This window comes from Scyliorhinus torazame, chromosome 14 (genome assembly GCF_047496885.1).
Source record: "Scyliorhinus torazame isolate Kashiwa2021f chromosome 14, sScyTor2.1, whole genome shotgun sequence".
In the NCBI taxonomy this organism is placed as follows: Eukaryota; Metazoa; Chordata; class Chondrichthyes; order Carcharhiniformes; family Scyliorhinidae; genus Scyliorhinus; species Scyliorhinus torazame.
Window position 1 is genome coordinate 177,835,490 of NC_092720.1, and position 1,123,762 is coordinate 178,959,251.

A 1,123,762-nucleotide genomic window follows, 5' to 3' on the forward strand; every position below is an offset into this window, starting at 1 on the left:
GTGTACTGAACAATGTTCTCCACAAGTCTCTTAAACTCTCTCTATATATATATATGTGTGTGTGTGTTGGTGTACTAAACAATGTTCTCCACAAATCTCTTAAACTCTCTCTATATATATGCGTGGGTTGGTGTACTGAACAATGTTCTCCACAAGTCTCTTAAACTCTCTCTCTCTATATATGCGTGTGTTGGTATACTGAACAATGTTCTCCACAAGTCTCTTAAACTCTCTCTCTCTATATATATGTGTGTGTGTGTTGGTGTACTAAACAAAGTTCTCCACAAATCCCAAACTCTCTCTATATATGTGTGTGTGTGTGTTGGTGTACTAAACAATGTTCTCCACAAATCTCTTAAACTCTCTCTATATATATATATATGTGTGTATGTGTGTTGATGTACTAAACAATGTTCTCCACAAATCTCTTAAACTCTCGCTATATATATGCGTGTGTTAGTGTACTAAACAATGTTCTCCACAAGTCTCTTAAACTCTCTCTCTATATATATATATATATTTGTGTGTATGTGTTGGTGTATTGAACAATGTTCTCCACAAATCTATATATGTGTGTGTGTGTGTGTGTGTTAGTGTACTAAACAATGTTCGCCACAAATCTCTTAAACTCTCTCCCTCTAAATGTATATGTGCGTGTGTATTGGTGTACTAAACAACATTCTCCACAAATCTCTTAAACTCTCTATGTATATATGTGTGTGTGTGTGTGTGTGTGTGTTGGTGTACTAAACAATGTTCTCCACAAATCTCTTAAACTCTCTCTATATATATGCGTATGTTGGTGTACTGAACAATGTTCTCCACAAGTCTCTTAAACTCTCTCTCTCTATATATGCGTGTGTTGGTGTACTGAACAATGTTCTCCACAAGTCTCTTAAACTCTCTCTCTATATACATGTGTGTGTGTGTTGGTGTACTAAACAAAGTTCTCCACAAATGTCAAACTCTCTCTATATATGTGTGTGTGTGTGTTGGTGTACTAAACAATGTTCTCCACAAATCTCTTAAACTCTCTCTATATATATATGCATGTGTTAGTGTACTAAACAATGTTCTCCACAAGTCTCTTAAACTCTCTATATATATATGTGTGTGTGTGGTGGTGTACTAAACAATGTTCTCCACAGATCTCTTAAACTCTCTATATATATATGTGTGTGTGTGTTGGTGTACTAAACAATGTTCTCCACAAATCTCAAAATCTCTCTATATATGTGTGTGTGTGCTGGCGTACTAAACAATGTTCTCCACAAGTCTCTTAAACTCTCTCTCCATATATATATGTCTGTGTGTTAATGTACTAAACAATGTTCTCCGCAAGTCTCTTAAACTCTCTCTCTATATACATGTGTGTGTGTGTTGGTGTACTTAACAACGTTCTCCACAAATCTCTTAAACTCTCTATGTATATATGTGTGTGTGTGTGTTGGTGTACTAAACAATGTTCTCCACAAATCTCTTAATCTCTCTCTATATAGATATGTGTGTGTGTGTTGGTGTACTAAACAATGTTCTCCACAAATCTCTTAAACTCTCTCTATATATATGCGTGTGTTAGTGTACTGAACAATGTTCTCCACAAGTCTCTTAAACTCTCTCTATATATATGTGTGTGTGTGTTGGTGTACTAAACAATGTTCTCCACAGATCTCTTAAACTCTCCATATATATATGTGTGTGTGTGTTGGTGTACTAAACAATGTTCTCCACAAATCTCAAAATCTCTCTATATATGTGTGTGTGTGCTGGCGTACTAAACAATGTTCTCCACAAGTCTCTTAAACTCTCTCTCTATATATATATGTCTGTGTGTTAATGTACTAAACAATGTTCTCCACAAATCTCTTAAACTCTCTCTATATATATATGTGTGTGTGTGTGTTGGTGTACTAAACAATGTTCTCCACAAATCTCTTAAACTCTCTATATATATGCATGTGTTGGTGTACTGAACAATGTTCTCCACAAATCTCTTAAACTCTCTATGTATATATGTGTGTGTGTGTGTGTGTTGGTGTACTAAACAATGTTCTCCACAAATCTCTTAAACTCTCCATATATATGCGTGTGTTGGTGTACTGAACAATGTTCTCCACAAGTCTCTTAAACTCTCTCGATATATATATGTGTGTGTGTTGGTGTACTAAACAATGTTCTCCACAAATCTCAAACTCTCTCTCTGTATATGTGTGTGTGTATTGGTGTACTAACAATGTTCTCCACAAATCTCTTAAACTCTCCAGATATATATGTGTGTGTGTGTTGGTGTACTAAACAATGTTCTCCACAGATCTCTTAAACTTTCTCTATATATATATATGTGTGTGTGTTGGTGTACTAAACAATATTCTCCTCAAATCTCAAAATCTCTCTATATATATGTGTGTGCTGGTGTACTAAACAATGTTCTCCACAAGTCTCTTAAACTCTCTCTATATATATATGTGTGTGTTAGTGACTAAACAATGTTCTCCGCAAGTCTCTTAAACTCTCTCTCTATATACATGTGTGTGTGTGTTGGTGTACTAAACAATGTTCTCCACAAGTCTCTTAAACTCTCTCTATATATATGTGTGTGTGTGTGTTGGTGTACTAAACAATGTTCTCCACAGATCTCTTAAACTCTCTCTATATATGAGTGTGTGTGTGTGTGTTGGTGTACTAAACAATGTTCTCCAAAAATCTCTTAAACTCTATATATATGTGTGTGTGTTGGTGTACTAAACAACGTTCTCCACAAATCTCAAACTCTCTCTATATATGTGTGTGTGTGATTTGGTGTACTAAACAATGTTCTCCACAAATCTGTTAAAGTCTCTCTCTATATATGCGTGTGTGTGTGTTGGTGTACTAAACAATGTTCTCCACAAATCTCAAACTCTCCCTATGTATATATGTGTGTGTGTGTTGGTGTACTAAACAATGTTCTCCACAAATCTCTTAAACTCTCTCTGTATATATGCCTGTGTTGGTGTACTAAACAATGTTCTCCACAAATCTCTTAAACTCTCTCTATATATATATGCGTGTGTTGGTGTACTAAACAATGTTCTCCACAAATCTCAAACTCTCTATATATATATTTGTGTGTTGGTGTACTAAACAATGTTCTCCACAAATCTCAAACTCTCTATATATATGTGTGTGCGTGTGTTGGTGTTCTGAACAAAGTTCTCCACAAATCTCTTAAACTCTCTCTCTCTATATATGTGTGTGTGTGTGTTGGTGTACTAAACAATGTTCTCCACAAATCTCTTAAACTCTCTCTGTATATATGCCTGTGTTGGTGAACTAAACAATGTTCTCCACAAATCTCTTAAACTCTCTATATATTATATGTGTGTGTGCTATGCAACCTTTTCCAAAAATCTCTTAACTCTCTCTCTTGATATATGTGCGGGTGCACTAAACAATGTTCTCCACAAATCTCTTCGTCTCTCAGTGTCTCTCCCTATATAGGGAATAATGTTGAAACAGAAACTTTTGCCTGCATCATTTTTCTTTGCGAGAGGAGGAAGTTCAGTTTGTGAGATGATTAAATTCCGAGCTCTGTTCGCTTATAGAAAGGGCTAAATCTCACGGGTAACCAACCCCCTCCCTCCCCACACACCACTCTCTTCAAAACGGTGACGGTGAAGCCAAGGGGACAATGGAAGGCTTTGCGCCTTCAGTCCCAGTGTGAGAAGCGTTCAAGAGGACTCCTTTCAGTGGCAAGCTGTGTGTGGTGTGAGGCTGCGCGCTACAGCTTGCGAGCGCATTGTCCACTCACCCCCCTCCCCCGGCCCCAACACTCGGCCCCAGGATTGAGCCAGAGAAGAAAGAGCGGAGCACCCCGCGATTAAAGAGAATGTAACAAAGAGGGCGGCGTCTGGGGCAGGATCAAAGGGAGGGGGGGTTAACAGCATTGGGAAAAATATATTAAACTCACACATACTGCACTATAAAAAATATAACCCTTGGGCACCTGGCACTCCAATTTATATATCAACCTATACATATATACAAGACATCTGACAATATAGAAAATTAACATTGAAAACCTGGATCTCTGTTCGCTAGAAAAGAGAAGCTGATAGGGTGACACAGGTCATTGAGATTATGATGGGGTAGGCAGAGACATGTTTCCACTTGTGCAGGGAATCGAGTGGGGGGGGGGGTGACCCTAGAATTAGGATCCGGGGGGGGGGGGGTGACCCTAGAATTAGGATCCATTTCGATATGAGACGGTCACTAATGTAACCAGTGGAGAGAGAGGTTTGCGTTTTTATACAGCGCTTTTCACAATCGCCAGTGCTTCACTGCCAATGAAATGTCCCTGTTGCGGTGTAAATGTAAGTGCAAATGTCACCACAGTTCCCCAAGGATCGTAGGTTGCTTTCCCCTTTGAGATAGAGGGAGAGCTGACTGGTGGTGATTTAATCTGAGGGCCACCACACTTCAGGCAGCGACAAAGTCGAGTAAGTGGGGCCTTCATGGACAACCTCAGCCGGAAGGGGAATTGAAGCAGCACTGTTGGCATCACCACCAAGCCGTGCAGCCAGTGGAGGAAATGCAGCAACCGACCTACACACAGCAATATCCCACCAACAGCCATGTGATAATGACCAATCAAACATAAGAATTAAGAGCGGGAGTAGGCCACTCTGCCCCTCGAGCCCGCTGCGCCATTCAATAAGATCATGGCTGATGGGATTGTAACCTGAACCCCACATCCATGCCCACCCCCCACAACCTTGTTAATCAAGAATCTATCCAGGACTTCCAGTTGCGGTTATGCGGAGCTAAGTCGCACGTTCGGCAGCTCCCACTAGAAACTGACTTTTGGGCTCGTTTTAGGGCCCGTAACAGCGCTTGTTCGACGTTTCCCGGTGTGGGAAGGGGACAGCAACATTCTCCCGATAGTGTATGGATTGGACCAGGAGTGGGGCATTGAAGCAAAGAAAGGTGTGAGGGAGGAGGACCAAGATGGCGGCGGACGGAGACCAGGCAGGGTGGAGGCAGTGGGCGCAAGAGCAGCAGGAGCTTCTCAGGCGCTGTTTTAAGGCACTGAAAGCAGAGCTGCTGGAGCCAATGAAAGCTTCAATCGATAAGCTGCTGGAGACCCAGACGGCCCAAGGGGCAGCGATCCTGGAGGTCCGGCAGAAGGTCTCGGAGAACGAGGACGCGATCCTGGGCCTGGCGGTGAAGGTGGAGGCGCACAAGGCGCTCCACAAGAAAAGGCAGGCGAGGTTCGAGGAGATGGAGAACTGGTCGAGGCGGAAGAACCTGCGGATCTTGGGTCTCCCGGAGGGGCTGGAGGGATCGGATGTGGAGGTCTAGGTGGTCACCATACTGAATTCGCCAAGCCCAGCAAGCCACCGCGGGCGGTGCTGATGCGGTTCCACCGGTTTGCTGATCGAGAGTGTGTGTTAAGGTGGGCCAAGAAGGAGCGGAGCAACAGGTGGGAGAACGCGGAGGTCCGGATCTACCAGGATTGGAGCGCGGAGGTGGCGAAGAAGAGGGCCTGTTACAACCGGGCGAAGGCAGTGCTGCACAGGAAGGGGTTGAAGTTCGGTATGCTGCAGCCGGCGCGTCTGTGGGTCACCTATAAGGACCAACACCATTATTTTGAGTCCCTAGAGGAGGCGTGGGTCTTTGTTCAGGCCAAAAAACTGGACTCGGACTAAGGGTCAGGGACGAGGGATTACAGTGGAGGGATGGTTGGGATTGTTGTGTTGTGTTTCGAGGGGGGGGTTCTTTGTTTTTCGGGGGTTGATTGGGCATTGTTTTAATTAGGTCCGCCGGGTGGGCTCGTTGGGCGGGGGGGGGGGTAGGTAAACTGCTGGGATTGATGGTCGGTAGGAGAGATGGGGCCCCGCGGGGGGTGGGTGGGGGGGAGGCCAGAGTTGGGGGTAGTGGGACCGGGCCTGGAAAGGGAGCTGCGCCAGAAGAGGTGGGGCCGGGCGAGTGGAAAGCGCAGGCTTTTTCCCGCACTTAGGGTTGAAGGGGCGCAGCAGGAGCTGGGAAGCACGGGCTTTTTCTTCCGCGCTGGGAGTGGAATGGATGAGAGCCTGCTGGTGGACAAGGGGGGGGGAACTTCAACACTGGGGGGGGGGGGTGTCGATGGAGCGGCGGGAGTGGCCGGGGTCAGCAGGAGTCAGCTGACTTACGAGAATGCAATGGGGGAGCAATGCAGCTAGGGGGGGACCTAGCTGGGGGCCGGAGGGGGCATGGGGGGGGGGGGGGACCGGGTTGCTGCTGGAATGGCCAAAGGGGAGCTGGAGTTGGTAGAAGAGGTTGGAGCGGGGGTCTGCCGCTGTGGGGAACGGGTCGTGCGGGGGGCGCGGGCACGTGGCTGGCCTAGGAAGGGCTATGGCTAGTCGACGGGGAAGGGGGGTGAGTAGCCCCCTGATCGGGCTGATAACCTGGAACGTAAGGGGACTGAATGGGCTGGTCAAGCGGGCCTGGATGTTCATGCACCTGAAGGGGCTGAAGGTAGATGTGGCCATGCTTCAGGAGGCGCACCTGAGGGTGGCGGATCAGGTAAGGTTGAGAAAGGGGTGGGTAGGGCAGGTGTTTCATTCGGGTTTGGATGCAAAAAAATCGGGGGGGTGGCGATCTTGGTGGGGAAGAGAGTGTCGTTCGAGGCATCGAGCATTGTGGCAGACAATGGCGGTAGGTATGTGATGGTAAGTGGCGAGCTGCAGGGGGAGCGGGTGGTGTTGGTCAATGTATATGCCCCGAATTGGGACGATGCGGCGTTCATGCGGCGTATGCTGGGCCGGATTCCGGACCTGGAGACAGGGGGCCTGATAATGGGGGGGGATTTCAACACGGTGCTGGCCCCGGCACTGGATCACTCTAGGTCTAGGACGGGCAATAGGCCGGTGGCGGCCAAGGTGCTGAGGGGGTTCATGAACCAGATGGGAGGGGTGGACCCATGGAGGTCTGCGAGGCCGGGGTCCAGGGAATTTCCATTCTTCTCCCATGTCCACAAGGCCTACTCCCGGATTGGCTTTTTTGTCATGAGCAGGGCTCTGATTCCGAGGGTGGAGGATACGGAGTACTCCGCGATAGCCATTTCTGATCATGCTCCGCACTGGGTGGACCTTGAGTTGGGGGAGGAGAGGGACCAGCGCCCGCTGTGGTGCCTAGAGGTGGTGTTGCTGGCGGACGAGGAAGTGAGTGTGCGGGTCCGGGGGTGTATAGAGAGGTAACTGGAGGCTAATGACAATGGGGAAGTGCAAGTAGGGGTGGTCTGGGAGGTGCTGAAGGCGGTGGTCAGAGGAGAGCTGATCTCCATTAGGGCACACAAGGAGAGGGGGGAGTGGAGAGAGAGGGAGAGGTTGGTGGGGTAGATGGTCAGGGTGGACAGGAGGCACGCGGAGCTCCCGGAGGAGGTATTGCTTAGGGAGCGGCGTAGCCTCCAGGCTGAGTTCGATTTGTTGACCACCAGGAAGGCGGAGGCGCAGTGGAGGAAGGCGCAGGGGGCGGTATATGAATACGGAGAAAAGGCGAGCCGGATGCTGGCGCACCAGCTTCGGAAGCGAGAAGCAGCGAGGGAGATTGGGGGAGTTAGGGATGGAGGAGGGAGCACAGTGCGGAGTGCGGTGGGTATCAATGGGGTCTTCACGGACTTCTACGAGGAACTTATCATATTTAAGTGTCAAAAGACACACTACAACAAATGATTTATTCAGTATAAAGCATGCAGTACAATGATTGGCTCAGCACCAAATATAGACATCAAAATGACAAACTCTGGGCACTATCGAGATTCACAGAAAATACCAAATTCTACGGGAATGTTTTCTGTACGAGAAGGGACAATAACCAAACAACACAGATTTAAGAGACTCAGAGGTGACCGGTGGGGGAAGTTTTTTTACACAGTGAATCATTGTGATCAGGAATGCACTGCTTGAAAGGACGGTGTCAGAAGATTCAACAGTTACATTCCAAAGGGAATCAGAGAAAGATAAAAACATAAGGACTAGGAGCAGGAGCAGGTAATTCAGCCCCTCGAGCTCACTCCACAATGATGGCTGATCTCTGCTCAGCCTCAACTCTACTTTCTTGCCATTCTCCGTAGCCCTTCAACCCATTACTTATTAATACTTGGCGGTATAATGCTATCCAAATCTAAAGCCTCAGTACTTTGAATGACACAGTCTAATATAGAAACCCAGAGCGAGCAAAATAATACATCCAATACATTAAATATCCCAGTGTGATATGTACAGTGTTTATCTATTGGGGAAAAGTGTATACAATGTTGTCAACAGCCTTGTAAATGTGCATATATAATGTCAGTGAGGCTGCATATGGACAAACAGATAGAAGGAGACAGTGGTCCTGGGGGCAGCAGACGTATGACCAGAAGTAGGCCATTCAGCCCATTGAGTCTGTTCTGCCACTCAGTGAGATCATGACCGATCTGATCTAATAATCCTCAATGCCACTTTCCTACCTTATCCCCTGAATATTCGATTCCCTTACTGATTAAAAATCTGTCTATATCAACCTTAAACATACTTAATCACTCAGCCTCTACAGCTCTCTGCGGTAAAGGATTGCACAGACTCACCACCCTCTGAGAGAAGAAATTCATCCTAATCTCTGTCTTAAATGGACGACCCCTTACTCTGTGATCTCCCAGCATGTACTCTGTCAAGCCCCCTGAGAATCTGATATGTCTCAATAAGGACGCCTCTTATTCTTCTGAACTTCAATGAGTACAAGCCCAACCTACTCAATCTCCGCTCGTAAGAAAATTCCTCATTACCTAGGACTAATTCAAGCAACTAATCAAATGTCTGTCTCAAAGAGCCAACACAGGCATGATGGCCTGAGTACCATTCTGTGTTATATGTTTGTGTGCATCCATAAATTTTATGAGTCAGTTGCTAAATTTGCTGATGACTCAAAAATAGGTAGGAAAGTAAACTGTGAAGAGGACATAAGGAGGCTATAAAGAGACATGGATAGGTTAAGTGAGTGGACCAAAATTTGGCAAATGGAGTATACGTGAAAATGTGAAATTGTCCATTATGGCCGCAAGAATAAAAAAGCTTACAGTGCGACACGTGGTGCAGTGGTTAGCACTGGGACTACGGCACTGAGGGCCTGGATTCGAATCCCGGGCCTGGGTCACTGTCCGTGTGGAGTTTGCACATTCTCCCCGTGTCTGCATGGGTTTCACCCCCACAACCCAAAGATGTGCAGGGTAGGTGGATTGGCCACGCTAAATTTCTCCTTAATTGGAAAAAAAAATAATTGGTTTTAAAAAAGAATAAAAAAGCTTATTATCTAAATGGTGAGAGATTGGAAAGCTCTGAGATGCAGAGGGATCTGGGTGTCCTAGTGCATGAATTACAAAAGTCTAGTCTACAAGTGAGGTAAGTAATTCGGAAAGCTAAGAGAATGTTATCATTCAATGTGAGCGGAATTAAACACTAAAGTAGGGAGACCACATCTGGAATACTGTGTACAGTATTGTTCCCCTTATTTAAGGAAAGATGTCAATGCATTAGAAGCAATTCAGAGACATTTATCAATGCATAGGATTATGGGGGTGGGGAGAGGGACTGGGCCTCGGTTGAGGTACTCTTTTGGTTGGTTGGTGCAGACTCGATAAGCCGAATGGCCTCCTTCAGCACTGTAGGGATTCCATGGATGTTGGAATTCTGTGGACCAATACCAGGAATGGGAGAGTTGTTTTGTGAGGAAACTCCACTGGAGTTTAAAAGAGTGAGAGGTGACTTGATCAAAACCTTTAAGATCATGAGGGGTCTTGACAGGGTGGAAACGTAGAGGATGTTTCCTCTTATCGGAGAATATAAAACTAGGGTCATTGTTTAAAAATAAGGGTTCATCTATTTAAGACAGAGATGAGGAGAATATTTTTCACTCAGAGGATCATGGGTCTCTGGAATTTTCTTCCTCAAAAGGCAGTGGAAGCAGAATCTTTGAATATTTTTAAAGCGGATAGGGCACCTGGATAGATTCTTGATTAACAAGGAGGTGAAAGGTTATCGGGGGGTCGGCAGGAATGTGGGGTTAAGGTTACAATCAGATCAGCCACGATCTTATTGAATGGCAGAACAGGCTCGAGGGGCCGAGTGGCCTATTCCTGCTCCTAGTTCATGGGCGGGATTCTCTGTCGTCCGACACCAGAATCGGGAAAAGCGATTGGGCGGAGAATCGGTTTTGATGCAGAAATCGAGGCAGGCACCAGTTTCATGCCAAATCTCAATTCTCCGGTGCCTAAACAGCAGCGTCAATGCGTTCCAGAGTGTACATACAGGAAACGCCGTTCACATATCATTAGCTGGCCTGACCCGGTATTCTCTAGGGCTGCTGCGATCCTCCGCCACCACTGGACAAATTTCCGATGGTGAGGTTCATAGAATCATAGAATTTACAGTGCAGAAGGAGGCTATTTGGCCCATCGAGTCTGTACCGGCTCTTGGAAAGAGCACCCTACCCAAGGTCAACACCTCCACCCTATCCCCATAACCCAGTAACCCCACCCAACACTAAGGGCAGTTTTGGACACTAAGGGCAATTTATCATGGCCAATCCACCTAACCTGCACATCTTTGGACTGTGGGAGGAAACTGGAGCACCCGGAGGAAACCCACGCACACACGGGGAGGATGTGCAGACTCTGCACAGACAGTGACCCAAGCCGGAATCGAACCTGGGACCCTGGAGCTGTGAAGCAATTGTGCTATCCACAATGCTACCGTGCTGCCGTTCATTTGTGCTTTTAAAAATCATGAAACAGTCACCGTGGCTGCTGAGGGAGAGAGAGGGCACATGGAAAGTATCCAACATCGCCATAGTTTGCTGACAGCCGTGCCGCTCGCCGGGGCTTCTTCCAGGGCCGTGGGGAGTAGATCATAGATCATAGAATTTACAGTGCAGAAGGAGGCCATTTGGCCCATCGAATCAGCACCAGCCCTTGGAAAGAGCACCCTACTTAATCTCATGCCTCCACCCTATCCCCATAAGCCAGTAACCCATCACCCCATCTTTTGGACACTATGGGGCAATTTACATGGTCAATCCACCTCATCTGCACTTCTTTGGACTGAGGGAGGAAACCGGAACACCCAGAGGAAACCCACGCAGATGCAGGGAAAACTCCACACAGCAGTAACCCGAGGCTGAAATTGAACCCGGGTCCCTGGACCTGTGAGGCATCAGTGCTAACCACTGTGCCGCCTAGGACTAGTAGCGGGGGGTGGACAAGTGGTTGTCTGTGGGGTTGGGGTGGATGGGCATAGAGCACGATTGCCGTCGCCTGCAAGGCAGCCATGCAGTTATACACGCCTCTGACCGCCCACTGTGAACTTCGGGCCACAGGTCCCCCCAGGTCAGTCACCTAGATGCCCTCTGGCCCCAGCCAACCCATCTGCTGTATGGGCACTCCGGCACAACTAGTGCTATCTTGTTGGCTGGGATAAGTGTGTGTGGGGATTGTATGTGTATATGCAGCTGCAGCTTGTCAGCCTCCCGAGTGTGAATCAGAATCTAGCCATTCCAAGGTTGCTGAATCCGTCCAGATGCAGCACCAGTTTTGGAGTCATGGAAGTCCGCCAATCCTGCCCCAATGTCAGCACATAGTCTTAGGAATGGAGAATCCCCCCCCAACCCCTCAAATGTTTGGATGTAGTTCTCCTTGGAAATGCTTGTGCCCAAACCAATCCTGCATCAAGTTCATGTCTGTCACATTGACAGTGTCGATGTGTCTCTTAAAGGGACAGGCCAGGTTGCATATGGATCTCTGTCTTATCAACAGGATCATACACTCTCCGAAACACTATAAAACAGCTCTCCATTGAATTGTGGATTACAGAAAGAGACCATTTGCCTCACAGTTTACTAGTCCCGTTCACCCATCAACCTCTGCACTCGCACACCTACTCTGGCTCCTGGCCAAGCGATACCTCTTTTTTTAAAGGCTCAACCTTGTTTTCAAATTCCACCATGGCATCGCACCTGCCCCTCTCCCCATCTCTCTCCTCTCCTCGGACCCTATAACCCGCCAAGATATCGGCGGCCCTCTAATTTAGGTCTCTTGAACATCACTAATTTTAATTGCTTCTGGCTGTGTCTTCAGCTGACTAGGCCCTAGGTTCTGGAATCCTCTCCCTAAACCTCTCCATCTCTCTCTCCCTTTCCCTCCTCCTTAAAGATTCCGTATAAAACGCCGCCCTCCTCTCTCTAACCAACCTTTCCGGCCACCTGCCCTATGTGCCTCAGTGTCTTGTTATGTTTGATACTTGTTTCTTGGGATTTAAAAAAAATTGATTTGAAAGGAACTACGTGAATGCAGATTAGCATTGTTGAAGAAAGTGACACTGACTTAATTTGGTGTCAGATCCCCACACTGACAATTGAGAAAGAGGTTAGTTTGCAGTGGATAATCTAAAAACAGCAGACAAAGAGTGACGCAGCATCTGGTATCACCCATCCTAGTGCTATGTTTCTCACAGGATTCACTGACCTGAAATTGCCTATCTCGGGTTAATATTTTGTGCAACTGTGTCAAAAAGTGGTTGGAATCAATTCAGGGTTCTCCCCTAGGAAATGTGCTGTGTGTTTTCTGAAGTGCAGGTAATGATGAGCTGTCACAAACTTTTTTTGAGGGTGGGGGAGGGGGAAACCCCTTGTGCTGTTGTGGGGGGGAGGGGGGGGGGAGAGGGGGAGGGGCGGAGGGAGCAGTGACAGTGACCTCTGGTGGCAGCATGCCAATATTGCACTGACTTCGACTCAAGTCCATGGGCACGATTCTTTGGAAAGATTTCTAAGTGTTGTAGCGAGCAGGAATTGCTGCGGGCTTCCCGGCGCTTGGCCCAGCGAGGCTGGCAATGTTATTGTGCATTCATTGGTCCACTTAACGAGGCGTCACAGGCTTCTCGCCGCAATTGAAGTCACATCACAGCTGTCATCCCCACCCTCCACCAGCGCAGATACACACACCTCGGGCACATTCTGGTGAGCACCACACTGCTGCTGGTGTACATAATAATATAATAAGAATCTTTATTGCCACAAGTAGGCTTATCTTAACACTGCAATGAAATTACTGTGAAAATCCCCTGGTCGCCACATTCCAGCGCCTGTTCAGGTACACAGAGGGAGAATTCAGAATGTCCAAATTACCTAATTGCATGTCTTTCAGGACTTGTGAGAGGAAACCAGAGCACCCGGAGGAAACCCACGCAGACACAGGGAGAACGTGCAGACTCCGCACAGACAGTGACCCAAGCCGGATATCGGACGTGGGACCCTGGCGCTGTGAAGCCACAGTGGTGGCCACTATGCTACCGTGCTGCCCACAATCAGGTGGAGGAAGGAACCCCCAGGTGAGACAGCAGTCGGTGGTCTGCTGGATCCCAGCACCCAACTGGGTCTTGTAGCCACCTGAGTTGGCCACTTCCCGACTTAATATGGAGAACCTCAAAGGCTGAAGGGAAATTCAGCCAACACAGGCAAAAACTAGCAGGTGCAAGTTCACTGTGTATTAGACTCTGCAGAAACCCAGTCAGCATCGATACAAGCAGCCACCTGCACAGTAATGTAGCAGCCATCTACATAGTAATGAGCGATCCCCGGGTACAATCGAAACATTTAAGGTAAACAAAGCCAAGCCAGACTCCTCGGCGCCAGCAGGAGCCAACACAAAAGAGGTTAACGGACACTTAAAGACCGCCCAACGATCAGGGAACAGCTCCAGTATTGGAGAAATCGAACCAAGCGATTGGAACAAAGTCCAATCACTTGGAACTAGGTACAGGGTCCATCCCAAAAGGCGGGAAGCCCCTGGGGACTATAAAGTAAAGCCCCCAAGTTCAAATCGTCCTTCTTGACAGGGTCACTCAGCAACGCGTAGCAACCCTTGACAGTGACCTGTCCAGCTGCCTCCAAAGAAGTAAGTCTCAAGTCAACGCTCGCTACGAGATAGGTGCTCCGAGCTACCAGTCCATACCAGCTTTTGAATCCCGTAGACTCAGGACCTGAACGAAAGGCCATTTGTTCCCCTGACCTGGTGGGCCAGTCCGAAACTAAGTATAGGCCTGTTAGTTATAGAAATAGCCTAGAAAGTAGAGTTTATGCATGAGTAGCGATTTACTGTGTATAATAAATGTGTATTGATTTGAATCTTACTAATTGAGTTATTGATCATTACTTGAACTTGAACCTCGTGGCAGTATCATAAAGATACCTGGTGACTCTAGAGCAAAGGTTATAAAACAGAGCCAATTGAACCAACCAAAAGTTAGCAACAGTCTCAGCCTGATGCTGAGCCTGTGGAAGAGGTCACCCCTGTGCTGGTGGAGGTGATAGGCTGTAGCAGGCACATTCAGAGGGAGATGTCAGCGACACTCCAGCAGATCCATAGTCACTTGGAGGAGTCCCAGAGGCTATGGGCGCAGAATATGTCACCAGTATTGCTCGGGTGGCGACTGCAGTGGAGCATCTGGTGCACGACGTCAGCACCATTAGTGAAGGTGTCCAGGGCATTGCGCAGTAGGTGATGGCCATGGCTGAGGGTCTCAATAGAACATCCGCCTCACTGGGGGATGTTACCCAGTACCAGGCCAACCGTGATGTGGTCCTGCTCTCAAATGACAATTGCCGAGGCGCTGCAGAGCCTGCCCCATTCACTGAGGAACATCGCCAAGGGCATCGACATGATGGTGCGGACCATGGGGAACCGCCAGGGCTGGCATAGCCAGATGATACAGTGGCAGCCGGGGCTCGAACCAGCTGCCCCTCTGTCCCAAGGCAAACCCCAGAGCCTTATGGGCACCGACTGAGAAGAGGGGAGAGGGGGTGGAATGCTCCCCCAAGCTCCACCATCTGATGAGGCCACATCTCACAGCCAGCACACAGGACAGGGAAGCATGGCTGTGCATGTGCTACCGACAAGTGAGCCGGACCCTCCTGTCCCAGAGGACACCTGCCGGGGGCATCGAAGGTCATAGGATGTGGTAAGCAGCTGGCTGACTCTTGGGGACACACCTGGACGTAGCGGTAGAGCAAGGAAGGCAAAATACATTGAGGGTCACTGAGGGCACCAGGGGAGAGGTAGGGAGTTGGTAGAGGGTGAGGGGGCTGGAGGTGATTATGGGGGGGAGGGAGCACCATCCAGAGGGTGGGAAATTGTCAAACACAAAAAATACCTTTGTGCACAACCAGTATGATGCCTCTGTCACCTTCTTCTGCAATGCGTACCGACATCCGAACCCTTGGCCCATCTCTCCAGGCATCTCCTCCATCCCGTTAACTCACCCACTCTCCGGCTATGTACATGTCCCCGGAGCTGCGTTCTGTCGTGTTAGGTACGCTGGTCTAACACTGGCCGCAACTGGATGCAGTTTAGATCAGAAAGATACTCCAGACTCTGAAGTTAGTTCAATCAGGTTTATTGAACTAATACAGTTAGCACAGTTCTCTGTGAGTTCGACTCGCTGCTAACTTAAGTGTGGTTACTCTGTCTGACTGAACCAGACTAGCTCTTAGCCATGTGGTGGAGGTGTGAGATTGTAACAACCCTCTTGACTGACTAGATGTTCATCAGTGGAAAGAGGCAGAGTGTGAGTGCCTTGTGTATTTTATAGTCAGATCCCACCCCTGAGTGTCCTGCCTGCTTATTGGTCATGTCCTGTTCTCTGTGTCCATTAGCTGCTTGTCTGTATATCATTATGAGTGTGTGTGTGTGTGCCTGCATATCATAACAGCTCCCCTTTTTTTTGATGTTTGGATGACATATGTGAGCGTATTTACAAGAATAGGCCAATATTAACATATATGCATGCAGTGGGTATGAACATATGTACATGTGAAAACATCTGTCTAATGCGAGAACACAGAACATAGCAAACAGAACAAATGTTCATAAGTCCAGTCTCTGTGGCTTGCGTCTGATCCTGGTCGACCGCCGGAGAGGTTGTGGTGAGGACAACAGCGCCTTGATGGGCGGGATTGGAGCCTGACTGGTGGCCTCGTGAGTCGAGGTTTCAGGAGGTGGCAAAACAACAGAAGGAAACAGAGAAGAATGTGGTTGCGGGCAGGCAACTTTGCGCAGTGCCCATCTGTTTTGTCGCACAACAGAACCATCAGGCAGACGCACAACATACGAGCGGGGGGCAGCCTGTCGAACAACGACAGTTGGAGCTGACCAGCCTCCATCATGGATCTTGACCTGAACAGTGTCTGACAGGGATAACACAGGCAAATCGGTGGCATGAGCAACATAGCCCTGTTTCTGCACCTTCTGCAGCACCGGGAGGTGATCCAGGTCGGGCACATGTATGGCTGGAAGTGTCGTTCGCAGGTCCCTGTTCCTCAGGAGTTGAGCCTGCGACATGCCAGTGAACAGTGGGGTCGCCCTGTACGCAGGCAGCGCAAGGTGAATGTCAGACGCAGAATCTGCGGCCTTGCAGATGAGCTGCTTCACTACGTGCACCCCTTTCTCAACTTTTCCGTTTGACTGCGGATAGTGTGGGCAGGAAGTAACATGTTTGAACTGATATGATTGGGAAAACAGAGACCATTCATGGCTGCTGAAGCATGGGCCATTGTCACTTATGACAGTGAGTGGTGTTGCTAACTTTTGGTTGGTTCACTTGGCTCTGTTTTATAACCTTTGTTCTCGAGTCGCCAGGTATCTTTATGGTACCGCCACGAGGTTCAAGTTCGACCAATAACTCAATACACCGATTAGTAAGATTTAAATCAAAGCACCTTTATTATACACAGTAATCGCTACTCATGCACAAATTCTACGTCTAAGCTACTTCTACGACTAACAGGCCTGTACTTAGCTTCGGACTGGCCCACCAGGTCAGGGGAACAAATGGTCTTTCGTTCGGGTTCTGAGTCTGCGGGATTCAAAGTTGGTACGGATCGATAGCTGGGAGCGCCTATCTCAAAGTGAGCATTGACTTAAGACTTACGATCTCTCGGCGGCCATTGGACCGGTCACGGTCAATGTTGGTTCGCGTTGCTGGGTGACCCGGTCAAGAAGAAGAGGGGCGATTTGAACTTGGGGGCTTAACTTTATAGTCCTCAGGGGCTTCCCGCCTTTCGGGGCGGACCCTGTACCTGGTTCTAGGTGATTGGACTTTGTTCCAATCGCTTGGTTCGATTTCTCCAATACTGGAGCGGTTCCCTGATCGATGGGTGGTCTTGAGGTGTCCGTTAACCTCTTTTGTGTTGGCTCCTGCTGGCGCCGAGGAGTCTGGCTTAGTTTTGTTTGTCCCAAATGTTGCTATTGTTCCCGGGGATTGCTCATTAGTATGTAGATTGCTGCTACATTATTCTGCTGATGGTCACTGGTATCGATGCTGTCTGGGCTTTTGCAGAGTTAAATACACAGCAAACCTGCACCTGCTGGTTTCTGCCATGTTGGCTGAATTTCCCTTCAGCCTTTGCCGTTCGCCATTTTCAATCGGGACTTGGCCAACTGAGGTGGCTACAGTGGGATGCCATGCCTGGAGAACGTGTACTTACAGGCCTTGATGACGGTCCAAGATGTGAGGTCTGAGAGCTTCACGACTTCAGGGTAATTGGAAAAGTGATCAATGATTAACACGTAATCACTGCCATTTGCATGAAAGAGGTCGATGCCAACCTTGGACCACGGAGAGGTTTTGATTTCATGCTGCTGAAGTGCCTCTTTACTCTGCGCTGGCTGGAAGCGTTGACAGGTCGCACAGTTAAGGACTATGTTCGCGATGTCCTGGATTATCCCGGGCCAGTAGACAGCCTGCCTGGCTCTGCGTCTGCACTTTTCCACACCCAGGTGGCCCTCATGGATTTGACGGAGCACCAAGCTCTGGAGACTGTGTGGAATGACAATCCGGTCCAGTTTGAGGAGGATACCATCAACCACCACCAGGTCGTCCTTTACATTGAAAAATTGAGGGCACTGCCCTTTTTGCCAGCCATTGGCTAGGTGTTGCATAACACACTGCAAGAGGGGGTCTTTGGCTGACCCTTCACGGATACGAATCACCTTCTCGACAGATGCCGGAAGGGTGCTAGCACACAGCTGCAACTGTGCCTCAACCTGTGACTCAATTTGCCGGTAGCAAACATGACACCACTGTTTAAAAAAGGAGGTCGGCAGAAAGCGGGTAATTATAGGCTGGTAAGCTTAACTTCGGTTGTAGGGAAAATGCTGGAATCTATCATTCAGGAGGAAATAGCGGGGCACCTGGAGGGAAATTGTCCCATTGGGCAGACGCAGCATGGGTTCACAAAGGGTAGGTCGTGTCTGACTAATTTGGTAGAATTTTTTGAGGCCATTACCAGTGCAGTAGATAACGGGGAGCCAATGGATATGGTATATCTGGATTCCCAGAAAGCTTTTGACAAGGTGCCACACAAAAGGTTGCTGCATAAACTAAAGATGCATGGCATTGAGGGTAAAGTGGTAGCATGGGTAAAGGATTGGTTAACTAACAGAAAGCAGAGAGTGGGGATAAATGGGTGTTTCTCTGGTTGGCAACCTGTAACTAGTGGGGTCCCTCAAGGATCAGTGTTGGGCCCATAGTTGTTCACAATTTACATAGACGATTTGGAGTTGGGGACCAAGTGTCAAAGTTTGCAGACGATACTAAGATGAGCAGTAAAGCAAAAAGTGCAGAGGATACCGGAAGTCTGCAGAAGGATTTGGATAGGTTAGGTGAATGGGCTAGGGTCTGGCAGATGGAATTCAATGTTGCCAAGTGTGAGGCTATCCATTTTGGGAGGAATAACAGCAGAATGGATTATTATTTAAACGGGAAGATGTTAAAACATGCTGCGGTGCAGAGGGACCTGGGTGTGCTGGTGCACGAGTCGCAAAAAGTTGGTGTGCAGGTGCAACAGGTGATTAAGAAGGCTAATCGAGTTTTGTCTTTCATTGCTAGAGGGATGGAGTTCAAGACTCGGGAGGTTATGCTGCAATTGTATAGTGTGTTGGTGAGGCCGCATCTGGAGTATTGTGTTCAGTTTTGGTCTCCTTACCTGAGAAAGGACATATTGGCACTGGAGGGAGTGCAGAGGAGATTCACTAGGTTGATCCCAGAGCTGAGGGGATTAGATTCTGACGAGAGGTTGAGTAGACTGGGACTGTACTCATTGGAATAGGGGGATCTTATTGAGCCATATAAAATTATGAAGGGAATAGATAGGATAGATGCGGGCAGGTTGTTTCCACTGGTCGGGGAAAGCAGAACTAGGGGGCATAGCCTCAAAATAAGGGGAGGTAGATTTAGGACGGAGTGTAGGAGGAACTTCTTCACCCAAAGGGTTGTGAATCTCTGGAATTCCTTGCCCAGTGAAGCAGTTGAGGCTCCTTCTTTAAACGTTTCTAAGAAAAAGATAGATGCCTTTCTAAAGAATAAAGGGATTCGGGGATATGGTGTACGGGTCGGAGAGTGGAGCTGAGTCCACAAAGATCAGCCATGATCTCATTAAATGGCGGAGCAGGCTCGAGGGGCCAGATGGCCTACACCTGTTCCTAATTCTTATGTTCTTATGATGTTCGGTGGTTCACTAGGCACAGTGATGCAGCGGGACAGTGTATCGGCAATGATGAGCTCCTTGCCAGGCGTGTAGACCAGGTCAAAGTTGTACTGTCTGAGTTTGAGGAGGATGCGCTGCAACCGAGGCGTCATGTCATTAAGGTCCTTGTGGGTAATGTGGACCAGGGGCCTGTGATCCGTCTCGACTGTGAATGTGGGCAGGCCGTAGATATAATCGTGAAACTTGAAAATGCCAGTGAGAAGGCCCAGGCATTCCTTCTCGATTTATGCATACCGTTGTTCGGTGGGATTCATTGCCCTTGATGCGTAGGCAACCGGTGACCAGGATGAGGTGTCATCGCATTGCAGCAGGACCGCACCGATGCCATCCTGGCTCGCATCTGTCAAGATTTGGGCAGCACGGTAGCATTGTGGATAGCACAATTGCTTCACAGCTACAGGGTCCCAGGTTCGATTCCGGCTTGGGTCACTGTCTGTGCGGAGTGTGCACATCCTCCCCGTGTGCGTGGGTTTCCTCCGGGTGATCCGGTTTCCTCCCACAGTCCAAAGATGTGCAGATTAGGTGGATTGGCCATGATAAATTGCCCTTAGTGTCCAAAATTGCCCTTAGTGTTGGCTGGGGTTACTGGGTTATGGAGATAGGGTGGTGGTGTTGACCTTGGGTAGGGTGCTCTTTCCAAGAGCCGGTGCAGACTCGATGGGCCGAATGACCTCCTTCTGCACTGTAAATTCTGTGATAATCTGTGATTTTCGTTTCCCTGTCTGGGTCGAAAAATGCCAATATGGGTGCAGTGGTGCGCTGGGCTTTCAGCTCCAACTCCACTCTGCCTGATGGGCCGCCTTCCACTCGAAGGCAGTGGACTTCTTCACTAAGTTTCGTAGGGCCGTGGTGTGTGAGGCCATGTTTGGGATGAACTTGCCCAGAAAATTGACCATGCCCAGGAAGTGCAATACCGCCTACTTGTCTTCCGGGCCCTTCATGGCTGAGATGGCCTTGACCTTGCCTGTGTAGGGGCACATGCCCTGCTGAGAGATCTGGTCTCCTAGGAACCTGAGCGTCGACATGCCAAAGCAACATTTGAACCTGTTCAGCTTCAGCTTATTGGGTGGACACGGCGGAATACCTGGTGGAGTCGGGAAACATGCTCCTCAGGGGTCGTGGACCATATGATGACGTCGTCCATGTACACACGAACCCCTTTGATGCCCTCCATCATCTGCTCCGTGAAGCGATGAAATATCTCCGATGCCGAGATGATGCCGAACGGCATATGGTTATAGCAGTACCTGCCAAACGGTGTGTTAAAGGTGCAGAGCCTTCTGCTGGACTCATCCAGCTGGATTTGCCAGAATCCATGTGACGCATCTAACTTGGTGAAAAACCTTGCATGTGCCATCTCACTGGTGAGTTCCTCCCGCTTCGGGATGGGGTAGTGTTCACGCATTATATTCTGGTTGAGATCCTTGGGATCAATGCAGGTGCGCAGGTCTCCAGAGGGTGTTTTAACCACCACCATCGAGCTGACCCAGTCAGTCGGTTCGGTTACCCTGGAAATGATCCCCTGCTGCTGCAGCTCCTTGAGCTGTTCCTTCAGGCACTCCTTCAACGGAGCCGTGACCCGGCGTGGTGCATGGACCACTGGCTTGGCATTAGGTAGCAGTAGGATCTTGTACCGATATGGCAAAGTGCCCATCCCGTCAAACACATCTGGATACTGAGCGAGGATGTCGTCCATGCCAGCTTGAAGATCCACGTTGGAGGATGTCGTTGAATAAATCCACTGCACCAGGTTTAACTTTTTTGCAGGCATGCGCGCCCAGTAGGGATGCCCTGTCCGGCTTGACAATTTCAAACCTTGTATGGGTGCTCCGGTTAGAGACGAGTAGATGGCAGGACCCCAGTGCCGTGATGGCATTACCATTATAGTCCAGGAGCTGGCAGGCTGCTGGAAGGACCTTGGGGGGCTTCATAATGCTCTTGAAGTCTGCCTGTGAGAGGAGGTTGGCAGCAGCACCTGTGTCCAGCTTGAACTGGATGGAGCAGTGGTTGACCTGCATTACCGCACGCCATTCATCCGCAGAATCCACAGCGAGGATGGACTGAATGCGAGATGAGTTAGGTGTGGCATGTTCACATGTGGTGATGATGCCCGCTCGGTAGGCGGAGTCCAGGCACTCATCCTCTGGGTCCGTTGTACTGCCAGGATCAGAATCCTGTAATCGTCGTTGAACATTCTGGACGCGCGTCATCGGAATTGGGAGCGCTGGCCTCTGACTGGTGGTGCAGACCTGCACAAGGCTTCATAGTGTCCAGGCTTCCCGCAGTTTAAACTTCGCCTGCCTCCTGCACGGCAGTGTCCCTTTAAGTGGGGGTTGCCACAATTCGGGCACGTCATGACGTCGTGACGCGGTGTATGTCGTTGCACATGCGCAGTGCGGTCGGCAGACGTCTGCACCTGCACAGTGTGGGTATCGGCCGCTTCGTTATCCCGTTCGCATCGCGCATGCGTGGACCCCCGGGTAAAGCACGCAAAATGGCCGCTGTCTTCAATGCTGAGGCGCTGCATCCGGGAGATGGCCTGCACACACTCTGCCTCGTGGGAGGCAAGTTTCTCATTTTCAGCCGATTTGTATTGGGCATACCGATTTTTTGTGTGCTCATGCACTGTACATGTTTCAATCGTGACTGGCAGGGTCATATGCTTGATTTTTAAGAGCTGCTCTATTAGAGGATCAGAGTGAACTCCAAACACGATTTGGTCTCTAATCATGGAATCAGCAATATCACCAAAGTTGCAGGACAGCGCCAGCAGGCGGAGGCTAGTTTGGAAAGCATTGAAAGATTCATCTTTACCTTGAAGACGTTATTTGAATATGTAGCGCTCAAAGATTTAATTGGTGTCCACTTCACAGAGACTATCGAACTTGTCCAGAATAGTCGGAAACTTTGTCTTGTCCTGGCCTTCGGTGAAGTTAAACGAATTGAAGAGTTTGATGGCTTGATCACCCGCTGTTGAGAGGAGAAGCGCGATCTTCCTTACATCAGACGCACCCACGAGGTCTGAGGCTTTGATGTACAGCAGAAACTTTTGCTTGGATATCCGCCAGTTGGCACTGAGATTGCCGGAGGTCCTGAGCTGGTGAGGAGCCTGAATCTTCTCCATGGTGCCGGGATACATTTGCTGGTCGTCAAGGAATGGGCTGAGGTAAGCCACCTTAAATTAGCAGTCTCCTGGTATCATGTCATGTTAGGTATGCTGGTCTAACACTGACTGCAACTGGATGCAGTTTAGATCAGAAAGATACATCAGATCTTGAAGTTAGTTCAATCAGGTTTATTGAACTAATAGCACAGTTCTCTGTGAGTTCGACTGTCTGCTAACTTAAGTATGTCAGTCTGTCTGACTGAACCAGACTAGCTCTTAGCCACGTGGTGGAGGTGTGAGATTGTAACAACACGCTTGACTGACTCTCTAGATGTTCATCAGTGGAAAGAGGCAGCGTGTGAGTGCCTCGTGTCTTTTATAGTCAGATCCCACCCCTGAGTGTCCTGCCTGCTTATTGGTCATGTCCTGTTCTCTGTGTCCATCAGCTGCTTGTCTGTATATCATTATGAGGGTGTGTATGTGTGCCTGCATATCATGACATGTCCCATCCCCTGGATGTTTGGGTGTTGGCTGCTGTGTGTGTGGTGTTGCCTCCCGCAGTGTCCATGCATCAAGGTGTGATTGGGATGCTAGGCAATGACTCCCACATGCTGCATGGCCAGCCCACCACAAGAATCCACGGGTTGTGTGAAGTGCTCACTTAACCACGATCCGCCAATTCCCTATTAGCGATAGCTTTTAGCCGCACGGCCAGAGGCCTCGGGAGTCTGTGAGGGTTATGGGTGGCCGGTGGGGAAGACAAGCAGGGACAAGGGTTGCCGCAGGAATGGGTACACACGAACCAGGGGTTGAAATGGTGGTGCCGTGAGCGGTTGCTCCCCGGTTGCCCCTCCAGCACCACCCTCATCCTCCCATGGTGTCCCAACCCCCAGCCGAGGATCCCCCCTCCCTCCCTTGAGCACTGGGGCAGCTAGCCCAGCACCCCCGGACTCTTTGCCCGTGAGCAAAGATGGATACACACCTCCTCGGCTCTGCACTGAAGCACCTTCAGGTTCACGTTTTTCAAAAGGAGTACTGATCGGCGCCAGCGTGGCCACTTGCTGGGATGTGGGGTTTCTCGCTCATTAATTGTATGGAAATAGGGCTTAAGTGGTGATAATTGGTTTCGCGCCACGCTATGCGAGATCCCGATTTTGCCTACAGAAGAGGGCTGGCTGCATGGCAAACTGTTTGGTGCCTGGTGCAGTTCTCATTTTTGGCCTTCCCACTATTCACCAGCCCCATTTCGCTTGAGCGAGAGCGCAACAAAGCTGGAGAACCGCGCCCCATAGAATCCAGACAGTGCTGAAGGAGGCCATTCCGCCCAGAACTGACCCTCCAAAAGAGGACTCTTCCGAGGCCCGCTCCCCCACCCGCAGAAGGGGGAGACACAGGCAGGAAAGTGGAGTTGAGACCACAATCAGATTGAATGAAGGAACAGGACGGAGGGGCCGAATGGCCTACTGCTGCTCATATTGCTCATGCTCTCATGGCGTCGAGGTCCCGGGTTCAATTAAGGTCCCGGGTCACTGTCCATGTTGAGTTTACATATTCCCCCCGTGTCTGCGTGGGTGTCACCCCCCACAACCCAAAAAGACATGCAGGTAGGTGGATTAGCCACACTAAAGTGTCTTTTAAATGGAAAAAAAGAATTGGGTACTCTAAATGTATTTTAAAACATATTGCTTCTGCTCTTTCATGAACTCAGGATTTGGCAAAGTGCTTCACAGCCCATGCTATAAAGTCATTATTGTTTGTGCTGGAAAGACGGCAGCACCCACCCAGCGCACAGTAAGATCTCACCAAAAGTAGTTTTACTATGACCAGGTGATCTTTTATTTATTTTTCCAATTTCGGTTGTCGGATAAATATTGACTAGGACACGGAAAGCTATGGGCAACCTACAGAGGCCCCTCATCCCCATGCCCTCCAACAATGCAGCGCTCCTCCAGTCGTGCACTGGAATGTGTTCAAGTCTCTGAATCCCACAATCCTTCTGGTTGTACCCGCTGAGTGCGTCTGTGGAGGCGCGCAACTAAACCAGTACCCGCAAAGCGTCTCCTCAACTCCTAATCACTCATCCCCTTATTTTTTTGTTCCTGGGATGTGGGTGTCGCTGGCAAGGGCAGCATTCCCAGATTTCCATTGAACTGTCAGACGGGCAGTTAAGAGTCAATCACATTTGCTGAGTCACATGTAGGCCAGGCCCGGGTAAGGACAGCAGATTTCCTTCTTGAAAGGCATTCTGAACCAGATGGGGTTTTTTTTTAACGACAATCGCTGATAGTTTGGTTGTCATTGCGATGAACTTTATATTCTAGATTTTATTAATTGAGCTGCCTTGGTGGGATTTGAATAGATGCGTTCCCCAGCACATTTAGTCTGGGCCTCTGGATTATTAGCCAAGCGACATTGCCACAACCCCCCATCTCATGTTATTTATGTCACTTAGGTCAAAACATTAATATATATGGAGCATAAATACTCAGTAATGAATCACGGAGAACCCTCTGTAATCCAGGAGGTGGTTAGAATGTGGAATCCATTAACTTAGAGGGTTGTTGGGCCTAATGGTGTCGACACACTTAAGGGGAGTTTGATTAGCGCATGAGGTACGTGAGATGAATTAGGGCAGGGTGGGGCCTCTTGTGGAGCATAAACACAAGTACAGATCTTTTGGGCCGAATGGCCTGTTAGTGATGATGTAAAAGTCAGTGTAATTCCACGGCTCTGTGTGAACATACAACCAGGAGCAGGAGAAGGCAATTCAGCCCCTTGAGCCCTCTCCGCCATTCAATACCATCATGGCTGATCTCATCTCAGCCTCAACTCCACTTTCCTGCCCGTTCTCCATAACCCTTCAACCCATTACAAATTAAAAATCTGTCTATCTGCTCCTTAAATTTACTCAATGAAGCAACAGATGACAGGGTTAGTCTGTCCTACCATGAGCGGGCTGATGCCTCTTTGATAGGTAAGGAGCAGATTTTCCACCAAATTTTAGGTGTAGAGATGTTTCTTAATTTCACACTTGAAAAGTTTGGCTCTAATATGTTTATAGTTCTAAACTCCGAAACTAGTGGAAATTGTTCCCTCCAATCAATATTATCTATTTCCTTCAATACCTTGAAAACTTATATTTAAAAAACTATCACCCCTTAACCTTCTACATTCTGGAGAATACAATCAGGGTATGGGAAATCTCTCTCTGTAATTGACCCCTTGGAGTCCAGGTACAATTCCAGTAAATTTATATTGTACTGTCCCAAAGGCCAACATATCCTTCAGGTGCATTGTCCAGAACTGCTCATAGTGCACAAGAACAAAAGAACTAGAAGCAGGATTAGGCCACCAGGCCCTTCAAGACTGCCTGCCATTCAATATGATCACGTCTGATCCATGTCGGCTTCATCTCCTTTTCTGTGCCATTTCCCCATAGATCCAGACTCCACCACCTTCTGGGGAACAGAATTCCAGAGGTTCACCACCCTCGGTGAGGAGAAGTCTCGACGCACCTCATTTTTAAATAACCGGCCCTTTATCCTGTAGCTTGTTCGAGACTCTCCCACTAATGAACACATCTCACCATTTGCCCTGTCAACCCCCCTCAGGATCTTATATGTTTGAATAAGGTCGCCCCTCACTCTTCTAAACTCCAAGGAACGTAGACCCAGACTATTCAGTCTCTCTTGACAGGACAACCCTCCCATCCCAGGATTAGCTTGGTGAATCTCCTTTGAACTGCCTCCAATGTTACTTTCTCCTTTTATCGGCAAGGGGACAAAAACTAAAGTCAGCATTCTAGGTGAGGCCTCACCAACACCCTGTACAATTAAAAAAAAACCTCCCTATTGCCTTTCCCTTTGCAGTAAAGGCCAAAATGCCATTTGCCTTTGTAACTACTTGTTGGATCTGCCTGCTGCTTTTTGTGATTCATCAGTCATGTCAGGTGTGGTCTCCTAACCGACGTGCAAATTCAGTAACTAGGAGCAGGAGTAGGCCACTCGGTCCCTCGAACCTCCTCTGCCAATCAGTAAGATCATGTCTGATCTGACTGTAACCAGAACCTTGTACGCCTGAAGCATGACTTCTAAGGCCTAGTATTCTAATCCTCGAGATATAAAAGCCAGCATTTCATTGAGCTCTTTGCTTATTTTGAGTACACAATGATGGTATTTGAATAATCTATTTAATTGCACCCCCACATCTCTTTACACTTCCATTGTGTTCAACTTCTTACCATTTAAAATACACCTTGTTGCATTCTTATAGGTTTAATGTGGATGGCCTTACATTAGCCTGCATTGAAATCCATTTGTTATAGTTTTGTCCATTCACTTAATCTATTATTTTTTTGTTTCCATTTACGCTGCATTGCAGTACTGCCTACCTTTGTGTGACTGGCAAGCTTTGAATTGTGGATTTCTATCCCATTGTATAAATTGGGAGAGATGATGGTGGCAACAGTGGTAATGTCACAGGACTAGTTATCTAGCAAGCCCTGGCTCCATTGACATGGGTTCAAATCTCAGCTGGTGGAATTTGAATTCAATTAATTGACCTGAAATTGAAAGCTGGTCTCAGCAATGATGAAACTATCATTGATTGTCGTAAAAACACCACCCGGGTCACGGATTTTCCGATTGACAGGCACTGACTAGTGGGGTACCGCAGGGACCCCAACTGTTCACATTATATCTTAATGATTTGGACGAGGGAACTAAATGTATTATCTCCAAATTGGCAAATGATACAAAGTTGGGTGGGAGGGTGAGCTGTGAGGAGGATGCAGAGATGCTTCAGCAGGATTTGGACAGGTTGAGTGAGTGGGCATATGCATGGCAGATGCAGTATAATGTGGTAGCAAAAATAGGAAGGTCGATTATTATTTGAATAGGTGTAAATTGAGAGAAACGGATACACAGCAAGACCTTGGTGTCGTCGTACATCAGCCACTTAAAGTAAGCGCGCAGGTACAGCAGGCAGTAAAGAAGGTAAATGGTATGTTGGCCTTCATAGCGAGAGGATTTGAGTATAGGAATAGAGATGTTTTACTGCAATTGTATTGGGCAATGGTGAGGCCACGTCTGGAGTACTGTGTGCAGTTTTGGTGTCCTTATCTGAGGAAGGATGTTCTTGCTTTGAAGGGAGTGCAGAGAAGGTTTCCCAGGCTGATTCCTGGAATGGAGGGACTGCCATATGAGGAGAGATTAAATCGGTTAGGATTATATTCATTAGAGGTTAGAAGGGTGAGAGGGGATCTCATTGAAACTTACAAAATTCTAGCAGGTTAAGACAGGGTCGATTCAGAAAGAATGTTCCCAATGGTGTTAAGTAATGGGTTAAGAGTTAAGTAATGCATTAAGAGACATTGCAATTAGTTGTCTCATTTATGTTAAGTATCCAATGATTGACTCTGATATGTAAAGGGTCTTCAGGTGGCCCTTGTGTCAGGTGATGTGTTGTTAGAGTTTTATGCAGAGGCTGAAGAAGTGAAATAAATGGTGTTTGGTGAAAAGGAGCAGGACTTTTGACTCTTCATACAACGGTAACTAAAATGTATAATAAATGGCAGGGGAGCCTACAACGAAGATAAGGGGTAAACCTTTTAGGACAGAGGTGAGGGGAAATTTCACCCAGAGAGTGGTGATTCTGCGCAATTCATTACCATAGAAAGTAGCTGAGGCCAAAACGTTGTGTAATTTCAAGAAGAAATTAGATATAGCTCTTACGGCTAAAGGGATCAAGGGATATGGGGGGAAGGAGGGATCAGGGTATTGAACTTGATGATTAGCCATGATCATAATGAGTGGCGGAGCAGGCTTGAAAGGCCGAATGGCCTCCTCTTGCTATTTTCTATGTTTCTATGAATTTCCCTTTAGGGAAGGAAATCTGCTGGTCTGGTCCTTACCTGGTCTGGCCTACATGTGTCTCTTAACTGCCCACTGCAATGGCCAAGCGAGACAGGTCGAACCCCATAGCTGATTCTATTGGCTAAATGTTCCTGGCACAGTGGGTTGAGCTAACCATATGGATGGAGGGATGGGAGACAGCTTCCTGTCACCCTGGCATATTGCCAGAGATGCTCTGTTCAAGGCCAATTCAGGATGCCCAACAAATGCTGGCCCAGCCATGATATAAATATTGAATCATCCAGACTCGAAACATTAGCTCCCTTCTCTCTCTACAGATGCTGTCAGACCTGCTGAGATTGTCCAATATTTTCAGTTTTACTTTCAGATTCCAGCATCCGCAGTAATTTGCTTTTATCTATGATATAAGTGCATATCATTTACGTATAAAAACAGGAAAGTATGGAAGGGAAAAAAAGTCTTTGATAAATACGATGAATAACTGAGGCCCGACATGGATCCTTGAGGGACACCACTAGACTGATCCTTCCAATTCGAGTCACGGCCCATTCACCCTTCCATTGTTTCCTTTGACTCAGCCAATCTCTCACTCAGTTGACCCACTCAATAAATTGCCTTTAATTCCATGAGCTTCAACTATAGCTGACAGTCTACTTTGAGGGTCATCTGGAGATCCATAAAGTCACATCCATATAATCGATGCTGAAGTGTCTATGCAGGTCGATGTATTTCTTTGGTAAAGTTGGGGCCAGCCTGGCAGGAATACCCCGGTGATCAGGGCTGGCAGGGGGTAAGTGGTTCATTCAAGCCTTGAGTGAAGGGGCGGACATTGACGCCAGTGCCCTTCGCCCTACCTCTGTGGGCAATGGAGAATCCATTGAAGAGTTGAGGAGCACGCACTCCCTGCTGGCCACGAGGGTAGACCTGGTATCTTCCTTCCTCACCTCCCTGTACACACACCCCCGCTCCCCTGCCCACCGTCCAACGCACCTCCCACCATCACATGATAGCGGGTACTTCTGATGCGCCCGCATGGCGAAGAAGAGGCCCTGATTGCTTTCCCATCTCTGGCAATATGCCATGGTGACAGGAAGCTATCGCCCACCCCTCCATCCACATGGTTAGCTCAACCCACTGTGCCAGGAACATTTAGCCAATAGAATAGCCAATAGAACATTTAGCCAATAGCCAACACCCTTAGTGTTGGGTGGGGTTACTGGGGTATGGGGATAGGGTGGCAGTGTAGACCTTGGGTAGGGTGCTCTTTCCAAGAGCCGGTGCAGACTCGATGGGCCGAATGGCCTCCTTCTGCACTGTAAATTCTATGATCAGCTATGGACCCTCTTTCCTCTCCAAGCCAGTGAGACTCCGGATATGCACTTTCACCCTTATCCACCTTAGACTCTTTTTCTGGCGGGGTGGGGGGCAGCTGTTGTTGGGTGATGTAGCGGGGTGTTCCTTCATGAGAAGCATGGGGTTCGACCTGTCTCACGAGGATGGGCAGCAATGTCTAATGGGTGGTATGAAGCAGTGGATGGAAGAGTTAATCTCCGCTCTGTGGTCACACATGGTGAAGAGAGGGGAGGAAGGGTTAATGCTCCAGGCGACAGAAGAGGACCCAACCCCATTGTTGCTAACTTTTGGTGGCTCTTAATTTGGTTCTGTTTATCACGTCCCACCAGTAAATGTTGCTCATTGTGTCTTTACTTAATTTGCTCTGTTTTATAACCTTTGTTCTAGAGTCGCCAGGTATCTTTATGATACCACCACGAGGTTCAAGTTCAAGTGCTGATCAATAACTCAATACACCAGTTCGTACATTTCAAATCAAAACACATTCATTATACACAGTCAATCACTACTCATGCATTAAACTCTATTACTAGACTATCTCTAACACTAAAAGGCTATACTTAGCTTTGGAACTGGCCCACCAGGTCAGGGGAACAAATGGCCTTTCGTTCGATTCTGAGTCTGCAGGCTTCAAAGCTGGTATAGACTCTAGCTAGGAGCGCCTATCTCATAGCGTGCGTTGACTGGAGACTTACTTGGTTGGTGCAGCTACTAGGCAGGTCACGGTCAAGGTTTGTTTCGAGCTGCTGAGAGGTCCTGCCAAGTAGGACGAATTGAACTTGGGGACTCTATTTTATAGTCCCCAGGGGCTTCGCGCCCTTTTGGGCGGACCCCGTACCTGGTTCCAAGTGATTGGACTAAGTTCTGAGCACTTGGATCGATTTCTCCAATACTGGAGCGGCTCCCTGATCGCTGGGCGGTCCCTAAGTGTCTGTTGGCCTTCCTTTGTCTTGGCCCCTGCTGGCGCCGAGGAGTCTGGCTTGGCCTTGTTTACCTTAACTGTTTCCAATTGTTCCCGGGATCGCTCATCAATATGTAGATGGTTGTTAGTTTCAGTGCTGTCTGGGTTCCTGCAAGTTCTGATTACAGGAAACTTTGCACCTGCTTGTTTTTCCTGCATTTGACTGAATTTCCCTGCATTCTTAGTGGATCTCCATTTTAAAGTCGGGAAGTGGCCACCCCATGTGGCTACACCATACATGGCCGCCCCCCATAAGTAAGGCAGGACGCGAATGCGGTTGACTGAGTGGTGGGGGAAAAGTCAAAGTTTAACAACTGACAGGGTGGTGCTTTCTTCCACCTATCAATTGCCCTCTCTCCTCCTCAGCCACCAGTCCCCCCCACCCTTACCATCTCACAGAAGTATAGATAGGGCACTGATTTCGTAATGCCTTCCCCCTCCGCTGCCTGCTCCACCCAACCCCCACCCTTTCTCTCTCTCCTCCTTCAAGCTGAATGGATTGGCCTCTCCGGGAAAGTGTAGCGAAGTGTGTTGCACAGAGACAAAAGAGCAGGCCGTTGTTAGGTCCTGTCCTGGAGCCGTGCCTCCCAGTGGCATTCGGAACTGTCTCTACCAGCTCCTTTCATCCCCTCGTACACAGGGGCAGTGTGGTGCCCTTTGTGGAGATTTATAGATTTACTCAGCAGCTGTGAGAGAACAGATGGGCAGAGAGAGAGGGCGAGAAAGAGAGAGAGAGAGATTTATCCTCAGCTAACCCCACCCCTGCAAGGATGATGGAATATTTAACTCTGGGAGTGCCATGTCGACAAATCCAGGCGCAATTTTAACCCCACCACTGCCTTTGATTTTAACTTTCCCTTCGAACCTTTTAGCCCGGTAGACCTCGCTGAAAAGTCAACAGCCTCTAAATGGTGACTTGTGGCAGGGGTGTGATGTCCCGTGAATTGTGAATGATTGACAGACCCTCCATTTGCCGTTGGGGGGGGTCAGGATCAGGCCCTTATCCCGCACCCTGTTCACCACCCTTCCATCGGGGCAGTACGGTGGCACATTGGTTAGCACTGCTGCCACACACCGCCAGGGACCCGGGATAAATTCCAGCTTTGGGTGACTGAGTGGAGTTTGCACGTTCTCCCCGTGTCTGTGTGTGTTTCCTCCGGTGCTCCGGTTTCCTCCCACAGTCTAAAGATGTGCAGGTTAATGTATTGGCCATGAGAAATAGCCATCAGTGTCCAAAAGTTAATTGGGTTATGGGAACAGGTCGGGAGAATCTATGGGCCTGGTGCAGTGCATCTTTCCAAGTTGGTGCTGACTCTTTTTTTCTTCTTTTTTAAAACAAGCTTAGAGTAACCATTTATTTTTTTTCAATTAAGGGGCAATTTAGCGTGGCCAATCCACCTAATCTGCACATCTTTGGGTTGTGGGAGTGAAACCCACGCACGGGGAGAATGTGCAACTCCACAAGGACAGTGACCCGGGACCGGGATCGAACCCGTATCTACAGCGCAGTAGGCAACAGTGCTAACATCTGCTCCATCAAGCTGCCCTTGCGTTGATGCTGACTGGATGGGCCGGATGACCACCTTCGGCACTGTAGGGATTCTATGATCCATTTCACGCACGTTGATGCACTGTTTTGCCCAAACCTGCGCAGGATGATGGTCGCCATTACTGAGACTTGGTTTATATATTCCAGATTTTATCAATGAGCTGCCGTGGTGGGAATTGAACCATCGTCCACACAAAGACACATGCAGGATTGATCATGGACACAAAGCCACGTGCAGGTTAGGCCATGGACACAGACACACATGCATCAATGATCTGGGAAAAAGAGACACATGCAGGACTGATCATGGACACAGAGACACATGCAGGTTTGATCAGAGACACATGCAGGAAAGATCATGGACACAGAGACACATGCAGGATAGATCATGGACACAGACACGCATGCTGGATTGATCATGGACACAGAGACACATGCAGGATTGATCATGGACACAGACACATGCAGAATTGATCATGGACACACAGAAACGTGCAGGATTGATTTTGGACACAGAGACACATGCAGGTTTGATCATGGAAGCAGAGACACATGCAGGATTGATCATGGACACAGAGACACATGCAGGAAAGATCATGGACGCAGAGACATGCAGGTTTGATCATGGACACAGAGACACATGCAGGAAAGATCATGGACACAGAGACACATGCAGGAAAGATCATAGACATAGAGACACATGCAGATTTGATCATGGTCACAGAGACACATGCAGGATTGATCATGGACACATAGACACATGCAGGAAAGATCATAGACACAGAGACACATGCAGATTTGATCATGGACACAGAGACACATGCAGGATTGATCATGGACACATAGACACATGCAAGATTGCTCATGGACACAGAGACACATGCAGGAAAGATCATGGACACAGAGACACATGCAGGGAAGATCATGGACGCAGAGACATGCAGGGTTGATCATGGACACAGAGACACATGCAGGAAAGATCATGGACACAGAGACACATGCAGGAAAGATCATAGACACAGAGACACATGCAGATTTGATCATGGACACAGAGACACATGCAGGATTGATCATGGACACATAGACACATGCAGGATTGATCATGGACACAGAGACACATGCAGAATTGATCATGGACACAGACACATGCAGGATTGATCATGGACACAGACACATGCAGGATTGATCATGGACACAGACACATGCAGGATCGATCATGGACACAGACACATGCAGGATCGATCATGGACACAGAGACACATGCAGGATTGATCATGGACATAGACACATGCAGTAATGATCATGGACACATAGACACATGCAGGATTGATCATGGACACAGACACATGCAGGATTGATCATGGACACAGAGACACATGCAGGATTGATCATGGACACAGACACATGCAGGACTGATCATGGACACAGACACATGCAGGATCGATCATGGACACAGACACATGCAGGATTGATCATGGACACAGACACATGCAGGATTGATCATGGACACAGACACATGCAGGATCGATCATGGACACAGACACATGCATGATTGATCATGGACACAGAGAACATGCCGTAATGATCATGGACACAGACACATGCAGGATTGATCATGGACACAGAGACACATGCAGGATCAATCATGGACACAGAGACACATGCAGGATTGATCATGGACACAGAGACACATGCAGGATTGATCATGGACACAGACACATGCAGAATTGATCATGGACACAGAGACACATGCAGGATTGATCATGGACACAGAGACACATGCAGGATTGATCATGGACACAGAGACACATGCAGGATTGATCATGGTCACAGAGACACGTGCAGGATTGATCATGGACACAGAGACACATGCAGGATTGATCATGGACAGAGACACATGCAGGAAAGATCATGGACACAGAGACACATGCAGGAAAGATCATAGACACAGAGACACATGCAGGATTGATCATGGACACAGAGACACATGCAGGACTGGTCATGGGCACAGACACATGCAGGATTGATCATGGACACAGAGACACATGCAGGATTGATCATGGACACAGAGACACATGCAGGATTGATCATGGGCACAGAGGCACATGCAGGATTGATCATGGACACAGAGACACATGTAGGATTGATCATGTACACAGAGACATGCAGGAATGATCATGGACACAGAGACACATGCAGGATTGATCATGGACACAGAGACACATGCAGGATTGATCATGGACACAGAGACACATGCAGGATTGATCATGGACACAGAGACACATGCAGGATTGATCATGGACACAGAGACACATGCAAAATTGATCATGGACAAAGCCACATGCAGTAATGATCATGTACACAGAGACACATGCAGGATTGATCATGGAGAGAGACACATGCAGGATTGATCATGTACACAGAGACACATGCAGGATTGATCATGGACACAGAGACACATGCAGGATTGATCATGGACACAGAGACACATGCAGGATTGATCATGGACGCAGAGACACATGCAGGATTGATCATGGACACAGACACATGCAGAATTGATCATGGACACAGAGACACATGCAGGATCGATCATGGACACAGAGACACATGCAGAATCGATCATGGACACAGAGACACATGCAGGATTGATCATGGACACAGAGACACATGCTGGATTGATCATGGACACAGAGACACATGCAGGATTGATCATGGACACAGAGACACATGCAGGATTGATCATGTACACAGAGACACATGCAGGATTGATCATGGACACAGAGACACATGCAGGATTGATCATGGACACAGAGACACATGCAGGATTGATCATGGACACAGAGACACATGCAGGATTGATCATGGACACAGAGACACATGCAGGATTGATCATGGACACAGAGACACATGCAGGATTGATCATGGACACAGAGACACATGCAGGATTGATCATGGACACAGAGACAAAAATAAGACAACGTGGAACTCGGAAGCCTTGAGAGCTCTATCTGTGAGGGAAATGGCAAAGGCTCCTTCAGCATCGGTGGCCACTGAACTAACAGGTGAGAGGCTTACAGGCATCCTAGCGGGGGGTACTTCAGAAACCATGGCGTGAGGTCTCTGAGGATCATGAACGAGCGAATGAGGGGGTGATGTCCTTGATTTGAGTGGCCTTGGCAAAAGTAAATGAAGTGGTAAAGGTGGAGGGAGGCGGAGCTAAAAGAGGTGGAGGTGGCTCTTTCAAGGCAAAGTGAACAGATCACCTCCCTGGAAGTGGAAGTGGCGCAGGGTGGCCGATGGCAACACGACATTAAGGGCCAAGATGGACGATTTGGAAAATCACTTCAGAAGGCAGAACTTGAGGGTGGTAGGGTTGCAAGAGAGCTTGGAGGGTCCGGGTCTGACAAAGTTAATGTCGCAGTTGTTTTGGAAGATGGTGACGGAGGGGGAAATGGCGACCCTTCATGAGTTGGACCAGGCCCACAGGTAATTGAGGCAGAAATCCTGTGCTGGTGAGCCACCGTGTGTGATCATCGTGTGTTCGTACAGTTTACAAGACAAAGAAAGAGTTCTGCGGGCACAGGGCTAAATCGCTGGCTTTGAAAGCAGGCCAGCAGCATGGTTCAATTCCCGTACCAGCCTCCCCGAACAGGCGCCGGAATGTGGCGACGAGGGGCTTTTCACAGTAACTTCATTTGAAGCCTACTTGTGACAATAAGCAATTTTCAATTTTCATTTCAAGATCATTGGGACTCCCGATGGGAAGGCCACGTTTGCGGATCTATTAAGATGTTGGAGCGGAGCTGGCTAAGAGGTGTGCAGCATTCAACAAGACCAAGGCTGCGTTGTATCGGAGCAATGATCGATTTGATGTGGTTAACCCGGCGCGTCCGAGTGACTTATCAATCGAAAGATTACTACTTTGAAACTCCAGAGCTGTGGCATTTGTGCAGACACATGGACTGGGATTCAGGTAACTGAATTGTATTAGGTGGGAGATGTATGTCGGGGGCGCGGGAGTGTGAATTTGCGGATTTTGATAGGGTGTTTATTGGGCATATTGGAATTTTGTAACTGGATTTTTGCTGTGGGTTTTGTGGGATGGGTGGTGTTGTTCATGGATCTTATTTTATCCTGGAACGATTAAAGTTTTATTTGGGAAGGGGGCTGGTTGGCGTTATGGGTATTTGTTGTTATTTTTTTTTATTTGTGCGGGGGCCACCTTGCTAGCTAAATCGATAAATAGTTAGTTAACAGAAGCAGAGGGATGGGGGTAACTGCAGCTGATGCAGTTTTTTTTTAAGCATGAGCTTAGGTGTTTGTTTTGGTTGGGGTTTGGGAGGGAAAGAGGAGGCTGGGAGTATTTGTTTAACTTGTTGTTTGATGGGTTATTTGGGTGTGGCATTGATGGGAGGTAGGGTGTAGGGTCACTTGGAATTTTTAACCAGGATTAAATGACCTAATATAAAGATTTAGGATGTTTGCACACTCTAGGAGTTTGAAGGCTGACGTGGTGCTGTTGCAGGAGACCCATTTATGGATTAAAGATCGAACAAGGTTATGGAAGGTCAGGGTGGGGCAAGTATTTCATTTGGGATTTGATAGTGGAGCCCAGGGGGAAGCGGGGTTGTTGACTAATGTGATGAACGGTTACTGCCTTATCATCATGTAAGGTGATGTCCCCTTTAAGACCAGGCTTGGAACCCTGGGGACTCCGCCTCTGGCTCCGCCCATCTGGGAGCCATACATAAAGGCCTGCCTCATGGTCTGTATAGCAGTCAGCTCTCGTCCATATGTGTAGCATAGTTATTAGCCTAATAAAGCCTTCTTTACAGTTTAATCTCTAAGCATCATTATTGAGGGTACCTCAATTTATTAGGCTAAACTAGATTCAGGATGGACGCAGGCCTAAAACCAGAGAAGCTCAATCTGGAAGCACGAACGCCGGAGGCAAAGGAAATTTTTTAATACTGGCTGCGGTGTTTCGAGGCCTACCTGGACTCCACAGAGACTCCCATCCTGGGGCCACGCAAGCTGCGTCTACTCCACGCCCGGGTGAGTCACAGAATCTCCGCCACGCTCGAAAAGGCGACGACTTATGAGGAAGCGATTGAGTTGCTCCGCAAGCGGTTTGTCAAACCCGTCAATGAGGTGCACGCCCGGCATCTGCTCTCTACCTGCTGGCAGCGCTCGGGGGAATCGCTCGACGAGTTTGTTGAGAAACTCACCGCGCTGGCCAGGGACTGTGACCAGCAGGATGTGACAGGGGAAGTCCATATGAACCTGCACATCAGAGATTCTTTTGTGTCCGGCATCCGCTCAACCTACATCCGGCAGCGACTGCTCGAAAATGGGGCAAAAGACCTCCAGGAGACGCTAACGCTCGCCTCCTCGCTGGAGGTGGCCCGACATAACTTGGGTACGTACCCCGCGGACTCTGCCAGCCCCCCCCGGACTTCCTCAGACTCGCCCGTATTACAGGCCTGCGCCACGTGGCGACCCGCTTACCATGGGGGCACACCTTGCTACTTCTGCGGGCAGGGCCAGCACCCACGCCCATGCTGCCCAGCCCGCTCCGCGATCTGCAGCGACTGCGGGAAGAAAGGGCACTTTGCGAGGGTCTGCCTGGCCAGATCCAGGGACCAGGAAAACAAAGAACAGCCGGCCCGAAAATCAGGCTCTCAGGCCCGTTGGCCTCGCAATGCTGCTGCGCACCAACCCGACACGTCCTCTTCTGACGCGTCATCAGCCTCGTACGACTCATGGGAGCGGCCATCTGGTCGGCGGCCATCTTCTCGACCCGACACGTGCGACCAACGGCAGCGGCCATTTTACGACTCCGACTACCCGCGACTGGGTGCGATCACCCTCGATCAAACTCGGCCAAAACACCTGCAGAACTCCATGATGCAGGTCCAGGTCAACGGGCACGACACTGCATGCCTCTTCGACTCCGGGAGCACGGAGAGCTTTATCCACCCTGAAACGGTAAGGCGCTGCTCCCTACGCATCCATCCCACATCCCAAACCATAGCCCTCACATCTGGGTCCCACTCGGTACAAATCACGGGGTACTGTATTGCGGATCTCTCGATCCAGGGTGCCAAATACACCCGTTTCAAATTTTATATCCTCCCTCACCTCTGTGCCCCCCTGCTGCTCGGACTGGATTTCCAGTGCAGCCACCAAAGCCTGACACTGAAGTTCGGCGGACCCTTGCCCCCCCTCACGGTGTGCTGCCTTGTGACACTGAAAGTCGCACCCCCCTCGCTATTCGCTAACCTCACTCCCGACTGTAAGCCCGTCGCCACCAGGAGCCGGCGCTACAGTGCCCAAGATATGGCTTTTATCAAGTCAGAGGTCCAGCGTTTACTGGGAGAGGGGGTCATCGAGGCTAGCAACAGCCCTTGGAGAGCGCAAGTGGTGGTAGTCCGGTCCGGGGAGAAGAAACGGATGGTCGTGGATTATAGCCAGACCATAAACCGATTCACGCAGCTTGATGCGTACCCCCTTCCTCGCATCGCGGAAATGGTAAATCGGATCGCCCAATACCGAGTCTTTTCCACGGTCGACCTCAAATCTGCCTACCACCAGCTCCCCATCCGACCAAAAGACCACCCCTTTACTGCCTTTGAAGCAGCCGGCCGGCTCTTCCACTTCCTCAGGGTCCCCTTTGGTGTCACAAATGGGGTCTCCGTCTTTCAAAGGGCGATGGACCAAATGGTGGACCAGTACGGTTTGCGGGCTACATACCCGTACTTGGACAATGTCACTATCTGCGGCCATGATCAGCAGGACCATGACGCTAACCTCAAAAAGTTCCTCCAGACCACCCGAGCCCTTACCCTGACCTATAACGAGGGCAAATGCGTTTTCCACACCACCCGGCTGGCCATCCTCGGCTATGTCGTGGAAGACGGGGTCTAGGTCCCGACCCCGACCGCATGCGCCCCCTTAAGGAACTCCCTCTCCCCTGCAGCCTCAAGGCCCTCAAACGGTGCTTGGGGCTTTTCTCCTATTACGCCCAGTGGGTCCCCAAGTATTCGGACAAAGCCCGCCCACTCCTAAAGACCACCACTTTTCCCCTCTCGGCTGAGGCTCAATTGGCCTTCAACCGCATCAAGGCCAACATCATCAAGGCCGCCATGCATGCGGTGGACGAAACCATCCCTTTCCAGGTAGAGAGCGATGCATCAGACATCGCCCTGGCTGCTACCCTCAATCAAGGAGGCAGACCAGTAGCGTTCTTCTCCCGAACCTTCACCGCCTCCGAGATTCGACACTCTGCAGTCGAAAAGGAGGCACAAGCCATTGTGGAGGCTGTGCGGTGCTGGAGACACTACCTCGCCGGTAGGAGGTTTACCCTCGTCACCGACCAACGGTCGGTCGCCTATATGTTCGATAACACGCAACGGGGCAAAATAAAAAACGATAAAATTTTGAGGTGGAGGATCGAACTCTCCACCTACTCATACGATATCAAGTATCGTCCAGGGGAGCTCAACGAGCCCCCAGATGCCCTGTCCCGCGGCACATGCGCCAACGCGCAGGAGGACCGCCTGCAAGCCATCCACAATGACCTCTGCCACCCGGGGGTTACCCGGCTCGTTCATTTCATCAAGTCCCGCAACCTACCTTACTCAACCAAGGAGGTCAAGGCCATGGTCAGGGCCTGCCAGGTCTGTGCGGAGTGCAAACCGCACTTCTATCGGCCAGACAAGGTTCGGCTCGTGAAGGCCTCGGGCCCCTTCGAGCGACTGAGCGTGGACTTCAAGGGGCCCCTCCCGTCCACCAACCATTATGCCTATTTCCTCACCGTGAGTTCTCCCGTTCGCCATTCCCTGCACCGACATGACCTCAGCCACGGTGATTAAGGCACTGCACAGCATCTTCACCCTGTTCGGTTTCCCTGCTTATATCCACAGCGACCGGGGTACATCGTTCATGAGCGATGAACTGCGTCAGTATCTGCTCATCAAAGGCATCGCCTCGAGCAGAACGACCAGCTATAACCCACGGGGAAACGGGCAGGTGGAGAGGGAGAACGCGACCGTGTGGAAGGCTGTCCTTCTGGCCCTGCGGTCAAGAAATCTCCCAGCCACCCGCTGGCAGGAGGTCCTACCCGATGCCCTACACTCCATTAGGTCACTCCTCTGCGCGGCCACAAATGAGACCCCTCACAACCGATTGTTTCTTTTCCCCAGGAAGTCTACCTCCGGGGTCTCGCTTCCACCTTGGCTGATGGCTCCGGGACCTGTTCTTCTCCGGAGGCACGCGAGGAGCCATAAAACGGACCCCCTAGTTGAAAAGGTCCAACTGCTCCACGCCAACCCCAATTACGCCTACGTGGAGTACTCCGACGGCAGGCAAGATACGGTTTCCCTCCGGGATCTGGCGCCCGCTGGATCCTCCACCACAGACGCCCCTTCCCGCGCCGCTCCCCTGCAGGACCCGTCGCCCCCTACAACACACCCCCTTCCGGCCCTACCACCCGTTGGTGAGCTCCTACCATGCGCCCCCCCTTTACACACCCCGCCGGCGCCGGCTCCGCTACCCCCGGCCCTGCCTAGTTCCTCTGCCCCGACCCGGACCGAAGCTCCGACCGCTGTGCTCCCGGATGTGCCCTCAACCGGGAAGTCCGTGCCCGCCGCACCACCGCCCGAATTGAGGAGATCGAGGAGGACGATCCGGCCGCCGAGACGGATGGACCTATGATGGCACTTCACCCCCGCCGGACTCCTTTTTAAACAGGGGGTGAATGTGATGAACGGTTACTGCCTTATCATCATGTAAGGTGATGTCCCCTTTAAGACCAGGCTTGGAACCCTGGGGACTCCGCCTCTGGCTCCGCCCATCTGGGAGCCATACATAAAGGCCTGCCTCATGGTCTGTATAGCAGTCAGCTCTCGTCCATACCTGTAGCATAGTTATTAGCCTAATAAAGCCTTCTTTACAGTTTAATCTCTAAGCATCATTATTGAGGGTACCTCAACGAATAAGAAAGTATCCGCACAACATCATGGGCTGAAGGGCCTGTTCTGTGCTGTACTGTTCTACGTTCTATCTTTTTGGTGGCCAAGATTCTGATAGATCCAGTGTGGCAAGGTGGACCAGTGGGTAGCACTGCTGCCTCACGGCCCCAGGTCACTGTCTTTGTGGAGTTTGCACTTTCTACCTGTGTCTGCGTGGGTCTCACCCCAACAACCCAAAGATGTGCAGGGTAGGTGAATTGGCCATGCTAAAATTGCCAATTAATTGGAAAAAAAGAATTGGGTACTGTAGATTAAGAAGAAAAGATTCTGATAGATCCAAATGGGAGGTATGCAATGTGAGTGGGTTGTTGGCGGATACCCCAGTGGTCTTAGTCAATGCATACGCACCAAACTGAGATGATGCAGCTTTTCTCAACAGGTTGCTGCCATTTGTTCCCTCCCTGGACTCTCACCAGTTAATCCTGGGAGGCGATTTTAACAGTGTACTGGACCCTCGGCTGGACAGATCGAGGCCTAAGTCTGAGTCCTTCTGGGGGGGGGGGCAACGGCACTTTTTGCCTTTACGGAGCAGGTGAGGGGCAGACCCGTGAAGATTTTTAGACCCAAATGAGAAGAATATTTATTTTTTCTCTCAGAAACATCAGGTCTACTCTCGAATCGACGTCTTTGTGGTTAGTAGGTCTCTGCTTCTGAGGGCGGTAAGGGCGGGATATTCGGCAAAGTGATTTTGGATTATGCTCTCCATCTTGTTGATTTTGAGGTGGGGTCGGGCATGGCTCAGCAGCATCCCCCCCACCGCACCACTACTCCCCCCCCCCCCCCCCCCGCCCCCGCAGGTTGGATACAACACTGTTGGTGTTCAAGGGATTCTGCAAGAGCGCTCCCTTCGCCATTCGGGAGTACTTTGATGCCAGTAGAAGTTTGGGGATTTTGCCTTCCACATTATGGGAGGCTTTGAACTCGGTCATAATTTGTTATAGAGCACATAAAGAAAAGAGTGAAAGGGTGGAGAGGCAGCGGTTGGAGGATGCCATCTTGGAGATGGGTCGCCAGTACTTGCTTTCCCCAACGCTGGAGTTGTTGCCAAGCAGAAAAAAATTACAGTTGGAATTTGGGCTGCTTTTGACGGGCAGGGGTTTGTGCCAGCTGCGATTCTCGAGGGGGGCGTTTTATAAGCATGGGGAGAAGGCCAGTTGACTGTTAGCGCACCAGCTGAGACGGCAGGCGGCCTCTTGGGAAATAGTGCAGGAGGAGTACTTGAGTGGCAAGTTGATCTCTGCCCCAGGTAAGGTTAATGAAGTTTTCTATCATAGTGTTTATAAATCTGAGCCCCCGAGGATGGGTTGCCTATGATGGAGTTTTTGGATGGTTTATCTATCTTTGGTGCAAAATGAGAGAGACGGGGGGAATTGGAGTCCCCACTGACCCCGGAGGAGGTTATGAAATGCTTGATTCAGGCGCTGGATTCCTGATCGAAAGTTATCAGCAATTTGGGGGTCAGATGGTCCCATCGTTGTTAGAGATGTTTAACAACTCCATAGCTAGGGGGATGTTGCATTGGCGCAGGCGTCGATTTCTCTGATTTTAAACAAGGATAAGGATCTGATAGTGTGTGGGTCGTATCGCCCTATTTCATTACTGAATGGGGATGTAAAGTTGTTGGCAAAGGTTTTGGCAATGCACCTGGAGCCCTGCCTTCCAGGGGTTATACCAGAAGAACAGACTGGGTTTGTTAAGTGCAGGCAGCTGTCGGCCAATATTCCCTTCTTTAGCCCCTGAGCCAGAGGTAATTATTTCATTGGCTGCTGAAAAGGCATTTGACAGGTTGGAGTGGGAGTATCTATTTGACATCCTTGGTAGGTTTGGTTTAGGACTTAGATTTATATCTTGGATCCAGCTCCTTTATAGGGCCCCCACCGAGCGTTCATACGAATGCCTTGAGCTCAAAATATTTCCAGCTGAAGAGAGGCACGAGGCAGGGGTGTCCATTGTCCCCGCTATTGTTTGACTTGGCAATTAAGCCTTTGGCCATAGCATTGAGGTAATCTAAGGTGGAGGGGGGAAGAGAGGGAGGGAGGGAGCATGGTGTGTCTCTGTACACAGATGATCTGTTGTTATATGTGATGGATCCCCTCTCTAGTGTAGAGGAGATGATGAAACTGCTTAGGAGTTTTGACTCCTTCTCGGGATATAAATTGAATGTGGGCAAATGCAAATGCTTTCCGATGTATCTCCCAGGGAGGGGAGCCGATCTGGGAAGGTTGCCTGGGGAGGGTAGTCGGTAAAGTTGAATATTCTCGCAAGGTTTTTTTTGTTTCAGTGTCTCCCAGTTTTCCTTCCCATATCTTTCTCCTTGAGAGTCAATAAAATTATATCTTCTTTTATTTGGGTCGGCAAGACCCCACGGATTTGCAAGGAGTTTTTGCAGAAGAAAGGCAACCGGGGTGGGGGGGGGGAGCTTAGCATTGCCCAATCTGTTTTTTAATTGAATATTGAGAAGATGCAGGGGTGGTATATGAATATGGAGCTATATGGGGGCGGATGGGGAGTGGGTGCTGTAGAGGCACTAGTTTGGGAGCCTTGGTTACGGCTCCTCTTCCGTTTTCCTCTGCGAAGCCCACTTTGCAGGGGAAGATGGAAGAGGGGGTGGTTGTGGCCAGTCTGACAATATGCAACAGCACAGGCAGCATCTCAAGCTGGGTGCCGTTCTGCAGTAACCATCGTTTTGTTCCAGCATCCTTGGAACTGTCGTTTATGGCCAGGAGGAGTTGGTGCGGTTCAGGGACATGTTTATGGAAGGAAGTTTGCTGGTTTTGAGATGTGATTGTGCAAGTTGTTCCAACTTCCAAGAACTAATCTGTTTAGGTATTATCAGGTGTATAACTTTTTGTGTAAGGAGATTCCTTCCATCCCCTTGGCATTCTCGCTCTCATTGATGGATGGGGTTCTTTCGACAGTCGAGCTGGGGGAAGGGGAGATATTGGATATTTATAGTTGGCTTGTGGCGGTGGAGCAAGCTCCATTGGATGAGGTTGAAAGGAAGTGGGAGAGGGAGCTTGGTCAGCCTTTTGAGGGGAGGGTGTGGAGTGAAGCTCTACACGGAGTCAGCTCGACATCCTCATGCACTAGGCTCAGCTTGATACGGTTCAAGGTGGTGAATAGGGGCAGTACTGACCACGGCACGGATGAGTGATTTTTCCCGGAGGTAGAGGATAGGTGCAAGCGTTCACGGGGTCCAGCGAATCACCCACGTATGGTCTGGTCTTGCCCTAAACATGTGACTGTTTGCTTCTCCCTCTTCAGCACCATGTCAGGATTTCTGGGGATTGAGTTGGAGCCTTCATACAATTTACAGAGCAGAAGGAGGCCATTTGGCCCATCAAGTCTGCACTGGCCCTTGGAAAGAGCACCCCACTTAAACCCACACTTCCAACCTATCCCCGTAACCCAGTAACTCCACCTGACCTTTTTTTTGGACATTAAGGGCAATTTAGCATACCCAATCCACCTAACCTGTACATAGAACATACAGTGCAGAAGGATGCCATTCGGCCCATCGAGTCTGCACCGACCCATTTAAGCCCTCACTTCCACCCTCTCCCCGTAACCCAATAACCCCTCCTAACCGTTTTGGACACTAAAGGCAATTTATCATGGCCAATCCACCTAACCTGCACGTCTTTGGACTGTGGGAGGAAACCGGAGCACCCGGCGGAAACCCACGCAGACACGGGGAGAACGTGCAGACTCCTCACGGACAGTGACCCAGCACGGAATCGAACCTGGGACCCTGGCACTGTGAAACCACAGTGCTATCCACTTGTGCTGCCGTGCTGCTCTTAGACATCTTTGGACTGTGGGAGTAAACCAAAGCACCCGGAGGAAACCCATGCAGACACGGGGAGAACGTGCAGACCCCGCACAGACAGTGACTCAAGCCGGGAATCAAACCTGGGACCCTGGTGCCGTGAAGCCATAGTGCTAACCATTGTGCTAACGTCCTTGCCCTTTGCTGGCTTTCTTTGGGCTCTCAGGCTCGCCGGTGCTGCAGACAGGGCCTCCGCCTCGCTGATAGCCCAAAGGTGACTTATGCTTGGGTGGAGGACTCCAGTTCTGCCCAGTGTTTCCTTGTGGTCATGGGGTTCTTGCACTTAGAAAAGGTCAAGTACATCATGAGGGCTTTGGTGGAAAGGTTCTATTCGAGGTGGCAGCCCTTCATTTTCTATTTTAGGAAGCTGGACACCCGTCAAATGTTGGGATGGGGAGGTTGTGGGTTTTTGGGGAATTTGTCTTGCTTGTTTTTCTTTGTAGGTGGCTGAGTCTAGAATTGCAATTGTTGTGTAATATAGTTTTTACAGTGTTATATTGAAAAATAATTCATAAAAGTATATATTTTTAAATATCCAGGAGGCAGAGATTCATGGTAGATTTAGAGGGAATGTGAGGAAACACTGTTTCACCCAGAGGATAATTGGAATCTGGAGCTCACTGCCTGAAAGGATGATAGAGATGGGAACCCTCACAACATTTAAGAAGCATGGAGATGCGCACTGGAACTGCCGTAGCATACAAGGCTACGGATCAATTGTTGGAAAATGGGATTAGGATAGGTGCTTGATTGCCAGCGCAGACACGATTGACCTATGGGCCTCTTTCTATGCTGCAAAACTCTGTGACTTGGTTCCGTGGCACCGTCACAGTGGGCTCGATGCTCTCTCCTGGGGATTATAATTCCCACAAACCATATAGATGGAAGAGGGATATTACTCTGTGATGCGTGGGCAGCATGGTAGCATAGTGGTTAGCACGATGGCTTCACTGCGCCAGGGTCCCAGGTTCGAGTCCCGCTTGGGTCACTGTCTGTGTGGAATCTGCATGTTCTCCCCGTGTCCGCGTGGGTTTCCTCCGGGTGCTCCGGTTTCCTGCCACAGTCCAAAGATGTGCAGGTTGGGTGGATTGGATATGCTAAATTGCCCTCAGGTTAGATGGGGTTGCTGGGCTACGGGGATAGGGTGGGGCTTGAGTAGGGTGCTCTTTCCAAGAGCCGCTGCAGACTCGATGGGCCCAATGGCCTCCTTCTGCACTGTAAATTCTATGACACAACTAAAGCAGATGCAGAATACCAGCAGTTTTGATGTGGTTGAATCACTCTGCTTGGCGACAAACTTGTCAGCATTAGAGATGGCAGACACCAATCTCCACTTACTCGCCAGCATAAAAAATGGTGGACACACTTCGCCACTGACCCGCCGTAAACATCAAAGGTGGTGGACACACTGCACCACATTTATGCCAACATCAAAGATGGTGGGCGCAACTCGCCCCTTATCCGCCAGCATAAAAGATGGCACACAATTTTCCTCCACGTATTTCCCAGCATCAAAGATGGTGGGCACAATTATTCCCTCGCCATCTGATTTTGCGCAAAAAAAAATGTTTCGTTTTACTTTTAAAAAGTAACGCGTGTGTGGATGCACTTAGTGAAACTTTTCATTTAATCTCGCCCATTAAATAAAAGTTAATGCACTTCCGTTCTGCACTCTGGTGGTTTCCATAGTGACGGCCCTCACTTCTGCCCGTCTGGTGTTACGCTGGGTTCCTTCCCCCCGGGGGACAGCTTCCGGCGGTCGGGAGTTCCGGCCCCACTCGGCCTCTCCCGCTGGCTGGATGAGAGCGGCTGTGGAGCCGCAGGCAGCCCCAGGCCTCGGGGCCTCGGAGAGCCGGTACAGGCATCCCCGCTGGAAGAAGGTCCTGTACGAGCGACAGCCTTTCCCGGATAACTTCGTGGATGGGAGTTTCCTGGAGGAACTGCGGAAAAACAGTGAGAAAGAGGGAAAGAAATATTGACAGGAAAAGAGGGAAACTGAAAGAGGAGAGGGGGAGGGAGAGAGAAAGATTAGAGAGGTGTGAAAGAAAGAAAAAAAGAGGAGAGGCGAGAAAGTAGGAGAGAAAAAAGGAAAGAGGGAGAGGAGAGAAAGAAGGAAAGAGGGAGAGGAAAGAAAGAGGGATAAGAGAGGAAGAAGGAAAGGGAGGGACAGGAGAGAAAGAAGGGGAGAGGAGAGAAAGAAGGAAAGAGGGAAAGGAGAGAAAGAAGGATGGAGAAGAGAGAAAGAAAGAGAAGGAGAAGGAAGGAAAGCGAGGGAGAGGAGACAAAGAAGGAAAGGGAGGGAGACATGTCAAGGATGACAGGAACAGGAAGAGGACATTCAACCCCTTAAACCTGTTTGTCCAGTTGGCATGCCTAATCTGTATTTTAGCTCCATTTACCCACTTTGGTTCTGTATTCTTTAATACACTTACTCAACAAAAAAATATCCAACCCTGTTATGAAATATTCAACTTAACCCCCACAGTCTCTTTGCTTCATGTTCCTTTGTCACAACTCATTCTCCCTCCGCCCCTTTGTGAACACATTTCAGGAGTATGTCTCTGCATTTGACAGGAAAACTGGTGGGTCACTTGTACTTGATGTTGCTAGCAGAACTTTTTGCTATGTTGCTGCCTTAATTCAATTTCCATATAAACCCTGAGCACTGTATATAGGAAATATATGTCAAATTCATCAGCTTAATGATGCAGCTACAGGTCAGTCTTGTATGTTCAATCTCTTCAAACCCAGGCTGTGGGATGACTTGGCAAATTCGTTCACCCGTTTAGCCACTGCGGCAAGTTGGTCTGGGCTGCTCCCCACCTTTTACCTTGTAGTTTGGTTCAATGCAATAAGTGATCTTGTATCATTGAGATGAATAATGTGTGTTTTACATTCTCCTGGGAATAATATCTAGCTGGAACTCACTTGGCACCTTGTACCATGGAGAAGTGTGAGTAGATTTACCAGAATGGTAGCAGGGACTTTGTTAAGGTGGAGAGACTAGAGAAGCTGGAGTTAGGATCCATAGAATCCCTACAGTGCAGGAGGCCAGTAGGCCCATCGGGTTTGCACTGACCATAGGAAAGCGTACCCTACGTAGGCCCACTCTCCAGCAACCCTATAACCCCACCTAACCTTTGGACACTTAAGGGGCAATTTTAGCCACGCCACTCCACCTAACCTGCACATCTTTAATCTGTGGAAGGAAACCGGCGCATCCGGGGGAAACCCATGCAGACACGGGGAGAAGGTGCAAATTCCACACAGACAGTGACCCAAGGTCGGAATTGAACCCGGGTCCCTGGTGCTGTGACTCATAGAATTTACAGTGCAGAAGGAGGCCATTCAGCCCATCGAGTCTGCACCAGCCCTTGGAAAGAGCACCCTACCCAAGCCCACACCTTCACCCTACCCCCATAACCCAGTAACCCCACCCAACACTAAGGGCAATTTTGGACACTAAGGGCAATTTAGCATGGCCAATCCACCTAACCTGCACATCTTTGGACTGAAAGAAGGTTAAGGGAAGATTTAATGAAGGTAGTACGGCTGCCTCACGGCGCGAAGGTACCAAGTTAAATCCCGGCTCTGGGTTACTGTCGATGTGGAGTTTGCACATTCTCCCCGTTTTTGCGTGGATTTCGCAACCACAACCCAAAGATGTGCAGGTTAGGTGGATTGGCCCTTAATCGGAAAAAAATTAATTGGGTACTCTAAATGTATTTTTTAAAAAAGGGATATTTAATGGGGGTATTTGAAATCATAAAGGGAGTTTGGATGACGTAAATAAGGAGTAACTGCAATGGTAGAACCGTCAGTAGCCAAAGGACACCAATTTTAAGATGTTCCGAAGAAGAGGCATCTTCGACGCGAACCATTAACTCTCTTTCTCTCGCCACTGACATACTTTTCTGCTTTGTTTTTAAATTGCAGATTTAAGGTGATTAAGAAGGCAAATGGAGTTTTGTCCTTCATTGCTTGAGGGATGGAGTTTAAGACTAGGATGGTTATGCTGCAATTGCATAACTTGTAAGTGAGGCCACACCTGGAGTATTGTGTTCAGTTTTGGTCTCCTTACCTGAGAAAGGACGTACTGGCACTGGAGGGCGTGCAGAGGAGATTCACTAGGTTAATCCCAGAGTTGAGGGGGTTGGATTACGAGGAGAGGTTGAGTAGACTGGGATGGTACTCCGTTGGAATTTAGAAGGATGCGGGGGGATCTTACAGAAACATATAAAATTATGAAGGGAATAGATAGGATAGATGCGGGCAGGTTGTTTTCCACTGGTGGGTGAAAGCAGAACTAGGGGGCATAGCCTCAAAATAAGGGGAAGTAGATTTAGGACTGAGCTTAGGACGAACTTCTTCACCCAAAGGGTTGTGAATCTATGGAATTCCTTGCACAGTGAAGCAGTTGAGGCTCCTTCATTATATGTTTTTAAGATAATGATAGTTTTTTGAAGAATAAAGGGATTAAGGGTTATGGTGTTCGTGTGGGAAAGTGGAGCTGAGTCCACAAAAGATCAGCCATGATCTCATTGAATGGTGGAGCAGGCTCGAGGGGCCAGATGGCCTACTCCTGCTCCTAGTTCTTATGTTCTTGTGTTAAGCAAATTGGCAAAGAACTGGAGAGGAGAGGCAGCTTCAACAATAAATAAAAGCAGAATAGTGTTGGAAATATCTCAGCTGACAGCATCTGTGGAGAGAGAAACAAGAGTTAACGTTCCGAGTAGAATCTGATTCTTCTACAGAGCTGGAGGGAGGTAGAAATGTGCTGAGTTGGGACGGAATCACGAGAGGCAAGATCTGGGGTAGGGTTGAGGGCAGGAGAGATTAAATGGCAACGGTGCCATGGAGCTAAAGGCAAAGAGCGAGTGATAGTGGTTGTTCGTGAAGGAACATTGGTGTGTAGGTATTAATGGCAGAATAATGAACAGCTTTCTCCTAAACTTTTAACTGGATTAGAAGGGGATACAGGAAGGATGTTTCCGATGGTGGAGGTATCCAGAACCAGGGGTCACCGTCTGAGGATAAGGGGTGGACCGTTTATGACTTGAGATGAGGAGACCTTTCTTTACCCAGAGGGTGGTCAGCCTGTGGAATTCGCTACCACAGAAAGAGACCAAAACACCATGTTTTCAAGAAGCAGTTAGGTACAGCACTTGGTGTGAAGGGGATCAAAGGATATGGGGGAGGTTATTCATGGAATCCACAGAACCCCTACTGTGCAGAAGGAGCCTTTATGTCCATCGAGTCTGCACCGACCCTCTGAAAGAGCACCGTGCCTCGGCCCACTCTGCCGCCCTATCCCCCATAACCCCACCTAATCTGCAAATCTTTGGACTAAAATTTATCATGACTAATCCACCTAACTATCATATCTTTGGACTATGGGAGCAAACCGGAGCACCCAGAGGAAACCCACGCAGAAACTGGGAGTAAGTGCAAACTCCACACGGACAGTGACCCAAGGCCGGAATTGAACCTGAGTCACTGCTCTGTGAGGCAGCAGTGCTAACCATTGTGCCACCGTGCTGCCCTATTAAGTTGGATGATCAGCTATGATAGTAATGAATGGCGTAGCAGGCTCAAAGGGCCTCCTCCTGCTTCTGTTAACTTGTGGTTCAATGAAAGCAAAAACGTAAAAAATAGGATTTGTGCTGGCATGCAGAGAGAGGGGAGAACAAAAGTGCAGAATCAAAATGGTGGACAGAGTTCATGGTCTGTAGCCATTGGCGTACTCGGATGTTAATCCTGGAAAACTGTAGGGCGCAGAGTCGAAAAGGTGAGGTGCTGTTTCCTCGAGCTTGTGTTGAACTTCAGTGGGACACTGCAGATGGCCGAGTACAGGAGTGTGAGCGTGAGGTGGGGAATTAAAAATGATCAGCCACTAGAAGCTCAGGTTCATCCTTGCGGACTGCAGCAACTTGCGTGTCATCTTTCAGAAAGGGGTTCGATAAATACCTGGAGCGGAAGGGGCGGAAGTAATTGCAGTGCTGTGGGGAAAGAGCAGAGGGTTGCGGGAATTGGAGTTCGTTCGAAGGGCCGGCATTTGGCATGATGGGCCAAACAGCCTTTTTCTACACTTGAGTCTGCGATCCCTCACCGCACATTTTGTTTCTCTCTCTCTGTCCCAGTTTACGTGCGGCAGTACCAGTTTTGGACGGTGGTGCGTGAATCTACTGTCGTCGCCCAGCAGCTATCCAGGTAAAAGAGACTAGCCCTCGCTGCTTCCCGCTTTGGTCATATTTCCCGACATGCTGGATGCCGCAAACCTGAAATAAACCTGGGAAATGCCGGACACGCTGCCTGCTTCTGCGGAGAGAGAAATACAGGGTCAGCGTTTTGGGTTGATGACCTTTCGTCCGAATTGGGGAAACGTTTAGAGAGATTGCAGCAGGTTTTGCACAACTACATGCAAAGGAGGAAGTGTAGGGAAAAGCAAAATGGAAGGTGGGAGAGATTAAATGACAAAAGCGACGATGGTGCCAAAGCCAAAAAACGTGGTGATCAAAAGTCGATTGGTAGTGTGGAGTCACTGATTGTGGTTGAAAAAAGACAAATACCCTCAAAACCTTTCCTCTTGCCCTCATTGGGACAGATTCACAAGAATACCAAACTCAAGAGAAGAGAGTGTAGATTGGTTGTCAGGTGGACTCTGATTTGTGGAAGTGTTGCCATGGGAGATGCAGCAGTTAACTGATTTGCAGATGACACTAAAGTCGGTGGACTTGTGGACAGTGCGGAAGGCTGTTACAAGTTACAGAGGGACATAGATAAGCTGCAGCGCTGGGCTGAGAGGTGGCAAATGGAGTTTAATGCAGAAAAGTGTGAGGTGATTCATTTTGGAAGGAATAACAGGAAGACTGAGTACTGGGCTAATGGTCAGATTCTTGGCAGTGTGGATGAGCTGAGAGATCTCGGTGTCCATGTACATAGATCCCTGAAAGTTGCCATCCAGGTTGAGAGGGTTGTTAAGAAGGCGTACGGTGTGTTAGGTTTTATTGGTAGAGGGATTGGGTTTAGGAGCCATGAGGTCATGTTGCAGCTGTACAAAACTCTGGTGCGGCCGCATTTGGAGTATTGCGTGCAATTCTGGTCACCACATTATAGGAAGGATGTGGAAGCATTGGAAAGGGTGCAGAGGAGATTTACCAGAATGTTGCCTGGTATGGAGGGAAGATCTTATGAGGAAAGGCTGAGGGACTTGAGGCTGTTTCTGTTAGAGAGAAGAAGGTTAAGAGGTGACTTAATTAAGGCATACAAGATGATCAGAGGATTGGATAGGGTGGACAGTGAGAGCCTTTTTCCTCGGATGGTGATGTCTAGCACGGGGGACATAGCTTTAAATTGAGGGGAGATAGATATAGGACAGATGTCAGAGGTAGGTTCTTTACTCCGAGAGTAGTAAGGGTGTGGAATGCCCTGCCTGCAACAGTAGTGGACTCGGCAACACTAAGGACATTCAAATGGTCATTGGATAGACATATGGACAAGAAGGGAATAGTGTAGATGGGCTTTAGAGTGGTTTCACAGGTCAGCATAACATCGAGGCCCGAAGAGCCTGTACTGTGCTGTAATGTTCTATGATCTATGTTCTATGATTGGCTGACGATTGACGCCCAAGCTTTTTTCCCAGTGGCACTGGCAGCAAGCAAAGAAACAAAATATGGGCCTAGAAGAGATGTAAATGGCAACGGGAGAAACATCGCTGACAGATGGAGTTCAAAAAAAGAGAGCCCCGAATGTCTGATGTGAAATTGTTGAATTCAGTGCGAGCCCTGGTGTCTCTGGAGCGAAAGCTGAGGTGCTCTTCCTGGAACCTATAGTGAGCCTCAATGGAGCGATGTGGGAGCCCGAAGACAGTGGGAGCAGGGGGGTGTGTGGGCGGAGGTGTTCCGCAAAGGGGTCACCCAGTGGCCAGGAGACCATACTGGGCAGGGGATGCTGTGCTCATATTGAAAGAAGTTTGAGTAGACCGCAGCTTCACCTGGAAGGACTGTTTGGGGGCCCTTGGGCTGTGAGGGGCGGTTGTTACACCTCCTGCGATTGCATGGGAAGGGGGCGGGCTGTCGAGGGGGTTGATTGAAGAGTGGACCGAGGGCCGGAGCAGAATACTGGAAGTGGACGGCAAGATGTGTTTGAGGGTGATGGACAGACTAGGCTTGTATCTGCTGGTGTTTGGAAGAGTAGGAGGCGATTTGATGGAAAGGTTTAAGATTCTTCGGGGTATTGACAGGGTGGATGTAGACAGGATGTTTCCTCTTGTTCGAGAATCTCGAACTTGGGGGTCACTGTTTAAAGATAAGGGGTCGCTTGTTTAAGACCGAGATGAGGAGAATATGTTTCTCAGAGTTGTGAGTCGCTACAACTCTCCATCAAAAGGCAGTGGAAGCAGAATCTTTGAATATCTTTAAGGCCGAGCTGGATAGATTCCTGATTAACATGGGGGGTAAAAGGTAATCGGGGGGTCGGCAGGAATGTGGGTTTGAGGTTACAATAGATCAGCCATGATCTTATTGAATGGCGCAGCAGGCTCGAGGGGCAGAGTGGCCTACTTCTGTTCCTAATTCATACGTCACACTGGAAATGGTGGGAATGGCGTTAAATATCGAGCATGGTGCAGTGAAATGTGTGGACAGTGTTAACAGCTTAGTCAAAGAGGTAGGGTTAAAGCAGTGGTTCCCAACCGGTGGTCCGCAGGAGTACTGCAGGTGGCCCATGGGGAGAAAATAATACATTTACGTGCACCTCTTGGTATCGTAATCGATGTTACATTATTAATTGCAATGTAATTTGCTTCACAAGCATCTTTGTATAATGTAATCCACAATGTTTTTGTGAGTGTGCAACACAAACTATTAGAAAATGTTGATTTGTGTACGATATTGGGAGCAAAAGCTTTTGATGACGATCTATAGTCTGCTTAAAGGGGAAGGTTGGTTTAAACGGGTGCCTCACTGGAGGAGAGAGGGTGGAGAGGCCAAGAGGTTTAGGACGGGATGTTTTGGGCGTAGGCTCGGGAAGTTTGTTTAAAATTCTTTCACGGTACGATGGTGTTGCTGGCGAGGTCAGCATTTATTGCCTATCCCTAATGGCCGCCTGAGAAGATGGTGGTGAGCCGCCTTCTTGAGCCGCTGAAATCCGGGGTGTAGGTACACTCACTGTGCTGTTAGGGAGAGAGTTCCAGGATTCTGACCCAGTGACAGTGAAGGAACGGCCAATATATTTCCAAGTCGAATGGTGAGTGGTTTGGAGGGGAACCCCCAGGTGGTGGTGTTCCCCTGTGTCTGCTACCTGTGTCCTTCTAGCTGGTATTGGTCATGAGTTTTGAATGTGCTGCGTAAGGAGCCTTGGTTCATCCCTGCAGTGCATCTTGTAGATGGTACACACGGCTGCTACGGTGGAGCAAGTGAATGTTTGTGGAAGGGGTCCCACTTAAGTTGGCTGCATTGTCCCGGATGCGTGGAGCTTCCCAGCACCCCATCCACAAGCATTCACTCCCTCCTCCACTGCGCACAGTAGCAGCCGTGTGTACCGTGTACAAGATGCACTGCAGGAACTCACCAAGGCTCCTTACGCAGCACCTTTCAAACCCATGACCACTACCACCTAGAAGGACAAGGGCAGCAGATACCTGGGAACTCCACCACCTGAAGGTTCCCCTCCAAGTCACGCACCATCCTGAGTCGACACACTGTCGCTGGATCAAAATCCTGGAACTCACTCTGTAAGAGTACTGTGAGTTTACGTACACCACACGGACTGCAGTGGTTCAAGAAGAGGGCTCATCACCACCTTCCCAAAGGGCAATTAAGGGTGGGCAATAAATGCTGGCCCAGCCAATGACATCTGTATCCCATGATGAAATAATGCTCTGATTATCCCTGTTTGTGTGACCAGTGGGTGTGTCACTGTGTTCTCTCACTGTTCCACTGTTTTACTCTCCGCCATCCCCTGCCCAGTGTGTGCGTATTTGTCGTCCTGTGGTGGTACATGGACCAGGACCGTCTCTCTCCTCACCTGCTCTTCACGTATGGCCTCATCACCTCTCTCTTTGGCTACCTCATGTTCGACGCCATTGATTCGGGGGAAGGGCGGAATCATAGCGGCCGAACACGTGAGTGTGGACCCCCATTGCAACTGCTCAGTGTCTCAGTGAGAGGTTTGTGCACACAGTCCCGATTAGCAGTACTGAGGGAGTGCGGTGGGGGGGGGGGGGGGGGGGGGGGGGGGCGAGACCTTTTAAGGCACAGCTAGATAGATTCTTGATCAACAAGGGGGTGAAAGGTTATCGGGGCGTCGGCAGGAATGTGGGGTTGGGGTTACAATCTGATTAGCCAAGATCTTATTGAATGGCGCAGCAGGCCTGAGGGGCCGAGTGGCCTAATTCCTGCTCCTAATTCATATGTTCGTGTGTATGTAAGAGCCAGGGAGCTCTCCCTGCTGGCCAATGTTTATCCCTCAATAGCTTAAAAACAGATGATGGGGTCGTTAACGGTGGCAGGCTTGTCAGGGGAGAGGTGGGGGCTATTAAGAACCAAAATTGAAAATCGTTGATGGAGGCACAAGGTGCTCAGTAAGAAGTAGAAAGAGAAAATGTTGGGAACACCTACCGGGTCTGGCAGCATCTGCAGAGAGTAACCGAGTTGACGTGAGGGAAGTGAAGGGTGAACCTGGTAAATACGGGTCAATTCCTTTACATTGGGGTGGAGTGGAGGAACCTTTTGAATTATTATTTTTTGGGATGTGGGCACGCTGGCAAAGAGAGCATTTGTTGCCTGTCCGTATTGGCTCTTGAACATAGTCGGTTATTAGTCCATTTCAGAAGGGCATCTAGGAGACATCCACATTGCTGTGGGTCTGGAGTGGCATGTTCGTCAGACTGGGTAAGAGGGGCAGGTATCCCTCCCTAAAGGGATATTGTAAGAAGTCTTACAACACCAGGTTAAAGTCCAACAGGTTTGTTTCAAATCACTAGCTTTCGGAGCACTGCTCCTTCCTCAGGGATATTGGTGAAGCAGATGAGGTTTTGACAACGATCAATGATAGTTTGATGGTCACCTTTGCTGAGATTGGCTTTTAAATTCCAGGTTTTCAACAACTGAATTTAAATTCCACCAAGTGCTGTGGTGGGATTTGAACCCCTGTTTCCCAGAGCATTAAGTCTGGGCCTCTGGTTTAGCACAGGGCTAAATAGCTGGCTTTTAAAGCAGACCCAGGCAGGCCAGCAGCACAGTTTAATTCCCACACCAGCCTCCCCGAACAGGCGCCGGAATGTGGCGACTAGGGGCTTTTCACAGTAACTTCATTTGAAGCCTACTTGTGACAATAAGCGATTTTCATTTCATTTCATGACTAACAATACAGAAAATGTTGGATAAACTCAGCAGGTCTGGCGGCATCTGTGGAGAGAGACACAGAGTTAATGTTTCAGGTCCGCCTGATTCTTCAGAGCTAAAGAGTTGGGAGAAATGTAATGGATTTTATACTGTTTAAGAGGGGGGTTATAGGTCACACGACAGAGGAAGCGTTAATGGCAGGTGAAAGTGCTAACAGTGGCAGAGAAGTAAGATATCAGAATGTGTAAACGGGAGAACAAAGGTCATTGCTCGCTGAAAGCGAAACTAAAGCACAAGTGACAGACAGCCCAGTGGGAGAGGGTTTTTTTTTTTTTTGTTGCTTCGGGACAAAAACGTTTTGGATTTTTTTAAAATGGGGGTCAAGCTGGAGGTGCAAGGTCGCAGCCGAAAGTTGTTGAACTCGACGTTGTGTCCCGAACTTGATCTTGTGTCCCGAGGGCTGTAAAGTGCCTAATCGGAAGATATCCAGCATCCAGAATGTTTTGCTTTTTATCCTTGGAATCACTAGGTCACTGACATTACCATTACACCCCCATCTCCTCCAGTGATCGACAAGCAATAATACAGGATAAAACAGACAACCGCTTGGATGGACAAGCATAGACTGATTAAAGAAAGCGAGCACGGATTTGGCAGGGGAGAATCGTTTTCTGTTTCGAGGAGCTTGATTGGTGAGGTAGCAGAGAGGATGAGTGGTGACAGGGCAGTCAATGTTGTCTGGATGGATTTTTAAAAGGTGTGCGATAACATGCCACATACTACGCTTTTACCCAAATTGAGCCCCGTGGGATTGACGTAGCAGCAAGAGTACACAATTGACTAAGAGATAAGAAATGGGAGAGGGAGGTTTTCACTGGAGTTCTACAAGGTTCAACACCAGGAACACTGCAGCTTTTCACATGTATTAACAACATGGCATCGGCGAGTTGCTATGGCAGCGTGCACTTTTACATGTACCTTGTCATCTGGAGCTGTGGTAGAGGTGTTGTTTCCCATCACATTGGCTGACCAGGAATCTCTCCCGCTCTTAGCGTCCACAATTGGCATGCGGTTTGTAAGGGTTTTGTAGGTCGACGCTCGACCTGTTTTGACCGCGTTATGAACGAGCCTTTCTGGCCATCAAGCCCCGGGGTGGGAATCGAACCTGGAGCTTTGGGCTCGGAGATGAGGCCACCAGACCTCCCCTAACAACTCTGATGTGGAGTTGTGGGGGGATAAATGTCAAAATTTGCAAGTGCCATAAACAACGAGAAAGACAATAATAAAGGACAAGGTGGAAAGGGCAGATGGAATTCAAGCCAGAAAAGTGTGAAGTGACCCTTTTGATTGAGCGATTGAAGAGAGACAAATGAAATGGTGGAGCAAGAGCAGAGAGATCCGGCTGTGCTTGTGCGAAGAGGTCTGAAAGTGGCAGGGCCTCTAAACAAAGTAAACATAAAGTCCGTGGCTTTATAACACCTTGTGTTTTAAAAAAAATAATAATTATAATACATTCTTCTGGCACTGTGAAAATGGTGATGGAGGTTCTCAGATATCATTATGTGTATAAATTGTTCCAAGTCTGGTACCGTCTTGGACAGGGCTCAGCTAGACTCTTTAAGCCTGTTACTGAAAGGGAAATACTGTGGATCCTGGAAATCAGAAAAAACAGCAGAAAATGCCGGGAGCACTCAGCAGATTCGGCAGCATCTGCGAAGAGAGCCATGGGGTTAGTATTCCAAGTCCGAAAGAGTCTTCTTCAGAGCACTGACGAAGAGTCACACGGACTGGAAACGTTAACTCTTGTTTCTCTGCGGATTCTGCTGGACCTGCTGACTGCTCCCTGCATTTTCTGCTTTCACTTTATGTTGAATCCTCAACCCATTGTTTAAAGCACCATGCGTTTGTGTTTATTTGTACGTGATTAGCTGTGGCATTGACCTCTAACCGTCCCAACCTCATCTCTTTCAGGGTGGGCTGATCTAAAGAGCACTGTCGTCTTTGTGGCTTTCACGTACGGATTTTCCCCAGTTCTGAAAACACTGACCGAATCCATCAGCACCGATACAATCTATGCCATGTCTGTAAGTGGCCACTCTGCAGTTTATCCCAACAGTCAAACACAGTCGAGGGCTGAGGGTGCTTATCTTGACCTCTCTCTTCTTAATAAACATCTACTTTTCCCTCTTCTGGCTCTTAACTTTAAAATGCTCATAAACTCTCCCAGTTCCACAACCTTCCCAAAGCAAGGCCAGCTGTTATTTCCTATAGATCCCGGACCAGACCCCAACAGTAGCTAGGACACTGGAATTTTATTTTATATTTCATTTATTTTTGTAAGACTGTGAGGAAAGGATGCTTTGCTCCAGGAGTGATTTCACGCACAAATAGGGATATGGTAAATTAAAACAAACTTTATCATTAACACAGTTTTAATAATTTTAACAGCTTAAATACAGATAGCTTTCAATTACCAGTTAAGCAATGCTCATCAGTACAGTGACACAATAACCCTTAACTGCTATCTTTATCTCCACTGAAACAACACCCAAATCAGATCAAAATCCATTTTTAAATAGTGTACAGACACCATAAGACATCTGAGCAAAATGAAGCCATTCAGCCCATCGAGTCGGCTCTGCCATTCAGTCATGACTAGTATGTTTCTCATCCCCATTCTCCTGCCTTCTCCCCATAACCCCTGATCTCCTTAAATATTAATGGGTGATATAATGGAGCAACTGAAGAGCTTTGGCTCTTTTTCGGGATGCAAGTTGAATATGGGAAAGAGCCCACGGGGAGGGCAGCCGACCCGGAGGTGCTTCCCTTTCACCTTACCAGATCAATCTGCAGGTATCTGGGTGTCTGAGTGGCCTGGCACTGAGCCCAGCCCCATAAATCAAATTATGCCAGTCTGGTGAGTAAGGTAAAGTCTGATCTGCAAAAGTGGGACAACCTTGATCTGTCCTTGGCGGGCAGGGTCCAGTCAATCACAATGAATATTCTTCCATGGTTTTTGTTTCTGTTTCAATGTCTTTGTGTCTTCATTTGTAGATCTTCTTTTTGGGAGGGTTAATAAGTTGATGGCAGCTTTTATATGGGTGGGTAAGAATTCATAGGACAGTTTTACAGAGAGACAAACAATCAGGGGAATGGCATTGCCTATTTTACTATTTTGTTACTGGGTGGCCAACGTGGAAAAGAGGCTGGGTTGGTCTAGTGTCCCAGAGGCTGCTTGTGTGCAGGTTGAGGCGGGATCATGTAAGAGGATCTGGTTTGGGATACACTGGTGACGGCTTCGCTCCCGTTTTTACTGACAAAATATTCTACCGGAATACTTGCTGTAAAGGGATGTCTTGGACACTGCACTTATTAGAGAGAGAGATCCTTCAGGAAACAGCGTGCAGATTCTTGCCTTGAAACTTCTGTTTAATCTGTAAGCCTTTTAAGAAACCTCTGTTCTGTTCTCAGGCAAAAATCTTCTTTAACAAATCTGCTTGGAGTGATCCAAACTGAACTGTTTCTCCAGATAATGATTCAGTCCCTGGCTCCTCCCATTAATGACATCATCTTACTAAACTGAACACAGTATCTACTCCCCAGGGAACCCTGTTAATATAAACAAAGTTCATTCGCCCACACTTTTACAATACTTTAATTACACCTGTCTCCAAAGTTCTAGCTGCCTTTCAAACCAGAACTTTTAAAAACACTAATGTAGCAGTCTCACACGCACACTAACCCAGACTTTCAACCCTTGCTGCACCAAATACTGAGACTAGCTTTAGATTCCAGATATATTTAATTGAATTTAGGGGGCAGCATGGTGGCACAGTGGTTAGCACTGCTGCCTCATAGTGCAGAGGTCCCAGGTTCGCTCCCGGCTCTGGGTTAATATCCGTGTGGAGTTTGTACATTCTCCCCGTGTTTGCGTGGGTTTCGCCCCCACAACCCAAAAAGATGTGCAGGCTAGGTGGATTGGCCACGCTAAATTGCTTCTTAATTGGAAAAAATGAATGGGGTACTTTAAATTTAAAAATAATATTTAATTGATTTTGAATTCCACCAGCTGCCGTGGTGGGATTCACACTAGGTCCCCAAAGCATTTATGTGTAATTGCATAATCTGATTGATCCAAATCTTGAGTAACGCCCAGGCTCTCTTGTTCTGCAGGTCTTCATGCTGTTGGGTCACCTGATATTCTTTGACTATGGAGCCACTGCAGCGATGTAAGTTCTGGATGGGCAGGTTTTGCACTGTATGACTGGAAATTGGTCCTCCGTGTCCACAAGTGCAAAGGTCACGTGCAATACGGATCAGGTGGTTGGCAATCTGAACGTAAAAAAAAGAGAGCAGGAGTCGGCTTTGAGCCCGCTCCACCATTCATCGAGACACTGGCTGATCTTCCACTTCAGCACCATTTCCCTGCACTATCCCCATATCCCCTTTATGCTTGTAATGTGTTCTAATCGTTCGATCTTAGTCTTGCACGTGCTCAATGACTGAGCCTCCGCAGTGCTCTGTGGCAGAGAAATCCAAAGATTCACCACCCTCTGGGTGAAGAAATTCCTCGTCGTCGCAGTCCTAAATGGCCGACATCTTATTCTGAAACTGCGTCTCCTGGTTCTGGATGGTCTCCCGCTCCAGCCAGGGGAAACATCCTTCCTGCATCTCCCCTATCGAGCTCTGTAAGAACTTTGTCTGTTTGAATGAGATCACCTCTCGTTCTTCTTTCCTTGGGTAAGGGGACCAAAATTGCAGACACTACTTGCAGTCTCACCAAGGCCCAGTATAACTGCAGTGCCTTTCCTGAAGAAAAATACCTAAAATAAAAGCTATTGGGAGCTGCAGGATGAAAATTCTGCAAATTACCAAGTGTCTCTGGTAGAATGCATAATTTACATATATAAGAAATAAAACACAATGTAGAGTTTATGTATCATTAGAGGCGACATGGTAGCCTAGCAGTTAGTACTGTTGCTTCACAGTGCCAGGGTCCCAGGTTCAATTCCTGGCTTGGGTCACTGTCTGCGGAATCTGCACGTTCTCCCTGTGTCTGCGTGGGTTTCCTCCGGGTGCTCCGGTTTCCTCCCACAAACCCCAAAAGATGTGCTGTTGGGTGAATTGGACATTCTGAATTCTCTCTCTGTACCAGAACAGGCGCCAGAGTGTGGCAACTAGGGGATTTTCACAATAACTTCATTGCAGTGTTAATGTAAGCCTACTTGTGACAATAATAAAGATTATTATGATTGTTAATCGATTTAAAATGTAGTGGCAAAAACTCTAAATTAACACATTTTCTTTTTACATTTAAAACTATAACATTGAGTCGGAAGCCTTTTTTCTTCCCTCATTAGAAAAATCTGAAAAAAACAATGTTATAGAACACCTGCAGTGCAGAAGGAGGCCATTCAGCCCATCAAGTCTACACCGACCCTGTGAAAGAGCACCCTACCTCAATCTACTTTCCCACCCTATCCTGTAACTTCACCTGACCTGCACATCTTTGGATGGGGACATTTACCATGGTCAATCCACTTAACCTGCATAATCAGAGTCGACTTGCCAAGCAATCAGTACTCTCTACAATATAAAGTGTTTGTCTCCCCGACAAGGCGGCTCGGTGGCACAGTGGTTAGCACTGCTGCCTCACAGCACCAGGGATCAGGATCCAATTCCGACCTCGGGTGACTGTGTGGAGTTTGTACTTTCTGCCCATGTCTGCGTGGATTTTCCCTGGGTGCTCAGGTTTCCTCCCACAGTCCAAAGACGTACGGGTGTAGCGTGTGCAGTTTTGGTCCCCTCGTGGAGAATAGTATTACAGTTGGTGCTGACCTTTCAATTAACTGCCAAGCAATGTTTGAAAATTTAAACCAGGCAGGTTAACTGATTGTTCAAGCCACCGCCCTGAGGAATGTACCAGCAAATGGCAGTCACTTACTTTGTTTGGCTGAAACTGGTGCAATGTGTCTACGTGTATTGCTCCCTGTTATTTGTCTGCAAAGAACAGGGCCGTGTGTATTAATATATGCAGCTTCTTGCACATGCAAATGTACCACACGACAAACCCAACTGACCATCTTGTTAGTGGTAGCCTTTTTTTTCCCGGCAATACTCCAGTCTGTGCACAGAATGACTGTTCATAGAAAATACAGCACAGAACAGGCCCTTCGGCCCACGATGTTGTGCCGAACCTTTGTCCTAGATTAATCATAGATTATCATTGAATTTACAGTGCAGAAGGAGGCCATTCGGCCCTTTGAGTCTGCACCGGCTCTTGGAAAGAGCACCCTACCCAAACTCAACACCTCCACCCAACACCAAGGGCAATTTGGACATTAAGGGCAATTTATCATTGGCCAATTCACCTAACCCGCACATCTTTGGACTGTGGGAGGAAACCGGACATATCTTGTATCCCTCCAATGCCCTGTCTGAACCTTGTTTCCTCAGCCTTACATAAGTCACCTTTTTCCTCCTTAACAAGACATTCAACCTCTCTTGTTAACCATGGTTCCCTCACTCGACCATCTCTTCCCTGCCTGACAGGGACATACATATCAAGGACACGTAGCACCTGTTCCTTGAACAAGTTCCACATTTCACTTGTGTCCTTCCCTGCCAGCCTATGTTCCCAACTTATGCACTTCAATTCTTGTCTGACAACATCGTATTTACCCTTCCCCCAATTGTAAACCTTGCCCTGTTGCACGTACCTATCCCTCTCCATTACTAAAGTGAAAGTCACAGAATGGTGGTCACTATCTCCAAAATGCTCCCCCACTAACAAATCTATCACTTGCCCTGGCTCATTACCCAGTACTAAATCCAATATTGCCCCTCCTCTGGTCGGACAATCTACATACTGTGTTAGAAAAGCTTCCTGGACACACTGCACAAACACCACCCCATCCAAACTATTTGATCTAAAGAGTTTCCACTCAATATTTGGGAAGTTAAAGTCGCCCATGACTACTACCCTATGACTTCTGCACCTTTCCAAAATCTGTTTCCCAATCTGTTCCTCCACATCTCTGCTACTATTGGGGGGCCTATAGAAAACTCCTAACAAGGTGACTGCTCCTTTCCTATTTCTGACTTCAACCCATACTAACTCAATAGGGTGATACTCCTTGAACTGCCTTTCTGCAGCTGTTATACTATCTCTAATTAATAATGCCACCCCCCCCCCCACCTCTTTTACCACCCTCCCTAATCTTATTGAAACATCTATAACCAGGGACCTCCAACAACCATTTCTGCCCCTTTTCTATCCAAGTTTCCGTGATGGCCACCACATCGTATTTCCAAGTACCGATCCATGCCTTAAGTTCACCCACCTTATTCCTGATGCTTCTTGCATTGAAGTATACACACTTCAACCCATCTCCGTGCCTGCAAGTACTCTCCTTTGTCAGTGTTCCCTTCCCCACTGCCTCATTACACGCTTTGGCGTCCTGAATATCGGCTACCTTAGTTGCTGGACTACAAATCCGGTTCCCATTCCCCAGCCAAATTAGTTTAAACCCTCCCGAAGAGTACTAGAAAACCTCCCTCCCAGGATATTGGTGCCCCTCTGGTTCAGATGCAACCCGTCCTGCTTGTACAGGTCCCACCTTCCCCAGAATGCGCTCCAATTATCCAAATACCTGAAGCCCTCCCTCCTACACCATTCCTGCAGCCACGTGTTCAACTGCACTCTCTCCCTATTCCTAGCCTCGCTATCACGTGGCACCGGCAACAAACCAGAGATGACAACTCTTTCTGTCCTGGCTTTTAACTTCCAGCCTAACTTCCTCAACTTGTTTATTACCTCCACACCCCTTTTCCTACCTATGTCGTTGGTACCAATGTGCACCACGACTTCTGGCTGCTCCCCCTCCCCCTTAAGGATCCTGAAGACACGATCCGAGACATCCCTGGCCCAGGCACCCGGGAGGCAACATACCTTCCGGGAGTCTCGCTCGCGACCACAGAATCTCCTATCTATTCCCCTAACCATTGAATCTCCTACAACTATTGCTTTTCTATTCTCCCCCCTTCCCTTCTGAGCCCCAGAGCCAGACTCAGTGCCAGAGACCTGGCCGCTAGGGCCTACCCCCGGTAGGTCATCCCCCCCAACAGCATCCAAAACGGTATACTTGTTTTGAAGGGGAACGGCCACGAGGGATCCCTGCACTTTCTGCCTGTTTGTTTTTTTCCCCCTGACTGTAACCCAGCTATTCTTGTCCTGTACCTTGGGTGTGGTTACCTCCTTGTAACTCTTCTCAATCACCCCCTCTGCCTCCCGGATGATCCGAAGTTCATCGAGCTTCAGCTCCAGTTCCCTAACACTGTCTTTGAGGAGCTGAAGTTGGGTGCACTTCCCGCAGGTATAGTCAGTGGGGACACCGGTGGTATCCCTCACCACCCACATCCTACAGGAGGAGCATGTAACTGGCCTAACCTCCATCCCCTCTTACCTGACAGAATATAGCTGCCCTGTGGACTAACTAGATCTCCGCCCTCCGACCCTGCTCCCAGTCAGCTACACTTTCTGTAAACTCCTGGCTCTCTTCGCACTCTGCGGAAATGTCGGAAACCAAATGAAAGGAGCACCTTACTCCCTCCTCACCTAACTCCCTCGGTCACCAAACTCTCACTATCGCACTCAAATGCACCAAATTCAGCACTCCCTCAGTCACCAAACTCTCACTATCGCACTCAAATGCACCAAATTCAGCACTCCCTCAGTCACCAAACTCTCACTATCGCACTCAAATGCACCAAATTCAGCACTCCCTCAGTCACCAAACTCTCACTATCGCACTCAAATGCACCAAATTCAGCACTCCCTCAGTCACCAAACTCTCACTATCGCACTCAAATGCACCAAATTCAGCACTCAGTGCAAACAAAGTCTGCACTGTAGGGGATCACTTTTATACTGTGAATCTAGCCTCTGCAAACTGGCCTAATCCAATTAACTAATTAACAAGCTCCAGCTGCAAGTGCCTACAAGTAGAACCCTGTTTAAAGCTTATTGAAAATTCACCTTCTTCTAAACCAAACAGCAACTTTTAAGTTAATTAACTAAATAAAAGAAAGACTAAACTTTAGATAAAAATGAAGCCTTATACTCCCTCGGTCACCAAACTCTCACTATCGCACTCAAATGCACCAAATTCAGCACTCAGTGCAAACCACATTTTGTTGGTAAAGTAATCTTGAAAACAAAGCTTAACTGAAGATGCCTTGAATTAAGACAATTTTATTGGCTATATCTATTTTAGTGACTTCGAAAATAGTTTCCAATAGCTCATTCAAAATAATTTATCCTCCCAGATACATTCTAAACAATGGCCACAACCATAAAACCTATTTTTCAAACCAAAGGCGTCTTCTATAATCATGGTGTGTCTATGCCACTCAAACAGGCTTAGTTAGAGCATGATGTTCATGAAAATATTCATTGAAATCATGAAGTGCAGCAGAATGATTCCCTTTTCTCCCTCACAAGAAAACTCAGTTCTTCCTTTTCTTGACTAGATCGGTTTTCTTTAAGCTTCTTGCACGTTAATGTGATCCAACTGGGAAAGTTAGAAGCAGCAATTGAGATGTTACAGAGGTGCACATAGCCTCAGAGCGTCAGATTGCTGACCCCTGGTCGAGGTACTGATTGTTGAACAACTGTATTTCAGATGAGAAATCATCCGACTTTCGTGACGATCCCTAATAAAGGGAGATTTATCCCGGATCCTGTCATAGAATATAAGAACATGAGAACTCGGAGCAAGAGTCGGCAATGTAGCCCTTCGAGTCTCTGCCATTCAATACCATCATGGCTGATCTCACATCTGCCTCATCTCCACCTTCCTGTCTGCTCCCATAACCCTTCATCCTGCTGCTAATTAAAAATGTATCTTATCTCCTCCTGAAATTTGTTTAGTGATCCGGAATCCACTGTACTCTGGGGTAGAAAATTCCACAGATTCACAACCCTTTGAGTGAAGTAATTCCGTAAACTATGGCTTCTCCTTCTAGAATACCCAACAAGGAGAAACATCTGCTCTACGTCTACCCAGTCAATTCCCTTTAGCATCTTAAATACATCAATTAAATCTTCTCTCATTCTTTTAAACTCCAGCGAGTACAGGCCTAAACTACTGAATCTCTCTTCATAAGAGAAATCCCTCATCTCTGGAATCAATCCAGTGAATCTCCTCTGAACCGCCTCTAATGCAGTTACGTCCTTCTTCAAGGAAGGCGACCAAAATTGCGCAGTCCTCCATATGCGGTCTGGCCAATGCTCTATACAGTTGTAAAAGCACTTGCTACTTTTATACTCTATTCCATTAGTAATGAATGGCAAAATTGCATTTGCCTTCCATAGTATCCGCTGTACCCGCACGCTAACTTTCCATGCCTGCAGGTCCGCCCAGGAGAGCGTCTTGATAATCTTCTTGACTGCCCGGTATGGATTCAATTCCCCCCCTGGTGGTGACATTCATCATTTTGGACAGTAGAGCAGAGAGAAGAATTGGGGGGAGGCCGTGAATGACTAAAAGTGAGTTGGTGCTCCTTCAGTCACCTGTTCTTGGGATGTGGGTGTCGCTGGCAAGGGCAGCAGTTATTGTGCTTTCCAGGTTGTCCCTGGAGGATGTGGCGGTTGAGCACGATGGCGTAAGCAGCCTTAAGAGAACTCCATGTTTCTCATTCAAGAGCAGTTAACCTGGTCATTATTGCAGTGCTGCTGCTGGGATCTTGCTATGTGCCAATTGGTAGCCACCTCTCCTGCTTTGCAACAGTGACCTTGTTTTAAAAAATATATATATATCAACTTTATTGGGCGGTAAAGTGAGTCGAGTCATCCTGATGGGGCTCCGGATATGAGCCTTTCCGACTGACGTGGAGTGGGGGTGGAGTGTCACAGCCAGCTGGAACTTTTGAAACTGGAGGCAATTTCTTTGAGGAAGAGACTGGGGCAATGTTTAAGTTAGCTTTTGTTTCCATCTAATGGTTTGGTCATTGTTTTGGCTGGACCGGCTTCCTCCTAGCTCTTCTCCACCCTCTGTTCCCTGATAATTTTATCACATTCTCTCTCTTTCTCCTTGCAGCGTCTCAAGCACACTGTCGTTGAACATGGCCATTTTCGCCTCGGTGTGTCTGGCCTCGCGACTCCCCAGCTCACTCCACGCCTTTGCAACCCTCTCTCTGGCCATCGAGGTATTTGCCCTCTGGCCCATGTTCCAGAAGAAGCTAAAGGTGCTGTTGTAACGGCGCGTGAGCAGGGTGTGTGGTTGTGGTGGGTGGGTGGAGAGATAGGGTTGGTGGGCAGCATGCGAAGGATAGGTCGGTAAGGTGATAATTTGTGGTGAGTGAGGAGGAGAGATGGTTGCAGGGGAGGCCAGAGGGGTGGATGGACTTTGGGGTGGTGGTGGTAGATGGGGAGGAGCAGGAGATGGGGAGGACTACAGAGGATGAGACAGTTCCCCACTCACCACCATCTTGTCCGTCAACTACCCTGTCTGCGGTCAATGAACAGTGCCCAAAAGCTGGTTCAGCCGGGCAGGAGTGAAGCTCTGCTGGTGAGTCCTCCTCGTCAGTAAGACGAGGGACAATCGAGACCAGGTTAAGGAGAGTGCAGATATCTTCTCTGAAGGTTATGGGTTCGGAGATTACATTGGTAGGGAAGGACAAGATGGAGGGATTTAAAGATGGGGATGAGAATTGTATAACCAAGGCATTGGCTGACAGGGAGCCCAGCATAGGTCTGGGAGCATGGACTTGGTGCGAGTGAGGAAAGGAACAGCGGAGTTTTGGATGGAGCCAGTGGGCATTGTGAGATTGCATCATGTAAATTTTGATGGAAATTTGCTGCTGTGATTTTCTGTGTCCTTGCCCCTCCCCACCCAATCCTGCCAACACGGTCAGGCACTGAGTCATATGGCGATGTCTGGTATGGGTGGGCAGGGACATTGTGTTGATGTGTCAGTTCTTGGCGGCTTTAAGGATCTCTTCTCTCTCTTGTCTTTCAGGCGATCACTCCTCGCTGCTACTTCGCTGTTAGTGTCGTCTTCACACTCGCCACTGTGCTAGGTGTACTGACGGTTTCTGTCACGGGGGCTGTGCTCTTTGCCCTGCTGCTGTTGGCAGTGGCCTTCCTATGTCCTCACTACCTCATCAAGTTACAGTCCTCGAAAGAGTAAGTCTCTCTGACAAGTGTGAGTGCGCTTCCCTCTGACCAACTACTCCCCCATACATTCACCAAAAGGCCACATGCCAGCAGTGTCCACTTCCGGGAAGGGAGAGCGGTCTCCAGATGACACCGATGGTGTCGAGAGTAGCACTGTTGCCTACAGGTTACGAGGTCGTGGGTTTGGACCCCAAAAGAGAAAGGCAGATATTCTGAAAATCCACTAAATAGGGATTGTTGCATTGTCATAGGGCCAGTACTGAGGGAGAGCTGCACTGTCAGAGGGTCAGTACTGAGGGAGTGCTGTACTGTCATAGGGTCAGTACTGAGGGAGTGCTGTACTGTCATAGAGTAGGTACTGAGGGAGTGCCGCACTGTCAGAGGGTCAGTACTAAGGGAGTGTTGCATTGTCAGGGGATCAGTACTGAGGGAGTGCTACACTGTCAGAGGGTCAGTACTGAGGGTGTGCTGCACAGTCAGAGGGTCAGTACTGAGGGTGTGCTGCACAGTCAGAGGGTCAGTACTGAGGGAGTGCTGCACTGTCAGAGGGTCAGTACTGAGGGAGTGCTACACTGTCAGAGGGTCAGTACTGAGGGAGTGCTGCATTGTCAGAGAATCAGTACTGAGGGTGTGCTGCACAGTCAGAGGGTCAGTACTGAGGGAATGCTGCACTGTCAGGGGGCCAGTACTGAGGGAGTGCTGCACTGTCATAGGGTCAGTACTGAGGGAGTGCTGCACTGTCATAGGGTCAGTACTGAGGGAGTGCTGCACTGTCAGAGGGTCAGTACTGAGGGAGTGCTGCACTGTCAGAGGGTCAGTACTGAGGGAGTGCTACACTGTCAGAGGGTCAGTACTGAGGGAGTGCTGCATTGTCAGAGAATCAGTACTGAGGGTGTGCTGCACAGTCAGAGGGTCAGTACTGAGGGAATGCTGCACTGTCAGGGGGCCAGTACTGAGGGAGTGCTGCACTGTCATAGGGTCAGTACTGAGGGAGTGCTGCACTGTCATAGGGTCAGTACTGAGGGAGTGCTGCACTCTCAGAGAGTCAGTATCGAGGGAGCGGCGCATTGTGTTGGAGGTAGGTGGGGGGCAGTGTCGTCATTGTCCTATATGTTGAGGCCCTCTCTCCTCGGTCTCTGGTCTTCACTATTGTGGCTCGCACAAAGGGTAGGGACCACTTTGTCAGGCTGATTCACTACATGGGGCCTAAACCATCTTCCTCTTTCTGCCTCCAGCAACATCCACGGCCCCTGGGACGAGGCGGAGATCAAGGAAGATCTGTCCAGGTTTCTGGGCTAACAGTGTGCCAGCAGCAAGGTGAGAGGCAGTGCCAGAAGGTGGCATACGATAGGGCAGGAGCCCTCTGGTATCAATGCCTGACAGTGCCTTCAACATTCACATCTCTGTCAGATTGTGAGAATCTTCTGGGACGCTGTGTTATGCAGATGGTGCGAGCCCCGCCAACCCCCTATTGACAGCACGATGCGGAGGTGCAATGAGGATGGCGATGGAGCGATTGATGTGACTGGCGATAAGGGCAGCAATGGAGCTACTCATGTCAAGCTGCCACCCTGAAGGACCTGACTCCAGAATGCCCTCCACTCCAGACTAATGAGCAGCCAATGCCAGCATCAAATCCTCCGAATAGTTTTCCCCTCTTGGCTCAGCCGCGAGTCCCTTAGATCTGCCTCCCAACCCTTCCCTCCCCAGGATTGACATCCACTAATGCCAAGTTCCGATTCGGCGACTCTGGGGATCACCTATCTGACCCTGACCAGAACTAGATTGGGTGCAAAGTCCCTCTTTGCCCCACTTCCCTCATTGCCCCACTTCCCTCACCGAATATATTTCCACCCTTTCTGAACCCCCCTCCCCTGTTGGTGGAGGACAAGGGGAGTGCAAATCAGGTGCATTACCCCATCTGCCCTGCATGGCATCAGGTGCCCACTGGCATCGGACGCTTGGTTGCTCTGGCTTGGTGCTGGACCTAGCCCCTCCTGGCTCTGCCCGCTGCCGCTCCAGAGCAGCGGGGGTGCAACCAGGGGATCTATCAAACTTGCTCGAGACTGCTGGGAGTGCTTAAAAACCAGAGCTGCCCAGATTGAGTCAACAGCACAGCAACAGGGCCCTCGGACCGACGGCTGTGCACGCTCTACACAAGATGCCTCTGACCCCTCTTTCCCCCCTCATTCGGTTGTGCCCTCAAATGCATTGACCTCATTTACTCAATCGCTTCCCCCTGCGGTAGCGAGTTCCACTCTCTGGGTAAAGACATTCCTCCTGAATTCCCAATTGCATTTTTCTTTTTCAACGCCTTGTTGGATTTATTAGTGACATTTAAAAAAATATTTATGACCTAGTTTTTAGTTTCCCCCCGCACCCCCACAAATAAAAACATCTCTCCATCCTACCCAATGCCTTGATGATTATAATTCTGGTTCCCTGTGCTCCCTCGGCCATTTAGAGAGTAAATTTTCCCAGCCTGTTTGGCCTTCCCCGTTGGATACAATTTGGGTTAACAGGCCTTGCAAGCTATTATCAACATTACAGAAAGGTTGAAACGCCAAACTCTCTCGCACAAAACCCTGGGAAGACAGCAGCTGGGTCTGGGTACCTACATTTCTGCTGTGTTGTAGACATTGAGGAACCGGTGGCAGTCCCGGCGTCCGCCTGTGCGTGGTGGCCCACTGGCACTCGCCACCTGACCCAGGGTAAAATGAGGATACAGTGCAATCAATCCATATAAACCAGACGGGCTGCAGTCAGCGGAGGCTCCTTTGTACTTACAGACACTCCTAGCTGATAATTAAAGAGTTTCATAGAAGCTTTGTTGGCAGGCTGTCATCTTTTTGGGCGTTCTTCGTTCACAAGACTCAGCGTGAAGTAGATGGACCAATTAGTCTCACTTATGCTCACTGTTCCAGGCCACTGCGCCTTATAATCTGCGTCCAAGTTACTGCTATTTATCCCTGAGTACGTGGATTCTGTTGCACAATTTGCTCGATTACTGTGACGAGTGGAGCAGGATTTATTTTTATTTATTCCCAAGACATGGGCATCACTGACAACGACAGCATTCATTGCCCATCCCTAATTGTCCCTTGAGAAGGTGGTGGTGAGCTGCCTTCGGATAATGGAGACACTGCTGCAGGGTGACCAGGAATGGGAACCGAAGATCCCTGGGTATGCAAGGATTTAGGAAGGACAGAGAAAAAGGAAAACGTGGAGTTTCATTGCTGGTTGAAGACAATAGTGAGGACGAATATTAGCTCAGACAATGGAATCTGCATGGTCGAGCTGAGAAACCCCACAGGGCAAAAAGCGTTAGTGGGCGTTGTATATAGACCCCCAAACTGCAGTGGTGATGTTGGGAATGGCATTCAACAGGAAAGTAGAGTAGCATGTAATGCAGGAATGTCTAATTATGGGTGATTTTAATCTGCATATAGATTGGGCAAATCAAATTAGTCACAATACTCTTGAGGAGGAATTCCTGGATGAATACATTGAGGAACCAACAGGCCATACTAGACTGGGTACTGTATAACGAGAATGGAATCATTGGTAATCTAGTTGTGCAAGACCCCTTGGGAATAAGTGACAAGGTGGAGAGTGAAGTAGATGATTCTGAAACTAGGGTCCTGAACCTGAATAAAGGAAACTACAATGAAATGAGACACAAGTTGGCGATGATCGATTGGAAAATGTTACTTAAAGGGATGAATGTGGATAGGCAGTGGCAAATATTCAAGGGGGAACTGCAAGAATTGTTTATTCCTGTCTGGCGCCGAAGTGAAACAGGAAAGGTGGCCAATCCATGGCTTACAAGAGAAATTAGAGCTGGTATTCGAGGAAGAAGCATACAAATTGCCAAGAAAAACAACAGGTCTAAGGACTGGGAGTAGTTTAGAATTCAGCAAAGAAGGACCACGGGATTGATTAAGGAGAAAACAGCACGAGAATAAACTTTCAGGCAACATAAAAACGGTCTGTAGAAGTTTCTATCGATACGCAAAGAGAAAAAGAAATGGCTGAGCAACTAAACACATTCATTGGTTCTGTCTTCACAAATGAGGACACAAATAAGACACTAGAAATGTTGGGGAATTGAAGATCAATATTAGTAGAGAAATGGTGTGGGGGAAATTGATGGGATTGGAGGCTGAAAAATCCCCAGGGCCTGATAATCTACATCCTAGAGTGCAAAAGGAAGTGACTGTATAAATAATGGATACATTGGTGGTCATCTTCCAGGATTCTATAGACTCGAACAGTTCCTGCAGATTGAAGGGTAGCTAATATAACTCCGCTATTTAAAAACAGAGGTAGAGAGAAAATGGTATAGATCAGTAAGCCTGATGTCGGTTGTGGGGAAAAATTTTAGAATCAATTATCAAAGATTTTATTACACAGCACTTAGAAAACTGGCAGAATTGGACAGAGTCAGCATGGATTTATGAAGGGGAAATCATACTTGACAAATTACTGGAATTTCTTCACGGATGGTTCTAGTAGAGTTGATGAGGGTGGGGAGCAGGTGTTTTTTTGTGAATTTTCAGAAGGCTTCTGACAGAAGTCGCACATAAGAGATTTCTGTGTAAAATTGAAGTGCATGAGTCGGTGCAATGAATTGAGAGGGATAGAAAACTGGTTAGCAGACAGGAAGCAAAGTAGAAATAACGTGACTTTTTCAAAATTGCAGGCAGTGACTAGTGGGATACCACAGGGATCAGTGCGAGGACCCCAGCTGGTCTCAATATATATTAATAATTTAGGTGAGGGAACAAAACATAATATCTCCAAATTTGTAGTGACACTAAGTTGGATAGGAGGGTAAGCTGTGAGGATGCAGCGATCCTTCAGTGTGATTTGGACAGGCTGAGTGAGTGGGCACATGAATGGCATATATTCCCATACCAGCCTCCCCGAACAGGTGCCAGAATGTGGCGATGAGGGGCTTTTCACAGTAACTTCATTTGAAGCCTACTTGTGACAATAAGCGATTTTCATTTCATACGAGTGTAATTTGGATAAATGTGAGATTATCCACTTTGGTAGCAAAATGAGAATGCAGATTATCATCTAAATGGCCATAAATTAGGAGAGAGAAATGTGCAACGAGAGCTGGGTGTTCTCGTACACCAGTCGCTGAAGGCAAGCATGGAGGTGCAGGTTGTAAAGAAGTCAAATAGTATGCTGGCCTGCATAGTAAGAGGATTCACATACAGGAGCAGGGATGTCTTGTTGCAATTATACAGGGCGTTGAGGTCACACCTGGAATATCGTGTGCAGTTTTGGACTCCTTATCTGAGCAAGGAAGTTCTTGCAATAGAGGGAGTGCAGCAAAAGTTAAGGGGAGGCAGTGACGTAGTGGTATTGTCACTGGACTAGTAAACCAGAGACCCAGGTTCAAATCCTGCCACTGCAGATGGTGAAATTTGAATTAAATAGAAATCTGCAATTTAAAGTCTAATGATGACCATTAAACCATTGTCTATGTTGTTAAAAACCCATCTGGTTCTCATGTCTTTTAGTGAAGGAAATCTGCCGTCCTTACCTGGTCTGGCCTCCATGTGACTCTAGACCCATAGCAATGTGGTTGACTCTTAATTGCCCCCTCAAGGGAAATTAGGGATAGTAAATTAGGGATGCAGTGGCAGGATTTGAACCTGGGTCTCTGGTTTACTAGTCCAGTGACAATACCACTACGTGAGGAGAAATTCCTTCAGCCAGAGTGGTCGGCCTGTGGAACCTGTTACAATGTGTTTGTTTCCTTTTTTTTAAATTTAGAGTACCCAATTAATTTTTTTCCAATTAAGGGGCAATTTAGCGTGGCCAATCCACCTAACCTGCACATCTTTGGGTTGTGGGGATGAAACCCACACAGGCACAAACTCCACACGGACAGTGACCCAGGGCCAGGATCGAACCTGGGACTCAGCACTGTGAGGGAGCAGTGCTAACTACTGCACCACTGTGCCGCCCTCAACATTGTATGTTTTCAAGAAGCAGTTAGATATAGCATTTAGGGTGAAGGGGATTAAAGGATATGGGGGGAAAGCGGGATTCGACTATGGAGTTGGATGATCAGTCATAATGAATTACGGAGCAGGTTCAAAGGGGCGAAAGGCCTCCTTCTGCCCCAATTTCTATGTTTCTGCCCATCAGGCAGTGTTGCCCTGCTGATACAGCAGCCGCCACCAAACCTTTCCAAATCCCTCGGTCGAACAGCAAGCTCCCAAGGACTGCAGCAACAGATCAGAGAGAGGAGAGAAAACCGGACCGAGAGAAGAGTTTGAAGGGAAATGGAGGGATCCAAGTCACGACGTACAAACTCGCGCTTCTTTTGAATAACCAATGAGAACACAGGGCAAGACAAATAGTTTAAAAGTCAATGAATTGGCAAATTAAAGGATGCAACACATCGAGCAAGGTGAAAGCCCCTTAAAGGGGTAGTGTCACAAACCACAAAAATCTTAAAGGAAACTTGTCAAACTTTAAATTAAAATGTGGTTCTATGGAGTGCGGGGAGGGTGTGCCTACTTTACACCCCACCCACGTTGCCCACTGATCACGGTGTCTGCCTTCTGTGTGCTGTCTTCCCAGCAACAACTGGCAGCAGACATCCTCACAGACAATCGGGGCAGACGATCTCCGACTGCTCGCTGCCTCACCGACTGCGCTGCTTTTAGGGTAACCAAATAATCTAAATCACAAATTGACGGAGAGATTAAAGGGATATTACGTCAAAGGAAACTTAAAACGACAAAACAAAATGTGATTGGAAGGGGAAACGATAAAACGCCCCACATTGCCCACCGGGCATAGGCAGCCTCGATTGTGCGTCATCGGACACAGTGTGCTTCCTTTCCAGGAACATCCAGTCTGGATGGATGCGCGCCCCCAGCCCTATGCTGTGTGCATGTGTTTTGTTTTACAAGTTTATTGAATGCAAAGGATTGCATTTTATTTTGATTATTTCGGAGCAGTTGATACAGGATTTATGCATCAAAAAGAAAGGGACAGAGCAACCCAACTAATTGCAGCCATGATTATCTTCCAATGTGTCTCCTACACGGAGTCAGGTTACAGTACTTTAAACAAAGAAAAACTACCCATAAACGTCAGGTTACTATAAAAGAAAAACAATTACATTTATATATATTTACACACACAAAATGGGGGCAATTTGAACCCAACTCTCCACCTGCCAGCGTTCAGCGCTCAGGTGCAGTCGGGTTAAATCTCCACCGGTTTGTCAGTTCTCTTCTCCCTTTCCCTCATCTATGCCTCACCCTCAGAAGAAATGAAACACAATTTGCAGAAAGGAATAATCCACATTCGCCAATAAGAAATGAGAGAGGATGCAGAAAGGTTTTCTGTTTCTTGGAGCTGGTCAAGGGGGGTACATGTGCCACTTTCCATGACCGGTTTTTGGGGGGGGGGGGAAGGAAATACACAAGCAGTGTCTCCCCCTGTTCGTTACAGGAGAAGGCTTGCTTTCCTGCCTGCCACCTCCCCACCTTCTATCCCAATCTACTTCCACCACTATGATGGGCTCTTGGCTCACCCTTCAGAACGGAGTGGACGGGCTGAAGCGAGAGCTTTTGATTCCCTCGTTCTGGGGACTGGGTCCAACACCGTGGCTGGTTGCCCCCTAAAGGAAAGCAAGATCGCTAATGCGCAGGACGCAGACCTAGACAACAGACGTCTGGTACAAATCACCCCGAAAGTCAGGAATGGCGGCTGATGATGAGGGCCGGTCGCCAACATGCAGGTCATCTCGATATCTTCGGATGACTCTCTCGTGTGCGCACATGTGGCAACATGGGTTCAGATGGGTCTGGATTGTCACCCAGACCAGCATAATGACATTCTCATAAAAAATATATATTTTTTTATATAAAACTGATTATCAGCTGATACACATGCACTCCTGGACGTTCGTTACAACACTCCAGGAGATGAGACCCGATCGCGGCAGGTTGAGGACTGACTGACTTGTTGCAGACCTCAGACCCAGTGGTTCCTATTAAGTTAAGTGTCTCCAACTCTCCACCCCCTACCCGCCTTCATCCTCTCATGACGTGGCCCACCGCCTCATATTGGTGTCCCTCAATAATCCTCTCCCTCCTTTCCACACACCCCACGCTACTTTCTTTCCTCCCACCACCACCTCCCCCCCCCCCCCCCCACCCCCAGCCCCATTTCCATGTCCAATCGCTCGCACCCTTATATCCTATTCGTACTCGGCGATCAGGACCATCATCAGGACCCCCACCAGCAGAGCTGCGATCTCCAGCAGCGACTGCAGGGGCTTGGAGTCGTCCAGCAGCTCCGGGATGACCGACACGGTGGCGATGTAGATGAAGCCGCCCGCGGTAAAGGGGAGGATCCAGGCGGTGGCAGCCTCGCCGATTCCCTCCGCCATCAGGGAGCAGGCTGTGCCGGCCAGTGCGCCCAGGGCCGTGATCAGCTGTAGCATCATGGCCTACAGGAGGGGGGGGGAAAGAGAGACAGAGAAAATCAGTCACAGGGGAAGCAAAGTGAGCTAAACCTTTATAAATCGCTGCTTTGACCGCTTGCGGAGAGAGCGAGAGAGAGATGGAGAGGTTTAGTGAGGGAAATCCATAGCTTCGGGCCCAGGAAGCATTCGGAAGAATGTCACAACTACGCGAGAGGAGGTCTACCAGAATGCTTCCAGGGAAGATGGACCTCAGTTAATGTGCAGAGACAGGAGAAGTTTGGATTGTTCTCAGAGCAGAGAAACTAGGAGCAGGAGTAGGCCATTCGCCCCTTCTAGCCTGCTCCGCCAATCCATTTGATCATAGCTGATCTTCGATCTCACTGCCATATTCCTTCAGTCTCCCCATACCCCTTGGTGCCATTAAAATCTAAATAAATTGTCTCACTCTCTTGAATGTTTTCACTGACTTGGTCTCCACAGCCTTCTGTGGTATGAATTCCACAGGGTCACCACCCTTCGAGTGAATAAATTGTGTCGCATCTCAGTCCTAAATGGTCTACTCCGTAACCTGAGATTGTGTCCCCTAGTTCTCGATTCCCCAACCAGGGAAAACATCCTCCTTGCATCTTCTAACAGCCTGTTTGAATTTTATACGTTTCAATCAGATCTCCTCTCCCTCAACTCTGGTGAATACAGGCCAGATCGAACCAATCTCTCCTCAGAACTATCCCGCCAGCCCTGGTATCAGTCAAGTGAACCTCCGCTGCACTCCCTCTGTGGCAAATTTCTTGGATTAAGGCGACCAAAACAGCAGTACACCAGATGTGGTATAACTACAGAAGGTTAAGGGAAACTTCAATAACAATTATGAGAGGATGTGATCAAGTAAGCACGGAGAAGCTGTTCTTCAGTGGCAGAAGAAATGAGAACCAGAGGATACAGATTTAAAGCAATTGGCAAAAGAGGCGAGAAAGGATTAAAATTTTTTTTTTTTTTTTTTTTTTAAAGTGTTGCCAGATTCAACGGCAACTTTCAAAGGAAAATGGATAAATACTTGAAGGGGATAAAAAAAATAGTGGGGGGTAATTGGTAGCTCAAAAAAAAAACCCAGCACTGGCCTCTTTCTCCACAGCACCACTAAATGATTCAGTTGCAGTGAGGTTATGAGGAAAGGTGGCCAAACGTTTGGTCAGTGAAATAGGTTTTAAGGACCTTTTTTTTTTTAAGAAGTGGTGAGAAAGAGCGAGAGGTGGAGAGATTTAGGGAGGGAAATCCATAGCTTCGGGCCCAGATCGCTGGATCTTCGGGCGACAATAGTGGAGCGATTACGTTCAAGCAGCCGGAATCAGGGGAGCGCAGATATCTCAGGAAAGTTGTAGGACTGGAGGAGATTAAGCAGGATACGGAAGGGGGCCAGGCCACAGAGGGATCGGATTACATGGATGAGAATTTTGTAAATGGGGGGATTGCTCAACCGGCAGGCAGCGTTGGTCACCGAGCGCGAGGGAGGTCGAGGCGATAGGGGAGCGGCACTGAGTGAGACTCTGTTCTCAGGGGCGAAGGCACTGGTGCTGGAGCACACGCGAGGGGCACCAGGCAGCGAGCTCCGATCTCACAAAGTAGCGGCAGTACCCATGGCCACATCTGCCCTCCCCCACCCCTCTCCACCCTCCCCCTCCTCACCACTTACTTTGTGCTTGCTGCATCCAGACTGTACCAGGATGGCAAAGTCTCCAACCTCGTGAGGGATCTCGTGAAGCAGAATGGTGATGGTGGTGACAACCCCCACATTGGTGCTGACCAGAAAGGAAGCGCCGATCGCCAGGCCATCCGTGAAGTTGTGGGTGAAGTCCGCCGCCAGGTTCAAGTATCCCGACACTTTAATATCTGAGAGCAGCGAGAAAGTGTGAGTTAACGGTTTCTGAGAAGGATGCTAGCTCTCAAAGCCACGTGCGTCCCCTTGTGTCTCGGGCGAATCTTGCTTGTTTCAACCTATGACGCAGTTTAGTGCGTTGCTGGACCTGGTGAATCAGTGTGTGTTTTCTTTCAATTCATTTATGGGGTGTGGGGGTGTCGTTGGCTGGCCAACATTTTTCATCCATCCTTAATTGCCCTTGAACTGGGTGGCTTGCTGGGTCATTAACAATCAACCACATTACTGTAGGTCTGGAGTCATGTGTAGTCCTGACTAGGTGAGGGCGGCAGATTCTCGTCCCCAAAGGACATGACTGAACCAATGGGTTTTTAATCACAAACCTTTAATTCCTGACTTTTAATTGAAATCAAATTTCATCATCTGCCGTAGTGGGAGAAAAACTAGAAAATAGTAACAAGGAGGCTTTTCTAACCCGCTCCGCCATTCATTAAGATTGTGGCTGATCATGCAACTCAATAGCCTAATCCTGCTCTCCCCCATATCCTTTGATCCCCTTTGCCCCAAGTGCTATATTTAACTGATTCTTGAAAACATACAATGTTTTGGTCTCAACTACTTCCTGTGGTAACGAATTGCACAGGCTCACCACTCTCCGGGTGAAGAAAATGCTTCTCATCTCTGTCCTCGATGGTCTACCCCGTATCCTCAGACTGTGACCCCTGGTTTAGCCCCCACCATGGGGAACATCCTTCCTGCACGGTCTAGTCCTGTTAGAATTTTATAGGTTTCTACAAGATCCCCCCTCATTCTTCTGAACTCCAGCGACTACAATCCTAACCAATTCAATCTCTCCACATACGTCAGTCCCACCAACCCATGATTCAGTCCAGTAAACCTTCGCTGCACTCCCTCTACAGCAAGAACATCCTTCCTCAGACAAGGAGACCAAAACTGCAAACAATATTGCAGGTGTGGCCTCACCATGGTCCTGTATAATTCCACCAAGACATCCCTGCTCCTGTACTCGGATCCTCTCGCAATGAAGGCCAACATACCATTTTCTTCTTTACTGCCTGCTTACCGCGACCGCTGTACGAGGACATCTTGGTCTCTTGCACATTTCCCTCTCCTAATTTATGGCCATTCATATAATAGTCTGCCTGCTCTTTTTTGTGACCAAAGTGGATAACTTCGTACTTATCCAAATTAACTGCCTCTGCCATTCATTTGCCCACCTCACTCAACTTGTCCAAATCACACTGAAGGATCTCTGCATCCTCCTCACAGCTCACCCTCCCACCCAACTTTGGTTGGAGATTTTACATTTTGTTCCCTCATCTAAATCATTCATATATATGAATAGCTGGGGCCCCAGCACTGATCCCCGCAGTACCCTACTAGTCACTGCCTGCCAATTTGAAAAGACCTGTTAATTCCTACTCTTTGTTTCCTGTCTGCCAACCAGTCAGTTTTCTACCCATCTCAATACCACGAGTGCAATGCGCTTTGATTTTATACGCTAATTTCTTAGGTGGGACTTTGTCAAAAGCCTTTTGGAAGTCAAAGTAAGCCACGTCAACTGGCTTCCCCATATCCACTCTACTAATTACATCCTCAAAGAATTCCAGTGGATTTGTCGAGCATTATTTTCCCTTCATAAATCCATGCTGACTTTGTTCGATCCTGCCACTGTTTCCAAAGTGCTCCGCTATAAAATCTTCGAAAATGGATTTGAAAATTTTTCTATGGTTGGTGTCAGGCTTACTAGCTATAATTCCTGTTTTCTCTACCTCCTTTTTTTAAATAGTGAGTGACATTAGCCACCCTCCAATCTGTAGGAACTGTTAGAGAGTCAATAGAATTCTAGAAGATGACCACCAATGCATCGACTATTTCTAGAGCCACTTCCTTAAGTACTCGGGATGTAGATTATCAAGCCCTGGGGATTTATCAGCCTTCAACCCACCAATTTCCCCACTAATATTGATCTCCTTCAGTTTCTCCCTCTTATTAAACCCTGCGTTCCCCACCATTTCTGGCATCTTATTTGGTCCTCGTTTATAAGACAGAACCAAAGCATGTATGTAGTTGCTCAGCCATTTCTTTCTCCCCCATTATAAATTTCCCTGTTTCTGATTGAAAGGGGCCTACATTCACCAATCCTCTTCTCTTCATGTACCTATGGAAACTTTTACAGTCAGTTGTTACACACCCTGCAAGCTTATTTGGGTACTCTATTTTCCCCTTGTTAATCAATCCATAGGTTCTTCTTCCCTGAATTCTAAACTGCTCCCAATCCACAGACCTGTTGTTTTTCTTGGCCAATTTGTATGCTTCTTCCTTGGATTGAATACTATCTCTAATTTCCCTTGCAAGCCATGGATTAGCCATCCCTCCCGTTTTACTTTTGTGCCAGACAGGAATAAACAATTCTTGCACCCCTTGAATGTTTGCCTTTGCCTATCCACTGTCATCCATATAAATTTATGTTCCCCAATCGATCAAAGCTAACTCATGCCTCATCGTAGTTTCTTTTATTAACCTTCAGGATCCCAGTCTGAGAATCAACTACTTCACTCTCTATCTTGATGAAATATTCTATGATATTATGGTCGCTCATCCCCAAGGGGTCTCACACAACTAGATTGCCAATGATTCTATGCTCATTACACAGAACCCAGTCTGTGGCCTGTACGTATCCTCAACGTATTGGTCCAGAAAACCATCCCGTATACACTCCAGGAATTCCTCCTCCATGGTATTGTGGCTAATTAGATTTTTTTTAAAAATTTGTTCACGGGATGTGGGCGTCGTTGTAAGGCCATCATTTATTGCCCATCCCTAGTTGCCCTTCAGAAGGTGGTAGTGAATTGCCTTCTTGAACCGCTGCAGTCCTTGAGGTGTAGATACACCCACTGTGCTGTTAAGGAAGCAGCTGAAGCTGGTTGGGCCTAGGACACGACCCTGAGGAACTCCTGCAGTGATGTCCTGGAGCGGAGATGATCGACCTCCAACCACCACAACCATCTTCCTTTGTGCCGGGTATGACTCCAACCAGGGGAGTTTTCCCCTTGATGCACATTTACTCCAGTTTAGCCCGAGTTCCTTGATACCACACTCGGTCAAATGCTGCCTTGATGCCAAGGGCAGTCACTCTCGCCTCACCTTTGGCCAATCTATATGCAGATTAAATTCATCCATAATTACAGATGTTCCTTTATCGTTGCATCTCCAATGCCATTCCCAACATTACCACTGCAGTTTGGGGATCTATATATGCCCCCACTATTGTTTTTGCCCCTTGGTGTTTCTGAGCTCTACCCATACAGATTCCACATAGTCGGAGCTAATATCCTTCCTCACTATTGCGTCAACTTCCTCTTTAACCAGTACTGCAACTCCACCACCTTTTCCAGAAGTGGGCCTCTCGGTCCAATGAGTCTGCTCTACCATTCAATGAGATCATGACCGATCTGATGTGATAATCCTCAACACTTTTCCACCTTATCCCCATAACCTTTGATTCCTTCACTGATTAACAATCTTGTCTGTCTCAGCCTTGAACGTACTTATTGACCCAGACTCCACAGATTCACTACCCTCTTGAGAGAATAATTTCCTCCTCATCTCGGAGTTAAACGGGCGACCCACCACTCTGAGATTATCCCGATCTGGTCCTAGACTCTCCCACAAGAGGAAATATCCTTTCAGCATCTCCCCTGCTAAGCCTCCTCAGAATCCTATATGTCTCAATAAAGGTCGCCTCTCATTCGCCTAAACTCCAACTTACTCAACCTCTCCTCATAAGAAAATTCCTCCATACCTGGGGTCAACTTAGTGAATCTTCTCTGGACTGCCTCCAGTGCCAGTCTATCTTAATTTTGATAAGGGAACCAACTTCGATAAGGAAACCAAACTTTTCACAGCATTCTCCCACCAGGGGGCCCAGAGCACTCACCATGTTCCTGCACTCTGGTTTTGGTCTTGGTGGTGGGGACCACCGGCTTTCTGTGCCTGAGGTCAGCCCTCGGTTCATCGTACTTGTTGTCCTCCTCCTCCTCCGAGCTCTCCTTGGCATTTGGAGCAGCAGCTGAAAGAAACATTACAAAGAGTCAAACGACAAGTCTGACAACTCCCACCTTCTCAGCTCCGACTGGCTGGAGCATTCATCCCGTCACCGAGAGGTTGACAAGAGAATATGAAAATCCTCCCTCTCTCAAAATAAGGAAAGAAAGAAACCACCATCGGGCTTCGTATGAACTCTGTCACCTAGTGTGTGTCACACATCGCAGAGCTGGCACAGCGCAGTGAGATACAGAGTAAAGCTCCCTCTACATTGTCCTCATCAAACACCCCCAGGACAGGTAGAACACAGGGTTAGATACAGAGTAATGCTCCCTCTACACTGTCCCCATCAAACACTCTCAGGACAGGTACAGCACGGGGTTAGATACAGAGTAAAGCTCCCTCTACTCCCTATTTGGAGTATTGCCTGCAATTCTGGTCGCGGCATTATAGGAAGGATGTGGAAGCATTGGAAAGGGTGCAGAGGAGATTTACCAGAATGTTGCCTGGTATGGAGGGAAGATCTTATGAGGGAAGGCTGAGGGACTTGAGGCTGTTTTCGTTAGAGAGAAGGTTAAGAGGTGACTTAATTGAGGCATACAAGATGATCAGAGGATTAGATAGGGTGGACAGCGAGAGCCTTTTTCCTCGGATGGTGATGTCTAGCATGAGGGGACATAGCTTTAAATTGAGGGGAGATAGATATAGGACAGATGTCAGAGGTAGGTTCTTTACTCAGAGAGTAGTAAGGGTGTGGAATGCCCTGCCTGCAACAGTAGTGGACTCGCCAATACTAAGGGCATTGAAATGGTCATTGGATAGACATATGGACGATAAGGGAACAGTGTAGATGGGCTTTAGAGTGGTTTTACAGGTCGGCACAACATCGAGGGTCGAAGGACCTGTACTGCGCTGTAATGTTCTATGTTCTACACTGTCCCAATCAAACACTCTCAGTACAGGTACAGCACATGGTGAAATACAGAGTAAAGTGTGGGACAAAGAGTCATCCAGACACGAAACGTTAGCTCCCTTTTCTCTCCACAGACGCTGTCAGACCTGCTGAGATTGTCCAGTATTTTCTGTTTTTGTTTCAAACCTCCCTCTACACTGTCCTCATCAAACACTCCCAGTCCAGTACAACACAGGGTTAGATGCAGAGTAAAGCTCCCTCTACATTGTCGCCATCAAACACTCCCAGGACATGTACAGCATGGGGTTAGATACAGAGTAAAGGTCCCTCTACACTGTCCCCATCAAACACTCCCAGGACAGGTACCGCACAGGGTTAGATACAGAGCAAAGCTTCCTTTACACCGTCCTCATCAAACACTCCCAGGACAGGTACCGCACAGGGTTAGATACAGAGCAAAGCTTCCTTTACACTGTCCTCATCAAACACACCCAGGACAGGTACAACGCAGGATTAAATGCAGAGTAAAGTCCCTTTGACACTGTCCCCATCAAACACTCCCAGGACAGGTACAGCAGGGAGTTAGATGCAGAGTAAAGCTCCCTCTACACTGTCCCCATTAAACACTCCCAGGACAGATACAGCACGGGGTTAGATACAGAGTAAAGCCCCCTCTACACTGTCCCCATAAAACACTAATATCCCTGTGTCAGGTGGCCCACACACATTTGTCCATCTAGGCCAGAGCGGGACAGTGTAGTCCCACATGGCTCGTCCCTGAAACACTTCAGTTCCACTTTCGGCCATGTTCCACGCAGCTCCCGGCCAAGTCCTCAACACTGACACGATGCAGGTCACCTTTTTGAAGCAGGGAGACAGATGAGATGGAGCCAAGCTATGCTTCAATCAAACTCAATCCCTCCAAGCATAGGTCCTCCCCCACAATAGTCGGTGACCAACTGCATTCTTCCACGCACCATGGCTGTGGGCGTGGCTGTGACCCCCCTTGACGTGACGCACAAACTTCTCCACAGCGAGGAAGGCAATGATTCCAGCGAGGACCCAGAGGCCGACAGACGTCACGTGGGAATGGTCATGATCGTGAGCTGCAGGAAAAAGGAGAGAAATGAGACACAATGGTTAACAACTCTGTTAAACTCACAAGACCAATCGAACAATCAGACCAACACCACATAGTGCATTGCAGAGAATAAGAGGCGACACTCGCCTCTCCAAGTCAGGAGCTTATGGGTTGCAGTCTCATCCCATAGGCCTCAGCACCAAACCCAGACAAACACTCCCAACACAGTACGGGTGGGGAGGTGGGTAGTGCTGCCCGGTCAGAGGGATAGTACACGGAGAGTGCTGCACTGACAGGGGGGGGGTCAGTACTGAGAGAATGCAGCACTCTCTCAGTCCTGTTGCTCTCTTACCTTCGTGTGAGTGCTTGATGTCTGGATTTTCCAAGTGACTGTGAGTGTGTTCAGCGGCCTCAATGTGAGGGTGCGGCTCTGCAAAAGAAAAAACACACATTAATTTCCAAGATAAAGTGGCTTCATCGAGCACCCTGAAGTGCCAACCCTTCAAACCCTCCTTACACAGCGTTGCATCCTACACTAGAGCTCCCAGCTCCTACCGCTCTCTTCAAACACTTTTAAATTCTGCCTCATCCTTCACCACTTTACTGCCCCACCACAATACCCCGTTTAGTTCCAAATTACATCGTCCCTTCATTGCTCTGATATCCACTTTACTGCCCCTCCCCGATATCCCCTATCCTTCCAACTCCCAATTAGCCTTTCAATGCCCCTCCCCCATTAGCTTCATCCTGGCACTCTCCTGATATTCCCCTCAGTATGCCTCCTCGATCCTCACTTCCTGTCCCCATGATGCCCCCCTCACTGTTTCTCCCCCGATTGCCCCGATAGCTGCCGATGGGCAGCACGGTGGCATTGTGGATAGCACAATTGCTTCACAGCTCCAGGGTCCCAGGTTTGATTCCGGCTTGGGTCACTGTCTGTGCGGAGTCTGCACATCCTCCCAGTGTGTGCGTGGGTTTCCTCCGGGTGCTCCGGTTTCCTCCCACAGTCCAAAGATGTGCAGGTTAGGTGGATTGGGCATGATAAATTGCCCTTAGTGTTGGGTGGGGTTACTGGGTTATGGGGATAAGGTGGAGGTGTCGACCGTGGGTGGGGTGCTCTTTCCAAGAGACGGTGCAGACTCGATGGGCCGAATGGCCTCCTTCTGCACTGTAAATTCTATGAAAACTAAGCCCCCTTCGTTACCCTCACCCGACAGCCCCTCATCCGAAAACCCGCTCACGGCCCCTCCCTAGATATTGCCCCTCACCTGTCCCTCGCCACGATAGCCCCCTCAGTGCACGTCCAAGATACCCCTCTGCTGCTGGAGCCATCCAGTTGATCCCATTCTCTTGTTTATTTGAATTTAAAGTAGCCAAAATTGTTTTCCAATTAAGGAGCATCTTAGCGTAGCCAATCCACCTGCCCTGCACACCTTTGAGTTGTGGGGGTGAGACCCACGCAGACACGGGGAGAATGTGCAAACTCCTCACGGGCAATGACTGAGGGGTCGATCCCATTCTCTTGCCCCTGCAGATTCCTTTTTTTTTTTTTGAGCGCCATGGCCAAGTCAACTCTCCCACCGCCCTTTGAAAAGCAGGAACTGGGACACCTCTGGGTAACTGGTGGTGAAAATCACACGGTCTCTGTGGGGTTTCGGTTTCTCTACCCCAGATCAGACTGCTGTGCAGTGGCTGCTATCCTGGCAGGCCACTCCTCTTCAGCGGTCTAAGCATCTATACGCCCAGGAGTGGGCCCAATGTCTAACTGCACAGCAGTCTGATCTGGGGTAGAGAAACAGAAACAGAAACCCCACAGAGACCGTGTGATTTTCACCACCAGTTACTCGCCGGTGTCCCAGTTCCTACTTTTCAAAGGGCGGTGGGAGAGTTAACTTGGCCATGGCGCTCAAAAACAACGGAATTTGCGGGGCCAAGAGAACGGGGTCGACCCCTCAGTCACTGCCCGTGAGGAGTTTGCACATTCTCCCCGTGTCTGCGTGGGTCTCACCCCCACAACTCAAAGGAGTGCAGGGCAGGCGGATTGGCTACGCCAAGATGCCCCTTAATTGGAAAACAATTTTGGCTACTTTAAATTCAAATAAACAAGAGAATGGGATCAACTGGACGGCTCCAGCAGCAACGCAGCCCTGGCACCCAGGGGGGTAGGGTCCGTGACGTTATAAACCCCAAGACAAATCTGTCTGGTCTCACAGGCGGCAGGCGAACCCAGAGTGCAAATCCCCCTCCTCACGGCACCATTCTCAATCCTGTCACAAGAGGGTAGCAAAGCACTTAGCTGTGTGCCTGCATGAGATTGTTTACTGACAACCCAGTCTCTCACTGGTCCTCTGGACTTTACAGCTGCAGTTGTTATCGCTGAACCGCCCCCACCCCTCCCCCTCCCACTATGTCGGCAGGGTAGATGGGGAGGCGGGGGGAGAAGAGGATGCCAACAACACCCTTCCATCCCGATCTGGGATTGGCCAGTTAGGCTGTCAATAAACTTGGCCACACACCACCCCATCCCTCTCGTTCCATTGCGAGAGGCTCACAGGCATGCGTGTTGTTCTCAACATGAAGGAGGTTTCATCGGTGGGCCGGACGAGCAGGCCAGCCCCGTGGGCCGGGCGAGCAGGCCAGCCCCGTGGGCCGGGCGAGCAGGCCAGCCCCGTGGGCCGGGCGAGCAGGCCAGCCCCGTGGGCCGGGCGAGCAGGCCAGCCCCGTGGGCCGGGCGAGCAGGCCAGCCCCGTGGGTATGGATCTGCAGTCACATGTCATTTGGACCAGGTAACGATGGCAAATTTCCATCCCAAACGAGGATGTTAACCATTCCCGTCACTATCCATTCCACGATAGCCCCTCCACTCTTCCTCTTTCCCCATAACACCTCCCCCTCCACTCTTCCTCTTTCCCCATAACACCTCCCATCACTTCATTCCCATAATGTCCCCCAATCATCCTCACTCCTATACGCCCCACACCCTACTTCACATAGCTCCTCCACCCATAGCCTCTCACATCGCCTCGCTCCCATAAACCCCCCCTCAAAGCTCCTCCACATAATCGCCCCATCGTCCTCATTGCCACAGCCCCCTCCCCCAGAACTCCTGACCATAACCCTTCCCATCGCCATCACTCCCCGGGCCTCCCCCCATAACACCTCCCAACGCCCTCACTCCAATAGCCCCCTCCCTCACTCAGAACATCTCCGTCCTCAGCCCCTCACTCCCACAGCCCCACCCCAGCCTTCCCAGAACTCCACCCCAATAGCCCAACCATCTTCCTCCCTCAGCTCCCTCTTCGTTAGTCTCTCACTGAGACTGGGTGCGCCATGCTGACTTACCAAGAGCGTGCGGGATGAGATGGAGAAACGCGTCACCCAGCAGCCCACCCGAGGCGAAGCTCAGCAGCACTTTGAGAAGACATTTGTGTTTGGAGGTGTTGGACTCGACAGGGATGAAGAAGAGAATGAAGAACGGGGCGGCACTGATCAGCACTGTTGCTCCAATAGCCTGTGGGACACAGAGTCTTGTCAGCTTACAACGAGAAGACCGTCACATTCTGGTTACAGATTTCCCCCAACTCTGTCGAGAGTTAACTGAAGTCGGACTGGTATAGGCAGTTAAGTATCAGCTATGGCTCAAGGGGGAGAACTTATCTTTCGGGGCCAGGAGAATAAGCGTTCAAATCTCAATCCTGACAAGGAGCACAAAAGTCAAAGCTCACATAAAATTGTGGTGCTGAGGGAGTGCTGCACTGTCAGAGGGTCAGCACTGAGGGAGTGTTGCACTGTCAGAGGGTCAGCACTGAGGGAGTGCTGCACTGTCAGAGGGTCAGTACTGAGGGAGTGCTGCACTGTCAGAGGGTCAGCACTGAGGGAGTGCTGCACAGTCAGGGGGTCAGTACTGAGGGAGTGCTGCACTGTCAGAGGGTCAGTACTGAGGGAGCGCTGCACTGTCACAGAGACAGTACTGATGGAGCGCTGCACTGCAACGGGGGCCAGCACGGAGGGAGTGCTGCACTGCCAGAGGATCAGTACTGAGGGAGTGCTGCACTGCCACGGGGCCAGCAAGGAGGGAGTGCTGCACTGAGGTGGACCAGCGCTGAGGGAGTACTGCACTGCCAGAGGAGCAGCGCTGAGGGAGTGCTGCACAGCCAGAGGAGCAGCGCTGAGGGAGTGCTGTACTGCCAGAGGACCAGCGCTGAGGGAGTGCTGTGCAGCCAGAGGATCAGCGCTGAGGGAGTGCTGTACTGCCAAAGGACCAGCGCTGAGGGAATGCTGTACTGCCAGAGGACCAGTGCTGAGGGAGTGCTGCACTGTCAGAGGGTCAGTACCGAGGGAGTGATGCACTGTCAGAGGGTCAGTACTGAGGGAGTGCTGCACAGTCAGGGGGTCAGTACTGAGGGAGTGCTGCACTGCCAGAGGGTCAGTACTGAGGGAGTGCTGCACTGTCAGAGGGTCAGTACTGAGGGAGTGCTGCACTGTCAGAGGGTCAGTACTGAGGGAGTGCTGCACTGTCAGAGGGTCAGTACTGAGGGAGTGCTGCACAGCCAGAGGAGCAGCGCTGAGGGAGTGTTGTACTGCCAGAGGACCAGCGCTGAGGGAGTGCTGTACTGCCAGAGGACCAGCGCTGAGGGAGTGCTGCACAGCCAGAGGAGCAGCGCTGAGGGAGTGTTGTACTGCCAGAGGACCAGCGCTGAGGGAGTGCTGTACTGCCAAAGTACCAGCGCTGAGGGAATGCTGTACTGCCAGAGGACCAATGCTGAGGGAGTGCTGCACTGTCAGAGGGTCAGTACCGAGGGAGTGATGCACTGTCAGAGGGTCAGTACTGAGGGAATGCTGCATTGTCAGAGGGTCAGTACTGAGGGAGTGCTGCACTGCCAGAGGGTCAGTACTGAGGGAGCGGAGCGTTGCACTGCCAGAGGGTCAGTACTGAGGGAGCGGTGCACTGGCAGAGGGTCAGTACTGAGGGAGTGCTGCACTGCCAGAGGGTCAGTACTGAGGGAGTGCTGCACTGTCAGAGGGTCAGTACTGAGGGAGTGCTGCACTGTCAGGGGGTCAATATTGAGGGAGTGCTTCACTGTCAGAGGGTCAGTACTGATGGAGCACTGCACTGCCAGAGGGTCAGTACTGAGGGAGCGCTGCACTACCAGAAGACCAGCACTGAGGGAGTGCTGCACTGTCAGAGGGTCAGTACTGAGGGAGCGCTGCACTGCCAGAGGGTCAGTACTGAAGGAGAGCTGCACTACCAGAAGACCAGCACTAAGGGAGTGTTGCACTACCAGAAGACCAGCACTGAGGGAGTGCTGCATTGCCAGAGGGTGAATACTGAGGGAGTGCATTACGTTCAGCGAGGAGTTGTACTGCAAGAGATAAGCCACATCTCAGAGGTGCCATTTGTCCTTGCAGGAAGACAACAGAAGATATGGCACTTGGACAAAGGTCTCACCAAGCAGCTAGGATTGACCTCAAACATTGTGTAGACAGACCGGGCGGGGGTGGGTGATCCTAGTCCAAATAGGAGGCGATCCCGAATGAGTGGTAGCCAGGCTTTGTGAGGTCGCCAGGCTTTGTGAGGTCGCCAGGCTTTGTGAGGTCGCCAGGCTTTGTGAGGTCGCCAGGCTTTGTGAGGTCATAGGTCTCCTGCTGTGTGATCACCACCGGCTTTGTGATGTCACAGACGCCTTCTGTGATGTCATCAGCCTTCTGCTGTCAGGTCATAGGGCTTGGTGAGGGCACAGCCGTTCTTCTGTGAATTATGGGAGACCAAGGGAAATACCAAAATGTCATCTTGTGGAGGGTACGCTATGGTTTGGGGAGGAGGGTATGGACAGAGGGAAGAAGGGAACTTTCCAGCTCATGTGTGACCGTAAGGTGACCTGACAAGGTCCCTTGTCGACCACTGATAAACGTTCCCAACTTAGCTCAACCTCTACTTCCATTTACTCAGTCTTGACAATCAAACCGCAAAGAATAATTCTCCTCAAAGCAGCTGCACCGGCGACACCACCGGCAAACAGGCCACCGGGATTGCTCCGGGGCATGGTCTGATCGGCATAGTCCCAAGTCCGTGGCAGAGTCGGATCGTCTGGGGAAGCCTGCTGCTTCCCGAGCGCTGTCCTTGCATCTCAGCACGTGCCGTGACACTGCGATGCTGAAGGATATTCTGCACCGAGGCTTGTCGAGCTGGGTGATTAAATGTGCCAGAGATCTGGGGACTTGCTCTGAGCATCATATCAAAGCCCCACTTCTATGGACTGGATTGGGAACTTTCGAAAATGATGGATAGCAAGAAACAGTGGGAGGACCAAGGAGGCTCGAAGTTTCAGGTATACGCATCATTAAGATGTCAAGGACAGGCACAGGAAATATTCCAGAAGACTCATTAGCTAGCTTTTCTGTGCAGAGTAGTGAAATACAAGGTGTGAGGAGTGAAATACAAGGAGTTAGGAGTGAATTAAAAGGGGTGAGAAGTGCAATACAAGTTAAGAGTGAAATCCAAGGAGCTAGAAGCGAAAAACAATACTCAAATCCTCTTGTGACAAGGGTAACATTCCATTTGCCTTTCGCTTAACTTTCTGCACCTGCAACCCGGGATCTATAGAACGTTGTTATCCAAAGGGTTTAAGGGACACGGGGCAAAGGTATTTGGAGTTAGGTTAGTGGTCATGTTCACTGCGTGGTTGGTACAGGATTGTGAGGCCAAGTGCCTCCCCCTTCCACCACCCTCACCATCCCCCTCGACACTTCTGTGCCAACGGACTGGACCGATGGGATGGGACTGGAAGACGACACCTTGGACTGACGCCTAGTTGGAGTGGAGCTAAACTGGAATGGAATTCGACTGGGATTGGAACAAGACACCAACCTGTGACCACAGCTCGACCGGGTTGGAGACCGCCGTCCCACCTTCTGGTGCCGCAGACTGCTTCCAGCGACTCTTCCCCTCCTGTTCCTTCAGCTGCTGCTGGGAGTGTCCATGATGATCATCGGGATAGGAGTGGCCAGTAAGGTCGTCGACGTGGTCGTGCGAGTGCCCGTGGTGGTCGTGCGAGTGCCCGTGGTGGTCGTGCGAGTGCCCGTGGTGGTCGTGCGAGTGCCCGTGGTGGTCGTGCGAGTGCCCGTGGTGGTCGTCACCGTGAGAATGTCCATGGCCGGCCACCATCTGAAGGGCCAGCCCGCAGCAGAAGAGATGGATGAGCAAGACGGGGAGGCCCCTGTTCCGCAGCAGTTCCCACATGGCTACCATTTTCTTCATTGGCATAGGTCGGACAATGCACTGCAAAAGCAGGAACAGGATGAGAAGACAAAAGCGTCAGCCATGGCAAACCCAGCTTGTGTTGCAAAATCTGACAGGCACGCAACTACTTTAACACAGGGGTTGGGGCTCCCCCACACCATCACCACTCAAAAGACCAGGGAGATACGAACAGGAAGACAAGCATAAGAACGTAATAAACAGGAGGTGGGCGAAGCCATTTGGCCCGTTCAGCCTCCTCTTCCATTCAAACGATCATGGCGATCGTGTCTCGATTCCACCTCCCCATACCCCCTTGTGCCCAAAAATCCATCAACCCCTTATCTTCTGCACTCACCGACTGAGCATGCACACTTCTCTGGAGTAGCTCCTTTCAAACCCTTTGAGTAAAGAAATTTCTCCTCAGCTCAGTCCAAAACAGCAGATCCCTTATCCAGAGACTGTGCTGCTTGTTCTAGATTCCCCTACCAGCAGAAACAGTCTCTCAGTATATGTATGCCAGCCCCTTCACAATCGCCTAACGTTTCAATGAGAATATTGGCCTCGTCTACTTAATGTTTCCACAAATGTCAATCGCCTCACCCCAGGAATCAGTCTAGTGAGGAGTCATTGTGCACCCTCGAGGGACAATATGTCCTCCCTCAGGTGTGGGGACCTGCAGTGCTCCAGGTGAGGCCTTCCCAACGCCCTGTCCAAGGATAGTAAGACTTCTTTACTCTTACATGCCAATCCCTTTGTAACACTAGCTGACCTACTGTTTGCCTTCCCAATCGCTTGCTGCACCAGCATCTTGGCTTTTGCATGATTCACGTTGAAAAGGACGCATGGGTCCTCTGAATGCAAACATTTCTCAATCCCTCCCATTAGAGACTATCCCGCTTCAAAAAGAAAATCCCACCCAAACGATTTGCTTTGTACTCCACCACATTGTCTTCCATCTGCCACTTTGGTGCCCACTCACTTCACCCCCCCACCACCTCTGCCTCTCTCGAAAGCCCTACCAAGCTTTGTACTGTCAGCCAACCTGGATCACAGCCGCCCAACCAGCACCGATAAGGAGTTTGAAAAGAAGTTCGAAGTACCTTCCCTTGAGGCAAAAACATCAGCTCCCCCATTCATATCAATGCGACATCAAGAAAGTTCCGTCACTATGGTAACACTTATTATCAGAATGCAAAGCTCAGAACGCTTGAAGCCTTGGGGAGGGGGGGGGGGGTGGGGGGAGAGATTGAGAATTGTGGGGCCTGCTCACCAATAACATTCAAATCCCCTTCTCAGTAAACCATCCTCTTCCTCGAAACACCCATGGTTACAGAGTCACTACTGCACAGGAGGAGGCCATTCGACTCAAGAGTCCATGCCGGCTCCAGACCAAGTCCCATTCCCCACCACCCACCCCCCAGCTTTATCCCCGTAGCTCTGCAGGTTTGTTTCCCCCAGGTTTCCTTCCAACTTCTTTTCGAAAACCTTTGCCGTTACCACTTGCTGCATTTTAATTTTAAAAACTCCTTCTTAGATATTTTACTATTCGTTCCTGGGATGTGGGCGTCGCTGGCTGGGACCAGCATTTATTGCCCATCCCCAATTGCACTTTGAACCGAGTAGCTTGCAAGGCCATTTGAGAGTCAACCACATTGCTGTGGGTCACATCTAGGGCAGGCAGGGGACGGATGGCAGATTTCCATCCCTGAAGGGACATTAGTGATTCAGATGGGCAGCACGGTGGCACAGCGGCCAGCACTGCTGCCTCACAGCGCCTGAGATCCAGGTACGATTCTGATTTTGGGTGACTGCGTGGAGTCTGCACCTTCTCTCCGTGTCCGCGTGGGTTTCCTCCGGGTGCTCTGGTTTCCTCCCACAGTCCAAAGATGTGCAGGTTAGGTGGATTGACCAAAATTGCCAGAGTGTCCAAAAATGTGCATGGGGGTTACGAGGATGGGGCCTAGGTACAGTGCTCTTTCAGAGGGTTGGTGCAGACTCATCAGCCCAAATGGCCCCCTTCTGCACTGTTGAGATTTTGTTGATTCTATGGTATTTGCAACAATCGACAATAGTTTCATGGTCATCATTAAAAACTTAATTCCAGATTTTTTATGAATTCAAATTCACCATCTGCCATGGTGGGATTTGAACCCGGCTCCCCAGAGCATTACTTTGGATCACTTGCTCGTCCACTCAAAACCTTAAATCCGCGTCCCCAACAGCCTTGTTGCACCAGCTAATGGAGTCAGCTCTCCTTGGTCTATCTTGTATGAACTCATCATAATGTTGTGCACTTTGATCAAAACTCCCCTCAGTCTCCTTTCCTCCAGGAAGAACAGATCCCAGTTTCTCGGACTAAGCCTTAAACCCTCATTCCCCAGAAGCATGAAAATGAAATGAAAATCGCTTGTCACAAGTAGGCTTCAAATGAAGTTACTGTGAAAAGCCCCTAGTCGCCACATTCTGGCACCTGTTCGGAGAGGCTGGTACAGGAATTGAACCGTGCTGCTGACCTGCCTTGGTCTGCTTTAAAAGCCAGCGATTTAGCCCTGTGCTAAACCAGCCCATCCTGGTAAATCCGCTGCAGACCCCTCAAGGATCCTCAGGTCCTTCCTGAAATGTGGTGACCAGAACTGGAGGCGATATCCCAGTTGGGGTCTAACCGGAGCTGTATAAAGTTTCAGTACAACTTCCCCATTTTTCTGTTCAACATCTGTATTTATGAAGCCCAAGACTGCTAATCCTGGGGGTTACCACTGACCAGAAACTGAATTGGGCTAGCCATATAAATGCCATGGCTGCAAAGGCAGGTCGGAGGCTAGGAATCATATGATTCACTTCCTGACATCCCAAAGTCTATCCACCATCCACAAGTCAGGAGTGCGATGGAATACTCTCCAATGCCTGGATGAGTGCAGCTCCAACAACACAAGAAGCTCAACACCATCCAGGACGAAGCAGCCCCGCTTGACTGGCACCCCATCCACAAACATTAACTCCCTGCACCACCAAAGCACCTACAACATGCAATGCAGGAACTCATCAGTGCCCCTTGGACAGCACCTTCAAAACCCATGACCACTACCGTCTAGAAGGACAAGGGCAGCAGATACCTTGGAACGTCACAACCTGAAGTCTGCACTCCAAGTCTCTCACCATTCAGACTTGAAATATATTGGTTGTCCCTGCACCGTTGCTGGGTCGAAAACATAGAATAGAATCATGTAATCCCTACAGTGCAGGAGGCCGCCATTCGGCCCATCAAGTCTGCACCTACACTTTGAACGACCACACTACCTGCGCCCAATCCCGTCCTATTCCTGCAACCCACCCTAAGGGACAATTTACATGGCCAATCCACCTAACCTGCAAATCTTTGGACTGTGGGAGGAAACCGAAACAGCCGGAGGAAGCCCACGCAGACACGGGGAGAAAGTGCAAACTCCACACTGAGGTTGGAATCAAACCCGCGACCCTGGTGCTGTGAGACGGCAGTGCAAATCATCGTTCCGCCCCCTGAAACTCCGAAAATCCTGGAACTCGCTCCCTAACAGCATGGTAAGTGTACGTACACCCCAGGGACTGCAATGGTTCAAGAAGGTAGCTCACCGCCACCTTCTCAAGGGGCAATCAGGGATTCGCAATAACGGCCACATCCCTCAAGTGAATACAAATAATCACTCTCTCAATGTGTGCTGCCAAGATTGATCCTCATGAGCGCCCCCAGGACCCAATGGCCTACATGCTCTTTCAAACTGTGCCATCAAGTGTATATCACCTCTCCCTATCCCTTCAGCCAACATGCATCACCTCACACTTCTCTGAATTCCGTCTGCCCAGTCCGCTAGTCTATTTATGTCTCCCTCCAGTCGATTCCCATCATCTTCCTGGTCTGCCATATCTCTAGGTTTAGTACCATTAGCCAAGTTTGACCCGGTCTTAAAGCGAGTGACAAAATAATTCAGCACGTTGTAGACACTCGGCATCAAGATTAAAGCAAATTGTTTCGCAACATACAACACTGAAACAAGAAGCAAATCTGCTGATATGTGCAGCCCTTCCGCATTGCAATGGGCTCTTGCAGGGGAGGGAGATGACGACAAGCTATATGCCCTGGCCCCCTGGATGCTGGATCACCCCCACTCCCCCTGTCTGCAACCCCCCCCCCCCCCCCAAATCTCATCGGCTAAACATTTCAGCTTTACAATATTAAAACAGGGATCCAGATTACGAGAGATCAAAGCCGAAGGGGGCAGGAGAAACCGGATGGGAGAGAAACACACAGCGCCTGGTCTTTAATTCCACCGACAGCGACGGGCATCCGGGTGTGCAGAACGGGTAGCCGCCTGTTGCCAGCAATTTCTGCTGCATTCAGTTTAGAATTCCAAAGAGACGAGAGCTGACATTACGCACACGAAACTGAATCATGTCGTCAGGAAAGAAACGCTGTGGCACAACCACAAACCCACTGTCGAATGGGCAGCAAATCCATATATAGACACACACACACACACACACACACACACACAAGCTGAAACCAAGTCACAAAAAAGCACAGGCGCGGGAGTGAAATAAAAAGTAGCGATTTGATTCCCAGACTGTCCCTTCAACAATCCACGCACACCCACCTCACTCATGGAGAACCCTCCCTGCAAACCAAACATTCAGTGCTTTTCATTCCCCAAACCCCACACCCACTCACTGCCCCCCTCCCACCCCTCAGGAATTCTTAGTCTGCCTTCCTGCACAGCTTGTGACTCTCGGGAGTCGCCAACTGATCTAGAACTCTCCGTTGGTCTCCTGTTGCGACTTTCCCACTGCATTGCTGAAAACAATAAAAGAGAGACGTGCTGATGAAGATTTTCGGACTGCACTCGTCAGCACAGGTGCCAAATCTGAAAAGGCACAACAACTTACACTGCACGTGAAAAAACAGGATTGTTTAGCACGATTGGTCAACATTTCTGCCATGGAGAATGCACCAGGCAAGTTCCTGTCCCCTCCCCCCCCTCCCCCTGCCGACCACCCCCAGGTTTTTTTTGTTGCTAAGAAGCACAAACCATTGACATGTTCTTTCGTGTTTGCAAAGGACAGAGCTCCACGTATGAATATACGCAGCTCCCAGCACATTTAAGTGAGCCACATTGGGACTCCCGTCAGATAATCTTCAATTGGTTGTCGGTGTAATTTGCAGCACACTCGGTATTGTTCAGTGCTGCCCAACTGCAGAATCACATCTAATGTTGGACCCTACGTTCTGAGTTTTCCAAGCACGGGCTGGTTGGATACGGTCAGTACTTTGCCTGTTGCGAATAGCCAATGGAAGTTGCTGTTTGATACGATCCACCCGTCGTTGGGACATGAGGCCTACATACCTGGCATCACATTAGATGAAACTTGGCACTTTTGTGAATCTGTCCTGATGAGTGCAAGGTAAAAAGCTTTGGCGGTATGTATTCTTTTCAGCAATATTCAAGTTCTGTATCGCAAAGTGACTATATCCACTATATACTGGGTGGGGGCGGTGGGCAAACAATTAATACCAGCCCTCCACAGATAAAACCTCTGCTATTTCTCTTTTAAGAAAACTTAGCCTGGCACCCTCTCGACACATCAAAAGGAAATTCAGAGATAAGTAAACATGGACATTAAAAAAATAACCAGAGGGGCAGTACGGTGGCAGTGGTTCGCACTGCTGCCTCATGGCGCTGAGATCCCAGGTTCGATCCCGGCTCTGGGTCACTATCCATGTGCAATTTGCACATTTTCCCTGTGTTCGTGTGGGTTTCGCCCCCACAACCCAAAGATGTGCAGGGTAGGTGGATTGGCCATGCTAAATTGCCCATTAAATTGGAAAAAATAAATTGTGTACTGCAAACACAAATAATCAGAGAAGTAGACTGTTTTGCCCTTAGGTCTGCTCTGCCATGCGATATGCTTACCACCTGCCTCAAATCCACTTTTCTGACCATTTCTGAGCCACCAGAAATCTGCTCATTAGTAACTTGGATATTTATCAGTTTTTTTAATTTGTTCTTGCTGGGCTGGCATTTGTTGTCCATCCCGAATTGCCCATGAATGGAGCGTCTCCCTCGACCATTTCAAGAGGGGCAGTTCAGAGTGAACCACATTGCTGTGGGTCTGGAGTCACATGTAGGCCAGACTGCGTAAAGACGACACATTTCTTTCCCTAAAGGGGCATTGCTGAACCAGATGGGGGATTTTACAACAATCGATGATAGTTGCCATGGTGACCATCACTGAGACTAGCTGTCAATTCCAGATCCACCTCATCTCAGTCCTAAATGATCGGCCCCTTATCCTGAGACTGGGTCCTCATTGCGAACCCCACCACTGTCACCGCACTGCAATCCCACTGCCCCCCCCCACATCAAGCCCCTTCAGTGTTTTGTGCATTGCGATGAGTTTGCCTTGCATTCTTCCAAATTTCAGAGCGCGTGGGTCCAATTCACTGGTACTCAAACATCAAGGCCGACACTCTGCAATGGTACACTGAGGGGTGACTACACTGATGGGAGGTGCCGTCTTTCCAATGAGACAATAAATTGATGCCCCATTTGTCTCGGGGGGGGGGGGGGGCTGCGGCGGGGGAGAGAGAGAGATGTAAAGAGGCCCCACAGCACATGCCCTGGCCAATATTTATCCCTCAATCAACACCACACTCAAAAAAGGCAAGACAAGCTGGCGATCTCGCATTGCTGTTTGCGGATTGGGGAAGCAGGGTTTGCTGTCTGCAACATGGCTGCTGTTTCTCCAAACTTACATCAGCATCTGTAAAATTGCTTCAATAGCTGCGAGCCACATTGGGTCAGTCACTGGATGAGAAGTGCGTTACATAAATGCTCGACTTTTTTTTCTCCATCTTCACTCCAATCCCTTTGCAACAAAAGGTCAGAGTGCCATTTGCCTCCCGAATTGCTTGTTGGCGGTACCTGATGCAGCTACACCCCTGCATTCATTGTTAGACGAAGCAGATTGGGGTGCCTTTATAAAACATGGCAATAAGTGTGCTAACTGAGAAGCCCTTGGACACGCACGCAAGCAGTCATTACAACCCAGGATCTTTCGACTGGCACAAGACCAATCACCAACCAGATGGTCCCGCCCTGCTCAGGTCTCACACCAGCTGCAATATAACTCCAATCGCCTGACCACTTTCCCGATATTTCAGTAGCAGTAGCTGGGTGTTTGCTTTGGACATTTAATTTGCCGGTGAACCCCTGGCCTCTTTGAGATCGGCAGTACCCCCGGAGCAGGAATTTAAAAATGAAACCGGCATTTATATTTTAAAGCTTGCTGCTGTAATGTCAGAGATGCGGCAGACAATTTTCACACAGCAAGATCACACCAACAGCCACGTGAGACAACAGACAGTCTGCTTTTTTGTGAGGTTGATTAGAGTGAAACATTGGCCGGGACACGAGGAATAACTCCCCCACTCGTCTTGAAAATAGCAACCCAGGGAGCTTTCACTGCCACTCAAGAGTAGAGACGTCTCATCTAAAAGATGGCATCTTGGGCAGTGTTGTCACCGAGTACAAGTCAGCCTTGATTTTATACTCAGCTCTGGAGTGTGGTCTTTAACTCGCAATCTTCGGACGAGACTGCTGAGCACGCCTGGTGCTAATTAAAAAGAGAAAAGAAAAAAAAGGGCAACAAAATATCAAATGCAGTCTCTCAGATGCAGCCGGTCGGTCTGAATACAGGGTTGCAGACGCATTTGCCAGCACACTGCTGATAAATCCACCCACTCTGTCCTGATCCTGTTAACTCTTTAACTACTTGAACCCACAACTGTCTGAAGAAATTAACTTGAGACACTCCCTCCACACCACACATGTACCCCACCCACCCAATGGAACCTTTAATGCAGTCCCACAATTTTAAAGCCCCTTTAACCACTCCAATGCAGCCCCACTGCAATATTAAATCCAATTTAACCTCCCCAATGCAATCTTCAATGCAGCCCCACTGCAATATTAAATCCCCTTTCACCTCCCCAATGCAATCTTCAATGCAGCCCCACTGCAATATTAAATCCAATTTAACCTCCCAATGCAATCTTCAATGCAGCCCCACTGCAATATTAAATCCCCTTTCACCTCCCCAATGCAATCTTCAATGCAGCCCCACTACAATATTAAATCCAATTTAACCTCCCAATGCAATCTTCAATGAAGCCCCACTACAATTTTAAATCCCCTTTCACCTCCCCAATGCAATCTTCAATGCAGCCCCACTGCAATATTAAATCCCATTTCACCTCCCCAATGCAATCTTCAATGCAGCCCCACTGCAATATTAAATCCAATTTAACCTCCCAATGCAATCTTCAATGCAGCCCCACTACAATATTAAATCCAATTTAACCTCCCAATGCAATCTTCAATGAAGCCCCACTACAATTTTAAATCCCCTTTCACCTCCCCAATGCAATCTTCAATGCAGCCCCACTGCAATATTAAATCCCATTTCACCTCCCCAATGCAATCTTCAATGCAGCCCCACTGCAATATTAAATCCAATTTAACCTCCCAATGCAATCTTCAATGCAGCCCCACTACAATTTTAAATCCCCTTTCACCTCCCCAATGCAATCTTCAATTCAGCCCCACTGCAATATTAAATCCCATTTCACCTCTCCAATGCAATTTTAAAGCCCCTTTAGCACCCCTCCCCCCAAAACAAGGCGGCAGAGTAAGGGGGGGTTGGGGTGGGTGATAGTGGGACAGCTGAAGCCGGTGCCCACTCTGACTGCCCCTTCCCCAGCCTCCAGGTTCCCTTACCTGAGACAGACGTGGCACTGCTCAGACCAACAGGCCGCCCCAGTACCGCGAGAAGCCGGCAATCGCCCCGGAAATGTCGCGGCGGAGACGGGTTGGGGAGGGCAAACAAAAGCCGACAAAAATGCCCCGCATCAAAATGGCAGATCCACGTGAAACGCCATTGGATACAGTGCCCCGCAATTATATGGTGGACAATGAAAAGAGCGCGAATCATGAGAACCAGATGCCCCGCAGTAGCATTGCTACCACCGGAAACGATCTGACCCAGTATGGAGCAGCTCGGGGGAAGCAAGATTCCGCCCGCCATCTTTGATGCTCCACACACCCACCACGCGCGTGCGCGCGCGGTGGCTGCGCCGCCGCCAGTCACAAAAATGGCGTCGCGTGGGCCGCAGGACGGAGGTGCCGCCGGGCCAGGCCGTGCAGAGGGGGAGAGCCGGCAGCGACAGCGCGGTAGAGGGAGAGGCCGTCGGAGTAGGAGCAGCCGCGGCCTGGTCCAACTGGGCGAGCAGATTCATCGCTGGAGCCGACTCAGGAGGCAGCTCAACCTGCAGAGCGACGAGGAGCTGGCCCGGAGACTGTTGGACGCGTGAGTACCGGGAGTGGGAGTCGGGGGGTGGGAAGGTCCTCCACACTGCATCGGGCCCGAGGGTAAGTCAGAACAAGAATCGCAACACAAGCCAGACTCACATAACTTGCATTGACACAGTATCTCCAACAACAACAACTTGCATTGACACAGTACCCAACAACAGCATGCAGTGACACAGAACCTCCAACAACTTGCATTGACACTACCTCCAACAACAGCAACTTGCATTGACACAGTACCCAACAACAACAACTTGCAGTGACACAGAACCTCCAACAACTTGCATTGACACTACCTCCAACAACAGCAACTTGCATTGACACAGTACCCAACAACAACAACTTGCAGTGACACAGAACCTCCAACAACTTGCATTGACACTACCTCCAACAACAGCAACTTGCATTGACACAGTACCCAACAACAACAACTTGCAATGACACAGTACCGCCAACAACAACAACTTGCAATGACACAGTACCTCCAACAACAACAACTTGCAATGACTCAGTACCTCCAACAACAACAACTTGCAGTGACACAGTACCCCAACAACAACTTGCAGTGACACTACCTCCAACAACAACTTGCAGTGACACAGTACCTCCGACACAGTACCTCCAACAACAGCAATTTTCATTGACACAGTACCCAACAACAGCAACTTGCATTGACAGTACCCAACAACAACTTGCAATGACATAGTACCCCAACAACAACTTGCAGTGACACAATACCTCTAACAAAAACAACTTGCACTGACACAGTACCTCCAACAACAACAACTTGCAGTGACACTACCTCCAACAACTTGCACTGACACTACCTCCAACAACTTGCATTGACACAGTACCTCCAACAATAGCAACTTGCATTGACACAGTACCCAACAACAACTTGCAGTGACACAGTACCTCCAACAACAACAACTTGCAGTGACACTACCTCCAACAACTTGCATTGACACAGTACCTCCAACAACAACAACTTGCAGTGACACTACCTCCAACAACTTGCAATGACACTACCTCCAACAACAACTTGCAGTGACACAGTACCTCCAACAACTTGCATTGACACAGTACCTCCAACAACTTGCAGTGACACAGTACCTCCAACAACAACAACTTGCAGTGACACTACCTCCAACAACTTGCATTGACACAGTACCTCCAACAACAACAACTTGCAGTGACACTACCTCCAACAACTTGCAATGACACTACCTCCAACAACAACTTGCAGTGACACAGTACCTCCAACAACTTGCATTGACACAGTACCTCCAACAACTTGCAATGACACCGTACCCCAACAACAACTTGCAGTGACACAGTACCTCCAACAACAACAACTTGCAGTGACACTACCTCCAACAACTTGCATTGACACAGTACCTCCAACAACAACAACTTGCAGTGACACTACCTCCAACAACAACTTGCATTGACACAGTACCTCCTACAACTTGCATTGACACAGTACCTCCAACAACAGCAATTTTCATTGACACAGTACCCAACAACAGCAACTTGCATTGACAGTACCCAACAACAACTTGCAATGACATAGTACCCCAACAACAACTTGCAGTGACACAATACCTCTAACAAAAACAACTTGCACTGACACAGTACCCCAACAACAACTTGCAGTGACACAGTATCTCTAACAAAAACAACTTGCACTGACACGGTACCTCCAACAATAGCAACTTGCATTGACACAGTACCCAACAACAACTTGCAATGACACCGTACCCCAACAACAACTTGCAGTGACACAGTACCTCCAACAACAACAACTTGCAATGGCACAGTACCCCAACAACAACTTGCAGTGACACAGTATCTCTAACAAAAACAACTTGCACTGACACGGTACCTCCAACAACAACAACTTGCAGTGACACTACCTCCAACAACAACTTGCAATGACACAGTACCCCAACAACAACTTGCAATGACACAGTACCCCAACAACAACTTGCACTGACACGGTACCTCCAACAACAACAACTTGCAGTGACACTACCTCCAACAACAACTTGCAGTGACACAGTACCTCCAACAACAACAACTTGCATCGATACAGTCTCCAACAACAGCAATTTGCATCGACAGAATGTCTCTATCATTGACAATTTTTATTAATATAACACATTTAGCAATCTAAAGTTGCCATGGAAGTTTAGATGAATGATTATCAAACATTTGTTCCTTTGGTACACATGGCGAAATTATGGGACAAGGTGCACGTTCAAGAAGCAGGCAGCTTGAGAGGTGGAGGGGATGCGGCTGGGAGTTCCTCTATTTCGGATCCAGGCAGCTGAATGTATGACCATCTGCAATGAGGCGATTAAAATCAGGGTGCTCAAGAGCTGAGGATTGGAGGTGTGTGGAGACCTGGGAGGGTTGTGGAGGAGGAGATGACAGAGATCGGGAGGGGAAGGTCATGGAGGGAGTTACAAATAAGCTGAGAATCTTAAAATCAGTAGTTTGCCTCACCGGGAGTTAATGCTGGTCAGCATGCACGGGGATGATCATTGAGTCTAATAAAATTCAGGAGATCCCCCAGTAAGGTAGTCTTGATTATGGAAGCTCATCTGGAGGTCAGAAACTAACTACACCCTCCCCCCCCCCCGACTGCAAATTTGATGTATTTCTAGTCCTGTCTGTCTTTTTTCACCCTGCACAACGAACCTCTGGTACCCCATCCGAGTATCTAATCTTCAGTGATGTTGCTCGGGCTGTGAGTGGGCGTAGGCTATTTGACAAGGGGTGGCGTCGCACCCGAGCCTGATCTTTCCTTGAGCCCATCCACCCCATCCCAATTTGTACTTACCCCAATTGAGGAAAATTCTGAGTAATGTGTTTTCTGCGTGGGCTGAGATCAGCATGCTACACACTCCCAGGAAGCCATTATTGAATCAGTGACAGATTCTCAACACAATTTTCTTTATTATTTCTCAGGATGTGGGTGTCACTGGCTGGGCCACCATTTATTGACCGTCCCCAATTGCCCATGAGAAGGTGGTGGACAGCCGCTGTCTTGAACCACTCCGGTCCATGTGATATGGGTGCAACCTAGGGTGCTGTTCGGGAGGGAATTCCAGGATTTTGACTCGGGGACAGTGAAATACATTTAAAAAAATTTAGAGTACCCAATTCATTTTTTCCAATTAAGGGACAATTTAGCATGGCCAATCCACCTATCCTGCACATCTTTGTGTTGTGGGGGTGAAACCCAGGGAGAATGTGCAACTCCACAAGGACAGTGACCCAGAGCCGGGATTGCACCTAGGACCTCGGCGCTGTGAGGCAGCAGGGAACAGTGAAATACTGATATATTTCCAAATGACTTGGAGAGGTACTGACAGGTTTCCATGCATCTGCTGCCCTTGTGCTTCTAGGTGTTAGAGAAGATAGGTTTGGAAGATGGAGAGTTCCTGCAGGGCATCTTGTTGATAGTGCACACGGCTGCCACTGTATATCGGTGGTGGAGGGAGTAGATGTTGAAGGTGCCAATAAAACGGGCTTGATGCTGTTGAGCTTCTTGAGTGTTGTTGGAGCTGCACTCATCCAGGCAGGTGGGGTATTCTGCATCGGCCCTCTGAAAGAGGACCCTACCTAGGCCCAATACTCTGCCCTCATGATCATGGCCAATCCACCTAACATGCAGATTCTTTGGACTCTGAGAACACCTGTGGGAAACCACGCTGACCGGGGAGAATGTGCAAACGACAAACACAGGCAGCTACCCAAAGCTGGAATTGAAGCTGGGTCCTTAGCCCAGTGCGACAGTAGTGCTAACCACTGTGTCGCCATGCCTTACAGAACTCCAGTTCTGTGCTGCCAAACAACTACAAGCGTATATTTTGCACAACCTCTGCTCTGTGGAAAATCCCCTCTTGCAGGAACCAGTCTAGTGACCCTTTGCTGCAGTCTCTTTGGGACAATTGTGTTATTCCTTCGGTAAGGAGACCAAAACTGCACACACTGCTCCCAGGTGTGGTCTCGCCAAACCCCAGTAACCTCTGTTGCAGCCACATCGGAATGAAGGCCAGTGTATCATTGGCCTTCCTGAATTGCATGCTGTGCCTGCCTGCTAATGTTCTGAGGAGAAGCACTATCAGCCGACCAGTTGCGATGATCTGGAACGCATTGCCTGAAGGAGCACCGATACAGATTTGAAAGGGAATTGGAGGCCGAATTCTCCGCCTGCGGAATGCTCCATTTTGCTAGTGGCCCGGGGGTTTCCCCGACGGTGTGGGGCTGTCCCACAATGGGAAACCCCATTGACCAGCCGGCGAAACGGAGAATCCCGACGGCGTGCTGAACCAGAAATCTGGTGCAGCGGAACGGAGAAACCCCACCCTGGGTATATCTTTGGAAGAGCAAAGATTTGTCGAGCTATGGGATGCGAACAACGGGCGGGAGCTGGGAGTCGGGACTAAAAGGACAACTCTTTCTGAGAGGCAGTGCAGGCAGGATGGGCCAGGGGCTGCTCTGGCTGTCAAATTCTATGTGTAGGCCAGCCTGCCGACAGACAGCAGGCATTGCATGATGGGTCACTGCCTGCAAAACCCCTCATGACCCACGCCAGTTCGGACATTAAGTGCTAGAAAGTGAGGTCCGTCCATCAAATGATGTGCAGGTTAGGTGGGGTTAAGGGGATAGGGTGGGGGAGTGGGGCCTAGGTAGGGTGCTCTTTCGGAGGGGTCAGTGCAGACCCGATGGGCAAAATGGCCTACTTATGCACTGTAGGGATGCCAAACACGAGTACAAAATTATATCTATTTTCTCAGGTTTGGAAAGATCCACGTGAGCCCATCCAGCCCGCACCAGGCCGTACTTCAAGTCTGCATCCGTGAAGAAGGCGCGATGACACACGGTGCCATCAGGAAAGGTAAACTTTATTGAAGGCGTCTCAATGTGGTCTCCCTCGGCGGCCCCCACTCCCGTTTCCCTGCCTTCCTCGGGAAGGTGTGTGCCTGCTGGTGCAGAATTATAACAACATGTAAAAAAATATATAAATTCTTTAACAGCACATGAAAGAGTGCTGCTTTGCTGCCCATCGAATTGTCCTCGAACTTTGGCTCACTCGGCTATTTCAGAGAGGGGCAGTTAAGAGTCAGCCGCCTTGCTGTGGAGCCTGGAGTCACTTGTAGGCCAGACTGGGTAACAATGGCAGATTTCCTTCCCGAAAGAGGACATCAGTGAACCAGATAGGGTTTTTTAAAACAATGAGTAACAATCACCACTGAGACTAGATTTTTAATTCTCAATATAAAGATTAAATTAAACTTAAATTCCCCTGAATTGCTGGAAGGAATTGAACGCATGGGGAGGATTTTTATCAGACGGTGTGGCCTTGCCCACCCCACCGTCGAAGCGCACCCCTCACCTGAGCGGAAGTCCAGCTAAGAGTCCACCACATTGCTGTGGGTCTGGAGTCACATGTAGGGCAGGCCGGGGTAAGGAAGGCATATTTCCTTCCAAAAAAGGTCATCAGTGAACCAATGAGCTTTTATGATACTGTTGGCATGGTCACTGTTACCGAGACTGGCTCTATAATCCCAGATAATTCCATCCACTGGTGGGATTTCATAGAATCCCTGAAGTGCAGAAAGACTCCATTCAGCCCATCGAGACTGTACCGATCCTGAAAGAGGAGCCTAACTAGGCCCACTTGCGCACCCTCTCCCTGTAACCCTACCTAACCTGAACATCCCTGGACACCATGGGGCAATTTTTTAACATCATGCCAATCCACCTCACCTGCACATCTTTGGACTGTGGGAGGAAACCTACGCAGACATGGTGAAAATGTACAACAAATTCCTCGCAGACAGTCACCCGAAGCCGCAATTAAATCCGAGTCCCTGGAGCTGTGAGGCAACAGTGCGAACCACGGTGCCACCAGGCCGGATTTGAACTGGCATCCCACCAGAACACTAGCCTGAGCTCCTGGGTTACCAGTGACGATACCAGTACACCACCCACTGGAAACGGTGGATGCCATTCAGCCGCTTGATCCTGCTGTCCCATTCTATGAGCTCCCATTTATTTGTTAGTCATTACCTAATGCAAGACTGTCGCTCGCTGCCTTTAGCTGACTCCAGCACCTTTTTGGGCTGCCTTGAAACCGCTGGCAGTCTTTTCAGCTGTCACATAGTCAAACGTGCCACACAAATTGTCATTTGTGGGGTCTCACTGTGGGCACTGAGGTAACAAACAGTTGAGTCATTTTTGGTGTCGGTTGAGGGGTTAATTTTGCCCCTCCACAAGTCCATACCTCCCTCTGACAGTGCAGCACTCCCTCAGTAGTGTCCCTCTAACAGTGCAGCACTCCCTCAGTACTGACCCTCTGACAGTGCAGCGCTCACTCAGTACTGACCCTCTGACAGTGCAGCACTCCCTCAATACTGACCCTCTGACAGTGCAGCACTCCCTCAGTACTGACCCTCTGACAGTGCAGCACTCCCTCAATACTGACCCTCTGACAGTGCAGCACTCCCTCAGTACTGACCCTCTGACAGTGCAGCACTCCCTCAGTACTGACCCTCTGACAGTGCAGCACTCCCTCAGTACTGACCCTCTGACAGTGCAGCCCTCCCTCAGTACTGACCCTCTGACAGTGCAGCACTCCCTCAGTACTGACCCTCTGACAGTGCAGCACTCCCTCAGTACTGACCCTCTGACAGTGCAACTTCCCTCAGCACTGACCTTGCAGCACTCCCTCAGTACTGACCTTCTGACAATGCAGCACTCCCTCAGTACTGACCTTCTGACAATGCAGCACTCCCTCAGTACTGACCTTCTGACAATGCAGCACTCCCTCAGTACTGACCTTCTGACAATGCAGCACTCCCTCAGTACTGACCCTCTGACAATGCAGCACTCCCTCAGTGCTGACCTTCTGACAGTGCAGCACTCCCTCAGTACTGACCCTCTGACAGTGCAGCACTCCCTCAGTACTGACCCTCTTGACAGTGCAGCACTCCCTCAGTACTGACCCTCTGACAGTGCAGCCCTCCCTCAGTACTGACCCTCTTGACAGTGCAGCACTCCCTCAGTACTGACCATCTGACAGTGCAGCCCTCCCTCAGTACTGACCCTCTGGCAGTGCAGCACTCCCTCAGTGCTGACCATCTGACAGTGCAGCACTCCCTCAGTACTGACCCTCTGACAGTGCAGCACCCCCTCAGTACTGACCCTCTGACAGTGCTGCATTCCCTCAGTACTGACCCTCTTGACAGTGCAGCACTCCCTCAGTACTGACCCTCTGACAGTGCAGCCCTCCCTCAGTACTGACCCTCTGACAGTGCAGCACTCCCTCAGTACTGACCCTCTGACAGTGCAGCACTCCCTCAGTGCTGACCGTCCGACAGTGCAGCACTCCCTCACTGCTGACCCTCCAACAGTGCAGAGCTCACTCAATACAGTCGCTGCCTCATTTCACATTAATCTGCAGCCTTCCATCTCTGATGTCAGAATGCTAGCACACCGATATCTTTTTCTAGAACGTTATTTATTCATGCCGAGCGCTTCGCCGTTTCTGACCGTGAAATGTGCCGTGAGTCAGATGACATGTGATTGCCTTCTCCTTTACTCGTCCTTTTCTAGAACAGGGGGATGCCCACAATACCATTCCCTTCTGGCCAGCAGGTACCGTCGGCAATGAACGGACACTCACTCCACCGTCTGCATCCTGCAAGATGGAAGTTCCAAGCGAATCGAAGCCCAGAGGGAGACGGTTGCGTTCAGACAGGTACAGCCGAACACTTGTGAGGGGTAATATTCTGATTCACAGCCTCGCCATCGTGTCTGATGAAGACTGATAGTGACCGCATAATCTCTTTGGTGAACATGATCCCATGGCAGTAATTTAAAGAGGAACTGGGGTGTCATCCACGCTGTCATAGTCAATATTTATCCCTCCACCAACGTTGCAAAATAAACTTCCCAGAATTATCTGGCCATTGGTGTCACATTGTTGTGTTTGTGGGAGACAAGTCAGGAATGATGGAATACTCTCCACTTGCTTGGATGAGTGCAGCTCCAACAACACTCAAGAAACTCAACACCATCCAGGACAAAGCAGTTCCGCCTGATTAGCACCCTTTCCACAAGCATTCACTCCCTCCACTCCCCCCCCGATGCACAGTGGCAACCGTGTGCACCATCTACAAGATGCACTGCAGGAACGCATCGAGGCTCCTTCGGCAGCACCTTGCAAGCCCTCGACCACTACCATCCAGATGGACAAGAGCAGCAGACACACTGGAACACCACCACCTGGAAGTTCCCCTATAAGTTGCTCACCATCCTGATATGCAGATATATAGGGCGTTCCTTCACAGTCGCTGGGTCAAAATCCTGGAATACCCTCCCTAACAGCATGGTGGGTATTTTCTACACTTCGGGGACTGCAGCGGTTTAAGATGGCAGCTCACCATCACCTTCCCAAGGGGCAATTAGAAATGGGCAACAAATACTGGGCCTTGCCAGCGACCCCACATCCCATAAATGAATGTTTTTAAAAAGGTGACGGCTGCGCCACAACACTGACTGCCCTTTATAAGCATCAGCTGTGAAAAGCTTTGGGGCCTGTAGTGGTCATGGAAGGGGCTATATAATCGCAGGTCTTAGCCTCCAGTGGAGCGTGTAACAATGGAATCGAACCTGGGACCCTGGAGCTGTGAAGCAATTGTGCTATCCACAGTGCTACCGTGCTGCCCTCAAAATGTTCTGCGTTTCTTGGCAGATGGGCAAGAACGCGACCACCAATTTAACACTTAAGAAATTAAATCTCCCCGTCGGGGAATTGAACCCCGGTCTCACGCGTGACAGGCGGGAATACTGACCCCTATACTAACGAGGACCCATACCCATACGAGTGGGGTCGGTGACGAGTGAGGTGAGGTTGTTCATGGGTAGCTTCTCGTTTGCTCTTGCAGGTTGGTGAGGCCCAGAAGCAGCAGTTCACCCGACCTTCCAAAGAGGGTGCCTGAGAGCGAGCCCGCCCTGCAGGCCTGCAGGCGAGTGCCACTGGGGAGGCTCCCTCTCCCTCTGGAAGAGGCCAGACCAGGGAGACCGAGACGGGAAGGCCTACGGCTCAGGAGCAGGGTCTTCATCGGCGACCAGGCGGCTCGGTGGAGCTCGGTGAAGGCCGACCTTGGCATGCCGAGCGACGAGGAGACGGCCAGGATTCTGCTGGATGTGTAAGTCCTTCCCACCCTCCCCTCCCTGGTCCCTCACCATGCGAGCTCCGAATACCCTCAGGGCTGCCCCTATACCAGGAGTCTCCAGCCAACAGCTCTGGGGACCAAATGGCAACCCTTCAACACTTCATGGTGGGTAAAGCAGCCCCGCTTGATCAGCACCCCATTCCCCACCTTCAGCATCCACTCTCACCACCACCGATGAACAGTGGCAACCGTGTGTACCATCTACAAGATGCACTGCAGGAACTCACCAAGGCTCCTTAGGCAGCACCTTCCAAACCCACGACCTCTACTGTCTAGAAGGACCCTCCAAGTTGCTCACCATCCTGACTTGGAAATATATTGCCATTCCTTCACAGTCAAAAGCCCTGGAACCCCCTCCCTAATAGCACAGTTGCCATGGTCACCATCACTGAGACTAAGCTTTATATTCCAGATTTATCAATTCAGTTCATATGCCACCAGCTGCCAGTGTACTAGCCTGGGCCTCAGGATTGCTCGTCCAGTAACATTAGCACACACCCCCTCCCATAGCCCCTTAAGTTAGGGTGGTGTGTAGCTTGGAGGGGAATGTTCAGCTCGCGTTCTCTTTGGCTGCTGCCCTTGCCCTTCTCCCTGGTAGGGGTCACAGGTTTGGAAGGTGCTGCTTCAGGAGCCTTGGTGAGTTCCTGCAGTGCTACTTGTAAACGGTACACTCTGTTGGTACTGTGCATCGGTGCTGGATAGAGTGAATGCTGAAGGTGCTGGATGGAGCGCGGGCCATGTGGTCAGCCTCTTTTCTCGTGCGAATTGAAAGTCGCAGACTGCCATGAGAGCATTTGAGCATGTTTCTCTGACGTACTCGTCCAGGAGTGTAACTGCTGCACCATCATAACCTGAGACCAGCCACCCGTGGCTCCACGGGTAGCAGGACGCACTCTGCACAGAAACCAGTCTGCCACTGAGGGAGCGCTCAATTGCCACTTGCAGCATTCAGCCGAGGCACCACCTGCCCCCTTGGAGGGATGGTGATGGGGGGAGGAGAGGATGTCCCAGCTTGACCCTGCCAGTCAAGCATCTGTCTAACTCCACCTTGAACATATTCAATGACCCATTGATCAATGGGCGGAAAGAATGCTGCACACTAATGACCCTCTGAGAGATGAATATTTCTCCACATTCCCATCTTAAATGGGATATCCCTTATTTTGACACTGTGATTCCTGGTTCTAAATACCCCTGGCTCCCCCAGTAGGCAAAACATCCTCTCAGCATTTACTCTGTCAAGAGTATGCTCAAAATCTAATATGTTTCACAAGATAGAGTCATAGAAGCACGATAGCATGGTGGTTAGCACAATTGCTTCACAGCTCCAGAGTCCCAGGTTCGATTCCCGGCTTGGGTCACTGTCTGTGCGGAGTCTGCACGTTCTCCCCGTGTCTGCATGGGTTTCCTCCGGGTGCTCTGGTTTCCTCCCACAGTCCAAAGATGTGCAGGTGAGGTGGATTGGCCATGCTAAATTGCCCTTCGTGTCCAAAATTGCCATTAGTGTTGGGTGGGGTTACTGGGTTATGGGGATAGAGTGGAGGCGTGGGCTTGGGTAGGGTGCTCTTTCAAAGAGCCGGGTATGCTACCTCGGCACACCCTATCCCGTAACCCCACCTAACCTGCACATCTTTGGACACTAAGGGGCAACTTAGAATGGCCAAACCACATAACCATCTTTGGACTGTGGGAGGAAACCGAAGCACCCAGAGGAAACCTACACAGACACGGGGAGAACGTGCAGACTCCACACAGACAGTCACCAAGACTGAATTGAACCCAGGTCTCTGGCACAGTGAGGCAGCAGTGGTGACCACTGTGCCACTCTCGCCTCTCGTTCTTCTAAACTCCGAAGAGTGTAGGTCCAACTAGCCCAACTTTTAAAATAAATTGATGGGGTCGAGTTTGAAAGGGGGGGGGTTGGTGGGAGCAACAGTTGTCTTCAAAATGTTAGATTGGGGGTAAATGAGTGGCTCCGATTGAGGGCGGAGTGGGTGGGGGTGGGGGTGGGTGGGTGGAGGCAGTCTCGAAGGCATCAGTACTGGTTTGGGAGAGAGCCTGCTGCACTATATGGGACTCCGGTCTGGTGATAGCGTAGACAGGCTCGGGAAGGTGACTTGATTTCGGGCCACAATACAGAGATGGAATCCTCCCTGTTTTGATATGGTCCAAATACTCAGCTGGGTTTCCTCAAAGACGTGCTCTTTGCTTCGAAAGGCTCAATCTGACACCTAGTGTTTCTTCTCTTCCCTCTTATCCCCGCCCCATCACCACCTCCGCATTCCCTTAATTTAACCTTGATTTCACAATAATGATCGAGAAAACTCCCTTTCCCCGCTTCCTTGGCAGGCTAAGACTTAATCGGAGTTTCTTGAATTTTCAAGGTTTATAGAGAAGCGAATGAATCAGCCGGAACTGAGTTGCCCTATCCTGGAGGCTGTCCTTGTTGAAGGAGCAGACGTTACTCACGATTCAGTCAAGGAGGATAATGGTTTGTATTTCCTTACGGTTCTTTACTGTACTCTGGATCTGGCAGGGGTAAGGTGGAGGGGCAGAGACAGAATGGGGACGGCAGGAGTGACAACGTAGTTCAACCCCCTAAAACATTGTTATTCTGTATCTAAGATTGAGTCCACTCTATTTCGATACGCTGGACGAAACCAGGGAACAATGGAGAACGGTCAGTTCCAGGAGTCCCGCGCGCGGGCCATATGCGACCTGGAAAAGTCATAGGGAGTTTCCAGAAAAAAAGGGTCCAAAGTCATTTAAAATCTATTGGATTTTATAAAGATGGGGATGAGACTTTTCCGACTTTGGGCAGAATTCCAACCACTTCCAGTAATTTTCTGACGTCTGCTTCTCTCTCCCTATAATTGTTCCCTTTGCTTTGCGTATCCTGAATTGGGACTGTTCGATGGACGGGTAACCCCTTAAGTACTTTGCTGGGAACACAAAAAAAAACAAGTCTACAAAGCAATTCAGTCTTGTGAGAAGTCAAGAGTTACTGGATAACTGACAATGTAAGGATCCCTTAACTATATAAAGCTACAAAGAAATACCAGTTTGTGCTGTATTGGAAAGAGAAATAGGTGTTGAAATACCTCAATTTGGTTTTGAGAAAAGTTGTGAAAAAGTCATGGAGTTTTATTCTTCCAAAAGGTCGTGGATAACTGGGGCCCCTTTCTCTCACGCAGGAAGCGCTGTTTATTATTGTTCATGGGATGAGGGCATCACTGGCTAGGCCAGCATTTATTGCCCCTTGAGAGGGTGGTGGCGAGCTGCCTTCATGAAGCCCTGCAGCCCATGTGGTGTAAGTACACCGAGGTCAGTCATCTCAGTCCAGGCACATCACTGCAGGAGTTCCTCAGGGTAGTGCCCTCGGCCCAACCATCTTCAGCTGCTTCATCAATGACCTGCCTTCCAACATGAGGTCAGAAGTGAGTGGGGATGTTTGAGGATGATTGCACAGCGTTCCTCAGACACTGAAGCAGCCCATGTCCAAATGCAGCAAGACCTGGACAATATCCAGGCTTGGGCTGACAAGTGGCAAGAAACATTCACACCACAGAAGTGTCAGGCAATGACCATCTCCAATAAGAGAATCAAACCACCGTCCCTTGACATTCACTGGTATTACCATCACTAAATCCCACACTGTCAACCATTGACCAGAAACTGAACTGGTCAGTCATATATACATAGTGAGGCCACGATAGCAGGTCAGAGGCTAGGAATCCTGTGGCGATAACTCGCCTCCTGACGCCCCAAAGCCTGTCCACCACCTATAAGGCACAAGTCAGGGTGTAATGTAATATATTCTTAGCTTGTCTGGATGAGTGCAGCTCCAACAACATTGAAGAATCTCAACACTATCCAGGACAAAGCAACCCACTTGATTGCTCCCCCTTCCACAAGCATTCACTCCCTCCACCACCGACAAACAGTCGCGGCCGTGCGTACCATCTATAAGACGCACGCTAGGCGCTCACCAAGGCTACTTAGGCATGCACCTTCGAAACCCACTACCATCTAGAAGGACAAGGGCAGCAGATACATGGGAGCACCACCGTCTGGACTTTCTTCTCCAAGTCACCATTCTGATTTGGAAATATATCGGCGTTCCTTCATGGTTGCCGTGTCAAAATTCTGGAATTCCCTCCCTAATAGCACGTTGGGTGCACCTATACCACAGGGCTGTAGCGGTTCAAGAAGGCAGCTCACCACCACCTCAAGGGGACTTCGGGATGGGCAGCAGATACTGGTCCAGCCAGCGATGCTCACGTCCTGTAAAAATTAATTTTCAAAAATAATCCTCATGGGGCCGTGAAAGGGCTACAGAAATGCAATGCATAATGGAGTTGAGGAGAAACTACTTCTCCGAAAGAGTTGTGAATCTGTGGAATTCGCTACCCCAGAGTGCGGTGGATGCTGGGACAGTGAGTAAATTTAAGGAGGAGTTGCATAGAATTTTAATTGGTAATGGGTTGAAGGGTTATGGAGAACGGGCAGGATGATGAAGTTAAGGCCAGGGTGCGATCAGCCATGATCGAATGGCGGAGCAGACTCGATGGGCCAAATGTCCTAATTCTGCTCCGGTATCTTATGAACCTTTCCGATTCGCTCCAGTGTTTTCTAGATGTCTCCAGGTGTTTATATTTTGTTTCTTTTGCCGATTTTCCCCTAGACCAAGAAGACTTGGACAGCGTCCCGACACTGTCAGCAGGTTCGGAGTCGACTGTGACTCTATCGCACCCCAGCAGGTACTGTTCCCCCGAAACGTCAGTGATCTGTGATCTCCTCCACCACCACACACACACACACACACACACACACACACACACACACACACACACACACACCCTCCAACAGCTCCTTACACACATGTTGGGAGTATTCCCACAGGTAGTTTCTGTGGCGTACACACGTGAATTGCACTGAGTGCCATGTGTTACCCCGGTTTTGCCCCCCTGTGTTCATGATTCCCCATTGTAGTTCACCACCTTTCCGACGTTCCCCCGATTTCCCCCTCTCCTCCAACATACCAATTAGGAGCTGGAGTCGGCCTCTCAGTCCCTCAGGCCTGGTCCACCATTGAATAAGATCATGGCTGGTCTGACTGTAACCTCCCACCTACCCCCGATAACCTTTCACCCCTTTGTTAATCAAGAAGCCAACTAGCTCGGCCTTAAAAATATTCAAAGACTCTGCTTCCACTACCCTTTGAGGAAGAGAGTTCCAGAGACTCACGACCCTCCGAAAGAAAAACATTCCCCGCCTTAAATGGGCGACCCCTTATTTTTCAACAGTGACCCCTAGTTCTAGATTCCCCCACCAGAGGAAACATCCTCTCCACATCCAATACCCCTCAGGATCTTAAATGTTTCAATTAAGTCGCCTGTAACTTTTCCAAGCTCCAGTGTACACCAGCCTAACCCCTCCTCCTCAGGCAACCCACTGTTCCTGACAGTAGTCTAATGTCTAATATACTTTCTCTCTTATATGTTCTCTGACATTCTCTCTCCTCTCAGTATCGGCAGCCTGGAGGAAGACACCGACGTCTCCCTGTTCAGCGGCGTGGACTCCCTGTCGGAGAGCACTTTGAAGTCGCCACGAGTGGCGAGCAGGAAGCCCGAGCAGCTGCCACTCCCCAGTCCTGTAGCAAAGGTGGAACCCGAGGACTGGGAATCGGGCAGCGAGGGCCATAGGTTTGATCACTACAGTTCCAAAAACAAAGATCCTTGTCCAAGAAACACCGAGATGGATCTGACTGTCCCATCAGTGTAAGTAATCATAGAATCCCTATAGTGCAGAAGGAGGCCGTTTGGCCCATTGAGTCTATACCGACCCTCTGAAAAGAGCACCCCGCCTAGGCCCACTCTCCAGCCTTATCCCCGTAACCCCATAACCCACCCATCCATTGGACACTTAAGGGGAAATTTAGCATTGCCAGTCCACCTAACCTGCACATCTTTGGATTGTGGAAGGAAACCGGAGTACCCGGAGGAAACCATCAAAGTGACTGTGAGAATGTGCAAATTCCATAGAGACAGTCACCCAAGTTTGAAATTGAACCCAGGTCCATCACACTGTGAGGTAGCAGTGCTAACCACTGTGCCACCGTGCTGCCCATTGATGCTTTTTTTGACTGATTCCATTCCTTTCACGAGTGAAGGAACACATGGGCACAGCAATCAGCATCCTGGGGGTTACCATTAATCAGAAGCTGAACTGGACTAGTCATATAAATACCACGGCTAAAAGACCAAGTGAAAGCCTGGGAATCCTATGGCAAGTAACTTGCCTCCAGACACTCTTTCACCCCCCCCTCCGCCCCCGCCCCAGAGTCTGTTCAAGGGGAAATTAGGGATAATTCGTGTTGTTTAGATTGGACGAGATCCCCCCACCCCCCGAGGGAATGTCAGACGTGGCTCAGTGAGTAGCGTTCTGGCCTCTGAGCCAGAATGTTGTGGGTTCAAGTCCCATGCCCCTGGCGCTCTGCGTTGACCGGATTGTGCGTCACCCAGTTCCACTCTGTGCTCTGTGAGCGGAGAGGGGAGGATTGTGGCGGGATCTGCATCATCGAGCAACGTGTCTTTTTCAAATAGTCACCGGACTCTCTGTTTCGGTTCTCCAGAACTCCTGAAGGCCTCGAGAGGCGACCGTCTTCCGATGGGGAAATCATCCAAGTCTGCATCGGTGACGGAATCGGGTCAACCTGTCCTTCAATCAAAATAGGTAGGGGTTCCCGGGAGTTCAGCGTGCCTCGGGATGGGTGCGCACTCGTAGATACAAGGTGGACGATAAGTTTAAAAAATAAGAAATTTGTTTCATGGGATGTCCGCTTCGCTGGCTAGGTCTAACATTTGTTGCTCAGCCCTAATTGTCCTCAACCCAGCGGCTCGCTCAGCCTTTTCGGAAGGCAGTTACGAGTCAATCACGTTACAATGGGGCACAATGCTGAGTCAGACAGACCGCACAAAGGGAGGCCACTCAGCCCATCAAGGCCCGCTGTCCCAATTAGTCGCACTCCATGGCTGTGCCGGCGCACTTTATTCCCCCGGATCTAACCGGGACCTTAGTGTCTGTAAACTGGCAGCTACAATTCACGTGTGTAACCCTGCCACGCTGGGGGTTTCCCGTCCACTCTACAAACAGCGCAAAACTGTCGGCAGCTCTGGGTGACAATGTGGCTATTTCTCCCCATTCTTTCACAGGATGTGGGCATCGCTGGCTGGGCCCAGCATTTTAATGCCCATCCCAAATTGTCCCTTGAGAAGGTGGTGGTGAGCCGCTGCCTTGAACCGCTGTAGTCCATGAGGTGTAGGTACACCCACTGTGCTATTAGGGAGGGAGTTCCAGGATTTTAACCCTGAAGGAACGGCAGAGATATTTCCAAATAGGGATGCTGAGTGACTTGGAGGGGAGCCTCTTGTTGGTGGTGTTCCCAGCATCTGCTATCCTTGTTCTTCTAGATAGTAGTGGTCGTAGGTTTGAAAGGCTCTGTCTAAGGAACCTTGATGAGTACACGCAGTGCTTCTTGATGAGCTTGAGCTGCACCTTGTGGTCCGGGGTGGGGCATAACGCTTTGCAGTTGTCTCTAAAAGCTGGCATAACGCGATCGACTAATTTGGCAGTCTTTTAATGGATGTACTCATGCTTACTTCATCTCTCTGTAGAGCAAGAGGACCTGTGCAGCCCTCCTTCACCAGTGACCTCAGGGGGTTCCGAGTCCACGGTCACGCTATCACACCCGAGCAGGTAAAGGAGCAGACCCTAGGCGTCGATTTAGATCAGGAGATGTCAGGGTGGGAGGGAGGGAGCGACTGGCAGAGGGGAGGGGGGCCACATGATTGACAAATGAATTTCGACAGGGGGAGATGCGAGATGACAACACCTTTTTGGTGGTTGGGGGAGGGTTCACATAACCCTGGTAAAATAGGAGTCTAAAGGTGATGGTTGCCGGGGATTGGGGGGTGGGTGGAAAAATCTTCCAATTTTGTAGGGCTGGTGTGGGGACAGTCAACGGCCGCGGAGGGATCAGGAGAGAGGAGGGAGTGTTGACCACTCTGACCGTTAATCAGATTGTGACTCATCCGCTGTTGTGTGTGTGGACGCAGCTGCCAATCGTCACATCACGATGATATATTCACACGTGGCTCCGTGGAATCTTGTGGAACAGACCAGAGTTCATTCGGCCCGTGCCACTTGGGCCCAGCCCTTCGACCAATTCATCCAATTCCATCCGTGCGTTCCCCTCCTCCCCCTCCCTTTGCAAACTCGTTCATTTTTCAGACAGCTTTTTATTTCCACCCAATCTTTCTTCTCATGGGGATGTGGGGCATTGTCTGGGCCAGCAATGATAACCCATCCCTAATTGGCCTTGGAACTGAGTGGCTCAATCGGCCATTTCAGAGAGGGTCAGTTAAGAACCAACCACATTGCCATGGGTCTGGAGTCACACTTGGATGGCTATTTACTTACCAGGAAGGGATAACTTCAAAAAAATCGATGATAGCTTTGTGGTCACCAGTGTTAGAGACTAGCTTTCAATTCCAGATTTATTAATTAATTGATCTTGAATTTCACCAGCTGCTGCCACACTGTTGGTGGTGGGATTTGAACCCCTGTTCTCCAGAGAATTAGCCTGGGCCCCTGGATCGCCGGTCTAGTGACATAACCTCCATGCCACCATCTCTCTTCTTTTGCCAGTTATGTTAAATTGTGCTGTCCTCTGGTTACTGACCCTCCTGCCACTGGATAGTGTCTCTCACTCTTATCTATCCAAACCCCTTCATGCTCTCTCTCTCTCTTTTCCTCCGTCTGCCAGTGATCTCAGCTTTGAGGAGGATTGCCAGCTCGACACGGCCGAGGAATCTGAGAGCGAGACAGAGGGGCTGGAGGAGGAGGCAGCGGCGGCGACCAGGAGGAGAAAGTGGCCGCCCCACGCGGACCGGCATTGCGGCTGTGAGCTGCCCGGGACACTGGACATCGGAGGACAGATCGAGCGCTGGAACCTGGTGAAGGAATGCTTGAAGCTGAAGAGCGATGAAGAGCTGGCCAGGGCACTGCTAGACTTGTAAGCACTCACTACTAACCTTTTCCAAAACAACGTCCCACCGGACTAACATTAGCCTTCATGAGGGACTGTCACTACATAGCTGTTCACTAGGGGAAGGGTTTGTGCGGGTTAGGTGCTGCGAGATGTTTAGACACACATTCCTATCAGTCTCTCAGCATGTGCACAGTGGAAGGCGGCCTGGAAGAATCTGTAAAGTGTGGAATACTCTGCGTAGCCACCCTCTCCCTGTCTGAACCTCCTTGATCAAGCTTTAATTCGCCCGACCTAATATTCCCTTCTATGCCAATTAATATTTCACTGGTCTTCTGGGAAGCACTGTCTGTGGGCCATATTTCAGCCTGTAAGTGCAAATTAAATGAAATTATAATGGCACTGTATGTTTCTGTATAGTGGAGCTATGAGCGCAGAATGGGACTGCATTTGTGTATTGAAAATGGGATGGTGTGTTTGTATAATGGGATGGTGTGTGTGTATAATGGAATGGTGTGTGTGGACAATGAGACTGGGTATGGTGTGTTTTTAATGGGACAGGGTATGTATAATGGGACTGTGTGTGTATGTATAATGGGACAGTATATGCATAATTGCACTGCACATTGGGGGGGGGTGTATGTGTGCGTGTGTGTGTGCGTGTGTGTGTGTAAAATGGGACTGTGTGTGTGTGTGTGTAATGGGACTGTGTGTGTATATTGGGACTGTGTATAGTGTGATTTGTTTTTCAGGTACACCAAGACACACTCCACCTCCCCCAGCCCACTGACCACACTCGCTGCTCTTGTGAAGAAGGTGTGAGGGCTCTGATGCTGCCGTAATGTCGATACTGCAATTCGGTCAGGTCTCAGTGCAGGTAACTGCGTCCCTTATACTCCCCCCCCCCCCCCCCCCTCACGCCACCAACCCATTCTCACCACTGCAGCCCCTGCCCTTAACCCCCCCCCCCCCCCCCACCCACTCTCTCACACCGTCACACTTGACCCCACACCACTCACATTTCCTCCCGCCTCTCACTCGCCCCCCCCCCCCCTGTATCCGGGCCACCCCCCCCCCACACATAAGCCCCTCCCACTCAGCCCCCCTCCCACTCACCACCCCCTCCCACTCACCACCCCCACCCACTCACCACCCCCTCCCACTCACCACCCCCTCCCACTCACCACCCCTTCCCACTCACCACCCCCTCCCACTCACCACCCCCTCCCACTCACCACCCCCTCCCACTCACCACCCCCTCCCACTCACCACCCCCTCCCACTCACCACCCCCTCCCACTCACCACCCCCTCCCACTCACCACCCCCTCCCACTCGACCCCCACCTCCCACTCGACCCCCACCTCCCACTCGACCCCCACCTCCCACTCGACCCCCACCTCCCACTCGACCCCCACCTCCCACTCGACCCCCACCTCCCACTCGACCCCCATCTCCCACTCGACCCCCATCTCCCACTCGACCCCCATCTCCCACTCGACCCCCATCTCCCACTCGACCCCCATCTCCCACTCGACCCCCATCTCCCACTCGACCCCCATCTCCCACTCGACCCCCATCTCCCACTCGACCCCCATCTCCCACTCGTCGACCCCCATCTCCCACTCGTCGACCCCCATCTCCCACTCGTCGACCCCCATCTCCCACTCGTCGACCCCCATCTCCCACTCGTCGACCCCCATCTCCCACTCGTCGACCCCCATCTCCCACTCGTCGACCCCCATCTCCCACTCGTCGACCCCCATCTCCCACTCGTCGACCCCCATCTCCCACTCGTCGACCCCCATCTCCCACTCGTCGACCCCCATCTCCCACTCGTCGACCCCCATCTCCCACTCGTCGACCCCCATCTCCCACTCGTCGACCCCCATCTCCCACTCGTCGACCCCCATCTCCCACTCGTCGACCCCCATCTCCCACTCGTCGACCCCCATCTCCCACTCGTCGACCCCCATCTCCCACTCGTCGACCCCCATCTCCCACTCGTCGACCCCCATCTCCCACTCGTCGACCCCCATCTCCCACTCGTCGACCCCCATCTCCCACTCGTCGACCCCCATCTCCCACTCGTCGACCCCCATCTCCCACTCGTCGACCCCCATCTCCCACTCGTCGACCCCCATCTCCCACTCGTCGACCCCCATCTCCCACTCGTCGACCCCCATCTCCCACTCGTCGACCCCCATCTCCCACTCGTCGACCCCCATCTCCCACTCGTCGACCCCCATCTCCCACTCGTCGACCCCCATCTCCCACTCGTCGACCCCCATCTCCCACTCGTCGACCCCCATCTCCCACTCGTCGACCCCCATCTCCCACTCGTCGACCCCCATCTCCCACTCGTCGACCCCCATCTCCCACTCGTCGACCCCCATCTCCCACTCGTCGACCCCCATCTCCCACTCGTCGACCCCCATCTCCCACTCGTCGACCCCCATCTCCCACTCGTCGACCCCCATCTCCCACTCGTCGCCCCCCCGCCCACTCGTCGCCCCCCCGCCCACTCGTCGCCCCCCCGCCCACTCGTCGCCCCCCCGCCCACTCGTCGCCCCCCCGCCCACTCGTCGCCCCCCCGCCCACTCGTCGCCCCCCCGCCCACTCGTCGCCCCCCCGCCCACTCGTCGCCCCCCCGCCCACTCGTCGCCCCCCCGCCCACTCGTCGCCCCCCCGCCCACTCGTCGCCCCCCCGCCCACTCGTCGCCCCCCCGCCCACTCGTCGCCCCCCCGCCCACTCGTCGCCCCCCCGCCCACTCGTCGCCCCCCCGCCCACTCGTCGCCCCCCCGCCCACTCGTCGCCCACTCGTCGCCCACTCGTCGCCCACTCGTCGCCCCCCCGCCCACTCGTCGCCCCCCGCCCACTCGTCGCCCACTCGTCGCCCCCCCGCCCACTCGTCGCCCACTCGTCGCCCCCCCGCCCACTCGTCGCCCCCCCGCCCACTCGTCGCCCACTCGTCGCCCCCCCCGCCCACTCGTCGCCCCCCCGCCCACTCGTCGCCCCCCCGCCCACTCGTCGCCCACTCGTCGCCCCCCCCGCCCACTCGTCGCCCACTCGTCGCCCCCCCGCCCACTCGTCGCCCACTCGTCGCCCACTCGTCGCCCCCCCCGCCCACTCGTCGCCCACTCGTCGCCCCCCCGCCCACTCGTCGCCCACTCGTCGCCCCCCCCGCCCACTCGTCGCCCCCCCCGCCCACTCGTCGCCCCCCCGCCCACTCGTCGCCCCCCCGCCCACTCGTCGCCCCCCCGCCCACTCGTCGCCCCCCCGCCCACTCGTCGCCCCCCCGCCCACTCGTCGCCCCCCCCGCCCACTCGTCGCCCCCCCCGCCCACTCGTCGCCCACTCGTCGCCCCCCCGCCCACTCGTCGCCCACTCGTCGCCCCCCCCGCCCACTCGTCGCCCACTCGTCGCCCCCCCGCCCACTCGTCGCCCACTCGTCGCCCCCCCGCCCACTCGTCGCCCACTCGTCGCCCCCCCGCCCACTCGTCGCCCACTCGTCGCCCCCCCCGCCCACTCGTCGCCCACTCGTCGCCCCCCCCGCCCACTCGTCGCCCCCCCGCCCACTCGTCGCCCCCCCCGCCCACTCGTCGCCCCCCCCGCCCACTCGTCGCCCCCCCCGCCCACTCGTCGCCCCCCCCGCCCACTCGTCGCCCCCCCCGCCCACTCGTCGCCCCCCCCGCCCACTCGTCGCCCCCCCGCCCACTCGTCGCCCCCCCCGCCCACTCGTCGCCCCCCCCGCCCACTCGTCGCCCCCCCGCCCACTCGTCGCCCACTCGTCGCCCCCCCGCCCACTCGTCGCCCACTCGTCGCCCCCCCGCCCACTCGTCGCCCACTCGTCGCCCCCCCGCCCACTCGTCGCCCACTCGTCGCCCCCCCGCCCACTCGTCGCCCACTCGTCGCCCCCCCGCCCACTCGTCGCCCACTCGTCGCCCCCCCGCCCACTCGTCGCCCACTCGTCGCCCCCCCGCCCACTCGTCGCCCACTCGTCGCCCCCCCCGCCCACTCGTCGCCCCCCCGCCCACTCGTCGCCCACTCGTCGCCCCCCCGCCCACTCGTCGCCCACTCGTCGCCCCCCCCGCCCACTCGTCGCCCACTCGTCGCCCCCCCCCGCCCACTCGTCGCCCACTCGTCGCCCCCCCGCCCACTCGTCGCCCTCCTCAAATCCTGTTTAAATCTCCTGCCCCTAACCTTAGTACTTCCATTCCAGGTATCAATCTGGTTATGAAGAGCAGACTGTTCCACAGAGGTGTATTTTAAAATCTGTTCTAACCTTGCTGGGTTGGTCACTAATCTGCCTCTTTCTCTCACTCTCTCTCTCGTTCAGCGGTTTGGAACAGCGAGGTGTTTCTGGCCGGGAATCCGTGGCACCAGAGGACCGAGCACTGTCTACGTCGTACTCGGGATCAGAGTCCGGGAGCTCACAGCTCACACTTGGGCAGGTACTGCTTATTGCAGCCGGTCTTTGAGGGAAGCCGGTCTGTGTTCGTGCACTCCCTTCATGAATTCTTTCCTCCTCGCCCTCCCTCCCCCCATTTGTCAGGAAGGGGGGTGGAGAGAATGGCCAGGAATAGCAGTTTGTGGAGGGGACTGAAGCCAATAGCTAGCTAATGTCTTTGGTCTTCCCATTATTGAACTGATGGAACTTCCTCCACGACCAATTTTTAAACAATATTTTATTCGATTTTTCATTTATAACATTAAAATATTCAAACCATTCCAACAAAATTTACATTTTTGCAAATAATGTAATTACAAGACCACCCCAACTCATCCTCCCGCTTTCTCTTTACTTCTTCCAATGAAACCTGCAGATATTGAAATACATTCCCTCTCGGAAGCTGGGCCTTCTCTGAAATCTCTTCGAACCTTGCAAACCTACCCTCTAAACCTCTCTCACCCCTCCCGCTCCCATCCCCTGAAAGTTGAATCTGGACTAGATGGCACAAACCTATGGTTCCTGCAGGTCACCACCAACAGTGACATAGAGCCTAATTTAAAATGCTGCCTGAATTGGTTCCAAATTCTCACAGAAGCTATTCCCACTGGGCTCGACGGCAATCTCGAGAGCCCCAACACCGCACCGCGTGGTGCGGTGGTCAAGTGGGAAGGCGTTGGGCTCGTAAACCAAAGATCGCAGGTTTGATTCCTGTCCGTGCCGAGAAACGTTTGTTCTGCTTCGGTGTTTAATTTCCGCGGTTCGTTGGTACTGATCCGTTCAAAATTGTTTGTTGTAATTTCGCAGAGCGTGATTTGGGCAGCACGGTAGCGCAGTGGTTAGCACAGTTGCTTCACAGCTCCAGGGCGCCAGGTTCGATTCCCGGCTTGGGTCACTGTCTGTGCGGAGTCTGCACGTTCTCCCCATGTGTGCGTGGGTTTCCTCCGGGTGCTCCGGTTTCCTCCCACAGTCCAAGGATGTGCAGGTTAGGTGGATTGGCCACGATAAATTGCCATTAGTGTCCCAAAAAAAATGGTTAGGTGGGGTTACTGGGTTATGGGGATAAAGGGGATAGGATGGAGGCGTGGGGCTTAAGTAGGGTGCTCTTTCGAAGGGCCGGTGCAGACTTGATGGGCTGAATGGCCTCCTGCACTGTAAATTCTATGAATCTCACCAGAGAGAACAGGAATGTGGCGGTAACAAGAGCCCTCGTGCTCGATCCTTTGCAAGAAGCCATCTCCATCCTCCCCTAAAGAGAGTCTGGATCCTGAAACCACCCCTGTACCTTATCAATGTTTGCTGCCCAGTAATAACACAGCAGATTAGGTAGTGCCAACCCACATCTGCCTGTCTGTAAAAAATAAAATAAAAAGCCCTACACACACAAGGAGTCTTGCCTGCAGAAGTAATAATAATCATCTTTATTGTCACAAGTCGGCTTACATGAACACTGCAATGAAGTTACTGTGAAAAGCCCCTAGGCGCCACACTCCGGCACCTGTTTGGGTACACAGAGGGAGAATTCAGAATGTCCAATTCACCTAACAGCACGTTGTTCGGGACTGGTAGGAGGAAACCGGAGCACCCGGAGGAAACCCACGCAGACATGGGGAGAACGTGCAGACTCCGCTCAGACAGTGACCCAAGCCGGGAATCGAACCCGGGACCCTGGCATGTAAAGCGACAGTGCTAACCACTGTGCTACCGTGCAGCCTATAAGTAGATAGATATTAACTTATTGACCCTACCGAAGAAAGCCTTAGAAAGAAAGACTGTGAGACACTAAAACAAAAACCTTGGAAGAATATTCATTTTCACCATTTGCACTCTTCCCATCAAAGTCAAAGGAAGTGCATCCCACCTCTTCAAATCAGCCTTCACCCCATTAACCAGACTGGCAAAGTTAAGTTTATGGAGTGAAGCCCAATCATGAGCCACCTGAATTCCCAGATACCGGAAACTAGTCCTTGCTGGATGAAACGGTACCTCCCTAGATAGCTTCCCTCCCAGGAGCCGTTCACCAGAAGAAGAAAAAATCACTTTTTCCAAGGTTTAACTTGTATCCGTGAAGGAACCAAACTTCCTGAGCACCTCCATTATCTCCCCCACATTGGAGAGAGGCTCTTTAATGTACAACAATAAATTGTCCGCTTACAGGAACACCTTATGCTCCCTCCCTCCCCGGTCTATCCCCCTCCACTTAGAAGACGATCTAAGCACAATGGCCAGCAGCACAATTGCTAACACAAACGGCAGCAGAAATCATGGGTACCTCTGCATCGTATCCCTGTTCAATCAAAAATACCCCGAGCTCAGCATTGGTATGGACACTCGTACTGGGAGCCCTGTATGAAAGCCAAACCCAGGATACAGATTTCGGCCCCAAAGCAAATCGCTCCATAACCTCAAAAAGGTACCTCCACTCAACGTCTTCTCGCACCCATCGAGATAATCATCTCTGGCTCGGCGACTGAAGAGAAGAGGGGGGCAGCATCACATTCAAGAGTCTCCTCATGTTGGCTGACTGTTTCCGGCCCTTAACAAACCCTGTCTGCTCCTCCGAAATCACCCCCCGCAGACTAAGCTCCAAACGATTTGCCAGTGCCTCAGCCAACAGCTTTGTATCTACGTTTAGCAAAGAAATAGGTTGGTATGAAACACTCTGTTGGATCCTTGTCCTTTTTCAAGATCGATGCCTGCGCCAGAGTGGCCGCAAGTACTCTCGAGTCAAAGAGACGTTGAACAGCTCCAACATAAGTGGGACCAGCAGCCAGCAAACTGTTTCTGAAACTCAACAGGGAATCCCATCAGGACCCGATGCCTCCCCCGTCTGCATTAGACGAATCCAGCTCAAGATCTCTTCCTGCCCAATCGGCCCCTCCTGCCTTCTATCCCGCTCTGCCTCCTGAAAGGTCAATTAAACTAAAATTTACCGTTGTAGATTCCTCCTCCGGAGGCTCAGACTTGTATAACCCACAGACCCGAGCCGGCTCCAGGCCAACCCAAGATGGCTGCCATCACCCCCATCAAACCAGTTCAAAAACAAAGGATCCTGCACCGTCAGCAAATTACCCTTCCTCCAATTCCTCTCATTCTCTCCCTCCCACTCAGCCCTGACCACCCCCCCGAACACCAGACACATAGCCCACCAAAACCCAACCATGCCACCCACAAAACAAATACCCAAAACCTAAGCTTATTACCATAAGAAACAAGAACCACCTCGCCATAGGTAACCAGCTGCAGCCATCTCCCCCACTCCGCTCCCGTTAACTAGCCAGGTGACCCCCACCTAAGGTGGAAAAAAAAGACAACACAAAGACCAAGCCTATCACAACATGTATCCATAACAACCTCCCAACCCAAATCAAACATAGGAAGAAAACAGGAACCCACGCTTCAATCCCATCTCCATTGGTTCCAACAGTGTCATAAACACCCCCAAACTATTAAGCTCCAGTACCACAACATGCCACCCCCCACTTCAGAAATCATCCTACATACAACAAAACAAAAATTTTTTTTTTTTTAAATACAGGAGAACTCCAGAATGTCAGAACAAAAGAGATCATAGTCCTCAAAGCCTTCAGTTCTCTTCCCCACCCCACTCCCCAGTCCATGTTTGTTCACCAAGTTATTTGCCTCCTCCGGTGCGACAAAATTATAATTTCTAAGTGACACAAAGGTGAGCGGGGTACACCGTCCCAAAACGCACATTGCTTCTATAGAGGGCCCCTTTGGCCTTATTGAACCTGCACGTCTTCTTGCCAACTCTGCCCTGACATCTTGGTATATTAGGATGGGATGGCCATCCCATCTACACTCAAGTGCCCTTCGCCCATCTCGGGTCCTGCTGCTTATCCAGGTACCTGTGGAACCGGACATTAATCAGCCGTGGTGGCTCCCCAATTTGGGCTTCTGTCTCAGCGATCGATAGGCCCAGTCAACTCTAGAGGGGTCGAAAAAATCCCCTCACCCATCAATTTCCCAAACATTTTAGATACATAGTCAGTGGCCCTTGTACCTTCCAGGCGTCCCTGCGACCAGCGATCCTTAAATTCTGATATTTGGAGTGGTTCTTCAGGTCATCGACTTTGGCCTTTAGCATCTTTCGCTCCCCCGCCAACAACGCCATCTCTGCCTCTATCAAGACAATTCAATCGCTGTGATCATTGAGCCCCTCCTCTGCCGCCTTAACCGTCATCCCCTGCACCTCCACCCGCTGATCCAAGCTGTCCAAGGTCACATGAATAGGTGCCAGGGCCCCTCAATCGCCATCACCAGATCCTCAGCAGCCGCTTGTCGCTGTTTCCTAAATTCACCCGACACGAAGTCCACTGAGGGGGGCAATGACGCCACAGAGACCTCCGCCATTTTCTTCCCTCTGAGGTTCGAGAGACTTCCGAATCGGGCAAAGATCCTTTGCCCAATTTATTCATCGTATTATACCCCTTAGACATCACATGACAGAGGGTTCAAATTCTGTCACCCGGTACCACTTTCTCCCTTGAAAAAAACACCTATTAAACAGGTCAAAAAACAATTCCCCAAACAGGAGCCACCTTGTGTGCTCACTTCATAGCTGTCACCGGGAGAACCCCAATTTATTTTTGAATATTGTTCAAGCAGCGAAACAAATTGAAGAGGGAGTAGAGATCGAGAGAGAGAGTTGGAGGTAGGACCTGCAGCATCTGACATTCCTCATCGTTGTTGGGAACAACTGGAATTTCAACACTGGCCAAAGATATGCTGGTTAGGTGGATTGGCCATGCTAGAAAATTGCCCCTTAATGTCCTAGGATGTACAGGTTAGGTGCGGATACGGGGGGGGGAGATAGGGCAGGTAAGTGGGCCTATGGGTCCATAAAGGTGATTATGGTGACTGGTGATGGCTAATGCCCCTTTTGTCCATTTGATTGCAGCGTACCAGATGTAATGAGCCCGAGCCCACCCTGAGCAGAGCATGCTCCGTCACCTTTAACCCCCTGTGTTGGGTCGTTTGGGGGAATGCCAAGAACAGAACACCGTGCTTGAGCAGCTTTGATCAAGACATGACCCAAGACAGTCAAATAATTTGTTTATTTATACATTTATATATGTGTATATATATATATATATATATCAGTTTGTGTGTGCGTGTGTGTATTCTACAGTATTTTTGTAAAGACTTTCTATCACAGAGAAACAATTAAAAAAGCTTTCCCATTTTACAAGGTGGTGGCCGCTGCTTGGATGGTGTTTGTGTCTGTTGGAGTGAGGGGTGCACAGCCGCTGGGTGACTGCTGTCCAAACTCACTTGGTGGGGACTCATTTAACACAGAGGAGCTTCTGTCAGATTTACTCTGTCACTCTGTGCCCATCTCTCTCTCTCTCTCTCTCTCTTTCCCCCCCCCCCCAAAAAAAAACCTTCTCATTGTGCATTGTCCTGGAGACAGGAACACAACTGGTCCCTTCTTTCCCTGCCCCTGTCAGAACATACTTGCCTACATTCACACCTCTCTCTCACTCTCCATCTCAATCTCCTTGCTCTCTACCTCCATCTGCTGGTATTCCTGTCTCACTGCCCTCATTTCGCCACCCTTCTCTATCTCCACCTGCTGGTGTCCCTGTTAGAAGCATGGTTCCCTCCGGCCTGTTCCGCCAATGAATAAAATCATGGATCTGTTCCGAGCACAACTCCAGTTTTCCACCCTATCCCCGTATCCCTTGATTCCCCATTGATGCATTGTCCAAAAACCTATCAATCTTTTAAATATAGTTAACAACATTGAGTGTCCGTGGCCCTCCAGGCACCAGAGTTTCTTGCGTGAAGAGATCTGTCCTCATTTCTACCTCAATGACCGACCTCTTACTATGAGACTGTGAAGTCCAGTTCGCTCAATTCCATTAATATTTTATTTTTCCCGTTTTTAATAAATTTAGAGTACCCAATTAATCTTTTCCAATTAAGGGGCAATTTAGCATGGTCAATCCACCTACCATGCACATCTTTGGGTTGTGGGGGCGAAACCCACGTACAGACGGGGAGAATGTGCAAACTCCATACGGAGAATGACCCAGAGCCGGGATTGAACCTGGGCCCTCGGCGCCGTGAGGCAGCAATGCTAACCGCTGTGCCACCGTGCTGCCCTTCGATTCCGTTAATGAAGCATGCAGGGCGACACAGTGGTTAGCATTGCTGCCTCACAGCACCGAGGGCCTGTGTCTGCGTGGGTCTCACCCCCACAACTCAAAGATGTGCAGGGTAGGTGAATTGGCCACGCTAAATTGGCCCTTCATTGGAAAAAAAAAATTGGATACTTTAAATTTAAAAACAAATGAAGCATGCATAGTATCCTGGGCTTTATTTGTAGGAGCATGGAGTAGAGAGGCAGGGAGGGATGTGCTGAACATATACAAGACCCTAGTTAGAGCTCAGCTGCAGTATTGTGTGCAGTTCTGGGCAGCACACTGTCGGAAGGATGTGAACGCCTTGGAGCGAATTCAGAAGAGGTTCACAAGAATGGCTGCAGGCGTGAGAAACCTCAGTTGTGAGGATAGATTGAAGAGGTTGGGACTGATCTCGGAAGGAAGAAGGCTGAAAGGAGAGTAGAGTCATTCATCCAGGGCCCTGTACTTCATAAAAATGCAATACTCGCCGGCAGTAGGCTTTCTGGAGAGACATTTTATTTCTCATCAAACGTCTTCGCATTGAGGCCTCTTATCTTTCTGTAGTGAGAGTTGGTCGGATCTGCCTTTTGTCTTTCAGGAGAGAGAGTTAGCTGGTCCTTACTGGAGAGAGCTACAGCCCTCACTGTAGGCTTCCCAGAGGGAGTTTAGCTGGATCTTTTTGGAGAGGACTCCGTTAGATTCCTTCACCGGGCTGCCAGAATCAACACTGAAACAAAGCTCAAGCCTTGGGACTAAAAAAAACAGCAATGGGATCAGATCCGATCGCTACCTGTTATTGTGCAGAGTACAGTCTTTTGGGCCAATTCACCAGCCAATCTATCAAACTGAAACCCCACCCACTTCTCTGTCCCTGGTCAATCTCCTCTTTGAACCAGCACAATATTTTAGATCCTTCTGTTTGAATCAAAGGTGCAGGCTGCTTACCTAAAAGTGACATGTCTGTTAATCACCCATAATCAAAATGTAGCGACAAAAATAAAGAGAAAATAAGGGAATAAAGAGAACAAATAAGAAGGACCCTTGCAAAAGTACTATTTGCCTTCCCAATTGCTTAATGTACCTGCATATTAACCAAGTGTAACCCCCCCCCCCCATCTCCACCCCATCCTCGGACACTGGCTGCCCCAGTCTCCATTGCGGAGCTTTTCCCCAAATTGTTCCCGGATCTATCCAGTGGCCTGGCGACGCCGGAGGAACTGGAGTCTGAGCCACCGCCTCCCTCTGGCCCGATACCCCGAAAGGAGCCCGCGAGGAACATATCTGTCGACGTTCCGGGGGGGGTGCGATCGAGGCAGACCCAGGGCTGGTTGGGCGAGTTGGTGCTGACCACACACAATGTGGTGGGGGACTCGGCCACAGACGGCGACTGCCCCGAGGACGTCTGCTTGGTGGGGGCACAGGATGATTTTGAGCCCATCTGTAGCGAGGCGGTGGACTTCTTCGTGCCCGCCTGGAGGAGCTGACCAGCACCCTTGACAACCTTGCCAGGAGCAAAATCCCAGGCTGGACGGGCTGACCGTGGAGTTCTTCTGGGTGTTCTGGGACGTCCTGGGCAGCGGCTACGTGGGGGTTCTGGGGGAAAGTATCATGACCGGGGAGATGCCCCTCTCTCATGGCGCAGAGCCACCATTACCTTGCTGCCAAAGAGGGGGGATCTCTGCCTCCTTAGAAATTGTCGAACAGTCTCCCCCCCTCAGCATGAACTACAAGATCTTCGCCAAGGCGATGTGTTAACACCTTGGCACCGTTGGGACCACATCATCCAGCCTGGCCGCTCCTACACCGTCCCAGGCTGCACAATCTATGGCAACATCCATCTGGTCCGGGACCTGGTCCATCATTCCCAGAACACTGGTCTGTCAAGCACCTTTCTGACCCTAGATCAGAAGGCGTTGGACAGGGTGGACCACAAATATTTATTCAGGACTCTGCAAACATTCAGGTTCGGGATGCATTTTGTCACCCGGATCCGACTTCTGTAGACTGCCGCAGAGTGTCTCGTTAAGGTTAACGGGTCTCTGACAGCGCCTCTTCGCTTTAGGGAGGCGGGGGGGAGTGCATCAGAGCCTCCCCTTGTCTGGCCAATTCTATTCTATTTGCGTGGAGCCTTTCCTGCGCATCCTGCAGAGGAGGCTGTCGGGACTGCTTCTGCACGGCCAGGCATTGGGGTGGTCCTCTCAGCTTACACTGATGATGTGCTCCTCATGTTCACTGACACTGCTGACCTACGGAGGATGCGAGAGTGCCAGGCTGTGTACTCCATTGCATCCTCTGCCAGGATCAGCTGGGCCAAGTGTTCCGGACTCCTGGTCGGTCCGTGGCAGATGGATCCAGCTGCTGGTGGAGCTCCGGCCTTTCATCTGGAGTAGGACCAGCATCATCTCCCTGGGAGCCCCATCTTTGCCCGGCTGATGAATCCTGGCCGGCTAACTGGCAGGAGCTGGAGACCAAGGTCACCGCTCTCTTAAGATGCTGGACAGGACAGTCCTGAGTGCTGTCTTACAGGGGTCGAGTTCTTGTCATAAACCAGTTGATAGCCTCCATGTTGTGGTACCGGCTGGTCACTTTGACCCCTTCGCCACTTCGTAGATCAGCAGGGCCTTTGTTACCTTCTGCAGGCGCTGCCCATCTTTTACCAGGACCTGCTCAAAGTCTGGAACAGGTCGCCTCGCGCCGCAGCTCGCCCCCCCCGTCAGGAGTGGTGGCTGTCGTCAGGGAGCCGCTGCGCAGGAATCCGCACCTCCTCCAAAATCATTTTGATGTGGAAATGCCGGAGTTGGACTGGGGTGAGCACAGTAAGAACTCTTACAACACCAGGTTAAAGTCCATCAGGTTTATTTGGAATCACTAGCTTTCGGAGTGCAGCTCCTTCCTCTCATCCTGTACGACTTCTTACTATGCCATGTTGAGTCACATTCAGGCATTGCCCCTATCAGAAGTGGCCCTTTTTTGCTTTATCCCTAAGTTGTTTCCTTTCTTATATTTGGTTGATCTCAAAAGAGTGGCGAGTCCAATTAACTTGCACATATTACACTCAATCCCCTCACCTGAGCTGTTGAAATAGATTGTGAGTAGCTGAGACCCAAGTACTAACTCCAACTCATAAATTTATTCCTGTTCTTTATCCTCAATCTGTGAGAACAAAAATGTCAGTAGGTTAGACTGGACTTGTTTCCATTGGAGTTTAGAAGAGTGAGATAGTGACTCGATTGATGTATCTTGAATGGCCTTGACAAGTTGGGCCTGGAAAGGATGTTTCCTCTTAGAAACATTGAAAATGTGAGCAGGAGATGGTCATTCCGCTTTTCGAACCTGCTTCGCCATTCAATCTGATTATGGTTAATCCTCTGACCGCCACACTCCAGCGCTCTCCTCATACTCCTTGACACCTTTGCCAGGGTGGCATGGTGCCACAGTGGTCTCACAGCGCCAGAGACCCGAATTGATTGCGGCCTTGCATGACTGTGTGGAGTTTGCATGTTCTCCCCATGTCTGCGGGGGTTTCCTCCGGATTCTCTGGTTTCCTCCCACAGTCCAAAGATGCACAGGTTAGGTGGACTGGCCATTATCAATGTGAAAGGTTACAAGGTGATGGAGTGAGCCTACGTAGGGTGCTCTTTCGGAACGTCAGTGCAGACTCGATGGGCCGAATGACCTCCTTCTGTATTGTAGGGATTTGTAGATTTTATCTGTTTCCTTCATAAATATATTCAGTGACTTGTCCTCCACAGCCTTCTGTGGTGAGGAATTCCACAGGTTCACCACCCTCAGTGTGAAGAAGTTTCCACTCATCGCAGTCCTAAATGGTTGGTGAGTCTAGACTAGGGTCACATGTTTGAAATTTGGAGATCGCCCTTTTAGGACAGGGTTAGAATTTTTTTCTCTGAGGATTGAGCAACTTCAGAACTCTCTGCCTCAGAAGGTAGTGGAGGTGGGGAAGGTAGTGGAGAATACTTTTATGGCGGAGGTAGATAGATTCTTGTTAGGCGAGGGAATCAAAGGTTATTGGGGAGTCAATGGGGAATGTGGAGCATTAAGAACAATCCGATAAGCCACTATCTTATTGAATGGCAGAGCAAACTCAAGGGGCCGACTGGCCTACTTCCATTTTGTCTGCTTGTTATCGCGTGTGCTCTAATCTTGTGTAACAGTGTGGCACCTTTTCAAACCGTCTTCTAAAAATCCAAATATGCTACAGACACTAGTTCTCCCTTATCTACCTTTTTCAGCTTAAAATAATTCTCACAGATTTGTCAGAAATGATACCCTTTTCATAAAGCTGATCCGATTCTGTCCTTTTATTTTATAATTTTCGAAGTGCCCTGTTTCCTGACCCTGAGTAACAGATTTGAAGGGCAGCACGGTGGGGTAGTGGTTAGCACTGGGACTACGACACTGAGGACCCGGATTCGAAATCCCGGCTTTAGGCCACTGTCCGTGTGGAGTTTGCACATTCTCCCCGTGTCTGCGTGGGTTTCACCCCCACAACCCAAAATGTGCAGGTTAGGTGGATTGGCCATGCTAAATTGCCCCTTAATTGGAAAAAATATATAATTGGGTACTCTAAATTTATTTTAAAAAATAATAGATTTGAGCATCTTCCCTGTAACTATTTCCTTCAGTACCTTTTCTTTACTAATGTCAATTATCTTAAGTTTCTGACCCTCAGCAGGCCTCATCATTTCTGTATGTTCACAGAATCTCTACAGTGCAGAAGGAGGCCATTCAGCCCATCAAGTCTGCACCGAACCTCCAAAAGATGCACCCTGTGCAGACCCACTCCCCCCCCCCCCCACTCCCCCCGGATGCACCCCATGCAGGCCCCTCCCCCCCACCCCCGGATGCACCCCATGCAGGCCCATGCAGGCCCACCGCGCCCCCCCCCCCGCCGCCGCCCTATGCCTGTAACCCCACCTCACCTTTGGGCAGCGAGAATTATGATCAGACGGAGAATATCTCGCAATGGAAGTATCGCGATTTGTCTCTGGTGTCGATTTCAATGCCACGCTCCAAGTCCCCCGCTGGTGGTGTTATCGAAGTTTGCAACCGGTGCTGGTGGGCCCATGCAAAACTATCATTTGCTTGGATTAAAATCTCATTAGCAGGTTCGCCACTTCGTGCTCCTCCCCTCCACCCTCTGAGGCAGAAATCGCACAAGCATGAATTGGTGCAAGAATCTGCAAGCGGGGCCTGGGTGTCACGGCTGGTGAGGGGGAGCAAGAGGCTAAAAAAAACGTGAGCTTGCTGGAGGATGGCTTCTGGGGCCAGGGGGAGTAGTGGGGGATGACTTGTTGACAGGTCCGTGCACTCGAATTGCCTAATTGGGATCGGGTGGTCTGGTAAAGAGGGCCAATGCTGCAGTATGTGATTGAAAGACGCTCCTTTGGTGCTACTTACAGACTCCATGTTTTTCACACTGTTGACTGCTCATTGTGACCTGTGAATGTTCAGAGAGCGTTGGGTGGTGTGGGATGGCCTCTGGACATCCTCAGCTGGATCATTGAGGGAACGGCGTGGCTCAATCAGCGGCCCACCAGCTGTTGGCACTCCTCAATGGTGCAGCCCCACCACAGAGGAAGCAGGGGATTAGCAGAGCTCACACCAACCATAGGACACCCACCATGGTCTTTGGAACTCTCCCTGGCATACTGTCCCTCTCAGGGCAGAAGCCTCAGCAGTGACTCCCCACCCCTCAGGATCACAAGCTGGCGCCTCCTGGTGAGGCTGGCAACACTGACAGCCTCTGCCATCACCTCCCACGCTGTTTTCAGGAGCCCACCCTGGGGAAGAGGGTATCCGTCCTCTCCTCACTGGCATGGAGCTGTGGGTCCACTTCAGACTCCCAGCTCCCGACCTCCAGGGGGCAGGTCTTCTCCGAGTCATCTTCATGGCTGCAGCGAGTGTGTGGTAAGTGGAGCGCTTAAAAATAGCTCTAGCTGTCAGGCTATTTGGCGCTAATTCGCCCCTGCAGTTACATTGCCTGCTGGGCCGGGAATTGCTTCCAATTCTCGCTGGCAGAGTACGGGCACATTTGCATGTCCTGCATCGTAGAATGAATAGTGATCCTGATGGAATCGTGAATAGTACACTATTCAGTCCCGGCAGGAACACTTAGTCTCCCAAACAGAGAATCTAGCCTAAGGTACTTGTTTAAATTCTGTGCCATTTCGTTATTCTTAATTATCATTTTTCCTGTCTCTGCCTCCAAGAGACCCATGTTTACTTCCGCTACATTTTTCCTTTTTATGTACTTGCAAAAGCTGTTGCAACATTTGATTGTAAATGCGTTGGAAGCAGTTTCGAGAAGGTTTACTAGATTAACACCTGGAATGGGCGGGTTGTCTTATGAGGGACGGTTGGAGAGGTTGGGTTTGCTTCAACTGGAGATTAGAAGAGTGAGACATAACTTGCTCGAAATCTGTAAGATTTGAGCGTTATTGACAGTGTGGATGTTGCTACGACACCCTGGGCAAGTGCGCGGTTAATTCCAGCCCCACATGTCCCGGAGTAACAACATAAGTGAATTATCCAATAATTCTTATCTAAATCCCTGAAATATATGGGCCGTGGCTGCCCAATAATCATAGTCACCAGGTTTGTAAGTTGAAATACAATTACTGCTTATTTATAACCAGACCACTATGGACTGTACAGTAAATACAGCTGCTTAATATTGAGCTAATACCAGACACCCCTTTAACTGCACCACCCTCCACCCACACACACAAGACAGACAAACAGAGATGGGGGGGGGATGTGGAAAATAATAAGGATTAAGGTGAAAAGAGAAGAGTCCTTGCTTCCGATGATGAGTCCTTTAGTGCACTTCCTGCACAGTATTAGTGTGGTTTTAATGTCTGGAAACAGCATTTAATGATCTCCTTTGCAGTTCAGCAGTTTTCTAACTCACAACTTTTCTAGGCGAAGCCTCTGGCTTCACATCAGCCTGTTCTTAGAGAGTGTTATCAGATTCTGGTGTCTGCTGGCACAGGCTTTCCTGGAGAGAGAAGTGGTACTCCCAGGGGCCTTTTGGTGAGAATGAACTGGATATTCCTGGAGTGAGTTGGTTAGATTCCTCCGTGCAGCTTGCAGAATCGAAAGTGAAGTGACCTCCAGCATGTGACACTGAGAAACATGTCGGTGGGACCAGAACCAATCACCACCGGTCACCGGGCAGGGCACTGATGTTTGAGCCAATTTGTTGTCCACCTGTCAAGTGCATTAAAGCGAGTCATCGCTGACGTCGGTCGGAAGCAGCACAGCATTCTGGAATCTGCCTGTTTGAATTAAAACCTATGTACACGTTGCGTCTTTTCCTTAAAGATACAGGCTACATTCACAGCTCATTACTCATCCATGGATCAAAATAGTAATAGCAAAATATAAGAAATGGGAAATAAGGAAATAAACAGGAACAAACTAGAAGTAGCTTTACAATGTGACAGGATGTTTCCTCTTATTAATAATCATAATAATCACTTATTGTCACACGTAGGCTTCAATGACGCTACTGTGAAAAGCCCTTAGTGCCACATTCCGGCGCCTGTTCGGGGAGGCCAGTACGGGAATTGAACCCGCACTGCAGGCATTGCTCTGCATTGCAAGCCAGCTATTTAGCCCACTGTGCTAAACTAGCCCCTTGTGGAAGAATCAAGAATGAGGGTTCACGGTTTAAAAACAAGGGGTCACTCATTTAAGACAGAGGTGAGGAATTTCTTTCCTCGAGGGTTGTGAGTCTCTGAAACTCTCCTTAAAAGGCAGTGTAAGCATAGTTAAGGTAGAGTTGGATAGATTCTTGATTACCGAGGCGGGTGCCATGTTATCGGGGATAGGAGGAACGTGGGGTTAAGATTACAATCAGACCAATGATGATCTTATTGAATGATGGAGACGGCTCAAGAGACTGAGTGGCTTACTCCCGCTCCTAATTTGGATTGTTACGAACCCCTGAGCTAGTGCACAGTCAATTCTAGTCCCACTTGACAGGGAGTCGCAACACAATCAAGATTAATAAATAATTATTAGAAAATGTCTGAAGTCCTTGGCCCTTGGCTGCCCAATAACTACAGTCACCAGGTTTGTAAAAGTAAAGACAATTCATTTTATTAATAAGGGACGCCACGGTGTCACAGTGGTTAGCACTGCTGCCTCACGGCACCAAGGTCCCAGGTTCTATCCCGGCTCTGGGTCACTGTCTGTGTGGAGTTTGCACATTCTCCCGGTGTTTGCGTGGGTTTCGCCCCCACATCCCAAAGATATGCGGGTTAGGTGGATTGGCCATGTTAAATTGCCCCTCAATTGGAAAAAATGAATTGGGTACTCTAAATTTAAATATATATATTAATAACAATAACTATAATTAAATATGCAGCAGTTAAAACACGTTCACTATTATCTAATTGTTAACTCCCTCACTTAAACTTACCCCTTCCTCTATACACACACAAGACAGACAAACACAGAGGGGAAAAGAGGGGTGAAAAATAATGATCAATGTAAAAAGGATAGGAGTCTTTGTTTCAGCGGGTGGTCTTTTAACACACCTCTCTTCAGTGCAGGCTTTCATTTCGAGGTTTCGGTTTACAGTCTGTAATGGTTTTCACTGTAGATTCATTCAGATCTCTGCAGTTTCAGAAGTACAGCAGCTATAAAGAATTTCTCCAGAAAACAATAGCGAGAGGGAGAGAGAGAAAGGGAGAGCAGCTTCTTCCTCTTGCCCAGGAACTAACTGTCCTTCCTTTGCTCTCTGAAAATCATCCCACTGGGACTTCTGGTTGCGGCTATGCAGAGCTAAGTTGCACATTCGGCGGCTCCCGCAAAAACGGACTTTTGGGCTCTTTTCAGGGCCCCCAATGGCACTTTTTCGACGTTTCCCGATGTGGGAAGGAGTCTACAACAGCTCCCCGTCAGTATATGGCTTCAACTAGGAGCGGGGCGACAGAAAAGGTGGTGGTGGACCCGAAGAAGGTGCGAGGGAAGAAGGACAAAATGGCGGCGGGCAGAGACCAGGCAGCGTGGATGCAGTGGGCAGAAGAGCAGCAGGAGGGTATCCAGCGCTGCTTTAGAGAGATTAAAACGGACCTGCTAGAGCCAATGAAGGCGTCTATTGATAAGCTGCTGGAGACACAGACGGCCCAGGGAGTGGCGATCCGAGAGGCTCGACAAAAGATCTCTGACAATGAGGACGAGATCTTAGGCCTGGCGGTAAAGGTGGAGGCGCACGAGGCGCTCCACAAGAAATGGCAGGAGCGGTTGGAGGAGATGGAGAATCGGTCGAGGCGGACGAATCTGCGGATTCTGGGCCTCCCGGAGGGGCTGGATGGGCCGGACGTGGGGGCCTATGTGGTCACCATGTTGAACTCGCTGATGGGAGTGGGGTCCTTCCAAAGGCCCCTGGAGCTGGAAGGGGCCCATAGAGTGCTGGCGAGGAGGCCCAAGGCTAACGAGCCTCTGCGGGCGGTACTGGTGAGGTTCCATCGGTTCGTCGATCGGGAGTGTGTGCTCGGGTGGGCCAAGAAGGTGGGAGAACGCGGAGGTTCGAATATACCAGGACTGGAGTGCGGAGGTGGCGAAGAGGAGGGCCGGGTACAATCGAGCAAAGGCGGTGTTGCACAGGAAGGGGGTGAAGTTTGGCATGTTGCAGCCGATGCGACTGTGGGTTACCTACAAGGACCGGCACCATTATTTTGAGTCTCCGGAGGAGGCGTGGGCCTTTGTTCAGGCCGAGACATTGGACACAGATTGAGGGTCGGAACAGGCGATTGGGGACTACGGTTGATATGCTATGTTTATTTTTGTTTTGAGGGGGGGGCCTTTGTATTGCTCCGGGTTTCTTTTTCTTTGTGTTTTTTCTCTTTTGGGCCGGTGAGGGTGGCTGGGCGGGTTGGGCACTGTTTTGGTTGGGTTGGTCGGGGGGGCTCTTGGAGGTGAGATGGGGCCCTGCGGGGGAGGGGGAGGCCCGAGTCAGGGGTGAGGGGACCGGGCCTGTAAAAGGATCTGCGTCAGAGGTGGCGAGGCCTGGTAGGTGGAAAGTGCGGGCTTTGTCCCACGCTGAAGACTGGAGGGGGCGGGGCCGGGGCGGGGAAGCGAGGGCTGTTTCCCGCGCTTAGAACAGAAGGGGGAGGGGGAGAGCCTATGGATGGGGAAGGGAGAGGAGGGTGTGCCACACAATGGGAGGAGTCGAAGGAGAGGCAGGAGTGGCCGGGGTCAGCAGGAGTCAGCTGACTTGCGGAAGTGCAATAGGGGGAGTAAATCAGCTAGGATGGGTCCTAGCCGGTGGGGACGGGAGGGGGACGGGTGGCGGGGGGGAAATTGAGTTGCTGCTGCTATGGTCAAGAAGGAGCTGGGGTGGGGGAGGGGGGTTGCGGGGGGGGGGGGGTGGGGGAATCGAGTTGCTGCTGCTATGGTCAAGGAGGAGCTGGAGCGAGTGGGGGGTGTCGAGACGGGGGTATGCCGCTGTGGGGAATGGGCTGGGTGTGGGGTGCAGGCGTGTGGCTGGCCGAGGAAAGGTCATGGCTCGTCGACGTGGGAGGGGGGTGGGTAGCCCCCTGATCCGGCTGATAACCTGGAATGTAAGGGGACTGAATGGCCCGCGTGTTCGCGCACCTGAAGGGACTCAAGGCGGATGTGGTTATGCTTCAGGAGACACACCTGAAGGTGGTAGACCAGGTAAGATTGAGGAAAGGGTGGGTAGGTCAGGTGTTTTACTCGGGACTGGATGCCAAAAATCGAGGGGTGGCGATCTTGGTGGGAAAGAAGGTGTCGTTTGAGGCGTTGAGCATTGTGGCAGATAATGGCGGCAGGTACATAATGGTAAGTGGTAAGTTGCAGGGAGAGAGGGTGGTACTGGTCAATGTGTATGCTCCGAACTGGGACGATGCGGGTTTTAGGCGGCGTATGTTGGGTCGGATCCCAGACTTGGAAGTAGGGGGCCTGATAATGGGGGGAAGCTTTAACATGGTGCTGGACCCGGCACTGGATCGATCCAGGTCTAGGACGGGTAGGAAGCCAGCGGCGGCTAGAGTGCTGAGGGGGTTTATGGACCAGATGGGAGGGGTGGACCCTTGGAGATTTGCAAGGCCGGGGGCTAGGGAATTTTCATTCTTCTCACATGTCCATAAGGCTTATTCCCGAATCGACTTTTTCATCTTGAGTAGGGCGTTGATAGCGAGAGTAGAGGATACTGAGTATTCGGCAATAGACATTTCGGACCACACCCCACATTGGGTGGACTTGGAGGTGGGGGAGGAGAGGGACCAGCACCCGCTGTGGCGCTTCGAGGTGGGTCTGTTGGCGGACGAGGAGGTGAGCGAGCGAGTCCAAGGAAGTATAGAGAGGCACCTGGAGACCAACGACAAGGGGGAGGTCCGAGTGTGGATGGTATGGGAGGCACTGAAGGCGGTGGTAAGGGGAGAGCTGATCTCCATCAGGGCCCACAAGGAGCGGAGGGAGCAGGGGGAGAGGGAGAGGCTGGTGGGGTGATGGTGAGGGTAGACAGGAGGTATGTGGAAGAGCCCGAGGAAGGATTGTTGAGGAAGAGCCGTAGCCTCCAGGCCGAATTCGACCTGGTGACCACCAGGAAGGCGGAGGTGCAGTGGAGGAAGGCCCAGGGGGCGATTTACGAGTATGGGGAAAAGGCAAAACGGATGCTGGCGCATCAGCTTCGGAAGCAGGACGCAGCTCGGGAGATCAGGGGAGTTAAGGACAGGGGGGGGGGGGGGGGGGGGAGTGTGGTGCGGAGTGGGGTTGGCATCAATGGGGTCTTCATGGACTTTTACGAGGAATTGTACCGATCCGAGCCCCCACGGGAGGAGGGAGGGATGGGCCGCTTCCTGGACCAATTGAGGTTTCCAAAGGTGGAAGAGGGACTGGTGGCGGGATTGGGGGCCCCGATTGGGCTGGAGGAGCTGATCAAAGGAATAGCATACAGGCGGGGAAGGCACCGGGGCCGGACGGTTTCCCGGTCGAATTCTATAAAAAATATATGGACCTGTTGGGCCCGCTGTTAGTTAGGACCTTCAATGAGGCAAGGGAGGGGTGTCTTTGCCCCCGACGATGTCCCGGGCACTGATCTCCTTGATCCTGAAGCGGGACAAGGATCCCCTGCAGTATGGGTCTTACAGACCGATTTCCTTGCTAAATGTAGATGCCAAGGTGCTGGCGAAGATCTTAGCCACGAGGATTGAGGATTGTGTGCCGCAGATCATCCATGAAGACCAGACGGGGTTTGTGAAGGGGAGGTAGTTGAACGCGAATGTGCGGAGGCTTTTGAACATTATCATGATGCCGGTGAGGGAGGGGGAGGCGGAGATAGTGGTGGCGATGAACGCTGAGAAAGCCTTCGATAGGGTAGAGTGGGGGTATCTGTGGGAGGTGCTGAAGAGGTTCGGGTTTGGGGAGGGGTTTGTCAGGTGGGTTAGGCTGTGGTATGAGGTCCCGATGGCGAGTGTGGTCACAAACAGGAGCGCCGAGGGACGAGACAGGGGTGTCCCCTACCCCCCCTGCTCTTCGCACAGGCGATTGAACCCCTGGCTATGGCACTGAGGGAGTCAAGGAACTGGAGGGGGTTGGTGTGTGGTGGGGAGGAGCATAGGGTGTCACTTTATGCGGACGACCTGCTGCTGTATGTGGTGGACCCGGTGGGAGGAATGCCAGAGGTAATGAGGGTTCTTAGGGAATTCGGGGACTTTTCGGGGTACATGCTCAACATGAGGAAAGAGCGAGCTGTTCGTCGTTCATCCAGGGGACCAGGAGAGGGGGATTGGCGAGCTCCCACTAAAAAAGGCGGAGAGGAGCTTCAGGTATCTGGGAGTCCAGGTGGCCAGGAGCTGGGGGGCCCTGCATAGGGTTAATTTTACAAGGCTGGTGGAGCAAATGGAGGAGGAGTTCAAGAGGTGGGATGTGTTGCCGCTGTCCTTGGCGGGTAGGGTGCAGTCAATCAAAATGACGGTGCTCCCAAGGTTTTTGTTCCTGTTCCAGTGTCTCCCCATGTTTATCCTGAAGGCTTTTTTCAGGCGGGTTAACAGGAGTATAATGGGGTTTGTGTGGGCGCGAGGGACTCCGAGGGTGAGAAGGGTGTTCCTGGAGCGGAGTAAAGATAGGGGGGGACTGGCGCTGCCCAACCTCTGTGGATACTACTGGGCCGCCAATGCGACGATGGTGCGCATGTGGGTGATGGAGGGGGAGGGGGCCGCATGGAAGAGGCTGGAGACGGCATCTTGTGTGGGTACGAGTCTGGGGGCGCTGGCAACGGCGCCGCTGCCGCTCCCTCCAAGGAGGTATACCACGAGCCCGGTGGTGGTGGCTGCCCTCACAATTTGGGGGCAGTGGAGGCGGCACAGGGGGTAAGTGGGGGCCTCGGCGGGGACCCCATTACGGGGGAACCACCGGTTCACCCCAGGAAGAACAGGTGGAGGTTTGCGGGGTGGCACAGGGCAGGGATAAGAAGATTGGGGGACCTGTTTGTGGATGGGAAGTTCGCGAGCTTGGGTGAGCTGGAGGAGAAGTACGGGCTCCCCCCCCCGGGGAACACCTTCAGGTACATACAGGTAAGGGCGTTTGCCAGATGGCAGGCGGCGGAATTCCCGTGGCTACGGCCACACACAGTACAAGACAGGGTGCTCTCGGGGGGGTGGGTGGGAGTGGGGAAGATCTCGGAAACTTACCAGGTGATGCAGGAGGAGGAGGAGGCCTCGGTGGTGGAGTTGAAAGGTAAGTGGGAGGAGGAGTTGGAAGAGGAAATTGAGGAAGGGACGTGGGCAGACGCCCTGGGGAGGGTGAACTCTTCCTCATCGTGCGCGAGGCTCAGACTCATACAGTTTAAGGTGCTGCACAGGGCACACGTGATCGGGACAAGGATGAGTCAGTTTTTGGGGGATGAGGACAGGTGTGTTAGGTGCTCAGGGAGCCCAGCAAACCACACCCATATGTTGTGGGCATGCACAGCGCTGGAGGAATTTCGGAAGGGCGTAGCGAGAACGGTGTCAAGGGTGGTAGGATCCAGGGTCAAGCTGGGCTGGGGGCTCGCAATATTTGGGGTGGCAGAGGAGCCGGGAGTGCAGGAGGTGAAAGAGGCCGGAATTCTGGCCTTTGCGTCCCTGGTAGCCCGGCGAAGGATTCTTCTTCAGTGGAAGGATGCGAGGCCCCCAAGCGTGGAATCCTGGATCAACGATATGGCGGGGTTTATTAAGTTGGAGAGGGTGAAATTCGCCTTGAGAGGGTCGGTACAAGGGTTCTTTCGGCGGTGGCAACCGTTCTTAGACTTCCTGGCAGAACGGTAGACATTGGTCAATGGCAGCAGCAACTCGGAGGGGGGGGGTCACTTTCTTTTTTTGTTTTTGTTATTTACACTGGAGTGTCTGAGGGGTTGTATATACTTGTTGTATTAAGTCGGGGTGTTCATGTTAATTTATTATTTATGTACAGGGGTGGAGGGGGGTATGGAGGGTTGTTTTTCTGGACTGTGTTTTGTACTTAACCTTGTTGGGTTTCTTTTTCATTTTGTTATTGATATTTTATGAAAACCTTTAATAAAAATTATTTTAAAAAAAAGAAAATCATCCCACTGGAGTAGTATCCAATAACTGTCTGTTACCGGGCAGAATACAGCCTTTTGGCCAATTCATTGGCCACTAGCCAACCAATCGAACCGAGTCCCACTGATCGCTCGGGTGCCAAAAAGCCTGAGTTCTGCTGTCCGAAGGCTAGCACAGCATTCTCCCTTGTAACTTTTGAATTCCTCACTTCCCCTGCTCGACTTAAAGATTACACGTCCATTAAACATCCATGGATCAAAAATGATAACAGCAAAACAAAATAAATGGGAAATAAGGGGAACAGCAGGAAGCGCCCTTACAGGGTGTTTAATTTCGAACCACATTTCTTCCTGATTTATTTGAATGTGAGAGGGAAACAGCAAATCTCCATGAATGAAAGGCAATCCAAAAACAAGATACAGGGGGAAGAGACAGAAAGGGAGGGAGGAAAGATAGATAGAAACTCACACAGCGAAGGAGGAGACCATTCAGCCCATCGTGTTTGTGCTGGCTGTTGGGAAAACATTGTCCAATTAGCCCCACTCCCTTGCTCCTTTTTCCCCCCTTAGATCTTCCCATTTCACGTGAATAGTGAACTGCCCATTGAAAGCCAGTGTTGGATGTGCTCCCATCTCCTCTTCAGCCAGCACATTCCAAATCACAATAACCAGCTTGTGTATAGAAACAAAATCTCCCCATCTCTGATTATTTAGCCAATTATCATAAATCTGCCCTTTGGTCATTTGCTCTCTGTCGGTGGAAGCATATCTTTATTTACTCAATTAAAATTCTTAGTGAGTTTAAACACTTCAGGTAAACAGAGAACACGTAGGTTGTGTAGATAGGAGCAAGAATTTGCCAAGGTGATGGATTGAGTTGCTGAGCCAAGTCGTGTGGCAGGCGGAGGGAGCTCAGTGTTGGGAAGTTTGAGGATCCGGAGCTGAGCAAGGCATTTTCTAAATGGTGAGATGCAAGGAGCTGTGTGGAAGCAGAGAGGATTTAGGCACCCACTTAGGAAATAAGAATCACTTGCAAAAAAAACAATGGTTCAAACAAGCCCCAAACAAATTCTGCTACCTGACGATCCAAATTGCCCATGACTGGACACGATCCACAAATGGAACCTGACCAGCCTGGTGGAAGAAGTAAAAAAAGACCTGTAGAGGTGGGACACACTCCAACTCTCACTGGCAGGGAGAGTGCAAACGGCCAAGATGAACATGCTTCCCAAGTTCCTCTTCCTGTTCAGATCCCTCCCGATCGTCATCCCCAAGGCCTTTTTCAACATGATTCATAGAGACATTCATAGAATTTACAGTGCAGAAAGAGGCCATTCGGCCCATCGAGTCTGCACTGGCTCACTCCTCCACCCTCTCCCAAGAATGCAGTAACCCCACCCAACACTAAGGGCAGTTTTGGACACTAAGGGCAATTTAGCATGGCCAATCCACCTAACCTGCACATCTTTGGACTGTGGGAGGAAACCGGAGCACCCGAAGGAAACCCACGCAGACACGGGCAGAACGTGCAGACTCCGCACAGACAGTGACCCAGCAGGGAATTGAACCTAGGACCCTGGAGCTGTGAAGCAATTACGCTAACCACTATGCTACCGTGCTGCCCATGATGGACAAACTAATCATGGCATTTGTGTGTGTGGGAATCCCGGCCCTCCCAAAGCTACAATACCACCACAGCGGAAAGAGTGAGCGGATGGGTGAAGGAGCCAGAAGCAGAATGGGTGAGGATAGAGCAGAGTTCCTGCATAGAGACATCTCACCGAGCCCTAGTCACTAGAGCACTTCCATCCCCATCAGTTAAACACTGGAAAAGCCAGTGGTGGTGGCTGCGCTCCGGACATGGAACTAACTAAGGCAACACTTCGGCCTGACTGAAATGTCCACCATGGCCTCCATCTGCAACAACTGCAGGTTCACGCCAGCCACACTGGACACCACCTTCAGAAGGTGGAGACAGAAGGGGGAACAACGCCATTGACAGTTAGTGACTTGTACACGGACAATAGACTAGCGACGCTAGAAGAACTGACGGAGAGGTTTTAACTGCCCAAAGGAAATGAGCTGCAACACATACAGATCAAAAACTTCCTCCGTAGGGAAACGACATTGTACGCACAGATGCTGGGACGCTCACTGGTAGAGGAGCTGTTGGACGCGGGTGACTGAGGGAAGGGGAACTGCGGGTACCTGTTTGGGGGACTATTGGAAGAGGCATGCTCCCCGCTGGACAAGACAAGGGAAAAATGGGAGGAAGAACTAAGGATAGAAATAGGGTCGAGACTCTGGAGCAAAGCACCAAACAGGGCAAGCTCCGCCTCCACATGCACAAGGCTAAGCCTAATGCAGCAAAAGGTGGTGCACAGAGCGCACCTAACCAGAACCTGAATGAACAGATTCTTCCCAGAGGTGGAGGTCAAATGTGAACGGTGCCAGGGAAGCCCAGCCAACCACACCCATATGCTCTGGGCTTGCCCCAAACTTGTTGGATTCTGGGTGACCTTCTTTGAGGCAATGTCCAAAGTTGTGGGGGTGAGGGTGGAGCCATGCCCAAAAGTGGCAATCTTCAGGGTCTCTGACCAGCCAGAACTCTTCATGGATTGAGGGTCAACGCCCTAGCCTTTGCTCCCCTAGTCACCCGTTGGAGAACCCTGCTCGGCTGGCGATCGGCAATACCACCCAAAGCTGCAGACTGGCTGTCAGACCTGTCGGAATTACCCCAACCAGAGAATTAGAATTCACTATCCGTGGGTCAGAAGATGGCTTCCACAAGACGTGGAAGCCCTTCACCAACTTGTTCCAAGACCTGTTTGTAGCCAGCAGCCAATAGAGTGGGGGGAGGGGTAGGGGGCATCAGCGCATCACAAAAACATAAAGGAAGCAGTGGGAGAGGGGGATGGGGGAGGGGAGGGGAGTAGGGGGAGGCGGGAGGGAGGAGGGGGAGGGGGGGCAGAAACTGGCAAGGCAGAAGGTAGCGGCAGAACCACAGAGGAGGGGCCTGAAAACAGGGGCAGAGGGTACCAGATCACAACACAGCTGCACATACACTTGTCGCATTCTGTACAGAGGGGGGTACCAAGCCCCACCCCCCCTGGGGATGGTTTGGGTTCCTCTTCAGGACGATGTTAGCCTTCAGAGGGCCAGGATGCAGAAGGGTGGAAGATTAGTTACGTAAATCTCTGTGTTGACCCCAGTCCAGAACAGTGTTCATTTCTGGGCATTGCATTCGCGGGAAAGGACATAATGGGCAGAATTCTACGCCGGCGGGATTTTCCAGCCCCGCCGATGCCGCCGGAGGTTTTGTCTCCGCATTTTGTGCCGTTGCTCCCACCACCAGAGCGGCGTTGCAGAATTCCACAGGGTTATCCAGTGGAGGAACTGGGAGCAAATGAAGGATTTGGTCAGGTAGATAGAGAGAATCTAGTTCCTCGGGAGTCGGACCTGAACAAGGTGGGCATAACCCTAAAATAAATTAGAGCCAGATTCTTGAGGGGTGAGGTCAGGAAGCTTCAGCTAAAGGCTGGTGGAAATATGGAACTACCTTTCCCCTCAAAACACTGAAGTTGGGGGCCAACTGAACATTTCAAAAGTTGAGATTGATAGATTTTGTTTTGTTTTAAGTGCTGGTACCAAGGGTTACAGAACCAAGGAATGTCAATGGAATTCAGGTGAAGGTGAGCCACGAGCTGAGGGATTTGGCGAAACAGCGCCAGGGACCAAAATGGGCCTCTGCTCCATCCCGAAGTTCCTCTCCTCCTGATATTCTGCCTTCTCTGCTCCCTCTCGACATGACTGAAGTCTCCCCTCAACACTGGTCTATTCTGGTATGACCCCGCCGCACCCACCCCCGTACGCCCTCTTGCTTCTGTTCGGTATGAGTGCCGGGGAAGGCACCAATCTGTGCACAGCAGTTAAGTTCCCACAAACAGCAGCCATGGCAAGACTACACAGGGCTATATGGGGCTTCACTCCAAAATGTACATCAATGGCCCTGGAGCTCTTCGTGACGCCCTCCCCCAACACCCTCATCGGGAGGCTGTGAACGGCGCTACACAAATTCAACACCATAGAATCCCTACAGTGCAGAAGGAGGCCATTCAGCCCATCGGGTCTACACCGACCCTCAGAAAGAGCACCTCACTGGACCCACACCCCCTGCCCTGTCTCCGTAACCCCACCTAATCTGCACATCTTTGAAAACTAAGGGACAACTTACCATGGCCAAACCACCTGACCTGTACATTTTTGAACCGTGGGAGGAAACCGGAGCACCAGGAGGAAACCCACGCAGACACGGGGAGAAGGTGCAAACTCCACACAGTCACCCAAGGCCGGAATCGAACCCGGGTCCCTGGTGGTGTGAGGCGGCAGCGCTAAACAGGCTTTTTGTTGCTTAGAAGTGGGAAAAATCTGTCTCGTTCACATCAGAAAAGGGAAAGTCAAAGAGATAAATGGGACATATTAAATTGAAGTCACATTTTGGACTGAATAGCAATTGTCCGTCTTGTATAAATGTGAGGGGATTTTAAAAAAAATACTGGTAGGGGATTATTATTCCTTGTTATTGTTACCGGAATAGAAAACGCTTCACTGTGTACACAAAGCTGTGCTTGAGGGGAGGAGATGGGCGGGGGAGGAAAAGTGAGGGGTGGTACTGACCCTGGCAAGGTTCGGTACGTTCCCCCAGCCAGGAACATTACCTGCATTAAGGAGAACAAGGTGTGACTCGGGGCAGGTGAATGTTTGACGGAAAGAAAGCAACAAAAAAAAATCGGCTGCTCTCTCCATCCACCCAGAGCGATTGCTTCTTTCAACCCCTTCCAACTCCTCCATCACTGTGGGAGCTTTCACCTGGCAAGGAAGGAGGGAAGGAAGGAGGGAGGGGAGGAGAGGGGGGAGGAGGAGGAGAGTGGGGGCGGGGGGAGGGGGGGGGCGGGGGGGGGGGGGGGGGAGGGGGAAGGGTCGCAGAATCATTGCGACCAAAAAAAAGGAAATGACCAGTCCTCGATAATGGCCAACTTTTAAACAGTGACAAACAAACATTGTTCGAGTTTTGTGCTTTTTGTTGTAGTCGGTGTTACAAATCCGAGACCTGCAAACAACGAGCATTCTGTGCAAAGCAGAGCAAATGTAAAGTTAGGGCTTAAAATATCTGGAGGCTGAGCTTTGACAGCGAAGTTTTGGTAAGTGTAAGCATAGTTCAACCACAGGCTCTTCCCCCCCAACAACCACCCTCCATCCTATTAACGGTAAGGTGGTGGGGGGAGTGGGGCTGCGTGTGGGGTCGGGGTGGGGGGGGGGGTGGGGTGGGGGGGGGCTGGTAGAAAGGAAGGTTGTGAAACCTTTATCCAGTCTGCATTTGGGACTGGGCACGATTTTAACATGCAAACTGGTGAGGGGCACGGGAACCGCCCCATTTTAATCTACATTGGCATTCGGGGGGTGCAAATCTGAATCCAGTTGGGGGGGGGGGGGGTTGGGTTCTCATTCAGGGCGATGTTCAATTAAAATGGACATGTCACTAAATAATGTTATTGCTGCCTAAATAATCATATTTCTCATCCCAAGCCGGCCACCACCGCCTCCTCATTCCAGCCTATTAAGGAAATCGCACACCGTCTGCAAAGGCCCTGCCAAGCTTGAGCGAGAAAAAGCCGTAAGAGGTGGGATTGCGGATGCGGGGGTTGCTGGAGATGGGCACCCAGGGGCATAGGAATTCTTGGCACCTTCTGCTGTATTACACCCTGCTCAGCTGCAACGGTGAGTACAACTTGCAACCGGTCTGTTTTTTGAGCTGCGTGACTTTCTTCCATCTTTCCTTCAGCTCCCACCCTCCCCCACCCTCCACATCTTACTGTGCTGACATACCTGCTCTCTCCTTCTCTCTCTGTCTTGTCTTTCAGAATTCGGTACCAGATGGAGCACTTACCCCACCCGAAGTGGATCTGTTGCTGGTAAGATTTTATTCAGAATAATATCTCTCCCTCCCCGCACTCCCCTCCATTTATACTGAAATAATCATTGCGTGTCCACCTTTCCCTACCTTTCTAAGCATAAATTTTTGAATTAGATGCCCACTGGGGATGTGCGATTTCCACCTCCCATCAGCACCCTTACGTCTGTGAGTGTAACGGTCATCCTTGCGTTGGATTTTCCTGACTATTTCTCTCTTCCTTAACCCGGAGGTTGTTGTGAAATCGAGGCTAATTTCAATTTAACGGGATTGGTTGGAACTGGCACTTTGCAATACCGACCCACCCCAGCTCACCTCACCGCCCTCCTTACCCCCACCACCACCCCTCAACCCCCAGTGCCCCCCCTCACCCCCCACCACGCCCCCCCCCCCCCCCCCCATCGCCATTCCACTCGATAATGGTCAGCGAGTAAAATAGGTCGGGAATGGGAACTGAGGGTTGAAAATTGAACAGCCCCCCCCCCCCCCATGTCTCCACTTCACAGCCGCCTTCTTCTTCACCTAGTTGGGAAGAGGGAGGGAGGAGGAGAAGGGAGGAAGGGGACGGGGTGCAATTTTAACTCGTGGCTAAATGGGAGCAAAATGGGCGATGTGCACTCTTATTATCCATTACGCACTCTGCACCACATTTCCATCTCCCGAGCTCATTTGGAAATTAATGTTGTTGAAGGGGGGTAGGGTCGGAGGGGGAAGAGGTGATGGATCAAGAGCTACTCTAGTCCAGAAAACAGTCGTGTTCCCAATTTTTCAGTGTGTTTGACTGAAAGTGCTGGGAGAGCCGTTCTGCCCCTGAATCAAGTGTAAATCCCTTTGTAGCGAAGAACGGCATCAAACTCACCACCAACACTGCAAGCAATTTGTCAATCTTCATTGTAACCCGGAGAGACTGGCACCCCTTAGATCGGGAAAGCTGAGACTCAACATAATGACTAAATGAACTTCCTCTTGTCAGGCCGTGGCAACCTGTGCAATGCCTTTCATGGTGCAGTTCTCATTAAGGAAGAAACAGAGTGTGAAGCCTCAGCAGGCGATTAGTGCCGCTCAATAGATTTTCATAAAACACAGCTAAATTACCTGAAGCGGCTCATTCTGTCTCAATGCGGAGCAGTAGGAAGCAGTGTTCCTTTTTGGCCTGGGTGCTAGAGGTTTTACGCACGACCACACAAACACCTCTTCAAAATATTGGAACCGACCCACAGGACACGGTTCTTATCCAAATAAGTACGAGGGTCCCGGAGTGGGAATGGTCAAAACCTTTAAAATCCTGAGGAGTATTGATAGGGTGGATTTGGAGAGGATGGTTCCTCTTGTGGGAGAGTCTAGAATATGGGGGGGGGGGGGGAGCTCACTGTTTAAAAATAAGGGTTCGCCCATTTCAAATGGAGTGGAGGAGAGTTTTTTTCTCTCTCAGAGAGTCGCTGCAACTCTCTACCTCAAAAGGCAGTGGAATCCGACCCTGTGAATATTTTTAAGGCCGAACTGGATAGATTCTTGATCACCAAGGAGGTGAAAGGTTATCAGGGGTCAGCAGGAATGTGGGGTTGAGGTTACACTCAGATCAGCCATGATCTTATTGAATTGAGGAGTGGGCCCGAGGTTTTGAGTGGCCTACTCCTGCTCCTAATTTGTACGTTCGGTAGATGGGGAAGCTGGACCCCTTAATCGATTTTGAGATAAGTGACAGAGAAGGAAGATTTAACGATCCGAGGTAACCCATCATTTTGTAAGTGGAGGCTGCGATCTGGCTGACTTGGGGATTAGGTTTGAGAGAGAGAGAGGGAGACATCAGATGCTCGAAGACCTTCCGTCCCCGAGACGCGAGCCCTACCCACTGACCCTTGACAGAGAAGGTTTTACTGGGAGGAGCGACTGAATAAAGTAGCCACATATTCCCTTGACTTTACAAGGTTGATGGAGAATCTAGTCGATTTGGTAAACAGAATAAGGGAATCGAATCGGAGGGGGAACCAGACCAAAGAGTCATAACCTTTCAGTTAAAATTGGGAGTTACATGAGGAATCAAAGCAAATTACTGCAGATGCTGGAATCTGAAACCAAAAGAGAAAATGCTGGAAAATCTCAGCAGGTCTAACCTCTTTTAGTTACATGAGGAAGCACTTTTTCATAAAAGGGGGCTCATGGAAATCCAGAACTCTTTTCCCCACACGGCCGTCGAAGCTATAGGTCATTAAAGACTGTGGGCGAAATTCTCCCGAAACGGCGCGATGTCCGCCGACTGGCGCCCAAAACGGCGCCAATCAGACGGGCATCGCGCCGCCCCAAAGGTAGCCCCAACATTGAGGGGCTAGGCCGGCGCCGGAGGAATTTCCGCCCCGCCAGCTGGCGGAAACGGCCTTTGTTGCCCAGCCAGCTGGTGCGGAAATGACATCCCCGTACGGCGCATGCGCGGGAGCGTCACCTGACAGTTTCCCACGCATGCGCAGTGGAGGGAGTCTCTTCCGCCTCCGCCATGGTGGAGACCGTGGCGGAGGCGGAAGGGAAAGAGTGCCCCCACGGCACAGGCCCGTCTGCGGATCGGTGGGCCCCGATCGTGGGCCAGGCCACCGTGGGGGCACCCTCTGGGGCCAGATCGCCCTGCGCCCCCCTCAGGACCCCGGAGCCCGCCCACGCCGCCTTTTCCCGCCGTTCAAAAGGTGGTTTAATCCACGCCGGCGGGACAGGCAATTTATCGGCGGGACTTCGGCCCATCCGGGCCGGAGAATCGAGCGGGGGGGCCCGCCAACTGGCGCGGCGCGATTCCCGCCCCCGCCGAATCTCCGGTGCCGGAGACTTCGGCAACCGGCGGGGGCGGGATTCACGCCAGGCCCCAGCGATTCCCCGACCCGGCGGGGGGTCGGAGAATGACGCCCCGTATTTCCTTTGATTTTTGCAGTGTAATGCATGTTATGGGTGATGGATCAGAGGCTGATCATCGGGGCTGACATACATGTCTGCTATGATCCAATCAGTGGTGGGAGAGCCTCCACAGTTGAATGGTCGACATGCTTCCTACGTACCCTTGAAACCGAATTACGAGGGCCATCCATTGTTGACTTTATGCCTGAAGGCAAAATATGAGCATTGAGAGGCCAGGGAACCATGGTTCACCCTTGGAGATCAACGCCATCCAGGAGAGTCAGTAACGAGGAAGGTTGATGAATGGGAGCCAGCTGATGCTTCGGTTGGATTTCCAAAAAAGTGCCACACCGAGGGTTAATGAGCAAGATGGAGCTGGGGGTGATATTTCAGCATGGAGAGAGGATCGTTTAACAAATACAAAACAGAGAGTGGCCATAAAGGGGGCTTCTTCAAGTCGGTAGGCAGTGGAATAGTGGAATGCAGCAAAGATCAGAGCTTGGGCCGCAGCGATTTACAATCTGTATTAATGCCTTGGATGAAGAAACAGAGAAATGCGTTGAAGTTTGCTGATGATACATGATGAGGTGGAAAGGGAAGCTGCGGGGCTGCAGAGGGGCACAGGCAGCTTCGGTGAATGGGCAACAAGATGGTAGGTGGAGTACAATGAAGGGAGTTGTGACATTATTCACTTTTGCCGTAAGGATAAAAATAATTTCCAGAAAGTAAGGAACTTGTAAATGTTGATGCTCAAAGAGACTTGGATGGGCTGATACAAGGTGCACAAAAAGTTAACATTGCACCAGAGAGCGTGTAGAGGAGATGCACCAGAATGTTGCCTGGCCTGGAGCGTTTTCCTCAGGCTGGGGTTGTTTTCCTCAGAGCAGAGAAGGCTGAGGGGGGAACCTGATTGTGGTGTAGAAAATTGTGAGGGACATAGATGGGGTAGATAGGAAGAAACAGGGTGCAGAGATTTTGAGTTAGGAGCAGGAGGTTTAGAGGCGATTTGGGAGGAAACCTTACACCCAGAAGGCGGTGGGAGTCTGGAACCCACTGCCTGAAAGGGTGGTAGAGGTGGGAACCCTCACAATATTTAAGAAGCATCTAGATGAGCACTTGAAACACCACAGCTTACAAGGCTCCGGACCAAGTGCTGTAAAATGGGATAAGAATAGATACGTGCTTGATGGCCAGTGCAGATACACTGGGCCTAAGGGTCTCTTTCTGTGCTGTAAAAGCTCTATGACTCCAGGTGCAGTGAGCAGTGAGGAAGGCAAATGCCACATTGGTCTTTTTGGCAAGGAGATTGGTGTACAAAATAAAGAAATCTTGCTACAGTTGTACAGGGAATTGGTGAGACCACATCTGGAATCCTCTGTGCAGTTTTAATCTCCATACGTAAGGAAGGATACACTTGCATCGGAGGCAGTACAGTGAAGGTTCACTAAATTTGGATGAGGGGGAGGTTGTCTGTGACCAGAGGCTGAGTAAGTTGGGTTTATATTCCCTGGAATGTATAAAAGAATTTGAAGCGATTTCACTGAAACATACAGCATCCCGACGGGGCTTTGATAGGGTGGGCGGTGGAAGATTGTTTACGCTTCTCAGAGACTGTAAAACACGGAGGCATAATCTCAAGATAAGGGACCGATCACATAGGACTGAGATGAGGAGAAATCTCTTCACTCAAAGGATTGTGAATCTTTGGAATTCTCCATCCCAGAGAGTAGTGGTTCCTTTACTGTTCAAAAATCTATCTTTGCCTTAAAAACATTCAATGAGGTAGCCTCAACTGTTTAACTGGGCAGGGAATTCCACACATCACAACCCTTTGGGTGAAGAACTTTCTCCTCAACTCAGTCCTAAATCTGCTTCCCCTTATTTTGAGGCTATGCCCCCAAGTTCTCGTTTCACCCGCTAGTGGAAACAACCTCACTGCTTCTATTGTATCTATTCCCTTCATAATTTTATGTTTCTATCAGACCCCCCTCATTCTTCTAAATTCCAATGAGTATAGTCCCAGTCTACTCAGTCTCTCCTCAGAAGCCAATCCGCTCTACTCCGGAATCAACCTAGTGAATCTCCTCTGCACCCCTCCAGTGCCAGTACATCCTTTCTCAAGGAAGGAGACCAAAAACTGTACACAGTACTCCAGGTGCAGCCTCATCAGCACCCTATACAGCTGTAACATAACCTCCCTGTTTTTAAACTCCATCCCTCAATGGAGGACAAAATTCAATTTGCCTTCCTAATTACCTGCTGCACCTGCAAACCACCTTTTTGTGATTCATGCACAAGGGACACCTAGGTCCCTCTGCACAGCAGCATGCTGTAATTGTTTACCATTTAAATAATAGTCCATTTTGCGGCTATTCCTACCAAGAAGGATGACCTTACATTTACCAACATTGTACTCCATCTGCCAAACCCTTGCCCACTCCCATATCCCTCTGCAGACTTTCAGTGTCCTCTGCACACTTTGCTCTACCACTCATCTTAGTGTAATCTGCAACTCCAAATCATCTATGTAAATTATAAACAATTGAGGTTCCAACACTCATCCCTGGGGCACACCACTAGCCACTGATCGCCAACCAGAAAAACACCTACTTATCCCCACTCTTTCCTTTCTGTTAGTTATCCAATCCTCTATCCATGCTAATACATTACCCGTAACTCCGCGAACTCTTATCTTATGCAACACTTTGTCGAATGCCTTCGGGAAATCCAGATACACCACATCCACTGGTTCCCCATTGTCCACCGGATTCTTAATGTCTTCAAAGAATTCCAATAAATTAGTTATACATGACCTGCTTTCATGAACCCATGCTGCGTCTGCCCGATGTGACACTTTCTATCCAGATGTCTTGCTATTTCTTTCTTGATGATCGATTCAAGCATTTTCCCCACTAGAAGTTAAGCTAACCGGCCTATAGTTACCAGCCTTTTGTCTTCCTTCTTTTTTAACCAGTGGCGTCACATTTGCTGTTTTTCAATATGCCAAAACTGCCCGAGGGTCCAGCAAATTTTGATGAATTACCATGAGAGCATTTGCTATTTCCCCCACCAACTGTTTTAGTACCCTGGGATGCATTCCCATCAGGGCCAGGACACTTGTCTACCATTATCCCCATTAGCTGGCCCAGCTTAGAGATAATGATTGTTTTTAGATCCTCATTTGCCATAGCGTCCTTGCCATCATTATTGGCATGCTATTTGTGTCTTCCACTGTGAAGACCAACACCTGTTCAATGCCTTGGCCGTTTCCTCATTTCCCATTATGAAATCCCCCTTCTCATCCTCTAAAGGACCAATGTTTACCTTAGCCACTCTTTTTTGTTTTATATATTTGTAGAAACTTTTGCTGTCTGTTTTTATATTCTGAGCAAGTTTACTCTCATAATCTATCTTACTTTTCTTTACAGCCTTTTTCGTGGCTTTTGGTTGACCTTTAAAGATTTTCCAATCCTCTAGTTTCCCACTAACCTTTGCCACTTTGTATGCCTTTTCTTTCAATTTGATACCCTCCTTTATTTCCATAGATACCCATGGCTGATTAGCCCTGTTCCTACAGTCCTTCCTTTTCACTGGTATATACTTTTGCTGAGCACTGTGAAAAATCACTTTAAAAGTCCTCCACAGTTCCTCAAATGTCCCACCATAAAGTTTTTACTGCCAGTCTACCCTAGCCAACTTCACTCTCATCCCAATATAGTCTCCTTTGTTTAAGCACAAGACACTGGTATTGGATATTACCTTCTCACCGTCCTTCTGTATTTTAAATTCAACCATATTGTGATCATTCCTTCCGAGAGGATTCCCTAACTACAAAATCATTAATTATTCTTGTCTTATTACAAAGGACCAGATCTAGGATAGCTTGCTCCCATTACATACTGTTCAAGGAAAGTGCCGCGGATACATTCTATGACCTCCTCCTCAAGGCTGCCTTGACTGACCTGGTTTGACCAATCGACACGTAGATTAAAATCCCCCATGACAACTGCCGTACAGGTTTTACATGCATCAGTTATTTCTTTGTTTATTTCCCACCTGACCATGATATTATTTGGTGGCCTGTAGACTACTATATGGGGAGCGGGTGGGAAAATAGAGTCAAGGCTCAAGATCAGCCATGATTGTATTGAATGGCGGAGCAGGCTTGACGGACCGAATGATCTACTCCTGCTCCTATTTCTTGTGACAAAGCAGCCCAGCTTGATTGGTACCCTATCCACCACCTTCAACATTCACTCCCTCCACCAATGACGCACAGTGGCAGCAATGTGTACAATCTACAAGATGCACTGCAGGAACTCACCAAGGCTCCTTAGGCAGCACCTTCCAAACCCATGACCTCTACCATCTAGAAGGACAGGGGCAGCAGATACTTGGGAACACCACCACCTGGAAGTTCCCCTCCAAGCCACTCACCATCCTGACGTGGAACTATGTCACCATTCCTTCTCTGTTGCTAAATCTGAAGCTTCCCCGCTAACAGCAAGATTTTGTCCCAGCAGTGAAGTAACAGCGATACACTTCCAAATCAGGATGGTATGTTGCTTGAAAAGAGAATTTGAAGGTGTTCGTGTCCCCATGCATCTGTTGCCCTTACCGTCCAAAGTAGGAGAGATTGCAGTTGTGGAGGATGCTGTCAAAGGAGCCTTGGTGAGTTCATAGAATAGAATCATAGAATCTCTCCAGTGCAGAAGGAGGCCACTTGGCCCATTGAGTCCACACCGACCCGCCAAAAGAGCCGTATCCCCATAACTGCACCTAACCTGTACATCCCTGGTCAATTTTATCATGGCCAATCTACCTAACCTGCACATCTTTCGACTGTGGGAGGAAACCAGAGCACGAGGAGGAAACCAACGCAGACATGGAGAGAATGTGCAAATTCCACACAGACAGTCACCCAAGGCCGGAATCAAACCCGGGTGCCTGGCACTGTGAGACAGCATTGCTAACCGCCGTGCCACCGTGCTGCCCCTGATGCATTACTCCAATGTATCCTGTAGATGGTACACACTGCTGCCACCATGCGTCAGTGGGGGAGAGATTGAATATTGAAGGTGGTGGATGGAATTTTAATCGAACAAGCTCCTTTGCCTGGATGGTGTTGAGCTTCTTGAGTGTTGTTGGAGCCGCACCCATCCAGGCAAGTGGGGAGTATTCCATCACAGTCCTGACTTGCTTCGTGTCGGTGGTGGACAGGCTTTGGGGAGTCAGGAGGCGGGCTACTCGTCACAGGATTCCGAGCCTCTGATTTTCTCTTTTAGCCACAATATTTATATGGCTAGTCCAGTTCAGTTTCTGGTCAATGGTAACCCCTAGGATATTGCAAGTTGGGGATTCAGCGATGGTAATGTTTTTCCGTCCGTGCTTAAAATTATGCCCAACTGTCCTTTGCCATTTTTATCCCTGAGGATCTGAGAAATGACTTTATGAGACTAACGTTTGCGATAACCAAGTCTCACTTGCGATTCATAACCCAGGGCAACCACTCACACAACAAGACATTTTGCTCAAGACCTTGCTCACATGTTCACCCCTCACAGTCATTTAAAAAAAAATTCTCTACCTTGCTTGTGATATTATTAACAGGTTCCCCTGGATTAACAATTTCTGGACGAAAGTTTGTCACCGTCTTCTTGGAGAACCATTCCAACTCGGCCGTTCTCTCCTTGACAGTCATCACTTATGAGAAAGCAGCTAATGTGAATGTCTCGATCCGCAACCCACCTTTCCATCGCTCACAAACCGTTAGTGCCAGCAGCAGCGCCGTTATTAATCTGGACCCCTCCTTGATGATGAAAGGCAACGAGATCTCGGAGAAAGCGATCACCATCACCTCGGACCAGGACATTTCCATCGTGGTGCTCAACGTCCGCTACAACACCCAGGATGCTTTTCTCAGTTTGCCCCTCGTTAACCTGGGCACCACCTATTACATTGTCACCCATAATGGGGTCAAGTCCAACTACCGGCAGTTTGCCGTCGCCAACCCCAGCGCCAGCCAGATGGTGCACGTGACCGTCACCGTTGCGGGTGCGGTGGAGTACAATGGCACAGAGTACGCGGATGGCCAGGTCTTCACGTTCACCATGAAGCCTGGCCAGGTCATCCAGTTCCAGAGCGAGGTAGACATGACGGGCACCAAGTTGCTGTCCTCACAGCCCGTGGCCGTGTTCAGTGGCAGCCGCTGCATCATCATCTCCTCCAGTGACTGCGACCACATCGCCGAGCAGTTGCACCCTGTGGACAAGTGGTCCTACTCGTTCGCCATCTTCCCCCTGCTGGACAAGGAGAGCCTGGACATCATCACCATCGTGTCCGCCGACAACGACACGGCCGTGAACATCTACAGCAACGAGGGCAACATCAACTTTATCCTGCAGGAGGGTAGTCACGTCAACCTCACCGTGATGGGTGGGATGATTGTGAACTCGGCCAAGGCAGTCATGGTGGTCTACCTGTCAACGGGGGGGAGCACATCCCTGGTGCCAACCTTCGACCCCTTCCTTGTGAACATCATCCCACCAGCCTACTTCAGCGCCCACTACGTGTTTGTCACCATGGCCAATTTTTACAATTACATCCTCATTGTCTCCTCCACTCCAACCTCCAACCAGATCATCTTGGATGGAAAGCCCTTGTCCACCTTTCCGACAGAGAACACCACCTTCTGGGACTTCACAGCCACCCGTGTGTACCTCGGCAAAACCGCAGGCCGCTACGTTATATTTCACGCCGACTCGCTGTTCGGGATCTACGTCTATGGGATCGCCCGCGGTGAATCCTACGCGTATTCAATGGGTGGGAAGAGGAACAGCAGTGGGGGTAAGTGCTCCACTTTCTTTGCACCTAATTGTTTCAGGTGGCTTAATGGTATTGTCGTAGGAACCAGGGTTCAAATCCCACCCCCGCAGATGGTGAAAGCTGCATCTCCAAAGCCCAACTACAAATGTTTTTAAAAATTCATCCATGGGATATGAGTGTCACTGGCAGGGCCAGATTTATTGTCCATCCCTGAGGGTATTTAAGAGTCAACCCCATTGCTGTATGGGTCTGGAGTTACATTTAGAGCCAGGTCAGATAAGGATGACAGTCCCTAAAGGGCATTAGTGAACCAGGTGGGCTTTTCTGGCAATCAACAATGGTTTCATGATCATAGAATCATAGGATTTACAGTGCAGAAGCAGGCCATTTGGCCCATCGGGCTGCACCGGCCCTTAGAAAGATCATCCTACTTAGGCCCATGCCTCCACCCTATCCCCGTAACCCAATAACCCCACCTAACCTTTTAGGACATTAAGGGGCAGTTTATCATGGCCAATCCACCTAACCTCACATCTTTGGACTGTGGGAGGAAACTGGAGCACCCGGAGGAAACCCACGCACACACAGGGAGAAAGTTCAAACTCCGCACAGTCAGTCACTCGAGGCTGGAATTGAACCCGGGACCCTGGAGATATGAGGCAGCAGCGCTAACCACTTTGCCACCGTGCCGCCTATCATTAGACTTTGAATTACAGATTTTTTATTTTATTGAATTCACATTTCCCCATCTGTCATTGTGGGATTTGAACCCATGTCCCCATTGCCCTGGTTTCTGGATTACTAGTCCAGTGATAATACCACTATGTTGAAAAACCCCATTGGGAGTCAATTGTGCCCCTTTCGAGAAGGAAATCTGTCGTCCTTACCTAGTCTGGCCTTCATGAGACTTCAGGTCCACACAGTAATGTGGATGATTCTTCCATTAGGGATGGGCAATAAATGCTCGTTCAGCCAGCAACGCCCCATAACCATGAATTAAGATTTTAAAAATCACCCACAATTAGCAATGATAAAGGAGGAGAGAACTGGTAGCTCTTGACCTGTCAGTTATGGAGCACCTGGCTTCCTCTAATATGTAATGGGGAACATATGAGGTAGCGAGAAAGAAAGAAATGAAATGAAAATCACTTATTGTCACAAGTAGGCTTCAAATGAAGTTACTGTGAAAAGCCCCTAGTCGCCACATTCTGGCACCTGTTCGGGGAGGCTGTTACAGGAATTGAACTATGCTGCTGGCCTGTCTGCCTTGAAAGCCAGCGATTTAGCCCTGTGTGCTAAACAGACGGCACTAGTTTGGGAGTCTACAACTTGGAGACTTGGTCCAAGATTTAGAGCCAAACTGTTCACGTGCAGAAGATGTGTCCTCCTGTGGGGGATTTAGAATTAGGGGGGTCACTGTTAAAAATAAGGGGTCACTCATTTAAGACGGAGATGGAGTGAATATTTTCTCTCAGAGGCTGGAACTCTCTTCCTCGAAAAGCTGGTGGAAGCAGAGTCTTTGAATATTTTTAAGGCTGAGCTGGATAGATTCTTGACGAATAAGGCAGTGGAGAGGCAGGAATTTGCAATCGGATCAGTCTTGTGGAATGGGGGCGGAGGCTGGGGGGGGGCCGAATTGCATGGTGGGCATGAGGGTTGTTGTGTTATGCTGCTTTGTGTAGCATAAGCTGTTTCCTTGATGTATGCTTTGACAAAGGAAGCTCCAGACTATGAAATTAGTTCAACTTGTTTATTGAACTATTAACACAGTTCTTAAATGAGTTTGACTCACTGCTAATCTAGCTGTAGTAACTCAGTCTATCTTTACCAGCCTGCTCTAAGCCACGTGCTGGGTGTGATGCTGTTGATCAACCCTGATGTACTCTCCAGATGTCTGTCTGTGGAAAGAGGCAGAGCATGTGTCCCCTGTCCTTTTAAATGGGTTGTGAAGTGCCCCCTTGTGGTAATGCCACCTCTGGGTGTCCTGATTACCCATTGGTTGTGTCCTGTTGTAATGACCCATTGGCTGTATGTCTGCATGTCATGACATCTCTGGTGCTCCCTCTAGTGGTTATTTAGTTGTAGTGTATTTACATTAACCCCTTGTGAATATACAGTGATGCATATCACCACAAGGGTGAGAATGAAGTAGGTTGGCATGGCCACCCATCCTCAATTTCTGCACCAGGGAATCACATTTTACACCCATCTTTCACAGGCTTTTGTCCATCTGAGATGCCAATCTGCAGTCTGAGTGCAGAAGGCGAAAGTAAGCCTAGCCCTACCTTGCCAAGTGGCCAGGGACAAGGTGGACCGAATGGCCAGCATCCACCCCTTCCCTCAGCATCCCCCACTCACCCCCACCCCCATGGTCACCGAAGTAAACTCTTCAAGTGTTGGAATAATATTTTGATCGATGCCGCTGTTTAATGGGTTCAATTATCCTGGGAGAACCTTCCTCAACCCACCCCAGAGGGAAAAAAACCCAATTTGGACTAGTTTTCTTACTGAGGGACGGGTAGTATTGAAGAAGCAGGGGCCGCAGAAGGACTTGGACCGGCTAGGAGAGTGGGCAAAGAAGTGGCAGATGGAATACAATGTGGAAAAGTGTGAGGTTTTACACTTTGGAAGGAGAAATGGAGGAATAGACTATTTTCTAAATGGGAAGTTGCTTAGGAAATCAGAAGCACAAAGGGACTTGGAAGTCCTTGTTCAAGATTCTCTAAAGGTTAACGTGCAGGTTCAGTCGGCAGTTAGGAAGGCAAATGCAATGTTAGCATTCATGTCGAGAGGGCTAGAATACAAGACCAGGGATGTACTTCTGAGGCTGTATAAGGCTCTGGTCACACCCCATTTGGAGTATTGTGAACAGTTTTGGGCCCAGTATCTAAGGAAGGATGTGCTGTCCTTGCAAAGGGCCCAGAGGAGGTTCACAAGAATAATCCCTGGAATGAAGAGCTTGTCGTATGAGGAACGGTTGAGGACTCTGGGTCTGTACTCGCTGGAGTTTAGAAGAATGAGGGGTGATCTTATTGAAACTTACAGGATACTGCGAGGCCTGGGCAGAGTGGACGTGGAGAGGATGTTTCCACTTGTAGGGAAAACTAGAACCAGAGGGCACAATCTCAGGCTAAAGGGATGATCCTTTAAAACAGAAATGAGAAGGAATTTCTTCAGCCAGAGGGTGGTGAATCTGTGGAACTCTTTGCCGCAGAAGGCTCTGGAGGCCAAGTCACTGAGTGTCTTTGAAACAGAGATAGATGGATTCTTGATTAATAAGGGGACCAGGGGTTATGGGGAGAAGGCAGGAGAATGGGGATGAGAAGAATATCAGCCATGATTGAATGGCGGAGCAGACTCGATGGACCGAGTGGCCTAATTCTGCTTCTATGTCTTATGGTCTTCCCTGTTTTTTCCACCTAGCGGGTGCAGAAGAGCCACGGAAGGCATTGAGAAGTTTGGGGTTTGGAGGACGGGGCAATCAAAATTAAATGAGGCAAGTGGGGGGAAATGCAGGGGGAACGGGGGGTGGGGTGGGCAAGGGAGGACCCTCCAGATTTTTAGAATGCGGCTGGGCAAATAGGAATGGGCAATGGATGCTGGCCTACCTTGCGATGCCCAAATCCCATGAGTGAAAACCAAAATTATGGTTAAAAAAAACCTTGAACGTTTGTAACATTGTTGTGGAAACTCTCATTGCCTTGCACGACTGCGATTGAATGAAACCCCATTCCCTCCTACAGTGGAAAACAGAAAGTCAGCGACGTTCATTTGCCTGGCCCAGGCAGCGGAATACACCTTCCCGACCAGTATGCTTGCCAGCGCGGGGGTGGCCGTCAACGACGTCCACCTCATTGACCCCACGTGCCGGGCCCAGCAACAGGACGAGAACTGGATTGTCATCACAGCGCCGTTCGACTCCTGTGGCACCACCATCAGTGTAAGTACTCGCTCGGCAGCCCCCTGATCCCCTCTCTCCGCCCCCCCCCCCTCTAGCCAGGCATACGAGTAAACGCTGGACAGGAAGTGTAGGACGCATCCCATCGTGACCATTTCCCCGAGGGACGATCACACCCGGGCGAGGTGGCACTCAAAACACGGGGCTGAATTTTTAATGAGTTTGCAACGGGAGTTGGTCTTCCAAGCTGGTGTGGGAGCAGGAGGGACAAGATGGAAAGGGAGAAGCACGTGGGTTGGTTAGAGTCATAGTCACTGAGTTTTACAGCACAGAAAGAGGCCCTTCAGCCCAACACATCTCGCCGTTCACCAAACACCGATCTACTCTAATCCCATTTGCCCATTTCTAACCCCGTAGACTTGCCTGCTCTGGCGTTTCAAGTGCTGATCTGAATGCTTCTTAAATGTTGTGAGGGTTCCCACCTCCACCACCCTCTCAGGCAGTGCGCTCCAGTCTCCCAGCACCCTCTGGGTGAAAACGTTCCTCAACCCCTTGAAATCCTCTGCCCATTATCTTAATTCAACGCCCCCCTCTCCTAAGGGGAAAAGCTTCTTCCTATCGACTCTACGTAAGTCCCTTATTATTTTTTTACAGGTCAATCAGGTCACCCCTCAGCCTTCTCTGCTCTGAGGAAAACAACCCCAACCTATCCAGCCTCTCTTCATAGCTGAAACGCTCCAGCCCAGGCAACATTCTGGTAAATCTCCTCTGCACCCTCTCTCATGACATCCTTCCTATAGCGTGGTGACTAGAACTGCACACAGTACTCTAGCTGTGACCTAACCAGTGTTTTGTACAGCTCCATCATAACCTCTCCGCTCTTATATTCTCTGCCTCGGCTAATACAGGCAAATATTCCATATGCCTTCTTAACCACCTTATCCACCTGTCCTGTTGACTTCATGAATCTATGGATATGTACCCCAAGGTCCCTTTGGCCCTCTACACTTCCGAGCATCCTACTGTTCATTGTATATTCACTTGCCTTGTTAGTCCTGCCAAAATGCATCACCTCACACTTTTCGACCACTGTTCTGCCCATCTGACCAGCCCGTCTCTCGCCATGTTATCCAAGGCTTTCCTCCTCACTATTTAACACACCACCAATGTCATTTGTATCATCTGCGAACTTACTTATACCTCCCACATTCACATCCAGATCATTATTACACACAACAAAGAGCGAGGAACCCAGCACCGATCTCTGTGGGCAGACATCCAGTCACAAAAACTTCGACCTCCTGCCACTCAACCAATTTTGGATCCAATTTGCCCTGGATCCCATGGGCTCTTACTCTCTTGACCAGTCTCCCATGCGGGACCTGGTCAAAAGCCTTTACTGAAGACCATGTCAACTACATTAACTGTCCAAGTCTTTGAGCAGGCTTGATCTCTCCTCCATTTTGACATAGAACAAAGAACATAGAACATACAGTGCAGAAGGAGGCCACTCGGCCCATCGAGTCTGCACTGACCCACTTAAGCCTCACTTCCACCCTATCCCAGTAACGCAACAACCCCTCCTAAACGTTTTGGTCACTAAGGGCAATTTATCATGGCCAATCCACCTAACCTGTGGGAGGTTTTTTTGGCTTTTTCGCTGCTTTATCTAATTTCTCATTTCTTTCTTCATCCCGTTATTCCGTGGAGGTAGCGAGGTCCGCCACGCTGGCTCCAGACATTTTCCCTGTCGCACAGCCACCACACGAGGCAGTCGGGGAGGCTCGGTTTAACGTCACAACATCAAAGGGGGTACCTCCAGCAGTGCTCCCTCAGTCTGCACGTGGACGGTCGGCTTGGGACAATGTGACTGATAAGTAGAGGAGGCGGAAAGACTAAGATATGAACATGTGTGTGGACAGAAGAGGGTGTCAACAGGTCCAAAGCAAGAATCAATGTTAACTACATTGGGGAACCACTATAACACAGTCCCCGATGACAGGCGTGCTGAACCAGAAATCTATCGCGGCGGGACAGAGAATCCAGCCCCATGTCTGAAGTCCGTGCTCTCGGTCAGACCACATTATTTTTGGTTTGTACATCAATAAGTATTTCCTCCCAGCCTCGGAAGACATGGATGTAACTGTTGGCGCCTAGTGCCCAGGCTAGACTCCTTGTGCCCAGTCTGGACTGGGTCAATATTAATGCCCATCTCTACAGTTTCTAGTCCTCCTAAATGGAGGCAATGTTGGCATGGTGGTAATGTTACTGGATGAGTGAGGGAATGACAGCGGAGGGGGTTGGTTGGTTAGCTCAGTTGGCTGCACGGCTGGTTGGTGATTGCGGAGCGATGCCAATAAAGCGGGTTCAATTCCCGTACCGACTGAGGTCATTCATGAATGTCCCATCTTCTCAATCTTGCCCCCCGCCCGAGACATGCCGCCCTTCAGGTTAAATCACCACCAGTCAGTTCTCCAGGCAAGACCATCCTGTGATCCTCTGGGGCAGTGGTGACATTTTTGAAAAGCGGATGGGTAACCTGGAAACCTCGAGGAATCCCTGGGAGCTGTTAGTTCAAATCTCGCCACAGTAGCTGGTAAGGGGGAGGGGGCGGCTTCAATGAAAATGGGCTCGTTGTGGGAGCAGAGAATCCCGCGGCCAGCGAACAGCAGGCCATCTCCCGCCGCAGAGAAACACCGGTCGGAGGAGTCGGAGCTCCCCACCACGTGGTGTAAAATCAAGTCAATAAATTAAATGGCTGATTTTAATTGTTGTATTTTAAAGTGGATGGCTGTGTTTGCAGCTGATGGAGAGGAAGAAAGCAAGTGGGAAGCACAGCACCACCATCATCAAAAATATTCTCTCATCGGGCATCGCCGGCTGGGCCCCAGAGCATTTGTTGTCCTCTTCTAATTGGCCCTTGAACCAGCTTGGCCATTTCGGGGAAGAGCAGTTAAGAGTCAAACGCATTGCTGTGGAGACTGGAGTCACATGGTGGCCAGACTGGTTAAGGACGGCAGTTTTGTCTCCCTAAATGGGACATTCGTGAACCCGATGGGTTGTTGTGACAATCGATGATAGCGGTCATGGTCACCGTTACTGAGACGTGCTTTAGATTTCTGATTTTTATTAATTGGATTTAAATTCCACCAGCAGCCAGGGTAGGATTTGAACACTGGTCCCCAGAACATTCAGCCTGGGCCCTCCTGCAGCACGGTAGCATTGTGGATAGCACAATTGCTTCACAGCTCCAGGGTCCCAGGTTCGATTCCCGGCTTGGGTCACTGTCTGTGTGGAGTCTGCACATCCTCCCCGTGTGTGCGTGGGTTTCCTCCGGGTGCTCCGGTTTCCTCCCACAGTCCAAAGATGTGCAGGTTAGGTGGATTGGCCATGATAAATTGCCCTTTGTGTCCAAAATTGCCCTTAGTGTTGGGTGGGGTTATGGGGATAGGGTGGAGGTGTTGACCTTGGGTAGGGTGCTCTTTCCAACAGCCGGTGCACTCAATGGGCCGAATGGCCTCCTTCTGCACTGTAAATTCTGTGATAATCTGTGATATTGGACTCCTGGTCCTGTAGAATTACCACTGCACCATCCATAGCAGGGAAGTGAAGAGGCGGATGAGGGGGAGGGGTTGCAGTGTGTGGCTATTATATGAGAGTGACTGTTCGGATTAGTCACAAATAGTGGGCATGGGCCCAAACAATTAGCATGTGACCTCTTCAAGCATATGGGACCAGCCTTCGATCCTTACATTGTACGTTATCCAATTTCTGGATAGGCAGTAGCTCTTTTCTAACACAAGGGGTGGTTGAGGCCTACTGAAATGACCTTTATTCAAATAATATTTTAAAAATTAACATATTAGATGTGGGCGTCGCTGGCTGGGCCCAGCATTTATTGCCCATCCCTAGTTGCCCTTTAGAAGATGGTGGCGAGCCACCTTCTTGAACCGCTGCAGTCCCTGTGACGTAGGTACACCCACAGTGCTGTTAGGGAGGATGTTCCAGGATTTTGACCCAGCGACAATGAAGGAACGGCTGATATTTTTCCAAGTCAGGATGGTGAGTTACTTGGAGGGGAAGTTCCAGCAGGTGGTGTTCCCAGGTGTTTGCTGCCCTTGTGATTCTAGATGGTAACGGCCGTGGACTTGGACGATGCTGCCTCAGGAGCCTTGGTAAGTTTGTGCCTCACTGAGTCTTGGAGTCACAGAGTTTCACAGCACAAAATGAGGCCCTTTGGCCCATCGTGCTAGCGCTGGCCATCAATCACCCATCTATTCTAATCCCATTTTCCAGCACTGATGGAGCTCAGTCACTGAGTGACAAGCCTTTCTGCCTTCACTGGTTTATTACCATACTGGACAAATCCTATTAAAATGAAAATCCAAGATGTTCCCTGCAACGTGTGGAATTCCATGCCCCAACAGACTGCGTGACAACAAGGTCCTAATGTAGCTGCCAGGCCCGTGATTTGGAATTGTCTCATTTGCAGTCTGCTGTTAATAACCCCCAGATTATTTTCCTTTGGCCACGGCCTGTTACAGTCGCTGTAAATATTTCCATTGATTAAACTCCGTCTTGCCGCAGAACGAGACAGGAAAGATCATCTACGTGAACACCATTTACGGCAGCATCCCTCGGACCCCAATCCACCGGCTGGAGATCGAGATCAAGTGCGAGATGTCGCTGAACGAGAGTGTCACCATGGGATTCATGCTGCAGACCAACCACCTGATCCGTTTCGGCCACTATAACGTATCCTTTCGGTTTTTCCGCTCGGTCAATTTCGATGACCCGATCATGCACTTCCCTTACCAGGCCGAGCTGAACAGCACGCTGTTCATCCAGATGGAGGCGGAGACCGCCGACACCGGCGTCCAGATCTTCACCGACACCTGCGTGTCCGCCCCGCATCTCAATTCGAACCGGGCGGCCTACACCATCCTGCAGAACGGGTAATGGCCGCAGTACTGCTTTCGGGCCCTTGGGCAATGAATAGCCAGTCCCCTGGAAACACATGCTTTCACATAACTGGGAACGACACGGGGGAATGGAGGGAGTTGGTTGGGTGTCCCACACACACACACAGCTACAGATACACACGCAGCACAAACACACACAGACAGACACACATGTGACACACACACCCACATACACACATGCATGCACACACACAGGTAGACACACATTCAGAAACCATCACAGATACACACGTTCTCTCTCACACACATATACATGCACATACACACTCACATTCTCTCACACTCTCACTTATACTCTCTCAAACATATAGGCACTCACACACACACTCACACCTTACACACACTGGGACACTGTTCTCATTTCTGGACATCATGCCGTAATTACTCACTCACACATACACACTCAATCAGTCCCACAGATACACATAGATTCAATCATCCACATAGAGACACACGCATACACACACACTCAATCACTCCCACAGACAAACACATCCTCAGACATAAATACACACATATACACATACACTCAATCACTCCACAGTCACACATATACACACATACACTCTCAATCACTCCCACATACACATATACATACACACTCAAACACTCCCACAGACACACATACATATACATTCCAGTCCCACAGACACACATACATATACACTCAAACACGCCCACAGACACACATACATTCATATACACTCAATCACTTCCACAGACACACATACATATGCACTCAATCATTCCCACAGACACACATATACAGACACACTCCACTCCCACAGACACACATACATATACACTCCACTCCCACAGACACACATACATGTACACTCAATCACTCCCACAGACACACATACATATACACTCAATCACTTCCACAGACACACAAACATATGCACTCAATCGCTCCCAGACACACACACACACACTCAATCATTTCCACAGACACACATACATACGCAATCAATCGCTCCCAGACACACATGCACACACACTCAATCACTCCCACAGACACACATACATATGCACTTAATCACTCCCACAGACACACATACATATACACTCAAACACTCACACAGACACACATACAGAAACACAATCACTCCCACAGACACATACATATACAATCACTCCCACAGATACACATACATATACACTCAATCACTCCCACAGACACATATGCATATACACTCAATCGCTCCCACAGACACATATGCATATACACTCAATCGCTCCCACAGGCAAACATACAGAAACACAATCACTCCCACAGACACATACATATACAATCACTCCCACAGATACACATACATATACACTCAATCACTCCCACAGACACACATACATATACACTCAAACACTCCCACAGACACACATCTATATACATTCCAGACCCATAGACACACATACATATACACTCAAACACTCCCACAGACACACATATATATACATTCCAGACCCATAGACACACATACATATACACTCAATCACTCCCACAGACACACATGCATATACACCCAATCACTCCCACAGACACAAATACATATACAATCACTCCCACAGACACACATGCATATACACCCAATCACTCCCACAGACACAAATACATATACAATCACTCCCACAGACACACATACACACACACAACCCACTCCCACAGCCACACGTACATGTACACTCAATCACTCCCACAGACACACATACATATACACTCAATCGCTCCCAGACTCACATACACACACACACTCAATCACTTCCACAGAAACACATACATACGCACTCAATCGCTCCCAGACACACATGCACACACACTTAATCACTCCCACAGACACAAATACATATACAATCACTCCCACAGATACACATACATATACACTCAATCACTCCCACAGACACACATACACACACACTCAATCACTCCCACAGGCACACATACATATACACTCAATCACTCCCACAGACACACATACATATACACTCAATCACTCCCACAGACACACATACATATACACTCTATCACTCCCACAGACACACATACATGCACACTCAATCACTCCCACAGACACACATACATATACACTCAATCACTCCCACAGACACACATACACACACACAACCCACTCCCACAGCCACACGTACATGTACACTCAATCACTCCCACAGACACACATACATATACACTCAATCGCTCCCAGACTCACATACACACACACACTCAATCACTTCCACAGAAACACATACATACGCACTCAATCGCTCCCAGACACACATGCACACACACTTAATCACTCCCACAGACACAAATCCATATACAATCACTCCCACAGATACACATACATATACACTCAATCACTCCCACAGACACACATACACACACACTCAATCACTCCCACAGGCACACATACACACACACTCAATCACTCCATCAGACACACACACAGATACACTCAATCACTCCCACAGACACACATACATATACACTCAATCACTCCCACAGACACACATACATATACACTCTATCACTCCCACAGACACACATACATACACACTCAATCACTCCCACAGACACACATACATATACACTCAATCACTCCCACAGACACACATACACACACACTCAATCATTCCCACAGACATACATAGATACACACTCAATCACTCCCACAGACACACATACATACACACTCAATCACTCCCACAGACACACTTACATATACATTCAATCACTCCCACAGACACACATACACACACACTCAATCACTCCCACAGACGCACATACACACACACTCAATCACTCCCATAGACATACATATATACACACTCAATCACTCCCACAGACACACATACATACATACTCAATCACTCCCACAGACACACATACATATACACTCAATCACTCCCACAGACACACATACATACACACACAATCACTCCCACAGACACACATACATATACACTCAATCACTCCCACAGACACACATACATATACACTCAATCACTCCCACAGACACACATACATATACACTCAGTCACTCCCACAGACACACATACACACACACTCAATCACGCCCACAGACACACATACATATACACTCAATCACTCCCACAGACACACATACATATACACTCAATCACTCCCACACACACACATACATACATACTCAATCACTCCCACAGACATACATACATATACACACAATCACTCCCACAGACACACATACATATACACTCCACTCCCACAGACACACATACAGACACCACTCACACAGCAACACACAGAGATACTCAATCACTCCCACAGACACACACACACACACACACTCAATCCCTCCCACAGAGACACATACATATACACTCAATCACCCCCACAGAAACATACATATACACTCAATCACTCCCACAGGCACACCTACAGATACACTTAATCACTCCCACAGACACACATACATGTACACTCAATCACTCCTGCAGACACACATACAGATGCACTCAATCGCTCCCAGACACACATACATACACACTCAATCACTTTCACAGAAACACATACATATACACTCAAACACTCCGACAGACACACCTATATATACATTCCAGACCCATCGACACATACATATACACTCAATCACTCCCACAGACACACATATATACAAACTCAATCACTCCCAGAGACACACATGCATATACACTCAATCGCTCCCACCGGCACACATACATATACACACAATCACTCCCATAGACACAAATACATATACAATCACTCCCACAGATACACATACACACACTCAATCACTCCCACAGACACACATTCATATACCCTCAGTAACCCCATCAGAGACACATACATATCCACTCAATCACTCCCACACGCACACATACATATACATTCAATCACTCCCACAGACTCACATACGTATAAACTCAATCACTGCCACAGGCACACATACATACACACTCAATCACTCCCACAGACACAAATACATATACAATCACTCCCACAGATACACATACATATACACTCAATCACTCCCACAGACACACATACACACACACTCAATCACTCCCACAGACACACATACACACACACTCAATCACTCCATCAGACACACACACAGATACACTCAATCACTCCCACAGACACATATACACACACACTCAATCACTCCCACAGACACACATACACAGACACTCAATCACTCCCACAGACACACATACACACACCCTCAATCACTCCCACAGACACACATCCATACACACTCCACTCCCACAGACACACATACTTATACACTCAATCACTCCCACAGACACACATACATATACACTCCACTGCCACAGACACACATACATACACACTCAATCACTCCCACAGACGCACATACATATACACACAATCACTGCCACAGACACACATACATGTGCACTCCAATCCCACAGACACACATACATACACACTCAGTCACTCCCAGAGACACACATACATATACACTCAATCACTCCCACAGACACACATACATACACACTCAATCACACCCACACACACATACATACACACTCAATCGCTCCCACAGACACACATCCATATACACTCAATCACTCCCACAGACACATATACACACACACACTCAATCACTCCCACAGACGCACATACACAGACACTCAATCACTCCATCAGACACACACACAGATACACTCAATCACTCCCACAGACACATATACACACACACTCAATCACTCCCACAGACACACATACACAGACACTCAATCACTCCCACAGACACACATACACACACCCTCAATCACTCCCACAGACACACATACATATACACTCAATCACTCCCACAGACACACATACATATACACTCCACTGCCACTGACACACATACATACACACTCAATCACTCCCACAGACGCACATACATATACACACAATCACTGCCACAGACACACATACATGTGCACTCCAATCCCACAGACACACATACATACACACTCAGTCACTCCCAGAGACACACATACATATACACTCAATCACTCCCACAGACACACATACATACACACTCAATCACACCCACACACACATACATACACACTCAATCGCTCCCACAGACACACATCCATATACACTCAATCACTCCCACAGACACATATACACACACACACTCAATCACTCCCACAGACGCACATACACAGACACTCAATCACTCCCACAGACACACATACACACACCCTCAATCACTCCCACAGACACACATACATACACACTCAATCACTCCCACAGACACACATACATATCCACTCCCACAGACACACATACATATACACTCCACTCCCACAGACACACATACATATACACCACTCCCACCGAAACACACAGAGATACTCAATCACTCCCACAGACACACACACACTCAATCCCTCCCACAGACACACATACATATACACTCAATCACCCCCACAGACACACATACATATACACTCAATCACCCCCACAGACAAACATACATATACACTCAATCGCTCACACAGACACACACACACACACACACTCAATCCCTCCCACAGACACACATACATCTACACTCAGTCACTCCCAGAGACCCACATACATATACACTCCACTCCCACAGACACACATACATACACACTCAATCACTCCCACAGACCCACATACATATACACTCCACTCCCACAGACACACATACATACACACTCAATCACTCCCACAGACGCACATACATATCCACTCCATTCCCACAGACACACATACATATACACTCAATCACTCCCACAGACACACACACACACACTCAATCCCTCCCACAGACACACATACATCTACACTCAGTCACTCCCACAGACACACATACATATACATTCAATCACTCCCACAGACACACATACATATACACTCCACTCCCACAGACATAAATACATACACACTCAATCACTCCCACAGGCACACATACATATACACTCAATCACTCCCACAGACACACATACATATACACTCCATTCCCACAGACACACATACATATACACTCCACTCCCACAGACACATATACATATACACACAATCACTCCCACAGACACACATACATGTGCACTCCACTCCCACAGACACATATACATATACACTCAATCACTCCCACAGACACACATACATATACACTCCACTCCCACAGACACACATACATATACACCACTCCCACCGAAACACACCGAGATACTCAATCACTCCCACAGACACACACACACTCAATCCCTCCCACAGACACACATACATCTACACTCAGTCACTCCCAGAGACCCACATACATATAAACACAATCACTCCCACAGACACACATACATATACACTCAATCACTCCCACAGATACATATACACTCAATCACTCCCACAGACACACATACATATACACTCCACTCCCACAGACACACATACATACACACTCAATCACTCCCACAGACGCACATACATATACACTGCATTCCCACAGACACACATACATATACACTCCACTCCCACAGACACATATACATATAAACACAATCACTCCCACAGACACATACATGTGCACTCCACTCCCACAGACACACATACATATACACTCAATCACTCCCACTGACACACATACATAGACACTCCACTCCCACAGACACACATACATACACACCCAATCACTCCCACAGACACCCATACATATACACTCCATTCCCACAGACACACATACATATACACCCCACTCCCACAGACACTCATACAGACACCACTCCCACAGAAACACACAGAGATACTCAATCACTCCCACAGACACACACACACACACTCAATCCCTCCCACAGCGACACATACATATACACTTAATCACTCCCACAGACACACATACATATACACTCAATCACTCCCACAGGCACACATACATATGCACTCAATCGCTCCCAGACACACATACAAACACACTCAATCACTCCCACAGAAACACATACATATACACTCAAACACTCCGACAGACACACATATATATACATTCCAGACCCATAGACACATATACATATACACTCAAGCACTCCCACAGACACACATACATACAAACTCAATCACTCCCACAGACACACATGCATATACACTCAATCGCTCCCACAGGCACACATACATTCACACAATCACTCCCATAGACACAAATACATAAACAATCACTCCCACAGATACACATACACACACACTCAATCACTCCCACAGACACACATTCATATACCCTCAATAACCCCATCAGACACACATACATATCCACTCAATCACTCCCACAGGCACACATACATATACACACAATCACTCCCACAGACACAAATACATATATAGTCACTCCCACAGATACACATACATATGCACTCAATCACTCCCACAGACACACATACACACACACACGATCACTCCCACAGACACACATACACACACACTCAATCACTCCCACAGAAACACATACATGTACACTCCACCCCCACAGATACTCATACATATGCACTCAATCACTCCCACAGACACACACACACACACTCAATCCCTCCCACAGACACACATACATCTACACTCAGTCACTCCCAGAGACCCACATACATATAAACACAATCACTCCCACAGACACACATACATATACACTCAATCACTCCCACAGATACATATACACTCAATCACTCCCACAGACACACATACATATACACTCCACTCCCACAGACACACATACATCTACACTCAGTCACTCCCAGAGACCCACATACATATAAACACAATCACTCCCACAGACACACATACATATACACTCAATCACTCCCACAGATACATATACACTCAATCACTCCCACAGACACACATACATATACACTCCACTCCCACAGACACACATACATACACACTCAATCACTCCCACAGACGCACATACATATACACTGCATTCCCACAGACACACATACATATACACTCCACTCCCACAGACACATATACATATAAACACAATCACTCCCACAGACACACATACATGTGCACTCCACTCCCACAGACACACATACATATACACTCAATCACTCCCACTGACACACATACATAGACACTCCACTCCCACAGACACACATACATACACACCCAATCACTCCCACAGACACCCATACATATACACTCCATTCCCACAGACACACATACATATACACCCCACTCCCACAGACACTCATACAGACACCACTCCCACAGAAACACACAGAGATACTCAATCACTCCCACAGACACACACACACACACTCAATCCCTCCCACAGCGACACATACATATACACTTAATCACTCCCACAGACACACATACATATACACTCAATCACTCCCACAGGCACACATACATATGCACTCAATCGCTCCCAGACACACATACAAACACACTCAATCACTCCCACAGAAACACATACATATACACTCAAACACTCCGACAGACACACATATATATACATTCCAGACCCATAGACACATATACATATACACTCAAGCACTCCCACAGACACACATACATACAAACTCAATCACTCCCACAGACACACATGCATATACACTCAATCGCTCCCACAGGCACACATACATTCACACAATCACTCCCATAGACACAAATACATATGCAATCACTCCCACAGATACACATACACACACACTCAATCACTCCCACAGACACACATTCATATACCCTCAATAACCCCATCAGACACACATACATATCCACTCAATCACTCCCACAGGCACACATACATATACACACAATCACTCCCACAGACACAAATACATATACAGTCACTCCCACAGATACACATACATATGCACTCAATCACTCCCACAGACACACATACACACACACACGATCACTCCCACAGACACACATACACACACACTCAATCACTCCCACAGACACACATACATATACACTCCACCCCCACAGATACTCATACATATGCACTCAATCTCTCCCACAGACACACACACACACACTCAATCCCTCCCACAGACACACATACATCTACACTCAGTCACTCCCAGAGACCCACATACATATAAACACAATCACTCCCACAGACACACATACATATACACTCAATCACTCCCACAGATACATATACACTCAATCACTCCCACAGACACACATACATATACACTCCACTCCCACAGACACACATACATACACACTCAATCACTCCCACAGACACACATACATCTACACTCAGTCACTCCCAGAGACCCACATACATATAAACACAATCACTCCCACAGACACACATACATATACACTCAATCACTCCCACAGATACATATACACTCAATCACTCCCACAGACACACATACATATACACTCCACTCCCACAGACACACATACATCTACACTCAGTCACTCCCAGAGACCCACATACATATAAACACAATCACTCCCACAGACACACATACATATACACTCAATCACTCCCACAGATACATATACACTCAATCACTCCCACAGACACACATACATATACACTCCACTCCCACAGACACACATACATACACACTCATTCACTCCCACAGACGCACATACATATACACTGCATTCCCACAGACACACATACATATACACTCCACTCCCACAGACACATATACATATAAACACAATCACTCCCACAGACACACATACATGTGCACTCCACTCCCACAGACACACATACATATACACTCAATCACTCCCACTGACACACATACATAGACACTCCACTCCCACAGACACACATACATACACACCCAATCACTCCCACAGACACCCATACATATACACTCCATTCCCACAGACACACATACATATACACCCCACTCCCACAGACACTCATACAGACACCACTCCCACAGAAACACACAGAGATACTCAATCACTCCCACAGACACACACACACACACTCAATCCCTCCCACAGCGACACATACATATACACTTAATCACTCCCACAGACACACATACATATACACTCAATCACTCCCACAGGCACACATACATATGCACTCAATCGCTCCCAGACACACATACAAACACACTCAATCACTCCCACAGAAACACATACATATACACTCAAACACTCCGACAGACACACATATATATACATTCCAGACCCATAGACACATATACATATACACTCAAGCACTCCCACAGACACACATACATACAAACTCAATCACTCCCACAGACACACATGCATATACACTCAATCGCTCCCACAGGCACACATACATTCACACAATCACTCCCATAGACACAAATACATATGCAATCACTCCCACAGATACACATACACACACACTCAATCACTCCCACAGACACACATTCATATACCCTCAATAACCCCATCAGACACACATACATATCCACTCAATCACTCCCACAGGCACACATACATATACACACAATCACTCCCACAGACACAAATACATATATAGTCACTCCCACAGATACACATACATATGCACTCAATCACTCCCACAGACACACATACACACACACACGATCACTCCCACAGACACACATACACACACACTCAATCACTCCCACAGACACACATACATATACACTCCACCCCCACAGATACTCATACATATGCACTCAATCACTCCCACAGACACACACACACACACTCAATCCCTCCCACAGACACACATACATCTACACTCAGTCACTCCCAGAGACCCACATACATATAAACACAATCACTCCCACAGACACACATACATATACACTCAATCACTCCCACAGATACATATACACTCAATCACTCCCACAGACACACATACATATACACTCCACTCCCACAGACACACATACATACACACTCAATCACTCCCACAGGCACACATACATATACACTCAATCACTCCCACAGACGCACATACATATACACTGCATTCCCACAGACACACATACATATACACTCCACTCCCACAGACACATATACATATAAACACAATCACTCCCACAGACACACATACATGTGCACTCCACTCCCACAGACACACATACATATACACTCAATCACTCCCACTGACACACATACATAGACACTCCACTCCCACAGACACACATACATACACACTCAATCACTCCCACAGACACCCATACATATACACCCCACTCCCACAGACACACATACAGACACCACTCCCACAGAAACACACAGAGATACTCAATCACTCCCACAGACACACACACACACACTCAATCCCTCCCACAGCGACACATACATATACACTTAATCACTCCCACAGACACACATACATATACACTCAATCACTCCCACAGGCACACATACATATGCACTCAATCGCTCCCAGACACACATACACACACACTCAATCACTCCCACAGAAACACATACATATACACTCAAACACTCCGACAGACACACATATATATACATTCCAGACCCATAGACACATATACATATACACTCAATCACTCCCACAGACACACATACATACAAACTCAATCACTCCCACAGACACACATGCGTATACATTCAATCGCTCCCACAGGCACACATACATTCACACAATCACTCCCATAGACACAAATACATATACAATCACTCCCACAGATACATATACACACACACTCAATCACTCCCACAGACACACATTCATATACCCTCAATAACCCCATCAGACACACATACATATCCACTCAATCACTCCCACAGGCACACATACATATACACACAATCACTCCCACAGACACAACTACATATATAGTCACTCCCACAGATACACATACATAAACACTCTATCACTCCCACAGACACACATACACACACACTCAATCACTCCCACAGACACACATACACAGACACTCAATCACTCCCACAGACACACATACACACAGCCTCAATCACTCCCACAGACACACATACATATACACTCAAACACTCCCACAGACACATGTGCATATTCACTCCACTCCCACAGACACACATCCATACACACTCAATCACTCCCACAGACACACATACATATACACTCCATTCCCACAGGCACAGATACATAAACACTCCACTCCCACAGACACATATACACACACACTCAATCACTCCCACAGACACACATACACAGACACTCAATCACTCCCACAGACACACATACACACAGCCTCAATCACTCCCACAGACACACATACATATACACTCCACTCCCACAGACACACATACATACACACTCAATCACTCCCACAGACACACATACATATACACTCCACTCCCACAGACACACATACATACACACTCAATCAGTCCCACAGACACCCATACATATACACTCCATTCCCACAGACACACATACTTATACACCCCACTCCCACAGACACACATACAGACACCACTCCCACAGAAACACACAGAGATACTCAATCACTCCCACAGACACACACACACACACTCAATCCCTCCCACAGCGACACATACATATACACTTAATCACTCCCACAGACACACATACATATACACTCAATCACTCCCACAGGCACACATACATATGCACTCAATCGCTCCCAGACACACATACACACACACTCAATCACTCCCACAGAAACACATACATATACACTCAAACACTCCGACAGACACACATATATATACATTCCAGACCCATAGACACATATACATATACACTCAATCACTCCCACAGACACACATACATACAAACTCAATCACTCCCACAGACACACATGCATATACATTCAATCGCTCCCACAGGCACACATACATTCACACAATCACTCCCATAGACACAAATACATATACAATCACTCCCACAGATACACATACACACACACTCAATCACTCCCACAGACACACATTCATATACCCTCAATAACCCCATCAGACACACATACATATCCACTCAATCACTCCCACAGGCACACATACATATACACACAATCACTCCCACAGACACAAATACATATATAGTCACTCCCACAGATACACATACATATACACTCAATCACTCCCACAGACACACATACACACACACTCAATCACTCCCACAGACACACATACACAGACACTCAATCACTCCCACAGACACACATACACACAGCCTCAATCACTCCCACAGACACACATACATATACACTCAAACACTCCCACAGACACATGTGCATATTCACTCCACTCCCACAGACACACATCCATACACACTCAATCACTCCCACAGACACACATACATATACACTCCATTCCCACAGGCACAGATACATAAACACTCCACTCCCACAGACACATATACACACACACTCAATCACTCCCACAGACACACATACACAGACACTCAATCACTCCCACAGACACACATACACACAGCCTCAATCACTCCCACAGACACACATACATATACACTCCACTCCCACAGACACACATACATACACACTCAATCACTCCCACAGACACACATACATATACACTCCACTCCCACAGACACACATACATACACACTCAATCAGTCCCACAGACACACATACATATACACTCCATTCCCACAGACACGCATACATATACACTCCACTCCCACAGACACACATGCAGACACCACTCCCACAGAAACACACAGATACTCAATCACTCCCACAGACACACACACACACTCAATCCCTCCCACAGAGACACAGACATATGCACTCAATCGCTACCAGACACACATACATGCACACAATCACTCCCATAGACACAAATACATATACAATCACTCCCACAGATACACATACACACACACTCAATCACTCCCACAGACACACATTCATATACCCTCATTAACCCCATCAGACACACATACATATCCACTCAATCACTCCCACAGGCACACATACACACACACTCAATCACTCCCACAGACACACATTCATATACCCTCATTAACCCCATCAGACACACATACATATCCACTCAATCACTCTCACAGGCACACATACATATTCACTCAATCACTCCCACAGACACAAATACATATACAGTCACTCCCACAGATACACATACATATACACTCAATCACTCCCACAGACACACATACACAGACACACGCGATCACTCCCACAGACACACATACATATACACTCAATCACTCCCACAGACACACATACACACATGCGATCAATCCCACAGACACACATACATATACACTCAATCACTCCCACAGACACACATACACACACACACGCGATCACTCCCACAGATACACATACACACATACTCAATCACTCCCACAGACACAAATACACACACACACGCGATCACTCCCACAGACACACATACATACGCACTCAACCACTCCCACAGACACACATCCATATACACTCAAACACTCCCACAGACACAGGTGCATATTCACTCCACTCCCACAGACACACATCCATACACACTCCACTCCCACAGATACACATATACACACACTCAGTCACTCCCAGAGACACACATACATACACACTCAATCACTCCCACAGACACACATACATATACACTCGATTCCCACAGACACACATACATATACACTCCACTCCCACAGACACACATACATATACACTCAATCACTCCCACACACACTTATACATACACACACAATCACTCCCACAGACACACATACATATACCACTCCATTCCCATAGACACACATACATATACACTCCACTCCCACAGACACACATACATATACCACTCCATTCCCATAGACACACATACATATACACTCCACTCCCACAGACACACATACATATACACTCAATCACCCCCACACACACTTATACATACACACACAATCACTCCCACAGACACACATACATATACCACTCCATTCCCATAGACACACATACAGACACCACGCCCACAGAACCACACAGAGATACTCAATCACTCCCACAGACACACACACACACTCAATCCCTCCCACAGAGACACATACATATACACTCAAACTCCCCCACAGAAACACATACATATACACTCAATCACTTCCACAGGCATACATACAGATACACTTCATCACTCCCACAGACACACATACACACATGCGATCAATCCCACAGACACACATACATATACACTCAATCACTCCCACAGACACACATACACACACACACGCGATCACTCCCACAGATACACATACACACATACTCAATCACTCCCACAGACACAAATACACACACACACGCGATCACTCCCACAGACACACATACATACGCACTCAACCACTCCCACAGACACACATCCATATACACTCAAACACTCCCACAGACACAGGTGCATATTCACTCCACTCCCACGACACACATCCATACACACTCCACTCCCACAGATACACATATACACACACTCAGTCACTCCCAGAGACACACATACATACACACTCAATCACTCCCACAGACACACATACATATACACTCGATTCCCACAGACACACATACATATACACTCCACTCCCACAGACACACATACATATACCACTCCATTCCCATAGACACACATACATATACACTCCACTCCCACAGACACACATACATATACCACTCCATTCCCATAGACACACATACATATACACTCCACTCCCACAGACACACATACATATACACTCAATCACTCCCACACACACTTATACATACACACACAATCACTCCCACAGACACACATACATATACCACTCCATTCCCATAGACTCACATACAGACACCACGCCCACAGAAACACACAGAGATACTCAATCACTCCCACAGACACACACACACACTCAATCCCTCCCACAGAGACACATACATATACACTCAATCACCCCCACAGAAACACATACATATACACTCAATCACTTCCACAGGCATACATACAGATACACTTAATCACTCCCACAGACACACATAAATATGCACTCAATCGCTCCCAGACACACATACATATACACTCAATCACTCCCACACACACACATACACACACACTCAATCACTCCCACAGACACACATTCATATACCCTCAATAACCCCATCAGACACACATACATATCCACTCAATCACTCCCACAGGCACACATACATATCCACTTAATCACTCCCACAGACTCACATACGTATAAACACAATCACTCCCACAGGCACACATACATATACACACAATCACTCCCACAGACACAAATACATAGACAATCACTCCCACAGATACACATATATATACTCTCAATCACTCCCACAGACACACATACACACACACGCGATCACTCCCACAGACACACATACATACACACTCAATCACTCCCACAGACACAAATCCATATACACTCAATCACTCCCACAGACACACATACACACACACGCGATCACTCCCACAGACACACACACATATACACTCAAACACTCCCACAGACACATGTGCATATTTACTCCACTCCCACAGACACATATCCATACACACTCCACTCCCACAGACACACATACATATACACTCAATCACTCCCACAGACACACATACATATACACACAATCACTCCCACAGACACACATACATATACACTCAATCACCCCCACAGACACACATACATATACACTCAATCACTCCCACAGACACACATACATATACACTCCACTCCCACAGACACACATACACACACACTCAATCACTGCCACAGACACACATACACACAGCCTCAATCACTCCCACAGACACACATACATATACACTCAAACACTCCCACAGACACATGTGCATATTCACTCCACTCCCACAGACACACATCCATACACACTCAATCACTCCCACAGACACACATACATATACACTCCATTCCCACAGGCACAGATACATAAACACTCCACTCCCACAGACACATATACACACACACTCAATCACTCCCACAGACACACATACACAGACACTCAATCACTCCCACAGACACACATACACACAACCTCAATCACTCCCACAGACACACATACATATACACTCCACTCCCACAGACACACATACATACACACTCAATCACTCCCACAGACACACATACATATACACTCCACTCCCACAGACACACATACATACACACTCAATCAGTCCCACAGACACACATACATATACACTCCATTCCCACAGACACGCATACATATACACTCCACTCCCACAGACACACATGCAGACACCACTCCCACAGAAACACACAGATACTCAATCACTCCCACAGACACACACACACACACTCAATCCCTCCCACAGAGACACAGACATATGCACTCAATCGCTACCAGACACACATACATGCACACAATCACTCCCATAGACACAAATACATATACAATCACTCCCACAGATACACATACACACACACTCAATCACTCCCACAGACACACATTCATATACCCTCATTAACCCCATCAGACACACATACATATCCACTCAATCACTCCCACAGGCACACATACACACACACTCAATCACTCCCACAGACACACATTCATATACCCTCATTAACCCCATCAGACACACATACATATCCACTCAATCACTCTCACAGGCACACATACATATTCACTCAATCACTCCCACAGACACAAATACATATACAGTCACTCCCACAGATACACATACATATACACTCAATCACTCCCACAGACACACATACACAGACACACGCGATCACTCCCACAGACACACATACATATACACTCAATCACTCCCACAGACACACATACACACATGCGATCAATCCCACAGACACACATACATATACACTCAATCACTCCCACAGACACACATACACACACACACGCGATCACTCCCACAGATACACATACACACATACTCAATCACTCCCACAGACACAAATACACACACACACGCGATCACTCCCACAGACACACATACATACGCACTCAACCACTCCCACAGACACACATCCATATACACTCAAACACTCCCACAGACACAGGTGCATATTCACTCCACTCCCACAGACACACATCCATACACACTCCACTCCCACAGATACACATATACACACACTCAGTCACTCCCAGAGACACACATACATACACACTCAATCACTCCCACAGACACACATACATATACACTCGATTCCCACAGACACACATACATATACACTCCACTCCCACAGACACACATACATATACACTCAATCACTCCCACACACACTTATACATACACACACAATCACTCCCACAGACACACATACATATACCACTCCATTCCCATAGACACACATACATATACACTCCACTCCCACAGACACACATACATATACCACTCCATTCCCATAGACACACATACATATACACTCCACTCCCACAGACACACATACATATACACTCAATCACCCCCACACACAATTATACATACACACACAATCACTCCCACAGACACACATACATATACCACTCCATTCCCATAGACACACATACAGACACCACGCCCACAGAACCACACAGAGATACTCAATCACTCCCACAGACACACACACACACTCAATCCCTCCCACAGAGACACATACATATACACTCAATCACCCCCACAGAAACACATACATATACACTCAATCACTTCCACAGGCATACATACAGATACACTTCATCACTCCCACAGACACACATACACACATGCAATCAATCCCACAGACACACATACATATACACTCAATCACTCCCACAGACACACATACACACACACACGCGATCACTCCCACAGATACACATACACACATACTCAATCACTCCCACAGACACAAATACACACACACACGCGATCACTCCCACAGACACACATACATACGCACTCAACCACTCCCACAGACACACATCCATATACACTCAAACACTCCCACAGACACAGGTGCATATTCACTCCACTCCCACAGACACACATCCATACACACTCCACTCCCACAGATACACATATACACACACTCAGTCACTCCCAGAGACACACATACATACACACTCAATCACTCCCACAGACACACATACATATACACTCGATTCCCACAGACACACATACATATACACTCCACTCCCACAGACACACATACATATACCACTCCATTCCCATAGACACACATACATATACACTCCACTCCCACAGACACACATACATATACCACTCCATTCCCATAGACACACATACATATACACTCCACTCCCACAGACACACATACATATACACTCAATCACTCCCACACACACTTATACATACACACACAATCACTCCCACAGACACACATACATATACCACTCCATTCCCATAGACACACATACAGACACCACGCCCACAGAAACACACAGAGATACTCAATCACTCCCACAGACACACACACACACTCAATTCCTCCCACAGAGACACATACATATACACTCAATCACCCCCACAGAAACACATACATATACACTCAATCACTTCCACAGGCATACATACAGATACACTTCATCACTCCCACAGACACACATAAATATGCACTCAATCGCTCCCAGACACACATACATATACACTCAATCACTCCCACACACACACATACACACACACTCAATCACTCCCACAGACACACATTCATATACCCTCAATAACCCCATCAGACACACATACATATCCATTCAATCACTCCCACAGGCACACATACATATCCACTTAATCACTCCCACAGACTCACATACGTATAAACACAATCACTCCCACAGGCACACATACATATACACACAATCACTCCCACAGACACAAATACATAGACAATCACTCCCACAGATACACATACATATACTCTCAATCACTCCCACAGACACACATACACACACACGCGATCACTCCCACAGACACACATACATACACACTCAATCACTCCCACAGACACAAATCCATATACACTCAATCACTCCCACAGACACACATACACACACACGCGATCACTCCCACAGACACACACACATATACACTCAAACACTCCCACAGACACATGTGCATATTTACTCCACTCCCACAGACACATATCCATACACACTCCACTCCCACAGACACACATACATATACACTCAATCACTCCCACAGACACACATACATATACACACAATCACTCCCACAGACACACATACATATACACTCAATCACCCCCACAGACACACATACATATACACTCAATCACTCCCACAGACACACATACATATACACTCCACTCCCACAGACACACATACACACACACTCAATCACTCCCACAGACGCACATACATATACACTCCACTCCCACAGACACACATTCATCTACACTCAGTCACTCCCCGAGCCCCACATACATATACACTCAATCACTCCCACAGACACACATACATATACACTCAATCACTCTCACAGACACACATACATATACACTCCACTCCCACAGACACACATACATACCCACTCAATCACTCCCACAGACACACATACATATACACTCCACTCCCACAGACACACATACATATACAATCCACTCCCACAGACACACGTACATATACACCACCCACCGAAACACACACACACTCAATCTCTCCCACAGACACACATACATATACACTCAATCACCCCCACAGACACACATACATATACACTCCACTCCCACAGACACACATACATCTACACTCAGTCACTCCCCGAGACCCACATACATATACTCTCAATCACTCCCACAGACACACATACATATACACTCAATCACTCCCACAGACACACATACATATACACTCCACTCCCACAGACACACATACACACACACTCAATCACTCCCACAGACGCACATACATATACACACCATTCCCACAGACACACATACATATACACTCCACTCCCACAGACACACATGCATCTACACTCAGTAACTCCCCGAGACCCACATACATATACACTCAATCACTCCCACAGACACACATACATATCCACTCAATCACTCCCACAGACACACATACATATACACACAATCACTCCCACAGACACACATACATGTGCACTCCACTCCCACAGACACACATACATACACACTCAGTCACTCCCAGAGACACACATACATGTACACTCAATCACTCCCACAGACACACATACATATACACTCAATCACTCCCACAGACACACATACATATACACACAATCACTCCCACAGACAAACATACATATGCACTCCACTCCCACAGACACACATACATACACACTCAGTCACTCCCAGAGACACACATACATATACACTCAATCACTCCCACAGACACACATACACACACACTCAATCACTCCCACAAACACACATACATATACACTCAATCACTCCCACAGACACACATCCATATAAACTCAATCACTCCCACAGACACACATACAGATACACTCAATCACTCCCACAGACACACATACACACACACGCGATCACTCCCACAGACACACATACATACACACTCAATCACTCCCACAGACACACATCCATATACACTCAATCACTCCCACAGACACATATACACACACACTCAATCACTCCCACAGACACACAGACACTCAATCACTCCCACAGACACACACACACACACCGTCAATCACTCCCACAGACACACACACATATACACTCAAACACTCCCACAGACACATGTGCATATTTACTCCACTCCCACAGACACACATCCATAAACACTCCACTCCCACAGACACACATACATATACACTCAATCACTCCCACAGACACACACACATATACACTCCACTCCCACAGACACACATACATACACACTCAATCACTCCCACAGACGCACATACATATACACTCCACTCCCAGTGACACACATACATATACACTCAATCACTCCCACAGACACACATACATATACACTCCACTGCCACAGGCACACATACATATACACTCAATCTCTGCCACAGACACACACACATATACACTCCACTCCCACAGACACGCATACATATACACTCCACTCCCACAGACACACGTACATATACACCACTCCCACCGAAACACACAGAGCTACTCAGTCACTCCCACAGACACACACACACTCACTCCCTCCCACAGACACACATACATATACACTCAATCACCCCCACAGACACACCTACATATACACTCAATCACTCCCACAGCCACACACACATACACTCAATCCCTCCCACAGACACACATACATCTACACTCAGTCACTCCCCGAGACCCACATACATATACACACAATCACTCCCACAGACACACATACATATACACTCAATCACCCCCACAGACACACATACATATACACTCAATCACTCCCACAGACACACATACATATACACTCCACTCCCACAGACACACATACACACACACTCAATCACTCCCACAGACGCACATACATATACACTCCACTCCCACAGACACACATACATCTACACTCAGTCACTCCCCGAGACCCACATACATATACACTCAATCACTCCCACAGACACACATACATATACACTCAATCACTCCCACAGACACACATACATATACACTCCACTCCCACAGACACACATACACACACACTCAAACACTCCCACAGACACACATACATACACACTCAATCACTCCCACAGACACACATTCATACACACCATTCCGACAGACACACATACATATACACTCCACTTCCACAGACACACATACAGACACCACTCCCACAGAAACACACAGAGATACTCAATCACTCCCACAGACACACACACACACACTCAATCCCTACCACAGAGAGACATACATATACACTCAATCACCCCCACAGAAACACATACATATACACTCAATCCCTCCCACAGGCTCACATACAGATATACTTAATCACTCCCACAAACACACATACATATACATCAATCACTCCCACAGACACACATATACACACACTCAATCACTCCCACAGAAACACATACATATACACTCAAACACTCCGACAGACACACATATATATACATTCCAGACCCATAGACACACATACATATACACTCAATCACTCCCACAGACACACATGCATATACACAATCACTCCCATAGACATAAATACCTACACAATCACTCCCACAGATACACATACACATACACACACACTCAATCACTCCCACAGACACACATTCATATACCCTCAATAACCCCATCAGACACACATACATATCCACTCAATCACTCCCACAGGCACACATAACAACACACTCAATCACTCCCACAGGCACACATACATATACATTCAATCATTCCCACAGACACACATACACACACCCTCAATCACTCCCACAGACACACATACATATACACTCAAACACTCACAAAGACACATGTGCATATTCACTCCACTCCCACAGACACACATCCATACACACTCTACTCCCACTAACACACAAACATATACACTCAATCACTCCCACAGACACACACACATATACACTCCACTCCCACAGACACACATACATACACACTCAATCACTCCCACAGACACACGCACACTCAATCCCTCCCACAGACACACATACATATACACTCAATCACCCCCACAGACACACATACATATACACTCAATCACTCCCACAGACACAAATACATATACAATCACTCCCACAGATACACAATCATATACACTCAATCACTCCCACAGACACACATACATATACACTCAATCCCTCCCACAGACACACACATATATACTCAATCACCCCCACAGACACACATACATATCCACTCAATCACTCCCACAGGCACGCATACATATACACTCAATCACTCCCACAGACACACATACGTCTACACTCAATCACTCCCACAGACACACATACACACACACTCAATCACTCCCACAGACACACATACACACACACTCAATCACTCCCACAGACACACATACATATACACTCAATCACTCCCACAGACACATATACACACACACTCAATCACTCCCACAGACTCACATACGTATAAACACAATCACTCCCACAGGCACACATACATATACACACAATCACTCCCACAGACACAAATACATATACAATCACTCCCACAGATACACATACATATACACTCAATCACTCCCACAGACACACATACACACACGCACGATCACTCCCACAGACACACATACATATCCAATCAATCACTCCCACAGGCACACATACATATACACTCAATCACTCCCACAGACACACATACATATACACTCAATCACTCCCACAGACACACATACACACACACTCAATCAGTCCCACAGTCTCACATACATATAAACACAATCACTCCCACAGGCACACATACATATTCACACAATCACTCCCACAGACACAAATACATATACAATCACTCCCACAGATACACATACATATACACTCAATCACTCCCACAGACACACATACACACACACTCAATCACTCCCACAGACACACATACATATACACTCAATCACTCCCACAGACACACATGCGCACACACGCGATCACTCCCACAGACACACATACATACACACTCAATCACTCCCATATACACAAATACATATACAATCACTCCCACAGATACACATACACACACACTCAATCACTCCCACAGACACACATTCATATACCCTCAATAACCCCATCAGACACACATACATATCCACTCAATCTCTCCCACAGGCACACATACATATCCACTTAATCGCTCCCACAGACTCACATACGTATAAACACAATCACTCCCACACGCACACATACATATCCACACAATCACTCCCACAGACACAAAGACATATACAATCACTCCCACAGATACACATACATATACACTCAATCACTCCCACAGACACACATAAACACACACTCAATCACTCCCACAGACACACATACATATACACTCAATCACTCCCACAGACACACATCCATATACACTCAATCACTCCCACAGACACACATACACACACACGCGATCACTCCCACAGACACACATACAAACACACTCAATCACTCCCACAGACACACATCCATATACACTCAATCACTCCCACAGACACATATACACAACACTCAATCACTCCCACAGACACACATACACAGACACTCAATCACTCCCACAGACACACATCCATATACACTCAATCACTCCCACAGACACACATATACACACACCCTCAATCACTCCCACAGACACACATACATATACACTCAAACACTCCCACAGACACAGGTGCATATTCACTCCACTCCCACAGACACACATCCATACACACTCCACTCCCACAGATACACATATACACACACTCAGTCACTCCCAGAGACACACATACATATACCACTCCACTCCCACAGACACACATACATATACCACTCCATTCCCATAGACACACATACAGACACCACGCCCACAGAAACACACAGAGATACTCAATCACTCCCACAGACACACACACACACACTCAATCCCTCCCACAGAGACACATACATACACACTCAATCCCTCCCACAGAGACACATACATATACACTCAATCACTCCCACAGACACAAATACATATACAATCACTCCCACAGATACACATACATATACACTCAATCACTCCCACAGACACACATAAACACACACTCAATCACTCCCACAGACACACATACATATACACTCAATCACTCCCACAGACACACATCCATATACACTCAATCACTCCCACAGACACACATACACACACACGCGATCACTCCCACAGACACACATACAAACACACTCAATCACTCCCACAGACACACATCCATATACACTCAATCACTCCCACAGACACATATACACAACACTCAATCACTCCCACAGACACACATACACAGACACTCAATCACTCCCACAGACACACATCCATATACACTCAATCACTCCCACAGACACATATACACAACACTCAATCACTCCCACAGACACACACACATATACACTCAAACACTCCCACTAACACATGTGCATATTCACTCCACTCCCACAGACACACATCCATACAGACTCCACTCCCACAGACACACATACATATACACTCAATCACTCCCACAGACACACATACATATACACTCAATCACTCCCACAGACACACATACATATACACTCCACTCCCACAGACACACACATATATACACCACTCCCACCGAAACACACAGAGCTACTCAATCACTCCCACAGACACACACACACTTAATCCCTCCCACAGACACACATACATATACACTTAATCACTCCCACAGACACACATACATATACACTCCACTCCCACAGACACACATACATATACACACAATCACTCCCACAGACAAACATACATATGCACTCCACTCCCACAGACACACATACATATACACTCCACTCCCACAGACACACATACATATACACACAATCACTCCCACAGACAAACATACATATGCACTCCACTCCCACAGACACACATACATACACACTCAGTCACTCCCAGAGGCACACATACATATACACTCAATCACTCCCACAGTCACACATACATATACACTCCACTCCCACAGACACACAACATATACACTCAATCACTCCCACAGACACACATACATATACACTCAAACACTCCCACAGACACATATACATACACACGCAATCACTCACACAGACACACATACATATGCACTCCATTCCCACAGACACACATACATATACACTCCACTTCCACAGACACACATACAGACACCACTCCCACGGAAATACACAGAGATACTCAATCACTCCCACAGACACACACACACACACACTCAATCCCTCCCACAGAGACACATACAATAACACTCAATCACCCCCACAGAAACACATACATATACACTCAATCACTCCCACAGGCACACATACAGATACACTTAATCACTCCCACAGACACACATACATATACACTCAATCACTCCCACAGACACACATACCATATGCACTCAATCGCTCCCAGACACATACACACACACTCAATCACTCCCACAGAAACACATACATATACACTCAAACACTCCGACAGACACACATATATATACATTCCAGACCCATAGACACACATACATGTTCACTTAATCACTCCCACAGACACACATACGTACAAACTCAATCACTCCCACAGACACACATACACAGACACTCAATCACTCCCACAGACACACATCCATATACACTCAATCACTCCCACAGACACACATATACACACACCCTCAATCACTCCCACAGACACACATACATATACACTCAAACACTCCCACAGACACAGGTGCATATTCACTCCACTCCCACAGACACACATCCATACACACTCCACTCCCACAGATACACATATACACACACTCAGTCACTCCCAGAGACACACATACATATACCACTCCACTCCCACAGACACACATACATATACCACTCCATTCCCATAGACACACATACAGACACCACGCCCACAGAAACACACAGAGATACTCAATCACTCCCACAGACACACACACACACACTCAATCCCTCCCACAGAGACACATACATACACACTCAATCCCTCCCACAGAGACACATACATATACACTCAATCACTCCCACAGACACAAATACATATACAATCACTCCCACAGATACACATACATATACACTCAATCACTCCCACAGACACACATAAACACACACTCAATCACTCCCACAGACACACATACATATACACTCAATCACTCCCACAGACACACATCCATATACACTCAATCACTCCCACAGACACACATACACACACACGCGATCACTCCCACAGACACACATACAAACACACTCAATCACTCCCACAGACACACATCCATATACACTCAATCACTCCCACAGACACATATACACAACACTCAATCACTCCCACAGACACACATACACAGACACTCAATCACTCCCACAGACACACATCCATATACACTCAATCACTCCCACAGACACATATACACAACACTCAATCACTCCCACAGACACACACACATATACACTCAAACACTCCCACTAACACATGTGCATATTCACTCCACTCCCACAGACACACATCCATACAGACTCCACTCCCACAGACACACATACATATACACTCAATCACTCCCACAGACACACATACATATACACTCAATCACTCCCACAGACACACATACATATACACTCCACTCCCACAGACACACACATATATACACCACTCCCACCGAAACACACAGAGCTACTCAATCACTCCCACAGACACACACACACTTAATCCCTCCCACAGACACACATACATATACACTTAATCACTCCCACAGACACACATACATATACACTCCACTCCCACAGACACACATACATATACACACAATCACTCCCACAGACAAACATACATATGCACTCCACTCCCACAGACACACATACATATACACTCCACTCCCACAGACACACATACATATACACACAATCACTCCCACAGACAAACATACATATGCACTCCACTCCCACAGACACACATACATACACACTCAGTCACTCCCAGAGGCACACATACATATACACTCAATCACTCCCACAGTCACACATACATATACACTCCACTCCCACAGACACACAACATATACACTCAATCACTCCCACAGACACACATACATATACACTCAAACACTCCCACAGACACATATACATACACACGCAATCACTCCCACAGACACACATACATATGCACTCCATTCCCACAGACACACATACATATACACTCCACTTCCACAGACACACATACAGACACCACTCCCACGGAAATACACAGAGATACTCAATCACTCCCACAGACACACACACACACACACTCAATCCCTCCCACAGAGACACATACAATAACACTCAATCACCCCCACAGAAACACATACATATACACTCAATCACTCCCACAGGCACACATACAGATACACTTAATCACTCCCACAGACACACATACATATACACTCAATCACTCCCACAGACACACATACCATATGCACTCAATCGCTCCCAGACACATACACACACACTCAATCACTCCCACAGAAACACATACATATACACTCAAACACTCCGACAGACACACATATATATACATTCCAGACCCATAGACACACATACATATACACTTAATCACTCCCACAGACACACATACGTACAAACTCAATCACTCCCACAGACACACATGCATATACACTCAATCGCTCCCACAGGCACACATTCATACACACAATCACTCCCATAGACACAAATACCGATACAATCACTCCCACAGATACACATACACACACACTCAATCACTCCCACAGACTCACATACGTACACACTCAATCACTCCCACAGACACACATACATATACACTCAATCACTCCCACAGACACACATACATATACACTCAATCACTCCCACAGACACACATACACACACACTCAATCACTCCCACAGACTCACATACGTATAAACACAATCACTCCCACAGGCACACATACATATACACACAATCACTCCCACAAACACAAATACATATACAATCACTCCCACAGATACACATACATATACACTCAATCACTCCCACAGACACACATACACACACACTCAATCACTCCCACAGACACACATACATATACACTCAATCACTCCCACAGACACACATGCGCACACACGCGATCACTCCCACAGACACACATACATACACACTCAATCACTCCCATATACACAAATACATATACAATCACTCCCACAGATACACATACACACACACTCAATCACTCCCACAGACACACATTCATATACCCTCAATAACCCCATCAGACACACATACATATCCACTCAATCACTCCCACAGGCACACATACATATCCACTTAATCGCTCCCACAGACTCACATACGTATAAACACAATCACTCCCACACGCACACATACATATCCACACAATCACTCCCACAGACACAAATACATATACAATCACTCCCACAGATACACATACATATACACTCAATCACTCCCACAGACACACATAAACACACACTCAATCACTCCCACAGACACACATACATATACACTCAATCACTCCCACAGACACACATACATATACACTCCACTCCCACAGACACACACATATATACACCACTCCCACCGAAACACACAGAGCTACTCAATCACTCCCACAGACACACACACACTTAATCCCTCCCACAGACACACATACATATACACTTAATCACTCCCACAGACACACATACATATACACTCCACTCCCACAGACACACATACATATACACACAATCACTCCCACAGACAAACATACATATGCACTCCACTCCCACAGACACACATACATATACACTCCACTCCCACAGACACACATACATATACACACAATCACTCCCACAGACAAACATACATATGCACTCCACTCCCACAGACACACATACATACACACTCAGTCACTCCCAGAGGCACACATACATATACACTCAATCACTCCCACAGTCACACATACATATACACTCCACTCCCACAGACACACAACATATACACTCAATCACTCCCACAGACACACATACATATACGCTCAAACACTCCCACAGACACATATACATACACACGCAATCACTCCCACAGACACACATACATATGCACTCCATTCCCACAGACACACATACATATACACTCCACTTCCACAGACACACATACAGACACCACTCCCACGGAAATACACAGAGATACTCAATCACTCCCACAGACACACACACACACACACTCAATCCCTCCCACAGAGACACATACAATAACACTCAATCACCCCCACAGAAACACATACATATACACTCAATCACTCCCACAGGCACACATACAGATACACTTAATCACTCCCACAGACACACATACATATACACTCAATCACTCCCACAGACACACATACCATATGCACTCAATCGCTCCCAGACACATACACACACACTCAATCACTCCCACAGAAACACATACATATACACTCAAACACTCCGACAGACACACATATATATACATTCCAGACCCATAGACACACATACATATACACTTAATCACTCCCACAGACACACATACGTACAAACTCAATCACTCCCACAGACACACATGCATATACACTCAATCGCTCCCACAGGCACACATTCATACACACAATCACTCCCATAGACACAAATACCGATACAATCACTCCCACAGATACACATACACACACACTCAATCACTCCCACAGACTCACATACGTACACACTCAATCACTCCCACAGACACACATACATATACACTCAATCACTCCCACAGACACACATACATATACACTCAATCACTCCCACAGACACACATACACACACACTCAATCACTCCCACAGACTCACATACGTATAAACACAATCACTCCCACAGGCACACATACATATACACACAATCACTCCCACAAACACAAATACATATACAATCACTCCCACAGATACACATACATATACACTCAATCACTCCCACAGACACACATACACACACACTCAATCACTCCCACAGACACACATACATATACACTCAATCACTCCCACAGACACACATGCGCACACACGCGATCACTCCCACAGACACACATACATACACACTCAATCACTCCCATATACACAAATACATATACAATCACTCCCACAGATACACATACACACACACTCAATCACTCCCACAGACACACATTCATATACCCTCAATAACCCCATCAGACACACATACATATCCACTCAATCACTCCCACAGGCACACATACATATCCACTTAATCGCTCCCACAGACTCACATACGTATAAACACAATCACTCCCACACGCACACATACATATCCACACAATCACTCCCACAGACACAAATACATATACAATCACTCCCACAGATACACATACATATACACTCAATCACTCCCACAGACACACATAAACACACACTCAATCACTCCCACAGACACACATACATATACACTCAATCACTCCCACAGACACACATCCATATACACTCAATCACTCCCACAGACACACATACACACACACGCGATCACTCCCACAGACACACATACAAACACACTCAATCACTCCCACAGACACACATCCATATACACTCAATCACTCCCACAGACACATATACACAACACTCAATCACTCCCACAGACACACATACACAGACACTCAATCACTCCCACAAACACACATACACACACCCTCAATCACTCCCACAGACACACACACATATACACTCAAACACTCCCACAGACACATGTGCATATTCACTCCACTCCCACAGACACACATCCATACACACTCCACTCCCACAGACACACATACATATACACTCAATCACTCCCACAGACACACATACATATACACTCCACTCCCACAGACACACACATATATACACCACTCCCACCGAAACACACAGAGCTACTCAATCACTCCCACAGACACACACACACTTAATCCCTCCCACAGACACACATACATATACACTTAATCACTCCCACAGACACACATACATATACACTCCACTCCCACAGACACACATACATATACACACAATCACTCCCACAGACAAACATACATATGCACTCCACTCCCACAGACACACATACATACACACTCAGTCACTCCCAGAGGCACACATACATATACACTCAATCACTCCCACAGTCACACATACATATACACTCCACTCCCACAGACACACAACATATACACTCAATCACTCCCACAGACACACATACATATACACTCAAACACTCCCACAGACACATATACATACACACGCAATCACTCCCACAGACACACATACATATGCACTCCATTCCCACAGACACACATACATATACACTCCACTTCCACAGACACACATACAGACACCACTCCCACGGAAATACACAGAGATACTCAATCACTCCCACAGACACACATACAATAACACTCAATCACCCCCACAGAAACACATACATATACACTCAATCACTCCCACAGGCACACATACAGATACACTTAATCACTCCCACAGACACACATACATATACACTCAATCTCTCCCACAGACACACATACCATATGCACTCAATCGCTCCCAGACACGTACACACCCACTCAATCACTCCCACAGAAACACATACATATACACTCAAACACTCCGACAGACACACATATATATACATTCCAGACCCATAGACACACATACATATACACTTAATCACTCCCACAGACACACATACGTACAAACTCAATCACTCCCACAGACACACATGCATATACACTCAATCGCTCCCACAGGCACACATTCATACACACAATCACTCCCATAGACACAAATACCGATACAATCACTCCCACAGATACACATAGACACACACTCAATCACTCCCACAGACTCACATACGTACACACTCAATCACTCCCACAGACACACATACATATACACTCAATCACTCCCACAGACACACATACATATACACTCAATCACTCCCACAGACACACATACACACACACTCAATCACTCCCACAGACTCACATACGTATAAACACAATCACTCCCACAGGCACACATACATATACACACAATCACTCCCACAAACACAAATACATATACAATCACTCCCACAGATACACATACATATACACTCAATCACTCCCACAGACACACATACACACACACTCAATCACTCCCACAGACACACATACATATACAATCAATCACTCCCACAGACACACATGCGCACACACGCGATCACTCCCACAGATACACATACACACACACTCAATCACTCCCACAGACACACATTCATATACCCTCAATAACCCCACCAGACACACATACATATCCAATCAATCACTCCCACAGGCACACATACATATCCACTTAATCGCTCCCACAGACTCACATACGTATAAACACAATCACTCCCACACGCACACATACATATCCACACAATCACTCCCACAGACACAAATACATATACAATCACTCCCACAGATACACATACATATACACTCAATCACTCCCACAGACACACATAAACACACACTCAATCACTCCCACAGACACACATACATATACACTCAATCACTCCCACAGATACACATACATATACACTCAATCACTCCCACAGACACACATACACACACACGCGATCACTCCCACAGACACACATACAAACACACTCAATCACTCCCACAGACACACATCCATATACACTCAATCACTCCCACAGACACATATACACAACACTCAATCACTCCCACAGACACACATACACAGACACTCAATCACTCCCACAAACACACATACACACACCCTCAATCACTCCCACAGACACACACACATATACACTCAAACACTCCCACAGACACATGTGCATATTCACTCCACTCCCACAGACACACATCCATACACACTCCACTCCCACAGACACACATACATATACACTCAATCACTCCCACAGACACACATACATATACACTCCACTCCCACAGACACACACATATATACACCACTCCCACCGAAACACACAGAGCTACTCAATCACTCCCACAGACACACACACACTTAATCCCTCCCACAGACACACATACATATGCACTTAATCACTCCCACAGACACACATACATATACACTCCACTCCCACAGACACACATACATATACACACAATCACTCCCACAGACAAACATACATATGCACTCCACTCCCACAGACACACATACATACACACTCAGTCACTCCCAGAGGCACACATACATATACACTCAATCACTCCCACAGTCACACATACATATACACTCCACTCCCACAGACACACAACATATACACTCAATCACTCCCACAGACACACATACATATACACTCAAACACTCCCACAGACACATATACATACACACGCAATCACTCCCACAGACACACATACATATGCACTCCATTCCCACAGACACACATACATATACACTCCACTTCCACAGACACACATACAGACACCACTCCCACGGAAATACACAGAGATACTCAATCACTCCCACAGACACACATACAATAACACTCAATCACCCCCACAGAAACACATACATGTACACTCAATCACTCCCACAGGCACACATACAGATACACTTAATCACTCCCACAGACACACATACATATACACTCAATCACTCCCACAGACACACATACCATATGCACTCAATCGCTCCCAGACACGTACACACCCACTCAATCACTCCCACAGAAACACATACATATACACTCAAACACTCCGACAGACACACATATATATACATTCCAGACCCATAGACACACATACATATACACTTAATCACTCCCACAGACACACATACGTACAAACTCAATCACTCCCACAGACACACATGCATATACACTCAATCGCTCCCACAGGCACACATTCATACACACAATCACTCCCATAGACACAAATACCGATACAATCACTCCCACAGATACACATACACACACACTCAATCACTCCCACAGACTCACATACGTACACACTCAATCACTCCCACAGACACACATACATATACACTCAATCACTCCCACAGACACACATACATATACACTCAATCACTCCCACAGACACACATACATATACACTTAATCACTCCCACAGACTCACATACGTATAAACACAATCACTCCCACAGGCACACACATATACAATCACTCCCACAGATACACATACATATACACTCAATCACTCCCACAGACACACATACATACACACTCAATCACTCCCACAGACACACATACACTCAATCACTCCCACAGACACGCATGCACACACACGCGATCACTCCCACAGACACACATACATACACACTCAATCACGCCCATATACACAAATACATACACAATCACTCCCACAGATACACATACACACACACTCAATCACTCCCACAGACACACATTCATATACCCTCAATAACCCCATCAGTCACACATACATATCCACTCAATCACTCCCACAGGCACACATACATATCCACTTAATCACTCCCACAGACTCACATACGTATAAACACAATCACTCCCACAGGCACACATACATATACACACAATCACTCCCACAGGCACAAATACATATACAATCACTCCCACAGATACACATACATATACACTCAATCACTCCCACAGACACACATACACACACTCAATCACTCCCACAGACACACATACATATACACTCAATCACTCCCAAAGACACACATCCATATACACTCAATCACTCCCACAGACACACATACACACACACGCGATCACTCCCACAGACACACATACATACACACTCAATCACTCCCACAGACACATATACACAGACACTCAAACACTCCCACAGTGACATGTGCATATTCACTCCACTCCCACAGACACACATCCATACACACTCCACTCCCACAGACACATATACATATACACTCAATCACTCCCACAGACACACATACATATACACCCCACTGCCACAGACATACATACATATACACTCAATCACTCCCACAGACACACACACATATACACTCCACTCCCACAGACACACATACATATACACCCCACTGCCACAGACATACATACATACACACTCAATCACTCCCACAGACACACACACACACACACTCAATCCCTCCCACAGACACACATACATCTACACTCAATCACTCCCAGAGACCCATATACATATACACTCAATCACTCCCACAGACACATATACACTCCACTCCCACAGACACACATACACACACACTCAATCACTCCCACAGACGCACATACATATACACTCCATTCCCACAGACACACATACATATACACTCAGTCACTCCCCGAGACCCACATGCATGTACACTCAATCACTCCCACAGACACACGTACATATACACTCAATCACTCCCACAGACACACATACATATGCAGTCCACTCCCACAGAGACACATACATACACACTCAATCACCCCCACAGACTCACATACATATACACTCCATTCCCACAGACACACATACATATACACTCCACTTCCACAGACACACATACAGACACCACTCCCACAGAAACACACACAGATACTCAATCACTCCCACAGACACACACACACACACTCAATCCCTCCCACAGAGACACATACATATACACTCAATCACCGCCACAGACACACATACATATGCACTCAATCACTCCCACAGACACAAATACATGTACACTCAATCACTCCCACAGACACACATACATATACACTCAATCAATCCCACAGACACACATACACACACACTCAATCACTCCCAGAGACACACACACACACACTCAAACACTCCGACAGACACACATATATATACATTCCAGACCCATAGACACACATACATATACACTTAATCACTCCCACAGACACACATACGTACAAACTCAATCACTCCCACAGACACACATGCATATACACTCAATCGCTCCCACAGGCACACATTCATACACACAATCACTCCCATAGACACAAATACCGATACAATCACTCCCATAGACACAAATACCGATACAATCACTCCCACAGACACACATACATATACACTCCACTCCCACAGACACACACATATATACACCACTCCCACCGAAACACACAGAGCTACTCAATCACTCCCACAGACACACACACACTTAATCCCTCCCACAGACACACATACATATACACTTAATCACTCCCACAGACACACATACATATACACTACACTCCCACAGACACACATACATATACACACAATCACTCCCACAGACAAACATACATATGCACTCCACTCCCACAGACACACATACATACACACTCAGTCAATCCCAGAGGCACACATACATATACACTCAATCACTCCCACAATCACACATACATATACACTCCACTCCCACAGACACACAACATATACACTCAATCACTCCCACAGACACACATACATATACACTCAAACACTCCCACAGACACATATACATACACACGCAATCACTCCCACAGACACACATACATATGCACTCCATTCCCACAGACACACATACATATACACTCCACTTCCACAGACACACATACAGACACCACTCCCACGGAAATACACAGAGATACTCAATCACTCCCACAGACACACATACAATAACACTCAATCACCCCCACAGAAACACATACATATACACTCAATCACTCCCACAGGCACACATACAGATACACTTAATCACTCCCACAGACACACATACATATACACTCAATCACTCCCACAGACACAAATACCATATGCACTCAATCGCTCCCAGACACGTACACACCCACTCAATCACTCCCACAGAAACACATACATATACACTCAAACACTCCGACAGACACACATATATATACATTCCAGACCCATAGACACACATACATATACACTTAATCACTCCCACAGACACACATACGTACAAACTCAATCACTCCCACAGACACACATGCATATACACTCAATCGCTCCCACAGGCACACATTCATACACACAATCACTCCCATAGACACAAATACCGATACAATCACTCCCACAGATACACATACACACACACTCAATCACTCCCACAGACTCACATACGTACACACTCAATCACTCCCACAGACACACATACATATACACTCAATCACTCCCACAGACACACATACATATACACTCAATCACTCCCACAGACACACATACATATACACTTAATCACTCCCACAGACTCACATACGTATAAACACAATCACTCCCACAGGCACACACATATACAATCACTCCCACAGATACACGTACATATACACTCAATCACTCCCACAGACACACATACATACACACTCAATCACTCCCACAGACACACATACACTCAATCACTCCCACAGACACGCATGCACACACACGCGATCACTCCCACAGACACACATACATACACACTCAATCACTCCCATATACACAAATACATACACAATCACTCCCACAGATACACATACACACACACTCAATCACTCCCACAGACACACATTCATATACCCTCAATAACCCCATCAGTCACACATACATATCCACTCAATCACTCCCACAGGCACACATACATATCCACTTAATCACTCCCACAGACTCACATACGTATAAACACAATCACTCCCACAGGCACACATACATATACACACAATCACTCCCACAGGCACAAATACATATACAATCACTCCCACAGATACACATACATATACACTCAATCACTCCCACAGACACACATACACACACTCAATCACTCCCACAGACACACATACATATACACTCAATCACTCCCAAAGACACACATCCATATACACTCAATCACTCCCACAGACACACATACACACACACGCGATCACTCCCACAGACACACATACATACACACACAATCACTCCCACAGACACATATACACAGACACTCAAACACTCCCACAGTGACATGTGCATATTCACTCCACTCCCACAGACACACATCCATACACACTCCACTCCCACAGACACATATACATATACACTCAATCACTCCCACAGACACACATACATATACACCCCACTGCCACAGACATACATACATATACACTCAATCACTCCCACAGACACACACACATATACACTCCACTCCCACAGACACACATACATATACACCCCACTGCCACAGACATACATACATACACACTCAATCACTCCCACAGACACACACACACACACACACTCAATCCCTCCCACAGACACACATACATCTACACTCAATCACTCCCAGAGACCCATATACATATACACTCAATCACTCCCACAGACACATATACACTCCACTCCCACAGACACACATACACACACACACTCAATCACTCCCACAGACGCACATACATATACACTCCATTCCCACAGACACACATACATATACACTCAGTCACTCCCCGAGACCCACATGCATGTACACTCAATCACTCCCACAGACACACGTACATATACACTCAATCACTCCCACAGACACACATACATATGCAGTCCACTCCCACAGAGACACATACATACACACTCAATCACTCCCACAGACTCACATACATATACACTCCATTCCCACAGACACACATACATATACACTCCACTTCCACAGACACACATACAGACACCACTCCCACAGAAACACACACAGATACTCAATCACTCCCACAGACACACACACACACACTCAATCCCTCCCACAGAGACACATACATATACACTCAATCACCGCCACAGACACACATACATATGCACTCAATCACTCCCACAGACACAAATACATGTACACTCAATCACTCCCACAGACACACATACATATACACTCAATCAATCCCACAGACACACATACACACACACTCAATCACTCCCAGAGACACACACACACACACTCAAACACTCCGACAGACACACATATATATACATTCCAGACCCATAGACACACATACATATACACTTAATCACTCCCACAGACACACATACGTACAAACTCAATCACTCCCACAGACACACATGCATATACACTCAATCGCTCCCACAGGCACACATTCATACACACAATCACTCCCATAGACACAAATACCGATACAATCACTCCCATAGACACAAATACCGATACAATCACTCCCACAGACACACATACATATACACTCCACTCCCACAGACACACACATATATACACCACTCCCACCGAAACACACAGAGCTACTCAATCACTCCCACAGACACACACACACTTAATCCCTCCCACAGACACACATACATATACACTTAATCACTCCCACAGACACACATACATATACACTCCACTCCCACAGACACACATACATATACACACAATCACTCCCACAGACAAACATACATATGCACTCCACTCCCACAGACACACATACATACACACTCAGTCACTCCCAGAGGCACACATACATATACACTCAATCACTCCCACAGTCACACATACATATACACTCCACTCCCACAGACACACAACATATACACTCAATCACTCCCACAGACACACATACATATACACTCAAACACTCCCACAGACACATATGCATACACACGCAATCACTCCCACAGACACACATACATATGCACTCCATTCCCACAGACACACATACATATACACTCCACTTCCACAGACACACATACAGACACCACTCCCACGGAAATACACAGAGATACTCAATCACTCCCACAGACACACATACAATAACACTCAATCACCCCCACAGAAACACATACATATACACTCAATCACTCCCACAGGCACACATACAGATACACTTAATCACTCCCACAGACACACATACATATACACTCAATCACTCCCACAGACACACATACCATATGCACTCAATCGCTCCCAGACACGTACACACACACTCAATCACTCCCACAGAAACACATACATATACACTCAAACACTCCGACAGACACACATATATATACATTCCAGACCCATAGACACACATACATATACACTTAATCACTCCCACAGACACACATACGTACAAACTCAATCACTCCCACAGACACACATGCATATACACTCAATCGCTCCCACAGGCACACATTCATACACACAATCACTCCCATAGACACAAATACCGATACAATCACTCCCACAGATACACATACACACACACTCAATCACTCCCACAGACTCACATACGTACACACTCAATCACTCCCACAGACACACATACATATACACTCAATCACTCCCACAGACACACATACATATACACTCAATCACTCCCACAGACACACATACATATACACTTAATCACTCCCACAGACTCACATACGTATAAACACAATCACTCCCACAGGCACACACATATACAATCACTCCCACAGATACACATACATATACACTCAATCACTCCCACAGACACACATACATACACACTCAATCACTCCCACAGACACACATACACTCAATCACTCCCACAGACACGCATGCACACACACGCGATCACTCCCACAGACACACATACATACACACTCAATCACTCCCATATACACAAATACATACACAATCACTCCCACAGATACACATACACACACACTCAATCACTCCCACAGACACACATTCATATACCCTCAATAACCCCATCAGTCACACATACATATCCACTCAATCACTCCCACAGGCACACATACATATCCACTTAATCACTCCCACAGACTCACATACGTATAAACACAATCACTCCCACAGGCACACATACATATACACACAATCACTCCCACAGGCACAAATACATATACAATCACTCCCACAGATACACATACATATACATTCAATCACTCCCACAGACACACATACACACACTCAATCACTCCCACAGACACACATACATATACACTCAATCACTCCCAAAGACACACATCCATATACACTCAATCACTCCCACAGACACACATACACACACACGCGATCACTCCCACAGACACACATACATACACACTCAATCACTCCCACAGACACATATACACAGACACTCAAACACTCCCACAGTGACATGTGCATATTCACTCCACTCCCACAGACACACATCCATACACACTCCACTCCCACAGACACATATACATATACACTCAATCACTCCCACAGACACACATACATATACACTTAATCACTCCCACAGACACACATCCATACACACTCCACTCCCACAGACACATATACATATACACTCAATCACTCCCACAGACACACATACATATACACCCCACTGCCACAGACATACATACTTATACACTCAATCACTCCCACAGACACACACACATATACACTCCACTCCCACAGACACACATACATACACACTCAATCACTCCCACAGACACACACACACACACACACTCAATCCCTCCCACAGACACACATACATCTACACTCAATCACTCCCAGAGACCCATATACATATACACTCAATCACTCCCACAGACACATATACACTCCACTCCCACAGACACACATACACACTCAATCACTCCCACAGACGCACATACATATACACTCCATTCCCACAGACACACATACATATACACTCAGTCACTCCCCGAGACCCACATGCATGTACACTCAATCACTCCCACAGACACACGTACATATACACTCAATCACTCCCACAGACACACATACATATGCAGTCCACTCCCACAGAGACACATACATACACACTCAATCACTCCCACAGACTCACATACATATACACTCCATTCCCACAGACACACATACATATACACTCCACTTCCACAGACACACATACAGACACCACTCCCACAGAAACACACACAGATACTCTATCACTCCCACAGACACACACACACACACTCAATCCCTCCCACAGAGACACATACATATACACTCAATCACCGCCACAGACACACATACATATGCACTCAATCACTCCCACAGACACAAATACATGTACACTCAATCACTCCCACAGACACACATACATATACACTCAATCAATCCCACAGACACACATACACACACACTCAATCACTCCCAGAGACACACACACACACACTCAAACACTCCGACAGACACACATATATATACATTCCAGACCCATAGACACACATACATATACACTTAATCACTCCCACAGACACACATACGTACAAACTCAATCACTCCCACAGACACACATGCATATACACTCAATCGCTCCCACAGGCACACATTCATACACACAATCACTCCCATAGACACAAATACCGATACAATCACTCCCACAGATACACATACACACACACTCAATCACTCCGACAGACTCACATACGTACACACTCAATCACTCCCACAGACACACATACATATACACTCAATCACTCCCACAGACACACATACATATACACTCAATCACTCCCACAGACACACATACATATACACTTAATCACTCCCACAGGCTCACATACGTATAAACACAATCACTCCCACAGGCACACACATATACAATCACTCCCACAGATACACATACATATACACTCAATCACTCCCACAGACACACATACATACACACTCAATCACTCCCACAGACACACATACACTCAATCACTCCCACAGACACGCATGCACACACACGCGATCACTCCCACAGACACACATACATACACACTCAATCACTCCCATATACACAAATACATACACAATCACTCCCACAGACACACATACACACACACTCAATCACTCCCACAGACACACATTTATATACCCTCAATAGCCCCATCAGTCACACATACATATCCACTTAATCACTCCCACAGACTCACATACGTATAAACACAATCACTCCCACAGGCACACATACATATACACACAATCACTCCCACAGGCACAAATACATATACAATCACTCCCACAGATACACATACATATACACTCAATCACTCCCACAGACACACATACACACACTCAATCACTCCCACAGACACACATACATATACACTCAATCACTCCCAAAGACACACATCCATATACACTCAATCACTCCCACAGACACACATACACACACACGCGATCACTCCCACAGACACACATACATACACACTCAATCACTCCCACAGACACATATACACAGACACTCAAACACTCCCACAGTGACATGTGCATATTCACTCCACTCCCACAGACACACATCCATACACACTCCACTCCCACAGACACATATACATATACACTCAATCACTCCCACAGACACACATACATATACACCCCACTGCCACAGACATACATATACACTCAATCACTCCCACAGACACACACACATATACACTCCACTCCCACAGACACACATACATACACACTCAATCACTCCCACAGACACACACACACACACACACTCAATCCCTCCAACAGACACACATACATCTACACTCAATCACTCCCAGAGACCCATATACATATACACTCAATCACTCCCACAGACACATATACACTCCACTCCCACAGACACACATACACACACACACTCAATCACTCCCACAGACGCACATACATATACACTCCATTCCCACAGACACACATACATATACACTCAGTCACTCCCCGAGACCCACATGCATGTACACTCAATCACTCCCACAGACACACGTACATATACACTCAATCACTCCCACAGACACACATACATATGCAGTCCACTCCCACAGAGACACATACATACACACTCAATCACTTCCACAGACTCACATACATATACACTCCATTCCCACAGACACACATACATATACACTCCACTTCCACAGACACACATACAGACACCACTCCCACAGAAACACACACAGATACTCAATCACTCCCACAGACACACACACACACACTCAATCCCTCCCACAGAGACACATACATATACACTCAATCACCGCCACAGACACACATACATATGCACTCAATCACTCCCACAGACACAAATACATGTACACTCAATCACTCCCACAGACACACATACATATACACTCAATCAATCCCACAGACACACACACACACACTCAAACACTCCGACAGACACACATATATATACATTCCAGACCCATAGACACACATACATATACACTTAATCACTCCCACAGACACACATACGTACAAACTCAATCACTCCCACAGACACACATGCATATACACTCAATCGCTCCCACAGGCACACATTCATACACACAATCACTCCCATAGTCACAAATACCGATACAATCACTCCCACAGATACACATACACACACACTCAATCACTCCCACAGACTCACATGCGTACACACTCAATCATTCCCACAGACACACATACATATACACTCAATCACTCCCACAGACACACATACATATACACTCAATCACTCCCACAGACACACATACATATACACTTAATCACTCCCACAGACTCACATACGTATAAACACAATCACTCCCACAGGCACACACATATACAATCACTCCCACAGATACACATACATATACACTCAATCACTCCCACAGACACACATACATACACACTCAATCACTCCCACAGACACACATACACTCAATCACTCCCACAGACACGCATGCACACACACGCGATCACTCCCACAGACACACATACATACACACTCAATCACTCCCATATACACAAATACATACACAATCACTCCCACAGATACACATACACACACACTCAATCACTCCCACAGACACACATTCATATACCCCCAATAACCCCATCAGTCACACATACATATCCACTCAATCACTCCCACAGGCACACATACATATCCACTTAATCACTCCCACAGACTCACATACGTATAAACACAATCACTCCCACAGGCACACATACATATACACACAATCACTCCCACAGGCACAAATACATATACAATCACTCCCACAGATACACATACATATACACTCAATCACTCCCACAGACACACATACACACACACAATCACTCCCACAGACACACATACATATGCACTCAATCACTCCCAAAGACACACATCCATATACACTCAATCACTCCCACAGACACACATACACACACACGCGATCACTCCCACAGACACACATACATACACACTCAATCACTCCCACAGACACATATACACAGACACTCAAACACTCCCACAGTGACATGTGCATATTCACTCCACTCCCACAGACACACATCCATACACACTCCACTCCCACAGACACATATACATATACACTCAATCACTCCCACAGACACACATACATATACACCCCACTGCCACAGACATACATACATATACTCTCAATCACTCCCACAGACACACACACATATACACTCCACTCCCACAGACACACATACATTCACACTCAATCACTCCCACAGACACACACACACACACACACACTCAATCCCTCCCACAGACACACATACATCTACACTCAATCACTCCCAGAGACCCATATACACTCAATCACTCCCACAGACACATATACACTCCACTCCCACAGACACACATACACACACACACTCAATCACTCCCACAGACGCACATACATATACACTCCATTCCCACAGACACACATACATATACACTCAGTCACTCCCCGAGACCCACATGCATGTACACTCAATCACTCCCACAGACACACGTACATATACACTCAATCACTCCCACAGACACACATACATATGCAGTCCACTCCCACAGAGACACATACATACACACTCAATCACTCCCACAGACTCACATACATATACACTCCATTCCCACAGACACACATACATATACACTCCACTTCCACAGACACACATACAGACACCACTCCCACAGAAACACACACAGATACTCAATCACTCCCACAGACACACACACATACACACTCAATCACTCCCATATACACAAATACATATACAATCACTCCCACAGAAACACATACACACACACTCAATCACTCCCACAGACACACATTCATATACCCTCAATAACCCCATCAGACACACATACATATCCACTCAATCACTCCCACAGGCACACATACATATCCACTTAATCAGTCCCACAGACTCACATACGTATAAACACAATCACTCCCACACGCACACATACATATCCACACAATCACTCCCACAGACACACATACACACACTCAATCACTCCCACAGACACACATACATATACACTCAATCACTCCCAAAGACACACATCCATATACACTCAATCACTCCCACAGACACACATACACACACACGCGATCACTCCCACAGACACACATACATACACACTCAATCACTCCCACAGACACATATACACAGACACTCAAACACTCCCACAGTGACATGTGCATATTCACTCCACTCCCACAGACACACATCCATACACACACCACTCCCACAGACACATATACATATACACTCAATCACTCCCACAGACACACATACATATACACCCCACTGCCACAGACATACATACATATACTCTCAATCACTCCCACAGACACACACACATATACACTCCACTCCCACAGACACACATACATACACACTCAATCACTCCCACAGACACACACACACACACACACTCAATCCCTCCCACAGACACACATACATCTACACTCAATCACTCCCAGAGACCCATATACATATACACTCAATCACTCCCACAGACACATATACACTCCACTCCCACAGACACACATACACACACACACTCAATCACTCCCACAGATGCACATACATATACACTCCATTCCCACAGACACACATACATATACACTCAGTCACTCCCCGAGACCCACATGCATGTACACTCAATCACTCCCACAGACACACGTACATATACACTCAAGCACTCCCACAGACACACATACATATGCAGTCCACTCCCACAGAGACACATACATACACACTCAATCACTCCCACAGACTCACATACATATACACTCCATTCCCACAGACACACATACATATACACTCCACTTCCACAGACACACATACAGACACCACTCCCACAGAAACACACACAGATACTCAATCACTCCCACAGACACACATACACACACACTCAATCACTCCCAGAGACACACACACACACACTCAAACACTCCGACAGACACACATATATATACATTCCAGACCCATAGACACACATACATATACACTTAATCACTCCCACAGACACACATACGTACAAACTCAATCACTCCCACAGACACACATGCATATACACTCAATCGCTCCCACAGGCACACATTCATACACACAATCACTCCCATAGACACAAATACCGATACAATCACTCCCACAGATACACATACACACACACTCAATCACTCCGACAGACTCACATACGTACACACTCAATCACTCCCACAGACACACATACATATACACTCAATCACTCCCACAGACACACATACATATACACTCAATCACTCCCACAGACACACATACATATACACTTAATCACTCCCACAGGCTCACATACGTATAAACACAATCACTCCCACAGGCACACACATATACAATCACTCCCACAGATACACATACATATACACTCAATCACTCCCACAGACACACATACATACACACTCAATCACTCCCACAGACACACATACACTCAATCACTCCCACAGACACGCATGCACACACACGCGATCACTCCCACAGACACACATACATACACACTCAATCACTCCCATATACACAAATACATACACAATCACTCCCACAGACACACATACACACACACTCAATCACTCCCACAGACACACATTCATATACCCTCAATAGCCCCATCAGTCACACATACATATCCACTCAATCACTCCCACAGGCACACATACATATCCACTTAATCACTCCCACAGACTCACATACGTATAAACACAATCACTCCCACAGGCACACATACATATACACACAATCACTCCCACAGGCACAAATACATATACAATCACTCCCACAGATACACATACATATACACTCAATCACTCCCACAGACACACATACACACACTCAATCACTCCCACAGACACACATACATATACACTCAATCACTCCCAAAGACACACATCCATATACACTCAATCACTCCCACAGACACACATACACACACACGCGATCACTCCCACAGACACACATACATACACACTCAATCACTCCCACAGACACATATACACAGACACTCAAACACTCCCACAGTGACATGTGCATATTCACTCCACTCCCACAGACACACATCCATACACACTCCACTCCCACAGACACATATACATATACACTCAATCACTCCCACAGACACACATACATATACACCCCACTGCCACAGACATACATATACACTCAATCACTCCCACAGACACACACACATATACACTCCACTCCCACAGACACACATACATACACACTCAATCACTCCCACAGACACACACACACACACACACTCAATCCCTCCCACAGACACACATACATCTACACTCAATCACTCCCAGAGACCCATATACATATACACTCAATCACTCCCACAGACACATATACACTCCACTCCCACAGACACACATACACACACACACTCAATCACTCCCACAGACGCACATACATATACACTCCATTCCCACAGACACACATACATATACACTCAGTCACTCCCCGAGACCCACATGCATGTACACTCAATCACTCCCACAGACACACGTACATATACACTCAATCACTCCCACAGACACACATACATATGCAGTCCACTCCCACAGAGACACATACATACACTCAATCACTCCCACAGACTCACATACATATACACTCCATTCCCACAGACACACATACATATACACTCCACTTCCACAGACACACATACAGACACCACTCCCACAGAAACACACACAGATACTCAATCACTCCCACAGACACACACACACACACTCAATCCCTCCCACAGAGACACATACATATACACTCAATCACCGCCACAGACACACATACATATGCACTCAATCACTCCCACAGACACAAGTACATGTACACTCAATCACTCCCACAGACACACATACATATACACTCAATCAATCCCACAGACACACACACACACACTCAAACACTCCGACAGACACACATATATATACATTCCAGACCCATAGACACACATACATATACACTTAATCACTCCCACAGACACACATACGTACAAACTCAATCACTCCCACAGACACACATGCATATACACTCAATCGCTCCCACAGGCACACATTCATACACACAATCACTCCCATAGTCACAAATACCGATACAATCACTCCCACAGATACACATACACACACACTCAATCACTCCCACAGACTCACATGCGTACACACTCAATCATTCCCACAGACACACATACATATACACTCAATCACTCCCACAGACACACATACATATACACTCAATCACTCCCACAGACACACATACATATACACTTAATCACTCCCACAGACACACATACATACACACTCAATCACTCCCATATACACAAATACATACACAATCACTCCCACAGACACACATACACACACACTCAATCACTCCCACAGACACACATTCATATACCCTCAATAGACCCATCAGTCACACATACATATCCACTCAATCACTCCCACAGGCACACATACATATCCACTTAATCACTCCCACAGACTCACATACGTATAAACACAATCACTCCCACAGGCACACATACATATACACACAATCACTCCCACAGGCACAAATACATATACAATCACTCCCACAGATACACATACATATACACTCAATCACTCCCACAGACACACATACACACACTCAATCACTCCCACAGACACACATACATATACACTCAATCACTCCCAAAGACACACATCCATATACACTCAATCACTCCCACAGACACACATACACACACACGCGATCACTCCCACAGACACACATACATACACACTCAATCACTCCCACAGACACATATACACAGACACTCAAACACTCCCACAGTGACATGTGCATGTTCACTCCACTCCCACAGACACACATCCATACACACTCCACTCCCACAGACACATATACATATACACTCAATCACTCCCACAGACACGCATACATATACACCCCACTGCCACAGACATACATATACACTCAATCACTCCCACAGACACACACACATATACACTCCACTCCCACAGACACACATACATACACACTCAATCACTCCCACAGACACACACACACACACACACTCAATCCCTCCCACAGACACACATACATCTACACTCAATCACTCCCAGAGACCCATATACATATACACTCAATCACTCCCACAGACACATATACACTCCACTCCCACAGACACACATACACATACACACACACACTCAATCACTCCCACAGACGCACATACATATACACTCCATTCCCACAGACACACATACATATACACTCAGTCACTCCCCGAGACCCACATGCATGTACACTCAATCACTCCCACAGACACACGTACATATACACTCAATCACTCCCACAGACACACATACATATGCAGTCCACTCCCACAGAGACACATACATACACACTCAATCACTCCCACAGACTCACATACATATACACTCCATTCCCACAGACACACATACATATACACTCCACTTCCACAGACACACATACAGACACCACTCCCACAGAAACACACACAGATACTCAATCACTCCCACAGACACACACACACACACTCAATCCCTCCCACAGAGACACATACATATACACTCAATCACCGCCACAGACACACATACATATGCACTCAATCACTCCCACAGACACAAATACATGTACACTCAATCACTCCCACAGACACACATACATATACACTCAATCAATCCCACAGACACACACACACACACTCAAACACTCCGACAGACACACATATATATACATTCCAGACCCATAGACACACATACATATACACTTAATCACTCCCACAGACACACATACGTACAAACTCAATCACTCCCACAGACACACATGCATATACACTCAATCGCTCCCACAGGCACACATTCATACACACAATCACTCCCATAGTCACAAATACCGATACAATCACTCCCACAGATACACATACACACACACTCAATCACTCCCACAGACTCACATGCGTACACACTCAATCATTCCCACAGACACACATACATATACACTCAATCACTCCCACAGACACACATACATATACACTCAATCACTCCCACAGACACACATACATATACACTTAAGCACTCCCACAGACTCACATACGTATAAACACAATCACTCCCACAGGCACACACATATACAATCACTCCCACAGATACACATACATATACACTCAATCACTCCCACAGACACACATACATACACACTCAATCACTCCCACAGACACACATACACTCAATCACTCCCACAGACACGCATGCACACACACGCGATCACTCCCACAGACACACATACATACACACTCAATCACTCCCATATACACAAATACATACACAATCACTCCCACAGATACACATACACACACACTCAATCACTCCCACAGACACACATTCATATACCCCCAATAACCCCATCAGTCACACATACATATCCACTCAATCACTCCCACAGGCACACATACATATCCACTTAATCACTCCCACAGACTCACATACGTATAAACACAATCACTCCCACAGGCACACATACATATACACACAATCACTCCCACAGGCACAAATACATATACAATCACTCCCACAGATACACATACATATACACTCAATCACTCCCACAGACACACATACACACACACAATCACTCCCACAGACACACATACATATACACTCAATCACTCCCAAAGACACACATCCATATACACTCAATCACTCCCACAGACACACATACACACACACGCGATCACTCCCACAGACACACATACATACACACTCAATCACTCCCACAGACACATATACACAGACACTCAAACACTCCCACAGTGACATGTGCATATTCACTCCACTCCCACAGACACACATCCATACACACTCCACTCCCACAGACACATATACATATACACTCAATCACTCCCACAGACACACATACATATACACCCCACTGCCACAGACATACATACATATACTCTCAATCACTCCCACAGACACACACACATATACACTCCACTCCCACAGACACACATACATACACACTCAATCACTCCCACAGACACACACACACACACACACTCAATCCCTCCCACAGACACACATACATCTACACTCAATCACTCCCAGAGACCCATATACACTCAATCACTCCCACAGACACATATACACTCCACTCCCACAGACACACATACACACACACACTCAATCACTCCCACAGACGCACATACATATACACTCCATTCCCACAGACACACATACATATACACTCAGTCACTCCCCGAGACCCACATGCATGTACACTCAATCACTCCCACAGACACACGTACATATACACTCAATCACTCCCACAGACACACATACATATGCAGTCCACTCCCACAGAGACACATACATACACACTCAATCACTCCCACAGACTCACATACATATACACTCCATTCCCACAGACACACATACATATACACTCCACTTCCACAGACACACATACAGACACCACTCCCACAGAAACACACACAGATACTCAATCACTCCCACAGACACACACACATACACACTCAATCACTCCCATATACACAAATACATATACAATCACTCCCACAGAAACACATACACACACACTCAATCACTCCCACAGACACACATTCATATACCCTCAATAACCCCATCAGACACACATACATATCCACTCAATCACTCCCACAGGCACACATACATATCCACTTAATCACTCCCACAGACTCACATACGTATAAACACAATCACTCCCACACGCACACATACATATCCACACAATCACTCCCACAGACACACATACACACACTCAATCACTCCCACAGACACACATACATATACACTCAATCACTCCCAAAGACACACATCCATATACACTCAATCACTCCCACAGACACACATACACACACAAGCGATCACTCCCACAGACACACATACATACACACTCAATCACTCCCACAGACACATATACACAGACACTCAAACACTCCCACAGTGACATGTGCATATTCACTCCACTCCCACAGACACACATCCATACACACACCACTCCCACAGACACATATACATATACACTCAATCACTCCCACAGACACACATACATATACACCCCACTGCCACAGACATACATACATATACTCTCAATCACTCCCACAGACACACACACATATACACTCCACTCCCACAGACACACATACATACACACTCAATCACTCCCACAGACACACACGCACACACACACTCAATCCCTCCCACAGACACACATACATCTACACTCAATCACTCCCAGAGACCCATATACATATACACTCAATCACTCCCACAGACACATATACACTCCACTCCCACAGACACACATACACACACACACTCAATCACTCCCACAGATGCACATACATATACACTCCATTCCCACAGACACACATACATATACACTCAGTCACTCCCCGAGACCCACATGCATGTACACTCAATCACTCCCACAGACACACGTACATATACACTCAATCACTCCCACAGACACACATACATATGCAGTCCACTCCCACAGAGACACATACATACACACTCAATCACTCCCACAGACTCACATACATATACACTCCATTCCCACAGACACACATACATATACACTCCACTTCCACAGACACACATACAGACACCACTCCCACAGAAACACACACAGATACTCAATCACTCCCACAGACACACACACATACACACTCAATCACTCCCATATACACAAATACATATACAATCACTCCCACAGAAACACATACACACACACTCAATCACTCCCACAGACACACATTCATATACCCTCAATAACCCCATCAGACACACATACATATCCACTCAATCACTCCCACAGGCACACATACATATCCACTTAATCACTCCCACAGACTCACATACGTATAAACACAATCACTCCCACACGCAAACATACATATCCACACAATCACTCCCACAGACACAAATACATATACAATCATTCCCACAGATACACATACGTATAAACACAATCACTCCCACAGGCACACATACATATACACACAATCACTCCCACAGACACAAATACATATACAATCACTCCCACAGATACACATACATATACACTCAATCACTCCCACAGACACACATACACACACACTCAATCACTCCCACAGACACACATACATATACACTCAATCACTCCCACAGACACACATCCATATACACTCAATCACTCCCACAGACACACATACACACACACGCGATCACTCCCACAGACACACATACATACACACTCAATCACTCCCATAGACACACATCCATATACAGTCAATCACTCCCACCGACACATATACACACACACTCAATCACTCCCACAGACACATATACACAGACACTCAAACACTCCCACAGTGACATGTGCATATTCACTCCACTCCCACAGACACACATCCATACACACTCCACTCCCACAGACACATATACATATACACTCAATCACTCCCACAGACACACATACATATACACCCCACTGCCACAGACATACATACATATACACTCAATCACTCCCACAGACACACACACATATACACTCCACTCCCACAGACACACATACATACACACTCAATCACTCCCACAGACACACATATACATACACTCAATCACTCCCACAGACTCACATACGTATAAACACAATCACTCCCACAGGCACACATACACACACACTCAATCACTCCCACAGACTCACATACGTATAAACACAATCACTCCCACAGGCACACATACACACACACTCCCATACACTCAATCACTCCCACAGACACACATACACACACACACGATCACTCCCACAGACACACATACATATCCACTCAATCACTCCCACAGGCACACATACATATACACTCAATCACTCCCACAGGCACACATACATATCCACTTAATCACTCCCACAGTCTCACATACGTATAAACACAATCAGTCCCACACGCACACATACATATCCACACAATCACTCCCACAGACACAAATACATATACAATCACTCCCACAGATACACATACGTATAAACACAATCACTCCCACAGGCACACATACATATACACACAATCACTCCCACAGACACAAATACATATACAATCACTCCCACAGATACACATACATATACACTCAATCACTCCCACAGACACACATACACACACACTCAATCACTCCCACAGACACACATACATATACACTCAATCACTCCCACAGACACACATCCATATACACTCAATCACTCCCACAGACACACATCCACACACACGCGATCACTCCCACAGACACACATACATACACACTCAATCACTCCCACAGACACACATCCATATACAGTCAATCACTCCCACAGACACATATACACACACACTCAATCACTCCCACAGACATATATACACAGACACTCAAACACCCCCACAGTGACATGTGCATATTCACTCCACTCCCACAGACACACATCCATACACACTCCACTCCCACAGACACATATACTTATACACTCAATCACTCCCACAGACACACATACATATACACCCCACTGCCACAGACATACATACATATACACTCAATCACTCCCACAGACACACACACATATACACTCCACTCCCACAGACACACATACATACACACTCAATCACTCCCACAGACACACATACACATACACTCAATCACTCCCACAGACTCACATACGTATAAACACAATCACTCCCACAGGCACACATACACACACACTCAAACTCTCCCACAGACTCACATACGTATAAACACAATCACTCCCACAGGCACACATACACACACACTCCCATACACTCAATCACTCCCACAGACACACATACATCTACACTCAATCACTCCCAGAGACCCATATACATATACACTCAATCACTCCCACAGACACATATACACTCCACTCCCACAGACACACATACACACACACACTCAATCACTCCCACAGACGCACATACATATACACTCCATTCCCACAGACACACATACATATACACTCAGTCACTCCCCGAGACCCACATGCATGTACACTCAATCACTCCCACAGACACACGTACATATACACTCAATCACTCCCACAGACACACATACATATGCAGTCCACTCCCACAGAGACACATACATACACACTCAATCACTCCCACAGACTCACATACATATACACTCCATTCCCACAGACACACATACATATACACTCCACTTCCACAGACACACATACAGACACCACTCCCACAGAAACACACACAGATACTCAATCACTCCCACAGACACACACAGACACACTCAATCCCTCCCACAGAGACACATAAATATACACTCAATCACCGCCACAGACACACATACATATGCACTCAATCACTCCCACAGACACAAATACATGTACTCTCAATCACTCCCACAGACACACATACATATACACTCAATCAATCCCACAGACACACACACACACACTCAAACACTCCGACAGACACACATATATATACATTCCAGACCCATAGACACACATACATATACACTTAATCACTCCCACAGACACACATACGTACAAACTCAATCACTCCCACAGACACACATGCATATACACTCAATCGCTCCCACAGGCACACATTCATACACACAATCACTCCCATAGTCACAAATACCGATACAATCACTCCCACAGATACACATACACACACACTCAATCACTCCCACAGACTCACATGCGTACACACTCAATCATTCCCACAGACACACATACATATACACTCAATCACTCCCACAGGCACACACATATACAATCACTCCCACAGATACACATACATATACACTCAATCACTCCCACAGACACACATACATACACACTCAATCACTCCCACAGACACACATACACTCAATCACTCCCACAGACACGCATGCACACACACGCGATCACTCCCACAGACACACATACATACACACTCAATCACTCCCATATACACAAATACATACACAATCACTCCCACAGATACACATACACACACACTCAATCACTCCCACAGACACACATTCATATACCCCCAATAACCCCATCAGTCACACATACATATCCACTCAATCACTCCCACAGGCACACATACATATCCACTTAATCACTCCCACAGACTCACATACGTATAAACACAATCACTCCCACAGGCACACATACATATACACACAATCACTCCCACAGGCACAAATACATATACAATCACTCCCACAGATACACATACATATACACTCAATCACTCCCACAGACACACATACACACACACAATCACTCCCACAGACACACATACATATACACTCAATCACTCCCAAAGACACACATCCATATACACTCAATCACTCCCACAGACACACATACACACACACGCGATCACTCCCACAGACACACATACATACACACTCAATCACTCCCACAGACACATATACACAGACACTCAAACACTCCCACAGTGACATGTGCATATTCACTCCACTCCCACAGACACACATCCATACACACTCCACTCCCACAGACACATATACATATACACTCAATCACTCCCACAGACACACATACATATACACCCCACTGCCACAGACATACATACATATACTCTCAATCACTCCCACAGACACACACACATATACACTCCACTCCCACAGACACACATACATACACACTCAATCACTCCCACAGACACACACACACACACACACTCAATCCCTCCCACAGACACACATACATCTACACTCAATCACTCCCAGAAACCCATATACACTCAATCACTCCCACAGACACATATACACTCCACTCCCACAGACACACATACACACACACACTCAATCACTCCCACAGACGCACATAAATATACACTCCATTCCCACAGACACACATACATATACACTCAGTCACTCCCCGAGACCCACATGCATGTACACTCAATCACTCCCACAGACACACGTACATATACACTCAATCACTCCCACAGACACACATACATATGCAGTCCACTCCCACAGAGACACATACATACACACTCAATCACTCCCACAGACTCACATACATATACACTCCATTCCCACAGACACACATACATATACACTCCACTTCCACAGACACACATACAGACACCACTCCCACAGAAACACACACAGATACTCAATCACTCCCACAGACACACACACATACACACTCAATCACTCCCATATACACAAATACATATACAATCACTCCCACAGAAACACATACACACACACTCAATCACTCCCACAGACACACATTCATATACCCTCAATAACCCCATCAGACACACATACATATCCACTCAATCACTCCCACAGGCACACATACATATCCACTTAATCACTCCCACAGACTCACATACGTATAAACACAATCACTCCCACACGCACACATACATATCCACACAATCACACCCACAGACACACATACACACACTCAATCACTCCCACAGACACACATACATATACACTCAATCACTCCCAAAGACACACATCCATATACACTCAATCACTCCCACAGACACACATACACACACACGCGATCACTCCCACAGACACACATACATACACACTCAATCACTCCCACAGACACATATACACAGACACTCAAACACTCCCACAGTGACATGTGCATATTCACTCCACTCCCACAGACACACATCCATACACACACCACTCCCACAGACACATATACATATACACTCAATCACTCCCACAGACACACATACATATACACCCCACTGCCACAGACATACATACATATACTCTCAATCACTCCCACAGACACACACACATATACACTCCACTCCCACAGACACACATACATACACACTCAATCACTCCCACAGACACACACACACACACACACTCAATCCCTCCCACAGACACACATACATCTACACTCAATCACTCCCAGAGACCCATATACATATACACTCAATCACTCCCACAGACACATATACACTCCACTCCCACAGACACACATACACACACACACTCAATCACTCCCACAGATGCACATACATATACACTCCATTCCCACAGACACACATACATATACACTCAGTCACTCCCCGAGACCCACATGCATGTACACTCAATCACTCCCACAGACACACGTACATATACACTCAATCACTCCCACAGACACACATACATATGCAGTCCACTCCCACAGAGACACATACATACACACTCAATCACTCCCACAGACTCACATACATATACACTCCATTCCCACAGACACACATACATATACACTCCACTTCCACAGACACACATACAGACACCACTCCCACAGAAACACACACAGATACTCAATCACTCCCACAGACACACACACATACACACTCAATCACTCCCATATACACAAATACATATACAATCACTCCCACAGAAACACATACACACACACTCAATCACTCCCACAGACACACATTCATATACCCTCAATAACCCCATCAGACACACATACATATCCACTCAATCACTCCCACAGGCACACATACATATCCACTTAATCACTCCCACAGACTCACATACGTATAAACACAATCACTCCCACACGCAAACATACATATCCACACAATCACTCCCACAGACACAAATACATATACAATCATTCCCACAGATACACATACGTATAAACACAATCACTCCCACAGGCACACATACATATACACACAATCACTCCCACAGACACAAATACATATACAATCACTCCCACAGATACACATACATATACACTCAATCACTCCCACAGACACACATACACACACACTCAATCACTCCCACAGACACACATACATATACACTCAATCACTCCCACAGACACACATCCATATACACTCAATCACTCCCACAGACACACATACACACACACGCGATCACTCCCACAGACACACATACATACACACTCAATCACTCCCACAGACACACATCCATATACAGTCAATCACTCCCACCGACACATATACACACACACTCAATCACTCCCACAGACACATATACACAGACACTCAAACACTCCCACAGTGACATGTGCATATTCACTCCACTCCCACAGACACACATCCATACACACTCCACTCCCACAGACACATATACATATACACTCAATCACTCCCACAGACACACATACATATACACCCCACTGCCACAGACATACATACATATACACTCAATCACTCCCACAGACACACACACATATACACTCCACTCCCACAGACACACATACATACACACTCAATCCCTCCCACAGACACACATACACATACACTCAATCACTCCCACAGACTCACATACGTATAAACACAATCACTCCCACAGGCACACATACACACACACTCAATCACTCCCACAGACTCACATACGTATAAACACAATCACTCCCACAGGCACACATACACACACACTCCCATACACTCAATCACTCCCACAGACACACATACACACACACACGATCACTCCCACAGACACACATACATATCCACTCAATCACTCCCACAGGCACACATACATATACACTCAATCACTCCCACAGGCACACATACATATCCACTTAATCACTCCCACAGTCTCACATACGTATAAACACAATCAGTCCCACACGCACACATACATATCCACACAATCACTCCCACAGACACAAATACATATACAATCACTCCCACAGATACACATACGTATAAACACAATCACTCCCACAGGCACACATACATATACACACAATCACTCCCACAGACACAAATACATATACAATCACTCCCACAGATACACATACATATACACTCAATCACTCCCACAGACACACATACACACACACTCAATCACTCCCACAGACACACATACATATACACTCAATCACTCCCACAGACACACATCCATATACACTCAATCACTCCCACAGACACACATCCACACACACGCGATCACTCCCACAGACACACATACATACACACTCAATCACTCCCACAGACACACATCCATATACAGTCAATCACTCCCACAGACACATATACACACACACTCAATCACTCCCACAGACATATATACACAGACACTCAAACACCCCCACAGTGACATGTGCATATTCACTCCACTCCCACAGACACACATCCATACACACTCCACTCCCACAGACACATATACTTATACACTCAATCACTCCCACAGACACACATACATATACACCCCACTGCCACAGACATACATACATATACACTCAATCACTCCCACAGACACACACACATATACACTCCACTCCCACAGACACACATACATACACACTCAATCACTCCCACAGACACACATACACATACACTCAATCACTCCCACAGACTCACATACGTATAAACACAATCACTCCCACAGGCACACATACACACACACTCAAACTCTCCCACAGACTCACATACGTATAAACACAATCACTCCCACAGGCACACATACACACACACTCCCATACACTCAATCACTCCCACAGACACACATACATATCCACTCAATCACTCCCACAGGCACACATACATATACACTCAGTCACTCCCAGAGACACACATACATATACACTCAATCACTCCCACAGACACACATACATATACACTCAAACACTCCCACCGACACACATACACACACACTCAATCACTCCCACAGACACACATACACACACACTCAATCACTCCCACAGACACACATACACACACACACTCAATCACTCCCACAGACACACATCCATACACACTCCACTCCCACAGACACACATACATATACACTCCACTCCCACAGACACACATACATATACACACAATTACTCCCACAGACAAACATACATATGCACTCCACTCCCACAGAAACACATACATACACACTCAGTCACTCCCAGAGGCACACATACATATACACTCAATCACTCCCGCAGTCACACATACATATACACTCCACTTCCACAGACACACATACAGACACCACTCCCACGGAAATACACAGAGATACTCAATCACTCCCACAGACACACACACACACACACTCAATCCCTCCCACAGAGACACATACAATAATACTCAATCACCCCCACAGAAACACATACATATACACTCAATCTCTCCCACAGGCACACATACAGATACACTTAATCACTCCCACAGACACACATACATATACACTCAATCACTCCCACAGACACACATACCATATGCACTCAATCGCTCCCAGACACATACACACACACTCAATCACTCCCACAGAAACACATACATTTACACTCAAACACTCCGACAGACACACATATATATATACATTCCAGACCCATAGACACACATACATATACACTTAATCACTCCCACAGACACACATACGTACAAACTCAATCACTCCCACAGACACACATGCATATACACTCAATCGCTCCCACAGGCACACATACATACACACAATCACTCCCATAGACACAAATACCGATACAATCACTCCCACAGATACACATACACACACACTCAATCACTCCCACAGACTCACATACGTACACACTCAATCACTCCCACAGACACACATACATATACACTCAATCACTCCCACAGACACACATACATATGCACTCAATCACTCCCACAGACACACATACATATACACTTAATCACTCCCACAGACTCACATACGTATAAACACAATCACTCCCACAGGCACACACATATACAATCACTCCCACAGATACACATACATATACACTCAATCACTCCCACAGACACACATACACACACACTCAATCACTCCCACAGACACACATACACTCAATCACTCCCACAGACACGCATGCACACACACGCGATTACTCCCACAGACACACATACATACACACTCAATCACTCCCACAGACACACATACATATACACTCAATCACTCCCACAGACACACATACATATACACTCAATCACTCCCACAGACACATATACCCTCCACTCCCACAGACACACATACACACACACACTCAATCACTCCCACAGACGCACATACATATACATTCCATTCCCACAGACACACATACATATACACTCCACTCCCACAGACACGCATACATCTACACTCAGTCACTCCCCGAGACCCACATGCATGTACACTCAATCACTCCCACAGACACACGTACATATACATTCAATCACTCCCACAGACACACATACATATACACACAATCACACCCACAGACAAACATACATATGCAGTCCACTCCCACAGAGACACATACATACACACTCAATCACTCCCACAGACTCACATACATATACACTCCATTCCCACAGACACACATACATATACACTCCACTTCCACAGACACACATACAGACACCACTCCGACAGAAACACACACAGATACTCAATCACTCCCACAGACACACACACACACACTCAATCCCTCCCACAGAGACACATACATATACACTCAATCACCGCCACAGACACACATACATATGCACTCAATCACTCCCACAGACACAAATACATATACAATCACTCCCACAGATACACATACATATACACTCAATCACTCCCACAGACACACATACATATACACTCAATCCCTCCCACAGACACACACATATACACTCAATCACCCCCACAGACACACATACATATCCACTCAATCACTCCCACAGGCACACATACATATACACTCAATCACTCCCACAGACACACATACATATACACTCAATCAATCCCACAGACACACATACACACACACTCAATCACTCCCAGAGACACACATACACACACACACTCAATCACTCCCACAGACACACATACATATACACTCAATCACTCCCACAGACACAGATACATATACACTCAATCACTCCCACAGACACACATACACACACACTCAATCACTCCCACAGACTCACATACGTATAAACACAATCACTCCCACAGGCACACATACATATACACACAATCACTCCCACAGACACAAATGCATATACAATCACTCCCACGGACACACATGCGTACACACGCGATCACTCCCACAGACACACATACATACACACTCAATCACTCCCATATACACAAATACATATACAATCACTCCCACAGAAACACATACACACACACTCAATCACTCCCACAGACACACATTCATATACCCTCAATAACCCCATCAGACACACATACATATCCACTCAATCACTCCCACAGGCACACATACATATCCACTTAATCACTCCCACAGACTCACATACGTATAAACACAATCACTCCCACACGCACACATACATATCCACACAATCACTCCGACAGACACAAATACATATACAATCACTCCCACAGATACACATACGTATAAACACAATCACTCCCACAGGCACACATACATATACACACAATCACTCCCACAGACACAAATACATATACAATCACTCCCACAGATACACATACATATACACTCAATCACTCCCACAGACACACATACACACACACTCAATCACTCGCACAGACACACATACATATACACTCAATCACTCCCACAGACACACATCCATATACACTCAATCACTCCCACAGACACACATACACACACACGCGATCACTCCCACAGACACACATACATACACACTCAATCACTCCCACAGACACACATCCATATACAGTCAATCACTCCCACAGACACATATACACACACACTCAATCACTCCCACAGACACACATACACACACCCTCAATCACTCCCACAGACACACACACATATCCACTCAATCACTCCCACAGGCACACATACATATACATTCAATCACTCCCACAGACACACATACATATACACTCAATCACTCCCACAGACACACATACATATACACTCAATCACTCCCACAGACACAAATACATATACAATCACTCCCACAGATACACATACATATACACTCAATCACTCCCACAGACACACATACACACACACTCAATCACTCCCACAGACACACATACATATACACTCAATCACTCCCACAGACACACATGCGCACACACGCGAACACTCCCACAGACACACATACATACACACTCAATCACTCCCATATACACAAATACATATACAATCACTCCCACAGATACACATACACACACGCTCAATCACTCCCACAGAGACACATTCATATACCCTCAATAACCCCATCAGACACACATACATATCCACTCAATCACTCCCACAGGCACACATACATATCCACTTAATCACTCCCACAGACTCACATACATATACACCCCACTGCCACAGACATACATACATATACACTCAATCACTCCCACAGACACACACACATATACACTCCACTCCCACAGACACACATACATACACACTCAATCACTCCCACAGACACACATACACATACACTCAATCACTCCCACAGACTCACATACGTATAAACACAATCACTCCCACAGGCACACATACACACACACTCAAACTCTCCCACAGACTCACATACGTATAAACACAATCACTCCCACAGGCACACATACACACACACTCCCATACACTCAATCACTCCCACAGACACACATACATATCCACTCAATCACTCCCACAGGCACACATACATATACACTCAGTCACTCCCAGAGACACACATACATATACACTCAATCACTCCCACAGACACACATACATATACACTCAAACACTCCCACAGACACACATACACACACACTCAATCACTCCCACAGACACACATACACACACACTCAATCACTCCCACAGACACACATACACACACACACTCAATCACTCCCACAGACACACATCCATACACACTCCACTCCCACAGACACACATACATATACACTCCACTCCCACAGACACACATACATATACACACAATCACTCCCACAGACAAACATACATATGCACTCCACTCCCACAGAAACACATACATACACACTCAGTCACTCCCAGAGGCACACATACATATACACTCAATCACTCCCGCAGTCACACATACATATACACTCCACTTCCACAGACACACATACAGACACCACTCCCACGGACATACACAGAGATACTCAATCACTCCCACAGACACACACACACACACACTCAATCCCTCCCACAGAGACACATACAATAATACTCAATCACCCCCACAGAAACACATACATATACACTCAATCACTCCCACAGGCACACATACAGATACACTTAATCACTCCCACAGACACACATACATATACACTCAATCACTCCCACAGACACACATACCATATGCACTCAATCGCTCCCAGACACATACACACACACTCAATCACTCCCACAGAAACACATACATTTACACTCAAACACTCCGACAGACACACATATATATATACATTCCAGACCCATAGACACACATACATATACACTTAATCACTCCCACAGACACACATACGTACAAACTCAATCACTCCCACAGACACACATGCATATACACTCAATCGCTCCCACAGGCACACATACATACACACAATCACTCCCATAGACACAAATACCGATACAATCACTCCCACAGATACACATACACACACACTCAATCACTCCCACAGACTCACATACGTACACACTCAATCACTCCCACAGACACACATACATATACACTCAATCACTCCCACAGACACACATACATATGCACTCAATCACTCCCACAGACACACATACATATACACTTAATCACTCCCACAGACTCACATACGTATAAACACAATCACTCCCACAGGCACACACATATACAATCACTCCCACAGATACACATACATATACACTCAATCACTCCCACAGACACACATACACACACACTCAATCACTCCCACAGACACACATACACTCAATCACTCCCACAGACACGCATGCACACACACGCGATCACTCCCACAGACACACATACATACACACTCAATCACTCCCACAGACACACATACATATACACTCAATCACTCCCACAGACACACATACATATACACTCAATCACTCCCACAGACACATATACCCTCCACTCCCACAGACACACATACACACACACACTCAATCACTCCCACAGACGCACATACATATACATTCCATTCCCACAGACACACATACATATACACTCCACTCCCACAGACACGCATACATCTACACTCAGTCACTCCCCGAGACCCACATGCATGTACACTCAATCACTCCCACAGACACACATACATATACATTCAATCACTCCCACAGACACACATACATATACACACAATCACACCCACAGACAAACATACATATGCAGTCCACTCCCACAGAGACACATACATACACACTCAATCACTCCCACAGACTCACATACATATACACTCCATTCCCACAGACACACATACATATACACTCCACTTCCACAGACACACATACAGACACCACTCCGACAGAAACACACACAGATACTCAATCACTCCCACAGACACACACACACACACTCAATCCCTCCCACAGAGACACATACATATACACTCAATCACCGCCACAGACACACATACATATGCACTCAATCACTCCCACAGACACAAATACATATACAATCACTCCCACAGATACACATACATATACACTCAATCACTCCCACAGACACACATACATATACACTCAATCACTCCCACAGACACACACATATACACTCAATCACCCCCACAGACACACATACATATGCACTCAATCACTCCCACAGGCACACATACATATACACTCAATCACTCCCACAGACACACATACATATACACTCAATCAATCCCACAGACACACATACACACACACTCAATCACTCCCAGAGACACACATACACACACACACTCAATCACTCCCACAGACACACATACATATACACTCAATCACTCCCACAGACACAGATACATATACACTCAATCACTCCCACAGACACACATACACACACACTCAATCACTCCCACAGACTCACATACGTATAAACACAATCACTCCCACAGGCACACATACATATACACACAATCACTCCCACAGACACAAATGCATATACAATCACTCCCACGGACACACATGCGTACACACGCGATCACTCCCACAGACACACATACATACACACTCAATCACTCCCATATACACAAATACATATACAATCACTCCCACAGAAACACATACACACACACTCAATCACTCCCACAGACACACATTCATATACCCTCAATAACCCCATCAGACACACATACATATCCACTCAATCACTCCCACAGGCACACATACATATCCACTTAATCACTCCCACAGACTCACATACGTATAAACACAATCACTCCCACACGCACACATACATATCCACACAATCACTCCGACAGACACAAATACATATACAATCACTCCCACAGATACACATACGTATAAACACAATCACTCCCACAGGCACACATACATATACACACAATCACTCCCACAGACACAAATACATATACAATCACTCCCACAGATACACATACATATACACTCAATCACTCCCACAGACACACATACACACACACTCAATCACTCGCACAGACACACATACATATACACTCAATCACTCCCACAGACACACATCCATATACACTCAATCACTCCCACAGACACACATACACACACACGCGATCACTCCCACAGACACACATACATACACACTCAATCACTCCCACAGACACACATCCATATACAGTCAATCACTCCCACAGACACATATACACACACACTCAATCACTCCCACAGACACACATACACACACCCTCAATCACTCCCACAGACACACACACATATCCACTCAATCACTCCCACAGGCACACATACATATACACTCAATCACTCCCACAGACACACATACATATACACTCAATCACTCCCACAGACACACATACATATACACTCAATCACTCCCACAGACACAAATACATATACAATCACTCCCACAGATACACATACATATACACTCAATCACTCCCACAGACACACATACACACACACTCAATCACTCCCACAGACACACATACATATACACTCAATCACTCCCACAGACACACATGCGCACACACGCGAACACTCCCACCGACACACATACATACACACTCAATCACTCCCATATACACAAATACATATACAATCACTCCCACAGATACACATACACACACACTCAATCACTCCCACAGAGACACATTCATATACCCTCAATAACCCCATCAGACACACATACATATCCACTCAATCACTCCCACAGGCACACATACATATCCACTTAATCACTCCCACAGACTCACATACGTATAAACACAATCACTCCCACACGCACACATACATATCCACACAATCACTCCCACAGACACAAATACATATACAATCACTCCCACAGATACACATACATATACACTCAATCACTCCCACAGACACACATAAACACACACTCAATCACTTCCACCGACACACATACATATACACTCAATCACTCCCACAGACACACAGACACACACACGCGATCACTCCCACAGACACACATACATACACATTCAATCACTCCCACAGACACACGTCCATATACACTCAATCACTCCCACAGACACATATACACACACACTCAATCACTCTCACAGACACACATACACAGACACTCAATCACTCCCACAGACACACATACACACACCCTCAATCACTCCCACAGACACACACACATATACACTCAAACACTCCCACAGACACATGTGCATATTCACTCCACTCCCACAGACACACATCCATACACGCTCCACTCCCACAGATACACATACATATACACTCAATCACTCCCACAGACACACATACATATACACTCCACTCCCACAGACACACATATATATACACCACTCCCACCGAAACACACAGAGCTACTCAATCCCTCCCACAGACACACATACATATGCACTCAATCACCCCCACAGACACACATACATATACACTAAATCACTCCCACAGACACACACACACACTCAATCACTCCCACAGACACACATACATATACACTCAATCACTCCCACAGACGCACATACATATACACTCCATTCCCACAGACACACATACATATACACTCCACTCCCACAGACACGCATACATCTATACTCAGTCACTCCCCGAGACCCACATGCATGTACACTCAATCACTCCCACAGACACACGTACATATACACTCAATCACTCCCACAGACACACATACATATACACACAATCACTCCCACAGACACACATACATGTGCACTCCAGTCCCACAGACACACATACATACACACTCAGTCACTCCCAGAGACACACATACATGTACACTCAATCACTCCCACAGACACACATACATATACACACAATCACTCCCACAGACAAACATACATATGCAGTCCACTCCCACAGAGACACATACACACACACTCAATCACTCCCACAGACTCACATACATATACACTCTATTCCCACAGACACACATACATATACACTCCACTTCCACAGACACACATACAGACACCACTCCCACAGAAACACACACAGATACTCAATCACTCCCACAGACACACACACACACACTCAATCCCTCCCACAGAGACACATACATATACACTCAATCACCGCCACAGACACACATACATATACACTCAATCACTCCCACAGACACAAATACATATACAATCACTCCCACAGATACACATACATATACACTCAATCACTCCCACAGACACACATACATATACACTCAATCCCTCCCACAGACACACACATATACACTCAATCACCCCCACAGACACACATACATATCCACTCAATCCCTCCCACAGGCACACATACATATACACTCAATCACTCCCACAGACACACATACATATACACTCAATCAATCCCACAGACACACATACACACAGACTCAATCACTCCCACAGACACACATACACACACACTCAATCACTCCCACAGACACACATACACACACACACTCAATCACTCCCACAGACACACATACATATACGCTCAATCACTCCCACAGACACACATACATATACACTCAATCACTCCCACAGACACACATACACACACACTCAATCACTCCCACAGACTCACATACGTATAAACACAATCACTCCCACAGGCACACATACATATACACACAATCACTCCCACAGACACAAATACATATACAATCACTCCCACAGACACACATACACACACACTCAATCACTCCCACAGACACACATACACACACACACACTCAATCACTCCCACAGACACACATACATATACACTCAATCACTCCCACAGACACACATACATATACACTCAATCACTCCCACAGACACACATGCGCACACACGCGATCACTCCCACAGACACACATACATACACACTCAATCACTCCCATATACACAAATACATATACAATCACTCCCACAGAAACACATACACACGCACTCAATCACTCCCACAGACACACATTCATATACCCTCAATAACCCCATCAGACACACATACATATCCACTCAATCACTCCCACAGGCACACATACATATCCACACAATCACTCCCACAGACACAAATACATATACAATCACTCCCACAGATACACATACGTAGAAACACAATCACTCCCACAGGCACACATACATATACACACAATCACTCCCACAGACACAAATACATATACAATCACTCCCACAGACACACATACATATACACTCAATCACTCCCACAGACACACATCCATATTCACTCAATCACTCCCACAGACACACATACACACACACGCGATCACTCCCACAGACACACATACATACACACTCAATCACTCCCACAGACACACATCCATATACAGTCAATCACTCCCACAGACACATATACACACACACTCAATCACTCCCACAGACACATATACACACACACTCAAACACTCCCACAGTGACATGTGCATATTCACTCCACTCCCACAGACACACATCCAAACACACTCCACTCCCACAGACACATATACATATACACTCAATCACTCCCACAGACACACATACATATACACCCCACTGCCACAGACATACATATACACTCAATCACTCCCACAGACACACACACATATACACTCCACTCCCACAGACACACATACACACACACTCAATCACTCCCACAGACACACATACGTATAAACACAATCACTCCCACAGGCACACATACACACACACTCAATCACTCCCACAGATTCACATACGTATAAACACAATCACTCCCACAGGCACACATACACACACACTCCCATACACTCAATCACTCCCACAGACACACATACACACACACATGATCACTCCCACAGACACACATACATATCCACTCAATCACTCCCACAGGCACACATACATATACACTCAATCACTCCCACAGACACACATACATATACACTCAAACACTCCCACAGACACACATACACACACTCAATCACTCCCACAGCCACACATACATATACTCTCAATCGCTCCCAGACACACATACAGATACACTCCACTCCTACAGACACACATACATATACACTCAATCATTCTCACAGACACACATACATATACACTCCACTCCTACAGACACACATACATATACACTCAATCACTCCCACAGACACACATACATATACACTCCACTCCCACAGACACATACACACACACTCAATCACTCCCACAGCCACACATACATATACACTCAATCACTCCCAGACACACATACACACACACTCAATCACTCCCAGAGACACACATACACACACACACTCAATCACTCCCACAGACACACATACATATACACTCAATCACTCCCACAGACACAGATACATATACACTCAATCACTCCCACAGACACACATACACACACACTCAATCACTCCCACAGACTCACATACGTATAAACACAATCACTCCCACAGGCACACATACATATACACACAATCACTCCCACAGACACAAATGCATATACAATCACTCCCACAGACACACATGCGTACACACGCGATCACTCCCACAGACACACATACATACACACTCAATCACTCCCATATACACAAATACATATACAATCACTCCCACAGAAACACATACACACACACTCAATCACTCCCACAGACACACATTCATATACCCTCAATAACCCCATCAGACACACATACATATCCACTCAATCACTCCCACAGGCACACATACATATCCACTTAATCACTCCCACAGACTCACATACGTATAAACACAATCACTCCCACACGCACACATACATATCCACACAATCACTCCGACAGACACAAATACATATACAATCACTCCCACAGATACACATACGTATAAACACAATCACTCCCACAGGCACACATACATATACACACAATCACTCCCACAGACACAAATACATATACAATCACTCCCACAGATACACATACATATACACTCAATCACTCCCACAGACACACATACACACACACTCAATCACTCGCACAGACACACATACATATACACTCAATCACTCCCACAGACACACATCCATATACACTCAATCACTCCCACAGACACACATACACACACACGCGATCACTCCCACAGACACACATACATACACACTCAATCACTCCCACAGACACACATCCATATACAGTCAATCACTCCCACAGACACATATACACACACACTCAATCACTCCCACAGACACACATACACACACCCTCAATCACTCCCACAGACACACACACATATCCACTCAATCACTCCCACAGGCACACATACATATACACTCAATCACTCCCACAGACACACATACATATACACTCAATCACTCCCACAGACACACATACATATACACTCAATCACTCCCACAGACACAAATACATATACAATCACTCCCACAGATACACATACATATACACTCAATCACTCCCACAGACACACATACACACACACTCAATCACTCCCACAGACACACATACATATACACTCAATCACTCCCACAGACACACATGCGCACACACGCGAACACTCCCACAGACACACATACATACACACTCAATCACTCCCATATACACAAATACATATACAATCACTCCCACAGATACACATACACACACACTCAATCACTCCCACAGAGACACATTCATATACCCTCAATAACCCCATCAGACACACATACATATCCACTCAATCACTCCCACAGGCACACATACATATCCACTTAATCACTCCCACAGGCACACATACATATACACTCAATCACTCCCACAGACACACATACATATACACTCAATCAATCCCACAGACACACATACACACAGACTCAATCACTCCCACAGACACACATACACACACACTCAATCACTCCCACAGACACACATACACACACACACTCAATCACTCCCACAGACACACATACATATACGCTCAATCACTCCCACAGACACACATACATATACACTCAATCACTCCCACAGACACACATACACACACACTCAATCACTCCCACAGACTCACATACGTATAAACACAATCACTCCCACAGGCACACATACATATACACACAATCACTCCCACAGACACAAATACATATACAATCACTCCCACAGACACACATACACACACACTCAATCACTCCCACAGACACACATACACACACACACTCAATCACTCCCACAGACACACATACATATACACTCAATCACTCCCACAGACACACATACATATACACTCAATCACTCCCACAGACACACATGCGCACACACGCGATCACTCCCACAGACACACATACATACACACTCAATCACTCCCATATACACAAATACATATACAATCACTCCCACAGAAACACATACACACGCACTCAATCACTCCCACAGACACACATTCATATACCCTCAATAACCCCATCAGACACACATACATATCCACTCAATCACTCCCACAGGCACACATACATATCCACACAATCACTCCCACAGACACAAATACATATACAATCACTCCTACAGATACACATACGTAGAAACACAATCACTCCCACAGGCACACATACATATACACACAATCACTCCCACAGACACAAATACATATACAATCACTCCCACAGACACACATACATATACACTCAATCACTCCCACAGACACACATCCATATTCACTCAATCACTCCCACAGACACACATACACACACACGCGATCACTCCCACAGACACACATACATACACACTCAATCACTCCCACAGACACACATCCATATACAGTCAATCACTCCCACAGACACATATACACACACACTCAATCACTCCCACAGACACATATACACACACACTCAAACACTCCCACAGTGACATGTGCATATTCACTCCACTCCCACAGACACACATCCAAACACACTCCACTCCCACAGACACATATACATATACACTCAATCACTCCCACAGACACACATACATATACACCCCACTGCCACAGACATACATATACACTCAATCACTCCCACAGACACACACACATATACACTCCACTCCCACAGACACACATACACACACACTCAATCACTCCCACAGACACACATACGTATAAACACAATCACTCCCACAGGCACACATACACACACACTCAATCACTCCCACAGATTCACATACGTATAAACACAATCACTCCCACAGGCACACATACACACACACTCCCATACACTCAATCACTCCCACAGACAGACATACACACACACACGATCACTCCCACAGACACACATACATATCCACTCAATCACTCCCACAGGCACACATACATATACACTCAATCACTCCCACAGACACACATACATATACACTCAAACACTCCCACAGACACACATACACACACTCAATCACTCCCACAGCCACACATACATATACTCTCAATCGCTCCCAGACACACATACAGATACACTCCACTCCTACAGACACACATACATATACACTCAATCATTCTCACAGACACACATACATATACACTCCACTCCTACAGACACACATACATATACACTCAATCACTCCCACAGACACACATACATATACACTCCACTCCCACAGACACATACACACACACTCAATCACTCCCACAGCCACACATACATATACACTCAATCACTCCCAGACACACATACACACACACTCAATCACTCCCAGAGACACACATACACACACACACTCAATCACTCCCACAGACACACATACATATACACTCAATCACTCCCACAGACACAGATACATATACACTCAATCACTCCCACAGACACACATACACACACACTCAATCACTCCCACAGACACACATACATATACACTCAATCACTCCGACAGACACAAATACATATACAATCACTCCCACAGATACACATACGTATAAACACAATCACTCCCACAGGCACACATACATATACACACAATCACTCCCACAGACACAAATACATATACAATCACTCCCACAGATACACATACATATACACTCAATCACTCCCACAGACACACATACACACACACTCAATCACTCGCACAGACACACATACATATACACTCAATCACTCCCACAGACACACATCCATATACACTCAATCACTCCCACAGACACACATACACACACACGCGATCACTCCCACAGACACACATACATACACACTCAATCACTCCCACAGACACACATCCATATACAGTCAATCACTCCCACAGACACATATACACACACACTCAATCACTCCCACAGACACACATACACACACCCTCAATCACTCCCACAGACACACACACATATCCACTCAATCACTCCCACAGGCACACATACATATACACTCAATCACTCCCACAGACACACATACATATACACTCAATCACTCCCACAGACACACATACATATACACTCAATCACTCCCACAGACACAAATACATATACAATCACTCCCACAGATACACATACATATACACTCAATCACTCCCACAGACACACATACACACACACTCAATCACTCCCACAGACACACATACATATACACTCAATCACTCCCACAGACACACATGCGCACACACGCGAACACTCCCACAGACACACATACATACACACTCAATCACTCCCATATACACAAATACATATACAATCACTCCCACAGATACACATACACACACACTCAATCACTCCCACAGAGACACATTCATATACCCTCAATAACCCCATCAGACACACATACATATCCACTCAATCACTCCCACAGGCACACATACATATCCACTTAATCACTCCCACAGGCACACATACATATACACTCAATCACTCCCACAGACACACATACATATACACTCAATCAATCCCACAGACACACATACACACAGACTCAATCACTCCCACAGACACACATACACACACACTCAATCACTCCCACAGACACACATACACACACACACTCAATCACTCCCACAGACACACATACATATACGCTCAATCACTCCCACAGACACACATACATATACACTCAATCACTCCCACAGACACACATACACACACACTCAATCACTCCCACAGACTCACATACGTATAAACACAATCACTCCCACAGGCACACATACATATACACACAATCACTCCCACAGACACAAATACATATACAATCACTCCCACAGACACACATACACACACACTCAATCACTCCCACAGACACACATACACACACACACTCAATCACTCCCACAGACACACATACATATACACTCAATCACTCCCACAGACACACATACATATACACTCAATCACTCCCACAGACACACATGCGCACACACGCGATCACTCCCACAGACACACATACATACACACTCAATCACTCCCATATACACAAATACATATACAATCACTCCCACAGAAACACATACACACGCACTCAATCACTCCCACAGACACACATTCATATACCCTCAATAACCCCATCAGACACACATACATATCCACTCAATCACTCCCACAGGCACACATACATATCCACACAATCACTCCCACAGACACAAATACATATACAATCACTCCCACAGATACACATACGTAGAAACACAATCACTCCCACAGGCACACATACATATACACACAATCACTCCCACAGACACAAATACATATACAATCACTCCCACAGACACACATACATATACACTCAATCACTCCCACAGACACACATCCATATTCACTCAATCACTCCCACAGACACACATACACACACACGCGATCACTCCCACAGACACACATACATACACACTCAATCACTCCCACAGACACACATCCATATACAGTCAATCACTCCCACAGACACATATACACACACACTCAATCACTCCCACAGACACATATACACACACACTCAAACACTCCCACAGTGACATGTGCATATTCACTCCACTCCCACAGACACACATCCAAACACACTCCACTCCCACAGACACATATACATATACACTCAATCACTCCCACAGACACACATACATATACACCCCACTGCCACAGACATACATATACACTCAATCACTCCCACAGACACACACACATATACACTCCACTCCCACAGACACACATACACACACACTCAATCACTCCCACAGACACACATACGTATAAACACAATCACTCCCACAGGCACACATACACACACACTCAATCACTCCCACAGATTCACATACGTATAAACACAATCACTCCCACAGGCACACATACACACACACTCCCATACACTCAATCACTCCCACAGACACACATACACACACACACGATCACTCCCACAGACACACATACATATCCACTCAATCACTCCCACAGGCACACATACATATACACTCAATCACTCCCACAGACACACATACATATACACTCAAACACTCCCACAGACACACATACACACACTCAATCACTCCCACAGCCACACATACATATACTCTCAATCGCTCCCAGACACACATACAGATACACTCCACTCCTACAGACACACATACATATACACTCAATCATTCTCACAGACACACATACATATACACTCCACTCCTACAGACACACATACATATACACTCAATCACTCCCACAGACACACATACATATACACTCCACTCCCACAGACACATACACACACACTCAATCACTCCCACAGCCACACATACATATACACTCAATCACTCCCAGACACACATACACACACACTCAATCACTCCCAGAGACACACATACACACACACACTCAATCACTCCCACAGACACACATACATATACACTCAATCACTCCCACAGACACAGATACATATACACTCAATCACTCCCACAGACACACATACACACACACTCAATCACTCCCACAGACACACATACATATACACTCAATCACTCCCACAGACACACATACACACACACTCAATCACTCCCACAGACTCACATACGTATAAACACAATCACTCCCACAGGCACACATACATATACACACAATCACTCCCACAGACACAAATACATATACAATCACTCCCACAGACACACATACACACACACTCAATCACTCCCACAGACACACATACACACACACACTCAATCACTCCCACAGACACACATACATATACACTCAATCACTCCCACAGACACACATACATATACACTCAATCACTCCCACAGACACACATGCGCACACACGCGATCACTCCCACAGACACACATACATACACACTCAATCACTCCCATATACACAAATACATATACAATCACTCCCACAGAAACACATACACACGCACTCAATCACTCCCACAGACACACATTCATATACCCTCAATAACCCCATCAGACACACATACATATCCACTCAATCACTCCCACAGGCACACATACATATCCACACAATCACTCCCACAGACACAAATACATATACAATCACTCCCACAGATACACATACGTAGAAACACAATCACTCCCACAGGCACACATACATATACACACAATCATTCCCACAGACACAAATACATATACAATCACTCCCACAGACACACATACATATACACTCAATCACTCCCACAGACACACATCCATATTCACTCAATCACTCCCACAGACACACATACACACACACGCGATCACTCCCACAGACACACATACAAACACACTCAATCACTCCCACAGACACACATCCATATACAGTCAATCACTCCCACAGACACATATACACACACACTCAATCACTCCCACAGACACATATACACACACACTCAAACACTCCCACAGTGACATGTGCATATTCACTCCACTCCCACAGACACACATCCAAACACACTCCACTCCCACAGACACATATACATATACACTCAATCACTCCCACAGACACACATACATATACACCCCACTGCCACAGACATACATATACACTCAATCACTCCCACAGACACACACACATATACACTCCACTCCCACAGACACACATACACACACACTCAATCACTCCCACAGACACACATATGTATAAACACAATCACTCCCACAGGCACACATACACACACACTCAATCACTCCCACAGATTCACATACGTATAAACACAATCACTCCCACAGGCACACATACACACACACTCCCATACACTCAATCACTCCCACAGACACACATACACACACACACGATCACTCCCACAGACACACATACATATCCACTCAATCACTCCCACAGGCACACATACATATACACTCAATCACTCCCACAGACACACATACATATACACTCAAACACTCCCACAGACACACATACACACACTCAATCACTCCCACAGCCACACATACATATACTCTCAATCGCTCCCAGACACACATACAGATACACTCCACTCCTACAGACACACATACATATACACTCAATCATTCTCACAGACACACATACATATACACTCCACTCCTACAGACACACATACATATACACTCAATCACTCCCACAGACACACATACATATACACTCCACTCCCACAGACACATACACACACACTCAATCACTCCCACAGCCACACATACATATACACTCAATCACTCCCAGACACACATACACACACACTCAATCACTCCCAGAGACACACATACACACACACACTCAATCACTCCCACAGACACACATACATATACACTCAATCACTCCCACAGACACAGATACATATACACTCAATCACTCCCACAGACACACATACACACACACTCAATCACTCCCACAGACTCACATACGTATAAACACAATCACTCCCACAGGCACACATACATATACACACAATCACTCCCACAGACACAAATGCATATACAATCACTCCCACAGACACACATGCGTACACACGCGATCACTCCCACAGACACACATACATACACACTCAATCACTCCCATATACACAAATACATATACAATCACTCCCACAGAAACACATACACACACACTCAATCACTCCCACAGACACACATTCATATACCCTCAATAACCCCATCAGACACACATACATATCCACTCAATCACTCCCACAGGCACACATACATATCCACTTAATCACTCCCACAGACTCACATACGTATAAACACAATCACTCCCACACGCACACATACATATCCACACAATCACTCCGACAGACACAAATACATATACAATCACTCCCACAGATACACATACGTATAAACACAATCACTCCCACAGGCACACATACATATACACACAATCACTCCCACAGACACAAATACATATACAATCACTCCCACAGATACACATACATATACACTCAATCACTCCCACAGACACACATACACACACACTCAATCACTCGCACAGACACACATACATATACACTCAATCACTCCCACAGACACACATCCATATACACTCAATCACTCCCACAGACACACATACACACACACGCGATCACTCCCACAGACACACATACATACACACTCAATCACTCCCACAGACACACATCCATATACAGTCAATCACTCCCACAGACACATATACACACACACTCAATCACTCCCACAGACACACATACACACACCCTCAATCACTCCCACAGACACACACACATATCCACTCAATCACTCCCACAGGCACACATACATATACACTCAATCACTCCCACAGACACACATACATATACACTCAATCACTCCCACAGACACACATACATATACACTCAATCACTCCCACAGACACAAATACATATACAATCACTCCCACAGATACACATACATATACACTCAATCACTCCCACAGACACACATACACACACACTCAATCACTCCCACAGACACACATACATATACACTCAATCACTCCCACAGACACACATGCGCACACACGCGAACACTCCCACAGACACACATACATACACACTCAATCACTCCCATATACACAAATACATATACAATCACTCCCACAGATACACATACACACACACTCAATCACTCCCACAGAGACACATTCATATACCCTCAATAACCCCATCAGACACACATACATATCCACTCAATCACTCCCACAGGCACACATACATATCCACTTAATCACTCCCACAGGCACACATACATATACACTCAATCACTCCCACAGACACACATACATATACACTCAATCAATCCCACAGACACACATACACACAGACTCAATCACTCCCACAGACACACATACACACACACTCAATCACTCCCACAGACACACATACACACACACACTCAATCACTCCCACAGACACACATACATATACGCTCAATCACTCCCACAGACACACATACATATACACTCAATCACTCCCACAGACACACATACACACACACTCAATCACTCCCACAGACTCACATACGTATAAACACAATCACTCCCACAGGCACACATACATATACACACAATCACTCCCACAGACACAAATACATATACAATCACTCCCACAGACACACATACACACACACTCAATCACTCCCACAGACACACATACACACACACACTCAATCACTCCCACAGACACACATACATATACACTCAATCACTCCCACAGACACACATACATATACACTCAATCACTCCCACAGACACACATGCGCACACACGCGATCACTCCCACAGACACACATACATACACACTCAATCACTCCCATATACACAAATACATATACAATCACTCCCACAGAAACACATACACACGCACTCAATCACTCCCACAGACACACATTCATATACCCTCAATAACCCCATCAGACACACATACATATCCACTCAATCACTCCCACAGGCACACATACATATCCACACAATCACTCCCACAGACACAAATACATATACAATCACTCCTACAGATACACATACGTAGAAACACAATCACTCCCACAGGCACACATACATATACACACAATCACTCCCACAGACACAAATACATATACAATCACTCCCACAGACACACATACATATACACTCAATCACTCCCACAGACACACATCCATATTCACTCAATCACTCCCACAGACACACATACACACACACGCGATCACTCCCACAGACACACATACATACACACTCAATCACTCCCACAGACACACATCCATATACAGTCAATCACTCCCACAGACACATATACACACACACTCAATCACTCCCACAGACACATATACACACACACTCAAACACTCCCACAGTGACATGTGCATATTCACTCCACTCCCACAGACACACATCCAAACACACTCCACTCCCACAGACACATATACATATACACTCAATCACTCCCACAGACACACATACATATACACCCCACTGCCACAGACATACATATACACTCAATCACTCCCACAGACACACACACATATACACTCCACTCCCACAGACACACATACACACACACTCAATCACTCCCACAGACACACATACGTATAAACACAATCACTCCCACAGGCACACATACACACACACTCAATCACTCCCACAGATTCACATACGTATAAACACAATCACTCCCACAGGCACACATACACACACACTCCCATACACTCAATCACTCCCACAGACACACATACACACACACACGATCACTCCCACAGACACACATACATATCCACTCAATCACTCCCACAGGCACACATACATATACACTCAATCACTCCCACAGACACACATACATATACACTCAAACACTCCCACAGACACACATACACACACTCAATCACTCCCACAGCCACACATACATATACTCTCAATCGCTCCCAGACACACATACAGATACACTCCACTCCTACAGACACACATACATATACACTCAATCATTCTCACAGACACACATACATATACACTCCACTCCTACAGACACACATACATATACACTCAATCACTCCCACAGACACACATACATATACACTCCACTCCCACAGACACATACACACACACTCAATCACTCCCACAGCCACACATACATATACACTCAATCACTCCCAGACACACATACACACACACTCAATCACTCCCAGAGACACACATACACACACACACTCAATCACTCCCACAGACACACATACATATACACTCAATCACTCCCACAGACACAGATACATATACACTCAATCACTCCCACAGACACACATACACACACACTCAATCACTCCCACAGACTCACATACGTATAAACACAATCACTCCCACAGGCACACATACATATACACACAATCACTCCCACAGACACAAATGCATATACAATCACTCCCACAGACACACATGCGTACACACGCGATCACTCCCACAGACACACATACATACACACTCAATCACTCCCATATACACAAATACATATACAATCACTCCCACAGAAACACATACACACACACTCAATCACTCCCACAGACACACATTCATATACCCTCAATAACCCCATCAGACACACATACATATCCACTCAATCACTCCCACAGGCACACATACATATCCACTTAATCACTCCCACAGACTCACATACGTATAAACACAATCACTCCCACACGCACACATACATATCCACACAATCACTCCGACAGACACAAATACATATACAATCACTCCCACAGATACACATACGTATAAACACAATCACTCCCACAGGCACACATACATATACACACAATCACTCCCACAGACACAAATACATATACAATCACTCCCACAGATACACATACATATACACTCAATCACTCCCACAGACACACATACACACACACTCAATCACTCGCACAGACACACATACATATACACTCAATCACTCCCACAGACACACATCCATATACACTCAATCACTCCCACAGACACACATACACACACACGCGATCACTCCCACAGACACACATACATACACACTCAATCACTCCCACAGACACACATCCATATACAGTCAATCACTCCCACAGACACATATACACACACACTCAATCACTCCCACAGACACACATACACACACCCTCAATCACTCCCACAGACACACACACATATCCACTCAATCACTCCCACAGGCACACATACATATACACTCAATCACTCCCACAGACACACATACATATACACTCAATCACTCCCACAGACACACATACATATACACTCAATCACTCCCACAGACACAAATACATATACAATCACTCCCACAGATACACATACATATACACTCAATCACTCCCACAGACACACATACACACACACTCAATCACTCCCACAGGCACACATACATATACACTCAATCACTCCCACAGACACACATGCGCACACACGCGAACACTCCCACAGACACACATACATACACACTCAATCACTCCCATATACACAAATACATATACAATCACTCCCACAGATACTCATACACACACACTCAATCACTCCCACAGAGACACATTCATATACCCTCAATAACCCCATCAGACACACATACATATCCACTCAATCACTCCCACAGGCACACATACATATCCACTTAATCACTCCCACAGACTCACATACGTATAAACACAATCACTCCCACACGCACACATACATATCCACACAATCACTCCCACAGACACAAATACATATACAATCACTCCCACAGATACACATACATATACACTCAATCACTCCCACAGACACACATAAACACACACTCAATCACTTCCACCGACACACATACATATACACTCAATCACTCCCACAGACACACAGACACACGCACGCGATCACTCCCACAGACACACATACATACACATTCAATCACTCCCACAGACACACGTCCATATACACTCAATCACTCCCACAGACACATATACACACACACTCAATCACTCTCACAGACACACATACACAGACACTCAATCACTCCCACAGACACACATACACACACCCTCAATCACTCCCACAGACACACACACATATACACTCAAACACTCCCACAGACACATGTGCATATTCACTCCACTCCCACAGACACACATCCATACACGCTCCACTCCCACAGATACACATACATATACACTCAATCACTCCCACAGACACACATACATATACACTCCACTCCCACAGACACACATATATATACACCACTCCCACCGAAACACACAGAGCTACTCAATCCCTCCCACAGACACACATACATATGCACTCAATCACCCCCACAGACACACATACATATACACTAAATCACTCCCACAGACACACACACACACTCAATCCCTCCCACAGACACACATACATATACACTCAATCACTCCCACAGACGCACATACATATACACTCCATTCCCACAGACACACATACATATACACTCCACTCCCACAGACACGCATACATCTATACTCAGTCACTCCCCGAGACCCACATGCATGTACACTCAATCACTCCCACAGACACACGTACATATACACTCAATCACTCCCACAGACACACATACATATACACACAATCACTCCCACAGACACACATACATGTGCACTCCAGTCCCACAGACACACATACATACACACTCAGTCACTCCCAGAGACACACATACATGTACACTCAATCACTCCCACAGACACACATACATATACACACAATCACTCCCACAGACAAACATACATATGCAGTCCAGTCCCACAGAGACACATACACACACACTCAATCACTCCCACAGACTCACATACATATACACTCTATTCCCACAGACACACATACATATACACTCCACTTCCACAGACACACATACAGACACCTCTCCCACAGAAACACACACAGATACTCAATCACTCCCACAGACACACACACACACACTCAATCCCTCCCACAGAGACACATACATATACACTCAATCACCGCCACAGACACACATACATATACACTCAATCACTCCCACAGACACAAATACATATACAATCACTCCCACAGATACACATACATATACACTCAATCACTCCCACAGACACACATACATATACACTCAATCCCTCCCACAGACACACACATATACACTCAATCACCCCCACAGACACACATACATATCCACTCAATCACTCCCACAGGCACACATACATATACACTCAATCACTCCCACAGACACACATACATATACACTCAATCAATCCCACAGACACACATACACACAGACTCAATCACTCCCACAGACACACATACACACACACTCAATCACTCCCACAGACACACATACACACACACACTCAATCACTCCCACAGACACACATACATATACGCTCAATCACTCCCACAGACACACATACATATACACTCAATCACTCCCACAGACACACATACACACACACTCAATCACTCCCACAGACTCACATACGTATAAACACAATCACTCCCACAGGCACACATACATATACACACAATCACTCCCACAGACACAAATACATATACAATCACTCCCACAGACACACATACACACACACTCAATCACTCCCACAGACACACATACACACACACACTCAATCACTCCCACAGACACACATACATATACACTCAATCACTCCCACAGACACACATACATATACACTCAATCACTCCCACAGACACACATGCGCACACACGCGATCACTCCCACAGACACACATACATACACACTCAATCACTCCCATATACACAAATACATATACAATCACTCCCACAGAAACACATACACACGCACTCAATCACTCCCACAGACACACATTCATATACCCTCAATAACCCCATCAGACACACATACATATCCACTCAATCACTCCCACAGGCACACATACATATCCACACAATCACTCCCACAGACACAAATACATATACAATCACTCCCACAGATACACATACGTAGAAACACAATCACTCCCACAGGCACACATACATATACACACAATCACTCCCACAGACACAAATACATATACAATCACTCCCACAGACACACATACATATACACTCAATCACTCCCACAGACACACATCCATATTCACTCAATCACTCCCACAGACACACATACACACACACGCGATCACTCCCACAGACACACATACATACACACTCAATCACTCCCACAGACACACATCCATATACAGTCAATCACTCCCACAGACACATATACACACACACTCAATCACTCCCACAGACACATATACACACACACTCAAACACTCCCACAGTGACATGTGCATATTCACTCCACTCCCACAGACACACATCCAAACACACTCCACTCCCACAGACACATATACATATACACTCAATCACTCCCACAGACACACATACATATACACCCCACTGCCACAGACATACATATACACTCAATCACTCCCACAGACACACACACATATACACTCCACTCCCACAGACACACATACACACACACTCAATCACTCCCACAGACACACATACGTATAAACACAATCACTCCCACAGGCACACATACACACACACTCAATCACTCCCACAGATTCACATACGTATAAACACAATCACTCCCACAGGCACACATACACACACACTCCCATACACTCAATCACTCCCACAGACACACATACACACACACACGATCACTCCCACAGACACACATACATATCCACTCAATCACTCCCACAGGCACACATACATATACACTCAATCACTCCCACAGACACACATACATATACACTCAAACACTCCCACAGACACACATACACACACTCAATCACTCCCACAGCCACACATACATATACTCTCAATCGCTCCCAGACACACATACAGATACACTCCACTCCTACAGACACACATACATATACACTCAATCATTCTCACAGACACACATACATATACACTCCACTCCTACAGACACACATACATATACACTGAATCACTCCCACAGACACACATACATATACACTCCACTCCTACAGACACATATACATATGCGCTCAATCACTCCCAGACACACATACATACACACTCAATCACTCCCACAGACACACATGCGCACACACGCGATCACTCCCACAGACACACATACATATACACTCAATCACTCCCACAGACACACATACATATACACTCAGTCACTCCCAGAGACACACATACATATACACTCAATTACTCCCACAAACACACATACATATACACTCAATCATTCTCACAGACACACATACACACACACTCAATCACTCCCACAGACACACATACATATACACTCAGTCACTCCCAGAGACACACATACATATACACTCCACTCCCACAGACACACATATATATATACACTCCATCACTCCCACAGACACACATACATATGCGCTCAATCGCTCCCAGACACATACATATACACTCCACTCCTACAGACACGCATACATATACACTTAATCACTCCCACAGACACACATACACACACACTCAATCACTCCCACAGACACACATACATATACACTCAATCACTCCCACAGACACACATGCGCACACACGCGAACACTCCCACAGACACACATACATACACACTCAATCACTCCCATATACACAAATACATATACAATCACTCCCACAGATACACATACACACACACTCAATCACTCCCACAGATACACATTCATATACCCTCAATAACCCCATCAGACACACATACATATCCACTCAATCACTCCCACAGGCACACATACATATCCACTTAATCACTCCCACAGACTCACATACGTATAAACACAATCACTCCCACACGCACACATACATATCCACACAATCACTCCCACAGACACAAATACATATACAATCACACCCACAGATACACATACATATACACTCAATCACTCCCACAGACACACATAAACACACACTCAATCACTTCCACCGACACACATACATATACACTCAATCACTCCCACAGACACACAGACACACACACGCGATCACTCCCATAGACACACATACATACACATTCAATCACTCCCACAGACACACGTCCATATACACTCAATCACTCCCACAGACACATATACACACACACTCAATCACTCTCACAGACACACATACACAGACACTCAATCACTCCCACAGACACACATACACACACCCTCAATCACTCCCACAGACACACACACATATACACTCAAACACTCCCACAGACACATGTGCATATTCACTCCACTCCCACAGACACACATCCATACACGCTCCACTCCCACAGATACACATACATATACACTCAATCACTCCCACAGACACACATACATATACACTCCACTCCCACAGACACACATATATATACACCACTCCCACCGAAACACACAGAGCTACTCAATCCCTCCCACAGACACACATACATATGCACTCAATCACCCCCACAGACACACATACATATACACTAAATCACTCCCACAGACACACACACACACTCAATCCCTCCCACAGACACACATACATATACACTCAATCACTCCCACAGACGCACATACATATACACTCCATTCCCACAGACACACATACATATACAATCCACTCCCACAGACACGCATACATCTATACTCAGTCACTCCCCGAGACCCACATGCATGTACACTCAATCACTCCCACAGACACACGTACATATACACTCAATCACTCCCACAGACACACATACATATAAACACAATCACTCCCACAGACACACATACATGTGCACTCCAGTCCCACAGACACACATACATACACACTCAGTCACTCCCAGAGACACACATACATGTACACTCAATCACTCCCACAGACACACATACATATACACACAATCACTCCCACAGACAAACATACATATGCAGTCCACTCCCACAGAGACACATACACACACACTCAATCACTCCCACTGACTCACATACATATACACTCTATTCCCACAGACACACATACATATACACTCCACTTCCACAGACACACAGACAGACACCACTCCCACAGAAACACACAGATACTCAATCACTCCCACAGACACACACACACACACTCAATCCCTCCCACAGAGACACATACATATACACTCAATCACCGCCACAGACACACATACATATACACTCAATCACTCCCACAGACACAAATACATATACAATCACTCCCACAGATACACATACATATACACTCAATCACTCCCACAGACACACATACATATACACTCAATCCCTCCCACAGACACACACATATACACTCAATCACCCCCACAGACACACATACATATCCACTCAATCACTCCCACAGGCACACATACATATACACTCAATCACTCCCACAGACACACATACATATACACTCAATCAATCCCACAGACACACATACACACAGACTCAATCACTCCCACAGACACACATACACACACACTCAATCACTCCCACAGACACACATACACACACACACTCAATCACTCCCACAGACACACATACATATACGCTCAATCACTCCCACAGACACACATACATATACACTCAATCACTCCCACAGACACACATACACACACACTCAATCACTCCCACAGACTCACATACGTATAAACACAATCACTCCCACAGGCACACATACATATACACACAATCACTCCCACAGACACAAATACATATACAATCACTCCCACAGACACACATACACACACACTCAATCACTCCCACAGACACACATACACACACACACTCAATCACTCCCACAGACACACATACATATACACTCAATCACTCCCACAGACACACATGCGCACACACGCGATCACTCCCACAGACACACATACATACACACTCAATCACTCCCATATACACAAATACATATACAATCACTCCCACAGAAACACATACACACGCACTCAATCACTCCCACAGACACACATTCATATACCCTCAATAACCCCATCAGACACACATACATATCCACTCAATCACTCCCACAGGCACACATACATATCCACACAATCACTCCCACAGACACAAATACATATACAATCACTCCCACAGATACACATACGTAGAAACACAATCACTCCCACAGGCACACATACATATACACACAATCACTCCCACAGACACAAATACATATACAATCACTCCCACAGACACACATACATATACACTCAATCACTCCCACAGACACACATCCATATTCACTCAATCACTCCCACAGACACACATACACACACACGCGATCACTCCCACAGACACACATACATACACACTCAATCACTCCCACAGACACACATCCATATACAGTCAATCACTCCCACAGACACATATACACACACACTCAATCACTCCCACAGACACATATACACACACACTCAAACACTCCCACAGTGACATGTGCATATTCACTCCACTCCCACAGACACACATCCAAACACACTCCACTCCCACAGACACAAAAACATATACACTCAATCACTCCCACAGACACACATACATATACACCCCACTGCCACAGACATACATATACACTCAATCACTCCCACAGACACACACACATATACACTCCACTCCCACAGACACACATACACACACACTCAATCACTCCCACAGACACACATACGTATAAACACAATCACTCCCACAGGCACACATACACACACACTCAATCACTCCCACAGATTCACATACGTATAAACACAATCACTCCCACAGGCACACATACACACACACTCCCATACACTCAATCACTCCCACAGACACACATACACACACACACGATCACTCCCACAGACACACATACATATCCACTCAATCACTCCCACAGGCACACATACATATACACTCAATCACTCCCACAGACACACATACATATACACTCAAACACTCCCACAGACACACATACACACACTCAATCACTCCCACAGCCACACATACATATACTCTCAATCGCTCCCAGACACACATACAGATACACTCCACTCCTACAGACACACATACATATACACTCAATCATTCTCACAGACACACATACATATACACTCCACTCCTACAGACACACATACATATACACTCAATCACTCCCACAGACACACATACATATACACTCCACTCCCACAGACACATACACACACGCTCAATCACTCCCACAGCCACACATACATATACACTCAATCACTCCCAGACACACATACATATACACTCCACTCCTACAGACACATATACATATGCGCTCAATCACTCCCAGACACACATACATACACACTCAATCACTCCCACAGACACACATGCGCACACACGCGATCACTCCCACAGACACACATACATATACACTCAATCACTCCCACAGACACACATACATATACACTCAGTCACTCCCAGAGACACACATACATATACACTCAATTACTCCCACAAACACACATACATATACACTCAATCATTCTCACAGACACACATACACACACACTCAATCACTCCCACAGACACACATACATATACACTCAGTCACTCCCAGAGACACACATACATATACACTCCACTCCCACAGACACACATATATATATACACTCCATCACTCCCACAGACACACATACATATGCGCTCAATCGCTCCCAGACACACATACATATACACTCCACTCCTACAGACACGCATACATATACACTTAATCACTCCCACAGACACACATACACACACACTCAATCACTCCCACAGCCACTCATACATATACACTCAATCACTCCCAGATACACATACATGTACACTCCACTCCCACAGACACATACACACACTCAATCCCTCCCACAGACACACATACATATACACTCAATCACTCCCACAGACGCACATACATATACACTCCATTCCCACAGACACACATGCATATACACTAAATCACTCCCACAGACACACACACACACTCAATCCCTCCCACAGACACACATACATATACACTCAATCACTCCCACAGACGCACATACATATACACTCCATTCCCACAGACACACATACATATACACTCCACTCCCACAGACACGCATACATCTACACTCAGTCACTCCCCGAGACCCACATGCATGTACACTCAATCACTCCCACAGACAAACATACATATGCAGTCCACTCCCACAGAGACACATACACACACACTCAATCACTCCCACAGACTCACATACATATACACTCCATTCCCACAGACACACATACATATACACTCCACTTCCACAGACACACATACAGACACCACTCCCACAGAAACACACACAGATACTCAATCACTCCCACAGACACACACACACACACTCAATCCCTCCCACAGAGACACATTCATATACACTCAATCACCGCCACAGACACACATACATATACACTCAATCACTCCCACAGACACAAATACATATACAATCACTCCCACAGATACACATACATATACACTCAATCACTCCCACAGACACACATACATATACACTCAATCCCTCCCACAGACACACACATATACACTCAATCACCCCCACAGACACACATACATATCCACTCAATCACTCCCACAGGCACACATACATATACACTCAATCACTCCCACAGACACACATACATATACACTCAATCAATCCCACAGACACACATACACACACACTCAATCACTCCCACAGACACACATACACACACACTCAATCACTCCCACAGACACACATACACACACACACTCAATCACTCCCACAGACACACATACATATACGCTCAATCACTCCCACAGACACACATACATATACACTCAATCACTCCCACAGACACACATACACACACACTCAATCACTCCCACAGACTCACATACGTATAAACACAATCACTCCCACAGGCACACATACATATACACACAATCACTCCCACAGACACAAATACATATACAATCACTCCCACAGACACACATACACACAGACTCAATCACTCCCACAGACACACATACACACACACACTCAATCACTCCCACAGACACACATACATATACACTCAATCACTCCCACAGACACACATACATATACACTCAATCACTCCCACAGACACACATGCGCACACACGCGATCACTCCCACAGACACACATACATACACACTCAATCACTCCCATATACACAAATACATATACAATCACTCCCACAGAAACACATACACACGCACTCAATCACTCCCACAGACACACATTCATATACCCTCAATAACCCCATCAGACACACATACATATCCACTCAATCACTCCCACAGGCACACATACATATCCACTTAATCACTCCCACAGTCTCACATACGTATAAACACAATCACTCCCACACGCACACATACATATCCACACAATCACTCCCACAGACACAAATACATATACAATCACTCCCACAGATACACATACGTATAAACACAATCACTCCCACAGGCACACATACATATACACACAATCACTCCCACAGACACAAATACATATACAATCACTCCCACAGACACATATACATATACACTCAATCACTCCCACAGACACACATCCATATTCACTCAATCACTCCCACAGACACACATACACACACACGCGATCACTCCCACAGACACACATACATACACACTCAATCACTCCCACAGACACACATCCATATACAGTCAATCACTCCCACAGACACATATACACACACACTCAATCACTCCCACAGACACATATACAGACACTCAAACACTCCCACAGTGACATGTGCATATTCACTCCACTCCCACAGACACACATCCAAACACACTCCACTCCCACAGACATATATACATATACACTCAATCACTCCCACAGACACACATACATATACACCCCACTGCCACAGACATTCATATACACTCAATCACTCCCACAGACACACATATACACTCCACTCCCACAGACACACATACACACACACTCAATCACTCCCACAGACTCACATACGTATAAACACAATCACTCCCACAGGCACACATACACACACACTCAATCACTCCCACAGACTCACATACGTATAAACACAATCACTCCCACAGGCACACATACACACACACTCCCATACACTCAATCACTCCCACAGACACACATACACACACTCAATCACTCCCACAGACACACATACATATACACTCAAACACTCCCACAGACACACATACACACACTCAATCACTCCCACAGCCACACATACATATACTCTCAATCGCTCCCAGACACACATACAGATACACTCCACTCCTACAGACACACATACATATACACTCAATCATTCTCACAGACACACATACATATACACTCCACTCCTACAGACACACATACATATACACTCAATCACTCCCACAGACACACATACATATACACTCCACTCCCACAGACACATACACACACACTCAATCACTCCCACAGCCACACATACATATACACTCAATCACTCCCAGACACACATATATATACACTCCACTCCTACAGACACATATACATATGCGCTCAATCACTCCCAGACACACATACATACACACTCAATCACTTCCACAGACACATACATATACACTCAATCACTCCCACAGACACACATACATATACACTCAATCACTCCCACAGACACACATACATATACACTCAATTACTCCCACAAACACACATACATATACACTCAATCATTCTCACAGACACACATACACACACACTCAATCACTCCCACAGACACACATACATATACACTCAGTCACTCCCAGAGACTCACATACATATACACTCCACTCCTACAGACACGCATACATATACACTTAATCACTCCCACAGACACACATACACACACACTCAATCACTCCCACAGCCACACATACATATACACTCAATCACTCCCACAGACACACATACATATACACTCCACTCCCACAGACACATACACACACTCAATCACTCCCACAGCCACACATACATATACACTCAATCGCTCCCAGACACACATACATATACACTCCACTCCTACAGACACACATACATATACACTCAATCACTCTCACAGACACACATACACACACACTCAATCACTTCCACAGCCACACATACATATACACTCAATCGCTCCCAGACACACATACAGATACACTCCACTCCTACAGACACACATACATATACACTCAATCATTCTCACAGACACACATACATATACACTCCACTCCTACAGACACGCATACATATACACTTAATCACTCCAACAGACACACATACACACACACTCAATCACTCCCACAGACACACATACATATACACTCAATCACTCCCACAGTCACACACACTCAATCACTCCCACAGACACACACATCGGCGGGAATTCTCCGGCCGTTGCGCTTCATAGTTCCTCCTGGCAACGCAGACCCAGCAGCGAGTTGACCAATGGTGTGGTGGTGGTAACAATGGGAAATTGACAATTAGCGAGAAGATATAATTCTGCCACCAGTGAATGGCGCGGCCGGAAAACACACAGTTGCCTCACAGAGAATCCCACACTTATTCATAGACACATACTCTGTCACACTCACACTACGTGTCTCACTCACTCACACATACACATGTACACACACGCTCCTCCACACATTCACTCATTCACACACAGTACACACACACAAATACTAACTCCCACACACTCACTCACTAACTGACTCACACACAAACTCACACACACATTAACACGCACACAAACTAACTCTCTCACTTCCGCTACACACTTTCTCACTCCTGCACACAATCACTCTCTCTTCTATACTCATTCTCTCACTCCTCTTACACATAAAAACACACATACTCACTCTCTTACCCCTACACACACACATCGCACATACATGCAGACATACACACACTCACACAGACACACATATAGACACACACATACTCATACACAGACGCACACACATGCACGCACACACAGACTCACACACAGATACATATATAGACATGCACATACTCACACAGAGATGCACACACTCATGCACATACACTCACGCACAGGCACATATAGACACACACATACACAGAATTACACGCACACACATGCGCACACACACTCATTGAAATACACATTTATAGACACACACATGCCCACATACAGACACACACACATGCACACACACTGATTCACATGCACATAGACACACAGATACATACACAGAGGTACACGCACATACATGCGCACACACAGGCACACACACTCATGCACATACACACTTATAGACACATACTCACACACAGATACACACATACAGACACACCGACACTCACGCAAAGATACAGGTATAGACACACCACACACTCTCACACAAATGCACAGACACACACACACATACCGGCAGACAGACCAGAGACAGGCAGGTCCTGGACATCTCTCTCAGCTAGCTAGCATTTCACCCCATTTTACATTCCAAGAGGAGACCAGAATACACAAATCAGTCTCAGCAGTTATGCCACGCCCATTCCAACAAGGGTAAGGTTACTAAGGGAAGAAAACTTGGTCATTCCCGCATTTAACCTGACCTTTCGTTTGAAACAAATTAAATTAGAAATTAAATTACCCCTGTCATGGGCAGAAGAGGGGAAGGGAATAATAATTCAATTAATCACTCCCTCATGTTCGTAACATTTAATTAATTGAAAAATTCAGCAATTATTTAATGAATGTACATTTTGTCTACTAGTCCTTTGTGTTGGCTGATTGGAATGTTCATACAATGCAAAGGGCTGTCGCATTCCAGGAGGATGATGAGTTTAGTCTTTGTCGGAACGGGTCAGAATCTTCCGGAGCTCCCATCGTGTGTGATCAGCTGCGGCCCTATTGTTGCTCCAGCAACATTGTCCATTTTTAAAAACAGAGTTTAAAGAATAAAATACGGAAGGCAAACTACAATTTTAAAGCTTCTTTTCTTCAAGCATTCTCGGCTCAACGTGAAAAGAATTCCAGAATAAAAAAAACGATCGCTTCAGGAATTAAAGACTGGAAAGACCCATCTGGTTTACTGATGCTCAGCTCTTTCATTTATTCGTTCATGGAATGAGGGTGTCACTGGCTATGGCCCTTCCTAATTGCCCTTGAGATGGTGGTGCCGGTGACCTTTTCGGAAGGAAATCCGCTGTCCTTACCTGGTCCGGTGTACATTTGGCTCCAATGTGGTTGACGCTTAACTGCTCCCTCAAACATGGCCGTGCAAGCTGCTCCGACTTCAAGAAGGCAGTTCAAGACCAACCTCTCAAGTAATTGGGGATAGTCAAAATGCTGGCTTTGCCATGGACACCCACATCCCCGTGAATAATTTTTTTTTAAGAAGCACTGGTTGTTTCGGAGTCTAGAACTTGACTGTTGCTGAAAAAAGACACCGAGTCGAAGCTTTTCATCTTGCGTCCATCAGGGAAAAACAAAAACTTTCCATGAGATGAGGGTGCTGCCCGATTGGCAAGTGAACCATGATTGGTGGGGGCATTGCCATGGAGGATGCACCAGTTGATGGTGACTGACAAGCATTGTTTGAAAATTTAAACCAGGCAGCTTGATTCTGATCGGTCAAGAAATTGTCCTGAGGAACAACCCAGCGGATTGCTGTCACTTATTTAGGTTCACCGAAACAGGCGCAATGTGTGTACATGTCCTTTCTGTCTGCAAAGAATGAGGCTCAGTGTATTAATATATGTAGCAACCAGTACACGCAAATGCATTCTTTTCTCATATGGTATCAAGTTGTTGTTTATCCCTGACGTTGGTATTCTTACGATTGGCCTGATGCATTCAAGACGAAAAGCTTCGACAAAATGACTTAACAAAAAATATGGACGGCTATCCACTATAGGCCTGGCCTTATTTCTGCCTCTTGCTGATGTTACCAGGCCATTTTGCACATTTGCCATGGGTTTTCACTGCAGCCGCGTAATTAAACCTAACTGTACATTTCTTGTTGTGTTTCAGCTGTGCCAATGACTTGACGTTTAAAGGCTACAAAAGCAGCGATTCGAGGAAACAGCGTTTCAGTTTCCACGTGTTCAAATTCCAGTCCTTTCCGCAAGTCTATATATTCTGTGACCTTATCCTGTGTCACGAGAACCACTCTCCCAACCGATGCGAGCAGGGCTGCATCCCGCCGAGAAGGAAACGGGACCTCCGAGCTATGGAGAGTAAAGTCAAGTCTGCTCGCCTCTCCCAGGGACCCATAGTGTTCCCTTCAGGCCTGTTGGGTGTGTTGCCTTTCCCGCCTTTTGCTCGTCTGTAACGGTTTCCTGCAGCGGGTCGCGTGTGCTCGTAGGTTAATACACGACTTTATATATCCGCTACTTTCCCTGACTGTGGCCTAGAAATTGGGGCGTCCCCGTTACTGGGTGCACAAGGGCTCCAGGGTGCAATCCCCGCCCCTGAAAGCCAAGGTCCAAGGCGCCTCGATGTTGGGCCTCGGACCTCACCCCCTTGGAGCGGGCAGGTTGCACAGAGCTGCCGGCACAGCTGAACAGAAGATCAGCCCAGTAGCACCTTAGGTAAGTGAGCAAGGCTAGCCGATTGGGCTCGGTAATGGGTGGGGTATGCGCTCGGGAAACGTGGGGCATTAGGCCTGAGAGGGTGGGAGATTGAATCAGGAAGAGTCAGATAGTGGATTGTGAACCTCGAGGATTGGGGCGGGGAGAGTAGGATGATTGGATCTGCAATCGTGGGCAATTGGATCGGGAAAGGTGGGAACACGAGTTCGAGAGGGTGGGTGATTCAAAATGTGGGAAGGAGCATTCGCGCCATGCAAGTGCCAGGCAATGACCATCTCCCAATGAGAGAGAATCAAACCATCTCCCTTGATAATTGGTTGAAGTATCAGTGGGGGAGAATTTTGCAGCATAACTCTCTTAGATTCAAGAATGTTCTGGAAAGGACAAGGATGGGCCTGAGATCAAAGTTCTAAACTGGGGAAAGGTCCATCTGAATAAGATCAGGTGTAATTTGGCCAGGGTGGACTGGAAGCAGACACTTTTAGGTGGATATGTGACAAAACAGTCGGATGCATTCAAGAAGGAAATAGGGAGAGTACAGGGCCAACATTTTCCAATCACAAAAATGGGTGGGACCAACAAATCCAGCTGGGTATCAGGGGAGATACAGCACTGGACAAGGAGAAAAAGGGAGGATTATGGCAGACAAAGCTCAAAACAGGAGAAGCCCTCGTGGCATATAGAATGTGCAAATGGGAACTTAAAAAGGGCTTAAAAATTAGGAGAACAAGAAGGGACATGAAAGGATACTCGCAGTTAAAATAAAGGAAAATCCTAAGTTGTTTTACAAGTACATTCAGGGTAAAAGGATAACTATGGAAAGAGTAGGGATCATTAAGGACCACAGTGTGTGGAGCTGGAGGATGTAGGCCGGGATCTAAATGAATACTTTGTGTCGGTGTGGACGGGACGGTGTGGGCCTAGAAATCAGGGAGAAGGACTGCAACAAAATGAAAAAGATTAACACCGAGAGGAAGTTCTGAGTGGTCTGGCAGGTTTAAAAGTAGACAAGTCTCCAGGGACAGATGAAATGTATCCCAGGCTGTTGAGTGAGACAAGGGAGGAAATAGCAGGGGGGCTGGCAACAATTTTCAATTCCTCTTTGGCCACAGGAGAGGTGACGGAGGACTGGCGTTGTGGTACCATTATTCAAGAAGGTAGCAAGGGATAAACCAAGAAGGGAGGAAGGGATAAACCAGGAAACCACAGGCCACTCAGTCTAACCTCAATGTTGGGGAAACTATTGGATGCTATTCTGAGAGACAGAATTAATCTGCATTTGGAGAGGCAGAGATTAATCAAGAACAGTCAGCATGGTTTTGTTACGGGGAGGCCATGTCTGACCAACTTGATTAAATTTTTCGAAGAGTTGACCAGGTGTGTCAATGAGGGAAATGCGTTTGACGTAGTCTACTTGGACTTCAGCAAGGCTTTTGATAAAGTCGCACATGAGAGACTGATAGTGAAGGTAAGAGCCAATGGGATCCAAGGAAATTTGGCAAATTGGATCCAAAATTGGCTGAATGACTGGAAGCAGAGGGTGGTAATCGAGGGGGTGTTTTTCTTACTGGAATCCTGTGTCCAGGGGGTCCCGCAGTGATCAGTGTTGGAGCCCTTGCTGTTTGTGATTTATATAAATGATTTAGACATGAACACAGGAGGATTAATCAGTAAGTTTGCGGATGATATGTAAATTGGTGCAGCTGTTACGTAAATAGTGAAGAGTGAAGAGGATAGCCTCTTCTCATTTAAACTTACAGGATACTGAGCGGCCTAGTTAGAGTGGATGTGGAGAAGATGTTTCCACTAGTAGGAGAGATGAGAACCTGAGGGCACAGCTTCAGAGTGAAGGGACGCTCCTTCAAAACAGGTGAGGAGGAATTTCTTCAGCCAGAGGGTGGTGAATCTGTGGAACTCTTTGCTGCAGAAGGCTGTGGAGGCCAGGTCATTGAGTGTCTTTAAGAAAGAGATAGATAAGTTATTGATTAATAAGGGGATCGGAGGTTACGGGGATAAGGCAGGAGAATGGGGATGAGAAACATATCAGCTATGATCAAATAGGGGAACAGACTTGATGGGCCAAATGGCCTAATTCTGCTCCTATATCCTATGGTCTTAGATTACAGGAGGATATACATGGGCTGGTCAGATGGGCTGATCAACGGCAAATAGAATTCAATCCAGATAAATGTGAGGTGATGCATTGGGCAGGACAAGGCAAGGGATTGCATGATAAACGGCAGGACCCTGGGAAGCACCGAGGGTCCGAGGGACCTTGGTGTGCATGTACATTGGTCCCTTAAGGTAGCAGAGTAGGTGGATACAATGATTAAGGAGGCATACTTGCATTTATTAGCAGAGGCATAAGAGCAAGGAGGTTATGCTGGAACTGTTTGAAACATTGGTTAGGCCACAGCGAGAGTATTGTGTACAGTTCTGGAATCCACATTATAGGAGGGATGTGATGGCACTTGAAAGGATGCAGAGGAGATTTACCAGAATATTGTCTGGGCTGGAGAGTTTTAGCTATGAAGGGTGATTGGATAAACTGGGGTTGCTTTCTTTGGAGCAGAGGAGACTGGGGGTGGGGGGAGGGGGCATGTTGAGATGTCTAACATTATGAGGGGCATAGATAGAGTAGACAGGAATAAACCTTTCCCCTTGGTGGAGGGATCAATGACCAGGGGGCTTAGATTTAAGGTAAGGGGCAGGAAGTTCAGAAGGAATGTGAGAAAAAAACTTTCACCAGAGGGTTGTGGGAGACTGGAACACGCTGACTGAAAGGGTGGTGGAGACAGAGATCATATTTAAGAAATATTTTGATGTGCACCTTGCAATGCCATGACATACAAAGCTATGGGCCAAATGCTGGGAAATGGGATTAGAATAGTTAGGTGGTTGTTTGTAACCGACGCGGATGGGCCGAAGGGCGTTTTCTGTGCTGTAGATCTCTGGCATTCAATGGCATATCCATATCTGAATTACCCATTATCATCCTGGAGATTACCATTGACCAGAAACTGAACTGTACTAGCCATATTAATGACTACAAAAGTAGGTCAAAGGCTAGGAATCCTGTAGTGAGTAACTCACCTCTGACTCCACAAATCCTGTCCTCCATCTACAAGGCACAAGTAGGAGTTTGATGGAATACCCCCCACGTGCCTGGATGAGTGCAGCTCCAACAACAATCAAGAAGCTCAACACCCTCCAGGACAAAGCAGCCTGCTTGGTCAGGACCCCATTCACCATCTCCACAATTCACCCCCTCCACCACTGATGCACAGTTGCAGCAGAGTGTCTCACCTACAAGCAACTCACCAAGGCTATGTCTATGTGGAGTTTGCACATTCTCCCCGTGTCTGCGTGGGTTTCACCCCCACAACCCAAAGATGTGTAGGTTTGGTGGATTGGCCACAATAAATTGCCCCTTTATTGGAAAGAAAAATAATTGGGTACTCTAAATTTATTTTTAAAAAACAAGTCACCTCTGGGACTGCAGCAGTTCAAGACGGCAGCTCATCACCACATTCCCAAGGGGCAAGTAACGATGAAAAATAAATGCTGGTCTAGCCAGTGATGCCCACATTCCGCGAAATAATTAAAAAAAAGATTTGGGATTTGGAAGAGCGGGCGATTGGGTTGGGAAGGTGGGATATGGAATTAGGAAGGATGGACACTGATTTGGAATGGGGATGATATTGGATAAGGAAGAATAGGCAACTGGATTGTGGGACACTATTGGGTTGGAAAGGGTCAGCAATTGATTCTGGAAAGATGTGGGAAACGGAAATGGGATCGGGTGAGCGTTTGGTTTAAAGATTGTTGGGTGGTTGGGTCAGGATTGATTTGTGAATGGATGGGATATTGGATCAGGAATCGGTGCGAGATTGGATCAGGGTAGGTAACTGGGTCAGGAATGGCTCGGATATTGTACTGGCAAGCTTGGAATATTGGATTGGGAAGAGTGGACATAGGTTCAATGGGAGGATATTGCATAGGGAACGGGTTTGTTATTGGATGACTAGCGGGTGGGACTTATTGATCGAAATGGGTGGGTTACTGGGTCAGGAAAGGGCAGGATATTGGATCAGGAATAGATGAGTGATTCGGTTGGGAGAAGGTAGGATATAGGATCAGATGGGTGGGATAATGAGTGGGGAATGTTGGATGAATGGGTCAGGGAGGGTGGGTAGTTCCTGAGAGATGGCTGGGTTGGAGGCAACAGTGACAAGTGGGGTTAATGGTCATCAGCAACATGAGAGAAATATCTGCCACCCCTGCTCCTTCAGGTAAGTATATGCTACAAACTGCTCTGGTTAGTCAGACCTATATGGGACTGCCTGTGGTACCACATATAGACCTGACTTTCCTGAGTGCAGTCAGCACCTACAGCCTCAAAGCTAACCAACCATTCAATGGGACTTCAGACAGGACATTCTGCAAATCCTAAACAAGTTTCAGGCACTGGGATTGCATGCTAACATTTTTGACCTTCATCAATATGGCGGGCGGGGCACTTATGGGTTGTAATGAGCCATGTGGAAAGGATAAGAGGCCACTTTAGTGCCTGAAAAACCAGACTGGCATAGTTGAATTAATGACCTTTTTGGTTTTAATTTTGAAACTTTAAAAAAAATTCTCCTTTAAAATTCTAATTCATAGTCTTTAGAATCCCTACATTGCAGAAGCAGGCCCTTTGGCCCATCAAGACTGCACCGACCCTCTTAAAGAGCATGCTACCTTGGCCCACTGCCCTGCCCCTCATCCCTGTAACCTAACTTGCACATCCCTGGACACTAAGGGACAATTTAGCATGGCCAATCCTCCTCTTTGGACACTAAGGGGCAGGTTATCATGGCCAATCTACCTAATATGCACATCTTTGGACTGTGGGAGGATGCCAGAGCACCTGGAGGAAACTCACGCAGACACGGGGAGAAAGTGCAAACTCCACACAGACAGTCACCCAAGGCCGGAATTGAACCTGGTGTTATGAGGCAACAGTGCTATCCACTATGTCACCAAATCAAAAGATCTCGCTGACCAGATAAATGAAATTTTGGCAGGGTGGGATTTGTACCCTTGCCTCCACAGAGACTGGAGCCTAAATCCAGTGCCTTAGACCACCCGGCCACACCACTACCACAAGAAGAGAGTGCTAACTGGTTGGCCACTTGGTGTCCATTTGCCGAACAATCAGCACTATATTCCCATGCAGTTTAAATTGTTGTTCTGTTTACATCTGGTATTCTCGCGATTCTAGTCCTGAAGTGTGCAAGACAAAAAGCTTCTACAGCATGCCTCTTTTTTTAAGCATTGCTTTCCCTTATAGCCAAGTTGCCAATCCATCACCACGCAAGACTTAAGACTAAAGTCGGCCCTTACACCCAATCCTGTCAGTGTTGTGATGGGCCCGATGGGTTAAAATTGCTACCCGACTCTTGACCTAAATATCGTCCGGTCGTACTTACGCCTAACGGTCAGCCTCACGTTTAACCTGACCTTGCGCGTGAAAGGTTTCTCACGTTGTAAAAGAGATTATTAAGAAAACGAGCCCCTGATAAAGCAGCCCAGGGCAGCGGGACAACCTATGTAGACTAGTGTGTTTGACTGAGATGGCAGCTTAATCCCTGTGTTTCCCCCTTGTGCAGGAGGCCAGCGTAACTCAGAGCGGAGAGAAGGCGATTTTTACAAGTACATCTTCGGCATGTTGTCGGCTGCTTGTCTGACTCTGGTCGCTGCTCTGCTCCTCCAGCGGAAATACTACTTGCGGCAAAACTGAATGATTCTTCTGGCTGGATGCTCGGCTGGAAGGGAAATCTGTGCGAATGAAAACTAAGTGCAAAATGCTCCGTATAGTTTAGCTCCAACAGCTGTAGTCACTAATATTCCCCGTAAGGCTGAAAATGCCCACTTGAAATTCCCCTAGTCTTTGACGTAGGGCTGGACTTTACAGATTGTAAACCGCTTTGAATTGTGAAGAATCGATCAAGGCCTCTTGTGTTAGGCTGTGAGCATGACCTGTAACCTTTTGACTCCTGCATACCTTGCTATTTACGTTTCCCCCAGTAAAGAAAAGGCACTAATCTTCTAAAAACCAAAACAGCATACCAATTAATTCAAATTGTTTATTTTTTTGATTAACATAAATTTGCTGAGGCCTGAATTTTGCGGATTGGGCCCGCGCCCGCCAGAGCAATGTGAAATTCTGGCCTAAGCGTTTCAGTGATTGATAAAACTGGCTGATTGCTACCATTGCGAAGGAAGCTGAAAATCGCTCTTCTGATTGTTCTGCTCTTGAAGTTAATTGCCTGTGCATTCTACCAAACTGAATTAAACTGAATTAAAGCCTTCATTGCACCCAGCCTTTTTGTCTAACGTGTCCAGTTGTCCGTTACCAATGTGCAGCGGCTGGCCTCGGAAGCAGGCGGTGGCCAGAGATGAGTTGAAGCTGGAAGTGGGGCCCTTAAGATACAAAAGGCAAAAAATGCTCCACGGTGCTGTAAACCCTGGAGACGTTCAACAGGACAGGCATCAGCTGGAGGAAGGGGGAAAAAGATCAGCTGACGTAGCAACATATTAGGAGCAGGATTTGGCGAATCCGCACCTCAAACCTCCTTCACCATTCCATAAGGCCATGGTTGATCTGACTGAGGCCTCAGACCCACTCTCTGCCCTGTCCTCTGTAACCCTTGACTCTCCTGTCAATCAAAAATCTGTCTAATCAGCCTTTACAAAAAAACATTTTATTAAGGCATTTCTAATTTTATAATAATAACAGTAAACGGTACAAATACAAATATAAACATAGTGCAAAGACTGCCTCCCTCCCTCACAAGTTCCACCTCCTCTAAACAATAATCTAACTTCCCCCCCCACCCCCACCTCTGCTGACAGTTAGTTTTCTCGAAAGAAGTCGACAAAAGGCGCCACCTCCGGGCGAACCCTAGCATTGACCCTCTTAGGGCGAACTTTATTTTCTCAAATCTGAGAAACGAAGCCAGATCTCTGAATTCGGGGGCTTCGAGTCCCTCCATGAAAACAATATCCGTCTCCGGACTACCAAGGAGGCAAAGGCCAAGACATCAGCCTCTCTGACCCCTGGACTCCCGGATCTTCCGACACTCCGAAAATCACCACCTCTGGACTTGGCACCACCCTTGTTTTTCCCCTAAGCTTCGGACATGCCCAAAACCTATGGACATGGTTTGCTGGCTCTCCCGCACATCATGTACACCTGTCCTCTGTCCCAAAAAACTTGCTCACCCCGGACACCATCATGTGTGCCCGGTGAACGACCTTAAACTGAATCAGGCTGAGCCTGGCACATGATGAGGACATGTTGACTCTGCTTAACGCATCCGCCCAAAGACCTGCCTCTATCCCCCCACCCCAGCTCATCTTTCCATTTGCGCTTTAGCTCCTCGGTCTGCATTTCCTCCGACTCCATGAATTCTTTATAAATATCCAAAACCTTTCCCTCTCCCACCCCTGTTCTGGAAACTATCCTGTCCTGTATCCCCTGTGGCAGTAGGAGTGGAAAGGTCGAAACACCCCGTACCTGCAGATACATGAATCCATTTCCTGCTGGCAGTTCAAATTTCTCCTCGAAATCCTTCAAACAGGGGATGCTCCCATTTATAAATAGATCCCCCATCCTCTCAGTCCCTGCTCTCTGCCATCTCCAAAACCCACCATCCTGCCTTCCCGGTACAAACCGATGGTTATTGCAAATCGGGGCCCAGACCGATGCTCCCTCCACTCTCATATGTTTCCTCCACTGCCCCCAGACTCTGAGAGCCGTTACTACCACCAGGCTTCTGGAGTACCAGGTCGGCGAGAACGGCGGAGGTGCTGTTATCAATGCCCCCAGACTTGTGTCCTTGCATGATGCCACCTCTACTCGCTCCCACACCGACTCCCCCCACTACCCACTTCCTAATCATGGCTATATTTGCCGCCCAGTAATAGTTGCTAAGGTCCGGCAGCGCCAACCCACCCTCCCCTCGGCCCCGCTCCAGCAACACCTTCTTCACTCGCGAGGTTTTACCGGCCCACACAAAATCACCTTGTTTACCCGTTTTAAAAAGGCCCTTGGGATAAAGATGGGGAGGCACTGAAAAACAAACATAAACCTCGGGAGGACCGTCATTTTCACGGTCTGTATTCTTCCTGCCAGTGACAGCGGGAGCATGTCCCACCTTCAAAAGTCCTCCTTCATCTGTTCTAGCCGGGTCTAATTTAGTTTATGTAACAGCCCCCAGTCCTGTGCCACCTGGATTCCCGAATAACGAAAGCTTCCTCCCACCACTCTGAACGACAGCTCTCCCAATCTCCTCTCCTGCCCCCCTTGCCTGGATTGCAAACATCTCGCTTTTCCCCATATTCAATTTGTACCCTGAAAACCGGCCAAATTCCCCTAAAATTCTCATAATCTCTCCCATCTCCCCTAACTGGTCGGAAATATACAGGAACAGGTCCTCGGCATATAGCGAGACCCTGTGTTCTACCCCCCCTCCTACCAACCTGTTCCAGTCCCTTGAAGCTCTTAACGCCATCGCCAGTGGCTCTATGGCCAAAGCAAACAGCAGTGGGGAGAGGGGGCATCCCTGCCTAGTCCCCCAGTGCAATTTAAAATAGTCCGACGTCAACTGATTCGTTCGTACACTCGCCACGGGTGCCTGGTACAACAACCGGACCCAATCAATAAAGCCCCGCCCAAACCCGAAACGCTCCAACACCTCCCACAAATTCCACCCGGTCGAATGCCTTTTCTGCGTCCATCGCGACCACTACTTCCACCTCCCTCCCCTCTGGGGGCATCATGATCACGTTTAAGAGCCTTCTAACGTTGGCCGTTAGCTGCCTGCCCTTAACAAACCCCGTCTGGTCCTCCCCTATCACCTCTAGGACACAATCTTCTATCCTTGCGGCCAATATTTTAGCCAACAGTTTGGCATCAACATTCAATAGGGAAATTGGCCTGTATGACCCGCGTAGCTCAGGGTCCTTCTCCCGCTTCAGGATCAGTGAGATTGAGGCCTGTGACATTGTCGGGGGAAGAACCCACTGCTCCCTTGCCTCATTAAATGTTCTCACCAGCATTGGACCCAGCATCTCAGAGAACGTTTTGTAAAATTCCACTGGGTAGCCGTCCGGTCTTACCCGACTGCATGGCCCCTCTGCTATTTCCTCAATCCCGATCGAGGCTTCCAGCCCATCCACCAACCCTTCCTCCACTCTCGGAAACTCCAGCCCTCCCAGAAACTGCCTCATCCCTTCCACCCCAGCTGGGGGTACCGACTCATGCTACTCCTATGCTGTACTTTTCTTTGTTCCTTAATAGGATGGGAATAGAGGGATACGGACCCCGGAAGTGCAGAAGATTTTAGTTTAGACGGGCAGCATGGTCAGTACAGGCTTGGAGGGCCGAAGGGCCTGTTTCTGTGCTGTATTTTTCTTTGTTCTTTGTTCATATAGCCAGCTGTAAAACTCCATAACCCCCCCTTCCCCCCCATGCTGAGTCCAAGGCCGTGTTCCCAGCTCTGTCCTTCAGTCTACCTATCTCCCTGGCCACCTCCCTTTTCCTTAGCTGGTGTGCAAGCATTCTGCTGGCCCTCTCTCCATACTCATATATCACCCCCCCTCGCCTTCCTCAATTGTCTTCCCAGTAGACAACAGACCAAACTCCATCTGTAGCCTCCGCCTCCGCCGCTCCTTCAATAACCCTGCCTCCGGGGCCTCCGCGTATCTCCTGTCTACCTGGAGTATTTCCCCAACCAACCTATCTATCTCTCCTCTCTCCACCTTCCTCCTGTGTGCCTGTATCGATATTAGCTTCCCCCTAACCACTGCCTTCAGGGCTTCCCAAACCATCGCAGCCGGGACTTCCCCCGTGTTGTTTATTTCCAGGTAGTTCTGGATGGACTCCCTCACACTCCCTCGTCCGCTAACAGTCCAATCTCCATTGCCGTCGCTGGCCCCCGTCCTTGCACACCTGTAAATCCACTCAATGTGGGGCATGGTGCGACACAGCAATCGCCGAATACTCGGTATCAACCACCCCCGCCAGTAAAGCCCTGTTCAGGATTAAAACATCGATCCGGGAGTATACTTTATGTCCATGCGAAAAGAAAGAAAACTCCTTCGCTCTTAGCCGACCAAGCCTCTACCCCACTCATCTGCTCCATGAACCCCTTTAGTTCCTTCCCCATTGCTGGCACCCTCCTTGTCTTTGAGATCGTCTGGTCCAACCTTGGATCAATGACCGTATTAAAGACCCCCCCCCCCCCACCCCCCCCCCCCCCCCCCCCCCCCCCCCCCATGATAATGTGTGAATCCAGGCCCGGGATCCTCACTAACACCTGTCTTATAAACTCCGTAACATCCCAGTTTGGTGCGCAGACATTCACGAGCACCACCGGTGTCCCCTCCAGATTCCCGCTGACCATGATATGCCTGCCCCCCATATCCGCAATTATTTTCTTCGCCTCAAATGACGCCCATTTATTAATCAGGATCGCGAGCCCTCCTAGTCTTAGAGTCCAACCCCAAGTGAAATACCTGCCCGACCCACCCCTTCCACAACCTGGTCTGATCTGTTACCCTCAGGTGTGTCTCCTGTAGCATTGCCACGTACACCTTCAATCCCCTCAAATACGCGAACACACGAGCACTCTTAACCGGCCCATTCAGCCCTCTAACATTCCACGTGTTCAGCCTGACCGGGAGGCATCTATCACCCCCCCCCCCCCCCGCCGATCAACCATCACCCTTCTTAGGCCAGCCTCCAGCTTGTGCCCCACGCCCCCGCATGCCCGCTCTTCGGCACCCTCCGTCCTCAACCTCCCATTTGTCTCCCAGCAACAATCCCTCCCCTGTCAGCAGATCAATTCCCCCCCCTCCATTACCAGCACAACAATTCCAACCCCCTTTAACAAACCTTTCATCTGCTCACCCCCCACTGTGCATCTGTGAGCTAGCCCGCCCAGCTAGCCTGGTAGCTCCCCACCATGGCGCCAAACATCCTACCCACTATTGTGTCCCCCACTCCCTCGCTTGGAGATACATATTCACTAAACACAGTTCCAACCAAACACAAAGAAAAGACAAAGAAGATCCATCCACCCTTCCCCCACCAGCACCAGGTTAACTTACAAAACTGAGCAACAGCCCAAGAATCAATATAAAAAACATTTCACATGCAGTTCAAAAGCGAGAATAATTTTAACAAAATCGATACAGCATTACCGGTCGAAGAGCTCAGTGTCCTGCCAGACTTTTACTTTTAATAAAGTCCATCGCCTCATCCGGCGACTCAAAATAGAGTTCCTGATCTTCAAAAGTGACCCATAAACGAACTGGATATAGCAGCCCAAACTTCACATTCTTCCTGAAAAGGGCTGATTTTTCTCTTCTTTTGGCCAGATCCTCACCTAGGTCCTGGTAGATTTGCAGGATGCTGTTCTCCCACTTGCAGTTCCGTGTCGGCTTGGCCCATCGCAAAATCTGTCCCTTGTCCAGGAACCGGTGCATTCGCACCACCATCGCCCTCGGCGGCCCGTTTGCACACGGCCTCCTCGCAAGCGTTCTGTGCGCTCTATCCACTTCCAAGGGTCGAGCAAACACCCCATCACCCCTTAACTTCTCGAGCATATTCGGCATATAAGCCCTTGCGTCCGTTCACTCGCAGCCCTCAGGGAGGCTGCCGATCCTCAATGTCTGTCGACGGGACCTGTTCTCCAGGTTTTCCACCTTCTCATGCAGACTTTTCTGCTGATCCCTCATCAGTCCTGTCGTGTTGGGTGTTCTGATGCACAAATGATCCAACACGGCTGTACATGGTACAGCTCTGTTTTATTATCTTAACACCGGTTACAACTAACTGCTGGCTTGGGTACGTGTTTCACCAGCTAACCTGTGGAACCAACCCTATCACTATCTTAGTGAGGCCCTCAGCACATGGTGTATGTCTGAGTGGCGCGCTGTGAGCTCTGTGCTCTGAGCTATCTCCTGGTAGAATGAGCGGGAACTGTGGTGTTCCCTGTTTTATAGTGCGTGTGCTCTCACTTGTGATTGGCTGCGATGTTATGTGTGTGCTGGTTGGTCCAACTGCCTGTCCATCAGTGTGTGTGTGGTTGCACCATGATATGTTAATGTGGATATCATGACAAGTCCCACCTGTATCTCCAGTGCAGTTAGGTGTTCCTCGTGCTCAACCATCTTCTCCAGAACCTTCTGAATCACCCGACCTTGGGCTTCCAGCCCCTGCTCCACCCGGTCGATCGATGCCTTGATCTTGTCTAGACCTTCCTCCTTTTGCTTGGCAAAACACTTCTAAATAAAGTTCACCAACTGCTCCGTTGCCCACTGGGCCTCTGAGCCAGTCCCCTGCACCTGCGCCATGTTTTTCTGTGCTGTGGGTTTTACACGTGCCTTCTCTGCTCGATTTTTCCTTCTGATACGAATGTCTAATCAGCCTTGAACACATTCAGTAACTCTGCTGTTCTCTGGGATAGAGAATTCCAAAGACTAAAAACCCTCGGAGAGAAGAAATTCCTCCTTATTTCCACCCTAAATGTTTAAGCTGTGCTACGCCTCCCTCCCCCCCCCCTTAGATTTCTGCCAGTAGGGGAAACATCCACTCAGCATCCACCCTGTCGAGCCTCCCTCAGGGCTGGCTTAGCTCATTTGGCTGGACAGCTAGTCCGTGATGCAGAGCAAGACTAGTAGCGTGGGTTCAGTTACTGTGCTGGCTGAGGTTATTCATGAAGGCCCTGCCTTCTCAACCTCACCCCTTGCCTGAGGTGTGGTGATCCTCAGGTTACTTCACTGCCAATCAGCTTTCCTCCTGAAAGGGGAAAGTAGCCTGTGGTCACCTGGGACTATGGTGATTTTACCTTTAGTATGTCTCAATCAGATAACCTCTCACCAATCAGAACTCCAATGATAATGGGCCCAACCTGCTCAAACTTTCCCCAGAAGACAACCCTTCACGTTGTTTCCTGTCTGCAGCCTTTAACCAGAACTGGGAAATGTTAGATATCTGTGTGGTTTGTCTCATAGAATCGTAGAATTTACAGGGCAGACGGAGGCCATTTGGCCCATCGAGTCTGCACCGGCCCTTGTAAAGAGCACCCTACTTAAGCCCATGCCTCCACCCTATCCCCATAACCCAGTAATCCCAGCTAACCTTTTTGGACACTAAAGGCAATTTATCGTGGCCAATCCACCTAATCTGCACATCTGTAGACTGTGGGAGGAAACCGGAGCACCCAGAGGAAACCCACACAGACACGGGGAGAACCCTAATGTGACTGGATTGGCAAACGATTGCTATACACCCCTGCTGGCTTGCCAGCGGAAATACCGTTGGGTGAAGTAGTTCAGTTCTTGGTCAGATGGTCACGAGTCAGTTGACAATGTAACCCTGCTCACTCAGCCACTCAAAAATATGTCCCTGACCCTGTCTTCTGCATATCAATTGGTTGATCACCGGTGGGTGGGGCGGATGAATGTAATTTAATTTGAACTTTCAGGCGGGAGTGCAAATCGGAGACAATGATTTCAATGGCAAGAAAAATTGGGTATTGTGCAAAATTTGTTTAAAAATAAAATTTGTTCATGGAATGAGGCAAGGGGTGATGGTAGAGGACTGCTTTTGCGATTGGAAGTGTGCGACCAGCGGTGTACCACAGGGGTCGGTGCTGGCACCCTTTGTTATATACATTAATGACTTGGTGGTGAATGTGAAAGGTACACTTAGTAAGTTTGCAAATGACATGAAAATTGGTGGTGATATTGATCCACTGGTAAATTGGGCAGAGCAATGGCAGATGGAATTTAATCCTCAGACGTGTGAGGTGATGCACTTTGGGAGGTTTAATAAGGGTAGGATTTGCACAATGAACGGTAGGTCTTTAGGGAGTATTGAGGAATAGGGCGACCTTGGTGTACAGGTCCATGGATTCCTGAAGGTGGCAGCACAGGTAGATGGGGTGGTGAAGAAGGCATACGGAATGTTTGCCTTCATTGGCCAGGGCACAGAATACAGGAGCAGGAAGATCTTGGTGCAACTTTATAAAACATTGGTTAGGCCACAAATGGAATAGTGTCTGCAGTTCTGATCACCACACCATCGGAAGGACATGATTGCTGAAGATGGGATGCAGAGAAGATTGTTGCCTGGGATGGAAAGTCTCAGCTATGAGGAGGGACTGGGTAGACTGAGCTTGTTTTCACCTTAAACAGAGGAGGCTGAGGGAGAATCTGATAGAGGTGTACCAAATTATCAGAGGCATAGATAGGGTAGATGGTAAGAACCTTTTCCCCATTGCAGAGGTGTCTAAGACCAGAGGGCAGAGGTTTAAGGTGAGGAGTAAGTGGTTTATAGGGGACCTGAGGAAACATTTGTTCACCAAGAGGGTGGTGGAAATATGGAATGTGCTGCCTGAGAGGGTGGTGGAGGCAGGTACTCTCGCAAGACGTAAGAAGCATCTCAACCAGCACTTGAATCACCAAGGCATACCAGGCTACGGACCAAGGGCTGGTAAATGGGATTAGTAGAGATTGGTATTTGATGGTCCGCCTTGACATGGTGGGCCGAAGGGCCTGTTTCTGTGATGTATGACTATGCCTCCACATCTCCAGTGTCTGTTACCTTTGCTGAGGACAAAGCAAATTAGATATTTTCAGAATACAGTTCACAAAACAAGGTGAACAATTTCAATCTCACTCACCCAGTGTGGCACTGACAGTATGGGGTGAATGCTGGGTTGGTGGCCTGCCCAATGCTTCTCTCCATTGATGTCAAATATTCAGCCTGTTGTACAGGACCGTTTATCCAACTTTGCCTCTCCATGGAGTCACAATCCCTTTGACTGGAAGAGCAGAGTCAATGGACCAACTGGCCTACGTCTGCTCATCCATCTCATGGATGGCTCACTTTGCTCTCGGCTGAGAATTGATGTTGCGAATATTTAGGTAAGGGTCAGTGCTGTGACAAACTGATTTTTATAAAAATATATACATAAATACAAACAGACCACCCTGGTGGGGAATGGTCTGAGGGCTCTCTGCTTCTTTCCATGGTAAAGAAGAGGAGGTTCGCGCCGGGGAACTGCAAGTTGTTTATATGATGTAGGGCATCAGGGGAATCACCAATGTAGGTGCTGTCAGACCTGCTGAGATTGCCCAGTATTTTCTATTTTTCTTTGATGCTTTAAATACAACTGGTTAATTATTATCTAATTCCTATTTCCCCACCCTCCACATACAAAAGGCAGACAAACACAGAGGAGAAGAAAAGGGTAAAGAAAAACTTAAGTAAAAGGAAAATAAGAGTCTTTGTTTCAGATGGTGATTTTAGCAGCATACTCATCTTCAAACTTTGCTTTAAGTTTGAGGTTTTACTGTAGATTCATTCAAGTCTCTGTAGTTTCAGAAATACAGCACTCACACACTTTCTGGAGAGGGAGAGCATTTTCTTGTCTTTATCTGCAACATGTAATGGTTTCCTTGTAAATTAATTAATTCAGCTTCTCTGCATCTTCAGGAATACAGCACTCACAGCCTTTCTGGAGAAAACACAGCAAAGAGGGTAGATTCTGGGTGTCTAGGACTCAAACTGAGCTCTTTGGGACTCTGAAAATCATTGCACTGGGATAGGATCCAAGCACCACTTGCTACTGGTCAGAGAACAGCCTTTTGGGCCAATTCATTGGCCACCAGCCAATCAATCAAACTGAGTCCCACCACTTCTCGCTCACAGGTGCCGAAAGGTCTGAAGCTCCTGTTCAAACTAACAGATCCCAGCAAAATGTTCTCTCCTGTAACTTCTGAATTCCTAATTTTTTCTGCTGATTGACGTAAAGATACATCAAAAATGATAACGGCAAAATAGAACCGAGGGGAAATAAGGGAATAAGCAGAATCCGTACACTGGATCAGGCCCCTACCGTTTATCAGGATACTGGACGGGAATCAAAAACGGGAATCTTTTGTCTGTACCAACCCTCTGAATGGGCATCCTACTAAGGCCCACTCTCCCGCCCTATCCCCGTAACCCCACCTAACCTGCAAATCCCTAGGCACTCCGGGGCAATTTAGCATGGCCAATTTACCTAATCTGCGCATACTTGGGCTGAGGGAGGAAACCGGAGCACCCGGAGAAAACCGACACAGACACAGGGAGAAAGTCCACACAGTCTGGAATGGAACCCGCCCTGGCACTGTGAGGCAGCAGGGACGCCCATGTTGGGAAGGTGAACCACTCCAGTCACCCATTAAATTACTGATGTTTTTTTCTTCTTTCATTCTTACCCTTATTTTCAAATCCCTCCCTGTCTCTATAATCTCCTAAAGCCCCACCACTCTTGCATGCAGCATGGGCATCACTGTCAAGGCCAGCATTTGTTACCCAACTTTAATTGCCCTTGCACTAAAACCATATCGGAGGGGCAGTTAAGAGTAAGCCGCATTGCTGTGCATTTGTAGGCCAGGCAAGGCCAACGACTGAAAAGTCCCTTCCTTAAAGGATATCAGTGAACCAGGTAGGTTTATATGACAACCAAGTACAGTTGTCATGGTTGGCTACCATTACAGGAATGACTTTCAATTCCAGATTTTTAATAAAAGTTATTACTTGAACAACTGTTTTTTTTTTAAAATTTAGAGTACCCAATTAATTTTTCCAATTAAGGGGCAATTTTTAGCGTTGCCAATCCACCTACCCTGCACATCTTTGGGTTGTGGGGGCGAAACCCACGCAAACACGGGGAGCATGTGCAAACTCCACACGGACAGTGACCCAAAGCCAGGATCGAACCAGGGACCTCGGCGCCGTGAGGCAACAGGGCTAACTCACTGCGCCATCGTGCGGCCACACTTGAACCACTGTTAGGGTGTGCTTTAAACCCATGCTCCCAGAGAATTAGATTGGGTCTCCGGTCCTATAACATTACCTCGGCATCACTGTCTCCCATTGGAGTGATGCTTCTCGACCAACTTGGTCATTTACCCCAATACCTCCTTATGTTGCTCAGTGTCTGGTCCTGTTCCATAATGATGTGCCCTGAAAGGCTTTCCTGCATTAAAGATGCCACCTAAAGGCAAGTTGATTGTTGTCGGCCACACCTAATTTTGGCCCAGATCAAACCCACTGTGTAACAACTTTGTAAAGTTTGTCAATTCTCGCTATTTGGTGACCAAATGTGCACATTATGAATCTTTAATCATGAAACAAACATCTAGGGAGCATATATTGTTTATTCAATGTCAGGGCTTTGTGGAAATGTTATTGGAGATTTTTCCCTGATCCTGCGGTGAGTAGCTCACCTCCTAACTCCCTAAAGCCTTGGCATCTGTGAGGACACAAGTGAGGAGTTTGATGGAATATTCCCCACTTGCCTGGATGAGTGCAGCCTCAACAACACTCACGAAACTCGACACCATCCAGGACAAAGCAGCCCACTTGATTGGCACCCCTTCCACAAACATTCATTCCCTCCACCATCGGTGAATAGTGGCAGCCGTGTGTACCATCTACAAGACGCACAAGGTTTCTTCGACAGCATCTTCCAAACTCATGAACTCTACCTTTCCAAGCCGCCCTGACTTGGAAATGCATCGCCGCTCCTCCACTGTCGCTGGATCGAACTCCTGTAATTCCCTCCCTAACAGCACTGTGGGTGTACCTATGCCACACAGACTGCAGCGGTTCAAGAAGGCAGCTCACCACCACCCTCTCAAGGGGCAGTTAGGGATGGGCAATAAATGCTGGCCTAACCAGTGATGCCCACATCCCATAAATAAAAATAAAAATTATTTTGCTCTTTTCATCACTGTCCATGGACACACTGGCTGGCAGAGTTTCATCACTCTTTCAGCTGATTTGATATCATCTTAGATTCATTCATTTTCCATTCATTCCTGGGATGTGAGGGATACTGTCAAGGCAGCTTTTGTTGACCATTCTTTGCAAAGGTGGCGCTGAGCTGATTTCTTGAACTGCTGCGGGCCATGTAGTGTAGATATCCCCCATGGTGCTGTTATTATTATTATTGTCTCTGGTGTTACTGCTTCCCTAGCTTCCTAAATCAAGGGCAACATGCCTCACCTTCCATCACTGCTACTGATAATAGGTGAGGAGGTTGTAGATTTTCAAACAATGAATATCGAGGATTGTCTCACTGGCGGGTCTGACCTGACAGACAACTCTTGGATTCTAAGTAATAAATTGCAGTTGTCATTGTTGTAATGCAGGAAAGACAAAAGCAAATTTCCGTACAGCAAGATCCCGCAAACCGCATTGTGATGTTGACCAGATAATCTGTTTCAGTGACATTGGTGGAGGAATTAATATTGGCCAGCATGCCGAGGGGAACTTCCAAATCCTTTTTCTGGTCATGAGAGCTTTTATGTCTGCCCGAGATGACTTTGGTTTAGTGCCTCATGCGACAGTCAGCACCTCCAACAGCGAATCACTCTCACAGTGCTACACTGGATATGTGACACTCGCTCCTGGAGTGATTGGATGTGAGCATTGCTTGCAAAGCCAGTGTTTATTGCCCATCCTTAATTGCCCTTGAGAAGGTGGTGGTGAGCTGCCTTCTTGAGCCTCTGCAGTCCCTGAGGTGTAGGTACACCCACAATGTTGTTGGGGAGGGAGTTCCAGGATTTGGACCCAGCGACAGTGAAGGAACGGCGATATATTTCCAATGGATGGTGAGTGACTTGGAGGAAAACCTCCAGGTGTTGATGTTCCCATGCATCGGCTGCTCGTCCTTCGAGATGGGAGTGGTCGTGGGTTTGGAAGGTGCCGCTGAAGGAAATTTAGTGGCAATGCATACTGTAAATGGTATAAGTGGCTGCCACTGTGCGTTGGTGGTGGAGGGAGTGGATGTTTGTGAAAGGGGGAGCTATAAGTGGGCTGCTTTGTCCTGGATGGTGTTGAGCTTCTTGAGTGTTGTTGGAGGCAAGGCAAGTGTCATCCAGGCAAGTGGGGAGTATGCCGTTACACTCTCGACTTGTGCCTTGCATAGACAGGCTTTGAGGAGTCTGGAGGTGAGGTACATGCTGCAGGTGTCCTAGCCTCTGACCTACTCTTGTAGCCACTATCATCCACTATCAATTCCTTATTTAAAATAAATTTAGAGTACCCAATTCATTTTTTCCAGTTAAGGGGTAATTTAATGTGGCCAATCTACCTAGCCTGCACATTTGTGGTTGTGGGGGCGAAACCCACGCAAACACGGAAAGAATGTGCAAACTCCACACGGACAGTGACCCAGAGCCCGGATCGAACCTGGGACCTTGGTGCTGTGGGCAGCAGTGCTACCCACTGCACCACCGTGCTGCCCATCCACTATCAATTCCTACATGTTGGGGTAAAATTAGATGCAAAGAAAATGGTATTGATTGGGTTGTCTGTGATATGTGTCACCTGCAATTCAGTCCCATCGACTTCAAACAACCTCTACATTAGGTTTGTCATGTAAAGGTGAACAATGTAGACCTGCCATTTTTGGGGCTGTGCCTCTGACCACCTTCACCCCCTGTATCTCCACTCAAACAGCAGATCTCCAGCCTCTTGTAGCCACAGTATTTATATGGCTAGCCTAGATGGGTTTCTGGTCAATGATATCCCCCAGGATGTTAATCTGGTAGGAATGTAATATAAAAATTATGCATTTGAAGTATTTGCAACTGTAGGTACCATCGGAAGCGGGCGTCGGTGTCCTATCATGGGGCAGCTCGCTGATTGGCTCAGGTGTCCTATCATGGGGCAGCTCGCTGATTGGCTCAGGTGTCCTATCATGGGGCAGCTCGCTGATTGGCTCAGGTGTCCTATCATGGGGAAGCTCGCTGATTGGCTCAGGAATGAATGTTTCCCACTTATTCCGAGAAAGGCATTCAATATTCAGCGAGCCAGAGAATGGAGGGTCGTCAAAGTCAAATGGAGATTCAAGGAACATCCTTGAGGGCTCTTCCAAATTGGTTAATGGCACTGTTGGCCTGGCCATGTGCTGCAAATGGTGATGTGTGCCGGAGAAATCACGCCCCGAGTGGTTCAATGCACTCGAGACTGATCTGAGTATCTTAATCCCAAGATTATTTAAATTGGCTAATTGGAAATGGAAATGTGACTGATTTATTTCTTCAGTTGGAGTGTTTGCAGTAAATGAGAGGCTGGGTAAATTGGGCCTGTAGTCACTGCAGTTTAGAAGAATGCGAGATAACCTCATTGAAGCATAAAATAGCCTGAAGTGACTTAGATAGGATGGACGTTGAGAGGTTATTGCGCTGGTCGGGGAATGTGGAAAGCGCTCTCAGGATACGGTGCTAACCACTTCGGACTTGAGAGGAGGAGAAATTACTTCAGTCAATTTACCCCCCTCCCCCCCACCCAACCCAGACCCTCCCGCTCTCCCTCTCCCCCTCCCATTCCTACCCCCCCACATCAGTCTTCAACTCACCCCCCACTTTGCTTCCGTGAACTAACCCTCCCAGCTGGCCTGGCAGCCCCCCGCCCATGGCGTCCAGCATCTTACCCCCCCCCCCCCACCCCCCCACTGGTTCCCCTCACCCCCTGCTCTTAGTGCAAACAGTTGAAACAAAAGCAAGAAGCAAAAACAAACAAACAATCCCTCCCAAGGTCCGAGCACAGAGGCCACCCCTCCTCCCTTAACAAATTCCTATATACAAGCCCAACCCCAAACAGAACCGAAAAAACAGAAACAAGCAAAACCCCCAAAATAAGGCCGAACAACACAAACCCAAAGTTTAACAAAACATAGTTCAGTTCTCCTCAGTCAAAATTAAACCTGTCAGTCTATTCTCCTTCATAACGTCCGCTACTTCTTCTGATGAGCCAAAGTGCAACACCCAGCCCCTATAGGTCACCGATAAGGCGGGCCGGGAACGTTATGTGTTTCACCTTACAAACCTGGTGACTGTAATTATTGGGCAGCCACAGACCAAATATTTCAGGAATTTTAATAAAATCTATTGGACAATTCACTTGTGTTGCTGCTCCGGGGCATGTGGGGCTGGAATTGACCGTGCACTTGCCCAGGCTTGCAATAAACCTGGGGTAAGCATTTTGTTCAAAATGCAACACTTATTCATCAATTAATTTGTTTGCTATCTGTTTTTTAAGCAGTTAAAACTGTAATTAGAATGGTTCCTGTGATTGGGCAGCACTTTCTGAACAATCCTCAGTGCACTAATAGCCACGCTCACAGATGATGAGTTGAGCTCGTAACGTGGTTCATTTGCACTTGCTGGAAGTGACATACTTTCATACGCAGGGACCCATTCATTGCAAACAAAATGAATATGAACAAGTCTTGCACCTTTTTTGTATTACCCTGGATATTTGGGGAGGACAATAGTTCCCTGTTGTTTTCTCCATGGCAATGCCTCGGCCAATCAGAATCGACTTGCCTAACCAATCAACGCCCTTTTCTCCTGGAGTATAAATTGTGGTGATGGTTCGAAATTTGGCATTCTCGCATTTGTCCTGAAGGGTGAAAGACTAAAAGTTTTGACAACTCACCATACTGACTTGGAAATATAACAGCCGTTCCTTCACCGTAGCAGGATGAAAATCCGAGAACGACCTCTCTAACAGCACTGTGGGTGTACCTACACCTCACGAAATGCAGCGGCTCAAGAAGGCAGCTCACTACCACCTTCTCAAGGGCAATTAGGGATGGGCAATAAATGCTGGGCCGAGCCGGCGACACCCACATCCCGTAACTCCCGCACTCTCTCCCCCTCTCTCTCTTCGGCCGAATACAAGGGCTTTCCACATGACAGCTGCCTTAATGTTCACCACTCCAACCTCCAAGCCCTGCAGTAGGCTGACTGCTCATGGGATGTGTAGTCAGAGAGACATAGCTACCCTCAATCCAAATCCACGCCCCCTCCCACAATGCGCAGTGACAGCTTAATGTTAAGCAGAGTGTTCCCACGTTCCCTGAAGCTACTCCTTCTGTAAGCCACGGGGCCCCGCTCACATGAGCTTACAGACACTCTTCCACTGCAAGACCGGACCTCAGAATTGGGCAAGACCTCCGCGCAGACCGTAGAAAACATAAAGCTGCGCTGAAACTTTGTGGTCATTGTTGTAGGGCCCCCTGCTGCCTCACGGCGCTGAGGTCCCAGGTTCGATCCCGGCTCTGGGTCACTATCCATGTGGAGTTTGCACATTCTCCCCGTGTCTGCGTGGGTCTCACCCCCACAACGCAAAGATGGGAAGGGTATGTGGATTGGCCACGCTAAATTGCCCCTTAATTGGATAAAAAATAATTGGGTAGTGGAAATTAAAACAAAAAAAGAAAAATTGTTGTAGGGCTATCAGACTCAGGAGCAGGAATATGCTATTTGACCTTTCAAGCTTGCTGCGAGAAGAGCAAAATTCTGAAATTAATGCTGATTAAACAACAGAATTGAATCCAAACTACATGTGAAACTAAATAATACCATAACAGCGTTAAATATTTATTTATTTGATGATTTATTAATTGAAGTATTGATAGGCTAAGGCCTTGCTGTCTCCTTTTTAAAATTAATTTACAGGATGTGGGCTTCGCTGGCTAGGCCAGCATTTATTGCCCATCCCTAACTGCACTTGAAAAGGTGGTGGTGAGCCACCTTCTTGAACCGCTGTTGCCCCTGAGGTGTAGGTACATCCACTGTGCTGTTAGGGAGGGAGTTCCAGTATTTTGACCCAGCGACAGTGAACGGACAGCTCATATATTTGCAAATCAGGATGGTGAGTGGCTTGGGGGGGGGGGGGGGGGTGGAACTTCCATGTGGCGGCATTCCCAGGTATCTGCTGCCCTTGTCCTTCTAGGTGGTAGAGGCCATGGGTTTGGAAGGTGCTCTGTAAGAGCCTTGGTGAGTTCCTGTAGTGCATATTGTAGACGGTACACATGGCTGCGACTATGCATTAATACTGGAGGGAGTGACTGTTTGTGGAAGGGGTGCCAACCAAATGGGCTGCTTTGTCATGGATGGTGTCAAGCTTCTTGAGTTTTGTAGCTCTGCACTCATCCAGGAAAGTGGAGTGTATTCCATCACACTCTTTGGATTCTCTTTGGATATTTGCATGAAGTGCATGTATTACCTACATAATAAAATCTCATTGAAAGCAGATTATCTCCCAAGACAGAACACCATTTTAAAAGTTTCCCTGAAGCCAGGCATTAACTTTGGTCGTCCAGAATCACCGCCCAATTGAAAACATGGACAATCAAATAGATACACAAAACTGAGGCATGCTGGTCGATCTCTCATCAGCAGGAATTACTTACGTTCCTCTGACAGCGAGAGCTTGCTGATGAGTTTGAAAAGGGAAAGTAGCTGAGAAATAAATGCTCAGTTTTCCTCGCCACTTCTCACTGCGGACCTGACAAATTCTGTGCCTCCACCTGGACGCCTTCCCCTACCAATACGAACCAGCCATCCCGAACAGGCGCCGGAATGTGGCGACTAGGGGCTTTTCACAGTAACTTCATTTGAAGCCTACTTGTGACAATAAGCGATTTTCATTTCAATGACTTGGACTGCCTGACATTGTCTCTTCCAATTATGATCTTATAGACCCCCACCCTGATTGGTAGAGAAATACATCCCAAACAATTTGCAGTTACTTAGCACCTTTGGCAGTGTACATAGAATCCCTACAGTGCAGAAGGAAGCCATTTGGTCCATCAAGTCTATACTGACCCATTAAAAGAGTACCCTACCTAGGCCCATTCCTTGCTGATTCTACCCTGCCCAGACCTATTGTGATGAAATTGTTATATTTCATATTTATCGCAGTAATGTTATTTAAAAACTGGTTTACAATGCATACAGCCAGTTTGTCTGCTAAAGCTGTAATTAAGGGGTTGTAAAAGTGAGAAAATCCTTTCTTTTGCAGGTGGGTGGTTTTCTGCTGATAGATTTGAGAAGCCTTTACTTGTTTACAGATAGGTGGCTAATGGAATATTCTTTTGGCTTTGGAGGATCGCTGGGATGTAGATATTTTATGAAAGATACTGTATTTGATCTTGGCTAACCGGGTCATGGGACATCTTGTGGGAGGAGACATAAGAATGCCTTAAACTTTGCATACAGATGATGTAATTAAGGAGAGGAGCCAGGTCTATCTGTAGTTTCAGTTTGCCAGAGGATTTTAGTCTGACAAGAAATGTCTTTCAGTTTGCTTCTGAAAGGTTCTCTCCAAGGGCAGTGCACAGAGAAACGCAGGTAAACCTGATTATTAACTTTATTTCTAAGTGGTATTTGAACTATATTGGTTTCATTCATTGGACTATATAGTGGCAGGTGTTGGGAGTAAATTAAAGTTCTTTCGTTACTTAAGAGCTCTTGAAACTGTTATGTGGAAAGTTATTTCTTTGGTGCTAATGTGGTTAATTCTGTGCTGAAATTAAAGTTTGTTTTAACATAAAAGATATCTATTGGTCAGTGTTATCACTCCTGTGGTGCAGTCACATTTCCTCAGTTTTACAAATTGCAAATAGTTGGCTTCTCATCTGGGTTCCTAACACTGCAATGAGATCACCCCTCATTCTTCTAAATACCACAAAATAAAGGCCCACTCTATTTAATCCCTTCATCCCAAGATTAGTTTAGTGAACCTCCATTGCATTCCCTCTCTAGCAAGTGTATCTTACCTTCTAAGGGAACCAAAACTGCACACACTACTCCACATGCAGTCTCACCAAGGCTCTATATAATTGCATTAAGGCATTTTTACACCTATACTGAAATCCTCTTGCAATAAAGGCTAACATCCACCATTGTTTTTGTGAATTGCTTGATGTACCTGTATGTTAGCTTTCAGTGAAAAGAGATCAAGGACTGCATTGCCATTGACATATCAATTTTATTTCAGTAAGAGCACTGACAGGTAAAGAGATTCTGAGCAATACATGTAGGTCGTGGATTGGTGATCATCGATTTCCTGATTTTCCTTAATTCAGGCAGTTAAACTATTAAGCCCAATTTAGAAGATTTCTTACACAATGTTCGATTGCCTTCTAGCGGCACCAAAATAAAAGCAAACCTTTGAATGAAAATTGATGCGTTAGACCGGATTAATCAGAACTACAATCGGGCGAAGCAACGCACATAGTGTTTGTCTTCAGACAGTGTTCAGCTACTTGGGTGGACGGGGGGGTGGGGCATCCGTGTTTCCCCAAAACTGTTGCAAATAGTATCTCCTCTGAACGATCAAGGCAAGGAAGGAAATCAGAAATCCCACTGAAAGCAGTCCGAGAACTGGGAGATAACCGTTGCTCCCACTCCTCTCCGGGTTCAATGGCAGTCGAATGAGATCTGGGTTCAAACAAACAGATATTTAGATGCAGCGTGAAACAACTGGCGAGGCCTTCAAATGGTGCCCCAAGGTGACTTGGCAAATGAGAGCCATTCTCCAGCACCAGACTGAAGACTAAATGTAGAAAAATCGAAACACAGAAAGTAGGAGCAGGAAGCCATTCAGCCCTTCAAGCCCGCTCTGGCATTCATTATCATCATGGCTGATCATCCATCTCAATAACCTAATCCCACCTTCCCCCATATCCTTTGATCCCCTTCGCCCTAAATACTATATATAATTGCTTCTTGAATAAAGGAAATGTTTTGGCCTCAACTACGTCCTGTGATACCAACTCTCTGAGTGAAGGAATTTCCCCTTATCTCTGTCCTTAATGATCTACCCCATATCCTCAGACTGTGACCCCTGGTTCTGGACACACCCACCATCGGGGACATCCTTCCTGTATCTGCCCTGTCCAATCAACAAAGAACAAAGAAATGTACAGCACAGGAACAGGCCTTTCGGCCCTCCAACCCTGCTGCCCATCTAAACTAAAATCTTCCACACTTCCGGGGTCCACATCCCTCTATTCCCATCCTATTCATGTATTTGTCAAGATGCCCCTTAAATGTCACTATCATCCCTGCTTCCACCACCTCCTCCGGCAGCGAGTTCCAGGCACCCACCACCCTCTGTTTAAAAAACTTGCCTCGTACATTTCTTCTAAACCTTGCCTCTCGCACCTTAAACCTATGTCCCCTAGTAATTGACCCCTCTACCCTGGGAAAAAGTCTCTGACTATCCACTCTGTCTATGCCCCTCATAATTTTGTAGACCTCTATCAGGTCACCCCTCAACCTCCGTTGTTCCAGTGAGAACAAACTGAGTTTATTCAACCTCTCTTCACAGCTAATGCCCTCCGTACCAGGCAACATTCTGGTAAATCTGTTCTGCACCCTCTGTAAAGCCTCCACATCCTTCTGGTAGTGTGGCGTCCAGAATTGAACACTATACTCCAAGTGTGGCTTAACTAAGGTTCGATATAGTTGCAACATGACTTGCCAATTTTTATACTCAATGCCCCGGCAAATGAAGGCAAGCATGCCGTATGCCTTCTTGACTACCTTCTCCACCGGTGTCGCCCCTTTCAGTGACCTGTGGACCTGTACACCTATATCTCTCTGACTGTCAATACTCTTGCGGGTTTTACCATTCACTGTACATTCCCTACCTGTATTAGACCTTCCAAAATGCATTAATCCTGTTAGGATTTTATAGGTTTCTACGAAATCCCCCCTCAGTCTTCTGACCTCCAGCGAATACAATTGTAACCGATTCATATTTTCCTCATATGCCAGTACGTCATCCCAGGAATCAGTCTGGTAAACCTTCTCTGCACTCCCTCTAAAACAAGAACATCTTTCCTCAGATAAGGAGACCAAAACTGCACACAATATTCCAGATGTGGCCTCACCAAGGCCCTGTATAATTGCAGCAAGACATCCCTGCTCCTGCACTTGAATCCTCTCGCTATGCAGGCCAGCAGACCATTTGCCTTCTTTACCGCCTGCTGTATCTGCATGTTTAACTTCAGTGACTGGTGTGCGAAGACACCCAGGTATCATTGCATATTCCTTGCTCCTAATTTATGGCCATTTAGATATAAACGACTATGCAAAATACTGCAGATGCTGGAACCTGAAACAAGAACAGAGAGCGCTGGAAAACTCAGCAGGTCTGCCGGCATCAGCAGAGAAAACAGAGTTAATGTTTAGAGTCCTTTGACTCTTCGTCAGAACTGAAGGCAGAGAGAATGTAGAAACTAAAAGCAAAATGTAGCAGCTTTAAGAACAAAAGACAGGGTTTTCTATATTCTTTCATGGGATTTGGGCATTGCTGGCAATTTGTTGTCCATCCCTCATTGCCCTCAAACTGAGCATCAGTTAAAAGTCAACCACATTGCTGTGGGTCTGGGGATCTGGAGTCACATGTAGTCCAGAGCCGGTCAGGACAGCAGAATTCCTTCCCTCAAGGGTGTGCAGGTTAGGTGGATTGGCCATGATAAATTGCCCTTAGTGTCCAAAATTGCCCTTAGTGTTGGGTGGAGGTGTTGACTTTGGGTAGGGTGCTCTTTCCAAGAGCCGGAGCAGACTCAATGGGCCGAATGGCCTCCTTCTGAACTGTAAATTCAATGATAATCTATGATTAATCTAGGACAAAGGTTCGGCACAACATCGTAAGCCGAAGGGCCTGTTCTGTGCTGTATTTTTCTATGTTCTATGTTCTAAGGGACATTAGTGAACCAGATGTGTTTTTACAACAATTGACAATGGTTTCATTTTTCATCATTAGATTTAAATTTCAAATTTTTATTGAATCCAAATTCCACCATCGTCTATGGAGGGATTCGAACCCGGATCCCCAGAATACCATTCTGGGCCTCTGGATTATTAGTCCAATGATAAGAGCACTACGGCACCACTTTCCCATGGTGTGGAGTGAGAAGGGGAGGGGGTGATTTGCACTGAGGCAACACAGGAGAGGAATGTTTGAAAAATGGGGGGAGGGGTTTAAGATGGACTGACCGACTGAGCTTGTCCACTATCTGCTATTTTTTGCATCAAAATGAAGATTTGGCAATGGTTCTTTTGATGAGGACACAAAGGTGGGAATTGAATGAGCGAACCTCCCCATTATGTTATGCCCCATTCCTGCCTTTTGCGGTCGTAGTGGTCGGTGAGGGAGCAACTCATTGCGCAGAGTGGGCAAGAGCTACTGCTCAGTGGCAGGCCCGGCCTGATAATGAATTTCCATTTGCTGCAATGGAACCGAATACTGGCCTGTGCCATCGCAGTTGGAGGCCAATGTGACAATAGGTCAGTGCAGAAGCCTCAATTCTATCCCTGGAACCCATACAACGCAGGAGGCCATTTGGCCCATTGTTCCTGCGCTACCTCTTTGAAGGAGCTATTTCAATTATTCCGCTGGACTTCCTGCATTCCCTAATACTAACAGCACTCTGTATGTACTGACACCACATGGACTGCAGCGGCTCAAGAAGGCGACTCCTCACCACCTTCTCAAGGGGCAATTATGGATGGGCAAAAAATGCTGGTCTGGCCAGTGGAGCCCACATCCCTGATGTTACGGTTCGCACAGGGTCTGAATCGCATTCAATAAGGCATCACACAAAAGGCTACTTAATAGGATCAGAGCCCATGATGTTGGATAGAGGATTGGCTAACTAATGGAAGAGAGAGACTTGGGGTAAGAGGGGTATTTTCAGGATGGAAACCTGTAACTAGTGGCGTGCTGGGGCCACAATTATTCACAAAATATATATATATATATATATTTAAATTTAGTGTACACAATTAATTTATTTTCCAATTAAGGGTAACTTAAGAGTGGCCAATCCACCTAACCTGCACATCTGTGGATTGTGGGGGCGAAACCCACGCAAACACGGGGAGAATGTTCAAACTCCACACGGCCAGTGACCCAGAGCCGAGATCGAATCTGGGACCTCGGTGCCGTGAGGCAGCAGTGTTAACCACAGCGCCACCGTGCTGCCCTTTTCACAATATATATTAATGACTTGGACAAGGCAAGTGAATCTGCTATTGCCAAGTTTGCGGATGATACAAAAATAGGTAGGAAGGTAAGTGGTGAGGATGACATAAAGAGTCGACAGAGGAATATAGACAGGTTAGGTGAGTGGGAAAAAACTTGGCAGATTAAATATAATGTAGGAGAACGTGATGTTATGCACTTTGGTAGGAAGAATAAAGGAGCTGAATATTATTTAAATGGAGAAAGAATGCAGAAAACTGCACCACTGAGGAATTTGGAGATCTTTGTGTATGAATCACAAAAAGGTTACCCTGCAAGTCCAGCAGATAATAAGGAAGGCAAATGGAATGCTGGCCTTTATTTCAAAGGGAATGGAGTTTAAAAATAAGGACGACTTGCTCAAACTATACAGGATACTAAATAGACTATACCCGGAATTCTGTGTACAGTTTTGGTCTCCGATTCTTTTTATTTTTTATTTGAAAAAAATCTTTTTATTGGCATTTCTCATATTTATAAACAGTTGTATATATACACATCACATTTTTCTCGCCTGCGCTAATTTCCTTTATTATACAGAGGTTTAGTTTGTCCTTCGTTTAACTGACCCGGCGTGCCTTTCATTGCCCACTGGATCGGTCTATGGTTCCTGCCCCCCGCCCCCCCGGCTTCGGCTGTGCTTTTCTTTTCTTTTCCGGACAGAATGGAATAATCTCTTGTGGTTACCCTGCCTTCCTTCTGCCTCCCCCGCTGCACCCCCCCCCCCCCCCCCCCCCCCTGGGTTGCGCAGTCTTTTGGTAACTCATCTATCTTGGTGTTTAAAAAAATAATAATAATAATAATTCTTATTAGGTTACTCCTCGTTGCTGGCCTCGATCAGGTTTTGGAACAGACCGACAAACTGCCCCCGAGTATTCTGGAAGCCTTCCTCTGACCCTCGGGTGGTACTTTATCTTCTCCAGGTGAAGAAATTCCGAGAGGTCAGCGAGCCAGTCTGCAGCTGTGGGTGGGGCTGCCGATCGCCAGCCCAGCAGGATTCTCCGGCGTGCGATTAGGGAAGCGAAAGCGAGGGCGTGGCCCCCTTCCCCATGTGTAACTCTGGCTGCTCCGATATCCCGAAGATTGCCACTATTGGGCATGGCTTCACCCTCACCCCCACAACCTTGGACATTGCCTCGGAGAAGGCTGCCCAGAACCCAGCAAGTTTGGGACAAGCCCAGAACATGTGGGTGTGGTTGGCTGGGCCCCTCTGGCACCGTTCACATTTGTCCTCCACCTCCGGGAAGAACCTGTTCATTCGGGTTCTGGTCAGGTGCGCTCTGTGCGCCACTTTGAGCTGCATTAGGCTTAGCCTTGCGCAGGAGGTGGAGCTCACCCTGCTCAGTGCTTTGCTCCAGAGTCCCCATCCTACCTCTGTCCCCAGTTAGTCCTCCCATTTTTGTCTGGTCTCGTCCAGTGTGTTCGGGCTCTGTCCAGTAGCTGTCCCTATATTTTCCCACAGAGCCCCCCTTCTCGTTGCTTGTGCCTATCAGGTCCTGTAGTAGTGTGCTTTCTGGGGCCCCAGGGTACCCCACTGTCTCTTTGCGGAGGAAGTGTTTTATTTGGAGGTGTCTCATTTCCTGTCCTTTTGCTAGCCTCCATTTCCTCGTCAGTTCGTCTAGTGTCGCCAGTCTGTGCCCTACGTAGAAGTCCCCGACCGTCAATGTGTCCCGTCCCGCCTCCATTTTTTGAAGGTGGTATCTAGCATGGCTGGGGGGAATCTGTGATTGACGCAGATGGGGGCCATGGGGGACATTTTAGTTATCCCGAAGTGTTGTCTGAGCTGGGTCCATGTTCTCAGCGTGGCCGCTACCACTGGGCTCGTTGTGTATCTTGTTGAGGGGGATGGGAGTGCTGCTGTAGCCAGGGCCTGGAGGGTCGTTCCTTTACAGGATGCCTCCTCCATTTGTACCCCAATCTGTGTCAGGTTCTTGTACCCATCCCCTCACTCTTTCTGCTGTTGCTCCCCAGTGGTAGTATTGTAGGTTTGGTAAGGCCAAGCCCCCTTTGATTTTCCTTCTTTGCAGTGTCTGTTTGGGAATTCTCGGGTTCTTCCCCCCCCCCCACACACACAAACGCCATGATTAGACTGTCTACGTTTTGGAAAAAGGCCTTGGGGATGAAGATCGGAATGGATCTAAACAGGAAGAGGAATCTCGGCAGTACGTTCATCTTGATCGTCTGCACTTTCCCCGCCAGGGAGAGTGGGAGTGAGCCCCACCTTTGAAGGTCTCTTCTTACTTCCTCCACCAGGCTGGTCAGGTTCCACTTGTGGATCTGTGTCCAATCTCTGGCTATCTGGATCCCCAGGTAACGGAATCTGTTCTGGGCTGTCTCCCTCCCCCGTTTGGGTTCACTGGGAATGCCTCGCTTTTGCCCAGGTTAAGTTTGTAGCCCGAGAAGGTTCCAAACTCTTTCAGCATTTGAAAAATGCCATGAAATGAAAATCGCTTATTGTCACAAGTAGGCTTCAAATGAAGTTACTGTGAAAAGCCCCTAATCGCCACATTCCGGCGCCTGTTCGGGGAGGCTGGTATGGGAATTGAACCGTGCTGCTGGCCTGCCTTGGTCTGCTTTAAAAGCCAGCGATTTAGCCCTGTGCTAAACAGCCCCTATTTTGCAGCATTGCCTTCAGTCCCTCCTGTGGCTTCGAGACATAAAGGAGCAGGTTATCTGCATAGAGTGAGATTCTGAGCTCTCTGTCTCCTCTCCGGATTCCCTTCCAGCCTTTCGCGTCCCGCAGGGCTATCGCCAGGGGTTCGATGGCTAGCGCGAACAAGAGTGGGGACAGGGGGCAGCCCTGTCTTGTTCCTCTTTGCAGCTGGAAGTATTTAGAGCTGGTGGCGTTAGTTCGGACGCTCGCTTTGGGAGCGTTGTACAGGAGCCTCACTCAGGCGGTGAACCCCACTCCTAGCCCAAACCATTCCAGTACCTCGAGGAGGTATTTCCATTCGACTCCGTCGAAGGCCTTTTCCGCGTCCAGGGAGACAATCACCTCTGCTGTTCTCTCCCCAGAGGGGGTCATTATTACGTTTAGCAGCCGCCTGATGTTCGCTGTGAGCTGCCTACCCTTGACAAAGCACGTTTGATCCTCTGCGACCACCTCTGGTACGCAGCCCTCCAGCCTTTTGGCCAGGACCTTTGTGAGTATTTTCGCATCCATGTTCAGCAGTGAAATGGGTCTGTATGATCCACATTCCGTCAGGTCTTTATCTCTTTTGGGTATCAGTGAAATTGTGGCCTGCGCTAACATGGGGAGCAGGGTGCCCCTTGCCAGTGAGTCCGCGAACATGTCCCTTAGGTGTGGGGCCAGGACTGGTGCAAATGTTTTGTAGAAGTCCGCCGGGAACCCATCGGGTCCCGGTGCCTTCCCCGCCTGCATGGAGCTCATGCTCTCCATGATTTCTCCCAGGTCTATTGGTGCTTCCAGCTCCCCCCGTCTGTCTTCCCCCACCACTGGTAGATCCAGTCTGTCTAGGAACTGTTTCATTCCCACATCCCCGTCGGGGGGCTCTCAGGTGTACAGTCCCTGGCAGAAGGTCTCAAATGCCCGATTGACCTCCTTTGGCTCTGTTACCAGTCTGCCTCTGCTATCCTTTACCTGCGCTATTTCCCTTGTCGCTGCCTGCTTTCTCAGCTGGTGAGCCAATAGGCGGCCAGCCTTGTCTCCGTGTTCGTCGAAGGTTCCCCATATCTGGCGGAGTTGGTACACGGCATTCCTAGTGGATAGCAGGTTAAAGTCCATTTGCAGCTTTTTCCTCTCTGCCAGCAGCCCTACGGTTGGGGCCTCGGAGTATTTTCTGTCGACTTCCAGGATGGAGTCCACGTTGTTGCCTGGCCACCCTCTCTTCCCTATCTCTGCTTGCCTTGTAGGCTATGATCTCTACTCTCATCACGGTCTTCAGTGCCTCCCAGAACGTGGAGGGTGAGACCGCCCCGTTTTGGTTGTTCCTCACGGAGTCGCCTATGGCCCGCGATGTTTTCTGACAGAAGGCCTTGTCGGCCAGGAGATCCGTGTCCAGCCTCCATGTGGGGCGCTGGGCACGGCCTGTCTCCACCCTCACATCCATATAGTGTGGAGCGTGGTCAGAGATAACGATCGCGCAGTACTCCTTTCCGGTGATTCCTGGAAGCACCGATTTCCCCACTGCAAAGAAGTCGATACGGGTGTATCCCTTGTGTACTTGTGAGAAGTATGAAAATTCGTTCTCTCCCGGGTGCAGGAACCTCCATGGGTCCATAAATGCTCCTACTTCCATGGCCATGCCAGTCTTTCTCCCTGCTCTGGGGTTTGATCGGTCAGTCAGTGGGTCCTGTACATAGTTGAAGTCGCCCCCCCCATGATCAGTCGGTGTGTGTCAAGGTCGGGGATTTCTGCCATGGTCTTCTTTATGAATTCTGTGTTGTCCCAGTTGGGAGCGTACACATTTACCAGTACGACTGGTGCCCCTTCCAGGACACCGCTGACCATGACGTACCGTCCCCCTGGGTCTGTAACTGTCTTGGTTTCCGTAAACCTCGTACTCTTACTAATTAATATTGCTACTCCCCTAGCCCTCGTCCCGTAGCATGAGTGGTATGTCTGTCCCACCCATCCCTTCCTTACCAGCCATCAGTCCTTCTCCCTCAGGTGCGTCTCTTGTAGGTAGATTATGTCTGCTTTCAGGCTTCTTAGGTGGGCGAACACTCTGGATCTTTTGACCGGGCCGTTGAGTCCCCTTACATTCCAGATAACAATCTTGGTGAGGGTTTTTTGACCCCCCCGGTCCTGCGGGGTCACCCATACTTACCTGGTGGATGTGCCCCTGCCCTCCGGGGTTTCCCTTCGTTAGGGGGCTGTACAAAATGGCCGTGGTCACCGCTCTCACCATGAGGTCGGGCCCCAGGACTCCGGGGTTTCCCTTTGTCCAGGGGGCACCCACCATGGCCGCCAGCTGTGTGTAAGCCACGTGGCTGCGCCCCTGCACTCCAGGGTCTCCCTTCGTCCTGAAGCCCTCCCGAGTGGCTGTTTGTGGCGTCACCTTCGTTCCTCGCCCTGCTCCATGCCTGCCAAGGCCTGTGTTCGTGCTGCTTATCTACATCACCCTTCCCTTTGCTTCTCTTTTGTTCTGCGTTCTCCCCCGACTCCTCTCCCTCCCCCTTAGTCCCTGTTCCTCTGTCTCCCCTCTGTGTTCTTCCCCCCCTTCTGCCCTGCCCCCCCCTTCTCTTTGTGCCAGGCGCTCCCTCTCCCCTGAGAGGCGAGCCGCGGCCCTCCTTTCTTCCTGTCCTCCCGTGTTTTGGTCTCCTATTCTAAGGAAAGATATACTGGCATCGGAGGCAGTCCAGAGAAGGTTGATCCCTAGTATGGAGGGATTTGATTATAAGGAGAGGCTGAGTAAGTTGGACCTGTACTCACTGAATTTTAGAAGAACGAGGGGCAACTTTATTGATGTAAGATGCTCAGAGGCTTTACAGGGTAAATGCTGAGAGGATGTTTCCTCTCGTTGGAGAATCTAGAACCAGAGAGCATAATCTCAGAGTAAGGGATATAAGACGGATGAAGAGTAATTTATTCTGGTAGTGGTTTAGCTCAGTGGGCTAGACAGCTGGTTTGCGATGCAGAACAAGGCCAGCAGCGCGGGTTCATATTCCCGTACCAGCTGAGAATTCCGAATTCTCCCTGTGTGTACCCGAACAGGCGCCGGAATGTGGCGACAAGGGGTTTTTCACAGTAACTTCATTGCCGTGTTCACGTAAGCTGACTTGTGACAATAAAAGATTATTATTATCTGCGGAATTCTTTACGACAGAGAGCTGTAGAGCGCGGGTCGTTAAGTCTGCTCAACGCTGAGAGAGACAGATTTTTAATGGAATCAAGGGTTATGGGGATGAGGTGGGAAAATGGAGTTGAGGATTGTCACATCAGATCAGCCACAATTTCATTGATTGGGGGAGCAGACTCGATGGGCTGAATGGCCTATTTCGCCTCCTGCGTCTTATGCTCTTATGGTATCATGAGCTTCTACATGTCTGTTATAGTCAGGAGATATAGAGAGTGGTGGTGGAGGCTACGCCTCTCTTTCAATCAGATTTGTGAGCAGGAATCTCTCCCGCCCCCACCGCCCACCACTGCCGTGCATTGGAAGCATTTGCAGGTTGACAGTCAAACCATTTTGGCTGCCAATTAAATGGTGGAACGGGACCTGAACCCTGATGTCCTAGCGCAGAGACAGGGTGGCTACCCACTGAGACACAAGGCCACCCGGAGGGCATCCCAGCTGCGTAACCACCGTGCGTCATCCTGAAGCGAACTGCGATTGCGGCCTAGTGGGACTTACCTCCCAGATCCCGGCGGAACACGATGGGCCCCTGCGAGAGGTAAGCCGACTTGTCTTTGCTCATCTGCAAGCCCACGTCCCGCTTGTACTTGGCCGGGATACAGCCCTTGGCACACCTGTTGGGGGTTGAGCCCTTGTGGCAGATCACAACCTCGCAGATGATGTAGACCTCCAGGTAAGCATCAAACTTGAAGACGTGGAAACTGAAACGCTGTTTCCTCTGATCATCGAACTGGTACGACACAAAAGTCGAATCTTTGGGGCAGCTGCAAGTGACAGGGAAGAAGTAAAACAGTAATATCTGGACTCTTCTTTTTAAATAATTTTTTTCGCGCATGGGATGTGGGCATTGCTGGCAAGGCCTAATGGGCCTAATTTCCCGTCCCTAATTGCTCTTGAGTAGCCCACTGGGTCATTTTGGAGAGGCAGTTAGGGTCGACCACATTGCTGTGGATCTGGAGTCACATGTCGGCCAGACTGGGTAAAGTGGCAGATTTCCTTCAAGGGAAGGGATGGGCAGCAAATGCTAGCCCAGCCAGTGACCATCACATCACATGACTGAATTTTTAAAAAATCCATTCCCTAAAGTACATTAATGAACCAGGTGGATTTTTTACAATAATCAATGATTCTATCATTGCCAAGGTTAGCTTTAGTTCCAGATTTAATCAATTGAATTTAAACTCCACCAGCGGCAATTGTGTGATTTGATCCCATGTTGCCCAGAGGATTAGCCTGGATATGTGAATTCCTAGTTCAGTGACATTACCACAAGGCCACAGGTCTCATCGTAACACCCACTGTGCCACCTAACTGTCGAGCTGGTGAAACCTGGTAATGCAGAATTAAGAGGTTTCAGCCAGATTCTAATTTCTTATTTACTTGAGAATCAATAGCATTGTCAGGAGTTGATGTAACTGGACAGTGTTCAACTCTCTCACTGAAAATGACCAAAACCTTCCCCCTTCCAGCAGCACGGTAGCACAGTGGTTAACACAGTTGCTTCATAGCTCCAGGGTTCCAGTTTGTTTCCCGGCTTGGGTCACTGTCTGTGCGGAGGCTGCACGTTCTCCCCGTGTCTCTGTGGGTTTCCTCCGGGTGCTCTGGTTTCCTCCCACAGTCCAAAGATGTGCAGATTAGGTGGATTGGCCATGCTAAATTGCCCCTTAGTGTCCAAAAAAGGTTAGGTGGGGTTACTGGGTTAGGGTGGAGCTGTGGGCTTAAGAAGGTGCTCTTTCCAAGGGCTGGTGCAGGCCCAATGGGTCGAATAGCCTCCTTCTGCACTGTTGATTCTATGATTCCCCTGAAGTTTCCTTCATGCCTGCAACCTGACATGGGCACGAGCCAGCAAACCCGCCTCATAATGCCAGGGACCCGGGTTCAATTCCAACCTTGGGTCACTGATGGTGTGGAGTTTGCATGTTCTCCCCGTGTCTGCTCGGGTTTCCTCCGGGTGCTCCAGTTCCCTCCCACAGTCCAAAGATGTGCAGGTTAGGTAGATTGGTCATACTAAATTGCCCCTTAGTGTCCAAAGGTTAGGTTGTGTTCTGGGGTTACGGGGATAGGGCAGGGGAGTGGGCCTGGGTAGGGTGCTCTTTCAAAGGGTCAGTGCAGGCTCCATGGATCGAATAGCCTCCCTCTGTACTGCAGGGATTCTTTGAAAAACCACAGGATGTGAGCTATCAGCGAGTTGCCCAGGTAACTTTAACGTGGGGGTGCTGAACTATCAGAGATGCCATCTTTCAGATGAGGGGCGAGATTCTCCGACCCCCCGCTGGGTCGGAGAATCGCTGGGGGCTGGCGTGAATCCCGCCCCTGCCGGTTGCCGAAGTCTCCGGCACCGGAGATTCGGCGGGGGCGGGAATCGCGCCGCGCCAGTGAGCGGGCCCCCCCGCGCCATTCTCCGGGCCGAATGGGCCGAAGTCCCGCCGCTAAAATGCCTGTCCCGCCGGCGTAGATTAAACCACCTACCTTACCGGCGGGACAAAACGGCTCGGGCGGGCTCCGGGGTCCTGGGGAGGGCGCGGGGTGATCTGGCCCCGGGTCTCCGCCATGGCGGAGGCAGAAGAGACTCCCTCCACTGCGCATGCGTGGGAAGCTGTCAGCGGCCGCTGACGTTCCCGCGCATGCGCCGCCCAGAGATGTAATTTCCGCGCCAGCTGGCGGGGCACCAAAGGCCCTTTCCGCCAGCTGGCGGGGCGGAAATTCGTTCGGCGCCGACCTAGCCCCTCAAGGTTGGGGCTCGGCCCACAAAGATGCGGAGCATTCCGCACCTTTGGGGCGGCGCGATGCCCGTCTGATTTGCGCCGTCTTGGACGCCAGTCGGCGGACATCGCGCCGTTTCCGGAGAATTTCGCCCAAGGTATTAATCCAAGGCTCTCGGTCTGCTTCCTCAGTTGGGAAGCCATGTTCAAAAAAGAGCAATGTTTATTCTGGCCAATATTATCTCTCAATCAACCTCACGAATGAAGAAAAAAAACAGCTGAACCAATTATCAGCACATTGCTGTCCATGAGAGCTTGCTTTGTAAAAATTGACCCCCACGCTTCTGACATCACGACAGCGGCTACATTTCAAAAAGTGCTTCATTGGATTGCAAGGCAATTTGGGGTGTCCAGCGGTCATGCAAGGTGTGAACCAAATGCAACTTTAAATCTCTGCCCGGCAGGACTTCCCTTTTAAAGAGGTAAATGTGCGGCTCAAAGATTTGTGTGGGAGAAATGGGTTTGAACTCATGGGACATTGGCGCCTGTACTGGGGAAGGAGGGAGCTGTTCCGATGGGATGGTCTTCACCTGAATCATGCTGGGATCACAGGCCTGGCGAATCGCATAACTAGGGCTGTAGATAGGGCTTTGAACTAAATAATGTTGGGGGGGGGGGGGTGGGAAGGGTTCAGTTGCATGGAAAATTAGAAAGCCAAATTTAAAGGAGAAGGTGAGAGTGCAGGTTAATGATGAGGACTTTAAATGAGTAAAAGGGGCTGAGGGCTTAGGAGAGGTTAGTAAAGTTTCTCGAACACGTAATTGAGCAGAGTATAGAAAGCGGCAGGAATCCAACTTCAGGCACAGCAAAAAAGGGACAACTTTGAGAAGGGGAGCGGCCAACACAGGACTGAGGGTGTTGTACCTAAATGCCAGCAGTTCAGGGCTGGTTTAGCTCAGTGGGCTAGACAGCTGGTTTGTGATACAGAACAAGGCCAGCAGTTCAATTCCTGTACCAGCTTACCCGAACAGGCGCCAAAATGTGGCGACTCGGGGCTTTTCACAGTAACTTCATACTTGTGACAATAAAAGATTATTATTATTATTTTATGAAACAAGGTAAATGAGCTTGTTGCACACATTGAAATTACGGATACGATATTGTGGTCATCATAGAGACATGGCTGCAAAGGGATCAGGGCTGGGATCTAAATATCTAAGGATATGTGTCCTATCGAAAGGACAGGCAGAGAGGCAGAGGGGGCATGGTTGCATTGTTAATAAGAAATGAACTTAAATCGATAGCAAGAAGTGATATAGGATCAGAAGGCGTAGAATCTGTGTGGATAGGGTTAGGGTTGAGGAAACGCCAAGGGAAAAAGACCCTGATGGGAGTTATGTACAGGCCCCTGAGCAGTAGTTAGGATGTGGGGCAGAAAATAAATCAGGAGATAGAAAAGGCATGTAAGGAAGGCAGTATTACAATAAACATGGGGGAACTTCAATATGCAGGTGGACTGGGAAAATCAGGTTAGTAGCGGATCCCACGAAAAGGAATTTGTGGAATGTGTACCAGATGTTTTTTTTGGAGCAGCTTGTGGTAGAGTCACCAGGAACAAGCAATTCTGGATTTGGTGATGTGTAATGAGGCAAACTTGATTAGAGAACTTAAGGTGAAGGAACCCTGAGGGGGCAGTGACCACAATATAATAAAGTTTACCCTTCAGTTTAAGAGGGAGAAGCTAGAATCAGATGTAACAGTTTTACAATTGAATAAAGGTAACTACAAAGACACGAGGGAGGAGCTGGCCAGAGGTGATTGGAAAGGGAGTCTAGCAGGGAAGACAGTGGAACAGCAATGGCAGGAGTTTTTGGGGTTATTCGGGAGGCACAACAGAAATTCATCGGAGGAGGAAACATGCTAGGGGGAGGACAATGGCTGACGAGGGAAGCCAAAGACAGCATAAAAGCAAAGGAAAAAGCATGCAATATGGTGAGGATTAGTGCAAAGCCAGAGGAGGAGGAAGCCTTTAAAAACATGCAGAGACCAACTAATAAAGCAATAAGAGGGAAAAAGATGAAATATGAGTGTAAGCTAGCTGGAAATATCAAAGGTGATTGCAAGAGTTTTTTCAATATATTAAAGATAAGAGAGAGGCAAGAATGGACATTGGAACACTGGAAAATGAGACTGGAGAAGTGGTAACAGGGAACAAAGAAATGGCAGAGGAACTGAATAGGTACTTTGCATCAGTCTTCACAGTGGAACTTCAAGAAAGTCAGGGGGCAGAAGTGAGTGAAGTAGTCACCACTGAGAAGAAGGTGCTGGGCAAACTGAAAGGTCTGAAGATGGATAAATCACCTGGACCGGATGGACTACACCCCAGTGTTCTGAAAGAGATGGCTGAGGAGATTGTGGAGGCATTGGTGGTGATCTTTCTGGAATCACTGGAGCCAGGAAGGGTCCCAGACGATTGGAAAGTGGCTAATGTAACACCGCTGTTTAAGAAGGGAGGGAAGCAGAAGATGGGATTCATAGGCTGGTTAGCCTGCCATTGGTTGTTGGTAAGATTTTAGTGTCCATTATGAAAGATGAGATTGTGGAATACTTAGGACTGCATGGTAAAATAGGACTGAGTCAGCACAGATTCGTCAAGGGGAGGTCATGCCTGACAAATCTATTAGATTTCTTTGAGGAGGTAATGAGGAATTTAGAAAAAGGAGAACGAGTGGTCATAATCTATTTGGATTTTCAGGAAGCCTTTGACAAGGTGCCGTACAGAAGGCTGCTAAGTAGGATCAGAGCCCATGGTGTTAGGAGCAAGGTACTGGCATGGATAGAGGATTGGCTGACTGGCAGAAGGCAGAGAGTGGGGATAAAGGGGTCTGTTCCAGGATGGCAGCCGGTGACTAGTGGTGTTCTGCTAGGGGTCAGTGTTGGGGCCACAGCTATTCACAACATACATTAATGAGCCGGAAGAAGGAAAGGCTGAGGGACTTGAGACCGTGTTGACTATGATTAATCAAATTATTCCTTTCCAGATGAATTGATCTGTTCCCTGTAAGAACACTATTCACGATGCCCTATGCTGCTCTTGCTCATGTATTTGCTTTGTTTGGCCCTTGTTTTGCATGGTAACCAATCTCTATTTATTGATATACCATTTGTCAATGTTCTCTGTTGATTATTCTTTTGTCCACTATGTATGTACTGTGTACGTTCCCTCGGCCGCATCAAAGCACTTTTCACTGTACTTCGGTACATGTGACAATAAATCAAATCAGTCAAATCAAATCATTGTTGCCAAATTTTCAGATGTTACAAAGATATGTGTAGAGGGATATGCTGTGTTGAGAAACTGGCCCCAACAGCTTTCTGTGGCAGGGTTCACAACTCTCTGAGAGAAGAAGTTCTTCCTCATCTCAATCCTGAATGTCTTACCCCTTACCATGCAGACGCTGCGACAACGAATGAACGGACATCGCGCAACAATCACCAGGCAGGAATGTTCCCTTCCAGTCGGGGAACACTTCAGCAGTCAAGGGCATTCAGCCTCTGATCTCCGGGTAAGCGTTCTCCAAGGCGGCCTTCAGGACGCGCGACAATGCAGAATCGCCGAGCAGAAACTTATAGCCAAGTTCCGCACACATGAGTGCGGCCTCAACCGGGACCTGGGATTCATGTCGCATTGCATTCATCCCCCACCATCTGGCCTGCAAAATCCTACCAACTGTCCTGGCTTGGTACAATTCACACCTCTTTAACCTGGGGTTACCCCATCTCTGGATCTGTAAAGATTTAGTCACCTGCTAATGGTCGCATTCCAAGCATTGTTTGGCATCTTTGAATTTGTCCATATATATGTTTCTGGAACATACCTCTTCATTCACCTGAGGAAGGAGCAGCGCTCCGAAAGCTAGTGACATCGAAACAAACCTGTTGGACTTTAACCTGGTGTTGTAAGACTTCGTACTGTGCTCACCCCAGTCCAACACCGGCATCTCCACATCATGGCCCTTATTCTTGGGCTGTGACCACTAGTTCTGGGCATCACCAACATCGGGAACATTCTTCCCACATCTAGCCTGTCATGTCCCACCAGGATTTTATATGTTTCTACGAGATCCCCTTGCATTCTTCTAAACTCCAGTGAGTATAAGCCTAGTTGATCCAGTCTTTCTTCATATGTCAGTTCTGCCATTCCGGGAATTAGTCTGGTGAACCTTCACTGGACACCCTCAATAGCAAGAATGTCCTTCCTCAAATTAGGAGACAAAAATTGCACACAATACTCAAGGTATGGCCTCACCAAGGCCCTGTATAACTGCAGCAAGCCATCTCCACTGCTATACCCAAATCCTCTTGGGCCAGCATGCCATTTCAGTTTCCGAGAACCTCCTCCACATTAGCTTTCCTAATCCAGCAGAGGGCAGTAGAGCAGAGCTGCTGATTGGCTGTTGTGGGGTTAATTTGCATACGTGCATTGTGGTCACCCTAACTTGAAGGTGTACCTGAGCAAGAGACTCTAGGTGTTCAAGTGAAGGCAAGCATCCAGCAGAGGGCAGTAGAGCAGAGCTGCTGATTGGCTGTTGCGGGAGATATTTGCATACATGCATTGTGGTCACCCTAACTTGAAGGTGGTTTGTGGAGGAGCTGTTGTTAAGTGACAATTAAACCCGAAACACGTCTTCAGTGTTTCCCTCCCTACACCCTCGTCTAACCAAAAAAAACCAAACGCTGTAAAGATCAAGAGGAAGGCTCGAGGGCAGGTAAAAGTAGAAAGAAGTTTAACAGTGACGTCACAGCCTGCAGGTAAGTGATTGGCTGGTGACTGGTAAGTAGTTTTTCTTTTCCCTCAGGTGTTATCGTGCGGGGCGCAGAGGTTGCTGAGTGAGTGTTTGCTGAAAAGGGGAGTAAATTTTTAAAAAAACTTACTGTAGAGAGTTTCCAGCTGAATCCGGTCGGAGTGAGGACAGAGTGACTGCTGGGTAAGTAGTAAAGATTTAAATTGTTTGCGTAGGCCAATAACAGCTGATTGCTGTTTTCATGTGGGGTGTAGCGGTTGCTGGTTAAGTGTTTTATTTACCTGTATTTAAGTTGGGCAGTTTCTGAACCCCAGACACTACACTTGTAGTGTCCCCCACCCTTCCACCTCTTTTAACCTAAGGGATAGAGTGAATAACAGGTAAGCTCTTTCCTTCTTTTTCTTTTTTTATCTAGAGGGGATGGCAGGGAAGGTAGTGCAATGTTCCTCCTGCAGAATGTTTGAGGTGAGGGACGCCGTCAGTGTCCCTGCTGATTTCATCTGTGGGAAGTGCACCCATCTCCAGCTCCTCAGAAACCACGTTAAGGAACTGGAGCTGGATGAACTTCGCATCATTCGAGAGGCAGAGATGGTCAGAGATTGAAGCTTCAGGGATGTAGTTACTCCGAAGAATAAAGATAGATGGGTGATGGTGAGAGGGGCTGGGAGGAAGCAGTCAGTACAGGGATCCCCTGTGGTCGTTCCCCTTAGTAACAAGTATACCGCTTTGGATACTATTGGGGGGGGATGATTTACCAGGGGTAAGCCATGGGGTACAGGTCTCTGGCACAGAGTCTGTCCCTGTTGCTCAGAAGGGAAGGGGGGAGAGGAGTAGAGCATTAGTAATTGGAGACTCCATAGTTAGGGGGATAGATAGGAGATTCTGTGGGAACGAGAGAGACTCGCAGTTGGTGTGTTGCCTCCCAGGTGCCAGGGTCAGTGATGTCTCGGATCGTGTTTTCGGGATCCTTAAGGGGGAGGGGGAGCAGCCCCAAGTCGTGGTCCACATAAGTACCAACGACATAGGTAGGGATAGGGATGTAAGGCAGAAATTCAGGGAGCTAGGGTGGAAACATAGATCTAGGACAAACAGAGTTATTATCTCTGGGTTGTTACCCGTGCCACGCGATAGCGAGATGAGGAATAGGGAAAGAGAGGAGTTGAACGCGTGGCTACAGGGATGGTGCAGGAGGGAGGGTTTCAGATTTCTTGATAACTGGGGCTCATTCTGGGGTCGGTCGGACCTCTACAAACGGGATGGTCTACACCTGGACCAGAGGGGTACCAATATCCTGGGGGGGAAATTTGCTAATGCTCTTCAGGAGGCTTTAAACTAGTTCAGCAGGGGCTTGGGAACGTGAATTGTAGCTCCAGCATACAGGAGATTGAGAGTAGTGAGGTCATGAGTAAGGTTTTAAAGTTGCAGGAGTGTACCGGCATGCAGGAAAGTGGTTTAAAGTGTGTCTTCTTCAATGCCAGGACCATCCAGAATAAGGTGGGTGAACTTGCGGCATGGGTTGGTACCTGGGACTTCGATGTTGTGGCCATTTTGGAGTCATGGATAGAGCAGGGACAGGAATGGTTGTTGCAGGTGCCGGGGTTTAGATATTTCAGTAAGCTCAGGGAAGGTGGTAAAAGAGGGGGAGGAGTGGCATTGTTAGTCAAGTACAGTATTACGGTGGCAGAAAGAACATTTGATGAGGACTCATCTACTGAGGTAGTATGGGCTGAGGTTAGAAACATTAAAGGAGAGGTCACCCTGTTGGGGGTGTTCTATAGGCCTCCGAAAAGTTCCAGAGATGGAGAGGAAAGGATTGCAAAGATGATTCTGGATAGGAGCGAAAGCTACAGGGTAGTTGTTATGGGGGACTTTAACTTTCCAAATATTGACTGGAAATGCTATAGTTCGAGTACTTTAGAAGGGTCCCTTTTTGTCCAATGTGTGCAGGAGGGTTTCCTGACACAGTATGTAGATAGGCCAACGAGAGGCGAGGCCATATTGTATTTGGTACTGGGTAATGAACCAGGACAGGTGTTAGATTTGGAGGTAGGTGAGCACTTTGGTGATAGTGACCACAATTCGATTACGTTTACTTTAGTGATAGGTATATACCGCAGGGCAAGAGTTATATCTGGGGGAAAGGCAATTATGATGCGATGAGGCAAGACTTAGGATGCATCGGATGGAGCGGAAAACTGCAGGGGATGGGCACAATGGAAATGTGGAGCTTGTTGAAGGAACAGCTACTGCGTGTCCTTGATAAGTATGTACCTGTTAGGCAGGGAGGAAGTGGTCGAGCGAGGGCACCGTGGTTTACTAAAGCAGTCGGAACACTTGTCAAGAGGACGAAGGAGGCTTATGTAAAGATGAGACATGAAGGTTCAGTTAGGGTGCTCGAGAATTACAAGTTAGCTAGGAAGGACCTAAAGAGAGAGCTAAGAAGAGTCAGGAGGGGCCATTGTCTTTGTCAGGTAGGATCAGGGATAACCCTAAAGCTTTATATAGATATGTCAGGAATAAAAGAATGACTAAGGTAAGAGTAGGGCCAGTCAAGGACAGTAGTGGGAAGTTGAGCGTGGAGTCCGAGGAAATAGGAAAGGTGCTAAATGAATATTTTTCATCAGTATTCACACAGGAAAAAGACAATGTTGTCGAGGAGAATACTGAGATTCAGGTTACTAGACTAGAAGGGCTTGAGGTTCATAAGGAGGAGGTGTTAGAATTCTGGAAAGTTTGAAAATAGATAAGTCCCCTTGGCCGGATGGGATTTATCCTAGGATTCTCTGGGAAGCTAGGGAGGAGATTGCTGAGCCTTTGGCTTTGATCTTTAAGTCAACTTTGTCTACAGGAATAGTGCCAGAAGACTGGAGGATAGCAAATGTTGTCCCCTTGTTGAAGAAGGGGAGTAGTGAAAACCCCGGTAACTATAGACCAGTGAGCCTTACTCCTGTTGTGGGCAAGGTCTTGGAAAGGTTTATAAGAGATAGGATGTATAATCATCTGGAAAGGAATAATTTGATTAGAGATAGTCAACACGGTTTTGTGAAGGGTAGGTCGTGCCTCACAAACCTTATTGAGTTCTTTGAGAAGGTGACCAAACAGGTGGATGAGGGTAAAGCAGTTGATGTGGTGTATATGGATTTCAGTAAAGCGTTTGAGAAGGTTCCCCACGGTAGGCTATTGCAGAAAATACAGAGGCATGGGATTCAGGGTGATTTAGCAGTTTGGATCAGAAGTTGGCTAGCTGGAAGAAGACAAAGGGTGGTGGTTGATGGGAAATGTTCAGACTGGAGTCCAGTTACTAGTGGTGTACCACAAGGATCTGTTTTGGGGCCACTGCTGTTTGTCATTTTTATAAATGACCTGGAGGAGGGCGTAGAAGGATGGGTGAGTAAATTTGCAGATGACACTAAAGTTGGTGGAGTTGTGGACAGTGCGGAAGGATGTTACAAGTTACAGAGGGACATAGATAAGCTGCAGCGCTGGGCTGAGAGGTGGCAAATGGAGTTTAATGCAGAAAAGTGTGAAGTGATTCATTTTGGAAGAAATAACAGGAAGACAGAGTACTGGGCTAATGGTAAGATTCTTGGTAGTGTGTATGAGCAGAGAGATCTCTGTGTCCATGTACATAGATCCCTGAAAGTTGCCACCCAGGTTGAGAGGGTTGTTAAGAAGGTTGAAAGTGTTAGCTTTTATTGGTAGAGGGATTGAGTTTCGGAGCCATGAGGTCATGTTGCAGCTGTACAAAACTCTGGTGCGGCTGCATTTGGAGTATTGCGTGCAATTCTGGGTGCCGCATTATAGGAAGGATGTTGAAGCATTGGAAAGGGTGCAGAGGAGATTTACTAGAATGTTGCCTGGTATGGAGGGAAGATCTTATCAGGGAAGGCTGAGGGACATGAGGCTGGTTTCGTTAGAGAGAAGAAGGTTAAGAGGTGACTTAATTGAGGCATACAAGATGATCAGAGGGTTGGATAGGATGGACAGTGAGAGCCTTTTTCCTCAGATGGTGATGTCTAGCACGAGGGGACATAGCTTTAAATTGAGGGAAGATAGATATAGGACAGATGTCAGAGGTAGGTTCTTTACTCAGAGAGTAGTGAGGGCGTGGAATGCCCTACCTGCAACAGTAGTGGATTCGCCAACTCTGAGGGCATTCAAATGGTCATTGGATAGACATATGGACGATAAGGGAATCGTGTAGATGGGCTATAAAGTGGTTTCACAGTTCGGCGCATCATCGAGGGCCGAAGGGCCTGTACTGCGCTGTAATGTTCTATGTTCCTCACTTTTGACTTTCCTTAAATACGGATATGGGCCGCCCAGGTTGCGGGGGTGGCGGGGGGGGGGGGGGGGGGGGGGGGGGTGGCGGCCGGGGAGGGGGATCGCCTCATGGGCGGCCGGGGCAGTGATCGAGTGGTTTGGATCCTCGGGCGCGCACCATCTCGGGGGGGGGGCCTACATTGTTGATGTCGGTCCGCGATCCGAGACCGCCATTGCGCACGGCGCAGCTGCTGGAGGTCGCCGCTGTGCGCATGCGCGGACCTCCGACCGGGAGTGCCCCTTGAATGCCTCAATTGAAACTGCCTCGACGGGCAGCACGGTGGCGCAGTGGGTTAGCACTGCGGCCTCACGGCGTCGAGGTCCCAAGTTCGATCCCGGCTCTGGGTCACTGTCCATGTGGAGTTTGCACATTCTGCCTGTGTTTGCGTGGGTTTCGCCCCCACAACCCAAAGATGCGCAGGGTAGGTGGATTGGCCACGCTAAATTGCCCCTTCATTGGGAAAAATGAATTGGGTACTCTAAATTAAAAAAAAAAGAAACTGCCTCGACAAATTTACAAGGCAATGTATCCCAGACCCCAACCACTCACTGTGTGAAAAGGTTTTTTTGCAAATCACTTTAAATCTGTGCCTTCTCAGCCACCACCCGAGGTTCCCAACCGGCAATTTGTGGTTAGAATTATGCCGTCGGGAATTCTGCCGAGAATCGCTGGGGGGGGTCTCTGTCAATGCCCCCCCCCCCCCAGCTGCTGCGTAATCTGCGCATGAGCGATTCTGCGGGGATCGGAGAATCGCGGGAGCGGCGCCGGGTACAATTCCCGCGTAAACATCGATTCTCCGCCCCCGCGCCAAACGCGATTTCGGCACGGGGCTGCGGAGAATCCCGCCCCATGTGTAGGAGTACGGGAAAAGGCAGGGGAATGGCACAAAGTCACGATGCTCCTTTGGAGAGCCGGTGCAGACACAATGGGCTGAATGGCCTCCTTCTGCGCGGTAAGAATTCTATGACTCTTGGAAATGCGTCAAAGACAATGACCAATCTGCGCCACATTTTCTGTTGCATTGAGTGCAGTTTTCTGGCAACATTTGAGCCACACCAATTGAAAACTATCCCAATAGCAGGTTCCTCAATAGTGGCTTGAATGGCTTTTATTTTCATGGTACATGGGCCAGGCCAACATTTGTTGCCATCCCTGATTGCGTTTGGAATGCTGGCCGATTTCAGTCTCACTGTGGGTCTGGAAACACAAGCAATCCAGACTCATTCACAAAGCGGTCAAGTATGTTGAGTGTGTCAACCTGCAAAAACCCTTCCAAAACACACTAATGCCTGGAAGTAAGAGAGGGAGAGAGTCCTGGTCAGCCACGCTTGATGTGGTGTGGCGTCCCTCGAGCTATAAGCCCCTGTCAACAGCCGACATCAAAGGCCATTCGTGATCCAGATGGGTTTTATCGATAATCAGTGGTAGTTTCACTGTTTCATTCCTGACACTAGCTTTCCCAATCCAGATTAATTTTGATATTGATTAAATTAATTTCTTAATTAAATTTGAATTCCACAAGCTGTACTGAGGTCTAAACTCCTATCCCCCGAGCATGAGGCTGAGACTCCATCACTGAAAAACAAATTGGCACCAGGTACTGCTGGAGCTCCATCCATTAAATTCCCTCCCCGCACCTAGTGGTGCTGTCTCCAAAGCTAGTTATTCCCAGAATAGGTCACTTGCCTGTTGCCAGGGGCTTATAGCTCGAGGGACGCCACACCTCACCAAGCGTGGCTGACCAGGACTCTCTCCCTCTCTTACTTCCAGGCATTAGTGTGTTTTGGAAGGATTTTTGCAGATTGACACACTCAACATACTTGACCGCTTTGGGAACGTGCCTTCCTTGGCCATCAAAAACAGAAAACACTGACAATCTGGGGTGGGACACGAACCCGGAGCCTCTGTCTCAGAGGCAGGGATGCTACTCACTGCGCCACAAGACCATTGGAGGCCCATCTTCATATATAACAAGGCCAATTCATCCAGAACCATCCATTTCCAAATTTCACTACTTTTGCCTCCCAGATTACTAAACCAATGACATAGTCACTATGCAATCATCTCCACTGATTGAATAAATTAGGACAAAATGAATGGAAATTATCGAGTCTAAAACTCAACGAGAGAAATTAAAGATTTTCATTTATGGCAAAGTTATTGTTGGCAGTTTACCAGGCAATAGAGGATATTGGCTTCAAACATATCTGTTGGTTTAGGACCGTCACAGATCTTGTATTGTGCAATCTCCCAGTTTTCATCCTAATGAATATCATGTGATAGATGTCGGCATTTATTTTTATTTGGAGGCGCTATGGGAAACAGTCACATAGCATCAGTTTCTGGCACAAGTTGAGTGGTGACATTGCAAATAAGGACCTTGGGTTTGATCTGCATGAAGGTTGAGGATGCTAGTCAGGCATCGCAGAGCAGAGAGGACATTGTTTCACCCAGAGGATGGTGAACATCTGGAACGGACTGCAAAAGGCAGTGGTAGAGACATGTACAATTTTTTCCCTTAAAAAGCAGTTAGACATTTACATGAGCAGGGTGGGTATAGAGGGATATGTGCCAAATGCGGGCAAGTGGGACTAGCTTAGTGAAACTAGGCGGCATGGACAAGCTGGGCCAAAAGGCCTGTTTCCATGCTGTAAACATCTATGACTCTATGATAACATACTGGTGTGGGTTTGACTTTTCCGCTGATAACACGTGACAATTTAGGCCATCTTAAGTTTGGACATAAAAGCAAATGATGGCAGATGCTGGAACCTGTAACAAAAACAGAAAACACTGGACAATCTCAGAAGGTCTGACAGCATCTGTGGAGAGAGAACGTAGCTGACGTGTTGAGTCTGGATGACTCTTTGTCAAAGCGAGAGAGAACTGAAAATAGGGTCAGATTTATATTGTTGTGTGTGTGTGTGGTGGGGGGAGGGAAGTGTGGAGCAGTGAGGCTGGGTCAGCGGTAGGTGGAAATTGACAAAGATGTCATGGACAGAAAGGTGATGATTAAGGCTAAGAAGTGTGCTGATCGTGGCACATAAAGAGATTAGAATGTGTTAATACAGAACAAAGGTAAGCAGTGTGTCAAAGGGCAACTAGGGACAGGGAACAGGTGGCCTAAGGGGGACAATGGTGAGGGGAAAACAAGTTGATGGAAACTGCTGAGGTTGCCCAATATTTTCTGTTTTTGTTTAAATTTGAACATAATGCTTTTGAGATAGCTTTTAAGAACAACACCTTCCGGAACCACCCAGAGAGCAGTTTATATCCGGCATGAGTAACGTGACAGGATTAATTAATTACCTCAGAGTAAAGGCACTCCAAGGTTCAGTAACCATGATATGATCGAATTTTACATCCAGTTTGAAAGGAAGAAGAGTGGATCGAAGACAAGTATTTTAAATTTAAATAAGGGCAACTCTGTGGGCATGGAGGCTGAGCTAGGTGAAGTGAATTGGGATACTAGGCTAGAGGATTGATCAATAGAGAAGCAGTGACAGACATGAAGGGAATATTTAAAAATACTCAGACTATGAATATTCCTGCTAGAAAGAAAAATTCCAAAGGGAGGAGTCACCATCCATGGTTAACTAAAGAATTTAAGGAAAGCGTCAAACATAAGGAAAAAAAAATTAACTGCGCAAAGGTTGACTGGTCAGAATATAAAGAACACCAGTGAATGATTAAAAGGTTTTCATAGAATCACAAAATTCCTACAATGCAGACGCAGGCCATTCAGCCCATCAAGTCTGCACCAACCCTCTGAAAGAGCACCTGTCTAGGCCCACTCCCCCACTCTATCCCTGTAACCCTACTTAGGGGCAGATTAGCATGGCTAATCCATCTAACCAGCACATCTTTGGACTGCAGGAGGAAATAGGAGCACCCGGAAGGAACCCACGCAGGGTCGGAGAGAATGTGCAAACTCCACACAGACAGTCACCCAAGGCTGGAATCGAGCCTGGGTCTCTGGCGCTGTGAGGCAGCAGTGCTGACCTCACTGGAGCAACCAGGAAGATGGTAGCAGTGTAGTAACATCACAGCGCCGATAATCCAGAAGTCCACGCTAGTTCCCTCTTTTAATCAGGAGAAATAAATTGTGAGTATGAGAGGAAGCTAGCTAGAAATGTAAACGTGATAGCAAGAGTTCCTACAGGTATTTAAACAGGAAAAGTGAGCATTGATGCTCTGGAGAGGGAGAATGTAGATAACAAGGAAATAGGAGATGAAATAAACACATATTTTGCTTATGTCTTAGCTATAGAGAAACAAAAACATCCTGTAAATCAAGATGTGGAAGTGAGAGGGGAACTTGGTGAAATGACCAGTTATTCAGAAAGCTGTACTGAACAAACTGGTAGAGCTGGAGGCTGACAAGTATCCAGGTCCTGATGGACTTCATCCTAGGGTTTAAAAAGAGGTAGCTAATGACGTAGTAGATGCATTGGTACTAATTTTCCAAAATTCATTAGATTCTGGAAAGGATTTAAGAAATATAAAACCTCTATTCAAGAAGGGAGAGGGACAGAGAACAGGTAAACATTGGCCAGTGAGCTTGAGGCCTGTCATGGGGAAGATGTTGGAGTCAATTGTAAAGCAGATTATAGTTGGCACTGAGGGAAATCATGTTTAACCAATTATCTGGAGTTATTTGAAGGAGAAGCATGTGCTGTGGATAAAGGGGAGCCTGTAGATGTGCTGTACTTGGATTTACAGAAGATATTTGTTAAGGTTATTGCAGAAAATAAAACTCCTGGTGCAGGGCTAACATGTTAGCACAGATAGAAGTTTGGCTGGTTGATGGAAAATGGAGAGAATGCATAAATGGGTCCCTTTCTGATTGGCAGGATGTGACAACAGGAGTCCTGCAGCAGTCTGTGCTGGGGCCTCAACTTTTACAATTCATATCTATGATCATTAGATAAGGGGATTGAAGGCATGGTAGCTAAATTTTCGGATGACTCAAGATAAGCGAGAAACTATGTTGTGAAGAAGACATATTGCAGGCGGATATGGATAGGTTGAGTAAGTGGGCAAAAATCTGGCAGATGGAGTGTACTGTGGGAAAATGTGAAGTTGTTCACTTTGGTAGGAAGAATAAAAAAGCAGAGTATTATTTAAATAGAGAACAACTGTGGAATTCTGAGCTGCAGAGGGATCTGGGTGTTCTAGTGTATGACCCATAATAAGTTAGTATGAAGGTATAGCGAGTAATTCAGAAGACTAATGGAATGGTATCCTTTATTACAAGAGGAATTGAACACGAAAGTAAGGATGTTACGCTGCAGTTACAAAGCGCATTGGTGAGACCACATCCCGAATACTGTGTGCCATTTTGGTCTTATTGAAGGAAGAATGTGAATATGTTGAAGGCGGTTCGGAAGAGATTTATTAGGTTGATGCCTGAAATGAGCGGGTTATCTTACGAGGAAAGGTTGGACAAACTGGGCTTGTTTCCACTGGAGTTTAGAAGAGTGAGGGGATGACTTGATTAAAGTACTTAAGATTCTGAACAGTCTCGACAAGGTGGACATGGAAAGGATGTTTCCTCGTGTGAGTGGGTCCGGACCACGGTACTGTTTTAAAGTGAGGGAGTTGCTCTTTTTGGACAGAGATGAGGGGAATGTTTTTCTCTCAGAGGGTTGTGTGGCTGTGGAATTTTCTGCCTCAGATGGCAATGAAGGCGGGGTCACTGAATATTCTTAAGGCGGAGGTGGATAGATTCTTGTTGGCGCAAAGGAAGCAAAGATTACTGAGGGGTCGATGGAAAATGTGGAACAGACTCGAGGACCCGATTGGCCTACTCCTGCTCCTATTTATCTTTGGGCACAATTTGAGCGCAACCTGTGGCACAGATCAGGAAGGAAGCCCCAGAGCAATGAGCTCTTTAGCACAGGGCAAGAAATGTCCAGCAGCTCCCCAAACCAGATGCAGGGAATTACCCATTCTCGATGATGCTGTACGTCTCGCTGTTGGAGGTCAGGAATGGTACAGACACACAGTTCTCTGTGAATACCTCCATCCCGCTGTCAGTGCTGTCCACTTCCATCTGAACATACAACGTATTGTTCAGTTCGACTTCGTAAGGGAACTGGAAGATTGGATCATTGAAGGCTGCCGACTGATATAATGTGAAGGATACGTTATTATGGCCCAAACGGACCACGTGATCGGTCTGGGGCACGAACGCTATGGTAATGTTCTCCACCGTCAACATCTCACAATTTAATCGGATCTGTAGACGGTGAATCGAGGTGTGGGGGGCAGTTCCATAGATTGTATTGACGTAAGCGATCCTTCCAGTATCGTTCTGTAACAAAATTGGATGAATGGAACACTTAGACATTTGTGGCAAACATGGAGAAAATTTGCACTCAAAGGCATCTTGGGGTGTGGTCAAGTGGGTTGCCATGATGTTGTCATGCAGCAAGAAAGCATTCCAACATAATGAATAATGGGATAATCAATAATGAAACCATCAAACCCAATTTTCTAATATTGGCGTCATTCTTGTTTTCCTATTGGTTTTATTACATTGACGTTCACTACTCCTCCCATCCATCTAACTTTGCCCCCTGATCCTGTCGCCTTACATTAGATACAGGCAGACACATATTTCTGCGAGAGGAAATGAATCGATTCAGTAAAAGAGGCGGTTAGCGCTAACATTCCTGCATTAGAGTAAAAATCGTATGTTAGTCAAGTGCTTATACCCAGAATGATCTTTACACACCCTCAAGGACCTGAGATGAGCAAGAACCCTCCAGCAAGGCCTTGGTTGTTTACATCAGAGCAGACAGTCTATAGCTACGAGGTGATATCAGCTAAGCTTCTGGGTGAAGGTATAACAATAAACCTATGTAGACAAGATCGGAATTTTAAACAATGTTCTGTGTACTGACTAACTGTATAATCAGTGTGTACCTGTACCTGTGACCAAGGACAGAGAGCTGCATTAGAATGCTCTCCCTATGAGAGCTGTGCTAAAGTTGTGTTAGAGGAGGTTTCTCTGGGGTTGTGCCCGCCATGCTTGAAGCATGAATAAACCACTGTGACCTCTGCCCGATCTCCCGCAACATTGCAAAGTCAGAGAGGTACCATCCTTCACTTTATTCCAGATTGGAGCTTCTGTTTTACCCTATCAGTGGCCATCCTATGGAAATACCCACTCTCCCCGTCTCGCCACCTCCATAAGCCACCCAGGGATCTTGCTGATGATAAAAACGATTCCCCGGCCACCGTCACACTCGAGAAATCCTGCACTCCCATATTATGCTCGTTGGGTGCCGTGGGCAGCAGCTTGATCAGACTTGTCGTTGGAAGAGAGGAGCCGCAGGAGACCATTCAGCACATCGGGCCTGCTCTGCCAGTCCATTGGCGGATTGCTGACCCATTTCCTCAACTCAACTTGCCTAGCTTGGTCGCGGGCTCCATAAGCAAAAATCTCAGACTGGAAAGTGGAGTTGAAGATGATCTCATCAGACCAGCCACGATATCATTGATCTGCGGAGCAGGCCCGATGGGCCGAATGGCATATTTCTGCTTTTATGTCTTATGGTCTCACAGTTACCTTTGAAATCTTTCTGTTGCCATCCCCCTGCTCCCTACCCCCTCCATCCCGCCTCCCCCTCTCCCACCACTTCAACAATGTTTTTTGGGAGAAAGTTCAAAATTTCCCATAACGTTAATGTGCCAATTAATTTAAATTAAATGTGCCAGAAATGACTCCTAAATGACCTAGCTCTTATTTTACAGTTACATCCCTTTTCTGAACCTATCCACCCTAGACCGTAACTTCCAGGTTCCCCAGAATCCCATTTAGGGGGTTTCCAATGATGCGCTGGGGAGTCCCTCGAGGACTTCCCCATGCAAGGGTTTAGCCAGCAATTTTCCAGAAGTGCTGATTTCCTCTGGACAATTGTGCTGGGCTGGCTGGGAACCATTGGACAGAAACAGTTTAAATTGTAAACATCCGGTAGTTCTACCAGGTTCACACTGATAGTTACTCTGAAAGAGTGAGAGGAAAAAAAATCACTTCCAACTCCAGAGAAACTATTTAAGCCCTCAGACCCAGTCTCGCATGGGACACCCCACCCCCACTCCACATATACAACCCTCCCCCTGCTCCCCACAGTGGATCCCCCATCCCTGATCCGACTGGACCTCCCTTTCCCAGTCCAGCTTAATCAGTCGCCTCTCTTCCCAGCACTCCCCCCACCCCACCCCATCCCGACTGCCCTCCTATCTGGTCTGACCCCAGCCCCCTTGTGGTCCCACACCTCATCCCCCCCAGTCTCAATCTGACTCTTCCCCTTCCCCAGGTGTGACCAGACCTGATCCGTCCTCCAGATCGACCACCCCCCCTCCAGACCAACCTCTCCATCACGGTCCAACCCCGCCCTCCCGGTCTGGCTGCCGCTTACGGTACGACCTGACTCGCCGACTCGAACTCCCCCCTCCCAGCCCGAGTTTTCCCCCCCATCCAACCCCCCCCCCACCCCCAACCATCGGATACGACACTGCCCCCCAACCTCAACGCTACCCTACGTCCATCCCCCTCTCAAAACTTTCCAGTGTTTGATCCACTTACCTTTTTACTTTTGAAAATTACGTTTTGCCTTTGTATTGTCCCTTTCATCACCCTCTTTATGGCAACCATACAATAGATGGCATTTCTCTCCTCTCTGCGCCCCATTTACTCCTCGCTGATGCGGAGGGGAGGGGGTCGTGGTGAGGGGGCTTTGGGGTGGGGAGAGACGTTGGGCACTTTACTGTTGCTGTCTCACCCAGCCTGAGTGAGGAAGGTTAGGCGAGACATGGGTTTTGAAATGTCCCCACTCTCTGCCTCCTGCCAGTCAGCCAATCCTCTACCCATGACAGGATCTTATCCTTAAAACCATGGGCTCTTAACTTATTTAACATTCTCCTCTGTGGCACCTTGTCAAAGGCCTTCTGGAAATCTAAATAAATCACGTGCACTGGTTCTCCTTTGTCTAACTTCCTTGTTACCTCCTCAAAGAACTCGAACAGATTTGTCAGACATGACCTCCCTTTGACAAAGCCGTGCTGACTCAGTCCTATTTTACCATGCACTTCCAAGTACTCCGCGATCTCATCTTTATAACGCACTCTAAAATCTTACCAATGACCGAAGTCAGGCTAACTGGCCTATAATTTCCCGTTTTCTGCCTCCCTCCCTTCTTAAACAGTGGTGTTACATTATCCACTTTCCAGTTCTCTGGGACCTTTCCTGCCTCCATTGATTCCTGAAAGATCACCACCATTGCCTCCACAATTTCCTCAGTTATCCCATTTAGAACCCTGGGGTGTAGTCCATCTGGTCCAGGTGACTTATCCACCTTCAGGCCTTTCAATTTCCCCAGAGCCTTCTCCTTAGTAATGGTCACTGCACTCGCCTCTGCCCTCTGATTCTCCTGGAGCTCTGGCATCCCACTGGTGTCTTCCACTGTGAAGACCGATGCAAAGTAACTATTCAGATCGTCTTCCATTTCTTTGTTTCCTATTATTCCTTCTCCAGCGATTTTTTCCAGTGGTGCAATGTTTACTTATGCCTCTCTCTTACCTTTTATATATTGAAAACTCTTTCTATCCTCCTTTATATTACCAGCGAGCTTGCACTCATATTTCATCTTCTCTCCCCTTATTGCTTTTTTAGTTGTCCTCAGCTCGCTTTTAAAGGCTGCCAATCCTCTGGCTTCTCACTAATCCTCGCCACATTGTGTGCTTTTTCTTTTTCTTTTATGCTGTCCTTGACTTCCCTCATCAACCATGGATGCCTTGTCCTCCCCTCAACATGTTTCCTCCTCCTTGGGATGAATTTCTGCTGTGCCTCCCGAATAACCCCCAAAAACTCCTGCCATTGCTGTTCCACTGTCTTCCCTGCTAGGCCCCTTTTCCAATCAACTCTGGCCAGCTCCTCCCTCATGCCTTTGTAGTTACTCTTATTTAATTGTAATACCGTTACATCTGATTGCAGCTTCTCCCTCTCAAACTGCAGGGTAAATTCTATCATATTGTGGTCACTGCTCCCTAAGGGTTCCTTCACCTTAAGTTCCCTAATTAAGTCTGCCTCATCACACAGTTCTCGCCGATTCAGACCCTACAGCATAGCCACCCACTGCCCTGATTTGATGATCTCCCAGCCAAAGTCTGCCAACCCTACTGAGTGCAAGAGCAGGAATGATCTGTATCCATCGTTGCTACCACCTACAATGATCATCGTGCCGCAGGAATTAAACGGAGCAGTGATGACCACCCAGTTCTCATCTCTCTGGTTGGCCTGGCAGCTGGGGTCAATGAGGTGCACGTCGACAGGAGATAACTTGGCACTGGCGAGCACACTGGATGGTAAGATGTACACAGCAGACGTGGGCAGGCAGGTCAGCGAACCCCATCTCGCTTCACCTGCAAAAAAAAAAATGTTAGTACGTGCATTATGCCCACTGAAGAGGAAAATAATGTTTTCACTTCGGTGATTTCTGTTCAAGGCAACTCTTTCAGAGATTTGATGGGCAATCGAGGCCAGTGAGTGGGCTGCATAAGTGGCCCTCCTTCATCTCAGTGGGCTGCAAGATTGAAATCGGGCTTGTTCACTAGCCATGACCCCATTAGTAAGATTCAATACATTTGGTACACGCCGAATATTTCATAACATGGAAAATATGATCAGGAGTAGTCCGTTCAGACCTTCGAGACTGCTCTGCTATTCAATATGATCAGAACTGATCCTTGATCTCAATGCCATATTCCCACTTTCTCCCCCTACCCCTTGATGCCATTAAAATCTAAACAAATTCTATCCCTTGAATAATTTCAGGCCTCCACAGCCGTCTGCGGTAGAAAATTCCACAGGTTCACCGCCCTCTGAATGAAGACGTTTCTCCCCATCTCAGTCTTAAATGGCCTACCCTTCAACAAAGACACGGGGAATCTACACCTAAATTAAGAACCAAGTTTTATTTACACAAATGATGTATACAGCACCCAGAAGCTCCCTACCGGGTTCCTCTCTGGTCGGTGCCTTACTGTCTTACCTTATATACAGAGCTCAATTCAGATACCCGCCCCGAGCGGAGGAGCTCATATTCTGCAAGGAGCACAGGGAAGACAAGCATTCCCATCCCGTAGGTTCCATGTGGGATATTATCCCATATCCTGAGACTGTGACCCCTTGTTCTAAATTCCTCAACCAGGAAAAGCATCCTCCCTGCATCCAAATGAGTTATAGAAGATGCTCAATGATTTATGTATGAATAGAAATGTCATCAGCTTCAGATTGTAAGAAAACAAAATTAATATTTACACTTTGGGTGAGGAGGGAGCGCACGGCACTCACAGTCAATGTTTTGAACAATCAGCACACACCACACCAGTTGTCCTCACGCCACATGCATTTGGCTTCAGTCATACCGGTAGGAAAAAAAATGTGCTGATGGAGATCTGCAGAATGTGGCAACCCTGTGCGTGGACAACGGTCAACAAAAGGGTAGCATGCGTGCATAGTGGTTAGCACCGTTGCTTCACTGCTCCAGGGTCCCAGGTTCGATTCCTGGCTTGGATCTCTGTCTGTGTTGAATCTGCACGTTCTCCCATGTCTGCGTGGGTTTCCTCCGGGTGCTCCGGTTTCATCCCACAGTCCAAAGACGTGCAGGTTATGTAGTTTGGCCATGCTAAATTGCCCTTAGTGTCCAAAAAGGTGGGTGGGATTACTGGGTTACGGGGATAGAGTGATGGTGTGGGCTTGGGTAGGGTGTTCTTTCCAAGGGTGCAGAATCGATGGGCCGAATGGCCTCCTTCTGCACTGTAAATTCTATGATAAAATGTCTTGCGGGCCGCACTCAGAACCCAGATGAGCCGTACGTGGCCTGTGGCCGAAGGTTCTCCCGTCACTGAGTTAGAGTATTGTGTGCAGCTCTGGAATCCACATTATCGGAGGGAAGTGATAGCACTGGAAAGGGTGCAGAGGAGATTTACCAGGATGTTGCCTGGGCTGGAGAGTGTTAGTTATTCCTACAGTGCAGGACGAGGCCATTTGGCCCATCGAGTCTGCACTGACCATTTGAAAGACCACCCTACACAGGGCCAATCCCCGTCCTACCCCTGTGACCCCATTTAACCTTTGGACACTAAGGGGCAATTTAGCATTGCTAATCCACCTGACCCTCATGTCTTTGGACTGTGTGAGGAAACTAGAGCACACAGAGGAAACATACGCAGACATGGAGAGAACGTCTAAGCTACACACAGACAGTCACCAGAGGGCGGATTCGAATCCAGGTCTCTGGCGCTGTGAGGAAGCGGTGCAATTAACTGTGCCAATGTGCCACCCTAGACTTGGATTGTTTTCCTTTGAAAAGAGGAGACTGAGGAGGGACATAATTGAGATGTATAAAATTATGAGGGGCATAGATAGAGTTGACAGGACAAAGCTTTTCCCCTTGGTGGAGGGATCAATGACCAGGGGGCACAGATTTAAGGTCAGGGGCAGGACGTTTAATGGGACCGTGAGGAAAAATTTTTTCACCCAGAGGATGGTGGCACTCTGGAGCTCACTGCCTGAAAGGGAGGTGGAGGCAGAGACCCTCATAAGATTAAAGATGCATTTTGATGTGCACTTGTGGTTGACTCTTAAATTCCCTCATGGATGGGCAATAAATGCTGGCCCAGCCAGAGAGCCCACATCTCACGGACGAATAATAATAAATTTGTGATCCCAAGGCATACAAGAGCTGGAAAATGGAATTAGAATAGTTAGGTGGTTGTTTTTGACCAGCGCACACGCGATGGACCAATAGGCCTTTTTTGTGGTGTATGACTCGATGAAGAATGAGAGGCGACCTCATTGAAGTGAACAGAATTCTTACAGGCAGGGATCGACAGGGAAGATAGAAGAAAGATGTTTCTTCCGGCTTGGGGAATGGAGGTGGAAGAAAAAGAACAAAAAAGAGCACAGGAACAGGCCCTTCGGATCTCCAAGCCTGTGCCGACTATGTTGCCAATCTAACCTAAAACTTTCTACACTTCCGGGGTCCATATCCCTCTATTCCCATCCTATTCATGTATTTGTCAAGATGCCCCTTAAACGTCACTATCGTCCCTGCTTCCACCACCTCTTCTGGCAGTGAGTTACAGGCACCCACTGCTCTCTGCACATCTCTAAACTTTGCCCCTCGCAACTTAAACCTATGTCCCCTAGTAATTGACTTCCATCCTGGGAAAAAGCTGCTGACTATCCACTCTGTCCGTGCCCCTCATAATCTTGTAAACTTCAACAGGTCTCCACTCAACCTCCATCGTTCCAGTGAGAACAAACCGAGTTTATCCAATCTCTCCCCATAGCTAATGCCCTCTGTACCAGGCAACTTCCTGGTAACCTCTCTGTACCTCTCTTAGGCCTCCACATCGAGAACCACGGGACGCAATCGCAGGTTATCGGAGGGGATAGGCGGGTGCATGGGCGGGGGGGGGAGGGGGAGGGGGGTGGGAGATGGAAGCAGGAACGTGGGGTTAAAGTCACAGCCAGGTCAGCCATGATCTTATCAAATGGCAGAGTAGGCTTGAGGGGCCAAGTGGCCTACTCCTGCTCCTCATTCACATGTGGGTATGTATAATAAGGAGGCCATTCTGGACTGAGATGATGAGGAATTTCTTCACTTGGACGGTGTTGAATCTGTGGATTTCTCTGGCTAGAAGGCAGGTGGAGGGTCAGTCTTTGGATATGTTCAAAACAGAGGTCAACGGGTTTCTAGATATCAATGACATCGATAAATATGGGAAGAGTGCAGCAAGGTGGAATTGAGGTGGATCAGGACGGATCAGGCACGATGCATGCGATGGCATCCTCTGCCCCTACGTCCCTTGAGGGGAAACCAGCATGGCTCCCAAGTTGTGTTGTACCAAATTCCTGAAATGTTGAACGGCAGGCTTACCATAAAGTTATACTGAGCTTTGATAAAGCTCCGATTAGGCCACAACGAGAGCATTGTCTCCAATCCTGGTCACCGCACTTTGGGAACGATATGACGGCACTTGAGAGTTGCAGGGGAGATTAGAGCATAGAGCCTTCACAGCACAAAAGGAGGCCATTTGGTCCATCAATTCGGCACCAGTTCTGTGTAGACCAATCCAGTCAGCCCTAGTTGTCTGCTCCATCCCCACAGTCCTGCAAGATACTTCTCTCAATAGGCTATCCAATTTCATTTCAACTCATTCATGATTTCAGCTTGGAGCGACCTCAGAGGCAGCAAGTTCCAGGTCTCCACCAGTTTCTACATAAAAATTTTGTTCCTCACATTGCATTTCCCACCTTGTCTCTTACCTAAAACCTGAAATCTGTGCCCCCTCATCCTTACACCATCAGCTAATGGCAACAATCTTCTTTACCTCAGCCGGTCTGGCAGCATCTGTAAGGAGAGAAATTAGCTAACATGTCGAGTCCAGATGACCCTTTGTCAGCTTTGACAAAAGTTCATCTGGACTCAAAGCGTTAGCTCTTTTCTCTCCTTACAGATGCTGCCAGACCTGCTGAGATTTTCCAGCATTTCCTATTTTGGTTTCAGATTCCAGCATCCGCAGTAATTTGCTGTGATCCAATTTTCTTTATCTGCCTTATACAAACGTGTCAGAATCTTCTGCACCTCTATCCCTATCCCCATATCTATAGAGGGGACAGGGAGATGCAGTTCCCCTGATGAAATAATCGGGAACGAGAGGACATAGATTTAAAGTAATTAGTAAAAGAAGCATAAGAGATCTGAGGGAATACCTTTTTTGCACAGTGAAAAGGTCAGAGTCTGAAATGTACTCCTGAGAGCGTGGGGGAGGCAGGTTCGATTGAGGCATTCGAAAGTCATCAGCATTATGGGGAGTAGGGAGCAGGTTGCGAGGTGAATTGGCTCATTCAGAACGCCGATGCAGACACAACGCACCGAATAACCTCCTACTGCGCCGTGACAATTCTGCGTTTCGGTCAAATCGCCCCTCCATCTTCTTTCCCAAAAAGATACAACCACAGGTTCTCCGAACTAACTGTGCAGCCAAAGAAAATTCACATCCCTGAACCATCCTGGTTAATCATCCCTGCAACCTCTCAAGGACACTCACATCCTTCACAAAGTGTGGTGACCAGGATTGGAGACCATGCTCAAGTTGGAACCTAACCAGAGCTTTATCAATATAACTTCCCCGCTTAGCCTGTCAGTCAACATTTCATAAATAGTTCTTTGGTACAACAGAACCTGGGTACCCCTGAAAAAAGACACGCGCTGAAGTTTTTCATCTTGCACTCATCAGGTTGGAAACGACATCCCAGAGAAGCAGCCTAAGCAGCTGGCTTGCTATTCCAGAGACATAATCTCCAGCCACCAGCATGCCATGCAAAGAATACAAAGAACCGGCACTTACTGACAGTGAGCGGTCTGTTACCCATTGGGTATCCATATGATACGCTTTGTCCAATCCCGAGGATGTAGATGCTGAAGCCAGCTGAACCCTGAGAGATAACGTGACGCCCACCGGTTTCACCCAGGTAGATTCTGATGGCAGTGAAACCAGCAAAGGCTGAATTTTCGCTGGGGAACTTGGACAAAGGTTTCCCATCTAAATTAATCCTATTGGAGTTCTGTCCAGATGAAATGACCAGGATGTAGTTGAATACATTGTCCATTGTCACAAACACAAAGTAGTTTCTGAAAAAGACAGGCGGTATGGTCAACATGAAGGGGTCAAAGGTTGAAGCCATTGAGTTGTTGCCCCCTGTACACAGGTAAAGGACCATGATCGGTTTGGTTGAGTTTATGATCATTCCACCATTCACAGTGATGTTGACATGAGCTCCATCATGGAGCAGCACTTGCCAATTGCCTTCCTCTGTGTGAATATTCACGTTGTTGTCATTCCCCGAAGAGACAATGGTGATGACGTCCCTCTTTGTTTTCTTCATAATGGGAAAAACAACAAAAAAATTGGACCACTTGTCGACAGGGTATAAATTTTCACTGAAATGACCACAATTATTCGGGGGAACATTTGTGCATTTTTCTCCACTGAAGACAGCCACGGGCTTTGTGGACTCGACCTTTGTTCCAGTCAAGTCCTCGTCGCTCTGAAACTGAATAACTTCGTTTGGCCTCAGTGCAAATGAGAATCTCTCTGTGTCTGTGAACTGAGTCCCATTGAAGATCAGAGATCCCGAGACGGTGATGGTGATCAGTACTTGCTCATTGCTGTTAACAATAGCAAATTGTTTAATGCTGTGCAGACCGTCCACAGGGTAGGTGATGATATAATATTTTGTACCAAAACTGGTGAATGGTAAAGTTAAAAATGTATCATATGTCTTGGATTTCCCGATTAATACAACAAGGGAAATGTCTTCATCTGATGTAACGGTTATTGCCTTATTTGTGATTTGGTTCCCTGACAACATGTGGGTGGAATTTACAGTCATGGTGGCTGTGCTGTTTGCACTAATGGAGACTGAACGGTCATAAGGTGGGTCAGGTATAGAAACCCTCACAACTGTGGGTCTGTCGTAAGTGACAACATGCATGGTGAGGACAGCAGAACTGTCAGCATTTTCTAGAAACGCCAAGCTGAATCTTCTTCCTGAAGTCAGTGTTTGAGAGGAACCTGCTAATTAAAGACAACATTTGTCATAAACTGAATGGTGATGATTTCAATTTCATTTGTAAAAGTTTATTGAGGTTTGATTCATCTGGAAACATAGAAAATCATTTAGACACTTGGAGAAAGTAACAAGGCTCTAACATGGAGTAACTGATGTATAAATTTAGTGAGAGATGGTCAGTGGTGTGGAATGGTATGTGGTGTGGGATGGTCAGTGGTGTGGAATGGTCAGTGGCGAGGGATGGTCAATGGTGAAGAATGGCCAGTGGTGTGGAATGGTCAGTGGTCAGGGATAGGTGGTGGGGTTCCCAGTTATCTGCTGTCCTTGTCCTTCTAGATGGTGGTGGTCATGGATTTGGACGGTGCTGTGTAAGGAACCTTATTGAGTTCCTGCAGTGCATCTTGTAGATGGTACACGCTACTGCTACTGTGGGTCGGTGGTGGAGGGAGCGAATATTTCTGGAAGGGGGAGCAATCACACAGGCTGCTTTGTCCTGGATGGTGTCATGTTTTTTGAGTGTTGTTGGAACTACACTCATCCAGGTCAGTGGGGAATATTCCATTGTACTCCTGACTAGAGTCTTATAGATGGTGGACAGGGTTTGGACAGTCAGGAGGTGTGTTACTGACCTCAGGATTCCTAACCTTTGACATGCTCTTCTGGCCAGAATATCCATAAGGCTAGTTCAGTACAGTGCCAGGTAAATGTTTACCTTCCAGGGGCTGTTTAGCATAGGGCTAAGTCGCTGGCTTTGAAAGCAGACCAAGGCAGGCCAGCAGCACGGTTCAATTCCCGTACCAGCCTCCCTGAACAGGCGCCGGAATGTGGCGACTAGGGGCTTTTCACAGTAACTTCATTTGAAGCCTACTTGTGACACTAAGCGATTTTCATTTCATTCAAATGTTAACCCCTGGGATGTTGAGGGTGGTGGATTAAGCAATTGAAATTCCACTGAATGTGTGATATGGTTTGTAGTGATATATAGTCAACGGTTTGACATACTAAGCAGTGTGACATGGACAGCAGTATAACAAGGGCAGCAGTGCGACATGGTCAGCAGTGTGACATGTTCAGCAGTGTGATATGGACATGACTCTGATATGGACAGTAGTGTGATATGGCCAGTAGTGTGATAGGGTCAGCAGTGTAATATGGACAGGACTCTGATATGGTCAGCAGTGTGATATGGTCAAACGTGTGACACGGGCAGCAGTGTCATATGACCATCAGTGAGACATGGTCAGCAATGTAATTTGGTCAGCAGAGTGACATGGTCAGCAGTGTCAGATGACCATCAGTGCGGTATGTTCAGCAGTGCGATATGGACAGCAGTATGATATGGACAGCAATGTGGTATGGTCAGCAATGTGGTATGGTCAGCAGTATGATATGGTCAGCAGTGTGATATGGGCAGCAGTATGATATGGTTAGCAGTATGATATGGTCAGCAGTATGATATGGTCAGCAGTGTGATATGGCCAGCAGTGTGATATGGCCAGCAAGGTGATATGGTCAGCAGTGTGATATGGTCAGCAGTGTGACATGGGCAGCAGTGTGATATGGTCAGCAGTGTGATATGGACAGCAGTGTGATATGGACAGCAGTGTGATATGGTCAGTAGTGTGATATGGTCAGCAATGTGATATGGTCAGTAGTGTGATATGGACAGCAGTGTAATATGGACTGGACTCTTTTATGGTCAAACATGTGACATAGGCAGCAGTGTTATTTGGTCACCAGAGTGACATGGTAAGCAGTGTGCCATGGACAGCAGTGTGATATGGTCAGCAATGTGCTATGGTCAGTAGTGTGATGTGGACAGCAGTGTGACATGGTCAGCAATGTGATATGGTCAGCAGTGTGACATGGTCAGCATTGTGATATGGTCAGCAGGGTGACATGGGCAGCAGTGTGATATGGACAGCAGTGTGATATGGTCACCAGAGAGACATGGTCAGCAGTGTGATATGGACAGCAGTGTGATATGGTCAGCAATGTGGTATGGTCAGCAGTGTGATATGGACACAGTGTGACATGGTCAGCAATGTGATATGGTCAGCAGTGACATGGTCAGTAGTGTGACATGGTCAACAGTGTGACATGGTCAGTAGCATGATATGGTCAGCAGTGTGATATGGTCAGCAGTGTGATATGGTCAGCAGGGTGACATGGGCAGCAGTGTGATTATGGACAGCAGTGTGATATGGTCAGCAATGTGGTATCGTCAGCAGTGTGATATGGTCAGCAGTGTGATATGGTCAGCATTGTGATATGGTCAGCAGGGTGACATGGGCAGCAGTGTGATACGAACAGCAGTGTGATATGGTCAGCAGTATGATATGGTCAGCAGTGTGATATGGTTAGCAGTGTGATATGGTCAGCAGTGTGAATTGGTCAGTAGTGTGAAATGGACACAGTGTGACAAGGTCAGCAGTGTGACATGGTCAGTAGTGTGACATGGTCAGCATTGTGATATGGTCAGCATTGTGATATGGCCAGCAGTGTGACATGGTCAGCAGTGTGACATGGTCAGTAGAGTGATATGGTCAGTAGTGTGACATGGGCAGCAGTGTGATACGGTCAGCAATGTGGCATGGTCAGCAGTATGATATGGTCAGCAATATGATATGGTCAGCAGTGTGATATGGTCAGCAGTGTGATATGGTCAGCAGTATCATATGGTCAGCAGTGCGATATGGTCAGCAGTGTGACATGGGCAGCAGTGTGACATGGTCAGCAGTGTGATATGGTCAGCAGTGTGATATGGTCAGCAGTGTGATATGGTCAGCAGTGTGATATGGACAGCAGTGTGATATGGTCAGTAGTGTGATATGGTCAGCAATGTGATATGGTCAGTAGTGTGATATGGACAGCAGTGTGATATGGACTGGACTCTGTTATGGTCAAACATGTGACATAGGCAGCAGTGTTATTTGGTCACCAGAGTGACATGGTAAGCAGTATGCCATGGACAGCAGTGTGATATGGTCAGCAGTGTGATATGGTCAGTAGTGTGATATGGACAGCAGTGTGACATGGTCAGCAATGTGATATGGTCAGCAGTGTGATATGGACACAGTGTGACACGGTCAGTAGCATGATATGGTCAGCAGTGTGATATGGTCAGCATTGTGATATGGTCAGCAGGGTGACATGGGCAGCAGTGTGATATGGACAGCAGTGTGATATGGTCAGCAATGTGGTATGCTCAGCAGTATGATATGGTCAGCAGTGTGATATGGGCAGCAGTGTGATATGGTCAGCAGTGTGATATGGTCAGCAGTGTGAATTGGTCAGTAGTGTGATATGGACACAGTGTGACATGGTCAGCAGTGTGATGTGGCTGCAGTGTGACATGGTCAGCAGTGTGACATGGTCAGCAGTGTGACATGGTCAGCAGTGTGATATGGTCAGTAGTGTGATATGGTCAGCATTGTGATATGGTCAGCAGTGTGATATGGTCAGCAGTGTGATATGGTCAGTAGTGTGATATGGTCAGCATTGTGATATGGTCAGCAGTGTGATATGGTCAGCAGTGTGATATGGGCAGCAGTGTGACATGGTTAGCAGTGTGATAAGGTCAGCAGTGTGATAATGGCAACAATGTGATATGGTCAGTGGTGTGATATGGTCAGCATTGCGATATGGCCAGCAGTGTGACTTGGTCAGCAGTGTGACATGGTCAGTAGTGTGATATTGTCAGTAGTGTGATATGGTCAGCATTGTGATATGGTCAGCATTGCGATATGGCCAGCAGTGTGACATGGTCAGCAGTGTGATATGGTCAGCAGTGTGATATGGTCAGCAGTGTGATATGGGCAGCAGTGTGATATGGTCAGCAGTGTGATATCGTCAGCAGTGTGAATTGGTCAGTAGTGTGATATGGACACAGTGTGACATGGTCAGCAGTGTGGTGTGGCTGCAGTGTGACATGGTCAGCAGTGTGACATGGTCAGCAGTGTGATATGGTCAGTAGTGTGATATGGTCAGCATTGTGATATGGTCAGCATTGCGATATGGCCAGCAGTGTGACATGGTCAGTAGTGTGATATGGTCAGCATTGTGATCTGGTCAGCAGTGTGATATGGTCAGCAGTGTGATATGGGCAGCAGTGTGACATGGTTAGCAGTGTGATAAGGTCAGCAGTGTGATAATGGCAACAATGTGATATGGTCAGTGGTATGATATGGTCAGCAGGGTGATTTGGGCAGGATTGTGATATGGTCAGCAGTTAGTTAGGGATAGTAGTGTGATATTAACATAGAATTTACCGTGCTGAAGGAGGCCAATTGGCCCATTGAAACTGCACCGGCTCTTGGAGAGAGCACCGTACCCAAGGTCAACACCTCCGCCCGATCCCCATAACCCAGTAACCCCACCCAATACTAAGGGCAATTTTGTACACTAAGGGCAATTTATCATGGCCAATCCACCTAACCTGCACATCGTTGGACTGTGGGAGGAAACCGGAGCACCCGGAGGAAACCCACGCACACATAGGGAGGATGTGCAGACTCCGCACAGATAGTGACCCAAGCCGGAATCGAACATGGGACCCTGGAGCTGTGAAGCAATTATGCTATCCACAATGCTACCATGCTGCCCATAATTCCTGCTGTGATATGGTGAGCAGTGTAATATGGTCAGCAATATGATATGGTCAGCAGTGTGATACGGTCAGCAGTGTGGTATGGTCAGCAGTGTGATATGGGCAGCAATGTGATGACCAGCAGTGTGATTTGATCAGCAGTGTGATAAGTTCAGGAATGTGATATTATCAGCAGTGTGATATGGTTAGTAGTGTGAAATGATCAGCAGTGTGATATGGTTAGCAGTGTGATATGGTCAGCAGTGTGATATGGTCAGCAGTGTGATATGGTCAGCAGTGTGACATGGGCAGCAGTGTGATAAGATCAGCAGTGTGTTCTGGTTAGCAGTGTGATATGGTCAGCAGTGTGATATGGTCAGCAGTGTGACATGGGCAGCAGTGTGATATGGTCATTAGTGTGATATGGTCAGCATTGTGATATTATCAGCAGTGCGATATGGTTAGCAGTGTGATATGGTCAGCAGTGTGATATGGTCAGCAGTGTGACATGGACAGCAGTGTGATATGGTTAGCAGTGTGATATGGTCAGCTGTGTGATGTGATCAGCAGTTTGATATTGTCAGCAGTGTGACATGGGCAGCAGTGTGATATGGTCAGCAGTGTGACATGGGCAGCAGTGTGATATGGTCAACTATGTGATATGATCAGCATTGTGATATGGTCAGCAGTGTGATATGTTCAGCAGTGTGACATAGGCAGCAGTGTGATATAGTCAGCAGTGTGATATGGTTAGCAGTGTGATATGGTCAGCAGTGTGATATCGTCAGCAGTGTGACATGGGCAGCAGTGTGATATGATCATTAGTGTGATATAGTCAGCATTGTGATATTATCAGCAGTGTGATATGGTCAGCTGTGTGATATGATCAGCAATGTGATAGCATCAGCAGTGTGATAGCGTCAGCAATGTGACATGGGCAGCAGTGTGATATGGTAAGCAGTGTGACATGGGCAGTAGTATGATATGGTCAGCAGTGTGATATGATCAGCATTGTGATATGGTCAGCAGTGTGATATGGTCAGCAGTGTGATATAGGCAGCAGTGTGATATGGTCAGCAGTGTGATATGGTCAGCAGTGTGATATGGTCACCAGGGCTCAGGTGCTTCCCTGTTTTGTGACGTCTGCAAAAGTGATTTTCTGCAAAAGACATTAACCCCACAGTGTTGCATTCAGTTTGTTATTTGTTCATGGGATAGTTTGCTGTCAACAATTAAGCAAAATGCTTTCAAGGTCACCGTGACCAGAATTCAAGTTAAGCGTCTGTAGAGGGGTCATGTGGACTCAGAACGTTAATTCTCTTTCTCCCTCCACACACGCTGCCAGACCCGCTGAGTTTTATTTTTTATTTCCTGCTGCGTTTTGCTTCGACTTCAGCCACCCTGGTGGGATTGGAAGCCATGAGGCTGGACTCTCCGATTCTGGGGCTACGTCCCCACACCAGCGTGGGAACGGAGGTGCTTTACACCAGAAGGATGGTGTAAAACGGGCACCGATTCCTTGTTTTGCTGGGGGCTAGCATGCCAGCAGTGTAGAGCACCTGGCTCTAGCTGCCTATAAGGCCCAGAGAATTGCCGGGTCGTGGCCGGCCAATAGTTCCCCCCCTTCGGCCGGCTCACCCGCCCAGGACACCCCCCCCCCCCACCCCACAGTGCCCCCAGACCCTGATGAAACCCGCTCCCTGCCCGAGGTTCGGCCCTCCCCGACTGTGGTAGCGCTGGACTGAGTCCGCAGCCGCCACGCCGAATTCCCGACGGATGAGGCCACATGCGACCGACGTCGTCGGGAACCCTGCTGATCGGGGGTGGAGCATCAGGGGGCAGTCCTCAGCCATGGATACGTAGAGTGGCGTTCTTGGAGGGGGCGAAGCATCGCAAAAGCAGATTCCGATTTGGTAGTAAACATTGGTTCACCAGCCGATCACCAAACGCGATTTTGGCGTCGCCGACCGGAGAATCCAACTCATGATTCCCTGGGCATTTGCCTGGGCTTCACCATCACCAAACCAATGACATTCAGAGGATACCACCAGCTCCCCACATGAGAAGCTCGCACAACAAGGCACTTACTGATAGGAGCTGGTCTTTTGCCGATTTGGGGCCGAATTGGTTCATCTCGTACCCTCACGAAGATGTAGATCCCGAAGTGAGCTGAATCGTGAGAGATAAAGTGACGCCCTCCAGTTTCGCCCAGATAGATTTTAATGGCAGAGAAGCCAACGAAGGTTGAATTTTCAATGGGATACGTGTTCAAAGGTGCCCTGTCTAATTTAATCCCGGCAGAGTTCTGTCCTGATGAAATGACCAGGATGTAGTTGAATACGTTGTCCAATGTCATGAACATAAAGTAATTACTAAAAAAGGCAGGCGGTATCAAGGTCATCATGAAGGTGTCACGGGTTGAAACCAGTGATTTGCTATCGCTGGTAAACAGATAAACGACCATGATCGGTTTGCTTGTGTTAATGATTATCCCACCATTCACAGTGATGTTGGCGCAAGATCCTTCATGGAGAAGAGCTTCCCAATTGCCTTCCTCTGTGTGAATATTCACGTTGGTGTCATTCCCCGAAGATACAAGGGTGATGATGTCCCTCTTCGTTTTCTTCATAATGGGGACAACAATGAATGAATGGGCCCACTTGTCCACCGGGTACAACGTTTCATTGACATGGCCGTCATTACTCGGAGGGACGGATATGCATTGGTCTCCACTGAAGACAGCCACCGGCTTTGTGGACTCGACCTTTGTTCCTGTCAAGTCCTTGTTGCTCTGAAACTGAATAACATTGTTCGGTCTCAATGCAAATGAGAATCTTCCTCTGTCTGTGAATTGAGTCCCATTGAAGATCAGAGATCCCGAGACGGTGATGGTGATCAGTACTTGTTCATTGCTGTTAGCAATAGCAAATTGTTTAATGTTGTGCAGACTGTACACAGGGTAGGTGAAGATATAATACTTTGTACCCAAAGTGGTGCTTGGTAAAGTGAAAAATATATTATGCATCTTGGATTTCCCACTGAACACAACAAGGGAGATATTTTCATCTGATGTAACGGTTATTGCCTTATTTGCGATTTGGTTCCCTGACAACATGTGGGTGGAATTCACAGTCATGATGGCTGTGCTGTTTGCACTAATGGAGACTGAACGATCATAAGGTGGGTCAGGTATAGAAACACTCACAACTGTGGGTCTGTCGTAAGTGACAACATGCATGGTGAGGACAGCAGAACTGTCAGCATTTTCTAGAAACGCCAAGCTGAATCTTCTTCCTATGTTCAGTGATTGGGTGGAACCTGCCAAATAAAGACAACATTAATGGTGACAATGTAAAGTTATTTTGTAAAAGATAATCGTGTTGTCTTTCACTTAGAAATCTCGAACATTATTGACACACTTGGAGTAACTGATGTTGTGAGTGAGTGAAGATGGCCAGTAGTGTTGGATGGTCAGTGGTGGGATATGTCCAGTGGTCAGGAATGATAGTGGTCTTGATGTTCAATGGCGAGGTATGGGTAGAGGCAAGTATAGTCTGTGGAGTGGGATGTTAAACAGTGAGATTGGACCAGAAGTGAAACATGGTCAGAATAAAGCTATGGTCAGCAGTGTGTTAATTTCAATAGTGTGATATGGTCAGCGGTGAGATAAGTCTGCAGTGTGATATAATCAGCAGTGTAATATGATGATCAGTATGATATCATGGAATCATAGAATCCCTAAAGGAGGCCATTTGGCCTCTCAAGTCTGCTCAAACCCTCTTAAGGAACACCAATCTCCATCCTATCCTTGCAATCCAGTAACACCATCAAGCGCTTATGGACGCATAGGGGAAGTATTGCATGGCCAATCCAACTAACTTGTATACCTTTGAACTGTAGGAGGAAACCAGAGCACCTGAAGGAAACCCACGCAGATATGGGGAGGGCATGCAAACTCCAGACAGACAGCCACCCAAGACTGGCATTGAACCCAGGTCCCTGGCACTGCGAGGCAGAAGTGCTAACCACTCTGCCACCATACCACTCCTCAGTCAGCATTGTGATATGGTCAGCAGTGCTAGATAGTCAGCAATGAGACAGATAGCAGTGTGATATGGTCAGCAGTCAGATCTGGTTGGCAGTGTGATATGATCAGCAGTGTGACATGGTCAGCAGTCAGATAGGGTCAGCAGTGTGATATGGTCAGCAGTGTGATATGGTCAGCAGTGTGATATGATCAGCAATGTGATATGGTCAGCAGTATGATATGGTCAGCAGTGTGATATGGTCAGCAGTGTGATATGATCAGCAATGTGATATGGTCAGCAGTGTGATATGGTCAGCAGTGTGATATGGTCAGCAGTGTGATATGGTCAGCAGTATGATATGATCAGCAGGCTGATATGGTCAACAGTGTGATATGGTCAGCAGTATGATTATGATCAGCAGGCTGATATGGTCAGCAGTGTGATATAGTCAGAAATATGAATCATCAGCTGTGTGATATGATCAGCAGTATGAAATGTCAGCATTGCAATATGGTCAGCAGTGTGATGTGGTCAGCTGTGTGATGCAATCAGCGTGCGATGCAGTCTGCAGTGTGATATGGCCAGCGATATGGCCAGATATGTGATTTGGTTAGCAGCGTGATATTGTTAGCAGTGTGATATTGTTAGCAATGTGATATGGTTAGTAGTGTGATATGGTCAGCAGTGTGATGTGGTCAACTGTGTGATATGGTGAGCAGTGTAATATGATCAGCAGTCTGATATGGTTAGCAGTGTGATATGGTCAGCAGTGTGATATGGTCAGCAGTATGATTATGATCAGCAGGCTGATATGGTCAGCAGTGTGATATAGTCAGAAATATGAATCATCAGCTGTGTGATACGATCAGCAGTATGAAATGTCAGCATTGCAATATGGTCAGCAGTGTGATGTGGTCAGCTGTGTGATGCAATCAGCGTGTGATGCAGTCTGCAGTGTGATATGGCCAGCGATATGGCCAGATATGTGATTTGGTTAGCAGCGTGATATTGTTAGCAGTGTGATATTGTTAGCAATGTGATATGGTTAGTAGTGTGATATGGTCAGCAGTGTGATGTGGTCAACTGTGTGATATGGTGAGCAGTGTAATCTGATCAGCAGTGTGATATGGTTAGCACTGTGATATGATCAGCAGTGTGATATAGTAAGCAGTGTGATATGATCAGCAGTGTGACATGGTCAGCAGTCAGATAGGGTCAGCAGTGTGATATGGTCAGCAGTGTGATATGGTCAGCAGTGTGATATGATCAGCAGTGTGACATGGTCAGCAGCATGATATGGTCAGCAGTGTGATATGGTCAGCAGTGTGATATGATCAGCAATGTGATATGGTCAGCAGTATGATATGGTCAGCAGTGTGATATGGTCAGCAGTGTGATATGGTCAGCAGTATGATATGATCAGCAGGCTGATATGGTCAACAGTGTGATATGATCAGCAGTCTGATATGGTCAGCAGTGTGATATGGTCAGCAGTGTGATATGGTCAGCAGTATGATTATGATCAGCAGGTTGATATGGTCAGCAGTGTGATATGACCAGCAGTCTGATATGGTCAGCAGTGTGATATAGTCAGCAATATGAATCATCAGCTGTGTGATATGATCAGCAGTATGAAATGTCAGCATTGCAATATGGTCAGCAGTGTGATGCGGTCAGCACTGTAATATGATCAGCAGTGTGATGTGGTCAGCTGTGTGATGCAATCAGCGTGTGATGCAGTCTGCAGTGTGATATGGCCAGCGATATGGCCAGAAATGTGATTTGGTTAGCAGCGTGATATTGTTAGCAGTGTGATGTTGTCAGCAATGTGATATGGTCAGCAGTGGATGTGGTCAACCGTGTGATATGGTTAGCAGTGTAATATGATCAGCAGTGTGATATGGTTAGCACTGTGATATGATCAGCAGTGTGATATAGTAAGCAGTGTGATATGATCAGCAGTGTATTATGGTCAGCAGTATGATATATTCAGCAGTGAGGTATGGTCAGCAGTTTCAAATGCTCAGCAGTGTGACGTAGTAAGCAGTGTGATATGATTAGCAGTATGATGTGATCATTAGTGTGGTATGGTCAGCAGTATGATATGATCAGCAGTGTGATATGATCAGCAGTGTTGCATGGTCAGCAGTGTATTGCAGTCAGCAGTGTGAACTGATCAGCGGCATGAAATTGCCAGCATTGTGATATGGTCAGCTGTGTTATATAATCATTAGTGTGATATGGGCAGCAGTTCATATGGTCAGCAGTGTAATGTGGTCAGCAGTGTGATATGGCCAGCAGTGTGATATGGCCAGCAGTGTTATATGGCCAGCAGTGTGATATGGTCAGCAGTAAGATATGGTCAGCAGTGTGATATGGGCAACAGTGTGATATGTTCAGCATTACGATATGCTCAGTAGTGTGGTATGGTTAGCATTGTGATGTGGTCAGCAGTGTGATGTGAACATAAGTGTGATATGGTCAGTCAGCAGTATGATATGATCAGCAGCATGAAATTGTCAGCAGTGCGATATGGGAAGCAGTGTATAATGGTTAGTAGAGTGATAGTGTCAGCTGTCGTATCTGGTCAGCAGTCTTACATGGTCAGCAGTGAGATATAGTCACTAGTGTTATATGGTCAGCAGTGTGATATGGTTAGTAGGGTGATTTGGTCAGCAGTGCCATGTAGTCAGCAGTGTCATATGATTAGTAGGGTGATATGGTCAGAAGTGTGATGCGGTCAGCAGTGTAATATGGTCCGCCATGTGATACAGCCAGCAATGTGATATGGTCAGCAGTGTGATGCGGTCAGCAGTCTGCTATGATTGGCAGTCTGATATGGTCAGCAAGCGATATGGTTAGCAGTGTGATATGGTTAGTACTTCAATTTGATCAGCTTTGAAATGCGCAGCAGTGTGATATGGTCTGCCGTGTGATATGATTAGTAATGTATATGGTCAGCAGGCTGATATGGTCAACAGTGTGATATGATCAGCAGTCTGATATGGTCAGCAGTGTGATATGGTCAGCAGTGTGATATAGTCAGCAGTATGATTATGATCAGCAGGCTGATATGGTCAGCAGTGTGATATGACCAGCAGTCTGATATGGTCAGCAGTGTGATATTTTCAGCAATATGAATCATCAGCTGTGTGATATGATCAGCAGTATGAAATGTCAGCATTGCAATATGGTCAGCAGTGTGATGCGGTGAGCACTGTAATATGATCAGCAGTCTGATATGGTCAGCAGTGTGATATGGTAAGCAGTGTGATATGGTCAGCAGTGTATTATGGTCAGCAGTATGATATATTCAGCAGTGAGGTATGGTCAGCAGTTTCAAATGCTCAGCAGTGTGACGTAGTAAGCAGTGTGATTTGATTAGCAGAATGATGTGATCATTAGTGTGGTATGGTCTGCAGTATGATATGATCAGCAGTGTGATATGATCAGCAGTGTTGCATGGTCAGCAGTGTATTGCAGTCAGCAGTGTGAACTGATCAGGGGCATGAAATTGCCAGCATAGTTATATGGTCAGCAGTGTTATATGATCATTAGTGTGATATGGTCAGCAGTTCATATGGTCAGCAGTGTAATGTGGTCAGCAGTGTGAGATGGCCAGCAGTGTGATATGGCCAGCAGTGTGATATGGCCAGTAGTGTGATATGGTCAGCAGTAAGATATGGTTAGCAGTTTGACAAAGTTGGCAATGAGATATGGTCACCAGTGTTACATGTTCAGCAGTGTGATATGGGCAACAGTGTGATATGTTCAGTATTATGATATGCTCAGTAGTGTGGTATGGTTAGCATTGTGATGTGGTCAGCAGTGTGATGTGAACATAAGTGTGATATGGTCAGCATTGATGTGGTCAGCAGTCTGATGTGATTAGCAGTGTGATATGGTCAGCAGTGTAATATGGTCAGCAGTGTGATATGGTCAGCAGTGTGATATGGCCAGCAGTGTGATATGGTCAGCAGTGTGATGTGAACATAAGTGTGATATGGTCAGCATTGATGTGGCCAGCAGTGTGATGTGATTAGCAGTGTGATATGGTCAGCAGTGTGATATGGTCAGCAGTGTGATATGGCCAGCCGTGTGATATGGTCAGCAGTGTGATATGGTCAGTCAGCAGTATGATATGATCAGCAACATGAAATTGTCAGCAGTGCGATATGGGAAGCAGAGTTATATGGTTAGTAGAGTGATAGTGTCAGCTGTCTTATCTGGTCAGCAGTCTTACATGGTCAGCAGTGAGATATAGTCACTAGTGTTATATGGTCAGCAGTGTGATATGGTTAGTAGGGTGATTTGCTCAGCAGGGTGATTTGGTCAGCAGTGCCATGTAGTCAGCAGTGTGATATGGTTAGTAGGGTGATATGGTCAGAAGTGTGATGCGGTCAGCAGTGTAATATGGTCAGCCATGTGATACAGCTAGCAATGTGATATGGTCAGCAGTGTGATGCGGTCAGCAGTCTGCTATGATCGGCAGTCTGATATGGTCAGCAAGCGATATGGTTAGCAGTGTGATATGGTTAGTACTTCAATTTGATCAGCTTTGAAATGCGCAGCAGTGTGATATGGTCTGCCGTGTGATATGATTAGTAGTGTATATGGTTAGCAGGCTGATATGGTCAACAGTGTGATATGATCAGCAGTCTGATATGGTCAGCAGTGTGATATGGTCAGCAGTGTGATATGGTCAGCAGTATGATTATGATCAGCAGGCTGATATGGTCAGCAGTGTGATATGACCAGCAGTCTGATATGGTCAGCAGTTTGATATAGTCCGCAATATGAATCATCAGCTGTGTGATATGATCAGCAGTATGAAATGTCAGCATTGCAATATGGTCAGCAGTGTGATGAGGTCAGCACTGTAATATGATCAGCAGTCTGATATGGTCAGCAGTGTGATATGGTCAGCAGTGTGATGCGGTCAGCACTGTAATATGATCAGCAGTGTGATGTGGTCAGCTGTGTGATGCAATCAGCGTGTGATGCAGTCTGCAGTGTGATATGGCCAGCGATATGGCCAGAAATGTGATTTCGTTAGCAGCGTGATATTGTTAGTGTGATATTGTCAGCAATGTGCTATGGTTAGTAGTGTGATATGGTCAGCAGTGTGATATGAACAGCAGTGTGATATAGTAAGCAGTGTGATATGATCAGCAGTGTATTATGGTCAGCAGTATGATATATTCAGCAGTGAGGTATGGTCAGCAGTTCAAATGCTCAGCAGTGTGACATAGTAAGCAGTGTGATTTGATTAGCAGTATGATGTGATCATTCGTGTGGTATGGTCAGCAGTATGATATGATCAGCAGTGTGATATGATCAGCAGTGTTGTATGGTCAGCAGTGTATTGCAGTCAGCAGTGTGAACTGATCAGCGGCATTAAATTGCCAGCATTGTGATATGGTCAGCAGTGTTATATGATCATTAGTGTGATATGGTCAGCAGTTCATATGGTCAGCAGTGTAATGTGGTCAGCAGTGTGATATGGCGAGCAGTGTGATATGGCCAGCAGTGTGATATGGCCAGCAGTGTGATATGGCCAGCAGTGTGATATGGCCAGCAGTGTGATATGGCCAGCAGTGTGATATGGTCAGCAGTAAGATATGGTTAGCAGTTTGACAAAGTCGGCAATGAGATATGGGCACCAGTGTTACATGGTCAGCAGTGTGATATGGGCAACAGTGTGATATGTTCAGCATTATGATATGCTCAGTAGTGTGGTATGGTTAGCATTGTGATGTGGTCAGCAGTGTGATGTGAACATAAGTGTGATATGGTCAGCATTGATGTGGTCAGAAGTCTGATGTGATTAGCAGTGTGATATGGTCAGCAGTGTGATATGGTCAGCAGTGTGATATGGTCAGCAGTGTGATATGGCCAGCAGTGTGATATGGTCAGCAGTGTGATGTGAACATAAGTGTGATATGGTCAGCATTGATGTGGTCAGCAGTGTGATGCGATTAGCAGTGTGATATGGTCAGCAGTGTGATATGGTCAGCAGTGTGATATGGCCAGCCGTGTGATATGATCAGCCGTGTGATATGGTCAGCAGTGTGGTATGGTCAGTCAGCAGTCTGATATGGTCAGCAAGCGATATGGTTAGCAGTGTGATATGGTTAGTACTTCAATTTGATCAGCTTTGAAATGCGCAGCAGTGTGATATGGTCTGCCGTGTGATATGATTAGTAGTGTATATGGTCAGCAGGCTGATATGGTCAACAGTGTGATATGATCAGCAGTCTGATATGGTCAGCAGTGTGATATGGTCAGCAGTGTGATATGGCCAGCAGTATGATTATGATCAGCAGGCTGATATGGTCAGCAGTGTGATATGACCAGCAGTCTGATATGGTCAGCAGTGTGATATAGTCAGCAATATGAATCATCAGCTGTGTGATATGATCAGCAGTATGAAATGTCAGCATTGCAATATTGTCAGCAGTGTGATGCGGTCAGCACTGTAATATGATCAGCAGTGTGATGTGGTCAGCTGTGTGATGCAATCAGCGTGTGATGCAGTCTGCAGTGTGATATGGCCAGCGATATGGCCAGAAATGTGATTTGGTTAGCAGCATGATATTGTTAGCAGTGTGATATTGTCAGCAGTGTGATATGGTCAGCAGTGTGATGTGGTCAACCGTGTGATATGGTTAGCAGTGTAATATGATCAGCAGTGTGATATGGTTAGCACTGTGATATGATCAGCAGTGTGATATAGTAAGCAGTGTGATATGGTCAGCAGTGTATTATGGTCAGCAGTATGATATATTCAGCCGTGAGGTATGGTCAGCAGTTTCAAATGCTCAGCAGTGTGACGTAGTAAGCAGTGTGATATGATTAGCAGTATGATGTGATCATTAGTGTGGTATGGTCAGCAGTATGATATGATCAGCAGTGTGATATGATCAGCAGTGTTGAATGGTCAGCAGTGTATTGCAGTCAGCAGTGTGAACAGATCAGCGGCATGAAATTGCCAGCATTGTGATATGGTCAACAGTGTTAAACGATCATTAGCGTGATATGGTCAGCAGTTCATATGGTCAGCAGTGTAATGTGGTCAGCAGTGTGATATGGCCAGCAGTGTGATATGGCCAGCAGTGTGATATGTTCAGCATTCTGATATGCTCAGTAGTGTGGTATGGTTATCTTTGTGATGTAGTCAGCAGTGTGATGTGAACATAAGTGTGATATGGTAAGTCAGCAGTATGATATGATCAGCAGCATGAAATTGTCAGCAGTGCGATATGGGAAGCAGTGTTATATGGTTAGTAGAGTGATAGTGTCAGCTGTCTTATCTAGTCAGCAGTCTTACATGGTCAGCAGTGAGATATAGTCACTAGTGTTATATGGTCAGCAGTGTGATATGGTTAGTAGGGTGATATGGTCAGAAGTGTGATGCGGTCAGCAGTGTAATATGGTCAGCCATGTGATACAGCCAGCAATGTGATATGGTCAGCAGTGTGATGCGGTCAGCAGTCTGCTATGATCGGCAGTCTGATATGGTCAGCAAGCGATATGGATAGCAGTGTGATATGGTTAGTACTTCAATTTGATCAGCTTTGAAATGCGCAGCAGTGTGATATGGTCTGCCGTGTGATATGATTAGTAGTGTATATGGTCAGCAGGCTGATATGGTCAACAGTGTGATATGGTCAGCAGTGTGATATGGTCAGCAGTATGATTATGATCATCAGGCTGATATGGTCAGCAGTGTGATATGACCAGCAGTCTGATATGGTCAGCAGTGTGATATAGTCAGCAATATGAATCATCAGCTGTGTGATATGATCAGCAGTATGAAATGTCAGCATTGCAATATGGTCAGCAGTGTGATGTGGTCAGCACTGTAATATGATCAGCAGTGTGATGTGGTCAGCTGTGTGATGCAATCAGCGTGTGATTCAGTCTGCAGTGTGATATGGCCAGCGATATGGCCAGAAATGTGATTTGGTTAGCAGCGTGATATTGTTAGCAGTGTGATCTGGTCAGTCAGCATATGATATGATCAGCAGCATGAAATTGTCAGCAGTGCGATATGGGAAGCAGTGTTATATGGTTAGTAGAGTGATAGTGTCAGCTGTCTTATCTGGTCAGCAGTCTTACATGGTCAGCAGTGAGATACAGTCACTAGATTTATATGGTCAGCAGTGTGATATGGTTAGTAGGGTGATTTGGTCAGCAGTGCCATGTAGTCAGCAGTGTGATATGGTTAGTAGGGTGATATGGTCAGAAGTGTGATGCAGTCAGCAGTGTAATATGGTCAGCCATGTGATACAGCCAGCAATGTGATATGGTCAGCAGTGTGATGCAGTCAGCAGTCTGCTATGATCAGCAGTCTGATATGGTTAGCAAGCGATATGGTTAGCAGTGTGATATGGTTAGTACTTCAATTTGATCAGCTTTGAAATGCGCAGCAGTGTGATATGGTCTGCCGTGTGATATGATTAGTAGTGTATATGGTCAGCAGGCTGATATGGTCAACAGTGTGATATGATCAGCAGTCTGATATGGTCAGCAGTGTGATATGGTCAGCAGTGTGATATGGTCAGCAGTATGATTATGATCAGCAGGCTGATATGGTCAGCAGTGTGATATGACCAGCAGTCTGATATGGTCAGCAGTGTGATATAGTCAGAAATATGAATCATCAGCTGTGTGATATGATCAGCAGTATGAAATGTCAGCATTGCAATATTGTCAGCAGTGTGATGCGGTCAGCACTGTAATATGATCAGCAGTGTGATGTGGTCAGCTGTGTGATGCAATCAGCGTGTGATGCAGTCTGCAGTGTGATATGGCCAGCGATATGGCCAGAAATGTGATTTGGTTAGCAGCGTGATTTTGTTAGCAGTGTGATATTGTCAGCAGTGTGATATGGTCAGCAGTATGCTGTGGTCAACCGTGTGATATGGTTAGCAGTGTAATATGATCAGCAGTGTGATATGGTTAGCACTGTGATATGATCAGCAGTGTGATATAGTAAGCAGTGTGATATGGTCAGCAGTGTATTATGGTCAGCAGTATGATATATTCAGCCGTGAGGTATGGTCAGCAGTTTCAAATGCTCAGCAGTGTGACGTAGTAAGCAGTGTGATATGATTAGCAGTATGATGTGATCATTAGTGTGTTATGGTCAGCAGTATGATATGGTCAACAGTGTGATATGGTCAGCAGTGTGATATGGTCAGCAGTATGATTATGATCAGCAGGCTGATATGGTCAGCAGTGTGATATGACCAGCAGCCTGATATGGTCAGCAGTGTGATATTGTCAGCAATATGAATCATCAGCTGTGTGATATGATCAGCAGTATGACAAGTCAGCATTGCAATATGGTCAGCAGTGTGATGCGGTCAGCACTGTAATATGATCAGCAGTGTGATGTGGTCAGCTGTGTGATGCAATCAGCGTGTGATGCAGTCTGCAGGTGATATGGCCAGCGATATGGCCAGAAATGTGATTTGGTTAGCAGCGTGATATTGTTAGTGTGATATTGTCAGCAATGTGATATGGTTAGTAGTGTGATATGGTCAGCAGTGTGATGTGGTGAACCATGTGATATGGTTAGCAGTGTAATATGATCAGCAGTGTGATATGGTTAGCACTGTGATATGATCAGCAGTGTGATATAGTAAGCATTTTGATATGATCAGCAGTGTATTATGGTTAGCAGTATGATATATTCAGCAGTGAGATATGGTCAGCAGTTTCAAATGCTCAGCAGTGTGACGGAGTAAGCAGTGTGATATGATTAGCAGTATGATGTGATCATTAGTGTGGTATGGTCAGCAGTATGATATGATCAGCAGTGTGATATGATCAGCAGTGTTGAATAGTCAGCAGTGTATTGCAGTCAGCAGTGTGAACAGATCAGCGGCATGTAATTGCCAGCATTGTGATATGGTCAGCAGTGTTATATGATCATTAGTGTGATACGGTCAGCAGTTCATATTGGTCAGCAGTGTAATGTGGTCAGCAGTGTGATGTGGCCAGCAGTGTGATATGGCCAGCAGTGTGATATGGCCAGCAGTGTGATATGGCCAGCAGTGTGATATGGTCAGCAGTAAGATATGGTCAGCAGTGTGATATGGCCAACAGTGTGATATGGCCAGCAGTGTGATATGGTCAGCAGTAAGATATGGTTAGCAGTTTGACAAAGTCGGAAATGAGATATGGTCACCAGTGTTACATGGTCAGCAGTGTGATATGGGCAACAGTGTGATATGTTCAGCATTATGATATGCTCAGTAGTGTGGTATGGTTAGCATTGTGATGTGGTCAGCAGTGTGATGTGAACGTAAGTGTGATATGGTCAGCATTGATGTGGTCAGCAGTCTGATGTGATTAGCAGTGTGATATGGTCGGCAGTGTGATATGGTCAGCAGTGTGATATGGTCAGCAGTGTGATATGGTCAGCAGTGTGATGTGAACATAAGTGTGATATGGTCAGCATTGATGTGGTCAGCAGTGTGATGTGATTAGCAGTGTGATATGGTCAGCAGTGTGATATGGTCAGCAGTGTGATCTGGCCAGCCGTGTGATATGGTCAGCCGTTTGATATGGTCAGCAGTGTGATATGGTCAGTCAGCAGTATGATATGATCAGCAGCATGAAATTGTCAGCAGTGCGATATGGGAAACAGTGTTATATGGTTAGAAGAGTGATAGTGTCAGCTGTCTTATCTGGTCAGCAGTCTTACATGGTCAGCAGTGAGATATAGTCACTAGTGTTATATGGTCAGCAGTGTGATATGGTTAGTAGGGTGATTTGGTCAGCAGTGCCATGTAGTCAGCAGTGTGATATTGTTAGTAGGCTGATATGGTCAGGAGTGTGATGCGGTCAGCAGTGTAATATGGTCAGCCATGTGATACAGCCAGCAATGTGATATGGTCAGCAGTGTGATGCGGTCAGCAGTCTGCTATGATCGGCAGTCTGATATGGTCAGCAAGCGATATGGTTAGCAGTGTGATATGGTTAGTACTTCAATTTGATCAGCTTTGAAATGCGCAGCAGTGTGATATGGTCTGCCGTGTGATATGATTAGTAGTGTATATGGTCAGCAGTGTGATATGGATTGCAGTGTGATATGGTCAGCAGTATGATATCATCAGTAGTGTATATGGTCATGTGTGATGTGGTCAGCAGTGTGATAGAATCCGCAGTGTGATGTGGTCAGCAGTGTGATAGAATCCGCAGTGTGATGTGGTCAGCAGTGTGATGTGGTCAGCAGTGTGATGTGGTCAGCAGTGTGATGTGGTCAGCAGTGTGATATGATCAGCAGTGTGATGTGGTCAGCAGTGTGATGTGGTCAGCAGTGTGATATGATCAGCAGTGTGATGTGGTCAGCAGTGTGATGTGATCAGCAGTGTGATGTGGTCAGCAGTGTAATGTGGTCAGCAGTGTGATGTGGTCAGCAGTGTGATATGATCAGCAGTGTGATGTGGTCAGCAGTGTGATATGATCAGCAGTGTGATGTGGTCAGCAGTGTGATATGATCAGCAGTGTGATATGGTCAGCAGTGTGCTGTGGTCAGCAGTGTTATATGATCAGCAGTGTGAAGTGGTCAGCAGTGTGATGTGGTCAGCAGTGTGATATGATCAGCAGTGTCATGTGGTCAGCAGTGTGATATGATCAGCAGTGTGATGTGGTCAGCAGTGTGATGTCGTCAGCCGCGTGATAGAATCAACAGTGTATATGGTCATGTGTGATATGATCAGCAGTGTTATATGATCAGCAGTATGATGTGGTCATCAGTGTGATGTGGTCAGCAGTGTTATATGATCAGCAGTGTGATGTGGTCAGCAGTGTGATATGATCAGCAGTGTGATGTGGTCAGCAGTGTGATGTGGTCAGCAGTGTGATATGATCAGCAGTGTGATGTGGTCAGCAGTGTGATGCGATCAGCAGTGTGATATGATCTGCATTGTGATGTGGTCAGCAGTGTGATATGATCAGCAGTGTGATGTGGTCAGCAGTGTGATGTGGTCAGCAGTGTGACGTGATCAGCAGTGTGATGTGGTCAGCAGTGTTATGTGGTCAGCAGTGTTATGTGGTCAGCAGTTCTTATGGTCAGCAGTGTAATGTGGTCAGCAGTGTGATATGGCCAGCAGTGTGATATGGCCAGCAGTGTGATATGGCCAGCAGTGTGATATGGCCAGCAGTGTGATATGGCCAGCGGTGTGATATGGCCAGCAGTGTGATATGGTCAGCAGTGTGATATGGGCAACAGTGTGATATGTTCAGCATTATGATATGCTCAGTAGTGTGGTATGGTTAGCATTGTCATGTGGTCAGCAGTGTGATGTGAACATAAGTGTGATATGGTCAGTCAGCAGTATGATATGATCAGCAGCATGAAATTGACAGCAGTGCGATATGGGAAGCAGTGTTATATGGTTAGTAGAGTGATAGTGTCAGCTGTCTTATCTGGTCAGCAGTCTTACATGGTCAGCAGTGAGATATAGTCACTAGTGTTGTATGGTCAGCAGTGTGATATGGTTAGTAGGGTGATTTGGTCAGCAGGGTGATTTGGTCAGCAGTGCCATGTAGTCAGCAGTGTGATATGGTTAGTAGGGTGATATGGTCAGAAGTGTGATGCAGTCAGCAGTGTAATATGGTCAGCCATGTGATACAGCCAGCAATGTGATATGGTCAGCAGTGTGATGCGGTCAGCAGTCTGCTATGATCAGCAGTCTGATATGGTCAGCAAGCGATATGGTTAGCAGTGTGATATGGTTAGTACTTCAATTTGATCAGCTTTGAAAGGCGCAGCAGTGTGATATGGTCTGACGTGTGATATGATTATTAGTGTATTTGGTCAGCAGGCTGATATGGTCAACAGTGTGATATGATCAGCAGTCTGATATGGTCAGCAGTGTGATATGGTCAGCAGTGTGATATGGTCAGCAGTATGATTATGATCAGCAGGCTGATATGGTCTGCAGTGTGATATGACCAGCAGTCTGATATGGTCAGCAGTGTGATATAGTCAGCACTATGAATCATCAGCTGTGTGATATGATCAGCAGTATGAAATGTCAGCATTGCAATATGGTCAGCAGTGTGATGCGGTCAGCACTGTAATATGATCAGCAGTGTGACGTGGTCAGCTGTGTGATGCAATCAGCGTGTGATGCAGTCTGCAGTGTGATATGGCCAGCGATATGGCCAGAAATGTGATTTGGTTAGCAGCGTGATATTGTTAGCAGTGTGATATGGTCAGCAGTGTGATATGGTCAGCAGTGTGATGTGGTCAACCGTGTGATATGGTTAGCAGTGTAATATGATCAGCAGTGTGATATGGTTAGCACTGTGATATGATCAGCAGTGTGATATAGTAAGCAGTGTGATATGGTCAGCAGTGTATTATGGTCAGCAGTATGATATATTCAGCCGTGAGGTATGGTCAGCAGTTTCAAATGCTCAGCAGTGTGACGTAGTAAGCAGTGTGATATGATTAGCAGTATGATGTGATCATTAGTGTGGTATGGTCAGCAGTATGATATGATCAGCAGTGTGATATGATCAGCAGTGTTGAATGGTCAGCAGTGTATTGCAGTCAGCAGTGTGAACAGATCAGCGGCATGAAATTGCCAGCATTGTGATATGGTCAGCAGTGTTATATGATCATTAGTGTGATATGGTCAGCAGTTCATATGGCCAGCAGTGTAATGTGGTCAGCAGTGTGATATGGCCAGCAGTGTGATATGGCCAGCAGTGTGATATGGCCAGCAGTGTGATATGGTCAGTAGTAAGATATGGTCAGCAGTGTGATATGGGCAACAGTGTGATATGTTCAGCATTATGATATGCTCAGTAGCGTGGTATGGTTAGCATTGTGATGTAGTCAGCAGTGTGATGTGAACATAAGTGTGATATGGTAAGTCAGCAGTATGATATGATCAGCAGCATAAAATTGTCAGCAGTGCGATATGGGAAGCAGTGTTATATGGTTAGTAGAGTGATTGTGTCAGCTGTCTTATCTAGTCAGCAGTCTTACATGGTCAGCAGTGAGATATAGTCACTAGTGTTATATGGTCAACAGTGTGATAAGGTCAGAAGTGTGATATGGTCAGCAGTGTGATATAGTCAGCAATATGAATCATCAGCTGTGTGATATGATCAGCAGTATGAAATGTCAGCATTGCAATATGGTCAGCAGTGTGATGCGGTCAGCACTGTAATATGATCAGCAGTGTGATATGGTCAGCAGTGTGATATGACCAGCAGTCTGATATGGTCAGCAGTGTGATATTGTCAGCAATATGAATCATCAGCTGTGTGATATGAGCAGTATTAAATGTCAACATTGCAATATGGTCAGCAGTGTGATGCGGTCAGCACTGTAATATGATCAGCAGTGTGATGTGGTCAGCTGTGTGATGCAATCATCGTGTGATTCAGTCTACAGTGTGATATGGCCAGCAATATGGCCACAACTGTGATTTGGTTAGCAGCGTGATATTGTTAGCAGTGTGATATGGTCAGTCAGCAGTATGATATGATCAGCAGCATGAAATTGTCAGCAGTGCGATATGGGAAGCAGTGTTATATGGTTAGTAGAGTGATAGTGTCAGCTGTCTTATCTGGTCAGCAGTCTTACATGGTCAGCAGTGAGATATAGTCACTAGTGTTATATGGTCAGCAGTGTGATATGGTTAGTAGGGTGATTTGGTCAGCAGGGTGATTTGGTCAGCAGTGCCATGTAGTCAGCAGTGTGATATGGTTAGTCGGGTGATATGGTCAGAAGTGTGATGCGGTCAGCAGTGTAATATGGTCAGCCATGTGATACAGCCAGCAATGTGATATGGTCAGCAGTGTGATGCGGTCAGCAGTCTGCTATGATCAGCAGTCTGATATGGTCAGCAAGCGATATGGTTAGCAGTGTGATATGGTTAGTACTTCAATTTGATCAGCTTTGAAATGCACAGCAGTGTGATATGGTCTGCCGTGTGATATGATTAGTAGTGTATATGGTCAGCAGGCTGATATGGTCAGCAGTGTGATATGGTCAGCAGTGTGATATGGTCAGCAATATGATTATGATCAGCAGGCTGATATGGTCAGCAGTGTGATATGACCAGCAGTCTGATATGGTCAGTAGTGTGATATAGTCAGCAATATGAATCATTAGCTGTGTGATATGATCAGCAATATGAAATGTCAGCATTGCAATATGGTCAGCAGTGTGATGAGGTCAGCACTATAATATGATCAGCAGTGTGATGTGGTCAGCTGTGTGATGCAATCAGCGTGTGATGCAGTCTGCAGTGTAATATGGCCAGCGATATGGCCAGAAATGTGATTTGGTTAGCAGCGTGATATTGTTAGCAGTGTGATATTGTCAGCAATGTGATATGGTTAGTAGTGTGATATGGTCAGCAGTGTGATGTGGTCAACCGTGTGATATGGTTAGCAGTGTAATATGATCAGCAGTGTGATATGGTTAGCACTGTGATATGATCAGCAGTGTGATATAGTAAGCAGTGTGATATGATCAGCAGTGTATTATGGTCAGCAGTATGAGATATTCAGCAGTGAGGTATGGTAAGCAGTTTCTAATGCTCAGCAGTGTGACGTAGTAAGCAGTGTGATATGATTAGCGGTATGGTGTGATCATTAGTGTGGTATGGTCAGCAGTATGATATGATCAGCAGTGTGATATGATCAGCAGTGTTGTATGGTCAGCAGTGTATTACAGTCAGTAGTGTGAACTGATCAGTGGCACGAAATTGCCAGCATTGTGATATGGTCAGCAGTGTTATATGATCATTAGTGTGATATGGTCAGCAGTTCATATGGTCAGCAGTGTAATATGGTCAGCAGTGTGATATGGCCAGCAGTGTGATATGGCCAGCAGTGTGATATGGCCAGCAGTGTGATATGGTCAGCAGTAAGATATGGTCAGCAGTGTGATATGGCCAGCAGTGTGATATGGCCAGCAGTGTGATATGGTCAGCAGTAAGATATGGTTAGCAGTTTGACAAAGTCGGAAATGAGATATGGTCACCAGTGTTACATGGTCAGCAGTGTGATATGGGCAACAGTGTGATATGTTCAGCATTATGATATGCTCAGTAGTGTGGTATGGTTAGCATTGTGATGTGGTCAGCAGTGTGATGTGAACATAAGTGTGATATGGTCAGCATTGATGTGGTCAGCAGTCTGATGTGATTAGCAGTGTGATATGGCAGCAGTGTGATATGGTCAGCGGTGTGATATGGTCAGCAGTGTGATGTGAACATAAGTGTGATATGGTCAGCATTGATGTGGTCAGCAGCGTGATGTGATTAGCAGTGTGATATGGTCTGCAGTGTGATATGGTCAGCAGTGTGATCTGGCCAGCCGTGTGATATGGTCAGCCGTTTGATATGGTCAGCAGTGTGATATGGTCAGTCAGCAGTAGGATATGATCAGCAGCATGAAATTGTCAGCAGTGCGATATGGGAAACAGTGTTATATGGTTAGTAGAGTGATAGTGTCAGCTGTCTTATCTGGTCAGCAGTCTTACATGGTCAGCAGTGAGATATAGTCACTAGTGTTATATGGTCAGCAGTGTGATATGGTTAGTAGGGTGATTTGGTCAGCAGTGCCATGTAGTCAGCAGTGTGATATGGGTTAGTAGGCTGATATGGTCAGAAGTGTGATGCGGTCAGCAGTGTAATATGGTCAGCAATGTGATACAGCCAGCAATGTGATATGGTCAGCAGTGTGATGCGGTCAGCAGTCTGTTATGATCGGCAGTCTGATATGGTCAGCAAGCGATATGGTTAGCAGTGTGATATGGTTAGTAATTCAATTTGATCAGCTTTGAAATGCGCAGCAGTGTGATATGGTCTGCCGTGTGATATGATTAGTAGTGTATATGGTCAGCAGTGGGATATAGATTGCAGTGTGATATGGTCAGCAGTATGATATGATCAGTAGTGTATATGGTCATGTGTGATGTGGTCAGCAGTGTGATAGAATCCGCAGTGTGATGTGGTCAGCAGTGTGATAGAATCCGCAGTGTGATGTGGTCAGCAGTGTGATGTGGTCAGCAGTGTGATGTGGTCAGCAGTGTGATATGATCAGCAGTGTGATGTGGTCAGCAGTGTGATGTGATCAGCAGTGTGATGTGGTCAGCAGTGTGATGTGGTCAGCCGTGTGATATGATCAGCAGTGTGATGTTGTCAGCAGTGTGATATGATCAGCAGTATGATATGGTCAGCAGTGTGGTGTGGTCAGCAGTGTGATAGAATCAGCAGTGCATATGGTCATGTGTGATATGATCAGCAGTGTGATGTGGTCAGCAGTGTGATGTGGTCAGCAGAGTGATGTGGTCAGCAGTGTGATGTGGTCAGCAGTGTGATATGATCAGCAGTGTGATGTGGTCAGCAGTGTGATATGATCAGCAGTGTGATGTGGTCAGCAGTGTAATGTGGTCAGCAGCGTGATAGAATCAGCAGTGTATATGGTCATGTGTGATATGATCAGCAGTGTGATGTGGTCAGCAGTGTGATATAGTAAGCAGTGTGATATGATCAGCAGTGTATTATGGTCAGCAGTATGATATATTCAGCAGTGAGGTATGGTCAGCAGTTTCAAATGCTCAGCAGTGTGACGTAATAAGCAGTGTGATATGATTAGCGGTATGATGTGATCATTAGTGTGGTATGGTCAGCAGTATGATATGATCAGCAGTGTGATATGATCAGCAGTGTTGTATGGTCAGCAGTGTATTACAGTCAGTAGTGTGAACTGATCAGCGGCATGAAATTGCCAGCATTGTGATATGGTCAGCAGTGTTATATGATCATTAGTGTGATATGGTCAGCAGTTCATATGGTCAGCAGTGTAATATGGTCAGCAGTGTGATATGGCCAGCAGTGTGATATGGCCAGCAGTGTGATATGGCCAGCAGTGTGATATGGTCAGCAGTAAGATATGGTCAGCAGTGTGATATGGCCAGCAGTGTGATATGGCCAACAGTGTGATATGTTCAGCATTATGATATGCTCAGTAGTGTGATATGGTCAGCATTGATGTGGTCAGCAGTCTGATGTGATTAGCAGTGTGATATGGTCAGCAGTGTGATATGGTCAGCAGTGTGATATGGTCAGCAGTGTGATGTGAACATAAGTGTGATATGGTCAGCATTGATGTGGTCAGCAGTGTGATGTGATTAGCAGTGTGATATGGTCAGCAGTGTGATATAGTCAGCAATGTAATCTGGCCAGCCGTGTGATATGGTCAGCCGTTTGATATGGTCAGCAGTGTGATATGGTCAGTCAGCAGTATGATATGATCAGCAGCATGAAATTGTCAGCAGTGCGATATGGGAAACAGTGTTATATGGTTAGTAGAGTGATAGTGTCAGCTGTCTTATCTGGTCAGCAGTCTTACATGGTCAGCAGTGAGATATAGTCACTAGTGTTATATGGTCAGCAGCGTGATATGGTTAGTAGGGTGATTTGGTCAGTAGTGCCATGTAGTCAGCAGTGTGGTATGGTTAGTAGGCTGTTATGGTCAGAAGTGTGATGCGGTCAGCAGTGTAATATGGTCAGCAATGTGATACAGCCAGCAATGTGATATGGTCAGCAGTGTGATGCGGTCAGCAGTCTTTTATGATCGGCAGCCTGATATGGTCAGCAAGCGATATGGTTAGCAGTGTGATATGGTTAGTACTTCAATTTGATCAGCTTTGAAATGCGCAGCAGTGTGATATGGTCTGCCGTGTGATATGATTATTAGTGTATATGGTCAGCAGTGTGATATGGATTGCAGTGTGATATGGTCAGCAGTATGAGATGATCAGTAGTGTATATGGTCATGTGTGATGTGGTCAGCAGTGTGATAGAATCCGCAGTGTGATGTGGTCAGCAGTGTGATAGAATCCGCAGTGTGATGTGGTCAGCAGTGTGATGTGGTCAGCAGTGTGATGTGGTCAGCAGTGTGATATGATCAGCAGTGTGATGTGGTCAGCAGTGTGATGTGATCAGCAGTGTGATGTAGTCAGCAGTGTGATGTGGTCAGCAGTGTGATGTGGTCAGCAGTGTGATATGATCAGCAGTGTGATGTGGTCAGCAGTGTGATATGATCAGCAGTGTGATGTGGTCAGCAGTGTGATATGATCAGCAGTGTGATATGGTCAGCATGTGATGTGGTCAGCAGTGTGATAGAATCAGCAGTGTATATGGTCATGTGTGATATGATCAGCAGTGTGATGTGGTCAGCAGTGTGATGTGGTCAGCAGTGTTATATGATCAGCAGTATGTGTGGTCAGCAGTGTGATGTGGTCAACAGTGTGATATGATCAGCAGTGTGATGTGGTCAACAGTGTGATATGATCAGCAGTGTGATGTGGTCAGCAGTGTGATGTGGTCAGCAGCGTGATAGAATCAACAGCGTATATGGTCATGTGTGATATGATCAGCAGTGTTATATGATCAGCAGTATGATGTGGTCAGCAGTATGATGTGGTCAGCTGTGTGATGTGGTCAGCAGTGTGATATGATCAGCAGTGTGATGTGGTCAGCAGTGTGATGTGGTCAGCAGTATTATGTGGTCAGCAGTATGATGTGGTCAGCTGTGTGATGTGGTCAGCAGTGTGATGTGATCAGCAGCGTGATGTGGTCAGCAGTGTGATATGGTGAGCAGTGTGATGTGGTCAGCAGTGTGATGTGGTCAGCAGTGTTATATGATCAGCAGTGTGTGTGGTCAGCAGTGTGATGTGGTCAACAGTGTGATATGATCAGCAGTGTGATGTGATCAGCAGTGTGATGTGGTCAGCAGTGTGATGTGGTCAGCCGTGTGATATGATCAGCAGTGTGATGTGGTCAGCAGTGTGATATGATCAGCAGTATGATATGGTCAGCAGTGTGGTGTGGTCAGCAGTGTGATAGAATCAGCAGTGCATATGGTCATGTGTGATATGATCAGCAGTGTGATGTGGTCAGCAGTGTGATGTGGTCAGCAGAGTGATGTGGTCAGCAGTGTGATGTGGTCAGCAGTGTGATATGATCAGCAGTGTGATGTGGTCAGCAGTGTGATATGATCAGCAGTGTGATGTGGTCAGCAGTGTAATGTGGTCAGCAGCGTGATAGAATCAGCAGTGTATATGGTCATGTGTGATATGATCAGCAGTGTGATGTGGTCAGCAGTGTGATATAGTAAGCAGTGTGATATGATCAGCAGTGTATTATGGTCAGCAGTATGATATATTCAGCAGTGAGGTATGGTCAGCAGTTTCAAATGCTCAGCAGTGTGACGTAGTAAGCAGTGTGATATGATTAGCGGTATGATGTGATCATTAGTGTGGTATGGTCAGCAGTATGATATGATCAGCAGTGTGATATGATCAGCAGTGTTGTATGGTCAGCAGTGTATTACAGTCAGTAGTGTGAACTGATCAGCGGCATGAAATTGCCAGCATTGTGATATGGTCAGCAGTGTTATATGATCATTAGTGTGATATGGTCAGCAGTTCATATGGTCAGCAGTGTAATATGGTCAACAGTGTGATATGGCCAGCAGTGTGATATGGCCAGCAGTGTGATATGGCCAGCAGTGTGATATGGTCAGCAGTAAGATATGGTCAGCAGTGTGATATGGCCAGCAGTGTGATATGGCCAACAGTTAGATATGTTCAGCATTATGATATGCTCAGTAGTGTGATATGGTCAGCATTGATGTGGTCAGCAGTCTGATGTGATTAGCAGTGTGATATGGTCAGCAGTGTGATATGGTCAGCAGTGTGATATGGTCAGCAGTGTGATGTGAACATAAGTGTGATATGGTCAGCATTGATGTGGTCAGCAGTGTGATGTGATTAGCAGTGTGATATGGTCAGCAGTGTGATATGGTCAGCAATGTAATCTGGCCAGCCGTGTGATATGGTCAGCCGTTTGATATGGTCAGCAGTGTGATATGGTCAGTCAGCAGTATGATATGATCAGCAGCATGAAATTGTCAGCAGTGCGATATGGGAAACAGTGTTATATGGTTAGTAGAGTGATAGTGTCAGCTGTCTTATCTGGTCAGCAGTCTTACATGGTCAGCAGTGAGATATAGTCACTAGTGTTATATGGTCAGCAGTGTGATATGGTTAGTAGGGTGATTTGGTCAGTAGTGCCATGTAGTCAGCAGTGTGGTATGGTTAGTAGGCTGTTATGGTCAGAAGTGTGATGCGGTCAGCAGTGTAATATGGTCAGCAATGTGATACAGCCAGCAATGTGATATGGTCAGCAGTGTGATGCGGTCAGCAGTCTTTTATGATCGGCAGCCTGATATGGTCAGCAAGCGATATGGTTAGCAGTGTGATATGGTTAGTACTTCAATTTGATCAGCTTTGAAATGCGCAGCAGTGTGATATGGTCTGCCGTGTGATATGATTATTAGTGTATATGGTCAGCAGTGTGATATGGATTGCAGTGTGATATGGTCAGCAGTATGATATGATCAGTAGTGTATATGGTCATGTGTGATGTGGTCAGCAGTGTGATAGAATCCGCAGTGTGATGTGGTCAGCAGTGTGATAGAATCCGCAGTGTGATGTGGTCAGCAGTGTGATGTGGTCAGCAGTGTGATGTGGTCAGCAGTGTGATATGATCAGCAGTGTGATGTGGTCAGCAGTGTGATGTGATCAGCAGTGTGATGTAGTCAGCAGTGTGATGTGGTCAGCAGTGTGATGTGGTCAGCAGTGTGATATGATCAGCAGTGTGATGTGGTCAGCAGTGTGATATGATCAGCAGTGTGATGTGGTCAGCAGTGTGATATGATCAGCAGTGTGAATTGGTCAGCATGTGATGTGGTCAGCAGTGTGATAGAATCAGCAGTGTATATGGTCATGTGTGATATGATCAGCAGTGTGATGTGGTCAGCAGTGTGATGTGGTCAGCAGTGTTATATGATCAGCAGTGTGTGTGGTCAGCAGTGTGATGTGGTCAACAGTGTGATATGATCAGCAGTGTGATGTGGTCAGCAGTGTGATATGATCAGCAGTGTGATGTGGTCAGCAGTGTGATGTGGTCAGCAGCGTGATAGAATCAACAGCGTATATGGTCATGTGTGATATGATCAGCAGTGTTATATGATCAGCAGTATGATGTGGTCAGCAGTATGATGTGGTCAGCTGTGTGATGTGGTCAGCAGTGTGATATGATCAGCAGTGTGATGTGGTCAGCAGTGTGATGTGGTCAGCAGTATGATGTGGTCAGCAGTATGATGTGGTCAGCTGTGTGATGTGGTCAGCAGTGTGATGTGATCAGCAGCGTGATGTGGTCAGCAGTGTGATATGGTGAGCAGTGTGATGTGGTCAGCAGTGTGATGTGGTCAGCAGTGTTATATGATCAGCAGTGTGTGTGGTCAGCAGTGTGATGTGGTCAACAGTGTGATATGATCAGCAGTGTGATGTGGTCAGCAGTGTGATATGATCAGCAGTGTAATATGGTCAGCAGTGTGATATGATCAGCAGTGTGATGTGGTCAGCAGTGTGATATGATCAGCAGTGTGATATGGTCAGCAGTGTGATGTGGTCAGCAGTGTGATAGAATCAGCAGTGTATATGGTCATGTGTGATATGATCAGCAGTGTGATGTGGTCAGCAGTGTGATGTGGTCAGCAGTGTTATATGATCAGCAGTGTGTGTGGTCAGCAGTGTGATGTGGTCAACAGTGTGATATGATCAGCAGTGTGATGTGGTCAGCAGTGTGATGTGGTCAGCAGCGTGATAGAATCAACAGCGTATATGGTCATGTGTGATATGATCAGCAGTGTTATATGATCAGCAGTATGATGTGGTCAGCAGTATGATGTGGTCAGCTGTGTGATGTGGTCAGCAGTGTGATATGATCAGCAGTGTGATGTGGTCAGCAGTGTGATGTGGTCAGCAGTATGATGTGGTCAGCAGTATGATGTGGTCAGCTGTGTGATGTGGTCAGCAGTGTGATGTGATCAGCAGCGTGATGTGGTCAGCAGTGTGATATGGTGAGCAGTGTGATGTGGTCAGCAGTGTGATATGATCAGCAGTGTGATGTGGTCAGCAGTGTGATGTGGTCAGCAGTGTGATATGATCAGCAGTGTGATGTGGTCAGCAGTGTGATGTGGTCAGCAGTGTGATGTGGTCAGCAGTGTGATATGATCAGCAGTGTGATGTGGTCAGCAGTGTGATGTGGTCAGCAGTGTGATGTGGTCAGCAGTGTGATGTGGTCAGCAGTGTGATGTGGTCAGCAGTGTGATATGATCAGCAGTGTGATGTGGTCAGCAGTGTGACATGATCAGCAGTGTAATGTGGTCAGCAGTGTGATGTGGTCAGCAGTGTGATGTGGTCAGCAGTGTGACGTGGTCAGCAGTGTTATGTGGTCAGCAGTGTGATGTGGTCAGCAGTGTGATGTGGTCAGCAGTGTGATGTGATCAGCAGCGTGATGTGGTCAGCAGGGTGATATGATAAGCAGTGTGATGTGTTCAGCAGTGTGATGTGGTCAGCAGTGTGACATGATCAGCAGTGTGATGTGGTCAGCAGTGTGATATGATCAGCAGTGTGATGTGGTCAGCAGTGTGATGTGGTCAGCAGTGTGATATGATCAGCAGCGTGATGTGGTCAGCAGTGTGATGTGGTCAGCAGTGTGATGTGGTCAGCAGTGTGATGTGGTCAGCAGTGTGATATGATCAGCAGTGTGATGTGGTCAGCAGTGTGATGTGGTCAGCAGTGTTATATGATCAGCAGTGTGATATGGTCAGCAGTGTGATATGATCAGCAGTGTGATGTGGTCAGCAGTGTGATGTGATTAGCAGTGTGATATGGTCAGCAGCGTGAAATTGTCAGCATTGCGATATGGGCAGCAATGTTATATGGCCTGTAATATGATATGGTTAGTAGAGTGATAGCGTCAGAAATCTTATATGGTCAGCAGTGTGAGATGCTGGCAGTGAGATATGGTTAGCAATGTGACATGGTCAGCAGTGAGATGTGGTCACCAGTGTTAAATGGTCAGCAGTGTGATATGGCTAGTAGGGGGAGTTGGTTAGCAGTGCCATATAGTCTGCAGTGTGATATGATCAGTAGTGTATATGGTCAGCAATGTGACATGGTCAGCAGTGTGATGTGGTCAACAGTGTGATGTCATGTGCCGTCTGATATTATCAGCAGAGTGATATTTTTAGTCGTGTAATGCGGTCATCAGTCTGATATGATCCGCAGTGTGGCATGGTCGGCAGTGTGATATGACCAGCAGTGTGATATGGTCAGCAGTGAGATATGGTCAGCGATGTGATATGATCAGCAGTGTGATATGGTCGGCAGTGTGATATGACCAGCAGTGTGATATGGTCAGCAGTGTGATATTATCAGCAGTGTGATATGGTCAGCAGTGTGATATTATCAGCAGTGTGATATGAGCAGCAGTGTGATATGATCAGCAGTCTTATATGATCAGCAGTGTGACATGATCAGCAGTGTGACGTGGTCAGCAGTGTGATGTAGTCAGCAGAGTGATACGATCAGCAGTGAGATACGATCAGCAGTGTGATATGATCAGCAATCTGTTAGGATCAGCAGTGTGATATGATCAGCAGTGTGATATGATCAGCAGTGTGATATGATCAGCAGTGTGATATGATCAGCAGTGTGACATGATCAGCAGTGTGACATGATCAGCAGTGTGATGTGGTCAGCAGTGTGATATGGTCAGTCAGCAGTAAGATATGATCAGCAGCATGAAATTGTCAGCAGTGCGATATGGGAAACAGTGTTATATGGTTAGTAGAGTGATAGTGTCAGCTGTCTTATCTGGTCAGCAGTCTTACATGGTCAGCAGTGAGATATAGTCACTAGTGTTATATGGTCAGCAGTGTGATATGGCTGGTAGGGTGATTTGGTCAGCAGTGCCATGTAGTCAGCAGTGTTATATGGTTAGTGGGCTGATATGGTCAGAAGTGTGATGCGGTCAGCAGTGTAATATTGTCAGCCTTGTGATACAGCAAGCAATGTGATATGGTCAGCAGTGTGATGCGGTCAGCAGTCTGCTATGATCGGCAGTCTGATATGGTCAGCAAGCGATATGGTTAGCAGTGTGATATGGTTAGTACTTCAATTTGATCAGCTTTGAAATGCGCAGTAGTGTGATATGGTCTGCCGTGTGATATGATTAGTAGTGTATATGGTCAGCAGTGTGATATGGATTGCAGTGTGACATGGTCAGCAGTATGATATGATCAGTAGTGTATATGGTCATGTGTGATGTGGTCAGCAGTGTGATAGAATCCGCAGTGTGATGTGGTCAGCAGTGTGATAGAATCCGCAGTGTGATGTGGTCAGCAGTGTGATGTGGTCAGCAGTGTGATGTGGTCAGCAGTGTGATATGATCAGCAGTGTGATATGATCAGCAGTGTATTATGGTCAGCAGTATGATATATTCAGCAGTGAGGTATGGTCAGCAGTTTCAAATGCTCAGCAGTGTGACGTAGTAAGCAGTGTGATATGATCAGCAGTGTGATATGATCAGCAGTGTATTATGGTCAGCAGTATGATATATTCAGCAGTGTGGTATGGTCAGCAGTATGATATGATCAGCAGTGTGATATGATCAGCAGTGTTGTATGGTCAGCAGTGTATTACAGTCAGTAGTGTGAACTGATCAGCGGCATGAAATTGCCAGCATTGTGATATGGTCAGCAGTGTTATATGATCATTAGTGTGATATGGTCAGCAGTTCATATGGTCAGCAGTGTAATATGGTCAGCAGTGTGATATGGCCAGCAGTGTGATATGGCCAGCAGTGTGATATGGCCAGCAGTGTGATATGGTCAGCAGTAAGATATGGTCAGCAGTGTGATATGGCCAGTAGTGTGATATGGCCAGCCGTGTGATATGGTCAGCCGTTTGATATGGTCAGCAGTGTGATATGGTCAGTCAGCAGTATGATATGATCAGCAGCATGAAATTGTCAGCAGTGCGATATGGGAAACAGTGTTATATGGTTAGTAGAGTGATCGTGTCAGCTGTCTTATCTGGTCAGCAGTCTTACATGGTCAGCAGTGAGATATAGTCACTAGTGTTATATGGTCAGCAGTGTGATATGGTTAGTAGGGTGATTTGGTCAGTAGTGCCATGTAGTCAGCAGTGTGGTATGGTTAGTAGGCTGTTATGGTCAGAAGTGTGATGCGGTCAGCAGTGTAATATGGTCAGCAATGTGATACAGCCAGCAATGTGATATGGTCAGCAGTGTGATGCGGTCAGCAGTCTTTTATGATCGGCAGCCTGATATGGTCAGCAAGCGATATGGTTAGCAGTGTGATATGGTTAGTACTTCAATTTGATCAGCTTTGAAATGCGCAGCAGTGTGATATGGTCTGCCGTGTGATATGATTATTAGTGTATATGGTCAGCAGTGTGATATGGATTGCAGTGTGATATGGTCAGCAGTATGATATGATCAGTAGTGTATATGGTCATGTGTGATGTGGTCAGCAGTGTGATAGAATCCGCAGTGTGATGTGGTCAGCAGTGTGATAGAATCCGCAGTGTGATGTGGTCAGCAGTGTGATGTGGTCAGCAGTGTGATGTGGTCAGCAGTGTGATATGATCTGCAGTGTGATGTGGTCAGCAGTGTGATGTGATCAGCAGTGTGATGTAGTCAGCAGTGTGATGTGGTCAGCAGTGTGATGTGGTCAGCAGTGTGATATGATCAGCAGTGTGATGTGGTCAGCAGTGTGATATGATCAGCAGTGTGATGTGGTCAGCAGTGTGATATGATCAGCAGTGTGATATGGTCAGCATGTGATGTGGTCAGCAGTGTGATAGAATCAGCAGTGTATATGGTCATGTGTGATATGATCAGCAGTGTGATGTGGTCAGCAGTGTGATGTGGTCAGCAGTGTTATATGATCAGCAGTGTGTGTGGTCAGCAGTGTGATGTGGTCAACAGTGTGATATGATCAGCAGTGTGATGTGGTCAGCAGTGTGATATGATCAGCAGTGTGATGTGGTCAGCAGTGTGATGTGGTCAGCAGCGTGATAGAATCAACAGCGTATATGGTCATGTGTGATATGATCAGCAGTGTTATATGATCAGCAGTATGATGTGGTCAGCAGTATGATGTGGTCAGCTGTGTGATTTGGTCAGCAGTGTGATATGATCAGCAGTGTGATGTGGTCAGCAGTGTGATGTGGTCAGCAGTATGATGTGGTCAGCAGTATGATGTGGTCAGCTGTGTGATGTGGTCAGCAGTGTGATGTGATCAGCAGCGTGATGTGGTCAGCAGTGTGATATGGTGAGCAGTGTGATGTGGTCAGCAGTGTGATGTGGTCAGCAGTGTTATATGATCAGCAGTGTGTGTGGTCAGCAGTGTGATGTGGTCAACAGTGTGATATGATCAGCAGTGTGATGTGGTCAGCAGTGTGATATGATCAGCAGTGTGATATGGTCAGCAGTGTGATATGATCAGCAGTGTGATGTGGTCAGCAGTGTGATATGATCAGCAGTGTGATATGGTCAGCAGTGTGATGTGGTCAGCAGTGTGATAGAATCAGCAGTGTATATGGTCATGTGTGATATGATCAGCAGTGTGATGTGGTCAGCAGTGTGATGTGGTCAGCAGTGTTATATGATCAGCAGTGTGTGTGGTCAGCAGTGTGATGTGGTCAACAGTGTGATATGATCAGCAGTGTGATGTGGTCAGCAGTGTGATGTGGTCAGCAGCGTGATAGAATCAACAGCGTATATGGTCATGTGTGATATGATCAGCAGTGTTATATGATCAGCAGTATGATGTGGTCAGCAGTATGATGTGGTCAGCTGTGTGATGTGGTCAGCAGTGTGATATGATCAGCAGTGTGATGTGGTCAGCAGTGTGATGTGGTCAGCAGTATGATGTGGTCAGCAGTATGATGTGGTCAGCTGTGTGATGTGGTCAGCAGTGTGATGTGATCAGCAGCGTGATGTGGTCAGCAGTGTGATATGGTGAGCAGTGTGATGTGGTCAGCAGTGTGATATGATCAGCAGTGTGATGTGGTCAGCAGTGTGATGTGGTCAGCAGTGTGATATGATCAGCAGTGTGATGTGGTCAGCAGTGTGATGTGGTCAGCAGTGTGATGTGGTCAGCAGTGTGATATGATCAGCAGTGTGATGTGGTCAGCAGTGTGATGTGGTCAGCAGTGTGATGTGGTCAGCAGTGTGATGTGGTCAGCAGTGTGATGTGGTCAGCAGTGTGATATGATCAGCAGTGTGATGTGGTCAGCAGTGTGACATGATCAGCAGTGTAATGTGGTCAGCAGTGTGATGTGGTCAGCAGTGTGATGTGGTCAGCAGTGTGATGTGGTCAGCAGTGTTATGTGGTCAGCAGTGTGATGTGGTCAGCAGTGTGATGTGGTCAGCAGTGTGATGTGATCAGCAGCGTGATGTGGTCAGCAGGGTGATATGATCAGCAGTGTGATGTGGTCAGCAGTGTGATGTGGTCAGCAGTGTGACATGATCAGCAGTGTGATGTGGTCAGCAGTGTGATGTGATCAGCAGTGTGATGTGGTCAGCAGTGTGATGTGGTCAGCAGTGTGATGTGGTCAGCAGTGTTATGTGGTCAGCAGTGTGATGTGGTCAGCAGTGTGACATGATCAGCAGTGTGATGTGGTCAGCAGTGTGATGTGATCAGCAGTGTGATGTGGTCAGCAGTGTGATGTGGTCAGCAGTGTGATATGATCAGCAGTGTGATATGGTCAGCAGTGTGATATGATCAGCAGTGTGATGTGGTCAGCAGTGTGATGTGGTCAGCAGTGTGATATGATCAGCAGCGTGATGTGGTCAGCAGTGTGATGTGGTCAGCAGTGTGATGTGGTCAGCAGTGTGATGTGGTCAGCAGTGTGATGTGGTCAGCAGTGTGATGTGGTCAGCAGTGTGATATGATCAGCAGTGTGATGTGGTCAGCAGTGTGATGTGGTCAGCAGTGTTATATGATCAGCAGTGTGATATGGTCAGCAGTGTGATATGATCAGCAGTGTGATGTGGTCAGCAGTGTGATGTGATTAGCAGTGCGATATGGTCAGCAGCGTGAAATTGTCAGCATTGCGATATGGGCAGCAATGTTATATGGCCTGTAATATGATATGGTTAGTAGAGTGATAGCGTCAGAAATCTTATATGGTCAGCAGTGTGAGATGCTGGCAGTGAGATATGGTTAGCAATGTGACATGGTCAGCAGTGAGATGTGGTCACCAGTGTTAAATGGTCAGCAGTGTGATATGGCTAGTAGGGGGAGTTGGTTAGCAGTGCCATATAGTCTGCAGTGTGATATGATCAGTAGTGTATATGGTCAGCAATGTGACATGGTCAGCAGTGTGATGTGGTCAACAGTGTGATGTCATGTGCCGTCTGATATTATCAGCAGAGTGATATTTTTAGTCGTGTAATGCGGTCATCAGTCTGATATGATCCGCAGTGTGGCATGGTCGGCAGTGTGATATGACCAGCAGTGTGATATGGTCAGCAGTGAGATATGGTCAGCGGTGTGATATGATCAGCAGTGTGATATGGTCGGCAGTGTGATATGACCAGCAGTGTGATATGGTCAGCAGTGTGATATTATCAGCAGTGTGATATGGTCAGCAGTGTGATATTATCAGCAGTGTGATATGAGCAGCAGTGTGATATGATCAGCAGTCTTATATGATCAGCAGTGTGACATGATCAGCAGTGTGACGTGGTCAGCAGTGTGATGTAGTCAGCAGAGTGATACGATCAGCAGTGAGATACGATCAGCAGTGTGATATGATCAGCAATCTGTTAGGATCAGCAGTGTGATATGATCAGCAGTGTGATATGATCAGCAGTGTGATATGGTGAGCAGTGTGATGTGGTCAGCAGTGTGATATGATCAGCAGTGTGATGTGGTCAGCAGTGTGATGTGGTCAGCAGTGTGATGTGATCAGCAGCGTGATGTGGTCAGCAGTGTGATATGGTGAGCAGTGTGATGTGGTCAGCAGTGTGATATGATCAGCAGTGTGATGTGGTCAGCAGTGTGATGTGGTCAGCAGTGTGATATGATCAGCAGTGTGATGTGGTCAGCAGTGTGATGTGGTCAGCAGTATGATGTGGTCAGCAGTATGATGTGGTCAGCTGTGTGATGTGGTCAGCAGTGTGATGTGATCAGCAGCGTGATGTGGTCAGCAGTGTGATATGGTGAGCAGTGTGATGTGGTCAGCAGTGTGATATGATCAGCAGTGTGATGTGGTCAGCAGTGTGATGTGGTCAGCAGTGTGATATGATCAGCAGTGTGATGTGGTCAGCAGTGTGATGTGGTCAGCAGTGTGATGTGGTCAGCAGTGTGATATGATCAGCAGTGTGATGTGGTCAGCAGTGTGATGTGGTCAGCAGTGTGATGTGGTCAGCAGTGTGATGTGGTCAGCAGTGTGATGTGGTCAGCAGTGTGATATGATCAGCAGTGTGATGTGGTCAGCAGTGTGACATGATCAGCAGTGTAATGTGGTCAGCAGTGTGATGTGGTCAGCAGTGTGATGTGGTCAGCAGTGTGATGTGGTCAGCAGTGTTATGTGGTCAGCAGTGTGATGTGGTCAGCAGTGTGATGTGGTCAGCAGTGTGATGTGATCAGCAGCGTGATGTGGTCAGCAGGGTGATATGATCAGCAGTGTGATGTGGTCAGCAGTGTGATGTGGTCAGCAGTGTGACATGATCAGCAGTGTGATGTGGTCAGCAGTGTGATGTGATCAGCAGTGTGATGTGGTCAGCAGTGTGATGTGGTCAGCAGTGTGATGTGGTCAGCAGTGTTATGTGGTCAGCAGTGTGATGTGGTCAGCAGTGTGACATGATCAGCAGTGTGATGTGGTCAGCAGTGTGATGTGATCAGCAGTGTGATGTGGTCAGCAGTGTGATGTGGTCAGCAGTGTGATATGATCAGCAGTGTGATATGGTCAGCAGTGTGATATGATCAGCAGTGTGATGTGGTCAGCAGTGTGATGTGGTCAGCAGTGTGATATGATCAGCAGCGTGATGTGGTCAGCAGTGTGATGTGGTCAGCAGTGTGATGTGGTCAGCAGTGTGATGTGGTCAGCAGTGTGATGTGGTCAGCAGTGTGATGTGGTCAGCAGTGTGATATGATCAGCAGTGTGATGTGGTCAGCAGTGTGATGTGGTCAGCAGTGTTATATGATCAGCAGTGTGATATGGTCAGCAGTGTGATATGATCAGCAGTGTGATGTGGTCAGCAGTGTGATGTGATTAGCAGTGTGATATGGTCAGCAGCGTGAAATTGTCAGCATTGCGATATGGGCAGCAATGTTATATGGCCTGTAATATGATATGGTTAGTAGAGTGATAGCGTCAGAAATCTTATATGGTCAGCAGTGTGAGATGCTGGCAGTGAGATATGGTTAGCAATGTGACATGGTCAGCAGTGAGATGTGGTCACCAGTGTTAAATGGTCAGCAGTGTGATATGGCTAGTAGGGGGAGTTGGTTAGCAGTGCCATATAGTCTGCAGTGTGATATGATCAGTAGTGTATATGGTCAGCAATGTGACATGGTCAGCAGTGTGATGTGGTCAACAGTGTGATGTCATGTGCCGTCTGATATTATCAGCAGAGTGATATTTTTAGTCGTGTAATGCGGTCATCAGTCTGATATGATCCGCAGTGTGGCATGGTCGGCAGTGTGATATGACCAGCAGTGTGATATGGTCAGCAGTGAGATATGGTCAGCGGTGTGATATGATCAGCAGTGTGATATGGTCGGCAGTGTGATATGACCAGCAGTGTGATATGGTCAGCAGTGTGATATTATCAGCAGTGTGATATGGTCAGCAGTGTGATATTATCAGCAGTGTGATATGAGCAGCAGTGTGATATGATCAGCAGTCTTATATGATCAGCAGTGTGACATGATCAGCAGTGTGACGTGGTCAGCAGTGTGATGTAGTCAGCAGAGTGATACGATCAGCAGTGAGATACGATCAGCAGTGTGATATGATCAGCAATCTGTTAGGATCAGCAGTGTGATATGATCAGCAGTGTGATATGATCAGCAGTGTGATATGATCAGCAGTGTGATATGATCAGCAGTGTGACATGATCAGCAGTGTGACATGATCAGCAGTGTGATGTGGTCAGCAGTGTGATATGGTCAGTCAGCAGTAAGATATGATCAGCAGCATGAAATTGTCAGCAGTGCGATATGGGAAACAGTGTTATATGGTTAGTAGAGTGATAGTGTCAGCTGTCTTATCTGGTCAGCAGTCTTACATGGTCAGCAGTGAGATATAGTCACTAGTGTTATATGGTCAGCAGTGTGATATGGTTAGTAGGGTGATTTGGTCAGCAGTGCCATGTAGTCAGCAGTGTTATATGGTTAGTAGGCTGATATGGTCAGAAGTGTGATGCGGTCAGCAGTGTAATATTGTCAGCCTTGTGATACAGCAAGCAATGTGATATGGTCAGCAGTGTGATGCGGTCAGCAGTCTGCTATGATCGGCAGTCTGATATGGTCAGCAAGCGATATGGTTAGCAGTGTGATATGGTTAGTACTTCAATTTGATCAGCTTTGAAATGCGCAGCAGTGTGATATGGTCTGCCGTGTGATATGATTAGTAGTGTATATGGTCAGCAGTGTGATATGGATTGCAGTGTGACATGGTCAGCAGTATGATATGATCAGTAGTGTATATGGTCATGTGTGATGTGGTCAGCAGTGTGATAGAATCCGCAGTGTGATGTGGTCAGCAGTGTGATAGAATCCGCAGTGTGATGTGGTCAGCAGTGTGATGTGGTCAGCAGTGTGATGTGGTCAGCAGTGTGATATGATCAGCAGTGTGATGTGGTCAGCAGTGTGATGTGATCAGCAGTGTGATGTGGTCAGCAGTGTGATGTGATCAGCAGTGTGATGCGGTCAGCAGTGTGATGTGGTCAGCAGTGTGATATAGTCAGCAGTGTGGTGTGGTCAGCAGTGTGATAGAATCAGCAGTGTATATGGTCATGTGTGATATGATCAGCAGTGTGATGTGGTCAGCAGTGTGATGTGGTCAGCAGTGTGATGTGGTCAGCAGTGTGATGTGGTCAGCAGTGTTATATGATCAGCAGTGTGATATGATCAGCAGTGTGATGTGGTCAGCAGTGTGATATGATCAGCAGTGTGATGTGGTCAGCAGTGTGATGTGGTCAGCAGCGTGATAGAATCAGCAGTGTATATGGTCATGTGTGATATGATCAGCAGTGTGATGTGGTCAGCAGTGTGATATAGTAAGCAGTGTGATATGATCAGCAGTGTATTATGGTCAGCAGTATGATATATTCAGCAGTGAGGTATGGTCAGCAGTTCCAAATGCTCAGCAGTGTGACGCAGTAAGCAGTGTGATATGATTAGCGGTATGATGTGATCATTAGTATGGTATGGTCAGCAGTATGATATGATCAGCAGTGTGATATGATCAGCAGTGTTGTATGGTCAGCAGTGTATTACAGTCAGTAGTGTGAACTGATCAGCGGCATGAAATTGCCAGCATTGTGATATGGTCAGCAGTGTTATATGATCATTAGTGTGATATGGTCAGCAGTTCATATGGTCAGCAGTGTAATATGGTCAGCAGTGTGATATGGCCAGCAGTGTGATATGGCCAGCAGTGTGATATGGCCAGCAGTGTGATATGGTCAGCAGTAAGATATGGTCAGCAGTGTGACATGGCCAGCAGTGTGATATGGTCAGCAGTAAGATATGGTTAGCAGTTTGACAAAGTCGGAAATGAGATATGGTCACCAGTGTTACATGGTCAGCAGTGTGATATGGGCAACAGTGTGATATGTTCAGCATTATGATATGCTCAGTAGTGTGATATGGTCAGCATTGATGTGGTCAGCAGTCTGATGTGATTAGCAGTGTGATATGATCAGCAGTGTGATATGGTCAGCAGTGTGATATGGTCAGCAGTGTGATGTGAACATAAGTGTGATATGGTCAGCATTGATGTGGTCAGCAGTGTGATGTGATTAGCAGTGTGATATGGTCAGCAGTGTGATATGGTCAGCAATGTAATCTGGCCAGCCGTGTGATATGGTCAGCCGTTTGATATGGTCAGCAGTGTGATATGGTCAGTCAGCAGTATGATATGATCAGCAGCATGAAATTGTCAGCAGTGCGATATGGGAAACAGTGTTACATGGTTAGTAGAGTGATAGTGTCAGCTGTCTTATCTGGTCAGCAGTCTTACATGGTCAGCAGTGAGATATAGTCACTAGTGTTATATGGTCAGCAGTGTGATATGGTTAGTAGGGTGATTTGGTCAGTAGTGCCATGTAGTCAGCAGTGTGGTACGGTTAGTAGGCTGTTATGGTCAGAAGTGTGATGCGGTCAGCAGTGTAATATGGTCAGCAATGTGATACAGTCAGCAATGTGATATGGTCAGCAGTGTGATGCGGGCAGCAGTCTGTTATGATCGGCAGCCTGATATGGTCAGCAAGCGATATGGTTAGCAGTGTGATATGGTTAGTACTTCAATTTGATATACTTTGAAATGCGCAGCAGTGTGATATGGTCTGCCGTGTGATATGATTAGTAGTGTATATGGTCAGCAGTGTGATGTGGATTGCAGTGTGATATGGTCAGCAGTATGATATGATCAGTAGTGTATATGGTCATGTGTGATGTGGTCAGCAGTGTGATAGAATCCGCAGTGTGATGTGGTGAGAAGTGTGATAGAATCCGCAGTGTGATGTGGTCAGCAGTGTGATGTGGTCAGCAGTGTGATGTGGTCAGCAGTGTGATATGATCAGCAGTGTGATGTGGTCAGCAGTGTGATGTGATCAGCAGTGTGATGTAGTCAGCAGTGTGATGTGGTCAGCAGTGTGATATGATCAGCAGTGTGATGTGGTCAGCAGTGTGATGTGGTCAGCAGTGTGATATGATCAGCAGTGTGATATGGTCAGCAGTGTGATGTGGTCAGCAGTGTGATAGAATCAGCAGTGTATATGGTCATGTGTGATATGATAAGCAGTGTGATGTGGTCAGCAGTGTGATGTGGTCAGCAGTGTTATATGATCAGCAGTGTGATGTGGTCAGCAGTGTGATGTGGTCAGCAGTGTGATATGATCAGCAGTGTGATGTGGTGAGCAGTGTGATATGATCAGCAGTGTGATGTGGTCAGCAGTGTGATGTGGTCAGCAGCATGATAGAATCAACAGCGTATATGGTCATGTGTGATATGATCAGCAGTGTTATATGATCAGCAGTATGATGTGGTCAGCAGTGTGATGTGGTCAGCAGTGTGATATGATCGGCAGTGTGATGTGGTCAGCAGTGTGATATGATCAGCAGTGTGATGTGGTCAGCAGTGTGATGTGGTCAGCAGTGTGATGTGGTCAGCAGTGTGATATGATCAGCAGTGTGATGTGGTCAGCAGTGTGATGTGGTCAGCAGTGTGATGTGATCAGCAGCGTGATGTGGTCAGCAGTGTGATATGGTGAGCAGTGTAATGTGGTCAGCAGTGTGATATGGTGAGCAGTGTGATATGGTCAGCAGTGTGATATGATCAGCAGTGTGATGTGATCAGCAGCGTGATGTGGTCAACAGTGTGATATGGTCAGCAGTGTGATGTGGTCAGCAGTGTGATGTGATCAGCAGCGTGATGTGGTCAGCAGTGTGATATGGTGAGCAGTGTGATGTGGTCAGCAGTGTGATATGGTGAGCAGTGTGATATGGTCAGCAGTGTGATATGATCAGCAGTGTGATGTGGTCAGCAGTGTGATATGATCAGCAGTGTTATGTGGTCAGCAGTGTGATGTGGTCAGCAGTGTGATATGATCAGCAGTGTGATGTGGTCAGCAGTGTGATGTGGTCAGCAGTGTGATGTGGTCAGCAGTGTGATATGATCAGCAGTGTGATGTGGTCAGCAGTGTGATGTGGTCAGCAGTGTGATATGATCAGCAGTGTGATGTGGTCAGCAGTGTGATGTGGTCAGCAGTGTGATGTGATCAGCAGCGTGATGTGGTCAGCAGTGTGATATGGTGAGCAGTGTGATGTGGTCAGCAGTGTGATGTGACCAGCAGTGTGATGTGGTCAGCAGTGTGATGTGGTCAGCAGTGTGATATGGTCAGCAGTGTGATGTGGTCAGCAGTGTGATATGATCAGCAGTGTGATATGGTCAGCAGTGTGATATGATCAGCAGTGTGATGTGGTCAGCAGTGTGATGTGGTCAGCAGTGTGATATGATCAGCAGTGTGATGTGGTCAGCAGTGTGATGTGGTCAGCAGTGTGATATGATCAGCAGCGTGATGTGGTCAGCAGTGTGATGTGGTCAGCAGTGTGATGTGGTCAGCAGTGTGATATGATCAGCAGTGTGATATGATCAGCAGTGTGATGTGGTCAGCAGTGTGATGTCGTCAGCAGTGTGATGTGGTCAGCAGTGTGATGTGGTCAGCAGTGTTATATGATCAGCAGTGTGATATGGTCAGCAGTGTGATATGATCAGCAGTGTGATGTGGTCAGCAGTGTGATGTGATTAGCAGTGTGATATGGTCAGGAGCGTGAAATTGTCAGCATTGCGATATGGGCAGCAATGTTATATGGCCTGTAATATGATATGGTTAGTAGAGTGATAGCGTCAGAAATCTTATATGGTCAGCAGTGTGAGATGCTGGCAGTGAGATATGGTTAGCAATGTGACATGGTCAGCAGTGAGATGTGGTCACCAGTGTTAAATGGTCAGCAGTGTGATATGGCTAGTAGGGTGAGTTGGTTAGCAGTGCCATATAGACTGCAGTGTGATATGATCAGTAGTGTATATGGTCAGCAATGTGACATGGTCAGCAGTGTGATGTGGTCAGCAGTGTGATATGATCAGCAGTGTGATGTGGTCAGCAGTGTGACATGATCAGCAGTGTAATGTGGTCAGCAGTGTGATGTGGTCAGCAGTGTGATGTGGTCAGCAGTGTGATGTGGTCAGCAGTGTTATGTGGTCAGCAGTGTGATGTGGTCAGCAGTGTGATGTGGTCAGCAGTGTGATGTGATCAGCAGCGTGATGTGGTCAGCAGGGTGATATGATCAGCAGTGTGATGTGGTCAGCAGTGTGATGTGGTCAGCAGTGTGACATGATCAGCAGTGTGATGTGGTCAGCAGTGTGATGTGATCAGCAGTGTGATGTGGTCAGCAGTGTGATGTGGTCAGCAGTGTGATGTGGTCAGCAGTGTTATGTGGTCAGCAGTGTGATGTGGTCAGCAGTGTGACATGATCAGCAGTGTGATGTGGTCAGCAGTGTGATGTGATCAGCAGTGTGATGTGGTCAGCAGTGTGATGTGGTCAGCAGTGTGATATGATCAGCAGTGTGATATGGTCAGCAGTGTGATATGATCAGCAGTGTGATGTGGTCAGCAGTGTGATGTGGTCAGCAGTGTGATATGATCAGCAGCGTGATGTGGTCAGCAGTGTGATGTGGTCAGCAGTGTGATGTGGTCAGCAGTGTGATGTGGTCAGCAGTGTGATGTGGTCAGCAGTGTGATGTGGTCAGCAGTGTGATATGATCAGCAGTGTGATGTGGTCAGCAGTGTGATGTGGTCAGCAGTGTTATATGATCAGCAGTGTGATATGGTCAGCAGTGTGATATGATCAGCAGTGTGATGTGGTCAGCAGTGTGATGTGATTAGCAGTGTGATATGGTCAGCAGCGTGAAATTGTCAGCATTGCGATATGGGCAGCAATGTTATATGGCCTGTAATATGATATGGTTAGTAGAGTGATAGCGTCAGAAATCTTATATGGTCAGCAGTGTGAGATGCTGGCAGTGAGATATGGTTAGCAATGTGACATGGTCAGCAGTGAGATGTGGTCACCAGTGTTAAATGGTCAGCAGTGTGATATGGCTAGTAGGGGGAGTTGGTTAGCAGTGCCATATAGTCTGCAGTGTGATATGATCAGTAGTGTATATGGTCAGCAATGTGACATGGTCAGCAGTGTGATGTGGTCAACAGTGTGATGTCATGTGCCGTCTGATATTATCAGCAGAGTGATATTTTTAGTCGTGTAATGCGGTCATCGGTCTGATATGATCCGCAGTGTGGCATGGTCGGCAGTGTGATATGACCAGCAGTGTGATATGGTCAGCAGTGAGATATGGTCAGCGGTGTGATATGATCAGCAGTGTGATATGGTCGGCAGTGTGATATGACCAGCAGTGTGATATGGTCAGCAGTGTGATATTATCAGCAGTGTGATATGGTCAGCAGTGTGATATTATCAGCAGTGTGATATGAGCAGCAGTGTGATATGATCAGCAGTCTTATATGATCAGCAGTGTGACATGATCAGCAGTGTGACGTGGTCAGCAGTGTGATGTAGTCAGCAGAGTGATACGATCAGCAGTGAGATACGATCAGCAGTGTGATATGATCAGCAATCTGTTAGGATCAGCAGTGTGATATGATCAGCAGTGTGATATGATCAGCAGTGTGATATGATCAGCAGTGTGATATGATCAGCAGTGTGACATGATCAGCAGTGTGACATGATCAGCAGTGTGATGTGGTCAGCAGTGTGATATGGTCAGTCAGCAGTAAGATATGATCAGCAGCATGAAATTGTCAGCAGTGCGATATGGGAAACAGTGTTATATGGTTAGTAGAGTGATAGTGTCAGCTGTCTTATCTGGTCAGCAGTCTTACATGGTCAGCAGTGAGATATAGTCACTAGTGTTATATGGTCAGCAGTGTGATATGGTTAGTAGGGTGATTTGGTCATCAGTGCCATGTAGTCAGCAGTGTTATATGGTTAGTAGGCTGATATGGTCAGAAGTGTGATGCGGTGAGCAGTGTAATATTGTCAGCCTTGTGATACAGCAAGCAATGTGATATGGTCAGCAGTGTGATGCGGTCAGCAGTCTGCTATGATCGGCAGTCTGATATGGTCAGCAAGCGATACGGTTAGCAGTGTGATATGGTTAGTACTTCAATTTGATCAGCTTTGAAATGCGCAGCAGTGTGATATGGTCTGCCGTGTGATATGATTAGTAGTGTATATGGTCAGCAGTGTGATATGGATTGCAGTGTGACATGGTCAGCAGTATGATATGATCAGTAGTGTATATGGTCATGTGTGATGTGGTCAGCAGTGTGATAGAATCCGCAGTGTGATGTGGTCAGCAGTGTGATAGAATCCGCAGTGTGATGTGGTCAGCAGTGTGATGTGGTCAGCAGTGTGATGTGGTCAGCAGTGTGATATGATCAGCAGTGTGATGTGGTCAGCAGTGTGATGTGATCAGCAGTGTGATGTGGTCAGCAGTGTGATGTGATCAGCAGTGTGATGCGGTCAGCAGTGTGATGTGGTCAGCAGTGTGATATAGTCAGCAGTGCGGTGTGGTCAGCAGTGTGATAGAATCAGCAGTGTATATGGTCATGTGTGATATGATCAGCAGTGTGATGTGGTCAGCAGTGTGATGTGGTCAGCAGTGTGATGTGGTCAGCAGTGTGATGTGGTCAGCAGTGTTATATGATCAGCAGTGTGATATGATCAGCAGTGTGATGTGGTCAGCAGTGTGATATGATCAGCAGTGTGATGTGGTCAGCAGTGTGATGTGGTCAGCAGCGTGATAGAATCAGCAGTGTATATGGTCATGTGTGATATGATCAGCAGTGTGATGTGGTCAGCAGTGTGATATAGTAAGCAGTGTGATATGATCAGCAGTGTATTATGGTCAGCAGTATGATATATTCAGCAGTGAGGTATGGTCAGCAGTTCCAAATGCTCAGCAGTGTGACGCAGTAAGCAGTGTGATATGATTAGCGGTATGATGTGATCATTAGTATGGTATGGTCAGCAGTATGATATGATCAGCAGTGTGATATGATCAGCAGTGTTGTATGGTCAGCAGTGTATTACAGTCAGTAGTGTGAACTGATCAGCGGCATGAAATTGCCAGCATTGTGATATGGTCAGCAGTGTTATATGATCATTAGTGTGATATGGTCAGCAGTTCATATGGTCAGCAGTGTAATATGGTCAGCAGTGTGATATGGCCAGCAGTGTGATATGGCCAGCAGTGTGATATGGCCAGCAGTGTGATATGGTCAGCAGTAAGATATGGTCAGCAGTGTGATATGGCCAGCAGTGTGATATGGTCAGCAGTAAGATATGGTTAGCAGTTTGACAAAGTCGGAAATGAGATATGGTCACCAGTGTTACATGGTCAGCAGTGTGATATGGGCAACAGTGTGATATGTTCAGCATTATGATATGCTCAGTAGTGTGATATGGTCAGCATTGATGTGGTCAGCAGTCTGATGTGATTAGCAGTGTGATATGATCAGCAGTGTGATATGGTCAGCAGTGTGATATGGTCAGCAGTGTGATGTGAACATAAGTGTGATATGGTCAGCATTGATGTGGTCAGCAGTGTGATGTGATTAGCAGTGTGATATGGTCAGCAGTGTGATATGGTCAGCAATGTAATCTGGCCAGCCGTGTGATATGGTCAGCCGTTTGATATGGTCAGCAGTGTGATATGGTCAGTCAGCAGTATGATATGATCAGCAGCATGAAATTGTCAGCAGTGCGATATGGGAAACAGTGTTACATGGTTAGTAGAGTGATAGTGTCAGCTGTCTTATCTGGTCAGCAGTCTTACATGGTCAGCAGTGAGATATAGTCACTAGTGTTATATGGTCAGCAGTGTGATATGGTTAGTAGGGTGATTTGGTCAGTAGTGCCATGTAGTCAGCAGTGTGGTACGGTTAGTAGGCTGTTATGGTCAGAAGTGTGATGCGGTCAGCAGTGTAATATGGTCAGCAATGTGATACAGTCAGCAATGTGATATGGTCAGCAGTGTGATGCGGTCAGCAGTCTGTTATGATCGGCAGCCTGATATGGTCAGCAAGCGATATGGTTAGCAGTGTGATATGGTTAGTACTTCAATTTGATATACTTTGAAATGCGCAGCAGTGTGATATGGTCTGCCGTGTGATATGATTAGTAGTGTATATGGTCAGCAGTGTGATATGGATTGCAGTGTGATATGGTCAGCAGTATGATATGATCAGTAGTGTATATGGTCATGTGTGATGTGGTCAGCAGTGTGATAGAATCCGCAGTGTGATGTGGTGAGAAGTGTGATAGAATCCGCAGTGTGATGTGGTCAGCAGTGTGATGTGGTCAGCAGTGTGATGTGGTCAGCAGTGTGATATGATCAGCAGTGTGATGTGGTCAGCAGTGTGATGTGATCAGCAGTGTGATGTAGTCAGCAGTGTGATGTGGTCAGCAGTGTGATATGATCAGCAGTGTGATGTGGTCAGCAGTGTGATGTGGTCAGCAGTGTGATATGATCAGCAGTGTGATATGGTCAGCAGTGTGATGTGGTCAGCAGTGTGATAGAATCAGCAGTGTATATGGTCATGTGTGATATGATAAGCAGTGTGATGTGGTCAGCAGTGTGATGTGGTCAGCAGTGTTATATGATCAGCAGTGTGATGTGGTCAGCAGTGTGATGTGGTCAGCAGTGTGATATGATCAGCAGTGTGATGTGGTCAGCAGTGTGATATGATCAGCAGTGTGATGTGGTCAGCAGTGTGATGTGGTCAGCAGCATGATAGAATCAACAGCGTATATGGTCATGTGTGATATGATCAGCAGTGTTATATGATCAGCAGTATGATGTGGTCAGCAGTGTGATGTGGTCAGCAGTGTGATATGATCGGCAGTGTGATGTGGTCAGCAGTGTGATATGATCAGCAGTGTGATGTGGTCAGCAGTGTGATGTGGTCAGCAGTGTGATGTGGTCAGCAGTGTGATATGATCAGCAGTGTGATGTGGTCAGCAGTGTGATGTGGTCAGCAGTGTGATGTGATCAGCAGCGTGATGTGGTCAGCAGTGTGATATGGTGAGCAGTGTAATGTGGTCAGCAGTGTGATATGGTGAGCAGTGTGATATGGTCAGCAGTGTGATATGATCAGCAGTGTGATGTGATCAGCAGCGTGATGTGGTCAGCAGTGTGATATGGTGAGCAGTGTGATGTGGTCAGCAGTGTGATGTGATCAGCAGCGTGATGTGGTCAGCAGTGTGATATGGTGAGCAGTGTGATGTGGTCAGCAGTGTGATATGGTGAGCAGTGTGATATGGTCAGCAGTGTGATATGATCAGCAGTGTGATGTGGTCAGCAGTGTGATATGATCAGCAGTGTTATGTGGTCAGCAGTGTGATGTGGTCAGCAGTGTGATATGATCAGCAGTGTGATGTGGTCAGCAGTGTGATGTGGTCAGCAGTGTGATGTGGTCAGCAGTGTGATATGATCAGCAGTGTGATGTGGTCAGCAGCGTGATGTGGTCAGCAGTGTGATATGATCAGCAGTGTGATGTGGTCAGCAGTGTGATGTGGTCAGCAGTGTGATGTGATCAGCAGCGTGATGTGGTCAGCAGTGTGATATGGTGAGCAGTGTGATGTGGTCAGCAGTGTGATGTGACCAGCAGTGTGATGTGGTCAGCAGTGTGATGTGGTCAGCAGTGTGATATGGTCAGCAGTGTGATGTGGTCAGCAGTGTGATATGATCAGCAGTGTGATATGGTCAGCAGTGTGATATGATCAGCAGTGTGATGTGGTCAGCAGTGTGATGTGGTCAGCAGTGTGATATGATCAGCAGTGTGATGTGGTCAGCAGTGTGATGTGGTCAGCAGTGTGATATGATCAGCAGCGTGATGTGGTCAGCAGTGTGATGTGGTCAGCAGTGTGATATGATCAGCAGTGTGATATGATCAGCAGTGTGATGTGGTCAGCAGTGTGATGTCGTCAGCAGTGTGATGTGGTCAGCAGTGTGATGTGGTCAGCAGTGTTATATGATCAGCAGTGTGATATGGTCAGCAGTGTGATATGATCAGCAGTGTGATGTGGTCAGCAGTGTGATGTGATTAGCAGTGTGATATGGTCAGGAGCGTGAAATTGTCAGCATTGCGATATGGGCAGCAATGTTATATGGCCTGTAATATGATATGGTTAGTAGAGTGATAGCGTCAGAAATCTTATATGGTCAGCAGTGTGAGATGCTGGCAGTGAGATATGGTTAGCAATGTGACATGGTCAGCAGTGAGATGTGGTCACCAGTGTTAAATGGTCAGCAGTGTGATATGGCTAGTAGGGTGAGTTGGTTAGCAGTGCCATATAGACTGCAGTGTGATATGATCAGTAGTGTATATGGTCAGCAATGTGACATGGTCAGCAGTGTGATGTGGTCAACAGTGTGATGTCATGTGCCGTCTGATATTATCAGCAGAGTGATATTTTTAGTCGTGTAATGCGGTCATCAGTCTGATATGATCCGCAGTGCGGCATGGTCGGCAGTGTGATATGACCAGCAGTGTGATATGGTCAGCAGTGAGATATGGTCAGCGGTGTGATATGATCAGCAGTGTGATATGGTCGGCAGTGTGATATGACCAGCAGTGTGATATGGTCAGCAGTGTGATATTATCAGCAGTGTGATATGGTCAGCAGTGTGATATTATCAGCAGTGTGATATGATCAGCAGTCTTATATGATCAGCAGTGTGACATGATCAGCAGTGTGACGTGGTCAGCAGTGTGATGTAGTCAGCAGAGTGATACGATCAGCAGGGAGATACGATCAGCAGTGTGATATGATCAGCAATCTGTTAGGATCAGCAGTGTGATATGATCAGCAGTGTGATATGATCAGCAGTGTGATATGATCAGCAGTGTGATATGATCAGCAGTGTGACATGATCAGCAGTGTGACATGATCAGCAGTGTGATGTAGTCAGCAGTGTGATATGGTCAGTCAGCAGTAGGATATGATCAGCAGCATGAAATTGTCAGCAGTGCGATATGGGAAACAGTGCTATATGGTTAGTAGAGTGATAGTGTCAGCTGTCTTATCTGGTCAGCAGTCTTACATGGTCAGCAGTGAGATATAGTCACTAGTGTTATATGGTCAGCAGTGTGATATGGTTAGTAGGGTGATTTGGTCAGCAGTGCCATGTAGTCAGCAGTGTGATATGGTTAGTAGGCTGATATGGTCAGAAGTGTGATGCGGTCAGCAGTGTAATATGGTCAGCCATGTGATACAGCCAGCAATGTGATATGGTCAGCAGTGTGATGCGGTCAGCAGTCTGCTATGATCGGCAGTCTGATATGGTCAGCAAGCGATATGGTTAGCAGTGTGATATGGTTAGTACTTCAATTTGATCAGCTTTGAAATGCGCAGCAGTGTGATATGGTCTGCCGTGTGATATGATTAGTAGTGTATATGGTCAGCAGTGTGATATGGATTGCAGTGTGACATGGTCAGCAGTATGATATGATCAGTAGTGTATATGGTCATGTGTGATGTGGTCAGCAGTGTGATAGAATCCGCAGTGTGATGTGGTCAGCAGTGTGATAGAATCCGCAGTGTGATGTGGTCAGCAGTGTGATGTGGCCAGCAGTGTGATATGATCAGCAGTGTGATGTGGTCAGCAGTGTGATGTGGTCAGCAGTGTGATGTGATCAGCAGCGTGATGTGGTCAGCAGTGTGATATGGTGAGCAGTGTGATGTGGTCAGCAGTGTGATGTGACCAGCAGTGTGATGTGGTCAGCAGTGTGATGTGGTCAGCAGTGTGATATGGTCAGCAGTGTGATGTGGTCAGCAGTGTGATATGATCAGCAGTGTGATATGGTCAGCAGTGTGATATGATCAGCAGTGTGATGTGGTCAGCAGTGTGATGTGGTCAGCAGTGTGATATGATCAGCAGTGTGATGTGGTCAGCAGTGTGATGTGGTCAGCAGTGTGATATGATCAGCAGCGTGATATGATCAGCAGCGTGATGTGGTCAGCAGTGTGATGTGGTCAGCAGTGTGATGTGGTCAGCAGTGTGATATGATCAGCAGTGTGATATGATCAGCAGTGTGATGTGGTCAGCAGTGTGATGTCGTCAGCAGTGTGATGTGGTCAGCAGTGTGATGTGGTCAGCAGTGTTATATGATCAGCAGTGTGATATGGTCAGCAGTGTGATATGATCAGCAGTGTGATGTGGTCAGCAGTGTGATGTGATTAGCAGTGTGATATGGTCAGGAGCGTGAAATTGTCAGCATTGCGATATGGGCAGCAATGTTATATGGCCTGTAATATGATATGGTTAGTAGAGTGATAGCGTCAGAAATCTTATATGGTCAGCAGTGTGAGATGCTGGCAGTGAGATATGGTTAGCAATGTGACATGGTCAGCAGTGAGATGTGGTCACCAGTGTTAAATGGTCAGCAGTGTGATATGGCTAGTAGGGTGAGTTGGTTAGCAGTGCCATATAGACTGCAGTGTGATATGATCAGTAGTGTATATGGTCAGCAATGTGACATGGTCAGCAGTGTGATGTGGTCAACAGTGTGATGTCATGTGCCGTCTGATATTATCAGCAGAGTGATATTTTTAGTCGTGTAATGCGGTCATCAGTCTGATATGATCCGCAGTGTGGCATGGTCGGCAGTGTGATATGACCAGCAGTGTGATATGGTCAGCAGTGAGATATGGTCAGCGGTGTGATATGATCAGCAGTGTGATATGGTCGGCAGTGTGATATGACCAGCAGTGTGATATGGTCAGCAGTGTGATATTATCAGCAGTGTGATATGGTCAGCAGTGTGATATTATCAGCAGTGTGATATTATCAGCAGTGTGATATGATCAGCAGTCTTATATGATCAGCAGTGTGACATGATCAGCAGTGTGACATGGTCAGCAGTGTGATGTAGTCAGCAGAGTGATACGATCAGCAGGGAGATACGATCAGCAGTGTGATATGATCAGCAATCTGTTAGGATCAGCAGTGTGATATGATCAGCAGTGTGATATGATCAGCAGTGTGATATGATCAGCAGTGTGATATGATCAGCAGTGTGACATGATCAGCAGTGTGACATGATCAGCAGTGTGATGTAGTCAGCAGTGTGATATGGTCAGTCAGCAGTAGGATATGATCAGCAGCATGAAATTGTCAGCAGTGCGATATGGGAAACAGTGCTATATGGTTAGTAGAGTGATAGTGTCAGCTGTCTTATCTGGTCAGCAGTCTTACATGGTCAGCAGTGAGATATAGTCACTAGTGTTATATGGTCAGCAGTGTGATATGGTTAGTAGGGTGATTTGGTCAGCAGTGCCATGTAGTCAGCAGTGTGATATGGTTAGTAGGCTGATATGGTCAGAAGTGTGATGCGGTCAGCAGTGTAATATGGTCAGCCATGTGATACAGCCAGCAATGTGATATGGTCAGCAGTGTGATGCGGTCAGCAGTCTGCTATGATCGGCAGTCTGATATGGTCAGCAAGCGATATGGTTAGCAGTGTGATATGGTTAGTACTTCAATTTGATCAGCTTTGAAATGCGCAGCAGTGTGATATGGTCTGCCGTGTGATATGATTAGTAGTGTATATGGTCAGCAGTGTGATATGGATTGCAGTGTGACATGGTCAGCAGTATGATATGATCAGTAGTGTATATGGTCATGTGTGATGTGGTCAGCAGTGTGATAGAATCCGCAGTGTGATGTGGTCAGCAGTGTGATAGAATCCGCAGTGTGATGTGGTCAGCAGTGTGATGTGGCCAGCAGTGTGATATGATCAGCAGTGTGATGTGGTCAGCAGTGTGATGTGATCAGCAGTGTGATGTGGTCAGCAGTGTGATGTGGTCAGCAGTGTGATATGATCAGCAGTGTGATGTGGTCAGCAGTGTGATATGATCAGCAGTGTGATATGATCAGCTGTGTGATGTGGTCAGCAGTGTGATATGATCAGCAGTGTGATATGGTCAGCAGTGTGATGTGGTCAGCAGTGTGATAGAAGCAGCAGTGTATATGGTCATCTGTGATATGATCAGCAGTGTGAATTGGTCAGCAGTGTGATGTGGTCAGCAGTGTTATATGATCAGCAGTGTGATGTGGTCAGCAGTGTGATGTGGTCAGCAGTGTGATATGATCAGCAGTGTGATGTGGTCAGCAGTGTGATATGATTAGCAGTGTGATGTGGTCAGCAGTGTGATGTGGTCAGCAGCGTGATAGAATCAACAGTGTATATGGTCATGTGTGATATGATCAGCAGTGTTATATGATCAGCAGTATGATGTGGTCAGCAGTGTGATGTGGTCAGCAGTGTGATATGATCAGCAGTGTGATGTGGTCAGCAGTGTGATATGATCAGCAGTGTGATGTGGTCAGCAGTGTGATATGGTCAGCAGTGTGATATGATCAGCAGTGTGATGTGGTCTGCAGGGTGATGTGGTCAGCAGTGTGATGTGGTCAGCAGTGTGATGTGGTCAGCAATGTGATATGATCAGCAGTGTTATGTGGTCAGCAGTGTGATGTGGTCAGCAGTGTGATATGATCAGCAGTGTGATGTGGTCAGCAGTGTGATGTGGTCAGCAGTGTGATGTGGTCAGCAGTGTGATATGATCAGCAGTGTGATATGGTCAGCAGTGTGATATGATCAGCAGTGTGATGTGGTCAGCAGTGTGATATGATCAGCAGTGTGATGTGGTCAGCAGTGTGATGTGGTCAGCAGTGTGATGTGATCAGCAGCGTGATGTGGTCAGCAGTGTGATATGGTGAGCAGTGTGATGTGGTCAGCAGTGTGATATGATCAGCAGTGTTATGTGGTCAGCAGTGTGATGTGGTCAGCAGTGTGATATGATCAGCAGTGTGATGTGGTCAGCAGTGTGATACAGCCAGCAATGTGATATGGTCAGCAGTGTGATGCGGTCAGCAGTGTGATATGGTCAGCAGTGTGATGCGGTCAGCAGTCTGCTATGATCGGCAGTCTGATATGGTCAGCAGGCGATATGGTTAGCAGTGTGATATGGTTAGTACTTCAATTTGATCAGCTTTGAAATGCGCAGCAGTGTGATATGGTCTGCCGTGTGATATGATTAGTAGTGTATATGGTCAGCAGTGTGATATGGATTGCAGTGTGATATGGTGAGCAGTATGATATGATCAGTAGTGTATCTGGTCATGTGTGATGTGGTCAGCAATGTGATAGAATCCGCAGTGTGATGTGGTCAGCAGTGTGATAGAATTCTCAGTGTGTTGTGGTCAGCAGTGTGATGTGGTCAGCAGTGTGATATGATCAGCAGTGTGATGTGGTCAGCAGTGTGATGTGATCAGCAGTGTGATGTGGTCAGCAGTGTGATGTGGTCAGCAGTGTGATATGATCAGCAGTGTGATGTGGTCAGCAGTGTGATATGATCAGCAGTGTGATGTGGTCAGCAGTGTGATATGATCAGCAGTGTGATATGGTCAGCAGTGTGATGTGGTCAGCAGTGTGATAGAATCAGCAGTGTATATGGTCATGTGTGATATGATCAGCAGTGTGATGTGGTCAGCAGTGTGATGTGGTCAGCAGTGTGATGTGGTCAGCAGTGTGATGTGGTCAGCAGTGTAATGTGGACAGCAGTGTGATATGATCAGCAGTGTGATGTGGTCAGCAGTGTGATATGATCAGCAGTGTGATGTGGTCAGCAGTGTGATGTGGTCAGCAGCGTGATAGAATCAACAGTGTATATGGTCATGTGTGATATGATCAGCAGTGTTCTATGATCAGCAGTATGATGTGGTCAGCAGTGTGATGTGGTCTGCAGTGTGATATGATCAGCAGTGTGATGTGGTCAGCAGTGTGATATGATCAGCAGTGTGATGTGGTCAGCAGTGTGATGTGGTCAGCAGTGTGATGTGATCAGCAGCGTGATGTGGTCAGCAGTGTGATATGGTGAGCAATGTGATATGGTCAGCAGTGTGATGCGGTCAGCAGTCTGCTATGATCGGCAGTCTGATATGGTCAGCAAGCGATATGGATAGCAGTGTGATATGGTTAGTACTTCAATTTGATCAGCTTTGAAATGTGCAGCAGTGTGATATGGTCTGCCGTGTGATATGATTAGTAGTGTATATGGTCAGCAGGCTGATATGGTCAACAGTGTGATATGGTCAGCAGTGTGATATGGTCAGCAGTGTGATATAGTCAGCAATATGAATCATCAGCTGTGTGATATGATCAGCAGTATGAAATGTCAGCATTGCAATATGGTCAGCAGTGTGATGCGGTCAGCACTGTAATATGATCAGCAGTGTGATGTGGTCAGCTGTGTGATGCAATCAGCGTGTGATTCAGTCTGCAGTGTGATATGGCCAGCGATATGGCCAGAAATGTGATTTGGTTAGCAGCGTGATATTGTTAGCAGTGTGATATGGTCAGTCAGCAGTAGGATATGATCAGCAGCATGAAATTGTCAGCAGTGCGGTATGGGAAGCAGTGTTATATGGTTAGTAGAGTGATAGTGTCAGCTGTCTTATCTGGTCAGCAGTCTTACATGGTCAGCAGTGAGATATAGTCACTAGTGTTATATGGTCAGCAGTGTGATATGGTTAGTAGGGTGATTTGGTCAGCAGCGTGATTTGGTCAGCAGTGCCATGTAGTCAGCAGTGTGATATGGTTAGTGGGGTGATATGGTCAGAAGTGTGATGCGGTCAGCAGTGTAATATGGTCAGCCATGTGATACAGCCAGCAATGTGATATGGTCAGCAGTGTGATGCGGTCAGCAGTCTGCTATGATCAGCAGTCTGATATGGTCAGCAAGCGATATGGTTAGCAGTGTGATATGGTTAGTACTTCAATTTGATCAGCTTTGAAATGCGCAGCAGTGTGATATGGTCTGCCGTGTGATATGATTAGTAGTGTATATGGTCAGCAGGCTGATATGGTCAACAGTGTGATATGGTCAGCAGTGTGATATGGTCAGCAGTATGATTATGATCATCAGGCTGATATGGTCAGCAGTGTGATATGACCAGCAGTCTGATATGGTCAGCAGTGTGATATTGTCAGCAATATGAATCATCAGCTGTGTGATATGAGCAGTATTAAATGTCAGCATTGCAATATGGTCAGCAGTGTGATGCGGTCAGCACTGTAATATGATCAGCAGTGTGATGTGGCCAGCTGTGTGATGCAATCAGCGTGTGATTCAGTCTGCAGTGTGATATGGCCAGCGATATGGCCAGAAATGTGATTTGGTTAGCAGCGTGATATTGTTAGCAGTGTGATATGGTCAGTCAGCAGTATGATATGATCAGCAGCATGAAATTGTCAGCAGTGCGATATGGGAAGCAGTGTTATATGGTTAGTAGAGTGATAGTGTCAGCTGTCTTATCTGGTCAGCAGTCTTACATGGTCAGCAGTGAGATATAGTCACTAGTGTTATATGGCCAGCAGTGTGATATGGTTAGTAGGGTGATTTGGTCAGCAGGGTGATTTGGTAAGCAGTGCCATGTAGTCAGCAGTGTGATATGGTTAGTAGGGTGATATGGTCAGAAGTGTGATGCGGTCAGCAGTGTAATATGGTCAGCCATGTGATACAGCCAGCAATGTGATATGGTCAGCAGTGTGATGCGGTCAGCAGTCTGCTATGTTCAGCAGTCTGATATGGTCAGCAAGCGATATGGTTAGCAGTGTGATATGGTTAGTACTTCAATTTGATCAGCTTTGAAATGCGCAGCAGTGTGATATGGTCTGCCGTGTGATATGATTAGTAGTGTATATGGTCAGCAGGCTGATATGGTCAACAGTGTGATATGGTCAGCAGTGTGATATGGTCAGCAGTATGATTATGATCAGCAGGCTGATATGGTCAGCAGTGTGATATGACCAGCAGCCTGATATGGTCAGCAGTGTGATATTGTCAGCAATATGAATCATCAGCTGTGTGATATGATCAGCAGTATGAAATGTCAGCATTGCAATATGGTCAGCAGTGTGAAGCGGTCAGCACTGTAATATGATTAGCAGTGTGATGTGGTCAGCTGTGTGATGCAATCAGCGTGTGATGCAGTCTGCAGGTGATATGGCCAGCGATATGGCCAGAAATGTGATTTGGTTAGCAGCGTGATATTGTTAGTGTGATATTGTCAGCAATGTGATATGGTTAGTAGTGTGATATGGTCAGCAGTGTGATATGGTTAGCACTGTGATATGATCAGCAGTGTGATATAGTAAGCAGTGTGATATGATCAGCAGTGTATTATGGTCAGCAGTATGATATATTCAGCAGTGAGATATGGTCAGCAGTTTCAAATGCTCAGCAGTGTGACGTAGTAAGCAGTGTGATATGATTAGCAGTATGATGTGATCATTAGTGTGGTATGGTCAGCAGTATGATATGATCAGCAGTGTGATATGATCAGCAGTGTTGAATAGTCAGCAGTGTATTGCAGTCAGCAGTGTGAACAGATCAGCGGCATGAAATTGCCAGCATTGTGATATGGTCAGCAGTGGTTCTGATCATTAGTGTGATATGGTCAGCAGTTCATATGGTCAGCAGTGTAATGTGGTCAGCAGTGTGATATGGCCAGCAGTGTGATATGGCCAGCAGTGTGATATGGCCAGCAGTGTCATATGGCCAGCAGTGTGATATGGGCAACAGTGGGATATGTTCAGCATTATGATATGCTCAGTAGTGTGGTATGGTTAGCATTGTCATGTGGTCAGCAGTGTGATGTGAACATAAGTGTGATATGGTCAGTCAGCAGTATGATATGATCAGCAGCATGAAATTGTCAGCAGTGCGATATGGGAAGCAGTGTTATATGGTTAGTAGAGTGATAGTGTCAGCTGTCTTATCTAGTCAGCAGTCTTACATGGTCAGCAGTGAGATATAGTCACTAGTGTTATATGGTCAGCAGCGTGATATGGTTAGTAGGGTGATTTGGTCAGCAGTGCCATGTAGTCAGCAGTGTGATATGGTTAGTAGGGTGATATGGTCAGAAGTGTGATGCGGTCAGCAGTGTAATATGGTCAGCCATGTGATACAGCCAGCAATGTGATATGGTCAGCAGTGTGATGCGGTCAGCAGTCTGCTATGATCGGCAGTCTGATATGGTCAGCAAGCAATATGGTTAGCAGTGTGATATGGTTAGTACTTCAATTTGATCAGCTTTGAAATGCGCAGCAGTGTGATATGGTCTGCCGTGTGATATGATTAGTAGTGTATATGGTCAGCAGGCTGATATGGTCAATAGTGTGATATGATCAGCAGTCTGATATGGTCAGCAGTGTGATATGGTCAGCAGTGTGATATGGTCAGCAATATGATTATGATCAGCAGGCTGATATGGTCAGCAGTGTGATATGACCAGCAGTCTGATATGGTCAGCAGTGTGATATAGTCAGCAATATGAATCATCAGCTGTGTGATATGATCAGCAATATGAAATGTCAGCATTGCAATATGGTCAGCAGTGTGATGAGCTCAGCACTATAATATTATCAGCAGTGTGATGTGGTCAGCTGTGTGATGCAATCAGCGTGTGATGCAGTCTGCAGTGTGATATGGCCAGCGATATGGCCAGAAATGTGATTTGGTTAGCAGCGTGATAATGTTAGCAGTGTGATATTGTCAGCAATGTGATATGGTTAGTAGTGTGATATGGTCAGCAGTGTGATGTGGTCAACCGTGTGATATGGTTAGCAGTGTAATATGATCAGCAGTGTGATATGGTTAGCACTGTGATATGATCAGCAGTGTGATATAGTAAGCAGTGTGATATGATGAGCAGTGTATTATGGTCAGCAGTATGATATATTCAGCAGTGAGGTATGGTAAGCAGTTTCAAATGCTCAGCAGTGTGACGTAGTAAGCAGTGTGATATGATTAGCGGTATGATGTGATCTTTAGTGTGGTATGGTCAGCAGTATGATATGATCAGCAGTCTGATATGACCAGCAGTGTTGTATGGTCAGCAGTGTATTACAGTCAGTAGTGTGAACTGATCAGCGGCATGAAATTGCCAGCATTGTGATATGGTCAGCAGTGTTATATGATCATTAGTGTGATATGGTCAGCAGTTCATATGGTCAGAAGTGTAATATGGTCAGCAGTGTGATATGGCCAGCAGTGTGATATTGCCAGCAGTGTGATATGGCCAGCAGTGTGATATGGTCAGCAGTAAGATATGGTCAGCAGTGTGATATGGCCAGCAGTGTGATATGGCCAGCAGTGTGATATGGTCAGCAGTAAGATATGGTTAGCAGTTTGACAAAGTCGGAAATGAGATATGGTCACCAGTGTTACATGGTCAGCAGTGTGATATGGGCAACAGTGTGATATGTTCAGCATTATGATATGCTCAGTAGTGTGGTATGGTTAGCATTGTGATGTGGTCAGCAGTGTGATGTGAACATAAGTGTGATATGGTCAGCAATGATGTGGTCAGCAGTCTGATGTGATTAGCAGTGTGATATGGTCAGCAGTGTGATATGGTCAGCAGTGTGATATGGTCAGCAGTGTGATGTGAACATAAGTGTGATATGGTCAGCATTGATGTGGTCAGCAGTGTGATGTGATTAGCAGTGTGATATGGTCAGCAGTGTGATATGGTCAGCAGTGTGATCTGGCCGGCCGTGTGATATGGTCAGCCGTTTGATATTGTCAGCAGTGTGATATGGTCAGTCAGCAGTATGATATGATCAGCAGCATGAAATTGTCAGCAGTGCGATATGGGAATCAGTGTTATATGGTTAGTAGAGTGATAGTGTCAGCTATCTTATCTGGTCAGCAGTCTTACATGGTCAGCAGTGAGATATAGTCACTAGTGTTATATGGTCAGCAGTGTGATATGGTTAGTAGGGTGATTTGGTCAGCAGTGCCATGTAGTCAGCAGTGTTATATGGTTAGTAGGCTGAAATGGTCAGAAGTGTGATGCGGTCAGCAGTGTAATATGGTCAGCAATGTGATACAGCCAGCAATGTGATATGGTCAGCAGTGTGATGCGGTCAGCAGTCTGTTATGATCGGCAGCCTGATATGGTCAGCAAGCGATATGGTTAGCAGTGTGATATGGTTAGTACTTCAATTTGATCAGCTTTGAAATGCGCAGCAGTGTGATATGGTCTGCCGTGTGATATGATTAGTAGTGTATATGGTCAGCAGTGTGATATGGATTGCAGTGTAATATGGTCAGCAGTATGATATGATCAGTAGTGTATATGGTCATGTGTGATGTGGTCAGCAGTGTGATAGAATCCGCAGTGTGATGTGGTCAGCAGTGTGATAGAATCCGCAGTGTGATGTGGTCAGCAGTGTGATGTGGTCAGCAGTGTGATGTGGTCAGCAGTGTGATATGATCAGCAGTGTGATGTGGTCAGCAGTGTGATGTGATCAGCAGTGTGATGTGGTCAGCAGTGTGATGTGGTCAGCAGTGTGATATGATCAGCAGTGTGATGTGGTCAGCAGTGTGATATGATCAGCAGTGTGATGTGGTCAGCACTGTGATATGATCAGCAGTGTGATATGGTCAGCAGTGTGATGTGGTCAGCATTGTGATAGAATCAGCAGTGTATATGGTCATGTGTGATATGATCAGCAGTGTGATGTGGTCAGCAGTGTGATGTGGTCAGCAGTGTTATATGATCAGCAGTGTGATGTGGTCAGCAGTGTGATGTGGTCAGCAGTGTGATATGATCAGCAGTGTGATGTGGTCAGCAGTGTGATATGATCAGCAGTGTGATGTGGTCAGCAGTGTGATGTGGTCAGCAGCGTGATAGAATCAACAGTGTATATGCTCATGTGTGATATGATCAGCAGTGTTATATGATCAGCAGTATGATGTGGTCAGCAGTGTGATATGATCAGCAGTGTGATGTGGTCAGCAGTGTGATATGATCAGCAGTGTGATGTGGTCAGCAGTGTGATGTGGTCAGCAGTGTGATATGATCAGCAGTGTGATGTGGTCAGCAGTGTGATGTGGTCAGCAGTGTGATGTGGTCAGCAGTGTGATGTGAACATAAGTGTGATATGGTCAGTCAGCAGTATGATATGATCAGCAGCATGAAATTATCAGCAGTGCGATATGGGAAGCAGTGTTATATGGTTAGTCGAGTGATAGTGTCAGCTGTCTTATCTAGTCAGCAGTCTTACATGGTCAGCAGTGAGATATAGTCACTAGTGTTATATGGTCAGCAGCGTGATGTGGTTAGTAGGGTGATTTGGTCAGCAGTGCCATGTAGTCAGCAGTGTGATATGGTTAGTAGGGTGATATGGTCAGAAGTGTGATGCGGTCAGCAGTGTAATATGGTCAGCCATGTGATACAGCCAGCAATGTGATATGGTCAGCAGTGTGATGCGGTCAGCAGTCTGCTATGATCGGCAGTCTGATATGGTCAGCAAGCAATATGGTTAGCAGTGTGATATGGTTAATACTTCAATTTGATCAGCTTTGAAATGCGCAGCAGTGTGATATGGTCTGCCGTGTGATATGATTAGTAGTGTATATGGTCAGCAGGCTGATATGGTCAACAGTGTGATAGGATCAGCAGTCTGATACGGTCAGCAGTGTGATATGGTCAGCAGTGTGATATGGTCAGCAATATGATTATGATCAGCAGGCTGATATGGTCAGCAGTGTGATATGACCAGCAGTCTGATATAGTCAGCAGTGTGATATAGTCAGCAATATGAATCATCAGCTGTGTGATATGATCAGCAATATGAAATGTCAGCATTGCAATATGGTCAGCAGTGTGATGAGGTCAGCACTATAATATGATCAGCAGTGTGATGTGGTCAGCTGTGTGATGCAATCAGCGTGTGATGCAGTCTGCAGTGTGATATGGCCAGCGATATGGCCAGTAATTTGATTTGGTTAGCAACGTGATATTGTTAGCAGTGTGATATTGTCAGCAATCTGATATGGTTAGCACTGTGATATGATCAGCAGTGTGATATAGTAAGCAGTGTGATATGATCAGCAGTGTATTATGGTCAGCAGTATGATATATTCAGCAGTGAGGTATGGTCAGCAGTTTCAAATGCTCAGCAGTGTGACGTAGTAAGCAGTGTGATATGATTAGCGGTATGATGTGATCATTAGTGTGGTATGGTCAGCAGTATGATATGATCAGCAGTGTGATATGATCAGCAGTGTTCTATGGTCAGCAGTGTATTACAGTCAGTAGTGTGAACTGATCAGCGGCATGAAATTGCCAGCATTTTTATATAGTCAGCAGTGTTATACGATCATTAGTGTGATATGGTCAGCAGTTCATATGGTCAGCAGTGTAATATGGTCAGCAGTGTGAAATGGCCAGCAGTGTGATATGGCCAGCAGTGTGATATGGCCAGCAGTGTGATATGGTCAGCAGTAAGATATGGTCAGCAGTGTGATATGGCCAGCAGTGTGATATGGCCAGCAGTGTGATATGGTCAGCAGTAAGATATGGTTAGCAGTTTGACAAAGTCGGAAATGAGATATGGTCACCATTGTTACATGGTCAGCAGGGTGATATGGGCAACAGTGTGATATGTTCAGCATTATGATATGATCAGTAGTGTATATGGTCATGTGTGATGTGGTCAGCAGTGTGATAGAATCCGCAGTGTGATGTGGTCAGCAGTGTGATAGAATCCGCAGTGTGATGTGGTCAGCAGTGTGATGTGGTCAGCAGTGTGATGTGGTCAGCAGTGTGATATGATCAGCAGTGTGATATGATCAGCAGTGTGAGTTGGTCAGCAGTGTGATGTGATCAGCAGTGTGATGTGGTCAGCAGTGTGATGTGGTCAGCAGTGTGATGTGGTCAGCAGTGTGATATGATCAGCAGTGTGATGTGGTCAGCAGTGTGATATGATCAGCAGTGTGATGTGGTCAGCAGTGTGATATGGTCAGCAGTGTGATATGGTCAGCAGTGTGATGTGGTCAGCAGTGTGATAGAATCAGCAGTGTATATGGTCATGTGTGATGTGATCAGCAGTGTGATGTGGTCAGCAGTGTGAAGTGGTCAGCAGTGTTATATGATCAGCAGTGTGATGTGGTCAGCAGTGTGATGTGGTCAACAGTGTGATATGATCAGCAGTGTGATGTGGTCAGCAGTGTGATATGATCAGCAGTGTGATGTGGTCAGCAGTGTGATGTGGTCAGCAGCATGATAGAATCAACAGTGTATATGGTCATGTGTGATATGATCAGCAGTGTTATATGATCAGCAGTATGATGTGGTCAGCAGTGTGATGTGGTCAGCAGTGTGATATGATCAGCAGTGTGATGTGGTCAGCAGTGTGATATGATCAGCAGTGTGATGTGGTCAGCAGTGTGATGTGGTCAGCAGTGTGATGTGGTCAGCAGTGTGATGTGGTCAGCAGTGTGATGTGGTCAGCAGTGTGATGTGGTCAGCAGTGTGATGTGGTCAGCAGTGTGATATGATCAGCAGTGTGATGTGGTCAGCAGGGTGATATGATCAGCAGTGTGATGTGGTCAGCAGTGTGATATGATCAGCAGTGTGATATGGTCAGCAGTGTGATGTGGTCAGCAGTGTGATATGATCAGCAGTGTGATGTGGTCAGCAGTGTGATGTGGTCAGCAGTGTGATGTGGTCAGCAGTGTGATGTGGTCAGCAGTGTGATATGATCAGCAGTGTTATGTGGTCAGCAGTGTGATGTGGTCAGCAGTGTGATATGATCAGCAGTGTGATATGATCAGCAGTGTGATGTGGTCAGCAGTGTGATGTGGTCAGCAGTGTGATATGATCAGCAGTGTGATGTGGTCAGCAGTGTGATGTGGTCAGCAGTGTGATGTGGTCAGCAGTGTGATGTGATCAGCAGCGTGATGTGGTCAGCAGTGTGATATGGTGAGCAGTGTGATGTGGTCAGCAGTGTGATATGATCAGCAGTGTGATGTGGTCAGCAGTGTGATGTGGTCAGCAGTGTGATGTGGTCAGCACTGTGATATGATCAGCAGTGTGATGTGGTCAGCAGTGTGATGTGGTCAGCAGTGTGATGTGGTCAGCAGTGTGATGTGGTCAGCAGTGTGATATGATCAGCAGTGTGATGTGGTCAGCAGTGTGATGTGATCAGCAGTGTGATGTGGTCAGCAGTGTGATGTGATTAGCAGTGGGATATGGTCAGCAGCGTGAAATTGTCAGCATTGCGATATGGGCAGCAATGTTATATGGCCTGTAATATGATATGGTTAGTAGAGTGATAGCGTCAGAAATCTTATATGGTCAGCAGTGTGAGATGCTGGCAGTGAGATATGGTTAGCAATGTGACATGGTCAGCAGTGTGATGTGGTCATCAGTGTTAAATGGTCAGCAGTGTGATATGGCTAGTAGGGGGAGTTGGTTAGCAGTGCCATATAGTCTGCATTGTGATATGATCAGTAGTGTATATGGTCAGCAATGTGACATGGTCAGCAGTGTGATGTGGTCAACAGTGTGATGTCATCTGCCGTCTGATATTATCAGCAGAGTGATATTTTTAGTCGTGTAATGCGGTCATCAGTCTGATATGATCTGCAGTGTGGCATGGTCGGCAGTGTGATATGACCAGCAGTGTGATATGGTCAGCAGTGAGATATGGTCAGCGGTGTGATATGATCAGCAGTGTGATGTGGTCAGCAGTGTGATAGAATCAGCAGTGTATATGGTCATGTGTGATGTGATCAGCAGTGTGATGTGGTCAGCAGTGTGAAGTGGTCAGCAGTGTTATATGATCAGCAGTGTGATGTGGTCAGCAGTGTGATGTGGTCAACAGTGTGATATGATCAGCAGTGTGATGTGGTCAGCAGTGTGATATGATCAGCAGTGTGATGTGGTCAGCAGTGTGATGTGGTCAGCAGCATGATAGAATCAACAGTGTATATGGTCATGTGTGATATGATCAGCAGTGTTATATGATCAGCAGTATGATGTGGTCAGCAGTGTGATGTGGTCAGCAGTGTGATATGATCAGCAGTGTGATGTGGTCAGCAGTGTGATATGATCAGCAGTGTGATGTGGTCAGCAGGGTGATATGATCAGCAGTGTGATGTGGTCAGCAGTGTGATATGATCAGCAGTGTGATATGGTCAGCAGTGTGATGTGGTCAGCAGTGTGATATGATCAGCAGTGTGATGTGGTCAGCAGTGTGATGTGGTCAGCAGTGTGATGTGGTCAGCAGTGTGATGTGGTCAGCAGTGTGATATGATCAGCAGTGTTATGTGGTCAGCAGTGTGATGTGGTCAGCAGTGTGATATGATCAGCAGTGTGATATGATCAGCAGTGTGATGTGGTCAGCAGTGTGATGTGGTCAGCAGTGTGATATGATCAGCAGTGTGATGTGGTCAGCAGTGTGATGTGGTCAGCAGTGTGATGTGGTCAGCAGTGTGATGTGATCAGCAGCGTGATGTGGTCAGCAGTGTGATATGGTGAGCAGTGTGATGTGGTCAGCAGTGTGATATGATCAGCAGTGTGATGTGGTCAGCAGTGTGATGTGGTCAGCAGTGTGATGTGGTCAGCACTGTGATATGATCAGCAGTGTGATGTGGTCAGCAGTGTGATGTGGTCAGCAGTGTGATATGGTCAGCAGTGTGATGTGGTCAGCAGTGTGATATGATCAGCAGTGTGATGTGGTCAGCAGTGTGATGTGATCAGCAGTGTGATGTGGTCAGCAGTGTGATGTGATTAGCAGTGTGATATGGTCAGCAGCGTGAAATTGTCAGCATTGCGATATGGGCAGCAATGTTATATGGCCTGTAATATGATATGGTTAGTAGAGTGATAGCGTCAGAAATCTTATATGGTCAGCAGTGTGAGATGCTGGCAGTGAGATATGGTTAGCAATGTGACATGGTCAGCAGTGTGATGTGGTCAACAGTGTGATGTCATCTGCCGTCTGATATTATCAGCAGAGTGATATTTTTAGTCGTGTAATGCGGTCATCAGTCTGATATGATCTGCAGTGTGGCATGGTCGGCAGTGTGATATGACCAGCAGTGTGATATGGTCAGCAGTGAGATATGGTCAGCGGTGTGATATGATCAGCAGTGTGATATGGTCGGCAGTGTGATATGACCAGCAGTGTGATATGGTCAGCAGTGTGATATTATCAGCAGTGTGATATGGTCAGCAGTGTGATATTATCAGCAGTGTGATATGAGCAGCAGTGTGATATGATCAGCAGTCTTATATGATCAGCAGTGTGACATGATCAGCAGTGTGACGTGGTCAGCAGTGTGATGTAGTCAGCAGAGTGATACGATCAGCAGTGTGATATGATCAGCAGTGTGATATGATCAGCAGTGTGATATGATCAGCAGTGTGACATGATCAGCAGTGTGACATGATCAGCAGTGTGATGTGGTCAGCAGTGTGATGTGGTCAGCAGTGTGATGTGGTCAGCAGTGTGATATGGTCAGCAGTGTGATATGGTCAGTCAGCAGTAGGATATGATCAGCAGCATGAAATTGTCAGCAGTGCGATATGGGAAACAGTGTTATATGGTTAGTAGAGTTGTAGTGTCAGCTGTCTTATCTGGTCAGCAGTCTTACATGGTCAGCAGTGAGATATAGTCACTAGTGTTATATGGTCAGCAGTGTGATATGGTTAGTAGGGTGATTTGGTCAGCAGTGCCATGTAGTCAGCAGTGTGATATGGTTAGTTGGCTGATGTGGTCAGAAGTGTGATGCGGTCAGCAGTGTGATATGGTCAGCAGTGTGATGTGGTCAGCAGTGTGATAGAATCAGCAGTGTATATGGTCATGTGTGATATGATCAGCAGTGTGATGTGGTCAGCAGTGTGATGTGGTCAGCAGTGTTATATGATCAGCAGTGTGATGTGGTCAGCCATGTGATACAGCCAGCAATGTGATATGGTCAGCAGTGTGATGCGGTCAGCAGTCTGCTATGATCGGCAGTCTGATATGGTCAGCAAGCGATATGGTTAGCAGTGTGATATGGTTAGTACTTCAATTTGATCAGCTTTGAAATGCGCAGCAGTGTGATATGATCTGCCGTGTGATATGATTAGTAGTGTATATGGTCAGCAGTGTGATATGGATTGCAGTGTGACATGGTCAGCAGTATGATATGATCAGTAGTGTATATGGTCATGTGTGATGTGGTCAGCAGTGTGATAGAATCCACAGTGTGATGTGGTCAGCAGTGTGATAGAATCCGCAGTGTGATGTGGTCAGCAGTGTGATGTGGTCAGCAGTGTGATATGATCAGCAGTGTGATGTGGTCAGCAGTGTGATGTGATCAGCAGTGTGATGTGGTCAGCAGTGTGATATGGATTGCAGTGTGATATGGTCAGCAGTATGATATGATCAGTAGTGTATATGGTCATGTGTGATGTGGTCAGCAGTGTGATAGAATCCGCAGTGTGATGTGGTCAGCAGTGTGATAGAATCCGCAGTGTGATGTGGTCAGCAGTGTGATGTGGTCAGCAGTGTGATATGATCAGCAGTGTGATGTGGTCAGCAGTGTGATGTGATCAGCAGTGTGATGTGGTCAGCAGTGTGATATGATCAGCAGTGTGATATGGTCAGCAGTGTGATGTGGTCAGCAGTTTGATAGAATCAGCAGTGTATATGGTCATGTGTGATATGATCAGCAGTGTGATGTGATCAGCAGTGTGATGTGGTCAGCAGTGTGATGTGGTCAGCAGTGTGATATGATCAGCAGTGTGATGTGGTCAGCAGTGTGATGTGATCAGCAGTGTTATATGATCAGCAGTGTGATGTGGTCAGCAGTGTGATGTGGTCAGCAGTGTGATATGATCAGCAGTGTGATGTGGTCAGCAGTGTGATATGATCAGCAGTGTGATGTGGTCAGCAGCGTGATAGAATCAACAGTGTATATGGTCATGTGTGATATGATCAGCAGTGTTATATGATCAGCAGTATGATGTGGTCAGCAGTGTGATGTGGTCAGCAGTGTGATATGATCAGCAGTGTGATGTGGTCAGCAGTGTGATGTGGTCAGCAGTGTGATGTGGTCAGCAGTGTTATCTGGTCAGCAGTGTGATATGGTCAGCAGTGTGATATGGTCAGCAGTGTGATATGGTCAGCAGTGTGATGTGGTCAGCAGTGTGATATGGTCAGCAGTGTGATGTGGTCAGCAGTGTGATATGATCAGCAGTGTTATGTGGTCAGCAGTGTGATGTGGTCAGCAGTGTGATATGATCAGCAGTGTGATATGGTCAGCAGTGTGATGTGGTCAGCAGTGTGATATGATCAGCAGTGTGATGTGGTCAGCAGTGTGATGTGGTCAGCAGTGTGATGTGGTCAGCAGTGTGATGTGGTCAGCAGTGTGATATGATCAGCAGTGTTATGTGGTCAGCAGTGTGATGTGGTCAGCAGTGTGATATGATCAGCAGTGTGATATGATCAGCAGTGTGATGTGGTCAGCAGTGTGATGTGGTCAGCAGTGTGATATGATCAGCAGTGTGATGTGGTCAGCAGTGTGATGTGGTCAGCAGTGTGATGTGGTCAGCAGTGTGATGTGATCAGCAGCGTGATGTGGTCAGCAGTGTGATATGGTGAGCAGTGTGATGTGGTCAGCAGTGTGATATGATCAGCAGTGTGATGTGGTCAGCAGTGTGATGTGGTCAGCAGTGTGATGTGGTCAGCACTGTGATATGATCAGCAGTGTGATGTGGTCAGCAGTGTGATGTGGTCAGCAGTGTGATATGGTCAGCAGTGTGATGTGGTCAGCAGTGTGATATGATCAGCAGTGTGATGTGGTCAGCAGTGTGATGTGATCAGCAGTGTGATGTGGTCAGCAGTGTGATGTGATTAGCAGTGTGATATGGTCAGCAGCGTGAAATTGTCAGCATTGCGATATGGGCAGCAATGTTATATGGCCTGTAATATGATATGGTTAGTAGAGTGATAGCGTCAGAAATCTTATATGGTCAGCAGTGTGAGATGCTGGCAGTGAGATATGGTTAGCAATGTGACATGGTCAGCAGTGTGATGTGGTCAACAGTGTGATGTCATCTGCCGTCTGATATTATCAGCAGAGTGATATTTTTAGTCGTGTAATGCGGTCATCAGTCTGATATGATCTGCAGTGTGGCATGGTCGGCAGTGTGATATGACCAGCAGTGTGATATGGTCAGCAGTGAGATATGGTCAGCGGTGTGATATGATCAGCAGTGTGATATGGTCGGCAGTGTGATATGACCAGCAGTGTGATATGGTCAGCAGTGTGATATTATCAGCAGTGTGATATGGTCAGCAGTGTGATATTATCAGCAGTGTGATATGAGCAGCAGTGTGATATGATCAGCAGTCTTATATGATCAGCAGTGTGACATGATCAGCAGTGTGACGTGGTCAGCAGTGTGATGTAGTCAGCAGAGTGATACGATCAGCAGTGTGATATGATCAGCAGTGTGATATGATCAGCAGTGTGATATGATCAGCAGTGTGACATGATCAGCAGTGTGACATGATCAGCAGTGTGATGTGGTCAGCAGTGTGATGTGGTCAGCAGTGTGATGTGGTCAGCAGTGTGATATGGTCAGCAGTGTGATATGGTCAGTCAGCAGTAGGATATGATCAGCAGCATGAAATTGTCAGCAGTGCGATATGGGAAACAGTGTTATATGGTTAGTAGAGTTGTAGTGTCAGCTGTCTTATCTGGTCAGCAGTCTTACATGGTCAGCAGTGAGATATAGTCACTAGTGTTATATGGTCAGCAGTGTGATATGGTTAGTAGGGTGATTTGGTCAGCAGTGCCATGTAGTCAGCAGTGTGATATGGTTAGTTGGCTGATGTGGTCAGAAGTGTGATGCGGTCAGCAGTGTGATATGGTCAGCAGTGTGATGTGGTCAGCAGTGTGATAGAATCAGCAGTGTATATGGTCATGTGTGATATGATCAGCAGTGTGATGTGGTCAGCAGTGTGATGTGGTCAGCAGTGTTATATGATCAGCAGTGTGATGTGGTCAGCCATGTGATACAGCCAGCAATGTGATATGGTCAGCAGTGTGATGCGGTCAGCAGTCTGCTATGATCGGCAGTCTGATATGGTCAGCAAGCGATATGGTTAGCAGTGTGATATGGTTAGTACTTCAATTTGATCAGCTTTGAAATGCGCAGCAGTGTGATATGATCTGCCGTGTGATATGATTAGTAGTGTATATGGTCAGCAGTGTGATATGGATTGCAGTGTGACATGGTCAGCAGTATGATATGATCAGTAGTGTATATGGTCATGTGTGATGTGGTCAGCAGTGTGATAGAATCCACAGTGTGATGTGGTCAGCAGTGTGATAGAATCCGCAGTGTGATGTGGTCAGCAGTGTGATGTGGTCAGCAGTGTGATATGATCAGCAGTGTGATGTGGTCAGCAGTGTGATGTGATCAGCAGTGTGATGTGGTCAGCAGTGTGATATGGATTGCAGTGTGATATGGTCAGCAGTATGATATGATCAGTAGTGTATATGGTCATGTGTGATGTGGTCAGCAGTGTGATAGAATCCGCAGTGTGATGTGGTCAGCAGTGTGATAGAATCCGCAGTGTGATGTGGTCAGCAGTGTGATGTGGTCAGCAGTGTGATATGATCAGCAGTGTGATGTGGTCAGCAGTGTGATGTGATCAGCAGTGTGATGTGGTCAGCAGTGTGATATGATCAGCAGTGTGATATGGTCAGCAGTGTGATGTGGTCAGCAGTTTGATAGAATCAGCAGTGTATATGGTCATGTGTGATATGATCAGCAGTGTGATGTGATCAGCAGTGTGATGTGGTCAGCAGTGTGATGTGGTCAGCAGTGTGATATGATCAGCAGTGTGATGTGGTCAGCAGTGTGATGTGATCAGCAGTGTTATATGATCAGCAGTGTGATGTGGTCAGCAGTGTGATGTGGTCAGCAGTGTGATATGATCAGCAGTGTGATGTGGTCAGCAGTGTGATATGATCAGCAGTGTGATGTGGTCAGCAGCGTGATAGAATCAACAGTGTATATGGTCATGTGTGATATGATCAGCAGTGTTATATGATCAGCAGTATGATGTGGTCAGCAGTGTGATGTGGTCAGCAGTGTGATATGATCAGCAGTGTGATGTGGTCAGCAGTGTGATGTGGTCAGCAGTGTGATGTGGTCAGCAGTGTTATCTGGTCAGCAGTGTGATATGGTCAGCAGTGTGATATGGTCAGCAGTGTGATATGGTCAGCAGTGTGATGTGGTCAGCAGTGTGATATGGTCAGCAGTGTGATGTGGTCAGCAGTGTGATATGATCAGCAGTGTTATGTGGTCAGCAGTGTGATGTGGTCAGCAGTGTGATATGATCAGCAGTGTGATGTGGTCAGCAGTGTGATGTGGTCAGCAGTGTGATGTGGTCAGCAGTGTGATGTGGTCAGCAGTGTGATATGATCAGCAGTGTGATATGGTCAGCAGTGTGATATGGTCAGCAGTGTGATATGGTCAGCAGTGTGATGTGGTCAGCAGTGTGATATGATCAGCAGTGTGATGTGGTCAGCAGTGTGACATGATCAGCAGTGTGATGTGGTCAGCAGTGTGATGTGGTCAGCAGTGTGATGTGGTCAGCAGTGTGATGTCGTCAGCAGTGTTATCTGGTCAGCAGTGTGATGTGGTCAGCAGTGTGATGTGGTCAGCAGTGTGATATGATCAGCAGTGTGATATGGTCAGCAGTGTGATATGGTCAGCAGTGTGATATGGTCAGCAGTGTGATGTGGTCAGCAGTGTGATGTGGTCAGCAGTGTGATGTGGTCAGCAGTGTGATGTGGTCAGCAGTGTTATATGATCAGCAGTGTGATATGGTCAGCAGTGTGATGTGGTCAGCAGTGTGATGTGATCAGCAGCGTGATGTGGTCAGCAGTGTGATCTGGTGAGCAGTGTGATGTGGTCAGCAGTGTGATATGATCAGCAGTGTGATGTGGTCAGCAGTGTGATATGATCAGCAGTGTGATGTGGTCAGCAGTGTGATGTGGTCAGCAGTGTGATGTGGTCAGCAGTGTGATGTGGTCAGCAGTGTGATGTGGTCAGCAGTGTGATGTGGTCAGCAGTGTGATATGATCAGCAGTGTGATATGGTCAGCAGTGTGATATGATCAGCAGTGTGATGTGGTCAGCAGTGTGATGTGGTCAGCAGTGTGATGTGGTCAGCAGTGTTATATGATCAGCAGTGTGATGTGGTCAGCAGTGTGATGTGGTCAGCAGTGTGATATGGTCAGCAGTGTGATGTGGTCAGCAGTGTGATATGATCAGCAGTGTGATGTGGTCAGCAGTGTGATGTGGTCAGCAGTGTGATGTGGTCAGCAGTGTGATGTGGTCAGCAGTGTGATATGATCAGCAGTGTGATATGGTCAGCAGTGTGATATGATCAGCAGTGTGATGTGGTCAGCAGTGTGATATGATCAGCAGTGTGATATGGTCAGCAGTGTGATAGAATCCGCAGTGTGATGTGGTCAGCAGTGTGATGTGGTCAGCAGTGTGATGTGATTAGCAGTGTGATATGGTCAGCAGCGTGAAATTGTCAGCATTGCGATATGGGCAGCAATGTTATATGGCCTGTAATATGATATGGTTAGTAATGTGATAGCGTCAGAAATCTTATATGGTCAGCAGTGTGAGATGCTGGCAGTGAGATATGGTTAGCAATGTGACATGGTCAGCAGTGAGATGTGGTCACCAGTGTTAAATGGTCAGCAGTGTGATATGGCTAGTAGGGGGAGTTGGTTAGCAGTGCCATATAGTCTGCAGTGTGATATGATCAGTAGTGTATATGGTCAGCAATGTGACATAGTCAGCAGTGTGATGTGGTCAACAGTGTGATGTCATCTGCCGTCTGATATTATCAGCAGAGTGATATTTTCAGTCGTGTAATGCGGTCATCAGTCTGATATGATCCGCAGTGTGGCATGGTCGGCAGTGTGATATGACCAGCAGTGTGATATGGTCAGCAGTGAGATATGGTCAGCGGTGTGATATGATCAGCAGTGTGATATGGTCGGCAGTGTGATATGACCAGCAGTGTGATATGGTCAGCAGTGTGATATTATCAGCAGTGTGATATGGTCAGCAGTGTGATATGGTCAGCAGTGTGATATGGTCAGCAGTGTGATATGAGCAGCAGTGTGATATGATCAGCAGTCTTATATGATCAGCAGTGTGACATGATCAGCAGTGTGACGTGGTCAGCAGTGTGATGTAGTCAGCAGAGTGATGCGATCAGCAGTGAGATACGATCAGCAGTGTGATATGATCAGCAATCTGTTAGGATCAGCAGTGTGATATGATCAGCAGTGTGATATGATCAGCAGTGTGATATGATCAGCAGTGTGATATGATCAGCAGTGTGATATGATCAGCAGTGTGATATGGTCAGTAGTGTGATGCGGTCGTAGAATCATAGAATTTACAATGCAGAAGGCGGCCATTCAGCCCATCGAGTCTGCACAGGCCCTTGGAAAGCGCACCCTTTCTATTCTCTGCACCCACTATCTTCCCTACCTTCCTGACAGGGAAGAACCTTTCCCAGTGCACCTTTCATGCTGGCTGCCTCTTCATTGGTTCTGTGGCCAAACACGGCCTAAAGCGTCTCATCCACTCCCATAAGATAAAATAAAAATCAGATATTGCTCTCTGTGACTCACATTTGGTCCATATTGTTTCTCTAATTAATGGAATCCAAAATCCACCACCTGTGATGAACAACAAAGAACAGTGCAGCATAGGAACAGGCCCTTTGACCCACCAAGCCTGCGCCAATCATGCCTGTCTAAACTAAAATCTTCTGCATTCCGGGGTGCATATCCGTCTATTCCCCTCCTATTCCTGGATTTGTCTAGATGCGTCCTAAATGTCCCTATCATATTTGCTTCCACCACTTCCCCCGGCATCGCGTTACAGGCACTCACCATCCTCTGCGTAAAAAACATGCCTCGCACATCTCTAAATTTTCCCCCTCGCATCTTAACGTATGTCCCCTAGTAAGTGACTTTTCCGCCCTGGGAAGAAGCATCTGACTATCCATGCCACTCCTAATTTTGTAAACCCCTGTTTCAGTGGAAACAATTCAAGTTTATCTAACCTTGCCTCATACCTAATAGCCACAAGACCAGGTAACATCCTGTTAAACCTCTTCTGTACCCTCTCCAAAGCATCCACATATTTTTGCCAGTGTGGCAACCAGAATTATGCGCAATATCCCAAACGTGGCCTAACGAAGGTTCTGTATAGCTGCAGCACAACATCAATTTTTAAAATCAATTCCCTGACTGATGAAGGCAAGCATGCCGCATGCCTTCTTGACTACCTTATGCACCTGCGTTGCCACTTTCAGTGATCTGTCAGTCTGTACACCCAGGTCTTTCCTAAAGGTTCTGTATTTACTGTATAATTCCCACCTGTATTAGACCTTCCAAAATGCATTACCTCACATTTGTCCAAATAAAACTCCATCTGCCATTTTTCCACCCAATTCAGCAACCAATTTCTTTCCTGCTGTATCCTATGACAATCCTCTTCGCTATCCGCAACTCCACCAATCTTTGTGTCGTCCACAAAGTTACTAATCAGACAAGCTACATTTTCCTCCAAATGATTTATACATACAATGAACAATAAAGGTCCCAGCACTGATACTTATGGAACGCCACTAGTCATGGCTGTCCATTCAGCAAAGCATCCTTCCACCGCTACCCTCTGTCTTCTATGACCGAACCAGTTCTGTACACATCTTGCCAGCTCGTTTCTGATTCCGTATGACTTCACCTTTTGCATCAGTCCGCCTTGAGGGAACTTGTCAAAGGCTTTACTGAAGTCCACGTAGACAACATCCACTGCCCTTCCTTCATCAATCATCTTATTACTTCTTCAAAAAACTCGATCAAGTTAGTGAGACACAATCTTCCCTTCACAAAACCATGCTGCCTATCATTAATAAGTCCATTTGTATTCAAATGTGAATAAACCCGATCCCTAAGAATCTTCTCCAATAATTTACCTACCACTGACATAAGGCTCACTGGCCTGCAGTTTCCTGAACTATCCTTGTGGATAACTGGTCCATAATTGTCTCTGGATTACTGGTTTCACACATGTCCCTGGATTAATAATCCACACATATCTCTGGATTACTAGTACGCATATGCCTCTCGATTACTGGTCCACAAATGTCCCTGTATTACTGGTGCACAGATGTCCCTGGATTACTGGTCCACACATGTCTCTGGATTACTGGGTCCACACATGTCTCTGGATTACTGGGTCCACACATGTCTCTGGATTAATTGTCACGTGTGTTTCTGGGTTACTGGTCCACACATGTCTCTGGAGTACTGGGACCACACATGTCTCTGGATTACTGGGACCACACATGTTTCTGGATTACTGGATCCACACATGTCTCAGGATTACTGGGTCCACACATGTCTCTGGATTACTGGGTCCACCCATGTCTCTGGATTACTGGGTCCACACATGTCTCTGGATTACTGTCCACACATGTGTCAGGATTACTGGATCCACACATGTCTCTGGGTTACTGGGTCCACACATGTCTCTGGATTACTGAGTCCACACATGTACCTGGATTACTGTCCGCACATGTGTCAGGATTACTGGGTCCACACATGTCTCTGGATTACTGGGTCCACACATGTCTCTGGATTACTGGGTCCACACATGTCTCTGGATTACTGGGTCCACACATGTCTCAGGATTACTGGGTGCACACATGTCTCTGGATCACTGGGTCCACACATGTCTCTGGATTACTGGGTCCCCACATGTCTCTGGATGACTGGGTCCACACATGCACCTGGATACTGGGTCCACACATGCCTCTGGATTACTGGGTCCACACATGTCTCTGGATTATTGGGTCCACACATGTCTCTGTTTTACTGGGTCCACACATGTCTCTGGATTACTGGGTCCACACATGTCTCTGGATGACTGGGTCCACACATGTCTCTGGATTACTGGGTCCACAAGCGTCTCTGGATTACTGGGTCCACACATGTCTCAGGTTTACTGGTGCACAGATGTCCCTCGATTACTGGTCCACACATGCCCCGGGATGGCTGGGCCCTCATATGTCTCTGGATGAATTGTCACGTGTGTTTCTGGGTTACTGGTCCACACATGTCTCTGGATTACTGGGTCTACACATGTCTCTGGATTACTGGGTCCACACATGTCTCTGGATTACTGGGTCCACACATGTGTCTGAATTACTGGCTCCACACATGTCTCTGGATTACTGGGTCCACACATGTCTCTGGATTACTAGGTCCACACATGTGTCTGAATTACTGGGTCCACGCATGTCTCTGGATTACTGGGTCCACACATGTCTCTGGATTACTGGGTCCACACATGTGTCTGAATTACAGGGTCCACACATGTCTCTGGATTACTGGGTCCACACATGTCCCTGGATTAATAATCCACACATATCTCTGGATTGCTAGTACCCATATGCCTCTCGATTACTGCTCCACACTTGTCCCTGAATTACTGGTGCACACATGTCCCTCGATTACGGGTCCACACATGCTCCGGGATGGCTGGGCCCACATATGTCTCTGGACGAATTGTCACGTGTGTTTCTGGGTTACTGGTCCACACATGTCTCTGGATTACTGGGTCTACACATGTCTCTGGATTACTGGGTCCACATGTCTCTGGATTACTGGGTCCACACATGTGTCTGAATTACTGGCTCCACACATGTCTCTGGATTACTGGGTCCACACATGTCTCTGGATTACTGGGTCCACACATGTGTCTGAATTACTGGGTCCACACATGTCTCTGGATTACTGGGTCCACACATGTCTCTGGATTACTGGGTCCACACATGTCTCTGGATTACTGGGTCCACACATGTGTCTGAATTACAGGGTCCACACATGTCTCTGGATTACTGGGTCCACACGTGTCTGAATTACTGGGTCCACGTATATCTCTGGATTACTGGGTCCACACACGTTTCTGCATTACTGGGTCCACACATTCCTCTGGATTACTGGGTGCACACATGCCTCAGGATTACTGGGTCCACACATGTCTCAGGATTACTGGGACCACACATGTCTCTGGTTTACTGGGTCCACACATGTCTCTGAATTACTGGGTCCACACATGTCTCTGGATTACTGGGCCCACACATGTCTCTGGATTACTGGGTCCACACATGTCTCTGAATTACTGGGACCATTGAAGGCTCTGGATTACTGTCCACACATGTCTCTGGATTACTGGGTCCACACATGTCTCTGGATGACTGGGTCCACACATGTCTCAGGATTACTGGGTCCACACATGTCTCAGGATTACTGGGTCCTCACATGTCTCAGGATTACTGGGTCCACACATGTCTCTGGATTACTGGGTCCACACATGTCTCTGGATTACTGGGTCCACACATGTCTCTGGATTATTGGGTCCACACATGTCCCTGGATTAATAATCCACACATATCTCTGGATTACTAGTACCCATATGCCTCTCGATTACTGCTCCACACATGTCCCTGTATTACTGGTGCACAGATGTCCCTTGATTACTGGTCCACACATGCCCTGGGATGGCTGGGCCAACATATGTCTCTGGATTAATTGTCACGTGTGTTTCTGGGTTACTGGTCCACACATGTCTCTGGATTACTGGGTCGACACATGTCTCTGGATTACTGGGTCCACACATGTCTCTGGATTACTGGGTCCACACATGTGTCTGAATTACTGGCTCCACACATGTCTCTGGATTACTGGGTCCCCACATGTCTCTGGATTACTGGGTCCACACATGTGTCTGAATTACTGGGTCCACGCATGTCTCTGGATTACTGGGTCCACACATGTCTCTGGATTACTGGGTCCACACATGTCCCTGGATTAATAATCCACACATATCTCTGGATTACTAGTACCCATATGCCTCTCGATTACTGCTCCACACATGTCCCTGTATTACTGGTGCACAGATGTCCCTCGATTACTGGTCCACACATGCCCCGGGATGGCTGGGCCCACATGTGTCTCTGGACGAATTGTCACGTGTGTTTCTGGGTTACTGGTCCACACATGTCTCTGGATTACTGGGTCTACACATGTCTCTGGATTACTGGGTCCACATGTCTCTGGATTACTGGGTCCACATATGTGTCTGAATTACTGGCTCAACACATGTCTCTGGATTACTGGGTCCACACATGTCTCTGGATTACTGGGTCCACACATGTCTCTGGATTACTGGGTCCACACATGTCTCTGGATTACTGGGTCCACACATGTCTCTTGATTACTGGGTCCACACATGTGTCTGAATTACAGGGTCCACACATGTCTCTGGATTACTGGGTCCACACACGTTTCTGGATTACTGGGTCCACACATTCCTTGGATTACTGGCTGCACACATGTCTCAGGATTACTGGGTCCACACATGTCTCAGGATTACTGGGACCACACATGTCTCTGGATTACTGGGTCCACACATGTCTCTGAATTACTGGGCCCACACATGTCTCTGGATTACTGGGCCCACACATGTCTCTGGTTTACTGGGTCCACACATGTGTCTGAATTACTGGGACCACTGAAGGCTCTGGATTACTGTCCACACATGTCTCTGGATTACTGGGTCCACACATGTCTCTGGATGACTGGGTCCACACATGTCTCTGGATTACTGGGTCCGCACATGTCTCAGGATTACTGGGTCCACACATGTCTCAGGATTACTGGGTCCTCACATGTCTCTGGATTACTGGGTCCACACATGTCTCTGGATTACTGGGTCCACACATGTCTCTGGATTACTGGGTCCACACATGTCTCTGGATTACTGGGTCCACACATATCCCTGGATTAATAATCCACACATATCTCTGGATTACTAGTACCCATATGCCTCTCGATTACTGCTCCACACATGTCCCTGTATTACTGGTGCACAGATGTCCCTCGATTACTGGTCCACACATGCCCCGGGATGGCTGGGCCAACATATGTCTCTGGATTAATTGTCATGTGTGTTTCTGGGTTACTGGTCCACACATGTCTCTGGATTACTGGGTCCACACATGTGTCTGAATTACTGGGTCCACACATGTCTCTGGATTACTGGGTCCACACATGTCTCTGGATTACTGGGCCCACACATGTCTCTGGATTACTGGGTCCACACATGTCTCTGAATTACTGGGACCACTGAAGGCTCTGGATTACTGTCCACACATGTCTCTGGATTACTGGGTCCACACATGTCTCTGGATGACTGGGTCCACACATGTCTCAGGATTACTGGGTCCACACATGTCTCAGGATTACTGGGTCCTCACATGTCTCAGGATTACTGGGTCCACACATGTCTCTGGATTACTGGGTCCACACATGTCTCTGGATTACTGGGTCCACACATGTCTCTGGATTATTGGGTCCACACATGTCCCTGGATTAATAATCCACACATATCTCTGGATTACTAGTACCCATATGCCTCTCGATTACTGCTCCACACATGTCCCTGTATTACTGGTGCACAGATGTCCCTTGATTACTGGTCCACACATGCCCTGGGATGGCTGGGCCAACATATGTCTCTGGATTAATTGTCACGTGTGTTTCTGGGTTACTGGTCCACACATGTCTCTGGATTACTGGGTCGACACATGTCTCTGGATTACTGGGTCCACACATGTCTCTGGATTACTGGGTCCACACATGTGTCTGAATTACTGGCTCCACACATGTCTCTGGATTACTGGGTCCCCACATGTCTCTGGATTACTGGGTCCACACATGTGTCTGAATTACTGGGTCCACGCATGTCTCTGGATTACTGGGTCCACACATGTCTCTGGATTACTGGGTCCACACATGTCCCTGGATTAATAATCCACACATATCTCTGGATTACTAGTACCCATATGCCTCTCGATTACTGCTCCACACATGTCCCTGTATTACTGGTGCACAGATGTCCCTCGATTACTGGTCCACACATGCCCCGGGATGGCTGGGCCCACATGTGTCTCTGGACGAATTGTCACGTGTGTTTCTGGGTTACTGGTCCACACATGTCTCTGGATTACTGGGTCTACACATGTCTCTGGATTACTGGGTCCACATGTCTCTGGATTACTGGGTCCACATATGTGTCTGAATTACTGGCTCAACACATGTCTCTGGATTACTGGGTCCACACATGTCTCTGGATTACTGGGTCCACACATGTCTCTGGATTACTGGGTCCACACATGTCTCTGGATTACTGGGTCCACACATGTCTCTTGATTACTGGGTCCACACATGTGTCTGAATTACAGGGTCCACACATGTCTCTGGATTACTGGGTCCACACACGTTTCTGGATTACTGGGTCCACACATTCCTTGGATTACTGGCTGCACACATGTCTCAGGATTACTGGGTCCACACATGTCTCAGGATTACTGGGACCACACATGTCTCTGGATTACTGGGTCCACACATGTCTCTGAATTACTGGGCCCACACATGTCTCTGGATTACTGGGCCCACACATGTCTCTGGTTTACTGGGTCCACACATGTGTCTGAATTACTGGGACCACTGAAGGCTCTGGATTACTGTCCACACATGTCTCTGGATTACTGGGTCCACACATGTCTCTGGATGACTGGGTCCACACATGTCTCTGGATTACTGGGTCCGCACATGTCTCAGGATTACTGGGTCCACACATGTCTCAGGATTACTGGGTCCTCACATGTCTCTGGATTACTGGGTCCACACATGTCTCTGGATTACTGGGTCCACACATGTCTCTGGATTACTGGGTCCACACATGTCTCTGGATTACTGGGTCCACACATATCCCTGGATTAATAATCCACACATATCTCTGGATTACTAGTACCCATATGCCTCTCGATTACTGCTCCACACATGTCCCTGTATTACTGGTGCACAGATGTCCCTCGATTACTGGTCCACACATGCCCCGGGATGGCTGGGCCAACATATGTCTCTGGATTAATTGTCATGTGTGTTTCTGGGTTACTGGTCCACACATGTCTCTGGATTACTGGGTCCACACATGTGTCTGAATTACTGGGTCCACACATGTCTCTGGATTACTGGGTCCACACATGTGTCTGAATTACCGGGTCCACACATGTCTCTGGATTACTGGGTCCATACATGTGTCTGAATTACTGGGTCCACACATGTCTCTGGATTACTGGGTCCACACATGTCTGAATTACTGGGTCCACGTATATCTCTGGATTACTGGGTCCACACACGTTTCTGGATTACTGGGTCCACACATTTTTCTGGATTACTGGGTGCACACATGTCTCAGGATTACTGGGTCCACACATGTCGCTGGATTACTGGGTCCACACATGTCTCTGGATTACTGGGTCCACACATGTCTCTGGATTACTGGGTCCACACAATCTCCGGATTACTGGGTCCACCATATCTCAGGATTAGTGGTCCACCCATGTCTCTGTATTACTGGTCCACACTGACTCTGGATTATTGGTCCACACCTACCTCTGTATCATTGGATATCCACATGTCTCCTTGTTACTGATGCACACATGTGACTGTTTACTGGGTCCACTATATCTCGGTATTACTGGTCCACACTGACTCTGGATTATTGGTCCACACCTATCTCTGTATCACTGGATGTCCACATGTCTCCGTGTTACTGATTCACACGTGTGACTGTTTACTGGGTCCACTATATCTCAGGATAACTGCATCCACAAATGTCTCTGGTTTACTGGTACCACACATTTCTCTCGATTACTATCCTACATATGTGTCTGGATTACTGGGTCCACACATATCTCTGTATTTCCGGTCCACACATGTCTCTGGATTACTGGGTCCACCATATCTAAGGATTAGTGGTCCACAGATATCTCAGGTTTAGTGGTCCACCCATGTCTCTGTATCACTGGTACACACTGACTCTGGATTATTGGTCCACACCTATCTCTGGATATCTCTGGATATTCACATGTCTCCGTGTTACTGATCCACACATGTGACTGTTTTACTGGGTCCACTATATCTCAGGATTACTGCATCCACAAATATCTTTGGTTTACTGGAACCACACATTTCTCGCGATTACTATCCCACATATGTGTTTGTATTTCCGGTCCACACATGTCTCAGGATTACTTGGCCCATACATGACTCTGGATTGCTGGGTCCACACATGTCCCTGTATTACAGGTCCACACATGTCTCAGGATTACTGGGTCCACACATATCTCTGGATTACTGGGTCCACACATGTCACTGGATTACTGGGTCCACACGTCTCTGGATTACTGGGTCCATACAAGTCTCTGTATTACAGGTCCACACATGTCTCTGGATTACTGGGTCCACACAAGTCTCTAGATTACTGGGTCCACACATGTCTCTGGATTACTGGGTCCACACATGACTCTGTATTTCTGGTCCACACATGTCTGGATTACTTGGTCCATATATGTCTCCGGATTACTGGTCCAAGCAACTCCATGGGATTCTGGCTCCACACAGAACCCTGGATCACTGTTCCACACAAGTATCTGAATTATTAGTTCACACATGCATCTCTATTACTGGGTCCACACGTGTCTCTGGATTACTGGGTCCATACATGCATCTGGATTACTGGTCCTCCCATGTCTCTGGGTTATTGGGTGCACACATGCCTCTGGATTACTTGTCCATACGTGTCTCCAGTTTACTGTTCCACACATGTTTATGTATTACTGATCCACACATGTCTCTGGATTAATGGTTGTGTCTGGATTGCTGGCTCCACTCATGTCTCTGGATTACTGGTGGAGTGACATGACCACTTCACCACCAATTCCTCACGGAAGTGCGCATGTAACCAAACACTTACCACGGCTGGGCAGTCTGTTGCCAATAGGATGTCCATTCGATTCTTCTCGCCTGATCCCATAGGTGTAGATGGCGAAGCGAGCTGAAACCTGAGAGATAACGTGACGCCCACCGGTTTCACCCAGGTAGATTCTGGTGACAGTGAAACCAGCAAAGGTTGAATTTTCAAAGGGGAACGTGGACAAAGGTTCCCCATCTAAAATAATGCTGCCAGAGTCCGGCCCTGATGAAATGACGAGGATATAATTTAATACGTTGGGTAATGTGATAAATACAAAGTAGTTGCTGTAAAAGACAGATGGTATCACGGTCAACAAAAAGGGGTCAAGGTTTGAAACCATCATATTGCTGCCCCCTGTAAAGACGTAAATTATCATGATCGGTTTGTTTGAGTTTATGATCATTCCACCATTCACAGTGATGTTGACGTGAGATCCTTCATGGAGAAGAGCTTCCCAATTGCCTTCCTCCGTGTGAATATTCACGTTGTTGTCATCTTCTGAAGAGACAATGGTGATGATGTCCCTCTTCATTTTCTTCATAATGGGAAAAACAACAAACAAATCGGACCACTTGTCCACCGGGTATAAAGTTTCACTGGTTTGACCACAATTACCCGGGGTGATAGATATGCATTGATCTCCACTGAAGACAGCCACGGGCTTTGTGGACTCGACCTTTGTTCCAGTCAAGTCTTCGTCGCTCTGAAACTGAATAACTTTGTTTGGCCTCAATGCAACCGAGAATCTTTCAGTGTCTGTGAACTGAGTCCCATTGAAGATCAGAGATCCCGAAACAGTGATGGTGATCAGTACTTGTTCATTGCTGTTAACGATAGCAAATTGTTTAATGCTGTGCAGACCGTCCACAGAGTAGGTGAAGATATAATATTTTGTACCCAAACTGGCGAATGGTAAAGTGAAAAATATATTATTCATCTTGGATTTCCCATTTAATACAACAAGGGAGATGTCTTCATCTGATGTAACGGTTATTGCCTTATTTGAGATTTGGGTCCCTGACACCATGTGGGTGGAATTCACAGTCATGATGGCTGTGCTGTTTGCACTAATGGAGATGGAGCGATTATAAGGTGGGTCAGGTATAGAAACCCTCACAACTGTGGGTCTGTCATAAGTGACAATGTGCATGGTAAGGACAGCAGAACTGTCAGCATTTTCGAGAAAAGCCAAGATGAATCTTCTTCCTGAAGTGAGTGTTTGAGAGGAACCTGTTAATTAACGACAACATTTGTTATAATGTATGCGGTGGCGACTTCAACTTCATTTGTAAAAGTTAACATCGAACATAGAACAGTACAGCACAGCACAGGCCCTTCAGCCCACGATGTTGTGCCGACCATTTATCCTAATCTAAGATCAACCTAACTTATACCCCTTCAATTTACTGCTGTCCATGTGCCTGTCTAAGAGTCGCTTAAATATTCCTAATGACTGTGACTCCACCACCTCTGCTGGCAGTGCATTCCACACACCCACCACTCTCTGTGTAAAGAACCAACCTCTGACATCTCCCCTATACCTTTCTCCAATCACCTTAAAATTATGTCCCCTCGCGACAGCCATTTCCACCCTGGGGAAAAGTCTCTGGCTATCCATTCTATCCATGCCTTACATCAACTTGTACACCTCTATCAAGTCACCTCTCGGCCTTCTTCGCTCCAGTGAGAAAAGCCCTACCTCCCTCAACCTTTCTTCATAAGACATGCCCTCCAATCCAGGCAGCATCCTGGTAAATCTCCTCTGTACCCTCTCCAAAACATCCACATTCTTCCTATAATGAGGCAACCAGAACTGGACACAATATTCCAAGTGTGGTCTAACTAGAGTTTTATAAAGCAGCAGCAAAACCTCACGGCTCTTAAACTCAATCCCCCTGTTAATGAAAGCCAACACACCATACGCCTTCTTAACAACCCTACCAACCTAGGTGGCAACTTTGAGGGATCTATGTATGTGGACCCCAAGATCCCTCTGTTCCTCTACACTTCCAAGAATCCTGCCTTTAACCATGTATTCAGCATTTAAATTCGACCTCTCAAAATGAATCATGACACATTTACCTAGGTTGAACTCCATCTGCCACTTCTCAGCCCAGCTCTGCATCCTGTCAATATCCTGTTGTAACCTGCATCAACCCTCAACATAATCTACAACTCGCCCAACCTTCGTGCCATTGGCAAACTTACTAACCCACCTTCCTCTTCCTCATCCAAGTCATTTATGATTTAGTGATTACATCTGGGAGATGATCTGGTGGGGGATGTCCTGTTGTGGGGGGTGGTCAGTGGTGCTGGATGGTCAGTGTTGAGGAATGGTCAGTGTTGAGGGATGGTCAGTGTTGAGGGATGGTCAGTGTTGAGGGATGGTCAGTGTTGAGGGATGGTCAGTGGTGCTGGATGGTCAGTGTTGAGGGGTGATCATTGTTGAGGGATGGTCAGTGGTGGGGGATGGTCAGTGGTGCTGGATGGTCAGTGTTGAGGGATGGTCAGTGTTGAGGGATGGTCAGTGTTGAGGGATGGTCAGTGTTGTGGGATGGTCAGTGATGCTGGATGGTCAGTGTTGAGGGATGGTCAGTGTTGAGGGATGGTCAGTGTTGTGGGATGGTCAGTGATGCTGGATGGTCAGTGTTGAGGGATGGTCAGTGTTGAGGGATGGTCAGTGTTGAGGGATGGTCAGTGTTGATGGATGGTCAGTGTTGAGGAATGATCAGTGTTGAGGGATGATCAGTGTTGAGGGATGATCAGTGTTGAGGGATGGTCAGTGGTGGGGGATGGTCAGTGGTGCTGGATGGTCAGTGTTGAGGAATGGTCAGTGTTGAGGGATGGTCAGTGTTGAGGGATGATCAGTGTTGAGGGATGGTCAGTGGTGGGGGATGGTCAGTGGTGCTGGATGGTCAGTGTTGAGGAATGGTCAGTGTTGAGGGATGGTCAGTGTTGAGGGATGATCAGTGTTGAGGGATGGTCAGTGGTGGGGGATGGTCAGTGGTGCTGGATGGTCAGTGTTGAGGGATGGTCAGTGTTGAGGGATGGTCAGTGTTGAGGGATGGTCAGTGTTGATGGATGGTCAGTGTTGAGGAATGGTCAGTGTTGAGGGATGGTCAGTGTTGAGGGATGATCAGTGTTGAGGGATGGTCAGTGGTGGGGGATGGTCAGTGGTGCTGGATGGTCAGTGTTGAGGGATGGTCAGTGTTGAGGGATGATCAGTGTTATGGGATGATCAGTGTTGAGGGATGATCAGTGTTATGGGATGATCAGTGTTGAGGGATGGTTAGTGTTGAGGGATGGTCAGTGTTGAGGGATGGTCAGTGTTGAGGAATGGTCAGTGTTGAGGGATGATCAGTGTTGAGGGATGGTCAGTGTTGAGGGATGGTCAGTGGTGGGGGATGGTCAGTGGTGCTGGATGGTCAGTGGTGCTGGATGGTCAGTGTTGAGGGATGATGTGTAGTGGGGAAAAGTCAGTTGTGATGGTAAGGGGTGGGGATGGTCAGTAGTGGGCGATGAGCTGTTCAGGGATGGTCCATGGTGGGGCAAGATCAGTGATCAGGAATGGTCAGTAGTGGGGGATAGTCAGTGGCGAGTAATTGCCAGGGACGGGGGATCGTCAGTGGGGAGGGATTGGCAGAGGTGGAGGATGGTCAGTGGGAAGGGATTGGCAGGGACAGGGGATGGTCAGTGGGGAGGGATTGGCAGGGATGGGGGATGGTCAGTGATGGGGGATGGTCAGAGGTTGGGGAATGTCAGGGTGTGGGATGGTCAGTAGTGGGGGATGGTCAGGGGTGGGGGTGGTCAGGGTGGGGCATTGTCAGTGTGGGGGATGGTCAGGGGTGGGGGTGGTCAGGGTGGGGGATGGTCAATGATGGGGGTTGATCAGGGGTGGGGGGTGGTCAGGGGTGGGTGATGGTCAGTGGTGGGGGATTGTCAGGCTGAGGAATGTTTTGTGGTGGGGTATAGTGAGGGGTGGGAAATGGTCAGGATGGGGGATGGTCAGTGATGGGGGATGGTCAGTGGTGGGGGAATGTCAGGGTGGGGGATGGTCAGTGATGGGGGGTGGTCAGAGGTGGGGGTTGGTCAGTGGTGGGGGATGGTCAGAGGTGGGGGCATGTCAGGGTGGGGGATGGTCAGTAGTGGGGGATGGTCAGTAGTGGGGGATTGTCAGGCTGAGGAATGTTTTGTGGTAGGGTATGGTGAGGGGTGGGAAATGGTCTGGGGTGGGGGATGGTGAGGTGTGGGAAAGGGTCGGAGGTGGTGGATGGTGAGGGGTGGGAAATGGTGAGGGGTGGGGGATGGTGAGGGGTGGGAAAGGGTCGGAGGTGGTGGATGGTGAGGGGTGGGAAATGGTGAGGGGTGGGGGATGGTGAGGGGTGGGAAAGGGTCGGAGGTGGTGGATGGTGAGGGGTGGGAAATGGTGAGGGGTGGGGGATGGTGAGGGGTGGGAAAGGGTCGGAGGTGGTGGATAGAGTGGGTTGTGCAGGAAAATCAGAACAATGAAAGATGAGAATTCTGATGGTGCTGTACCAAGCCTCCTTTTGCTCAGGTTCTCTGCATTGTTTCTCTTCAATCATATCAATCATATCTGTGATGTACGCATACTGAATCTGACCCAACATCTGTTAGGATATCGGACAAGAACCCCAAACATTTCCTTTAAAACTGTGAGGAAAGGATACTTCACCCAGGAGCAATTATTCTGACAGTAGGTATCTTTTATGTTGAAACAAACTTTAATATAAACCAGACAATTAATCACATTATCATCAAAGAAATAGTTTTATAATTATCAGTTAAACCGTTCTTAAACACAATAAAAACCTTAAACTTATTCAGTGGGATTCTCCGTCGGCGGGATCCTCTGGGCTTTGCCGGCAGTACGCTCATGCCCACGGTGGGGAGGCGGTGATGTATTGGTATTGTCACTGGACTAGTAATCCAGAGACCCAGAGTAATGGGACCCTGGTTCAAATCCCGCCACTGCAGGTGGTGAAATTTGAACTCAATAAAAAGTCTGGAATTAAAAGTCTAATGATCATGAAACAATGATCGAATGGCGTTAAAACCCATCTGGTTCACTAATGCCTTTTAGGGGAGGAAATCGGCCATCCTTACCTGATCTGGCTTACATGGTGGACTCTTAACTGCCCCCTCAAGGCCTATTATGGATGGGCAATAAATGCTGGCACAGCCTGCGACCCCCACGTCCCATGAACGAATTTTAAAAAAGGCTTCTCTGTCGGCGATAGCCTCCGCTTCGCTGGAAGCACACTCACGTGCACGGCTTTCCCCACGGCATGGGGGTTGGGCACAATGGGAGACCCCATTGGCCTGTTGCCGGAATGGAGGATCCCGCTGCCAGCGGGGCCGCACCGCACCAGCAACCAGATCTGGTGGGACGGAAAATCCTGCCCATTATCGAGACCCACTACTAACTCCAATTGAGCAACCCAATGCCACTTATAAATGCAGTTAACCAAAACAGTTTTACTTGCTTAGCTGTGTAGGGACTTTTGGTGAGAGTTCATTTCAAGAGCAGATGCAATACACTTCTATCTTTCCAGACTCAAATCCTATGGCAAACTGCAAAACTACAGAAAGACCTGGCTCCTCCCATTATATAAACTATTTATACTCCGTCTAGCTTCCATGACCTGCTTAGATAGGACTAAACACTACTCCCTCATGAGTTATCTACACTCCAGAGAATCTTCAGCAATCAGAACATGATTCCATTTGTCCTTCCTCTGTAATCAAGTGTGATGAATGTTGGAGTTTCAGATATATTGTATTATATGTATTTGCTGCATTAAGGGTTAAAAGTCTGACTTGTGCAGTACTGTTTTTAACAATACTGGTGGGAAAGACAGCAGGGTTTGTGGCTACCAATGGGATAATTAAAGCATCATAAAATTGGGTAAATTGTATTTTGTTTATATAAAGAAGATTTCCTGGAGAGTAGAGACATTGGCTGGAATTCTCCGGTCATTGGGATTCACTTACCCCGCTCGCAGTGCACTCCTGCCAATGGGATTTGTGGCGGTGTGGAGTGCCTTCAATGGGAGCTCCCATTGACAAGCGACAGGAGGGTAGAATCCCGACACCAGCAACACGTGGTTGGGGAATAGGAGAACCTGACACGTTGTGTTTGGCTTTAATAAGATGATGTGGTTAAGGGGAGGAGCCAGGGGCTGGCGCCGTCACGTGTTGAGTTTCAGACCGCTTTAGATTAGGAATGTGGACAGACGAAGGACAAACTAAACCTCTGTATAATAAAGGAAATTAGCGCAGACGAGAACAATGTGATGTGTATATATACAACTGTTTATAAATATGAGAAATGCCAATAAAAAGATTTTTTTTAAAAAAAGGAATGTGGACAGACAAGCAGCTTTTTGCCAAATTCTGGGAAGTTAAACAATAGTTTGACACAGGCAAGAATCTGCAAGCTGACATGAAGGATCTCTCTCTCAAAGCAGTTTATCCAAGACATCTCTTTACAGGAAGTATTCCTGGGTTCACTCACTGTATTTTAAAATGGGTTTTTGAATGGTATGGTGGCACCGTGATTCGCACTCTGCTTCACGGCGCCGATGACCCAGATTTGATTGTGGTCCCGGGTCACTGTCCGTGTGGAGTTTGCACAATCTCTCTGTGTTTGCATCGGTCTCACCCCTACAACCCAAAGATGTGCAGGGTAGGTGGATTAGACAGGCTAAATTGCCCCTTAGAAAAAGTGGATTTTGACCTGAGATGGGTTTTGCTTGAGTGGAGATAAAGGATAGCAATTAGGGGTTAGTGTTTCATTATGATGGTTAAGCATTGTTTAATGGGTAATATTAAGCTATTTTCTTGAATGATGTTAAGGTTATTTTAATCCTGTGTTAGTAACAAAGTTTGTTTTGATTTTTCATATCCCTGTTTGTGCGCAGAATCACTTCTGGGGTGAAGTATCCTTTCCTCACAGTCTTACAAGTTAAATAAAATATTGGGGTTTCCATCCAATATCTTGGTAACTGTTGGGTCCGAGTCCTGGATTGTAATACTAAGTAAGTGGTTAAAATCAATAAACGCCTCACTCTCTTACCGCACCAGCATTACAGCTTTAGCAGACTCAGCCTGGGTATCGAACCTAGGTTCTTTACTGCAACAAACAAATACCTTATTCAAGGCTTTTAAACATTTCACTGCAACCGACATCAAATATAATAAACGATAGATTCCACATTCATCACAGTGAAAGGGTGATTGGCCGGATTCTCTGTGTTGACCCCGGGGAAGGAGTCGGGAGTTCTACGACAGCAAAACTGGCGCCGCTCCTGGACCAATTCAATGACCAATAAGGGGCTAGCACCGGTGCCACGTGGAACACGATCGATTCCAATGGGAAATGATGCAGGGTTCACCGGGTTCAGAACTGACACTCAGGAGGCTGGCAAGCTGCAGCCGCGTGCACACACTTCACTCCCCCCACACACACACCATCCCAGCCAACAAGATGGCAGCACGGTGCGCGGGCCCGGGATTCTCCTCCGCGGAACTGGAAACCCTGCTGGACACTGTGGGGGGAGGGGCGAGTGACACTGTACCCCGGCGTTCACCAGGCCTAGCCGCAGAGGTGGTCAGTGCCGTGTTCAACACCGTAATAGCCTGCGAGTGGTGCCGCACAAAACTGCACCATCTCGTCAGGGCAGCCTGGGTGAGTAGGCAGCACTGTGCCCCTAGCTCCAAACATGGTGCACACACCCGTGACTCCACCCTCCTTGCCCCACCGGGGGGCAGCCGGATGCCCTGGCCACAGAAGCCATCATCCACCCACACCTTGGGCTGCATGCTTCGGACTGTCTAACACTGCGTGTTTTCTGTTGTTCCCCCCCCCCCCCCCACCCCCTCAGGAGAAGCCAACCACTAAGAGTGGGAGAAGACTGTAGGGGGACTGCCAGACCTGCGGCTCCTCCCAGCAGCAGAGCTGGACGTGTCAGTGGGCCCGAAGAAAGGGCAGTCGCCAGGGCGGAGGTCGGCATCGGGCGAGGAAGTGAGACCCCCACTGAGCTGAAGTTCCCCATGACACGTGCGTCGCCCACCCCCCACCACCACCCCCACATACCCACAGCATCCACACCCCACCCCACCTCACCACCAGTCCCACCCCCACACCACCCACACCCCCGCTCTATCATCCCTGCCACACCTACACCCCCCTCCCACCTCCCCCACACATCTCCCTCCCCCACACACCGTCACCACCCCCACTCTCCCCCCCGGCCCACGATGCAATCATGCCTCTTCCCTTGAGTCTTGCAGGAGCTTCTGGTGATGGGGCGAGCCCTTCTGGTATCTCCCACCCTTGATCCCAGCCGGAGTCAGCAACCTGTGTGTCGACCAGCGATGGGGGCGGGACAGACACGGACAGGAGCCCCCGACCCGAATCCTGAAACGCCCCGGAGCTCGAGTCTGGGGACGACACTGACTTCCCACCACAGCTGTCCACAGCACCCTCCACCAGCCCAGGGACACTCACCTCGGTTGGGCAGTTTAGTGAAGAGGCTCCAGGGGCACTATTTGGTGTTCACCACACAAGTGCATCAGGTGGAGGTAGGATCCTGCGAGGGGGCAGATGGTCGGAGGACAGACTGACCCCAGGGACAAGCTGCCGTCCAAACCCGTTTCGAGCCTCTGGAATGGACAGTACCATCGATTGTGGAGATGCAGTCACAGAGCCAGGGACAACATGAGGGGCTGTCGATGAGCATCCAGCCTCTGCAGGTGCAGTTGGAGGAGTCCAACTGCGTGCAGGAGCAGGAGGTGTTGCCGACCATGGGTGCCACCCAGGCCAACACCGCTCGGGTAGTGTTCGTGGTGGAGGCCTTGGGGGCGATAGTTTCAGCCATTGTTCAGAATGTCCAAGGCCTGAGGCAATCTGTGCAGGTGGTTTCCAAGGCCTAGGACAGGGCTGCCCGCTCACAGGCAGACATGCGCCAGAGTCACCTGCCCTTTGCAGCAGGCTCCAGACCGTGGCCCAGTCATTGCGGGCCATGACCGAGTGCGTCGGCAGCATTGCCTAGGCACTGGCACAGACACAGGGTGAGGTTGCCCAGTCCCAGAGGGAGAAGGCACAGTCACTGGTTGATGTGGCACAGACACAGAAGATGGTGGCACAGACGCAACGTGATGTGGCACAATCCCTGATGGAGGTGGTCCACGCCCTGTGCTCCATGGGCGCAAGCAAGCAGACCCTGGTTGAGATGAGAGCGGACCTCCAGGACCGGCAGCGCCAGGTGGCAGTGGGAACCCCAGTGGTTAGCTCTGCTCGCAACCATGTCCCATGGAGTAGCCCACGAGGGAGGAGAAGGTGATGGGGCCCATTCCGGTGACTCCCGCAGGGGAGGCGCCGGAACACCACAGCACCTCGGAACCCCCCCACCCCCCTCCTGTCCCTGGGGCAGTGGGCAGAACAGGGTGAAACCACATCACCTGAGACACCCAAACAGCAGCCAGGCCCATCCAAGCCCGGTCGCCCAGAATTGGCCATCAAAGGGGACCTACATCACAGGGTGGGAACCACAGCAGGCCGCATCCACTTCTGATGTACTGGCTGAGGATCCACCTAGGTGCAGTGTTCGGGCCTAGCAGGCCAGAAACGTAGACAGCACGGGTGCAGGGCGCTGTATAGCGTTAGGGAATAGGGCACAAACCTGTCTATATTTATACACATTAAACACCTGTGCACAACGTTACAGTCTGCTCTGTCAGAAGGTTGTGAGGGGTGGGCAGGTCTGGGCTGGCCGCAGATGGGTGCGGGTGTGGGGGGGATGGGAAGGGGCTGTGGGTGGGCTTGGCCCAGGGACCGCACGTTCAGATAGCATTCACTGCTCCGGTGTTCCCCCACCCCCCAACTATCCCCTCCCCCCTCTCCCCTTCCCCACTGCCACCGTCCCCCACCTCTGCCACCCCAGGGATTCGATGGGACCGTGTGATGGAATGACCAGCTGGCATGCAGGGATCAGCCAAGAAGACAGGGGTCCGACGTTGTCAAATATAGCGGTGAACCAGTGCTCAACACAGAGCGGGTAGTCATCATCCTCCATCCCACGGGAGAACCCGGTGTTACTGCCAACCCAGGGCCCGCATCCCAGAGTGAAGCAGGTAGGAATCACGGAGGGGGAGTTAAAGTTGGGGGTGGGTGGGCGAGGGTGCTGGGATGGGGTGGGGGGAGGGGGGGGGGGGGTGGTGGCCGGGGGGAGCTGTGGAGGTGGAATGTGGTGTGCCTGCTTCTGGCCAGTGATGGCGGTGATGCACTTGTGCACCGAGGTCTGTGAGATCCCGCACAGGACGCCACTCAATGCCTGGAGCAACTCCGTGGCTTAAAAGCTCAGAGCAACCGTCACCTTGACGGCCACCGGGATCAGATGTCCTCCCCCATTCCCCTGCGGTGCCATGATCTCTCAGTTTTGTCGCGCTGTCTCCCTGCTCAGCTAGAGTCTTCAACGGCCTGGTCCTGGGACTGGGCAACCTCTGACAAGCGCTGCCGGAACACATGAGGCGGTGCCTGCTTTGCACCTGCTCCTCCTTGGCCTGCTGGGTGGCTGGATCATATTCTCACTGGCTGCCTCCTGTTCCACTGGGGCAGGCGCGGCTGCTGAAGGGTCCTCCTCAGCAGCTCCAGTTCATACAACTGGAGGACATTTCTCAGGGCTGCAGCGACTAGCTGGTTGAATTCCAATATCCATTGTCTGGAGGGGGTGAAAGGCCGACAATTTAGCATGGTGCGTACCCCCATGCCCATCCAGGTCTTAGCACACTGGGCTAAGTCGCTGGCTTTTAAAGCAGACCAAGGTAGGCCAGCAGTACGGTTCAATTCCCGTACCAGCCTCCCCGAACAGGCGCCGGAATGTGGTGATAGGGGCTTTTCACAGTAACTTCATTTGACGCCTACTCGTGACAATGAGCGATTTTCATTTCATTTCATTTCAGGTCCACTGGGCTACACGGTGGTCCCAGCTGGCATTGCGGACCCTTACATGCATCCTCCCGCAGCCCCCCACCCCTGGCCCTGACGATGCCCACCACTATGGGGGCCTCTGGCCGGGGTACCCATCCCGGCTGCCAAAGATACAGTGAGCTTGCGTTGCCCTTGCCAGCGGTCCGCTCCATGGCCCCAGGTCCGTCGCCCCCTGCCGGGCTACTGTAGGGGTTGCCCTTTGGTGGGCCAAATGTTGCAGTGTGATATGGTCAGCAGTGTGATATGGCCAGCATTCTGAAATGGTCAGCAGTGTGATCGTTCAGCAGTGTGGTATGGGCAGCAGTGTAATATGCTCATCTGCATGATATGGTCAGCAGTGTGAGATGGTCCATCGTGAAATATGGTCAGCAGTATGATAGGCCGGCATTTTGAAATGGTCAACAGCGAGATATGGTCATCAAAGTAATATGGTCAGCAGAGTGATATCATCAGCAGTGTGATATGGCCAGCAATGTGATATGATCAGCAGTGTGATATGACCAGCAGTGTGATATGATCGGCAGTGTGATATGATCAGCAGAGTGATATCATCAGCAGTGTGATATGGCCAGCAGTGTGATATGATCAGCAGTGTGATATGGTCAGCAGTGTGATATGATCAGCAGTGTGATATGACCAGCAGTATGTTATGATCAGCAGTGTGATATGACCAGCAGCGTGATATGACCAGCAGCGTGATATGATCAGCAGTGTGATATGACCAGCAGAGTGATATCATCAGCAGTGTGATATGACCAGCAGTGTGATATGATCGGCAGTGTGATATGACCAGCAGAGTGATATCATCAGCAGTGTGATATGACCAGCAGTGTGATCTGACCAGCAGTGTGGTATGATCAGCAGTGTGATATGACCAGCAGCGTGATATGATCAGCAGAGTGATATCACCAGCAGTGTGATATGGCCAGCAGTGTCATATGATCAGCAGTGTGATATGACCAGCAGAGTGATATCATCAGCAGTGTGATATGACCAGCAGTGTGATATGATCAGCAGTGTGATATGACCAGCAGTGTGATATGATCAGCAGTGTGATATGACCAGCAGTGTGATATGATCAGCAGTGTGATATGACCAGCAGTGTGATACGATCAGCAGTGTGATATGACCAGCAGAGTGATATCATCAGCAGTGTGATATGACCAGCAGAGTGATATCATCAGCAGTGTGATATGACCAGCCATGTGATATGACCAGCAGTGTTGTGATATGACCAGCAGTGTGATATGATCAGCAGTGTGATATGACCAGCAGAGTGATATCATCAGCAGTGTGATATGACCAGCAGTGTGATATGATCAGCAGTGTGATATGACCAGCAGTGTGATATGACCAGCAGTGTGATATGACCAGCAGAGTGATATCATCAGCAGTGTGATATGACCAGCAGTGTGATATGATCAGCAGTGTGATACGATCAGCAGTGTGATATGACCAGCAGTGTGTGACATGATCAGCAGTATGAAAGAATTGGCAGTGTGATGTGGTCGGCAGTATGATATGATCACCGGTGAGATATGATATGGTCGGCAATATGATGTGGTCAACAGGATGACATGATGAGCAGTGATATAGACAAACATAGAACATAGGAAAATACAGCACAGAACAGACCCTTCGGCCCATGATGTGCCGAATCTTTGTCCTAGATTAATCATTGATTATCATTGAATTTACAGTGCAAAAGGAGGCCATTCGGCCCATTGAGTCTGCACCGGCTCTTGGAAAGAGCACCCTATCCAAGGTCGACACCTCCACCCAATACTAAGGGCAATTTTGGACACTAAGGGCAATTTATCATGGCCAATCCACCTAACCTGCACATCTTTGGACTGTGGGAGGAAACCAGAGCACTCGGAGGAAACCCACGCACACACGGGGAGCATGTGCAGACTCTGCACAGACAGTGACCCAAGCCGGAATCGAACCTGGGACCCTGGAGCTGTGAAGCAATTGTGCTATCCACAATGCTACCGTGCTGCCCTTAAGAACAAATAAATCTACACTATATAATTTTACCGTAATCCATGTACCTATCCAATAGCTGCTTGAAGGTCCCTAATGTTTCCGACTCAACTACTACCACAGGCAGTGCATTCCATTCCCCCACTACTCTCTGGGTAAAGAACCTACCTCTGACATCCCCCCTATATCTTCCACCATTCACCTTAAATTTATGTCCCCTTGTAATGCTTTGTTCCACATGGGGAAAAAGTCTCTGACTGTCTACTCTATCTATTCCCCTGATCATCTTATAAACCTCTATCAAGTCGCCCCTCATCCTTCTCCGTTCTAATGAGAAAAGGCCTAGCACCCTCAACCTTTCCTCGTAAGACCTACTCTACATTCCAGGCAAATGGTATGTAAATCTGGTAAATCTCCTTTGCACCTTTTCCAAAGCTTCCACATCCTTCCTAAAATGAGGTGACCAGAACTGTACACAGTACTCCAAATGTAGCCTTACCAAAGTTTTGTACAGCTGCATCATCACCTCACGGCTCTTAAATTCAATCCCTCTGTTAATGAACGCTAGCACACCATAGGCCTTCTTCACAGCTCTATCAACTTGAGTGGCAACTTTCAAAGATGTATGAACATAGACCCCAAGATCTCTCTGCTCCTCCACATTGCCAAGAACTCTACCGTTAACCCTGTATTCCGCATTCATATTTGTCCTTCCAAAATGGGCAACCTCACACTTTTCAGGGTTAAACTCCATCTGCCACTTCTCAGCCCAGCTCTGCATCCTATCTATGTCTCTTTGCAACCGACAACAGCCCTCCTCACTATCCACAACTCCACCAATCTTCGTATCGTATGCAAATTTACTGATCCACCCTTCAACTCCCTCATCCAAGTCATTAATAAAAATCACAAACAGCAGAGGACCCAGAACTGATCCCTGCGGTACGCCACTGGTAACTGGGATCCAGGCTGAATATTTGCCATCCATCACCACTCTCTGACTTCTATCGGTTAGCCAGTTCGTTATCCAACTGGCCAAATTTCCCCCTATCCCATGCCTCCTTACTTTCTGCATAGGCCTACCATTGGGAACCTTATCAAATGCCTTACTAAAATCCATGTACACTACATCCACTGCTTTACCTTCATCATTTCCACATGCTTGGTCACCTCCTCAAAGAATTCAATAAGACTTGTAAGGCAAGACCTACCCCTCACAAATCCGTGCTGACTATCCCTAATCAAGCAGTGTCTTTCCAGATGCTCAGAAATCCTATCCTTCAGTACCCTTTCCATTACTTTGCCTACCACTGAAGTAAGACTAACTGGCCTGTAATTCCCACGGTTATCCCTAGTCCCTTTTTTGAACAGGGGCACGACATTCGCCACTCTCCAATCCCCTGGTACCACCCCTGTTGACAGTGAGGACGAAAAGATCATTGCCAACGGCTCTGCAATTTCATCTCTTGCTTCCCATAGAATCCTTGGATATATCCCGTCAGGCCCGGGGGACTTGTCTATCCTCAAGTTTTTCAAAATGTCCCACACAACTTCCTTCCTAACAAGTATTTCCTCGAGCTTACCAGTCTGTTTCACACTGTCCTCTCCAACAATATCGCCCCTCTCATTTGTAAATACAGAAGAAAAGTACTCGTTCAAGACCTCTCCTATCTCTTCAGACTCAATACACAATCTCCCGCTACTGTCCTTGATCGGACCTACCCTCGCTCTAGTCATTCTCATATTTCTCACATATGTGTAAAAGGCCTTGGAGTTTTCCTTGATCCTACCCGCCAAAGATTGTTCATGCCCTCTCTTAGCTCTCCTAATCCTTTCTTCAGTTCCCTCCTGGCTATCTTGTACCCCTCCAGCACCCTGTCTGAACCTTGTTTCCTCAGCCTTACATAAGTCTCCTTTTTCCTCTTAACAAGACATTCAACCTCTCCTGTTAACCATGATTCCCTCACTCGACCAGCTCTTCCCTGCCTGACAGGGACATACATATCAAGAACACGTAGTACCTGATCCTTGAACAAGTTCCACATTTCACTTGTGTCCTTCCCTGCCAGCCTATGTTCCCAACTTATGCACTTCAATTTTTGTCTGACAACATCGTATTTACCTTTCCCCCAATTGTAAAGCTTGCCCTGTTGCGCGCACCTATCCCTCTCCATTACTAAAGTGAAAGTCACAGAATTGTGGTCACTATCTCCAAAATGCTCCCCCACTAACAAATCTATCACTTGCCCTGGTTCATTACCAAGTACCAAATCCAATATGGCCTCCCCTCTGGTCGGACAATCTACATACTGTGTTAGAAAAGCTTTCTGGACACACTGCACAAACATCACCCCATCCAAACTATTTGATCTAATTAGTTTCCACTCAATGTTTGGGAAGTTGAAGTCACCCATGACTACTACCCTGTGACTTCTGCACCTTTCCAAAATCTGTTTCCCATCTGTTCCTCCACATCTCTGCTACTATTGGGGGGCCTATAGAAAACTCCTAGCAAGGTGACTGCTCCTTTCCTATTTCTGACTTCAACCCATACTACCTCAGTAGGCAGATACTCCTCGAACTGCCTTTCTACAGCTGTTATACTATCTCCATTTAACAATGCCACCCCCACCTCTTTTACCACCCTCCCTAATCTTATTAAAACATCTATAACCAGGGAACTCCAACAACCATTTCTGCCCCTCTTCTATCCAAGTTTCCGTGATGGCCACCACATCGTAGCCCCCATCGTATGCGTAGGGCATAGGTTTAAGGTGAGAGGAGCAAGGTTTAGAGTCGATGTACGAGGCAAGTTTTTTACGCAGAGGGTAGTGGGTGCCTGGAACTCGCTACCGGAGGAGGTGGTGGAAGCAGGGACGATAGTGACATTTAAGGGGCATCTTGACAAATACATGACTAGGATGGGAATAGAGGGATACGGACCCAGGAAGTGTAGAAGATTGTAGTTTAGTCGGGCAGCATGGTCGGCACTGGCTTGGAGGGCCGAAGGGCCTGTTCCTGTGCTGTACATTTCTTTGTTCTTTGTTCTTTGTTCTTTTGTCCCAAGTACCGATCCATGCCTTAAGTTCACCCACCTTTTTCCTGATGCTTCTTGCGTTGAAGTATACACTCTTCAACCCATCTCCGTGCCTGCAAGTACTCTCCTTTGTCAGTGTTCCCTTCCCCACTGCCTCACTACACGCTTTGGCGTCCTGAATATCGGCTACCTTAGTTGCTGGACTACAAATCCGGTTCCCATTCCCCTGCCAAATTAGTTTAAACCCTCCCGAAGTGTACTAGAAAACCTCCCTCCCAGGATATTGGTGCCCCTCTGGTTCAGATGCAACCCGTCCTGCTTGTACAGGTCCCACTTTCCCCAGAATGCGCTCCAATTATCCAAATACCTGAAGCCCTCCCTCCTACACCATTCCTGCAGCCACGTGTTCAGCTGCACTCTCTCCCTATTCCTAGCCTCGCTATCATGTGGCACCGGCAACAAACCAGAGATGACAACTCTGTCTGTCCTGGCTTTTAACTCCCAGCCTGACTCCCTAAACTCGTTTATTACCTCCACGCCCCTACGTCGTTGGTTCCAATGTGCACCACGAATTCTGGCTGCTCCCCCTCCCCCTTAAGGATCCTGAAGACACGATCCGAGACATCTCTGGCCCTGGCACCCGGGAGGCAACATACCTTCCGGGAGTCTCGCTGGCGATCACAGAATCTCCTATCTAACCATTGAATCTCCTACTACTATTGCTTTCCTATTCTCCCCCTTCCCTTCTGAGCCCCAGAGCCAGACTCAGTGCCAGAGACCTGGCCGCTAGGGCCTTCCTCCGGTAGGTCATCCCCCCCAACAGCATCCAAAATGGTATACTTGTTTTGAAGGGGAACGTCCACGAGGGATCCCTGCACTGTCTGCCTGTTTGTTTTCTTTCCCTGACTGTAACCCAGCTACTCTTGTCCTGCACCTTGGGTGTGGTTACCTCCCTGTAACTCTTCTCTATCACCCCCTCTGCCTCCCGGATGATCCGAAGTTCATCCAGCTTCAGCTCCAGTTCCCTAACGCGGTCTTTGAGGACCTGGAGTTGGGTGCACTTCCCCCAGGTATAGTCAGCGGGGATTCCGGTGGTATCCCTCACCACCCACATCCTACAGGAGGAGCATGCAACTGGCCTAGCCTCCATCCCCTCTTACCTTACAGAATATAGCTGCCCTGTGGACCAACTGGATCTCCGCCCTCCGACCCTGCTCCCAGTCAGCTGCACTCTCTGTGAACTCCTGGCATCCTTCTTGATCTTTGCGGAAATATAGGAAACAAAATGAAAGGAGCGCCTTGCTCCCTCCTCACCTAACTCCCTCAGTCACCAAACTCTCACTATAGCACTCAACTGCACCAAATTCAGCACTCCCTCAGTCACCAAACTCTCACTATAGCACTCAAATGCATCAAATTCAGCACTCAGTGCAAACAAAGTCTGCACTGTAGGGGATCACTTTTATACTGTGAAACTAGCCTCTGAAAATTGGCCTAATCCAATTAACTAATTAACAAGCTCCAGCTGCAAGTACCTACAAGTAGAACCTTTGTTTAAAGCTGATTGAAAATTCACCTTCTTCTCAACAAAACAGCAACTTTTAAGTTAATTAACTAAATAAAAGAAAGACTAGACTTTAGATAAAAATGAAGCCTTATACTCCCTCAGTCACCAAACTCTCACTATAGCACTGAAATGCACCAAATTCAGCACTCAGTGCAAAAAGTTTGTCAGTAGTGAGACATGGTCAATTGTGTGATGTGATTAGCAGTGTGATGTGATCAATGGTGTGAATGGTCAGAAGTGTAGTATGGTAAGCAGTGTAATGGTCAGAAGCGTAATCAGTCAGCAGTGTTATATGGTCAGCAGTGTGGTATGATCAGCAGTGTGAAAGGACAGCAGAATAATATGGCTGGCAGTGCATTATTATCAGCCGTGAGATAAAATCAGCAGTATGATATGTTTAGCAATGTGATCTGGCGAGCAGTCTGATATCATCAGCAGTATGACTATGTCAGCAATATGATGTGGTCAACCTTGTCATAGAATATTCATAGAATTTACTGTGCAGAAGGAGGCCACTCGGCCCACTAAGCCCGCACTGGCACCTGGAAATGGCACCTCCACCCCACGCCCGCAACCCAGCAATCCCACCCAACCTCTTTGGTCACTAAGGGCAATTTAGCATGACCAATCCACCTAACCTACACATCATTGGACTGTGTGAGGAAACCAAGGCACCGGAGGAAACCCACGCAGTCACAGGGAGAACGTGCAGACTCCGCACAGACAGTGACCCAAGCCTAGAATCGAACCTGGGACCCTGGAGCTGTGAAGCAACAGTGCTAACCACTGTGCTATTGTGCAGACCCCACTGTGCTACCGTGCCGCCCCCAATGTGCTACTGTGCCACCCCCACGGTGCTACCGTGCCGTCCCCACTGTGCTACTGTGCTGCCCATTGTCCAATGGTGTGACGATGCTTCACGAGTGTTGAGGTTGTGTGTTCTGATTTGTTCTCTTGTATCACGTCATCAGCAACAATGACATATTCTAGACTGCTCTGAAGTCGGTATAACGCTTTGAGACCCAATAGCTACATGTCGACTCCTCTCATCCTAAATTCCAATTTTGATCGTTATTCTATGATTGGATGTGCACTTCACTAGCACTGGTGATTCAGATTTAGAATTGTAACCAGAATCGAAGATAACTTTGCATTCATCATGACTATTATTCAGTTCAGGATAGTTTTCCATTAATTAATTTTAGTTTTCAAGCTGGGTGGGATTTGACCCCATGTTCCAGAGCATTAGCCTGGCTCCTGGATTGTCCATCTAGTGACATCACCGTCAGCCCCTCATGAAACAAATTGCAACAACTAAACACTTACTGATGGCAGGAGGTTTGTTGCCAATGGGATATCCAATCGACTCTTCTCGCCTGATCCCATAGGTGTAGATGGCGAAGCGACCTGAACCCTGAGAGATAACGTGACTCCCACCGGTTTCACCCAGGTAGATTCTGGAGGCAGTGAAACCAGCAAAGGTTGAATTTTCGATGGTGAATTTGGACAAAGGTTCTCCGTCTAAAATAATGCTGCTAGACTTCGGCCCTGATGAAATGACCAGGATGTAGTTGAATACGCTGTCCAATGTCACGAACATAAAGTAATTACTGAAAAAGACAGATGGTATCACGGTCATCATGAAGGGGTCAAGGGTTGAAGCCATTGAGTTGTTGCCCCCTGTAAACAGGTAAATGACCATGATCGGTTTGGTTGAGTTTATGATCATTCCACCATTTACAGTAATGTTGACGTGAGATCCTTCATGGAGAAGAGCTTCCCAATTGCCTTCCTCTGTGTGAATATTCACGTTGTTGTCATTGCCCGAAGAGACAATGGTGATGATGTCCCTCTTCATTTTCTTCATAATGGGAAAAACAACAAAGAAATCGGACCACTTGTCCACCGGGTATAAAGTTTCAGTGATATGACCACAATTACCCGGGGTGACAGATATGCATTGATCTCCACTGAAGACAGCCACGGGCTTTGTGGACTCGACCTTTGTTCCAGTCAAGTCCTCGTCGCTCTGAAACTGAATAACTTCGTTTGGCCTCAGTGCAAATGAGAATCTCTCTGTGTCTGTGAACTGAGTCCCATTGAAGATCAGAGATCCCGAGACGGTGATGGTGATCAGTACTTGCTCATTGCTGTTAACGATAGCAAATTGTTTAATGCTGTGCAGACCGTCCACAGGGTAGGTGAAGATATAATATTTTGTACCCAAACTGGCGAATGGTAAAGTGAAAAATATATTATTTATCTTGGATTTCCCGTTTAATACAACAAGGGAAATGTCTTCATCTGATGTAACGGTTATTGCCTTATTTGAGATTTGGGTCCCTGACACCATGTGGGTGGAATTCACAGTCATGGTGGCTGTGCTGTTTGCACTAATGGAGATGGAGCGATTATAAGGTGGGTCAGGTATAGAAACCCTCACAACTGTGGGTCTGTCGTAAGTGACAATGTGCATGATGAGGACAGCAGAACTGTCAGCATTTTCTAGAAACGCCAAGCTGAATCTTCTTCCTGAAGTGAGTGGCTGAGAGGAACCTGCCAATTAAAAACAACATTTGTTATAAAGTGAGACGTTTGGATTTTAATTTCATTTGTAAAAGTTAATTGGTCTGGATTCTCAATTTCTGAGGCCAAATGATGACGCCGGCGCAGGATCCATGGAGTGCCAAGACAGCCAAATCGGCGGCTCACCTGAACCCATTCAGCGATTGTTGACGGGCTGGCACTGGTGCCATGTGGAACACAATCAATTACAATGAGAAACGGAGTGGGATTCGCTGGTTTCGCGATTCACACTCAGGAGGCTGACAAGATTCAGCTGTATACACACACTGCCCTCCCCACGCACATCTTCCCAGACAACATGAAGGCAGCAAGATGGACGGCCCCAGGCTTCACCGACGCCAAGCTGGAGACCCTCCTGGTCGCAATGGAGGCGAGGCAGATGACGCTGTACCCCGGCCCGGGAAGGAGGCTGCCAGCCAGCATTCGTCGTGCCCTGGGGTAGTTATTCAGCGCTGGCCAGCACCACCAGCAACACTCTCGGGACATGCCAGCAATGTGGGAAAGAAACTGCACAATCTCCTCAGAGTGGCCAGGGCGAGTAGGTGTCACTGAGCCCCTGGTACTAACCACTGTCCCACACACCCTAAACCTGCCCCCCTCCCCTCCACAATCCAGAGGGTGGCAGAACCCCGACCCTGCACCACATGTCAGTTCCACTGAGGCCACACTTACCTCTACCCGCCCCTCCTGCATGCGTCGGACTGTCTGACACTTGTTTTCCATTTTTCCGCCCACCCCCCCAAGAGAAGGCCGGGAGCAGGAGCAGAGGGCCCTGGATGTCGTCAGCGGCCTGGACAAAATGGAGGTCCCCAAGGTGGAGTTCAGCCACGGGCGAGGAAATGAGATCCTGCTGAGTTGCAGTTCCCCGTGCCACGTGCGTCAACGCACCCCCCCACCCCACCCCACACCACCTTTACCTTCACCCCCACACCATCTTCACTCTCAACCTCACCCCCACACCACCTTCACCCCCACCCTCAGTCCCACTCCATCTTCACCCTCACCCACAACCTCACTCCCACTCCATCTTCACCCTCACCCCCAACCTCACCCCCACACCACCCTCACTCCATCTTCACCCTCAACCTCACCCTCACCCCCACACCACCTTCACCCTCACCCCCACCCTCACTCCCACACCACCTTCACCTTCACCCCCACACCATCTTCACTCTCACCCTCAACCTCAGCCTCACCCCCACACCACCTTCACCATCACCCCCACCCTCACTCCCACTCCATCTTCACCCTCACCCTCACCCCCAACCTCACCCCCACACCATCTTCACCCTCACCCTCACCCCCAACCTCAGTCCCACACCACTTTTACCCTCACCCCCACATCATCTTGACCCTCACCCTCACCCCCAACCTCACCCCTACACTACCTTCACCCTAACTGTCACCCCCACACCACCTTCACCCTCTCCCTGACCCCCACCCTACAGCACCCTCACTCCCACCCTCACTCCCACACCACTCTCACCGCCACCCTCATGCTACACCACCCTCACCCTCACTCCACACCACCCTCAGCCTTACCACACCTGCACCCCCACTCTATCCCTCATCCTCACCCCTGCCCACCCTCACACCCACCTCCCCCACTCCCCACCCCCCCTCCCCGGCCCGTGGTATAATCATGCGCCTTGTCTCGTGTCTTGCAGACCTGCTGGTGATGGGGTGGGTCCACCTGGTGTCCCCCGCCCCCAGCGAGTGTCACAGCCAGAACCCCCCCACCCTGTGAGATGAGCACTGACGATGAGAACAGCCCGGATGGCAGCCCACGAACCAAGACTCAGGTCATCCCTGGGCCTGGGGCACATTGGCGATGGCGGCCTGGCCATCCTGGTGGGCACGGTCTACCTTGAAATGGATGCATTGAGCAGCTTGGGAATATAGGGCCTCCATGACAGTGCAGATGCACCTGTACATCGAGGTCCATGAGATCCCATCAGGTCCCCACTCGCCGCCTGGAAGGACCCCATGGCGTAGAAGTTCAGAACCGGGAGTGGGTGGCCTCCCCCATTTCACGCCCGGTGCCAGGTGTGCCATGATCTGGCAGATATGTCGCACTGTCTCCCTGCTCAGCCGGAGTCCTCACAGGTCCTGGCAGGTCCTCGAATTATACATGAAGCCTCATGCAGCGCCTCCTTGGCAGTTCCTCCTCCTCGGCCTGTTGGGCGGCTGGCTCTCCATCCTGGTTGGCTACATCCTGTTCCGCTGCTGCACACATCGCTGCTGCAGGCTCTACTGCTGCAGCTTCCTCCTCCTCGAGCAGCTCGTACTGCTGCAGTGCGTCCCCCAGGGCTGCGGCGACTAGCAGGAAGGCCACCATTGCTGGTCGAATTCCAATAACCATCGCCTGCGGGGGGGGTGAAAGGCCGACATGTTAACATGCTGCGTACCTCCCCCCCCGGGACCATCTACCCCTGGCCCCATCGGTGCCCGGCACCGTGGGAACCCCTGGCCCTGGCGCCCACCACTGATAGGGGTACCATCGGCTGGCACTGCCCTTGCCTGCAGTACTCTCCGCGGCCCCCGCCTGCCGCCCCCATAGGGGCTGCAGCGGGCGTCGGCATGGGTGGGTCGCCTGATGCCCCGCCGGCAGGTGGCGGCCGTACAGGGGGAGGGTATGGCAATGGGTGGGGAGCGGGGATGGGGGCACCCATATGGCCGGTGTCACTGCAGAACCAGGGGCCAAGGTGGGTGGACAGTGAGTGTGGCAATGGCGGTTCATGTCTGGACACCATCCCTGTCCCATGGTGGGGGGGGAGGGACCCCGGCCACTCGGCCTGTCCCCCCCCCCGCCCCGTCACATCCCTCTACCCTCTGGCCCTGGCGGGGACCCCTCACCCCAGCCAGTCCAGCCAGTGCCCGGTCCATCAGCCCACTGTAGCGCCGCTCTGTGCCCTTACCTCCTCTTGCTCCCCCATCAGCCACGATGCTGGTCTCATCGGCGCCAAGTGAACCGCGTCATTGGGAATTCGGGCCTTCGGAGGCGGAGAATCAAGCAGGCCCCAGAGAATACTGACTCAGGCACGCTAATGATATACAAACAGTGTTTACTGTACGTACTTCTGGACCGCATTGACGCTACTGTCGAAGCGACGTAGAATTTGGCATGAGAAGACATTCTCCGCCCAATCGCGTTTCCCGATTTCAGCATCAGCCAATGGAGAACCCCGCCCATGGAATTTAGTTTCTTTTCGAAATGTAGAAAATCATTGAAACACTTGGAGAAATTAACAAGGTTCTAAGCATGGATTTTCTGATGTTGAGAGTTAAGTAGAGATGGTCAGCGGTGTGGGATGGGCAGTGGTGTAGAATGGTCAATGGTGAGGGATGGGTCATAGTCTGGGATGGTCACTAGTGGTGAGGACTAGTCAGTGATGAGGCATGGTCAGTGGCAAGGGATAGCCAGTGGTTTGGGATGGTCAGTGGCGAGGGATGGTCAGTGGTGAGGGATGGTCAGTGGTGAGGGATGAGAGGTGGTGAGGGGTGGTCAGTGGTGAGGGATGGTCAGTGGTGAGGGATGGTCAGTGTTGAGGGATGAGAGGTGGTGAGGGGTGGTCAGTGGTGAGGGATGAGAGGTGGTGAGGGGTGGTCAGTGGTGAGGGATGGTCAGTGTTGAGGGATGAGAGGTGGTGAGTGGTGGTCAGTGGTGAGGGATGGTCAGTGTTGAGGGATGGTCAGTGTTTGGGGAGGTCAGTGGTGAGAGATGGTCAGTGGTGAGGGGTGGACAGTGGGAAGGGGTGGTCAGTGGTGACGGTTTGTCAGTGGTGAGGGACGGTCAGTGTTGAGGAATAGCCAGTGGTGAGGGGTGGTCAGTGTTGAGGGATGGTCAGTGGTTAGGGGAGGTCAGTGGTGAGAGTTGGTCAGTGGTGAGGGACGGTCAGTGTTGAGGAATAGCCAGTGGTGAGGGGTGGTCAGTGGTGAGGGATGGTCAGTGGTGAGGGATGGTCAGTGGTGAGGGATGGTCAGTGTGTTGGATGGTCAGTGGTGTGGGATGGTCAGTGGTGTGGGATGGTCAGTGGGGAGGGATGGTCAGTGGTTTGGGATTGTCAGTGGGGAGGGATGGTCAGTGGTGAGGGATGGTCAGTGGTGAAGGATGATCAGTGGTGAGGGATGGTCAGTGGTGGGGATGGTCAGTGGTTTGGGATGGTCAGCGGTTTGGGATGGTCAGTGGTGAGGGATGGTCAGTGGTGGGGATGGTCAGTGGTTTGGGATGGTCAGTGGTTTGGGATGGTCAGTGGTGTGGGATGGTCAGTGGTGAGGGATGGTCAGTGGTGAGGGATGGTCAGCGGTTAGGGATGGTCAGTGGTTTGGGATGGTCAGTGGTGAGGGATGGTCAGTGGTGGGGATGGTCAGTGGTTTGGGATGGTCAGTGGTTTGGGATGGTCAGTGGGGAGGGATGGTCAGTGGTGTGGGATGGTCAGTGGTGTGGGATGGTCAGTGGTGAGGGATGGTCAGTGGTTAGGGATGGTCAGTGGTTTGGGATGGTCAGTGGTGAGGGATGGTCAGTGGTTTGGGATGGTCAGTGGGGAGGGATGGTCAGTGGTGTGGGATGGTCAGTGGTGAGGGATGGGCAGTGGTGAGGGATGGTCAGTGGTTTGGGATGGTCAGTGGTAAGGGATGGTCAGTGGGGAGGGATGGTCAGTGGTGGTGGATGGTCAGTGGTTTGGGATGGTCAGTGGTGAGGGATGGTCAGTGGTGAGGGATGGGCAGTGATGAGGGATGGGCAGTGGTGGGGGATGGTCAGTGGTTTGGGATGGCCAGTGGTGAGGGATGCGCAGTGATGAGGGATGGGCAGTGGTGGGGGATGGGCAGTGGTGAGGGATGGGCAGTGGTGAGGGATGGTCAGTGTTGCGGGATGGTCAGTGGTGAGGGATGGTCAGTGGTTTGGGATAGTCAGTGGTGAGGGGTGGTCAGTGGTGAGGGATGGTCAGTGGTGGGGATGGTCAGTGGTTTGGGATGGTCAGTGGTTTGGGATGGTCAGTGGGGAGGGATGGTCAGTGGTGTGGGATGGTCAGTGGTGTGGGATGGTCAGTGGTGAGGGATGGTCAGTGGTTTGGGATGGTCAGTGGGGGGGGATGGTCAGTGGTTTGGGATGGTCAGTGGGGAGGGATGGTCAGTGGTGAGGGATGGGCAGTGATGAGGGATGGGCAGTGGTGGGGGATGGTCAGTGGTTTGGGATGGTCAGTGTTGCGGGATGGTCAGTGGTGAGGGATGGTCAGTGGTGAGGGATGGTCAGTGGTGAGGGGTGGTCAGTGGTTTGGGATGGTCAGTGGTGTGGGATGGTCAGTGGTGAGGGATGGTCAGTGGTGAGGGGTGGTCAGTGGTGAGGGATGGCCAGTGGTGAGGGATGGGCAGTGATGAGGGATGGGCAGTGGTGGGGGATGGTCAGTAGTTTGGGATGGTCAGTGGTGAGGGATGGTCAGTGGTGAGGGATGGTCAGTGGTGAGGGGTGGTCAGTGGTTTGGGATGGTCAGTGGTGTGGAATGGTCAGTGGTGAGGGATGGTCAGTGGTGAGGGGTGGTCAGTGGTGAGGGTTGGTCAGTGGTTTGGGATGGTCAGTAGTTTGGGATGGTCAGTGGTTTGGGATGGTCTGTGTGAGGGATGGTCAGTGGTGAGGGATGGTCAGTGGTTTGGGATGGTCAATGGTGAGTGATGGTCAGTGGTGAGGGATGGTCAGTGGTGATGGATGGTCAGTGGTGGGGGATGGTCAGTGGTGAACGATGATCAGAGGTGAGGGATGGTTACTGGTTTGGGATGGTCAGTGGTGAGTGATGGCCAGTGGTGGTGGATGGTCAGTGGTGTTGGATGGTCAGTTGTTATTGATGGTCAGTTGTTATTGATGGTCAGTGGTTTGGAATGGTCAGCGGTGAGGGATGGTCACTGGTTTTGGATGGTCGGTGGTGAGGGATGGTCACTTGCTATTGATGGCCAGTGATTTGGGTTGGTCAGTGGTGAGTGATGGTCACTGGTTTGGGATGGTCAGTGATGAGGAATGGTCAGTGGTGTGGGATGGTCAGTGGTGTTGGATTGTCAGTGGTTTGGGAAGGTCACCGGTTTGGAAAGGTCAGTGGGTAGGGATTGTCAGTGGGGAGGGATGATCAGTGGTGAGGGCTGGTCAGTGGTGGTGGATGGTCAGTGGTTTGGGATGGTCAGTGGAAAGGGATGGTCAGTGGTGGGGGATGGTCAGTATTGAGGGATGAGAGGTGGTGAGGAGTGGTCAGTATTGAGGGATGAGAGGTGGTAAGGGGTGGTCAGTGGTGAGGGATGGTCAGTGTTGAGGAATGGCCAGTGCTGAGGGATGGTCGGTGGTGAGGGATGGTCAGTGGTGAGGTGTGGACAGTGGGAAGGGGTGGTCAGTGTTGAGGGATGGTCAGTGGTGAGGGACGGTCAGTGGTGAGGAATAGCCAGTGGTGAGGGATGGTCAGTGGTGAGGGATGGTCAGTATTGAGGGATGGTCAGTGGTGGGGATGGTCAGTGGTGAGGAATGGACAGTGGTGAGGGATGGTAAGTGGTGAGGGATGGTCAGTGGTGTGGGATGGTCAGTGATTTGGGATGGTCAATGGTTTGGGATGGTCAGTGGTGAGGGATGGTTAGTGGTGAGGGATGGTCAGTGGTGTGGGATGATCAGTGGTTTGGGATGGTCAGTGGGGAGGGATGGTCAGTGGTGTGGGATGGTCAGTGGTGTGGGATGGTCAGTGGTGAGGGATGGTCAGTGGTTTGGGATGGTCAGTGGGGGGGGGGATGGTCAGTGGTTTGGGATGGTCAGTGGGGAGGGATGGTCAGTGGTGAGGGATGGGCAGTGATGAGGGATGGGCAGTGGTGGGGGATGGTCAGTGGTTTGGGATGGTCAGTGTTGCGGGATGGTCAGTGGTGAGGGATGGTCAGTGGTGAGGGATGGTCAGTGGTGAGGGGTGGTCAGTGGTTTGGGATGGTCAGTGGTGTGGGATGGTCAGTGGTGAGGGATGGTCAGTGGTGAGGGGTGGTCAGTGGTGAGGGATGGCTAGTGGTGAGGGATGGGCAGTGATGAGGGATGGGCAGTGGTGGGGGATGGTCAGTGGTTTGGGATGGTCAGTGGTGAGGGATGGTCAGTGGTGAGGGATGGTCAGTGGTGAGGGGTGGTCAGTGGTTTGGGATGGTCAGTGGTGTGGAATGGTCAGTGGTGAGGGATGGTCAGTGGTGAGGGGTGGTCAGTGGTGAGGGTTGGTCAGTGGTTTGGGATGGTCAGTAGTTTGGGATGGTCAGTGGTTTGGGATGGTCTGTGTGAGGGATGGTCAGTGGTGAGGGATGGTCAGTGGTTTGGGATGGTCAATGGTGAGTGATGGTCAGTGGTGAGGGATGGTCAGTGGTGATGGATGGTCAGTGGTGGGGGATGGTCAGTGGTGAACGATGATCAGAGGTGAGGGATGGTTACTGGTTTGGGATGGTCAGTGGTGAGTGATGGCCAGTGGTGGTGGATGGTCAGTGGTGTTGGATGGTCAGTTGTTATTGATGGTCAGTTGTTATTGATGGTCAGTGGTTTGGAATGGTCAGCGGTGAGGGATGGTCACTGGTTTTGGATGGTCGGTGGTGAGGAATGGTCACTTGCTATTGATGGCCAGTGATTTGGGTTGGTCAGTGGTGAGTGATGGTCACTGGTTTGGGATGGTCAGTGATGAGGAATGGTCAGTGGTGTGGGATGGTCAGTGGTGTTGGATTGTCAGTGGTTTGGGATGGTCACCGGTTTGGAAAGGTCAGTGGGTAGGGATGATCAGTGGTGAGGGCTGGTCAGTGGTGGTGGATGGTCAGTGGTTTGGGATGGTCAGTGGAAAGGGATGGTCAGTGGTGGGGGATGGTCAGTATTGAGGGATGAGAGGTGGTGAGGAGTGGTCAGTATTGAGGGATGAGAGGTGGTAAGGGGTGGTCAGTGGTGAGGGATGGTCAGTGTTGAGGAATGGCCAGTGCTGAGGGATGGTCGGTGGTGAGGGATGGTCAGTGGTGAGGTGTGGACAGTGGGACGGGGTGGTCAGTGTTGAGGGATGGTCAGTGGTGAGGGACGGTCAGTGGTGTGGAATAGCCAGTGGTGAGGGATGGTCAGTGGTGAGGGATGGTCAGTATTGAGGGATGGTCAGTGGTGGGGATGGTCAGTGGTGAGGAATGGACAGTGGTGAGGGATGGTAAGTGGTGAGGGATGGTCAGTGGTGTGGGATGGTCAGTGATTTGGGATGGTCAATGGTTTGGGATGGTCAGTGGTGAGGGATGGTTAGTGGTGAGGGATGGTCAGTGGTGTGGGATGATCAGTGATTTGGGATGGTCAATGGTTTGGGATGGTCAGTGGGGAGGGATGGTCAGTGGTGAGGGATGGTCAGTGGTGGGGGATGGTCAGTGGTGGGGGATGGTCAGTGGGGAGGGATGGTCAGTGGTGAGGGATGGTCAGTGGTGAGGGGTGGTCAGTGGTGTGGGATGGTCAGTGATTTGGGATGGTCAATGGTTTGGGATGGTCAGTGGTGAGGGATTGTCAGTGGTGGGGGATGGTCAGTGGTGGGGGATGGTCAATGGGGAGGGATGGTCAGTGGTGAGTGATGGTCAATGGGGAGGGATGGTCAGTGGTTTGGGATGGTCAGTGGTGAGCGATGGTCAATGGCTTGGGACGGTCAGTGGTGAGGGATGGTCAGTGGTGAGGGATGGTCAGTGGTGGGGGATGGTCAGTGGTGGGGGATGGTCAATGGGGAGGGATGGTCAGTGGTGAGCGATGGTCAATGGCTTGGGACGGTCAGTGGTGAGGGATGGTCAGTGGTGAGGGGTGGTCAGTGGTGAGGGATGGTCAGTGGTTTGGGATGGTCAGTGGTGGGGGATAGAGAGTGATTTGGGATGGTCAGTGGTGAGGGATGGTCAATGGTTTGGGATGGTCAGTGGGGTGGGATGGTCAGTGGTGAGGGATGGTCAGTGGTTTGGGCTGGTCAATGGTGAGTGATAGTCAGTGGTGAGGGATTGTCAGTGGTGAGGGATGGTCAGTGGTGGGGGATGGTCAGTGGTGAGGAATGGTCACTGGTTTGGGATGGTCAGTGGTGAGTGATGGCCAGTGGTGGTGGATGGTTAGTGGTGTTGGATGGTCAGTTGTTATTGATGGTCAGTGGTTTGGAATGGTCAGTGGTTTGGGATGGTCAGTGGTGAGGGATGGTCACTTGCTATTGATGGTCAGTGATTTGGGTTGGTCAGTGGTGAGTGATGGTCAGTGGTGAGGGATGGTCAGTGGTGTTGGATGGTCAGTTCCTATTGATGGTCAGTGGTTTGGGATGGTCACTGGTTTGGGATGGTCAGTGGTGAGGAATGGTCAGTGGTGTGGGATGGTAAGTGGTGTTGGATTGTCAGTGGTTTGGGATGGTCACCGGTTTGGAAAGGTCAGTGAGTAGGGATTGTCAGTGGTTTAGGATGGTCAGTGGGGGGGGGGATGGTCAGTGAGTAGGGATTGTCAGTGGGGAGGGCTGGTCAGTGGTGTTGGATGGTCAGTGGTTTGGGATGGTCAGTGGCGAGGGATGGTCAGTGGTGTTGGATGGTCAGTGTTGAGGGATGGTCAGTGGTGAGGGATGATCAGTGTTGAGGGATGGTCAGTGTTGAGGAATGGCCAGTGCTGAGGGATGGTCAGTGGTGAGGGATGGTCAGTGGTTAGGGGAGGTCAGTGATGAGGGATGGTCAGTGGTGAGGGGTGGACAGTGGGAAGGGGTAGTCAGTGTTGAGGGATGGGCAGTGGTTTGGGATGGTCAGTGTTGAGGGATGGTCAGTGGTGAGGGATGGTCAGTGGTGTGGGATGGTCAGTGGTTTGCGACAGTCAGTGGTGAGGGATGGTCAGTGGTGAGGGGTGGACAGTGGTGGGGATGGTCAGTGGTGTGGGATGGTCAGTGGTGAGGGGTGGTCAGTGGTGAGGGATGGTCAGTGGTTTGGGATGGTCAGTGGTGTGGGATGGTCAGTGGTGGGGGATGGTCAGTGGTGTGGGATGGTCAGTGGTGAGGGATGGTCAGTGGTTTGCGACAGTCAGTGGTGAGGGATGGTCAATGGTGAGGGATGGTCAGTGGTGAGGGATGGTCAGTGGTGGGGGATGGTCAGTGGTGAGGGATCGTCAGTGGTTTGGGATGGCCAGTGGTGAGGGATGGGCAGTGATGAGTGATGGGCAGTGGTGGGGGATGGTCAGTGGTGAGGGATGGTCAGTGGTGGGGGATGGTCAGTGGTTTGGGATGGTCAATGGTTTGGGACGGTCAGTGGTTTGGGACGGTCAGTGGTGAGGGATGGTCAGTGGTGAGGGATGGTCAGTGGTTTGGGATGGTCAGTGGTGAGGGATGGTCAGTGGTGAGGTATGGTCAGTGGTGGGGGATGGTCAGTGGTGTTGGATGGTCAGTCGTTTGGGAGGTCAATGGTTTGGGACGGTCAGTGGTGTGGGTGGTCAGTGGTTAGGGATGGTCAGTGTTGAGGGATGGTCAGTGGTAGAGGGATGATGGTCAGTGGTTAGGGATGGTCAGTGGTGAGGGATGATGGTCAGTGGTTAGGGATGGTCAGTGGTTTGGGATGGTCAGTGGTGAGGGATGATGGTCAGTGGTTAGGGATGGTCAGTGGTTAGAGATGGTCAGTGGTTAGGGATGGTCAGTGGTGAGGGATGATGGTCAGTGGTTAGGAATGGTCAGTGGTAGGGGGATGATGGTCAGTGGTAGAGGGATGATGGTGAGTGGTTTGGGGTGGTCGGTGGTTAGGGATGGTCAGTGGTAGGGGGATGATTGTCAGTGGTTAGGGGTGGTCAGTGGTAGGGGGATGATGGTCAGTGGTTGAGGATGGTCGGTGGTGAGGGATGGTCAGTGGTAGAGGGATGATGGTCAGCGGTTAGGGATGGTCAGTGGTTATTGATTGTCAGTGGTTTGGGATGGTCACTGGTTATTGATGGTCAGTGGTTATTAATGGTCTGTGGTGAGGGATGGTCAGTGATGAGTGATGGTCAGTAGTTATTGATGGTCAGTGGTTATTGATGGTCAGTGGTGAGGGATGGTCAGTAGTTTGGGATGGTCAGTGGTGTTGGATGGTCTATGGTTTGGGACAGTCAGTGGTGGGGGTGGTCAGTGGTTAGGGATGGTCAGTGGTAGAGGGATGATGGTCAGTTGTTTGGGATGGTCGGTGGTCAGGAATGGTCAGTGGTAGAGTGATGATGGTCAGTGGTTAGGGATGGTCAGTGGTAGAGGGATGATGGTCAGTGGTTAGGGATGGTCAGTGGTGGAGGGATGGTCAGTGATAGAGGGATGATGGTCAGTGGTTAGAGATGGTCAGTGGTAGAGGGATGATGGTCAGTGGTTCGGGATGGTCAATGGTAGAGGGATGATGGTCAGTGGTTTGTGATGGTCAGTGGTGAGGGATGGTCAGTGGTGAGGGGTGGACAGTGGTGGGGATGGTCAGTGGTGTGGGATGGTCAGTGGTGAGGGGTGGTCAGTGGTGAGGGATGGTCAGTGGTTTGGGATGGTCAGTGGTGTGGGATGGTCAGTGGTGGGGGATGGTCAGTGGTGTGGGATGGTCAGTGGTGAGGGATGGTCAGTGGTTTGCGACAGTCAGTGGTGAGGGATGGTCAATGGTGAGGGATGGTCAGTGGTGAGGGATGGTCAGTGGTGGGGGATGGTCAGTGGTGAGGGATCGTCAGTGGTTTGGGATGGCCAGTGGTGAGGGATGGGCAGTGATGAGTGATGGGCAGTGGTGGGGGATGGTCAGTGGTGAGGGATGGTCAGTGGTGGGGGATGGTCAGTGGTTTGGGATGGTCAATGGTTTGGGACGGTCAGTGGTTTGGGACGGTCAGTGGTGAGGGATGGTCAGTGGTGAGGGATGGTCAGTGGTTTGGGATGGTCAGTGGTGAGGGATGGTCAGTGGTGAGGGATGGTCAGTGGTGGGGGATGGTCAGTGGTGTTGGATGGTCAGTCGTTTGGGAGGTCAATGGTTTGGGACGGTCAGTGGTGTGGGTGGTCAGTGGTTAGGGATGGTCAGTGTTGAGGGATGGTCAGTGGTAGAGGGATGATGGTCAGTGGTTAGGGATGGTCAGTGGTGAGGGATGATGGTCAGTGGTTAGGGATGGTCAGTGGTTTGGGATGGTCAGTGGTGAGGGATGATGGTCAGTGGTTAGGGATGGTCAGTGGTTAGAGATGGTCAGTGGTTAGGGATGGTCAGTGGTGAGGGATGATGGTCAGTGGTTAGGGATGGTCAGTGGTAGGGGGATGATGGTCAGTGGTAGAGGGATGATGGTGAGTGGTTTGGGGTGGTCGGTGGTTAGGGATGGTCAGTGGTAGGGGGATGATTGTCAGTGGTTAGGGGTGGTCAGTGGTAGGGGGATGATGGTCAGTGGTTGAGGATGGTCGGTGGTGAGGGATGGTCAGTGGTAGAGGGATGATGGTCAGCGGTTAGGGATGGTCAGTGGTTATTGATTGTCAGTGGTTTGGGATGGTCACTGGTTATTGATGGTCAGTGGTTATTAATGGTCTGTGGTGAGGGATGGTCAGTGATGAGTGATGGTCAGTAGTTATTGATGGTCAGTGGTTATTGATGGTCAGTGGTGAGGGATGGTCAGTAGTTTGGGATGGTCAGTGGTGTTGGATGGTCTATGGTTTGGGACAGTCAGTGGTGGGGGTGGTCAGTGGTTAGGGATGGTCAGTGGTAGAGGGATGATGGTCAGTTGTTTGGGATGGTCGGTGGTCAGGAATGGTCAGTGGTAGAGTGATGATGGTCAGTGGTTAGGGATGGTCAGTGGTAGAGGGATGATGGTCAGTGGTTAGGGATGGTCAGTGGTGGAGGGATGGTCAGTGATAGAGGGATGATGGTCAGTGGTTAGAGATGGTCAGTGGTAGAGGGATGATGGTCAGTGGTTCGGGATGGTCAATGGTAGAGGGATGATGGTCAGTGGTTTGTGATGGTCAGTGGTAGAGGGATGATGGTGAGTGGTTTGGGGTGGTCGGTGGTTAGGGATGGTCAGTGATGAGGGATGATGGTCAGTGGTTAGGGGTGGTCAGTGGTAGGGGATGATGGTCAGTGGTTGAGGATGATCGGTGGTAGAGGGATGATGGTCAGTGGTTTGGGCTGGTCGGTGGTTAGGGATGGTCAGTGGTAGATGGATGATGGTCAGTCGTTAGGGATGGTCAGTGGTAGAGGGATGATGTTGAGTGGTTTGGTGGTGGTCGGTGGTTAGGGATGGTCAGTGGTAGAGTGATGATGGTCAGTGGTTAGGGATGGTCAGTGGTGATGACTTCCGGGTGCGGCGATGACCAGGTAAGTCGCACGTTTTGGCAGCTCCCGGTGGGACGGACTTTTGGGCTCTTAATAGGAGCCCCATCGGCAATTTTAACGGCAAATAACACTGTGCGGTAATCCAGAAGGGAATTCCCCCTGGACACGGATGGAAAAAAGAGAAGAAAGTAGCCGGATTGCGGTGGGTCCTCAAGAGCAGCGGCCAGGAAGGCAGGCACAAAGCAAGATGGCGTCGGAAGGAGGCAGTTTAATATGGGGCCCTGACCAACAAGAGTTCCTGCGGCGTTGCGTAGATGAACTCAAAAAGGAGATGAAGAAGGAGCTGTTGGCCCCGATATTACAAGCGATTGAGGGGCTAAAGGAGGAGCAAAAGACCCAGGAACAGGAGCTTCAGGTCGTGAAGGCAAAGGCTGCTGAGAATGAGGACGACATACAGGGCCTGGTGGTGAAAACGGAGATCCACGAGGCACAACACAAAAGATGTGTGGAAAGGCTGGAGGTGCTGGAGAATAATGCGAGGAGGAAGAACTTAAGGATTCTTGGTCTTCCCGAAGGTGCAGAAGGGGCGGACGTCGGGGCATATGTGAGCACAATGCTGCATTCGTTAATGGGATCGGAGGCCCCGACGGGTCCGCTGGAGGTGGAGGGAGCCTATCGGGTTATGGCGCGAAGACCGAGGGCTGGAGAAACTCCTCGAGCAATAGTTGTGAGATTTCTCCGATACAAGGACAAAGAGATGGTCCTCAGATGGGCCAAGAAAACTCGAAACAGTAGGTGGGAGAATGCGGTGATCCGCGTGTATCAAGATTGGAGTGCAGAGGTGGCGAGAAGGAGGGCAAGCTTTAATCGGGCCAAGGCGGTGTTGCATAAAAGGAAGGTCAAATTCGGAATGTTGCAGCCGGCGAGACTGTGGGTCACACATCTAGGGAAACACCATTATTTTGAAACGGCAGACGAGGCGTGGACATTTATTGTCGAGGAGAAGCTGGAGTGAGCGGGCCAGAAAAAGAACGTTTGGGACAAAAGTGCGGGGGTGAATTTGTGGGATGAAGTGGGGAAAAGGGGGAAGAGAGGACTTCCCAGGTTGTTAAACCTGCGACCCTGTAACTTCTCTCCCTTCCCCATGTCGTGGGGGAGGGGGTGAGGGAGGATGAGGAGCTGTGGGCGCCGGCCATTGGGGGCGGGGCCAAAAGGGGAAGCGCGGGCTTTGTTCCCGCGCTATGGTAATCATGGCGGGAACAGGGAAGCAGGAAGGAGGGGGCCTCGCACAGTGTGAGCCGAGGTCACGGGGGGAAGCCGAGGTCGGCCAGAGTTTGCTGACTTCTGGGAGCAACATGGGGGGTGCAATTATGCTAGCTTGGGATCTAGCGAGGGGGGGGGGGGTTAACTGGGTTGCTGCTGCTGGGGAGAAGGGGGAGCTGGTATGGGAGGGGGGGGTTGGGGCGGGGGGCGCCGCCTGGGGGGGATACAGCTACGTGGGAACCGGGTGAGGAGCTGGATTGAAAAAGGAAATGGCTAGTCGTCAAGGGGGGGGGGGTAAAGAGCCCCCCAACCCGGTTGATCACGTGGAATGTGAGAGGGCTGAACGGGCCGATTAAGAGGGCACGGGTACTCGCACACCTAAAGAAACTTAAGGCAGATGTGGTTCTGCTTCAGGAGACGCATCTGAAGCTGACAGACCAGGTTAGACTTCGCAAAGGATGGGTGGGGCAGGTGTTTCATTCGGGGCTAGATGCAAAAATCAGGGGGGTGGCCATACTAGTGGGGAAGCAGGTAATGTTTGAGGCAAAGACTATAGTGGCGGATAGTGGGGGCAGATACGTGATGATGAGTGGCAAACTGCAAGGGGAGGCGGTGGTATTAGTGAACGTGTATGCCCCGAACTGGGATGATGCCAATTTTATGAGGCGTATGTTAGGACGAATCCCGGACCTAGAAGTGGGGAAGTTGGTAATGGGTGGAGACTTTAATACGGTGCTGGACCCAGGGCTGGACAGATTGAGGTCCAGGACCGGAAGGAGGCCGGCTGCAGCTAGGGTGCTTAAGGATTTTATGGTGCAGATGGGAGCAGTAGATCCCTGGAGATTTAGTAGACCTAGGAGTAAGGAGTTTTCGTTTTTCTCTTATGTACATAAAGTATTTTCACGAATAGATTTTTTTGTTTTGGGAAGGGCACTGATCCCAAAGGTGACGGGGACGGAGTACACGGCTATAGCCATCTCGGATCATGCTCCGCACTGGGTGGACCTGGAGATAGGGGAAGAAAAACAACAGCTTCCACCCTGGAGAATGGACATGGGATTATTGGCAGATGAGGGGGTGTGTTTAAGGGTGAGGGGGTGTATTGAAAGGTACTTGGAACTTAATGATAATGGGGAGGTACAGGTGGGAATGGTCTGGGAGGCACTGAAGGCAGTGGTTAGAGGGGAGCTGATATCTATTAGGGCACATAAAGGAAAGCAGGAGGGTAGGGAAAGGGAGCGGTTGTTGAAAGAACTTCTGAGGGTGGACAGACAATACGCGGAGGCACCGGAGGAGGGACTATACAGGGAAAGGCAAAGGCTACATGTAGAATTTGACTTGTTGACTACGGGTAAGGCAGAGGCACAATGGAGGAAGGCACAGGGTGTACAGTACGAATATGGGGAGAAGGCGAGTAGGTTGTTGGCCCACCAACTGAGGAAAAGGGGAGCAGAGAGGGAGATAGTGGGGGTGAGAGATGAGGAGGGAGAGATGGAGCGGGGAGCGGAGAGAATTAATGGAGTGTTCAAGGCATTTTATGAAAGATTATATGAAGCGCAGCCCCCGGACGGGAAGGAGAGAATGATTGCTTTCTGGATCAGCTGGAATTTCCTAAGGTGGAGGAGCAGGAGAGAGTGGGGCTGGGAGCACAGATTGAGACAGAGGAAGTAGTGAAAGGGATTGGGAGCATGCAGGCGGGGAAGGCCCCGGGACCAGACGGATTCCCAGTTGAATTCTATAAGAAATATTTGGACTTGCTCGCCCCACTACTGATGAGAACCTTTAATGAGGCGAGGGAAAGGGGGCAGCTGCCCCCGACTATGTCAGAGGCAACGATATCGCTCCTCCTAAAGAAGGAAAAAGACCCGCTGCAATGCGGGTCATACAGGCCCATTTCCCTCCTGAATGTGGATGCTAAGATTCTGGCCAAGGTAATGGCAATGAGGATAGAGGATTGTGTCCCGGGGGTGGTCCATGAGGACCAAACTGGGTTTGTGAAGGGGAGACGGCTGAATACGAATATACGGAGGCTGCTAGGGGTAATGATGATGCCCCCACCCGAGGGGGAAGCGGAGATAGTGGTGGCGATGGATGCCGAGAAAGCATTTGATAGACTGGAGTGAGATTATTTGTGGGAGGTGTTGAGGAGATTTGGCTTTGGGGACGGGTATATCAGGTGGGTACAATTGCTGTTTAGGGCCCCGATGGCGAGCGTGGTCATGAATGGACGGGGGTCTGACTATTTTCGGCTCCATAGAGGGACGAGGCAGGGATGTCCTCTGTCCCCGTTATTGTTTGCATTGGCGGTTGAACCCCTGGCCATGGCACTGAGGGGTTCCAGGAAGTGGAGGGGAGTAATTAGGGGGGAGAAGAACACCGGGTATCTCTGTATGCGGATGATTTGTTGCTGTATGTGGCGGACCCGGCGGAGGGGATGCCAGAGATAATGTGGATACTTGGGGAGTTTGGGGATTTTTCAGGGTATAAACTGAACATGGGGAAAAGTGAGTTATTTGTGGTGCATCCGGGGGAGCAGAGCAGAGAGATAGAGGATTTACCGTTGAGGAAGGTAACAAGGGACTTCCGGTACCTGGGGATCCAGATAGCCAAGAATTGGGGTACATTACATAGGCTTAATTTAACACGGTTGGTGGAACAGATGGAGGAGGATTTCAAGAGATGGGACATGGTGTCCCTGTCATTGGCAGGTAGGGTGCAGGCGGTTAAAATGGTGGTCCTCCCGAGATTCATTTTTGTGTTCCAGTGCCTCCCGGTGGTGATCACGAAGGCTTTTTTCAAAAGAATTGAGAAGAGCATTATGAGTTTTGTGTGGGCTGGGAAGACCCCGAGAGTGAGGCGGGGATTCTTGCAGCGTAGTAGGGACAGGGGGGGGCTGGCATTACCGAGCCTAAGTGAGTACTATTGGGCCGCCAATGTTTCAGTGGTGTGTAAGTGGATGGGAGAAGGGGAGGGAGCGGCATGGAAGAAATTGGAGAGGGCGTCCTGCAGGGGGACTAGCCTGCAAGCAATGGTGATGGCGCCGTTGCCGTTCTCACCAAAGAAATACACCACAAGCCCGGTGGTGGTGGCTACATTGAAAATTTGGGGGCAGTGGAGACGGCATAGGGGAAGGACGGGAGCTTCGGTGCGGTCCCCGATAAGAAACAATCATAGGTTCGTTCCGGGGAGAATGGATGGGGGATTTGGAGCATGGCAAAGAGCTGGGGTAGTACAATTAAGAGATCTATTTGTAGATGGGACGTTTGCGAGTCTGGGAGCGCTGACGGTGAAATATGGGTTGCCCCAAGGGAATGCATTTCGGTATATGCAATTGAGGGCTTTTGCGAGGCAACAGGTGAGGGAATTCTCGCAGCTCCCGACGCAGGAAGTGCAGGATAGAGTGATCTCAGAGACATGGGTGGGGGACGGTAAGGTGACGGACATATACAGGGAGATGAGGGACGAGGGGGAGATCATGGTAGATGAGCTGAAAGGGTAATGGGAAGAAGAACTGGGGGAGGAGATTGAGGAGGGGCTGTGGGCTGATGCCCTACGTAGGGTAAACTCATCGTCCCCATGTGCCAGGCTAAGCCTGATACAATTTAAGGTGCTACACAGGGCGCATATGACTGGAGCACGGCTTAGTAAATCTTTTGGGGTAGAGGATAGGTGTGCGAGATGCTCGAGAGGCCCAGAGAATCACACCCACATGTTCTGGTCATGCCCGGCACTACAGGGGTTCTGGGTGGGGGTGGCAAAGGTGCTTTCGAAGGTGGTGGGGGTCCGGGTCGAACCAAGCTGGGGTTGGCTATATTTGGGGTTGCAGAAGAGCCGGGAGTGCAGGAGGCGAGAGAGGCTGACGTGTTGGCCTTTGCGTCCCTTGTAGCCCGGCGCAGGATATTGTTAATGTGGAAGGAAGCCAAACCCCCGGAGACCTGGATAAACGATATGGCAGGGTTCATAAAGTTAGAACGGATTAAGTTCGTGTTAAGGGGTTCGGCTCAGGGGTTCACCAGGCGGTGGCAACCGTTCTTCGACTACCTCACAGAAAGATAGAGGGAATGGAAAAGAAGTAGATATCAGCAGCAACCCAGGGGGGAGGGGGGGGTGAGGGTGCGGGGGAGGAATCGGACGGACTCTCAGGGATGTTATTGTATATGTATAGGTATTTGGTATATGTAATTGTATATTGGATTGTTGGATTGTATTTTTGGAGAGTATTTATTTAGGACAAGGCAGTTGCCATTTAGTTTTGTTTTTTGATTTTGTTTATATATTACTTATTTATTTGTTTAAAACTGGCCACGGTTATTTATTTTGCTTTATTGTTGTGTAAAAGAAACACTACGTATTGTTATGTTTGGCCAAAAAACTTGAATAAAATATATTTTTAAAAAAGGGATGGTCAGTGGTAGAGGGATGATGGTCAGTGGTTTGGGATGGTCAGTGGTAGAGGGATGATGGTCAGTGGTTTGGGATGGTCAGTGGTAGAGGGATGATGGTCAGTGGTGAGGGATGGTCAGTGGTGAGGGATGGTCAGTGGTAGAGTGATGATGGTCAGTGGTTAGGGATGGTCAGTGGTAGAGGGATGATGGTCAGTGGTTTGGGATGGTCAGTGGTAGAGGGATGATGGTCAGTGGTTTGGGATGGTCAGTGGTGAGGGATGGTCAGTGGTGAGTGATGGTCAGTCGTTATTGATGGTCAGTGGTGAGGGATGGTCAGTGGTGAGTGATGGTCAGTGATTATTGGTGGTCAGTGGTGAGGGATGGTCAGTGGTGAGGGATGATCAGCTTCCCACGCATGCGCAGTGGAGGGAGTCTCTTCTGCCTCCGCCATGGTGGAGATTGTGGCGGAGGCGGAAGGGAAAGAGTGCCCCCATGGCACAGGGCCGCCTGCGGATCGGTGGGCCCCGATCGCGGGCCAGGCCACCCTGGGGGCACCCCCCGGGGCCAGATCGCCCTGCGCCCCCCCAGGACCCCGCCGCCTTGTCCCGCCGGTAAGGTAGGTGGTTTAATTTACACCGGCGGGACAGGCATTTTAGCGGCGGGACTTTGGCCCATCCGGGCCGGAGAATCGAGCGGGGGGGCCCGCCAACCGGCGCGATTCCCGCCCCCGCTGAATATCCAGTGCCGGAGACTTCGGCAACCGGCGGGGGCGGGATTCACGCCAGCCCCCGGCGATTCTCCGACCCGTGCTCACCCCAGTCCAACGCCGGCATCTCCACATCATGTGATATGATCAGCAGTGTGAAATAATGAGCAGTCTGTTTTCATTGATTCATAGAATTTACAGAGCCGAAGGAGGCAGTCGAACCATCGAGTCTGCACCGGCCCTTGGAAAGAGCACCCAAGCCCACGCCTCCATCCTATCCCCGTAACCCCACCTAACCGTTTTGGATACTAAAGGCAATTTATCATGGCCAATCCACCTAACCTGCACATCTTTGTGACTGTGGGAGCAAACCGGAGCACCCGGAATCTACCCACGCACACATGGGGAGAATGTGCAGACTCCGCACAGGCAGTGACCCAATCCAAGAATTGAACCTGGGTTCCTAGAGCTGTGAAGCAACTGTGCTAACCACTGTGCTGCAATGCTGCCCAGCAATGTGACATTGTCAGCAATGTGACATTGTCAGCAATGGGGTCAGCATTGTCATGTGGGGCGTCCTTGTTTAATAGTGTGATGATATCTCACATGTGTTGGGCTGGGTGTTCTGGTCGTTCTCTTGCATCATGTCATCAGCAACAAATCTTGGGCCGGATTCTCCGTCGGCCGATGCCGAAATCGGGAAACACGATTGGGCGGAGAATTCCAACGCCAAAACCATGGCGGGCATAGATTTCCCACTAAATCGCAATTCTTCGCCGCCTCGACAGCGGCGTCAATGCGTTCCAGAACACATGTACAGTAAACACCCTTGGCGTATCATTAGCGGGCCCAAACCATTATTAGAACAAAGAACAAAGAGAAGTACAGCACGAGAACAGGCCCTTCGGCCCTCCAAGCCTGTACCAATCATGATGCCCCAACTAAATAAAAAGCTTCTGCCCTATTCCTGTACCCATCCAGGTACCTCTTAAATGTTGCTAATGTGCCTGCTTCCACCACATCCTCTAGCAGCGCGTTCCAGGCACCCACCACCCTCTGTGTGACAAATGTACCCCACACATGTCCCTTAAACGTTCCCCCTCTCACCTTGAACCTGTGCCACGTAATTGACACTTCCACCCTTGGGAAAAGCCTCTAACTATCCACACTGTCTATGACTCTCATAATTTTGTAGACCTCTATCAGGTCTCCTCTCAGCCTCCGTCTTTCCAGTGAAAACAATCATAGTATATTCAACCTCTCCTCATAGCCAACACCCTCGAGACCAGGTAACATCCTGGTGAACCTTCTTTGCACTCTCCCCAAAGCTTCCACTTCTTTCTGATAATGTGGTGACCAGAACTGCATGCAATACTCCAAACGCAGTTTTATACAGCTGCAACATGATTTCCCAACTCCTGTACTCAATGCCCCGGCTGATAAGGCAAGCATGCCATATGCCTGCTTATTCACCTTGGCCACCTGTGTTGCCACCTTTAGGGAACTCTGTATGTTAATGTTCCTAAGGGTTCTGTCATTTTTAGTATAATTCATAACTAGATTTGATCCTCCAAAATGCAACCCCGCCCAATTTGGTCGGATTAAACTCCATCTGTGATTTCTGTGCCCAAGTCTCCAATCTATCCATATCCTGTTGTATCCTCTGACAATCTTTGGCACTATCAGAAACTCTGCCAATCTTCGTGTCATCCACAAACTTACTAATCAGACCACCTACATTTTCATCCTGATCATTTATATATACTACAATTAACAGAAGTCCCAGCACTGATCCCTGCAGAACACCACCAGCTATAGACCTCCATTTAGAAAAACACCCTTTACAGTTACTCTCTGTCTTTCATAACCAAACTAGTTCTGTATCCATAATGCCAGTCCACCCCGAATCCCATGTGATTTTAGTTTTGTACCAGTCCGTCATGAGGAACCTTGTCAACCACCTTACCATAGTCCATATAAACTACATCCATAGCATGTCCCTCGATTTTATTTGTCACATCTCTCCAAAAACCTCAATTAAGTTGGTGAGGCATGACCTTCCCCGGACCAAACCATGCTACCTAACTGGTCCATTTTCCTCCAAATGTACAAATATCCTGTCCCTCAGTACCTTTTCCAAGAGCTTCTCCATCACTGTTGTCAGGCTGCCCTGCTTCCTTTCTTAAATAAGGGAATAACATTGCCTATTCTCAAACCCTCTGGAACCTTGCCTGTGGTCTGTTAAAGCCCCAGCTATTTCTACCCTTGCCTCCCTCAGTAACGTGGGATCGATCCCATCCAGCCCCGGGGGGGCTTGTCTACCTTAATGCAATTTAGGATACTCTACACTTCCTCCTTTCCCTCCTTTCATATATTGACGTTATCAAGAGTGTTCACACATCAATCCTTGACCTCAACATTCGCCTTCTCCCAGGTGAATACCGATATTCTCTGGGGCCTCTGCCTCCGAAGGGCCAAATTCACTTGTGCTTTTAAAAATCGTGAAACCGGTGTTGTGGCCAATGACGGAGAGGCACGACCATGGGCTGCTGGGCCTGGCTGGGGTGGGGGGAGCCCTGCCAGGGCTGGGGGGGGGGGGGGGTTGATGGGGAAATGGGCCATGGGGCAGGGTGACCCCCGATGGGACTGGGTGGTGCACAAGCACAGACCGTCATTGCCGCTGCCCGCAAGGCAGCCATCTTGCCGCGCAACCCATTGACCATCCACCCTGGCCACTGGTTCAGCAGAGTGACACTGGCCGTATGGGTGCCCTCCACTCAACCACCCGGCACTCCACCCTCCACCATACCATCCCCTCCCATCCAACAAGCAGGCACAGCTGGCAGGGCACCACGTGGACCACACAAGGGCAATGCCCACAGTAGCCCCTGCGGGGGCGCCGGGTGGCGACTGCGGGCAGCATCAGCCAAGGTCATACAGAGGTCGGTGCACAGGTTCCCCCGTGCCATCACGGAGGCCCTGCATGCTCGGTTGGCACAATACATCCATACAGGGCGGCACAGTAAGACAGTGGTGAGCACTGTTGCTTCACAGTGCCGGGGACCGGGTTCAATTCCCGGCTTGGGTCACTGTCTGTGCGGAGTCTGCACATTCTCCCTGTGTCTACGTGGGTTTCCTCCGGGTGCTCCGGTTTCTTCCCACAAGTCCTGAAAGATGTGCTTGTTAGGTGAACTGGACATTCTGAATTCTCCCTCAATGAGCCTGAACAGGCGCTGGAATGTGGCGACTAGGGGCTTTTCACAGTAAGTTCATTGCATTGGTAATGTAAGCCTACTTCTGACACTAATAAAGATTATTATTATTTCAATGTGGACCGAGCCCATCAGGATGCCTGGGCAGCAGGGTTCGCCACCATTAACAGGATGCCCCGGGTCCAGGGGGTGGTCGACGGGACGTATGTACCCCTACCAGTACCTGCAGATGACAGGACACTACACAAACTGAAAGGAGTGCCACTCAATGAACGTTCTGCTGATATGTGACCATTAGATGCAAATCTTGCACATCTGCGCTCGATGCCCGGGCAGCATGCACAACGCCTTCACCCTGGCACACTCGGCGATTCTTGACATGTTCGATAACCCCCCCCCCCACCCCCGCCTCTGGCTCCTGGACGACAGGGGTTATCCACTGTCCACTGATAAAACCTATCTGGAGGTCACAGACCAACGGCGAGGTCCGCTACAACGATGCTCATGCAGCAACCAGGCATGGGATCGAGCGGTGCTTCGGCCTCCTGAAGATGCGGCTCAGGTGCCTGGGCTCTGAAGCTGAGAGGGTCGCCCCCCCCATCGTGGCGGCCTGCTGCATCCTTCACAACATCGCACAGCAGAGAGGCGATGTGTTGGAGGAGGGTAAATGCCAGTCCTCGTCCGACGAGGAGGATGCAAGGGAGGGCGAGGATGGGCAGGACATGGGGTAGAGGCAGGCACGGGAGGCCGCACGACAGGGTCAATGCGCACAGGACACTCTGATCTCCTCCAGGTTCACTGAGTAAGGGGGGTGAGGAGGGGGGTGCACACCGCATCTCAACCCCCCACCCCCCCCGCCCAGCTCCCTGTGATACATACCTGCCGCACTTCAGGTCTGGGCAATGGGATGGAGGATGATGACAACCCGCTCTGCGATGAGCTCAGGTGCTCCACATCGTGTGAAAATGTCTGACTCCTGCCCACGGTAGCACTTTCCACCTGGGTGATCCTTGCATGTGAGCTGTCATGCCATCACATAGCCCATCTGATCCCAGGATTGGGGACGGTCAGGGGGGGCGGGGTGGGGGGGGGAGCTGGAGAGCCCATCCCACCCACAACATCTGCCAATTCCCCCCACACACCCTTTCTGGCCAGCCCAGCTCCAGCTCACCCCTCACCCGTCTGACAGAGCACGGAGGCAGGTTGCAACAGTGTTAACAGGTGTTTAATGCGCACAAATATGTACAGATGTGTGCCCTAACCCCTATAATTAAACTGTGCCCTGCAATCGTGCCAACTTAACTGGTATATAACTTTCTGGGCTTACGGACCCTAAAGCTACGCCTAGGTGATTCCCCAGATGGTGCAGCAGGAGTGGACGTGGTCTGCTGTGATTGCTGCCCCATGACCTGGGTCCCCATTGATGGGCGTCTTCTGGGGCGACCGGGACTGGATGGGCCCAGCTGCTCTGATGTCCCAGGTGGCGTGGTGCTGCCCTGTTCTGCCCTCTGCACACCAGGTGCGCCCGGGACAGGAGGGGGGAGTCCGTGGTGCGGTGGCATTCCGAAATCTCCCCTGCGGGAGTCACCCCCATGGGCCCATCGCCTCTTCCTCCCTCGGGGTGTCCGAAGGCCCCAGGCTACTCCGTGGAACTGGGGTGCGAGCGGAGTTCTCTCGCGAGGCTCTCCCCCCACCTGGCGCTGCCAGTCCTGGAGGCGGGCTCTGGTCTCGACCAGGGTCTCCATGCTCCCGGCGGAGCATAAGGATTGGACCTTCTCCACCTGGGACTGAGCCACATCACCCATTGGCTGTGCCATCTCCCTCTGGGACTGGGCCACCTTCCTTTACGTCTGCGCCACAAGGCCAGTGCCTGAGCAATGCCGCCGACATTTCCAGCCAGGGCCTGCTGTAACTGGGCCATGCTGAGGAATGGTGCTGTAATTTCCAGGTGGCTCTGGCACATGGCTCCGTGTGAAGCGGCAGCCCTATCCTGGGCCTCGGCCAGCACCTGTACAGAATGCCCCAGGCCTTGGACATGCTGGTCCATTGCTGCAAACATCGGCACCAATGCCTCCTCCACGGACACCCATGTGGTGTTGGCCTGGGTGGCACACATGGCCAACCTGCACGCGATTGGACTCCTCCACCTGCACATGCGCCGACAACCCTGATGTAGTCCCTGGCTCTGCATCTCCACGATCGATGGGACCATCTATTCCAGAAGCCTGAAACCCATCTGGGCATCAGCTTGTCCCTGAGTTCGGCCCGTCCTCCGACTGTCCGCCCACTCGGGAGTTCCTACCTCCACCTGCTGTTCCGGTACATGTGCGTGGTGTGCACCAGATAGTGTCCCAGGAGCCTCTTCACTAAAGTGCACCAACAAAGAGGGGATTGGAAACAGCTGTGATGGGAAGTCAGTGGCAGGCCCGGGCACGAGCTCCGCGGAGGGTGGGTTGGGGCTGCCGTCTGTGCAGCTGTCATTATCACTGCTCGGCACACAGTGTGGGGGGAGGGGAGGTGAGGATGGGGTGGGGTGGGGGTGGATACCAGATGGACCCGTCCCATCACCAGCAGGTCCTGCAAGGCAGGACTCCCTTCCCCCATATTATGTATGATTAGACCGCAGACCGGGGGGAATTGGGGTGGTGGGGGTGAGGATGATGTGGAGGCTGAGAGTGGAGGTGAGATTGAGGGTGTTGTGGGGGGTAAGGGTGGGGGTGACGGTGAGGGTGTTGTGGGGGGTAAGGGTGGGGATGACGGTGAGGGTGTTGTGGGGAGTGAGGGTGAGGGGTGACGGTGAGGGTGTTGTGGGGAGTGAGGGTGGGGGTGACGGTGAGGGTGTTGTGGGGATGAGGGTGGGGGTGAGGGTGTTGTGGGGATGAGGGTGAGGGGTGACGGTGAGGGTGTTGTGGGGGGTAAGAGTGGGGGTGACGGTGAGGGTGTTGTGGGGAGTGAGGGTGAGGGTGGGGGTGAGGGTGTTGTGGGGAGTGAGGGTGGGGGTGACGGTGAGGGTGTTGTGGGGAGTGAGGGTGAGGGGTGACGGTGAGGGTGTTGTGGGGAGTGAGGGTGGGGGTGACGGTGAGGGTGTTGTGGGGATGAGGGTGGGGGTGAGGGTGTTGTGGGGATGAGGGTGAGGGGTGACGGTGAGGGTGTTGTGGGGGGTAAGAGTGGGGGTGACGGTGAGGGTGTTGTGGGGAGTGAGGGTGAGGGGTGACGGTGAGGGTGTTGTGGGGATGAGGGTGAGGGGTGACGGTGAGGGTGTTGTGGGGAGTGAGGGTGAGGGGTGACGGTGAGGGTGTTGTGGGGATGAGGGTGGGGGGTGACGGTGACGGTGTTGTGGGGATGAGGGTGAGGGTGACGGTGAGGGTGTTGTGGGGGGTAAGAGTGGGGGTGACGGTGAGGGTGTTGTGGGGATGAGGGTGAGGGGTGACGGTGAGGGTGTTGTGGGGATGAGGGTGGGAGGTGACGGTGAGGGTGTTGTGGGGAGTGAGGGTGGGGGGTGAAAGTGAGGGTGTTGTGGGGAGTGAGGGTGAGGGGTGACGGTGAGGGTGATGTGGGGAGTGAGGGTGGGGGGTGACGGTGAGGGTGTTGTGGGGAGTGAGGGTGGGGGTGACGGTGAGGGTGTTGTGGGGAGTGAGGGTGAGGGGTGACGGTGAGGGTGTTGTGGGGAGTGAGGGTGGGGGGTGACGGTGAGGGTGTTGTGGGGAGTGAGGGTGGGGGGTGCCGGTGAGGGTGTTGTGGGGAGTGAGGGTGGGGGTGACGGTGAGGGTGTTGTGGGGAGTGAGGGTGCGGGGTGACGGTGAGGGTGTTGTGGGGAGTGAGGGTGGGGGTGAGGGTGTTGTGGGGGGTAAGGGTGAGGGGTGACGGTGAGGGTGTTGTGGGGAGTGAGGGTGAGGGGTGACGGTGAGGGTGTTGTGGGGATGAGGGTGGGGGTGAAGTTGAGGGTGTTGTGGGGAGTGAGGGTGATGGGTGGGGTTGAGGGTGTTGTGCGGAGTGAGGGTGAGGGGTGACGGTGAGCGTGTTGTGGGGATGAGGGTGGGGGTAATGGTGAGGGTGTTGTGAGAAGTGAGGGTGGGGGGTGACAGTGAGGGTGTCGTGAGGAGTGAGGGTGGGGGGTGACGGTGAGGTTGTTGAGGGGAGTGAGGGTGAGGGTGGGGGTGAGGGTGTTGTGGGGAGTGAGGGTGAGGGGTGACGGTGAGGGTGTTGTGGGGAGTGAGGGTGAGGGGTGACGGTGAGAGTGTTGTGGGGATTGAGGGTGGGGGGTGACGGTGAGGGTTTTGTGGGGAGTGAGGGTGAGGGGTAACGGTGAGGGTGTTGTGGGGGGTGAGGGTGAGGGGTGACGGTGAGGGTGTTGTGGGGAGTGAGGGTGATGGTGACGGTGAGGGTGTTGTCGGGAGTGAGGGTGCGGGGTGACGGTGAGGGTGTTGTGGGGAGTGAGGGTGGGGGTGACGGTGAGGGTGTTGTGGGGAGTGAGGGTGGGGGTGAGGGTGTTGTGGGGGGTAAGGGTTGGGGTGACGGTGAGTGTGTTGTGGGGAGTGAGGGTGGGGGGTGACGGTGAGGGTGTTGTGGGGATAAGGGAGGGGGGTGACGGTGAGGGTATTGTGGGGAGTGAGGGTGGGGGTGATGGTGAGGGTGTTGTGGGGATGAGGGTGAGGGGTGATGGTGAGGGTGTAGTGGGGAGTGAGGGTGACGGTGAGGGTGTTGTGGGGAGTGAGGGTGAGGGGTGACGGTGAGGGTGTTGTGGGGAGTGAGGGTGATGGGTGGGGTTGAGGGTGTTGTGCGGAGTGAGGGTGAGGGGTGACGGTGAGGGTGTTGTGGGGATGAGGGTGGGGGTAATGGTGAGGGTGTTGTGGGGATTGAGGGTGGGGGGTGACGGTGAGGGTTTTGTGGGGAGTGAGGGTGAGGGGTGACGGTGAGGGTGTTGTGGGGGGTGAGGGTGGGGGGTGACGGTGAGGTTGTTGAGGGGAGTGAGGGTGAGGGTGGGGGTGAGGGTGTTGTGGGGAGTGAGGGTGAGGGGTGACGGTGAGGGTGTTGTGGGGAGTGAGGGTGAGGGGTGACGGTGAGGGTGTTGTGGGGATTGAGGGTGGGGGGTGACGGTGAGGGTTTTGTGGGGAGTGAGGGTGAGGGGTGACGGTGAGGGTGTTGTGGGGGGTGAGGGTGAGGGGTGACGGTGAGGGTGTTGTGGGGAGTGAGGGTGAGGATGACGGTGAGGGTGTTGTGGGGAGTGAGGGTGATGGTGACGGTGAGGGTGTTGTCGGGAGTGAGGGTGAGGGTGAGGGTGTTGTGGGGAGTGAGGGTGAGGGGTGACGGTGAGGGTGTTGTGGGGATAAGGGTGAGGGGTGAGGGTGAGGGTGTTGTGGGCATGAGGGTAGGGGGTGACGGTGAGGGTGTTGTGGGGAGTGAGGGTGAGGGGTGAGGGTGAGGGTGTTGTGGGGAGTGAGGGTGGGGGTGACGGTGAGGGTGTTGTGGGGAGTGAGGGTGAGGGGTGACGGTGAGGGTGTTGTGGGGAGTGAGGGCGAGGGGTGACGGTGAGGGTGTTGTGGGGATGATGGTGAGGGTGTTGTGGGGATGAGGGTGAGTGGTGACGGTGAGGCTGTTTTGGGGAGTGAGGGTGAGGGTGACGGTGTTGTGGGGAGTGAGGGTGGGGGGTGACGGTGAGGGTGTTGTGGGGAGTGAGGGCGAGGGGTGACGTTGAGGGTGTTGTGGGGAGTGAGGGCGAGGGGTGACGGTGAGGGTGTTGTGGGGAATGAGGGTGGGGGGTGACGGTGAGGGTGTTGTGGGGAGTGAGGGTGGGGGGTGACGGTGAGGGTGTTGTGGGGAGTGAGGGCGAGGGGTGACGGTGAGGGTGTTGTGGGGATGATGGTGGGGGGTGATGGTGAGGGTGTTGTGGGGAGTGAGGGTGAGGGGTGACGGTGAGGGTGTTGTGGGGAGTGAGGGCGAGGGGTGACGGTGAGGGTGTTGTGGGGATGATGGTGGGGGGTGATGGTGAGGGTGTTGTGGGGAGTGAGGGTGAGGGGTGACGGTGAGGGTGTTGTGGGGAGTGAGGGTGAGGGTGACGGTGTTGTGGGGAGTGAGGGTGGGGGGTGACGGTGAGGGTGTTGTGGGGAGTGAGGGCGAGGGGTGACGTTGAGGGTGTTGTGGGGAGTGAGGGCGAGGGGTGACGGTGAGGGTGTTGTGGGGAATGAGGGTGGGGGGTGACGGTGAGGGTGTTGTGGGGAGTGAGGGTGGGGGGTGACGGTGAGGGTGTTGTGGGGAGTGAGGGCGAGGGGTGACGGTGAGGGTGTTGTGGGGATGATGGTGGGGGGTGATGGTGAGGGTGTTGTGGGGAGTGAGGGTGAGGGGTGACGGTGAGGGTGTTGTGGGGAGTGAGGGCGAGGGGTGACGGTGAGGGTGTTGTGGGGATGATGGTGGGGGGTGATGGTGAGGGTGTTGTGGGGAGTGAGGGTGAGGGGTGACGGTGAGGGTGTTGTGGGGAGTAAGGGTGGGGGGTGACGGTGAGGGTGTTGTGGGGAGTGAGGGTGAGGGATGAGGGTGAGGGTGTTGTGGGGAGTGAGGGTGGGGGGTGACGGTGAGGGAGTTGTGGGGAGTGAGGGTGGGGGGTGCCGGTGAGGGTGTTGTGGGGAGTGAGGGTGAGGGGTGACGGTGAGGGTGTTGTGGGGAGTGAGGGTGAGGGGGTGAGGGTGAGTGTGTTGTGGGGAGTGACGGTGGGGGTGACGGTGAGGTTGTTGTGGGGAGTGAGGGTGGGGGTGACGGTGAGGGTGTTGTGGGGAGTGAGGGTGAGGGGTGACGGTGAGGGTGTTGTGGGGATGAGGGTGGGGGATGACGGTGAGGGTGTTGTGGGGAGTGAGGGTGAGGGCTGACGGTGAGGGCGTTGTGGCGATAAGGGTGGGGGGTGATGGTGAGGGTGTTGTGGGGAGTGAGGGTGGTGGGTGACGGTGAGGGTGTTGTGGGGAGTGAGGGTGAGGGGTGAGGGTGAGGGTGTTGTGGGGAGTGAGGGTGGGGGGTGACGGTGAGGGTGTTGTGGCGATAAGGGTGGGGGGTGATGGTGAGGGTGTTGTGGGGAGTGAGGGTGAGGGGTGATGGTGAGGGTGTTGTGGGGAGTGAGATTGAGGGGTGATGGTGAGGGTGTTGTGGGGAGTGAGGGTGAGGGTGAGGGTGTTGTGGGGATGAGGGTGAGGGTGATGGTGAGGGTGTTGTGGGGAGTGAGAGTGAGGGTGAGGGTGTTGTGGGGATGAGGGTGAGGGGTGACGGTGAGGGTGTTGTGGGGAGTGAGGGTGGGGGTGAGGGTGTTGTGGGGAGTGAGGGTGAGGGGTGACGGTGAGGGTGTTGTGGGAGTGAGGGTGAGGGGTGACGGTGAGGGTGTTGTGGGGAGTGAGGGTGGGGGTGATGGTGAGGGTGTTGTGGGGAGTGAGGGTGAGGGTGACGGTGAGGGAGTTGTGGGGAGTGAGGGTGGGGGGTGACGGTGAGGGTGTTGTGGGGAGTGAGGGTGAGGGGTGACGGTGAGGGTGTTGTGGGGAGTGAGGGTGGGGGTGACGGTGAGGGTCTTGTGGGGAGTGAGGGTGGGGGCTGACGGTGAGGGTGTTGTGGGGAGTGAGGGTGGGGGGTGACGGTGAGGGTTTTGTGGGGATGAGGGTGGGGGTGACGGTGTGGGTGTTGTGGGGAGTGAGGGTGGGGGTTGATGGTGAGGGTGTTGTGGGGAGTGAGGGTGGGGGTGACGGTGAGGGTGTTGTGGGGAGTGAGGGTGGGGGGTGACGGTGAGGGTGTTGTGGGGAGTGAGGGTGAGGGGTGACGGTGAGGGTGTTGTGGGGAGTGAGGGTGAGGATGACGGTGAGGGTGTTGTGGGGAGTGAGGGTGATGGTGACGGTGAGGGTGTTGTCGGGAGTGAGGGTGAGGGTGAGGGTGTTGTGGGGAGTGAGGGTGAGGGGTGACGGTGAGGGTGTTGTGGGGATAAGGGTGAGGGGTGAGGGTGAGGGTGTTGTGGGCATGAGGGTAGGGGGTGACGGTGAGGGTGTTGTGGGGAGTGAGGGTGAGGGGTGAGGGTGAGGGTGTTGTGGGGAGTGAGGGTGGGGGTGACGGTGAGGGTGTTGTGGGGAGTGAGGGTGAGGGGTGACGGTGAGGGTGTTGTGGGGGGTGAGGGTGAGGGGTGACGGTGAGGGTATTGTGGGGATAAGGGTGGGGGGTGATGGTGACGGTGTTGTGGGGATGAGGGTGAGGGTGTTGTGGGGATGAGGGTGAGTGGTGACGGTGAGGCTGTTTTGGGGAGTGAGGGTGGTGGGTGACCGTGAGGGTGTTGTGGGGAGTGAGGCTGAGGGGTGACGGTGAGGGTGTTGTGGGGAGTGAGGGTGAGGGTGAGGGTGTTGTGGGGAGTGAGGGTGGGGGGTGACGGTGAGGGTGTTGTGGGGAGTGAGGGCGAGGGGTGACGTTGAGGGTGTTGTGGGGAGTGAGGGCGAGGGGTGACGGTGAGGGTGTTGTGGGGAATGAGGGTGGGGGGTGACGGTGAGGGTGTTGTGGGGAGTGAGGGTGGGGGGTGACGGTGAGGGTGTTGTGGGGAGTGAGGGCGAGGGGTGACGGTGAGGGTGTTGTGGGGATGATGGTGGGGGGTGATGGTGAGGGTGTTGTGGGGAGTGAGGGTGAGGGGTGACGGTGAGGGTGTTGTGGGGAGTAAGGGTGGGGGGTGACGGTGAGGGTGTTGTGGGGAGTGAGGGTGAGGGATGAGGGTGAGGGTGTTGTGGGGAGTGAGGGTGGGGGGTGACGGTGAGGGAGTTGTGGGGAGTGAGGGTGGGGGGTGCCGGTGAGGGTGTTGTGGGGAGTGAGGGTGAGGGGTGACGGTGAGGGTGTTGTGGGGAGTGAGGGTGAGGGGGTGAGGGTGAGTGTGTTGTGGGGAGTGACGGTGGGGGTGACGGTGAGGTTCTTGTGGGGAGTTAGGGTGGGGGGTGACGGTGAGGGTGTTGTGGGGAGTGAGGGTGGGGGTGACGGTGAGGGTGTTGTGGGGAGTGAGGGTGAGTGGTGAGGGTGAGGGTGTTGTGGGGAGTGAGGGTGGGGGGTGACGGTGAGGGTGTTGTGGCGATAAGGGTGGGGGGTGATGGTGAGGGTGTTGTGGGGAGTGAGGGTGAGGGGAGATGGTGAGGGTGTTGTGGGGAGTGAGATTGAGGGGTGATGGTGAGGGTGTTGTGGGGAGTGAGGGTGAGGGTGAGGGTGTTGTGGGGATGAGGGTGAGGGTGATGGTGAGGGTGTTGTGGGGAGTGAGAGTGAGGGTGAGGGTGTTGTGGGGATGAGGGTGAGGGGTGACGGTGAGGGTGTTGTGGGGAGTGAGGGTGGGGGTGAGGGTGTTGTGGGGAGTGAGGGTGAGGGGTGACGGTGAGGGTGTTGTGGGAGTGAGGGTGAGGGGTGACGGTGAGGGTGTTGTGGGGAGTGAGGGTGGGGGTGATGGTGAGGGTGTTGTGGGGAGTGAGGGTGAGGGTGACGGTGAGGGAGTTGTGGGGAGTGAGGGTGGGGGGTGACGGTGAGGGTGTTGTGGGGAGTGAGGGTGAGGGGTGACGGTGAGGGTGTTGTGGGGAGTGAGGGTGGGGGTGACGGTGAGGGTCTTGTGGGGAGTGAGGGTGGGGGCTGACGGTGAGGGTGTTGTGGGGAGTGAGGGTGGGGGGTGACGGTGAGGGTTTTGTGGGGATGAGGGTGGGGGTGACGGTGTGGGTGTTGTGGGGAGTGAGGGTGGGGGTTGATGGTGAGGGTGTTGTGGGGAGTGAGGGTGGGGGTGACGGTGAGGGTGTTGTGGGGAGTGAGGGTGGGGGGTGACGGTGAGGGTGTTGTGGGGAGTGAGGGTGAGGGGTGACGGTGAGGGTGTTGTGGGGAGTGAGGGTGGTGGTTGACGGTGAGGGTGTTGTGGGGAGCGAGGGTGAGGGGTGATGGTGAGGGTGTTGTGCGGAGTGAGGGTGGGGGGTGAGGGTGAGGATGTTGTGGGGAGTGAGGGTGAGGGGTGATGGTGAGGGTGTTGTGCGGAGTGAGGGTGGGGGTGAGGGTGAGAGTGTTGTGGGGATGAGGGTGAGGGGTGACGGTGAGGGTGTTGTGGGGAGTGAGGGTGGGGGGTGACGGTGAGGGTGTTGTGGGGAGTGAGGGTGAGGGTGACGGTGAGGGTGTTGTGGGGAGTGAGGGTGGGGGGTGAGGGTGAGGGTGTTGTGGGGAGTGAGGGTGGGGGGTGACGGTGAGGGTGTTGTGGAGAGTGAGGGTGGGGGTGAGGGTGAGAGTGTTGTGGGGATGAGGGTGAGGGGTGACGGTGAGGGTGTTGTGGGGAGTGAGGGTGGGGGGTGACGGTGAGGGTGTTGTGGGGAGTGAGGGTGAGGGTGACGGTGAGGGTGTTGTGGGGAGTGAGGGTGAGGGGTGACGGTGAGGGTGTTGTGGGGAGTGAGGGTGGGGGGTGAGGGTGAGGGTGTTGTGGGGAGTGAGGGTGGGGGGTGACGGTGAGGGTGTTGTGGAGAGTGAGGGTGAGGGTTGACGGTGAGGGTGTTGTGGGGTGTGAGGGTGAGGGGTGATGGTGAGGGTGTTGTGGGGGGTGAGGGTGAGGGGTGACGGTGAGGGTGTTGTGGGGAGTGAGGGTGAGGGGTGAGGGTGAGGGTGTTGTGGGGATGAGGGTGGGGGGTGAGGGTGAGTGTGTTGTGGGGATAAGGGTGGGGGGTGACGGTGAGGGTGTTGTGGGGTGTGAGGGTGAGGGGTGACGGTGAGGGTGTTGTGGGGAGTGAGGGTGGGTGTGACCCTAAGGGTGTTGTGGGGAGTGAGGGTGAGGGGTGACGGTGAGGGTGTTGTGGGGAGCGAGGGTGAGGGGTGAGGGTGAGGGTGTTGTGGGGATGAGGGTGGGGGGTGAGAGTGAGGGTGTTGTGGGGATAAGGGTGGGGGGTGACGGTGAGGGTGTTGTGGGAAGTGAGGGTGGAGGGTGACAGCGAGGGTGTCGTGGGGAGTGAGGGTGGGGGGTGACGGTGAGGTTGTTGAGGGGAGTGAGGGTGAGGGTGGGGCTGAGGGTGTTGTGGGGAGTGAGGGTGAAGGGTGACGGTGAGGGTGTTGTGGGGAGTGAGGGTGAGGGGTGACGGTGAGGGTGTTGTGGGGAGTGAGGGTGGGGTGTGACGGTGAGGGTGTTGTGGGTAGTGAGGGTGAGGGGTGACGGTGAGGGTGTTGTGGGGGGTGAGGGTGAGGGGTGACGGTGAGGGTGTTGTGGGGAGTGAGGGTGAGGGTGACGGTGAGGGTGTTGTAGGGAGTGAGAGTGAGGGTGACGGTGAGGGTGTTGTGGGGAGTGAGGGTGAGGGGTGACGGTGAGGGTGTTGTGGGGATAAGGGTGAGGGGTGAGGGTGAGGGTGTTGTGGGCATGAGGGTGGGGGGTGACGGTGAGGGTGTTGTGGGGAGTGAGGGTGAGGGGTGAGGGTGAGGGTGTTGTGGGGAGTGAGGGTGGGGGCTGACGGTGAGGGTGTTGTGGGGAGTGAGGGTGAGGGGTGACGGTGAGGGTGTTGTGGGGGGTGAGGGTGAGAGGTGACGGTGAGGGTGTTGTGGGGAGTGAGCGTGAGGGGTGACGGTGTCGTGGGGATGAGGGTGAGGGGTGACGGTGAGGGTGTTGTGGGGAGTGAGGGTGAGGGGTGAGGGTGTTGTGGGGATGAGGGTGAGGGGTGACGGTGAGGGTGTTGTGGGGAGTGAGGGTGGGGGTGAGGGTGTTGTGGTGATGAGGGTGAGGGGTGACGGTGAGGGTGTTGTGGGGAGTGAGGGTGGGGGTGAGGGTGTTGTGGGGATGAGGGTGAGGGGTGACGGTGAGGGTGTTGTGGGGAGTGAGGGTGAGGGGTGACGGTGAGGGTGTTGTGGGGATGCGGGTGAGGGGTGACGGTGAGGGTGTCGTGGGGATTAGGGTGAGGGGTGACGGTGAGGGTGTTGTGGGGAGTGAGGGTGAGGGTGAGAGTGTTGTGGGGATGAGGGTGAGGGGTGACGGTGAGGGTGTTGTGGGGAGTGAGGGTGAGCGGTGACGGTGAGGGTGTTGTGGGGATGAGGGTGGGGGGTGACGGTGAGGGTGTTGTGGGGAGTGAGGGTGAGGGGTGATGGTGAGGGTGTTGTGGGGAGTGAGGGTGGGGGTGAGGGTGAGGGTGTTGTGGGGAGTGAGGGTGGGGGGTGAGGGTGAGGGTGTTGTGGGGATGAGGGTGAGGGGTGACGGTGAGGGTGTTGTGGGGAGTGAGGGTGAGGGGTGACGGTGAGGGTGTTGTGGGGATGAGGGTGGGGGGTGAAAGTGAGGGTGTTGTGGCGATGAGGGTGAGGGGTGACGGTGAGGGTGTTGTGGGGAGTGAGGGTGAGGGGTGACGGTGAGGGTGTTGTGTGGAGTGAGGGTGAGGGTGACGGTGAGGGTGTTGTGGGGATGAGGGTGGGGGGTGACGGTGAGGGTGTTGTGGGGAGTGAGGGTGGGGGGTGACGGTGAGAGTGTTGTGGGGAGTGAGGGTGAGGGGTGACGGTGAGGGTGTTGTGGGGAGTGAGGGTGAGGGGTGATGGTGAGGGTGTTGTGGGGAGTGAGGGTGGGTGGTGACGGTGAGGGTGTTGTGGGGAGTGAGGGTGGGTGGTGACCGTGAGTGTGTTGTGGGGAGTGAGGGTGAGGGGTGATGGTGAGGGTGTTGTGGGGAGTGAGGGTGGGGGGTGAGGGTGAGAGTGTTGTGGGGATGAGGGTGGGCGTGACGGTGAGGATGTTGTGTGGAGTGAGGGTGGGGAGTGAGGGTGAGAGTGTTGTGGGGATGAGGGTGGGGGTGACGGTGAGTGTGTTGTGGGGAGTGAGGGTGGGGGGTGAGGGTGAGGGTGTTGTGGGGAGTGAGGGTGGGGGGTGACGGTGAGGGTGTTGTGGGGAGTGAGGGTAAGGGGTGACGGTGAGGGTGTTGTGGGGGGGTGAGGGTGAGGGGTGACGGTGAGGGTGTTGTGGGGAGCGAGGGTGAGGGTGACGGTGAGGGTGTTGTGGGGAGTGAGAGTGAGGGTGACGGTGAGGGTGTTGTGGGGAGTGAGGGTGAGGGTCAGGTTGTTGTGGGGAGTGAGGGTGAGGGGTGACGGTGAGGGTGTTGTGGGGAGTGAGGGTGGGGTGTGACGGTGAGGGTGTTGTGGGGACTGAGGGTAAGGGGTGACGGTGAGGGTGTTGTGGGGGGTGAGGGTGAGGGGTGACGGTGAGGGTGTTGTGGGGAGCGAGGTTGAGGGTGACGGTGAGGGTGTTGTGGGGAGTGAGAGTGAGGGTGACGGTGAGGGTGTTGTGGGGAGTGAGGGTGAGGGTCAGGTTGTTGTGGGGAGTGAGGGTCAGGGGTGACGGTGAGGGTGTTGTGGGGATAAGGGTGAGGGGTGAGGGTGAGGGTGTTGTGGGCATGAGGGTGGGGGGTGACGGTGAGGGTGTTGTGGGGAGTGAGGGTGAGGGGTGAGGGTGAGGGTGTTGTGGGGAGTGAGGGTGGGGGGTGACGGTGAGGGTGTTGTGGGGAGTGAGGGTGAGGGGTGACGGTGAGGGTGTTGTGGGGATGAGGGTGAGGGGTGACGGTGAGGGTGTTGTGGGGCGTGAGGGTAAGGGGTGAGGGTGTTGTGGGGATGAGGGTGAGGGGTGACGGTGAGGGTGTTGTGGGGAGTGAGGGTGGGGGTGAGGGTGTTGTGGTGATGAGGGTGAGGGGTGACGGTGAGGGTGTTGTGGGGAGTGAGGGTGGGGGTGAGGGTGTTGTGGGGATGAGGGTGAGGGTTGACGGTGAGGGTGTTGTGGGGAGTGAGGGTGAGGGGTGATGGTGAGGGTGTTGTGGGGAGTGAGGGTGAGGGGTGATGGTGAGGGTGTTGTGGGGGGTGAGGGTGAGGGGTGACGGTGAGGGTGTTGTGGGGAGTGAGGGTGGGGGGTGACGGTGAGGGTGTTGTGGGGAGTGAGGGTGAGGGGTGAGGGTGAGGGTGTTGTGGGGATGCGGGTGGGGGGTGAGGGTGAGGGTGTTGTGGGGATAAGGGTGGGGGGTGACGGTGAGGGTGTTGTGGGGAGTGAGGGTGAAGGGTGACGTGAGGGTGTTGTGGGGAGTGAGGGTGGGGGTGACCCTGAGGGTGTTGTGAGGAGTGAGGGTGAGGGGTGACGGTGAGGGTGTTGTGGGGAGTGAGGGTGAGTGTGAGGGTGAGGGTTTTGTGGGGATAAGGGTGAGGGGTGACAGTGAGGGTGTTGTGGGGAGTGAGGGTGAGGGGTGTCGGTGAGGGTGTTGTGGGGAGTGAGGGTGCGGGGTGAGCGTGAGGGTGTTGTGGGGAGTGAGGGTGAGGGGTGACGGTGAGGGTTTTGTGGGGATAAGGGTGAGGGGTGACAGTGAGGGTGTTGTGGGGAGTGAGGGTGAGGGGTGTCGGTGAGGGTGTTGTGGGGAGTGAGGGTGCGGGGTGAGCGTGAGGGTGTTGTGGGGAGTGAGGGTGAGGGGTGATGGTGAGGGTGTTGTGGGGAGTGAGGGTGAGGGTGTTGTGGGGAGTGAGGGTAAGGGGTGACGGTGAGGGTGTTGTGGGGGGGTGAGGGTGAGGGGTGACGGTGAGGGTGTTGTGGGGAGCGAGGGTGAGGGTGACGGTGAGGGTGTTGTGGGGAGTGAGAGTGAGGGTGACGGTGAGGGTGTTGTGGGGAGTGAGGGTGAGGGTCAGGTTGTTGTGGGGAGTGAGGGTGAGGGGTGACGGTGAGGGTGTTGTGGGGAGTGAGGGTGGGGTGTGACGGTGAGGGTGTTGTGGGGACTGAGGGTAAGGGGTGACGGTGAGGGTGTTGTGGGGGGTGAGGGTGAGGGGTGACGGTGAGGGTGTTGTGGGGAGCGAGGTTGAGGGTGACGGTGAGGGTGTTGTGGGGAGTGAGAGTGAGGGTGACGGTGAGGGTGTTGTGGGGAGTGAGGGTGAGGGTCAGGTTGTTGTGGGGAGTGAGGGTCAGGGGTGACGGTGAGGGTGTTGTGGGGATAAGGGTGAGGGGTGAGGGTGAGGGTGTTGTGGGCATGAGGGTGGGGGGTGACGGTGAGGGTGTTGTGGGGAGTGAGGGTGAGGGGTGAGGGTGAGGGTGTTGTGGGGAGTGAGGGTGGGGGGTGACGGTGAGGGTGTTGTGGGGAGTGAGGGTGAGGGGTGACGGTGAGGGTGTTGTGGGGATGAGGGTGAGGGGTGACGGTGAGGGTGTTGTGGGGCGTGAGGGTAAGGGGTGAGGGTGTTGTGGGGATGAGGGTGAGGGGTGACGGTGAGGGTGTTGTGGGGAGTGAGGGTGGGGGTGAGGGTGTTGTGGTGATGAGGGTGAGGGGTGACGGTGAGGGTGTTGTGGGGAGTGAGGGTGGGGGTGAGGGTGTTGTGGGGATGAGGGTGAGGGTTGACGGTGAGGGTGTTGTGGGGAGTGAGGGTGAGGGGTGATGGTGAGGGTGTTGTGGGGAGTGAGGGTGAGGGGTGATGGTGAGGGTGTTGTGGGGGGTGAGGGTGAGGGGTGACGGTGAGGGTGTTGTGGGGAGTGAGGGTGGGGGGTGACGGTGAGGGTGTTGTGGGGAGTGAGGGTGAGGGGTGAGGGTGAGGGTGTTGTGGGGATGCGGGTGGGGGGTGAGGGTGAGGGTGTTGTGGGGATAAGGGTGGGGGGTGACGGTGAGGGTGTTGTGGGGAGTGAGGGTGAAGGGTGACGTGAGGGTGTTGTGGGGAGTGAGGGTGGGGGTGACCCTGAGGGTGTTGTGAGGAGTGAGGGTGAGGGGTGACGGTGAGGGTGTTGTGGGGAGTGAGGGTGAGTGTGAGGGTGAGGGTTTTGTGGGGATAAGGGTGGGGGGTGACAGTGAGGGTGTTGTGGGGAGTGAGGGTGAGGGGTGTCGGTGAGGGTGTTGTGGGGAGTGAGGGTGCGGGGTGAGCGTGAGGGTGTTGTGGGGAGTGAGGGTGAGGGGTGACGGTGAGGGTTTTGTGGGGATAAGGGTGAGGGGTGACAGTGAGGGTGTTGTGGGGAGTGAGGGTGAGGGGTGTCGGTGAGGGTGTTGTGGGGAGTGAGGGTGCGGGGTGAGCGTGAGGGTGTTGTGGGGAGTGAGGGTGAGGGGTGACGGTGAGGGTGTTGTGCGGAGTGAGGGTGAGTGGTGACGGTGAGGGTGTTGTGGGGAGTGAGGGTGAGGGGTGACGGTGAGGGTGTTGTGGGGAGTGAGGGTGGGGGGTGACGGTGAGGGTGTTGTGGGGATGAGGGTGAGTGGTGACGGTGAGGGTGTTGTGGGGAGTGAGGATGAGGGGTGACGGTGAGGGTGTTGTGGGGAGTGAGGGTGGGGGGTGACGGTGAGGGTGTTGTGGGGAGTGAGGGTGAGGGGTGATGGTGAGGGTGTTGTGGGGAGTGAGGGTGAGGGTGTTGTGGGGAGTGAGGGTGAGGGGTGATGGTGAGGGTGTTGTGGGGAGTGAGGGTGGGGGGTGAGGGTGAGGGTGTTGTGGGGGGTGAGGGTGGGGGTGACGGTGATGGTGTTGTGGGGAGTGAGGGTGAGGGTGTTGTGGGGAGTGAGGATGAGGGGTGACGGTGAGGGTGTTGTGGGGAGTGAGGGTGGGGGGTGGTGTTGAGGGTGTTGTGGCGATAAGCGTGGGGGGTGACGGTGAGGGTGTTGTGGGGAGTGAGGGCGGGGTTGATGGTGAGGGTGTTTTGGGGAGTGAGGGTGGGGGGTGACGGTGAGGGTGTTGTGGGGAGTGAGGGTGGGGGGTGACGGTGAGGGTGTTGTGGGGAGTGAGGGTGAGGGGTGACGGTGAGGGTGTTGTGGGGAGTGAGGGTGAGGGGTGAGGGTGAGGGTGTTGTGGGGAGTGAGGATGGGGGGTGACGGTGAGGGTGTTGTGGGGAGTGAGGGTGAGGGGTGACGGTGAGGGTGTTGTGGGGAGTGAGCGTGGGGGTGATGGTGAGGGTGTTTTGGGGATGAGGGTGGGGGTGATGGTGAGGGTGTTGTGGCGATAAGGGTGGGGGGTGACGGTGAGGGTGTTGTGGGGATGAGGGTGAGGGGTGACGGTGAGGGTGTTGTGGGGAGTGAGGGTGAGGGGTGACGGTGAGGGTGTTGTGGGGAGTGAGCGTGGGGGGTGATGTTGAGGGTGTTGTGGGGAGTGAGGGTGGGGGTGATGGTGAGGGTGTTTTGGGGATGAGGGTGGGGGGTGACGGTGAGGGTGTTGTGGGGATGAGGGTGGGGGGTGACGGTGAGGGTGTTGTGGGGAGTGAGGGTGAGGGTGAGTGTGTTGTGGGGAGTGAGGGTGGGGGTGAAGGTGAGGGTGTTGTGGGGATAAGGGTGGGGGGTGACGGTGAGGGTGTTGTGGGGAGTGAGGGTGAGGGGTGATGGTGAGGGTGTTGTGGGGAGTGAGGGTGGGGGGTGAGGGTGTTGTGGGGAGTGAGGGTGGGGGGTGACGGTGAGGATGTTGTGGGGAGTGAGGGTGGGGGGTGACGGTGAGGGTGTTGTGGGGAGTGAGGGTGGGGGGTGAGGGTGTTGTGGGGAGTGAGGGTGGGGGGTGACGGTGAGGATGTTGTGGGGAGTGAGGGTGGGGGTGACGGTGAGGGTGTTGTGGGGAGTGAGGGTGAGGGGTGACGGTGAGGGTGTTGTGGGGAGTGAGGATGAGGGGTGACGGTGAGGGTGTTGTGGGGATGAGGGTGGAGGGTGAGGGTGAGGGTGTTGTGGGGATGAGGGTGAGGGGTGACGGTGAGGGTGTTGTGGGGAGTGAGGGTGAGGGGTGATGGTGAGGGTGTTGTGGGGAGTGAGGGTGAGGGTGAGTGTGTTGTGGGGAGTGAGGGTGAGGGGTGACGGTGAGGGTGTTGTGTGGAGTGAGGGTGAGGGTGACGGTGAGGGTGTTGTGGGGATGAGGGTGGGGGGTGACGGTGAGGGTGTTATGGGGAGTGAGGGTGAGGGGTGACGGTGAGGGTGTTGTGGGGATGAGGGTGAGGGGTGACGGTGAGGGTGTTGTGGGGAGTGAGGGTGAGGGGTGACGGTGAGGGTGTTGTGGGGAGTGAGGGTGAGGGGCGACGGTGAGGGTGTTGTGGGGAGTGAGGGTGGGGGGTGACGGTGAGGGTGTTGTGGGGAGTGAGGGTGAGGGGTGACGGTGAGGGTGTTGTGGGGATGAGGGTGGGGGGTGACGGTGAGGGTGTTGTGGGGAGTGAGGATGAGGGGTGACGGTGAGGGTGTTGTGGGGAGTGAGGGTGGGGGGTGACGGTGAGGGTGTTGTGGGGAGTGAGGGTGAGGGGTGATGGTGAGGGTGTTGTGGGGAGTGAGGGTGAGGGTGTTGTGGGGAGTGAGGGTGAGGGGTGATGGTGAGGGTGTTGTGGGGAGTGAGGGTGAGGGCTGACGGTGAGGGTGTTGTGGGGAGTGAGGGTGGGGGGTGAGGGTGAGGGTGTTGTGGGGAGTGTTGGTGGGGGGGTGACGGTGAGGATGTTGTGGGGAGTGAGGGTGGGGGTGACGGTGAGGGTGTTGTGGGGAGTGAGGGTGAGGGGTAACGGTGAGGGTGTTGTGGGGAGTGAGGGTGGGGGGTGGTGTTGAGGGTGTTGTGGCGATAAGCGTGGGGGGTGACGGTGAGGGTGTTGTGGGGAGTGAGGGCGGGGTTGATGGTGAGGGTGTTTTGGGGAGTGAGGGTGGGGGGTGACGGTGAGGGTGTTGTGGGGAGTGAGGGTGAGGGGTGACGGTGAGGGTGTTGTGGGGAGTGAGGATGAAGGGTGACGGTGAGGGTGTTGTGGGGAGTGAGGGTGGGGGGTGACGGTGAGGGTGTTGTGGGGAGTGAGGATGAGGGGTGACGGTGAGGGTGTTGTGGGGAGTGAGCGTGGGGGGTGATGTTGAGGGTGTTGTGGGGAGTGAGGGTGGGGGTGATGGTGAGGGTGTTTTGGGGATGAGGGTGGGGGTGATGGTGAGGGTGTTGTGGGGAGTGAGGGTGGGTGTGACGGTGAGGGTGTTGTGGGGAGTGAGGGTGAGGGGTGACGGTGAGGGTGTTGTGGGGCGTGATGGTGGGGGGTGACTGTGAGGATGTTGTGGGGAGTGAGGGTGAGGGGTGACGGTGAGGGTGTTGTGGGGATGAGGGTGAGGGGTGACGGTGAGGGTGTTGTGGGGAGTGAGGGTGAGGGGTGATGGTGAGGGTGTTGTGGGGAGTGAGGGTGGGGGTGAGGGTGTTGTGGGGATGAGGGTGAGTGGTGACGGTGAGGGTGTTGTGGGGAGTGAGGGTGAGGGGTGATGGTAAGGGTGTTGTGGGGAGTGAGGGTGGGGGTGAGGGTGTTGTGGGGATGAGGGTGAGGGGTGACGGTGAGGGTGTTGTGGGGAGTGAGGGTGAGGGGTGACGGTGAGGGTGTTGTGGGGATGAGGGTGGGGGGTGACGGTGAGGGTGTTGTGGGGAGTGAGGGTGAGGGTGAGTGTGTTGTGGGGAGTGAGGGTGGGGTGTGACAGTGAGGGTGTTGTGGGGAGTGAGGGTGAGGGGTGCCGGTGAGGGTGTTGTGGGGATGAGGGTGGGGGGTGACGGTGAGGGTGTTGTGGGGAGTGAGGGTGAGGGGTGATGGTGAGGGTGTTGTGGGGAGTGAGGGTGAGGGGTGACGGTGAGGGTGTTGTGGGGAGTGAGGGTGGGGGGTGAGGGTGTTGTGGGGAGTGAGGGTGGGGGGTGACGGTGAGGATGTTGTGGGGAGTGAGGGTGGGGGTGACGGTAAGGGTGTTGTGGGGAGTGAGGGTGAGGGGTGACGGTGAGGGTGTTGTGGGGAGTGAGGATGAGGGGTGACGGTGAGGGTGTTGTGGGGATGAGGGTGGAGGGTGAGGGTGAGGGTGTTGTGGGGATGAGGGTGAGGGGTGACGGTGAGGGTGTTGTGGGGAGTGAGGGTGAGGGGTGATGGTGAGGGTGTTGTGGGGAGTGAGGGTGAGGGTGAGTGTGTTGTGGGGAGTGAGGGTGAGGGGTGACGGTGAGGGTGTTGTGTGGAGTGAGGGTGAGGGTGACGGTGAGGGTGTTGTGGGGATGAGGGTGGGGGGTGACGGTGAGGGTGTTGTGGGGAGTGAGGGTGAGGGGTGACGGTGAGGGTGTTGTGGGGATGAGGGTGAGGGGTGACGGTGAGGGTGTTGTGGGGCGTGAGGGTAAGGGGTGAGGGTGTTGTGGGGATGAGGGTGAGGGGTGACGGTGAGGGTGTTGTGGGGAGTGAGGGTGAGGGGTGACGGTGAGGGTGTTGTGGGGATGAGGGTGAGGGGTGACGGTGAGGGTGTTGTGGGGAGTGAGGGTGGGGGTGAGGGTGTTGTGGTGATGAGGGTGAGGGGTGACGGTGAGGGTGTTGTGGGGAGTGAGGGTGGGGGTGAGGGTGTTGTGGGGATGAGGGTGAGGGGTGACGGTGAGGGTGTTGTGGGGAGTGAGGGTGAGGGGTGACGGTGAGGGTGTTGTGGGGATGAGGGTGAGGGGTGACGGTGAGGGTGTCGTGGGGATTAGGGTGAGGGGTGACGGTGAGGGTGTTGTGGGGAGTGAGGGTGAGGGTGAGGGTGTTGTGGGGATGAGGGTGAGGGGTGACGGTGAGGGTGTTGTGGGGAGTGAGGGTGAGCGGTGACGGTGAGGGTGTTGTGGGGATGAGGGTGGGGGGTGACGGTGAGGGTGTTGTGGGGAGTGAGGGTGAGGGGTGATGGTGAGGGTGTTGTGGGGAGTGAGGGTGGGGGTGAGGGTGAGGGTGTTGTGGGGAGTGAGGGTGGGGGGTGAGGGTGAGGGTGTTGTGGGGATGAGGGTGAGGGGTGACGGTGAGGGTGTTGTGGGGAGTGAGGGTGAGGGGTGACGGTGAGGGTGTTGTGGGGATGAGGGTGGGGGGTGAAAGTGAGCGTGTTGTGGCGATGAGGGTGAGGGGTGACGGTGAGGGTGTTGTGGGGAGTGAGGGTGAGGGTGACGGTGAGGGTGTTGTGGGGATGAGGGTGGGGGGTGACGGTGAGGGTGTTGTGGGGAGTGAGGGTGGGGGGTGACGGTGAGGGTGTTGTGGGGAGTGAGGGTGAGGGGTGACGGTGAGGGTGTTGTGGGGAGTGAGGGTGAGGGGTGATGGTGAGGGTGTTGTGGGGAGTGAGGGTGGGTGGTGACGGTGAGGGTGTTGTGGGAAGTGAGGGTGGGTGGTGACGGTGAGTGTGTTGTGGGGAGTGAGGGTGAGGGGTGAGGGTGTTGTGAGGAGTGAGGGTGAGGGGTGACGGTGAGGGTGTTGTGGGGAGTGAGGGTGAGTGTGAGGGTGAGGGTTTTGTGGGGATAAGGGTGAGGGGTGACAGTGAGGGTGTTGTGGGGAGTGAGGGTGAGGGGTGTCGGTGAGGGTGTTGTGGGGAGTGAGGGTGCGGGGTGAGCGTGAGGGTGTTGTGGGGAGTGAGGGTGAGGGGTGACGGTGAGGGTTTTGTGGGGATAAGGGTGAGGGGTGACAGTGAGGGTGTTGTGGGGAGTGAGGGTGAGGGGTGTCGGTGAGGGTGTTGTGGGGAGTGAGGGTGCGGGGTGAGCGTGAGGGTGTTGTGGGGAGTGAGGGTGAGGGGTGACGGTGAGGGTGTTGTGCGGAGTGAGGGTGAGTGGTGACGGTGAGGGTGTTGTGGGGAGTGAGGGTGAGGGGTGACGGTGAGGGTGTTGTGGGGAGTGAGGGTGGGGGGTGACGGTGAGGGTGTTGTGGGGATGAGGGTGAGTGGTGACGGTGAGGGTGTTGTGGGGAGTGAGGATGAGGGGTGACGGTGAGGGTGTTGTGGGGAGTGAGGGTGGGGGGTGACGGTGAGGGTGTTGTGGGGAGTGAGGGTGAGGGGTGATGGTGAGGGTGTTGTGGGGAGTGAGGGTGAGGGTGTTGTGGGGAGTGAGGGTAAGGGGTGACGGTGAGGGTGTTGTGGGGGGGTGAGGGTGAGGGGTGACGGTGAGGGTGTTGTGGGGAGCGAGGGTGAGGGTGACGGTGAGGGTGTTGTGGGGAGTGAGAGTGAGGGTGACGGTGAGGGTGTTGTGGGGAGTGAGGGTGAGGGTCAGGTTGTTGTGGGGAGTGAGGGTGAGGGGTGACGGTGAGGGTGTTGTGGGGAGTGAGGGTGGGGTGTGACGGTGAGGGTGTTGTGGGGACTGAGGGTAAGGGGTGACGGTGAGGGTGTTGTGGGGGGTGAGGGTGAGGGGTGACGGTGAGGGTGTTGTGGGGAGCGAGGTTGAGGGTGACGGTGAGGGTGTTGTGGGGAGTGAGAGTGAGGGTGACGGTGAGGGTGTTGTGGGGAGTGAGGGTGAGGGTCAGGTTGTTGTGGGGAGTGAGGGTCAGGGGTGACGGTGAGGGTGTTGTGGGGATAAGGGTGAGGGGTGAGGGTGAGGGTGTTGTGGGCATGAGGGTGGGGGGTGACGGTGAGGGTGTTGTGGGGAGTGAGGGTGAGGGGTGAGGGTGAGGGTGTTGTGGGGAGTGAGGGTGGGGGGTGACGGTGAGGGTGTTGTGGGGAGTGAGGGTGAGGGGTGACGGTGAGGGTGTTGTGGGGATGAGGGTGAGGGGTGACGGTGAGGGTGTTGTGGGGCGTGAGGGTAAGGGGTGAGGGTGTTGTGGGGATGAGGGTGAGGGGTGACGGTGAGGGTGTTGTGGGGAGTGAGGGTGGGGGTGAGGGTGTTGTGGTGATGAGGGTGAGGGGTGACGGTGAGGGTGTTGTGGGGAGTGAGGGTGGGGGTGAGGGTGTTGTGGGGATGAGGGTGAGGGTTGACGGTGAGGGTGTTGTGGGGAGTGAGGGTGAGGGGTGATGGTGAGGGTGTTGTGGGGAGTGAGGGTGAGGGGTGATGGTGAGGGTGTTGTGGGGGGTGAGGGTGAGGGGTGACGGTGAGGGTGTTGTGGGGAGTGAGGGTGGGGGGTGACGGTGAGGGTGTTGTGGGGAGTGAGGGTGAGGGGTGAGGGTGAGGGTGTTGTGGGGATGCGGGTGGGGGGTGAGGGTGAGGGTGTTGTGGGGATAAGGGTGGGGGGTGACGGTGAGGGTGTTGTGGGGAGTGAGGGTGAAGGGTGACGTGAGGGTGTTGTGGGGAGTGAGGGTGGGGGTGACCCTGAGGGTGTTGTGAGGAGTGAGGGTGAGGGGTGACGGTGAGGGTGTTGTGGGGAGTGAGGGTGAGTGTGAGGGTGAGGGTTTTGTGGGGATAAGGGTGGGGGGTGACAGTGAGGGTGTTGTGGGGAGTGAGGGTGAGGGGTGTCGGTGAGGGTGTTGTGGGGAGTGAGGGTGCGGGGTGAGCGTGAGGGTGTTGTGGGGAGTGAGGGTGAGGGGTGACGGTGAGGGTTTTGTGGGGATAAGGGTGAGGGGTGACAGTGAGGGTGTTGTGGGGAGTGAGGGTGAGGGGTGTCGGTGAGGGTGTTGTGGGGAGTGAGGGTGCGGGGTGAGCGTGAGGGTGTTGTGGGGAGTGAGGGTGAGGGGTGACGGTGAGGGTGTTGTGCGGAGTGAGGGTGAGTGGTGACGGTGAGGGTGTTGTGGGGAGTGAGGGTGAGGGGTGACGGTGAGGGTGTTGTGGGGAGTGAGGGTGGGGGGTGACGGTGAGGGTGTTGTGGGGATGAGGGTGAGTGGTGACGGTGAGGGTGTTGTGGGGAGTGAGGATGAGGGGTGACGGTGAGGGTGTTGTGGGGAGTGAGGGTGGGGGGTGACGGTGAGGGTGTTGTGGGGAGTGAGGGTGAGGGGTGATGGTGAGGGTGTTGTGGGGAGTGAGGGTGAGGGTGTTGTGGGGAGTGAGGGTGAGGGGTGATGGTGAGGGTGTTGTGGGGAGTGAGGGTGGGGGGTGAGGGTGAGGGTGTTGTGGGGGGTGAGGGTGGGGGTGACGGTGATGGTGTTGTGGGGAGTGAGGGTGAGGGTGTTGTGGGGAGTGAGGATGAGGGGTGACGGTGAGGGTGTTGTGGGGAGTGAGGGTGGGGGGTGGTGTTGAGGGTGTTGTGGCGATAAGCGTGGGGGGTGACGGTGAGGGTGTTGTGGGGAGTGAGGGCGGGGTTGATGGTGAGGGTGTTTTGGGGAGTGAGGGTGGGGGGTGACGGTGAGGGTGTTGTGGGGAGTGAGGGTGGGGGGTGACGGTGAGGGTGTTGTGGGGAGTGAGGGTGAGGGGTGACGGTGAGGGTGTTGTGGGGAGTGAGGGTGAGGGGTGAGGGTGAGGGTGTTGTGGGGAGTGAGGATGGGGGGTGACGGTGAGGGTGTTGTGGGGAGTGAGGGTGAGGGGTGACGGTGAGGGTGTTGTGGGGAGTGAGCGTGGGGGTGATGGTGAGGGTGTTTTGGGGATGAGGGTGGGGGTGATGGTGAGGGTGTTGTGGCGATAAGGGTGGGGGGTGACGGTGAGGGTGTTGTGGGGATGAGGGTGAGGGGTGACGGTGAGGGTGTTGTGGGGAGTGAGGGTGAGGGGTGACGGTGAGGGTGTTGTGGGGAGTGAGCGTGGGGGGTGATGTTGAGGGTGTTGTGGGGAGTGAGGGTGGGGGTGATGGTGAGGGTGTTTTGGGGATGAGGGTGGGGGGTGACGGTGAGGGTGTTGTGGGGATGAGGGTGGGGGGTGACGGTGAGGGTGTTGTGGGGAGTGAGGGTGAGGGTGAGTGTGTTGTGGGGAGTGAGGGTGGGGGTGAAGGTGAGGGTGTTGTGGGGATAAGGGTGGGGGGTGACGGTGAGGGTGTTGTGGGGAGTGAGGGTGAGGGGTGATGGTGAGGGTGTTGTGGGGAGTGAGGGTGGGGGGTGAGGGTGTTGTGGGGAGTGAGGGTGGGGGGTGACGGTGAGGATGTTGTGGGGAGTGAGGGTGGGGGGTGACGGTGAGGGTGTTGTGGGGAGTGAGGGTGGGGGGTGAGGGTGTTGTGGGGAGTGAGGGTGGGGGGTGACGGTGAGGATGTTGTGGGGAGTGAGGGTGGGGGTGACGGTGAGGGTGTTGTGGGGAGTGAGGGTGAGGGGTGACGGTGAGGGTGTTGTGGGGAGTGAGGATGAGGGGTGACGGTGAGGGTGTTGTGGGGATGAGGGTGGAGGGTGAGGGTGAGGGTGTTGTGGGGATGAGGGTGAGGGGTGACGGTGAGGGTGTTGTGGGGAGTGAGGGTGAGGGGTGATGGTGAGGGTGTTGTGGGGAGTGAGGGTGAGGGTGAGTGTGTTGTGGGGAGTGAGGGTGAGGGGTGACGGTGAGGGTGTTGTGTGGAGTGAGGGTGAGGGTGACGGTGAGGGTGTTGTGGGGATGAGGGTGGGGGGTGACGGTGAGGGTGTTGTGGGGAGTGAGGGTGAGGGGTGACGGTGAGGGTGTTGTGGGGATGAGGGTGAGGGGTGACGGTGAGGGTGTTGTGGGGAGTGAGGGTGAGGGGTGACGGTGAGGGTGTTGTGGGGAGTGAGGGTGAGGGGCGACGGTGAGGGTGTTGTGGGGAGTGAGGGTGGGGGGTGACGGTGAGGGTGTTGTGGGGAGTGAGGGTGAGGGGTGACGGTGAGGGTGTTGTGGGGATGAGGGTGGGGGGTGACGGTGAGGGTGTTGTGGGGAGTGAGGATGAGGGGTGACGGTGAGGGTGTTGTGGGGAGTGAGGGTGGGGGGTGACGGTGAGGGTGTTGTGGGGAGTGAGGGTGAGGGGTGATGGTGAGGGTGTTGTGGGGAGTGAGGGTGAGGGTGTTGTGGGGAGTGAGGGTGAGGGGTGATGGTGAGGGTGTTGTGGGGAGTGAGGGTGAGGGCTGACGGTGAGGGTGTTGTGGGGAGTGAGGGTGGGGGGTGAGGGTGAGGGTGTTGTGGGGAGTGAGGGTGGGGGGGTGACGGTGAGGATGTTGTGGGGAGTGAGGGTGGGGGTGACGGTGAGGGTGTTGTGGGGAGTGAGGGTGAGGGGTAACGGTGAGGGTGTTGTGGGGAGTGAGGGTGGGGGGTGGTGTTGAGGGTGTTGTGGCGATAAGCGTGGGGGGTGACGGTGAGGGTGTTGTGGGGAGTGAGGGCGGGGTTGATGGTGAGGGTGTTTTGGGGAGTGAGGGTGGGGGGTGACGGTGAGGGTGTTGTGGGGAGTGAGGGTGAGGGGTGACGGTGAGGGTGTTGTGGGGAGTGAGGATGAAGGGTGACGGTGAGGGTGTTGTGGGGAGTGAGGGTGGGGGGTGACGGTGAGGGTGTTGTGGGGAGTGAGGATGAGGGGTGACGGTGAGGGTGTTGTGGGGAGTGAGCGTGGGGGGTGATGTTGAGGGTGTTGTGGGGAGTGAGGGTGGGGGTGATGGTGAGGGTGTTTTGGGGATGAGGGTGGGGGTGATGGTGAGGGTGTTGTGGGGAGTGAGGGTGGGTGTGACGGTGAGGGTGTTGTGGGGAGTGAGGGTGAGGGGTGACGGTGAGGGTGTTGTGGGGCGTGATGGTGGGGGGTGACTGTGAGGATGTTGTGGGGAGTGAGGGTGAGGGGTGACGGTGAGGGTGTTGTGGGGATGAGGGTGAGGGGTGACGGTGAGGGTGTTGTGGGGAGTGAGGGTGAGGGGTGATGGTGAGGGTGTTGTGGGGAGTGAGGGTGGGGGTGAGGGTGTTGTGGGGATGAGGGTGAGTGGTGACGGTGAGGGTGTTGTGGGGAGTGAGGGTGAGGGGTGATGGTAAGGGTGTTGTGGGGAGTGAGGGTGGGGGTGAGGGTGTTGTGGGGATGAGGGTGAGGGGTGACGGTGAGGGTGTTGTGGGGAGTGAGGGTGAGGGGTGACGGTGAGGGTGTTGTGGGGATGAGGGTGGGGGGTGACGGTGAGGGTGTTGTGGGGAGTGAGGGTGAGGGTGAGTGTGTTGTGGGGAGTGAGGGTGGGGTGTGACAGTGAGGGTGTTGTGGGGAGTGAGGGTGAGGGGTGCCGGTGAGGGTGTTGTGGGGATGAGGGTGGGGGGTGACGGTGAGGGTGTTGTGGGGAGTGAGGGTGAGGGGTGATGGTGAGGGTGTTGTGGGGAGTGAGGGTGAGGGGTGACGGTGAGGGTGTTGTGGGGAGTGAGGGTGGGGGGTGAGGGTGTTGTGGGGAGTGAGGGTGGGGGGTGACGGTGAGGATGTTGTGGGGAGTGAGGGTGGGGGTGACGGTAAGGGTGTTGTGGGGAGTGAGGGTGAGGGGTGACGGTGAGGGTGTTGTGGGGAGTGAGGATGAGGGGTGACGGTGAGGGTGTTGTGGGGATGAGGGTGGAGGGTGAGGGTGAGGGTGTTGTGGGGATGAGGGTGAGGGGTGACGGTGAGGGTGTTGTGGGGAGTGAGGGTGAGGGGTGATGGTGAGGGTATTGTGGGGAGTGAGGGTGAGGGTGAGTGTGTTGTGGGGAGTGAGGGTGAGGGGTGACGGTGAGGGTGTTGTGTGGAGTGAGGGTGAGGGTGACGGTGAGGGTGTTGTGGGGATGAGGGTGGGGGGTGACGGTGAGGGTGTTGTGGGGAGTGAGGGTGAGGGGTGACGGTGAGGGTGTTGTGGGGATGAGGGTGAGGGGTGACGGTGAGGGTGTTGTGGGGCGTGAGGGTAAGGGGTGAGGGTGTTGTGGGGATGAGGGTGAGGGGTGACGGTGAGGGTGTTGTGGGGAGTGAGGGTGAGGGGTGACGGTGAGGGTGTTGTGGGGATGAGGGTGAGGGGTGACGGTGAGGGTGTTGTGGGGAGTGAGGGTGGGGGTGAGGGTGTTGTGGTGATGAGGGTGAGGGGTGACGGTGAGGGTGTTGTGGGGAGTGAGGGTGGGGGTGAGGGTGTTGTGGGGATGAGGGTGAGGGGTGACGGTGAGGGTGTTGTGGGGAGTGAGGGTGAGGGGTGACGGTGAGGGTGTTGTGGGGATGAGGGTGAGGGGTGACGGTGAGGGTGTCGTGGGGATTAGGGTGAGGGGTGACGGTGAGGGTGTTGTGGGGAGTGAGGGTGAGGGTGAGGGTGTTGTGGGGATGAGGGTGAGGGGTGACGGTGAGGGTGTTGTGGGGAGTGAGGGTGAGCGGTGACGGTGAGGGTGTTGTGGGGATGAGGGTGGGGGGTGACGGTGAGGGTGTTGTGGGGAGTGAGGGTGAGGGGTGATGGTGAGGGTGTTGTGGGGAGTGAGGGTGGGGGTGAGGGTGAGGGTGTTGTGGGGAGTGAGGGTGGGGGGTGAGGGTGAGGGTGTTGTGGGGATGAGGGTGAGGGGTGACGGTGAGGGTGTTGTGGGGAGTGAGGGTGAGGGGTGACGGTGAGGGTGTTGTGGGGATGAGGGTGGGGGGTGAAAGTGAGCGTGTTGTGGCGATGAGGGTGAGGGGTGACGGTGAGGGTGTTGTGGGGAGTGAGGGTGAGGGTGACGGTGAGGGTGTTGTGGGGATGAGGGTGGGGGGTGACGGTGAGGGTGTTGTGGGGAGTGAGGGTGGGGGGTGACGGTGAGGGTGTTGTGGGGAGTGAGGGTGAGGGGTGACGGTGAGGGTGTTGTGGGGAGTGAGGGTGAGGGGTGATGGTGAGGGTGTTGTGGGGAGTGAGGGTGGGTGGTGACGGTGAGGGTGTTGTGGGGAGTGAGGGTGGGTGGTGACGGTGAGTGTGTTGTGGGGAGTGAGGGTGAGGGGTGAGGGTGTTGTGGGGATGAGGGTGAGGGGTGACGGTGAGGGTGTTGTGGGGAGTGAGGGTGGGGGTGAGGGTGTTGTGGTGATGAGGGTGAGGGGTGACGGTGAGGGTGTTGTGGGGAGTGAGGGTGGGGGTGAGGGTGTTGTGGGGATGAGGGTGAGGGGTGACGGTGAGGGTGTTGTGGGGAGTGAGGGTGAGGGGTGACGGTGAGGGTGTTGTGGGGATGAGGGTGAGGGGTGACGGTGAGGGTGTCGTGGGGATTAGGGTGAGGGGTGACGGTGAGGGTGTTGTGGGGAGTGAGGGTGAGGGTGAGGGTGTTGTGGGGATGAGGGTGAGGGGTGACGGTGAGGGTGTTGTGGGGAGTGAGGGTGAGCGGTGACGGTGAGGGTGTTGTGGGGAGTGAGGGTGAGGGTGAGGGTGTTGTGGGGATGAGGGTGAGGGGTGACGGTGAGGGTGTTGTGGGGAGTGAGGGTGAGGGGTGATGGTGAGGGTGTTGTGGGGAGTGAGGGTGGGGGTGAGGGTGAGGGTGTTGTGGGGAGTGAGGGTGGGGGGTGAGGGTGAGGGTGTTGTGGGGATGAGGGTGAGGGGTGACGGTGAGGGTGTTGTGGGGAGTGAGGGTGAGGGGTGACGGTGAGGGTGTTGTGGGGATGAGGGTGGGGGGTGAAAGTGAGGGTGTTGTGGCGATGAGGGTGAGGGGTGACGGTGAGGGTGTTGTGGGGAGTGAGGGTGAGGGGTGACGGTGAGGGTGTTGTGTGGAGTGAGGGTGAGGGTGACGGTGAGGGTGTTGTGGGGATGAGGGTGGGGGGTGACGGTGAGGGTGTTGTGGGGAGTGAGGGTGGGGGGTGACGGTGAGGGTGTTGTGGGGAGTGAGGGTGAGGGGTGACGGTGAGGGTGTTGTGGGGAGTGAGGGTGAGGGGTGATGGTGAGGGTGTTGTGGGGAGTGAGGGTGGGTGGTGACGGTGAGGGTGTTGTGGGGAGTGAGGGTGGGTGGTGACGGTGAGTGTGTTGTGGGGAGTGAGGGTGAGGGGTGATGGTGAGGGTGTTGTGGGGAGTGAGGGTGGGGGGTGAGGGTGAGAGTGTTGTGGGGATGAGGGTGGGCGTGACGGTGAGGATGTTGTGGGGAGTGAGGGTGGGGGGTGAGGGTGAGAGTGTTGTGGGGATGAGGGTGGGGGTGACGGTGAGTGTGTTGTGGGGAGTGAGGGTGGGGGGTGAGGGTGAGGGTGTTGTGGGGAGTGAGGGTGGGGGGTGACGGTGAGGATGTTGTGGGGAGTGAGGGTAAGGGGTGACGGTGAGGGTGTTGTGGGGGCTGAGGGTGAGGGGTGACGGTGAGGGTGTTGTGGGGAGCGAGGGTGAGGGTGACGGTGAGGGTGTTGTGGGGAGTGAGAGTGAGGGTGACGGTGAGGGTGTTGTGGGGAGTGAGGGTGAGGGTCAGGTTGTTGTGGGGAGTGAGGGTGAGGGGTGACGGTGAGGGTGTTGTGGGGAGTGAGGGTGGGGTGTGACGGTGAGGGTGTTGTGGGGACTGAGGGTAAGGGGTGACGGTGAGGGTGTTGTGGGGGGTGAGGGTGAGGGGTGACGGTGAGGGTGTTGTGGGGAGCGAGGTTGAGGGTGACGGTGAGGGTGTTGTGGGGAGTGAGAGTGAGGGTCAGGTTGTTGTGGGGAGTGAGGGTCAGGGGTGACGGTGAGGGTGTTGTGGGGATAAGGGTGAGGGGTGAGGGTGAGGGTGTTGTGGGCATGAGGGTGGGGGGTGACGGTGAGGGTGTTGTGGGGAGTGAGGGTGAGGGGTGAGGGTGAGGGTGTTGTGGGGAGTGAGGGTGGGGGGTGACGGTGAGGGTGTTGTGGGGAGTGAGGGTGAGGGGTGACGGTGAGGGTGTTGTGGGGATGAGGGTGAGGGGTGACGGTGAGGGTGTTGTGGGGCGTGAGGGTAAGGGGTGAGGGTGTTGTGGGGATGAGGGTGAGGGGTGACGGTGAGGGTGTTGTGGGGAGTGAGGGTGGGGGTGAGGGTGTTGTGGTGATGAGGGTGAGGGGTGACGGTGAGGGTGTTGTGGGGAGTGAGGGTGGGGGTGAGGGTGTTGTGGGGATGAGGGTGAGGGGTGACGGTGAGGGTGTTGTGGGGAGTGAGGGTGGGGGTGAGGGTGTTGTGGTGATGAGGGTGAGGGGTGACGGTGAGGGTGTTGTGGGGAGTGAGGGTGGGGGTGAGGGTGTTGTGGGGAGTGAGGGTGAGGGGTGATGGTGAGGGTGTTGTGGGGAGTGAGGGTGAGGGGTGACGGTGAGAGTGTTGTGGGGAGTGAGGGTGGGGGGTGACGGTGAGGGTGTTGTGGGGAGTGAGGGTGAGGGGTGAGGGTGAGGGTGTTGTGGGGATGAGGGTGGGGGGTGAGGGTGAGGGTGTTGTGGGGATAAGGGTGGGGGGTGACGGTGAGGGTGTTGTGGGGAGTGAGGGTGAAGGGTGACGTGAGGGTGTTGTGGGGAGTGAGGGTGGGGGTGACCCTGAGGGTGTTGTGAGGAGTGAGGGTGAGGGGTGACGGTGAGGGTGTTGTGGGGAGTGAGGGTGAGTGTGAGGGTGAGGGTTTTGTGGGGATAAGGGTGAGGGGTGACAGTGAGGGTGTTGTGGGGAGTGAGGGTGAGGGGTGTCGGTGAGGGTGTTGTGGGGAGTGAGGGTGCGGGGTGAGCGTGAGGGTGTTGTGGGGAGTGAGGGTGAGGGGTGACGGTGAGGGTTTTGTGGGGATAAGGGTGAGGGGTGACAGTGAGGGTGTTGTGGGGAGTGAGGGTGAGGGGTGTCTGTGAGGGTGTTGTGGGGAGTGAGGGTGCGGGGTGAGCGTGAGGGTGTTGTGGGGAGTGAGGGTGAGGGGTGACGGTGAGGGTGTTGTGCGGAGTGAGGGTGAGTGGTGACGGTGAGGGTGTTGTGGGGAGTGAGGGTGAGGGGTGACGGTGAGGGTGTTGTGGGGAGTGAGGGTGGGGGGTGACGGTGAGGGTGTTGTGGGGATGAGGGTGAGTGGTGACGGTGAGGGTGTTGTGGGGAGTGAGGATGAGGGTTGACGGTGAGGGTGTTGTGGGGAGTGAGGGTGGGGGGTGACGGTGAGGGTGTTGTGGGGAGTGAGGGTGAGGGGTGATGGTGAGGGTGTTGTGGGGAGTGAGGGTGAGGGTGTTGTGGGGAGTGAGGGTGAGGGGTGATGGTGAGGGTGTTGTGGGGAGTGAGGGTGAGGGCTGACGGTGAGGGTGTTGTGGGGAGTGAGGGTGGGGGGTGACGGTGAGGGTGTTGTGGGGAGTGAGGGTGGGGGGTGAGGGTGAGGGTGTTGTGGGGAGTGAGGGTGGGGGGGGTGACGGTGAGGATGTTGTGGGGAGTGAGGGTGGGGGTGACGGTGAGGGTGTTGTGGGGAGTGAGGATGAGGGGTGACGGTGAGGGTGTTGTGGGGAGTGAGGGTGGGGGGTGACGGTGAGGGTGTTGTGGGGAGTGAGGGCGGGGTTGATGGTGAGGGTGTTTTGGGGAGTGAGGGTGGGGGGTGACGGTGAGGGTGTTGTGGGGAGTGAGGGTGGGGGGTGACGGTGAGGGTGTTGTGGGGAGTGAGGGCGGGGGGTGACGGTGAGGGTGTTGTGGGGAGTGAGGGCGGGGTTGATGGTGAGGGTGTTTTGGGGAGTGAGGGTGGGGGGTGACGGTGAGGGTGTTGTGGGGAGTGAGGATGAGGGGTGACGGTGAGGGTGTTGTGGGGAGTGAGGGTGGGTGTGACGGTGAGGGTGTTGTGGGGAGTGAGGGTGAGGGGTGACGGTGAGGGTGTTGTGGGGCGTGATGGTGGGGGGTGACTGTGAGGATGTTGTGTGGAGTGAGGGTGAGGGGTGACGGTGAGGGTGTTGTGGGGATGAGGGTGTGGGGTGACGGTGAGGGTGTTGTGGGGAGTGAGGGTGAGGGGTGATGGTGAGGGTGTTGTGGGGAGTGAGGGTGGGGGTGAGGGTGTTGTGGGGATGAGGGTGAGTGGTGACGGTGAGGGTGTTGTGGGGAGTGAGGGTGAGGGGTGATGGTAAGGGTGTTGTGGGGAGTGAGGGTGGGGGTGAGGGTGTTGTGGGGAGTGAGGGTGGGGGTGAGGGTGTTGTGGGGATGAGGGTGAGGGGTGACGGTGAGGGTGTTGTGGGGAGTGAGGGTGAGGGGTGACGGTGAGGGTGTTGTGGGGATGAGGGTGGGGGGTGACGGTGAGGGTGTTGTGGGGAGTGAGGGTGAGGGTGAGTGTGTTGTGGGGAGTGAGGGTGGGGGTGAAGGTGAGGGTGTTGTGGGGATGAGGGTGGGGGGTGACGGTGAGGGTGTTGTGGGGAGTGAGGGTGAGGGGTGATGGTGAGGGTGTTGTGGGGAGTGAGGGTGAGGGGTGACGGTGAGGGTGTTGTGGGGAGTGAGGGTGGGGGGTGACGGTGAGGATGTTGTGGGGAGTGAGGGTGGGGGTGACGGGGAGGGTGTTGTGGGGAGTGAGGGTGAGGGGTGACGGTGAGGGTGTTGTGGGGAGTGAGGATGAGGGTGAGGGTGAGGGTGTTGTGGGGATGAGGGTGGAGGGTGAGGGTGAGGGTGTTGTGGGGATGAGGGTGAGGGGTGACGGTGAGGGTGTTGTGGGGAGTGAGGGTGAGGGGTGATGGTGAGGGTGTTGTGGGGAGTGAGGGTGAGGGTGAGTGTGTTGTGGGGAGTGAGGGTGAGGGGTGACGGTGAGGGTGTTGTGTGGAGTGAGGGTGAGGGTGACGGTGAGGGTGTTGTGGGGATGAGGGTGGGGGGTGACGGTGAGGGTGTTGTGGGGAGTGAGGGTGAGGGGTGACGGTGAGGGTGTTGTGGGGATGAGGGTGAGGGGTGACGGTGAGGGTGTTGTGGGGCGTGAGGGTAAGGGGTGAGGGTGTTGTGGGGATGAGGGTGAGGGGTGACGGTGTTGTGGGGAGTGAGGGTGGGGGTGAGGGTGTTGTGGTGATGAGGGTGAGGGGTGACGGTGAGGGTGTTGTGGGGAGTGAGGGTGGGGGTGAGGGTGTTGTGGGGAGTGAGGGTGAGGGTTGACGGTGAGGGTGTTGTGGGGAGTGAGGGTGAGGGGTGATGGTGAGGGTGTTGTGGGGAGTGAGGGTGAGGGGTGACGGTGAGGGTGTTGTGGGGAGTGAGGGTGGGGGGTGACGGTGAGGGTGTTGTGGGGAGTGAGGGTGAGGGGTGAGGGTGAGGGTGTTGTGGGGATGAGGGTGGGGGGTGAGGGTGAGGGTGTTGTGGGGATAAGGGTGGGGGGTGACGGTGAGGGTGTTGTGGGGAGTGAGGGTGAAGGGTGACGTGAGGGTGTTGTGGGGAGTGAGGGTGGGGGTGACCCTGAGGGTGTTGTGAGGAGTGAGGGTGAGGGGTGACGGTGAGGGTGTTGTGGGGAGTGAGGGTGAGTGTGAGGGTGAGGGTTTTGTGGGGATAAGGGTGAGGGGTGACAGTGAGGGTGTTGTGGGGAGTGAGGGTGAGGGGTGTCGGTGAGGGTGTTGTGGGGAGTGAGGGTGCGGGGTGAGCGTGAGGGTGTTGTGGGGAGTGAGGGTGAGGGGTGACGGTGAGGGTTTTGTGGGGATAAGGGTGAGGGGTGACAGTGAGGGTGTTGTGGGGAGTGAGGGTGAGGGGTGTCGGTGAGGGTGTTGTGGGGAGTGAGGGTGAGGGGTGACGGTGAGGGTGTTGTGCGGAGTGAGGGTGAGTGGTGACGGTGAGGGTGTTGTGGGGAGTGAGGGTGAGGGGTGACGGTGAGGGTGTTGTGGGGAGTGAGGGTGGGGGGTGACGGTGAGGGTGTTGTGGGGAGTGAGGGTGAGGGGTGACGGTGAGGGTGTTGTGGGGATGAGGGTGAGTGGTGACGGTGAGGGTGTTGTGGGGAGTGAGGATGAGGGGTGACGGTGAGGGTGTTGTGGGGAGTGAGGGTGGGGGGTGACGGTGAGGGTGTTGTGGGGAGTGAGGGTGAGGGGTGATGGTGAGGGTGTTGTGGGGAGTGAGGGTGAGGGTGTTGTGGGGAGTGAGGGTGAGGGGTGATGGTGAGGGTGTTGTGGGGAGTGAGGGTGAGGGTGAGGGTGTTGTGGGGAGTGAGGGTGAGGGGTAACGGTGAGGGTGTTGTGGGGAGTGAGGGTGAGGGGTGACGGTGAGGGTGTTGTGGGGAGTGAGGGTGAGGGCTGACGGTGAGGATGTTGTGGGGAGTGAGGGTGGGGGTGACGGTGAGGGTGTTGTGGGGAGTGAGGGTGAGGGGTGACGGTGAGGGTGTTGTGGGGAGTGAGGGTGGGGGGTGGTGTTGAGGGTGTTGTGGCGATAAGGGTGGGGGGTGACGGTGAGGGTGTTGTGGGGAGTGAGGGCGGGGTTAATGGTGAGGGTGTTTTGGGGAGTGAGGGTGGGGGGTGACGGTGAGGGTGTTGTGGGGAGTGAGGGTGAGGGGTGAGGGTGAGGGTGTTGTGCGGAGTGAGGATGAAGGGTGACGGTGAGGGTGTTGTGGGGAGTGAGGGTGGGGGGTGACGGTGAGGGTGTTGTGGGGAGTGAGGATGAGGGGTGACGGTGAGGGTGTTGTGGGGAGTGAGCGTGGGGGGTGATGTTGAGGGTGTTGTGGGGAGTGAGGGTGGGGGTGATGGTGAGGGTGTTTTGGGGATGAGGGTGGGGGCGATGGTGAGGGTGTTGTGGCGATAAGGGTGAGGGGTGAGGGTGAGGGTGTTGTGGGGAGTGACGGTGAGGGGTGACGGTGAGGGTGTTGTGGGGAGTGAGGGTGGGGGGTGACGGTGAGGGTGTTGTGGGGATGAGGGTGAGGGGTGACGGTGAGGGTGTTGTGGGGAGTGAGGGTGGGGGGTGACGGTGAGGGTGTTGTGGGGATGAGGGTGAGGGGTGACGGTGAGGGTGTTGTGGGGAGTGAAGGTGTGGGGTGACGGTGAGGGTGTTGTGGGGAGTGAGGGTGAGGGGTGATGGTGAGGGTGTTGTGGGGAGTGAGGGTGAGGGGTGATGGTAAGGGTGTTGTGGGGAGTGAGGGTGGGGGTGAGGGTGTTGTGGGGATGAGGGTGAGTGGTGACGGTGAGGGTGTTGTGGGGAGTGAGGGTGGGGGTGAGGGTGTTGTGGGGATGAGGGTGAGGGGTGACGGTGAGGGTGTTGTGGGGAGTGAGGGTGAGGGGTGACGGTGAGGGTGTTGTGGGGATGAGGGTGGGGGGTGACGGTGAGGGTGTTGTGGGGAGTGAGGGTGAGGGTGAGTGTGTTGTGGGGAGTGAGGGTGGGGGTGAAGGTGAGGGTGTTGTGGGGATGAGGGTGGGGGGTGACGGTGAGGGTGTTGTGGGGAGTGAGGGTGAGGGGTGATGGTGAGGGTGTTGTGGGGAGTGAGGGTGAGGGGTGACGGTGAGGGTGTTGTGGGGAGTGAGGGTGGGGGGTGAGGGTGTTGTGGGGAGTGAGGGTGGGGGGTGACGGTGAGGATGTTGTGGGGAGTGAGGGTGGGGGGTGACGGTGAGGGTGTTGTGGGGAGTGAGGATGAGGGGTGACGGTGAGGGTGTTGTGGGGATGAGGGTGGAGGGTGAGGGTGAGGGTGTTGTGGGGATGAGGGTGAGGGGTGACGGTGAGGGTGTTGTGGGGAGTGAGGGTGAGGGGTGATGGTGAGGGTGTTGTAGGGAGTGAGGGTGAGGGTGAGTGTGTTGTGGGGAGTGAGGGTGAGGGGTGACGGTGAGGGTGTTGTGTGGAGTGAGGGTGAGGGTGACGGTGAGGGTGTTGTGGGGATGAGGGTGGGGGGTGACGGTGAGGGTGTTGTGGGGAGTGATGGTGGGGGGTGACGGTGAGGGTGTTGTGGGGAGTGAGGGTGAGGGGTGACGGTGAGGGTGTTGTGGGGAGTGAGGGTGAGGGGTGATGGTGAGGGTGTTGTGGGGAGTGAGGGTGGGTGGTGACGGTGAGAGTGTTGTGGGGAGTGAGGGTGGGTGGTGACGGTGAGTGTGTTGTGGGGAGTGAGGGTGAGGGGTAACGGTGAGGGTGTTGTGGGGAGTGAGGGTGAGGGGTGACGGTGAGGGTGTTGTGGGGAGTGAGGGTGAGGGCTGACGGTGAGGATGTTGTGGGGAGTGAGGGTGGGGGTGACGGTGAGGGTGTTGTGGGGAGTGAGGGTGAGGGGTGACGGTGAGGGTGTTGTGGGGAGTGAGGGTGGGGGGTGGTGTTGAGGGTGTTGTGGCGATAAGGGTGGGGGGTGACGGTGAGGGTGTTGTGGGGAGTGAGGGCGGGGTTAATGGTGAGGGTGTTTTGGGGAGTGAGGGTGGGGGGTGACGGTGAGGGTGTTGTGGGGAGTGAGGGTGAGGGGTGAGGGTGAGGGTGTTGTGCGGAGTGAGGATGAAGGGTGACGGTGAGGGTGTTGTGGGGAGTGAGGGTGGGGGGTGACGGTGAGGGTGTTGTGGGGAGTGAGGATGAGGGGTGACGGTGAGGGTGTTGTGGGGAGTGAGCGTGGGGGGTGATGTTGAGGGTGTTGTGGGGAGTGAGGGTGGGGGTGATGGTGAGGGTGTTTTGGGGATGAGGGTGGGGGCGATGGTGAGGGTGTTGTGGCGATAAGGGTGAGGGGTGAGGGTGAGGGTGTTGTGGGGAGTGACGGTGAGGGGTGACGGTGAGGGTGTTGTGGGGAGTGAGGGTGGGGGGTGACGGTGAGGGTGTTGTGGGGATGAGGGTGAGGGGTGACGGTGAGGGTGTTGTGGGGAGTGAGGGTGGGGGGTGACGGTGAGGGTGTTGTGGGGATGAGGGTGAGGGGTGACGGTGAGGGTGTTGTGGGGAGTGAAGGTGTGGGGTGACGGTGAGGGTGTTGTGGGGAGTGAGGGTGAGGGGTGATGGTGAGGGTGTTGTGGGGAGTGAGGGTGAGGGGTGATGGTAAGGGTGTTGTGGGGAGTGAGGGTGGGGGTGAGGGTGTTGTGGGGATGAGGGTGAGTGGTGACGGTGAGGGTGTTGTGGGGAGTGAGGGTGGGGGTGAGGGTGTTGTGGGGATGAGGGTGAGGGGTGACGGTGAGGGTGTTGTGGGGAGTGAGGGTGAGGGGTGACGGTGAGGGTGTTGTGGGGATGAGGGTGGGGGGTGACGGTGAGGGTGTTGTGGGGAGTGAGGGTGAGGGTGAGTGTGTTGTGGGGAGTGAGGGTGGGGGTGAAGGTGAGGGTGTTGTGGGGATGAGGGTGGGGGGTGACGGTGAGGGTGTTGTGGGGAGTGAGGGTGAGGGGTGATGGTGAGGGTGTTGTGGGGAGTGAGGGTGAGGGGTGACGGTGAGGGTGTTGTGGGGAGTGAGGGTGGGGGGTGAGGGTGTTGTGGGGAGTGAGGGTGGGGGGTGACGGTGAGGATGTTGTGGGGAGTGAGGGTGGGGGGTGACGGTGAGGGTGTTGTGGGGAGTGAGGATGAGGGGTGACGGTGAGGGTGTTGTGGGGATGAGGGTGGAGGGTGAGGGTGAGGGTGTTGTGGGGATGAGGGTGAGGGGTGACGGTGAGGGTGTTGTGGGGAGTGAGGGTGAGGGGTGATGGTGAGGGTGTTGTAGGGAGTGAGGGTGAGGGTGAGTGTGTTGTGGGGAGTGAGGGTGAGGGGTGACGGTGAGGGTGTTGTGTGGAGTGAGGGTGAGGGTGACGGTGAGGGTGTTGTGGGGATGAGGGTGGGGGGTGACGGTGAGGGTGTTGTGGGGAGTGATGGTGGGGGGTGACGGTGAGGGTGTTGTGGGGAGTGAGGGTGAGGGGTGACGGTGAGGGTGTTGTGGGGAGTGAGGGTGAGGGGTGATGGTGAGGGTGTTGTGGGGAGTGAGGGTGGGTGGTGACGGTGAGAGTGTTGTGGGGAGTGAGGGTGGGTGGTGACGGTGAGTGTGTTGTGGGGAGTGAGGGTGAGGGGTGATGGTGAGGGTGTTGTGGGGAGTGAGGGTGGGGGGTGAGGGTGAGAGTGTTGTGGGGATGAGGGTGGGCGTGACGGTGAGGATGTTGTGGGGAGTGAGGGTGGGGGGTGAGGGTGAGAGTGTTGTGGGGATGAGGGTGGGGGTGACGGTGAGGGTGTTGTGGGGAGCGAGGGTAGGGGGTGAGGGTGAGGGTGTTGTGGGGAGTGAGGGTGGGGGGTGACGGTGAGGGTGTGTGGAGAGTGAGGGTGGGGGTAAGGGTGTTGTGGGGAGTGAGGGTGAGGGTGGGGGTGAGGGTGATTTGGGGAGTGAGGGTGAGGGTTGACGGTGAGGGTGTTGTGGGGAGTGAGGGTGAGGGGTGACGGTGAGGGTGTTGTGGGGAGTGAGGGTGAGGGGTGATGGTGAGGGTGTTGTGGGGGGTGAGGGTGAGGGGTGACGGTGAGGGTGTTGTGGGGAGTGAGGGTGGGGGGTGACGGTGAGGGTGTTGTGGGGAGTGAGGGTGAGGGGTGAGGGTGAGGGTGTTGTGGGGAGTGAGGGTGGGGGTTGACGGTGAGGGTGTTGTGGGGAGTGAGGGTGAAGGGTGACGGTGAGGGTGTTGTGGGGAGTGAGGGTGGGTGTGACGGTGAGGGTGTTGTGGGGAGTGAGGGTGAGGGGTGACGGTGAGGGTGTTGTGGGGAGTGAGGGTGAGGGGTGACAGTGAGGGTGTTGTGGGGGGTGAGGGTGAGGGGTGACGGTGAGGGTGTTGTGGGGAGTGAGGGTGAGGGTGACGGTGAGGGTGTTGTGGGGAGTGAGAGTGAGGGTGACGGTGAGGGTGTTGTGGGGAGTGAGGGTGAGGGGTGACGGTGAGGGTGTTGTGGGGATAAGGGTGAGGGGTGAGGGTGAGGGTGTTGTGGGCATGAGGGTGGGGGGTGACGGTGAGGGTGTTGTGGGGAGTGAGGGTGAGGGGTGAGGGTGAGGGTGTTGTGGGGAGTGAGGGTGGGGGCTGACGGTGAGGGTGTTGTGGGGAGTGAGGGTGAGGGGTGACGGTGAGGGTGTTGTGGGGGGTGAGGGTGAGAGGTGACGGTGAGGGTGTTGTGGGGAGTGAGCGTGAGGGGTGACGGTGTCGTGGGGATGAGGGTGAGGGGTGACGGTGAGGGTGTTGTGGGGAGTGAGGGTGAGGGGTGAGGGTGTTGTGGGGATGAGGGTGAGGGGTGACGGTGAGGGTGTTGTGGGGAGTGAGGGTGGGGGTGAGGGTGTTGTGGTGATGAGGGTGAGGGGTGACGGTGAGGGTGTTGTGGGGAGTGAGGGTGGGGGTGAGGGTGTTGTGGGGATGAGGGTGAGGGGTGACGGTGAGGGTGTTGTGGGGAGTGAGGGTGAGGGGTGACGGTGAGGGTGTTGTGGGGATGAGGGTGAGGGGTGACGGTGAGGGTGTCGTGGGGATTAGGGTGAGGGGTGACGGTGAGGGTGTTGTGGGGAGTGAGGGTGAGGGTGAGGGTGTTGTGGGGAGTGAGGGTGAGCGGTGACGGTGAGGGTGTCGTGGGGATGAGGGTGGGGGGTGACGGTGAGGGTGTTGTGGGGAGTGAGGGTGAGGGGTGATGGTGAGGGTGTTGTGGGGAGTGAGGGTGGGGGTGAGGGTGAGGGTGTTGTGGGGAGTGAGGGTGGGGGGTGAGGGTGAGGTTGTTGTGGGGATGAGGGTGAGGGGTGACGGTGAGGGTGTTGTGGGGAGTGAGGGTGAGGGGTGACGGTGAGGGTGTTGTGGGGAGTGAGGGTGGGGGGTGACGGTGAGGGTGTTGTGGGGAGTGAGGGTGAGGGGTGACGGTGAGGGTGTTGTGGGGAGTGAGGGTGAGGGGTGATGGTGAGGGTGTTGTGGGGAGTGAGGGTGGGTGGTGACGGTGAGGGTGTTGTGGGGAGTGAGGGTGGGTGGTGAGGGTGAGAGTGTTGTGGGGATGAGGGTGGGGGTGACGGTGAGTGTGTTGTGGGGAGTGAGGGTGGGGGGTGAGGGTGAGGGTGTTGTGGGGAGTGAGGGTGGGGGGTGACGGTGAGGGTGTTGTGGGGAGTGAGGGTAAGGGGTGACGGTGAGGGTGTTGTGGGGGGTGAGGGTGAGGGGTGACGGTGAGGGTGTTGTGGGGAGCGAGGGTGAGGGTGACGGTGAGGGTGTTGTGGGGAGTGAGAGTGAGGGTGACGGTGAGGGTGTTGTGGGGAGTGAGGGTGAGGGTCAGGTTGTTGTGGGGAGTGAGGGTGAGGGGTGACGGTGAGGGTGTTGTGGGGAGTGAGGGTGGGGTGTGACGGTGAGGGTGTTGTGGGGAGTGAGGGTAAGGGGTGACGGTGAGGGTGTTGTGGGGGGTGAGGGTGAGGGGTGACGGTGAGGGTGTTGTGGGGAGCGAGGGTGAGGGTGACGGTGAGGGTGTTGTGGGGAGTGAGGGTGAGGGGTGACGGTGAGGGTGTTGTGGGGAGTGAGGGTGGGGGGTGACGGTGAGGGTGTTGTGGGGAGTGAGGGTGAGGGGTGAGGGTGAGGGTGTTGTGGGGATGAGGGTGGGGGGTGAGGGTGAGGGTGTTGTGGGGATAAGGGTGGGGGGTGACGGTGAGGGTGTTGTGGGGAGTGAGGGTGAAGGGTGACGTGAGGGTGTTGTGGGGAGTGAGGGTGGGGGTGACCCTGAGGGTGTTGTGAGGAGTGAGGGTGAGGGGTGACGGTGAGGGTGTTGTGGGGAGTGAGGGTGAGGGGTGTCGGTGAGGGTGTTGTGGGGAGTGAGGGTGGGGGGTGAGGGTGAGGTTGTTGTGGGGATGAGGGTGAGGGGTGACGGTGAGGGTGTTGTGGGGAGTGAGGGTGAGGGGTGACGGTGAGGGTGTTGTGGGGAGTGAGGGTGGGGGGTGACGGTGAGGGTGTTGTGGGGAGTGAGGGTGAGGGGTGACGGTGAGGGTGTTGTGGGGAGTGAGGGTGAGGGGTGATGGTGAGGGTGTTGTGGGGAGTGAGGGTGGGTGGTGACGGTGAGGGTGTTGTGGGGAGTGAGGGTGGGTGGTGAGGGTGAGAGTGTTGTGGGGATGAGGGTGGGGGTGACGGTGAGTGTGTTGTGGGGAGTGAGGGTGGGGGGTGAGGGTGAGGGTGTTGTGGGGAGTGAGGGTGGGGGGTGACGGTGAGGGTGTTGTGGGGAGTGAGGGTAAGGGGTGACGGTGAGGGTGTTGTGGGGGGTGAGGGTGAGGGGTGACGGTGAGGGTGTTGTGGGGAGCGAGGGTGAGGGTGACGGTGAGGGTGTTGTGGGGAGTGAGAGTGAGGGTGACGGTGAGGGTGTTGTGGGGAGTGAGGGTGAGGGTCAGGTTGTTGTGGGGAGTGAGGGTGAGGGGTGACGGTGAGGGTGTTGTGGGGAGTGAGGGTGGGGTGTGACGGTGAGGGTGTTGTGGGGAGTGAGGGTAAGGGGTGACGGTGAGGGTGTTGTGGGGGGTGAGGGTGAGGGGTGACGGTGAGGGTGTTGTGGGGAGCGAGGGTGAGGGTGACGGTGAGGGTGTTGTGGGGAGTGAGGGTGAGGGGTGACGGTGAGGGTGTTGTGGGGAGTGAGGGTGGGGGGTGACGGTGAGGGTGTTGTGGGGAGTGAGGGTGAGGGGTGAGGGTGAGGGTGTTGTGGGGATGAGGGTGGGGGGTGAGGGTGAGGGTGTTGTGGGGATAAGGGTGGGGGGTGACGGTGAGGGTGTTGTGGGGAGTGAGGGTGAAGGGTGACGTGAGGGTGTTGTGGGGAGTGAGGGTGGGGGTGACCCTGAGGGTGTTGTGAGGAGTGAGGGTGAGGGGTGACGGTGAGGGTGTTGTGGGGAGTGAGGGTGAGGGGTGTCGGTGAGGGTGTTGTGGGGAGTGAGGGTGGGGGTGACGGTGAGGGTGTTGTGGGGAGTGAGGGTGCGGGGTGAGCGTGAGGGTGTTGTGGGGAGTGAGGGTGAGGGGTGACGGTGAGGGTGTTGTGCGGAGTGAGGGTGAGTGGTGACGGTGAGGGTGTTGTGGGGAGTGAGGGTGAGGGGTGACGGTGAGGGTGTTGTGGGGAGTGAGGGTGGGGGGTGACGGTGAGGGTGTTGTGGGGAGTGAGGGTGAGGGGTGACGGTGAGGGTGTTGTGGGGATGAGGGTGAGTGGTGACGGTGAGGGTGTTGTGGGGAGTGAGCGTGAGGGGTGACGGTGAGGGTGTTGTGGGGAGTGAGGGTGGGGGGTGACGGTGAGGGTGTTGTGGGGAGTGAGGGTGAGGGTGTTGTGGGGAGTGAGGGTGAGGGGTGATGGTGAGGGTGTTGTGGGGAGTGAGGGTGAGGGGTGACGGTGAGGGTGTTGTGGGGAGTGAGGGTGAGGGTGTTGTGGGGAGTGAGGGTGAGGGGTGATGGTGAGGGTGTTGTGGGGAGTGAGGGTGAGGGGTGACGGTGAGGGTGTTGTGGGGAGTGAGGGTGGGGGGTGAGGGTGAGGGTGTTGTGGGGTGTGAGGGTGGGGGGGTGACGGTGAGGATGTTGTGGGGAGTGAGGGTGGGGGTGACGGTGAGGGTGTTGTGGGGAGTGAGGGTGAGGGGTAACGGTGAGGGTGTTGTGGGGAGTGAGGATGAGGGGTGACGGTGAGGGTGTTGTGGGGAGTGAGGGTGGGGGGTGGTGTTGAGGGTGTTGTGGCGATAAGGGTGGGGGGTGACGGTGAGGGTCTTGTGGGGAGTGAGGGCGGGGTTGATGGTGAGGGTGTTTTGGGGAGTGAGGGTGGGGGGTGACGGTGAGGGTGTTGTGGGGAGTGAGGATGAGGGGTGACGGTGAGGGTGTTGTGGGGAGTGAGCGTGGGGGGTGATGTTGAGGGTGTTGTGGGGAGTGAGGGTGGGGGTGATGGTGAGGGTGATTTGGGGATGAGGGTGGGGGTGATGGTGAGGGTGTTGTGGCGATAAGGGTGGGGGGTGACGGTGAGGGTGTTGTGGGGAGTGAGGGTGGGTGTGACGGTGAGGGTGTTGTGGGGAGTGAGGTTGAGGGGTGACGGTGAGGGTGTTGTGGGGCGTGATGGTGGGGGGTGACTGTGAGGATGTTGTGGGGAGTGAGCGTGGGGGGTGACGGTGAGGGTGTTGTGCGGATGAGGGTGAGGGGTGACGGTGAGGGTGTTGTGGGGAGTGAGGGTGTGGGGTGACGGTCAGGGTGTTGTGGGGAGTGAGGGTGAGGGGTGATGGTGAGGGTGTTGTGGGGAGTGAGGGCGGGGGTGAGGGTGTTGTGGGGATGAGGGTGAGTGGTGACGGTGAGGGTGTTGTGGGGAGTGAGGGTGAGGGGTGATGGTGAGGGTGTTGTGGGGAGTGAGGGTGGGGGGTGAGGGTGAGAGTGTTGTGGGGATGAGGGTGGGCGTGACGGTGAGGATGTTGTGGGGAGTGAGGGTGGGGGGTGAGGGTGAGAGTGTTGTGGGGATGAGGGTGGGGGTGACGGTGAGGGTGTTGTGGGGAGTGAGGGTAGGGGGTGAGGGTGAGGGTGTTGTGGGGAGTGAGGGTGGGGGGTGACGGTGAGGGTGTGTGGAGAGTGAGGGTGGGGGTGAGGGTGTTGTGGGGAGTGAGGGTGAGGGTGGGGGTGAGGGTGTTGTGGGGAGTGAGGGTGAGGGGTTATGGTGAGGGTGTTGTGGGGGGTGAGGGTGAGGGGTGACGGTGAGGGTGTTGTGGGGAGTGAGGGTGGGGGGTGACGGTGAGGGTGTTGTGGGGAGTGAGGGTGAGGGGTGAGGGTGAGGGTGTTGTGGGGATGAGGGTGGGGGGTGAGGGTGAGGGTGTTGTGGGGATAAGGGTGGGGGTTGACGGTGAGGGTGTTGTGGGGAGTGAGGGTAAGGGGTGACGGTGAGGGTGTTGTGGGGAGTGAGGGTGAAGGGTGACGGTGAGGGTGTTGTGGGGAGTGAGGGTGGGGGTGACCCTGAGGGTGTTGTGGGGAGTGAGGGTGAGGGGTGACGGTGAGGGTGTTGTGGGGAGTGAGGGTGAGGGTGAGGGTATTTTGGGGAGTGAGGGTGAGTGGTGACGGTGAGGGTTTTGTGGGGATAAGGGTGAGGGGTGACAGTGAGTGTGTTGTGGGGAGTGAGGGTGAGGGGTCACGGTGAGGGTGTTGTGGGGAGTGAGGGTGGGGGGTGAGCGTGAGGGTGTTGTGGGGAGTGAGGGTGAGGGGTGACGGTGAGGGTGTTGTGGGGAGTGAGGGTGAGTGGTGACGGTGAGGGTGTTGTGGGGAGTGAGGGTGAGGGGTGACGGTGAGGGTGTTGTGGAGAGTGAGGGTGGGGGGTGACGGTGAGGGTGTTGTGGGGTGTGAGGGTGAGGGGTGACGGTGAGGGTGTTGTGGGGAGTGAGGGTGAGTGGTGACGGTGAGGGTGTTGTGGGGAGTGAGGGTGAGGGGTGACGGTGAGGGTGTTGTGGGGAGTGAGGGTGGGGGGTGACGGTGAGGGTGTTGTGGGGAGTGAGGGTGAGGGGTGATGGTGAGGGTGTTGTGGGGAGTGAGGGTGAGGGTGTTGTGGGGAGTGAGGGTGAGGGGTGATGGTGAGGGTGTTGTGGGGAGTGAGGGTGAGGGGTGACGGTGAGGGTGTTGTGGGGAGTGAGGGTGGGGGGTGAGGGTGAGGGTGTTGTGGGGAGTGAGGGTGGGGGGGTGACGGTGAGGATGTTGTGGGGAGTGAGGGTGGGGGTGACGGTGAGGGTGTTGTGGGGAGTGAGGGTGAGGGGTGACGGTGAGGGTGTTGTGGGGAGTGAGGATGAGGGGTGACGGTGAGGGTGTTGTGGGGAGTGAGGGTGGGGGGTGGTGTTGAGGGTGTTGTGGGGAGTGAGGGCGGGGGTGATGGTGAGGGTGTTTTGGGGAGTGAGGGTGGGGGGTGACGGTGAGGGTGTTGTGGGGAGTGAGGATGAGGGGTGACGGTGAGGGTGTTGTGGGGAGTGAGGGTGGGGGGTGACGGTGAGGGTGTTGTGGGGAGTGAGGGAGGGGGGTGACGGTGAGGGTGTTGTGGGGAGTGAGTGTGAGGGGTGACGGTGAGGGTGTTGTGGGGAGTGAGGGTGGGGGGTGACGGTGAGGGTGTTGTGGGGAGTGAGGGTGAGGGGTGATGGTGAGGGTGTTGTGGGGAGTGAGGGTGAGGGTGTTGTGGGGAGTGAGGGTGGGGGGGTGACGGTGAGGATGTTGTGGGGAGTGAGGGTGGGGGTGACGGTGAGGGTGTTGTGGGGAGTGAGGGTGAGGGGTGACGGTGAGGGTGTTGTGGGGAGTGAGGATGAGGGGTGACGGTGAGGGTGTTGTGGGGAGTGAGGGTGGGGGGTGGTGTTGAGGGTGTTGTGGGGAGTGAGGGCGGGGGTGATGGTGAGGGTGTTTTGGGGAGTGAGGGTGGGGGGTGACGGTGAGGGTGTTGTGGGGAGTGAGGATGAAGGGTGACGGTGAGGCTGTTGTGGGGAGTGAGGGAGGGGGGTGACGGTGAGGGTGTTGTGGGGAGTGAGGATGAGGGGTGACGGTGAGGGTGTTGTGGGGAGTGAGCGTGGGGGGTGATGTTGAGGGTGTTGTGGGGAGTGAGGGTGGGGGTGATGGTGAGGGTGTTTTGGGGATGAGGGTGGGGGTGATAGTGAGGGTGTTGTGGCGATAAGGGTGGGGGGTGACGGTGAGGGTGTTGTGGGGAGTGAGGGTGGGTGTGACGGTGAGGGTGTTGTGGGGAGTGAGGGTGAGGGGTGACGGTGAGGGTGTTGTGGGGAGTGATGGTGGGGGGTGACTGTGAGGGTGTTGTGGGGAGTGAGGGTGGGGGGTGACGGTGAGGGTGCTGTGGGGATGAGGGTGAGGGGTGACGGTGAGGGTGTTGTGGGGAGTGAGGGTGGGGGGTGACGGTGAGGGTGTTGTGGGGAGTGAGGGTGAGGGGTGATGGTGAGGGTGTTGTGGGGAGTGAGGGTGGGGGTGAGGGTGTTGTGGGGATGTGGGTGAGGGGTGACGGTGAGGGTGTTGTGGGGAGTGAGGGTGAGGGGTGATGGTAAGGGTGTTGTGGGGAGTGAGGGTGGGGGTGAGGGTGTTGTGGGGATGAGGGTGAGTGGTGACGGTGAGGGTGTTGTGGGGAGTGAGTTTGAGGGGTGACGGTGAGGGTGTTGTGGGGAGTGAGGGTGAGGGGTGATGGTAAGGGTGTTGTGGGGAGTGAGGGTGGGGGTGAGGGTGTTGTGGGGATGAGGGTGAGTGGTGACGGTGAGGGTGTTGTGGGGAGTGAGGGTGAGGGGTTAGGGTGAGGGTGTTGTGGGGAGTGAGGGTGGGGGGTGACGGTGAGGGTGTTGTGGGGAGTGAGGGTGAGGGTGAGTGTGTTGTGGGGAGTGAGGGTGGGGGTTGAGGTGAGGGTGTTGTGGGGATGAGGGTGGGGGGTGACGGTGAGGGTGTTGTGGTGAGTGAGAGTGAGGGGTGATGGTGAGGGTGTTGTGGGGAGTGAGGGTGAGGGGTGACGGTGAGTGTGTTGTGGGGAGTGAGGGTGGGGGGTGAGGGTGAGGGTGTTGTGGGGAGTGAGGGTGGGGGAGTGACGGTGAGGATGTTGTGGGGAGTGAGGGTGGGGGTGACGGTGAGGGTGTTGTGGGGAGTGAGGGTGAGGGGTGACGGTGAGGGTGTTGTGGGGAGTGAGGATGAGGGGTGACGGTGAGGGTGTTGTGGGGAGTGAGGGTGGGGGGTGATGTTGAGGGTGTTGTGGGGAGTGAGGGTGGGGGTGATGGTGAGGGTGTTTTGGGGAGTGAGGGTGGGGGGTGACGGTGAGGGTGTTGTGGGGAGTGAGGATGAGGGGTGACGGTGTGGGTGTTGTGGGGAGTGAGGGTGGGGGGTGACGGTGAGGGTGTTGTGGGGAGTGAGGATGAGGGGTGACGGTGAGGGTGTTGTGTGGAGTGAGGGTGGGGGTGATGGTGAGGGTGTTTTGGGGATGAGGGTGGGGGTGACGGTGAGGGTGTTGTGGCGATAAGGGTGGGGGTGACGGTGAGGGTATTGTGGGGAGTGAGGGTGGGGTTGACGGTGAGGGTGTTGTGGGGAGTGAGGGTGAGGGTCACGGTGAGGGTGTTGTGGGGAGTGAGGGTGAGGGGTGACGGTGAGGGTGTTGTGGGGAGTGAGGGTGAGGGGTGACGGTGAGGGTGTTGTGGGGAGTGAGGGTGGGGGTGATGGTGAGGGTGTTTTGGGGATGAGGGTGGGGGTGACGGTGAGGGTGTTGTGGCGGTAAGGGTGGGGGGTGACGGTGAGGGTATTGTGGGGAGTGAGGGTGGGGTTGACGGTGAGGGTGTTGTGGGGAGTGAGGGTGAGGGGTGACGGTGAGGGTGTTGTGGGGAGTGAGGATGAGGGGTGACGGTGAGGGTGTTGTGGGGAGTGAGGGTGGGGGGTGATGTTGAGGGTGTTGTGGGGATTGAGGGTGGGGGTGATGGTGAGGGTGTTTTGGGGATGAGGGTGGGGGTGACGGTGAGGGTGTTGTGGGGAGTGAGGGTCGGGGTGACGGTGAGGGTGTTGTGGGAAGTGAGGGTGGGGGTGACGGTGAGGGTGTTGTGGGGATAAGGGTGGGGGATGACGGTGAGGATGTTGTGGGGAGTGAGGGTGGGGGGTGACGGTGAGGGTGTTGTGGGGAGTGAGGTTGGGGGGTGACGGTGAGGGTGTTGTGGGGAGTGAGGGTGGGGGTGATGGTGAGGGTGTTGTGGGGAGTGAGGGTGAGGGTGGGGGTGAGGGTGTTGTGGGGAGTGAGGTTGGGGGGTGACGGTGAGGGTGTTGTGGGGAGTGAGGGTGAGGGGTGACGGTGAGGGTGTTGTGGGGAGTGAGGGTGAGGGGTGACGGTGAGGGTGTTGTGGGGAGTGAGGGTGAGGGGTGACGGTGAGGGTGTTGCGGGGAGTGAGGGTGGGGGGTGATGGTGAGGGTGTTGTGGGGATGAGGGTGGGGGATGACGGTGAGGGTGTTGTGGGGAGTGAGGGTGAGGGGTGACGGTGAGGGTGTTGTGGGGAGTGAGGGTGAGGGGTGACGGTGAGGGTGTTGTGGGGATGAGGGTGTGGGATGACGGTGAGGGTGTTGTGGGGAGTGAGGGTGAGGGTGTGACGGTGAGTGTGTTGTGGGGAGTGAGGGTGGGGTTGACGGTGAGGGTGTTGTGGGGAGTGAGGGTGGGGGTAACGGTGAGGGTGTTGTGGGGAGTGAGGGTGGGGGTGACGGTGAGGGTGTTGTGGGGATAAGGGTGGGGGATGACGGTGAGGGTGTTGTGGGGAGTGAGGGTGAGGGTGGGGGTGAGGGTGTTGTGGGGAGTGAGGTTCGGGGGGTGACGGTGAGGGTGTTGTGGGGAGTGAGGGTGGGGGTCATGGTGAGGGTGTTGTGGGGAGTGAGGGTAGGGGGTGACGGTGAGAGTGTTGTGGGGAGTGAGGAGTGACAGTGAGAGTGGTGTGGGGATAACGGTGGGGGGGTGACGGTGAGGGTTTTGTGGGGAGTGAGGGTGGGGGGTGACGGTGAGGGTGTTGTGGGGAGTGAGGGTGAGGGGTGACGGTGAGGGTGTTGTGGGGAGTGAGGGTGAGGGGTGACGGTGAGGGTGATGTGGGGAGTGAGGGTGGGGGGTGACGGTGATGGTGTTGTGGGGATGAGGGTGGGGGATGACGGTGAGGGTGTTGTGGGGAGTGAGGGTGAGGGGTGACGGTGAGGGTGTTGTGGGGAGTGAGGGTGGGGGGTGACGGTGAGGGTGTTATGGGGAGTGACGGTGAGGGGTGACGGTGAGGGTGTTGTGGGGAGTGAGGGTGAGGGGTGACAGTGAGGGTGTTGTGGGGAGTGAGGGTGGGGGGTGACGGTGAGGGTGTTGTGGGGAGTGAAGGTGGGGTTGACGGTGAGGGTGTTGTGGGGAGTGAGGGTGGGGGTAACGGTGAGGGTGTTGTGGGGAGTGAGGGTGGGGGTGACGGTGAGGGTGTTGTGGGGATAAGGGTGGGGGATGACGGTGAGGGTGTTGTGGGGAGTGAGGGTGAGGGTGGGGGTGAGGGTGTTGTGGGGAGTGAGGTTCGGGGGGTGACGGTGAGGGTGTTGTGGGGAGTGAGGGTGGGGGTCATGGTGAGGGTGTTGTGGGGAGTGAGGGTAGGGGGTGACGGTGAGGGTGTTGTGGGGATAAGGGTGGGGGGTGACGGTGAGGGTGCTGTGGGGAGTGAGGGTGAGGGGTGACGGTGAGGGTGTTGTGGGGAGTGAGGGTGAGGGGTGACGGTGAGGGTGTTGTGGGGAGTGAGGGTGAGGGGTGACGGTGAGGGTGTTGTGGGGAGTGAGGGTGGGGGGTGATGGTGAGGGTGTTGTGGGGATGAGGGTGGGGGATGACGGTGAGGGTGTTGTGGGGAGTGAGGGTGAGGGTGAGGGTGTTGTGGGGGGTGAGGGTGAGGGGTGACAGTGAGGATGTTGTGGGGTGTGAGGGTGGGGGGTGACGGTGAGGGTGTTGTGGGGTGTGAGGGTGAGGGGTGACGGTGACGGTGTTGTGGGGAGTGAGGGTGGGGGGTGAGGGTGAGGGTGTTGTGGAGAGTGAGGGTGAGGGGTGGGGGTGAGGGTGTTGTGGGGAGTGAGGGTGGGGGGTGACGGTGAGGGTGTTGTGGGGAGTGAGGGTGAGGGTTGACGATGAGGGTGTTCTGGGGGGTGAGGGTGAGGGGTGACGGTGAGGGTGTTGTGGGGAGTGAGGGTGAGGGGTGACGGTGAGGGTGTTGTGGGGAGTGAGGGTGGGGGTGACGTTGAGGGTGTTGTGGGGAGTGAGGGTGAGTGGTGACTGTGAGGGTCTTGTGGGGAGTGAGGGTGAGGGGTGACGGTGAGGGTGTTGTGGGGAGTGAGGGGTGAGGGTGAGGGTGTTGTGGGGGGTGAGGATGGGGGGTGACGGTGAGGGTGTTGTGGGGAGTGAGGGTGGGGGTGACGGTGAGGGTGTTGTGGGGAGTGAGGGTGAGGGGTGACGGTGAGGGTGTTGTGGGGAGTGAGGGTGGGGGGTGATGGTGAGGGTGTTGTCGGGAATGAGGGTGAGGGGTGATGGTGAGGGTGTTGTGGGGGGTGAGGGTGAGGGGTGACGGTGAGGGTGGTGTGGGGAGTGAGGGTGAGGGTGACGGTGAGGGTGTTGTGGGGAGTGAGGGTGAGGGTGAGGGTGTTGTGGGGAGTGAGGGTGACGGTGAGGGTGTTGTGGGGATAAGGGTGAGGGGTGAGGGTGAGGATGTTGTGGGGAGTGAGGGTGAGGGTGACGGTGAGGGTGTTGTGGGGAGTGAGGGTGAGGGTGACGGTGAGGGTGTTGTGGGGAGTGAGGGTGAGGGTGAGGGTGTTGTGGGGAGTGAGGGAGAGGGGTGACGGTGAGGGTGTTGTGGGGATAAGGGTGAGGGGTGAGGGTGAGGGTGTTGTGGGCATGAGGGTGGGGGGTGACGGTGAGGGTGTTGTGGGGAACGAGGGTGAGGGGTGAGGGTGAGGGTGTTGTGGGGAGTGAGGGTGGGGGGTGACGGTGAGGGTGTTGTGGGGAGTGAGGGTGAGGGGTGACGGTGAGGGTGTTGTGGGGGCTGAGGGTGAGGGGTGACGGTGAGGGTGTTGTGGGGATAAGGGTGGGGGGTGATGGTGACGGTGTTGTGGGGATGAGGGTGAGGATGACGGTGAGGGTGTTGTGGGGAGTGAGGGTGGGGGGTGACGGTGAGGGCGTTGTGGGGAGTGAGGGTGAGGGGTGACGGTGAGGGTGTTGTGGGGAGTGAGGATGAGGGGTGACGGTGAGGGTGTTGTGGGGAGTGAGGGTGGGGGGTGATGTTGAGGGTGTTGTGGGGAGTGAGGGTGGGGGTGATGGTGAGGGTGTTTTGGGGAGTGAGGGTGGGGGGTGACGGTGAGGGTGTTGTGGGGAGTGAGGATGAGGGGTGACGGTGTGGGTGTTGTGGGGAGTGAGGGTGGGGGGTGACGGTGAGGGTGTTGTGGGGAGTGAGGATGAGGGGTGACGGTGAGGGTGTTGTGTGGAGTGAGGGTGGGGGTGATGGTGAGGGTGTTTTGGGGATGAGGGTGGGGGTGACGGTGAGGGTGTTGTGGCGATAAGGGTGGGGGTGACGGTGAGGGTATTGTGGGGAGTGAGGGTGGGGTTGACGGTGAGGGTGTTGTGGGGAGTGAGGGTGAGGGTCACGGTGAGGGTGTTGTGGGGAGTGAGGGTGAGGGGTGACGGTGAGGGTGTTGTGGGGAGTGAGGGTGAGGGGTGACGGTGAGGGTGTTGTGGGGAGTGAGGGTGGGGGTGATGGTGAGGGTGTTTTGGGGATGAGGGTGGGGGTGACGGTGAGGGTGTTGTGGCGGTAAGGGTGGGGGGTGACGGTGAGGGTATTGTGGGGAGTGAGGGTGGGGTTGACGGTGAGGGTGTTGTGGGGAGTGAGGGTGAGGGGTGACGGTGAGGGTGTTGTGGGGAGTGAGGATGAGGGGTGACGGTGAGGGTGTTGTGGGGAGTGAGGGTGGGGGGTGATGTTGAGGGTGTTGTGGGGATTGAGGGTGGGGGTGATGGTGAGGGTGTTTTGGGGATGAGGGTGGGGGTGACGGTGAGGGTGTTGTGGGGAGTGAGGGTCGGGGTGACGGTGAGGGTGTTGTGGGAAGTGAGGGTGGGGGTGACGGTGAGGGTGTTGTGGGGATAAGGGTGGGGGATGACGGTGAGGATGTTGTGGGGAGTGAGGGTGGGGGGTGACGGTGAGGGTGTTGTGGGGAGTGAGGTTGGGGGGTGACGGTGAGGGTGTTGTGGGGAGTGAGGGTGGGGGTGATGGTGAGGGTGTTGTGGGGAGTGAGGGTGAGGGTGGGGGTGAGGGTGTTGTGGGGAGTGAGGTTGGGGGGTGACGGTGAGGGTGTTGTGGGGAGTGAGGGTGAGGGGTGACGGTGAGGGTGTTGTGGGGAGTGAGGGTGAGGGGTGACGGTGAGGGTGTTGTGGGGAGTGAGGGTGAGGGGTGACGGTGAGGGTGTTGCGGGGAGTGAGGGTGGGGGGTGATGGTGAGGGTGTTGTGGGGATGAGGGTGGGGGATGACGGTGAGGGTGTTGTGGGGAGTGAGGGTGAGGGGTGACGGTGAGGGTGTTGTGGGGAGTGAGGGTGAGGGGTGACGGTGAGGGTGTTGTGGGGATGAGGGTGTGGGATGACGGTGAGGGTGTTGTGGGGAGTGAGGGTGAGGGTGTGACGGTGAGTGTGTTGTGGGGAGTGAGGGTGGGGTTGACGGTGAGGGTGTTGTGGGGAGTGAGGGTGGGGGTAACGGTGAGGGTGTTGTGGGGAGTGAGGGTGGGGGTGACGGTGAGGGTGTTGTGGGGATAAGGGTGGGGGATGACGGTGAGGGTGTTGTGGGGAGTGAGGGTGAGGGTGGGGGTGAGGGTGTTGTGGGGAGTGAGGTTCGGGGGGTGACGGTGAGGGTGTTGTGGGGAGTGAGGGTGGGGGTCATGGTGAGGGTGTTGTGGGGAGTGAGGGTAGGGGGTGACGGTGAGAGTGTTGTGGGGAGTGAGGAGTGACAGTGAGAGTGGTGTGGGGATAACGGTGGGGGGGTGACGGTGAGGGTTTTGTGGGGAGTGAGGGTGGGGGGTGACGGTGAGGGTGTTGTGGGGAGTGAGGGTGAGGGGTGACGGTGAGGGTGTTGTGGGGAGTGAGGGTGAGGGGTGACGGTGAGGGTGATGTGGGGAGTGAGGGTGGGGGGTGACGGTGATGGTGTTGTGGGGATGAGGGTGGGGGATGACGGTGAGGGTGTTGTGGGGAGTGAGGGTGAGGGGTGACGGTGAGGGTGTTGTGGGGAGTGAGGGTGGGGGGTGACGGTGAGGGTGTTATGGGGAGTGACGGTGAGGGGTGACGGTGAGGGTGTTGTGGGGAGTGAGGGTGAGGGGTGACAGTGAGGGTGTTGTGGGGAGTGAGGGTGGGGGGTGACGGTGAGGGTGTTGTGGGGAGTGAAGGTGGGGTTGACGGTGAGGGTGTTGTGGGGAGTGAGGGTGGGGGTAACGGTGAGGGTGTTGTGGGGAGTGAGGGTGGGGGTGACGGTGAGGGTGTTGTGGGGATAAGGGTGGGGGATGACGGTGAGGGTGTTGTGGGGAGTGAGGGTGAGGGTGGGGGTGAGGGTGTTGTGGGGAGTGAGGTTCGGGGGGTGACGGTGAGGGTGTTGTGGGGAGTGAGGGTGGGGGTCATGGTGAGGGTGTTGTGGGGAGTGAGGGTAGGGGGTGACGGTGAGGGTGTTGTGGGGATAAGGGTGGGGGGTGACGGTGAGGGTGCTGTGGGGAGTGAGGGTGAGGGGTGACGGTGAGGGTGTTGTGGGGAGTGAGGGTGAGGGGTGACGGTGAGGGTGTTGTGGGGAGTGAGGGTGAGGGGTGACGGTGAGGGTGTTGTGGGGAGTGAGGGTGGGGGGTGATGGTGAGGGTGTTGTGGGGATGAGGGTGGGGGATGACGGTGAGGGTGTTGTGGGGAGTGAGGGTGAGGGTGAGGGTGTTGTGGGGGGTGAGGGTGAGGGGTGACAGTGAGGATGTTGTGGGGTGTGAGGGTGGGGGGTGACGGTGAGGGTGTTGTGGGGTGTGAGGGTGAGGGGTGACGGTGACGGTGTTGTGGGGAGTGAGGGTGGGGGGTGAGGGTGAGGGTGTTGTGGAGAGTGAGGGTGAGGGGTGGGGGTGAGGGTGTTGTGGGGAGTGAGGGTGGGGGGTGACGGTGAGGGTGTTGTGGGGAGTGAGGGTGAGGGTTGACGATGAGGGTGTTCTGGGGGGTGAGTGTGAGGGGTGACGGTGAGGGTGTTGTGGGGAGTGAGGGTGAGGGGTGACGGTGAGGGTGTTGTGGGGAGTGAGGGTGGGGGTGACGTTGAGGGTGTTGTGGGGAGTGAGGGTGAGTGGTGACTGTGAGGGTCTTGTGGGGAGTGAGGGTGAGGGGTGACGGTGAGGGTGTTGTGGGGAGTGAGGGGTGAGGGTGAGGGTGTTGTGGGGGGTGAGGATGGGGGGTGACGGTGAGGGTGTTGTGGGGAGTGAGGGTGGGGGTGACGGTGAGGGTGTTGTGGGGAGTGAGGGTGAGGGGTGACGGTGAGGGTGTTGTGGGGAGTGAGGGTGGGGGGTGATGGTGAGGGTGTTGTCGGGAATGAGGGTGAGGGGTGATGGTGAGGGTGTTGTGGGGGGTGAGGGTGAGGGGTGACGGTGAGGGTGGTGTGGGGAGTGAGGGTGAGGGTGACGGTGAGGGTGTTGTGGGGAGTGAGGGTGAGGGTGAGGGTGTTGTGGGGAGTGAGGGTGACGGTGAGGGTGTTGTGGGGATAAGGGTGAGGGGTGAGGGTGAGGATGTTGTGGGGAGTGAGGGTGAGGGTGACGGTGAGGGTGTTGTGGGGAGTGAGGGTGAGGGTGACGGTGAGGGTGTTGTGGGGAGTGAGGGTGAGGGTGAGGGTGTTGTGGGGAGTGAGGGAGAGGGGTGACGGTGAGGGTGTTGTGGGGATAAGGGTGAGGGGTGAGGGTGAGGGTGTTGTGGGCATGAGGGTGGGGGGTGACGGTGAGGGTGTTGTGGGGAACGAGGGTGAGGGGTGAGGGTGAGGGTGTTGTGGGGAGTGAGGGTGGGGGGTGACGGTGAGGGTGTTGTGGGGAGTGAGGGTGAGGGGTGACGGTGAGGGTGTTGTGGGGGCTGAGGGTGAGGGGTGACGGTGAGGGTGTTGTGGGGATAAGGGTGGGGGGTGATGGTGACGGTGTTGTGGGGATGAGGGTGAGGATGACGGTGAGGGTGTTGTGGGGAGTGAGGGTGGGGGGTGACGGTGAGGGCGTTGTGGGGAGTGAGGGTGAGGGGTGACGGTGAGGGTGTTGTGGGGAGTGAGGGTGAGGGTGACGGTGTTGTGGGGAGTGAGGGTGGGGGGTGACGGTGAGGGTGTTGTGGGGAGTGAGGGTGAGGGGTGACGGTGAGGGTGTTGTGGGGAGTGAGGGTGAGGGTGACGGTGTTGTGGGGAGTGAGGGTGGGGGGTGACGGTGAGGGTGTTGTGGGGAGTGAGGGCGAGGGGTGACGGTGAGGGTGTTGTGGGGAGTGAGGGTGGGGGGTGACGGTGAGGGTGTTGTGGGGAGTGAGGGTGAGGGATGACGGTGAGGGTGTTGTGGGGAGTGAGGGTGAGGGTGACGGTGTTGTGGGGAGTGAGGGTGGGGGGTGACGGTGAGGGTGTTGTGGGGAGTGAGGGCGAAGGGTGACGGTGAGGGTGTTGTGGGGAGTGAGGGTGGGGGGTGACGGTGAGGGTGTTGTGGGGAGTGAGGGTGGGTGGTGACGGTGAGGGTGTTGTGGGGAGTGAGGGTGAGGGATGAGGGTGAGGGTGTTGTGGGGAGTGAGGATGCGGGGTGATGGTGAGGGTGTTGTGGGGAGTGAGGGTGAGGGGTGACGGTGAGGGTGTTGTGGGGAGTGAGGGTGAGGGGGTGAGGGTGAGGGTGTTGTGGGGAGTGAGGGTGGGGGTTACGGTGAGGGTGTTGTGGGGAGTTAGGGTGGGGGGGTGACGGTGAGGGTGTTGTGGGGAGTGAGGGTGGGGGTGACGGTGAGGGTGTTGTGGGGAGTGAGGGTGAGGGGTGACGGTGAGGGTGATGTGGGGATGAGGGTGGGGGATGACGGTGAGGGTGTTGTGGGGAGTGAGGGTGGGGGGTGACGGTGAGGGTGTTGTGGGGAGTGAGGGTGAGGGGTGAGGGTGAGGATGTTGTGGGGATGAGGGTGGGGGATGACGGTGAGGGTGTTGTGCGGAGTGAGGGTGAGGGTGATGGTGAGAGTGTTGTGGGGAGTGAGGGGTGACAGTGAGGGTGTTGTGGGGAGTGAGGGTGAGGGGTGGGGTTGAGGGTGTTGTGGGGAGTGAGGGTGAGGGGTGACGGTGAGGGTGTTGTGGGGAGTGAGGGTGAGGGGTGACGGTGAGGGTGTTGTGGGGGGTGAGGGTGGGGGTGACGGTGAGGGTGTTGTGGGGAGTGAGGGTGAGGGTGTTGTGGGGGGTGAGGGTGAGGGGTTACAGTGAGGGTGTTGTGGGGAGTGAGGGTGGGGGGTGACGGTGAGGGTGTTGTGGGGAGTGAGGGTGAGGGTGAGGGTGTTGTGGGGGGTGAGGGTGAGGGGAGATGGTGAGGGTGTTGTGTGGAGTGAGGGTGGGGGTGACGGTGAGGATGTTGTGGAGAGTGAGGGTGAGGGGTGACAGTGAGGGTGTTGTGGGGAGTGAGGGTGAGGGGTGACGGTGACGGTGTTGTGGGGAGTGAGGGTGGAGGTGACAGTGAGGGTGTTGTGGGGAGGGAGGGTGGGGGTTGACGATGAGGGTGTTGTGGGGGGTGAGGGTGAGGGGTGACGGTGAGGGTGTTGTGGGGAGTGAGGGTGAGGGGTGACGGTGAGGGTGTTGTGGGGAGTGAGGGTGAGGGGTGACAGTGAGGGTGTTGTGGGGAGTGAGGGTGAGGGGTGACGGTGAGGGTGTTGTGGGGAGTGAGGGTGGGGGTGACGGTGAGGGTGTTGTGGGGAGTGAGGGTGAGGGGTGACGGTGAGGGTGTTGTGGGGAGTGAGGGCTGAGGGTGAGAGTGTTGTGGGGGGGTGAGGATGGGGGTGATGGTGAGGGTGTTGTGGGGAGTGAGGGTGGGGGTGACGGTTAGGGTGTTGTGGGGAGTGAGGGTGAGGGGTGACGGTGAGGGTGTTGTGGGGAGTGAGGGTGGGGGGTGACGGTGAGGGTGTTGTGGGGAGTGAGGGTGAGGGGTGACAGTGAGGGTGTTGTGGGGAGTGAGGGTGAGGGGTGACGGTGAGTGTGTTGTGGGGAGTGAGGGTGGGGGGTGATGGTGAGTGTGTTGTGGGGAATGAGGGTGAGGGGTGACGGTGAGGGTGTTGTGGGGGGTGAGGGTGAGGGGTGACGGTGAGGGTGGTGTGGGGAGTGAGGGTGAGGATGACGGTGAGGGTGTTGTGGGGAGTGAGGGTGAGGGTGAGGGGTGTTGTGGCGAGTGAGGGTGAGGGGTGACGGTGAGGGTGTTGTGGGGATAAGGGTGAGGGGTGAGGGTGAGGATGTTGTGGGGAGTGAGGGTGAGGGTGACGGTGAGGGTGTTGTGGGGAGTGAGGGTGAGGGTGACGGTGAGGGTGTTGTGGGAGTGAGGGTGAGGGTGAGGGTGTTGTGGGGAGTGAGGGTGAGGGGTGACGGTGAGGGTGTTGTGGGGATAAGGGTGAGGGGCGAGGGTGAGGGTGTTGTGGGCATGAGGGTGGGGGGTGACGGTGAGGGTGTTGTGGGGAGTGAGGGTGAGGGGTGAGGGTGAGGGTGTTGTGGGGAGTGAGGGTGGGGGGTGACGGTGAGGGTGTTGTGGGGAGTGAGGGTGGGGGGTGACGGTGAGGGTGTTGTGGGGGGTGAGGGTGAGGGGTGACGGTGAGGGTGTTGTGAGGATAAGGGTGGGGGGTGATGGTGACGGTGTTGTGGGGATGAGGGTGAGGGGTGACGGTGAAGGTGTTGTGGGGAGTGAGGGTGGGGGGTGACGGTGAGGACGTTGAGGGGAGTCAGGGTGAGGGGAGACGGTGAGGGTGTTGTGGGGAGTGAGGGTGAGGGTGACGGTGTTGTGGGGAGTGAGGGTGGGGGGTGACGGTGAGGGTGTTGTGGGGAGTGAGGGTGAGGGGTGACGGTGAGGGTGTTGTGGGGAGTGAGGGTGAGGGTGACGGTGAGGGTGTTGTGGGGAGTGAGGGTGAGGGTGAGGGTGTTGTGGCGAGTGAGGGTGAGGGGTGACGGTGAGGGTGTTGTGGGGATAAGGGTGAGGGGTGAGGGTGAGGATGTTGTGGGGAGTGAGGGTGAGGGTGACGGTGAGGGTGTTGTGGGGAGTGAGGGTGAGGGTGACGGTGAGGGTGTTGTGGGGAGTGAGGGTGAGGGTGAGGGTGTTGTGGGGAGTGAGGGTGAGGGGTGACGGTGAGGGTGTTGTGGGGATAAGGGTGAGGGGTGAGGGTTAGGGTGTTGTGGGCATGAGGGTGGGGGGTGACGGTGAGGGTGTTGTGGGGAGTGAGGGTGAGGGGTGAGGGTGAGGGTGTTGTGGGGAGTGAGGGTGGGGTGTGACGGTAAGGGTTTTGTGGGGAGTGAGGGTGAGGGGAGACGGTGAGGGTGTTGTGGGGAGTGAGGGTGAGGGTGACGGTGTTGTGGGGAGTGAGGGTGGGGGGTGACGGTGAGGGTGTTGTGGGGAGTGAGGGTGAGGGGTGACGGTGAGGGTGTTGTGGGGAGTGAGTGTGAGGGTGACGGTGTTGTGGGGAGTGAGGGTGGGGGGTGACGGTGAGGGTGTTGTGGGGAGTGAGGGCGAGGGGTGACGGTGAGGGTGTTGTGGGGAGTGAGGGTGGGGGGTGACGGTGAGGGTGTTGTGGGGAGTGAGGGTGAGGGATGACGGTGAGGGTGTTGTGGGGAGTGAGAGTCGGGGGTGACGGTGAGGGTGTTGTGGGGAGTGAGGGTGAGGGATGAGGGTGAGGGTGTTGTGGGGAGTGAGGGTGGGGGGTGACGGTGAGGGAGTTGTGGGGAGTGAGGGTGGGGGGTGACGGTGAGGGTGTTGTGGGGAGTGAGGGTGAGGGGTGACGGTGAGGGTGTTGTGGGGAGTGAGGGTGAGGGGGTGAGTGTGAGGGTGTTGTGGGGAGTGAGGGTGGGGGTTACGGTGAGGGTGTTGTGGGGAGTTAGGGTGGGGGGTGACGGTGAGGGTGTTGTGGGGAGTGAGGGTGAGGGATGAGGGTGAGGGTGTTGTGGGGAGTGAGGGTGGGGGGTGACGGTGAGGGAGTTGTGGGGAGTGAGGGTGGGGGGTGACGGTGAGGGTGTTGTGGGGAGTGAGGGTGACGGGTTACGGTGAGGGTGTTGTGGGGAGTGAGGGTGAGGGGGTGAGGGTGAGGGTGTTGTGGGGAGTGAGGGTGGGGGTGACGGTGAGGGTGTTGTGGGGAGTGAGGGTGAGGGGTGACAGTGAGGGTGTTGTGGGGAGTGAGGGTGAGGGGTGACGGTGACGGTGTTGTGGGGAGTGAGGGTGGGGGGTGAGGGTGAGGGTGTTGTGGGGAGTGAGGGTGAGGGGTGGGGGTGAGGGTGTTGTGGGGAGTGAGGGTGGGGGGTGACGGTGAGGGTGTTGTGGGGAGTGAGGGTGAGGGTGAGGGTGTTGTGGGGAGTGAAGGTGAGGGGTGACGGTGAGGGTGTTGTGGGGATAAGGGTGAGGGGTGAGGGTGAGGGTGTTGTGGGCATGAGGGTGGGGTGTGATGGTGAGGGTGTTGTGGGGAGTGAGGGTGAGGGGTGAGGGTGAGGGTGTTGTGGCGAGTGAGGGTGGGGGGTGACGGTGAGGGTGTTGTGCGGAGTGAGGGTGAGGGTGACGGTGAGGGTGTTGTGGGGGGTGAGGGTGAGGGGTGACGGTGAGGGTGTTGTGGGGATAAGGGTGGGGGGTGATGGTGACGGTGTTGTGTGGATGAGGGTGAGGGGTGACGGTGAGGGTGTTGTGGGGAGTGAGGGTGGAGGGTGACGGTGAGGGCGTTGAGGGGAGTGAGGGTGAGGGGAGACGGTGAGGGTGTTGTGGGGAGTGAGGGTGAGGGTGACCGTGTTGTGGGGAGTGAGGGTGGGGGGTGACGGTGAGGGTGTTGTGGGGAGTGAGGGTGAGGGGTGACGGTGAGGGTGTTGTGGGGAGTGAGGGTGAGGGTGACGGTGTTGTGGGGAGTGAGGGTGGGGGGTGACGGTGAGGGTGTAGTGGGGAGTGAGGGCGAGGGGTGACGGTGAGGGTGTTGTGGGGAGTGAGGGTGGGGGGTGACGGTGAGGGTGTTGTGGGGAGTGAGGGTGAGGGGTGACGTTGAGGGTGTTGTGGGGAGTGAGGGTGGGGGGTGACGGTGAGGACGTTGAGGGGAGTGAGGGTGAGGGGAGACGGTGAGGGTGTTGTGGGGAGTGAGGGTGAGGGTGACGGTGTTGTGGGGAGTGAGGGTGGGGGGTGACGGTGAGGGTGTTGTGGGGGGTGAGGGTGAGGGGTGACGGTGAGGGTGTTGTGAGGATAAGGGTGGGGGGTGATGGTGACGGTGTTGTGGGGATGAGGGTGAGGGGTGACGGTGAAGGTGTTGTGGGGAGTGAGGGTGGGGGGTGACGGTGAGGACGTTGAGGGGAGTCAGGGTGAGGGGAGACGGTGAGGGTGTTGTGGGGAGTGAGGGTGAGGGTGACGGTGTTGTGGGGAGTGAGGGTGGGGGGTGACGGTGAGGGTGTTGTGGGGAGTGAGGGTGAGGGGTGACGGTGAGGGTGTTGTGGGGAGTGAGGGTGAGGGTGACGGTGAGGGTGTTGTGGGGAGTGAGGGTGAGGGTGAGGGTGTTGTGGCGAGTGAGGGTGAGGGGTGACGGTGAGGGTGTTGTGGGGATAAGGGTGAGGGGTGAGGGTGAGGATGTTGTGGGGAGTGAGGGTGAGGGTGACGGTGAGGGTGTTGTGGGGAGTGAGGGTGAGGGTGACGGTGAGGGTGTTGTGGGGAGTGAGGGTGAGGGTGAGGGTGTTGTGGGGAGTGAGGGTGAGGGGTGACGGTGAGGGTGTTGTGGGGATAAGGGTGAGGGGTGAGGGTTAGGGTGTTGTGGGCATGAGGGTGGGGGGTGACGGTGAGGGTGTTGTGGGGAGTGAGGGTGAGGGGTGAGGGTGAGGGTGTTGTGGGGAGTGAGGGTGGGGTGTGACGGTAAGGGTTTTGTGGGGAGTGAGGGTGAGGGGAGACGGTGAGGGTGTTGTGGGGAGTGAGGGTGAGGGTGACGGTGTTGTGGGGAGTGAGGGTGGGGGGTGACGGTGAGGGTGTTGTGGGGAGTGAGGGTGAGGGGTGACGGTGAGGGTGTTGTGGGGAGTGAGTGTGAGGGTGACGGTGTTGTGGGGAGTGAGGGTGGGGGGTGACGGTGAGGGTGTTGTGGGGAGTGAGGGCGAGGGGTGACGGTGAGGGTGTTGTGGGGAGTGAGGGTGGGGGGTGACGGTGAGGGTGTTGTGGGGAGTGAGGGTGAGGGATGACGGTGAGGGTGTTGTGGGGAGTGAGAGTCGGGGGTGACGGTGAGGGTGTTGTGGGGAGTGAGGGTGAGGGATGAGGGTGAGGGTGTTGTGGGGAGTGAGGGTGGGGGGTGACGGTGAGGGAGTTGTGGGGAGTGAGGGTGGGGGGTGACGGTGAGGGTGTTGTGGGGAGTGAGGGTGAGGGGTGACGGTGAGGGTGTTGTGGGGAGTGAGGGTGAGGGGGTGAGTGTGAGGGTGTTGTGGGGAGTGAGGGTGGGGGTTACGGTGAGGGTGTTGTGGGGAGTTAGGGTGGGGGGTGACGGTGAGGGTGTTGTGGGGAGTGAGGGTGAGGGATGAGGGTGAGGGTGTTGTGGGGAGTGAGGGTGGGGGGTGACGGTGAGGGAGTTGTGGGGAGTGAGGGTGGGGGGTGACGGTGAGGGTGTTGTGGGGAGTGAGGGTGACGGGTTACGGTGAGGGTGTTGTGGGGAGTGAGGGTGAGGGGGTGAGGGTGAGGGTGTTGTGGGGAGTGAGGGTGGGGGTGACGGTGAGGGTGTTGTGGGGAGTGAGGGTGAGGGGTGACAGTGAGGGTGTTGTGGGGAGTGAGGGTGAGGGGTGACGGTGACGGTGTTGTGGGGAGTGAGGGTGGGGGGTGAGGGTGAGGGTGTTGTGGGGAGTGAGGGTGAGGGGTGGGGGTGAGGGTGTTGTGGGGAGTGAGGGTGGGGGGTGACGGTGAGGGTGTTGTGGGGAGTGAGGGTGAGGGTGAGGGTGTTGTGGGGAGTGAAGGTGAGGGGTGACGGTGAGGGTGTTGTGGGGATAAGGGTGAGGGGTGAGGGTGAGGGTGTTGTGGGCATGAGGGTGGGGTGTGATGGTGAGGGTGTTGTGGGGAGTGAGGGTGAGGGGTGAGGGTGAGGGTGTTGTGGCGAGTGAGGGTGGGGGGTGACGGTGAGGGTGTTGTGCGGAGTGAGGGTGAGGGTGACGGTGAGGGTGTTGTGGGGGGTGAGGGTGAGGGGTGACGGTGAGGGTGTTGTGGGGATAAGGGTGGGGGGTGATGGTGACGGTGTTGTGTGGATGAGGGTGAGGGGTGACGGTGAGGGTGTTGTGGGGAGTGAGGGTGGAGGGTGACGGTGAGGGCGTTGAGGGGAGTGAGGGTGAGGGGAGACGGTGAGGGTGTTGTGGGGAGTGAGGGTGAGGGTGACCGTGTTGTGGGGAGTGAGGGTGGGGGGTGACGGTGAGGGTGTTGTGGGGAGTGAGGGTGAGGGGTGACGGTGAGGGTGTTGTGGGGAGTGAGGGTGAGGGTGACGGTGTTGTGGGGAGTGAGGGTGGGGGGTGACGGTGAGGGTGTAGTGGGGAGTGAGGGCGAGGGGTGACGGTGAGGGTGTTGTGGGGAGTGAGGGTGGGGGGTGACGGTGAGGGTGTTGTGGGGAGTGAGGGTGAGGGGTGACGTTGAGGGTGTTGTGGGGAGTGAGGGTGGGGGGTGACGGTGAGGACGTTGAGGGGAGTGAGGGTGAGGGGAGACGGTGAGGGTGTTGTGGGGAGTGAGGGTGAGGGTGACGGTGTTGTGGGGAGTGAGGGTGGGGGGTGACGGTGAGGGTGTTGTGGGGAGTGAGGTTGAGGGGTGACGGTGAGGGTGTTGTGGGGAGTGAGTGTGAGGGTGACGGTGTTGTGGGGAGTGAGGGTGGGGGGTGACGGTGAGGGTGTTGTGGGGAGTGAGGGCGAGGGGTGACGGTGAGGGTGTTGTGGGGAGTGAGGGTGGGGGGTGACGGTGAGGGTGTTGTGGGGAGTGAGGGTGAGGGATGACGGTGAGGGTGTTGTGGGGAGTGAGAGTCGGGGGTGACGGTGAGGGTGTTGTGGGGAGTGAGGGTGAGGGATGAGGGTGAGGGTGTTGTGGGGAGTGAGGGTGGGGGGTGACGGTGAGGGAGTTGTGGGGAGTGAGGGTGGGGGGTGACGGTGAGGGTGTTGTGGGGAGTGAGGGTGAGGGGTGACGGTGAGGGTGTTGTGGGGAGTGAGGGTGAGGGGGTGAGTGTGAGGGTGTTGTGGGGAGTGAGGGTGGGGGTTACGGTGAGGGTGTTGTGGGGAGTTAGGGTGGGGGGTGACGGTGAGGGTGTTGTGGGGAGTGAGGGTGAGGGATGAGGGTGAGGGTGTTGTGGGGAGTGAGGGTGGGGGGTGACGGTGAGGGAGTTGTGGGGAGTGAGGGTGGGGGGTGACGGTGAGGGTGTTGTGGGGAGTGAGGGTGACGGGTTACGGTGAGGGTGTTGTGGGGAGTGAGGGTGAGGGGGTGAGGGTGAGGGTGTTGTGGGGAGTGAGGGTGGGGGTGACGGTGAGGGTGTTGTGGGGAGTGAGGGTGAGGGGTGACAGTGAGGGTGTTGTGGGGAGTGAGGGTGAGGGGTGACGGTGACGGTGTTGTGGGGAGTGAGGGTGGGGGGTGAGGGTGAGGGTGTTGTGGGGAGTGAGGGTGAGGGGTGACAGTGAGGGTGTTGTGGGGAGTGAGGGTGAGGGGTGACGGTGACGGTGTTGTGGGGAGTGAGGGTGGGGGGTGAGGGTGAGGGTGTTGTGGGGAGTGAGGGTGAGGGGTGGGGGTGAGGGTGTTGTGAGGAGTGAGGGTGGGGGGTGACGGTGAGGGTGTTGTGGGGAGTGAGGGTGAGGGTGAGGGTGTTGTGGGGAGTGAAGGTGAGGGGTGACGGTGAGGGTGTTGTGGGGATAAGGGTGAGGGGTGAGGGTGAGGGTGTTGTGGGCATGAGGGTGGGGGGTGATGGTGAGGGTGTTGTGGGGAGTGAGGGTGAGGGGTGAGGGTGAGGGAGTTGTGGCGAGTGAGGGTGGGGGGTGACGGTGAGGGTGTTGTGGGGAGTGAGGGTGAGGGTGACGGTGAGGGTGTTGTGGGGGGTGAGGGTGAGGGGTGACGGTGAGGGTGTTGTGGGGATAAGGGTGGGGGGTGATGGTGACGGTGTTGTGTGGATGAGGGTGAGGGGTGACGGTGAGGGTGTTGTGGGGAGTGAGGGTGGAGGGTGACGGTGAGTGCGTTAAGGGGAGTGAGGGTGAGGGGAGACGGTGAGGGTGTTGTGGGGAGTGAGGGTGAGTGTGACCGTGTTGTGGGGATAAGGGTGAGGGGTGAGGGTGAGGGTGTTGTGGGCATGAGGGCGAGGGGTGACGGTGAGGGTGTTGTGGGGAGTGAGGGTGGGGGGGTGACGGTGAGGGTGTTGTGGGGAGTGAGGGTGAGGGGTGACGGTGAGGGTGTTGTGGGGAGTGAGAGTGGGGGGTGACTGTGAGGGTGTTGTGGGGAGTGAGGGTGAGGGATGAGGGTGAGGGTGTTGTGGGGAGTGAGGGTGGGGGGGTGACGGTGAGGGAGTTGTGGGGAGTGAGGGTGGGGGGTGACGGTGAGGGTGTTGTGGGGAGTGAGGGCGAGGGGTGACGGTGAGGGTGTTGTGGGGAGTGAGGGTGGGGGGTGACGGTGAGGGTGTTGTGGGGAGTGAGGGTGAGGGATGACGGTGAGGGTGTTGTGGGGAGTGAGAGTCGGGGGTGACGGTGAGGGTGTTGTGGGGAGTGAGGGTGAGGGATGAGGGTGAGGGTGTTGTGGGGAGTGAGGGTGGGGGGTGACGGTGAGGGAGTTGTGGGGAGTGAGGGTGGGGGGTGACGGTGAGGGTGTTGTGGGGAGTGAGGGTGAGGGGTGACGGTGAGGGTGTTGTGGGGAGTGAGGGTGAGGGGGTGAGTGTGAGGGTGTTGTGGGGAGTGAGGGTGGGGGTTACGGTGAGGGTGTTGTGGGGAGTTAGGGTGGGGGGTGACGGTGAGGGTGTTGTGGGGAGTGAGGGTGAGGGATGAGGGTGAGGGTGTTGTGGGGAGTGAGGGTGGGGGGTGACGGTGAGGGAGTTGTGGGGAGTGAGGGTGGGGAGTGACGGTGAGGGTGTTGTGGGGAGTGAGGGTGACGGGTTACGGTGAGGGTGTTGTGGGGAGTGAGGGTGAGGGGGTGAGGGTGAGGGTGTTGTGGGGAGTGAGGGTGGGGGTGACGGTGAGGGTGTTGTGGGGAGTGAGGGTGAGGGGTGACAGTGAGGGTGTTGTGGGGAGTGAGGGTGAGGGGTGACGGTGACGGTGTTGTGGGGAGTGAGGGTGGGGGGTGAGGGTGAGGGTGTTGTGGGGAGTGAGGGTGAGGGGTGGGGGTGAGGGTGTTGTGGGGAGTGAGGGTGGGGGGTGACGGTGAGGGTGTTGTGGGGAGTGAGGGTGAGGGTGAGGGTGTTGTGGGGAGTGAAGGTGAGGGGTGACGGTGAGGGTGTTGTGGGGATAAGGGTGAGGGGTGAGGGTGAGGGTGTTGTGGGCATGAGGGTGGGGTGTGATGGTGAGGGTGTTGTGGGGAGTGAGGGTGAGGGGTCAGGGTGAGGGTGTTGTGGCGAGTGAGGGTGGGGGGTGACGGTGAGGGTGTTGTGGGGAGTGAGGGTGAGGGTGACGGTGAGGGTGTTGTGGGGGGTGAGGGTGAGGGGTGACGGTGAGGGTGTTGTGGGGATAAGGGTGGGGGGTGATGGTGACGGTGTTGTGTGGATGAGGGTGAGGGGTGACGGTGAGGGTGTTGTGGGGAGTGAGGGTGGAGGGTGACGGTGAGGGCGTTGAGGGGAGTGAGGGTGAGGGGAGACGGTGAGGGTGTTGTGGGGAGTGAGGGTGAGGGTGACCGTGTTGTGGGGAGTGAGGGTGGGGGGTGACGGTGAGGGTGTTGTGGGGAGTGAGGGTGAGGGGTGACGGTGAGGGTGTTGTGGGGAGTGAGGGTGAGGGTGACGGTGTTGTGGGGAGTGAGGGTGGGGGGTGACGGTGAGGTGTAGTGGGGAGTGAGGGCGAGGGGTGACGGTGAGGGTGTTGTGGGGAGTGAGGGTGGGGGGTGACGGTGAGGGTGTTGTGGGGAGTGAGGGTGAGGGGTGACGGTGAGGGTGTTGTGGGGAGTGAGGGTGGGGGGTGACGGTGAGGACGTTGAGGGGAGTGAGGGTGAGGGGAGACGGTGAGGGTGTTGTGGGGAGTGAGGGTGAGGGTGACGGTGTTGTGGGGAGTGAGGATGGGGGGTGATGGTGAGGGTGTTGTGGGGAGTGAGGGTGAGGGGTGACGGTGAGGGTGTTGTGGGGAGTGAGTGTGAGGGTGACGGTGTTGTGGGGAGTGAGGGTGGGGGGTGACGGTGAGGGTGTTGTGGGGAGTGAGGGCGAGGGGTGACGGTGAGGGTGTTGTGGGGAGTGAGGGTGGGGGGTGACGGTGAGGGTGTTGTGGGGAGTGAGGGTGAGGGATGACGGTGAGGGTGTTGTGGGGAGTGAGAGTCGGGGGTGACGGTGAGGGTGTTGTGGGGAGTGAGGGTGAGGGATGAGGGTGAGGGTGTTGTGGGGAGTGAGGGTGGGGGGTGACGGTGAGGGAGTTGTGGGGAGTGAGGGTGGGGGGTGACGGTGAGGGTGTTGTGGGGAGTGAGGGTGAGGGGTGACGGTGAGGGTTTTGTGGGGAGTGAGGGTGAGGGGGTGAGTGTGAGGGTGTTGTGGGGAGTGAGGGTGGGGGTTACGGTGAGGGTGTTGTGGGGAGTTAGGGTGGGGGGTGACGGTGAGGGTGTTGTGGGGAGTGAGGGTGAGGGATGAGGGTGAGGGTGTTGTGGGGAGTGAGGGTGGGGGGTGACGGTGAGGGAGTTGTGGGGAGTGAGGGTGGGGGGTGACGGTGAGGGTGTTGTGGGGAGTGAGGGTGAGGGGGTGAGGGTGAGGGTGTTGTGGGGAGTGAGGGTGGGGGTGACGGTGAGGGTGTTGTGGAGAGTGAGGGTGAGGGGTGGCAGTGAGGGTGTTGTGGGGAGTGAGGGTGAGGGGTGACGGTGACGGTGTTGTGGGGAGTGAGGGTGGGGGGTGAGGGTGAGGGTGTTGTGGGGAGTGAGGGTGAGGGGTGGGGGTGAGGGTGTTGTGAGGAGTGAGGGTGGGGGGTGACGGTGAGGGTGTTGTGGGGAGTGAGGGTGAGGGTGAGGGTGTTGTGGGGAGTGAAGGTGAGGGGTGACGGTGAGGGTGTTGTGGGGATAAGGGTGAGGGGTGAGGGTGAGGGTGTTGTGGGCATGAGGGTGGGGGGTGATGGTGAGGGTGTTGTGGGGAGTGAGGGTGAGGGGTGAGGGTGAGGGAGTTGTGGCGAGTGAGGGTGGGGGGTGACGGTGAGGGTGTTGTGGGGAGTGAGGGTGAGGGTGACGGTGAGGGTGTTGTGGGGGGTGAGGGTGAGGGGTGACGGTGAGGGTGTTGTGGGGATAAGGGTGGGGGGTGATGGTGACGGTGTTGTGTGGATGAGGGTGAGGGGTGACGGTGAGGGTGTTGTGGGGAGTGAGGGTGGAGGGTGACGGTGAGTGCGTTAAGGGGAGTGAGGGTGAGGGGAGACGGTGAGGGTGTTGTGGGGAGTGAGGGTGAGTGTGACCGTGTTGTGGGGATAAGGGTGAGGGGTGAGGGTGAGGGTGTTGTGGGCATGAGGGCGAGGGGTGACGGTGAGGGTGTTGTGGGGAGTGAGGGTGGGGGGTGACGGTGAGGGTGTTGTGGGGAGTGAGGGTGAGGGGTGACGGTGAGGGTGTTGTGGGGAGTGAGAGTGGGGGGTGACTGTGAGGGTGTTGTGGGGAGTGAGGGTGAGGGATGAGGGTGAGGGTGTTGTGGGGAGTGAGGGTGGGGGGGTGACGGTGAGGGAGTTGTGGGGAGTGAGGGTGGGGGGTGACGGTGAGGGTGTGCGGGGAGTGAGGGTGAGGGGTGACGGTGAGGGTGTTGTGGGGAGTGAGGGTGAGGGGGTGAGTGTGAGGGTGTTGTGGGGAGTGAGGGTGGGGGTTACGGTGAGGGTGTTGTGGGGAGTTAGGGTGGGGGGTGACGGTGAGGGTGTTGTGGGGAGTGAGGGTGGGGGTGACGGTGAGGGTGTTGTGGGGAGTGAAGCTGAGGGGTGACGGTGAGGGTGTTGTGGGTATGAGGGTGGGGGATGACGGTGAGGGTGTTGTGGGGATGAGGGTGGGGGGTGACGGTGAGGGTGTTGTGGGGAGTGAGGGTGAGGGCTGACGGTGAGGCTTTGTGGCGATAAGGGTGGGGTTGATGGTCAGGGTGTTGTGGGGAGTGAGGGTGGGGGGTGACGGTGAGGGTGTTGTGGGGAGTGAGGGTGAGGGGTGAGGGTGAGGTTGTTGTGGGGAGTGAGGGTGGGGGGTGACGGTGAGGGTGTTGTGGTGATAAGGGTGGGAGGTGATGGTGAGGGTTTTGTGGGGAGTGAGGGTGAGGGGTGAGGGTGAGGGTGTTGTGGGGAGTGAGGGTGGGGGGTGACGGTGAGGGTGTTGTGGGGAGTGAGGGTGAGGGTGAGGGTGTTGTGGGGAGTGAGGGTGAGGGGTGACGGTGAGGGTGTTGTGGGGATAAGGGTGAGGGGTGAGGGTGAGGGTGTTGTGGGCATGAGGGTGGGGGGTGACGGTGAGGGTGTTGTGGGGAGTGAGGGTGAGGGGTGAGGGTGAGGGTGTTGTGGGGAGTGAGGGTGGGGGGTGACGGTGAGGGTGTTGTGGGGAGTGAGGGTGGGGGGTGACGGTGAGGGTGTTGTGGGGGGTGAGGGTGAGGGGTGACGGTGAGGGTGTTGTGAGGATAAGGGTGGGGGTGATGGTGACGGTGTTGTGGGGATGAGGGTGAGGGGTGACGGTGAAGGTGTTGTGGGGAGTGAGGGTGGGGGGTGACGGTGAGGACGTTGAGGGGAATGAGGGTGAGGGGAGACGGTGAGGGTGTTGTGGGGAGTGAGGGTGAGGGTGACGGTGTTGTGGGGAGTGAGGGTGGGGGGTGACGGTGAGGGTGTTGTGGGGAGTGAGGGTGAGGGGTGACGGTGAGGGTGTTGTGGGGAGTGAGGGTGAGGGTGACGGTGAGGGTGTTGTGGGGTGTGAGGGTGAGGGTGAGGATGTTGTGGCGAGTGAGGGTGAGGGGTGACGGTGAGGGTGTTGTGGGGATAAGGGTGAGGGGTGAGGGTGAGGATGTTGTGGGGAGTGAGGGTGAGGGTGACGGTGAGGGTGTTGTGGGGAGTGAGGGTGAGGGTGACGGTGAGGGGGTTGTGGGGAGTGAGGGTGAGGGTGAGGGTGTTGTGGGGAGTGAGGGTGAGGGGTGACGGTGAGGGTGTTGTGGGGATAAGGGTGAGGGGTGAGGGTGAGGGTGTTGTGGGCATGAGGGTGGGGGGTGACGGTGAGGGTGTTGTGGGGAGTGAGGGTGAGGGGTGAGGGTGAGGGTGTTGTGGGGAGTGAGGGTGGGGTGTGACGGTAAGGGTGTTGTGGGGAGTGAGGGTGAGGGGTGACGGTGAGGGTGTTGTGGGGGGTGAGGGTGAGGGGTGACGGTGAGGGTGTTGTGAGGATAAGGGTGGGGGGTGATGGTGACGGTGTTGTGGGGATGAGGGTGAGGGGAGACGGTGAGGGTGTTGTGGGGAGTGAGGGTGGGGGGTGACGGTGAGGGCGTTGAGGGGAGTGAGGGTGAGGGGAGACGGTGAGGGTGTTGTGGGGAGTGTGGGTGAGGGTGACGGTGTTGTGGGGAGTGAGGGTGGGGGGTGACGGTGAGGGTGTTGTGGGGAGTGAGGGTGAGGGGTGACGGTGAGGGTGTTGTGGGGAGTGAGTGTGAGGGTGACGGTGTTGTGGGGAGTGAGGGTGGGGGGTGGCGGTGAGGGTGTTGTGGGGAGTGAGGGCGAGGGGTGACGGTGAGGGTGTTGTGGGGAGTGAGGGTGGGGGGTGACGGTGAGGGTGTTGTGGGGAGTGAGGGTGAGGGATGACGGTGAGGGTGTTGTGGGGAGTGAGAGTCGGGGGTGACGGTGAGGGTGATGTGGGGAGTGAGGGTGAGGGATGAGGGTGAGGGTGTTGTGGGGAGTGAGGGTGGGGGGTGACGGTGAGGGAGTTGTGGGGAGCGAGGGTGGGGGGTGACGGTGAGGGTGTTGTGGGGAGTGAGGGTGAGGGGTGACGGTGAGGGTGTTGTGGGGAGTGAGGGTGAGGGGGTGAGTGTGTGGGTGTTGTGGGGAGTGAGGGTGGGGGTTACGGTGAGGGTGTTGTGGGGAGTTAGGGTGGGGGGTGACGGTGAGGGTGTTGTGGGGAGTGAGGGTGAGGGATGAGGGTGAGGGTGTTGTGGGGAGTGAGGGTGGGGGGTGACGGTGAGGGAGTTGTGGGGAGTGAGGGTGGGGGGTGACGGTGAGGGTGTTGTGGGGAGTGAGGGTGACGGGTTACGGTGAGGGTGTTGTGGGGAGTGAGGGTGAGGGGGTGAGGGTGAGGGTGTTGTGGGGAGTGAGGGTGGGGGTGACGGTGAGGGTGTTGTGGGGAGTGAGGGTGAGGGGTGACAGTGACGGTGTTGTGGGGAGTGAGGGTGAGGGGTGACGGTGACGGTGTTGTGGGGAGTGAGGGTGGGGGGTGAGGGTGAGGGTGTTGTGGGGAGTGAGGGTGAGGGGTGGGGGTGAGGGTGTTGTGGGGAGTGAGGGTGGGGGGTGACGGTGAGGGTGTTGTGGGGAGTGAGGGTGAGGGTGAGGGTGTTGTGGGGAGTGAAGGTGAGGGGTGACGGTGAGGGTGTTGTGGGGATAAGGGTGAGGGGTGAGGGTGAGGGTGTTGTGGGCATGAGGGTGGGGGGTGATGGTGAGGGTGTTGTGGGGAGTGAGGGTGAGGGGTGAGGGTGAGGGTGTTGTGGCGAGTGAGGGTGGGGGGTGACGGTGAGGGTGTTGTGGGGAGTGAGGGTGAGGGTGACGGTGAGGGTGTTGTGGGGGGTGAGGGTGAGGGGTGACGGTGAGGGTGTTGTGGGGATAAGGGTGGGGGTGATGGTGACGGTGTTGTGTGGATGAGGGTGAGGGGTGACGGTGAGGGTGTTGTGGGGAGTGAGGGTGGAGGGTGACGGTGAGGGCGTTGAGGGGAGTGAGGGTGAGGGGAGACGGTGAGGGTGTTGTGGGGAGTGAGGGTGAGGGTGACCGTGTTGTGGGGAGTGAGGGTGGGGGGTGACGGTGAGGGTGTTGTGGGGAGTGAGGGTGAGGGGTGACGGTCAGGGTGTTGTGGGGAGTGAGGGTGAGGGTGACGGTGTTGTGGGGAGTGAGGGTGGGGGGTGACGGTGAGGGTGTAGTGGGGAGTGAGGGCGAGGGGTGACGGTGAGGGTGTTGTGGGGAGTGAGGGTGGGGGGTGACGGTGAGGGTGTTGTGGGGAGTGAGGGTGAGGGGTGACGGTGAGGGTGTTGTGGGGAGTGAGAGTGGGGGGTGACGGTGAGGGTGTTGTGGGGAGTGAGGGTGAGGGGTGAGGGTGAGGGTGTTGTGGGGAGTGAGGGTGGGGGGGTGACGGTGATGGAGTTGTGGGGAGTGATGGTGGGGGGTGACGGTGAGGGTGTGTGGGGAGTGAGGGTGAGGGGTGACGGTGAGGGTGTTGTGGGGAGTGAGGGTGAGGGGGTGAGTGTGAGGGTGTTGTGGGGAGTGAGGGTGGGGGTTACGGTGAGGGTGTTGTAGGGAGTTAGGGTGGGGGGTGACGGTGAGGGTGTTGTGGGGAGTGAGGGTGGGGGTGACGGTGAGGGTGTTGTGGGGAGTGAAGCTGAGGGGTGACGGTGAGGGTGTTGTGGGTATGAGGGTGGGGGATGACGGTGAGGGTGTTGTGGGGATGAGGGTGGGGGGTGACGGTGAGGGTGTTGTGGGGAGTGAGGGTGAGGGCTGACGGTGAGGGCTTTGTGGCGATAAGGGTGGGGGGTGATGGTCAGGGTGTTGTGGGGAGTGAGGGTGGGGGGTGACGGTGAGGGTGTTGTGGGGAGTGAGGGTGAGGGGTGAGGGTGAGGGTGTTGTGGGGAGTGAGGGTGGGGGGTGACGGTGAGGGTGTTGTGGCGATAAGGGTGGGGGGTGATGGTGAGGGTTTTGTGGGGAGTGAGGGTGAGGGGTGAGGGTGAGGGTGTTGTGGGGAGTGAGGGTGGGGGGTGACGGTGAGGGTGTTGTGGGGAGTGAGGGTGAGGGGTGACGGTGAGGTTGTTGTGGGGGGTGAGGGTGAGGGGTGACGGTGAGGGTGTTGTGGGGATAAGGGTGTGGGGTGATGGTGACGGTGTTGTGGGGATGAGGGTGGGGGTTACGGTGAGGGTGTTGTGGGGAGTGAGGGTGAGGGGTGACGGTGAGGGTGTTGTGGGGAGTGAGGGTGAGGGTGACGGTGTTGTGGGGAGTGAGGGTGGGGGGTGACGGTGAGGGTGTTGTGGGGAGTGAGGGTGAGGGGTGACGGTGAGGGTGTTGTGGGGAGTGAGGGTGAGGGTGACGGTGTTGTGGGGAGTGAGGGTGGGGGGTGACGGTGAGGGTGTTGTGGGGAGTGAGGGCGAGGGGTGACGGTGTGGGTGTTGTGGGGAGTGTGGGTGGGGGGTGACGGTGAGGGTGTTGTGGGGAGTGAGGGTGAGGGGTGACGGTGAGGGTGTTGTGGGGAGTGAGGGTGGGGGGTGACGGTGAGGGTGTTGTGGGGAGTGAGGGTGATGGATGAGGGTGAGGGTGTTGTGGGGAGTGAGGGTGGGGGGTGACGGTGAGGGAGTTGTGGGGAGTGAGGGTGGGGGGTGACGGTGAGGGTGTTGTGGGGAGTGAGGGTGAGGGGTTACGGTGAGGGTGTTGTGGGGAGTGAGGGTGAGGGGGTGAGGGTGAGGGTGTTGTGGGGAGTGAGGGTGGGGGTGACGGTGAGGGTGTTGTGGGGAGTGAGGGTGAGGGGTGACGGTGAGGGTGTTGTGGGGAGTGAGGGCTGAGGGTGAGGGTGTTGTGGGGGGTGAGGATGGGGGGTGACGGTGAGGGTGTTGTGGGGAGTGAGGGTGGGGGTGACGGTGAGGGTGTTGTGGGGAGTGAGGGTGAGGGGTGACGGTGAGGGTGTTGTGGGGAGTGAGGGTGGGGGGTGAAGGTGAGGGTGTTGTGGGGAGTGAGGGTGAGGGGTGGCAGTGAGGGTGTTGTGGGGAGTGAGGGTGAGGGGTGACGGTGAGGGTTTTGTCGGGAGTGAGGGTGGGGGGTGATGGTGAGGGTGTTGTGGGGAATGAGGGTGAGGGGTGAAGGTGAGGGTGTTGTGGGGGGTGAGGGTGAGGGGTGACGGTGAGGGTGGTGTGGGGAGTGAGGGTGAGGGTGACGGTGAGGGTGTTGTGGGGAGTGAGGGTGAGGGTGAGGGTGTTGTGGGGAGTGAGGGTGAGGGGTGACGGTGAGGGTGTTGTGGGGATAAGGGTGGGGGGTGACGGTGAGGGTGTTGTGGGGAGTGAGGGTGAGGGCTGACGGTGAGGGCTTTGTGGCGATAAGGGTGGGGGGTGATGGTCAGGGTGTTGTGGGGAGTGAGGGTGGGGGGTGACGGTGAGGGTGTTGTGGGGAGTGAGGGTGAGGGGTGAGGGTGAGGGTGTTGTGGGGAGTGAGGGTGGGGGGTGACGGTGAGGGTGTTGTGGCGATAAGGGTGGGGGGTGATGGTGAGGGTTTTGTGGGGAGTGAGGGTGAGGGGTGAGGGTGAGGGTGTTGTGGGGAGTGAGGGTGGGGGGTGACGGTGAGGGTGTTGTGGGGAGTGAGGGTGAGGGGTGACGGTGAGGTTGTTGTGGGGGGTGAGGGTGAGGGGTGACGGTGAGGGTGTTGTGGGGATAAGGGTGTGGGGTGATGGTGACGGTGTTGTGGGGATGAGGGTGGGGGTTACGGTGAGGGTGTTGTGGGGAGTGAGGGTGAGGGGTGACGGTGAGGGTGTTGTGGGGAGTGAGGGTGAGGGTGACGGTGTTGTGGGGAGTGAGGGTGGGGGGTGACGGTGAGGGTGTTGTGGGGAGTGAGGGTGAGGGGTGACGGTGAGGGTGTTGTGGGGAGTGAGGGTGAGGGTGACGGTGTTGTGGGGAGTGAGGGTGGGGGGTGACGGTGAGGGTGTTGTGGGGAGTGAGGGCGAGGGGTGACGGTGTGGGTGTTGTGGGGAGTGTGGGTGGGGGGTGACGGTGAGGGTGTTGTGGGGAGTGAGGGTGAGGGGTGACGGTGAGGGTGTTGTGGGGAGTGAGGGTGGGGGGTGACGGTGAGGGTGTTGTGGGGAGTGAGGGTGATGGATGAGGGTGAGGGTGTTGTGGGGAGTGAGGGTGGGGGGTGACGGTGAGGGAGTTGTGGGGAGTGAGGGTGGGGGGTGACGGTGAGGGTGTTGTGGGGAGTGAGGGTGAGGGGTTACGGTGAGGGTGTTGTGGGGAGTGAGGGTGAGGGGGTGAGGGTGAGGGTGTTGTGGGGAGTGAGGGTGGGGGTGACGGTGAGGGTGTTGTGGGGAGTGAGGGTGAGGGGTGACAGTGAGGGTGTTGTGGGGAGTGAGGGCTGAGGGTGAGGGTGTTGTGGGGGGTGAGGATGGGGGGTGACGGTGAGGGTGTTGTGGGGAGTGAGGGTGGGGGTGACGGTGAGGGTGTTGTGGGGAGTGAGGGTGAGGGGTGACGGTGAGGGTGTTGTGGGGAGTGAGGGTGGGGGGTGAAGGTGAGGGTGTTGTGGGGAGTGAGGGTGAGGGGTGGCAGTGAGGGTGTTGTGGGGAGTGAGGGTGAGGGGTGACGGTGAGGGTTTTGTCGGGAGTGAGGGTGGGGGGTGATGGTGAGGGTGTTGTGGGGAATGAGGGTGAGGGGTGAAGGTGAGGGTGTTGTGGGGGGTGAGGGTGAGGGGTGACGGTGAGGGTGGTGTGGGGAGTGAGGGTGAGGGTGACGGTGAGGGTGTTGTGGGGAGTGAGGGTGAGGGTGAGGGTGTTGTGGGGAGTGAGGGTGAGGGGTGACGGTGAGGGTGTTGTGGGGATAAGGGTGAGGGGTGAGGTTGAGGATGTTGTGGGGAGTGAGGGTGAGGGTGACGGTGAGGGTGTTGTGGGGAGTGAGGGTGAGGGTGACGGTGAGGGTGTTGTGGGGAGTGAGGGTGAGGGTGAGGGTGTTGTGGGGAGTGAGGGTGAGGGGTGACGGTGAGGGTGTGGTGGGGATAAGGGTGAGGGGTGAGGGTGAGGGTGTTGTGGGCATGAGGGTGGGAGGTGACGGTGAGGGTGTTGTGGGGAGTGAGGGTGAGGGGTGAGGGTGAGGGTGTTGTCGGGAGTGAGGGTGGGGGGTGACGGTGAGGGTGTTGTGGGGAGTGAGGGTGAGGGGTGACGGTGAGGGTGTTGTGGGGGGTGAGGGTGAGGGGTGACGGTGAGGGTGTTGTGGGCATGAGGGTGGGGGGTGACGGTGAGGGTGTTGTGGGGAGTGAGGGTGAGGGGTGAGGGTGAGGGTGTTGTGGGGAGTGAGGGTGGGGGGTGACGGTGAGGGTGTTGTGGGGAGTGAGGGTGGGGGGTGACGGTGAGGGTGTTGTGGGGGGTGAGGGTGAGGGGTGACGGTGAGGGTGTTGTGAGGATAAGGGTGGGGGGTGATGGTGACGGTGTTGTGGGGAGGAGGGTGAGGGGTGACGGTGAGGGTGTTGTGGGGAGTGAGGGTGGGGGGTGACGGTGAGGACGTTGAGGGGAGTGAGGGTGAGGGGAGACGGTGAGGGTGTTGTGGGGAGTGAGGGTGAGGGTGACGGTGTTGTGGGGAGTGAGGGTGGGGGGTGACGGTGAGGGGGTTGTGGGGAGTGAGGGTGAGGGGTGACGGTGAGGGTGTTGTGGGGAGTGAGGGTGAGGGTGACGGTGAGGGTGTTGTGGGGAGTGAGGGTGAGGGTGAGGGTGTTGTGGCGAGTGAGGGTGAGGGGTGACGGTGAGGGTGTTGTGGGGATAAGGGTGAGGGGTGAGGGTGAGGATGTTGTGGGGAGTGAGGGTGAGGGTGACGGTGAGGGTGTTGTGGGGAGTGAGGGTGAGGGTGACGGTGAGGGTGTTGTGGGGAGTGAGGGTGAGGGTGAGGGTGTTGTGGGGAGTGAGGGTGAGGGGTGACGGTGAGGGTGTTGTGGGGATAAGGGTGAGGGGTGAGGGTGAGGGTGTTGTGGGCATGAGGGTGGGGGGTGACGGTGAGGGTGTTGTGGGGAGTGAGGGTGAGGGGTGAGGGTGAGGGTGTTGTGGGGAGTGAGGGTGGGGTGTGACGGTAAGGGTGTTGTGGGGAGTGAGGGTGAGGGGTGACGGTGAGGGTGTTGTGAGGATAAGGGTGGGGGGTGATGGTGACGGTGTTGTGGGGATGAGGGTGAGGGGTGACGGTGAGGGTGTTGTGGGGAGTGAGGGTGGGGGGTGACGGTGAGGGCGTTGAGGGGAGTGAGGGTGAGGGGAGACGGTGAGGGTGTTGTGGGGAGTGAGGGTGAGGGTGACGGTGTTGTGGGGAGTGAGGGTGGGGGGTGACGGTGAGGGTGTTGTGGGGAGTGAGGGTGAGGGGTGACGGTGAGGGTGTTGTGGGGATGAGGGTGGGGGATGACGGTGAGAGTGTTGTGGGGAGTGAGGGTGGGGGGTGATGGTGAGGGTGTTGTGGGGAGTGAGGGTGAGGGGTGAGGGTGAGGGTGTTGTGGCGAGTGAGGGTGGGGGGTGACGGTGAGGGTGTTGTGGGGAGTGAGGGTGAGGGTGACGGTGAGGGTGTTGTGGGGGGTGAGGGTGAGGGGTGACGGTGAGGGTGTTGTGGGGATAAGGGTGGGGGGTGATGGTGACGGTGTTGTGTGGATGAGGGTGAGGGGTGACGGTGAGGGTGTTTTGGGGAGTGAGGGTGGAGGGTGACGGTGAGGGCGTTGTGGGGAGTGAGGGTGAGGGGTGACGGTGAGGGTGTTGTGGGGAGTGAGGGTGGGGGGTGACGGTGAGGGTGTTGTGGGGAGTGAGGGTGAGGGGTGACAGTGAGGGTGTTGTGGGGAGTGAGGGTGAGGGGTGACGGTGAGGGTGTTGTGGGGAGTGAGGGTGGGGGGTGATGGTGAGGGTGTTGTGGGGAATGAGGGTGAGGGGTGAAGGTGAGGGTGTTGTGGGGGGTGAGGGTGAGGGGTGACGGTGAGGGTGGTGTGGGGAGTGAGGGTGAGGGTGACGGTGAGGGTGTTGTGGGGAGTGAGGGTGAGGGTGAGGGTGTTGTGGGGAGTGAGGGTGAGGGGTGACGGTGAGGGTGTTGTGGGGATAAGGGTGAGGGGTGAGGTTGAGGATGTTGTGGGGAGTGAGGGTGAGGGTGACGGTGAGGGTGTTGTGGGGAGTGAGGGTGAGGGTGACGGTGAGGGTGTTGTGGGGAGTGAGGGTGAGGGTGAGGGTGTTGTGGGGAGTGAGGGTGAGGGGTGACGGTGAGGGTGTGGTGGGGATAAGGGTGAGGGGTGAGGGTGAGGGTGTTGTGGGCATGAGGGTGGGAGGTGACGGTGAGGGTGTTGTGGGGAGTGAGGGTGAGGGGTGAGGGTGAGGGTGTTGTCGGGAGTGAGGGTGGGGGGTGATGGTGAGGGTGTTGTGGGGAGTGAGGGTGAGGGGTGACGGTGAGGGTGTTGTGGGGGGTGATGGTGAGGGGTGACGGTGAGGGTGTTGTGGGCATGAGGGTGGGGGGTGACGGTGAGGGTGTTGTGGGGAGTGAGGGTGAGGGGTGAGGGTGAGGGTGTTGTGGGAAGTGAGGGTGGGGGGTGACAGTGAGGGTGTTGTGGGGAGTGAGGGTGGGGGGTGACGGTGAGGGTGTTGTGGGGGGTGAGGGTGAGGGGTGACGGTGAGGGTGTTGTGAGGATAAGGGTGGGGGGTGATGGTGACGGTGTTGTGGGGATGAGGGTGAGGGGTGACGGTGAGGGTGTTGTGGGGAGTGAGGGTGGGGGGTGACGGTGAGGACGTTGAGGGGAGTGAGGGTGAGGGGAGACGGTGAGGGTGTTGTGGGGAGTGAGGGTGAGGGTGACGGTGTTGTGGGGAGTGAGGGTGGGGGGTGACGGTGAGGGGGTTGTGGGGAGTGAGGGTGAGGGGTGACGGTGAGGGTGTTGTGGGGAGTGAGGGTGAGGGGTGACGGTGAGGGTGTTGTGGGGAGTGAGGGTGGGGGGTGACGGTGAGGGTGTTGTGGGGAGTGAGGGTGAGGGGTGGCAGTGAGGGTGTTGTGGGGAGTGAGGGTGAGGGGTGACGGTGAGGGTTTTGTCGGGAGTGAGGGTGGGGGGTGATGGTGAGGGTGTTGTGGGGAATGAGGGTGAGGGGTGAAGGTGAGGGTGTTGTGGGGGGTGAGGGTGAGGGGTGACGGTGAGGGTGGTGTGGGGAGTGAGGGTGAGGGTGACGGTGAGGGTGTTGTGGGGAGTGAGGGTGAGGGTGAGGGTGTTGTGGGGAGTGAGGGTGAGGGGTGACGGTGAGGGTGTTGTGGGGATAAGGGTGAGGGGTGAGGTTGAGGATGTTGTGGGGAGTGAGGGTGAGGGTGACGGTGAGGGTGTTGTGGGGAGTGAGGGTGAGGGTGACGGTGAGGGTGTTGTGGGGAGTGAGGGTGAGGGTGAGGGTGTTGTGGGGAGTGAGGGTGAGGGGTGACGGTGAGGGTGTGGTGGGGATAAGGGTGAGGGGTGAGGGTGAGGGTGTTGTGGGCATGAGGGTGGGAGGTGACGGTGAGGGTGTTGTGGGGAGTGAGGGTGAGGGGTGAGGGTGAGGGTGTTGTCGGGAGTGAGGGTGGGGGGTGACGGTGAGGGTGTTGTGGGGAGTGAGGGTGAGGGGTGACGGTGAGGGTGTTGTGGGGGGTGAGGGTGAGGGGTGACGGTGAGGGTGTTGTGGGCATGAGGGTGGGGGGTGACGGTGAGGGTGTTGTGGGGAGTGAGGGTGAGGGGTGAGGGTGAGGGTGTTGTGGGGAGTGAGGGTGGGGGGTGACGGTGAGGGTGTTGTGGGGAGTGAGGGTGGGGGGTGACGGTGAGGGTGTTGTGGGGGGTGAGGGTGAGGGGTGACGGTGAGGGTGTTGTGAGGATAAGGGTGGGGGGTGATGGTGACGGTGTTGTGGGGAGGAGGGTGAGGGGTGACGGTGAGGGTGTTGTGGGGAGTGAGGGTGGGGGGTGACGGTGAGGACGTTGAGGGGAGTGAGGGTGAGGGGAGACGGTGAGGGTGTTGTGGGGAGTGAGGGTGAGGGTGACGGTGTTGTGGGGAGTGAGGGTGGGGGGTGACGGTGAGGGGGTTGTGGGGAGTGAGGGTGAGGGGTGACGGTGAGGGTGTTGTGGGGAGTGAGGGTGAGGGTGACGGTGAGGGTGTTGTGGGGAGTGAGGGTGAGGGTGAGGGTGTTGTGGCGAGTGAGGGTGAGGGGTGACGGTGAGGGTGTTGTGGGGATAAGGGTGAGGGGTGAGGGTGAGGATGTTGTGGGGAGTGAGGGTGAGGGTGACGGTGAGGGTGTTGTGGGGAGTGAGGGTGAGGGTGACGGTGAGGGTGTTGTGGGGAGTGAGGGTGAGGGTGAGGGTGTTGTGGGGAGTGAGGGTGAGGGGTGACGGTGAGGGTGTTGTGGGGATAAGGGTGAGGGGTGAGGGTGAGGGTGTTGTGGGCATGAGGGTGGGGGGTGACGGTGAGGGTGTTGTGGGGAGTGAGGGTGAGGGGTGAGGGTGAGGGTGTTGTGGGGAGTGAGGGTGGGGTGTGACGGTAAGGGTGTTGTGGGGAGTGAGGGTGAGGGGTGACGGTGAGGGTGTTGTGAGGATAAGGGTGGGGGGTGATGGTGACGGTGTTGTGGGGATGAGGGTGAGGGGTGACGGTGAGGGTGTTGTGGGGAGTGAGGGTGGGGGGTGACGGTGAGGGCGTTGAGGGGAGTGAGGGTGAGGGGAGACGGTGAGGGTGTTGTGGGGAGTGAGGGTGAGGGTGACGGTGTTGTGGGGAGTGAGGGTGGGGGGTGACGGTGAGGGTGTTGTGGGGAGTGAGGGTGAGGGGTGACGGTGAGGGTGTTGTGGGGATGAGGGTGGGGGATGACGGTGAGAGTGTTGTGGGGAGTGAGGGTGGGGGGTGATGGTGAGGGTGTTGTGGGGAGTGAGGGTGAGGGGTGAGGGTGAGGGTGTTGTGGCGAGTGAGGGTGGGGGGTGACGGTGAGGGTGTTGTGGGGAGTGAGGGTGAGGGTGACGGTGAGGGTGTTGTGGGGGGTGAGGGTGAGGGGTGACGGTGAGGGTGTTGTGGGGATAAGGGTGGGGGGTGATGGTGACGGTGTTGTGTGGATGAGGGTGAGGGGTGACGGTGAGGGTGTTTTGGGGAGTGAGGGTGGAGGGTGACGGTGAGGGCGTTGTGGGGAGTGAGGGTGAGGGGTGACGGTGAGGGTGTTGTGGGGAGTGAGGGTGGGGGGTGACGGTGAGGGTGTTGTGGGGAGTGAGGGTGAGGGGTGACAGTGAGGGTGTTGTGGGGAGTGAGGGTGAGGGGTGACGGTGAGGGTGTTGTGGGGAGTGAGGGTGGGGGGTGATGGTGAGGGTGTTGTGGGGAATGAGGGTGAGGGGTGAAGGTGAGGGTGTTGTGGGGGGTGAGGGTGAGGGGTGACGGTGAGGGTGGTGTGGGGAGTGAGGGTGAGGGTGACGGTGAGGGTGTTGTGGGGAGTGAGGGTGAGGGTGAGGGTGTTGTGGGGAGTGAGGGTGAGGGGTGACGGTGAGGGTGTTGTGGGGATAAGGGTGAGGGGTGAGGTTGAGGATGTTGTGGGGAGTGAGGGTGAGGGTGACGGTGAGGGTGTTGTGGGGAGTGAGGGTGAGGGTGACGGTGAGGGTGTTGTGGGGAGTGAGGGTGAGGGTGAGGGTGTTGTGGGGAGTGAGGGTGAGGGGTGACGGTGAGGGTGTGGTGGGGATAAGGGTGAGGGGTGAGGGTGAGGGTGTTGTGGGCATGAGGGTGGGAGGTGACGGTGAGGGTGTTGTGGGGAGTGAGGGTGAGGGGTGAGGGTGAGGGTGTTGTCGGGAGTGAGGGTGGGGGGTGATGGTGAGGGTGTTGTGGGGAGTGAGGGTGAGGGGTGACGGTGAGGGTGTTGTGGGGGGTGATGGTGAGGGGTGACGGTGAGGGTGTTGTGGGCATGAGGGTGGGGGGTGACGGTGAGGGTGTTGTGGGGAGTGAGGGTGAGGGGTGAGGGTGAGGGTGTTGTGGGGAGTGAGGGTGGGGGGTGACAGTGAGGGTGTTGTGGGGAGTGAGGGTGGGGGGTGACGGTGAGGGTGTTGTGGGGGGTGAGGGTGAGGGGTGACGGTGAGGGTGTTGTGAGGATAAGGGTGGGGGGTGATGGTGACGGTGTTGTGGGGATGAGGGTGAGGGGTGACGGTGAGGGTGTTGTGGGGAGTGAGGGTGGGGGGTGACGGTGAGGACGTTGAGGGGAGTGAGGGTGAGGGGAGACGGTGAGGGTGTTGTGGGGAGTGAGGGTGAGGGTGACGGTGTTGTGGGGAGTGAGGGTGGGGGGTGACGGTGAGGGGGTTGTGGGGAGTGAGGGTGAGGGGTGACGGTGAGGGTGTTGTGGGGAGTGAGGGTGAGGGTGACGGTGAGGGTGATGTGGGGAGTGAGGGTGAGGGTGAGGGTGTTGTGGCGAGTGAGGGTGAGGGGTGACGGTGAGGGTGTTGTGGGGATAAGGGTGAGGGGTGAGGGTGAGGATGTTGTGGGGAGTGAGGGTGAGGGTGACGGTGAGGGTGTTGTGGGGAGTGAGGGTGAGGGTGACGGTGAGGGTGTTGTGGGGAGTGAGGGTGAGGGTGAGGGTGTTGTGGGGAGTGAGGGTGAGGGGTGACGGTGAGGGTGTTGTGGGGATAAGGGTGAGGGGTGAGGGTGAGGGTGTTGTGGGCATGAGGGTGGGGGGTGACGGTGAGGGTGTTGTGGGGAGTGAGGGTGAGGGGTGAGGGTGAGGGTGTTGTGGGGAGTGAGGGTGGGGTGTGACGATAAGGGTGTTGTGGGGAGTGAGGGTGAGGGGTGACGGTGAGGGTGTTGTGAGGATAAGGGTGGGGGGTGATGGTGACGGTGTTGTGGGGATGAGGGTGAGGGGTGACGGTGAGGGTGTTGTGGGGAGTGAGGGTGGGGGGTGACGGTGAGGGCGTTGAGGGGAGTGAGGGTGAGGGGAGACGGTGAGGGTGTTGTGGGGAGTGAGGGTGAGGGTGACGGTGTTGTGGGGAGTGAGGGTGGGGGGTGACGGTGAGGGTGTTGTGGGGAGTGAGGGTGAGGGGTGACGGTGAGGGTGTTGTGGGGATGAGGGTGGGGGATGACGGTGAGGGTGTTGTGGGGAGTGAGGGTGGGGGGTGAGGGTGAGGGTGTTGTGGGGAGTGAGGGTGGGGGGTGATGGTGAGGGTGTTGTGGGGAGTGAGGGTGAGGGGTGAGGGTGAGGGTGTTGTGGCGAGTGAGGGTGGGGGGTGACGGTGAGTGTGTTGTGGGGAGTGAGGGTGAGGGTGACGGTGAGGGTGTTGTGGGGGGTGAGGGTGAGGGGTGACGGTGAGGGTGTTGTGGGGATAAGGGTGGGGGGTGATGGTGACGGTGTTGTGTGGATGAGGGTGAGGGGTGACGGTGAGGGTGTTGTGGGGAGTGAGGGTGGAGGGTGACGGTGAGGGCGTTGAGGGGAGTGAGGGTGAGGGGAGACGGTGAGGGTGTTGTGGGGAGTGAGGGTGAGGGTGACCGTGTTGTGGGGAGTGAGGGTGGGGAGTGACGGTGAGGGTGTTGAGGGGAGTGAGGGTGAGGGGTGACGGTGAGGGTGTTGTGGGGAGTGAGGGTGAGGGTGACGGTGTTGTGGGGAGTGAGGGTGGGGGGTGACGGTGAGGGTGTAGTGGGGAGTGAGGGCGAGGGGTGACGGTGAGGGTGTTGTGGGGAGTGAGGGTGGGGGGTGACGGTGAGGGTGTTGTGGGGAGTGAGGGTGAGGGGTGAGGGTGAGGGTGTTGTCGGGAGTGAGGGTGGGGGGTGACGGTGAGGGTGTTGTGGGGAGTGAGGGTGAGGGGTGACGGTGAGGGTGTTGTGGGGGGTGAGGGTGAGGGGTGACGGTGAGGGTGTTGTGGGCATGAGGGTGGGGGGTGACGGTGAGGGTGTTGTGGGGAGTGAGGGTGAGGGGTGAGGGTGAGGGTGTTGTGGGGAGTGAGGGTGGGGGGTGACGGTGAGGGTGTTGTGGGGAGTGAGGGTGGGGGGTGACGGTGAGGGTGTTGTGGGGGGTGAGGGTGAGGGGTGACGGTGAGGGTGTTGTGAGGATAAGGGTGGGGGGTGATGGTGACGGTGTTGTGGGGAGGAGGGTGAGGGGTGACGGTGAGGGTGTTGTGGGGAGTGAGGGTGGGGGGTGACGGTGAGGACGTTGAGGGGAGTGAGGGTGAGGGGAGACGGTGAGGGTGTTGTGGGGAGTGAGGGTGAGGGTGACGGTGTTGTGGGGAGTGAGGGTGGGGGGTGACGGTGAGGGGGTTGTGGGGAGTGAGGGTGAGGGGTGACGGTGAGGGTGTTGTGGGGAGTGAGGGTGAGGGTGACGGTGAGGGTGTTGTGGGGAGTGAGGGTGAGGGTGAGGGTGTTGTGGCGAGTGAGGGTGAGGGGTGACGGTGAGGGTGTTGTGGGGATAAGGGTGAGGGGTGAGGGTGAGGATGTTGTGGGGAGTGAGGGTGAGGGTGACGGTGAGGGTGTTGTGGGGAGTGAGGGTGAGGGTGACGGTGAGGGTGTTGTGGGGAGTGAGGGTGAGGGTGAGGGTGTTGTGGGGAGTGAGGGTGAGGGGTGACGGTGAGGGTGTTGTGGGGATAAGGGTGAGGGGTGAGGGTGAGGGTGTTGTGGGCATGAGGGTGGGGGGTGACGGTGAGGGTGTTGTGGGGAGTGAGGGTGAGGGGTGAGGGTGAGGGTGTTGTGGGGAGTGAGGGTGGGGTGTGACGGTAAGGGTGTTGTGGGGAGTGAGGGTGAGGGGTGACGGTGAGGGTGTTGTGAGGATAAGGGTGGGGGGTGATGGTGACGGTGTTGTGGGGATGAGGGTGAGGGGTGACGGTGAGGGTGTTGTGGGGAGTGAGGGTGGGGGGTGACGGTGAGGGCGTTGAGGGGAGTGAGGGTGAGGGGAGACGGTGAGGGTGTTGTGGGGAGTGAGGGTGAGGGTGACGGTGTTGTGGGGAGTGAGGGTGGGGGGTGACGGTGAGGGTGTTGTGGGGAGTGAGGGTGAGGGGTGACGGTGAGGGTGTTGTGGGGATGAGGGTGGGGGATGACGGTGAGAGTGTTGTGGGGAGTGAGGGTGGGGGGTGATGGTGAGGGTGTTGTGGGGAGTGAGGGTGAGGGGTGAGGGTGAGGGTGTTGTGGCGAGTGAGGGTGGGGGGTGACGGTGAGGGTGTTGTGGGGAGTGAGGGTGAGGGTGACGGTGAGGGTGTTGTGGGGGGTGAGGGTGAGGGGTGACGGTGATGGTGTTGTGGGGATAAGGGTGGGGGGTGATGGTGACGGTGTTGTGTGGATGAGGGTGAGGGGTGACGGTGAGGGTGTTTTGGGGAGTGAGGGTGGAGGGTGACGGTGAGGGCGTTGTGGGGAGTGAGGGTGAGGGGTGACGGTGAGGGTGTTGTGGGGAGTGAGGGTGGGGGGTGACGGTGAGGGTGTTGTGGGGAGTGAGGGTGAGGGGTGACAGTGAGGGTGTTGTGGGGAGTGAGGGTGAGGGGTGACGGTGAGGGTGTTGTGGGGAGTGAGGGTGGGGGGTGATGGTGAGGGTGTTGTGGGGAATGAGGGTGAGGGGTGAAGGTGAGGGTGTTGTGGGGGGTGAGGGTGAGGGGTGACGGTGAGGGTGGTGTGGGGAGTGAGGGTGAGGGTGACGGTGAGGGTGTTGTGGGGAGTGAGGGTGAGGGTGAGGGTGTTGTGGGGAGTGAGGGTGAGGGGTGACGGTGAGGGTGTTGTGGGGATAAGGGTGAGGGGTGAGGTTGAGGATGTTGTGGGGAGTGAGGGTGAGGGTGACGGTGAGGGTGTTGTGGGGAGTGAGGGTGAGGGTGACGGTGAGGGTGTTGTGGGGAGTGAGGGTGAGGGTGAGGGTGTTGTGGGGAGTGAGGGTGAGGGGTGACGGTGAGGGTGTGGTGGGGATAAGGGTGAGGGGTGAGGGTGAGGGTGTTGTGGGCATGAGGGTGGGAGGTGACGGTGAGGGTGTTGTGGGGAGTGAGGGTGAGGGGTGAGGGTGAGGGTGTTGTCGGGAGTGAGGGTGGGGGGTGATGGTGAGGGTGTTGTGGGGAGTGAGGGTGAGGGGTGACGGTGAGGGTGTTGTGGGGGGTGATGGTGAGGGGTGACGGTGAGGGTGTTGTGGGCATGAGGGTGGGGGGTGACGGTGAGGGTGTTGTGGGGAGTGAGGGTGAGGGGTGAGGGTGAGGGTGTTGTGGGGAGTGAGGGTGGGGGGTGACGGTGAGGGTGTTGTGGGGAGTGAGGGTGGGGGGTGACGGTGAGGGTGTTGTGGGGGGTGAGGGTGAGGGGTGACGGTGAGGGTGTTGTGAGGATAAGGGTGGGGGGTGATGGTGACGGTGTTGTGGGGATGAGGGTGAGGGGTGACGGTGAGGGTGTTGTGGGGAGTGAGGGTGGGGGGTGACGGTGAGGACGTTGAGGGGAGTGAGGGTGAGGGGAGACGGTGAGGGTGTTGTGGGGAGTGAGGGTGAGGGTGACGGTGTTGTGGGGAGTGAGGGTGGGGGGTGACGGTGAGGGGGTTGTGGGGAGTGAGGGTGAGGGGTGACGGTGAGGGTGTTGTGGGGAGTGAGGGTGAGGGTGACGGTGAGGGTGATGTGGGGAGTGAGGGTGAGGGTGAGGGTGTTGTGGCGAGTGAGGGTGAGGGGTGACGGTGAGGGTGTTGTGGGGATAAGGGTGAGGGGTGAGGGTGAGGATGTTGTGGGGAGTGAGGGTGAGGGTGACGGTGAGGGTGTTGTGGGGAGTGAGGGTGAGGGTGACGGTGAGGGTGTTGTGGGGAGTGAGGGTGAGGGTGAGGGTGTTGTGGGGAGTGAGGGTGAGGGGTGACGGTGAGGGTGTTGTGGGGATAAGGGTGAGGGGTGAGGGTGAGGGTGTTGTGGGCATGAGGGTGGGGGGTGACGGTGAGGGTGTTGTGGGGAGTGAGGGTGAGGGGTGAGGGTGAGGGTGTTGTGGGGAGTGAGGGTGGGGTGTGACGATAAGGGTGTTGTGGGGAGTGAGGGTGAGGGGTGACGGTGAGGGTGTTGTGAGGATAAGGGTGGGGGGTGATGGTGACGGTGTTGTGGGGATGAGGGTGAGGGGTGACGGTGAGGGTGTTGTGGGGAGTGAGGGTGGGGGGTGACGGTGAGGGCGTTGAGGGGAGTGAGGGTGAGGGGAGACGGTGAGGGTGTTGTGGGGAGTGAGGGTGAGGGTGACGGTGTTGTGGGGAGTGAGGGTGGGGGGTGACGGTGAGGGTGTTGTGGGGAGTGAGGGTGAGGGGTGACGGTGAGGGTGTTGTGGGGATGAGGGTGGGGGATGACGGTGAGGGTGTTGTGGGGAGTGAGGGTGGGGGGTGAGGGTGAGGGTGTTGTGGGGAGTGAGGGTGGGGGGTGATGGTGAGGGTGTTGTGGGGAGTGAGGGTGAGGGGTGAGGGTGAGGGTGTTGTGGCGAGTGAGGGTGGGGGGTGACGGTGAGTGTGTTGTGGGGAGTGAGGGTGAGGGTGACGGTGAGGGTGTTGTGGGGGGTGAGGGTGAGGGGTGACGGTGAGGGTGTTGTGGGGATAAGGGTGGGGGGTGATGGTGACGGTGTTGTGTGGATGAGGGTGAGGGGTGACGGTGAGGGTGTTGTGGGGAGTGAGGGTGGAGGGTGACGGTGAGGGCGTTGAGGGGAGTGAGGGTGAGGGGAGACGGTGAGGGTGTTGTGGGGAGTGAGGGTGAGGGTGACCGTGTTGTGGGGAGTGAGGGTGGGGAGTGACGGTGAGGGTGTTGAGGGGAGTGAGGGTGAGGGGTGACGGTGAGGGTGTTGTGGGGAGTGAGGGTGAGGGTGACGGTGTTGTGGGGAGTGAGGGTGGGGGGTGACGGTGAGGGTGTAGTGGGGAGTGAGGGCGAGGGGTGACGGTGAGGGTGTTGTGGGGAGTGAGGGTGGGGGGTGACGGTGAGGGTGTTGTGGGGAGTGAGGGTGAGGGGTGACGGTGAGGGTGTTGTTGGGAGTGAGAGTGGGGGGTGACGGTGAGGGTTTTGTGGGGAGTGAGGGTGAGGGATGAGGGTGAGGGTGTTGTGGGGAGTGAGGGTGGGGGGGTGACGGTGAGGGAGTTGTGGGGAGTGAGGGTGGGGGGTGACGGTGAGGGTTTGTGGGGAGTGAGGGTGAGGGGTGACGGTGAGGGTGTTGTGGGGAGTGAGGGTGAGGGGGTGAGTGTGAGGGTGTTGTGGGGAGTGAGGGTGGGGGTTACGGTGAGGGTGTTGTGGGGAGTTAGGGTGGGGGGTGACGGTGAGGGTGTTGTGGGGAGTGAGGGTGGGGGTGACGGTGAGGGTGTTGTGGGGAGTGAAGCTGAGGGGTGACGGTGAGGGTGTTGTGGGTATGAGGGTGGGGGATGACGGTGAGGGTGTTGTGGGGATGAGGGTGAGGGCTGACGGTGAGGGCTTTGTGGCGATAAGGGTGGGGGGTGATGGTCAGGGTGTTGTGGGGAGTGAGGGTGGGGGGTGACGGTGAGGGTGTTGTGGGGAGTGAGGGTGAGGGGTGAGGGTGAGGGTGTTGTGGGGAGTGAGGGTGGGGGGTGACGGTGAGGGTGTTGTGGCGATTAGGGTGGGGGGTGATGGTGAGGGTTTTGTGGGGAGTGAGGGTGAGGGGTGAGGGTGAGTGTGTTGTGGGGAGTGAGGGTGGGGGGTGACGGTGAGGGTGTTGTGGGGAGTGAGGGTGAGGGGTGACGGTGAGGGTGTTGTGGGGGGTGAGGGTGAGGGGTGACGGTGAGGGTGTTGTGGGGATAAGGTTGTGGGGTGATGGTGACGGTGTTGTGGGGATGAGGGTGAGGGTGTTGTGGGGATGAGGGTGAGGGGGTGAGTGTGAGGGTGTTGTGGGGAGTGAGGGTGGGGGTTACGGTGAGGGTGTTGTGGGGAGTGAGGGTGAGGGGTGACGGTGAGGGTGTTGTGGGTAGTGAGGGTGAGGGTGACGGTGTTGTGGGGAGTGAGGGTGGGGGGTGACGGTGAGGGTGTTGTGGGGAGTGAGGGTGAGGGGTGACGGTGAGGGTGTTGTGGGGAGTGAGGGTGAGGGTGACGGTGTTGTGGGGAGTGAGGGTGGGGGGTGACGGTGAGGGTGTTGTGGGGAGTGAGGGCGAGGGGTGACGGTGTGGGTGTTGTGGGGAGTGTGGGTGGGGGGTGACGGTGAGGGTGTTGTGGGGAGTGAGGGTGAGGGGTGACGGTGAGGGTGTTGTGGGGAGTGAGGGTGGGGGGTGACGGTGAGGGTGTTGTGGGGAGTGAGGGTGATGGATGAGGGTGAGGGTGTTGTGGGGAGTGAGGGTGGGGGGTGACGGTGAGGGAGTTGTGGGGAGTGAGGGTGGGGGGTGACGGTGAGGGTGTTGTGGGGAGTGAGGGTGAGGGGTTACGGTGAGGGTGTTGTGGGGAGTGAGGGTGAGGGGGTGATGGTGAGGGTGTTGTGGGGAGTGAGGGTGGGGGTGACGGTGAGGGTGTTGTGGGGAGTGAGGGTGAGGGGTGACAGTGAGGCTGTTGTGGGGAGTGAGGGTGAGGGGTGACGGTGACGGTGTTGTGGGGAGTGAGGGTGGGGGGTGAGGGTGAGGGTGTTGTGGGGAGTGAGGGTGAGGGGTGGGGGTGAGGGTGTTGTGGGGAGTGAGGGTGGGGGGTGACGGTGAGGGTGTTGTGGGGAGTGTGGGTGAGGGGTGATGGTGAGGGTGTTGTGGGGAGTGAGGGTGGGGGGTGACGATGAGGGTGTTGTGGGGGGTGAGGGTGAGGGGTGACGGTGAGGGTGTTGTGGGGAGTGAGGGTGAGGGGTGACGGTGAGGGTGTTGTGGGGAGTGAGGGTGAGGGGTGACAGTGAGGGGGTTGTGGGGAGTGAGGGTGAGGGGTGACGGTGAGGGTGTTGTGGGGAGTGAGGGTGGGGGTGATGGTGAGGGTGTTGTGGGGAGTGAGGGTGGGGGTGACGGTGAGGGTGTTGTGGGGAGTGAGGGTGAGTGGTGACTGTGAGGGTGTTGTGGGGAGTGAGGGTGAGGGGTGACCGTGAGGGTGTTGTGGGGAGTGAGGGCTGAGGGTGAGGGTGTTGTGGGGGGTGAGGATGGGGGGTGACGGTGAGGGTGTTGTGGGGAGTGAGGGTGGGGGTGACGGTGAGGGTGTTGTGGGGAGTGAGGGTGAGGGGTGAGGGTGAGGGTGTTGTGGGGAGTGAGGGTGGGGTGTGACGGTAAGGGTGTTGTGGGGAGTGAGGGTGAGGGGTGACGGTGAGGGTGTTGTGGGGGGTGAGGGTGAGGGGTGACGGTGAGGGTGTTGTGAGGATAAGGGTGGGGGGTGATGGTGACGGTGTTGTGGGGATGAGGGTGAGGGGTGACGGTGAGGGTGTTGTGGGGAGTGAGGGGGGGGGGTGACGGTGAGGGCGTTGAGGGGAGTGAGGGTGAGGGGAGACGGTGAGGGTGTTGTGGGGAGTGTGGGTGAGGGTGACGGTGTTGTGGGGAGTGAGGGTGGGGGGTGACGGTGAGGGTGTTGTGGGGAGTGAGGGTGAGGGGTGACGGTGAGGGTGTTGTGGGGAGTGAGTGTGAGGGTGACGGTGTTGTGGGGAGTGAGGGTGGGGGGTGACGGTGAGGGTGTTGTGGGGAGTGAGGGCGAGGGATGAGGGTGAGGGTGTTGTGGGGAGTGAGTGTGGGGGGTGACGGTGAGGGAGTTGTGGGGAGTGAGGGTGGGGGGTGACGGTGAGGGTGTTGTGGGGAGTGAGGGTGAGGGGTGACGGTGAGGGTGTTGTGGGGAGTGAGGGTGAGGGGGTGAGTGTGTGGGTGTTGTGGGGAGTGAGGGTGGGGGTTACGGTGAGGGTGTTGTGGGGAGTGAGGGTGAGGGGGTGAGGGTGAGGGTGTTGTGGGGAGTGAGGGTGGGGGTGACGGTGAGGGTGTTGTGGGGAGTGAGGGTGAGGGGTGACAGTGAGGATGTTGCGGGGAGTGAGGGTGAGGGGTGACGGTGACGGTGTTGTGGGGAGTGAGGGTGGGGGGTGAGGGTGAGGGTGTTGTGGGGAGTGAGGGTGAGGGGTGGGGGTGAGGGTGTTGTGGGGAGTGAGGGTGGGGGTGACGGTGAGGGTGTTGTGGGTAGTGAGGGTGAGGGTGAGGGTGTTGTGGGGAGTGAAGGTGAGGGGTGACGGTGAGGGTGTTGTGGGGATAAGGGTGAGGGGTGAGGGTGAGGGTGTTGTGGGCATGAGGGTGGGGGGTGATGGTGAGGGTGTTGTGGGGAGTGAGGGTGAGGGGTGAGGGTGAGGGTGTTGTGGCGAGTGAGGGTGGGGGGTGACGGTGAGGGTGTTGTGGGGAGTGAGGGTGAGGGTGACGGTGAGGGTGTTGTGGGGGGTGAGGGTGAGGGGTGACGGTGAGGGTGTTGTGGGGATAAGGGTGGGGGGTGATGGTGACGGTGTTGTGTGGATGAGGGTGAGGGGTGACGGTGAGGGTGTTGTGGGGAGTGAGGGTGGAGGGTGACGGTGAGGGCGTTGAGGGGAGTGAGGGTGAGGGGAGACGGTGAGGGTGTTGTGGGGAGTGAGGGTGAGGGTGACCGTGTTGTGGGGAGTGAGGGTGGGGGGTGACGGTGAGGGTGTTGTGGGGAGTGAGGGTGAGGGGTGACGGTCAGGGTGTTGTGGGGAGTGAGGGTGAGGGTGACGGTGTTGTGGGGAGTGAGGGTGGGGGGTGACGGTGAGGGTGTAGTGGGGAGTGAGGGCGAGGGGTGACGGTGAGGGTGTTGTGGGGAGTGAGGGTGGGGGGTGACGGTGAGGGTGTTGTGGGGAGTGAGGGTGAGGGGTGACGGTGAGGGTGTTGTGGGGAGTGAGAGTGGGGGGTGACGGTGAGGGTGTTGTGGGGAGTGAGGGTGAGGGATGAGGGTGAGGGTGTTGTGGGGAGTGAGGGTGGGGGGGTGACGGTGAGGGAGTTGTGGGGAGTGATGGTGGGGGGTGACGGTGAGGGTGTGTGGGGAGTGAGGGTGAGGGGTGACGGTGAGGGTGTTGTGGGGAGTGAGGGTGAGGGGGTGAGTGTGAGGGTGTTGTGGGGAGTGAGGGTGGGGGTTACGGTGAGGGTGTTGTAGGGAGTTAGGGTGGGGGGTGACGGTGAGGGTGTTGTGGGGAGTGAGGGTGGGGGTGACGGTGAGGGTGTTGTGGGGAGTGAAGCTGAGGGGTGACGGTGAGGGTGTTGTGGGTATGAGGGTGGGGGATGACGGTGAGGGTGTTGTGGGGATGAGGGTGGGGGGTGACGGTGAGGGTGTTGTGGGGAGTGAGGGTGAGGGCTGACGGTGCGGGCTTTGTGGCGATAAGGGTGGGGGGTGATGGTCAGGGTGTTGTGGGGAGTGAGGGTGGGGGGTGACGGTGAGGGTGTTGTGGGGAGTGAGGGTGAGGGGTGAGGGTGAGGGTGTTGTGGGGAGTGAGGGTGGGGGGTGACGGTGAGGGTGTTGTGGCGATAAGGGTGGGGGGTGATGGTGAGGGTTTTGTGGGGAGTGAGGCTGAGGGGTGAGGGTGAGGGTGTTGTGGGGAGTGAGGGTGGGGGGTGACGGTGAGGGTGTTGTGGGGAGTGAGGGTGAGGGGTGACGGTGAGGGTGTTGTGGGGGGTGAGGGTGAGGGGTGACGGTGAGGGTGTTGTGGGGATAAGGGTGTGGGGTGATGGTGACGGTGTTTTGGGGATGAGGGTGAGGGTGTTGTGGGGATGAGGGTGAGGGGGTGAGTGTGAGGGTGTTGTGGGGAGTGAGGGTGGGGGTTACGGTGAGGGTGTTGTGGGGAGTGAGGGTGAGGGGTGACGGTGAGGGTGTTGTGGGGAGTGAGGGTGAGGGTGACGGTGTTGTGGGGAGTGAGGGTGGGGGGTGACGGTGAGGGTGTTGTGGGGAGTGAGGGTGAGGGGTGACGGTGAGGGTGTTGTGGGGAGTGAGGGTGAGGGTGACGGTGTTGTGGGGAGTGAGGGTGGGGGGTGACGGTGAGGGTGTTGTGGGGAGTGAGGGCGAGGGGTGACGGTGTGGGTGTTGTGGGGAGTGTGGGTGGGGGGTGACGGTGAGGGTGTTGTGGGGAGTGAGGGTGAGGGGTGACGGTGAGGGTGTTCTGGGGAGTGAGGGTGGGGGGTGACGGTGAGGGTGTTGTGGGGAGTGAGGGTGATGGATGAGGGTGAGGGTGTTGTGGGGAGTGAGGGTGGGGGGTGACGGTGAGGGAGTTGTGGGGAGTGAGGGTGGGGGGTGACGGTGAGGGTGTTGTGGGGAGTGAGGGTGAGGGGTTACGGTGAGGGTGTTGTGGGGAGTGAGGGTGAGGGGGTGAGTGTGTGGGTGTTGTGGGGAGTGAGGGTGGGGGTTACGGTGAGGGTGTTGTGGGGAGTGAGGGTGAGGGATGAGGGTGAGGGTGTTGTGGGGAGTGAGGGTGGGGGGTGACGGTGAGGGAGTTGTGGGGAGTGAGGGTGGGGGGTGACGGTGAGGGTGTTGTGGGGAGTGAGGGTGACGGGTTACGGTGAGGGTGTTGTGGGGAGTGAGGGTGAGGGGGTGAGGGTGAGGGTGTTGTGGGGAGTGAGGGTGGGGGTGACGGTGAGGGTGTTGTGGGGAGTGAGGGTGAGGGGTGACAGTGAGGATGTTGTGGGGAGTGAGGGTGAGGGGTGACGGTGACGGTGTTGTGGGGAGTGAGGGTGGGGGGTGAGGGTGAGGGTGTTGTGGGGAGTGAGGGTGAGGGGTGGGGGTGAGGGTGTTGTGGGGAGTGAGGGTGGGGGTGACGGTGAGGGTGTTGTGGGTAGTGAGGGTGAGGGTGAGGGTGTTGTGGGGAGTGAAGGTGAGGGGTGACGGTGAGGGTGTTGTGGGGATAAGGGTGAGGGGTGAGGGTGAGGGTGTTGTGGGCATGAGGGTGGGGGGTGATGGTGAGGGTGTTGTGGGGAGTGAGGGTGAGGGGTGAGGGTGAGGGTGTTGTGGCGAGTGAGGGTGGGGGGTGACGGTGAGGGTGTTGTGGGGAGTGAGGGTGAGGGTGACGGTGAGGGTGTTGTGGGGGGTGAGGGTGAGGGGTGACGGTGAAGGTGTTGTGGGGATAAGGGTGGGGGGTGATGGTGACGGTGTTGTATGGATGAGAGTGAGGGGTGACGGTGAGGGTGTTGTGGGGAGTGAGGGTGGAGGGTGACGGTGAGGGCGTTGAGGGGAGTGAGGGTGAGGGGAGACGGTGAGGGTGTTGTGGGGAGTGAGGGTGAGGGTGACCGTGTTGTGGGGAGTGAGGGTGGGGGGTGACGGTGAGGGTGTTGTGGGGAGTGAGGGTGAGGGGTGACGGTCAGGGTGTTGTGGGGAGTGAGGGTGAGGGTGACGGTGTTGTGGGGAGTGAGGGTGGGGGGTGACGGTGAGGGTGTAGTGGGGAGTGAGGGCGAGGGGTGACGGTGAGGGTGTTGTGGGGAGTGAGGGTGGGGGGTGACGGTGAGGGTGTTGTGGGGAGTGAGGGTGAGGGGTGACGGTGAGGGTGTTGTGGGGAGTGAGAGTGGGGGGTGACGGTGAGGGTGTTGTGGGGAGTGAGGGTGAGGGATGAGGGTGAGGGTGTTGTGGGGAGTGAGGGTGGGGGGGTGACGGTGAGGGAGTTGTGGGGAGTGATGGTGGGGGGTGACGGTGAGGGTGTGTGGGGAGTGAGGGTGAGGGGTGACGGTGAGGGTGTTGTGGGGAGTGAGGGTGAGGGGGTGAGTGTGAGGGTGTTGTGGGGAGTGAGGGTGGGGGTTACGGTGAGGGTGTTGTAGGGAGTTAGGGTGGGGGGTGACGGTGAGGGTGTTGTGGGGAGTGAGGGTGGGGGTGACGGTGAGGGTGTTGTGGGGAGTGAAGCTGAGGGGTGACGGTGAGGGTGTTGTGGGTATGAGGGTGGGGGATGACGGTGAGGGTGTTGTGGGGATGAGGGTGGGGGGTGACGGTGAGGGTGTTGTGGGGAGTGAGGGTGAGGGCTGACGGTAAGGGCTTTGTGGCGATAAGGGTGGGGGGTGATGGTCAGGGTGTTGTGGGGAGTGAGGGTGGGGGATGACGGTGAGGGTGTTGTGGGGAGTGAGGGTGAGGGGTGAGGGTGAGGGTGTTGTGGGGAGTGAGGGTGGGGGGTGACGGTGAGGGTGTTGTGGCGATAAGGGTGGGGGGTGATGGTGAGGGTTTTGTGGGGAGTGAGGGTGAGGGGTGAGGGTGAGGGTGTTGTGGGGAGTGAGGGTGGGGGATGACGGTGAGGGTGTTGTGGGGAGTGAGGGTGAGGGGTGACGGTGAGGGTGTTGTGGGGGGTGAGGGTGAGGGGTGACGGTGAGGGTGTTGTGGGGATAAGGGTGTGGGGTGATGGTGACGGTGTTGTGGGGATGAGGGTGAGGGTGTTGTGGGGATGAGGGTGAGGGGGTGAGTGTGAGGGTGTTGTGGGGAGTGAGGGTGGGGGTTACGGTGAGGGTGTTGTGGGGAGTGAGGGTGAGGGGTGACGGTGAGGGTGTTGTGGGGAGTGAGGGTGAGGGTGACGGTGTTGTGGGGAGTGAGGGTGGGGGGTGACGGTGAGGGTGTTGTGGGGAGTGAGGGTGAGGGGTGACGGTGTGGGTGTTGTGGGGAGTGAGGGTGAGTGGTGACGGTGAGGGTGTTGTGGGGAGTGTGGGTGGGGGGTGACGGTGAGGGTGTTGTGGGGAGTGAGGGTGAGGGGTGACGGTGAGGGTGTTGTGGGGAGTGAGGGTGGGGGGTGACGGTGAGGGTGTTGTGGGGAGTGAGGGTGATGGATGAGGGTGAGGGTGTTGTGGGGAGTGAGGGTGGGGGGTGACGGTGAGGGAGTTGTGGGGAGTGAGGGTGGGGGGTGACGGTGAGGGTGTTGTGGGGAGTGAGGGTGAGGGGTTACGGTGAGGGTGTTGTGGGGAGTGAGGGTGAGGGGGTGAGGGTGAGGGTGTTGTGGGGAGTGAGGGTGGGGGTGACGGTGAGGGTGTTGTGGGGAGTGAGGGTGAGGGGTGACGGTGAGGGTGTTGTGGGGAGTGAGGGCTGAGGGTGAGGGTGTTATGGGGGGTGAGGATGGGGGGTGACGGTGAGGGTGTTGTGGGGAGTGAGGGTGGGGGTGACGGTGAGGGTGTTGTGGGGAGTGAGGGTGAGGGGTGACGGTGAGGGTGTTGTGGGGAGTGAGGGTGGGGGGTGACGGTGAGGGTGTTGTGGGGAGTGAGGGTGAGGGGTGACAGTGAGGGTGTTGTGGGGAGTGAGGGTGAGGGGTGACGGTGAGGGTGTTGTGGGGAGTGAGGGTGGGTGGTGATGGTGAGGGTGTTGTGGGGAATGAGGGTGAGGGGTGAAGGTGAGGGTGTTGTGGGGGGTGAGGGTGAGGGGTGACGGTGAGGGTGGTGTGGGGAGTGAGGGTGAGGGTGACGGTGAGGGTGTTGTGGGGAGTGAGGGTGAGGGTGAGGGTGTTGTGGGGAGTGAGGGTGAGGGGTGACGGTGAGGGTGTTGTGGGGATAAGGGTGAGGGGTGAGGTTGAGGATGTTGTGGGGAGTGAGGGTGAGGGTGACGGTGAGGGTGTTGTGGGGAGTGAGGGTGAGGGTGACGGTGAGGGTGTTGTGGGGAGTGAGGGTGAGGGTGAGGGTGTTGTGGGGAGTGAGGGTGAGGGGTGACGGTGAGGGTGTGGTGGGGATAAGGGTGAGGGGTGAGGGTGAGGGTGTTGTGGGCATGAGGGTGGGAGGTGACGGTGAGGGTGTTGTGGGGAGTGAGGGTGAGGGGTGAGGGTGAGGGTGTTGTCGGGAGTGAGGGTGGGGGGTGACGGTGAGGGTGTTGTGGGGAGTGAGGGTGAGGGGTGACGGTGAGGGTGTTGTGGGGGGTGAGGGTGAGGGGTGACGGTGAGGGTGTTGTGGGCATGAGGGTGGGGTGTGACGGTGAGGGTGTTGTGGGGAGTGAGGGTGAGGGGTGAGGGTGAGGGTGTTGTGGGGAGTGAGGGTGGGGGGTGACGGTGAGGGTGTTGTGGGGAGTGAGGGTGGGGGGTGACGGTGAGGGTGTTGTCGGGGGTGAGGGTGAGGGGTGACGGTGAGGGTGTTGTGAGGATAAGGGTGGGGGGTGATGGTGACGGTGTTGTGGGGATGAGGGTGAGGGGTGACGGTGAGGGTGTTGTGGGGAGTGAGGGTGGGGGGTGACGGTGAGGACGTTGAGGGGAGTGAGGGTGAGGGGAGACGGTGAGGGTGTTGTGGGGAGTGAGGGTGAGGGTGACGGTGTTGTGGGGAGTGAGGGTGGGGGGTGACGGTGAGGGGGTTGTGGGGAGTGAGGGTGAGGGGTGACGGTGAGGGTGTTGTGGGGAGTGAGGGTGAGGGTGACGGTGAGGGTGTTGTGGGGAGTGAGGGTGAGGGTGAGGGTGTTGTGGCGAGTGAGGGTGAGGGGTGACGGTGAGGGTGTTGTGGGGATAAGGGTGAGGGGTGAGGGTGAGGATGTTGTGGGGAGTGAGGGTGAGGGTGACGGTGAGGGTGTTGTGGGGAGTGAGGGTGAGGGTGACGGTGAGGGTGTTGTGGGGAGTGAGGGTGAGGGTGAGGGTGTTGTGGGGAGTGAGGGTGAGGGGTGACGGTGAGGGTGTTGTGGGGATAAGGGTGAGGGGTGAGGGTGAGGGTGTTGTGGGCATGAGGGTGGGGGGTGACGGTGAGGGTGTTGTGGGGAGTGAGGGTGAGGGGTGAGGGTGAGGGTGTTGTGGGGAGTGAGGGTGGGGTGTGACGGTAAGGGTGTTGTGGGGAGTGAGGGTGAGGGGTGACGGTGAGGGTGTTGTGAGGATAAGGGTGGGGGGTGATGGTGACGGTGTTGTGGGGATGAGGGTGAGGGGTGACGGTGAGGGTGTTGTGGGGAGTGAGGGTGGGGGGTGACGGTGAGGGCGTTGAGGGGAGTGAGGGTGAGGGGAGACGGTGAGGGTGTTGTGGGGAGTGAGGGTGAGGGTGACGGTGTTGTGGGGAGTGAGGGTGGGGGGTGACGGTGAGGGTGTTGTGGGGAGTGAGGGTGAGGGGTGACGGTGAGGGTGTTGTGGGGATGAGGGTGGGGGATGACGGTGAGGGTGTTGTGGGGAGTGAGGGTGGGGGGTGATGGTGAGGGTGTTGTGGGGAGTGAGGGTGAGGGGTGAGGGTGAGGGTGTTGTGGCGAGTGAGGGTGGGGGGTGACGGTGAGGGTGTTGTGGGGAGTGAGGGTGAGGGTGACGGTGAGGGTGTTGTGGGGGGTGAGGGTGAGGGGTGACGGTGAGGGTGTTGTGGGGATAAGGGTGGGGGGTGATGGTGACGGTGTTGTGTGGATGAGGGTGAGGGGTGACGGTGAGGGTGTTGTGGGGAGTGAGGGTGGAGGGTGACGGTGAGGGCGTTGTGGGGAGTGAGGGTGAGGGGTGACGGTGAGGGTGTTGTGGGGAGTGAGGGTGGGGGGTGACGGTGAGGGTGTTGTGGGGAGTGAGGGTGAGGGGTGACAGTGAGGGTGTTGTGGGGAGTGAGGGTGAGGGGTGACGGTGAGGGTGTTGTGGGGAGTGAGGGTGGGGGGTGATGGTGAGGGTGTTCTGGGGAATGAGGGTGAGGGGTGAAGGTGAGGGTGTTGTGGGGGGTGAGGGTGAGGGGTGACGGTGAGGGTGGTGTGGGGAGTGAAGGTGAGGGTGACGGTGAGGGTGTTGTGGGGAGTGAGGGTGAGGGTGAGGGTGTTGTGGGGAGTGAGGGTGAGGGGTGACGGTGAGGGTGTTGTGGGGATAAGGGTGAGGGGTAAGGTTGAGGATGTTGTGGGGAGTGAGGGTGAGGGTGACGGTGAGGGTGTTGTGGGGAGTGAGGGTGAGGGTGACGGTGAGGGTGTTGTGGGGAGTGAGGGTGAGGGTGAGGGTGTTGTGGGGAGTGAGGGTGAGGGGTGACGGTGACGGTGTGGTGGGGATAAGGGTGGGAGGTGACGGTGAGGGTGTTGTGGGGAGTGAGGGTGAGGGGTGAGGGTGAGGGTGTTGTCGGGAGTGAGGGTGGGGGGTGACGGTGAGGGTGTTGTGGGGAGTGAGGGTGAGGGGTGACGGTGAGGGTGTTGTGGGGGGTGAGGGTGAGGGGTGACGGTGAGGGTGTTGTGGGCATGAGGGTGGGGGGTGACGGTGAGGGTGTTGTGGGGAGTGAGGGTGAGGGGTGAGGGTGAGGGTGTTGTGGGGAGTGAGGGTGGGGGGTGACGGTGAGGGTGTTGTGGGGAGTGAGGGAGAGGGGTGACGGTGAGGGTGTTGTGGGGGGTGAGGGTGAGGGGTGACGGTGAGGGTGTTGTGAGGATAAGGGTGGGGGGTGATGGTGACGGTGTTGTGGGGATGAGGGTGAGGGGTGACGGTGAGGGTGTTGTGGGGAGTGAGGGTGGGGGGTGACGGTGAGGACGTTGAGGGGAGTGAGGGTGAGGGGAGACGGTGAGGGTGTTGTGGGGAGTGAGGGTGAGGGTGACGGTGTTGTGGGGAGTGAGGGTGGGGGGTGACGGTGAGGGGGTTGTGGGGAGTGAGGGTGAGGGGTGACGGTGAGGGTGTTGTGGGGAGTGAGGGTGAGGGTGACGGTGAGGGTGTTGTGGGGAGTGAGGGTGAGGGTGAGGGTGTTGTGGCGAGTGAGGGTGAGGGGTGACGGTGAGGGTGTTGTGGGGATAAGGGTGAGGGGTGAGGGTGAGGATGTTGTGGGGAGTGAGGGTGAGGGTGACGGTGAGGGTGTTGTGGGGAGTGAGGGTGAGGGTGACGGTGAGGGTGTTGTGGGGAGTGAGGGTGAGGGTGAGGGTGTTGTGGGGAGTGAGGGTGAGGGGTGACGGTGAGGGTGTTGTGGGGATAAGGGTGAGGGCTGAGGGTGAGGGTGTTGTGGGCATGAGGGTGGGGGGTGACGGTGAGGGTGTTGTGGGGAGTGAGGGTGAGGGGTGAGGGTGAGGGTGTTGTGGGGAGTGAGGGTGGGGTGTGACGGTAAGGGTGTTGTGGGGAGTGAGGGTGAGGGGTGACGGTGAGGGTGTTGTGAGGATAAGGGTGGGGGGTGATGGTGACGGTGTTGTGGGGATGAGGGTGAGGGGTGACGGTGAGGGTGTTGTGGGGAGTGAGGGTGGGGGGTGACGGTGAGGGCGTTGAGGGGAGTGAGGGTGAGGGGAGACGGTGAGGGTGTTGTGGGGAGTGAGGGTGAGGGTGACGGTGTTGTGGGGAGCGAGGGTGGGGGGTGACGGTGAGGGTGTTGTGGGGAGTGAGGGTGAGGGGTGACGGTGAGGGTGTTGTGGGGATGAGGGTGGGGGATGACAGTGAGGGTGTTGTGGGGAGTGAGGGTGGGGGGTGATGGTGAGGGTGTTGTGGGGAGTGAAGGTGAGGGGTGAGGGTGAGGGTGTTGTGGCGAGTGAGGGTGGGGGGTGACGGTGAGGGTGTTGTGGGGAGTGAGGGTGAGGGTGACGGTGAGGGTGTTGTGGGGGGTGAGGGTGAGGGGTGACGGTGAGGGTGTTGTGGGGATAAGGGTGGGGGGTGATGGTGACGGTGTTGTGTGGATGAGGGTGAGGGGTGACGGTGAGGGTGTTGTGGGGAGTGAGGGTGGAGGGTGACGGTGAGGGCGTTGAGGGGAGTGAGGGTGAGGGGAGACGGTGAGGGTGTTGTGGGGAGTGAGGGTGAGGGTGACCGTGTTGTGGGGAGTGAGGGTGGGGGGTGACGGTGAGGGTGTTGAGGGGAGTGAGGGTGAGGGGTGACGGTGAGGGTGTTGTGGGGAGTGAGGGTGAGGGTGACGGTGTTGTGGGGAGTGAGGGTGGGGGGTGACGGTGAGGGTGTAGTGGGGAGTGAGGGCGAGGGGTGACGGTGAGGGTGTTGTGGGGAGTGAGGGTGGGGGGTGACGGTTAGGGTGTTGTGGGGAGTGAGGGTGAGGGGTGACGGTGAGGGTGTTGTGGGGAGTGAGAGTGGGGGGTGACGGTGAGGGTTTTGTGGGGAGTGAGGGTGAGGGATGAGGGTAAGGGTGTTGTGGGGAGTGAGGGTGGGGGGGTGACGGTGAGGGAGTTGTGGGGAGTGAGGGTGGGGGGTGACGGTGAGGGTTTGTGGGGAGTGAGGGTGAGGGGTGACGGTGAGGGTGTTGTGGGGAGTGAGGGTGAGGGGGTTAGTGTGAGGGTGTTGTGGGGAGTGAGGGTGGGGGTTACGGTGAGGGTGTTGTGGGGAGTTAGGGTGGGGGGTGACGGTGAGGGTGTTGTGGGGAGTGAGGGTGGGGGTGACGGTGAGGGTGTTGTGGGGAGTGAAGCTGAGGGGTGACGGTGAGGGTGTTGTGGGTATGAGGGTGGGGGATGACGGTGAGGGTGTTGTGGGGATGAGGGTGAGGGCTGACGGTGAGGGCTTTGTGGCGATAAGGGTGGGGGGTGATGGTCAGGGTGTTGTGGGGAGTGAGGGTGGGGGGTGACGCTGAGGGTGTTGTGGGGAGTGAGGGTGAGGGGTGAGGGTGAGGGTGTTGTGGGGAGTGAGGGTGGGGGGTGACGGTGAGGGTGTTGTGGCGATAAGGGTGGGGGGTGATGGTGAGGGTTTTGTGGGGAGTGAGGGTGAGGGGTGAGGGTGAGGGTGTTGTGGGGAGTGAGGGTGGGGGGTGACGGTGAGGGTGTTGTGGGGAGTGAGGGTGAGGGGTGACGGTGAGGGTGTTGTGGGGGGTGAGGGTGAGGGGTGACGGTGAGGGTGTTGTGGGGATAAGGTTGTGGGGTGATGGTGACGGTGTTGTGGGGATGAGGGTGAGGGTGTTGTGGGGATGAGGGTGAGGGGGTGAGTGTGAGGGTGTTGTGGGGAGTGAGGGTGGGGGTTACGGTGAGGGTGTTGTGGGGAGTGAGGGTGAGGGGTGACGGTGAGGGTGTTGTGGGTAGTGAGGGTGAGGGTGACGGTGTTGTGGGGAGTGAGGGTGGGGGGTGACGGTGAGGGTGTTGTGGGGAGTGAGGGTGAGGGGTGACGGTGAGGGTGTTGTGGGGAGTGAGGGTGAGGGTGACGGTGTTGTGGGGAGTGAGGGTGGGGGGTGACGGTGAGGGTGTTGTGGGGAGTGAGGGCGAGGGGTGACGGTGTGTGTGTTGTGGGGAGTGTGGGTGGGGGGTGACGGTGAGGGTGTTGTGGGGAGTGAGGGTGAGGGGTGACGGTGAGGGTGTTGTGGGGAGTGAGGGTGGGGGGTGACGGTGAGGGTGTTGTGGGGAGTGAGGGTGATGGATGAGGGTGAGGGTGTTGTGGGGAGTGAGGGTGGGGGGTGACGGTGAGGGAGTTGTGGGGAGTGAGGGTGGGGGGTGACGGTGAGGGTGTTGTGGGGAGTGAGGGTGAGGGGTTACGGTGAGGGTGTTGTGGGGAGTGAGGGTGAGGGGGTGAGGGTGAGGGTGTTGTGGGGAGTGAGGGTGGGGGTGACGGTGAGGGTGTTGTGGGGAGTGAGGGTGAGGGGTGACAGTGAGGGTGTTGTGGGGAGTGAGGGTGAGGGGTGACGGTGACGGTGTTGTGGGGAGTGAGGGTGGGGCGTGAGGGTGAGGGTGTTGTGGGGAGTGAGGGTGAGGGGTGGGGGTGAGGGTGTTGTGGGGAGTGAGGGTGGGGGGTGACGGTGAGGGTGTTGTGGGGAGTGTGGGTGAGGGGTGATGGTGAGGGTGTTGTGGGGAGTGAGGGTGGGGGCTGACGATGAGGGTGTTGTGGGGGGTGAGGGTGAGGGGTGACGGTGAGGGTGTTGTGGGGAGTGAGGGTGAGGGGTGACGGTGAGGGTGTTGTGGGGAGTGAGGGTGAGGGGTGACAGTGAGGGGGTTGTGGGGAGTGAGGGTGAGGGGTGACGGTGAGGGTGTTGTGGGGAGTGAGGGTGGGGGTGATGGTGAGGGTGTTGTGGGGAGTGAGGGTGGGGGTGACGGTGAGGGTGTTGTGGGGAGTGAGGGTGAGTGGTGACTGTGAGGGTGTTGTGGGGAGTGAGGGTGAGGGGTGACCGTGAGGGTGTTGTGGGGAGTGAGGGCTGAGGGTGAGGGTGTTGTGGGGGGTGAGGGTGGGGGGTGACGGTGAGGGTGTTGTGGGGAGTGAGGGTGGGGGTGATGGTGAGGTTGTTGTGGGGAGTGAGGGTGGGGGTGACGGTGAGGGTGTTGTGGGGAGTGAGGGTGAGTGGTGACTGTGAGGGTGTTGTGGGGAGTGAGGGATGAGGGTGAGGGTGTTGTGGGGGGTGAGGATGGGGGGTGACGGTGAGGGTGTTGTGGGGAGTGAGGGTGGGGGTGACGGTGAGGGTGTTGTGGGGAGTGAGGGTGAGGGGTGACGGTGAGGGTGTTGTGGGGAGTGAGGGTGGGGGGTGACGGTGAGGGTGTTGTGGGGAGTGAGGGTGAGGGGTGACAGTGAGGGTGTTGTGGGGAGTGAGGGTGAGGGGTGACGGTGAGGGTGTTGTGGGGAGTGAGGGTGGGGGGTGATGGTGAGGGTGTTGTGGGGAATGAGGGTGAGGGGTGACGGTGAGGGTGTTGTGGGGGGTGAGGGTGAGGGGTGACGGTGAGGGTGGTGTGGGGAGTGAGGGTGAGGGTGACGGTGAGGGTGTTGTGGGGAGTGAGGGTGAGGGTGAGGGTGTTGTGGGGAGTGAGGGTGAGGGGTGACGGTGAGGGTGTTGTGGGGATAAGGGTGAGGGGTGAGGGTGAGGCTGTTGTGGGGAGTGAGGGTGAGGGTGACGGTGAGGGTGTTGTGGGGAGTGAGGGTGAGGGTGACGGTGAGGGTCTTGTGGGGAGTGAGGGTGAGGGTGAGTGTGTTGTGAGGAGTGAGGGTGAGGGGTGACGGTGAGGGTGTTGTGGGGATAAGGGTGAGGGGTGAGGGTGAGGGTGTTGTGGGCATGAGGGTGGGAGGTGACGGTGAGGGTGTTGTGGGGAGTGAGGATGAGGGGTGAGGGTGAGGGTGTTGTGGGGAGTGAGGGTGGGGGGTGACGGTGAGGGTGTTGTGGGGAGTGAGGGTGAGGGGTGACGGTGAGGGTGTTGTGGGGGGTGAGGGTGAGGGGTGATGGTGAGGGTGTTGTGGGGATAAGGGTGGGGGTGATGGTGACGGTGTTGTGGGGATGAGGGTGAGGGGTGACGGTGAGGGTGTTGTGGGGAGTGAGGGTGGGGGGTGACGGTGAGGGCATTGAGGGGAGTGAGGGTGAGGGGAGACGGTGAGGGTGTTGTGGGGAGTGAGGGTGAGGGTGACGGTGTTGCGGGGAGTGAGGGTGGGGTGTGATGGAGAGGGTGTTGTGGGGAGTGAGGGTGAGGGGTGACGGTGAGGGTATTGTGGGGAGTGAGGGTGAGGGGGACGGTGTTGTGGGGAGTGAGGGTGGGGGGTGACGGTGAGGGTGTTGTGGGGAGTGAGGGTGGGGGGTGACGGTGAGGGTGTTGTGGGGAGTGAGGGTGATGGATGAGGGTGAGGGTGTTGTGGGGAGTGAGGGTGGGGGGTGACGGTGAGGGAGTTGTGGGGAGTGAGGGTGGGGGGTGACGGTGAGGGTGTTGTGGGGAGTGAGGGTGAGGGGTTACGGTGAGGGTGTTGTGGGGAGTGAGGGTGAGGGTGAGGGTGTTGTGGGGAGTGAGGGTGGGGGTGACAGTGAGGGTGTTGTGGGGAGTGAGGGTGAGGGGTGACAGTGAGGGTGTTGTGGGGAGTGAGGGTGAGGGGTGACGGTGACGGTGCTGTGGGGAGTGAGGGTGGGGGGTGAGGGTGAGGGTGTTGTGGGGAGTGAGGGTGAGGGGTGGGGGTGAGGGTGTTGTGGGGAGTGAGGGTGGGGGGTGACGGTGAGGGTGTTGTGGGGAGTGTGGGTGAGGGGTGATGGTGAGGGTGTTGTGGGGAGTGAGGATGGGGGGTGACGATGAGGGTGTTGTGGGGGGTGAGGCTGAGGGGTGACGGTGAGGGTGTTGTGGGGAGTGAGGGTGAGGGGTGACGGTGAGGGTGTTGTGGGGAGTGAGGGTGAGGGGTGATGGTGAGGGTGTTGTGGGGAGTGAGGGTGGGGGTGACGGTGAGGGTGTTGTGGGGAGTGAGGGTGGGGGTGACGGTGAGGGTGTTGTGGGGAGTGAGGGTGGGGGTGACGGTGAGGGTGTTGTGGGGAGTGAGGGTGAGTGGTGACTGTGAGGGTGTTGTGGGGAGTGAGGGTGAGGGGTGACGGTGAGGGTGTTGTGGGGAGTGAGGGATGAGGGTGAGGGTGTTGTGGGGGGTGAGGATGGGGGGTGACGGTGAGGGTGTTGTGGGGAGTGAGGGCGGGGGTGACGGTGAGGGTGTTGTGGGGAGTGAGGGTGAGGGGTGACGGTGAGGGTGTTGTGGGGAGTGAGGGTGGAGGGTGACGGTGAGGGTCTTGTGGGGAGTGAGGGTGAGGGGTGACAGTGAGGGTGTTGTGGGGAGTGAGGGTGAGGGGTGACGGTGAGGGTGTTGTGGGGAGTGAGGGTGGGGGGTGATGGTGAGGGTGTTGTGGGGAATGAGGGTGAGGGGTGACGGTGAGGGTGTTGTGGGGGGTGAGGGTGAGGGGTGACGGTGAGGGTGGTGTGGGGAGTGAGGGTGAGGGTGACGGTGAGGGTGTTGTGGGGAGTGAGGGTGAGGGTGAGGGTGTTGTGGGGAGTGAGGGTGAGGGTGACGGTGAGGGTGTTGTGGGGAGTGAGGGTGAGGGTGAGGGTGTTGTGGGGAGTGAGGGTGAGGGGTGACGGTGAGGGTGCTGTGGGGATAAGGGTGAGGGGTGAGGGTGAGGGTGTTGTGGGCATGAGGGTGGGAGGTGACGGTGAGGGTGTTGTGGGGAGTGAGGATGAGGGGTGAGGGTGAGGGTGTTGTGGGGAGTGAGGGTGGGGGGTGACGGTGAGGGTGTTCTGGGGAGTGAGGGTGAGGGGTGACGGTGAGGGTGTTGTGGGGGGTGAGGGTGAGGGGTGACGGTGAGGGTGTTGTGGGGATAAGGGTGGGGGTGATGGTGACGGTGTTGTGGGGATGAGGGTGAGGGGTGACGGTGAGGGTGTTGTGGGGAGTGAGGGTGGGGGGTGACGGTGAGGGCATTGAGGGGAGTGAGGGTGAGGGGAGACGGTGAGGGTGTTGTGGGGAGTGAGGGTGAGGGTGACGGTGTTGCGGGGAGTGAGGGTGGGGTGTGACGGAGAGGGTGTTGTGGGGAGTGAGGGTGAGGGGTGACGGTGAGGGTATTGTGGGGAGTGAGGGTGAGGGGGACGGTGTTGTGGGGAGTGAGGGTGGGGGGTGACGGTGAGGGTGTTTTGGGGAGTGAGGGTGAGGGATGAGGGTGAGGGTGTTGTGGGGAGTGAGGATGGGGGGTGACGGTGAGGGAGTTGTGGGGAGTGAGGGTGGGGGGTGACGGTGAGGGTTTGTGGGGAGTGAGGGTGAGGGGTGACGGTGAGGGTGTTGTGGGGAGTGAGGGTGAGGGGGTGAGTGTGAGGGTGTTGTGGGGAGTGAGGGTGGGGGTTACGGTGAGGGTGTTGTGGGGAGTTAGGGTGGGGGGTGACGGTGAGGGTGTTGTGGGGAGTGAGGGTGGGGGTGACGGTGAGGGTGTTGTGGGGAGTGAGGGTGAGGGGTGACGGTGAGGGTATTGTGGGGATGAGGGTGGGGGATGACGGTGAGGGTGTTGTGGGGATTTGTGTGGGGGGTGACGGTGAGGGTGTTGTGGGGAGTGAGGGTGAGGGCTGACGGTGAGGGCGTTGTGGCGATAAGGGTGGGGGGTGATGGTGACGGTGTTGTGGGGATGAGGGTGAGGGTGTTGTGGGGATGAGGGTGAGGGGTGACGGTGAGGGTGTTGTGGGGAGTGAGGGTGGGGGGTGACGGTGAGGGTGTTGTGTGGAGTGAGGGTGAGGGGTGACGGTGAGGGTGTTGTGGGGAGTGAGGGTGAGGGTGACGGTGTTGTGGAGAGTGAGGGTGGGGGGTGACGGTGAGGGTGTTGTGGGGAGTGAGGGTGAGGGGTGACGGTGAGGGCGTTGTGGGGAGTGAGGGTGAGGGTGACGGTGTTGTGGGGAGTGAGGGCGAGGGGTGACGGTGAGGGTGTTGTGGGGAGTGTGGGTGGGGAGGTGACGGTGAGGGTGTTGTGGGGAGTGAGTGTGAGGGGGGACCGTGAGGGTGTTGTGGGGAGTGAGGGTGGGGGGTGACGGTGAGGGTGTTGTGGGGAGTGAGGGTGAGGGATGAGGGTGAGGGTGTTGTGGGGAGTGAGGGTGGGGGGTGACGGTGAGGGAGTTGTGGGGAGTGAGGGTGGGGGGTGACGGTGAGGGTGTTGTGGGGAGTGAGGGTGGGGGTGACGGTGAGGGTGTTGTGGGGAGTGAGGGTGAGGAGTGACGGTGAGGGTGTTGTGGGGATGAGGGAGGGGGATGACGGTCAGGGTGTTGTGGGGATGTGGGTGGGGGGTGACGGTGAGGGTGTTGTGGGGAGTGAGGGTGAGGGCTGACGGTGAGGGCGTTGTGGCGATAAGGGTGGCGGGTGATGGTGAGGGTGTTGTGGGGAATGAGGGTGGGGGGTGACGGTGAGGGGGTTGTGGGGAGTGAGGGTGAGGGGTGAGGGTGAGGGTGTTGTGGGGAGTGAGGGTGGGGGGTGACGGTGAGGGTGTTGTGGCGATAAGGGTGGGGGGTGATGGTGAGGGTGTTGTGGGGAGTGAGGGTGAGGGGTGATGGTGAGGGTGTTGTGGGGAGTGAGGGTGAGGAGTGATGGTGAGGGTGTTGTGGGGAGTGAGGGTGAGGGTGAGGATGTTGTGGGGATGAGGGTGAGGGTGATGGTGAGGGTGTTGTGGGGAGTGAGGGTGAGGGCTGATGGTGAGGGTGTTGTGGGGAGTGAGGGTGAGGAGTGATGGTGAGGGTGTTGTGGGGAGTGAGGGTGAGGGTGTTGTGGGGAGTGAGGGTGAGGGGTGACGGTGAGGGTGTTGTGGGGATAAGAGTGAGGGGTGAGGGTGAGGATGTTGTGGGGAGTGAGGGTGAGGGTGACGGTGAGGGTGTTGTGGGGAGTGAGGGTGAGGGAGACCGTGAGGGTGTTGTGGGGAGTGAGGGTGAGGGTGAGGGTGTTGTGGGGAGTGAGGGTGAGGGGTGACGGTGAGGGTGTTGTGGGGATAAGGGTGAGGGGTGAGGGTGAGGGTGTTGTGGGCATGAGGGTGGGGGGTGACGGTGAGGGTGTTGTGGGGAGTGAGGGTGAGGGTGTTGTGGGGAGTGAGGGTGGGGGGTGACGGTGAGGGTGTTGTGGGGAGTGAGGTTGAGGGGTGACGGTGAGGGTGTTGTGGGGGGTGAGGGTGAGGTGTGACGGTGAGGGTGTTGTGGGGATAAGGGTGGGGGTGATGGTGACGGTGTTGTGGGGATGAGGGTGAGGGGTGACGGTGAGGGTGTTGTGGGGAGTGAGGGTGGGGGGTGACGGTGAGGGCATTGAGGGGAGTGAGGGTGAGGGGAGACGGTGAGGGTGTTGTGGGGAGTGAGGGTGAGGGTGACGGTGTTGTGGGGAGTGAGGGTGGGGGGTGACGGTGAGGGTGTTGTGGGGAGTGAGGGTGAGGGGTGACGGTGAGGGTGTTGTGGGGAGTGAGGGTGAGGGTGACGGTGTTGTGGGGAGTGAGGGTGGGGGGTGACGGTGAGGGTGTTGTGGGGAGTGAGGGCGAGGGGTGACGATGAGGGTGTTGTGGGGAGTGAGGGTGGGGGGTGACGGTGAGGGTGTTGTGGGGAGTGAGGGTGAGGGATGAGGGTGAGGGTGTTGTGGGGGGTGAGGGTGAGGGGTGACGGTGAGGGTGTTGTGGGGATAAGGGTGGGGGTGATGGTGACGGTGTTGTGGGGATGAGGGTGAGGGGTGACGGTGAGGGTGTTGTGGGGAGTGAGGGTGGGGGGTGACGGTGAGGGCATTGAGGGGAGTGAGGGTGAGGGGAGACGGTGAGGGTGTTGTGGGGAGTGAGAGTGAGGGTGACGGTGTTGTGGGGAGTGAGGGTGGGGGGTGACGGTGAGGGTGTTGTGGGGAGTGAGGGTGAGGGGTGACGGTGAGGGTGTTGTGGGGAGTGAGGGTGAGGGTGACGGTGTTGTGGGGAGTGAGGGTGGGGGGTGACGGTGAGGGTGTTGTGGGGAGTGAGGGCGAGGGGTGACGATGAGGGTGTTGTGGGGAGTGAGGGTGAGGGGGTGACAGTGAGGGTGTTGTGGGGAGTGAGGGTGGGGGTGACGGTGAGGGTGTTGTGGGGAGTGAGGGTGAGGGGTGACGGTGAGGGTGTTGTGGGGATGAGGGTGGGGGATGACGGTGAGGGTGTTGTGGGGATGAGGGTGGGGGGTGACGGTGAGGGTGTTGTGGGGAGTGAGGGTGAGGGCTGACGGTGAGGGCGTTGTGGCGATAATGGTGGGGGGTGATGGTGAGGGTGTTGTGGGGAGTGAGGGTGGGGGGTGACGGTGAGGGTGTTGTGGGGAGTGAGGGTGAGGGGTGAGGGTGAGGGTGTTGTGGGGAGTGAGGGTGGGGGGTGATGGTGAGGGTGTTTTGGCGATAAGGGTGGGGGGTGATGGTGAGGGTGTTGTGGGGAGTGAGGGTGAGGGGTGAGGGTGAGGGTGTTGTGGGGTGTGAGGGTGGGGGGTGACGGTGAGGGTGTTGTGGGGAGTGAGGGTGGGGGGTGACGGTGAGGGTGTTGTGGGGAGTGAGGATGAGGGGTGACGGTGAGGGTGTTGTGGGGAGTGAGGGTGAGGGTGACGGTGTTGTGGGGAGAGAGGGTGGGGGGTGACGGTGAGGGTGCTGTGGGGTGAGGGTGAGGGGTGATGGTGAGGGTGTTGTGGGGAGTGAGGGTGAGGGAGACGGTGTTGTGGGGAGTGAGGGTGGGGGGTGACGGTGAGGGTGTTGTGGGGAGTGAGGGCGAGGAGTGACGGTGAGGGTGTTGTGGGGAGTGTGGGTGGGGGGTGACGGTGAGGGTGTTGTGGGGAGTGAGGGTGAGGGGTGACGGTGAGGGTGTTGTGGGGAGTGAGGGTGGGGGGTGACGGTTAGGGTGTTGTGGGGAGTGAGGGTGAGGGATGAGGGTGAGGGTGTTGTGGGGAGTGAGGGTGGGGGGTGACGGTGAGGGTGTTGTGGGGAGTGAGGGTGAGGGGTGACGGTGAGGGTGTTGTGGGGATGAGGGAGGGGGATGACGGTCAGGGTGTTGTGGGGATGAGGGTGGGGGGTGACGGTGAGGGTGTTGTGGGGAGTGAGGGTGAGGGCTGACGGTGAGGGCGTTGTGGCGATAAGGGTGGCGGGTGATGGTGAGGGTGTTGTGGGGAGTGAGGGTGGGGGGTGACGGTGAGGGTGTTGTGGGGAGTGAGGGTGAGGGGTGAGGGTGAGGGTGTTGTGGGGAGTGAGGGTGGGGGGTGACGGTGAGGGTGTTGTGGCGATAAGGGTGGGGGGTGATGGTGAGGGTGTTGTGGGGAGTGAGGGTGAGGGGTGATGGTGAGGGTGTTGTGGGGAGTGAGGGTGAGGAGTGATGGTGAGGGTGTTGTGGGGAGTGAGGGTGAGGGTGAGGATGTTGTGGGGATGAGCGTGAGGGTGATGGTGAGGGTGTTGTGGGGAGTGAGGGTGAGGGCTGATGGTGAGGGTGTTGTGGGGAGTGAGGGTGAGGAGTGATGGTGAGGGTGTTGTGGGGAGTGAGGGTGAGGGTGAGGATGTTGTGGGGATGAGGGTGAGGGTGATGGTGAGGGTGTTGTGGGGAGTGAGGGTGAGGGTGAGGGTGTTGTGGGGATGAGGGTGGGGGGTTACGGTGAGGGTGTTGTGGGGAGTGAGGGTGAGGGGTGACGGTGAGGGTGTTGTGGGGAGTCAGGGTGGGGGTGACGGTGAGGGTGTTGTGGGGAGTGAGGGTGGGGGGTGACGGTGAGGGTGTTGTGGGGAGTGAGGGTGAGGGTGACGGTGAGGGTGTTGTGGGGAGTGAGGGTGGGGGGTGACGGTGAGGGTGTTGTAGGGAGTGAGGGTGAGGGGTGATGGTGAGGGTATTGTGGGGAGTGAGGGTGGGGGTGACGGTGAGGGTGTTGTGGGGATAAGGGTGGGCGGTGATGGTGAGGGTGTTGTGGGGAGTGACGGTGGGGGTGAGGGTGTTGTGGGGAGTGAGGGTGAGGGTGACGGTGAGGGTGTTGTGGGGAGTGAGGGTGAGGGGTGACGGTCAGGGTGTTGTGGGGAGTGAGGGTGGGGGTGACGGTGAGGGTGTTGTGGGGAGTGAGGGTGGGGGGTGACGGTGAGGGTGTTGTGGGGATAAGGGTGGGGGTGATGGTGACGGTGTTGTGGGGATGAGGGTGAGGGGTGACGGTGAGGGTGTTGTGGGGAATGAGGGTGGGGGGTGACGGTGAGGGCATTGAGGGAAGTGAGGGTGAGGGGAGACGGTGAGGGTGTTGTGGGGATTGAGGGTGAGGGTGACGGTGTTGTGGGGAGTGAGGGTGGGGGGTGACGGTGAGGGTGTTGTGGGGAGTGAGGGTGAGGGGTGACGGTGAGGGTGTTGTGGGGAGTGAGGGTGAGGGTGACGGTGATGTGGGGAGTGAGGGTGGGGGGTGACGGTGAGGGTGTTGTGGGGAGTGAGGGCAAGGGGTGACGATGAGGGTGTTGTGGGGAGTGAGGGTGAGGGGGTGAGTGTGAGGGTGTTGTGGGGAGTGAGGGTGGGGGTTACGGTGAGGGTGTTGTGGGGAGTTAGGGTGGGGGGTGACAGTGAGGGTGTTGTGGGGAGTGAGGGTGGGGTTGACGGTGAGGGGGTTGTGGGGAGTGAGGGTGAGGGGTGACGGTGAGGGTGTTGTGGGGATGAGGGTGGGGGATGACGGTGAGGGTGTTGTGGGGATGAGGGTGGGGGGTGACGGTGAGGGTGTTGTGGGGAGTGAGGGTAAGGGCTGACGGTGAGGGCGTTGTGGCGATAAGGGTGGGGGGTGATGGTGAGGGTGTTGTGGGGAGTGAGGGTGGGGGGTGACGGTGAGGGTGTTGTGGGGAGTGAGGGTGAGGGGTGAGGGTGAGGGTGTTGTGGGGAGTGAGGGTGGGGGGTGATGGTGAGGGTGTCTTGGCGATAAGGGTGGGGGGTGATGGTGAGGGTGTTGTGGGGAGTGAGGGTGAGGGGTGAGGGTGAGGGTGTTGTGGGGTGTGAGGGTGGGGGGTGACGGTGAGGGTGTTGTGGGGAGTGAGGGTGGGGGGTGACGGTGAGGGTGTTGTGGGGAGTGAGGGTGAGGGGTGACGGTGAGGGTGTTGTGGGGAGTGAGGGTGAGGGTGACGGTGTTGTGGGGAGTGAGGGTGGGGGGTGACGGTGAGGGTGCTGTGGGGTGAGGGTGAGGGGTGACGGTGAGGGTGTTGTGGGGAGTGAGGGTGAGGGTGACGGTGTTGTGGGGAGTGAGGGTGGGGGGTGACGGTGAGGGTGTTGTGGGGAGTGAGGGCGAGGAGTGACGGTGAGGGTGTTGTGGGGAGTGTGGGTGGGGGGTGACGGTGAGGGTGTTGTGGGGAGTGAGGGTGAGGGGTGACGGTGAGGGTGTTGTGGGGAGTGAGGGTGAGGGATGAGGGTGAGGGTGTTGTGGGGAGTGAGGGTGGGGGTGACGGTGAGGATGTTGTGGGGAGTGAGGGTGAGGGGTGATGGTGAGGGTGTTGTGGGGAGTGAGGGTGAGGGTGTTGTGGGGAGTGAGGGTGAGGGGTGACGGTGAGGGTGTTGTGGGGATAAGAGTGAGGGGTGAGGGTGAGGATGTTGTGGGGAGTGAGGGTGAGGGTGACGGTGAGGGTGTTGTGGGGAGTGAGGGTGAGGGTGACCGTGAGGGTGTTGTGGGGAGTGAGGGTGAGGGTGAGGGTGTTGTGGGGAGTGAGGGTGAGGGGTGACGGTGAGGGTGTTGTGGGGATAAGGGTGAGGGGTGAGGGTGAGGGTGTTGTGGGCATGAAGGTGGGGGGTGACGGTGAGGGTGTTGTGGGGAGTGAGGGTGAGGGGTGAGGGTGAGGGTGTTGTGGGGAGTGAGGGTGGGGGTGACGGTGAGGGTGTTGTGGGGAGTGAGGGTGAGGGGTGACGGTGAGGGTGTTGTGGGGGGTGAGGGTGAGGGGTGACGGTGAGGGTGTTGTGGGGATAAGGGTGGGGGTGATGGTGACGGTGTTGTGGGGATGAGGGTGAGGGGTGACGGTGAGGGTGTTGTGGGGAGTGAGGGTGGGGGGTGACGGTGAGGGCATTGAGGGGAGTGAGGGTGAGGGGAGACGGTGAGGGTGTTGTGGGGAGTGAGGGTGAGGGTGACGGTGTTGTGGGGAGTGAGTGTGGGGGGTGACGGTGAGGGTGTTGTGGGGAGTGAGGGTGAGGGGTGACGGTGAGGGTGTTGTGGGGAGTGAGGGTGAGGGTGACGCTGTTGTGGGGAGTGAGGGTGGGGGGTGACGGTGAGGGTGTTGTGGGGAGTGAGGGCGAGGGGTGACGATGAGGGTGTTGTGGGGAGTGAGGGTGGGGGGTGACGGTGAGGGTGTTGTGGGGAGTGAGGGTGAGGGGTGACGGTGAGGGTGTTGTGGGGAGTGAGAGTGCGGGGTGACGGTGAGGGTGTTGTGGGGAGTGAGGGTGAGGGATGAGGGTGAGGGTGTTGTGGGGAGTGAGGGTGGGGGGTGACGGTGAGGGAGATGTGGGGAGTGAGGGTGGGGGGTGACGGTGAGGGTGTTGTGGGGAGTGAGGGTGAGGGGTGACGGTGACGGTGTTGTGGGGAGTGAGGGTGAGGGGGTGAGTGTGAGGGTGTTGTGGGGAGTGAGGGTGGGGGTTACGGTGAGGGTGTTGTGTGGAGTTAGGGTGGGGGGTGACAGTGAGGGTGTTGTGGGGAGTGAGGGTGGGGGTGACGGTGAGGGTGTTGTGGGGAGTGAGGGTGAGGGGTGACGGTGAGGGTGTTGTGGGGATGAGGGTGGGGGATGACGGTGAGGGTGTTGTGGGGATGAGGGTGGGGGGTGACGGTGAGGGTGTTGTGGGGAGTGAGGGTGAGGGCTGACGGTGAGGGCGTTGTGGCGATAAGGGTGGGAGGTGATGGTGAGGGTGTTGTGGGGAGTGAGGGTGGGGGGTGACGGTGAGGGTGTTGTGGGGAGTGAGGGTGAGGGGTGAGGGTGAGGGTGTTGTGGGGAGTGAGGGTGGGGGGTGATGGTGAGGGTGTTGTGGCGATAAGGGTGGGGGGTGATGGTGAGGGTGTTGTGGGGAGTGAGGGTGAGGGGTGAGGGTGAGGGTGTTGTGGGGTGTGAGGGTGGGGGGTGACGGTGAGGGTGTTGTGGGGAGTGAGGGTGAGGGGTGACGGTGAGGGTGTTGTGGGGGGTGAGGGTGAGGGGTGACGGTGAGGGTGTTGTGGGGATAAGGGTGGGGGGTGAGGGTGACAGTGTTGTGCGGACGAGGGTGAGGGTATTGTGGGGATGAGGGTGAGGGGTGACGGTGAGGGTGTTGTGGGGAGTGAGGGTGGGGGGTGACGGTGACGGTGTTGTGGGGAGTGAGGGTGGGGGTTACGGTGAGGGTGTTGTGGGGAGTTAGGGTGGGGGGTGACAGTGAGGGTGTTGTGGGGAGTGAGGGTGGGGTTGACGGTGAGGGTGTTGTGGGGAGTGAGGGTGAGGGGTGACGGTGAGGGTGTTGTGGGGATGAGGGTGGGGGATGACGGTGAGGGTGTTGTGGGGATGAGGGTGGGGGGTGACGGTGAGGGTGTTGTGGGGAGTGAGGGTAAGGGCTGACGGTGAGGGCGTTGTGGCGATAAGGTTGGGGGGTGATGGTGAGGGTGTTGTGGGGAGTGAGGGTGGGGGGTGACGGTGAGGGTGTTGTGGGGAGTGAGGGTGAGGGGTGAGGGTGAGGGTGTTGTGGGGAGTGAGGGTGGGGGGTGATGGTGAGGGTGTTGTGGGGAGTGAGGGTGAGGGGTGAGGGTGAGGGTGTTGTGGGGTGTGAGGGTGGGGGGTGACGGTGAGGGTGTTGTGGGGAGTGAGGGTGGGGGGTGACGGTGAGGGTGTTGTGGGGAGTGAGGGTGAGGGGTGACGGTGAGGGTGTTGTGGGGAGTGAGGGTGAGGGTGACGGTGTTGTGGGGAGTGAGGGTGGGGGGTGACGGTGAGGGTGTTGTGGGGAGTGAGGGCGAGGAGTGACGGTGTGGGTGTTGTGGGGAGTGTGGGTGGGGGGTGACGGTGAGGGTGTTGTGGGGAGTGAGGGTGAGGGGTGACGGTGAGGGTGTTGTGGGGAGTGAGGGTGAGGGATGAGGGTGAGGGTGTTGTGGGGAGTGAGGGTGGGGGGTGACGGTGAGGGAGTTGTGGGGAGTGAGGGTGGGGGGTGACGGAGAGGGTGTTGTGGGGAGTGAGGGTGGGGGTGACGGTGAGGGTGTTGTGGGGAGTGAGGGTGAGGGGTTACGGTGAGGGTGTTGTGGGGATGAGGGAGGGGGATGACGGTCAGGGTGTTGTGGGGATGAGGGTGGGGGGTGACGGTGAGGGTGTTGTGGGGAGTGAGGGTGAGGGCTGACGGTGAGGGCGTTGTGGCGATAAGGGTGGCGGGTGATGGTGAGGGTGTTGTGGGGAGTGAGGGTGGGGGGTGACGGTGAGGGTGTTGTGGGGAGTGAGGGTGAGGGGTGAGGGTGAGGGTGTTGTGGGGAGTGAGGGTGGGGGGTGACGGTGAGGGTGTTGTGGCGATAAGGGTGGGGGGTGATGGTGAGGGTGTTGTGGGGAGTGAGGGTGAGGGGTGATGGTGAGGGTGTTGTGGGGAGTGAGGGTGAGGGTGAGGATGTTGTGGGGATGAGGGTGAGGGTGATGGTGAGGGTGTTGTGGGGAGTGAGGGTGAGGGCTGATGGTGAGGGTGTTGTGGGGAGTGAGGGTGAGGAGTGATGGTGAGGGTGTTGTGGGGAGTGAGGGTGAGGGTGAGGATGTTGTGGGGATTAGGGTGAGGGTGATGGTGAGGGTGTTGTGGGGAGTGAGGGTGAGGGTGAGGGTGTTGTGGGGATGAGGGTGGGGGGTGACGGTGAGGGTGTTGTGGGGAGTGAGGGTGAGGGGTGACGGTGAGGGTGTTGTGGGGAGTCAGGGTGGGGGTGACGGTGAGGGTGTTGTGGGGAGTGAGGGTGGGGGGTGACGGTGAGGGTGTTGTGGGGAGTGAGGGTGAGGGGGACGGTGAGGGTGTTGTGGGGAGTGAGGGTGGGGGGTGACGGTGAGGGTGTTGTGGGGAGTGAGGGTGTGGGGTGATGGTGAGGGTGTTGTGGGGAGTGAGGGTGAGGGGTGACGGTGAGGGTGTTGTGGGGAGTGAGGGTGAGGGTGACGGTGTTGTGGGGAGTGAGGGTGGGGGGTGACGGTGAGGGTGCTGTGGGGTGAGGGTGAGGGGTGACGGTGAGGGTGTTGTGGGGAGTGAGGGTGAGGGTGACGGTGTTGTGGGGAGTGAGGGTGGGGGGTGACGGTGAGGGTGTTGTGGGGAGTGAGGGCGAGGAGTGACGGTGAGGGTGTTGTGGGGAGTGTGGGTGGGGGGTGACGGTGAGGGTGTTGTGGGGAGTGAGGGTGAGGGGTGACGGTGAGGGTGTTGTGGGGAGTGAGGGTGAGGGATGAGGGTGAGGGTGTTGTTGGGAGTGAGGGTGGGGGGTGACGGTGAGGGAGTTGTGGGGAGTGAGGGTGGGGGGTGACGGAGAGGGTGTTGTGGGGAGTGAGGGTGGGGGTGACGGTGAGGGTGTTGTGGGGAGTGAGGGTGAGGGGTTACGGTGAGGGTGTTGTGGGGATGAGGGAGGGGGATGACGGTCAGGGTGTTGTGGGGATGAGGGTGGGGGGTGACGGTGAGGGTGTTGTGGGGAGTGAGGGTGAGGGCTGACGGTGAGGGCGTTGTGGGGAGTGAGGGTGGGGGGCGACGGTGAGGGTGTTGTGGGGAGTGAGGGTGAGGGGTGAGGGTGAGGGTGTTGTGGGGAGTGAGGGTGGGGGGTGACGGTGAGGGTGTTTTGGCGATAAGGGTGGGGGGTGATGGTGAGGGTGTTGTGGGGAGTGAGGGTGAGGGGTGATGGTGAGGGTGTTGTGGGGAGTGAGGGTGAGGAGTGATGGTGAGGGTGTTGTGGGGAGTGAGGGTGAGGGTGAGGATGTTGTGGGGATGAGAGTGAGGGTGATGGTGAGGGTGTTGTGGGGAGTGAGGGTGAGGGCTGATGGTGAGGGTGTTGTGGGGAGTGAGGGTGAGGAGTGATGGTGAGGGTGTTGTGGGGAGTGAGGGTGAGGGTGAGGATGTTGTGGGGATTAGGGTGAGGGTGATGGTGAGGGTGTTGTGGGGAGTGAGGGTGAGGGTGAGGGTGTTGTGGGGATGAGGGTGGGGGGTGACGGTGAGGGTGTTGTGGGGAGTGAGGGTGAGGGGTGACGGTGAGGGTGTTGTGGGGAGTCAGGGTGGGGGTGACGGTGAGGGTGTTGTGGGGAGTGAGGGTGGGGGGTGACGGTGAGGGTGTTGTGGGGAGTGAGGGTGAGGGGGACGGTGAGGGTGTTGTGGGGAGTGAGGGTGGGGGGTGACGGTGAGGGTGTTGTGGGGAGTGAGGGTGAGGGGTGATGGTGAGTGTATTGTGGGAGTGAGGGTGGGGGTGACGGTGAGGGTGTTGTGGGGATAAGGGTGGGCGGTGATGGTGAGGGTGTTGTGGGGAGTGACGGTGGGGGTGAGGGTGTTGTGGGGAGTGAGGGTGAGGGTGACGGTGAGGGTGTTGTGGGGAGTGAGGGTGAGGGGTGACGGTGAGGGTGTTGTGGGGAGTGAGGGTGGGGGTGACGGTGAGGGTGTTGTGGGGAGTGAGGGTGGGGGGGTGACGGTGAGGGTGTTGTGGGGAGTGAGGGTGGGGGGTGACGGTGAAGGTGTTGTGGGGATAAGGGTGGGCGGTGATGGTGAGGGTGTTGTGGGGAGCGAGGGCGAGGGGTGACGGTGAGGGTGTTGTGGGGAGTGAGGGTGGGGGGTGACGGTGAGGGTGTTGTGGGGAGTGAGGGTGGGGGGTGAGGGTGAGAGTGTTCTGCGGAGTGAGGGTGGGGGGTGAGGGTGAGAGTGTTGTGGGGATGAGGGTGGGGGTGACGGTGAGGATGTTGTGGGGAGTGAGGGTGAGGGGTGATGGTGAGGGTGTTGTGGGGAGTGAGGGTGAGGGTGTTGTGGGGAGTGAGGGTGAGGGGTGACGGTGAGGGTGTTGTGGGGATAAGAGTGAGGGGTGAGGGTGAGGATGTTGTGGGGAGTGAGGGTGAGGGTGACGGTGAGGGTGTTGTGGGGAGTGAGGGTGAGGGTGACCGTGAGGGTGTTGTGGGGAGTGAGGGTGAGGGTGAGGGTGTTGTGGGGAGTGAGGGTGAGGGGTGACGGTGAGGGTGTTGTGGGGATAAGGGTGAGGGGTGAGGGTGAGGGTGTTGTGGGCATGAGGGTGGGGGGTGACGGTGAGGGTGTTGTGGGGAGTGAGGGTGAGGGGTGAGGGTGAGGGCGTTGTGGGGAGTGAGGGTGGGGGGTGACGGTGAGGGTGTTGTGGGGAGTGAGTGTGAGGGGTGACGGTGAGTGTGTTGTGGGGGGTGAGGGTGAGGGGTGACGGTGAGGGTGTTGTGGGGATAAGGGTGGGGGTGATGGTGACGGTGTTGTGGGGATGAGGGTGAGGGGTGACGGTGAGGGTGTTGTGGGGAGTGAGGGTGAGGGTGACGGTGAGGGTGTTGTGGGGAGTGAGGGTGAGGGGAGACGGTGAGGGTGTTGTGGGGAGTGAGGGTGAGGGTGACGGTGTTGTGGGGAGTGAGGGAGGGGGGTGACGGTGAGGGTGTTGTGGGGAGTGAGGGTGAGGGGTGACGGTGAGGGTGTTGTGGGGAGTGAGGGTGAGGGTGACGGTGTTGTGGGGAGTGAGGGTGGGGGGTGACGGTGAGGGTGTTGTGGGGAGTGAGGGCGAGGGGTGACGATGAGGGTGTTGTGGGGAGTGAGGGTGGGGGGTGACGGTGAGGGTGTTGTGGGGAGTGAGGGTGAGGGGTGACGGTGAGGGTGTTGAGGGGAGTGAGAGTGGGGGGTGACGGTGAGGGTGTTGTGGGGAGTGAGGGTGAGGGATGAGGGTGAGGGTGTTGTGGGGAGTGACGGTGGGGGGTGACGGTGAGGGAGATGTGGGGAGTGAGGGTGGGGGGTGACGGTGAGGGTTTTGTGGGGAGTGAGGGTGAGGGGTGACGGTGACGGTGTTGTGGGGAGTGAGGGTGAGGGGGTGAGTGTGAGGGTGTTGTGGGGAGTGAGGGTGGGGGTTACGGTGAGGGTGTTGTGTGGAGTTAGGGTGGGGGGTGACAGTGAGGGTGTTGTGGGGAGTGAGGGTGGGGGTGACGGTGAGGGTGTTGTGGGGAGTGAGGGTGAGGGGTGACGGTGAGGGTGTTGTGGGGATGAGGGTGGGGGATGACGGTGAGGGTGTTGTGGGGATGAGGGTGGGGGGTGACGGTGAGGGTGTTGTGGGGAGTGAGGGTGAGGGCTGACGGTGAGGGCGTTGTGGCGATAAGGGTGGGAGGTGATGGTGAGGGTGTTGTGGGGAGTGAGGGTCGCGGGTGACGGTGAGGGTGTTGTGGGGAGTGAGGGTGAGGGGTGAGGGTGAGGGTGTTGTGGGGAGTGAGGGTGGGGGGTGATGGTGAGGGTGTTGTGGCGATAAGGGTGGGGGGGTGATGGTGAGGGTGTTGTGGGGAGTGAGGGTGAGGGGTGAGGGTGAGGGTGTTGTGGGGTGTGAGGGTGGGGGGTGACGGTGAGGGTGTTGTGGGGAGTGAGGGTGAGGGGTGACGGTGAGGGTGTTGTGGGGGGTGAGGGTGAGGGGTGACGGTGAGGGTGTTGTGGGGATAAGGGTGGGGGTGATGGTGACGGTGTTGTGGGGATGAGGGTGAGGGGTGACGGTGAGGGTGTTGTGGGGAGTGAGGGTGGGGGGTGACGGTGAGGGCATTGAGGGGAGTGAGGGTGAGGGGAGACGGTGAGTGTGTTGTGGGGAGTGAGGGTGAGGGTGACGGTGTTGTGGGGAGTGAGGGTGGGGGGTGACGGTGAGGGTGTTGTGGGGAGTGAGGGTGAGGGGTGACGGTGAGGGTGTTGTGGGGAGTGAGGGTGAGGGTGACGGTGTTGTGGGGAGTGAGGGTGGGGGGTGACGGTGAGGGTGTTGTGGGGAGTGAGGGCGAGAGGTGACGATGAGGGTGTTGTGGGGAGTGAGGGTGGGGGGTGACGGTGAGGGTGTTGTGGGGAGTGAGGGTGAGGGGTGACGGTGAGGGTGTTGAGGGGAGTGAGAGTGGGGGGTGACGGTGAGGGTGTTGTGGGGAGTGAGGGTGAGGGATGAGGGTGAGGGTGTTGTGGGGTGTGAGGGTGGGGGGTGACGGTGAGGGTGTTGTGGGGAGTGAGGGTGAGGGGTGACGGTGAGGGTGTTGTGGGGGGTGAGGGTGAGGGGTGACGGTGAGTGTGTTGTGGGGATAAGGGTGGGGGGTGAGGGTGACGGTGTTGTGCGGATGAGGGTGAGGGTGTTGTGGGGATGAGGGTGAGGGGTGACGGTGAGGGTGTTGTGGGGAGTGAGGGTGAGGGTGACGGTGTTGTGGGGAGTGAGGGTGGGGGGTGACGGTGAGGGTGTTGTGGGGAGTGAGAGCGAGGGGTGACGGTGAGGGTGTTGTGGGGAGTGTGGGTGGGGGGTGACGGTGAGGGTGTTGTGGGGAGTGAGGGTGAGGGGGTGAGTGTGAGGGTGTTGTGGGGAGTGAGGGTGGGGGTTACGGTGAGGGTGTTGTGTGGAGTTAGGGTGGGGGGTGACAGTGAGGGTGTTGTGGGGAGTGAGGGTGGGGGTGACGGTGAGGGTGTTGTGGGGAGTGAGGGTGAGGGGTGACGGTGAGGGTGTTGTGGGGATGAGGGTGGGGGATGACGGTGAGGGTGTTGTGGGGATGAGGGTGGGGGGTGACGGTGAGGGTGTTGTGGGGAGTGAGGGTGAGGGCTGACGGTGAGGGCGTTGTGGCGATAAGGGTGGGAGGTGATGGTGAGGGTGTTGTGGGGAGTGAGGGTCGCGGGTGACGGTGAGGGTGTTGTGGGGAGTGAGGGTGAGGGGTGAGGGTGAGGGTGTTGTGGGGAGTGAGGGTGGGGGGTGATGGTGAGGGTGTTGTGGCGATAAGGGTGGGGGGGTGATGGTGAGGGTGTTGTGGGGAGTGAGGGTGAGGGGTGAGGGTGAGGGTGTTGTGGGGTGTGAGGGTGGGGGGTGACGGTGAGGGTGTTGTGGGGAGTGAGGGTGAGGGGTGACGGTGAGGGTGTTGTGGGGGGTGAGGGTGAGGGGTGACGGTGAGGGTGTTGTGGGGATAAGGGTGGGGGTGATGGTGACGGTGTTGTGGGGATGAGGGTGAGGGGTGACGGTGAGGGTGTTGTGGGGAGTGAGGGTGGGGGGTGACGGTGAGGGCATTGAGGGGAGTGAGGGTGAGGGGAGACGGTGAGTGTGTTGTGGGGAGTGAGGGTGAGGGTGACGGTGTTGTGGGGAGTGAGGGTGGGGGGTGACGGTGAGGGTGTTGTGGGGAGTGAGGGTGAGGGGTGACGGTGAGGGTGTTGTGGGGAGTGAGGGTGAGGGTGACGGTGTTGTGGGGAGTGAGGGTGGGGGGTGACGGTGAGGGTGTTGTGGGGAGTGAGGGCGAGAGGTGACGATGAGGGTGTTGTGGGGAGTGAGGGTGGGGGGTGACGGTGAGGGTGTTGTGGGGAGTGAGGGTGAGGGGTGACGGTGAGGGTGTTGAGGGGAGTGAGAGTGGGGGGTGACGGTGAGGGTGTTGTGGGGAGTGAGGGTGAGGGATGAGGGTGAGGGTGTTGTGGGGTGTGAGGGTGGGGGGTGACGGTGAGGGTGTTGTGGGGAGTGAGGGTGAGGGGTGACGGTGAGGGTGTTGTGGGGGGTGAGGGTGAGGGGTGACGGTGAGTGTGTTGTGGGGATAAGGGTGGGGGGTGAGGGTGACGGTGTTGTGCGGATGAGGGTGAGGGTGTTGTGGGGATGAGGGTGAGGGGTGACGGTGAGGGTGTTGTGGGGAGTGAGGGTGAGGGTGACGGTGTTGTGGGGAGTGAGGGTGGGGGGTGACGGTGAGGGTGTTGTGGGGAGTGAGAGCGAGGGGTGACGGTGAGGGTGTTGTGGGGAGTGTGGGTGGGGGGTGACGGTGAGGGTGTTGTGGGGAGTGAGGGTGAGGGGTGACGGTGAGGGTGTTGTGGGGAGTGAGGGTGGGGGGTGACGGTGAGGGTGTTGTGGGGAGTGAGGGTGAGGGATGAGGGTGAGGGTGTTGTGGGGAGTGAGGGTGGGGGGTGACGGTGAGGGAGTTGTGGGGAGTGAGGGTGGGGGGTGACGGAGAGGGTGTTGTGGGGAGTGAGGGTGGGGGTGACGGTGAGGGTGTTGTGGGGAGTGAGGGTGAGGGGTGACGGTGAGGGTGTTGTGGGGATGAGGGAGGGGGATGACGGTCAGGGTGTTGTGGGGATGAGGGTGGGGGGTGACGGTGAGGGTGTTGTGGGGAGTGAGGGTGAGGGCTGACGGTGAGGGCGTTGTGGCGATAAGGGTGGCGGGTGATGGTGAGGGTGTTGTGGGGAGTGAGGGTGGGGGGTGACGGTGAGGGTGTTGTGGGGAGTGAGGGTGAGGGGTGAGGGTGAGGGTGTTGTGGGGAGTGAGGGTGGGGGGTCACGGTGAGGGTGTTGTGGCGATAAGGGTGGGGGGTGATGGTGAGGGTGTTGTGGGGAGTGAGGGTGAGGGGTGATGGTGAGGGTGTTGTGGGGAGTGAGGGTGAGGAGTGATGGTGAGGGTGTTGTGGGGAGTGAGGGTGAGGGTGAGGATGTTGTGGGGATTAGGGTGAGGGTGATGGTGAGGGTGTTGTGGGGAGTGAGGGTGAGGGTGAGGGTGTTGTGGGGATGAGGGTGGGGGGTGACGGTGAGGGTGTTGTGGGGAGTGAGGGTGAGGGGTGACGGTGAGGGTGTTGTGGGGAGTCAGGGTGGGGGTGACGGTGAGGGTGTTGTGGGGAGTGAGGGTGGGGGGTGACGGTGAGGGTGTTGTGGTGAGTGAGGGTGAGGGTGACGGTGAGGGTGTTGTGGGGAGTGAGGGTGGGGGGTGACGGTGAGGGTGTTGTGGGGAGTGAGGGTGAGGGGTGATGGTGAGGGTATTGTGGGGAGTGAGGGTGGGGGTGACGGTGAGGGTGTTGTGGGGATAAGGGTGGGCGGTGATGGTGAGGGTGTTGTGGGGAGTGACGGTGGGGGTGAGGGTGTTGTGGGGAGTGAGGGTGAGGGTGACGGTGAGGGTGTTGTGGGGAGTGAGGGTGAGGGGTGACGGTGAGGGTGTTGTGGGGAGTGAGGGTGGGTGTGACGGTGAGGGTGTTGTGGGGAGTGAGGGTGGGGGGTGACGGTGAGGGTGTTGTGGGGAGTGAGGGTGGGGGGTGACGGTGAAGGTGTTGTGGGGATAAGGGTGGGCGGTGATGGTGAGGGTGTTGTGGGGAGCGAGGGCGAGGGGTGACGGTGAGGGTGTTGTGGGGAGTGAGGGTGGGGGGTGACGGTGAGGGTGTTGTGGGGAGTGAGGGTGGGGGGTGAGGGTTAGAGTGTGCTGCGGAGTGAGGGTGGGGGGTGAGGGTGAGAGTGTTGTGGGGATGAGGGTGGGGGTGACGGTGAGGATGTTGTGGGGAGTGAGGGTGAGGGGTGATGGTGAGGGTGTTGTGCGGAGTGAGGGTGGGGGGTGAGTGTGAGAGTGTTGTGGGGATGAGGGTAGGGGGTGACGGTGAGGGTGTTGTGGGGAGTGAGGGTGGGGGGTGACGGTGAGGGTGATTTGGGGAGTGAGGGTGGGGGCTGACGGTGAGGGTGTTGTGGGGAGTGAGGGTGAGGGGTGACGGTGAGGGTGTTGTGGGGAGTGAGGGTGAGGGTGACGGTGTTGTGGGGAGTGAGGGTGGGGGGTGACGGTGAGGGTGTTGTGGGGAGTGAGGGCGAGGGGTGAGGGTGAGGGTGTTGTGGGAAGTGAGGGTGGGGGGTGACGGTGAGGGTGTTGTGGGGAGTGAGGGTGAGGGGTGACGGTGAGGGTGTTGTGGGGAGTGAGAGTGGGGGGTGACGGTGAGGGTGTTGTGGGGAGTGAGGGTGAGGGATGAGGGTGAGGGTGTTGTTGGGAGTGAGGGTGGGGGGTGACGGTGAGGGAGATGTGGGGAGTGAGGGTGGGGGGGTGACGGTGAGGGTGTTGTGGGGAGTGAGGGTGAGGGGTGACGGTGACGGTGTTGTGGGGAGTGAGGGTGAGGGGGTGAGTGTGAGGGTGTTGTGGGGAGTGAGGGTGGGGGTTACGGTGAGGGTGTTGTGGGGAGTTTGGGTGGGGGTGACAGTGAGGGTGTTGTGGGGAGTGAGGGTGGGGGTGACGGTGAGGGTGTTGTGGGGAGTGAGGGTGAGGGGTGACGGTGAGGGTGTTGTGGGGATGAGGGTGGGGGATGACGGTGAGGGTGTTGTGGGGAGTGAGGGTGAGGGCTGACGGTGAGGGCGTTGTGGCGATAAGGGTGGGGGGTGATGGTGAGGGTGTTGTGGGGAGTGAGGGTTGGGGGTGAAGGTGAGGGTGTTGTGGGGAGTGAGGGTGAGGGGTGAGGGTGAGGGTGTTGTGTGGAGTGAGGGTGGGGGGTGACGGTGAGGGTGTTGTGGCGATAACGGTGGGGGGTGATGGTGAGGGTGTTGTGGGGTGTGAGGGTGAGGGGTGAGGGTGAGGGTGTTGTGGGGTGTAAAGGTGGGGGGTGACGGTGAGGGTGTTGTGGGGAGTGAGGGTGAGGGGTGACGGTGAGGGTGTTGTGGGGATAAGGGTGGGGGGTGAGGGTGTTGTGGGGGGTGAGGGTGAGGGGTGACGGTGAGGGTGTTGTGGGGATAAGGGTGGGGGGTGAGGGTGTTGTGGGGGGTGAGGGTGAGGGGTGACGGTGAGGGTGTTGTGGGGATAAGGGTGGGGGGTGAGGGTGACGGTGTTGTGGGGATGAGGGTGAGGGTGTTGTGGGGATGAGGGTGAGGGGTGACGGTGAGGGTGTTGTGGGGAGTGAGGGTGGGGGGTGACGGTGAGGGTGTTGTGGGGAGTGAGGGTGAGGGGTGACGGTGAGGGTGTTGTGGGGAGTGAGGGTGAGGGTGACGGTGTTGTGGGGAGTGAGGGTGGGGGGTGACGGTGAGGGTGTTGTGGGGTGAGGGTGAGGGTGACGGTGTTGTGGGGAGTGAGGGTGGGGGGTGACGGTGAGGGTGTTGTGGGGAGTGAGGGCGAGGGGTGACGGTAAGGGGGTTGTGGGGAGTGTGGGTGGGGGGTGACGGTGAGGGTGTTGTGGGGAGTGAGGGTGAGGGGTGACGGTGAGGGTGTTGTGGGGAGTGAGGGTGGGGGGTGACGGTGAGGGTGTTGTGGGGAGTGAGGGTGAGGGATGAGGGTGAGGGTGTTGTGGGGAGTGAGGGTGGGGGGTGACGGTGAGAGAGTTGTGGGGAGTGAGGGTGGGGGGTGACGGAGAGGGTGTTGTGGGGAGTGAGGGTGGGGGTGACGGTGAGGGTGTTGTGGGGAGTGAGGGTGAGGGGTGACGGTGAGGGTGTTGTGGGGATGAGGGAAGGGGATGACGGTCAGGGTGTTGTGGGGATGAGGGTGGGGGGTGACGGTGAGGGTGTTGTGGGGAGTGAGGGTGGGGGTGACGGTGAGGGTGTTGTGGGGAGTGAGGGTGAGGGGTGACGGTGAGGGTGTTGTGGGGATGAGGGAGGGGGATGACGGTCAGGGTGTTGTGGGGATGAGGGTGGGGGGTGACGGTGAGGGTGTTGTGGGGAGTGAGGGTGAGGGCTGACGGTGAGGGCGTTGTGGCGATAAGGGTGGCGGGTGATGGTGAGGGTGTTGTGGGGAGTGAGGGTGGGGGGTGACGGTGAGGGTGTTGTGGGGAGTGAGGGTGAGGGGTGAGGGTGAGGGTGTTGTGGGGAGTGAGGGTGGGGGGTGATGGTGAGTGTGTTGTGGCGATAAGGGTGGGGGGTGATGGTGAGGGTGTTGTGGGGAGTGAGGGTGAGGGGTGATGGTGAGGGTGTTGTGGGGAGTGAGGGTGAGGAGTGATCTTGAGGGTGTTGTGGGGAGTGAGGGTGAGGGTGAGGATGTTGTGGGGATGAGGGTGAGGGTGATGGTGAGGGTGTTGTGGGGAGTGAGGGTGAGGGCTGATGGTGAGGCTGTTGTGGGGAGTGAGGGTGAGGAGTGATGGTGAGGGTGTTGTGGGGAGTGAGGGTGAGGGTGAGGATGTTGTGGGGATGAGGGTGAGGGTGATGGTGAGGGTGTTGTGGGGAGTGAGGGTGAGGGTGAGGGTGTTGTGGGGATGAGGGTGGGGGGTGACGGTGAGGGTGTTGTGGGGAGTGAGGGTGAGGGGTGACGGTGAGGGTGTTGTGGGGAGTCAGGGTGGGGGTGACGGTGAGGGTGTTGTGGGGAGTGAGGGTGGGGGGTGACGGTGAGGGTGTTGTGGGGAGTGAGGGTGAGGGTGACGGTGAGGGTGTTGTGGGGAGTGAGGGTGGGGGGTGACGGTGAGGGTGTTGTGGGGAGTCAGGGTGAGGGGTGATGGTGAGGGTATTGTGGGGAGTGAGGGTGGGGGTGACGGTGAGGGTGTTGTGGGGATAAGGGTGGGCGGTGATGGTGAGGGTGTTGTGGGGAGTGACGGTGGGGGTGAGGGTGTTGTGGGGAGGGAGGGTGAGGGTGACGGTGAGGGTGTTGTGGGCAGTGAGGGTGAGGGGTGACGGTGAGGGTGTTGTGGGGAGTGAGGGTGGGGGTGACGGTGAGGGTGTTGTGGGGAGTGAGGGTGTGGGGTGACGGTGAGGGTGTTGTGGGGAGTGAGGGTGGGGGGTGACGGTGAAGGTGTTGTGGGGATAAGGGTGGGCGGTGATGGTGAGGGTGTTGTGGGGAGCGAGGGCGAGGGGTGATGGTGAGGGTGTTGTGGGGAGTGAGGGTGGGGGGTGACGGTGAGGGTGTTGTGGGGAGTGAGGGTGAGGGGTGAGGGTGAGAGTGTTCTGCGGAGTGAGGGTGGGGGGTGAGGGTGAGAGTGTTGTGGGGATGAGGGTGGGGGTGACGGTGAGGATGTTGTGGGGAGTGAGGGTGGGGTTGACGGTGAGGGTGTTGTGCGGAGTGAGGGTGGGGGGTGAGGGTGAGAGTGTTGTGGGGATGAGGGTGGGGGGTGACGGTGAGGGTGTTGTGGGGAGTGAGGGTGGGGGGTGACGGTGAGGGTGATTTGGGAGTGAGGGTAGGGGGTGACGGTGAGGGTGTTGTGGAGAGTGAGGGTGAGGGTTGACGGTGAGGGTGTTGTGGGGAGTGAGGGTGAGGGGTGACGGTGAGGGTGTTGTGGGGTGTGAGGGTGAGGGGTGATGGTGAGGGTGTTGTGGGGGGTGAGGGTGAGGGGTGACGGTGAGGGTGTTGTGGGGAGTGAGGGTGGGGGGTGACGGTGAGGGTGTTGTGGGGAGTGAGGGTGAGGGGTGAGGGTGAGGGTGTTGTGGGGATGAGGGTGGGGGTGACGGTGAGGGTGTTGTGGGGGGTAAGGGTGGGGGTGACGGTGAGGGTGTTGTGGGGATAAGGGTGGGGGGAGACGGTGAGGGTGTTGTGGGGAGTGAGGGTGAGGGGTGACGGTGAGGGTGTTGTGGGGAGTGAGGGTGGGGGTGACCCTGAGGGTGTTGTGGGGAGTGAGGGTGAGGGGTGACGGTGGGGGTGTTGTGGGGATAAGGGTGACGGTGAGGGTGTTGTGGGGAGTGAGGGTGAGGGGTGACGGTGAGGGTGTTGTGGGGAGTGAGGGTGAGGGGTGAGGGTGAGGATGTTGTGGGGATGAGGGTGGGGGGTGAGGGTGAGGGTGTTGTGGGGATAAGGGTGGGGGGTGACGGTGAGGGTGTTGTGGGGAGTGAGGGTGAGGGGTGACGGTGAGGGTGTTGTGGGGAGTGAGGGTGGGGGGTGACGGTGAGGGTGTTGTGGGGAGTGAGGGGTGACGGTGAGGGTGTTGTGGGGAGTGAGGGTGGGGGTGACCCTTAGGGTGTTGTGGGGAGTGAGGGTGAGGGGTGACGGTGAGGGTGTTGTGGAGAGTGAGGGTGGGGGGGTGACGGTGAGGGTGTTGTGGGGAGTGAGTGTGAGGGCTGACGGTGAGGGTGTTGTGGGGAGTGAGGGTGAGGGGTGACGGTGAGGGTGTCGTGGGGATGAGGGTGAGGTGTGACGGTGAGGGTGTTGTGGGGAGTGAGGGTGAGGGGTGATGGTGAGGGTGTTGTGGGGATGAGGGTGGGGGGTGACGGTGAGGGTGTTGTGGGGAGTGAGGGTGAGGGGTGACGGTGAGGGTGTTGTGGGGATGAGGGTGGGGGGTGACGGTGAGGGTGTTGTGGGGAGTGTGGGTGAGCGGTGACGGTGAGGGTGTTGTGGGGATGAGGTTGAGGGGTGACGGTGAGGGTGTTGTGGGGAGTGAGGGTGGGGTTGAGGGTGTTGTGGGGATGAGGGTGAGGGGTGACGGTGAGGGTGTTGTGGGGAGTGAGAGTGAGGGGTGACGGTGAGGGTGTTGTGGGGATGAGGGTGAGGGGTGACGGTGAGGGTGTCGTGGGATGAGGGTGAGGTGTGACGGTGAGGGTGTTGTGAGGAGTGAGGGTGAGGGGTGATGGTGAGGGTGTTGTGGGGAGTGAGGGTGAGGGTGAGGGTGTTGTGCGGATGAGGGTGAGGGGTGACGGTGAGGGTGTTGTGGGGAGTGAGGGTGAGGGGTGACGGTGATGTTGTTGTGGGGATGAGGGTGGGGGGTGACGGTGAGGGTGTTGTGGGGAGTGAGGGTGAGGGGTGATCGTGAGGGTGTTGTGGGGAGTGAGGGTGGGGGTGAGGGTGAGAGTGTTGTGGGGATGAGGGTGGGGGGTGAGAGTGAGGGTGTTGTGGGGATGAGGGTGAGGGGTGATGGTGAGGGTGTTGTGGGGGGTAAGGGTGGGGGTGACGGTGAGGGTGTTGTGGGGATAAGGGTGAGGGGTGACGGTGAGGGTGTTGTGGGGAGTGAGGGTGAGGGGTGACGGTGAGGGTGTTCTGGGGAGTGAGGGTGGGGGTGACCCTGAGGGTGTTGTGGGGAGTGAGGGTGAGGGGTGACGGTGAGGGTGTTGTGGGGATTGAGGGTGACGGTGAGGATGTTGTGGGGAGTGAGGGTGAGGGGTGATGGTGAGGGTGTTGTGCGGAGTGAGGGTGGGGGGTGAGGGTGAGGGTGATTTGGGGAGTGAGGGTGGGGGGTGACGGTGAGGGTGTTGTGGAGAGTGAGGGTGAGGGGTGACGGTGAGGGTGTTGTAGGGTGTGAGGGTGAGGGGTGATGGTGAGGGTGTTGTGGGGGATGAGGGTGAGGGGTGACGGTGAGGGTGTTGTGGGGAGTGAGGGTGGGGGGTGACGGTGAGGGTGTTGTGGGGAGTGAGGGTGAGGGGTGAGGGTGAGGGTGTTGTGGGGATGAGGGTGGGGGTGACGGTGAGGGTGTTGTGGGGGGTAAGGGTGGGGGTGACGGTGAGGGTGTTGTGGGGATAAGGGTGGGGGGTGACGGTGAGGGTGTTGTGGGGAGTGAGGGTGAGGGGTGACGGTGAGGGTGTTGTGGGGAGAGAGGGTGGGGGTGACCCTGAGGGTGTTGTGGGGAGTGAGGGTGAGGGGTGACGGTGAGGGTGTTGTGGGGAGTGAGGGTGAGGGTCAGGGTGTTGTGGGGAGTGAGGGTGAGTGGTGACGGTGGGGGTGTTGTGGGGATAAGGGTGACGGTGAGGGTGTTGTGGGGAGTGAGGGTGAGGGGTGACGCTGAGGGTGTTGTGGGGAGTGAGGGTGAGGGGTGAGGGTGAGGATGTTGTGGGGCTGAGGGTGGGGGGTGAGGGTGAGGGTGTTGTGGGGATAAGGGTGGGGGGTGACGGTGAGGGTGTTGTGGGGAGTGAGGGTGAGGGGTGACGGTGAGGGTGTTGTGGGGAGTGAGGGTGAGGGGTGACGGTGATGTTGTTGTGGGGATGAGGGTGGGGGGTGACGGTGAGGGTGTTGTGGGGATGAGGGTGAGGGGTGATGGTGAGGGTGTTGTGGGGGGTAAGGGTGGGGGTGACTGTGAGGGTGTTGTGGGGATAAGGGTGGGGGGTGACGGTGAGGGTGTTGTGGGGAGTGAGGGTGAGGGGTGACGGTGAGGGTGTTCTGGGGAGTGAGGGTGGGGGTGACCCTGAGGGTGTTGTGGGGAGTGAGGGTGAGGGGTGATCGTGAGGGTGTTGTGGGGAGTGAGGGTGGGGGTGAGGGTGAGAGTGTTGTGGGGATGAGGGTGGGGGGTGAGGGTGAGGGTGTTGTGGGGATGAGGGTGAGGGGTGATGGTGAGGGTGTTGTGGGGGGTAAGGGTGGGGGTGACTGTGAGGGTGTTGTGGGGATAAGGGTGGGGGGTGACGGTGAGGGTGTTGTGGGGAGTGAGGGTGAGGGGTGACGGTGAGGGTGTTGTGGGGATTGAGGGTGACGGTGAGGATGTTGTGGGGAGTGAGGGTGAGGGGTGATGGTGAGGGTGTTGTGCGGAGTGAGGGTGGGGGGTGAGGGTGAGGGTGATTTGGGGAGTGAGGGTGGGGGGTGACGGTGAGGGTGTTGTGGAGAGTGAGGGTGAGGGTTGACGGTGAGGGTGTTGTGGGGAGTGAGGGTGAGGGGTGACGGTGAGGGTGTTGTGGGGTGTGAGGGTGAGGGGTGATGGTGAGGGTGTTGTGGGGAGTGAGGGTGGGGGGTGACGGTGAGGGTGATTTGGGGAGTGAGGGTGGGGGGTGACGGTGAGGGTGTTGTGGAGAGTGAGGGTGAGGGTTGACGGTGAGGGTGTTGTGGGGAGTGAGGGTGAGGGGTGACGGTGAGTGTGTTGTAGGGTGTGAGGGTGAGGGGTGATGGTGAGGGTGTTGTGGGGGGTGAGGGTGAGGGGTGACGGTGAGGGTGTTGTGGGGATTGAGGGTGGGGGGTGACGGTGAGGGTGTTGTGGGGAGTGAGGGTGAGGGGTGGGGGTGAGGGTGTTGTGGGGATGAGGGTGGGGGTGACGGTGAGGGTGTTGTGGGGGGTAAGGGTGGGGGTGACGGTGAGGGTGTTGTGGGGATAAGGGTGGGGGGTGACGGTGAGGGTGTTGTGGGGAGTGAGGGTGAGGGGTGACGGTGAGGGTGTTGTGGGGAGAGAGGGTGGGGGTGACCCTGAGGGTGTTGTGGGGAGTGAGGGTGAGGGGTGACGGTGAGGGTGTTGTGGGGAGTGAGGGTGAGGGTGAGGGTGTTGTGGGGAGTGAGGGTGAGTGGTGACGGTGGGGGTGTTGTGGGGATAAGGGTGACGGTGAGGGTGTTGTGGGGAGTGAGGGTGAGGGGTGACGGTGAGGGTGTTGTGGGGAGTGAGGGTGAGGGGTGAGGGTGAGGATGTTGTGGGGCTGAGGGTGGGGGGTGAGGGTGAGGGTGTTGTGGGGATAAGGGTGGGGGGTGACGGTGAGGGTGTTGTGGGGAGTGAGGGTGAGGGGTGACGGTGAGGGTGTTGTGGGGAGTGAGGGTGGGGGGTGACGGTGAGGGTGTTGTGGGGAGTGAGGGGTGACGGTGAGGGTGTTGTGGGGAGTGAGGGTGGGGGTGACCCTGAGGGTGTTGTGGGGAGTGAGGGTGAGGGGTGACGGTGAGGGTGTTGTGGAGAGTGAGGGTGGGGGGTGACGGTGAGGGTGTTGTGGGGAGTGAGGGTGAGGGGTGACGGTGAGGGTGTTGTGGGGAGTGAGGGTGAGGGGTGACGGTGAGAGTGTTGTGGGGAGTGAGGGTGAGGGTGAGGGTGTTGTGGGAAGTGAGGGTGAGGGGTGACGGTGAGGGTGTTGTGGGGAGTGAGGGTGAGGGTGAGGGTGTTGTGGGGAGTGAGGGTGAGTGGTGACGGTGGGGGTGTTGTGGGGATAAGGGTGACGGTGAGGGTGTTGTGGGGAGTGAGGGTGAGGGGTGACGGTGAGGGTGTTGTGGGGAGTGAGGGTGAGGGGTGAGGTGAGGATGTTGTGGGGCTGAGGGTGGGGGGTGAGGGTGAGGGTGTTGTGGGGATAAGGGTGGGGGGTGACGGTGAGGGTGTTGTGGGGAGTGAGGGTGAGGGGTGACGGTGAGGGTGTTGTGGGGAGTGAGGGTGGGGGGTGACGGTGAGGGTGTTGTGGGGAGTGAGGGGTGACCCTGAGGGTGTTGTGGGGAGTGAGGGTGAGGGGTGACGGTGAGGGTGTTGTGGAGAGTGAGGGTGGGGGGTGACGGTGAGGGTGTTGTGGGGAGTGAGGGTGAGGGCTGACGGTGAGGGTGTTGTGGGGAGTGAGGGTGAGGGGTGACGGTGAGGGTGTCGTGGGGATGAGGGTGAGGGGTGACGGTGAGGGTGTTGTGGGCAGTGAGGGTGAGGGGTGATGGTGAGGGTGTTGTGAGGAGTGAGGGTGAGGGTGAGGGTGTTGTGGGGATGAGGGTGAGGGGTGACGTTGAGGGTGTTGTGGGGAGTGAGGGTGAGGGGTAACGGTGAGGGTGTTGTGGGGATGAGGGTGGGGGGTGACGGTGAGGGTGTTGTGGGGAGTGTGGGTGAGGGGTAATGGTGAGGGTGTTGTGGGGATGAGGGTGGGGGGTGACGGTGAGGGTGTTGTGGGGAGTGTGGGTGAGGGGTGACGGTGAGGGTGTTGTGGGGAGTGAGGGTGGGGGTGAGGGTGTTGTGGGGATGAGGTTGAGGGGTGACGGTGAGGGTGTTGTGGGGAGTGAGGTTGGGGTTGAGGGTGTTGTGGGGATGAGGGTGGGGGGTGACGGTGAGGGTGTTGTGGGGATGAGGGTGGGGGGTGACGGTGAGGGTGTTGTGGGGATGAGGGTGGGGGGTGACGGTGAGGGTGTTGTGGGGAGTGTGGGTGAGGGGTGACGGTGAGGGTGTTGTGGGGAGTGAGGGTGGGGGTGAGGGTGTTGTGGGGATGAGGTTGAGGGGTGACGGTGAGGGTGTTGTGGGGAGTGAGAGTGAGGGGTGACGGTGAGGGTGTTGTGGGGATGAGGGTGAGGGGTGACGGTGAGGGTGTCGTGGGGATGAGGGTGAGGGGTGACGGTGAGGGTGTTGTGGGGAGTGAGGGTGAGGGGTGATGGTGAGGGTGTTGTGGGGAGTGAGGGTGAGGGTGAGGGTGTTGTGCGGATGAGGGTGAGGGGTGACGGTGAGGGTGTTGTGGGGAGTGAGGGTGAGGGGTGACGGTGAGGTTGTTGTGGGGATGAGGGTGGGGGATGACAGTGAGGGTGTTGTGGGGAGTGAGGGTGAGGGGTGATCGTGAGGGTGTTGTGGGGAGTGAGGGTGGGGGTGAGGGTGAGAGTGTTGTGGGGATGAGGGTGGGGGGTTAGGGTGAGGGTGTTGTGGGGATGAGGGTGAGGGGTGATGGTGAGGGTGTTGTGGGGGGTAAGGGTGGGGGTGACGGTGAGGGTGTTGTGGGGATAAGGGTGGGGGGTGACGGTGAGGGTGTTGTGGGGAGTGAGGGTGAGGGGTGACGGTGAGGGTGTTCTGGGGAGTGAGGGTGGGGGTGACCCTGAGGGTGTTGTGGGGAGTGAGGGTGAGGGGTGACGGTGAGGGTGTTGTGGGGATTGAGGGTGACGGTGAGGATGTTGTGCGGAGTGAGGGTGGGGGGTGAGGGTGAGGGTGATTTGGGGAGTGAGGGTTGGGGGTGACGGTGAGGGTGTTGTGGAGAGTGAGGGTGAGGGTTGACGGTGAGGGTGTTGTGGGGAGTGAGGGTGAGGGGTGACGGTGAGGGTGTTGTGGGGTGTGAGGGTGAGGGGTGATGGTGAGGGTGTTGTGGGGAGTGAGGGTGGGGGGTGACGGTGAGGGTGATTTGGGGAGTGAGGGTGGGGGGTGACGGTGAGGGTGTTGTGGAGAGTGAGGGTGAGGGTTGACGGTGAGGGTGATGTGGGGAGTGAGGGTGAGGGGTGACGGTGAGGGTGTTGTAGGGTGTGAGGGTGAGGGGTGATGGTGAGGGTGTTGTGGGGGGTGAGGGTGAGGGGTGACGGTGAGGGTGTTGTGGGGAGTGAGGGTGGGGGGTGACGGTGAGGGTGTTGTGGGGAGTGAGGGTGAGGGGTGAGGGTGAGGGTGTTGTGGGGATGAGGGTGGGGGTGACGGTGAGGGTGTTGTGGGGGGTAAGGGTGGGGGTGACGGTGAGGGTGTTGTGGGGATAAGGGTGGGGGGTGACGGTGAGGGTGTTGTGGGGAGTGAGGGTGAGGGGTGACGGTGAGGGTGTTGTGGGGAGAGAGGGTGGGGGTGACCCTGAGGGTGTTGTGGGGAGTGAGGGTGAGGGGTGACGGTGAGGGTGTTGTGGGGAGTGAGGGTGTTGTGGGGATAAGGGTGACGGTGAGGGTGTTGTGGGGAGTGAGGGTGAGGGGTGACGGTGAGGGTGTTGTGGGGAGTGAGGGTGAGGGGTGAGGGTGAGGATGTTGTGGGGCTGAGGGTGGGGGGTGAGGGTGAGGGTGTTGTGGGGATAAGGGTGGGGTGTGACGGTGAGGGTGTTGTGGGGAGTGAGGGTGAGGGGTGACGGTGAGGGTGTTGTGGGGAGTGAGGGTGGGGGGTGACGGTGAGGGTGTTGTGGGGAGTGAGGGGTGACGGTGAGGGTGTTGTGGGGAGTGAGGGTGGGGGTGACCCTGAGGGTGTTGTGGGGAGTGAGGGTGAGGGGTGACGGTGAGGGTGTTGTGGAGAGTGAGGGTGGGGGGTGACGGTGAGGGTGTTGTGGGGAGTGAGGGTGAGGGCTGACGGTGAGCGTGTTGTGGGGAGTGAGGGTGAGGGGTGACGGTGAGGGTGTCGTGGGGATGAGGGTGAGGGGTGACGGTGAGGGTGTTGTGGGGAGTGAGGGTGAGGGGTGACGGTGAGGGTGTTGTGGGGAGAGAGGGTGGGGGTGACCCTGAGGGTGTTGTGGGGAGTGAGGGTGAGGGGTGACGGTGAGGGTGTTGTGGGGAGTGAGGGTGAGGGTGAGGGTGTTGTGGGGAGTGAGGGTGAGTGGTGACGGTGGGGGTGTTGTGGGGACAAGGGTGACGGTGAGGGTGTTGTGGGGAGTGAGGGTGAGGGGTGACGGTGAGGGTGTTGTGGGGAGTGAGGGTGAGGGGTGAGGGTGAGGATGTTGTGGGGCTGAGGGTGGGGGGTGAGGGTGAGGGTGTTGTGGGGATAAGGGTGGGGGGTGACGGTGAGGGTGTTGTGGGGAGTGAGGGTGAGGGGTGACGGTGAGGGTGTTGTGGGGAGTGAGGGTGGGGGGTGACGGTGAGGGTGTTGTGGGGAGTGAGGGGTGACGGTGAGGGTGTTGTGGGGAGTGAGGGTGGGGGTGACCCTGAGGGTGTTGTGGGGAGTGAGGGTGAGGGGTGACGGTGAGGGTGTTGTGGAGAGTGAGGGTGGGGGGTGACGGTGAGGGTGTTGTGGGGAGTGAGGGTGAGGGCTGACGGTGAGGGTGTTGTGGGGAATGAGGGTGAGGGGTGACGGTGAGGGTGTCGTGGGGATGAGGGTGAGGGGTGACGGTGAGGGTGTTGTGGGGAGTGAGGGTGAGGGGTGATGGTGAGGGTGTTGTGGGGAGTGAGGGTGAGGGTGAGGGTGTTGTGGGGATGAGGGTGAGGGGTGACGTTGAGGGTGTTGTGGGGAGTGAGGGTGAGGGGTGACGGTGAGGGTGTTGTGGGGATGAGGGTGGGGGGTGACGGTGAGGGTGTTGTGGGGAGTGTGGGTGAGGGGTAATGGTGAGGGTGTTGTGGGGAGTGAGGGTGGGGGTGAGGGTGTTGTGGGGATGAGGTTGAGGGGTGACGGTGAGGGTGTTGTGGGGAGTGAGGGTGGGGGTGAGGGTGTTGTGGGGATGAGGGTGAGGGGTGACGGTGAGGGTGTTGTGGGGATGAGGGTGAGGGGTGACGGTGAGGGTGTCGTGGGGATGAGGGTGAGGGGTGACGGTGAGGGTGTTGTGGGGAGTGAGGGTGAGGGGTGATGGTGAGGGTGTTGTGGGGAGTGAGGGTGAGGGTGAGGGTGTTGTGCGGATGAGGGTGAGGGGTGACGGTGAGGGTGTTGTGGGGAGTGCGGGTGAGGGGTGACGGTGAGGGTGTTGTGGGGATGAGGGTGGGGGGTGACGGTGAGGGTGTTGTGGGGAGTGAGGGTGAGGGGTGATCGTGAGGGTGTTGTAGGGAGTGAGGGTGGGGGTGAGGGTGAGAGTGTTGTGGGGATGAGGGTGGGGGATGAGGGTGAGGGTGTTGTGGGGATGAGGGTGAGGGGTGATGGTGAGGGTGTTGTGGGGGGTAAGGGTGGGGGTGACGGTGAGGGTGTTGTGGGGATAAGGGTGGGGGGTGACGGTGAGGGTGTTGTGGGGAGTGAGGGTGAGGGTGACACTGAGGGTGTTGTGAGCAGTGAGGGTGAGGGGTGACGGTGAGGGTGTTGTGGGGATTGAGGGTGAGGGTGAGGGTGTTGTGGGGAGTGAGGGTGAGTGGTGACGGTGCGGGTGTTGTGGGGATAAGGGTGACGGTGAGGGTGTTGTGGGGAGTGAGGGTGAGGGGTGACGGTGAGGGTGTTGTGGGGAGTGAGGGTGAGGGGTGAGGGTGAGGATGTTGTGGGGATGAGGGTGGGGGGTGAGGGTGAGGGTGTTCTGGGGATAAGGGTGGGGGGTGACGGTGAGGGTATTGTGGGGAGTGAGGGTGAGGGGTGACGGTGAGGGTGTTGTGGGGGGTGAGCGTGGGGGATGACGGTGAGGGTGTTGTGGGGAGTGAGGGGTGACGGTGAGGGTGTTGTGGGGAGTGAGGGTGGGGGTGAAACTGAGGGTGTTGTGGGGAGTGAGGGTGAGGGGTGACGGTGAGGGTGTTGTGGGGAGTGAGGGTGGGTGGTGACGGTGAGGGTGTTGAGGGGAGTGAGGGTGAGGGCTGACGGTGAGGGTGTTGTGGGGAGTGAGGGTGAGGGTTGACGGTGAGGGTGTCGTGGGGATGAGGGTGAGGGGTGACGGTGAGGGTGTTGTGGGGAGTGAGGGTGAGGGTGTTGTGGGGATGAGGGTGAGGGGTGACCGTGAGGGTGTTGTGGGGTGTGAGGGTGAGGGGTGACGGTGAGGGTGTTGTGGGGATGAGGGTGGGGGATGACGGTGAGGGTGTTGTGGGGAGTGAGGGTGAGGGGTGATGGTGAGGGTTTTGTGGGGAGTGAGGGTGGGGGTGAGGGTGTTGTGGGGATGAGGGTGAGGGGTGACGGTGAGGGTGTTGTGGGGAGTGAGGGTGGGGGTGAGGGTGTTGTGGGGATGAGGGTGAGGGGTGACGGTGAGGGTGTTGTGGGGAGTGAGGGTGAGGGGTGACGGTGAGGGTGTTGTGGGGATGAGGGTGAGGGGTGACGGTGAGGGTGTCGTGGGGATGAGGGTGAGGGGTGATGGTGAGGGTGTTGTGGGGAGTGAGGGTGAGGGTGAGGGTGTTGTGGGGATGAGGGTGAGGGGTGACGGTGAGGGTGTTGTGGGGAGTAAGGGTGAGGGGTGACGGTGAGGGTGTTGTGGGGAGTGAGGGTGAGGGGTGATCGTGAGGGTGTTGTGGGGAGTGAGGTTGGGGGTGAGAGTGTTGTGGGGATGAGGGTGAGGGGTGACGGTGAGGGTGTTGTGGGGAGTGAGGGTGAGGGGTGACGGTGAGAGTGTTGTGGGGATGAGGGTGGGGGGTGAGGGTGAGGGTGTTGTGGGGATGAGGGTGAGGGGTGACGGTGAGGGTGTTGTGGGGAGTGAGGGTGAGGGGTGATGGTGAGGGTGTTGTGGGGAGTGAGGGTGAGGGTGAGTGTGTTGTGGGGAGTGAGGGTGAGGGGTGACGGTGAGGGTGTTGTGGGGAGTGAGGGTGAGGGTGACGGTGAGGGTGCTGTGGGGAGTGAGGGTGGGGGGTGACGGTGAGTGTGTTGTGGGGAGTGACGGTGAGGGGTGATGGTGAGGGTGTTGTGGGGAGTGAGGGTGGGGGGTTAGGGTGAGTGTGTTGTGGGGATGAGGGTGGGGGTGACGGTGAGGATGTTGTGGGGAGTGAGGGTGAGGGTAGGCGTGAGGGTGTTGTGGGGAGTGAGGGTGGGGGGTGACGGTGAGGGTGTTGTGGGGAGTGAGGATGAGGGGTGATGGTGAGGGTGTTGTGGGGAGTGAGTGTGGGTGGTGACGGTGAGGGTGTTGTGGGGAGTGAGGGTGGGGGGTGACGGTGAGTGTGTTGTGGGGAGTGAGGGTGAGGGGTGAGGGTAAGAGTGTTGTGGGGATGAGGGTGGGGGTGACGGTAAGGATGTTGTGGGGAGTGAGGGTGGGGGGTGAGGGTGAGAGTGTTGTGGGGATGAGGGTGGGGGTGACGGTGAGGGTGTTGTGGGGAGTGAGGGTGGGGGGTGAGGGTGAGGGTGTTGTGGGGAGTGAGGGTGGGGGTGACGGTGAGGGTGTTGTGGAGAGTGAGGGTGGGGGGTGAGGGTGAGGGTGTTGTAGGGAGTGAGGGTGAGGGTTGACGGTGAGGGTGTTGTGGGGATTGAGGGTGAGGGGTGATGGTGAGCGTGTTGTGGGGGGTGAGGGGTGACGATGAGGGTGTTGTGGGGAGTGAGGGTGGGGGGTGACGGTGAGGGTGTTGTGGGGAGTGAGGGTGAGGGGTGAGGGTGAGGGTGTTGTGGGGATCAGGGTGGGGGGTGAGGGTGTTGTGGGGATAAGGGTGGGGGGTGACGGTGAGGGTGTTGTGGGGAGTGAGGGTGAGGGGTGACGGTGAGGGTGTTGTGGGGAGTGAGGGTGAGGGGTGACGGTGAGGGTGTTGTGGGGAGTGAGGGTGGGGGGTGAGGGTGAGGGTGTTGTGGGGAGTGAGGGTGAGGGGTCACGGTGAGGGTGTTGTGGGGAGTGAGGGTGAGTGGTGACGGTGAGGGTGTTGTGGGGAGTGAGGGTGAGGGGTGACGGTGAGGGTGTTGTGGGGAGTGAGGGTGGGGGGTGACGGTGAGGGTGTTGTGGGGAGTGAGGGTGAGGGGTGACGGTGAGGGTGTTGTGGGGAGCGAGGGGTGATGGTGAGGGTGTTGTGGGGAGTGAGGGTGAGGGTGAGGGTGTTGTGGGGAGTGAGGGTGAGGGGTGATGGTGAGGGTGTTGTGGGGAGTGAGGGTGACGGTGAGGCTGTTGTGGGGAGTGAGGGTGAGGGGTGACGGTGAGGGTGTTGTGCGGATGAGGGTGGGGGGTGATGGTGAGGGTGTTGTGGGGAGTGAGGGTGGGGGTGAGGGTGTTGTGGGGATGAGGGTGAGGGGTGACGGTGAGGGTGTTGTGGGGAGTGAGGGTGAGGGGTGATGGTGAGGGTGTTGTGGGGAGTGAGGGTGGGGGTGAGGGTGTTGTGGGGATGAGGGTGAGGGGTGACGGTGAGGGTGTTGTGGGGAGTGAGGGTGAGGGGTGACGGTGAGGGTGTTGTGGGGATGAGGGTGGGGGGTGACGGTGAGGGTGTTGTGGGGAGTGAGGGTGAGGGTGTGTTGTGGGGAGTGAGGGTGGGGGTGACGGTGAGGGTGTTGTGGGGATGAGGGTGGGGGGTGACGGTGAGGGTGTTGTGGGGAGTGAGGGTGAGGGGTGATGGTGAGGGTGTTGTGGGGAGTGAGGGTGAGGGGTGACAGTGAGGGTGTTGTGGGGAGTGAGGGTGGGGGGTGAGGGTGAGGGTGTTGTGGGGAGTGAGGGTGGGGGGGTGACGGTGAGGATGTTGTGGGGAGTGAGGGTGGGGGTGACGGTGAGGGTGTTGTGGGGAGTGAGGGTGGGGGGTGACAGTGAGGGTGTTGTGGGGAGTGAGGGTGGGGGTGACTGTGAGGGTGTTGTGGGGAGTGAGTGTGAGGGGTGACGGTGAGTGTGTTGTGGGGCTAAGGGTGAGGGGTGAGGGTGAGGGTGTTGTGGGGATGAGGGTGGGGGGTGAGGGTGAGGGTGTTGTGGGGATAAGGTTGGGGGGTGACGGTGAGGGTGTTGTGGGAAGTGAGGGTGAGGGGTGACGGTGAGGGTGTTGTGGGGAGTGAGGGTGGGGGTGACCCTGAGGGTGTTGTGGGGAGTGAGGGTGAGGGGTGACGGTGAGGGTGTTGTGGGGAGTGAGGGTGAGGGTGAGGGTGTTGTGGGGAGTGAGGGTGAGTGGTGACGGTGAGGGTGTTGTGGGGATAAGGGTGAGGGGTGACAGTGAAGGTGTTGAAGGGAGTGAGGGTGAGGGGTGACGGTGAGGGTGTTGTGGGGAGTGAGGGTGGGGGGTGAGGGTGAGGGTGTTGTGGGGAGTGAGGGTGAGGGGTGACGGTGAGGGTGTTGTGGGGAGTGAGGGTGAGGGGTGATGGTGAGGGTGTTGTGGGGAGTGAGGGTGGGGGTGAGGGTGTTGTGGGGATGAGGGTGAGGGGTGACGGTGAGGGTGTTGTGGGGAGTGAGGGTGAGGGGTGATGGTGAGGGTGTTATGGGGAGTGAGAGTGGGGGTGAGGGTGTTGTGGGGATGAGGGTGCGGGGTGACGGTGAGGGTGTTGTGGGGAGTGAGGGTGAGGGGTGACGGTGAGGGTGTTGTGGGGAGTGAGGGTGAAGGGTGACGGTGAGGGTGTTGTGGGGAGTGAGGGTGGGGGGTGAGGGTGAGGGTGTTGTGGGGAGTGAGGGTGGGGGTGACGGTGAGGCTGTTGTGGGGAGTGAGGGTGAGTGGTGACGGTGAGGGTGTTGTGGGGAGTGAGGGTGAGGGGTGACGGTGAGGGTGTTGTGGGGAGTGAGGGTGGGGGGTGACGGTGAGGGTGTTGTGGGGAGTGAGGGTGAGGGGTGACGGTGAGGGTGTTGTGGGGAGCGAGGGTGAGGGGTGATGGTGAGGGTGTTGTGGGGAGTGAGGGTGAGGGTGAGGGTGTTGTGGGGAGTGAGGGTGAGGGGTGATGGTGAGGGTGTTGTGGGGAGTGAGGGTGACGGTGAGGCTGTTGTGGGGAGTGAGGGTGAGGGGTGACGGTGAGGGTGTTGTGGGGAGTGAGGGTGAGGGGTGATGGTGAGGGTGTTGTGGGGAGTGAGGGTGGGGGTGAGGGTGTTGTGGGGATGAGGGTGAGGGGTGACGGTGAGGGTGTTGTGGGGAGTGAGGGTGAGGGGTGATGGTGAGGGTGTTGTGGGGAGTGAGGGTGGGGGTGAGGGTGTTGTGGGGATGAGGGTGAGGGGTGACGGTGAGGGTGTTGTGGGGAGTGAGGGTGAGGGGTGACGGTGAGGGTATTGTGGGGATGAGGGTGGGGGGTGACGGTGAGGGTGTTGTGGGGAGTGAGGGTGAGGGTGTGTTGTGGGGAGTGAGGGTGGGGGTGACGGTGAGGGTGTTGTGGGGATGAGGGTGGGGGGTGACGGTGAGGGTGTTGTGGGGAGTGAGGGTGAGGGGTGATGGTGAGGGTGTTGTGGGGAGTGAGGGTGAGGGGTGACAGTGAGGGTGTTGTGGGGAGTGAGGGTGGGGGGTGAGGGTGAGGGTGTTGTGGGGAGTGAGGGTGGGGGGGTGACGGTGAGGATGTTGTGGGGAGTGAGGGTGGGGGTGACGGTGAGGGTGTTGTGGGGAGTGAGGGTGGGGGGTGACAGTGAGGGTGTTGTGGGGAGTGAGGGTGGGGGTGACTGTGAGGGTGTTGTGGGGAGTGAGTGTGAGGGGTGACGGTGAGGGTGTTGTGGGGCTAAGGGTGAGGGGTGAGGGTGAGGGTGTTGTGGGGATGAGGGTGGGGGGTGAGGGTGAGGGTGTTGTGGGGATAAGGTTGGGGGGTGACGGTGAGGGTGTTGTGGGAAGTGAGGGTGAGGGGTGACGGTGAGGGTGTTGTGGGGAGTGAGGGTGGGGGTGACCCTGAGGGTGTTGTGGGGAGTGAGGGTGAGGGGTGACGGTGAGGGTGTTGTGGGGAGTGAGGGTGAGGGTGAGGGTGTTGTGGGGAATGAGGGTGGGGGGTGACGGTGAGGGTGTTGTGGGGATAAGGGTGAGGGGTGACAGTGAAGGTGTTGTGGGGAGTGAGGGTGAGGGGTGACGGTGAGGGTGTTGTGGGGAGTGAGGGTGGGGGGTGAGGGTGAGGGTGTTGTGGGGAGTGAGGGTGAGGGGTGACGGTGAGGGTGTTGTGGGGAGTGAGGGTGAGTGGTGACGGTGAGGGTGTTGTGGGGAGTGAGGGTGAGGGGTGATGGTGAGGGTGTTGTGGGGAGTGAGGGTGGGGGTGAGGGTGTTGTGGGGATGAGGGTGAGGGGTGACGGTGAGGGTGTTGTGGGGAGTGAGGGTGAGGGGTGATGGTGATGGTGTTGTGGGGAGTGAGAGTGGGGGTGAGGGTGTTGTGGGGATGAGGGTGCGGGGTGACGGTGAGGGTGTTGTGGGGAGTGAGTGTGAGGGGTGAGGGTGAGGGTGTTGTGGGGATGAGGGTGGGGGGTGACGGTGAGGGTGTTGTGGGGAGTGAGGGTGAGGGTGAGTGTGTTGTGGGGTGAGGGTGGGGGTGACGGTGAGGGTGTTGTGGGGATGAGGATGGGGGGTGACGGTGAGGGTGTTGTGGGGGTGAGGGTGAGGGGTGACGGTGAGGGTGTTGTGGGGAGTGAGGGTGGGGGGTGAGGGTGAGGGTGTTGTGGGGAGTGAGGGTGGGGGGGTGACGGTGAGGATGTTGTGGGGAGTGAGGGTGGGGGTGACGGTGAGGGTGTTGTGGGGAGTGAGGGTGGGGGGTGACAGTGAGGGTGTTGTGGGGAGTGAGGGTGGGAGTGACGGTGAGGGTGTTGTGGGGAGTGAGGGTGAGGGGTGACGGTGAGGGTGTTGTGGGGATAAGGGTGAGGGGTGAGGGTGTTGTGGGGATGAGGGTGGGGGGTGAGGGTGAGGGTGTTGTGGGGATAAGGGTGGGGGTTGACGGTGAGGGTGTTGTGGGGAGTGAGGGTGAGGGGTGACGGTGAGGGTGTTGTGGGGAGTGAGGGTGGGGGTGACCCTGAGGGTGTTGTGGGGAGTGAGGGTGAGGGGTGACGGTGAGGGTGTTGTGGGGAGTGAGGGTGAGGGTGAGGGTGTTGTGGGGAGTGAGGGTGAGTGGTGATGGTGAGGGTGTTGTGGGGATAAGGGTGAGGGGTGACAGTGAAGGTGTTGTGGGGAGTGAGGGTGAGGGGTGACGGTGAGGGTGTTGTGGGGAGTGAGGGTGGGGGGAGAGGGTGAGGGTGTTGTGGGGAGTGATGGTGAGGGGTGACGGTGAGGGTGTTGTGGGGAGTGAGGGTGAGTGGTGACGGTGAGGGTGTTGTGGGGAGTGAGGGTGAGGGGTGACGGTTAGGGTGTTGTGGGGAGTGAGGGTGGGTGGTTACGGTGAGGGTGTTGTGGCGAGTGAGGGTGAGGGGTGACGGTGAGGGTGTTGTGGGGATTGTGGGTGAGGGGTGATGGTGAGGGTGTTGTGGGGAGTGAGGGTGAGGGTGAGGGTGTTGTGGGGAGTGAGGGTGAGGGGTGATGGTGAGGGTGTTGTGGGGAGTGAGGGTGAGGGGTGACGGTGAGGGTGTTGTGGGGATGAGGGTGGGGGGTGACGGTGAGGGTGTTGTGGGGAGTGAGGGTGAGGGGTGATGGTGAGGGTGTTGTGGGGAGTGAGGGTGGGGATGAGGGTGTTGTGGGGATGAGGTTGAGGGGTGACCATGAGGGTGTTGTGGGGAGTGAGGGTGAGGGGTGACGGTGAGGGTGTTGTGGGGAGTGAGCGTGAGGGTGAGTGTGTTGTGGTGAGTGAGGGTGGGGGTGACGGTGAGGGTGTTGTGGGGATGAGGGTGGGGGGTGACGGTGAGGGTGTTGTGGGGAGTGAGGGTGAGAGGTGATGGTGAGGGTGTTGTGGGGAGTGAGGGTGAGGGGTGAAGGTGAGGGTGTTGTGGGGAGTGAGGGTGGGGGGTGAGGGTGAGGGTGTTGTGGGGGGTGAGGGTGGGGGGGTGACGGTGAGGATGTTGTGGGGAGTGAGGGTGGGGGTGACGGTGAGGGTGTTGTGGGGAGTGAGGGTGGGGGGTGACAGTGAGGGTGTTGTGGGGAGTGAGGGTGGGGGTGACGGTGAGGGTGTTGTGGGGAGTGAGGGTGAGGGGTGACGGTGAGAGTCTTGTGGGGATAAGGGTGAGGGGTGACGGTGAGGGTGTTATGGGGATAAGGGTGAGGGGTGACGGTGAGGGTGTTGTGGGGAGTGAGGGTGGGGGGTGACGGTGAGGGTGTTGTGGGGAGTGTGGATGAGGGGTGACGGTGAGGGTGTTGTGGGGAGTGAGGGTGGGGGGTGATGTTGAGGGTGTTGTGGGGAGTGAGGGTGGGGTGATGGTGAGTGGGTTTTGGGGATGAGGGTGGGGGTGACGGTGCGGGTGTTGTGGCGATAAGGGTGGGGGTGACGGTGAGGATGTTGTGGGGAGTGAGGGTGGGTGTAACGGTGAGGGTGTTGTGGGGAGTGAGGGTGAGGGGTGACGGTGAGGGTGTTGTGGGGAGTGATGGCGGGTGTGACGGTGAGGGTGTTGCGGGGAGTAAAGGTGAGGGGTGACGGTGAGGGTGTTGTGGGGAGTGATGGTGGGGGGTGACGGTGAGGGTGTTGTGGGGAGTGAGGGTGGGGGGTGACGGTGAGGATGTTGTGGGGATGAGGGTGAGGGGTGACGGTGAGGGTGTTGTGGGGAGTGAGGGTGGGGGTGACGGTGAGGGTGTTGTGGGGATAAGGGTAGGGGGTGACGGTGAGGGTGTTGTGGGGCGTGAGGGTGAGGTTGACGGTGAGGGTGTTGTGGGGAGTGAGGGTGGGGGTGACGGTGAGGGTGTTGTGGGGAGTGAGGGTGAGGGGTGACGGTGAGGGTGTTGTGGGGATAAGGGTGGGGTGTGACGGTGAGGGTGTTGTGGGGAGTGAGGGTGGGGTTGACGGTGAGAGTTTTGTGGGGAGTGAGGGTGGGGGTGACGGTGAGGGTGTTGTGGGGATAAGGGTAGGGGGTGACGGTGAGGGTGTTGTGGGGCGTGAGGGTGAGGTTGACGGTGAGGGTGTTGTGGGGAGTGAGGGTGGGGGTGACGGTGAGGGTGTTGTGGGGAGTGAGGGTGAGGGGTGACGGTGAGGGTGTTGTGGGGATAAGGGTGGGGTGTGACGGTGAGGGTGTTGTGGGGAGTGAGGGTGGGGTTGACGGTGAGAGTTTTGTGGGGAGTGAGGGTGGGGGTGACGGTGAGGGTGTTGTGGGGAGTGAGGGTGGGGGTGACGGTGAGGGTGTTGTGGGGATAAGGGTGGGGGATGACGGTGAGGGTGTTGTGGGGAGTGAGGGTGAGGGTGGGGGTGAGGATGTTGTGGGGAGTGAGGTTGGGGGGTGACGGTGAGGGTGTTGTGGGGAGTGAGGGTGGGGGTGATGGTGAGGGTGTTGTGGGGAGTGAGGTTGGGGGGTGACGGTGAGGGTGTTGTGGGGAGTAAGGGTGGGGGTGATGGTGAGGGTGTCGTGGGGAGTGAGGGAGGGGGGTGACGGTGATGGTGTTGTGGGGATAAGGGTGGGGGGTGACGGTGAGGGTGTTGTGGGGAGTGAGGGTGAGGGGTGACGGTGAGGGTGTTGTGGGGAGTGAGGGTGAGGGGTGACGGTGAGGGTGTTATGAGGAGTGAGGGTGAGGGGTGACGGTGTGGGTGTTGTGGGGAGTGAGGGTGAGGGGTGACGGTGAGGGTGTTGTGGGGAGTGAGGGTGAGGGGTTACGGTGAGGGTGTTGTGGGGAGTGAGGGTGGGGGGTGACGGTGAGGGTGTTGTGGGGAGTGAGGGTGGGGTTGACGGTGAGGGTGTTGTGGGGAGTGAGGGTGGGGGTGACGGTGAGGGTGTTGTGGGGAGTGAGGGTCGGGGTGACGGTGAGGGTGTTGTGGGGATAAGGGTGGGGGATGACGGTGAGGGTGTTGTGGGGAGTGAGGGTGAGGGTGGGGGTGAGGGTGTTGTGGGGAGTGAGGGTGGGGGTGAGGGTGTTGTGGGGAGTGAGGTTGGGGGGTGACGGTGAGGGTGTTGTGAGGAGTGAGGGTGGGGGTGATGGTGAGGGTGTTGTTGGGAGTGAGGGTGGGGGGTGACGGTGAGGGTGTTGTGGGGATAAGGGTGGGGGGTGACGGTGAGGGTGTTGTGGGGAGTGAGGGTGAGGGGTGACGGTGAGGGTGTTGTGTGGAGTGAGGGTGAGGGGTGACGGTGAAGGTGTTGTGGGGAGTGAGGGTGAGGGGTGACGGTGAAGGTGTTGTGGGGTGTGAGGGTGAGGGGTGATGGTGAGGGTGTTGTGGGGAGTGAGGGTGGGGGGTGATGGTGAGGGTGTTGTGGGGATGAGGGTGGGGGATGACGGTGAGGGTGTTGTGGGGAGTGAGGGCGAGGGGTGACGGTGAGGGTGTTGTGGGGAGTGAGGGTGAGGAGTGACGGTGAGGGTGTTGTGGGGAGTGAGGGTGAGGGGTGACGGTGAGGGTGTTGTGGGGAGTGAGGGTGAGGGGTGACGGTGAGGGTGTTGTGGGGAGTGAGGGTGGGGGGTGATGGTGAGGGTGTTGTGGGGATGAGGGTGGGGGATGACGGTGAGGGTGTTGTGGGGATAAGGGTGGGGGGTGACGGTGAGGGTGTTGTGGGGAGTGAGGGTGAGGGGTGACGGTGAGGGTATTGTGGGGATGAGGGTGGGGGATGACGGTGAGGGTGTTGTGGGGAGTGAGGGTGAGGGTGATGTTGAGAGTGTTGTGGGTAGTGAGGGGTGACAGTGAGGGTGGTGTGGGGATAAGGGTGGGGGGGGTGACGGTGAGGGTGTTGTGGGGAGTGAGGGTATGGGGTGACGGTGAGGGTGTTGTGGGGATGAGGGTGGGGGATGACGGTGAGGGTGTTGTGGGGAGTGAGGGTGAGGGGTGATGGTGAGGGTGTTGTGGGGAGTGAGGGTGAGGGGTGACGGTGAGGGTGTTGTGGGGAGTGAGGGTGAGGGGTGACGGTGAGGGTGTTGTGGGGTGTGAGGGTGGGGGGTGAGGGTGAGGCTGTTGTGGGGAGTGAGGGTGAGGGGTGACGGTGAGGGTGTTGTGGGGAGTGAGGGTGAGTGGTGACGGTGAGGGTGTTGTGGGGAGTGAGCGTGAGGGGTGACGGTTAGGGTGTTGTGGGGAGTGAGCGTGGGTGGTTACGGTGAGGGTGTTGTGGGGAGTGAGGGTGAGGGGTGATGGTGAGGGTGTTGTGGGGAGTGAGGGTGAGGGTGAGGGTGTTGTGGGGAGTGAGGGTGAGGGGTGATGGTGAGGGTGTTGTGGGGAGTGAGGGTGAGGGGTGACGGTGAGGGTGTTGTGGGGATGAGGGTGGGGGGTGACGGTGAGGGTGTTGTGGGGAGTGAGGGTGAGGGGTGACGGTGAGGGTGTTGTGGGGAGTGAGGGTGAGGGGTGATGGTGAGGGTGTTGTGGGGAGTGAGGGTGGGGGTGAGGGTGTTGTGGGGATGAGGGTGAGGGGTGACGGTGAGGGTGTTGTGGGGAGTGAGGGTGAGGGGTGACGGTGAGGGTGTTGTGGGGAGTGAGCGTGAGGGTGAGTGTGTTGTGGTGAGTGAGGGTGGGGGTGACGGTGAGGGTGTTGTGGGGATGAGGGTGGGGGGTGACGGTGAGGGTGTTGTGGGGAGTGAGGGTGAGGGGTGATGGTGAGGGTGTTGTGGGGAGTGAGGGTGAGGGGTGAAGGTGAGGGTGTTGTGGGGAGTGAGGGTGGGGGGTGAGGGTGAGGGTGTTGTGGGGAGTGAGGGTGGGGGGGTGACGGTGAGGGTGATGTGGGGAGTGAGGGTGGGGGTGACGGTGAGGGTGTTGTGGGGATAAGGGTAAGGGGTGACGGTGAGGGTGTTGTGGGGAGTGAGGGTGGGGTTGACGGTGAGGGTGTTGTGGGGAGTGAGGGTGGGGGTGACGGTGAGGGTGTTGTGGGGAGTGAGGGTGAGGGGTGACGGTGAGGGTGTTGTGGGGAGTGAGGGTGGGGGGGTGACGGTGAGGGTGTTGTGGGGAGTGAGGGTGGGGGGTGATGGTGAGGGTGTTTTGGGGATGAGGGTGGGGGTGACGGTGAGGGTGTTGTGGGGATAAGGGTGGGGGGTGACGGTGAGGGTGTTGTGGGGAGTGAGGGTGAGGGGTGACGGTGAGGGTGTTGTGTGGAGTGAGGGTGAGGGGTGACGGTGAGGGTGTTGTGGGGAGTGAGGGTGAGGGGTGACGGTGAAGGTGTTGTGGGGTGTGAGGGTGAGGGGTGATGGTGAGGGTGTTGTGGGGAGTGAGGGTGGGGGGTGATGGTGAGGGTGTTGTGGGGATGAGGGTGGGGGATGACGGTGAGGGTGTTGTGGGGAGTGAGGGCGAGGGGTGACGGTGAGGGTGTTGTGGGGAGTGAGGGTGAGGAGTGACGGTGAGGGTGTTGTGGGGAGTGAGGGTGAGGGGTGACGGTGAGGGTGTTGTGGGGAGTGAGGGTGAGGGGTGACGGTGAGGGTGTTGTGGGGAGTGAGGGTGGGGGGTGATGGTGAGGGTGTTGTGGGGATGAGGGTGGGGGATGACGGTGAGGGTGTTGTGGGGATAAGGGTGGGGGGTGACGGTGAGGGTGTTGTGGGGAGTGAGGGTGAGGGGTGACGGTGAGGGTATTGTGGGGATGAGGGTGGGGGATGACGGTGAGGGTGTTGTGGGGAGTGAGGGTGAGGGTGATGTTGAGAGTGTTGTGGGTAGTGAGGGGTGACAGTGAGGGTGGTGTGGGGATAAGGGTGGGGGGGGTGACGGTGAGGGTGTTGTGGGGAGTGAGGGTATGGGGTGACGGTGAGGGTGTTGTGGGGATGAGGGTGGGGGATGACGGTGAGGGTGTTGTGGGGAGTGAGGGTGAGGGGTGATGGTGAGGGTGTTGTGGGGAGTGAGGGTGAGGGGTGACGGTGAGGGTGTTGTGGGGAGTGAGGGTGAGGGGTGACGGTGAGGGTGTTGTGGGGTGTGAGGGTGGGGGGTGAGGGTGAGGGTGTTGTGGGGAGTGAGGGTGAGGGGTGACGGTGAGGGTGTTGTGGGGAGTGAGGGTGAGTGGTGACGGTGAGGGTGTTGTGGGGAGTGAGCGTGAGGGGTGACGGTTAGGGTGTTGTGGGGAGTGAGCGTGGGTGGTTACGGTGAGGGTGTTGTGGGGAGTGAGGGTGAGGGGTGATGGTGAGGGTGTTGTGGGGAGTGAGGGTGAGGGTGAGGGTGTTGTGGGGAGTGAGGGTGAGGGGTGATGGTGAGGGTGTTGTGGGGAGTGAGGGTGAGGGGTGACGGTGAGGGTGTTGTGGGGATGAGGGTGGGGGGTGACGGTGAGGGTGTTGTGGGGAGTGAGGGTGAGGGGTGACGGTGAGGGTGTTGTGGGGAGTGAGGGTGAGGGGTGATGGTGAGGGTGTTGTGGGGAGTGAGGGTGGGGGTGAGGGTGTTGTGGGGATGAGGGTGAGGGGTGACGGTGAGGGTGTTGTGGGGAGTGAGGGTGAGGGGTGACGGTGAGGGTGTTGTGGGGAGTGAGCGTGAGGGTGAGTGTGTTGTGGTGAGTGAGGGTGGGGGTGACGGTGAGGGTGTTGTGGGGATGAGGGTGGGGGGTGACGGTGAGGGTGTTGTGGGGAGTGAGGGTGAGGGGTGATGGTGAGGGTGTTGTGGGGAGTGAGGGTGAGGGGTGAAGGTGAGGGTGTTGTGGGGAGTGAGGGTGGGGGGTGAGGGTGAGGGTGTTGTGGGGAGTGAGGGTGGGGGGGTGACGGTGAGGGTGTTGTGGGGAGTGAGGGTGGGGGTGACGGTGAGGGTGTTGTGGGGATAAGGGTAAGGGGTGACGGTGAGGGTGTTGTGGGGAGTGAGGGTGGGGTTGACGGTGAGGGTGTTGTGGGGAGTGAGGGTGGGGGTGACGGTGAGGGTGTTGTGGGGAGTGAGGGTGAGGGGTGACGGTGAGGGTGTTGTGGGGAGTGAGGGTGGGGGGGGTGACGGTGAGGGTGTTGTGGGGAGTGAGGGTGGGGGGTGATGGTGAGGGTGTTTTGGGGATGAGGGTGGGGGTGACGGTGAGGGTGTTGTGGGGATAAGGGTGGGGGGTGACGGTGAGGGTGTTGTGGGGAGTGAGGGTGGGGTTGACGGTGAGGGTTTTGTGGGGAGTGAGGGTGGGGGTGACGGTGAGGGTGTTGTGGGGAGTGAGGGTGGGGGTGACGGTGAGGGTGTTGTGGGGAGTGAGGTTGGGGGGTGACGGTGAGGGTGTTGTGGGGAGTAAGGGTGGGGGTGATGGTGAGGGTGTCGTGGGGAGTGAGGGTGGGGGGTGACGGTGAGGGTGTTGTGGGGATAAGGGTGGGGGGTGACGGTGAGGGTGTTGTGGGGAGTGAGGGTGAGGGGTGACGGTGAGGGTGTTGTGGGGAGTGAGGGTGAGGGGTGACGGTGAGGGTGTTATGAGGAGTGAGGGTGAGGGGTGACGGTGAGGGTGTTGTGGGGAGTGAGGGTGAGGGGTGACGGTGAGGGTGTTGTGGGGAGTGAGGGTGAGGGGTGACGGTGAGGGTGTTGTGGGGAGTGAGGGTGGGGGGTGACCGTGAGGGTGTTGTGGGGAGTGAGGGTGGGGTTGACGGTGACGGTGTTGTGGGGAGTGAGGGTGGGGGTGACGGTGAGGGTGTTGTGGGGAGTGAGGGTCGGGGTGACGGTGAGGGTGTTGTGGGGATAAGGGTGGGGGATGACGGTGAGGGTGTTGTGGGGAGTGAGGGTGAGGGTGGGGGTGAGGGTGTTGTGGGGAGTGAGGTTGGGGGGTGACGGTGAGGGTGTTGTGAGGAGTGAGGGTGGGGGTGATGGTGAGGGTGTTGTGGGGAGTGAGGGTGGGGGGTGACGGTGAGGGTGTTGTGGGGATAAGGGTGGGGGGTGACGGCGAGGGTGTTGTGGGGAGTGAGGGTGAGGGGTGACGGTGAGGGTGTTGTGTGGAGTGAGGGTGAGGGGTGACGGTGAGGGTGTTGTGGGGAGTGAGGGTGAGGGGTGACGGTGAGGGTATTGTGGGGAGTGAGGGTGAGGAGTGACGGTGAGGGTGTTGTGGGGAGTGAGGGTGAGGGGTGACGGTGAGGGTATTGTGGGGAGTGAGGGTGAGGAGTGACGGTGAGGGTGTTGTGGGGAGTGAGGGTGAGGGGTGACGGTGAGGGTGTTGTGGGGAGTGAGGGTGAGGGGTGACGGTGAGGGTGTTGTGGGGAGTGAGGGTGGGGGGTGATGGTGAGGGTGTTGTGGGGATGAGGGTGGGGGATGACGGTGAGGGTGTTGTGGGGAGTGAGGGTGAGGGGTGACGGTGAGGGTGTTGTGGGGAGTGAGGGTGAGGGGTGACGGTGAGGGTATTGTGGGGATGAGGGTGGGGGATGACGGTGAGGGTGTTGTGGGGAGTGAGGGTGAGGGTGATGGTGAGAGTGTTGTGGGTAGTGAGGGGTGACAGTGAGGGTGGTGTGGGGATAAGGGTGGGGGGTGACGGTGAGGGTGTTGTGGGGAGTGAGGGTATGGGGTGACGGTGAGGGTGTTGTGGGGATGAGGGTGGGGGATGACGGTGAGGGTGTTGTGGGGAGTGAGGGTGAGGGGTGACGGTGAGGGTGTTGTGGGGAGTGAGGGTGAGGGGTGACGGTGAGGGTGTTATGGGGAGTGAGGGTGAGGGGTGACGGTGAGGGTGTTGTGGGGAGTGAGGGTGAGGGGTGACGGTGAGGGTGTTGTGGGGAGTGAGGGTGAGGGGTGACGGTGAGGGTGTTGTGGGGATAAGGGTGGGGGATGACGGTGAGGGTGTTGTGGGGAGTGAGGGTGAGGGTGGGGGTGAGGGTGTTGTGGGGAGTGAGGTTGGGGGGTGACGGTGAGGGTGTTGTGAGGAGTGAGGGTGGGGGTGATGGTGAGGGTGTTGTGGGGAGTGAGGGTGGGGGGTGACGGTGAGGGTGTTGTGGGGATAAGGGTGGGGGGTGACGGTGAGGGTGTTGTGGGGAGTGAGGGTGAGGGGTGACGGTGAGGGTGTTGTGTGGAGTGAGGGTGAGGGGTGACGGTGAGGGTGTTGTGGGGAGTGAGGGTGAGGGGTGACGGTGAAGGTGTTGTGGGGAGTGAGGGTGAGGGGTGATGGTGAGGGTGTTGTGGGGAGTGAGGGTGGGGGGTGATGGTGAGGGTGTTGTGGGGATGAGGGTGGGGGATGACGGTGAGGGTGTTGTGGGGAGTGAGGGCGAGGGGTGACGGTGAGGGTGTTGTGGGGAGTGAGGGTGAGGAGTGACGGTGAGGGTGTTGTGGGGAGTGAGGGTGAGGGGTGACGGTGAGGGTGTTGTGGGGAGTGAGGGTGAGGGGTGACGGTGAGGGTGTTGTGGGGAGTGAGGGTGGGGGGTGATGGTGAGGGTGTTGTGGGGATGAGGGTGGGGGATGACGGTGAGGGTGTTGTGGGGAGTGAGGGTGAGGGGTGACGGTGAGGGTGTTGTGGGGAGTGAGGGTGAGGGGTGACGGTGAGGGTATTGTGGGGATGAGGGTGGGGGATGACGGTGAGGGTGTTGTGGGGAGTGAGGGTGAGGGTGATGTTGAGAGTGTTGTGGGTAGTGAGGGGTGACAGTGAGGGTGGTGTGTGGATAAGGGTGGGGGGGTGACGGTGAGGGTGTTGTGGGGAGTGAGGGTATGGGGTGACGGTGAGGGTGTTGTGGGGATGAGGGTGAGGGGTGACGGTGAGGGTGTTGTGGGGTGTGAGGGTGGGGGGTGAGGGTGAGGGTGTTGTGGGGAGTGAGGGTGAGTGGTGACGGTGAGGGTGTTGTGGGGAGTGAGGGTGAGGGGTGACGGTTAGGGTGTTGTGGGGAGTGAGCGTGGGTGGTTACGGTGAGGGTGTTGTGGGGAGTGAGGGTGAGGGGTGAAGGTGAGGGTGTTGTGGGGAGTGAGGGTGAGGGGTGATGGTGAGGGTGTTGTGGGGAGTGAGGGTGAGGGTGAGGGTGTTGTGGGGAGTGAGGGTGAGGGGTGATGGTGAGGGTGTTGTGGGGAGTGAGGGTGAGGGGTGACGGTGAGGGTGTTGTGGGGATGAGGGTGGGGGGTGACGGTGAGGGTGTTGTGGGGAGTGAGGGTGAGGGGTGACGGTGAGGGTGTTGTGGGGAGTGAGGGTGAGGGGTGATGGTGAGGGTGTTGTGGGGAGTGAGGGTGGGGGTGAGGGTGTTGTGGGGATGAGGGTGAGGGGTGACGGTGAGGGTGTTGTGGGGAGTGAGGGTGAGGGGTGACGGTGAGGGTGTTGTGGGGAGTGAGCGTGAGGGTGAGTGTGTTGTGGTGAGTGAGGGTGGGGGTGACGGTGAGGGTGTTGTGGGGATGAGGGTGGGGGGTGACGGTGAGGGTGTTGTGGGGAGTGAGGGTGAGGGGTGATGGTGAGGGTGTTGTGGGGAGTGAGGGTGAGGGGTGAAGGTGAGGGTGTTGTGGGGAGTGAGGGTGGGGGGTGAGGGTGAGGGTGTTGTGGGGAGTGAGGGTGGGGGGGGTGACGGTGAGGGTGTTGTGGGGAGTGAGGGTGGGGGTGACGGTGAGGGTGTTGTGGGGATAAGGGTAAGGGGTGACGGTGAGGGTGTTGTGGGGAGTGAGGGTGGGGTTGACGGTGAGGGTGTTGTGGGGAGTGAGGGTGGGGGTGACGGTGAGGGTGTTGTGGGGAGTGAGGGTGAGGGGTGACGGTGAGGGTGTTGTGGGGAGTGAGGGTGGGGGGTGACGGTGAGGGTGTTGTGGGGAGTGAGGGTGGGGGGTGATGGTGAGGGTGTTTTGGGGATGAGGGTGGGGGTGACGGTGAGGGTGTTGTGGGGATAAGGGTGGGTTGTGACGGTGAGGGTGTTGTGGGGAGTGAGGGTGGGGTTGACGGTGAGGGTTTTGTGGGGAGTGAGGGTGGGGGTGACGGTGAGGGTGTTGTGGGGAGTGAGGTTGGGGGGTGACGGTGAGGGTGTTGTGGGGAGTAAGGGTGGGGGTGATGGTGAGGGTGTCGTGGGGAGTGAGGGTGGGGGGTGACGGTGAGGGTGTTGTGGGGATAAGGGTGGGGGGTGACGGTGAGGGTGTTGTGGGGAGTGAGGGTGAGGGGTGACGGTGAGGGTGTTGTGGGGAGTGAGGGTGAGGGGTGACGGTGAGGGTGTTATGAGGAGTGAGGGTGAGGGGTGACGGTGAGGGTGTTGTGGGGAGTGAGGGTGAGGGGTGACGGTGAGGGTGTTGTGGGGAGTGAGGGTGAGGGGTGACGGTGAGGGTGTTGTGGGGAGTGAGGGTGGGGTTGACGGTGAGGGTGTTGTGGGGAGTGAGGGTGGGGGTGACGGTGAGGGTGTTGTGGGGAGTGAGGGTCGGGGTGACGGTGAGGGTGTTGTGGGGATAAGGGTGGGGGATGACGGTGAGGGTGTTGTGGGGAGTGAGGGTGAGGGTGGGGGTGAGGGTGTTGTGGGGAGTGAGGTTGGGGGGTGACGGTGAGGGTGTTGTGAGGAGTGAGGGTGGGGGTGATGGTGAGGGTGTTGTGGGGAGTGAGGGTGGGGGGTGACGGTGAGGGTGTTGTGGGGATAAGGGTGGGGGGTGACGGTGAGGGTGTTGTGGGGAGTGAGGGTGAGGGGTGACGGTGAGGGTGTTGTGTGGAGTGAGGGTGAGGGGTGACGGTGAGGGTGTTGTGGGGAGTGAGGGTGGGGGGTGATGGTGAGGGTGTTGTGGGGATGAGGGTGGGGGGTGATGGTGAGGGTGTTGTGGGGATGAGGGTGGGGGATGACGGTGAGGGTGTTGTGGGGAGTGAGGGCGAGGGGTGACGGTGAGGGTATTGTGGGGAGTGAGGGTGAGGAGTGACGGTGAGGGTGTTGTGGGGAGTGAGGGTGAGGGGTGACGGTGAGGGTGTTGTGGGGAGTGAGGGTGAGGGGTGACGGTGAGGGTGTTGTGGGGAGTGAGGGTGGGGGGTGATGGTGAGGGTGTTGTGGGGATGAGGGTGGGGGATGACGGTGAGGGTGTTGTGGGGAGTGAGGGTGAGGGGTGACGGTGAGGGTGTTGTGGGGAGTGAGGGTGAGGGTGATGGTGAGAGTGTTGTGGGTAGTGAGGGGTGACAGTGAGGGTGGTGTGGGGATAAGGGTGGGGGGTGACGGTGAGGGTGTTGTGGGGAGTGAGGGTATGGGGTGACGGTGAGGGTGTTGTGGGGAGTGAGGGTGAGGGGTGACGGTGAGGGTGTTGTGGGGAGTGAGGGTGAGGGGTGACGGTGAGGGTGTTATGGGGAGTGAGGGTGAGGGGTGACGGTGAGGGTGTTGTGGGGAGTGAGGGTGAGGGGTGACGGTGAGGGTGTTGTGGGGAGTGAGGGTGAGGGGTGACGGTGAGGGTGTTGTGGGGTGTGAGGGTGGGGCGTGACGGCGAGGGTGTTGTGGGGATGAGGGTGTGGGATGACGGTGAGGGTGTTGTGGGGAGTGAGGGTTAGGGGTGACGGTGAGGGTGTTGTGGGGAGTGAGGGTTAGGGGTGACGGTGAGGGTGTTGTGGGGAGTGAGGGTGGGGGGTGACGGTGAGGGTGTTGTGGGGATAAGGGTGGGGGGGTGACGGTGAGGGTGTTGTGGGGAGTGAGGGTGGGGGGTGACGGTGAGGGTTTTGTGGGGAGTGAGGGCGAGGGGTGACGGTGAGGGTGTTGTGGGGATGAGGGTGTGGGGTGACGGTGAGGGTGTTGTGGGGAGTGAGGGCGAGGGTGGGGTGAGGGTGTTGTGGGGGTAAGTGTGGGGGTGACGGTGAGGGTGGTGTGGGGGTTAGGGTGGGGGTAAGGGTCAAGTCGGGTGGTGTAGGGGGAAGTTTGCACACGTGGTATGGGGAACTGCAACTCCGCGGGGTCTCACTTCGTCGCCTGAGGGCGATCTCCACCTATCACCCCCCTCTCGTCCTAAATTCCAATTTTGATTGTTATTCTATGATTGGATGTGCACTTCACTAGCACTGGTGATTCAGATTTAGTATTGTAAACAGAATCAAACATAACTTTGCATTCATCATGACTATTATTCAGTTCAGGATAGTTTTCCATTAATTAATTTTAGTATTCAAACTGGGTGGGATTTGACCCCATGTTCCAGAGCATTAGCCTGGCTCCTGGATTGTCCATCTAGTGACATCACCGTCAGCCCCTCATGAAACAAATTGCAACAACTAAACACTTACTGATGGCAGGAGGTCTGTTGCCAATCAGATATCCAATCGACTCTTCTCGCCTGGTCCCATAGGTGTAGATGGCGAAGCGACCTGAACCCTGAGAGATAACGTGACGCCCACCGGTTTCACCCAGGTAGGTTCTGGTGACAGTGAAACCAGCAAAGGTTGAATTTTCGATGGGAAATTTGGACAAAGGTTCCCCATCTAAAATAATGCTGCCAGAGTTCGGCCCTGATGAAATGACGAGGATATAATTTAATACGTTGGGTAATGTGAGAAATACAAAGTAGTTGCTGTAAAAGACAGATGGTATCACAGTCAAAAAAAAGGGGTCAAGGTTTGAAACCATCATATTGCTGCTCCCTGTAAACAGGTAAATGACCATGATCGGTTTGGTTGAGTTTATGATCATTCCACCATTTACAGTAATGTTGATGTGAGATCCTTCATGGAGAAGAGCTTCCCAATTGCCTTCCTCTGTGTGAATATTCACGTTGTTGTCATTCCCCGAAGAGACAATGGTGATGATGTCCCTCGTCATTTCCTTCATAATGGGAAAAACAACAAACAAATCGGACCACTTGTCCACCGGGTATAAAGTTTCACTGGTTTGACCACAATTACCCGGGGTGATAGATATGCATTGATCTCCACTGAAGACAGCCACGGGCTTTGTGGACTCGACCTTTGTTCCAGTCAAGTCCTCGTCGCTCTGAAACTGAATAACATTGTTCGGCCTCAATACAAACGAGAATCTCTCTGTGTCTGTGAACTGAGTCCCATTGAAGATCAGAGATCCCGAGATGGTGATGGTGATCAGCACTTGTTCATTGCTGTTAACAATAGCAAATTGTTTAATGTTGTGCAGACCGTCCACAGGGTAAGTGAAGATATAATATTTTGTACCCAAACTGGCGAATGGTAAAGTGAAAAATATATTATTCATCTTGGATTTCCCGTTTAATACAACAAGGGAGATGTCTTCATCTGATGTAACGGTTATTGCCTTATTTGAGATTTGCGTCCCTGACAACATGTGGGTGGAATTTACAGTCATGATGGCTGTGCTGTTTGCACTAATGGAGACTGAACGATCATAAGGTGGGTCAGATATAGAAACACTCACAACTGTGGGTCTGTCATAAGTGACAACGTGCACGGTGAGGACAGCAGAACTGTCAGCATTTTCTAGAAACGCCAAGCTGAATCTTCTTCCTGAAGTCAGTGTTTGAGAGGAACCTGCTAATTAAAGACAACATTTGATATCAAGTTAACAGTGAGGAGTTCAAATTCATTGTTAAAAGTTAAATGAGTTTTAATACAAGTGGAAATGTTGAAAACCATTGAGACACTTGGAGATGTTAACAAGACTCTAAACATGGAGTAACTGATGTAGAGAGTTAGGTAGCGATGGTCAGTTGTGAGGGCTTGTGATTGGTGAGGGATATGCAGTGGTGTGGGATGACCATTTTCCTGGGATGGTCATTGGTGTGGGAAAGTCAGTAGTGTGCAATGGTGGGTGGTGTGGTGTGGTCAGCGGTGTGGTTGATTAGTTGTGTGCAATGGTCAGATGGTGGGATGGTCATTGTTGAGATGTGGTCAGTAGGAAAGGATTCTGGGCGGTGAGTTGTGGTCAGTGGTGAGATAGTCAGTGGTGAAGGGTGGTCAGTGGGTGAGATAGACATATGGGCTAATCAGCAGTGTGATATGGTCAGCTGCATATTCTGGTCAGCAGCTTGATTGGTCAGCAGCATGGTCTGTACTGCTGCATGAATGGTCAGAAGTGTGATATGGTCAGCAGTGTGATATGGTCAGCAGTGAGATAAGGTCAGAAGTGTAATATGGTCAGCAGTGTGATATGGTCAGCAGTGTGATATGGTCAGCAATGTGATATGGTCAGCAGTGTGATATGGTCACCAGTGTGATATGGTCAGCAGTGTGATATGGTCAGCAGTGAGATAAGGTCAGAAGTGTAATATGGTCAGCAGTGTGATATGGTCACCAGTGTGATATGGTCAGCAGTGTGATTTGGTCAGCAGTGTGATATGGTCAGCAGTGTGATTTGGTCAGCAGTGTGATTTGGTCAGCAGTGTGATATGGTCAGCAGTGTGATTTGGTCAGCAGTGTGATATGGTCAGCAGTGTGATGTGGTCAGCAGTGTGATATGGTCAGCAGTGTGATTTGGTCAGCAGTGTGATATGGTCAGCAGTGTGATTTGGTCAGCAGTGTGATATGGTCAGCAGTGTGATTTGGTCAGCAGTGTGATATGGTCAGCAGTGTGATTTGGTCAGCAGTGTGATATGGTCAGCAGTGTGATATGGTCAGCAGTGTGATTTGGTCAGCAGTGTGATATGGTCAGCAGTGTGATTTGGTCAGCAGTGTGATATGGTCAGCAGTGTGATTTGGTCAGCAGTGTGATTGGATCAGCAGTGTGATATGGTCGGCAGTGTGATATGGTCGGCAGTGCGATATGGTCAGCAGTGTGATTGGATCAGCAGTGTGATATGGTCAGCAGTGTGATATGGTCAGCAGTGTGATTTGGTCAGCAGTGTGATATGGTCAGCAGTGTGATTTGGTCAGCAGTGTGATATGGTCAGCAGTGTGATTTGGTCAGCAGTGTGATATGGTCAGCAGTGTGATTTGGTCAGCAGTGTGATATGGTCAGCAGTGTGATTTGGTCAGCAGTGTGATATGGTCAGCAGTGAGATATGGTCAGCAGTGTGATATGGTTAGCAGCAAGTCATAATCAGCAGTGTTATCTAGCCAGCAGCATGACATGACCAACAGTGCGATATGGTCAGCAGAGTGATATGGCCAGCAAGGTGATATGGTCAGCAGTGTGATTGGATCAGCAGTGCGATATGGTCGGCAGTGCGATTGGATCAGCAGTGTGATTGGATCAGCAGTGTGATATGGTCAGCAGTGCGATATGGTCAGCAGTGTGATTGGATCAGCAGTGTGATATTGTCAGTGGTGCAATATGGTCAGCAGTGTGATATGGTCAGCAGTGTGATTTGGTCAGCAGTGTGATATGGTCAGCAGTGTGATTTGGTCAGCAGTGTGATATGGTCAGCAGTGTGATTTGGTCAGCAGTGTGATATGGTCAGCAGTGTGATTTGGTCAGCAGTGTGATATGGTCAGCAGTGTGATTTGGTCAGCAGTGTGATATGGTCAGCAGTGAGATATGGTCAGCAGTGTGATATGGTTAGCAGCAAGTCATAATCAGCAGTGTTATCTAGCCAGCAGCATGACATGACCAACAGTGCGATATGGTCAGCAGAGTGATATGGCCAGCAAGGTGATATGGTCAGCAGTGTGATTGGATCAGCAGTGCGATATGGTCGGCAGTGCGATTGGATCAGCAGTGTGATTGGATCAGCAGTGTGATATGGTCAGCAGTGCGATATGGTCAGCAGTGTGATTGGATCAGCAGTGTGATATTGTCAGTGGTGCAATATGGTCAGCAGTGAGATATGGTCAGCTGTGAGATATGGTCAGCAGTGCGATATGGGCAGCGGGTGATATGGTATTCCATGAGGTTATGCCAGCATTGTGATACATTCAGTATTTTGGTATGATCAGGAGTGAGCTAAGGCCAGTAATGTGATATGGCCAGTAGTGTGACATGGGCAGTAAGGTGATAAGGTATGTCGTGATTCTGGACAGCATTGTGATATGATTAGCAATGTGATAGGATCAGCTGTGTGATGTGATCAGCATTGTGATCTGGTCAGCAATCTGATAAGATCAGCTGTGTGACATGGCCAGCACTGTGATCTGGTCAGTAGTGTGATAAGGTCAGCTGTGTGATATGACCAGCTGTGTGATATGGCCAGCACTGTGATCTGGTCAGCAGTGTGATATGATCAGCTGTGTGATATGGCCAGCGCTGTGATCTGGTCAGCAGTGAGATATGATCAGTTGTGCGATCTGGTCAGCAGTGTGATCTGGTCAGCAGTGTGATAAATTTAGCTGTGCGATATGGCCAGCAATGTGATCTGGTCAGCTGTGTGATCTGGTCAGCAGTGTGATATGACCAGCTGTGTGATATGGCCAGCACTGTGATCTGGTCAGCAGTGAGATATGATCAGCTGTGTGACATGGCCAGCACTGTGATCTGGTCAGTTGTGTGATAAGGTCAGCTGTGTGATCTGGCCAGCAGTGTGATCTGGCCAGGAGTGTGATAAGGTCAGCTGTGTGATATGGCCAGCATTGTGATCTGGTCAGCAGTGTGATAAGATCAGCTGTGTGACATGGCCAGCACTGTGATCTGGTCAGCTGTGTGATAAGATCAGCTGTGTGACATGGCCAGCACTGTGGTCTGGTCAGCAGTGTGATAAAGTCAGCTGTGTGATCTGGTCAGCATTGTGATCTGATCAGCAGTGTGATAAGATCAGCTGTGTGATATGACCAGCACTGTGGTCTGGTCAGCTGTGTGATCTGGTCAGCATTGTGATATGATCAGCTGTGTGATATGGCCAGCATTGTGATCTGGTCAGCAGTGTGATATGATCAGTTGTGCGATATGGCCAGCACTGTGATCTGGTCAGCAGTGTGATAAAGTCAGCTGTGTGATCTGGTCCGCATTGTGATCTGGTCAGCAGTGTGATAAAGTCAGCTGTGTGATCTGGTCAGCATTGTGATCTGGTCAGCAATGTGATAAGATCAGCTGTGTGATATGGCCAGCACTGTGGACTGGTCAGCTGTGTGATCTGGTCAGCAGTGTGATATGATCAGTTGTGCGATATGGCCAGCATTGTGATCTGGTCAGCAGTGTGATATGATCAGTTGTGCGATATGGTCAGCATTGTGATCTGGTCAGCAGTGTGATATGATCAGTTGTGCGATATGGCCAGCATTGTGATCTGGTCAGCAGTGAGATATGATCAACTGTGTGATATGGCCAGCACTGTGATCTGGTCAGCAGTGTGATATGATCAGCTGTGTGATATGGCCAGCACTGTGATCTGGTCAGCAGTGTGATATGGTCAGCTGTGTGATCCGGTCTGCACTGTGATATGGTCAGCAGTGTGATAAGATCAGCTGTGTGATATGGCCAGCACTGTGATCTGGTCAGCAGTGTGATAAGATCAGCTGTGTGATATGGCCAGCACTGTGATCTGGTCAGCTGTGTGATCTGGTCAGCATTGTGATATGATCAGTTGTGTGATATGGCCAGCATTGTGATCTGGTCAGCAGTGAGATATGATCAGCTGTGTGATATGGCCAGTATTGTGATCTGGTCAGCATTGTGATATGATCAGTTGTGCGATATGGTCAGCATTGTGATCTGGTCAGCAGTGTGATAAGGTCAGCTGTGTGATCTGGTCAGCAGTGTGATCTGGTCAGCAGTGTGATATGGTCAGCAGTGTGATAAGGTCAGCTGTGTGATATGGCCAGCATTGTGATCTGGTCAGCAGTGTGATAAGATCAGCAGTGTGATATGGTCAGCAGGGTGATATGGTCAGCTGTGTGATCCGGTCTGCACTGTGATATGGTCAGCAGTCTGATAAGATCAGCTGTGTGATATGGCCAGCACTGTGATCTGGTCAGCAGTGTGATAAAGTCAGCTGTGTGATCTGGCCAGCATTGTGATCTGGTCAGCAGTCTGATAAGATCAGCTGTGTGATATGGCCAGCACTGTGATCTGGTCAGCTGTGTGATCTGGTCAGCATTGTGATATGATCAGTTGTGTGATATGGCCAGCATTGTGATCTGGTCAGCAGTGAGATATGATCAGTTGTGCGATATGGCCAGCACTGTGATCTGGTCAGCAGTGTGATAAAGTCATCTGTGTGATCTGGTCCGCATTGTGATCTGGTCAGCAGTGTGATAAAGTCAGCTGTGTGATCTGGTCAGCATTGTGATCTGATCAGCAGTGTGATAAGATCAGCTGTGTGATATGGCCAGCACTGTGGTCTGGTCAGCTGTGTGATCTGGTCAGCATTGTGATATGATCAGCTGTGTGATGTGGCCAGCATTGTGATCTGGTCAGCAGTGTGATATGATCAGTTGTGCGATAAGGCCAGCACTGTGATCTGGACAGCAGTGAGATATGATCAGCTGTGTGATATGGCCAGCATTGTGATCTGGTCAGCAGTGTGATATGATCAGTTGTGCGATATGGCCAGCATTGTATCTGGTCAGCAGTGTGATATGATCAGTAGTGCGATATGGCCAGCATTGTATATGGCCAGCATTGTGATCTGGTCAGCAGTGAGATGTGATCAACTGTGTGATATGGCCAGCACTGTGATCTGGTCAGCAGTGTGATAAGGTCATCTGTGTGATCTGGTCAGCAGTGTGATCTGGTCAGCACTGTGATATGGTCAGCAGTGTGATAAGGTCAGCTGTGTGATATGGCCAGCATTGTGATCTGGTCAGCAGTGTGATATGGTCAGCTGTGTGATCCGGTCTGCACTGTGATATGGTCAGCAGTGTGATAAGATCAGCTGTGTGACATGGCCAGCACTGTGATCTGGTCAGCAGTGTGATATGGTCAGCTGTGTGATCCGGTCTGCACTGTGATATGGTCAGCAGTGTGATAAGATCAGCTGTGTGATATGGCCAGCACTGTGATCTGGTCAGCAGTGTGATAAAGTCAGCTGTGTGATCTGGCCAGCATTGTGATCTGGTCAGCAGTGTGATAAGATCAGCTGTGTGATATGGCCAGCACTGTGATCTGGTCAGCTGTGTGATCTGGTCAGTATTGTGATATGATGAGCTGTGTGATATGGCCAGCATTGTGATCTGGTCAGCAGTGTGATATGATCAGTTGTGCGATATGGCCAGCACTGTGATCTGGTCAGCAGTGAGATATGATCAGCTGTGTGATATGGCCAGCACTGTGATCTGGTCAGCAGTGTGATATGATCAGCTGTGCGATATGGCCAGCACTGTGATCTGGTCAGCAGTGTGATATGATCAGCTGTGTGATATGGCCAGCATTGTGATCTGGTCAGCAGTGTGATATGATCAGTTGTCCGATATGGCCAGCACTGTGATCTGGTCAGCAGTGAGATATGATCAGCTGTGTGATATGGCCAGCATTGTGATCTGGTCAGCAGTGAGATATGATCAGTTGTGTTACATGGCCAGCAGTGTGATCTGGTCAGCACTGTGATAAGGTCAGCTGTGTGATCTGGTCAGCAGTGTGATCTGGTCAGCAGTGTGATAAGGTCAGCTGTCTGTCATGGCCAGCACTGTGATCTGGTCAGCAGTGTGATAAGGTCAGCTGTGTGATCTGGTCAGCAGTGTGATCTGGTCAGCAGTGTGATAAGGTCTGCTGTGTGATATGGCCAGCATTGTGATCTGGTCAGCAGTGTGATAAGATCAGCTGTGTGATATGGCCAGCACTGTGATCTGGTCAGCAGTGTGATAAGGTCAGCTGGGTGATCTGGTCAGCAGTGTGATATGGTCAGCAGTGTGATATGGTCAGCTGTGTGATCTGGTCAGCACTGTGATATGGTCAGCAGTGTGATAAGATCAGCTGTGTGATATGGCCAGCACTGTGATCTGGTCAGCAGTGTGATAAAGTCAGCTGTGTGATCTGGTCAGCATTGTGATCTGGTCAGCAGTGTGATAAGATCAGCTGTGTGATATGGCCAGCACTGCGATCTGGTCAGCTGTGTGATATGATCAGTTGTGCGATATGGCCAGCACTGTGATCTGGTCAGCAGTGAGATATGATCAGCTGTGTGATATGGCCAGCATTGTGATCTGGTCAGCAGTGTGATATGATCAGCTGTGCGATATGGCCAGCACTGTGATCTGGTCAGCAGTGTGATATGATCAGCTGTGTGACATGGCCAGCATTGTGATCTGGTCAGCAGTGTGATATGATCAGCTGTGTGATATGGCCAGCACTGTGATCTGGTCAGCAGTGTGATATGATCAGCTGTGTGATCTGCCCAGCATTGCGATCTGGTCAGCAGTGTGATATGATCAGCTGTGTGATATGGCCAGCACTGTGATCTGGTCAGCAGTGTGATATGATCAGCTGTGCGATATGGCCAGCACTGTGATCTGGTCAGCTGTGTGATCTGGTCAGCATTGTGATATGATCAGCTGTGTGATATGGCCAGCATTGTGATCTGTTCAGCAGTGAGATATGATCAGCTGTGTGATATGGCCAGCACTGTGATCTGGTCAGCAGTGAGATATGATCAGCTGTGTGATATGGCCAGCACTGTGATCTGGTCAGCAGTGTGATATGATCAGTTGTGCGATATGGCCAGCACTGTGATCTGGTCAGCAGTGAGATATGATCAGCTGTGTGATATGGCCAGCACTGTGATCTGGTCAGCAGTGTGATATGATCAGCTGTGCGATATGGACAGCATTGTGATCTGGTCAGCAGTGAGATATGATCAGCTGTGTGATATGATCAGTTGTGCGATATGGCCAGCATTGTGATCTGGTCAGCAGTGAGATATGATCAGCTGTGTGATATGATCAGTTGTGCGATATGGCCAGCATTGTGATCTGGTCAGCAGTGTCATATATTCAGCAACATGATCTGCTTAGCAGCATCATATGGTCAGCAGTGAGAAAGGATAAGCAATGTGATAAGATAAGCCGTGATATAAACTCAGCAGGATGACATGATCAGCTGTGGTATATGGTTAGAATGGTCATAGGGTGAGCAGTGTGAGAGAGTCAGCAGTGTGACATTGTAAGCTTTGAGATTTGGTCAGCAATGTGATATGGTCAGCAATGTGATATGGTGAACAGTGCAATATGATCAACTGTGATATGCTCAGCAGTGTGATATAGTCAGCAACGACATGTGGGCAGCAGCGTGATATTCATTAGTAGTCTGATATTGACAGCGTTGTGATAGGGTTAGCAGCATGATAGGATCAACTGTGTGATATGGTAAGCAGTGTGATATGGTCAGCAGTGAAACATGGAAAGCATTGTAATGTCAGCAGTGCGATATGCTCAGCAGATACATCTGGTCAGCAGTGTGATAAGATCAGCAGCATGATAGGAAGAACAGTGTGATATCATCAACAGTTTGATCGGATCTGCAGTGGGATAAGGTCAGTGGTGAGATGTAGGCTGCAGCTAGGTCTGGGTAGCAGTGTGATATGCATAAGTAGTCTGATATGGAGAGAACTGTGAAAAGAGTCAATAACATGATAGGACCAGCGGTGAGATATGGGCAGCAGTGTGATATGGTCAGAAGTGAAATAACTTAAGCAAATAAATAGGCTCAGCAATGAGGCATGGTCAGCATTGTGATGTGGTTAGCACTATTTTCTGATCAGTAAGGCGATGCAGTCAGCAGTGAGATATGGGCAGTAGGATTGATAGGGTCAGCAGTCTGAGTGGGCCAGCCTTGTAATGCGGCCAGTATTGTGATTGATTCAGCAATGTTATATGGTCAGCAGTTTGAAAGGGTCAGCAGTGTGAAAAGTTCAGCCATGCGATCTGCTCAGCGGCATCATATAGTCAGCAGTGAGATATGGTCAGCTGAGATATATGGTCAGTAATGTGATATGGTCAGCAGTGCAGTGTGATGTAATCAACAGTGAGAAATGATGAGCAGTGTGATATGGTCAGCAGTGAGTATAGTTAGCAGTGAGATACGGTCAGCTGTGTGTATTTTGGGTTGCAGGGTGATACTGAATGCCATGATGTCTGACCAGCATTGTGATATGGTCGGCAGTATTATTTAATCAGCAGTGCCAAATGTTCAGCTGTATGATCTGGTCAGCAGTGTGATTGGATCAGCAGTGTGATATGGTCAGCAGTGCGATATAGTCAGCAGTGTGATTGGATTAGCAGTGTGATGGTCAGCAGTGTGATTGGATCAGCAGTGTGATATGGTGAGTAGTGTGATAGGTTCAGCCGTATGATATGGTCAGCAGTGTGAATGGATCAGCAGTGCGATATGGTCAGCAGTGTGATATAGTCAGCAGTGTGATTGGATTAGCAGTGTGATGGTCAGCAGTGTGATTGGATCAGCAGTGTGATATGGTGAGTAGTGTAATAGGTTCAGCCGTATGATATGGTCAGCAGTGTGATTGGATCAGCAGTGTGATATGGTCAGCAGTGCTATATAGTCAGCAGTGTGATTGGATTAGCAGTGCGATATAGTCAGCAGTGTGATTGGATCAGCAGTGTGATATGGTCAGCAGTGTGATTGGATCAGCAGTGTGATATGGTCAGCAGTGTGATTGGATCAGCAGTGTGATATGGTCAGCAGTGCGATATAGTCAGCAGTGTGATTGGATCAGCAGTGCGATATAGTCAGCAGTGTGATTGGATCAGCAGTGTGATATGGTCAGCAGTGCGATATAGTCAGCAGTGTGATTGGATCAGCAGTGCGATATGGTCAGCAGTGTGATTGGATCAGCAGTGTGATATGGTAAGCAGTGTGATTGGATCAGCAGTGTGATATGGTCGGCAGTGCGATATGGTCAGCAGTGTGATTGGATCAGCAGTGTGATATGGTCAGCAGTGTGAAATGGTCGGCAGTGTGATATGGTCAGCAGTGTGATTGGATCAGCAGTGTGATATGGTCAGCAGTGTGATTGGATCAGCAGTGTGATATGGTCAGCAGTGCGATATAGTCAGCAGTGTGATAAGGTCAGCAGTGTGATTGGATCAGCAGTGTGATATGGTCAGCAGTGTGATATAGTCAGCAGTGTGATATGGTCAGCAGTGTGATATGGTTAGCAGTGCGATATAGTCAGCAGTGTGATTGAATCAGCAGTGCGATATGGTCAGCAGTGTGATTGGATCAGCAGTGTGATATGGTCGGCAGTGCGATATGGTCAGCAGTGTGATATGGTCAGCAGTATGATTGGATCAGCAGTGTAATATGGTCAGCAGTGTGATTGGATCAGCAGTGTGATAAGGTCAGCAGTGTGATATGGTCAGCAGTGTGATATGGTCGGCAGTGCGATATGGTCAGCAGTGCGATATGGTCAGCAGTGTGATTGGATCAGCAGTGTGTTATGGTAAGCAGTGTGATTGGATCAGCAGTGTGATATGGTCGGCAGTGCGATATGGTCAGCAGTGTGATTGGATCAACAGTGTGATATGGTCAGCAGTGTGATATGGTCAGCAGTGCGATATAGTCAGCAGTGTGATTGGATCAGCAGTGCAATATAGTCAGCAGTGTGATTGGATCAGCAGTGCGATATGGTCAGCAGTGCGATATAGTCAGCAGTGTGATTGGATCAGCAGTGCGATATGGTCAGCAGTGTGATTGGATCAGCAGTGTGATAAGGTCAGCAGTGTGATATGGTCAGCAGTGTGATATGGTCAGCAGTGCGATATGGTCAGCAGTGCGATAGGATCAGCAGTATGATATGGTAAGCAGTGTGATTGGATCAGCAGTGTGATATGGTCGGCAGTGCGATATGGTCAGCAGTGTGATTGGATCAGCAGTGTGATATGGTCAGCAGTGTGATATGGTCGGCAGTGTGATATGGTCAGCAGTGTGATTGGATCAGCAGTGTGATATGGTAGGCAGTGTGATTGGATCAGCAGTGTGATATGGTCAGCAGTGCGATATAGTCAGCAGTGTGATAAGGTCAGCAGTGTGATTGGATCAGCAGTGTGATATGGTCAGCAGTGTGATATAGTCAGCAGTGTGATATGGTCAGCAGTGTGACATGGTAAGCAGTGCGATATAGTCAGCAGTGTGGTTCAATCAGCAGTGCGATATGGTCAGCAGTGTGATTGGATCAGCAGTGTGATATGGTCGGCAGTGCGATATGGTCAGCAGTGTGATATGGTCAGCAGTGTGATTGGATCAGCAGTGTGATATGGTCAGCAGTGTGATTGGATCAGCAGTGTGATAAGGTCAGCAGTGTGATATGGTCAGCAGTGTGATATGGTCGGCAGTGCGATATGGTCACAGTGTGATTGGATCAACAGTGTGATATGGTCAGCAGTGTGATATGGTCGGCAGTGTGATATGGTCAGCAGTGTGATTGGATCAGCAGTGTGATATGGTCAGCAGTGTGATTGGATCAGCAGTGTGATATGGTCAGCAGTGCGATATAGTCAGCAGTGTGATAAGGTCAGCAGTGTGATTGGATCAGCAGTGTGATATGGTCAGCAGTGTGATATAGTCAGCAGTGTGATATGGTCAGCAGTGTGATATGGTTGGCAGTGCGATATAGTCAGCACTGTGATTGGATCAGCAGTGTGATATGGTCGGCAGTGCGATATGGTCAGCAGTGTGATTGGATCAGCAGTGCGATATGGTCAGCAGTGTGATTGGATCAGCAGTGTGATATGGTCAGCAGTGTGATATGGTCAGCAGTGTGATATGGTCAGCAGTGTGATATGGTCGGCAGTGCGATAGAGTCAGCAGTGTGATTGGATCAGCAGTGTGATATGGTCGGCAGTGCGATATGGTTCGCAGTGTGATTGGATCAGCAGTGCGATATGGTCAGCAGTGCGATATTGTCAGCAGTGTGATTGGATCAGCAGTGTGATATGGTCAGCAGTGTGATTGGATCAGCAGTGTGATTGGATCAGCAGTGTGATATGGTCAGCAGTGTGATATGGTCGGCAGTGCGATATGGTCAGCAGTGTGATTGGATCAACAGTGTGATATGGTCAGCAGTGTGATATGGTCAGCAGTGCGATATAGTCAGCAGTGTGATTGGATCAGCAGTGCGATATAGTCAGCAGTGTGATTGGATCAGCAGTGCGATATGGTCAGCAGTGCGATATAGTCATCAGTGTGATTGGATCAGCAGTGCGATATGGTCAGCAGTGTGATTGGATCAGCAGTGTGATAAGGTCAGCAGTGTGATATGGTCAGCAGTGTGATATGGTCGGCAGTGCGATATGGTCAGCAGTGTGATTGGATCAGCAGTATGATATGGTAAGCAGTGTGATTGGATCAGCAGTGTGATATGGTCGGCAGTGCGATATGGTCAGCAGTGTGATTGGATCAGCAGTGTGATATGGTCAGCAGTGTGATATGGTCGATAGTGTGATATGGTCAGCAGTGTGATTGGATCAGCAGTGTGATATGGTCAGCAGTGCGATTGGATCAGCAGTGTGATATGGTCAGCAGTGCGATATAGTCAGCAGTGTGATAAGGTCAGCAGTGTGATTGGATCAGCAGTGTGATATGGTCAGCAGTGTGATATAGTCAGCAGTGTGATATGGTCAGCAGTGTGACATGGTAAGCAGTGCGATATAGTCAGCAGTGTGGTTGAATCAGCAGTGCGATATGGTCAGCAGTGTGATTGGATCAGCAGTGTGATATGGTCGGCAGTGCGATATGGTCAGCAGTGTGATATGGTCAGCAGTGTGATTGGATCAGCAGTGTGATTGGATCAGCAGTGTGATTGGATCAGCAGTGTGATCAGGTCAGCAGTGTGATATGGTCAGCAGTGTGATATGGTCGGCAGTGTGATACGGTCGGCAGTGCGATATGGTCAGCAGTGTGATTGGATCAACAGTGTGATATGGTCAGCAGTGTGATATGGTCGGCAGTGTGATATGGTCAGCAGTGTGATTGGATCAGCAGTGTGATATGGTCAGCAGTGTGATTGGATCAGCAGTGTGATATGGTCAGCAGTGCGATATAGTCAGCAGTCTGATAAGGTCAGCAGTGTGATTGGATCAGCAGTGTGATATGGTCAGCAGTGTGATATAGTCAGCAGTGTGATATGGTCAGCAGTGTGATATGGTTGGCAGTGCGATATAGTCAGCAGTGTGATTGGATCAGCAGTGTGATATGGTCGGCAGTGCGATATGGTCAGCACTGTGATTGGATCAGCAGTGCGATATGGTCAGCAGTGTGATTGGATCAGCAGTGTGATATGGTCAGCAGTGTGATATGGTCAGCAGTGCGATATGGTCAGCAGTGTGATTGGATCAGCAGTGTGATAAGGTCAGCAGTGTGATATGGTCAGCAGTGTGATATGGTCGGCAGTGCGATAGAGTCAGCAGTGTGATTGGATCAGCAGTGTGATATGGTCGGCAGTGCGATATGGTTCGCAGTGTGATTGCATCAGCAGTGCGATATGGTCAGCAGTGCGATATAGTCAGCAGTGTGATTGGATCAGCAGTGTGATATGGTCAGCAGTGTGATGGGATCAGCAGTGTGATTGGATCAGCAGTGTGATATGGTCAGCAGTGTGATTGGATCAGCAGTGTGATTGGATCAGCAGTGTGATATGGTCAGCAGTGTGATATGGTCGGCAGTGCAATATTATCAGCAGTGTGATATGGTTGGTAGTGTGATATGGTCAGCAGTGTGATTGGATCAGCAGTGTGATATGGTCAGCAGTGTCATTGGATCAGCAGTGTGATATGGTCGGCAGTGTCATATGGTCAGCAGTGTGATATGGTCAGCAGTGTGATTGGATCAGCAGTGTGATATGGTCAGCAGTGTGATTGGATCAGCAGTGTGATATGGTCGGCAGTGCGATATGGTCAGCAGTGTGATTGGATCAGCAGTGTGATATGGTCAGCAGTGTGATATGGTCAGCAGTGCGATATGGTCAGCAGTGTGATTGGATCAGCAGTGTGATAAGGTCAGCAGTGTGATATGGTCAGCAGTGTGATATGGTCGGCAGTGCAATATAGTCAGCAGGGTGATTGGATCAGCAGTGTGATATGGTCAGCAGTGTGATTGGGTCAGCAGTGCGATATGGTCAGCAGTGTGATTGGATCAGCAGTGTGATATGGTCAGCAGTGCGATATGGTCAGCAGTGTGATTGGATCAGCAGTGTGATATGATCAGCAGTGTGATATGGTCGGTAGTGTGATATGGTCAGCAGTGTGATTGGATCAGCTGTGTGATATGGTCAGCAGTGTGATTGGATCAGCAGTGTGATGTGGTCGGCAGTGCGATATGGTCAGCAGTGTAATATGGTCAGCAGTGCGATATGGTCAGCAGTGCGATATGGTCAGCAGTGTGATTGGATCGGCAGTGCAATATGATCAGCAGTGTGATATGGTCGGCAGTATGATTGGATCAGCAGTGTGATTGGATTAGCAGTGTGATATGGTCAGCAGAGTGATTGGATCAGCAGTGTGATATGGGCAGCAGTGTGATATGGTCAGCAGTGTGATATGGCCAGCAAGGTGATATGGTCAGCAGTGTGATTGGATCAGCAGTGCGATATGGTCGGCAGTGTGATTGGATCAGCAGTGTGATTGGATCAGCAGTGTGATATTGTCAGCGGTGCAATATGGTCAGCAGTGTGATTGGATCAGCAGTGTGATATGGTCAGCAGTGTGATTGGATCAGCAGTGTGATATGGTCGGCAGTGCGATGTGGTCAGCAGTGTGATATGGTCAGCAGTGTGATTGGATCAGCAGTGTGACATGGTCAGCAGTGTGATTGGATCAGCAGTGTGATATGGTCGGCAGTGCGATATGGTCAGCAGTGTGATTGGATCAGCAGTGTGATATGGTCAGCAGTGTGATATGGTCAGCAGTGCGATATGGTCAGCAGTGTCATTGGATCAGCAGTGTGATAAGGTCAGCAGTGTGATATGGTCAGCAGTGTGATATGGTCGGCAGTGCGATATAGTCAGCAGGGTGATTGGATCAGCAGTGTGATATGGTCAGCAGCGTGATTGGGTCAGCAGTGCGATATGGTCAGCAGTGCGATTGGATCAGCAGTGTGATATGGTCGGCAGTGCGATATGGTCAGCAGTGTGATTGGATCAGCAGTGTGATATGATCAGCAGTGTGATATGGTCGGTAGTGTGATATGGTCAGCAGTGTGATTGGATCAGCTGTGTGATATGGTCAGCAGTGTGATTGGATCAGCAGTGTGATGTGGTCGGCAGTGCGATATGGTCAGCAGTGTAATATGGTCAGCAGTGCGATATGGTCAGCAGTGCGATATGGTCAGCAGTGTGATTGGATCTGCAGTGCAATATGATCAGCAGTGTAATATGGTCGGCAGTGTGATTGGATCAGCAGTGTGATTGGATCATCAGTGTGATATGGTCAGCAGTGTGATTGGATCAGCAGTGTGACATGGGCAGCAGTGTGATATGGTCAGCAGTGTGATATGGCCAGCAAGGTGATATGGTCAGCAGTGTGATTGGATCAGCAGTGCGATATGGTCGGCAGTGTGATTGGATCAGCAGTGTGATTGGATCAGCAGTGTGATATTGTCAGCGGTGCAATATGGTCAGCAGTGTGATATGGTCAGCAGTGTGATTGGATCAGCAGTGTGATATGGTCGGCAGTGTGATTGGATCAGCAGTGTGATATGGTCAGCAGTGTGATATGGTCGGCTGTGTGATTGGATCAGCAGTGTGATATGGTCAGCAGTGTGATATGGCCAGCAAGGTGATATGGTCAGCAGTGTGATTGGATCAGCAGTGTGATATGGGCAGCAGTGCGATTGGATCAGCAGTGTGATATGGTCGGCAGTGTGATTGGATCAGCAGTGTGATTGGATCAGCAGTGTGATATGGTCGGCAGTGTGATTGGATCAGCAGTGTGATATGGTCAGCAGTGTGATATGGTCGGCAGTGTGATTGGATTAGCAGTGTGATTGGATCAGCAGTGTGATATGGTCGGCAGTGTGATTGGATCAGCAGTGTGATATGGTCGGCAGTGTGATTGGATCAGCAGTGTGATTGGATCAGCAGTGTGATAAGGTCAGCAGTGTGATATGGTCAGCAGTGTGATATGGTCGGCAGTGCGATAGAGTCAGCAGTGTGATATGGTCAGCAGTGTGATATGGTCGGCAGTGTGATTGGATTAGCAGTGTGATTGGATCAGCAGTGTGATATGGTCGGCAGTGTGATTGGATCAGTAGTGTGATATGGTCGGCAGTGTGATTGGATCAGCAGTGTGATTGGATCAGCAGTGTGATAAGGTCAGCAGTGTGATATGGTCAGCAGTGTTATATGGTCGGCAGTGCGATAGAGTCAGCAGTGTGATTGGATCAGCAGTGTGATATGGTCGGCAGTGCGATATGGTTCGCAGTGTGATTGCATCAGCAGTGCGATATGGTCAGCAGTGCGATATAGTCAGCAGTGTGATTGGATCAGCAGTGTGATATGGTCAGCAGTGTGATTGGATCAGCAGTGTGATTGGATCAGCAGTGTGATTGGATCAGCAGTGTGATATGGTCAGCAGTGTGATATGGTCGGCACTGCAATATTATCAGCAGTGTGATATGGTTGGTCGTGTGATATGGTCAGCAGTGTGATTGGATCAGCAGTGTGATATGGTCAGCAGTGTGATTGGATCAGCAGTGTGATATGGTCGGCAGTGTCATATGGTCAGCAGTGTGATATGGTCAGCAGTGTGATTGGATCAGCAGTGTGATATGGTCAGCAGTGTGATTGGATCAGCAGTGTGATATGGTCGGCAGTGCGATATGGTCAGCAGTGTGATTGGATCAGCAGTGTGATATGGTCAGCAGTGTGATTGGATCAGCAGTGTGATATGGTCAGCAGTGTGATTGGATCAGCAGTGTGATATGGTCAGCAGTGCGATATAGTCAGCAGTGTGATTGGATCAGCAGTGCGATATAGTCAGCAGTGTGATTGGATCAGCAGTGTGATATGGTCAGCAGTGCGATATAGTCAGCAGTGTGATTGGATCAGCAGTGCGATATGGTCAGCAGTGTGATTGGATCAGCAGTGTGATATGGTAAGCAGTGTGATTGGATCAGCAGTGTGATATGGTCGGCAGTGCGATATGGTCAGCAGTGTGATTGGATCAGCAGTGTGATATGGTCAGCAGTGTGAAATGGTCGGCAGTGTGATATGGTCAGCAGTGTGATTGGATCAGCAGTGTGATATGGTCAGCAGTGTGATTGGATCAGCAGTGTGATATGGTCAGCAGTGCGATATAGTCAGCAGTGTGATAAGGTCAGCAGTGTGATTGGATCAGCAGTGTGATATGGTCAGCAGTGTGATATAGTCAGCAGTGTGATATGGTCAGCAGTGTGATATGGTTAGCAGTGCGATATAGTCAGCAGTGTGATTGAATCAGCAGTGCGATATGGTCAGCAGTGTGATTGGATCAGCAGTGTGATATGGTCGGCAGTGCGATATGGTCAGCAGTGTGATATGGTCAGCAGTATGATTGGATCAGCAGTGTAATATGGTCAGCAGTGTGATTGGATCAGCAGTGTGATAAGGTCAGCAGTGTGATATGGTCAGCAGTGTGATATGGTCGGCAGTGCGATATGGTCAGCAGTGCGATATGGTCAGCAGTGTGATTGGATCAGCAGTGTGTTATGGTAAGCAGTGTGATTGGATCAGCAGTGTGATATGGTCGGCAGTGCGATATGGTCAGCAGTGTGATTGGATCAACAGTGTGATATGGTCAGCAGTGTGATATGGTCAGCAGTGCGATATAGTCAGCAGTGTGATTGGATCAGCAGTGCAATATAGTCAGCAGTGTGATTGGATCAGCAGTGCGATATGGTCAGCAGTGCGATATAGTCAGCAGTGTGATTGGATCAGCAGTGCGATATGGTCAGCAGTGTGATTGGATCAGCAGTGTGATAAGGTCAGCAGTGTGATATGGTCAGCAGTGTGATATGGTCAGCAGTGCGATATGGTCAGCAGTGCGATAGGATCAGCAGTATGATATGGTAAGCAGTGTGATTGGATCAGCAGTGTGATATGGTCGGCAGTGCGATATGGTCAGCAGTGTGATTGGATCAGCAGTGTGATATGGTCAGCAGTGTGATATGGTCGGCAGTGTGATATGGTCAGCAGTGTGATTGGATCAGCAGTGTGATATGGTAGGCAGTGTGATTGGATCAGCAGTGTGATATGGTCAGCAGTGCGATATAGTCAGCAGTGTGATAAGGTCAGCAGTGTGATTGGATCAGCAGTGTGATATGGTCAGCAGTGTGATATAGTCAGCAGTGTGATATGGTCAGCAGTGTGACATGGTAAGCAGTGCGATATAGTCAGCAGTGTGGTTCAATCAGCAGTGCGATATGGTCAGCAGTGTGATTGGATCAGCAGTGTGATATGGTCGGCAGTGCGATATGGTCAGCAGTGTGATATGGTCAGCAGTGTGATTGGATCAGCAGTGTGATATGGTCAGCAGTGTGATTGGATCAGCAGTGTGATAAGGTCAGCAGTGTGATATGGTCAGCAGTGTGATATGGTCGGCAGTGCGATATGGTCACAGTGTGATTGGATCAACAGTGTGATATGGTCAGCAGTGTGATATGGTCGGCAGTGTGATATGGTCAGCAGTGTGATTGGATCAGCAGTGTGATATGGTCAGCAGTGTGATTGGATCAGCAGTGTGATATGGTCAGCAGTGCGATATAGTCAGCAGTGTGATAAGGTCAGCAGTGTGATTGGATCAGCAGTGTGATATGGTCAGCAGTGTGATATAGTCAGCAGTGTGATATGGTCAGCAGTGTGATATGGTTGGCAGTGCGATATAGTCAGCACTGTGATTGGATCAGCAGTGTGATATGGTCGGCAGTGCGATATGGTCAGCAGTGTGATTGGATCAGCAGTGCGATATGGTCAGCAGTGTGATTGGATCAGCAGTGTGATATGGTCAGCAGTGTGATATGGTCAGCAGTGTGATATGGTCAGCAGTGTGATATGGTCGGCAGTGCGATAGAGTCAGCAGTGTGATTGGATCAGCAGTGTGATATGGTCGGCAGTGCGATATGGTTCGCAGTGTGATTGGATCAGCAGTGCGATATGGTCAGCAGTGCGATATTGTCAGCAGTGTGATTGGATCAGCAGTGTGATATGGTCAGCAGTGTGATTGGATCAGCAGTGTGATTGGATCAGCAGTGTGATATGGTCAGCAGTGTGATATGGTCGGCAGTGCGATATGGTCAGCAGTGTGATTGGATCAACAGTGTGATATGGTCAGCAGTGTGATATGGTCAGCAGTGCGATATAGTCAGCAGTGTGATTGGATCAGCAGTGCGATATAGTCAGCAGTGTGATTGGATCAGCAGTGCGATATGGTCAGCAGTGCGATATAGTCATCAGTGTGATTGGATCAGCAGTGCGATATGGTCAGCAGTGTGATTGGATCAGCAGTGTGATAAGGTCAGCAGTGTGATATGGTCAGCAGTGTGATATGGTCGGCAGTGCGATATGGTCAGCAGTGTGATTGGATCAGCAGTATGATATGGTAAGCAGTGTGATTGGATCAGCAGTGTGATATGGTCGGCAGTGCGATATGGTCAGCAGTGTGATTGGATCAGCAGTGTGATATGGTCAGCAGTGTGATATGGTCGATAGTGTGATATGGTCAGCAGTGTGATTGGATCAGCAGTGTGATATGGTCAGCAGTGCGATTGGATCAGCAGTGTGATATGGTCAGCAGTGCGATATAGTCAGCAGTGTGATAAGGTCAGCAGTGTGATTGGATCAGCAGTGTGATATGGTCAGCAGTGTGATATAGTCAGCAGTGTGATATGGTCAGCAGTGTGACATGGTAAGCAGTGCGATATAGTCAGCAGTGTGGTTGAATCAGCAGTGCGATATGGTCAGCAGTGTGATTGGATCAGCAGTGTGATATGGTCGGCAGTGCGATATGGTCAGCAGTGTGATATGGTCAGCAGTGTGATTGGATCAGCAGTGTGATTGGATCAGCAGTGTGATTGGATCAGCAGTGTGATCAGGTCAGCAGTGTGATATGGTCAGCAGTGTGATATGGTCGGCAGTGTGATACGGTCGGCAGTGCGATATGGTCAGCAGTGTGATTGGATCAACAGTGTGATATGGTCAGCAGTGTGATATGGTCGGCAGTGTGATATGGTCAGCAGTGTGATTGGATCAGCAGTGTGATATGGTCAGCAGTGTGATTGGATCAGCAGTGTGATATGGTCAGCAGTGCGATATAGTCAGCAGTCTGATAAGGTCAGCAGTGTGATTGGATCAGCAGTGTGATATGGTCAGCAGTGTGATATAGTCAGCAGTGTGATATGGTCAGCAGTGTGATATGGTTGGCAGTGCGATATAGTCAGCAGTGTGATTGGATCAGCAGTGTGATATGGTCGGCAGTGCGATATGGTCAGCACTGTGATTGGATCAGCAGTGCGATATGGTCAGCAGTGTGATTGGATCAGCAGTGTGATATGGTCAGCAGTGTGATATGGTCAGCAGTGCGATATGGTCAGCAGTGTGATTGGATCAGCAGTGTGATAAGGTCAGCAGTGTGATATGGTCAGCAGTGTGATATGGTCGGCAGTGCGATAGAGTCAGCAGTGTGATTGGATCAGCAGTGTGATATGGTCGGCAGTGCGATATGGTTCGCAGTGTGATTGCATCAGCAGTGCGATATGGTCAGCAGTGCGATATAGTCAGCAGTGTGATTGGATCAGCAGTGTGATATGGTCAGCAGTGTGATGGGATCAGCAGTGTGATTGGATCAGCAGTGTGATATGGTCAGCAGTGTGATTGGATCAGCAGTGTGATTGGATCAGCAGTGTGATATGGTCAGCAGTGTGATATGGTCGGCAGTGCAATATTATCAGCAGTGTGATATGGTTGGTAGTGTGATATGGTCAGCAGTGTGATTGGATCAGCAGTGTGATATGGTCAGCAGTGTCATTGGATCAGCAGTGTGATATGGTCGGCAGTGTCATATGGTCAGCAGTGTGATATGGTCAGCAGTGTGATTGGATCAGCAGTGTGATATGGTCAGCAGTGTGATTGGATCAGCAGTGTGATATGGTCGGCAGTGCGATATGGTCAGCAGTGTGATTGGATCAGCAGTGTGATATGGTCAGCAGTGTGATATGGTCAGCAGTGCGATATGGTCAGCAGTGTGATTGGATCAGCAGTGTGATAAGGTCAGCAGTGTGATATGGTCAGCAGTGTGATATGGTCGGCAGTGCAATATAGTCAGCAGGGTGATTGGATCAGCAGTGTGATATGGTCAGCAGTGTGATTGGGTCAGCAGTGCGATATGGTCAGCAGTGTGATTGGATCAGCAGTGTGATATGGTCAGCAGTGCGATATGGTCAGCAGTGTGATTGGATCAGCAGTGTGATATGATCAGCAGTGTGATATGGTCGGTAGTGTGATATGGTCAGCAGTGTGATTGGATCAGCTGTGTGATATGGTCAGCAGTGTGATTGGATCAGCAGTGTGATGTGGTCGGCAGTGCGATATGGTCAGCAGTGTAATATGGTCAGCAGTGCGATATGGTCAGCAGTGCGATATGGTCAGCAGTGTGATTGGATCGGCAGTGCAATATGATCAGCAGTGTGATATGGTCGGCAGTATGATTGGATCAGCAGTGTGATTGGATTAGCAGTGTGATATGGTCAGCAGAGTGATTGGATCAGCAGTGTGATATGGGCAGCAGTGTGATATGGTCAGCAGTGTGATATGGCCAGCAAGGTGATATGGTCAGCAGTGTGATTGGATCAGCAGTGCGATATGGTCGGCAGTGTGATTGGATCAGCAGTGTGATTGGATCAGCAGTGTGATATTGTCAGCGGTGCAATATGGTCAGCAGTGTGATTGGATCAGCAGTGTGATATGGTCAGCAGTGTGATTGGATCAGCAGTGTGATATGGTCGGCAGTGCGATGTGGTCAGCAGTGTGATATGGTCAGCAGTGTGATTGGATCAGCAGTGTGACATGGTCAGCAGTGTGATTGGATCAGCAGTGTGATATGGTCGGCAGTGCGATATGGTCAGCAGTGTGATTGGATCAGCAGTGTGATATGGTCAGCAGTGTGATATGGTCAGCAGTGCGATATGGTCAGCAGTGTCATTGGATCAGCAGTGTGATAAGGTCAGCAGTGTGATATGGTCAGCAGTGTGATATGGTCGGCAGTGCGATATAGTCAGCAGGGTGATTGGATCAGCAGTGTGATATGGTCAGCAGCGTGATTGGGTCAGCAGTGCGATATGGTCAGCAGTGCGATTGGATCAGCAGTGTGATATGGTCGGCAGTGCGATATGGTCAGCAGTGTGATTGGATCAGCAGTGTGATATGATCAGCAGTGTGATATGGTCGGTAGTGTGATATGGTCAGCAGTGTGATTGGATCAGCTGTGTGATATGGTCAGCAGTGTGATTGGATCAGCAGTGTGATGTGGTCGGCAGTGCGATATGGTCAGCAGTGTAATATGGTCAGCAGTGCGATATGGTCAGCAGTGCGATATGGTCAGCAGTGTGATTGGATCTGCAGTGCAATATGATCAGCAGTGTAATATGGTCGGCAGTGTGATTGGATCAGCAGTGTGATTGGATCATCAGTGTGATATGGTCAGCAGTGTGATTGGATCAGCAGTGTGACATGGGCAGCAGTGTGATATGGTCAGCAGTGTGATATGGCCAGCAAGGTGATATGGTCAGCAGTGTGATTGGATCAGCAGTGCGATATGGTCGGCAGTGTGATTGGATCAGCAGTGTGATTGGATCAGCAGTGTGATATTGTCAGCGGTGCAATATGGTCAGCAGTGTGATATGGTCAGCAGTGTGATTGGATCAGCAGTGTGATATGGTCGGCAGTGTGATTGGATCAGCAGTGTGATATGGTCAGCAGTGTGATATGGTCGGCTGTGTGATTGGATCAGCAGTGTGATATGGTCAGCAGTGTGATATGGCCAGCAAGGTGATATGGTCAGCAGTGTGATTGGATCAGCAGTGTGATATGGGCAGCAGTGCGATTGGATCAGCAGTGTGATATGGTCGGCAGTGTGATTGGATCAGCAGTGTGATTGGATCAGCAGTGTGATATGGTCGGCAGTGTGATTGGATCAGCAGTGTGATATGGTCAGCAGTGTGATATGGTCGGCAGTGTGATTGGATTAGCAGTGTGATTGGATCAGCAGTGTGATATGGTCGGCAGTGTGATTGGATCAGCAGTGTGATATGGTCGGCAGTGTGATTGGATCAGCAGTGTGATTGGATCAGCAGTGTGATAAGGTCAGCAGTGTGATATGGTCAGCAGTGTGATATGGTCGGCAGTGCGATAGAGTCAGCAGTGTGATATGGTCAGCAGTGTGATATGGTCGGCAGTGTGATTGGATTAGCAGTGTGATTGGATCAGCAGTGTGATATGGTCGGCAGTGTGATTGGATCAGTAGTGTGATATGGTCGGCAGTGTGATTGGATCAGCAGTGTGATTGGATCAGCAGTGTGATAAGGTCAGCAGTGTGATATGGTCAGCAGTGTTATATGGTCGGCAGTGCGATAGAGTCAGCAGTGTGATTGGATCAGCAGTGTGATATGGTCGGCAGTGCGATATGGTTCGCAGTGTGATTGCATCAGCAGTGCGATATGGTCAGCAGTGCGATATAGTCAGCAGTGTGATTGGATCAGCAGTGTGATATGGTCAGCAGTGTGATTGGATCAGCAGTGTGATTGGATCAGCAGTGTGATTGGATCAGCAGTGTGATATGGTCAGCAGTGTGATATGGTCGGCACTGCAATATTATCAGCAGTGTGATATGGTTGGTCGTGTGATATGGTCAGCAGTGTGATTGGATCAGCAGTGTGATATGGTCAGCAGTGTGATTGGATCAGCAGTGTGATATGGTCGGCAGTGTCATATGGTCAGCAGTGTGATATGGTCAGCAGTGTGATTGGATCAGCAGTGTGATATGGTCAGCAGTGTGATTGGATCAGCAGTGTGATATGGTCGGCAGTGCGATATGGTCAGCAGTGTGATTGGATCAGCAGTGTGATATGGTCAGCAGTGTGATATGGTCAGCAGTGCGATATGGTCAGCAGTGTGATTGGATCAGCAGTGTGATATGGTCGGCAGTGTGATTGGATCAGCAGTGTGATTGGATCAGCAGTGTGATATGGTCGGCAGTGTGATTGGATCAGCAGTGTGATATGGTCAGCAGTGTGATATGGTCGGCAGTGTGATTGGATTAGCAGTGTGATTGGATCAGCAGTGTGATATGGTCGGCAGTGTGATTGGATCAGCAGTGTGATATGGTCGGCAGTGTGATTGGATCAGCAGTGTGATATGGTCAGCAGTGTGATATGGTCGGCAGTGTGACTGGATCAGCAGTGTGATTGGATCAGCAGTGTGATGTGGTCAGCAGTGTGATTGGATCAGCAGTGTGATATGGTCGGCAGTGCGATATTGTCAGCAGTGCGATATGGTCAGCAGTGTGATGTGGTCAGCAGTGTGATTGGATCAGCAGTGTGATATGGTCAGCAGTGTGATATGGTCAGCAGTGTGATGTGGTCAGCAGTGTGATTGGATCAGCAGTGTGATATGGTCGGCAGTGCGATATTGTCAGCAGTGCGATATGGTCAGCAGTGTGATTGGATCAGCAGTGTGATTGGATCAGCAGTGTGATTGGATCAGCAGTGTGATATGGTCAGCAGTGCGATATGGTCGGCAGTGTGATTGGATCAGCAGTGTGATTGGATCAGCAGTGTGATATGGTCGGCAGTGTGATTGGATCAGCAGTGTGATATGGTCAGCAGTGTGATATGGTCGGCAGTGTGACTGGATCAGCAGTGTGATTGGATCAGCAGTGTGATGTGGTCAGCAGTGTGATTGGATCAGCAGTGTGATATGGTCGGCAGTGCGATATTGTCAGCAGTGCGATATGGTCAGCAGTGTGATGTGGTCAGCAGTGTGATTGGATCAGCAGTGTGATATGGTCAGCAGTGTGATATGGTCAGCAGTGTGATGTGGTCAGCAGTGTGATTGGATCAGCAGTGTGATATGGTCGGCAGTGCGATATTGTCAGCAGTGCGATATGGTCAGCAGTGTGATTGGATCAGCAGTGTGATTGGATCAGCAGTGTGATTGGATCAGCAGTGTGATATGGTCAGCAGTGCGATATGGTCGGCAGTGTGATTGGATCAGCAGTGTGATTGGATCAGCAGTGTGATATTGTCAGCGGTGCAATATAGTCAGCAGTGTGATTGGATCAGCAGTGTGATATGGTCAGCAGTGCGATATGGTCGGAAGTGTGATTGGATCAGCATTGTGATATGGTCGGCAGTGTGATTGAATCAGCAGTGTGATTGGATCAGCAGTGTGATATGGTCAGCAGTGCGATATGGTCAGCAGTGTGATTCGATCAGCAGTGTGATATGGTCGGCAGTGTCATTGGATCAGCAGTGTGATATGGTCAGCAGTGCGATATGTTCGGCAGTGTGATTGGATCAGCAGTATGCTATGGTCAGCAGTGTGATTGGATCAGCAGTGTGATTGGATCAGCAGTGTGATATGGTCAGCAGTGCGATATGGTCAGCAGTGTGATTGGATCAGCAGTGTGATATGGTCGGCAGTGTGATTGGATCAGCAGTGTGATTGGATCAGCAGTGTGATATCGTCAGCAGTGTGATTGGATCAGCATTGTGGTTGGATCAGCAGTGTGATATTGTCAGCGGTGCAATATGGTCAGCAGTGTGATTGGATCAGCAGTGTGATATGGTCAGCAGTGCGATATGGTCAGCAGTGTGATTGGATCAGCAGTGTGATTGGATCAGCAGTGTGATATGGTCAGCAGCATGATTGAATCAACAATGCAATATGGTCAGCAGTACGATATGGTCAGCAGTGTGATAACCTCAGAGTGTGATATAGTCAGCAGTGTGATTGGATTAGCAGTGTGATATGGTCAGCAGTGTGATTGGATCAGCAGTGTGATTGGATCAGCAGTGTGATATGGTCAGTAGTGTGATATGGTCGGCAGTGCGATATGGTCAGCAGTGTGATTGGATCAACAATGTGATATGGTCAGCAGTGTGATATGGTCAGCAGTGCGATATAGTCAGCAGTGTGATATGGTCAGCAGTGTGATATGGTTGGCAGTGCGATACGGTCAGCAGTGTGACTGGATCAACAGTGTGATATGGTCAGCAGTGTGATATGGTCGGCAGTGTGATATGGTCAGCAGTGTGATTGGATCAGCAGTGTGATATGGTCAGCAGTGTGATTGGATCAGCAGTGTGATATGGTCAGCAGTGCGATATAGTCAGCAGTGTGATATGGTCAGCAGTATGATATGGTTGGCAGTGCGATATAGTCAGCAGTGTGATTGGATCAGCAGTGTGATATGGTCGGCAGTGCGATATGGTCAGCACTGTGATTGGATCAGCAGTGCGATATGGTCAGCAGTGTGATTGGATCAGCAGTGTGATATGGTCAGCAGTGTGATATGGTCAGCAGTGTGATGTGGTCAGCAGTGTGATTGGATCAGCAGTGTGATATGGTCGGCAGTGCGATATTGTCAGCAGTGCGATATGGTCAGCAGTGTGATTGGATCAGCAGTGTGATTGGATCAGCAGTGTGATATGGTCAGCAGTGCGATATGGTCGGCAGTGTGATTGGATCAGCAGTGTGATTGGATCAGCAGTGTGATATTGTCAGCGGTGCAATATAGTCAGCAGTGTGATTGGATCAGCAGTGTGATATGGTCAGCAGTGCGATATGGTCGGAAGTGTGATTGGATCAGCATTGTGATATGGTTGGCAGTGTGATTGAATCAGCAGTGTGATTGGATCAGCAGTGTGATATGGTCAGCAGTGCGATATGGTCAGCAGTGTGATTCGATCAGCAGTGTGATATGGTCGGCAGTGTCATTGGATCAGCAGTGTGATATGGTCAGCAGTGCGATATGTTCGGCAGTGTGATTGGATCAGCAGTATGCTATGGTCAGCAGTGTGATTGGATCAGCAGTGTGATTGGATCAGCAGTGTGATATGGTCAGCAGTGCGATATGGTCAGCAGTGTGATTGGATCAGCAGTGTGATATGGTCGGCAGTGTGATTGGATCAGCAGTGTGATTGGATCAGCAGTGTGATATCGTCAGCAGTGTGATTGGATCAGCATTGTGGTTGGATCAGCAGTGTGATATTGTCAGCGGTGCAATATGGTCAGCAGTGTGATTGGATCAGCAGTGTGATATGGTCAGCAGTGCGATATGGTCAGCAGTGTGATATGGTCAGCAGTGTGAAATGGTCGGCAGTGCGATAGAGTCAGCAGTGTGATTGGATCAGCAGTGTGATATGGTCGGCAGTGCGATATGGTTCGCAGTGTGATTGGATCAGCAGTGCGATATGGTCAGCAGTGCGATATAGTCAGCAGTGTGATTGGATCAGCAGTGTGATATGGTCAGCAGTGTGATTGGATCAGCAGTGTGATTGGATCAGCAGTGTGATATGGTCAGCAGTGTGATTGGATCAGCAGTGTGATTGGATCAGCAGTGTAATATGGTGAGCAGTGTGATATGGTCGGCAGTGCAATATTATCAGCAGTGTGATTGGATCAGCAGTGCGATATGGTCAGCAGTGCGATATAGTCAGCAGTGTGATTGGATCAGCAGTGTGATATGGTCAGCAGTGTGATTGGATCAGCAGTGTGATATGGTCAGCAGTGTGATATGGTCGGCAGTGTGATTGGATTAGCAGTGTGATTGGATCAGCAGTGTGATATGGTCGGCAGTGTGATTGGATCAGCAGTGTGATATGGTCGGCAGTGTGATTGGATCAGCAGTGTGATTGGATCAGCAGTGTGATAAGGTCAGCAGTGTGATATGGTCAGCAGTGTGATATGGTCGGCAGTGCGATAGAGTCAGCAGTGTGATATGGTCAGCAGTGTGATATGGTCGGCAGTGTGATTGGATTAGCAGTGTGATTGGATCAGCAGTGTGATATGGTCGGCAGTGTGATTGGATCAGCAGTGTGATATGGTCGGCAGTGTGATTGGATCAGCAGTGTGATTGGATCAGCAGTGTGATAAGGTCAGCAGTGTGATATGGTCAGCAGTGTTATATGGTCGGCAGTGCGATAGAGTCAGCAGTGTGATTGGATCAGCAGTGTGATATGGTCGGCAGTGCGATATGGTTCGCAGTGTGATTGCATCAGCAGTGCGATATGGTCAGCAGTGCGATATAGTCAGCAGTGTGATTGGATCAGCAGTGTGATATGGTCAGCAGTGTGATTGGATCAGCAGTGTGATTGGATCAGCAGTGTGATTGGATCAGCAGTGTGATATGGTCGGCACTGCAATATTATCAGCAGTGTGATATGGTTGGTCATGTGATATGGTGAGCAGTGTGATTGGATCAGCAGTGTGATATGGTCAGCAGTGTGATTGGAGCAGCAGTGTGATATGGTCGGCAGTGTGATATGGTCAGCAGTGTGATATGGTCAGCAGTGTGATTGGATCAGCAGTGTGATATGGTCAGCAGTGTGATTGGATCAGCAGTGTGATATGGTCGGCAGTGCGATATGGTCAGCAGTGTGATTGGATCAGCAGTGTGATATGGTCAGCAGTGTGATATGGTCAGCAGTGCGATATGGTCAGCAGTGTGATTGGATCAGCAGTGTGATATGGTCGGCAGTGTGATTGGATCAGCAGTGTGATTGGATCAGCAGTGTGATATGGTCGGCAGTGTGATTGGATCAGCAGTGTGATATGGTCAGCAGTGTGATATGGTCGGCAGTGTGATTGGATTAGCAGTGTGATTGGATCAGCAGTGTGATATGGTCGGCAGTGTGATTGGATCAGCAGTGTGATATGGTCGGCAGTGTGATTGGATCAGCAGTGTGATATGGTCAGCAGTGTGATATGGTCGGCAGTGTGACTGGATCAGCAGTGTGATTGGATCAGCAGTGTGATGTGGTCAGCAGTGTGATTGGATCAGCAGTGTGATATGGTCGGCAGTGCGATATTGTCAGCAGTGCGATATGGTCAGCAGTGTGATGTGGTCAGCAGTGTGATTGGATCAGCAGTGTGATATGGTCAGCAGTGTGATATGGTCAGCAGTGTGATGTGGTCAGCAGTGTGATTGGATCAGCAGTGTGATATGGTCGGCAGTGCGATATTGTCAGCAGTGCGATATGGTCAGCAGTGTGATTGGATCAGCAGTGTGATTGGATCAGCAGTGTGATTGGATCAGCAGTGTGATATGGTCAGCAGTGCGATATGGTCGGCAGTGTGATTGGATCAGCAGTGTGATATGGTCGGCAGTGTGATTGAATCAGCAGTGTGATTGGATCAGCAGTGTGATATGGTCAGCAGTGCGATATGGTCAGCAGTGTGATTCGATCAGCAGTGTGATATGGTCGGCAGTGTCATTGGATCAGCAGTGTGATATGGTCAGCAGTGCGATATGTTCGGCAGTGTGATTGGATCAGCAGTATGCTATGGTCAGCAGTGTGATTGGATCAGCAGTGTGATTGGATCAGCAGTGTGATATGGTCAGCAGTGCGATATGGTCAGCAGTGTGATTGGATCAGCAGTGTGATATGGTCGGCAGTGTGATTGGATCAGCAGTGTGATTGGATCAGCAGTGTGATATCGTCAGCAGTGTGATTGGATCAGCATTGTGGTTGGATCAGCAGTGTGATATTGTCAGCGGTGCAATATGGTCAGCAGTGTGATTGGATCAGCAGTGTGATATGGTCAGCAGTGCGATATGGTCAGCAGTGTGATTGGATCAGCAGTGTGATATGGTCAGCAGCATGATTGAATCAACAATGCAATATGGTCAGCAGTACGATATGGTCAGCAGTGTGATAACCTCAGAGTGTGATATAGTCAGCAGTGTGATTGGATTAGCAGTGTGATATGGTCAGCAGTGTGATTGGATCAGCAGTGTGATTGGATCAGCAGTGTGATATGGTCAGCAGTGTGATATGGTCGGCAGTGCGATATGGTCAGCAGTGTGATTGGATCAACAGTGTGATATGGTCAGCAGTGTGATATGGTCAGCAGTGCGATATAGTCAGCAGTGTGATATGATCAGCAGTGTGATATGGTTGGCAGTGCGATATGGTCAGCAGTGTGACTGGATCAACAGTGTGATATGGTCAGCAGTGTGATATGGTCGGCAGTGTGATATGGTCAGCAGTGTGATTGGATCAGCAGTGTGATATGGTCAGTAGTGTGATTGGATCAGCAGTGTGATATGGTCAGCAGTGCGATATAGTCAGCAGTGTGATATGGTCAGCAGTGTGATATGGTTGGCAGTGCGATATAGTCAGCAGTGTGATTGGATCAGCAGTGTGATATGGTCGGCAGTGCGATATGGTCAGCACTGTGATTGGATCAGCAGTGCGATATGGTCAGCAGTGTGATTGGATCAGCAGTGTGATATGGTCAGCAGTGTTATATGGTCAGCAGTGCGATATGGTCAGCAGTGTGATTGGATCAGCAGTGTGATAAGGTCAGCAGTGTGATATGGTCAGCAGTGTGATATGGTCGGCAGTGCGATAGAGTCAGCAGTGTGATTGGATCAGCAGTGTGATATGGTCGGCAGTGCGATATGGTTCGCAGTGTGATTGGATCAGCAGTGCGATATGGTCAGCAGTGCGATATAGTCAGCAGTGTGATTGGATCAGCAGTGTGATATGGTCAGCAGTGTGATTGGATCAGCAGTGTGATTGGATCAGCAGTGTGATATGGTCAGCAGTGTGATTGGATCAGCAGTGTGATTGGATCAGCAGTGTAATATGGTGAGCAGTGTGATATGGTCGGCAGTGCAATATTATCAGCAGTGTGATATGGTTGGAAGTGTGATATGGTCAGCAGTGTGATTGGATCAGCAGTGTGATATGGTCAGCAGTGTGATTGGATCAGCAGTGTGATATGGTCGGCAGTGCGATATGGTCAGCAGTGTGATATGGTCAGCAGTGTGATTGGATCAGCAGTGTGATATGGTCAGCAGTGTGATTGGATCAGCAGTGTGATATGGTCGGCAGTGCGATATGGTCAGCAGTGTGATTGGATCAGCAGTGTGATATGGTCAGCAGTGTGATATGGTCAGCAGTGCGATATGGTCAGCAGTGTGATTGGATCAGCAGTGTGATAAGGTCAGCAGTGTGATATGGTCAGCAGTGTGATATGGTCGGCAGTGCGATATAGTCAGCAGGGTGATTGGATCAGCAGTGTGATATGGTCAGCAGTGTGATTGGGTCAGCAGTGCGATATGGTCAGCAGTGTGATTGGATCAGCAGTGTGATATGGTCGGCAGTGCGATATGGTCAGCAGTGTGATTGGATCAGCAGTGTGATATGATCAGCAGTGTCATATGGTCGGTAGTGTGATATGGTCAGCAGTGTGATTGGATCAGCTGTGTGATATGGTCAGCAGTGTGATTGGATCAGCAGTGTGATGTGGTCGGCAGTGCGATATGGTCAGCAGTGTAATATGGTCAGCAGTGCGATATGGTCAGCAGTGCGATATGGTCAGCAGTGTGATTGGATCGGCAGTGCAATATGATCAGCAGTGTGATATGGTCGGCAGTGTGATTGGATCAGCAGTGTGATTGGATCAGCAGTGTGATATGGTCAGCAGTGTGATAGGATCAGCAGTGTGATATGGGCAGCAGTGTGATATGGTCAGCAGTGTGATATGGCCAGCAAGGTGATATGGTCAGCAGTGTGATTGGATCAGCAGTGCGATATGGTCGGCAGTGTGATTGGATCAGCAGTGTGATTGGATCAGCAGTGTGATATTGTCAGCGGTGCAATATGGTCAGCAGTGTGTTTGGATCAGCAGTGTGATATGGTCAGCAGTGTGATTGGATCAGCAATGTGATATGGTCGGCAGTGCGATGTGGTCAGCAGTGTGATATGGTCAGCAGTGTGATTGGATCAGCAGTGTGACATGGTCAGCAGTGTGATTGGATCAGCAGTGTGATATGGTCGGCAGTGCGATATGGTCAGCAGTGTGATTGGATCAGCAGTGTGATATGGTCAGCAGTGTGATATGGTCAGCAGTGCGATATGGTCAGCAGTGTGATTGGATCAGCAGTGTGATAAGGTCAGCAGTGTGATATGGTCAGCAGTGTGATATGGTCGGCAGTGCGATATAGTCAGCAGGGTGATTGGATCAGCAGTGTGATATGGTCAGCAGTGTGATTGGGTCAGCAGTGCGATATGGTCAGCAGTGTGATTGGATCAGCAGTGTGATATGGTCGGCAGTGCGATATGGTCAGCAGTGTGATTGGATCAGCAGTGTGATATGATCAGCAGTGTGATATGGTCGGTAGTGTGATATGGTCAGCAGTGTGATTGGATCTGCTGTGTGATATGGTCAGCAGTGTGATTGGATCAGCAGTGTGATGTGGTCAGCAGTGCGATATGGTCAGCAGTGTAATATGGTCAGCAGTGCGATATGGTCAGCAGTGCGATATGGTCAGCAGTGTGATATGGTCGGCAGTGTGATTGGATCAGCAGTGTGATTGGATCAGCAGTGTGATATGGTCAGCAGTGTGATTGGATCAGCAGTGTGACATGGGCAGCAGTGTGATATGGTCAGCAGTGTGATATGGCCAGCAAGGTGATATGGTCAGCAGTGTGATTGGATCAGCAGTGCGATATGGTCGGCAGTGTGATTGGATCAGCAGTGTGATTGGATCAGCAGTGTGATATTGTCAGCGGTGCAATATGGTCAGCAGTGTGATATGGTCAGCAGTGTGATTGGATCAGCAGTGTGATAAGGTCAGCAGTGTGATATGGTCAGCAGTGTGATATGGTCGGCAGTGCGATAGAGTCAGCAGTGTGATATGGTCAGCAGTGTGATATGGTCGGCAGTGTGATTGGATTAGCAGTGTGATTGGATCAGCAGTGTGATATGGTCGGCAGTGTGATTGGATCAGTAGTGTGATATGGTCGGCAGTGTGATTGGATCAGCAGTGTGATTGGATCAGCAGTGTGATAAGGTCAGCAGTGTGATATGGTCAGCAGTGTTATATGGTCGGCAGTGCGATAGAGTCAGCAGTGTGATTGGATCAGCAGTGTGATATGGTCGGCAGTGCGATATGGTTCGCAGTGTGATTGCATCAGCAGTGCGATATGGTCAGCAGTGCGATATAGTCAGCAGTGTGATTGGATCAGCAGTGTGATATGGTCAGCAGTGTGATTGGATCAGCAGTGTGATTGGATCAGCAGTGTGATTGGATCAGCAGTGTGATATGGTCAGCAGTGTGATATGGTCGGCACTGCAATATTATCAGCAGTGTGATATGGTTGGTCGTGTGATATGGTCAGCAGTGTGATTGGATCAGCAGTGTGATATGGTCAGCAGTGTGATTGGATCAGCAGTGTGATATGGTCGGCAGTGTCATATGGTCAGCAGTGTGATATGGTCAGCAGTGTGATTGGATCAGCAGTGTGATATGGTCAGCAGTGTGATTGGATCAGCAGTGTGATATGGTCGGCAGTGCGATATGGTCAGCAGTGTGATTGGATCAGCAGTGTGATATGGTCAGCAGTGTGATATGGTCAGCAGTGCGATATGGTCAGCAGTGTGATTGGATCAGCAGTGTGATATGGTCGGCAGTGTGATTGGATCAGCAGTGTGATTGGATCAGCAGTGTGATATGGTCGGCAGTGTGATTGGATCAGCAGTGTGATATGGTCAGCAGTGTGATATGGTCGGCAGTGTGATTGGATTAGCAGTGTGATTGGATCAGCAGTGTGATATGGTCGGCAGTGTGATTGGATCAGCAGTGTGATATGGTCGGCAGTGTGATTGGATCAGCAGTGTGATATGGTCAGCAGTGTGATATGGTCGGCAGTGTGACTGGATCAGCAGTGTGATTGGATCAGCAGTGTGATGTGGTCAGCAGTGTGATTGGATCAGCAGTGTGATATGGTCGGCAGTGCGATATTGTCAGCAGTGCGATATGGTCAGCAGTGTGATGTGGTCAGCAGTGTGATTGGATCAGCAGTGTGATATGGTCAGCAGTGTGATATGGTCAGCAGTGTGATGTGGTCAGCAGTGTGATTGGATCAGCAGTGTGATATGGTCGGCAGTGCGATATTGTCAGCAGTGCGATATGGTCAGCAGTGTGATTGGATCAGCAGTGTGATTGGATCAGCAGTGTGATTGGATCAGCAGTGTGATATGGTCAGCAGTGCGATATGGTCGGCAGTGTGATTGGATCAGCAGTGTGATTGGATCAGCAGTGTGATATGGTCGGCAGTGTGATTGGATCAGCAGTGTGATATGGTCAGCAGTGTGATATGGTCGGCAGTGTGACTGGATCAGCAGTGTGATTGGATCAGCAGTGTGATGTGGTCAGCAGTGTGATTGGATCAGCAGTGTGATATGGTCGGCAGTGCGATATTGTCAGCAGTGCGATATGGTCAGCAGTGTGATGTGGTCAGCAGTGTGATTGGATCAGCAGTGTGATATGGTCAGCAGTGTGATATGGTCAGCAGTGTGATGTGGTCAGCAGTGTGATTGGATCAGCAGTGTGATATGGTCGGCAGTGCGATATTGTCAGCAGTGCGATATGGTCAGCAGTGTGATTGGATCAGCAGTGTGATTGGATCAGCAGTGTGATTGGATCAGCAGTGTGATATGGTCAGCAGTGCGATATGGTCGGCAGTGTGATTGGATCAGCAGTGTGATTGGATCAGCAGTGTGATATTGTCAGCGGTGCAATATAGTCAGCAGTGTGATTGGATCAGCAGTGTGATATGGTCAGCAGTGCGATATGGTCGGAAGTGTGATTGGATCAGCATTGTGATATGGTCGGCAGTGTGATTGAATCAGCAGTGTGATTGGATCAGCAGTGTGATATGGTCAGCAGTGCGATATGGTCAGCAGTGTGATTCGATCAGCAGTGTGATATGGTCGGCAGTGTCATTGGATCAGCAGTGTGATATGGTCAGCAGTGCGATATGTTCGGCAGTGTGATTGGATCAGCAGTATGCTATGGTCAGCAGTGTGATTGGATCAGCAGTGTGATTGGATCAGCAGTGTGATATGGTCAGCAGTGCGATATGGTCAGCAGTGTGATTGGATCAGCAGTGTGATATGGTCGGCAGTGTGATTGGATCAGCAGTGTGATTGGATCAGCAGTGTGATATCGTCAGCAGTGTGATTGGATCAGCATTGTGGTTGGATCAGCAGTGTGATATTGTCAGCGGTGCAATATGGTCAGCAGTGTGATTGGATCAGCAGTGTGATATGGTCAGCAGTGCGATATGGTCAGCAGTGTGATTGGATCAGCAGTGTGATTGGATCAGCAGTGTGATATGGTCAGCAGCATGATTGAATCAACAATGCAATATGGTCAGCAGTACGATATGGTCAGCAGTGTGATAACCTCAGAGTGTGATATAGTCAGCAGTGTGATTGGATTAGCAGTGTGATATGGTCAGCAGTGTGATTGGATCAGCAGTGTGATTGGATCAGCAGTGTGATATGGTCAGTAGTGTGATATGGTCGGCAGTGCGATATGGTCAGCAGTGTGATTGGATCAACAGTGTGATATGGTCAGCAGTGTGATATGGTCAGCAGTGCGATATAGTCAGCAGTGTGATATGGTCAGCAGTGTGATATGGTTGGCAGTGCGATACGGTCAGCAGTGTGACTGGATCAACAGTGTGATATGGTCAGCAGTGTGATATGGTCGGCAGTGTGATATGGTCAGCAGTGTGATTGGATCAGCAGTGTGATATGGTCAGCAGTGTGATTGGATCAGCAGTGTGATATGGTCAGCAGTGCGATATAGTCAGCAGTGTGATATGGTCAGCAGTATGATATGGTTGGCAGTGCGATATAGTCAGCAGTGTGATTGGATCAGCAGTGTGATATGGTCGGCAGTGCGATATGGTCAGCACTGTGATTGGATCAGCAGTGCGATATGGTCAGCAGTGTGATTGGATCAGCAGTGTGATATGGTCAGCAGTGTGATATGGTCAGCAGTGTGATGTGGTCAGCAGTGTGATTGGATCAGCAGTGTGATATGGTCGGCAGTGCGATATTGTCAGCAGTGCGATATGGTCAGCAGTGTGATTGGATCAGCAGTGTGATTGGATCAGCAGTGTGATATGGTCAGCAGTGCGATATGGTCGGCAGTGTGATTGGATCAGCAGTGTGATTGGATCAGCAGTGTGATATTGTCAGCGGTGCAATATAGTCAGCAGTGTGATTGGATCAGCAGTGTGATATGGTCAGCAGTGCGATATGGTCGGAAGTGTGATTGGATCAGCATTGTGATATGGTCGGCAGTGTGATTGAATCAGCAGTGTGATTGGATCAGCAGTGTGATATGGTCAGCAGTGCGATATGGTCAGCAGTGTGATTCGATCAGCAGTGTGATATGGTCGGCAGTGTCATTGGATCAGCAGTGTGATATGGTCAGCAGTGCGATATGTTCGGCAGTGTGATTGGATCAGCAGTATGCTATGGTCAGCAGTGTGATTGGATCAGCAGTGTGATTGGATCAGCAGTGTGATATGGTCAGCAGTGCGATATGGTCAGCAGTGTGATTGGATCAGCAGTGTGATATGGTCGGCAGTGTGATTGGATCAGCAGTGTGATTGGATCAGCAGTGTGATATCGTCAGCAGTGTGATTGGATCAGCATTGTGGTTGGATCAGCAGTGTGATATTGTCAGCGGTGCAATATGGTCAGCAGTGTGATTGGATCAGCAGTGTGATATGGTCAGCAGTGCGATATGGTCAGCAGTGTGATATGGTCAGCAGTGTGAAATGGTCGGCAGTGCGATAGAGTCAGCAGTGTGATTGGATCAGCAGTGTGATATGGTCGGCAGTGCGATATGGTTCGCAGTGTGATTGGATCAGCAGTGCGATATGGTCAGCAGTGCGATATAGTCAGCAGTGTGATTGGATCAGCAGTGTGATATGGTCAGCAGTGTGATTGGATCAGCAGTGTGATTGGATCAGCAGTGTGATATGGTCAGCAGTGTGATTGGATCAGCAGTGTGATTGGATCAGCAGTGTAATATGGTGAGCAGTGTGATATGGTCGGCAGTGCAATATTATCAGCAGTGTGATTGGATCAGCAGTGCGATATGGTCAGCAGTGCGATATAGTCAGCAGTGTGATTGGATCAGCAGTGTGATATGGTCAGCAGTGTGATTGGATCAGCAGTGTGATATGGTCAGCAGTGTGATATGGTCGGCAGTGTGATTGGATTAGCAGTGTGATTGGATCAGCAGTGTGATATGGTCGGCAGTGTGATTGGATCAGCAGTGTGATATGGTCGGCAGTGTGATTGGATCAGCAGTGTGATTGGATCAGCAGTGTGATAAGGTCAGCAGTGTGATATGGTCAGCAGTGTGATATGGTCGGCAGTGCGATAGAGTCAGCAGTGTGATATGGTCAGCAGTGTGATATGGTCGGCAGTGTGATTGGATTAGCAGTGTGATTGGATCAGCAGTGTGATATGGTCGGCAGTGTGATTGGATCAGCAGTGTGATATGGTCGGCAGTGTGATTGGATCAGCAGTGTGATTGGATCAGCAGTGTGATAAGGTCAGCAGTGTGATATGGTCAGCAGTGTTATATGGTCGGCAGTGCGATAGAGTCAGCAGTGTGATTGGATCAGCAGTGTGATATGGTCGGCAGTGCGATATGGTTCGCAGTGTGATTGCATCAGCAGTGCGATATGGTCAGCAGTGCGATATAGTCAGCAGTGTGATTGGATCAGCAGTGTGATATGGTCAGCAGTGTGATTGGATCAGCAGTGTGATTGGATCAGCAGTGTGATTGGATCAGCAGTGTGATATGGTCGGCACTGCAATATTATCAGCAGTGTGATATGGTTGGTCATGTGATATGGTGAGCAGTGTGATTGGATCAGCAGTGTGATATGGTCAGCAGTGTGATTGGAGCAGCAGTGTGATATGGTCGGCAGTGTGATATGGTCAGCAGTGTGATATGGTCAGCAGTGTGATTGGATCAGCAGTGTGATATGGTCAGCAGTGTGATTGGATCAGCAGTGTGATATGGTCGGCAGTGCGATATGGTCAGCAGTGTGATTGGATCAGCAGTGTGATATGGTCAGCAGTGTGATATGGTCAGCAGTGCGATATGGTCAGCAGTGTGATTGGATCAGCAGTGTGATATGGTCGGCAGTGTGATTGGATCAGCAGTGTGATTGGATCAGCAGTGTGATATGGTCGGCAGTGTGATTGGATCAGCAGTGTGATATGGTCAGCAGTGTGATATGGTCGGCAGTGTGATTGGATTAGCAGTGTGATTGGATCAGCAGTGTGATATGGTCGGCAGTGTGATTGGATCAGCAGTGTGATATGGTCGGCAGTGTGATTGGATCAGCAGTGTGATATGGTCAGCAGTGTGATATGGTCGGCAGTGTGACTGGATCAGCAGTGTGATTGGATCAGCAGTGTGATGTGGTCAGCAGTGTGATTGGATCAGCAGTGTGATATGGTCGGCAGTGCGATATTGTCAGCAGTGCGATATGGTCAGCAGTGTGATGTGGTCAGCAGTGTGATTGGATCAGCAGTGTGATATGGTCAGCAGTGTGATATGGTCAGCAGTGTGATGTGGTCAGCAGTGTGATTGGATCAGCAGTGTGATATGGTCGGCAGTGCGATATTGTCAGCAGTGCGATATGGTCAGCAGTGTGATTGGATCAGCAGTGTGATTGGATCAGCAGTGTGATTGGATCAGCAGTGTGATATGGTCAGCAGTGCGATATGGTCGGCAGTGTGATTGGATCAGCAGTGTGATATGGTCGGCAGTGTGATTGAATCAGCAGTGTGATTGGATCAGCAGTGTGATATGGTCAGCAGTGCGATATGGTCAGCAGTGTGATTCGATCAGCAGTGTGATATGGTCGGCAGTGTCATTGGATCAGCAGTGTGATATGGTCAGCAGTGCGATATGTTCGGCAGTGTGATTGGATCAGCAGTATGCTATGGTCAGCAGTGTGATTGGATCAGCAGTGTGATTGGATCAGCAGTGTGATATGGTCAGCAGTGCGATATGGTCAGCAGTGTGATTGGATCAGCAGTGTGATATGGTCGGCAGTGTGATTGGATCAGCAGTGTGATTGGATCAGCAGTGTGATATCGTCAGCAGTGTGATTGGATCAGCATTGTGGTTGGATCAGCAGTGTGATATTGTCAGCGGTGCAATATGGTCAGCAGTGTGATTGGATCAGCAGTGTGATATGGTCAGCAGTGCGATATGGTCAGCAGTGTGATTGGATCAGCAGTGTGATATGGTCAGCAGCATGATTGAATCAACAATGCAATATGGTCAGCAGTACGATATGGTCAGCAGTGTGATAACCTCAGAGTGTGATATAGTCAGCAGTGTGATTGGATTAGCAGTGTGATATGGTCAGCAGTGTGATTGGATCAGCAGTGTGATTGGATCAGCAGTGTGATATGGTCAGCAGTGTGATATGGTCGGCAGTGCGATATGGTCAGCAGTGTGATTGGATCAACAGTGTGATATGGTCAGCAGTGTGATATGGTCAGCAGTGCGATATAGTCAGCAGTGTGATATGATCAGCAGTGTGATATGGTTGGCAGTGCGATATGGTCAGCAGTGTGACTGGATCAACAGTGTGATATGGTCAGCAGTGTGATATGGTCGGCAGTGTGATATGGTCAGCAGTGTGATTGGATCAGCAGTGTGATATGGTCAGTAGTGTGATTGGATCAGCAGTGTGATATGGTCAGCAGTGCGATATAGTCAGCAGTGTGATATGGTCAGCAGTGTGATATGGTTGGCAGTGCGATATAGTCAGCAGTGTGATTGGATCAGCAGTGTGATATGGTCGGCAGTGCGATATGGTCAGCACTGTGATTGGATCAGCAGTGCGATATGGTCAGCAGTGTGATTGGATCAGCAGTGTGATATGGTCAGCAGTGTTATATGGTCAGCAGTGCGATATGGTCAGCAGTGTGATTGGATCAGCAGTGTGATAAGGTCAGCAGTGTGATATGGTCAGCAGTGTGATATGGTCGGCAGTGCGATAGAGTCAGCAGTGTGATTGGATCAGCAGTGTGATATGGTCGGCAGTGCGATATGGTTCGCAGTGTGATTGGATCAGCAGTGCGATATGGTCAGCAGTGCGATATAGTCAGCAGTGTGATTGGATCAGCAGTGTGATATGGTCAGCAGTGTGATTGGATCAGCAGTGTGATTGGATCAGCAGTGTGATATGGTCAGCAGTGTGATTGGATCAGCAGTGTGATTGGATCAGCAGTGTAATATGGTGAGCAGTGTGATATGGTCGGCAGTGCAATATTATCAGCAGTGTGATATGGTTGGAAGTGTGATATGGTCAGCAGTGTGATTGGATCAGCAGTGTGATATGGTCAGCAGTGTGATTGGATCAGCAGTGTGATATGGTCGGCAGTGCGATATGGTCAGCAGTGTGATATGGTCAGCAGTGTGATTGGATCAGCAGTGTGATATGGTCAGCAGTGTGATTGGATCAGCAGTGTGATATGGTCGGCAGTGCGATATGGTCAGCAGTGTGATTGGATCAGCAGTGTGATATGGTCAGCAGTGTGATATGGTCAGCAGTGCGATATGGTCAGCAGTGTGATTGGATCAGCAGTGTGATAAGGTCAGCAGTGTGATATGGTCAGCAGTGTGATATGGTCGGCAGTGCGATATAGTCAGCAGGGTGATTGGATCAGCAGTGTGATATGGTCAGCAGTGTGATTGGGTCAGCAGTGCGATATGGTCAGCAGTGTGATTGGATCAGCAGTGTGATATGGTCGGCAGTGCGATATGGTCAGCAGTGTGATTGGATCAGCAGTGTGATATGATCAGCAGTGTCATATGGTCGGTAGTGTGATATGGTCAGCAGTGTGATTGGATCAGCTGTGTGATATGGTCAGCAGTGTGATTGGATCAGCAGTGTGATGTGGTCGGCAGTGCGATATGGTCAGCAGTGTAATATGGTCAGCAGTGCGATATGGTCAGCAGTGCGATATGGTCAGCAGTGTGATTGGATCGGCAGTGCAATATGATCAGCAGTGTGATATGGTCGGCAGTGTGATTGGATCAGCAGTGTGATTGGATCAGCAGTGTGATATGGTCAGCAGTGTGATAGGATCAGCAGTGTGATATGGGCAGCAGTGTGATATGGTCAGCAGTGTGATATGGCCAGCAAGGTGATATGGTCAGCAGTGTGATTGGATCAGCAGTGCGATATGGTCGGCAGTGTGATTGGATCAGCAGTGTGATTGGATCAGCAGTGTGATATTGTCAGCGGTGCAATATGGTCAGCAGTGTGTTTGGATCAGCAGTGTGATATGGTCAGCAGTGTGATTGGATCAGCAATGTGATATGGTCGGCAGTGCGATGTGGTCAGCAGTGTGATATGGTCAGCAGTGTGATTGGATCAGCAGTGTGACATGGTCAGCAGTGTGATTGGATCAGCAGTGTGATATGGTCGGCAGTGCGATATGGTCAGCAGTGTGATTGGATCAGCAGTGTGATATGGTCAGCAGTGTGATATGGTCAGCAGTGCGATATGGTCAGCAGTGTGATTGGATCAGCAGTGTGATAAGGTCAGCAGTGTGATATGGTCAGCAGTGTGATATGGTCGGCAGTGCGATATAGTCAGCAGGGTGATTGGATCAGCAGTGTGATATGGTCAGCAGTGTGATTGGGTCAGCAGTGCGATATGGTCAGCAGTGTGATTGGATCAGCAGTGTGATATGGTCGGCAGTGCGATATGGTCAGCAGTGTGATTGGATCAGCAGTGTGATATGATCAGCAGTGTGATATGGTCGGTAGTGTGATATGGTCAGCAGTGTGATTGGATCTGCTGTGTGATATGGTCAGCAGTGTGATTGGATCAGCAGTGTGATGTGGTCAGCAGTGCGATATGGTCAGCAGTGTAATATGGTCAGCAGTGCGATATGGTCAGCAGTGCGATATGGTCAGCAGTGTGATATGGTCGGCAGTGTGATTGGATCAGCAGTGTGATTGGATCAGCAGTGTGATATGGTCAGCAGTGTGATTGGATCAGCAGTGTGACATGGGCAGCAGTGTGATATGGTCAGCAGTGTGATATGGCCAGCAAGGTGATATGGTCAGCAGTGTGATTGGATCAGCAGTGCGATATGGTCGGCAGTGTGATTGGATCAGCAGTGTGATTGGATCAGCAGTGTGATATTGTCAGCGGTGCAATATGGTCAGCAGTGTGATATGGTCAGCAGTGTGATTGGATCAGCAGTGTGATATGGTCGGCAGTGTGATTGGATCAGCAGTGTGATATGGTCAGCAGTGTGATATGGTCAGCTGTGTGATTGGATCAGCAGTGTGATATGGTCAGCAGTGTGATATGGCCAGTATTGTGATATGGTCAGCAGTGTGATTGGATCAGCAGTGTGATATGGTCGGCAGAGTGATTGGATCAGCAGTGTGATATGGGCAGCAGTGTGATTGGATCAGCAGTGTGATATGGTCGGCAGTGTGATTGGATCAGCAGTGTGATTGGATCAGCAGTGTGATATGGTCGGCAGTGTGATTGGATCAGCAGTGTGATATGGTCGGCAGTGTGATTGGATCAGCAGTGTGATATGGTCAGCAGTGTGATATGGTCGGCAGTGTGATTGGATCAGCAGTGTGATTGGATCAGCAGTGTGATTGGATCAGCAGTGTGATGTGGTCAGCAGTGTGATTGGATCAGCAGTGTGATATGGTCGGCAGTGCGATATTGTCAGCAGTGCGATATGGTCAGCAGTGTGATGTGGTCAGCAGTGTGATTGGATCAGCAGTGTGATATGGTCAGCAGTGTGATATGGTCAGCAGTGTGATGTGGTCAGCAGTGTGATTGGATCAGCAGTGTGATATGGTCGGCAGTGCGATATTGTCAGCAGTGCGATATGGTCAGCAGTGTGATTGGATCAGCAGTGTGATTGGATCAGCAGTGTGATTGGATCAGCAGTGTGATATGGTCAGCAGTGCGATATGGTCGGCAGTGTGATATGGTCAGCAGTGCGATATGGTCGGCAGTGTGATTGGATCAGCAGTGTGATATGGTCGGCAGTGTGATTGCATCAGCAGTGTGATTGGATCAGCAGTGTGATATTGTCAGCAGTGCGATATGGTCAGCAGTGTGATTCGATCAGCAGTGTGATATGGTCGGCAGTGTCATTGGATCAGCAGTGTGATATGGTCAGCAGTGCGATATGTTCGGCAGTGTGATTGGATCAGCAGTATGCTATGGTCAGCAGTGTGATTGGATCAGCAGTGTGATTGGATTAGCAGTGTGATATGGTCAGCAGTGCGATATGGTCAGCGGTGTGATTGGATCAGCAGTGTGATATGGTCAGCAGTGTGATTGGATCAGCAGTGTGATTGGATCAGCAGTGTGATATCGTCAGCAGTGTGATTGGATCAGCATTGTGGTTGGATCAGCAGTGTGATATTGTCAGCGGTGCAATATGGTCAGCAGTGTGATTGGATCAGCAGTGTGATATGGTCAGCAGTGCGATATGGATCAGCAGTGTGATATGGTCAGCAGCATGATTGAATCAACAATGCAATATGGTCAGCAGTACGATATGGTCAGCAGTGTGATAACCTCAGAGTGTGATATAGTCAGCAGTGTGATATGGCCTGCACAGCTAGATCTGGGAAGTAGTGTGATATGTAATAATAGTCTGACATGGACAGCATTGTGCTAGTATCAGCAACATGATAGGACCAACAGTGAGATATTGGCTGCAGTGAGATATAAGCAGCTAAATTTGGTCAGCAGTGAGACATGGTCAGTAGTGTGATATGGTCTGGACTGCTATATGATCAGCAGTGTGATATGGCCAGCAGAGTGATATGGCCAGGAATGTGAGAAATGCTAAGCAGTATAATATGGTCAGAAGTATGATATGGTCAGGAGTGAGATATGGTCGGCAGTGTAATTGGATCAGCAGTGTGATATGGTCAGCAGTGCGATATGGTCGGCAGTGTGATATGGCCAGCAAGGTGATATGGTCAGCAGTGTGATTGGATCAGCAGTGCGATATGGTCGGCAGTGTGATTGGATCAGCAGTGTGATTGGATCAGCAGTGTGATATTGTCAGCGGTGCAATATGGTCAGCAGTGTGATTGGATCAGCAGTGTGATTGGATCAGCAGTGGCATATTGTCAGCAGTGCGATATGGTCAGCAGTGTGATATTGTCAGTGGTGCAATATGGTCAGCAGTGTGATTTGACCAGCAGTGTGATATGGTCAGCAGTGCGATATGGTCAGCAGTGTGATTGGATCAGCAGTGTGATTGGATCAGCAGTGTGATTGGATCAGCAGTGTGATTGGATCAGCAGTGTGATATTGTCAGCGGTGCAATATGGTCAGCAGTGTGATTGGATCAGCAGTGTGATATGGTCAGCAGTGCGATATGGTCAGCAGTGTGATTGGATCAGCAGTGTGATTGGATCAGCAGTGTGATTGGATCAGCAGTGTGATTGGATCAGCAGTGTGATATTGTCAGCGGTGCAATATGGTCAGCAGTGTGATTGGATCAGCAGTGTGATATGGTCAGCAGTGCGATATGGTCAGCAGTGTGATTGGATCAGCAGTGTGATACGGTCGGCATTGTGATTGAATCAACAGTGTGATTGGATCAGCAGTGTGATATGATCAGCAGTGTGATATGGTCAGCAGTGCGATATGGTCAGCAGTGTGATTGGATCAGCAGTGCGATATGGTCAGCAGTGTGATTGAATCAACAGTGTGATATGATCAGCAGTGTGATATGGTCAGCAGTGCGATATGGTCAGCAGTGTGATTGGATCAGCAGTGTGATATGGTCGGCAGTGTGATTGGATCAGCAGTGTGATATGGTCAGCAGTGCGATATGGTCGGCAGTGTGATTGGATCAGCAGTATGCTATGGTCAGCAGTGTGATTGGATCAGCAGTGTGATTGGATCAGCAGTGTGATATGGTCAGCAGTGCGATATGGTCAGCAGTGTGATTTGATCAGCAGTGTGATATGGTCGGCAGTGTGATTGGATCAGCAGTGTGATTGGATCAGCAGTGTGGTTGGATCAGCAGTGTGATATTGTCAGCGGTGCAATATGGTCAGCAGTGTGATTGGATCAGCAGTGTGATATGGTCAGCAGTGCGATATGGTCAGCAGTGTGATTGGATCAGCAGTGTGATATCGTCGGCAGTGTGATTGGATCAGCAATGTGATATGGTCGGCAGTGTGATTGGATCAGCAGTGTGGTTGGATCAGCAGTGTGATATTGTCAGCGGTGCAATATGGTCAGCAGTGTGATTGGATCAGCAGTGTGATATTGTCAGCAGTGTGATTGGATCAGCAGTGTGATATGGTCAGCAGTGCGATGTGGTCAGCAGTGTGATTGGATCAGCAGTGTGATATGGTCGGCAGTGTGATTGGATCAGCAGTGTGGTTGGATCAGCAGTGTGATATTGTCAGCGGTGCAATATGGTCAGCAGTGTGATTGGATCAGCAGTGTGATATGGTCAGCAGTGCGATATGGTCAGCAGTGTGATTGGATCAGCAGTGTGATATGGTCAGCAGCATGATTGAATCAACAATGCAATATGGTCAGCAGTACGATATGGTCAGCAGTGTGATAACCTCAGAGTGTGATATAGTCAGCAGTGTGATATGGCCTGCACAGCTAGATCTGGGAAGCAGTGTGATATGTAATAATAGTCTGACATGGACAGCATTGTGCTAGTATCAGCAACATGATAGGACCAACAGTGAGATATTGGCTGCAGTGAGATATAAGCAGCTAAATTTGGTCAGCAGTGAGACATGGTCAGTAGTGTGATATGGTCTGGACTGCTATATGATCAGCAGTGTGATATGGCCAGCAGAGTGATATGGCCAGGAATGTGAGAAATGCTAAGCAGTATAATATGGTCAGAAGTATGATATGGTCAGGAGTGAGATATGGTCGGCAGTGTAATTGGATCAGCAGTGTGATATGGTCAGCAGTGTGATATGGTCAGCAATGTGATATGGTCGGCAGTGCGATATAGTCAGCAGGGTGATTGGATCAGCAGTGTGATATGGTCAGCAGTGTGATTGGGTCAGCAGTGCGATATGGTCAGCAGTGTGATTGGATCAGCAGTGTGATATGGTCGGCAGTGCGATATGGTCAGCAGTGTGATTGGATCAGCAGTGCGATATGGTCAGCAGTGCGATATGGTCAGCAGTGTGATTGGATCGGCAGTGCAATATGATCAGCAGTGTGATATGGTCGGTAGTGTGATATGGTCAGCAGTGTGATTGGATCAGCTGTGTGATATGGTCAGCAGTGTGATTGGATCAGCAGTGTGATGTGGTCGGCAGTGCGATATGGTCAGCAGTGTAATATGGTCAGCAGTGTGATTGGATCAGCACTGTGATCTGGTCAGCAGTGTGATATGGTCAGCAGTGTGATATGGCCAGCAAGTTGATATGGTCAGCAGTGTGATTGGATCAGCAGTGCGATATGGTCGGCAGTGTGATTGGATCAGCAGTGCGATTGGATCAGCAGTGTGATTGGATCAGCAGTGTGATATTGTCAGCAGTGTGATATGGTCAGCAGTGTGATTGGATCAGCAGTGTGATTAGATCAGCAGTGTGATTGGATCAGCAGTGTGCTATGGTCGGCAGTGTGATTGGATCAGCAGTGTGATTGGATCAGCAGTGTGATATTATCAGCGGTGCAATATGGTCAGCAGTGTGATTGCATCAGCAGTGTGATCTGGTCAGCAGTGCGATATGGTCAGCAGTGTGATTGCATCAGCAGTGTGATATGGTCAGCAGCATGATTGAATCAACAATGCAATATGGTCAGCAGTACGATATGGTCAGCAGTGTGATAACCTCAGAGTATGATATAGTCAGCAGTGTGATATGGCCTGCAGCTAGATCTGGGAAGCAGTGTGATATGTAATAATAGTCTGATATGGACAGCATTGTGCTTGTATCAGCAACATGATAGGACCAACAGTGAGATATGGGCTGCAGTGAGATTTAAGCAGCTAAATTTGGTCAGCAGTGAGACATTGTCAGTAGTGTGATATGGTCTGGACTGCTATATGATCAGCAGTGTGATATGGCCAGCAGAGTGATATGGCCAGGAATGTGAGAAATGCTAAGCAGTATAATATGGTCAGAAGTATGATATGGTCAGGAGTGAGATATGGTCAGCAGTGTGACTTGGGCAGTGAGTGATAAGGTATTCCATGAGGTTTGGTCAGCATTGAGATATGGTCAGCAGTGAGACATGATCAACAGTGAGATATGGTCAGCAGTGTGCTATGCATTAGTAGTCTGATTTGGACAACGCTGTGACAGGATCAGCAGCAAGATAGGATCTTCAGTGAGATATGGTCAGCCATGTGATATGGTCAGCAGTATGATATTGTCAGCAATGTGATATGGGCAGTGGGGTGATAGGGTATGCCGTGATGTCTGGCCAGCATTTTGATACGGTCAGCAGTCTGATATGGTCAGCGTTCTGATAGGATGACCAGTGCATTATAGCCAGCAGTGTGATTGGATCAGCAGTGTGCAATGGTCAGCAGTGTGACGTGGTGAGCAGTGTGTTATGGCCAGCAGTGTGATATGGTCAGCAGTGTGACATGGACAGCAGTGTGATATGGTCAGCAGTGTGACATGGTCAGCAGTGTGATATCAGGAACTGTGTGATAGAATCAGCAGTGTGACATGGGCAGCAGTGTGATATGGTCAACAGTGTGATAGGATCAGCAATGTATTCTAGTCAGCAATATGATAGGATCAGCAATGTGATATGGTCAGCAGTAATAAACGGTCAGCAGTGTTAGTGAGTTAGCAGTGTGATATGGTCAGCAGTGTGCTATCATGAACAGAGTGATAGGATCAGCAGTGTGATATGGCCAACAGTGTGATATGGTCAGCAGTGTGATATGGCCAGCAGTGTGATATGGTCAGCAGTGTGATATGGTCAGCAGTGTGATATGGTCAGCAGTGTGATATGGTCAGCAGCGTGAGATCAGGAAATGTGTGATAGGATCAGCAGTGTGATATGGCCAACAGTGTCATATGGCCAGCAGTGTGATATGGCCAGCAGTGTGATATGGCCAGCAGTGTGATATGGTCAGCAGTGTGATATGGTCAGCAGTGTGATATGGTCATCAGTGTGATATGGTCAGTAGTGTGATATGGTCAGCAGTGTGATATGGTCATCAGTGTGATATGGTCAGCAGTGTGATATGGTCATCAGTGTGATATGGCCAGCTCTGTCATATGGCCAGCAGTGTGATATTGCCAGCAGTGTGATATGGTCAGCAGTGTGATATGGCCAGCTCTGTCATATGGCCAACAGTGTGATATGGCCAGCAGTGTGATATGGCCAGCAGTGTGATATGGCCAGCAGTGTGATATGGCCAGCAGTGTGATATGGTCAGCAGTGTGATATGGTCAGCAGTGTGATATGGTCATCAGTGTGATATGGTCATCAGTGTGATATGGTCAGCAGTGTGATATGGTCATCAGTGTGATATGGCCAGCTCTGTCATATGGCCAGCAGTGTGATATTGCCAGCAGTGTGATATGGTCAGCAGTGTGATAAGCTCCGAGTGTGATATGGTCATCAGTGTGATATGGTCATCAGTGTGATATGGCCAGCTGTGTCATATGGCCAGCAGTGTGATAAGCTCAGAGTGTGATATGGTCAGCAGTGTGATTTGGCCTGCAGCTAGATCTGGGAAGCAGTGTGATATGTAATAATAGTCTGATATGGACAGCATTGTGCTAGTATCAGCAACATGATAGGATCAGCAGTGAGATATGGGCTGCAGTGAGATGTAAGCAGCTAAATTTGGTCGGCAGTGAGTCATGGTCAGTAGTGTGATATGGTCTGGACTGCTAAATGATCAGCAGTGTGATATGGCCAGCAGAGTGATATGGCCAGGAATGTGAGAAATGCTGAGCAGTGTAATATGGTCAGAAGTATGGTATGGTCAGAAGTATGATATGGTCAGCAGTGTGATTTGGGCAGTGAGTGATAAGGTATTCCATGAGGTCTGGTCAGCATTGAGATATGGTCAGCAGTGAGACATGATCAGCAGATATGGTCAGCAGTGTGCTATGCATTAGTAGTCTGATTTGGACAACGCTTTAGGAGCAAGATAGGATCTTCAGTGAGATATGGTCAGCCATGTGATATGGTCAGCATGGTCAGCAATGTGATATGGGCAGTGGGGTGATAGGGTATGCCGTGATGTCTGGCCATCATTTTGATACGGTCAGCAGTCTGATATGGTAAGCGTTCTGATAGGATCACCAGTGTATTATAGCCAGCAGTGTGATTGGATCAGCAGCGTGCAATGGTCAGCAGTGTGATGTGGTCAGCAGTGTGACATGGACAGCAGTGTGATATGGTCAGCAGTGTGACATGGTCAGCAGTGTGATATCAGGAACTGTGTGATAGGATCAGCAATGTATTCTAGTCAGCAATATGATAGGATCAGCAATGTGATATGGTCAGCAGTAATATATGGTCAGCAGTGTTAGTGAGTTAGCAGTGTGATATGGTCAGCAGTGGGAGATCAGGAACTGTGTGATAGGATCATCAGTGTGATATGGTCAGCAGTGTGATATGGCCAGCAGTGTGATATGGCCAGCAGTGTGATATGGCCAGCAGTGTGATATGGCCAGCAGTGTGATATGGCTAGCAGTGTGATACGGTCAGCAGTGTGATATGGTCAGCAGTGTCATATGGCCAGCAGTGTGATATTGCCAGCAGTGTGATATGGCCAGCTGTGTCATATGGCCAGCAGTGTGATATGGTCAGCAGTGTGATATGGTCAGTAGTGTGATATGGTCACCAGTGTGTTATGGTCAGCAGTTTGATATACATTATTAGTCTTATTTGGATAGTACTGTGATAGTGTCAGCAGCAAGATAGGGTCAGCGATTAGATATGGTCAGCTGTGTGACAGGGCCACAGTGAGATATTTCAGCAGATTAATATGGTCAGCTGTGAGACATGGTCAGCAGTGCGATAGGTCTGAGGTGTTATATGGTCAACTGTGTGATAAGGTCTGCAGCAAGATCTGGGCAGCAGTGTGATATGCATTAGTAATCTGATATGGACAGCACTATGATATGATCAGAGCATGACATGGTCGGCAGTATGATATGGCCAACAGTGTGTTTGGTCAGCAGTTTGATAGGGTCTATGGGAGTCAGCCTTGCGATAAAGTCAGCAATGTGAGATGATCAGCAGTGCGTTAGGATCATCAGTGTGTTAGGATCAGCAGTGTGTTAGGATCAGCAGTGCGTAAGGATCAGCAGTGTGTTAGGATCAGCAGTGCGTAAGGATCAGCAGTGTGTTAGGATCAGCAGTGCTTTAGGATCAGCAGTGTGTTAGGATCAGCAGTGCTTTAGGATCAGCAGTGTGTTAGGATCAGCAGTGTGTTAGGATCAGCAGTGTGTTCGGATCAGCAGTGTGTTAGGATCAGCAGTGCGTAAGGATCAGCAGTGTGTTAGGATCAGCAGTGCTTTAGGATCAGCAGTGTGTTAGGATCAGCAGTGTGTTAGGATCAGCAGTGCTTTAGGATCAGCAGTGTGTTAGGATCAGCAGTGTGTTAGGATCAGCAGTGTGTTAGGATCAGCAGTGCGTAAGGATCAGCAGTGTGTTAGGATCAGCAGTGTGTTAGGATCAGCAGTGTGTTCGGATCAGCAGTGCTTTAGGATCAGCAGTGCGTAAGGATCAGCAGTGTGTTAGGATCAGCAGTGCTTTAGGATCAGCAGTGTGTTAGGATCAGCAGTGTGTTAGGATCAGCAGTGTGTTCGGATCAGCAGTGTGTTAGGATCAGCAGTGTGTTAGGATCAGCGGTGTGTTAGGATCAGCAGTGTGCTCGGATCAGCAGTGTGCTCGGATCTGCAGTGTGTTAGGATCAGCAGTGTGTTAGAATCAGCAGTGTGTTAGGATAAGCAGTGTGTTAGGATCAGCAGTGTGATTCGGTCGGCATTGTGTTAGTATCAGCAGTATGTTAGGATCAGCAGTGTGTTAGGATCAGCAGTGTGATTTGGTCGGCAGTGTGTTAGGATCAGCAGTGTGCTAGGATCAGCAGTGTGCTAGGATCAGCAGTGCATTATGATCAGCAGTGCATTAGAATCAGCAGTGCATTAGAATCAGCAGTGCGTTAGGATCAGGAGTGTGTTCGGATCAGCAGTGTGCTAGGATCAGCAGTGTGCTAGGATCAGCAGTGCGTTAGGATCAGCAGCGCGTTAGGATCAGCAGTGTGTTAGGATCAACATGGTGTTAGGATCAGCAGTGTGTTAGGATCAGCAGTGTGTGAGGATTAGCAGTGTGTTAGGATCAGCAGTGTGTTAGGATCAGCAGTGTGCTAGAATCAGCAGTGCGTTAGGATCAGCAGTGCGTTAGGATCAGCAGGGTGTTATGATCAACAGTGTGCGAGGATCAGCAGTGCGTTAGGATCAGCAGTGCGTTAGGATCAGCAGTGTGTTAGGATCAACAGTGTGTTAGGATCAGCAGTGTGTTAGGATCAGCAGTGCGTTAGGATCAGCAGTGAGTTAGGATCAGCGTGTGTTAGGATCAGCAGTGTGTTAGGATCAGCAGTGTGATTTGGTCAGCAGTGAGTAAGGATCAGCAAAGTGTTAGGATCAGCAGTGTGTTGGGATCAGCAGTGCGTGAGGATCAGCAGTGTGTTAGGATCAGCAGTGTGCGAGGATCAGCAATGTGATTTGGTCGGCAGTGTGTTTGGATCAGCAGTGTGCTAGGATCAGCAGTGTGATTTGATCAGCAGTGCGTAAGGATCATCAGAGTGTTAGGATCATCAGTGTGTTAGGATCAGTAGTGTGTTAGGATCAGCAGTGTGCTAGGATCAGCAGTGTGATTTGGTCGGCAGTGTGTTTGGATCAGCAGTGTGTTAGGATCAGCAGTGTGTTCGGATCAGCAGTGTGCTAGGATCAGCAGTGTGATTTGGTCAGCAGTGTGTTAGGATCAGCAGTGTGTGAGGATCAGCAGTGTGTTCGAGTCAGCAGTGTGTTAGGATCAGCAGTGTGCTAGGATCAGCAGTGTGATTTGGTCAGCAGTGTGTTAGGATCAGCAGTGTGTAAGGATCAGCAGTGTGATTTTGTCAGCAGTGTGTCAGGATCAGCAGTGTGATATGGTCAGCAGTGTGATTTGGTCAGCAGCGTGCAAGGATCAGCAGTGTGTAAGGATCAGCAGTGTGTTAGGATAAGCAGTGTGTTAGGATCAGCAGTGTGTTAGGATGCGCAGTGTGTTCTGATCAGCAGTGTGTTAGGATCAGCAGTGTGTTAGGATGAGCAGCGTGATTTGGTCAGCAGTGTGTAAGGATCAGCAGTGTGTTAGGATCAGCAGTGTGTTCGGATCAGCAGTGTGTTAGGATCAGCAGTGTGCTAGGATCAGCAGTGTGCTAGGATCAGCAGTGTGATTTGGTCAGCAGTGTGCTAGGATCAGCAGTGTGTTAGGATCAGCAGTGCGTTAGGATCAGCAGAGTTTTAGGATCAGAAGTGTGTTAGGATCAGCAGTGTGCTAGGATCAGCAGTGTGCTACGATCAGCAGTGTGTTAGGATCAGCAGTGTGTTAGGAACAGCAGTGCGTTAGGATCAGCAGTGTGTCAGGATCAGCAGTGTGATTTGGTCAGCCGTGTGTTAGGATCAGCCGTGTATTAGGATCAGCAGTGTGTTAGGATCAGCAGTGTGCTAGGATCAGCAGTGTGCTAGGATCAGCAGTGTGTTTGGATCAGCAGTGTGTTAGGGTCAGCAGTGTGTTAGGATCAACAGTGTGTTTGGATCAGCAGTGCGTTAGGATCAGCAGAGTGTTAGGATCAGCAGTGTGTTAGAATCAGCAGTGTGATTTGGTCAGCAGTGTGTTAGGATCAGCACTGTGTTAGGATCAGCAGGGTGTTAGGATCAGCAGTGTGTTAGGATCAGCAGTGTGCTAGGATCAGCAGTGTGTTAGGATCAGCAGTGTGTTAGGATCAGTAGTGCGTTAGGATCAGCAGTGTGATTTTATCAGCAGTGAGTTCGGATCAGCAGTGTGATATGGTCAGCAGTGTGAATTGGACAGCAGTGCGTAAAGATCAGCAGAGTGTTCGGATCAGCAGTATGTTAGGATCAGCAGTGTGTTAGGATCAGCACAGCGTTAGGATCAGCAGTGTGTTAGGATCAGCAGTGTGTTAGGATCAGCAGTGTGTTAGGATCAGCACAGCGTTAGGATCAGCAGTGTGTTAGGATCAGCAGTGTGTTAGGATCAGCAGTGCGTTAGGATCAGCAGTGTGTTCGGATCAGGAGTGTGTTAGGATCAGCAGTGTGCTAGGTTCAGCAGTGTGTTAGGATCAGCAGTGCGTTAGGATCAGCAGTGTGATATGGTCAGCAGTATGATTTGGTCAGCGGTGTGTTAGGATCAGCAGTGTGTTAGGATCAGCAGTGCGTTAGGATCAGCAGAGTGTTAGGATCAGCAGTATGTTAAGATCAGCAGTGTGTAAGGATCAGCAGTGTGCTAGGATCAGCAGTGTGCTAGGATCAGCAGTGTGTTAGGATCAGCAGTATGTTAAGATCAGCAGTGTGTAAGGATCAGCAGTGTGCTAGGATCAGCAGTGTGTTAGGATCAGCAGTATGTTAAGATCAGCAGTGTGTAAGGATCAGCAGTGTGCTAGGATCAGCAGAGTGTTAGGATCAGCAGTATGTTAAGATCAGCAGTGTGTAAGGATCAGCAGTGTGCTAGGATCAGCAGTGTGCTAGGATCAGCAGTGTGTTAGGATCAGCAGTATGTTAAGATCAGCAGTGTGTAAGGATCAGCAGTGTGCTAGGATCAGCAGTGTGTTAGGATCAGCAGTATGTTAAGATCAGCAGTGTGTAAGGATCAGCAGTGTGCTAGGATCAGCAGTGTGTTAGGATCAGCAGTATGTTAAGATCAGCAGTGTGTAAGGATCAGCAGTGTGCTAGGATCAGCAGAGTGTTAGGATCAGCAGTATGTTAAGATCAGCAGTGTGTAAGGATCAGCAGTGTGCTAGGATCAGCAGTATGTTAAGATCAGCAGTGTGTAAGGATCAGCAGTGTGCTAGGATCAGCAGTGTGTAAGGATCAGCAGTGCGTTAGGATCAGCAGTGTGTTAGGATCAGCAGTGTGATTTGGTCAGCCGTGTGTTAGGATCAGCCGTGTGTTAGGATCAGCAGTGTGTTAGGATCAGCACTGTGTGAGGATCAGCAGTGTGTTAGGATCAGCAGTGTGCTAGGATCAGCAGTGTGTTAGGATCAGCAGTGTGTTAGGATCAGCAGTGTGATATGGTCAGCAGTGTGATTTGGTCAGCAGTGCGTAAGGATCAGCAGAGTGATCGGATGAGCAGTATGTTAGGATCAGCCGTGTGTTAGGATCAGCAGTGTGTTAGGATCAGCACTGTGTGAGGATCAGCAGTGTGCTAGGATCAGCAGTGTGATATGGTCAGCAGTGTGATTTGGTCAGCAGTGCGTAAGGATCAGCAGAGTGATCGGATGAGCAGTATGTTAGGATCAGCCGTGTGTTAGGATCAGCAGTGTGTTAGGATCAGCACTGTGTGAGGATCAGCAGTGTGTTAGGATCAGCAGTGTGCTAGGATCAGCAGTGTGTTAGGATCAGCAGTGTGTTAGGATCAGTAGAGCGTTAGGATCAGCAGTGTGTTAGGATCAGCAGTGTGTTAGGATCAGTAGAGCGTTAGGATCAGCAGTGTGTTAGGATCAGCAGTGTGTTAGGATCAGCAGTGTGTTAGGATCAGCAGTGCGTTAGGATCAGCAGTGTGTTAGGATCAGCAGTGTGCTCGGATCAGCAGTGTGTTAGGATCAGCAGTGTGTTCGGATCAGCAGTGTGTTAGGATCAGCAGTGTGATTTGTTCAGCCGTGTGTTAGGATCAGCAGTGTGCTCGGATCAGCAGTGTGTTAGGATCAGCAGTGTGTTCGGATCAGCAGTGTGTTAGGATCAGCAGTGTTTTAGGATCAGCAGTCTGTTAGGATCAGCAGTGTGTTAGGATCAGCAGTGCGTTAGGATCAGCAGTGTGTTAGGATCAGCAGTGTGATTTGTTCAGCAGTGTGTTAGGATCAGCAGTGTGATTTGTTCAGCAGTGTGTTCGGATCAGCAGTGTGTTAGGATCAGCAGTGTGATTTGTTCAGCCGTGTGTTAGGATCAGCAGTGTGCTCGGATCAGCAGTGTGTTAGGATCAGCAGTGTGTTAGGATCAGCAGTGTGTTAGGATCAGCAGTGTGTTAGGATCAGCAGTGTGTTAGGATCAGCAGTGTGCTCGGATCAGCAGTGTGCTCGGATCAGCAGTGTGTTAGGATCAGCAGTGTGTTAGGATCAGCAGTGTGTTAGGATCAGCAGTGTGTTAGGATCAGCAGTGTGTTAGGATCAGCTGTGTGTTAGGATCAGCAGTGTGTTAGGATCAGCAGTGCGTTAGGATCAGCAGTGTGTTAGGATCAGCAGTGTGTTAGGATCAGCAGTGTGTTAGGATCAGCAGTGTGTTAGGATCAGCAGTGTGTTAGGATCAGCAGTGTGCTCGGATCAGCAGTGTGTTAGGATCAGCAGTGTGTTAGGATCAGCAGTGTGTTAGGATCAGCAGTGTGTTAGGATCAGCAGTGTGTTAGGATCAGCAGTGTGTTAGGATCAGCAGTGTGTTAGGATCAGCAGTGTGATTTGTTCAGCAGTGTGTTAGGATCAGCAGTGTGTTAGGATCAGCAGTGTGCTCGGATCAGCAGTGTGTTAGGGTCAGCAGTGTGTTAGGATCAGCAGTGTGTTAGGATCAGCAGTGTGTTAGGATCAGCAGTGTGATTTGTTCAGCAGTGTGTTAGGATCAGCAGTGTGTTAGGATCAGCAGTGTGTTAGGATCAGCAGTGTGTTAGGATCAGCAGTGTGTTAGGATCAGCAGTGTGTTAGGATCAGCAGTGTGATTTGTTCAGCAGTGTGTTCGGATCAGCAGTGTGCTCGGATCAGCAGTGTGCTAGGATCAGCAGTGTGTTAGGATCAACAGTGTGCTCGGATCAGCAGTGTGTTAGGATCAGCAGTGTGCTCGGATCAGCAGTGTGTTAGGATCAGCAGTGTGTTAGGATCAGCAGTGTGATTTGTTCAGCAGTGTGCTCGGATCAGCAGTGTGTTAGGATCAGCAGTGTGTTAGGATCAGCAGTGTGTTAGGATCAACAGTGTGCTCGGATCAGCAGTGTGTTTGGATCAGCAGTGTGTTAGGGTCAGCAGTGTGTTAGGATCAACAGTGTGTTTGGATCAGCAGTGTGTTAGGGTCAGCAGTGTGCTAGGATCAGCAGTGTGTTAGGATCAGCAGTGTGTTAGGATCAACAGTGTGCTCGGATCAGCAGTGTGTTTGGATCAGCAGTGTGTTAGGGTCAGCAGTGTGTTAGGATCAACAGTGTGTTTGGATCAGCAGTGTGTTAGGGTCAGCAGTGTGTTAGGGTCAGCAGTGTGCTAGGATCAGCAGTGTGTTAGGATCAGCAGTGTGTTAGGATCAGCAGTGTGTTAGGGTCAGCAGTGTGTTAGGATCAGCAGTGTGTTAGGGTCAGCAGTGTGTTAGGATCAACAGTGTGTTTGGATCAGCAGTGCATTAGGATCAGCAGAGTGTTAGGATCAGCAGTGTGTTAGAATCAGCAGTGTGATTTGGTCAGCAGTGTGTTAGGATCAGCACTGTGTTAGGATCAGCAGGGTGTTATGATCAGCAGTGTGTTAGGATCAGCAGTGTGCTAGGATCAGCAGTGTGTTAGGATCAGCAGTGTGTTAGGATCAGTAGTGCGTTAGGATCAGCAGTGTGATTTTATCAGCAGTGTGTTCGGATCAGCAGTGTGTTAGAATCAGCAGTGTGATTTGGTCAGCAGTGTGTTAGGATCAGCACTGTGTGAGGATCAGCAGTGTGTTAGGATCAGCAGTGTGATTTGGTCAGCAGTGTGTTAGGATCAGCACTGTGTGAGGATCAGCAGTGTGTTAGGATCAGCAGTGTGCTAGGATCAGCAGTGTGTTAGGATCAGCAGTGTGTTAGGATCAGCAGTGTGATATGGTCAGCAGTGTGATTTGGTCAGCAGTGTGATATGGTCAGCAGTGTGTTAGGATCAGTAGAGCGTTAGGATCAGCAGTGTGTTAGGATCAGCAGTGCGTTAGGATCAGCAGTATGTTAGGATCAGCAGTGTGTTAGGATCAGCAGTGTGCTAGGATCAGCAGTGTGCTAGGTTCAGCAGTGTGTTAGGATCAGCAGTGTGTTAGGATCAGCAGTGCGTTAGGATCAGCAGTGTGTTAGGATCAGCAGTGTGATTTGGTCAGCCGTGTGTTAGGATCAGCCGTGTGTTAGGATCAACCGTGTGTTTGGATCAGCAGTGCGTTAGGATCAGCAGTGTGTTAGGATCAGCAGTGTGTTAGAATCAGCAGTGTGATTTGGTCAGCAGTGTGTTAGGATCAGCACTGTGTTAGGATCAGCAGTGTGTTAGGATCAGCAGTGTGCTAGGATCAGCAGTGTGTTAGGATCAGCAGTGTGATTTGTTCAGCCGTGTGTTAGGATCAGCCGTGTATTAGGATCAGCAGTGTGTTAGGGTCAGCAGTGTGATTTGGTCAGCAGTGTGTTAGGATCAGCACTGTGTTAGGATCAGCAGTGTGTTAGGATCAGCAGTGTGCTAGGATCAGCAGTGTGTTAGGATCAGCAGTGTGCTAGGATCAGTAGTGCGTTAGGATCAGCAGTGTGATTTTATCAGCAGTGTGTTAGGATCAGCAGTGTGATATGGTCAGCAGTGTGATTTGGTCAGCAGTGCGTAAGGAGTGTTCGGATCAGCAGTATGTTAGGATCAGCAGTGTGTTAGGAACAGCAGTGCGTTAGGATCAGCAGTGTGTTAGGATCAGCAGTGTGATTTGTTCAGCCGTGTGTTAGGATCAGCCGTGTATTAGGATCAGCAGTGTGTTAGGATCAGCAGTGTGTTAGGATCAGCAGTGTGTTAGGGTCAGCAGTGTGTTAGGATCAACAGTGTGTTTGGATCAGCAGTGTGTTAGGATCAGCAGTGTGTTAGGATCAGCAGTGTGTTAGGATCAGCAGTGTGTTTGGATCAGCAGTGTGTTAGGGTCAGCAGTGTGTTAGGATCAGCAGAGTGTTAGGATCAGCAGTGTGTTAGAATCAGCAGTGTGATTTGGTCAGCAGTGTGTTGGGATCAGCACTGTGTTAGGATCAGCAGGGTGTTATGATCAGCAGTGTGTTAGGATCAGCAGTGTGCTAGGATCAGCAGTGTGTTAGGATCAGCAGTGTGTTAGGATCAGTAGTGCGTTAGGATCAGCAGTGTGATTTTATCAGCAGTGTGTTTGGATCAGCAGTGTGATATGGTCAGCAGTGTGATTTGGTCAGCAGTGCGTAAAGATCAGCAGAGTGTTCGGATCAGCAGTATGTTAGGATCAGCAGTGTGTTAGGATCAGCAGAGCGTTAGGATCAGCAGTGTGTTAGGATCAGCAGTGCGTTAGGATCAGCAGTGTGTTCGGATCAGCAGTGTGTTAGGATCAGCAGTGTGCTAAGTTCAGCAGTGTGTTAGGATCAGCAGTGCGTTAGGATCAGCAGTGTGATATGGTCAGCAGTGTGATTTGGTCAGCAGTGCGTTAGGATCAGCAGAGTGTTAGGATCAGCAGTGTGTTAGAATCAGCAGTGTGATTTGGTCAGCAGTGTGTTAGGATCAGCACTGTGTGAGGATCAGCAGTGTGTTAGGATCAGCAGTGTGCTAGGATCAGCAGTGTGTTAGGATCAGCAGTGTGTTAGGATCAGCAGTGTGATATGGTCAGCAGTGTGATTTGGTCAGCAGTGCGTAAGGATCAGCAGAGTGATCGGATGAGCAGTATGTTAGGATCAGCAGTGTGTTAGGATCAGTAGAGCGTTAGGATCAGCAGTGTGTTAGGATCAGCAGTGCGTTAGGATCAGCAGTATGTTAGGATCAGCAGTGTGTTAGGATCAGCAGTGTGCTAGGATCAGCAGTGTGCTAGGTTCAGCAGTGTGTTAGGATCAGCAGTGTGTTAGGATCAGCAGTGCGTTAGGATCAGCAGTGTGTTAGGATCAGCAGTGTGATTTGGTCAGCCGTGTGTTAGGATCAGCCGTGTGTTAGGATCAACCGTGTGTTTGGATCAGCAGTGCGTTAGGATCAGCAGTGTGTTAGGAGCAGCAGTGTGTTAGGATCAGCAGTGTGTTAGGATCAGCAGTGTGCTAGGATCAGCAGTGTGTTAGGATCAGCAGTGTGCTAGGATCAGTAGTGCGTTAGGATCAGCAGTGTGATTTTATCAGCAGTGTGTTAGGATCATCAGTGTGATATGGTCAGCAGTGTGTTAGGATCAGCAGTGTGCTAGGATCAGCAGTGTGTTAGAATCAGCAGTGTGATTTGGTCAGCAGTGTGTTAGGATCAGCACTGTGTTAGGAGCAGCAGTGTGTTAGGATCAGCAGTGTGTTAGGATCAGCAGTGTGTTAGGATCAGCAGTGTGCTAGGATAAGTAGTGCGTTAGGATCAGCAGTGTGATTTTATCAGCAGTGTGTTAGGATCAGCAGTGTGATATGGTCAGCAGTGTGATTTGGTCAGCAGTGCGAAACGAGTGTTCGGATCAGCAGTGTGTTAGGATCAGCAGTGCGTTAGGATCAGCAGTGTGTTAGGATCAGCAGTGTGCTAGGATCAGCAGTGTGTTAGGATCAGCAGTGTGTTTGGATCAGCAGTGTGTTAGGGTCAGCAGTGTGTTAGGATCAACAGTGTGTTAGGATCAACAGTGTGTTTGGATCAGCAGTGCGTTAGGATCAGCAGAGTGTTAGGATCAGCAGTGTGTTAGAATCAGCAGTGTGATTTGGTCAGCAGTGTGTTGGGATCAGCACTGTGTTAGGATCAGCAGGGTGTTATGATCAGCAGTGTGTTAGGATCAGCAGTGTGCTAGGATCAGCAGTGTGTTAGGATCAGCAGTGTGTTAGGATCAGTAGTGCGTTAGGATCAGCAGTGTGATTTTATCAGCAGTGTGTTCGGATCAGCAGTGTGATATGGTCAGCAGTGTGATTTGGTCAGCAGTGCGTAAAGATCAGCAGAGTGTTCGGATCAGCAGTGTGTTAGGATCAGCAGTGTGTTAGGATCAGCAGAGCGTTAGGATCAGCAGTGTGTTAGGATCAGCAGTGCGTTAGGATCAGCAGTGTGTTCGGATCAGCAGTGTGTTAGGATCAGCAGTGTGCTAAGTTCAGCAGTGTGTTAGGATCAGCAGTGCGTTAGGATCAGCAGTGTGTTAGGATCAGCAGTGCGTTAGGATCAGCAGTGCGTTAGGATCAGCAGTGTGATATGGTCAGCAGTGTGATTTGGTCAGCAGTGCGTTAGGATCAGTAGAGTGTTAGGATCAGCAGTATGTTAAGATCAGCAGTGTGTTAGGATCAGCAGTGTGCTAGGATCAGCAGTGTGCTAGGATCAGCAGAGTGTTAGGATCAGCAGTGTGTTAGAATCAGCAGTGTGATTTGGTCAGCAGTGTGTTAGGATCAGCACTGTGTTAGGATCAGCAGTGTGTTAGGATCAGCAGTGTGCTAGGATCAGCAGTGTGTTAGGATCAGCAGTGTGTTAGGATCAGCAGTGTGATATGGTCAGCAGTGTGATTTGGTCAGCAGTGCGTAAGGATCAGCAGAGTGTTCGGATGAGCAGTATGTTAGGATCAGCAGTGTGTTAGGATCAGTAGAGCGTTAGGATCAGCAGTGCGTTAGGATCAGCAGTGTGCTAGGATCAGCAGTGTGCTAGGGTCAGCAGTGTGATTTGGTCAGCAGTGTGCGAGGATCAGCAGTGTGTTAGGATCAGCAGTGTGTTAGGATCAGCAGTGCGTTAGGATCAGCAGTGTGCTAGGATCAGCAGTGTGATTTGGTCAGCAGTGTGCGAGGATCAGCAGTGTGTTAGGATCAGCCGTGTGTTAGGATCAACAGTGTGTTTGGATCAGCAGTGTGTTAGGATCAGCAGTGCGTTAGGATCAGCAGAGTGTTCGGATGAGCAGTATGTTAGGATCAGCAGTGTGTTAGGATCAGTAGAGCGTTAGGATCAGCAGTGTGTTCGGATCAGTAGTGCGTTAGGATCAGCAGTGTGTTCGGATCAGCAGTGTGTTAGGATCAGCAGTGTGTTAGGATCAGTAGTGCGTTAGGATCAGCAGTGTGTTCGGATCAGTAGTGCGTTAGGATCAGCAGTGCGTTAGGATCAGCAGTGTGCTAGGATCAGCAGTGTGCTAGGATCAGCAGTGTGTTAGGATCAGCAGTGCGTTAGGATCAGCAGTGTGTTAGGATCAGCAGTGTGATTTGGTCAGCAGTCTGTTAGGATCAGCCTTGTGTTAGGATCAACAGTGTGTTTGGATCAGCAGTGCGTTAGGATCAGCAGTGTGTTAGGATCAGCAGTGTGTTAGAGTCAGCACTGTGATTTGGTCAGCAGTGTGTTAGGATCAGCAGTGTGTTAGGATCAGCAGTGTGTTAGGATCAGCAGTGTGCTACGATCAGCAGTGTGTTAGGATGAGCAGTGTGCTAGGATCAGTAGTGCGTTAGGATCAGCAGTGTGTTAGAATCAGCAGTGTGCTAGGATCAGCAGTGTGATAGGATCAGCAGTGTGCCAGGTTCAGCAATGTGTTAGGATCAGCAGTGCGTTAGGATCAGCAGTGTGATATGGTCAGCAGTGTGATTTGGTCAGCAGTGCGTAAGGAGTGTTCGGATCAGCAGTATGTTAGGATCAGCAGTGTGTTAGGATCAGCAGTGCGTTAGGATCAGCAGTGTGTTCGGATCAGCAGTGTGATAGGATCAGCAGTGTGCCAGGTTCAGCAGTGTGTTAGGATCAGCAGTGCGTTAGGATCAGCAGTGTGATTTGGTCAGCAGTGCGTAAGGTTCAGCAAAGTGTTAGGATCAGCAGTGAGTTAGGATCAGCAGTGTGTTAGGATCAGCAGTGTGATTTTGTCAGCAGTGTGTTAGGAGCAGCAGTGTGTTAGGATCAGCAGTGTGTTAGGATCAGCAGTGTGTTAGGATCAGCAGAGTGTTAGGATCAGCACTACGTTAGGATCAGCAGTGTTTTAGGATCAGCACTACGTTAGGATCAGCAGTGTTTTAGGATCAGCAGTGCGTTAGGATCAGCAGTGCGTTAGGATCAGCAGTGTGTTAGGATCAGCAGTGTGTTCGGATGAGCAGTGTGTTAGGATCAGCAGTGTGCTCGGATCAGCAGTGTGTTAGGATCAGCAGTGTGTTCGGATCAGCAGTGTGTTAGGATCAGCAGTGTGCTCGGATCAGGAGTGTGCTCGGATCTGCAGTGTGTTAGGATCAGCAGTGTGTTAGAATCAGCAGTGTGTTAGGATAAGCAGTGTGTTAGGATCAGCAGTGTGATTCGGTCGGCAGTGTGTTAGGACCAGCAGTGTGTAAGGATCAGCAGTGTGTTCGGATCAACAGCGTGATTTGGTCAGCAGTGTGTAAGGATCAGCAGTGTGTTAGGATCAGCAGCGTGATTTGGTCGGCATTGTGTAAGGATCAGCACTGTGTTAGGATCAGCAGTGTGATTTGGTCAGCCGTGTGTTATGATCAGCCGTGTGTTAGGATCAGCAGTGTGTTAGGATCAGCAGTGTGATTTGGTCAGCCGTGTGTTATGATCAGCCGTGTGTTAGGATCAACCGTGTGTTTGGATCAGCAGTGCGTTAGGATCAGCAGTGTGTTAGGATCAGCAGTGTGTTAGAATCAGCAGTGTGATTTGGTCAGCAGTGTGGTAGGATCAGCACTGTGTTAGGATCAGCAGTGTGTTAGGATCAGCAGTGTGTTAGAATCAGCAGTGTGATTTGGTCAGCAGTGTGTTAGGATCAGCACTGTGTTAGGATCAGCAGTGTGCTAGGATCAGCAGTGTGTTAGGATCAGCAGTGTGCTAGGATCAGTAGTGCGTTAGGATCAGCAGTGTGATTTTATCAGCAGTGTGTTAGGATCAGCAGTGTGATTTGGTCAGCAGTGCGTAAGGAGTGTTCGGATCAGCAGTATGTTAGGATCAGCAGTGTGCTAGGATCAGCAGTGTGACAGGATCAGCAGTGTGCCAGGTTCAGCAGTATGTTAGGTTCAGCAGTATGTTAGGATCAGCAGTATGTTAGGTTCAGCAGTATGTTAGGATCAGCAGTGTGTTAGGAACAGCAGTGTGATTTGTTCAGCCGTATGTTAGGATCAGCAGTGTGTTAGGATCAGCAGTGTGATTTGTTCAGCCGTATGTTAGGATCAGCCGTGTATTAGGATCAGCAGTGCGTTAGGATCAGCAGTGTGTTAGGATCAGCAGTGTGTTTGGATCAGCAGTGTGTTAGAATCAGCAGTGTGATTTGGTCAGCAGTGTGTTAGGATCAGCACTGTGTTAGGATCAGCAGGGTGTTAGGATCAGCAGTGTGCTAGGATCAGCAGTGTGTTAGGATCAGCAGTGTGTTAGAATCAGCAGTGTGATTTGGTCAGCAGTGTGTTAGGATCAGCACTGTGTTAGGATCAGCAGGGTGTTAGGATCAGCAGTGTGTTAGGATCAGCAGTGTGCTAGGATCAGCAGTGTATTAGGATCAGCAGTGTGTTAGGATCAGCAGTGTTCTAGGATCAGCAGTGTGTTAGGATCAGCAGGGTGTTAGGATCAGCAGTGTGCTAGGATCAGCAGTGTGCTAGGATCAGCAGTGTGTTAGGATCAGCAGTGTGCTAGGATCAGCAGTGTGTTAGGATCAGCAGGGTGTTAGGATCAGCAGTGTGTTAGGATCAGCAGTGTGCTAGGATCAGCAGTGTATTAGGATCAGCAGTGTGTTAGGATCAGCAGTGTGCTAGGATCAGCACTGTGTTAGGATCAGCAGGGTGTTAGGATCAGCAGTGTGCTAGGATCAGCAGTGTGTTTGGATCAGCAGTGTGTTAGAATCAGCAGTGTGATTTGGTCAGCAGTGTGTTAGGATCAGCACTGTGTTAGGATCAGCAGGGTGTTAGGATCAGCAGTGTGTTAGGATCAGCAGTGTGCTAGGATCAGCAGTGTATTAGGATCAGCAGTGTGTTAGGATCAGCAGTGTGCTAGGATCAGCAGTGTGTTAGGATCAGCAGTGTGTTTGGATCAGCAGTGTGTTAGAATCAGCAGTGTGATTTGGTCAGCAGTGTGTTAGGATCAGCACTGTGTTAGGATCAGCAGTGTGTTAGGATCAGCAGTGTGTTAGGATCAGCAGTGTGCTAGGATCAGCAGAGTGTTAGGATCAGCAGTGTGTTAGGATCAGCAGTGTGTTAGGATCAGCAGTGTGTTGGGATCAGTAGTGCGTTAGGATCAGCAGTGTGATTTTATCAGCAGTGTGTTCGGATAAGTAGTGTGTTAGGATCAGCAGTGTGATTTTATCAGCAGTGTGTTCGGATCAGCAGTGTGATATGGTCAGCAGTGTGATTTGGTCAGCAGGGCGTAAAGATCAGCAGAGTGTTCGGATCAGCAGTATGTTAGGATCAGCAGTGTGTTAGGATCAGCAGAGCGTTAGGATCAGCAGTGCGTTAGGATCAGCAGTGTGTTAGGATCAGCAGTGCGTTAGGATCAGCAGTGTGTTCGGATCAGCAGTGTGTTAGGATCAGCAGTGTGCTAAGTTCAGCAGTGTGTTAGGATCAGCAGTGCGTTAGGATCAGCAGTGTGATATGGTCAGCAGTGTGATTTGGTCAGCAGTGCGTTAGGATCAGCAGACTGTTAGGATCAGCAGTATGTTAAGATCAGCAGTGTGTTAGGATCAGCAGTGTGCTAGGATCAGCAGTGTGCTAGGATCAGCAGTGTGTTCGGATCAACAGCGTGATTTGGTCAGCAGTGTGTAAGGATCAGCAGTGTGTTAGGATCAGCAGCGTGATTTGGTCGGCATTGTGTAAGGATCAGCAGTGTGTTAGGATCAGCAGTGTGTTAGGATCAGCAGTGTGATTTGGTCAGCCGTGTGTTATGATCAGCCGTGTGTTAGAATCAGCAGTGTGATTTGGTCAGCAGTGTGTTAGGATCAGCACTGTGTTAGGATCAGCAGTGTGTTAGGATCAGCAGTGTGTTAGGATCAGCAGTGTGCTAGGATCAGCAGTGTGTTAGGATCAGCAGTGTGCTAGGATCAGTAGTGCGTTAGGATCAGCAGTGTGATTTTATCAGCAGTGCGTTAGGATCAGCAGTGTGTTAGGATCAGCAGTGCGTTAGGATCAGCAGTGTGATTTTATCAGCAGTGTGTTAGGATCAGCAGTGTGCTCGGATCAGCAGTGTGTTAGGATCAGCACTGTGTTAGGATCAGCAGTGTGTTAGGATCAGCAGTGTGTTAGGATCAGCAGTGTGCTAGGATCAGCAGTGTGTTAGGATCAGCAGTGTGCTAGGATCAGTAGTGCGTTAGGATCAGCAGTGTGATTTTATCAGCAGTGTGTTAGGATCAGCAGTGTGATATGGTCAGCAGTGTGATTTGGTCAGCAGTGCGTAACGAGTGTTCGGATCAGCAGTATGTTAGGATCAGCAGTGTGATAGGAACAGCAGTGTGCTAGGATCAGCAGTGCGTTAGGATCAGCAGTGTGCTAGGATCAGCAGTGTGCTAGGATCAGCAGTGTGATTTGGTCAGCAGTGTGCGAGGATCAGCAGTGTGTTAGGATCAGCAGTGCGTTAGGATCAGCAGTATGTTAGGATCAGCAGTGTGTTAGGATCAGCAGTGTGCTACGATCAGTAGTGTGCGAGGATCAGCAGTGTGTTAGGATCAGCAGTGTGTTAGGATCAGCAGTGCGTTAGGATCAGCAGTGTGTTAGGATCAGCAGTGTGATTTGGTCAGCCGTGTGTTAGGATCAGCCGTGTGTTAGGATCAACAGTGTATTTGGATCAGCAGTGCGTTAGGATCAGCAGTGTGTTAGGATCAGCAGTGTGTTATAATCAGCAGTGTGATTTGGTCAGCAGTGTGTTAGGATCAGCAGTGTGTTAGGATCAGCAGTGTGTTAGGATCAGCAGTGTGCTAGGATCAGCAGTGTGTTAGGATCAGCAGTGTGCTAGGATCAGTAGTGCGTTAGGATCAGCAGTGTGTTAGAATCAGCAGTGTGCTAGGATCAGCAGTGTGTTAGGATCAGCAGTGCGTTAGGATCAGCAGTGTGATATGGTCAGCAGTGTGATTTGGTCAGCAGTGCGTAAGGAGTGTTCGGATCAGCAGTATGTTAGGATCAGCAGTGTGTTAGGATCAGCAGTGTGATAGGATCAGCAGTGTGTTAGGATCAGCAGTGTGTTAGGATCAGCAGTGTGTTAGGATCAGCAGTGTGCCAGGTTCAGCAGTGTGTTAGGATCAGCAGTGTGCCAGGTTCAGCAGTGCGTTAGGATCAGCAGTGTGTTAGGATCAGCAGTGTGTTAGGATCAGCAGTGTGTTAGGATCAGCAGTGCGTTAGGATCAGGAGCGTGTTAGAATCAGCAGTGCGTTAGGATCAGCAGTGTGATTTTGTCAGCAGTGTGTTAGGATCAGCAGTGTGATATGGTCAGCAGTGTGATTTGGTCAGCAGTGTGTTAGGATCAGCAGTGCGTTCGGATCAGCAGTGCGTAAGGATCAGCAGTGTGATAGGATCAGCAGTGTGTTCGGATCAGCAGAGTGTTAGGATCAGCACTACGTTAGGATCAGCAGTGTGTTAGGATCAGCAGTGCGTTAGGATCAGCAGTGCGTTAGGATGAGCAGTGTGTTAGGATCAGCAGTGTGTTCGGATGAGCAGTGTGTTAGGATCAGCAGTGTGCTCGGATCTGCAGTGTGTTAGGATCAGCAGTGTGTTAGGATCAGCAGTGTGTTAGGATCAGCAGTGTGTTAGGATCAGCAGTGTGCTCGGATCAGCAGTGTGTTAGGATGAGCAGTGTGTTAGGATCAGCAGTGTGCTCGGATCAGCAGTGTGTTAGGATCAGCAGTGTGTTAGGATGAGCAGTGTGCTCGGATCAGCAGTGTGTTAGGATGAGCAGTGTGTTAGGATCAGCAGTGTGCTCGGATCAGCAGTGTGTTAGGATCAGCAGTGTGTTAGGATCAGCAGTGTGTTCGGATGAGCAGTGTGCGCGGATCAGCAGTGTGCTCGGATCTGCAGTGTGTTAGGATCAGCAGTGTGTTAGGATCAGCAGTGTGTTAGGATCAGCAGTGTGCTCGGATCAGCAGTGTGTTAGGATGAGCAGTGTGTTAGGATCAGCAGTGTGCTCGGATCAGCAGTGTGTTAGGATCAGCAGTGTGTTAGGATCAGTAGTGTGCTCGGATCAGCAGTGTGTTAGGATGAGCAGTGTGTTAGGATCAGCAGTGTGCTCGGATCAGCAGTGTGTTAGGATCAGCAGTGTGTTAGGATCAGCAGTGTGTTAGGATCAGCAGTGTGCTCGGATCAGCAGTGTGTTAGGATGAGCAGTGTGTTAGGATCAGCAGTGTGCTCGGATCAGCAGTGTGTTAGGATCAGCAGTGTGTTAGGATCAGCAGTGTGCGCGGATCAGCCGTGTCCTCGGATCTGCAGTGTGTTAGAATCAGCAGTGTGATATGTTCAGCAGTGTGCTTTGGTCAGCAGTGTGTTAGGATCAGCAGTGTGTTAGGATCAGCAGTGTGTTAGGATCAGCAGTGCGTAAGGATCAGCAGAGTGTTAGGATCAGCAGTACGTTAGGATCAGCAGTGTGTTAGGATCAGCAGTGCGTTAGGATCAGCAGTGGTTTAGGATCAGCAGTGCTTTAGGATCACAGTGTGTTAGGATCAGCAGTGGTTTAGGATCAGCAGTGCTTTAGGATCAGCAGTGCGTTAGGATCAGCAGTGTGTTAGGATCAGCAGTGTGTTAGGATCAGCAGTGTGCTCGGATCAGCAGTGTGTTAGGATCAGCAGTGTGTTCGGATCAGCAGTGTGTTAGGATCAGCAGTGTGCTCGGATCAGCAGTGTGCTCGGATCTGCAGTGTGTTAGGATCAGCAGTGTGTTAGAATCAGCAGTGTGTTAGGATAAGCAGTGTGTTAGGATCAGCAGTGTGATTCGGTCGGCATTGTGTTAGTATCAGCAGTATGTTAGGATCAGCAGTGTGTTAGGATCAGCAGTGTGATTTGGTCGGCAGTGTGTTAGGATCAGCAGTGTGTAAGGATCAGCAGTGTGTTCGGATCAACAGCGTGATTTGGTCAGCAGTGTGTAAGGATCAGCAGTGTGTTAGGATCAGCAGCGTGATTTGGTCGGCATTGTGTAAGGATCAGCAGTGTGTTAGGATCAGCAGTGTGTTCGGATCAGCATTGTGTTAGGATCAGCAGTGAGATTTGGTCAGCAGTGTGCTAGGATCAGCAGTGCGTTAGGATCAGCAGTGCGTTAGGATAAGCAGTGTTTTAGGATCAGCAGTGTGCTAGGATCAGCAGTGTGTTAGGATCAGCAGTGTGTTAGGATCAGCAGCGTGCTAAAATCAGCAGTGCGTTAGGATCAGCAGTGCATTAGGATCAGCAGTGTGTTAGGATCAGCAGTGTGCTAGGATCAGCAGTGCGTTAGGATCAGCAGTGTGTTAGGATCAGCAGTGTGTTAGGATCAGCAGTGTGTTAGGATCAGCAGTGCGTTAGGATCAGGAGTGTGTTAGGATCAGCAGTGCGTTAGGATCAGCAGTGTGTTAGGTTCAGCAGTGTGATATGGTCAGCAGTGTGATTTGGTCAGCAGTGTGTTAGGATCAGCAGTGTGTTAGGATCAGCAGTGCGTAAGGATCAGCAGAGTGTTAGGATCAGCACTACGTTAGGATCAGCAGTGTGTTAGGATCAGCAGTGCGTTAGGATCAGCAGTGCGTTAGGATCAGCAGTGTGTTAGGATCAGCAGTGTGTTCGGATGAGCAGTGTGTTAGGATCAGCAGTGTGCTCGGATCAGCAGTGTGTTAGGATCAGCAGTGTGTTCGGATCAGCAGTGTGTTAGGATCAGCAGTGTGCGCGGATCAGCAGTGTGTTAGGATCAGCAGTGTGCGCGGATCAGCAGTGTGCTCGGATCTGCAGTGTGTTAGGATCAGCAGTGTGTTAGAATCAGCAGTGTGTTAGGATAAGCAGTGTGTTAGGATCAGCAGTGTGATTCGGTCGGCATTGTGTTAGTATCAGCAGTATGATAGGATCAGCAGTGTGTTAGGATCAGCAGTGTGATTTGGTCGGCAGTGTGTTAGGACCAGCAGTGTGTAAGGATCAGCAGTGTGTTCGGATCAACAGCGTGATTTGGTCAGCAGTGTGTAAGGATCAGCAGTGTGTTAGGATCAGCAGCGTGATTTGGTCGGCATTGGGTAAGGATCAGCAGTGTGTTAGGATCAGCAGTGTGTAAGGATCAGCAGTGTGTTCGGGATCAGCAGTGTGATTTGGTCAGCAGTGTGCTAGGATCAGCAGTGCGTTAGGATCAGCAGTGTGTTCGGGATCAGTAGTGTGATTTGGTCAGCAGTGTGCTAGGATCAGCAGTGCGTTAGGATCAGCCATGCGTTAGGATCAGCAGTGTTTTAGGATCAGCAGTGTGCTAGGATCAGCAGTGTGTTAGGATCAGCAGTGTGTTAGGATCAGCAGTGTGCTAAAATCAGCAGTGCGTTAGGATCAGCAGTGCATTAGGATCAGCAGTGTGTTAGGATCAGCAGTGTGCTAGGATCAGCAGTGCGTTAGGATCAGCAGTGTGTTAGGATCAGCAGTGTGTTAGGATCAGCAGTGTGTTAGGATCAGCAGTGCGTTAGGATCAGGAGTGTGTTAGGATCAGCAGTGCGTTAGGATCAGCAGGGTGTTAAGATCAGCAGTGTGTTAGGATCAGCAGTGTGATTTGGTCAGCAGTGAGTAAGGATCAGCAAAGTGTTAGGATCAACAGTGTGTTAGGATCAGCAGTGCGTGAGGATCAGCAGTGTGTTAGGATCAGCAGTGTGCTAGGATCAGCAGTGTGATATGATCAGCAGTGTGATATGGTCAGCAGTGTGATTTGGTCAGCAGTGTGTTAGGATCAGCAGTGTGTTAGGATCAGCAGTGTGTTAGGATCAGCAGTGTGTTAGGATCAGCAGTGCGTAAGGATCAGCAGAGTGTTAGGATCAGCAGTACGTTAGGATCAGCAGTGTGTTAGGATCAGCAGTGTGTTAGGATCAGCAGTGTGTTAGGATCAGCAGTGTGCTAGGATCAGCAGTGCGTTAGGATCAGCAGTGTGTTAGGATCAGCAGTGTGTTAGGATCAGCAGTGTGTTAGGATCAGCAGTGCGTTAGGATCAGGAGTGTGTTAGGATCAGCAGTGCGTTAGGATCAGCAGTGTGTTAGGTTCAGCAGTGTGATATGGTCAGCAGTGTGATTTGGTCAGCAGTGCGTTAGGATCAGCAGTGTGTTAGGTTCAGCAGTGTGATATGGTCAGCAGTGTGATTTGGTCAGCAGTGTGTTAGGATCAGCAGTGTGTTAGGATCAGCAGTGCGTAAGGATCAGCAGAGTGTTAGGATCAGCACTACGTTAGGATCAGCAGTGTGTTAGGATCAGCAGTGCGTTAGGATCAGCAGTGCGTTAGGATCAGCAGTGTGTTAGGATCAGCAGTGTGTTCGGATGAGCAGTGTGTTAGGATCAGCAGTGTGCTCGGATCAGCAGTGTGTTAGGATCAGCAGTGTGTTCGGATCAGCAGTGTGTTAGGATCAGCAGTGTGCGCGGATCAGCAGTGTGTTAGGATCAGCAGTGTGCGCGGATCAGCAGTGTGCTCGGATCTGCAGTGTGTTAGGATCAGCAGTGTGTTAGAATCAGCAGTGTGTTAGGATAAGCAGTGTGTTAGGATCAGCAGTGTGATTCGGTCGGCATTGTGTTAGTATCAGCAGTATGATAGGATCAGCAGTGTGTTAGGATCAGCAGTGTGATTTGGTCGGCAGTGTGTTAGGACCAGCAGTGTGTAAGGATCAGCAGTGTGTTCGGATCAACAGCGTGATTTGGTCAGCAGTGTGTAAGGATCAGCAGTGTGTTAGGATCAGCAGCGTGATTTGGTCGGCATTGTGTAAGGATCAGCAGTGTGTTAGGATCAGCAGTGTGTAAGGATCAGCTGTGTGTTCGGGATCAGCAGTGTGATTTGGTCAGCAGTGTGCTAGGATCAGCAGTGCGTTAGGATCAGCAGTGTGTTCGGGATCAGTAGTGTGATTTGGTCAGCAGTGTGCTAGGATCAGCAGTGCGTTAGGATCAGCCATGCGTTAGGATCAGCAGTGTTTTAGGATCAGCAGTGTGCTAGGATCAGCAGTGTGTTAGGATCAGCAGTGTGTTAGGATCAGCAGTGTGCTAAAATCAGCAGTGCGTTAGGATCAGCAGTGCATTAGGATCAGCAGTGTGTTAGGATCAGCAGTGTGCTAGGATCAGCAGTGCGTTAGGATCAGCAGTGTGTTAGGATCAGCAGTGTGTTAGGATCAGCAGTGTGTTAGGATCAGCAGTGCGTTAGGATCAGGAGTGTGTTAGGATCAGCAGTGCGTTAGGATCAGCAGGGTGTTAAGATCAGCAGTGTGTTAGGATCAGCAGTGTGATTTGGTCAGCAGTGAGTAAGGATCAGCAAAGTGTTAGGATCAACAGTGTGTTAGGATCAGCAGTGCGTGAGGATCAGCAGTGTGTTAGGATCAGCAGTGTGCTAGGATCAGCAGTGTGATATGATCAGCAGTGTGATATGGTCAGCAGTGTGATTTGGTCAGCAGTGTGTTAGGATCAGCAGTGTGTTAGGATCAGCAGTGTGTTAGGATTAGCAGTGTGTTAGGATCAGCAGTGCGTAAGGATCAGCAGAGTGTTAGGATCAGCAGTACGTTAGGATCAGCAGTGTGTTAGGATCAGCAGTGCGTTAGGATCAGCAGTGCTTTAGGATCAGCAGTGCTTTAGGATCAGCAGTGCGTTAGGATCAGCAGTGTGTTAGGAACAGCAGTGTGTTCGGATGAGCAGTGTGTTAGGATCAGCAGTGTGTTAGGATCAGCAGTGTGTTCGGATGAGCAGTGTGTTAGGATCAGCAGTGTGTTAGGATCAGCAGTGTGTTCGGATGAGCAGTGTGTTAGGATCAGCAGTGTGCTCGGATCAGCAGTGTGTTAGGATCAGCAGTGTGTTAGGATCAGCAGTGAGTTCGGATCAGCAGTGCGTTAGGATCAGCAGTGTGTTAGGATCAGCAGTGTGTTCGGATCAGCAGTGTGTTAGGATCAGCAGTGTGCTCGGATCAGCAGTGCGCTCGGATCTGCAGTGTGTTAGGATCAGCAGTGTGTTAGGATCAGCAGTGCGTTAGGATGAGCAGTGTGTTAGGATCAGCAGTGTGCTCGGATCAGCAGTGTGTTCGGATCAGCAGTGTGTTAGGATCAGCAGTGTGCTCGGATCAGCAGTGTGCTCGGATCTGCAGTGTGTTAGGATCAGCAGTGTGTTAGGATCAGCAGTGCGTTAGGATGAGCAGTGTGTTAGGATCAGCAGTGTGTTCGGATCAGCAGTGTGTTAGGATCAGCAGTGTGTTAGGATCAGCAGTGTGTTCGGATCAGCAGTGTGTTAGGATCAGCAGTGTGCTCGGATCAGCAGTGTGCTCGGATCTGCAGTGTGTTAGGATCAGCAGTGTGTTAGGATCAGCAGTGCGTAGGATGAGCAGTGTGTTAGGATCAGCAGTGTGCTCGGATCAGCAGTGTGCTCGGATCTGCAGTGTGTTAGGATCAGCAGTGTGTTAGGATCAGCAGTGTGTTCGGATGAGCAGTGTGTTAGGATCAGCAGTGTGCTAGGATCAGCAGTGTGATATGATCAGCAGTGTGATATGCTCAGCAGTGTGATTTGGTCAGCAGTGTGTTAGGATCAGCAGTGCGTTAGGATGAGCAGTGTGTTAGGATCAGCAGTGTGCTCGGATCAGCAGTGTGCTCGGATCTGCAGTGTGTTAGGATCAGCAGTGTGTTAGAATCAGCAGTGTGTTAGGATCAGCAGTGTGTTCGGATGAGCAGTGTGTTAGGATCAGCAGTGTGTTAGGATCAGCAGTGTGCTAGGATCAGCAGTGTGATATGATCAGCAGTGTGATATGGTCAGCAGTGTGATTTGGTCAGCAGTGTGTTAGGATCAGCAGTGTGTTAGGATCAGCAGTGTGTTAGGATCAGCAGTGTGTTAGGATCAGCAGTGCGTAAGGATCAGCAGAGTGTTAGGATCAGCAGTACGTTAGGATCAGCAGTGTGTTAGGATCAGCAGTGCGTTAGGATCAGCAGTGCTTTAGGATCAGCAGTGCTTTAGGATCCGCCGTGCGTTAGGATCAGCAGTGTGTTAGGATCAGCAGTGTGTTCGGATGAGCAGTGTGTTAGGATCAGCAGTGTGTTAGGATCAGCAGTGTGATTCGGTCGGCATTGTGTTAGGATCAGCAGTGTGTTCGGATGAGCAGTGTGTTAGGATCAGCAGTGTGCTCGGATCAGCAGTGTGTTAGGATCAGCAGTGTGTTAGGATCAGCAGTGTGTTCGGATCAGCAGTGTGTTAGGATCAGCAGTGTGTTAGGATCAGCAGTGCGTTAGGATCAGCAGTGCTTTAGGATCAGCAGTGCTTTAGGATCAGCAGTGCGTTAGGATCAGCAGTGTGTTAGGATCAGCAGTGTGTTCGGATGAGCAGTGTGTTAGGATCAGCAGTGTGCTCGGATCAGCAGTGTGTTAGGATCAGCAGTGTGTTAGAATCAGCAGTGTGTTAGGATCAGCAGTGCGTTAGGATGAGCAGTGTGTTAGGATCAGCAGTGTGCTCGGATCAGCAGTGTGCTCGGATCTGCAGTGTGTTAGGATCAGCAGTGTGTTAGAATCAGCAGTGTGTTAGGATCAGCAGTGTGTTCGGATGAGCAGTGTGTTAGGATCAGCAGTGTGCTCGGATCAGCAGTGTGTTAGGTTCAGCAGTGTGCTCGGATCTGCAGTGTGTTAGGTTCAGCAGTGCGTTAGGATCAGCAGTGTGTTAGGATCAGCAGTGTGTTCGGATGAGCAGTGTGTTAGGATCAGCAGTGTGCTCGGATCTGCAGTGTGTTAGGTTCAGCAGTGCGTTAGGATCAGCAGTGTGTTAGGATCAGCAGTGTGTTCGGATCAGCAGTGCGTTAGGATCAGCAGTGTGTTAGGATCAGCAGTGTGTTCGGATGAGCAGTGTGTTAGGATCAGCAGTGTGCTCGGATGAGCAGTGTGTTAGGATCAGCAGTGTGCGCGGATCAGCAGTGTGCTCGGATCTGCAGTGTGTTAGGATCAGCAGTGTGTTAGGATCAGCAGTGTGTTAGAATCAGCAGTGTGTTTGGATCAGCACTGTGTTAGGATCAGCAGTGTGTTAGGATCAGCAGTGTGTTCGGATCAGCAGTGTGTTAGGATCAGCAGTGTGTTAGGATAAGCAGTGTGTTAGGATCAGCAGTGTGCTCGGATCAGCAGTGTGTTAGGATCAGCAGTGTGTTCGGATCAGCAGTGTGTTAGGATAAGCAGTGTGTTAGGATCAGCAGTGTGCTCGGATCTGCAGTGTGTTAGGATCAGCAGTGTGTTAGAATCAGCAGTGTGTTCGGATCAGCAGTGTGCTCGGATCTGCAGTGTGTTAGGATCAGCAGTGTGTTAGGATCAGCAGTGTGTAAGGATCAGCAGTGTGTTAGAATCAGCAGTGTGTTCGGATCAGCAGTGTGTTAGGATCAGCAGTGTGTTAGGATAAGCAATGTGTAAGGATCAGCAGTGTGTTAGAATCAGCAGTGTGTTCGGATCAGCAGTGTGTTAGGATAAGCAGTGTGTTAGGATCAGCAGTGTGCTCGGATCAGCAGTGTGTTAGGATCAGCAGTGTGTTAGGATCAGCAGTGTGTTAGGATAAGCAGTGTGTTAGGATCAGCAGTGTGCTCGGATCAGCAGTGTGTTAGGATCAGCAGTGTGTTCGGATCAGCAGTGTGTTAGGATCAGCAGTGCGTTAGGATCTGCAGTGTGTTAGGATCAGCAGTGTGTTAGAATCAGCAGTGTGTTCGGATCAGCAGTGTGTTCGGATCAGCAGTGTTTTTGGATCAGCAGTGTGTTAGGATAAGCAGTGTGTTAGGATCAGCAGTGTGATTCGGTCGGCATTGTGTTAGTATCAGCAGTATGATAGGATCAGCAGTGTGTTAGGATCAGCAGTGTGATTTGGTCGGCAGTGTGTTAGGACCAGCAGTGTGTAAGGATCAGCAGTGTGTTCGGATCAACAGCGTGATTTGGTCAGCAGTGTGTAAGGATCAGCAGTGAGTTAGGATCAGCAGCGTGATTTGGTCGGCATTGTGTAAGGATCAGCAGTGTGTTAGGATTAGCAGTGTGTTCGGATCAGCAGTGTGTTAGGATCAGCAGTGTGATTTGGTCGGCAGTGTGTTAGGATCAGCAGTGCGTTAGGATCAGCAGTGTGTAAGGATCAGCAGTGTGTTCGGATCAGCAGTGTGATTTGGTCAGCAGTGTGCTAGGATCAGCAGTGCGTTAGGATCAGCAGTGTTTTAGGATCAGCAGTCTGCTAGGATCAGCAGTCTGCTAGAATCAGCAGTGTGTTAGGATCAGCAGTGTGTTAGGATCAGCAGTGTGCTAAAATCAGCAGTGCGTTAGGATCAGCAGTGCATTAGGATCAGCAGTGTGTTAGGATCAGCAGTGTGCTAGGATCAGCAGTGTGTTAGGATCAGCAGTGCATTAGGATCAGCAGTGTTTTAGGATCAGCAGTGTGTTAGGATCAGCAGTGTGTTAGGATCAGCAGTGCGTTAGGATCAGCAGTGTGTTAGGATCAGCAGTGTGTTAGGATCAGCAGTGTGTTAGGATCAGCAGTGCGTTAGGATCAGGAGTGTGTTAGGATCAGCAGTGCGTTAGGATCAGCAGTGTGTTAGGATCAGCAGTGTGTTAGGATCAGCAGTGTGTTAAGATCAGCAGTGTGTTAGGATCAGCAGTGTTATTTGGTCAGCAGTGAGTAAGGATCAGCAAAGTGTAAGGATCAACAGTGTGTTAGGATCAGCAGTGCGTGAGGATCAGCAGTGTGTTAGGATCAGCAGTGTGCTAGGATCAGCAGTGTGATATGGTCAGCAGTGTGATTTGGTCAGCAGTGTGTTAGGATCAGCAGTGTGTTAGGATCAGCAGTGTGTTAGGATCAGCAGTGCGTAAGGATCAGCAGAGTGTTAGGATCAGCAGTGCGTTAGGATCAGCAGTGTGTTAGGATCAGCAGTGCGTTAGGATCAGCAGTGGTTTAGGATCAGCAGTGCTTTAGGATCAGCAGTGCGTTAGGATCAGCAGTGTGTTAGGATCAGCAGTGTGTTCGGATCAGCAGTGTGTTAGGATCAGCAGTGTGTTCGGATCAGCAGTGTGTTAGGATCAGCAGTGTGCTCGGATCAGCAGTGTGCTCGGATCTGCAGTGTGTTAGGATCAGCAGTGTTTTAGAATCAGCAGTGTGTTAGGATCAGCAGTGTGTTAGGATCAGCAGTGTGTTAGGATCAGCAGTGTGTTAGGATCAGCAGTGTGTTAGGATCAGCAGTGTGTTAGGATCAGCAGTGTGATTTGGTCGGCAGTGTGTTAGGACCAGCAGTGTGTAAGGATCAGCAGTGTGTTCGGATCAACAGCGTGATTTGGTCAGCAGTGTGTAAGGATCAGCAGTGTGTTAGGATCAGCAGCGTGATTTGGTCGGCATTGGGTAAGGATCAGCAGTGTGTTAGGATCAGCAGTGTGTAAGGATCAGCAGTGTGTTCGGGATCAGCAGTGTGATTTGGTCAGCAGTGTGCTAGGATCAGCAGTGCGTTAGGATCAGCAGTGTGTTCGGGATCAGTAGTGTGATTTGGTCAGCAGTGTGCTAGGATCAGCAGTGCGTTAGGATCAGCCATGCGTTAGGATCAGCAGTGTTTTAGGATCAGCAGTGTGCTAGGATCAGCAGTGTGTTAGGATCAGCAGTGTGTTAGGATCAGCAGTGTGCTAAAATCAGCAGTGCGTTAGGATCAGCAGTGCATTAGGATCAGCAGTGTGTTAGGATCAGCAGTGTGCTAGGATCAGCAGTGCGTTAGGATCAGCAGTGTGTTAGGATCAGCAGTGTGTTAGGATCAGCAGTGTGTTAGGATCAGCAGTGCGTTAGGATCAGGAGTGTGTTAGGATCAGCAGTGCGTTAGGATCAGCAGGGTGTTAAGATCAGCAGTGTGTTAGGATCAGCAGTGTGATTTGGTCAGCAGTGAGTAAGGATCAGCAAAGTGTTAGGATCAACAGTGTGTTAGGATCAGCAGTGCGTGAGGATCAGCAGTGTGTTAGGATCAGCAGTGTGCTAGGATCAGCAGTGTGATATGATCAGCAGTGTGATATGGTCAGCAGTGTGATTTGGTCAGCAGTGTGTTAGGATCAGCAGTGTGTTAGGATCAGCAGTGTGTTAGGATCAGCAGTGTGTTAGGATCAGCAGTGCGTAAGGATCAGCAGAGTGTTAGGATCAGCAGTACGTTAGGATCAGCAGTGTGTTAGGATCAGCAGTGTGTTAGGATCAGCAGTGTGTTAGGATCAGCAGTGTGCTAGGATCAGCAGTGCGTTAGGATCAGCAGTGTGTTAGGATCAGCAGTGTGTTAGGATCAGCAGTGTGTTAGGATCAGCAGTGCGTTAGGATCAGGAGTGTGTTAGGATCAGCAGTGCGTTAGGATCAGCAGTGTGTTAGGTTCAGCAGTGTGATATGGTCAGCAGTGTGATTTGGTCAGCAGTGCGTTAGGATCAGCAGTGTGTTAGGTTCAGCAGTGTGATATGGTCAGCAGTGTGATTTGGTCAGCAGTGTGTTAGGATCAGCAGTGTGTTAGGATCAGCAGTGCGTAAGGATCAGCAGAGTGTTAGGATCAGCACTACGTTAGGATCAGCAGTGTGTTAGGATCAGCAGTGCGTTAGGATCAGCAGTGCGTTAGGATCAGCAGTGTGTTAGGATCAGCAGTGTGTTCGGATGAGCAGTGTGTTAGGATCAGCAGTGTGCTCGGATCAGCAGTGTGTTAGGATCAGCAGTGTGTTCGGATCAGCAGTGTGTTAGGATCAGCAGTGTGCGCGGATCAGCAGTGTGTTAGGATCAGCAGTGTGCGCGGATCAGCAGTGTGCTCGGATCTGCAGTGTGTTAGGATCAGCAGTGTGTTAGAATCAGCAGTGTGTTAGGATAAGCAGTGTGTTAGGATCAGCAGTGTGATTCGGTCGGCATTGTGTTAGTATCAGCAGTATGATAGGATCAGCAGTGTGTTAGGATCAGCAGTGTGATTTGGTCGGCAGTGTGTTAGGACCAGCAGTGTGTAAGGATCAGCAGTGTGTTCGGATCAACAGCGTGATTTGGTCAGCAGTGTGTAAGGATCAGCAGTGTGTTAGGATCAGCAGCGTGATTTGGTCGGCATTGTGTAAGGATCAGCAGTGTGTTAGGATCAGCAGTGTGTAAGGATCAGCTGTGTGTTCGGGATCAGCAGTGTGATTTGGTCAGCAGTGTGCTAGGATCAGCAGTGCGTTAGGATCAGCAGTGTGTTCGGGATCAGTAGTGTGATTTGGTCAGCAGTGTGCTAGGATCAGCAGTGCGTTAGGATCAGCCATGCGTTAGGATCAGCAGTGTTTTAGGATCAGCAGTGTGCTAGGATCAGCAGTGTGTTAGGATCAGCAGTGTGTTAGGATCAGCAGTGTGCTAAAATCAGCAGTGCGTTAGGATCAGCAGTGCATTAGGATCAGCAGTGTGTTAGGATCAGCAGTGTGCTAGGATCAGCAGTGCGTTAGGATCAGCAGTGTGTTAGGATCAGCAGTGTGTTAGGATCAGCAGTGTGTTAGGATCAGCAGTGCGTTAGGATCAGGAGTGTGTTAGGATCAGCAGTGCGTTAGGATCAGCAGGGTGTTAAGATCAGCAGTGTGTTAGGATCAGCAGTGTGATTTGGTCAGCAGTGAGTAAGGATCAGCAAAGTGTTAGGATCAACAGTGTGTTAGGATCAGCAGTGCGTGAGGATCAGCAGTGTGTTAGGATCAGCAGTGTGCTAGGATCAGCAGTGTGATATGATCAGCAGTGTGATATGGTCAGCAGTGTGATTTGGTCAGCAGTGTGTTAGGATCAGCAGTGTGTTAGGATCAGCAGTGTGTTAGGATTAGCAGTGTGTTAGGATCAGCAGTGCGTAAGGATCAGCAGAGTGTTAGGATCAGCAGTACGTTAGGATCAGCAGTGTGTTAGGATCAGCAGTGCGTTAGGATCAGCAGTGCTTTAGGATCAGCAGTGCTTTAGGATCAGCAGTGCGTTAGGATCAGCAGTGTGTTAGGAACAGCAGTGTGTTCGGATGAGCAGTGTGTTAGGATCAGCAGTGTGTTAGGATCAGCAGTGTGTTCGGATGAGCAGTGTGTTAGGATCAGCAGTGTGTTAGGATCAGCAGTGTGTTCGGATGAGCAGTGTGTTAGGATCAGCAGTGTGCTCGGATCAGCAGTGTGTTAGGATCAGCAGTGTGTTAGGATCAGCAGTGTGTTCGGATCAGCAGTGTGTAAGGATCAGCAGTGTGTTAGGATCAGCAGTGCGTTAGGATCAGCAGTGCTTTAGGATCAGCAGTGCGTTAGGATCAGCAGTGAGTTCGGATCAGCAGTGCGTTAGGATCAGCAGTGTGTTAGGATCAGCAGTGTGTTCGGATCAGCAGTGTGTTAGGATCAGCAGTGTGCTCGGATCAGCAGTGCGCTCGGATCTGCAGTGTGTTAGGATCAGCAGTGTGTTAGGATCAGCAGTGCGTTAGGATGAGCAGTGTGTTAGGATCAGCAGTGTGCTCGGATCAGCAGTGTGTTCGGATCAGCAGTGTGTTAGGATCAGCAGTGTGCTCGGATCAGCAGTGTGCTCGGATCTGCAGTGTGTTAGGATCAGCAGTGTGTTAGGATCAGCAGTGCGTTAGGATGAGCAGTGTGTTAGGATCAGCAGTGTGTTCGGATCAGCAGTGTGTTAGGATCAGCAGTGTGTTAGGATCAGCAGTGTGTTCGGATCAGCAGTGTGTTAGGATCAGCAGTGTGCTCGGATCAGCAGTGTGCTCGGATCTGCAGTGTGTTAGGATCAGCAGTGTGTTAGGATCAGCAGTGCGTAGGATGAGCAGTGTGTTAGGATCAGCAGTGTGCTCGGATCAGCAGTGTGCTCGGATCTGCAGTGTGTTAGGATCAGCAGTGTGTTAGGATCAGCAGTGTGTTCGGATGAGCAGTGTGTTAGGATCAGCAGTGTGCTAGGATCAGCAGTGTGATATGATCAGCAGTGTGATATGCTCAGCAGTGTGATTTGGTCAGCAGTGTGTTAGGATCAGCAGTGCGTTAGGATGAGCAGTGTGTTAGGATCAGCAGTGTGCTCGGATCAGCAGTGTGCTCGGATCTGCAGTGTGTTAGGATCAGCAGTGTGTTAGAATCAGCAGTGTGTTAGGATCAGCAGTGTGTTCGGATGAGCAGTGTGTTAGGATCAGCAGTGTGTTAGGATCAGCAGTGTGCTAGGATCAGCAGTGTGATATGATCAGCAGTGTGATATGGTCAGCAGTGTGATTTGGTCAGCAGTGTGTTAGGATCAGCAGTGTGTTAGGATCAGCAGTGTGTTAGGATCAGCAGTGTGTTAGGATCAGCAGTGCGTAAGGATCAGCAGAGTGTTAGGATCAGCAGTACGTTAGGATCAGCAGTGTGTTAGGATCAGCAGTGCGTTAGGATCAGCAGTGCTTTAGGATCAGCAGTGCTTTAGGATCCGCCGTGCGTTAGGATCAGCAGTGTGTTAGGATCAGCAGTGTGTTCGGATGAGCAGTGTGTTAGGATCAGCAGTGTGTTAGGATCAGCAGTGTGATTCGGTCGGCATTGTGTTAGGATCAGCAGTGTGTTCGGATGAGCAGTGTGTTAGGATCAGCAGTGTGCTCGGATCAGCAGTGTGTTAGGATCAGCAGTGTGTTAGGATCAGCAGTGTGTTCGGATCAGCAGTGTGTTAGGATCAGCAGTGTGTTAGGATCAGCAGTGCGTTAGGATCAGCAGTGCTTTAGGATCAGCAGTGCTTTAGGATCAGCAGTGCGTTAGGATCAGCAGTGTGTTAGGATCAGCAGTGTGTTCGGATGAGCAGTGTGTTAGGATCAGCAGTGTGCTCGGATCAGCAGTGTGTTAGGATCAGCAGTGTGTTAGAATCAGCAGTGTGTTAGGATCAGCAGTGCGTTAGGATGAGCAGTGTGTTAGGATCAGCAGTGTGCTCGGATCAGCAGTGTGCTCGGATCTGCAGTGTGTTAGGATCAGCAGTGTGTTAGAATCAGCAGTGTGTTAGGATCAGCAGTGTGTTCGGATGAGCAGTGTGTTAGGATCAGCAGTGTGCTCGGATCAGCAGTGTGTTAGGTTCAGCAGTGTGCTCGGATCTGCAGTGTGTTAGGTTCAGCAGTGCGTTAGGATCAGCAGTGTGTTAGGATCAGCAGTGTGTTCGGATGAGCAGTGTGTTAGGATCAGCAGTGTGCTCGGATCTGCAGTGTGTTAGGTTCAGCAGTGCGTTAGGATCAGCAGTGTGTTAGGATCAGCAGTGTGTTCGGATCAGCAGTGCGTTAGGATCAGCAGTGTGTTAGGATCAGCAGTGTGTTCGGATGAGCAGTGTGTTAGGATCAGCAGTGTGCTCGGATGAGCAGTGTGTTAGGATCAGCAGTGTGCGCGGATCAGCAGTGTGCTCGGATCTGCAGTGTGTTAGGATCAGCAGTGTGTTAGGATCAGCAGTGTGTTAGAATCAGCAGTGTGTTTGGATCAGCACTGTGTTAGGATCAGCAGTGTGTTAGGATCAGCAGTGTGTTCGGATCAGCAGTGTGTTAGGATCAGCAGTGTGTTAGGATAAGCAGTGTGTTAGGATCAGCAGTGTGCTCGGATCAGCAGTGTGTTAGGATCAGCAGTGTGTTCGGATCAGCAGTGTGTTAGGATAAGCAGTGTGTTAGGATCAGCAGTGTGCTCGGATCTGCAGTGTGTTAGGATCAGCAGTGTGTTAGAATCAGCAGTGTGTTCGGATCAGCAGTGTGCTCGGATCTGCAGTGTGTTAGGATCAGCAGTGTGTTAGGATCAGCAGTGTGTAAGGATCAGCAGTGTGTTAGAATCAGCAGTGTGTTCGGATCAGCAGTGTGTTAGGATCAGCAGTGTGTTAGGATAAGCAGTGTGTAAGGATCAGCAGTGTGTTAGAATCAGCAGTGTGTTCGGATCAGCAGTGTGTTAGGATAAGCAGTGTGTTAGGATCAGCAGTGTGCTCGGATCAGCAGTGTGTTAGGATCAGCAGTGTGTTAGGATCAGCAGTGTGTTAGGATAAGCAGTGTGTTAGGATCAGCAGTGTGCTCGGATCAGCAGTGTGTTAGGATCAGCAGTGTGTTCGGATCAGCAGTGTGTTAGGATCAGCAGTGCGTTAGGATCTGCAGTGTGTTAGGATCAGCAGTGTGTTAGAATCAGCAGTGTGTTCGGATCAGCAGTGTGTTCGGATCAGCAGTGTTTTTGGATCAGCAGTGTGTTAGGATAAGCAGTGTGTTAGGATCAGCAGTGTGATTCGGTCGGCATTGTGTTAGTATCAGCAGTATGATAGGATCAGCAGTGTGTTAGGATCAGCAGTGTGATTTGGTCGGCAGTGTGTTAGGACCAGCAGTGTGTAAGGATCAGCAGTGTGTTCGGATCAACAGCGTGATTTGGTCAGCAGTGTGTAAGGATCAGCAGTGAGTTAGGATCAGCAGCGTGATTTGGTCGGCATTGTGTAAGGATCAGCAGTGTGTTAGGATTAGCAGTGTGTTCGGATCAGCAGTGTGTTAGGATCAGCAGTGTGATTTGGTCGGCAGTGTGTTAGGATCAGCAGTGCGTTAGGATCAGCAGTGTGTAAGGATCAGCAGTGTGTTCGGATCAGCAGTGTGATTTGGTCAGCAGTGTGCTAGGATCAGCAGTGCGTTAGGATCAGCAGTGTTTTAGGATCAGCAGTCTGCTAGGATCAGCAGTCTGCTAGAATCAGCAGTGTGTTAGGATCAGCAGTGTGTTAGGATCAGCAGTGTGCTAAAATCAGCAGTGCGTTAGGATCAGCAGTGCATTAGGATCAGCAGTGTGTTAGGATCAGCAGTGTGCTAGGATCAGCAGTGTGTTAGGATCAGCAGTGCATTAGGATCAGCAGTGTTTTAGGATCAGCAGTGTGTTAGGATCAGCAGTGTGTTAGGATCAGCAGTGCGTTAGGATCAGCAGTGTGTTAGGATCAGCAGTGTGTTAGGATCAGCAGTGTGTTAGGATCAGCAGTGCGTTAGGATCAGGAGTGTGTTAGGATCAGCAGTGCGTTAGGATCAGCAGTGTGTTAGGATCAGCAGTGTGTTAGGATCAGCAGTGTGTTAAGATCAGCAGTGTGTTAGGATCAGCAGTGTTATTTGGTCAGCAGTGAGTAAGGATCAGCAAAGTGTAAGGATCAACAGTGTGTTAGGATCAGCAGTGCGTGAGGATCAGCAGTGTGTTAGGATCAGCAGTGTGCTAGGATCAGCAGTGTGATATGGTCAGCAGTGTGATTTGGTCAGCAGTGTGTTAGGATCAGCAGTGTGTTAGGATCAGCAGTGTGTTAGGATCAGCAGTGCGTAAGGATCAGCAGAGTGTTAGGATCAGCAGTGCGTTAGGATCAGCAGTGTGTTAGGATCAGCAGTGCGTTAGGATCAGCAGTGGTTTAGGATCAGCAGTGCTTTAGGATCAGCAGTGCGTTAGGATCAGCAGTGTGTTAGGATCAGCAGTGTGTTCGGATCAGCAGTGTGTTAGGATCAGCAGTGTGTTCGGATCAGCAGTGTGTTAGGATCAGCAGTGTGCTCGGATCAGCAGTGTGCTCGGATCTGCAGTGTGTTAGGATCAGCAGTGTTTTAGAATCAGCAGTGTGTTAGGATCAGCAGTGTGTTAGGATCAGCAGTGTGTTAGGATCAGCAGTGTGTTAGGATCAGCAGTGTGTTAGGATCAGCAGTGTGTTAGGATCAGCAGTGTGTTAGGATCAGCAGTGTGTTCGGATCAGCAGTGTGTTAGGATCAGCAGTGTGCTCGGATCAGCAGTGTGCTCGGATCTGCAGTGTGTTAGGATCAGCAGTGTGTTAGAATCAGCAGTGTGTTAGGATCAGCAGTGTGTTAGGATCAGCAGTGTGTTAGGATCAGCAGTGTGCTCGGATCAGCAGTGTGTTAGGATCAGCAGTGTGTTCGGATCAGCAGTGTGTTAGGATCAGCAGTGTGCTCGGATCAGCAGTGTGCTCGGATCTGCAGTGTGTTAGGATCAGCAGTGTGTTAGAATCAGCAGTGTGTTAGGATCAGCAGTGTGTTAGGATCAGCAGTGTGTTAGGATCAGCAGTGTGTTAGGATCAGCAGTGCGTTAGGATCAGGAGTGTGTTAGGAACAGCAGTGTGTTCGGATGAGCAGTGTGTTAGGATCAGCAGTGTGTTAGGATCAGCAGTGTGTTCGGATGAGCAGTGTGTGAGGATCAGCAGTGTGTTAGGATCAGCAGTGTGTTCGGATGAGCAGTGTGTTAGGATCAGCAGTGTGCTCGGATCAGCAGTGTGTTAGGATCAGCAGTGTGTTAGGATCAGCAGTGTGTTCGGATCAGCAGTGTGTTAGGATCAGCAGTGTGTTAGGATCAGCAGTGCGTTAGGATCAGCAGTGCTTTAGGATCAGCAGTGCGTTAGGATCAGCAGTGTGTTAGGATCAGCAGTGTGCTCGGATCAGCAGTGTGCTCGGATCTGCAGTGTGTTAGGATCAGCAGTGTGTTAGGATCAGCAGTGCGTTAGGATCAGCAGTGTGTTCGGATCAGCAGTGCGTTAGGATCAGCAGTGTGATATGATCAGCAGTGTGATATGGTCAGCAGTGTGATTTGATCAGCAGTGTGTTCGGATCAACAGCGTGATTTGGTCAGCAGTGTGTAAGGATCAGCAGTGTGTTCGGGATCAGCAGTGTGATTTGGTCAGCAGTGTGCTAGGATCAGCAGTGCGTTAGGATCAGCAGTGTGTTCGGGATCAGGAGTGTGATTTGGTCAGCAGTGTGCTAGGATCAGCAGTGCGTTAGGATCAGCCATGCGTTAGGATCAGCAGTGTTTTAGGATCAGCAGTGTGCTAGGATCAGCAGTGTGTTAGGATCAGCAGTGTGTTAGGATCAGCAGTGTGCTAAAATCAGCAGTGCGTTAGGATCAGCAGTGCATTAGGATCAGCAGTGTGTTAGGATCAGCAGTGTGCTAGGATCAGCAGTGCGTTAGGATCAGCAGTGTGTTAGGATCAGCAGTGTGTTAGGATCAGCAGTGTGTTAGGATCAGCAGTGCGTTAGGATCAGGAGTGTGTTAGGATCAGCAGTGCGTTAGGATCAGCAGGGTGTTAAGATCAGCAGTGTGTTAGGATCAGCAGTGTGATTTGGTCAGCAGTGAGTAAGGATCAGCAAAGTGTTAGGATCAACAGTGTGTTAGGATCAGCAGTGCGTGAGGATCAGCAGTGTGTTAGGATCAGCAGTGTGCTAGGATCAGCAGTGTGATATGATCAGCAGTGTGATATGGTCAGCAGTGTGATTTGGTCAGCAGTGTGTTAGGATCAGCAGTGTGTTAGGATCAGCAGTGTGTTAGGATCAGCAGTGTGTTAGGATCAGCAGTGCGTAAGGATCAGCAGAGTGTTAGGATCAGCAGTACGTTAGGATCAGCAGTGTGTTAGGATCAGCAGTGCGTTAGGATCAGCAGTGCTTTAGGATCAGCAGTGCTTTAGGATCAGCAGTGCGTTAGGATCAGCAGTGCGTTAGGATCAGCAGTGTGTTAGGATCAGCAGTGTGTTCGGATGAGCAGTGTGTTAGGATCAGCAGTGTGTTAGGATCAGCAGTGTGTTCGGATGAGCAGTGTGTTAGGATCAGCAGTGTGTTAGGATCAGCAGTGTGTTCGGATGAGCAGTGTGTTAGGATCAGCAGTGTGCTCGGATCAGCAGTGTGTTAGGATCAGCAGTGTGTTAGGATCAGCAGTGTGTTCGGATCAGCAGTGTGTTAGGATCAGCAGTGTGTTAGGATCAGCAGTGCGTTAGGATCAGCAGTGCTTTAGGATCAGCAGTGCTTTCGGATCAGCAGTGCGTTAGGATCAGCAGTGTGTTAGGATCAGCAGTGTGCTCGGATCAGCAGTGTGCTCGGATCTGCAGTGTGTTAGGATCAGCAGTGCGTTAGGATCAGCAGTGTGTTAGGATCAGCAGTGTGTTAGGGTCAGCAGTGAGTTCGGATCAGCAGTGCGTTAGGATCAGCAGTGTGTTAGGATCAGCAGTGTGTTCGGATCAGCAGTGTGTTAGGATCAGCAGTGTGCTCGGATCAGCAGTGCGCTCGGATCTGCAGTGTGTTAGGATCAGCAGTGTGTTAGGATCAGCAGTGCGTTAGGATGAGCAGTGTGTTGGGATCAGCAGTGTGCTCGGATCAGCAGTGTGTTCGGATCAGCAGTGTGTTAGGATCAGCAGTGTGCTCGGATCAGCAGTGTGCTCGGATCTGCAGTGTGTTAGGATCAGCAGTGTGTTAGGATCAGCAGTGCGTTAGGATGAGCAGTGTGTTAGGATCAGCAGTGTGTTCGGATCAGCAGTGTGTTAGGATCAGCAGTGTGTTAGGATCAGCAGTGTGTTCGGATCAGCAGTGTGTTAGGATCAGCAGTGTGCTCGGATCAGCAGTGTGCTCGGATCTGCAGTGTGTTAGGATCAGCAGTGTGTTAGGATCAGCAGTGCGTTAGGATGAGCAGTGTGTTAGGATCAGCAGTGTGCTCGGATCAGCAGTGTGCTCGGATCTGCAGTGTGTTAGGATCAGCAGTGTGTTAGGATCAGCAGTGTGTTCGGATGAGCAGTGTGTTAGGATCAGCAGTGTGCTAGGATCAGCAGTGTGATATGATCAGCAGTGTGATATGCTCAGCCGTGTGATTTGGTCAGCAGTGTGTTAGGATCAGCAGTGCGTTAGGATGAGCAGTGTGTTAGGATCAGCAGTGTGCTCGGATCAGCAGTGTGCTCGGATCTGCAGTGTGTTAGGATCAGCAGTGTGTTAGAATCAGCAGTGTGTTAGGATCAGCAGTGTGTTCGGATGAGCAGTGTGTGAGGATCAGCAGTGTGTTAGGATCAGCAGTGTGCTAGGATCAGCAGTGTGATATGATCAGCAGTGTGATATGGTCAGCAGTGTGATTTGGTCAGCAGTGTGTTAGGATCAGCAGTGTGTTAGGATCAGCAGTGTGTTAGGATCAGCAGTGTGTTAGGATCAGCAGTGCGTAAGGATCAGCAGAGTGTTAGGATCAGCAGTACGTTAGGATCAGCAGTGTGTTAGGATCAGCAGTGCGTTAGGATCAGCAGTGCTTTAGGATCAGCAGTGCTTTAGGATCAGCAGTGCGTTAGGATCAGCAGTGTGTTAGGATCAGCAGTGTGTTCGGATGAGCAGTGTGTTAGGATCAGCAGTGTGTTAGGATCAGCAGTGTGATTCGGTCGGCATTGTGTTAGGATCAGCAGTGTGTTCGGATGAGCAGTGTGTTAGGATTAGCAGTGTGCTCGGATCAGCAGTGTGTTAGGATCAGCAGTGTGTTAGGATCAGCAGTGTGTTCGGATCAGCAGTGTGTTAGGATCAGCAGTGTGTTAGGATCAGCAGTGCGTTAGGATCAGCAGTGCTTTAGGATCAGCAGTGCTTTAGGATCAGCAGTGCGTTAGGATCAGCAGTGTGTTAGGATCAGCAGTGTGTTCGGATGAGCAGTGTGTTAGGATCAGCAGTGTGCTCGGATCAGCAGTGTGTTAGGATCAGCAGTGTGTTAGAATCAGCAGTGTGTTAGGATCAGCAGTGCGTTAGGATGAGCAGTGTGTTAGGATCAGCAGTGTGCTCGGATCAGCAGTGTGCTCGGATCTGCAGTGTGTTAGGATCAGCAGTGTGTTAGAATCAGCAGTGTGTTAGGATCAGCAGTGTGTTCGGATGAGCAGTGTGTTAGGATCAGCAGTGTGCTCGGATCAGCAGTGTGTTAGGTTCAGCAGTGTGCTCGGATCTGCAGTGTGTTAGGTTCAGCACTGCGTTAGGATCAGCAGTGTGTTAGGATCAGCAGTGTGTTCGGATGAGCAGTGTGTTAGGATCAGCAGTGTGCTCGGATCTGCAGTGTGTTAGGTTCAGCAGTGCGTTAGGATCAGCAGTGTGTTAGGATCAGCAGTGTGTTCGGATCAGCAGTGCGTTAGGATCAGCAGTGTGTTAGGATCAGCAGTGTGTTCGGATGAGCAGTGTGTTAGGATCAGCAGTGTGCTCGGATGAGCAGTGTGTTAGGATCAGCAGTGTGCGCGGATCAGCAGTGTGCTCGGATCTGCAGTGTGTTAGGATCAGCAGTGTGTTAGGATCAGCAGTGTGTTAGAATCAGCAGTGTGTTTGGATCAGCACTGTGTTAGGATCAGCAGTGTGTTAGGATCAGCAGTGTGTTCGGATCAGCAGTGTGTTAGGATCAGCAGTGTGTTAGGATAAGCAGTGTGTTAGGATCAGCAGTGTGCTCGGATCAGCAGTGTGTTAGGATCAGCAGTGTGTTCGGATCAGCAGTGTGTTAGGATAAGCAGTGTGTTAGGATCAGCAGTGTGCTCGGATCTGCAGTGTGTTAGGATCAGCAGTGTGCTCGGATCAGCAGTGTGCTCGGATCTGCAGTGTGTTAGGATCAGCAGTGTGTTAGGATCAGCAGTGCGTTAGGATGAGCAGTGTGTTAGGATCAGCAGTGTGCTCGGATCAGCAGTGTGTTCGGATCAGCAGTGTGTTAGGATCAGCAGTGTGCTCGGATCAGCAGTGTGCTCGGATCTGCAGTGTGTTAGGATCAGCAGTGTGTTAGGATCAGCAGTGCGTTAGGATGAGCAGTGTGTTAGGATCAGCAGTGTGTTCGGATCAGCAGTGTGTTAGGATCAGCAGTGTGTTAGGATCAGCAGTGTGTTCGGATCAGCAGTGTGTTAGGATCAGCAGTGTGCTCGGATCAGCAGTGTGCTCGGATCTGCAGTGTGTTAGGATCAGCAGTGTGTTAGGATCAGCAGTGCGTTAGGATGAGCAGTGTGTTAGGATCAGCAGTGTGCTCGGATCAGCAGTGTGCTCGGATCTGCAGTGTGTTAGGATCAGCAGAGTGTTAGGATAAGCAGTGTGTTAGGATCAGCAGTGTGTTAGAATCAGCAGTGTGTTCGGATCAGCAGTGTGTTAGGATCAGCAGTGTGTTAGGATAAGCAGTGTGTTAGGATCAGCAGTGTGCTCGGATCAGCAGTGTGTTAGGATCAGCAGTGTGTTCGGATCAGCAGTGTGTTAGGATCAGCAGTGCGTTAGGATCTGCAGTGTGTTAGGATCAGCAGTGTGTTAGAATCAGCAGTGTGTTCGGATCAGCAGTGTGTTCGGATCAGCAGTGTTTTTGGATCAGCAGTGTGTTAGGATAAGCAGTGTGTTAGGATCAGCAGTGTGATTCGGTCGGCATTGTGTTAGTATCAGCAGTATGATAGGATCAGCAGTGTGTTAGGATCAGCAGTGTGATTTGGTCGGCAGTGTGTTAGGACCAGCAGTGTGTAAGGATCAGCAGTGTGTTCGGATCAACAGCGTGATTTGGTCAGCAGTGTGTAAGGATCAGCAGTGAGTTAGGATCAGCAGCGTGATTTGGTCGGCATTGTGTAAGGATCAGCAGTGTGTTAGGATTAGCAGTGTGTTCGGATCAGCAGTGTGTTAGGATCAGCAGTGTGATTTGGTCGGCAGTGTGTTAGGATCAGCAGTGCGTTCGGATCAGCAGTGTGTAAGGATCAGCAGTGTGTTCGGATCAGCAGTGTGATTTGGTCAGCAGTGTGCTAGGATCAGCAGTGCGTTAGGATCAGCAGTGTTTTAGGATCAGCAGTCTGCTAGGATCAGCAGTCTGCTAGAATCAGCAGTGTGTTAGGATCAGCAGTGTGTTAGGATCAGCAGTGTGCTAAAATCAGCAGTGCGTTAGGATCAGCAGTGCATTAGGATCAGCAGTGTGTTAGGATCAGCAGTGTGCTAGGATCAGCAGTGTGTTAGGATCAGCAGTGCATTAGGATCAGCAGTGTTTTAGGATCAGCAGTGTGTTAGGATCAGCAGTGTGTTAGGATCAGCAGTGCGTTAGGATCAGCAGTGTGTTAGGATCAGCAGTGTGTTAGGATCAGCAGTGTGTTAGGATCAGCAGTGCGTTAGGATCAGGAGTGTGTTAGGATCAGCAGTGCGTTAGGATCAGCAGTGTGTTAGGATCAGCAGTGTGTTAGGATCAGCAGTGTGTTAAGATCAGCAGTGTGTTAGGATCAGCAGTGTGATTTGGTCAGCAGTGAGTAAGGATCAGCAAAGTGTAAGGATCAACAGTGTGTTAGGATCAGCAGTGCGTGAGGATCAGCAGTGTGTTAGGATCAGCAGTGTGCTAGGATCAGCAGTGTGATATGGTCAGCAGTGTGATTTGGTCAGCAGTGTGTTAGGATCAGCAGTGTGTTAGGATCAGCAGTGTGTTAGGATCAGCAGTGCGTAAGGATCAGCAGAGTGTTAGGATCAGCAGTACGTTAGGATCAGCAGTGTGTTAGGATCAGCAGTGCGTTAGGATCAGCAGTGGTTTAGGATCAGCAGTGCTTTAGGATCAGCAGTGCGTTAGGATCAGCAGTGTGTTAGGATCAGCAGTGTGTTCGGATCAGCAGTGTGTTAGGATCAGCAGTGTGTTCGGATCAGCAGTGTGTTAGGATCAGCAGTGTGCTCGGATCAGCAGTGTGCTCGGATCTGCAGTGTGTTAGGATCAGCAGTGTGTTAGAATCAGCAGTGTGTTAGGATAGGCAGTGTGTTAGGATCAGCAGTGTGTTAGGATCAGCAGTGTGTTAGGATCAGCAGTGTGTTAGGATCAGCAGTGTGTTAGGATCAGCAGTGTGTTAGGATCAGCAGTGTGTTCGGATCAGCAGTGTGTTAGGATCAGCAGTGTGTTCGGATCAGCAGTGTGTTAGGATCAGCAGTGTGCTCGGATCAGCAGTGTGCTCGGATCTGCAGTGTGTTAGGATCAGCAGTGTGTTAGAATCAGCAGTGTGTTAGGATCAGCAGTGTGTTAGGATCAGCAGTGTGTTAGGATCAGCAGTGTGCTCGGATCAGCAGTGTGTTAGGATCAGCAGTGTGTTCGGATCAGCAGTGTGTTAGGATCAGCAGTGTGCTCGGATCAGCAGTGTGCTCGGATCTGCAGTGTGTTAGGATCAGCAGTGTGTTAGAATCAGCAGTGTGTTAGGATCAGCAGTGTGTTAGGATCAGCAGTGTGTTAGGATCAGCAGTGTGTTAGGATCAGCAGTGCGTTAGGATCAGGAGTGTGTTAGGATCAGCAGTGCGTTAGGATCAGCAGTGTGTTAGGTTCAGCAGTGTGATATGGTCAGCAGTGTGATTTGGTCAGCAGTGTGTTAGGATCAGCAGTGTGTTAGGATCAGCAGTGCGTAAGGATCAGCAGAGTGTTAGGATCAGCACTACGTTAGGATCAGCAGTGTGGTAGGATCAGCAGTGCGTTAGGATCAGCAGTGCGTTAGGATCAGCAGTGTGTTAGGATCAGCAGTGTGTTCGGATGAGCAGTGTGTTAGGATCAGCAGTGTGCTCGGATCAGCAGTGTGTTAGGATCAGCAGTGTGCGCGGATCAGCAGTGTGCTCGGATCTGCAGTGTGTTAGGATCAGCAGTGTGTTAGAATCAGCAGTGTGTTAGGATAAGCAGTGTGTTAGGATCAGCAGTGTGATTCGGTCGGCATTGTGTTAGTATCAGCAGTATGATAGGATCAGCAGTGTGTTAGGATCAGCAGTGTGATTTGGTCGGCAGTGTGTTAGGACCAGCAGTGTGTAAGGATCAGCAGTGTGTTCGGATCAACAGCGTGATTTGGTCAGCAGTGTGTAAGGATCAGCAGTGTGTTAGGATCAGCAGCGTGATTTGGTCGGCATTGTGTAAGGATCAGCAGTGTGTTAGGATCAGCAGTGTGTAAGGATCAGCAGTGTGTTCGGGATCAGCAGTGTGATTTGGTCAGCAGTGTGCTAGGATCAGCAGTGCGTTAGGATCAGCCATGCGTTAGGATCAGCAGTGTTTTAGGATCAGCAGTGTGCTAGGATCAGCAGTGTGTTAGGATCAGCAGTGTGTTAGGATCAGCAGTGTGCTAAAATCAGCAGTGCGTTAGGATCAGCAGTGCATTAGGATCAGCAGTGTGTTAGGATCAGCAGTGTGCTAGGATCAGCAGTGCGTTAGGATCAGCAGTGTGTTAGGATCAGCAGTGTGTTAGGATCAGCAGTGTGTTAGGATCAGCAGTGCGTTAGGATCAGGAGTGTGTTAGGATCAGCAGTGCGTTAGGATCAGCAGTGTGTTAGGATCAGCAGTGTGTTAGGATCAGCAGTGTGTTAAGATCAGCAGTGTGTTAGGATCAGCAGTGTGATTTGGTCAGCAGTGAGTAAGGATCAGCAAAGTGTTAGGATCAACAGTGTGTTAGGATCAGCAGTGCGTGAGGATCAGCAGTGTGTTAGGATCAGCAGTGTGCTAGGATCAGCAGTGTGATATGATCAGCAGTGTGATATGGTCAGCAGTGTGATTTGGTCAGCAGTGTGTTAGGATCAGCAGTGTGTTAGGGTCAGCAGTGTGTTAGGATCAGCAGTGCGTAAGGATCAGCAGAGTGTTAGGATCAGCAGTACGTTAGGATCAGCAGTGTGTTAGGATCAGCAGTGCGTTAGGATCAGCAGTGCTTTAGGATCAGCAGTGCTTTAGGATCAGCAGTGGGTTAGGATCAGCAGTGTGTTAGGATCAGCAGTGTGTTCGGATGAGCAGTGTGTTAGGATCAACAGTGTGTTAGGATCAGCAGTGTGTTAGGATCAGCAGTGTGCGCGGATCAGCAGTGTGTTAGGATCAGCAGTGTGCTCGGATCAGCAGTGTGTTAGGATCAGCAGTGTGCTCGGATCAGCAGTGTGTTAGGATCAGCAGTGTGCTCGGATCAGCAGTGTGTTAGGATCAGCAGTGTGTTCGGATCAGCAGTGTGTTAGGATCAGCAGTGTGCGCGGATCAGCAGTGTGCTCGGATCTGCAGTGTGTTAGGATCAGCAGTGTGTTAGAATCAGCAGTGTGTTCGGATAAGCAGTGTGTTAGGATCAGCAGTGTGATTCGGTCGGCATTGTGTTAGTATCAGCAGTATGATAGGATCAGCAGTGTGTTAGGATCAGCAGTGTGATTTGGTCGGCAGTGTGTTAGGACCAGCAGTGTGTAAGGATCAGCAGTGTGTTCGGATCAACAGCGTGATTTGGTCAGCAGTGTGTAAGGATCAGCAGTGTGTTAGGATCAGCAGCGTGATTTGGTCGGCATTGTGTAAGGATCAGCAGTGTGTTCGGATCAGCAGTGTGTTAGGATCAGCAGTGTGATTTGGTCGGCAGTGTGTTAGGATCAGCAGTGTGTAAGGATCAGCAGTGTGTTAGAATCAGCAGTGTGTTAGGATCAGCAGTGTGTTAGGATCAGCAGTGTGTTAGGATCAGCAGTGCGTTAGGATCAGGAGTGTGTTAGGATCAGCAGTGCGTTAGGATCAGCAGTGTGTTAGGTTCAGCAGTGTGATATGGTCAGCAGTGTGATTTGGTCAGCAGTGTGTTAGGATCAGCAGTGTGTTAGGATCAGCAGTGCGTAAGGATCAGCAGAGTGTTAGGATCAGCACTACGTTAGGATCAGCAGTGTGTTAGGATCAGCAGTGCGTTAGGATCAGCAGTGCGTTAGGATCAGCAGTGTGTTAGGATCAGCAGTGTGTTCGGATGAGCAGTGTGTTAGGATCAGCAGTGTGCTCGGATCAGCAGTGTGTTAGGATCAGCAGTGTGCGCGGATCAGCAGTGTGCTCGGATCTGCAGTGTGTTAGGATCAGCAGTGTGTTAGAATCAGCAGTGTGTTAGGATAAGCAGTGTGTTAGGATCAGCAGTGTGATTCGGTCGGCATTGTGTTAGTATCAGCAGTATGATAGGATCAGCAGTGTGTTAGGATCAGCAGTGTGATTTGGTCGGCAGTGTGTTAGGACCAGCAGTGTGTAAGGATCAGCAGTGTGTTCGGATCAACAGCGTGATTTGGTCAGCAGTGTGTAAGGATCAGCAGTGTGTTAGGATCAGCAGCGTGATTTGGTCGGCATTGTGTAAGGATCAGCAGTGTGTTAGGATCAGCAGTGTGTAAGGATCAGCAGTGTGTTCGGGATCAGCAGTGTGATTTGGTCAGCAGTGTGCTAGGATCAGCAGTGCGTTAGGATCAGCCATGCGTTAGGATCAGCAGTGTTTTAGGATCAGCAGTGTGCTAGGATCAGCAGTGTGTTAGGATCAGCAGTGTGTTAGGATCAGCAGTGTGCTAAAATCAGCAGTGCGTTAGGATCAGCAGTGCATTAGGATCAGCAGTGTGTTAGGATCAGCAGTGTGCTAGGATCAGCAGTGCGTTAGGATCAGCAGTGTGTTAGGATCAGCAGTGTGTTAGGATCAGCAATGTGTTAGGATCAGCAGTGCGTTAGGATCAGGAGAGTGTTAGGATCAGCAGTGCGTTAGGATCAGCAGTGTGTTAGGATCAGCAGTGTGTTAGGATCAGCAGTGTGTTAAGATCAGCAGTGTGTTAGGATCAGCAGTGTGATTTGGTCAGCAGTGAGTAAGGATCAGCAAAGTGTTAGGATCAACAGTGTGTTAGGATCAGCAGTGCGTGAGGATCAGCAGTGTGTTAGGATCAGCAGTGTGCTAGGATCAGCAGTGTGATATGATCAGCAGTGTGATATGGTCAGCAGTGTGATTTGGTCAGCAGTGTGTTAGGATCAGCAGTGTGTTAGGGTCAGCAGTGTGTTAGGATCAGCAGTGCGTAAGGATCAGCAGAGTGTTAGGATCAGCAGTACGTTAGGATCAGCAGTGTGTTAGGATCAGCAGTGCGTTAGGATCAGCAGTGCTTTAGGATCAGCAGTGCTTTAGGATCAGCAGTGCGTTAGGATCAGCAGTGTGTTAGGATCAGCAGTGTGTTCGGATGAGCAGTGTGTTAGGATCAACAGTGTGTTAGGATCAGCAGTGTGTTAGGATCAGCAGTGTGCACGGATCAGCAGTGTGTTAGGATCAGCAGTGTGCTCGGATCAGCAGTGTGTTAGGATCAGCAGTGTGCTCGGATCAGCAGTGTGTTAGGATCAGCAGTGTGCTCGGATCAGCAGTGTGTTAGGATCAGCAGTGTGTTCGGATCAGCAGTGTGTTAGGATCAGCAGTGTGCGCGGATCAGCAGTGTGCTCGGATCTGCAGTGTGTTAGGATCAGCAGTGTGTTAGAATCAGCAGTGTGTTCGGATAAGCAGTGTGTTAGGATCAGCAGTGTGATTCGGTCGGCATTGTGTTAGTATCAGCAGTATGATAGGATCAGCAGTGTGTTAGGATCAGCAGTGTGATTTGGTCGGCAGTGTGTTAGGACCAGCAGTGTGTAAGGATCAGCAGTGTGTTCGGATCAACAGCGTGATTTGGTCAGCAGTGTGTAAGGATCAGCAGTGTGTTAGGATCAGCAGCGTGATTTGGTCGGCATTGTGTAAGGATCAGCAGTGTGTTCGGATCAGCAGTGTGTTAGGATCAGCAGTGTGATTTGGTCGGCAGTGTGTTAGGATCAGCAGTGTGTAAGGATCAGCAGTGTGATTTGGTCAGCAGTGTGCTAGGATCAGCAGTGCGTTAGGATCAGCAGTGTTTTAGGATCAGCAGTCTGCTAGGATCAGCAGTGTGTTAGGATCAGCAGTGTGTTAGGATCAGCAGTGTGCTAAAATCAGCAGTGCGTTAGGATCAGCAGTGCATTAGGATCAGCAGTGTGTTAGGATCAGCAGTGTGCTAGGATCAGCAGTGCGTTAGGATCAGCAGTGTGTTAGGATCAGCAGTGTGTTAGGATCAGCAGTGTGTTAGGATCAGCAGTGCGTTAGGATCAGGAGTGTGTTAGGATCAGCAGTGCGTTAGGATCAGCAGTGTGTTAAGATCAGCAGTGTGTTAGGATCAGCAGTGTGATTTGGTCAGCAGTGAGTAAGGATCAGCAAAGTGTAAGGATCAACAGTGTGTTAGGATCAGCAGTGCGTGAGGATCAGCAGTGTGTTAGGATCAGCAGTGTGGTAGGATCAGCAATGTGATATGGTCAGCAGTGTGATTTGGTCAGCAGTGTGTTAGGATCAGCAGTGTGTTAGGATCAGCAGTGTGTTAGGATCAGCAGTGCGTAAGGATCAGCAGAGTGTTAGGATCAGCAGTACGTTAGGATCAGCAGTGTGTTAGGATCAGCAGTGCGTTAGGATCAGCAGTGGTTTAGGATCAGCAGTGCTTTAGGATCAGCAGTGCGTTAGGATCAGCAGTGTGTTAGGATCAGCAGTGTGTTCGGATGAGCAGTGTGTTAGGATCAGCAGTGTGCTCGGATCAGCAGTGTGTTAGGATCAGCAGTGTGTTCGGATCAGCAGTGTGTTAGGATCAGCAGTGTGCTCGGATCAGCAGTGTGCTCGGATCTGCAGTGTGTTAGGATCAGCAGTGTGTTAGAATCAGCAGTGTGTTAGGATAAGCAGTGTGTTAGGATCAGCAGTGTGATTCGGTCGGCATTGTGTTAGTATCAGCAGTATGTTAGGATCAGCAGTGTGTTAGGATCAGCAGTGTGTTAGGATCAGCAGTGTGTTCGGATCAGCAGTGTGTTAGGATCAGCAGTGAGATTTGGTCAGCAGTGTGCTAGGATCAGCAGTGCGTTAGGATCAGCAGTGTGTTCGGATCAGCAGTGTGTTAGGATCAGCAGTGAGATTTGGTCAGCAGTGTGCTAGGATCAGCAGTGTGTTAGGATCAGCAGTGTGTTCGGATCAGCAGTGTGTTAGGATCAGCAGTGAGATTTGGTCAGCAGTGTGCTAGGATCAGCAGTGCATTAGGATCAGCAGTGCGTTAGGATAAGCAGTGTTTTAGGATCAGCAGTGTGCTAGGATCAGCAGTGTGTTAGGATCAGCAGTGTGTTAGGATCAGCAGCGTGCTAAAATCAGCAGTGCGTTAGGATCAGCAGTGCATTAGGATCAGCAGTGTGTTAGGATCAGCAGTGTGTTAGGATCAGCAGTGCGTAAGGATCAGCAGAGTGTTAGGATCAGCAGTACGTTAGGATCAGCAGTGTGTTAGGATCAGCAGTGCGTTAGGATCAGCAGTGGTTTAGGATCAGCAGTGCTTTAGGATCAGCAGTGCGTTAGGATCAGCAGTGTGATATGGTCAGCAGTGTGATTTGGTCAGCAGAGTGTTAGGATCAGCACTACGTTAGGATCAGCAGTGTGTTAGAATCAGCAGTGTGTTCGGATCAGCAGTGTGTTAGGATCAGCAGTGTATTATGATCAGCAGTGTGTTAGGATCAGCAGTGCGTTAGGATCAGCAGTGTGTTAGGATCAGCAGTGTGCTCGGATCAGCAGTGTGTTAGGATCAGCAGTGTGTTATGATCAGCAGTGTGTTAGGATCAGCAGTGTGTTCGGATCAGCAGTGTGTTAGGATCAGCAGTGTGCTCGGATCAGCAGTGTGCTCGGATCTGCAGTGTGTTAGGATCAGCAGTGTGTTAGAATCAGCAGTGAGTTAGGATAAGCAGTGTGTTAGGATCAGCAGTGTGATTCGGTCGGCATTGTGTTAGTATCAGCAGTATGTTAGGATCAGCAGTGTGTTAGGATCAGCAGTGTGATTTGGTCGGCAGTGTGTTAGGATCAACAGTGTGTAAGGATCAGCAGTGTGATTTGGTCAGCAGTGTGTAAGGATCAGCAGTGTGTTAGGATCAGCAGCGTGATTTGGTCGGCATTGTGTAAGGATCAGCAGTGTGTTAGGATCAGCAGTGTGTTCGGATAAGCAGTGTGTTAGGATCAGCAGTGTGATTTGGTCAGCAGTGTGTTAGGATCAGTAGTGCGTTAGTATCAGCAGTGCGTTAGGGTCAGCAGTGCGTTAGGATCAGCAGTGCGTAAGGATCAGCAGAGTGTTAGGATCAGCAGTATGTTAGGATCAGCAGTGTGTTAGGATCAGCAGTGTGCTGGGATCAGCAGTGTGATTTGGTCAGCAGTGCGTAAGGATCAGCAGTGCGTTAGGTTCAGCAGTGCGTTAGGATTAGCAGTGTGTTAGGATCAGCAGTGCGTTAGGATCAGCAGTGCTTTAGGGTCAGCAGTGCGTTAGGATCAGCAGTGTGTTAGGATCAGCAGTGCGTTAGGATCAGCAGTGCGTTAGGATCAGCAGTGTGTTCGGATCAGCAGTGAGTTAGGATCAGCAGTGTTCTTGGATCAGCAGTGTGATTTGGTCAGCCGTGTGTTAGGATCAGCCGTGTGTTAGGATCAACAGTGTGTTTGGATCAGCAGTGCGTTAGGATCAGCAGTGTGTTAGGATCAGCAGTGTGTTAGAATCAGCAGTGTGATTTGGTCAGCAGTGTGTTAGGATCAGCACTGTGTTAGGATCAGCAGTGTGTTAGGATCAGCAGTGTGTTAGGATCAGCAGTGTGCTAGGATCAGCAGTGTGTTAGGATCAGCAGTGTGCTAGGATCAATAGTGCGTTAGGATCAGCAGTGTGATTTTATCAGCAGTGTGTTAGGATCAGCAGTGTGATATGGTCAGCAGTGTGATTTGGTCAGCAGTGCGTAAGGAGTGTTCGGATCAGCAGTATGTTAGGATCAGCAGTGTGTTAGGAACAGCAGTGCGTTAGGATCAGCAGTGTGTTAGGATCAGCAGTGTGCTAGGTTCAGCAGTGTGTTAGGGTCAGCAGTGTGTTAGGATCAGCAGTGTGTTAGGGTCAGCAGTGTGTTAGAATCAGCAGTGTGTTCGGATAAGCAGTGTGTTAGGATCAGCAGTGTGATTCGGTCGGCATTGTGTAAGTATCAGCAGTATGATAGGATCAGCAGTGTGTTAGGATCAGCAGTGTGATTTGGTCGGCAGTGTGTTAGGACCAGCAGTGTGTAAGGATCAGCAGTGTGTTCGGATCAACAGCGTGATTTGGTCAGCAGTGTGTAAGGATCAGCAGTGTGTTAGGATCAGCAGCGTGATTTGGTCGGCATTGTGTAAGGATCAGCAGTGTGTTCGGATCAGCAGTGTGTTAGGATCAGCAGTGTGATTTGGTCGGCAGTGTGTTAGGATCAGCAGTGTGTAAGGATCAGCAGTGTGATTTGGTCAGCAGTGTGCTAGGATCAGCAGTGCGTTAGGATCAGCAGTGTTTTAGGATCAGCAGTCTGCTAGGATCAGCAGTGTGTTAGGATCAGCAGTGTGTTAGGATCAGCAGTGTGCTAAAATCAGCAGTGCGTTAGGATCGGCAGTGCATTAGGATCAGCAGTGTGTTAGGATCAGCAGTGTGCTAGGATCAGCAGTGCGTTAGGATCAGCAGTGTGTTAGGATCAGCAGTGTGTTAGGATCAGCAGTGTGTTAGGATCAGCAGTGCGTTAGGATCAGGAGTGTGTTAGGATCAGCAGTGCGTTAGGATCAGCAGTGTGTTAAGATCAGCAGTGTGTTAGGATCAGCAGTGTGATTTGGTCAGCAGTGAGTAAGGATCAGCAAAGTGTAAGGATCAACAGTGTGTTAGGATCAGCAGTGCGTGAGGATCAGCAGTGTGTTAGGATCAGCAGTGTGGTAGGATCAGCAGTGTGATATGGTCATCAGTGTGATTTGGTCAGCAGTGTGTTAGGATCAGCAGTGTGTTAGGATCAGCAGTGTGTTAGGATCAGCAGTGCGTAAGGATCAGCAGAGTGTTAGGATCAGCAGTACGTTAGGATCAGCAGTGTGTTAGGATCAGCAGTGCGTTAGGATCAGCAGTGGTTTAGGATCAGCAGTGCTTTAGGATCAGCAGTGCGTTAGGATCAGCAGTGTGTTAGGATCAGCAGTGTGTTCGGATGAGCAGTGTGTTAGGATCAGCAGTGTGCTCGGATCAGCAGTGTGATTCGGTCGGCATTGTGTTAGTATCAGCAGTATGATAGGATCAGCAGTGTGTTAGGATCAGCAGTGTGATTTGGTCGGCAGTGTGTTAGGACCAGCAGTGTGTAAGGATCAGCAGTGTGTTCGGATCAACAGCGTGATTTGGTCAGCAGTGTGTAAGGATCAGCAGTGTGTTAGGATCAGCAGCGTGATTTGGTCGGCATTGTGTAAGGATCAGCAGTGTGTTCGGATCAGCAGTGTGTTAGGATCAGCAGTGTGATTTGGTCGGCAGTGTGTTAGGATCAGCAGTGTGTAAGGATCAGCAGTGTGATTTGGTCAGCAGTGTGCTAGGATCAGCAGTGCGTTAGGATCAGCAGTGTTTTAGGATCAGCAGTCTGCTAGGATCAGCAGTGTGTTAGGATCAGCAGTGTGTTAGGATCAGCAGTGTGCTAAAATCAGCAGTGCGTTAGGATCAGCAGTGCATTAGGATCAGCAGTGTGTTAGGATCAGCAGTGTGCTAGGATCAGCAGTGCGTTAGGATCAGCAGTGTGTTAGGATCAGCAGTGTGTTAGGATCAGCAGTGTGTTAGGATCGGCAGTGCGTTAGGATCAGGAGTGTGTTAGGATCAGCAGTGCGTTAGGATCAGCAGTGTGTTAAGATCAGCAGTGTGTTAGGATCAGCAGTGTGATTTGGTCAGCAGTGAGTAAGGATCAGCAAAGTGTAAGGATCAACAGTGTGTTAGGATCAGCAGTGCGTGAGGATCAGCAGTGTGTTAGGATCAGCAGTGTGGTAGGATCAGCAGTGTGATATGGTCAGCAGTGTGATTTGGTCAGCAGTGTGTTAGGATCAGCAGTGTGTTAGGATCAGCAGTGTGTTAGGATCAGCAGTGCGTAAGGATCAGCAGAGTGTTAGGATCAGCAGTACGTTAGGATCAGCAGTGTGTTAGGATCAGCAGTGCGTTAGGATCAGCAGTGGTTTAGGATCAGCAGTGCTTTAGGATCAGCAGTGCGTTAGGATCAGCAGTGTGTTAGGATCAGCAGTGTGTTCGGATGAGCAGTGTGTTAGGATCAGCAGTGTGCTCGGATCAGCAGTGTGATTCGGTCGGCATTGTGTTAGTATCAGCAGTATGATAGGATCAGCAGTGTGTTAGGATCAGCAGTGTGATTTGGTCGGCAGTGTGTTAGGACCAGCAGTGTGTAAGGATCAGCAGTGTGTTCGGATCAACAGCGTGATTTGGTCAGCAGTGTGTAAGGATCAGCAGTGTGTTAGGATCAGCAGCGTGATTTGGTCGGCATTGTGTAAGGATCAGCAGTGTGTTCGGATCAGCAGTGTGTTAGGATCAGCAGTGTGATTTGGTCGGCAGTGTGTTAGGATCAGCAGTGTGTAAGGATCAGCAGTGTGATTTGGTCAGCAGTGTGCTAGGATCAGCAGTGCGTTAGGATCAGCAGTGTTTTAGGATCAGCAGTCTGCTAGGATCAGCAGTGTGTTAGGATCAGCAGTGTGTTAGGATCAGCAGTGTGCTAAAATCAGCAGTGCGTTAGGATCAGCAGTGCATTAGGATCAGCAGTGTGTTAGGATCAGCAGTGTGCTAGGATCAGCAGTGCGTTAGGATCAGCAGTGTGTTAGGATCAGCAGTGTGTTAGGATCAGCAGTGTGTTAGGATCAGCAGTGCGTTAGGATCAGGAGTGTGTTAGGATCAGCAGTGCGTTAGGATCAGCAGTGTGTTAAGATCAGCAGTGTGTTAGGATCAGCAGTGTGATTTGGTCAGCAGTGAGTAAGGATCAGCAAAGTGTAAGGATCAACAGTGTGTTAGGATCAGCAGTGCGTGAGGATCAGCAGTGTGTTAGGATCAGCAGTGTGGTAGGATCAGCAGTGTGATATGGTCAGCAGTGTGATTTGGTCAGCAGTGTGTTAGGATCAGCAGTGTGTTAGGATCAGCAGTGTGTTAGGATCAGCAGTGCGTAAGGATCAGCAGAGTGTTAGGATCAGCAGTACGTTAGGATCAGCAGTGTGTTAGGATCAGCAGTGCGTTAGGATCAGCAGTGGTTTAGGATCAGCAGTGCTTTAGGATCAGCAGTGCGTTAGGATCAGCAGTGTGTTAGGATCAGCAGTGTGTTCGGATGAGCAGTGTGTTAGGATCAGCAGTGTGCTCGGATCAGCAGTGTGTTAGGATCAGCAGTGTGTTCGGATCAGCAGTGTGTTAGGATCAGCAGTGTGCTCGGATCAGCAGTGTGCTCGGATCTGCAGTGTGTTAGGATCAGCAGTGTGTTAGAATCAGCAGTGTGTTAGGATAAGCAGTGTGTTAGGATCAGCAGTGTGATTCGGTCGGCATTGTGTTAGTATCAGCAGTATGTTAGGATCAGCAGTGTGTTAGGATCAGCAGTGTGTTAGGATCAGCAGTGTGTTCGGATCAGCAGTGTGTTAGGATCAGCAGTGAGATTTGGTCAGCAGTGTGCTAGGATCAGCAGTGCGTTAGGATCAGCAGTGTGTTCGGATCAGCAGTGTGTTAGGATCAGCAGTGAGATTTGGTCAGCAGTGTGCTAGGATCAGCAGTGTGTTAGGATCAGCAGTGTGTTCGGATCAGCAGTGTGTTAGGATCAGCAGTGAGATTTGGTCAGCAGTGTGCTAGGATCAGCAGTGCGTTAGGATCAGCAGTGCGTTAGGATAAGCAGTGTTTTAGGATCAGCAGTGTGCTAGGATCAGCAGTGTGTTAGGATCAGCAGTGTGTTAGGATCAGCAGCATGCTAAAATCAGCAGTGCGTTAGGATCAGCAGTGCATTAGGATCAGCAGTGTGTTAGGATCAGCAGTGTGTTAGGATCAGCAGTGCGTAAGGATCAGCAGAGTGTTCGGATCAGCAGTACGTTAGGATCAGCAGTGTGTTAGGATCAGCAGTGCGTTAGGATCAGCAGTGGTTTAGGATCAGCAGTGCTTTAGGATCAGCAGTGCGTTAGGATCAGCAGTGTGATATGGTCAGCAGTGTGATTTGGTCAGCAGAGTGTTAGGATCAGCACTACGTTAGGATCAGCAGTGTGTTAGGATCAGCAGTGTGTTCGGATCAGCAGTGTGTTAGGATCAGCAGTGTATTATGATCAGCAGTGTGTTAGGATCAGCAGTGCGTTAGGATCAGCAGTGTGTTAGGATCAGCAGTGTGCTCGGATCAGCAGTGTGTTAGGATCAGCAGTGTGTTATGATCAGCAGTGTGTTAGGATCAGCAGTGTGTTCGGATCAGCAGTGTGTTAGGATCAGCAGTGTGCTCGGATCAGCAGTGTGCTCGGATCTGCAGTGTGTTAGGATCAGCAGTGTGTTAGAATCAGCAGTGAGTTAGGATAAGCAGTGTGTTAGGATCAGCAGTGTGATTCGGTCGGCATTGTGTTAGTATCAGCAGTATGTTAGGATCAGCAGTGTGTTAGGATCAGCAGTGTGATTTGGTCGGCAGTGTGTTAGGATCAACAGTGTGTAAGGATCAGCAGTGTGATTTGGTCAGCAGTGTGTAAGGATCAGCAGTGTGTTAGGATCAGCAGCGTGATTTGGTCGGCATTGTGTAAGGATCAGCAGTGAGTTAGGATCAGCAGTGTGTTCGGATAAGCAGTGTGTTAGGATCAGCAGTGTGTTAGGATCAGCAGTGTGTTCGGATAAGCAGTGTGTTAGGATCAGCAGTGTGATTTGGTCAGCAGTGTGTTAGGATCAGCAGTGCGTTAGGATCAGCAGTGCGTTAGGGTCAGCAGTGCGTTAGGATCAGCAGTGCGTAAGGATCAGCAGAGTGTTAGGATCAGCAGTATGTTAGGATCAGCAGTGTGTTAGGATCAGCAGTGTGCTGGGATCAGCAGTGTGATTTGGTCAGCAGTGCGTAAGGATCAGCAGTGCGTTAGGTTCAGCAGTGCGTTAGGATTAGCAGTGTGTTAGGATCAGCAGTGCGTTAGGATCAGCAGTGCGTTAGGGTCAGCAGTGCGTTAGGATCAGCAGTGTGTTAGGATCAGCAATGCGTTAGGATCAGCAGTGCGTTAGGATCAGCAGTGTGTTCGGATCAGCAGTGAGTTAGGATCAGCAGTGTTCTTGGATCAGCAGTGTGATTTGGTCAGCCGTGTGTTAGGATCAGCCGTGTGTTAGGATCAACAGTGTGTTTGGATCAGCAGTGCGTTAGGATCAGCAGTGTGTTAGGATCAGCAGTGTGTTAGAATCAGCAGTGTGATTTGGTCAGCAGTGTGTTAGGATCAGCACTGTGTTAGGATCAGCAGTGTGTTAGGATCAGCAGTGTGTTAGGATCAGCAGTGTGCTAGGATCAGCAGTGTGTTAGGATCAGCAGTGTGCTAGGATCAATAGTGCGTTAGGATCAGCAGTGTGATTTTATCAGCAGTGTGTTAGGATCAGCAGTGTGATATGGTCAGCAGTGTGATTTGGTCAGCAGTGCGTAAGGAGTGTTCGGATCAGCAGTATGTTAGGATCAGCAGTGTGTTAGGAACAGCAGTGCGTTAGGATCAGCAGTGTGTTAGGATCAGCAGTGTGCTAGGTTCAGCAGTGTGTTAGGGTCAGCAGTGTGTTAGGATCAGCAGTGTGTTAGGGTCAGCAGTGTGTTAGGATCAACAGTGTGTTTGGATCAGCAGTGTGTTAGGATCAGCAGTGTGTTAGGATCAGCAGAGTGTTAGGATCAGCAGTGTGTTAGGGTCAGCAGTGTGTTAGGATCAGCAGTGTGTTAGGGTCAGCAGTGTGTTAGGATCAACAGTGTGTTTGGATCAGCAGTGCGTTAGGATCAGCAGAGTGTTAGGATCAGCAGTGTGTTAGAATCAGCAGTGTGATTTGGTCAGCAGTGTGTTAGGATCAGCAGGGTGTTCGGATGAGCAGTGTGCTAGGATCAGCAGTGTGTTAGGATCAACAGTGTGTTTGGATCAGCAGTGCGTTAGGGTCAGCAGTGTGTTAGGATCAACAGTGTGTTTGGATCAGCAGTGCGTTAGGATCAGCAGAGTGTTAGGATCAGCAGTGTGTTAGAATCAGCAGTGTGATTTGTTCAGCAGTGTGTTAGGATCAGCAGTGTGTTCGGATGAGCAGTGTGTTAGGATCAGCAGTGTGTTCGGATCAGCAGTGTGCTAGGATCAGCAGTGTGTTAGGATCAGTAGTGCGTTAGGATCAGCAGTGTGTTAGGATCAGCAGTGTGTTAGGATCAGCAGTGTGTTAGGATCAGCAGTGTGATTTTATCAGCAGTGTGTTCGGATCAGCAGTGTGATATGGTCAGCAGTGTGATTTGGTCAGCAGTGCGTAAAGATCAGCAGAGTCTTCGGATCAACAGTATGTTAGGATCAGCAGAGCGTAAGATCAGCAGTGCGTTAGGATCAGCAGTGTGTTAGGATCAGCAGTGCGTTAGGATCAGCAGTGTGTTCGGATCAGCAGTGTGCTAAGTTCAGCAGTGTGTTAGGATCAGCAGTGCGTTAGGATCAGCAGAGCGTAAGATCAGCAGTGCGTTAGGATCAGCAGTGTGTTAGGATCAGCAGTGCGTTAGGATCAGCATTGTGTTAGGATCAGCAGAGCGTAAGATCAGCAGTGCGTTAGGATCAGCAGTGTGTTAGGATCAGCAGTGCGTTAGGATCAGCAGTGTGTTAGGATCAGCAGAGCGTAAGATCAGCAGTGCGTTAGGATCAGCAGTGTGTTAGGATCAGCAGTGCGTTAGGATCAGCAGTGTGTTCGGATCAGCAGTGTGCTAAGTTCAGCAGTGTGTTAGGATCAGCAGTGCGTTAGGATCAGCAGAGCGTAAGATCAGCAGTGCGTTAGGATCAGCAGTGTGTTAGGATCAGCAGTGCGTTAGGATCAGCAGTGTGTTAGGATCAGCAGTGTGCTAAGTTCAGCAGTGCGTTAGGATCAGCAGTGTGATATGGTCAGCAGTGTGATTTGGTCAGCAGTGCGTTTGGATCAGCAGAGTGTTAGGATCAGCAGTATGTTAAGATCAGCAGTGCGTTAGGATCAGCAGTGTGTTAGGATCAGCAGTGTGATATGGTCAGCAGTGTGATTTGGTCAGCAGTGTGTTAGGATCAGCAGTGTGTTAGGATCAGCAGTGCGTAAGGATCAGCAGAGTGTTAGGATCAGCACTACGTTAGGATCAGCAGTGTGTTAGGATCAGCAGTGCGTTAGGATCAGCAGTGCGTTAGGATCAGCAGTGTGTTAGGATCAGCAGTGTGTTCGGATGAGCAGTGTGTTAGGATCAGCAGTGTGTTCGGATCAGCAGTGTGTTAGGATCAGCAGTGTGCTCGGATCTGCAGTGTGTTAGGATCAGCAGTGTGTTAGAATCAGCAGTGTGTTAGGATCAGCAGTGTGTTAGGATCAGCAGTGTGATATGGTCAGCAGTGTGATTTGGTCAGCAGTGTGTTAGGATCAGCAGTGTGTTAGGATCAGCAGTGCGTAAGGATCAGCAGAGTGTTAGGATCAGCACTACGTTAGGATCAGCAGTGTGTTAGGATCAGCAGTGCGTTAGGATCAGCAGTGCGTTAGGATCAGCAGTGTGTTAGTATCAGCAGTATGTTAGGATCAGCAGTGTGTTAGGATCAGCAGTGTGATTTGGTCGGCAGTGTGTTAGGATCAACAGTGTGTAAGGATCAGCAGTGTGTTCGGATCAACAGCGTGATTTGGTCAGCAGTGTGTAAGGATCAGCAGTGTATTAGGATCAGCAGTGCGTTAGGATCAGCAGTGCGTTAGGATCAGCAGTGTGTAAGGATCAGCAGTGTGTTAGGATCAGCAGCGTGATTTGGTCGGCATTGTGTAAGGATCAGCAGTGTATTAGGATCAGCAGTGTGTTCGGATCAGCAGTGTGTTAGGATCAGCAGTGTGTTAGGATCAGCAGTGCGTTAGGATCAGCAGTGCGTTAGGGTCAGCAGTGCGTTAGGGTCAGCAGTGCGTTAGGATCAGCAGTGCGTAAGGATCAGCAGAGTGTTAGGATCAGCAGTATGTTAGGATCAGCAGTGTGTTAGGATCAGCAGTGTGCTGGGATCAGCAGTGTGATTTGGTCAGCAGTGTGTTAGGATCAGCAGTGCGTTAGGATCAGCAGTGCGTTAGGGTCAGCAGTGCGTTAGGATCAGCAGTGCGTAAGGATCAGCAGAGTGTTAGGATCAGCAGTATGTTAGGATCAGCAGTGTGTTAGGATCAGCAGTGTGCTGGGATCAGCAGTGTGATTTGGTCAGCAGTGCGTAAGGATCAGCAGTGCGTTAGGTTCAGCAGTGCTTTAGGATCAGCAGTGTGTTAGGATCAGCAGTGCGTTACGATCAGCAGTGCGTTAGGGTCAGCAGTGCGTTAGGATCAGCAGTGTGTTAGGATCAGCAGTGTGTTAGGATAAGAAGTGCGTTACGATCAGCAGTGCGTTAGGGTCAGCAGTGCGTTAGGATCAGCAGTGTGTTAGGATCAGCAGTGCGTTACGATCAGCAGTGCGTTAGGGTCAGCAGTGCGTTAGGATCAGCAGTGCGTTAGGATCAGCAGTGTGTTCGGATCAGCAGTGAGTTAGGATCAGCAGTGTTCTTGGATCAGCAGTGTGATTTGGTCTGCCGTGTGTTAGGATCAGCAGTGTGTTAGAATCAGCAGTGCGTTACGATCAGCAGTGCGTTAGGGTCAGCAGTGCGTTAGGGTCAGCAGTGCGTTAGGATCAGCAGTGCGTTAGGATCAGCAGTGTGTTAGGATCAGCAGTGTGTTAGGATCAGCAGTGTGTTAGGATCAGCAGTGCGTTAGGATCAGCAGTGTGTTAGGATCAGCAGTGCGTTACGATCAGCAGTGCGATGGGTCAGCAGTGCGTTAGGATCAGCAGTGTGTTAGGATCAGCAGTGTGTTAGGATCAGCAGTGTGTTCGGATCAGCAGTGAGTTAGGATCAGCAGTGTTCTTGGATCAGCAGTGTGATTTGGTCTGCCGTGTGTTAGGATCAGCCGTGTGTTAGGATCAACAGTGTGTTTGGATCAGCAGTGTGTTTGGATCAGCAGTGCGTTAGGATCAGCAGTGTGTTAGGATCAGCAGTGTGTTAGAATCAGCAGTGTGATTTGGTCAGCAGTGTGTTAGGATCAGCACTGTGTTAGGATCAGCAGTGTGTTAGGATCAGCAGTGTGTTAGGATCAGCAGTGTGCTAGGATCAGCAGTGTGTTAGGATCAGCAGTGTGCTAGGATCAATAGTGCGTTAGGATCAGCAGTGTGTTAGGATCAGCAGTGTGCTAGGATCAGCAGTGTGTTAGGATCAGCAGTGTGCTAGGATCAGTAGTGCGTTAGGATCAGCAGTGTGATTTTATCAGCAGTGTGTTAGGATCAGCAGTGTGATATGGTCAGCAGTGTGATTTGGTCAGCAGTGCGTAAGGAGTGTTCGGATCAGCAGTATGTTAGGATCAGCAGTGTGATAGGAACAGCAGTGCGTTAGGATCAGCAGTGTGTTAGGATCAGCAGTGTGTTAGGAACAGCAGTGCGTTAGGATCAGCAGTGTGTTAGGATCAGCAGTGTGTTAGGATCAGCAGTGTGATTTGTTCAGCCGTGTGTTAGGATCAGCCGTGTATTAGGATCAGCCGTGTATTAGGATCAGCCGTGTATTAGGATCAGCAGTATGTTAAGATCAGCAGTGTGTTAGGATCAGCAGTGTGTTAGGATCAGCAGTGTGCTAGGATCAGCAGTGTGTTAGGATCAGCAGTGTGTTTGGATCAGCAGTGTGTTAGGGTCAGCAGTGTGTTAGGATCAGCAGTGTGTTAGGATCAGCAGTGTGTTAGGATCAGCAGTGTGCTAGGATCAGCAGTGTGTTAGGATCAGCAGTGTGTTAGGATCAGCAGTGTGTTAGGATCAGCAGTGTGCTAGGATCAGCAGTGTGTTAGGATCAGCAGTGTGTTTGGATCAGCAGTGTGTTAGGGTCAGCAGTGTGTTAGGATCAACAGTGTGTTTGGATCAGCAGTGCGTTAGGATCAGCAGAGTGTTAGGATCAGCAGTGTGTTAGAATCAGCAGTGTGATTTGGTCAGCAGTGTGTTAGGATCAGCACTGTGTTAGGATCAGCAGGGTGTTAGGATCAGCAGTGTGTTCGGATCAGCAGTGTGCTAGGATCAGCAGTGTGTTAGGATCAGCAGTGTGTTAGGATCAGTAGTGCGTTAGGATCAGCAGTGTGTTAGGATCAGTAGTGCGTTAGGATCAGCAGTGTGATTTTATCAGCAGTGTGTACGGATCAGCAGTGTGATTTTATCAGCAGTGTGTTCGGATCAGCAGTGTGATATGGTCAGCAGTGTGATTTGGTCAGCAGTGCGTAAGGATCAGCAGAGTGTTCGGATCAGCAGTATGTTAGGATCAGCAGTGTGTTAGGATCAGCAGAGCGTAAGATCAGCAGTGCGTTAGGATCAGCAGTGTGTTAGGATCAGCAGTGCGTTAGGATCAGCAGTGTGTTCGGATCAGCAGTGTGTTAGGATCAGCAGTGTGCTAAGTTCAGCAGTGTGTTAGGATCAGCAGTGCGTTAGGATCAGCAGTGTGATATGGTCAGCAGTGTGATTTGGTCAGCAGTGCGTTAGGATCAGCAGAGTGTTAGGATCAGCAGTATGTTAAGATCAGCAGTGTGTTAGGATCAGCAGTGTGCTAGGATCAGCAGTGCGTTAGGATCAGCAGTGTGTTAGGATCAGCAGTGTGATTTGGTCAGCCGTGTGTTAGGATCAGCCATGTGTTAGGATCAGCTGTGTGTTAGGATCAGCAGTGTGCTAGGATCAGCAGTGTGTTAGGATCAGCAGTGTGTTTGGATCAGCAGTGCGTTAGGATCAGCAGTGTGTTAGGATCAACAGTGTGTTTGGATCAGCAGTGTGTTAGGATCAGCAGAGTGTTAGGATCAGCAGTGTGTTAGAATCAGCAGTGTGATTTGGTCAGCAGTGTGTTAGGATCAGCACTGTGTTAGGATCAGCAGTGTGTGAGGATCAGCAGTGTGCTAGGATCAGCAGTGTGTTAGAATCAGCAGTGTGTTAGGATCAGCAGTGTGATATGGTCAGCAGTGTGATTTGGTCAGCAGTGTGTTAGGATCAGCACTGTGTTAGGATCAACAGTGTGTTTGGATCAGCAGTGCGTTAGGATCAGCAGAGTGTTAGGATCAGCAGTGTGTTAGAATCAGCAGTGTGATTTGGTCAGCAGTGTGTTAGGATCAGCACTGTGTTAGGATCAACAGTGTGTTTGGATCAGCAGTGCGTTAGGATCAGCAGAGTGTTAGGATCAGCAGTGTGTTAGGATCAGCACTGTGTTAGGATCAGCAGTGTGTTAGGATCAGCAGTGTGCTAGGATCAGCAGTGTGTTAGAATCAGCAGTGTGTTAGGATCAGCAGTGTGATATGGTCAGCAGTGTGATTTGGTCAGCAGTGCGTAAGGATCAGCAGAGTGTTCGGATGAGCAGTATGTTAGGATCAGCAGTGTGTTAGGATCAGTAGAGCGTTAGGATCAGCAGTGCGTTAGGATCAGCAGTGTGCTAGGATCAGCAGTGTGCTAGGATCAGCAGTGTGATTTGGTCAGCAGTGTGCTAGGATCCGCAGTGTGTTAGGATCAGCAGTGCGTTAGGATCAGCAGTATGTTAGGATCAGCAGTGTGTTAGGATCAGCAGTGTGCTACGATCAGCAGTGTGCTAGGATCAGCAGTGTGTTAGGATCAGCAGTGTGTTAGGATCAGCAGTGCGTTAGGATCAGCAGTGTGTTAGGATCAGCAGTGTGATTTGGTCAGCCGTGTGTTAGGATCAGCCGTGTGTTAGGATCAACAGTGTGTTTGGATCAGCAGTGCGTTAGGATTAGCAGTGTGTTAGGATCAGCAGTGTGTTAGAATCAGCAGTGTGATTTGGTCAGCAGTGTGTTAGGATCAGCAGTGTGTTAGGATCAGCAGTGTGTTAGGATCAGCAGTGTGTTAGGATCAGCAGTGTGTTAGGATCAGCAGTGTGTTAGGATCAGCAGTGTGCTAGGATCAGCAGTGTGTTAGGATCAGCAGTGTGCTAGGATCAGTAGTGCGTTAGGATCAGCAGTGTGTTAGAATCAGCAGTGTGCTAGGATCAGCAGTGTGATAGGATCAGCAGTGTGCCAGGTTCAGCAGTGTGTTAGGATCAGCAGTGTGTTAGGATCAGCAGTGTGTTAGGATCAGCAGTGTGTTAGGATCAGCAGTGTGCTAGGATCAGCAGTGTGTTAGGATCAGCAGTGTGCTAGGATCAGTAGTGCGTTAGGATCAGCAGTGTGTTAGAATCAGCAGTGTGCTAGGATCAGCAGTGTGATAGGATCAGCAGTGTGCCAGGTTCAGCAGTGTGTTAGGATCAGCAGTGCGTTAGGATCAGCAGTGTGTTAGGATCAGCAGTGTGTTAGGATCAGCAGTGTGTTAGGATCATCAGTGTGATAGGATCAGCAGTGTGCCAGGTTCAGCAGTGTGTTAGGATCATCAGTGCGTTAGGATCAGCAGTGTGCCAGGTTCAGCAGTGTGTTAGGATCAGCAGTGTGTTAGGATCAGCAGTGTGATATTGTCAGCAGTGTGTTAGGATCAGCAGTGTGATATGGTCAGCAGTGTGATTTGGTCAGCAGTGTGTTAGGATCAGCAGTGCGTAAGGATCAGCAGAGTGTTAGGATCAGCACTACGTTAGGATCAACAGTGTGTTAGGATCAGCAGTGCGTTAGGATCAGCAGTGCGTTAGGATCAGCAGTGTGTTAGGATCAGCAGTGTGTTCGGATGAGCAGTATGTTAAGATCAGCAGTGTGTTAGGATCAGCAGTGTGTTAGGATCAGCAGTGTGTTCGGATCAGCAGTGTGTTAGGATCAGCAGTGTGTTCGGATCAGCAGTGTGTTCGGATCAGCAGTGTGTTAGGATCAGCAGTGTGTTAGGATCAGCAGTGTGATTTGGTCAGCCGTGTGTTAGGTTCAGCCATGTGTTAGGATCAGCTGTGTGTTAGGGTCAGCAGTGTGCTAGGATCAGCAGTGTGTTAGGATCAGCAGTGTGTTTGGATCAGCAGTGTGTTAGGATCAGCAGTGTGTTAGGATCAACAGTGTGTTTGGATCAGCAGTGCGTTAGGATCAGCAGAGTGTTAGGATCAGCAGTGTGTTAGAATCAGCAGTGTGATTTGGTCAGCAGTGTGTTAGGATCAGCACTGTGTTAGGATCAGCAGTGTGTTAGGATCAGCAGTGTGCTAGGATCAGCAGTGTGTTAGAATCAGCAGTGTGTTAGGATCAGCAGTGTGATATGGTCAGCAGTGTGATTTGGTCAGCAGTGCGTAAGGATCAGCAGAGTGTTCGGATGAGCAGTATGTTAGGATCAGCAGTGTGTTAGGATCAGTAGAGCGTTAGCATCAGCAGTGCGTTAGGATCAGCAGTGTGCTAGGATCAGCAGTGTGCTAGGATCAGCAGTGTGATTTGGTCAGCAGAGTGCTAGGATCAGCAGTGTGTTAGGATCAGCAGTGCGTTAGGATCAGCAGTATGTTAGGATCAACAGTGTGTTAGGATCAGCAGTGTGCTACGATAAGCAGTGTGCTAGGATCAGCAGTGTGTTAGGATCAGCAGTGTGTTAGGATCAGCAGTGCGTTAGGATCAGCAGTGTGTTAGGATCAGCAGTGTGATTTGGTCAGCCGTGTGTTAGGATCAGCCGTGTGTTAGGATCAAGAGTGTGTTTGGATCAGCAGTGCGTTAGGATCAGCAGTGTGTTAGGATCAGCAGTGTGTTAGAATCAGCAGTGTGATGTGGTCAGCAGTGTGTTAGGATCAGCACTGTGTTAGGATCAGCAGTGTGTTAGGATCAGCAGTGTGTTAGAATCAGCAGTGTGCTAGGATCAGCAGTGTGTTAGGATCAGCAGTGTGCTAGGATCAGTAGTGCGTTAGGATCAGCAGTGTGTTAGAATCAGCAGTGTGCTAGGATCAGCAGTGTGATAGGATCAGCAGTGTGCCAGGTTCAGCAGTGTGTTAGGATCAGCAGTGCGTTAGGATCAGCAGTGTGATATGGTCAGCAGTGTGATTTGGTCAGCAGTGCGTAAGGAGTGTTCGGATCAGCAGTATGTTAGGATCAGCAGTGTGTTAGGATCAGCAGTGTGATAGGATCAGCAGTGTGTTAGGATCAGCAGTGTGTTAGGATCAGCAGTGTGTTAGGATCAGCAGTGTGTTAGGATCAGCAGTGCGTTAGGATCAGCAGTGTGATATTGTCAGCAGTGTGTTATGATCAGCAGTGTGATATGGTCAGCAGTGTGATTTGGTCAGCAGTGTGTTAGGATCAGCAGTGTGTTAGGATCAGCAGTGCGTAAGGATCAGCAGAGTGTTAGGATCAGCACTACGTCAGGATCAGCAGAGTGTTAGGATCAGCAGTGTGTTAGGATCAGCAGTGTGTTATGGTCAGCAGTGTGATTTGGTCAGCAGTGTGTTAGGATCAGCAGTGTGTTAGGATCAGCAGTGCGTAAGGATCAGCAGAGTGTTAGGATCAGCACTACGTTAGGATCAGCAGAGTGTTAGGATCAGCAGTGTGTTAGGATCAGCAGTGTGATATGGTCAGCAGTGTGATTTGGTCAGCAGTGTGTTAGGATCAGCAGTGTGTTAGGATCAGCAGTGCGTAAGGATCAGCAGAGTGTTAGGATCAGCACTACGTTAGGATCAGCAGTGTGTTAGGATCAGCAGTGTGTTAGGATCAGCAGTGTGTTCGGATGAGCAGTGTGTTAGGATCAGCAGTGTGTTAGGATCAGCAGTGTGTTCGGATCAGCAGTGTGTTCGGATCAGCAGTGTGTTAGGATCGGCATTGTGTTAGAATCAGCAGTGTGTTAGGATAAACAGTGTGTTAGGATCAGCAGTGTGCTCGGATCTGCAGTGTGTTAGGATCAGCAGTGTGTTAGAATCAGCAGTGTGTTAGGATAAACAGTGTGTTAGGATCAGCAGTGTGATTCGGTCGGCATTGTGTTAGTATCAGCAGTATGTTAAAATCAGCAGTGTGATTTTGTCAGCGGTGTGTTAGGATCAGCAGTGTGATTTGGTCGGCAGTGTGTTAGGATCAGCAGTGTGTAAGGATCAGCAGTGTGTTCGGATCAACAGCGTGATTTGGTCAGCAGTGTGTAAGGATCAGCAGTGTGTTAGGATCAGCAGCGTGATTTGGTCGGCATTGTGTAAGGATTGGCAGTGTGTTAGGATCAGCAGTGTGTTCGGATCAGCAGTGTGTTAGGATCAGCAGTGTGATTTGGTCAGCAGTGTGCTAGGATCAGCAGTGCGTTAGGATCAGCGGTGCGTTAGGATCAGCAGTGTTTTAGGATCAGCAGTGTGCTAGGATCAGCAGTGTGTTAGGATCAGCAGTGTGTTCGGATCAGCAGTGTGCTAAAATCTGCAGTGCGTTAGGATCAGCAGTGCATTAGGATCAGCAGTGTGTTAGGATCAGCAGTGTGCTAGGATCAGCAGTGCGTTAGGATCAGCAGTGTGTTAGGATCAGCAGTGCGTTAGGATCAGCAGTGTGTTAGGATCAGCAGTGCGTTAGGATCAGGAGTGTGTTAGGATCAGCAGTGCGTTAGGATCAGCAGTGTGTTAGGATCAGCAGTGTGTTAGGATCAGCAGTGTGTTAGGATCAGCAGTGTGATTTGGTCAGCAGTGAGTAAGGATCAGCAAAGTGTTAGGATCAACAGTGTGTTAGGATCAGCAGTGCGTGAGGATCAGCAGTGTGTTCGGATCAGCAGTGTGCTAGGATCAGCAGTGTGATATGGTCAGCAGTGTGATTTGGTCAGCAGTGTGTTAGGATCAGCAGTGTGTTAGGATCAGCACTACGTTAGGATCAGCAGAGTGTTAGGATCAGCAGTGTGTTAGGATCAGCAGTGTGATATGGTCAGCAGTGTGATTTGGTCAGCAGTGTGTTAGGATCAGCAGTGTGTTAGGATCAGCAGTGCGTAAGGATCAGCAGAGTGTTAGGATCAGCACTACGTTAGGATCAGCAGTGTGTTAGGATCAGCAGTGTGTTAGGATCAGCAGTGTGTTCGGATGAGCAGTGTGTTAGGATCAGCAGTGTGTTAGGATCAGCAGTGTGTTCGGATCAGCAGTGTGTTCGGATCAGCAGTGTGTTAGGATCAGCATTGTGTTAGAATCAGCAGTGTGTTAGGATAAACAGTGTGTTAGGATCAGCAGTGTGCTCGGATCTGCAGTGTGTTAGGATCAGCAGTGTGTTAGAATCAGCAGTGTGTTAGGATAAACAGTGTGTTAGGATCAGCAGTGTGATTCGGTCGGCATTGTGTTAGTATCAGCAGTATGTTAAAATCAGCAGTGTGATTTTGTCAGCGGTGTGTTAGGATCAGCAGTGTGATTTGGTCGGCAGTGTGTTAGGATCAGCAGTGTGTAAGGATCAGCAGTGTGTTCGGATCAACAGCGTGATTTGGTCAGCAGTGTGTAAGGATCAGCAGTGTGTTAGGATCAGCAGCGTGATTTGGTCGGCATTGTGTAAGGATTGGCAGTGTGTTAGGATCAGCAGTGTGTTCGGATCAGCAGTGTGTTAGGATCAGCAGTGTGATTTGGTCAGCAGTGTGCTAGGATCAGCAGTGCGTTAGGATCAGCGGTGCGTTAGGATCAGCAGTGTTTTAGGATCAGCAGTGTGCTAGGATCAGCAGTGTGTTAGGATCAGCAGTGTGTTCGGATCAGCAGTGTGCTAAAATCTGCAGTGCGTTAGGATCAGCAGTGCATTAGGATCAGCAGTGTGTTAGGATCAGCAGTGTGCTAGGATCAGCAGTGCGTTAGGATCAGCAGTGTGTTAGGATCAGCAGTGCGTTAGGATCAGCAGTGTGTTAGGATCAGCAGTGCGTTAGGATCAGGAGTGTGTTAGGATCAGCAGTGTGTTAGGATCAGCAGTGTGTTAGGATCAGCAGTGTGTTAGGATCAGCAGTGTGTTAGGATCAGCAGTGTGATTTGGTCAGCAGTGAGTAAGGATCAGCAAAGTGTTAGGATCAACAGTGTGTTAGGATCAGCAGTGCGTGAGGATCAGCAGTGTGTTCGGATCAGCAGTGTGCTAGGATCAGCAGTGTGATATGGTCAGCAGTGTGATTTGGTCAGCAGTGTGTTAGGATCAGCAGTGTGTTAGGATCAGCAGTGTGTTAGGATCAGCAATGCGTAAGGATCAGCAGAGTGTTAGGATCAGCAGTACGTTAGGATCAGCAGTGTGTTAGGATCAGCAGTACGTTAGGATCAGCAGTGCTTTAGGATCAGCAGTGCTTTAGGATCAGCAGTGCGTTAGGATCAGCAGTGTGATATGGTCAGCAGTGTGATTTGGTCAGCAGTGTGTTAGGATCAGCAGTGTGTTAGGATCAGCAGTGTGTTAGGATCAGCAATGCGTAAGGATCAGCAGAGTGTTAGGATCAGCAGTACGTTAGGATCAGCAGTGTGTTAGGATCAGCAGTACGTTAGGATCAGCAGTGCTTTAGGATCAGCAGTGCTTTAGGATCAGCAGTGCGTTAGGGTCAGCAGTGTGTTAGGATCAGCAGTGTGTTAGGATCAGCAGTGTGTTCGGATCAGCAGAGTGTTAGGATCAGCAGTGTGTTAGGATCAGCAGTGTGTTAGGATCAGCAGTGTGCTCGGATCAGCAGTGTGCTCGGATCTGCAGTGCGTTAGGATCAGCAGTGTGTTCGGATCAGCAGAGTGTTAGGATCAGCAGTGTGTTAGGATCAGCAGAGTGTTAGGATCAGCAGTGTGTTAGGATCAGCAGTGTGTTAGGATCAGCAGTGTGTTAGGATCAGCAGTGTGCTCGGATCAGCAGTGTGCTCGGATCTGCAGTGCGTTAGGATCAGCAGTGTGTTAGAATCAGCAGTGTGTTAGGATAAGCAGTGTGTTAGGATCAGCAGTGTGATTCGGTCGGCATTGTGTTAGTATCAGCAGTATGTTAGGATCAGCAGTGTGTTAGGATCAGCAGTGTGATTTGGTCGGCAGTGTGTTAGGATCAGCAGTGTGTAAGGATCAGCAGTGTGTTCGGATCAACAGCGTGATTTGGTCAGCAGTGTGTAAGGATCAGCAGTGTGTTAGGATCAGCAGCGTGATTTGGTCGGCATTGTGTAAGGATCAGCAGTGTGTTAGGATCAGCAGTGTGTTCGGATCAGCAGTGTGTTAGGATCAGCAGTGTGTTAGGATCAGCAGTGTGATTTGGTCAGCAGTGTGCTAGGAACAGCAGTGCGTTACGATCAGCAGTGCGTTAGGATAAGCAGTGTTTTAGGATCAGCAGTGTGCTAGGATCAGCAGTGTGTTAGGATCAGCAGTGTGTTAGGATCAGCAGTGTGCTAAAATCAGCAGTGCGTTAGGATCAGCAGTGCATTAGGATCAGCAGTGTGTTAGGATCAGCAGTGTGCTAGGATCAGCAGTGCGTTAGGATCAGCAGTTTGTTAGGATCAGCAGTGTGTTAGGATCAGCAGTGTGTTAGGATCAGCAGTGCGTTAGGATCAGGAGTGTGTTAGGATCAGCATTGCGTTAGGATCAGCAGTGTGTTAGGATCAGCAGTGTGTTAGGATCAACAGTGTGTTAGGATCAGCAGTGCGTGAGGATCAGCAGTGTGTTAGGATCAGCAGTGTGCTAGGATCAGCAGTGTGATATGGTCAGCAGTGTGATTTGGTCAGCAGTGTGTTAGGTCAGAGTGTGTTAGGATCAGCAGTGCGTAAGGATCAGCAGAGTGTTAGGATCAGCAGTACGTTAGGATCAGCAGAGTGTTAGGATCAGCAGTGCGTTAGGATCAGCAGTGCTTTAGGATCAGCAGTGCGTTAGGATCAGCAGTGTGTTAGGATCAGCAGTGTGCTCGGATCAGCAGTGTGTTAGGATCAGCAGTGCGTTAGGGTCAGCAGTGCGTTAGGATCAGCAGTGTGTTAGGATCAGCAGTGTGTTAGGATCAGCAGTGTGTTAGGATCAGCAGTGCGTTAGGATCAGCAGTGCTTTAGGATCAGCAGTGCGTTAGGATCAGCAGTGTGTTAGGATCAGCAGTGCGTTAGGATCAGCAGTGCGTTAGGATCAGCAGTGTGTTAGGCTCAGCAGTGTGTTCGGATCAGCAGTGTGTTAGGATCAGCAGTGTGCTCGGATCAGCAGTGTGTTAGGATCAGCAGTGTGTTAGGATCAGCAGTGTGTTAGGATCAGCAGTGTGTTAGGATCAGCAGTGCTTTAGGATCAGCAGTGCTTTAGGATCAGCAGTGTGTTCGGATCAGCAGTGTGCTCGGATCAGCAGTGTGTTAGGATCAGCAGTGTGTTAGGATCAGCAGTGCGTTAGGTTCAGCAGTGCGTTAGGATCAGCAGTGTGTTCGGATCAGCAGTGCGTTAGGATCAGCAGTGTGTTCGGATCAGCAGTGTGTTAGGATCAGCAGTGTGCTCGGATCAGCAGTGTGTTAGGATCAGCAGTGTGCTCGGATCAGCAGTGTGTTAGGATCAGCAGTGTGCTCGGATCAGCAGTGTGTTCGGATCAGCAGTGTGATTTTGTCAGCAGTGTGTTAGGATCAGCAGTGTGTTCGGATCAGCAGTGTGTTAGGATCAGCAGTGTGTTCGGATCAGCAGTGTGTTAGGATCAGCAGTGTGCTCGGATCAGCAGTGTGTTAGGATCAGCAGTGTGTTAGGATCAGCAGTGCGTTAGGATCAGCAGTGCTTTAGGATCAGCAGTGCGTTAGGATCAGCAGTGTGTTAGGATCAGCAGTGCGTTAGGATCAGCAGTGTGTTAGGATCAGCAGTGTGTTAGGATCAGCAGTGTGTTCGGATCAGCAGTGAGATTTGGTCAGCAGTGTGCTAGGATCAGCAGTGTGTTAGGATCAGCAGTGTGCTCGGATCAGCAGTGTGTTAGGATCAGCAGTGAGATTTGGTCAGCAGTGTGTTCGGATCAGCAGTGTGTTAGGATCAGCAGTGTGTTCGGATCAGCAGTGAGATTTGGTCAGCAGTGTGTTAGGATCAGCAGTGAGATTTGGTCAGCAGTGTGTTCGGATCAGCAGTGTGTTAGGATCAGCAGTGTGTTCGGATCAGCAGTGAGATTTGGTCAGCAGTGTGTTAGGATCAGCAGTGAGATTTGGTCAGCAGTGTGTTCGGATCAGCAGTGTGTTAGGATCAGCAGTGTGTTCGGATCAGCAGTGAGATTTGGTCAGCAGTGTGTTAGGATCAGCAGTGAGATTTGGTCAGCAGTGTGTTAGGATCAGCAGTGTGTTCGGATCAGCAGTGAGATTTGGTCAGCAGTGTGTTCGGATCAGCAGTGTGTTAGGATCAGCAGTGTGCTCGGATCAGCAGTGTGTTAGGATCAGCAGTGAGATTTGGTCAGCAGTGTGTTCGGATCAGCAGTGTGCTAGGATCAGCAGTGTGCTCGGATCAGCAGTGTGTTAGGATCAGCAGTGTGTTAGGATCAGCAGTGCGTTAGGATCAGCAGTTTGTTCGGATCAGCAGTGTGTTAGGATCAGCAGTGTGTTAGGATCAGCAGTGTGTTAGGATCAGCAGTTTGTTCGGATCAGCAGTGTGATAGGATCAGCAGTGTGTTAGAATCAGCAGTGTGTTCGGATCAGCAGTGTGTTAGGATCAGCAGTTTGTTCGGATCAGCAGTGTGATAGGATCAGCAGTGTGTTAGAATCAGCAGTGTGTTCGGATCAGCAGTGTGTTAGGATCAGCAGTTTGTTCGGATCAGCAGTGTGATAGGATCAGCAGTGTGTTAGGATCAGCAGTGTGTTCGGATCAGCAGTGTGTTAGGATCAGCAGTTTGTTCGGATCAGCAGTGTGATAGGATCAGCAGTGTGTTAGAATCAGCAGTGTTTTAGGATCAGCAGTGTGTTAGGATCAGCAGTGTGTTAGGATCAGCAGTGTGTTAGGATCAGCAGTGTGTTCGGATCAGCAGTGAGATTTGGTCAGCAGTGTGCTCGGATCAGCAGTGTGTTCGGATCAGCAGTGAGATTTGGTCAGCAGTGTGTTAGGATCAGCAGTGTGTTCGGATCAGCAGTGAGATTTGGTCAGCAGTGTGTCGGATCTGCAGTGTGTTCGGATCAGCAGTGAGATTTGGTCAGCAGTGTGTTCGGATCAGCAGTGTGTTAGGATCAGCAGTGTGTTAGGATCAGCAGTGCGTTAGGATCAGCAGTGTGTTAGGATCAGCAGTGTGTTCGGATCAGCAGTGTGTTAGGATCAGCAGTGTGTTAGGATCAGCAGTGTGCTCGGATCAGCAGTGTGTTAGGATCAGCAGTGTGTTAGGATCAGCAGTGCGTTAGGATCAGCAGTGTGTTAGGATCAGAAGTGTGTTAGGATCAGCAGTGTGCTCGGATCAGCAGTGTGTTCGGATCAGCAGTGTGTTAGGATCAGCAGTGTGCTCGGATCAGCAGTGTGTTCGGATCAGCAGTGTGTTAGGATCAGCAGTTTGTTCGGATCAGCAGTGTGATAGGATCAGCAGTGTGCTCGGATCAGCAGCGTGATTTGGTCAGCAGTGTGTTAGGATGAGCAGTGTGTTAGGATCAGCAGTGTGTTAGGATCAGCAGTGTGTTAGGATCAGCAGTGTGATAGGATCAGCAGTGTGCTCGGATCAGCAGCGTGATTTGGTCAGCAGTGTGTTAGGATGAGCAGTGTGTTAGGATCAGCAGTGTGTTAGGATCAGCAGTGTGCTCGGATCAGCAGCGTGATTTGGTCAGCAGTGTGTTAGGATCAGCAGTGTGATTGGTCGGCAGTGTGTTAGGATCAGCAGTGTGTAAGGATCAGCAGTGTGTTAGGATCAGCAGTGTGATTTGGTCGGCAGTGTGTTAAGATCAGCAGTGTATAAGGATCAGCAGTGTGTTAGGATCAGCAGCGTGATTTGGTCAGCAGTGTGTTAGGATCAACAGTGTGATTTGGTCGGCAGTGTGTTAGGATCAGCAGTGTGTAAGGATCAGCAGTATGTTAGGATCAGCAGCGTGATTTGGTCGGCAGTGTGTTAGGATCAGCAGTGTGTAAGGATCAGCAGTGTGTTAGGACCAGCAGTGTGTTCGGATCAGCAGTGTGTTAGGATCAGCAGTGTGCTAGGATCAGCAGTGTGATTTGGTCAGTCGTGTGTAAGGATGAGCAGTGTGTTAGGATCAGCAGTGTGCTAGGATCAGCAGTGCGTTAGAACATAGAACATAGAACAATTTGGTCGGCAGTGTGCTAGGATCAGTAGTGTGCTAGGATCAGCAGTGTGATTTGGTCGGCAGTGTGTTAGGATCAGCAGTGTGTTAGGATCAGCAGCGTGATTTGCTCAGCAGTGTGTTAGGATCAGCAGTGTGATTTGGTCGGCAGTCTGTTAGGATCAGCAGTGTGTAAGGATCAGCAGTGTGTTAGGATCAGCAGCGTGATTTGGTCAGCAGTGTGTTAGGATCATCAGTGTGATTGGTCGGCAGTGTGTTAGGATCAGCAGTGTGTAAGGATCAGCAGTGTGTTAGGATCAGCAGTGTGTTAGGATCAGCAGTGTGATTTGGTCGGCAGTGTGTTAAGATCAGCAGTGTATAAGGATCAGCAGTGTGTTAGGATCAGCAGCGTGATTTGGTCAGCAGTGTGTTAGGATCAACGGTGTGATTTGGTCGACAGTGTGTTAGGATCAGCAGTGTGTGAGGATCAGCAGTGCGCTAGGATCAGCAGTGTGTTAGGAATAGCAGTGAGTTAGGATCAGCAGTGTGCTAGGATCAGCAGCGTGATTTGGTCAGCAGTGTATTAGGATCAGCAGTGTGTTAGGATCAGCAGTGTGCTAGGATCAGCAGTGTGATTTGGTGGGCAGTGTGCTAGGATCAGTAGTGTGCTAGGATCAGCAGTGTGATTTGGTCGGCAGTGTGTTAGGATCAGCAGTGTGTTAGGATCAGCAGCGTGATTTGCTCAGCAGTATGTTAGGATCAGCAGTGTGATTTGGTCGACAGTGTGTTAGGATCAGCAGTGTATAAGGATCAGCAGTGTGTTCGGATCAGCAGCGTGATTTGGTCAGCAGTGTGTTAGGATCAGCAGTGTGATTGGTCGGCAGTGTGTTAGGATCAGCAGTGTGTAAGGATCAGCAGTATGTTAGGATCAGCAGCGTGATTTGGTCGGCAGTGTGTTAGGATCAGCAGTGTGTAAGGATCAGCAGTGTGTTAGGACCAGCAGTGTGTTCGGATCAGCAGTGTGTTAGGATCAGCAGTGTGCTAGGATCAGCAGTGTGATTTGGTCAGTCGTGTGTAAGGATGAGCAGTGTGTTAGGATCAGCAGTGTGCTAGGATCAGCAGTGTGTTAGAACATAGAACATAGAACAATTTGGTCGGCAGTGTGCTAGGATCAGTAGTGTGCTAGGATCAGCAGTGTGATTTGGTCGGCAGTGTGTTAGGATCAGCAGTGTGTTAGGATCAGCAGCGTGATTTGCTCAGCAGTGTGTTAGGATCAGCAGTGTGATTTGGTCGGCAGTCTGTTAGGATCAGCAGTGTGTAAGGATCAGCAGTGTGTTAGGATCAGCAGCGTGATTTGGTCAGCAGTGTGTTAGGATCATCAGTGTGATTGGTCGGCAGTGTGTTAGGATCAGCAGTGTGTAAGGATCAGCAGTGTGTTAGGATCAGCAGTGTGATTTGGTCGGCAGTGTGTTAAGATCAGCAGTGTATAAGGATCAGCAGTGTGTTAGGATCAGCAGCGTGATTTGGTCAGCAGTGTGTTAGGATCAACAGTGTGATTTGGTCGGCAGTGTGTTAGGATCAGCAGTGTGTGAGGATCAGCAGTGTGCTAGGATCAGCAGTGTGTTAGGAATAGCAGTGAGTTAGGATCAGCAGTGTGCTAGGATCAGCAGCGTGATTTGGTCAGCAGTGTATTAGGATCAGCAGTGTGTTAGGATCAGCAGTGTGCTAGGATCAGCAGTGTAATTTGGTGGGCAGTGTGCTAGGATCAGTAGTGTGCTAGGATCAGCAGTGTGATTTGGTCGGCAGTGTGTTAGGATCAGCAGTGTGTTAGGATCAGCAGCGTGATTTGCTCAGCAGTATGTTAGGATCAGCAGTGTGATTTGGTCGGCAGTGTGTTAGGATCAGCAGTGTATAAGGATCAGCAGTGTGTTCGGATCAGCAGCGTGATTTGCTCAGCAGTGTGTTAGGATCAGCAGTGTGATTGGTCGGCAGTGTGTTAGGATCAGCAGTGTGTAAGGATCAGCAGTGTGTTAGGATCAGCAGTGTGATTTGGTCGGCCGTGTGTTAAGATCAGCAGTGTATAAGGATCAGCAGTGTGTTAGGATCAGCAGCGTGATTTGGTCAGCAGTGTGTTAGGATCAACAGTGTGATTTGGTCGGCAGTGTGTTAGGATCAGCAGTGTGTAAGGATCAGCAGTATGTTAGGATCAGCAGCGTGATTTGGTCGGCAATGTGTTAGGATCAGCAGTGTGTAAGGATCTGCAGTGTGTTAGGACCAAAGTGTGTTCGGATCAGCAGTGTGTTAGGATCAGCAGTGTGCTAGGATCAGCAGTGTGATTTGGTCAGTCGTGTGTTCGGATCAGCAGTGTGTTAGGATCAGCAGTGTGCTAGGATCAGCAGTGTGATTTGGTCAGTCGTGTGTAAGGATCAGCAGTGTGTTAGGATCAGCAGTGTGCTAGGATCAGCAGTGCGTTAGAACATAGAACATAGAACAATTTGGTCGGCAGTGTGCTAGGAACAGTAGTGTGCTAGGATCAGCAGTGTGATTTGGTCGGCAGTGTGTTAGGATCAGCAGTGTGTTCGGATCAGCAGCGTGATTTGCTCAGCAGTGTGTTAGGATCAGCAGTGTGATTTGGTCGGCAGTCTGTTAGGATCAGCAGTGTGTAAGGATCAGCAGTGTGTTAGGATCAGCAGCGTGATTTGGTCAGCAGTGTGTTAGGATCATCAGTGTGATTGGTCGGCAGTGTGTTAGGATCAGCAGTGTGTAAGGATCAGCAGTGTGTTAGGATCAGCAGTGTGATTTGGTCGGCAGTGTGTTAAGATCAGCAGTATATAAGGATCAGCAGTGTGTTAGGATCAGCAGCGTGATTTGGTCAGCAGTGTGTTAGGATCAACAGTGTGATATGGTCGGCAGTGTGTTAGGATCAGCAGTGTGTAAGGATCAGCAGTATGTTAGGATCAGCAGCGTGATTTGGTCGGCAGTGTGTTAGGATCAGCAGTGTGTAAGGATCAGCAGTGTGTTAGGACCAGCAGTGTGCTAGGATCAGCAGTGTGATTTGGTCAGTCGTGTGTAAGGATCAGCAGTGTGTTAGGATCAGCAGTGTGCGAGGATCAGCAGTGCGTTAGAACATAGTACATAGAACATAGAACAATACAGCGCAGTACAGGCCCTTCTGCCCACGATGTTGCACCGAAACAAAAGCCATCTAACCTACACTATACCATTATCATCCATATGTTTATCCAATAAACTTTTAAATGCCCTCAATGTTGGCGAGTTCACTACTGTAGCAGGTAGGGCATTCCACGGCCTCACTACTCTTTGCGTAAAGAACCTACCTCTGACCTCTGTCCTATATCTATTACCCCTCAGTTTCGGCTATGTCCCCTCGTGCTAGCCATTTCCATCCGCGGGAGAAGGCTCTCACTGTCCACCCTATCTAACCCTCTGATCATTTTGTATGCCTCTATTAAGTCTCCTCTTAACCTTCTTCTCTCTAACGAAAACAACCTCAAGTCCATCAGCCTTTCCTCATAAGATTTTCCCTCCATACCAGGCAACATCCTGGTAAATCTCCTCTGCACTCGTTCCAAAGCCTCCACGTCCTTCCTATAATGCGGTGACCAGAACTGTACGCAATACTCCAAATGCGGCCGGACCAGAGTTCTGTACAGCTGCAACATGAGCTCCTGACTCCGGAACTCAATCCCTCTACCAATAAAGGCCAACACTCCATAGGCCTTCTTCACCACCCTATCAACCTGGGTGGCAACTTTCAGGGATCTAGGTACATGGACACCTAGATCCCTCTGCTCATCCACACTTCCAAGAACTTTTCCATTAGCCAAATATTCCACATTCCTGTTATTCCTTCCAAAGTGAATCACCTCACACTTCTCTACATTAAACTCCATTTGCCACCTCTCAGCCCAGCACTGCAGCTTATCTATATCCCTCTGTAACCTGCTACTTCCTTCCACACTATCGACAACACCACCGACTTTAGTATCGTCTGCAAATTTACTCACCCACCCTTCTGCGCCTTCCTCTAGGTCATTGATAAAAATGACAAACAGCAACGGCCCCAGAACAGATCCTTGTGGTACTCCACTTGTGACTGTACTCCATTCTGAACATTTCCCATCAACCACCACCCTCTGTCTTCTTTCAGCTCGCCAATTTCTGATCCACATCTCTAAATCACCCTCAATCCCCAGCCTCCGTATTTTCTGCAATAGCCTACCGTGGGGAACCTTATCAAACGCTTTGCTGAAATCCATATACACCACATCAACTGCTCTACCCTCATCTACCTGTTCAGTCACCTTCTCAAAGAACTCAATAAGGTTTGTGAGGCATGACCTACCCTTCACAAAGCCATGCTGACTATCCCTGATCATATTATTCCTATCTAGATGATTATAAATCTTGTCTCTTATAATCCCCTCCAAGACTTTACCCACTACAGACGTGAGGCTCACCGGTCTATAGTTGCCGGGGTTGTCTATGCTCCCCTTTTTGAACAAAGGGACCACATTTGCTATCCTCCAGTCCCCTGGCACTATTCCTGTAGCCAATGATGACATAAAAATCAAAGCCAATGGTCCAGCAATCTCTTCCCTGGCCTCCCAGAGAATCCTAGGATAAATCCCATCAGGTCCCGGGGACTTATCTATTTTCAGCCTGTCCAGAATTGCCAACACCTCTTCCCTACGTACCTCAATGCCATCTAATCTATTTACCTGGAGCTCAGCATTCTCCTCCACAACATTATCTTTTTCCTGCAGCAGTGTGATTTGGTCAGCAGTGCGTAAGGATCAGCAGTGTGTTAGGATCAGCAGTGTGTTAGGATCAGCAGTGTGCTAGGATCAGCAGTGTGATTTGGTCGGCAGTGTGTTTGGATCAGCAGTGTGTTCGGATCAGCACTGTGTAAGGATCAGCAGTGTGCTAGGATCAGCAGTGTGTTAGGATCAGCAGTGTGATTTGGTCAGCAGTGTGTTAGGATCAGCAGTGTGTTCGGATCAGCAGTGTGTTAGGATCAGCAGTGTGTTAGGATCAGCAGCGTGTTTGGATCAGCAGTGTGATTTGGTCAGCAGTGTGTTAGGATCAGCAGTGTGTTAGGATCAGCAGTGAGTTAGGATCAGCAGTGTGCTAGGATCAGCAGTGTGATTTGGTCAGCAGTGTGTTAGGATCAGCAGTGTGTTAGGATCAGCAGTGTGTTTGGAACAGCAGTGCGTTAGGATCAGCAGTGTGCTAGGATAAGCAGTGTGATTTGGTCAGCAGTGCGTAAGGATCAGCAGTGTGTTAGGATCAGCAGTGTTTTAGGATCAGCAGTGCGTTAGGGTCACCAGTGTGTTAGGATCATCAGTGTGTTAGGATCAGCAGTGCATTAGGATCAGCAGTGTGCTAGGATAAGCAGTGTGATTTGGTCAGCAGTGCGTAAGGATCAGCAGTGTGTCAGGATCAGCAGTGTTTTAGGATCAGCAGTGTGCTAGGATCAGCAGAGTGTTAGGATCAGCAGTGTGTTAGGATCAGCAGTGTGCTAGGATCAGCAGTATGTTAGGATCAGCAGTGTGTTAGGATCAGCAGTGTGCTAGGATCAGCAGTGCGTTAGGATCAGCAGTGCGTTAGGATCAGCAGTGCGTAGCATCAGCAGTGTGCTAGGATCAGCAGTGTGTGAGGATCAGCAGTGTGTTAGGATCAGCAGAGTGTTAGGATCAGCAGTGTGTTAGGATCAGCAGTGTGTTAGGATCAGCAGTGTGCTAGGATCAGCAGTGCATTAGGATCAGCAGTGCGTTAGGATCAGCAGTGCGTTAGCATCAGCAGTGTGCTAGGATCAGCAGTGTGTTAGGATCAGCAGTGTGTTAGGATCAGCAGTGTGTTAGGATCAGCAGTGTGTTAGGATCAGCAGTGTGTGAGGATCAGCAGTGTGTTAGGATCAGCAGAGTGTTAGGATCAGCAGTGTGTTAGGATCAGCAGTGTGCTAGGATCAGCAGAGTGTTAGGATCAGCAGAGTGTTAGGATCAGCAGTGTGTTAGGATCAGCAGCGTGTTAGATCAGCAGTGTGTTCGGATCAGCAGTGTGTTAGGATCAGCAGTGTGTTAGGATCAGCAGTGTGTTAGGATCAGCAGTGTGCTAGGATCAGCAGAGTGTTAGGATCAGCAGTGTGTTAGGATCAGCAGTGTGCTAGGATCAGCAGAGTGTTAGGATCAGCAGAGTGTTAGGATCAGCAGTGTGTTAGGATCAGCAGCGTGCTAGGATCAGCAGTATGTGAGGATCAGCAGTGTGTTAGGATCGGCAGTGTGCTAGGATCAGCAGTGCGTTAGGATCAGCAGTGTGTTAGGATCAGCAGTGTGTTAGGATCAGCAGCGTGCTAGGATCAGCAGTATGTGAGGATCAGCAGTGTGTTAGGATCGGCAGTGTGCTAGGATCAGCAGTGCGTTAGGATCAGCAGTGCGTTAGGATCAGCAGTGCGTTAGGATCAGCAGTGTGCGAGGATCAGCAGTGCGTTAGGATCAGCAGTGTGTTAGGATCAGCAGTGTGTTAGGATCAGCAGTGTGATTGGATCAGCAGTGTGTTAGGATCAGCAGTGTGTTAGGATCAGCAGTGTGTTAGGATCAGCAGTGCGTTACGATCAACAGTGTGCTAGGATCAGCAGTGTGTTAGGATCAGCAGTGCATTAGGATCAGCAGTGTGCTAGGATCAGCAGTGTGTTAGGATCAGCAGTGTGTTAGGATCAGCAGTGTGCTAGGATCAGCAGTGTGTTAGGATCAGCAGTGTGCTAGGATCAGCAGTGTGCTAGGATCAGCAGTGTGCTCGGATCAGCAGTGTGTTAGGATCAGCAGTGTGATTTGGTCAGCAGTGTGATCTGGTCAGCAGTGCGTAAGGATCAGCAGAGTGTTAGGATCAGCAGTGTGTTAGGATCAGCAGTGCGTTAGGATCAGCAGTGTGATTTGGTCAGCAGTGTGTTCGGATCAGCAGTGTGCTAGGATAAGCAGTGTGCTAGGATCAGCAGTGTGATTTGGTCAGCAGTGTGTTAGGATCAGCAGTGTGAGTTTGTCAGCAGTGTGTTAGGATCAGCAGTGTGATTTGGTCAGCAGTGTGTTAGATTCAGCAGTGTGATTTGGTCAGCAGTGTGTTAGGATCAGCAGTGTGTTTGAAACAGCAGTGTGTTAGGATCAGCAGTGTGTTAGGATCAGCAGTGTGTTAGGATCAGCAGTGCGTTAGGATCAGCAGTGTGTTAGGATCAGCAGTGCATTAGGATCAGCATTGTGATTTGGTCAGCAGTGCGTAAGGATCAGCAGTGTGTTAGGATCAGCAGTGTGATTTGGTCAGCAGTGTGATTTGGTCAGCAGTGTGATTTGGTCAGCAGTGTGTTAGGATCAGCAGTGTGATTTGGTCAGCAGTGTGTTAGGATCAGCAGTGTGTTTGGAACAGCAGTGTGTTAGGATCAGCAGTGTGTTAGGATCAGCAGTGTGTTAGGATCAGCAGTGTGTTAGGATCAGCAGTGCGTTAGGATCAGCAGTGTGTTAGGATCAGCAGTGCATTAGGATCTGCAGTGTGATATGGTCAGCAGTGTGATTTGGTCAGCAGTGCGTAAGGATCAGCAGTGTGTTAGGATCAGCAGTGTGATTTGGTCAGCAGTGCGTTAGGATCAGCAGTGCGTTAGGATCAGCAGTGTGTTAGGATCAGCAGTGTGTTAGGATCAGCAGTGTGCTCGGATCAGCAGTGTGTTAGGATCAGCAGTGTGATTTGGTCAGCAGTGTGATTTGGTCAGCAGTGCGTAAGGATCAGCAGTGTGTTAGGATCAGCAGTGTGCTCGGATCAGCCGTGTTTTCGGATCAGCAGTGTGATTTGGTCAGCAGTGTGATTTGGTCAGCAGTGCGTAAGGATCAGCAGTGTGTTAGGATCAGCAGTGTGATTTGGTCAGCAGTGCGTTAGGATCAGCAGTGCGTTAGGATCAGCAGTGTGTTAGGATCAGCAGTGTGTTAGGATCAGCAGTGTGCTCGGATCAGTAGTGTGTTAGGATCAGCAGTGTGATTTGGTCAGCAGTGTGATTTGGTCAGCAGTGCGTAAGGATCAGCAGTGTGTTAGGATCAGCAGTGTGCTCGGATCAGCAGTGTGTTAGGATCAGCAGTGTGATTTGGTCAGCAGTGAGTTAGGATCAGCAGTGTGTTAGGATCAGCAGTGTGTTAGTATCAGCAGTGTGATTTGGTCAGCAGTGTGCTAGGATCAGCAGTGTCTTAGGATCAGCAGTGTGATTTGGTCAGCAGTGTGTTAGGATCAGCATTGTGTTAGTATCAGCAGTGTGATTTGGTCAGCAGTGAGTTAGGATCAGCAGTGTGATTTGGTCAGCAGTGTGTTAGGATCAGCAGTGTGTTTGGAACAGCAGTGTGTTAGGATCAGCAGTGTGCTAGGATAAGCAGTGTGATTTGGTCAGCAGTGCGTAAGGATCAGCAGTGTGTTAGGATCAGCAGTGCGTAAGGATCAGCAGTGTGTTAGGATCAGCAGTGTTTTAGGATCAACAGTGTGCTCGGATCAGCAGTGTGTTAGGATCAGCAGTGTGATTTGGTCAGCAGTGTGTTAGGATCAGCAGTGCAATTTGGTCAGCAGTGTGCTAGGATCAGCAGTGCGTTAGGATCAGCAATGTGATTTGGTCAGCAGTGTGTTAGGATCAGCAGTGTGTTAAGACTAGCAGTGTTATTTGGTCAGCAGTGTGTTAGGATCTGCAGTGTGATTTGGTCAGCAGTGAGTTAGGATCAGCAGTGTGCTAAGATCAGCAGTGTGAATTGGTCAGCATTGTGCTAGGATCAGCAGTGCGTTAGGATCAGCAGTATGATTTGGTCAGCAGTGAGTTAGGATCAGTAGTGTGCTAGGATCAGCAGTGTGATTTGGTCAGCAGTGTGCTAGGATCAGCAGTGCGGCACGGAGATGGGTTGAAGTCTGTACACTTCAACGCACGAAGCAGCAGCAATAAGGTGGGTGAACTTAAGGCCTGGATCGGTACTTGGGACTACGATGTGTTAGCCATCACGGAAACTTGGATAGAAGAGGGGCAGAAATGGTTGTTGGAGGTCCCTGGTTATAGATGTTTCAATAAGATTAGGGAGGGTGGTAAAAGAGGTGGGGAGGGTGGCATTATTAATTAGAGATAGTATAACAGCTGCAGAAAGGCAGTTCGAGGAGTATCACCCTACTGAGGTAGTATGGGTTGAAGTCAGAAATAGGAAAGGAGCAGTCACCTTGTTAGGAGTTTTCTATAGGCCCCCCAATAGTAGCAGAGATGTGGAGGAACAGATTTGGAAACAGATTTTGGAAATGTGCAGAAGTCATAGGGTAGTAGTCATGGGCGACTTTAACTTCCCAAATATTGAGTGGAAACTCTTTAGATCAAATAGTTTGGATGGGGTGGTGTTTGTGCAGTGTGTCCAGGAAGCTTTTCTAACACAGTATGTAGATTGTCCGACCAGAGGAGGGGCAATATTGAATTTAGTACTTTGTAATGAACCAGGGCAAGTGATAGATTTGTTAGTGGGGGAGCATTTTGGAGATAGTGACCACAATTCTGTGACTTTCACTTTAGTAATGGAGAGGGATAGGTACGTGCAACAGGGCAAGGTTTACAATTGGGGGAAGGGTAAATACGATGTTGTCAGACAAGAATTGAAGTGCATAAGTTGGGAACATAGGCTGGCAGGGAAGGACACAAGTGAAATGTGGAACTTGTTCAAGGAACAGGTGCTACGTGTCCTTGATATGTATGTCCCTGTCAGGCAGGGAAGAGATGGTCGAGTGAGGGAACCATGGTTGACAAGAGAGGTTGAATGTCTTGTTAAGAGGAAAAAGGAGACTTATGTAAGGCTGAGGAAACAAGGTTCAGACAGGGCATTGGAGGGATACAAGATAGCCAGGAGGGAACTGAAGAAAGGGATTAGGAGAGCTAAGAGAGGGCATGAACAATCTTTGGCGGGTAGGATCAAGGAAAGCCCCAAGGCCTTTTACACATATGTGAGAAATATGAGAATGACTAGAACGAGGGTAGGTCCGATCAAGGACAGTAGCGGGAGATTGTGTATTGAGTCTGAAGAGATAGGAGAGGTCTTGAACTAGTACTTTTCTTCTGTATTTACAAATGAGAGGGGCGATATTGTTGGAGAGGACAGTGTGAAACAGATTGGTAAGCTCGAGGAAATACTTGTTAGGAAGGAAGATGTGTTGGGCATTTTGAAAAACTTGAGGATAGACAAGTCCCCCGGGCCTGACGGGATATATCCAAGGATTCTATGGGAAGCAAGAGATGAAATTTCAGAGCCGTTGGCAATGATCTTTTTGTCCTCACTGTCAACAGGGGTGGTACCAGGGGATTGGAGAGTGGCAAATGTCGTGCCCCTGTTCAAAAAAGGGACTAGAGATAACCCTGGGAATTACTTCGGTGGTAGGCAAAGTAATGGAAAGGGTACTGAAGGATAGGATTTCTGAGCATCTGGAAAGACACTGCTTGATGAGGGATAGTCAGCACGGATTTGTGAGGGGTAGGTCTTGCCTTACAAGTCTTATTGAATTCTTTGAGGAGGTGACCAAGCATGTGGATGAAGGTAAAGCAGTGGATGTAGTGTACATGGATTTTAGTAAGGCATTTGATAAGGTTCCCCATGGTAGGCTTATGCAGAAAGTAAGGAGGCATGGGATAGTGGGAAATTTGGCCAGTTGGATAACGAACTGGCTAACCGATAGAAGTCAGAGAGTGGTGGTGGATGGCAAATATTCAGCCTGGATCCCAGTTACCAGTGGCGTACCGCAGGGAACAGTTCTGGGTCCTCTGCTGTTTGTGATTTTCATTAATGACTTGGCTGAGGGAGTTGAAGGGTGGGTCAGTAAATTTGCAGACGATACGAAGATTGGTGGAGTTGTGGATAGTAAGGAGGACTGTTGTCGGCTGCAAAGAGACATAGATAGGATGCAGAGCTGGGCTGAGAAGTGGCAGATGGAGTTTAACCCTGAAAAGTGTGAGGTTGTCCATTTTGGAAGGACAAATATGAATGCGGAATACAGGGTTAACGGTAGAGTTCTTGGCAATGTGGAGGAGCAGAGAGATCTTGGGGTCTATGTTCATACATCTTTGAAAGTTGCCACTCAAGTGGATAGAGCTGTGAAGAAGGCCTATGGTGTGCTCGCGTTCATTAACAGAGGGATTGAATTTAAGATTGAGGTGATGATGCAGCTGTACAAAACTTTGGTAAGGCCACATTTGGAGTACTGTGTACAGTTCTGGTCGCCTCATTTTAGGAACGATGTGGAAGCTTTGGAAAAGGTGCAAAGAAGATTTACCAGGATGTTGCCTGGAATGGAGAGTAGGTCTTACGAGGAAAGGTGCTAGGCCTTTTCTCATTAGAACGGAGAAGGATGAGGGGCGACTTGATAGAGGTTTATAAAATGATCAGGGGAATAGATAGAGTAGACAGTCAGAGACTTTTTCCCCGGGTGGAACAAACCATTACAAGGGGACATAAATTTAAGGTGAATGGTGGAAGATATAGGGGGGATGTCAGAGGTAGGTTCTTTACCCAGAGAGTAGTGGAGGCATGGAATGCACTGCCTGTGGAAGTAGTTGAGTCGGAAACATTAGGGACCTTCAAGCAGCTATTGGATAGGTACATGGATTACGGTAAAATGATATAGTGTAGATTTATTTGTTCTTCAGGGCAGCACGGTAGCATTGTGGATAGCACAATTGCTTCACAGCTCCAGGGTCCCAGGTTCGATTCTGGCTTGGGTCACTGTCTGTGCGGAGTCTGCACGTCCTCCCCATGTCTGCGTGGGTTTCCTCCGGGTGCTCCGGTTTCCTCCCACAGTCCAAAGATGTGCAGGTTAGGTGAATTGGCCAATGATAAATTGCCCTTAATGTCCAAAATTGCCCTTGGTGTTGGGTGGAGGTGTTGAGTTTGGGTAGGGTGCTCTTTCCAAGAGCCGGTGCAGACTCAAAGGGCCGAATGGCCTCCTTCTGCACTGTAAATTCAATGATAATCTATGATTAATCTAGGACAAAGGTTCGGCACAACATCGTGGGCCGAAGGGCCTGTTCTGTGCTGTATTTTCTATGTTCTATGATCAGCAGTGTGCTAGGATCAGCAGTGTGATTTGGTCAGCAGTGAGTTAGGATCAGCAGTGTGCTAGGATCAGCAGTGTGATTTGGTCAGCAGTGTGTTAGGATCAGCAGTGTGATTTGGTCAGAAGCTGATCTGGTCAGCAGTGTGATCTGGTCAGCAGTGTGACATGGTCAGCAGCCAGATATGGTCAGCAGTGAGATATGGTCAGCAGTGAGATATGGTGAGCAGTGTGATATGGTCAGCAGTGATATATTGTCAGCAATGAGGTATGGTCAGCAGTGTTATAGGTCAGGAGTGTGATATGGTCAGCAGTGCGATATGGTCAGTAGCGAGGTATGATATGCAGTGCAATATGGTCAGCAGTGTGATATGGACAGAAGTGAGGTACGATATGCAGTGCAATATGGTCAGGAGTGTGATATGGACAGAAGTGAGGTATGAAATGCAGTGCAATATGGTCAGCAGTGTGATATGGACAGAAGTGAGGTATGATATGCAGTGCAATATGGTCAGCAGAGTGATATGGTCAGCAGTGATATATGGTCGGCAATGAGGTATGATCAGCAATCTTATATGGTCAGGAGTGTGATGTGGACAGCAGTGTGATATGGTCAGCAGTGAGATATGGTCAGCACTGTGATATGGCCTGTACCGATCTCCCCGAACAGGCGGCGAATGTGGTGACTAGGGGATTTTCACAGTAACTTCATTGAAGTCATGGTGACTTCACTCACCTGACTCACCATGACACATGGTGGTCACCTGACTCACCATGACAATAAGTGATTATTATTATTATGGTCAGCAGTGAGGTGTGGTGGGCAGTGTGATATGGTGAGGGATGTGATATGGTCAGCAATGAGATTTGGCCAGCTGTGAGTTACAGTCAGCAGTGAGATATGGCAGCAGTGAGATATGACCAGTTGTGTTGTATAGTCAGCAGTGCTATATGGTCAGCAGTGAGTTATCGTTAGTGGTATTATATGGTCAGCAGTGTGGTAGAACCAGCAGTGAAGTACGGTCAGTGGCGCTATATGGTCAGCAGTCAGGTATGGTCAGCAGTGTGATATGGTCAGCAGTGTGATATCGTCAGTTGGGAGAAGTAGTCAACAGTGCAATATGGTCAGCAGCGAGATATGGTCAGCAGTGAGTTATGTTCTGCAGTGAGATATGGCTAGCAGTGTGATATGATCAGCAGTGTGACATGGTCTTCAGTGCAATATTGTCTGCAGGGTGATGTGGTCAGCAGCGCGATATAGTGAGCTGTTCGACATGGTCAGCACTGAGATCAGATCTGCATTGAGATATGGTCAGCAGTAAGATATGGTCAGCAGTGAGATACGGTCTGCAGTTAAATATGGTCAGCAGTGAGATATAGCCAGGAGTGAGATATGGTAAGCAGTGAGATACGGTCAGTTGTGAGATATGGCTAGCAGTGAGATATGGTCAGCTGTGAAATATGGCTAGCAGTGAGATATGGTCAGCTGTGAGATATGGCTAGCAGTGAGATATGGTCAGCACTGAGATATGGTGAGCAGTGTGATATGGTCAGCAGCATGATATGTTCCAGAGCGAGGTATGGTCATCAATAAGGTCTGCCAGATGCTGATGGTTGAAGCTTATTTTTGTGACTCTCCAGCGATGTTCCACAGGGCTCAGTGCTGGGCCCTGTTTTGTTTGTAGTACATATTAATGATATGGATGCGAATGTAAGGAGTATGATAAGCAAGTTTGTAGCTGACACAAAAATTGATGGTGTGGTAAATAGGTCATGGATTACAGGACGACAAAGACAGACTGCTAAGATGGGCTGAAGTGGGGCAAATGAAATTTCAACATGAAATATGTGAGGTAATGCATTTTGGGAGGACTGGCAAAGCAAAGGAATATAGAAGGAATGATCGTACCCACAGAATTACATAGGGTCAAAGGGACATTAGACTGCTTGTCCACTGATCTCCGAAGGCAGCAGGACAGGTAGGTTAAGAAGGTTGGGACGGTGAGCTGTGAGCAGGATGCCGAGATCCTTCAGTGTGATTTGGACAAGGTGAGTGAGTAGGCAAATGAATGATAGATGCAGGATAATTTGGATAAATGTGAGGTTATCCATGAGAAGGCAGATTCTTATCAGAAAGGCCATGGGCAGGAGTCCGGTCTCCGATGCCAAAATCGCGTTTGGCGTTTGGCCGGAGAATCCACGTAGCCGCCAAAGAAGGGGGTCGTGCCACTATTGCGATGCTCCGTCCCCTCCGAAACACCGTATTCCATATGGACGGCCTCAGGACGTTAGCTGAGGCACTCCCCCCAATGCTCCGCCCCCGACGGGCTGAGTTCCCAACGGCGTCGGCGACTCATGGTATTTATTTTCGGGAACTCGGCATGGAGGCTGCAGACTAAGTCCAGCGACGCCACAGCCAGGGGGAAGCCGATCAGCGGGCAGGGGGGGGGGGGGGGCTTTGGCGGGCGCTGGGGGCATTGGTTGCAGTGGTAAAGAGGTGGCAAGCCTGGCCAAAGGGTGTCACTATTTGGCAGGCCGGGTCCGCATATGGCCGGCGCCATGGGGCATGGGGCAGCCGCTTCAGGCCGCCGCCGTGCGATTGCGCGGCCACGGACCCAGCAATTCTCTGGCCATATCCGCAGCTAGAGCTGGGTGCTCTACGCTGCGTGCCTGCTAGCCCCCCACCGGACGGAGGATCGTTCGCCGTTTTGCGCCATTTTTCCGGTCGTAAAACGCCATCGTTCCCACGCCGGTGTCAGCACTTAGTCTCAGAATCGGAGAATCCAACCCCTTGAATCAGGGGAGGGGAATGTGCATTGAGACCTGGGTGCCCTTGTACAACAGTCACTGAAGGTAAGCATGCAGGTGCAGCAGGTGGTAAAGAAGGGAAATGGTATGCTGACCTTCTTTACAAGAGGATGCGAATACAGGAGCAGGGATGTCTTGCTGAACTTGTACAGAGCCTTGGTGAGCCCATACTTGGAATATTGTGTGCAGTTTTGGTCTCCTTATCTGAGGAAGGATGTTCTTGCTATAGAGGGGGTGCAGAGAAGGTTTACCAAGCTCATTCCTGGGATGGCAGAACTAATATGAGTAGAGATTGAGTCGTTTAAGATTGTGTTCACTGGAGTTCAGAAGAATGAGGGGGATCTCAGAGAAACCTACAAAATTCTAACTAGACACGATTAGACAGGGGAGATGAAAGAAAGATTGTTCCGGTGGTGCGTGTGCCCAGAACCAGGGGTCACAGTCTGAGGATACAGGTAAACCATTGAGGACAGAGATGAGGAGAGATTTCTTCTCTCAGAGCGTGGTGAGCCTGTGGAATTCGTTACCACAAGAAGTAATTGAGGCCAAAACATTGTATGTGTCCAAGAAGCAGTTAGATGTAGCACTTGAGGTGAAGGGCATCAAAGGATATGTGGGAGGAAAGCAAGATCAGGTCATTGAGTTGGATGATCGGCTATGATCATAATGAATGGTGGAGCAGGCTCAAAGGGCTGAATGGCCTTTTACTGCTCCCTTTTTCTATGTGTCTATGTTTCTACGCTTGTAGATTTCTTGCCTTCATTAATCAAGGCATGGAATATAAGAACAGGGAGGTTATGCCTAAGCTGTATAAAACACTGGTTAGGCCCCGGCTGGAGTACTGTGCAGTTCTGGTCACCGCACTACAGGAAGGAAGTGATTGCACTGGAGAGTGTAGTGATCTCTGTATGTGCACGTACACAAGGGGTTAATGAGTAATCAGCAGCATCACATAATCACTCGAGGGCCGGACCAACGGGGATATAAAAGGCAGCCACATTGGGTCTGGGGCAGTCTCTCTCTGTCTCGGGTGCACTGTGATCAGGGCAATATCATAATAATTCAGATAGTTAGTGGAGTTACGTATGGTCACTGTTGCTAGATCTTGTTAACCTTCCTGTACTAGCCTCCCCAAACAGGCGCCGGAATGTGGCGACGAGGGGCTTTTCACAGTAACTTCATTTGAAGCCTACTTGTGACAATAAGCGATTTTCATTTCATTTCATTTCATTTCATTATCACTAGTATCATAGTTAAAGTAAAGAACTCATGCACTTATTGCTATAGTCACTCAATAAACCTTTGTTGTTACTGGACGAGTTTGAGTTGTCTTCATCGAGATTCAGAATACCTCACCATCAACCAAGGATTGAGTAGCACGAGTTACCTACCACACAGGTAACAAGACATGGTACCAGGCGTGTTGACTTTGAAAGAACTAGTTAGATAAGGTTTGACAACAAGAAAAAAAAATTTCGGATAGATATCCGACCACGGAAGTCTTCGCAGCACTCGGACCTCTTGGGCAAGAAAAAGAACAACTGGTAAGATGGGTTCACTTCCAGCACCGCAGCAACTCAGAACCTCTGGTAATTGGAAAATATTTCTGCAACAATTTAATCTATTTATGGAAATTAAGGACATGACCGCTGCGCCTGATTCTAAAAAAATTGCCTACCTCTTATCTGCGGCAGGGAAACAGGCCATTGATATATATAATTCATTCACCTACGTGGAAGGAGAGGACAAGAAAAAACTGGACATAATTCTAAAACAATTCGACAACCACTGCAAATCTGAGGTTAATGAGACATTTGAACGCTTTAAATTCACCAGGCGGCTACAAAGACAAGGAGAATCATTCAGCAGTTTTGTCACTGACTTAAAGCTGATGGACCAATCCTACAATTATGAAACCCTCCGTGACTCCCTCATCAGAGACAAAATTGTCAGTGGCATCTCTGATGAGGGACTCAGAAAGTCTCTCCTGAAACACAGAAACATGACCCGTTTAAATGGCCATTCAAAAATGCTCTGCTCATGAAATTACCGAAACACAGTATGAACAATTTGTTCACCGGGAACAAGGCCTCCACCGCGAGGTTGGATCCGTCAAAATGGTGGCCCAGGCATCTAGAAGGCGTTCCTCCACTGTGCGCGCAAACCTGGAAGTGGCACAAACGCAGTTCGCCCGAAGATTGGAACCGGATGACAAAACTACTGCGCATGCGCAAGCGTGGCGGGACGGCGTGATGACGTGGCTTCACTGCAGACACGCCCATTTAAAAGGGCAATGTCCATTTTTTGGCAAACAGTGCCTGGGGTGTGGAAGATACAACCACCATGCCTCTAAATGTAGAGCTGTCCTACACATGAATTCCACAGGACAAAAACTGAGGCTCTGCGATGTTAGGAACGTTGCATCAATGGAAAACAAACCAACCTACGGTGATTACTTATCACAAAATGATGACCTAGTCTGTGACTACTCATACGGCGTGGACACAGTTGAATTAACTGAGGAACCTTACATAACAGTCACCACGCCTCACCCGAAATGCCCGAAAGTAAACAACAAGAATTTTAAAGTTACAAAACACAAAAATCTTTCCTCCAACGACAGAATGAAGCCCGAGCCTCCACCCACAGTTAAGCATTACTGTCGCACCACCCTGGAACAAGCAGTTTGCAACACCCAAAGAGGAGAGCACAATGACAAAACCAGAGCAAAAGATTTGTTCGTTGACGATGACTACTCAGGAGATGAGTTCCTCATTGGAAAAAGAGAGCACCATGACATATCCTCAGCAAGAAGAGATGATTTGCTCGCTGACGAATGCTACTCAGCCATGGATGAGTTCACCGGATCTGATGATCATTACAGCAACAACATGGGTGCCAAGTTCAATATGAGTCTCATGGTAGAGGAATCCAGTACCATGACACATGGCAGATCGTCGATACAATGGATGACAGCCGCATGTCAAATATCCGAGAAGGCGGCGACGCCACGCAGAGAGCACAGATCGACTCCACAGAGGGAGTGATACCAGCCTCCACAGCGAGCTCGTTGACAGACTCCAGAATGGACGCAATTAAAGACTCCGGAGTGACAACAGTGCGCGAGGAAGACTATGACGGTCTATCCGCCTTATATGAGCAACCAGCAGCAGACTATGAAAGTCCACCCAGCTCATGAAACCAACAAGAAGACATTGAATGTCCACCCACTGTATGTAAAAACAGTGACAAAGTGATCACACTCCACATACAGAGTGTGCAGGATCACAACGAGACTGCCAGATCTCAGCTCGTCTGTACAGAAGCACAGAGTAGGTCTACTCTTGGGTCCAGAGAGACGACTTCATTTGAAATCTTGAAAATTTTGACTCCAGAAGAGGAGCACCAAAAAAACCAAAGGTGATTCAAATGAACCGGAAATTACTCCTGAAGAGGAGCATAAAGAGATCACAGATGATTCCAAAGCACCGGAAATGTCTCCTGAACAGGAGCACCAAGGAAGCAAAGAAGGGCAAGCAAATCCACCAGAGATGACTGATGTCACCAACATCAATGCCACATCAGATCATTCTCACAATTCTCAAGAAAAAACGCTCAACGAAACATCGGTTACCAAAAAGGGCACTGACACAAACACTTTGAGTATGACTCGAATAATACACATGGTACAGTCAGTGAGCAAAACTGTAACAACAACAACAACAAGACCAACAACAGTATCAACGACAGAAGCCACAAAAACAACGACAATGAAACCACGACCTGGGCATCATGTCACAACTCCACACAGAAAGGACAAAGTCCCGGCACAGTTCGAAACAGTGGTAAGACTACAAACATTACATTCCATGACAACAAATCTCTTGATTTCATATCTGCACCACAGCAAGCAACCAACCCAGCTTTCAAGAACGAGGACGTACGGAGTCAATACCGCAAGCACAAAATAAAAAGGTCCGGGGCAGACAACAAGCTGCTCCGGCCATTCGAACACCTCGTGATGACTTGCTGGTCACTTCCACACATGAACACTGACGATGTTCACAATGAAATGACGACATCACCATTGCCACCTCGACGACAGAAGAAAGCAACCCAACTGATCAAATTCATAAAGATTGGACTCACAAATTTTCTTGTTAAGATGCGACTCTTTGAACATTGATTGGATTTGTACGGTCATCATTACCATCACAGATTGTACACAGCGTTATTTGTCTTACCTGTCTCCAGTTGACTGCATCCACTATGTTTGTTCAATTTTCTTTACAACATACAGAAAATATGTAACACAAGAAAGAGGGGGGGATGTAGTGATCTCTGTATGTGCATGTACACAAGGGGTTAATGAGTAATCAGCAGCACCACATGATCACTAGAGGGCCATATAATGGGGGTATAAAAGGCAGCCACATTGGGTCTGGGGCAGTCTCTCTCTCGGGTGCATTGTGATCAGGGCAATATCATAATAGTTCAGATAGTTAGTGGAGTTACTTATATTCACTGTTGTTAGATCTTGTTAACCTTATCACTAGTATCAAAGTTAAAGTAAAGAACTCATGCACTTGTTGTTATAGTTACTCAATAAACCTTTCCTGTTACTGGACGAGTTTGAGTCTTCCTCATCGAGATTCAGAATACCTCACCATCAACCAAGGATTGAGTAGCACGAGTTACCTACCACACAGGTAACAAGACAGAGAGGACGCAGAGGAGGTCACCAGGACATTGCCTGGGCTGGTGTTTTTCAGCTGGTGTCAAGGGAGACTGGATAGGCTGGGGTTGTTTTCCCTGGAGCAGGGAGAGCTCAGGGGACCTGAATGAGGTGTATAAAAGTATGAGGCATGGAGATGGGTTTGACAGGAAGGAACGTTTCCCCTTAGTTGAGGTGGATACGTTAAGTGGCAAGAGGTTCAGAGGAGATGTGAGGAAAGTCTTTTTCACCCAGAAAGTGTTGACAATCTGGAACTGACTGCCTGAAAGGGTGGTAGAGGCAGGAACTCTTGCAACTTGTAAGAAGTATTTAGATGAGCACTTGCAATGCCATAGCATACAAGGCTATTGACCAAGTGCTGGAAAATTGGATTATAATAAAAAAGTGCTTGATGGCCAGCATGGAAGTGATGGGCCGAAGGGCCTTGTTCCTTGCTGCAAAGCCCTATGGATGCTACGGTCAACAGTGTGATGTGGGACTTCCTGGTGCGGCAATGACCAGCTGAGTCGCACGTTTCGGCATCTCCCATTGAAACGGACTTTTGGGCTCTTAATAGGAGCCCCAACGGCAATTTAAACGGCCAAAAACTCTGTGCGGTAAACCAGAAGGGAATCCCCCCGGACACGCATGGAAAAGAGAGAGGATAGCGGCCGGATTACGGGGGATCCTCTGGAGCAGCGGCAAGGAAGGGAAGCTCAAAGCAAGATGGCGTCGGAAGGTGGCCGTTTGTTATGGGGCCCGGAGCAACAAGAGTTCCTGCGGCGCTGTGTGGAAGAGCTGAAGAAGGAGTTGAAGAAGGAAGTGTTGGCCCCGATATTACAGGCGATTGAAGGGCTAAAGGAGGAGCAGAGGACCCAAGAGCTGGAGCTTCGGGTCGTGAAGGCAAAGACTGCTGAAAACGAGGACGAAATACAGGGCCTGGTGGTGAAGGCAGAAACGCACTAGGCACAGCACAAAAGGTGTGTGGAGAGGTTGGAAGCACTGGAAAATAACTCAAGGAGGAAGAATTTAAGAATCCTGGGTCTTCCCGAAGGCGCAGAAGGGGCGGACGTCGGGACATATGTGAGCACGATGCTTCACTCGCTAATGGGATCGGAGGCCCCGACGGGCCCTTTGGAGGTGGAGGGAGCCTATCGAGTTCTGGCGCGAAGACCAAAGGCTGGAGAAATACCTCGAACTATAGTGGTGAGGTTTCTCCGCTACAATGACAGAGAGACGGTCCTCAGATGGGCGAAGAAAACTCGGAGCTGTAGGTGGGAGAACGCGGTGATCCGCGTATACCAGGATTGGAGTGCGGAGGTGGCGAGAAGGAGGGCAAGTTTCAATCGGGCTAAGGCGGTGCTTCACAAAAAGAAGGTTCAATTTGGAATGTTGCAACCGGCGAGACTGTGGGTCACACACCAAGGGAAGCACCACTACTTTGAGACGGCAGAAGAGGCGTGAACATTCATTGTGGACAAGAAGCTGGAATAGTCTGGCGAGAGAAAGAGCTTCTGGGACAAAGTGGTGGGGTGATTATGTGGGGCGAGGAAGGGGAAGGTGGGGGGGGGAGGATTTTTCAATTTGTTAATTCTGTGTTCCTGTAACTTTTCTCTCTTCCCCATGTTGGGGGGGGGGGGAGTATGAGGAACTGTGGGTGCCGGTGGGACGGAAAGGGGAAGGAGAAGGGAAATACACCATTAGGGGCGGGGCCGAGTGGGAAACGCGGGCTTTGTTACCGCGCTATGGTAATTGTGGCGGGAACGGGGACGCAGGAAGGAGGGGGCCCCGCACAGTGGGGGCCGAGGACAAGGGGGGAAGCCGAGGTCAGCCAGAGTTCGCTGACTTCTGGGAGCAACATGGGGGGTGCAACTACGCTAGAGGGGGATCTAGCGGAGAGGGGGGGGGTTAATTGGGTTGCTGTTGCTAAGGAGAAGGGGGAGCTGTTATGGGATGGGGTGGTCGAGGCGGGAGGGCACCGTCGGTGGGATATACGGGTACGTGGGAACCGGGTGAGGAGCTGGGTTAAAAAAGGGGATGGCTAGTCGACAAGGGGGGGGGGGGTAAAGAGCCCCCCAACCCGGCTGATCACGTGGAACGTGAGAGGGCTGAACCGGCCGATTAAAAGGGCACGGGTACTCGCACACCTAAAGAAATTAAGGGCAGATGTGGTTATGTTGCAGGAGACACACCTGAAACTGATAGACCAGGTCAGATTACGTAAAGGATGGGTGGGGCAGGTGTTCCATTCGGGTTTTGATGTGAAGAATAGGGGGGTGGCTATCTTGGTGGGGAAACGGGTACTGTTTGAGGCAAAGACCATAGTGGCGGATAGTGGGGGTAGATATGTGATGGTGAGTGGCAGATTGCAAGGGGAGGCGGTGGACGTATACGCCCCAAACTGGGATTATGCAAATTTTATGAGGCGTATGTTGGGACGTATCCCGGACCTGGAGGCGGGAAAGTTGGTAATGGGGGGAGACTTCAATATGGTGCTTGATCCAGGGCTGGACCGGTCGAGGTCCAGGACCGGGAGGAGGCCGGCAGCGACCAGGGTGCACAAGGACTTCATGGAGCAGATGGGAGGAGTAGATCCCTGGAGATTTAGTAGGCCTAGGAGTAAGGAGTTCTCATTTTTCTCCCATGTTCACAAAGTATACTCACTGATAGACTTTTTTGTCTTGGGAAGGGCACTGATTCCGAAGGTGACAGGGACGGAGTATACGGCCATAGCCAATTCGGACCACGCTCCACATTGGGAAGACCTGGAGGTACGAGAGGAAAAAGAACAGCACCCACTCTGGAGAATGGATATGGGCTTATTGGCGGATGAGGGGGTATGTCTAAGGGTGAGGGGGTGTATCGAAAGGTACTTGGAGCTTAATGACAACGGAGAGGTTCAGATGGGAGTGGTCTGGGAGGCGTTGAAGGCGGTGGTCAGAGGGGAACTGATATCCATAAGGGCACATAAAGGGAAGCAAGAGGGTAAAGAAAGGGAGCGAGTGTTGAAAGAACTTCTGAGGGTGGACAGGCAATATGCAGAGGCACCAGAGGAGGGACTGTACAGGGAAAGACAACGGTTACATGTGGAATTTGACCTGCTGACCATGGGTAAGGCAGAGGCACAGTGGAGGAGGGCACAGGGTGTACAGTATGAGTATGGAGAGAAGGCGAGTCGGCTATTGGCCCACCAATTGAGGAGGAGGGGAGCGGCAAGGGAGATAGGTGGGGTGAGAGATGAGGAGGGAGAGATGGAACGGGGAGCGGAGAGAGTGAACGGGGTGTTCAAGGCATTCTATGAGAGGTTATATAAGGCTCAGCCCTCGGAAGGGAAGGAGGGAATGATGTGTTTCCTGGATCAGCTGGAATTCCCGAAGGTGGAGGAGCAGGAGAGAGCGGGACTGGGAGCACAGATTGAGATGGAGGAGGTGGTAAAAGGGATTGGAAGCATGCAGGCGGGGAAGGCCCCGGGACCGGACGTATTCCCGGTGGAATTATATAGGAAATATATGGACCTGCTGGCCCCGCTTTTGACGAGAACCTTTAATGGGGCCAGGGAAAGGGGGAAGTTGCCCCCGACTATGTCGGAGGCAACGATATCGCTCCTTTTGAAGAAGGAAAAAGACCCGCTGCAGTGTGGGTCCTACAGGCCCATTTCCCTTTTAAACGTAGATGCTAAGCTCCTGGCCAAGGTGATGGCGACGAGGATAGAGGACTGTGTCCCGGGGATGGTCCACGAGGATCAAACTGGGTTCGTTAAGGGGAGACAGCTGAACACGAACATACGGAGGCTGCTAGGGGTGATGATGATGCCCCCACCAGAGGGGGAGGCGAAGATAGTGGTGGCGATGGACGCCGAGAAAGCATTCGACAGAGTAGAGTGGGACTATCTGTGGGAAGTGCTGAGGAGATTTGGTTTTGGAGAAGGGTTTATTGGATGGGTACAGCTGCTATATAGGGCCCTGGTGGCAAGTGTGGTCACGAACAGGCAGAGGTCTGACTACTTCCGTCTTTATAGGGGGACGAGGCAGGGGTTCCCCTGTCTCCGCTACTGTTTGCATTGGCGATTGAGCCCCTGGCCATAGCACTGAGGGGCTCCAGGAAGTGGAGGGGAGTACTCAGGGGAGGAGAAGAACACTGGGTATCATTGTATGCAGATGATTTATTGCTGTATGTTGCGGACCCAGTGGAGGGGATGCCTGAGATAATGCAGACACTCAGGGAGTTTGGGGAATTCTCGGGGTACAAATTGAATATGGGGAAGAGTGAGTTGTTTGTGGTGCATCCGGGGGAGCAGAGCAGGGGAATAGATGATTTACCGCTGAGGAAGGTAACAAGAGATTTCCGGTACTTAGGGATTCAGATAGCCAGGAGTTGGGGAACCTTACATAGGCTTAATTTAACACGATTGGTGGAACAGATGGAGGAGGATTTTAAGAGATGGGACATGGTGCCCCTGTCACTGGTGGGTAGGGTGCAGGCGGTCAAAATGTCAGTCCTCCCGAGATTCCTTTTTGTGTTTCAGTGCCTTCCGGTGATGGTCACGAAGGCTTTTTTCAAGAAAATCGAGAAAAGTGTCATGAGTTTTGTGTGGGCTGGGAAGACCCCGAGAGTGAGGAGGGGGTTCTTGCAGCGTAGCAGGGATAGGGGGGGGACTGGCACTACCGAGCCTAAGTGAGTACTACTGGGCCGCCAATATCTCAATGGTATGTAAGTGGATGGGAGAAGGGGAGGGAGCGGCGTGGAAGAGATTGGAGATGGCGTCCTGCAAGGGAACCAGCCTACAAGCACTGGCGACAGCGCCGTTGCCGTTCTCCCCGAAGAAATACACCACAAGTCCAGTGGTGGTGGCAACACTGAAAATTTGGGGGCAGTGGAGACGGCAGAGGGGAAGGATGGGAGCCTCGGTGCGGTCCCCGATAAGAAATAATCATAGGTTTGTCCCCGGGAGAATAGATGGGGGATTTGGAGCATGGCAGAGAGCTGGGATTGTGCAACTGAGGGATCTGTTCATAGACGGGACGTTTGCGAGTCTGGGAGCGCCGACGGAAAAATATGGGTTGCCCCAAGGGAATGCATTTCGGCACATGCAACTGAGGGCGTTTGCAAGGCAACAGGTGAGGGAATTCCCGCAGCTCCCGACGCAGGAGATTCAAGATAGAGTGATCTCAGGGACATGGGTGGGAGATGGTAGGGTGTCGGATATATACAGGGAAATGAGGGACGAGGGGGAGATCATGGTGGATGAGCTGAAGGGAAAATGGGAAGAAGAGCTGGGGGAAGAGATTGAGGAGGGGCTGTGGGCTGATGCCCTACGTAGGGTAAACTCGTCGTCCTCGTGCGCCAGGCCTGATCGTGTATCGTGTGCCTGATACAATTCAAGGTTTTGCACAGGGCACATATGACCGGAGCAAGGCTCAGTAAATTTTTCGGGGTAGAGGATAGGTGTGGGAGATGCTCGAGAAGCCCAGCAAACCACACCCACATGTTTTGGTCATGCCCGGCACTGCTGGGGTTCTGGGTGGGGGTGGCAAAGGTGCTTTCGAAGGTGGTGGGGGTCCGGGTCGAGCCAGGCTGGGGGTTGGCTATATTTGGGGTTGCAGAAGAGCCGGGAGTGCAGGAGGCGAAAGAGGCTGATGTCTTGGCCTTTGCATCCCTAGTAGCCCGGCGCAGGATACTGTTGATGTGGAAGGAAGGCAAACCCCCGGGCGTGGAGACCTGGATAAATGACATGGCAGGGTTTATAAAACTAGAACGGATAAAGTTCGCGGGTATCTGGAGAGTTATTATTTTTGTTATGTCAGTTGCCATTTAGTTTAGTTTATATATTATTTATTTACTTGTTAAAACGGTCACTGTTATTTATATTGTTTTATTGTTGTAAAAAGGGAAAACCTTTGTATTGCTTTGTTTGGCTGAAAAATCTGAATAAAATATATATATTTAAAAAAAAACAGTGTGATGTGGTGGGTCCTCGTCTAATTATGTGATGATGGTGTCCATAAGACCATAAGACATATGATCAGAATTAGCCCATTCGGTCCATCAGGTCTGCTCCGCCATTCAATCATGGCTGATCTGTTTCTCATCATCATTCTCCTGCCTTCTCCCCAAAACCCCTGATACCCTTATTAAACAAGAACCTATCTATCTCTGTCTTAAAGACACTTAGTGACTTGGCCTCCACAGCCTTCTGCGGCAAAGAGTTCCACAGATTCACCACCTTCTGGCTGAAGAAATTCCTCCTCATCTCTGCTTTAAAGGATCATCCCTTTAGTCTCAGGTTGTGGCCTCGGGTTCTTGTTTCTCCTACTAGTGGAAGCATTCCCTCCGCGTTCACTCGATCTAGGCCTCTCAGTATCCTGTAAGTTTCAATAAGATCCCTCCTCATTATTCCAAATGCCATCGACTACAGACCCAGAGTCCTCAACTGTTCTTCATACGACAAGCTCTTCATTCCAGGGATCATTCTTGTGAACCTCCTCTGGACACTTTCCAAGGACAGCACATCCTTCATTGGATACAGGGCCCAAAACTGCTCACAATACTCCAAATGGGATCTGACCAGAGCCTTGTACAGCCTCAGCAGTACATCCCTGGTCTTGTATTCTAGCCCTCGTGACATGAATGTGAACATTGAATTTGTCTTCCTAACTGCCAACTGAACATCCATGTTAATATTAAGAGAATCCTGAACTAGTACTCCTAAGTCCCTTTGCACTTCTGATTTCTGAAGTCTTTCCCATTTAGAATATAGTCTATGTCCCTGTTCTTCCTACCACAGTGCATGACCTCACACTTTTCTAAATTGTATTCCATCTGCCACTTCTTTGCCCACTCTCATAGCCTATGTAGGTCCTTCTGCAGCCTCTCTGATTCCTCAACACAACCTGTCCCTCTACTTATCTTTGTATTATCTACAAACGTAGATCCTTCTTCCAGATTATTAATGGATATCGTGAATGGCTGTGGTCCCAACACTGACCCCAGCGGAACACCACTAGTCACCGGCTGCCATCCTGAAAAGGACCCCTTTATCCTCACTCTCTGCCTTCTGCCAATCAGCCAATCCTCTACCTTCCCCAGCACCATGGGCTCTTAACTGATTTAGCAGCTTCCTGTATGGCACCTTGTCAATGGCGTTCTGGAAATCCAAATAGATTACATCCACTAGTTCTCCTTTGTCTAACTTCCTCATTATATCCTCAAAGAATTCAAACAGATTTGTCAGGCATGACCTCCCCTTGATGAATCCATGCTAACTCAGTCCTATTCTACCATGCACTTCTCAGTACTCCACAATCTCATCCTTAATAATGGACTCTAAAATCTTGAGTGATGGGGTTGGGTGTTTGGCGTGTTCTCTTGTATAACCTGTTTGGCGTGTTCTCTTGTATAACCTCACTGGTTATATTCTAGACGAGCCTGACGATGGTATCACTCTTTGAATCCTGTTGTCCACCTATTGGTTCCTCTGGTGCCGCAATTGTACTTCTGATCTTTATTTTGTTACAGGGTGTGTGTGCTTCACTGTTACTGTTGAACCAGATTTATTATTTTAACCAGAATCAAAGATAATTTGTGGTCATTGTGTCCAGAATTCAGTTCCGGATAGTTTTCAATTAATTGAATTGAATTTCCACCAGCATCTGTCATGCAATTCATATATAAATTCATGGCTGTTCCACGAGCATTTGCCTGATATCTGGCTAATTAATCTAGTGACGTGACATTACCAGTGCACCACAGACTCTTCAATGAAGAGTGCAAATAACCGAACACTTACTGATGGCGGGGGGTCTGTTGCCAATCGGATATCCATTCGACTCTTCTCGCCTGATCCCATAGGTGTAGATGGTGAAGCGACCTGAAACCTGAGCGATAACGTGACGCCCACCGGTTTCACCCAGGTAGATTCTGGTGGCAGTGAAACCAGCAAAGGTTGAATTTTTGATGGGGAATTTGGACAAAGGTTTCCCGTCTAAAATAATGCTGCTCGAGTTCGACCCTGATGAAATGACCAGGATGTAGTTGAATACATTGTCCATTGTCACAAACACAAAGTAATTTCTGAAAAAGACAGACGGTATCACAGTCATCATGAAGGGGTCAAGGATTGAAACCATTGAGTTGCTGCCTCCTGTAAACAGGTAAATGACCATGATCGGTTTGCTTGAGTTTATGATCATTCCACCATTCACAGAGATGTTGACATGAGCTCCATCACGGAGCAGCACTTGCCAATTGCCTTCCTCTGTGTGAATATTCACGTTGTTGTCATTCCCCGAAGAGACAATGGTGATGATGTCCCTCTTCATTTTCTTCATAATGGGAAAAACAACAAACAAATCGGACCACTTGTCCACCGGGTATAAAGTTTCACTTAAATTGCTACAGGTACCTCGGGTGACAGTTCTGCATTGATCTCCACTGGAGACAGCCACGGGCTTTGTGGACACGATCTTTGTTCCTGTCAAGTCCATTTTGCTCTGAAACTGAACAACCTCGTTTGGTCCCATTGCAAACGAGAAACTCTCTCCCTCTGTGAACTGAACCGCATTGAAGATCAGAGATCCCGAGACAGTGATGGTGATCAGCACATGTTCATTGCTGTTAGCGATGGTAAATTGTTTAAGGTTGTACAGACCTTCCATGCCATATGTGATGATATAATACCCTGTACCCAAACTGGTGAATGGTAAAGTGAATAATGTATTATATGCCTTAGATTTCCCACTTATCGCAACAAGGGAGATATTTTCATTTGATGTAACGGTTATGGTATTTTTCCCAGTTTGGTTCCTTGACAGCGTGGAGGAGGAGTTCAGTGTCATGATGGCTGTGCTATTTGCACGAATGGAGACTGAACGATCATAAGGTGGGTCAGATATAGAAACCCTCACAACTGTGGGTTTGTCATAAGTGACAAGATGCACGGTGAGGGGAGCAGAACTGTCAGCATTTTCTAGAAACGCCAAGATGAATCTTCTTCCTGAAGTGAGTGGCTGAGAGGAACCTGCCAAATAATGACAACATTTTTTATACAGAGAATGGTGTCAATTACACGTTAATTTATAAAAGTTAATTGTGTTTTTGTAACATACAAAATAGAATCAGGAGTTACAAAGAACAAAGAAAAGTACAGCACAGGAACAGGCCCTTCGGCCCTCCAAGCCCGTGCCGACCATGCTGCCCGACTAAACTAAAATCTTCTACACTTCCTGGGTCCGTATCCCTCTATTCCCATCCTATTCATGTATTTGTCAAAATGCCCCTTAAATGTCACTATCGTCCCTGCTTCCATCACCTCCTCCGGTAGCGAGTTCCAGGCACCCACTACCCTCTGTGTAAAAAACCTGCCTCGTACATCTCCTCTAAACCTTGCACCTTAAACCTATGCCCACTAGAAATTGACCCCTCAACCCTGGAAAAAGCCTCTGACTATCCACTCTGTCTATGCCTCTCATAATTTTGTAGACCTCTATCAGGACACCCATCAACCTCCGTCATTCCAGTGAGAAGGAACCAAGTTTATTCAACCGCTCCTCATAGCTAATGCACTCCATACCAGGCAACTTCCTGGTAAATCTCTTCTGCACCCTTTCCAAAGCCTCCACATCCTTCTGGTAGTGTGGCAACCAGAATTGAACACTATACTCCAAGTGTGGCCTAACTAAGGTTCTATACAGCTGCAACATGACTTGCCAATTCGGATACTCAATGCTCCGGCCAATGAAGGCAAGGATGCCGCATGCCTTCTTGATCACCTTCTCCACCTGTGTTGCCCCTTTCAGTGACCTGTGGACCTGTACACCTAGATCTCTCTGACTGTCAATACTCTTGAGGGTTCTACCGTTCACTGTATATTCCCGACTTTCATTCGACCTTCCAAAATGCATTACCTCACATTTGTCCGGATTAAACTCCATCTGCCATCTCTCCGCCCAAGTCTCCAAACGATCTAAATCCTGCTGTATCCTCTGACAGTCCTCATCGCTATCCGCAATTCCACCAACCTTTGTATCATCTGCAAACTTACCAATCAGACCAGTTACATTTTCCTCCAAATCATTTAAACATCTACGAACAGCAAAGGTCCCAGCACTGATCCCTGCAGAACACCACTAGTCACAGCCCTCCAATCAGAAAAGCACCCTTCCATTGCTACTCTCTGCCTTCTATGACCTAGCCAGTTCTGTATCCACCTTGCCAGCTCACCCCTGATCCCGTGTGACTTCATCTTTTCTACCAGTCTGCCATGAGGGACCTTGTCAAAGGCCTTACTGAAGTCCATATAGTCAACATCCACTGCCCTACCTGCATCAATCATCTTTGTGACCTCTTCGAAAAACTCTATCAAGTTAGTGAGACACGACCTGCCCTTCACAAAACCATGCTGTCTCTCGCTAATATGTCCATTTGCTTCCAAATGGAAGTAGATCCTGTCTCGAAGAATTCTCTCCAGTAATTTCCCTACCACTGACGTAAGGCTCACCGGCCTGTAGTTCTATGGATCATCCTTGCTACCCTTCTTAAACAGAGGAACAACATTGGCTATTCTCCAGTCCTCCTGGACATCAACTGAAGACAGTGAGGATCCAAAGATTTCTGTCAAGACCTCTGCAATTTCCTCTCTAGCCTTCTTCAGTATTCTGGGGTAGATCCCATCAGGCACTGGGGACTTATCTACCTTAATATTTTTCAAGACGCCCAACACCTCGTCTTTTTGGATCTCAATGCGACCCAGGCTATCTACACATCCTTCTCCAGACTCAACATCCACCAATTCCTTCTCTTTGGTGAATACTGATGCAAAGTTTTCATTTAGTACCTCGCCCATTTCCTCTGGCTCCACACATAGATTCCCTTGCCAATCCTTCAGTGGGCCAACTCTTTCACTGGCTATCCTCTTGCTTTTTATGTACGTGTAAAAAGCCTTGGGATTTTCCTTAAACTGATTTGCCAATGACTTTTCGTGGCCCCTTTTAGCCCTCCTGACTCCTTGCTTAAGTTCCTTCCTACTTTCCTTATATTCCACACAGGCTTCGTCTGTTCCCAGTCTTCTTGCCCTGACAGATGCCTCCTTTTTCTTTTTGACGAGGCCTACAATATCTCTCGTTATGCAAGGTTCCCGAAATTTGCCGTATTTATCCTTCTTCCTCACAGGAACATGCCGGTCCTGAATTCCTTTAAACTGACATTTGAAAGCCTCCCACGTGTCAGATGTTGATTTACGCTCAAACATCCACCCCCAATCTAGGTTCTTCAGTTCCTGCCTAATATTGTTATAATTAGCCTTCCCCCAATTTAGCACATTCACCTTAGGACCACGCTTATCCTTGTCCACCAGCACATTAAAACTTACTGAATTGTGGTCACTGTTCCTGAAATGCTCCCCTCCTGAAACTTCTACCGCCTGGCCGGGCTCATCCCCCAATACCAGGTCCAGTACAACCCCTTCCCTCGTTGGACTATCTACATATTGTTTTAAGAAGCCCTCCTGGATGCTCCTTACAAACTCTGCCCCATCTAGGCCCCTGGCACTAAGTGAGTCCCAGTCAATATTGGGGAAGTTGAAGTCTCCCATCACAACAACCCTGTTGCTTTTACTCCTTTCCAAAATCTGTCTACCTATCTGCTCCTCTATCTCCCGCTGGCTGTTGGGAGGCCTGTAGTAAACCCCCAACATTGTGACTGCACCCTTCTTATTCCTGATCTCTACCCACATAGCCTCACTGCCCTCTGAGGTGTCCTCCCGTAGTACAGCTGTGATATCCTCCCTAACCAGTAGCGCAACTCCGCCACCCCTTTTACATCCCCCTCTATCCTGCCTGTTGGCCATTTGGCCCTTCGAGTCTGCTCGCCATGCAGTAAGACCATTCCTGTTCTGTCTGTGTTGAGTTCCACATTCCCATCTACCCCCCAAAACACCTTTCCCAACAAGAATCCATATACCTCAGCCTTAAAAGTATTCAGTGACCCCACTTTCACTGACTTCTGAGGCGGAGAGTTCCAAAGTTGCACAATCCTCTGAGAGAAAAATAAAACCTCCTCATCTCTGTCCGAAAAGAGTGACCCCCTCATTTTAAAACAGTGCCCCCTGGTTCCGGACTCACCCACAAGAGGAAACGTCCTGTCCATGTCCACCTTGTCGATACCGGTCAGTATCTTATACACTTCAATCAAGTCACCCCCTCACTCTTCTCAACTCCAATGGAAACAAGCCCAGTCTGTCCGTCTTTCCTCATCAGACAACACACATACGGGGCTGGTTTAGCACAGGGATAAATCGCTGGCTTTGAAAGCAGACCAAGGCAGGCCAGCAGCACGGTTCAATTCCCGTACCAGCCTCCCCGAACAGGCGCCGGAATGTGGCGACTCGGGGCTTTTCACAGTAACTTCATTGAAGCCTACTTGTGACAATAAGCGATTTTCACTTATTTCAAGTACCAATCTAGTAAACCTCCTTTGAACCACTTCCGACATATTTACATCCTTCCTTAAATCAGGATACCAACGCTGCACACAGTTTTTGGATGTGGTCTCACCAATGCCCTGTGTAACTGAAGCGTAATGTCCTTACTTTCGTGTTCAATTCATGTAGCATCCCATTAGCCTTCTGAATTACTTGCTGCATCTCTATATTAACTTTTTGTGACTCATGCACTAAAACACCAAGCTCCCTCTGCATTCTGCCATTGTCTTCCAGTTATATAATAGTTTTTTTATTCGTCCTGCCAAAGTGAACAACTTCACACTCTCCAAAATTTATACTTCATCTGCCAGATTTTGCCCACTCATTCAACCTATCAATGTCCGTCTGCAACCTCCTTAGGTTTTTCAAATATTCAGTCATGGGATGTGGGTGTCACTGGCAAGGCCAGCATTTATTGCTCTCATCCCTCAGTACAAATAAGCGTCAACCACATTGCTGGAATCATATTTAGGTCAGACCAACTAAGGATGACAGATTTTCTTCTCTGAAGGACGTTAGTGAACCAGATTGTTTTTTACCGACACTCGACAGTGGTTTCATTGTCATCATCCAGATTTTAATTGAATTCTAATTTCACCATCTGCCATGGTGGGACTCGAACCCGGGTCCCTGCAGCGTTAACCTGGGTCACTGGATTACTAGTCCAGCAACAATCCACATGTAAACATACCCACGGGCATCCTGGCCACTGCCAGGGATGAAGGGAGGCCGCTGGCGGGAGTTCCCGATCCTCATGACACACCGGGCGCTTACACACGGCCCTCTCAATGTCCCCATCGATGTCGGGCCACCAGATGTAACTACGGGCCAACATCTTCATCATAGAAGTGCCGGGGTGATCACTGAGATTTTCCTGCAGCAAGAATTCATGACCTTGCATTGGGATGACCGCAAACATACTGGCAGAATCTATTGACACCAGAAATTACCGCCAAGCCCTCCTTACCGATTTGAGCGTAAAGTTGCTTTGCGTCCGCCAAGATCCGTGAAGTAAATGCAATGGGACGTTCCGTGTCATAGTCCCATCCTTGGGCAAGCACTGTCCCAATGTCATAGCGGGAAGCATCGCAAGATATGACATCGCATGTGAGATCATAGTTTGTGAGGAGCTGTGTGGACACCACCCCCCCCCACCACCACCCTCCCCCCCCCCCACCCCCCGCCCCCACACCCCCCTCCCATCAGGATAGTCACCTAGAACGTCTGGGGAATTAACAGCCCGGTAAAATGATCCAGAGTCTTCGCCCATCTGAAAAGTCTGAAGGCCGACTTCCTCCAAGAGACACACCTAAGGGAGAGGTATCAGCTGAGGGTAAGAAAGAGCTGGATTGGACAGACATACCAATCGTGTTACAGAACTAGGGTTAGGGGGGTGGCCACACGACTGAATAAAAGGACGGCATTCACGGTAACAAAGACGTTTACTGACCCAAAGGCTTTGGTCAGTAGTGCCCTGGAAGTGGCACCAGCGGTTCTGGTAAATGTGTACGCTCCCAACTGGGGTGACACTGACTTTATGAAGAAAACCATAGCAGAAATCCCCGACATAGACTTCCATCGACTCATTATTGGAGATGGGGGAGAGTTTAACTGCATACGGAACCCACGGACAGACAGATCCAACCCCAAATCGCCGAAACTGTCAAGCATGGTGAGGGAACTAAATGCTTTTAAGGAGCAGATGAGGGCAGAGGACCCATGGAGGTTCAGGCACCCAAGGGAGAAGGAGTTCTCCTTCTTCTCCCAGGTTCACAGGGTCTACACTAGGATTGACATCTTGATAGCAGGGAAATCGGTGCTTCCAGGGACAGTGGAATATTCCGTAATACTAATCTCCGATAGAAATCCCAAGTCATCGACGGTTATGTAACCAGAACGTTGAGCTCTGACCCTCCATGTTCTGGGAGACACTGAAGGAGGTGATAAGGGGGGAGATTATTGCGTACAGGGAATTTAAAGACAGGAAGGAGAGGGCAGCTAGGCGACAGCTGATTGGCTCCATGTGAATCGATGGTACTCCACAGCCCCGACTGTGGAAACTACTGGCGGAGAGGAAGAAGCTACAAATGGACTTTGACCTGCTCTCCACAGGGAAAGCAGTGCACCACTTCCGCCATCACGGGGGACATTTTACGAGCACGAAGACAAGGCCAGCTGCCTGCTGGTTCAGCAGCTGAGGAAGCAGGCAGCCAGGAGGGAGATAGTGAAGGATAGAACGGCAGACTAGTCACAGCACCAGGGGAGATTAATGAAGACTTTGTGACATTCAACCGAGAGTTGTACATATCCGAGCTCCCAGAGGGAGACTCAAAGATGAAGCAGTTCCTCAATGGACTGGACATGCGGGGCCTGGAATCACCATTAGAACTGGGGGAAGTCATGGAGAGCATCAACTCCATGCAGGCGGGGAGGGCACCGGGGCTGGACAGATTCCCGGTGGACTTCTACAAAGAATTTGCGCCAGCCCTGGCCCTGCACCTGCGGGAGGTGTTTGCTAACTCGCTATCTAGGGGGAACCTGCCAACGACGCTGGTTCAGGCCTCAATATCACTGCTTCCCAAAAAAGACAAAGACCCGACGGAGTGTGGATCATACAGGCCATTCTCACTCAATACCGACACCAAGAAGGCCCTGGTGATATGGCGGGACAGCTGCATGCTGAGGGAGTCATTGAAGATCAGACGGGGTTATCAAGGGCAATGAACAGCAAATATTTAGTGCCTGCTGAACGTGATCGTGACCACAGATGGGGAGAGAGCACCGGATGTGATCATCTCCCTGGATGCAGAAAAGGCCTTCGGCAGGGTCGAATGGAAGTACCTCATAGAGATATTGGAATGGTTTGGGTTTGGGTCAGGATTCACCTTCTGGGTGAAACTGCTGTACAGCGCTCCCATGGTGAGCACACGGCCAAACATCACCAGCCCTAGATACTTCCGGCTGCACAGAGGCATGAGACAGGGATGCCCATTATCCCTGCCACTATTTTCCATGGCAATTGAGCCACTGATGATGACTCTCAGAACAGTGAAGGTGTAGAGAGGTAGAGTCTCAGTCTATGCAGATGACCTGCTCCTCTACGTCTCGAACACCCTGATCAGCATTGACGGAGTAATGATACTCCATCACACGAACCTGCCTCCCATCCATTGACTCCATCTACACCTCCTGCTGCCTGGGGAAAGCGGGCAGCATAATCAAAGATCCCTCCCACCCAGCTTACTCACTCTTCCAACTTCTTCCATCGGGCAGGAGATACAGACGTCTGAGAACACGCACGAACAGATTCAAAAACAGCTTCTTCCCCACTGTCACCAGACTCCTAAATGACCCTCTTATGGACTGACCTCATTAACACTGCACCCTGTATGCTTCACCCGATGCCGGTGTTATGTAGTTACAATGTGTACCTTGTGTTGCCCTATTATGTATTTTCTTTTATTTCCTTTTCTTTTCATGCTGCTCGCAGAAAAATACTTTTCACTGTACCTCGGTTCACATGACAATAAACAAATCTAATCCAATCCTGAAGGAGTTCGGAATCTTCTCGGGTTACAAACTTAACCTAAGTAAGAGTGAAATCTTTCCCGAAAACCCTCAGTTGGGAGGAGCAGAGCTGGAGAGACTGGCCTCGGACAAATTCTGACACCTGATCCAAATAGCCCATGACTGGACATGGATCCACAAATGGAACCTGACCAGTCTGGCGGAGGAGGTTAAAAGGACCTGCAGTATTGTAACTCGCTCCTGATCTCCCTGGTGGGGAGAGTGCAGACGATCAAGATGAACGTACTGCTCAGGTTCCTCCTCTTGTTCAGATCATGCGTGATTATTATCCCCAAGGCCCTTTTCACCACAATCTATAAACTAATCATGGCATTTGTTTGGGGAGGGGGGGGGGTGTGGTGGTGATGGGTGAGGAAGGCGGTGGAGGGGAGAAGAGCCCGAGGTCCTCCAAAGAAGGAGAAACGTGGAAGGCCAGGCCCTTCTGAACCTCCAGTGCTACCACTGAGCGTCCATCGCAGAAAAGGTACGTGGATGGGTCAAGGAGCAGAGAACAGAATAGGTCAGAATGGAGGAGAGTTCCTGCACAGAGACATCCCTCTGAGTACTGGCCATGACTGCACTCCCATCCCCCCAAGCAAACACTCAAAAAGCCCAGTGGTAATTGCCACACTTTAAGCACGGAACCAAATGCAACATCACTTCTTATTGACCGAGATGTCTACCATGGTCCCCATCTGCAAAAACCACAAGTCACCCCCGTGACAATGAATACTCCCTTCAAAAGTTGGAGACAAGACGAGGGGACACTGATGGTTATAGATGTGTACACAGAGGGCAGAGTAGTGACCCTGGGGGAGCTTACTGTCATGTTCCAGCTCCCAAAATAAAACAAACCCAGATATAACCAAGCCCAAAACTTCCTCCACAAGGAAAGGACGACATTCCCCAAGATACCGGGACGCGCACTACTGGAAGGGCTACTGACGGCGGACAAACTAGGGGAGGGCAATTGTGCGGATATGTACAGCCGACTCCCCCATCACACACCCCAAACAACTGCTCACTCCTGGACGAGACAAGAAGGGAGTGGGAGGAAGAACTAGCCAGGGAGACAGGGGAGGACTCTGGATCGAAGCACTGCACAGGACAAGCTTCACCTCCACATGCACAGGGCTATGCCTAATGCAGCTAAATGTGGTGCACGGGTGCACCTGGCCAGAATGAGAAGGAGCGGGCTCTACACTGAAGTGGAGGACAAGTGTGAATGATGCCAGGGAGGCCACAGACTTGTCTGGTACTGCAGTCCTTTTTCAAGGTCATGTTTAGTGGTGTAGGTGAGGATGGTAGTCTTCATGGTGAGAGGGGAGGATGCCCAGGCCTTTGCCTCACTGATCGCCTGCTGGAGACTCCTGCTCGCCTGGCGATCGGCAGCACCAGCTAAGGAATGGAGACTAGCTGTCCGAACTGTCAGAGTCTCTCAGGCCAGAAAACGTAAAGTATGTCATCAGCGGACCAGAGGAAGCTTCCACAAAACATGGAGGCTGTTCACCAACTTGTTCCAAGATCTGTTCATAGCTAGCGCCCAGTGAAACAAGGAGGGGAAGGGGGTGCGACACAGCATACGTAACAATATGGGGAAGAGAAAGGGAGGGGAGAAGAGCAAGGGGCGAGGACAGCGAGGGGGGAGGTGATAAAAGCACCAAAGGAAAAGGCAGGGCAAGTAGGAAAGAGGGAGAATCGCAAGGGAGAAAGGGGAACGAAAGAAAGGTCGCGCGTCTTGAAGTGGCAATGGCCGACCAACGGGGCTCCCATTCAGGGACTCCCGCCCGTAGTTGTGAGGAAGCCTCCCCCCCAGGGGAGCACAGCTGACTACTGGCTCCCACGTGACCAAGCGAACGTATGCCCAGCCGGGGCTCAACAGCAGATTTTCTGTCTGTGTAAGCCACCTTTTTCTGCATCTCTCTCGACCACCTTGTGACCTCAACACCTGAAACTTGTATGGCAGGCCCCAAGGGTCGATAAAAGTTAAAACTGCAGTGGTCGTAAAATTCTTGATCCTGTCTGGCTGTGTCAAGTATGTTATGGAATGTTAAAACTCGAATAAAAATATTTTTAAAAATTCACGGTGACCATTGACCTGTAACGTGACCCAGTCCATGCTACCTTCGAGGCCGTGATGCAGATCAACAGTCCTCCTCAAAGAAATAGCTTTACAATTAACAGTTCAAAAATTCTTCATTAAAAGGACAAACTTGAACTTACTATCTACTCTTGCCACTAATTACCATTAAGCAACCCAATACAGTTCAAATGTCACTGATGAATAAACTTAACAAATCAGGCTGCTTGATTATCTGTGTAGAGACGAGGCAGGGGTGCCCCCTGTCCCCTCTGCTGTTTGCATTGGCAATTGAACCTTTGGCCATGGCGTTAAGGGAGTCGGGGAAATGGAAGGGGGTGGTCCGAGGGGGAGAGGAACATCGAGTGTCGCTCTACGCAGATGACCTGTTGCTCTATGTGGCGGATCCAGTGGAGGGGATGGTTGAGGTCATGCAGATCCTAAGCGAGTTTGGAGACTTTTCAGGCTATAAGCTCAACATGGAAAAGAGTGAGCTCTTTGTGGTGCACCCGGGGGATCAGGGAAGAGGGATAGACGACCTACCGTTGAGGAGGGCGGAAAGGAGCTTTCGATACTTGGGGATTCAGGTAGCTAGGAGCTGGGGGGCACTGCACAAACTTAATTTGACGTGGCTGGTGGAACAGATGGAGGAGGATTTTAAAAGGTGGGACATGTTGCCACTCTCGCTGGCGGGCAGGGTACAGTCGATTAAAATGGTGGTCCTCCCAAGGTTTCTTTTTGTGTTCCAGTGCCTTCCACTCATGATCAAATGTCACTGATGAATAAACTTAACAAATCAGGCTGCTTGATTATCTGTGTAGAGACGAGGCAGGGGTGCCCCCTGTCCCCTCTGCTGTTTGCATTGGCAATTGAACCTTTGGCCATGGCGTTAAGGGAGTTGGGGAAATGGAAGGGGGTGGTCCGAGGGGGACAGGAACATCGAGTGTCGCTGTACGCAGATGACCTGTTGCTCTATGTGGCGAATCCAGTGGAGGGGATGGTTGAGGTCATGCAGATCCTAAGCGAGTTTGGAGACTTTTCAGGCTATAAGCTCAACATGGGAAAGAGTGAGCTCTTTGTGGTGCACCCGGGGGATCAGGGAAGAGGGATAGACGACCTACCGTTGAGGAGGGCGGAAAGGAGCTTTCGATACTTGGGGATTCAGGTAGCTAGGAGCTGGGGGGCACTGCACAAACTTAATTTGACGTGGCTGGTGGAACAGATGGAGGAGGATTTTAAAAGGTGGGACATGTTGCCACTCTCGCTGGCGGGCAGGGTACAGTCGATTAAAATGGTGGTCCTCCCAAGGTTTCTTTTTGTGTTCCAGTGCTTTCCAATCGTGATCACCAAGGCCTTTTTTAAGAGGGTAGGCAGGAGCATTATGGGTTTTGTGTGGGCGAGCAAGACCCCGAGGGTAAGGAGGGGGTTCCTGGAGCATAGCAGGGATAGAGGAGGGTTGGCATTGCCGAATTTGGGTGGCTACTACTGGGCAGCCAACGTGGCGATGATCCGTAAGTGGGTGATGGAGGGAGAGGGGGCGGCGTGGAAGAGGTTGGAGATGGCGTCCTGCAAAGGAACGAGCCTGGGGGCGCTGGTGACGGCACCGCTGCCGCTCTCGCCGACAAGGTACATCACGAGCCCGGTGGTGGCAGCAACGCTAAAGATCTGGGGGCAGTGGAGACGACGCAGGGGAGCGTTGGGAGCCTCGGTGTGGTCCCCGATTAGGGATAACCATCGGTTTGTCCCAGGAAGGATGGACGGGGGGTTTCAGAGCTGGCATCGGGCAGGGATTAGAAGAATGGAGGACCTGTTCATCGATGGGATGTTTGCGAGCTTAGGGGCGCTGGAGGAGAAATTTGGACTACCACCAGGAAATGCCTTCAGGTACATGCAAGTGAGGGCGTTTGTGAGGCTGCAGGTGAGGGAATTCCCGCTGCTCCCGGCACAGGGGATTCAAGACAGGGTGATTTTGGGCGTATGGGTCGGGAAGGCCAAGGTGTCGGCGATATACCAGGAGATGAAAGAAGAGGGGGAGGCTTTGGTAGAGGAGCTGAAAGGTAAATGGGAAGAGGAGCTGGGGGAGGAGATTGAGGAGGGGCTGTGGGCTGATGCCCTAAGTAGGGTTAATTCCTCTTCCTCGTGTGCCAGGCTTAGCCTGATACAGTTTAAGGTAGTTCACAGAGCGCATATGACGGAGGCGAGGCTGAGTAGGTTCTTTGGGGTGGAGGACAGATGTGGGAGGTGCTCAGGAAGTCCGGCGAACCATGTCCATATATTTTGGTCATGCCCGGCACTGGAGGGGTTCTGGAGGGGAATTGCGGGAATAGTATCTAAGGTGGTGAAAGTCCGGGTCAAGCCAAGCTGGGGGCTAGCACTATTTGGAGTAGTGGACGAGCCGGGAGTGCAGGAGGCGAAAGAGGCCGGCATTCTGGCCTTTGCGTCCCTAGTAGCCCGGCGAAGGATCTTGTTAATGTGGAAAGAGGCGAAGCCCCCCAGCGTGGTGGCCTGGATAAATGATATGGCTGGGTTTATCAAGTTGGAGAGGATTAAGTTCGCCTTGAGAGGGTCTGCGCAGGGGTTCTACAGGCGGTGGCAACCGTTCCTAGACTATCTCGCGGAGCATTAGATGAAGGTCGGACAGCAGCAGCAACCCGGGGGGGAGGGGGGGATATCCTTTGTGGGGGGGGAGGGGGGGAGGGAGGGGGAAGGTTTTTTTCCTGGGGGGCATTTGAGCAAGAAAACACATGAATGATCCGGAAAACTGACATGTACGGGAGGAATCCAATGTACAAAGTTCTGTATCATATTGACTTGCCATGTTCATGTCTTGCTATGCGAGCTTTCTTTCTCTTTTGTTACGGGGGCGGGGGGGGGGTTTGTTTGTATGGTTGAAAATTCTGTTAAAAAATTCTTAATAAACATATATTTTTTAAAAAGATTATCTGTGTAGAGACTTTTAGACAGAGTTCCTTTCACGAGCAGATCCAGTATACTTTTGCTCAACCTAACAGCATTTGGTAAAACTGCTGTTCAACTTAAAATCCTATAACAAAACTACAGATAGACTTGGTTCTGCCCATTAATTAGGTCATATGTACCCATTAAATTCCACGACCTGATTCACTAGGAATAAATGCAATCCCTCATAAATTATATACACTCCAGGCAATCAACAGCAATTATGACACTAAATCTTTAGCCCTTTATCTATAACCAAGTAAGAGGTTGGAATGAATGATTACCTCACCTTTTAATACAGCTTTAGAAGACAACAACCTGGTTTTTCATAACATTACTGCCACGAATATAAAACACGCAGCGGGATTTTCTGTTCCTGAGACGAAGTGTTGACATCGGGTCAGGATTCGTGGACTTCCATGACAGCAAAACTGGCGCCGCACCTGGACTGATCAATGACCGTGCAGGGGCCACCACCAGTGCCACGGGGAACACAATCGACTCCAATGAGAAACGGTGCGAGATTTGCCAGATCCGTGATTGCCACTCGGGAGGCTGACAAGCAACCGCAACCAACGCAAGGTAGCACAGTCGTTAACACTGTTGCTTCACAGCACCAGGGACCCGGGTTCAATTCTCGGCTTGGACCACTATCTGCGCGGAGTCTGCGCGGTCTCCCCGTATCTGCGTGGGTTTCCTCTGGGCGCTCCGGTTTCCTCCCACAAGTCCCGAAAGACGTGCTTGTTGAATGAATTCGACATTCTGAATTCTCCCTCTGTGTACCCGAACAGGTGCTGGAGTGTAGCGACTAGGGGCTTTTTGCAGTAACTTCATTGTAGTATTAATGTAAGCCTACTTGTGACACCAATAAATATTATTATTATGTACACATTACACTACCCACACACACATCCCAGCCAACAAAACGGCACTGGGTGCGCAGGAGCGTGCCCATCCCGCTGATGGGTCAGCTGGAGCCAGATGGCACCGAGGGGAGAGCCCTGGGGGGGGGGGGGGCCATACGACCTGTGGCCCTAAATTCACAGTAGGCATTCACTGGCATGCGCAGCTTCATGGTTTGCCTCGCAGGCCGTGACAATGGTGCTGCGTGCCCATCCACCCCAACCCCACAGCCCATCTCCTGGCCTCATTCCGTGACTTCATCCGGCCCTGGCAGGAGCCCCCGGCCAGCGGCACGACTGTCAGGAAACTATGGCGATGTTGGAAACGTTCTGTACCCCGATCAGCAGCCACGGCGCCTGTTTTACAATTTGTAAAAGCACCATTGGGAATTCGCCCCAGTGGAGGCGGAGCATCGTGGAGGCACCGTAGAATACCAGGTCAGGCCAGTAATGATATGCCAACGGCGTTTACTGTATGTGCGTTCTGGAACGCATTGACGCCGCTGTTGAGGCACCAGAGAATTGGCGTGATAGTGCGCGCGCCTCGATTTCAGTGTCAAAACCGATTCTCCGCCCAATCACCTTTCCTGATTCTGGCGTCAGCCGCCGGGGAATGCTGCTCAAGATATATAACAATTTCTATATTCATCACAGCTCCCCCCTTAAAAAAAATGAAGCAGCAATATAAAAAGATGACTTCATTTTCAAAATCTTTTTCAACTTTAAACACGACTCATTACTAAACACTATTATTACACTATATAATACATATCTCGTCATACTAATGCGTGCAAATTTAAACATCAGTTTAGACCATTTCAATCTTTCTTTCCCAACATTGAACGTTCCATTTTTCTTATATCTCAAAGTCATGATAAAGCATCGGCAATCATGTTTTCTCTTCCTACTGCAAGTTAAATAGGTGTAGCAATAAACTCCATTTAAACGGCCTTGCATTCTAGAACATAGAACAGTACAGCACAGAACAGGCCCTTCGGCCCTCGATGTTGTGCCGAGCTTTGTCCGAAACCAAGATCAAGCTATCCCACTCCCTGTCATTCTAGTGTGCTCCATCTGCCTATCCAATAACCGCTTGAAAGTTCCTAAAGTGTCCGACTCCACTATCACAGCAGGCAGTCCAGTCCACACCCTAACCACTCTCTGAGTAAAGAACCTACCTCGGACATCCCTCCTATATCTCCCACCCCGAACCTTATAGTTATGCCCCCTTGTAACAGCTACATCCACCCGAGGAAATAGTCTCTCAACGTCCACTCTATCCATCCCCCTCATCATCTTATAAACCTCTATTAAGTCGCCTCTCATCATCCTTCGCTCCAATGAGAAAAGCCCTATCTGATCTTTGACCTTCCCCAGAATGTCAATGGATTCTGGGCTCTATGAACAATTGTTTCTGATGAATTGTTAACAAGGCAAATGTCAAAATGTTGCATCACCAATGCTAAACTCATGTCCAACAATATGGCCCAAGAATCTCGCTTGGGCTTTCAGAAACTCACTTTTGGTCACGTTTCCCGCCAAGCCAGCGTCCTGTAGTCGATCAAACAATTCCTTTAAATGTTCCACATGCTCCTTTCACGTTTGAATACCGCCAGATCGTCTATGTACAATTCTTTAGGCCACAAATGATCTTGTTGGTTCATCTTTGGAATGTTGCTGGCATATTCTTCATTCCAAATGGCATAACTTCGAACTGATACAGACAATTTGGCTTTAGAAGACCCAAAACTTCCGGTGATGGGGATGTGCTGAGTGGACGCACAAAAGGTGGTTCTCCGGCCTGAAAACTTGACAAAAGGCACTTTAAGCCCAAAATAGCCCACTAAAATTGGGGGGAAATACCCCTTTCCCTCCCCCAACACCATCAGGACAAGGTTTGCCAAGCGGCAGCAGCTCCAGGAGCCGAAAGGACGGAAAAGGCAACAAAAGCCTGGAGAGAAGGAATGAGCAAATGTCAAGCATGTGCAGAGGCGAGACCCTGGCCATACCTGAATGAGATAGACCGTCAGGCCACGCACAGAGCTCCCCTCACCCGACAAACAGATGGAGGGAGTTCCTCATGTCGGAACTCCAGAGCCTCAAGGGAGCCATTAAGACGGAGATGACGGCAATGGCCAGAGGTGCTGATCACCCTGCAAGCAGCTCTGGAAAAGGCAGAAAGGAGCTGGAGACCCAGGAAACCACGCTAAGGGAACTAGAGAAGGCGAGAAGAAACCATCGACTACTGTAAAGCAAGTGAGAAAGCCGCCAATGAATATGCTGAATTCAGGTCCCGTGAAAAAGGCGCGTACTTCAGCAACGTGGTCGGCACTACTGCCTCTGTGGTGCAGCCTAAAACAAATCGTAGTTGTTTTGCAAAGGCGCGGCTAAGGAAAAAATGCGAACGGACATTCGATGTTCTGCGCATGTGTCGGATCAGTTCGCACATGCACACTTTGAAAAAGGACGCAAGCCGGAAGTTGACCGATTTGAGCATGCGCACAAAATGTTTACACATGATGCCACCAACGTGATGACATGTACACGCTGTGGACACTCCCACTTCAACCACACTGTCCTGCATTTGGTAAAAGATCTGCAACATGTAGCGAACACAATCATTTTGCTACACAATGCAGATTTAACACAACAAAGCACCAGGGTCAATTTAAAAAGGCATTTCAACTGCATAAAAAAGTCAACACCATACCAAACATGGAAGAAAAAGAAAAATAATTTAAAGTCAGATTGATCTCACTATGCCTACTTCACTGGACAGCTTCATAATAGAAGCAATCACTAAAACAAAAGAAGACGATACTGCTGAAAGACCAATTAGGCAACTATCCGATAGGAATAAAGTTTGGATAGAAACATCGATAATAAATGGATCAGAGGTACAATTTAAATTGGACACTGGCGCACACGCTAATCTGATAACAGAATTCATTTGGGCAAAGTAGAAACCCATCCAAAATATAAAAAGACACATTGTAGATTAACTGACAACAATAGGAATGAATAGCAACCAAAGATTCATGCTACCTCATAGTTCAGAGTGGTGACATTAAAATTCCACTTGATTTTGAAACTGTGGAAGAAACAAAATCTTCACTTATTGGAGTAGATGCATGTAGCTAAACCTGATTCAAAGAATTCATACGGCCAAATCATTCTCCGACTCACTGAACAACAACAGTGAATCTATTTTGAGCAACTTCATGCATGTGTTTAATGGAATGGGGACATTACCATTTACCTACAACATCAGACCCAAAGAGAATGCTAAACCTGTTATTCGTGCTCCCAGACTAGTACCAGCACCTCTGAGAGAACGACTAAAGGAAGAACTAGATAGGATGCAGCAGAATGGCATCATATCAAAAGTTACCGATCCAACAGACTGGGTAAGCTCAACGGTCTGTGTTATTAAACCAAATGGCGACCTCAGAATCTGTATAATCCCAAGGATTTACATGATAATATCAAAACGGAACATTATCAGATTCCAAAATGGGACAAAATTACACCGGAAATGGCCCATGCCAAATTTTTCACCAAACTTGGCGCGTCTAAGGGATTTTGATAACTATATCTGAATGAGAAGAGTAAACGACTCTGCACTTTCAACACTCCTTATGAATGATATCGTTTTAATCGATTGCCCTTCGGCATCATTTCAGCTTCTGAAATATTTCACCGTGCCATGGAGACAATAATTGAAGGTATTTCAGGTATGTGGACAATGTCATCATCATAGATTATCATCATAGAATTTACAGTGCAGAAGGAGGCCATTCGGCCCATCGAGTCTGCACCGGCTCTTAGAAAGAGCACCCTACCCAAGGTCAACACCTCCACCCTATCCCCATAACCCAGTAACCCTACTCAACACTAAGGGCAATTTTGGACACTAAGGGCAATTTATCATGGCCAATCCACCTAACCTGCACATCTTTGGACTGTGGGAGGAAACCGGAGCACCCGGAGGAAACCCTCGCAGACACGGGGAGAACGTGCAGACTCCGCACAGCCAGTGACCCAAGCCGGAATCGAACCTGGGACCCTGGAGCTGTGAAGCAATTGTGCTAACCACTATGCTACCGTGCTGTCATCATATGGTCCAACACACAGGAAGAACGCTGTGAGAGTCTACTTAAAATTCTCATGAGAATTGACGCCTATGGACTCAAACTAAACAAAGAGAAATGCCAATTTGGCATTCAAAAACTAAAATTTTTGGGAGATATCAACTCAAAGGATGGAGTGCAACCTGACCAATCCAAAGTCAAAGCTGTTGGTCAAATGCAAACACCAAAAGACAAGAAAGCCATATCAAGAATGCTCGGGGTTGTCAACTTTATGGGGAAATTCATTCCAAACTTATCAAGTGGGACAACTGCAAGAAGAAACCTGATAAAGAAAAATGTTGCATTCATCTGGACTCTACAGCATGAAGGGAATGGCAAGATCTAAAGTCATCTTTAATCACTTGCACCAGTTCTAGCATTCTATGACTCAACATGAGTAACCCAAATGACAACAGATGCAAGTCAAAATGGTATTGGCGCAGTTATACTACAAAAAGCAGACAACAAAGGGATGCTCAGATTGAAATAGAGTGCCTTGGTATCTTGACGGGCATCACTAAATTTCACTACTATGTCCACAGACTGCCACACTTCGTTGAGACAGATCACCGTCTGCCAGTAAATATAATCAAGAAAGATTTAAATGACATGTCGCCGAGACGTCAACGCATGATGCTGAAGCTGCGTCGATATGACTTTGAATTAACATGTCCCCCAGGGAAAGATTTAGTATTTGCGGATACATTATCCAGATCCACATTGCACGAGGATAGCAAAGTTGTTGACGTTGTACTCAGTATTGAAGCACAAGCCAACTTCATCAAAGCAATTCTACCTGTCACAGATACTAAACTACAAATAATCAAGGCAAAAATTCTACGAGATATGACACTTCAGCAAGTGATACAATATCTACGTACTGACTGGCCTAAAGGGAAATGTGCAAACTTTCGTAACATCAGAGAAGACATGTCAATTATCGACAACTTTCTATTGAAAGGGGACCACATTTTCATTCCATCATGTCTTAGACAAGACATTCTCGCTCAAATCCACGAAGGACATCAAGTCATTGAGAAATGTAGAAGAAAAGCACGGCAATCGCTATATTGGCCGGGAATCAACAAGGATATAGACAACTACATTCAACAGTTTCGGATATTCCAAATGCACCAACTGGCACAATGTAAGCAAACCTTGGTGGACAAAAGGCGCCATGGACATATTTTACTTTCAAGACTGTGATTATTTGGTAATCATTGACTATTACTCAAATTTTCCGGAGGTTAGCAAACAGCGCTACCTACTATAATTATTCCAAACAAAGATGAACAAGTCGTGTATCAAAAAATGCAGCAACTGTAGAATAAGCAAAAGAAGTATTACAACAAAAATTGCAAACCACTATCTACACTCAGAGAAGGTGATATTGTTCACATTCGTAATCCTGAAGCTGGATGAATGGACATGAAATGAAAATGAAATGAAATTCGCTTATTGTCGCAAGTAGGCTTCAAATGAAGTTACTGTGAAAAGCCCCTCGTCGCCACATTCTGGCACCTGTTCGGGGAGGCTGGTACGGGAATTGAACCATGCTGCTGGCCTGCCTAAAGTACTCATTAAACTCACACCAGGATCATATGTGATCAGAACAGAATCTGGAAAGATTTTTCGCAGAAACAGAAGAGATCACTTGAAACTTAAACAACCTGTTACATACACAGAATCAGCCACAACAAGTCAACAATTCATATTTCCTACAAATGACTTTCTAAATGCTCTATTATCACATGTACCAGGCAATGCAAATAAAAATGTCATAACATTAAGAAGGTCTACAAGACGTAGGAAACCTCCAAACAGATCAAGCTGTAAATCTAACATTGGTTCTATCATTGTTGACATGCTGTATAATACTGTAAACATGCCATTCAACCTGATATATATATTTAAAAATTGAACATTTTTTCATCAAAGAAAGGGGATGTGACATTATACAAATATATTATACATGTGAAGAGATAATGTAATGTTAATCCTAGTCACTAGAGGGAGCTAAAGGACAGTACTATAAATAACACTGGCTCTTGGACTCGGGAGGAGACCAGATCTGGAGCTGACAACGATAAGATTCATAGTGTATTGCAGAGTTAGTCAAGATATAATTGTTATAGTTAATAGGTAGAGATCGTGTGAGTGAGTGCAGTTTAATTCTTACATATATGATTGCTATTCGGAATTCATGTTGAACTCAAATTTAATAGTGTTAATAAAATTAGTTTAGTTCTTCAAAAGAGCTTTGTGTATCTTTGTGATCACTACACCAAACCCCTCACAAAGATCACTACAGCCATAAGCTATCCACTCCCTGGGCTGCATGTGTCAAACTGTCTAACACTGTCGTGATCTGTTTCACCCACCCCCGCCAGGAGAAGGCTGCTCAAAACTGTTGGAAGCGGGAGAAAACTGGAGGAGGACCCCAGGACCGGAGACCCGACCGTGGCAGAGCAGGGGGCCCTGGACATGGTCGGCAGCCTGGAGGAAAGGGAGGTCGACCGGGTGGAGGTCGGCCACAGGCAAGGAAGTAAAACCCTGCTGAGTTGCGGTTCCCTGTGACAAGTGTGTCAGCGCCCCCTCGCAACACGACCCCAACATCACCCTCACCCCCAACACCACCCACGTTCCCAACACAAAACCCATACCACTCTCACCCGCACACCACCCTCACACCCACACCCCGCCACCCGGCCTGCGGTCTAATCACCCTGCTGGTGTTGGGGCGGGTCCATCCGGTGTCCCCCAACTCCAGCCAGTGCCACAGTCGGAGTCCCCTCCCACTGTTGGCCATGCAGTGACAATGAGAGCAGCTCAGACGGAGCCCTCGACCCGAGACTCAGAACACCCTGGATCTCGAGTCCGATGTTGACACAGATTCCCCGTCACAGCTGTCTCCAACACCATTCCAGAGACGCTCACTTCGGCTGGGCATGTTAGTGAAGAGGCTTCTGGGACACTATCTGGTGTGCACCACACAGCTGATCCGGTATAGCAGTGGAGGCAGGATCTCCTGAGGGGGCGGACGGTCAGAGGACAGGCCGACCCCAGGAACTAGCTGCCGTCCAGATGGGTCTTGGGTTTCTGCAAAGGACAGTTCCATCGATTGTGGAGATTCAGTCGCAGAGCCAGGGACTATATGAGTGGACGTCAGTGAGTATTCAGTACCTGCAGGTACAGTTGGACGAGTCCAACCACATGCAGGAGCAAGAGGAGGTGTCGACCATGCATGCCAACCAGGCGAACGCCCCATCGGTGGCGTCCATGGTGGAGGCATTGGGGTGGCGGTTTGGTCTATGGATCAGCATGTCCAATGCCTGGGGCATTCTGTGCAGACACTGGCTGTGGCCCAGAGCAAGATTGCTACCTCGGAGGCAACCGTGCGTGAGAGCCATCTGGAAAGCACAGCAGCGCTCTTGAGCGTGGCCCAATCACAGCAGGCCATTGCTGGGAACATCAGCGGCATGGCCCAGGCATTGGCCGATGTGGCACAGGCACAGAGGGAGGTGACCCAGTTCCAGAGGGAGATGGTGCAGTCACTGGCTGGTGTGACACAAACCCAGAAGCAGGTGGCACAGTCAGTGGGTAATATGGCGCAGTTCCCGACAGAGTTAGTCCACACTCTGTGCTCCATGGCCACGTGCATGCAGACCCTGTTCAAGACCAGAGTGGACCTCCAGGACTGGCAGTGCCAGGTGGCGGAAGAGCCTCAGGAGATAGCTCTGTCCGTACCCCCGTCCCATGGAGTAGCCCGAGGGCCACCGGGCACCCCAAGGGAGGAGGAGGTGATGGGGCCCGTGCCACAGCAACTCGGACTCCCCCAGCCCAACTGGTGGGCAACAGGCAGACAGGGCAGCACCACGCCAGCTGGGACACCCGAGCAGCAGCCTGGCCCATCTACTCCCGGTCACCCCAGAAGACGGCCACCAACGGGAACGCAGGTGGCAGGGCAGAAATAACAGCAGGCCGCCTCCACTGTCGATAGACTCACCTCGATGTAGCGTTGGATCCCGTGAGGCCAGGAAGTTAGACACCAGTTAAGTTGGCACGGGTGCAGGGCACAGTTTGGTGATAGGGGCTAGGGCAGGACTCTTCATATATGTTGTCACATTAAACACCTGTTCACATTGTTACAACCTGACTTGGTGCTCTGTCAGATGGGGGTGGAGGCTGGCCAAGGAGAGGGTGCAAGGGGGAGGTAGAATGGGCGGACGTCGTGAGTGCCTGGGCCCCATGTCCCGCCCATCCTCCCCTTCCCCCCCCCCCCCCTTCCCCCCCTCCCCCCCATCCTCCTCACCGGACAAGGCCTGGCGTTCAACCTCTTCCTCCAGCACGTTGCCCCTCTGCTGTGCGATATTTTGGAGAATGCAGCAGGCCGCCATGATGCGGGCGACCCTCTCGGCATCAAACTGGAGGGCCCCGCCAGAGTGGTCCAGCCACTTGAACGGCATCTTCAAGAGGCTCAATCATGCTCCAAGTTGCTGCATGGGCTTCTTGTAGCGGGTCGCCACATCGTTCTGTGGCCTCCGGATAGGCGTCATCAGCCATGATAGCAGTGGATAGCCCCTGTCGCCCAGGAGCCAATCCCCCAGCCAGGTGGAAATCTCAAACATGTCAGGAATCGCCGAGTGTGCCAGGATGAAGGCATCGTGCATGCAGCCATGGTATCAGGCGCAGATGTGTATGATGCGTAGCCAATGGTCACATATCAGCTGCACGTTCATCAAGTAGAACCCTTTTCGGCTTGTGTACAGCTGCCTGTCTTCTGCAGATGGGGACAAGCAGCCTGCCGATCACCCCCTCGACCTGGGGCATGTTGGCAATGGCGGTGAACCCTGCTGCCCGGGCATCCTGATGGGCTCAGCTCACATCGAAATGGATGCATAGAGCCAACTGGGCATAAAGGGCCTCCATGACGGCGCGGATGCACCTGTGCACCGAGGTCTGTAAGGTGAGACAGGTCTCCACTCGGCACCTGGCAGAACCCCGTGGCATAAAGGTTTAGGGCGACCATCACCTTGACGGCCAACGGGGACGGTGTCCCCCCCATACCCCCACGGTGCCAGGTGTGCATCGGGCAGATATGTCGCACTGTCTTCCTGCTCAGCCGGAGTCATCGACGCCATGCCCAGTCTGGCAGGTCCTTGAATGACAGGCGCTGCCAGAACACGCAAGGCCTCATGCGACGCCTCCTTTGCACCTCGTCCTCCTTGGCTTGTAGGGAAACCCACTCTCCATCCTGAGCGGCTGCCTCCTGTCTCTCTGGGTCATGCTCCGCTGCAGCAGCCTCCTCCTCCTCGAGCAGCTTCAGCTCGAACAGCCGCAGTGCATCCCCCAGGGCTGCAGCGACTAGCAGGAAGGCCACCCTTGCTGGTTGGATTCCAATATCCACTGTCTTCAGAGGGTGAAAGGCCAACCTGTAAACATGGTGCATACACCCGTGCCCAACCAGGTCTACCGGGCTACATGGTGGCCCTTATTGGCACTGTGGGCTCTGCCCTCACAAATCCCTCGCCCCACCATCTCCGCACCCCTGGCCCCATCATTGCCCAGCACCTTGGGGGCCTTTGGCCCTGGCGCACATCCCTAATGCCATGGGTACCATCAGTTGGTGCTGCCCTTGCCAGCGGTACCCTCCACAATCCCGCCTGGCATCACCGTAGGGGCTACAGTGGGCATTGTCCTTGAGTGGTCACATGATGGCCCACTGGCAGGTGGCGACCGGGTGGGTGGGGGGGGGGTATGGTGGGGTGCAGGGGTGGCGGCACACCTACAGCCGGTGTCACTCTGCAGAACTAGGGGCCAAGGTGAGTGGTCAGTGGGTGCGCAGCAAGATGTTTGCAGGCCACGGCAATGGCTGTCTGTGCCTGGACACCGCCGCAGTCCAGTGGGGGGGGGGTCAACCCGGTCACACAGACTGTTCCCTGTCCGGCCCTGCAGCCTATGGTTGCTCCCCTCTGTGTCCCACCTCCTTTCTCTCCCTCATCAACCATGACACCAGTTCACGATTTTTTAAATGACAAGTGAACCGCGCCATCAGTAACTTGGCCCATTGGAGGCGGAGAATCGCGGTGGCCTCGGAGAATACTGGGTCGGGCCCGCTAATGATATGCAAAGTGTTTACTGTACATGCATTCCAGACCACGTTAACACCGCTGTCCAGGTGACGGAGAATTTGGCGCCAAAATGGCAACCGCCGCGATTTTGGTGTCAGAACTGATTCTCCGCCCAATTGCGTTTCCCGCTTTTGGCGTCGGCCACCGGAGAATCTCACCCAAGGTCTATTTGAACAAAACTTTATTACAAGCACAGTATTTAAATCTTTAATATCAAACCCAAGAATAGCTTTCAATTTCCCCTTAGACAATACTACTCAACACAAAGAACACCCTTAATTGCGATACTTAGTCCCACTTAAACAACAAGAAAATAGACCATCTCAGCTCTCAATCTACCTGAAATGCCAATGGCACAGAAGAAGACTTGGTTTACAGAGTTATTCTTTAAGAAAGAGATCTTCTGACATTGCTTTACAGAACAGAGTTGACTCCGATCCAAAGCCCTCTGGTTGGGCGTCTTCAAAAGTTGTATGTACTGGTTTGGTTCAGCTTCCCCTTGTCCTCAGACAAGTCTGCACTGCTTTAAATAGAGATAATCTTTTTTTAACTACCCCTACAGTGAGAACAAATTGCCTTGCTTGGTTTCAGCTTCAGCCAGAATCAGAACTGTAACCGAACAATGCTTCATAAAAAAAAACTGATGCCTTAGCTCCACCCAGCAATGACAGCACATTACCAAGCTGAAAACTAAGTAACTCTCCAGGGCATCCCCTTAATCAAAACAAAATTGCAGTAGCCCAAACGTTTTACCGTGTTTAGCTACACCGATGATTGTCTTTTCAACCAAGATTATTTTTAAAACGTGACTGCAGCAGTCAAACACACTCGAACCTATTCTTTGAACCCTTACTCCACCAAATACTTAAAATACAATATAATGAAATCTCTACTTCATCTTAAGATCTTCATTAATTCAGCCTAATTTTAATGCTCTTATCCAACTATGAAATTATTTTGATTAATTCTTTCTAATTCAATGTACGTCTGACCTTGTTCTTTGCTTAGACTATAAACATCTTCCTGGAGGCTCCTGGCACTGGTTCAGATGCACTTAAAATAGCTTCTCTCACCTCATCATAATCCCAAACCTCCTCTGATAATGATGCAAACACTTCACTCGCCTTATTTACCAACTTTCTCTGAACCAAAAATACCACATAGCTTTTGACCACTCCCAATTTTGTTAGGATACCGGACCAAACCCCAACTTTGTTAGGATACTGGACAAGAAACCCAAACAGTTTCTTTAAATTTGCAAACCTGCGAGGAAGGGATATTGCACCCCAGGAGTGATGACTCTGCCCAATCAGTATCTGCTATATTAAAACAAATTTTTACATAAACACAGCATAAACCATATTAACATCAAAGAAATAGCTTTACAATTACCAGTTAAACGCAAGCAAAATCTAATTATGATCTATATATTCTACTAACTCCAATTAAGCAACCCTATACAGCTCAAAAGCCACTTCTAAATAAAGTTAACAAAGCAGGTTGACTTACTGAGCGCTTCAAGAGAGTGGCTCTTTCAGGAGCAGAACACTTCTGCTCAACCCAGCAGCATTTGGTGAAATTGCTGTTCAACTTAAAATCCTTCATCTTGTCGGACTCAAATTCTATGGAAAACTGCAAAACTGCAGGCAGACCTGGCTCCCCCCCATTAATCACATTATCTGTATTCAATTAACATGTCAGATGACCTGCTTAGCTAGAAATAAATACAACCCCTCATAGATGGCCTACACTCCAGTAGATTTCCAGCAATCATAACAATATTCCATCAGACCTTTATCTGTTATCAGTAATATGATTGGAATCAATCCTGACCTCACCTTTTGGCACTCTTTAATTACTGCTTTAGGAGACATACTGTCTGCATGTATTTTAAACAAAGATACTTTCATAATATTACTGTCACATATTAGAAATACAATAGTTAACAATTTCTACATTCAGTTTGCAATGATCAGTGGTGTGATATGGTCAGCAGTGAGATATGCTCAGCAGTTTAATGTGATCAGCAGTGAGATATGGTCAGCACTGACATATAGTCAGCAGTGAGATATGGTCAGCAGTGTGATATGGTCAGCAGTTAGATATGGTCAGCAGTATGATATGGACAGAAGTGACAAATGGTCTGCAGTGCGATATGGTCAGAGGTGCAATATGGTCAGCATTGCGATCTGGTCAGCAGTGTGATATGGTCAACAGTGTGAAATGGTAGCAGTGTGATAGGGTAGTAGTGTGATAAGATCAGCAGTGCAATATGGTAATTAGTGCAATATGATCTGGGCAGAAGTGTGGTATTGTCAGCAGTGTGATATGGTCAGTATAATATATGGTCAACCATGAAATATGGTCAGCAGTGAGATATGGTGAACAGTGCGATATGGAATTTTTTCACCTGGAGAAAATTAAATATGCCATTCGAGTATCGCATGCATGAGAACAGTTCGTCGGCCTGTTCCAGAACCTGTTCAAGGCCAGCAACAATGAATAGAGAGGGACACGAGAAAGTTAAAAAGAAAAGAGAGAGGAAAAATAAAAGAAAGACAAGGGGGAACCATAGGAACGATGGGAAGGAGAGGAAGAGGAGGAAGGTTTCAGATTCCAGCATCCGCAGTAATTTGCTTTTATCCAAAATAAATTAAATATTGGGGTTTATATCTCATCCTGCTTGGTGGAGCTGGGGGGAGGGGCTTTATTTAGCGAAAGCGAAGTGTCTAATTCAAGCATTTTCTTCCACTCCTGTGGTGTCTGTGGATTGGACATTCTTCTATGATATGATCAAATAGTTTACTCTCTCCCACAGGCACAGAGGGCTCTTGCACTAATATGCCATCTGTGGAGATTGGCGAAGCAGAGGCCTGTGACCGGACCTGAACCCCTGTTAAGGGTGGACCACTCTTTCCTTGCAAGGGTGAAACCAGGCAGCTTTTGGGTTGGATTTGAGACCAGGTATTTGTCATATTCAATGATTCTCAATCATTTATCCAGGTGGAATTGCCATTGAACTCCTGTGTGGGAGGGCTTTTCTAGACCGGCCTACTTGATGGAAGTCATGCGTTGGGTGGGCTGAATTGATCAGCATGAGGTGGCAGGTGAGCGAGGGTGGGACATTGAAAACTTTCTCTATCATTCTGTGGGTTGTTGCAAGCACCCAACTAACTTCTGACCTTTGTCATTACCTATTGTGACGATTGGAAGATTTTTGGAAATTGGGTTATAAATGTAATAAGTGGGCAATTTAAAGGTTAAACCCCTGCAGAGATGCTTTTTTTATCTTGAGGTGATGAGGTCCGTGGTGCGGTGAAGCTCGGAAAGAGCGAGGGAGACATTCTTGAGAAGCTGTGGAGAGAGGCAGTTTGAAGAAAGCTGTTCGAGAGACAGAGGACGGGATTCTCCATTTCAGAGACTTCAGGGTGGGATTCTCCATTGCCTGACGCCAAAAACGTGTTCGGCAATCGGGCGGAGAATGGCCAGCGGCACAGCTGACAGCACACTATAGCGATGTTGGACACTTTTTCTGCCCCCTCTCTCTCTTTCTCTCTCTCAGCAGCCACGATGGCTGTTTCCCGATTTTTAACACTACAAGTGAAACTCGCCATCAGTAATTCTTCCTGGCGGAGGAGCATCAGAGAATACCTGGTCAGGCCTGATTATGATGTGCTAATGGCGTTTACTGTACGTGCGGAGTACAATACATTGCCGTCTCTGTCAAGGTACCGGGCATGGTAACCTGTCCGCCGCCCGGCGCCAGCCAAGATTGGCGCCTCACGCAAGATTCTCCGCCCAATCGCCGTTCGCAATACCGAGTCGCTGGACAGAGAATGCCGCCCAGAGTTTTTGGGAGAAAGACTTTCGGAAGTGAAGTCTGATCTCTGATCTTGGAACCCTTGTTTCTATTGTGTGACCAGGGAGGCAGTTTTCTTTCCCAGTGAGATAGTTTTAAAAGTGATAATATTTAAAACACGGGGCAGTCTTGATTCGAGACAAGGTTGAAGCAGCCATTTGAATACATCGAGCTAAAGTCTAAAGGGGTTCTCACATGATTCAGGATTTGCTTTGTAATGCAAATATCATTTTAGGCCTTGCTTGTTTAAACTGGATTGACAGCTATACGTGTATTTACTTGATGTTTAACTCAACATTGACTAGTCGGTTTAAGGTGTACTTCCAAACAATTCTTTTCAGGTTCAAAGTTTTAAAGTTTAATATTGGAGCTATAATAAAGTATGGTTTTAAAATAATAAAGGCCTATTTCTTCATGCAATCGCTCCTGGGGCGGATCGATCTTTCTACAAAGTCTTAAAAAAATAAAATAAAATATTGGCGTTTTCGGTCCAATATCCTAGCCACTGTTGGGGTCTGGTTGGAAATCACAATACTATCCCTTCACAAATTGCTCCTGCACCATCCTGACTTCCTGAATTTAAGTCATCCCTCTCTGTTGTAGCAATACCTTCTTCATTAAATAAACCACATCTCCACCTTTCCCTAGCCTCGTAGCCTTCTCAAATCCTACCCCCCCCCCCCCCGCCATCCTGTATGGTCAGCAGTGTGATGTGGCCCACAGTGCGACTTATCAGCAGTGAGGTCTAGTCAGCCATTTGCTATGTTCCACAGCGAGGCATGATGGGAGCTGGTCTGATTGTGTGACAGAATTGGGGAGATGTGGGGGGGGCTACATGAAGGCTTTGGCCGGTTTTCTTGTTTGACCTCATCTGCAAGCATGACTTAAGTTTGAGGCCAACCTGTAGGCAGTAGTTTGAGTACTGATACCGTTCTAAAGCCTCATTGCTTCCTAACCTTCAGCTTGTGCTTTCTTTCCCTCACTCTGCTACGCGCGCCCCCCCCCCCCCCCACCACCACCGTCCCACCCCCCCCCCCACCACCCCACCACCCCGCCTGGCGCCTCTGCCCTTTCTTTCAAAGCAATTCCAATTCCACCAACTCCCACAATGGGATTTGAACCCCTGTTCATGGAGCCTATCTTTGAGAGACAAGGTTGCTCACCCAACATTGCACCGTCAGCCCACCCCCAAAAGGAAGAACGCCGTTGACCGAAAACTTACTTATGGCAGGTGGTCTGTTGCCCATTGGGTATCCATACGACTCCGCTCGTCCAATCCCATAGATGTAGATAGCGAAGTGAGCCGAGACATGAGAGATAACGTGACGCCCTCCACTTCTGCCCACAAAGATTTTGCTGGCAGTGAAGCCACCGAAGGTTGAAACTTCTAAGGGATACGTGTTCAAAGACATCCCGTCTAACATAATCCCGGCAGCATTTGCTCTTGACGAAATGACCAGGATGTAGTTGTATAAACTATCCATTGTCACAAATACAAAGTAATTGCTGAAAAAGACAGTTGGTATCACGGTCAATAGGAAGGGGTCAAAGGTTGAAACCATTGAGTTGCTGCCCCCTGTAAACAGGTAAATGACCATGATCGGTTTGGTTGAGTTTATGATCATTCCACCATTCACAGTGATGTTAACGTGACCTCCTTCATGAAGCAGCATTTGCCAATTCTCTTCCGCTGTGTGAATATTCACCTTGGTATCGTTCTCAGAAGAGACAATCGTGATGATGTCCCTCTTCGTCTTCGTCATAAAGGGGAAAATGACAAACATATCAGACCACTTGTCGACCGGATATAGAATTTCACTGATATGGTCACAATTATTCGGGGGGATGGATATACATTGGTCTCCACTGAAAACAGCCACGGGCCTTGTGGACTCGACCTTTGTGCCTGTCAAGTCCTTGTCACTCTGAAACTGAACAACCTCGTACGGGTCCATTGCAAAGGTTAAGCTTTCCTTGTCAGTGTACTGGGTCCCATTGAAGAACAGAGCTCCCGAAACAGTGATGGTGATCAACACGTCTTCATTGCTGTTAGCAATGGCAAATTGTTTGACGTTGTACTGACTGCCCACGGTATATGTTATGATATAATACTTTGTTCCCAAATTGATGAAGGGCAAAGTTAAAAATGTGTCGTACGTCTTCGATCTTCCATTGAGCCCAACAAGGGAGATGTCTTCATCTGATGTAACAGTTATCGTCTTTGTTGCAATTTGGTTCCCTGACAACATGTGGGTGGAATTCAGAGTCATAGTGGCTGTGCTGTTAGCTCGAATGGATACGGAGCGATTATAAGGTGGGTCAGGTATAAAAACATTCACAACTGCTGGTCTGTCATAAGTGAAAAAGTACATGGTGAGAGCAGCTGTCTTGTCGTAATTTTGGAGGAAAGCTAAGATGAATCTTCTTCCTGAATTGAGTGAGTGAGAGGAATCTGCCAAGTAACAACAACACTCGTTAGGAAATGAACAGGGCCAACCTCATGTTCATTTGCAACAGCGAATTTTGTTTCCTTTCACTGAGAAAATGAGAAAATCATTGACACTTGGAGAAGCGAAAAGGACACTACATAGAGTAACTGACGTAGAGAGGCAGTGAGAGATGGTCAGTACTTGGGACAGACAATGGTGGGGGAAGGATAGTGGGGCGGAATTAATTTTTTCATCACTCACGGGATGCCTGTGCTGCTGGCTAGGCCCAGCTTTTGTTGTCTCTTGAGAAGGCGGTAGTGAGCTGCCTTCTTGAACCGCTGCAGTCCATTTGGAGTGGCTACACGACGGTGCTATTAGAGAGGGAGCTCCAGGAATTTGACCCACCAGCAGTGAAGTGATGTGGATGGATTTCCAGGTCAGGATGGTGAGTGGCTTGGAGGGGAACGTCCAGTTGTAGTGTTCCCACGTGTCTGCTATCCTTGACTTTCCAGATGTTTGGAAGGTGATGCCTGAGGAGCCTTGGTGGATTGCTGCAATGCACCTTGTAGATGCTGCTGCTGTGTGTTGGTGGTGAAGGGGGTAAAGGCTTGTGGAAGGATGATCAATCCACTGGGGCAGCTTTTTCCTGGATGGCTTTGAACTTCTAGAGTGTTTCAGAGCTACACACATCCAGGCAAGAGAACACTTATGCATCACACTCCTGACTTGCGGCTTGTAGATACTGGACAGGCTTTGGGGAGTGAGGGGTTGAGTGACTCATCGCAGCATTCCCAGACTCTGACCTGCTCTTGTAGCCACAGTATTTATATGACTGGCCCCGATCAGTTTCCAGTCAATGGCAAACCCTAGGATGCTGATAGTGGGGGATTCAGTGAAGAGACGCCATTGCTTGCAAAGGGGCGACAATTAGATTCATGTCAGTAGGAGATGGTCAGGGTGTGCAACTTGTCACTGTTGGTAATGATCAGTGCGGCCGGATGGTCAGTGCTGCCGGATGGTCAGTGCTGCCTCATGGTCAGTGCTGCCGGATGGTCAGTGCTGCCGGATGGTCAGTGCGGCCGGATGGTCAGTGCGGCCGGATGGTCAGTGCGGCCGGATGGTCAGTTCTGCCGGATGGTCAGTGCTGCCGGATGGTCAGTGCGGCCGGATGGTCAGTGCGGCCGGATGGTCAGTGCGGCCGAATGGTCAGTGCTGCCTGATGGTCAGAGCTGCCGGATGGTCAGTTCTGCCGGATGGTCAGTGCGGCCAGATGGTCAGTGCTGCCGGATGATCAGTGCGGCCGGATGGTCAGTGCGGCCGGATGGTCAGTTCTGCCGGATGGTCAGTGCGGCCAGATGGTCAGTTCTGCCGGATGGTTAGTGCGGCCGGATGGTCAGTGCGGCCGGATGGTCAGTTCTGCCGGATGGTCAGTGCTGCCTGATGGTCAGTGCTGCCGGATGGTCAGTGCGGCCGGATGGTCAGTGCGGCCGGATGGTCAGTGCGGCCGGATGGTCAGTGCTGCCTGATGGTCAGAGCTGCCGGATGGTCAGTTCTGCCGGATGGTCAGTGCGGCCAGATGGTCAGTGCTGCCGGAAGGTCAGTGCTGCAAGATGGTCAGTGCTGCCGGATGGTTAGTGCTGCCGGATGGTCAGTGCTGCCGGATGGTCAGTGCTGCCGGATGGTCCGTGCTGCCAAATGGTAAGTGGTGTGGAATGTTCAGTGCTGCCGGATGGTTGGTGGTGTGGAATGGTCAGTGCTGCCGGATGGTCAGTGCTGCCGGATGGTCAGTGATGCTGGATGGTCAGTGCTGCCAGATGGTCAGTGATGCTGGATGGTCAGTGCTGCCAGATGGTCAGTGCTGCCGGATGGTCAGTGGTGTGGAATGGTCAGTGCTGCCGGATGGTCAGTGGTGTGGAATGGTCAGTACTGCCGGATGGTCAGTGCTGCCGGATGGTCAGTGCTGCCGGATGGTCAGTGCTGCCGGATGGTCGGTGCTGACGGATGGTCAGAGCCGCTGGATGGTCAGTGCTGCTGGATGGTCAGTACTGCCGGATGGTCAGTGCTGCCGGATGGTCAGTGCTACCGGATGGTCAGGGCTGTCAGATGGTCAGTGCTGCCGGATGGTCAGGGCTGCCGGATGGTCAGTGCTGCCGAATGGTCAGTGCTGCCAGATTGTCAGTGCTGCCGGATGGTCAGTGCTGCCAGATGGTCATTGCTGCCGGATGGTCAGTGCTGCTGGATGGTCAGTGCTGCCGGATGGTCAGTACTGCCGGATGGTCAGTGCTGCTGGATGGTCAGTGCTGCCGGATGGTCAGTGGTGTGGATTGGTCAGTGCTGCCGGATGGTCAGTGCTGCGGGATGGTCAGTGCTGCCGGATGGTCAGTGCTGCCGGATGGTCAGTGCTGTCGGATGGTCAGTGTTGCTGGATGGTCGGTGATGTCGAATGGTCAGTGCTGCCGGATGGTCAGTGCTGCTGGATGGTCAGTGCTGCTGGACGGTCAGTGCTGCCGGATGGTCAGTGCTGCTGGATGGTCAGTGCTGCTGGATGGTCGGTGATGTTGAATGGTCAGTGCTGCCGGATGGTCAGTGGAGTGGAATGGTCAGTGCTGCCGGATGGTCAGTGGAGTGGAATGGTCAGTGCTGCCAGATGGTCAGTGTTGCTGGATGGTGAGTGCTGCCGGATGGTCAGTGTTGCCAGATGGTCAGTGGTGTGGAATGGTCAGTGCTGCCGGATGGTCAGTGTTGCCAGATGGTCAGTGGTGTGGAATGGTCAGTGCTGCCGGATGGTCGGTGCTGCTAGATGGTCAGTGGTGTGGAATGGTCAGTGCTGCCGGATGGTCAGTGCTGCCGGATGGTCTGTGCTGCCGGATGGTCAGTGCTGCCGGATGGTCGGTGATGTCGAATGGTCAGTGCTGCCGGATGGTCAGTGCTGCTGGATGGTCAGTGCTGTCGGATGGTCAGTGCTGCCGGATGGTCAGTACTGCCGGATGGTCAGTGCTGCCGGATGGTCAGTACTGCCGGATGGTCAGTGCTGCCGGGTGGTCAGTGGTGTGGATTGGTCAGTGCTGCCGGATGGTCAGTGCTGCCGGATGGTCAGTGCTGTCGGATGGTCAGTGCTGCCGGATGGTCAGTACTGCCGGATGGTCAGTGCTGCCGGGTGGTCAGTGGTGTGGATTGGTCAGTGCTGCCGGATGGTCAGTGCTGCCGGTTGGTCAGTGCTGCCGGATGGTCAGTGCTGCCGGATGGTCAGTGCTGCCGGATGGTCAGTGCTGCTGGACGGTCAGTGCTGCTGGACGGTCAGTGCTGCGGGATGGTCAGTGCTGCCGGATGGTCAGAGCTGCCGGATGGTCTGTGCTGCCGGATAGTCGGTGCTGCTGGACGGTCAGTGCTGCCGGATGTTCAGTGGTGTGGAATGGTCAGTGCTGCCGGATGGTCAGTGCTGCCGGATGTTCAGTGGTGTGGAATGGTCAGTGCTGCCGGATGGTCAGTGCTGCCGGATGGTCAGTGCTGCCGGATGGTCAGTGCTGCCGGATGGTCAGTGCTGCCGGATGGTCAGTGGTGTGGAATGGTCAGTGCTGCCGGATGGTCAGTGCTGCCGGATGGTCAGTGCTGCCGGATGGTCAGTGCTGCCGGATGGTCAGTGCTGTCGGATGGTCAGTGCTGCCGGATGGTCAGTGCTGCCGAATGGTCAGTGCTGCCGGATGGTCAGGGCTGCCGGATGGTCGGTGGTGTCGAATGGTCAGTGCTGCCGGATGGTCAGTGCTGCCGAATGGTCAGTGGAGTGGAATGGCCAGTGCTGCCGGATGATCAGGGCTGCCGGATGGTCAGTGCTGCCGATTGGTCAGTGCTGTCAGATGGTCAGTGTTGCCAGATGGTCAGTGTTGCCAGATGGTCAGTGGTGTGGAATGGTCAGTGCTGCCGGATGGTCAGTGTTGCCAGATGGTCAGTGGTGTGGAATGGTCAGTGCTGCCGGATGGTCAGTGCTGCCGGATGGTCAGTGCTGCCGGATGGCCAGTGCTGCCGGATGGTCAGTGTTGCCAGATGGTCAGTGGTGTCGAATGGTCAGTGCTGCCGGATGGTCAGTGCTGCCGGATGGTCAGTGCTGCCGATTGGTCAGTGCTTTCAGATGGTCAGTGCTGTCAGATGGTCAGTGGTGTGGAATGGTGAGTGCTGCCGGATGGTCAGTGCTGCCGGATGGTCAGTGCTGCTGGACGGTCAGTGCTGCCGGATGGTCAGTGCTGCCGGATGGTCAGTGCTGCCGGATGGTCAGTGCTGCTGGACGGTCAGTGCTGCCGGATGGTCAGTGCTGCCGGATGGTCAGTGCTGCCAGATGGTCATTGCTGCCGGATGGTCAGAGCTGCTGGATGGTCGGTGGTGTGGAATGGTCAGTGCTGCCGGATGGTCAGTGCTGCCGGATGGTCAGTGCTGCCGGATGGTCAGTGCTGCCGGATGGTCAGTGCTGCCAGATGGTCATTGCTGCCGGATGGTCAGAGCTGCTGGATGGTCAGTGCTGCCGGGTGGTCAGTGCTGCTGGATGGTCTGTGCTGCTGGATGGTCAGTGCTGCCGGATGGTCAGTGCTGCCGGATGCTCAGTGCTGCTGGATGGTCAGTGCTGCCGGATGGTCGGTGATGTCGAATGGTCAGTGCTGCCGGATGGTCAGTGCTGCTGGATGGTCAGTGCTGCCGGATGGTCAGTGCTGCCGGATGGTCAGTGCTGCCGGATGCTCAGTGCTGCCGGATGGTCAGTACTGCCGGATGGTCAGTGCTGCTGGATGGTCAGTGCTGCCGGGTGGTCAGTGGTGTGGATTGGTCAGTGCTGCTGGATGGTCAGTGTTGCTGGATGGTCAGTGCTGCTGGATGGTCAGTGCTGCCGGATGGTCAGTGCTGCCGGATGGTCAGTGCTGCCGGATGGTCAGTGCTGCCAGATGGTCAGTGCTGCCGGATGGTCAGTGCTGCCGGATGATCAGTGCTGCTGGACGGTCAGTGCTGCCGGATGGTCAGTGCTGCAGGATGGTCAGAGCTGCCGGATGGTCAGTGCTGCCGAATGGTCAGAGCTGCCGGATGGTCAGTGCTGTCGGATGGTCAGTGCTGCCAGATGGTCAGTGCTGCCGGATGGTCAGTGCTGCGGGATGGTCAGTGCTGCGGGATGGTCAGTGCTGCTGGATGGTCAGTGCTGACGGTTGGCCAGTGCGGCCGGATGGTCAGTGCGGCCGGATGGTCAGTGCTGCCGGATGGTCAGTGCTGCCGGATGGTCAGTGCTGCCGGTTGGTCAGTGCTGCCGGATGGTCAGTGCTGCCGGATGTTCAGTGGTGTGGAATGGCCAGTGCTGCCGGATGGTCAGTGGTGTCGAATGGTCAGTGGTGTGGAATGGCCAGTGCTGCCGGATGGTCAGTGGTGTCGAATGGTCAGTGGTGTGGAATGGTCAGTGCTGCCGGATGGTCAGTGCTGCCGGATGGTCAGTGCTGCCGGATGGTCAGTGCTGCCGGATGGTCAGTGCTGCCGGATGGTCAGTGGTGTCGAATGGTCAGTGGTGTGGAATGGTCAGTGCTGCCGGATGATCAGTGCTGCCGGATGGTCAGTGCTGCCGGATGGTCAGTGGTGTGGATTGGTCAGTGCTCCCGAATGGTCAGTGCTGCCGGATGGTCAGTGGTGTGGAATGACCAGTGCTGCCGGATGGTCAGTGCTGCCGGATGGTCAGTGCTGCCGGATGGTCAGTGCTGCCGGATGGTCAGTGCTGCCGAATGGTCAGTGCTGCCGGATGGTCAGTGCTGCCGGATGGTCAGAGCTGCCGGATGGTCGGTGGTGTTGAATGGTCAGTGCTGCCGGATGGTCAGTGCTGCCGGATGGTCAGTGCTGCCGAATGGTCAGAGCTGCCGGATGGTCAGTGCTGCCGGATGGTCAGTGCTGCCGGATGGTCAGTGCTGCCGGATGGTCAGTGCTGCCTGATGGTCTGTGCTGCCGGATGGTCAGTGCGGCCGGATGGTCAGTGCTGCCGGATGGTCAGTGCTGCCGGATGGTCAGTGCTGCCGGATGGTCAGTGCTGCCGGATGGTCAGTGCTGCCGGATGGTCAGTGCTGCCGGATGGTCAGTGGTGTCGAATGGTCAGTGGTGTGGAATGGCCAGTGCTGCCGGATGGTCAGTGCTGCCGGATGGTCAGTGCTGCCGGATGGTCAGTGCTGCCGGATGGTCAGTGCTGCCGGATGGTCAGGGCTGCCGGATGGTCAGTGCTGTCAGATGGTCAGTGCTGCCGGATGGTCAGTGCTGCCGGATGTTCAGTGGTGTGGAATGGTCAGTGCTGCCGGATGGTCAGTGCTGCCGGATGGTCAGTGCTGCCGGATGGTCAGTGCTGCCGGATGGTCAGTGCTGCCGGATGGTCAGTGGTGTCGAATGGTCAGTGCTGCCGGATGGTCAGTGCTGCCGGATGGTCGGTGCTGCGGGATGGCCAGTGCTGCCGAATGGCCAGTGGTGTGGGATGGTCAGTGCTGCCGGATGGTCAGTGGTGTGGAATGGCCAGTGCTGCCGAATGGCCAGTGGTGTGGGATGGTCAGTGCTGCCGGATGGTCAGTGCTGCCGGATGTTCAGTGGTGTGGAATGGTCAGTGCTGCCGGATGGCCAGTGCTGCCGGATGGTCGGTGCTGCCGGATGGCCAGTGCTGCCGAATGGCCAGTGGTGTGGGATGGTCAGTGCTGCCGGATGGTCAGTGGTGTGGAATGGCCAGTGCTGCCGAATGGCCAGTGGTGTGGAATGGTCAGTGCTGCCGGATGGTCAGTGCTGCCGGATGGTCAGTGCTGCTGGATGGTCAGTGCTGCCGGATGGTCAGTGCTGCTGGATGGCCAGTGATGTGGGATGGCCAGTGGTGTGGGATGGCCAGTGGTGATGGTGCTGTGTAATAGTCAGTTGTGTGGTGTGGGATGGCCAGTGGTGAATCGTAGTATGGGGAGTGGGATGGTCATGGCTTGGGTTGGTCAGTGATGTCTGATGGTCAGTGATGTGAACAAAGAACAAAGAACAAAGAAAAGTACACCACAGGAAAAGGTCATTCGGCCATCCAAGCCTGTGCCGACCATGCTGCCCGTCTAAACTAAAATCTTCTAGACGTCTGGGGTCCGTATCCCTCTATCCCCATCCAATTCATGTATTTGTCAAGATGCCCCTTAAACGTCACTATCGTCCCTGCTTCCACCACCTCCTCCGGCAGCGAGTTCCAGGCACCCACTACTCTCTGTGTAGAAAACTTGCCTCGTACATCTACTCTAAACCTTGGTCCTCGCACCTTAAACCAATGCCCCCCTGGTAATTGACACCTCTACCCTGGGAAAAAGCCTCTGACTATCCACCCTGTCTATACGCTCATAATTTTGTAGCCCTCTAGCAGGTCGCCCCTCAACCTCCGTCGTTCCAGTGAGAACAAACCAAGTTTATTCAACCTCTCCTCATAGTTAATGCCCTCCATACCAGGCAACATCTCTTCTGCACCCTCTCTAAAGCCTCCACATCCTTCTGGTAGTGTGGCGACCAGAATTGAACATTGTACTCCAAGTGTGGCCTAACTAAGGTTCTATTCAGCTGCAACATGATTTGCCAATTTTTATACTCAATGTCCCGGCCAATTAAGGCAAGCATGCCGTATGCCTTCTTGACTACCTTCTCCACCTGTGTTGCCCCTTTCAGTGACCTCTGGACCTGTACACCTAGATCTCTCTGACTTTCAATACTCTTGAGTATTGGGATACTCTGGAGGTGTGTGATAGTCAGCGGTGTGTGATGGACAGTGGTGTGTGATGGACAGTGGTGTGTGAAGGACAGTGGTGTGTGATGGTCAGTAGTGTGTAATGGTCAGTGGTGTGTGATGGTCAGTGGTGTGGGATGGTCAGTGGTGTGCGATGGTCAGTGGTGTGTAATGGTCAGTAGTGTGGGATGAGCAGTGGTGTGTGATGGACAGAAGTGTGTGATGGATAGTGGTGTGTGATGGGCAGTGGTGTGTGATGGACAGTGGTGTGTGATGGATAGTGGTGTGTGATGGACAGTGATGTTGGATGGACAGTGGTATGAGATGGTCAGTGGTGTGTGGTAGACAGTGGTGTGTCATGGTCAGTGATGTGTGATGGACAGTGGCTTGTGAAGAACAGTGATGTTGGATGGACAGTGATGTGTGATGGTCAGTGGTGTGTAATGGAAAGTGGTGTGTGATGGACAGTGGTGTGTGATGGACAGTGGTGTGTGATGGACAGTGGTGTATGATGGACAGTGGTGTGTGATGGTCAGTGGTGTGTGATGGACAGTGGTGTGTGATGGACAGTGGTGTGTGATAGACAGTGGTGTGTGATGAACAGTGGTGTGTGATGGACAGTGGTGTATGATGGACAGTGGTGTGTGATGGACAGTGGTGTATGATGGACAGTGGTGTGGGATGGACAGTGGTGTTTGATGGACAGTGGTGTGTGATGGACAGTGGTGTGTGATGGACAGTGGTGTGGGATGGACAGTGGTGTGGGATGGACAGTGGTGTGGGATGGACAGTGGTGTCTGATGGACAGTGGTGTGAGATGGACAGTGGTGTGGGATGGACAGTGGTGTGGGATGGACAGTGGTGTCTGATGGACAGTGGTGTGGGATGGACAGTGATGTTGGAAGGACAGTGGTGTGTGATGGACAGTGGTGTGGGATGGACAATGGTGTGTGATGGACAGTGGTGTGGGATGGACAGTGGTGTGTGATGGACAGTGGTGTGTGATGGACAGTGGTGTGTGATGGACAGTGGTGTGTGATGGTCAGTGGTGTGTGATGGACAGTGGTCTGTGATGGACAGTGGTGTGGGATGGTCAGTGGTGTGTGATGGACAGTGGTGTGAGATGGACAGTGGTCTGTGATGGACAGTGGTGTGGGATGGACAGTGGTGTGTGATGGACAGTGGTGTCTGATGGACAGTGGTGTGTGATGGACAGTGGTGTGTGATGGTCAGTGGTGTGTGATGGACAGTGGTCTGTGATGGACAGTGGTGTGGGATGGTCAGTGGTGTGTGATGGACAGTGGTGTGAGATGGACAGTGGTGTGGGATGGACAATGGTGTGGGATGGACAGTGGTGTGGGATGGACAGTGATGTTGGATGGACAGTGGTGTGTGATGGTCAGTGATGTTGGATGGACAGTGGTGTGTGATGGTCAGTGGTGTGTGATGGTCAGTGATATGTGATGGATAGTGGTGTGTGATGGACAGTGATGTTGGATGGACAGTGGTGTGTGATGGTTAGTGATGTTGGATGGACAGTGGTGAGGGATGGACAGTGATGTTGGATGGACACTGGTATGAGATGGTTAGTGGTGTGTGATGGACAGTGGTGTGTGATGGTCAATGATGTAGAATGGACAGTGGTGTGTGATGGTTAGTGATGTTGGATGGACACTGGTATGAGTTGGTCAGTGGTATGAGATGGCCAGTGGTGTGCGGTGTACAGTGGATTGAGATGGTCAGTGATGTGTGATGGTCAGTGATGTTGGATGGACAGTGGTGTGTGATGGCCAGTGGTGTGTGATGGACAGTGGTGTGTGATGGTCAGTGTTGTGTGATGGTCAGGGATGTTAGATGTACAGTGGAGTGTGATGGACAGTAGTATGAGATGGTTAGTGGTTTGTGATGGAAAGTGATGTGTGATGGTCAGTGATGTTGGATGGACAGTGGTCTGTGATGGTCAGTGGTGTGTGATGGACAGTGGTATGTGATGGACAGTGGTGTCTGATGGTCCGTGATGCTGTATGGTCAGTGGTGTGTGATGGACAGTGGTATGAGATAGTCAGTGGTGTGTGATGGACAGTGGTGTCTGATGGTCAGTGGTGTGTGATGGACAGTGGTGTGAGATGGACAGTGATGTGTGATGGACATTGGTGTGTGAAGGACAGTGGTGTGTGGTGGACAGTGGTGTGTGATGGACAGTGGTGTGTGATGGTCAGTGGTGTGTGATGGACAGTGGTGTGAGATGGACAGTGATGTGTGAGGGGCATTGGTATGAGATAGTCAGTGGTGTGTGATGGACAGTGGTGTGTGATGGACAGTGGTCTGTGATGGACAGTGGTGTGTGATGGACAGTGGTGTGTGATGGTCAGTGGTGTGTTATGAACAGTGCTGTGTGATGGTCAGTGGTATGTGATGGACACTGGTGTGTGATGGTCAGTGGTATGTGATGGACAGTGCTGTGTGATGGGCAGTGATGTGTGATGGTCAGTGATGTTGATTCGACAGTTGTCTGTGTGATGGACAGTGATGTGTGATGGACAGTGATGTTGGATGGACACTGGTATGAGATGGTTAGTGGTGTGTGATGGACAGTGGTGTGTGATGGTTAGTGATGTTGGATGGACAGTGGTGAGGGATGGACAGTGATGTTGGATGGACACTGGTATGAGATGGTTAGTGGTGTGTGATGGACAGTGGTGTGTGATGGTCAATGATGTAGAATGGACAGTGGTGTGTGATGGTTAGTGATGTTGGATGGACACTGGTATGAGATGGTCAGTGGTATGAGATGGCCAGTGGTGTGCGGTGTACAGTGGATTGAGATGGTCAGTGATGTGTGATGGTCAGTGATGTTGGATGGACAGTGGTGTGTGATGGCCAGTGGTGTGTGATGGACAGTGGTGTGTGATGGTCAGTGTTGTGTGATGGTCAGGGATGTTAGATGTACAGTGGAGTGTGATGGACAGTAGTATGAGATGGTTAGTGGTTTGTGATGGAAAGTGATGTGTGATGGTCAGTGATGTTGGATGGACAGTGGTCTGTGATGGTCAGTGGTGTGTGATGGACAGTGGTATGTGATGGACAGTGGTGTCTGATGGTCCGTGATGCTGTATGGTCAGTGGTGTGTGATGGACAGTGGTATGAGATAGTCAGTGGTGTGTGATGGACAGTGGTGTGGGATGGACAGAGATGTTGGATGGACAGTGGTGTCTGATGGTCAGTGGTGTGTGATGGACAGTGATGTGTGATGGTCAGTGATGTTGATTCGACAGTTGTCTGTGTGATGGACAGTGATGTGTGATGGACAGTGATGTTGGATGGACAGTGGTGTCTGATGGTCAGTGGTGTGTGATGGACAGTGGTGTGAGATGGACAGTGATGCGTGATGGACATTGGTGTGTGAAGTACAGTGGTGTGTGATGGACAGTGGTGTGTGATGGACAGTGGTGTGGGATGGACAATGATGTGTGATGGACAGTGGTGTGTGATGTACAGTGGTGTGGGATGGACAGTGATGTTGGATGGACAGTGGTGTGTGATGGACATTGATGTGTGATGATCGGTGGTGTGGGAAGGTCAGTGGTGTGTGATGGACAGTGGTGTGTGATGGACAGTGGTGTGTGAAGGACAGTGATGTTGGATGGACAGTGATGTGTGATGGTCAGTGGTGAGTGATGGTCAGTGACGTTGGATGGATAGTGGTGTGTGATGGACAGTGGTGTGTGATGGATAGTGGTGTGTGATGGACAGTGGTGTGTGATGGTCAGTGGTGTCTGATGGACAGTGGTGTGTGATGGACAGTGGTGTGTGATGGACAGTGATGTTGGATGGACAGTGGTGTGCGATGGACAGTGATGTTGGATGGACAGCGGTGTGTGATGGACAGTAGCGTGTGATGGACAATGATGTTGGATGGACAGTGATGTGTGATGGTCAGTGATGTTGGATGGACAGTGGTGTGTGATGGTCAGTGGTGTGTGATGGACAGTGGTGTGTGATGGTCAGTGATGTAGAATGGACAGTGGTGTGTGATGGTTAGTGATGTTGGATGGACACTGGTATGAGGTGATCAGTGGTATGAGATGGCCAGTGGTGTGCGATGTACAGTGGATTGAGATGGTCAGTGATGTGTGATGGTCAGTGATGTGTGATGGACAGTGGTGTGTGATGGTCAGTGTTGTGTGATGGTCAGGGATGTTGGATGTACAGTGGTGTGTGATGGACAGTAGTATGAGATGGTTAGTGGTTTGTGATGGAAAGTGATGTGTGATGGTCAGTGATGTGTGATGGACAGTGGTGTGTGATGCTCAGTGTTGTGTGATGGTCAGGGATGTTGGATGTACAGTGGTGTGTGATGGACAGTAGTATGAGATGGTTAGTGGTTTGTGATGGAAAGTGATGTGTGATGGTCAGTGATGTTGGATGGACATGGTCTGTGATGGTCAGTGGTGTGTGATGGACAGTGGTATGTGATGGACAGTAATGTGTGATGGACATTGGTGTGTGAAGGACAGTGGTGTGTGGCGGAGAGTGGTATGAGATGGTCAGTGGTGTGTGATGGACATTGATGTGTGATTATCGGTGGTGTGGGAAGGTCAGTAGTGTGTGATGGACAGTGGTGTGTGATGGACAGTGGTGTGAGATGGACAGTGATGTGTGATGGACATTGGTGTGTGAAGTACAGTGGTGTGTGATGGACAGTGGTGTGTGATGGACAGTGGTGTGGGATGGACAATGATGTATGATGGACAGTGGTGTGTGATGTACAGTGGTGTGGGATGGACAGTGATGTTGGATGGACAGTGGTGTCAGATGGACATTGATGTGTGATGATCGGTGGTGTGGGAAGGTCAGTGGTGTGTGATGGACAGTGGTGTGTGATGGACAGTGGTATGTGAAGGACAGTGATGTTGGATGGACAGTGATGTGTGATGGTCAGTGGTGAGTGATGGTCAGTGACGTTGGATGGATAGTGGTGTGTGATGGACAGTGGTGTGTGATGGATAGTGTTGTGTGATGGACAGTAGTGTGTGATGGTCAGTGGTGTGTGATGGACAGTGGTGTGTGATGGACAGTGGTGTGTGATGGACAGTGATGTTGGATGGACAGTGGTGTGGGATGGACAGTGATGTTGGATGGACAGCGGTGTGTGATGGACAGTAGTGTGTGATGGACAATGATGTTGGATGGACAGTGGTGTGTGATGGTCAGTGATGTTGGATGGACAGTGGTGTGTGATGGTCAGTGGTGTGTGATGGACAGTGGTGTGTGATGGTCAGTGATGTAGAATGGACAGTGGTGTGTGATGGTTAGTGATGTTGGATGGACACTGGTATGAGTTGATCAGTGGTATGAGATGGCCTGTGGTGTGGGATGTACAGTGGATTGAGATGGTCAGTGATGTGTGATGGTCAGTGATGTTGGATGGATAGTGGTGTGTGATGGCCAGTGATGTGTGATGGACAGTGGTGTGTGATGGTCAGTGTTGTGTGATGGTCGGGGATGTTGGATGTACAGTGGTGTGTGATGGACAGTAGTATGAGTTGGTTAGTGGTTTGTGATGGAAAGTGATGTGTGCTGGTCAGTGATGTTGGATGGACAGTGGTCTGTGATGGTCAGTGGTGTGTGATGGACAGTAGTATGTGATGGACAGTGATGTGTGATGGACATTGGTGTGTGAAGGACAGTGGTGTGTGGCGGACAGTGGTATGAGATGGTCAGTGGTGTGTGATGGACATTGATGTGTGATTATCGGTGGTGTGGGAAGGTCAGTAGTGTGTGATGGACAGTGGTGTGTGATGGACAGTGGTGTGTGGCGGACAGTGGTATGAGATGGTCAGTGGTGTGTGATGGACATTGATGTGTGATTATCGGTGGTGTGGGAAGGTCAGTAGTGTGTGATGGACAGTGGTGTGTGAAGGACAGTGATGTTGGATGGACAGTGATGTGTGATGGTCAGTTATGTTGGGTGGACAGTGGTATGAGATGGTCAGTAGTGTGTGATGGACAGTGGTGTGTGATGGATAGTGGTGTGTGATGGTCAGTGGTGTGTGATGGACAGTGATGTTGGATGGACAGTGTTGTGTAATGGACAGTGGTGTGGGAAGGTCAGTGGTGTGTGATGGGCAGTGGTGTGTGATGGACAGTGGTGTGTGAAGGACAGTGATGTTGGATGGACAGTGAAGTGTGATGGTCAGTTTTGTTGGATGGACAGTGGTGTGTAATGGAAGTGGTGTGTGATGGACAGTGGTGTCTGATGGACAGTGGTGTGTGAAGGACAGTGATGTTGGATGGACAGTGATGTGTGATGGTCAGTTATGTTGGATGGACAGTGGTGTGAGATGGACAGTGATGTGTGATGGGCACGAGTGTGTGAAGGACAGTGGTGTGGGATGGATAGTGGTGTGCTGGACAGTGGTGTGTGATGGACAGTGGTGTGTGATGGATAGTGGTGTGTGATGGTCAGTGGTGTGTGATGGGCAGTGGTGTGTGATGGACAGTAGTGTGTGATGGTCAGTGGTGTGTGATGGATAGTGGTGTGTGATGGATAGTGGTGTGTGATGGTCAGTGGTGTGTGATGGACAGTGGTGTGTGATGGACAGTGACGTTGGATGGATAGTGGTGTGTGATGGACAGTGGTGTGTGATGGTCAGTGGTGTGTGATGGACAGTGGTGTGTGATGGGCCGTGGTGTGTAATGGACAGTGTTGTGTGATGGACAGTGTTGTGTGATGGACAGTGGTGTCTGATGGTCAGTTGTGAGTAATGGTCAGTGACGTTGGATGGACAGTGGTGTGTGATGGTCAGTGGTGTGTGATGGACAGTGGTGTGTGATGGTCAGTGGTGTGTGATGGACAGTGGTGTGTGATGGGCCGTGGTGTGTGATGGACAGTGGTGTGTGATGGACAGAGGTGTGTGATGGACAGTGATGTTGGATGGACAGTGGTGTGAATGGACAGGGATGTTGGATGGACAGTAGTGTGTGATGGACGATGATGTTGGATGGACAGTGGTGTGTGATGGTCAGTGATGTTGGATGGACAGTGGTGTGTGATGGTCAGTGGTGTGTGATGGTCAGTTATATGTGATGGATAGTGGTGTGTGATGGTCAGTGATGTTGGATGGACAGTGGTGTGTGATGGTCAGTGGTGTGTGATGGACAGTGGTGTGTGATGGTCAGTGATGTAGAATGGACAGTGGTGTGTGATGGTTAGTGATGTTGGATGGACACTGGTATGAGGTGATCAGTGGTATGAGATGGCCAGTGGTGTGCGATGTACAGTGGATTGAGATGGTCAGTGATGTGTGATGGTCAGTGATGTGTGATGGACAGTGGTGTGTGATGGTCAGTGTTGTGTGATGGTCAGGGATGTTGGATGTACAGTGGTGTGTGATGGACAGTAGTATGAGATGGTTAGTGGTTTGTGATGGAAAGTGATGTGTGATGGTCAGTGATGTGTGATGGACAGTGGTGTGTGATGCTCAGTGTTGTGTGATGGTCAGGGATGTTGGATGTACAGTGGTGTGTGATGGACAGTAGTATGAGATGGTTAGTGGTTTGTGATGGAAAGTGATGTGTGATGGTCAGTGATGTTGGATGGACATGGTCTGTGATGGTCAGTGGTGTGTGATGGACAGTGGTATGTGATGGACAGTAATGTGTGATGGACATTGGTGTGTGAAGGACAGTGGTGTGTGGCGGAGAGTGGTATGAGATGGTCAGTGGTGTGTGATGGACATTGATGTGTGATTATCGGTGGTGTGGGAAGGTCAGTAGTGTGTGATGGACAGTGGTGTGTGATGGACAGTGGTGTGAGATGGACAGTGATGTGTGATGGACATTGGTGTGTGAAGTACAGTGGTGTGTGATGGACAGTGGTGTGTGATGGACAGTGGTGTGGGATGGACAATGATGTATGATGGACAGTGGTGTGTGATGTACAGTGGTGTGGGATGGACAGTGATGTTGGATGGACAGTGGTGTCAGATGGACATTGATGTGTGATGATCGGTGGTGTGGGAAGGTCAGTGGTGTGTGATGGACAGTGGTGTGTGATGGACAGTGGTATGTGAAGGACAGTGATGTTGGATGGACAGTGATGTGTGATGGTCAGTGGTGAGTGATGGTCAGTGACGTTGGATGGATAGTGGTGTGTGATGGACAGTGGTGTGTGATGGATAGTGTTGTGTGATGGACAGTAGTGTGTGATGGTCAGTGGTGTGTGATGGACAGTGGTGTGTGATGGACAGTGGTGTGTGATGGACAGTGATGTTGGATGGACAGTGGTGTGGGATGGACAGTGATGTTGGATGGACAGCGGTGTGTGATGGACAGTAGTGTGTGATGGACAATGATGTTGGATGGACAGTGGTGTGTGATGGTCAGTGATGTTGGATGGACAGTGGTGTGTGATGGTCAGTGGTGTGTGATGGACAGTGGTGTGTGATGGTCAGTGATGTAGAATGGACAGTGGTGTGTGATGGTTAGTGATGTTGGATGGACACTGGTATGAGTTGATCAGTGGTATGAGATGGCCTGTGGTGTGGGATGTACAGTGGATTGAGATGGTCAGTGATGTGTGATGGTCAGTGATGTTGGATGGATAGTGGTGTGTGATGGCCAGTGATGTGTGATGGACAGTGGTGTGTGATGGTCAGTGTTGTGTGATGGTCGGGGATGTTGGATGTACAGTGGTGTGTGATGGACAGTAGTATGAGTTGGTTAGTGGTTTGTGATGGAAAGTGATGTGTGATGGTCAGTGATGTTGGATGGACAGTGGTCTGTGATGGTCAGTGGTGTGTGATGGACAGTAGTATGTGATGGACAGTGATGTGTGATGGACATTGGTGTGTGAAGGACAGTGGTGTGTGGCGGACAGTGGTATGAGATGGTCAGTGGTGTGTGATGGACATTGATGTGTGATTATCGGTGGTGTGGGAAGGTCAGTAGTGTGTGATGGACAGTGGTGTGTGATGGACAGTGGTGTGTGGCGGACAGTGGTATGAGATGGTCAGTGGTGTGTGATGGACATTGATGTGTGATTATCGGTGGTGTGGGAAGGTCAGTAGTGTGTGATGGACAGTGGTGTGTGAAGGACAGTGATGTTGGATGGACAGTGATGTGTGATGGTCAGTTATGTTGGGTGGACAGTGGTATGAGATGGTCAGTAGTGTGTGATGGACAGTGGTGTGTGATGGATAGTGGTGTGTGATGGTCAGTGGTGTGTGATGGACAGTGATGTTGGATGGACAGTGTTGTGTAATGGACAGTGGTGTGGGAAGGTCAGTGGTGTGTGATGGGCAGTGGTGTGTGATGGACAGTGGTGTGTGAAGGACAGTGATGTTGGATGGACAGTGAAGTGTGATGGTCAGTTTTGTTGGATGGACAGTGGTGTGTAATGGAAGTGGTGTGTGATGGACAGTGGTGTCTGATGGACAGTGGTGTGTGAAGGACAGTGATGTTGGATGGACAGTGATGTGTGATGGTCAGTTATGTTGGATGGACAGTGGTGTGAGATGGACAGTGATGTGTGATGGGCACGAGTGTGTGAAGGACAGTGGTGTGGGATGGATAGTGGTGTGCTGGACAGTGGTGTGTGATGGACAGTGGTGTGTGATGGATAGTGGTGTGTGATGGTCAGTGGTGTGTGATGGGCAGTGGTGTGTGATGGACAGTAGTGTGTGATGGTCAGTGGTGTGTGATGGATAGTGGTGTGTGATGGATAGTGGTGTGTGATGGTCAGTGGTGTGTGATGGACAGTGGTGTGTGATGGACAGTGACGTTGGATGGATAGTGGTGTGTGATGGACAGTGGTGTGTGATGGTCAGTGGTGTGTGATGGACAGTGGTGTGTGATGGGCCGTGGTGTGTAATGGACAGTGTTGTGTGATGGACAGTGTTGTGTGATGGACAGTGGTGTCTGATGGTCAGTTGTGAGTAATGGTCAGTGACGTTGGATGGACAGTGGTGTGTGATGGTCAGTGGTGTGTGATGGACAGTGGTGTGTGATGGTCAGTGGTGTGTGATGGACAGTGGTGTGTGATGGGCCGTGGTGTGTGATGGACAGTGGTGTGTGATGGACAGAGGTGTGTGATGGACAGTGATGTTGGATGGACAGTGGTGTGAATGGACAGGGATGTTGGATGGACAGTAGTGTGTGATGGACGATGATGTTGGATGGACAGTGGTGTGTGATGGTCAGTGATGTTGGATGGACAGTGGTGTGTGATGGTCAGTGGTGTGTGATGGTCAGTTATATGTGATGGATAGTGGTGTGTGATGGTCAGTGATGTTGGATGGACAGTGGTGTGTGATGGTCAGTGATGTAGAATGGACAGTGGTATGTGATGGTTTGTGATGTTGGATGGACACTGGTATGAGATGGTCAGTGGTATGAGATGGCCAGTGGTGTGCGGTGTACAGTGGATTGAGATGGTCAGTGATGTGTGATGGTCAGTGATGTTGGATGGACAGTGGTGTGTGATGGCCAGTGGTGTGTGATGGACAGTGGTGTGTGATGGTCAGTGTTGTGTGATGGTCAGGGATGTTAGATGAACAGTGGTGTGTGATGGACAGTAGTATGAGATGGTTAGTGGTTTGTGATGGAAAGTGATGTGTGATGGTCAGTGATGTTGGATGGACAGTGGTCTGTGATGGTCAGTGGTGTGTGATGGACAGTGGTATGTGATGGACAGTGGTGTATGATGGTCCGTGATGTTGTATGGTCAGTGGTGTGCGATGGACAGTGGTATGAGATAGTCAGTGGTGTGTGATGGACAGTGGTGTGGGATGGACAGAGATGTTGGATGGACAGTGGTGTCTGATGGTCAGTGGTGTGTGATGGACAGTGGTGTGAGATGGACAGTGATGTGTGATGGACATTGGTGTGTGAAGGACAGTGGTGTGTGTTGGACAGTGGTGTGTGATGGACAGTGGTGTGTGATGGTCAGTGGTGTGTGATGGACAGTGGTGTGAGATGGACAGTGATGTGTGAGGGACATTAGTAAATGATAGTCAGTGGTGTGTGATGGACAGTGGTGTGTGATGGACAGTGGTATGTGATGGACAGTGGTGTGTGATGGACAGTGGTGTGTGATGGTCAGTGGTGTGTTATGAACAGTGCTGTGTGATGGTCAGTGGTATGTGATGGACACTGGTGTGTGATGGTCAGTGGTATGTGATGGACAGTGTTGTGTGATGGGCAGTGATGTGTGATGGTCAGTGATGTTGATTCAACAGTTGTCTGTGTGATGGACAGTGATGTGTGATGGACAGTGATGTTGGATGGACAGTGGTGTCTGATGGTCAGTGGTGTGTGATGGACAGTGGTGTGAGATGGACAGTGATGTGTGATGGACATTGGTGTGTGAAGTACAGTGGTGTGTGATGGACAGTGGTGTGTGATGGACAGTGGTGTGGGATGGACAATGATGTGTGATGGACAGTGGTGTGTGATGTACAGTGGTGTGGGATGGACAGTGATGTTGGATGGACAGTGGTGTGTGATGGACATTGATGTGTGATGATCGGTGGTGTGGGAAGGTCAGTGGTGTGTGAAGGACAGTGATGTTGGATGGACAGTGATGTGTGATGGTCAGTGGTGAGTGATGGTCAGTGGTGTGTGATGGACAGTGGTGTGTGATGGTCAGTGATGTAGAATGGACAGTGGTGTGTGATGGTTAGTGATGTTGGATGGACACTGGTATGAGATGATCAGTGGTATGAGATGGCCTGTGGTGTGCGATGTACAGTGGATTGAGATGGTCAGTGATGTGTAATGGTCAGTGACGTTGGATGGATAGTGGTGTGTGATGGCCAGTGATGTGTGATGGACAGTGGTGTGTGATGTTCAGTGTTGTGTGATGGTCAGGGATGTTGGATGTACAGTGGTGTGTGATGGACAGTAGTATGAGATGGTTAGTGGTTTGTGATGGAAAGTGATGTGTGATGGTCAGTGATGTTGGATGGACATGGTCTGTGATGGTCAGTGGTGTGTGGTGGACAGTGGTATGTGATGGACAGTGATGTGTGATGGCATTGGTGTGTGAAGGACAGTGGTGTGTGGCGGACAGTGGTATGAGATGGTCAGTGGTGTGTGATGGACATTGATGCGTGATTATCGGTGGTGTGGTAAGGTCAGTAGTGTGTGATGGACAGTGGTGTGTGATGGACAGTGGTGTGAGATGGACAGTGATGTGTGATGGACATTGGTGTGTGAAGTACAGTGGTGTGTGATGGACAGTGGTGTGTGATGGACAGTGGTGTGGGATGGACAATGATGTCTGATGGACAGTGGTGTGGGATGGACAGTGGTGAGTGCTGGACAGTGGTGTGGGATGGACAGTGGTGTGTGATGTACAGTGGTGTGGGATGGACAGTGATGTTGGATGGACAGTGGTGTGTGATGGACATTGATGTGTGATGATCGGTGGTGTGGGAAGGTCAGTGGTGTGTGATGGACAGTGGTGTGTGATGGACAGTGGTGTGTGAAGGACAGTGATGTGTAATGATCGGTGGTGTGGGAAGGTCAGTGGTGTGTGATGGACAGTGATGTTGGATGGACAGTGATGTGTGATGGTCAGTGGTGAGTGATGGTCAGTGACGTTGGATGGATAGTAGTGTGTGATGGACAGTGGTGTGTGATGGACATTGATGTGTGATGATCGGTGGTGTGGGAAGGTCAGTGGTGTGTGATGGACAGTGATGTTGGATGGACAGTGATGTGTGATGGTCAGTGGTGAGTGATGGTCAGTGACGTTGGATGGATAGTAGTGTGTGATGGACAGTGGTGTGTGATGGATAGTGTTGTGTGATGGACAGTAGTGTGTGATGGTCAGTGGTGTGTGATGGACAGTGGTGTGTGATGGACAGTGGTGTGTGATGGACAGTGATGTTGGATGGACAGTGGTGTGGGATGGACAGTGATGTTGGATGGACAGCGGTGTGTGATGGACAGTAGTGTGTGATGGACAATGATGTTGGATGGACAGTGGTGTGTGATGGTCAGTGATGTTGGATGGACAGTGGTGTGTGATGGTCAGTGGTGTGTGATGGACAGTGGTGTGTGATGCTCAGTGATGTAGAATGGACAGTGGTGTGTGATGGTTAGTGATGTTGGATGGACACTGGTATGAGATGATCAGTGGTATGAGATGGCCTGTGGTGTGCGATGTACAGTGGATTGAGATGGTCAGTGATGTGTGATGGTCAGTGATGTTGGATGGATAGTGGTCTGTGATGGACAGTAGTATGAGATGGTTAGTGGTTTGTGATGGAAAGTGATGTGTGATGGTCAGTGATGTTGGATGGACAGTGGTCTGTGACGGTCAGTGGTGTGTGATGGATAGTGGTGTGTGATGGCCAGTGATGTGTGATGGACAGTGGTGTGTGTTCAGTGTTGTGTGATGGTCAGGGATGTTGGATGTACAGTGGTGTGTGATGGACAGTAGTATGAGATGGTTAGTGGTTTGTGATGGAAAGTGATGTGTGATGGTCAGTGATGTTGGATGGACAGTGGTCTGTGACTGTCAGTGGTGTGTGATGGACAGTGGTATGTGATGGACAGTGATGTGTGATGGACATTGGTGTGTGAAGGACAGTGGTGTGTGGCCGACAGTGGTATGAGATGGTCAGTGGTGTGTGATGGACATTGATGTGTGATTATCGGTGGTGTGGGAAGGTCAGTAGTGTGTGATGGACAGTGGTGTGTGATGGACAGTGGTGTGTGAAGGACAGTGATGTTGGATGGACAGTGATGTGTGATGGTCAGTTATGTTGGGTGGACAGTGGTATGAGATGGTCAGTAGTGTGTGATGGACAGTGGTGTGTGATGGATAGTGGTGTGTGATGGTCAGTGGTGTGGGATGGACAGTGGTGTGGGATGGACAGTGGTGTGTGATGGACAGTGGTGTGTGATGGACGGTGGTGTGTGATAGACAGTGGTGTGTGATGGTCAGTGGTGTGTGATGGACAGTGGTGTGTGATGGACAGTGGTGTTTGATGGTCAGTGGTGAGTGATGGTCAGTGACGTTGGATGGATAGTGGTGTGTGATGGACAGTGGTGTGTGATGGATAGTGGTGTGTGATGGACAGTGGTGTGTGATGGTCAGTGGTGTGTGATGGGCAGTGGTGTGTGATGGATAGTGATGTGTGATGGGCAGTGGTGTGTGATGGACAGTGGTGTGTGATGGACAGTGCTGTGTGATGGACAGTGGTGTGGGATGGACAGTGATGTTGGATGGACAGTGGTCTGTGTGATGGACAGTAGTGTGTGATGGACAATGATGTTGGATGGACAGTGGTGTGTGATGGTTAGTGATGTTGGATGGAGAGTGGTGTGTGATGGTCAGTGGTGTGTGATGGTCAGTGATCTGTGATGGACAGTGGTGTGTGATGGACAGTGCTGTGTGATGGACAGTGGTGTGGGATGGACAGTGATGTTGGATGGACAGTGGTCTGTGTGATGGACAGTAGTGTGTGATGGACAATGATGTTGGATGGACAGTGGTGTGTGATGGTTAGTGATGTTGGATGGAGAGTGGTGTGTGATGGTCAGTGGTGTGTGATGGTCAGTGATCTGTGATGGATAGTGGTGTGTGATGGTCAGTGATGTTGGATGGACAGTGGTGTGTGATGGTCAGTGATGTTGGATGGACACTGGTATTAGATGGTTAGTGGTGTGTGATGGACAGTATTGTGTGATGGTCAGTGATGTAGAATGGACAGTGGTGTGTGATGGTTAGTGATGTTGGATGGACACTGGTATGAGTTGGTCAGTGATATGAGATGGCCAGTGGTGTGTGATGGACAGTGGTGTGTGATGGACAGTGCTGTGTGATGGACAGTGGTGTGGGATGGACAGTGGTGTTGGATGGACAGTGGTCTGTGTGATGGACAGTAGTGTGTGATGGACAATGATGTTGGATGGACAGTGGTGTGTGATGGTTAGTGATGTTGGATGGAGAGTGGTGTGTGATGGTCAGTGGTGTGTGATGGTCAGTGATCTGTGATGGACAGTGGTGTGTGATGGACAGTGCTGTGTGATGGACAGTGGTGTGGGATGGACAGTGATGTTGGATGGACAGTGGTCTGTGTGATGGACAGTAGTGTGTGATGGACAATGATGTTGGATGGACAGTGGTGTGTGATGGTTAGTGATGTTGGATGGAGAGTGGTGTGTGATGGTCAGTGGTGTGTGATGATCAGTGATCTGTGATGGATAGTGGTGTGTGATGGTCAGTGATGTTGGATGGACAGTGGTGTGTGATGGTCAGTGATGTTGGATGGACACTGGTATTAGATGGTTAGTGGTGTCTGATGGACAGTATTGTGTGTTGGTCAGTGATATGAGATGGCCAGTGGTGTGTGATGGACAGTGGTGTGTGAAGGACAGTGATGTTGGATGGACAGTGATGTGTGATGGTCAGTTATGTTGGGTGGACAGTGGTATGAGATGGTCAGTAGTGTGTGATGGACAGTGGTGTGTGATGGATAGTGGTGTGTGATGGTCAGTGGTGTGGGATGGACAGTGGTGTGTGATGGACAGTGATGTGTGAGGGACAGTGGTGTGTGATGGACAGTGATGTTGGATGGACAGTGATGTGTGATGGTCAGTTATGTTGGATGGACAGTGGTATGAGATGGTCAGTAGTGTGTGATGGACAGTGGTGTGTGATGGACAGTGGTGAGTGAAGGACAGTGATGTTGGATGGACAGTGATGTGTGATGGTCAGTTATGTTGGATGGACAGTGGTATGAGATGGTCAGTAGTGTGTGATGGACAGTGGTGTGTGATGGATAGTGGTGTGTGATGGTCAGTGGTGTGGGATGGACAGTGGTGTGTGATGGACAGTGGTGTGGGATGGACAGTGGTGTGTGATGGACAGTGGTGTGGGATGGACAGTGGTGTTTGATGGTCAGTGGTGCCTGATGGTCAGTGACGTTGGATGGATAGTGGTGTGTGATGGACAGGGTGTGTGATGGATAGTGGTGTGTGATGGTCAGTGGTGTGTGATGGACAGAGTGGTGTGTGATGGTCAGTGGTGTGTGATGGACAGTGGTGTGTGATGGACAGTGGTGTGTGATGGACAGTGGTGTGTGATGGTGAGTGGTGTGTGATGGTCAGTGGTGTGTGATGGACAGTGGTGTGTGATGGACAGTGATGTTGGATGGACAGTGGTGTGGGATGGACAGTGATGTTGGATGGATAGCGGTGTGTGATGGACAGTAGTGTGTGATGGACAGTGGTGTGTGATGGACAGTGGTGTGTGATGGACAGTGATGTTGGATGGACAGCGGTGTGTGATGGACAGTAGTGTGTATGGACAGTGGTGTGGGATGGTCAGTGGTGTGTGATGGACAGTGGTGTGTGATGGACAGTGGTGTGTGATGGACAGTGATGTTGGATGGACAGTGGTGTGGGATGGACAGTGATGTTGGATGGACAGTGGTGTGTGATGGACAGTGATGTTGGATGGACAGTGGTGTGGGATGGACAGTGATGTTGGATGGACAGCGGTGTGTGATGGACAGTAGTATGTGATGGACAGTGGTGTGGGATGGTCAGTGGTGTGTGATGGACAGTAGTGTGTGATGGGCAGTGGTGTGTGATGGACAGTGGTGTGTGATGGACAGTGGTGTTGGATGGACAGTGGTGTGTGATGGACAGTAGTGTGTGATGGACAGTGGTGTGTGATGGACAGTGATGTTGGATGGACAGTGGTGTGGGATGGACAGTGATGTTGGATGGACAGCGGTGTGTGATGGACAGTAGTGTGTGATGGACAGTGGTGTGGGATGGTCAGTGGTGTGTGATGGACAGTGGTGTGTGATGGGCACTGGTATTAGATGGTTCGTGGTGTGTGATGGACAGTAGTGTGTGATGGTCAGTGATGTAGAATGGACAGTGGTGTGTGATGGTTAGTGATGTTGGATGGACACTGGTATGAGTTGGTCAGTGATATGAGATGGCCAGTGGTGTGCGATGTACAGTGGATTGAGATGGTCAGTGATGTGTGATCGACAGTGGTGTGTGATGGCCAGTGATGTGTGATGGACAGTGGTGTGTGATGGTCAGTGTTGTGTGATGGACATTGGTGTGTGATGGTCAGGGATGTTGGATGTACAGTGGTGTGTGATGGAGAGTAGTATGAGATGGTTAGTGGTTTGTGATGGAAAGTGATGTGTGATGGTCAGTGATGTTGGATGGATAGTGGTCTGTGATGGTCAGTGGTGTGTGATGGACAGTGGTATGTGATGGGCAGTGGTGTATGATGGACCGAGATGTTGAATGGTCAGTGGTGTGTGATGGACAGTGGTATGTGATGGACAGTGGTATGAGATAGTCAGTGGTGTGTGATGGACAGAGATGTTGGATGGACAGTGGTATCTGATAGACAGTGGTGTGAGATGGTCAGTGGTGGGTGATGGACAGTGGTGCGTTATGAACAGTGGCTGTGATGGACAGTGGTATGTGATGGACAGTGCTGTGTGATGGTCAGTGCTGTGTGATGGACAGTGCTGTGTCATGGACAGTAGTGTGTGATGGACAATGATGTTGGATGGACAGTGGTTTGTGATGGTCAGTGATGTTGGATGGACAGTGGTGTGTGATGGTCAGTGGTGTGTGATGGTCAGTGATATGTGATGGATAGCGGTGTGTGATGGTCAGTGATGTTGGATGGACAGTGGTGTGTGATGGTCAGTGATGTAGAATGGACAGTGGTGTGTGATGGTTAGTGATGTTGGATGGACAGTGGTGAGGGATGGACAGTGATGTTGGATGGACACTGGTATGAGATGGTTAGTGGTGTGTGATGGACAGTGGTGTGTGATGGTCAGTGATGTAGAATGGACAGTGGTGTGTGATGGTTAGTGATGTTGGATGGACAGTGGTATGAGATGGTCAGTGGTATGAGATGGCCAGTGGTGTGCGATGTACAGTGGATTGAGATGGTCAGTGATGTGTGATGGTCAGTGATGTTGGATGGACAGTGGTCTGTGATGGTCAGTGGTGTGTGATGGACAGTGGTATGTGAGAGACAGTGGTGTATAATGGTCCGTGATGTTGGATGGTCAGTGGTGTGTGATGGACAATGGTATGTGATGGACAGTGGTATGAGATAGTCAGTGGTGTGTGATGGACAGTGGTGTGGGATGGACAGAGATGTTGGATGGACAGTGGTGTCTGATGGTCAGTGGTGTGTGATGGACAGTGGTGTGAGATGGGCAGTCATGTGTGATGGACATTGGTGTGAGAAGGACAGTGGTGTGTGGTGGACAGTGGTATGAGATGGTCAGTGGTGTGTGATGGTCTGTGGTGTGTGATGGACATTGGTGTGTGATGGACAGAGGTGTTGGATGGACAGTGGTGTGTGATGGACAGTGGTATGTGATGGAAAGGGGTATGAGATGGTCAGTGGTGTGTGATGGACAGTGGTCTCTGATGGACAGTGGTATGTGATGGACAGTGCTGTGTGATGGTCAGTGGTGTGTGTTGGACAGTGATGTGTGATGGTCAGTGATGTTGATTGGTCAGTTGCCTGTGTGATGGACAGTGATGTGTGATGGACAGTGATATTGAATGGACAGTGGTCTGTGATGGTCAGTGGTGTGTGATGGACAGTGGTGTGTGATGGACAGTGGTGTGTGATGGTCAGTGATGTTGGATGGACAGTGGTGTGGGATGGACAGTGATGTTGGTTGGACAGCGGTGTGTGATGGACAGCAGTGTGTGATGGACAATGATGTTGGATAGACAGTGGTTTGTGATGGTCAGTGATGTTGGACTGACAGTGGTGTGTGATGGTCAGTGGTGTGTGATGGTCAGTGATATGTGATGGATAATGGTGTGTGATGGTCAGTGATGTTGGATGGACAGTGGTGTGTGATGGTCAGTGATGTAGAATGGACAGTGCTGTGTGATGGTTAGTGATGTTGGATGGACAGTGGTGAGGGATGAACAGTGATGTTGGATGGACACTGGTATGAGATGGTTAGTGGTGTGTGATGGACAGTGGTGTGTGATGGTCAGTGATGTAGAATGGAAAGTGGTGTGTGATGGTTAGTGATGTTGGATGGACAGTGGTATGAGATGGTCAGTGGTATGAGATGGCCAGTGGTGTGCGATGTACGGTGGATTGAGATGGTCAGTGATGTGTGATGGTCAGTGATGTTGGATGGACAGTGGTGTGTGATGGCCAGTGGTGTGTGATGGACAGTGGTGTGTGATGGTCAGTGTTGTGTGATGGTCAGGGATGTTGGATGGACAGTGGTTTGTGATGGTCAGTGATGTTGGATGGACAGTGGTGTGTGATGGTCAGTGGTGTGTGATGGTTAGTGATATGTGATGGATAGTGGTGTGTGATGGTCAGTGATGTTGGATGGACAGTGGTGTGTGATGGTCAGTGATGTAGAATGGACAGTGGTGTGTGATGGTTAGTGATGTTGGATGGACAGTGGTGAGGGATGGACAGTGAGGTTGGATGGACACTGGTATGAGATGGTTAGTGGTGTGTGATGGACAGTGGTGTGTGATGGTCAGTGATGTAGAATGGACAGTGGTGTGAGATGGTTAGTGATGTTGAATGGACAGTGGTATGAGATGGTCAGTGGTATGAGATGGCCAGTGGTGTGCGATGTACAGTGGATTGAGATGGTCAGTGATGTGTGATGGTCAGTGATGTTGGATGGACAGTGGTGTGTGATGGCCAGTGGTGTGTGATGGACAGTGGTGTGTGATGGTCAGTGTTGTGTGATGTTCGGGGATGTTGGATGTACAGTGGTGTGTGATGGACAGTAGTATGAGATGGTTAGTGGTTTGTGATGGAAAGTGCTGTGTGATGGTCACTGATGTTGGATGGACAGTGGTCTGTGATGGTCAGTGGTGTGTGATGGACAGTGGTATGTGATGGACAGTGGTGTATGATGGTCCGTGATGTTGGATGGTCAGTGGTGTGTGATGGACAGTGGTATGAGATAGTCAGTGGTGTGTGATGGACAGTGGTGTGGGATGGACAGAGATGTTGGATGGAAGTGGTGTCTGATGGTCAGTGGTGTGTGATGGACAGTGGTGTGAGATGGACAGAGATGTGTGATGGACATTGGTGTGTGAAGGACAGTGGTGTGTGGTGGACAGTGGTATGAGATGGTCAGTGGTGTGTGATGGACAGTGGTGTGATGGACAGTGGTGTGTGATGGACAGTGGTGTGTGATGGACAGTGGTGTGTGATGGACAGAGATGTTGGATGGACAGTGGTGTGTGATGGACAGTGGTGTGTGATGGACAGCGGTATGTGATGGAAAGTGGTATGAGATGGTCAGTGGTGTGTGATGGACAGTGGTGTGTGATGGACAGTGGTGTGTTATGGACAGTGGTCTGTGATGGAAAGTGGTATGAGATGGTCAGTGGTGGGTGATGGACAGTGGTGTGTTATGAACAGTGGTCTGTGATGGACAGTGGTATGTGATGGACAGTGCTGTTTGATGGTCAGTGGTGTGTGATGGTCACTGGTGTGTGATGGTCAGTGATGTTGGATGGACAGTGGTGTGTGATGTTCAGTGATGTAGACTGGACAGTTGTGTGTGATGGTTAGTGATGTTGGATGGACAGTGGTGTGGGATGGACGGTGATGTTGGACGGACAGCGGTGTGTGATGGACAGTAGTGTGTGATGGACAATGATGTTGGATGGACAGTGGTGTGTGATGGTCAGTGATGTTGGATGGACAGTGGTGTGTGATGGTCAGTGGTGTGTGATGGTCAGTGATATGTGATGGTTAGTGGTGTGTGATGGTCAGTGATGTTGGATGGACAGTGGTGTGTGATGGTCAGTGATGTAGAATGGACAGTGGTGTGTCATGGTTAGTGATGTTGGATGGACAGTGGTTTGGGATGGACAGTGATGTTGGATGGACACTGGTATGAGATGGTTAGTGGTGTGTGATGGACAGTGGTGTGTGATGGTCAGTGATGTAGAATGGACAGTGGTGTGTGATGGTTAGTGATGTTGGATGGACACTGGTATGAGATGGTCAGTGGTATGAGTTGGCCAGTGGTGTGCGATGTACAGTGGATTGAGATGGTCAGTGATGTGTGATGGTCAGTGATGTTGGATGGACAGTGGTGTGTGATGGCCAGTGATGTGTGATGGACAGTGCTGTGTTATGGTCAGTGTTGTGTGATGGTCAGGGATGTTGGATGTACAGTGGTGTGTGATGGACAGTGGTATGTGATGGGCAGTGGTGTATGATGGTCCGAGATGTTGGATGGTCAGTGGTGTGTGATGGACAGTGGTATGTGATGGACATGGTATGAGATTGTCAGTGGTGTGTGATGGACAGTGCTTTGGGATGGACAGAGATGTTGGATGGACAGTGGTATCTGATGGACAGTGGTGTGAGATGGTCAGTGGTGGGTGATGGACAGTGGTGTGAGATGGTCAGTGGTGGGTGATGGACAGTGGTGTGTTATGAACAGTGGGTGTGATGGACAGTGGTATGTGATGGACAGTGCTGTGTGATGGTCAGTGGTGTGTGATGGACAGTGATGTGTGATGGACAGTGATATTGAATGGACAGTGGTCTGTGATGGTCAGTGGTGTGTGATGGACAGTGGTATGTGATGGACAGTGCTGAGTGATGGTCAGTGGTGTGTGTTGGACAGTGATGTGTGATGGTCAGTGATGTTGATTGGTCAGTTGCCTGTGTGATGGACAGTGATGTGTGATGGACAGTGATATTGAATGGACAGTGGTCTGTGATGGTCAGTGGTGTGTGATGGACAGTGGTGTGTGATGGTCAGTGATGTTGGATGGACAGTGGTGTGGGATGGACAGTGATGTTGGTTGGACAGCGGTGTGTGATGGACAGCAGTGTGTGATGGACAATGATGTTGGATAGACAGTGGTTTGTGATGGTCAGTGATGTTGGACTGACAGTGGTGTGTGATGGTCAGTGGTGTGTGATGGTCAGTGATATGTGATGGATAGTGGTGTGTGATGGTCAGTGATGTTGGATGGACAGTGGTGTGTGATGGTCAGTGATGTAGAATGGACAGTGGTGTGTGATGGTTAGTGATGTTGGATGGACAGTGGTGAGGGATGAACAGTGATGTTGGATGGACACTGGTATGAGATGGTTAGTGGTGTGTGATGGACAGTGGTGTGTGATGGTCAGTGATGTAGAATGGAAAGTGGTGTGTGATGGTTAGTGATGTTGGATGGACAGTGGTATGAGATGGTCAGTGGTATGAGATGGCCAGTGGTGTGCGATGTACGGTGGATTGAGATGGTCAGTGATGTGTGATGGTCAGTGATGTTGGATGGACAGTGGTGTGTGATGGCCAGTGGTGTGTGATGGACAGTGGTGTGTGATGGTCAGTGTTGTGTGATGGTCAGGGATGTTGGATGGACAGTGGTCTGTGATGGTCAGTGCTGTGTGATGGACAGTGGTATGTGATGGACAGTGGTGTATGATGGTCCGTGATGTTGGATGGTCAGTGGTGTGTGATGGACAATGGTATGTGATGGACAGTGGTATGAGATAGTCAGTGGTGTGTGATGGACAGTAGTGTGTGATGGACAGAGATGTTGGATGGACAGTGGTGTCTGATGGTCAGTGGTGTGTGATGGACAGTGGTGTGAGATGGACAGTGATGTGTGATGGACATTGGTGTGTGAAGGACAGTGGTGTGTGGTGGACAGTGGTATGAGATGGTCAGTGGTGTGTGATGGACAGAGATGTTGGATGGACAATGGTGTGTGATGGACAGTGGTGTGTGATGGTCAGTGGTATGAGATGGTCAGTCGTGTGTGATGGACAGTGGTCTGTGATGGACAGTGGTGTGTGATGGGCAGTGGTGTGTTATGGACAGTGGTCTGTGATGGACAGTGGTATGTGATGGACAGTGCTGTGTAATGGTCAGTGGTGTGTGATGGACAGTGATGTGTGATGGACAGTGATATTGAATGGACAGTGGTATGTGTGATGGACAGTGGTGTGTGATGGTCAGGAATGTTGGATGGACAGTGGTCTGTGATGGACAGTGGTGTGTGATGGACAGTGGTGTGGGATGGACAGTGGTGTGTGCTGGACAGTGGTGTGGGATGGACAGTGGTGTGTGATGGACAGTGGTGTGGGATGGACAGTGATGTTGGATGGACAGTGGTGTCTGATGGTCAGTGGTGTGTGATGGACAGTGGTGTGGGATGGACAGTGGTGTGTGATGGACATTGGTGTGTGATGGTCAGTGGTGTGTAATGGACAGTGATGTTGGATGGACAGTGATGTGTGATGGACAGTGGTGTGTGAAGGACAGTGATGTTGGATGGACAGTGATGTGTGATGGTCAGTTATGTTGGATGGACAGTGGTATTAGATGGTCAGTAGTGTGTGATGGACAGTGGTGTGTGATGGATAGTGGTGTGTGATGGTCAGTGGTGTGTGATGGACAGTGGTGTGTGATGGACAGTGGTGTGTGATGGAAAGTGGTGTGGGATGGACAGTGATGTTTGATGGTCAGTGGTGACTGATGGTCAGTGACGTTGGATGGACAGTGGTGTGTGATGGACAGTGATGTTGGATGGACAGTGGTGTGGGATGGACAGTGATGTTGGATGGACAGCGGTGTGTGATGGACAGTGGTGTGTGATGGACAATGATGTTGGATGGACAGTGGTTTGTGATGGTCAGGGATGTTGGATGGACAGTGGTGTGTGATGGTCAGTGGTGTGTGATGGTCAGTGATATGTGATGGATAGTGGTGTGTGATGGTCAGTGATGTTGGATGGACAGTGGTGTGTGATGGTCAGTGATGTAGAATGGACAGTGGTGTGTGATGGTTAGTGATGTTGGGTGGACAGTGGTGAGGGATGGACAGTGAGGTTGGATGGACACTGGTATGAGATGGTTAGTGGTGTGTGATGGACAGTGGTGTGTGATGGTCAGTGATGTAGAATGGACAGTGGTGTGAGATGGTTAGTGATGTTGAATGGACAGTGGTATGAGATGGTCAGTGGTATGAGATGGCCAGTGGTGTGCGATGTACAGTGGATTGAGATGGTCAGTGATGTGTGATGGTCAGTGATGTTGGATGGACAGTGGTGTGTGATGGCCAGTGCTGTGTGATGGACAGTGGTTTGTGATGGTCAGTGTTGTGTGATGGTCAGTGATGTTGGATGTACAGTGGTGTGTGATGGACAGTAGTATGAGATGGTTAGTGGTTTGTGATGGAAAGTGATGTGTGATGGTCAGTGATTTTGGATGGACAGTGGTCTGTGATGGTCAGTGGTGTGTGATGGACAGTGGTATGTGATGGACAGTGGTGTATGATGGTCCGTGATGTTGGATGGTCAGTGGTGTGTGATGGACAGTGGTGTGGAATGGACAGAGATGTTGGATGGATAGTGGTTTGTGAAGGACAGTGGTGTGTGGTGGACAGTGGTATGAGATGGTCAGTGGTGTGTGCTGGACAGTGGTATGTGATGGTCAGTGGTGTGTTATGGACAGAGGTCTGTGATGGACAGTGGTATGTGATGGACAGTGGTGTGTGATGGTTAGTGGTGTGTGATGGACAGTGGTGTGGGATGGACAGTGGTGTGTGATGGACAGTGGTGTGTGATGGACAGTGGTGTGTGATGGTCAGTGGTGTTTATTGGACAGTTGTCTGTGTGATGAACAGTGATGTGTGATGGAAGGTGATATTGAATGGACAGTGGTCTGTGTGATGGACAGTGGTGTGTGATGGACAGTGGTGTGTGATGGACAGTGGTGTGTGATGGTCAGTGGTGTGTGATGGACAGTGGTGTGTGATGGACAGTGGTGTGTGATGGTCAGTGGTCTGTGATGGACAGTGGTGTGTGATGAACAGTGATGTTGGATGGACAGTGGTGTGTGATGGACAGTGGTGTGTGATGGTCAGTGGTGTGTGATGGACAGTGTTGTGTGATGGTCAGTGGTGTGTGATGGACAATGGTGTGTGATGGAGAGTGATGTTGGATGGACAGTGGTGTGTGATGGACAGTGATGTTGGATGGTCAGTGGTGTGTGATGGACAGTGGTGTGTGATGGAAAGTGATGTTGGATGGACAGTGGTGTGTGATGGTCAGTGGTCTGTGATGGACAGTGGTGTGTGATGGACAGTGGTGTGTGATGGACAGTGGTGTGTTATGGACAGTCGTGTGATGGACAGTGGTGTGTGATGGTCAGTGGTATGAGATGGTCACTGGTGTGTGATGGACAGTGGTGTGTTATGGACAGTGGTCTGTGATGGACAGTGGTATGTGATGGACAGTGGTATGAGATGGTCAGTGGTATGAGATGGTCAGTGGTGTGTGATGGACAGTGGTGTGTGATGGTCAGTGGTGTGTGATGGACAATGGTGTGTTATGGACAGTCGTGTGTGATGGACAGTGGTATGTGATGGACAGTGGTATGAGATGGTCAGTGGTATGAGATAGTCAGTGGTATGAGATAGTCAGTGGTGTGTGATGGACAGTGGTGTGTGATGGACAGTGGTATGAGATGGTCAGTGGTATGAGATGGTCAGTGGTGTGTGATGGACAGTGGTGTGTGATGGTCAGTGGTGTGTGATGGACAATGGTGTGTTATGGACAGTCGTGTGTGATGGTCAGTGATGTGTGATGGACAGTGGTGTGTGATGGTCAATGATGTTGATTGGACAGTGGTCTGTGTGATGGACAGTGATGTGTGATGGTCAGACATGTTGGATGGACAGTGTTATGTCATGGACAGTGTTGTGGGGTGGACAGTGGTGTGTGCTGGACAGTGGTGTGTGATGGACAGTTATGTTGGATGGACAGTGGTATTAGATGGTCAGTAGTGTCTGATGGACAGTGGTGTGTGATGGATAGTGGTGTGTGATGGTCAGTGGTGTGTGATGGACAGTGGTGTGGGATGGACAGTGGTGTGGGATGGTCAGTTATGTTGGATGGACAGTGGTATTAGATGGTCAGTAGTGTCTGATGGACAGTGGTGTGTGATGGATAGTGGTGTGTGATGGTCAGTGGTGTGTGATGGACAGTGGTGTGTGATGGACAGTGGTGTGTGATGGAAAGTGGTGTGGGATGGACATTGATGTTTGATGGTCAGTGGTGACTGATGGTCAGTGACGTTGGATGGACAGTGGTGTGTGATGGACAGTGATGTTGGATGGACAGTGGTGTGGGATGGACAGTGATGTTGGATGGACAGCGGTGTGTGATGGACAGTGGTGTGTGATGGACAATGATGTTGGATGGACAGTGGTTTGTGATGGTCAGTGATGTTGGATGGACAGTGGTGTGTGATGGTCAGTGGTGTGTGATGGTCAGTGATATGTGATGGATAGTGGTGTGTGATGGTCAGTGATGTTGAATGGACAGTGGTGTGTGATGGTCAGTGATGTAGAATGGACAGTGGTGTGTGATGGTTAGTGATGTTGGATGGACAGTGGTGAGGGATGGACAGTGATGTTGGATGGACACTGGTATGAGATGGTTAGTGGTGTGTGATGGACAGTGGTGTGTGATGGTCAGTGATGTAGAATGGACAGTGGTGTGAGATGGTTAGTGATGTTGAATGGACAGTGGTATGAGATGGTCAGTGGTATGAGATGGCCAGTGGTGTGCGATGTACAGTGGATTGAGATGGTCAGTGATGTGTGATGGTCAGTGATGTTGGATGGACAGTGGTGTGTGATGGCCAGTGCTGTGTGATGGACAGTGGTGTGTGATGGTCAGTGTTGTGTGATGGTCAGTGATGTTGGATGTACAGTGGTGTGTGATGGACAGTAGTATGAGATGGTTAGTGGTTTGTGATGGAAAGTGATGTGTGATGGTCAGTGATTTTGGATGGACAGTGGTCTGTGATGGTCAGTGGTGTGTGATGGACAGTGGTATGTGATGGACAGTGGTGTATGATGGTCCGTGATGTTGGATGGTCAGTGGTGTGTGATGGACAGTGGTGTGGGATGGGCAGAGATGTTGGATGGACAGTGGTGTGTGAAGGACAGTGGTGTGTGGTGGACAGTGGTATGAGATGGTCAGTGGTGTGTGCTGGACAGTGGTATGTGATGGTCAGTGGTGTGTTATGGACAGTGGTCTGTGATGGACAGTGGTATGTGATGGACAGTGGTGTGTGATGGTTAGTGGTGTGTGATGGACATTGGTGTGGGATGGACAGTGGTGTGTGATGGACAGTGGTGTGTGATGGACAGTGGTGTGTGATGGTCAGTGATGTTTATTGGACAGTTGTCTGTGTGATGGACAGTGATGTGTGATGGAAGGTGATATTGAATGGACAGTGGTCTGTGTGATGGACAGTGGTGTGTGATGGACAGTGGTGTGTGAGGACAGTGGTGTATGATGGTCAGTGGTGTGTGATGGACAGTGGTGTGTGATGGACAGTGGTGTGTGATGGTCAGTGGTCTGTGATGGACAGTGGTGTGTGATGAACAGTGATGTTGGATGGACAGTGGTGTGTAATGGACAGTGGTGTGTGATGGTCAGTGGTGTGTGATGGACAGTGGTGTGTGATGGTCAGTGGTGTGTGATGGACAGTGGTGTGTGATGGACAGTGATGTTGGATGGTCAGTGGTGTGTGATGGACAGTGGTGTGTGATGGAAAGTGATGTTGGATGGACAGTGGTGTGTGATGGTCAGTGGTCTGTGATGGACAGAGGTGTGTGATGGACAGTGGTGTGTGATGGACAGTGATGTTGGATGGTCAGTGGTGTGTGATGGACAGTGGTGTGTGATGGAAAGTGATGTTGGATGGACAGTGGTGTGTGATGGTCAGTGGTGTGTGATGGACAGTGGTGTGTTATGGACAGTGGTCTGTGATGGACAATGGTGTGTTATGGACAGTCGTGTGTGATGGTCAGTGATGTGTGATGGACAGTGGTGTGTGATGGTCAATGATGTTGATTGGACAGTGGTCTGTGTGATGGACAGTGATGTGTGATGGTCAGACATGTTGGATGGACAGTGTTATGTGATGGACAGTGTTGTGGGGTGGACAGTGGTGTGTGCTGGACAGTGGTGTGGGATGGACAGTGGTGTGTGATGGACAGTGGTGTGGGATGGACAGTGGTGTGGGATGGACAGTGGTGTGGGATGGACAGTGGTATGAGATGGTCAGTAGTGTGTGATGGACAGTGGTGTGGGATGGACAGTGGTGTGATGGACAGTGGTGTGTGATGGACAGTGGTGTGTGATGGACAGTGGTGTGTGAAGGTCAGTGGTGTGGGATGGACAGTGGTGTGTGATGGACAGTGGTGTGTGATGGTCAGTGGTGTGTGATGGACAGTGATGTTGGATGGACAGTGATGTGTGATGGACAGTGGTGTGTGAAGGACAGTGATGTTGGATGGACAGTGATGTGTGATGGTCAGTTATGTTGGATGGACAGTGGTATGAGATGGTCAGTAGTGTGTGATGGACAGTGGTGTGTGATGGATAGTGGTGTGTGATGGTCAGTGGTGTGTGATGGACAGTGGTGTGTGATGGACAATGGTGTGTGATGGAAAGTGGTGTGGGATGGACAGTGGTGTTTGATGGTCAGTGGTGACTGATGGTCAGTGACGTTGGATGGACAGTGGTGTGTGATGGACAGTGATGTTGGATGGACAGTGGTTTGGGATGGACAGTGATGTTGGATGGACTGCGGTGTGTGATGGACAGTAGTGTGTGATGGACAATGATGTTGGAAGGACAGTGGTGTGTTATGAACAGTGGCTGTGATGGACAGTGGTATGTGATGGACAGTGCTGTGTGATGGTCAGTGGTGTGTGATGGACAGTGGTGTGGGATGGACAGTGATGTTGTATGGACAGTGATGTGTGATGGACATTGATGTGTGATGATCGGTGGTGTGGGATGGTCAGTGGTGTGTGATGGACAGTGGTGTGGGATGGACAGTGGTGTTTGATGGTCAGTGGTGAGTGATGGTCAGTGACGTTGGATGGATAGTGATGTGTGATGGACAGTGGTGTTTGATGGATAGTGGTGTGTGATGGACAGTGGTGTGTGATGGTCAGTGGTGTGTGATGGGCAGTGGTGTGTGATGGACAGTGGTGTGTGATGGACAGTGGTGTGTGATGGACAGTGATGTTGTATGGACAGTGGTGTGGGATGGGCAGTGATGTTGGATGGACAGCGGTGTGTGATGGACAGTAATGTGTGATGGACAATGATGTTGGATGGACAGTGGTGTGTGGTGGTCAGTGATGTTGGATGGACAGTGGTGTGTGATGGTCAGTGGTGTGTGATGGTCAGTGATATGTGATGGATAGTGGTGTGTGACGGTCAGTGATGTTCGATGGACAGTGGTGTGTGATGGTCAGTGATGTAGAATGGACAGTGGTGTGTGATGGTTAGTGATGTTGGATGGACAGTGGTGTGGGATGGACAGTGATGTTGGATGGACACTGGTATGAGATGGTTAGTGGTGTGTGATGGACAGTGGTGTGTGATGGTCAGTGATGTAGAATGGACAGTGGTGTGTGATGGTTAGTGCTGTTGGATGGACACTGGTATGAGATGGTCAGTGGTATGAGATGGCCAGTGGTGTGCGATGTACAGTGGATTCAGATGGTCAGTGATGTGTGATGGTCAGTGATGTTGGATGGACAGTGGTGTGTGATGGCCAGTGATGTGTGATGGACAGTGGTGTGTGATGGTCAGTGTTGTGTGAAGGTCAGGGATGTTGGATGTACAGTGGTGTGTGATGGACAGTAGTATGAGATGGTTAGTGGTTTGAGATGGAAAGTGATGTGTGATGGTCAGTGATGTCGGATGGATAGTGGTCTGTGATGGTCAGTGGTGTGTGATGGACAGTGGTATGTGATGGACAGTGGTGTATGATGGTCTGAGATGTTGGATGGTCAGTGGTGTGTGATGGACAGTGGTATGAGATAGTCAGTGGTGTGTGATGGACAGTGGTGTGGGATGGACAGAGATGTTGGATGGACAGTGGTATCTGATGGACAGTGGTGTGAGATGGTCAGTGGTGGGTGATGGACAGTGGTGTGTTATGAACAGTGGCTGTGATGAACAGTGGTATGTGATTGACAGTGCTGTGTGATGGTCAGTGGTGTGTGATTGTCAGTGTTGTGTGATGGTCAGGGATGTTGGATGTACAGTGGTGTGTGATGGACAGTAGTATGAGATGGTTAGTGGTTTGTGATGGAAAGTGATGTGTGATGGTCAGTGATGTCGGATGGATAGTGGTCTGTGTTGGTCAGTGGTGTGTGATGGACAGTGATATGTGATGGACAGTGGTGTATGATGGTCCGAGATGTTGGATGGTCAGTGGTGTGTGATGGACAATGGTATGAGATAGTCAGTGGTGTGTGATGGACAGTGGTGTGGGATGGACAGAGATGTTGGATGGACAGTGGTATCTGATGGACAGTGGTGTGAGATGGTCAGTGGTGTGTTATGGACAGTGGTGTGTTATGGACAGTGGCTGTGATGGACAGTGGTATGTGATGGACAGTGCTTTGTGATGGTCAGTGGTGTGCGATGAACAGTGAGGTGTGATGGTCAGTGATGTTGATTGGACAGTTGCCTGTGTGATGGACAGTGATGTGTGATGGACAGTGATATTGAATGGACAGTGGTCTGTGATGGTCAGTGGTGTGTGATGGACAGTGCTTTGTGATGGACAGTGGTGTGTGATGGTCAGTGATATGTGATGGATAGTGGTGTGTGATGGTCAGTGATGTTGGATGGACAGTGGTGTGTGATGGTCAGTGATGTAGAATGGACAATGGTGTGTGATGGTTACTGATGTTGGATGGACAGTGGTGAGGGATGGACAGTGATGTTGGATGGACAGTGGTGTGTGATGGATGGTGGTGTGGGATGGACAGTGGTGTGTGATGGTCAGTGATATGTGATGGATAGTGGTGTGTGATGGTCAGTGATGTTGGATGGACAGTGGTGTGTGATGGTCAGTGATGTAGAATGGACAGTGGTGTGTGATGGTTAGTGATGTTGGATGGACAGTGGTGAGGGATGGACAGTGATGTTGGATGGACACTGGTATGAGATGGTTAGTGGTGTGTGATGGACAGTGGTGTGTGATGGTCAGTGATGTAGAATGGACAGTGGTGTGTGATGGTTAGTGATGTTGGATGGACAGTGGTATGAGATGGTCAGTGGTATGAGATGGCCAGTGGTGTGCGATGTACAATGGATTGAGATGGTCAGTGATGTGTGATGTACAATGGATTGAGATGGTCAGTGATATGTGATGGTCAGTGATGTTGGATGGACAGTGCTGTGTGATGGCCAGTGGTGTGTGATGGACAGTGGTGTGTGATGGTCAGTGTTGTGTGATGGTCAGGGATGTTGGATGTACAGTGGTGTGTGATGGACAGTAGTATGAGATGGTTAGTGGTTTGTGATGGAAAGTGATGTGTGATGGTCAGTGATGTTGGATGGACAGTGGTCTGTGATGGTCAGTGGTGTGTGATGGACAGTGGTATGTGATGGACAGTGGTGTATGATGGTCCGTGATGTTGGATGGTCAGTGGTGTGTGATGGACAGTGGTATGTGATGGACAGTGGTATGAGATAGTCAGTGGTGTGAGATGGACAGTGATGTGTGATGGGCAGTGGTGTGTGATGGACAGTGGTGTGTGATGGTCAGTGATATGTGAAGGACAGTGATGTGTGATGGTCAGTGATGTTTATTGGACAGTTGTCTGTGTGATGGACAGTGATGTGTGATGGACAGTGATATTGGATGGATAGTGGTGTCTGATGATTAGTGGTGTGTGGTGGACAGTGGTGTGATGGACAGTGGTGTGTGATGGACAGTGCTGTGTGATGGTCAGTGGTGTGTGATGGACAGTGATGTGTGATGGTCAGTGATGTTTATTGGACAGTGATATTGAATGGACAGTGGTCTGTGTGATGGACAGTGGTATGTGATGGACAGTGATATTGAATGGACAGTGGTCTGTGTGATGGACAGTGGTATGTGATGGACAGTGGTGTGTGATGGTCAGTGGTGTGTGATGGACAGTGGTGTGGGATGGACAGTGATATTGAATGGACAGTGGTCTGTGTGATGGACAGTGGTATGTGATGGACAGTGGTGTGTGATGGTCAGTGGTGTGTGATGGACAGTGGTGTGGGATGGACAGTGATGTTGGATGGACAGTGGTGTGTGATGGACAGTGGTGTGGGATGGACAGCGGTGTGTGATGGACAGTGGTGTGTGATGGACAGTGGTGTGGGATGGACAGTGGTGTGTGCTGGACAGTGGTGTGGGATGGACAGTGGTGTGTGATGGACAGTGGTGAGTGATGGACAGTGGTGTGGGATGGGCAGTGGTGAGTGCTGGACAGTGGTGTGGGATGGACAGTGGTGTGTGATGGACAGTGGTGTGGGATGGACAGTGATGTTGGATGGACAGTGGTGTGTGATGGACAGTGGTGTGTGATGGACAGTGGTGTGGGATGGACAGTGATGTGTGATGGACAGTGATGTGTGATGGACAGTGGTGTGTGAAGGACAGTGATGTTGGAAGGACAGTGATGTGTGATGGTCAGTTATGTTGGATGGACAGTGGTATGAGATGGTCAGTAGTGTGTGGTGGACAGTGGTGTGTGATGGACAGTGGTGTATGATGGACAGTGGTGTGTGATGGTCAGTGGTGTGTGATGGACAGTGGTGTGTGAAGGTCAGTGGTGTGTGATGGACAGTGGTGTGTGATGGACAGTGGTGTGTGATGGACAGTAGTGTGTGATGGTCAGTGGTGTGTGATGGTCAGTGATATGTGATGGATAATGGTGTGTGATGGTCAGTGATGTTGGATGGACAGTGGTGTGTGATGGTCAGTGATGTAGAATGGACAGTGGTGTGTGATGGTTAGTGATGTTGGATGGACAGTGGTGTGGGATGGACAGTCATGTTGGATGGACACTGGTATGAGCTGTTGAGTGGTGTGTGATGGACAGTGGTGTGTGATGGTCAGTGATGTTGAACGGACAGTGGTGTGTGATGGTTAGTGATGTTGGATGGACAGTGGTGAGGGATGGACAGTGATGTTGGATGGACACTGGTATGAGATGGTTAGTGGTGTGTGATGGACAGTGGTGTGGGATGGACAGTGATGTTGGATGGACAGCGGTGTGTGACGGACAGTGGTGTGTGATGGACAATGATGTTGGGTGGACAGTGGTTTGTGATGGTCAGTGATGTTGGATGGACAGTGGTGTGTGATGGTCAGTGGTGTGTGATGGTCAGTGATATGTGATGGATAGTGGTGTGTGATGGTCAGTGATGTTGGATGGACAGTGGTGTGTGATGGTCAGTGATGTAGAATGGACAGTGGTGTGTGATGGTTAGTGATGTTGGATGGACAGTGGTGAGGGATGGACAGTGATGTTGGATGGACACTGGTATGAGATGGTTAGTGGTGTGTGATGGACAGTGGTGTGTGATGGTCAGTGATGTAGAATGGACAGTGGTGTGAGATGGTTAGTGATGCTGAATGGACAGTGGTATGAGATGGTCAGTGGTATGAGATGGCCAGTGGTGTGCGATGTACAGTGGATTGAGATGGTCAGTGATGTGTGATGGTCAGTGATGTTGGATGGACAGTGGTGTGTGATGGCCAGTGGTGTTGGATGTACAGTGGTGTGTGATGGACAGTAGTATGAGATGGTTAGTGGTTTGTGATGGAAAGTGATATGTGATGGTCAGTGATTTTGGATGGACAGTGGTCTGTGATGGTCAGTGGTGTGTGATGGACAGTGGTATGTGATGGACAGTGGTGTATGATGGTCCGTGATGGTGGATGGTCAGTGGTGTGTGATGGACAGTGGTGTGGGATGGACAGAGATGTTGGATGGACAGTGGTGTGTGAAGGACAGTGGTGTGTGGTGGACAGTGGTATGAGATGGTCAGTGGTGTGTGCTGGACAGTGGTATGTGATGGTCAGTGGTGTGTTATGGTCAGTGGTCTGTGATGGACAGTGGTATGTGATGGAGAGTGGTGTGTGATGGTTAGTGGTGTGTGATGGACAGTGGTGTGGGATGGACAGTGGTGTGTGATGGACAGTGGTGTGTGATGGACAGTGGTGTGTGATGGTCAATGATGTTTATTGGACAGTTGTCTGTATGATGGACAGTGATGTGTGATGGACAGTGATATTGAATGGACAGTGGTCTGTGTGATGGACAGTGGTGTGTGATGGACAATGGTGTGTGATGGACAGTGGTGTGTGATGGTCAGTGGTGTGTGATGGACAGTGGTATGTGATGGACAGTGGTGTGTGATGGTCAGTGGTCTGTGATGGACAGTGGTGTGTGATGGACAGTGATGTGTGATGGACAGTGGTGTGTGATGGTCAGTGGTGTGTGATGGACAGTGATGTGTGAAGGACAGTGATGTTGGATGGTCAGTGCTGTGTGATGGACAGTGGTCTGTGATGGACAGTGGTGTGTGATGGACAGTGATGTTGGATGGACAGTGGTGTGTGATGGACAGTGGTGTGTGATGGTCAGTGGTGTGTGATGGACAGTGGTGTGTGATGGACAGTGGTGTGTTATGGACAGTGGTGTGATGGACAGTGGTGTGTGATGGTCAGTGGTATGAGATGGTCAGTGGTGTGTGATGGACAGTGGTGTGTTATGGACAGTGGTCTGTGATGGACAGTGATGTGTGATGGACAGTGATGTGTGATGGACAGTGATGTTGGATGGACAGTGGTGTGTGATGGACAGTGGTGTGTGATGGACAGTGGTGTGTGATGGTCAGTGTTGTGTGATGGTCAGTGATGTTGGATGTACAGTGGTGTGTGATGGACAGTAGTATGAGATGGTTAGTGGTTTGTGATGGAAAGTGATGTGTGATGGTCAGTGATGTTGGATGGACACTGGTATGAGATGGTTAGTGGTGTGTGATGGACAGTGGTGTGTGATGGTCAGTGATGTAGAATGGACAGTGGTGTGAGATGGTTAGTGATGTTGAATGGACAGTGGTATGTGATGGTCAGTGGTATGAGATGGCCAGTGGTGTGCGATGTACAGTGGATTGAGATGGTCAGTGATGTGTGATGGTCAGTGATGTTGGATGGACAGTGCTGTGTGATGGCCAGTGGTGTGTGATGGACAGTGGTGTGTGATGGTCAGTGTTGTGTGATGGTCAGGGATGTTGGATGTACAGTGGTGTGTGATGGACAGTAGAATGAGATGTTTAGTGGTTTGTGATGGAAAGTGATGTGTGATGGTCAGTGATGTTGGATGGACAGTGGTCTGTGATGGTCAGTGGTGTGTGATGGACAGTGGTATGTGATGGACAGTGGTGTATGGTGGTCCGTGATGTTGGATGGTCAGTGGTGTGTGATGGACAGTGGTGTGGCATGGACAGAGATGTTGGATGGACAGTGGTGTGTGAAGGACAGTGGTGTGTGGTGGACAGTGGTATGAGATGGTCAGTGGTGTGTGCTGGACAGTGGTATGTGATGGTCAGTGGTGTGTTATGGACAGTGGTCTGTGATGGACAGTGGTATGTGATGGACAGTGGTGTGTGATGGTTAGTGGTGTGTGATGGACAGTGGTGTGTGATGGACAGTGGTGTGTGATGGTCAGTGATGTTTATTGGACAGTTGTCTGTGTGATGGACAGTGATATTGAATGGACAGTGGTCTGTGTGATGGACAGTGGTGTGTGATGGACAGTGGTGTGTGATGGACAGTGGTGTGTGATGGACAGTGGTGTGTGATGGTCAGTGGTCTGTGATGGACAGTGGTGTGTGATGGACAGTGATGTTGGATGAACAGTGGTGTGTGATGGACAGTGGTGTGTGATGGACAGTGATGTTGGATGGACAGTGGTGTGTGATGGACAGTGGTGTGTGATGGTCAGTGGTGTGTGATGGACAGTGGTGTGTGATGGACAGTGATGTTGGATGGTCAGTGGTGTGTGATGGACAGTGGTGTGTGATGGACAGTGATGTTGGATGGACAGTGGTGTGTGATGGTCAGTGGTCTGTGATGGACAGTGGTGTGTGATGGACAGTGATGTTGGATGGACAGTGGTGTGTGATGGACAGTGGTGTGTGATGGTCAGTGGTGTGTGATGGACAGTGGTGTGTGATGGACAGTGGTGTGTTATGGACAGTGGTGTGATGGACAGTGGTGTGTGATGGTCAGTGGTATGAGATGGTCAGTGGTGTGTGATGGACAGTGGTGTGTTATTGACAGTGGTCTGTGATGGACAGTGGTGTGTGATGGTCAGTGATGTTTATTGGACAGTTGTCTGTGTGATGGACAGTGATGTGTGATGGACAGTGATATTGAATGGACAGTGGTCTGTGTGATGGACAGTGGTGTGTGATGGACAGTGGTGTGTGATGGACAGTGATGTTGGATGGACAGTGGTGTGGGATGGACAGTGGTGTGTGATGGGCAGTGGTGTGTGATGGTCAGTGGTGTGTGATGGACAGTGGTGTGTGATGGACAGTGGTGTGTGATGGACAGTGATGTTGGATGGACAGTGGTGTGTGATGGACAGTGGTGTGTGATGGTCAGTGGTGTCTGATGGACAGTGGTGTGTGATGGTCAGTGGTGTGTGATGGACAGTGGTGTGTGATGGACAGTGATGTTGGATGGTCAGTGGTGTGTGATGGACAGTGGTGTGTGATGGTCAGTGGTGTGTGATGGACAGTGGTGTGTGATGGTCAGTGGTGTGTGATGGACAGTGGTGTGTGATGGACAGTGATGTTGGATGGTCAGTGGTGTGTGATGGACAGTGGTGTGTGATGGACAGTGATGTTGGATGGACAGTGGTGTGTGATGGTCTGTGGTCTGTGATGGACAGTGGTGTGTGATGGACAGTGATGTTGGATGGACAGTGGTGTGTGATGGACAGTGGTGTGTGATGGTCAGTGGTGTCTGATGGACAGTGGTGTGTGATGGACAGTGGTGTGTTATGGACAGTGGTGTGATGGACAGTGGTGTGTGATGGTCAGTGGTATGAGATGGTCAGTGGTGTGTGATGGACAGTGGTGTGTTATGGACAGTGGTGTGTGCTGGACAGTGGTGTGTGATGGACAGAGATGTTGGATGGAAAGTGGTATGAGATGGTCAGTGGTGTGTGATGGACAGTGGTGTGTGATGGTCAGTGGTGTGTGATGGACAATGGTGTGTTATGGACAGTCGTGTGTGATGGTCAGTGATGTGTGATGGACAGTGGTGTGTGATGGTCAATGATGTTGATTGGACAGTGGTCTGTGTGATGGACAGTGATGTGTGATGGTCAGACATGTTGGATGGACAGTGTTATGTGATGGACAGTGTTGTGGGGTGGACAGTGGTGTGTGATGGACAGTGGTGTGGGCTGGTCAGTATTGTGTGATGAATAGTGAAGAGTGATGCCCAGATGTGAGGAATGGTCAGTATTGTGCGATGGGGCAGCAGGGTGGCGCAGTGGTTAGCATTGCTGACTCAGGGCGCCGAGGTCCCAGGTTCGTCCCGGCTCTGGGTCACTGTCCATGTGGAGTTTGCACGTTCTACACGTGTTTGCGTGGGTTCGCCCCCACAACCCAAAGATGTGCAGGGTCGGTGCATTGGCCACACTAAATTGCCCCTTAATTGGAAAAAATGAATTGGGTACTGTAAGTTTATATTTTTAAAAAGTAGTGTGTGATGGACAGTGGTATGGGTTGGTCAGCATTGTGGAATGGTCAGTGGTACAGAATGGCATGAAGCAATGGATGGTCAATGGTGTGAGATGGTCAGAGGTATGGGATGGTCAGTGGTGTGGGATGGACGGTATGAGATTAACAGTGATGTGTGATGTTCAGTGGTGTGAGTTGATCAGCGGTGTGTGATGGTCAGCGGTGAGTGATAGTGCGTGGCATGGTGTGATGTGTAATAGTGGTGGATGGTCAGTGTAGTGGGTTGGTCAGTGGTGTGTGATGGACAGTGGTGTGTGATAGTCAGAGATGTTGGATGGACAGTGGTTTGTGATGGTCAGTGATGTTGGATGGACAGTGATGTGTGATGGACAGTGGAGAGTGATGGTCAGTGGAGAGTGATGGTCAGTGGAGAGTGATGGTCAGTGGAGAGTGATGGTCAATGGAGAGTAATGGTTAGTGGAGAGTGGTGGTCAGTGGAGATTGATGGTCGGTGGACAGTGATGGTCAGTGGAGAGTGATGGACAGTGGACAGTGATAGTCAGTGGACAGTGATGGTCAGTGGAGAGTGATGGTCAGTGGACAGTGATGGTCAGTGGAGAGTGATGTTCAGTGGAGAGTGGTGGTCAGTGGAGAGTGATGGTCAGTGGAGAGTGATGGTCAGTGGAAAGTGATGGTCAGTGGACAGTGATGGTCAGTGGACAGTGATGGTCAGTGGTGTGTGATGTTCAGTGGGGAGTGACGGTCAGTGGAGAGTGACGGTCAATGGACAGCGATGGTCAGTGGGGAGTGATGGTCAGTGGAGAGTGATGGTCAGAAGAGAGTGGTGGTCAGTGGAGAATGATGGTCAGTGGACAGTGATGGTCAGTGGAGAGTGATGTTCAGTGGAGAGTGGTGGTCAGTGGACAGTGATGGTCAGTGGAGAGTGATGCTCAGTGGAGAGTGAAGGTCAGTGGACATTGGTGGTCAGTGGAGAGTGATGGTCAGTGGAGAGTAATGGTCAGTGGAAAGTGATGGTCAGTGGACAGTGATGGTCAGTGGACAGTGATGGTCAGTGGAGAGTGATGCTCAGTGGAGAGTGATGGTCAGTGGTGTGTGATGTTCAGTGGGGAGTGACGGTCAGTGGAGAGTGACGGTCAATGGACAGCGATGGTCAGTGGGGAGTGATGGTCAGTGGAGAGTGATGGTCAGAAGAGAGTGGTGGTCAGTGGAGAATGATGGTCAGTGGAGAGTGATGGTCAGTGGAAAGTGATGGTCAGTGGACAGTGATGGTCAGTGGACAGTGATGGTCAGTGGAGAGTGATGGTCAGTGGAGAGTGATGGTCAGTGGAGAGTGGTGGTCAGTGGTTTGTGAATATCAGTGGAGAGCGATGGTCAGTGGAGAGTGAAGGTCAGTGGAGAGTGATGGTCAGTGGACAGTGGTGGTCAGAGGAGAGTGATGGTCAGTGGACAGTGATGGTCAGTGGAGAGTGATGGTCAGTGGAGAGTGATGGTCAGTGGACAGTGATGGTCAGAGGAGAGTGATGGTCAGTGGACATTGGTGGTCATTGGAGAGTGATGGTCAGTGGAGAGTGATGGTCAGTCGAGAGTGATGGTCAGTGGAGAGTGATGGTCAGTCGAGAGTGATGGTCAGTGGAGGGTGATTGTCATTGGAGAGTGGTGGTCAGAGGAGAGTGATGGTCAGAGGAGAGTGATGGTCAGTGGACAGTGGTGGTCATTGGAGAGTGAAGGTCAGTGGAGAGTGATGGTCAGTGGAGAGTGTTGGTCAGTGGAGAGTGATGGTCAGAGGAGAGTGATGGTCAGTGGACAGTGGTGGTCATTGGAGAGTGAATGTCAGTGGAGAGTGATGGTCAGTCAAGAGTGGTGGTCAGTGGACAGTGATGGTCAGTGGAGAGTGATGGTCAGTGGACATTGGTGGTCATTGGAGAGTGAAGGTCAGTGGAGAGTGATGGTCAGTGGAGAGTGATGGTCAGCGGAGAGCAGTGGTCAGTGGAGAGTGATGGTCAGTGGACAATGATGGTCAGTGGAGAGTGATGGTCAGTGGACAATGATGGTCAGTGGAGAGTGATGGTCAGTGGAGAGTGATGGTCAGTGGAGAGTGATTGTCATTGGAGAATGATGGTCAGTGGAGAGTGATGGTCAGTGGACAATGATGGTCAGTGGAGAGTGATGGTCAGTGGACAATGATGGTCAGTGGAGAGTGATGGTCAGTGGAGAGTGATGGTCAGTGGAGAGTGATTGTCATTGGAGAATGATGGTCAGTGGAGAGTGATGGTCAGCGGAGAGCAGTGGTCAGTGGAGAGTGATGGTCAGTGGACAATGATGGTCAGTGGAGAGTGATGGTCAGTGGACAATGATGGTCAGTGGAGAGTGATGGTCAGTGGAGAGTGATGGTCATTGGAGAGTGATTGTCATTGGAGAATGATGGTCAGTGGACAGTGATGGTCAGTGGAGAGTGATGGTCAGTGGAGGGTGATGGTCATTGGAAAGTGGTGGTCAGCGGAGAGTGATGGTCAGTGGAGAGTGATGGTCAGTGGAGAGTGATGGTCAGTGGTGTGTGATGGTCAGTGGAGAGTGATGGTCAGTGGAGAGTGATGGTCATTGGAGAGTGATGGTCAGTGGAGAGTGATGGTTAGTGCAGAGTGATGGTCATTGGAGAGTGATGGTCATTGGAGAGTGATGGTCAGTGGAGAGTGATGGTCATTGGAGAGTGATGGTCAGTGGAGAGTGATGGTCATTGGAGAGTGATGGTCAGTGGAGAGTGATGGTCAGTGGCGTGTGATGCTCAGTGGAGAGTGATGGTCAGTGGAGAGTGATGGTCAGTGGAGAGTGATGGTCAGTGGAGAGTGATGGTCAGTGGAGAGTGATGGTCAGTGCAGAGTGATGGTCATTGGAGAGTGATGGTCATTGGAGAGTGATGGTCAGTGGAGAGTGATGGTCAGTGGACAGTGATGGTCAGTGGAGAGTGATGGTCATTGGAGAGTGATGGTCAGTGGAGAGTGATGGTCATTGGAGAGTGATGGTCAGTGGAGAGTGATGGTCAGTGGCGTGTGATGCTCAGTGGAAAGTGATGGTCAGTGGAGAGTGATGGTCAGTGGTTTGTGAAGGCCTGTGGCATGGGATGGGCAGTGGTGTTGGTCAGTATTGGGGAATGATACATCAGACTATTTTAGGTTACACCGGGGGACGAGGCAAGGGTGCCCCCTCTCCCCACTGTTGTTCACGCTAGCTATAGAGCCGCTCGCAATTGTGCTGAGAGTCTCAAGGGGCTGGATGGGGTTGGTCCGGGGGGGAGTGGAACATAGAGTCTCACTTTATGCAGACGTCCTGCCCCTGTAAGTGTCGGACCCAGTGGGGGGATGGAAGAAATCGTGAGGATTCTGGGGGAATTTGGTTGGTTCTCGGGGTACAAACTAAATATGGGGAAAAGCGAGATGTTTGCGATCCAGGCAAGGGGACAGGAGAGGCGACTGGGGGAACTGCCGTTTCGAGTGGTAAGGGGAAGTTTTAGGTCCCTAGGTATCCAAGTGGCGCGGGAATTGGAACAGTCGCACAAAGTTAATCTGGCCCGTCTGGTGGGCCAAATGAAGGACGATTTTCAGAGCTGGGATGCGCTCCCATTTTCACTAGCTGGGAGCCTCCAGACGGTGAAGATGATGGTCCTTCCGTGATTCATGTTTGTGTTCCAGTGTCTCCCCGTCTTTATTCCACGCTCCTTCTTTAAACAGGTTTACAAAGTTATCACGGGCTTTGTATGGGCGAGCAAGACCCCGGGAGTAAAAAGGGGATGATTGAGCGGAGCCGGGGTTAGCGCAGCCAAACTTCAGTAACTATTGTTGGGCGGCGAATATAGCCACGATCAGGAAGTGGGTGGTGGGGGGAGGGTCGGTACGGGAGCACATGGAGGCGGCCTCATGTAAGGGCACCAGTTTGGGGGCGTTGGTAACGGCGCCTCTGCCGTTCCCGCCGGCGTGGTACTCCACCAGCCCCGTGGTGGTGGCGTCTCTAAGAGTCTGGGGGCAATGGAGGAAACATGTGGGAGCAGAGGGAGCATCGGTCTGGTCCCCAATCTGTAATAACCACCGGTTTGCCCTGGGAAATATGGATGGGGGGGCGAGGGGGGAGGGGGGGTTCGGAGATGGCAGAGGGCAGGAATTGAGAGGATGGGGGATATGTTTACAGAAGGGAGCTTTCCTAGCTTGAGGGAGCTGGAGGAGAAATTCGGATTGGCGAGGGGAAACTAATTTAGGTATCTGAAGGTGCGAGACTTCCTACGTAGGCAGGTCTCAACCTTCCCGCTCCTACCACCAAGGGGGATACAGGACAGGGTAGTTTCCAGAGTGTGGGTGGGAGAAGGGAAGGTCTCCGACATCTATAAGGAACTTATGGGGTCAGAGGACACGCAGATCGAGGAGCTGAAGCGCAAATGGGAGGAGGAGAGATAGAGGATGGTCTCTGGGTGGATGCGTTGAGTAGAGTCAATGCGTCCACAACATGTGCCAGGCTCAGCCTGATACAATTCAAAGTCGTTCACCGGGCTCACATGACAGTAGCCCAGATGAGCAGGTTCTTTGGTGCAGAAAATAGGTGTGCAAGGTGTGCGGGGGCCAGCCAACCATGTCCACATGTTCTGGACATGCCCAAAGCTGAGGAGATTTTGGCAGGGGTTTGCAGATGTCATGTCCACGGTGTTAAAAACAAGGGTGGCACCGAGCCCGGAGGGGGCGATTTTCGAAGTGTCGGAAGATCCGGGAATCCAGGAGGAGAAAGAGGCAGACATTCTGGCCTTTGCTTCCCTGGTAGCCCGGAGACGGATACTATTAGCTTGGAGGGACTCAAAGCCCCCGAAGTCGGAGGCCTGGCTTACTGACATGTCTCGCTTTCTCTGTCTGGAGAAAATCAAGTTCGCCTTGAGAGGATCACTGGTAGGGTTCGCCCGGAGGTGGCAACCGTTCGTCAACTTCTTTGCAGAAAATTAATCGTCAGCAGAAGGGGGGGGGGGGGGGGGGGGGGAGGGTCAGTTTAGTTTAGAGTAGGGGGGTTAATAAAGGTGGGACCTGCAAGGGAGGTAGCAAGATTTTTTTTTTGCACTATGTTTATAGACTTATGTATATTGTTTATTTTGTCGTTGTTGTAAAACCAAAAAATACCTCAATAAAATGTTTATTACAAAAAAAAGTATTGTGGAATGATCAGTGATATGGGATGGTCAGTAGTCTGTGATAGACTGTAGTGTGGGACGGACAGTGATGTGGGATAGACTGTAGTGTGGGGTGGACAGTGATGTGGGAAAGACTGTAGTGTGGGATGGACAGTGATGTGGGATAGACTGTAGTGTGGGACGGACAGTGATGTGGGATAGACTGTAGTGTGGGATGGACAGTGGTGTGTGATAGACTGTAGTGTGGGATAGACAGTGATGTGTGATAGACTGTAGTGTGGGATAGATTGTAGTGTGGGATGGACAGTGATGTGTGATAGACTGTAGTGTGGGATGGACAGTGATGTGGGATAGACTGTAGTGTGGGATGGATAGTGATGTGGGATAGACTGTCGTGTGGGATGGACAGTGATGTGGGATAGACTGTAGTGTGGGATGGACGGTGATGTGGGATAGACCATAGTGTGGAATAGACTGTAGTGTGGGATGGACTAGTGGGGGATGGGCAGTGATGTGGGATAGTCTGTAGTGTGGGATGGACAGTGGTGTTTGATAGACTGTAGTGTGGGATGGACAGTAGTGTGGGGTGGGCAGTGATGTGTGATAGACTGTAGTGTGGGATGGACAGTGATGTGGGATAGACTGTCGTGGGGGATGGACAGTGATGTGGGATAGACTGTAGTGTGGGACGGACAGTGATGTGGGATAGACTGTAGTGTGGGACGGACAGTGATGTGGGATAGACTGTAGTGTGGGATGGACAGTGATGTGGGATAGACCTTAGTGTGGGATAGACTGTAGTGTGGGATGGACAGTGATGCATGATAGACTGTAGTGTGGGATGGACAGTGATGTGGGATAGACCGTAGTGTGGGATAGACTGTAGTGTGGGATGAACAGTGATGCATGATAGACTGTAGTGTGAGACGGACAGTGATGTGGGATAGACTGTAGTGTGGGACGGACAGTGATGTGGGATAGACTGTAGTGTGGGGCGGACAGTGATGTGGGATAGACTGTAGTGTGGGATGGACAGTGATGTGTGATAGACTGTAGTGTGGGATGGACAGTGATGTGTGATAGACTGTAGTGTGGGATGGACAGTGGTGTGTGATAGACTGTAGTGTGGGATAGATTGTAGTGTGGGATGGACAGTGATGTGTGATAGACTGTAGTGTGGGATGGACAGTGGTGTGTGATAGACTGTAGTGTGGGATGGACAGTGGTGTGTGATAGACTGTAGTGTGTGATGGTCGATAGTGAGGGATGGACAGTGATGTGGGATAGACTGTAGTGTGGGATGGACAGTGGTGTGTGATAGACTGTAGTGTGTGATGGACAGTGATGTGGGAAAGACTATAGTGTGGGATGGACAGTGGTGTGTGATAGACTGTAGCGTGTGATGGACAGTGATGTGGGAAAGACTGTAGTGTGGGATGGACAGTGGTGTGTGATAGACTGTAGTGTGGGATGGACAGTGGTGTGTGATAGACTGTAGTGTGTGATGGTCGATAGTGAGGGATGGACAGTGATGTGGGATAGACTGTAGTGTGGGATGGACAGTGATGTGGGAAAGACTGTAGTGTGGGATGGACAGTGATGTGGGATAGAATGTAGTGTGGGATTGACAGTGATGTGGGATAGACTGTAGTGTGGGATGGACAGTGGTGTGTGATAGACTGTAGTGTGGGATGGACAGTGGTGTGTGATAGACTGTCGTGGGGGATGGACAGTGATGTGGGATAGACTAGTGTGGGATAGTCAGTGGTGTGGAGCTTTCAGTTCAGCATTTTAATTTGTTGGAGACAGACTGAATCATTCGAATTAGCTAAAATTTAATTGCAAATTAAACAATTGGAAAAGCATGAAAAGGAGTGCCAAATGATAAGAAGTGATTGACAATGGCAGAAACAACAGAAAGTGAGAGTGGAGAAAAAGAAAAGAGAGGGCAGGAAAGGAAATGGACAGGGTTTTCGGAAGGGAAATTTCGAAAGGAGGAAATTTGATGTGGAAAATGAATGATTAGCAAGGAAGAAAAAGAAAGAGAGAGGGAACATCAATGTTAAATGTTGGAGTTCAAGGCAGACAGTGAGGAAAGTCTAGAGGAAGGAGTAAATCCTACTAGTCAAAGCATGTGGTCATCATGTTAAGTATATTCAAATACTGCCAAGGTTTGACGAGATATTTTTAAAAAGTCTAATTTGAGAAAGTAGCTGAACAATTGAGTTGGCCAAAAGCCATGTAGGTACTGTTGGTCCAAATAAAGTTGGGAGATAGAACTAGTGAAGTGTATGCATCATCATCAGAGGACGTATCTAGGGATTATTATGAGGTGAGAAAAACTATATTAGCGCCATATGAACTAGTTCCAGAAGCCTACAGACAGAAGTTTAGAAATCAAAGAAACTAACCAGGTCAGACATATATAGAATTTGAAACAATCAAATAAAGTAATTGTGATGGGTGGATGAGAGCATTAAAACTAGACCAAACATGTGGAGCTCGAAGGGATATGGTTATTTTTCGAGGAGTTAAAAAATTCACTTCCCGCAGTAGTGAGAACTCATGTGGGTGAGCAAATGTTTAAAACTGCTAGATATGCAGCAGAAATGGCAGATTACTTTTGAATTAGTTCATAAATTAAGATTTGGTTTCCGACATCAATTTCAGCCTGCGAAGGATAGAAACTAGCGAAATGAGAAATCCACAGGTGAACAAGACAAATGAGGTCTAGTTGGAGATATTACAGAGTTTTGTCTCAGGTTATAAACAAAACGTATGGTCGTGGAAGAGGAATGAGAAAACGTAATGTTTTTATTGTAATAAAGTTGGGCATATGAAGTTCCAGTGTTGGTGGCTTAAGAAAATTACTGGGAAGACAGACCCATTAAAACAGGATAAGCTGTTGGGGTTTATTGAAGTGGGAAGAAAACATGGTTGCAACTGAAGTGTGTACATCCTGTTCAGAGGTTGGTGGATAAGCAGGTGCCAGATCTTTTTCAAGGTTTTATTTGTGAGGGTAAGGTTTTTCCTTGTGTACAAGGTGAATTAGGTAAGGAGGTTATGATCTTAAGGATTACATGAGAAAGTCAATTGTTAATACTGAGAGATAAGGAGATATGTAGTTCGGAAGTAGCATTGTCAAAAAAGTTGGTAATGTGTGGAATTAGAGGTGAAAGGAGGAGTGTGCCATTATGTAAGGTAAGGTTGGAGAGTCTGGTGAAAAGTGGTGAAGAGGTAGTAGGAGTAATAGAAAAATTATCTTCCTTAGGGGTACTGTTTATCCTAGGTAATGATATAGCTGGATCGCAGGTGGGAGTGATGCCTACTTTGGTTGAAAAGCTGGTAGAAAGTCAAACAACTGAGGTGTTCCAAGAAGCGTATTCTGGAATATTTGAAAATTGTGTAGTAACAAGATCATGAAACCATAGGTTGAGACAGGAGGAGGAGAAATCGAGGAGTAAATATACGAAGGCTGGGGTTCAATTATCAGAAACAATCATTGACGTTTTGGTTGATAAAGAACAAAAACATCTGGAGGATGAAGCAGATGTTGCATACAATTCTGGTCGCCGCACAACGAGAACGATGTGGAGGCTTCGGAGAGGGTACAGAAGAGGTTTACCAGAATGCTGCCTGATCTGGAGAGTATTGACTATGAGGAGAAGTTAGATTGTTTTCACTGGAATGACAGAAATAGAGAGGCAACCTGATATAATGAGAGGCATGGACAGAGTGGATAATCTGACACATTTCCCCAGGGTGTTAAAATCAATTTGTGCGGCGGCGCATTAGCACAGTGGTTAGCACTGTTGCTTCACAGCGCCAGGGACCCGGGTTCGATTCCCGGCTTGGGTCAGCGTCTGTGCGGAGTTTGCATGTTCTCCCCATGTCTGCGTGGGTTTCCTTTGGGTGCTCCGGTTTCCTCCCCACAGTCCAAAGATAATGGATTGGTAACGCTAAATTGACCCATCGTGTCCGAAAGTTAGGTGGGTTGCTGGGTTACGGGAATAGGGTGGAGTGTGGACTTAGGTAGGGTGCTCCTTTAGGGGCGGAGTAGGCTCGATGGGCCGAATGGCCTTTTTCTGCACTGTAAATTCTATGATTCTATGAATTACTAGGAGGCATAGTTTTGAGGTGCGAGGGCCAAAGTTTAGAGCAGATGTGCGAGGCAAGTGTTTTACATGGAGGGCGGTGAGTGCCTGGAACGCGCTGCCAGGGGAGATGGTGGAAGCAGATACGATAGTATAATAATAATCTTTATTGTCAGAAGTAGGCTTACATTAAAACTGCAATGAAGTTACTGTGGAAAGCCCCTAGTCGCCACATTCCGGCGCCTGTTCGGGTACACAGAGGGAGAATTCAGAATGTCCAAATTACCTAACAGCACGTTTTTCGGGATTTGTGGGAGGAAACCGGAGCACCCGGAGGAAACCCACGCCGACAGAGGGAGAATGTGCAGACTGCACAGACAGTGACCAAAGCCGGGAGTTGACCCCGGGTCTCTGGCGCTGTGAAGCAACTGTGCTACCCACTGTGCTACCGTGCCACCCATATCAACAAGCCATGAACGGTGGTGGACAATTAAACAACTCACTGGAGGAGGAAGTTCCACAAACATCCCCATCCTCAACGATAGAGGAGCCCAGCACATCAGTGCAAAAGACAAAGTTGAAGCATTTGCAGCAATCTTCAGGCAGAAGTGCCGACTTGGGATTCATCTTGGTCTCTTCCAGAGAGAGATCCCCAGCATCTCAAATGTCAGTGTTCAGCCAATTTGATTCTCTCCACGTGATATCAAGAAATAGCTGAAGGCACTGGTTACTGCATAGGCTATAGGCCCTGATCATATTCCAGCAACAGTACACAGAGGGAGAATTCAGAATGTCCAAATTACCTAACAGCATGTCTTTCGGAACACTTAAGAGATACTTTGACAAATAAATGAATAGCATGGGAATAGAGAGTTACGGACCCGGAAGTGCAGAAAGTTTTAGTTTAGACGGGCATCATGATTGGCACAGGCTTGGGGGGCTGAATGGCTTGTTCCTGTGCTGTCATGTTCCTTGTATTCTTTGGATATCTTTAGTTCAGGAGCATTGGTAGAAGTACAGCAGAAAATTCAGAGATAAAGCATTTGTATCAGAAAGCATTCACAGAAATCGAATCCGAGTGCATACTAGAGTATTAGAAATAATGTAGTAATGAGAAAATGGAGACCTTTACATATTCAAGCAGATGGGAAATGGACAGAGGTCCATCAAGTGTTATTACCAGTGGGTTACAGAATGGAGGTTTTGCAGGTAATATAAGTTTTCAGTGGGGAGACAAGCAAAAATACAATAATATCTTTATTGGCCTGGATTGCATCAGGGTGCAGTTGAATCTTTGCTGTACATGTCACAGATGTCAGCCAATAGCAAAACCTCAAGCGGCCATCAAACCAGCACCCCTAATACATGCTTCGGCATTTGAGGAACAATTTACAAGGTTTCTAATTGATTGCGTTGGACCCCTTCCTAAAACAAAAAGTGGGAACCTTCGTTTGTTGACCATATGGATATGTCTACTAGATTTCTGGAGGACATTTGATTAACAAATACAGCAGCGAAGAGGGTTGTTCTAAGAGGAGTTAACTATTTTTTTTTTTACCACATACGGACTACCACAAGAAAACCAACCAGATCAGGGATCCATGGAAAACTCACAGAATGCGTCATGTTAAATGCTCAAAAGGTATTTTGAGAGCGAAGGAAACAAGGAGATCTGTTCTTCATTGTAACTCAGGGAGAAAAGATAAATGCAGTTGATTCTAAATTTGATATTCCTCAAATTAGAATCAAATAAGGGAGTACGCTCCATACTGGACAATGTTAAGGAATTGGGATCAATTACTGGGTTACCTTCCGGAGGAAAGTCAAAGTGACCTTAAAGAGTTATTGTAGTCATATAGCGCAATATGTGGGAACAAATTAGGAAGGAGAAAAGTAATTATACATCTTGTAGGCAATGCAGTTCCAATTAAGCAACATCCATATAGGCTTAATGCAATAACGTTGACACAGGTACAAAAGGAGTTTGAAAGCATGCATAAGGATGCTACCATTGCAGTGAATTGCAGCGATTCAAGCTCACCTATTGTGATGGTTAGGGTGTGGACATATATGCTGCAGTAACTTTTTAAAAAATCTTAGTTTAAAAGTAAGGTGCTGTGGCTGCAGAAGGTGCAATTAAGATATCATAAAAGCAAGATCATCCTTCTTTCCAACCTTGTTTATTTTTACATGGAGCGGCTTATTGGCCATTTGTTATGATTGCTGGGGTTTCCCTGGGGAGTAGATAATTAGAGATTGGGCGGGATTTTCCATCGACTGTCGCTGGAATCGGGAAACGCAATTGGGCTGGGAGTCAGTCCTAACACTGAAATCATGGCGAGCGCCGGTTTCATGTCAAATCGAAATTCTCCGGTGCCTCGACAGTGGTGTCAATGCGTTCCACTCCACACACACAGTAAACACCATTGGCATATGATTAGCGGGCCTGACCCAGTATTCTTAGCGGCCTCCGCAGGAGAATTCCGATGCGAAGGTTCGCTTGTGCTTTTAAAAAGCAGGAAACAGGCACCGTGTCTGATGAGGGAGAGAGAGGAGGTAGGACATGGAGAGGCACGACTGTGGTTGCCGGTCCTGACACTAGACTGGTGTGGCTGGCGAGGGAGGTGCTCTGCAAGGGCCGGGGTTGGGGAGGTGACGGGGATAGGCCATGGGGCCGGGGTGACCCCCATGGTTACTGGGGCAGTGTACAGGCATGGACCTGCCATTGCTGCGGCCTGCAAGGCAGCCAACTTGCTGCGCACCCCACTGATGGCCAACCTTGGCCCCTGGTCTGCAGAGTGACGCCAGCCATATGGGGCCAGGGGTGTGAGGATGGGGGAGGAGAGGCCAGAGGATGACGGCATGCAGCGACATAGTCCGCAATGCCAACCGGAGCCATCGTGTAGCCTCGTGGACATGGTTGGGCACAGGGGTATGCACCATACTAACACGTCGACCTTTCACCCCCTGAGACAATGGATATTGGAATCCAACCAGCGATGGTGGCCTTCTCCCTCGTCTCGGCAGCCCTCGGGGACGCCCTGCGACTGTACGAGCTGGAGCTGCTCGAGGAGGTGGAAGCTGCTGCAGCGGAGTCTGCCCCAGAGGAACAGGAGGCAGCCAGTGAGGATGGAGAGCTGGCCTCTCAACAGGCTGAGGAGGAGGAGATGCAAAGGAGGCGCTGCATGAGGCCCCATGTGTACCGGCAGCGCCTGTCATTCGAGGACCTGCCGGACCGGGTATGCCGCCAAAGACTCCGGCTGAGCAGGGAGACAGTGCGACACATCTGCCAGATGACGGCACACCTGGCACCAAGTTACAATGGGGAAGGGTACCCACTCCCGGTGGCCATCAAGTGACAGTCGCCCTGAACTTGTACAACGGCCTCCTTCCAGGCGCCGAGTGGGGACCAGTCCAGGGTCTCATAGAACCTATTGCACAAGTGCATCCGTGCCGTTCACAGAGGCCTATATGCCCAGTCAATACACCCATTTCAATGTGGACCGAGCCCATCAGGATGCCCGAGCAGCGGGGTTCATCGCCATCGCTGAAATGCCCGGGTCCAAGGGGTGATCAACAGGATGCCTGTTGCCCTGCGAGCACCTGCAGTTGATAGGCCAGTCTACACATACCGAAAGGGGTTCACCTCGATGAACAAGCATCTGATATGTGACCACCACTTGTGCATCATGCATGTCTGCGCCTGATACCCGGGCAGTGTGCACGATGCCTTCATTCTGACATACGCGGCGATCCCCGGCCTCCTCGAGGCTCACCCAGAACTGGGTGGTTGGCCCCTGGGCAACAGGGGTTATCTGCTGCGGAGGCCACAGGCCAACGCAGAGACCGGCTTCAACGAGCTCACACAGTGACCAGGAGCGAGATCGAGCGGTGCTTCGGCGTCCTGAAGATGGGGTTCAGGCGCAGCAGAGGGGCGATGTGTTGGAGGAGGAGGATGAACGCCAGTCCTCATCCAATGAGGAGGATGTGGGGGAGGGGGAGGATGGACCGGACATGGGGCCCAGGGAGGCACAGGAGGCCACACAACGTCTGCACCAGGACCAAAGCACACAGGTCACTCTGAACACCTCCAGATTCACCGACAAGGGGGGTTACTGGCATGACCACTGTGTCCCAACCCCACAACCATCCACCCACCCCCCCCACCCTCCCCACCGCCCCGCCGGCCGACCAACCCCCCCCACATCTTAAAGCCTCTCCATCATACATACCTGCCGCACTATGAAGCACGGTTGGCAGTAACAGCAGGTCTGGTCGCTGGGATGGAGGGTGATGACAATCTGCCCTGGGATGAGCCTCCACATCATTGGGCAACATCTGACTCCTGCCCACGGTAGAACTTTCCATCGTCCACCTGGGTGATCCCTGCATGCAGGCTGTGCCAACCTAACTGGTGTCTACTTTTCTGGCCTTATGGGCCCTAACGCTACGTCTAGGTGGATCCCCAGACAATACACCAGGAGTGGAGGTGGCCTGCTGTGATTCCCAACCTGCAACCTGGGTCCTCTTTGTCGGGTGTCTTCTGGGGTGACCGGGCCTATTGCTCCGGTGTCCCAGGTGGTGTGGTGCCACCCTGTTTTGCTCGCTGCTCACTAGATGCACCAGGGACTGGGTGTGGGGGAGGGGGCGGGGTTTGGGTGCTGTGTTGTTCAGGCACCTCCCCTGCGGAAGTCACCGGCACAGGCCCTATAACCTCATCCTCCGTCGTGGTGCCCAATGGCCTACGGGCTACTCCACGGGACGGGGTGTGAGCGGAGCCACCCCCTGAGGTCCCCCTCGCCACCTGGCATTATCAGTCCCGGAGGCCCGCTGCTGTCTCGAAGGCTCAGGGCCATGGAGCACAGGGAGTGGACCGCCTCCATCTGGGACTGTGCCACATCATGCTGTGAACGCACCAATTCCTCTGGGACTGGGCCAACTCCCTCTGTGTCTGCGCCACGTCAGCCCCAGCGCCTGGGCAATGCCGCCGGTACAGGAGGTGGAGGTAAGAACTCCCAAGGGGCCGGATGGTCGGAGGGCCCGCTATGACTGGGCCACATTCAGGAGAACCGCTGCAAAGTTGAGGTGAATGTGGTACATAGCTGCCTGTGATAGGGAAGCCCTGTCCTAGGCCTCGGCCACCACCTGCACATATTGCCCCAGGCCTTGGACATGCTGATCTATAGGCAAAATCCTCGCTCCCAGGGCCTCCCTTGCTGACGCCACCCTTGCTGTGTTGGCCTGGGTGACATGCATGGTCAGCACCACCTCCTGCTCCTGCACGCGGTTGGACTCCTCCGCCTGCGCCTGCAGGAACTTGATGCTCGCTGACAACCCGACACGCGGTCACTGGCTCCGCACCTGCTTCTCCACGATCAATGGGACTGATTGTAACAGAAGCCGAAAACCCATCTGTCCCTGGGAGATAGCCCATCCTCCGACCATCCAGTCCCTTAGGAGTTCCTACCTCCACCTGCTGTACCGGAGCGTGCGCACCTTATAGTGACCCAAGAGACACATCACCAAAGTGCCCAACCGAGGTGTGCGTCTCTGGGATGGTGGAGGGTGTTGGAGACAGCTGTGATGGGAAATATGTGGCACCAATGGACTCAAACTCCGGGGTCCTGGGTGTCAGATCCATGGCATGTGTCCGTGTTGGTGTCCTCGTCGCAGCTCGGCACCTGGGGGTGGCAGGTTCGTGGGGGGAGGGGTTCGGGGGACAGCAGAAGGGTGGTGTGGGGGTGAGGGTGGTGTGGGGGTGTTGTGGGGGTGAGGGTGGTGTGGCGATAGATTGGGGGTGAGGGTGGTGTGGGGTTGGTGTGGGGGTGAGGGTGATGTGGAGATGAGGGCAGTGGGGGCGAGGGTGGTGTGGGGGTGAGGGTGGGGGTGGTGTAGGGGTGAGGGTGGTGTGGGGGTGAGGGTGGTGTGGGGGTGCTGTGGGGGTGAGGGTGGTGTGGGGGTGGTGTGGGGGTGAGGGTGGTGTGGGGGTGGTGTGGGGGTGAGGGTGGTGTGGGTGTGATGTGGGGGTGAGGGTGGTGTGGGGGTGAGGATGGTGTGGGGGTGAGGGTGGTGTGGGGGTGAGGGTGGTGTGGGGGTGAGGATGGTGTGGGGGTGAGGGTGGGGGTGGTGTAGGGGTGAGGGTGGTGTGAAGGTGGTGTGGGGGTGAGGGTGGTGTGGGGGTGCTGTGGGGGTGAGGGTGGTGTGGGGGTGAGGATGGTGTGGGGGTGAGGGTGGTGTGGGGGTGAGGGTGGTGTGGGGGTGAGGGTGGTGTGGGGGTGAGGGTGGTGTGGGCGTGATGTGGGGGTGAGGGTGGTGTGGGGGTGATGTGGGGATGAGGGTGGTGTGGGGGTGAGGATGGTGTGGGGGTGAGGGTGGTGTGGGGGTGAGGGTGGTGTGGGGGTGCTGTGGGGGTGAGGGTGGTGTGGGGGTGAGGGTGGTGTGGGAGTGGTGTGGGGGTGAGGATGGTGTGGGTGTGATGTGGGGATGAGGGTGGTGTGGGGGTGAGGGTGATGTGGAGATGAGGGCAGTGTGAGGGTGAGGGTGGTGTGGGGGTGAGGGTGGTGTGGGGGTGAGGGTGGTGTGGGGGTGATGTGGGGGTGAGGGTGGTGTGGGCGTGATGTGGGGATGAGGGTGGTGTGGGGGTGAGGATGGTGTGGGGGTGAGGGTGGTGTGGGGGTGAGGGTGGTGTGGGGGTGATGTGGGGGTGAGGGCGGTGTGGGTGTGATGTGGGGATGAGGGTGGTGTGGGGGTGGTGTGGGGGTGAGGGCGGTGTGGAGGTGAGGGTGGTGTGGGAGTGGTGTGGGGGTGAGGGCGGTGTGGGTGTGATGTGGGGGTGAGGGTGGTGTGGGGATGAGGGTGGTGTGGGGGTGAGGGTGGTGTGGGGGTGGTGTGGGGGTGAGGGCGGTGTGGGTGTGATGTGGGGGTGAGGGTGGTGTGGCGGTGAGGGTGGTGTGCGGGTGGTGTGGGGGTGAGGGCGGTGTGGGTGTGATGTGGGGATGAGGGTGGTGTGGGGGTGAGGGTGGTGTGGGGGTGATGTGGGTGTGAGGGTGGTGTGGGGGTGAGGGTGGTGTGGGGGTGGTGTGGGGGTGAGGGTGGTGTGGGGGTGAGGGTGGTGTGGGGTGGGGTGGGGTGAGGGCGGTGTGGGTGTGATGTGGGGGTGAGGATGGTGTGGGGGTGAGGGTGGTGTGGGGGTGGTGTGGGGTGAGGGTGATGTGGGGTGAGGGTGATGTGGGGGTGGTGTGGGGGTGAGGGTGGTGTGGGGGTGGTGTGGCGGTGAGGGTGGTGTAGGAGTGGTGTGGGGGTGAGGGTTGTGTGGGGGTGAGGGTGGTGTGGGGGTGGTGTGGGGGTGAGGGTGGTGTGGGGGTGAGGGTGGTGTGGGGGTGAGGGTGGTGTGGGGGTGGTGTGGGGGTGAGGGTGGTATAGAGGTGGTGTGGGGGTGAGGGTTGTGTGGGGGTGAGGGTGGTGTGGGTGTGATGTGGGGGTGAGGGTGGTGTGGGGGTGGTGTGGGAGTGAGGGTGGTGTGGGGGTGGTGTGGGGGTGAGGGTTGTGTGGGGGTGGTGTGGGGGTGAGGGTTGTGTGGGGGTGGTGTGGGGGTGAGGGTGGTATAGAGGTGGTGTGGGGGTGAGGGTTGTGTGGGGGTGAGGGTTGTGTGGGGGTGGTGTGGGGGTGAGGGTGGTATAGAGGTGGTGTGGGAGTGAGGGTGGTGTGGGGGTGAGGGTTGTGTGGGGGTGGTGTGGGGGTGAGGGTGGTGTGGGGGTGGTGTGGGAGTGAGGGTGGTGTGGGGGTGGTGTGGGGGTGAGGGTTGTGTGGGGGTGGTGTGGGGGTGAGGGTGGTGTGGGTGTGATGTGGGGGTGAGGGTGGTGTGGGGGTGGTGTGGGAGTGAGGGTGGTGTGGGGGTGGTGTGGGGGTGAGGGTTGTGTGGGGGTGGTGTGGGGGTGAAAATGCACAGTATTAGACAGTCCAATTAATGCAGCCCAGAGGGTGGGCAGCTAGTGGCGTCTGTATGGGTACCAGCATGTGGGGCAGGACGGGTGAGGCCGCCCGGCTGGTGGGGGGATAGGGCTACAGGATGTGGGAGGGGAGTTGGTGCTATGGGCACAGTGCTGCCCACTCACCCTGGCCACCCTGAGGAGGCCGCAGAGTTTGTACATCACCGCAGGCCGGTCCGGACGGTGTTTGTCACGACGCTTACTGCCTCTGCCACTTGCGCCCAGGCACGGCAAACAGCGATGGCTGGCAGCCTCCTGCCCGGGCCGGGGTACAGGGTTGCCCGCCTCTCCTCCATGGCATCCGACAGGATCTCGAGCTCGGTGTCTGTAAACGGGTTGCCGCTCTCCTCGCTGCCATCTTGGGATGGGACGGTGTGTGTGGGGAGTGCAGTGTGTGTATGTGGCTGTAGCTTGTCATTCTACTGAGTGTCAATCGCGAAATCGACAAATCCGGCACCGTTTCAAATTGGAGTCAATGTGTTCCATACTAGCGTCTCAGCGGTCATTGAAGCGGTCCAGGTGCGGCACCATTTTTGCTGTTGTAGAATTCCAAGGATCCTACGCCAGCGTCAACATGTGGGGCTGGGTTCTCCGATCTTGCAGCTATGGCAGCAGGATCCATCTGGTCTTACGACAAGAAAGTCGTCACCACTCCCGCACTGAATCTCCACCTGGTGTGGGGCTAGCAGCTGCGCAGCGTAAAGCCCCCCCCCCCGGCTTTAGCTGCGGATAAGGACGGAGAATGGCCAGGTCCGTGGCCGTGCATGCACACGGCGGCGAGATAGCACCAGCCGCGCGCGCACCAGGCCTGCCAAAACTGCCCCGTGTAACCTGCCTGGCCACCCCCGGACCACCCCCCAGCAGTCCCCCCCAGCCGCCGCCAAAGTTCCCGCTGCCAGTGAAACAGCCCCCACCCCCCCAAATGTGGCGTTGCTGGACTCAGTCCACAGCCCCCACCCGAGGCCCCCGAACGATGTGAGCGCACGTGTCCCACGCCGTCGGGGTCTCGGCCCATCGGGGGCGGAGCATCGGGGGAGGGCCTCAGGTGATGTCCTGAGGCCGCCCATACAGCGTAAGGCGTACTCCACGAGTACGCCGTTTTTCAGGGGGCGGAGCATCACAAAACCGGCGCCGTCACGATTCCGGCGTAAACGCGATTTCAGCGATCGGAGAATCCTGCCCGTGGTCTCAGGAATGGAGAATCCTGCAAATCATTTTTCAACTTGAACAAGTTGATCACAGGATTTGAGTGCAATGGCGATGATGTAACGGATAGGAGGAGCCAGGACTGGGGCAGTCAGTATTTAGATTTAGTTTAGTTTCTTTGTAAGTGATGGGGTGAGATTTTCCATCCGGCACGCCCACGCCAGCAGCGGGATTCTCCATCCCGCCAGCCGGCCAATGAGATTTTCCATTATGGGCAGCCCCACACCGTTGGGAAATCGCTGGGCATGGATGTGTTGTCGATGTAATGGAAAATCCCGCCAGCGGAGAATCCAGCCTGTGAGCTTTAAAGCAGTTTCTGCAAAACACTGTTAGGTTAAGCAATAGTCTGACACAGAATTTCCAGGCTATTTCCTGTCAGCATTTCTCTCTCTCCAAGCCGTCCTAAAAAGGCACTAAAGAAGGTTTTAGTTAGAAGTTAAAGTCGTTCATTTATTGTTAAGCATTTGTTAACTGGTAATTATAAGCTAAATGTTTATGTAGTACTGTGTTAATACTGTGTAATACTGTGTTAATAACAAATTTTATTTTAATATACCATATCGCTTTCTTTTCATAAAATCACTGCAAAGTTTCCTTTCCTCACACATTTACAAAGTTAAAAAAAAGGTATTGGGGTAACTGTCTGATATACTAGCGGGAGATGTTCAGTAATGTGATATGATCAACAGTGGCATTTGGTTATCAGTGTAAAATGGCCATTGGTGATTTATTGTCATCAGTGTGATCTGGTCAGCAGTGAGGAATGATCAGTAGTGAAATATTGTCAGTAATGTGAAATGATCAGCAGTATGATACGTTTAGCAGTGTGATAAGATCAGCAGTGTGATATGGTGAGCAGTGTGATATGGTCATCAGTGTGATATGGGCAGCAGTGTGATATGGCCAGCAGTGTGATATGGTCAGCAGTATGATACGTTTAGCAGTGTGATATGGTCAGCAGTGTGATATGGTCATCAGTGTGATATGGTCAGCAGTGTGATATGGTCATCAGTGTGATATGGGCAGCAGTGTGATATGGTCAGCAGTATGATACGTTTAGCAGTGTGATATGGTCAGCAGGGTGTTATAGTCAGCAGTGTGATATGGTCAGCAGTGTGAAACAGTCAGCAGTGTGATATGGTCAGCAGTGTGATATGGTCAGCATTATATGGTCAGCAGTATGATACATTTAGCAGTGTGATATGGTCAGCAGTATGATACATTTAGCAGTGCGATATGGTCAGCAGTAGGATACATTTAGCAGTGTGATATGATCAGCAGTGTGATGTGGTCAGCAGTGTGATATGGTCAGCAGTGTGATATGGTGAGAAGTGTGATATGGTCAGCAGTGTGATATGGTCAGCAGTGTGATATGGTCAGCAGTGTGATATGGTCAGCAGTGTGATATGGTGAGCAGTGTGATATGGTCAGCAGTGTGATGCGATTAGCAGTGTGATATGGTCAGCAGTATGATGCGTTTAGCAGTGTGATATGGGCAGCAGTGTAACCTTGTCAGGACTGATACCTGTGGATTTTGTAGCGGCATGTGGAGCTTCCAATAGGGAATCACATGCGAATGTGGGGGGAATATAGAATCCTACCGCCAGAGAATGGTGCGCCTCCGAGAAAAACGCAGCCTGGGATCCAGAAAATCTGACCCATAGTCAGCAGTGTGATATGGTGAGCAGTGTGATATGGTCAGCAGTGTGATATGATGAGCAGTGTGATATGGTCAGCAGTGTGATGTGGTCAGCAGTGTGATCTGGTGAGCAGTGTGATATAGTCAGCAGTGTGATATGGTCAGCAGTGAGATATGGTCAGCAGTGTGATGTGGTCAGCAGTGTGATATGGTCAGCAGTGTGATATGGTCAGCAGTGTGATATGGTCAGCAGTGTGATCTGGTGAGCAGTGTGATATGGTCAGCAGTGTGATAAGGTCAGCAGTGTGATATGGTCAGCAGTGTGATATGGTCACCAGTGTGATATGGTCAGCAGTGTGATATGGTCAGCAGTGAGATATGGTCAGCAGTGTGATATGGTCATCGGTGTGATATGGTCAGCAGTGAGATATACCCAGCATTGTGCTGTGACCAACAGTGTATATGGTGAGCAGTGAGATATGGTCAATAGTGTTATTATGGTCAGAAATGTGATAGGATCAGCAATGTGATATGGTCAGCATAGAGATATGGTTAGCAGAGTGATATCATCAGCAGTCAGTTATGTCAGTGGTGTGAAGTAGTCAGCAGTTCTCGGCCATTGTGATTCAATTTTCTCACTGACAGCACACCCGCACCTGTGTCTTTCCTTGCAGCATGTTGTGTCTTCAACAGGAAAACACATCAACAAATGGCATGACTGTAGGATCCCCCTCCTGCAAAAGGTGTACTGCCAGGATGCACGCAATATTGGGACTGGCAAAATTCCTATGGCTAGCATTTTAATATGGGCTACAGTGAGATATGTTCAGCAGTATGATATGGTCAGCGGTGCAATATGGTCAGCAATATGTTATAGTGATCAGTGTGAAATGGTTAGCAGTGGGTGATTTGGTCAACAATATGAAATGCTCAACAGTGATGTGGTCAGCAGTGAGATATGGTCATCAGTGTAACATGGTCATCGGTGTGATATGGTCAGTAGTGTGATATGATCAGCAGTGTGATATGGTTAGTAGTGTGATATGGTCATCGGTGTGATATGGTCACCAGTGTGATAAGGCCAGCAGTGTGTTATGGTCAGCAGTGTGATAAGGTCAGCAGTGTGATATGGTCAGCAGTGTGATATGGTCAGCAGTGTGATATGGTTAGCAGTGTGATATGGTCACCAGTGTGATATGGTCAGCAGTGTGATATGGTCAGCAGTGTGATAAATTCAGCAGTGTGATATGGTCAGCAGTGTGATATGGTCAGCAGTGTGATATGGTTATCGGTGTGATATGGTCAGTAGTGTGATATGGTCAGCAGTGTGATATGGTTAGCAGTGTGATATGGTCACCAGTGTGATATGGTCAGCAGTGTGATATGGTCAGCAGTGTGATAAATTCAGCAGTGTGATATGGTCAGCAGTGTGATATGGTCAGCAGTGTGATATGGTCAGCAGTGAGATATGGTCAGCTGTGAGATATGGTCAGCTGTGAGATATACACAGCATTGTACGATGACTAACAGTGAGATAAGATCAGCAGTGAGAAATGGTCAACAGTGTTATATGGTCAGCAGTGAGATATGGTCAGCAGTGAGATACACCCAGCATTGTGCTGTGACCAATAGTGTATATGGTGAGCAGTGAGATATGGTCAATAGTGTTATTATGGTCAGAAATGTGATAGGATCAGCAATGTGATATGGTCAGCGTAGAGATATGGTTAGCAGAGTGATATCATCAGCAGTCAGTTATTGTCAGTGGTGTGAAGTAGTCAGCAGTTCTCGGCCATTGTGATTCAATTTTCTCACTGACAGCACACCCGCACCTGTGGCTTTCCTTGCAGCATGTTGTGTCTTCAACAGGAAAACACATCAACAAATGGCATGACTGTAGGATCCCCCTCCTGCAAAAGGCGTACTGCCAGGATGCATGCAATATTGGGACTGGCAAATCCCCCTAAGGCTAGCATTTTAATATGGAGTACAGTGAGATATGTTCAGCAGTATGATATGGTCAGCGGTGCAATATGGTCAGCAATATGTTATAGTGATCAGTGTGAAATGGTTAGCAGTGGGTGATTTGGTCAACAATATGAAATGCTCAACAGTGATGTGGTCAGCAGTGAGATATGGTCATCAGTGTAACATGGTCATCGGTGTGATATGGTCAGCAGTGTGATATGGTTAGCAGTGTGATATGGTTAGCAGTGTGATATGGTCATCGGTGTGATATGGTCAGTAGTGTGATATGATCAGCAGTGTGATATGGTTATCAGTGTAATATGATCAGCAGTGTGATATGATCAGCAGTGTGATATGATCAGCAGTAAGGTATGGTCAACAGTGTGAAATGGTCATCAATGTCATATGGTCAGCAGTGTGATGTGGTCAGCTGTGAGATGTGGTTATCAGTGTAATATGGTCAGCAGTGTGAGAAGGACTGCAGTGTGATATGGTCAGCAGTGTGAGAAGGACAGCAGTGAGATATTGACAGCAGTTTGATATGGTCAGCACAGCAATATGGACAGCAGAGTAATATGTTCAGCAGTGTGATACGGGCAGCAGTGTGATATGGTCAGCAGTGTGATATGGTCAGCAGTGTGATGTGGTCAGCAGTGTGATCTGGTGAGCAGTGTGATATGGTCAGCAGTGTGATATGGTCAGCAGTGAGATATGGTCTGCAGTGTGATATGGTCAGCAGTGTGATATGGTCAGCAGTGTGATATGGTCAGCAGTGTGATACGGTCACCAGTGTGATAAGGTCAGCAGTGTGATATGGTCAGCAGTGTGATATGGTCACCAGTGTGATATGGTCAGCAGTGTGATATGGTCAGCAGTGAGATATGGTCAGCAGTGTGATATGGTCATCGGTGTGATATGGTCAGCAGTGAGATATACCCAGCATTGTGCTGTGACCAACAGTGTATATGGTGAGCAGTGAGATATGGTCAATAGTGTTATTATGGTCAGAAATGTGATAGGATCAGCAATGTGATATGGTCAGCATAGAGATATGGTTAGCAGAGTGATATCATCAGCAGTCAGTTATGTCAGTGGTGTGAAGTAGTCGCAGTTCTCGGCCATTGTGATTCAATTTTCTCACTGACAGCACACCCGCACCTGTGGCTTTCCTTGCAGCATGTTGTGTCTTCAACAGGAAAACACATCAACAAATGGCATGACTGTAGGATCCCCCCCTCCTGCAAAAGGCATACTGCCAGGATGCACGCAATATTGGGACTGGCAAAATTCCTATGGCTAGCATTTTAATATGGGCTACAGTGAGATATGTTCAGCAGTATGATATGGTCAGCGGTGCAATATGGTCAGCAATATGTTATAGTGATCAGTGTGAAATGGTTAGCAGTGGGTGATTTGGTCAACAATATGAAATGCTCAACAGTGATGTGGTCAGCAGTGAGATATGGTCATCAGTGTAACATGGTCATCGGTGTGATATGGTCAGTAGTGTGATATGATCAGCAGTGTGATATGGTTAGCAGTGTGATATGGTCATCTGTGTGATATGGTCAGTAGTGTGATATGATCAGCAGTGTGATATGGTCAGCAGTGTGATATGGTCATCGGTGTGATATGGTCACCAGTGTGATAAGGTCAGCAGTGTGATATGGTCAGCAGTGTGATAAGGTCAGCAGTGTGATATGGTCAGCAGTGTGACATGGTCAGCAGTGTGATGTGGTCATCAGTGAGATATACTCAGCAGTGTGATATGGTCAGCAGTGTGATATGGTTAGCAGTGTGATATGGTCACCAGTGTGATATGGTCAGCAGTGTGATATGGTCAGCAGTGTGATAAATTCAGCAGTGTGATATGGTCAGCCGTGTGATATGGTCAGCAGTGTGATATGGTCAGCAGTGTGATATGGTCAGCATTGTGATATGGTTCGCAGTGTGATATAGTCAGCAGTGAGATATGGTCAGCTGTGAGATATGGTCAGCTGTGAGATATACACAGCATTGTACGATGACTAACAGTGAGATATGATCAGCAGTGAGAAATGGTCAACAGTGTTATATGGTCAGCAGTGAGATATGGTCAGCAGTGAGATATACCCAGCATTGTGCTGTGACCAACAGTGTATATGGTGAGCAGTGAGATATGGTCAATAGTGTTATTATGGTCAGAAATGTGATAGGATCAGCAATGTGATATGGTCAGCGTAGAGATATGGTTAGCAGAGTGATATCATCAGCAGTCAGTTATTGTCAGTGGTGTGAAGTAGTCAGCAGTTCTCGGCCATTGTGATTCAATTTTCTCACTGACAGCACACCCGCACCTGTGGCTTTCCTTGCAGCATGTTGTGTCTTCAACAGGAAAACACATCAACAAATGGCATGACTGTAGGATCCCCCTCCTGCAAAAGGCGTACTGCCAGGATGCATGCAATATTGGGACTGGCAAATCCCCCTAAGGCTAGCATTTTAATATGGACTACAGTGAGATATGTTCAGCTGTATGATATGGTCAGTGGTGCAATATGGTCAGCAATATGTTATAGTGATCAGTGTGAAATGGTTAGCAGTGGGTGATTTGGTCAAGAATATGAAATGCTCAACAGTGATGTGGTCAGCAGTGAGATATGGTCATCAGTGTAACATGGTCATCAGTGTGATATGGTCAGTAGTGTGATGTGGTCAGCAGTGTGATATGGTTAGCAGTGTGATATGATCAGCAGTGTGATATGATCAGCAGTGTGATATGATGAGCAGTAAGATATGGTCAACAGTGTGAAATGGTCATCAATGTCATATGGTCAGCAGTGTGATGTGGTCAGCTGTGAGATGTGGTCATCAGTGTAATATGGTCAGCAGTGTGAGAAGGACAGCAGTGTGATATGGTCAGCAGTATGAGAAGGATAGCAGTGAGATATTGACAGCAGTTTGATATGGTCAGCAGTGAGTTTTTGTTCAGCAGTGTATGTTCAGCAATGTGTTATGGTCAGCAGTGAGATATGGTCAACAGTGAGATGTGGTCAGCAGTGAGATATGTTTAGCAGGGTGCTATGGTAGCAGTGTGATATTGACAGCAGGTTGATATGGGCAGCTTGAGTGATATAGTCAGCAGTGAGATATTGTCAGCGGTGATTTATGCTAGGCAGTGAGATATGTTTAGCAGTGAGATATGCCCAGCAGTGTGATATGATCAGCAATTTGTATGGACAGCAGTGTGATATAGTCAGATTTGACATATATGGCAGCAGTGTGATATTGACAGAAGTTAGATATGGTCCGCGGAGTGATATAGTCAGCAGTGTGATACGGTCAACAATGTGCTATGGTCAGCACTGAGATGTGGTCAACGGTATGAAATGGTCAGCTCTGAGATATGGTCAATGGTATGAAATGGTCAGCACTGGGATATGGTCAACGGTATGAAATGGTCAGCACTGGGATATGGTCAGCACTGCAACATGGACAGCAGTGTGATATGGTCAGAAGAGTGATAAGAACTGCAGTGTGATATGGACACCGGTTTGATATGGTCAGCACTGTAATATGGACAGCAGTGTAATATGGTCAGCAGTGTGATAAGGACAGCAGTTTAATATGGTCAGCGCTGCATGTGGACAGCAGTGTGATATGGTCATCAGTGTAACATGGTTAGCAGTGTGATATGGTCAACACTGCAATATGGTCAGCAGCGTGACATGGACAGCTGTGTGATATTGACAGCTGTGTGATATTGACAGCTGTGTGAAATTGACAGCAGCGTGATATTAACAGCTGTGTGATATGGTCAGCAGTATGATATGTTTAGCAGTGCGATATGGTCAGCAGTATGATGTGTTTAGCAGTGTGATATGGGCAGCAGTATGATGCTTTTAGCAGTGTGATATGGGCAGCAGTATGATGCGTTTAGCAGCGTGATATGGTCAGCAGTATGATGCGTTTAGCAGTGTGATATGGGCAGCAGTATGATGCGTTTAGCAGTGTGATACGGGCAGCAGTGTAACCTTGTCAGGGCTGATACCTGTGGATTTTGTAGCGGCATGTGGTGCTTCCAATAGGAAATCACATTCGCAAATGGGGGGAATATAGAATCCTACCGCCAGAGAATGGTGCGCAACCGTGAAAAACGCAGCCTGGGAACCAGAAAATCTGACCCATAGTCAGCAGTGTGATATGGTGAGCAGTGTGATATGGTCAGCAGTGTGATATGGTCAGCAGAGTGATGTGGTCAGCAGTGTGATCTGGTGAGCAGTGTGATATGGTCAGCAGTGTGATATGGTCAGCAGTGAGATATGGTCAGCAGTGTGATATGGTCAGCAGTGTGATATGGTCATCAGTGTGATATGGTCAGCAGTGTGATATGGTCATCGGTGTGATATGGTCATCGGTGTGATATGGTCAGCAGTGAGATATGGTCAGCAGTGAGATATACCCAACATTGTGCTGTGACCAACAGTGTATATGGTAAGCAGTGAGATATGGTCAGTAGTGTTATTATGGTCAGAAATGTGATAGGATCAGCAATGTGATATGGTCAGCATAGAGATATGGTTAGCAGAGTGATATCATCAGCAGTCAGTTATGTCAGTGGTGTGAAGTAGTCGCAGTTCTCGGCCATTGTGATTCAATTTTCTCACTGACAGCACACCCGCACCTGTGGCTTTCCTTGCAGCATGTTGTGTCTTCAACAGGAAAACACATCAACAAATGGCATGACTATAGGATCCCCCCTCCTGCAAAAGGCATACTGCCAGGATGCACGCAATATTGGGACTGGCAAAATTCCTATGGCTAGCATTTTAATATGGACTACAGTGAGGTATGTTCAGCAGTATGATATGGTCAGCGGTGCAATATGGTCAGCAATATGTTATAGTGATCAGTGTGAAATGGTTAGCAGTGTGCTATTGACAGCAGTATGATATGCACTGTAGTGTGAGATGGAGAGCTTTGAGCTGTGGTCAGCAGTGCAGTATGATCAGCATGGCGATGTGATCAGCAGTGTGTTATTTACATCAGTCTGATATGGTCAGCAGTGTGATATGTTCAGCCATGTGATATGGTCAGCAGTGTGATATGGTCAGCAGTGAGTTTTTGTTCAGCAGTGTATGTTCAGCAGTGTGTTATGGTCAGCAGTGAGATATGGTCAACAGTGAGATGTGGTCAGCAGTGAGATATGTTTAGCAGGGTGCTATGGTAGCAGTGTGATATTGACAGCAGGTTGATATGGGCAGCTTGAGTGATATAGTCAGCAGTGAGATATTGTCAGCGGTGATGTATGCTAAGCAGTGAGATATGTTTAGCAGTGAGATATGCCCAGCAGTGTGATATGTTCAGCAATTTGTATGGACAGCAGTGTGATATAGTCAGATTTGACATATATGGCAGCAGTGTGATATTGACAGAAGTTCGATATGGTCAGCGGAGTGATATAGTCAGCAGTGTGATACGGTCAACGGTATGAAATGGTCAGCACTGGGATATGGTCAACGGTATGAAATAGTCAGCACTGAGATGTGGTCAATGGTATGAAATGGTCAGCACTGAGATATGGTCAACGGTATGAAATGGTCAGCACTGGGATATGGTCAATGGTATGAAATGGTCAGCACTGGGATATGGTCAGCACTGCAACATGGACAGCAGTGTGATATGGTCAGAAGAGTGATAAGGACTGCAGTGTGATATGGACACCGGTTTGATATGGTCAGCACTGTAATATGGACAGCAGTGTAATATGGTCAGCAGTGTGATAAGGACAGCAGTGTGATGTGGTCAACTGTGTGATATTGTCAGCAGTTTAATATGGTCAGCGCTGCATGTGGACAGCAGTGTGATATGGTCAGAAGAGTGATAAGAACTGCAGTGTGATATGGACACCGGTTTGATATGGTCAGCACTGTAATATGGACAGCAGTGTAATATGGTCAGCAGTGTGATAAGGACAGCAGTTTAATATGGTCAGCGCTGCATGTGGACAGCAGTGTGATATGGTCATCAGTGTAACATGGTTAGCAGTGTGATATGGTCAACACTGCAATATGGTCAGCAGCGTGACATGGACAGCAGTGTGATATTGACAGCTGTGTGATATTGACAGCTGTGTGAAATTGACAGCAGCGTGATATTAACAGCTGTGTGATATGGATTGCAGTATGATATGGACAGCAGACCCGACTGTCTGCCCCTCTACCGCGGCCACATTCACAGCTTTGACGACTTTGGGGAGGAAGCAGGCAGTGTCCACCAGCATTGGTTTAGTCAGTTAAATTTCCTTTTGACGTTTTGTTTTAGTTGCAGTTGAGACCAGGGGTTGTCACACCACCTCTCATTTTTGTTTTATTTATTGATTTTTGATTTATATTATTAAACAAAAACATTTATAGACCTTCTTGCAAAGTACCCTGATCAGTGCAAGATAATGCAAAGACATGTCCGTGCTTTTTTACCGGAACGTAATAACAGGAAGAGCCATTCAGCCCATCAACCCTGCTCTGCCATTCAATACGATCATGGCCGCTCGGACACTTCCATGCCTGTTACACCCACTATCCCCATAACCCTTTACATCATTGTCAATCAGAAATCCATCAATCTCTGTTTTAAACTCACTCAATGACTGAGCTTCCGCAGCCCTCTAGGATAAAGAATTCCAAAGATTCACAACTCTCTGAATGAAGAACTTTCACCTCATCTCGGCCCAACTGATATCCCCCTTATTTTGAAATTGTGTCCCCTGGTTCTAGACTTCCCAGCCCGGGGAAATATCTTATCTGCATCCACCCTGTCTATTCCCTTTAAGTATTTTCTGGGTTTAAATGCGATCACCTCACATCCTTCGAAATTTTGGAGAATACAGGTCCAGATTGCCCAATCTGTCTTCATAGGGTTGCCGCCGATCCCTGGAACAGGTCCGGTGAACAGCAAACTCAAGGCTTACTTGCCTGATACCTGGGATGACCTGGGCTGTTTCCTGAGGAAAGGTTGAGCCTTACCCCAGGGTGAGAAGCAACCTGATTGAAACATTTCTGATTCTGAGGGGATTTGACTTGATGGATGCTGAGAGGTTGTTCCCTCATGTGGGGGGGGGGGGGGTGTTAGTTGGCAGGGGGTATGGGGGGCCGGCGTGAATCTAGAACTAGGAGGCAAAGTTGCAGGGGTAGGCAGGGAAGTGGAGATGTGACCACACTCCTAGAATCCATGACCTTTGTTGGACGGCAGAGCCGGCTCGATGGGCCGAATGGCCAGCTCCTGATGGAGCACTCCATATGTTGTCTTGTGAGGACCAGGGTCCCAGGTTCGATTCACGGCTGGGTCACTATCTGAGCAGAGTCTGCACGTTCTTCCCGTGTCTGCCTGGGTTTCCCTCGGATGCTCCGGTTTCCTCCCACTAGTCCCGAAAGATGTGCTGTTAGGTGAATTGAATATTCTGAATTCTCCCTCCGTGTACACGAACAGACACTAGGGGCTTTTCACAGTAACTTCATTGCAATGAAAGCCTACTTGTGACAATAAAGATTATTATTCATTACAAAAGGTGAGCAGCACAGCGGTGTAAGAAGGACACTGGTGAGGACCCGTGAGCAGGACGGGAACTACAAAATGATCCTAGGTCACTCCACATGTTTTGCCACGATAGTAACCTGCAGCCCCACTTAGAACAGAGGTCACGTTTTGTGATGATTCCGTAAAGTTAGTGACAGAAGGGGACAAAGGTTTGAGTGCACAGATTGGAATGTGGTTCCAAACACACTGCAGAGGGAGGGGGATAGATAGATAAATAAATAGATAGACAGACAGATAGATCGATAGATAGATAGAAAGAAATATAGAGACAGATAGATAGATAGATAGAAAGAAAGAAATATAGAGAGAGACAGATAGATAGATATAGAAAGAAATAGAAAGAAAGAAATATAGAGAGAGACAGATAGATAGATAGATAGAAAGAAAGAAACATAGAGACAGATAGATATAGATAGATAGATAGATAGATAGAAATAGAAAGAAATATAGAGAGAGACAGGCAGGCAGATAGATAGATAGATGGATAGATAGATAAAGAAATATAGATAGATAGATAGATAGTAAGATAGATAGATAGATAAAGAAATACAGATAGATAGAAAGAAATATAGAGAGAGACAGGCAGACAGATAGATAGATAGATATATGGAAAGAAAGACATATAGAGAGAGACAGGCAGACAGATAGATAAATAGATAGATATACGGTATAGGGAGAGATATAGAGAGAGGTAGATAGAGACAGAAATAGCGAGCGACAGGGAGGGACAGACAGACGGGGGGAGGGAGAGAGAGCGATCCTTAAAGTAAACTGTGTTAAGTTCTGTTCTCACCATTGTGGTCAATCAGCAGGTAAAGGAGCAGTATGAATAAGCACCTCACTGGCCCAGCCACCGTCATTTCCACCAGTGTGTCAGCTTGCCACGGGCAGTCCGAGGAAACCTTCAGTTAGACTCCTCGGCTGTGAGTATTGTCAGCGATGCAGATCGGCCTGGTGGGAGAACAGAGTCAGATTAATCCCCTTCCCGGCTTGTGTCTGTCCGGTGGTGAGATGGGACAGGGGCAGACACGTGGCGTTTGCCCAGTGTTCTGCCGCACCTTCACTTCCTTGCGCTGAGTGGGAATGGAGTCTGGGTGTCTCTTGGAAGAGCAGGCTGTAATGTGCTGTCGCCAGCCTTCTTGTATCAGTTAGAGGCCTGTTCGGACCACCGTCGCGACCTCTCCGCCCCGCACATGCTTCCCGGTTCAGGATCTATCTGTCTCTCTCTATTTCTTTCTTTCGTATGAGAACTTAAACTGAGGCTTCTGGTGAATGAGTAGATGATGAGGGGCTGTTTAGCACAGGGCTAAATCGCCGGCTTTGGAAGCAGACCAAGGCAGGCCAGCAGCACGGTGCGATTCCCGTAACAGCCTCCCCGAACAGGCGCCGGAATGTGGCGACTAGGGGCTTTTCACAGTAACTTCATTTGATAGGAAAATCTATGGCCCCATTTTGAAGAATACTCGGGGGAGGGGGCGGCAGATTTATGCCTGATATGTTGCAGCTGTATGAAACCTTAGTTAGGCCACACTTGAGAGTATCGTGTTCAATTCTGGGCGCCAGGCTACCAGAAGGATGTGGAGGCTTTAGAGAGGGTGCAGAAGAGATTTACCAGGATGTTGCCTGGTTTGGAGGGCATTAGCTATGAGGAGCGGTTGACTAAACTCGGTTTGTTCTCACTGGAACGACTGAGGTAGAGGGGCGACCTGATAGAGGTCTACAAAATTATAAGGGGCATAGACAGAGTGGATAGTCAGAGGCTTTTCCCCAGGGTAGAGGTGCCAATTACTAGGGGGCATAGGTTTAGAGGAGATGTACAAGGTAAGTTTTTTACACAGAGGGTAGTGGGTGCCTGGAACTCGCTACCGGAGGAGGTGGTGGAAGCAGGGACGATAGTGACATTTAAGGGGCATCTTGACAAATACATGAATAGAATGGGAATAGATTTTATAGAATTTACAGTGCAGAAGGAGGCCATTCGGCCCATCGAGTCTGCACTGGCTCTTGGAAAGAGCACCCTACCCAAGCCCACACCTCCACCCTACCCCCATAACCCAGTAACCCCACCCAACACTAAGGGCAATTTATCATGGCCAGTCCACCTAACCTGCACATCTTTGGACCTGTGGGAGGAAACCGGAGCACCCGGAGGAAACCCACGCACACACGGGGAGGATGTGCAGACTCCGCACAGACAGTGACCCAAGCCGGGAATCAAACCTGGGACCCTGGAGCTGTGAAGCAATTGTGCTATCCACAATGCTACCGTGCTGCCCGGTATAGAGGGATACGGACCCAGGAAGTGTAGAAGATTTTAGTTTAGACGGGTAGCATGGTTGGCACAGGCTCAGAGGGCCGAAGGGCCTGTTCCTGTGCTGTATTTTTCTTTGTTCTTTGATATCCTGCCTAATATTTCTTCCTCTATCAACATCCAAGGGGCAAAAAAACAGGTTATCAAGGCGTAGCTGTTTTGTGGGAACTTGCTGTGCACATCAAGTGGCATGGTGGCACAGCGGTTAACACTGCTGCCTCACAGCACCAGGGACCTGGGTTCAATTCCAGCCTTGGGTGACTGTGTGGAGTTTACACTTCCCCCTGTGCCAGGGTGGGTTCCCTCCGGTTTCCTCCTGCAGTTCAAGGGAGTGCAGGTTAGGTGGATTGGCCATGATAAATTGGCCCTTAGTGTCCAAAGGTTAGGTGGGGTTACAGGCATAGGGTAAAGATTGGGCCTGGGTGGGGTGGCCTTTTGGAGGATTGGTGCAGATTCGATGGGCCGAATGCCCTCCGTCTGTACTGTAGAGATTCTATATATTGGCCGTTACTTTCCCACGTTGCATCGCTGATACATCAGAAGTTGCTTACTTGGCTGTTAAATGCCTGGAGACATCTGGTGATCTCGCAAAGCCCTCTATAAAAGTGAGTCTTTCCCCTCATTCAATTGTGATTTGCCAATTTGGGGTAATTTCATGTCAAACATATCTGCAAAGATTCAAGTGTAGGATGGATAAGGCTAATGCTGCGGGGTCCTTTCCCCTGTTTGAGGGGGGGGGGACAGCAGAATGCAGAATTTGGGGGGTGGAGGTGAGACCCAGCTTTATAATAAAAGCGGGTGAAATCTTCCACGAGAGGGATTTCCAAGGCCTGACAACATCAATGGGCGGCTCACTAAATTCTGAGGGTGCGCCATCTTAAATTCCGCCCAAGATTCCTCCCATGAAGGTGGAGGCAAGGAGGAGTTCCTTCTCTGAGAGAATCCTTCAGGTTCAGCATGTTCTTTCCAGGCGGGCAGTGGCTCATTGGCTTTTATGGCTGAGTTTTTGATTGCAAAGAGAGACGAGGGCTGGGGAAGGTTCCTCAGGCAGCAAATTGCAGATGAGGTCGCAGCCAAGTCAGCCACACTCTTATTGCATGGCGGAGCTGGCTCGATGGTCCAAATGGCCCGCTCCTTATCATTCCTCCACAGCAGGGTGACGTTTGCGGTGCTGTATAGGCTTGGTTTGCATTGCCAACTCTGTGAAACCCATGCAGAAACAGGCACCAGCGCCTGTCCAAGTGCAGTATCGTTGGAATATGTGCGACCCTTTTGACCTCGGGCTCGATTCACCATTTTTGAGACTAAGTCCCCACGCCATCGTGAAAACTGTGGTCTTTTACACCAGGAAAACTGGCGTCAAAAGGCCGCAGGTTCACCGTCTTGCTGGGGGCTCGCAAGCAGCCATCGTAGAGCTCGCAGCTCTAGCTGCCTATGCGCCCCCCCAGCACTTGGGTCAGAGGCCATGCATGCGCATGGCGGCAGCCTCCAGCGGCTGCGCGGACCTGGACCGGCCAAATGAAATGAAATGAAATGCAAATCGCTTATTGTCACAAGTAGGCTTCAAATGAAGTTACTGTGAAAAGCCCCTAGTCGCCACATTCCGGCGCCTGTTCGGGGAGGCTGGTACGGGAATTGAACTGTGCTGCTGGCCTGCCTTGGTCTGCTTTCAAAGCCAGCGATTTAGCCCTGTGCTAAACCAGCTAAATGCATCCTAATCTGCACATCTGCATCACCATGCCGCCCATTCTCTGATTTCCTCCCGCAGATGTGCAGGTTAGGTGGGTTTATGGGGATACGGTGGGGGAGTGGATCTAGGTATCGTATTCTTTCAGAGGTTCGGTGCAGACCTGATGGGCTGAATGGCCTCATTCTGCACTGTCGGGATTCTATGGATTCTACAGATTCAGCCTCATCCACAGGTGAAACACCTTTTGCCCATCAAACTCTTTCACCAGCTTAAAGCCCTCCATTGGGTCACTCCTTGAAAGAGCCCCAGCCTATTCGAACGTTCCTGGTGGTTATTACATCGCAACATGAGAGCAGCAGCTGGACGTTCGGCCCCTTCAACCCACCCTGCTATCCAACTAGACCCAGGCCAGTCAGTGGCCCGCCTGCGTGGCCCTCCGTCAGCTCAGTGGGGCGCAAAATTGAAATTGGGCTTGTTCACTGACCGTGACCCCATGAATAAGATTATTTCACATTTCATAATATTTCACAACGAGTTATAGAAAATGTTTAATTATTTACAGATAATTGGAACTGTCATCAACTTCAAATGGTAAAAAAAAAATATTTACACTTTGAACACGGAGGGAGCCCATAGCTCTTGCAGTCAATGTTGTGAGTGATCATCACGCACCTCCTTCACTCGCCCTCCCTTTACTTGCGTTTCACCTCAGTCATACCGCTTGGGAAATAAAACCACATGGACGGAAATCCGTGGAATGAAGCAACCCTGCCCATGGCCAACGGTCAACAAAATGTCTCGTGGGCCGCGCTCAGGATCCAGATGGACCGCATGTGGCCCCCCGGGGTACAGGTTACTCACCACTGACATAAATCGTGGCAGATATTCCAACTCAATGCCATCCTCCCACACAATCCCTTGGTGCCTTTACTGTCAAGAAATGTATCGACCTCTGCCTCGAACATACCCAATGGCTGAGCCTCCGCATCCCTCTGGGGTAGAGATCTCCGAGGGTGCAACCATCCCCCGTGGAAAGAAATTCCTCCTCGTCTCAGTCCTCAATGGCCCACCCTTTATTCTGAGACCGTGCTCCTGGTTCTAGATCCTCCAACCCCCCCCCCCGCCTCCCCTTTTCACCGAGAGAAAAATCCTTCAGACATCTACTCTGCCGAACCCTGTGAGATTCATTGAGGCCACCTCTCAGTCCCAGTTACAGTCTTTAGTTTCACAGCACAGAAAGAGACCCTTCGGTCCACCATGTCTGCTGGCCATCAAACCTATCTATTCTAATCCCATTTTCCAGCACTTGGTCCAACGCCTTGTATGCTGCGGCCTTTCAAGTACTCATTTAAATGATTCTTAAATGTGCCGAACATCCTTTCAGACGATGGGTTCCAGAATCCCCCCCCCCCCCTTCTCTGGGTGAAAAAGATTTTCCTCAAATTCCCTCTAAATCTTGCCTTACCTTACCTTAAATCTCTGCCCCCTGGTTTATGACCTCCCCTCTCCCAAGGGGAAAGGATTCTTCCTATCTGCCCTGTCTATGTCCACCTTCATAGTTCCGACTCATCTCGGTAACTTTTTCAGGCACTTTCTCCAGTCCCTCTAGATACTGCTCTCAATATAGAGCCAGGAATTCTGCGTAGTTTCTAACCAAGGGGTCTGTTCAGGTTTAACATATTCTTGTCTGTTTTTTTTTTCCAATTCTTTACTCCTGAAAATAAACCCCAGTTCGCCGAGTTATTATGCTTTCACTGTCTTCTGTATCTGTGCCTTCAGGTCGCTTTTCTGCTCCTGTCTTCTAAAGTGTACCAAAATATACACCGACTCACATGCACCTGTACTGAAATTCATGGAGAAATTACACCCCCATTCTGCAGGTTTATCTGATCCTTTCTTATCTGCAAACCTGGAAAGAAGTGAATGCCAAGGGTGAGGCTGTGTTGCACACTTACGTTTCCCCGCAATGTCCTTTTAACAAACCGGAGCACATCTGAAATCACACAGTTTCGGCATGACTCACTGCAAACTCACAAATGCCTGCTGCACTCCGCTTGCCCCCAATGGACGGTGTTACGCGACCCCTTTGAATCAGGAATTCTGTCTCTCACTCCAGACACAAACCTCAGTGCGGCTCCCAGAACTAGGACATCCTTCTTCCGTGTTACCTCACTCTTTTCCGGACCCCCTCGCCAAACCTCCCCACCCCTCCCCCGCCCGCCCCACCCACCACCATCCCTCCGGCCTGCCGTTTATATGTCCTCTTTGATCTGCAATGAAATTACCAAGGCGGTCATGTGGAAGATAACGCTCATTTGCTGACAATCACGCTCGCTCATCCGCGGCTCCCTTAATGTCTGTTCCAAAGTTAATTGAGTGTGGCTGGCACAGAGTAAGTGTTCTTCACACCTTGATGGATGCGGCCCTTGATCCCCCCCTCCCTCCTCCCACCCCTCGGCAGGCCATGGCTTCAGTCCGAGGGTCAAGAGCAATTGAACAGTAGTCCTTGAGCAGGCTGGCGGACATCCTCCACTTTTAAATTTTATCCCATTCTTAAAGTTACAAAGCCAATGTGCAGAGTGGACAGGGCAGACCCTTAATCCATCTCATTTCTAGCTCCAAAAACCACTTCAAATTGAATCCAATTCATGGTCTCCACAAGAGAGACATACAGATCCAAGCTGACAAGGAAAGGCATTGCACCTCGTCTTGGGGGCTCCCATCTTAGCTCCCCACCTTCAGATAATTACATTTGGTGCTTCCGTGGGAGCGGTTGGACCAATCGTCCTGATGAGTACCAAGAATTTGTCACAAAATCTCAGGGAAGACAGTCCGAAAGGGCGTGGCGGGCGGGCGGGCGGCCGCTCCAGGGTTTCCCCGGAACGACCGCCAATGCCCGCAGAGTTAAGGAGTGAAATTTCACTCCCATCAAATGGTGCAAGTCAGCACCGAGTGCAGCCAGGTAACACTGACTGGCAGGGGGAACGAAACACAACAACAACTTCCTTGTATTTATATTGAGCGGCGAACGTTGCAAGACATCCCGCGACCAAGGTCGGATACCCAGCCACGTCAGGAGGCGTGGGAGGGGTCAGGGGGTGGATTGGTCATGGGGGAGGGGGGGGTCGACAGATCATAGAATTGCTACAGTGCAAAAGGAAGCCAGTTGGCCCATTAAGTCTGCACTGACCCTCTGAAAGAGCACCCTACATCGGCCCACGCCCCACCCCATCCCCATAACCCCACATAAGCTGCACATCTCTGGACATGCGGGGCAATTTAGCATGGCCAATCCACCTAACCTGCACATCATTGGACTGTGGGAGGAAACCGGAACACCCGGAGGAAATCCACACAGACACGGGGAGAAAATGCAAACTCCACACAGTCACCGGAGGTCGGAATGGAACCTGGGTCCCTGGCGCTGTGAGGGAAATGATTCAGACATAGAGGGCGGATTAATGATATGCTAATGCATGTGAAACCCATCCCTGACTGGCGCGGGATCAATCGCACCATAGGTTTACGTCGATGGAAAACGCAATTTGGCAGTTTTTGCAATCTTTCCTGTCCCCCCCCCCCCCCCCCCCCCCCTGTCAAACCCGACCAACACGATTGGGAGGGGGAAATCCCGGCCACAGACGTTACTGAGTCAGATTTTTATCAATTAAATTTAAATTGCAGCAGCGGCAGCGTGATGGGATTCAAGCCAAAGCCCTCAGAGTATGAGCTTGGGTCTGAGGAGGAGTCGGCCATTGACATTACCACTAAACCACCAACTCCCCACATTCACAAGAAGCCTAATTTACCCATCACATCGCATTTCATAGAATTATAGAATTCCAACAATTCAGAAGGAAGCCATTCAGCCCATCAAGTCTGCGCCCTATCTAGGCCCACCTCCCCACCCTATCCCTATAACCTCACCTAAGGGCAATTTAGCATGGCCAATCCATCTAACCAGCACATCTTTGGACTGTGGGAGGAAAGCGGAGCACCCGGAAGAAACCCACACACACACGGGGAGAACGTGCAGACTCCGCACAGACAGAGACCCAAGGCTGGAATCGAGCCTGGATCTTTAGCGCTGTGAGGCACCTGACCTCACTGGAGTATCCAGGAGATAGTGGTGCTGTGGTACTATCACAGGGCTGATAATGCAGAAGTCCAGGTTAGCGCCCTGAGGGGGTGCGAGTTCAAATCCCATCAAGGCAGTTGACAGAATTTAAATTCAAGGAATAAATCTGGACTATATAGATGGTTCCATCAGTGATAACTATGACAATCGCCATGGATTGTTGGGGAAAAAAAACACCTGATTCGCGAATAAGGAAATCTGCCAACCTTACCTGGTCCTGTCTACATGTGACTCAGACAGCAGACTTACGGCAATGTGGTTGACTCTGAAGTAGCCTGGTCAGCTCACCGAGTTCAAGAGGCAACTAGGTGACCGGTGACAAATGATGATGGTGCGGTGGTAATGTCTTAGGGCTGATGATCCAGAACGCTGGCCTTACCGGCATTGCACACATCCTGTAGGAATGCAGGAATAGGCCATTGAGCGCACCGAGGCTGCTCCGCCATTCTATATGATCATGGCTGACCAAAAATAATCCCCCCAGATTTTAATTGCTCCACCAGACTTTCAGCTGCCTGGCGTCCCAGGCTCTGGCATGGCTTTCAGAAACTTTCCCACCTCTTTCCTCCTTTATCATGTTCCTTAAAACCTATCTGACCAAGTCTCTGGCCACCTGCCCAATCCCAATGTGGCTCGGTGTCAAACTTTGCTTCGGAACGCTCCCGTGAGCACCACTGGGACATTGTATTCAGCTGAGGGCTTTGAACTCGTAAATGGAGGTGGGTGGGGAGGGGACAGGAGGCGAGGAGGGAGTGCGGTGGTGTGAGTCAGGGGGTAGGGTTCGGGTAAAATGTATAAACTAATATCCACACAACACAAACGCAATGGATAAGAGTTGAGTTCCAGTCGGAAATTGAACTTGCATCACCACCGGTAAAGTGAAAAATAAGACATTCAAGAAGAAAACTCAGTCAAGAGAAAGAAATAAGAAAATGTGCCAATAAAACATTAGACGCTGAAGGACAGGTTAGGGTATTGACCCAGGTAAATGTTCTTTGTACAAATGCGCAGAATTTTAAGAAGGAACGGAATGAATTGGAGCCACAAATTCAACTTGGAGGATTTTTAATTTGTTCGTTAGCAGGATGTGGCGTCCCTGGCCGGGAATGAGCCCATAAGACCATAAGACATAGAAGCAGAATTAGACCACTCGGCCCATCGAGTCTGCTCCGCCATTCAATCATGGCTGACATTGTCTCATCCGCATCAATACTACCTGTCCCTCTACAGATCATTGTATCATCTGCAAACTGAGTAAATGCCTTCAGTTCCTTCTTCCAGATTATTTATGTGTATTGTGAACAGTTGTGGTCCCAGCACAGACGCCTGAGGCACACCACTAGTCCCAGGCTGCCATCCTGAAAAAGACCCCTTTATCCCCACTCTCTGCCTTCTGCCAGTCAGCCAATCCTCTATCCATGCCAGGATCTTACCCTTAACACCATGGGCTTTTAACTTATTTAACAGTCTCCGATGCGGCACCTTGTCAAAGGCCTTCTGGAAATCTAAATAAATCACGTCCACTTGTTCTCCTTTGTCTAACTTCCTTGTTCCCTCCTCAAAGAACTCTAACAGATTTGTTAGACACAACCTCCCCTTGACGAAGCCGTGCTGACTCAGTCCTATTTTACCATGCACTTCCAAGTACTTCGCAATCTCATCTTTAATAACAGACTCTAAAATCTTACCGATGACCGAAGTCAGGCTAACCAGCCTATAATTTCCCGTCTTCTGCCTCCCTCCCTTCTTAAACAGTGGTGTTACCTTAGCCACTTTCCAGTCTTCTGGACCCTTCCTGCCTCCAGTGATACCTGAAAGATCATCACCAATGCCTCCTCAATCTCCTCAGCTATCTCTTTTAGGACCCTGGGGTGTAGTCCATCCGGTCCAGGTGACTTATCCACCTTCAGACCTTTCAGTTTCCCCAGAACCTTCTCCTTAGTAATGGTCACTGCACTCACCTCTGCCCCCTGGTTCTCCTGGAGCTCTGGCATCCCACTGGTGTCTTCCACTGTGAAGACTGATGCAAAGTAACTATTCAGTTCGTCTGCCAATTCTTTACTTCTCCAGCCACATTTTCCAGTGGTCCAATGTCTATTTTTGCCTCTCTCTTACCTTTCACATATTAAAAAAACTCTTCCTATCTTCCTTTATATTAATAGCTAGCTTGCACTCATACTTCATTTTCTCCCCCTTTTTGCTTTTTTAGTTGGCCTCTGCTCGCTTTTAAAGGCTTCCCAATCCTCTAGCTTCCCACTAATGCTCGCCACTTTGTCTGCTTTTTCTTTAGCTTTTATGCTGTCTTTGGCATCCCTCATCAGCCATGGCTGCCTTGTCCTCCCCTTAGCATGTTTCCAACTCCTTGGGATGAATCTCTGTTGTGCCTCCCTCATAACCCCCAAAATGGGAATTTATTGCCCATCCCTAATTGCCCCTTGAGAAGATGATGGTGAGATGCATTCTTAAACTGCTGCAGTCCGTATAGTGTAGGTACACCCATTGTGGTGTTAGGCAGGGAGTGCCAGGATTTTATCATTGAATCCCTACAGTGCAGAAGGAGGCCATTCAGCCCATCAAGTCTGCACCAGCCTTCTGAAAGAGCACCCTATCTAAGCCGTAACCCCATAACCGCAATTAACTTTTGGACACTAAATGGCAATTTATAATGGCAATTCACCCAACCCGCACATCTTTGGACACGAAGGGGCATTTTAGCATGGCTAATCCACCTAACCTGCATATCTTTGGACTATGGGAGGAAAACAGAGCACTGACCTGGAACACACAAATCAAATGCGAATGCTCTGTGCTGCCTAACCTAGCAAGAAAGTATTACATGTGCTCCAGTACCACTAGGAATCAGGGCCATAAATTTGTTTGACACATTGCCATTCTCTGTGAAGCAGATGAGCAACTGGACCAATTGAGATCCACTTGTGTCCCCAAGTGAGAGACAAAATATTAATAGGATGGGTAAATGAGCCAGTTTGCAAGAAAATGAAACCACTCGTTGCCCGCAAGAATGAATTGAGTTGTCAGGATGACATCATACTCTGGGGAACAAGTGCAGTCATTCCTCTCCCAGGCAGAGAGCTGCTCCGAATTAATTAATCTGCCGCTCTGCAGAGAACAGAAAACCCCCTCAAAGACTCGTATTATAATTGTCCAACTCATGTACATAATGTTTAGTTAGTATTTTATTCACTGACTGAATTAGTTATTGAAGATTGTATAAAGGACCTAAAGGGGGAGGGATGTGGGGATTATTCCTTTCAGGGCAACACAGCACAGTAAGAGTCACATGGCCAGGGTGACCAATCAGGACTCAGAGTGTGAAATCAGAGACTCCCGGGCAGGAGACATTTTGGCAGAAAGCTACAGCCATGAGGCTGCTGTTGTACAATTCTTATTTATAAATCCTTTTTTGTGTTCATGAATGGAGTCTGTGAAAATACATCTTTACTGTTTCCCCTCAAAGGCTTATGCCCTCTAGGAAGGCTTGAGAGCCCCCAATTTATCTCACCAGGATCCTGAAAGATTTTCATCCCAGAAATCTGAACTTTCCGGGGAGGAAAGTTCCTGCGGTTGAAAGACAGAATGCTCATCCTTTGCGGCACCTAATCATCACCTTTTCCTGCATTTCTTCCCTATTTAGCTCAACAATCTCCACCAGTCCGACTGGAAATACATCCGCTGTTGCCTCACTGTCGTTGGGTCAAAATCCTGGAACTCATCTCCCTAACAGCACAGTGGGTGCACCTGCTCCACACAGACTGCAGCGGTTCAAGAAGGCAGCTCACCACCACCTTCTCAAGGACAATTAGGGATGGCCAATCAATGCTGGCCTAGCCAGCGATACCCATGTCCCGTAAATCAATTAAAAAATGAAATCCCTCTGCCAATCTCTGCTAACTTTAAGATGCACCTTGAAGTCTACCTCCATTGTCCGCTTTTAGTCACCTGCCTGAATATCTCGTGACGTGGCTTGGAGCTGATTCCTGATGATGAGCATCTGTGTGAAGGCCCCAAGGCAGGCTAAAGGTGCTCTACAAATGCAACTTTCTGTTGCTGCCATTGTTGTCTTGTGCAGGCTCTAGCCTCAGAGCTGCTTGAGGATTTGGATCGATTGGCAACGTTTTCCAATCCTTCCCCACCATCCCAGTGGAACACTTCCAGTCCCATCGATGGCTACCCCACACACCACCCCCTCCCGCTCCCCAACCCTCCTCGTCATGTTGCCCGGCAGTGGGAAACCTCATCAACATCGGCGGGTCTGGAAGATTGTGCCGCCAACTAATGGCGGGTCAGAAAATATGGAAGGGGCGGGAGGGGCAAAAAAGTGCCCAATGCATGTCCACTCTGGCCGATCATTCGCCACCACATTTTGGTTCCACAGTGTGCACCTCAGGCAGCTAACTGTGCCGAGGATTTCGCTCGCGGTCAACAAAAGTTTGTGAGGCTAAGCAGCAGGAAGATACGCAGTCCCAAGTGTCCCAAAAGGAATGCACTGACCCCTTTACCACCTATGTAGGAGGAATCGTGCACTAATGTGTCCCTCTTTTCCCTGTGGGTTTCCCATTCACCTCATTTGGGGGTTAAGAAGTAGAGGAGCATTAATTTGAGAACATGGTGTGGTAGTATGTAGTGGGGGTCATGTGGGACTGGAAGCCCTAATGTCATTGGCTGACAGATCCCGGGTCCTGGTTGGCCATTGACCTCAAGCTCCGCCCTGAAGGCGAAGTATAAGAAGCCGGTGTCTTCCCCCGCATGCCAGTTTACTATCGGGCTGCTGGGGAACAGACACGCTTAATAAAGCCTCATCGACTTCACTATATTCGTCTCATGGAGTCTGTGTGGGATCCCCACAGCTACTTCGTCCCTTGACTCGCAAGTTGGGGAGTGTCACATAGGAACATAGGACTTAGGAGCAGAAGTGGGCAATTCAGCCCTTCGAGACTGCTCCGCCATTCAATCAGATCATGGCTGACCTCTTCCTGGTCTCAAATCCACCTCCCTACCTATTCCCTATATACATATAACCCATCTTTTAACAGAAATATATCGATCTGTATCTGTGACCTCTCATTCTAGATTGCCCCACTAGGGGGAACATTTGGTCTAAGTTTACTTTATCAATCCCTTATAGTGTTTTATTTATTTCAATCAGATCCCCTCTCTTTCTTATAAACTCCAGCGAGTATAAGCACAAATTGCTTAATCTCTCCTCATACACCAACCCTTTCATCCCCGGAATCAACCTGGTGAACCTCTTCTGAACAATGCCACCACATCCTTTCTCAAATAAAGAGACCAAAACTGGACACAATACTCCAGATGTGGTCTCACCAACACCCTATACAGTTGCAACAATATTTCTCTACTTTTAAACTCCAATCCTTTTGCAATAAATGCTTACAGTCCATTTGTCCTTTCTATTACATGCTGTACCTGCATACTGACCTTTTACGATTCATGAACAAAGACACCCAGATCCCTCTGCCCAGATGCATTTTGAATCTGCTTTCCAGTTAGATAATAATTTGTTTTCTATTTTGTGGGCCAAAATGGATAACCTCACACATATCTACATTAAACTCCATCTGCCAAATTTTGGCCCATTCTCCTAGCCGATCCATGTCTCTCTGTAAATTCTTTATCTCCTCTTTTCTACCTGCTTTCCCATCTATTTCAGTATCATCCACAAATTTTACTATGCTACACTCTGTCCCTGCTTGCAAATCATTTATAGAGATTGTAAACAGTTGAGATCGGAGGACTGACCTCTGCGGCACCACACTGCTGCAGTTCACCAGCCAGAGAAGGACCCATTTAACCCAACCCTCTGCTTTCTGCCAGTCAGCCAATCCTTAATGCAATCTAGTACTTTACCTCCAATCCCCTGCAACCTCACCTTCTGGATTAGTCTTTTATGTGGCGCCTTGTCAAACGCCTTCAGCAAGTCAAGATATACCACATCCAAGATTCCCCCTTAGCCACCTTGCTGGTTACAATCTCAAAGAACTCAAGCAAATTTGTCAAGCATAACTTATCCTTCATAAAACCATGCTGACAATGGTGGATTGAGCGTTGTCTTTCCAAATGTTCAGTCATATCCTCTTTACTGATTGATTCCAGCAACTTCTGCACCACAGATGTCAAGCTAACTGATCTATAGTTTCCTACTTTTTGCCTCTCTTCCTTTTTGAATAGGGGCATCACATTAGCGTTTCCAATCCACCCGGACCTTTCCAGAATCCAGGGAATTTTGAAATGTCATAACCCATGCATCCACTATCTCTGCTGCCACCTCCTTTAACACCCTAGAGTGCATGTCATAAGTTCCAGGAGACTTATCTGCCTTTAATCCCTTGAATTTATTCAATATCATCTCCCTACTGATGGGTATCACACTAAGGTCCTCTGCATTAGCTGCCGTTTTTGGAAATGTTTTATTATCCTCTACCATGAAGACAGAGGCACAATATCAGTTCAGTGTCTCCGGTGTGAATAGTCTCTTTAACCTGGGGTTACCCCTCTCTCTGGATCTGTAAAGACTTAATTACCTGCAAATGCTCGCATTCAAAGTATCGTCTTGCATCTTTGACTTTGTCTATATCTATGTTTCTGGAACCCACCTCTTCATTCACCTGAGGAAGGAGCAGCGCTCCGAAAGCTAGTGATTTGAAACAAACCTGTTGGACTTTAACCTGGTGTTGTAAGACTTCTTACTGTGCTCACCCCAGTCCAACGTCGGCATCTCCACATCATGGCTCACCAGTATCGTCCTCTAAAGGAACAACATTTACTTTAGCTAGTCTCTTCCTCTTTGCATACTTATAGGAGCTCTTGGTATCAGTGTTTACATTTTCTGCTAGTTTCTTTCGTAGTTCATCCTAGCTCTGTTTATTTTATTTTTTTTGTGGCCGTTTGCTGAACGTTAAAGTTCTCCCAATCCTCAATCTTACCACTAGTGTTTGCAGTATGGTGTGCCTTGATGTCCTCTTTCACTTCATTTTTAGGCATGGAACGTTTTTCTCCCTTTTACAATTCCTCTCCCTCTCAGGAATATACTTTAATTGAGAGTTTAATATCTCCCTGAACATCAGCCATTGTTCTTCAACTATCCTACCCTCAATTATCTGCACCCAGTCTACTTGGGCCAACTCTTTCTTCAGGCCAGTATACTTACCTCCGCCCAATGCTAAAACTCTAGTATGGCACTCTGTTGTCTCTCGCTGTCTGAATTTGACATTCTAGCATCCTGTGATCACTCCTTCCAAGAGGATCCTTAACGATGCTTCCATCGAGTTTGAGCTGACAGGCTCAGTTGGTCATTGGAAGGCTGCGGGGTTCGAGCCCTGCTCTGGAACCTGGCCGCGACAGTCCGGGCTGACGGTCCAGTTGAGGTTGCTGACGGTCTAGGGGGTTGCCACCTCTGAGGTGAGACATTAAACCAAGGTCACCTGAGGTGAACATAGAGGATCCCCATGGCCATTCTTCAGGAGGCAGAGTTGATCCTGGTGACCTCGCCGACATTTAGTCCTCAAAGATATCAAGAAACTGACTATTGGTTGTGGGTAAATTGAAAAATTGGGTTTCCTACATTACCTCTCACCAAGTATTTCAAAGCGCTTTGGGATGTCATGTGGTTGTGAAAGGCTCTACATTAATACAAGTCTTTCTTTTCCCCCTATTTTAGTGTGCATGCACCCCTCTGATGCCTTGACCATGCGAAAGGGCTCTCATCATTAACAACCAGGTTAATGCTATATTTCGCAGTCCAGTAAGCTTCGTCCAGCAATGAGAGGGTTAAAGTCCCAACGTATTAATAAACAACATTTCAACTTCATGATTCTAAGTGTCAAAGCCTTATCTAAGTAACAAGTGGGCTGTATACAGACAAAAAGAATCAAAGGGCTGATGGACAGGCTATCAGTTGTATCCGCTGCAGGATTTCCTGATCGTGAAGGCCAAATGTTTAAACTGTGCACTCAGACTTCCAGTGGGAATTTGGGTGGGACGCTGGGCGAGTCATTAGGGTGTCACCTGTGGGGCTTCGGGCTAATGTCCGTCCTAAGCAATCGGGTGAAACTGCTTCTTGATCTGCCAGCGTTAGTAGACTAACGGCCAATGAAACCAGCTAGTGCCACAAGCTTGGGGACTACACACACCAGGAACATAGCCTCAACTTGTCAACAATTGCAAATCTTATTCAGCGAGGCCAACCGGTCTTTAACACAAGGTATTGCCACTTGCTACAGGGTGGCATGGTGGCACAGTTGTTAGCACCACTGCCTCACAGCACCAGCGACCAGGGTTCCATTCCGACCTTGGGTAACTATCTGTGCGGAGTCTGCACGTTCTTCCCGTGTCTGCGGTGGCTTCCTCCGGGTGCTCAGGTTTCCTTCCACAGTCCAAAGATGTGCAGGTTAGGTGGATTGGCCGTGATAAATTGCCCCTTAGTGTCCAAAGATTAAGTGGGGTTACAAGGATCGAGTAGTGGGCCTAGGTAGTGTTTTTTTCAGAGGGCCGAATGGCCTCCTTCGGCACTGTAAGGATTGTATGAAATACAGTTAGGGGAGGGGGGGCGATCTCTTTGGAGGGTCGGGCTTTTAAAATGTATTCTGTCATGAGATGTGGGTCATCACTGGCTAGGCCCAGCATTTATTGCCCATCCCTACATGCACCTCGAGAAGCTGGTGGTGAGCTGCCTTCTTGAACTGCTGCAGTCCCTGAGATGTAGGTACTCTCACCATGCCGTTAGGGAGGGAGCTTCGTAAGGGAGCCGCGTTGAAGCCAGTTTACAAAAATAAGTTGTTGTTGCCTTCATGTCCTCAGGACAGAATGCAGCGCTGCAGGGCCACGGAAGTATTGTCACTCCACCATTCAATAAGATCATGGTCGATCTGTTGGTGTTTCGAGTTCCAGATCCCCATCGACCCCCCCACCCCGCCCGATAACCTTTGATTCCCTTGTCCAACAGGAATCTAACTACCTCCGCCTCCACTACCTTCAGAGTTCCAAAGCCACACAACCCTCTGAGAAATTGTCATCTCTGTCCTAAAGGGGTGACCCCCTCATGTTAAAACAGTGCCCCCTTGGTCCGGACTCACCTACAAGAGGAAACGTCCTTTCCATCTCGTCGAGACTGTTCAGGACCTTATAGACTTCAATCAAGTCATCTCCTCAGGATGGCAGAGGGCAGTAGAGCGGAGCTGCTGATTGGATGTTGCGGGGGAGATTTGCCTACGTCCGTTGGGGTCACCCTAACTTAAAGGTGGTTTGTGGAAGAAACCCCAGCTGTTCAAGTGAAGACCAAGCATCCAGCAGAGGGCAGTAGAGTGGAGCTGCTGATTGGCTGTTGCGGGAGAAATTTGCATTTGAAGGAGCTGTTGTCAAGTGACACCTAAACCCAAAACACTTTTTCAGTGTTTCCCTCCCTACCCCCTCCTCTAACCCAAAAAAAACAACCGCTGTAAAGATCAAGAGGAAGGCTCGGGGGCAGGTAGAAGTAGAAAGAGGTTGAACCGTGAAGTCTCAGCCTGCAGGTAAGGGATTGGCTGGTGACTGGTAAGTAGTTTTTCTTTTATTTTCCCTCAGGTGTTATCGTGCGGGGCGCAGAGGTTGCTGAGTGAGTGCTTGCTGAGAAGGGGAGTGAATAACAAGTAAGCTCTTTCTTTCCTTTTTTATCTAGAGGGGATGGCAGGGAAGGTAGCGCAATGTTCCTCCTGCAGAATGTTTGAAGTGAGGGACGCCGTCAGTGTCCCTGCTGATTTCATCTGTGGGAAGCGCATCCAGCTCCTCAGAAACCACGTTAGGGAACTGGAGCTGGAGCTGGGTGAACTTCGGATCATTCTGGAGGCAGAGGTGGTCATAGATAGAAGCTTCAGGGATGTAGTTACTGGGAAGAATAAAGATAAATGAGTGACGGTGAGAGGGGCTGGGAGGAAGCAGTCAGTACAGGGATCCCCTGTGGTCGTTCCCCTTAGTAACAAGTATACCACTTTGGATACTATAGGTCTCTGGCACAGAGTCTATCCCTGTTGCTCAGAAGGGAAGGGGGGAGAGGAGTAGAGCATTTGTCATTGGAGACTCCATAGTTAGGGGGATAGATAGGAGATTCTGTGGGAACGAGAGATACTCATGGTTGGTGTGTTGCCTCCCAGGTGCCAGGGTGCATGATGTCTCGGATCGTGTTTTCGGGATTCTTAAGGGGGAGGGGGTGCAGCCCCAAGTCGTGGTCCACATAGGCACCAACCATAGGTAGGAAAAGGGATAGGGATGTAAGGCAGGAATTCAGGGAGCTAGGGTGGAAAATTAGATCTAGGACAGAGTTATTATCTCTGGGTTGCTACCCGTACCACATGCTAGTGAGACGAGGAATAGGGAGAGAGAGGAGTTGAGCACGTGGCTACAGGGATGGTGCAGGAGGGAGGGTTTCAGATTTCTGGATAATTGAGGCTCATTCTGGGGTCGGTGGGACCTCTACAAACGGGGTGTCTACACCTGGACCAGAGGGGTACTAATATCCTGGGGGAGAAATTTGCTAATGCTCTCCGGGAGGGTTTCAACTAGTTCAGCAGGGGCTTGGGAACCTGAATTGTAGCTCCAGTATACAGGAAATTGAGAGTAGTGAGGTCATGAGTAAGGTTGCAAAGTTGCAGGAGTGTACCGGCAGGCAGAAAGGTGGTTTAAAGTGTGTCTTCTTCAATGCCAGGAGCATCCGGAATAAGGTGGGTGAACTTGCGGCATGGGTTGGTACCTGGGACTTCGATGTTGTGGCCATTTCGGAGACATGGATAGAGCAGGGACAGGAATGGTTGTTGCAGGTGCCGGGGTTTAGATATTTCAGAAAGCTCAGGGAAGGTGGTAAAAGAGAGGGAGGGGTGGCATTGTTAGTCAAGGACAGTATTACGGTGGCAGAAAGGACGTTTGATGAGGACTCGTCTACTGAGGTAGTATGGTCTGAGGTTAGAAACAGGGAAGGAGAGGTCACCCTGTTAGGGGTTTTCTATAGGCCTCCGAAAAGTTCCAGAGATGTAGAGGAAAGGATTGCAAAGATGATTCTGGATAGAAGCGAAAGTAACAGGGTAGTTGTTATGGGGGACTTTAACTTTCCAAATATTGACCGGAAACGCTATAGTTCGAGTACTTTAGATGGGTCCGTTTTTGTCCAATGTATGCAGGAGGGTTTCCTGACACAGTATGTAGATAGGCCAATGAGAGGCGAGGCCATATTGGATTTGACACTGGGTAATGAACCAGGACAGGTGTTAGATTTGGACGTAGGTGAGCACTTTGGTGATAGTGACCACAATTCCATTACGTTTACTTTAGTGATGGAAAGGGATAGGTATATACCGCAGGGCAAGAGTTATATCTGGGGGAAAGGCAATCATGATGCGATGAGGCAAGACTTAGGTTGCATCGGATGGAGAGGAAAACTGCAGGGATGGGCACAATGGAAATGTGGAGCTTGTTCAAGGATCAGCTACTGCATGTCCTTGGTACGTATGTACCTGTCAGGCAGGGAGGAAGTGGTCGAGCAAGGGAACCGTGGTTTACTAAAGCAGTCAAAACACTTGTCAAGAAGAAGAAGGAGGCTTATGTAAAGATGAGACATGAAGGTTCTGTTCGGGTGCTCGAGAGTTACAAGTTAGCTGGGAACGACCTAAAGAGAGAGCTAAGACGAGCCAGGAGGTGACATGAGAAGTCTTTGGCAGGTAGGATCAAGGATAACCCTAAAGCTTTCTATAGATATGTCAGGAATAAAAGAATGATTAGGGCAAGAGTAGGGCCAGTCAAGGACAGTAGTGGGAAATTGTGCGTGAAGTCCGAGGAGATAGGAGAGGTGCTAAATGAATATTTTTCGTCAGTATTCACACAGGAAAAAGACAATGTTGTCGAGGAGAATACTGAGATTCAGGCTACTAGACTAGAAGGGCTTGAGGTTCATAAGGAGAAGGTGTTAGCAATTCTGGAAAGTTTGAAAATAGATAAGTCCGCTGGTCCGGATGGGATTTATCCTAGGATTCTCTGGGAAGGTAAGGAGGAGATTGCTGAGCCTTTGGCTTTGATCTTTAAGTCATCTTTGTCTACAGGAATAGTGCCAGAAGACTGGAGGATAGCAAATCCCTTGTCAAGAAGGGTTGGTAGAGACAACCCCGGTAACTATAGACCAGTGAGGCTTACTTCTGTTGTGGGCAAAATCTTGGAAAGGTTTATAAGAGATAGGATGTATACTCATCTGGAAAGGAATAATTTGATTAGAGATAGTCAACACGGTTTTGTGAAGGGTTGGTCGTGCCTCACAAACCTTATTGAGTTCTTTGAGAAGGTGACCAAACAGGTGGATGAGGGTAAAGCAGTTGATGTGGTGGATATGGATTACAGTAAACCGTTTGATTAGGTTCCCCACGGTAGGCTGCTGCAGACAACTGCGGAGGCATGGGATTCAGGGTGATTTAGCAGTTTTCATCAGAAATTGACTAGCTGGAAGAAGACAAAGGGTGGTGGTTGATGGGAAATGTTCAGACTGGAGTTCAGTTACTAGTGGTGTACCACAAGGATCTGTTTGGGGCCACTGCTGTTTGTCATTTTTATAAATGACCTGGTGGAGGGTGTAGAAGGATGGGTGAGTAAATTTGCAGATGACACTAAAGTCGGTGGAGTTCCGGACAGTGCGGGAGGATGTTACAAGTTACAGAGGGACATAGATAACTGCAGTGCTGGGCTGAGAGGTGGCAAATGGAGTTTAATGCAGAAAAGTGTGAGGTGATTCATTTTGGAAGGAATAACAGGAAGACAGAGTACTGAGCTAATGGTAAGACTCTTGGCAGTGTGGATGAGCAGAGAGATCTCGGTGTCCATGTACATAGATCCCTGAAAGTTGCCTCCCAGGTTGAGAGGGTTGTTAAGAAGGTGTACGGTGTGTTAGCTTTTATTGGTAGAGGGATTGAGTTTCGGAGCCATGAGGTCATGTTGCAGCTGTACAAAACTCTGGTGGGGCCGCATTGGGAGTATTGCGTGCAATTCTGGTCGCCGCATTATAGGAAGGATGTGGAAGCTTTGGAAAGGGTGCAGAGGAGATTTACCAGAATGTTGCCTGGTATGGAGGGAAGATCTTATGAGGAAAGGCTGAGGGACTTGAGGCTGTTTTCGTTAGAGAGAAGAAGGTTAAGAGGTGACTTAATTGAGGCATACAAGATGATCAGAGGATTGGATAGGGTGGACAGTGAGAGCCTTTTTCCTCGGATGGTGATGTCTAGCACGAGGGGACATAGCTGAGGGGATTAAATTGAGGGGAGATAGATATAAGACAGATGTCAGGGGTAGGTTCTTTACTCAGAGAGTAGTAAGGGCGTGGAATGCCCTGCCTGCAACAGTAGTGGACCCGCCAACACTAAGGACATTCAAATGTTCATTGGATAGACATATGGATGATAAGGGAATAGTGTAGATGGGCTTTAGAGTGGTTTCACAGGTCGGCGCAACATCGAGGGCCGAAGGGCCTGTACTGCGCTGTAATGTTCTATGTTCTATGTTCTCACTCTTCTAAACCCTAGTGGAAACAAGCCCAGTCTGTCTAACCTTTCCTCATAAGGTCACCTGCTCATTCCAGGTATCAATCTCGTAAATCTCCTCTGAATCACCTCCAACCCATTTACATCCTTCCTTCAATAAGGAGACAAACACTGCACACAGTATTCGGGAAGTGGTCTCACTAATGCCCTGTATAACTGAAGCGTAACATCCTGACTCGCATGTTCAATTCCTCTCGTAATGATGGATAGCATTCCATTAGTTTTCTGAATTATGTATGGTACCTGTGTATTAACCTTTTGGGACTCATACACTAAAACACCCAGATCCCTCTGCACCGCAGAATTCTGCAGCAGCTCTCCGCTTTCAGTTTCAGTTGATCGGATCTGAGTTGAAGGATCAATATTGCCCAGGACATTGGGAGGTGGGGAAGATCTTACCTGCTCCTCTCCCTGCAGTGGCATGCAGCGTCTTCATACACACCTGATCAGGTACACGGGCGACCTCAGTTTACCTGCACGTGTTGAGAAGTATGCAGCTGGTTGCACAGCCACTTGTGACATCCAGCAGTAACTTTAACAGGTACAAGTCTTTGAACAAGATGTTTACCCCGGTTCAGTGAGTCCCCTCTGAGATAGAAGGTTGCGGTTCCAAGATTTTCCTCCCCACCCCCACCCCTCCCCTACACACACACACACTCCCCACCATGCTTACAACACAGAGCCCAGGCTGACACACCCAGTACAGCACCAAGGGAGAGCGGCCATGTTTGGGGTGGCGGGTGCTGTCATTTCCTACACTCAGTCTTACCGAGGCCTGTCCTGCCTTCTAAGTTCAGTGAGGATGTCCCTACAGCTTATTTCAAGCGTGCGAGATAGAGTCCTCCCCGGCCAATGCCCTAGCCGAGTTGACGAGTAACAAAAAATATGTTGTCACCATTTCGGCTTGTGGGAGCTTGCTGTGCGCACGCTGCCTCGTCCAGAGTTTGCGGGAGTGGGGACGGCCCAGTGAAAGAAACTGGCTGTGAAAGTAAGTTGGGAATGTTCGAAGAAGCACCATAGAGATGTAACCTTTACCCACTGCCCCCTCCACCCCAACTCTCCCCCCCCCACTCTCCCCCCCACCCCCCACTTCCCCCACTCTCTCTCCCCCACTCTCTCTCCCCCCCACTCTCTCCCCCCACTCTCTCTCTCCCCCACTCCCCCCCACTCTTCCCCCCACTCACCCCCACCCCACTGTCCCCACCCCACTCTCCCCCCAACTCTCCCACCCCCACTCTCTCTCCCCCACTCCCCCCCCACTCTCCCCCCCACTCTCTCTCCCCCCTCTCTCCCCCCACTCTCCCCCCCACTCCCCCCACTCTTCCCCCCAACTCTCCCACCCCCACTCTCCCCCCCACTCTCTCTCTCCCCCACTCACCCCCACTCTTTCCCCCACTCCCCCCCACCCCACTGTCCCCACCCCACTCTCCCCCCAACTCTCCCACCCCCACTCTCTCCCCCCCACTCTCTCTCCCCCCTCTCTCTCCCCCCACTCTCCTCCCCACTCCCCCCCACTCTTCCCCCCAACTCTCCCACCCCCACTCTCTCCCCCACTCTCTCGCCCCACTCTCCCTCCCCCCACTCTCTCTCCCCCCCACTCTCCCCCCCACTCTCCCCCCACTCTCTCTCCCCCCTATCTCCCCCCCACTCTTCCCCCAACTCTCCCACCCCCACTCTCTCTCCCCCCACTCTCTCTCCCCCACTCTCCCCCCCACTCTCCCCCTCACTGTCCCCCCCCACTCTCTCTCCCCCCCCCCACTCTCTCTCCCCCCACTCTCCCCCCCACTCCCCACTCTTCCCCCCATTCCACCCCCCACTCCCCCTACTCTCTCCCCCCCCACTCTCCCCCCCCCACTCTCCCCCACCCCCCACACTCCTCCCCCACTCTCCCCCCACTCCCCCTCCCCCCCTCGCCCCCCCCCCCCCCCTCGATGTGGCCTGATGATCTTTTTCTAGTCCAAGGGTTTGCACCTGCAGCAGTGTCCCAGAGATCAATCTTCAATCCCTGCAGACTCCAACCCATCCTGGGAGAGTTGGCAAATACTATTAAAGGGAGAATGTAATGTGCTTGGGTGCGAATGTTAGGGCGTTTCAGACTCAAATGTTGCAGCTAAAACCACGTTATCAGGCGCCAGAGATTTCTATTGGACAAGCCTTACTTTATGAAGCAGTTTTTTTGGAGAATGTGGGGGGGGTGTAGGGTAGAGTTGGACAGTCCTTTGACACACACACACATGGAGGAACAAGGATACAGTGGAGGTGGGCATTGCTTCTAGGATTTATCTTTCTCACCTCAGCGAGCAACATTTTGCATCTTCAGAGAGTGTGAGTGAGAGAAAGACAGAGAGAGAGAGAGAGAGAGAGAGAGACAGAGGAAGCCTCTAAGCCAGAAGCTTCCAGAGTGAAGCCCAGTACAAGATGGCCTGCGACGAGGAGATCAGTAAGCTGAAGGAGCAGATCACCTGCGCCCTGTGCGGCCAGCTCTTCAAGGACCCGGTCACCATGGGCTGTGGCCACACATCCTGCAAGGACTGCCTGGCCAAGCTGGTCATCAGCAAGGATGGCAAGGTGACCTGCCCCACCTGCTCTACTGAGTGCTCGCCTGTCGACATCGTGGACAACGAGCTGGCCGCCAAGCTGGTCGAGACCCTCAAGAAGATCCTGGAGCTGAAGCCGGATGAGGGTGACGAATGTCAGAAGCACAACCTGCCCTACACCGTCTTCTGCCTGGACGACATGAAGCTCATGTGCGACAAGATGGCCAAGGAGCACCCTGACTGCCGGACTGTGCCCATCAAGGAGGCGGCTGACCGCTTCAAGGTAGGCGGGTGGGGTGGTGGGCAGGGGGCAGGCAGGGGGGCGGGGGGGCAACTCAATATCCGGATAATCCAAAGCACTTTTCAAGCCCACAAAGTATTTTTTTTTACGTTTGTTGACGAGGGCCAAACAGAGCGCAGTGAGCTCCCCGTGAACAGCCATGCGATTATGAGCCGGGTAGCCTCCATTTTCTTGTCGCGTTGGGGGGGCGCCGGCGATAACGGCATGCCCGACGGTGCAGAGCGCTCCTACAGTGCCAACACTGCAGTGTCAGCCTGGATTCCCACATGCCCGAAAGTGGGGCTGGGACACGATGTTAGAGGGTGGGGACGTGTTACCAGCTGAGCTACGGCGGGCACTTAAATTTGACCCCAGCCCACTCCCCTTACCGCCCCCCCCCCATGCCCAAACTGGCACACTGGGTAGAGCTTTTTTTTCAACTTATAAATTTTGAGTACCCAATTATTATTTTTTTCCAATTAAAGGGCAACTTAGCGTGGCCAATTCACCTAAGCTGCACATCTTTGGGTTGTGGGGGTGAGACCCACGCAGACACGGGGACAGCATCACACGAACAGTGACCCGAGGCCGGGACGGAACCCGGGTCCACGGCGCCGTGAGGCAGCAGTGCTAACCACTGCGCCACGATGCTGCCATGGACAGAGCAAATAAAGGCTAGCTGTTTGAGATTTTTACTCTTCAGCTTCCAAATTGTCCCATAGCTGTCAAAATCCAACCCGAGAATGAGAAAATGTAAGGACGCCACTTGGCCCAACCTGTCTGTGCTAGCCAACGAACAGCCATCCGGCCTACCACCGCTTTCTAGATTTTGGTCCATAGCCTGTTAGGCTACTGCACTTCCAAGTGGGCATCCATATTCTAGACACTGAAGGTTTCAAGGGGTATGGGAGGAGCACAGGAGAGTGACGCAGAGATTGACGATCAATCGGTTTGGGGGGGGGGGAGTGCGGCAGCCAATGGGATGGTGGCCATGTTGGTTACACATTCCAGCCCCGTTTTATTGATCGTCGGGGTGAGTGGGGTGTAATATCGGACAAGGTGCAATTGCACCAAATCAGGTGGGACTCCTATCCAACAAATCAGCTTCGAGTTGCTACCAATTTCCATTGTCAGTGTGTCTGACTGGGACCTAGAGTGTGTATGGTTTGGACTGGGGTTTTGTGAAATACTTATGGGGCCCTCCTGGAGGTTCACTGTGGTATTCCAGGCACATGTCTTTGTAGAGGTACTTGGATGAGAGTACGTGCAGAGGGGAATCCCAGGAGAGTGTGTACTTGCAAGGGGGATTCTCAGTGGAGTGTGTACTTGCAGGGCATATACTTAGTTAAGCATGTATATGCAGAGGGGATTCTCAGGGGAATGTGTACTTGCAAAGGGGTATTCTTAGTGGAGCGTGTATATGCAAGGGGGAATTCCCAGGGAAGTATGCAATAGCAGGGGGGGTTTCTCAGAGGAGTGTGTATATGCAGGGGGAATTCCCTGGGGAACTTGTATATGCAGGGGCGAATGCTCAGGGGAGTGTGCATAGGCAGGGGGATGCAGGAGAAATGTTCAGGGGAGTGTGCATAGACAGAGACGATTCCCAGGGAAGCATGTAAATGCAGGGGATATTCTCAGGGGAGCACATACTTGCATGGGGGATTCTCAGGGAATGTGTATATGCAGGGGGAATTCGCAGGGCAATGCATATGTGCAGGGGGATTCCCAGTGGAACATGTATATGTGAAGGGGTATTCTCAGGGGAATGTGTAATGCAGGGGGGATTCCCAGGGGAGCATTTATATACAGGGGGGATTTTCACGGGAGCGTGTGTGTACGAGGGGATTCTCGGGGAGCGTGCATCTATAGCGGGAATTCCCAGGGGAGCGTGTGTATGTAGGGGGATTCCCAGGGAACGTGTTTATGCAGGGGGATTCCCAGGGAATGTGTATATGCAGGGGGATTCCCAGGGAACGTGTGTATGCAGGGGGATTTCCAGGGAACGTATATGTACAGGGGGGATTCCCAGGGAACGTGTATATGCAGGGGGATTTCCAGGGAACGTATATATGCAGGGGGGATTCCCAGGGAACGTATATATGCAGGGGGGATTCCCAGGGAACGTATATATGCAAGGGGGATTCCCAGGGAATGTGTATATGCAGGGGTATTCCCAGGGAACGTGTGTAAGCAGGAGGATTTCCAGGGAACGTATATATGCAGGGGGGATTCCCAGGGAACGTGTGTAAGCAGGGGAATTTCCAGGGAACCTGTATATGCAGGGGTATTCTGAGGGAACATGTATATGTAGGGGGATTCCTAGGGGAGTATGTATTTGCAGGGGGGATTCCTGGGGTAGCGTGTATATTTGCACTGGGGATTCCCAGAGGAGGATATGCAGGGGCGATTCCCAGAGGAGCGTGTATTTGCGGGGGGGATTCACAGGGGAGAGTGTATTCGAGGGGGCGCAGGGGGGAGTTCCAAGGGACTGTGTAAGCACAGGACTGAGCACATGCCTCAATGCAAACGCACGTTAACTTCAATTTCCCTTCCTCGCCACCCCCTATTCCCCAATGCCCCAGTCGGGTCAGCCAGGGCTCAATAGGCACACTCTTCGTCTTTCAGTCAGAACGTTGTGGATTCAAGTCCCATCTCAGAAACCGCAGAGCGAGATCCTGGAAGAGTGCTGCACTCAGGGGGTGCCACAGTGCCAGAGGTGCTGTCTTTGGCTTCTGACGTTCACTTCTGGCCCTTCTCGGGTGCAGGTAGCACACCCACATCACCTTTCTCTCTTCTATTCTCAGATCACTTAGAAATGTCAGATTATCTCATCGTTCTGTCGTTGGTGTTTGTCGGAGCTTGTTGTGCAGCTATACTGCCACCTTTCCTACAGGGGAATTAAGGGATATTGGATGATGTCTGAAGGTGGGGTCAAGGTCAAAGACCAGCCACGATTTGTTGAATGGCAGGGCAATCTCAAGGGGTTGAATGGCCTCCTTCAGTTCCAATTTCTTTTGTATATTACAACCATGACGACACTCCTAAAGAACAACATTGACCAGAATGCGTAATGGGACATCCAGGGGATGTAAAAGTTGTTGAATAAATTCAAGGCCCTCTTACTTCCCGGAAGGTTCAGCGAGATGGGCCGAACCATCAGTTCCTGCCTCTGATTTCCAACGTTCCCACTTTCTCTTCGCTTGAAACAGTCGGGTGCCCAGACTGACACCCTCTGGCGACGGTCTCCCCACCTCCAACCACCCCCCCCACACCCTTCTAACCCCCCCCTCCCCATCCCCCTCCCATCCCCTCCACCCAATTTAATCGCCTGAACTTTGTGTGTTTCAGGAAAAGCTTCAGCAAGTCTTGGAAAACCTCGAGGTCCAAGCTAAAGAAAATGTCGGACGCGATGAGCAAAAAAATCTCATAGACCTGAAGGTGAGATGGACTGGATGGTGGGGGTGGGGTGGGGGATGGGGGGTGGGGGGGTCAGGAGGGCAGGAGGGGTTGCGGAGGGGGGGGGGCAGAAGGGGTTGCGGGGGGGGGGGGAGACAGAAGGAATGGGTTCAGGATGGGACGAGGTCACAGTGTGTGGGAATGGCCTTGTCACCCAGTGGATCGCACGTTCCGGCGACTGAGCAATCCACAATTTCTTATTTATTTTTATAAATTTAGAGTGCCCAATTAATTATTCCCAATTAAGGGGGGCAATTTAGCCTGGCCAATCCACCTACCCTGCCCATCTTTAGGTTGTGGGGGCGAAACCCATGCAAACACGGGGAGAATGTGCAAACTCCACACGGACAGTGACCCAGAGCTGGGATCGAACCTGGGGCCTCGGCGCCGTGAGGCAGTAGTGCTAACCCGCTGCGCCACCGTGCTGCCCTTGCAATCCACAATTTGAGTCCTTGTCTGTTCGTCTACTCTACCCCTGCCCAGTGTGACCCTTAATTTAATGTCATTGAGGGTTAGGGTCACTCAAGCATTAATCAATAAAGTTAGTGACATTAGCATCAAAGTACAATGGCTGAAGAATGGGGATAGACAGACCGATGAACAAATTGGAAAGCAAAGAGTTGGTGTCAAGGGTAGACCGAAAGTAGACTCTTGGTCAATTCGCTGTGCTTATGTTTCTCAGAGGAAGCCTTGTGGCGCTCCCTGCCTCTGAGCCAGGAGACCCGAGTTCGAGTCCCACTCAAGGACTCAATAGCCACGGCCCTGACTATCGACCGGGAAATCCTTCCCACACCCGCCAATGGCAGACGGTAAGACTGGGAGAGATTTCCCATCGCATTCTATGTTGATGGAAGGGAGAATTGGAGCCGCCACCATCGCTATCCATGGGCGTCATTCTCCGACCCCCCCGCCGGGTCGGAGAATGGCCGTTGGCCGCCGTGAATCCCGCCCCCGCCCCCGCCGAAGTCTCCGAAGGGAGAAAAGTTGGCGGGGCGTTAATGGCGCCGCTGCGCGGAGAATGTCACGGGTCTGCGCAAGGCAGCCGATTTTCGGCCTGCCGATATTCTCCCTTCCGGATGGGCCGAAGTCCCGTCGACGTGATGACCGTTCACTGTCGACGTCAATCAAACCTCCTTTTCATCGGCGTGACCCGGTGCTCCAGGCACACGCCGACCAGCGAGGAGGTGAGTGACGGCCTGGGGGGTTGGCTCTGGGCAGGAAAATGCGTGGCCGCAGACTGATTGCCTGAGGAGAGGTGTGTTTCGGCTTGTGTGTGTGTGCGGCAGGGGGGGGGGGGGTGGTTAGAGTAGGCTGGGCTCCGGGGGAGTGCCGGGAGGGGTCCGTGCCGGGGTGGAGGTTGGGGGTTGGGGAGGGGGTCCATGCCGGGGTGGAGGTTGGGGGTTGGGGAGGGGGTCCGTGCCGGGGTGGAGGTTGGGGGGGGGTCCGTGCCGGGGTGGAGGTTGGGGAGGGGGTCCGTGCAGGGGTGGAGGTTGGGGAGGGGGTCCGTGCCGGGGTGGAGGTTGGGGGTTGTGGAGGGGGTCCGTGCTGGGGTTGAGGTTGGGGGGGGGGGTCCGTGCCGGGGTGGAGGTTGGGGGTTGGGGAGGGGTTCCGTGCCGGGGTGGAGGTTGGGGGGGGGTCCGTGCTGGGGTGGAGGTTGGGGGTTGGGGAGGGGTTCCGTGCCGGGGTGGAGGTTGGGGGGGGGGGGTCCGTGCTGGGGTGGAGGTTGGGGGTTGGGGAGGGGTTCCGTGCCGGGGTGGAGGTTGGGGGGGGGGGTCCGTGCTGGGGTGGAGGTTGGGGGTTGGGGAGGGGTTCCGTGCCGGGGTGGAGGTTGGGGGGGGGGGGTCCGTGCTGGGGTGGAGGTTGGGGGTTGGGGAGGGGGTCCGTGCCGGGGTGGAGGTTGGGGGGGGGTCCGTGCTGGGGTGGAGGTTGGGGGTTGGGGAGGGGTTCCGTGCCGGGGTGGAGGTTGGGGGGGGGGGTCCGTGGCCGGGTTGGAGGTTGGGGGTTGGGGAGGGGTTCCGTGCCGGGGTGGAGGTTGGGGGGGGGTCCGTGCTGGGGTGGAGGTTGGGGGTTGGGGAGGGGTTCCGTGCCGGGGTGGAGGTTGGGGGGGGGTCCGTGCTGGGGTGGAGGTTGGGGGTTGGGGAGGGGGTCCGTGCCGGGGTGGAGGTTGGGGGTTGGGGAGGGGGTCCGTGCCGGGGTGGGTGATGGGAGGGCAAATGAGTTTGGTCCACCTGGCCAGGTGCCAGCCTCCAACAGTTGGACCCATGCGGTCCATGCCACCTGGCTGGGGGGAGGAGGGGATATGGGCAATGATGACATGTCGTCGTTCCCCTCCCCCCCACCAGGTCGTCATGTTTTCAGATCATCCAGCGATGTTGGCCGCCGTGGTGGCAGCCGCTCATGTCTATGTTGCCCTGGATGATGAGGAGGAGGAGGAGGAGGAGGAGGAGGAGCGTGCCAGAGAGGCGGCGCAGGCTGCCGCAGAGGGGCAGGCGGCAGCCGCCCAGGCTGGAGGGACACCTGACCGACAGGACGAGGAGGGGGAGGAGGACGACGCGGCCCCACGGCAACGGAGGCACCCGAGGGCGCCCCGTGTGTACCGGCCCCGGCAGTCATACCAGGACCTCACGGACCGGGAATGCAGGAGGAGACTCCGGATGAGCCGGGAAACCGTGGCACACATCTGCCACCTGCTGGCACACCTGTCACCGCGTGGCACTGGCGGGGGACACCCTCTCCCCGTGTCCGTCAAGGTTACGGTGGCCCTGAACTTTTATGCAACGGGGTCATTCCAGGCACCGAGTGGGGGACCTGTCCGGCATATCGCAGACATCGGTGCATCGGTGCATCCGGGCAGTGACAGATGCCCTTTATGCCATGGCGCACCGCTACATCCGCTTCCCCGTGGGACCGGGCCAGCCAAGATGCCCGGGCCGTGGGCTTTCTCTGCCATTGCCGGGTTCCCCATGGTCCAGGGCGCGATCGATGGGATGCACGTCGCCGTGCGGCCACCTGCAGATAACAGGGCCGTGTTCACTAATAGGAAGGGGACCTATTCGATGAACGTACAGGTGGTGTTCGACCACGGCATGATGATCCTGCACGTCTGCGCCCGTTACCCAGGCAGTGTACACGACTCATTCGTGTTGTCGCGGTCATCCATCCCCGGCATGTACGAGGGACGCCATCCCCGGCTGAGGGGCTGGTTGCTGGGCGACAGGGGCTACCCATTGCGATCGTGGCTGATGACGCCTATACGGAGGCCACGCAATGAGGCGGAGAACCGCTACAATGATGCCCATGTAGCGACAAGGGGAGTGATCGAGAGGTGCTTTGGCGTGCTGAAGATGCGTTTCAGGTGCCTGGACCTCTCTGGGGGCGCCCTCCAGTATCGGTCAGATAGGGTCGGCCGCATCATTGTGGTGTGCTGCGTCCTGCACAACATAGCCCAGCAGAGGGGCGATGTGCCGCAGGCAGAGGAGGGCGGAGTGGAGGAGCAGCAGGAAGAGGCCCAGTCCTCCCCAGATGAGGGGGATGGGGGCAATGGTCAGGGCAGACGGGGTAGACACAGACGGGTGGCTGTCCACCGTTACCGGCTGGCCCAGCGGGCACGGGACAGACTGATAGACGCCCGCTTCACTGACTAGATTGGGCGTGGGAATCGGGTAGTATGGCCACAGACCGCACACCATGACAACAGCCGACCACCCACACCCCCCACCCATCCATCCACCCAGCACCATCACCCCCCTCCCCAACCCCACACACCCCACCCGCATGCACACCACCCCCCCACTCCCAATTGCCGATCCACCGGCGGCACAACGGGCCGGGCTCACCCAGTTGCGGGTGGACGCGTGTCTATCGCAGGCCATGGAGAATGATGACAACCCGCCTCGATGAGCTCCTGGCTCTACATCGTTGGACTATGTCTGACCCCATGGCCACAGTACCACCATCCACCCGGACCATCCCTGCATGCGGCTGTGACACTGCAGCGCACGGTCCCGTCCCTCTGCCCGGGGGATGTTGATGGCGGCCCAGGGGGAAGGGGGCAGACTCACCTGGGGCTGAGGTAAGACCACCCCTCACACACACACTTGCGCTCAACGTACATGACACCCCGCACACTTTGGACAGAGCACAAAGGCAGCTTCGGTAGGTGTAACATTGACTTTAATAACCAAAGGAGTTCATGCACGTGCCCTAGCGCCTAAAACTCATCTGTGCCCTGCACCCGTGCCAATTTACTCAGTGTCTAATTGTTTGGCCTTACGGGCCCTTTGACTACGTCTACGTGGTTCCCCAGACGGTACAGCAGAACTGGAGGTGGACTCCTGTGATTCCTGACCTCTGACACTGGATCCCTTTGGCGGCCGTTTCCTGGGGCGTCCTGGCCTAGATGGGCCCAGGCTGCGGCCCGGGCGACTGGGATGGCGAGCTGCCAGCCTGTCCTGCCCGTTGCCCACCCGATGCACCTGGGACGGAAGGGGGGGAGTCCGAGGCTGTCGCGGTGTACCGGGACCTCCCCTACAGAGGGAGCCGGGACGGACCACACCACCTCCTCCTCCCTCGGGATGCCCGATGGCCCCCAGGCCTCTACATGGGTGGGGGATGCGAACGGACTGGCCATCCGACGCGCCCCCGACATCTGGCGCTGCCAGTCCTGGAGGCCCGTGCTGGTATCGACAGGGGTCTGCAGGTTTGCAGCCATGGAGCCCAGGGGGTTGTCGAACCCTGTCTGCGACAGTGCGACGTCAGCTCGCACATGGCCACTGGCGCCGATGCCCTCAGCGATGGCCTGCTGAGACTGGGCCATGGCCTGCAGAGACTGGGCCATGGCCTGCAGAGACTGGGCTATGCCCTGCTGAGACTGGGCCATGGCCTGCTGAGACTGGGCTATGGCGTTGAGCGCCTCTGCCATCTGGCGCTGGCACTGGCTCATGGCCTCCTGTGAGAGGGCAGCCATTTCCTGGGCCACAGACGCCGCCTGCACGGAAGGCCCCAGGCCTCGCAAACCGTTCCCATGTCTGACACCGTCGCACCCATTGCCTCCACCGCGGACGCCACCCGTGCGGTGTCAGCCTGGGTGGCACGCATGACCGGGACCACTCCCAGCTCCTGGACGCGGGGTGGACTCCTCCACCTGCGACCGCAGCCGCCGCAAGCCACCCGTCACCCTATTCGCTCGTCTCCGTGTCGGTGGTTGCATCGGATCTATGTGTGGTGTGGTAACTGCAGGAACCCGGGATCCATCTGGGCGGCAGATGTTCGCTTGGCCTGGGCTGCCTCCCGACCGCCCGGTCCCTCTGCTGCTCCTACCTCCACCTGCTGTACCGGGACGGCTGTGTTGTGCGCACAGTGAGTGTACCAGACGCCTCATCACTAAAGTGCCCAACCGTGGTGAGTGTTTCTGCGATGGTGGAGGGTGTTGGTGACAGCAGTGGCGTTGTGTCGTGCTCTTCGTCCCACTCTGAGTCCATGGCACTTTGGGGTGGGGGTTCGTCTCCACCCATCCACTCTGAGTCACTGTCCGGTATTTCGTCTTCCCGGGTAGTGCTGTCCCGGGTAGTGCTGTCCCGGGTAGGGGTGTCCTGGGTAGTGGTGTCCCGGGTAGGGGTGTCCTGGATAGTGGTGTCCTGGGGTAGTGGTGTCCTGGCTCGGATGTGACGGGGGCCTGTGGCTGCCCCCCTCATCGCTGGGTGGTCGCTCCCGCACGTGACGGGGGTGTCGTCTCCCTGTTGCTCAGGTCTCTCCGTCTCCCGTGGTCACCGAGGGGCATCCTGCGGGCGTCGCATGCTGGAGGGTTTCGGGTCTCTCCGTCTCCCGTGGTCTCCGAGGGGCATCCTGCGGGCGTCGCATGCTGGAGGGTTTCGGGTCTCTCCGTCTCCCGTGGTCTCCCGAGGGGCATCCTGCGGGCGTCGCATGCTGGAGGGTGCGGGTCTCTCCGTCTCCTGTGGTCTCCGAGGGGCATCCTGCGGGCGTCGCATGCTGGAGGGTCCGGGGTCTCTCCGTCTCCCGTGGGTCTCCGAGGGGCATCCTGCGGGCGTCGCATGCTGGAGGGTGCGGGTCTCTCCGTCTCCCGTGGTCTCGGAGGGGCATCCTGCGGGCGTCGCATGCTGGAGGGTGCGGGTCTCTCCGTCTCCCGTGGTCTCCGAGGGGCATCCTGCGGGCGGTCTGCATCTGCGGGGATGGGTGCCTGGACGTTTGGTCCTGCGATACACAATGAAGCATGCATGGTTAGACATCAGGCAGTGATCAGGTGATACGGGAGAGGGGGATATAGGGGAGGGGGGATATGGGGACGGGCTGTTGGTGGCTCACTTGCTCGTGGGGCCCCGACCTCTGCATCAGCAACCTCCCGGTCCTCAGGTCCCGCCAGCCAGTTCCAGGGCCCTTTCCTCGTGTACGGTCAGTGGCCTCTCATCAGCGGGCCCTCCTCCAGTCCTCACATGCTCCCTATTGTTGTGTGCGCGCTTCTCCTGGGGGGGGGGGGTGGTGGCAGGGGTAAAAGGCAACAGTGTTAGGCAGGTATATGAATGCACGCCATCGGTTGCGCGTGCATTGCAGAGGTTAAGGTTATGGGCTGGATTCACTTGGGGATATGGGGGATATGGGGGAGGGGGGATATGGGGGAGGGGGGATATGGGGGATATGGGGGGGGAGGGGGGGATATGGGGGATATGGGGGAGGGGGGATATGGGGGATATGGGGGAGGGGGGGATATGGGGGATATGGGGTGGAGGGGGGGAATATGGGGGATATGGTGGAGGGGGGATAGGGGAGGGGGGATATGGGGAATATGGGGGAGGGGGGATATGGGGGATATGGGGGAGGGGGGATATGGGGGATATGGGGGAGTGGGGATATGGGGGATATGGGGGAGGGGGGATATGGGGGAGGGGGGGATATGGGGAATATGGGGGAGGGGGGGATATGGGGATATGGGGGAGGGGGGATATGGGGGATATGGGGAGGGGGATATGGGGGATATGGGGGAGGGGGGATATGGGGAAGGGGGGATATGGGGGATATGGGGGAGGGGGGATATGGGGGAGGGGGGGATATGGGGGAGGGGGGATATGGGGGATATGGGGGAGGGGGGATATGGGTGAGGGGGGATATGGGGGAGGGGGGATATGGGGGATATGGGGGAGGGGGGATATGGGGGATATGGGGGAGGGGGATATGGGGGATATGGGGGAGGGGGGATATGGGGGATATGGGGGAGGGGGGAATATGGGGGATATGGTGGAGGGGGGATATGGGGGAGGGGGGGATATGGGGAATATGGGGGAGGGGGGATATGGGGGATATGGGGGAGGGGGATATGGGGGAGGGGGGATATGGGGGAGGGGGGATATGGGGAGGGGGGGATATGGGGAATATGGGGGAGTGGGGATATGGGGGAGGGGGGGATATGGGGATATGGGGGAGGGGGGATATGGGGGATATGGGGGAGGGGGGGATATGGGGGAGGGGGGATATGGGGGATATGGGGGAGGGGGGATATGGGGGAGGGGGGGATATGGGGGAGGGGGGATATGGGGGATATGGGGGAGGGGGGATATGGGGGAGGGGGGATATGGGGGAGGGGGGATATGGGGGAGGGGGGATATGGGGGATATGGGGGAGGGGGGATATGGGGGAGGGGGGATATGGGGGAGGGGGGAATATGGGGGATATGGGGGAGGGGGGATATGGGGAGGGGGGATATGGGGGAGGGGGGGATATGGGGGATATGGGGGAGGGGGGATATGGGGGAGGGGGGGATATGGGGGAGGGGGGATATGGGGGAGGGGGGATATGGGGGATATGGGGGAGGGGGGGATATGGGGGGGGGATATGGGGGAGGGGGGATATGGGGGATATGGGGGACGCTCACCCTGCCTGCTCTGACGAGGTCGTTCACCTTCTTGTGGCACTGGGTGCCTGTCCGTGGTGTTAGGGCCACAGCGGTGACGGCCTCTGCCACCTCCCTCCACAGACGCCGGCTGTGGCGTGGGGCAACTCTGCGGCCGTGCCCGGGATACAGGGCGTCCCTCCTCTGCTCCACCGCATCCAGGAGCGCCTCCACATCGCGTGACTCGAACCTCGGGGCTGAGCGACGGCCAGCCATCAAGTCGGGTGTTGCGGTCGGCTGTTCCGGTCGGGTGGGGGGGAGCTGCGCGGCCTTATGAGCCGTCACGCCGTGCAGCGCGTATGACGCTGCACGGCGTGAACCACTGCGCAAGCGCGGATCCCGTTACGTCGCTGCTAGCCCATTTCGGGCCGCAGACTATCGGCCCATTTTTATGACGTGACGCAAGTGGGATTTGCGCCGTTTTTTTGCGCCGATCGGCGGAGTTTCCGCCGATAACGGAGAATTTCGCCCCATAACTCTGGCCTCGCAATGCACGGTTAATAAAAAAAAGTTTGTTTCAGGGAAAGTTTAGCAAGCCTTGGAAAACTGAGAGACCAAACGAAAGAAAATGTCGGACGTGATGAGCAAAGAAATCTCAAAGTCGGGTCTTTTCTCTCCCTACAGATGCTGCCAGAGCTTCTGAGATTTTCCAGCATTTTCTCTTTGGTTTCCGATTCCAGCATCCGCAGTAATTTGCTTTTAATATTCTTTTTTAAGTATGTTGCCTGGCAAACCGACTCCTCGGGGAGTTGGATGGCTGGCGTGGATCAGATTGGTGCCAACAACACAGGGGTCGATACCCTGTTCTGACTGGGACAGGAGTAGATTAAGGGGGTTTTTCCCTACCTGTGTCATGGATTGGGGCTTTGGACTTGCCCCTTTGGGAAGAGGCAGAATGTCGATTGAAGAAGTTGGCGAGCTCGGTCGAGGGAAGCCAATTTCTCCATTGGAAACAGAGAAAAAAGACTTTCCCGTCAGAGCTGGGCCTGTTCAGGGTCGCAGTAGGAGACACAAAGGGTAACAGAAATCTGGGCTGCGTTTTCTTCAAAGAAAGTCGTGATGTGGAGATGCCGGCGTTGGACTGGGGTGAGCACAGTAAGAAGTCTTACAACACCAGGTTAAAGTCCAACAGGTTTATTTGGAATCACTAGTTTTCGGAGCGTAGCTCCTTCCTCAGGTGAGTGAAAAATGTCGAGGTGGGGTGGAAATTTCGCAATTGAGATATTGTTGTCAGATAGGGTTATTAAAGGTCACGGAAATCAGGAAATGTAGGCAGTTGGAGCAAAGATGCACGTTAGCCGCGAGCTAATGGAATGGCAGTGCAGGTCTGACGGGCTGAATGGCCTTCTCTATTCCTACCTTTTACACCATCGCTGAAAATTAAAGTGTCTCTGGCTTCCTTCTGCCGTGAGGTGCAGGGCATTGTCGATCCGGGTTTGAAGAGCAAGGCGGCCGGGTTGGCGTTGTGGCGGGGGGGGGGGGGGGGGGGGGGGGGTTAAGGGTCCGGTGGTTTCGGAAACATGACTTCCAATCCCAGAACGCTGGCTCTGAGAATTCAAATCCAATTCATCCGTAAACCTGAAACAAAATGTTGGTCCGCTACTAATCATGAAACAACAACGTGGTCACAAGAAACCCAATTTGCCCGTGTCCTTCATGGAAGGAAATCGGCCTTCCTTGCCCAACCTGGCCCACCTTTGGCTGCAGGCCTTCAGCAATGTGGGGCAGCACGGTAGCATTGTGGATAGCACAATTGCTTCACGGCTCAGGGTCCCAGGTTCGATTCCGGCTTGGGTCACTGTCTGTGCAGAGTCTGCACATCCTCCCCGTGTGTGCGTGGGTTTCCTCCGGGTGCTCCGGTTTCCTCCCACAGTCCAAAGATGTGCAGGTTAGATGGATTGGCCATCATAAATTGCCCTTAGTGTTGGGTGGGGTTACTGGGTTATGGGGATAGGGTGGAGGTGTTGACCTTGGGTAGGGTGCTCTTTCCAAGAGCCGGTGCAGACTCGATGGGCCGAATGGCCTCCTTCTGCACTGTAAATTCTATAATCTATGAATGTGGCTGGCCCTTAGCTATCCCAACCTGGAAGTGACCTGACTAGTCTCTCAAGTCATGCTGATTTAGCAAATCATGGAAATGCAGGCTCTCTTTGTTAAATGCTCTTGAAACACACTTGAGAGGGATGGAGTGACAATGACGGGGGCAGCTCCCCGAATCAGGGGGGGATTCTCCGGTTCCTCCAGCCGCTTGTTTCTCAACGGGCGCGCCTTTCGCTGGAGGCGGGATTCACTGCTCCCACTGCTTGTCAGTCGGATTTCCCATTGAAGTCACCCCTGCCAGCAGGAAAAGAGAGTCCGACTGCCGGAGAATTCCGGGCCAGGCACCTCTTGGCCCTCTCAGGAGAAAAAGAGGGAGAGAGCTGGAAGGAACTGCGTTTCTGCATTCGGTCTTTGGTGAAATGGGGGAACTTTACTGGAAGGAAGACCATTGGGGCGAGCTATACACAGGGCAATCAGTGCACCCTCTTGCCATAGCCCAAGACCAGTGGCAAGTCCACTGAATGCCAGCCGTCCACCATGAGAAGAGCAGTGATTCTCCAACCATTCTCCACAGAAGCCACTCATCTTTTGTAAGAAAAAAGCCCCTCAGTTAACCAACAATCGCTCTTGGGGGGCGGGAGGTCATTAATGGCTAGAACGGCTGCCCCACTTGTAGCCACCCCCAGTGCTCTTCCGCGATGATACACAGAAGAGGGACTGTATTATTCGCAGGAGAACTTTCAATATCCAGTAAGCATGAGTTGGACCTCAGCGTGTAGGAGGAATGAGTAAGCCACTCCCTCCTCGGAAAATAAGTGTCTCATCGGGGTAAAAGAATGCGGGGATCTGCAGGGGCGGCTACACAAAAAGGAGTGACGCCGGTTCATGAATCCATCAGAGAACAAACTCCATTTTATTCCCTGCAAGCTGGGGCAGCAAGGTGGCACAGTGGTTAGCACTGCTGTCTTATAGCATCAGGGACCGGGTTCAATTCTGGCCTCGGGTGTCTGTGTGGAGTTTGCACTTTCTCCCCGTGTTTGCATGGATTTCCTCCGGGTGCTCCGGTTTCCTCCCACAGTCCAAAGATGTGCAGGTTAGGTAGATTGGCCGTTAAATTGCTTCCTAGGGTCAAAAGGCTGCATGAGGTTATGGATTTTCAGGGGACTGGGCCTAGGTAGGGTGCTCTTTCAAGAGGGTCAGTGCAGGTTTGTTTGGCCGAATAGCCTCATTCAGCACTGCAGGGATTCTGAGCTAGAATCAAAAACTTGGAACAGTTCTGCTCTCCATATTACATACAGAAGCATTGCAGAAGATGCAAAAAAACGTAAAAGGATGTCCACGGATGGCCCCAGAAGTGAGAGGTTATGACGATGGAATGGGCCCAATCTCTTCCGTTTCGGAATGAGGACACTGAAGGGTGACCTGGTGGAGGCATTTCAGATTAAGAAATGGGGCTTGATAGGTGGACATTGAAGGCATGCAGATGGACAATGCACAGGAGGAGGCCATTCAGCCCCTCGATCCTGCCCCGCCATTTAATTGGAGCCTCAGCCGATCTGGCGGCAACCCTCAATTCTACATCCCGTCAACCTCTCCCCAACCCCTGATAGCCTATCACTCCCTGTGCGAACCAATAATCTACGAGCTCTCTCCCTACCTCTGAGAAGACCTTTCCACATTTTAGGGGGTTGGGAGGGGCAGAACCTGGCCCGGGGGAGGGAGGATCGTCAACATAAGTTACCGAGAAATCTAACAGGAGGTTCAGAAGAAACGTCTTTAGCCTGGGGGCGGGGGAGAGAAAATGTGGACGTCCCTACCACAAGGGGGACTGCCTAAGCCGTGGCTCCTGCGGGTCGACCAGATGTGTACACAAACATTTTTTTTTAAATCAGAAATATCCTCCAAAACGGAAGCTAACAGTTGTTTTTCTGTTTGTTTCTCATTTCTTGTGGCTCAAAGTGTTTAAAAAGTTGCATTTGCTGTCCTCACAACATGCTCAGGAAGAGATAGCGGGCATTGATAATGAAGCTTCTTTTCTCTGGCGAGCCTCGAGAAACCACCGATTCAGTCGATATCAGTATCTTCCCTCTCGTCTTCCTGGATTTATTCCCGACGGAGGCAACATATTTTCTGAATCAAGTGGGTTTTTGAACAGAAATGCTCCCAGAAACTGGGTGAAAAGGGATTTTAATAATGACTGTACCCTAGCGGGAGCCACTCGTGCACGTCTTCCCTCTACATAACACCAAGGGACATCCAATGCTCAGGGAAATAATGGCACCTGAAATGGATGGCAATGGATTTACTGCAAAAGGCTGTAACAAATTAATTCCAGGAAAGTCCAAGTCACTTTCTTCTTACGAGTTGCTGCCTTCTTTCCTAGCTTTGGAAAATTAATTGCCAATTGTTCAAGATCATGGGCGGGATTCTCCCCTACCCGGCGGGGCGGGGGGGAAGAGTGCCCCCACCGCACAGGCCCGCCCGCGGACCGGTGGGCCCCGATCGCGGGCCAGGGCACCCCCCCCAAAACCAGATCGCCCCCACCAGGACTCCGGAGCCCGCCCGAGCCACCCAGTCCCGCCGGGAAGAGAGGTGGTTTGATCCTCGCCGGCGGGACAGGCATTCCGGCAACGGGACTTTGGCCCATCGCGGTCCGGAGAATCGCCGGAGGGGGGCTCGCCAACCGGCGCGATTCCCGCCCCCACCGAATATTCGGTGCCAGAGAATTCAGCAACCGGCGGGTCGGGATTCACACCAGCCCCTGGCGATTCTCCAACCCGGCAGGGGGTCGGAGAATCCCGCCCCATTTGTTCAAGATCAGTTCGTGACATGTCTATTCGGTAGCAGTCACTTATCATTACTTCATATTCAGAACCAAAATTGGATTCAGAACTCCCGTCTGACTCTTCCTCACTGTTATTGCTGTTAGGTTCAGCCTCATCTTTTTCAGAATCGCCTTGAGTCTTAGAGCTCTCAGAATCTGTTTTATAACAGATTTTATCTTTGACAAATCTCTGTGAGGAATCATTCTCATAGAGAAAATTTCACCAATATCAGCAGAACCATTTCTACTTGATATATGATTAACCTCTTTCAACATTTTTTCTTTTGAATCATTTAATGCTTAATGGGTTTCCTAATTCCCACATGCCTTACCGTTGGTAAATCATGTGCTATCTGCAATACTACCCTTGGGCTCTCTGCAATCATGGGTGTAGCTCCACTTATGCCATTCACCAATACCTTAGCTTTCATTGAGCTCTCTGGAGGGAAAATCAAATTCTTCTCCAATAAACGAGTTTGATTAGACCCTGTGTCCCTTCAGATAGTTATCGGTTTGACTACATCATTTGAGGAAATGGGGATGATCTTCTCCTTAGACACAAACCCGGCATTTTTCTCATTTACCTATCTGCTCCCACCTGCTCCCAAAACAGTGTTTACCTCAGGTGTACTAAGTCCAGGTAAAGCTACTGTTTGCCCTGAAGAATTTTACACTTTTGTCCCCTTTTCAGAATCCTCCTTATGAACTCTTACACGTCCCATGGGCTTTCCTTGCAACTTCCAACATGCTGAATGAAAATGCGCCCTACCTTATTACAATGGTAACACCTAAGTTTTCGACTCTCACCTTCACCCTCCGTATTTTCCTTCCTGGTCTGAGGAGAAGATCTCAGCGCATTCCCAGCTATCTATTCTTTACCTTGGCTACTTACCTTATTTTCACTCTCCCTTTCATTTATGTTTTTTTTTACCCCTTACTTCCCTTCTGTGTTTGTCTGTCTCGTGTATGTGCGTATTTGTGTGTAAAGGGTGGGGGTAAGTAAGGAATTAGATAGTGGTTAACCAGTTGTATTTGCTGCAGATTTAATTCCTATTCTTTTCAAAATTATGAGGCTGACAGAACAAAGGTTTAAATTTATGGAGTACCTCATAATCGTTAGGCATGATCGTTGCTTATATAGCAGTCTTCACCCATGGTCTTCAACATGGGTTCTTATTAGGTAGGACATTCTTAAATTCCTCTAAGAGAAGGACCTCTATTAGAGCCTCATAGGAAGTTGCACATCCCAATGTTCATACGCATCTAGCAAAGTTGTTCTGCATAACCCTTTTGAATTCAGCATACATCTGTCACGACTGTCTCCTTAAATTCCAATACTTTTGCCTATGTGCTTTGGGAACCAATTCATATGCACCCAGAATAGCCTTTTTTAACCGCGTCATAATTCTTATATGCCAGCTGTGACAGGGAAACATGAACTCTCTGTGCCAACCTCATCAATTTACTCTGTATGGGTAATGTCCACTTTTCTCTTGGCCACTCCATTTGGATTGTTATTTTCTCCAAAGCCCTGAAAAACGTTTCTGCATCCTCCTCTTTGAATTTTAGGAGGGCCTGCATAAATTTAAACATATCACCTCTGGGTTCTGTTCTATGATTAAGCTTCCCTCTAATTCCTGGCAGCTCCCCGCTAATTTCCAGTACCTTAATCCGGAACTCTCTCTCTCTTTTGCTTTTTCCTCTCTCTCTAATTCCAACCTCCTCAGTTCCATCTCCATTTCTCTTTGCTGCACCTCCCTTTCATGCTCGAACTGCAACTGAATTCTCTCCAGCTCAATTTCCCCAACAGAAAATGTCCTTGACACCACACTACTTCGTGGACTCTCCTGTGTTCCTTGAAATGCTTTGAAATTTAAACGTTGAGCAATCACTTCACTTATCTCCACCTTCCTAGCTTTAGCTGGTACCTCGATTTTTAATTCCCCAGCCAATTCGACTGGCTTGCCTTTTCGAAGTTGTTTTAAATAAACCAGAGACAAGTCGTCCTCCTGAAGAGGAATATTAGAAGCTTCCAGAACCATCCTGTTATATCACTACAAACCTGGTGTCTCTTTTTTGTAAAATTTATACTGTAACCCAAACTTCGCTATCTACCGTTGTAAAGATTCCGGAACTGAGCCCCCAAGTTATGTTACTTGGGCTCGTGCGTGGTCAATTCCAGCCCCACTGGACCCGGAGTTGCAACACAATGGAATTAACCAATAATTTTTGGAAAAATACCCAAAGCCTTTGGCCCTTGGCTGACCAATAATTACAGTCACCAGCTTTGTAACTGTATCACAATTACTGTTCATTAATAACAAGAACTGTAATTAAATCTGCAGCAAATACAACTGGTTAACTATTATCTAATTCCTAACTTGCCCCACCATCTACACACATATACATACGCACAAGACAGACAAACACAGAGGGGGATAAGGGGTTAAAAAAACATTAATAAAAGGAAAAAAGAGTCTTTGTTTCAGATGGTGGCTTTCAGCACCTTACTCGTCTTCGTACTTTGCTTTTAGTTCAACGTCTTACTGTAGATTCATTCAGGTCTCTGTAGTTTCAGAAATGCAGCACCCACAGCCTTTCTGGAGAGAGAGAGAGAGCATGTTCTTGTCCTTGTTTGCAGCCTGTAATGGCTTTCCTGTAGATTCATTAATTCGGGTTCTCTGCAGCTAAAGGAATATAGCACTCATAACCTTTCTGGAGAGGGAGAGCAAGCAGGTCCTTGTCTTTCTATGTCTCAGATTCAACTGCCCCCTCAGGTCCCTGGGAACCATCCCACTGGGATAGGATCCAATAACCACCTGTTACCGGGCAGTCTATGGCCTTTTGGCCAATTTATTAGCCACCAGCCAATCAATCAAACCGAGTCCCACCCCATCACTCTCTCTCTCTCTCTCTCTGCTGTCGAAAAGTCTGAAGCTCCTGTTCAAACTATCAGAGACTAGCAGAGTGTCTCTTCTGTAACTTCTGAATTTTTCATTTCATCTGCTGCTTGAATTAAAGATGCATGCCCATTGATCACCCATGGATCAAAAATGATAATGGCAAAATAAAAGAAAGAGGAAATAAGGGAATGTATCAGAAAGACCCTTACAACGCTAAGGAAGGCAAGTTTGCTTCCCGAGAGGGATATTAGTGACCAGATTTTTTTTTAATAACAATTGAGAATAGTTTCATGGTTACCGTTAGCTTGGGCTGATAAGTAGCAGGTAACATGTCCCCACGCTACACACGTGACAGGTAATGACCGTCTCTAACAATTGAGAATTGTCCCATTTTGTCTTGATAGGAAATGGCATTACCATCTGCTGTTGCCCACTCTCGCACCCCCTCTCTCTCGCTCTTTCGCCCTCTCTCCCCCTCTTTCTCTCTCCTTCACCCTCTCTCTCTAGCATGTTCATGCCCCCTATCTCTGCCTCTTCCTTTCCTTTCTCTTACCCTCACTCTCTCTTGCCATCTCTCACCCTCTCTCACTCACGCTCTCTCTCTCTCTCCCTCTGTCTTTCTTCCCCTCTCTCCCTCTTTCACACCCTCTCCCACTGCTCTATTGCTTCTCTCTCTTGCTCTCACCTTCTCTTGCCCTCTCTTGTTTCTCTCTCACCTGTCCTTGCTCTCACCCTCTCATATATTTCTGTGTCATTGATACTGTTCACCATTTCTAACAGACCTTTGATCACAAGTTAGTCAACTCTGAGTCTACAGGAGCAGATGCACCTCATCTCCAGAGTTGAGGACAGTCGGTCATGTTTTTCAGCCATCAGCAGAAACCAACATTTGCACACAATACCAGGAGACTGAAGGTTTGCTCCCAGAGCTATTTCCAAGTCTTGGCCATGGTAATTTCTCTCTTTCTCTCCCTCCCTTGCAGATGGTCCCATAATTGTTTACAGGCACGAAGCAATTTTCAGAAAGTTACAATCTGTTTTGCTTTCCGAAACATACTCTGATACAAGTTACTACACAAATCTTGTTCTACCAGCAGCAACGAGGGGTCAAAGTCATGGGTTCAAATCCCTCTTCAGAGACAAGAACCCAGGGTCCAGGCTGATGCCCAGCGCAGCACTGTCAGCGGCCCAGGTTAGACCAGACGCCGGCCTTTCGGGTGGGTGTAAAGGTTCCCTTACCCATTGTTTCAAAGTAGACCAGGATAGTGATGTGACCCATGTTGATCCACCCACCCCGCAACGTCACTGAAATTTAGCGTGTGTCTGTATGGTGTGTGTGTGTGTAGTGTGTTTTTTCTTTATTTGTTCACGGGATCTGGCGTCACTGACCAGGGCAGCATTTGTTGCCTATCCCTGAGGGTATTTAGAGTTAACCACATTGCTGTGGGTCTGGAGTCAAATTAGGCCAGACCAGGTGAGGACGGCAGATTTCCTTCCCTAAAGGACATTGGTGAACAAGATGAGTTTTAGCAACAATCGACAATGGTTTCATGGTCGTCATTAGACTTTTAATTCCAGATTTTTATTGAATTCAAATTTAACTATCTGCCCTTGTGCGATTCAAACCCATGTCCCCAGAGCATTATCCTGGGTCTCTGGATGACTATTCCAGTGACAATACCACTATGCTACTGCCTCACGATTCTGAGAAAGTTCACAAGGATTATCCCCGGTGTGTGTGGAGTGTCTGTGTTGGCGTGTGTGTGTGTGGTGTGTGGTGTGTTGTGTGTGGCGTTTCTTTTTGTGGTTGTTTGTGTGTGTGAGTGGGGGATGTATGTGGTGTATGTGTGTGTCTGGTGTGGCTGCATGTGTGTGGCCACGTGTGTGTGTGTATGTCTGCGTGTGGTGTGTGTGTCTGTGGAGTGTGTGTCTGTGTGAGTGTGCGTGTGGTGTGTATATGTACGTGTGCAGGGTGTGTGTGTGGGGGGGTGCATGTGGTGTGTTTGTGTGTGTGGGTGGGGGATGTGTGTGTTGTGTATGTGTGTGTATGGGTATGTCTGGTGTGGTTGCATGTGTGTGGGCATGTGTGCATGTATGTGTATCGTATGTCTGTTTCTGAGTGTGTGTGTGTGTGCATGCTTTCATGTGAGAGTATCTTTAAAAAATGGGTGTTTATCAAATAGCTGCAGTGATGTCAGAGTGTGGGTGATGCCGGGTTTTGGTCTGTGGATTTTTACTTTCGCTTTGAGCAAAAAGCTGGTGTGTGTCTGTGTTTTAGTTTCGTTTTCAGAGTTGGAGCTGCATCCAGCTAAACAAGGTGTAATTTTGATCTTTCTCTTCATGAAAAAGAATGTCTTCAGATCACTTGCTGATTTAAAAGTGATAACTGCTGTCAGTCGAGATTTTAAACCTGCTGTCTTTGTTAAAGAGGATATTTGTCCTATGGATGTTGCTAGGAAAGATTAAGGGTTACTTATAGAGTACTGCATTCTTTGGGAGGAGTATTTGAGTTGATAGTTGCTAAGAAGTTTACTGTGTGTTTATAAAATGTTCATTGGATTCATAGAATAATCATTGTTTTTTTTTTAAATATAAATTTAGAGCACCCAATTCATTTTTTCCAATTAAGGGGCAATTTAGCATGGCCAATCCACCTAGTCTGCACATCTTTGGGTTGTGGTGGTGAAAGCCACGCAAACACGGGGAGAATGTGCAAACTCCACACGGACAGTGATCCAGAGCCGGGATCGAACCATGAACCTCGGCGCCGTGAGGCAGCAGGGCTAACCCACTGCACCACCGCCGTGCCCACATTGTTTTGTTTTTAAAATACTTTAGATTTCTGTTGCATCACACCTGTAGAGTGGGCCCTTGTGCTCCCCATAACCAAAATCTATTAAAAGTTCTGGGTCAGGTGAACTCTATGATACACTTTGGTGTTCTCTAAACCCTGGCCCATATCAATGCTCTATGTGTATGTGTGTGTGTGCGTGTGTAGTATTTGTGTGTATCTGTGTGTAGGGTGTGTCTGTATTGTGTGTGGTGTGGTGTGTGTATGTATGTTTTTTCTTTATTCGTTCACGGGATCTGGGTGTCACTGGCCAGGGCAACATTTTTTGCCCAACCCTGAGAGTATTTAGAGTCAACCACATTGCTGTGGGTCTGGAGTCACATGTAGGCCAGACCAGGTGAGGACGGCAGATTTCCTTCCCTAAGGAACATTAGTGAAACAGATGAGTTTTAGCAACAATCGACAATGGTTTCATGGTCGTCATTAGACTTTTAATTCCAGATTTTTATTGAATTCAAATTCAACTATCTGCCCTTGTGCGATTCAAACCCATGTCCCCAGAGCATTATCCTGGGTCTCTGGATGACTATTCCAGTGACAATACCACTACCACTATGCCACTGCCTCCCAGTTCAGAGATGGTTCATTAGGATGATCCCCAGTGTGTGTCTGTGTGTGGTGTGTCTATGCATGTTTGTGGGTGGGGGATATGTGTACGGTGTCTGTGTGTGCCTGGTGTGGTTGCATGTGTGTGGGGCACATGTGTATGTCCGTGTGTGGGGGGTGTCTGTGTGAGTGTGTGTGCGCATGATCTATGTGCGTGTGCACATGTGGTATACCTGTATGCATTTGTGTATCTGTCTGTGTCATTGATAGGAAGATTCTCTGTGATCTGTGTGTACGTGTTTTTATTCATTTATAGGATGTGGGGGTCACTGACTAGACCAGCACTCATTGCCCATCCCTAATTGCCCAAGAGGAGGTGATGGTGAAGTGCTTTCTTGAACCGTTGCAGTCCCTGAGGTATAAGTACACCCAGGGAGGGGATGATCACTGGTCTATTTCCAAATTAAAGTGGCGAGTGACTTGGGGGCGGGGGACTTCCAGGTACCGATGTTCCCAAGTATCTGTTGCTCTTGTCCTTCTAGATGGTAGTGATTGTGAGTTTGGAAGGTGCTGCCTAAGGAACCTTGATGAGTTCCTGTCGTACATCTTGTACACGTGGCTGCCACTGTCCTTCGGTGGTGGAAGGATTGAATTTTTGTGGATCCTGTGCCAATGAAGTGGGCTGTTTTGTCCTGGTTGGTGTCGAGTGTCATGTTCTGTAGACTGGCCAAAGTGAATGATGAACTACAGAACATTTAGCTTAAATAATTTATTGTTGGCGTGATAGGATAACTAGGAGAAACAAAATAATAAACTACTAACACAAATTAACTATTGTGGAACGTCTGCAAAATCTATCCTCCAGCACAACCTACTGCATGGTAGCATGGTGGTTAGCACAATTGCTTCACAGCTCCAGGGTCCCAGGTTCGATTCCCAGCTTGGGTCACTGTCTTTGCGGAGTCTGCACATTCTCCCCGTGTGTGCGTGGGTTTCCTCCGGGTGCTCCGGTTTCCTCCCACAGTCCAAAGATGTGCAGGTTAGGTGGATTGGCCATGCTAAATTGCCCTTAGTGTCTAAAATTGTCCTTCGTGTTGTGTGGGGTTACTGGGTTATGGGGATAGGGTGAAGGTGTGGGCTTGGGTAGGGTGATCTTTCAAAGAGCCGGTGCAGACTCGATGGGCCGAATGGCCTCCTTCTGCACTGTAAATTCTATGATTCTATGATTCAACCCCCAGACCACAGGGTCACGTGGTTGGTTTACACTGCCACCTGGTGGTCAGAGGTTGTGCATAACATTATGTACAAAACTTGCTTTATGCATATCATCACATCGAGGTTCTTGAGTGTTGTTGGAGCTGCACTCATCAAGGCAAGTGGAGAGTATTTCATCACACTCCTGACTTGTGCCCCCCCTCGCCGTAGGATTCCTCACCTCAGACCTGGGTCCGCAAACATTGACAATTTATATTCATGTCTTGGAGGAAGGAAGCGAATTAACTGCAGCCAAATTTGCAGACGACACAAAAATAAGCGGAAAGGCAAGTTGCGAGAGGGGCACAAACAGTTTGCAAAGAGATATTAATGGGTTGAGTGGACAAAATGTTGGCCAATGGAGTAAAATGTGGGAAAATGTGAAGTTTTAATTTTGGAAGGGAGATCAAAAGAACAGAGTGTTGTTTAAAAGGAGAAAAACTACAGAAAGCTGCAACACAAAAGGACTTGTGGGTACTTGCGCACAAAACACAGAAAGCGAGCACACAGGTGCAGCAGGTAATCAGAAAGGAATGTTTTTAAGGGGGTTGGAGTCTATAAGAGTTGGGAAGTCTTGCTGCAAATGTACAAGGTACTGGTGAGGCCACATCTGGAGTGTTGAGAGCAGTTTTGAGCCAATTATTTAAGAAAATATGTTATTTCATTGGAGATGGTTCAGGGAAGGTTCACTGGGATTATCCCCGGTGTGGAGGGATTGTCCTCTGAGCAAATGTTAAACAGGTTGGGACTCTACACATTAGAATTTATAAGAATGAGAGGTGATCTCATTGAACATATAGGATTCTTAAGGGGCTTGACAGGGTAAATACTGAGAGGATGTTTCCCCTCCGGAGAACCTAGGACCAGATGGCATCATCTCAGAATAAAGAGGTGCCAATTCATGACTGAGGTGAGGAGAAATGTCTTCTCTCAGAGGGTTGTGAGTCTTTGCAACTCCTTGACACAGAGAGCTGTGGGGCAGAGTCCTTGTGTGTATTTAAGGCTGAGATAGATTGATTCTTAATCAGGAAGAGAATCAAGGCTGACGGGGAAAGGGAAGGAACGAGAGGAATGTCAGATCAGTCATGATCCTATTGAATAGCAGAGCAGGCTCAAGGGGTTGAACGGGCGACTCCAGTTCCTATTTCTTATGGTCTTATGTAACCAGGCTTTCTGGTGTTAAAGATGGAATGAGTTTATTAACTGCTAAAATAGAAAGGGGGAAAATGGGAAAATACCTGCAGATGCATTCACACATGCTAGAAGTGAGAATTGAGTCCGAAGTAAGTAAATAGAAAAAGGATATACAGAACATCCTTATCTCGTAAGAAGTAGATGGCGAAGTATGTGACTTTTGCGATTCGATGTTCCAGTAGATTTGACTTCAGCAGGCGAATAGTTACTTTTTTTATTCCAGTGTTCTGTAGTTTGACCGACGTTTCCTGGTTCTCTTTTCAGCTGCGCTCCTTTTGCTGACTGGTGCTCACTTCCATAGTCAGAGAGAGAGGGAGAGATACACATGTAAATATGGTACATTTGCAAGGGCGCTGCATGTCTGCTTGCTGCTTTCTTTATCAAAACTGCCAGCACTCCTTCTCACAGAACACACACAGACTGGTGCAGCTTTTCAGCTGGTTTTTAACCCATTCTTTGTATATTCCATCTGGGAAAAATCCACCATTCCGTCTGGGCATTACACAGAGAATCTATTGATGTGATGGCCTTTATGTTCCTTACCGGGGATGGTAATTAGTTCTGGATACTTTTAGAAGTACCTTGTCTTGTGTTGGGGAGGGATTCCGTTGCCTTTTAGCGAATCACCCTGCCAAAATTCCTGCCAGTGATTGACTGTATATTCTTCAGGTTTATGGCCATTTAAAAAAGGTAAAACTCGGGTCCTATTGAAAGTGCATAATTTGGTGCGTAATTCCTTGTCAGTTTTTTCCCTCTCTAACATGGCGACAGAAAGTATAGATCTGGGAGGCAATCCACTCCGGCTGCTCTCTGCGTCATTTCTGAACCTGTCTTTCTTTCGCCAGAACCAAGGCGATAAGGTGCGGGACAAGATCGAGAATGCTTTCGAGGCTTTGAAGAAGTATCTGGACAGGGAGGAAAGTGCCATCATACAACAGGTCGAAGCGCAAGAAGAGATTTTTCTCCAACAGCTGGAAGACGGCAGTTCTGAAACAGGAGGCAACCCTGTCACCATTGAGCACTTAATAGCAGATATTAAAAACACACTGTCAAAGGATGATATTCCCTTACTTAAGGTAAGAGCATCAGCCGCATTATTTCCAATAATAACTCTTCTTAATATCAAGAATCTATCTGTTTAAAGGGGCAAGCTAGGTTTCTTCCCAGTTATTTATGGGATGTGGGACGTCACCAGCTGGGCCATCATTTGTTGCCCCACCCTAATTGCCCTTGAACTGAGTGACTCAGTACGACTTTTCAAAAAGTGGTAGTTAACGGACTCAACCATATTGCTGTGGGTCAGAGGTCGCAGGTAGGCCAGACCAGGGTAAGAGTCGGCAGATTTCCTCCCCCGAGGAGACATCAATTCATGAACCAGATGGTTTTCCAGGACAATTGTTTCATGATCATCATTGTGCTTTTAGTTGTAGATTTTTATTGGAATTCAAAATTCACCATCTGCCGTGGGCAAGACTCGAACTCGGGTCCCCAGAACATCACCCTGGGTCTCTGGATTACCAGACCAGTGACAATACCACAGCCCTTCCCATTTCCAGTGAGTCAACCGGCTTGGGTCACTGTCTGTGCGGAGTCTGCACGTCCTCCCCGTGTGTGCGTGGGTTTCCTCCGGGTGCTCCAATTTCCTCCCACAGTCCAAAGATGTGCAGGGTTCGGTGGATTGGCCATGCTAAATTGTCCTTAGGTTAGGTGGGGTTGCTGGGTTATGGGGATAGGGTGGAGGTGTGGGCTTAAGTGGGCTGCTCTTTCCAAGGGCCGGTGCAGACTCGATGGGCTGAATGACCTCCTTCTGCACTGTAAGTTCTATGATTCTATGAATCATCCCGTGCCAATTTAACCCTGCCCTCTGAACCGACCTGGCCACACACTTGACCTCCGCGCAATTGGGGTTGGGCAACGAGTGCTGGCCACGAATGGATTGCAGTCCTGTGTTGCCGATGGTAAAAGTGAAGCGTTAGGTACGGCCTTGTGGGTGAAGAAGTGAGCGGCCACAGTCAGAGAACTGTACATCCACTAGGGTGAGGATCTACAGGGATGGAGAGACACGACAAGCGAGAAGGGGGACAGAGTGACTGTTATGGATGGGGCGGGGTTTAATTTAAACAGCACTAATTTCTCCGCTCACCACCTGCCCATTAACAGAAAGAAGTATTTTTATTTCCCCCCCCCCCCCCCCGCACTCTGTAAGCGGTGGCATATTTCCCACAGCATGCAAGGCTATGGACGATGTGCTGTAAAATGGGATTAAAATGGATAGGTGCTCAGTGGCTTGTGCCAAAAAATCGGTCAAAGGACCTCTTTCTGTAAAACTCTCGGGACGGATTCTCCGTTTCAGAAACCAACGGCGCGATTCTGCAGAAATATTTCTAAATGTGGTAGCGAGCTTCCGTCGCTTGGCCCAGGGAGGCCAGCAACTCAGTTCAACGTTACTTGGTCCACTTCACAAGGCCTCACGGGTTTCTTGCCGTAAATGAAGACTCACCAGGTGATTCACTGGGACCCCGCTCGCCAGCCCCCCGCTCACAAAGTCGAGCAGCACTTAAGCTGCACTTGCTCAGCCAATCCCAGCCAGCTCACAACAATGGCACCCAGGAGACCAGCCCAAGATTCGGGAACACCGATCTGGGCAGAATCCTCGACGCGGTGGGGGCCAGGAGGGATGTCCTGTTCCCCCGAGGGTCCCGGAGAGTCAGCCATAGGACAGCCAGTGCTGCCTGGGATGAGGTGGATGTAGCTGTGAGCTCGGGGAACCTGACAAGGAGGACTGGCCTCCAGTGCAGGGAAAAGGTCACCGACCTACACCGGGCAGCACGGGTGAGTAGACACAAACGCACCCCCCCTCCCCTCCCAAGGAAGCATCCACCCCCCAACTCCCCATGCAGCCCCCAGCCCCCCTCCACCCCCTTCAACAACGCCCACCCAACCGTCCCTTCACACACACACACCCTGCCCACTACTGTGAACCACGCGTGTGGCTAACAATGCCCTCTCTGTGTCTCCCCAGGAAAAACTCTACCATAATTGTTGGGAGACGGCCCAGACTGCTGGAGGGGTGCCGGTCTTAAGAATCCTTACCTCCTTTGAGCACCGTGCACTGGAGGTGACTGGTGTGACCGAGGACAGGGCGGTCACCCAAGCGGAGGCCGGCGGACGCCGCAGAGGTGAGGAACCACCAGGCTCCATGGGGGGACCTGTCAAACGTGAGTTGTTATTGCCTCACTGACTGACCCATCCCTCCCACTGACCACATGACCATTCTCTTGCACGTCCTCCAGCCGACGGCGACGGCCCGTCCCGGGTGGCCCCCCCCTCCTGCGTCCCAGGAGACCACCTCAGAGGGGAGTTCCGAGGATGCAACTGTTATAGTCAAGGCACAGCTGTCATCCCCACCCTCCACCAGCGCAGATACACGCACCTCGGCGGGACATGTTAGAGGTCAGGCTTCTGGGCACACTGCTGATGATGCATATCAGGTGGAGGCAGGAACCCCCAGTCGAGACAACAGTCGGTGGTCTACTGGATCCCAGGACCCAGCTGGATCCCCGCCTGATGCTGAGCCTGTGGTACAGGGTTACCCAGAGCTGATGGAGATGTTTGGGAGCTGCCAGGACATTCAGAGGGAGATGTCAGCATCACTCCAGCAGGTTCCTAGGCGTTTGGAGGAGTCCCAGGGGCTATTGGTGCAGGAAATGTCACCGGCAATGTGTGACACCGAGGCCAACTCGGCCAGGGTGGCGCCCGCAGTGGGTAGCCTGGTGCACAACATCGGCACCATGAGTGAAGGTGCCCAAGACATTGCGCAGTTAGTGACGGGTCTTGGCAGAATGTCCTCCTCGCTGAGGGATGTGACCCAGTACCAGGTTGACCTTGATGAGGTTCTGCGGGACATGACCCGCTCTCAGCTGGGCATGGCCAAGGCGCTGCAAAGCCTAGCCCAGTCACTAAGGAACATCGCCGAGGGTGCCAACAGGTTGGTGCCTACCATGTGGAACCGCCAGGGCTGGCACAGCCAGATGATGTTCCTTAGACAGGGGCTGTTTAGCACAGGGCTAAATCGCTGGCTTTTAAAGCAGACCAAGGCAGGCCAGCAGCACGGTTCGATTCCCGTAACAGCCTCCCCGAACAGGCGCCGGAATGTGGCGACTAGGGGCTTTTCACAGTAACTTCATTTGAAGCTTACTTGTGACAATAAGCGATTTTCATTTCATTTCATGATGCAGGGCAGCCGGGGCTCGAACCAGCTACCAAGGTTCACCCCAGGACCCGTCCCATGGAGTAGCGATGGAGGCCCCCAGCTCCCCCTGAGTTCCAGCCTTGTGATGAGGTCGTGTCTCAAAGTTAGCACATGGGACAGGGCAGCACGGCTGTGCCTTCGACAAGTGCGTCAGGCCCTCTGGCCCCTGAGCCCCGAGAGGATGCCCACCAGGGGCATCGAAGGCCATGGGATGAGGTAAGCAGCTTGCTGCTTCCAACTCTGATGTGCATCCTGGGGAAACACCTAGACGTAGTAGGTGGTAGGTGTTGTGTTCTATGGCTTCCCTGATCATGCATACAACATGAATGTATGGTTGTAACAAATATTTATTCTTAACATGTGGGGAGATAACCAACAGACCTATGAACAGACAATTATATCTAAGTTACTGTAAAACTAAGATCAGATGCGACTGTCTTGTGGTCCATCCTGCTACCAAGTGCCCGGTCTCGTCCGTCCCCTGATATATATATGTGTGTCTGGTTCCATATGTGTCTGGTTCCACCTACTGGCAGGAGGTCATAACTGTCATTCCGATGATTGATCATCAGCTATATACATTGGTACTGTTATAGACAATATCTACATTGGTGCAATTATATACAGTTATATACAGATATGCATATGTGCAGATCACCACAGTAGGTAGGGGGTGGGGAGGGGTGTGGAACCATTATGGAGAGTGCGGAATTTGGGGAGGTGGTGATGTAGTGGGGTTGTCACTGGACTACTTAACCAGAGACCCAGAGTAACGCTCCAGGGACCCAGGTTCAAACCCTGCCACTGCAGATGGTGAAATTTGAATTCAATAAAAATCTGGAATTAAAAGTCTAATGATGACCATGAAACCATTGTCGATTTGTCATTAAAAAAAAACATCTGGTTCACTAATGTCCTTTAGAGAAGGAAATCTGCCATCCTTACCTGGTCTGGCCTACATGTGACTCCAGACCCAATGTGTTTGACTCTTAACTGCCCCTTGAAGGGCAATTAGGAATGGGAAATAAATGTTGGCACAGCCTGCGATGCCCACATCCCATGAACGAATAAAACAAAAATTGTAAAATACATTAAACACTCTAGTGCATAACCATTTTGCTGCCTCTGTCAATTTCCTCTGCAATGCCTTGGCCCATCTCTCCAGGTATCTCCCCTTCCCATCCTCCGAGCGTGGACCTGTCCCGGAGCTGTGTCCTATCCCCTGGGTGTTCGGGTGTTGGCTGCTGCATGTGTAGTGTTGCGTCTCCCAGTGTTCAAGCACAGTGTCCAGGCATCAAGGTGTGTTTGGGATGTTAGGCAATGACTCACACATGCTACATGGCCCACCCATCCACAACAATCCACTTGGGTTGTATGAAGTGCTCATTTAACCACGATTGCCAATTCTCTATTTGCAGTAGCCTTCAGCCGCACAGCCAGAGGCCTAGGCAATCGGTGGGGGTTATGAGTGGTCATTGGGGCAGATGGGCAGGGATAAGGGTTGCTCTTGAAACGGGAAACGACCCATGGGTTGGCATGGTGGTGCCATGAGCAGTTAACCCCCCCCCCAGCAACTCCCCCCCCACCCTCCTATGGTCCAACCCTGCAGAGGGTTCCCCCACCACTAGCTGAGGGTCCACCACCGCCCCAACGGGTGCTGGAGTGGCAAACCCTGCGCCCCCGGCCTACGGGAGCGGGCCAGTTGCATCGCAAGCTGTTTGGCGCCTGGCGCGGTTCTAATTTTTGGCCTCTCCTGCTATTCACCGGCTTCATTTCGCTTGAGGGAGAGCGTAACGAGGCCGGAAGATCGCGCCCTAAGTGTTCACGCCGGGACTGAATCAGTGGACTTCTTTTTAGATGTTTTTTTCCCAATTAAGGGGCAATTTAGCGTGGCCAATCCACCTCTCCTGCACATCTTTGGGTTGTGGGGGTGAAACCCACGCAAACACGGGGGGAATGTGCAAACTGCACACGGGCAGTGACCCGGGGCTGGGATTGAACCCGGGTCCACGGCGCAGTGAGGCTTCAGTGCTAACCATTGCGCCACAGTGACACGCCTGAATCGGTGGACTTCTACGACAACTAAATTGGAGCCAGTCCTGGAGCAATTCATGATCCGTTAATGGGCTAGCACCGGCACCACGTCAAATACGATCGATTCCAATTAAAAACGGTGTCTGATGTGACAGGGTCGGGACTGCCACATGAGAGCCTGACAAGCTGCAGCCGCTATTAGCACTCCACTCCCCACACGCACTCACGCAGCCACCAAGATGGCAGCACGGAGAGCGGCACCCCGGTTTGCAGATGCCGACCCTGCTGGACGCCATAGAGGGAAGGCGGGTCACCCTGTTCCCCGGGTGGGAAGGAGGCTGCCACCCACCGCTGTACACCGGGCCTGTGCGCAGGTGGCAAAGTCCATGAGCAGAGTGGGCCCCATCGCCAGGAACAACCAGCACTTAGGCAGCACAGAGGCGCAGTGGTTAACACAGCTGTCTCACGGCACTGAGGACCCAGGTTCAATCCCGACCCTGGGTCACTGTCCGTGTGGAGTTTGCACATTCTACCCCTGTCTGCATGGGTCTCACCCCACCGTAAATATATGCAGGTTAGGTGGATTGGCCACGCCAAATTGCCCCTTAATTTAAAAAAAAAAGGTTGGGTACTCGAACTAAAAAGAAAGTTAAAAATGTTTTTAAAGGACCTGCCAGTAGTACTGAAAGAAGCTGCAGGACCTCCTCATGGCAGCCAGGGGGAGTAGGCAGCACTGTGCCCATGGCACAAACCCCCGTCCCACACACCCAGAACCACATGCACCCTCACCACCTGGAGGGCGGCCGAACCCCACCTGCCGGCAGTGTGCGAGCCCCCGCCGTGCACCACATGCCAGCACCCATTTCGGCCGCCATGGCCAGGTATCCTGGCCTCGAAGGCCTCCAGCCGCCCACATCCGACTGCCGAACACTGTGTGGTTTCGGTCTCCCCCCGCCCGCCCCCCCCATCCAGGAGGAGGCAGTTCCATAGAATCTCAACAATGCAGAAGGAGGCCATTCGGCCCATCGGCCCTGTGAGAGAACACCCTCCTAGGCCCACTCCTCTGCCCTCTCCCCATAATCCTGTAACCCCACCTAACCTGCACATCTTTGCACTTTTTAAAAAAATATATTTATTAAGAATTTTTTAACAACATTTTTCACCCTTACAAACAACTCCCCCCCACCATAACAAAAAGAAAGAAAGCTCGCATAGCAAGACATGAACATGGCAAATCAATATGATACAGAGCTTTGTACATTGGATTCCTCCCGTACATGTCAGTTTTCCGGATCATTCATGTATTTTCTGGCTCAAATGTCCCCCAAATAAACCCCCCTTCCCCCTCCCTCCCTCCTCCCCCCCCCCCCACGAAAGATCTCCCTCCCCCCCCCCGCCCCTCCTACCCCCCTGGGTTGCTGCTGCTGCTGACCGACCTTCATCTAACGCTCCGCGAGATAGTCTAGGAACGGTTGCCACCGCCTGTAGAACCCCTGCGCAGACCCTCTCAAGGCGAACTTAATCCTCTCCAACTTTATGAACCCAGCCATATCATTTATCCAGGCCTCCAGGCTGGGGGGCTTCGCCTCCTTCCACATTAGCAAGATCATTCCCCGGGCTACTAGGGACGCAAAAGCCAGAATGCCGGCCTCTTTCGCCTTCTGCACTCCTGGTTCGTCCACTACTCCAAATATTGCTAGCCCCCAGCTTGGCTTGACCCGGACTTTCACCACCTGAGATACTGGTCCCGCCTCTCCCCTCCAGAACCCCTCCAGTGCCGGGCATGACCAAAACATATGGACATGGTTTGCCGGACTTCCTGAGCACCTCCCACATCTGTCCTCCACCCCAAAGAACCTACTCAACCTTGCCCCCGTCATATGCGCTCTGTGAACCACCTTAAATTGTATCAGGCTAAGCCTGGCACACGAGGAAGAGGAATTAACCCTACTTAGGGCATCAGCCCATAGCCCCTCCTCAATCTCCTCCCCCAACTCCTCCTCCCATTTACCCTTCAGCTCCTCTACCAACGCCTCCCCCTCTTTCATCGCCTGGTATATTGCCGACACCTTGCCCTCTCCGATCCTTACACCCGAAATCACACTGTCTTGAATCTCCTGTGCCGGGAGCAACGGGAATTCCCTCGCCTGTCGCCTCACAAACGCCCTCACTTGCATGTACCTGAAAGCATTTCCCGGGGGTAGCCCAAACTTCTCCTCCAGTGCCCCTAGGCACGCAAACGTCCCATCAATGAACAGGTCCCCCGTTCTTCTAATCCCTGCCCGATGCCAGCTCTGAAACCCCCGTCCATCCTCCCTGGGACAAACCGATGGTTATCTCTGATCGGGGACCACACTGAGGCTCCCAACGCTCCCCTGCGTCGTCTCCACTGCCCCCAGATCTTTAGCGTTGCCGCCACCACTGGGCTCGTGGTGTACCTTGTCGGCGAGAGCGGCAGCGGTGCCGTCACCAGCGCCCCCAGGCTCGTTCCTTTGCAGGACGCCATCTCCAACGTCTTCCATGCTGCCCCCTCTCCCTCCATCACCCACTTACGGATCATCGCCACATTGGCTGCCCAGTAGTAGCCACCCAGATTTGGCAACGCCAACCCTCCTCTGTCCCTACTGCGCTCCAGAAACCCCCTCCTTACCCTTGGGGTCTTATTTGCCCACACAAACCGCATAATGCTCCTGCCTACCCTCTTAAAAAAGGCCTTGGTGATCACGATTGGAAGGCACTGGAACACAAAAAGAAACCTCGGGAGGACCACCATTTTGACCGACTGCACTCTACCCGCTAGCGAGAGCGGCAACATGTCCCATCGTTTGAAGTCCTCCTCCATCTGCTCCACCAGCCTCGTCAAATTAAGTTTGTGTAGGGCCCCCCAACTCATAGCTATTTGGATCCCCAAGTACCGAAAGCTCCTTTCCGCCCTCCTCTACGGTAGATCGTCTATCCCCCTTTCCTGGTCTCCTGACTGTACTACAAAGAGCTCACTCTTCCCTACATTGAGCTTATAGCCCGAAAAATCCCCAAACTCCCTTAGAGTCTGCATGACCTCCACCATCCCCTCCACTGGATCCACCACATACAACAACAGGTCATCTGCGTAAAGCGACACTCGATGCTCCTCTCCCCCTCGGACCACTCCCCTCCATTTCCTAGACTCCCTTAATGACATGGCCAAGGGTTCAATTGCTAATGCAAACAACAGGGGGGACAGGGGCCACCCATGCCTCGTCCCTCGATACAGCCGAAAATCCTCCGACCTCCGCCGATTCGTAACCACACTCACCACCGGGGCTCTATATAGGAGCTTAACCCAGCTAATAAACCCTCCCCCGAACCCAAACCTCCACAGCACATCCCAGAGGTACTCTCACTCTACTCGGTCAAAGGCCTTCTCCGCGTCCATAGCCGCCACTAGCTCCGCCTCTCCCTCCACCGATGGCATAATTATCACGTTTAGGAGCCGCCGCACATTGGTGTTTAGCTGCCTGCCCTTTACAAATCCCGTCTGGTCCTCGTGAATCACCCCCGGGTCACAGTCCTCGATCCTCGTAGCCAGCACCTTTGCCAGCAACTTAGCATCCACGTTGAGGAGCGAGATCGGCCTGTACGACCCACATTGCAGTGGGTCCTTATCCCGCTTCAGGATCAAAGAGATCGTCGCCTCAGACATTGTCGGGGGCAGGGTCCCTCCCTCCCTTGCCTCATTAAAAGTCCTCACCAGCAACGGGGCTGTAGCGCACAAAGACTCCCGAGAGACGAATAGAGGTGAAGTCGATGAGGCTTTATTAAGCGTGACTCGTTCCCCGCAGTTCAGCAACAGACTGTAGCTGCGGGGAGAATTCCTGGTTCTTATACTCCGCCTTCAGGGCGGAGCTAGAGATCAACAGCCAACCAGGACCCGGGATCTGTCAGCCAATGACATCACGGCTTCACAGTCCCACATGACCCCTAATGCATACTACCACATTCACCCCTTGTTAAAAATGAACCCGGCGGGGTGGTGCTTCGCATGGTGGTAGGGGTTTACAAGGCTGGTCCTGGGAGGAAAAAAAAAAACTTTTGCATGTCATTACAGTGCCCTACACTGGGCTATGTACAGGGTTTTTTTGTTTTGAACTATTTACAGTATTCGTAAGAGGGAAAAGGAAAAAAAACATTCTCGTTAAAGTCCACAACATTCTAGTGTTACACCGATGCCACGAGTCGGGCGGGCGGTCTGGTCATCCTTGTCGATCGCCTCAGCCCCGGTGGTGGTGGTGCTTGTTCCAGTGTTGTCGCCTCCGGGAGCTTTACGGTTTCTGCTTCAGCTTCACTTCTGGTTGGACCTGGGAGGAGGACCGATCCTCCCGGGAAGGGGGCTGTCGCGGGGTGCGCCGGTGGCAGGGAGGGGGTGATTGGTGTCGAGGGGGTGTGTGTGTTGCCGGCGGGCGCCAGATCTCGCAGGGAGACCGTGTCCTGTCGGCCGTCGGGGTACTCCACGTAGGCGTACTGCGGGTTCGCGTGGAGGAGGTGAACCATCTCGACCAACGGGTCCGACTTGTGCGCCCGTACATGTTTCCGGAGCAAGCTGGGTCCTGGGGCCGCCAGCCAGGTCGGCAGGGACGTTCCAGAGGAGGACTTCCTGGGGAAGACAAGGAGGCGCTCATGAGGCGTTTGGTTAGTGGTGGTACACAGCAGCGACCGGATGGAGTGGAGGGCGTCCGGGAGGACCTCCTGCCACCGTGAAACTGGGAGATCCCTGGACCGTAGGGCCAGTAGGACGGTCTTCCAGACCGTGCCGTTCTCCCTCTCTACTTGCCCGTTCCCCCGGGGGTTGTAGCTGGTCGTCCTGCTCGAGGCTATACCCTTGCTGAGCAGGAACTGGCGCAGCTCGTCACTCATGAAGGAGGACCCCCTGTCGCTATGGACATTTGCGGGGCAACCGAACAGTGTGAATATGGTGCTAAGGACTTTAATGACTGTGGCCGCTGTCATGTCAGGGCAGGGGATGGCGAAGGGGAAACGGGAGTACTCGTCCACCACGTTCAGGAAGTATGTGTTGCGGTCGGTGGAGGGGAGGGGCCCTTTGAAATCCAGACTGAGGCGTTCAAAGGGATGGGAAGCCTTGATCAGGTGCGCACTATCCGGCCTGAAAAAATGCGGTTTGCACTCTGCACAGATGTGGCAGTTCCTTGTGACTGTACGGACCTCCTTCACGGAGTAAGGGAGGTTGCGGGACTTTATAAAATGGTAGAACCGAGTGACCCCCGGGTGGCAGAGGTCCTCGTGGAGGGTTTGGAGACGGTTAATTTGTGCGTTGGCACATGTGCCGCGGGATAGGGCATCGGACGGCTCGTTCAGCTTTCCGGGACGGTACAAGATCTCATAGTTGAAGGTGGAGAGCTCGATCCTCCACCTTAAGATCTTGTCATTTTTAATTTTGCCCTGCTGTGCATTATCGAACATGAAAGCTACCGACCGTTGGTCAGTGAGGAGAGTGAATCTCCTGCCGGCCAGGTAATGCCTCCAATGTCGCACAGCTTCCACTATGGCTTGGGCTTCCTTTTCCACTGAGGAGTGGCGGATTTCTGAGGTGTGGAGGGTTCGGGAGAAAAAGGCCACGGGTCTGCCCGCTTGGTTAAGGGTGGCCGCTAGAGCTACATCGGAGGCGTCGCTCTCGACCTGGAAGGGGAGGGACTCGTCGATGGCGCGCATCGTGGCCTTTGCGATATCCGCTTTGATGCGGCTGAAGGCCTGGCAAGCCTCTGTCGACAGAGGGAAGGTCGTGGTCTGTATTAGGGGGCGGGCCTTGTCTGCGTACTGGGGGACCCACTGGGCGTAATATGAAAAGAACCCCAGGCAGCGTTTTAGGGCTTTTGAGCAGTGAGGGAGGGGAAATTCCATGAGGGGGCGCATACGTTCGGGGTTGGGGCCTATTATCCCATTGCGCACTACATATCCCAAGATGGCTAGCCGGTTTGTGCTAAAAGCGCACTTGTCCTCGTTGTATGTGAGGTTCAAGGCTTTAGCGGTCTGGAGGAATTTTTGGAGGTTGGTGTCGTGGTCCTGCTGATCATGGCCGCAGATGGTCACGTTGTCGAGGTACGGGAACGTGGCCTGCAACCCGTGTTGATCAACCATTCGGTCCATCTCTTGTTGGAAGACCGAGACCCCGTATGTGACGCCAAATGGGACCCTTAGGAAGTGGTACAATCGCCCGTCGGCCTCGAAGGCTGTGTACTTGCGGTCACTTGGGCGGATGGGGAGCTGATGGTAGGCGGACTTGAGGTCCACGGTGGAGAAGACCTTGTATTGGGCAATCCGATTGACCATGTCGGATATGCGGGGGAGAGGGTACGCATCTAGTTGTGTGTACCTGTTGATGGTCTGGCTATAGTCTATGACCATCCTTTGCTTCTCCCCTGTCTTGACTATTACCACCTGTGCTCTCCAGGGACTGTTGCTGGCCTGGATTATGCCTTCCTTCAGTAGCCGCTGGACTTTGGAACGAATGAATGTCCGGTCCTGGGCGCTGTACCGTCTGCTCCTAGTGGCGACGGGTTTGCAATCCGGGGTGAGGTTTGCAAACAAGGATGGGGGCTCAACCTTGAGGGTTGCGAGGCCGCAGATAGTGAGTGGGGGTATTGGGCCGCGGAATTTGAAAGTTAGGCTCTGCAGATTGCACTGGAAGTCTAATCCCAGTAATGTGGGCGTGCAGAGTTGGGGAAGGACGTAGAGCCTGTAGTTTTTAAACTCCCTCCCTTGCACCGTTAGGGTCACTATGCAGAAGCCTTTGATCTGTACGGAGTGGGATCCTGCAGCTAGGGAAATCTTTTGCGCACTGGGACGGATGGTCAAAAAACAGCGTCTTATCATGTCGGGGTGGATGAAGCTTTCTGTGCTCCCCGGAGTCGATCAGGCATGGTGTCTCGTGTCCGTTGATCAGCACCGTCGTCGTCTGGAGCGTCCGGGGCCGTGCTTGGTCCAGCGTCATTGAGGCCAGACGTGGTCGTAGTGCTTCAGCGTCTTCCTCGAACCCCGTGGAGCCGTCAATGCTGGGGTCCATTGTTGCCGTCCAAGATGGCGGCGGGGGTAAACAAAATGGCCGCCCCCATGCATCGCACATGGCTGGGGGGTCACAAGATGGCGGCGGGGGTGGACAAAATGGCCACCCCCATGCGTCGTGGTGGCCGGGACCCAAAATGGCGGCGCCTGCGGGTCGCACATGGGGCGCTGGGGGGGGTTGGGGAGCGTTTGGAACGCGCAGGACTCCTTCTTCTCCGGGGACCCCCTGGGACCGGCACACAGCCGCGAAATGGCCCTTTTTCCCGCAGCTCTTGCAAATCGCTGCGCGGGCCGGGCAGCGCTGCCGGGGGTGTTTCGCCTGGTCGCAGAAATAGCAGTGGGCCCCCCCGGGATGACTTGGCGTCTGAACCGCGCAAGCCTGTGGGGGTGGGGTTTTGTTGCGACGGGGGTCCAAGGAGCCCAAGGGGCTGCCGCGCGGTCGGGGCCGTAGGCGCGGGCGTTTCGCGCGGCCACATCTAGTGAGGCTGCAAGGGCCCGTGCCTCTGAGAGTCCTAGCGACTCTTTTTCTAAAAGTCTTTGGCGGATTTGGGGAGAGTTCATACCTGCCACAAACGCATCGCGAATTAACATGTCTGTGTGTTCAATCGCGTTTACCGGCGGGCAGCTGCAGGCCCGTCCCAAAATTAGCAGCGCGGCGTAGAATTCGTCTCGCGATTCTCCGGGACTTTGCCGTCTCGTTGCGAGTTGGTAGCGTGCGTAGATCTGGTTCACTGGGCGAACATAGATGCTCTTTAGTGCTGCGAACGCCGTTTTGAAATCCTCTGCGTCTTCTATGAGAGGGTAAATTTCCGGGCTTACCCTCGAGTGCAGGACCTGTAGTTTCTGGTCTTCTGTGACCCGGCCGGGGGCCGTTCTGAGGTAGGCTTCGAAACAAGTCTGCCAGTGTTTAAAAACAGCTGCTGAGTTCACTGCGTGGCGGCTGATCCTCAGGCATTCCGGGACGATCCTGAGCTCCATAGTCCTTTAAGCACGCTTAATAAATTGTAGCGCACAAAGACTCCCGAGAGACGAATAGAGGTGAAGTCGATGAGGCTTTATTAAGCGTGACTCGTTCCCCGCAGTTCAGCAACAGACTGGAGCTGCGGGGAGAATTCCTGGTTCTTATACTCCGCCTTCAGGGCGGAGCTAGAGATCAACAGCCAACCAGGACCCGGGATATGTCAGCCAATGACATCACGGCTTCACAGTCCCACATGACCCCTAATGCATACTACCACAGGGGCTAACAGGTCTACGTACTTCCAATAGAACTCAACCGGGAACCCATCCGGTTCCGGGGCCTTCCCTGCCTGCATATTCCCCAGACCTTTAATCAGCTCATCCAACCCAATTGGTGCCCCCAAACCAGCCACCTCCTGCTCCTCCACCCTCGGGAACCTCAGTTGGTCCAAGAATCGTCGCATCCCCTCTTCCCCCGCTGGGGGCTGGGATCTGTACAGCTCCTCATAGAAGGCCTTGAATGCCTTGTTTACTTTCATCGCACTCCGCACGGTAGCTCCCCTTCCATCCTTGACTCCACCTATCTCCCTCGCTGCCATCCTCTTACGGAGCTGGTGTGCCAGCATCCGGCTCGCCTTCTCCCCATACTCATACCTCGCCCCCTGCACTTTCCCCCACTGTGCCACTGCCTTCCCTGTGGTCAACAGGTCGAACTCCGTCTGGAGATTTCGCCTTTCCCTAAGTAGTCCCTCTTCAGGGGCCTCTGCGTATCTCCTGTCCACTCTTAAAATCTCCCCCACTAACCTCTCCCTTTCCCTGCCCTCTCTCTTCTCCCTATGAGCCCTGATGGAGATTAACTCTCCCCTGACCACCGCCTTCAGCGCCTCCCATACTACCCCCACCTGCACCTCCCCGTTGTCATTGGCCTCCAAGTAGCTTTCAATGCACCCCCGCACCCTCCCGCACACCTCCTCATCTGCCAGCAGTCCCACATCGAACCGCCACAACAGGCGTTGGTCCCTCTCCTCTCCCAACTCCAGTTCCACCCAGTGCGGGGCGTGATCTGAAATGGCTATGGCCGAATACTCCGTTCCCTCCACTTTCGGGATCAGCGCCCTGCCCAGAACAAAAAAATCTATCCGTGAGTAGGCTTTGTGCACGTGGGAGAAAAAAGAAAATTCCCTGGCCTGCGGCCTGGCAAACCTCCAGGGATCCACTCCCCCCATCTGGTCCATAAACCCCCTAAGCAACTTGGCCGCAACCGGCCTCTTTCCGGTCCTAGATCTGGAGCGATCCAGTGCTGGGTCCAACACCGTGTTGAAATCCCCACCCATTATCAAGCTTCCTACCTCCAGGTCCGGAATGCGCCCCAACATACGCTTCATGAATCCAGCATCGTCCCAGTTTGGGGCGTATACATTTACCAATACCACCCACGCCCCCTGCAACCTACCGCTCACCATCACGTATCGACCTCCATTGTCCACTACAATATTCTTGGCCTCAAACGACATCCGCTTCCCCACAATATTGCCACCCCTCTGTTCTTCGCATCCAGCCCCGAACGGAATACCTGTCCTACCCATCCCTTTCTTAACCTGACCTGGTCTGCCACCTTCAAATGTGTCTCCTGGAGCAGGGGCTGGTTTAGCACACTGGGCTAAATCGCTGGCTTTTAAAGCAAACCAAGGCAGGCCAGCAGCACGTTTCAATTCCCGTACCAGCCTCACCGAACAGGCGCCGGAATGTGGCGACTAGGGGCTTTTCACAGTAACTTCATTGAAGCCTACTTGTGACAATAAGCGATTTTCATTTCATTTTTATTTCATGACCACGTCTGCCGTCAGTCCCTTTAAGTGCGCGAACACTCGGGCCCTCTTTACCGGCCCATTCAGGCCCCTCACATTCCACGTTATCAGCCGGATTGGGGGGCCGCCCCCCCCCCCGCTGGATTGGGGGGCCTCCCACCCCCCCACCCCCCACCCCCCCCCCCCTCCCCCACCCCCCTGCCGACTAGCCATCACCTTTTCTAGGCCAGTCCCGTGCCCGCGCCGCCCTCACCCTCCAGTACCCCAGATGGGGGACCCCCGCCCCGCCCACCTCCTCTGTGTCCAATTCCCCTCGGCCAGTGTAGCAGCAACCCTATTCCCCCCCACCCCGCCCCGCTAGACCCGAGTCGAGCTCTTTTGCTCCCCCCATAACACTCCCGTAAGTCAGCTGACTCCTGCTGACCCGGCTTCCCCCGCCGTCCCATTGACCCCCCCCCCCCGTGTGGAAATCTCCCCTCCCCAACAATCAGTGTTCGCTCCTCCACTCCCCCCCCCCCCCCACCCCCGCCGTCCTTCCCTAGCGCGGGAAAAAGCCCGCGCTTTCCTGAGCCTGCCCCGCCCCCTCTGGCGCAGCTCCTGTCGCGGCCTTATCTCATTTCCCCATCCCCGAGCCTCCCCTCCCTCCAGCACCGGCGCCCACCTTCTCGCACAGTCTTCTCACCCGATCCCTTTCCCCATCCCCATCCATCACCCAACCCGTGGAACATTTCCTGCCCGTGATTAAAACCCTGTGTACAACAAACATCCAACATCCCCCCCGCCCCCACAAACCCTCAGTTTGAGTCCAACTTTTCAGTTTGGATAAAGGTCCAAGCCTCCTGAGGCGTTTCAAAGTAGTGATGTTGATCCTGGAATGTGATCCACAATCGCACTGGCTGCAGCATTCCGAATCTCACTCCCTTCCGATGCAGCACCGCCTTGGCCCGGTTGAAACCCGTACTCTTCTTTGCCACCTTCGTGCTCCAGTCCGGGTAGATTCGGATCGCCGCATTCTCCCAGCTGCTGCTCCGCTCTTTCTTGGCCCATCTCAAGACCCTCTCTCTGTCCGTGAATCGGTGAAACCTCACCACAATTGCCCTTGACGGCTCGTTGGCCTTGGGCCTCCTCGCCAGCACCCATTGTGCCCCATCCAGCTCCAGAGGCCTCGGAGGGGCCTCCGCACCCATCAGCGACTCGAGCATCGTGCTCGCATATGCCCCGGCATCGGCCCCCTCCACTCCTTCATGGAGACCCAGGATCCGAAGATTCTTTCTCCTCGACCTGTTCTCCAGGTCTTCGAATCTTTCCGCCCACCTTTTGTGCAGCGGCTCATGTCTCTCCAACTTCACCGCCAGGCCCAAGATCTCATCCTCGTTCTCATCGACTTTTTTCTGCACCTCCTGGATCTTTACTTCGTGGGCCTTCTGGATCATGCCTAATCCATCGATCGCCGACAGCATAGGCTCCAGCATCTCTTTCCGCAGCGCCTCAAAACAGCGCTTGATAAACTCTTGCAGCTCCGGCCCGCATTCCACTTTATCTCCGGCCTCCGCCATCTTGTTTTCCTTTCCTCGCTTCCCTCGCTGCTCCAACGCCGCTTTTTTAGCCGTTCCACTTCTTCTGCGTTCCATATACAGTGAAGGGGGACCTTGCTCTCACCTTCCCACACGGGACGTCTTCGAAAAATCTCCGTTGGGGCTCCTCTGGAGAGCCCGAAAGTCCGTAATCGCGGGAGCTGCCGAAACGTGCGGCTTAGCTCCGCATCACCACAACCGGAAGTCATCTTTGCACTGTTGGAGGAAACCAGAGCGCCCGAAGGAAGCCCCACGCAGACACTGGGAGAAGGCGCAAACTCCTCACAGATGGTCATCTGAGGAGGAATCGAACCAGGGGTCCTGGCGCTGTGAGGCAGCAGTGCTAACAACCGTGCCGCCCCACAATCCACAAAGCAGTATTATTGGTTTCACAAACTAGATGTACATGTCACATGACTCCCACCTCTCCACTCTGGCTTTGACAATGGAGGTGTGTTCCCTCTTCTGGTCCCCGAGATTTCTGAGCATCTCAACCATTAAGAAGTGAAAGGACGGTCGCTGGATCCTTTGTCTCAGCAGATGAACAGACTCCTGACTAGAGCACACAGATGGTCTTGGTATGCTTCTCTTTGAATTTGGTCTGCGCATCCCACAATGTAACATTAGTGGCTCTTTGGATATAACGAGGTGACATGTTCCGCCCGACACTCCCAGATAGCTCCTTTTGTCCGGGGGTCACAGAGTGACAGAGATTCAGCCAGTTTCAGGCATTGTACCAGTTTTATCTGTTTAAACTTTCTTTCAACAAAAATACACAGGGGGTGATCTTAGAACCTCACAATGATGCTGATGAGTTTGCAAGAGACTGACTGGAAATTGAGTCAGGATTGAGGATGCTGATGGCCCGGGAAGAGGGGAGCCAGTGCTGATGTTTCCACCTCAGTCTCCAGCCTCAAACAGCACAGTGAGAATATAGGAAGCCGGCCGTTGTGCGGCCCAACTCGAGACATCCTCCATTGCCCTCTTAATGCATTAGATAACGAAGGCTGTTGCCAATCTCCCAGATTTAAAGCTAGCGGAAGAGAATTTATCTGACACAGGACGCACGACTCGGCACTTTTAGTTCCAGATTTGTTTTTTTCTTTAAACTGGCGTCAACTTTCTCCATCTGCCGTGGAGGGGATTTAAACCTGTGTTGGTCCTCCCACCACCCCGCCCAAGTATTGAACCACTTGATGCCACACCTATCCCATTTTGTTGCCCCACTATTTAGTGGAAGATTCCCTTGCACCTCGCTAACTCTCTCTCAAATCTTTGTGTTGCAGAACGTCGGCACGATATTTGACAGGTAGGTGACATTTCCCTCCAGATCTCCCATTGAGAGCGTCGGTCCGAGGCCGCGGGGACCGCCCTCGCAGTGATGGCCCATTCACAGGGTCCGCCAAACCAATCCGTCCGCGGAGCATTCAAACGTGAATCGAACCAAGTCAAAGGGAACCGGGACGTAGCTTGTGGCACTGCGCCTGAGACGCAGGCCGCCCGAAGGTGGGAAATACTTTCTCCGAAAGTGGAGTGAGAATGAAAGAGGAGTCACAGTCACAGAAACCCAGGGAAACCGGGTGCTAATGGCCACAGAAACCAAGGGGAAAGAGTGCTAATGGCCACAGAAACCAAGGGGAAAGAGTGCTAATGGCAGTCCCCAGAGAGAACAAAGAGAAACTGACATCAGAGGGTAAACTGTGACAGATGTAGATGTGGGGGAAGGGGGCACCAGAGGGGGAAAAGGGGAAGGAAAGGTGGATAAGATGGGGGGGTGTAAACATATATAAAGAAAGACAAGAAAGAAAGAAATAGTAAAAGACAATTAAAATGGGCCAAGGTGGGGTAGAGCTAATTATCTGAAGTTGTTATGATCATGGGTGCTTTCCAGCCCTTTTTTCCCCATTTTCCAATTCTCTCCATTCCATCACCCAGATTGTGAACTGGTGGCACTCAGTTATGGCATCTCCGTACACTGCCACACTCCTGCACCCCACCCCCCCCCTCACCATCCCCACCCACCTTCCCACCCAACACCTTCCTCCTCATCCGCCACACTCCTGCCCACTTACCCCCCCCCCACCCACATCCGCCACCCTCCTCCCCGTCCGCCACACTCCTGCCCACCTACCCCACATCCAACACCCTCCTCCCCGTCCGCCACACTCCTGCCCACCTACCCCCCACCCACATCCAACACCCTCCTACCCATCCGCCACACTCCTGCCCACCCAGCCCTCCGTCCACATCCGCCATTGTCCTCCCCATCCGCTACACTCCTGCCCACCTATCCCCCACCCACATCCAACACCCTCCTCCCCATCCGCCACACTCCTGCCCACTTACCCCCACCCACATCCGCCACCCTCCTCCCCATCCGCCACACTCCTGCCCACCTACACCCCACCCACATCGCCACCCTCCTCCCCATCCACCACACTCCTGCCCACCTACCCCCTACCCACATCCAACACCCTCCTCCCATCCGCCACACTCCTGCACACCCAGCCCTCCGCCCACATCCGCCACCCTCCTCCCCATCCGCCACACTCCTGCCCACCTAACCCCCACCCACATCGCCACCCTCCTCCCCATCCGCCACACTCCTGCCCACCTACCCCCCACCCACATCGCCACCCTCCTCCCCATCCGCCACACTCCTGCCCACCTACCCCCCACCCACATCCGACACTCTCCTCCCATCCGCCACACTACTGCCCACCCAGCCCTCTGCCCACATCCGCCACCGTCCTCCCCATCCGCCACACTCCTGCCCACCCAGCCCTCCGCCCACATCCGCCACCGTCCTCCCCATCCGCCACACTCCTGCCCACCCAGCCCTCCGCCCACATCCGCCACCGTCCTCCCCATCCGCCACACTCCTGCCCACCTATCCCCCACCCACATCGACCACCCTCCTCCCATCCGCCACACCCCTGCCCACACAGCCCTCCGCCCACATCTGCCACCCTCCACCCCATTCGCCACACACCTGCCCACCTACCTCCCCCACCTGCATCCACCGTCCACCTCCCCATCCGCTGTCCACCCCCCCCCCCCACATTTGCGACCCGCCTCCCCATCCGCCACACGCTTGCCCAACCCCCCCACCCACATCCGGCACCCACCCCCAAGTCGGCTACCCACCGTCCCATCTGCCACCCACCCCCCCCCCCCATCAGATATTGAGAAGTTATAGAATCATAGAATGTCTACAGTGCAGAAGGAGGCCATTGGCCCATCAAACCTGCATCTTAAAGAACACCCTAAGCAGGCCCGCGCCTCTGCCCTAACCCCGTAACCCTACCTAACCCACACAGCTTTGGGCACTAAGGGCAATATTGCATGGCCAATCCACCTAACGTACACACCTTTGGCCTGTGGGAGGAAACCAGAGCACCCAGAAAAAACCCACACAGACAGTCACCCAAGGCCGAAATTGAACCGTAGTCACTGTTCTGTAAGGCAGCAGTGCTAACCACTGTGCCACTCCAAGTTCCATGATTTAGTGATCGAGTGCATGTGGCACTTCACCGTGGGGCAGGATCAGAGATTGGCTGTAGGGTGTGATATCAATCCCAAACCAGATAGTGAACGATTTGGATTTGGATTTGTTAATTTTGGGAGGCAGATTCGTGTGATGGACTGGCGACACTCACGACTGTCTGAAGTTTCTTGTGGCGGAGCAATTGCCATACCAGGCTGTGATGCAGCCCGATAGGATGCTTTCTGTGCCTGGTATGGCACCTGCTCCACCCAAGATCGCAAGAAACTTCAGAGAGTCGATAAAAGTAGACACTGATACTTTTCTTCATAACATGTTTATTCACAGGATGCAGCATCACGCATGTCTGTCTTCTACTTACTACACCCCCAGTGGTCCAGCGGTCTCTCTTAGCAAATGCTCATAGTGCTTAACTAAATGCCCTTCACATGCAATATAATTATCATCTAATCAACAGCGGCTCAAGGAGGTGGCCTACCATCACCTTCTCGAGGGCAATTAGGGATTGGTGATAAATACTTGATAAGACAGATGCAAAGTATTCATTTATTACCTCAGTCATGGCCTCCGCACACACCACTCCGAGTTGTCCCTACCCGCTCCTTTTAGCACCCTTTTACCATTTAATTAGCCTGTGGAAGATGTTTGGCTTCCCTTTTCTGCGAGCTGCCACAGTCTTCTTATGCTCTCTCTTTGCTCTTATCATTGGAGGCAGCACAAAGGAGGTTTACTCGGATGATCACAGGTATGGAGAGACTGACCTATGAGGAAAGATTAAATAGGTTGGATCTGTACTCCCTGTTCAGAAGAATGAGAGGTGATGTGATTGGCATATATAAGATTCTTAGAGAGTTAGACAGGGAGAGTGCAGGACCAGAGGACATAGTCGCAGAATAAGGGGGATGGATTTAAGATGGGTTTGATTAAGAATTTCCTCTCTCAAACAGTGGTGAATCTTTGGAATTCTTTGCCCCAGGAAGCTGGGGAGGCCATCTTTGAACATTTTCAGGGCTAAGATGAATAGGATCTAATCAATTGGGGAATTAATGGTTAGGGAGATAAGGCAGCTGGGAAAGTGGACTTCCTGGAAGGAGATCAGCCATGATCTTACAAAATGACGCAGAAGGCTCGAAGGGCTGAATACCATGACTCCTGTTTCTATTTCTTATGGTCGTATCTTAATTCCCATTTCCACAACCCATCTGACCTTTCAAAATCCAACCCGATTCTCACATTTCTTTTTCATCAACCATGTCTGTTTCCGACACACCACCCCAGTGTCCCAGCTGTTCCCTCTCTACCTACTTTTTGGAGCAGGTGTCAAATGAACAGCAACCTTCTCGTTCGACAGCACCTTCTAGACCCACCACCTCTACCACCGAGAGGGGTCACGGGCAGCAGATGGATGGGAAGACCACCACCGCTGTGGGTTCTCCTCACCGCCCTGCCTTGGTCAAAGACCAGTTATCCAGCCTTCCTCACTTTCTTTGCTACAAATCTTAGTGATGTGGGTTGGACTGCGGTGAGCACAGTACGAAGTCTTACAAGACCAGGTTAAAGTCCGACAGGTTTGTTTCAAATCAGTAGCTTTCGGAGCACAGCGCCACATTCACCAGAGGAAGGGGCAGTGCTCCGAAAGCTAATGATTTGAAACAAACCTGTTGGACTTTAACCTGGTCTTGTAAGTCTTCTTACCAATCTTATTGTAAGGGAATGGTTCACACTATCAACAGAAAGTCCGCACTGACTCCCGAACCAGTCCACAACCAATGTCCAATCTTTTCACGAAGGTGCCTTAGTATCTGATGTTGTGGATTTGAGCTTGGGAATGCTGGCTGCACCTATTGATGTCTTTTGACGCAACAATTTGTTTGACCCTAATCTCACTGCTCCCCCCTCCCCACAGGAATGGAGCCCTATTGAGGAAACCAAAAGAATCGCCTATGGATCTGAGCCAGGGTGGATTCAATGTCCCTCTGCAGTACGCGGTGTGGAAGCGAATGTTAAAACATTTAGATACAGGTGAGACTAACCACGGTTTGGCTTTCTAGCGACACTGCCCTTAGGACCCAGCGTCCTGGGGTGGGCAGATAGGGGGAAGTGAAGAGAGGGATAGTATTCCCACCAGCTTGGGGGCACCAGGAAGGACGGTGAACTGAGGTGGTGATCGGATAGGAGAAAAGTTGGGCGCCTCAGCGATACCCTTCCCCGGTCAATTTGCCCCAAAGCTGTCCCGAACCAGCACTAGAGGTTGGTGCAGCACTGCCGAGGGAGGTCACATTGCGCAAAGGTGCTGCCTTTCGGAGGGGTCATTCACCTGAGTCACCAGCGACACATTCAGGTGGACATGTAAGACTCCCATTTTGTTAGGCGGGTATTTTGTTTGACGGGTGTTTTGTCCTTTAACCAGCCCCAACGAGACTGGACTGAAAGATCAGGCACTTGCTGTTCTGTCTGTGGGATGCACAACATGGACATCACAATACCTGATTCGCTTGGCAAAACCATGTCAACTCTTCAACTCTGTCCATTGAATTTTTAAAGTTAAGGTTTACTGCTCATCCATCTCCCATCGCAATGCCGATTACTGCACTTCCCGCTCCTCACTCCCGATTACTGCACCTCCCCCTCCTCAATCCCGATTACTGCACCTCCCCCTCCTCAATCCCGATTACTGCACCGCCCCCTCCTCAATCCGGATTACTGCATCTCCCCCTCCTCAATCCCGATTACTGCACCTCCCCCTCCTCACTCCCAATTACTGCACCTCCCCCGCCTCAATCCCGATTACTGCAGCTCCCCCTCCTCACTCCCGATTACTGCGCCTCCCCCTCCTCAATCCCGATTACTGCACCTTCCCCTCCTCAATCCCGATTACTGCACCCCCCCTCCTCACTCCCGATTACTGCACCTCCCCCTCCTCAATCCCGATTACTTCACCTCCCCCTCCTCACTCCCGATTACTGCATCGCCCCCTCCTCAATCCCGATTACTTCACCTCCCCCTCCTCACTCCCGATTACTGCATCGCCCCCTCCTCAATCCCGATTACTGCATCTCCCCCTCCTCAATCCCGATTACTGCACCTCCCCCTCCTCACTCCCGATTACTGCACCTCCCCCTCCTCAATCCCGATTACTGCACCGCCCTCTCCTCACTCCCGATTACCGCACCACCCCCTCCTCACTCCCGATTACTGCACCTCCCCCTCCTCAATCCCGATTACTGCATCTCCCCCTCCTCAATCCCGATTACTGCATCTCCCCCTCCTCACTCCCGATTACTGCACCTCCCCCTCCTCAATCCCGATTACTGCATCTCCCCCTCCTCAATCACGATTACTGCACCTCCCCCTCCTCAATCCCGATTACTGCACCTCCCCCTCCTCACTCCCGATTACTGCATCTCCTCCTCCTCAATCCCGATTACCGCACCTCCCCCTCCTCAATCCCGATTACTGCACCTCCCCCTCCTCAATCCCGATTACTGCACCTCCCCCTCCTCAATCCCGATTACTGCACCTCCCCCTCCTCAATCCCGATTACTGCACCCCCCCTCCTCACTCCCGATTACTTCACCACCCCCTCCTCAATCCCGATTACTGCATCGCCCCCTCCTCACTCCCGATTACTGCATCTCCCCCTCCTCAATCCCGATTACTGCATCTCCCCCTCCTCAATCCCGATTACTGCACCTCCCCCTCCTCAATCCCGATTACTTCACCACCCCCTCCTCAATCCCGATTACTGCACCTCCCCCTCCTCAATCCCGATTACTGCATCTCCCCCTCCTCAATCCCGATTACTGCACCTCCCCCTCCTCACTCCCGATTACTGCACCCCCCCTCCTCAATCCCGATTACTGCACCTCCCCCTCCTCAATCCCGATTACTGCACCCCCCCTCCTCACTCCCGATTACTTCACCACCCTCTCCTCACTCCCGATTACCGCACCTCCCCCTCCTCAATCCCGATTACTGCACCTCCCCTCCTCAATCCCGATTACTGCACCCCCCCTCCTCACTCCCGATTACTTCACCACCCCCTCCTCAATCCCGATTACTGCACCCCCCCTCCTCAATCCCGATTACTGCACCCCCCCTCCTCACTCCCGATTACCGCACCTCCCCCTCCTCAATCCCGATTACTGCATCTCCCCCTCCTCACTCCCGATTACTGCATCGCCCCCTCCTCAATCCCGATTACTGCATCGCCCCCTCCTCAATCCCGATTACTGCACCTCCCCCTCCTCACTCCCGATTACTGCACCGCCCCCTCCTCACTCCCGATTACTGCACCTCCCCCTCCTCACTCCCGATTACTGCACCGCCCCCTCCTCACTCCCGATTACTGCACCTCCCCCTCCTCACTCCCGATTACTGCACCTCCCGCTCCTCCCTCCCGATTACTGCATCTCCCCCTCCTCAATCCCGATTACTGCACCTCCCCCTCCCCACTCCCGATTACTGCACCTCCCCCTCCTCACTCCCGATTACTGCATCTCCTCCTCCTGAATCCCGATTACTGCATCTCCCCATCCTCAATCCCGATTACTGCACCTCCCCCTCCTCAATCCCGATTACTGCACTGCCCCCTCCTCAATCCCGATTACTGCACCTCCCCCTCCTCAATCCCGATTACTGCACCTCCCCCTCCTCACTCCCGATTACTGCATCTCCTCCTCCTCAATCCCGATTACTGCATCTCCCCATCCTCAATCCCGATTACTGCACCTCCCCCTCCTCAATCCCGATTACTGCACCGCCCCCTCCTCAATCCCGATTAATGCACCGCCCCCTCCTCAAACCCGATTACTGCACCTCCCCCTCCTCAATCCCGATTACTGCACCTCCCCCTCCTCAATCCCGATTACTGCACCGCCCCCTCCTCAATCCCGATTACTGCACCGCCCCCTCCTCAATCCCGATTACTGCACCTCCCCCTCCTCAATCCCGATTACTGCACCTCCCCCTCCTCAATCCCGATTACTGCACCGCCCCCTCCTCAATCCCGATTACTGCACCTCCCCCTCCTCAATCCCGATTACTGCACCACCCTCTCCTCACTCCCGATTACCGCACCTCACCCTCCTCAATCCCGATTACTGCACCTCCCCCTCCTCAATCCCGATTACTGCACCCCCCTCCTCAATCCCGATTACTGCACCCCCCTCCTCAATCCCGATTACTGCATCTCCCCCTCCTCACTCCCGATTACTGCACCTCCCCCTCCTCAATCCCGATTACTGCACCTCCCCCTCCTCAATCCCGATTACTGCACCTCCCCCTCCTCAATCCCGATTACTGCCCATCCCCATCCTCAATCCCGATTACTGCACCTCCCCTCCTCAATCCCGATTACTGCCCATCCCCCTCCTCAATCCCGATTACTGCACCTCCCCCTCCTCAATCCCGATTACTGCACCTCCCCCTCCTCAATCCCGATTACTGCACCTCCCCCTCCTCAATCCCGATTACTGCACCTCCCCCTCCTCAATCGCGATTACTGCACCTCCCCCTCCTCAATCCCGATTACTGCACCTCCCCCTCCTCACTCACGATTACTGTATCTCCCCTCCTCACTCCCGATTACTGCACCTCCCCCTCCTCAAACCCGATTACTGCACCTCCCCCTCCTCAATCGCGATTACTGCACCTCCCCCTCCTCAATCCCGATTACTGCACCTCCCCCTCCTCACTCACGATTACTGTATCTCCCCTCCTCACTCCCGATTACTGCACCTCCCCCTCCTCAATCCCGATTACTGCACCTCCCCCTCCTCAATCCCGATTACTGCACCTCCCCCTCCTCACTCCCGATTACTGCACCTCCCCCTCCTCAATCCCGATTACTGCAGCCCCCCTCCTCAATCCTGATTACTGCACCTCCCTCTCCTCAATCCCGATTACCGCACCTCCCCTTCCTCACTCCCGATTACTGCACCTCCCCCTCCTCAATCCCGATTACTGCACCTCCCCCTCCTCAATTCCGATTACTGCACCTCCCCCTCCTCAATCCCGATTACTGCACCACCCCCTCCTCAATCAGGATTACTCCACCTCCCCCTCCTCAATCCCGATTATTGCACATCCCCCTCCTCAATCCCGATTACTGCACCACCCCCTCCTCAATCCCGATTACTGCACCTCCCCCTCCTCAATCCCGATTACTGCACCACCCCCTCCTCTATCCCGATTACTGCACCTCCCCCGCCTGACTCCCGATTACTGCACCTCCCCCTCCTCAATCCCGATTACTGCACCTCCCCCTCCTCAATCCCGATTACTGCACCTCCCCCTCCTCACGACCGATTACTGCACCGCCCCCTTCTCACTCCCGATTACTGCACCTCCCCCTCCTCACTCCCGATTACTGCACCTCCCCCTCCTCAATCCCGATTACTGCACCTCCCCCTCCTCAATCCCGATTACTGCACCTCCCCCTCCTCACTCCCGATTACTGCATCTCGCCCTCCTCACTCCCGATTACTGCACCTCCCCCTCCTCACTCCCGATTACTGCACCTCCCCCTCCTCAATCCCGATTACTGCACCTCCCCCTCCTCAATCACGATTACTGCATCTCCCCCTCCTCAATCCCGATTACTGCACCTCCCCCTCCTCACGCCCGATTACTGCACCTCCCCCTCATCAATCCCGATTACTTCATCTCCCCCGCCTCAATCCCGATTACTGCACCTCCCCCTCCTCAATCCCGATTACTGCACCTCCCCTCCTCAATCCCGATTACTGCATCTCCCCCGCCTCAATCCCGATTACTGCACCTCCCCTCCTCACTCCCGATTACTGCACCTCCCCCTCCTCAATCCCGATTACTGCACCTCCCCCTCCTCACTCCCGATTACTGCACCTCCCCCTCCTCAATCCCGATTACCGCATCTCCCCCGCCTCAATCCCGATTACTGCACCTCCCCCTCCTCAATCCCGATTACTGCACCTCCCCCTCCTCAATCCCGATTACTGCACCTCCCCCTCCTCACTCCCGATTACTGCGCCTCCCACTCCTCAATCCCGATTACTGCGCCTCCCACTCCTCAATCCCGATTACCTCACCTCCCCCTCCTCACTCCCGATTACTGCACCTCCCCCGCCTCAATCCCGATTACTGGACATCCCCCTCCTCACTCCCGATTACTGCGCCTCCCCCTCCTCAATCCCGATTACTGCACCACCCCCTCCTCACTCCCGATTACTGCATCGCCCCCTCCTCAATCCCGATTACTTCACCTCCCCCTCCTCACTCCCGATTACTGCACCTCCCCCTCCTCAATCCCGATTACTGCACCTCCCCCTCCTCACTCCCGATTACCGCACCTCACCCTCCTCAATCCCGATTACTGCACCTCCCCCTCCTCAATCCCGATTACTGCACCCCCCTCCTCAATCCCGATTACTGCACCCCCCTCCTCAATCCCGATTACTGCATCTCCCCCTCCTCACTCCCGATTACTGCACCTCCCCCTCCTCAATCCCGATTACTGCACCTCCCCCTCCTCAATCCCGATTACTGCACCACCCCCTCCTCAATCCCGATTACTGCACCTCCCCCTCCTCAATCCCGATTACTGCCCATCCCCATCCTCAATCCCGATTACTGCACCTCCCCTCCTCAATCCCGATTACTGCCCATCCCCCTCCTCAATCCCGATTACTGCACCTCCCCCTCCTCAATCCCGATTACTGCACCTCCCCCTCCTCAATCCCGATTACTGCACCTCCCCCTCCTCAATCCCGATTACTGCACCTCCCCCTCCTCAATCGCGATTACTGCACCTCCCCCTCCTCAATCCCGATTACTGCACCTCCCCCTCCTCACTCACGATTACTGTATCTCCCCTCCTCACTCCCGATTACTGCACCTCCCCCTCCTCAAACCCGATTACTGCACCTCCCCCTCCTCAATCGCGATTACTGCACCTCCCCCTCCTCAATCCCGATTACTGCACCTCCCCCTCCTCACTCACGATTACTGTATCTCCCCTCCTCACTCCCGATTACTGCACCTCCCCCTCCTCAATCCCGATTACTGCACCTCCCCCTCCTCAATCCCGATTACTGCACCTCCCCCTCCTCACTCCCGATTACTGCACCTCCCCCTCCTCAATCCCGATTACTGCAGCCCCCCTCCTCAATCCTGATTACTGCACCTCCCTCTCCTCAATCCCGATTACCGCACCTCCCCTTCCTCACTCCCGATTACTGCACCTCCCCCTCCTCAATCCCGATTACTGCACCTCCCCCTCCTCAATTCCGATTACTGCACCGCCCCCTCGTCACTCCCGATTACTGCACATCCCCCTCCTCAATCAGGATTACTCCACCTCCCCCTCCTCAATCCCGATTATTGCACATCCCCCTCCTCAATCCCGATTACTGCACCACCCCCTCCTCAATCCCGATTACTGCACCTCCCCCTCCTCAATCCCGATTACTGCACCACCCCCTCCTCTATCCCGATTACTGCACCTCCCCCGCCTGACTCCCGATTACTGCACCTCCCCCTCCTCAATCCCGATTACTGCACCTCCCCCTCCTCACGACCGATTACTGCACCGCCCCCTTCTCACTCCCGATTACTGCACCTCCCCCTCCTCACTCCCGATTACTGCACCTCCCCCTCCTCAATCCCGATTACTGCACCTCCCCCTCCTCAATCCCGATTACTGCACCTCCCCCTCCTCACTCCCGATTACTGCATCTCGCCCTCCTCACTCCCGATTACTGCACCTCCCCCTCCTCACTCCCGATTACTGCACCTCCCCCTCCTCAATCCCGATTACTGCACCTCCCCCTCCTCAATCACGATTACTGCATCTCCCCCTCCTCAATCCCGATTACTGCACCTCCCCCTCCTCACGCCCGATTACTGCACCTCCCCCTCATCAATCCCGATTACTTCATCTCCCCCGCCTCAATCCCGATTACTGCACCTCCCCCTCCTCAATCCCGATTACTGCACCTCCCCTCCTCAATCCCGATTACTGCATCTCCCCCGCCTCAATCCCGATTACTGCACCTCCCCCTCCTCACTCCCGATTACTGCACCTCCCCCTCCTCAATCCCGATTACTGCACCTCCCCCTCCTCACTCCCGATTACTGCACCTCCCCCTCCTCAATCCCGATTACCGCATCTCCCCCGCCTCAATCCCGATTACTGCACCTCCCCCTCCTCAATCCCGATTACTGCACCTCCCCCTCCTCAATCCCGATTACTGCACCTCCCCCTCCTCACTCCCGATTACTGCGCCTCCCACTCCTCAATCCCGATTACTGCGCCTCCCACTCCTCAATCCCGATTACCTCACCTCCCCCTCCTCACTCCCGATTACTGCACCTCCCCCGCCTCAATCCCGATTACTGGACATCCCCCTCCTCACTCCCGATTACTGCGCCTCCCCCTCCTCAATCCCGATTACTGCACCACCCCCTCCTCACTCCCGATTACTGCATCGCCCCCTCCTCAATCCCGATTACTTCACCTCCCCCTCCTCACTCCCGATTACTGCACCTCCCCCTCCTCAATCCCGATTACTGCACCTCCCCCTCCTCACTCCCGATTACTGCATCTCCCCCTCCTCACTCCCGATTACTGCACCTCCCCCTCCTCAATCCCGATTACTGCACCTCCCCCTCCTCAGTCCCGATTACTGCATCTCCCCCTCCTCACTCCCGATTACTGCACCTCCCCCTCCTCAATCCCGATTACTGGACCTCCCCCTCCTCAATCCCGATTACTGCACCCCCCTCCTCACTCCCGATTACTTCACCTCCCCCTCCTCACTCCCGATTACTGCACCTCCCCCTCCTCACTCCCGATTACTGCACCTCCCCCTCCTCAATCCCGATTACTGCACCTCCCCCTCCTCAATCCCGATTACTGCACCTCCCCTCCTCACTCCCGATTACTTCACCACCCCCTCCTCAATCCCGATTACTGCACCTCCCCCTCCTCAATCCCGATTACTGCACCTCCCCCTCCTCAATCCCGATTACTGCACCTCCCCCTCCTCACTCCCGATTACTGCATCTCCCCCTCCTCAATCCCGATTACTGCACCACCCCCTCCTCAATCCCGATTACTGCACCCCCCCTCCTCAATCCCGATTACTGCATCGCCCCCTCCTCAATCCCGATTACTGCATTTCCCCCTCCTCAATCCCGATTACTGCACCTCCCCCTCCTCACTCCCGATTACTGCCTCTCCCCCTCCTCAATCCCGATTACTGCACCTGCCCCTCCTCAATCCCGATTACTGCGCCTCCCCCTCCTCAATCCCGATTACTGCACCTCCCCCTCCTCAATCCCGATTACTGCACCTCCCCTCCTCAATCCCGATTACTGCACCTCCCCCTCCTCAATCCCGATTACTGCACCTCCCCCTCCTCACTCCCGATTACTGCATCTCCCCCTCCTCAATCCCGATTACTGCACCTCCCCCTCCTCACTCCCGATTAATGCATCTCCCCCTCCTCACTCCCGATTACTGCACCTCCCCTCCTCAATCCCGATTACTGCACCTCCCCTCCTCAATCCCGATTACTGCACCTCCCCCTCCTCAATCCCGATTACTGCACCTCCCCCTCCTCAATCCCGATTACTGCAACCCCCCCTCCTCAATCCCGATTACTGCATCTCCCCCTCCTCAATCCCGATTACTGCACCTCCCCCTCCTCACTCCCGATTACTGCCTCTCCCCCTCCTCAATCCCGATTACTGCACCTCCCCCTCCTCAATCCCGATTACTGCACCTCCCCTCCTCAATCCCGATTACTGCACCTCCCCCTCCTCAATCCCGATTACTGCACCTCCCCCTCCTCACTCCCGATTACTGCATCTCCCCCTCCTCAATCCCGATTACTGCACCTCCCCCTCCTCACTCCCGATTAATGCATCTCCCCCTCCTCACTCCCGATTACTGCACCTCCCCTCCTCAATCCCGATTACTGCACCTCCCCTCCTCAATCCCGATTACTGCACCTCCCCCTCCTCAATCCCGATTACTGCACCTCCCCCTCCTCAATCCCGATTACTGCACCTCCTCCTCCTCAATCCCGATTACTGCACCTCCCCCTCCTCACTCCCGATTACTGCATCTCCCCCTCCTCAATCCCGATTACTGCACCTCCCCCTCCTCACTCCCGATTACTGCCTCTCCCCCTCCTCAATCCCGATTACTGCACCTCCCCCTCCTCAATCCCGATTACTGCGCCTCCCCCTCCTCAATCCCGATTACTGCACCTCCCCCTCCTCAATCCCGATTACTGCACCTCCCCCTCCTCACTCCCGATTACTGCATCTCCTCCTCCTCAATCCCGATTACTGCATCTCCCCATCCTCAATCCCGATTAATGCACCGCCCCCTCCTCAATCCCGATTACTGGACCTCCCCCTCCTCAATCCCGATTACTGCACCTCCCCCTCCTCAATCCCGATTACTGCACCGCCCCCTCCTCAATCCCGATTACTGCACCGCCCTCTCCTCACTCCCGATTACCGCACCTCCCCCTCCTCAATCCCGATTACTGCACCTCCCTCTCCTCAATCCCGATTACTGCACCCCCCCTCCTCAATCCCGATTACTGCACCTCCCCCTCCTCAATCCCGATTACTGCACCACCCCCTCCTCAATCCCGATTACTGCACCTCCCCCTCCTCAATCCCGATTACTGCACCCCCCCTCCTCAATCCCGATTACTGCATCTCCCCATCCTCAATCCCGATTACTGCACCTCCCACTCCTCAATCCCGATTACTGCACCACCCCCTCCTCAATCCCGATTACTGCACCTCCCCCTCCTCACGCCCGATTACTGCACCTCCCCCTCCTCACGCCCGATTACTGCGCCTCCCCCTCCTCAATCCCGATTACTGCACCTCCCCCTCCTGACTCCCGATTACTGCACCTCCCCCTCCTCACACCCGATTACTGCACCTCCCCCTCCTCAATCCCGATTACTGCACCTCCCACTCCTCAATCCCGATTACTGCACCTCCCCCTCCTCACGACCGATTACTGCACCGCCCCCTCCTCACTCCCGATTACTGCGCCTCCCCCTCCTCAATCCCGATTACCTCACCTCCCCCTGCTCACTCCCGATTACTGCACCTCCCCCGCCTCAATCCCGATTACCCCACCTCCCCCTCCTCACTCCCGATTACTGCACCTCCCCCTCCTCAATCCCGATTACTGCACCTCCCCCTCCTCACTCCCGATTACTGCGCCTCCCCCTCCTCAATCCCGATTACTGCACCTCCCCCTCCTCACTCCCGATTACTGCACCTCCCCCTCCTCAATCCCGATTACTTTACCTCCCCCTCCTCACTCCCGATTACTGCATCGCCCCCTCCTCAATCCCGATTACTGCATCTCCCCCTCCTCACTCCCGATTACTGCACCTCCCCCTCCTCAATCCCGATTACTGCATCTCCCACGCCTCAATCCCGATTACTGCACCTCCCCCTCCTCAATCCCGATTACTGCACCTCCCCCTCCTCAATCCCGATTACTGCACCTCCCCGTCCTCACTCCCGATTACTGCATCTCCCCCTCCTCACTCCCGATTACTGCACCTCCCCTCCTCAATCCCGATTACTGCATCGCCCCCTCCTCACTCCCGATTACTGCACCTCCCCCTCCTCAATCTCGATTACTGCATCGCCCCCTCCTCACTCCCGATTACTGCACATCCCCCTCCTCAATCAGGATTACTCCACCTCCCCCTCCTCACTCCCGATTACCGCACCTCCCCCTCCTCAATCCCGATTACTGCACCTCCCCCTCCTCAATCCCGATTACTGCACCCCCCCTCCTCACTCCCGATTACTGCACCTCCCCCTCCTCACTCCCGATTACTGCACCTCCCCCTCCTCACTCCCGATTACTGCACCTCCCCCTCCTCAATCCCGATTACTGCACCCCCCCTCCTCACTCCCGATTACTTCACCACCCCCTCCTCAATCCCGATTACTGCACCTCCCCCTCCTCAATCCCGATTACTGCACCCCCCCTCCTCAATCCCGATTACTTCACCACCCCCTCCTCAATCCGGATTACTGCACCTCCCCCTCCTCACTCCCGATTACTGCATCTCCCCCTCCTCAATCCCGATTACTGCACCACTCCCTCCTCAATCCCGATTACTGCACCCCCCCCTCCTCAATCCCGATTACTGCAGCGCCCCCTCCTCAATCCCGATTACTGCATCGCCCCCTCCTCAATCCCGATTACTGCACCTCCCCCTCCTCACTCCCGATTACTGCATCTCCCCCTCCTCAATCCCGATTACTGCACCACTCCCTCCTCAATCCCGATTACTGCACCCCCCCTCCTCAATCCCGATTACTGCAGCGCCCCCTCCTCAATCCCGATTACTGCATCGCCCCCTCCTCAATCCCGATTACTGCACCTCCCCCTCCTCACTCCCGATTACTGCATCTCCCCTCCTCAATCCCGATTACTGCACCCCCCCTCCTCACTCCCGATTACTTCACCACCCCCTCCTCAATCCCGATTACTGCACCTCCCCCTCCTCAATCCCGATTACTGCACCCCCCCTCCTCACTCCCGATTACTTCACCACCCCCTCCTCAATCCGGATTACTGCATCTCCCCCTCCTCAATCCCGATTACTGCACCTCCCCCTCCTCAATCCCGATTACTGCACCTCCCCCTCCTCACTCCCGATTACGGCACCCCCCCTCCTCAATCCCGATTACTGCATCTCCCCCTCCTCACGCCCGATTACTGCACCTCCCCCTCCTCAATCCCGATTACTGCACCTCCCCCTCCTGACTCCCGATTACTGCACCTCCCCCTCCTCAATCCCGATTACTGCACCTCCACCTCCTCACGCCCGATTACTGCACCTCCCCCTCCTCACGCCCGATTACTGCACCTCCCCCTCCTCAATCCCGATTACTGCACCTCCCCCTCCTGACTCCCGATTACTGCACCTCCCCCTCCTCACGCCCGATTACTGCACCTCCCCCTCCTCAATCCCGATTACTGCACCTCCCCCTCCTCAATCCCGATTACTGCACCTCCCCCTCCTCACGACCGATTACTGCACCGCCCCCTCCTCACTCCCGATTACTGCGCCTCCCCCTCCTCAATCCCGATTACCTCACCTCCCCCTCCTCACTCCCGATTACTGCACCTCCCCCGCCTCAATCCCGATTACCTCACCTCCCCCTCCTCACTCCCGATTACTGCACCTCCCCGTCCTCAATCCCGATTACTGCACCTCCCCCTCCTCACTCCCGATTACTGCGCCTCCCCCTCCTCAATCCCGATTACTGCACCTTCCCCTCCTCACTCCCGATTACTGCACCTCCCCCTCCTCAATCCCGATTACTGCATCGCCCCCTCCTCAATCCCGATTACTTCACCTCCCCCTCCTCACTCCCGATTACTGCATGGCCCCCTCCTCAATCCCGATTACTTCACCTCCCCCTCCTCACTCCCGATTACTGCATCGCCCCCTCCTCAATCCCGATTACTTCACCTCCCCCTCCTCACTCCCGATTACTGCATCGCCCCCTCCTCAATCCCGATTACTGCATCGCCCCGTCCTCACTCCCGATTACTTCACCTCCCCCTCCTCAATCCCGATTACTGCATCGCCCCCTCCTCACTCCCGATTACTGCATCTCCCCCGCCTCAATCCCGATTACTGCACCTCCCCCTCCTCAATCCCGATTACTGCACCTCCCCCTCCTCAATCCCGATTACTGCACCTCCCCCTCCTCACTCCCGATTACTGCATCTCCCCCTCCTCACTCCCGATTACTGCACCTCCCCCTCCTCAATCCCGATTACTGCACCTCCCCCTCCTCAATCTCGATTACTGCATCGCCCCCTCCTCACTCCCGATTACTGCACCTCCCCCTCCTTAATCCCGATTACTGCATCTCCCCCGCCTCAATCCCGATTACTGCACCTCCTCCTCCTCAATCCCGATTACTGCACCTCCCCCTCCTCAATCCCGATTACTGCACCTCCCCCTCCTCACTCCCGATTACTGCATCTCCCCCTCCTCACTCCCGATTACTGCACCTCCCCCTCCTCAATCCCGATTACTGCACCTCCCCCTCCTCAATCTCGATTACTGCATCGCCCCCTCCTCACTCCCGATTACTGCACATCCCCCTCCTCAATCAGGATTACTCCACCTCCCCCTGCTCACTCCCGATTACCGCACCTCCCCCTCCTCAATCCCGATTACTGCACCTCCCCTCCTCAATCCCGATTACTGCACCACCCCCTCCTCAATCCCGATTACTGCACCTCCCCCTCCTCAATCCCGATTACTGCACAACCCCCTCCTCTATCCCGATTACTGCACCTCCCCCTCCTGACTCCCGATTACTGCACCTCCCCCTCCTCAATCCCGATTACTGCACCTCCCCCTCCTCAATCCCGATTACTGCACCTCCCCCTCCTCAATCCCGATTACTGCACCGCCCTCTCCTCACTCCCGATTACCGCACCTCCCCCTCCTCAATCCCGATTACTGCACCTCCCTCTCCTCAATCCCGATTACTGCACCCCCCCTCCTCAATCCCGATTACTGCACCTCCCCCTCCTCAATCCCGATTACTTCACCACCCCCTCCTCAATCCCGATTACTGCACCTCCCCCTCCTCATCCCGATTACTGCATCTCCCCATCCTCAATCCCGATTACTGCACCTCCCCCTCCTCAATCCCGATTACTGCACCTCCCCCTCCTCAATCCCGATTACTGCACCTCCCCCTCCTCACGCCCGATTACGGCACCCCCCCTCCTCAATCCCGATTACTGCAACTCCCCCTCCTGACGCCCGATTACTGCACCTCCCCCTCCTCAATCCTGATTACTGCACCTCCCCCTCCTGACTCCCGATTACTGCACCTCCCCCTCCTGACTCCCGATTACTGCACCTCCCCCTCCTCAATCCCGATTACTGCACCTCCCCCTCCTCACGCCCGATTACTGCACCTCCCCCTCCTCACGCCCGATTACTGCACCTCCCCCTCCTCAATCCCGATTACTGCACCTCCCCCTCCTGTCTCCCGATTACTGCACCTCCCCCTCCTCACGCCCGATTACTGCACCTCCCCCTCCTCAATCCCGATTACTGCACCTCCCCCTCCTCAATCCCGATTACTGCACCTCCCCATCCTCACGACCTATTACTGCACCGCCCCCTCCTCACTCCCGATTACTGCGCCTCCCCCTCCTCAATCCCGATTACCTCACCTCCCCCTCCTCAATCCCGATTACTGCACCCCCCTCCTCACTCCCGATTACTGCACCTCCCCCTCCTCAATCCCGATTACTGCACCTCCCCCTCCTCAATCCCGATTACTGCACCTCCCCCTCCTCACTCCCGATTACTTCACCACCCCCTCCTCAATCCCGATTACTGCATCTCCCCCTCCTCAATCCCGATTACTGCACCTCCCCCTCCTCAATCCCGATTACTGCACCTCCCCCTCCTCAATCCCGATTACTGCACCTCCCCCTCCTCACTCCCGATTACTGCATCTCCCCCTCCTCAATCCCGATTACTGCACCACCCCCTCCTCAATCCCGATTACTGCACCCCCCCTCCTCAATCCCGATTACTGCATCGCCCCCTCCTCAATCCCGATTACTGCACCTCCCCCTCCTCACTCCCGATTACTGCATCTCCCCCTCCTCAATCCCGATTACTGCACCTCCCCCTCCTCACTCCCGATTACTGCATCTCCCCCTCCTCAATCCCGATTACTGCACCTCCCCCTCCTCAATCCCGATTACTGCGCCTCCCCCTCCTCAATCCCGATTACTGCACCTCCCCTCCTCAATCCCGATTACTGCACCTCCCCCTCCTCACTCCCGATTACTGCATCTCCTCCTCCTCAATCCCGATTACTGCATCTCCCCATCCTCAATCCCGATTACTGCACCGCCCCCTCCTCAATCCCGATTACTGCACCTCCCCCTCCTCAATCCCGATTACTGCACCTCCCCCTCCTCAATCCCGATTACTGCACCGCCCCCTCCTCACTCCCAATTACTGCACCTCCCCCTCCTCAATCCCGATTACTGCACCTCCCCCTCCTCAATCCCGATTACTGCACCGCCCTCTCCTCACTCCCGATTACCGCACCTCCCCCTCCTCAGTCATGATTACTGCACCTCCCTCTCCTCAATCCCGATTACTGCACCCCCCTCCTCAATCCCGATTACTGCACCTCCCCCTCCTCAATCCCGATTACTGCACCACCCCCTCCTCAATCCCGATTACTGCACCTCCCCCTCCTCAATTCCGATTACTGCCCAACCCCCTCCTCAATCCCGATTACTGCACCTCCCCCTCCTCAATCCCGATTACTGCACCTCCCCCTCCTCAATCCCGATTACTGCACCTCCCCTCCTCAATCCCGATTACTGCCCATCCCCCTCCTCAATCCCGATTACTGCACCTCCCCCTCCTCAATCCCGATTACTGCACCTCCCCCTCCTCAATCCCGATTACTGCACCTCGCCATCCTCAATCAGGATTACTGCACCTCCCCCTCCTCAATCCCGATTACTGCACCTCCCCTCCTCAATCCCGATTACTGCCCATCCCCCTCCTCAATCCCGATTACTGCACCTCCCCCTCCTCAATCCCGATTACTTCACCTCCCCCTCCTCACTCCCGATTACTGCATCGCCCCCTCCTCAATCCCGATTACTGCATCGCCCCCTCCTCACTCCCGATTACTTCACCTCCCCCTCCTCAATCCCGATTACTGCATCGCCCCCTCCTCACTCCCGATTACTGCATCTCCCCCGCCTCAATCCCGATTACTGCACCTCCCCCTCCTCAATCCCGATTACTGCACCTCGCCCTCCTCAATCAGGATTACTGCACCTCCCCCTCCTCAATCCCGATTACTGCACCTCCCCCTCCTCACTCCCGATTACTGCATCTCCCCCTCCTCACTCCCGATTACTGCACCTCCCCCTCCTCAATCCCGATTACTGCACCTCCCCCTCCTCAATCTCGATTACTGCATCGCCCCCTCCTCACTCCCGATTACTGCACCTCAACCTCCTTAATCCCTATTACTGCATCTCCCCCGCCTCAATCCCGATTACTGCACCTCCTCCTCCTCAATCCCGATTACTGCACCTCCCCCTCCTCAATCCCGATTACTGCACCTCCCCCTCCTCACTCCCGATTACTGCATCTCCCCCTCCTCACTCCCGATTACTGCACCTCCCCCTCCTCAATCCCGATTACTGCACCTCCCCCTCCTCAATCCCGATTACTGCACCTCCCCTCCTCAATCCCGATTACTGCACCTCCCCCTCCTCACTCCCGATTACTGCATCTCCTCCTCCTCAATCCCGATTACTGCATCTCCCCATCCTCAATCCCGATTACTGCACCGCCCCCTCCTCAATCCCGATTACTGCACCTCCCCCTCCTCAATCCCGATTACTGCACCTCCCCCTCCTCAATCCCGATTACTGCACCTCCCCCTCCTCAATCCCGATTACTGCACCTCCCCCTCCTCACTCCCGATTACTGCATCTCCCCCTCCTCACTCCCGATTACTGCATCTCCCCCTCCTCAATCCCGATTACTGCACCTCCCCCTCCTCAATCTCGATTACTGCATCGCCCCCTCCTCACTCCCGATTACTGCACATCCCCCTCCTCAATCAGGATTACTCCACCTCCCCCTGCTCACTCCCGATTACCGCACCTCCCCCTCCTCAATCCCGATTACTGCACCTCCCCCTCCTCAATCCCGATTACTGCACCACCCCCTCCTCAATCCCGATTACTGCACCTCCCCCTCCTCAATCCCGATTACTGCACCACCCCCTCCTCTATCCCGATTACTGCACCTCCCCCTCCTGACTCCCGATTACTGCACCTCCCCCTCCTCAATCCCGACTACTGCACCTCCCCCTCCTCAATCTCGATTACTGCATCGCCCCCTCCTCACTCCCGATTACTGCACATCCCCCTCCTCAATCAGGATTACTCCACCTCCCCCTGCTCACTCCCGATTACCGCACCTCCCCCTCCTCAATCCCGATTACTGCACCTCCCCCTCCTCAATCCCGATTACTGCACCACCCCCTCCTCAATCCCGATTACTGCACCTCCCCCTCCTCAATCCCAGTTACTGCACCACCCCCTCCTCTATCCCGATTACTGCACCTCCCCCTCCTGACTCCCGATTACTGCACCTCCCCCTCCTCAATCCCGATTACTGCACCTCCCCCTCCTCAATCCCGATTACTGCACCTCCCCCTCCTCAATCCCGATTACTGCACCTCCCCCTCCTCACTCCCGATTACTGCATCTCCCCCTCCTCAATCCCGATTACTGCACCACCCCCTCCTCAATCCCGATTACTGCACCCCCCCTCCTCAATCCCGATTACTGCATCGCCCCCTCCTCAATCCCGATTACAGCACCTCCCCCTCCTCACTCCCGATTACTGCATCTCCCCCTCCTCAATCCCGATTTCTGCACCTCCCCCTCCTCACTCCCGATTACTGCATCTCCCCCTCCTCAATCAGGATTACTGCACCTCCCCCTCCTCAATCCCGATTACTGCACCTCCCCCTCCTCACTCCCGATTACTGCATCTCCCCCTCCTCACTTCCGATTACTGCACCTCCCCCTCCTCAATCCCGATTACTGCACCTCCCCCTCCTCAATCTCGATTACTGCATCGCCCCCTCCTCACTCCCGATTACTGCACCTCCCCCTCCTTAATCCCGATTACTGCATCTCCCCCGCCTCAATCCCGATTACTGCACCTCCTCCTCCTCAATCCCGATTACTGCACCTCCCCCTCCTCAATCCCGATTACTGCACCTCCTTCTGCTCACTCCCGATTACTGCATCTCCCCCTCCTCACTCCCGATTACTGCACCTCCCCCTCCTCAATCCCGATTACTGCACCTCCCCCTCCTCAATCTCGATTACTGCATCGCCCCCTCCTCACTCCCGATTACTGCACATCCCCCTCCTCAATCAGGATTACTCCACCTCCCCCTGCTCACTCCCGATTACCGCACCTCCCCCTCCTCAATCCCGATTACTGCACCTCCCCCTCCTCAATCCCGATTACTGCACCTCCCCCTCCTCAATCCCGATTACTGCACCGCCCTCTCCTCACTCCCGATTACCGCACCTCCCCCTCCTCAATCCCGATTACTGCACCTCCCTCTCCTCAATCCCGATTACTGCACCACCCCTCCTCAATCCCGATTACTGCACCTCCCCCTCCTCAATCCCGATTACTGCACCACCCCCTCCTCAATCCCGATTACTGCACCTCCCCCTCCTCATCCCGATTACTGCATCTCCCCATCCTCAATCCCGATTACTGCACCTCCCCCTCCTCAATCCCGATTACTGCACCTCCCCCTCCTCAATCCCGATTATTGCACCTCCCCCTCCTCACGCCCGATTACGGCACCCCCCCTCCTCAATCCCGATTACTGCACCTCCCCCTCCTCACGCCCGATTACTGCACCTCCCCCTCCTCAATCCTGATTACTGCACCTCCCCCTCCTGACTCCCGATTACTGCACCTCCCCCTCCTCAATCCCGATTACTGCACCTCCCCCTCCTCACGCCCGATTACTGCACCTCCCCCTCCTCACGCCCGATTACTGCACCTCCCCCTCCACAATCCTGATTACTGCACCTCCCCCTCCTGTCTCCCGATTACTGCACCTCCCCCTCCTCACGCCCGATTACTGCACCTCCCCCTCCTCAATCCCGATTACTGCACCTCCCCCTCCTCAATCCCGATTACTGCACCTCCCCCTCCTCACGACCGATTACTGCACCGCCCCCTCCTCACTCCCGATTACTGCGCCTCCCCCTCCTCAATCCCGATTACCTCACCTCCCCCTCCTCACTCCCGATTACTGCACCTCCCCCGCCTCAATCCCGATTACCTCACCTCCCCCTCCTCACTCCCGATTACTGCACCTCCCCCTCCTCAATTCCGATTACTGCACCTCCCCCTCCTCACTCCCGATTACTGCGCCTCCCCCTCCTCAATCCCGATTACTGCACCTTCCCCTCCTCACTCCCGATTACTGCACCTCCCCCTCCTCAATCCCGATTACTGCATCGCCCCCTCCTCAATCCCGATTACTTCACCTCCCCCGCCTCACTCCCGATTACTGCATCGCCCCCTCCTCAATCCCGATTTCTTCACCTCCACCTCCTCACTCCCGATTACTGCATCGCCCCCTCCTCAATCCCAATTACTTCACCTCCCCCTCCTCACTCCCGATTTCTGCATCGCCCCCTCCTCAATCCCGTTTACTGCACCTTCCCCTCCTCACTCCCGATTACTGCACCTCCCCCTCCTCAATCCCGATTACTGCATCGCCCCCTCCTCAATCCCGATTACTTCACCTCCCCCTCCTCACTCCCGATTACTGCATCGCCCCCTCCTCAATCCCGATTTCATCACCTCCCCCTCCTCACTCCCGATTACTGCATCGCCCCCTCCTCAATCCCAATTACTTCACCTCCCCCTCCTCACTCCCGATTTCTGCATCGCCCCCTCCTCAATCCCGTTTACTGCATCGCCCCCTCCTCACTCCCGATTACTTCACCTCCCCCTCCTCAATCCCGATTACTGCATCGCCCCCTCCTCACTCCCGATTACTTCACCTCCCCCTCCTCAATCCCGATTACTGCACCTCCCCCTCCTCACTCCCGATTACTGCACCTCCCCCTCCTTAATCCCGATTACTGCATCTCCCCCGCCTCAATCCCGATTACTGCACCTCCCCCTCCTCAATCCCGATTACTGCACCTCCCCCTCCTCATACCCGATTACTGCACCTCCCCTCCTCACTCCCGATTACTGCATCTCCCCCTCGTCAATCCCGATTACTGCACCTCCCCTCCTCAATCCCGATTACTACACCTCCCCCTCCTCAATTTCGATTACTGCATCGCCCCCTCCTCACTCCCGATTACTGCACATCCCCCTCCTCAATCAGGTATACTCCACCTCCCCTGCTCACTCCCGATTACCGCACCTCCCCCTCCTCAATCCCGATTACTGCACCTCCCCCTCCTCAATCCCGATTACTGCACCCCCCTCCTCACTCCCGATTACTGCACCTCCCCCTCCTCACTCCCGATTACTGCACCTCCCCCTCCTCACTCCCGATTCCTGCACCTCCCCCTCCTCAATCCCGATTACTGCACCCCCCCTCCTCACTCCCGATTACTTCACCACCCCCTCCTCAATCCCGATTACTGCATCTCCCCCTCCTCAATCCCGATTACTGCACCTCCCCCTCCTCAATCCCGATTACTGCACCTCCCCCTCCTCAATCCCGATTACTGCACCTCCCCCTCCTCAATCCCGATTACTGCACCTCCCCCTCCTCACTCCCGATTACTGCATCTCCCCCTCCTCAATCCCGATTACTGCACCACCCCCTCCTCAATCCCGATTACTGCACCCCCCCTCCTCAATCCCGATTACTGCATCGCCCCCTCCTCAATCCCGATTACTGCACCTCACCCTCCTCACTCCCGATTACTGCATCTCCCCCTCCTCAATCCCGATTACTGCACCTCCCCCTCCTCACTCCCGATTACTGCATCTCCCCCTCCTCAATCCCGATTACTGCACCTCCCCCTCCTCAATCCCGATTACTGCGCCTCCCCCTCCTCAATCCCGATTACTGCACCTCCCCCTCCTCACTCCCGATTACTGCATCTCCTCCTCCTCAATCCCGATTACTGCATCTCCCCATCCTCAATCCCGATTACTGCACCGCCCCCTCCTCAATCCCGATTACTGCACCTCCCCCTCCTCAATCCCGATTACTGCACCTCCCCCTCCTCAATCCCGATTACTGCACCGCCCCCTCCTCACTCCCAATTACTGCACCTCCCCCTCCTCAATCCCGATTACTGCACCGCCCTCTCCTCACTCCCGATTACCGCACCTCCCCCTCCTCAATCATGATTACCGCACCTCCCTCTCCTCAATCCCGATTACTGCACCCCCCCTCCTCAATCCCGATTACTGCACCTCCCCCTCCTCAATCCCGATTACTGCACCACCCCCTCCTCAATCCCGATTACTGCACCTCCCCCTCCTCAATCCCGATTACTGCCCAACCCCCTCCTCAATCCCGATTACAGCACCTCCCCCTCCTCAATCCCGATTACTGCACCTCCCCCTCCTCAATCCCGATTACTGCACCTCCCCTCCTCAATCCCGATTACTGCCCATCCCCCTCCTCAATCCCGATTACTGCACCTCCCCCTCCTCAATCCCGATTACTGCACCTCCCCCTCCTCAATCCCGATTACTGCACCTCGCCCTCCTCAATCAGGATTACTGCACCTCCCCCTCCTCAATCCCGATTACTGCACCTCCCCTCCTCAATCCCGATTACTGCCCATCCCCCTGCTCAATCTCGATTACTGCACCTCCCCCTCCTCAATCGCGATTACTGCACCTCCCCCTCCTCAATCCCGATTACTGCACCTCCCCCTCCTCACTCACGATTACTGTATCTCCCCTCCTCACTCCCGATTACTGCACCTCCCCCTCCTCAATCCCGATTACTGCACCTCCCCCTCCTCATTCGCGATTACTGCACCTCCCCCTCCTCAATCCCGATTACTGCACCTCCCCCTCCTCACTCACGATTACTGTATCTCCCCTCCTCACTCCCGATTACTGCACCTCCCCCTCCTCAATCACGATTACTGCACCCCCCCCTCCTCAATCCTGATTACTGCACCTCCCCCTCCTCAATCCCGATTACTGCACCTCCCCCTCCTCAATCCCGATTACTGCACCTCCCCCTCCTCACTCACGAATACTGTATCTCCCCTCCTCACTCCCGATTACTGCACCTCCCCCTCCTCAATCACGATTACTGCACCTCCCCCTCCTCACGACCGATTACTGCACCGCCCCCTCCTCACTCCCGATTACTGCGCCTCCCCCTCCTCAATCCCGATTACCTCACCTCCCCCTCCTCACTCCCGATTACTGCACCTCCCCCGCCTCAATCCCGATTACCTCACCTCCCCCTCCTCACTCCCGATTACTGCACCTCCCCCTCCTCAATCCCGATTACTGCACCTCCCCCTCCTCACTCCCGATTACTGCGCCTCCCCCTCCTCAATCCCGATTACTGCACCTTCCCCTCCTCACTCCCGATTACTGCACCTCCCCCTCCTCAATCCCGATTACTGCATCGCCCCCTCCTCAATCCCGATTACTTCACCTCCCGCTCCTCACTCCCGATTACTGCATCGCCCCCTCCTCAATCCCGATTTCTTCACCTCCACCTCCTCACTCCCGATTACTGCAACGCCCCCTCCTCAATCTCAATTACTTCACCTCCCCCTCCTCAATCCCGATTACTGCACCCCCCCTCCTCAATCCCGATTACTGCATCGCCCCCTCCTCAATCCCGATTACTGCACCTCACCCTCCTCACTCCCGATTACTGCATCTCCCCCTCCTCAATCCCGATTACTGCACCTCCCCCTCCTCACTCCCGATTACTGCATCTCCCCCTCCTCAATCCCGATTACTGCACCTCCCCCTCCTCAATCCCGATTACTGCGCCTCCCCCTCCTCAATCCCGATTACTGCACCTCCCCCTCCTCACTCCCGATTACTGCATCTCCTCCTCCTCAATCCCGATTACTGCATCTCCCCATCCTCAATCCCGATTACTGCACCGCCCCCTCCTCAATCCCGATTACTGCACCTCCCCCTCCTCAATCCCGATTACTGCACCTCCCCCTCCTCAATCCCGATTACTGCACCGCCCCCTCCTCACTCCCAATTACTGCACCTCCCCCTCCTCAATCCCGATTACTGCACCGCCCTCTCCTCACTCCCGATTACCGCACCTCCCCCTCCTCAATCATGATTACCGCACCTCCCTCTCCTCAATCCCGATTACTGCACCCCCCCTCCTCAATCCCGATTACTGCACCTCCCCCTCCTCAATCCCGATTACTGCACCACCCCCTCCTCAATCCCGATTACTGCACCTCCCCCTCCTCAATCCCGATTACTGCCCAACCCCCTCCTCAATCCCGATTACAGCACCTCCCCCTCCTCAATCCCGATTACTGCACCTCCCCCTCCTCAACCCCGATTACTGCACCTCCCCTCCTCAATCCCGATTACTGCCCATCCCCCTCCTCAATCCCGATTACTGCACCTCCCCCTCCTCAATCCCGATTACTGCACCTCCCCCTCCTCAATCCCGATTACTGCACCTCGCCCTCCTCAATCAGGATTACTGCACCTCCCCCTCCTCAATCCCGATTACTGCACCTCCCCTCCTCAATCCCGATTACTGCCCATCCCCCTCCTCAATCTCGATTACTGCACCTCCCCCTCCTCAATCGCGATTACTGCACCTCCCCCTCCTCAATCCCGATTACTGCACCTCCCCCTCCTCACTCACGATTACTGTATCTCCCCTCCTCACTCCCGATTACTGCACCTCCCCCTCCTCAATCCCGATTACTGCACCTCCCCCTCCTCATTCGCGATTACTGCACCTCCCCCTCCTCAATCCCGATTACTGCACCTCCCCCTCCTCACTCACGATTACTGTATCTCCCCTCCTCACTCCCGATTACTGCACCTCCCCCTCCTCAATCACGATTACTGCACCCCCCCCTCCTCAATCCTGATTACTGCACCTCCCCCTCCTCAATCCCGATTACTGCACCTCCCCCTCCTCAATCCCGATTACTGCACCTCCCCCTCCTCACTCACGAATACTGTATCTCCCCTCCTCACTCCCGATTACTGCACCTCCCCCTCCTCAATCACGATTACTGCACCTCCCCCTCCTCACGACCGATTACTGCACCGCCCCCTCCTCACTCCCGATTACTGCGCCTCCCCCTCCTCAATCCCGATTACCTCACCTCCCCCTCCTCACTCCCGATTACTGCACCTCCCCCGCCTCAATCCCGATTACCTCACCTCCCCTCCTCACTCCCGATTACTGCACCTCCCCCTCCTCAATCCCGATTACTGCACCTCCCCCTCCTCACTCCCGATTACTGCGCCTCCCCCTCCTCAATCCCGATTACTGCACCTTCCCCTCCTCACTCCCGATTACTGCACCTCCCCCTCCTCAATCCCGATTACTGCATCGCCCCCTCCTCAATCCCGATTACTTCACCTCCCCCTCCTCACTCCCGATTACTGCATCGCCCCCTCCTCAATCCCGATTTCTTCACCTCCACCTCCTCACTCCCGATTACTGCATCGCCCCCTCCTCAATCCCAATTACTTCACCTCCCCCTCCTCACTCCCGATTTCTGCATCGCCCCCTCCTCAATCCCGTTTACTGCACCTTCCCTTCCTCACTCCCGATTACTGCACCTCCCCCTCCTCAATCCCGATTACTGCATCGCCCCCTCCTCAATCCCGATTACTTCACCTCCCCCTCCTCACTCCCGATTACTGCATCGCCCCCTCCTCAATCCCGATTTCTTCACCTCCCCCTCCTCACTCCCGATTACTGCATCGCCCCCTCCTCAATCCCAATTACTTCACCTCCCCCTCCTCACTCCCGATTTCTGCATCGCCCCCTCCTCAATCCCGTTTACTGCATCGCCCCCTCCTCACTCCCGATTACTTCACCTCCCCCTCCTCAATCCCGATTACTGCATCGCCCCCTCCTCACTCCCGATTACTTCACCTCCCCCTCCTCAATCCCGATTACTGCACCTCCCCCTCCTCACTCCCGATTACTGCACCTCCCCCTCCTTAATCCCGATTACTGCATCTCCCCGCCTCAATCCCGATTACTGCACCTCCCCCTCCTCAATCCCGATTACTGCACCTCCCCCTCCTCAATCCCGATTACTGCACCTCCCCTCCTCACTCCCGATTACTGCATCTCCCCCTCGTCAAACCCGATTACTGCACCTCCCCTCCTCAATCCCGATTACTACACCTCCCCCTCCTCAATTTCGATTACTGCATCGCCCCCTCCTCACTCCCGATTACTGCACATCCCCCTCCTCAATCAGGATTACTCCACCTCCCCCTGCTCACTCCCGATTACCGCAACTCCCCCTCCTCAATCCCGATTACTGCACCTCCCCCTCCTCAATCCCGATTACTGCACCCCCCTCCTCACTCCCGATTACTGCACCTCCCCCTCCTCACTCCCGATTACTGCACCTCCCCCTCCTCACTCCCGATTCCTGCACCTCCCCCTCCTCAATCCCGATTACTGCACCCCCCCTCCTCACTCCCGATTACTTCACCACCCCCTCCTCAATCCCGATTACTGCATCTCCCCCTCCTCAATCCCGATTACTGCACCTCCCCCTCCTCAATCCCGATTACTGCACCTCCCCCTCCTCAATCCCGATTACTGCACCTCCCCCTCCTCACTCCCGATTACTGCATCTCCCCCTCCTCAATCCCGATTACTGCACCACCCCCTCCTCAATCCCGATTACTGCACCCCCCCTCCTCAATCCCGATTACTGCATCGCCCCCTCCTCAATCCCGATTACTGCACCTCCCCCTCCTCACTCCCGATTACTGCATCTCCCCCTCCTCAATCCCGATTACTGCACCTCCCCCTCCTCACTCCCGATTACTGCATCTCCCCCTCCTCACTCCCGATTACTGCATCTCCTCCTCCTCAATCCCGATTACTGCATCTCCCCATCCTCAATCCCGATTACTGCACCGCCCCCTCCTCAATCCCGATTACTGCACCTCCCCCTCCTCAATCCCGATTACTGCACCTCCCCCTCCTCAATCCCGATTACTGCACCGCCCCCTCCTCACTCCCAATTACTGCACCTCCCCCTCCTCAATCCCGATTACTGCACCTCCCCCTCCTCAATCCCGATTACTGCACCGCCCTCTCCTCACTCCCGATTACCGCACCTCCCCCTCCTCAATCATGATTACTGCACCTCCCTCTCCTCAATCCCGATTACTGCACCCCCCCTCCTCAATCCCGATTACTGCACCTCCCCCTCCTCAATCCCGATTACTGCACCACCCCCTCCTCAATCCCGATTACTGCACCTCCCCCTCCTCAATCCCGATTACTGCCCAACCCCCTCCTCAATCCCGATTACAGCACCTCCCCCTCCTCAATCCCGATTACTGCACCTCCCCCTCCTCAATCCCGATTACTGCACCTCCCCTCCTCAATCCCGATTACTGCCCATCCCCCTCCTCAATCCCGATTACTGCACCTCCCCCTCCTCAATCCCGATTACTGCACCTCCCCCTCCTCAATCCCGATTACTGCACCTCGCCCTCCTCAATCAGGATTACTGCACCTCCCCCTCCTCAATCCCGATTACTGCACCTCCCCTCCTCAATCCCGATTACTGCCCATCCCCCTCCTCAATCCCGATTACTGCACCTCCCCCTCCTCAATCGCGATTACTGCACCTCCCCCTCCTCAATCCCGATTACTGCACCTCCCCCTCCTCACTCACGATTACTGTATCTCCCCTCCTCACTCCCGATTACTGCACCTCCCCCTCCTCAATCCCGATTACTGCACCTCCCCCTCCTCATTCGCGATTACTGCACCTCCCCCTCCTCAATCCCGATTACTGCACCTCCCCCTCCTCACTCACGATTACTGTATCTCCCCTCCTCACTCCCGATTACTGCACCTCCCCCTCCTCAATCACGATTACTGCACCCCCCCCTCCTCAATCCTGATTACTGCACCTCCCCCTCCTCAATCCCGATTACTGCACCTCCCCCTCCTCAATCCCGATTACTGCACCTCCCCCTCCTCACTCACGATTACTGTATCTCCCCTCCTCACTCCCGATTACTGCACCTCCCCCTCCTCAATCACGATTACTGCACCTCCCCCTCCTGACTCCCGATTACTGCACCTCCCCCTCCTCAATCCCGATTACTGCACCTCCCCCTCCTCAATCCCGATTACTGCACCTCCCCCTCCTCAATCCCGATTACTGCACCTCCCCCTCCTCACGACCGATTACTGCACCCCCCCTCCTCACTCCCGATTACTGCACCTCCCCCTCCTCACTCCCGATTACTGCACCTCCCCCTCCTCAATCCCGATTACTGCACCTCCCCCTCCTCAATCCCGATTACTACACCTCCCCCTCCTCACTCCCGATTACTGCATCTCGCCCTCCTCACTCCCGATTACTGCACTTCCCCCTCTTCAATCCCGATTACTGCACCTCCCCCTCCTCAATCACGATTACTGCATCGCCCCCTCCTCACTCCCGATTACTGCACATCCCCCTCCTCAATCAGGATTACTCCACCTCCACCTCCCCCTCCTCACTCCCGATTACTGCACCTCCCCCTCCTCACTCCCGATTACTGCACCTCCCCCTCCTCAATCCCGATTACTGCACCTCCCCCTCCTCAATCCCGATTACTGCACCGCCCCCTCCTCACTCCCGATTACTGCACCTCCCCCTCCTCAATCCCGATTAACTCACCACCCCGTCCTCAATCCCGATTACTGCACCTCCCCCTTCTCAATCCCGATTACTGCACCGCCCCCTCCTCAATCCCGATTACTGCACCTCCCTCTCCTCACTCCCGATTACCGCAATTCCCCCTCCTCAATCACGATTACTCCACCTCCCCCTCCTCAATCCTGATTACTGAACCTCCCCCTCCTCAATCCCGATTACTGCACCGCCCCCTCCTCACTCCCGATTACTGCACCTCCCCCTCCTCAATCCCGATTACTGCACCTCCCACTCCTCAATCCCGATTACGGCACCTCCCCCTCCTCACTCCCGATTACTGCACCTCCCCCTCCTCAATCCCGATTACGGCACCTCCCCCTCCTCACTCCCGATTACGGCACCTCCCCCTCCTCACTCCCGATTACTGCATCTCCACCGCCTCAATCCCGATTACTGCACCGCCCCCTCCTCACTCCCGATTACTGCACCTCCCCCTCCTCACTCCCGATTACGGCTCTTCCCCCTCCTCAATCCCGATTACTGCACCTCCCCCTCCTCAATCCCGATTACTGCATCTCCCCCTCCTCACTCCCGATTACTGCACCTCCCCCTCCTCAATCACGATTACTGCACCTCCCCCTCCTCACGACCGATTACTGCACCGCCCCCTCCTCACTCCCGATTACTGCGCCTCCCCCTCCTCAATCCCGATTACCTCACCTCCCCCTCCTCACTCCCGATTACTGCACCTCCCCCGCCTCAATCCCGATTACCTCACCTCCCCCTCCTCACTCCCGATTACTGCACCTCCCCCTCCTCAATCCCGATTACTGCACCTCCCCCTCCTCACTCCCGATTACTGCGCCTCCCCCTCCTCAATCCCGATTACTGCACCTTCCCCTCCTCACTCCCGATTACTGCACCTCCCCCTCCTCAATCCCGATTACTGCATCGCCCCCTCCTCAATCCCGATTACTTCACCTCCCCCTCCTCACTCCCGATTACTGCATCGCCCCCTCCTCAATCCCAATTACTTCACCTCCCCCTCCTCACTCCCGATTTCTGCATCGCCCCCTCCTCAATCCCGTTTACTGCACCTTCCCTTCCTCACTCCCGATTACTGCACCTCCCCCTCCTCATTCCCGATTACTGCATCGCCCCCTCCTCAATCCCGATTACTTCACCTCCCCCTCCTCACTCCCGATTACTGCATCGCCCCCTCCTCAATCCCGATTTCTTCACCTCCCCCTCCTCACTCCCGATTACTGCATCGCCCCCTCCTCAATCCCAATTACTTCACCTCCCCCTCCTCACTCCCGATTTCTGCATCGCCCCCTCCTCAATCCCGTTACTGCATCGCCCCCTCCTCACTCCCGATTACTTCACCTCCCCCTCCTCAATCCCGATTACTGCATCGCCCCCTCCTCACTCCCGATTACTTCACCTCCCCCTCCTCAATCCCGATTACTGCACCTCCCCCTCCTCACTCCCGATTACTGCACCTCCCCCTCCTTAATCCCGATTACTGCATCTCCCCGCCTCAATCCCGATTACTGCACCTCCCCCTCCTCAATCCCGATTACTGCACCTCCCCCTCCTCAATCCCGATTACTGCACCTCCCCTCCTCACTCCCGATTACTGCATCTCCCCCTCGTCAATCCCGATTACTGCACCTCCCCTCCTCAATCCCGATTACTACACCTCCCCCTCCTCAATTTCGATTACTGCATCGCCCCCTCCTCACTCCCGATTACTGCACATCCCCCTCCTCAATCAGGATTACTCCACCTCCCCCTGCTCACTCCCGATTACCGCACCTCCCCCTCCTCAATCCCGATTACTGCACCTCCCCCTCCTCAATCCCGATTACTGCACCCCCCTCCTCACTCCCGATTACTGCACCTCCCCCTCCTCACTCCCGATTACTGCACCTCCCCCTCCTCACTCCCGATTCCTGCACCTCCCCCTCCTCAATCCCGATTACTGCACCCCCCCTCCTCACTCCCGATTACTTCACCACCCCCTCCTCAATCCCGATTACTGCATCTCCCCCTCCTCAATCCCGATTACTGCACCTCCCCCTCCTCAATCCCGATTACTGCACCTCCCCCTCCTCAATCCCGATTACTGCACCTCCCCCTCCTCAATCCCGATTACTGCACCTCCCCTCCTCACTCCCGATTACTGCATCTCCCCCTCGTCAAACCCGATTACTGCACCTCCCCTCCTCAATCCCGATTACTACACCTCCCCCTCCTCAATTTCGATTACTGCATCGCCCCCTCCTCACTCCCGATTACTGCACATCCCCCTCCTCAATCAGGATTACTCCACCTCCCCCTGCTCACTCCCGATTACCGCAACTCCCCCTCCTCAATCCCGATTACTGCACCTCCCCCTCCTCAATCCCGATTACTGCACCCCCCTCCTCACTCCCGATTACTGCACCTCCCCCTCCTCACTCCCGATTACTGCACCTCCCCCTCCTCACTCCCGATTCCTGCACCTCCCCCTCCTCAATCCCGATTACTGCACCCCCCCTCCTCACTCCCGATTACTTCACCACCCCCTCCTCAATCCCGATTACTGCATCTCCCCCTCCTCAATCCCGATTACTGCACCTCCCCCTCCTCAATCCCGATTACTGCACCTCCCCCTCCTCAATCCCGATTACTGCACCTCCCCCTCCTCACTCCCGATTACTGCATCTCCCCCTCCTCAATCCCGATTACTGCACCACCCCCTCCTCAATCCCGATTACTGCACCCCCCCTCCTCAATCCCGATTACTGCATCGCCCCCTCCTCAATCCCGATTACTGCACCTCCCCCTCCTCACTCCCGATTACTGCATCTCCCCCTCCTCAATCCCGATTACTGCACCTCCCCCTCCTCACTCCCGATTACTGCATCTCCCCCTCCTCACTCCCGATTACTGCATCTCCTCCTCCTCAATCCCGATTACTGCATCTCCCCATCCTCAATCCCGATTACTGCACCGCCCCCTCCTCAATCCCGATTACTGCACCTCCCCCTCCTCAATCCCGATTACTGCACCTCCCCCTCCTCAATCCCGATTACTGCACCGCCCCCTCCTCACTCCCAATTACTGCACCTCCCCCTCCTCAATCCCGATTACTGCACCTCCCCCTCCTCAATCCCGATTACTGCACCGCCCTCTCCTCACTCCCGATTACCGCACCTCCCCCTCCTCAATCATGATTACTGCACCTCCCTCTCCTCAATCCCGATTACTGCACCCCCCCTCCTCAATCCCGATTACTGCACCTCCCCCTCCTCAATCCCGATTACTGCACCACCCCCTCCTCAATCCCGATTACTGCACCTCCCCCTCCTCAATCCCGATTACTGCCCAACCCCCTCCTCAATCCCGATTACAGCACCTCCCCCTCCTCAATCCCGATTACTGCACCTCCCCCTCCTCAATCCCGATTACTGCACCTCCCCTCCTCAATCCCGATTACTGCCCATCCCCCTCCTCAATCCCGATTACTGCACCTCCCCCTCCTCAATCCCGATTACTGCACCTCCCCCTCCTCAATCCCGATTACTGCACCTCGCCCTCCTCAATCAGGATTACTGCACCTCCCCCTCCTCAATCCCGATTACTGCACCTCCCCTCCTCAATCCCGATTACTGCCCATCCCCCTCCTCAATCCCGATTACTGCACCTCCCCCTCCTCAATCGCGATTACTGCACCTCCCCCTCCTCAATCCCGATTACTGCACCTCCCCCTCCTCACTCACGATTACTGTATCTCCCCTCCTCACTCCCGATTACTGCACCTCCCCCTCCTCAATCCCGATTACTGCACCTCCCCCTCCTCATTCGCGATTACTGCACCTCCCCCTCCTCAATCCCGATTACTGCACCTCCCCCTCCTCACTCACGATTACTGTATCTCCCCTCCTCACTCCCGATTACTGCACCTCCCCCTCCTCAATCACGATTACTGCACCCCCCCCTCCTCAATCCTGATTACTGCACCTCCCCCTCCTCAATCCCGATTACTGCACCTCCCCCTCCTCAATCCCGATTACTGCACCTCCCCCTCCTCACTCACGATTACTGTATCTCCCCTCCTCACTCCCGATTACTGCACCTCCCCCTCCTCAATCACGATTACTGCACCTCCCCCTCCTGACTCCCGATTACTGCACCTCCCCCTCCTCAATCCCGATTACTGCACCTCCCCCTCCTCAATCCCGATTACTGCACCTCCCCCTCCTCAATCCCGATTACTGCACCTCCCCCTCCTCACGACCGATTACTGCACCCCCCCTCCTCACTCCCGATTACTGCACCTCCCCCTCCTCACTCCCGATTACTGCACCTCCCCCTCCTCAATCCCGATTACTGCACCTCCCCCTCCTCAATCCCGATTACTACACCTCCCCCTCCTCACTCCCGATTACTGCATCTCGCCCTCCTCACTCCCGATTACTGCATCTCCCCCTCCTCAATCCCGATTACTGCACTTCCCCCTCTTCAATCCCGATTACTGCACCTCCCCCTCCTCAATCACGATTACTGCATCGCCCCCTCCTCACTCCCGATTACTGCACATCCCCCTCCTCAATCAGGATTACTCCACCTCCACCTCCCCCTCCTCACTCCCGATTACTGCACCTCCCCCTCCTCACTCCCGATTACTGCACCTCCCCCTCCTCAATCCCGATTACTGCACCTCCCCCTCCTCAATCCCGATTACTGCACCGCCCCCTCCTCACTCCCGATTACTGCACCTCCCCCTCCTCAATCCCGATTAACTCACCACCCCGTCCTCAATCCCGATTACTGCACCTCCCCCTTCTCAATCCCGATTACTGCACCGCCCCCTCCTCAATCCCGATTACTGCACCTCCCTCTCCTCACTCCCGATTACCGCAATTCCCCCTCCTCAATCACGATTACTCCACCTCCCCCTCCTCAATCCTGATTACTGAACCTCCCCCTCCTCAATCCCGATTACTGCACCGCCCCCTCCTCACTCCCGATTACTGCACCTCCCCCTCCTCAATCCCGATTACTGCACCTCCCACTCCTCAATCCCGATTACGGCACCTCCCCCTCCTCACTCCCGATTACTGCACCTCCCCCTCCTCAATCCCGATTACGGCACCTCCCCCTCCTCACTCCCGATTACGGCACCTCCCCCTCCTCACTCCCGATTACTGCATCTCCACCGCCTCAATCCCGATTACTGCACCGCCCCCTCCTCACTCCCGATTACTGCACCTCCCCCTCCTCACTCCCGATTACGGCTCTTCCCCCTCCTCAATCCCGATTACTGCACCTCCCCCTCCTCAATCCCGATTACTGCATCTCCCCCTCCTCACTCCCGATTACTGCACCTCCCCCTCCTCAATCACGATTACTGCACCTCCCCCTCCTCACGACCGATTACTGCACCGCCCCCTCCTCACTCCCGATTACTGCGCCTCCCCCTCCTCAATCCCGATTACCTCACCTCCCCCTCCTCACTCCCGATTACTGCACCTCCCCCGCCTCAATCCCGATTACCTCACCTCCCCCTCCTCACTCCCGATTACTGCACCTCCCCCTCCTCAATCCCGATTACTGCACCTCCCCCTCCTCACTCCCGATTACTGCGCCTCCCCCTCCTCAATCCCGATTACTGCACCTTCCCCTCCTCACTCCCGATTACTGCACCTCCCCCTCCTCAATCCCGATTACTGCATCGCCCCCTCCTCAATCCCGATTACTTCACCTCCCCCTCCTCACTCCCGATTACTGCATCGCCCCCTCCTCAATCCCAATTACTTCACCTCCCCCTCCTCACTCCCGATTTCTGCATCGCCCCCTCCTCAATCCCGTTTACTGCACCTTCCCTTCCTCACTCCCGATTACTGCACCTCCCCCTCCTCATTCCCGATTACTGCATCGCCCCCTCCTCAATCCCGATTACTTCACCTCCCCCTCCTCACTCCCGATTACTGCATCGCCCCCTCCTCAATCCCGATTTCTTCACCTCCCCCTCCTCACTCCCGATTACTGCATCGCCCCCTCCTCAATCCCAATTACTTCACCTCCCCCTCCTCACTCCCGATTTCTGCATCGCCCCCTCCTCAATCCCGTTTACTGCATCGCCCCCTCCTCACTCCCGATTACTTCACCTCCCCCTCCTCAATCCCGATTACTGCATCGCCCCCTCCTCACTCCCGATTACTTCACCTCCCCCTCCTCAATCCCGATTACTGCACCTCCCCCTCCTCACTCCCGATTACTGCACCTCCCCCTCCTTAATCCCGATTACTGCATCTCCCCGCCTCAATCCCGATTACTGCACCTCCCCCTCCTCAATCCCGATTACTGCACCTCCCCCTCCTCAATCCCGATTACTGCACCTCCCCTCCTCACTCCCGATTACTGCATCTCCCCCTCGTCAATCCCGATTACTGCACCTCCCCTCCTCAATCCCGATTACTACACCTCCCCCTCCTCAATTTCGATTACTGCATCGCCCCCTCCTCACTCCCGATTACTGCACATCCCCCTCCTCAATCAGGATTACTCCACCTCCCCCTGCTCACTCCCGATTACCGCACCTCCCCCTCCTCAATCCCGATTACTGCACCTCCCCCTCCTCAATCCCGATTACTGCACCCCCCTCCTCACTCCCGATTACTGCACCTCCCCCTCCTCACTCCCGATTACTGCACCTCCCCCTCCTCACTCCCGATTCCTGCACCTCCCCCTCCTCAATCCCGATTACTGCACCCCCCCTCCTCACTCCCGATTACTTCACCACCCCCTCCTCAATCCCGATTACTGCATCTCCCCCTCCTCAATCCCGATTACTGCACCTCCCCCTCCTCAATCCCGATTACTGCACCTCCCCCTCCTCAATCCCGATTACTGCACCTCCCCCTCCTCACTCCCGATTACTGCATCTCCCCCTCCTCAATCCCGATTACTGCACCACCCCCTCCTCAATCCCGATTACTGCACCCCCCCTCCTCAATCCCGATTACTGCATCGCCCCCTCCTCAATCCCGATTACTGCACCTCCCCCTCCTCACTCCCGATTACTGCATCTCCCCCTCCTCAATCCCGATTACTGCACCTCCCCCTCCTCACTCCCGATTACTGCATCTCCCCCTCCACAATCCCGATTACTGCACCTCCCCCTCCTCAATCCCGATTACTGCGCCTCCCCCTCCTCAATCCCGATTACTGCACCTCCCCCTCCTCACTCCCGATTACTGCATCTCCTCCTCCTCAATCCCGATTACTGCATCTCCCCATCCTCAATCCCGATTACTGCACCGCCCCCTCCTCAATCCCGATTACTGCACCTCCCCCTCCTCAATCCCGATTACTGCACCTCCCCCTCCTCAATCCCGATTACTGCACCGCCCCCTCCTCACTCCCAATTACTGCACCTCCCCCTCCTCAATCCCGATTACTGCACCTCCCCCTCCTCAATCCCGATTACTGCACCGCCCTCTCCTCACTCCCGATTACCGCACCTCCCCCTCCTCAATCATGATTACTGCACCTCCCTCTCCTCAATCCCGATTACTGCACCCCCCCTCCTCAATCCCGATTACTGCACCTCCCCCTCCTCAATCCCGATTACTGCACCACCCCCTCCTCAATCCCGATTACTGCACCTCCCCCTCCTCAATCCCGATTACTGCCCAACCCCCTCCTCAATCCCGATTACAGCACCTCCCCCTCCTCAATCCCGATTACTGCACCTCCCCCTCCTCAATCCCGATTACTGCACCTCCCCTCCTCAATCCCGATTACTGCCCATCCCCCTCCTCAATCCCGATTTCTGCACCTCCCCCTCCTCAATCCCGATTACTGCACCTCCCCCTCCTCAATCCCGATTACTGCACCTCCCCCTCCTCAATCCCGATTACTGCACCTCCCCCTCCTCAATCCCGATTACTGCACCTCCCCCTCCTCAATCCCGATTACTGCACCTCCCCCTCCTCAATCCCGATTACTGCACCTCCCCCTCCTCAATCCCGATTACTGCATCGCCCCCTCCTCAATCAGGATTACTGCACCTCCCCCTCCTCAATCCCGATTACTGCACCTCCCCTCCTCAATCCCGATTACTGCCCATCCCCCTCCTCAATCCCGATTACTGCACCTCCCCCTCCTCAATCGCGATTACTGCACCTCCCCCTCCTCAATCCCGATTACTGCACCTCCCCCTCCTCACTCACGATTACTGTATCTCCCCTCCTCACTCCCGATTACTGCACCTCCCCCTCCTCAATCCCGATTACTGCACCTCCCCCTCCTCATTCGCGATTACTGCACCTCCCCCTCCTCAATCCCGATTACTGCACCTCCCCCTCCTCACTCACGATTACTGTATCTCCCCTCCTCACTCCCGATTACTGCACCTCCCCCTCCTCAATCACGATTACTGCACCCCCCCCTCCTCAATCCTGATTACTGCACCTCCCCCTCCTCAATCCCGATTACTGCACCTCCCCCTCCTCAATCCCGATTACTGCACCTCCCCCTCCTCACTCACGATTACTGTATCTCCCCTCCTCACTCCCGATTACTGCACCTCCCCCTCCTCAATCACGATTACTGCACCTCCCCCTCCTGACTACCGATTACTGCACCTCCCCCTCCTCAATCCCGATTACTGCACCTCCCCCTCCTCAATCCCGATTACTGCACCTCCCCCTCCTCAATCCCGATTACTGCACCTCCCCCTCCTCACGACCGATTACTGCACCCCCCCCTCCTCACTCCCGATTACTGCACCTCCCCCTCCTCACTCCCGATTACTGCACCTCCCCCTCCTCAATCCCGATTACTGCACCTCCCCCTCCTCAATCCCGATTACTACACCTCCCCCTCCTCACTCCCGATTACTGCATCTCGCCCTCCTCACTCCCGATTACTGCACCTCCCCCTCCTCAATCCCGATTACTGCACTTCCCCCTCTTCAATCCCGATTACTGCACCTCCCCCTCCTCAATCACGATTACTGCATCGCCCCCTCCTCACTCCCGATTACTGCACATCCCCCTCCTCAATCAGGATTACTCCACCTCCACCTCCCCCTCCTCACTCCCGATTACTGCACCTCCCCCTCCTCACTCCCGATTACTGCACCTCCCCCTCCTCAATCCCGATTACTGCACCTCCCCCTCCTCAATCCCGATTACTGCACCGCCCCCTCCTCACTCCCGATTACTGCACCTCCCCCTCCTCAATCCCGATTAACTCACCACCCCGTCCTCAATCCCGATTACTGCACCTCCCCCTTCTCAATCCCGATTACTGCACCGCCCCCTCCTCAATCCCGATTACTGCACCGCCCCCTCCTCACTCCCGATTACTGCACCTCCCCCTCCTCAATCCCGATTACGGCACCTCCCCCTCCTCACTCCCGATTACGGCACCTCCCCCTCCTCACTCCCGATTACTGCATCTCCACCGCCTCAATCCCGATTACTGCACCGCCCCCTCCTCACTCCCGATTACTGCACCTCCCCCTCCTCACTCCCGATTACGGCTCTTCCCCCTCCTCAATCCCGATTACTGCACCTCCCCCTCCTCAATCCCGATTACTGCATCTCCCCCTCCTCAATCCCGATTACTGCACCTCCCCCTCCTCAATCCCGATTACAGCACCTCCCCTCCTCAATCCCGATTACTGCACCTCCCCCTCCTCAATCCCGATTACTGCACCTCCCCCTCCTCAATCCCGATTACTGCACCTCCCCCTCCTCACTCCCGATTACTGCACCTCCCGCTCCTCAATCCCGATTACTGCACCTCCCCTCCTCACTCCCGATTACTGCACCTCCCCCTCCTCAATCCCGATTACTGCACCTCCCCTCCTCACTCCCGATTACTGCATCTCCCCCTCCTCAGTCCCGATTACTGCATCTCCCCCTCCTCACTCCCGATTACGGCTCCTCCCCCGCCTCAATCCCGATTACTGCACCTCCCCCTCCTCAATCTGGATTACTGCACCTCCCCCTCCTCAATCCCGATTACGGCACCACCCCCTCCTCAATCCCGATTACTGCACCTCACCCTCCTGACTCCCGATTACTGCACCGCCCCCTCCTCACTCCCGATTACTGCACCTCCCCCTCCTCACTCCCGATTACTGCACCTCCCACTCCTGAGGACCGATTACTGCACCTCCCCCTCCTCAATCCCGATTACGGCACCTACCCCTCCTCACTCCCGATTACTGCACCTCCCCCTCCTCAATCCCGATTACAGCACCTCCCCTCCTTAATCCCGATTACGGCACCTCCCCCTCCTCAATCCCGATTACTGCACCTCCCCCTCCTCAATCCCGATTACTGCACCTCGCCCTCCTCACTCCCGATTACTGCACCTCCCCCTCCTCACTCCCAATTACTGCATCGCCCCCTCCTCAATCCCGATTACGGCACCTACCCCTCCTCACTCCCGATTACTGCACCTCCCCCTCCTCAATCTGGATTACTGCACCTCCCCCTCCTCAATCCCGATTACTGCACCTCCCCCTCCTCAATCCCGATTACTGCACCTCCCCCTCCTCACTCCCGATTACTGCATCTCCCCATCCTCAATCCCGATTACTGCACCTCCCCCTCCTCAATCCCGATTACTGCACCTCCCCCTCCTCAATCCGGATTACTGCACATCCCCCTCCGCAATCTGGATTACTGCACCTCCCCCTCCTCAATCTGGATTACTGCACCTCCCCCTCCTCAATCCCGATTACTGCACCTCCCCCTCCTCAATCCCGATTACTGCACCGCCCCCTCCTCAATCCCGATTACTGCACCTCCCTCTCCTCACTCCCGATTACCGCACCTCCCCCTCCTCAATCACGATTACTGCACCTCCCCCTCCTCAATCCCGATTACTGCACCTCCCCATCCTCAATCCCGATTACTGCACCTCCCACTCCTCAATCCCGATTACGGCACCTCCCCCTCCTCACTCCCGATTACTGCATCTCCCCCTCCTCAAACCCGATTACGGCACCACCCCCTCCTCAATCCCGATTACTGCACCGCCCCCTCCTCACTCCCGATTACTGCACCTCCCCCTCCTCAATCCCGATTACTGCATCTCCCCCTCCTCAGTCCCGATTACTGCACCTCCCCCTCCTCACTCCCGATTACGGCTCCTCCCCCTCCTCAATCCCGGTTACTGCACCTCCCCCTCCTCAATCCCGATTACAGCACCTCCCCTCCTCAATCCCGATTACTGCACCTCCCCCTCCTCACTCCCGATTACGGCTCCTCCCCCTCCTCAATCCCGGTTACTGCACCTCCCCCTCCTCAATCCCGATTACACCACCTCCCCTCCTCAATCCCGATTACTGCACCACCCCCTCCTCAATCCCGATTACGGCACCACCCCCTCCTCAATCCCGATTACTGCACCGCCCCCTCCTCACTCCCGATTACTGCACCTCCCCCTCCTCAATCCCGATTACTGCACCTCCCCTCCTCACTCCCGATTACTGCATCTCCCCCTCCTCAATCCCGATTACTGCATCTCCCCCTCCTCACTCCCGATTACTGCACCTCCCCCTCCTCAGTCCCGATTACTGCACCTCCCCCTCCTCACTCCCGATTACGGCTCCTTCCCCTCCTCAATCCCGATTACTGCACCTCCCCCTCCTCAATCTGGATTACTGCACCTCCCCCTCCTCATTCCCGATTACGGCACCACCCCCTCCTCAATCCCGATTACTGCACCACCCCCTCCTGACTACCGATTACTGCACCGCCCCCTCCTCACTCCCGATTACTGCACCTCCCCCTCCTCACTCCCGATCACTGCACCTCCCCTCCTTAATCCCGATTACGGCACCTCCCCCTCCTCAATCCCGATTACTGCACCTCCCCTTCCTCAATCCCGATCACTGCACCTCCCCCTCCTCACTCCCGATTACTGCATCGCCCCCTCCTCAATCCCGATTACGGCACCTACCCCTCCTCACTCCCGATTACTGCACCTCCCCCTCCTCAATCTGGATTACTGCACCTCCCTCTCCTCAATCCCGATTACTGCACCTCCCCCTCCTCAATCCCGATTACTGCACCTCCCCCTCCTCACTCCCGATTACTGCATCTCCCCATCCTCAATCCCGATTACTGCACCTCCCCCTCCTCAATCCCGATTACTGCACCTCCCCCTCTTCAATCCGGATTACTGCATATCCCCCTCCGCAATCTGGATTACTGCACCTCCCCCTCCTCAATCTGGATTACGACAATTTCTCCGCCTCAATCTGGATTATTGAACGTCCCCTCCTCAATCTGCATTACTGCACCTCCCTCACCTCAAATCGGATGACAGCACCTCCACCTCCTGTACCCGAATTACTTCCCATCCTTCTGCTGAATCCGGATCACTGCCCACACCACTCCTCAATCCGGATTACGGCCTGTACCCCTCCTCAATGTGGAATATTGCACACACCCTCCTCAATCCATACTACGGCACATCCCCTTCCTAAACCTGGATTATTGCACATCACCCTCAATCCAGATTACTGACCATCCTCCTCCTCTCTCTGTTTTACTGCACCTCCACCTCCTCAATCTGCCTTGCTTTCCATCACCCTCCTCAAACCAGATTATTACCTATTCCCCTCCTCAATCCGGATTACTGCCCATCCCACTTCTCAATCCCGAATAACTGTCCGTCCCCCTCCTCAATCCGAAATACTGCCATTCCCTTTTCAATACGGATTAGTGCCCATCCCCCTCCTCAACCCGAATTACTCCCCATCCCCCTCCTCAACCCGAATTACTGCCCATCCCCCTCCTCAACCCGAATTACTGCCCATCCCCCTTCTCAATACGGATTAGTGCCCATCCCCCTCCTCAATCCGAATTACTGCCCATCCCCCTCCTCAATCCGAATTACTGCCCATCCCCCTCCTCAATCCGAATTACTGCCCATCCCCCTCCTCAATCCAAATTACTGCCCATCCCCCTCCTCAACCCGAATTACTGCCCATCCCCCTTCTCAATACGGATTAGTGCCCATCCCCCTCCTCAACCCGAAATACTGCCCATCCCCCTCCTCAATCCGAATTACTGCCCATCCCCATCTCAACCCGAATTACTGCCCATCCCCCTCCTCAATCCGAATTACTGCCCATCCCCATTCTCAACCCGAATTACTGCCCATCCCCCTCCTCAACCCGAATTACTGCCCATCCCCCTCCTCAATCCGAATTACTCCCCATCCCCCTCCTCAACCCGAATTACTCCCCATCCCCCTCCTCAATCCGATTACTGCCCATCCCCCTCCGCAATCCATATTACTGCCCATCCCCCTCCTCAATCCGAATTACTGCCCATCCCCCTCCTCAATCCGAATTACTGCCCATCCCCCTCCTCAATCCGAATTACTGCCCATCCCCCTCCTCAACCCGAATTACTGCCCATCCCCCTTCTCAATACGGATTAGTGCCCATCCCCCTCCTCAACCCGAATTACTGCCCATCCCCCTCCTCAATCCGAATTACTGCCCATCCCCCTTCTCAACCCGAATTACTGCCCATCCCCCTCCTCAATCCGAATTACTGCCCATCCCCCATCTCAACCCGAATTACTGCCCATCCCCCTCCTCAATCCAAATTACTGCCCATCCCCCTTCTCAACCCGAATTACTGCCCATCCCCCTCCTCAACCCGAATTACTCCCCATCCTCCTCCTCAACCCGAATTACTGCCCATCCCCCTTCTCAACCCGAATTACTGCCCATCCCCCTCCTCAATCCGATTACTGCCCATCACCTTCCTCAATCCGAATTACTCCCCATCCCCCTCCTCAACCCGAATTACTGCCCATCCCCCTCCTCAATCCGAATTACTGCCCATCCCCCTCCTCAACCCGAATTACTCCCCATCCCCCTCCTCAATCCGATTACTGCCCATCACCTTCCTCAATCCGATTACTGCCCATCCCCCTCCTCAACCCGAATTACTGCCCATCCCCCTCCTCAACCCGAATTACTGCCCATCCCCCTTCTCAACCCGAATTACTGCCCACCCCCTCCTCAACCCGAATTACTGCCCATCCCCCTTCTCAACCCGAATTACTGCCCATCCCCCTTCTCAACCCGAATTACTGCCCATCCCCCTTCTCAACCCGAATTACTGCCCATCCCCCATCTCAATCCGAATTACTGCCCATCCCACTTATCAATCCGAATTACTGCCCATCCCCCTCCTAAATCCGAATTACTGCCCATCCCCCTCCTCAATCCAAATTACTGCCCATCGCCCTCCTCAACCCGAAGTACTGCCCATCCCCCTCCTCAACCCGAAGTACTGCCCATCCCCCTCCTCAATCCGAATTACTGCCCATCCCCCTCCTCAATCCGAATTACTGCCCATCCCCCTCCTCAACCCGAATTACTGCCCATCCCCCTCCTCAATCCGAATTACTGCCCATCCCCCTCCTCAATCCGAATTACTGCCCATCCCCCTCCTCAACCCGAATTACTGCCCATCCCCCTCCTCAACCCGAAGTACTGCCCATCCCCCTTCTCAACCCCAAGTACTGCCCACCCCCCTCCTCAACCCGAATTACTCCCCATCCCCCTCCTCAACCCGAATTACTGCCCATCCCCCTTCTCAACCCGAATTACTGCCCATCCCACCTCTCAACCCGAATTACTGCCCATCCCCCTCCTCAACCCGAATTACTGCCCATCCCCCTCCTCAACCCGAATTACTCCCCATCACCCTCCTCAATCCGATTACTGCCCATCCCCCTCCTCAATCCGAATTACTCCCCATCACCCTCCTCAATCCGATTACTGCCCATCCCCCTCCTCAATCCGAATTACTGCCCATCCCCCTCCTCAACCCGAATTACTGCCCATCCCCCTCCTCAATCCGATTACTGCCCATCCCCCTTCTCAACCCGAATTACTGCCCATCCCCCTTCTCAATACGGATTAGTGCCCATCCCCCTTCTCAACCCGAATTACTGCCCATCCCCCTCCTCAATCCGAATTACTGCCCATCCCCCTCCTCAATCTGAATTACTGCCCATCCCCCGCCTCAATCCGAATTACTGCCCATCCTTCTCCTCAACCCGAATTACTCCCCATCCCCCTTCTCAACCCGAATTACTGCCCATCCCCCTCCTCAATCCGATTACTGCCCATCCCCCTCCTCAATCCGAATTACTGCCCATCCCCCTCCTCAATCCGATTACTGCCCATCCCCCTCCTCAATCCGAATTACTGCCCATCCCCCTCCTCAACCCGAATTACTGCCCATCCCCTTCTCAATCCGAATTACTGCCCATCCCCCTCCTCAATCCGAAATACTGCCCATCCCCCTTCTCAATACGGATTAGTGCCCATCCCCCTCCTCAACCCGAATTACTGCCCATCCCCCTCCTCAATCCAAATTACTGCCCATCCCCCTTCTCAATACAGATTAGTGCCCACCCCCCTACTCAACCCGAATTACTGCCCATCCCCCTTCTCAACCCGAATTACTGCCATCCCCCTCCTCAACCCGAATTACTGCCCACCCCCCTACTCAACCCGAATTACTGCCCATCCCCCTCCTCAATCTGAATTACAGCCCATCCCCCTCCTCAATTCGAATTACTGCCCATTCCCCTCCTCAACCCGAATTACTGCCCACCCCCCTCAACCCGAATTACTGCCCATCCCCCTCCTCAACCCGAATTACTGCCCATCCCCCTCCTCAATCCGAATTACTGTCCATCCCCCTCCTCAATCTAAATTACTGCCCATTCCCCTTCTCAATCCGAATTACTGCCCATTCCCCTCAACCCGAATTACTGCCCATCCCCCTCCTCAACCTGAATTACTGCCCATCCCCCTCCTCAATCCGAATTACTGTCCATCCCCCTCCTCAATCCGAATTACTGCCCATCCCCCTCCTCAAACCGAATTACTGCCCATCTCCCTTCTCAACCCGAATTACTGCCCATCCCCCATCCTCAACCCGAATTACTGCCCATCCCACATCCTCAACCCGAATTACTGCCCATCCCCCTTCTCAACCCGAATTACTGCCCATCCCCCTTCTCAACCCGAATTACTCCCCATCCCCCTCCTCAATCCGATTACTGCCCATCCCCCTTCTCAACCCGAATTACTGCCCATCCCCCTTCTCAATCCGAATTACTGCCCATCCCCCTCCTCAATCCGAATTACTGCCCATCCCCCCCCCCTCAACCCGAATTACTCCCCATCCCCCTCCTCAATCCGATTACTGCCCATCCCCCTTCTCAACCCGAATTACTGCCCATCCCCCTCCTCAATCCGAATTACTGCCCATCCCCCTCCTCAATCCGAATTACTGCCCACCCCCTCCTCAATCCGAATTACTGCCCACCCCCCTCCTCAACCCGAATTACTGCCCATCCCCCTCCTCAATCCGAATTACTGCCCATCCCCCTCCTCAATCCGAATTACTGCCCATCCCCCTCCCCAACCCGAATTACTGCCCATCCCCCTCCTCAATCCGAATTACTGCCCATCCCCCTTCTCAACCCGAATTACTCCCCATTCCCCTCCTCAATCCGATTACTGCCCATCCCCCTTCTCAACCCGAAATACTGCCCATCGCCCTTCTCAATCCGATTACTGCACCTCCCCCTCCTGTCTCCCGATTACTGCACCTCCCCCTCCTCACGCCCGATTACTGCACCTCCCCCTCCTCAATCCCGATTACTGCACCTCCCCCTCCTCAATCCCGATTACTGCACCTCCCCCTCCTCACGACCGATTACTGCACCGCCCCCTCCTCACTCCCGATTACTGCGCCTCCCCCTCCTCAATCCCGATTACCTCACCTCCCCCTCCTCACTCCCGATTACTGCACCTCCCCCGCCTCAATCCCGATTACCTCACCTCCCCCTCCTCACTCCCGATTACTGCACCTCCCCCTCCTCAATCCCGATTACTGCACCTCCCCCTCCTCACTCCCGATTACTGCGCCTCCCGCTCCTCAATCCCGATTACTGCACCTTCCCCTCCTCACTCCCGATTACTGCACCTCCCCCTCCTCAATCCCGATTACTGCATCGCCCCCTCCTCAATCCCGATTACTTCACCTCCCCCTCCTCACTCCCGATTACTGCACCGCCCCCTCCTCACTCCCGATTACTGCACCTCCCCCTCCTCACTCCCGATCACTGCACCTCCCCTCCTTAATCCCGATTACGGCACCTCCCCCTCCTCAATCCCGATTACTGCACCTCCCCTTCCTCAATCCCGATCACTGCACCTCCCCCTCCTCACTCCCGATTACTGCATCGCCCCCTCCTCAATCCCGATTACGGCACCTACCCCTCCTCACTCCCGATTACTGCACCTCCCCCTCCTCAATCTGGATTACTGCACCTCCCTCTCCTCAATCCCGATTACTGCACCTCCCCCTCCTCAATCCCGATTACTGCACCTCCCCCTCCTCACTCCCGATTACTGCATCTCCCCATCCTCAATCCCGATTACTGCACCTCCCCCTCCTCAATCCCGATTACTGCACCTCCCCCTCCTCAATCTGGATTACGACAATTTCTCCGCCTCAATCTGGATTATTGAACGTCCCCTCCTCAATCTGCATTACTGCACCTCCCTCACCTCAAATCGGATGACAGCACCTCCACCTCCTGTACCCGAATTACTTCCCATCCTTCTGCTGAATCCGGATCACAGCCCACACCACTCCTCAATCCGGATTACGGCCTGTACCCCTCCTCAATGTGGAATATTGCACACACCCTCCTCAATCCATACTACGGCACATCCCCTTCCTAAACCTGGATTATTGCACCTCACCCTCAATCCAGATTACTGACCATCCTCCTCCTCTCTCTGTTTTACTGCACCTCCACCTCCTCAATCTGCCTTGCTTTCCATCACCCTCCTCAAACCAGATTATTACCTATTCCCCTCCTCAATCCGGATTACTGCCCATCCCACTTCTCAATCCCGAATAACTGTCCGTCCCCCTCCTCAATCCGAAATACTGCCATTCCCTTTTCAATACGGATTAGTGCCCATCCCCCTCCTCAACCCGAATTACTCCCCATCCCCCTCCTCAACCCGAATTACTGCCCATCCCCCTCCTCAACCCGAATTACTGCCCATCCCCCTTCTCAATACGGATTAGTGCCCATCCCCCTCCTCAATCCGAATTACTGCCCATCCCCCTCCTCAATCCGAATTACTGCCCATCCCCCTCCTCAATCCGAATTACTGCCCATCCCCCTCCTCAATCCGAATTACTGCCCATCCCCCTCCTCAACCCGAATTACTGCCCATCCCCCTTCTCAATACGGATTAGTGCCCATCCCCCTCCTCAACCCGAAATACTGCCCATCCCCCTCCTCAATCCGAATTACTGCCCATCCCCATCTCAACCCGAATTACTGCCCATCCCCCTCCTCAATCCAAATTACTGCCCATCCCCATTCTCAACCCGAATTACTGCCCATCCCCCTCCTCAATCCGAATTACTCCCCATCCCCCTCCTCAACCCGAATTACTCCCCATCCCCCTCCTCAATCCGATTACTGCCCATCCCCCTCCGCAATCCATATTACTGCCCATCCCCCTCCTCAATCCGAATTACTGCCCATCCCCCTCCTCAATCCGAATTACTGCCCATCCCCCTCCTCAATCCGAATTACTGCCCATCCCCCTCCTCAACCCGAATTACTGCCCATCCCCCTTCTCAATACGGATTAGTGCCCATCCCCCTCCTCAACCCGAAATACTGCCCATCCCCCTCCTCAATCCGATTACTGCCCATCCCCCTCCTCAATCCGAATTACTGCCCATCCCCCTTCTCAACCCGAATTATTGCCCACCCCCCTCCTCAACCCGAATTACTGCCCATCCCCCTTCTCAACCCGAATTACTGCCCATCCCCCTCCTCAACCCGAATTACTCCCCATCCTCCTCCTCAACCCGAATTACTGCCCATCCCCCTTCTCAACCCGAATTACTGCCCATCCCCCTCCTCAATCCGATTACTGCCCATCACCTTCCTCAATCCGAATTACTCCCCATCCCCTTCTCAATCCGAATTACTGCCCATCCCCCTTCTCAACCCGAATTACTCCCCATCCCCCTCCTCAACCCGAATTACTGCCCATCCCCCTCCTCAACCCGAATTACTGCCCATCCCCCTCCTCAACCCGAATTACTCCCCATCCCCCTCCTCAACCCGAATTACTGCCCATCCCCCTTCTCAACCCGAATTACTGCCCACCCCCTCCTCAACCCGAATTACTGCCCATCCCCCTTCTCAACCCGAATTACTGCCCATCCCCCTTCTCAACCCGAATTACTGCCCATCCCCCTTCTCAACCCGAATTACTGCCCATCCCCCTTCTCAACCCGAATTACTGCCCATCCCCCTTCTCAACCCGAATTACTGCCCATCCCCCTTCTCAACCCGAATTACTGCCCATCCCCCTTCTCAACCCGAATTACTGCCCATCCCCCTCCTCAATCCGAATTACTGCCCATCGCCCTCCTCAATCCGAATTACTGCCCATCCCCCTCCTCAATCCGATTACTGCCCATCGCCCTCCTCAATCCGAATTACTGCCCATCCCCCTCCTAAATCCGAATTACTGCCCATCCCCCTCCTCAATCCAAATTACTGCCCATCGCCCTCCTCAATCCGAATTACTGCCCATCCCCCTCCTCAATCCAAATTACTGCCCACCCCCTCCTCAACCCGAATTACTGCCCATCCCCCTTCTCAACCCGAATTACTGCCCATCCCCCTTCTCAACCCGAATTACTGCCCATCCCCCTTCTCAACCCGAATTACTGCCCATCGCCCTCCTCAATCCGAATTACTGCCCATCCCCCTCCTAAATCCGAATTACTGCCCATCCCCCTCCTCAATCCAAATTACTGCCCATCGCCCTCCTCAATCCGAATTACTCCCCATCCCCCTCCTCAACCCGAAGTACTGCCCATCCCCCTCCTCAATCCGAATTACTGCCCACCCCCCTCCTCAACCCGAATTACTGCCCATCCCCCTCCTCAACCCCAAGTACTGCCCATCCCCCTCCTCAATCCGAATTACTGCCCATCCCCCTCCTCAACCCGAATTACTGCCCATCCCCCTCCTCAACCCCAAGTACTGCCCACCCCCCTCCTCAACCCGAATTACTCCCCATCCCCCTCCTCAACCCGAATTACTGCCCATCCCCCTCCTCAACCCGAATTACTGCCCATCCCCCTCCTCAACCCGAATTACTCCCCATCCCCCTCCTCAATCCGAATTACTGCCCATCCCCCTCCTCAACCCGAATTACTCCCCATCCCCCTCCTCAATCCGAATTACTCCCCATCACCCTCCTCAATCCGATTACTGCCCATCCCCCTCCTCAACCCGAATTACTGCCCATCCCCCTCCTCAATCCGAATTACTCCCCATCACCCTCCTCAATCCGATTACTGCCCATCCCCCTCCTCAACCCGAATTACTGCCCATCCCCCTCCTCAATCCGAATTACTGCCCATCCCCCTCCTCAATCTGAATTACTGCCCATCCCCCGCCTCAACCCGAATTACTGCCCATCCCCCTCCTCAATCCGAATTACTGCCCATCCCCCTCCTCAATCCGAATTACTGCCCATCCTTCTCCTCAACCCGAATTACTCCCCATCCCCCTTCTCAACCCGAATTACTGCCCATCCCCCTCCTCAATCCGATTACTGCCCATCCCCCTTCTCAACCCGAATTACTGCCCATCCCCTTCTCAATCCGAATTACTGCCCATCCCCCTCCTCAATCCGAAATACTGCCCATCCCCCTTCTCAATACGGATTAGTGCCCATCCCCCTCCTCAACCCGAATTACTGCCCATCCCCCTCCTCAATCCAAATTACTGCCCATCCCCCTTCTCAATACAGATTAGTGCCCACCCCCCTACTCAACCCGAATTACTGCCCATCCCCCTCCTCAACCCGAATTACTGCCCACCCCCCTCAACCCGAATTACTGCCCATCCCCCTCCTCAATCTAAATTACTGCCCATTCCCCTTCTCAATCCGAATTACTGCCCATTCCCCTCAACCCGAATTACTGCCCATCCCCCTCCTCAACCTGAATTACTGCCCATCCCCCTCCTCAATCCGAATTACTGTCCATCCCCCTCCTCAATCCGAATTACTGCCCATCCCCCTCCTCAAACCGAATTACTGCCCATCTCCCTTCTCAACCCGAATTACTGCCCATCCCCCATCCTCAACCCGAATTACTGCCCATCCCACATCCTCAACCCGAATTACTGCCCATCCCCCTTCTCAACCCGAATTACTCCCCATCCCCCTCCTCAATCCGATTACTGCCCATCCCCCTTCTCAACCCGAATTACTGCCCATCCCCCTTCTCAATCCGAATTACTGCCCATCCCCCTCCTCAATCCGAATTACTGCCCATCCCCCCCCCTCAACCCGAATTACTCCCCATCCCCCTCCTCAATCCGATTACTGCCCATCCCCCTTCTCAACCCGAATTACTGCCCATCCCCCTCCTCAATCCGAATTACTGCCCATCCCCCTCCTCAATCCGAATTACTGCCCACCCCCCTCCTCAATCCGAATTACTGCCCACCCCCCTCCTCAACCCGAATTACTCCCCGTCCCCCTCCTCAATCCGATTACTGCCCATCCCCCTTCTCAACCCGAATTACTGCCCATCCCCCTCCTCAATCCGAATTACTGCCCATCCCCCTCCTCAATCCGAATTACTGCCCATCCCCCTCCCCAACCCGAATTACTGCCCATCCCCCTCCTCAATCCGAATTACTGCCCATCCCCCTTCTCAACCCGAATTACTCCCCATCCCCCTCCTCAATCCGATTACTGCCCATCCCCCTTCTCAACCCGAAATACTGCCCATCGCCCTTCTCAATCCGATTACTGCACCTCCCCCTCCTGTCTCCCGATTACTGCACCTCCCCCTCCTCACGCCCGATTACTGCACCTCCCCCTCCTCAATCCCGATTACTGCACCTCCCCCTCCTCACTCCCGATTACTGCACCTCCCCCTCCTCACTCCCGATTACTGCACCTCCCCCTCCTCAATCCCGATTACTGCACCTCCCCCTCCTCACGACCGATTACTGCACCGCCCCCTCCTCACTCCCGATTACTGCGCCTCCCCCTCCTCAATCCCGATTACCTCACCTCCCCCTCCTCCTCCCGATTACTGCACCTCCCCCGCCTCAATCCCGATTACCTCACCTCCCCCTCCTCACTCCCGATTACTGCACCTCCCCCTCCTCAATCCCGATTACTGCACCTCCCCCTCCTCACTCCCGATTACTGCGCCTCCCGCTCCTCAATCCCGATTACTGCACCTTCCCCTCCTCACTCCCGATTACTGCACCTCCCCCTCCTCAATCCCGATTACTGCATCGCCCCCTCCTCAATCCCGATTACTTCACCTCCCCCTCCTCACTCCCGATTACTGCATCGCCCCCTCCTCAATCCCGATTTCTTCACCTCCACCTCCTCACTCCCGATTACTGCATCGCCCCCTCCTCAATCCCAATTACTTCACCTCCCCCTCCTCACTCCCGATTTCTGCATCGCCCCCTCCTCAATCCCGTTTACTGCTCCTTCCCCTCCTCACTCCCGATTACTGCACCTCCCCCTCCTCAATCCCGATTACTGCATCGCCCCCTCCTCAATCCCGATTACTTCACCTCCCCCTCCTCACTCCCGATTACTGCATCGCCCCCTCCTCAATCCCGATTTCTTCACCTCCCCCTCCTCACTCCCGATTACTGCATCGCCCCCTCCTCAATCCCAATTACTTCACCTCCCCCTCCTCACTCCCGATTTCTGCATCGCCCCCTCCTCAATCCCGTTTACTGCATCGCCCCCTCCTCACTCCCGATTACTTCACCTCCCCCTCCTCAATCCCGATTACTGCATCGCCCCCTCCTCACTCCCGATTACTTCACCTCCCCCTCCTCAATCCCGATTACTGCACCTCCCCCTCCTCACTCCCGATTACTGCACCTCCCCCTCCTTAATCCCGATTACTGCACCTCCCCTCCTCACTCCCGATTACTGCATCTCCCCCTCGTCAATCCCGATTACTGCACCTCCCCTCCTCAATCCCGATTACTACACCTCCCCCTCCTCAATTTCGATTACTGCATCGCCCCCTCCTCACTCCCGATTACTGCACATCCCCCTCCTCAATCAGGATTACTCCACCTCCCCCTGCTCACTCCCGATTACCGCACCTCCCCCTCCTCAATCCCGATTACTGCACCTCCCCCTCCTCAATCCCGATTACTGCACCCCCCTCCTCACTCCCGATTACTGCACCTCCCCCTCCTCACTCCCGATTACTGCACCTCCCCCTCCTCACTCCCGATTCCTGCACCTCCCCCTCCTCAATCCCGATTACTGCACCCCCCCTCCTCACTCCCGATTACTTCACAACCCCCTCCTCAATCCCGATTACTGCATCTCCCCCTCCTCAATCCCGATTACTGCACCTCCCCCTCCTCAATCCCGATTACTGCACCTCCCCCTCCTCAATCCCGATTACTGCACCTCCCCCTCCTCACTCCCGATTACTGCATCTCCCCCTCCTCAATCCCGATTACTGCACCACCCCCTCCTCAATCCCGATTACTGCACCCCCCCTCCTCAATCCCGATTACTGCATCGCCCCCTCCTCAATCCCGATTACTGCACCTCCCCCTCCTCACTCCCGATTACTGCATCTCCCCCTCCTCAATCCCGATTTCTGCACCTCCCCCTCCTCACTCCCGATTACTGCATCTCCCCCTCCTCAATCAGGATTACTGCACCTCCCCCTCCTCAATCCCGATTACTGCACCTCCCCCTCCTCACTCCCGATTACTGCATCTCCCCCTCCTCACTCCCGATTACTGCACCTCCCCCTCCTCAATCCCGATTACTGCACCTCCCCCTCCTCAATCTCGATTACTGCATCGCCCCCTCCTCACTCCCGATTACTGCACCTCCCCCTCCTTAATCCCGATTACTGCATCTCCCCCGCCTCAATCCCGATTACTGCACCTCCTCCTCCTCAATCCCGATTACTGCACCTCCCCCTCCTCAATCCCGATTACTGCACCTCCCCCTCCTCACTCCCGATTACTGCATCTCCCCCTCCTCACTCCCGATTACTGCACCTCCCCCTCCTCAATCCCGATTACTGCACCTCCCCCTCCTCAATCTCGATTACTGCATCGCCCCCTCCTCACTCCCGATTACTGCACATCCCCCTCCTCAATCAGGATTACTCCACCTCCCCCTGCTCACTCCCGATTACCGCACCTCCCCCTCCTCAATCCCGATTACTGCACCTCCCCCTCCTCAATCCCGATTACTGCACCACCCCCTCCTCAATCCCGATTACTGCACCTCCCCCTCCTCAATCCCGATTACTGCACCACCCCCTCCTCTATCCCGATTACTGCACCTCCCCCTCCTGACTCCCGATTACTGCACCTCCCCCTCCTCAATCCCGATTACTGCACCTCCCCCTCCTCAATCCCGATTACTGCACCTCCCCCTCCTCAATCCCGATTACTGCACCGCCCTCTCCTCACTCCCGATTACCGCACCTCCCCCTCCTCAATCCCGATTACTGCACCTCCCTCTCCTCAATCCCGATTACTGCACCCCCCCTCCTCAATCCCGATTACTGCACCTCCCCCTCCTCAATCCCGATTACTGCACCACCCCCTCCTCAATCCCGATTACTGCACCTCCCCCTCCTCATCCCGATTACTGCATCTCCCCATCCTCAATCCCGAATACTGCACCTCCCCCTCCTCAATCCCGATTACTGCACCTCCCCCTCCTCAATCCCGATTACTGCACCTCCCCCTCCTCACGCCCGATTACGGCACCCCCCCTCCTCAATCCCGATTACTGCACCTCCCCCTCCTCACGCCCGATTACTGCACCTCCCCCTCCTCAATCCTGATTACTGCACCTCCCCCTCCTGACTCCCGATTACTGCACCTCCCCCTCCTCAATCCCGATTACTGCACCTCCCCCTCCTCACGCCCGATTACTGCACCTCCCCCTCCTCACGCCCGATTACTGCACCTCCCCCTCCTCAATCCTGATTACTGCACCTCCCCCTCCTGTCTCCCGATTACTGCACCTCCCCCTCCTCACGCCCGATTACTGCACCTCCCCCTCCTCAATCCCGATTACTGCACCTCCCCCTCCTCAATCCCGATTACTGCACCTCCCCCTCCTCACGACCGATTACTGCACCGCCCCCTCCTCACTCCCGATTACTGCGCCTCCCCCTCCTCAATCCCGATTACCTCACCTCCCCCTCCTCACTCCCGATTACTGCACCTCCCCCGCCTCAATCCCGATTACCTCACCTCCCCCTCCTCACTCCCGATTACTGCACCTCCCCCTCCTCAATCCCGATTACTGCACCTCCCCCTCCTCACTCCCGATTACTGCGCCTCCCCCTCCTCAATCCCGATTACTGCACCTTCCCCTCCTCACTCCCGATTACTGCACCTCCCCCTCCTCAATCCCGATTACTGCATCGCCCCCTCCTCAATCCCGATTACTTCACCTCCCCCTCCTCACTCCCGATTACTGCATCGCCCCCTCCTCAATCCCGATTTCTTCACCTCCACCTCCTCACTCCCGATTTCTGCATCGCCCCCTCCTCAATCCCGATTTCTGCATCGCCCCCTCCTCAATCCCGTTTACTGCACCTTCCCCTCCTCACTCCCGATTACTGCACCTCCCCCTCCTCAATCCCGATTACTGCATCGCCCCCTCCTCAATCCCGATTACTTCACCTCCCCCTCCTCACTCCCGATTACTGCATCGCCCCCTCCTCAATCCCGATTTCTTCACCTCCCCCTCCTCACTCCCGATTACTGCATCGCCCCCTCCTCAATCCCAATTACTTCACCTCCCCCTCCTCACTCCCGATTTCTGCATCGCCCCCTCCTCAATCCCGTTTACTGCATCGCCCCCTCCTCACTCCCGATTACTTCACCTCCCCCTCCTCAATCCCGATTACTGCATCGCCCCCTCCTCACTCCCGATTACTTCACCTCCCCCTCCTCAATCCCGATTACTGCACCTCCCCCTCCTCACTCCCGATTACTGCACCTCCCCCTCCTTAATCCCGATTACTGCATCTCCCCCGCCTCAATCCCGATTACTGCACCTCCCCCTCCTCAATCCCGATTACTGCACCTCCCCCTCCTCAATCCCGATTACTGCACCTCCCCTCCTCACTCCCGATTACTGCATCTCCCCCTCGTCAATCCCGATTACTGCACCTCCCCTCCTCAATCCCGATTACTACACCTCCCCCTCCTCAATTTCGATTACTGCAACGCCCCCTCCTCACTCCCGATTACTGCACATCCCCCTCCTCAATCAGGATTACTCCTCCTCCCCCTGCTCACTCCCGATTACCGCACCTCTCCCTCCTCAATCCCGATTACTGCACCTCCCCCTCCTCAATCCCGATTACTGCACCCCCCTCCTCACTCCCGATTACTGCACCTCCCCCTCCTCACTCCCGATTACTGCACCTCCCCCTCCTCACTCCCGATTCCTGCACCTCCCCCTCCTCAATCCCGATTACTGCACCCCCCCTCCTCACTCCCGATTACTTCACCACCCCCTCCTCAATCCCGATTACTGCATCTCCCCCTCCTCAATCCCGATTACTGCACCTCCCCCTCCTCAATCCCGATTACTGCACCTCCCCCTCCTCAATCCCGATTACTGCACCTCCCCCTCCTCACTCCCGATTACTGCATCTCCCCCTCCTCAATCCCGATTACTGCACCACCCCCTCCTCAATCCCGATTACTGCACCCCCCCTCCTCAATCCCGATTACTGCATCGCCCCCTCCTCAATCCCGATTACTGCACCTCCCCCTCCTCACTCCCGATTACTGCATCTCCCCCTCCTCAATCCCGATTACTGCACCTCCCCCTCCTCACTCCCGATTACTGCATCTCCCCCTCCTCAATCCCGATTACTGCACCTCCCCCTCCTCAATCCCGATTACTGCGCCTCCCCCTCCTCAATCCCGATTACTGCACCTCCCCCTCCTCACTCCCGATTACTGCATCTCCTCCTCCTCAATCCCGATTACTGCATCTCCCCATCCTCAATCCCGATTACTGCACCGCCCCCTCCTCAATCCCGATTACTGCACCTCCCCCTCCTCAATCCCGATTACTGCACCTCCCCCTCCTCAATCCCGATTACTGCACCGCCCCCTCCTCACTCCCAATTACTGCACCTCCCCCTCCTCAATCCCGATTACTGCACCTCCCCCTCCTCAATCCCGATTACTGCACCGCCCTCTCCTCACTCCCGATTACCGCACCTCCCCCTCCTCAATCATGATTACTGCACCTCCCTCTCCTCAATCCCGATTACTGCACCCCCCCTCCTCAATCCCGATTACTGCACCTCCCCCTCCTCAATCCCGATTACAGCACCACCCCCTTCTCAATCCCGATTACTGCACCTCCCCCTCCTCAATCCCGATTACTGCCCAACCCCCTCCTCAATCCCGATTACAGCACCTCCCCCTCCTCAATCCCGATTACTGCACCTCCCCCTCCTCAATCCCGATTACTGCACCTCCCCTCCTCAATCCCGATTACTGCCCATCCCCCTCCTCAATCCCGATTACTGCACCTCCCCCTCCTCAATCCCGATTACTGCACCTCCCCCTCCTCAATCCCGATTACTGCACCTCGCCCTCCTCAATCAGGATTACTGCACCTCCCCCTCCTCAATCCCGATTACTGCACCTCCCCTCCTCAATCCCGATTACTGCCCATCCCCCTCCTCAATCTCGATTACTGCACCTCCCCCTCCTCAATCGCGATTACTGCACCTCCCCCTCCTCAATCCCGATTACTGCACCTCCCCCTCCTCACTCACGATTACTGTATCTCCCCTCCTCACTCCCGATTACTGCACCTCCCCCTCCTCAATCCCGATTACTGCACCTCCCCCTCCTCATTCGCGATTACTGCACCTCCCCCTCCTCAATCCCGATTACTGCACCTCCCCCTCCTCACTCACGATTACTGTATCTCCCCTCCTCACTCCCGATTACTGCACCTCCCCCTCCTCAATCACGATTACTGCACCCCCCCCTCCTCAATCCTGATTACTGCACCTCCCCCTCCTCAATCCCGATTACTGCACCTCCCCCTCCTCAATCCCGATTACTGCACCTCCCCCTCCTCAATCCCGATTACTGCACCTCCCCCTCCTCACTCACGATTACTGTATCTCCCCTCCTCACTCCCGATTACTGCACCTCCCCCTCCTCAATCACGATTACTGCACCTCCCCCTCCTCACGACCGATTACTGCACCGCCCCCTCCTCACTCCCGATTACTGCGCCTCCCCCTCCTCAATCCCGATTACCTCACCTCCCCCTCCTCACTCCCGATTACTGCACCTCCCCTGCCTCAATCCGGATTACCTCACCTCCCCCTCCTCACTCCCGATTACTGCACCTCCCCCTCCTCAATCCCGATTACTGCACCTCCCCCTCCTCACTCCCGATTACTGCGCCTCCCCCTCCTCAATCCCGATTACTGCACCTTCCCGTCCTCACTCCCGATTACTGCACCTCCCCCTCCTCAATCCCGATTACTGCATCGCCCCCTCCTCAATCCCGATTACTTCACCTCCCCCTCCTCACTCCCGATTACTGCATCGCCCCCTCCTCAATCCCGATTTCTTCACCTCCACCTCCTCACTCCCGATTACTGCATCGCCCCCTCCTCAATCCCAATTACTTCACCTCCCCCTCCTCACTCCCGATTTCTGCATCGCCCCCTCCTCAATCCCGTTTACTGCACCTTCCCCTCCTCACTCCCGATTACTGCACCTCCCCCTCCTCAATCCCGATTACTGCATCGCCCCCTCCTCAATCCCGATTACTTCACCTCCCCCTCCTCACTCCCGATTACTGCATCGCCCCCTCCTCAATCCCGATTTCTTCACCTCCCCCTCCTCACTCCCGATTACTGCATCGCCCCCTCCTCAATCCCAATTACTTCACCTCCCCCTCCTCACTCCCGATTTATGCATCGCCCCCTCCTCATTCCCGTTTACTGCATCGCCCCCTCCTCACTCCCGATTACTTCACCTCCCCCTCCTCAATCCCGATTACTGCATCGCCCCCTCCTCACTCCCGATTACTTCACCTCCCCCTCCTCAATCCCGATTACTGCACCTCCCCCTCCTCACTCCCGATTACTGCACCTCCCCCTCCTTAATCCCGATTACTGCATCTCCCCCGCCTCAATCCCGATTACTGCACCTCCCCCTCCTCAATCCCGATTACTGCACCTCCCCCTCGTCAATCCCGATTACTGCACCTCCCCTCCTCAATCCCGATTACTCCACCTCCCCCTCCTCAATTTCGATTACTGCATCGCCCCCTCCTCACTCCCGATTACTGCACATCCCCCTCCTCAATCAGGATTACTCCACCTCCCCCTGCTCACTCCCGATTACCGCACCTCCCCCTCCTCAATCCCGATTACTGCACCTCCCCCTCCTCAATCCCGATTACTGCACCCCCCTCCTCACTCCCGATTACTGCACCTCCCCCTCCTCACTCCCGATTACTGCACCTCCCCCTCCTCACTCCCGATTCCTGCACCTCCCCCTCCTCAATCCCGATTACTGCACCCCCCCTCCTCACTCCCGATTACTTCACCACCCCCTCCTCAATCCCGATTACTGCATCTCCCCCTCCTCAATCCCGATTACTGCACCTCCCCCTCCTCAATCCCGATTACTGCACCTCCCCCTCCTCAATCCCGATTACTGCACCTCCCCCTCCTCACACCCGATTACTGCATCTCCCCCTCCTCAATCCCGATTACTGCACCACCCCCTCCTCAATCCCGATTACTGCACCCCCCTCCTCAATCACGATTACTGCATCGCCCCCTCCTCAATCCCGATTACTGCACCTCCCCCTCCTCACTCCCGATTACTGCATCTCCCCCTCCTCAATCCCGATTACTGCACCTCCCCCTCCTCACTCCCGATTACTGCATCTCCCCCTCCTCAATCCCGATTACTGCACCTCCCCCTCCTCAATCCCGATTACTGCGCCTCCCCCTCCTCAATCCCGATTACTGCACCTCCCCCTCCTCACTCCCGATTACTGCATCTCCTCCTCCTCAATCCCGATTACTGCATCTCCCCATCCTCAATCCCGATTACTGCACCGCCCCCTCCTCAATCCCGACTACTGCACCTCCCCCTCCTTAATCCCGATTACTGCACCTCCCCCTCCTCAATCCCGATTACTGCACCGCCCCCTCCTCACTCCCAATTACTGCACCTCCCCCTCCTCAATCCCGATTACTGCACCTCCCCCTCCTCAATCCCGATTACTGCACCGCCCTCTCCTCACTCCCGATTACCGCACCTCCCCCTCCTCAATCATGATTACTGCACCTCCCTCTCCTCAATCCCGATTACTGCACCCCCCCTCCTCAATCCCGATTACTGCACCTCCCCCTCCTCAATCCCGATTACTGCACCACCCCCTCCTCAATCCCGATTACTGCACCTCCCCCTCCTCAATCCCGATTACTGCTCAACCCCCTCCTCAATCCCGATTACAGCACCTCCCCCTCCTCAATCCCGATTACTGCACCTCCCCCTCCTCAATCCCGATTACTGCACCTCCCCTCCTCAATCCCGATTACTGCCCATCCCCCTCCTCAATCCCGATTACTGCACCTCCCCCTCCTCAATCCCGATTACTGCACCTCCCCTCCTCAATCCCGATTACTACACCTCCCCCTCCTCAATTTCGATTACTGCATCGCCCCCTCCTCACTCCCGATTACTGCACATCCCCCTCCTCAATCAGGATTACTCCACCTCCCCCTGCTCACTCCCGATTACCGCACCTCCCCCTCCTCAATCCCGATTACTGCACCTCCCCCTCCTCAATCCCGATTACTGCACCCCCCTCCTCACTCCCGATTACTGCACCTCCCCCTCCTCACTCCCGATTACTGCACCTCCCCCTCCTCACTCCCGATTCCTGCACCTCCCCCTCCTCAATCCCGATTACTGCACCCCCCCTCCTCACTCCCGATTACTTCACCACCCCCTCCTCAATCCCGATTACTGCATCTCCCCCTCCTCAATCCCGATTACTGCACCTCCCCCTCCTCAATCCCGATTACTGCACCTCCCCCTCCTCAATCCCGATTACTGCACCTCCCCCTCCTCACACCCGATTACTGCATCTCCCCCTCCTCAATCCCGATTACTGCACCACCCCCTCCTCAATCCCGATTACTGCACCCCCCCTCCTCAATCCCGATTACTGCATCGCCCCCTCCTCAATCCCGATTACTGCACCTCCCCCTCCTCACTCCCGATTACTGCATCTCCCCCTCCTCAATCCCGATTACTGCACCTCCCCCTCCTCACTCCCGATTACTGCATCTCCCCCTCCTCAATCCCGATTACTGCACCTCCCCCTCCTCAATCCCGATTACTGCGCCTCCCCCTCCTCAATCCCGATTACTGCACCTCCCCCTCCTCACTCCCGATTACTGCATCTCCTCCTCCTCAATCCCGATTACTGCATCTCCCCATCCTCAATCCCGATTACTGCACCGCCCCCTCCTCAATCCCGATTACTGCACCTCCCCCTCCTCAATCCCGATTCCTGCACCTCCCCCTCCTCAATCCCGATTACTGCACCGCCCCCTCCTCACTCCCAATTACTGCACCTCCCCCTCCTCAATCCCGATTACTGCACCTCCCCCTCCTCAATCCCGATTACTGCACCGCCCTCTCCTCACTCCCGATTACCGCACCTCCCCCTCCTCAATCATGATTACTGCACCTCCCTCTCCTCAATCCCGATTACTGCACCCCCCCTCCTCAATCCCGATTACTGCACCTCCCCCTCCTCAATCCCGATTACTGCACCACCCCCTCCTCAATCCCGATTACTGCACCTCCCCCTCCTCAATCCCGATTACTGCCCAACCCCCTCCTCAATCCCGATTACAGCACCTCCCCCTCCTCAATCCCGATTACTGCACCTCCCCCTCCTCAATCCCGATTACTGCACCTCCCCTCCTCAATCCCGATTACTGCCCATCCCCCTCCTCAATCCCGATTACTGCACCTCCCCCTCCTCAATCCCGATTACTGCACCTCCCCCTCCTCAATCCCGATTACTGCACCTCGCCCTCCTCAATCAGGATTACTGCACCTCCCCCTCCTCAATCCCGATTACTGCACCTCCCCTCCTCAATCCCGATTACTGCCCATCCCCCTCCTCAATCCCGATTACTGCACCTCCCCCTCCTCAATCGCGATTACTGCACCTCCCCCTCCTCAATCCCGATTACTGCACCTCCCCCTCCTCACTCACGATTACTGTATCTCCCCTCCTCACTCCCGATTACTGCACCTCCCCCTCCTCAATCCCGATTACTGCACCTCCCCCTCCTCATTCGCGATTACTGCACCTCCCCCTCCTCAATCCCGATTACTGCACCTCCCCCTCCTCACTCACGATTACTGTATCTCCCCTCCTCACTCCCGATTACTGCACCTCCCCCTCCTCAATCACGATTACTGCACCCCCCCCTCCTCAATCCTGATTACTGCACCTCCCCCTCCTCAATCCCGATTACTGCACCTCCCCCTCCTCAATCCCGATTACTGCACCTCCCCCTCCTCACGACCGATTACTGCACCCCCCCCTCCTCACTCCCGATTACTGCATCTCCCCCTCCTCACTCCCGATAACTGCACCTCCCCCTCCTCAATCCCGATTACTGCACCTCCCCCTCCTCAATCCCGATTACTACACCTCCCCCTCCTCACTCCCGATTACTGCATCTCGCCCTCCTCACTCCCGATTACTGCACCTCCCCCTCCTCAATCCCGATTACTGCACTTCCCCCTCTTCAATCCCGATTACTGCACCTCCCCCTCCTCAATCACGATTACTGCATCGCCCCCTCCTCACTCCCGATTACTGCACATCCCCCTCCTCAATCAGGATTACTCCACCTCCACCTCCCCCTCCTCACTCCCGATTACTGCACCTCCCCCTCCTCACTCCCGATTACTGCACCTCCCCCTCCTCAATCCCGATTACTGCACCTCCCCCTCCTCAATCCCGATTACTGCACCGCCCCCTCCTCACTCCCGATTACTGCACCTCCCCCTCCTCAATCCCGATTAACTCACCACCCCGTCCTCAATCCCGATTACTGCACCTCCCCCTTCTCAATCCCGATTACTGCACCGCCCCCTCCTCAATCCCGATTACTGCACCTCCCTCTCCTCACTCCCGATTACCGCACCTCCCCCTCCTCAATCACGATTACTCCACCTCCCCCTCCTCAATCCCGATTACTGAACCTCCCCCTCCTCAATCCCGATTACTGCACCGCCCCCTCCTCACTCCCGGTTACTGCACCTCCCCCTCCTCAATCCCGATTACTGCACCTCCCACTCCTCAATCCCGATTACGGCACCTCCCCCTCCTCACTCCCGATTACTGCACCTCCCCCTCCTCAATCCCGATTACGGCACCTCCCCCTCCTCACTCCCGATTACGGCACCTCCCCCTCCTCACTCCCGATTACTGCATCTCCCCCGCCTCAATCCCGATTACTGCACCGCCCCCTCCTCACTCCCGATTACTGCACCTCCCCCTCCTCACTCCCGATTACGGCTCTTCCCCCTCCTCAATCCCGATTACTGCACCTCCCCCTCCTCAATCCCGATTACTGCATCTCCCCCTCCTCAATCCCGATTACTGCACCTCCCCCTCCTCAATCCCGATTACAGCACCTCCCCTCCTCAATCCCGATTACTGCACCTCCCCCTCCTCAATCCCGATTACTGCAACTCCCGCTCCTCAATCCCGATTACTGCACCTCCCCTCCTCACTCCCGATTACTGCACCTCCCCCTCCTCAATCCCGATTACTGCACCTCCCCTCCTCACTCCCGATTACTGCACCTCCCCCTCCTCAATCCCGATTACTGCACCTCCCCCTCCTCACTCCCGATTACTGCAACTCCCGCTCCTCAATCCCGATTACTGCACCTCCCCTCCTCACTCCCGATTACTGCACCTCCCCCTCCTCAATCCCGATTACTGCACCTCCCCTCCTCACTCCCGATTACTGCATCTCCCCCTCCTCAGTCCCGATTACTGCACCTCCCCCTCCTCACTCCCGATTACGGCTCCTCCCCCGCCTCAATCCCGATTACTGCACCTCCCCCTCCTCCATCTGGATTACTGCACCTCCCCCTCCTCAATCCCGATTACGGCACCACCCCCTCCTCAATCCCGATTACTGCACCTCCCCCTCCTGACTCCCGATTACTGCACCGCCCCCTCCTCACTCCCGATTACTGCACCTCCCCCTCCTCACTCCCGATTACTGCACCTCCCCCTCCTCAGGACCGATTACTGCACCTCCCCCTCCTCAATCCCGATTACGGCACCTACCCCTCCTCACTCCCGATTACTGCACCTCCCCCTCCTTAATCCCGATTACGGCACCTCCCCCTCCTCAATCCCGATTACTGCACCTCCCCCTCCTCAATCCCGATTACTGCACCTCGCCCTCCTCACTCCCGATTACTGCACCTCCCCCTCCTCTCTCCCAATTACTGCATCGCCCCCTCCTCAATCCCGATTACGGCACCTACCCCTCCTCACTCCCGATTACTGCACCTCCCCCTCCTCAATCTGGATTACTGCACCTCCCCCTCCTCAATCCCGATTACTGCACCTCCCCCTCCTCAATCCCGATTACTGCACCTCCCCCTCCTCACTCCCGATTACTGCATCTCCCCATCCTCAATCCCGATTACTGCACCTCCCCCTCCTCAATCCCGATTACTGCACCTCCCCCTCCTCAATCCGGATTACTGCACATCCCCCTCCGCAATCTGGATTACTGCACCTCCCCCTCCTCAATCTGGATTACTGCACCTCCCCCTCCTCAATCCCGATTACTGCACCTCCCCCTCCTCAATCTGGATTACTGCACCTCCCCCTCCTCAATCCCGATTACTGCACCGCCCCCTCCTCAATCCCGATTACTGCACCTCCCTCTCCTCACTCCCGATTACCGCACCTCCCCCTCCTCAATCACGATTACTGCACCTCCCCCTCCTCAATCCCGATTACTGCACCTCCCCATCCTCAATCCCGATTACTGCACCTCCCACTCCTCAATCCCGATTACGGCATCTCCCCCTCCTCAGTCCCGATTACTGCACCTCCCCCTCCTCACTCCCGATTACGGCTCCTCCCCCTCCTCAATCCCGGTTACTGCACCTCCCCCTCCTCAATCCCGATTACAGCACCTCCCCTCCTCAATCCCGATTACTGCACCTCCCCCTCCTCACTCTCGATTACGGCACCACCCCCTCCTCAATCCCGATTACTGCACCGCCCCCTCCTCACTCCCGATTACTGCACCTCCCCCTCCTCAATCCCGATTACTGCATCTCCCCCTCCTCAGTCCCGATTACTGCACCTCCCCCTCCTCACTCCCGATTACGGCTCCTCCCCCTCCTCAATCCCGGTTACTGCACCTCCCCCTCCTCAATCCCGATTACAGCACCTCCCCTCCTCAATCCCGATTACTGCACCTCCCCCTCCTCAATCCCGATTACTGCACCTGCCCCTCCTCACTCCCGATTACTGCACCTCCCCCTCCTCAATCCCGATTACTGCACCTCCCCTCCTCACTCCCGATTACTGCATCTCCCCCTCCTCAATCCCGATTACTGCATCTCCCCCTCCTCACTCCCGATTACTGCACCTCCCCCTCCTCAGTCCCGATTACTGCACCTCCCCCTCCTCACTCCCGATTACGGCTCCTTCCCCTCCTCAATCCCGATTACTGCACCTCCCCCTCCTCAATCTGGATTACTGCACCTCCCCCTCCTCATTCCCGATTACGGCACCACCCCCTCCTCAATCCCGATTACTGCACCACCCCCTCCTGACTCCCGATTACTGCACCGCCCCCTCCTCACTCCCGATTACTGCACCTCCCCCTCCTCACTCCCGATCACTGCACCTCCCCTCCTTAATCCCGATTATGGCACCTCCCCCTCCTCAATCCCGATTACTGCACCTCCCCTTCCTCAATCCCGATCACTGCACCTCCCCCTCCTCACTCCCGATTACTGCATCGCCCCCTCCTCAATCCCGATTACGGCACCTACCCCTCCTCACTCCCGATTACTGCACCTCCCCCTCCTCAATCTGGATTACTGCACCTCCCTCTCCTCAATCCCGATTACTGCACCTCCCCCTCCTCAATCCCGATTACTGCACCTCCCCCTCCTCACTCCCGATTACTGCATCTCCCCATCCTCAATCCCGATTACTGCACCTCCCCCTCCTCAATCCCGATTACTGCACCTCCCCCTCCTCAATCCGGATTACTGCACATCCCCCTCCGCAATCTGGATTACTGCACCTCCCCCTCCTCAATCTGGATTACTGCACCTGCCCCTCCTCAATCCCGATTACTGCACCTCCCCTCCTCAATCCGGATTACTGCACATCCCCCTCCGCAATCTGGATTACTGCACCTCCCCCTCCTCAATCTGGATTACGACAATTTCTCCGCCTCAATCTGGATTATTGAACGTCCCCTCCTCAATCTGCATTACTGCACCTCCCTCACCTCAAATCGGATGACAGCACCTCCACCTCCTGTACCCGAATTACTTCCCATCCTTCTGCTGAATCCGGATCACTGCCCACACCACTCCTCAATCCGGATTACGGCCTGTACCCCTCCTCAATGTGGAATATTGCACACACCCTCCTCAATCCATACTACGGCACATCCCCCTCCTCAACCTGGATTATTGCACCTCACCCTCAATCCAGATTACTGACCATCCTCCTCCTCTCTCTGTTTTACTGCACCTCCACCTCCTCAATCTGCCTTGCTTTCCATCACCCTCCTCAGACCAGATTATTACCTATTCCCCTCCTCAATCCGGATTACTGCCCATCCCACTTCTCAATCCCGAATAACTGTCCGTCCCCCTCCTCAATCCGAAATACTGCCATCCCCTTTTCAATACGGATTAGTGCCCATCCCCCTCCTCAACCCGAATTACTGCCCATCCCCCTCCTCAACCCGAATTACTGCCCATCCCCCTTCTCAATACGGATTAGTGCCCATCCCCCTCCTCAATCCGAATTACTGCCCATCCCCCTCCTCAATCCGAATTACTGCCCATCCCCCTCCTCAATCCGAATTACTGCCCATCCCCCTCCTCAATCCGAATTACTGCCCATCCCCCTCCTCAACCCGAATTACTGCCCATCCCCCTTCTCAATACGGATTAGTGCCCATCCCCCTCCTCAACCCGAAATACTGCCCATCCCCCTCCTCAATCCGAATTACTGCCCATCCCCATCTCAACCCGAATTACTGCCCATCCCCCTCCTCAATCCGAATTACTGCCCATCCCCATTCTCAACCCGAATTACTGCCCATCCCCATCTCAACCCGAATTACTGCCCATCCCCCTCCTCAATCCGATTACTGCCCATCCCCCTCCGCAATCCATATTACTGCCCATCCCCCTCCTCAATCCGAATTACTGCCCATCCCCCTCCTCAATCCGAATTACTGCCCATCCCCCTCCTCAATCCGAATTACTGCCCATCCCCCTCCTCAACCCGAATTACTGCCCATCCCCCTTCTCAATACGGATTAGTGCCCATCCCCCTCCTCAACCCGAAATACTGCCCATCCCCCTCCTCAATCCGAATTACTGCCCATCCCCCATCTCAACCCGAATTACTGCCCATCCCCCTCCTCAATCCGAATTACTGCCCATCCCCCTTCTCAACCCGAATTATTGCCCATCCCCCTCCTCAACCCGAATTACTGCCCATCCCCCTTCTCAACCCGAATTACTGCCCATCCCCCTCCTCAACCCGAATTACTCCCCATCCTCCTCCTCAACCCGAATTACTGCCCATCCCCCTTCTCAACCCGAATTACTGCCCATCCCCCTCCTCAATCCGATTACTGCCCATCACCTTCCTCAATCCGAATTACTCCCCATCCCCCTCCTCAACCCGAATTACTGCCCACCCCCCTCCTCAACCCGAATTACTGCCCATCCCCCTCCTCAACCCGAATTACTCCCCATCCCCCTCCTCAACCCGAATTACTGCCCATCCCCCTTCTCAACCCGAATTACTGCCCACCCCCCTTCTCAACCCGAATTACTGCCCATCCCCCTTCTCAACCCGAATTACTGCCCATCCCCCTTCTCAACCCGAATTACTGCCCATCCCCCTTCTCAACCCGAATTACTGCCCATCCCCCATCTCAATCCGAATTACTGCCCATCCCACTTATCAACCGAATTACTGCCCATCCCCCTCCTAAATCCGAATTACTCCCCATCGCCCTCCCCCTCCTCAACCCGAATTACTGCCCATCCCCCTCCTCAACCCGAAGTACTGCCCATCCCCCTCCTCAATCCGAATTACTGCCCATCCCCCTCCTCAATCCGAATTACTGCCCATCCCCCTTCTCAACCCGAATTACTGCCCATCCCCCTCCTCAACCCGAATTACTGCCCATCCCCCTCCTCAACCCGAATTACTGCCCATCCCCCTCCTCAATCCGAATTACTGCCCATCCCCCTCCTCAATCCGAATTACTGCCCGTCCCCCTCCTCAACCCGAATTACTGCCCATCCCCCTTCTCAACCCGAATTACTGCCCATCCCCCTCCTCAATCCGATTACTGCCCATCCCCCTCCTCAATCCGAATTACTGCCCATCCCCCTCCTCAATCCGAATTACTGCCCATCCCCCTCCTCGACCCGAATTACTCCCCATCCCCCTCCTCAACCCGAATTACTGCCCATCCCCCTTCTCAACCCGAATTACTGCCCATCCCCCTCCTCGACCCGAATTACTCCCCATCCCCCTCCTCAACCCGAATTACTGCCCATCCCACCTCTCAACCCGAATTACTGCCCATCCCCCTCCTCAACCCGAATTACTGCCCATCCCCCTCCTCAATCCGAATTACTGCCCATCCCCCTCCTCAATCCGAATTACTGCCCATCCCCCTCCTCAATCCGAATTACTGCCCATCCCCCTCCTCAATCCGAATTACTGCCCATCCCCCTCCTCAAACCAAATTACTGTCCATCTCCCTCCTCAACCCGAATTACTGCCCATCCCCCTCCTCAATCCGAATTACTGCCCATCCCCCTCCTCAATCCGAATTACTGCCCATCCCCCTCCTCGACCCGAATTACTCCCCATCCCCCTCCTCAATCCGATTACTGCCCATCCCCCTCCTCAATCCGAATTACTGCCCATCCCCCTCCTCAATCCGAATTACTGCCCATCCCCCTCCTCAACCCGAATTACTCCCCATCCCCCTCCTCAATCCGAATTACTGCCCATCCCCCTCCTCAACCCGAATTACTCCCCATCCCCCTCCTCAATCCGAATTACTCCCCATCACCCTCCTCAATCCGATTACTGCCCATCCCCCTCCTCAACCCGAATTACTCCCCATCCCCCTCCTCAATCCGATTACTGCCCATCCTCCTTCTCAACCCGAATTACTGCCCATCCCCTTCTCAATCCGAATTACTGCCCATCCCCCTCCTCAATCTGAATTACTGCCCATCCCTCTTCTCAATCCGAATTACTGCCCATCCCCCTCCTCAACCCGAATTACTCCACATCCCCCTCCTCAATCCGAATTACTGCCCATCCCCCTTCTCAACCCGAATTACTCCCCATCCCCCTCCTCAATCCGAATTACTCCCCATCACCCTCCTCAATCCGATTACTGCCCATCCCCCTTCTCAACCCGAATTACTGCCCATCCCCCTTCTCAACACGAATTACTGCCCATCCCCCTCCTCAATCCGAATTACTGCCCATCCCCCCCCTCAATCCGAATTACTGCCCATCCCCCTCCTCAATCTGAATTACTCCCCATCCCCCTCCTCAATCCGAATTACTGCCCATCCCCCTTCTCAACCCGAATTACTCCCCATCCCCCTCCTCAATCTGAATTACTCCCCATCACCCTCCTCAACCCGAATTACTGCCCATCCCCCTCCTCAATCCGATTACTGCCCATCCCCCTCCTCAATCCGAATTACTGTCCATCCCCCTCCTCAATCCGAATTACTGCCCATCCCCCTCCTCAATCCGAATTACTGTCCATCCCCCTCCTCAATCCGAATTACTCCCCATCCCCCTTCTCAACCCGAATTACTGCCCATCCCCCTTCTCTACCCGAATTACTGCCCATCCCCCTCCTCAACCCGAATTACTGCCCATCCCCCTCCTCAACCCGAATTACTGCCCATCCCCCTTCTCAACCCGAATTACTGCCCATCCCCCTCCTCAATCTGAATTACTGCCCATCCCCCTCCTCAATCCAAATTACTCCCCATCCCCCTTCTCAACCTGAATTACTGCCCATCCCCCTCCTCAACCCGAATTACTGCCCATCCCCCTTCTCAACCCGAATTACTGCCCATCCCCCTCCTCAACCCGAATTACTGCCCATCCCCCTCCTCAACCCGAATTACTGCCCATCCCCCTCCTCAATCCGAATTACTGCCCATCCCCCTCCTCACCCCGAATTACTGCCCATCCCCCTTCTCAACCCGAATTACTGCCCATCCCCCTTCTCAACCCGAATTACTGCCCATCCCCCTTCTCAACCCGAATTACTGCCCATCCCCCATCTCAATCCGAATTACTGCCCATCCCACTTATCAATCCGAATTACTGCCCATCCCCCTCCTCAATCCGAATTACTGCCCATCCCCCTTCTCAATACGGATTAGTGCCCATCCCCCTCCTCAACCCGAATTACTGCCCATCCCCCTCCTCAATCCAAATTACTGCCCATCCCCCTTCTCAATACAGATTAGTGCCCACCCCCCTACTCAACCCGAATTACTGCCCATCCCCCTTCTCAACCCGAATTACTGCCATCCCCCTCCTCAACCCGAATTACTGCCCACCCCCCTACTCAACCCGAATTACTGCCCATCCCCCTCCTCAATCTGAATTACAGCCCATCCCCCTCCTCAATTCGAATTACTGCCCATTCCCCTCCTCAACCCGAATTACTGCCCATCCCCCTCCTCAACCCGAATTACTGCCCATCCCCCTCCTCAATCTGAATTACTGCCCATTCCCCTTCTCAATCCGAATTACTGCCCATTCCCCTCAACCCGAATTACTGCCCATCCCCCTCCTCAACCTGAATTACTGCCCATCCCCCTCCTCAATCCGAATTACTGTCCATCCCCCTCCTCAATCCGAATTACTGCCCATCCCCCTCCTCAAACCGAATTACTGCCCATCTCCCTTCTCAACCCGAATTACTGCCCATCCCCCATCCTCAACCCGAATTACTGCCCATCCCACATCCTCAACCCGAATTACTGCCCATCCCCCTCCTCAATCCGAATTACTGTCCATCCCCCTCCTCAATCCGAATTACTGCCCATCCCCCTCCTCAAACCGAATTACTGCCCATCTCCCTTCTCAACCCGAATTACTGCCCATCCCCCATCCTCAACCCGAATTACTGCCCATCCCCCTTCTCAACCCGAATTACTCCCCATCCCCCTCCTCAATCCGATTACTGCCCATCCCCCTTCTCAACCCGAATTACTGCCCATCCCCCTTCTCAATCCGAATTACTGCCCATCCCCCTCCTCAATCCGAATTACTGCCCATCCCCTCCCTCAACCCGAATTACTCCCCATCCCCCTCCTCAATCCGATTACTGCCCATCCCCCTTCTCAACCCGAATTACTGCCCATCCCCCTCCTCAATCCGAATTACTGCCCATCCCCCTCCTCAATCCGAATTACTGCCCACCCCCCTCCTCAATCCGAATTACTGCCCACCCCCCTCCTCAACCCGAATTACTCCCCGTCCCCCTCCTCAATCCGATTACTGCCCATCCCCCTTCTCAACCCGAATTACTGCCCATCCCCCTCCTCAATCCGAATTACTGCCCATCCCCCTCCTCAATCCGAATTACTGCCCATCCCCCTCCCCAACCCGAATTACTGCCCATCCCCCTCCTCAATCCGATTACTGCCCATCCCCCTTCTCAACCCGAAATACTACCCATCGCCCTTCTCAATCCGATTACTGCCCATCCCCTTCCTCAATCTGGATGACTGCCCATCGTCTTCCTCCTCAATCCGGATTCCCACCCATTCTTCTCTTCGACCTGCAATGGTGCTCCTCTCTCCTCAATGTGGATTATTGCCCATAATCCTCATCAATCCAAATTACTGCTCACCCCTCTACTCAATCCAAATTATTGCCCGTCCCCCTCCTCAATCGGGATTGCTGCCTATCCCCTTCCTCAATATGGATTTCTGCCCCTCCCGCTCCTCAATCTGGGTTACTTTCCCTCCCCCTCCTCAATCCAGATTGATGCCCCTCCCCAATCCAGATTGATGCCCCTCCCCCCCTCAATCCAGATTGATGCCCCTCCCCTCCTCAATCCAGATTGATGCCCCTCCCCCTCCTCAATCCAGATTGATGCCCCTCCCCCTCTTCAATCCAGATTGATGCCCCTCCCCCTCCTCAATCCAGATTGATGCCCCGCCCCCTCCTCAATCCAGATGGATGGCCATCACCCTCCCCTGCAGAATATCTGCATTACTGCTCCATCCCCTCTGCTTCCTATTCTTTACTATTTTTTAAATTTGCCTGGAGCTCCTGCCCGTGACCTTCCTGGATTTTCCTGTGTCGGGAACTATTCCTCTCGACTCTAAAGGTGCCTGTGTCGTTGCAGTATTTTGGGACACTGAGTTCAAGAATAGAAGCATTGCTCGATCTGTCAGGTTGACTGCTTGTAATTGAAGTTGTTCACCTGGAAAGAAAGGAAGGGGGGGGGGGTTTGGTGGTGACTGACTGATATGGAATTCCTCAGCTGATCAGAGAGAGATTGGAAGGGTCAGATAATATCCGACGAACCAGTTTGGATTTTCTTTTGAAGGGCTGACTGAAGTAATGGTCAGGGGGATGTCAATGGATGTCTTCGGACCAACTTCACACTCAACAGTAACTTTCAAAAGGGGATTGGAAAAACACTTTTTTTTTAAATAAAGAATTTTATTTGCAGACAGAGCAGGACTTATTGGATGGCTAATTCAAAGAGAGCCTGCATAGGTGTGATGAGCCAAATGCTCCACTTTTCTTTTCCCTCTGCGGTCCTGTGACTGTGAGATGTTGGCATCCCTTCCTGTCTCCACAGGGGCTGCCTGACACATGATGTGGTCAAGAGCGATAGTTTAAACATCTCGCTTTTTCTCTCCTGATTCTCTCTCTCTCACTGTGAATTTGGATGAGCAGTTGAAACTCTATAGCATACAAGGCTACGGACCAAATGCTGAAAAATGGAATGAGAATAGATAGGTATTTGATGTCCAACACAGACACAATGGGCTGCAAAACTCTATGACTCTATCTCTCTCACTGTGTTTCAGTTCCGACTCTCGTGACCCTCGACCCACTGACGGCCAACGGCCATCTCATCCTGTCCCAGGACGGCACCGAGGTGCGGGTGGGTGACAAGCAAGAGGATATCCCCGACAACCCGGAGAGGTTCAGCCGCTGGCTCAGCGTGCTCGGCTCCGAGGGCTTTTCGGCAGGCAAGCACATCTGGGAGGTGGAGGTGGGCGACAGCACCGTCTGGCAGGTGGGGGTGGCCAAGGGCTCCGTGCCCCGGAAGCGAGGCTTCACCCCCTTCCACTGGCAGGAGAGTCGCAAGTTCTTCACGCCGGAACCCCAGGCTGGGGTCTGGGCCTTGGCCCTGCAGGATGGAGACTACACCGCCCTCACCTCGCCCCCCATCGAACTGCGGCTGAAGGGGAAACTGAGGAAGATGGGGGTCTACCTGGAGTATGAGGCCGGGCTGGTGTCATTTTACAATGCCGACGATGTGAGTCACATCTATACGTTCAAGGACAAATTCACTGAGCCAATTTACCCCTATTTCTACATCGCCCACAAAGGAGACGCGCTGAAACTCACACCCCTGGGAATCTGAAAGAATTCCCCCATCCACAAGCACCTTGCGCTGTCACTTCCTCTATCTCTTCATCCGACATCGTGTGTCTTTTTAAAAACAAATTTGCCCACATGGGTGACCAGGGAGGCCAGCATTTGTTGCCCATCCATAATTGGCCGATTGAACTGACTGGCACGCTCGGTCACTGCAGGTTACTAGGTTATGTGTCAGCCGGCCGGGGTTAAAGGCGGCAGATTGCCTTACCCTGAGGGATATTAATGAACCAGATGGGTGTCTTTCTCTTTCTACGGTTCACACTTTTTTTTTACAATTTAGAGTACCCAAGTCACTTTTTTCCAATTAAGGGCCAATTATCTGTGGCCAATCCACCTACCCTGCACATCCTTGGGTTGTGGGGGGCGAAACCCACTCCAAACACGGGGAGAATGTGCAAACTCCACACGGACAGTGACCCAGGGCTGTGATCGAACCTGAGACCTCGGGCCGCGAAGCAGCAGTGCTAACCACTGCACCACCTTGCTGCCCCTCTATGGTTCATACTTTCCCGGCTTCAAATCAATCGGTTCACTGAATTTAAATTCCACTGACTGCTCTGGTGTGATTTGAACCCACGTATCCCGGAGCTTTTAACCTGGGCCATTGGGGTTACTATGACAGCAATGGTGCCAATACCGTCACCGCCTCCCCAGTTCCCACCTATTCCCGGCATGGTAATTCCTGCTATCCCCCGGAATACAACATTTTTTTAAAAAGAGGGACAACATCATCTGTTCACTCTTCCACCATCTTGAGAAACTAAAAAGCAGCCAGGAGCACTTGGGCCAAACTCAAAGCGGAGGATGCTGGTTAAATCTGTGGAGAGAGAGAGAAATGGAGTTAATGTTTTCAGTCTGTATGATCCTGCTGCAAAGCACGGACGCAAAACGCTACCTCCACCTTTCTCTCTCTGCGGAGGGTGGCGGGCTGGCTGAGACTCTCCCAGAATTGCTGGGTTTTTGCTTCAGATTTCCAGCATTCGCAGTCTTTTTCTTTCATCCCGACCACAAAGCCCCAGGCTTCACCCGACCCCTTCAAACTAAAACTCCAGAAGCTTGTACAAGGGATATTCAGGGAAAGGGTTTGGGCCACAGATCAAGTGGGCAGCTTCCTGGCAAGTTCTGGAGTTATCGCAATCAGAAAATGAAGGAAATGGACGGCCTTGCTGAACGATTACTTCACTAAAGACTAATATCATTCATTGCGGCAATGTGTGAAAAAAAAGCAAACGCACGTGAGGTAGTTACTCGATTTAATATGTCTGCTGGGGTGGATAAACGACTGGAAAAAATAATGGGACTGAGGACAGGTAAATCTCCAGGAGCTGATGTCCTCTAGCCCAGGCAATTCATCAAAGGAAATTGTTTCAAACATTCTCCTGATCCAGGAACTTTGTCCCTTTGGTCAGAAAATTGCCAATGCCACATTCAATTAGTTACAAACACTACCAAGACATGCACTGCAGTTTTGATACAGAGTAAAGTTCCCTCTACACTGTCCTCATCAATCACTCCCAGGACAGGTACAGCACGGGGTTAGATACAGAGTAAAGCTCCTTCTGCACTATCCCCATGAAACAGTCTCAGGACAGGTACAGCATGGAGTTAGATACAGAGTGAAGGTCACTCTACACTGTCCCCATCAAAGACTTCCAGGACAGAGACACCATGGGTTAGATACAGAGTAAAGCTCCCTTTGCATTGTCCCCATCAAACTCCCTTAGGACAGGTACGGCACAGGGATAGTTACAGAGTGAAGGTCCCTCCAAACTATCTTGTCAAGCACTGGTTCAAGGAAATTCTGAAGGGACAGTGTAGCGGGATCTTACTCTGTATCCAACTCCATACTATATCTGTCAGGTGTGTGTGTCTGATAGGGAAAGCGTAGAGGGAACTTTATTATCTGGGAGTGTTTGATGGGGAGAATGTAGAGGGAGCTTTACTATGTATCTAACCCCATGCTGTACATTCTGCGAGTGTCTGATGAGGAAAGTGTAGAGGGAGCTTTACTCTGTAGCTGACTCTGTGCTGTACCTGCCCGGGAGGTGTTTTATTGGGATAGAGTAGAGGGAGATTTACTCTGTATTTAACCCTGTGCTATTTCTGTTCTGGGAGTGTTTACTGGGACAATGTAGAGGGAGCTTTACTCTGTATCTAACCCTGTGCTGTACCTGTCCTGGGGGTGTTTGATGGAGAAATGTACAAAGAACAAAGAAATGTACAGCACAGGAACAGGCCCTTCAGCCCTCCAAGCCCGTGCCGACCATACTGCCCGACTAAACTACAATCTTCTACACTTCCTGGGTCCGTATCCTTCTATTCCCATCCTATTCATATATTTGTCAAGATGCCCCTTAAATGTCCCTATCGTCCCTGCTTCCACTACCTCCTCCAGTAGCGAGTTCCAGGCACCCACTACCCTCTGCGTAAAAAACTTGCCTCGTACATCTACTCTAAACCTTGCCCCTCTCACCTTAAACCTATGCCCCCTAGTAATTGACCCCTCTACCCTGGGGAAAAGCCTCTGACTATCCACTCTGTCTATGCCCCTCATAATTTTGTATACCTCTATCAGGTCGCCCCTCAACCTCCTTCGTTCCAGTGAGAACAAACCGAGTTTATTCAATCGCTCCTCATAGCTTAAGTAGAGGGAGTTTTACTCTGTATCTAACCCTGTGCTGTACCTGTTCTGGGAGTGTTTACTGGGACAGCGTACAGGGAACTTTGCTTGCATCTAAATGTTTGCTGGACCTATCCAGGGAATATTTATTGGGTGCTTTATTCACAGGAGCTTTACTCTGCAGCTAACCCTGTGCTGTACCTGTCCTGTGAGTGTTTAATGGGGACAGTGTAGAGGGAGCTTTACTCTGTATCTAACCCTGTGCTGTACCTGTCCTGGGTGTGTTTGATGGGGACAGTGTAGTGGGAGCTTTACTCTGTATCTAACTCCGTGCTGTACCTGTCCTGCGATTATTTAATGGGACAGTGTAGTGGGGGCTTTACTCTGTAACTAACCCTGTGCTGTACCAGTCCTGGAGATTGTTCGATGGGGACAGTGTAGAGGAAGCTTTACTCTGTATCTAACCCTGTGCTGTACCTGTCCTGGGAGTGTTTGATGGGGACAGTGTAGAGGGAGCTTTACTCTGTATCTAACCCTGTGCTGTACCTGTCCTGGGAGTGTTTGATGGGGACAGTGTAAAGGGAGCTTTACTCTGCAGTTTACCAATGCTGAAGTTGTGCAGGGAATGTTTGATGTGGAAAATGTTGGCGGAGCTTTGCTCTGTATCTAACCCCATGCTGTACCTGTCATGGGAATGTTTGATGAGGAAAGTGTAGATGAGTGATGGTAACCTGCAGCCCAGGGCCACATACAGCCCATCTGGGCTCTGAGTGCGGCCCACTTGCAGAGCTGTCACATTCCATCAACATAACATTTTTCCTGCGGGTGTGACTGAAGTGAAACGAACGTAAAGCGAGGGCGAGTGAAGCGAGGTGTGTACTGATCACTCATAACATTGACTGTGAGAGCTGTGCGTTCCCTCTCTGTCCAAAGTGTAAATATTTATTTTCTTTTTACCATTTGAAGTTGAGGACAGTTCTATTGATATAGAAATAATTAAGCATCTTCTATAACAAATCATGAAATATTTGGTGTGTATTAAGTATATTTAATCTTATTCATGGGCTCTGGTTAGTCAAGAAGCCCAATTTCAATCTTACGGCCCAGAGGTGAAGGTGGGCCACTCTTGCAGCCTACTCACTGGCCTAGGTTACTTATCGCTGGTGTAGAGGGAGCTTTCCTCTTTAACCCGTGTTGTACCAGTCCTGGAAGTGTTTGATCGGACAGTGTGGACTGGGGAGGAAGCTTTAGACTGTATCTAACCCCGTGCTATAACTGTACCAGAATTGTTTGACGGGGAGATTTATTCTGTATCTAACCCTGTGCTGTACATGTCCTGGAAGTGTTTATTGGAACAGAGTAGACTGGATAGGAGGCTTTACTCTGTAGCTAACCCTGTGCTGTAACTGCCCTGTGTTTGACGGGGACAGTGTAGAGGGAGATTTACTCTGTAACTAAACCCATGCTGTACCTGCCCTGGGAGTGTTTGATGGGGACAGTGCAGAGGGATCTTTACTCTGTATCTAACCCCATGCTGTAACTATCATGGGAGTGTTTGATGGGACTGTGTAGAGGGAGATTTATTCTGTACCTAATCCTGTGCAGTACCTGTCCTGGGAGTGTTTCATAGACAGTGCAGAGGGAGCTTTACTCTGTATCTAACACTTTGCCGTACCTAACCTTGGAAATGGGACCCCCAAGGGTGGCACAATGGTTAGCACTGCTGCCTCAAGGCACCGAGGACCAAAGTTTGATCCAGGCTCCTGATCACTGTCCGTGTGGAGTTTGCACATTCTCCGTCTGCGTGAGTCTCACACCACAACCCAAAGATGTGCTGGCTGTTAGACCTTTAGCTGCTGTTGTGTAAAGAGTCAAAGGTTCTGCTCCTTTTACAAACACCTTTATTCCACTTTAACAGACTCTGCACAAAACTACATCTTCGCATCGCCTGGCACAAAGGCCACCTGAAGCCTCTTTACATATCAGTGTCAATTATTGGATACTTAACATAAATGAGACAACTAATTGGACTGTCTCAACCCATTACTTAACAGTCTCCCCTTCCTTGGAGAAAAAAAAATTAGGTGAAAACAAAATTACAAGAAACTCAAAAACACACACGCAATTTCCCCCCTTCTTTTTTTCATTTTCGAAAGGAAAAAAGTCACAGAAACAGGCGCCCTTCATAAACAACATCCAAATGTTTCTGTGAACTAGCCCCTCTTTTTGTAAAACAGTCTGACAATTGATAGCTACTGTAAACCCATTTAATTTTTGCTATTTCCCCTCTGTCCAACATCTGCTTCAAACTTGCGATGTCTATCCTTAACCTGTTTTCATTGACACTTTTTGCAGAGTGCACATTTTCCCACAGGGATTCATTGTCAATGTGACATTCAATAGGTATATTACCCATATCCCCTAATCCCAAAATATCTTGTCAATATCCGAGATATATAAAAGGCCATATCCACCACCTCTACAAGGCTTAGCGTCCCAGCAGCCGAAGTGCTTTTGACCACTCTCCTTATTTTCTTTGTTTCCCACACAAGAGGGCAACATATACCATTGTTCCCCAAAACAAAAATTATAAAACCTCCTGCACTTGAAACCCCATCACATAAATTTGCATAGGACGCATCACTATAAACTATGAGTTTCAAGTGCCTAAAGTCACCTAAAACCGGGAACTTCAAAACACACTCCTGCATTTTTAGTTTGACTAACGCTTTATTTGCTCTTATTATGTCTTCCATATTGGGATCATTCAAGACATCAAAATTCTTGTCCGGTCTAGTCTGTCTACCTAACCAATTCAGTTGCCCAATTAAACTTCGCAGTTGCTCTTTTTCCATCTTTGAAACCATTGCGTCTTTTTGTGACACCCGGCCACGGCTAATTGCTATTGGGCTGATGCCTTCCAAATAAGATTACTGACGTAAAGTTGCCCCTAACTTAGTCTGTCCGATTTCCAGTCCAATATATTTAAGTGGACCGAAAGCCTGACTTTGACCCCTGAATTCTTTCCTCAAACCAGAGATTACAATAGCTTCAAAATCACTAGTCCCACCCCACAAAAAAATCATCGACATGCATCATAAAAATGCCAGAAAGATTTCCTTTATAGTGCCAGTAAAACAGTGCAGGATCTGCTTTCAACTGGCAACAGCCTAACTTTAACAAAACTGACCTTACGGAAAAGTACCAGACTCTAGATGCATCATTCAATCCATATACACATTTGTTCAACTTCCAGAGTGTTAGTTGCCTCTTTAGGAGAACAGAGAAAAATGTCTCTCTGGAGCTGATGCCCCTGCAAGAAGGCAGCTTTTATATCTATAGATTTGCATTTCCATGCCTTTGTGGCTAATAGAGCCAAGAAGATCTTTAAAATAACCTTTCCTGCCGGAGATGAATCTACCCTTAAATCCTGATCTAAGTTTTCTTCAAATCCCTTTGCCACAAGCCTGGCCTTTACCTTATAAGTTCCATCCAGAAGAACCTATTCTATGCAAATCCATCTGTGGGATAGAGCTCTTTGTCCCCTATCCGGTACTCCCGTGTATACCCCATATTCACTCCAACTATGCAGTTCTTGCTGTTTGGCATCTTTGATAACTTTCTCATCTAATTTATTGGAAGCCACCAAAATCTCACTTGCATGTGGGCTTCTACTCCTATTAGTATTCGTAGTCTTACTCATATTCCGAGACCTTGATAAACTACATCCCCTCTCCCGCCTGGTATCTCGTTCTGTAGTGCTACTGCTTGATCTTTCCCTTCTGCTGTGGGATGTTCTTTCAATAGTTCTCGACCTTTTCCTGCAGACCTGTTCACTATCTAATGTACTATCTGAACTGGCACTGCGTTTCTGTGCCCTCCATTTTTGAACTTCGTGTTCCCAACCCATTGTCTTGACTCCTTCCCCTGAATGCTGTACATTCAACCAATGTTTATACTTTCCAGAGGCCTTACCTGCTCTACTAATAACAGTTGCATCCTTCCATTGACTAGACCCTTCAGGCAAGTATGTCACTTTTGTACCAACATTTGGCAGTTGTCCTTTTGGAAAAATGGCCTGTTCAAATACATCAGAAGTGTTGTGTTCCTCTACAGAAATCCTGTCTATATCAGTTAATTGGTCCTCAGAGGTCTGTAACACGTGCGTATCAGATGACTGGTTCCTCATCATGTCTGTCTGCTCTGTCTAAATTAAAAAAATTGTAATCTGTATCCATTATCCTTGATGAATGTACCCTAACAGTTTGATTGCCATGTTGCAAAATAATTTGTTTTGCCATTTATGCCAAGATCTTCCCTGGGCCTTTCCATTCATTAAAGTTATCTCTCTTATAGTATACTATGTCTCCTTGCTGAAAAATGGTGTTTGATGGCCGTACATTATGTCTTAAAGCTCTGCGAATTCTTTCAGAGACTTCTGCTTCCAAAAAATGTTTTCTATTGCTATGTAATGCATTTAAATGCTCAGCAAAGGCAGAGCTAATTGTAGTCCCTTCCCAAGCTGGAGGCTGGTCATCTAAAATGGACGGAATTTTAAGATTTCTGCCAAACACTAATTGATAAGGACTATAGCCCCCAACCATCTGCAATGAATTCTTTGCATGTACCGCCCATGCTAAAGCTGAATTTAGCTTGCAGTTTGGTCTATCTGCCAAAATTTTCCAGGGCATGTCATCTATTACCACATGGTTTCTTTCACAAACACCATTACTAAATAGGCTTTCCACAGCCGTATTCATAACTGTGATATTCATGTTTTCACACATATACCCCGAAACTCATAATTGAAAAATTCTCCCCCATTGTCCGTAAGGAATTTTTTCGGTGGGCCCATTCCTGTCCCTATCCATTTTTCCATGATTTGATCCAGAATTACTCTCTTTTCTTTACTTCGTACAATCGTTGATTGACTAAATCTGGTTGCTAAATCTACAAAATGCAAAATAAACGACTTCCGGTTGCGGTGATGCACTGCTAAGCCGCACGTTTCGGCAGTTCCCGTTCTAACGGACTTTTGGGCTCTTATCGGGAGCCCCAACGGAATTTCTTTTCGACCTAACCCAGTGTGGGGTGACGAAGGAAGGAGTCCCCCCGGGTGTGTATGGAAAGGAGCGGCGGTAGTGGCCAAATTGCGAAGGATCCTTTGGAGCAGCGGCAGAGAAGAGAAGGGAGAAGCAAGATGGCGGCGGATGGAGCCCAGATGGTATGGGGCCCGGACCAGCAGGAGTTTCTCCGACGATGTGTGGAGGAGCTTAAGAAAGAGGTGCTGGCACCGATGCTACTGGCAATCGAAGGACTGAAGGAAACACAAAAGGTCCAGGAGATGGAGCTCCGTGGAGTGAAGGCAAAGGCAGCCGAGAATGAAGATGAGATACAGGGTCTGGTGGTAAAAACGGAGACACACGAGGCACTACACAAGAGGTGCATAGAAAGGCTGGAAGCCCTGGAGAACAGCTCGAGGAGGAAAAACCTACGGTTCCAGGTCTCCCCGAAGGAGCAGAGGGAGCTGATGTTGGGGCTTATGTGAGCACGATGCTCCACACACTAATGGGAGCTGAGGCCCCAACGGGCCCCCTGGAAGTGGAGAGAGCGTACTGGGTCCTCGTGAGAAGACCAAAGGCAGGTGAAACACCAAGAGCAATAGTGGTGAAGTTCCATCGCTACAGGGACAGAGAGATGGTCCTGAGCTGGGCCAAGAAGGCACGGAGTAGCAAATGGGAGAATGCGGTGATACGTGTGTATCAGGACTGGAGTGCGGAGGTGGCGAGAAGGAGGGCGAGCTTTAACCGGGCCAAGGCGGTGCTCCATAGGAAGAAGATAACATTTGGGATGCTGCAGCCGGCGCGATTGTGGGTCACGCATCAGGGCAAGCACCACTACTTCGAGACGGCGGATGAGGCATGGACATTCATCCAAGAAGAGAAAGAAACTGGACTAGATTTGAGAATTTGATGTTCGGAGAGAAGCAGCGAGGTGGTGGTACAGAAATGTAAAGTGGGGAAAGGGGAGGGCTACTGTACAGCAATGTTGGTGGGGAATTTTTCTCCCCCCGATGGGGGGGACACGAAGAAATGTGGGCGCCGGTGGAAAGGGACAGGGAAGGGGAATGAGGGAACTGCGCCATAGGGGGCGGGGCCGAGAGGAAAGCGCGGGTATTTTCCTGCGCTCTGGAAATTATAGCGGGAAAACGGGCGCAGGAAGGAAGGGAGCCCCACACGCAGGGAGGTCAAAGAGTGCGGCGGAAGTCGAGGTCAGCCAGAGTTAGCTGACTTCCGGAAGCAATATGGGGGGATTAACCAAGCTAGAGAGGGATCAAGCGGGGGGGGGGGGGATTAACTGGGTTGCTGCTGCTGAGGGCAAGGGGGAGCTGGTAAGAGATGAGGTGACCGGGGCGGGAAGGCGCTGCCTGGGGGACGGATGGGTGCGCGGGACCTGGATGGGGAGATGGCCTAAAAAAGGGGATGGCTAGTCGACGAGGGGGGGGGGGGGTGAATGGCCCCCCAATCCGGCTGATCACGTGGAATGTGAGAGGCTTAAATGGGCCGATTAAGAGGGCACGGGTGTTTGCGCACTTAAAGAGACTGAAGGCGGACGTAGTCATGCTCCAGGAGACGCACCTGAAGGTGGCGGATCAGGTTAGATTAAGAAAAGGATGGGTGGGACAGGTATTCCACTCGGGGTTGGACGTGAAAAACAGAGGGGTGGCAATATTGGTGGGGAAATGTGTATAATTCGAGGCTAAGAATATAGTGGTGGACAGTGGGGGCAGATATGTGATGGTGAGTGGCAGACTGCAGGGAGAGGCGGTTGTGCTGGTGAATGTATATGCCCCGAACTGGGATGACGCGGGATTCATGAAGCTAATGCTGGGACGTATCCCGGACCTGGAGGTGGGAAGCTTGGTAATAGGGGGGGGATTTTAATACAGTGCTGGATCCAGGGCTAGACCGGTCCAGATCCAGGACTGGGAGAAGGCCGGCAGCGGCCAAGGTGCTTAAGGGATTTATGGAACAAATGGGGGGAGTGGATCCGTGGAGATTCGCCAGGCTGATGGCTAAAGAGTTCTCTTTCTTCTCCCACGTCCATAAGGTATACTCCCGGATAGACTTTTTCGTTTTGGGAAGGGCACTGATCCCGAAAGTGGCAGGAACGGAGTAGTCGGCCATAGCCATTTCAGACCATGCCCCGCATTGGGTGGATTTGGAACTAGGAGAGGAAGGGGTGCAGCATCCACTCTGGTGACTAGATATGGGACTACTGGCGGACGAGGGGGTCTGCGAAAGGGTGAGGGGGTGTATTGAGTGATACTTGGAGGTCAACGACGATGGGGAGGTTCAGGTGGGGGTAGTATGGGAAGCGCTGAAGGCGGTGGTTAGAGGAGAGCTGATCTCCATCAGAGCCCACAAGGGGAAACAAGAGGGCAAAGAAAGAGAGAGATTAGTGGGGGAAATTTTGAGGGTGGATAAAAAATATGCGGAGGCCCCAGACGAAGACTACAGACGAAGAGAAAGACGAAGACTACAGACGGAGTTTGACCTGCTGACCACGGGAAAGGCGGAGGCACAGTGGAGGAAGGCACAGGGGATGCAATATGAGTATGGGGAAAAAGCGAGCCGGCAGTTGGCCCACCAACTTCGGAAGAGGATGGCAGCGAGAGAGATCGGGGGAGTTAGGGACGAAACGGGAAATATGGAGCAGAGAGCAGGGAAAGTGAACGAGGTGTTCAAGACCTTTTATGAGAGGCTATATAAGTCCCAACCCCCGGGGGGAAAAGAAGGAATGTTACACTTTCTGGACCAGCTAAGGTTCCCGAAGGTGAAGGGGCAGGAGGTAGCAGGTCTGGGGGCGCCAATCGAGGTGGATGAGGTGATTAAAGGACTGGGGAACATGCAGGCAGGGAAGGCCCCGGGACCAGACGGGTTTCCGGTGGAATTCTACAGGAAGTATATGGATATGTTGGCCCCGCTCTTGGTGAGAACCTTCAATGAGGCTAAGGAAAGGGGGATGTTACCCCCGACAATGTCGGAGGCGACGATATCGCTAATCCTGAAACGAGATAAGGACCCGCTGCAATGCGGGTCACACAGGCCTATCTCACTCCTAAATGTAGATGCCAAACTGCTGGCAAAAGTGATGGCACAAGGATAGAGGACTGCGTCCCAGGGGTGGTGCATGATGACCAGACAGGGTTTGTAAAGGGGAGACAACTGAATGTTAATGTACGAAGGTTGCTGGGGGTGATGATGACGCCCCCACCGGAGGGGGAGGCAGAGATAGTGGCGGCGATGGATGCAGAGAAGGCATTCGATAGGGTGGAGTGGGACTATCTGTGGGAGGCGCTGAAGAGGTTCGGGTTCGGTGAGGGGTTCATTGGATGGGTCAGACTCTTATATAGGGCCCCGGTGGCAAGCGTAGTCACAAACCGGCAAAGATCGGGATATTTTCGGCTACATAGGGGTACAAGACAAGGGTATCCCCTGTCCCCGTTACTATTCGCATTGGCAATTGAACCACTGGCCATATCGCTGAGGGATTCTAAGAAGTGGAGGGGGGTGCTTAGAGGGGGAGAGGAGCACCGAGTGTTGCTCTACGCAGATGATCTACTGCTATACGTTGCGGACCCGGTAGAGGGGATGCCAGAAGTAATGCAGATACTGAGGGGGTTTGGAGAGTTCTCGGGATACAAAATAAATATGGGGAAGAGCGAGCTTTTTGTAATGCACCCCGGGGAACAGGGAAGGGGGATAGATGCTCTGCCGCTGAGGAGAGTGGAAAGGAACTTCCGATACCTGGGGATCCAGGTGGCCAGGAACTGGGGAACCCTGCATAGACTTAACCTGACGCGACTAGTGGAGCAGATGGAGGAGGACTTTAAGAGGTGGGATATGGTGCCGCTGTCACTGGCGGGCAGAGTGCAGGCAGTTAAAATGGTGGTCCTCCCAAGGTTTCTTTTCGTGTTTCAGTGCCTCCCCATTCTGATCACAAAGGCCTTTTAAAAAAAAATAGACAGGAGCATTACGAGCTTTGTGTGGGCAGGAAAGACCCCGAGAGTAAAGAGGGGGTTCCTGCAGCGTAGTAGGGACAGAGGGGGACTGGCGCTGCCGAGTTTGAGCGACTACTACTGGGCCGCCAATGTGTCGATGGTCTGTAAGTGGATGAGGGAGGAAGAGGGAGCAGCGTGGAAGAGGCTGGAGATGGTGTCCTGTAAGGGAACGAGCCTAAAAGCGCTGGTGATGGCGCCTCTGCCGTTCTCCCCGAAAAGGTACACCACAAACCCAGTGGTGGTGGCAACCTTGAGGATCTGGGGGCAGTGGAGGTGACACAGGGGAGTGACGGGTGCCTCGGTGTGGTCCCCGATAAGGGATAACCACAGGTTTGTCCCAGGGAAGATGGCTGGGGGGGGGGGTTCCAGTGTTGGCAACGAGCAGGAATTAGGAAGTTGAGGGACCTGTTTATAGACGGGACGTTTGCAAGTCTGGGAGCGCTAGAAGAAAAATATAAGTTGCCCCCGGGGAACGCCTTCCGGTATATGCAAGTGAGGGCATTTGCAAGGCAACAGGTGAGGGAATTTCCGCAGCTCCCGACGCAGGGGATCCAAGACAGAGTGATTTCTGGGGTATGGGCCGGAGAGGGCAAAGTGTCCGAAATATACCGGGAGATGAGGGACGAGGGGGAGGCGATGATAGAGAAGCTGAAGGGGAAATGGGAAGAAGAGCTGGGGGAAGAGATTGAGGAGGGGCTATGGGCTGATGCCCTAAGTAGGGTAAATTCCTCGTCCTCGTGTGCCAGGCTTAGCCTGATTCAATTTAAGCTTCTACATAGAGCACATATGACGGGAGCAAGACTGAGCAGGTTTTTCGAGGTGGAGGACAGGTGTGGGAGGTGCTCGGGAAGCTCGGCGAACCACACACACATGTTCTGGTCATGTCCAGCACTACATGAGTTCTGGGGGGGCGTGGCAAGGGTAATTTCAAAGGTGGTGAAGGTCCGGGTCAAGCCTGGCTGGGGGTTAGCTATATTTGGGGTTGCGGAAGAGCCGGGAGTGCAGGAGGCGAAAGAGGACGATATTTTGGCCTTTGCGTCCCTAGTAGCCCGGCGAAGGATTCTACCCATGTGGAAGGAAGCGAAACCCCCAGGCGTGGAGGCCTGGATAAACGACATGGCAGGGTTCATAAGATTGGAACGAATAAAATTTGCGTTGAGAGGATCGGCTCAGGGGTTCTCCAGGCGATGGCACCATTCCTTGACTATCTCGCGGAACGATAATGAAAAGATAGAAATGGCAGCAGCAGCAACCCAGGGGGGAGGGGGGGGAGCACTATTTTGTGTTTTTGTTATTTGTTTTTCTTTTACTTTTTTAATTGTCGTTGTTAGTTCACTATATCATTTAAATAATGTTATTTACCAGTTAATGTATAATACCTTGTTGAGTTGTAAAAATGGAAAAAATTTTGTTTGAAAAATTTTAATAAAATCTATATATATATATTTAAATGCAAAATAAACATATTATTGGCTTTATCCCAGATCTTAAGGTACATGGCCACACTGTTGTTAAAATCTCTGGCCAAAGGTAGGGTGGTGTCCTTTTGTACTTCCTACAAACTTCACAGCGGTCACTAACCAGTTCTATCAGTTTAGTATAGTCTTCATCCCTTACTCCTTTAGTAAATGTTTCAGCCTCCGAGGAGACGGATGCGCAAATTACCTATGCAGTTTCAATACAACAAGCTTTTTATCAGCTAAAGTCCCATTTTCAACTGCCATTAAACAACTCTACTTGAAATATTATTTGTCAGTAATGGAATACAATAGTGTCCCGACTGTGTAAATTGTAAGTCCACCGTCTTTCCAAAAACTGTTGCCTTATCCTGTTCCATATCCAGTTTTATGTGTGCTTTCTTCATCGACGGTCTGCTCAGAAGCAAAGGTATCTCACTTGATACATCTTTGCTAATGAAATGATTCACTCCGGCAATATTGCAAGGGATACCACTCTTTTCAGCGACTTCAGAGTATTATCATCCCCAAACCTGAAACTTGTGGAACTTTCAAATTCCTTAACCTTGTTACGATTTTCAGCATTCAAGGAGTCCAGGTAACATTTTAACCAGTCAATTCCACACACAGTAGATGTGCAGCCACTGTCCAATACAGCACAATTGAAGGATTCTACAACCAACATCTTCATTATCGGCATAAAACTGCTGGTTAATAGGACAATGCCTTCTTTCTGGTCACTATTTTTTTCCTCTTCTGACTCTTCCATTTCATGTGTCGCTTCAAACACTCTATTATAACGTATTGGACAGTTGAAAGCATAATGGTATTGAGAGTCACATCGAAAACATCAATTTATCATACCCCGGGCATTTCTGGGGTTCATCTTCCTATTGTAGGTTCTAATTGGGTTTCTGTCTTCATAATTCCCGGGTCCCGAACTCCTTCTATTGTCTTGGAACCTGTTGCCGTGCGATTTCGCCATCCTGTTAGAGTGTGTCTTCCATCTTCTGCTTTATTGCAGACTGGCCTATTTGGGTCATCAGAGCCATCGGAATCGAATGTTTCCCCAAAGCTTTTTTAAAGCTTCTGTCATCTGATCGAATAAGGTACCCTTATCTGCAAACTGAACTGTCAAAACCAGGAACCTATCCATGTTGCTCACTCTCGCACAGTCAAGTATTTAAAGGCCAACACAGACTATGGAAATTCCAGGTTGTGTTTCTGCAGCCTTTTATATAGTCTGCCAAATTCCATTATATAGTCTTCCATGAAGAAATCCTCTATTTTCCAGAACCTATCACAATCCGACAATGCTTCATATGCACGTAACAAGTCACCCTTTTTATAAATCTTATCCATATAACGTAATAGAGTCTCCAGACCTTCTTTTGAGTCTAACTCTTCCAATTCCAGCTCAGAAAACACTTTGCTTTGGATTGTACTGTCACATGGTAGAGAAAGAGTCAATGCCATACCTTGTTTTCTCTTTCCCAAGGCAGTTACTTTAGTCCACATAATACTGCACTTCTCATGAGTCATGAGTAGGTCATGAGTAGGGGTTCAAAGTTGCAGGAGTGTACCGGCAGGCAGGAAGGTGGTTTAAAGTGTGTCTTCTTCAATGCCAGGAGCATCCGGAATAAGGTGGGTGAACTTGCAGCATGGGTTGGTACCTGGGACTTCGATGTTGTGGCCATTTCGGAGACATGGATAGAGCAGGGACAGGAATGGTTGTTGCAGGTGCCGTGATTTAGATATTTCAGTAAGCTCAGGGAAGGTGGTAAAAGAGTGGGAGGGGTGGCATTGTTAGTCAAGAACAGTATTACGGTGGCAGAAAGGACGTTTGATGAGGACTCGTCTACGGAGGTAGTATGGGTTGGGGTTAGAAACAGGAAAGGAGGTCACCCTGTTAGGGGTTTTCTATAGGCCTCCGAAAAGTTCCAGAGATGTAGAGGAGAGGATTGCAAAGATGATTCTGGATAGGAGCGAAAGCTACAGGGTAGTTGTTATGGGGGACTTTAACTTTCCAAATATTGACTGGAAACACTATAGTTCGAGTACTTTAGATGGGTCCGTTTTTGTCCATTGTGTGCAGGATGCTTTCCTGACACAGCATGTAGATAGGCCAACGAGAGGCGAGGCCATATTGGATTTGGTACTTGGTAATGAACCAGGACAGGTGTTAGATTTGGAGGTAGGTGAGCACTTTGGTGATAGTGACCACAATTCGATTACGTTTGCTTTAGTGATGGAAAGGGATAGGTATATACCACAGGGTAAGAGTTATATCTGGGGGAAAGGCAATTATGATGCGATGAGGCAAGACTTAGGATACATCGGATGGAGAGGAAAACTGCTGGCGATGGGCACAATGGAAATGTGGAGCTTGTTCAAGGAACAGCTACTGCGTGTCCTTGATAAGTATGTACCTGTCAGGCAGGGAGGAAGTGGTCGAGTGAGGGAACCGTGGTTTACTAATGCAGTCGAAACACTTGTCAAAAGGAAGGAGACTTATGTAAAGATGAGACATGAAGGTTCAGTTAGGGCGCTCGAGAGTTACAAGTTAGCTTGGAAGGGCCTAAAGAGAGAGCTAAGAAGAGCCAGGAGGGGACATGAGAAGTCTTTGGCAGGTAGGATCAAGGATAACCTTAAAGCTTTCTATAGATATGTCAGGAATAAACGAATGACTAGGGTAGGAGTAGGGCCAGTCAAGGACAGTAGCGTGCTTGGAGTCCGAGGAGATAGGAGAGGTGCTAAATGAATATTTTTCGTCAGTATTCACACAGGAAAAAGACAATGTTGTCGAGGAGAATACTGAGATTCAGGCTACTAGACTAGAAGGGCTTGAGGTTCATAAGGAGGAGGTGTTAGCAATTCTGGAAAGTGTGAAAATAGATAAGTCCCCTGGGCCGGATGGGATTTATCCTAGGATTCTCTGGGAAGCTAGGGAGGAGATTGCTGAGCCTTTGGCCTTGATCTTTAAGTCATCTTTGTCTACAGGAATAGTGCCAGAAGACTGGAGGATAGCAAATGTTGTCCCCTTGTTCAAGAAGGGGAGTAGAGATAACCCCGGTAACTATAGACCAGTGAGCCTTACTTCTGTTGTGGGCAAAATCTTGGAAAGGTTTATAAGAGATCGGATGTACAATCATCTGGAAAGGAATAATTTGATTAGAGATAGTCAACACGGTTTTGTGAAGGGTAGGTCGTGCCTCACAAACCTTATAGAGTTCTTTGAGAAGGTGACCAAACAGGTGGATGAGGGTAAAGCAGTTGATGTGGTGTATATGGATTTCAGTAAAGCGTTTGATAAGGTTCCCCATGGTAGGCTACTGCAGAAAATACGGAGGCATGGGATTCAGGGTGATTTAGCAGTTTGGATCAGAAATTGGCTAGCTGGAAGAAGACAAAAGGTGGTGGTTGATGGGAAATGTTCAGACTGGACTCCAGTTACTAGTGGTGTACCACAAGGATCTGTTTTGGGGCCACTGCTGTTTGTCATTTTTATAAATGACCTGGAGGAGGGTGTAGAAGGATGGGTGAGTAAATTTGCAGATGACACTAAAGTCGGTGGAGTTGTGGACAGTGCGGAAGGATGTTACAAGTTACAGAGGGACATAGATAAGCTGCAGCACTGGGCTGAGAGGTGGCAAATGGAGTTTAATGCAGAAAAGTGTGAGGCGATTCAATTTGGAAGGAATAACAGGAAGACAGAGTACTGGGCTAATGGTAAGATTCTCGGTAGTGTGGATGAGCAGAACGATCCCGGTGTCCATGTACATAGATCCCTGAAAGTTGCCACCCAGGTTGAGAGGGTTGTTAAGAAGGCGTACGGTGTGTTAGCTTTTATTGGTAGAGGGATTAAGTTTAGGAGCCATGAGGTCATGTCGCAGCTGTACAAAACTCTGGTGCAGCCGCATTTGGAGTATTGCGTGCAATTCTGGTCGCCGCATTATAGCAAGGATGTGGCAGCATTGGAAAGGGTGCAGAGGAGATTTACCAGGATGTTGCCTGGTCTGGAGGGAAGATCTTATGAGGAAAGGCTGAGGGACTTGAGGCTGTTTTCGTTAGAGAGAAGAAGGTTAAGAGGTGACGTAATTGAGGCATACAAGATGATCAGAGGATTGGATAGGGTGGACACTGAGAGCCTTTTTCTTAGATGGTGATGTCTAGCACGAGGGGACATACCTTTAACTTGAGGGGAGATAGATATAAGACAGATGTCAGAGGTAGGTTCTTTACTCCGAGAGTAGTAAGGGCGTGGAATGCCCTGCCTGCAACAGTAGTGGACTCGCCAACACTAAGGACATTCGAATGGTCATTGGATAGACATATGGGCGATAAGGGAATAGTGTAGATGGGCTTTAGAGTGGTTTCACAGGTCGGCGCAACATCGAGGGCCAAAGGGCCTGTACTGCGCTGTAATGTTCTATGTTCTATGTTCTCCATTGGACGTACGATCCCCTTTCAGAGAATAAGGGGGGGGGGGTAGTCATATCCGGCTATCTTTATCCTAGGTTCAGCCATATCTCTTTTTTTTTTTCCTCTCACTCACTCCTTGGTTTGATCTGGAAAAGTTGTATCTTTCAACCCTTCACATTTGCACAGCAACCATCCTCTGCTACCATTTGTTAGACGTTTAGCTGCTGTTGTATAAAGAGTCAAAGGACTACTTCTTTTACAAACACCTTTATTTCACTTTAACAGACTCTGCACAAAACTATATCTTCGTATCACCTGGCACAAAGGCTACCTGAAGCCTCTTTACATATGTGTCAATTATTGGATACTTAACATAAATGAGACAACTAATTGGAATGTCTCTTTTGTAAGGGCCCCGAAGAATCCAGCACGAGTTTTAAGGATACAAAATAATAAAGTTTATTTACTATAACAACATATACATAGCAGTAGCAGTAGTAGCAGTAACTTCCCTTGCTACCTTCTCCTTCCTCCTGGTTCCTGGACTGGCCAGCTTATTTATACTAGGAGTTTCTCTGCCCCCCTCATTGGGGAAGTTCATACTCCCATAGGATTGTGGGATAATCATTAGTCCCCAGCCAATCGTCAGTAGGCAGGTTATAACATCCCTCCCCCCCAAAGTCCAAGGAATCCACCGTAGGCCCTGGCGAAGGGAGGCGTCGAACTCGTTTGGCCGCAGGCCGGACGCCATTTGCATGCGGCGCTGGATCAGGCGGCGTATAACGAGACGGAGACCGGCGCTTCCGTGATGAACGGCGCGGTTGTACATCCACGGCCTGTGGACCCGAGGATTCCCCCTCTGATTCATCCTGTGTCTCCATCTCGGAGTCAGAGTCTGCTGCCTCCGTCATGTCAGCGTCTCTGTCCCCATTCGGTCCCGTCATGACCTGCGCAGGTTTTGAGTGAGGCACCAGTGGAAGATTTGGAGGACTACCTTCCCTTGTTTCTGGTCTTTGCCGCTGTTGAACTGAGCTCCGGGGGCGGTGAATCTTTTGCGGGGATGATCTTCTGGACCGGACGTGGTCTACATGTTTTCGCTGGAGACGACCCTGGGCTTGCACTTGGTACGATATAGGGCCCGTTTGGCGAAAGATTACCCCAGGAACCCATTGGGCACCACCAGCAAAATTCCGCACGAATACTGGGTCACCGGGCGCAAACTGCCGAATCGGACGATGCCGAGACAATCCCGGTCCCTGCCGTTCTTGTGTGCGGCGTACTTTTGCGCCAATGTCCGGGAAGACCATACTAAGGCGGGTGCGAAGTCTCCGGCCCATTAGGAGTTCTGCGGGAGCTACCCCAGTCACTGTATGGGGGGTGGTCCTGTACGTAAACAAAAACCGAGCCAGTCTCGTGTCCATTGATCCGGAAGACTGCTTCTTTAGGCCTCTTTTGAATGTTTGCACTGCACGCTCTGCCAACCCATTTGAAGCCAGGTGTTAAGGGGCAGTGCGGATATGGCGGATGCCGTTCATCTTTGTAAACCTAGCAAACTCCTCACTCGTGAATGGAGTGCCATTATCCGTGACCAGCACCTCGGGGAGGCCATGCGTGCTAAATGATAAACGCATTTTTTCAATTGTTGCGCAGGACGTTGTCCCCTGCATCTTATGCACCTCCAGCCATTTGGACTGGGCGTCAATTAGTAGAAGGAACATGGATCCCTGAAAAGGGCCTGCGAAATCTGCATGTAAGCATGCCCAAGGCCGCCCTGGCCATTCCCAGTGATGTAGGGGCGCGGCCGGCGGAAGCTTCTGATGCTCCTGGCAAATGGAGAAGTTTTGGGCCACCTTCTCAATGTCGGTGTCGAGGCCTGGCCACCAGACATAACTCCGGGCCAACATTTTCATCTTGGTCACGCCCGGATGCCCATTGTGCAAGTCTGATAATATCAGCTCCTGGCCTTTTTCCGGGACAACCACACGCGTCCCCCACAAGAGGATGCCGTCTTCCACGCTGAACTCTGACAGCTTGGAGGAAAATGCCCGTAACTCGCCTGGGAGCTGTCTATGCTGCCCACCATACAGGACTATGTGCCGAACCTTTGACAGGACTGGCTCCGTCTGGGTCCACTCACGGGTCTGTGATGCCGTGACAGGCAAGGTGTCCATAAAATTTAGGGTTGCGACCACCTCACCGGTTGTGGGGGTCGACATGGGGCCGGTCGATAAAGGCAATCGGCTCAGTGCGTCGGCATTTGCTATCTGCGTACCTGGTTTGTGCTCCAGAGAATACTCATATGCAGCAAGCAACAAAGCCCAGCGCTGGATCCGTGCAGAAGCAATGGGCGGTATCGGCTTATCCTCTCTGAAGAGTCCCAGCAGGGGCTTATGATCAGTCACGATAGTGAAATGGCGGCAGTACACATACTGGTGGAAGCGTTTCACCGCGAAAACCACTGCCAGGCCCTCCTTCTCGATCTGCGCGTACTTCTTCTCCGCTGCAGTCAATGTGCGGGAGGCGAAAGCTATCGGTCGCTCGGCCCCGTTCTACATCTTGTGGGACAGGACAGCCCCAATACCATACAGGGATGCATCACATGTGACGAGCAAAGGCTTTCCCGGATCATAGTGGGTTAGTAACCCAGACGACGACAATTGTTGCTTTACCCGCCGGAAAGCGGTTTCTTGCGGCTGACCCCAAACCCAGGTGTGATTTTTCTTTAGCAGCAGGTGTAAGGGGGCCAGCGTAGTTGCCAGATTGGGGAGGAACTTCCCGTAATAGTTTACGAGACCGAGAAAAGAACGAAGATGTGAAGTGTCAGTCGGGGTGGGGGCATGTTGAATTGCACGCACCTTCACTGCGACGGGGTGCAGACCCTCGCGGTCCACCCGATAACCTAGGTAGACTACTTCTTTTGCCTGAAATACGCACTTTGTGTGACGTAAACGGACTCCAGCCTCCGAAAGGCGTTTAAGGACAGCCTCCAGATTTTCCAAATGCTCTTGCTCCGACGTCCCTGTAATCAACACGTCATCTAGGTAGACAGCCACACGTGGTAAACCTCTCAAAATGCCCTCCATAACACGTTGAAAAATTGCGCAGGCAGAGGATACTCCAAAGGGCAACCGTGTATATTCATACAGGCCCCGGTGTGTGTTAATTGTTACATATGGTCGGGAGGCAGGGTCCAGCTCCAACTGCAGGTAGGCGTGACTCATATCTAATTTTGTGAATGAGAGTCCGCCTGCAAGTTTCGCGTAGAGACCCTCTATGCGAGGCATTGGGTATCGGTCGAGTCGGGAAACTGTATTCACTGTAAGTTTATAGTCGCCACACAAGCGAACTGTGGCATCTGGCTTCATTACTGGCACAATTGGTGCTGCCCAGTCAGCAAAACGGACAGGCCTGATAATACCCAAACTCTCCAAACAAGTGAGCTCCCCTTCTACCTTCTCGAGCAAAGCGCAAGGCACTGGGCGCGCCCGGAAATAGCGCGGTGTGGCTCCTGGTTCAACTTGGATACGGGCTACGGCCCCTTTTATTTTCCCCAGACCAGGCTGGAATACCTCTGGGTATCGTCCTAGCACCTCAGTCAACCCTCCAGAAACTGTTTGGAGGATGTGCTGCCATTGCAACCGCAAATGGCGCAACCAGTCCTGACCCAACAGGCTGGGCCCATGGCCACGCACTACGATAAGTGGGAAACGCCCCTCCTGGCGTCCATAGACAACAGGGGTCATTGTAGTTCCTGCAATGTCCAGTGGTTCCCCCATGTAGGTGGCCAACCTGGACTGTGAGTCAGTTAGTGTAAGGGTCTGTATACCCTGCTTGATGCGGTCGAATGTCCTCTGGGCGATCACGGAGACCGCTGCGCCAGTATCCAACTCCATCTCCAGCGGGTGGCCATTGACCCGTACTGTCACCTTAATGGGGGCCACACAGGGAGCTGCCACACAATGCAGCTGCAGGCAGTCGTCCTCCGTCTCCACGTCCTCAGGAGTGGTCGCCGCAGGTTCATCCACATGGAAGGTACGGCCTCTGGGCTGGTCCCAGTTACGGCCCCTGGGCTGGTCCCAGTTTCGGTCGGAACGACGGCGCCTCTGGCGTCCCCAGGACCGCCGTCCGCGACGGGGTCGGCGCCTACAAGTCTGACACGGACATGGCTCCTCATCCATTGGCTCTGGAGAAGGCTCCCTTCGGGGAGGAATGTCCGATGGCCACTGGCGTCGGTCTGGTCGTTGCCTCGCCCAAGGTACCGCAGGAGTGCAGGGGGACGTTTTTGGGCGGAAAGGGTTTCGCCCCAAGGCATGCACTTCCATTCCCTGTAGCTCCTGTACTCCTCGCTCTGCGCTCTCTCGGGACAAGACTATTTGTATTGCCTGTTGAAAAGTCAATGTTGGCTCCGCTAACAACTTTCTCTGGGTGGCCACATTGTTAATACCGCAAACCAAACGGTCGCGTAACATTTCTGACAAGGTCTCACCATAGTCACAGTATTCCGCAATCCCGCGTAGCCTGGATAAAAAAAATCGGCAAGGGATTCTCCAGGGGTCCTCTCAGCGGTATTAAACCGGTAACGCTGGACTATCGTGGACGGGGTTGGGTTAAAGTGTTGCCCCACTATATTCACAAGTTCGTCAAACGTTTTGGTGTCCGGCGCAGCTGGGTACGTAAGGCTCCTAATCACCCCAAACGTATGCGGTCCGCAGGCGGTGAGCAATATGACCACCTGGCGCTCGTTTTCAGTGATATTGTTTGCCCGGAAATAGTAACGCATCCGTTGTGTGTACTGGTTCCAGCTTTCCAGCGCAGCATCAAAAACATCCAAACGTCCGTACAGAGGCATGGTATCATAGAAAACAACTTCCAACCTGTATCCAACAAAAATCCAGGGAGGTGGCTTCAGCAGTGTAGACAGCTATTCACTTTTACCTTCGTCGCCAGTTTTGTAAGGGCCCCGAAGAATCCAGCACGAGTTTTAAGGATACAAAATAATAAAGTTTATTTACTATAACAACATATACATAGCAGTAGCAGTAACTTCCCTTGCTACCTTCTCCTTCCTCCTGGTTCCTGGACTGGCCAGCTTATTTATAGTAGGAGTTTCTCCGCCCCCCTCATTGGGGAAGTTCATACTCCCATAGGATTGTGGGATAATCATTAGTCCCCAGCCAATCGTCAGTCGGCAGGTTATAACAGTCTCTTAACCCATTACTTAACACAGGCTAAGTGAATTGGCAACGCAAAATTACCCCTTAATTGGAATAATTTTTTTTAAAGGAAGTAGGACCCCGCCCTCCCAAAATGATGGACTTTACAATTGGCAGCCTGAGCAGGCCTCGCATGGAAACAGGCCCCGGTATACTCTGTCCCAAACCAAACCATCAGTGCAAACGTATCAAAATGAAGCCATATGAAACTTGGGTGATTAGTTGAATGTAAATATTTGATCTATTTCCCCAGTACCTCAACCCTCAGTGACGGTTGTGTGGGGATGGAGCGCCCCCCCCCCCCCCCCCCCAGGGGTCTTTCAAACACCTTTTGTACAACGCACTGACCGTCAGCCACACTACATTGCTGGTCTTTTTTTTTTTCCTTTGAAACCAAAGTTCTTCCAGCTTTTTGCACGCATTGATCTTTGCGCTGCCCTCTCGTCATCTGCATGTCTTTGGCAAGCTTTGCCTTGAAGCAGACTCCCTTTGAGCAAATTCTGAAGCAATAAGGGGGTCGGTTTTTCCCCTCCGGGCTGCTGCAACCCTTTCAGCTGCTGCATGGCAAAGGGAAGGCATGATGGCGCCATCGAGGGGAAGTTATGTCGCCTAGCAGGGTCAAAACCCTATGGAAAATTGGACAAGTGTCCCGAAACAAGGCGGGGTAGGAGCAGAGAACTGCCCGTGTCAGAAGTCACCATTTGGACAACCGGGGTGGGTGGGTGGGTGGTCCAGTCCCAAAATGATAACCCCCAACCTCCACAAAACAGATCTCCAAGCTTTTTAAAAGTTTGTTCAATCACTTGTCCATCGTCGTACCTAGGCACAGTGCAATGAATCCTCAGGGAGGGGAACAAAAAAGAAGCCAGGACTGTTACCCAAAAACAAAGGAACAGAGTTTATTTGCTGTCAAGAGCTGTGCCTCGAGGAATGAGCCGTTCCACTAATTCTACGCACAGATTCAGAAAATGTTGAACCCGGCGATTTTCCGCGTCCACCGACGTGTGAACCGCGGAAGCCCTGTTGACAGCTGGGAGACTGGAAGATCCTGGTGCCGTCCAATATTCGCTGTGGGAAAGGACACCATGGTGGTGAGGGATTGGGGGTGGGGGGGGGGGGGGTGGGGGGAGGAGGGGCAGGAAGATCCCGCTCAATGTTAACAACATTTGGAAATAAATCCCCATTGGTGCAAAGTTGTGCGTCTTTTTTTAAATTGTCATTGAGATGTTTTCAACCAATATGCCATGGAAAGGGGATGCCTCAGTTTTCCAAAAGAAAAGTGCTGTGGATTTTCTCTGGAAATGTATTTCTTCTTTATTGCGTCACATGCCTACAAGACCATTAGAAGATGAAAAACAAGTTTTTATTTCCTCCGGAAAACCTGCTTCAAACCTTGGTTAGAATCACAGAATCGTTACGGCAGAGAAGGAGGCCATTTGGCCCATTCTGTCCGCACCGGCTCTCCAAATGGGCATCATGGCATAGTACCATTTCCCTGCCTTTCGCCCTGCACTCCTGCACATTATTTCTATTAATAGCTGGTTTGTGATGCAGAACAAGGCCAGCAGCGTGGGTTCAGTTCCCGTACCGGCTGAGAATTCAGAATTCCCCCTCTGTGTACCCGAACAGGTGCCAGAACGTGGCGACTGGGGAATTTTCACAGTAACTTCACTGCAGTGTTCACGTAAGCCAACTTGTGACAATAAAGATTATTATTATTCATCACCTCAAGCCCTCTTGAATGCCTCCATTTACTTCGATTCCTGAGTCCACATCTGGTTGTCATATTATACAAAGGGTTTCAAGGGCGCAGAGAAGATCTAACAAAAATGTGCGATCGTAGAATGATAGAAGCCCTACAGTGCGGAAGGTGGCCATTTGGCCCATCAAGTCTACACCGACCCTCCGAAAGATGATCTTACCTAGGCCCACTCCCCAGCCTTATCCCCATAACCCCATTTAACCTGCACATCTTTGGACACGAAGGGGCAATTTAGCATGGCCAATCCACCTAACCTGCACACCTTTGGACTGTGGAAGGAAACCCGCGCAGATACAGGGAGAACATGCAAACTCCACACAGTCACCCAAAGGAAGGATTTGAACCAATGTCCCTGACGCTGTGAGCAGCACTGCTAACCACTGTGTCATGATCGTGACGAATGGTGAGGCATACATGTGCCACCATGTATGTAGTCGAAAGTAGTGTCGGGCTGTGTCCCTTATCTCTTCAAGAAAAAAGATAGGAGCCTGGCTCATGGAGCTTTCCAAAAAGCATGTAAGGTTTTGATTGGGGGGGGTTGTACATGAGAGAGTACGCCCACCTGTGGGGAACGGAATAACCAGCAATTTAAGATGGTCACCAAGAAATCCAAAAGGGAGGTATGGAAAATCCTCCTCAGCCAGAGTGGCTGAAATGTGGATCTCACAGGGGAGGGAGGCTTGGGTAAACATATGTGGGGGTGGGAGGGGTGGGGGGGAATGAAGGGAGACAGGAGGTCACAATGGAAAATTTAGTGAGGAGAGGTGGGAGGAGGCAGGAGCGAAGCGTAAAGACTGGGATGGGCAGGTTGGGTTGAATGGTCTGTGTCTGGGACATTTATTCGGTGTAGTAACCTCCCGTGCCCTGTGATTTTGGGTTATACCTAGCTTTGGGGCAATGGATCCCCAGCAGTGCCTGACGAGGTGAAAGTGATGTAGTGGGGAGGGTGGAAAACTGCTGAGGCCCTATTCCTCGGAGGTGCTGTTTCAGAGGAGGTGAGGGATCGTCCCCCTCCCCCGATTAGAATGCTCACAGTTGGTTTGGGGCATTGAAGAGGCTATGCTGATTTAGCTTTAATTCATTTACAGCATTGGGCATTGCTGGTTGAGCCAGCACGTGTTGCCCATCCCTAATTTCCCCTTGAGTTGGTGAGCTGCCTTCTTGAGCTGCTGCAGTCCATGTGGTGGTGTAAGTACACCCACAGTGCAGTTAGGGAGGGAGTTCCAGGATTTTGACCCAGTGACAGTGAAGGAGCAGCCAATATATTTCGGAGTCAGTTTCAGCTGCCATCTTGGAATGGTGCCACACTTGGGTCTAATTGCTGATCGCATAGTTTAAGAATTATACTGCACTGCCGAACAAAGAGGCTGAAAGCTAACACTACCACAATCGTCAGTTTTACATTAGCATACATAGATACATACACAGAAGGAGGCCTTTTGGCCCTTCGAGCCAGCTCCACCATTCATCACGATCATGGCTGATCATCCAACTCAATAGCCTAATCCTGCTTTCTCCCCATAGGCTTTGAGCCCATTCTCCCCAAGTGCTATATCCAGCCGCCTCTTGAATATATTCAAAGTTTTAGCATCAACTGCTTCCTGTGCTAATTAATTCCACAGGCTCACCACTCTTTCTGTGAAGAAATGTCTCCTTATCTCTGTCCGAAATGGTTTACCCTGAATCCTCAGGCTGTGACCCCTGGTTCTGGACACACACATCATTGGTAACATCTCCCCTGCATCTTCCCTGTCTAGTCCTGTTAAAATTTTATAAATCTCTATGAGATCCCCCCTAATTCTTCTGAACTACAGCGAGAACAATCCCAACCTAGTCAATCTCTCCTCTTATGACAGTCCTGCCATCCCTGGAATCAGTCTGGTAAACCTTCGCTGCATTCTCCTGAGAGCAAGAACATCCTTCCTCAGAGAAGGAGACCAAAACTGCACACAATACTCCAGGTGTGGCCTCACCTGTACAACTGCAGCATCACATCCCTGCCTCTATACTCGAAACCCCTCGCAATGAAGACCAACATACCATTAGCCTTCTTTACCGCTACACCTGCATGCTTACCTTCAGCGAATGGTGCACAAGGACACCCAGGTCCCGCTGCACACTCCCCTCTCCCAATTTACAACCATTCAGGTAGTAATCTGCCTTCCTTTTTCTGCTTCCAAAGTGAATAACCTCATACTTATCCAAATTATACTACATGTCCCATGTCTGCTGGATTACTCCCTTTCCTGACAATCACAGGCATCGCAATACACACACAAATCCTATGTACACACAACTACAAATACACGCTACAATCACACACACACTACAAATACACACTACAAACACGCACACACACTACAAACACACACACACTACAAACACACACACACACTACAAACACACACACACTACAAACACACACACACTACAAACACACACACACTACAAACACACACACACTACAAACACACACACACATTACAAACACACACACTACAAACACACACACACTATACACACTACAAACACACACACACTACAAACACACACACACTATACACACTACAAACACACACACATAAAACACACGCGCACACACTACAAACAAACACACATTCAAATCCTAGAGTCACATGCACACACACTACACACACCCTCCCGCACTTGCACATACATACACACAAAAACATGCACAAACCCTTCTACACACAACTGCACCTGTAAATGTGCATGGACATACACACACACTCAAACTCACATGCACACACGTATGCACAACACTCATACCCTCACACACACCACTACAGCTGATGTAAAAACAAAATGCTTATTTAAACTCAGCAGGTCTTACAGCATCTGTGGAGAGAGAAACAGAGTCCAATATGGCCCCCATCTTCGGTAGCACAATCACAATCGCAGCTGCACATGTGTGTACACATAAACATACATGTGCACAAACACATGTGCATACATGCCTAGATATACCTTTTAATAGGGATCACAAACTGAAGCCCTGGATGATTTTCCCCCTCCCTAACCCAGGAGCAAAACAAACTGGACCTTTATCTCCTCTCAACAACAACTCGCTTATCTTCAGGATCTTTTCCTGTGGCAAAATACTCCAAGGTGCTTCACAGGAATACTATCAGCTAGAATAGGATAGTGAGACGGGTCAGAAAACAGGAGAGCAGGTTAGAAAAATATCTGGATAACACAAACATTAGTTGGGTGCGGCTGACGAATGTGATATAAAATAGTTACTTTAGAGATACTAGTTAATGTAATGTAGAAATAAGCCACTTTGATTCTGGCAGTTAGGGACAAAGGGGTTTGAGACCGCATGGAAAAAGCAGGAAGAGGTGTGTCTATGAGAGTGATGCTGCATTGATAGGGGCCAGAGAAAGGGATTGGTAGTGAGCCAATCAGAATAGATCGAACAGGTCAGGAGGGACATAGGCTGACCTATGTCTGTCGAGTATGTGAAACTTGATACCATTTGAATTGATTTGCAGAGATCCCTTTGTTTCTTTGTTCATTCGCTTTCTGGGATATAGGAAACTGGATGTCTCTTATATTTCTATGAAATGAATCAAGCTTGCAAGCTAAATAAATAACTTCTTTTTACGTGCGAACCCATCTCAACTTTTATTGAGGCCAGACTGACAGAGAAAGAAATTTGGGGATCTACATTTGGTGCCGAAACCCGGGATTTCTCAGGGCGATCCTGATCCAACTGCGAAATCAGAATTAGACTGATTATGAACAGGAGGATGGGGAACAAAGGGCCCTCAATGTAGAACTGGAAAACGACCGCGCATTGATTGTTCCCCTCTTCTTATCGTCTGATTAGTCTGGTCACTCGCGGTTGGCACAGAAAGACCGCCTCGACGAAATCACAGGTCAGTCTGGGGATTAGCACTTTAATTGATGGGATTTCATATTGTTGTTTCGGCTTGGGTTAGGGTTTTGGGCTGATGGGACTTCATTAATGAAGGTTCAGTCTATTATATGGGTTCAGAGGCTGATGTGACTTCATTAATGAAGGTTCAGTCCAGTATAACTGTTTTTAAATCTGAAGATGGTTCAACTCTATGTGTGAGTGTTTTAAATATATAGTTGATTAAGCTAAAATTGTCTCCTTGGACTGTAAAGTTCCGAGGTCTAGATGAGATTGTGAGGAATGCTGCATATTGGTTGAAGCAGAAGTCTCTCAAAGGGTTAACAGCAGCAGGCGGAGTTGAAAACAGACAGTGCTTCTCACTCAGGCTTTGAGATAACAGCAGCAGCCGTAGTGTAATCGGATACCTTTCCTTTGAGTCAGTGAACACCAGCAAAGTTACGTTTTGAATTAATTAAAGGAAACCAGTGGGTTTCTCCACCTCTTTGATAAAAGTTATTATTTTTGAAAGCAATTGATTGAAATTGCCAGAATCTTAAATTTTACTGACTTGAAATAAGGTTTATCTCATTTTATCTGGAGATTAATAGAAACTTAAAGAAGATCATGGACACCATTTTAAAAAGTGTCAATCTGGAGATGATAGTTGATTTTGCTAATACTTATGTGTATGTAAAAGAAAAAAAAACTTGTTAAAAGAAAAATTGTTAAGATAAAGAAATAATTAAGTTGTAAATGTTATACAAGTTTGTGTTAAGCAAATTGTAAATTTAGTTCTGAGTTGAGATCAGAGCTAAGCTTGCAAGTTGCAGTAATTCAATTTGAATTTTCAAACATTTTTAAGTTAAAAAAAAAAAGAGAGCAAATAGAGAAAAGAAGGACACAGATCTTGAATGCGTTGAATAGCACATTTCAAAGGCCCATAAATCTTTCTGTTATCTTAGACCTAAAACCTAGGAAGATTGAAGAGCCAGAGGAATTCCTGGAGCATTTTAATGAAATCCACCGGGGGCAGTCAGGCGATTTGCTGTATCAAAATGGTCAGAATTCCCCTCAATACTGTGCTATGTTAATGCATTGCCTACCACCTTCTGTGGTTACTGCTGTGAAATGTAATAACATGAATTGGACAGAGAACGACCCTTCCCAGATGGCAAGGGCAGTCAGATTTTACTGGAAGGAGGGTGTAGGCCAAGAAGGAGGCTCAGTTACAAAGGTTAAGACTGAGTATGTAATGAAAAAGGATGATCTGCGACCCCAACAAGCGGCAGAAATGGTAGTTTACCAGCAGGAGCCCCAATATAGTGACTTTGGGTGGGTGGATCAGCGAAGAGGAGGATGAGACAACAGTGCTATATTTCTATCACCCCCCCAGTGGTGGACGTTAGACGTTGAACAGTCACTGCATCACGTTACCCTGGCCTATGACAGGACTGGACGAAACAGGGAGTTGGAGGACAAATACCGGCCATTACTTGAGACCGAATGGCCAGTCAAGGTTACAGCCACAGTCACGGGAAAAGAAGGTACTGCCGATTTTGTTACAATATCACCACATTTATGGCCACAGTCAGCTTCGGTAAGCCCTCATATTACACGTCAGGTCCATGACCAGTACCATGCCAGGGATATGGGGCGAATGGTCAGCATCTTACCGCAGCTCGTCAGAATAGGTATGAGATATACCTTTTGAACAATCCACGTCTGACATTTAAATACTGTACCACTATCAATCCAGCCTGTTTTCTTAGTGGTCCCCCTGTCCATGAAGACGCACCTGGCCATGACTGTTTAGCCTTGATTCAGGAAACTACCACAATAAGGGGCGATTTGAGTGACATTTCGTCAGAACAACCTGACATGATTATGTGTGGTCAAATATCCCACCGGGGTTTAGTTAATGACCTACTGCAGGCCCTCCTTATGCCCGCGCAGATTTCCGTTATTAAATGCGCTGCCCACACGAATGGTACAACCCCAGTTGACGTTGGTAATGAACGAGCAGATCGTGCAGCGCGCACAGCCGCACAAATTCAGCAAGTGATGGTGCCTAAAATGTTAAGTCAGACTAAACGATCTACTATGAATATGTCTGCTTCTGACAAGCCAATGCCAACCATCCAAGACGTCATAAGGTTACAGGAGGACGCTCCTGAGAGTGATAAACAAATGTGGAAACGGTTAGGTTGTACATATGATTCTGTTTCCTCTTTATGGACCACGCCTGCACATCAGACTTGTATGTCTGATGTGCTGGCTTTATGGGTCATTGAATGTGTACACTTTGCAACTCATTGTGGGGCTCGAGGGACTAGTGATTTGTTGCTGGACACTTGGTGGCACCCTAAAATGCAGGGGTTGGCCCAAAGTATCAGTAATCGGTGCTTGATTTGTCAGCAATATAACACCGGAAAAGGTATCCCTTGTGGGAAGGGGCAAACCCCGTTGCCCAGTGGTCCCTTTGAGACGCTCCAAATGGATTACATTGAGTTGGAAAGGTGTCAATGTTACAAATATGTTTTGGTCATTGTGGATGTGTTCAGCAGATGGGTCGAGGCGTATCCGACTATCGATAATAAAGCTGCTACTGTGGTTAAAGTCTTGATGAGGGAAATCATTCCCCGGTACGGTATACCAGCTCAGTTAAGTTCTGATAATGGGCCTCATTTTATTGGACAGATTAACAAGGAGTTCTGCTCCCAGTTGGGCATACGCCAGCAGTTACACTGTGCGTACAGACCGCAGGCGGCCGGGTTGGTTGAGAGACACAATCAGACCCTCAAAACTAAATTGGCTAAATTAAAAGCAGACACGGGACTGACATGGCTTAAGTTGCTCCCCGTTGCCCTCTTCCAGCTGCAGGTTACACCTGCGGGACTGGCCCGGCTCTCTCCCGCCGAGATTCTTTATGGCAGGCCTCTGAGAACTCGTTGGAGCCTGCAGGTTCCCAGACGGGTTCAGTTTCATCAGATGACTGAAGAAATGACCACCTATGTTCTAGCCCTTACGCAAGTGCTCAAGGAACTCCATGGCCAAGTCCACGCGGCTCACGAGCCATTGCCCCCAGTACCTAGCTCACTTTCAGTCCAGCCCGGTAGTTATGTCATGGTCAAAAATTGGACTAGGAAGGGGTCGGAGACGCGATGGGACGGGCCCTTCCAAGTTCTCCTTACCACCCCCACAGCAGTTAAAGTGGAGGGGCGAAGTGCTTGGGTCCACCTACATCACTGTAAATTGGGTCCATCTCCACTACTGTAAAAGGTCGGATACTAACCTGCCTCCCTTCTCCAGTGCTATTTTACAGGTGTGGAGCATGATGGAGTGGCTACGCATCGTCTGTCTGATATTTGGCCTCACTTCGCTTGGCGTGTTATTGGCGATGGACATGGAAAAGGGGAATATTATGTATCTGTGTAGCCCCAACCAATCTACAAGGATACATCACCTATGCAAAGGTGATGTTCTTCGCTGCCCCCATATACGAGGACATGGTATCGACTCATGGAAGGTCATCAAAGTTAAGGAGAATGCAGGAGTCATGAAGCAGCTGCACCGGTCCCGGCGATGGGAAGGGAACATTATATGGACATTGCCTTGTTTTTGGAATACATGTAAATTTGATTTTGGATGTGTTAAGAGTGGTACAATAAAGGTAAAATCAGGCTGTCAGAAGAGTGTAGGAAGAGACCATGAGAAAGAGAAAGGGACTAGAGAGAGGACGGGGCGTATGAGAAGGGAAGTACAGCTAGAACGTAGGTTACCGGGAGATACACTTAAGATAATTAAAAGGCCAAACTGAGGAAAACCCGGGTAGTATGAATCTCTTCTACCAGATTTACCACCGTCTGTATGGCCAGGGACGGGTTGTCTGCTACCCAAACCCCGCAGCGGTGTCTAGGTTATTTTCTGTTTCACCGCTTTGGGGCACTCCCCAAACGGTGGTTCATTGTCAGCATTCCGAGCCATTGCCCGAGCAAGTCACTCTTCCTTACGATCCGGATTCAGCACCACCGGCTATTTGCCTTCCCCTTCCTCGGGATAATTCCCATTCACAGTACGATAGGCTGCGACGGTGGAGGGCGTACATACCTAGCCACTTCACTCCCAATAGGGATTCCTGGTCGTACGAGAATTGCTTCAGCAGTGAAGGATATGGCTGTTTGCTGGTAGAGGTGGACACAAATATAACATGTCTGTTTCCCACCTGTACGGACAGGAGGTGCCATATCACCCAGGCGTCTGGCCAATGCGTTTGTTACAACATCACTTGCGTTCCATTGAACGCCGTCCTCCAGCTCCTCTGTGGCTGGGCGAATGTCTCTCATATCACTGTTGGGACTAGGGCTTTCCGCATTGCTGGGCGGCCCGAATGGGCATTTCAAAGTTGGATAAACTGGGCTACTGGGAGGTCCTTACGCAACCGATATGCTGATTGTGATGCTAGTCTCCACACGGAACAAGGATACTACTTTTTATTGAATGGTACGGCGACCAACGTTTTGTCACCCCCATTTCCCCGCCGAATTGCTATAGGGACTCTAGTCCCTACCACAGTCCCCTGCCCTTCGGCGTGGAACCTGCATAATCAGTTAGCACGCCGGGCAGTCTCTGCTGAATTTTGCGAGAACTGGAAAAAACCTCAGGTTCTTGCACCCAACCGGGGCCACTCAGCCGGGTGGGGCATTCTGAGCGTATTGACACTGGGAGGTGTGGGGGGTTCCTTGGCTGTTAGTGATCGGAATTATTTTATTTGCGGCCTTACCATCTTGGGAAATGAAACCTTGGGAGCCCTCGGGGCAATAACTAAGGAGTTGTCTCAGCTACGGTTGTTTGCAATGCAGAACCGGTATGCTCTTGACTATCTTCTGGCCCGTGAGGGTGGGGTATGCGCCATAGTACAGGGCAAGTGTATCATGGGTGTTCAGGACTTGACCGCTAACATTACTAAATTTATGGATCACATACGGGATCACTTGGACGGGATGCAGGATCCTGGCTCTTGGGGTAACTGGGGATTTGGAGGATGGAAGGACTGGTTGATAAATATGGCCATGTATCTAATGGTAGCTATCGGCTGCATCTTTGTGGGCCTGGCCATCCTTAAATGTGTGATGGGTAGAATGCGGGGTGCACTAGATCAGATCACCGCCCCAATCACCGGAAAAAAAAATTTAACTGTTAAAATTCATGAGGGTGAGGCAGATGAAGGGGGGCTAAGACAGGAATTGGAAATGCAGCGACGGATCTTTTTAGATGAGGAACCGTAGCTATGGATTGGATAGTTTGGTTATCATGGAATGATAAAAGGAGGGAATGACGAATGTGATATAAAATAGTTACTTTAGAGATACTAGTTAATGTAATGTAGAAATAAGCCACTTTGATTCTGGCAGTTAGGGACAAAGGGGTTTGAGACCGCATGGAAAAAGCAGGAAGAGGTGTGTCTATGAGAGTGATGCTGCATTGATAGGGGCCAGAGAAAGGGATTGGAAGTGAGCCAATCAGAATAGATCGAACAGGTCAGGAGGGACATAGGCTGACCTATGTCTGTCGAGTATGTGAAACTTGATACCATTTGAATTGATTTGCAGAGATCCCTTTGTTTCTTTGTTCATTCGCTTTCTGGGATATAGGAAACTGGATGTCTCTTATATTTCTATGAAATGAATCAAGCTTGCAAGCTAAATAAATAACTTCTTTTTACGTGCGAATCCATCTCAACTTTTATTGAGGCCAGACTGACAGAGAAAGAAATTTGGGGATCTACACGGCGGGGGGGGGGGGGGTTGGGGGAGGGGGGACTGTGTGTGTTAATGGTGACTATGGGTGATTCCTGATTCCATTTTGTCATTTGTATATGTTAACATGCGGGCTAATGTTTGGGGTTTGGTGGGAGGATGGGATTGTTGTTATTGATATGGGGATTGACATTATATTTGTTATTGTTATTGTTGGTGGGTGCAAATTTGGGAGAAAATGTGAAAATGGAGTATAAAAATATATATTTTTTAAATGCAGGTTTTAAGGAGCATTTTAAAGGAGGACGGGGAGAGAGAGAGAGAGATGTGGAATAAAGAGGTTAGAAAGAGGGAATTCCAGAGTTTAGGCCCAGGTAGTCAAAGTCCAGGTCATCAATGGTGGGAGGAGTAAAATAGAGGGATGTTCAACAGGAGGTGAGTGTTGGAAGAACGTTATTATAGTAGCACAAGTGTATAGCACTGTGGCTTCACAGTGCCAGGGTCCCAGGTTCAATTCCCCGCTGGGTCACTATCTGTGAAGAGTCTGCACATTCTCCCTGCGTCTGCGTGAGTTTCCTCCGGGTGCTCCGGTTTCCTCCCACAGTCCAAAGATGTGCAGGTTAGGTGGATTGGCCATGATAAATTGCCCTTCGTGTCCAACAAGGTTAGGAGGGGTTATTGGGTTACGGGGATAGGGTGGAAGTGAGGGTTTGAGTGGGTCAGTGCAGACTCGATGGGCCAAATGGGCTCCTTCTGCACTGTATGTTCTATGCTCTATGTCTGAGAGCTGTGGGACTTAACACAGATAGGAAGGGCATGGAGGGATCTGTAAATGGGAATGAAAATTCTCAAAATGTGCCGCGTCCTCCTCTATGCCGATGTTGAAAAGCGGCCTCGATGTGATCGAGGATCGGCATGGGAACAGCATAAACACGGGACACCTGTGGATTTGTTTATTTACAGAGTCGAGGCCAAGCGCATTCAGATGAAGACAGCTGGTTGCCTCTACCAACACCCTCAGGAGCAACTGGCTTGAACCCACTCCCTCCCTCCCACCACTCCTGCCCCCCTCTTAGTTACAGTCAACAGAGAGACCTTTCAGAGTGCAGTCTCGGTGAAACCAAACCCCAGCAGCTGGCAGAGGAAACATAACCATTCCCAGGTGTCAGAATGGGAGTGGGTCCAAGTGAAAGACTGGCACTGACGGAGCATCTTTCATATTCGCCAGTCAGCTCAAAGGGCATTGCCTTGCATCCAAGGGCAGCAGCCATTTTGCAGACAGGAGACATGCGGCAATGGCAAAGTTGCCTCTGTTAGTGAGGCTGGCCAGGGGATGAATATTGGCGCAGGACAATGGGGTGAGGGCGGGCGGGGTGTTGGAAGGTGTGGGGAGTTCCCCTGCCCATCTTCAAATTACACTACAGGGTCTTTACTGTCCAATCCGAGAGGACACACGGGCCTCATCGAAAAGCCAGGGCCTGCTAACTGCACTGGGAGGGTCAGCCAAAAATTAGCTCTCGACTCTCTGCAACAGGCGCCAACCTTCAACCCGCTGACGCAAGGGCCCTTAAATTCACTCGAGCGCAGGGGGAGGCTGTTTGGCCCAACGGACCTCTGCTAGCTCTTTTTCAGGCTATGTGAGGTGGCGAGGAACAGAAAAGGATTGACCGGCTTGCCCCATATTCTTTATTTCCTTCAAACTGTGTACGTTAGGTGCAGTTACGGGGTTATGTGGAGAGGGCAGGGGAGTTAGCCGAGGTAGGGTACTCTTTCAGGGAGTCGGTGCAGACTCGATGGGCCGATTGGCCTCCTTCTTCACTGTAGGGATTCTATAAGCGCCCATCCAGTTTCTCTTTGAGATTATTTACCGCCTCTGCTTCCGCCATCCTCGAGGGCAGAGACTTCCAGGTCGTCACCACTCGCCGAGTAGAAGTGTCCTTCTCACACCCCACCCACCCACACCTCCCTCCCCCACCACCCATCCCCCACCTCTCCACCCTACCAAACCTCATATCAGCCAAGAGGAACAACCGGAGGCACTCTGATCAATCTCTGCACTCTCTCACGGGGCACTCATATTCTAAAGTGTGACGATCAGGACTGGATGCAATACCCTAGTTGCGGCCTAACTGGAGTTTTGAAAAGGTTCAGCGCAACTTCCCTGCTTTTGTATTCTGTGTTTCCATTTCTGAAGGGCAGGATCTCATCAGTTTCACTGACTACCCACTCAATGTGCCCTGCCACCTGCACATGTGCGGCACCAACCCCCTCCCCCTCACCCCCTAGGTCCCCCTTCATCCTTGCGTGCTCTTTAGAACTGTGCCATTAAGCCCATGTTGTCTCACCCATTGCTCCCCACCGACTGATTTAATCTATTGCAAACTCACCCAATTTGTGTGTTGCTGGCTAGGCCAACATTTTTTCCCGCCCCTCACTGCCCCTTGAGAAGTTGGGGTGAGCTGCTTCATGAACCGTTGCAGTCCCCGAGGTGTAGGTACACTCACTGTGCTGTTAAGGAAGGCGTTCCAGGGTTTTGAGCCTGCGACTGTGAAGGAACGGCTGATGCATTTCCAAGTCAGGGTGGTGAGTGACTTGGAGGGGAACCTCCAGGTGGTGGTATTCCCAGGTTTCTGCTGCTCGTGTCCTTCCAGGTGGGAGTGGTCGTGGGTTTGTAAGGAGCTGCCTAAGGAGCCTTGATGAGTTCCTGCAGTGCATCTTGCAGATGGTATACACGGCTGATACTGTGCATCAGTGGTGGAGGGTTTGAATGTGGAAGGGGGAGCAATCAAGTGGGCTGCTTTGTCCTGGATGATGTTGAGCTTCTTGAGTGTTGTTGGAGCTACACTCATCCAGGCAAGTGGAGAGTATTCCATTGCGCTCCTGACTTGTGCCTTATCGATGGTGGACAGGATTTGTGGGGGGGGGTCAGGATGTGAGTTATTCACTGTAGGATTCCTAGCCACTGACCTGCTCTAGTAGCCACAGTATTTATTTGGGCTAGTCCAGTTCAGTTTCATGTCAATGGTAACCCCCAGGGTGTTGATTGTGAGAGATTCAGTGATGGATAATGCCATTGATTATCATGGGGGCGATGGTTAGAGTCCCTCTTGTCAGAGATGGTCATTATCTGGCACTTGCGTGGCTCGAACAGCACTTGCCACTTGTCAGCCCAAGGCTGGATATTGTTCAGGTCTTGCTGCACTAGGACATGGGCTGCTTCAGGATCCGAGGAGCCGCAAATGGCGCTGACCATTGCAGAATCATCGGCGACCATCCTGGTCTGGACCACTTGCGAATCCAGGTCCACGGTGACGTGGTTGGTTCCGAGATGGCTGAGCCTAAGCCACTTATGTTTTATTCAAGGGCGGCGAGGGGTGGGGTGACCTTGCCATTGACACCCAGATCCCATGGAAGAATAAAGAAAAACAAAATGGTTACAATATGAACATTGCCAGCAGTCGTTCCTAGCCTTCTGCCCAAGAATTAGTAACTCCTTAAAACAAACAGGTGCACGGACTAGACCAGCGGTCTCCTAGGGAACGGACACCAAACAAAGAATAAACAGTGAAGGGTCAGAGCCCTCATTCCCCAGCAGTTGTTTTCAGGCTCGCAATGACTAACAAGGCCGAGAGTAAGAGGGGCGGGGGGGGAGGGGGGGGCAGTATCGGGTGTCAGTAAGTTCTGAGATGGACTCTCAACCCCACTCCCCCCACCCCACCCTGATTTGGAGTGACAAGAAGAAGTGAACGCCATGTCTGCCCCAGGCAATTGTGTTTGGCCTCTCCTTCTGTAGCATTTACAAGACAGAGCAGAAAGGGACCATTCAGCCCAATAGATCAATGCTGGCCAATTATGCTCAATTCAAGCTGCCTTTCAAACCTCTTCATTTAATCTATCAACCGCGCCCCTCACCAAGCTGCTCCAGCACAGCTACAACACTGGCATCTACCCGGCAATGTGGAAAATTGCCCAGGTGTGTCCTGTGCACAAGAAACAGGATGCGGGGAGGCGGTGGCATAGTGGTATTGTCGCTGCACTAGTAATCCAAGGACCCAGGATAATGATCTGGGGACTCGGGTTCGAATCCCACCACCGCAGGTAATGGAATTTAAACTCAATATCTGGAATGGAAAGTCTTAAGATGACCATGAAACCATTGTCGATAGTCGTAAAACCCATCTGGTAAAACCCCATCTGGTTCACTAATGTCCTTTCGAGAAGGAAATCTGCCATCCTTACCTGGTCTGGCCTACATGTGACTCCAGACCCACAGCAATGTGGCTAACTCTTAAATTCCCTCTGAATTGACCTAGCAAGCAGCTCGGTTGTATTCAACCACTACGAAAACACAAAAAAGGAATGAAACCGGCCACCCCACCCGGTATCAAACCAGTCACCGGACTGTCAAACCTGCAAAGTCCTCATCTGGGGGCTTGTGCCAAAGTTGGGAGTGTTGTCTCACAGACTAGTTAAGCAACAGCCTGACACAGTCATTCTCACAGGATCATGGCTTCAGGTTAAACATGGGCACGGAAACCTCCTGCTGGTCACCACGTAGCGGCCACCCTCAGCTGATGAATCAGTACTCCTCCATGTTGGACATGGAGGAGAAAGCACTAAGGGTGCCAAGGGCACAGAATATGTTCTGGGTGGGGAACCTCAATGTCCATCACCAAGAGTGGCTTGCCAGTACCACCACAGACCAAACTTGCCAGGTCCTAAAGAACATAACTGCTAGGCTGGGACTGCAACAGGTAGTGAGGGAACCAACAAGAGGGAAAAACATACTTGAGCTTTGACCTCACCCTCACCAATCTGCCTACTACATCTGTCCATGACAGTAAGCGACCACCGCACAGTCTTTGGGCAATTCTTGGAGACAAAGTCCCGTCTTCACATTGAGGATACCCTCCATTGTGTTGGAACCAACACCGTTCATCTGACTTCGAACAGATCGAGCAACTCAAGACTGGGCATCCATGACATAATGTGGACCATCAGCAGCAGCAGAATTGTATTCAACCATAATCTGCAACCTCATGGCCCAGCATATCCCCCACTCTACCATTACCGCCAAGCCAGGGGATCAACCCTGGTTCAATAAAGAGTGCAGGAGAGTATGCCCAGGACAACACCAGGCATATCGAAAAATGAGGTGTCAACCTGATGAAGCTACAACACAGGACTACTTGTGTTCCAAACAGCATAAGCAGCAAGTAATAGACAGAGCGAAGTGATTCCACAACCAACACATCAGATCTAAGCTCTGTAGTCCTGCCACATCCAGCCATGAATGGTGGGGGACAATTAAACAACTCACTGGAGGAGGAGGCTCCACAAATATGTCCATCCTCAATGATGGAGGAGCCCAGCACATATGTGGAAAAGGGGCATTCACAACAATCTTCAGCCAGAAGTCCCGAATGGTTGGTCCATCGCGGTCTCCTCCAGAAGTCCCCAGCATCACAGAATAATCTTCAGCCAATACGATTCACTCCACGTGATATCAAGAAACGGCTGAAGGCACTGGATACTGCAAAGGCTATGGACCCTGACAATACTCCGGCAATAGTGCTAAAGATTTGTGCTACAGAACTTGCCACACCCCTAGCCAAGCTGTTTCCGTACAGCTACAACACTGGCATCTACCCGGCAATGTGGAAAGTTGCCCAGGTGTATCCTATACAGAAGAAGCAGGACAAATCCAACCCAGCCAATTACCGCTCTACCAGTCTACTCTCTATCATCAGCAAAGTGATGGAAGGAGTCAACAACAGTGCTATCAAGCGCCACTTACTCAGCAATAACCTGCTCATGGATGCTCAGTTGGGGTCCGCCAGGATCACTCAGCTCCCACCCTCATTCCATCCTTGGTTCAAACATGGACAAAAGAGCTGAATGCCAGAGGTGAGGTCAAAGTGACTGCCCTTGACATCAAAGCAGCATTTGATCGAGTGTCAATGGGAATCAGGGAGAAAACTCTCCGAAGTTCTGAGAAGCACAAGTTTTAGTGAGGAGTAGAAGAAAATTAGTATTAATAAAGAAATGGTTTAGGGGAAATTAATGGGATTGAAGGTGGACAAATCTCCAGGGCCTGATAATCTGCCTCCCAGAGTACTTAAGGAAGTGGCCCTAGAAATAGTAAATCCATTGGTGGTCATTTTCCAAAATTCTTTGGACTCTGGAATGGTTCCTTCGGATTGGAGGGTAGGGAATGTAACCCCGGTAATCAAAAAGGGAGGTAGAGAGAAAACAGGGAACAAGACCAGTGAGCCTAAGGTTGGTAGTACGGAAGCTGCTGCAGCCCATTATCAAGGATTTCACAGCACAGGATTTGGGAAGCAGTGGTGCAATCAGACAAAGTCAACATGGATTTATGAAAGGAAAATTATGCTTGACAAATCTACTAGAATTACTTGAAGATGTAACTAGTAGAGTTGACCAGGGCGAACCAGTGGATGTGGTTTATTTAGACTTTCAGAAGGCATTCGACAAGCTCTCACATAGCAGATTACTGTGTAAAGTTAAAGCGCATGGGATTGCAGGAAGTGTCTTGAGATGGATAGAAAGCTGGTTAGCAGACAGGAAGCAAAATGTTGGAATAATTGGGTCTTTTTCTGATTGGCAGGCAGTGACTAATGAGGTACCGCAGGGATCTGTACAAGGACTCCAACTGTTCACATTATATATCAATGATTAGGATGAGGGAACTCAATGTATTATTTCCAAATTTGCAGATGTTACAAAGTTGGGTGGGAGGTGAGCTGTGAGGAGGATGCAGAGATGCTTCAGCAGGACTTGGACAGGCTGAGTGAGTGGGCACGTGCATAGCAGATGCAGTATAATGTGAGGTTATCTGTTTCAGTAGCAAAATTAGGAATACAGATTATTATTTGAATGGGTGTAAATTGAGAGAGGTGAATACATAGTGAGACCTTGGTGTCCTTGTGCATCAGTCGCTGAAAGTAAGCAAGCAGGTAGAGCAGGCAGTAAAGGCGGCAAATGGTATGTTCGCCTTCATTGCGAGAGGATTTGAGCATAGGAATAGAGATGTTTTAGTGCAATTGTATTGGGCATTGGTGAGGCCACACCTGGAGTATTGTGTGCAGTTTGGTGTCCTTATCTGAGGAAGGATGTTCTTGCTATGTAGGGAGTGCAACAAAGGTTTACCAGACTGATTCCTGGAATAGCAGGACTGTCATATGAGGAGACATTAAATCAGTTGGGGTTACATTTGTTAGGGCTTAGAAGAGTGAGAGAGGATCTCATAGAATCTTACAAAATTCGAATTGGATGTGACAGGGTAGATACAGGAAGAATGTTCCCAATGGTGAGGGAGCCCAGAACTGGGGGTCATAGTTTGAGGATAAGGGGTAAACCTTTCAGAACTGAGGTGAGGGGAAATTTCTTCACCCAGAGAGTGGTGAATCTGTGGAATTCATGACCACCGAAATAGCTGTTGTGTAATTTCAAGACGGAATTAGATATAGCTCTTGGGGCTAAAGGGATCAAGGGATATGGGGGGAAGGCGGGATCAGGTTAGTGAACTTGATGATCAGCCATGATCATAATGAATGGCGGAGCAGGCTCGAAGGGCTGAATCGCCTCCTCCTGCTTTTATTTTCTATGTTTCTCTAGTGGAAGGGGCTGGTTTAGCACAGTGGGCTAAACAGCTGGCTTGTAATGCATAACAAGGCCAGCAGCATAGGTTCAATTCCCGTACCAGCCTCCCCGAATAGGCGCCGGAATGTGGTGACTCGGGGCTTTTCACAGTAACTTCATTGAAGCCTACTTGTGACAATAAGCGATTATTATTATTAGATGGTAGTGGGTTGGTGGAAGTCAGTCATCTCAGTCCCGGGGCATTATTGCAGGAGTTCCTCAGGGTAGTATCCTAGGCCCAACCATCTTCAGCTGCTTCGTCAATGACCTTCGTTCCACCATAATGTCAGAAGTGGGGATGTTCTCTGATGACTGCACAATGTTCAGCACCATTCACGGCCCCTCAGATAATGACGCAGTCCATGCCCAAATGCAACAAGACTTGGAAAATATCCAGGCTTGGGCTGACATGTAGCAACTAACATTTGTGCCACACAAGTACCAGGCAATGATCATCTCCAACAAGAGAGGATCTAACCATTGTCCCTTGACAATCAGTGGCATTAGCATCACTGAATCCCCCACTGTCAACATCCTGGGGGATTACCATTAACCAAAAACTGAACTTATCTAGCCATATAAATACAGGGGCTACAAGTGTAGATCAGAGATGAGGAATTCTGCGGAGAATGACTACTTTCCAAATCCCAAAAACCTGGCCACCTTCTACAAGGCACAAGTCAGGAGTGTGATGGAATATTCTCTGCTGGCTGATACCCCATCCACCACCAAAACATTCACTCCCTGCACCACTGATGCACAGTAGCAGCAGTGTTGTGTACCATCTACAAGGTGCACTGCAGGAACTCATCAAGACTCCTCAGGCAGCACCTTCCAAACCCACGGCCATCTAGAAGGACAAGGACAGCAGATACCTGGGAACCCCACCATCCTCCAAGCCCCCTTCATCCTAACTTGGAAATATATCGGTCGTTCCTTCAGCGTTACTGGGTCAAAATCCTGTAACTCACTCCCTAAGAGCACTGTGAGTGTAACTACACCTCATGGACTGCAGCGGTTCAAGACGTCGGGTCACCACCACTTTCTCAAGGGGCAATTAGGGATGGGAAGCAAATTCTGGCTGAGCCAGTGACAGCCGCATCCTGGGAATAAATGTCAAAAAGTTGCTCCAGGGCTTTCTGCCTCATGGGTGGCACAGTGGTTAGCACTACTGCCTCACAGCACCAGGGGCCCGGGTTCAATTCTGGCCTTGGGTGACCGTCTGTGTGGAGTTTGCACATTCTCCCTGTGTCTGCGTGGGTTTCCTCGGGAGGCCCCGGTTTCCTCCCACAGTCCAAAGATCATAGAATTTACAGTGCAGAAGGCGGTCATTTGGCCCATCGAGTCTGCACCGGCCCTTGGAACGAGCATCCTACTCAAGCCCACGCCCCCACCCTGTCCCCGTAACCCAGTAAGCCCATCTAACCTTTTGGACACTAATGAGCAATTTAGCATGGCCAATCCACCTAACCTGCACATCTTTGGACTGGATGTGCAGGACAGGTGGATTGGCCATGCTAAACTGGCCATGCTAAATTACCCCTTAATATCCAGGTTATGTGGGGTTACAGGTCCAGGGAAGAACAGTAAGCCTAGGTAGGGTGTTCTTTCGACAGGTCAGTGCAGACTCGATGGGCTGAATGGCCTCCTTCTGCACTATAGGGATTCTATGATGCGTCCCAGACTGGATAGGTTGGGGTTATTTCCCTTGGAACAAAGAAGGCTGAGGAGTGACGTAATTGAGTTATACAAAATTATGAGGGGAAGAGATCGAGTGGGCAGGATTAAATTGTTTCCATTGACGGAGAATTCTAGGACCAGGGGATATTCAAGATAAGTGGCAGAGAGCGTAGAAGGGGCATGAGGGAACCTTTTTACCCAGAGGGCAGTGGGAGTATGGAATTCACTGTCCAAGTTGGTGGTGGAGGCAGGCGTGGTAATCTTTGTGAGGGGTTTCCAGGACGGACGGGGTAGTGATCACAGACACTTGAAGCTCCTTTTAAGAACTAAACTAATTTTATTTACACTACTAAATTAGAACACAGAACATTACAGCGCAGTACAGGCCCTTCGGCCCTCGATGTTGCACCGACCTGTGAAACCACTCTAAAACCCATCTACACTATTCCCTTATCGTCCATATGTCTATCCAATGACCATTTGAATGCCCTTAGTGTTGGCGAGTCCACTATTGTTGCAGGCAGGGCATTCCACGCCCTTACTACTCTCCGAGTAAAGAACCCACCTCTGACATCTGTCTTATATCTATCTCCCCTCAAGTTAAAGGTATGTCCCCTTGTGCTAGACATCACCATCTGAGGAAAAAGGCTCTCACTGTCCACCCTATCCAATCCTCTGATCATCTTGTATGCCTCAATTACGTCACCTCTTTACCTTCTTCTCTGTAACAAAACAGCCTCAAGTCCCTCAGCCTTTCCTCATAAGATCTTCCCTCCATACCAGGCAACATTCTGGTAAATCTCCTCTGCATCCTTTCCTATGCTTCCACATCATTCCTATAATGCGGTGACCAGAATTGCACGCAATACTCAAAATGCGGCCGCACCAGAGTTTTGGACAGCTGCAACATGACCGCATGGCTCCGAAACGCAATCCCTCTACCAATAAAAGCTAACACACCATACGCCTTCTTAACAACCCTCTCAACTTGGGTGGCAACTTTCAGGGATCTATGTACATGGACACCGAGATCTCTCTGCTCATCCACACTGCCAAGAATCTTACCATTAGCCCAGTACTCTGTCTTCCTGTTATTCCTTCCAAAATGAATCACCTCACACTTTTCTGCATTAAACTCCATCTTCCACCTCTCAGCCCAGCGCTGCAGCTTATCTATGTCCCTCTGTAACTTGTAACATCCTTCCGCACCGTCCACAACTCCACCGACTTTAGTGTCATCTGCAAATTTACTCACCCATCCTTCTACGCCCTCCTCCAGGTCATTTATAAAAATGACAAACAGCAGTGGCCCCAAAAAAGATCCTTGTGGTACACCACTAGCAACTGAACATTTCCCATCTACCACCACCCTTTGTCTCCTTCCAGCTAGCCAATTTCTGATCCAAACTGCTAAATCACCCTGAATCCCATGCCTCCGTATTTTCTGCAGTAGCCTACCGTGGGGAACCTTATCAAATGCTTTACTGAAATCCATATACACCACATCAACTGCTTTACCCTCATCCACCTGTTTGGTCACCTTCTCAAAGAACACTATAAGGTTTGTGAGGCACGACCTACCCGTCACAAAACCGTGTTGACTATCTCTAATCAAATTATTCCTTTCCAGATGATTGTACATCCTATTTCTTATAAACCTTTCCAAGATTTTGCCCACAACAGAAGTAAGGCTCACTGGTCTATAGTTACCGGGGTTGTCTCTACTCCCGTTCTTGAACAAGGGGACAACATTTGCTATCCTCCAGTCTTCTGGCACTATTCCTAAGACAAAGATGACTTAAAGATCAAAGCCAAAGTTCTCAGCAATCTCCTCCCTGGCTTCCCAGAGAATCCGAGGATAAATCCCATCCGGCCCAGGGGACTTATCTATTTTCACACTTTCCAGAATTGCTAACACCTCCTCCTTATGAACCTCAAGCCCTTCTAGTCTAGTAGCCTGAATCTCAGTATTCTCCTCCAACATTGTCTTTTCCCTGTGTGAATACTGACGAAAAATATTCATTTAACACCTCTCCTATCTCCTCGGACTCCAAGCACAACTTCCCACTACTGTCCTTGACTGGCCCTACTCTTACCCTAGTCATTCGTTTATTCCTGACATATCTATAGAAAGCTTTAGGGTTATCCTTGATCCTACCTGCCAAAGACTTCTCATGTCCCCTCCTGGCTCTTCTTAGCTCTCTCTTTAAGTCCTTCCTAGCTAACTTGTAACTCTCGAGCGCCCTAACTGAACCTTCATATCTCATCTTTACATAAGTCTCCTTCTTCCTCTTGACAAGTGTTTCGACTGCTTTAGTAAACCACGGTTCCCTTGCTCGACCACTTCCTCCCAACCTGACAGGTACATACTTATCAAGGACACGCAGTAGCTGTTCCTTGAACAAGCTCCACATTTCCATTGTGCCCATCCCCTGCAGTTTTCCTCTCCATCCGATGCATCCTAAGTCATGCCTCATCGCATCATAATTGCCTTTCCCCCAGATATAACACTTGCCCTGCGGTATATACCTATCCCTTTCCATCACTAAAGTAAACGTAATCGAATTGTGGTCACTATCAACAAAGTGCTCACCTACGTCCAAATCTAACACCTGTCCTGGTTCAGTACCCAGTACCAAATCCAATATGGCCTCGCCTCTCGTTGGCCTATCTACATACTGTGTCAGGAAAGCCTCCTGTACACATTGGACAAAAACGGACCCATCTAAAGTACTCGAACTATAGCGTTTCCAGTCAATATTTGGAAAGTTAAAGTCCTCCATAACAACTACCCTGTTGTTTTCTCTCCTTTCCAGAATCATCTTTGCAATCCTTTCCTCTACATCTCTGGAACTTTTCAGAGGCCTATAGAAATTCCTAACAGGGTGACCTCTCCTTTCCTGTTTCTAACCTCAGCCCATACTACCTCAGTAGACGAGTCCTCATCAAACATCCTTTCTGCCACTGTAATACTGTCCTTGACTAACAATGCCACCCCTCCCCCTCTTTTACCACCTTCCCTGAGCTTACTGAAATATCTAAACCCCGGCACTTGCAACAACCATTCCTGTCCCTGCTCTATCAATGTCTCCGAAATAGCCACAACATTGAAGTCCCAGGTACCAACCCATGCCGCAAGTTCACCCACCTTATTCTGGATGCTCCTGGCATTGAAGAAGACACACTTTAAACCACCTTCCTGCCTGCCGGTACACACCTGCAACTTTGAAACCTTACTCATGACCTCAACACTTACTCCAAATACTAAATATATATATATATAATAAAAATAAGAATTAAACTACACTCACTAACACTATCTACTAACGATAACTATAATATCTTAGCTAGCTCTGCAACACACTTCTAATCTTGTCTTCTTCTGCTCTAATCCACTCTCCCCCAAAAGTCCAAGAGCCAGTGCAATATATAGTACTGTCCCTTAGCTCCCTCTAGTGGCTAGGCATAACATAGCATTAACTCTTCATATGTTGTACATATGTATAATGTCCCAGCAGGGACCCTAAACTCTTTTTTAAAGTACCTGGGTCTGAACCTTAAGTGCTGTAAGGTACAGGGCTATGGATTGGGTTTAGAAGGTGGGATTAGAAAGAGCTCCTGGGTGTCCTCGGGCTGGCATTGACAAGACAGGCCAAATGGCCTCCTCCTGTGCTGTACCTTTTCTATGGTTCTATGGATGCTTATTTAATCTTACTTATATTCTTCAAATCATTCAATAAAGTTGCTCAAGTATGACCTCCCCTTTTGAAATTTGTGCTGACTTCATCATAAATTCCGAACCTAGTTGCTCAAGTAAAGGTTCCAATATCTTATTTATCAGCAACACACGAACACAAAAAGGGAAACAGTAGTCGACCTGGGTGGCACGGTGGTTGGCACTGCTGCCTCACAGCACCAGGGACCCAGGTTCAATTCCAGCCTTGGGTGACTGTGAGAGTTTGCATGTTCTCCCAGTGTTTCCTCTGGGTGCTCTGGTTCCTCCCACATGCTTCAGAGTGCCAGGGACCCGGGTTCGATTCGCGGCTTGGGTCACTGTCTGTGCGGAGTCTGCACGTTCTCTCCCTGTGTCTGTGTGGATTTCCCCCGGGCACTCCGGTTTCCTCCCACAAGTCCCAAAAGACGTGCCAGAACGATTATCATTACATGTCCAAAGATGTGCAGGTTAGGTGCATGGGCCTTAAATGTTTTCAATGATAGAGCATCCACAATCCTCTTGGTAAGAGAATTCTAATGGTTCACAACACATTGAAAGATGGAAGTTCTCCACATCTCAGACCTAAACCATCAGCTCCTACCGCTGCTGATGTGTCCCCGGTTCTCAGATTCCCCGACCAGTGGAAACAATCTCTCAGCGTCCACGCCAATCAAACCACTCGGGAATCTTATACCTTTCGAAGAGATTGCTGCTCATTCTTCTAAACTGCATAGAATCTAGGTCAACTTTACTCAGGGTCCCTCTCTCTTCCCTCCCACCTCTCCCCAAACCAATCGTCCTCCCCCTCCATTTTCTCCCATCCCACACTTTGGCCCCTCCCTTTCACCACCAGTGATGGCAACTTTAATGGTGCAGCTTCCGGCCCTGAAGACAGACTCTCTTCGGGTTACTCACCCTTCAAGAATTGTCCTGGAGTTCCCCGGGATTAAAGGAACATAATCTCGCTCATTGGTTCACCAATGGTGCAAAATCATCGGGACATCTGATTCAGGTGAGCCACTTTGCTCCTCAATAATTAGGGTGGGGTCGGGTCAGCTGACGAATGTGAGGAGGGAGAGTGGAGATTTGCTGGGTGAAAGCCATTTGGTAGAAATTGCTGGAGCACATCCAACTAAATTTCACAACCCAACACTTCCTTTCTGTCCATATCGATGACGGGGAGCAGTGCCCAGACTGGGTAATGAGGAGGGGGGCAGTGCCCAGACTGGGTAATGAGGAGGGGGGCAGTGCCCAGACTGGGTAATGAGGAGGGGGAGCAGTGCCCAGGTTGGGTAATGAGGAGGGGGGCAGTGCCCAGACTGGGTAATGAGGAGGGGGGCAGTGCCCAGACTGGGTAATGAGGGGGGCAGTGCCCAGACTGGGTAACGAGGAGGGGGAGCAGTGCCCAGATTGGGTAATGAGGAGGGGGGGGGCAGTGCCCAGACTGGGTAATGACGAGGGGGAGCAGTGCCCAGATTGGGTAATGAGGAGGAGGGGCAGTGCCCAGACTGGGTAACGTGGAGGGGAGGCTGTGCCCAGAATGGGTATCGAGGAGGGGGGGCAGTGCAAAGACTGGGTAACCAGGAGGGGGGGGCAGTGCCCAGACTGGGTAACGAGGAGGGGGGCAGTGCCCACACTGGGTAATGGGGAGGGGGAGGCAGTGCCCAGACTGGGTAATGAGGAGGGAGTGCAGTGTCCAGACTGGGTAACGAGGAGGGGGAGCAGTGCCCAGACTGGGTAACGAGGAGGGGGAGCAGTGCCCAGACTGGGTAATAAGGAGGGGGAGCAGTGCCAAGACTGGGTAACGAGGAGGATGGGCAGTGCCCAGACTGGGTAATGAGGAGGGAGAGCAGTATTCAGACTGGGTAATGAGGAGGGGGAGCTGTGCCCAGACTGGGTAACGAGGAGGGAAAGCAGTGCCCAGACTGGTTAATGAGGAGGGGGGGCAGTGCCCAGACTGAGTAACGAGGAGGAGGGGCAGTGCCCAGACTGGGTAATGAGGAGGGGGAGCAGTGCCCAGACTGGGTAACGAGGAGGGGGAGCAGTGCCCAGACTGGGTAATGAGGAGGGAGAGCAGTATTCAGACTGGGTAATGAGGAGGGGGAGCTGTGCCCAGACTGGGTAACGAGGAGGGAAAGCAGTGCCCAGACTGGTTAATGAGGAGGGGGGGCAGTGCCCAGACTGAGTAACGAGGAGGAGGGGCAGTGCCCAGACTGGGTAATGAGGAGGGGGAGCAGTGCCCAGACTGGGTAACGAGGAGGGGGAGCAGTGCCCAGACTGGGTAATGAGGAGGGGGGTTCAGCCTAGACTGGGTAACGAGGTGGGAGATCAGTGCCCAGACTGGGTAACGAGGAGGGGGAGCAGTGCTCAGACTGGGTAATGAGGAGGGGGAGCAGTGTTCAGACTGGGTAACGAGGAGGGGGAGCAGTGCCCAGGCTGGGTAATGAGGAGGGGGGGTAGTGCCCAGACTGGGTAACGAGGAGAAGGAGCAGTGCCCAGACTGGGTAATGAGGAGGGGGGTGGTGCCCAGACTGGGTAACGAGGAGAAGGAGCAGTGCCCAGACTGGGTAATGAGGAGGGGGGCAGTGCCCAGACTGGGTAATGAGGAGGGAGAGCAATGCCCAGACTGGGTAACAAGGAGGGGGGCAGTGCCAAGACTGGGTAATGAGGGGGAGCATTGCCCAGTTTGGATATAGAGGAGGGGGAGCAATGCCCAGACTGGGTAATGGGGAGGGGGAACTGTGCCCAGATTGGGTAATGAGGGGGAGCATTACCCAGACTGGGTATCGAGGAGGGGGGAGCAGTGCCCAGACTGGGTATCGAGGAGGGGGGAGCAGTGCCCAGACTGGGTAATGAGGAGGGGGGGCAGTGCCCAGACTGGGTTTCGAGGAGGGAGGGCAGTGCCCAGACTGGGTATGGAGGAGGGGGAGCAGTGCCCAGACTGGATATCGAGGAGGGGGAGCAGTGCCCAGACTGGGTAATGAGGAGGGGGGAGCAGTGCCCAGACTGGGTATCGAGGAGGGGGAGCAGTGCCCAGACTGGGTATCGAGGAGGGGGGAGCAGTGCCCAGACTGGGTAATGAGGAGGGGGGGCAGTGCCCAGACTGGGTTTCGAGGAGGGAGGGCAGTGCCCAGACTGGGTATGGAGGAGGGGGGAGCAGTGCCCAGACTGGATATCGAGGAGGGGGGAGCAGTGCCCAGACTGGGTATCGAGGAGGGGGGAGTAGTGCCCAGACTGGGTATCGAGGAGGGTGGAAGCAGTGCCCAGACTGGGTATCGAGGAGGGGGAACAGTGCCCAGACTGGGTAATGTGTGGAAGCAGTATTTACGGTTGTAATAGGATGACAGTGTCCACGGGAATGCTCTTCCAATCCGGTGACACCAGCGCCTCCGTTCGAACCAGATACCACCATGCAACCCCCAAACACAGTGCCAGGGAGACACGAGATCTGCTTTGGGGCAATCCAGACTTAAGGAAGGGAAAGCATTTTGGCTTGTTCATGTTGTCAGAACATGGCAGGGCAGTCGATGCCTCACGGAGTAAGGCCCACACCACTCTCACAGGCCATGCTGATTCTCCAAATATGTGCGGGTTAGGTGGATTGGTCATGCTAAATTACCCGTAGTGTCCAAAGATTAGCTGGGATTATGGAGTTACATGGATAGGGTGAGGGTATGGGTCTAATTAGGGTGCTCTTTTAGAGAGTCAGTATAGGCTCGATGGGTCAAATAGCCTTCTGCACTGCAGGTATTCTATTCTATTCTACACAGCTACATATTAGTGTTCAAGTTGCTTACCACTCCACATGAGCACAATGTTCAGTTACAAAGTGACCGCACAGTACACATTAAGGCAGGGTGTTGAGGGGAGCGAGGAGTCCTATATCGGGCAGCTCATTGTTCTATTCACACCTCAGTAAGGAGCTGTTACCCGAGCCCTCTATCCAATGCCTTTAACCTGTCTTCAAAACACCTCTGCAAGAGCGAATTCCAACCTCCGACTCATTCAGTGGCTAACCAGCGTGAAGGGCCGACCGATATTTCGGGCTCCCGCAACCACCTGTCCATCGAAATATAGATCATCTGTCAAAACAATTTAACATCATTGCAACACAGTCCCCACCACTTAACTGGATTAAGGAGTTGACATTCTCACAGCTGTAAATGCTGGCCCACTGGGGAGTGCAAGGGTTTCTTGCGTCCATTATATATAGCCGGCAAAAGAAAACAGCTGTGCATTCGCTTGCAGCCAATGCATGTGGGAGGGACTACATGAGAATGGACATCTATGTGAGCAACAACTTTCTTAGACGTAAATGTGTGAACGTACACCTAGCCGGGCGTCTGCAAGCCCCATGGGACAGACATGTGAAAGACACGCGTGTTTGGTTATCAGAGAAATAGAAAAGAAATACAAGCATGCCAAGCAGGAGCAGAAGTGGGCCATTCAGCCCCTCAAGACTGTTCTGCCATTTAATAGGATCATGGCCGATCTGTTGAGTGCTTCGACTTCCACACTCTCGCCCAACAAGAATCTATCTACCTCCACGTTAAAAATATTCAGTGGCCCCGCCTCCACCGCCTTCCGAGGCAGAGAGTTCCAAAGTCGCATAATGCTCAGAGAGAAAAAAGTTCTCTTCACCGCTGTCCAAAAAGGGCGACTCCCTCATTTTAAAACAGTTCCCCTGGTTCCGGACTCACCCACAAGATAAAACATCCTTTCCATGTCCACCTTGTCGAGACTGTTCAGGATCTTACTGTCATAATATCCACTCATGTATATAATGAGATACAGACAGGCACACAGAATAACCAATAAACACACAGGACACAGAACAACCATTCACCAGACAGGACACTGCAGGGGACACCACCACTATAAAACACACGAGGTGTCAAGACTCTGCCTCTTCTGACTGGATACAGCTACAGAGATAGTCAGGGTGCACAGTGCAGTGAGCACCGTCTCCATGTGACAGAGAGCCAGTCTGGTCAAGCCAGACAGAGGTTATCAGTTTAGATTAAGAGTGTCAACCCACAGCAGATTATGTGCAGCAATCAGCAGGTTCAATAAAACAGTGTTGAACCATCTCCTGTGTCGGAAGCCTGTTTCCCGTCTTACTGCATCCAGTTGCAGTCAGTGTTCAACCAACTCATATAACACATCACTTACGTCCTTCAATCAAGTCATAGAACCGTAGAATTTACAGTGCAGAAGGAGGCCATTCAGCCCATTGGGTCTGCACCGGCCCTTGGAAAGAGCATCCTACTTAAGCACCATGCCTCCACCCTATTCCCTTTATCCCCGTAACCCCACTTAACCTTTTGGACATGAATGGCAATTTAGAATAGCCAATCCACCTAACCTGCACATCTTTGGACTGTGGGAGGAAACCGGAGCACCCGGAGGAAACCCACGCAGACACGGGGAGAATGTGCAGACTCCACACAGACAGTGACCCAGCCGGGAATCAAACCTGGGACCCTGGAGCTGTGGAGCAACTGTGCCAACCACTATGCTACCGTGCTGCCCTCAGTCACCCCTTCACTCTTCTAAATCCCAGTGGAAACAAGCCAGGTCTGTCCAACCTTTCCTCATAAGACAACCCGCTCATTCGAGGTATCAATCTAGTAAACCTCCTCTGAACTGCTTCCAACATGTTTACACCATTCCTTAAATAAGGAGACAAACACTGCACACAGTATTCGGGATGCAGTCTCGCCAATGCCCTGTATAACTGAACCATAGGATCATGCCTTGCATGTTCAATAAAGGATAGCATTCCATTAGCCTTTTTTAATCCATGCCAGACCTCATAGATTATCATAGAATTTACAGTGCAGAAGGAGGTCATTCGGCCCATCGAGACTGCACCGGCTCTTGGAAAGAGCACCCTACCCAAGGTCAACACCTCCACCCTATCCCCATAACCCAGTAACCCCACCCAACACTAAGGGCAATTTTGGACCTCCATATGAATGTTTTGTGGCTCATGCACGAGAACACCCAGAAATCTCTGTACCTTGACATTCTACAGTCGTTCTCCATCGGAATAACACTCTTGCTTTTTTATTCTTCCTGCCAAAGTGAACAACTTCACATTTTCTCACATTATATGCCATCTGCCAGATTTTTGCCCACTCACTCAGCCTGTTCATATCAATCAGCAAACTCCGTGGCCGGGATACTCCGATCCCGCAGCCAAGTTCTGATGCCGGCATCAAAAGCGGCTCGAGCGACTCTGGCGTCAAAGGGCACCCAGCACCAGGCACTCACCCCTTCCTTGGAGGCTGGTACGGCGCCGGAGTGGTGTCCACTACTCCGGCGCTCGAAAGCCGGTGCGCCACAGCTTGCACAGGTCCGCGCATGCGCGCCACGGCGGGTCCGCGCATGCGCGTGTGTTGCCATCTCTGTGCCGGCCCCCGGGCAATATGGCGGGGCCATACAGGGACCCGGCGCAGAGGAACATAGGCCCCCTGATCTAGGAGCGGTTTCAACACCTGTGTATTGAGTCAGCTTCCACGTGGGGTTATTCCCTGTGGCTCAGCTCAGTACAGAGAGGAACAAACACGACAACCTGGACAATGATGGCTTATTTAATCAAGCTTGTTACGTGTACACGGAGAACAGACGGGATATCGGCCAAGACTTGTTCTGCCGAACAAATACCGGAACACAGTACTTATACAATGTTCAAAAATCAATAGCCCACCCCAGTTGGACGCGATCCAATCCCTGAAGCTGCTACGTTTAAACTTATCCAATAGAATCGCAAGCAGCACATGATTGATCCTCATCCTGACAGCTGCTTGCACTGACTGTGAGAAACAGAACAGCAGTAGCACCCCGAATTGTTTCACAAAGACAAGATGTTATAATATCCTTTTGGTCAAGTTAGCTATTCTAAATCCCATTTGATTACTTATTACTGCTATGTCCTAAAAATGCATGTTTCATGGTTAATAATGATTACTCAGTCCTATAATTCATCTTAATCCTTAATAAAATAACTTGCGTAAAACTACTCTAGTGGCATGCTAATGATTCTGTTTGAAGAGGTATCATCGCTGAACCCCCCCCCCCCCTTCACCCCCCACGGAATTAGCCCGCCCGCCGATCGGTAGGCCTCAATCGCGGGCTTGGCCACCGTGGAGGCCCCCCCCCCACCGAGTCAGATCCCCCCCGACCAGGACAGCCCCCGCAGCCAGAACTCCGAGGTCCCGCTGGGTAGGACCATATGTAACCCACGCCGGCGGGACTCGGCTGAACGCAGAGAGCACACAACCCGTCGAGACGCGGAGAATCGGCGGCGACCCCGAGAGCGCGATTGGCACCGATTCTCCAGTCGCCGGAGAATCAGCGGCCCAGTGTCGGAGCAGCGGCGTGATTCTCGCACCCTCCCCCGGCGATTCTCCAATCCGGCACGGGATCGGACAATCCCCTCTCATATGTCTTCTTCACATCATACTTTCCTACCTATCTTCATGTCGTTTACAAATTTAGCTACCAGGCCTCACTCCCCTCATCTAAGTCATTGTAAAATGGTGAGGCCCCAGCACAGACTCCTGCAAGACTCCACTTGTCACATCCTGCCGATTAGACAAAGCCCCATATATGTGTAGTCTGTTTTCTGCCAATCAGCCAGCTCGCTGACAAGCGGTGACTTCCAGTCCCTTCCCCCGCCCCTTGATTTTTTTAATTCTCATTCTCATTTTCAAAGCCCTCAAATTGCCCATGGGCCTCGAACCTTCTGCAATCTCCTCCAGCACCACAAACTTCCAGGATCTCTGCTGCGCTCCCCCAATTCTGGCCTCTCTCCATCATTCCTGATTTTAATCATCGGCATCACATGACCTCAGCAGCCCGGGGACTAAGCTCTGGGATTCCCTCCCCTCCTGCGGCCCATGGGGGGGCGGGGGGTCATGCAGCCCACCTGGGTTTGGAGTGCAGCCCACCAGACGAGCATTTGAACGTTGCCCACGCACAGTCTTGCCTCATTCCGCAGATTTCCGTTCATGTAAGTTGTTTTTCTATGGATGTGATTGAAATAGAATGCAGGTAAAGAGAGGGAACGTCAAGTAAGGTGAGTGCTGATTGCACACAACATTGATTGGGCACATAACCAAAATGAAATTTGTTTATTGTCACTAAGTAGGCTTCAAATGAAGTTACTGTGAAAAGCCCCTAGTCGCCATATTCCGGTGCCTGTTCGGGGAGGCTGGTACGGGAATTGAACCGTGCTGCTGGCCTGCCTGGGTCTGCTTTCAAAGCCAGCAATTTAGCCCTGTGCTAAACCAGCCCAAACTCTCAAAGTCAGAGCGTAAATATTAATTTGTCTTTTACCATTTCAAGTTGATGACAGTTCTATTGACATATAAATGATTAAGTATTTTCTATAAGTCATTATGAAATATTGGGCACCGATTAAACGTACTTAAAGTTATTCATGGGGTGACACACTGCCTTAAAGCCTTTGGCCTCTCAGCCCAGTAGAATCATCATAGAATCCACAGTGCAGAAAGAGGCCATTCATCGAATCTGCACCGGCCCTTGGAAAGAGCACCCTACTTAAGCCCCACGTCTCCACCCTCCCCCCTTTATCCCCATAACTCCACCCAGCCTTTTTGGGCACGAAGGGGCAATTTAGCATGGCCAATCCACATAACCTGCACATCTTCGGACTGTGGGAGGAAACCCACGCACACACGGGGAGGATGTGCAGACTCCGCACAACAGTGACCCAAGCCGAGAATCGAACCTGGGACCCTGGAGCTGTGAAGCAACTGTGCTAACCACTGTGCTACCGTGCTGCCCACCCGCTCCATAAGTGGCTCAGTGTCACATTTTGCTTGAGAAACGCCTTGAGGTGATTTATTACATGGGCCAGAAATGCAAGCTGTGTCCATCAGCTGTATTCCCAGTTGTGGAACACAGTCACATCGGCGAATCCAGCTTTAAGTGATTGATGCAAGGAATCAAGAGGACCCCCCCCCCCCCCCCCCTCCAACCCCATCCACCGAGGTCACGGATCTGCAACTCACAGTGAACTATCCAGAATGAGAAATGTAAGGCGGTTGGACGTATGAACCCCGAGGCAGCGATGTTAATCCGAGGGGAGAGTAGGAAGGCGTTTGTGGAAAGGGCTGAGGCGAGCCGCTGGGTGTGTCAGATTACTGGGACAACAAACAGTCAACGCTGGCCGCTGCAAGGCTATCGGGTAACTGGGTTTATAAATACCCCGCCAGCAAGCGAAGCTGTTAGTCAGCCAGAGCGTGACCCTGGGAGCTGCTGTCTGCATCCACAGAACTCCAGGCCGCCAAGTGCAGGATGCCCCAGCCGGCCCCGGCCCCGGCCCCGCCACACAAGGACAGGGAGGCTGTGCACACGCGGGGCGAGGAAGGGAAGAGGAAGGTTTACTGCGAGGAACACGGCGAGGTGCTGAAGATGTACTGTATGGTGGACAGCACCCCCGTGTGTCCGCTGTGCATCGACACAGAGACGCACCGGGACCACAACTTCAACCCCATCACCGAGGCTGTCCGAATCTGCAAGGTAGGTAGGTGCTGGCTGTGATCAGTGGTGGAGGACATCCAGCACACGAGGAGGTCACTCGGCCCATCATGTGCGTGCCATCTAGCCTAATCCCATTTACCAGCTCTTGCTCAGTGGCCTAATACATTATGGTCGTTCAAGTCCAGTTCCTTGGATGTTGAGGCAGGGGTTCCAGATACTTCCGAAACTTCCTAATTTGCAATTTAGATGCCTGCCCCCTGGTTATGAGCCACTCAAACAAGAGGAACTGTTCCACCTAATCCACAATATCGAGACACCCTGTAATCTTACCAACTTCAATTGAATCAACCACAACATCCTCTGTTAGAAGGAAATCAAACCAAGCCAATTCACTCTTTCCCCATGGTATCCTCGATATCTCTCTTCTATACCTTCACGAGTGCAATCTCATCATTTCTAAAGTGCAGTGACCAGAACGGCAGGGAATAGCGACCTCTGATATTTTCCCCAAACAATGTAGGGGATCGGGAGGCACAACCATTCCCTGATTATACAATCCCAGTGACCATTCCCTTTGACTATTCCCTTAACAAAATCCCAGTGACCATTCCCTTAACACAATCCCAGTGACCATTCCCTTAACACAATCCCAGTGACCATTCCCTTAACACAATCCCAGTGACCATTTCCTCGACACTCAATCCCAGTGACCATTCCCTCGACACTCAATCCCAGTGACTATTCCCTCAATACTCAATCCCAGTGACCATTCCTCAATACTCAATCCCAGTGACCATTCCCTCGATACTCAATCCCAGTGACCATTCCATCGATACTCAATCGCAGTGACCATTCCCTCGATTCACAAACCCAGTGACCAATCCATTGATAATCCCAGTGACCATTCCCTCGATACTCAATCCCAGAGACCATTCCCTCAATACTCAATCCCAGTGACCATTCCCTCGATACTCAATTCCAGTGACCATTCCCTCGATACTCAATCCCAGTGACCATTCCCTCGATACTCAATCCCAGTGACCATTCCCTCAATACTCAATCCCAGTGACTATTCCCTCGATACTCAATCCCAGTGACCATTCCCTCGATATTCAATCCCAGTGACCATCCCATCGATACTCAATCCCAGTGACCATTCCCTCAATACTCAATCCCAGTGACCATTCCATCGATACTCAATCCCAGTGACCATTCCCTCATTACTCAATCCTAGTGACCATTCCCTCGATACTCAATCCCAGTGACCATTCCCTCAATACTCAATCCCTGTGACCATTCCCTCAATACTCAATCCCAGTGACCATTCCCTCGATACTCAATCCCAGTGACCATTCCCTCAATCCCAGTGACCATTCCCTCGATACTCAATCCCAGTGATCAGTCCCTCGATGCTCAATAGCCGTGACCATTCCCTCAATCCCGGTGATCAGTCCCTCGATACTCAATACCAGTGACCATTCCCTCAATACTCAATCCCAGTGACCATTCCCTCGATACTCATTCCCAGTGACCATTCGCTCTATACTCAATCCCAGTGAGCATTCCCTCGATACTCAATCCCAGTGACCATACCCTCGATTCACAATCCCAGTGACCATTCCCTCAACACTCAATCCCAGTGACCATTCCCTCAATACTCAATCCCAGTGAACATTCCCTCGATACACAATCCCAGTGACCATTCTCTCGATACTCAATCCCAGTGACCATTCCCTCGATACTCAATCCCAGTGACCATTCCCTCGATACTCAATTCCAGTGACCATTCCCTCGATACTCAATCCCAGTGACCATTCCCTCAATACTCAATCCCAGTGACCATTCCATCGATACTCAATCCCAGTGACCATTCCCTCGATACTCAATCCCAGTGACCATTCCCTCAATACTCAATCCCAGTGACCATTCCCTCAATACTCAATCCCAGTGACCATTCCCTCGATACTCAATAGCCGTGACCATTCCCTCAATCCCGGTGATCAGTCCCTCGATACTCAATAGCCGTGACCATTCCCTCAATCCCGGTGATCAGTCCCTCGATACTCAATAGCCATGACCATTCCCTCAATCCCGGTGATCAGTCCCTCGATACTCAATCCCAGTGACCATTCCCTCAATACTCAATCCCAGTGACCATTCCCTCGATACTCATTCCCAGTGACCATTCGCACTAAACTCAATCCCAGTGAGCATTCCCTCGATACTCAATCCCAGTGACCATACCCTCGATTCACAATCCCAGTGACCATTCCCTCAATACTCAATCCCAGTGACCATTCCCTCAATACTCAATCCCAGTGACCATTCCCTCGATACTCAATCCCAGAGACCATTCCCTCAACACTCAATCCCAGTGACCATTCCCTCGACACTCAATCCCAGTGACCATTCCCTCGACACTCAATCCCAGTGACCATTCCCTCGACACTCAATCCCAGTGACCATTCCCTCAATACTCAATCCCAGTGACCATTCCCTCGATACTCAATCCCAGTGACCATTCCCTCGACACTCAATCCCAGTGACCATTCCTCAATACTCAATCCCAGTCACCATTCCCTCGATACTCAATCCCAGTCACCATCCCCTCGATACTCAATCCCAGTGACCATTCCGTCGATTCACAATCCCAGTGACCAATCCATCGATAATCCCAGTGACCATTCCCTCGATACTCAATCCCAGAGACCATTCCCTCAACACTCAATCCCAGTGACCATTCCCTCGACACTCAATCCCAGTGACCATTCCCTCGACACTCAATCCCAGTGACCATTCCCTGAATGCTCAATCCCAGTGACCATCCCTCGAAACTCAATCCCAGTGACCATTCCCTCGATACTCAATCCCAGTGACCATTCCCTCGACACTCAATCCCAGTGACCATTCCCTCAATACTCAATCCCAGTGATCATTCCCTCAATACTCAATCCCAGTGAGCATTCCCTCGATACTCAATCCCAGAGACCATTCCCTCGATACTCAATCCCAGAGACCATTCCCTCGATACTCAATCCCAGTGACCATTCCCTCGATACTCAATCCCAGTGACCATTCCCTCGATACTCAATCGCAGTGACCATTCCCTCAATACTCAATCCCAGTGACCATTCCCTTAATACTCAATCCCAGTGACCATTCCCTCGATACTCAAGCCCAGTGACCATTCCCTCGATTCACAATCCCAGTGACCATTCCCTCAATACTCAATCCCAGTGACCATTGCCTCGACACTCAATCCCAGTGACCATTCCCTCAATACTCAATCCCAGTGACCATTCCCTTGATACTCAATCCCAGTGACCATTCCCTCGATACTCAATCCCAGAGGCATTCCCTCGATACTCAATCCCAGTGACCATTCCCTCGATACTCAATCCCAGTGACAATTCCCTCGATTCACAATCCCAGTGACCAATCCATCGATAATCCCAGTGACCATTCCCTCGATACTCAATCCCAAAGACCATTCACTCAACACTCAATCCCAGTGACCAGTCCCTCAATACTCAATCCCAGTGACCATTCCCTCGATACTCAATCCCAGGGATCATTCCCTCGATACTCAATCCCAGTGACCATTCCCTCGATACTCAATCCCAGTGATCAGTCCCTCGATACTCATTCCCAGTGATCTGTCCCTCGATACTCAATCCCAGTGACCATTCCCTCGATTCACAATTCCAGTGACCATTCGCTCGATACTCAAAACCAGTGACCATTCCCTCGACACTCAATCCCAGTGACCATTTCCTCAATACTCAATCCCAGTGACCATTCCCTTGATACTCAATCCCAGTGACCATTCCCTCGATTCACAATCCCAGTGACCATTCCCTCGGTACTTAATCCCAGTGACCATTCCCTCGATTCACAATCGCAGTGACCAATCCCTCGACACTCAATCCCAGTGACCATTCCCTCGATACTCATTCCCAGTGACCATTCCCTCGATTCACAATCCCAGTGACCATTCCCTCGGTACTTAAGCCCAGTGACCATTCCCTCGATTCACCATCCCAGTGACCAATCCGTCGATAATCCCAGTGACCATTCCATCGATACTCTTTTCATAGACTTTTCATACAATTTACAGTGCAGAAGGAGGACATTCGGCCCATCGAGTCTGCACCGGCTCTTGGAAAGAGCACTCTACCCAAGGTCCACAGCTCCACCCTATCCCCATTACCCAGAAACCCCACCCAACACTAAGGGCAATTTTGGACACTCAGGGCAATTTATCATGGACAATCCACCTAACCTGCACATCCTTGGACTGTGGGAGGAAACCGGAGCACCCGGAGGAAACTGACGCACACACGGGGAGGATGTGCAGACTCCGCACAGACAGTGACCCAAGCCGGAATCGAACCTGGGACCCTGGAGCTGTGAAGCATTTGTGCTATCCACAATGCTACCGTGCTGCCCGGGATCCGGGACTGTGCAATCCGGGACCATTCCCTGAATACACAATCCCAGTGGCCATTCCCTCGATTCACAATCCGAGTAATCATTCCCTCGATACTCAATCCCAGAGCCCATTCCCTCAATACACAATCCTGGTGACCATTCCCTCGATACTCAATCCCAGTGAGCATTCCCTCGATACTCAATCCCAGAGCCCATTCCCTCAATACACAATCCCAGTGACCATTCCCTCGATACTCAATCCCAGTGACCATTCCCTCGACACTCAATCCCAGTGACCATTCCCTCGATACTCAATCCCAGTGACCATTCCCTCGATACTCAATCCCAGAACCCATTCCCTCAATACACAATCCTAGAGACCTTTCCCGGGATACTCAATTCCATAACCATTCCCTTGATACACAATCGCAGTGACCACCCCAAGAATACACAGTCTCACTGACCATTCCCTGAATACACAATCCCAGTGACGATTCCCTCGATACTCAATCCCAGACACCATTCCCTCAATGCTCAATCCGTTACCATTCCCACGATACGCAATCCCAGAGACGATTCCCTCGATACTCAATCCCAGAGACTATTCCCTCAATACTCAATCCCAGTGACCATTCCTTGAATACTGAATCCCAGAGACCATTCCCCCGATACTAAATCCCAGTGACCATTCCCGGGATACTCAATCCTAGAGACCATTCCCGGGATACTCAATCCCATAACCATTCCCTCGATACACAATCCCAGTGACCACTCCAAGAATACAGTCTCACTGACTATTCACTGAATACACAATCCCAGTGACCATTCCTTTGATACTGAATCCCAGTGACCTGACCTTTCCCAGAATACATTAACCCAGTGACCATTCCCACCATTTGCAATCCCAGTGACTATTCCCCGAATGCACAATCCCAGTGACTATTCCCTGAATACCCAGCCCAGTGAAGATTCCGTGAACACAGTCCCAGTGACCATTCCGTCAATAGACAAACCCAGTGACCATTCCATGAATACACCGTCCCAGTGACCATTCCACGAATACACAATCCCAGAGACCATTCCCTGAATACTCAATCCCAGTGACCGTTGCCTTGATACACAATTGGCTGAATTTCACTGTCCCTAGTTTAATGGCCAATTTGGTCAAGCAGGGATCTTGCTCCAGCCACGCTATCTAGTGCACTCGTGTATTGGGTGGCTTCCAGGTGAGGGCAATGTCGGATGTCATTGCGTTGTTGAAAATGGTCATACATCTTCAGTTCTCTCTCAAAGATGGTGCACAAGTTACTAGAAGGTGTCTAACACTGGGGTGCGGTGATCCACTGTATTAGGGGATGTAAGGTAGGACCTGCACTACAGGTTCGCCGGTAGCTCCTGCCGGCTGGCTCCGCCCAGGGAGAACTGTATAAATATGCATGCCCTCCAGTGCCCTGCCATTTCGCCAGCTGCAGCAGGAGGCCACGCATCTGACTGTAATAAAGCCACAGTTGTATCCAACTTTAGTCTTTGTGCCATTGATCGTGCATCAATTTATTACAGTCAGATTTTCCACAGAATGGATATCAGAATTAAGCCCGATCGCCTGCAGCTGGATCCGCACTCGCCCGACGCCAGAAAAGACTTTACTCACTGGCTAGCATGTTTTGAGGCCTACATCAAGGCTGCGGACCCCGAGCCAACGGAGGCTCAGAAGATAAACGTCCCGTACTCCAGACTGAGCTCCAGCGTGTTCCCGTTGATCCACGATGCCACTAATTACACAAAAGCAATGGAACTCCTTAAGGAACACTACGCGCAGAAGGCGAACACGCTCTTCGCCAGGCATGTACTCGCCACCCGCTCGCAACTACCTGGTGAGTCCATCGAAGACTTCTGGCGCGCCCTAATTCCACTTGTCCGGGACTGTGACTGTCAGGCCATTACGGCCGCTGAACAAGCGAATCTCCTCATGTGCGATCCCTTCGTGACGGGGATTGCGTCGGACCATATCCGAGAACGATTACTGGAAGGGGCCACGCTCGAACTGGCGGAGACGAAAACCTTGGCGCTCACCATAACGGTCGCATCCCGTAACGTACAATCGTACCCCTCCCGCCGCGCTGCCCACCCTTCTACTCCTTCCAACCCCTCCTGGACCCCGCCGACGACCTCCTCAGCCGGGGCCCTGCCTTCCCAATAGACCTGCGCCGTACGCCGATCCGCGCACCCCGGGGGTCCCCGCTGCTACTTCTGCGGTCAGCAGAAGCATCCCCGCCAACACTGCCCGGCCCACACTGCAGTTTGTAAAGCCTGCAGTAAAAAGGGCCACTTCGCGGCGGTGTGCCAGGCCCGCACAGTCGCTGCGATCGCGCCCGCTATGGCCCCCTCCCCCACACCAGACGCACAATGGGAGCCGCCATCTTCTCCTCCCGGGTTCATGTGCGACCAATGGGCGCCGTCATCTTGTCCCCCTTCAGCCACGTGCGCCCCATGGGCACCGCCATCTTGTCCCGACCCCGCAATGTGCGCACCCGGGGCGCCGCCACCTTGTCCTGACCCCGCAATGTGCGCACCATGGGCACCGCCATCTTGTCACCCACAGGGCCTCTGGACATCCCGACATCGGAACCGCACACGCTCGCCACCTGAAGCATCCGATGGCTACCCGCAGCTCGCTTCGATGACGCTGGACCAATCTCGCCCGCACAACCTGGCCACCGCGTCGACGACGGTTAAAATCAACGGCCACGTGACCTCGTGCCTGCTGGACACCGGAAGCACCGAAAGCTTCGTTCACCCAGATACAGTAAGGCGCTGCTCCCTCGCGACCCACCCTGCCAATCAAAGGATCTCCCTAGCATTCGGATCCCACTCCGTCCTGATCAGAGGCTTTTGTACAGTCACCCTCACGGTCCAGGGCGTAGAATTTAGTAACTTCCGCCTCTATGTCCTTCCTAATCTCTACGCTGCACTCCTGTTGGGCCTGGACTTCCAGTACAACCTCCAGAGCCTCACCCTCAAGTTCGGCGGGCCCTTCCCCCCCCCTTTACCGTTTGCGCCCTCACGACCCTCAAGGTCGATCTCCCCTCCGTTTTTGCCAATCTAACTGCGGATTGCAAGCCCGTTGCCACTAGGAGCAGACGGTACAGCACCCACGACAAGACCTTACCAGGTCCGAAGTCCAGTGGCTGCTTAAGAAGGGTATTATCGAGGCCAGCAACAGCCCCTGGAGAACCCAAGTGGTAGTAGTTAAAACTGGGGAGAAACACAGGATGGTCGTGGACTACAGCCAGACCATCAATCGGTACACGCAGCTCGACGCGTACCCCCTCCCACGCATATCTGATATGGTCAATCAGATTGCACAGTACCGGGTCTTCTCAACAATTGACCTGAAATCTGCCTACCACCAGCTCCCCATCCGGAAGTCGGACCGGCCATACACTGCCTTCGAGGCGGACAGTCACCTCTACCACTTCCTTAGGGTCCCTTTCGGTGTCACAAATGGGGTCTCGGTCTTCCAAAGAGAGGTGGACCGAATGGTCGACGAGTACGGTTTACGGGCCACCTTTCCGTACTTAGATAATGTCACCATCTGCGGCCATGACCAGCAGGACCACGATGCCAACCTCGATAAATTCCTCCGCACTGCCACTCTTCTCAACCTGACCTACAACAAAGAGAAGTGTGTGTTCAGCACGACCCGGTTAGCCATTCCCGGCTATATAGTCCAAAACGGACTTCTCGGGCCCGACCCCGAGCGCATGCGCCCCCTCATGAAGCTCCCCCTCCCCCACTGCCCCAAGGCCCTCAAACGCTGCCTGAGGTTCTTTTCCTACTACGCCCAGTGGGTCCCAAACTATGCGGACAAGGCCCGCCCACTCATTCAGTCCACCCAATTCCCCCTCACGGCCGAGGCACAACACGCTTTCGCCCGCATCAGAGCAGACATCGCCAAGGCCGGGATGCGCACAGTGGACGAGTCACTGCCTTTCCAGTAGAAAGCGACGCTTCAGACGTCTCCCTTGCCGCCACTCTAAACCAGACAGGCAGACCCGTGACATTCTTTTCCCGCACCCTTCATGCCTCTGAAATTCCACACTCATCCGTCAAAAAGGAGGCCCAAGCTACCGTTGAAGCTGTGCGGAATTGGAGGTATTGCCTGGCCGGTAAGAGATTCACTCTCCTTACGGACCAACGGTCGGTAGTCTTCATGTTCAATAACACACAGCGGGGCAAGATCAAAAATGATAAAATCTTGCGGTGGAGAATCGAGCTCTCCACCTATAATTACGAGATCTTGTATCGCCCCGGTAAACTGAACGAGGCCCCAGACGCCCTCTCCCGAGGTACATGTGCCAGCGCACAAGTGGACCAACTCCGGGCCCTACACGACAGCCTTTGTCACCCGGGTCACTCGATTGTACCATCTGGTCAAAGCTCGCAACCTGCCCTACTCCGTCGAGGAAGTAAGGACAGTCACCAGGGACTGCCAGGTCTGTGCGGAGTGCAAGCCGCACTTCTACCGGCCGGACCGTGCGCGCCTGGTGAAGGCTTCCCGCCCCTTTGAACGCCTCAGCGTGGATTTCAAAGGGTCCCTCCCCTCCACCGACCATAACACGTACATTCTCAGTGTGGTTGATGAGTACTCCAGATTCCCCTTCGCCATCCCATGCCCTGATATGACGTCTGCCACCATCATCAAGGCCCTCAGCACCACCTTCGCTCTGTTCGGTTTCCCCGCCTACATCCACAGTGACAGAGGATCCTCATTCATGAGTGATGAGCTGCGTCAGTTCCTGCTCAGCAGGGGTGTAGCCTCCAGCAGGACGACCAGCTACAACCCCCGGGGAAACGGGCAAGTTGAACGGGAGAATGGGACGGTTTGGAGGGCCGTCCAGCTGGCCCTACGGCCCAGGAACCTCCCAGCCTCTCGCTGGCAGGAGGTCCTCCCTGACACTCTACACTCCATCCGGTCACTATTGTGCACCACCACTAATAACACACCCCACAAACGTGTTTTTACCTTCCCCAGGACGTCCACATCCGGGGTGTCGCTCCCGACTTGGCTCGCTGCTCCAGGACCGGTCCTTCTCCGTAGGCACGTCCAACTCCACAAGGCGGACCCCTTGGTGGGCAGGGTTCACCTGCTCCACGCCAACCCTCAATATGCCTACGTTGAGTTCCCTGATGGCCGCCAAGATACTGTCTCACTCAGGGACCTGGCACCATCAGGTTCCACCCAACACCCCCCCCCCCCACCAATGCCCCACCCCCCACCTCCCACCGCGCCGCCAACATTGACCCCACCAGACGCCCCCCTCCCCTTTTCCGCACAAGAGGACGAAGAGGGCTTCTGCACGCTCCCGGAGTTCCCCGATGACTGGCCAGCATCAGCACCGCCACCACGGCCATCGGTGCCACCTCCACCACCGCCAGCACCGACTTCGCCGCCACCGTTACGCCGCTCCCAACGAAGCACCAAAGCACTGGACCGGCTGAACCTTTGACGGACTCCGGACCGTCAACATGGACTTTTCTTTCCCTACCACTGTACATAATTGCACTAATTGTATATAGTTTTACGTCACCCCAGCCGGACTCATTTTTAACAGGGGGTGAATGTGGTGAACCACTGTAATAGGAGATGTAAGGTAGGACTTGCACTACAGGTTCGCCGGTAGCTCCTGCCGGCTGGCTCCGCCCACGGAGAACTGTACAAATATGCATGACCCCCAGTGCCCTGCCATTTCGCCAGCTGCAGCAGGAAGTCACGCATCTGACTGTAATAAAGCCACATTGTACCCAACTTTAGTCTTTGTGCAATTGATCGTGCCAATGTCGGATATCATTGCGTTGTTGAAAATGGTCATACATCTTCAGTTCTCTCTCAAAGCTCATGCACAAGTTACTAGAAGGTGTCTAACACTGGGGAAAGTTCCTGTGGGAGAGTGGGACTCCAGAGGAGAGAAGGAAACTTTTATTCAATGATTCTGACTTGGAAATATATCGGCTGTTCCTTCACTGTCGCTGGGTCAAAATCCTGGAACTCCCTCCCGAACAGCACAGTGGGTGTACCTACACCACATGGACTGCAGCGGTTCAGGAAGGTGCCTCACCACCGACTTCTGAAGGGGGCAATTAGGGATGGGCAGTAACTGCTGGCCAAGCCAGCGACGTTCACGCATCATTTATGATTATAAACAAGCTTTACTTGTGTTTACAGAATGAACTTAGATCCTCTTTGAACACACTGAAGGAGAGGAAGGCGGTATTCACTGGGATTATGCACAAACAAGAAAAGAAGATTTCAGCTCTCAACGTGAGTCTCCAATGCAGCTTCCCAGAATTACTTTGAAATGAGTTTTGAGTTCATCAAAATAAAGGACGCTTGTGCTGGGCACCGGACGTTAATATCAAACTCTCCCAGGACAACATGGGGTTAGATACAGGGTAAAGCTACCTCTACACTGTCCCCATCAAACACTCCCAGGACAGGTACAGCAAAGGGTTAGATACAGAGTAAAGCTCCCTCCACACTGTCCCATCAAACACTCCCAGGACAGGTACAGCAAAGGGTTAGATACAGAGTAAAGCTCCCTCCACACTGTCACCATCAAACACTCCCAGGGCAGGTACAACACGGGGTTAGATACAGAGTAAAGCTCCCTCTACACTGTCCCCATCAAACCCTCCCAGGGCAGGTACAGCACGGGGTTAGATACAGAGTAAAGCTACCTCTACACTGTCCCCATCAAACACTCCCAGGACAGGTACAACATGGGGTTAGATACAGGGTAAAGCTACCTCTGCACTGTCCCCATCAAACACTCCCAGGACAGGTACAACATGGGGTTAGATATAGGGTAAAGCTACCTCTACACTGTCCCCCATCAAACACTCCCAGGACAGGTACAGCCCGGGGTTAGGTACAGAGTAAAGCTCCCTCCACACTGTCCCCATCAAACACTCCCAGGATAGGTACAGCACAGGGTTAGATACAGAGTAAAGCTCCCTCTACACTGTCCCCATCAAACAGTAAGAAGTTTCACAACACCAGGTTAAAGTCCAACAGGTTTGTTTCGATGTCACTAGCTTTCGGAGCGCTGCTCCATCCTCAGGTGAGTGGGACTCCCACTCCCATCAAACACACCCAGGACAGGTAGAGCACGGGGTTAGATACAGAGTAAAGCTCCCTCTACACTGTCACCATCAAACACTCCCAGGACAGGTACAGCACGGGGTTAGATACAGAGTAAAGCTCCCTCCACACTGTCCCCATCAAACACTCCCAGGATAGGTACAGCACGGGGTTAGATACAGAGTAAAGCTCCCTCCACACTGTCCCCATCAAACACTCCCAGGATAGGTACAGCACGGGGTTAGATACAGAGTAAAGCTCCCTCTACACTGCCCCATCAAACACTCCAAGGACAGGTACAGCACGGGGTTAGATACAGAGTAAAGCTCCCTCTACACTGCCCCATCAAACACTCCAAGGACAGGTACAGCACGGGGTTAGATACAGAGTAAAGCTCCCTCTACACTGTCCCCCATCAAACACTCCCAGGACAGGTACAGCACGGGGTTAGATACAGAGTAAAGCTCCCTCTACACTGTCCCTATCAAACACTCCCAGGACAGGTACAGCACAGGGTTAGATACAGAGTAAAGCTCCCTCTACACTGTCCCTATCAAACACTCCCAGGACAGGTACAGCACGGGGTTAGATACAGAGTAAAGCTCCCTCTACATTGTCCCTATCAAACACTCCCAGGACAGGTACAGCACAGGGTTAGATACAGAGTAAAGCTCCCTCTACACTGTCCCTATCAAACACTCCCAGGACAGGTACAGCACGGGGTTAGATACAGAGTAAAGCTCCCTCTACACTGTCCCTATCAAACACTCCCAGGACAGGTACAGCATGGGGTTAGATACAGAGTAAAGCTCCCTCTACACTGTCCCCATCAAACACTCCCAGGACAGGTACAGCACGGAGTTAGATACAGAGTAAAGCTCCCTCTACATTGTCCCTATCAAACACTCCCAGGACAGGTACAGCACAGGGTTAGATACAGAGTAAAGCTCCCTCTACACTGTCCCTATCAAACACTCCCAGGACAGGTACAGCACGGGGTTAGATACAGAGTAAAGCTCCCTCTACACTGTCCCTATCAAACACTCCCAGGACAGGTACAGCACGGGGTTAGATACAGAGTAAAGTTCCCTCTACACTGTCCCTATCAAACACTCCCAGGACAGGTACAGCACGGGGTTAGATACAGAGTAAAGCTCCCTCTACACTGTCCCTATCAAACACTCCCAGGATAGCTGTGGTGCCGAGCTGGGAAAGGGTGTTTCGTCGGCTTGATCTTACACACTGGCCGTCAATCTTCTGTTCTCCCCCATGCCCTGTCTCTGAGGGGTGAGCAGCCTCCTCCAGCAGGGTGACTAAATCACAGGCCTCCCTGTCATGCCGACCCAGGCTGACAACGTAACCCTAAAGTGGAAGAATTTTGTACGTCGGGCTCATATAGACATTGGGTTGACTGCATGTGTTATTTTACACAGGATAAGCAGAAAGGAATATCCATCTCAGTCATCTGTTTTCAATTTGAACGTATGTCTAGAATGTGAAAGGTGGCACGCAGTCCCAGAGGAGAACGATCAGCGTCTGACCCCTGACACGCCCATTCCCAGAGCTCAGAGGTCAATGTCTGACCCACAAAGCCACCCAGCCCGAGACGCGAGAGGTCAATGTCTGCCACATGATGTACCCTAACCCAAAGATGAAAGGTTAGCGCCCATCTTAAATGTGCGACCGTCCCTCGCTCCTCCGGCGCTCTCCAGTGTCCGACACCCTCTCCGCTGCTGAGTTCACCCCTTTCCTTCCACAGGGGACGACCGAGGGTCTGATGCACCACGTCTCGGAGGAGTTTGCTAGAATGCGGCAGTTCCTGGACGAGAGGGAGCTCGCCCTGAAGAAGGAGCTGGCCGAGCACATGCGCAGCCTGCTGCAGCCCTTGGAAGAAAACCTGCGCGGTATCCAGCGGGCGCTGATCTCCATACAGAAAGACATCATATACTGCCAGACCGCTGCCAATCAACATGACAGCCTGCAGTTCCTACAGGTAATGGGAGGGTAGGGGTTCCCTGACACTGGCCAGACATATTCCTAGAGGTTTTATTAGAGGAGCTCTTTCTTGGGGGAGTGGGGGTGGGGGGTAATGCTGGGCGGGATAGCTCCTCAATATCTTTAGAATAATAAACAAAAACGAAGAATACACACAGTTCTTTGAGACCCCATTGTTGATTTTTCTCCCTCGGTTGCTTCCAGCAGCCTCCGGGGCTGAATGTTCTAGGGCTGCTTCATTTCGAGGCCTAATTTCGGCGGTCGAATGGAAAATTCCACTTGGCCCCGATGCCCCCCCAGAGTCGTCAGGGACCACAGCCTTTCGGGCAATTCCACTCCCAGTTTCGGAGAGTCCACCAAATGGGTCACCAACCCGACCCTGTTCGCTTCATATCAGAAGTGATAGGTTAAAATTATTCCCCCACCCCTCCCCCCTGCCCTAGCCCTCTCTTTGCACAGTATCAGGATACGCCTGTTCGTTTTATGTCTTGCTTGCCAAGTTCCTCGTTGGTTAGAACAGCTGCAGGTTTTTCCGAAAAGACCCCCCCCCCCCCACCTAATGGTAGAAGCTATCTGATATTTCAGTCTGTTTTCACTCTTATTATTCACAGTCAGCATTCGTTGAAAGCAGTCCACCTTCCTCACGGCAGTTGTGCAGCCAGAACAAGATTCGTCCACCCCCTCAATCAGGGGCTCGAAGGTGTTTGGGTCAAGTTCCCACAGTTCTTTGCTCAATTGGTGCCTCAATACGCTGGCCCATCCCTTGCTGGATCCCATTACTTCCTGTAATGATCAACTTTCAGAAACTCCATTAGTAGGAAAAAAAATGGGATTTTTCAACAAATGATCTTCAGGACATACATGCTTGCCGCTCTTTCTAAAATACCTCTGCCCGAGGGGCACTCTTTCCCCCTGGGATGATTCCCCACTCTGTGCCCCCAATTGGTCAACCAAGACAGGTTACTCTGCTGAGAGGGACAACCACCACCCCCTCCCACACAATCTGGTTTCCGTCACTTCGACAGCAACACGGGACGTCTGCCATTGGCTGCCCCCCCCCCCCCCCCCCCGCTTTTAATCCGGGTGCGCTCTTTCGCCAGGGAGTTACCCTGTTAATGCAGGGGTTTTGCTTCCGTCCCTTTGCCCACCTCGTTCATCACGAGAGATCACTGGCATAACAGCGGCTGGTGCACCTCAAGAATGAACGCCCAACAAAAACTGTCTGGGAACCTCCACAGACACCAGTGACCATGCCAGCAGTAAGCCTGACTGGAGATGTAACAGAGGCCTCTACTCATCTGCTGCTGAAACCTTTATCCCCACATTTTGTTACCTCCAGACTCTACTACACCCATTCCTTCCTGGCTGGCCTATCCCGTGATAGCCTCCATAAACCTGAGGTCATTCAGACCTCTGCTGCCCATGTCTTAGCTCGCTCCAAATCCCATTCACCAATCACCCCATCCCCACCACCCCAATCCCGCAGTGGGGAGGCAGTGGTGTAGCAGTATTGTCACTGGGCTAGTAATCCAGAGATCGGAGCTCACGCTCTGGGGACCTGGGTTCAAATCCCACCACGGCTGGATGACAATGAAACCATTAGCAGCTGTTGTAAGAAAACCCAACTGGTTCAACAATACCCTATATTGTCCTGACCACGTCTGTCTTAGATCCGCAGCAATGTGGTTGATACATAAATGCTCTCAGGGATGGGCAATAAATACTGGCCCAGCCAGCCACGCCCTCAACCCGTGAACAAATTTTTAAAAACATGCACAGGCTCCCAGTTGAACAATTCCATTTTTATTCCCAAATTCCCATCACTGTAATCTCCTCCAGCCCCACACAGTCGGAGATACCCAGAGGGCATAGAGCAGGATTAGGCCTTCGAGCCTGCTTCAATTTACAGTAAGATCGCAGCTTATTTGGTTGGTGGTCTCAGTTCCACATCTGCCCCTCTGTCTATTTAAAATCTGTCTGATGTGGGCCTTGAAAAGATTCAATGACCCAACCCCCACTGCTTGCTGGGCAAGCAAAGTCCACAGATCAATGGACATTTTGAGAGAAAAAAAATTCTCCTCATCTCGGTCTTAAACGCAAGGCCTCGCATTCATAAATTCTGTCCCCTGGTTCTGACCTCTCCCGCGAGTGGGAAAATCCTTACGGTATCCCAGGGGAGAGGTGGCTGAAAGAGCAGATTCAGTACTTACATTCAAAAAGGAATTGGACTTCAAAAGGAAACAATTTGCAAGGCTCTGCAGGGTAGAGGGGGAGAGAGGGATTAATTGGGCACCTCTTTCAAAGAATGTTCAAAGATTTCCGAATTATAAGCTAGACACTGTAGGTTTATTCGAGTGCTTTCTGTGCTGCAATGATTGCTGCATTGTTTCCTCACTCTCCGGCTGGATAAAAGTGATAAAATCCCAACAGATCCCACCATTAGGTGAACTGCGAAACAGAAAGACCAGCACAGTTTAAAGCAGACCCCCACAAAACCTGTCCATCACAAGGCACAAGATAGGAGTGTACTGGAATATTCCCCACTTGCCTGGATGAGTGCAGCTCCAACAACACTCAAGAAGCTCAACACCATCCAGGACAAAGCAGCCCCGCTTGATTCATACCCCTTCTACAAACATCCACTCCCTCCACACAGTGGCAGCCGTGAGTACCACCCACAAGATGCACTGCAGGGACGCACCAAGGCTCCTTAGGCAACACCCTCCAAACCCATGACCACTACCATCCAGAAGGACAAAAGCAGCAGATAACCGATGATGCACGATCAATGACCACTAAAACGAGGTTGTAGTCCAACTGAAGGCTTTAATAAGCTAGATGTTTCCCCCAGCAGCTCAGGTACAGAATGAAGGCTGCTGGGGCGGCACGGGTTCTTATACCCTGCCTATCAGGGAGGAGCTATCATACATTCTACCAATAGAAAGCATACAGTTTCCACCAATGGTGCTTCAGCCTGTCAGGTACCGTAATACCTATAATACCACATTCACCCCCTGTTAAAAAAGACCCGGCAGGGGTGGTGGCCAGAAACTACAAAACATAACAACATGGTATAATTAGTTATGGCGGTACCGTAATACCTCCGTACAGTGTTTAGTAACTATTTACAATTCTGATAGCTATGTACATTTGATGGTTTATATTTACAGATTACAATTAAAATGAAGCAATCAGTCGATCGGGGGCCCTGGTCGTCCTCTGCGATCGTCAGAGCCTCGGCGGTGACTCCGGTGGAGGCTCGGGCGTCTGTGACTCCGGGAGCGTGGCTTCGATCTCCATGGCAGCTTTGGCACCCCTAGACGGCGCTGGTGGGGAAAACGGTTGACCTGGGAAGGGAGCGCTTGAGGGGGGCATCGGTGGGTGGGGGGACCTAGACAGGGTCGGTAGAAGGACCGATCCTCCTGTAAGGTGCTGCGGTGAAGGGGAGGGTGGGACTGGCGGTTGGAATGTGCGTGGGGTTCCATTGGGGTACGCCACGTAGGCGTACTGGGGGTTAGCATGGAACAGATGGACCCTCTCGACCAACGGGTCCGACTTGTGCGCCCGCACGTGTTTTCGGAGCAGGATGGGTCCGGGAGCTCCCAACCAGGTGGGGAGCGAGGTCCCAAAGGAGGACTTCCGTGTCAGGGTGTATGAAGCTCTCCGTGCTCCCAGAGTCGATTAGGCAGGACGTCTCATGCCCGTTGATGAATACGGTCATCGTAGCTTTTGAGAGTGTTCGAGGCCGAGACTGATCCAGAGTCACCGAGGCTAGTCGCAGCAGTTGAGAGTTCTCTTCGGGCAGTGCATGTTCAGCCGAGCTGGGGTCCTTGGGGTTTATCCAAGATGGCGTCTCCCATTGGTCGCACATGGCTGGGGGTGGACAAAATGGCGGCGCCCATCCCTCCAACGTGCCGTCCGCGGAACAAGATGGCGGCGCCCGGGGTCCGCATGTGGCCCTGGGATATGAAGATGGCGGCGACTGCTGGCCACAGGGGGCCCGTGGAGAAGTTAGTGGTTGAGGTCCGTATTCGCCGCCGAAGACCGCGGCAACAATCTGGGCTTTGCATACCCCCATGAAATGGCCCTTTTTGCTGCATCCCTTGCAGGTGGATGCGCGGGCCGGGCAGCGCTGGCGGGGGTGCTTTGCCTGCCCACAAAAGTAGCAGCGGGGCCCCTCGGGGTTGCCAGGCCGCCTTGTAGCGCAGGCCTATGGGGGAAGTCTCGGGGTCAGCCGCGGAGGGGTTCCACGCTGCCCAGGGGGCTGCCGCTCGGTCGGGAACGTAAGCGCGGGCATTCCTGGAGGCCACGTCCTGGGGGAGTGCAAGGGCCCGTGCCTCCCTGAGACCCAGGATGTCCTTTTCTAACAGGCGCTGGCGGATTTGTGATGATAGCATACCTGCCACGAAAGCGTCCCGGACTAAGAGTTCAGTATGTTCGCTCGCCGAAACTTGCAGGCAGCCACAGCTTCTGCCCAACACCAGGAGTGCACGGTAGAATTCCTTCAGCAATTCCCCAGGGGTTTGTCGCCTTGTTGCAAGCAGGTGCCGGGCGTAGACCTGGTTTACCGGGCGAATATAGTGTCCTTTTAGCAGCTCTATTGCTGCATCGAAGTCTTCCGCTTCCTCGATAAGGGTGTCAATCTCCGGGCTCACCCTTGAGTGCAGGACGTGCAGTTTCTGCTCTCCCATGGGTGCATTTTCAGCTGTCTCGAGATACCCTTTAAAGCACGCCAGCCAGTGCTTAAAGATTGCTGCTGAGTTCGCTGTGTGGGGGCTAAGTTGCAGACACTCACGCTTGATTTGGAGCTCCATCCTTTCTTCTAAGAAAAACTAGCTTATTAAATTGATGCACGATCAATGACCACTAAAACGAGGTTGTAGTCCAACTGAAAGCTTTAATAAGCTAGATGTTTCCCCCAGCAGCTCAGGTACAGAATGAAGGCTGCTGGGGCGGCACGTGTTCTTATACCCCACCTATCAGGGCGGAGCTATCATACATTCTACCAATAGAAAGCATACAGTTTCCACCCATGGTGCTTTAGCCTGTCAGGTACCGTAATACCTATAATACCACACCCGGGAACCCCCACCAGTTGGAGACTCCCCTTCAAATCACTCACCAGCATTACCTGAAAATGTATCGCCGTTCCTTCACTATCGCTGGGTCAAAATCCCTTAATAACAGCACAGTGGGTGTACCTACACCCCGGGGACTGCAGAGGTTCAGGAAATCGGCTCACCAGCACCTACTAAAGGGGCAATTAGGAACAGGCAATAAATGTTGAGGTAGCCAGGGACGCCCACATTCCGAGAAAGAACTTGATTGAAAACAGAGCGATGCAGCGAATGCCATGGAGAGAAAGAAGAGGGGAGTGGAAAAGGAAACGCTAATCTGACAGGACCAAACAGACTAGGCCTCATCACAGATGCAGGCTTTGCCAGATTGGGTTTTCAGCCTGACAGTCTTCGCATTCTGCCTGGTTTCCGTCACCCGTTGGCTAAAAAGCTGAATTTCCTGAACCTTTTGCCACTGCGACCCCATTTTAATACCTCCACGAGGCTCCGGGGGGGGGGGGGGGATTTGTGTTTGAGCTCTGATGTACCGTCAATTACCACGAGGCGTGAATGGTGAAACAATCAAGGCTTTATTGCACAAGATGTTGTGCCTCCTGCAGCTGGAACCAGAATGGCTGAAGCGCAGGAGAGCACACACTTTTATACACCGCCTGCTGGGCGGAGCCAGCAGGCAGGGTTATACTGTCGTACCTGTAATATACGGGCTGTGCCGGAATACATACAATATATCACTAGTGGTGTTTACCACAAGCTCCTATCCGGAGCAGGAGGGGAGGAGTGTTGTAGGTGAAGATCAGTCTGGTGAAAAATGTTGGAACTGTGGGTTAAAAAAGTAAAACAAACCCCTGCCTTTTCACAGGTTCTTTGTCCTTGCAGCAGCAATGGGGCCTCAAAGAGCTGTTCTTAAGGCCACACCCACCTGTAGTAAAAACAAAAAGGGAGGATTTAAAGGGACCTCGGAGCTGTGTAAGCAATCCATTCTGAGCCCCACGGCAGCCATTTTTCTGCCTCAAGGGTCACATCAGGACCCCAAAATCTCATCCCACTCCGGGGGGGGTGGGGAGATGGCGGGTGGGGGCGAGGCCCATGGTTTGGGAAACCCCAGTAACAATGATTCAATTTCCACCATTTAACTTCCAAAAACATCTGACATTTTGTTTTTCTCTCTTCTTTTTTTAAATACAGGAGATCAACTGGCTGAGGGAGAGGTATGTAATCTGTACGCGTTGCGTTCATCGCATGTCCTAGAATCGCGTTGCCGCACACCAGGAGGCCCTACAGCCCACCATGCCTTTGCTGGCTAGCTCAACGGACAAGCCATCCCTTGCTGAGGTTACCACATTCCTCACTCTTTTCCCCCCCCCCACCTCCCCTCCCCTCCCTCCCTCCCCACCTCCCCTCCCCTCCCTCCCTCCCCTCGCTCCCTCCCTCCCCGACCAACACAAACCCCTCTCCCCCGCTGCCTCCCGTAGATCACTGCATGTCTCGACAACACCACCTGTGTGGACAAAGGAAAACTAAGGTCTAACGTCCCTCGCTCAGCTCCACGGCTGCTGCTGATTCTAATCCCGCCACAGTTAACAACTCACCTTTTGTATTTTTACTGTGCCCAGGCCCAATGAGGAGATTAAACACCCTTCCGTGCTCTCCGCCAAGCCGTGCATGGGCCTATTTCAAGGGCCTCTCCAGTACCGGGTGTGGAAGGAGATGAAGAACAGCATAATCCCAGGTAAACGATTCGACCAGTGGAGAGGAAAAAAAAACACTGGAAAAAAAACGCTGCAGCCACCGACAATCTGAGATAAAGTCCGACCGGGTTGATCAATACCTTTAACTCCAAACTCATCTATACTGAAGCCCTCATGTCTGCCCCACCAGTCGGTCAATTCCTGGGAATTAAATTTCCCAAACCGATTTCTATTTATAGGCAGAAGATTAAAGCTGTGTGGCCCCGGGGTCATCCCAGGGAACGGATTGCTTTATCGACCCCTCATCACATTTTGATTTGATGTTTGATAAGTGTCTGTTGTTCTTTGTTATTTTTGGCCAGTGCCCCTACCAGGAGCGGCCCCTTTAAATTTATCTCCCGTTTTGTTTCCTTTATTCTATCGAGTTGATTCAACCCTAAAATACATCATCCCAGGGAAGTCTTAAACTTGTGCAGAGGTTAGAATTAATCTAACTTGAACTCTCACGCTCAAAGAGGCAGTGGGTGTAAATAGAGAAACTCTAAAGTGAATGTCGATGGTTTGGTTACGTTCGGCCTTCGGTTACGTAGTCAAGGCCGGTGGGTGGAGTTTAATGGTTGGTGCAAAGGAGCAGGTCCAAGGGGCCGAATTGCCTCCTCCTGCTCCTCAAGGTTCTGACTCCAGAAGATCAAGATCTCCAATAGGCATAACAGGCTTCCTCTCTTCTTTGCCGCAGTCCCCGCACCCCTGACCCTTGACCCGAACACTGCCAACCCCTGGCTTGTCCTGCTGGAGGACATGACTAGCGCCGGGGTCAACGAGACTTGGCAGGAGGTCGCCGACGATCCTCGGAGATTTGATTCCTCACCCTGCGTCCTGGCCTGCCAGGGATTCGAGACGGGCAAGCATTACTGGGAGGTGGAGGTGCGGGGCAAGACAGAGTGGGTGGTCGGCGTGGCGAGGGAGTCGGCCCAGCGGAAGGGGGACATCACCCTATCACCGCAGGACGGCTACTGGGCCATGTGGCTGAGGAACGGCAGCAACTACCGGGCCCTGACCTCGCCCCCCACCCGGCTGGCCCTGGCATCCCACCCTGGCAAGGTCGGTGTTTACCTGGACCACGAGGGGGGACAGGTGTCCTTCTACGATGCTGACCAGATGTCCCATCTCTACACATTCGCCGCCACTTTTGCCGAGAAGCTTTACCCGTTCTTCAGCCCGGGGCTGAGGGACGGACGGAGGAATTCGGCCCCGGTCACCGTCCATCAGCTCAAGCTATAGACCTGGGCTGACTTGACGCACATTTGGCCTCAAAGGGTCGCTGAGGGGTCATCCAATGGGCAAGAAAGGGTGCACCATACCTTTCAGAATATCCCCAAAGTGCCAATGCAACGTCGTTACTGTCGCGATGTGGGGAAAAAGGGCTGCCAATTTCCACACAGGAAGATCCCACAACCAGCAACCCACGCGTCCATTTGCGTTTTGAGAGTGATGTTGGGGTGAAGAATTTCGTAGACGCAATGCCCCCAAGTGCTTTCCCAAAAAGTGACAATCCTTTGCAGTCATTGTCGTCAGCTAGGAAACCCTGCTGTCAATTTGCGCATAGCAAGATCCCACAGACACCAATGTGAGCGTCTACCTTTGCTTCAGCGATGTTGGTGAAAAAAAAAATGACATTGATTCAGAGCCTTCCGTGATGTCCCAAAGCGCTTTCCCAGCCAATGAAGTCCTTTCTCAAAGTGTAGCCCCTGTCGCGAGGTATAGGGGACACTGATTACAATTTGTGCACAGCAAGATTCCACAATCAGCAATGGAGTCATGAGCAGATCATCCGTGGGAGGTTTTTTTGAGTGTGCTGGAGATGCTGGTCGTGGGATAACCATTCACCTGGGCGGCTCCCCATTCATCAGGGACAAACGTAGGCCAAAGCGAACTGGATTCACACAATCCGGAAAATGAATAGCTGCAGGTTCAGAACGGTGGAAGACTGAGAAGTGCAGATGGAAAGTGGGACATTAGAGCGAGTGTCTGCAGATCCATGAAGGTATCTCAGCAGCTAGATAAGATGCTCAAGAAGAAATGGAACACGGAAAATGCTGGAAAAACTCAGCAGGTCAGGCAGCGCCTATGGAGAGAGAGGGAAACGGAGTTAAAGTTTCCAGTCCAATACAAGTTTAATATGTCTCTTCTTCAGAACTAAAGTCATATTGGATTGGAAATGTTAACTGTTTCTCTCGCTCTCCACAAACACTACCTGACCCACTGAGCTTTGCCAACATTTTCTGTCTGTTTATTTCAGATCTCCAGCAGCCGCAGTATTCTGCTTTTAGTTCCTTGATTCAGAAGGATTGTGGGATACCTTCCTCTATCACAGTAGCACAGTGGTTAGCCCTGTTGCTTCATAGCTCCAGGGTCCCAGGTTCGATTCCCGGCTTGGGTCACTGTCTGTGCGGAGTCTGCACGTTCTCCCTGTGTCTGCGTGGGTTTCCTCCGGGTGCTCCGGTTTCCTCCCACAAGTCCCGAAAGACGTTCTAAATTGGACATTCTAAATTCTCCGTGTACCCGAACAGGCGCCGGAGTGTGGTGACTAGGGGCTTTTCACAGTAACCTAATTGCACTGTTAATGTAAGCCTACTTGTGACAATAAAGATTATTATCATCTAAGACAGACAATATGAGAGCAGCTCAAATTGTACAAAACACTAGTTGGGCCACAACCAGGGTACTGCTCACCGCATCTATTTCAAATATTCACCCAGGGTATCTGAAGTGGGCCATCAATGGTCATGTTGTAGGGTATTGGGGTTTGGACAATGTTTACCACATATTTGCCGCTCAAATGTGTTCTATAAAATACAGCTGAAAAGTTTTGTACTCTGGCTTCCCGCTTTGTTTGTGGTTTCCATGGCAATTCGATAATTAAACGAGAACGTGGTTGAGTCAGTGTGTGTGTGTGTGTGTGTCTGGCTTTGACCTTGTCACAAAGTTAAGGAAACGAGGAACATGCATTCCTACGGCACCTGTCACGTCCTCAGGAGAGCCCATGGCACTTCGCAGGCGCCGGAGTAACACCCGAAACATTTTCGCTGGTCAAGAATCGTAGCAGCTGTTGTGCGCATGACAAGATCCCACACACATCTCGGAGATAAATGACTATATTCATGGTATCGCATACCCACATGAACATATGCAGATCAAGAGCAGGAGTAGGCCATTCGGCCTCCCTGCCCTCCCCTGCCCACTGAACAAGTGGTCACTGAGCACTTTGTGCCTGTTTGCTTCTTCGTCGAGTTGTCCAATTTAATCCCCCCCCCCCCCCCCCCCCCAACCCCTGCTCTTTTCCCACACATTTTCCGCTTCGAGGATTTATCCAATTTTCATCCGAACGTTAATCTGCTTCCACTGCCCTTTCAGGCAGCATAGAACATACAATGCAGAAGGAGGCCATTCGTCCCATCGAGTCTGCACTGACCCACTTAAGCCCACACGTCCATCCTATCCCCGTAACCCAATGACCCCTTCTAATTTTTTTAATCACTAAGGGCAATTTAGCATGGCCAATCTAGCTAATCTGCACGCCTTTGGACTCTGGGGCGAAACCAGGGCACCCGGAGAAAACCCACGCACACAGGGTGAGAACATGCAGACTCCGCACTGTGCTACCGTGCTGCCCATATGCATATTCCAGATCACAAAAGCTCACGGTGTAAACAAACAGATTTCCCCATCTTCCCCTCTCTGTGTTGTTGATTGTCTCCAATTTTCAACATCCTAGGCGTTACCATTGACCAGAAACTGAACTGAACCAACCATATAAATACTTTGCTGCCAGAGCAAATCAGAGGCTAGGAATGCTGCAGTGAGTAACTCACCTCACGACTCCCCAAAGCCTGTCCATCACCTACAGGGCACAAGTCAGGAGTGTAATGGAATGCTCCTAACATGCCTGGATGAGAGCAGCTCCAACAACACTCAAGAGGCTCGGCACTATTCAGAACAAAGCAGTCCCACTTACTAGGCACCCCATCTACAAACATTCACTCCCTCCACCACTGACGAACAGTGGGAATGGTATGTACCATCTACAAGATGCACTGCAGGAACCCACAAGGTTCCTTAGCACCTTCCAAACCCACAACTGCTACCATCGAGAAGGACAAGAGTAGCAGGTGCAAGGGAACATCACAACCTGGATGTTCCCTCCAAGTGGGCGGAATGGTGGCACAATGGTTAGCACTGCTGCCTCACAGCACCAGGATTCAGGTTCAATTCCGGCCTTGGGTGACTGTGTGAAGTTTGATCGTTCTCCCTGAAATCTGTGCTCCCGTTTCCTCCCACAGTCCAAAGATGTACAGGCGAGGCTGCCCTAGCGATAGGGCCGGATGGGCTGGGGAGTTGGACTATGTAGAGTGCTCTTTCGGAGGGTCGGTTCAGACTCGATGGGCCAAATGGCCTCCTTCTGCACTGTCGGGATTCTATGATTTCTAAAACGCTCATCAGCCCGACTTGGAAATATAAATCGGCCGTTCCTTCACTGTCGCTGGGTCAAAATCCTGGAACTCCCTCCCTCTCAGCACTGTGGACTGCAGCGGTTCGAGAAGGCCTTCCCAAGGCAAATAAAGGACGGGTGATAAATGTTGGCCTAGCCAGCGATACCCACATCGCACGAACGAATACATTTTTTAAAAATTCTAGTAAATCTCTCCACCGTCTCCAAAGCCCTCCCCACTTTCCGAATATGTGGTGCCCAAAACTGACACGAGACTCCAGCTGAAACCTAACCAGTGCTTTATCAAAATTTAGTCTGCTTTTGTAGTCTACATTGAATCAGTTATTACTTCAAAATGGTTGGCATTGCAGAGTGGTTGGAGAATCCTCAAATCTCACCTTGTACCGTGGGCATCACCTCCGGGGCGATGAGATCATTGGGATGGCCTTCATCCCCCGAAACTTGCACTGTTATTGTGGTTTGATCTCGGGATACGTTAGCTTCTTACACCAGAAGAGATCCTGCAAGAGGCAATGGTCTTTGTCGAAAAGCATGTATTTACATTCCACTGATTCACAGAAGGTGAGACAAGTCCCTTTTTAAAAAATCAATTTAGAGTACCCAATTCATTTTTTTCAATTAGGGGGTCAATTTAGCGTGGCCAATCCACCTACCCTGCGCATCTTTGTGTTGTGGGGGTGAAACCCCCGCAAACACGGGGAGAATGTGCAAACTCCACAAGGACAGTGACCCAGAGCCGGGATTGAACCTGGGACCTCGGCGCCGTGAGGCAGCAGCGCTAACCCACTGCGCCACCGTGCTGCCCAGATGAGACAAGTCTCTGAATGGGCATTCCCATTAAGAACAGAAAATCTGGGTGGGTCCGGAGTGAGATTAGCTTTTTCTGAATTCCGCCCCCCCCCCCCCCCCCACCCCCAGTTGATTCTATCGTTCCCAGGATATGTGTGTCACTGATTGGGCCATCATTTGTCTCTTTTCCCCAACTGCCCTCTAAGGGGGTGTCTCAGTTGGCCACTTCAGAAGGTAGTTAACAGTCAAGCACGTTGCTGTGGGTCTGGAGTCACACACAGACATACATACATACAAACAAACATACATATTAGGAGCAGGAGTAGGCCACTCGGCCCCTCCAGCCTGCTCCGCCATTCAATAAGATCATGGCCGATGAGTGCAACCTCAACCCCGCATTCCTGCCGACCCCAATAACCTTTCACCCCCGTGTTAACCAAGAATCTATCCAGCTCGGCCTTAAAAACATTCAAAGGTTCTGCTTCCACTGCCCTTTGAGGAAGAGAGTTCCAGAGACTCGCCACCCTCTGAGAGAAAAAAACGTTCTTCATCTTAAATGAGCGATCCCTAGTTCTAGATTCTCCCACTAGAGGAAACATCTTCTGCACATCCACCCTGTCAGTGCCCCTCAGGATCGTAAATGTTTTGGTCAAGTCGCCTCTCATTCTTTTGAACTCCAGTGTATGCAAGCCTAAACTCACCAACTTTTCCTCGTAAGACAACCCACCCATTCCTGGTATTAGTCTAGGGAACCTTCTCTGATCTGCTTTTAACGCATTTACACCTTTCCTTAAATGAGACCAATACTGTGCATAATCCTCCAGGTGTGATCTCACCAACGCTCTGTAACCTCCCTACATTTAAATTCAATTGAAAATGAAAATCACTTATTGTCACAAGTAGGCTTCAATGAAGTTACTGTGAAAAGCCCCTAGTCGCCACATTCCGGCGCCTGTTCGGGGAGGCTGGTACGGGAATTGAACAGTGCTGCTGGCCTGCCTTGGTCTGCTTTAAAAGCCAGCGATTTAGCCCAGTGAGCTAAACCAGCCCCTCACAATAAACAATAACATTCTATTAGCTTGCCTAATTATTGCTGTACGTGTATACTAGTCTTTTGTGACTCATGCTCTTGGACACCCAGATCCCTCTGCACCTCTGAGCTCTGCAATCTCTCACCATTTAAGATAATAAACTTTTTTATTCTTCCTGACAAAATTGACAACTTCACATTTTCTGTAGGTATAAAGCATTTCCCAGATCTTTGCCCACTCACTTAATCTACCGATGTCCCTTTGTAGCCACCTTACGTCCTCTTCACTACTTACTTTCCCACCTATCTTTGCATTGTCAGTAAATTTAGGGACCATCCCTTCAGTCCCTTCATCCGTCATTTATATAAACTGTAAAAGATTGAGGTAAGATAAAGTATGGTAAAGTCACCATAGTCCCAGATCCCATAGGCTACATTCCCCTTTGAGGGGGAGAGCTGACTGGTGGTGATTGAACCTGAGGATCGCCACACCTCAGGTGAGGTGCAAGGGTGAGAAGGCGGGTTTTCATGAATAACCTCAGGTTGACGGTTGAGACCCCAGCAATGATCCCTGTGGCACATCACGGGCGGGATTCTCCGAGCCCCTGCTGGGGCGGAGAATCGCCGGGGAGGGCGGCGTGAATCCCGCTCTGACACCAGCTGCCAAATTCTCCAGTGCCAGTTTTCGGGCGGGGATCACGCCACGCAGGTCGAGGGCCATTGGCAGCGCAACCCCCCGGCAATTCTCCGGGCCTTGATGGGCCGTGCGGCCGCCCATTTTCGGCCAGTCCTGCTGGCTGAAATGGACATGGTCCATCCCTGCGGGACCTGTCTTGGAGGGCGGCTAGCGGAGTTTTCGGGGGGGCGCGGGGGGATCCGGCCCCGGGGGAGCCCACGGTGGCCTGGCCTGCGATCGGAGCCCACCGATCTGCGGGCGGGCCTGTGCCGTGGGGGCATTCTTTCCCTCTGTGCCGCCCTCTGTAGGGCTCGGCCATGGCCAGCGCGAAGAAGAAACCCCCTGCACATGCGCAGGAAACACGCCGGCAGTTCTGCGCATGTGCCAGAACATGCCGGCGGTTCTGCACATGCACCAACTCGCGCCGGCCATTCGGCACCGGTTGGCGCAGCGCCAACCCCTAGACCCCAGAAGTGCAGAGGATTCCACAACTACGGGCGGCCCGACACCGGAGTGCTTCACGCCACTCTTGGCGCCAGCGTCGGGCCATCCCGCCAATTGCGGGAGAATCCTGGCCCACATGTCACATACTGCCAACCAGAAAAATAATGAAAATAATAATAACCTTTATTGTCACAAGTAGGCTTACATTAACACTGCAATGAAGTTACTGTGAAAAACCCCTCGTCGCCACATTCCGGCGCCTGTTCGTGTACATAGAGGGAGAAATCAGAATGCCCAATTCACCTAACAAGCATGTTTTTCGGGACTTGTGGGAGGAAACCGGGGGAAACCCATGTGCATAGAGGGAGAACGTGCAGTGACCAAAGTTGGGAATCGAGCCTGGGAACCTGGCGCTGTGAAGTGACAGTGCTAACCACTGTGCTACCATACCGCCCTTAAGACCCACTTATGCCAACTGTTTCTATTTAGGTAGCCAATCTTCTGTCCATGCCAGTATGTTATCCCCTGCACCATGAGCTTTTACTTTACACAATAATTTGTGATGTGGCACCTTATCAAATACCTTCTGGAAATCTAAGGACAGTACATCCACCAATTCCCCTTTATCCACAGCTCATGTGACTCATGCAAAGAACTCCAATAAATTAGTAAAACATGATTTCCCTTTCACAAAACCATACTGACTTTGATTAACTTGAATGTCTACAAGTGTCCTGATGTAAATCTTTAACAACGGCTTCTAACATTTCCCTACGATAGATGTTCGGCTAACTGGCCTGTAGTTTCCCACTGTGTCTCTCTCTTTTTAAATAAAAGGAGTTACATTTACTATTTTCCAATCTAAAAGAACCTTCCCCGAATCCAGGGAATTTTGGAAAATTAAAACATCACATCAATTATCTCATTAGAGACTTCTTTCAACACCTTAGTATGAAACCCACCCAGACCCGTGGAGTTGTCAGCCAGCAGACCCAACAATTGACTTAATACCACACTTCCCAGGCGGTTACAACTTTCTGCATTCCACCCATCTCCTGATGTACAGCTATTTCTGGGATGTTGCTTGTGTCACCTGTGGTGAAGATAGATGCAAAATACTCCTTTAATTCATCTGCCATAACCCTAATTTCCATCACCAATTCCCTAGACGCCCATAGGACCAATGCACAGTTTTCTGATTCAAATGTCTTTTCACACTTTAAATGTCTTTAGAAACTCTTGCTGTCCATCTTTACATTACTGGCTAACTGTCTCTCGTTATCAATCTTGCTGGCCAGGCCAGGCTGGTAAGGATGGCAGATTTCCAGATTGGCTAGAGTCGAGCTTTACATTTCTGATTTATTAATCATAAACTATGGTGGAACTATGATGTTGTTGCCATTACAGAGACCTGGTTGAGGGAAGGGCAGGATTGGCAGCTAAACGTTCCAGGATTTAGATGTTTCAGGCGGGATAGAGGGGGATGTAAAAGGGGTGGCGGAGTTGCGCTACTGGTTAGGGAGAATATCACAGCTGTACTGCGAGAGGACACCTCAGAGGGCAGTGAGGCTATATGGGTAGAGATCAGGAATAAGAAGGGTGCAGTCACAATGTTGGGGGTATACTACAGGCCTCCCAACAGCCAGCGGGAGATAGAGGAGCAGATAGGTAGACACATTTTGGAAAAGAGTAAAAACAACAGGGTTGTGGTGATGGGAGACTTCAACTTCCCCAATATTGACTGGGACTCACTTAGTGCCAGGGGCTTGGACGGGCGGAGTTTGTAAGGAGCATCCAGGAGGGCTTCTTAAAACAATATGTAGACAGTCCAACTAGGGAAGGGGCAGTACTGGACCTGGTATTGGGGAATGAGCCCGGCCAGGTGGTAGATGTTTCAGTAGGGGAGCATTTCGGTAACAGTGACCACAATTCAGTAAGTTTTAAAGTACTGGTGGACAAGGATAAGAGTGGTCCGAGGATGAATGTGCTAAATTGGGGGAAGGCTAATTATAACAATATTAGGCAGGAACTGAAGAACATAGATTGGGGGCGGATGTTTGAGGGCAAATCAACATCTGACATGTGGGAGGCTTTCAAGTGGTAGTTGAAAGGAATACAGGACCGGCATGTTCCTGTGAGGAAGAAAGATAAATACGGCAATTTTCGGGAACCTTGGATGACGAGTGATATTGTAGGCCTCGTCAAAAAGAAAAAGGAGGCATTTGTCAGGGCTAAAAGGCTGGGAACAGACGAAGCCTGCGTGGAATATAAGGAAAGTAGGAAGGAACTTAAGCAAAGAGTCAGGAGGGCTAGAAGGGTCATGAAAAGTCATTGGCAAATAGGGTTAAGGAAAATCCCAGGCTTTTTACACGTACATAAAAAGCAAGAGGGTAGCCAGGAAAAGGGTTAGCCCACTGAAGGATAGGCAAGGGAATCTATGTGTGGAGCCAGAGGAAATGGGCGAGGTACTAAATGAATACTTTGCATCAGCATTCACCAAAGAGAAGGAATTGGTAGATGTTGAGTCTGGAGAAGGGGGTGTAGATAGCCTGGGTCACATTGTGATCCAAAAAGACGAGGTGTTGGGTGTCTTAAAAAATATTAAGGTAGATAAGTCCCCAGGGCCTGATGGGATCTACCCCAGAATACTGAAGGAGGCTGGAGAGGAAATTGCTGAGGCCTTGACAGAAATCTTTGGATCCTCGCTGTCTTCAGGGATTGTCCCGGAGGACTGGAGAATAGCCAATGTTGTTCCTCTGTTTAAGAAGGGTAGCAAGGATAATCCTGGGAACTACAGGCCCGTGAGCCTTACTTCAGTGGTAGGGAAATTACTGGAGAGAATTCTTCGAGACAGGATCTACTCCCATTTGGAAGCAAATGGACGTATTAGTGAGAGGCAGCACGGTTTTGTGAAGGGGAGGTCGTGTCTCACTAACTTGATAGAGTTTTTCGAGGAGGTCACTAAGATGATTGATGCAGGTAGGGCAGTAGATGTTGTCTATATGGACTTCAGTAAGGCCTTTGACAAGGTCCCTCATGGTAGACGAGTACAAAAGGTGAAGTCACACGGATCAGGCGTGAGCTGGCAAGGTGGATACAGAACTGGCTAGGCCATAGAAGGCAGAGAGTAGCAATGGAGGGATGCTTTTCTAATTTGAGGGCTGTGACCAGTGGTGTTCCACAGGGATCAGTGCTGGATCTTTGCTCTTTGTAGTATATATAAATGATTTGGAGGAAAATGTAACTGGTCTGATTAGTAAGTTTGCAGACGACACAAAGGTTGGTGAATTGCGGATAGCGATGAGGACTGTCGGAGGATACAGCAGGATTTAGATTGTCTGGAGACTTGGGCGGAGAGATGGCAGATGGAGTTTAATCCGGACAAATGTGAGGTAATGCATTTTGGAAGGTCTAATGCAGGTAGGGAATATACAGTGAATGGTAGAACCCTCAAGAGTATTGAAAGTCAAAGAGATCTAGGAGTACAGGTCCACAGGTCATTGAAAGGGCAACACAGGTGGAGAAGGTAGTCAAGAAGGCATACGGCATGCTTGCCTTCATTGGCCGGGGCATTGAGTATAAGAATTGCAAGTCATGTTGCAGCTGTATAGAACCTTAGTTAGGCCACACTTGGAGTATAGTGTTCAATTCTGGTCGCCACACTACCAGAAGGATGTGGAGGCTTTAGAGAGGGTGCAGAAGAGATTTACCAGAATGTTGCCTGGTATGGAGGGCATTAGCTATGAGGAGTGATTGAATAAACTCGGTTTGTTCTCACTGGAACGAAGGAGGTTGAGGGGAGACCTGATAGAGGTATACAAAATTATGAGGGGCATAGACAGAGTGGATAGTCAGAGGCTTTTCCCCAGGGTAGAGGGGTCAATTACTAGGGGGCATAGGTTTAAGGTGAGAGGGGCAAGGTTTAGAGTAGATGTACGAGGCAAGTTTTTTACACAGAGGGTAGTGGGTGCCTGGAACTCGCTACCGGAGGAGGTAGTGGAAGCAGGGACGATAGGGACATTTAAGGGGCATCTTGACAAATATATGAATAGGATGGGAATAGAAGGATACGGACCCAGGAAGTGTAGAAGATTGTAGTTTAGTCGGGCAGCATGGTCGGCACGGGCTTGGAGGGCCGAAGGGCCTGTTCCTGTGCTGTACATTTCTTTGTTCTTTGTTGTTTTGTATATTTAAATTTCCTTGGCTGATGTGGGGGAGATTTGAAACCCTGTGCCCCCCACTCCCTCTCCCCCCCCTTCCCCCCCAACCCCAACCCCCCCCCCAAACCCACCCTCCAACCCCAACCCCAACCCCCCAACCCCAACCCCAACCCCCCCAACCTCAACCTCCCCCCAACCCCCCCAACCCCAACCAACCCCAATCAACCCCAACGACAGAGCTCATTTTGCACATGCCCAGTAACTATTGTTAGAGTTAACCCTTTACTCCACATCTCGCCACAAGTCTTTATCCCCAAACTATCTTATTCCCCCAGACATTCAGCTTCAATCACACATAGTTGCAACACCTCCCCCCCCCCCCCTCACCAGGACAAAATTCTCTTGCAAGAGACGGCTGCTCAGCCCCTCCAACCTATCCCACAATCAAATCGAATGGCTGCTCTCTCTTATCTCCATCCACCCACATCCTTTCAAATCTTTGAAGCCACAAAAATGCTCCTCTCTCAGATTTAACAGTATTCATCGAGCGAGCTGCTCGTTTTGTGGTGGGGGCGTGTTGGGAGGAGTCGCACATTTCAATCGCCCTTCGTGTCAAGAGATCTTTCTGAACCATTCTCCTGCTCTGATTTTCAGGTTATGTCCCCTTCTTCTGTACTCCCCCTCCCTTCCTGCCACCTCCCAACCAACCACTCCACTCACCCACACCTCTCCCTGTCTCGCCGAACCCTCACTCCCATACCCCCAACAGCAGAGAAACTTAGAATTCTGAGGATTTGAATCTACCATGATGCATCCCTTGGTTGGCTAGCAGCTGCTCAATGGACAAATCAGGGTATGGTGGCAGCCCTGGAACTGCACACCAGTGAGGGAGTCACTGTCCATAGCAGTGTCGGACAGGGGAGTACCCCTCCCCCCAGGTTAGCACGCTCCTCCCCCCCACCCTGCCACTCCCCCACCTTCTTAGAGTGACACTGAGGACAATTTTGATATTCTCTGGTTCATCTTGATTTAACACACTGCTCAGATGGGTGAAAGAGCAAGCATGAACAGCCGAGCAACAACAAGGTGCATTTAGATAGCGCCTTTAATGGAGTAAACTGTCCCAAGGTGCTTCACAGGAGCTTCAAATGAGACAAGAAACTGACGCCACTCATGCAGGGAAATATTAGGCCAGGTGATCAGAGACTACATCAAAGAGGTTGGTTCTCAGAAGCATCTTAAAGGGACACAGCGAGAGACAGCGATTAGGCAGAAAATTCCAGACTTACCCATAACCCTTGATTCCCTTACTGATCAAAAGAAGAAATTCCTCCTCATCTCTTTCTTCAATAGGCGACAGCTTATCCTGAAATGATGCCCTCTGGTCCTAGACTCTCCCACAATGGGGAACATCCTCTGAGCATCCATTCCAGTTGCGGCTGTCAGCAACTTTGATGAGCACCTGAGAAGACAACTTGGGGTCCTCGGGTTCTAACGTCCCACCAGGAAGACACAGTTTGGGGGTTGCTGCTGGAGTTCTGGCAGCGAGGGTTACCAGGGGTACTTGGACCTGTCCCTTCAAAATTGTTCTTCGGTTGTAGGCCAGAGGCTTCATGACATTTAGGGGTAGGCAGGGGAGTGAATTAGAATGAGAAAAGGCCGAGATGGCCTTCACCGTGGCAACCCTGTGTCACCTCTGACGGACCATCAAAGTTGAGAGACCCGCCCTTGACCTCAGGCTGCCAGTCAATCATCACCTGAGCCTGAGGAAATGGTCAGGTGATCATCAAAGGACAGGCAAGGGGATTGGCTGAGAGATTCAATTAGGAGTCAATCAATATGGCCTCATTGATTTGGGTCATTTAAAGAAGTTCCAGGTGAACGTGCCTCTGTTTGGCCTTGTTGCTCTTGGGTGTTGTTTAGTGAGGGGGAGGAAGGGGTGGGTGCGGGTCAAAAGGGCAAGGGCAACCATGGCACTAGCTTGGGCTCACGTGAGCTTCACGGAGGAGCTGCTCTGCCCCATCTGCCTGGAGGTGTTCACAGACCCGGTCATCCTCCACTGCGGCCATAACTTCTGCCGCCCTTGCGTGCAGGAGTACTGGCAGCGGCAAGCTCCGGGCCTCCGCTGCCCGGAGTGCCGAGAGGCAGCCGGCCAGGGGCCCCTCCGCTCCAACCAGGTGGTGCAGGCTATAAGCGAGGAGGCGCGCTCGTTGGCCGGCCTTTACTGCCAGCAACATGGCCTGCGGCTCAAGTTGTTTTGTGACACCGACCGGCTGTTGATCTGCTTGCAGTGCCGAGACAGCCCAACACACCGTGAGCACCAGGCCAGCCCTGTACGAGAGGCCACCCAAATCTATAAGGTACCCGGAACCTCCGTGCTAACAATTGGGCCTACAGGCCAAAGTGGATTTGGGGAAGTGACAGGAGGATAATTGAGCCTGTGATACAGCCCTCCCCCACCCCCGCCACTCCCCACCCCGCCACCCCACTCCCCCACCCCCCGCCACTCCCCACCCACCCCCCCGCCACTCCCCCCCACCCCCCCGCCACTCCCCACCCACCCCCCCGCCACTCCCCACCCACCCCCCCGCCACTCCCCACCCACCCCCCCGCCACTCCCCACCCACCCCCCCGCCACTCCCCACCCACCCCCCCGCCACTCCCCACCCACCCCCCCGCCACTCCCCACCCACCCCCCCGCCACTCCCCACCCCACCCCCCGCCACTCCCCACCCCACCCCACCCCACCCCCCCGCCACTCCCCACCCCACCGCCACTCCCCCCCACCCCCTGCCACTCCCCCCCACCCCCTGCCACTCCCCCCCACCCCCTGCCACTCCCCCCCACCCCCCTGCCACTCCCCCCCCACCCCCTGCCACTCCCCCCCACCCCCCGCCACTCCCCACTCCCCCGCCACTCCCCCGCCACTCCCCTGCCACTCCCCCGCCACTCCCTGCCACTCCCCCCCACCCCCCGCCACACCCCAGCCACACCCCCCCACCCCCGCCACACTCCCCCCCCGCCACTCCCCCCCCGCCACTCCCCCCCCCACCCCCCGCCACTCCCCCCCCACCCCCCGCCACTCCCCCCCCACCCCCCGCCACACCCCCCCCACCCCCCGCCACTCCCCCCACCCCCCGCCACTCCCCCCCGCCACTCCCCCCTACCCCCCGCCACTCCCCCCACCCCCCGCCACTCCCCCTACCCCCCGTCACTCCCCCTACCCCCCGCCACTCCCCCTACCCCCCGCCACTCCCCCCCACCCCCCGCCACTCCCCCCCACCCCCCGCCACTCCCCCCCCACCCCCCGCCACTCCCTCCCACCCCCGCCACTCCCCCCCACCCCCCCGCCACTCCCCCCCACCCCCCCGCCACTCCCCCCCACCCCCCGCCACTCCCCCCCACCCCCCGCCACTCCCCCCCCCCACCCCCCGCCACTCCCCCCCACCCCCCGCCACTCCCCCACCCCCCGCCACTCCCCCCCACCCCCCCACCCCCCGCCACTCCCCCCACCACTCCCCCCCACCCCCGCCACTCCCCCGCCACTCCCCCCGCCACTCCCCCGCCACTCCCCCGCCACTCCCCCCCCCCACTCCCCCCCACTCCCCCCCCCACTCCCCCCCCCCCCCCCACTCCCCCCCGACTCTCCCCCCCACTCTCCCCCCCCCACTCTCCCCCCCACTCTCCCCCCCCCACTCTCCCCCCCCACTCTCCCCCCCCACTCTCCCCCCCCACTCTCCCCCCCCACTCTCCCCCCCCCCACTCTCCCCCCCCCCACTCTCCCCCCCCCCACTCTCCCCCCCCCCACTCTCCCCCCCCCCACTCTCCCCCCCCCCCACTCTCCCCCCCCCACTCTCCCCCCCCCCCCACTCTCCCCCCCCCCACTCTCCCCCCCCCCACTCTCCCCCCCCCCCACTCTCCCCCCCCACTCTCCCCCCCCCACTCTCCCCCCCCCCACTCTCCCCCCCCCCCCACTCTCCCCCCCCCCACTCTCCCCCCCCCCACTCTCCCCCCCCCACTCTCCCTCCCCCCCCACTCTCCCCCCCCCCACTCTCCCCCCCACTCCCCCCCCACTCCACCCCCCCCACTCCCCCCCCACTCTCCCCCCCCACTCCCCCCCCCACTCCCCCCCCACTCCCCCCCCCCACTCCCCCCCCCCACTCCCCCCCCACTCCCCCCTCCCCCCCCACTCCCCCCCACTCCCTCCCCACCCCCCCTCCCCACCCCCACTCCCCCCCCTCCCCACTCCCCCCCCCCCTCCCCACTCCCCCCCCTCCCCACTCCCCCCCCCCCTCCCCACTCCCCCCCCCCTCCCCACTCCCCCCCCCCCACTCCCCACTCCCCCTCCCCACCCCCACTCCCCCTCCCCACTCCCCCTCCCCACTCCCCCATCCCCACTCCCCCCCACTCCCCCCCACTCCCCCCCCACTCCCCCCCCACTCCCTCTCCCCCACTCCCCCCCCCAACTCCCCCCACTCCCCCCCCCCACTCCCCCCCCACTCCCCCCCGCCACACACTCCCCCACAACCCCCCCGCGTCACACCCACCCACCACACTCCCCCACCCCGCCACTCCCCCCCCCCACCCCCGCCACTCTCCCTCCCCGCCACTCCCCACCCCCCGCCACTGCCCCGCCACTGCGCCGCTCCCCCGCCACTGCGCCGCTCCCCCGCCACCCCACCCCCCCGCCAACCCCCACCCCCCCGCCAACCCCCACCCCCCCGCCAACCCCCACCCCCCCGCCAACCCCCACCCCCCCACCAACCCCCACCCCCCCGCCACCCTCCGCCACCCCCTAACCCCCGCCACCCCCTAACCCCCCGCCACCCCCTAACCCCCCCCGCCACCCCCTAACCCCCCGCCACCCCCTAACCCCCGCCACCCCCTAACCCCCGCCACCCCCTAACCCCCGCCACCCCCACCCCCCGCCACCCCCCACCCCCCGCCACCCCCCACCCCCGCCACCCCCCACCCCCCGCCACCCCCCACCCCCGCCACCCCCCCACCCCCCCGCCACCCCCCACCACCCCCCGCCACCCCCCACCCCCCACCCCCCGCCACCCCCCACCCCCCGCCACCCCCCAACCCCCGCCACCCCCAACCCCCGCCACCCCCCAACCCCGCCACCCCCAACCCCCGCCCCCCCAACCCCCGCCACCCCCCAACCCCCGCCACCCCAACCCCCGCCACCCCCCAACCCCCGCCACCCCCCAACCCCCGCCACCCCCCAACCCCCCCGCCACCCCCCAACCCCCGCCACCCCCCAACCCCCGCCACCCCCCAACCCCCGCCACCCCCCCAACCCCCGCCACCCCCCAACCCCCGCCACCCCCAACCCCCGCCACCCCCCAACCCCCCGCCACCCCCCAACCCCCGCCACCCCCCAACCCCCGCCACCCCCCAACCCCCGCCACCCCCCAACCCCCGCCACCCCCCAACCCCCGCCACCCCCCCAACCCCCGCCACCCCCCAACCCCCGCCACCCCCCAACCCCCGCCACCCCCCAACCCCCGCCACCCCCCAACCCCCGCCACCCCCCAACCCCCGCCACCCCCCAACCCCCGCCACCCCCCAACCCCCGCCACCCCCCAACCCCCGCCACCCCCAACCCCCGCCACCCCCCAACCCCCGCCACCCCCCCAACCCCCGCCACCCCCCAACCCCCGCCACCCCCCAACCCCCGCCACCCCCCAACCCCCGCCACCCCCCAACCCCCGCCACCCCCCAACCCCCGCCACCCCCCAACCCCCGCCACCCCCCCAACCCCCGCCACCCCCAACCCCCGCCACCCCCCAACCCCCGCCACCCCCCAACCCCGCCACCCCCCAACCCCCGCCACCCCCCAACCCCCGCCACCCCCCAACCCCCCGCCACCCCCCAACCCCCGCCACCCCCCAACCCCCGCCACCCCCCAACCCCCGCCACCCCCCAACCCCCGCCACCCCCCCAACCCCCGCCACCCCCCAACCCCCGCCACCCCCCAACCCCCGCCACCCCCCAACCCCCCGCCACCCCCCAACCCCCGCCACCCCCCAACCCCCGCCACCCCCCAACCCCCGCCACCCCCCAACCCCCGCCACCCCCAACCCCCGCCACCCCCCAACCCCCGCCACCCCCAACCCCCGCCACCCCCCCAACCCCCGCCACCCCCCAACCCCCGCCACCCCCCAACCCCCGCCACCCCCCCAACCCCCGCCACCCCCCAACCCCCGCCACCCCCCCAACCCCCCCGCCACCCCCAACCCCCGCCACCCCCCAACCCCCGCCACCCCCCAACCCCCGCCACCCCCCAACCCCCGCCACCCCCAACCCCCGCCACCCCCCAACCCCCGCCACCCCCCAACCCCCGCCACCCCCCAACCCCCGCCACCCCCCCCCAACCCCCGCCACCCCCCAACCCCCGCCACCCACCCCCAACCCCCGCCACCCCCCAACCCCCGCCACCCCCCAACCCCCGCCACCCCCCAACCCCCGCCACCCCCCAACCCCCGCCACCCCCCAACCCCCGCCACCCCCCAACCCCCGCCACCCCCAACCCCCGCCACCCCCCAACCCCCGCCACCCCCCAACCCCCGCCACCCCCCAACCCCCGCCACCCCCCAACCCCCGCCACCCCCCAACCCCCGCCACCCCCCAACCCCCGCCACCCCCCAACCCCCGCCACCCCCAACCCCCGCCACCCCCCAACCCCCGCCACCCCCCAACCCCCGCCACCCCCCAACCCCCGCCACCCCCCAACCCCCGCCACCCCCCAACCCCCGCCACCCCCCAACCCCCGCCACCCCCCAACCCCCGCCACCCCCCAACCCCGCCACCCCCAACCCCCGCCACCCCCCAACCCCCGCCACCCCCCAACCCCCGCCACCCCCAACCCCCGCCACCCCCCAACCCCCGCCACCCCCCAACCCCCGCCACCCCCCAACCCCCGCCACCCCCCCAACCCCCGCCACCCCCCCAACCCCCCGCCACCCCCCAACCCCCGCCACCCCCCAACCCCCGCCACCCCCCCAACCCCCGCCACCCCCCAACCCCCGCCACCCCCCAACCCCCGCCACCCCCCAACCCCCGCCACCCCCCAACCCCCGCCACCCCCCAACCCCCGCCACCCCCCAACCCCCGCCACCCCCCAACCCCCGCCACCCCCCAACCCCCGCCACCCCCCAACCCCCGCCACCCCCCCAACCCCCGCCACCCCCCAACCCCGCCACCCCCCAACCCCCGCCACCCCCCAACCCCCGCCACCCCCCAACCCCCGCCACCCCCAACCCCCGCCACCCCCAACCCCCGCCACCCCCCAACCCCCGCCACCCCCCAACCCCCGCCACCCCCCAACCCCCGCCACCCCCCAACCCCCGCCACCCCCCAACCCCCGCCACCCCCCAACCCCCGCCACCCCCCAACCCCCGCCACCCCCCCAACCCCCGCCACCCCCCAACCCCCGCCACCCCCCAACCCCCGCCACCCCCCAACCCCCGCCACCCCCCAACCCCCGCCACCCCCCAACCCCCGCCACCCCCCAACCCCCGCCACCCCCAACCCCCGCCACCCCCCAACCCCCGCCACCCCCCCAACCCCCGCCACCCCCCAACCCCCGCCACCCCCCAACCCCCGCCACCCCCCAACCCCCGCCACCCCCCCAACCCCCGCCACCCCCCAACCCCCGCCACCCCCCAACCCCCGCCACCCCCCAACCCCCCGCCACCCCCCAACCCCCGCCACCCCCCAACCCCCGCCACCCCCCAACCCCCGCCACCCCCCAACCCCCGCCACCCCCCAACCCCCGCCACCCCCCCCAACCCCCGCCACCCCCCAACCCCCGCCACCCCCCAACCCCCGCCACCCCCCCAACCCCCGCCACCCCCCAACCCCCGCCACCCCCCAACCCCCCGCCACCCCCCAACCCCCGCCACCCCCCAACCCCCGCCACCCCCCAACCCCCGCCACCCCCCAACCCCCGCCACCCCCCAACCCCCGCCACCCCCCAACCCCCGCCACCCCCCAACCCCCGCCACCCCCCAACCCCCGCCACCCCCCAACCCCCGCCACCCCCCAACCCCCGCCACCCCCCAACCCCCGCCACCCCCCAACCCCCGCCACCCCCCCAACCCCCGCCACCCCCCAACCCCCGCCACCCCCCCAACCCCCGCCACCCCCCAACCCCCGCCACCCCCCAACCCCCGCCACCCCCCAACCCCCGCCACCCCCCAACCCCCGCCACCCCCCAACCCCCGCCACCCCCCAACCCCCGCCACCCCCCCAACCCCCGCCACCCCCCAACCCCCGCCACCCCCCCAACCCCCGCCACCCCCCCCAACCCCCGCCACCCCCCAACCCCCGCCACCCCCAACCCCCGCCACCCCCCAACCCCCGCCACCCCCCAACCCCCGCCACCCCCCAACCCCCGCCACCCCCCAACCCCCGCCACCCCCCAACCCCCGCCACCCCCCAACCCCCGCCACCCCCCAACCCCCGCCACCCCCCAACCCCCGCCACCCCCCAACCCCCGCCACCCCCCAACCCCCGCCACCCCCCCAACCCCCGCCACCCCCCAACCCCCGCCACCCCCCAACCCCCGCCACCCCCCAACCCCCGCCACCCCCCAACCCCCGCCACCCCCAACCCCCGCCACCCCCGCCACCCCCCAACCCCCGCCACCCCCCAACCCCCGCCACCCCCCAACCCCCGCCACCCCCCAACCCCCGCCACCCCCCAACCCCCGCCACCCCCCCAACCCCCGCCACCCCCCAACCCCCGCCACCCCCAACCCCCGCCACCCCCCCAACCCCCGCCACCCCCCAACCCCCGCCACCCCCCAACCCCCGCCACCCCCCAACCCCCGCCACCCCCCAACCCCCGCCACCCCCCCAACCCCCGCCACCCCCCAACCCCCGCCACCCCCCAACCCCCGCCACCCCCCAACCCCCGCCACCCCCCCAACCCCCGCCACCCCCCCAACCCCCGCCACCCCCCAACCCCCGCCACCCCCCAACCCCCGCCACCCCCCAACCCCCGCCACCCCCCAACCCCCGCCACCCCCCAACCCCCGCCACCCCCCAACCCCCGCCACCCCCCAAACCCCCGCCACCCCCCAACCCCCGCCACCCCCCAACCCCCGCCACCCCCCAACCCCCGCCACCCCCCAACCCCCGCCACCCCCCAACCCCCGCCACCCCCCAACCCCCGCCACCCCCAACCCCCGCCACCCCCAACCCCGCCACCCCCAACCCCCGCCACCCCCCAACCCCCGCCACCCCCCAACCCCCGCCACCCCCCAACCCCCGCCACCCCCCAACCCCCGCCACCCCCCAACCCCCGCCACCCCCCAACCCCCGCCACCCCCCCAACCCCCGCCACCCCCCAACCCCCGCCACCCCCCAACCCCCGCCACCCCCCCAACCCCCGCCACCCCCCAACCCCCGCCACCCCCCAACCCCCGCCACCCCCCCAACCCCCGCCACCCCCCAACCCCCGCCACCCCCCAACCCCCGCCACCCCCCAACCCCCGCCACCCCCCAACCCCCGCCACCCCCCAACCCCGCCACCCCCCAACCCCCGCCACCCCCCAACCCCCGCCACCCCCCAACCCCCGCCACCCCCCCAACCCCCGCCACCCCCAACCCCCGCCACCCCCCAACCCCCGCCACCCCCCAACCCCCGCCACCCCCCAACCCCCGCCACCCCCCAACCCCCGCCACCCCCCAACCCCCGCCACCCCCCAACCCCCGCCACCCCCCAACCCCCGCCACCCCCCCAACCCCCGCCACCCCCCAACCCCCGCCACCCCCCAACCCCCGCCACCCCCCAACCCCTGCCACCCCCCAACCCTGCCACCCCCAACCCCTGCCACCCCCCAACCCCTGCCACCCCCCAACCCCCTGCCACCCCCCAACCCCCTGCCACCCCCCAACCCCCTGCCACCCCCCAACCCCCTGCCACCCCCCAACCCCTGCCACCCCCCAACCCCTGCCACCCCCAACCCCTGCCACCCCCAACCCCTGCCACCCCCCAACCCCCTGCCACCCCCAACCCCTGCACCCCCAACCCCTGCCACCCCCCAACCCCTGCCACCCCCAACCCCTGCCACCCCCAACCCCTGCCACCCCCAACCCCTGCCACCCCCAACCCCTGCCACCCCCCAACCCCTGCCACCCCCCAACCCCTGCCACCCCCCAACCCCTGCCACCCCCCAACCCCTGCCACCCCCCAACCCCTGCCACCCCCCAACCCCTGCCACCCCCAACCCCTGCCACCCCCAACCCCTGCCACCCCCCAACCCCTGCCACCCCCAACCCCTGCCACCCCCAACCCCTGCCACCCCCCAACCCCTGCCACCCCCAACCCCTGCCACCCCCCAACCCCTGCCACCCCCAACCCCTGCCACCCCCAACCCCTGCCACCCCCCAACCCCTGCCACCCCCCAACCCCTGCCACCCCCCAACCCCTGCCACCCCCCAACCCCTGCCACCCCCCAACCCCTGCCACCCCCCAACCCCTGCCACCCCCCAACCCCTGCCACCCCCAACCCCTGCCACCCCCCAACCCCTGCCACCCCCCAACCCCTGCCACCCCCCAACCCCTGCCACCCCCCAACCCCTGCCACCCCCAACCCCTGCCACCCCCCAACCCCTGCCACCCCCCAACCCCTGCCACCCCCCACCCCTGCCACCCCCCAACCCCTGCCACCCCCCAACCCCTGCCACCCCCCCAACCCCTGCCACCCCCCAACCCCTGCCACCCCCCCAACCCCTGCCACCCCCCAACCCCTGCCACCCCCCAACCCCTGCCACCCCCCAACCCCTGCCACCCCCCAACCCCTGCCACCCCCAACCCCTGCCACCCCCCAACCCCTGCCACCCCCCAACCCCTGCCACCCCCCAACCCCTGCCACCCCCAACCCCTGCCACCCCCCAACCCCTGCCACCCCCCAACCCCTGCCACCCCCCAACCCCTGCCACCCCCCAACCCCTGCCACCCCCCAACCCCTGCCACCCCCCAACCCCTGCCACCCCCCAACCCCTGCCACCCCCCAACCCCTGCCACCCCCCAACCCTGCCACCCCCAACCCCTGCCACCCCCCAACCCCTGCCACCCCCCAACCCCTGCCACCCCCCAACCCCTGCCACCCCCCAACCCCTGCCACCCCCCAACCCCTGCCACCCCCCAACCCCTGCCACCCCCCAACCCCTGCCACCCCCCAACCCCTGCCACCCCCCAACCCCTGCCACCCCCCAACCCCTGCCACCCCCCAACCCCTGCCACCCCCCAACCCCTGCCACCCCCCAACCCCCTGCCACCCCCCAACCCCTGCCACCCCCCAACCCCTGCCACCCCCAACCCCTGCCACCCCCCAACCCCTGCCACCCCCCAACCCCTGCCACCCCCCAACCCCTGCCACCCCCCAACCCCTGCCACCCCCCAACCCCTGCCACCCCCCAACCCCTGCCACCCCCCAACCCCTGCCACCCCCCAACCCCTGCCACCCCCCAACCCCTGCCACCCCCCAACCCCTGCCACCCCCCAACCCCTGCCACCCCCCAACCCCTGCCACCCCCAACCCCTGCCACCCCCCAACCCCTGCCACCCCCCAACCCTGCCACCCCCCAACCCCTGCCACCCCCCAACCCCTGCCACCCCCCAACCCCTGCCACCCCCCAACCCCTGCCACCCCCCAACCCCTGCCACCCCCAACCCCTGCCACCCCCCAACCCCTGCCACCCCCCAACCCCTGCCACCCCCCAACCCCTGCCACCCCCCAACCCCTGCCACCCCCCAACCCCTGCCACCCCCCAACCCCTGCCACCCCCCAACCCCTGCCACCCCCCAACCCCTGCCACCCCCAACCCCTGCCACCCCCCAACCCCTGCCACCCCCCAACCCCTGCCACCCCCCAACCCCTGCCACCCCCCAACCCCTGCCACCCCCCAACCCCTGCCACCCCCCAACCCCTGCCACCCCCCAACCCCTGCCACCCCCCAACCCCTGCCACCCCCCAACCCCTGCCACCCCCCAACCCCTGCCACCCCCCAACCCCTGCCACCCCCCAACCCCTGCCACCCCCCAACCCCTGCCACCCCCCAACCCCTGCCACCCCCCAACCCCTGCCACCCCCCAACCCCTGCCACCCCCCAACCCCTGCCACCCCCCCAACCCCTGCCACCCCCCAACCCCTGCCACCCCCCAACCCCTGCCACCCCCCAACCCCTGCCACCCCCCAACCCCTGCCACCCCCCAACCCCTGCCACCCCCCCAACCCCTGCCACCCCCCAACCCCTGCCACCCCCCAACCCCTGCCACCCCCCAACCCCTGCCACCCCCCAACCCCTGCCACCCCCCAACCCCTGCCACCCCCCAACCCCTGCCACCCCCCAACCCCTGCCACCCCCCAACCCCTGCCACCCCCCAACCCCTGCCACCCCCCAACCCCTGCCACCCCCCAACCCCTGCCACCCCCCAACCCCTGCCACCCCCCAACCCCTGCCACCCCCAACCCTGCCACCCCCCAACCCCTGCCACCCCCCAACCCCTGCCACCCCCCAACCCTGCCACCCCCCAACCCCTGCCACCCCCCAACCCCTGCCACCCCCCAACCCCTGCCACCCCCCAACCCCTGCCACCCCCCAACCCCTGCCACCCCCCAACCCCTGCCACCCCCCAACCCCTGCCACCCCCCAACCCCTGCCACCCCCCAACCCCTGCCACCCCCCAACCCCTGCCACCCCCCAACCCCTGCCACCCCCCAACCCCTGCCACCCCCCAACCCCTGCCACCCCCAACCCCTGCCACCCCCCAACCCCTGCCACCCCCCAACCCCTGCCACCCCCCAACCCCTGCCACCCCCCAACCCCTGCCACCCCCCAACCCCTGCCACCCCCCAACCCCTGCCACCCCCCAACCCCTGCCACCCCCCAACCCCTGCCACCCCCCAACCCCTGCCACCCCCCAACCCCTGCCACCCCCCAACCCCTGCCACCCCCCAACCCCTGCCACCCCCCAACCCCTGCCACCCCCCAACCCTGCCACCCCCCAACCCCTGCCACCCCCCAACCCCTGCCACCCCCCAACCCCTGCCACCCCCCAACCCCTGCCACCCCCAACCCCTGCCACCCCCCAACCCCTGCCACCCCCCAACCCCTGCCACCCCCCAACCCCTGCCACCCCCCAACCCCTGCCACCCCCCAACCCCTGCCACCCCCCAACCCCTGCCACCCCCCAACCCCTGCCACCCCCCAACCCCTGCCACCCCCCAACCCCTGCCACCCCCCAACCCCTGCCACCCCCCAACCCCTGCCACCCCCCAACCCCTGCCACCCCCAACCCTGCCACCCCCCAACCCCTGCCACCCCCAACCCCTGCCACCCCCCAACCCCTGCCACCCCCCAACCCCTGCCACCCCCCAACCCCTGCCACCCCCCAACCCCTGCCACCCCCCAACCCCTGCCACCCCCCAACCCCTGCCACCCCCCAACCCCTGCCACCCCCCAACCCCTGCCACCCCCCAACCCCTGCCACCCCCCAACCCCTGCCACCCCCCAACCCCTGCCACCCCCCAACCCCTGCCACCCCCCAACCCCTGCCACCCCCCAACCCCTGCCACCCCCCAACCCCTGCCACCCCCAACCCCTGCCACCCCCCAACCCCTGCCACCCCCCAACCCCTGCCACCCCCCAACCCCTGCCACCCCCCAACCCCTGCCACCCCCCAACCCCTGCCACCCCCCAACCCCTGCCACCCCCCAACCCCTGCCACCCCCCAACCCCTGCCACCCCCAACCCCTGCCACCCCCCAACCCCTGCCACCCCCCAACCCCTGCCACCCCCCAACCCCTGCCACCCCCCAACCCCTGCCACCCCCCAACCCCTGCCACCCCCCAACCCCTGCCACCCCCCAACCCCTGCCACCCCCCAACCCCTGCCACCCCCCAACCCCTGCCACCCCCCAACCCCTGCCACCCCCCAACCCCTGCCACCCCCCAACCCCTGCCACCCCCCAACCCCTGCCACCCCCCAACCCCTGCCACCCCCCAACCCCTGCCACCCCCCAACCCCTGCCACCCCCAACCCCTGCCACCCCCCAACCCCTGCCACCCCCCAACCCCTGCCACCCCCCAACCCCTGCCACCCCCCCCAACCCCTGCCACCCCCCAACCCCTGCCACCCCCCAACCCCTGCCACCCCCCAACCCCTGCCACCCCCAACCCCTGCCACCCCCCAACCCCTGCCACCCCCCAACCCCTGCCACCCCCCAACCCCTGCCACCCCCCAACCCCTGCCACCCCCCAACCCCTGCCACCCCCCAACCCCTGCCACCCCCCAACCCCTGCCACCCCCCAACCCCTGCCACCCCCCAACCCCTGCCACCCCCCAACCCCTGCCACCCCCCAACCCCTGCCACCCCCCAACCCCTGCCACCCCCCAACCCCTGCCACCCCCAACCCTGCCACCCCCCAACCCCTGCCACCCCCAACCCCTGCCACCCCCCAACCCCTGCCACCCCCCAACCCCTGCCACCCCCCAACCCCTGCCACCCCCCAACCCCTGCCACCCCCCAACCCCTGCCACCCCCCAACCCCTGCCACCCCCCAACCCCTGCCACCCCCAACCCCTGCCACCCCCCAACCCCTGCCACCCCCCAACCCCTGCCACCCCCCAACCCCTGCCACCCCCAACCCCTGCCACCCCCCAACCCCTGCCACCCCCCAACCCCTGCCACCCCCCAACCCCTGCCACCCCCCAACCCCTGCCACCCCCCAACCCCTGCCACCCCCCAACCCCTGCCACCCCCCAACCCCTGCCACCCCCAACCCCTGCCACCCCCCAACCCCTGCCACCCCCCCAACCCCTGCCACCCCCAACCCCTGCCACCCCCCAACCCCTGCCACCCCCAACCCCTGCCACCCCCAACCCCTGCCACCCCCCAACCCCTGCCACCCCCCAACCCCTGCCACCCCCCAACCCCTGCCACCCCCAACCCCTGCCACCCCCAACCCCTGCCACCCCCCAACCCCTGCCACCCCCAACCCCTGCCACCCCCCAACCCCTGCCACCCCCCAACCCCTGCCACCCCCAACCCCTGCCACCCCCCAACCCCTGCCACCCCCAACCCCTGCCACCCCCCAACCCCTGCCACCCCCCAACCCCTGCCACCCCCCAACCCCTGCCACCCCCCAACCCCTGCCACCCCCCAACCCCTGCCACCCCCCAACCCCTGCCACCCCCCAACCCCTGCCACCCCCCAACCCCTGCCACCCCCAACCCCTGCCACCCCCCAACCCCTGCCACCCCCCAACCCCTGCCACCCCCCAACCCCTGCCACCCCCCAACCCCTGCCACCCCCCAACCCCTGCCACCCCCAACCCTGCCACCCCCCAACCCCTGCCACCCCCAACCCCTGCCACCCCCCAACCCCTGCCACCCCCCAACCCCTGCCACCCCCCAACCCCTGCCACCCCCCAACCCCTGCCACCCCCCAACCCCTGCCACCCCCCAACCCCTGCCACCCCCCAACCCCTGCCACCCCCCAACCCCTGCCACCCCCCAACCCCTGCCACCCCCCAACCCCTGCCACCCCCCAACCCCTGCCACCCCCCAACCCCTGCCACCCCCCAACCCCTGCCACCCCCAACCCCTGCCACCCCCAACCCCTGCCACCCCCCAACCCCTGCCACCCCCCAACCCCTGCCACCCCCCAACCCCTGCCACCCCCCAACCCCTGCCACCCCCCAACCCCTGCCACCCCCCAACCCCTGCCACCCCCCCAACCCCTGCCACCCCCCAACCCCTGCCACCCCCCAACCCCTGCCACCCCCCCAACCCCTGCCACCCCCCCAACCCCTGCCACCCCCCAACCCCTGCCACCCCCCAACCCCTGCCACCCCCCAACCCCTGCCACCCCCCAACCCCTGCCACCCCCCAACCCCTGCCACCCCCCAACCCCTGCCACCCCCCAACCCCTGCCACCCCCCAACCCCTGCCACCCCCCAACCCCTGCCACCCCCCAACCCCTGCCACCCCCCAACCCCTGCCACCCCCCAACCCCTGCCACCCCCCCAACCCCTGCCACCCCCCAACCCCTGCCACCCCCAACCCTGCCACCCCCAACCCCTGCCACCCCCCAACCCCTGCCACCCCCCAACCCCTGCCACCCCCCAACCCCTGCCACCCCCCAACCCCTGCCACCCCCAACCCCTGCCACCCCCCAACCCCTGCCACCCCCCAACCCCTGCCACCCCCCAACCCCTGCCACCCCCAACCCCTGCCACCCCCCAACCCCTGCCACCCCCCAACCCCTGCCACCCCCCAACCCCTGCCACCCCCAACCCCTGCCACCCCCAACCCCTGCCACCCCCCAACCCCTGCCACCCCCCAACCCCTGCCACCCCCCAACCCCTGCCACCCCCCAACCCCTGCCACCCCCCAACCCCTGCCACCCCCCAACCCCTGCCACCCCCAACCCCTGCCACCCCCAACCCCTGCCACCCCAACCCCTGCCACCCCCAACCCCTGCCACCCCCAACCCCTGCCACCCCCAACCCCTGCCACCCCCAACCCCTGCCACCCCCAACCCCTGCCACCCCCCAACCCCTGCCACCCCCAACCCCTGCCACCCCCCAACCCCTGCCACCCCCCAACCCCTGCCACCCCCCAACCCCTGCCACCCCCCAACCCCTGCCACCCCCCAACCCCTGCCACCCCAACCCCTGCCACCCCCCAACCCCTGCCACCCCCAACCCCTGCCACCCCCCAACCCCTGCCACCCCCCAACCCCTGCCACCCCCCAACCCCTGCCACCCCCAACCCCTGCCACCCCCAACCCCTGCCACCCCCCAACCCCTGCCACCCCCCAACCCCTGCCACCCCCAACCCCTGCCACCCCCAACCCCTGCCACCCCCCAACCCCTGCCACCCCCCAACCCCTGCCACCCCCCCAACCCCTGCCACCCCCCAACCCCTGCCACCCCCCAACCCCTGCCACCCCCCAACCCCTGCCACCCCCCAACCCCTGCCACCCCCAACCCCTGCCACCCCCAACCCCTGCCACCCCCAACCCCTGCCACCCCCCAACCCCTGCCACCCCCAACCCCTGCCACCCCCAACCCCTGCCACCCCCCAACCCCTGCCACCCCCCAACCCCTGCCACCCCCAACCCCTGCCACCCCCCCAACCCCTGCCACCCCCAACCCCTGCCACCCCCCAACCCCTGCCACCCCCCAACCCCTGCCACGCCCCCAACCCCTGCCACCCCCAACCCCTGCCACCCCCAACCCCTGCCCCCCAACCCCTGCCACCCCCAACCCCTGCCACCCCCCAACCCCTGCCACCCCCCAACCCCTGCCACCCCCAACCCCTGCCACCCCCCAACCCCTGCCACCCCCAACCCCTGCCACCCCCCAACCCCTGCACCCCCCAACCCCTGCCACCCCCAACCCCTGCCACCCCCCAACCCCTGCCACCCCCCAACCCCTGCCACCCCCCAACCCCTGCCACCCCCCAACCCCTGCCACCCCCAACCCCTGCCACCCCCCAACCCCTGCCACCCCCCAACCCCTGCCACCCCCCAACCCCTGCCACCCCCAACCCCTGCCACCCCCCAACCCCTGCCACCCCCCAACCCCTGCCACCCCCAACCCCTGCCACCCCCAACCCCTGCCACCCCCAACCCCTGCCACCCCCCAACCCCTGCCACCCCCAACCCCTGCCACCCCCCAACCCCTGCCACCCCCCAACCCCTGCCACCCCCCAACCCCTGCCACCCCCAACCCCTGCCACCCCCCAACCCCTGCCACCCCCCAACCCCTGCCACCCCCCAACCCCTGCCACCCCCAACCCCTGCCACCCCCCAACCCCTGCCACCCCCCAACCCCTGCCACCCCCAACCCCTGCCACCCCCCAACCCCTGCCACCCCCCAACCCCTGCACCCCCCAACCCCTGCCACCCCCCCAACCCCTGCCACCCCCCAACCCCTGCCACCCCCCAACCCCTGCCACCCCCCAACCCCTGCCACCCCCCAACCCCTGCCACCCCCCCAACCCCTGCCACCCCCCCAACCCCTGCCACCCCCAACCCCTGCCACCCCCAACCCCTGCCACCCCCAACCCCTGCCACCCCCCAACCCCTGCCACCCCCCCAACCCCTGCCACCCCCAACCCCTGCCACCCCCCAACCCCTGCCACCCCCAACCCTGCCACCCCACCCTGCCACCCCCCAACCCCTGCCACCCCCCAACCCCTGCCCCACCCCCCCAACCCCTGCCCACCCCCCCCAACCCCTGCCACCCCCAACCCCTGCCACCCCCAACCCCCTGCCACCCCCCAACCCCTGCCACCCCCAACCCCTGCCACCCCCCAACCCCTGCCACCCCCCAACCCCTGCCACCCCCCAACCCCTGCCACCCCCCAACCCCTGCCACCCCCCCTGCCACCCCCCAACCCCTGCCACCCCCCAACCCCTGCCACCCCCCAACCCCTGCCCCCCCAACCC

The 1,123,762-nt window shown here is 51.9% G+C and overlaps 7 protein-coding genes and 1 non-coding gene across 19 annotated transcripts; 5 read left to right on the forward strand and 3 right to left on the reverse strand.

The window, feature by feature from the left end:
• The first annotated feature begins 47,048 nt into the window (after window positions 1–47,048).
• On the forward strand, window positions 47,049–71,640 carry pigc (phosphatidylinositol glycan anchor biosynthesis, class C). 3 transcript variants are annotated; one of them, XM_072475225.1, is made up of 8 exons: window positions 47,049–47,246; window positions 51,434–51,503; window positions 55,262–55,461; window positions 58,610–58,722; window positions 60,812–60,867; window positions 67,738–67,846; window positions 68,659–68,825; window positions 70,052–71,640. In XM_072475225.1, exons 1-8 carry the CDS (start codon window positions 47,093–47,095, stop codon window positions 70,113–70,115), a joined length of 933 nt encoding a protein of 310 aa, XP_072331326.1. In that variant the 5' UTR covers window positions 47,049–47,092; the 3' UTR covers window positions 70,116–71,640. The 3 variants fall into 3 exon arrangements, with proteins under 3 accessions (XP_072331326.1, XP_072331325.1, XP_072331327.1); XM_072475224.1 differs by having other exon boundaries at window positions 47,051–47,246; window positions 67,738–67,885; XM_072475226.1 differs by having other exon boundaries at window positions 47,052–47,246; window positions 55,262–55,416; window positions 67,738–67,885.
• Window positions 71,641–77,011: 5,371 nt separating this feature from the next.
• Window positions 77,012–152,201, reverse strand: slc39a7 (solute carrier family 39 member 7). Of its 2 annotated transcripts, none has more exons than XM_072475222.1 (8): window positions 152,141–152,201; window positions 92,087–92,497; window positions 88,561–88,729; window positions 85,571–85,648; window positions 85,115–85,243; window positions 83,118–83,249; window positions 78,974–79,170; window positions 77,012–77,307 (listed from the first exon to the last, which is right to left on the reverse strand). In XM_072475222.1, the coding sequence occupies exons 1-8, from the start codon at window positions 152,171–152,173 to the stop codon at window positions 77,056–77,058; spliced, it is 1,401 nt and encodes a 466-aa protein (XP_072331323.1). In that variant the 5' UTR covers window positions 152,174–152,201; the 3' UTR covers window positions 77,012–77,055. The 2 variants fall into 2 exon arrangements, with proteins under 2 accessions (XP_072331323.1, XP_072331324.1); XM_072475223.1 differs by lacking the exon at window positions 152,141–152,201 and adding an exon at window positions 101,266–101,459.
• On the forward strand, window positions 101,635–129,819 carry LOC140390241 (uncharacterized). Of its 3 annotated transcripts, XM_072475216.1 has the most exons (13): window positions 101,635–101,854; window positions 106,665–106,765; window positions 109,486–109,630; window positions 110,820–111,083; window positions 113,495–113,601; window positions 115,795–115,870; window positions 116,639–116,890; window positions 117,745–117,845; window positions 118,787–118,868; window positions 119,938–120,186; window positions 120,912–121,036; window positions 124,497–124,611; window positions 129,529–129,819. In XM_072475216.1, exons 1-11 carry the CDS (start codon window positions 101,640–101,642, stop codon window positions 120,979–120,981), a joined length of 1,662 nt encoding a protein of 553 aa, XP_072331317.1. In that variant the 5' UTR covers window positions 101,635–101,639; the 3' UTR covers window positions 120,982–121,036; window positions 124,497–124,611; window positions 129,529–129,819. The 3 variants fall into 3 exon arrangements, with proteins under 3 accessions (XP_072331317.1, XP_072331318.1, XP_072331320.1); XM_072475217.1 differs by lacking the exon at window positions 110,820–111,083; XM_072475219.1 differs by lacking the exon at window positions 101,635–101,854 and having other exon boundaries at window positions 109,491–109,630.
• On the reverse strand, window positions 110,672–110,743 carry trnad-guc (transfer RNA aspartic acid (anticodon GUC)). The gene has a single exon. It is a non-coding gene; the product is annotated as a tRNA-Asp (tRNA).
• On the forward strand, window positions 150,316–278,826 carry LOC140390242 (IgGFc-binding protein-like). 2 transcript variants are annotated; one of them, XM_072475221.1, is made up of 8 exons: window positions 150,316–150,511; window positions 150,897–151,088; window positions 151,232–151,282; window positions 159,769–161,004; window positions 164,727–164,923; window positions 169,469–169,636; window positions 272,294–272,470; window positions 278,125–278,257. In XM_072475221.1, the coding sequence occupies exons 2-7, from the start codon at window positions 151,004–151,006 to the stop codon at window positions 272,468–272,470; spliced, it is 1,914 nt and encodes a 637-aa protein (XP_072331322.1). In that variant the 5' UTR covers window positions 150,316–150,511; window positions 150,897–151,003; the 3' UTR covers window positions 278,125–278,257. The 2 variants fall into 2 exon arrangements, with proteins under 2 accessions (XP_072331322.1, XP_072331321.1); XM_072475220.1 differs by lacking the exon at window positions 272,294–272,470 and adding an exon at window positions 271,911–272,176 and having other exon boundaries at window positions 150,318–150,511; window positions 169,469–169,836; window positions 278,125–278,826.
• Window positions 278,827–297,351: 18,525 nt separating this feature from the next.
• LOC140390245 (uncharacterized) lies at window positions 297,352–878,302 on the reverse strand. Of its 6 annotated transcripts, none has more exons than XM_072475229.1 (13): window positions 878,203–878,302; window positions 872,961–873,118; window positions 795,951–797,180; window positions 766,413–767,642; window positions 617,869–619,101; window positions 439,883–441,112; window positions 420,956–422,185; window positions 342,399–343,628; window positions 334,498–335,727; window positions 329,306–329,499; window positions 325,017–325,384; window positions 307,736–308,001; window positions 297,352–297,823 (listed from the first exon to the last, which is right to left on the reverse strand). In XM_072475229.1, exons 2-13 carry the CDS (start codon window positions 873,025–873,027, stop codon window positions 297,645–297,647), a joined length of 9,687 nt encoding a protein of 3,228 aa, XP_072331330.1. In that variant the 5' UTR covers window positions 873,028–873,118; window positions 878,203–878,302; the 3' UTR covers window positions 297,352–297,644. The 6 variants fall into 6 exon arrangements, with proteins under 6 accessions (XP_072331330.1, XP_072331332.1, XP_072331331.1 ...); XM_072475231.1 differs by having other exon boundaries at window positions 617,869–619,098; window positions 878,124–878,297; XM_072475230.1 differs by having other exon boundaries at window positions 334,498–335,724; window positions 878,124–878,297.
• Window positions 878,303–896,307: 18,005 nt separating this feature from the next.
• LOC140389083 (E3 ubiquitin-protein ligase TRIM39-like) lies at window positions 896,308–1,016,579 on the forward strand. Its single transcript, XM_072473242.1, has 6 exons — window positions 896,308–896,709; window positions 900,055–900,144; window positions 922,520–922,750; window positions 940,645–940,667; window positions 944,770–944,885; window positions 1,016,017–1,016,579. The coding sequence occupies exons 1-6, from the start codon at window positions 896,308–896,310 to the stop codon at window positions 1,016,577–1,016,579; spliced, it is 1,425 nt and encodes a 474-aa protein (XP_072329343.1).
• A 56,278-nt stretch (window positions 1,016,580–1,072,857) lies between these two features.
• Window positions 1,072,858–1,096,615, forward strand: LOC140390246 (zinc-binding protein A33-like). Its single transcript, XM_072475234.1, has 6 exons — window positions 1,072,858–1,073,382; window positions 1,084,001–1,084,096; window positions 1,086,675–1,086,908; window positions 1,093,174–1,093,196; window positions 1,093,602–1,093,717; window positions 1,094,413–1,096,615. Exons 1-6 carry the CDS (start codon window positions 1,073,158–1,073,160, stop codon window positions 1,094,955–1,094,957), a joined length of 1,239 nt encoding a protein of 412 aa, XP_072331335.1. The 5' UTR covers window positions 1,072,858–1,073,157; the 3' UTR covers window positions 1,094,958–1,096,615.
• The last annotated feature ends 27,147 nt before the right edge of the window (window positions 1,096,616–1,123,762 follow it).

Coding starts and splice junctions, on each gene's coding strand:
- LOC140390245 (XM_072475229.1), bottom strand. CDS start 873,027: ATGACGGTGGCTGGGCCAGTGAGGTGCTTATTCATACTGCTCCTTTAC. Junction 441,113..617,868: donor CAACAGACCTCCTGCCATCA/GTAAGTGTTTAG, acceptor TTTAATTGGCAG/GTTCCTCTCAGCCACTCACT. Junction 343,629..420,955: donor CAACAGACTGCCCAGCCGTG/GTAAGTGTTTGG, acceptor TTTATTTGGCAG/GTTCCACCCAATCACTGAAC.
- LOC140389083 (XM_072473242.1), top strand. CDS start 896,308: ATGGCCTGCGACGAGGAGATCAGTAAGCTGAAGGAGCAGATCACCTGC. Junction 922,751..940,644: donor ATGATATTCCCTTACTTAAG/GTAAGAGCATCA, acceptor TTTGTGTTGCAG/AACGTCGGCACGATATTTGA. Junction 944,886..1,016,016: donor GTTAAAACATTTAGATACAG/GTGAGACTAACC, acceptor ACTGTGTTTCAG/TTCCGACTCTCGTGACCCTC.
- LOC140390242 (XM_072475220.1), top strand. CDS start 151,004: ATGCGGGGGTTGCTGGAGATGGGCACCCAGGGGCATAGGAATTCTTGG. Junction 164,924..169,468: donor CCTGTGGCACCACCATCAGT/GTAAGTACTCGC, acceptor GTCTTGCCGCAG/AACGAGACAGGAAAGATCAT. Junction 169,837..271,910: donor TACACCATCCTGCAGAACGG/GTAATGGCCGCA, acceptor GTTGTGTTTCAG/CTGTGCCAATGACTTGACGT.
- pigc (XM_072475224.1), top strand. CDS start 47,093: ATGAGAGCGGCTGTGGAGCCGCAGGCAGCCCCAGGCCTCGGGGCCTCG. Junction 47,247..51,433: donor GGAGGAACTGCGGAAAAACA/GTGAGAAAGAGG, acceptor TCTCTGTCCCAG/TTTACGTGCGGCAGTACCAG. Junction 67,886..68,658: donor TGTTCCAGAAGAAGCTAAAG/GTGCTGTTGTAA, acceptor CTTGTCTTTCAG/GCGATCACTCCTCGCTGCTA.
- LOC140390241 (XM_072475216.1), top strand. CDS start 101,640: ATGGCGTCGCGTGGGCCGCAGGACGGAGGTGCCGCCGGGCCAGGCCGT. Junction 106,766..109,485: donor ACACGGTGCCATCAGGAAAG/GTAAACTTTATT, acceptor GTCCTTTTCTAG/AACAGGGGGATGCCCACAAT. Junction 113,602..115,794: donor TTCAGTCAAGGAGGATAATG/GTTTGTATTTCC, acceptor ATTTTCCCCTAG/ACCAAGAAGACTTGGACAGC.
- slc39a7 (XM_072475222.1), bottom strand. CDS start 152,173: ATGAAGATTGACAAATTGCTTGCAGTGTTGGTG. Junction 88,730..92,086: donor CGGTCGAGCTGTGGTCACAG/GTTGGTGTCTTG, acceptor TGTGTCCCACAG/GCTATTGGAGCAACAGTGCT. Junction 83,250..85,114: donor CAGCCACGCCCACAGCCATG/GTGCGTGGAAGA, acceptor TGTTTCTTTCAG/CTGCTGCTCCAAATGCCAAG.
- LOC140390246 (XM_072475234.1), top strand. CDS start 1,073,158: ATGCCCCAGCCGGCCCCGGCCCCGGCCCCGCCACACAAGGACAGGGAG. Junction 1,086,909..1,093,173: donor ACAGCCTGCAGTTCCTACAG/GTAATGGGAGGG, acceptor TTTTAAATACAG/GAGATCAACTGGCTGAGGGA. Junction 1,093,718..1,094,412: donor GAAGAACAGCATAATCCCAG/GTAAACGATTCG, acceptor TCTTTGCCGCAG/TCCCCGCACCCCTGACCCTT.